The sequence below is a fragment of the Lissotriton vulgaris genome, chromosome 9 (assembly GCF_964263255.1).
Source record: "Lissotriton vulgaris chromosome 9, aLisVul1.2, whole genome shotgun sequence".
Classification (NCBI taxonomy): domain Eukaryota; kingdom Metazoa; phylum Chordata; class Amphibia; order Caudata; family Salamandridae; genus Lissotriton; species Lissotriton vulgaris.
The window spans coordinates 915,417,152-916,570,584 of record NC_141697.1 but is presented as its reverse complement, the minus strand read 5'-3'; the positions used below and the strand labels follow the sequence as shown (position 1 = coordinate 916,570,584).

The window sequence follows — 1,153,433 nt, the reverse complement described above, 5'->3', positions numbered from 1 at the left end:
TGCATACGTAAGGCACAGTACCGTTAGTGGAAGAAATACTCACAATAAAATTGGGGTTCAAGGTGTCGCTACGTAAAAGGGATCGAATGTTGTAAAGGGTGCATTTTAAAAATAGTTTATGGGGTGAAGGTACCTGCTGCAGAGATATATGTGTGCCCAGCAAATCTCAGTGGATAATAATGGTAGGATAACTGACTCTGGTGGTTAATGCGCTTGCTGGTGAGTAGTCGCCGTTTTGCCTCATGAGGTAGCAGAGAGGGTTACTGTGATTGCTGCAGAGCACACTGGGTAACATGCAGATCACATATTTTTAGGTGGAAGCCCTGCCTAGGACATCTTGTGGGCATTCTGCTGAAAGCTTCACTGGGAATGCATTTTGCTCATTGCTTACTATTGGCTGTGTAACTCAGTTTCTTGTTGCTTCTGTTTGCTGGCTTTGTTTGCTTTAAGCTGTCCTGCTTGACATCATCCCTCCCACGGAGCATCCCTTGTTTACTGTATCCTTCGGAGTACTCACTTTCTTTAAACAGGCCATAAAATCTTGTTCTTGTTACATTTTGTGTGCATTCAAAGGCAGAGGTCAAATGTCAGACTCGGTCTTACAGAGCCTGGTGTTTACTTTTCTTTCTCTGACTTAAAAAGGAAGATCATTTATGTGACAGTCCTGCTGAGTGCCCACACCAAAGGAGAGGCTGTAGGATGGTATATTTTCTAGTACACAACAAAAATGAACTGTGCTTATCATTTCTGAATTCATCAGAATTTGTTAAGTACAAACGATGCACATATTTTTGAAATTCTGAAGTGTGTTGGAAACAAATATTTGAATACAATGAAAAAGCATCCATACACTAGATGATGACATTTCCACACTATCAATTGTGTGCAGTAAAACTGTATGTCGGTGAAAATGAAATGGTCATTTCAATTGAAAATGTGTTGTCTGCAATGGCAGTGCACTACTACACCATGCATACTCCACTCTACTTTACATCACTCCACTCTTTGCCCTGCCATTCTATGCCATGCCACTCCACTCTAAGCCCTTCTACTCTATGACACGTCATGTCACTCAACTCTACGCCACCACGTGCTACTCTACTTCTTGCCCCTCTACCCCCACCAATCAACACCAATTACCCCACTCCACTCCAATCTACCTCACCCCACTTTACTACAATCTACCTAAATCTACTCCACTCCAATCCACCCCACTCTGCTACAATCTACCCCACCACAATCAACTCCACTCCAATTTACCCCACTCCGCTCAATCAATATAACCCAATCTCCCCAATCCACCCACTCTAATCTACCCCACCCACTACACCCCAATCTACCCCACTCCAATATACCCTACTTCAGTCTACCTCACCCCACTCCAATCTACCCCATTCCACTACACTTCAGTCTTCCCCAATCTACCATACTCCACTCTACCGCAAACCGCTATCTAACTCACTTGACTTCACTGTACCCCAGTCTACCCCTCTCTACTCCAATCTACCCCAATCCACTCCACTACGATCCAATCTACCCCACTCAACTCCAATCTACCCCATTCCACTACAATCTACCCTACTCCTCCTCAACCTACCCCACTCCACTCAAATCTAGCCCAATCTACCCACTCCGCACCTATAAGGAAACATGCTTTTTGCAGGTTTACCCCCAACTTTTTGTCCCCATTTTGACTATTAGGTACTAGTGTAATGGCTCTGAAATGCCCCGAGCCTCTTAAACAGGATTCAGTGCATGTGCTCTGACCCTAAAATGTGCATGTTTAATTGGCTTGTCCTCAATTTGCATAGCCTAACTTTCTTGTAAGTCCCTAGTATATGGTGCCAGGGGTACCCAGGGCCTGCAAGTTAGAGGGTCCCCCAGGAACTGCAGCACTTGTTGTGCCATCCTGAGAGGGACAAGGTAAAACATGGTCCTAGTGTGCCACTGCAGACTGGAAGTGCAGTTTAAAACTGCTAACTGGACTTTGCCATTTAAAGTAATGTGAAAGCCCAAACCTCCCTTTTTAATGTATGCAATTCATCCCTATGTCAGGTCTAACAAGCCCAAAGGCAGGGCGCTGCATGTTTGAAAGTGGAACAGGTACTTTTACATGTTCCAGCAGTAAAAAATCCTGAATTGTTATTTTTACTGTGGAAAGGCTAGTAGCCTCATTGGCAAGTAAAGACTTACAGGCTGGCACCCGGCCGTGCTAACTTCTGAATGGGACTACTAAGGTTTGTATTGTTTGGTATCGAAAGAATCAGAGCATTAAACCTGAGTTAATAGTTACATCGAATTTAAAGGCACAGATGAGTAAAGGACAGCTTTAGAAGTATCCTAAGGTTTCCAGTGCCCGTTTACTGATGTAATTGGGGCTTGTCCTGCAGAAAGCTTTCTGCTTTCCTGGGGAGACTTGCTAACAATTCCCAGAAAAGCACACAACAGGAGTGTGCATGGAATAGAGGTGTTACCTCCCTCCTGCAGGAAGGCACACAGGTGTTAGCCCAAATGGCGAGCTTCAAAGGAGAGGCCGCCTTTGAAGGGCAAATAGGTAACACTTGGGAGAGTGGCTGCTCTATAGGCAGACAGACTGGCACGGGGACAGTAGAGGAGAAGCCAGTTGTCAAGTTGGTTTTTCCAGAAGCGTGTAGCCCCTGGTAGCCAAACCCCTGGGGATGAGCTAGGGAGGTTTGAGTGTCAAGAGAGGGTTCTCGCCAATTTAGGAGTGGGCACTATGGTGCATCCTGGGATAACCAGATGCCACACTTCCCACGAAGTAGTCATCAGGAAAGAAGGAACCTGTTGACCCATTTGCAACCAACCTGATCCTTCCCTGAGGGATTTTTTTAAAGATAAATAGGGCACCCCAGGCATCCAGAACTCAGATTACAACCAATTTGGAAGAAGAACCGAAGAAGGACTGCCCTGCTGCACCAAGGAACCAGCAAAGAGAGGCTGCACTGATAAGGACTCCACTTGCTGCACCTGGTGGCCAGAGTAGAGAGGGAATGTGCCTGCCATCTCCAGACTGTGAACCCATCTCCAGAGCCCAGTCAAGTCAAGAGAACTCCAAGGCAAGCCGACTGGCCTCCTGTTCGCTGCACATGGACACAACAGCTGAAGAAGCCTGCTAGTGCAAGCTGGTAGCCCAAAATCTTCAGGTTGCTACTAATGCCGCCGTGCAGCACTGAGGAACAAGACCCGATGCACAGAGCTGTGTCCATGTTTGCTGAGCCCAGGAAGGCCGTCAAAGAGTTGCTGGGACCCTCAGAAGGTGAGTTATCGACTCAGGAAGGATTGGGCTGTGACGATGACAACGGGCTACTGGTAGTGCAGTCGTGACTGGACTTCAACCATACCGGAGAGGACATTGTGGGACGTCGACCCCACAACCTGGACTCCCTCACCATCTTGGTAGACCAAGGAATCCCTGCAGGATGACCCCTGTGAACCACTTTGCATCCACAGCATCCTTGGAGCAATTTCAGCTTCCTTCATCCCTTGCATCAGGACCACTCCATAGGAATCTATTGTAACATGGATAAAGTTCCTGGAACTGCTGAAGGACTGCTTCTTCAGCGAAGGCAACTTTTCTTGAGGACCTTGCTGGTTCCCCTGACTAACTCGCTTCCGGAGTTGGTCACCCCCAGTACTTCTAGCCAACCTAATTGACACTCCCCTAAGTTTTCTTTGGAAAAGTTTCTAAGTGTCCAATATGTTGACTTTGCCAAGGTTTGTTCACGGTTGAGTGAAATTGCTTTGATTTATTATTGCTTGATAAAATCAATATTTCCAGAACCCTCCAATGGATGTTTTTCGTTCCAGTGTTTAAATTCTTATAAAATATAGTATATTTTTATAAATTTGTGTCAAATTTCTTGAATGTGATGTTAATTTATTCTTCAACTATTTTGGTGCTGTTGAAATGATTTACACTTGTTCCTCAGTAGGCCTTGCTGCTCAGCGCCAAAGCTACTGAGTGCCATAGCTACTGAGGGTTTTTCAGACGATACCTACTGGATCTAAAGGGGTTGGTAAGTGTATTACATGATGAGGTCGCAGAACCACACTATATAATACACCCCATTTCCTCAGAACTCAAATCTACTCCTCTCCTCTCCAATCTGCTCCATTCCACTCCTCTCCAATCCACCCCACTCCACTCAATTTAACCCAATCAACCCCACCTCAATATACTCTGGTCTACCTCACGCCACTTGAATCTACCCCACCCGCTCTATTCTACCCAACTCCACTTCACTCCACTCCAATCCACTCCTCTCCAATTAATCCAAATCCACCCCAATTCAACCCACTCCACCACAATCTACCCCACTCCACTCCAATCTTCCCCACTCCACTCCAGTCTACCCGACTCCACTGCAGTCTACCCGACTCCACTGCAGTCTACCCGACTCCACTCCACCAGACTCCACCCTAATCTACCCCACTAAAACCTCCCCAACTCCATTCCAATTTACCCCACTCCACTCCAAACTCCAATCCATTCCAATCTATCCAACTCCACTCCAATCTACTCTACTCTACCCCATTCCATTCTACCTCAGTATACCCCTCTCCAGTCTACCATCCTCCATCCCACTCCACTCCAATGTACCCCAATCTACACTACTCCACTTCACTACAATTTACCCCAATCTACTGCAGTCCAATCTATGGCACTCCACACCAATCTACCCTACTCCACTCAATCTACCCCATCCCTTCACTGACTAGAGTTATGGCGGCAAGTCTCCGCAGGAAAAAAAGATTAAACACAGATCCCTTGAAAGTCTGGACAGAGAGAACTTGCAAAATAGAAATGTGGCATAAAGGATGACTCGAAAATGGCACAACTAGGGACCACAGTAGCAAACAACACAAAATCTGGGCCAAACCCGTAAAAGTCTTGCTGAACTCTAGATCATCTAATGGTTACACTTGAGGGCAGGATGGAAGGAATACTAAATTGTGCTGAGCTAAGGGCTTTATTAAATAAACTCCTTTGCGACATCATGAATTTAAGTAAGGAACTCAAGGAGTTAAGACACACTGAGCAGAAGTAATGGTGCAAAGTTTGCCTATGTACACACAAAAAGTCATATGACACTTCTACATACTGTTTACTAACAGACAAACAGGATGCAAACATACCTCACCCTGTACAGCATAACCACATCGCTCCCGAGGAGGCTGGCAAAACCAATAGGAAAGAAACCCTCATACAGGATACTCTGGAGACCAAAGGAAATTCTGCCTCTCGCAATCAATTGTCCCAAGGGTCCTAGAAACTGGACTACTTACTGAGTGACGAAGTAGGAGAGACAGACTGGTCCGGCACTACCCCTCTATCCCCACAGCAAGTCGACTTCAGCCCGAAAATAAGTAGCCAAGAAGTTTAGACCTAGTGGTATCAAGCTAGTTTAAAGATCCACGGAATTTTGCCATCTGCAATTTGCCCATAGCAACCTAAAAGTAAGGAAGAGAGGGATTGAGAAATAAAACATTGAAATGGTTGTCTGAAAAATTCAAAGACAATACTGTCAAGCAGATCGACTTACAAATCGTACAGTACCATCAAGTCTGCGCAGAACCCAATTCTAGTGGCATACTGATAGGGATGAGTAGCACAAATTTAATTGAGTACATAACCAAGTCGGTGCCACTGGCAAATCCATCTTCGGCCATCAGAATTGTGTTAAGCACATGTGCCTTTCCCAGCAAACTGCCACATACTTTGGCCAAACCAACCATCTTTAGCCAGGGCCTTTCTACCCCTAACGGTAACCAGATTAGCTGGTACCAACTCTCATGCAAAGTATTACAAATATGTAGGAATAAGGAGAGCACTAAGGACCATGTATATGGGAGGCTTTCGTCGAATTTGCACCATGCAATGTGGTACATGCACCATGAAACCCTCTAAGTCAGATATATGAAGCAACGCAAAGCCATTTTGCGTGGCTCTGCGTGGCCTCATAAATCTGAAGTAGCGCAACGCAGTGCGAATTGCTGCATTGCGCTACTCTGCTCTGCACTGGGTGTTCCCACGCAACTCCCATGCATTTTGACGCATTACCAGATTTACAAGGACTTGTAAACCTGGGAATGTGCCAGAATCCTACGCCTTCTCAGGAGAATGGTAACAAGGAGAAATATCTTTATTTCACCTCATGTTTAACTCTTTCTAGGACTGCTGCATCTTGCAGCAGACAGAGACATAGGAAAAAGCCTCTCAGGATTGTTTTTGTGCAGGAAGGTTCCCCTTCCTGCACAAACACAATCCTGCCTACAACACAGGCACCCGTGCACTATGGTGCAAGGGTGCCTGCATTGGTGCTAGTCTGCCAAAACGGTGCCAGCGCAAGAGAAAAAAAACAGGAATGTGCCGTATTGGATAAATACGGTGCATTCCTGCTCTTTCCATGTGACACAGGTCAGCGTAGCAAAGTCACTTGCTGTGCAGCCCTCTGCCACAAAAGTCATAAATATGCCTCTAAGGGTCTAATCCCCATAGTAAACACTCACAGCAATGTGGCACCCCACAACAAGGCCCTTCGAGAAAGCAATATATCTGCTGAAGAACCCAATCAGCCGGCTTAGCCAAGAGTGGGCACTGCCCCATATGCAAATCTGGACTGATGAACTCTGGTGCATGGGACATTCTTTTAAAATCTCCAGGACCAGCTTCAAAATAGCTCACATCTCCTTGAACACTGCAGGAATCGTCCAGAAAATGGGTGATGGTAACCTCCTAAACTATATAATGTCCTACGGCATGATCATACTTCGAAGAAACCTGGGCCACTACAGCATGGGACATCCCTGGATATGTTACCTATATAAGGGAGGCAAAAGAGTTGAAGAAAACTAGAAATAGCTGCGGCTGCAGGATTCATGTAGAACAGACAGATGTGTTTCATCTAATCCTGGAAGATTCCCATGAGGACCTACAAGTCGTTGACATCTAAGCCCTAGACAACTCGATCTTGAGAGTAATAAATATCTATGCACAACAGAAGAATACGGTGGGTTTTAATGGCCCCTAAATGGCATCAAGGAGGCCTCCAATCTGAAAGTTGTACCCTTAATCTACGTTGACCTAAACTGCAAGTTGGGAGAATGGGGAAATGACCACAAGGCAAAAGCCGAACTGCCAATCCACCATGATTTCACTAAAATAGATGCCGAAGGGAGATGTTTGCCCTCTTCTGCTCAGCTGAAGGCCTCATCTTTGCTCGTAACTCCTATTAAAATGATGATTCTGCTATACCTACTTACAATGCCCGCACAGCCCAATCTGTAATAGATTACATTTTGATCAAGATTAAGGACTGGCATACATTTGAAAACATGACTGTAAAAGGGAAATTGGAAAGTGACCATAACCCTCTGCCAATAGAGATAATTAACCATGTAGGGGTCGAGCCAAGAGAAACACAGAATTTAAACCATAACTATGAGTTTGCGGGACATATCAAAATAAAATGAACACCAACCTTGATTCTAAAACTGGGGATTGCAAAAAGGATCCATCAACAGTGTACCTCCAGACTGAGACTCGGATAGTGAATGGAGCAAGTGAGGTGACTACATTATCTCTTTATGATCTTCTGATGGAATCCTTAACTCCAATCGTTTCACAATCATGCACTTTCAAAATGCTCACATCAACAAACAAAAACCCTGGAAAATCAGGATGGCTTGATGAAGAATGTAAAATAATGAAATTAGAATTACAAAGTGTGCTTCGAAATAAATCCCCCAAACAGGTCATGAGGGTGGCCAGGCTCAGCAATAAGTCACTAACTAGGGAAAAGAAAGCAGAGTTCATAAATAGACAGTGGCTAGAGTTGGTAAGAACTGCTTTGGAGAAAGACACACAGGCCTTCAGGAGAGTGATTGGGGAAGGCCTTGATGTAAGGAAAACGTTTTTGGATGCAAATATCCCTGAGGCAACATGGCTAAAGCATTTCAAGACAATTTTCAACACCACGACTAACCTGGGCTATGAGTCAGTGTCTATCAGCGACATCGCCAGAGTCCGCAGCAGAGCACCAAGAACTAGCCAGCTAGAAGCGTTCATAACACAAAAAATAAAATAAGCCACAAAAAGCCTTCTTAAAGGAAAAGCACTGGGTCGTAATATCATTCCCTCTGAGATCTTTCTTGCTGATACAGTATTGAAGGCAGATACCCTTACTGAAGTCTTTAATGCAGTTGTAGTGCTCCATAGCTGCCCCACTTCCTGGCTAAATAGCATTATTATTCCTCTATCCAAGATAGGACAAAAAGATGACCCAAAGTCCTACAGATCGATAAGTCTGCACCACTCCATACCACTGCACTTTGCCACACTGCAGTATGCATGGTAAGTAGACACAATATCGAATTCAAAATATAGAATGGACAGAATATCGAATTCAAAATATAGAATGTACAGAATATCGAATGGGCATAATATAGTGGTTAATAATATCGAAATGCCGGTAAGTAATATCGACTGTCAAAATATCGAAGTACATAATATATGCATTAAAATATATCGAATTTTTTATAATAACGATTTTTTAAAGTGTTTTGTACGTTAGTATATGTGTTAAAAGTGTATATTATTTTTGTAATGTATGTTTATTTTTTTTAAGTAATGAATTTTATGTTATTTCATTTTTGCGTAATTTAATTCCGAAGCGGGTTGTGGGTTCATAGGGCAATAGAGTGGGAAGTAATTTTATTTTAGTACATCAAATATACATTTTTAGGAATTAATAAGTATTTCTAATTTAATTTTGCGTTTTAGTTCTGTAGCGGGTTGTGGATTTATAGGGGAATAGGGTGGGAAGTAATTTATTTGTAATAAATATGTATTTTTATTTATTGGTATTGATAATTAATTTTGTTAATTAATTAGTAATTGGCAATTAATTTTTATTAATTGGTAAATATTTTTTAATTAATTGATTAAGTGATAATTATGTTCATTGTATTAATTTATTATTCTGAGCGGGTTGTGTGTTTATAAGGGAATAGGGTGGGAAGTAATTTAAATATAATTAAGTAATTATTGAACTTATTTTTGTGTATTTAATTAATTTATAGTTTATTAATTGGTAATATTTTTATTACGTACTACATTTTTGGTATTGAAAATTAAGTGGTTGTTAATTAATAATAGGTAATTGATTTTAATAAATAATAATTATTGGTATTTATAATTAATTAATTATTAAATATTTTGTAATTGGTAATTCATTTTAGTTAATTTTGTATTGGTATTGATAATTAATTTATTTTTATTAAAAAATTAAATCATTACTTTCCCTATTGTTGCACTCACTGGAGTGGGAATAGTCATTTTTACCCCTACGCTATCAAACTCTTTCCCTACTGTTGCACTCTCTGGAGTGGGAATAGTAATTTTTACCCCTACGCTATCCATCGCTTTCCCTACTGTTGCACTCTCTGGAGTGGGAATAGTAATTTTTACCCCTACGCTATCCAACGCTTTACCTACTGTTTCACTCTCTGGAGTGGGAATAGTAATTTTTACCCCTACGCTATCCAACGCTTTCCCTACTGTTGCACTCTCTGGAGTGGGAATAATAATTTTTACCCCTATAATATCCAACGCCTTCCCTACTGTTGCACTCACTGGAGTGGGAATAGTCATTTTTACCCTCCCGCTAGCCAACGCTTTCCCTACTGTTGCACTCACTGGAGTGGGAATAGTAATTTTTACCCTCCCGCTATCCAACGCTTTCCCTACTGTTGCACTCACTGGAGTGGGAATAGTACATTTTACCCTCCTGCTATTTAACGCTGATGTATTTTTTTTTGAGATTACATATATTATTTAATAATTTTAATATTTGTTAATTAATTTTAAGTATGTTTTATTTAGTTAAGTTAATATTACTTTTACCATATTTAAAAAAATCGATATTTTTTACAAACTATATTTAAAAAAAACAATATTTTGTCTTCGATATATTTTTTTACTTACCTGTTTGTAGATAGGGAGTCGATATTCTGACCTTCGATATTTTGGTGTCGATATTCTGTCCATTCTATATTTTTGTTGTTGATATTTAGTCAGTGATCTACTCTGCACAACTGCACTCTACGGAACTGCACACTACGCCACTGCTCTGTTCACCACTCTATTTAACACCACTGCACTCTACCCTGCACCACTCTAAGCCATTTGAATCTACTCTGTACAATCTACTAGACTCCACTGCACTATATGCCACTCTACTCCACTCTATGCCACTGCACTCTAATATGCACTACTCTAACCTATGCCACTGCATTCTACAACACTGCAGTCTACGCTGCTGAATTCTATGCTGCTGCACTCTACACCAATATACTCTGCAACACTCTATGCCAGTGCACTCTTCACCAGTCCACTTTACTCTGTTCCACTGCACGACACTGTACACCTCTGCACCACTCTACACCAGTGCACTCTATGCCACTGCACTCTACTCAACACCACTGCACGTTACACCACTGCGCTCTACTTAATGTCACTGTACTCTACTCACTCTACTCAACACCACCATGCACCACCGCACTCTATTGTACTTTACACTGCACTCTACCCTGCAACACTGCACTCTATGCTACTCTACTCTGCACTACTGCATTCTATGCCAATGCACTTTACACCACTGCACTCTATGCCACTCCACTTTGAAGCACGGCACTATACGCCACTGTAATATACCCCACTGCGCTCTACTCAATGCCACTCCACTCTATTCAACCCCACTGCACTCTGTGCCACTGCAGTGTACTCTGTAACACTATACTCTATGCCACGCTCCTCTGCACGCCAGCATTCTATGCCATTGCACTCCATGCTACTGCACTCTATACCACTCTGCTCTGCATCAGTCCACTCTAAGCCACTGTAATCTGTGCGACTCTACTCTGCACCATTGCACTCTACGCCACTTTACTATCCACCACTCCACTGTACCATGTAACGCTCTAATCTACACCACTGCATTCTACGGCTCTGCATTATACACCACAGAATTCTATGCTGCTGCACTCCAATGCGACTATACTCTGCAACACTCCTTATGTTAATGCACTCTACACTAGGCCATTCTACTCTATGCCACTCCACTGTACACCACGCTACACGACTGTACTCTATGCCACTCCAATACACAACACTCTACTCCACTGTTCACCATTCCACTCAACAACACTCAATGCCACTCTCCTCTACGCTACTAACTTTTAGCCAAACTGAATAGCAACCACACTAGTGTACAACCTAGCTAAAACAGAAAGCGAATAGCTCTTCTTTAGACAAGTCCTATTGGCTTTGCCACTGCTTGTATTACTTGCAGTTCATACATTGCAGTCCTTCTAATATAGTAGAGCTAGCTATGAACCAGCATCAAGGAAATGCATGCAAACTGCAAGGCATGGCTTTAGAACCTTATGTTCAGATCGAACCTAGACAGCACTTGCACTGTCTCTTCAAGACATGTTGTATATACTTTGTGGGCTCACAGCCCTCCAATTGCTTTTCATTTGTTTCTTTCAGTGTCCTTTAAAAATCCTTGCTTCCAAGTGGTTAATCTTTCCTATTTGTCCCTCCTTTTCATTGGTTGTTCACTCCCATAGAGCAGTGCCCCATTATTTGTAGCCTTCCGCTTGCCGCATTTTAGCACCTGTAAAAGAGACTACTTTGTCCTTTGTCTAAGACACTTCCACATGAGTACTAGATGTTTTCAATCGCTCCGAGCTCCGACTTCTGTTTCTGTAAACAAGGCTGTAATTCTTGTTATCTTGTTAAGATCTTGTTAAGATCGAGCTCAAATGTCAAAATCTGTTTTCTAGGGCATGTCTTTAATTTTTTTCTCTGACTCCAAAGTGAGAGGATTTCTCCCGTCCTCCAAACCCCTCCTGCTTCGCTGGTTACTTTTTATTTTTTTAGGAGACTCCAAAAGGATCTTTGTTCTCTTTCATGTGCCACCCGAGCCTACAGCAGAGGCCTGCCAGCAAGTGGTCCAATCTCAATAAGGTGTCAATCATGCTCCCTGTAGAAGGCAGCTCTTTTGTGCCCTCCTCTGTCTTTGGGAAGATGAAACATTTAATCAGAAAAACACATGGGTGACTGGACCAAGAAATCTACCCGGATTCTGTATTTTTCATTTTTTTTTGGGTATGATTTAGACCCAGAAAATGTCCTAAAGGTACGGCATCTTTATTATTCCCAGCAACTCACCCGCTATCCTCAGCAAACTTTTCATTTTTGCTCAGAACGGTTTACAATTATTTTATTTTTTGTGTAGCCCCCTCCCACCCCAACCCCCTATTGTCTGTCCTCATTTTAAATTCACTATTTCCTATGCTGGCTTCCCACTTGTCAGAGTTGTAACATGGGTAATTTCACAGGAAACAGCTGGTCAAGTCATACCATTTTCTCTAGAGGAAGGATCCCGTGATCATGGGAACTTGCACACGTTTATGTGCCCACATTAAAAGCATTATTCTGGCACTTATTTGTTTAATGTTTTTTACAGTATATAGTTTAAGCACTTTTTTTACTTTTACACTGCATTTATTTTGTCCAGAATAGTTTTTGGCGAGCAGAGGGCACAGTTGTGTTTCTTTATATGAATTGTAACTAGCAAGTTGAGTGTGTGTCCGTTTAGTGTGTGGGGTATGCAGCTAGAGGGGCACCATTGTGTTTCTGCTTCCATGGTCTAGCTCTCCATATCCCTGAGGTGCTTGCCTCATCGTTTCTTTGCAGGGGACAGTTTTGCGGTGAATGCCTGCCTGGTTCGCAAGGAAATCGAAGATTGGATGGTGAAGCAGAAATGTTTGGGCAGCGGAGGCTTCTCTGGACCGCAGAACCAGGCCTGCCGGTAAGTGGCTGGCAGCGAGTTCAGCCACTCCAGGGTATATTGGGGAAAAGGCATGTTCCTCCTTTTCACATTTGCGTTAATATTGCATTTGCATGGACCTTCAAAAGACAGCTTGCGCTTACAGTGGGCTGTGAAAGCATCTTTGTTTAAAGGAACCAGGTAAAAAGTATTTATAAACTCATAAGTAAATCATGTTATCCTAAGCAGCGCTTTACATTGTCAGGGACCAGTAGGATCTCAGGATATGCACTTGGAGGCAGATCTACAAGAAAGTGCCGCACTGCAAGCACTTTTGCTTCGTCACGCTGCAGCACTTTCTGTGCACAGGAATGTGACATATCTACGAAGATATGTCGCATTCCTGTGCTCTGCCCAGCGCTGGCGCAGAAACAGCTGCCGAGCGCCGGCGCCCTTGCACCATGGTGCAAGGATGCCTGCGCCATGGGGAGATTGCTTTTGTGAAGGAAAGGGCACCTTCCTGCACAAAAGCAATCACTGCAGGCATTTTCCTCTTTCAATGCGTGCTTTAGAATGCAGCACACATTGAAAGAGGAAAAAACAAGGAGAATTGAAAACATTTCTCCTCGTTGCGCCTCGCTACGCCACCCCTATGGTGGCACAGCAAACTAACGCATTTCCAGGTTTACGATTTCTCGTAAATCTGGAAATGCATCAGTGGACATGGGTGTTGCATGGGAACACCAACAGCAACACCCATGTACCGCCCCTAACACGCAAAGTGCTGCGTGAACAGGGGCGATATTTACAAGCACAGGTTAAGTCACGTAGGGTAACTTTACCTGTGCTTGTAAATATCACTTAGCAGACTGCGCCACCGGCGCGTCACGCAACGTGATGCACCGGCGGTGCACGGGGCTTGTAAATCTGCCCCTTAGTGTGCCTGAAGGAAGAGTTTTCACACACTCTATAAAACTTTTCTACTGCAATATGTATACCATGTAGATGGTAATTTAGCAGACTTCAATACCTTTCCTACGATAGAACAACCATTCGGTATGAGAAGCAGGTTGCCGTGACTGTGGTTCCATAGTACTCAATGTTGTACCATGCTGTTAAGTTTGGCGCCATTTTGTCCAGTGTGGCACCATCATTGTGTCCAGAGTGGTGCCATGCCATTTTGTGTAGTGTAGAGTCATGTTTCTAAGCATGATATAATTTCTTCGATTGTTGTGCCATGTTATTTAGTGTGGTGTTGTTCTGTCCGTCGTGGTGTCCTGTCTATTGTGATGCTATGTTGTTCATCGTGATGGCATGTTAATGAAGGTTATGCCATGTTGTCCATTATGGTGTCACCATGTTTTCCACTGTGACATCATATTATCTAGTGTAATGTCCATGTTGTGCTGTTCACTTTGATGCAACGCTGCCATGTTGTCTACTTTTGTGTCGTGTTGTCGAGTGTGGTAACACCTTTTCTAGTGCGATGCCACTGTATGTGCCGTGGTTCCATGCACTTTTTTTAGCAGCCACATATGGATAATACGTGATATCTTGAGCGAAAGGACAGACATGAAGCGTTAACATTTCGTTGTCATGGTGTTTCATTGCTCTTGAATTTATTGTTTTTAGCGTTTCTGGCTCCCCTCTCACTGAATATTCTTGTTACCTTATAAAATCATTTCTGGCAGCTATTAGGCTGTCAGACGACTGTGAAGGATTGGCTGAGCAGCACTCTTTCACTGTGCCTGCCATTCAGTTCAGCACTAGAGTTAGGAGTAGGCCTTCGGGATCAGCAGCAAACGTTTGTGTTGGAAATATGACACGCTGGGAGCAGCAGTACAAACATACTATGCTTCCCTAAATGGGTGTGTGTCTTCCTGTCAGTGGCGGCTGGCATGTCCAGAGGACGGTGAGGCGGGTAGCAAAAAAAGTAATACATTAAATAAACTTACCTTCCTGCAACAAGGCAGTCATCTGTTGTCTTCTCTCCTCGGACAGGCCCCAAGCCAATCCTGGCACTGCTCTCCTGCTCATGAGAGCAGCGCCCTGATTGGAGGGAGCGGCCTCTGTCCACGCTCCCGAGGACATTGGATGACTGCACTTACACTCAACCCAGCTGTGTAAAGATAGCTGGGTTGAGAGGTTTAAAGTGTTCATGTTTGGCAGGCTGTCGTAAGCTCGTGGCTACCGTATGCAGAATACTAATGCCCTTTCATTTCGTTCAGTCCTTTATACCTCCAGTTGAATACAGCCTCTTGTGTAATCCACGGTACAATAGCTTTATTTCGTAGTGTTGTGAATAACGTGTTCTCCAAAATAAATATTGGTTGTTTTATCAAACCTATATTCTGCGGGATGCACAGAGATATCTGCATCAGCAACAGTAACCGACTGAGCTATACGACATGTTTAATTTCTCGTGCTTACATACTTTACCAAGTAGAATTACCAGTTGTGCGTTCTAGAATTAGTGTGTGAATTCCTTATAAAATAAATGCCTGCAAAATATGTTTCAGCTGTAAGGTTTCCATATAACTCCGTTACCAGCGACTCAATGTTTCAGCTCTGGGTGTTCATTTGTTGGTCAGATGCATTCTGGTAGTTGATGTTCCCACCAGTGGCACCTGTTGTACAGCTAAATTACATTGGTTACTAAAAGGAAATCCCAGGACTGAGATATTGTGTTCATGGTGACAGAGTTCTTCAGGGAGCTGCTGCTCTGCTTTGTGATAAACAATCAGATTGACGTGCATGAAAAAACATGTTCTGACAACGGAAACTCAGGATTGGAAAAGTTGAGGCTGGTAACATTCGCCTGTGGACCTTACAACATCTCAATATAAAATGATGGACGGATTGTTGAAACTTTTTAAGCGCTCATCCCCAGTCACAGAACTAGGTTTAATCCATGTTTATTTTGCTCATCACTTCAGCTCAGTTTAGACCCAGCCAAATGGAAATTAGCTTTCAATTCGACTCTGCACTTTAAAGATTTCTTTTAAAACTTTGATATTTTTACAGCAAAAGATGCTGCCAAACAGTAACTCCAAGCAGCAGTCAAACATCTCTGCACTTTTCCGTTTCAGTGCAAAATATACATATATGGGCCGCAGAGTTTCCATGTCTGCCACCCCCCCCATCCCATATCCCTCTGAAATCACTCAAGGCACACAGTTTGCAGATTAAATACATAAAGTGTTGCTCCAGCTCCAACGGCAACTTTATGAGCCCGCTAAGCGTCATGTGCTAAGGTCCCCCTCTGAAGTGCATGAGCCGTTGAGGGGAATAGTGCCTGGAGTGAGCGACACTTGCAGATATGTCATTTTACGTGTAGAAATAGCCCAAATGAGTATTTTTCCCAATGGACTGCCACCTCTAATTAAATGTTGGCCGAGTTTACCATGTATGAAAGTAGATGTGAGCCGCTGGTTAGACTGCGTGAAACGAGCAGATGTGTTGGTTTCTGGTCACGACTTCTCAATTCTATTAAATTGCGTGGTCTTGGGCGTATGACGTCCTTTCCATGTCCACTAATTTCTTTGCATAGCAGACTTTGGAGCGCATATGTCCCATAGAGGTTATAAAGAATCTTGGACATCCACTTAGTTTTTGGTGTAATATTATCATTTAATATTGTGTAGAAAGGCCTTCAATGGACATGCTCTATGCAATACCACTCTGCTCTAAACAACACCACTCTGCCTTACACAATGCCATGACACTCCACACAACTGCACTCCACTTTATGCCACTCCACTCTAAGCTACACCACTCCACTCTACACCACTCCACTCTACGCCACTACACTCTACACAACGCCACGCCACTCCATGCAACACCACTTCACACAACTGCACTCCACTCTACGCCACACCACTACACTCAGCGCCACACCATTCTCTGCAACACCACTCCACTCTACGCAACTTCACTCAAATCTGTGCCACGCGACTCCACTCTACGCCACTCCACTATGTCACTCAACTCCACTCAACACCACTCCACTCTACGCAACTTCACTCAAATCTGTGCCACGCAACTCCACTCTACGCCACTCCACTATGTCACTTAACTCCACTCAACACCACTCCACTCTACGCAATGCAATGCCATGCCACACAACGCCATTCCACTCTACCCAATGGGACTCCACTCTACAAAACATCACTACACTCTCCGCCATGCCCCTACATAACACTACACTCTACTCAACTTTAGAAAAGTTCACTTCACGTCCCTTTACACCAATGACTTTTAGCCATACTGAATAGCAGCCACACTTTAGTACAAAATAGCTTAAACATATTGGGAAAGCAATAGGTGAGACCTATAGGCTATACCAATGCTTGTTTCTCAATGTCATTATTATAAGGCTACTAAAAAAGGTTCCTTTGGTTAGTACTAAAGTCTTATTAGTAGAAACTATGATTTGTTGACAATGTATAATGTGTGTACGTGATGTGAAGCACTCATTTCCAAATGGCCCTTCCAGGGCTGGAAAAACAGATTCTTAGGCTATTAAACAATTCCCTGGAAATTGGCTATTTACCGGCCAATCTAAAAGAAGCTAGGGTCAACCCCCTGCTAAAGAAGTCTGGTGCGGATGCTTCCACTCTTAAGAATTATAGACCTATTTCCCAGCTCCCCTTTCTGGCAAAAGTGTTAGAACAACATGTACTGAGGACACTCTCGAACTACTTGGAGGATCACCAGCTACTCCAAGCAAGACAGGTGGGTTTTAGAGCCTATCATAGCACTGAGCTAGTGATGTTGTTGTTTCTTGATGAGCTCAGAATTATGGCTAACAACAAACAAACGGGCGCCCTGATTTTATTAGATCTATCAGCGGCATTCGATGCGGTCAGCCATAAAAAGTGGCTGTCCCGTCTTCTTAACCTGGGCATCAGCGGGTTAGCACATCAATGGCTAGAATTGTTTCTACCAGACCTGGTGGAGACCCTGGCCCACATGGACTGCCGAGTCGTCAACTATGCTGATGACACCCAACTCCTCATCCGGATCAGCAACTCTGGTCAGGCCCAGGAATTGGCCCAAAAGCTGCTCAGTTTCACAGTGAATTGGATGACGGACAATTCTCTGAAAATAAACCCTGACAAGTCTGAAGTGCTCGTCGTTCCCTCAAAAAGCAGCCCTTGGTGTGACTTTGTTTGCCACCGGAATGGGTACCGCCCCCGTACCAGTCCCGGTTGTAAAACCCTAGGCATAAAAATTGACTCCGAGCTGTCCATGTCCAGCCAGGTTACCATGATGGTGGAAACCGGCGTAGGACTGTTGAGGCAGCTACGAAAACTTGCCCCTCTTCTGTCAATGCCCTCACTACAAGCAATTGTCGCCACCACTATTATCTCTAGGCTAGACTATGGGAAAGCCCTTTATATCTGCCTCCCCAGAGACTTATCAAGAGAATGCAGATAGTGCAGAATGACACGGCCAGGCTCATTTTCAGACTTCCCAGAAGTACCCGCCCTACCCCTTTACTACATAAATTGCACTGACTCGCCATCAAACAGAGAGCTCAATTTAAAGGCCTCTGTATTGCTCACAAAGCAGTTTACGGCCAAGCACCAGTGTATATAAAAGAACGTCTGAAGAAATATGTTCCTGGCAGGACACTGCGATAGTCTAAGGCCTGCCGCCTAGTCCTTCCCCGCTATATCACCAAATTCAATGGGGGCAGAGCGTTCTCCGTCTTGCTCCCACAAATCCGGAATAATCTACCTGAGTACCTTCATAGAGAACCGGCCCTCCTCACATTTAGGAAACAACTCAAAACACTCCTATTTAGAGAGATGTTAACCACAGTGTAACTTCCGCTTGCTGTCTTGTGTTTCCAGTCTTCGCCAGTGATTCTGGTCACTCTCTCTAAAAGCGCTTAGAGACCTGAAGGTGATTTTTGCGCTATATAAAATGTATTTAACATAACATAACCTTGGGATAAGTAGTGCTATAAAATAAATATAGATTAGAAGTGCGATTTAAATTGTTATTTGTGGAACAACTCACACAGACCATTACATCAGACAATCTCACAGCAAATGCAAATACTTGTCCAGTGATAACAAGCTTTGTTCATATTGGTTCCCCTCCACTGCATTGACATCTAGGTGATAGACTCCATATGACTCACAGCCAGATCATACTCGAACAATAGGAGGGCTGATGACACCTTAAATTCTGCCTTAGTTTTGGACCCAGCTGGAAGTGAAAATAAGAAAGCCCCTTCCTCGCCCTTAAGTTGCGGCTCAGAATGGAAAGAAGACAAGGTGTGGGCGCTGCTGAATGTGTCCAGGTAAAAAATAAAAAACAGATGATGGACGGAATGCTGAACTAATCAAACTTTCACCCCCAGTCACAGATCTGGGTTTAATCCATAGTTTGTTTGTTCACCCGCTACCCCAGTTTGGACCCAGGCACATGCAAATCAGTCTTAACCGTGCTCCACATGGGAACAGTCCAGCTCAAACTGCCAGGTCAGTTTCTCACAGGACTGGAAACAAGCATCCTGGAACCAGTTTTGGGGTATGACCCCTCATCAGCCAGGCAAGCTTGAATCCAGTGGCACAGTGAGCACAGGTCCATCGTCTGGGCATACCCTTCCCACTTAGGGTAACAAAAGCAAAAAGAACAGATGATGGACAAAATACTGAACAAATCAAACATTCACTCTTAGCCACAGATCTGGGTTTAATCCATCTTTTTTTTTTGCACGCCATTCCAGATTTGCACATGGCTGGGTCCAATCTGGAATGGTGTGGTGAGCAAAACAATTATGGATTTAACCCAGACCTGTGACTGGGGGTGAATGTTTGATTTCTTCAGCATTCCATCCATCATCTGTTCTTTTTTAATGTGTCCAGGTGTCAGCAAATTACACCAGAACAAATAAGGCATAATTCACTCAGTAACAGCTGCCAGGTAGAGGATTTGGTTGGATCCCTCTCATTTCCTACCCTCCTGAGACAGACATAGTAACAATTTTGACACTGCCTTTTCAAATCATGCTTGCCACCTTTCTTCATAGCCCCACCGCCCATGCTTCACTCCCACTCGCCTCCTCACAATGTTTAGCCTCATTCAGCCCCACCTCTTACTTTACATCATTCATCCAAAAAGAAGACAACTATGCAGTACTGGACTTCAAAACTGATGAGTGATATATCAGTGGTTCATTCTCTAACACTTTTTTAATTTAAGACCAGGTAGCACAAGACCTGGTATCCCTTAGACTTAGTGTTGCTAGAATACTGGGCTGGTTTGTGGATTTTTTCCTGTGGTGTGGGTGGGGCCCTTTTCCCCACAGTGATGTGTATGTGGATACATGGGGTGCAAAACACTGCAGTTCAAGGTAGAACGATTGCTAGATATTAACACAATAATGTCCAAGGAAGGTCAATAGCACTTGTGAGATGAGTTGTTGTTCTCTTTGTTTTTTTGATTTTTTTTTTAAATATATCGTATCCCATTAAGATACTTGTATGGGAACATATGTTATGGATGTCTTTCACTGAGAGGCAAATTGTTTGGTATTCTTCTAAACTCTTAGAATCTTGAAATGACTGCTGCTGTGAGGACGAACATTTGTAATTGTTAGAAATGGGATTTCTGGTTGGCTAGCGCTTGCGCCTAAGCCAGGCAGAAACCACCACTCTAGTCTGGGCAAAGGAGTTACAAGCTGAAGACAACCCCTGCTCACCCCCTTGGAAGCTTGGCACAAGCAGTCAGGCTTATCCCAGAGGCAATGTATAAAGCGTTTGCGCAACACACACAGAGGAGGAACACCACAAAAGAAACTCCACTCAAGGTTATATATACAAATAGCCTTTGTATTATCATAAACACATTAGAATAGTAATCACACAATATACACTGTGCTAACTGGCACTAGCCAATATTTACAGGGGATTATATACACATGACAGGACCAATTGGGCCACTGTCAGAACCGTCACAAAGTAAAGATAGTAAATGTAGAACAAAAACAGTAATTCTGGCAAAACACTGTACTGAGCTTTATATCCTGCAACATAAATCGTAGTATGCAATCAGCATCATATCAGGCGTAAAATACATTATGCGCCAACCTCATAAGCCTAATCATATTAGACCATAACCTCCTAATCATGAATCACAGTTAAGAATAACCTCACAAGCATAAACCACAGTATGCAAATAACCTCATAATCATAAACCACATTAGAGGCATAAATCAGGGTGCATACATCACATTTCCAGTGCACCACATAAATCACATTTCCTGTGCACCACATAAATCACATTAGGGCTTGGCGCCCTATCAACCTAACACAGTCCCCCTGGCCAACTGGCCTTCTCCGACGTCTCAAATGCCCTATGTTGATAATGTCAGTGCTTGGGCTGCCAATTCAGCAACATCAAAAGTGTGCAATCGCGCAGGACTTTTAAAATCACTGTAAATTGAAGAAAGCACAAACTTATTGCCAGTGAGACTTAAGCCGCACTCCTGCACCCTTTGACACCCGGTAACTCCCGCATTCTCCCCGGTCCACCACAGGAATTATTCCCGATTGTTGTGGAGTGAGCCGCGGCACAGTGAACACTTCCGGGTTAGAGGGGAGGAGGGCGGAGCCTACTGAGCCACCCACTGCTTTCCATAAAAGCCCGCTGCCACTCGCCTCGCGCAGCGGACACGCGCTGTCGTTGAAAGCTGAACTGATCACGGTACTGCCGCTAATCACCACCATTGTTTTTTTAAATCGCCGTAAATCGTTTAAAATCACTGTAAATTGAAGAAAGCACAAACTTATTGCCAGTAAGACTTACCCCGCACTCCTGCACCCTTTGACACCCGGTAATTCCAGCATTCTCCCCGGTCCACCACAGGAATTATTCCCGATTGTTGTGGAGGGAGGCGCGGCACAGTCAACACTTCCGGGCTAGAGGAGAGGAGGGCGGAGCCTACTGAGCCACCCACTGCTTCCCATAAAAGCCCAATGTTACACGCTAAGTGCAGAGGACGCGCGCAGCGGGCGCGCCAAAGGCAAGCCCACTGCGCCCGTCCGCGCCCGACCGGGACCAGGGGAAACGACCCCTGGCCGTCCCCCCTCCAGAGCCAGAAACTATAGCCCCGGCTCCCTAGCCAAACTCAGAGGAAAGATGCCCGCCCCTTGCCTCTCCTCATGGGACCCTGCGGAAAAAAGCTTTGCCTACCCACACTGTGGTTATCAGCCCCATCCTGACCCCCCAATCCCTACCACACAGCGCCACATGTTTCTTGTAAACTGTAGATCACTCCCCAAACATTCGTTAGAGATCTTGTTAATCCTAGATGATCTTGAACCCGACGCACTGTTCCTCACAGAAACCTGGCTCCACTCAGAGTCTGACCCAGACATTATTCAAGCCCTACCAAGTGGACACCAAATCATTCGAGAAGACCGTTCAACGGGAAGAGGTGGCGCTTAGCAATCATCTATAAAGAATGCTATTACTGCCGCAGCTCCCCCAACCAAATACCGAATTGCGAAAGTCTCTCCTTCTCTCTAATTTTCTCCCCCACCAGTACATTCTCAGGTACACTCATATACCGCCCACCTGGGACTATGGGCCAATTCCTCGATTGTTTGCCCCCGCTATAGCCAGCAGAGCCTGCAGCCTATCCAACTACACCCTTCTAGGGAATCTCAACATTCATCTTGATGACCCCATGGACCACGCAGCCGTAGAATTAACGACCAGTCTCGAGGCAATACAACTCCTACAACTAGTATTGAAGCCTACCCACTCTAAGGGTCACCTTCTAGATCCGATCTTTAGTAACTGTACGGACCTCCTAGTTGGCACACCCTCCCCCCTTCGGTGGACAGACCATTTCCTGATCCCCATTTCCTGGGGAACCCCTACTCCGCTCCCCTCTCTACCCCCAGTTCCCTGGAGAGATCGCGATTGGTCAAAACTTAGCCACACACAGTGGGCGGCAACTCTTGAATCCTCCATACCTCCCTGCAACTCCGACCCCATTTTAAGTAATGAGAATTATAATAGATGGATAACACAATCCTTAGATTCAATACTACCAATGAACCGCATTGAATCCAAACGCAGCCCCAGGACGGCCCCATGGTACTCCAAGGATCTACGAGATATGAAACGCCAATGTAAAAAACTGGAAAGGAAATGGCGTTTAGACTACTCATCCTAAGAAAAAATCGCATGTCGAACTGCCATAAAGTCCTACAAAAATGAAATCAGAAGCGCACAAGCCATCTTCTTTGAAAATAAAATTAGTGCAGCAGCCTCAAGGCCTAAAGAAATATACCAAATAGCAAAAACCCTTCTCAAACTCCCAGAAAAACCCCTAGACCCCCACAATGCCCAATCACGCTGCAATGATCTATCCGAGTTCTTCTATAACAAAATCCACACTATCTATTCCTCCTTCCCCCGCGCTCAACCCCCCCTTCACAAGCTGAGCCCACTGAGCCAGGGTTCCAACCCTCAGTCTTCCTGGAAACCCTTCCCCCCGCTGGACTCCACTATCTTACAGTCTATCATGGTCCAAGTTAAATCTGGCTCCCCTAATGAGCCAGCACTCCCGCACTCCTTGCGGACTGTCTCCACACATATTCTCCCCATCATCCTTGACCTGATCAACAACTCTTGCCACAGGCATCGTCCCACCCAGTTGGAAAAGGGCAATGGTCAAAGCGCTTCTTAAAAAAACTAACCTAGATCAAAAGAACTCAGGAAACTACCGACCCATCTCCCTACTGCCCTGGCTAAGCAAAATCACTGAGAAACATGTTAATAACACCCTGACAGAGTTTCTAGAAACAAATCACCTGTTAGACCCCTCCCAGACATGGTTTCGACCCATGCACTGGACGGAGACCGCTCTCCTCGCCGTGAAAGAGGAAGCCAGGATGATTACGGATCAAGGAGGCACAGCGGTCATCATACTCCTGGACCTCATTGCCGCCTTTGATACCGGAAACCATAACATCCTGCTGCACCGACTCACCAATCTAGGAATATCAACAAAAGCTATTACATGGTTCGAGTCCTTTTAATCGGACCGCTCATTTCAAGTCTTCGAGGGCGAAGTCACCCCCCCAGCAAACCACTCAACTGCGGTGTGCCACAGGGCTCCTCCCTGAGCCCTACACTTTTAAATGTGTATATGAACCCCCTGGCTGAGATCGTTCGCCGATTTGGAGTAAAAATCATCTCTTACGCGGACGATACTCAGCTAGTGGTGGCTCTGAACCACCCCCAATCCAGGCCCAGTGACATGAGGAGCTGTTTAGAAGCAGTTTTCTCATGGATGACTTCGTCTTGTCTCAAACTAATCTGAGACAAGACCGAGCTGATGGTGCTAGGCAACTCCCCACACCACTCTATTGACTCCAAGTGGCCAACTTATCTCGGACCTGCCCCTACAGCCAAGGACACAATAAGAGCCTGGGAATTTCGCTGGATAAGACACTTACCTTCAACTTCCAAGCAGTCAAGCTCTCAGCCACCTGCTTTGGTATACTCAGGCTCATGCATAAAATCCTCTCCCTCCTTCCATTTAAGGCAAGACAGATCATGATCCAGGGTCTTATCCTCTCCCGTTTAGACTTTGGAAATCCCCAAGCTACCCTAAACAAGCTACATGTCACCCAGAACTGTGCCGCACGAACCCTCCTCCAGATTCCCCGTCGCCTTCCCGTAAAATCAGAACTAAGATCTCCACTGGCTCCCAATTAGGAAAATAATTGAATTTAAGAGCATGTGTATTGCACACCGTGCCTTTTGGAGAAAGGGGGCTGCCATCAATCACTCTCTGATTTTCCCCTACCACCCAAGCAGGCAGCTTAGATCTGCCCATGCCTTCCGTGTCACAGTACCAAAGATTCGGAGAGCCAGGTGCGGGGGCGAACGTTCTCCTTTAACTCAGCAGGACTGTGGAATTCCCTTCCTCTTCACCTCCGTTCAGAGCCCAACCTGCTGTCTTTTCGTAAAAAGCTAAAAACCCTACTATTCAATAAATAAATTCAGTCTCACCTTTCAATCCCACACGCCTGTCCGCAGCGCTAGGATGCCTCAGGGTAGCTATCGCCCTATATAAAAACCACTTGCATTCCATTCCATTTCATTCCTAAATGTTGCAGCTGCCACTAATTACTGTGCAACTGTGATGAAGACTAGGCATGTGCACTCACTGTGCCCTCTGGTGGGTCCCCGCTGGGACTCTCTAAAAAAATGTGAAAACATTACAGTTGCCCGCTACGGCGGCGCAACTGGGAATAACCAAAGAGGTCCTGCTCTGGGGCGCTCTACAAAACAATGTGCCACGTTGCAGCTGCCCTCTATCAGGCGGGGCAGCTGTGAAATAAGCCAAGAGGCCCTGATCTGGGGCTCTCTAAATAAAACTGCCTCCATTGTTGCAGCTGCCTTCTAGCAGGTGGGGCAATTGTAAAAAGATTAGCCAAACAGAAGGAGCACGGGCACCCCTGGGCCCTGTAGACCCCCACGGGGACCCTAGGAACAATGTGGCCCACGTTGGAGCGGCCCGCTCTCTGGCGGGTCCGCTCAGAACTCCCCAAGCACCGGCAATGTGCCTCGAGGACACCCACAGGTAAAAGTAAGGCCTCAGCCCCACTCATCCGGACTTGGATCGGGCTCCTCTTCTTGCGGCGTGCATCAGGAAAGCCACCACTCCTCTGGGACTCTCTCTCCTCCTTGGCCTCACACTCCTCTCGTGCTCCTCTTTTCCTGGTCTCCCTTCTGGTACCGGGACTTCAACGTGGATCCTGCAAGGCTCCGGACGGGTCTCCTCATGCTCTAGACCGCTTGACGGAGGTGGGGTAGGCGCCGGCCTTCCTTCCGGGACAAGCTCTGCCCCGGACCAGGCAACCTTTGCCTGACTTCTGGGTCGCGTTCCCGGTGCGGTACTGCAGCACTGTCTTTTCCTTCACTCAGGTTGCAGTGGTGATTCCTCATAGATGCTGGGTGGGCACCCGCCATAATGAGCGCAAACAGTGGGGTGGGGAACCGCTGTAAATAACAGCCGCAATGCGGGTGGGCACCCGCCTTTTATGTAAGCATAAATGCAGGTGGGTACCCGCAATTTAAATATTTTTAAAACGGGGAAGGCTCCCGCTCGGCAGGCGCAATGCGGGGTGGGCACCCGCTTTTCTGGCATCAATGGGGGGATCCCCACGTTGGGATTCCCTCCAAACAAGTTGCAGCTCGGTGCTGCAAGGCCCACATGCTCTTTTCCTCCTTTGGCAGTTTTTAAAATATAGCTCCCCCACAGTGCTAGGAGTCTTTAAGGTCCTGGAGAATTAAAAGAGAAGTCTTCCAGGGTCCATGAGGCATAGTTGGGCCCAGGGAGGTCAGCACACAGGGCCCTCCAGCAGGGAGGCAAGCCCCCATGGCAGTTCCTCCTGGTCCCCAGCAGCAGCAAGCCCCCAGCAAGTCCAGAAATAGCATCAATTCATGGGGTCACAACCCCTCTACTTATACTCATGTTCTCCTTTGTCTGCAGTGCAGGGCTTGGGGGAACCAGATGCAACTGGTTCAGGCGGGAATTGGAGCACTTTGTTTACAAGGCTCCTCTTCCCTTTTGTCAGGTGGGGGCTCAGTGATCAGACACACCACAGGGGGCGGAGCCAGCATTGTACAGGCTAGGCACAGACCTATTCAGGGTCAGTGGATTACTCCTCCCACTAGTCCCAATGCAGATGGCCCATTCAGCCTAGTGCTGACTCACCCTGCCCCTCCTGGAGCCACACACACCTCCTAGCCCCAGGCACTCATAAGCCAGACTTGCAATTCACATCAGGCAGGCAGACCCATAGCACACAGAAATGCCAACTTCTAAAAGTGGCATTTCTAAAATAGTCATAATAAATCTGCGCACACCATTGTGCAGCATTTATTATTACAATTCCAAATATACTAAACTTGACCACGCTGCTCTTCCCATATCAGGGATTACCACTGAAACACTTATCAGGGAATCCCAATGCATTCCTAAGGGAGGGCAGGCCAATCCTACCAAACATAACACAGAGAGCGCAAGCACTTTACACTGGGCAGCAGTGCTAAAGTGCCCAGAGGCCCAAAATCACCAACACCATGTCAGAAATTAGGCTAGGAGAAAGGCAAAACGTTTAGGGATGCCCCTGCAAAAAGGGCCAAGTCCAACAGTAATAATAATGAATCACAAAATGTTTTGTGCATGCCAGATATTCTTATCAAGCAAGAGATGTGCATTCACAGAAAAAAAAGGAATGAGCAGAACCACATTCACATTAATACTTGCCAACCCTACTGATTTAGGTGGTAGGCTACTGATTTTTAGGGACTCAAAACAGCATACCATTTTTTTGTTCAAAATCTATTTTATTATGTATCACATCTTAGCAGTTCAAATATAATGCCTATCGATGCTCAATGACCACGGAGCCCTGCCCGTGCCCAATAGCCCTAAGGTGTTAAAGTCGATCGTGGGTGAGTGTGCTTGGAATACTTAACTGGCATAGGTAATAGAGTGACTTCTTCTGTCAGGAGCTGTTTGCCAAGATACAACAAAAAGAGAAACTGGGAACAAAAAAGGGTGGACAAAAAATGGGAAAGGTTGGAGGGGAGGGTTCACATAAAGACAACGCTTGGAGATTCGCCCTAACCCTGATTTGTCGTTGGCGCCCAAGTTAGTGGCGAGAGGTGGGGAGGGGAGAGCTGGAGGAAAAGTAAGTCCTTGGCCAACCCTAATTCAATCTGGGAGGTCTGCCCCTCACTGAAGTATAGGATCTTCGAATAATTGAAGGGCCCGTAGGCGCAGGGGAAGGGAGCAAGAGTGTTCTAGTTTAGATAAGTGTTGCACTAGGTGTTGCCAAATTTGCACATATTGAGTATCAGAGTGCTCAAGGCGACTGGACAGGAGCTCCATCGCCATTATGTGCCAGAGTCGGGTGAGCTACACCGGAGATGGAGGGGTCAGGGCTTTTTTCCAATGCAGAGCAATGACCTGCTTTGTCGCCCCTAGCATGTTAAGGATCAAACGCCAATCGGAGTGGGTCATGGCTTGGAGGGTTTTGAGGTTGGAGACAAAGGATCGTTATCCCTGGCGTACTCGGGATAGGGAACCCCATTACATCTTTGATGTGGCTCAACACCTTCTTCCAGAAAAGTGTAAGTAGTGGGCAGGACCACCAAATTTTAATGAACAAACCTGTGTCAGTCTTTCAGCGCTAGCACAGGGATGTGGAGGTAGGACACATTTTCTGGTGGCGAAGTGGAGTGTAATACCAACAGGTCATAACTTTATATGCCATCTCTGGTTGCACACTGCTTGTGTAGGTGTTGGGGATGTCTCTCCACAGCTGTTCCCATTGTTCCAAAGTGGCATCTTCTGCAATATCTATGTGTCAAATCAGGCCTCGCTCAAAGGAGCATACTAACGTCTCGAATGAGGCGAGTTGGCGCGTGGCTCCCTGCTTGTTTAGGGGGGCATGCAACCAGTGCCGAATTTGATAGTATTGCATGTGCGCCGTAGCTGGGAGATGGAATTCCTGCCTGCACTGGTCAAAAGATTTCAAGACCTCTCCCTCAAAGAGATCAGCGATCATACAACACTCTCTGCTTACCTAAGCCTGAAAAGAGCTGGGCTGTAGGGTTGGGGGGGAGCCAGGATTGCAGGCAAGGGGGGTATTAGGGGAGGGGGAGGAAGTGAGCCCACAGCTAATCGCTACTCTATTCCATATATCCAGGACCGTCTTGTTAGAGTGGCGATGCAGGCACTGCCCGGCCTGCTCCTTTTGGCAGCCAGGCCAAGTCCCACAGCAGACAGCATGCCTCTGCCCTGTTCATTTGAAACTAATGTTTCTCGCTTTTGAGTTGATCTGGCGGTCCATTTTGAGCTCGGAGTCCAGGATGATTCCCAGGTTGCATGTGTGGTCTGTGGGGGTTGGCGCGTTTCCGAGGGCGGTGGGCCACCAGGTGTCGCTCCAGGCGTCGGGGTTTGGGCCCATGATGAGTACTTCTGTTTTGTTGGTGTTTAGTTGTAGGCAGCTGTTTTTCATCCATTTGGCAACGGCTTCCATGCCTTCTCGAAAGTTGCGTCTGGCGGTGTTGGGCTCGTTGTATAGGGAGAGGATGAGCTGAGTGTCGTCTGCGTATGACACGATGTTGAGTCCGTAGGTTCTGACGATGGGGGCAAGTGGAGCCATGTAGACGTTGAAGAGCGTCGTGCTGAGGGAGGAGCCCTGGGGGACTCCGCAGGTGGTAGGTGTGGGGTCTGAGTTGCGTCCTGCCGGAGAGGAAGGAGCAGATCCAGTTGAGGGCCTTGTCCTGGATTTCTGCGTCGTAGAGTCTGCGTATTAGGGTGCGGTGGGAGACTGTGTCGAACGCCGCTGATAGGTCTAGTAGGATGAGGGCTACTGTTTCTCCTTTGTCCAGTAGGGTGCGGATGTCGTCTGTTGCGGCGAGGAGGGCGGTTTCCGTACTGTGGTTTTTTTCTGAAGCCGGATTGGGAGGAGTCGAGGATGTTGTGTTCTTCAATGAATGTGGCGAGTTAGCTGTTGATGGCTTTCTCAATGACTTTCGGTGGGAAAGGGAGCAGGGAGATGGGTCTGTAGTTTTTGAGGTCGGTGGGGTCTGCTGAGGGTTTCTTCAGGAGGGGGTTGACCTCGGCGTGTTTCCAGTCGTCGGGGAACGAGGCGGTCGCCAGGGAGCGGTTGATGGTGTGGCAGAGCATGGGTGCGATGGTGTCAGCGGCTCTGTTGAAGATGTGGTGGGGGCAGGGGTCCGTGGGGGCCCCTGAGTGGATTGACTTCATTGTCTTATTTGTGTCTTTGGTGGTGAGGGCTGTCCAGTCATCAATCGCTGGTTTCCGGGTGTCGGGGGTGGTTGGTGAGGGTTCAGTGTGTTGGTTGTCTTCGTCGAAGTTGTTATAGATGCTCTTGATTTTGTGGTGGAAAAAGGTGCTGAGTTTGTCGCAGAGGTCTTGTGAGGGAGGGATGTCGGTAGACTCGCTGGTGGGTTGGGCGAATCCTTGATGATGCTGAAGAGTTCCTTGCTGTTGTGTGCGCGGGTGGAGATTCTGTCTTTAATCGCTTTTTTCCTCATTTCTCTGATGAGTTGAAGGTGAGCGTTGGTGGCGGCTCTGAAGTTGTTGTGGGCTTCTGTGGATTTGGTGTTTCTCCAGGCCTTTTTGAGGCGGCGGCATGTGCGCCTGGACTCTCGAAGTTCGGTGGTAAACCATCTGGCTTTCTTGGCACGGGTATTGTTGTTTTTCTTGAGGGGGGCTATGGTGTTGGTGCTGTCCGAGATCCATCTATGCAGGGTTCCGGCTGCGGTGTTGAAGTCGTTGTTTTCCGCGATGGTTGGGGTGGAGTTGTTGAGTGAGGAGATGAGCTGGTCGTCGGTGATTTTGGTCCAGTTTCTTTGTGGAAGCAGGTGCTGGTGTCTGTGGATGGCGGGTGTTCTGAAGGTGAAGTGGACACAACGATGGTCGGTCCATGGGAGTTCGGTGGTGTGGCTGAAGGTGATGGAGTTTCCTGTAGTGAAGAGGGGGTCGAGGGTGTGTCCTGCTGAGTGCGTGGGCTCGGTCACGATCTGGCAGAGTCCAATGTTGTGGAGGTTGTCCAGGAGGCATGTGGTGTTGGGGTCCAGTTGATTGTCGAGGTGGAAGTTGAGGTCTCCCAGCAGGGTGTAGTTGGTGGATGCGATGGCCTGCGGGGAGATAATGTCCGTGATGGAGTTGGCGAAGGGTCCGTGGGGTCCAGGGGGTCGGTAGATGAGGATTCCTCGGAGGGCGGCAGTGGGGCTGGCCAGTATCTTGAAGTGAAGGTGTTCCATCAGTTCTGTGGACTCGTCAGGGAGTGTGCTCAAGCGGAGGCTGGATTTGTGGACGATGGCGATTCCTCCTCCTGGGTGGGTGGGGCGGTCCTTCTTGTAGATCTTGTATCCTTGGGGGATGGCGATGGCGATGTCCGGTCCTGAGGTGGCGTTGGTCCAGGTTTCGGTGAAGAATGCTACGTCCGGGGTGGTGCTGTTGAGGAGGTCCCAGATTTCTGTGGCGTGTTTGTGGAGGGATCGGACGTTGAGGAGGATGCATTGCAGGGTCTTCGGTTCGGTTGTGTTCTTGTGGGCGGGTTGTGCTGGATCCGTGTTCTTGGCGATGCTGCAGGTGTGCCGGCAGCGGTGACAGCTGAAGGGTCCATGGGTGTCGGCTGGTGATGCTAGCTTGCAGTTGCAGCCTGGGTTGAGTGCGTGGAGTGCTGCTGGGTCGTAGCGTTGGCGGGGCGGAGGTCCAGGGTTCCTGGTGCTGGCCGCGGACAAGTCGCGGACGGGCGCCGACGTGCTTGCCTTTGACGCACCTTCGGTGCACCAGCGGCGCGCCCCCAGCCTGCGGCCGCTACGCGGCCGAGCAGTGGCCGCCATTAAGTAGGGGTCAGGGAGGGCTGGACAGCTGGGAGGCGGGAGCGGGGAGAGGATCTGGATTGGGCCGGTCGCACTGGGGGGGGGGAGGGGCCGCGGGGGCAGCAGCGGCGGGGAAAGGTAAAGGGAGGAAAGAAGGGATAAAGAAAAAAGGGAAAATAAGCAGAAATAAGGCACAAAAGAGCAGAGATGCAGAAAAGGGCAGAAAGGTGAAAGATGGAAAGGGTTGAAAAACGAGTGAAAACGAGTGAAGGAGCAGAGGGAGAGAAAGGGAAAATGGGCAGAAATAAGGCACAAAAGAGCAGAGGTGCAGAAAGGTGCAGAAAGGTGAAAGATAGAAAGGGTAGAAAAACGAGTGAAGGAGCAGAGTGAGAGAAAGGAGACAGAGGTCCACCGGACCACCAGGGATGAGGCACAGGGAAACCTGCGGGTGGAGGAGGGCCTCGATCACTAACATTCAAGAGTGCAGGGGCAGGGGCACCTCACTTAATGGTGGAGCTGCGAGGGTGGGAGAGCAATAAACTGACAATGAGTCAGTGGTCTTGCTCGCCTGTCCCAGCAGTGGCCGCCATTAAGTAGGGGTCGGGGAGGGCTGGACAGCTGGGAGGCGGGAGCGGGGAGAGGAGCTGGATTGGGCCGGTCGCGCTGGGGGGGGGGAGGGAGGGGCCGCGGAACCAGCAGCGGCGGGGAAAGGTAAAGGGAGGAAAGAAGGGATAAAGAAAAAAGGGAAAATAAGCAGAAATAAGGCACAAGAGAGCAGAGATGCAGAAAAGGGCAGCAAGGTGAAAGATGTAAAGGGTAGAAAAACGAGTGAAAACGAGTGAAGGAGCAGAGGGAGAGAAAGGGAAAATGGGCAGAAATAAGGCACAAAAGAGCAAAGGTGCAGAAAGGTGAAAGATAGGGTAGAAAAACGAGTGAAAACGAGTAAGGAGCAGAGGGAGAGAAAGGGAAAATGGGCAGAAATAAGGCACAAAAGAGCAGAGATGTAGAAAGGTGCAGAAAGGTGAAAGATAGAAAGGGTAGAAAAACGAGTGAAGGAGCAGAGTGAGAGAAAGGAGACAGAGGTCCACTGGACCACCAGGGATGAGGCGCAGGGAAACCTGCGGGTGGAGGAGGGCCTCGATCACTAACACTCAAGAGTGCAGGGGCAGGGGCACCTCACTATGGTGGAGCTGCGAGGTTGGAAGAGCAATTTCACTGACAATGAGTCAGTGGTCTTGCTCGCCTGTCCCCGCAGTGGCCGCCATTAAGTAGGGGTCGGGGAGAGCTGGACAGCTGGGAGGCGGGAGCGGGGAGAGGAGCTGGATTGGGCCGGTCGCGCTGGGGGGTGAGGGGCCGCGGGGGCAGCAGCGGCGGGGAAAGGTAAAGGGAGGAAAGAAGGGATAAAGAAAAAAGGGAAAATAAGCAGAAATAAGGCACTAAAGAGCAGAGATGCAGAAAAGGGCAGAAAGGTGAAAGATGGAAAGGGTAGAAAAACGAGTGAAAACGAGTGAAGGAGCAGAGGGAGAGAAAGGGAAAATGGGCAGAAATAAGGCACAAAAGAGCAGAGATGCAGAAAGGTGCAGAAAGGTGAAAGATAGAAAGGGTAGAAAAACGAGTGAAAACGAGTGAAGGAGCAGAGGGAGAGAAAGGAGACAGAGGTCCACTAGACCACCAGGGATGAGGCGCAGGGAAACCTGCGGGTGGAGGAGGGCCTCGATCACTAACACTCAAGAGTGCAGGGGCAGGGGCACCTCACTTAATGGTGGAGCTGCGAGGGTGGGAGAGCAATTTCACTGACAATGAGTCATCTGTATAATAATTAACTTGGTCCTGGTATAAGCGCCTACAACCTGGTGTGGCTGGCTCCATGTGCTCCTCGACCATTACGCTCTGTGCTGGCCTGCTGTGAGGCTCTCGCCCTCCCCCCACTGTGTGATCTGCTGACACCATATCGCTGAAAACCTCTCCTGCATCACTATAGTACCACGAGCATTCCTCTCCTGCTGTGAATTCACAACGTGCTGCATTTACTTCCTCCTGCTGCAGAGGGGCCTGTCTGTCTCGGGCAATGTGACGCAATGGGTAAGACTGACGCTCGCCAACCACGTCTCACATTTGACGCATAAAACAAAGCAGTGACAAGATCGAATTCAGCAGACCCTGCACCTACCACCATGGAACAAACCAAAATCCCTGGCGCAAGCCACTGGAGGCGACGTTAAATCCATTCTCCTTGCTGTGCAGTACAGTCTATCAGACTTATCAGGGAAAATGGACACCATGAATAACCGCTTGGACTTCCTCATGCAAAAAGTCGATAAACAAGACGGACAGTTAAAGGAGGCGGAGCGCCGCATCTCCGAGACTGAGGACGCCACCACCCGAATGCAAACACAGGTCACGCAGATGGACAAACTGCTGAAAGTGATCACAGAAAAGAATGAGGATATTGAAGCCAGGAGCCGCCGCAACAATGTCCGTATTTTAGGCATACCGTAGAGCACGAACACGGCCAGAAGGAGGACTATGTCGAGCATCTCCTCACAAGCTCCTTTGGTGCAGAATCGTCTCACTGCACCTGGTGGTGGAGAGTGCTCATCGCTCTCTGGGCCAGAGGCCGCCACCTGGAGAGACCCCTCGGCCCGTTATAGCGCGCCTCCTCAATTACCCCGATCGCGACGTTGCACTCCAGAAAGCCAGTGAACTGAAGCCACTACAATTCGAGGGGAACGCCTTCACAATCTACCCCGACTTTATGCTTGCGGTCCAGAAGGCACGCCGGAAATTCCTCACAGTTAAACAGAAGCTCAGTAAAGCACAATTGGAATACGCCCTTATATACCTGGTGAAGCTCCGTATCACGCATAATGGCAAGCATGTATTCTGCACCAACCCGCAGCAAGTGGTAGACTTCCTGAAAACCAATGCACGTCGCTCACCTCGACCGGATTACAGCTCCAGCCCATCCTCCTCGACCAACGACTAGTCTAGCCTACAGTGGAGCCTCCTGTTGTTCACTAATACTGGATGGTAAACTACGAGACCCCTGCTCATACGGGCTGCAGCGTGACGCCCTTTACTGACTCATACCCGATGGGCAATAATGGACGCCTTTAACTTGCTGCCATGACCTTGTCATCAGGTCCAGATCGAACTTAGACAGATAAGTGCCAGATAGGCTACGCTCATTGTGTCCTGTAATGTGTTCCCTTTTACTGCTCCCCTTTTTAGGTCTCGGCCTGCGTAGGCTGCGCTTGCGCAGTTTCGCTGGCGAGATTTTATGTTTTCCAGAGTGGAGCTTAAACCAGCCAGCTCTTCTCCGTTGGCTGGCTTCCTAAACGGCGGCCAGCCATTGGAGAAGTGGTTTGTCTGTCAATTTAAGCCCTGTCCGTTTCGGATTGAGGGGCATGTTTTTTTCGCTTCTTTCTCTCCTCTTCCCATTGGCTGGAATGTAAACAACAAGCCAATGGGAAGAGGAGAGCAAGAAATACGCGCCCCCCAGTCTGAAAATGACGGGGCTTTTCTGAGATTCAGTTCAGTTAAACTTTATTTGGATACAATAGTACCCATAAAAGCACACAAAACACAATTCATCACAATAGTTAATACAAAAGCTTAAAATTCAATATACAGATTTCCAAAGTGCCTTGTGCAAAACTAGCCATCATGTTAGTATATACAATTATTAAAAACAATTCACAAATTATATCAGTTCAGTTCATGAAGCTTTATTCGGTTCATAAATAAAATGACCATAAAAGCACAGCAAACAGGCAACAGAATTAAAAAAGCGCAAACATGATTAAAAATTCATACTTTTTCTAAAAGCCATAGATTTACATATAAAACTGTCAGTATAAAAACATATATCAGGGTGGTCCAAAGTATACAACAAACACATAGCATCCTCCACATTTAAAACTCCATACTTAAGGAATATTGGTTTTAAAAAGGAGATCCTAACGTTCTGAAATAGGGGGCAGATGAGCATAAAGTGCATTGTGCTTTGCTTGGAATGTCCGTCACAGGGACACGGACCCACAGGGGGCTTTTTAGGATGCGGGAAGGCCACTAATACATGAGCAATGCCAACTCTTAATCTGGTCAGTACAAACCTATGCGTTGGCCTGGTTACTACGTTTAGATAACACTGAAATCCCTCGGCAGTAATATATTTATTGTAAGTTTTAACAGTAGCGAGGGAGTTGGTTATTACTGAACGTTTACAAGCTTTATGTGACATAAAGATGTTTTTAAGATCCTGTTTCGCAAGACCTCTAGGGGGACCGTTTTCTAACAGATTAATATCATAGATACTTTTATAACAATCTACAACATATTTAAGCCACGGTATCTGCATACAGTTGTCTAATCCAAGGCAGTCCCTAATTATAAGTTGATTGAACTCGGTCTCTTCCTTAAGCCAAATTGCTCGGTAAAGCAATAAAGGCCTAAGTAAGGCGAGCTCGGTCAGGTGAAAAACCCCAGCCTCTCTATGGATCAACTCTGTTGGGGCAGATTTAGGGAGGCACAGTAATTTCTTAAGAAAGTTGTTTTCTTCTATCTGTAGACAATCAGTTTTGCAGTAACCCCAAAGCCCCGCCCCGTAAAGGGCAATGGATACACTACGTGCCTTGTAGATTTCCAGCATATCCTTGATTCGCCTACCCCAATTTAGACGCAAATTTAAAAATGCCATAGGAGCTTTTGCTCATTTTAGTTCGAACATTCGTTAATTCATGCCCCCACCTACCATCACTAGTAAAAGTTACCCCCAGGTAGCAAAAACTATTCACATTCTGCACTTTAACCCCTTCTATAAACAAGCATTTACAATGCAACGGTTTCGCCTTTGGAAAAGTTAGAGCTATTGGCATTGCTCATGACATTTCTTTTTTTTTTTTTACTTATAAATAAATGGCATTGTTATTTACATTGCCAACAGCTCTCTCAGCCCACACAGCTCTCACAGCTCACACAGCTTTCACAGCCCACACAGCCCACACTGCCCACACAGCTCTCACAGCCCACACAGCTCTCACAGCCCACACAGCTCTCGCAGCCCACACAGCTCTCACAGCCCACCCAGCTCTCACAGCCCACACAGCTCTCACAGCTCTCACAGCCCACACAGCTCTCACAGCCCACACAGCTCTCACAGCCCACACAGCTCTCACAGCCCACACAGCCCACATCTTAGTTAAGGGATGTTTCTTGGCATTATCAGTTTGTAAAGAGGAGCTAATTTAATCGTTTCTACAACAATTGCTTTTCTCACTGAAAGGTTTTTGGTGGGAGATCCTCACCCAAGTAGAATATTACACAGCTGCCAAACACTGCTTATTTAGGTTAAAGAGATCTTAAATGACACTCAGATAAGGTTGTAATATTCCATGTGAAATTGTCAAAGATCAATCTGCATTATCCTAGAGCCCACCAAATATTTAATGGGACTCTCAGCAAGTTCCTATGTAAGTAACGCAGGGCATTCTAGAAAATTCGGACGTGTTTGTTCCGGGGTGACTTATTTAAATATAAATATTTTCAGATTGGTAGAGTGCTGAACGCACACCTAGGAGACTAGATTCATGTCCGAATGTCTGGCTAGTACTATGTAAAATGTTGCCATTTAGGTTAATTTAATGTAAATATACTTTCTGTGGATATCTCATAAATATTGCATGGAACCGTTCCTCCTGGACCTATAGTGGATGCCCATATGTAATCAGAAATGTACACAACAAATCCTTTGGCAGGGCAGACCAGTTAAATTAATCTAAAAACAAGTCTCCCACAAACAAATATTATCCCAATACACATTTCGTAGCAGGAGAACCTCTGACACTGCAAGAAAAGCCTATTGCCTATAACTTTACCTCAGAGGATAACAGAGGGCTTACTTACCCACTCATGTCATAAGTGCAGCCCGGGACACACAGAGGTTTCTTGTGGGTCCTGGTTAGTGCATGGGATTACTTTCAGGGTTATGAGCATGGCTGTTGATTTCTTCAAAGACAAGAACAAGCAACGGAGAGTGAAAGGGGAGGGGGGGCGGGAACGGGCACACGGGGAGGGGGGGCGGAACGCTCTCAGCAGCCCTCCTCTGCTCTGACACGCACGCAGCCATTGTTACCACAGCACCCCCAGCGAGCCCGGGGCCTGCTCCAGTGGCCCAACCCGGACTGCAGATCCCAGGCCTTTACTTGACACGGTGTGTCACATCGACAGTACCTGGGTGCCTCTGTGTTTGGTTTCTGTAAGAACATCTTAACCTAAAACAAAACAAACCCATACAACCAAAACAAGCCAGTCTGTTGGCTTTGCCAATGATTGTTGGCACCGAATTGTATTGGATAGTTAATGTATACTTAACAACTCATTGCAATGAACAATTATAATTAAGTGATTCAATTAAAAAAAGGGATTAGGAAAAATTCTGAAACTGATGTGAATTAAACATTACAATGACTAGCGAAAGATTGTCTCTTCCTATCACACTGCCTTCCTCTGCAAACGCTCCGTCTGGGTTATTCACTTACACCTTTTTTCTACCAATATTTTGCTATCCCTCCATCTCAATGGGTCGCAGATTTACTTCCTCTTTAGCTGTATTTACTTCCTCCTCCACTTCACTGCCTCTTCTGTTTTATACACACACTTGCCCCGCCAATAAACTCTGCATTTTCTTTTCCTTTGATTGTATGGATATTTTCATGGTTGTGCAGCACCTCATACACTTCCTGGACTCCCGTGTATGTGTAATTACAGTATGCACAAATAGGATCATCGCTCTGCAAAGAGGCCATGCATTGAATGTGCATGTAGTCAGAACACCTTTATGACCCTTTGACCGATGCTGTGAGAAACTTCCACTGCCTTCAGTACAGAATGCCCTATTGTGCTTCTCACACCCTGAATTCACCCAGACACTTAGAGGGGAATTATTACCCTTCCCCGCATTATTTCCTTAAAAGCTGCCTCGGACTGAACATGAAGGTTGGCTTGTGAGATATCAGAAAATCACGGTGTCTCAAGCACTGCATGACACCCTCCCCTAGAGCCCATGCAGAACCGTATGATACCTAGTGTAGCATGCTCCCTTATCTAACTTCATGCTACCATGAGCAGACGAAAATTCTCCCACACAAAATATGCTTCTGCCTCCACAAGCTACTCAAAAAAGGTGCTCTCTACCCAAAAAAATGCCCCCAGTTTTAGGAATTTCAGTGCAGCAAGGTACAAACCCACAGAACAGGATCAACTCGCCTAACCCCCAATCGGGCCAAGAAGATGCCTTCACCAAAAAGAACAAGCACACAGGACTCTTCAAAACAAAATGCACTCTACTCACAGCGACTACCTTCATAGCGCTTTGCTTTGGCATTTGTATATGTTTGCAGTGTCTGAGTGCTCGGAAGCTGCCAGAAGGCGATGTACAACACCTCAACAATCGAGGTATCACCCCTTCCTTCAGAACCAGAGGCCTGGGGTGCTAAAGCCATGTCACAAAGCTGCTGGCTGCTTTCTGCACAGTGACGGCTTGATGACATGGCCTCAAATGTACAAATCAGTCATAGCCCACAACCACCCTTCGCAAGAAGACACAAAAAGTTGCTCCTCTCTAATATACACGAGGCAGGATTCTTCTCGCGATTCTTTGCAAATGCAGGGATGGAGGCCTGTGAGGGACAGCAGACTGCCAAGCCACAGTCCCTGCACACTCAGAATGTCTACTACTTTTTTTGTCCGGCAAATAGCACCAGAAAGATACCAGTCCATGATTGTTCCCTGTCCCCCCTCCACCCCCCCCCCCCCAGCTCCCAGGTGTAATTTGAAGAGTGGAGGTTGTCCACTGTGCAAATCAGTAATACCTGCTTCAAAGATTGCTAAATTGTCAACAGTTTACAAACCCAGTTATAGCTGTAAAGCATCTGTACATTGCACGATGGACTGGATGGAAGTGGGGGCGTCCCTTTCATGCCCCCCCCCCCCCCCCGGTCCAATTTGCAGTAAGCCACCAGGTGTTCTACACAAGCCAGAGAGACATTTCCGACACGATAGTACGTTTGTATATTGTAATTTGATGTTTTTGCAGATCTCAGGCTTTGCAACTGCATAACAGTTGATGACACTTGGCTCCTAATGCCCACACTTGAAAAAGGATGTTGAAGCCGCCCTCTTAGAACAATATGCCCTTGTCTCCTGAAGGAACGCGTCCACAGGACAGAACCGGAAGATGCTCCCCATCCCCTGCACGTCCATGCGGGGCCAGGAAGCAGCGTCTCCTCGGGGCTGGTACTTCAGAAGAATTTGTGCATTCTGACAATTGGAAGCATCTGCACGGTGCGATTCCAGGTGTTGGCGATCCCCTCGTCCTCTCTGAGCCCCCCCTCCCCCCCCCGAGCACAGAGCACCTCTCTTGAGCTCCCACCGTGCCCGCCTGGAAGATGCAGAAGGTGCAGGATTCCAGGCGAGCCGCCACTTGCCGAGGTATCTCAGCCTCAGACACCCCGCCCCCCGGGACTCCTCTCCTGCCACTCTGGCATGGGAGCTTCCAGATCTGAAGGTTCTTTTCAGGGCACAGCCCCCCCCCCTTCCCCACCCCCACCCCCCTCCTTGGCAGAGATGGTCCGTGCTCGACTGAGAGGGAACCCTTGAACTCAGATGACGCTTGCTGGGTAGAAGGGGTGCCTGCTGGCGTTTTGGGGCAGAGAGGCCCAGGGGTGCCGGAATGCAAGGCCCTCACCTGGCCTGTCACTGCACGGCTGCGAGATGTCTCCATCTGCGGGGTAACCCGCCCTGACAAGCCCCCTTCAGAGCTTGACCTGGGGTCAGACCACAGAGGGTTAACCCCGCATCCCCACCGCAGCCCCACACGCGGCTCTGCCCCGCCAGCGCCGGGGCGCCCGCTCCCCACTCCTCGCCCCGTTTAATTAAATCACTGGGGCAGCGGCGATGGCATCCGGCCCTTCATGAAGGCTCTCCTCAGCCCCGGCTCCGCAAAGTCAACACCGGTCGGACACACACTGACCCGCTTTGTGCTAGAAAGGAGCCGCCACATGGCACCCCAGGGCCCGGGCGGGAGAGGGAAAGGTCTGAAAAACAAACAGTGTCTGGAGTCGAGGGCTACCACATGGCACACCGCGGCCAGGAGGAGCTCGGGTCAGAATTGACACCCCGAGGGGGGAGGCGGGGGTGACTGCACGTAGAAATGCAAGAGCCCGCGGTGTCTGCGCAGGTAAGACGCTCTAAGAGCTGAGGGGAGGGGATAGCTGCTGGCCAGCGATAATTGCACCCCTCTTTCTTGATATAAGTACATTTAAATAGGCAATAACACTAAAGCATTCCTCGTGTAGCCATCAAGGGTGCAGTGGTACCAGCGGTCTGAGGTGCCAATGCATCCCTTTTACATCTTGTTTATAGCGCGAAACCAGGGGATGGGGGGATAGTCATTTGGCTTGCATCCAGGAAGGCCCAGGGGCCCCCCTACTACTCACCTGTCGGTCCCGGTTGCTCTCCCGCCCGCTCTCGACAATCCTACGAGCGGCGGGGGAGTTATGCAGGCACTCGGCAGTTGGGACGGCAGGCCGGGGGCACAGGGGCACTCACGGTCTCCTCGGCGGGGATGGGTCTCCTCCGGGAGGCTCTTCGTCGTGCTTCAGGTGCAGCTCCTCCGCCGATGGCCCAATCAGGTCGCTGCTTTGCAGGCGAGCCCTCACAACCACCCGGGAGTCAGCCAACGGCAGTGCGGCTCCCGGGGCAACCCACGATGACGAACCTTGAGCGGCCAATCCCTGCACAGCTTCAGTAGTGACGCGACGGCGCACAGGCCAATCCCGTCGCGGCGTCAGTGAGGGGGCTCGACTCCTGTGGCCAATGGGAGCGCGGCGGCTTCGATCTCAGCTACCGCAGCTCCCGGTCACGAACACAGCTTGCAGAGGGTGTTTCTGGCCCCGGGCCGCGACGGTGATTTAGCGGGCAGAGATTTTCGGGCCGCAGATCGCGGTCAGCCTGCTTCCTCGCCAGCAGATCGACACGGGGGATTATAAGGCACAGGGAAACACCACGGGTCTCCCCTCACCCCTGAATCTGTGCCGATGAGCACAGCGATCGGGCCAGCTCTTCTCGGGGGCGTTCCCGGCTTTTGGCTGACGTATCATGACGTAGCCAAAAGCCGAAGATTCTCGGGAACGCCCCCGTGTCTGGTCCGGCATTGACGGACGCCTCTCTGTTCCAATGGCTAGCCTCCATTTATGGAGCTAGCCAATGAAGCAGAGAGGCGTGTTCAAGTCACCCATACTAGAAACTACAGATTTCTCTGGAGGAGGAGCCTAACGGCTCCGCCCCCCAGCGAAACCTAAAAAGGAGTGATTTCTGCCCGCTTTAGTCCCACAAGTCATCGTATGGGTTTTGTTCTTGTTGATCAACAGTCTCCTGCTCCCAATAAATTCGGTGAACTTGTCCATCAGACGCTGCAGACCGACAGGTGTCCGAGACAGGAGCACCGCGTCGTCTGCGTATAGCAGGACTGGGACACTATCCCCTGCAACCTGTGGAGCATCAGCCTTGATGGTTTTCAAGGCGACTTCAACCCCATTAACAAAAAGGGTAAATAAATGGGGCGCCAGGACACAACCCTGCCTGATTCCCCGCTTCACATTAAAATTACTAGTACATTCCCCGCTAACACCATACCGAACACATGTTTGCAGCTTGATGTATAGTCTGGCGAGAAAAAAGATAATTTCTTTCGGGGCGCCCATGTCAAGCAAAACTGACCAAAGAAGTGAGTGATTAACTAAATCAAAAGCACTGCTAAGGTCAGCAAAGCAAAGATAGATGTTGCCGGGTTTGGCTCTGGTATACTTGCCTATCAGCAACTCTAAATTCAGGCACTGATCTAGGGTCCCTCTTCCCTTCCTGAATCCGTATTGTGATTCAGCAAGAATTCCATTCTCATCAGCCCACTCCTCTAGTCTGAAAAGCAGGACTCTGCTCATAATTTTTACAGACGAGTCAAGAAGGCTGATGGGCCGGTAGTTACTTGCCAGAGCTTTGTCCCCCTTTTTATAGATTGGGACTATAATGGAGTCGCCCAATGTTGGTGGGATCATGGTAGTTACGGCAGCGTTGAGTACCAAGGTAAGTATTGGTCCCCAAAGCTGCGGTTGAGCCCTGTAAACATCTAAATTATATCATACAGTGCCAGGGGTCCATCATAGATCTCCGCTCCCTTGTTGCGGTTTTGAGAAAAGTGGCAGTGCGGAAGATAAGTTCAACATCATCTAAATCTAGTATTAATCGGTACGCTACCTCCAGGGTGATTGGTCTTCTTTTGTTAAAATAGGGATATAAAAACTGCTTAGAGTATTTGATATAATGTTTACAGAAAAATATAAAGTGCTTAGTAGTTTGCTCACTCCTCCCATCACAAGAACACAAGTTAAAATTGAAATTTGGGCTATAACCAAGTGGAAAGCAAAGTGCAAATCGAATTGTGCCAGCTCTTAGTAGGAACAATAGGCTCATTTCCCAACGGCTCATTGGTAAAGTCAGATAAGTGTGAAGCGGATAACAATACTGTTCAATAGCCATGTAGTTACGCACAGTTGATTTCCTGGACTCTACCAACTCCTGCTCATTATTATATAGTAAGTACCAAGTATTCTGCAGTTTCTTTTTTGCAACTGAGGCTGCTAGTATGGGATCCCGGAAGACGTTTTCTCTATATTGCGCAGGCTACTCAGCACACCGCTTAGCCATGGGATTTCTAGGCCCTTGTCACAATGTAAACAGTCCTTAATAATCAGCTGTGTCAAGAATGCTGCTTTGTTCTTCCACACTGAAACCCACATAAGTACCGGACGTCCCCGGATAAAATCAGTTATAAAATTAATATTGAGCTCTTTATGGCATGTATATTGGAGGGTAGAAATTTGAATGTTCAGTAATTTTCTGCAAAACCTATTTCTTCCTGCTGGATTACTGAGCAGTTGACCGTTCCCCAGATCTCGGCGCCGTATGTGGCCACCGGGGTGCACTGAAGTTTATAAATTTTCTGTACGACTAAAAACGCACCTGTGGTCTTAGGACGGGGTAAACTTAAGATTGAATTGGTGGCCTTTGAGAACTTGCTCCTGGCGTGAGCTAAATGCTCACTCCATGTAATCCCTGGCTGACCTCGGGATCGGGTTCTGGCCGTAGAACCAAGACCTACAACATACGATAGCAGTAAGGCACCAACAGAGCAGAAGTAGATATAAGGCTTTATTGGATAACAATAATGCTCCGGTTAAAGCACTCCAAATATCATGAACTACTGAGAAATGGGTTCTAGTCACCCAATCAACCCACATATACTTACACCGTCCTCCGCATGAATGCCGGTCCTGGCACTCCCCAACGGAGGGCACCGTGCTAAGTAATGGCCGACAAAGCCACTCGAGCTTTGTCTGTCTGTCAATGGTTGTGACCGGTAAGTACCTTGTCTAACCGTCCCCCGCAAGAATGCCGGTCCCGACACTCGCCAACGAGGGGTACAGTGATACTTAGTAGCCTGTAATGCCACTCTAGTGCAATGTTCCTAACTCTTGGGGTGGAGCAAGTGACCTTTGCTCCCCAACAATGTCTGGCTGTGCGACCTATGTAGTCACGTGGTTATCAGCATACAGGAACTCCACTGGAGGCTTCCTCTTAAGTCTGCCGTCAAGGTTTGCGGTATTGAAAGCCCTCAGGTGGTCTTGCCCTTCTGACGGGACGCGCAGGAGCAGCCGCTCGAATCGCGCTATAATTCCGTAATGTCCGACAAATGGAAATACACTGCCCCAGCACAAGCAACAACTAAGTCCCTAGCGTACTCCCGCACAGTACAGGTCGTGTAGAAGCAGCCGCTCTAATCGCGTGAATCACCCGCACTACAGCATGCTCAGACGAGATGTAGAAAGGAACGCAGTTCCTTACCTCGCGGTGATGCCCAGAAACGTCGGCTCCGGTACTGCAATATCTGACACTGTTTCAGGCGGCCGCCATCGTTTTATTCCCTTCCGAGCTTGCGCATGCGCGGCGCACGGCTTCTCAGGATTTGTAGTTCTTCCGCTGCCGCTGCTGGGGATTGTAGTTTGGGTTTCGACCGCTATCGCGGTACAGGTTGTTTGTAGTCCCGCTTGCTGCTCCGTACTCCTACGACCCTTGACAGTATATCCCTCCTCACACAGGGGCCCCACAAGGGCCAGGCTTCGCGGGATACTTCCTGTGAAACGCCGCCACCAGACGTGGCACAGACACACCGAGACAGGTTCCCATGGCTGCTCCTCGGTACCAAACCCTTTCCACGCAATAAGGTACCACAGCTTGCCCCTCTTCCACTTGGAATCGCGAATGCCCTCAATCTCGTATTCACGTTCAGCATCCACCTGAACTGCCAGGGTTGACAGGGGCCTCCTGGAGACAGAGGGTTTCAGCAGAGAGATGTGGAACACAGAATGTACCCGCATGGTAGAGGGCAACAAAAGCCTCATGTTTACCGGGCTGATGCACCTTTCGATACGATAGGGGCCTATGAATTTAGGGTGAAATAGACTGTGTTTCCAGAAATGCATATTGCGGGACGAAACCCACACATAGTCCCCCGCTTTGTACAATGGACCAGGCCTCCTATGTCAATCCGCCTGTGTCTTGTACCTTGCCTTGGATTCCGTCAAACACCTTTGGGTGCGCAGCACCGTTTCCTTGATGTGGGCTGTTCTCCTGGACGTCTCGGGCAGGACTTTGTTCCTCGCCGGGTGCACCAACGGGAGAAACCGAGGATGGTGTCCACAATTACTGTAACACGACGACACCTTGGTGGAACTATGAATGGCGTTGTTGTAGGCTATTTCGGCCAGCCATAGCTGCTCAACCCATTCCTTCTTACCCTGATCAATGAAACAGCCCAAGTACTGTTTGAGGGTTTGGTTGAGTCTCTCCGTTTGGCCGTCCATTTGGGGGTGGTAGCTGGTGGACAATGCTGATGTGACGTGTAACGAGGAGCACCAGGTTTTCCAGAACCTTGCAGTGAACTGCAATCCTCTGGCCGACACAATCACGCTGGGCAGACCGTGTAGCCGCACCACCTCCTTCAGCAACACTGAGGCCAGCCGTCCGGCCGATGGCACCCCCTTACAGACTATGAAGTGCCCCATCTTGGTGAGGTAGTCGACCACCACTAGAATGGCGGTATTCCCTTGGTCCACAGGTAGCCCCACTATGAAATCTAAGGATATGTTCTCCCATGGTCTTGAAGGCGTTGGAAGGGGTTGCAGTAAACCCTGCGGTCTACGATGATCGGTTTTCATGGCGGCGCAAATGTCGCAGGAAGCGACCCATTTCGTCACGTCGTTCCGTAACTAGGCCATCAGAACTGTCGCGAGACGTATTCCGCTGTTTTCTCTGGCCCAAGATGACCCGCACTCGGCGACTCATGACACCACCAGAATGCCTGTTTCCGAAGCCGTGGAGTGGGTAACAGGATGCAACTCCCCTTCATAGGGATCCCATCCTTCATTTGCCACTCCGCGTGGTGATGTAGCCATGTTTTCCACTCAAACGTGAGAACACCCTTCTGTACCCCCTTTAGGAAGTTGCCAGGCTGTATCGCCCCAATCACATTCCCGGGGTGGATGATCGAGTTCACCGGCGCTGGGAGAGATGTCGGGACCGATGACTGGCAGGAAAGCGCATCCGCTTTCCGGTTCTCTGCACCAGGCCTGTAGGTGATAACAAAGTTGAATCTAGAGAAGAAAAGCATCCACCTCATCTGCCGGGGAGAGAGATGTCTGGCCGCTGTCATGAATTGTAGGTTTGTGTGGTCCGTGAAGACAGAAACCACATGTTTAGCCCCCATCAGGAGATGTCTCCACTCCGAGAACGCGTCCTTGATGGCCAACAGTTCTTTCTCGGCTATATGGTAATTCCTCTCGGCCTCATTCAGCTTCCTAGACATGAAGGCCACCGGATGGAGCACACCAGATCCAGAATGTCTTTGCAACAGGATGGCCCCCAGAGCCACGTCTGAAGCGTCCGCCTCGACTGTGAACGGAAGGTCCGTGTTCGGATGAGCCAACACAGGCGCGGTCCCGAATGCTTCTTTCAGTGCAGAAAAGGCTTCCCCCGCCTCAGGGGACCAGACAAACGCCTGCGTTTTTCTCAGAAGCTGCGTAATAGGGGTTACCAATCCCGAAAACCCATCAATGAACCATCTATAAAAATTGGCAAAGCCGATGAAACTTTGCACCTCCTTGACGTTCCAAGGGGGCGGCCACTCCTTAACCGCCTTGACTTTTCTGTCTGCCATTGTCTGACCATCTGGGCTCAACATGACTCCCAGGAATTCTACAGACGTGACATGGAAGTCACACTTGCTGAGCTTACAGTATAACTGGTTCTCCCGCAGGATCTGCAACACGGTAGAAACATGATGTATGTGCTCTTCCTCGTCGTTGGAATACACCAGGATTTTGTCAATATAAACCACGACGTAGACATCCAGGAGTTCGTGTAGCACGTCGTTAAAAAAAAATGAAACGCCGCATGGGCGTTGCAGAGCCCAAACGGCATCACCATGTATTCATACAAACCGAACCGGGTCTTGAATGCCGTCTTCCATTTGTCCCCTGTTCTCATGCGCACTAGGTGGTATGCCCCCTTCAGGTCTAGTTTGGTATAGATCCTGGCCGTCTTTACTTGCTCTAACAACAAGTTGATGAGGGGCAAGGGGCACCGTTTTTTTACGGTAATGGCGTTGAGGGCCCTGAAGTCCACACAGGCGCGGAGTTCCCCATTGGCCTTAGGAATGAAGAACAGGGGAGAGGCTGCCGGGGATTTAGAGGGGCGTATGAATCCAAGACTTCGCATCTTGTCCATGTATGAGCGTAAGTGTACGTTCTCGGGTTCTGACAACGCATACAGTCGTCCACTGGGTACAATCGCCCCGTAACCAAGTCGATCTGGCAGTCATAGATCCGGTGTGGGGGTAGTACTTCGGCTTGTGTGTCATATAACACATCTCTATAGACCTGATATGCTTTGGGAAGGCTGATGGTTTTCTCCGCAGCAGTGGCGATGGTTTGTGACGTGTTGCATACCAACACCGTCTATTCCGAGGTCATACCACAATGATGCACGCAATAAGCGGAGTCCATGCGTATCTCTTGAGAGACCCCGTCAATAGAGGGGTTATGTTTCTGGAGCCAGGCTAACCCCAGTATGACACCATACTGGGGAGCTTGGATGATGCCGAAGTCGATGACCTACAGGTGCTCCTTTCCGTACCTCACTCGAACATCCCCGGTGTGTTGACTGATGGGCCCTGGGGCAAACCTACGCCCATCTACTGCAAAGACGTCCTCCAAAACTTCCTTGGGTAGAAGGTCGATGAGTATGCAACGGGCTTCCTCTGCATCCATAAAAAGGCCTGTGGCTCCAGAGTCCACCATAGCTTCCACCGAAACCCATTCCTCCCGAACCAGAAGGTGAATGGATATGAACAGATGTCTCTGGTTTAGGGGCGTCATCAGCTGCAAGGAAGGGATAAAACGACTCCCATAATCCCCTTCTCTTATCCTGGAGTCCCTCAGTTTTCCGCCATGCTATCGACGGTTGCGGTTGCCGTTCTCGGATTCCTGAAGCGACCCATCTTCGGCTTGACCGGACACTTCCTTACAAAGTGGCCTTTCTTGCCACAGTAAAGGCACAGTCCTTGCTTGCGGCGTGATTCCTTTTCAGTGGCCGTCAGGCTGGCTCTTATCGCCCCTATTTCCATGGGTTCTGTGCGAGTGGGAGGCGGTATTTCCATGGCCCCAGCTGGCCCGTGTAATGGCAGGGGTTGTCTCTTTTCTTGTTATCGCCCCGGCGTTCACCCAGCCTGTTGTCCAGGCGAAGGACCAAGCTAATCAGATCCTCACACGTTGCAGGTTGAGGGCCGATTTGGGCTATTACGTCCTTCAATTCCTCACTCAGACCTTGATGAAAGAGCGCCGCTTGCTTTGCTGTAGGCCACTTGGTTTCTGACACCAAACGTCGGAAAGAATTCATGTAGTGTACAAGCCCAGTGTTGCCCTGATGTAACTCCAGCAGCTCTCCGTCTGCCGTGTATGAATCCGCTCTCCTGTCAAACACCTTGACAAACTCTTCTTTGAAGGATTCTCAGTCATGTAGGAGAAGGTCGTCTCGGCTCACTAACGGCACTGCCCATTGGGCGGCATTCCCTGCCAGATAGGAAATTAGAAAGGCGACTCTCGCCTGGTTAGTGGGAAAAGATTTTGGTTTGCACGAAAAGTGCAGGGCTACTTGGGTTAAGGAGACTTGAACGGTACTTGGATCACCGCTGTATCTCTCAGGCGTGGCAAGCGGTATAGAAACTGGCATCTCCACCACCACAGCAGCTGGTGGTACCACCGCTGGTGTCCCGGCTTCAAACAGGTTTCTCTGCAGGTTCTCCATCCTAGCCCTTATATCCGCGGTTTCTAGCCGAGACGCGGCTAGCTCTGTCTGGACGGCAAGCAGGGCTTCTAACACGTCGTCCATTCAGGCCATGGTTCCTAACCCAACCGGAAGGCTGATTATAGAAAGGTAGGTCTGATATTATGTAATCCCTGGCTGACCTCGGGATCGGGTTCTGGCCGTAGAACCATGACCTACAACATACGATAGCAGTAAGGCACTACCAGACCAGAAGTAGATATAAGGCTTTATTGGATAACACTCCAGGAGCCATTTGCAGCAAAGGCCAATCCTAGATAAACAAAAGATCTTACCGAAGTCAGTTTTTGGCCATCTATTGTAATCGGGCCTATATCGCGCTTCCCCTGGACACTACTCATCAAAAAAAATTCTTACAATTTACCGGCAGGTCTAACTTTTTCATATAATTATTAAAATTTTGGACAAGAAGACGCAGTGAATTTGGAGTACGGCCTATATGAACCGCATCATCTGCGTAAAGCAGCACAGGGATGGGCTCTTTATTAATATAATTAGGACGTCTTGAGTAGCCAATTTCAGAGAGGTATTGAGGCCCTTGATGTATATAATAAAAAACAGGGGGGCCAACACGCATCCTTGTCTGACCCCCCTACCAATGTCAATGGGCCCCGAAACCTCTCCACCCGCCCCAATCCTTACTTGGGCCTTGAGGGCTCTATGCAAATATGCCAAAAAATTTACCAGTGTTTCATCCAGCCCACCATCCAAAAGGATTGCCCACAGCTTTGACCTATTCACTAGGTCAAAAGCTGTGGACAAATCCATAAAAGCCATGTAGATAGGGGACCTCTTTGCAATAGCATATTTACCAATGATTAGGTTTAAGTTGAGGCATTTTTCCGTGGTTCCTACCTTGCCCCTAAAGCCCAACTGGCATGGGTCTAGGATGTCATTTGCTTCTGTCCAATCCACAATGTTGTTATACAGGACTATTCCTAGAATTTTAAGGGTATTGTCTATTAGGGAGATAGGTCAGTAGTTACACGGAAGAGATCTATCTCCCTTCTTGAAGATCGGGACTATTATACTTCTTGCCCAAGTCTCAGGTATCTTTGCCAATGTCAGTTTATTAACCGCATCGCTGCTGCGGCGATTTTTGCGCTGTGCGTCTTTTTTTAAAAAGCCGCGTTACATGACGAGCTCAGTTCGTCATCAGCACACGCCACCCGTGGCTGATGACGAGCTGAGCTCGTCATCAGCAGCGAAGGGGTTAAAAATATTCAAAAGCTTGACCGCCGCCGGAAGAAGAAGAGAAGCTACCGGTGCGGGGCTGCCGTGGTTAAGGGAGAGCCCCGCAGAAGCCCGACGGCGGAGGGGGCGCGAGGCACATTGCCGGTGCCTGGCCCCACCACGGGAGAAGCAAGGGAGAACGTCCGAGTCCTCCGCCCCAGCCGGTGAGTACTCGCTTTTCTGGCGTCTGTTCCCTACATTGTGGGGTCCGATATTGGCACCTTTGCTCTGCCTGCTTCTACTACGCGCCATTCCCCTTTCTTACCGGGGGAGGGTCGGGGTCCTTTGCATGCAGTTAACAAAGGCGTCGCCTCCATATTACTGCGTGTGCAGGGCGGCGTTTTAATAGGCGGGCACCCATCGTTATGGCGTATTGGTCACCTATAATGTTGTGCAGGGAGCCGCCATTTTGTTAATGGTCAGGGAGATGAGTTGTTGGCGAACGCGCAGTTCCCGAATGGCAAGAACTGCCAAGCGCAAGATGGCTGAAGAATAGCCTCTGAAAAGATTTCTCGCGGTCGTCCCGAATCTGGGTTCATCTAACACCGAAACCGCAATCCGTGGCGCAGCCCGCGGTAGTACCTTTCCGCAATGCCTCCTAAGTTTGACCCCACTGAGATCAAAGTCGATACGTGAGCGGCTCAGCGAGAACCCCAGGGTACAGGGAATGGCTTACCCGGGATTATCGCGCATGTCCCAGGGCAGCGGGACCCGTGCACCACGGTATGGAGGTTTGGTGGGTAGGGTGTCTGGCGGTCGTCTCAAAATAAGGCCTGATGTTCAGGGTAGGGTTCTGCAGTTTTGTGTCGATCGGGGCAAATATTGAGGCTTTATTTTTGTGCGGGGTGGGGGGGGTGTTATATGTTGAAATTGTATCCAGTAAGTGCTGGGAGGGGGAGGGAACAGGGAGGGAGTTAGGGAGTTGGGATGTTACTATACGCAGAAAATGGAAAATGTTATTATTGAAATACATACTGAGATATATGTCACGATGCAGAGATACATTATACGACTGTAAATTATGCAGTGACTTATCTTGCAAATAAAGAAATTTTCAACAAAAAAAAAAATGTTGAAATTGTATCCTTGTACTAGATTAAAAGTGGCTCATACCAGTTAGGAGCGTATGATAGCCGTTATTCACTTACCTTCCTCGTTGTTGTACCCTAGGTTGAAGACAGGCAATGTGACCTATTAAATGGGTCAGTGGTGTATACTTTCCAATCTCCATGTTTGGGAACTGACCTCGCTTGATCAAAGTGCATGCGGATGTAAAGTAAGCGGACTACCCGCCCAAAAACGGTGTGCTGCAGGCATAACTTCTTTCATACACTGTATGATGGACATCCTGGCAGCCTTTTGTTTTAAATCTCCTATAACACGCAATAGGGGCTTTGGGGCAATCTTTCCAGTTTAATGGCCTGTTGTATTACCACCCGCCGTACATTCTGTGGTTACTAGGCAGCCCGTTTCAGCATTTCTTGTACTGTGCGCAGTAGTGTTTTGCCTGTTCACGTCCATACTTGCCTATGGTGTTACTGGGCCAGTCTCATTTACCTATTTATTTATTGCGTATGCTTTAAAAATGCACGTTGTACCCTTCCATATGTATATTGGTTTGGCCAATACTGTTTACATTAAGAATCCAATACACTGTATTTATTGGAAGATGTTCTTTTAGGCAAAAGGTCTGCTTGTGTTTTTTTTTTGGTATAAAAATGCATATGGTATTTACTTACACCCCTGCAGCTTAACGCTCAATTTGGTGTGAATAAAATGTATTACAGGGTGAGAGGCCTATGCTACGCATTACTTGCGCGCCTGTATGTTGGGGGATCTGCCATGTTAGGGGTATTTTATCAATAGGTAGAGCATGCTTATGAAAATGTTCAGCCACCCGCCACTATGCCTGACTCAGTGGCAGTCATAATCCAGTGGTGCGTTGAGGGCAAACCCCAATTTAGGAAACAGGGTTTGTCTGCACTCATGGGCAGCTCTGTGCCGTAAGATTGGGTACACGTGTCCACGCTCTGTATCCAAGTTGCTTTGAAAGGTTCGCACTTCCTCTTACTGTTTGTTGTACTTGTTTTGCAGTTTATTTAAGATGCACTGGAGGTGAAGTGGGTGCCACTTCTGCTTTGGCTCCCAAGATCGGGCCTCTGGGTCTGGTAAGTTTTTCTCCCTTACACAATGTAACACGATAAGTAGTTGTCGCGATCGCTCTCGCCAACACGGCGAGGAAAGGAAGAAAAGGCAAATGAACGCGATCTCTCCAAACGGACTACATGTCCCAGAAGGCAAAGCGGCTATGGAGAGCAGGAAAGAAGGCTGAGCCTATATAAGGTCCTCCTCTGCAACAGATTGGCGCTTGACAATTGTTATGGTGGTTTAGGTATTGGCGGATGGTGTTGTCCCCGCCGGAGATATACCGAGAAGAAACCCAGCGCAGACGAAGAGCCTGCGTGGTCAGAGTATTTCAAGCCTACGCCGAAGAAGAGCCTGCGTGGCCAGAGTATTTCCAAGTCTACGCCGAAGAAGAGCCTGCGAGGTCAGAGGAGTGGAGATAACTTCCGACAAGTCGCAAGTATTACGAAAGAAGAACGGGATCGTTCTTCTACCCCAGTATTTTCTTTTCTTTCTAAATTCCCGCGTCATATACATTCTGATTACATTTGTTCCCCAGAAGATCTCACGTTCAGTAATACTGAGTTCTTCTTCTTTGAGTTCATTGTTATTGTAACCTATAACGACATGGTTGTTCTCAAGAGTCATTGAGAACAAGAGTCTACAAGGTACAAATACTTTTCTGTTTACCGAGAGTCGTCGAGCCTCATTGGATACTACGCCATTGGAGAAAGTGACGATAACTTTCTCTTCACCTATCCGGTTATCTCGGATTGAGGAACTGCTTGTTAGCATTCAAAGACAGAGAGTTGTGTCTCTGGTAAGTGTCATTACTTAGGGCCAGGGGAGGGAAGTGACCTCGAAGAGACAAGATACTTTTACCTGTTCATTGTCTCTCCACGCTGCAGTCCGTCCCTCAACCGAGTCTTGCGGATCACCCCGACCCTGAAGGCAACCTCCAAAACTCCGACTCTTCCAAAACCCCTTCTCACCTCCCGGCTTCTCGTAATACTCCCTCAGAAGGTGATTCCCACGTCACCTCTGGGGGTGGTGTTTCGACAAGTCGAGGGGACTTTCGTCTCATCGTTCCTGCTGGCCCGATTCCTCAGGTTAGTGGCGCGCGACTGTACTTGCGCCGCTTGCAATGCCGACAGTAGTCTAGTAGTTGGGTGGGCGGAGTCAGCATAGTCAGGGGAAGAGGAGGGGTTTAGACAGGATGAGGGCAGTTAGAGTAGGGACCTGGAAGAGACAAGACGTGCAGAATAAAGGTGATGATAGGCAATCATTCCTGTGTCCTCGTATTCTTATTTGGGACATCACAACTGGCGACGAAGGTGGGATGTAGCAGTCCGCTATCCCAAGACCCCAGAAGCAAGCACTGTCCAGTCCCTGGGTGTCGCGTTGATCAAGTCGCTGTAGCGACACGCGAGCCCGCCAAAATCGCCGTCGGAACGACCAGCGATTAAGACCTGCACTCCGCGATTGGTACATCGCGTGGAGCTCCCCTGGGGCAGCTGAGTGAAGTGCTGCCCGAGTGCCAGAGAGGGATTTTCAAATCGAGCGCTGTTCGCGCCAAAAAGACTGCCAGCGCCCAAGTGAGTACGGACTGAAGTGAGGCCAAAGGAAATCAAGCAAGGGATCGGGAGCCCAACCCCGACCCTGCTATGCGGCCTGAATGATTGCGGGGACTGACTGAGCGCCGTGAAAGGAAGCGATGTCCCGCCGAAAGAAACTGTGCCGCCCCGTCGGAAAACCTCACCCCGATGCGTGAGCTATCGCATCTGTATCCGGAGATCGAGTCGGACTGAAATCTTGAGCCTACCTGGTGGTGGAGAGAAGAAAACCCCAGAAGAAAGGTGCAGGCCCAGAATGAAGGCCTGGGTGAGTCCATGTGGAGATTTGCATGTGGAGACGAGCCGAATGTAGTCAAGCCTCGTGGGAATTGGGCGGCCATCTTGGAGTCAGGCAGCTGGGAAGAACATCCCTGTGCAATTTTGAAGCGGCCATTTTGAAGTCAGGCATTCAGCAAATCCAAAAGCATTGACACCAACAAATATACAAGCATTGGCAAGAGGAAATAAACAAGCACATTTAAGCGACATGATCTCAGCATTAAATGGGGCAAGGGTATTCTCGAAACTGGACTTAAACAACGGCTACCATCAGCTCGAATTACATGCCAAATCCAGGTACATCACCACTTTTGCAACTCATATGGGCTTATTCAGATATAAAAGGCTGAGTTTTGGCATCTCCTCGGCTGCTGAAATCTTTCAGGAGGCCATCCGTCAAATCATTCACCACATCCCTAACACTTTGAACTATAGTGATGACATTCTTGTATATGGGTCTGACGTAAAAGAGCATGACAAGGCGCTGGATCGGGTGTGTCATGCACTTCTGGAAGCCAACTTAACTCTTAATAAAGACAAATGCGAATTCCATCAGGCAACCCTCAAATTCTTTGGGCACATTTTTTCCGGTTCAGGTATGAAGCCAGACCCTGATAAAATAACAGCTTTGAATGAGACCAAGAGCCCTCAGGACGTCAGTGATCTGAGATCGTTTCTGGGCATGGCCAGTCACTGTGCCCGCTACATTGAGAATTATGCCACGATCAGCCATCCGCTCAGGTTACTCACGAAACAGGGTCAGCCTTTTGTCTGGTCTTCTCAGTGTGAACAAGCATTTCGGGAAATTAAACAAGCGGTTGAGTCCGCTAACAACCTGGCATATTTCAGTCCTCGCCGGAAAACAGAAATTACAGTGGACGCCAGTCCTTTGGGTCTTGGTGCGATTCTGGCCCAATATGAAAATGACACTGACAAGAGACGTATTGTGGCGTACGCTAGTCGCAGTCTGTCGGATCCTGAAAAGGCTTACTCGCAGCCTGAAAAGGAAAGTCTAGCGGTAGTGTGGGCCTGCGAACACTTTCATGTATTTATCTACGGAAAACACTTCACCATGATCACTGATCATCAGGCTCTCGTCACCATCTTTGGGAATCCAAGATCCAAAAATGCCCCGCGGATAGAACGATGGGGCCTGCGGCTGCAGGAATACACCTTCACTATCGTGCATAAACCGGGGAAGTCAGAAAACCCTGCTGACTACATGTCCCGTCATCCCCAACCATCATCAGCGTCGGGTCCATCTATTGCTGAGGAATATATTCATTTTGTTGTGGATCATGCTCAACCTCCAGCGATCCCTTTGGAAGCAATTCGAGACGCCACTGCTCAGGATGTCGTGTTGCAAAAAGTACTGCGTCGATTACAATCAAACCGATGGAGGCAGGACAGTGATGACGAATTTTCGGATCCGACACTTCGCCAGGAACTACAAGCCTTTAGACATGTGTGTGATGAGCTGTCGGCCACCAAGGAAGGGCTGTTGTTAAGGGACCAGAGAATTGTTGTTCCACGTCAATTACGCCAGGGCGTTGTTTATCTTGCCCATGAAGGCCACAGGGGAATAGTGGCAACAAAAAGAGCTTTGAGAGAACGTGTATGGTTTCCCCTTTTTGACCAACTTGTGGAACTGACATTAAAAGACTGCCTACAATGTCAGTTAGTCAGTCATGGAGATCCTCCCGCCCCACTACAAATGACCGCACTACCGGAGGGAGTGTGGCAGGAACTCGCCATGGATTTTTATGGACCTCTTCAAACAGGCAAATATGTCATGGTGATTATAGATGAGTCTTCACGATTCCCCATTGCCCAGTTTGTACCATCTACAAGTGCCTCCAGCACTCTCATGGTACTGGATGAAGTCTTTGCAGCGTGGGGAGTGCCTAAGGTATTAAAAACAGACAATGGTCCTCCTTTCAATGGACATGAGATTGGTGCTTTCGCAAAGCATTTGAACTTTAAGCATCGAAAGGTCACACCTCAATGGCCACAGGCAAATGGCACGGTCGAAAGATTTATGGCCACACTGAAGAAAACGTTTCAACAGGCCACCGTGGAGAAGAAGGATCTACAGGTGGCACTCAACGAAGTTCTCAGAGCATACAGAACAACTCCTCATGCCACCACTGGAAAGTGTCCCGCCACCCTAATGCTGGGACGACCAATACGAACTCGCATCCCGACTTGGGAGGGTGCACTACGGGCTGTGTCACCTCTCCGTGTCCATCAAAAAGTCGCAAACGCAGATCGTCAAGGGAAAGAAAGAATGAAGGCATATGCGGATGCGAAAAGGAGAGCTAAGTCGCCATCACTGCACGAAGGAGATTGTGTGATTGTGAAGCAAGAACAGCAACGCAAAACAGACTGTCGGTTCCAGCCGGAACCTTTGCTGATTACTCAACAAAAGGGCACGATGATTACGCCAGAATCTGACCAGCGCCGAATCACAAGAAATGCCTCTCACTTTCAGAAATGCACACCGGCCATGAGAGAGTCTCTAGTGAAGTTGACAGACAATACGGTCTCTGATAGACCTGAAAGACTTGAAAGACTAACTCAAGAAAATGATGATGTGGGAAATGATCCACCAGTGGAATCCGAGGCTGTAACAGGAAACATACCATCAAGACCTCGAAGAAACATTCAACGACCCAGACGTTTGATTGAAGAACTGTGAATTTGTTAATTCTTTGTTTTATTAAGAAAGGGGTAGATGTAACACGATAAGTAGTCTAGTTGTTGGGTGGGCGGAGTCAGTGTAGTCAGGGGAAGAGGAGGGGTTTAGACAGGATGAGGGCAGTTAGAGTAGGGACCTGGAAGAGACAAGACGTGCAGAATAAAGGTGATGATAGACAATCATTCCTGTGTCACATCACACACTACTAGTTACATCTGTTTTCATTATGGACCTATCTGAAACGATCAAAATGCTAGATGAAAGGGCAAGTTGATCATATTGTATCTCAAATACATTTCACTCGGGAAACGGGGCAATTTGTGCCAAGCTTCTGCTTTCATGCAATAAGTTGAATGCTTTTAAAGTCAGCTCTCCAGTCAAATCCCATGAATAATGTCCCTTGTGTGTGTGGCTCTGTGTGTGTGTGGCTCTGTTTGGGTGTCTGTGTTTGTGTGTGTCTCTGTGTGTGTGTGTGTCTCTGTGTGTGTGTGGGGGTGGCTCTGTGTGTGTGTGGGTGGCTCTGGGTGTGTGTGGGTGGCTCTGTGTGGGTGGCTGTGTGGGTGGCTCTGTGTGTGAGTGCAAATGCAATAGGTCTCGCATTTGCGAGAGATTAAGCTATTGGCATTGTAAATGACAATGCCATTTATTTATATATTTTAAAAACAAAAACAAACAAAAATAATGTCATGAGCAATGCCAATAGCTCTAACTTTAACAAAGACGAGACCATTGCATTGTAAATGCTTGTTCTACTTGCCTGTTGCTGGCTTATGTTGTTTCCTAAGGAGTAGAACCTTGACACTATGCCAAGCACCCTTCCCCTCTTAGGCCGCTTCCTCCTCTGCATGGGTTGTAGCCTGGGGACCGCATCGCAGCTCTTTGGAAGCTAGCGACGGGAAGGGAGGACTGCCATCTGGTGCCCCTTACATGGGAAATCCCCCATTGCAAAGTATCCCTGATACACGGTTTTGGATTATACATTTATTGTTACCGAAGCTTAGTCCTGTTACAATCGACAGGCTTGTTTTTCTAGTTTGGGAATTGGGTGAGAGGAAGTATCCCGGCATGATTGGGGTGCCGATATGGGTGAGGGGGGTTGGGGACTGTTAATTCCTACTGGAGATAATGCACCTCTGTTATGTTTATTCACAGAGTCCGACAGGGACATATGCTGGCTACACCACTTACATATACACTTGAGGTACAATGCCTCTCAAAGGTGCCGTTACACGTTTGTGTCTTCTGCTGTATTGTGTGGGCAATATTATTGTAAAACAACATTTTCTCCAAGCCTGCAACACAGATAGTCCCTCCCTGCATTAATCTACTCACGTGGAATGTTAGGGGTCTCTGTGACCCACGGAAACGCTGGAAGGTACTATCTTATCTGGACAGACACCACATACAAATTGCTATGCTCCAGGAGACACACCTTGACCCTGCGCGACCTTCATGTTTTGGCTCCCCTTGGGCCTCTGTGCGAGCCTTTTCCTCCTACTCCTCATACTCACGTGGCACGCTTATTTTAATAAAGAAAAACACACTGTTCCAACTAGGAGGGACGTACACTGACTCTTCCGGCCGTAGCTGTTTAATCTGGGGAACTTTAGCCACACAATCTGTCACATTTGTCTGTAGTTATGACCCTAATACAGATGATCCGGACTACTTCCCAACGCTCTGGGGGCATGTACTAAAGATAGGTTCCACACATGTTATATGGGGCGGAGACCTCAACACGGTCCTCTGTCCTTCCATGGATCGTTCTAACCCTCTCCCGCATCACTACACAAAAGCGCGTGAAGTCCTCTCAGAGTTGTTCGTGGAAAACGGTCTTGTTGATGTTTGGCGACATGTACATCCCACCATCGCGGAAGGTACTTTTTATACGGCTTGGCATTCTGCCTGGTCGAGACTAGATTATTAGTTGTGCTCTTGGGGTGTCATCCCATGGATCAAAATGGCCACTCATATGGCGCGCACCTACTCTGATCACGCTCCAGTGCGCCTCGAAATACTACCGCCTGACTCTGTGGCTGTTCCCCGCTGCTGGCGGCTTGTCCCAGAATCTCTCCTGGACACTGTATTCCAAACTGAATTGAGGGAGGAGATAGAAGACTTCTTTCTCAGGAACAAAGGCTCTGTTGACAGCACTGGCTTGCTATGGGAGGCCTTTAAAGTTACAATTAGAGGTGTCTGTATGTCCAAGAGTTTTTGAGTGCTCCGCGACCATAGGAGAGATTTGAAATGCCTTGAACTCGAAATTAAACGGCTGGAGGTGGACATGTGTGCGACTAGCTCCGGAGATAAGCGAGTTGCACTCTGCGAACTTTTGACAGAGTACACTGACATTGCGAACCGAGAGGTGAAATTCAGAGGTAAATATTATACTGCCTGCTGCTACGGCGAGGGTGAGAGACCGGGTCGTGCACTTGCGAGCACTATAAAAATGCCTCGCTTCTCAAACCACATCTTGGACGTGGTGGACGATAGTGGCGCACGTTACAGAGACAGCTTAGACATTCTCAATGTCTTCACTGCATATTACTCAGAACTTTACGGCTCACACCGCACGACCCCCCTGACTTTCCTTCCTATTTTTGTGTCATAACCCTGGTTTGGGTGGGAGATTCCCAACGCGAGTTTCTAGCGGCCCCGTTTGAAGACGATGAGTATCGTGAAGCCATTATGCAAATGACATCTGGGAAGGCGCCTGGCACAGATGGGCTACCTATTGACTTTTACAAAATGTACATGGATAAGCTGGTCCCAATGTTGAAGGAAGTCTTTCTCGAGGCCCATGAGACACTCACCCTGCCTGGCACCATGAGGGAGGCACTCATCACGTCTTTATTAAAACCTGGCAAACCTGCAGATCGCTGCGAGTCCTATATGCCTCTCTCACTAATAAACACTGATGCGAAAATATTGGCTAAATTATTGGCCAACCGGCTCAGTCTACTAAAACTAGTCCTCCCCGACCAGGCCGGGTTTATACAGGGAGAGCTTTCCACAACCTCAGGACCCTGTTTTCCATTTTGCAAGCCGTAGACCCACAATTACAATAGGTAGCTGAGTTTCTCGATGCCTCAAAGGCTTTTGATTCAGTGGAGTGGAACTACCTCTTTACTGTAATACAGTGTAAGGGCCTCCCCGTTGGATTCCTCACCTGGATAAGGCTTTTGTATACCTATTCCCACTGTGAGAGTTTTGATTAATGGGCACACCTCACCATCCATCCCCCTCTCCCGTGGTATGCGTCAGGGGTGTCCACTCTCTCCTCTCCGCCCTGAAAATGGAGCCCCTTGCAGCGAGAGTCAGGCAACATCAGAACCACATGGGTCTGAGCTGTGTCCTTCGCCCGATACTCGTCTCCCTCTACGCGGATGACGTGACCCTCTATATTAAAGATCCCCAACATAACCTCAATACACTACTACGTGAGTTTGTCAGATTCGGTGACCTATCCGGGATACACATAAACTGGTCCAAATCGCAAATATTCCCCTTGACCAACTCAGTCACTTCATTTACGACTGACTACCCACTCAAGTTTTGTGCTGATGAGGCTAAATATCTAGGGATCCGAGTGACCTCAGACAGGGATGAATTGATGAGCATCAATTATGGACGTGCAATGGAGCATGTCATGGTTGCATCACCCGTTGGATTGCCCTCCCCTTGACCATAGCTGCTCGCATCTCCCTTATAAAAATGGTAATGCTCCCAAACTTTTTATACCTTTTTTTAAACATTCCCTATGACCTCGTTCGACACGTCTTCGCCAATCTCCGGTCGGAAATGATTCGCCTTGTATGGGGTGGGAAGCAACCTCGTATACAGTGGAACGTGATGATGCGGCCATACTCTCTCAGGGGGTTTGACGTTCCAAACTTCGAGCTCTATTACCTTTGTGCACAAGCCCATTATGCCCATTTCTGGTTTCATCCACCCGATACACAGCTCATGTTGCCAAGGAGCATTGGCTTGCAGACACCCTCGCCCTAGATGGAGTCATTTTGGCCCCCCCGACATCCCGCCACAGTGACCCATCCTCTGTGGATTGCACAATCTCTGCCTGGTACCGCATATAGAAACAAATGCATTCACCTAGTTTACACTCCGCTCTTCTTCCGCTTACCTACCACCCTGAACTAACACTCCTACAGGAAGGGCTCTTCAAGAACACAGCACGCAAAAGAAACCTTTGATGTTGGGGAGACCTTTATAGTAACGGAAAGTTCCGCTCGCTCCAGCAACTGTGTCCTGACCATCCACTATGGAAACATTCCTGTATGCTCGGCTCCGCCATGGTGTACAGGCTTGCTTTGCCACATACCCATCCGAGCCCGCTACATTAGCCCCGCTGCATGTACTGCGCGCACCCACCGCTTCCCACTTGGTGTCCACACTCTACCATGGCCTGTACAGTGACATAGAATATCCCGTATGTCCGGTGCGCGCCAAGTGGTCAGCGGAGTTGGCCCTAGACATCACAGATGCGCAATTGGTGTACTGCTGCAGACAGACTGGACAGATATCAGCCAATACCATACTTCGCATCATACACTATAGGTTCCAACATCGCAGCTGTTATATCCCAGCGACACTTCATAGATTCGGCTTACGAGACACACACAGATGTGATAGATGTGAAATAGAACATGCTGACTTCCTGCACTTTGCCTGGGACTGCTCTGATATACATGCTTACTGGGATGCTGTCCTCACGGCCCTTGACTCCATGGCTTCTATATTTCTCCCGAGATCTCCACTGTTAGCTCTTCTAGGCTACACTGAGCAACTTCGTGCTAAACATTGGCGCTTTGTGTCCTACCTGGTGCTTGCAAAGCGGCGCATAGCCTGTCGTTGGGGCCGAGGACAGGCGCCCAAATTTAAGGACTGGCTATTGGATTTGATTCCCTTGGCAAAACCAACTTAACACTTATGCTCCCAGGCCCGGACTGGCCATTGCGGGCAATCCCCCGGAGCGCCGCAAGGGTGGGGCCCAGGGGGCCGTTTTTGTTACAGGGCCGTTTTTGCAGCATAGCTGCAAAAACGGCCCTGTAAAAAAATCAGCCGAAAACCGGCCCGACAAAGAGCTCGGTCGCACCCCCAGGGGGCCGGACGAGCACTTTGCCAGGGCCGGTTTTGGTTCTCAGTCCGGCCCTGTATGCTCCTCCCGCCTCCGAGACATCTGGGGCCCACTGCAGACATATTTGTTAGAACATCCCTCTGTGGACAATGATGCGCCTCAAATCTTGTTAGCACCTGCTCCTCCAAATGCAAATTAACTACTTCCTCAACTCATCCTACAAATCCATCATTGTGCCCTACTGTTTTGCTCTAGCCCTGTCGTCCTCATCTAAGTGCAAATGGCGACGGCACATGTATAATATCTTGCTTTGCTTTTTGATTGCTCTTACCTCAACTGTGGTGTGTACGGTTTCAGAATATTCCATGTGACCAAATACTTGTATATGTCCAGATATGTCCCTGACATGTGATTCGTCTTATGTATGCTATGCCTCCCCCATGGTCTTTTGCAACTGTTTGTCTGTATATTGACTAAAGATTCTTCAATAAACAAAGTTTAAAAAAACCAAACAGATATAGTTGCTGATTCCAGCAAACGAATGAGTGACTAGGATAGAAAGAAATAATTTATATGGGAATATGAGCGGTGGACATGAGAGAAAAAGATGTAGTCTCTCACTTGTGGTTCTGCATACCGCCAGGTGTCAACTAAGCCCAAGCCCTCAAAGTCCTGCTTAAACGCTGCAGACATAGCCCCAGTGCCTTGGAAGGAGGTCGCGATACGATCGAGCTGAGGGTCCCAGACTACGTTAAAGTCCTCCCCAACAAGAAGCGGGCCCTCCACCCAGGAGGCCAAGTCTTTAAGTAGGCCCCTGATATATGTTTTTGGAGATTGATTGGGGGCATAAATGTTAATCAATGTGAGGGGCCTGTTATCAATTAGTACCTTGAGCTTCACATAACGTCCCTCTTTGTCTCACACTATTCAAGTTCCCTGTATGTGTATGCCCACTTTAAAAAGGATAGCCAGCCCCCCCCCCCCTGTTTTGGATACTGAGGACATCTATATTTGAGAAGGATATTTGGGGTGTGCCATGCATTGCGTATTTACCCGTAGAAGATGAGTCTCCTGTAAGAGATGATGATATCTGGGTCTTGGATCAGGAGATAGCGCCAAACCTGACGCCGCTTGTTGGGGGCATTAAGACCTTTCACGTTAACTTAAAGACATTTAACCTGCGCCATAGTTGTTTATGTATGAAGAAGTATACCGCTCAATGTGATACCCCCCTGCCCTTAGCAGCAGCGCCCGACCCAATTAAAGGTATGTGACTTTGGAGTGTAACATATGCAAGGAAACATGTCCGTCAGATCGGCTCCATGCATGGTGCTCCATATAGAACTATGCATCCTCCGTTTTGAAGAGACTGGATGACACGAAAGAGTGCTCTCCACCACCCCCAGGGGACTCCATGGGAATGAAGGGGCATGAAGGGAAACAAATAGCAAAAACAAACCGAAAAAGGCCAACCTGCCACAGTAGTCCATTCCAGTCCTGGAGCGAACCTTTGGTATGTACCAGGGCAGCTCTGAGGAAGTCACTCCTCCTGGGGACCAGTTGAATGGCGGGGGCACCGTCATGTTTGTGCTATTAGCCGCAGTCTCACCATCAAACGGCCGGCCCATTCTGTAGATTCAAGGAGGGGGTGAAAGCTCCTCTCAAGAAGCAGGGACCCCCTACTACAAAGCCTGGCCTGGAGGCGGCCAGGGCGAGTGGAGAAGGCCCCCGCCCAGCTGGCCGTCGTAGGTACATAGTGATCAAGTGAACAATGAGACCATCAGGAGTAAGGAGTAAGGAGTTTCCTGTGTCTAAGATGCAACGGGAGAGGGTGGTTAGAAGCAGGTTGGGAGTGACCTAGGGACTGTGTGCCGTCCATGGACTTAAGGTGCTGTATGATGTCTTGCTTGGCCTGCTATGAATATTCACTTGCTCTTCGAGTCCGATTGTGACAATGAGGGACAGTTGACCATTCCGGTCATAGAGGCACCCTAGACTGGGCGAGTCAAGGTTAGGGCTGGGAGGAAGAGAGTCCGACTTGAGGTGGAGTTGTTGCTGGGCTTCCCTCAGGGATCTTAGCGATTTGCGCTTGCCCTCCCATGTGAATATTAAGGCAAAGGGATGACCCCACTGATATTTAATTTTCAAGTCTCTCAATTAGTCCATGACAGGCTTAAATTCTCTGCGCCTTCACAGTGTAACAGGGCAAGATCCTGGAAAATGTGTATGTGGTGTCCACCATAGGTCAAGTTGGTCTTATCCCTGGCTGCGTGGAAGACTGCCTCCTTCTGGTGAAGAAGTGCACCAGGGTCAGGATGTCAGGGACAAGGCTTGTGTTTCCACAAGAGGCTACTACTCGATGCGCCCTGTCCAGTGCCGGAGGGGAGGCATCGTCGTCACCCCTGACTGCCTGAAGGAGATCCGCCGTGAAAGTCATTATGTCCGGTCCCTCCGTGCCCCGAGGGACTCCCCTGATGCGAAGGTTAGTTCTCCCGCTCCTGTTTTCTAGGTCCTCCTGTTTGATTTATAGTTCAATATGTTGTTCTTCAAGCTCCGTCATGCGGCGCCAAAGCTCTTCCTGGTCCTCTGTTTCCGTGACGAGTATTCGCTCGAGGCTGTCTACTCTGCTCCTGATTTCTGTCACATCGCGCTGGATGTCCAGCAGGCAGGTGTTGCACTCAGTTATGAGTGAGCCAATTTCCGCCTTTATCTCTTGGAGAAAGTTAGTCATAAAGGCCTGTGTGATGGGGCTCGCCTCTGGACCCTCGGGGGACGCAGCCATTGCGGGGACCTGCTGGGCTACTGCAGCAGAGGGAGGTTTTGACCGCCATGATGTGACTGTTGTTTTGTTAGAGGGACCTGGGACAATATCCTTTCCCACCTTGGTACGGGACATGGATTTCCAGAGAATCCCTTCTTTGCTGTATCGCACTCTGGGATCCGAGTTGCTGGCCCAGGGTGGGTAGTTGAATCACCTCCGGGGCCCCCGGTAGAGGAGTGCCAGCGACGATGACACAGAGCCCAGCAAAGACCAAGGGCCACCAGGGCATCCGGTGGTCTAAGCCCCAGGCCCCTGGGGTAGACATATGGTGGCGCACTCCCGGGGCCCGAAAAGACAGCCGAACCTTCCACCAACACTCCAGGTGGGGGGGGGCCACCTCCACAGCCAGATCTCGACCCCTCACCTCCAGGCAGGAATCACTTGATGCAGTAGACACTGAGGGGGTAAGGAGGTGCAGCCCCGGCTAATCACTGCAAGGCCAGGATAGACACGAGGCAGTTAGACCAGCCCCCAACCTTTGGTCCAGAGTACCAGTAAAAGCCAAACTCGGAAGGCACAAGAATGGGCCAGGCTCGCTGTCTGAATGCAGAGCCGGTCGCCTCAGCCCCCCTCGGTCCAGAGAGTCGCACCCCCGCTGCCTGGGCACCTGGCCCAGGTTACTCACTGCAAGGCCAGGATAGTCAAGGGGTCGTCAAGCAGGCGCCCACCTCTCTGGCCAGAGTCCCACAAAACGATACAGAAAAGGGGGGGGTGGTGATGAACAGAGTGTCTGAATTAAGCAGACCACTCTTACCCAGTCCAAAGATCAGGGCTTGATCCATCACCGTTATTTATCTCACTGCACCATCCCAGCTCAGAACCTGGCTATATGCAAATCAGTCTGTCCCTGGCCCAGTGCATCATGGGAACAGGGCAGACTAAACTACCAAGCCAATTCTTCACCAGAAAGGAGACAAGCTACCGGGGACCGGTTTCTGGCATTTCAGCCGTCTTCGGCCCGGCTTGCTTGAATCCTGATGGTGCAGTGAGAAAGGGACTCATGTCTGAGTATACCCTGCCACACCTATAGTGGCCAAAAACGATACAGAAAAGGGGGTGGTGATGAACAGAGTGTCTGAATTAAGCAGACCACTCTTACCCAGTCCAAAGATCAGGGCTTGATCCATCACCGTTATTTATCTCACTGCACCATCCCAGCTCAGAACCTGGCTATATGCAAATCAGTCTGTCCCTGGCCCAGTGCATCATGGGAACAGGGCAGACTAAACTACCTAGCCAATTCTTCACCAGAAAGGAGACAAGCTACCGGGGACCGGTTTCTGGCATTTCAGCCGTCTTCGGCCCGGCTTGCTTGAATCCTGATGGTGCAGTGAGAAAGGGACTCATGTCTGAGTATACCCTGCCACACCTATAGTGGCCAAAAACGATACAGAAAAGGGGGTGGTGATGAACAGAGTGTCTGAATTAAGCAGACCACTCTTACCCAGTCCAAAGATCAGGGCTTGATCCATCACCGTTATTTATCTCACTGCACCATCCCAGCTCAGAACCTGGCTATATGCAAATCAGTCTGTCCCTGGCCCAGTGCATCATGGGAACAGGGCAGACTAAACTACCAAGCCAATTCTTCACCAGAAAGGAGACAAGCTACCGGAGACCGGTTTCTGGCATTTCAGCCGTCTTCGGCCCGGCTTGCTTGAATCCTGATGGTGCAGTGAGAAAGGGACTCATGTCTGAGTGTACCCTGCCACACCTATAGTGGCCAAAAACGATACAGAAAAGGGGGTGGTGATGAACAGAGTGTCTGAATTAAGCAGACCACTCTTACCCAGTCCAAAGATCAGGGCTTGATCCATCACCGTTATTTATCTCACTGCACCATCCCAGCTCAGAACCTGGCTATATGCAAATCAGTCTGTCCCTGGCCCAGTGCATCATGGGAACAGGGCAGACTAAACTACCAAGCCAATTCTTCACCAGAAAGGAGACAAGCTACCGGGGACCGGTTTCTGGCATTTCAGCCGTCTTCGGCCCGGCTTGCTTGAATCCTGATGGTGCAGTGAGAAAGGGACTCATGTCTGAGTATACCCTGCCACACCTATAGTGGCCAAAAACGATACAGAAAAGGGGGTGGTGATGAACAGAGTGTCTGAATTAAGCAGACCACTCTTACCCAGTCCAAAGATCAGGGCTTGATCCATCACCGTTATTTATCTCACTGCACCATCCCAGCTCAGAACCTGGCTATATGCAAATCAGTCTGTCCCTGGCCCAGTGCATCATGGGAACAGGGCAGACTAAACTACCAAGCCAATTCTTCACCAGAAAGAGACAAGCTACCGGGGACCGGTTTCTGGCATTTCAGCCGTCTTCGGCCCGGCTTGCTTGAATCCTGATGGTGCAGTGAGAAAGGGACTCATGTCTGTGTATACCCTGCCACACCTATAGTGGCCAAAAACGATACAGAAAAGGGGGTGGTGATGAACAGAGTGTCTGAATTAAGCAGACCACTCTTACCCAGTCCAAAGATCAGGGCTTGATCCATCACCGTTATTTATCTCACTGCACCATCCCAGCTCAGAACCTGGCTATATGCAAATCAGTCTGTCCCTGGCCCAGTGCATCATGGGAACAGGGCAGACTAAACTACCAAGCCAATTCTTCACCAGAAAGGAGACAAGCTACCTGGGACCGGTTTCTGGCATTTCAGCCGTCTTCGGCCCGGCTTGCTTGAATCCTGATGGTGCAGTGAGAAAGGGACTCATGTCTGAGTATACCCTGCCACACCTATAGTGGCCAAAAACGATACAGAAAAGGGGGTGGTGAGGAACAGAGTGTCTGAATTAAGCAGACCACTCTTACCCAGTCCAAAGATCAGGGCTTGATCCATCACCGTTATTTATCTCACTGCACCATCCCAGCTCAGAACCTGGCTATATGCAAATCAGTCTGTCCCTGGCCCAGTGCATCATGGGAACAGGGCAGACTAAACTACCAAGCCAATTCTTCACCAGAAAGGAGACAAGCTACCGGGGACCGGTTTCTGGCATTTCAGCCGTCTTCGGCCCGGCTTGCTTGAATCCTGATGGTGCAGTGAGAAAGGGACTCATGTCTGAGTGTACCCTGCCACACCTATAGTGGCCAAAAACGATACAGAAAAGGGGGTGGTGATGAACAGAGTGTCTGAATTAAGCAGACCACTCTTACCCAGTCCAAAGATCAGGGCTTGATCCATCACCGTTATTTATCTCACTGCACCATCCCAGCTCAGAACCTGGCTATATGCAAATCCGTCTGTCCCTGGCCCAGTGCATCATGGGAACAGGGCAGACTAAACTACCAAGCCAATTCTTCACCAGAAAGGAGACAAGCTACCGGGGACCGGTTTCTGGCATTTCAGCCGTCTTCGGCCCGGCTTGCTTTAATCCTGATGGTGCAGTGAGAAAGGGACTCATGTCTGAGTATACCCTGCCACACCTATAGTGGCCAAAAACGATACAGAAAAGGGGGTGGTGATGAACAGAGTGTCTGAATTAAGCAGACCACTCTTACCCAGTCCAAAGATCAGGGCTTGATCCATCACCGTTATTTATCTCACTGCACCATCCCAGCTCAGAACCTGGCTATATGCAAATCAGTCTGTCCCTGGCCCAGTGCATCATGGGAACAGGGCAGACTAAACTACCAAGCCAATTCTTCACCAGAAAGGAGACAAGCTACCGGGGACCGGTTTCTGGCATTTCAGCCGTCTTCGGCCCGGCTTGCTTGAATCCTGATGGTGCAGTGAGAAAGGGACTCATGTCTGAGTATACCCTGCCAGCGTGTAAGCGTGGAAGGGTATTCTCAGATGTGAGACCCTTGCTCATTGCACCATCAGGATTCAAGCAAACCGGGCCGAAGATACAGAAAAGGGGGTGTTCATCACCACCCCCTTTTCTGTATCGTTTTTGGCCACTATAGGTGTGGCAGGGTACACTCAGACATGAGTCCCTTTCTCACTGCACCATCAGGATTCAAGCAAGCCGGGCCGAAGACGGCTGAAATGCCAGAAACCGGTCTCCGGTAGCTTGTCTCCTTTCTGGTGAAGAATTGGCTTGGTAGTTTAGTCTGCCCTGTTCCCATGATGCACTGGGCCAGGGACAGACTGATTTGCATATAGCCAGGTTCTGAGCTGGGATGGTGCAGTGAGATAAATAACGGTGATGGATCAAGCCCTGATCTTTGGACTGGGTAAGAGTGGTCTGCTTAATTCAGACACTCTGTTCATCACCACCCCCTTTTCTGTATCGTTTTTGGCCACTATAGGTGTGGCAGGGTATACTCAGACATGAGTCCCTTTCTCACTGCACCATCAGGATTCAAGCAAGCCGGGCCGAAGACGGCTGAAATGCCAGAAACCGGTCCCCGGTAGCTTGTCTCCTTTCTGGTGAAGAATTGGCTTGGTAGTTTAGTCTGCCCTGTTCCCATGATGCACTGGGCCAGGGACAGACTGATTTGCATATAGCCAGGTTCTGAGCTGGGATGGTGCAGTGAGATAAATAACGGTGATGGATCAAGCCCTGATCTTTGGACTGGGTAAGAGTGGTCTGCTTAATTCAGACACTCTGTTCATCACCACCCCCTTTTCTGTATCGTTTTTGGCCACTATAGGTGTGGCAGGGTATACTCAGACATGAGTCCCTTTCTCACTGCACCATCAGGATTCAAGCAAGCCGGGCCGAAGACGGCTGAAATGCCAGAAACCGGTCCCCGGTAGCTTGTCTCTTTCTGGTGAAGAATTGGCTTGGTAGTTTAGTCTGCCCTGTTCCCATGATGCACTGGGCCAGGGACAGACTGATTTGCATATAGCCAGGTTCTGAGCTGGGATGGTGCAGTGAGATAAATAACGGTGATGGATCAAGCCCTGATCTTTGGACTGGGTAAGAGTGGTCTGCTTAATTCAGACACTCTGTTCATCACCACCCCCTTTTCTGTATCGTTTTTGGCCACTATAGGTGTGGCAGGGTATACTCAGACATGAGTCCCTTTCTCACTGCACCATCAGGATTCAAGCAAGCCGGGCCGAAGACGGCTGAAATGCCAGAAACCGGTCCCCGGTAGCTTGTCTCCTTTCTGGTGAAGAATTGGCTTGGTAGTTTAGTCTGCCCTGTTCCCATGATGCACTGGGCCAGGGACAGACTGATTTGCATATAGCCAGGTTCTGAGCTGGGATGGTGCAGTGAGATAAATAACGGTGATGGATCAAGCCCTGATCTTTGGACTGGGTAAGAGTGGTCTGCTTAATTCAGACACTCTGTTCATCACCACCCCCTTTTCTGTATCGTTTTTGGCCACTATAGGTGTGGCAGGGTACACTCAGACATGAGTCCCTTTCTCACTGCACCATCAGGATTCAAGCAAGCCGGGCCGAAGACGGCTGAAATGCCAGAAACCGGTCTCCGGTAGCTTGTCTCCTTTCTGGTGAAGAATTGGCTTGGTAGTTTAGTCTGCCCTGTTCCCATGATGCACTGGGCCAGGGACAGACTGATTTGCATATAGCCAGGTTCTGAGCTGGGATGGTGCAGTGAGATAAATAACGGTGATGGATCAAGCCCTGATCTTTGGACTGGGTAAGAGTGGTCTGCTTAATTCAGACACTCTGTTCATCACCACCCCCTTTTCTGTATCGTTTTTGGCCACTATAGGTGTGGCAGGGTATACTCAGACATGAGTCCCTTTCTCACTGCACCATCAGGATTCAAGCAAGCCGGGCCGAAGACGGCTGAAATGCCAGAAACCGGTCCCCGGTAGCTTGTCTCCTTTCTGGTGAAGAATTGGCTAGGTAGTTTAGTCTGCCCTGTTCCCATGATGCACTGGGCCAGGGACAGACTGATTTGCATATAGCCAGGTTCTGAGCTGGGATGGTGCAGTGAGATAAATAACGGTGATGGATCAAGCCCTGATCTTTGGACTGGGTAAGAGTGGTCTGCTTAATTCAGACACTCTGTTCATCACCACCCCCTTTTCTGTATCGTTTTTGGCCACTATAGGTGTGGCAGGGTATACTCAGACATGAGTCCCTTTCTCACTGCACCATCAGGATTCAAGCAAGCCGGGCCGAAGACGGCTGAAATGCCAGAAACCGGTCCCCGGTAGCTTGTCTCCTTTCTGGTGAAGAATTGGCTTGGTAGTTTAGTCTGCCCTGTTCCCATGATGCACTGGGCCAGGGACAGACTGATTTGCATATAGCCAGGTTCTGAGCTGGGATGGTGCAGTGAGATAAATAACGGTGATGGATCAAGCCCTGATCTTTGGACTGGGTAAGAGTGGTCTGCTTAATTCAGACACTCTGTTCATCACCACCCCCCCCTTTTCTGTATCGTTTTGTGGGACTCTGGCCAGAGAGGTGGGCGCCTGCTTGACGACCCCTTGACTATCCTGGCCTTGCAGTGAGTAACCTGGGCCAGGTGCCCAGGCAACGGGGGTGCGACTCTCTGGACCGAGGGGGGCTGAGGCGACCGGCTCTGCATTCAGACAGCGAGCCTGGCCCATTCTTGTGCCTTCCGAGTTTGGCTTTTACTGGTACTCTGGACCAAAGGTTGGGGGCTGGTCTAACTGCCTCGTGTCTATCCTGGCCTTGCAGTGATTAGCCGGGGCTGCACCTCCTTACCCCCTCAGTGTCTACTGCATCAAGTGATTCCTGCCTGGAGGTGAGGGGTCGAGATCTGGCTGTGGAGGTGGCCTCCCCCCCCCACCTGGAGTGTTGGTGGAAGGTTCGGCTGTCTTTTCGGGCCCCGGGAGTGCGCCACCATATGTCTACCCCAGGGGCCTGGGGCTTAGACCACCGGATGCCCTGGTGGCCCTTGGTCTTTGCTGGGCTCTGTGTCATCGTCGCTGGCACTCCTCTACCGGGGGCCCCGGAGGTGATTCAACTACCCACCCTGGGCCAGCAACTCGGATCCCAGAGTGCGATACAGCAAAGAAGGGATTCTCTGGAAATCCATGTCCCGTACCAAGGTAGGAAAGGATATTGTCCCAGGTCCCTCTAACAAAACAACAGTCACATCATGGCGGTCAAAACCTCCCTCTGCTGCAGTAGCCCAGCAGGTCCCCGCAATGGCTGCGTCCCCCGAGGGTCCAGAGGCGAGCCCCATCACACAGGCCTTTATGACTAACTTTCTCCAAGAGATAAAGGCGGAAATTGGCTCACTCATAACTGAGTGCAACACCTGCCTGCTGGACATCCAGCGCGATGTGACAGAAATCAGGAGCAGAGTAGACAGCCTCGAGCGAATACTCGTCACGGAAACAGAGGACCAGGAAGAGCTTTGGCGCCGCATGACGGAGCTTGAAGAACAACATATTGAACTATAAATCAAACAGGAGGACCTAGAAAACAGGAGCGGGAGAACTAACCTTCGCATCAGGGGAGTCCCTCGGGGCACGGAGGGACCGGACATAATGACTTTCACGGCGGATCTCCTTCAGGCAGTCAGGGGTGACGACGATGCCTCCCCTCCGGCACTGGACAGGGCGCATCGAGTAGTAGCCTCTTGTGGAAACACAAGCCTTGTCCCTGACATCCTGACCCTGGTGCACTTCTTCACCAGAAGGAGGCAGTCTTCCACGCAGCCAGGGATAAGACCAACTTGACCTATGGTGGACACCACATACAAATTTTCCAGGATCTTGCCCTGTTACACTGTGAAGGCGCAGAGAATTTAAGCCTGTCATGGACTAATTGAGAGACTTGAAAATTAAATATCAGTGGGGTCATCCCTTTGCCTTAATATTCACATGGGAGGGCAAGCGCAAATCGCTAAGATCCCTGAGGGAAGCCCAGCAACAACTCCACCTCAAGTCGGACTCTCTTCCTCCCAGCCCTAACCTTGACTCGCCCAGTCTAGGGTGCCTCTATGACCGGAATGGTCAACTGTCCCTCATTGTCACAATCGGACTCGAAGAGCAAGTGAATATTCATAGCAGGCCAAGCAAGACATCATACAGCACCTTAAGTCCATGGACGGCACACAGTCCCTAGGTCACTCCCAACCTGCTTCTAACCACCCTCTCCCGTTGCATCTTAGACACAGGAAACTCCTTACTCCTTACTCCTGATGGTCTCATTGTTCACTTGATCACTATGTACCTACGACGGCCAGCTGGGCGGGGGCCTTCTCCACTCGCCCTGGCCGCCTCCAGGCCAGGCTTTGTAGTAGGGGGTCCCTGCTTCTTGAGAGGAGCTTTCACCCCCTCCTTGAATCTACAGAATGGGCCGGCCGTTTGATGGTGAGACTGCGGCTAATAGCACAAACATGACGGTGCCCCCGCCATTCAACTGGTCCCCAGGAGGAGTGACTTCCTCAGAGCTGCCCTGGTACATACCAAAGGTTCGCTCCAGGACTGGAATGGACTACTGTGGCAGGTTGGCCTTTTTCGGTTTGTTTTTGCTATTTGTTTCCCTTCATGCCCCTTCATTCCCATGGAGTCCCCTGGGGGTGGTGGAGAGCACTCTTTCGTGTCATCCAGTCTCTTCAAAACGGAGGATGCATAGTTCTATATGGAGCACCATGCATGGAGCCGATCTGACGGACATGTTTCCTTGCATATGTTACACTCCAAAGTCACATACCTTTAATTGGGTCGGGCGCTGCTGCTAAGGGCAGGGGGGTATCACATTGAGCGGTATACTTCTTCATACATAAACAACTATGGCGCAGGTTAAATGTCTTTAAGTTAACGTGAAAGGTCTTAATGCCCCCAACAAGCGGCGTCAGGTTTGGCGCTATCTCCTGATCCAAGACCCAGATATCATCATCTTACAGGAGACTCATCTTCTACGGGTAAATACGCAATGCATGGCACACCCCAAATATCCTTCTCAAATATAGACGTCCTCAGTATCCAAAACAGGGGGGGGGGGGGGGGGGCTGGCTATCCTTTTTAAAGTGGGCATACACATACAGGGAACTTGAATAGTGTGAGACAAAGAGGGACGTTATGTGAAGCTCAAGGTACTAATTGATAACAGGCCCCTCACATTGATTAACATTTATGCCCCCAATCAATCTCCAAAAACATATATCAGGGGCCTACTTAAAGACTTGGCCTCCTGGGTGGAGGGCCCGCTTCTTGTTGGGGAGGACTTTAACGTAGTCTGGGACCCTCAGCTCGATCGTATCGCGACCTCCTTCCAAGGCACTGGGGCTATGTCTGCAGCGTTTAAGCAGGACTTTGAGGGCTTGGGCTTAGTTGACACCTGGCGGTATGCAGAACCACAAGTGAGAGACTACATCTTTTTCTCTCATGTCCACCGCTCATATTCCCATATAAATTATTTCTTTCTATCCTAGTCACTCATTCGTTTGCTGGAATCAGCAACTATATCTGTTTGGTTTTTTTAAACTTTGTTTATTGAAGAATCTTTAGTCAATATACAGACAAACAGTTGCAAAAGACCATGGGGGAGGCATAGCATACATAAGACGAATCACATGTCAGGGACATATCTGGACATATACAAGTATTTGGTCACATGGAATATTCTGAAACCGTACACACCACAGTTGAGGTAAGAGCAATCAAAAAGCAAAGCAAGATATTATACATGTGCCGTCGCCATTTGCACTTAGATGAGGACGACAGGGCTAGAGCAAAACAGTAGGGCACAATGATGGATTTGTAGGATGAGTTGAGGTAGTAGTTAATTTGCATTTGGAGGAGCAGGTGCTAACAAGATTTGAGGCGCATCATCGTCCACAGAGGGATGTTCTAACAAATATGTCTGCAGTGGGCCCCAGATGTCTCGGAGGCGGGAGGAGCATACAGGGCCGGACTGAGAACCAAAACCGGCCCTGGCAAAGTGCTCGTCCGGCCCCCTGGGGGTGCGACCGAGCTCTTTGTCGGGCCGGTTTTCGGCTGATTTTTTTACAGGGCCGTTTTTGCAGCTATGCTGCAAAAACGGCCCTGTAACAAAAACGGCCCCCTGGGCCCCACCCTTGCGGCGCTCCGGGGGATTTCCCGCAATGGCCAGTCCGGGCCTGGGAGCATAAGTGTTAAGTTGGTTTTGCCAAGGGAATCAAATCCAATAGCCAGTCCTTAAATTTGGGCGCCTGTCCTCGGCCCCAACGACAGGCTATGCGCCGCTTTGCAAGCACCAGGTAGGACACAAAGCGCCAATGTTTAGCACGAAGTTGCTCAGTGTAGCCTAGAAGAGCTAACAGTGGAGATCTCAGGAGAGATATAGAAGCCATGGAGTCAAGGGCCGTGAGGACAGCATCCCAGTAAGCATGTATATCAGAGCAGTCCCAGGCAAAGTGCAGGAAGTCAGCATGTTCTATTTCACATCTATCACATCTGTGTGTGTCTCGTAAGCCGAATCTATGAAGTGTCGCTGGGATATAACAGCTGCGATGTTGGAACCTATAGTGTATGATGCGAAGTCTGGTATTGGCTGATATCTGTCCAGTCTGTCTGCAGCAGTACACCAATTGCGCATCTGTGATGTCTAGGGCCAACTCCGCTGACCACTTGGCGCGCACCGGACATACGGGATATTCAATGTCACTGTACAGGCCATGGTAGAGTGTGGACACCAAGTGGGAAGCGGTGGGTGCGCGCAGTACATGCAGCGGGGCTAATGTAGCGGGCTCGGATGGGTATGTGTCAAAGCAAGCCTGTACACCATGGCGGAGCCGAGCATACAGGAATGTTTCCATAGTGGATGGTCAGGACACAGTTGCTGGAGCGAGCGGAACTTTCCGTTACTATAAAGGTCTCCCCAACATCAAAGGTTTCTTTTGCGTGCTGTGTTCTTGAAGAGCCCTTCCTGTAGGAGTGTTAGTTCAGGGTGGTAGGTAAGCGGAAGAAGAGCGGAGTGTACATCTGTGATCCGTTCTTAGAATGTAACTCCCATTCGCGAGTTGCATAAAGAAGGGCTCTATCTGCGTTGCAGGTGTGACAAGCTGGTGGCATGAAAGGTTGTTAGAATTACCTTCACAGGCTCCGTGTAAATTAATACCCTGGTACAAAAGTATACCGCTTAGTGAACGTTTACAGTTTTCACCACTAAGAAATACATTTTTGTCGCTGTCACTATAGCATGAATGTGTGTATGGTAATTTCCATGTTGACTTAACATATCCTTTACCCAATCGTTCATACTGGCCAGTAAGTATGTATTCAAGGCACTTTTTAAATCGGAAAGTTGTTATCGGAATAGTGATAATTCCGTGTATTATCCATTCAATGACAGGACTTTCTGACATTGTCAATGGTAATCTCTCAAGTTTTTCGATGCTCAGGATTGTATAGTCTGCTCCTTTCTGTGCCAAACTGATTTGTTTATCAGTAAGGTTAAAAATGGAAAATAATGACGTTGTGTTGATTAAACGCCAAGGCACATAGCCTGAACGAAGATTTTGCAGCGTCCAGCCTAATTGTACAATAGAACGTAATTGAGATTGGCTATGCTGTAACATTAGCAAGTCTCTGTCTATTATGTCAAAGGCAGAAGATACAATATTGTCCAACGAATATATTCTGGAGGACAGAGTCATTAACCCATTGTCCACTACAGAAAGTGATTTTTCCAAATTAATACAATCAATTTCTCGTATTTTTTCAGCTGTTTCAATTTGTGTGACTTTCCAAGCCTTTTTGTACGCAGCATAGATGCTGGCCGCTATGAAACGTTTTTGACGCTGTTTGCGTGGTCCAAGAATGAAATCGCGCAAATCAGCACCATCTTTTAGTAAAGACAAGTGTTGCTTAATTTCAGCCAGTGTGGATGCTCCTAGCCATTCGAGGCAGAGTTTCCCTACACTGTATGTTGTTACTATCCCTGGATGTTGTCTCTGGGAGTATCTAGGGTCTTGTCTGGTCATTTTTAACCCCTGTGTTTTGTTCAGGAATCTATCTTGACAGCTGTTTGTGTCAGTAGGCCAGATTAACCACTTTTTCCAATCAGGATGTGTTCTGTTAAAATGTAAAATTTTAGTTACGTCTAACTCAATATCTGTTGTTGCATTATCAGGTATTGGCTTTGGAATAGACGGTTTGTTTAGGTCTTTGATCTTAGCTAGGCCAAGACAGGATGTTTGGTGAATTGTGTCATTTAAAAACATCATTTGTTCTGGTATCATGCAGGTTCTGAATAGTGCTTCAAGGCCTTGTACCTGCCAATCTTTTGTACCCCAAATGGTTTTTGTTTCAATGTTATTTTTCCAATAATCAAAACCAAATGTCATAATTTTGTCATAAAATGCTTCTGAATATATTAATTTAGAATTTGTCAGCATTGTTTTCATTCCTGTTTTATCTAACAGTTTGTAATAAAACGTTTCTGCATCACTGGTGTTAAACCCTGAGAAGTACTTGAATTTCTCAAAGAATGTTTTAGAACTGCTTTTTGGTGGTGTAGCACAATGTTCCCATTGATTATACTTAAAAACATTTCTAGGCTGTGCAGATTTATGCAAATAATGATCGCCATAATGTGTAAAACAGAATAACTGTTCATAACTAGACGAACCTTGTAAGTAATCATGTTCTGTGAATCTAGCTGACATTACTAAATCAGACATCATGTCATTAATACTGTTAAAGTCCCAATCATCAGAGAATGTACTAGGTTTTACAAAGTCACTTAAGGAAACCTTCAGTTGATGAGGATACTTCTGGATCTCGACCGGACCATAGATCTCATAGTCAGTTTTCTCCCATACTACCCCACCAGGTATTGGAATGGCCGTGACATTTACTTTTGACAGTTCTCTTTTCTTCACGTGGGATGATCTGTGTGGTTTGAGGACTAAGTTGATGTTCTGACTTGCTGTGTCCATTCAATTGTAATAAATTTTCCTAAAATTAAAACTAACATTAGGCATAGTAGGAGTATGAATACCCCTGAAATAATCCAATGCTCAATCAACGGTGAATCCCGATATAATTCTTTGATTTGTTGAAGGAGTCCTGTTGTATTTTCTTTAAAAGTTATTTTTGTTTCTGGCATCACTTCGGGGTTACTTTGATCTTCAGAGAAGTTGTCGAAGTCGATGAAATAACCAGAGGCAGTTCTGTCAATTGTTGGGATTGTTCTTTCAATCTGTCTCTCGGTAGCATTTTCTGATGCCACATTATTGTAGACTGGTGTTTCTTGACGAACTGTTTCAATCTGTGTCTCAAGAGGCACGAGTTCCATGGCATTATTGCATAGTCCTTCTCTGTGCACTGCAGGCTGATCGAATGTGATTAGTCTTTCAGTTTGAACCTCTTGGATTGTTGCAAGTTTGGGTATTCTGTTGTTTCTTGGGAGTCCACTGGGCCTACTGTTGATTATAGGCCACATGCTTGTCGTTTTACCAGGTCGATAGATACGACTCTGTTCTCCTTTTTACCAGCAAGGGAAGGTAGTACAACTGATCTTGTTCCGGTGACTGCCAAGACAGGTACTGCTTTTCTGTAAGAAGGCCCAAATTCCTTCTTCACCGCGATTTTTTCTCTGACTAGATCCCCAATCTTTGGAATCCAGACAGGCCTTGCTGGGGCTATTGCTTGTGGTGCCTCGTCAGTGGTATCTGGCTGTTGCTTTAACTTTATGTTGCTTAAGGATTTTCTTGTTTCATTCAGTTCCTGTAAAACAGCCAAACGATCTTTGATGTCAAAGTCTGTTTTCTTATCTTGTACGACTGATACCTGACTATCTAAGTCCTGAATTCTCATTCTAATTCCGAACAATAGTTCGTATGGGCTGAAACCTTTTAGAGATTTTCTTGGCAAATTGTTAAGACTGGTCTGGACACTTATTAAATGTTTGACCCACCCAGCGCCTGAACCTAATACCTTCGCTGTTATAGATCGCTTTATGTCCCGGTTTTTTCTTTCTACCACACTATTCCCTTCGGGGTGCGACGGACAAGAATACCGCAACCCAATTCCCATGCTGGCCATGGCCTCCTTATACGCTCGAGAGCTGAAAGCAGGACCCTGGTCAGAATGGAACGTGGTAATTGCGTATGTGCCGATAAAGACTCGCAGATCTTTTATAACCGTTCTAGCGTCAGCCGAGCGCTGGGGCCACATCCATAAGAACCTCGTACAGGAATCCACTGCTACCATTATATATCTATAGTTGCCGTCCCTTTGTAGGGGACCACAGTGGTCCAGGTAAACACATGCAAATGGTTTATCCGAGATGAGAAGGGGTGTCTGCGCTGGTCGTTTTACTGTTGATACTTTTATCCTTTGGCATATATCACATTCTAATACATACTTTTTAGTTTGTATTCTCAAGCGAGGCCACCAATATCTCTGTTTTAATAGTGATATTGTTGCGGAAATGCCAGCGTGTGCAGAAGCAAGCCCTTCGTGTGCCGCTTTGAATAGTCCTAACCTGTGTTCCATGTTTGGAATTACCCTATCTCCCACTCCAGGGATTCGAGCAAAAGGAACATTATTCGTATCTGTTGAATATAAGTACTTTTCTGGAAAGCCTTTTGGGAGTGTTTTCTTATCATTCTTTACTGACGCACTGACAGCTTGTAGAATATCGCTGTCTATTTTTGTTTGTGACCGAGTTATCGCAGCTACGGAAGCCGTTTACACAGCTGCCTTCGCGGCTTCATCAGCCAATGAATTCCCTGCAACGTGAACGCCATCACGTTGATGACTCAGAGTGTGTATCACGTGAGTCTTTTGTAGTTCTTTCTGTAAAAGAACTACCTGTTCCCAAAGCATTTTATGCTTTATTGTGCCACCTTTTGCATCTTTGAAACCATTTTCCACCCAATTCTGCAAGTATTCATTATAAGATTGTACGCAATAATAAGAATCGCACACTATTAGTGTGGGGAATTCGCGATCGGTATTTTCTAGCGCCATCTTAAATGCTACTAATTCAGCTCGCTGAGCTGAGCAATCTCCTAGAGATTGTGTTTTGAGACCATTGGTCTAAATTTACCTTCGTGCCAGCGACCTTTAACAATCGCGCACGCAGCACTATAAACTTGTTTGCCCCCAACTGCGGGTTGTGCTGATCCGTCAGTATATATAATACTTCCGTATTCTTCGAGAGGCAGGATTTCAATTGGCAGAGGGCATTCATATTCATATTGTAAAAATTCTTGTGTCTTTAAATTAGGATCAAATTCGTAAACTACGTCTGTTGCAGCAAGAGAATTAACCCACTGGATCCATCTCGGATGCAAAGGTTTAGCATTAGGAATGCTTGCTTTAGTTACCGCTTCTAAAGCCGGTATAGGTGTTACGATTACTATTCGTTTACCTTGTACTAGGGGCCTTTCTTTTGCTACAGCAGTCTGAACCGCAGTTAGAATTTTCCCCGTTGAACTGAATTTTATTTCAGCCTTTGTGTACAAATGTGATTTGTAAGCTATTGGTACCCTTTCTCCCTCATTAGAGGTTAGGTACGTGAATCCGCATCTTCCTGGGATGACTCGGATTACAAGATCGCGTGTGTTGTCACGTGTATCTAATTTTGTTTTAGCTAACATGTCTGTTTGCAGTGATCTCAAAATTTCTGTGTGTTTTTGAGTCCAATTGATTTGTTTAAAATCAGGTTTAATTAGTTCGTAATTCTCTAAGAAGTTGTCCGCTAGGCTTTTTCCTTCACTTGATAATTCGTACCCTAAAAATAGTACTGTCAGATGGGCAATTCAAGACTTTTTAAAGTTGAATTTGTAACCCTCTGCTGCGAACCCAAGTATAATGGTGTTCACTCTTTTCAAGTGAGTATCCAAGTCGTCGTCTGTGAGATAAATATCATCTAGTTAAGATAATGCCTCATCATCATATATTTGTAGTAACTCTGTTACTCTAGCTGAGAATAGTCCTGGGCTGTTCTTGAACCCCTGTGGGAGTCGACAGAATTTTTCTACGACCCAAATGCTGAGAAAGCGGTCAAGTATCTGCTTTCTGGTGCAATGTTTTGACAAAAGAAACCATTAGATATGTCTAATGTCGTTTTATATTTTTTCCTAACTATGTTATTCATTAGGGCTGCACTATGTGAGTTTTGTATTGCAAATGATTTGCAACATGCATTAAGGTGTCTGTAGTCCAAAACTAGACGATATGAATTGTCTGGCTTGGAGACAGGAAACAAAGGATTGTTCATTTGAGAGGTGCAGGTTTCAATCACCGCCTAGTATTCAAGTTGATCTAAGATCTCCCTGACTTGTTTTTTAGCTTCTTGCTTAATGGGATACTGCCGTTGGGCAGTTGGTTCACTTTTTAATTGGATTTTGTAAGGAGGTGAGTCCTCATCCCATCCTACATGATTTTTATATAATACCGGTGCCTGGGGTACTGCCCATTTCCTTGCATAAGTATATTTTTTGTGAATCGGAATGTGATTCGAGAAGGCAGGCATAATCATTTCTTCGCCACGAGGGCACTACCTGACAAACTCTGGGGGCCAATCTTTTTCAGCTAACAGAATATCATAGCCTTTTGAGAGTTTATCCCAAAATAGACCCTTTATTTTCCTAGTCTTATCACCCTCTATACGCAATGTTATTTCGTATATATTTTATGGGGCTCGCTAAGTCTGGTGTCGGCAGTTTCAACCTGAATGTATTAATTCGTGTCCACTGTCTCCAGATGACTCATCAAGATCTTGCGGGCTATACTGATTTCTGCTGCACTGTCCAACATTGTCTGTGCCCACTCCCCGTTTTTCAACTGTGTCCTCAGTATTCTCGGCATGGTTGATTACTCTAATACTGGCTACCTTCTTTTTCGGAAATTGAGATTTTTTACTCTGAGCAGGTTCCTTGTCTTTGGACTTGGTGTGCTCTCCTGGGTCTGACCGTCCTCTTCTTTCCGATTTCTGCGAAAAAGATCGAGAGGGACGTGTATCAATACTTTGATATCTATCAGGTTTTTTCAAATTATCCCTATTTCTAAGGTTATATCTTTTCTCAGAGGGCTCCCTCTGGGGAGACTGGTGTTCTCGAGTCGGAGTTCTTTCCCTCCGTCGAGGAGACCTTCCTCTGGACTGGAAAACTTTTTCCTTGGGAGTGGATTGTTTATTTCCATCCCAGCTCTTTTTAGGAGTGTTTAAATTATTTTTAATAAATAATTTTTCAGGATTTTCGAGCAGTTGGGGCTTTACTGGTTTTCCACCCAAGCTGTCTCTACCTAATTCTTCATAGCATTTTTCTATGATTCTGGCAAGCTCAACTGGCTGATCTGTTATATCTGTTTCCTTCAACTTCTGGCGGATCGCCACAGATGCTGCTTCTCCTTTAATGTTGGCTAATAATATAGCCGAGACCTGCTTGAAGTCTTTCAGTAATTTCATACCAAGATTTAAAGCGGGCTCTGGACCGTATTCATTTTGAATCTGTCTTAGTACTTCTGGTATTACCGCCATAGACGGAACACCATGTGTTTTTGTGTAAATGGAAGCAAAGACTGTACCCCAAGTGTCGCAGTCCTCCACGTGTGGTGCGATTCCCATAGGAAGGCAGATGGTCAAGATTCTGTGTTTCTCAATAGGGATAGTATCCGTAAATACTGCCTCTATTTGAGTGATTTTCTGTGCTAACCAGAAAGGAATTTGTTCCCGTTTTACGGGTGTTTTACCAAGACATGATTGTATGTTCTGTGGTGTGATTTTATTAGTGTTCCCCTGATGAGGGGTCAGCTGTGGTACATTAACAGCTGGTTGGACTGTTGCAGTCCGCATTACATATTGGACTAATTGCCTATGTATTGTAATAAGTGTTTTTAGCTGTACTAACAGCTCTTCTCTAGACATTTTTCCAATGTCCGGATGTGGTGTGTAGCTGGCTAGAACCGGCCACGTTGCTCCTGGTCTACCTAGTGGACCGAGCCTGGTAATATGATCATTATGTTTTAGGGCGCCATTAAACCAGAGCAGGTGCTCTTGGAATTTTAGTGGGATTTCGGTCTCCTCGAAAGGAGCGTACTCATCCGGTGGTTTCTCTAATTTGTAATAGTGAAACTCTTTTGTTCTAGCGTTTGCCGCTGGAAAGTTTATCCATGAATAGAATACCTCTGTCTGCCGATATTCGTGTGCCTCTATCACGAAAATTACTGTACCACCTTGTGGTGTCAGTCCGTTTTCTATAAGTTTTAACGTTATAGATTTTCTCAAATGTGCCGGGATGATAATTGCATCCGGGTCAGTGTCATCGGGACCCTGCTGAGTCGCATCTGCTGCGGCCCCAGTCATTCTGTTTTCTCCTGGCATTGTATAAATGCAAGGTTTGCAGAGTAGGTCTCCAAGGAGACAAAGATTTGGTGCACAATATTTTGGAACACTGTATCCTTCAACGTTGAATAAACCAGAGCTTTACATAGGAATCTCTTCCTACTGAGTTCGGGCGGATTTTAACCTTTCACCCACTCCAGACGTCTATTGGAGTATTTACGGGAGAAAGGGGTCTGTGTGAAATATGCACGACTGAGTTACTCTAACGTCTTGCGTTAGTTTATCGCCTTACCAAACATGTAGTGTAGTTCCTATTTTCCCAATAGGCCCTGCGCATTGGAATAACATAAACAGTAGTATCGACGTAGAAGTGCGGATCTTCCAGGCCTCCACTGACTATGCTAAACTTAATTGGGTTTGTTACCAACTAGCTCAGAGGTCACTGGAAACTTTCTTGACTGAATAGGAAGTGATCAGCTTCCCTGGCACAGCCAAGAAGGGATTCAGTTTTCCAACAACCGTGCAACATGACAACTTTGCTCCTCAGATCAAGAGTCAATCTCTAGGGTCGTGTGAAACAATAGACAGTTATTTTACTCAGTCAGTGGTTGTGCAGTTTACTTTCACAATATGTAGAGAATAGAGAGACGGGCGTTTTTCCATAAAAGGTAACATTTATTGAACAGTCTTTCTTCTCGTACAAGAGAAATGAATTGCCACAATTGCAAGACTTGTTATTATAAAAAGTACGTACAGTAAGATAAGTATTGCGAAATAATACTGTAAAAGCATTGATATGGTTTCTTAGCCATACAATGGTTTAAAATGAATAAAACATATATACATTCATATATACATTAGGCTAAAATACTCAACTGGTGCTTCTAACTACGCCTACCCCAGTGGAGTAAGTAAGTAGCTTTAGTTTAAGTTGGTTTTGCCAAGGTTTGCTTCAAGAATTCTCTCTCAAGGGTTTAGTCAACACCATACCTCTGGAATAGAATGATGGAGGTCTGGTATCTCCCTCAGGACTCGATATCCCAGTCACCCGCAAGGGTAGACCAGAAACGCCAGAGCTGGATTTCTCTGCAGGAGAAAGACAGCGTCTCTTCTTCAGCGCGTCGAGGAGGAGGAGGAGGGGCAGCGTCCGCGGGCAGCTTGCATCTGCTGGGCTCTTGCAAGGGACGGCTGTTCAGCTCCTAAGTTCACCACACCATCGTTCGCTAGTTAGCAGCGATAGCAGTAGCGATAGCAGCTATGGTATCATCAGCATGACAGCTTCTTCAGCAGCAGCGAGATAGCTGGCAGCATCAGCTTCAGCGATGGCATTAGCGTAAACAGCAGCAACATCAGCGAACAGCAGACAGCGTTTGCTTAAGGCAACGTTGGTAATATTTATACCTGAAAGGTGCCTTGTTTGACGTAAGTTTTTGGACATTAGACGTCAATAAAGATGTCACTCCTCCTCGACGCGCTGAAGAAGAGACGCTGTCTTTCTCCTGCAGAGAAATCCAGCTCTGGCGTTTCTGGTCTACCCTTGCGGGTGACTGGGATATCGAGTCCTGAGGGAGATACCAGACCTCCATCATTCTATTCCAGAGGTATGGTGTTGACTAAACCCTTGAGAGAGAATTCTTGAAGCAAACCTTGGCAAAACCAACTTAAACTAAAGCTACTTACTTACTCCCCTCCCAAGTATTAGGCTTAGGTCAGGTACACTGGGGTAGGCGTAGTTAGAAGCACCAGTTGAGTATTTTAGCCTAATGTATATATGAATGTATATATGTTTTATTCATTTTAAACCATTGTATGGCTAAGAAACCATATCAATGCTTTTACAGTATTATTTCGCAATACTTATCTTACTGTACGTACTTTTTATAATAACAAGTCTTGCAATTGTGGCAATTCATTTCTCTTGTACGAGAAGAAAGACTGTTCAATAAATGTTACCTTTTATGGAAAAACGCCCGTCTCTCTATTCTCTACATATTGTGAAAGTAAACTGCACAACCACTGACTGAGTAAAATAACTGTCTGTTGTTTCACACGACCCTAGAGATTGACTCTTGATCTGAGGAGCAAAGTTGTCATGTTGCACGGTTGTTGGAAAACTGAATCCCTTCTTGGCTGTGCCAGGGAAGCTGATCACTTCCTATTCAGTCAAGAAAGTTTCCAGTGACCTCTGAGCTAGTTGGTAACAAACCCAATTAAGTTTAGCATAGTCAGTGGAGGCCTGGAAGATCCGCACTTCTACGTCGATACTACTGTTTATGTTATTCCAATGCGCAGGGCCTATTGGGAAAATAGGAACTACACTACATGTTTGGTAAGGCGATAAACTAACGCAAGACGTTAGAGTAACTCAGTCGTGCATATTTCACACAGACCCCTTTCTCCCGTAAATACTCCAATAGACGTCTGGAGTGGGTGAAAGGTTAAAATCCGCCCGAACTCAGTAGGAAGAGATTCCTATGTAAAGCTCTGGTTTATTCAACGTTGAAGGATACAGTGTTCCAAAATATTGTGCACCAAATCTTTGTCTCCTTGGAGACCTACTCTGCAAACCTTGCATTTATACAATGCCAGGAGAAAACAGAATGACTGGGGCCGCAGCAGATGCGACTCAGCAGGGTCCCGATGACACTGACCCGGATGCAATTATCATCCCGGCACATTTGAGAAAATCTATAACGTTAAAACTTATAGAAAACGGACTGACACCACAAGGTGGTACAGTAATTTTCGTGATAGAGGCACACGAATATCGGCAGACAGAGGTATTCTATTCATGGATAAACTTTCCAGAGAAACCACCGGATGAGTACGCTCCTTTCGAGGAGACCGAAATCCCACTAAAATTCCAAGAGCACCTGCTCTGGTTTAATGGCGCCCTAAAACATAATGATCATATTACCAGGCTCGGTCCACTAGGTAGACCAGGAGCAACGTGGCCGGTTCTAGCCAGCTACACACCACATCCGGACATTGGAAAAATGTCTAGAGAAGAGCTGTTAGTACAGCTAAAAACACTTATTACAATACATAGGCAATTAGTCCAATATGTAATGCGGACTGCAACAGTCCAACCAGCTGTTAATGTACCACAGCTGACCCCTCATCAGGGGAACACTAATAAAATCACACCACAGAACATACAATCATGTCTTGGTAAAACACCCGTAAAACGGGAACAAATTCCTTTCTGGTTAGCACAGAAAATCACTCAAATAGAGGCAGTATTTACGGATACTATCCCTATTGAGAAACACAGAATCTTGACCATCTGCCTTCCTATGGGAATCGCACCACACGTGGAGGACTGCGACACTTGGGGTACAGTCTTTGCTTCCATTTACACAAAAACACATGGTGTTCCGTCTATGGCAGTAATACCAGAAGTACTAAGACAGATTCAAAATGAATACGGTCCAGAGCCCGCTTTAAATCTTGGTATGAAATTACTGAAAGACTTCAAGCAGGTCTCGGCTATATTATTAGCCAACATTAAAGGAGAAGCAGCATCTGTGGCGATCCGCCAGAAGTTGAAGGAAACAGATATAACAGATCAGCCAGTTGAGCTTGCCAGAATCATAGAAAAATGCTATGAAGAATTAGGTAGAGACAGCTTGGGTGGAAAACCAGTAAAGCCCCAACTGCTCGAAAATCCTGAAAAATTATTTATTAAAAATAATTTAAACACTCCTAAAAAGAGCTGGGATGGAAATAAACAATCCACTCCCAAGGAAAAAGTTTTCCAGTCCAGAGGAAGGTCTCCTCGACGGAGGGAAAGAACTCCGACTCGAGAACACCAGTCTCCCCAGAGGGAGCCCTCTGAGAAAAGATATAACCTTAGAAATAGGGATAATTTGAAAAAACCTGATAGATATCAAAGTATTGATACACGTCCCTCTCGATCTTTTTCGCAGAAATCGGAAAGAAGAGGACGGTCAGACCCAGGAGAGCACACCAAGTCCAAAGACAAGGAACCTGCTCAGAGTAAAAAATCTCAATTTCCGAAAAAGAAGGTAGCCAGTATTAGAGTAATCAACCATGCCGAGAATACTGAGGACACAGTTGAAAAACGGGGAGTGGGCACAGACAATGTTGGACAGTGCAGCAGAAATCAGTATAGCCCGCAAGATCTTGATGAGTCATCTGGAGACAGTGGACACGAATTAATACATTCAGGTTGAAACTGCCGACACCAGACTTAGCGAGCCCCATAAAATATATACGAAATAACATTGCGTATAGAGGGTGATAAGACTAGGAAAATAAAGGGTCTATTTTGGGATAAACTCTCAAAAGGCTATGATATTCTGTTAGCTGAAAAAGATAGGCCCCCAGAGTTTGTCAGGTAGTGCCCTCGTGGCGAAGAAATGATTATGCCTGCCTTCTCGAATCACATTCCGATTCACAAAAAATATACTTATGCAAGGAAATGGGCAGTACCCCAGGCACCGGTATTATATAAAAATCATGTAGGATGGGATGAGGACTCACCTCCTTACAAAATCCAATTAAAAAGTGAACCAACTGCCCAACGGCAGTATCCCATTAAGCAAGAAGCTAAAAAACAAGTCAGGGAGATCTTAGATCAACTTGAATACCAGGCGGTGATTGAAACATGCACCTCTCAAATGAACAATCCTTTGTTTCCTGTCTCCAAGCCAGACAATTCATATCGTCTAGTTTTGGACTACAGACACCTTAATGCATGTTGCAAATCATTTGCAGTACAAAACTCACATAGTGCAGCCCTAATGAATAACATAGTTAGGAAAAAATATAAAACGACATTAGACATATCTAATGGTTTCTTTTGTCAAAACATTGCACCAGAAAGCAGATACTTGACCGCTTTCTCAGCATTTGGGTCGTAGAAAAATTCTGTCGACTCCCACAGGGGTTCAAGAACAGCCCAGGACTATTCTCAGCTAGAGTAACAGAGTTACTACAAATATATGATGATGAGGCATTATCTTAACTAGATGATATTTATCTCACAGACGACGACTTGGATACTCACTTGAAAAGAGTGAACACCATTATACTTGGGTTCGCAGCAGAGGGTTACAAATTCAACTTTAAAAAGTCTTGAATTGCCCATCTGACAGTACTATTTTTAGGGTACGAATTATCAAGTGAAGGAAAAAGCCTAGCGGACAACTTCTTAGAGAAGTGCGCTGTACTCCAAGCTCCAAAAAAGCTGAAGAATTTACAATCCATACTAGGTTTTCTGAATTTCGGAAGAACTTATATTCTAAATTACGCAGAGAGGGTTAAACCTCTCTACGAACTAATTAAACCTGATTTTAAACAAATCAATTGGACTCAAAAACACACAGAAATTTTGAGATCACTGCAAACAGACATGTTAGCTAAAACAAAATTAGATACACGTGACAACACACGCGATCTTGTAATCCGAGTCATCCCAGGAAGATGCGGATTCACGTACCTAACCTCTAATGAGGGAGAAAGGGTACCAATAGCTTACAAATCACATTTGTACACAAAGGCTGAAATAAAATTCAGTTCAACGGGGAAAATTCTAACTGCGGTTCAGACTGCTGTAGCAAAAGAAAGGCCCCTAGTACAAGGTAAACGAATAGTAATCGTAACACCTATACCGGCTTTAGAAGCGGTAACTAAAGCAAGCATTCCTAATGCTAAACCTTTGCATCCGAGATGGATCCAGTGGGTTAATTCTCTTGCTGCAACAGACGTAGTTTACGAATTTGATCCTAATTTAAAGACACAAGAATTTTTACAATATGAATATGAATGCCCTCTGCCAATTGAAATCCTGCCTCTCGAAGAATACGGAAGTATTATATATACTGACGGATCAGCACAACCCGCAGTTGGGGGCAAACAAGTTTATAGTGCTGCGTGCGCGATTGTTAAAGGTCGCTGGCACGAAGGTAAATTTAGACCAATGGTCTCAAAACACAATCTCTAGGAGATTGCTCAGCTCAGCGAGCTGAATTAGTAGCATTTAAGATGGCGCTAGAAAATACCGATCGCGAATTCCCCACACTAATAGTGTGCGATTCTTATTATTGCGTACAATCTTATAATGAATACTTGCAGAATTGGGTGGAAAATGGTTTCAAAGATGCAAAAGGTGGCACAATAAAGCATAAAATGCTTTGGGAACAGGTAGTTCTTTTACAGAAAGAACTACAAAAGACTCACGTGATACACACTCTGAGTCATCAACGTGATGGCGTTCACGTTGCAGGGAATTCATTGGCTGATGAAGCCGCGAAGGCAGCTGTGTAAACGGCTTCCGTAGCTGCGATAACTCGGTCACAAACAAAAATAGACAGCGATATTCTACAAGCTGTCAGTGCGTCAGTAAAGAATGATAAGAAAACACTCCCAAAAGGCTTTCCAGAAAAGTACTCATATTCAACAGATACGAATAATGTTCCTTTTGCTCGAATCCCTGGAGTGGGAGATAGGGTAATTCCAAACATGGAACACAGGTTAGGACTAATCAAAGCGGCACACGAAGGGCTTGCTTCTGCACACGCTGGCATTTCCGCAACAATATCACTATTAAAACAGAGATATTGGTGGCCTCGCTTGAGAATACAAACTAAAAAGTATGTATTAGAATGTGATATATGCCAAAGGATAAAAGTATCAACAGTAAAACGACCAGCGCAGACACCCCTTCTCATCTCGGATAAACCATTTGCATGTGTTTACCTGGACCACTGTGGTCCCCTACAAAGGGACGGCAACTATAGATATATAATGGTAGCAGTGGATTCCTGTACGAGGTTCTTATGGATGTGGCCCCAGCGCTCGGCTGACGCTAGAACGGTTATAAAAGATCTGCGAGTCTTAATCGGCACATACGCAATTACCACGTTCCATTCTGACCAGGGTCCTGCTTTCAGCTCTCGAGCGTATAAGGAGGCCATGGCCAGCATGGGAATTGGGTTGCGGTATTCTTGTCCGTCGCACCCCGAAGGGAATAGTGCGGTAGAAAGAAAAAACCGGGACATAAAGCGATCTATAACAGCGAAGGTATTAGGTTCAGGCGCTGGGTGGGTCAAACATTTAATAAGTGTCCAGACCAGTCTTAACAATTTGCCAAGAAAATCTCTAAAAGGTTTCAGCCCATACGAACTATTGTTCGGAATTAGAATGAGAATTCAGGACTTAGATAGTCAGGTATCAGTCGTACAAGCTAAGAAAACAGACTTTGACATCAAAGATCGTTTGGCTGTTTTACAGGAACTGAATGAAACAAGAAAATCCTTAAGCAACATAAAGTTAAAGCAACAGCCAGATACCACTGACGAGGCACCACAAGCAATAGCCCCAGCAAGGCCTGTCTGGATTCCAAAGATTGGGGATCTAGTCAGAGAAAAAATCGCGGTGAAGAAGGAATTTGGGCCTTCTTACAGAAAAGCAGTACCTGTCTTGGCAGTCACCGGAACAAGATCAGTTGTACTACCGCCCCTTGCTGGTAAAAAGGAGAACAGAGTCGTATCTATCGACCTGGTAAAACCACAAGCATGTGGCCTATAATCAACAGTAGGCCCAGTGGACTCCCAAGAAACAACAGAATACCCAAACTTGCAACGATCCAAGAGGTTCAAACTGAAAGACTAATCACATTCGATCAGCCTGCAGTGCACAGAGAAGGACTATGCAATAATGCCATGGAACTCGTGCCTCTTGAGACACAGATTGAAACAGTTCGTCAAGAAACACCAGTCTACAATAATGTGGCATCAGAAAATGCTACCGAGAGACAGATTGAAAGAACAATCCCAAGAATTGACAGAACTGCCTCTGGTTATTTCATCGACTTCGACAACTTCTCTGAAGATCAAAGTAACCCCGAAGTGATGCCAGAAACAAAAATAACTTTTAAAGAAAATACAACAGGACTCCTTCAACAAATCAAAGAATTATATCTGGATTCACCGTTGATTGAGCATTGGATTATTTCAGGGGTATTCATACTCCTACTATGCCTAATTTTAGTTTTAATTTTAGGAAAATTTATTACAATTGAATGGACACAGCAAGTCAGAACATCAACTTAGTCCTCAAACCACACAGATCATCCCACGTGAAGAAAAGAGAACTGTCAAAAGTAAATGTCACAGCCATTCCAATACCTGGTGGGGTAGTATGGGAGAAAACTGACTATGAGATCTATGGTCCGGTCGAGATCCTGAAGTATCCTCATCAACTGAAGGTTTCCTTAAGTGACTTTGTAAAACCTAGTACATTCTCTGATGATTGGGACTTTAACAGTATTAATGACATGATGTCTGATTTAGTAATGTCAGCTAGATTCACAGAACATGATTACTTACAAGGTTCGTCTAGTTATGAACAGTTATTCTGTTTTACACATTATGGCGATCATTATTTGCATAAATCTGCACAGCCTAGAAATGTTTTTAAGTATAATCAATGGGAACATTGTGCTACACCACCAAAAAGCAGTTCTAAAACATTCTTTGAGAAATTCAAGTACTTCTCAGGGTTTAACACCAGTGATGCAGAAACGTTTTATTACAAACTGTTAGATAAAACAGGAATGAAAACAATGCTGACAAATTCTAAATTAATATATTCAGAAGCATTTTATGACAAAATTATGACATTTGGTTTTGATTATTGGAAAAATAACATTGAAACAAAAACCATTTGGGGTACAAAAGATTGGCAGGTACAAGGCCTTGAAGCACTATTCAGAACCTGCATGATACCAGAACAAATGATGTTTTTAAATGACACAATTCACCAAACATCCTGTCTTGGCCTAGCTAAGATCAAAGACCTAAACAAACCGTCTATTCCAAAGCCAATACCTGATAATGCAACAACAGATATTGAGTTAGACGTAACTAAAATTTTACATTTTAACAGAACACATCCTGATTGGAAAAAGTGGTTAATCTGGCCTACTGACACAAACAGCTGTCAAGATAGATTCCTGAACAAAACACAGGGGTTAAAAATGACCAGACAAGACCCTAGATACTCCCAGAGACAACATCCAGGGATAGTAACAACATACAGTGTAGGGAAACTCTGCCTCGAATGGCTAGGAGCATCCACACTGGCTGAAATTAAGCAACACTTGTCTTTACTAAAAGATGGTGCTGATTTGCGCGATTTCATTCTTGGACCACGCAAACAGCGTCAAAAACGTTTCATAGCGGCCAGCATCTATGCTGCGTACAAAAAGGCTTGGAAAGTCACACAAATTGAAACAGCTGAAAAAATACGAGAAATTGATTGTATTAATTTGGAAAAATCACTTTCTGTAGTGGACAATGGGTTAATGACTCTGTCCTCCAGAATATATTCGTTGGACAATATTGTATCTTCTGCCTTTGACATAATAGACAGAGACTTGCTAATGTTACAGCATAGCCAATCTCAATTACGTTCTATTGTACAATTAGGCTGGACGCTGCAAAATCTTCGTTCAGGCTATGTGCCTTGGCGTTTAATCAACACAACGTCATTATTTTCCATTTTTAACCTTACTGATAAACAAATCAGTTTGGCACAGAAAGGAGCAGACTATACAATCCTGAGCATCGAAAAACTTGAGAGATTACCATTGACAATGTCAGAAAGTCCTGTCATTGAATGGATAATACACGGAATTATCACTATTCCGATAACAACTTTCCGATTTAAAAAGTGCCTTGAATACATACTTACTGGCCAGTATGAACGATTGGGTAAAGGATATGTTAAGTCAACATGGAAATTACCATACACACATTCATGCTATAGTGACAGCGACAAAAATGTATTTCTTAGTGGTGAAAACTGTAAACGTTCACTAAGCGGTATACTTTTGTACCAGGGTATTAATTTACACGGAGCCTGTGAAGGTAATTCTAACAACCTTTCATGCCACCAGCTTGTCACACCTGCAACGCAGATAGAGCCCTTCTTTATGCAACTCGCGAATGGGAGTTACATTCTAAGAACGGATCACAGATGTTGTGGCCTTGTTCCAGGGAAAAGTTATCTCATAAGCGTAACATCCATGGTCAAATGCTGTATGCAAGCATTGTTCCCGAGCGGGCCTGGAGACATAGAGACTCCCATCTGGCCTCGTCTGCATTTCTCTTCTATAGGAATTGATACTTTAAGCAAAATAAAATCTGTGCTTTTACAGACAACAGTGCCCAAAACGTCATCGAAAGAGACGTATGATCTTCTAGTTGCAAGGACAGCTACGGAGGTTCATGATCTTTTATCAACAAATTGCCCCGTGCATTTCTTAGAAATGTTGAGCCAACTCCTTAACATGTCTAGTGCCAAAGGCATCCCAGGCATATTTAAGACGATTTTTACGGGACTGCTAACACCATTTCAAGCAATTCTGGGAATCGTTCCAAATTTTGTCCACTCTGTTTTTGGCGGCATACCCCTATTTTTGGGACTTGTAGCAGGGATTTTATTTTTGACCCTCCTGCTTCGTTATGGCAAGCCACAGCTCAGACATGACTCCTATGGGAATGGAAGAAACAATCCTAGCAATGCGCTACCGGGACAGAATAACTAGAGTCCTTGGATTGGCCAGGCTGAGAGATCTAAACATGACCTGGTTCCTTTAATTCAGACCGATATGGCAAAATTGCATCTTACCTGTACTACGATGTATGCTATGTGGAGATGAGTGTGTGTTGGACATCTGTCTTTCACTTCCATCAGCAGTACCAATGGATATCGATACTTTGCTAAGTCCGATAACGGCTCACGCATTGTGTTGTCCCCAGCGGCTACCAATCCTGATGACGGCATTCGTTGAGACTCCTGTGCTACGACTAGGTGGTAACAGTGGAGCGAGTGACAAAAGCAGCATCACCCAGGTACGACCTTCTGTGAGCATTGCTGATCCAGCCTTTGATGACAGCAATCATTCTCACACCTGCCAAGTTACAGCACTATCGAATTTGGTCGAACTGTCACCTGATTTTGTAGACCAATTCTTTGAGAGCCTGTCTGATATGATGTTCTCACCCAAACAGAAACAATAACTTTGGAGAAGCATTCCGACACACAGCGTTCCCATGAACTCTGAATTCGGCCTTCAGTTTTGAACAACAAAAACTGCTAAAAGCGTTGGAACTCTAGTTTCCCCGTTCAAGCAATAATTTTTTTGAATTGAACACTTTTAATATTCACCCTTTTTTTTGGCACGAAAAATTCTTTGCTTAAAGTAGAACTATTCATAGAGAACAGAAGCTTCAACTTCTTTTTCTACATACATCTAGAGACATAATAACTTTACACCAGCCTCTAGCACATTTTATTGCAATGCATTTATATGTGATGAAATTATCTCGCCCTTCTTCTGTTTCAGAGATATTTTCATGTGTAATTATTTTTGCATAATCGTTCATTGATTTCATATGCTATAATTTTTGAATGATTTCTATGCTTCAAAAACGTACAGTACCTACATTTTCACGTATTACAAATACGCCTATTTCAAATGCATATATGTATTTTGGGGTGGGCAATGTTACACATGCATCTTATTGCTCTAGTTTTAGTAATTTGATGGACATGAATTCGTGGAGTGGGTGTTGCGTTATAATCTAGGACCCTGATCGATACTGTGACCTTATGTCCCTATTCGGCTATAAATCCATTTATTCCCTATATTGGCATAACCGTTCAAGTGCAATATTCAGAAACTCGTCTCTGGCCTCACACGAACAGAGCCACATTCCAGAATAGCTTTCTCTGCCACTTCCTTTGCAACCAATTAGTGCAATGACATAGCAGAAGTTACTATCTGAGATTCCTAGATTAACACTCCGAGTTCTTCAACAAGATAAAAACTCAGCAAACCTGGAAATCCCCGCTTGCTGTGTTTTGATTAGTAATAGAACTCTAATGAGCACTGATAGACGATCACTTCCTAGTGACATCTTTATAGACGTCTTATGTCCAAAAACTTACGTCAAACAAGGCACCTTTCAGGTATAAATATTACCAACGTTGCCTTAAGCAAACGCTATCTGCTGTTCGCTGATGTTGCTGCTGTTTACGCTAATGCCATCGCTGAAGCTGATGCTGCCAGCTATCTCGCTGCTGCTGAAGAAGCTGTCATGCTGATGATACCATAGCTGCTATCGCTACTGCTATCGCTGCTAACTAGCGAACGATGGTGTGGTGAACTTAGGAGCTAAACAGCCGTCCCCTGCAAGAGCCCAGCAGATGCAAGCTGCCCGCGGACGCTGCCCCTCCTCCTCCTCCTCGACGCGCTGAAGAAGAGACGCTGTCTTTCTCCTGCAGAGAAATCCAGCTCCGGCATTTCTGGTCTACCCTTGCGGGTGACTGGGATATCGAGTCCTGAGGGAGATACCAGACCTCCATCATTCTATTCCAGAGGTATGGTGTTGACTAAACCCTTGAGAGAGAATTCTTGAAGCAAACCTTGGCAAAACCAACTTAAACTAAAGCTACTTACTTACTCCCCTCCCAAGTATTAGGCTTAGGTCAGGTACACTGGGGTAGGCGTAGTTAGAAGCACCAGTTGAGTATTTTAGCCTAATGTATATATGAATGTATATATGTTTTATTCATTTTAAACCATTGTATGGCTAAGAAACCATATCAATGCTTTTACAGTATTATTTCGCAATACTTATCTTACTGTACGTACTTTTTATAATAACAAGTCTTGCAATTGTGGCAATTCATTTCTCTTGTACGAGAAGAAAGACTGTTCAATGAATGTTACCTTTTATTGACAACGCCCGTCTCTCTATTCTCTACATATTGTGAAAGTAAACTGCACAACCACTGACTGAGTAAAATAACTGTCTATTGTTTCACACGACCCTAGAGATTGACTCTTGATCTGAGGAGCAAAGTTGTCATGTTGCACGGTTGTTGGAAAACTGAATCCCTTCTTGGCTGTGACAGGGAAGCTGATCACTTCCTATTCAGTCAAGAAAGTTTCCAGTGACCTCTGAGCTAGTTGGTAACAAACCCAATTAAGTTTAGCATAGTCAGTGGAGGCCTGGAAGATCCGCACTTCTACGTCGATACTACTGTTTGTTATTCCAATGCGCAGGGCCTATTGGGAAAATAGGAACTACACTACAACTTGTCCGGAGATCTGCTCAGCTCCAGCCGGGACCAGCAACCAAGACTCACAAGATAGGGACGTCGGAGGCCCGCCCACGGCCCCAACAAGCAGGTCCCTCACCCCGGTCACCAGAGATCGCCCCCCAGGGCCCCCACAAAGGGACCTAAGGTCTCCGCCGGACAGGCCTCTCCCTCAAGGCCCGTATGAAAGATAGCGGATCGGGCCTCTCTCCCTGGCAATCCGCTAAGGGACCGCCTCCATCTTGGGCCGGAGGGCAGGACGTGCTACGAGCGGGCAGTGGATGGCTTGTTGGACATTATGTAGGGGTCCGTCAGCGCCTTCGCAGACCTGCTGTTGATGGATTTATCAGGCCGGCCGCTGGAGGACTGAGACACTGCTAGGTGCGTCCTACTCCTTCGGAGTCTTGGCCACGCCCCCCGCATACCATGTTTGCAGCACATTGCTACGGATTTTTAAAACCATCCAATAACCACAATATTATCATATTGCAGGCCGCCTTTAAAAAGGTGAGGAATGGTTGATCTTGTCTCTGAGGTACGTCACAGGACTACTAAACACTAGTGCTTTATTGGTCGGACTGGCCACTGCCATGGGTTGGCACTACAATTAATAAAACAGATGACCCTACAGACAATGAAGGGCTCATCGAGATGTACAAAACTGCCTCATATGAGACCCTCATCTATGACCAGTGCTTTGAATGGGCCAGTACTGTCTGGTACTGAGTACTGGCACTTTTTCATTTTAAGAGGGAGAATACCGGGCACTTTTCAGTGCTTGAAAATAATTTCAAGCACTGTCTATGACCTACAGGATAAGGGAGAGAGAGGTCTTCCTTCACACATGAGCCCCATTCCAGCATGAGGACTCCTAAGCGAGGCTGTTCAACACAACACATTGGGTCATAATGGCAACTACAACAACCTAGGGGACCGAGTCAGTGCATGCCGCTCAGCCTAAGCACTGGATAAAGAGCCCTCCACTTTAAAGGACACACACCACAGGTAAGCCAAACAGGGGGATGATGATGGGACATCCGCGGTGTACTCCCCGGCACACAGCAGATCCTGCCCGATTCTTGATGGTGGGCCAGGCCCACCCAAGGAAGCTCAATTGCCTGCCTTAGGTCCCTTCATAAACAAAACATTGTTCATTTGTGTTTCTTTTTAGGTCTCGCCTAGCGAACGCCGCGCATACGCTGCTTCGCCTTGGTGAGACTATTTTTGTCGGTTTTGCTAGCGAAGGGAGACAACCCATGGGCGCGCCAGGACAGCCGATGTTTACACGCATGGCGTCTCCTCTCTGCCTCGCGCGCTCAGACACTCCTACTGCTCGCTTGATTCAGCTTTTACTTTCACTGCGCGCTGCAACTATACAAGGCAGATAAGCGCTTGTTGTGTGTTTAAGTGTTATATTTTTATATGGCTTTCTGCTTCTACAGATGCCTGCATGCAGTTGTGTGTGTGTGTTTATTTATGTAGCTGTATATCTCAGTTTTTGTGTCCGTGTCTTGCTTCCGGTTTTTATACGTAAATAATTCCACAGATGGCCGCATGTGCCTTTCTGTAGCGATGCATTTTATTTTGTATATGTTTCGGATGTACGTGTTTTTGTTTTTATTAAGACCTATACGAGTATTTTTTGTGTGTAGTTCAGTGTAGGTATATTTCAGCTTGTTTGTATTGGTAAGTGTGCGTGTGTGTTTTTTTTGTCGCTGCATGCCGCTATCTTTAGACCTGTGCGTGTGCGTGTTTCCGTACCCCGGCGCCTATCTTTAGCCATGTGTGTACTGATGCCAGTGCCGCTCTGACATCATTGCAACAGTCATCAGCCTGTCTGCTGCACGTTTCTTACACCATTAACCCTTACAGTGCCAGTTTAGCCTTTGTGCCGGGGAGGATCTGACAGAAACTGACATTTGCTTGTGGTGGCTGGTGAGCTCATTAGTGCGGCTTACGGCGATGGGTTGAAGGGGCTGAGAGGCAGGCGCCTGTAAGTTGGGGTAGGTGGTCTGCTCACTGCTGCAAGTCCATTGAAAGGGGAGCGATGGAAATGGAGCGGGTGGGGGTATTTACAGAGAGAGATACAAAGGGCCACTCTAGCAGCAAAAGGCACACCCTGTCCATGGAAAAGACTGCAGCTTAGACTGCAAGGATTGACCCAGGGAAAGCAGAGAGATTTTAAGGTGGCTCATCTACGGGAGGGACAGTCTGGGCTGGCTAGAAGGAAGGGAGACTGAAATAAGAGACAGTGACAGTCGGGCTAATGTTGGAGTTCGGAAGACACACCGACTTAAAACTTGGGAAGGGGGAGGTGGTCTTCGGAGATGTTAGAGAAATAGTTTATTTTTTTTAATTATTGAAAAACATTACAACTGCAGTCAAAAGCTTTGCAAGGCATGGCAAGATAGCACCACATCCAGAATGATACAAATCACAAATGCATAGTTGTTAACACAGCCGTTATGCCAACATCCCTGAGAGGGCAGGCGGCAAAGTCCTACATATCTCCCTGCTGTAGACCTTCTAAGCAGCAACATCACACACCCCAAATTTTTTTTTTTTAAATAACGACAATGCATCCCCCTCAGTCACACCCCGCAATCGCTGCAGCCCATACACACCACGTACACACCCATCCCGTCAATCATTCCACTCACAGTCTAGGTCCCGCTCATACCCCCTCTGTAGCTCTAACCCTCCTGTACATCCTACCATCATGAAGCACCATTTCCTCGCTCCTCACCTCAGCCTATCCCCGCGGGCTCAGTGACAGTCGCACCTTCCGCGCCACCGTCAGACCCTGTCTCCACCCCACTGGGGTCATGCGCACCTTGAACATATGCAGTGTATAATCCCCAAAAGTTCTTAGGTCTACTTCTTGGGGGGAGCAGCTCACTGTATAGTTCCGACTGCGTGGAGCAGTACAGCATGTCTCAGGACCATTGCTGCAACGTCGGGACCGGCCCCCTCAGCCAGCACATAGCAACTCTTCTCTTCCATAAGTAGCCACATATCCACCTACCTACGGATCACTTTTGGGAGTGATTTAGTATATCCCAGGAGAGCCATGAGTGGGTCCAACTCCAATTCAGCCTCAACCACTCTGCCCAGTTCTCCAAATATATCTGTGGAGCCTCTCCGGGGTATAATATGTCCTATTGAGGTACTTAAAGTGCACCAATCTGTGCCTACCATGAAGGGATATTTTCCTAGTATTTATACAATAATAAGACCGTTTAGAATCATCCAGCTGAACATCCAAATCATGCTGCCATGCAGTCCTGGCCGCCGTGTATTTGTGCGCTCTGTGAGACATAGCAATCTTATAAAGGGCGGTGACCATTTTGCAAGGAGAGACAGACTTAACCACATGCTTTAGCTCCCGCATCTCCGGAGGCTCAGCTATATCTTCCCCTAACCATGCTCGCAAGGCCATTCGAACTCTGTGGATGTGGAACCTATTCAATGGTGTATCGTCCTCTGTTGTACCCACAAGTTGCTCTGTCGAGCGCACAGTCCCCTCATGGAACAGATCCCCACGCAACCTCTGCCTTCATGGATCGCATCGCTAGGAGCACTCCCTTCTCTGTGCATGGACCCAGCCACCTCATCCATTCGATAGGCATGGCCGGCGAATAGAGTATAGCACCCGCTTGGTGTTGCAGTAGCCAGTGCCAAGCATGTCTTGTGGCGTTTAATTAATCTACTATACCAGTCCTACGATCCACCTGTTCCATGATAACTGCCGGCAGGTGTACTGGTGCCGAAAACAATAGTTCCATCCTAAGGTAGGGTACCCCCTCTCCTCCGTGGATCCAGGCATGCAAGTGCGCTCCCTGCGTCACCCTGTAGTATAATTAAAAATCTGGTGCCCCAAGGCCACCCAAATGGCATGGCAGCGTGAGTACCCCCCACTGCACCCGAGCTTGCTTACCGGCCAAGGCTAATTTGAGCATTAGTTGTCTCAATCTATGAAAGAAGGTGCGCTGTAAAACCAAGGGGATATTGGTAAAGAGGAAGAGGAATCGAGGCAAGACCACCATCTTCATAATAGATATACGCCCCATCAGGGATAAAGGAAGACGAATCCAAAACTCTTCATCATCCTCTAGTTTGGATATGGCCGTTCCGTAATTTTCCCGAAACACAATATCCGCCTCCGTGTGTAGGCGGATACCCAAGTACCTTATTGAGTCTACCGTCCAACTGAGGGGATAATCCATCTCGAATTCAGTGGTAGCAGGCGTGAGCGGGAATACCAGAGGCCAGACAGTGCGCCAAATCTAACCACCTCCCTGATTACCGCCGTCAAATTCTCTTCCGGTTCTCTGACATAAAGGAGCGTGTCATCTGCGTATGTGGACACTACAATTCTATATGTGGGAAATCCCTGTCTGGTGCCTCTAGTAATGCTGAACGGGGCAGTGACCAAATCTCCAACGCGCACTCTTCCCGTGGGCTCATGATACAAAATACCCAGCATGTGTAGGAAGACCCCACGAGTCCCATTCTTGTCAACGCCTGTCGTAGGAACACCCATTCCACCGAGTCGAATGCTTTTTTCATGTCTAGGAATACTGCCACTGCTTTGTTCTCCTGGTGGACATGTTGCATGGTTCCAAATACAGTCCGGATATTATACGTTAAGTTTCTGTTAGGCACAAAGCCCGCCTGCTCAGGGGCTACCAGGATATGGGACATCAACGCCAGCCTAGTGGCTAAAATTTTCTCAAACAGTTTTGCATCCACATTGAGTAGGGACAACGGACGGTACGAACTGCATTCATTTGGAGCCTTGCCCGATTTCGGTATGGCGATTAGAATAGCTTCCTTCATCGATGGTGGCATTGTACCTGTTTCAAACATGTCTTCAAACAGAGCCGCTAAGTGCGGGAGCAGCAACTCCGAATATGCCTTGTAGAAGGCGACCGTTAGGCCATCCGACCCCGGAGCACTCCCAGCCCTAATGCTGCTCCATGCCTCAATCATTTCGTCTTTCTCTATCGGGTGTCTCAGCAACTCCCTGTGGGCATCCGGGAGATACGGTTGCTGTATAGAGTCCAAGTATTCCCTAATCTGGTCCTCCACCCCTGTCGATCGCGTTTGGTATAGATCAGCGTAATACTGCCTAAAGTGTTCAGCCACTTCCTCCTCATCTGTCAGGAAGTCTCCACTTTCCGACTTGATTTCTAACACTTGCGTCTTGCCTCGCCTAGCCTTCATCAGCCGAGCGAGGACTCAACCCGGCCTCTCCCCCTCCCCATAAGAGCGAGCCGTGGCGTACTTGCCACTGTGTTTTACTTCCCGGTCCGCAGTTTCTTGGTACTCATCCAGGAGCACCTTTATCTCGTCTTCCACCCTCTCAACGCCCCCATCGACTCTATCCCGCTCCAGCTGCTGTAATTTCTTCTCCAATTCAGCTAGGGACCCCCTAATCGCCCGTAATACACCCGAGTGTTTGGTCATAACAACGCCTCTGATGTAAACTTTAAAAGCTTCCCAAATCGTTAGGAAACTATCTACTGAACCGACATTGGTTTCGAAGAAGGTTTCTATGGCTTCGGCGATCTCCTCACGAAATAGCGTGTCAAGTAGAGAGTATGGAGGAAATCTCAATGTAAATGGCGGTATGCGCCTCCTAGGTGGTTTCAAAACTAATAACAAAGGAGAGTGATCTGAGAGTGTACGAGCCAACACACTGCATTGCCGTACCAGCCCTAGTACTGAAATAGATGCTAGCCAATAGTCGATCCGCGTGTGTATATCATGGTACGCTGAGTAATGTGTATAGCCCCCCTCCTCCCATTCCGCACACGCCACACATCGCACATATCCAGACTCACCATCATTTCCTCTATCTTCCTTGTGGCAGCAGCTGGCTGTCTAGGCGGGCCCGCTGAGCGGTCTAGCTCTGGGTTCCGAACCACATTAAAACCCCCCCCACAATATCCGATGATCTCCATATTGGGATACAATCCTAGCCAAGTCACCAAAAAACTCAGGACAGTCATAATTGGGCCCATAGACATTGACTAACAGAACTTCCACACCCCGCCCGCAACACTTAGATATAACATATCTTCCATCCGGGTCCTCTCGGAGCATCGTAAGAGCAATCGACGACCTAGGGTTGGCCCAACTCAAGACCCCTCTAGCATGGGTGATGAACCCTGCCACGTTTATGTTACCCTCCAGTGCCATCAACTTGAGCATAGGGCTTGTAAAGGGGAGGTGCGTCTCCTGCAAGACAACTAGGTAAATTTTAAGCCTATGGAGATAATTCAGGACCTTGCGTACCTTACGATGGTCATTCAGCCCCCGCACATTCCAGGACAGTATCCGCAGCCCACCGTCATACTCATAGGAGTCCGATGCTTCACGTGCCATCAACTATGCCATACCTCCTCATTTTGTAGCCACGATATGTAAACGCCAGCCAAACATACAGCAACTGCATATCACACAACCAAATTCCAATAAAACCCCCTCTGCACCCCTTCCCCAGGAACATAACAGCAGACCTCACCCAACATGGCCGCATGAGTCCCCAGTCCCATCCCCCCCTTCAACCCCCACTTACCCTCAACCAACATGAAGAAGGCAAAAGTACAGTGCCAGGCACTCGTGAGCGGAGGTAGCTCTCCAATGCAAACGAGAACTAACAGATAGCAACAAAGATACCCAGCCCCCGCCCCCCCCAGACATCATAACCATAGATGCAGCCTGTCACTTAGCAATCATCTCCTCCAAGATTCGCGTAGTTGTGCCCCGCTCGCTATATAACCCAAAAAAGAAAAATATCGTGGGCCTTCGAATTGTGCATCCTAACCAAATTCTGTAATGTCCCCAACGACATCTTCCCCACGCAGCTCCAGTGTAGTCAGCATGCCTGCCTACTAAACCCCCCGAATCAAAAGGGCCAATCCAATCCCTGGTGCCCCTATTTGTCCCTCCGCACCCAACAGACGTCGTCTAATGGCAACCATACCCCTGTAGTAGTGCGGTTTGACACACGGATGCTGTCCCTTATATTGCAGGTTCACCCGCCCCACCGCTCCCCTTAACATTTAGCACGCCAATATCTATCAGTCTTTACAGCTCGGTCCTGCTTATCCAGCGTCGACCCCTCCGTGTCTTACAATCTGCTCTGCTCCGGGCTAGGCCCCCACTCTTTCGCCCAGTTCTTAATGGCTTTCTGTAAAACGGAGGGATCAGTGAAAATATGGGATTTCCCCTGTCGGTTGACTCGGGTACAGCATCGCGTAGTCCACTCCCAAGTCGCGAATCTGCCGTTTGAGCGAAACAAAGTGTCTGCGTGCTTCCTGAACTCTAGCAGTGAAGTCCAGGTACAGAGCCAACTCCGAGCTTTCGTAATGAAGGGTCTTCTTCTCTCTAGCAGCCCGCAAGGCAGCATCTCGGTCGTGGTAGTTGAGGAGCTTCGCGATGATCGGACGCGGTGCCGCGCCCGGCGGCGGTCTAGGACCCAGGGCTCTGTGCGCTCTCTCCACCACAAACATGGATGAGAAAATGTTGTCTCCCAGTAGCGTCACCAGCAACTTTTCCGTAAACTGCTCCATATTTACCATAGCCGTCGTCTCCGGCAGGCCAACCAGACGCAGATTACAGTGCCGAGAACGTGCTTCGATGTATTCAGTCTTGTCCTGCAATACACGTATAACCTTTCCCAGCTGCTTGTGGTCGGCATCCAGTGTAGTGTGCGCCTCCTCTACCTCCGTGAGGCGCCTCTCCGACATATCTAGCCGTTCCGCATGTTTGTCCAGGCGCTCCCCCATCCAGTCCATGCGGTAGGTTAGTGCGTCCATTTTCGCACCCAGAGAGGTGATTCCGCCCTGCAGGGACTTCTCCATGGCTCTCAGCATGCTACGTATATCAGGCTCCTCCTCGTCCTGAGATTGCGATGCCCCCCTGGTCCCCCTGTCCGTGGCAGGATCTTGTGATTTCGCCCACTTCTGTTCGAAGGCCAATTTCGTCTGGGTCTTGTCACCTTTACCGATGTTGCCAGGTCGGGCCCGCTGTGGCCCAGTGCTCACCGCTCCAGTGCTTCCCCTTTACTGCCGGTGAGGAGGTCACAGTCCCCAAGTTGCAGACACAGACCTCCACAATACACAGCACCCCTTCTCGCACCGACAGTGTAGCGCGTGAGTAATGTTATATCTGTTGGGAACCTGTCCTGTATGTGCCTATTTGGACCGGATACCGCCGACTCCCCCGTGGAGGACCAGCGCAGGAGTGCAGCGTAATTTTCCTGACGGGACGATAAGCAGGCCTCCTTCACAGGTTCCTATCCGCCCAACTGCTCACTACTCCTTGCCAGGCAGGACCCTGCCCTGCCCCTCTGTATGCCAGGTACCCGTTTTTTTTTCCACTCCCCTTTGTTGCCTGTCTTCAATCTACAATGGATTCACCAGAGTCAAATCGGGACAGCAGCACGCACCTCTCTCCTGCCGAGGCCTGATTGCAGCACCCCTTCTGCAGCCTTTCACCAGCCATCAGCATAATCCGCCATAGTCACTAATTAATCGCATCCCGTCCTCGTCGCCATATGTAGTGAAATGGAACAAGTGAAGAAATTCCAGAAGAAAGGAATGAATTTTACGGAACTTTATTCATGAAGGGAAAGAGCTTGTGCGATGAGCAGTGACTGCGCAGAGTCACGGTGTGTTCACTTCTCACTCTATGACGTCAGTTATATACACGCTAGACCCTAACAGCTGTCCACCAAGAAGAGCTGACTGCCCTATTCAACAACTAGACCTATAACATATGATATTGCCAATGGCATTGAAAGGTCACTAGAAGGCAGAAAAGAATTAGCAAAGGTAAATGAAGAATCTTGTTCTAGTGTGCCTTATGTAAACGACAGAAGGAGAAGAGAATATAACAACGAAAAATCCTACAGTTCTAACTATAATTCTAATTCTTCCCCTATAGTATGTTTCAGATGTGGTTTCCTTAACCATATAGCTGATTCCATAAATTGTCCAGCAAGTAAGAAAAGATGTACTAGCTGCCTAAAGGTAGGGCATTTCGCAAGCGTTTGTGGTAAATTTGACCAAAAGTACAACGGAAGAACAAATATTAATGTAGTGGAAGATTTTGCTGAGAATATGTGTTCTAACATTGTTATATAACCAATTCCATGGTGGTAGATTAGGGTCCCTCCCTCTCTATTCCCTTCCATCTAATACCAGTTATGAATTATCTACCGTACAAGTGGTCTAGTAATAATCATAATCTGACATGTTGTAGGATAGGTTTCATGCAAAATAGAGAAGTCATACCAACATATTGGGCTAATAATAAGTACAGCAATTCAGAAGAACTTATAAGAAGTGATCTCAAGAAAGATTTTAAATGATACATTTGTCCATTAGACTAATTTATTCATTTCAAACATAGATATTCAACACTGGGCTAAGAAAGAATTTTGTGGAAATGGAAAACGGACCACAGTTCAAGGGATGCTTCCTGCTTAAATCATCTTGCAAGAATCCCAAGAAGTTAACGTTCAAAAGGATGGCTACGGCGTAGACCATATCTTCCTACGCTCAGTTGCTGCACCAAAGATAGAGACCTCTTCACATACCCTCCAAATACTAAGAACTTATTGGAAGAACGCAGAGCTCTTCTGGGACATTATTTCACAAGTTGTGGCACCTATGCCACTATTCAAAAAACAGTATACTTGTAACAAGTGTCATTGTTTAATATGTAAGGGAAGGAGATGCTGTCATGTTTCCACGTATATATTGAATCAGATCCCCTCAAATAGGGTGGGGAACACAATCCAAACCAGGCAGTGTTAGTATAACTTAGTTGTAGGGTCACACCTTGGTTAACCCCCATTACTAAACCTAGCTTAATAGTACCAAAGTATTTTATATCAACGCTTTCTTCCTTCTAGTTATGTTATTTTCTTAGGTGCTTATAGGGGTGTAAGGAGTTTACTTTTTGCAGCATAAGCCCTACACAACTGTTACAATTAAAGTGTATGAGTTTATTTAATTATTTCTCCCATAAAAAGGGAGATGTTATAGGTCTAGTTGTTGAATAGTGTTGTCAATTCCTATTGGTTGCCAAGCGCGTGGACAGCTGTTAGGCTAGCGTGTATATAACTGACGTCATTGAGTGAGATCTTGAGACACACCGTGACTCTGCGTAGTTACTGCTCATGCCACAAGCTCTTTCACTTCATGACTAAAGTTCCTTAAAATTCATTCCTTTCTTCTGTAATTTCTTCACATCCATTTCACTACAGTCCCTTCTCGCATGTCTTCTGTCCTCACCGCATTTAACCCCTCACTGGGGAAAGCCGCTAGGGTCTAACACCTCTGCACGCCTCCGCCCCTTCACGTCCGTACCCCCGCCATCCGTTTCTCGCCGCAGCCAGGTTCTTACTTCCGACCGCGCTGTCCGTTCCCAGTAGGCCGCACGTCCTGCAACGTCGCACGGCCTCTTCTGCTGCTATGGGTCGGGGATCCGGGGCCTAGTTGCTGCGAGTTGGGCCGCGATCCGTGCAGAGCCGCCCGCACCACAATTCTCGGACTCGGGCCACACAAACGTTCCGGGCACATACGCGCTACTCCGGCGCGGTATTAGGGGCAACAGCAGTCTCGTGGGCTGCAGGATAATTGCTGTATAGGATGATGCCACGGGAGAGCTCAGAGCTCAGGCGGCCATTCTGTGTCCGAGCTAGCTCTGCCCCCTGTTAGAGAGATAGTTACACTCGACTTTGGGGGAGAGGATGCTGTTGTGGTTGGTTTGAGAGGAGGAGAGAGTCTGAGCTAAACTTGAAGTAGAAGAGACAGCTTGAGCTAAACTAAACGTAGAAGAGACAAATTGAACTAAACTGGGCTAAACTTATAGTAGAAGAAACAGCTTGAGCTAAAGTTGAAGTAGAAGAGACTACTTGCACCAACTTGACTGGGAGAAGGAGTGCTAATAGCTCAAAGTCGTAAATGCGAGACCTGTTGCATTGCAAATGCTTGTTAATTTTATGTTTGATGTGTGCCTGCAGCCTGCAGCCTGTCCTCTATGCCGAGAGTCTCATTCACTTGAGAGCTGAGAGGAAAGCACAATGTTTTCTTTAGTTGCTCGCAAGGATGAGTCACTTTCAATGTCAGTGAGGGGCAGGTGTTTCCTGTCAAGACTGTAACAGTTGAAAGGGTTGCCTCTTTTTTTCTGGGAAAAATGACTGCAATTTCTTCCTGTAAGGAGATTCTGTAGGGACCCTAAACTGCTGCCTGCATATGAAGTGTAAAATTCTCTGAATTATTTTTCAATCTGACAATTCTCTCTTGTTTGGTTTAAAGCTCGCTTAGGAATAGTAGAGAAAACTGTAAATCACTTTTGAGGTGATTTGTTCATGCTTGTTCTGTTTTAACTTTGTCATGAAACAGAAAAAATACAGCCTGTTTTCATTTTCCCATTTGCCTTCCAGGTTCTAGATATGAACATTCTTGCTAGGCCAGTAAAATACTGGCAAGGTGGCAACCTACACATTGGTGGGTAATGATGAATCAATGTCTCTGAAAGGTTTCCCCCAAAATTTCTTAAAGAGAACCGATCTGCTACCAAACAATAAATCATCTTGTGTTCTTATCGATGTTACTTTCCCACATTGTTTTAGAAAGCTTGTTGTTGGGATTCCCTGATGCCACAAATGGTGAGAAATTCAGCAGTTTGATGAATGGATGTATGGAATTTGGCGTAACTGATTTTTCTGCCCGAATGCTTAGAATCCCGGATCATGTCAATCTTGGCAATTCACTTAGGAGATCTACCAGGGGCGTAGCCAGAGCTTGTGGCGCCCATGGCTATCCCTTAGATTGCCGCCCCTGAGGCGGGGGCTGGGAAAAAGGACGGCGGTATTATAGTTTGAATTCGGAAGCGCAACATAATCTACGTACATCAGAGAACAAAGCTGACATATCTCCTTTTCGTAAGTGGCATATTCAGATATTTCCACCTTTGCTACCAACAGCACTTTCATGCTAGGTATTTTAAAGTTCATATCATGTTAAATGCGAAACTACAAGTCCCAGAATATAACATTCTGTTGGGCAAAAAAGCCATAAGGGACTGAAAGTGTTCTATCATACACAGGGCAAGCACAGCAAAACAAAACCAGATTTACAATTACCAGAATGTAAACATAAAAGTAAGACTGGGAGAGCCATTCGCAGAAGACATGAAACATGAAGCCCTCTCGTGTTTTACAGATCACTTCCATTAATTAATCATGACCCATACATAACCACATGCACATGCTGCTAACGCTAACCAAACATTTAACGTGGTTAAACTCACATAAAAGACTGACATGGCAGCTGAAGGGATAAAAGGACATTATCATACATAGCAGCCAGGAGCTCCCAGTAGTGCCGCCTGTAAAGGCTGCTGCGCGCTCTCCTGGGCCTGGCTGGAAGTGAGCATGCTTGCCGGGCCCTAACATGCTGCTAATTCTAATACATCATAATCACGCTAATGAGTAATCGCTTTCGGCAGATTATGTTTAGTGTAGGGCCTACAACTACACATAATCTTCTGAAAGCGAGTCCTACAATGTAGGCCCTAACCCTCTTCTTAGAGCTGTCATTTGTCAGGACCGAGCAGCCGGCCCTAATTACTACCCCGCTTCCTCAATGACATGTACATTAAAATGCGGGCTGCAACACTTGACATTCCTGGCTTTGGCACTTGCTGGCCTCGCTGCACAGTCCCAGCCCCAATGCTCGGCCCTAACACGGTTGTGCAGCGAGGCCAGAGAGTGCCAAAGCCAGGAAAGTCAAGCGTTGCAGCCCGCATTTTAATTTACTTGTCACTTATTTTGCATTTATTTCTACCACCGACAATGTGCATGGGACAAGAACCTTACCTACAGATTAGATGTAAAGAGGGTCTCTAGAGTTGCGGAAGAACTTGGGAGGCAATAACGATTGGCATTGCTGTATGGGCGTTGTACGCCTGGCTGGCACGCCTAAACTACGTGAAGCACGTACGCGGGTATAGCGGCCGTACGCTTTGGACCAAACCATGATTCCTGATTTTACAGGTGGCACTTTTAACTCCCCCCTTATGTTGCGCTGGTATTTATTAAAATTATGCGCTGCGGCTGGGCCAAACCACACTGGCTGACGCTGGCTACCAGTAGCGTTTTTAATTCCCCACCAACCCACATGACATACTCGGGTGACCATCGACTTTGTCATTACAACACCCGATATATTCCCTAAATTTCAAAGATGTTCACGGTCCCCCCTAGCTACTCTTAATAGCGCACCAGGGCGCCGGCCACGGCTGACAGTTTGGGAATCACTGCATTAGAGGCTTGCTCGCTCGGCCTTTATAATTTATTTGGGGACACTGACACTACTGTAATGAGTGTCCCCAAGTAAATTATAAAGCACTGGCAGCCGCCTCCTAAATGGTGCTGCCTGGGGCGGTCCGCCCCCCCCCCCCCCCCCCCCGCACCCCCCTAGCTACGCCAGTGAGATCTACTAGTCAAGTCAAAAGATTTATATAGCGCGCTACATACCCAGAGGGTCTCAAGGCGCTTGAGGAAGGGTGGGGAATTACTTGTCGAATATCCACGTTTTAAGTTGCTTTCTGAATGCTAGGTGGTTCTGAGTGAGACGAAGGTGAGTGGGGAGTGAGTTCCAGGTTTTAGCTGCCAGGTAGGAGAAGGATCTACCTCCCATGGTGGTTTTGTTGATGCGAGGTACGGTAGCAAGGGCTTGGTTGGAGGATCGTAGCTGGCGGGGGGGGGGTGTAGAAGGAAAGTTGTGTGTTGAGGCAATCGGGTCCAAGTTCGTAAAGTGCTTTGTGTGCGTGGGTTAGGAGGCGGAAAGTAATCCTCTTATTGACGGGGAGCCAGTGGAGGTTTTTCAGGTGACTGGAGATGTGGTCTTTACGCGGGATGTCTAGTATGAGTCTGGCTGATGCGTTCTGGATGCGTTTGAGTTTTTTCTGGAGATTTGCGGTGGTACCGGCGTATAGGGTGTTTCCGTAGCCCAGGCGGCTTGTAACCAGTGCATGGGTGACCGTTTTTCTGGTTTCGGTGGGGATCCAGCGAAATGTTTTTTTGAGCATGCGAAGAATGTTGAAGCAAGATGATGAGACGGCGCTGACCTGTCTGGTCATCGAGAGTGAGGAGTCCAGGATGACGCCCAGGTTCCGTGCGTGGTCCGTCGGGATGTGTGCTTTTCCGAGGGCCTCTGGCCACCAAGAGTCATCCCAGGCGGAGGGGGAGGTACCTAAGATAAGGACTTCTGTTTTGTCTGAGTTCAGTTTCAGACGGCTATGCTTCATCCACTCGGCTACTTCTTTCATTCCTTCATGTAGGTTGGTTTTGGCGGTGTTATGGTCTTTGGTGAGTGAGAGGATCAGTTGAGTGTCATCAGCGTAGGAGATGATGTTGAGGTTGTGTTGGCGTGCGATGGTCGCGAGGGGGCTCATGTATATGTTGAAGAGGGTGGGGCTGAGTGAAGATCCTTGTGGCACGCCGCAAATGACTTCAGTGGCCTCTGACTTGAATGGTGGGAGGCGGACTCTCTGGGTTCTTCCGGTGAGGAACGAGGTGATCCATTCCAGTGCTTTTTCTTGGATTCCGATGTTTCTGAGGTGCTGTAAAAGGGTGCTATGGCAGACTGTGTCGAAGGCTGCGGAGAGGTCAAGGAGGATGAGGGCGACTGTGTCTCCATTGTCCAGTAGAGTTCGAATGTCGTCTGTTGCTGCGATGAGGGCGGTCTCCGTGCTGTGTTTGGCTCGGAAGCCGGACTGTGAGGGGTCGAGGGATTTGTTGGTTTCGAGGAAGGCGGCGAGCTGGTTGTTGATTGCTTTCTCGATGACTTTGGCCGGGAATGGGAGGAGCGAGATGGGGCGGTAGTTTTTGAGTTCGGTGGGGTCAGCTGTGGGTTTTTTCAGAAGGGCGCTGAGTTTGGCGTGTTTCCAGCTTTCCGGGAAGGTGGCGGAGTTGAGGGAGCAGTTGATGACGTCTCGGAGGTGTGGTGCTATGATGGAGTCAACTTTGTTGAAGATATGGTGAGGGCATGGGTCTGTGGGGGATCCTGAGTGGATGGAGTTCATCAGGCGGATGGTGTCCTCAGTGGAGATTGGGTTCCAGTCGTTAAGGATGTTCAAGGGGAGTGAAGGTACGGCAGAAGGTTGGGTGGGTTGGTCTCCGGGTTGGTTGTCAAGCTGTTGTGGATGTCTGCGATTTTGTTGTGGAAGAACGAAGCTAGGGAGTCGCAGAGGGCTTGAGAGGGGGTGATGTCGTTGGAGTTGGCTGAGGGGTTGGTAAATTCTTTGACGATGTTGAATAATTCCTTGCTGTTGTGGGCGTTGTTATCTAGTCGGTCTTTGAATGCGGCTTTCTTGGCAGATCGGATTAGTTGGTGGTGTATGCGGGTGGCGTTTTTGAAGGCGTTCCTGGTGCTGGTGTTTGGGTCTTTTTTCCAGGCCTTCTCGAGGGAGCGACAGAGTTTCTTCCAAGGTTTCTCACGCTAAACCCAATTTACTAAATGAAGTAGATTGGGTTTAGCGTGAGAAAACTGCACCCTTTTCAAGCAGGTGCAGGAAGGAGAAATGCTTTCATTTCTCCTTCCTTTTCCGACTTTGCATGCGTGCTGCACATTACAGCACACATACAAAGTGGGAAAATGGTTAAAGTGAGTCTGTGCATTGTATTTTGTACTTTAAGGGTTCCTTCCAATATAAAACTTATGCTATACTCACGGAGACACCCTTGCACCATGGCACAAAGGTTTCTCTGTGGCGCACAGCAGCTGATCTCAGCACCAGCGCTAGTGAGGCGGGAGTGCCTTATTTTAGGGCACTCTCCTCCGCTCTCTTTTTCACGTAGTGCGGAGCAGCATTTGTGGCTGCTGCAGTGCGCTACATGAAAAAAATTGTAAATCTGCTCCTTGGTCTCCTGGGCTTAAGTGTGTATAAAAAGTATTTGTGTAATCCTCACTTGATGTATATCATCATTGTAAGACATTGGATTACTATTTGGGGTGAACAACTTTCCACTTCTTGGAATAATCGTAACTCGTGTCAGAGTTTACCCTCAAAGTCGTTAAACTAACCTGAGCTTTATTCCCTTGTTGCTATGGTTCATAGCAGACAGGCTTAATTTAGGGCAATGTATAAAGTATTTATTCAGTACCAAAACAGAAATATAGTAAAAACAGAAAGCAATAGAAATCCCAAACCAAATTAGAAAAATAGAATACATTTTAATAAATAAAATGACACGAAACCACAAAAATCAAATAAGGGGAACTGGATATATGAATTTTTAAAGATTTCGGAAAAATATAACACTGAAAACTGCAAAACTCCATTGGTAGTTAATGGTCATGGTAGACCAGGACTTAGATTTCAGGCAATAGAGTGTGGGTTGAATACGCCATTTAACTTGGATGGAAGCGCTGAGAGGCCTTCTGGTAGCCATGCGCTCTATAACTACCATTTCAATTCAATCCAATTCAATTCAATGGAAGTTGTACCTTGGGGCTTAGTCTCATAAATGGATGTCAAAATCCTTCAGTGGGGCAAAGCAGCAGGCTTTATCTGAAGAAACCTTCACGAAGTCAGATAGACGTTGGTCAAAGTACTGCTGAAGCTGTTGGTTTTGGCTGGAAAAGCTCAGAGCCGGAAAATTCAAAATTACTGTCCAGGAAAGTCTTCTCGCAAGCTGAATACTTTTGACACCTTCACCCACTGAAAAATTCTATCTTCAGCCTTAGTCTCTTTTTCCGAGCTTGGAATCCTCTAGTGAGGATAGCAGCCAGCAGAATCCGAAGGTAGGCTCCATGAGGCTGGCTACCTTTTCACTGAGGGCCGCTGAATCAGATTTGTTACTGCTGAGAAAACACTGAGTGGGCGAAACCTGATTTCTTAGCTCAGCGAGGTTGCGCCTTGGACAGATAGGCTTAGGTGGTTTCTCCTGGTCATCTGGAGGTCTTGAAATGATCTAAGTCACAGATTTTCAAGGGTGGTAGGAGAACCCCGGTTAGATACAACCAAGGTCAAGAGACACTCCTGTTGAGGCCAGCATTAGAGTTCCATTAAGGTCCAGTTTGTGCTGCCCATCTGTGCACTTCAGTGAAAAGGCCTCTTGCAGCTTGTTGTGTCCCTGTAGCCACACAGGATTCAACTAACTGACCCTTGGAGTCCGCCTCTTTGTCCTGAGTGCAAGATGGAGCAAGTCCAATCCTTCAGAGCTACTCTTGGGTCATTGACAGCAGGACCAGTCAACTTCTGCTCTCCCACAGGTCCAGAAAGAGTTCTGAAGTGGGTGCGTGGGGTTGCCACATTTTTTTGTGAAAATCTTTTTATTGCAATAACCAGCTCCATAACATCGCACATCAGGTAGCATCGGAAGTTCATTGGCAAATACAAGCATAATCAAGCATAGAATCACTATAATCAGATTGGCCTACACACAGAAAGCAAACCCCGCACTACCCATCCAGGTAACATTAAAGGTGCCCCTAATCCCTCAGGGCCCGAACCACCCCCTTGCAGATCAACTGCCACCGCCCACTCCCCTCCCTGTCCCTCCAATTCCAGCGCACACCCACCATGATTCTTGGCTGTAGTCTGTTCAGCTCCGTGGGGTAGGGTAATCCATCTCCTTATCAGAAACAGAGCACAAAGGACCATAGATTTGTGAACATACATCACAATAATCAGGTGGAGACCCAGACTGAGTGTCCATCCATTCTTCCCTGTAGCGCCTCCATGCCTCCCATATTTTCTCCAACTTCTTGGGGCAACCTAAGCTTTTATAGATAACTTTCTCAGCCCTCTGGCACCAGTCCAAGTACCTCTCCCACTCTTCTACAGTTGGCAACAGATCACTTCCCCATAATTGTGCTATAATCTTTTGGCCACCATACTAGCTAGAGCCAGCCATATCTTGTGCCATTTCGACCAAGTGACGTCACTCGTCACCCCTAAAACATACCATCGGGCCTCCTGCGGGACCTCCGCACCCACCACTTCCGATATGATACCTGCCAATCTCGCCCAGTATGCCCGAATCCTGGTGCAGTCCCACAAGATGTTAAAGAAGGTGCCCTCCTCACCACAGCGCCTTATGCAAAACCTTGAGACTACATACCCTATCCTATACTGTATCATGCATGGAGTGTATGACCTGTGTAGGACACGCAACTGAACCAGCCGAAACCTGGCGCAGATCGCCACCTCCCGGGCACACTGTAAGGCCTCCCCCCAGTCGTCATCCTCCAGCAGCCCAATGTCTGATTCCTACTTCTCTTGCAGAAGACCCAGTGGGTCTGGGAGGTTATTTATGAGTTTTTTATACGTGAGGGAGATGGCTTTATCAATCATGGGGTCCATCAGTAACCTATCTTCCAGTGGGGCATACTCAGGTAGTTGGCCCCCCTGTCTCATGTGTTGATGCAGGGCATGCCTAAGCTGTTGATAATGTAAAAACTCTTCGCACCCCATGTGAAATTCTGTCTGTAGTGTCGGAAAGCCCACAATAGCCCCCTTCTCCAAACGTCCCCCAGCACATCGATTCCGATTAGACTCCACTGACGAAGACCCCGTAGTTTTGCTACTTCAGGGAGGAAGTTCCCAGCCCACAATGGGGTTTGTGCCGTGAGTTTCGCCGCCCTGGGTTGCCACATTTATGTCTGGCACTAGCTAGTGGGTGTTAGACCTGGCATCCTTGGCATGGCTTCCCCCTAATGTTTTGCATTCAGACCTCCTGTTTTTACTGACTTTGTTTTTTGCTGGCCTAGGACTCTGCACACTTTACCACTGCTAAACAGTGCTAAAGTGCTTTTGCTCTCTGCTCAAAATTATATAACATCGGCTTATGCCCAAATTGCATATTTAATTTACTCATAAATCCCAAGTAAAGTGCACTGCCTGTAGATTAAAATGCTACTAGTGGGCCTGCAGCACTGATTGTGCCACCCACTTGAGTAGCCCTTTAAACATGTCTCAGGCTTGCCACTGCAGAGCCTGTGTGTACAGTTTTAAACTGCCATTTCGACATGACAAAATAAACCAGGTCGCAGACCCAAACCTTCCTTTTTAATAAATAAGGTAGGCCCTGGACAGCGCCAAGGGCAGGGTGCAGTGTATTTAAAAAGTTGGACATGTACTGTTAACTTTTACATGTCCTGGTAGTGAATAACTCTTAATTTAGTTTTTCACCACTGCAAGACCTATCTCTCCTATAGGATAACATTAGAGTTGTCTTCCCCTCTATAAGTGTAATTTCCATATGGGAAGATATAATTGATTCATGTTTGGTGTCTCTGGAATCCCAATTTAAAATTCTGTTTCATGGTGAAGTTGGATTTTAAATTACAATTCTGAAGGTGTCCCATTTAGAAAGTTTACATTTTCTTGGCTAAGCCATTTGGTAACTGCAGCCTGCCTCTGGTCAGGTGACTGGGTGTAGTTGACAGTTGGGCTTTGTGTATTCCTTTGAGACAGTCACACACAATGTGAGCTTAATTGTTAGACAAGGCTCTTTGGAGTGGTTTCCCCTTACTTTTTGACTCTACCTCCTGTATTTTTGATGCTGTGCTGGATTTTGTTTTTGTTGGTTTAGATACTTTGGGCACTTTGCCACTGCTGATCAGTGTTAAAGTGCAAGTCCTCTCTGTGTACATTTTTATTACAATTGGTTCCCCCTGATTGGCATATTTGATTAACGGGTAAGCCCCTAGTAAAGTGCACTGAGTGTGCCAGGGCCTGTAAATAAAATGCTACTATTGGGCCTGCAGCACTGATTGTGCCACCCACACGAGTAGCCCTGAAAAGGTATCTCAAACCTTCCACTGCATTGTCTGTGTGCAGTTTGTTAGCTGGTATGTCGACCTGACAAGTGCACCCACTTGCCAGGCTCTAACCTTCCCTTTTCTTACATGTAAGGCAGCCCTATAGTAGGCCCAAGGTACCCACCCCCTGGGCAGGGTGCAGTGTATGTGAAAGGTAGGACATGTACTGGTGTCTGTGGCATGTCCTGATAGTGAAATACTGCCAAATTCCTTTTTCACTATTGAAAGGCTATCTGTTCCATAGGATAGAATGGGAAATACTTTATAACATCTTACACGTAGAACTTCCCATTGGGACAAGATGGAGAAATACAGTTTAGGCTATCTGAACTCCGAATTCAATAAAACACCTTTTAGTAAAGATGGTTTTTAAATTGTGTGTTTGAAAATGGCAATTTTAGAAAGTAGGCATTTTCTTGTTTAACCATTCGGTGTGCCTCTGCCTGTTAGTGGATTGACTGTCTGGTTTTGGAGTGAAAGGGGCTACGGATGTATATTCACTGTAGACAGCCACTGGGGGTGGGGGGGGGGGGGGGGTTTGAGGTGTGCATGACTCTCCCTGCAGTCCCGTACCCAGGAATATTTGTTTGGGGGGGACATGGCCCGAGCAATGACAGTAACATAAGAGTTGTTCAGTGGATGGGAAAATAAGATTGCGCATTGAATTGTTTAAAAATGTTTACATGTTGGTAAGATTGTAAAGACTGCTGGAAGCAGGACATGCAGTGAGAGTAAGTGTATACATTTGGGAAGGGCTCACATAAGGTTTTTGGTTTGGATAGTGAACACAAGGACCATTTCTTTGTTACCCATCACAGAAACAATAGATTGCCAATCAGTCCCTTGCCAAATCACAAAGAAGGGTTTAGAAATCCATACCAAATCGAAATTTGGAAGGGGTGAGTCCAGCATCCCTGTTGCATTTAAAAATGCTATGTAACAATTGTTTGCGTACATAATTGGGTGGCTCACCATTCTTAGGTTCCCAACTCTTCAAACGTGGTTGCAAACCATTGACAAAGGCGATGTGGTCATCTTAAGACACGTTCCTGTTGTGAATGTAACACAAAAGTTTAGAGTGGGAAGTGGTCCAGTGGAACTTTAATAAACAAGATTTTAAATGCAGCACTGTTTCTTTCAAGACAAAGGGGCTACTTTTAAAACAAAACAAATATTGAAAACAAGACAAGACATGGAAATCTGCTGACAGCAAGCCACCATTCCTCTAATGGCCATCCACTGGAGTAAATCACAATTTGCTACCAAATTCATGAAGGATAATGGGGTAGGTAGGATTGTGCCTAACTCCAAATCCTTATTGTACTAACCAACCTATTAATACATAAGTCGGTTCACCAAACAATTTAGCTGCACAAAAATATATCTCGCAAATTATGTACATCTAGCCATAGGTTTCTGTTATGAATTGCTACTGATAATTGCATAGTAAAAGTCCTTTGCAGAGGGTTATACAAATAACAGATTTCTATTATAATCACTCTTCTTTTTGTCATTGGTTCAAAGAGATAGGGAAACTGTTCCTTCCCCCCCTTAGATCTCAACACAACATACACAAAGAACAGGGGCAGGGTATTTTTTAATGCTCGCTGTTGTTCTTGTGGGTGTCTCTCTCCTTGGCAGTAACATTTTTATATTTCCAGCTGCAGAAAACAAGTAAGTCTGATGCAATGGCCTAATGTCTGCAGCTAAGTGAGAACGTGGCAGGACTGACACCTTGCCCAAAAATGCAGGGCTGACTTCATTTAGGTGTGATTTTTAGCCAACGGATTACCCGGTCTACCGAACAGTAGGTCTTCCCCCCTCATTTAGAGATGGGCAGACCTTAAGTTTTCTGTTGAAGGAGACCCTGTTGGATGTCAATGGAAAACCTCCTTCAAAGGAGTAGCGGCCACTGGAGAAAGCACACTACATCGCCCGCCCTATTTAGTGTGGCTGGTGTAATGTCTTTTTTTCTGTCTATCACTGCTAGGAAAATGCTGGTGGGGAAAAGTAAAAACAAAAATGACCCTTACATCCTGGGAGGAAACTCACAGGGGGGGGGTCATTCTTTTGTTGTGTTTCTGTACAAATTCCCAGTTTTGGAGTTTGTTTTAGAAAAACTAAAACGTTTCCAATGTTTGGTAAACGGCCATCAAAATTGACAGAGTTGGTTAAGCAAGCTTTTTGTACATTAAAAAGAACCGCTGTGGTGGCAGTTCCTTTCAATATACACAGATGGACACTGGCCATCTCTAAATTTAGCAGATGGTAGTATGTAGCAGTAAGTGAGCAAAAATCCTCCGCCACCCTGTCAGACTTTATTCCATAGGTCAAATTATAAATCAGGCCCTACGTCTTTTAGGAACTCTGACCACTTGTTACTGGTAGTCCAGGACAGTGCAACAAGACTTCTTTCTAAGATTTCTTTAAAAAGATAGATAAGAGAAATCATTTCCATTGCTTATGAGGTGGCTACAGTTCCTCTGCCTGACAAGATTGTAGGGAGATAAACTGGGGGAGTTGCGGTGTTCTTCATTGACAGAGATTTATAGGCAGGTACGTGGGCTATCCCCAACACCTTTGTGAATTTGTGAAAGCATGCAGGGGTTAGGATCTGATAGTGATTGATTTTGGACAGTGTGTGTGGAAATCAATTGCATCTTAATCTGTACTGATTTTTGTTTTAGTAGTGCATATATTTGTTCCTCTTATTATTTATTAGAATAATAACACAGTAATTAAGAACAAATAAACATGACTCATTAAAGAGATATGTTGTAAAAAACATAAATTAGAGTTAATTATACACTGTGCGTGACGTCATGCATTAAGTGAATAATACAGAATTAAGTTTCTTGATTATTGGAGGTCAGCACGCTATGCATGCGTAGGGTCACCAGACGTCCCCGTTTTCCCCGGACGGTCCCCGTTTTTGGAGAAGTGTCCCCGCGTCCCGACACCTTTCTCCAAGTGTCTCAAATGTCCCTGTTTTCGAACAGTGTCCTGGTTAAACACAGAAATGTCCCTGTTTTTCATTGTTCTGGGTGAGCACGCGCGCTCATGCTCTCTTTGCACTGTTTACGGCGTGTGTTGTCACCGAGGTGAGCGCTGTAGCAGGAAGGGAAATCCTTTAAAGAGAGACATTTTCTCTCAGGATTTCCGTTCTCTTTTTACACGCAGTACCACCTACGTCATTGTGCCAGCCATATTTGATCAATTGCATAGCATCAAAACTGAATCTTCGCTAGAGGAGGAAATAGTGATATTAAGGTGCCACCCCAGTTTATGAACTTTCTGAACTTCTGTGATCTGTTGAGGCTGTGTGTTTGCTGCTCCCCCAGATGTCCCACCTAGAAGTACACGAAACATAAACTTTAAAGTGTTTCTGAATGTTAGGATGAGTGTCCGATAACACATGTGGTAATGACGCCCCCAACGTCCTTCTCAAGCTCCCACCATTCATTTCTACCAGTTCCAAGATCAGAACAGAAATCCTGTGTTCTCCATATCAAAGCTATGACTTGACCTTTTGACTGACCGTTCAGATCACGGCAAACTGTTTAGCTGGAAAGGACTTAAAGGAGCAGTATTAACGCCTGTGGAAGAAGCGAGCAGTGCTGCTCGAGCTTTTTGCTCAGGTCTTTACACTATTACGCTATGAGATGATACCAATGGCTAGAGTGCACTATACATACCCCAGTAAGGTAACTTGACATCCTAGCAGTGACCACGCAAATGTGGGAGGACTGTGTGGTCGGCCAACATTTGTGATCCTTAAGACCCTAAGGCAGTTTTTCTTACATTGTTCCATGGCTGCCCTTTGGCAATTTAGCATTCTGCAGTTTACCTCCCATGCTTTTCTGTCATGAGCAACTAAGCAACATTAAAGAGTTGTACTTTACGTGGTGCTGACGCGCAGCTATAGAAACGAGCATTGATAAAGCTAGTAAATCTGGCATTTGCTAGCCTGTGATGTTTTATTGATTTTTGGCAAATATATGCCATAGTCCTTAAAAGTGTAAATGTAATAAAAAGTACTAATGCTGCTGCGTAAAGAAGAGGGGTGCCAACAAAAGACCTCGGATTTGTTGTCTATAATGCTTCATCTCGGTCTGTGGAGGGAGCTGTCATTGTAGTCCTTTTTCTATGTCTATGACAGCTGTCAAATAGTCCTACTTTTATGTTGATGGTTACTGCAAACTGTAGTCCTACTTCTATGTCTATGACCTGTCCCACTTTTTAGGTCTCGGCTAGCGTAGGCTGTGCACATGCGCAGTCTCGCCAGCGAGACTTAATGACTCTGAGTAGCGAGGGTAAACACCGCCCCTCTTCTCCATTGACTGGCCTCCTAAACGGCGCCCAGCCATTGGAGAAGAGGTCTCAGTGTTGTCATTCTCTCGCTCTAAGCCCCGTCTTTTTCGGACTGGGGGGGGGCGTGTTTTTTCGTTTTGTTCTATTAGTGACGTTGTCAGTCAAAAACACACCCCCCAATCGCAAAAGGACGGGGCTTAGATCGAAAGAAGAACCATTTGTCTGTAAGCCCAGTCCTTTTCAGACAGGGGCGTGTTTTTCATTGTTGTTTACATCCTAGAAAACACACCCCCCAATCTGAAAAGGACGGGCTTATAGACAAATGGCGAGCGCTCGAGCGCTTGTTATTTTCACGCGCTTGGTTGACACATTATTATTTAAGATTTGTGGTCCAGGCGTCTCACTTCTTGGCCCCGGCTCTTTGCACGAACAGGCAATTAATAATAGCCCGACTTTATTTTAAAGCACCGAGTTTTGAAACATTGCATTAAACCCATACCTTATCGACTCACCTCTGCGTTGAGCCTCACTGGCGGGCAACGACAGCCGGAGCTCCCTCTCGCCTGCTCAGAGATGCTGCTGGCCAGCAGAGCGGCATGTTCGCCGCCTCGGGGCAGGGTCACGTCCCCGCTCCACCTCCACCGACGACCATTTCCTGCGCTCCACCGGGGAGCGATGCGGCGCCGGCGGCAGGCGCCCTGCTCAGTTCACGCTGTGGTCCGTCTCAGAGTTGCTGCTGACCAGCAGAGCACCATGTTCGCCGCCTCGGGGCAGGGTCACGCCCCCGCTCCCCCTCCACCGACGGCCATTTCCTGCACTCAACCGGGGAGCAATGCGGCACCGGCGGCAGGCGCCCGGCTCAGCTCATGCTGCGGTCCGTACGTAAGAAGGCCCGCCTTCGCTCTCCCCGGCGGAGTTACTGAGGCTGCTGCAGTGGGGGGGAAGAACCTTCAAGAGGAGGAGGGCTGACAACAGCTGTTTCCAAGTTACTTCTGACAGAAGGCAGGAGGGTTGCACGCGCCTCTTGTCTTCAGCTGATCTCAGGCATCCTTGCCCTCTCCGATATGTGTGTGGCAGTCCCTGGGCCCCAGGTGAGGCTGTTGTTTTTCGCCTTTACAGTTAGAAGATGCAGTCTGCCGGTCTCAGGTTCTGGGTGTTGGCTCAGTTCAGCTCTACGGCACTCTCCTGAAACGTTGGCTCCCACTCCAAATTTACTCCTGTGGATGCACCAGGAAAACGGTTAACTGAATAGGGCGCATTCAGTGAATATTGGGAGTAGGAAGGTGTGTTGAATTTGTTATTAAGGGATTATACATGTTTGGCAATGCAGTCACGGCAGCGTCCGATTACGTGGCTTTAATACTCGTGCGTTTGCGATTTGTAAAGTACGAAGCTGAAGAGATGTACACAGAAACTGAGAGTTTTAAAAGCCCATATCAGCAGTTTCCTGCTGCTGCAAAGATAGATAGACTGGCACCACTTGGCAGTCCAACACCGTACTCTGATGAGCCCCTCCACTTAGCGAGAACGTGTAAGCCCGATTCCCCCACCTCCACAAGAACTTCCTTGCCAAACAGTATTGCTTTGCCCCACATTGTGGCCTGCCAGCGCACCCTGCAGGAGTATCCCACCCTGTATACCAGGATCACACACTGCACCATGCCTGTGGCTCTCAATGGCAGGGATGGCCTGGTGGTGACAGGGGTGGACGCAGTTGAGTGGTAGTTGGGTGTATGGAGTCAGTGGGTGTATGGAGTTGAGTGGTGGTTGGGTGTATGTAGTCAGTGGGTGGAAGGAGTTGAGTGGTGGTTGGATGGGTGGAGTCAGTGGGTGGAAGGAGTTGAGTGGTGGTTGGGTGGAAGGAGTTGAGTGGTGGTTGGGTGGATGGAGTCAGTGGGTGGAAGGAGTTCAGTGGATGCATGAGGAAGCGTGTGGTTCGTGTTGAATGGTGGTTACATTGATGGATTTAGTGGAATGCACGAGTCACTGGGTGGCTGGAAGGAGTTTTATGGTTGGATTGAGCCAGTGGATGATTGAATTGAGTTAGGTGTTGGATGGGAGGATTTGCATGTTGGATGGACATTTCAGTAGGTGGGTATATGTCTGGATGTGGGAAGTGGATGGGTGAATGGATAGAAGATGGAGCTGGCCAATGGATAGGTGAAAGAGCCAGTTGGTGCATATAGTCAACAGGTGGATCCATGGAGCTGGCCAGTGGGTGGATGCATAGATTGAGTCAGCCACTAGTTGACTGGGTGGATGGAGTCTGCTTGGCTCTTGGAATTAGGCTATGTGTGTGTGTGTGGCTCTGTTTCTGTGTGGCTCTGTGTATGTGTGTGGCTGTCTGTGGCTATGTGTGGCTGTGTGTGTGTGGCTGTGTGTGTGTGGCTCTGTGTGTGTGTGGCTCTGTAGGTGTGTATGTGTGTGGGGCTCTGTGTGGGTCTGTGTTTGTGTGTGGCATTTGCGAGAGATTACGCTATTGGCATTGTAAATGACAATGCCATTTATTTATCTGTTTTCAAAACCAACACATAATAGCTCTAACTTTTGCAAAGGCGAGACTCACTAATAATAACTCTCTACTACACACTCTCTACAACTCAAAATAATTATACTACTATCTTTCTACAATATTAATACCTATTACTTTATAGTACTCACTACTACTCTGCTACACACTATATAAAACTACAAGCTGAACGCCACTTTACGCTCTGGATCCTGCTGCAAATGAACACGTACTCGTGAAGTACCAAAAGGTGAAGAACCTACGCGGATTCGGCGATATAACTTCCGATAACCGCTAAAACTATTTATCAAGGATTACTACTCGTGTTACAACGCGAACAAAGATTGGAGTCTGGTTTTGACTTCTGGACCGCTTTTTGGAGATTTGTATCCACCGGACGAGTGAAATATAGTAGATCCCATTTTGATAAATACATTGCCCTGAAGAAGTCATTTGTCTTACTGACTTGACGAAACACGTGTTGGCTGCGTCTTATAATTTGGTGGATCTTGGATGAGACACATTTGAATTGGATTCGGACATTAAAAGTCGATCAGAGAAGACTTTACAAAGACTGTGTGTTATTAAATTGAGTGCTGGGAGGAACAATAATTTATATAAAACTACTACTCACTATCACTAACTCTACAACTCACTCTCTACTACTAACTCTCTAATACTCAGTTTATAATACCCTACTCAAACTATTCTAATAACTATATCTACGAAATATTACTCACTCATTACTACTCACTATAACACGCTGTACTATAACTATCTAATACTCTACTACACTTTACTAACTACTCAATCTACTACTACTGTAAGCTACTCACACATTACTCAATCTCTACTACTCTCTACTACTCTCAATTCACACTCTACTACTAACTCAACTAATCACACTCTAATACACCCTCTAACTACTCTCTACTACATACAAGTCACACTCCTCACAACTCACTAAATTACACTATCCACAATTTTATACTCACTCTCTACTACACTCTAATACTAAAAAGTACTAACTAACTACTGCTCTCTAATATATACTCTATTTTAAAAGTCATTTGCTACTCACTCTACTAAATAGATATACTACTCCATATACTATCTATAACTCATTACACTACATCTATTTCTATCTAGTACTTTTCATTACTCACTACTTCTGTCTCTACTACACACTAAATCCTACATACTCTCTACACACTATCTACTACTCACTCTATACTACTCTCCACTAATCTACACTACTCACTAACTACTATTGCCTACAACTCCTACTTTACTCTATACAAGCACACTCTCTATTAATCAACTAGTCACTCTCTACTAACTATTAATAACTGCTAATGCTCTCTAATGCTTACCTATTGCCATTGTAAATGACAATACCATATATTTATTGGTTTAAAAAAAAAACAATAAATGAAAACATTAACATTTGCAATGACAATAGCTCCAACTTTAACAAAGACGAGACCATTGCATTGTAAATGCTTGTTTGTTTTGAGAATCTGGTCACCCTATGCATGCGTCATGACTTTTTTTTTGACGATGCAGAACAGCATCGCCGAAATGCATTCTGCTTGTCATTAATGATTACTGGTAAGTAACGGGGGAATTTTAGCAGTAACACACAACTAAACATACCATGCATCCTTTCTTCCCTGTTGCCACTACCCTGGTACCTCAGTGCCAGACAAGGCACAATACCTTTAAACCTCTTAAAACGCAGATTTACCGTAGTCTGTGTAAAGATGTTTAATAATCACATACAGCAGGTGTATATTGTGGAACTCTGGTTTATTCAAGTACAAGGTTATAAATTCCGAGGAGCGCCGGCCGGCGCTCTGCTCTGTGCAATTCTCGGCGCGCTACTGGATGCGCGCGCATCCGGCGCCAACATGGCCGCCACACGTCACGTCAACGTGACGTGCGTAAACTAGAACGCTACATATCTCCCCCTTTTAACAAAGTCTTAAGCAGTCACTTACACATCGTAGTCCAGTTCAAAGTCTCGAAATCTGGAGGGCCTTACCACCTGCCTTCCGCTCCTGGTAACCCTACCGGTGTTTTCTTGAGTCCCTTGATACTGCATTCCAGTTCCTTCCATTTCTTCACTCACCGCTCCATCACCGTTCATGTTTTCTCCCGACTAGTCCATCTCAGCTCCTTGAGTCTCGCTCACTTCTTCACTTTCTCGCGCCTTCGCTGCACTTGCTCCATCACATTGCTCACTTCCACTTTGCCTACTTTCCACGTTCAATTCATCCATGTCTTCACCTTCCGTTCCAAGTCGTTCCCACCTCAATACCTTGTTGCACCGGGCCATGCGGTCCTGCGACCACACGTTACCATCGCTCAGCAGGGCCGCTCGATCGTACACTTCCTTGACTTGCATTGGCTTGCTATACTTGCTGTCTCCTTTCTTTTGTAGAGTGGCTAGCTTTACTCTCACCCACTCTCCCTTTTCCAGGCCAGTCTCTTTCACATTCCTCCGTTTGTTGTAGTGGTTGGTGTAGATTGTTTGTGCTCTTTCCAGGTTGGCCCGTACCACTGCAGGGGACCACTCACTGGTGACAACCTTTTCCTTCCAGATCCTGTTGTCGTGCGTGAAGGGTTCACGTCCTCTCAATATTTGAAACGGGCTGTACCCCGTGCCTGTGGGGGTTATTCTGTAGGCCCACACCATGTTCTCTAGCGCTTTTTCCCAGTCTTTGTTGCTGGATATGGCGGCTTGTATGGCTCCCATCACTACCCTATTAAATCGCTCCACTAGGCCATTTCCAGCTGGATGGTAAATTGCCGTGTGTCTGATGGTGATGCCATTTCTTAACATGAATTGGTTCCATCTCTCCGACGTGAACTGTGGCCCATTGTCGCTTAAGATGGATTTGGGGATTCCTTCCCTTGTGAAAGTTTCGGACAGGAACTTCAGGATATTCTCAGTGTCCATGGACTCGCCCACTTTCAGCTCTGGCCACTTAGAGTATCGATCTATGAGGACGCACACGTACTTCTGCGTGCCCTGGTCGTCTAGCACAGGTCCTAAAATGTCTATGGACAGCTCTTCCCACGGATTGGAGGGAGAGTCGAACTTTCCAAGAGCTGGACGTAGTGGTTTCAATGTTTTGTCAGCTCCTTGGCATTGTGGACACTCCCTGACATGCCTCTCCGCTCTTATGTCCATACCTGGCCACCAGTAATTCTGTTTCGATCTGGCCTTGAGTTTTCCTATGCCCAAATGGCCTTCATGTAGCAAGTCCAATAACTTGTTGGTGAGGTTCCTTGGGGGGATCACCTTGTCTCCTCTATAGATGAATATCCCCTTGTCTCCTACTGACAGTTCCTCCTTCACTTCGTAATATGGCCTAAGGCTCGTTTTCATATTTCTCTTGTCTGGCCATCCTTGTATGATGTGCGTCTTCACTTCCTTGATGTCGGTATCCTCCTCATATGCTTCGGTCCATTCTTGTTGGCTGATTAGTTTCTCCTGGTCTTCTATGAGGGCTACCATCTCCCCTCTGTCTGCAGGGTCTTCCTCTCCGGGCCCCATGGCAGCTGCTCTACTCAGGTAGTCCGCTACTCGGTTCCGGTTCCCAGGGATGTATTCCACGTCGTACCTGAACTCAAGCAACTTTAAGGACATTTTGGATATCCTGGGTGTGGCACTGGCATGTCCGCTCGATGTCAATACTTTTACCAACGGCTTGTGGTCTGTCTTGAGCAGAAATCGGGTACCCCACAGGAATTGCCGGAACCTCGCCATGGCCCACACCACCGCTAGCATCTCCTTCTCGATCACGCTGTATTTGCTTTCAGTATCCGTCAATGCCCTGGATGCGAAGCTGATTGTCTCCAAGTCCCCTCTTCCTCGGTCTTGCATGAGCACAGCGCCCAGACCTTTGTCGCTGGCGTCGGTCTTGAGCACAGTGGTGCCCTGTGGGTCATAACCTTTGAGCGGTATGGCTCCTGTGACATCCTTTTTGATGGTTTCGAACTCTGCTTGGGCTTCCGGTGTCCACTGAAACGCCGTGCTCTCCCTGGTCAGCAACCTCATGTTGTATGTCTTTGAGGCAAAGTGTACCACAAATTTACTATAGTACTCCGCCATTCCCAAGAACGACCTGACTTCTTCCTTGTTCTTGGGGGGCGGTGCTTCGGCGATGGCCCTTACGTTCTCCGCCTTTGGTGTGACCCCTTGTTGTCCGATTTCATGGCCTAGGTACGTCACCGATTGCAGACCCAACCGGCACTTTGTCCATTCTGCTGTAAGGCCCTTGACTTCCAGTGTTTGTAGCACTTTTTCTAATTTCCGATCATGATCCATCCTATCACACCCCATCACCAGGATGTCATCCTGGAAGTACTGGACACCCTCGCAGTCTCTGAATAGTTGGTGCATCATTTTCTGAAAGACTGCAGCCGCCGAGGCCAGCCCGAACGGCATGCGACAGAACCGGTAGCACCCAAACGGGGTGATGAAGGACGTGAGGCTTTTGCTGTCCGGATGCAGTGCTATTTGGTGGTAGGCCGAGGTCAAGTCAATAGTGGAGTACCACCTTACCCCTCTGGTCTTGGCCAACATCTCCTCGATTCTGGGAAGGGGAAATTTCTCCACTACGATGTTTTTATTCAGTTCTCTCAGGTCCACACAGAGCCTGACCTTCCCATTGGGCTTCATCACGACTACTAGGGGCGCCAGCCATCCAGCGCAGGTGATTGGTTCTATTATGCCCTTCTTCTCTAATTCTTGGAGTTCCGTCTGGACTGCTTCTCTCACTGCAATTGGTACGTTTCTCACTTTGTGGGCTACTGGGATGGCTCCTTCCTTGAGCACGATCTTGTGTTGGAATTTCTCCATTCTCCCCACTGTGCCTCCGAACACCTTCGGGTAGTTCTCCTTCCATTTGTTCATATCCGGCCATTCCTCCTGTTCTGTAAGTAGAATTTGTTCCTTCCCTCCTGGGTCTAGTTTTATTCCCAGGTCGCCCTGATCTAGCCATCCTAGGACGGAGGGTCCTTTTTCCGCAACGTATAGTTTGCACCACGCCGATCGGCCTCTAAACTCAAACAACAGGCGTCGGAATCCCAACATGGGAATGCGATCACCGTTGTAGGTGACCGGCCGAATGTCTAATTTCTCCAATTCTGGGCCCAACTTGGGTTGGAACTCTACTTCCCATACTGCCCGTTGTACAATGGTAAATGGAGATCCGGTGTCTGCCACCACTGTGATGGTGATGCCGCCCATGGACATGTCTTGGACAGGTTTGGTTGACCTCTTCCCATCCACGCTCAGTACCTGGTCGTATATGCATAAGACGGTGACCACTCCTTCTTCTGTGACTTCCTCCAGGTCTTCTTCACCTTGATCGACATATTTCACCATTCCCTTTTGCTGTTTCTTCCGACACACCTTCTCGTAGTGGCCTACGATGCCGCAGTGTAGGCATTTGGCCCGGAACGCCGGACATCTTCTATCATGTGCTTCATGGGACCAACTTCCGCACCTGTAGCACGTTTTCTTGCTCTCATTGTTCGCCTGCTTCCCTTGCCATCTGTTGGTTCCTTTGGTCTCTGGTGGCTTGCTTCTCTGGTCTTTGCGGTGTTCCTCTTCTTGTATTCTGTTCACCATGGTTGGGGTGGCCACTTCCTTCTTGGTTGCGTTTGCACACCTCCGTGCGAGTTCCGCCCTCTTTACAATGACCAACACATCTTTGAGTGTGGTGTCGCCGCTCGCCCACAGCTTGTCTTGTACATTTGCGCTCGTGGTGTGCATGACAATCTGATCTTTGATGAACTTGTCTTCCCACAGTGCGTATTTGCACGTGGCCGCCAGTTTCCTCAGGGCCGCTACATATTCTTCAATAGTTTCTCCCGCCTTTTGTTTCCTTTGCTGGAAATTATGTCTGTCCACTGAGACGCAGATGGTGGGACGATAACGTTCATCTAGGTCTTCCACTGCATGTGCATACACATCGTCATCGGTGTCTTCTCTCTTTTTCGGCACCAGACTCTTGTAGATTCTGAGTCCCTCCGGACCCAGATTCAGCAACAGAATACGTTTCTTTCTTTGGGGGGTGAACTTTTCTTCATTTTCATCCTCCAGGACCCCTATGAAATTATCTATGTATTCTTTCCAGTCCTCCCACTTCATCAGTGGTTCTCCGGGTTTTGGCAGGAATTGCACAGGTGCTATTGCATACCCCGCCGGTGTGCTCATCTTCACTTCCCTGGTGACTGTTATGTCGGTGCCTTTGCCGGTGGGGCTGCCTGGGGTGCTGTCCTTGAACCCTGTGCGCGTATCTCCCTGGGGACTCTTGGTGCTGGTCCCCACCTCCTCCTCTTTAGTAGCCAGCGCTACACCTCCCTGGCGTGGATTCTCAGGAATGTAGTGCGTGTGTCCTATTGACTGTGGGGTGATTGCGCCGCCACTCTGGCCTATTCGCCGCTACTGTGATTAGCTGTGGCACTGCCACGCTCCTCGGATTCACCGTACCTCGGGTGTGTCCTGCCGTGTCTTGGTGCTTCGTCTCATCGGCTGGGCTGTGCCAGGTAGACCTTGCCCGTGTCTGGGTGGGCCAGGTGACCGTGTCTGGGTCCGTCTGTTCCTTGTGGCTGCCACGTGGGGGTCCGACGTTTTTTTTTTTTTTTCTCTTCGTGGTCGTCTGGTTGTGCCTCCCGACCTCGTCGCCACTGTAAAGCAGTTTAATAATCACATACAGCAGGTGTATTTTGTGGAACTCTGGTTTATTCAAGTACAAGGTTATAAATTCCGAGGAGCGCCGACCGGCGCTCTGCTCCGTGCAATTATCGGCGCGCTACTGGATGCGCGCGCATCCGGCGCCAACATGGCCGCCACACGTCACGTCAACGTGACGTGCGTAAACTAGAACGCTACAGTCTGTCTTGTTTTCGTCTGTCAGATTCTTTCTGACAGTGCTGAGTTTTTGGATACCGAGGCAGTAGCCTCCTTACTCCACATTCATTTTGAATTTTTTAGGTGATTTACTCGGAGAAGGCTGCACTTATACTAGGTAGGTAAGTAAAGTTCCAAGGGGTACGTTCCGCTTATAATTCGTAAACCAATCCCTTGTAGACAGAAGGAACTGTTTGTCCATACGACGACCTTAGGCCAGTCAAATGAGTAATAGTACCCAATAGTCAAAATGTGGGTGGGGCCTAATGCCTGGCCGCCAATCCCTCTTACTTTACTTTGCTACGGGAAACGCCTGGTCCTGGAGGGACACTAATGTAACAAAGCAGCTAAGTGACAACAAAATTGAACAGAAAGTAGTGGCCATGATTGTATGGGTGTTCCGGTAATGAACGAGGAAGACAACTAACGACCAGACGAGGAAGGTAAACGTCATTTTTTAAGCGTCACAATACACTATTTTCGTTGCAATCAGTCTGAGACAGTACCCTTGGATACTCCGTTTATTTTAAGTAGATAACGCGTGTTGCTCTCCAGGCATATTTTTGTAATTTTCGTTAGATCGTCTAAATTTGCGGTCGCATTTTTAACAATATTTGAATTTCTTGTTGATTATAACAAGAAGTGCAACCCTTGGCAAACGTGATGTGTCACAAGTTCAACATGGCCGCAAAATTCGTGCTTGTCACTCGGGCTGCCTGTTCTTTCTTCTGTTTCTATTTCTAATAGTGTGGAAGGTAGTCGAGGCCGTGGTTGAACCTTGCACGTGTAAGTTGCGCATGTGCAACATTACAGCTAGCAAAGCAGCATGTCTTCGTTTTTTGTGAAGAAGAAACCGGTTCGAGCGCCCGGAACCGGGACCGGAGCTGCAGCCGGGGGAGGGGGCGGAAAGAGACGCAAGAAGGTAAGAAGGATAGTAGAGTCTCTCACCGCCCCACTTCCACCTTGCTACTCCTTCTCTCTATCTTTTTTTATATATCGTTTCTCTGCCACTTATGGTGAGCGTTGCTGTATGTCGCACCGTATGGTTATCTGGCATATTTAAGATCTTATATTGCCGACAATCCTGTGTTAATGGGAACATGGACACACTGCGTCCCATCATGCAGAGGGATGCTTCTCAAAATATAAGAGAGTGATGTGTTATGCATGGCACTGGGCTTCTTAGCGATATCGAAGTTAGTTGCTAATTGTTTAGAAAATATGAATGATACGTGTCAGATCCACTTGTATTCCCCCGGAGCCTTTTCACTTTTGTTCGCTCCCAGTGCCGCGCTGTCCTGGACACTGAACACATATGACCACTCTGTCTCCCCTTGGCATTAGCAGAAAGTAGTGCGGGGTTATTGCACTTTTAATGTTTACCAGTGATGAGTGTGTTGCATAACGTTGCCTCAGGTTCTAGGAGTTAGGTGTTTTGAGAGGTGTTTCTGCAAGTCCTCAGGAGCATAGGGTCTTCTTGTGAGCGAGCTGTCCTACCTGAATGCATTTCTTAACCGGGTCCAGGAAACGTCCCTCTATGCTTTTTTTTTTCTTTTCTTATTTGCGGAGATTAGTACCTGTCCCCTGATGGAAGATCATGGTTGGGTTTTTCAGGAACTGCTACACGCATTGACAAATGGCCTTTTGCTTGATTTAACAACTCCAGCCAGTAGGTTCACGTGTGGATAAAATCTTGTTGAATTCCGAAAAAACAACTTCTACTAAGGGATTGGACACTGCCATGAATCCTAAGATCCTGGAGTACAGGTTCATGATTGCCAGTAGGTGTTCATTTGACCATGGAACCCAAAGCAGACTGTGGCTCCTCCCATACGCCTTGCAAGTGTCGACCTATCAGTAGGGCTTCTGGTGAGCTGTATTTTATCTGAGTTTGGCTGACATGACGTGCTGAAAATTTCTCCCACTCATTTATCCACGAGTGATAACCAGAACATTTGTTTCAAAAACTGTTTTGTTTGTGTGATTTATTTTGTGGTCTCCATGAGCCACATTGATGACTCGGTTCCTCAGTGTACGAATGCCTGCCTCTTTGTGGCATGTTGACTCTCTATGCACATGCTAAAACCCTAACCCTCTGTATAGGCTGTATTTGTGGCCTCTTGGTGCAGTTTCGGGCTCTCCATCACAGAGAGTGATCGATAGTCCCAGTGGACGTGTTTCTCAGCTGTCAGTGGTCTTGATGCTGTGTGTGGCAAGGAAAATCTTGAAGCAGTCTCCCCCGGTCTGTAAATTAATGAAATCTATAGTCTCTAATCACAAGACCAATCTCCCCATTGGGGACACCTATTGGCTTTTACGTTCCTAAAGATAGAAATTGGTACTTGTAGGCAAGTGGGTTTCTGTTGCAGTAACCACCCCCCCTTCTCACTTTTTGCCAGATTTCTGATGCACTTTGACTGAGTGTGCACTGGGTCCCTGCCAATCAGGTTCCCAGTGCTTGTGTTCTTTCCCAAAACTGCACCTTTGTTTCCATAATTGGCACACCTCTGGCCCACATGTAAGTCCCTTGTAAATGGTACCACTGGTACCAAGCAAGGGTTTCTAAAGGCTGCAGCATGTATTATGCCACCCTCAGTGACCCCTCACCAAACACATGCACACTAACACAGCAGACTGTGTTTCGGTGCAGACAAAACATGAGTCGAAATGACACACATCCTTGTGTACCATGCCCATAAACCACTTCTGGTGACATAGGTAAGTCACCTGTAGCAGACCTCACAGCAGTGAGACAGGGTGCACTATACCACAGGTGAGGGCCTAGCTACATGAGCAATATGTCCCTACAGTGTCTGTACCCATTCATAGACACTGTAAGTGCAGTGGAGCCATATTGAGTACCTGGGCTGGCAGTTTGTCATTACGAACTCGACAGCTTCACTGAATGCTAAGGAGTTTGGTATCAAACGCCTCGGCATAATAAACCCACACTGATGCCAGTGTTTGCATTATTACAAAATGCACTCAGAGGGCATCTTAGAGATGCCGCCTGAAAAACAACCAATTCTCTAGTGTGCAACTGATAGCTCTGCACTAGCCTGCCACACAGTCACGTTTCTGATCTCCTGAGGTGGGAGCCATTATTCTCTTGTGAGTCAGCAACACAGCCTGCTTGGGGTGGAGAGGATTCTCACCTACCCCCAAGCAAGAACAGCTTTCAGGGTCGTGAGCCTCAAATGCTTCCTGCCCTTTGTTATGCTGGCCAGGCCCTCTCCAGCTTCATTCAGCCTCCTGGTCCGAGCCTGCAGCCTCTTAGTGCGACCGAGATTCTCCATTGAAGAGCAGTGGGCGCCTGCCGCTGATTTGCACTCAGCAACCCCTGTGCCGCTAGTGGCGTAGCTTTGGTGCTGCCTTGTGGCCCCCCTCTGTGCTCACCTTAACTCCTGGGGCCTGTGCCCTAAAACCGCAGGTACCTACTTGCAACCTGCTCCTCTTGTCCAAGTCATGCAGTTACCTGTTCATGTATATTCCTATTTTCTTCACATTAGATCGCATTGCAATTTCTCTAGTTACATTTACATGTCCATTTTTTGCAATTGCCAAGTTCTACTGTTTCTGATTGACAATACAATATTATTTCTAGAACTGTAAATCCTTCTTACTGCCTTGCAAAACAATTCCTACTGCAGATTGAACAGTATTGCTATTCTTGAAACTGTCACCTACCTGTTACTGAGTTCTTCTTGGTTCTAAAATAAAACAAGTTGTATATTTTATACTAAACAATTGGTCTTGGATTCAGTCTTTGAGTGTGTGTAATCATTCCTTGCCTGAGTGTGTACAACCAATGCTTAACACAACCATTTGATAGGCCGAACATCTCGACTACAATACCACAAATAGGGCTTTAAGTATTATCTACTTAATCCTCTGTGGATCCACTGGACTCTCTGAACATTCCTTACTTTGTTGTAGTATATACAGAGCCAGCTTCCTACAGTACTTGATTAGCTCATAGAACGATAAAGTTCTTACTGTCCAAGAAGGGGAAAGTGCTCACATGCCCAAACCTCTTCTTGTTGCTCCTGTTTAGCTTCAGAGTAAGCTTCTCAGGTGCAGTCACATTCAAGTTATCATATGAAAGAAATCACTCAGTAAGTTTGTGGCCTTGTTTGTGCTGGGTCAGCATAGCCCACAGACTGTTATTCACATTAAGTTAAGGCTGAAACGTGGGGATGTGGTGGGCCTTGTGATATGCTTCAGTAATGAGTATGATGGCATCAAGCTGTTTATACTCCAGGCCTTATATACACGTCATTTTTCATGAAGTGTAATTAAAAGGTACTGGGATGGGAATTACCTGCATTCAGGAGTTTTGCTGAGTGAGTGAAAACATGTTGTGTACTGGCGCTTGCACTAGGGTAAAGGCTTCAGTGTTTGCTGGACCTGGTTGCATTTCATTTTCTGAAATTATGTCTAGAATTTTATCATTTGCAGAATGTACGCTTCACTTTGTAAAGAGTAAGATTCACTGTGACAAGTGTACTGCATACTGAAATGTCTTTTGTTCCTGCTGAGACTTCCCAAACACCTAGATTTCAATGCAGTTTAAAAAGTTTGGATAGAACGTGACTGATTATCTTTTTGATTTCCCAGAGAACAGACCAAAATTCAGACACCCATATCTGTACCACACTACATACATGGTGAAATTTGTAATGTTCAGAGAGGATGCCTTTCAACCTTGCTGGTTACAACCTTTGTTCAGATCATGCATAGAAAATAACTGAGCCCCTCTGAGTTGACAAATCATGTCCACGATTTAGAAAGCAAAGTGGCTGTGCATTGGATTGCCTGGTTGGGCTGTTTCTGCGCGGGATCTAATCTGCCACCAGAAAATATTCTGGGCACAGAAACCATCTGGGACAACCATGGGACGAGTCCAGGCACTAGTTGAATAATAATCTGCTATAGTTGCCTATTTCTTGCTCCATCGCTTGTGAAACTGTGTCCAACCGTAATTAAAAAATAATTCTCAACGTTCATTCTGGTCGGCAAAGCAGTCAGTGAGACTAGGTGTTGTACAACAGACAAAGCGCATCTTTATGTTAGACTACACTCTTAGCAGACATTCTGCATGAGTGCCCATTTCAGCAACATAGAGCCTTCCTTTATGCTTCTTGTGTGACCGCATCATGTGAAAAGGGTCTATGAAGGGAATTTTGTTAACTCGCCTGTCAATATTTTCATTGTGATTAGTTTGAGTTTAATGTTCCTAGCACTTTTGATAATTCATCTTTAGTCATTGTAGATGGTCGCCTAGTGCACCCTAGGATTGGTCCAACAACATCATTTGTTTTACTGGCCATAGCTAGCTTTGTATTTTTGTTGTTTTTTCAGCACACTGTTTTTTTCCCTGAGAAGACTTGACCACCTTGTAGCATTTGGGAAATGGGGACATCCAACAACACATTAATGTAGTTGGCCAAGCCAGTGCTTTTCTTAATAGAAGGACAATTAGTTATACACATGTAGGAAGCCGGCTCTGTATGTACTGTACTAAAAATGAGGTATAGTGTGTACTGAGTCCAGTGGAACCCCAAAGGTAGGCAGAGTTAAAAGTAGATAACATCTTACTCTCTATTTGTGGTTGTGTGGGCGAGCAGTAATGCTGTGTCAGAGGGTAGTGTTAAGCATTTGTTGTACACACTCAATCAGCTAATTATGTCAAACACTCAAAAGACTGAACTCCTACTAATTTGATTTATATAAAAATATTATTAAGTTATGTTTTTATTTTCTAGAACCAAGCAAGTCTGGTACAGGTAAGTGTAAATGGTACGTTTGAAGGCAGGTTGAACAATACAAGCAAGCTAAATGAAAATGTCTTTGTTACAGGTTTGTAAATGCTTTCAATACAGTCAACATTGTTAGATTACTTTTGAGTACTTTTTCTACTCGGTGTGATATGCCAACAAATCACACTGGGACATTTCCTATAGAAAAGGTAAGTAAAACAGTTTTAAGTTATTTGCAGTTTTTCAATGCTTCATACAAAACCAACCCCACACAATTTTTAGGAAAAAGCAGTCCATGCAATCCTATGGAAGGAAATTGACTTATCGGTTTACAGGTAAGTACTAGTACGTGGTAGTTGGTATTCTGAGGTTAGAACTAGGGTTAAGGATGCGTCTCAAAGCACCATCAGCGGCATTAGGGCGTCCGGGTGAAGAGTGGTAATGCCCAATGTTATCCAATGGGGGATAGGGGCCTCCGGTTGGTGCCTGCTCACAGGGGTGTGGGAGTAAAGCTCCTGGTGTTAGGCTCGGGGCAAAGAGGGGTTCAAATTAGCACCCAAAGTACACCCTCAGGGGTGGCTGTGTGCAGGGTGCTGTTTTGGCGATGGGTTCCTTGTTTTCAATGGGGATTCTCTGGTTGCAACAAAGAATCCAGGCTCGCGGACGAACTTGTGGAGGTAACCACCAGTTGGAGAGGTAAGTTGAGATGCCTGGGGATGCTGGGACACTGTTGGTTGGGCCACCCAAGACAGGGGTGTTTTTAGGCATCTGGTTTTCTTACCCGTTCCGGTCACGGTCTGGGGATCGTCCAGAAAGAGGCTGCAGGCTTCGCTTGGAGATTCAAGGCAGGTCAGTGATCACCAGAACTCAGGTCAGGGTCGTCTGAGACCTCCTTGTGGTGTTGGGCCACTCAAACTCAATCTGTAGGCGATGGGTGCAGACTCTCAGATTTGGCCGGAGCCAGAGTCTGTGGGTGAGCAAATCCAGTTCTCACAGGAGACAGTCTTTCTTGTGGAATGCAGGGCCGGTCCTCTGGGTTCTTAATGTTGCTGGCTGCAGGACACACATCATGAGTTTTCTCTGGAACAGGTTTGAGGTGGGGACAGGCGGGTAGGGCTGGGGGCAATTCAGTGGATGTCCTCCTTATTTTCAGCACTGCTCTTCGGTCCTTCTTCTTGGTCGGTTCTTGTCTGAGGAGGCAAGGTTCGGGGTTTCCCCTAAATACTAGATTTAGGGGTGTTACAGGTGGGTAAAGGTTGGGACCAATGGGTCCCTTCCTTGGGGTGGGTACACTCCATATTATGCCACCCTCCAGTGGGAGGGGGGCATATGCCTCACTCTGGTTGGCTGGGTCCCCCCATCTGCAAGATGGCGGGGACTGAGTTTTGCTTCACCTCACCCAACCTGAGGGGTGGGGTTGGCAGAGGTGGGCACACCTTCCTTCCTCACTTGGTTTTCCTGCCGATTCTCCCTCCCAAAGTGGGGGTCAGAACCTGGGGTGCTAGTTGCTGGAAGCAGCAAAAACCTGGGTAAGCTCACAAAGGCTGCAATCCTTTGAAGCTTCCCCTTCGTGGACCCTGCCCATCCTGGGAGAGGAGGCTTGGCACCTCGTCCCAGGATGTGCATTGTTTCAGACCTCCGAGAACAGCAGGCTCTCCACCCAGGTGTCCATAAACATGTCTGGTGGTGGCAGCTGGCGAGCAGCCACAGGGGCTTGACACTAGTGTTAGGTTGTTTTTCAAGTGGCATCTCTTAAGATGCGATCTGTGTGCGTTTTTTATTAAACCCACCCTGGCATAAGTGTGGGGTTAATGTGCTGATGGGTTTGATACCAAACTTCCCAGTTTTAAGTAAAGCCATTATGATACTGTGGAGTTCTTAGTGACAAGCACCGTATACTCTTAATCGCATTACTGCACATACAATGTGTACGAATTGACTTGGACACTGTAGGGTTACAAGACTCGTGCACCTGTACCCTCACCACTGGTACAGTGCACCCAGCTAGTGGGGTGGCTGACCTATGTCAGGGCAGTGGATTGTATGCATGGCACACAGAGATGTGTGCCATGTCCACTCTTAACTTTGTTCTGCACCAGAACACGCCGCCTGAAAAGGCACTGTGTGTGTGTAAAGGTACAGGGACTCGAAGGGTGGCACAATAAGTGCTGCAGCACTTAGTGGCCTTCCCTGGCCTCAGTGCCCTTGGTGCCTGTGGTACCATTTACAAGGGACGGACCCGTGGCCAAAGAGTGCCAATTAGGTGTTTTTGAATGCAGTTTTAGGGAAGGAACATAGGCCCTGGGTACCTGTTTGGCAGGAACCCAGGGCACACTCAAAGCACATAAGCAGTTTAGTAAAATGTTGGGGCAACCATGCAAAAAGAGGGCACTTTCTTACAAAACTCAATACTGCAAACTAACACGAAGTCTCAAATATCTGTTATGTGCGTGATTAGCCTGCCTCTTTTCTCACTCTATCCCCTTACACCTTCCTCGCTTTACTGTAGGGTTGCTCTGGTGGGAAGTAGTGCAAATGCAGCCGTTTTCCCTCTTTGTCAGTCTTTGGAAGTAATAGCTCTCATTCTTCCTCCCTGATTCTTGGGTTGCTGCAGTCCTGACATCAACCTCCCACTCTTCAGTCTAAGTTCCTTCTTCTATGGGGAAGTTGGTTTGCTGTCCGCGATCTATCCAGGCGGCTGCTCGCTAGCAGGCAAGTGTGGATTGCACGTGAGCTCTACGTTCGCAGTCGGGATTCTTTCTTCCGGATGGGTGATGTGGGAGCAATTCATTTGGGCCTCACTATAATAAAGTGCTGATTCAGTCCTCTTTTAGGCTCAAGTTTAGGGTTGACGATTGGGTTGCTTTGGGGTGCTCTAGAGCAGCCTCGGCTGGATCCGATCTGGCTTTTTGGGGATAGTTACACTGGCTGCCACTCTGTTGCTTCAGCACACTTGCAAGTGTTTTAGAGTTGCAACTTTCATTTCCTGCGCAGTAGTGTGTAAGTACACAATTGACAAGTACCAAGAGCTAGCCATAGTCTAGGTCACTTTAACACAATTGGGTGAGTGCCGAAACGTTTGACATTTATTCTAAGGAGCAACCCCTCTGATACAAGTGGAAAAATCCACAGCTATGTGAAGAGCCACTCTGGCACAAAAACAAGTGATGTAGGTCTGTATTTTTACTACAACAGCAGCGCAGACAATTCTGGCATACATAGACAAACACCATGGATACAGAGGGAGGGCCCATGGGTGGCTCTTCTTGGGCACACTTCAGCAGTGCTGCAAACCCTCCGCTTCAGTGTCCATGACTAATTCAAGTCGGGAGCAGGCCAGTTAGGCTGTTCACAAGTCCCTGGTGGGCCTGCAGCACCCATGGCCAACTACTCTTGTCCACACTAGTATTCAGGACAGGGACACTGTTTTTCTCAAGATCAGATTCCAAGTGATGTATCAGTACCCTCCCTCCAGGCTCTGGAATGTCAGCAATACATTTTCACTGTCAGGGAAGGTGGCCTCACCTCTACCTTTTGTACATAAACAGGCCTGAGGCTTTCAAAATGGAGCCCGCAAGCCTGTGCCACGCTGGTTCACTCAGTCGTTCTGTGTCTCCCATGCTTACCACACACAACAGACACCTTTCCAAGCACCCTAGATCTTGCACTAGGATTCAGGTTTATTTGTAACCTTGAGGAACAGTACATGAGTTGACCAGAAGGCCTCGACTCTTGTGACAGATAAATACGTCTGGTCATGCTAATATTGCTCAAAAACTCGTTAAGGTGCCACCACCATTCAGCATGCACAAACCCATGATGAGGACTGTAGTCCTCTGCCACGGTGGAGGGCATGCTTGGTGTGCAGCTCCTGATCCAGAACTGGACTATATCAAATGTAGGCTTAGCTATTTGCGGATATGCTACATCAACTCAAGGCTGGGGCCAAAATTAACCCTTTCGATGCTCATGACGAGCTCAGCTCGTCATGATGCACAGTTGAGCTGTGCTGATGACGAGCTGAGCTCGTCATGAATAATGTACTCAAGCATTTTCCAGCACAGGGGGGGAAAACGCCTAGCAGCCAAGGTGTTAAACAAGTTTGAGCCATTGGCATTGTAAATGACAATGCCTTTTCTTTCTTTTTTTGATTTTTAAAACCAAAAGAAAAAAGGCATTGCCATTTACAATGCAAGTAGCTTAAACTCACGTAAATGCGAGACCTATTACATTGCAAATGCTTGTTTTTAGCAGATATGAGCCTTTCATTTATCATCAACATGGACAAGAGGCCAATATGCTCCAACATAAGCCAAGCCCAATGTACCACCTACTGCAGGCAGGTAGATGTGCAATTGCATTGCTACACTGAGTGTTAGCATTGCTACAAATAGCATTTAAGTCTGTGCCACACAACTGATATGTTGTGGAACATTGGCAGGTCCTTTGCCAAGGTTAGTCGACTTTTAGTTGCCTGATGCAGTAGTCATAAATTAAACCGGTAGAGAGGGAAGCTTTTGCTCCCAGTATGTGTGCTAAAATAGCGAAATAGTGAAATTAGACTGCAACACAATGTGTTAAATTACACCATATAATTAGACTTTTTTTTCGAAATTTATGGACACATACCACTGTGTTTCTATGTCACTGCAATATTCCAGTGGTGCAGCACATAATCCAAGGGTCCTTGCTGCATAGTCACCCCCACCCCAGTATTTGGCTCTTAGATGTTGCATAGCTCTAGTAGCCTTGATTAATGATAAATGAGATTACCATTGCAAAACACCCGGCCACGTACACAACTTGAACAAAATAAAGCGTGTAAAGTAGCCACAGGATCTCCTCAGGGTGGCCTCAACCTTTAACAGTCCCCTACCTAATGCACATTTGAAGTAGTGATAACATGACAATCACAGGCCCTGACACCACTGAACTCTGCCACAATTCTCCATGCTCTCTTAAAAAAATGTACTTCTATTTATTAGTCTTATTCCTAACATGAATCAAATAAGGAAACTTTCCCCATTAACAAAATACAATTCATAAGATGGATGTGCAAGAAAGAGAGTTCCTTTAAACAAAGGCAACAAAGCCATATCAGAGGCCCCCTCGCCGCTCCATCACATCTTTGTAGTGGCTAGTGAGCTGTGACATTTCAGTGCGCTACAAAATATCACAAATAACCGATATTTTACTCCTTTTTACTTTGATTGCAGAAATGTTGCTTTTAAAATAGTGTTATTGTACTTTTGAATACCTTTCTGAAAATATTGCGATATTCATTAATTTTATTATAACGATGTTGTGCAAATTGGATCAACAGCATTTCACGTATTTTTCTTTTTTTTAAATGAAAAAAATCCTGCCACCTTAAGCAAATGGACAACGAGGCTTGAACGTGAAGTTGACTCCGCCCTCCCTCCAAACACACTCGCACACCCAATTAAAAGCACCGTCCAGCATGGTGAACACACACACCCAATGGCTTTTAGACCCCTCGCATTCCCAAAGAGGGTGTGTCCCATGCTCCTGTCGGGACCGGACTGAAAATAATAAACAAGCATTGGTAAAGATGTTCCAGCAGCCCCACACAGGGACACCTTCGAGCTGGACTGGCACTTTAACTCGTGCTGCTTTGCATGCAGAGACTCTGGAGCACAGGCGGGCAATGTTTACAGTGAACATACATGTGCCAATAGTGTGACATTCAGTTGATTTATTTGGCAGCAGGTGTCAAATATGACACGCGTGAAGTGGCCAGTTAGGCGTTAAGTGGCAAGTGCGAAAATCCATTAGAAAGGCACTAAAAATGGAAAGAAAGCGCTATGAAACCTGGCACCACTGCCGAATGACCAAAACTAGGTGAACAGTATTCCTATCGCCCCCCAGGGGGAAACAAATAGAAAGGGCTTTAAACCCCTCCCACAACGACAACCATGCAGAATCGAAACTTAAACAAAGAAAAGCAACATGAAATACACGGGAAGCCCCTCATTTTATCATAGCACTGGACCCCCAAAGCTTCACGAAGGGACCTTCCTTTCCCGGCAACTGGGGCAATGCTTATACTTTCTCATGGGGAGGGTTCACCATAAGTACCTGTAGTTGCCCCAGGGTGCTTCTAAGCACCTTCGATATGTACACAAGCATAAACCAACAGAAGCGGGGATGACAACCGGAAGACTCATAAAGGGCGATTTGCCCAAGATCCCGAGCGCTTATCTAATGGGAAAGCCATTAAAAGAATTGTGACAGCCCTGGTCAACAGCGAAGCGCCGTAAAGCGGCGGCACTATATGAAGTACAACGCTTCTTCACGGACTGGAAAAGGCGGTGGGCAGCTCGGTCATATCGCAAACTCGCCATGAGGCGGCGGCATCACACAAAGTACATACATGAAAATTCTGCAACATATTAACCATAGAAACAAAATGTCATATACTTTCCAGAAACAAACGAAATGTTACTATTTACCCAAATGTCATGCCTTTGAAGGGGGGGGGGGCGTACATACATGAAAATTCTGCAACATATTAACCATAGAAACAAAATGTCATATACTTTCCAGAAACAGACGAAATGTTACTATTTACCCAAATGTCATGCCTTTGAAGGGGGGGGGGGGGCGGAGCAGCAATGAACCATTGCCCACCGTAACGCACCCCTTTCTTCCCCCCCCAAAAGCAAGACTCTCGGGTTCTCCCGTTTGCAGTGGGAGCTGTGCACCCTGGCACGGATTTAACAAGTTCATTCTGGAACTTGTAGTCTTGTTCTACAGTGCATCTAGTGCGCCCTACAAATCACTTAAGGAACGGGCAACTTACTGAAGCCCAACGCGGGACACATTACAAATCCACGTGAAGAGCAAAGGATATTAAAGTTATATCCATGCCCACCCATCTAACGAATAACATAAAAATAAATAAAATAAAAAAGTACCCCTATCAAAGTTGGTACGGAGGAGGACTGGTCGGGATGTGGTAGGCGTGTGAAAAAGGGCCCCCCTAAAATTGGTGGGGTCGCTCACCTTTCTCCTGCAGGGGGCTGTTCACCTCCTCTCTGCTGACCTGGGTGATGACGGACTGCCCAGCCATACCCCCCTGAGGCTCCTGCCCTGCTCGTTTCGAAGCGGCCCCTTTCGTGCCTGGGCCCCTCCGGTCGCCGTTTTTGAATATTTGGTTTTGCTTAAGGGTTGGGAGAAATGGGGGTGCAAAACGAGGGGGGAAGGGGGAAAGAAAAAGGGGGGGGGGAGAGGAAAAAAAAAACAAGGAACAGCAAAGTTTAAGACTTATGGGAGTAACAGCCTGCTATCAGCCAAACACCGGGACCGGGTAGCGTGTTCAGAGCGTTCGGGACTTCGGGTTGAAAGAAATGCTAAAACAAATTTAAACAAGTACTCTGCTGTACTTTATTTATTAACTAAATCCTAATGTTCTTGTAACGTGAGGGTTGTGACGTAGTTTCCAGAAGGCAGTCAGAATTATAGCTCCGGGGCGTGGAACGCATGCGAGAGAGGCTCTACTTCGATAGGCAGGAGCCTGCGAAGTTCCGGCAGATTCCCCGCCTCTGTAGCAGGGTAGCGGTGACGTAGGTCGTCCGGAGCGCAGCACCTTGGAGGCAGAGGGAGCCCACAAGCAAGCAGGGATTCCGGGAGAAGAAAGCAGGGATTCCAGGAGTGATGCGGTTCTCGGTAGAGAGCAGGAAATGCATAACTGTGCGAGGAAGCAAGAAGAGCCCGGTGAGTGGAGGGTGGGGCGCGTGTGTGGGTGTAACTGTGTGTGCGTGTGTAGCTGTGCATGTGTATGTATATGTTTCGCTGTGTGTCTGTTAGCTGTGCGTGTGTATATGTGTGTCTGTGTGTCCCGATGCATTGTGCCTGCGTGGGTGTATGTGTGTGCGCATGCGTGAGTGTGGCTGTGTGTGATTGAGAGAGGCTGTGAATCGGAGGCCGGAGATGTGCATGGCGCCGTGCGCGCCCATGAGGACAAATCTGAGACAGCAGAGGCGCGTGGCCGAACGCTGCCTCAGATTCCCAGGAAACTAAAAACAATAGTTGTCGAGCTAGACCGCATGCTACGCATGTGCAACTCTAGCTCGACCTAAAAACATGGTTACCAGGCACTCGCAGTTTGGGCACGCACAACAGTTAACTTAAAGTTTCTTGAGAGGAGATGGTGAGGAAGCTCAGATCTTGTTTTGATCTGCTATTGAAGTACATTCTCACTGTTTTTAATTTTTCCCATGTAAAGTTCTTGTCAGCATTCATATGAATGCGGACGGCCTCAATGGTTTCACCAGAGGTTTGGTGCATAGAAAGGGAAATACTGTATTCACAGTTAAGTTTTCGTAGGCATGAAGTAGAGGTGAGCCCACTAGTTGAGTTTGTCACACAGGTCAGCCTCACCCTATGCACATCCAAAGATAGTGTCTCTGGTATCACTGTGAATCATCTACCCCTGAGATTCCTTAATTCCGACAGATTGATTGAAGTGTAGGAGAAAACCAGGGTATTCTGCTCCAATGTGCCAAACCACAAAGAAAATGCAATTTCCACCAGTAAGTGTGCTGTATATCTGCTGATTGTTAGATGATAACCGTTCCCTCTTTTAGGGCGAACTTTCACCTTTATATCCAGTTCTACCTTAATATGCCTTGTAAAGCTGTAGTTGTCTGGATAAACTAATGACGATAATCACATTAGGTAAGAGGCCTAGTTTTTGTTTGCATCATCTGTACCCGTTTTTCATAGGGGGCATGTTATTTTGGATACTTTAGTGTTCTGTATAGATTATGCTAGTAGCTTGTATTTGGGTACCACGAAAATCTGTTAAATTGATGCCAGTACTTTCAAACCGTGACTGTGAATACATTGGTTATTCATTGCACTTTCAAGCAAAGCAATTTGCTGGCTTTTAATTATAGATGGTTGTATATGTCGACTCTCCGACTTGTGTCGTCTAGATTGTTTGTCTCTTGCCATGTGTCTGGTATCAATTATGTATTGCTTTCTGGCACGAAGACATTTTTGTGGGGTATGTTCCTCTATAAAAAAGCATTAACAATAAATGGTACAGTTTTCATTTATTCAAAGCACAATAGAAGAACTGCTAGACATCCTGTTAAATTCTCACATTCTTAGCACTGAATCTGCCATGATCGCCATCTGGGATGACCTTTAAAACACAGTAGAACAGGATGGGGTTGCTGTTGTGCTTCTCATGAACCTTACAGCTGCCTTCAACACAGTTGATCATTACACACTAATTCAAAGACTTGACAAAGCAGATATACATGGTACCGCCCTCACTTTAATCACAGCCTACTTATAGACTAGAACAATTGTCATCCATATTCATTCTGTCTCTCTGTATGCTACAGCATAAAAGCAGAGGTCGCGCTCTCATCTCATCCATTCGCTTTAAAATTTTCATGAAATAATTACTAAACGTTATCAATGATTTTCTGTTCACCTGCTGTAACTAAACGGTTGACACACATCTATATCTTAAATTGGAAAACCCCAAGGACATTGGAAACTCCATAAACTTCAGTTGCCTCCAGGCTGTTCATCAGTGGATGACCTGGAGTCCCCTCAAATTGAATGCGTCCACACCAGAAATGATCGCCTGATGGAACTGGAAAACCTATGTCCTGCTCTGTGCCTGGCTTAGTGACCTGAGACCACCATCGTAAATATCCAATGAGTTAAGAAACCTCAGAAATACCATGGGCTCCAGACTTCCTACGAATGCAAAAGGGTGCCTGACTCCGGACCACAGGGTTCACGGTTCAATCCTTGGCTGCAGGTTAGCCCAGCACCATGTGACTCTGGGCAATAATTGCTTAATCTTCCCGACGGCCCCCAGTGCCGGGACACCTCTTTCGGAGGTAGCTGTGCGCTTTACAAATGCTGGCATTTAGCCAGATCAGAATTTATCTTCCTACACCCAGGATTCCCTCAGAAGGTCGTAGTAACTATCCCTCTTGTGCCATCACATTTTGATGGGGCAAGAGATTATTGCTTCGGTCTATATCACGGATCTTTTCTGACAACTATGAGGATATTACAGAGAATTCAGAACACTGCTGCCTTACTACTTCTACATGTAAAGCCTTAAGCACATATCTCCTCTGCCTTGAGGGCCCCACATTGGCTACCATTTGCTAAAAGACCCCCCCCCCCCCATAAGCTACTTTGTGTTCGCTACAGAGCAAACCATGGGAAAGAACCACATTTCATCAGGAAAAAAGTCACATCACGTACTGCATACAACAAAGTACCTTCATTCTTGACCTGGTGAAACATCTTTCTCTAAGTAGCCAAATTAAGGAATTCGCTACTCCAAAACATAATATCAAGTGACAGCCATCTGATCTTCATAAGGTTAGTCAAGACTTGGGTCTTCCTACTTTAAGACGATACTCTCAACGAAAGAAACCTACACCGAAAGTTTTTCTATCTTGTGCATACTATCATTGAAAACATGATCTCAAAAAATGTAAGTATTACATTACATTTTTTTAAAATTATATATGTATCTCTATATAGTATGCATATATCATACCCTCCAGTTTATTGCGATTCACGAAAAAATTGCGAAATCGGCAGATTACCGCGATGGCCGTGACAATAACCATATTGGCAGCGATATTTACAAAAAAGTGTCTCTACCGGGAAACCGCAAAACAAACAATGCCTTTTATTGGCTGTGCGCGCCCCCCCCCCTCACTCGTGTGTGTCAGCAGCTTCCCGGGACACACACAGACAGTCAGTTTTTGAGCTGATGAGTGGGGAGCAGATTGCGGCGCTGTTGTCACGATTCAAAAGGATTGTTCTGTGAGGAGTGTCATCCCTGAATTTCTAAGGCTCCAAACGTAGAAACAACGTTTGCGAATCGGGCGCTTAATAGCAAGTTGAAAGCAATGAATCCAACTTGATTAATTCCCAGCAGCACAGAGAGCCGTCATCATCGCTCAAACAGGGGTTTGGATAAATGTCTTTCAGATTCGCGGCCACCCCCCCCCCCCCCCCCCCCCCCGGACAGATGGGTGATTGGCCTCGCTTTGTGTGGGACAAGTTCTTTCAAACTAACCCCAGGTGGTGAGAGACTCTCGGACTTGAGATGACTTGTCATTACAGGCCTCCATTAAAACGTGATGGCAGCGCCCTGCTGATGCGAGGACACTCTATGCAGACCAGGCGGCACCTCCCTGTTGGGTAAAAGGGCTTCAGCCCCCCTCCCCCGTGGTGGGGCAGAACCTGATGTACTTGCATCAGGGAAACTCCGGCCAGCGCAGAGCACTTCTCTGGAAGCCGGCATCGGAGAGGACACTTCATTTTTTAGGTCTCGTGACCTATCAATGCGCGCAAGCGCATTAAGCGGAGCGAGAATTCAAGTGCTCAAAATCCTCGTCAAACCAAGGGCTTCTTGAGCTGCGGTTTTCATTAAGTTCACGTGAATCACGTGACCAAACAAGCACGCGCATTCACAGCCGCACATCAAAGGGCTTCGCCCAGCGTGCGCTCTGCGGCTTTTCCTCCCCTAATTGCATTATCAGGTACATGTTGGTGACGCATTATTTCACTTTGTCTCCGTGCGTGCATTTATTTAATGTTATCCGAGTTTTTTCAGTTTGTGTCCGTGCGTGCCTTTATTTAGTGTTATCTGAGTTTCCCTGTGCATATCACTGCTATGGCTCACGTTTTGGTGACATTTGAAGTGACTGCTCCTTATGTTGCCCCAGGAAACGATGCTTTTGATCACTCGCCTCAGATGAGCCCACCCATACTTTATTTTGCCACAGTTGTGTACTGACCAGACAAACGTTGCAGCGTGCGCTTGTTGCTGTGCGGCTTCTCCTCCCCTAATTATTCATGGCCGGCCGTACTTTCAGTTTCCCGGCCGCTCTTGTTGTTGTTGCAGTGTGGCTTTTGGACAGTGTGTATGCTGTTGTATCTGCTTACAACTACTAGTGGAATGTATATCAATCAATTTTGCATTTTTGGTTAAAGCTAACTGGGTTTCATTTGCATGTGTTTCACCGCAATGTTTTATCGGCGATGTTTTATTATACAACAGCTATTTGCATGTGTTTCACCGCAATGTTTTATCGGCGATGTTTTATTATACAACAGCTGCCATTAACGTGTATCTTTCCAAACGGCAGGGAGTTTTTTTTTTGTTTTGTTACTGTGTGGCTTATGGGCAGTGTGTTTATTGGTATCACGCGTTTAGCTCTCGCTATGATCTACATTCATCTATATAGCTGCGCTTTCTTTATTTAAGCTACATTTTCTTCCATGTTGGGACCCGGCTGTTTACAAAGTCCTGGTCCTCTCTTAAACCACTACTTGCATGAGTTTAACCTACATTTCCCCTACTTTACCTTTATAATGCAATTTCCTAAGTGTGCTTTTGTATTGTTGGCAAGGGAGAATTGAGGAAAGTAATGCACGGGACTATGGAATAAACGCACTCCGCCCCTCGACCAGGAATTTTCAATTATGATTTTTCCTGTAGGTATAGGATGAAAAGCTTTTATATTATATATTTATATTATATTTTGCCTCAAAAAGCACACACTCCCATTGAATGCTTATTGAAAAAGAGCAGAATGCATTAACTCGCAGTGAAATGAAGCTAAAACTTAAGTGGTCTGACCAATTGTCCCATTCAATATATCGATCACTGCTGCACATATCAGTATTGGCTAACGTCATATCTATCCAGCATCATGACCGCTTCATTGACAAGCACTAAGAAAACTATGCCCAACAGCGCAGTACCCGTGCAGGTCTTGCAGCTCCACCTGCACAACACACAGCAAAGTGCAACTTTCCAATAAACTCGGAACTAAACCAATCAAACCCACGGGCAGTGCCAGCCGCATGCAGGCATTACGCGTCATCCTCGTTACCCCCAATGGGCAGCACGCACTAGATGGGAATATTTGCAAATTGGCTGTCCTCCAGGGTCACATAGCACTGCATGCCAAATTCCTCCCCTTGTGTCCAATCAAAACCAAGCGCTAATAACTACGTGGCCAGGATCTGGCGATGAAATCCATTCCAGTGATTCGAAAAGACAGCCGGATTATATAGGAAATGCCCCTTTATGGGCCATTTTTCAAAACACCAAAAAGGCATCATATTGCTAGTAGCCCCGGAATATCTTACAATTAAGAATAGAGACTTCCAGAAACAGCTTCAATGTGACAGGGCTGGGGCAGACATCCCATTCTTTCCTAACCTGGCATAACGCTCCTCTGAACACACGTTGCAACAATACAGCTGTTTACATAACGCCTGGTGCGGGCACAACATGACCCAGTCAGCACCTGGCAGGAGCCATCGCCATATGAAAACATTTTCATAAACCCAGCACAGCCAGTTCTTCGGTGCCCCAGACCGACCCCCCCCTCCACCCCCCCTCTAGCCCACCTGTCAGCACGCGACCCCCCGAACCAGGAGAGAGGCCAGACCTCGGAAAAGCAAAAGCCCAGCTCCCAGCAGCAGCGGGCCACCCGGGCGCCGTTAATAAGCACCAAGGGCGGACTCAGGAAGCCCCAGGAATGGAGAAAATTACCTCCATGATTGCATCGACAGCTCGTTTAAACTCTGCTGACCTGAAACCTTGACAAGTTGGAAGAGTCATTATCCATTTAGAGAGCCGTGAAGTTCGCTGCAGTGTTGGTTTACATTTTAGAGAAATTCCCACAATACGGCAGTTCTTGCCAGTCGAATACCAACCCGCTGGAAAACAAGCACTGACGTTGCCAATAGGTCTCGCAGTAGGAAAGTTGGAGCTATTACAATTGCAAATAACAATGGCTTTTATTTTTGTTTTCATTTTAAAAACATAAAGGGCTTTGTCATTTACAAAACAAATAGCTCCAACTTTCCTACTGCGAGACCTATTGGCAACACCAGTGCTTGTTTAAAAAAAGACCGGTTTGGTGTCTCCTGCTGCTATGAAATGTTTCCCCAGGAAGGGGTGGAACTAACAGCTGATGTACATTTTACTTGGGCGCAGTAACCTTTGAGCTGGAAACACATATTTCTACTACAATCTTCCTCTATTCCATATTCCAGATTGCCTAATCAAAGTGGAATACTCTGCTAAAACAGTTTCCATTGATTTAAGGCTGAAAATGAATGCTTAGGAGTAAAATAAACGCTAAAATGCTGCTAAATTTCCATATTTGTGCCGCTAAATATCCATATTTGTGCCGCTAAATTTGCGAATCCATGCCGCTATATCCTGGGGGGTCTGATATATATATTTACTACTTTACATGCATATGTATGTCTATGCTTAGACCCATCGTTATGAATATGTACTTTTGTGGAGATATTTTGATTTGTACTTTGTATAGTGATTGTCCTGTTCAAGTTATGGGAAGACATGCATAATGTTTATTTCTGAAGAACACACATGAATGTCTAGGCATGTAAATATTACTACATGTATATACATGTAGGTATTTATATTGTAGAATTTGCTCATAAAATTGCATAATGTGTCTATGTATACATATTTCTAAATATGTAGAAGAGTGGACATGTCTCTATATATCTGTACTTATGAGGAGGGGGAAATAAAAGGAAAAAAATAATTTCCTTTTCAACCTCTGCCCATAACTCTACTTTGACTCATCATGAACCTCTCCGACTACCATGGACTCACAAATACCCTTTCCAAACTCTTCCACCCCTTTATCCAGTGACTCCTTCTAACAGGCGCACATGTCCACAACTTCCAATGACACATTAATTTCTTCGTTTTTACTGATCCACTTCAAAAAATCCATCCGTTTCAAAACATTTACAGTAAATGCTTGGGTTCCTGGAGTAGCATGCTGCAAAGCGCTTCAATATCTCGTCCATGGTTTTAAGCGCTATATAACTAAAATTTACAAATAAAAAAATGAAAGCCTAAAAAAGGCTTTCAGGAGTACTCCAGAGAGGGACTTTGGCTCTGCCCACATGTTGGTGGACAGAAGTGCACTTTTTGATTGGGCAGAAGATCTGTGCTTCCACAGAAAGTGATAAACCTCCAAGAGCAGCAACTATTCATCAAGTTGCAGGAACCAGGGTTCTTTATTAAATATAACTATAGTGTTGCAGCAAAGCTTGATCAGTAGGTCAAACACATGCCCCTGCAGTACTATATGTCTCTTGGATAATTAGAAAATTATGGTGTTTGTTCTTCTCTGGCAGCATGACCGATGGGAGGAAGGCAGTTGAAAGGAATGGGTTGGTGTATTGCAGTCTAGCCAGCACGCCTTCACAATATCAACTTTAGTGATAGCCTTATCACGGCGGTCCTTGAGGGAATGGTGTTTTTTTTTCTTCTAATTCCTAGTTTTAGGATTTATGGGCTCTAGAGAAACAGTTTTTTGATAGCTCCTCAGCCCTTTTAAAATATTAAATTACTCACCCAGGAAGTAATCATGTATTGTATTAAACTTGATCGTCACTCGAAAATCCCCTGGCTAAAACAAATTCAATCCTGGTATAAGACCCTCTTTGGTCAGGACATTTTTAAAGATATATTAACAGAATCAGTTTTAACAAAGCGTGACCTCAAATCCACCTACTTGGACCATGTAAAAGGGACCAGAATGAAGGAGTATGCAATGAAAAGTACGTTCAAATTATACATGGAGTACAACCTTAGTACAGGTCTCCCCTCCTATCTTACATTTGTCAGTATTAATTCCCATCGCTTTGTTCTAGCTCGCCTGAGGCTGGGAATAGTTCACCATCTAGTGGCTTTCCCTACAGTAAAAAAACCCGGGTTATGTCTGTGTTCATGTGATGGGAAATCCAAACAGAGCATCTGCCACTTTTTACTTTTGTGTAATTTTTATACTGGTTTTAGAAAGTTTTATCTGAAGCAATTATTTTTAGAACATAACATGTGCAATACAAGAGCCGCAATGCAATTGTTGTTTAACTTGGCCTCCCCGGATGTGTGTTATCGCGTGGCCACTTATATCTTAAAATGCATCTGGCATAGGAAATCAATTATCATATGACTCCCTTCCCCCCGTTTACCCCTTGGCTGTTACATTTCATGTCACGAATGTGTCTTATTCTATCTAATGACTTATCGTTTGAGTTACATTGTTTACACATGTATCTATTTATATGCACTTTATATTTATTCTGCATATTTGCACCTGCCGAAAGTACCTTATGGTAATGACTGTCTTCCGGTTCTTGCATTTTTGCACTGGCGTTTTGCACAAACCTTTATTGTAAACAAATTGTTGCTAAAATGTTTAAAGCGATCAAACAGACGTTGCACTTTAACTTTATCTTTATCTTTAATACTGCATATTTGCACATGTCAATAGCACTTTATGCATATAACAGGTCTTTCCGATTTTGCACTTTAGATTGGCGTTTTTTTGCACTAACTTTTTCTATAACAACTGCTGCTAAAACGTATATAATGACCAAATCTAACTTGTACTCAAATGAGACATACTTTATTGAACTAAAATAAGATTGGCATGGATATCGATGTAATTTTAATTGTTTCATTATCTAACTTACATAAATATGATTTGAAACTGTACTTATGTATGTTGCTATATGGTTGTACTTGTACAAACCGAATAAAGCATTTTGAAACTTGAATTACTAATGTGTTTAATTTGCTTCAAATTTTCTTTTTTACATTAAAATAATCTAATACATTGTAATTTTAAATGATCAATTCCTGTGTCCTTAAACACCCCTTACTGCGCTTCCAACGCTACCATTCCCTGCAAACTCCATGACACCTCTTAACGTTACAGTTCCTCTGAACCCTAAAACCCCCTTACTACCCCGTAACCCTACCCATTCTTAAAACTCTCACTTTTCCTTAATGCTACTCTTTTCTAAACCCTAAACACCCTTTGTGGCATTTGTATCGCTCAACTTTCGGGACATATTAATTGGTGCCAGGAACAAGCAGTTTTAATGTTTATTTTGTCCAAAGGACAAGTAGACAATCCCGTTGCCCTCCTGCATCCTATTATCGCTGCATAAGTTCATCCACAAATTGTTATTGTTCATTCACAAATACAATAATTTCGGTAGACAGGACTGTCTTCACCCTTGCGTCTCACACAGAAGTGAGAACAGATCCTGTGAACACTGGGAAATGTTTGAGCACCTTCATTTAGATGGAAGCTTGGAACTGAACCCTAGGATGTTATTGCCTGCAAGAAACCCTCTGCCCAGTTACTAGAAGTGTTTTCACAGGTGCAAATGATGGTGTCTGTTGAATGAAGCTGCGTTGGCAGGCTGCGGGATAGCAGGACGTAGCCTGTCTTCATGGTGCTGCGAGACCGCAAACCTTACCGAGGTAAAACGTTTTGTTTTCTGTTGGCAAAGATTGGTTGAAGAAGGCTCGGGGCGGGGCGAGCTCTGTGATGGGTGCAGTTTCATGCTCACTGAGTAGGGTGATGGCAGAAAACACCCTAATCCTGTCTGCAAGATGGAGAGCAACAAGAGTACTGAAGACCTGCCCTGTGACAGTTCTCGAGATTCACATCACTCTCTCACAATCACTGCACTATAGCAATCTAACATCAAGTCAACGCCACTCTGTAAAGCACACCTTCTGCACTGGTTAGAATTTGCTATTGGCGGGAATTTTCAGGGCTGCTAGAGGGTGAGGGCGAAAGAGATAGTGAAAAGATCTAATAATTAATAAATAATTCTTTTAAATGTTACATGGCAGTAAGAAAAAAATTAAGAGCAGCAAATGCACCAGAGGTACGGGGTTCATGTAAGGGAGCGCAAAACAGAATTGTTTTACATGCTGAAAAAAATGTCTGTGCACCAGTAGAAATACCCTCAACACTCTTAATACTCATGAACACTACCCTTCTCGGAACCTTAACACTTTGTACTACTCTTTAACCCTGCCTTCCCTGAACTGTAAACATTCCTTACTACCCCTTCAAGCTGCCATTCCCTGAACCTTAAATGCCCCTTACTACCCCTTAATAGTACAGTTTACTGAATCCTCTAAACTTCTTACTACCCCTTAACCCTCATCCAAGGACTCCATCTGCTGAAAACAGGGGGAGTTTAAAGGTGAAATATAGGGAAGAATTGGGAATCAAATTAGTGATTCCCCTTCCAAGTAATTCCTAATTTCTAAGGCGACCCCCAGGGTTGCACTAGAAATCCCTGTTGATTCTATCGCCAACTCCCTCCCAGCAGTTATTAATACCGATTGTATGGGGTAGGAAGGAGTTACAGGGTGATATAAGGGACGTGGTAATGAGGCCCTCCGTGGCGTTAAGCAACATGGAAAAGCTTACCTGTTTTAGGAGTGAAAAGTAATTTTTTAAGACATCAATGGAATAACTGCCATGGCTACCTACATTCTGCTGTTTCTGTACAGTTGAGCTGTGCGCCATTGCTACTTGGGAGAAATTGGCACCGCCTCATGCATGGAAACATTTACAGAATGTCTGATCTTTTGCTGTAATACGACAATTCAGTAATATACGGCTACCACAACCAGTTTTCACAATATTATCTCCGATTTAGAGATAAAAGTGCAAGCATGGTTTCTTTCTCTATTTCCACAAATATGGTGTAAAATAAGTGCCAGCTTTTTGCTTGTCCTCTACTACTAACAGACCGGGAAGGCGTGCTTTTCTGTTAATGCAAAAATAGTGTTAACTGCGCTGAAAACCACTTTCACAGATTTCACCCGATATTTAATTACCCCTAAAGTGGTATGCCCAAGAATGAAGATTTAGCGTTATAATGGCTTATCTAGGTAAGTTAAGTTTCCTTTTTTTATTTTTTAGATCTGGCTTTACAGCGTCTGTCTGTGTGGCTTATTCTTAGCAATTCTTTAAAACCTGCATGGAATGGGAGTTGGCTAGACCCAGAGGAGACTTACTTGCTCACCTCATGCTATCCAGCTGGCAGTGTATCATTCTGCCTTCTAGGAAGTGTTTCTATTAGAATACACAAGGTATTGGTATACATCTAAAAAATAAAGTCCACAATATTTTTTTTGTCACATTTAGCTCTCTTTCTCCTATGTGGATTTTACACAGAAAGCAATATGTTTGCTCCTTTTTTTCCACCTTTGGAAAAGTCAGTAGCGCAGGCTTTAATTAATACATGTTTGTGCATACAATGCTTGCAACCATCATTTGTGAATGCCTGTTTGCATTTGTTGGTACATTATAGCCAGCCCTTTTTGCTTTGCCAATGCTTGTTCCACACTTGAAGGAAGTAAGGCTGAATTCGATCATCAGGATACAAGTTTGTGATTCGCTGATTGTGTTTACTTCTCTGTATCTGGCACATTAATTGACCGTCTTTAGATTCTAACCTGTGGTGTTAAGATTTCTTTCAGATCTCTGCAGAAGGGCCTCAACCACCTGTTAAAACTTTAAGCTAGAAAAGCAGTTTTTTTCATTCTCTAAAAGTATTGAACTATAGAAAACCGATAGATTTCAAGAAAAACCAATGCCTACGACAAATACAGTGTATCTGCCATGTAACATTTAAAGTCAAGCATATCCCTTACCCATACATTGAGGTAGGATCTGTTGATGTTTCTTCCCTACACCAAAGGTGTAAGATTGCCTGTTTAGCCGCACACAGTATCAATGAGATTTTTCTGCCACTGTGATCTTCAAGGCGATCGGCCTCTCCAATCATAATATAAGCTGGGAACCTGATCAATTTCACTCCGTACATTTAGTTAGTGTCTTTAAGGATCTGCTTTAAAATCATTTAAGTTTGGGGCAATGACAGAACAAATGAAGAAGAGACCCAGCGTTGCCACACCCTTTCCAGCAGGAGTTTCTCCTGCTAGGGTTCCATTTGTATATTCTTTTCTGGCTATTATGCCAGTATAGGAAATTTCTATGAGCATCTTCCTCATTGCCATACTACCTGTGTTCAGCCAGGGTCTTGTCAATTACCTCTACCCCTGCCCTTAGTGCCCTACTTGCTTGTTGTCTTGATCTCAATATTGACTCTGAAACTACATGCCAAATTTGGCATATATCTATATATAATATAATCTCGCTCCCAGTATTAGACAGCTCTACCATAAAACAAGCGTTGGTAGTGCAAATAGGTCTGGGGTTGTTGATCCTGCCTTTTGCTTTTTTTTTTTTTTTAAATATTTTTTATTGTAAAACAAAGAAATTTTTCAGACACACACATGACACATAGTACAAATACCTTAATACAGATAATAAATCATATACCAAATCAAAGTTACTATCAAGAAAAAAACACATATTAATACAAAAAAGGAAACCCAATGAGGATGGAATTAGTACATCAGTCTACATTTGCAATTAATCTTTCCTTCCAACGATGTATCGGTTCCCAAATTTTTCTCCCCCATCTTTTTTTCCTTTTGCCTTTTTTCTCGAATATACCCTTTTCAAGATTAAACGTCCCCAGTAACAAGGCAATCCACTGTTGCAGGCCCGGGGGGAGGGGATTAAGCCAAACTCTTGCAATCATCAACCTGTAGACCGCCATAGCTACAAATAAAAATTCACTATGGGCGCCTTCACAATCCCTAACTCCTAACATAATTACAGTTGGTGTTAGGGTTATGTTGAAAGCAAGTGTACGGGCCATAAAATCTTCAATATCCTTTAATAAAGGTCTTAATTTAGGACAGAGCGCAAATATGTGGATGCTATCTGCAGCCATAGCGTTACAACGCCAACAGCTAATTCCTGAAGTTGCTCCCCACTGTGCTATACGATCAGGCGTATGGTATAGTTGGTATAATGTTTTAAAATGTTGCGATTGTAATTGGGCAGAATAGAGAGTTGAGCAGCCTAACTCCAAAGATGACTGAAAGACTTCCTCTGATATCCCTAATTTCCCAGCCCATTTCATACCAAATCTATCAATGTCATCCTTTTTTGAATCAGCCAGCTGGGCATAGAAAAATCGAATGGAGCACACCCCGCTTTGCTCAATTGTCTCCATAATCTTACTTATGCCAGATCCACCCGGCCCACCTTTTTTCTTAAGAAAAAAACTCCTGATCTGAAGATACTTGAAAAAACTATATCTTGAAATACTAAATTTATCTAACAGATCTGAAAATAGAAGAATATTTCCATCTGGATCTAGCATATCGCCTAGTTTCTTAATACCTTTTCTATCCCAGTCCGCCATAATGGCATCCGAAAAGACTTCAGGGGGTAGGGACTTATTTCTATACATTCGGATATATCTGTTGAATCTCCCTAGGCCACAGGTTTTAGCAACAGCAGACCATACATTATGAGCAGCGGCAACTGTCTTGAAGCGAGTTCGTTTAAAATAGGATGAATCAATACATTTTAAAAAAATATTTGCTGTATCTTCGCCCAGTACAATTGCGTAAATCATATTTGAGACAGCTTTTACCTTTGGGTTCCCTTCATTTGCGCCAATTAAGCCCTGGATATATTGCAAAACTGATGCCCAATAGTAAAACCTAAAGTCAGGGACCCCCCAACCACCCCTCTCCCTTGGTAAAGTCATGTACTTATATGCTCGTCTCGTCTTCCCATAGGACCAAATAAATTTGTTTAAAATTGACTCTAGTTTACTAAACCAAATTGACTCAAACAATAACGGTATTGTACGAAAAAAATAAAGAAATTTAGGAAGTATAATCATTTTAATGATGTTAGTGCGGCCCACTAACGACAATCTAAGGTTATTTATCCTTAGCAAGTCTGCGTTGACTTTTGTCAGTAAAGGCGAAATATTACGCTCAACTACTGTCCCTAAATCAGGTGAAATTTCTACACCTAGATATACTGCAGAGGAAATCACTCGAGGATCATTACATTGAGATGCTAAGTTTTTGATGATCTGTGTTTTAGCTCTGTTGAGTCTATAGCCGGAAATGTTACCAAATTCTTGGGCCTCCTGTTCTATTACCCCTATTGCCATCTCAGGGTTAGAGGTAATTATCGCCACATCATCTGCGTATGCCAGCACTTTCACTGCTGACTCATTTACACACAATGGGGAGATGCTGGGATTGAGTTCGAGCCTACGTAAATAAGGATCCATGTATAATGCGAATAAAAGAGGGGAACTAGGACAGCCTTGCCTTGTTCCTCTTTTAATCTGCACCGGCGCTGATAACTCTCGGTTAATTTTAATTCTAGCCGTAGGATCTCTATAGAGAACCTGAATTGCTTTTATAAAATTATCCCCAAACCCAAAAGTTCTCATTAACTCCCATAAATATTCCCAAGCGACCCTGTCGAAGGCTTTCTCAGCATCTAGAAATAGAGCCGCGACAGGGCCGCCTGTAACCTCCATAGCATCAAAACAGGTAATCACAGTCCTAATGTGTTCAGTGGTCCCTTTCCCCGGAATAAAACCATGTTGGACTGGGGTAACTAGCTTTTCTATTACAACGGACATCCTTGTGGCCAAAATTTTTGAGTATAGCTTTACATCGGCATTCATTAATGCAATAGGTCTGTATGACCCAGGATTTGAAGCAGGCTTCCCTTTTTTCAAAATAACAATAACCTCTGTCTCACCCCAAGAATTAGGGATTGAAATACCTCTCTGGGCTTGCATAAGTATATCCAGAAGATCTACACTAAAACCTGAAATAAACGTCTTGTAAAATTCAATTGGTATCAAGTCTGGTCCTGCAGCCTTTGATGAAGGGAGATCTGCTAAGGCTAGCATCACTTCTTCTAATGTTATGTTGGCATCGAGTATAGTTTTTTCCTCTGACTCTAATTTTTTAAGTTGAATATTTCCTAAAAAATTCCTGATATTCTCAACTTCTGGCTCTGTCTCTCTATCATATAATTCCGAATAAAACTTCCAAAATTCTTTTCTTATTCCCTCAGAATCAAAGATTAAATTGCCTAGGCTATCAACTATATTTTTAATGTCCCCTGCGTTGGCTTTCTGCCTAGCTCTGACAGCAAGAATATGACCAATCCGTTCACTAAACTCGCACGCCTGCTCCTTCTTTGTTAAATAGCTAGCTACTATCTTCTTAGTAATGCAGTCCGCTATTTCTGCCTTTAAAATCATGATCTCCAGCAATTGATGATCCAGCGGGAGCCCACCCAGAATTAACCTACTTAGCTCGGACTCAGCATTCAGAAGAGAATTAACCTGTTGGTCGAACAGCTCTCTTTCCTTTTTTCGCTTATAAGTTGAGAAGCTTATTGTCTCTCCTCTAACACCTGCTTTGAATGCATCCCAAATAAATCCGCTGCTTGTGCTACCCCTGTTGTTCAACCAAAACTCCTTAATCCATTTTTCCATGTGCTTACGGTAGCACTCATCTTGTAACAGAGCTCGCTCGAAAGTCCATTTGTAAGTTTTCCTACCTACCCCAGATAAGTTCAGTACCAATAATAATGGGTTATGGTCTGAAACTAACCGAGGGAGCTTTTTCATCTGTATCTTACCTAGCAGAGCATTAGATATTAAAAAGTAGTCCAATCTTACTGTAATATTATGGGGGGCAGAAAAATATGTATCCCCATCTAACTGCGGGTGCAGGTTGGCCCAAACGTCTGAGAGAGCATTATTCAAAGCCATGTTCGCTATTGCTCTGTGCACCCTTTTCTTCCTCCCTATATAAGAATGACCTAATTGTAACTCAATGTTCGCCGGGCGACTGATGTTAAAATCCCCATAACAAACAATCGGTTCTGGCCAAGTTGGAAGTTCGTCATCAAGAAATTGAAAAATGTCCGGATCATCGCAGGTTGAGCCATACACTGAGACCAAAGTGAACCTAACCCCTCTGAAACTCAATTCTATAATCACCCATCTACCCCAAATGTCTTCTTTACTCCTATGTACAGTACAATCTGCGCCCTTTCCCAAAATCGCCACCCCTCGAGTTTTTGAGGCTTGTTTCGTATAAGTTAGAACTTTGAATCCAGTTTGTTCCAACAAAAACCCCTTACCACCCTCCACGTGAGTTTCCTGTAAACAAATCAGATCGGGAGACATTGATTTACAAAATGCTGAGACTCGCAGCCTCTTTTGGAGATCATTAAGACCGCAAACATTAAATGACAAAATTCGACAAGACATCAAAAAACATCAAAGGGAAACGCCAACTTCGAATTCCATCTCTTAATCAAGCCCAGGGCTTCCTTTATCCTCCATGTAAACCAAACCTTGTACTGCTGAAAACTGCATTTCGCTGTGTATAGTGTGTGCCTTTTTTTCCCACCCCTTACCCCCCCCACCACCCTGAACCCTCCCCGAGTACCCCTCCCCCCTCCCCCCCTACAGGCAAATAGGTCAAACATGACCTATATGTGGACGCCGGGGACGCAGCAGCCGCCACACCTCCCCACTGCCAGCCAATATTGCAAACATATCAGACTAACTCCATTACATTTTCTCTTTATATCCCAAAACCTCTATCATATAGGCTTTTGCCTTAATCTCTGAAAAGAAAATTTTAAACTGACCCTTGGTCACAATTTTCAGTTTTGCAGGGTAAAGCAAATAGGCTTCAGAACCCAAAGCCTGGACATGCGGTATCAATTGCCTCAGCCTCCATCTACGCTCAACTGTGGCGTGACAAAAGTCCGGTCTTGCAAAGAACGTAACATTGTTATAAGAACGTCTTGACTCTGGCTTTGCTTTGTCCAGTATCAACTGCCTGAGAAGGAAATTCCCTACGAATATTAGCAAAGCCCTCGGTTGCCCCTTCTGGCCCCCAGCCTGAGCCTGACCCCTTTTAAGAAAAAAAGGGAAACGGTGGGCTCTTTGAATTTCTATTTCCCACTGCCAACTAGCCAACTCCGGGAAAGCCCCTTTTAACAAATCCACAACAAACTGCCTGGGGTCCTCCCCTTCCAGACCTTCCTCCACGCCCAGCAATCTGATGTTATTCCGACGCTGCCTGTTCTCAAAATCTTCCAGCTTCCAGTTAACATCCTCTGCCACCTTTTGATGCTCTTCCTTATAAGATTTCAAGCCTCTCAGATCATCCTCCACTTTACTAGTCCTTTCCTCCACATGTACCACTCTCTCAACCATCTCATCCTGTCTTTTGCTTATACTTCTAAGTTTATTTTGGATCTTCCTAGATTCCTGTCTTGCCCTCCTGCTCTCTCCTCTAGCCTCTGTCTGCATTAATTTCAAGGTGTTAAACAAAAGATCAAGCGTAACAGGAGGCTGTGAGGATTGAGCAGAGCCGTGATCCCCGGTCAAAGTTGCTGGACTGTCCTGCTCCATAAAAGAGAAGGTAGTGGTTGAGTAGTCCCACGCTAGTTTTTTAGTAGGATCAGTGGTGCTGCTTGCAGTGGAGGGTTTCCTTTTAGACAGGCGTTTTTTTTGTGAGCTTTTCCTTGCCGGGGAGCTGCTAAGTGAGTCAATACCTGTGGACTCGTCAGAGCAAACATCCTCAGAGGGCAGAGATTGTGACTGTGTGTCTTCTTCCACAGAGTAGAATCTCTCTGCTGAGGCAGAACCGCTGGCAATACCAATTTCTGCTGAGGTGGAGGAATCACCGCCTGATTTAAATCCCCCATTCTCTGCATTTAAATCCATAGTTTCTGCCCATGTTAGGGGTTTGTTGTATAATAGGCTAGCTGCGTTAATGCCAACAGTAGTAACGAATTCCTTCCCCTCGCTTACATTTGTCTCATGTAACTCATGTAATGCGGCCCCCTGATTCGTATGTTCTAATACCTTAGTAAGGGAGATTACCGCCACATCCGAAGTATCCCCAGGAAGCTGAGTGTGCAGGGCTCGGTAATCACTCATCGCCGTCAGATTTACACTTTTGCTTGTGCTTGTGCTTGTTTTGGTCCGACTCCTATCCTGTGCCTGTAGCCCCTGATTCAGTCCAGCCACAACACCACCACTTGCCTTGCCCTCGACAATCATTGCTCCTGCAGAGCTGCTCACTTCCAGGGCGGGCGTGGACGCAGGCATTGCAGTAGCCGGCTTACCTGCCTCTGCTGCTGCCGGTCTTCCTGGTTGCCTAGCGACCCCAGGATTGTGCATGGAGTCCGCATCTGTGTTGAGAACGCCAGCGCCAACGCCAGCTCCACTAGCTCCCTCAGCGCTGATTCCGGTAGTTTCAGAAGCCGGGTCTACACCATTTCTTCTGTCCGTGCTGGAGTCCGTGATAGTCCCGTGTTTAGCTGCAGGCAGACCGCTAGTGGCATGAGCAGTTACGGGAGTGTTGGCAAAGCTTTCCGTGACGGTAGGTTGACGAAAAGCAGACTCTTTAGTCTTTGGCCTGACAACTTGACCTGCATCTTTAGCAGGCGCCGCGCTTTCCACTCCGTCTTTTTTCACCAATGTCCTCTTTAGGCTTGACGCCTTTTGCTTTGTCATTTCTGGTTTTGTTTTGGCACTGTTTTGCAGAACTTTATTTTGGAAGGTGCTGGGACCTTGTCTGTTGTAAAACAAAACAAAAAAAAAATATTGTCAAAGCGCATTTTTTTTTGATTTTGAAGCCTTCACGCCACAGACGTTGCACTGCTTGACCTGTACATTGCAGTCTTTACCAGGCAGGTAAGTACCACCAGTTTCTTTTCTTTCTCTTTAATGGACTGCACTGTTCGGGTACTTTAGACCTTTAGAGTTAAACTGAAAAGGACTGGTTCAAAGGGAAGATGCAAGATTCTCTTTCCCTGCCTGTGTCAGCTACTCTTTTTATTTTTGTGATTTGGGTACAGGCTTAGACTGGTGAGTGCTGAACTTGTGGGAAACCGGAGTCAACCGAGTCTACTCTAGTTCAGCTGGGTCTCCCTTGAGGAGCTGGTGGAGTTGCCATTCATGTCATTGTGGTTTCAAAAGGTGTGTTTTTACTTCTCCCATCCACAAAACCTGGAAGTGCTTAGATGCAGGTGCGTTACCATTCTCAAGTTCTAGCTGTTTGCAACTTTCAACCGATATACCGATTTCCATTGACTAGAAGCAAATTTCTTAACACAACCCACCCCAAAACTAATGTTCTGTATAGAGGTTTGATGCACATGACTAGTGAAACTCTTAAATGGGGTGATCCTCAGTGTACTGGTCTATTGACTCCAAAACCCACCGTGATGGATTTAGAAACTTAATACAGACCTTAAGGCTATGCTGTGTCTCTGGAATTTTGGAACCATCTTGAACTTGTGTTAGATACCTAAGAAACAATTCGTTGTTTTTGCTGGACCAACATTCTTAGAGCTGTAGCTAAGGAAATGCATTTTGAGGGGATACCACACAGTAGCCAAGAATCAGAGTTCAGGGCGAGTGTGAGGGGGAGCAATTACGAAAAATGATTCCCGCATTGTACCAGATTGTAGAAGGAAGCGCATAGTATTGGCCCTTTATTCTCTCCCCCCACTAGGCCTATGTCCCCAACTCACCATTGCCAGTTGTATTGTCTTTATTTCAGGTTGAAGGAGGAGCACCCTATTTAGTTTAGTTGGTATTCTGATTATTGAACTCCAAGCATAGTAGGTATAGGTGTTGTATGTAAGTACATAATTACAGGGGCATACAGCCGATGCCTCGTCCATTACAATTAAAATACATTTTTCGTTCAATTCAGCTTCTACCCGAATGATACCTTCAAGATGACAATTTAATGTTTGTCAGTAGCTGATCAGCTTGCTCTCTGTTTTGTAATTCTTATTATTTTTTATGAAGCTATGCCCTAGTTTGCATGAAGCTATACATAAGGGAGGTTACCGAGATTTTTTGTTGCATGATGCTTGCATATGATGCTGGAGTCCTACATAGGACTTAAATGATTAAATTCAGCTTTTCAGTGTGAGATTGTGATCTTCGAGTCCACCGAATTGCTGAACATGTTGGAAAACCTTGGTGAATTAAGGAAAAGAAAATCCCTCTCCAGACTTTGATTTACGTATTTTGAGCCTGAGTGAGAGGCTTCCAAATGTTCTTACTTGCTGACACACCTAAGAGCAGGCAGTCCTTACCGACAACTCGTGCATCCCGTCCTTACAGACAACTCGCGCATCCCAGTTAGTCACTGGTCTGTTTGGAACCAGATTCTGCAGTAACCCTGCTTTTTGGAACTCCTAACTCGACTATTACTGCACAGAAAGAGCCAAGTTCAAGTTGCTCCACTTTCACAAGAGTGTTTGAACACATCTGTAGCCAGTGTAACCTGAAACTGAAATATTCTGTAGTGAAATAGTAGCCAATAATTTCAACGATCCTGTATCCTTTGGTTAAGCGCAATCTAATAATTCCAAATCTGGTTCACAAATTGAAATCCAGTGCGCACCGCGCCAGCAGGCAATGTTTCTGACCCACCGTGAACCTCAATGCACTCTAGTCATTGAATAGACAATCTTCAACATTTACCGATTTTAAATTTCTGATCTTCCTTTCCCAATTTAGTTATGATGGGTGATTCTGCGTTAGACAGCGAATAATCACTGTTTAAAAAAATCACACTTGATTTTGTCTGTAACGGACTGCATGTCAAAATCTCAACATTAAATAGATTAAAATTAAGTAATTTTTTTTGTGTAATGCCTAATTCATTAAGAACCTATAATTATGAAACCTGTGACTCTGGGCTGTTTTCATTTTATGCTAGACCTGTGCCCAGAACTGTGTGCTTCAAACCTAACCAGCATTTGCAATGCAGTAGGTCTTGCATTTACGAGAGTTTGAGCTATTGACATTGTAAATGACAATGCCTTTTATTTATGTGTTGTTTTTTAAAACTGATAAATTAAAGACGTCGTCATTTACAATGCCAATAGCTTAAACTCAATGCAAGACATATTGCATTGCAAATGCGTTAATGCTATAATTTTTTTTTTAAAGTGTTAGAGAGTGTGTCTGCCTGCATCAGCAGTTGGCAGGTCAAAGCTATTTGAGAAAATAGTGCTTGCAGGCTGTAATTAAAGCCTACTGAGTAACAACACACGTAACAGGTGTCACCATGGGAGGTTACAAAATGAGACCCGGCGGGACTTAGGAGGGACTACTAAGCCTATTGACTAATGAACAGACTCAGTTTACAGCGGACAATGACACGAGCCAATGAAAAATATGGGCGGAGGCTTAAAGTCCCTACCTGAATACAGCATGCCTCGCAGAGCAGCGCATGCGCTGCCCAGGCTTGGCCCTCAAAAGTAGGTGTGCACTTGATTAGTATTCCTTGCCACTGGAACTTGTACTCTCAGTACCACTCCTTACTATTTTGTGTATTAGTTAGTTTTTTCAAATGTTTTTGTAACATTTCCAATTGCTGTAAACGTGTAGTCTCAGACTTGAAAGCTACTTGTTTAAATTTAGCCATATTTAGCCAGGCCTGGAAAACCAAAACCAAAGTTCATCCGTGCCATGAATTAAGTTTAGGTTGCTTCTTGGTTGTATTCCAGAATGCCGTTTTCTTATTGTCACTCATAACTGCTTTACAACTCTCTTAGCCATTTCAGTTGACCTTTCGAATTGTTGTGCAGATAGAACGGGGTTTGAGGCAATACAAAATTGCACCTATCCTTGTGAATTTTTATCTAAGCAGGCAAGGTGCTAAGGACCGGAGATCCAAAACCCCTAAATCTCCTAAGACAGTGTCTCACTTTACCATAAACAACACACAATGATCCAGTACTCTGATTTCAGTTAAGGTTCACAAGAAATGATTAGTTTTAAATAAGCATTTATGGGGGGCATGGTCTGGCCACGCAGGTATATGGCCGCCTGAGGGACGAGCTCTGCCGAGGGACGGACCCCTTATGAGCTTCCCTCTCTTACCTGGTAGCCTGGATCCTGCTTTTCGTGCTCCAATGTCAGCGGGGACTGTGTAGAGCGCAGCGACGGTCTTCTTCATGGGGCAGCGTTGACTCCCTCTACTTTCCGGCATGATGACGACGTCACCGACTGCTCTGGTACGCGCATCGAGATCTGCGTGTGGATGGCGCCGCGCCTCCTCTCAGGGTAAGCCCCGCTTCTCGCAACTTCAGGGCTGGGCTTTTTCATGCCTTAGGCCGCACCCCCTCAGACGACGAGGCCGCGCTCCTATGATGACAGTGAATATGATGTGAATAACATTGTGTGTATTCCTAACACACAGCGCCCTATTTCAATGCATTTATCAGAGGATTTCTTCGAAGTTCAGTGGTGGAGTCCTCTGAGAATTAATTTTACACAATGACTTTCACTGTCTGGAGGCCGTTTGAAGTATTTCACCCAGGAATTTCAGCTCTGCCTCATTTTGCTTTTTGAACCTCTTCAAATGAGCTTTACATACTTCATTATTCTGCCTTAAATGACAGTTGGTGAAAAATTAATTAACCCCTCAATTGGATTTTGACACTTTATTTTTGCTGTTTTACGAGACATTTGGTGCAGAACTACTTACCTCCATCAAATCTCTGACTTTTCCTTCACTTTTATTATTTCAGGCTGTTCTCTCATTATGGCCTTATAACACGTACCACTATGGAGAATGTTTGGAATTCATTCACCATCACGTTTTCCATACCAGAGCTCTAAGCTCATGTTTTATTCTAACTGTGTTTTTTTGTGAGTGGACCGTGATTTTGCTCTCATGTACTGCCTTCATATTTAGAGATGCACTTTCTCAATGTATACAGACCGTTATGCCTTTTTACAATTTATTCCCACAGCATTGCTGCTCTGTTGTCGCTCTCATTCACTGCACTCACATGCTTTGTTTCTGAGGTAGTTTTGGCACGCAAGATTTATTACTCCAGTATTGCATTGGTTTGGTGAAACAATACTTGTTGTTTTTTTGGCAATACTTAAGTGTTTTTCCAATTTCAAGCATTAACTTTATGCTGTTTGTATTGGTCACTAACTTGCTGCACATTTTTAATTATTTCTTTATTTGATGCACCATTGGTTTCATCATTGCCTCATATTCCAATATTTCATCAATTCACTATTGTAGACCACCACTACAACGGTGCACTGAAATGTTTAATAATAGAAATGGTGGTTGTGGACCTAAGCAGACACTTTTCACTGAAGTGGTAAAACAACCCTCTACTTCGACAATTAAAGGTAATGGCTCTGCATCGCCTCCTTCATCGCAAGCTGCATCACCTCAGAGCGACAAGTCCTTGTCTGATACTATGCAACACATTTTGCAAGAACTTTCTGGGGTTAACCGTCGACTGGAGGTTCTGGATATTACCATGACATCATTGGCTGCACAGACTAAGTCTATTAGGGCAGAACTCACTACTTTTCATACAAGGATTGACGTAATTGACTCTAAAATAATGGATATGGAAAGTCGACTGGATTCTGTTCAGGGTTCAGATCAAGACCTACTCTTTCTACACAGTAAGATCATCGATTTGGAAGATCGCAGTCGTAGAGACTATTAGTTTTTTTGGATTTCTGGAAAATATTGAAAATCAAGACATAAAGACCTTTCTCTGTGATGCACTTCCCATCTTGACTGGTATTTCTTTTGCTCCTCCTCTTGAGATCCAACCTGCTCATAGACTGGGTCTTACACGTTCTGGTACCTCTGCAAAACCCAGACCAATTATTGCCTGTTTTCTTCAGCATGAACAAACCCAACAGATCTTATCAATGGCTCGTTCACGTGGCTCCTTTCTATTTCAAGGTCATACATCCATATGGCTGCAGACTTCTCTAAAGAAACAAATGAACGGCGGAAGGCGTTTCTTTCCCTACGACCCCAGCTATGTCAAATGGACATCAAATATGGATTATTTGAGCCTGCACGTTTTCGTGTTACCAGAAATGGAGAATCCAAAGACTTTTACGATCCTGCACTTCTCCAGCGGGTTTTGGATGATATCAAGTCTGATATGGAAACTCAATCGTCTTGCTATGCTCAACCTCCTCAATCCAAGACCTCCTCTACAAATCTGCCAACGTCTCATTTGAACACCTCTACTGATTCCTGGCAACGTGGTAGGGATCTCACCAGTCTGCCTCGCTCTCAGGATGATTTGGGATTCAGCTCTACATTCCGTCTCCTCCCTCACTAACACACAGCAAAGAGACCAGTCTAGATTGCCTCTCAAGAAGCCTTCTGATGCTGACTGAATCCTTTTTTATGCTCGGTTTTCTTTTTCTTATTTTATAAGCTTATAGCAGTACTTGTTGTTGGTAATGCTTTTGCTGCTTGATTCGCCAGCTGAGAATTCAATGCATTGTATAATATGGTCACTTCTACTTCATGTTTTATATTGTGCTCTATGCCTTACTGTTATTTTATATTTTCTAATTGTACACTATTTTCAGTTTTGAAGATATTTATCCATTTTCAGGTTCTGCATATTATATACCACATAGATATTGCCTCTTCCATGGTTTTTTTTCTTCCTGTTCATTCCCCTTCCTATGGTGGTGGTGATAAGCTTGTCACTATATATTTTATTCATTAGCTATTCCGCTCTTGCATGATGTCTATTTGTTTCATTGTTTCATGTGTTTAGATTAAGCTTAGTCATTTTCTTTTGTTTCTCTTCTCCTGCATCACTTTGTTTCCCCTTCTTCTACTTTCTATTTCTTTTCTTCCTTTTATATAGCATTGTTGGATTTGTTTCTTTTCGTGCTTTATCTTTCATATTTCCTTAACTCTATTTTTCACACCTTCTGTTATGTATCATGTTTTTCTTTTATTCCACCTCCTTTGCTTTCCTTTCTTCTTGCCCTATTATTCATGTCGCGTTTTTGTGTTATGGTCACTTTTGTTTCCTGTTTCATATTGTGGTCTATGTCTTATTGTTTTATTTTTTAACTGGGCACTATTTTCAGCCTTCTAAGAGTATTTATCCATTTTCAGGCCTTGCTCTAAATAGATGTTACCTCTCACATGGGGGTACTTTTTTCCTATTCATTCCTCTCCCTATGGTGATGTTACTATTAAGCTTGACACTATATATTTACTTCACTAGATATTCCGCTCTTTTACGATATATATTTATTTCGTTGTTTCATATATTTTAAACTAGGTTCTGATATTTTCTTATATTTCTCCTCCCACGCATTATCATATGTGCTTCCTCTCCCTTCTTTTTCTACGTTCTATTTCTTTCCCTCCTTTTTATGGCGATATTAGATTTATTTCTTCCTCTATTTTGTCTTTCATATTTCTTTACCTCGATCTTTCACACCTTCTATTATGTACCATGTTTCTCTTTTATTTCACCTCCCTTGCTTTCATTTCTCCTCATGTTATTCTCTTATCGTATGGTTCTCATATCACGTTTTTAATGATTTTTTCTATTTTCCTGACTATATTTCGCGACAATATCTTATGGTTTCTTACGATTTTGATGATGTCATTTTATTCCATTGCGTTTCACATATTCCATGTTATCATTTGTTCCCTAGATCCCCATTCTTCTTTACTCGGGAGGGGGTCCGGCCTCCCTTGGCGCTGCTTTCAGTGCGTGCAGACCCGTAGTTAACAGTCTAGGTTTCTTTTCTCTTCATTTTCTTTTTTTTATCTTTCTCTCTTATCTCCATCTCTAATACTTCTTTCCTTCTATTTCTACTTACTTTTGTCTATTCCAGATCTTCACTCTGCTTTTCTAACCTATTTTTCTTTTTCTTTTCCTCTTTCCTTTTCCCTCTTATTTCTTTATCTCCCTTTTTTAATCAGTTTTTCCAACTTCTATACACACTTTGTCTTCTGCTTCCCAGAGTAACATCTTTCTTCTTTTCTCTATTTTTTTTTTTTTTCCTTTTTATTTTCTTGTTGAATCCTATTGTCATGTCTTCTACTCATCCGTTATTGGTGATTTCCTGGAATGTTCATGGCCTCACCCATTATATAAAACGCAAGAACGTTCTTTCCTATTTGCACTCTAAACATGTAGACGTTGCTTTATTGCAGGAAACTCATTTGGACAATGTTGAATCTAGTAAACTCAGCAGAGATTGTGTTGGTAAAGTCATTCATAGTAGTGTTTCTAAGCCTGATCCCACCAACCCTAACCTTGTTCGTAAATGTGGGGTAGCCATCCTTTTTTGGAAGTCACTCCCTTTTACAATTTCCAAGACATGGTCTGACCCGGAAGGTCGGTATGTATTTGTTAAGCTGGAACTTGGAAACTCTTTCATTTGTCTTGGTTCTGTATACGCTCCGCTAGGTCCCAAAAACATTTTATCCTTCGACTAAATCGCCTTCTCACAGAAATAAATGCTTCTCAATTTCTCATTGAGGTGATTGGAATTTGGCTCTAGACCCTGCCCTTGACAGAACAGGTTGCCTTGATACCGTCAATGCCTCGGATAGAGCTATGTTATGTGACATTCTTACTGACACTGGTCTTGTTGATCATTGGAGACTCCGTCACCCACACGATAAAGAATACACGTTCTTTTCCTCTACTCAAGGTACATTTTCACGTCTCGACTACTTTCTTCTTTCGCAACACACAGTCCGGTTGGTTACAGAGTCGAAGATTCTCAGAAGCAGCCATATCTGATCACTCTCCTGTTTTCTTATCTCTCGATTTGGGTCTTTCCAGTCCGGGGCGCAAGTCATGGCGTTTAAACATAAACAAATATAAAACACCAACAGGTAAACTTCTTTTACAGTCACACCTGCGTGATTATCGTATAAATAATAAGGACTCCATCTCCTCTAAGAGAATGGTCTTGGCAGCTGCTAAGGCAACCATTAGAGGTCAACTTATGCGGGACGCTGCTCTTTATAACAAGAAAAACACTGCCAACTAAGTTGATCTGGAGAAAGACATTCGCCGGCTTTCTCAACTATATATTTCGAAACCAACCCTCCAAAACCGTAAATTATTGGAGCAGGCGCGCATGTCTCTTAATAGTCTTTTTACTTCTAAGGCTGAATATGCCTTACAAAAGATGAAAGGTCGTCACTATGAACAGGGGAAAAAGGCTGGCCGGTTTGTGGCTGCGCAACTGCCTCAGAGGGAGGCCGCTATGGCAAATCCAGCTATCAAATCAAGTTGTGGTGATTTACTTACTCGGCGCAAGAAATTGTTAAAGAATTGGCCTCATTTTACAGATCTCTCTACTCCCCAAGCACTCATGTAGATTCACTAGAGATGCCCAAATTTTTTGGATGCGGTACATCTTCCGTGACTCTCAGGTGATGGTAGAGCCCTACTTGAGGGTGTTATTACGAAGGAAGAAATTTCTTTAGCTATAACTGCCTTGCCGTATCATAAAGCTCCGGGTGATGATGGTTTTCCTCCTGAATTTTTTAAGTGGACTGGTCAGAGTATGATTGATACTTTACATGCCGCATTTGGGGAAGCTGCGGAGGAATCTTCTCTTGGATCTATTTCCAACAAGGCCATCATAGCTGTTTTGCCAAAACCTGGTAAACATCCTTTGTTTTGCGATAGTTACTGACCCATATCTCTCTTAAATTCTGATGTTCAGATTCTTGCTATCATTCTCGCATCACGTCTTCGTATGGTTTTACCTTCTTTAATCCACAATTCACAAGTAGGTTTTGTTCCCAGTCGTTCATCTCTGAATCATTTACGTACTCTCTCTCATGCTTTATGGTCAGCTAAACATCTTGCTGATGATGCCCTACTTCTTTCTCTGGATGCTGAAAAAGCATTTGATCGCATTGAATGGGAGTACCTTTTTACTATAATGCAAAGGTTTGGATTAGGCAATCAATTTATAGCTAAAGTATGACTGCTTTATGACAGTCCATCAGCTCAAGTTAACTGCGGTGGTTTCCTTTCTTCTCCATTTCCATTTAGATGAGGTACTCGTCAAGGTTGTCCACTTTCCACTTTTCCTTCTGGCAATGGAACCTCTGGCTGCTGCAATATGTCAATCGGCTGCAGTGGTAGGCGTTCCTCTTCCAATTGGTCATTCTAAAATATATTTATATGCAGATGATATTCTTCTCACACTTATTGATCTTCCCCGTTCTCTTTCTGCTGTCCTTCGCATCATCAATGATTTCTTTTCCTTCTCCGGTTATAAGATAAACTGGGATAAGAGTGAAGCATTACCCATGTACATTGGTACTACAAAAGCTGCAATCTCTGGCTTTCCTTTTCATTGGCAATCATCCTGGCTTAAATATTTAGGGATATTGATTAACAGAGGATTGGATAATATAGTTATGGACAATTTAACTCCTTTAATCGTGCAAGTGCAAAGAGACTTTGATAAATGGAAGGCCCTATGTTTATCCCTCTGACGGGTTCATGTGGTTGAAATGGTTACCCTACCGCGATTTCTTTATGTTCTAGGTATGCTTCCTCTAAACATTCCCTTAACTACTCTTCGGTCCATTGACTCAAAAATTAAACTTTTTATCTGGGGTACGGCTAAACCGTGTCTTACCTTGGCCAAATTAAAATCTCACCAATTGCAGGGGAGTTTGGGTCCTCGCTCTATCGAGTATTACTCACTTGCCCTTCATCTTTCACAACTTTCCTTCTTTCTGCCTAAGTCTAAAGACATCCCTCAATGGGTCCCACTTGAACGCCACTTATGGCTCCTGGTCTTGGTTTGTCCCTTTTTATATGGCAAGGGTTCCAGTCCTTCCAATCCTAAAAATCCTCTCATCTGAAATGTATAAATCTTGGCAAAGAAATCATCGTATACTTTAATTCGCTGCTTCATGTCAAAGCTCCTTTATGGTTCAACTCGGCTATTCGTGTTCGTGGTCGCACTTTATCCTGGCCTCTGTGGCAGGAAGCTGGTGTTCATTCTCTAGAGCATGGGTACTCACAAACTTTCTCTCGGGGGCCAAATTTATAGTGTGGTTTGTGTCCGAGGGCTGCACCGGTTGGGGCGGGGTCAGTGGAGGAGGGGGCGGGGTTAGAGTAACAAAAAAGACTGTGACCATGAGGTTGAACAGAGGTCCCTGCAGCGGACGCCTTCATCCACTGAGCTACCAGAACCGGCATACACACATCTCTTTCTCTCTCTGTCACCCTTCCTCCATCCCTCTCTCTCTCTCTGTCTCCCTCCCTCTATCTCTCCCTCCATCCCTCTCTCTCCCTCTCTCTATCTCCTTCCATCCCTCTCTCCCTCCCTCTCTCTCCCACTGTCTCCCTCCATCCCTCTCTCTCCCTCTCTCTCTCTCTCTCTCACTCTGCCTCACTCCCTCTCACTCTCCCTCACTCTGACTGTCTCACTCCCCCTCTCCTTCCGTCCCTCTCCCTCTCCTTCCCTCCCTCTCCCTTTCCTTCCCTCCCTCACCCTCTCCTTCCCTCCCTCTCCTTCCCTCCCCCTCCCTCTCCTTCTCTCCTTCCCTCACTCCCCTTCCCTCTCCCTCAATACCCTTCCGTCCTTTCCTCCCTCTCCCTCACTCCCCTTCCCTCTCCCTCACTCCCCTTCCCTCTCCCTCACCCCCCTTCCCTCACCCTCTCTTACCCTCACTCTCCTTACCTCACCCTCACTTACCTTCCCTCACTCCCCTTCCCTCACCCTCACTCCCCTTCCCTCACTCCCCTTCCCTCAGTCCCCTTCCCTCAGTCCCTCACTCCCCTTCCCTCAGCCCCCTTCCCTCAGTCCCTCAGTCCCCTTCCCTCAGTCCCCTTCCCTCAGTCCCCTTCCCTCACTCCCCTCACTCCCCTTCCCTCAGTCCCCTTCCCTCAGTCCCCTTCCCTCAGTCCCCTTCCCTCAGTCCCCTTCCCTCAGTCCCCTTCCCTCAGTCCCCTTCCCTCAGTCCCCTTCCCTCAGTCCCCTTCCCTCAGTCCCCTTCCCTCACCCCCCCTTCCCTCACTCCCCTTCCCTCACTCCCCTTCCCTCACTCCCCTTCCCTCACTCCCCTTCCCTCACTCCCCTTCCCTCACTCCCCTTCCCTCACTCCCCTTCCCTCACTCCCCTTCCCTCACTCCCCTTCCCTCACTCCCCTTCCCTCACTCCCCTTCCCTCACTCCCCTTCCCTCACTCCCCTTCCCTCACTCCCCTTCCCTCACTCCCCTTCCCTCACTCCCCTTCCCTCACTCCCCTTCCCTCACTCCCCTTCCCTCACTCCCCTTCCCTCACTCCCCTTCCCTCACTCCCCTTCCCTCACTCCCCTTCCCTCACTCCCCTTCCCTCACTCCCCTTCCCTCACTCCCCTTCCCTCACTCCCCTTCCCTCACTTCCTCCCTCACTCCCCTTCCCTCACTTCCTCCCTCACTCCCCTTCTATCACTCCCTCCCACTCTCCCTCCCTCCCCTTTCCGCACTCCCCTTCCCTCACTCCCACCCTCACTCCCCTTCCCTCACTCCCCTTCCCTCACTCCCCTTCCCTCATTCTGCAGAATGAGAGAACACATTTTTGCCTCTGCAAAATGAACGAGACGCCCCTTTCACTCGTTGTATTATGTTTTTGTTTGATATCATATGTGGTATAGTAAACCGTTATCAGATCTGTCCAACAGATCGTGACGGATTTCTTGTCAAACTGTAATGTGGCAACTGCTGTAAGCGACATTTAATGTCTGCCCAGTGCCCACATTACTTCTGAGATGTTATTTTGGCAGGGCCTGCGTGGACTGTGAGGTGATGGGAGGGGAGGGAGGGGGGCACCGGGGAGTATAGGGTAGGCGCTGAGGCTCGCTCTCTCCACTGCTGACTTCCGTGTGATTAACTCTTTCTTCTTATGGGCAGGGGGAAGCTGCGGCCAAGAAACGGCATGTATGGATGTGAACAGAGAATTTATTGCAGGAGTGGATGCCGAGCAAACGATTTGTAGAGAGACAGAGATGAGGATCACCCATACTATATAGACAGGGCCTACACATTAGGTAGTGTGTTACAGGTCACACAGGCGTTTTTTGGCAGGGTGACTCAGGTATTCAGCCTTCCCAGGCTGAGAAATTGAGTACAGTTACATTGGGTGACATGGTGACCTGATAGCAAACACTACATAAAAACAAGTACTTGTTACCAAAAATGAGTGCAGCTGGCCCCCACCGGCTCAAATTAAGTACTGCCAATTGCTGTGTCCCCCAGGCTTTCATGCTGTGTTCTCTCATAAACAACCTACCTCCATCCTCGGCCCTAACACGAAACTACAAAACAGCACCGCACAAACTACCTCATCCACCTCTCGCTTCCACCACATGCATCACACACCCACTCACCAATTTATGTGTGCTCAACCCTGACACTCAAACCCCACCTCGTCCCTCAAGCTCACCCTTGCTCTCTCCTTCAGCCAGTTTCACATCCATTCACCTTTCACTTTCACCACATACACACCCTTGCCCACAACCACCAATCTATATGTGCCACACCCTCCCCACATCATACATCCACACCTGCTCTCCCCTCATGCCCAACCCCCTCATCCCTCAAGCTTACCCTCACTCTTTCACTCTCCAAGCCTCACCCGCCGCTCACTTCCACCACATAGACACCCTCGCACTCTCTCAAGCACCCCTACGCATGTTCCCCTCACACCCGCTCTCTTTCCCTTGCTCAGCCTTGCGCTCTCCCTCACAAACACCCCTCCCACTGCCATTCACCTGCACGCCCAAACCCCACCTAATAATCCCTCAAGCTCCCTCTCCCTCGCTGCCTTGACTACGCGAACAAAGCCATGCGCAGAAGGGTTTTACAGCTTTCACGGGGCACCCTGTGGCAAAGTAAACAAACATTGTTTTTTATAATATTTGCTTTTAATTTTAATATTTGATTACGCAACTCACCTTGAGTCCATCAATGCCCCTGTGACCTTTTTCCCCCTTTAAACCTTTGCCGCCACGTCCTCCCTTTTCACCTCGGCCCCCTTTGAGTCTCACTCCGGTTACACACACGCTTTAAAAATGCTTTTTTGAATCACGGGTACGATGTCTGCTTGGTCCGCGTGCCGCCAGGGAAGGCTTGCCGGGCCGCTGGCGGCCCGCGGGCCTTTCTATGAGTACCCGTGCTCTAGAGCAACTGCTTCATGGTGGCACTTTTAAATCTTTTTCCCAACTTAGTGAGGAATTGCACTTACCACCCACACAATCCTGTAAATATATTCAACTTCAACAAGCTATCACAAAACATTTAGGTTCCCCACCTGAATTGTTATCCGTATCTCCTATTTTGTCTTATCTGCATTTGTGGGGAAATCTTAAAGGTGTAACCTCTGGTCTGTATAAGACTTTCTTGCATCCTCTATTTTCGCAACCCCTCTCAAAAGCTCTTCAACTGAAATGGCAATCGCGCTTATCAGTTACATATTCCAATACTCAATGGGATCAAATTCTGGAAGGATTGCATAAGGGTGTCCGAGAAGCTTGCCTCAAATTCTGCATTTTTAAAATGATCTATGAATGGCACTGGTCTCCAGTTAAATTGCATCATGCTAAGTTGCTATCACATACTTTGTGTTGGAGATGTTCTGCTTCCCGTTGTGATATTACGCACATTATTTGTGAATGTCCCCGTACTAGATCATTTTGGCTTTTTATAAGAAAGACTTTGGCTAATACCATGTCATTACTTCTACCCTTTACTTCTGCAAATATTATTTTACATGATTTTCGTGGCCTTCCGAAGCTTTCTAAACCACAGACTTGTCTTCTCCATACTGCTTTGGCTACAGCCAAAATTTGTATATTACGTCATTGGAAGTCTTCCTTGTCTCCTTCTCAGGAAGAGTGGCTGGTGGCAATTGTACAAACTGCTTCTCATGAACGTATAATTTACAGGATCAGGTTTCCATTTTTCTCCAAACATGGTCCCCATTCCTGGAAACCACGGTGGATAGTGACTCTGTCTCCACTCCTTCCTCTCCTCCGACTGCTATCCCTTCTTAATTCTGTTCTTTTTATGGTCCCCTTCTCCTGTTACTCTGCTCTTCAACTCTTCTCATCTTTCTTGGTTCCATCTCCCTTACTATTTGTTTTTGTTACTCTGGATTTCCTCTTTCTTTTTCTTTCTTTCTTTTTCGTTCTTTTTTCTATTCTTTTCTCTATTTTCTTCTCTTCTATTACACCTCTCCTCGTATCTTCCTATTATCATTGCTTTATGAATTATGGAATATTTGCTATTTTTGCCCCCTCACATTTGTCATATCTTATGTAAAAAAAAAAAACAATTTCTCATTTGTACTATGTTTCATTTATCAATATCTTATTATGCTCTCTCCTTGCATTTGTAAGTTTATTTGTATTTTCGTCTAAAACTTTTTAATAAAAAATGTCAACACAAAAAATAAATAAGCATTTATAAATCATATTTTGGCGAAAGAATGGTAGTTCAGCAGAGTTGTTTCATCATATTCTTTATTCATGACTTCTTTTTCGGCAAGATAAAGACCGTAGCAAACACGTTTCATCCTCTCTGACTTGTTCAGGGCAAAAAACACATTTTCCTGCGGTCTGTGCATAATTAGTTCAAAAATCTAGTTTCTCCTTAAAAAAATCTGGTATAATCTGATATTTCAAATGCAGTATGTGGTGTTATTCTAAATTTGATTGCCAGATTTATGCTTTTGGAAGTCAGTCAGTATAAACCGTCCTCTGTTTTATTTCATGACTGGTTTTGATGATCGGTCAGCCGGCAAGGTAGTGCGGCGCAGCACTGCCCAGGCTGGCCTAAAAAGTAGCTGTGCACTTGATTAGTATTCCTTGCCACTGGAACTTGTACTCTGTATCACTCATTACTATTTTGTGCATCAGTTAGTTTTTTTAATATGTTTTTGTAACATTTGCATTTGCTGTAAACGTGTAGTCTCAGACTTGAAAGCTACTTGTTTAAGATTAGCCATGTTTAGCCAGGCCTGGAAAACCAAAACCAAAGTTCATCCCTGCCATTAAATTAAGCATAGGTTGCTTCTTGGTTGTATTCCAGAATGCCGTTTTCTTATTGTCACTCGTAATGCACTGGAAAACGGCTTTACAACTCTTAGCCATTTCAGTTTAACTTTTGAATTGTTGATGTTTTGATAGCTTCTGAATTTGTGAAAATGGCGGTGTTTTTGCACTTTAGAAGCCTCCTGGTTGGATTAGAAATGTAATTTCACAGTGATGCCATAGGGGCAGCAAGTTCTTTTTAGGCATCCTTTAATATACTAAAATAAGACATTGTGATGTAATGGTCTGTAAAATTAAACTATCAACGATTCAGTGTTCTTTGTTTGTTTCTGTTCTTGCTTAATTGGAGATTTACCAAATTAAGACAGGTAAAATCATTTGCTGCACCCTGCGAGTTTTTGATTTTGGCTGGTGTGATCCTTTATTTGGTATGTAGATTTGTTTTAATGAAGCTCTAGTTTTCCATGCCCATATTGAACTTATTCCTACATTTGGCATATTGTTTTCTGCTTACTTTATTTATTTTCCCTACTGCCCTTGTTTTTCTGCAGTGCTCTTTATATTGGAAACTAATGTTCAGCTGAACCCACATACCCATGTGTCTTATGCCTTGTCTTCATTTTTCAGCAGACTGAAGCAGATGGAAAGCCACGAAAGAAGATTGTTTCCCGACATAATGAGGAGATCTCAAGTGATTCAGAAACCGAAGGGTAAAGGAAGCGTTTGTGAGCATGTCTTAGTGCTAAAGGGAGCATCGGTCACTTCTCTTATTTTTCAGTACTACATCTGCTTTGACTGATATACAGATTTCGAAATAACCAATTTCTACTAGTTACAGAAATCAGAATTCTTCAGTTATAAGGGGACTTGATAACTTAGTATCCCAACAAGCACACCTGTCCTCGGATTGTCATTCTAATGTAAAGCTTTTTCCTGAGTCCACATCGTCCCGTCTCCGGTTTTAATAGCCAAGGTTGGCAACGCTTGGGAGAAAGCCAGAGGACGTACCTTCCTCTTTCAGAGTGATTTATTTGCCAGCCCAGTGGGGGTCACTGCAGACGTCTCCCTGGACACTCCAACCTTGCTTTCATTTTGGAAGCTAGGGTCCATTTCCTTAAACATTTGTGGGAGATGTGATCAAGTTGTTGTGCTGTTGAGTTTTTCCTGATTGGATAACTACATGGGAATTTGTCAGCAGATGAGTGTGAAATACATTTCATGTGAATTGGTATTATAGCTAGATGATCTGATTGTTTTTGCACTCTAATCTAAGCACTTTTTGGGTGTGGAATTTTACCCATATTGTCTTGGTTAGTTTTGTGATTTTCAGGCGTTGGTCATTGTTAGACCTGACTTCCGTGGCGTAGTATTCCTCCAAACCTTTTTTTTCTTCACTCCCTAACTTTGCTGAACTAATTTTTGGTAGCATTAGTACTCTATGCAATTTACCCCATTGAACTGTGCCAACGTGCTTATTCTCGCTCACTAAACGTTTGGCACCTAATTGGCACTTTTACTTGTTAGTCTCTAGTACATGGTAGTACATGTACCCAATGGCCTGTAAAGTAAACACAAATATTGGGCTGCAGCACTCATTGTGCCACTTATTAAAGTAGCTTTTTAAAACCTGTCTCATGCCTGCTACTGCAGACTGTATTGCAGCTTTAAGCTGCCATTTCGACCAGGAAAATTAAACCTTTTGCCTAAACCTTCCTTTTTAATAGTTATAAGTTGTTAAGGTGAGCTCCAAAAGCTCATAGGGCAGGGTGCATGGTATTTAGAAAGTTGGCTGTGTTTCTTAGGGCCAGGTCCATTGCATTTAAAAAGCATGGTGTGCGTTTGAACTTTCCACTGCCAGCATATGTAAAACCTAGTCTGTGGGAGAGAGCCTTTCATCAGTGAAAAATGACAAACACTTGGTTACCTTATTTCAATGAATAGGTGTTAATTGTATTTTAAAATCCTTTTTAATGCGGACGTTGGATTTTAAGTTACAATTTTGAAAATGGCACTTTTAGAAAGTTTGTATTTTCTTGCCTAAACCTACTGTTTTTTTTTCTGCCAGTGTCCTGCATCCCATGGCCGTCAATGGCTCTTCTGTTTGGGTTTGTGTATTGCTTCCAGGCAGTGAGATAAAGGGAATCTGGGTGTGAGGCTCTTTCCTGCCAGGTTGGTTGGGGAGGAACTATATTCTGCTCTGATTTAATTTCAAAGGGACATGCCTTCAGCACACACAAAGGAATCTGAAACCAGGCCTACCGTGCCTTTTGGCCTAGATCAATTGGAGCCAGGAACAGAGGAAAGGGAACCATTGGCTAGAACCAGTTTGGGGGTTGATCAAGAAATCCTCAAAAGCAAAATCTGCCACCAGGTATAAAAATGGTACCCTGAGAACCACTCATCAGAACACTCCTAGACCTGTGGAGGATGCAGAAGGATTACTGCCCTGCTGCTGGAATGCCTTCCTTGCTGTCTGAAGAAGGAAGATTGGACCCGCTTGCATTTGTTACCCAGAGTGACTCTATAGGTCATTTGGCTAACCTCCAGTGTCTGCTGGAGTGAGTCCTGATCCCTAATTGGTGTACCCCAGTATGTCACCCCAGGTCCTGAACTCTTGACTGGCATGAGTAAGAACTCCTTCTGGAGAACATTTTGAAAATCCTGAAGTTTAGACTTTTCATGACTGAACGGGCCAGTACGTACAAAACTTCTTTCTCTTGCTACGACCGCCAACAAAAGATCAGCGGGCCTGCTCTTCATGCCAATAGCAGCCGTTCGCTTTGATGGGCAACACCAGACCTGCATTTTAAGTCAACAGCAACTGTCTGCGATGATCAACCAGTGCAATGCCCCAGAGACAACCAGCTTTTTACGCTACAGCAATGACCATCCACGATGCTCGTCTTGCTCTGCACGCCAAAAGCCTCATCCTCGTGGCATCCTCCAATCCGAACCAAACTACCAAACTCTTCTTTCCAGACTTATGAAGGTAGCTCTTCTATGAGACTAACCTGGTCCTTGTGTTCGAACCGTGCTCCTTTATGGTTTACCTGAAAATGCCACTTTCCCCCGTCTAGCGTGACCAGAATACCAGGAGAGGCACCTTCTGCTTCTAGGTGCTATTTTTACCTACAAATTCAATAACCCTGGTTCTAATGATTGGATTTTTGTTGTTCTAGTATCAGTATATTGAAATGTACTCTGTTTCTAAATTGCATTGGGATTATTATGTTGTGTTTTTGTGTGCTTCATAAATACTTCACACATTGTCTCAACCTTAAGCCTGAAAGCTTTGTGCCAAGCTACCAGTTTGTTAAGCACGGGTTAATTTAGTGGTTCACCCCGACAGGAATTGGGGTTGTTGCCTTAGTCGGGCTTCTGCCACCCCTCCACCAGTAATCCCATGTTTAGTCACTATAGTAACTGGTGTCTCAAATTAATATTTTCACCCTATTTTGCTGCTGCCCCTTTTAGAATTCAATTTGATAACCAACCTACCCACTAGAATTTATAGTGGCGTGCACCTATTATATTCTACATTTAAATATTTATTAGTTAATGGTTTGAGTTAGAAGTTGCAACTTCTAGTCTCTACCATATACATTAAAGGTGGAGTACAAGTATTCAAGTAAATACTTTTCTCAAATATCAGAAGTTGACATTAATGCTTATAGTTTGTACCATTAGTGGTATTTGTTACTTATAACTAGATGTCAGTTAGCAATATACATATGGTAGTGGATCCGTGCACCTGTAGAAAGAGCAGATTCTTGCAAGCGTGAAGATATTTGTATGTGGGTTTAATGTTCTGGTATTTGTTTGAAACCATGTTTTGGCTTGAACTCAATTACCTAAGTGAGCAGAAGGAATGGATTTGCCCAAGTTGTGCAAACATGTCATTATCAATAACCTAAAAGAAAGTGAACAAGCTTCTTTTAATTAAAATTTTCAGGTTGGCACATGTTGCATATATTTTGAATATCCTTTCTGTATTTAATCATGAGCACTGAGCTTTTATTCTCATTCTCCTGGACTGAACATCTTTTCTGTTTGCAGTGTTTGTAGAATGTTCTTACATCAATTTGTTAACGTGAAGATGGAATTGAGAGTATGTGAGAGGAGAGGAAAGATTAGAACACTATAGTAACATTTTCTTTTTGCTATCATAGCTTCCCTGAACATGAAAAAAGAAAGAAAGGACGCAATGAGGAAGAAGAAATTGAGGAAACCCCTCAGGAAAAGAAACTCCGACTGGCCAAACAATACCTGGAGCAGCTGCGGGAGCAGGGTAAGCTTGAAACTATGCACTTTTTGGAATAAAACAAAATGTAATATATTTCATACAAAAAAAGTATGTCATTTTGGTCCCTAAATAAAGCATTCTCTTCCAACGGCTTCGTTTTACAACCCATAGTGTTGTCTCTGAAAAATCCTTTCACAAGACCTCACTTATGTTTTTGTCATCTTATCGAGTGTGTGTGTGTGCGTGAGAAAGTGCCCCTTTTTGCATGGTTGCCCCCCGATGCAACCTGACTTGATGAGCTTTGAGTCCGTGCCAATGAGGTTGCAGGGCCTGAGTTCTTTCGCAAGACTGTACCTTTGTACCCACAATTGGCACATCTCTGCCACAGGTAAGCCCCTTGTAAAAGGTGCCAAGATCACTGTGACCAGGGAAGGCCGCCTATTGTGTCCCCCCTTGAGGTCCTGTACCTTAACACCCCCTCACTGCCATTGACGGCGAGGAAAGTGAAGTCGACATGGTACACGTGTGCCATGCCTGCAACCCACTGCCTGAAGCATAGGTAAGTCACCTTTCTAGCAGAGTGCACTAGCCCTAAGGTGGCAAGAGCCCTGTACCCCTACAGCAGTGTTCTTGAATCTGTGGGACGCGCCCCCCTGGGGGGGCGCGACACCTTCCCAGGGGGGCGCGCACTCCACTTCAATCTGACCTTTGTTCCCTGCGTCCCTCCGTTTGTGCAAGTCTTCTTGGAGGATTCTGGTATGTGAAAGGGGAGATCGATGGGGCAGGAGGTGCCCGTTCTTTTGTCATGGTAACTCTCCCAGGAGGGGGTAAATTCACAGAGCTGTCTGCTTCAGCTGCAGTGGGAGGCAAGGAGTCTCCTCTGCTAAAACTGAAAGCAAACAAACAGACACGCTTTCGGTTTTAGCAGAGGAGACCCCTCGCCTCCCACTGCAGCTGGAGCATTTCAGCTCTATGAATTAACCCCCTCCTGGGAGAGTTAGCTCTTCCCAGAACGGAGACGAAGTTTCCAGAGAAGTTTAAGGCATGGGCAAAGTGAGCTCTGGCCCAGGGCCTCAACCCACTCAAGGGGGTGGGAGTGTGTGTGTGTGTATGTGTGTGTGTGGGGTGTGCAGGGTCGGGGGGTGAAAGAGCCAGCTCTATTCTACAGAGTCTTGCCCTCATGACCTTGAATCATTTTAAAACACAATGTTGTAAATAGCGTTTTTCAGTTATTCATTTATAATGTGTAAAAGTCTATTACAGACATTTTGCAGGCAAAATGTGTTCATGCGTCATCCATATAAAAAGTTTATTTTAGATCAATACATGACCTCACAAATGAGAAATAGAAGAGTGTGACAGATTATTTGCAGTAATATTAGAGAACTGCTGTTGTGTTACATACTGAAAACACACATCACTATCCCTGAATATCTGATGTACACACATTTAGTATTTGACCAAAGAAGGCATGAAAGAGCTGAGACTAGATCATAAAATCAAAGCTGGTCCGAACAGGGGCCCCAAAAATACATTTGGCCCACAAGCCACAAAACCCTTAAAACGTCCCTGAAAGTTTCTTTTAAAATTACACAGGCAGGCGCACAAAATGCCAGCCAGCCATGTGTTGTTTGAACAGGTTGCAAATTGCTAAATATGGTTATAAATAAGAAGTATTTATTCATTTGTAATGTTAACGAGCTCCCGGTCCCCTCCTTCTTTTTGTTGATTAATTTGTAATGTGACTTTTTTTATCTTTAATCCCTTTTATTATCAGTCATTGATCATTCAGGCAGCTCTAGAAAACAATTAAAAGTTCTTTCTATTTATATTTGCTGTTCAAAGTATGCACAGGCAAGTGCTGAAAATACAGCTTTAGGTGACTGCTTATTTTTATACCATCTGTGACATCAAAATAATGAGCTGGCAACCCTAATCATAAGACTGGAAGTTTGTTGAGTGATCAGCACATTATTTATTTCCTCCACCCTGATCCCTCGTTACTGCCATAATATCAATAGTTTAACTCATTTGAAACCCTACGCTGCCGTCAATAACATGCTGAGTTACTTCAAGTGTCAGGGAATGCACCCTGCATTCAGACCACTCACTCATCATTCTCGCCCTTCATTTTCACTCTCACCCAGCACTCACACTGACCCCGATGCACTCCCACCATTCACCCACTTACAGTGATCACTCTGCACTGACAGCGATCACAATGCGCTCACACTGATCACCATGCACTCATACCATTCACCCGTTCACCCTCCACTCACAGTGATCACTCTGCACTCACAATGCACTTGCGCTTTTCCCCCTGTACCTCACCCTGCAGTCACACAAGCACACTACTCAACCTGCACTTGTGACACTTCACTCACCTGTCCCCCTCACTGTTCAATCTGCAATCTAACTCCAATAAGCCCACCACTAACCATACATTCATTCATCCCACTCTGCACTAACATGCGCACCCAAATTCATATGGTCGCTTCACTCACCCCTGGACACAAGTATGGGCATGTCGTTCCCCATTAAGGTTTTCATCTTAAATTACAAAAGGAGACCTCTAAATGCACTACAATCCAGCCTTCCAGGGGCCCCTTGATAGAGACACTTCTGGTTTTACCCTGATGGACTGGAATCATTCCTAAACAGATTCTTGCAAATACCGTTTTGGTTAATTTCTTTTTAATGTAATTGATGTGAGGGAGTCTATTACTGTTTGTAGAGAAATGTGTTTGTTGAGAAATGTGTTTGGTTTATGCGACAACCATAAAAAAGTTAACCATAAAAAAGTTGGGTCCAAGCGGGTACTCACATATGAGAAATTGGTGGATATCACAGGTATTTTTCACTGTAAAATTATTGGGCGGTTGCTTTGTTACAACAGTGAAAACACATCACTATCTCTGAATATTAGCTGTAAACGATTTTAGAATTTTGACTACAGTGCCTGTGCACCGTTAGTAGCCTGGCTAAATTGGGTATGGCAGAGCTGAAAATAAATCATTTAAACTCAAACCTGTATTGAACAGGGGCCCCCAAAATAGTTTTGGCCCAGGGCACCCAAAATCCTGAACATGTCTCTGCCATCACAAAGTCTATCAGACAACATTACTCTGAAGTAAACTAGACAACATCATTAATTTATTATTAGTTATATTTTGTTTAAGCATAAGCCGGACGTGTCCCAAACCCCCACTGCTTCAGGCAAGCAACTTAACGTACCACTAAGGAATTCTCAATGAGGGGTTTGTTCAGCGCCTTCTCTGTGGACTTTCAACTGTCTTCGGATCCATAATTGGTTGGTGGGCAATTATCCCATTATGATGCTGCTTAAAACGTTTGTTAATGATTTCTGGAGAAGATTTGTTTCTCGTGTACCAGCTCTGAGCTAGGGAGTTCTTGAAACATCTGACAACATTGTCTCCCTTACAGTCCTTGTCTTGGCTGAAAATGTCTGCAGAATATTCAGCTTTGGGAGAAACTGCTATCAAAACTATCTTGCCTTTCAGCTCGTCCTATTTATGTGAGATTGGGTTCTCAGCACTTGCGGTATTAAAGACTAAGTACCGTTCAAGACTGGATGTGAAGCACAACCTGAGGATGGCAGTAGCAAAAATCCATCTACAGTTTGACCGTATCTGAAAAACGGGCACACCTGTCACATTTATGTTGGTGGTGTTATCAATCCATGTCATATGTAAAACAAAGCATCCTAGTAAAAACAATTTGCACACATTTTATCTTGGAAAGTGGTGTTTTGAGCGGTGTAATAAGCCTCTGTCATTTCACCACACCCACCCACAAACCTGCAGTTTACTTAACACTCTTATTGTATTGAATGTTATTCGCTGAATATGCCTGGAATGTGCGTGTGGTCAGAGTCCAGAAATTTGTCAGGTGGTGGGGGCCTAACATCTAAAAAAAAAAAATTCAGCTTGGGGGGCTCAACCTACAAAAGTTTGAAGACCTCTGCCCTACAGTGTCTAAGCCCATTCATTGACGTAAGTGTATTAAAGCCATAAAGTGTATATGGTCTGGGTGTTTGTCCTTACGAACTCCACAGCTCCATAATGGCTTTACTAAAAACTGCGCAGTTTCATAGCAAACTTCTCAGCACATTAAACCTGCACTGCCAGTGTCAGATTTTATGTAAAATGCACTCGGGGGGCATAGATGCACCCTGAATATCGACCAACCCTAGTGTGGTTCCTGAATGGCTGCCTGCCATTTGCCACCACCAGAAAGGTTTCTGGACTCGAGGGCAGAGAGCCTCCGCTATCTGGGTCCAGAAACAAAGACCATCCTGGGCAGTGGTGCCATTCCTCCTCCCCCAGGTTGGGCTGGGTCCACGAACGGGGAAGCTTCAAAGGCTTACCACCTTTGGAAGCTGTCCCTGCCCCCCCCACCGTTTCTGGCATCCACTTTAGGCAGGAGAATCAGCTAAGAAGAGTGGTGTATTCACCTTTACCAACCCCAACCCTCCGGTGGGGGAGGCGAGGTGAAGCACACATCTCAGTCCCCTCTGTCTTGAAGATGGGGGGGGGGTACGCAACCAATTAGGGAGAGGCTCATGCCCTCTCCCACTGTAGGGTGGCATAATGGGGGATGTACCCTCCCCAAAAAAGGGACCCATTGGTCCCGACCTACACACCCATTAAATGTCCCTAAATGTAGTATTTTAAGGCAACTCTGAACCTCTCCTCCGAAGATTCGAGGAAAAAAGGAGGACTGAAGAGCTGTGCTGACCCAGGAAGTGGAGGACACCAACTGCTTTTGCCCCAACCCTTCCGGCCTGTCACACATACGACCTGCCTACAGCGAGAACCCCGGCGAGGCCAGCAGCCAGTAACGCCCAGAGGACTTGACCTGCAACCCTCCTACAGACTTTGTCTATCGTGAGCACCGGATTCGCTCAAGCCAAGACTCGCCCACAGAATTTGTATTCTGGTGATTCAGGAATTCTGCACCTAATGCTCATAGCCCGAGTTCGAGTGGCCCAACACTACAAGGAGGTCTCTCCAGTGATACTGACCTGGGATTTGGTGATCCCAAACCTCCCTCAAGCTTTGAGATGACTCCTGCAGCCTCAGCCTGAAGGGATGGTAAGAAAACCTGATGCCAGAAGAACCCCCTGCACCCGACCCCACCCCCCACGGTCTTGAGTGGCCCCATCCGACGGAGTCAAGGCATTCCCCAAGAACCCAACTTACCTCTTCAGCCTGTGGTCTCCTTCAGGAACTCTCCCTGCCCAAGCCTGCAGCAACTTCGCACAATTGAAGGTCTCCATTGAAATGCAAAGGGTGGCCTTTTTGCACCCTGCACCAGGCTGTCCCAGTGCCGCTGGTGGTGCAGCTCCTTTGTTGTCCGTTGGCCTCTGCAGTGCTGACCTTAACCCTTGGAGCTTTGCTCCCACAACCGAGTGGCCTGCTCGTCAGCAGTCCCTAACCGAAGGCCCCATTGGCTAATATTGGGCCCCTGCACCTGGCCAACCCAGTGCTGCTGGTGGTGCAACTTGAGTGCCCATCTCGACCTTAGGAAACCTTTGTCCTAACCCCCAAAACTCCCTCTTGTAAGTTGTTCTTACCTGAGAAACCGCCAACACTTTCTCCCATAGGAACCCAAGAGATTTTTGGTCTAAAATGTTGTTTGTATGGAGAAAATAGAACTAAACAATGAATGTATGAAAAGTATTACTTACCTTGTATTGTGAAATCCTAAGGTGTGGTATCTAGGCATACCACCCCAATACTCCTAGTAATTCAAAGGTAACTAAAAAGTAAACTAAAAGTAATTGCTGTGTTATTTAAACTGTTTCCAAAGCATATACAAACCTTTTACGATTGCAGCTTCAATCACAACTGCATTTCTTTGAACAGTCTTGCATGTGAGAATATATGTTTTACTTGCCTGTGCCAAGTCCTCCTTGGTTCTGAAATAAAACCCAAGTATACCTTTTTTATACTTACCAAATTGGTTCAGATTCGGTCTCTGAGTGTGTGTAATCAGTCCTTGATTGAGTGAATACAATAAATGCTTAACACACCCTCTGGATACAGGGCTCGAAAAATCTACTTGACCGATAGCATCTGCGAGCTAAATTTAACGAGGGTGAGCTGTTTTTAGGTCCTACTCGCCCTTTCTGGCAAGTAGGAAGACAAACTAACTTTTGTCCTCTGTCTGTGAAACGAGCTAATGTGACAAGATAGCAAGATTTAAAGGCATTTTTATTGCTCACAAAGTTAATGAGCAATAAAGATGCCTTTAAATCTTGTTATCTTGTCACATTTGCTCCTCTTTCAGGGATGGAGGTCAAGTAGGTTGCAGTTGGGTTGAGTAGATTTTTCAAGGTGCTGGTCCTACAGGACTTGTACCATCTTTATGGGATTTTTCGAGCCCTGGGATAGGCCTAACTGCTCGTCCACACTACCACAAAGAACTGTTAATACTTTCCTAATTTACCCTCTGCTATACCTCTAGGAACTCCCTGGACTCACTATACATCATTTTATAATAGTAAATGCAGAGCCGGCTTCCTACTGTGTGCATGCACATCTGTGAGTGAAATGACATGTTTATTATTGTGATCCCCCATGTTCCCTTTATTTTCATGTGTATCTGCATACCTGCGCATGACTGTCTGCGGAAGCCGGGCACTTATGCATGCATGTTTGTCCTCTTATTTGTATTTGAATGCCTGTGCTCTTCTTCCCTATTTTGTGGCTGTGTTCCTGAGCCACCAAATTTGCCTGTACCATTTATTCATGTAGTCTTAACTTTTACACAGAGGAAGAAAAGGCAGAGAATGAGGCGTTTGGCCAAGACCTAGTCGCTGGTCGGCTGGAGGAGGAAGTGGTGAGTGATACCTTCAAGCAGTGCAGGATGGGTATAAGCTGAATGCAAACCTTGACTCGTGTGCATTTGTTATAGGAGAATACATGTAAAGCACAATCAGCCAAAATGATTGCTTTGAGAGTAGGATCCGGAATTCATATGTCGTACCTCTCGTGTTTGCATGCTAGTGCCATTGCAGACTGCAGCTCCTGAGACTTTTTTTCTGGGCTTCTGAACTTTAAACTAGTAGCGAGCAGTGCAGTCTCAAAACGGTGTAAGGAGCTATGAAACACTATATTAGCTGCTAAAATGAGTCTCACAAAGTTTGTGCTTTTCAAATAAGATGTTAAAGCTCTGGAAAGGATTGAAATATAGAAGCCATCTCTCATGTCCCACCTGCCTTCATTCCGGGATCGCTTGAACTTAACATTCTGCTAGCTGCTTTAAACCTCCAGAGTTTCGAGGTTCTACAGACTACACCCTTGTTTTCCACTTTGCGGTTTCCTCCAAGTCCAGCACACGTACCAGATTCTGAACTCCCTGTTTTCAATTTAGAAGTTTCTTTAACTTTCATTTTATTCTACAAGCCTCCTTTTGTACTAAAATTAGGGATACTCCTCTTTAAATGTTGAAATTGCAGTTAACTTTTTTGAGTTTGATGCACATATTTTACAATGTACTGGTGATCTCTTTCAACCAGGATGACCGTTTCTTCTCCAGGTGCATCATATCACAACTACAATGGCTCCAGGTTGCTCTTTTAGGAAAGAGCAAATTATTTTAGGTGCCAGTTAAGCAAACTATATTTGCGCTGGTACCCCAAAAGCATTGTCGTTGGTGATCCTCTCTTTGCTTTTTACTTGATTGTATTTTCATCTTTTACAGATGGAGCAGAAGGGGAAACTGCAGAGACTTCTCGCCAAAGATGTAAGCACAATGAGTTTGTTAGCTTGATTTGAAGTATTGCACAGGAGAATTAAAAAATTTTTGTATATGTGTAATATGTTTGTACATGTATTGTACAGATGCAGTTGTATTGTTTATATATGTTTTTTTCAAAATAAACGCAAGACATATAAAACATATGTTTGGTACAAATTCACAGTTTTATAGTGCAAACCATTATGGCAGAAAGGGATCAAAAAATGTTAATGAGGGGCAAGACTGCGAGGGATTAGGAAGTAGCCTTTTCTTGCGAGTGGTCTTCCCCAAAACTATTATTTCACCAGGTATCACAGTAGTGCCTTGTTTATAGTGAGCCTTGGTCTTTTGGCTTTATGTGAAGGGAGAAAGGGATGGCGCAAAGTAATGTAAGTAACCCGGGCTTGACCTATTTAAAAATCATGCTGTAATGTACATGAATAAGCTTCAGAGGTAGTAGACTGCTTTCCTCCTCGCCCTCTCACCTTCAACATTTCTATAATTCCTTTTCTCATCGAGATTCTCCCTGATAAATGCTTTTTTCAGTGGGGCTGGCTGGCTGACTGACTGACTGACTGACTGGATGACTATATGGAAGAAGGGAGGTAGGGATGGGGCATCTTTTAATCAAGGCACTTGGGCTTTTCCAAAAACGGAGACCTTGAGATTCGAAGTGTAGCCCTTCCACATGGTGCTGACGTTTTTACCCAAGTATTTCTGTAATCTAGTTTTCATACAGCTCTCAAAGCTTAGTACCCTGCCTTACATTGCCTAGGGCTGGATGTGTGGAGGACACCGTACTGAACGCAGCCCTTTTCGATTTAATGGGTAGTAGCAAGAACACCAGCTCTGGGCCTTATGATTAGTGAGAACGAAAGTTGTAGAGCCCACCTTTTCAGTGAGACACAATAGAATACAAAATATTTAATTTGCATTAGAAGTCCAACATGTTTGCCAAAGTGAGCAGGCCAAATTCGCACCAAATAAAGGACCTATTCATACAAGCAAAATGCGAGCTGATCAAGGTTATCTAAAGTCATACACACAAGATCGGTCAATTTTCAATTTCATATTGACCAACACAAAACCTAAGGTAAACCAGATAGCTTTTGATCTGAATGCACTTCTAGTTCCTGGAGCCAGGCACATTATAAGTTGCTCTGCTGTATACCATTGGTATTAAACTTTTTTTTTTTTGGTAGCAGGAGCTCCCACACTTGGGTTTTTATGATGAATGACACATACGTAAAGTTTAACTTAGTGAATACTCCGGGCCATCCCGAATTCCTCTCCATGCCAGGTCAGTGCAACTTGGTTTTCACTTCGAAGAACCTTTCTTGCCTCTAAAGGGTTGTGGGAACTGGGCATGTTCATCAGAGCTACTGTGAGCCTCTGGTGTGAGACAAATGTACCAGATGTCTCAGCAAGCAGAACTTTTCAAGGCAACCACAAAGGATTCATATCGAAGAAATTCTGTGGTCCATTTTACAATACTGAGTCTACCCTGAAATGGACTTATTTGCAAATGCAAGCCTCAAAATCTACCCGTTCTACATGCTCAAGTGTTGTGTACTGTATCTAAGAGCTAAAGCTGTTTGAGCTGTCCTAGAAATTTCCTTGGGTCTTTCCACCCATAGCTTTGATAACAAAAGTTCTCAACCAATCGAAGGCATCTATGGTCAACATGATTTTGAATGACCATAGCAGTTGTATTTTTATTTTTCGGATCTCAGAAGTCTGAGATGCCAGACAAGAAACTGCCCATCATGCTGGATCTTTTCTCCACAGAACAAGGAAAGATGTTCCATCTCAGTTTACACGCAATGAGCTTGAAAGACTGACTTCTGCTGCCTAAAAAATGGGCATCTTAATTTTTCCCTGATTAGTATCGAGCTACTTCATGACCGAGGACCCACCTACCAGGGTATCTTATGCTTCCACATTAAAAAGGCTCTGCATCAGGTGTTTCAAGAGATCTATTAGCCCCAATGCCTGCCCGGACAAGCAGTATTGCCATATCTCTCATACCTAGTAAACTATGACCCGCAGTTAACATTAGGGTACACCTTACTGTGATTATCAGAAAGAGTGCTCAGATTTTTTTCTATCATACCAATCATTAGGAATTTTCGGGAACTTTTAATAAAAGGAAAAAAAAACGACTTCCCTCCTTATGCAGATCTCAGCCTTGTGGGAGCTTTACTGTAGTTATTTCCATGACATCAAATGGAACCCATAGAGAAGCTGCCTTTAGTTGCTGTTACCTTTGCTGATGGAGTAAGCAAGATTCTGGTTTTCAGGTCACAACTCACGTACACATTCTTTGCTCGAAAATGGGGATCAAGAGAGCCCATCTCTTTCTTCCTAAAAGAGGTTCCTTATCTCCAAGAAAACCTCTACACTTATTTTCCTGCTTTCACCCCTCCCCAACCCACCAGGTGATAAAGATAGCGATTTTCCATTACATCTCTCTAGCATACCTGTAGCTTCTAAACAATTCAAAGTTAGATGTGTGGTATGGTGTACCATACTATGCTATCAAAAGAGCTAAGCATTGAACTCTCACTACAGGCTTACTAAGAAATGATCTTCCGTTATCTGTTTGGCTTAATGACTGTGATCCTACATCAAATGGTCCCTCTAATTTGCAACTGATTCCTTTGAGGGAGATGCAATTCGAATTGTGGTTATCTGGATCAGTAAATATCAAGTCATGGAGAAAGGAAAACTTAAAAGTTTTTTTAGTTATCCGTCATGGAAGTCCGAACGCTTCTTCATGCCGGGCAACGACAATGGGATTCCTTTCGAAATAGGTCCTTTTAAATAAAGAATAAAGTACTATTTGATACTCGGCACGGATTCCAACCAGAATGTTTATTATTGAGCTCAACTTCTGTAAATTAAATTTTAACGCATCATGTCAGCGAGAGAGATTTAGAGAGTGAATAGGAATCAAAATGATGCTTATTCCACTGTTAGTCGATTATCAGTCAGTGAAAAGCTCTGCAATATACTTCTACTCCATGCAGAATGTAACACTAGATTGTGGACTCTGAACAGCTTCCCGGAGCATGTAGTATTATTGCTGGCTATTTTGTACAGTGGCAGTTGCAAAAATCTTTGAACAGTTTCTGACTAAAGATGACTAACGAAAATTAACTTGGAACGGATCTTGATTCAGAGGGCTCCTATGGTCTTCTGTCAATTACTAGTCTTGCCTTTTACACAGTCGCAAGAGAACGTGCTCATACTAAATTCGAACCGGAGATTCAAATTTGTATTCATTTTTCAGTTTAACTTGGATGTAAGTGTGATTTGTTTTTTAAAGTAGATTAACATGCCATTGTCAGTTACATTGGCACTATTGAATCAGCAGCTTGCTTCTGAATTGTTATGGGGAACCTCTAATTCGGAAATCCTCAAAGGTCACTAGGTGCACACCAAAGGAATAGAGAATGTGTTGTAAGCATTTCTTGAGGACTCATTTCCCCTACCTACTTTATTTTCCACGAGAACCAACACCCAATTTCAGCCAAGCAAGGCACACAGTATATAAAAACAAGTAATGCAATACTTATGGGGGTGGTGTTGAAATGTTATATACAGATCCCTGCAGAATTAGTTGAATTCCTGTACACTGTTCTATAGACCTCATAGTCATTTATTATGTTATAAATTGCTAATTTGGGTTGTTTTGCAGTTGCAGCCTCCGGACCCAGCAGAGATCCGACTGTTACGAGGTCACCAATTACCCATCACCTGTTTGGTCATCTCCCCTGATGATCAGCACATTTTTTCTTCTGCAAAAGATTGTTCTATAATTAAGTGTAAGTATTGTTTTTTTAGAATTTAAGGTTTTTCTGTAAAGTAGCTGCTCTTAAGGGTATGTATTCTTTAGAATAAACAGTGAGAATTCAATTAACCATCAAGAACTTTGGGTACAAGTTATTATATCGGAAGTTCCTTTTATCAACATGTTTTAGACAATTCAGAAGGAGGTAGGAGAGATGAGTGATAGTTTCATTGGCTAGTTGCCCCGCCCATGGAGGACTGGAGAAGTGCTTACTGGATTTTGAATTTTGAGGATACCAGTAGGACCGACTGCTTGTTGCTTGGTCCACACTATCTGGTGCATAGATTGACTAGATACTGAGATATTTAGGTGAATGACTTTCTATTCATACCTACTTGGTATTTCTCTTTCCCTTCTCGCCCATGAATCTAGGCGGGTCCAGCCTAACCTCACCTATTCGCTTCTTGTCTGGGTTGGCCACCACTTTCATGCCCTCCAAGGAATATTTAAAGACTTATTCTCGATGCAGAGTCCAGTGCACATCAGTAGAGCCATCGCAGCCGAGGTCAGACCTCATTTCCCTACCAAAAACATCCACACACACCATTTGATGCCACCACCATGAAGACCCATGTATACTGTTTGCCCATATGTGTGGAGTATCCCTTCCCTTAACTGTTTTGATGCCTGCTATAGAAATAGGACCAGATTAGGTTAAGAAGGTCCATTTACAAGTGCAGGCACGCTTTTCGGGGAGCTGAAAAGCATTATAAAGTGTGAACTAAAGCCCTTCATGTTTGAGACTTTTTTCATGGTTTCTAGATTAGGGGTTTTAGTATGAAAGTTGTGCTTATTTTATGTGGGAAAGAGTGACCCATAATCCGATAATTAGAGGAGGTGGGGGAAATAATTTGGGGATCAGATTGTGTAAAGTATTTAAAGTAAACTTCAATGATCAAAGGCCAATCCCAACTGTTGTCTTTTTCGTGTCAGTTGGAAGCTGTAATTAGACCACAACTGTCCTTTGGGCATCTGTCATTTTCGGGTTCAAGCATCTTGTCAGCTTAAGTTTGTGTGATTAATAATAAAATATCTATTAAATAACTATCTGCCCCATTAAACTTGCACTCAGCCCTTCCTTTCTTAGTTTTTACTTGACATTTGATTATCATGTATTAAGCATGTGCGGCTTATGCTGTGTTTTCACAGGGGATGTCGCAAGTGGAAAAAAGCTACATACTATACACGGCGGAAAGAAAGGAACAGAGGATCATCATGTTGGTCACACAGCCCATGTCCTGTGCATGTCCATCTCCTCAGATGGAAAATATTTGGTAAGATTAATTACGGATTCCCGCCATTTTGTATCCTGCATAGACAAGGAGCAGCCAAACCAGGAATGAGACACGATTGGTCCGGTCTCGTATTTAGAGGCTCCCTTGCCCTGGTTTGGATACTATTGTGCTCCTAAACCCTTCATTTTCCTTACTTGCTTTGATTCCAAAAGCATAGGTGCTGCTTAACAGACTACTTTGTGGACCACAATATTGGCCCCAAAAAACTGTTATGCTTTCAAGACAAACAAATTAATTCTTTGTCCTGAAGATGATGCCATGTATCTGTGTGTAGGCATCGAAACGCCGTCGACATAGCATCATATGTACCCTACAAATAGAAAATTGTTCACAATGATGCTTTGTACTTTACTATTGTCTGTTCACTGAGATACTAGCACAGACCGCCTTTGTTGCGTCAAGTTTACCCCCCTGTTTTGTCTTGTCCCCTGTGGGTTACTGGTTGTACCCACCTTGTAAAAAATCCTTTTATGTTTTCCGTATCTCTTAAAATAAAAACCTGTCCTGCTGGACAAAGGTCATACTGACTATTGAGTGTATGTCCATCAATTCTGCCTAATCCCTGAACTACTAGGGACCACTGTCTTTTGAAATACGTAACTGCCCAAGGTCCCTAGTGATATTCCTTTGGGTCTCCCTTGTTCTTTGAAAAAAATGACACAGTTGTGATGGCATATTTTAAAGTCCATATACAATTAAGGCTGGATTTTTATTACTCAGTATTAATGCTCTAGTTTTTCCAACACATTTTCTACATGTTTGCAAGTTGCCAGTGTATGCATACTTTGGTAGGCCTGTTTTTGCTATAGTTAAAGCAAAATAAAAGGGCTGGAGGCTTTATTGGTTCATTGTGGAAAGTTATGTTAAAAAGTTATCAATCCTTACTGATGTAGCTGTGCACTTTAGAAGTTCTATAATATGTTGGTTTCTACAGTTTTGATCTGTTTATTGCGGAAAGTGATGACCAGTCTGCTTGACTCATAGTAAAACGTTGGTGTTATAGGCAGTAGGCTTTTAAGGGAGGGTTGTTATTACATTGGGCTAAAGCCTGTCGACAGGTAATTTTTATATGGAATCACACAGATTACAGAGTAGGCAAAGGTTGTGGTTACTCACATGAGCAAACCATGGAGATATAATGTTGGTACAATGGCAGTTGGTATGATGGCAGTCGCTATTTTACCTTTTTAGGAGGGATTTTATAGTGTTTTTCCCAATGTAATGTTGTACTGATTGTAATTTAGTACTATACCTTATGGTTGCCTTGCTTCATGCAGCGGGTCTGAGTGGGTTATGGTGACTAGCCATTGATAAAATCTATACACCTGACTGTTTCATTGGCAAAAGGGTTGTCGGATACCATGGGTCGGATCTGTTATGAAAAGTTCCAACAAAGGTAGAAGGGCTGATTTTTATTAAATCTTCTGGCGATTACAGCGCGGTCTCGCCAGAGACCTATAGTCACCGGCTCAGCCTCCCAGGATACCAGAGATGGCCACGCGCATCTAAAAGAATCGGACCGGAGCGGGCCGTGCGCACGCGAACACGCGCTCCATTCAGCAGGCCGGAATGCGCGCTTAGACTTAGCTTTCAGTTTCGTTCTCTGGCACTGCTGTCGGTGGAATGGAGGCGGATGGCCTGAGCCTGCAGCACTTTCCAGGAGCCTCGCCTGGTTATTTCATACCAGACGCATTTCCTGCCATGGTTTGTATTGCCCCTTTTCTCTTTTTTTTAATTTATTTAAGCGTTCACAGCAAAATTGCAAATCAAAATTGACAATTCAAATACTTTTTCAATACATTACAAAAAAAGAAAGGAAAAAAGACAAATTTCTATTTTCCATCACAATTCATATACATTTAATCTTCCATTCTCAATCCTCATAATAATCACGGAACGCACTCCAAATATTTATGCCCGATCTTTTTTTCCTAACTCCCCTGATAGAGAAAAGTCCCCATTCCAAATTATACAAACTAAGCATTTTGGCACGCCATTGGTGAAAAACAGGTGGTTTTTCCTGAAGCTACTCAGTGGCTATGCATAAACGTGCTACAGTCATTGCAAAGAAAATGAAATACCGATGTTGATATGGAGGCTCAACCACCCTGTCCTTTGGTATTTTCCCCAGTAGCAGCATAGCCGGGGTAATAACTACAGGCATTCCAATTACAAAAGATAAAAACTGGTCAAGATCAGTTATAAAACATTGAAGTTTAACACAACTGTAAAAGATATGCACGCTATCCGCATCAGCTCTACACCGAAAACACTTACCTTCATTCCCCCCACCCCATTTTGCCATTCGAATCGGAGTATAGTATAAATCAAACAAGGTCTTAAAAAATTGGGCTTTTAAGTTTGCCGACATTAGCGTCTCCTTGGAAAGTAGTAGTAGATCTTCTACATCTACCTCTTGATCCCCTAATGCACCCACCCATTTTATCCTCACTTTTTCTAAATCGTCACTCCTATCGATAAGCAGCAGTTGGTAAAGCGTTCCGATTTTTACTATCCTCCTAATTCTTTTACAACTTTATTTGGCTGAAGCACAACTTGTCGGTGAAATAAATCTCGTATTTGCAAAAATTTGAAGAAAACATTTCTAGGAAAGAAAAACTGGTCTTTTAACTCATCAAAAGATTTACAGATCCCGTCGTCCTTATACATATCTCCTAGCCATCTAACCCCTTTCCGCTGCCACCTTATTGCCATGTCATCAGAAAATATGCCAGGGAGAAACCTGTAAGTGTTTAAAGGCGTATAGGAAGATATTTTCCCTATCGAAATTATCTTAGCAACCCACTTCCAAACCTTAAACGCGCCCAGCACTACCTTGAAACTAGTTCGTTTGTAATCACTCCCGTCGACCTCCTTGAATAGTGATTGTTTCGCTACAGACCCTAACTGCATTTCAAAGATAGAAGGGGAAGAGGCCTTATCCTCCTCAGTCTCCCCCGTTATCAACACCTTCATCTTCAATAAAAGACAGGTTACATAATACAAAAAGAAATCTGGCACCCCCATCCCTCCCCTAGCAACTGGTAGTCATAAACTTCATTGCCCGTCTAGGTCTCCCTGGGCTCCAGATAAATTTACCACAGCGCGACTGCAGAGCCTGTATCCTATCTTTCGTAATTTCTAGGGGTATTGATCTAAATAGATATAAGACTTTTGGTAGCACATTCATTTTTATGACATTCGACCGTCCAATAATAGTTAGATATAATCGTTCCCACCTATCCAAGGAATTCCAAATTTTAGTCATCAATGTGGTCCAGTTAACCTCAACTAATTCAGTCATGTTGGACCTCAACTGAATACCTAGATATGTAGCCTCCTTTACCACTCTACTATCCTCCCATACTACAGACTCCGAGCACAAGATCTGCTTTTTTAACACATTTAATTTATATCCTGCTACTCGCCCAAACTCCTTCGCCAGCCTCTCAATTTCTTTAATAGCGGTACCAGGGTTACATATACCCCCATTGGACCCGGTCAAACGCTTTTTCCGCGTCAAGTAGGATAAGCGCAAGATCGTTTTTTTTCACAACAGCAATGTCAAATAATGTAATGACCTTGTTAACATGCTCTACCGTCCCTCTATTTGGTATAAAACCATGCTGTTGATGTGAGACTAGAGAAACCATACGGTCAGATAGCCGATTAGCTAGTATTTTTTTTATTGTAAGCATTTAGTAGCGATATTGGTCGATAAGATCCTACTAGGTCCGGCTGTTTACCCTTCTTACAAAAAACCGCTATAGTAGCATCTGACCATGATCTAGGAGGAACTCCCTGCTGGGCCTTCTGCATTACCAATAGCAGCTCATTTTTGATATTATAAAATTGTCCATAAACCTCACTGGGTATTCTATCAGGGCCTGCAGCTTTGCCAATACGAAGGCTCTTTACAGCCCTTTCCAGCTCCTCCTCCATAATTGGAGCTTCCAGACTCTGCGCCACTGTAGGATCCAGCTTTTTTAAACCCACTTCAAACATTTCTAGCCAATCCAGCCCATTACAATCAGTCCCTGCGTATAATTCAGTGTATAACTGCTTAAAAATCCGAAGGATTTCTTGAGGGTCAGAATGGGACACACCCATATCATCCTTAATCGCCAAGATATTTCTAGCTGACTCCTTCATCCGAAGCTGTACCGCCAACCTTTTTCCAATTGTTTCACCATACTACTGCTTTTTCATCCTTGATGTTAAAAACTTCCTTGCGTTCTCTACACTCCAGTAGCCCACCACTTTCGCTCTACATTTTGCTACTTTATCCTCTAACTTGCTTAAGTCGTTCAGACCATTAACTACCCCATTCGTTAATAAAGTTTCGGCCTGTACTAAATACTGATATAACATACCTAGCTCTTGTCTGGCTTTCTTTGCTACCGAAACGTAAAGCTCATACATTCGCCACGAAAAAAGGCTTTAAAGGTGTCCCAAACTATGCCTGGGGTGGCCGTCCCCTTATTTTCCTGGAAAAAAAGCTGAATCCACCTTCCCATATGAGCTTCAAATTCATTATTTAACCCCAGCTTCCTATCAAATGTAAAATTTAAACATTCCGGTCTGGTTAAGCCCCCCTGTATCTCTAATACAATAGGTGCATGGTCTGATGTAATTCTAGGATAAACACGGACTGTTGCACCACCCAATAATGAGGCTGGGGTAAAAAAAATAGTCCAGTCTGACCAGCTTCTTGTGAGGATAAGAATAAAATGTATACCCACTATCTTGTACCCTCAAGCTGCCCCACACGTCCACCAACCCATGATCCTGCACCAAATTATGCAAAGCTTTATATACTTTTGGCTTACGCCCCTTCTATGTGGCAAACCCGTCCTGTAATACCCTGTTAGTCAAGTTGATATTGATGTCTCCACAAACTACCACCGGCTGTGGCCAGGTGGCCAATTCCGAGTTTACTTCAATTAGGGGTTCCGGTTCATCTAAATTAGCTCCATACACAGTGCATAGCGTCAGAATTTTTCAATCGTCCTTTCTTATCCATTAGTTTCCCCCCAATTTTGACATGGTTCCCTTTACTAAGAATGGCCACTCCCCTTATCATACTAGATTGCCCTGTTGCAACCACTAGCGAGAATCCAAGTTCTTTTAACACCTCCCGTTTCGACCATGAGATATGAGTTTCCTGTACACAAAGTAAATGTGGTGAAATATATCTAAGCTCAGCTGCAACCTTCTGTCTCTTTATGACATTGTTCAGACCGGAAACATTCAGAGAACAAACCCTTAACCCTTTTGTTGCCATTTTTTACTTATGACCAAAAATGAAAATACCACAAATGAAAATACAGAAACTTCTCCTGATTATCATTTTGTACTGAATCCCAAAAAAAGTTCTGATGGGTCCCAATTCCGTCTAATGATTACTGCTAAGTAACAATTTTTGCGCAATTTGCTGTGAACAATTTTTCCCCTTTTTCCCACACCCTCCTCGTGCACCCCCCAAACTCTACCCTCCCTACACCTAGCCCCCGTGCGCCCCTCCCCCTACCCACCTACCACCCCCCTAACCCTGAGTAGAGGCTTTAGGACTCTATAGATGCGAGCCTACCCCCAACCTCCTGCCTTTCCCCACGGGGCATACTACTTCCAATCTAAGAAACAAAAAAAAGGAAAATCCGCTGCTACTCAAGAAGCTGAGCATAGGCAAGAAAGTACCTAAACATATGAGTTACAAATTTATGAGTCTAAACTAGTTACATTTTACCCAAAAATTCCTTAGCAGTCATAAAGTAATGGGTGCGCTCCCTAAAAATAACTTTCATTTTAGCCGGAAACAACAGAAACACCTGTGCACCCTTGGCTTGAAAGTCCGGTATTAATTGTCGGAGCTGCCATCGTGAATCAACTGACTGCTTACAAAGATCAGGGCACACGAAGAAATCACATCCGAGCCCACTTCTCTTTTTATCTGGCCGTGCTTTCATAAAAATTTCCTCACGGGCCAAAAAGCTATTGAATGCTACTAAAATAGCTCTAGGTTTCTGGTTCAGTTGGTTCGCTCTAATGTTGAACGGAAACCGGTGTGCCCGCTCCACCTCCCTGTCCCAGTCCCACCTAGTAGATTCCGAAAATGCCTTTTTTAACCGCTCAATTATAAATCCTCGGGGATCTGACCCCTCCTTGCCCTCCGGAATCTGCAAAAACCCTAAGTTGTTTCAACGTGACCGATTTTCTAGGTAAATCAGTTTCCAGTTAATGTCCTCCTTGTTAGCAAATTGTAGTTCCATTACTTTCTTTTGTTGGGCGAATTCATCCTCAAGAGTGGATATACGCGCCTCGGCTTCGTTGGCTCTTTCAACAAACTCTGAGTGTTACTTGACAAGGCGCGTAACTGAGTTCTGTAGTTTCTTACACGAATTCTGCACTCTCAGACTGTCTTCCCGGGTTTTGTCCCTGTGCTGCATCATGGTCTTGTATATCAGCCCCAATGATATTTCTTCTGGCGGCTCCTCCGCCCCAGATAGGGCTGCTGTAATGTCTCTCCTTCCCTTTCTGTTTCTCCCGTTTTTATTTCTCCAGTATGATTTAATTGGAGCCTTCGAACTGTAGGAAGAACAAGGCCTTCCAAATCAAAACTACTGTGAATGCTGCCGTACTCCATACTCATATAAGTGGCATATTGCTGCGCAAGGTCCTCAGAGGAAGCCATAGATTGCTCCGAAAGGGAAAAAAAATCTGCAGAATCAGATTCGATGACATTAGGGACCGATAAGTCATATGAGGCCCCCCCTTGTAAAACCCCCTCTCTCAAGGGGCTCTCCATATTGGTAGCCTGGGTGGTAATTGACTTTAGCTTTGAAGATAAACCGGGGTCTGGCAACATTTCTGGTTCGCTCTCATGCTGAATTTCATCATTTATTGCTTCAGAGTTGCTCTGAACTGTATCTAAGTCAGTCACATTTTCCAAACCGCTCACTATCTCAGCCCCCGTACTCCATCTGCTATCAGGTCTCCGCTCTCCCTTCTCTGCCCAGCGTCTACACCCCCATTCAATATCATAGTCATTCCAGCAGCATTCTCCTCGGACTTTTCAGAACCTAGCTGACCCTGTTTAGTCATGTCCTTATTCTTCATAGAGAAAAATAATTCCGGGATCCCCTTGGCAAGTTTTACAGCGTTTAAATCATCACTCTCTTTACCTCGAGCCGCCGCTTTCGCTGTTTTCTCTGAGTCCTTGCTACGTGTGTCAGTGCGAGCAGCCGCCTTCGCAGCACTTGAGGCCTCTTGTCCGTTCTGCACATCGGGGGGAGCATTTCCCTGTCCACGTCCTCACCGTCCTTTAGGAGCCATTGCTCCTGCCCGCACTCCCTCCACCGTACTCAGGTTTGCGTCTCTAACGGCCACACCGCTAGCTCCAGAGGCCACGCCGCTAGCTCCAGAACAGGTGAGCCGAGTGAACCACCTCCAAAGCACCGCCCACCTATTCCACCGCAGGCTCCGTGCTCCGGCTCAGCTTGCTGCCACAACTCGCAGCCACCACATTTGCGCCTGGAAAGTTTTACCAGACTTCTTTTTTCAAAGCAAAAGCCTGACTAGGCTCAGGTAGGTCCACAGCTCAATTCAATGATCCTCTCCAGCCCGCTCCCTACTCTAGCAGCACCATGTCCCGTGAGGTCCAGCAGGAGTATTGCCCTTTTCTCATTGCTCTCTGACGCGCGTTCGTTTGTAAATGTAAAACCCCGAAAGACCCTTGCTCATAGCGCCGTCCTTCATGGCTCTGGCACTCTCTCTGGCCAGGACTATCCTTCCCACCGGACAGGTTTTCATGTTCTCGCTCCTGGCCAAAGATCTCCTCTGTTGCTCTGGCAGTGCCCCCTTGCTCTTGCCTCAGGGCAGCCACCCCCCATCCCCTCCTCCGGGTCCCTGACAGGTGACCGTTATAAGCCGAGCCCCCCACACGGGGTGACTGGAGCCTGCCGTGGTGTGGAGCTCCGGTGCCCGTCTCACTGGTCAGCACAGTCCCTCTCCGGCCCCGGTATTTCTGGCCGCTCAGCGGGGTTTTTTTTTGAGGCGGGCACAGATGATCCCTTTTCATGGCTGCCGCCCTATGACCCCTGTGCGCGTTTTTGTGAGTGACGCAGGCAATGCAATGGTAAAGGCCAAATTACTGAGATGAATTTATTTGTAACCTTTTGCTCATGAATTTTATTTCGGACACTGCTGGAAACCGAAGCCTGCCGTGTATTTGCAGAAAAGGAACACAGGCCCCATTCCTTCCGAGCGCAGTCATGCCGGGAAGCCTCAGCCGCAGCAGTCTTTCAGGCTTTTCCCAATCTCAGGCCGCCGTTAGTCCTGACTTAATTTTGTAGGAAGTTGCATTCTGTCCAGGCTGACCAGTGTTTAAAAAAAAAAAAATCACTTCGGCTTTGACAATTTCTTTTATGAGTTTAACTTGTCAGCCTGACGCAATCCTAACAGCCTATCAGAGGAGCAATCTTTCCCTATAGTACTGTCCCTGCCTGAGGTTGGCCCACTGGCCTAATGTGACCTTATGACCCCCAGCCACTGGGACAGCATGTATACAGGCGTAGTCCTTTGCAGCTTTCCACAAACCACTGTGCTCGAGGAATTCAGTAGGATTTGATCAGTTCTCAGCTAGACTACAACTCTCTGAAGGCAGTTGGTTACCAAATCCAAGATCCATAAGCACTGGCAAAGCCAATGGTTCTGCAATTAATGTGCTGATGCATGCAGCATTAGGACATTAGAGGGAGAGAGGTGTAGCATGAGTAGACAAGAAGGTCTAGCATTCATATAGAGGCGGAAGGATGTACCCATATAGCAAAATGCTCTGGTCTGAGCCAAGATTTCATTAGCAAAGTTTCAAACCAGTGGCTGATACTGGCTGGACAAAGAAAGCCAACAGTTGAAAGGGGTAGAGTCAAAGCCCACTCTATGTATATTGTTAGCAATAGGTCTATCACTGTCAATACCCAGACCTAAAATGCTAGGTCCTGGTGAGCAGAATAACAAGCATTTACAATGCAATCTGTCTCGCATTTGCACGAGTTTAAGCTATTGGCATTGTAAATGACAATGCCTTTTATTTATGTTTTAAAAACAAAAACATGGGTTGCCCTTTTACTCTCTGGGGATGGCACTACTGGATGCTGCCCCTTCCTACCAGGGGTGGCATTTTAGCCCCACCCTCTTGTCACTTGTAAGGTTTCGCTTGACTCTGCCTGGCAGATGTGACCTTCCTGCCTCAACAGCGGGTAGCTTAATGTTCTAGCTTTGTTATGGGGCTTACTTGTGCCACATGCTGGGTTTTGCTTTACTCTGTGCTCCCTGACAGTTGCGGGCATATTGCCGTTTGATGAGAGATAAGTGCACCCCTTTCCCTCCTGCTGTCTAGCAGGTGTGGCCCTCCGAGCCAAACCATTTTTTCTGTTACAATAGGTTGACGGGAGTGCCCACGAACACTTCCGGGCTAGGAACGCAGTTCATTGTTACTTCGCCACAGCCTATCCCAGCATGTGACACCTGTTTTACCTTCTAGAGCTGGTCCACCCTCCTGTCACTAGCCACGACTTTTCAGAGCTCCCCACAAGCCCTCCAGTGTGGGAGAGTAGCCTATCTTCAAACTGTATGCTTCAGTGTTGTTACCTAAAAAATTCAGATATTGTACCGCTGTCAATTATCTGTGTGTTGACAGGTGCAGCAAGACTACAAGAACAGTGCTTCCTTATGAAAGGAGTTGGAAATGTATAAGCAAAACAAAATTTAAAATGCTTTAAAAAAATTACTTGGACTAATTTATCAGAATGGCGTGTTCATGTCTTTCTAATGGGGCATATTAGTTTTCACTTTTATATAGCGCAAACTTTACCCGCAGGTATCAGAGCGCTTTAAATCAGCATACTTATAATAAGCAAGACTAGCACTCTATATTACTGCCAACTTTGCTTAGCATAAGCAACAGCTAACCATTCACAAACCATGTTTATATACCAATTGCAAATTAAAACAAAAAAATCAATGCAAAGCATTGTCATTTACAATGCCGGTAACTCAAACTTTAATGCTGCGAGACCTATTGCATTGTAAATGCTTGTTTATTATGAAGCACCTGTGTTAGTCAATAAGCCTTTGTGGATTGTTATTGCACTCTGTTAAAGCCTGCAGACCTGCATTTTGATGCATGAGACTTCACATATTACCTTTGTAGGCAAGGACTTTGGTGTTGATTAACCTCTTTGACAGACCCTAGGTCAGTATTTCCCAAACACTGGACCGCAACTCACTAGTGGGTGGCCAGCTAGTTTTTGGTAGGCTGCGAAAGTCCAAGCAATAAATAAAGATGCCTTTACTTTTCTGTGTTTATCTTGTTACATTGGCTTGCTTCAAGATAGAGGTCAAATGTCAGGCTGTGTCTTAGACAAATTGCTGCTTTTTATAACATGGTGATGTTTGTTTACAAGCTTCTCTCACTTTGCGTTCAGAGGAACAAAAATAAAGTGAATAATATGATAGTCTTTCACTGGTACATAGAGTTAAGGCAAAGGCTGTCGGATGTCATTTTTTTCCAACACCCAACAAATCTAAATACCTGTAAATGAACTGTACACATTCAGCAGTTAGGAAAGCAAAAATGAAGTAATTTTTTTGTAATTCTTAAGTGTAATGGAAACAGATTTATTCGGATCAACACAAATCAAGACACCTTACTTGGTGGTGCACACATGTTACATATTCACTGAAATCAGATTTCCAAACATTACCATTTGTATGCAGTAAAGTTTTATCAGTAAATTTTTTCAATGGAAAATGTTCAGTCTGTAAATGACTGTGTGCTACCATATGAAGCTTTATTTACATAAAAAAAATCACCTGCAACATGTACATTAAAGCTAGGAGTTTCTCGAATGTTTGTCGTTCTAAAAAGTGGATTGTTCTCAAAGGTTTGGGAACCACTGCCCTAGGTATAGAAGGTTTGCGTCGTAATAATTCTAGCTAGATTTACCTTAGATTGCCAGGCAGGCTTGGTTGTCAACCAACATATTGTAATCAGAAATAAGGAGAAAAAAAATCATGCAGATGTCTGGCAAAGAAGTTCGCCCAAGGGAGACGCCTGTTGCATAAGTTCATTGCGAGTTACGAACCCACGTGCACCCCATCCCTCCAGACATAGTGAATGACATATAAGTTACAGGTAAGCTGGTGCAGACTCTTGGCGAGCACAGAGAAACACACATGCAAGCACTAAATTATGGTAGATTACTAAACCAAGCAAGGTGCATACAAAATGGGGGCTGTGCACCTGGAAACCCGATCAGAAAGTATCAACAGAGGGACTTGTTTGATCTCTATTCAGTGCATGGCCAGATAATGGTGACCGCTTTGCTTCATCTACTGAGAATTCAGAAAGGGCTGATAAGCACTGGTCCTGTGACAACCTCGGCTGTAGTGCAAGTCCGTAGGCTGAAGAGCTCTAGCTGCATCCACTTGTGACCTGTGAAGGCACCCACGTGTAGCTGAAGAGTATAGTTGCAGCTAGCAGTCACAGAAGAAATGGCATTTAAAGACATCTGCTACAGTTGATTGCACCCATTTGAATTCAGTCTTCACCACAAAGAAAGTGCAATCGCCTCATAGGAAGAAGGCTGAGCAATATTGCATTTGGAAGAAGGATGCTAGTCCGATGACTCTAGTATGGTCAAGGTACCTGGTTTTGAAGAGACGGGCAGAGGTAACCAGACACTGACACAACAGGAAATCCTTTTCAAAGAGAGGGAACCTAAGACAAACGTATGACCCACAAACTGTAGCCCCCTGCGGGAACTGCTGATGTAATCAGGCTTTCAGCCCAGGGAGTTCAGTGGAAAAAAGAGATGGACCTTGGGTGCCCAGAATAAGGTGCCACTGTAACATGGTGGGAGGGGGAAAAGAATCACACTATGAAAGAGCCTACACCTAGTTAGTAATTGAAGAAAGAAAGTCAATAGGTGCCTGATTAAAAGTTTGGCGGCGCATCGCTAAGTCTGCCACACTGCCGAACCTGTGGTCAGGCTGCCCGCCAGATTACGTGTATTTCTCGTGTCTGGCGGGCTTTTTTTTACGTTCCCACGGCGGTGCCCTGAAAATGGGCACCGCAATCGTAATGGCACAATCAATTCCTACACAACATGAACTATTGAGCCCATGCTGTGCAGGAACTGGGGTGCATGCATCCACATGGCGTGAGGCAGCAGCGGGGCCCTGTAGGGCCCCCTTTGTTTTCTCTCCGCCACGGTTTTCACGTTGGTCGACCCACCATGAAAACTTTGGCGGAACGAAATCTTGTAGTATGCTTGGCGTGACAGCGACTGTCCTACCAAGGGTATTGCGGCCTCCTGACCGCCAGTGAATCATGGTCTTGCTGCGGTGATGCAATGGCGGTCCAACCTCCCTAGTTGTAACGGGGCGGTCGGGACACCTCTGCACCCCCACGAGTCTGGTGGTTTATGGACCGCCAGCCTCCTAATTAAACCCTAGGTCTTTACCCATCATAATACTAGTGGTGGGGTGGGTGTTTTGAGGCATGCACTAATCACCCAATAGGCAATGAGATTTATTTTTTACCAAAGGGTATGCTGTGGACAGTTGACCTGGTTTCAATAGGTGAGGCAGGAGCGAACAACGGGGTAATAGGACAGCAGCACAATTTCTGGGCAGCTTATCGGAGGATTAGGATACAGCAAACCTTTCTCAGCGTAAATACAAAGTGATATCACTTGACATTAGTAGTTTTAACTCTACCAATCAAAGGAAGACTACGAGGGTGTATTTTGAACCATGATCAAGTTATAGTTTCAATGCAAGAAATGCATTTGTTGAGAAAGGACCAATGTTGTATAAAACACAAGAGATATTGTCTTTCGTTCTAGGCATCAACCCCCGTGTAAACGGCAGGGGAAGATATTCTATGTAAAGAGGTGGTGGTGGTGGGTAAGGCAAAAGTAAAAAGGTCCTGAATGCCGGTACTTAAGGGGTCAAATGCATTGTGATGCCAAAATAGAACATTAATTAATGCATACCAACATGTTTTTCTTAGAGCTAACCTGGGGAAACTAATGGTCCGTGAATAAGTAATTGCTCTGGCTTATGTTAAAAGTCGATGGGAGGGATGACTAAGGGTCTGTAAAAGAAGCTCAAGTACTTAGGCCTTGAGGATACTTGTGTGCACTCTACCCAGATGAGAATGTTGTACTTTCTATTCCAATGTCCATGCAAATAGATTCTTTTGACACTGGTGCAGATGAGGCAAACATTTCTGAAATATCTATAACAATTCATGCCACATCGAAATTATTTGAAGGAAGAGGGGAAATCACTATACATAGGTGCAGCGAAATGGCTTCTGCCCATTTAATCCACCTAGATTTTTCGCTTTATAATCACTTGGCTGTTGGACCTTTAATGTGGATGAGTCTCACTACCCGAGTCCCTCTCACTGCTCATGTGTCTGTCTTTTCAGATACCCTAGCTGCATTGCAGCAGCTTTAAGAGGCACAAGTCTGGTTACACTTGACCATAGGTCACGCATGTGTAAAACACAATACATGGTAGATCTGAAAACTTAACATCGCATTTAGGCACCCATAAGAAAAGACTATAATAGTGTCGGAACTCACCAACTTCTTTCTGAAAAAAGGAGCAGGACACCTCCGTGTCAGTAGGATTGGACTCATTTAAGGCAAAGTGAGGACTTTCACATTGAGCACAGCTGCCAAAATAGAAAGTACTGATCAGCAAGTTCATCACAAGTTCTGTGTAGACCTTTGGCGTTTTTAAGGGATCAACTATCTCTAATTAAAACAAATTTGATAATAATCCATTACAGAAATGATAAAATACATCATATGCCAACTAGGAGACTCCTGTTACAGAGGATGAAGGTGCATGTAGGACACCAAGTTCATGTTTATTTTTGTAAAGGGCACAAATGCCATGAAGGACCTTGGCGCTGAGGATTCAGGGGGCTTATAGTGTTATGAGAAGGGAAAGAGAAACTTAACAGGACAGTGTTATAATTGAGTGTTAAAAGCCATGCTTTAGGTCTTTCCTGAACCTAAACAGGGTGGCCTGTGAATTTAGACAAAGTGGGAGGCGGTGCCGCCAATGAAACTCCTGCTTCCTCAGTTGGCCAGTATAATGCAGGAAATCCTGACATTTTTAATGGAAACATAACACACCACTCTGGCAAGTGTATGCCATTGAAAGTTCTTTCTAAAATGTTCAGGGCCTGAGCCATATAGTGCCTTGCGGGCGATACAGAGTGCTTTGAAAGTGATACGTTTTAGGTGGGCATTTATGTAGGGCTTGGAGGCTGACTGGAACTTTGGAATCCCTAGAAGCACCCGAGCGGCTGCATTCTGCAGAGTCTGCAGCTTTCTTAGCAGTCTTTGTTGCATGGTAAGGTAAAGAGCTTTACTGTAATAGTTTTGACTGGACCAGGGTAACAATCACTGTTTTCTGAAGTTCTTGGGGAATTAATGGATTTTTATTTTTACTATTCTTAAAGTGTTTAAAGAGGATGAAGTGAGCGCTTTCGTCTGTGCTCTAAACGTCAGTTTGTTGTCTAAAAAGACGCCCAAGTTTCTGACCTTGACAGGGGTCTGAAGTATCCCCATATTCTTTGGTCACCAGGTGGGGGACCAGAATGCAAGGTGGTTGCCAAAAAAAACCTCTGGCTTGTCCAAGTTTAATTTCAGACAGTTTTGCTTCATCTGTCTCCCCACATCCTCCATGCAGTTGTGAAATGTAACTGCGGTTTCATTCAAATTACTAGAAATTGAAACCATGATTATGTGTCATCGGCTTGCAACGGGTGTAACGTATATATATTAAAAAATGTTGGGCTTAGTGATGATCCCTGCGGGACAACACAAGGCAAGGGGAAAGTGGTAGAGATCAACCATTTAACCGCATCGCTGCGGCGGTTATTTTTCCCCTACGCGGCTTTTTTCTAAAAGCCGCGTAAGATGACGAGCTCAGCTCGTCATCCACACACGCCCCCCGTGGCTGATGACGAGCTGAGCTCGTCATCAGCATCGAAGGGGTTAAAAATACAGATTGTTCTCGGTCTGAGAGGAATGATCGAATCGTGGCCAATTCGATGGCCTTTATCCCTATTCTGTTTAGGCTATTCAGTAGGACCTTGTAGTTAACTGTATCGAAAGCCGCCAATAGTTCAAGAATTCGATTTATTTGATTTCCCTCCCTGATCCTTGGAGGCTCGAATTTCTTTTGTGCCAACAATTGGGGCTGTGCCCATGCTATGCCTGCTTCTGAAACCAAACTAGTCCAGGAGAAAGTTAATCTAAAAATAAAAGAGGTAAATTCCATGTTCATTGCCCTTTCCACCACTTTGGCTGGAAATTGAAGGCGAGATATTGGGCAATAGCTATTGGTTTTGTATGTATGTGTGTGTTTAAAAAAAATATATATTTTAAGAGGTAAGGTTGAGGCTGTTTTCCAGACTTTAGGGAAATATCTCACATTGAATATCTCATTAAAGATCTTCATAAAAGATCTTCATAAGGTGGGTAACTACAGTCTTTGAAGCCATCCGTTTGTTGCTGGGAGCATGGATCAGATGATCCAGATTTAGCCTGCTGACTTGTTCTGACATGGGGGGGGGGGGGGGAGGGGGGGAGTATTGCTTATTTGAGGTGACGAAAACACTTCATTAGGATTTCGACTAACATCCTCATTTGATACAAACTCATTGTGAAGTTCCGCTAATTTGTTGTGAAAAAAATCTGACAGTTCGTTACAGAAGGATTGATTGGCAGTCGACAAATTGGTATTTTTGAGATTGGTTAAGGAGATAATTGTTTGGAAAAGAGTTCTAGCTGAATTTTCGGCGTATGTAATTTTACGAGTAAAATAAGAGTATGTTTCTTCTTGAATCTTTTCTTTGTACACATGGGCACATTGTTTTTATTTTTATCTCTCGTTAGGATCATACTTTTTGCACCATATCCCTTTTGGTTTGTGACAGGTTTTTTTGCTGACTGCCAAGGTGCTGATGGTTTTTCTATAGCAGGTAAATGATTTTTTGGGCACCAGTTGGTTGACGGTAGAGCACATCCAATTAGTGTGAATAGTGGTAGAGAAAATAGATAAAACATTGATCACAAAACCATGAAAGAATCCCAGTATGTGTGACGTTTCATACTATACTCCTACCAAACACCGAATCAGTTATTTCCAAAAGTATCGGCTGTACAGGTGAACATTCTAATGTCCTATATATTATGTTAATATTACTAAATGCTGAAAAACATTTGATCATGTGAGCTGGAACGTTATTTGAAATCCTACCAAAAATGGGTCTTAAGATGATGGGATAGATTACGATGTTCTATGAAGCTCCGCAAGCGAGGGTATCGGTGATTGGTAGTAAGTTGGGCAGCTTTGTGCTAGAACCGCATTTCATCCTTGCACTTGTAGTGGTAGCCTTGGCTATCGTAGTATGCACCCATCCTAGCGTAGCGGGTAATATACTGCAAAAGGTGACTGAGCCTGAAACATCAATCCCAGCACAATTGTCTTTGCTGGAGGACATAGATGAGATTTCAGACCACAAAATAAGTAAGGATGTCGGAGATAATCAATATCCTCTTCTACTACAGGGAGTACAAAGTCTTGAAGACAGATTGCAATGGTTGCCATCCAAAATTAAATGCCTTCACATCACAGAATAGGAAAATGATATAGGGTGAAGACATGCGACACTGGCAATGTTAAGTTGGCGAGCGAAGACCATCCAACTCTAGACCACCTCCCAGCTAGATTTCTCAATGCTGGTGGTCGCGAATGGTCACGACCGTATTTAGGAAGCTGCTGCTAGAGTAGAACATCTACTCGAGTGGCAGAAAGAAACAGTACCCTCTTGCGCTACGCATGGTGCCGTTCGCGCTGATTTTCCAGTGAGGTACAAACACCCAGCACTAAAAATCTTGGCGAACAGGACGACCTAATGCACTCTGCTGCTTGCGTTACTCCGTGTAGTGAGGCAGAATTTTTTGGTCACTTCCGCCCAGGCTTACTTATGGCTATAGCATGCAGTTGTCAGGAATATGGTCAGAGGCCCCTAGGGCAGGCATGTAGTATAGGGCCATAATTGTAACAACTTTGGGTCTTTTGCCACTGGTGTCTTCGTTCACTATACTGTGGAATATTTAACAGGGAACCAAGTTCCGTTTTTTGGCACTTAGTTCTGAGCATAGTGAGACAAAGGAGTCTAAGAATTACTCGGAGGAGGTGCTGTAGGCTACAGGCTCAGCAGCAAAAAATACTTAATAAATCACTGTGTAATCAGTACATTTTTGAATGAAAAGGAAAGCTGTAATGCTCCCCATTTGAGTAACAAAATGTAGTGGATACAGGTAAGACAAGTTTGGTCTAATGCCTTTGTAGGATGTTGCCACAATCGTTAAAGGCAGAATTAGAAGACCAAAACACAGTGCAATCAATTTTAAAATATTTCACAGTTGTACCACCTTCTGTGACATTCAACAATGTGTGCAGTGATTCACTGTTAATACTACAACTGTCAATAAATATTTTAGTGCTCAATACTCTTCAGTCTTAGCATCTCAACATAGTGGGTACAGGTTGATTCAGCGTTGTCTCTGCCTGTAATCTGCAACCTTTATAATACTCTCCACCTCAAAAGTCTTAGTGCAGGGGGCTGCCCTGTTACCTGGGTGTTCCTAGGGAGACATCCCTACTATCGGCAAATCTCTAAATAAGGGGAGGGGAGACTGCGGCTGAGGAAAAAAACGAAATCCCTCCTTAGTCCGGGAGATGACTGGGCTGAAACCGGTGGTGTAGGGCTGATGTTTCAGCCCTTGGTGCTGTTATCTCTGGCCTCAAGGTACACAACTCACCCTGAATCTGCATTGGCACCCGCCACCCCTCCCTGCAGGGCGGCAGGCGTGCTCCAGACACTCAGAGGGGGGAAGAGAATGAGACCACATTTCGAACGGCGCCTCTGCCTTCGTTTCGGGGAAGTGGGCTTGGCTTTTTTTTGTTTCACCATCTCCCTGCCTCCACCTCCCAACACCCCCTCCCAATGCCCCGAACCTGGTAGGATACACCTAATTTAACAAATCAAGTCCCCACGTTCCTCCAACCCCCATTTTTAGGTCTCGCCTGTCAATGCGCTTGCGCATTGTTGGCGAGAATTATAGTAAGTGAAAAAGAAGTCTACCAAAACGGCTGCAGATCCCATACAGTTCATGTGACACAGGCGCGTGCACCCTAGCCACATAACACACCACCATTTGTCTGTGCCTCGGCATCAGACTTCAAAGGCTGCCGCCTCCCCAAAAGCGTGCCCCCCCCCCCCCCCCCCCCCCCCCCCGGCGTGCATATTGCGCACCACCATTTGTCTGTGCCTAGGCATCAGACTTCAAAGACTGCAGCTCCCCCGCCACAGCGATGCCGAGAGATTGTTATCCCATTCCCTCCTGCACGTACCCTGTCTATCTTCTCATCAGTATGGTATGCGTGTTTTCCCTATCCACTGTTTCAGGTTCTGATTATTTCTCTTTTGCCTTCCTCTTAATGTCGCTCCTCATTTTCCCTCCTGTTTTCCATCTGTCTCTTTAACATTATTGTCTTGTTTCACTTTTTTCCTCGTCACATTTCTCTTTTGCTTTGTTTTTTTTTTTCTCGTTCCTTACTCTAATCCTGGTGCTTGTTGTAGCTGGGCAAGGAACAAGCACAGGGAGCTACACAGCAGGAAAAAATCAGCAAATTTGCTATACTGGAACGCCTTATGGAGAAAGAGGTATGTAGGCACCTTGATGAGCCTGGATGTCCCACTGGATCAGGCGGTAATGCCAGCTACCATTCTGCAAGCCATCAAAGACTTTCACAATGACTTAGAAGAGCAAATTGGGGGAGTGGGAGTGGACATCTGTCTATGGCAAGACTTCAGAAACCAATCTGAGCGCACCGGAGAGGTTCAGAACCGCATCTCCTCTGAGGAAAAGATGCGAATCATGGCCAGAGAACTGAAAAATCTGTAGGTTCGAACTGCTCAGTTGGAGATGTACGTGGAGGAGAGATTGAGACTGAACAACGTGAAATAGGTGGGCCTTCCTGAAAGTGTATTGAGTCCCTGCACCATGCAATTTGTGCCCGATTTATTCCACTCCTGGGCCTGCTTTTTAGGTCTCGCCTGTCGATGCGCATCGAGCAAGCGAGACTATGGGGGCTTATCCACTCTTTATCCAACTTGCAAGGAATCGTGGCGATTCCTTGCAGTGCCCGTGACTTTTAAGCTCAATGCGCATGCGCATTGAGCTTAAAAGCGCGTGCACATCAGTTCCCTCAGCCGCACTAGGCCCCCGCTCCGCCCCCTCCCCTGCCCGCCGTGTCGCATTTCTCCTCCCCCCTCCCCTTATCTGCCTTCCCTCCGTCTGTTCCCTCTCCCCGCTCCGCCCCCTCCCCTGCCCGCCGTGTCGCATTTCTCCTCCCCTTATCAGCCTTCGCTCCATCTGTTCCCTCTCCCCGCTCCGCCCCCTCCCCTCCCCTGCCCTAAGCTACCATGTTTGCCACCTGCCTAACATCAACATTTACGATCTTGTTGCAGTCAGTCACTCTTTCCGAATCACAGACCTGAATCAGTGCCTCTTTCCTCCCTGCCACATTAAGTATACATGTGCCCTGTATTGCTCTCTCTGCCGTGACTTCTCTACAACGCCTCCCCAACCTCTGCTGCAACTCTGCCTCCTGTTCCAAATTGGCACACTTTTCTATCCGACGTATGTCTTCGGTATTTCTAAATCCCTAGCTCTCCTGTACCTCACTTACCCTCCGTTTACTCAATCGGTTAGCGATAACATCCTACGCATTAACTTTCCGGATCCAGGCGGAATGTTCCTGCATGTAAGCCTTACCTGAAAACTTCAAAATGAAGATCACAAACATCCGGGCGTCTCTACTTTAAGTCCATTTCTATTAAACTTCAATTTCCAAAACAAGAGAAGATTATCGGAAAACTGGTGTTAAACAGATTGACAGGATGATAGGCGGAGCTTGGAGAGTCTTTGTGGCTGTATTTTCCAGTTTACCCTGCCATTGGTTAGAAAACACATAACCCGCCCCAAAAAAGGTGGGCCAGCCAACCTTTCTGCAGCGGAAGAGGTCTCTCTCTAGCTGCCCCGGAACTGACCCTTGATTATCAGGAAAGAACGACCCAGCCGCACAGGGCCGGCGCACGTTGAGGTCTGCGCTGCCACGCACCACTTCCTGACGAATGGCCCTGTGGACTCTGGCATGCGGGAGGGCATTGGGCGTTCTTGTATAGAGGTCGATTAACTCACCGCAGCGAGGCCTCCTGTAGTGCACTGGGAGCTGCTGGCTTCCCGGTGCTTCTCTCGTTCCCTCGCTGACATGGTAGCTGGGGCAATAATCCCGTAAGCTCCCAAAGCGTCAGTGATAGAGTGTCTGACTTGGGACTAAGAGCAGTGTTTAATTTATTTTAAAAACAAAGTGTCTATGCCCGAAGCTCTGCTCAGAAGCCCACGGTTGTACGAGTAAATCTCGTCTCGCCTGATATTGAGGCGGATGGTCTTAAATACAGGTCATGACTCATTAATCCACTGCCAGACACCTTACATTCCAACCCTCCCGGTTCAGATCGAAGACTACTGATTTCAAAGCTACCCCCCAAAAACCGATTTGAACCCTCACTCACCCTCACTCACCCTCAACCCCTCACCCTCAACCCCTCACCCTCACTCACCCTCACTCACCCTCACTCACCCTCACTCACCCTCACCCTCACTCACCCTCACCCTCACTCACCCTCAACCCCTCACTCACCCTCAACCCCTCACTCACCCTCAACCCCTCACCCTCACTCACCCTCAACCCCTCACCCTCAACCCCTCGCTCACCCTCACTCTCACTCCTCACTCACCCTCACCCCCTCACCATCACTCACCCTCAACCCCTCACCCTCACTCACCCTCAACCCCTCACCCTCACTCACCCTCAACCCCTCACCCTCACTCACCCTCAACCCCTCACCCTCACTCACCCTCACTCACCCTCACTCACCCTCACTCACCCTCAACCCCTCACCCTCAACCCCTCACCCTCAACCCCTCACTCACCCTCACTCACCCTCAACCCCTCACTCACCCTCAACCCCTCACTCACCCTCACTCTCACTCCTCACTCACCCTCACCCCCTCACCCTCACTCACCCTCAACCCCTCACCCTCACTCACCCTCAACCCCTCACCCTCACTCACCCTCAACCCCTCACCCTCACCCACCCTCAACCCCTCATCCTCACTCACCCTCAACCCCTCACCCTCACCCTCACTCACCCTCAACCCCTCACCCTAACTCACCCTCAACCCCTCACCCTAACTCACCCTCACTCACCCTCAACCCCTCACTCACCCTCACTCACCCTCAACCCCTCACCCTCAACATCAACCCCTCACCCACCCACCCTCAACCCCTCACTCACCCTCAACCCCTCACTCACCCTCAACCCCTCACTCACCCTCAACCCCTCACTCACCCTCACTCACCCTCACTCACCCTCACTCACCCTCACTCACCCTCACTCACCCTCACTCACCCTCACTCACCCTCACCCACCCTCACCCACCCTCACCCACCCTCACCCTCACTCACCCTCACTCACCCTCACCCTCACTCACCCTCAACCCCTCACCCTCACACAGTGCAATAGGTCTCGGAGCATTTGAGTTAGAGCTTTTAGAAATGTTTATGGCTTTTTTTATTTGTAATTCTTTAGCATTGGCTACAGGAGACAAAAATGCTAAAGATTTACAAAAAAAAACCCATAAACAATTCTAAAAGCACTAACTCTAATGCTGCGAGACCTATTGCATTTCCAATGCTTGTTGTTGGAGAGGGCGTCAACCACTGCGCCCCTTCCGGGCACCACAGCATGACCTATGCTCCTCAGACTTCTTAACAGTGTTGACTGGGATACCATCCTGCGAACAGCTCGCTAAACCCCCTGACCTCTGCTGTGCCTCCCATAAAGTTATGATTTCCCCTGATTATGCTGCCAGAGTACAACTGCAATGGATGTTGTTCCTTGAAGTAAAATAAACTCTGGGCGATGCAGCTCCAGTACCTGTTCTATCACGCCTGTTTGAAGGTGATGTTTCAAGGCGAATCCTTCTTTTTTGACAGCTTAGAGATGGCATGCAATTTGGTTGGGGAGAGGAGACCGCAACTCAGTGATGCAGGATCTTCTCTGTCTCCATCGGGAGGCCGGCCGAGAAAAGGAGCCCAAGCCAAATAAATGCAGCAGCAGCAACAACAATTGAAACCAAGATACCAGGCTCACATAGGAGATACTGACCGGGGTGGGGGCTCGTCTGTAGTGGGGACCAATGATGAGTAGGTACATAGCATATAAATACCATATTTTTGTGAAATGTGGGGATAGAATGTTTTTGATCTATTATGCTAATGAATGGAGCTGGACATACCTCAAACACTATCTGCATTTCTATTATCTCACTGTTTTCGTGGGATTTATGGTTTCAAATTCAAGCAGTTTTTTTCAGTTATGAGGGTGACTGATGCTTTGGGGTATCAAAGTGTAGTGTGGCGGTTTGGGACAGGGAATTCTTTGGTTAACAGCACAACGCACCGTAGGCTAAACATTGTCGCTGTACTGTGAATACACTGGACATACCTAACATGACACATTGACTATAAAGGTCGAATGAGGGTCGGTGCTGGGATATGTAAAGAGATTATTCCCTAAAATACTCCTCCTTTAGAATGCCCACTTACTAGGGACCAATAATACCCTCCTTGGCCGTTACAACTACACTAGCATCTATCACACAGGTTTGCGCGTGCCTCATGAGGTGTGGCCATATTGCTGATCCTTTCCTTCCCCTTGGTTATTTTAAAAATGAAGGCAGACAGGTTGGGAATATAGTACATGTCTAACCCCCACCCCTCCAGAGTGACATATTTCAATTTCCGCAGTCTGTGCCTGTGTCCCACCCACACTGATCGATACCTCTCTGAAAGTTTTATCCCAGATACTCTTGGCGTCCTTAGGGAAGAGGGTAGTCATGGGCGGGGACTTTAACTCAGTCATGTACCCTGCCCGAGACTACGGGTGCTGCGTCTGACTGGCAATTCATGTCTCGTTCTGATTGGACTAGTTCCCTTAGACTTAGTGATGGATGGAGAATGTGTATCCCAGAGGCCCTCCACTTTACTTTCTGCTCGTATGCTTATAAAACATACTCTAGACTTGATTACTTCTTTGCCCATGTGGGTGACCTGGCGGGGTGATAGGTGCCCAGATACTTCCAGGCTCTCTCTCTGACTACTCCCAAACTGGGAGGAACTCAAAAGGAGATGGAACCCCTGTTGGGTGCAGGATGTGCAATGTCTTGGAATTCCTCTGAGAGGGTATAGATGACTAGAGATTAATTCCAACCTGGAGATATCTTGTGCAGTCGTCTTGAAAACTATAAAAGCGGAACTAAGGGGCCAAATTATTGGTCATCTTGCTGGCCCGAAAAAGGATAAAGAAAGGTAAAAAAACGAACAGAGCAGCAAATGGTTCACATTGAGCAGCTGAAAGTCTGAGCCCCTAGTGAGAAGACTGGGTGACAGCAGGCAGCAGCTAAGACAGCCCTGAAATGGAGGCTAGTGGATGATAGACTGCCTGAACGGCTTTGCAGCACCGACTTTACGAACACGGTTGAAGACCGGGAAGCTCGTCAACAGAGATATGAGACCAGGCTTATACCCAAATTCGTACTCCCAAGGGGGAAGTTATGTATGCATCTCAGGAGATTGCAGACGTGTTCACAGACTACTGTGAAACGCTTTATTAGGTCCTGACCGTACGGGGAGCTGGAGTGCCAACATCAGATGGTACATCATCTGATGTTTCTAAAACAACCTCCCTCCGAAAGAGCAGCGCAACAATTCCCATTGACTGAGTAAGAGCTAACAGAGGTCATGCAGGGACTGCCCTGAAAAGGGCTTTGATTTGGTTGAGTGGTCATTTCTCCAAAAGGTATAGGTGGAAAAAGGGCTTCACATCCAGACACCAACAACCTCCTGAGCCCTCACCAATCGGGCTTCAGAAAAGGATGCAGCACGAAATCGGCTACCCTGAACATAGTAGATGACTTGCACAAATCCCTTGATTCAGACAGTTGAGGCTTACTCGTACTCCTAGATCTATAGGCGACCTTTGACACGGTCGACCACAAGATTCTCTTGAACTCCCTTCGAAAAAGGATGGGAGCAGACAGGGTGGTCCGACATTGGTTCACATCTTTTTCTACAAAACTGCTTGCAACAAATAAAAATAAACAACTCCACTCCTTACACATTTGCTTTAACCCGGGGTGTCCCCCAAGGATCAATCCTCTCCTTCACTGTTCAACATCTACATAGAGCCCCTCACTTTCCTTCTCAAACAAGCAAATCTCTCCTTCCACCTTTCTGTTGACACCCAGCTGTACTAGTACATTTCCTCATTAGATGACCTAAGCTGGCTAAATGCCACCCTTAAAGAAGTCCAATACTCCCATTCCCCTAAAACTCAACTAAGATAAGTTAGAAATCTTTCTCATATCCAATAACTAACTGACCCCTCAGATGCAAGAATAGCTAAACTCCATTGATGCTCTAAACTGCAACCTAATCGTCTGGAATCACAATGGACCCACGATTGAACATGAGCAAACCTATAAAGAATTCTGAGATGAGTGACTTCTACAACCTAAAACTCCTGAACAAAATCAAACCCTTCATCCCTTCAAATGATCTCAAATATGCCACGCAAGTGCTGGTTCTGTCCAGAATGGACTACTGAATTACTACACTCACAGGTACACCAAAATCCCACTTAGGCCCCCTAAGAACCACTTAGGCCCCCTAAGAACCACCCTAAATGCAGCAGCGAGGATGGTCACTGGAATCAAATAATACGATCACATCTCCCCCGCCTTGAAAGAATTAGTGGCTCCTAATTGAAGGCTGATGCATCATCCAAACTGCATGCCTCACTCACAAAGTACTTCACAATAGTAAATCAGCCTACGTTGCGTCCTTACTCAAAAAGGCTTGACAGACAACAACCCCAAGAACCACCAACACCCTGCTTCTCATTTTTTGCAAAAAATCACAAAAATCGAAAACTGGAACGCTTCTTCTCGGGCAATGCCCTTTAAATCTGGAACTCCATCCCAGTATACATCAGGACTAAAAAATATATATACCCTTGCACACAACAAAATTATATAGTATGGTGTGTCAGTGTAGACACTGGTACATTAGAAACAAAGCATGTGAATGGACAATAATTCATTAAATGGTTCTTGTGAATAGATTATTTTAATGATCTTGAGACACATCCAGCCGACACGTGTTTCGTCGCATGTGGGATTATCCTCCCGCGACTCCTCTGGGATATAATGGATGAAGATGTCACTGGGGAGGTCGCTCTGCCGGTGATAATTCAGACCCAGCAGGGCCTAGGACTCTAAAAGACAATGTAGAAATAGCGTGTGGGGAAATGCATTGTACTGTAAACTGTGGAGCGTGGTCTACGCAGTAGGAGGATCTATGCCAGCACGTGGATAAGGACTTCCTCAAAAAAACGTTGAGATGAGAGTCTGAATGGTTTGGTCAGACCAACTGTAAGCCGGACGTGGTGCAAAGAAGAGAGAGCAGGTAACTCTAGGTGCAGAGGGCGTTTGCTAATTAGGCAGAGACGGGTGCGTCTAACATTTGAGAGATGGGTAGTGGTGCGCCGAAAGTTCTGCCATAGAACATGCCCTTTGTTCGAGAGAGACGAGTGCATCCTCATCAGATCGTGGTTCTGTGTCCCGAATGGGGTCACCATCAGGTCTAACCCATCCTTCATTAACTTCAAAATACCGCTAAAGGATCTCCGCAAACGCCCAGCGCGATGAGGATTCCATACTACCAGCATCTCGTCCCGATGAAGAACAATCGCCCTGTGCATGTTGGCTTCTACACCCGTTGTGTTTGTTCCTCTGTGTTTCCCTCTAGGTCCTCTCCAGTTCTGATTACCAACTTTGATGTTTTATGAATATATTTTTGTCTGACTTTCGCTGTGACAATGTTGTAAAGCGCTCTGATAACTTCGGGTCTTGCCAGCGCTATATTAAACTGGGGTAAAAGTTCCTGGGATGGTTACAAGTGAGCACAAAAGAGCAGACTGAACAAGAGGAACGACTATCTAACTCAGTCTGGCACCTGCACACAGCTAACTGGTTGAAGACCGAGCATTTGATAATTTTTTTATGGTAGCCCTTATAATTTAAATTTGTAATTTCTTTATGACTATAGTGAGAGTCTGTAGTGCTTCACTGCATGTTTGTAGTGCTTAACTGTATTCACACTGTAGATGAACTTTGTACCAAAATAACTTCTCATTGTCTGTACCTAGAAATTAGTTTAATATCTTTCTATAGGTAAGAGTGCAAAAATAATATTTCATTGGCAATATTTGCATTCCTTCATGTACTTTGGGGTTTGTTCACATATCCTATATGTACCTGCGCCGCGCTAGTAGCTCCTAGTTCTAGGTTTGCGCAAAAGCATGGCTCTAGAGCCAGCAGTAGTGTGTATCAGCATGTTACACTGGACATATAAAGGATACAATTGGCCTTGCACTGGGCACAGGCAATACAGCAGTCTATCTCAGGTCCGCCATCAGTCACATTATGTAGTCCGCTGTTTGGGGTGTCACCACAGGCAGTATAGTGTCCTCCGACATTACTGTGGACGGTGAGGACGATCCGCCAGCTCCAGTTCCGCTCTGCGGTCTATGGTCCGGGCCTCCGTGTCCAGCCACCGATCTCAGTGTCGCGACGGCCTCCAGTGCCTCCTGCCGCTCCTGCCGCATATTCTCCGGGCTGGGCGCCGTCTGTCCTAGGCCTGCTCCTCTCCTAGCCCCTCTCTTCTTCCTCCTCCTCCTGAAGCGCTGTTCTTGCCATCCGCCGTCTTCTGGGCCCGTCGGTCGCATCCCCGTCCACTGCCCTGTTTCCTCTAGCCAGTCCCAGACTTCAGACGGAGCCTCAAAGAAGCGAGTGCCCTCCTTAGTGACCACACGCAGACGTGAGGGGAACAGCAATGAATAGGGCAGTTCTAGGTCCCGCAGCTGTTTCTTCACTGCCATATAGGAGCCACGTCTCTTTTGTACTGCCGCTGTGTAGTCCGGGAAAAGCATCACCTGATTGTTGCCTACCTGAAGGTCACTCATCTTTCGGGTTTCTCTGAGCACCGTATCTCGGTCCCTGTAGTTGAGGAGCTTGAAGAGAAACGGGCGGGGTCCAGCTCCCGGCCTCTGGGTTTGCGCCGGCACCCTGTGCGCCCTTTCCACCACAAAGTGCGGGGATAGTACTCCTACCGGTAAAATTGTCCGCAGCCAGGTCTCTGTGTACCTTTCAGGTTCTGTCCCTTCTTTTCCTTCTGGCAGGCCTACTACTCGGACATTGTTGCGCCGAGAGCGTCCTTCTGCTTCCTCGGCGCGGTCTTCCAGTGCATGGACTCTATTGATCCGGTCCTGTAGGGCTGAGGCATGGCTGCGCACCACAGGTTGCAGTTCCTGGACAGCCTGGCGTTGCTCCGTGGCGGACTCCGACAGTTTACGGTGGTCCGCATGTAGCAGCGTGAAGTCCGATGTGACTTTATCAATCTGCCCCTCTAAAGACGACTTAGTTTGCTCCAGGGTCGTCCTGATTCGTTCCACCGCCGCTAGAACAGTGTCCATTTTGGCCACCAGGGTAACTGCGGGTTCCATGGCCATCCATCTCTTCTCCTGCGGGAGGTCGGGCCACCCGTGTCTTTCTGCCTCGTCTGCGTTTTGTCCCGAAGTCTGCCCATTACAATTTGCTGTGCCATGGGCATCAACCCTTCTGGTTGCAGGCTTCCGAGCGGTGTCAGGGGGTAAGGATGGGATCTTGTTCCTATCAGTCAGTCTATCGACACTGTAAGCCAGCCAGAGGGACACCGGCTGTGTTGAGGTGGGCTCCCAGGGGCCGCCCCCTAGTCGACCAGGGACAGTTCACCATGCAGCCCTACTCCCAGACTCCTTTATGCGCCCTCACCCGCCATGGCCAGTGAGTATAGGCAGTAATCTTCCCTTAATTGCTTCCTGGCTAGCTCAGTTGTTAGCTATGACTTCAGGGGTGGTCAGGCTCGCTCAACTAGGTAGAGCCGGCAGGTACTGTCAGCGACCCTCTCAAGTGTTCCTCGGCCTGCCGTGTTCTTAGTGGCGGCCATAAGGGGAGCAGCCTTTACGCTAGCAGGCAGGGCTGCGCATTGGCAAAGGCAAATGGGCTATAGCAGGCCTCCGCCGGCAGGCATCCACGCTGGGGCCCTAGGGTACTGTATACTTCACAGGCTAACTCTAGGCCCTCGGCGCGCGCCTCTTTTCAGGTGGGTGCGGGGGTGCAATCAGCAATGTCCTCCCAGGCGCACCCCTCACATCAGCAGCACAGTTGGGCCCTCCTGCCTCCAGCTCCGCAACGTTGACGCAGTCTCTGTGGCTGGCGGCGTTCGCAACAGAGGGGTCGAGTGTTGCGGCCTAGAGACAGGGGCCTCTCGTTACATGGGCGCTTAAAATGGCGTCTGAGTCAAAATGGTGCCTCAACAGCACAGTCTGCGGTCAGCCACACTCTTCGTACCTTCTGTCCTCGTCCTTCGCCGCCCTGCAGTGCCTCTCTGCCCCTTCCACTCCGAATCACGGGCACTCACCAGGGTCGGGCCTCAGGCCTGCCTCCGGGGCTCCGCAACACACCGCAAGGGCTCCGGCAATCTTCCGCTGCCGGCCCCGCTGCACAGAAAGCCCCTGTTCCCTGCACGGGTCAGGAGAGTGTGCTTCTCCTCGTCGGTGTCAGCCTTCAGGGCCCGTCAGCAGCCGAGTTCGCAGCTCCGCCGCTCACCCTGTCCTGTCGCGGTGCTGGTGAATGGCGGCACACCTCCCGGCTCCCAGAACGGTCTCCGCAGGGCCTCTCCTCCCAGTCCTCCAGGGCTTCATTGTTTCCTGGCCACTCGCTCTGGGCCACCTCTGCTCACCCCCGGCTCACTCAGCAGTCCGCAGCGCTAATCAGTCTCCCTCCGCGGTCTGCACGCGAGCAGAGTTGGAGACCACCCTGCGCGCCGAGTCCAGGTTTCGTGCCTTCCCAGCTCCTGTCAGCTCCTCCTGCTCAGTGGCCTATTTCTCCCCGCTCCGGCCTCACTTCCCGACTTTGGACCCACCGGCGAGCTCCTCAGACAGTCCCGCAGCTGCTCCGTCCGGTATGGGGAAACTGGGACCACACTTCCAGGAGAATTGCAGGAGAAGATAGGGCCTTGCGGACGGAGCTCTAGAGAGTTGCGTCCGCCATGCTGCTTGGCTGGCCACGCCCCCCATTAATGGTACAATCCATGTGATTGGAATGGTGGGTAGACACCAGAATGACCTATGGAGATGCCCAATTCTTTTTTTACTTCTTTCTCTACGTTTAACCTTAATAGAATGCTGCTTTCCATGAGGTGTGTTATGTGATTTCGGTGCTCCATCTAAGCCACAGGTTTTTCTATTTCTCCGCACACTGATCTTTTTTACATTTGCGATGTCTAGATGTCCACATCTGAACTCAAGTATGTTGAAATCATGACTTTTAATCTGATCTGCATTGTATTCAGCAGTATATGATCATATCGGTCTACTTTGAGTGTCTGCATGCAATTGTGTGGTTCGCATAAACTGTTCGTCCACAAGTTCCTATTTCTCTTCGGTGTTCGTACTGGTGCCTTTCCTTTAACACAAACTGTCTCAATATCTTTGAGTGCAGTTACTGAATTCTGAGTGTTAGTATGGTTGTCATATTCCATGCCTAATTTGTTGGAACTGTGGTTTGCTGAAGTATCGCACCATTTCTGTTCTGACTAGTATTTCTATGAACCTATAGCTGGTCTGTTACCACTCATTTTGTTGTAATTTTTTTCTCCAGGCGACCGGAGATCAAAATAAATTGATTATGATTTGGGATCCTGCATCATGCCAACATCTGCACAAGTTCACAGGTCACCGTGGTCCAGTCTCGGTTAGTAATTATTCTTTATTAGTGTTTTTTTTTCCTTTGTAGTAATTGAAACTGAGATAAATGGTGGGACTTTTGGACTTTACTTGGTACATCCATAACAGCCCTAATAACTTGAACTGTTTTCTTTTTCTGATATACAGGGATTGTCCTTCCGGAAAGGCACACACCAACTGTACAGTGCATCACATGATCGCTCCATAAAAGTCTGGAACGTAGCTGAGAATGCCTATGTTGAAACATTGTAAGTAAATGTCTGATTTCTAATGATTCAGGTGGAATATCTGGGTGATGTTTGGCGGTAAACACAGCTAAGATTTAATCTGTGGCTCTAGGTGAAGCATGGCTGTTTTAAGGTCTCGCCTTTTCCATTCCGAAGGTATGGGAAATGGCGAGATTTCAAGTGCTCAAAATGCTCGTCAAACCAAGGGCTTTTTGGTGCGGTTTTCTTTGAGTTCACGTGAATCACGTGACCAAACAAGCACGAGCATCAGCCTCCCTCCCTCCCTCCTAATTGCATTTTTTCACGGCCGCCACCACATCAAAGGGCTTCTCCCAGCGTGCGCTCTGCGGCTGCTCCTCCCCTAAATAATCATGGCTGGCCGGTGGCCGGCCGCACTTTCAGTTTCCCGGCCGCTCTTGTTTTTTTACACCTTTAACCCTTTCCACCCTCATTCCCCAACTGTTCATCTGCTTGCTCCTTCACTTGCCGCAATCTCTTCCTCTCTTTGTCTTTCCATGTCAGGCGCTCTTCCCAGCACTTATGAGATGATACCTTCTCTATCCTCAATGAGCCAAGTATTTCATTCTCTTACACTAAGGGCACTTTTCTATCACCCACAAGCAGCGTGCGTCTTTCTCCCCTAGGAAAAGTGCACCCTCCTCTGTCCTCCTTGGGAGGGACTCTTCCCTCTCCACTACTAGATGTAAAATCCCCATAAGAAATGTACAAAAGACAGCACCTCAGGCTCTCCAACTCTCTTCGCCACTCTGCTGAAATTCCCTCCTCCCCCTTCATGAGATGCTTACTACTCTCCACCACAGAAGCAGACAGAAATTAGGCATAACCGCAGGAATAATAATGCCGTATTGTTGGACAGCTGAACGCTGATACTGACACTTTCTGGAGGAGGGGCAGCATGTTCTGTGTGCCTGCTGCGCTAGTAAATGGGAATGTGGCATAACGGCTAGAGCGGTCGACCACGAAGCAGAGGAACCAGGTTCGAGTCTGGCGGGAGGCTCAAGCGTCATCACCCCCATCCCCCAACTGTTCATCTGCTTGCTCCTTCACTTGCCACAATCTCTTCCTCTCTTTGTCTTTCCAGGTCAGGCGCTCTTCCCAGCTCTTATGAGATGATACCTTCTGCAGTTTGTAGACTGCCCTGTACCTGTTATACTACAAATACCCGTTCCTTCCCCAGAGGTGCCGCCTTCTCCCGTTCCAGAAGCACACTTCCCTCTTCTCCACACAGAAACAACTCTCCCCCTCCCTCCATAAACTGCACACTCCCCTATCCTCAATGAGCCAAGTATTTCATTCTCTTACACTAAGGGCACTTTTCTATCACCCACAAGCAGCGTGCGTCTTTCTCCCCTACGAAAAGTGCACCCTCCTCTGTCCTCCATGGGAGGGACTCTTCCCTCTCCACTACTAGATGTAAACTCCCCATAAGAAATGTACAAAAGACAGCACCTCAGGCTCTCCAACTCTCTTCGCCACTCTGCTGAAATTCCCTCCTCCCCCTTCATGAGATGCTTACTACTCTTCACCACAGAAGCAGACAGAAATTAGGCATAACCGCAGGAATAATAATGCCGTATTGTTGGACAGCTGAACGCTGATACTGACACTTTCTGGAGGAGGGGCAGCATGTTCTGTGTGCCTGCTGCGCTAGTAAATGGGGATGTGGCATAACGGCTAGAGCGGTCGACCACGAAGCAGAGGAACCAGGTTCGAGTCTGGCGGGAGGCTCAAGCGTCATCACCGAATCTTCTCGTCGAAAATGAATCTGTCCTTGTGTACTACAACTAGTGCTCATGTGATGCGCTCTGATACCTTCACGTAGAGTTCAATCTATATAAGAAATGCAAAAAATAAAAATGCTATAAAATTGTGGTTAGGGGTGAGGGTAACTGCAGGTTATCCTGGGTTTGTCGAGGTATTTTAGAGCCCTAGGGCAGATGCATTTTTTTTTTGTTGCAATTCCACCTAATTTTTTTTATCACCGACGACGTGGCTCTAGTCTTCTCAGTGAGAGCTCATGGGTGACAATAAAACTCAGCAGGGGCACCTAGCGGGGAAACACAATCGAAGCCCATGCATAGAATGACACAGTCATTCCCCTAGCGCCTAGAGGGCACACTTTGGAATGTGTGGGCAGGTCTGGTTGTCTCTGGTATTCAGTATGCACAAAGCAGGTGTGCCACTGGCTGTGTGGGTGGGTGAGTTGGAAGTCTCCCTCTGCTGAGTCTTCTGGGGGGGCATAAGTTCGAGGGCAGGAGCCCCTCCGGGGATGCTGGCATTTTTACCATGTTCAAAGGCGTGCCCCTGAATTTATACCTAGAAACTGAGACTCAACCTTTAATTGGGACTGTACTCGATTGTAGGTTGTTAAAAAATGTATTGTGTAATTTATATGATACATGCAGCCTCACTCAGCCTCACATCCTCACCCTCACACACTCTCACCCTCACACCCCCTCACTCACACTCACACACCCACTCACCCTCACCCCCCCTCACCCCCCCTCACTCCCCTCACCCCCTCACACCACTCAGTGCTACAACACATATATGTGTGTAGGTGCAAATGCAATGTTCTTGGATTTTCGTCACAATAAAATACACTGAACATAATCTTCACAAAATTTATTTACAAACGTTTAAGCTATTGCCATTATAAATTACAATAACTTTTATTTAAGTATTAATTATTTAAAAAATTAAAAGCCATTGTTATTTGTAATATCAATACATCTAAGTCACGTAAATACAACACACATTGCATTACAAATGCTATAGGTGTCACACATTTGCGAAAGTTAAAACTATTGACATTGTAACTGACAAAGCTATTAATTTTGCTATTTTCAAAACCAACACATAAATTAAAAAAGTGTCATTTACAATACAATACGAATCGCTCAAACTTTCCTAATGCGAAAAGTTAAAAGTATGGGCATCAAATAAATCACAAAACAAAAAAATAAAATGTAATTTAGAAAACCAATAGCTCAAACTTTCCTACTGCGAGACCTATTGGCAACGCCAGTGCTTGTTGCCATTCAGAATTTATTTTTCTACTGTTGGCTTTCAAATACTACAGCACTTGCTACATCTCCTGCTTTGCTGCCTCTTGCTGTTGGGGTAACAAGCCACACTTTAGTCCCCATCCCAGTGCTTAATTAGTAAAAGGATAAGTGCCAGGGCCCAAAGTTTTCCTCTGAACTCCCCCCCCCTTCCCCTCTCTCCCCACCCCCCTCCCGGCAGCGCTATTGAGTTTTGGAATGTTGACTACCAAGGCTTCATAGTCTTGATTCCACCTCTTGTCTCTTTAACCCCTTGCATGCTCATGACGGCTACACGCCGTCATGAGTCACGGTAGCAGTGTGCTCATGACGGCGTGGAGCCGTCATGCCGCTCCGCCCACGCGACAGTGATTCCCCGCCTGTGCGGGCGAATTAATGAGCAGGCGGGGTCATGACGGCACCACGGGGTCATGATGGCACCACGCCACCCGTGACTTATGACTGCGTGGTGCAGTCATGTGCACCGAAGCCCCACGCTATAGACCCCCCGGGCCGCTGCAGAATTCGCGCCGCGGTGAATGAGTTACTTCACTGTCCGACATGCTCTGCCCCTTTATCTTACTGTTGCGCATTCCTGCTCTCCATTTCTCAAAGTTTTCTCATCTCACCCCCCGCCCCTTATTTCTCCCTTTTATGTTTTTCTCTCTTTCTGTGAGTCTAATTCTAACAAGGAAAATTAAGTGCTGACCCCCCCCCCCCCCCCCTCCCCCCCCCCACACACACACACACACAAATGAGGGCCAGAATGCACGACTTGCTATTACCTGCTCAAATTAACCACTGCTTCTACCACATAAAAGCACCACTCAAGAGACCCCGATGACTTTCTTTCTCCACAGAAAGTTTCATTTGACTTGAATGTGTTTAGCACAGTATTTAGAGGTTGTTGTGATGTCATTCAATTGCTCTCATCGTCTTTGGTTGTTCACCCTTCATTTCTTTCTTTTCCTCTTTTTCACTCCTTTATTTCTTGTTCTGTCTGCCACCCCTCTGCCTCTCCCCCCGTTTTTCTCCAGCCCACCCATATCACTCTGTTCTGTGGAAAAATTGCTGCTGTAATTTTACCTGTCAATATACAATGCTTTTACCATAAGTACTGTAAAATGTTTTTGTTGCAGCTTTAGACGCTGTATGTAATGTCTTTGTGAGAGTAATGCATTTGCTGTTAGCCGAAAAATAACAAAGTATGTTTCTCAATGGTATATTATTTTTACTGTCTTCCTCTTGCAGATTTGGGCACCAGGATGCGATTACTGGATTGGATAGCCTGAGCCGGGAGCGTTGTGTTACAGCGGGTGGAAGAGATGGCACAGTTCGGGTTTGGAAGATCGCAGAAGAGTCCCAGCTAGTGTTCCATGGCCATGAGTAGGTTTTCGGTGTCCTAGATACCAGAGACTTCCACAATATTTAGTGTGGATTGGAGTCAATGGTTTGATTTGCAGTTTTGTGCAGATATTAAAACAAGCTATTTTTCCTGGCATATCACATCTTGAGTCTAAATCACATCCAAGAGACTCGCCTTGTTGTTTATCTTCTGATTTATTCATATACCTCCAACAAAAGTAAGGGGCACAGCAGAGGGCATAGGCACAGCGTCAGCAGGCACACTTGATAGTTGTTTCTGCCTTACTGTAACCAAAGCCGCTAAATATTCCATCTATATGGCAAACAAGGATTCTAAGGTGATAAAGGACTAACCGCAACACATCTTCCACCACCATCAAATACACAAAATACATCTTGCAATGTCTAGGACAAGGGAAGACCTGCACCTACCCATTTACATTGCATAAGGAAAAACAGACATATTCATCATAAAAATAAACATCTAGAAATAGTACACAGAGTTACCAGTACTTGTAGGGCTGATGGTAATATTTGAATGTGGCAAGTAGGTAGGATAATCTATTTTCTAGACTAGTACATAATCATTTCTCCCTATCTGTGAACATTGACTGTTAATTGGTTGGAATTAGGATGCTTGGCCATAATCCTGGCCATTGCAGTGTCTGAGGACTTGTGCTGTTTTTTGATTACCATCTGTGCTCACTCATTGCCTCCCCATGTCCTATTTGGCCAGCCATGACACACTCCACAACTCACCACTGTCCAGAACCACTATGTTCCTTTTGACCGTAGCTATTTGCACTCCTTTATAGCTAGATCTTCCCTTGGTCACCCATCTTTTTTCCTTACAAAAACCACGCTTCACATCATGGTACAGTTTCTAGCTCTGTTAATAGTCGACCAGACTTTTTAACTCCAGCCTGACGATCTTTCATTTTTGAGTCCTAAGAGGTCAAGATTGGCTCCTGCATTCCTTCCCTTCAAGTACTGAAATGGAGAGACATTGACATCATTTGGGGTATAGCGATGGACCAACAAGTTCCATGTAGCACCCCTCTGAGCGGTACTACTGCTATTTGCACACACGATTTTACCAATCAGTTAATTCGTTTCATAAAACCATTCTCTGGAGGTGCATAAAATGCAGTCCGACAATGAACAATCGAAAGGCTATTGGAAAATTTCTTTGTCTTCTGACACAAATTAGACCCATGATGATGGTTCAGGAGATGCCCTCCCACACAAACACATCAGTAGGGAACTCCATCACACTTCTGGTTGTGACAGAACCTACTCAATATTCTATCAATTTTGATGAGGTCAGCTAGCACTAGGGCGCATCTCTGCCAGTTGTAATAAATCAGACTGTCCCATTATGCCCAAACCCAGCTTACTCAATGGTTCTTCTGGTACCTCTACAGGAGGAAGCGGAACTACTGTACAGACTTTGGATTTGGAGATAGAATTCTGGGAGTAGGCTTTAACTTGATATGGAACACCTCTCTAGATTTCACTGCAGCCTCTTTCCAGGTAACCAGTCCCTTGTCCGCAGCTAAGCGTGAAATAGCTGACCTGGGATTGGTTTGCCGCTTGGAGATACCGCCAGTCTGACACTAGGGACTTTTCATTATTCTTCCATATCCACCGGATATATTCACGTATTGACGACTACTTCTTCATTCACTTGCTCATTTGAGACCTTGACTCCGCCCTCATCTGAGTTCTCGATCTCTTACCACGCACATGTAGAATTGCCTTGGAATAGAATGGGGGATGTACCCCACCCGGAAACTTCTACGGGATCCTGTGGACGTTGAGGCAATCTGCACTGTGATAACCAGCTATTTCGAGATACCTCTCACCAGGACATTTTAGCACATACACTCTTGGATGGATACAAACCCACTATTAGAGGTGAGATTACTTCTATCTCCATCGCCAGGGTGAGACAGGCCAGTTTGTTTGAGACTGGTCTCACTGTGGATTTCAAAGACCTGCAACGCCAGGACCATACTGCCCCTTCTCAGTGCACTAAACGCCAGCTGGCCCTCATATGAGGTCCGCTGCTGACGCACCGCAGTAATAAGGCGGAGTGTAGGCTCTTTGCACTTAAACAAAAGTACTATGAGGGGGTGAAATAAAGTAGGGATTCTCTTGATGAGAAAGCTCAGGCAAAAACAGGCCTGCACCCACAAGTGACATGTTAAGTTTGACCCAATATAATTTGTTTATGGAAACTAGAAAAACTTGGAGAAAGATTTCTGAAGTAATGTTGTTACTTATCTTTCTGAAGAGAGAGCAGGGCTCTGGAACTCCTTTCTTCCACACCTCTGGAGGAAATCCGAGGTGGGATGACCTCTGGGAGGTGTGCTGTTCAGTGTACTATCCCCTAATTGGCTGGACTTCAGGTATTTTATTTTAATAAGGAGTGTTCTACTAATGTGCCTCTGGTTAAAACCTTTCAGGCCTATTTTTGTTTCTTATTGCTACTGCTAAGTTAGTCGAACTCCCACCCCGATGACTGGGAATGAGTCACGCTTGTGACTATAATTTAAGCATTTAAATCTTGGAGGATCCAATGCTAGAGAATTGTAATTCAGATTAGTAACTCATTTAATCCTCAGAATCCCCTTATTCTACTACATGTACTCCTGTGGCTTCAATAACGTCATTGATCATATATGTATTACATGTTTTAAACTGCCACTGCACCCAACTGAGTCTAAACTACATGATATTGATACTCGATTAACACATCTGTTAACTTTGAGCTTTATACATTCTGCCACTGGTTGTCTCACACTTTGATGTTTACTCCCAGGGCCATAGCAAGTATCAGTATGGTTTCCTTTTTCACCAAGGACTCCATTGCCAAAGTGTTCATAAACAAGATTGTTATGTTGATTGTGTTTATTGTGTGTGCCAGGTGATTACTGCCGCCTCAGCCAAGTGTTGGTTTGAGAATTGTGTGAAAAAGCCAAGAACCAGTTCCTAACATAACTTTTTTTTGGAGGTTGGCTCTCGTAGAACACAACAGGAATCGGCTGGCATTGGAGGGCACCTAAAATAGGAACTCTGTCCCCTATGCTGGTGTTCCCAACCATGCAGTGACTTATTACCACTTTGTTCCCTGCCCAGCTTTGTCCCTGATTTTTTTTCCCCTGTCCACCCTCGCTCCTGAAATGGCTCTTATTGATATTTGCTTTTCTTTTCTTACCTTTTTTTTAGTGGCTCCATTGACTGCATCCAGCTGATCAACGAAGAGCACATGGTGTCCGGAGGGGATGATGGGTATGTAGCTGCTGCATTTGTCATATCTCAAAGAGTTTCTGCATTGTCATGACACCCACGATAAAGGTACAGCCACAACACTTGTCATTCAGTTGCATCCTGGCATGGCGTACGTCAGTAATTCTTAAAACGTATTTACTTCTGAAACCGTGCCACTCCCATGCAATGCCAATACATTCTCCACCAGTAAGTGACGCTCCACCTAGGGAAAATGGCACAATTTGCAAATGTATGTCCCCCATGAGTGAACCAGGGGAGTCTATGGTGAAACAGTCCTTTGACAGAGTTTCACAGGACGGTCTCTATATATTGTTGATTCTGTAAACTCCGGACAGGATTGAGTTATCCTTCAGTCCATACCTATTTGCCTACAGATTTAGCAGTTAGTCATTCATCCTCGTGAGTGAGAACCTTCCATAAAAGCTGGGCATCTATTCTAATGGTGAAATCCACAATGCCCCCCTTCAGCTTGCAAAGGTAGAGGGACAGATACTCCCTGATTTGCCCGCACCCACTCACTCCCCAGTTTAGGAGATTTGATGCACATTACCCTCTGTCTTCGGTGAACATTTCATTACCTCCCATGGTGAAATCTTTTGCAGGTGAATTGATACACTGCTCTAAAAGGGTGTAGGCCTGGAAAGGGAGTGCTGGGGTGCATACTCCCTCATTTCTTTTCAAGGCTTCACGGTCCTGTTTAGCAATAACTGTTTATTCTCCAAGGTGTGCAAGAGCTTTTGTTTTGTGGGCGAGAGGATGTACTATCCTCTAGCGAATGCACGTTTTGTAGTGCACTGGTTAGTGGCGCTAGTGAGGTCTGAGTAGTAGGTAGAAATAGGTGTGGAATAATTTTTTGTTACCTTCATCACGGGGAGGACAAAAATCAGGGAAACAAGGCCAATCTGTGCTGCTAGTGGAGAGCAATGCTCCTCAAATTATTTCCCCCACCCACGGCAGCAATACGCTCATGCACACTTTTCTCCACTTAGTGCAAATTCGAGAGCAGCGGTGAGTCACTATTATGATAACTGCTCTTCAACCTCTGAGCGGTGTTGATAGTAATAATATTAGTCCTAAAACAATAATCTCTTTCTGCTAACTGCTGCAATAATAACACTGGTTTGACCCCTGATGCTTCTAACTGGGATTAATTCATTTGTTTGTTTTGGACTCTCATCATGGCAAATTGACTTTAGCTTAGAGTTTACAGCTGGTGCTTACTCATACTGCCTCCAGCTTAATTATATAGATATATAATACACGTTCTATACAAAAGGTTAATTCTGGTTGCATGTGAAGGGTACACTTTACCCCACTTCATTACTGCTTCAAATTGTGTGAGATTTCAATGTCTGCTTTTAAAGCAATGTAACAGAATGCTTTAAACATATGCTACATTCTGCCCCGCCACCCTCTGAACGATTGCTTTAGCAAATTCCACTTTTATATACTTTGCTTCCCTAGTGTAGTGACTGTGGTCAGTCTAGATTAACTCCAGAGTTGGTAAAAGAGAGACTAGAGAAGCAGTGCCAAAGGTTGTGTGATATGCTCAAGCTACTCATTTAATCTGTGTGGGGATGCTAATGAAGAGGAGTGCAGTCACCTGTGTAGACACTCCACTAAACCAGCAGGGAGCAGGCCAATAAAACTTTTTAAAGCAGCTGGACCTGCAGTTTTAGTTACTGGCTATCCATGTCCTGCACAGTGAAAGATACCTTTTACATTTTTTGTGCTAGCCCTCGAGCTCTTTGTACACGACGTGAATGAAGAATCTGTGTGGGCGCTTGAGCTCGCAACTTAGTGGGAACAAAGGTGAAGACATGACACAGGCAGACTGGAAGGACCTGTTAGACTTATGAAATTATTCAATCACTTTGAAAAATATGAAGTAAAACAAATTGGAGCACAAACATCGAAATTGTCCTGGGGTTTACTTGGGGCCCAACAACTGGTATTTTAGCACTGATCATGTTTTTTACATTTTTATATAAAACAAAAAAAGGCACGTGCAAGGTGTATAATGGGAAAGCACCCACTTAAAAAAAGAAATGGGGGTATCAAAATAGAAGTGTATATCTGTGTGTGTGTACACACACACACACACACACACACACCCACACACCCACCCCACGATCTCCTAACTTCTAGCCGGCGATGAGAGAGATCCAGACTCCAATTTGTAGGTGGCAAAAGGTTTTGTTTTTTTCTTCAGCAACAAATGCTGCAAAGGTAGCCAAAATAATACTTCTACCTAAATAAAAAAAAGGAAGTAGATCGCTACAAAAGCATCAATATATGGTGCATCAGTTGTTTATGTTGGAACAGGCTTTGCTTTCCGTAACTGCTGTAAATCTATACACAGCTGAGATATCTCTTTACAGATCATAGCCTATGGAAGGTCCTGAATCTTCCTAACAGGAAGTGAGGGTTCTTCTCCTGAGATAATTCTCCCCCCCTCTTTTTCTACATAGCACTCTGACTTCGTTTTTCTCCTCTCTTCGCTTCACCTCACACATAGCCAGACGAACTTCTGTGTGAATAGTATTGTTAATAAGGTGCCATGCCTGTATAGAGCTGCCTTATTCTCGGCTAACTTTGAGACACAGGGTCCTATTAAACATCACAAAGAGTGCCCTTCCCAGAGTGATCCTCTACATGATCGCTCTCACGCTTTCTGTTCAGTTTGTGTACCTTATGGCACAGGTATTTGAACTATTAAAGTGGCAGACTAAACTGATTGAAATTCGTCCCTTATTAGAACTTCAACCAGTGAGCCATGCTAACGTCACCAAGTACATGGGTCATATGTTTTATGGGATTAATGTTTACCCTACATGATTGGAACCATGGTGTTGATCCTAGTTCTAGGAAGAGCAGAGTTCAAATGGCTTTTTCAGCCCAGAAAGCACTGTACTTGCACCTCTCTAGTTCCAAGTTCTCTGTGCCGTACAAGAGGTGCGAAGGAGCAAAGGCCTAGGGTACTTGCAGAAACTAGAGCCCAACTGTTAGAACTGGAGGTCTCTAGTTGGCATTGGTGTACACCTTTGACCAAATAGGGACCTTTGCTTCTAAGTCAGGGAAAGGCGATTACACTACTGGATAAGGCCTGCTCACCCCCTTGGTACCTTGGCATGAGCAGAACGGCTTTTCTCAGAGGCAGTGTGTTAAGCATTGGGGAATATACACATTAATACAGTGAAAACACTACAGATGAACACCACACAGGTTTTATAAAAATAATTATTCTTTATATAGACTTAACACAAGATCACAAACAACAAAAATCCACAATACTGTACTTAACACCTTGGCTGCTAAGGGGTTTTCCCCTCCTGCGCTGGATATTCAGGATCCCCATTGTTCATGACAAGGTCAACTCCGTCATAAGCACAGCGCAGGTAAAACCCATGACGAGTTGACCTTGTCATGAGCACTGAAGGTGTTAAAGTTAACTTAAAGATGGTAAACGTTGCTTAGTTCAAGTTGGTGATAAATGTGACACTGTTCTAACAAAAGCGATATCACTCTGATCTCTTGATGTGTAAAGTACCACATAAGTTGGTGTGTAATGTTGAAGTTGTTGTATAAGTGTGTCAATACTTTCAATGTTCTGATTTGTTACCTTTGCCTCCGATTGTAAAGCGCCGATGCGCTACGTCCACATGCAGCCTTCGGAGGCAGTGGCGAGTCCCACGCTGAGGCATGAACCCGCATTGGTCCGGGTGTACCAAGAAGGCCAAATAGGGCTTCAGCCGTTGGGCCAGAATGGTGGCGTAAAGTTTGATTTCAGTCTTGAGGAGGGATATGGGGCGGTACTCTGCACATAGGTGGGAAAGAGGCTGGGATTTCGGGAGAACCACAATTGTGGCAATGTCCTTTTCTGGTGGAAAGGAACCCCTCTCCACCGTTTCTTTAAACAAGCTGGCTAGATGGGGCACTAGGGTACTTATGCATGCCGCGTAATACTCCTGGTGAAAGCCATCCGGGCCCTGAGTTTTACCCGGGGAGATCAGGGTGATCGCTTCCTCAATTTCTTTCAAGGAGATGGGATGCTCCAGATCCTTCTGAGCAGCTGGTTCCAGCCTGGGGAGGCACACCCCTCCCCAGCCAAGGAGGCCTGCAACGGTCAGTGCAGGGGTATGTGCAGTGTACAACCTCTTGTAGTATGCCGCGAAGGTGTTTGCCATTGCCACGGGAGCACATTGCACCGCTCCAGTTGCGTTCACCACCTCTGGAATAATACAATTCGCCCTGGGTATTTTGCCAACCTGTGCAAAATCGTACCGTTCTTGTTCCCCCACCCGTAGACTCTTGCTACCAAAGACCTCCAGAGGAGCTTGGCCGCATCCAGGGACAGTTGTTTAATATTGTTCCGGATGAGAGCCAAATGACTGGTCTGAACGGCGTCCTCAGACGTGGATAGTAGCTGTTCCAAGCGAAGCGCCTGCGCTTCCTTGGAGGAGATCTCCTGCAACCAGGCATTCATTCTCCATGTTTGGTGGGCCGTGTGAGGGGGGCCCCCTGAGCTAAGAAGTATCGCGGAGTGGTCTGAAATGCGTTAAAACCAATTTAACAGTATTTTATCATTCTGAGTTCAGGAATACTAAATTCTAATTTTAACCATGTTCCCTGAGTCAGTTAGGATTATACGATTTAATATTCAAACTTCCATTTCTGGCCTATGGGGAGCAGGTAGCCTTGCAATAGTGAAACAAAAATGGCTGTAATTCACTATTAGGACATGCTACACACACACACCAGGGCATGTCATATTTTATACTTAAAATGCACCCTTCCCGTGGGCCTACTTTAGGGGTGTCTGATATGAAGAAAAGGGAAGGTTTAGGGACTGGCAAGTGGGTGCTCTTGTCAAGTCAGTGCACTTGTCAAGTCAGCATGGCAGTACGAGACTGCACACAGGCTCTGCAATGGCAGGCCTGAGATACACTTTACAAGCTGCTTCTGTGGGTGGTACAACCAGTGCTGCAAGCCCACCAGCTGCATTTGATTTACAAGCCCTGGACACACATGGTGCACTGTACTAGGGTCTGATAAGTACATAAAATAACCCAATCATGGAGTCACTAATTAATGCATCAATTTAACATAGGGAGCACTTGCACTGTGGCACTGAATAGCAGTGGCACAGTGCCCAAAGCATATAACCAGCAAAACATATAAAAAACAGAGGAGGCAATCAGTAATATATGGAAGGGACACTCACGCCAATGATACCAGGTCTAACACCAACTATTTACCATTTTCGAAATTGTGCTTGACACATGCATATTTGATTAAACAGTGAGTTTACAGGGCTCAGATTTTGGAATGCACCGTTCTCTAAGCCTTTGGGTAAATCTTGGCTTCATGAATTTCAGAAGAAAGATCTGTTCAAGGTGGCTTTGAAAAGAACATCAGAAGCGCAGGCATGTCGACTGAGGAATATAGCACTGGTGGATATTAACTTTTTTTTTAACAGTACTCTGGATTGGCCAAAGAGGTTTTGTAAAACTTTCAAATTAATATATCCTAAACCTTTGTTCGGCTGTATAGACTTTAAAGATTTGTCTGAAGCAGCCTAGAAGATGACCACTTCCAGTGGTAAACAACCAGCAGTAGAGCACTAAAACGACAACCCTATGTTGGTGTTTTTACTACTTGCTTTCAGTTGAAGAACAATAAGGGCTACACTCTGGTCCTATATTCAACCAAGTTTTCTCAACACATTTGATTGACTCTTTTCATTAGAGGCGGCACCATGTTAGTAAGAAAATGCAAACTCACTGCTTCCTTGGAGAGTAGGACCTAGGGGATACTGATGATTCTCAGAGGAAACCCAGTTCACTGTAGTGCTTCAACCTTCTGCATAGGTTTCCTTTCGTGTGGCCAATGTCTGCACTGCTTTCTGGAAATGGAAGAACCAAGGCAAATCCACACCTGTGAGTTTCCTCAGTCCTTCCTATTTGTATTCTTCAAGAACATGAGACCTTGAAGCGAGTGGAAAGGAGGCAAAGGAGTAACTTTTCCTCAGTTACATCATTGCATGTGAAGGGTACACTTTACCCCACTTCATTACTGCTTCAAATTGTGTGAGATTTCAATGTCTGCTTTTAAAGCAATGTAACAGAATGCTTTAAACATATGCTACATTCTGCCCCGCCACCCTCTGCACGATTGCTGTAGCAAGTTGCTCTTTTATATACTTAGCTCCCATAGTGTAGTGACTGTGATCAGTCTAGATTAACTCCAGAGTTGGTAAAAGAGAGACTAGAGAAGCAGTGCCAAAGGTTGTGTGATCTGCTCAAGCTACTCATTTAATCTGTGTGGGGATGCTAATGAAGAGGAGTGCAGTCACCTGTGTAGACACTCCACTAAACCAGCAGGGAGCAGGCCAATAAAACTTTTTAAAGCAGCTGGACCTGCAGTTTTAGTTACTGGCTATCCATGTCCTGCACAGTGAAAGATACCTTTTACATTTTTTGTGCTAGCCCTCGAGCTCTTTGTACACGACATGAATGAAGAATCTGTGTGGGCGCTTGAGCTCGCAACTTAGTGGGAACAAAGGTGAAGACATGACACAGGCAGACTGGAAGGACCTGTTAGACTTATGAAATTATTCAATCACTTTGAAAAATATGAAGTAAAACAAATTGGAGCACAAACATCGAAATTGTCCTGGGGTTTACTTGGGGCCCAACAACTGGTATTTTAGCACTGATCATATGTTTTTTACATTTTTATATAAAACAAAAAAAGGCAAGTGCAAGGTGTATAATGGGAAAGCACCCCCTTAAAAAAAGAAATGGGGGTATCAAAATAGAAGTGTATATCTGTGTGTGTGTACACACACACACACACACACACACACACACACACACCCACACACCCACCCCACGATCTCCTAACTTCTAGCCGGCGATGAGAGAGATCCAGACTCCAATTTGTAGGTGGCAAAAGGTTTTGTTTTTTTCTTCAGCAACAAATGCTGCAAAGGTAGCCAAAATAATACTTCTACCTAAATAAAAAAAATGAAGTAGATCGCTACAAAAGCATCAATGTATGGTGCATCAGTTGTTTATGTTGGAACAGGCTTTGCTTTCCGTAACTGCTGTAAATCTATACACAGCTGAGATATCTCTTTACAGATCATAGCCTATGGAAGGTCCTGAATCTTCCTAACAGGAAGTGAGGGTTCTTCTCCTGAGATAATTCTCCCCCCTCTTTTTCTACATAGCACTCTGACTTCGTTTTTCTCCTCTCTTCGCTTCACCTCACACATAGCCAGACGAACTTCTGTGTGAATAGTATTGTTAATAAGGTGCCATGCCTGTATAGAGCTGCCTTATTCTCGGCTAACCTTGAGACACTGGGTCCTATTAAACATCACGAAGAGTGCTCTTCCCACAGTGATCCTCTACATGATCGCTCTCACGCTTTCTGTTCAGTTTGTGTACCTTATGGCACAGGTATTTGAACTATTAAAGTGGCAGACTAAACCGATTGAAATTCGTCCCTTATTAGAACTTCAACCAGTGAGCCATGCTAACGTCACCAAGTACATGGGTCATATGTTTTATGGGATTAATGTTTACCCTACATGATTGGAACCATGGTGTTGATCCTAGTTCTAGGAAGAGCAGAGTTCAAATGGCTTTTTCAGCCCAGAAAGCACTGTACTTGCACCTCTCTAGTTCCAAGTTCTCTGTGCCGTACAAGAGGTGCGAAGGAGCAAAGGCCTAGGGTACTTGCAGAAACTAGAGCCCAACTGTTAGAACTGGAGGTCTCTAGTTGGCATTGGTGTACACCTTTGACCAAATAGGGACCTTTGCTTCTAAGTCAGGGAAAGGCGATTACACTACTGGATAACGCCTGCTCACCCCCTTGGTACCTTGGCATGAGCAGAACGGCTTTTCTCAGAGGCAGTGTGTTGAGCATTGGGGAATATACACATTAATACAGTGAAAACACTACAGATGAACACCACACAGGTTTTATAAAAATAATTATTCTTTATATAGACTTAACACAAGATCACAAACAACAAAAATCCACAATACTGTACTTAACACCTTGGCTGCTAAGGGGTTTTCCCCTCCTGCGCTGGATATTCAGGATCCCCATTGTTCATGACAAGGTCAACTCCGTCATAAGCACAGCGCAGGTAAAACCCATGACGAGTTGACTTTGTCATGAGCACTGAGGGTGTTAAAGTTAACTTAAAGATGGTAAGCGTTGCTTAGTTCAAGTTGGTGATAAATGTGACACTGTTCTAACAAAAGCGATATCACTCTGATCTCTTGATGTGTAAAGTACCACATAAGTTGGTGTGTAATGTTGAAGTTGTTGTATAAGTGTGTCAATACTTTCAATGTTCTGATTTGTTACCTTTGCCTCCGATTGTAAAGCGCTCTGCTATCCTTCGGGATCAAGTTTGCGCTATATAAAACTTCATAAATAAATAAATACCTGGATGCGTAGCGCAGAACAAATCAAAGGTTCGCAGAGTGGGAGATGTGTCTGGTCCGTGCTTCGGGGCAGATGCTTCACGCCTAAATGCTTACGCAGCGTAGGGGATGCGATGATCCTTACCGGAGCGGAGATGATGCGTAGATTCTCGTCCTGCGGCCTGGTTGCGATGCGAAAGATGGCGTCGCCATGCGACAATCCGAAACCACCGCAGGCCAACCCAGCAAACAGCACACTGGCAGAGGGGCAGTCCAAACTCCTGCAGCTTCCTTGGTTCTTCTCCTTGGCAAAAGGTTTGTCTTATTCCCAGAAGTGATCTAAAGTCTTGGGGTCTGGGTCCCCATATTTATACTACTTTTCTCTTTGTTCTCTGAAGGCAGAGAGGCCTTTGCCTAGTCCAAACCAGTTCTGATCAGTCCTGGAGCACTTTGCTTACAGGACTCCTTCTCTTCCTTTGACAGTGCAGGCCAGGGACATCAGATACACCACAGGGGGTGGAGCCAGCATTGTGGAGGGAAGGTACAGCCCTATTCAGGTCCCAGGTACAACTTCTCCCTCCCATCTGCATGCAGATCTCTCTATTCAGCTCTGTGCTGCCTCTTCCTCTCTGCTGGAATCCCCCAGCCCCTGTCCCTCAAACTCCAGACAAGGAATATATTCAAACACAGAGTGTTAAAACCATTTTTTTTTGATAAGCAAGGTTTATTGATTTGTAAAACACCAGAACAATTCAGCAAGTACATGGAAAATACAAGTCTGAGTTCAGTCGCACAAGCACCGTACCCCCCAATCACGTTAACCATAAAAAGTACATAGATGGAATTTGAATCCGGTTAAGCCAGACCCTCCACACTCCCCATCCACTTCCCCCACACTCTACGGTATTTCTTAACGCATCCCTTAGCTTTATAAAGGACTTTCTCCTGTGTCGTGCACCAAACCACCCTTCTTCGCCACCTCTCCTGAGTGGGTGGATCAGGGCTTATCCAGGCCGACGCAATATCCCGCTTGGCTACCATCCTAGCTGTGTTGAAAACAACTGATCATTCCTGGACCCGTCCAGCCCATCAGTGATCCCCAGCAAGGAGTGACGTGGGTCGTGAGGAACCTCCCAGCCCAATTCCTCCCTTAGCTCCGCTTCAATGGACCCCCAGAACTGACCCAGACGGGGGCACAACCAAACCATATGGAGGAAGTCGGCTGGTCCATGCTTACATCTTGCACATGACGAGTCCGGCCGCAACCCGCTCTACACAGGCGCAGTGCTGTGAGGTACGCAACATGTAAATAGTAGAGCTGAACCAGCTTGAGCTTCGCTGAGACGGGGACTATTCTGGGGGCCATAAGGGAATCACGCCAGTCCACTTTGTCAAAGGGGCCCACCCAGTCCACCCACTGATCTCCCTCAGCTGGTCTAGGGATGAGGGTGCGGTAAATACGGGACCCCCCCCCCGTATTCCCCCCCCCCTACCCAAGTCTCCCAACATCGTTTGGGCCTCAGTGGGACTGTATTCAGGGAGCCTTGTATAATCCGCAATGTGCGTGTGGAGGGCATGTCTCCGTTGCAAATATTTGTAAAACTGGGATGAGTGTAGGGAGTAGCGAGTTCGGCACTCCTGGAAGGACAACATATGGCCCCTTGCCCATACGTCTCCTAGCTGGGAGATGCCAATAAGGTCCCAGGTTCGGAACCCCCTCAATCCACTAACCTCCCGGAGCCAAGCCCCTTGCCAGAGGGGAGTACATTGGGTCAACTTCCTCGGCCATCCGGTGTGGCGGAGCGATGCCTGCCAGGCCACCAGCACAGAGCGTGTCACATCCGGATTTCGGGTTAGAATGGGCCCCCCCCATACATCATGGTCTGGATGTCCGTGAACCCCAGTTCGCTCAGTTCAAGCCTGTAGGCCGGATCCGACCAGCCCCCATTGAACCAGTCATGGATGACCAGTAGACGCACCGCCAGGAAATACAGATACAAGTGTGTTATCCCCATATTGCCATCGTAAGAGGGAATCTGACAGGTCGACAAAGCCATGCTGGCCCGTCCTCCTCTCCAGAGAAATTTGGTGGTTAGGCTGTCCAGTTCCCTGAACCACACCCTGGAAAAACCGAAGGGGGTATTCTGCAGGACATAAAGGAATCTGGGGAGGATCATCATTTTAAACAGGGCCACCCTCCCCAGGGGGTTCAGAGGCAGCTTTGTCCATTTAAGGAGGTTCTCCTTGGCCTTCTTAACCAATAGGCCACATTATGGAACCAACCCAGCTCTGGAAGAAGGGTGATCCAAATCCCCAGATATTCAAAGGACTGCCTCTGGAGTGGTATAGTTGACTGCCAATCAAAGCACTCTCTAGAAAGATTTAGGGGGACCAATACTGACTTCCCGGGGTTTAGCTGCAGCCCTGAGGCCTGCTTGAATGCGTGCAGGATCCGGAGGCAGTATGGCCCAGAAGAGGCTGGATCAGACGGGAAGACAAGGACATCATCCGTGTACAATGCGATCTTGTCGGTGTCCGTGTTGGGCCACTCCCACCCATGGAGGTGCTCCTCCGCCCGCACCAGGAAGGCCAAGGGCTCCATTGCCAGTGCGAACAGCAACGGGTAGAGAGGACATGCCCTGGCGATGGGGAAGGCCTCCGACAGCACCCCATTAACCAGCACTCGTGCCCTTGGGTGAGCTTACAGGACCCGGATTAGGGAGCACAAATGGGGCCCGAACCCCATCTCTATCAACACGCCCTGCAGGTACGTCCAGTCCGAGTCGAACGCTTTTTCGAAGTCTATGGACAGGAGCGCCAAATACGGGGTGAGCCGGTGCCGATGCGCCACGTCCACATACAGCCTTCGGAGGCAGTGGCGAGTCCCACGCTGAGGCATGAACCCGCATTGGTCCGGGTGTACCAAGAAGGCTAAATACGGCTTCAGCCGTTGGGCCAGAATGGTGGCGTAAAGTTTGATTTCAGTCTTGAGGAGGGATATGGGGCGGTACTCTGCACATAGGTGGGAAAGAGGCTGGGATTTCGGGAGAACCACAATTGTGGCAATGTCCTTTTCTGGTGGAAAGGAACCCCTCTCCACCGTTTCTTTAAACAATCTGGCTAGATGGGGCACTAGGGTACTTATGCATGCCGCGTAATACTCCTGGTGAAAGCCATCCGGGCCCTGAGTTTTACCCGGGGAGACCAGGGTGATCGCTTCCTCAATTTCTTTCAAGGAGATGGGATGCTCCAGATCCTTCTGAGCAGCTGGTTCCAGCCTGGGGAGGCACACCCCTCCCCAGCCAAGGAGGCCTGCAACGGTCAGTGCAGGGGTATGTGCAGTGTACAACCTCTTGTAGTATGCCGCGAAGGTGTTTGCCATTGCCACGGGAGCACATTGCACCGCTCCAGTTGCGTTCACCACCTCTGGAATAATACAATTCGCCCTGGGTATTTTGCCAACCTGTGCAAAATCGTACCGTTCTTGTTCCCCCACCCGTAGACTCTTGCTACCAAAGACCTCCAGAGGAGCTTGGCCGCATCCAGGGACAGTTGTTTAATATTGTTCCGGATGAGAGCCAAATGACTGGTCTGAACGGCGTCCTCAGACGTGGATAGTAGCTGTTCCAAGCGAAGCGCCTGCGCTTCCTTGGAGGAGATCTCCTGCAACCAGGCATTCATTCTCCATGTTTGGTGGGCCGTGTGAGGGGGGCCCCCTGAGCTAAGAAGTATCGCGGAGTGGTCTGAAATGCGTTAAAACCAATTTAACAGTATTTTATCATTCTGAGTTCAGGAATACTAAATTCTAATTTTAACCATGTTCCCTGAGTCAGTTAGGATTATAAGATTTAATATTCAAACTTCCATTTCTGGCCTATGGGTAGCAGGTAGCCTTGCAATAGTGAAACAAAAATGGCTGTAATTCACTATTGGGACATGCTACACACACACACCAGGGCATGTCATATTTTATACTTAAAATGCACCCTTCCCGTGGGCCTACTTTAGGGGTGTCTGATATGAAGAAAAGGGAAGGTTTAGGGACTGGCAAGTGGGTGCTCTTGTCAAGTCAGTGCACTTGTCAAGTCAGCATGGCAGTACGAGACTGCACACAGGCTCTGCAATGGCAGGCCTGAGATACACTTTACAAGCTGCTTCTGTGGGTGGTACAACCAGTGCTGCAAGCCCACCAGCAGCATTTGATTTACAAGCCCTGGACACACATGGTGCACTGTACTAGGGTCTGATAAGTACATAAAATAACCCAATCATGGAGTCACTAATTAATGCATCAATTTAACATAGGGAGCACTTGCACTGTGGCACTGAATAGCAGTGGCACAGTGCCCAAAGCATATAACCAGCAAAACATATAAAAAACAGAGGAGGCAATCAGTAATATATGGAAGGGACACTCACGCCAATGATACCAGGTCTAACACCAACTATTTACCATTTTCGAAATTGTGCTTGACACATGCATATTTGATTAAACAGTGAGTTTACAGGGCTCAGATTTTGGAATGCACCGTTCTCTAAGCCTTTGGGTAAATCTTGGCTTCATGAATTTCAGAAAAAAGATCTGTTCAAGGTGGCTTTGAAAAGAACATCAGAAGCTCAGGCATGTCGACTGAGGAATATAGCACTGGTGGATATTAACTTTTTTTTAACAGTACTCTGGATTGGCCAAAGAGATTTTGTAAAACTTTCAAATTAATATATCCTAAACCTTCGTTCGGCTGTATAGACTTTAAAGATTTGTCTGAAGCAGCCTAGAAGATGACCACTTCCAGTGGTAAACAACCAGCAGTAGAGCACTAAAACGACAACCCTATGTTGGTGTTTTTACTACTTGCTTTCAGTTGAAGAACAATAAGGGCTACACTCTGGTCCTATATTCAACCAAGTTTTCTCAACACATTTGATTGACTCTTTTCATTAGAGGCGGCACCATGTTAGTAAGAAAATGCAAACGCACTGCTTCTTTGGAGAGTAGGACCTAGGGGATACTGATGATTCTCAGAGGAAACCCAGTTCACTGTAGTGCTTCAACCTTCTGCATAGGTTTCCTTTCGTGTGGCCAATGTCTGCACTGCTTTCTGGAAATGGAAGAACCAAGGCAAATCCACACCTGTGAGTTTCCTCAGTCCTTCCTATTTGTATTCTTCAAGAACATGAGACCTTGAAGCGAGTGGAAAGGAGGCAAAGGAGTAACTTTTCCTCAGTTACATCATTGCATCTTTACTTGCACTTGACCAGGCTTGGAGGATACAGAAACTGGAAAGGACCTTGCAAATGCATTCTGGTCCTTTGCCTCCCACCAACATGTCACAATTAGCAAGCACCAAGTCCCAAGACCTAGAAAGTGTTTTGGCAGTATGCATATTATTAAACACATATGGTGAGTCGTTTTATTTACACTTTTGTGCTATTACAGCACAAGCTCTTCAATAGTTTATTCTTTTCTCCATGTTCCCTGAGTGTGGTTAAAAAAAATGTTTCAGTGCAAATTTAGGTAGTATCACTTTTTTTTCCCATTGAAGTCTTTGTTTTAGTCCCAGGATTGGTGAAAAATGTAGTTTTAGTAGTCCTTCCATTCTCCAAGTAGAAACGGATTTGAAACAAGAAGAGCTTAATTCACCTTTTTTTCACAGATGTTGCTATTTCTCCCCTTTGAGAGACACACAGTATTCCACCTTCTGTTGGTGCTAGTCATACTAAGGATATGCAACCTTTCATCGTGGCACCACTTATTTTATGGATCACATTTCACTCCCAGAGGTGGGGTGCTGAAGAATTTAAAGATTAAAGAGTGCTGCAGTACCCAGTTCATGGGGCAGCTTGCTGACTTTGCAGTGCTTTCTTTCATTTAAGATTGACTGGTGCTCTATGTGACCTTTATGCATAACTCTTTGTGCTCCGCATTTTGTAATGTATTATCTTGTTTTAAGATTAGCTTGTGTTTTGCCACAAAATTAATCTGTCCGCCTCCTGAGTGACCTAACATTATGAGAACACTCCTATTTAGAGTTACTCCTATTTTCACCTTTCCTCCTCTGGCCAGGATTAGGTCTTTCTTTTGTAGATGCTTCCTTCGCTGTGAGCCAAGTACAGACCTAAAATAAATTTGAAACTAATATTAGCAATGGTGTTGAGGAGGGCAGTAGCTGGATTGTAGTTTTTTCACATGGAAGTTTAGAAATGATGTTAATATTTTCTTACTTTCAGGTCTGTTGCACTCTGGAGTGTTTCAAAAAAGAAGCCGCTGGCCTTGGCACGAAAGGCGCATGGTGTTCGTGGCGAGCAGGGCCTAGAGCAGCCGTATTGGATTTCTGCAGTGGCAGCCATGCTGAACAGTGATGTTGTTGCAACAGGTGCTTCCACCTGTGAGACTCTTTCTCTCCCATAACATTTGCTGCTCCTCATACTGCAACAGTTCTACTGGATTGCTATGAATGGGGAGTTTTGCTATCTCCGAAAGATTTCGTTTTAGGCTCACAGATTGGCTATGACTAGATTCTGTAGTTGGGTTTTCATGTTAATTTGGTCTTATCCTAGCCCTCAATTGCTTGTATATGGTCATGTGTTTTCATTTTGAGGGTGAATGAAATTCTAGTCTATTGTAGTTAGGATGTAAATCTTATTTTCAATTAGAGCAAGAGTGAACAAAGTGCCACCCTCTTTTGTGGTATTAAGTATTTTTTCCTTTGTATTAAAAGCTGCATTTTGTAGTTGAGGAATGTCTCAAGGTTCAACTTCAGAGACTTAAAACCTATTGAATAAGTGGGGTGGGGATGGGCGAAAGGTTTTCAGTTTACATTCTCTCACCCTTCTCAAGGATGACCTTTCTCTGGGCTTATAACTTTTACCTCTTTTTTTCCCCCCTAATACCATCCCCCACGACTCATCACACTCCCATACAAAAACTTGATTTTATTTCTCCCCTTTTCATAGTGTCCATTTTTCCAGGGAAAGGGAGTTCTCTCTTTTGGGCTTGTGGTAGATCCCTTCCTTTTGCTACCACTTTCAGGGTACACTCTTGAATGGCTATAAGCATCCAAACTCTTCCAACCTATAGCAGTGTTCATGGAACTTATCACTTTTGGTACAGGGAGGGCTGTCTTCTTTTTTTGGTTTGCTCCTATGGGTGTGGGTGAAGGCTTGGTCCCATAGCTCCCCCTTCAAATGTCTCTCTTTTGTTTGATTGAGCAAAGAAATGTCATTGTGTTTCTCTCTTTTCCTAGGTTCACACAGTTCTAGCTTGAGGCTCTGGCGCTGCGGCCTTGGCTTTCGGAGCATACAGACTCTATTTGATATCCCATTGGTAAGAGGCAAATACACATATGAAGTTGGATTTTTTTATGATGTAATGTGGATGAGTGAAGGTTTGTGCCATCTGAGGTCAAGGTCTGCAGAGATGATTCATCCAAAGGGTGTGCACAAATTTATGGTCTTATTATAGCGTAATGTAACAGAGGTTATTTTACACATTGTGAAGGTATTTATTAGTGGACGTTTGGTGGTGTGGTTTCCCCCTGTGCTAACTGCACCAGGAATGAATTAGCACACTTCACAGAGAACACGAGGAATACAGAAATGTGAACTAAAAGCTGTTGAGTGGAAGGCTTGAATTAATCTCAGCCACTGGTAGTTAACGCTGGACAATATTCCAGTTCCTCTTTCTTGCCGACTGGGCCAATCCAGACAAGAACCACCATCATACAAACCAGATTTGGTCATTTATACCTATGAACAATCCATCCCAAACGGACAGGCCACCTCCGAGCAACCCCAGACTGGTTTCTGCCTACTGGGCCTCATCCTTAAGTTGCTGCTGGATTTCTAGAGCACAGAAGAGCCCAGACCCAAACTCTGGCCATGTATTGCACTTAAGCTATAGCACTGACAATGAACCTTGAGTACTAGTAATTACTCTGGGTCAACTTCCGGTCCATTGTGTTTTGTTATTTTTAGGTTATTATTTTTCTAATAACTTTTCTTTGAAACAAAATAAATAGTAATAACTAAAATCACATGTTAACGTGATGGAAATCTTCTATAAAGATATATTAATTCTATTTTTAACCAATGAAGATTGTTTTGAGAACTCAGATTGACCGGTAATGAGTTTTTTTTGTGTTTATGTTGCTGTTCATGTGAATGTGATTTTGCCCCTCTGTCGTTTTAAATCTCATTGTTCTTAGACGAAGAGAGTTCTAATTCCTTATGGCCAGATAGTCCATCTGAGATGGTTAGCAATTTGGCAGAGTTTGTTAGTTTATGTAGGTAGATAGTTTCGTGGGAACGCAGTACATTTCGTACCATGTTGCCTCAATTAGAAAGTGATGTGGTTTAGCTGTTTAAATGATACGACAATTTTTATCACCAAAGAAATTAATCTTCTCTTTCGTGGAGGACAACTTTAGGAGAAGAAAAATGTGTGTAGTATCCTTTGGGTCTCCGTACTCTGTCTTAACTGGTGTCTAGAATTTCAAGAGTGAAGTATATAATAGAATGTTGATGTGTGGTGGTATGTGGAAATTAGGACAAGGACAGTGTTAGTGATTCCCTTGCATTGCAGAATGGTTGTTACTATTTGCTTTGTGCATTTGAAAACCTAGTACCATTACTACCTGTGTTTCATTCTGCTATTGATGTGCCTCGTGAAAGGTGTGTGTTTGAGAGATGAAAGGTGGCACAGGTACTGCTTATGCTGTTTATGCAACTCAATCGTATGTTAACTAATGCAGGATGCAGTAATTGTGTTCTGTAATTGGGTGCAGACTAAAGTAATAAAAAACTTCTGTAATCCAAAATAGCAGTGTAGTCGGCATACATCTCATTCTGCAATATAATGTGCAAAGTAATCTTTTTGTAATTCGGTGACGCTCAATGTATAAGGCAGTGTAAATTAGAATATGCAATTACATTCTGTAGTTTGGAGCGGGGCAAAGCAGTAAAAGTGACTCCTATAATCTATTAATCCTACTGCATCTTCTAACGCAAGGTAAAAAAAACAGATAAATATATTGTAATCTAATTCAGAGTACGTAATGGGAATGTTCAGCTTCTGTAATATAACGTAGTAAAATCATCTAAGTAATATTATGTAATCTTCCAAAAGGAAAGTTAAGCAGAGAAATCTAATACATACTTAAATGTCCACTACTTATTCCCTTAGTTTAACGTAAAATACCAAGAGGAATATACTATTAATCTAAAAGATGGTAAAGCAATAACCGTAGTCTTCAGTACTCTGGCCTGTAATATAACATTGTAGAAAGGAGTCAGATTTAGATTTTAAAGCAGATTAAGACTAATCTATAATAGAAAATCCTACACCAAGTGACTGTTAAAAATAGTGGATGTTGCACTGTATAAAAACCCTGTTCTATGTTGAAACAAAATATTGAAAAGCCCACTGGAAAGCAATTTATCAGCTAATCCTGTCCTCTGTACCTATGAGTGCCACTGGTCACACACACTCCTCTCTTATGCTTCCTTAACTCTTGAAAAGAAAATCTGGCCAACAGGTTCTAAAGTTTGAAAGACTGGAAAATATGGTTAGATGTAGGAGCCAAACCACTGCACTTGGTTTCAGTCTCAAGTTCTTCTTGACAAATGAGGGGAGTACTCTGCAGAGTACTGTAATGCTGCTGCACAGCCAGTCTCCTGGCTGAAGGCTGCAGTTTCTGCTGGAGAAGCAGAGGGTCTTCCTAGTGCCTAGAAGCATATGTGCCTTCCTGCTGAGATGGGAAAGGAGATTGCAGGAAAAGGAACTATCAAAATAAAAGCCATGGATCTCCCCATTGTAAGGAGCACCCAGAGAAGGCAGGTGATATTTTAGAGTGAAATTCGAAGCAACCTGTATTGTGACTGGGCCCCCTGTACTTTTTAAACGGTTCCTACCTGAGAAATGCACCAGATGAAGTATAGGAGTGTCCCTTCCCCACCTCAGTGGCCATGGACCAGTACTGCCTTTCCAATTGGCCTGGGATCCCCAACTGCACTAAGCCACTGTAAGCCTGAGACGCCGTATCTCCAACCTTCCTCTGAGAGCTTGGATCAGCTTTGGAGACTGCCACTGCTGGAGAGGACTGCCATGCTGCATTCACCCAGGGACATCTTCTCCAAAGAGGAGCGAAGACCAAAAGCGCAGGTTGCTCCCAACTCCTGACCTGCAAGTACTGCTGTGCAGGGATCAAGAGTCAGTGGAGGTACAGTACAGGAGAATAGCCAGCCTGCCACATGCAATCTTGTAGTCACTTGATGAATTGACCTCCAAGAAGGCTCAAAGGAACAGCCACCTAACCTGCAAGCCTTTTTAGGTTTTGCCTGGCGATGCCCACGTAGTGCGCATGCGCCAAAAAACCTTATGTTTTCTCTGTGGGGTCGGGTATCCGCCCCCTGCTCCCATTGGCTAGCTTTATAAATGGAGGCTAGCCATTGGAAGACGGCTCTGTCAGTCAATCCCGGAACAGATTTGGGGGTGTTCCCAAGAATTTTTCGCTTTTGGCGACGTCACACTACGTCAGCCAAAGGCCCGCGGGAACGCCCCCGAATCTGGTACGGCATTGAGCCGGCACCAGCCTTCCGGCTCGCGTGGGCGGGGTCGCTTTCCCGCCCCCTCTCCCGCTCCTCTTCCATGCCGACCACGGCCGCCGGAAGAAGTCCAGGTGAGTGCTGTGTTTTTTTGTTGCCTTATGTCCGTGTGTGTCTGTTCCCGCCCCCCCCCCCCCCTCCGCTGTCAGTGTGTGGCCGTTCCCGCCCCCCTCCCGCTCTCCGTGCCTTTCCGCCCCCCTCCGTTGCATTGTAAATGCTTGTTTTCACTCGCTCTAGATCCAAGAGTGATAATGAAAAAGAAACCTCCGTCCCCAAAATGGCATCACCGGCACAAATTTAGCACTCGGGGCAAAGACAATACACCCTATGTTGCACCAACCATCGGACAGCTTGTTTACTTACGCCACTATAGTAGCATCTCGCTCCGTTTATTTATTTTTACTTTATTTCAGGGCGCAGAGCCCACTTTAGGGCACATCGCTCCGTTTATTTATTTTTACTTTATTTCAGAGAGTACCGCCCGCTTTAGGAACACCGCGCTACGTTTATTTATTTATTTTTTACTTTAATTCGAAGCACGACGCCGGCTTCAGGGACACCGCACTCTTTCTTTTTACAATGCGACACCTATAGCATTGTAAATGCTTGTTTTCAATACATTGACACATGGCGGCCGCTCATCTTATTGTGCGCAGCTCGCCAACTCGCTTCTGTTTTTTTCACATTGAATCATGGTGGCTGGCAGCCATGCGTCTTATTGTGCGCAGCTCTCCAACTCGTTGTTACATCAAGGCGGCTGCACGTCTTGAGAGGAGAAGGAATGTTCAGATCCAGTCCCTGCTGTGAATCCTTACTCTGGACCAACTGCTGCCGCTCACAGTGCCACATCGCTGTGTTTTCCCCCACTTTCCGCCCACAATCAGGCACACACGAAACACACAAACACCCCTCGCACTGACTAGTCCTTTGGTATCTCTAGCACTGCCCTCGCAACATCTGGTCCCGAGAATCATGGACAGAGTAGGGGGGTTTAGAACTCCCTGTAGTTTCAACACCTTGCCGACCCCCCTCCACCACATCACCCTTTTGGAACAAAAACAAAGGATGTTATTGAGGGGTTAAAGGTAAAACTACGATTCAGCACTGCAATGTCATTTGCGGGTCAAAGGGCATGTAAGGTCACCTGTTATGACTTGAACTTGGTCAGTCAAAATAAATGCTAATCACTGGGTCTGTGCTTTCAAGGGGTGTTTAACACAGGTCCAGGAAGGCTAGGTCCTGCATATTTTTTTCCGGATAAACGCTGCCTATGTAAATAGTTTTCATTTAGATTATTTCTATTTAATTACGTAAATATATCTAATGTGGACATCCTGAGCATCCTGCAGGAGTCTGGCTGCCTTGCACTTCGGTCGACCCTCACAGGTTTACTTCCAATAAACTACATACTGAATACGCGCTGCTGAAGGCTCAATGTCATTGCGTCCAACAACACTCCAATCATTCACATCACTGTAGGCACACTGATATACTGGGAGGAAGAGTGTCAGAACCGTACCTAAAACGTCATTCCAAACAGCACTACAAGGCCATAGGAAATTGTGGATGTGCACTACACAGATGGAGCTTACTCCAGCGCTTTAAACCAGTGTCTACTCACAGATACCGAGTACATGTATTTTTTTAATTTTAAGGGAAAAGTCCCTGTACTTCTCTGTGCAGGGGTGCACATACAGGTACTTAAGGATAGTGACTAGCGAGTACCTGCACTTTTGTATTCCAAGCACTTCATAATTCTTAACGATCGTCCACATACCAGGAAAAACATAATTGTATTCAGTTTCCAGTTGAGATCTGAAAAGTGCTGGTGAGAGATGTCTGTCACGGTGATCAGATGTGCCACCATTTTCCCTTTTCAACCCCTCCCCAACTCTTCTCAATCCAAACAAGCATTTGCAATTCAATAGGTCTCACATTTAGGCGACTTTCAGCTATTGACATTGCAAATAACAATGCCTTTTATTTTTGTTTTTGTTTTTAAAACATAAATAAAAGGCATTGTCATTTACAATGCCAATAGCTTAAACTCGCGTAAATGCGAGACCTATTGCATTGCAAATGCTTGTTTTTTTAGGTCACTGTCTGTTAGTCAGAGTGCATTTCACCCAATCATAGTCTTACAATACACACTGCTCTGGGTAATGTGAGCCACAGGGAAACCAATCGTGAGGCGAGGGACCGCGTGTGATCTTCGGCAGCCCGTCACTCACTCTTCCCTTTCACCACACTCTCCTTCTCTCACTGACTCTCTCTCTTCTGCTCATACTCTCATCCCGTCACTCACTCTTCCCTTTCACCACACTCTCCTTCTCTCACTGCCTCTCTCTTCTGCTCATACTCTCATCCCGTCACTCACTCTTCCCTTTCACCACACTCTCCTTCTCTCACTGACTCTCTCTTCTGCTCATACTCCCATCCCGTCACTCACTCTTCCCTTTCACCACACTCTCCTTCTCTCACTGACTCTCTCTTCTGCTCATACTCCCATCCCGTCACTCACTCTTCCCTTTCACCACACTCTCCTTCTCTCACTGACTCTCTTCTGCTCATACTCTCATCCCGTCACTCACTCTTCCCTTTCACCACACTCTCCTTCTCTCACTGACTCTCTCTCTTCTGCTCATACTCTCATCCCGTCACTCACTCTTCCCTCTCACTGCCTCTCTCTTCTGCTCATACTCTCATCCTGTCACTCACTCTTCCCTTTCACCACACTCTCCTTCTCTCACTGCCTCTCTCTCTTCTGCTCATACTCTCATCCCGTCACTCACTCTTCCCTTTCACCACACTCTCCTTCTCTCACTGCCTCTCTTTCTTCTGCTCATACTCTCATCCCGTCACTCACTCTCCCTTCAACACACTGTTAACTCTCTCCAATGCACCACTCTCTCTCACCCTAATTTGTTTTTCCTTCTTGGCTCTATCTCTATTCATTATCCCTCCCAGACTCCTCCTGATTCTATAGAGCACTTTTCAAATTTTTTTGTAACCATCGTCCGTTTGCGTGAGATTACGCTATTGGCATTGTAAATGACAATGCCATTAATTTATCTGTTTTTAAAACCAACACATAAATAAAACATTTGTCATTGACAATGCCAATAGCTCTAACTTTGTCAAAGGCAAAACCATTGCATTGTTAATGCTTGTTCTCCCTGCAGCTTTGTTATCTGCAGATTTAAACATTTCTTCTACTTTAGACCTCAGGCATATTGTCGACAGGTTCTGTGGAGGTTGGGCACTTCGAAAGAGTTACTTCTTTTGGATTTCCCTTAAAATATTTTTTAGATATAAAATGTTATTAACCACAGATATTCACTTTATTTTTTTTATATCTTGTGATTACATCCCTATAATCGTTTGGGGGCACCCGGTGGCATGAAGACTTGGAGATGGATTCTTTTAATTTCATCCTCCAGTGCTTTCGATAGCTGTTAACAATTGTCCATCTCTTAGACATATCTTGAAGTTAAAGTTCGTTGTGTCCTTCAAAGAAGAAACAATCCGATTTAAACTATGAAACAAGTTCAAGATGCCGTTGTTCACTGACTGTTTAAAGATGCTGCGTTGATTCTTTCCTCAAGTGGAGCCTCCAGTAGAGAAAGTGGTCTGAGCCAAGTATGGTTTCAGCCAGCTTCTATTCCTGTCCAACGAATCAGTGTTTTGCGAGTGGGTGTTGATTTAAAGGTAGCCTGGTATAATAATCGACAAGATGGACACTATTATGGTTTATCCACTGAACCGAGATCCAATATGTTGTAGGTAAAAAATATCCATCCTTTCTTAGATGCTTTTACTTTGCACTCGTTATCGAATTCATTTTCTTTTTCAGAGAATGAACTCTTCCTTCCTCCTGTTCTAGCCTTTCAGGCCTCATTTTTCTTTCTCCTTGCCTTTAAATTACCTAATGCATAAATGGCCTGTATATGCCTTAATATGAGATGGTACCACCCGTTGACCCTGACATTGACTGGTGCAAGTCGTTGGTTTGGGGTAGTGGGAACCAGGACTAGGCCACCAAAGAACTGGGTTGGGCACCGCTCACAAAATAAAGTGATTTTATGGCGTGAAGACCAATTATAGGAAGAGTCTTTTATTAGGTGGGTGGTGTTGTTTGTACCATGCTTGTGGGTGTCTGTGAGTAGCTCTTTTGCATTATAGAAAATTACTATAAGCAAACTTGTCATTTTTGGTGGTTTTAATTCCGGGCAAATTGTGTATTGTGCACTCCTATTCTACTCTCATGCTACTTATGTACCTTTCTGGAAGATGTAATTTTCAAATGTGCTCGATTTCTCTGGCAGGTTGGCTTTGTGAATTGCTTGAAGTTTTCGAATGCTGGTGATTTCCTGGTTGCAGGTGTTGGACAAGAGCACAGGTAATTGTTTTGGCCATGCGGTCTTGTGACTCCTTTTGAATGAAGACAGCAGATGTGTCAGTTAAAAAGCCCCTGTTACAAATTCGAATGGTAATCATAATGTATGTTGACTTATAGGGAAATACTGAAAGCACTTGTTTTGAGTGTGTGAGGTATTTTTAAAAGCGGACTAATGCATTACCTAGCTTGCGTAAAGTGCCCCTTTTGTTGTTTCCAAATCAGGTTGGTCTCCTTTAGTTAAAATGTTTTTGACAACCTGTTTGGACAGTTCTTATATCATCAAAATTCTTAGTTGTGTAACAATGTGTATGGGTTTGAGTGCACTGTCTCCATTTGCGTGCGTGGGCTGAATTTAATTTGTATTTTGCAACCCGATGAAAAAGTTAGTACGCTTGGGTTGATGGAGCTAAACTAATAAATTAAGCTCATTAGGGTAAATGCCATTTAGAGTTCACGCAAATTGGAAGAAAGTAAACTCGATTTAGGTTTTTCAGTTAGTACAACCGTTTTAGGAAGACATTTATAAATAATCCACAACAAACTCATTTTTTATCCTGAGTGGAAAATTGTTAGTTGCTAGTTATGCTTGTAACACTCTGCTTTGCTCACAGTTGTTGTGAACCCTGCGTTTAATATATTCCACTGTCGTGTCTGAAAGCGCTCTATTGACCTACATTTAATATTGCATTTCTTACTCTGTTTTTGCACTGTCTATCATCTTTACTCCCATTCTTCCTGCTGCTCCTCTGACTTCCTTTCAATCTTTAAGAGTGACATGTTATAGTATATAAAAAATAGAAGGAAAGGAAGGTAGAATTTGCTGCACGTGTCCCAGCCAAAAATTCCAGTATCCTCGCCCATCTCATACTGGCATTAACTCTTCTGTTCATTCTGGGGCCAATTACATTCAGTCTGGTTGCTTTGCACTTCTTTAGAGCCCAATCCAGACGCCCTTTGTTGCTGGCTGTCGAGTTTCTTGATTGGCTTTCACTCTCAATGTGATACTGTGTGTTGTTTTAATAAACCTATGTTACGCCTTTCTAAAGAATTTACACATTTTCGCAAAATAAAACAATCTAAACCCTTCGATATTGGTGTGTGCCACCTGACCACAGTGTGCTTACTTCCTCCCCGCCTTCCTTCTCCATGTCGCACACCTAGGTTAGAAGAGTAAAGCCTTCCATCTGGATTCATTCTGTACCATTGGAAGTGATCTTGGTTTATGTTTTGGTATTAAAAATGATCTAACCACAAGAAGATGCAATTTTTATGGTCCCACTGGGCTGATCCTCTCGTCTAGTTATTCTAGGTTTCTCTTGTTGGAAGCTGGCTCTTTATATGATGTATCAAAATTAGATACATTGTGCAGATTCCAGTGCTTCCCTTATGAGTGGACAGGGGTTTGCTCTAGCAAACTCAAAGTGCTCTTCTAGAGGATAGTGTGGTTGTTCAGCCTTAGGCTTATAAGAGGGGACTGTAAGACTCCTGTAAATACTCACAACAGTCAATAAATGATGCTCTTAACTCAATAATGAGATCTGCACCAATTTATAAAAACACAATCTTTATATATTTAGGCACCAGAACCAACTTGATCAGGTAAGTAAGTTTTGGTATAGAAATACATTTGTATTAAAAAAAAAAAGTCGACCCTATGGTAAGAACAACATGTACCACCCCCTTTTGTACCGCTTTTGGCCGCCATAAGTGTGGCAGGGTATGCTCAGACGTGAGTCCCTTGCTCACTTTGCCACTGGATTCAAGCAAGCCAGGCTGAAGACGGCTGGAATGCCAGAAACCGGTCCTCGGAAGCTTGTTTCCGGTCCAGGGAAGACATGGCTTGGCAGTTCGGGCTGGACTGTTCCCATGAGGCACAGGTCAGACTGATTTGCATATAGCCATGTCTGAACTGGGGTGGCAGAGTGGGCTAAAGAACGGTGATGGATTAAACCCAGATCTTTTGACTGGGTGTGAGTGTTTGATTCAGATGCTCTGTCCATCACCACCCCCTTTTGTACCGCTTTTGGCCGCCATAAGTGTGGCAGGTTATGCTCAGACATGAGTCCCTTGCTCACTTTGCCACTGGATTCAAGCAAGCTGGGCTGAAGACGGCTGGAATGCCAGAAACCGGTCCTCGGAAGCTTGTTTCCGGTCCAGGGAAGACATGGCTTGGCAGTTCGGGCTGGACTGTTCCCATGAGGCACAGGGTCAGACTGATTTGCATATAGCCATGTCTGAACTGGGGTGGCAGAGTGGGATAAAGAACGGTGATGGAATAAACCCAGATCTTTTGACTGGGTGTGAGTGTTTGATTGATTCAGATGCTCCGTCCATCACCACCCCCTTTTGTTCCGCAAGAACATGTACGGCATTCAGGTACAGTACAGCGACTTCTGGTGCCAATCTCCAGAAGGTGAGTGGTGGGCAAGGACTAAGGCAGCACCAGCAAAACACCACCATTGGCACACTGTGGCGACCGGGTGAAGGTGTACAAACCGTGTTGGGAGCTCAGTGTTACTCTATGGGGAATGTCCTTTGCGTAAAGAGGCTACTGGCTACGACTGGAAGGCCAGTCGGGCTGAACCAGCAGGTGGGGCCTCACGATGCTCGGCGACATAGGGACACCTATGGTCCTCTACTCCGCTGCCCAGGAGCGATGGGTGCAGAGGTGTCTTTAGGCGTTGGGTTTCTTTACCGGGAGTATTCGAGGTAGAAGGGGCCTGCATGCAGAGGCTGCAGGTGATGTCTGGGAGTCCCTGAGAGGTGAAACCACAGTGGACATGGTCTCTTGAGGGTTGGGACACCATGCTGGCACTGTTGTCCCTCTCCAACTTTGGCTTGGAGTAACAGGTGCAGTGTTGTCCTTGGGCATCGGGTTTCCATGGTCTTGAAGTCCTCTGGTTTCTTTGGGTTTCCTGTAGGAGGCAGGGTAGCAGGTCCGCTTTTCTACTGAAGATCTTGGTTCCTTGGTGAAGCCCAGGCAGGTCTCCCAGGCTTTGGGGACCCAGAAGCTGCAGGACAAGTCGTCATTAGGCGCAATTGTCGAAGTCAGCAGGCAGGCCAGTAGGGTTGGTGCCAAGTCTTTTGCTGGATCTCCTTTTCTTGCCCTTTGCTACTCTTAAAGTCTATCTTCTTTAAGGTCAGCAAAATCTGCTTTTCTGGTAGCAGGGCATCTCCTAAATGCTGAATTTAGGGGAGTTGTAGTGTAATAGCCAATGGGCTGCTGAACCTTGTGGTCACTATGGCCCCTATATGATCACTGCCTATGGGAAGTGGACATAACCCTGTCCCAGAATTCCTAAGTTTGCCAACACAAAGATGGCTAACCCTGAAAAGTCATGTCCACCTTAGATTAGGCCACGTTACGGGTGGTTCTAGCCGGAGGGTGGACACGCCTACTTGGTTAGCTAATTGTTCTTCATGTCAGGTGCCAAAGGCCTCTGCACAAAGACTTCCTCTCCTGTGAGGGAAGCCAGAATCCCATTTTAAAGGCTGTAGCTTCTTTGAAGCTCCCCTGCCTTGGAATGCTGGATCCAATCTAACTTTTGTGCCTAGGAGGCTGTACAGAGCCAGCTGCTACGGCTAGACTAAAGCTCCCAGCAATTCAATGGTCGAAAGCGACTAGGTGGATATTGTAAGTGGGATACATGTCCCCCTAGCCACCGGAGAGGAGGACACACACCCTTGAATTCCACAGGTCAAACACTGGTTGAATTGTCCTTCATGTTTCGTGGGCAGGAAGATCAGTAAGCATGTTGCGAGAAGATGGCACAAACACAAACTTGACTCAGCCTGGCCTGCTTCTGGGCTTGATGGGAAGGAAAATAAAGGTGAAGAGGGGAAAAAGTGATGAGCTGGCCAGGACAACATGTAAAAGGAGGGGGCTGCCGTTAGTAGGATCTGGTTAGTAGGATCCCCAGTGCACTTCCAGTCGAAAGCGAATCAAATACCAGGCAAAAAGTGGGGGTGACCATGTCAAAAAGGGACCCTTTACTACATCTGTATTTCCTGCAACATTTTCGTGCTGTCTCAAAGAAACCTAGTGATCTCAAAGTATGCAGCTCTAGCTTTTAGATGTCATTCGTTGTTGTGTTCTTTTAGTTTGATGTTTTGCAGGTTTGTGCTTGTTACATTGCCGAGTATGCTTTTTGGACCCAACAGTGTGGATATTCGAATTATAAAGTCCCAGGAGAGTTCTGTGCAACCATTGTATGTCTGCATATGACCAGTAAAACTGCTTAACATTATATTTCTATTTCAATAAAAAAAATTAACCATCCATGAATATTTGTGAAGGAAATTATGCGATGTCCGCCTTTTGACGTGATGCTTGACCCCCCCAACCCCCCGCCCCCCAAACGCCTGAGGTTTATGTGAACATCCAACTCCAGGCCTAGATAGTGATCTACTGCGGTAAGAAGTGATGTTCCAGTCTCTAATTCTCGCCTGTCAACCCGGGTTGCGTGCCTTTTCTGTCTGCCAGTGAATGAATGGGTCTGTAACACTTGGTACCGCTGTGTCCTCTTCCGTGTAATTTGCTTTAGCTCTTCTATTTCTCTTATTTTTCATCACTTTGACCCTTTCACTCTCTTCTCTACATATTTTGCAGTCCTTTGTTGTTTTTTTAAATTGGTATTTTTATCGTTCTTCCCGCCCTTTTCCCCTTATATGTGTGCGACTTACTACTCCTTTGGCCGTCTAGCTCACTCCTGATATTTTCTTCTCAGTTTCTCCTCTCAATAAACTGTACCCCCCTATGTGCTCTCTTGTTTCTCCAACATCGCTTTGACACCTAAATCCCCGGCCTCCCGCCTAGAAAATGTCTGAGTCAAACGAGGCGACCGCGACACTTTAATTCTCTTGTTCAGACAAATACATCGATAAGTCATTTAAATCTTCTAACGAAACAGTCCAGCAGAGGTCGCTGTTGGCTGTAGAGTAAAGCAGAGAATGAAGGAGATTCGGCAGACATCGACAATACCTGGAAGTTATGAACAGACTACTTTGGCCAGATCGCATTTTCTTTGGTTTTTCCCTAACATAGTTGCAATGTAACGACGACCAGCAAAAAAACAAGCATTTGCAATGCAATAGGTCTCTCATTTTCGAGAGTTTAAGCTATTGGCATTGTAAATGACAATGCCTTTTATTTATGTTTTAAAAACCAACACATAAATAAAAGGCACTGTCATTTATAATGCCAAGAGCTCATACTCTCCCAAAAGCGAGACCTATTGACTATGCCAATGCTTTGTTATAGCTAGGCTACACAGCAGCCACAATGCAATACATCATAGTTGAAAAACATTGGCAAAGCCAATAGGTCTCTTAGGCGAGATCTATTGACTTTGTCAATGTTTGTTGCTAGATGCCAGCAGGCCTGAGCAGTGTTAAGGCTTGCTTCTTAGCGCCTTTTCATCAGTGTGGTAAACAGCGTACGATAGGAATACAGGTCCTACGAGTGAGCAGTGGTCAATATCGACCTGCAGCACAATCGAAAAATATGGTTGTTTACACCAGAAAAGATGAGTTCCTTTTCTGAATAATCGTTTGTGATTATTCATTCACATTACAGCTGGGAGCCTGAGTGGATGTGGGAACGTTGCATTTTACTGACCTGGTAACAAACCTTACTCATGATTTCCAATTAGCCCAAGTCACCCTGCTATCAAGACCCCACTTGAGACTGCAGGACGCTTCCAGGGGAGAGGCTGCGAGCCGAGCCTGGCCGTGCAGATCCTGTTTTTAATGAAGGCCTCTACAGCCATATCTCAATATTCCAAGCAAACACGTCACGTTTTGCATGTCAACAAGAATCAGGGAAAGGCACTGACTTGGCTTGCCACATCCTGTTCACATGTGGTCAAAATCGATCTCAGGGGCGGTAACTCTCTCTAGTTTGTAACAAGTTGTAAAAAATTGACTGGATGCCAGGGCAACAGCCTCGGAAGAACAGGAGACCAGAAGAGACGGGGATGCAGAACTGTGCTCTCTGAAAGCCCTTTTGTCTGTCACAAGGCATCACATTTGTTTTTATTTTCAGAAGGACCCTCATTTGAAAAATAATTTGTCTAAACATGTTTATGAGCGACCATTCCTGTAAACAAATTGTTTTCCATCACGAATTAAACTATCAGCATTTACTCAGAAAAAAAATAGTCTAACAGAGGGCTGTGCATTAAAACACTGTTAATGTCTAGATTAAAGTTTCCGTGTATTTGATTAATTTGGTTGCGCCCACGTAATCTGGTTTAATTTCGCATTATGCTTGTTATATGGAATTCTCAAAATTACACTATGACATTAATCTCTCATTTAACAAGCTTTCTCGTGGAGCCCACCGGGGGAGGGGGGGGGGGGGAGTAGTGAATGCCCGTGTGCAAACCTCCTGTCCTACGTGCGCGTAGACAGGGAGAGGGCGAGAGGGAGCGAGCTGAGCCCTGCGCACGTGAACATCTTCTGTTCACGCGCGCGTCCACATTGCCAGTCAGTCTCTTGCACGTGCCCATCTCTGGTCTCGCATGAGGCAACTCGTAACAATACTTCTCGCTGGCGGCAGCGCTTTGCGCTGCGTACGCCAGGCTCGACCTAAAAAGCACATGTACTGGCTCTAGTTAGTCTCTTCGGTACGAACATAGTGGCTGTCAAGCATGCCCCGCATATCATGCATGTACTGTCACACTCCTTTCATATCCACACCGGCTGAAGTTGCTGCAGGGAATGACGCAAAGTAGAGGTTTCATTACCCAGTATTTTCAAAAACCACTCCCACACGACCACTTCAGTGAACTTCAATATCGTGATCAACAATGTATCCTGTAACATTTGATTCCAACAATGAACTCTTCTTCTGAAAGGCTTTGCATGGGTCACAAGGGATTGAAGAATGCAGGAATCTGCCGAATTGTTCTGGCTTATTAGGCCATTGGTCCCCACTTCTGCTTTGTTCCAATTCGACCAGTTGAGTTTGTGTCCAGGCCGGACTCTTCGGGAAGAAGGTATTAGTAGGAATCGGGCCTTAAGCTGTGGAAAATTCACTCTGGACACACGCATGTGTCGTAGCATCCTCCTGAGCAAGAAAATGGTGGCAGAGTGCAGACCCCTGCATCGGGGCAAAGGTTCTTCCACTACATGTCTTTTAGCTACACCCATGACGGCAGCCCCCTCCTTTTACCCACTGTCCTAGCCACCTCCTACCTTTTTCCCCCCTTCACCTTTATTTTCATTCCCATCAAGCCCAGAAGCAGGCCAGGCTGAGTCAAATTTGTCTTTGTTCCATCTTCTCGCAACATGCTTACTGATCTTCCTGCCCACGAAACCTGAAGGATTATTCAACCAGTGTTTGACTGTGGAATTCAAGGGATTGTGTCCTCCTCTCCGGTGGTTACTGGGGCACGTATCCCACTTGCAATATCCACCTTGTCGCTTTCGACCATTGAATTGTTGGGAGCTAGAGTCGAGCCGTAGCAGCTGGCTCTGTGCAGCCTCCTAGGCACACAAGTTAGATTGGATCCAGATTTCACTTGGAAGAAAACAGAGTTACAACTGATGATGAGTGTCGACTCAAGTCCATTGTTTCTGTTGGACTGAATGTCTTGCGCATGAAAGCTCATCAGAGCGAATACCATTTTTCATGCATGTTGTTATTAGACCATGTTTCCCAATTATAGATCTCTTTAAGCAAGATGCTAAGTGGTCTCTGGAATCTTGTTTATACTTGATAGTTTTGATGAAAGTGGTAAGATAGTGCCTCTTTAAAAACAAGTACGTCAGGGACGTTTGTTTCACAGAACGTGGGAGTGAAGGCTCACAAAAGCATCTGCAAAAAACAGATGCTATTGAAAATATGGCAAACAGTTTTTTATGTAGCATTTTTTTTATCAGAAGCTTTTATAAGTATTGTCGACCCAGTGATGTCCGGCCACTCACTGACTGATTTCAGATATTAAATGGTTTTTCATGCATTCCAGTGAAGATGAAAGGACAACCCTAAGCAGCCAGTAGGAAAACAATAAGACTAAAATATTCTTTTTAGGCTGAACTAAGATGTAATTGACCACTTCTCCAACAAGTGGCTGAATGGTACGGGGAAAAGGAAGCCACTGGCTAAAGGCTGACCTAAAGCCCCTTGTAGTGAGTAACCAATACAGAGTATGTTCACCATGAATGGCGCAAGCTTGATACCCGTCAAACCTAATTAGACCAATTGAGCTCATAAGGTCTAAGCAGCTTCCACCCTATTTCATCCTTAGCAATTCCCTCCATTGGAGAGCGACCACAAACCCCTAACGGTAACAATGCACTTGCAAATGCCAGTTGCCGTTGAAATAACAGAAGTGGGGTACTCCACGCGGGTCGAACTCCACACCCTGGCTAGAAGAATCAAATGGGAATCATCGGGTTCTGTCAAGGTGGGAACTTGGCTTAAGGGCAAAACTCCTAATCTCAGGAACAATGCTCCCACAGATTTACATCACCGGTGGGACAATGCCATTGTTAACTTACAAGATCTCCTAGTGGGTCCTGTGGCTCATCATAGATTACCCGGACAACACCCGAAGCAAACCTATGATCCAGTATTTGCCTCCCAAAGAAAGACCCTTAAGAGGGCTGTGCGCCGGCACAAATTGATCGGAACTGTACACACTGCCAATAATGTAGCCTCACTGTGAAAGGCCTTCAAGAAATTTGCATGGGAGGCCAAGAGACTAAAAGATCAGAATGAGTGGCTAAAAATATTCACCCTGCTAAAAGGTAACAAACAGTCCCAGTTTTGGAGTTACATGAACAAGCTCTGCTCCACGAACAAGATGAGAGGAAACGCGGTTTGTGAAGAAGATTGGGCCCTGCACGTGACTCAGCTATATTGCAGTGACGCCTCGGACCCCGTGGTGATTGAATTAAGAGACCGCGTTGATTCCATTCAAATGGAAATGCATGAGCAGACCACTGTAGCTGAGGTCTCCAAATATCTGCGAGCCATGAAGAACAACGGTGTCTCAGGGCCCAACGGCCTTCCTGCTGGGGTATACAAATGTGCCCTGGAAGAGTGGGCAGAATGCTTGACTCCCCTATACAACAACGTGTTTAAGTCATGTCAGCTACCGGACTCCTGGTTAGGCTCGACTCTGTGCCCCATATTTAAGAAAGGAGACCCCACGCTACTGGCCAATTATCGACTCATCGCCCTACTAGATCTTGAGGCAAAGGCACACACCCGGTGTCTTCTAAGGTCGCTTGAAAAATGCGTTGCAGAAAATAACATCATACCCTATTACCGAACAGGGTTTCGGGCATCGGCCTCCACAATAGACATTACAACTCTAGCCATTCTGAGTCAACAAGCAGCACAAAAAACCATCTCCCGCTCTACTGCTGCTTTATAGACTACAGTGCAGGCTTTGATAAAGTGTCTCGTAACATCCTATGGAGGAAGCTGAACAAGTGGGGGATCCCGCAGAGCCTTCTAGGAGCACTCATTTCCCTGCATAAGAACACGTGGGTGCGAATTAAAACCGGCCCAAAGACAGTCTCTTCAAAAATTGCCATTGAAGACCGGCTAAAGCAAGGCTGCGTTCTTGCCCCTCTCTTGTTCAATCTTTACACAGCTGACCTTGGAACATTCCTGGAGAATAGTAATCTTCTTCCGCCAAGATTGGGCCCTGCAAAAAGGACTCTGCATATATTACAATACGCTGATGACATTGTAATAATGGACCAAGCAAAATCGGGTCTCCAAAGAGCCTTAAGTATGCTCCACACATACAATACCGTCAACGCCCTCAAAATCAACCAGGAAAAAACCAAGGTAATGATATTTGGCGGATGCAAGAATAAGAAAAGTTTAAAGTGGAATATTAGGCCTGCCAGGATTAACACAACCCTAAAATATAATTACCTGGGAGTCTGGTTCAACGAGACGTCTAGACCAGCAGCCCAGCTAGCTGCCTTGAAAAAGAGAGCAGGAGCAATTACATACTCCCTGACACGATTGTACTTGTCCCTGTGCAGCCCCTCCGCAGAATCCATTCTGAAGGTGACCAAAGCAACTCTACTTCCTGCCCTAACCTACGGGCATCAGGCCTTCCCCGGCGCATGATCTGCTATTTTTGATCTCGCTCAAATCTCCACCTTTAAAAAAAAATCTTCCATTTTCCAAGTTTCATCCAGCGGGCAAGACTACGCTTGGAGCTGGGCTTACAAAGGCAATCAATCTATTGTGAGGCAGACACCCTGAAATATTTTATAAGGACACTAAAAGCTGGAGATAATACCTTAAAATCCCTGCTAAAAGAAACTCTTTCTAGCCCTGGTAACCCTTGGAACACTTAGATTGTAAAGGCCATAACAGTGCTAGAGATTGACAACTTATCTCTTTTTTCTGACACTATTCCATACTCAGTCTGGAAAAAACTTATCAATAAGCAGGTCAAACTAATTTCCTATCGTATGGATCTTCAGGCTGTAAAAACATCTACCATTTTCCTTCCCTTGAACTCCTCGTATCTTTCTGGGAAACCGCAACTCTTATCTCCAGGAAAATTTGAATGCAGCGGCACGGAAGAACATAATGTTTATGCGACTTCTAGGCCTGCGTTCGACGGCCTTTAACAAATGGGCTCCAACAAGTGAGGGGGGGCTTGCAGACTGTGCAACTACCTCTCTGAATCATGGCTGCATCTCTTGTGCTGCTGCCCCGCCCTGGCTGCCCCTAGAAGGCCTCTCTTAAAAACTTTGTATTTAAAATGGAGCATCAGGACATGCTGGGAGGCATCGGCCCTGTGCTTCACGTCCGCAGACACTCAAGTACTTGCAAGGTCTGGAAAGTTTGAAACTTTTGGACAATCTTTTTTTACCTTCTTTGGTTTCTGTGTTACCTCCCCCTAAAAAACTCATCAGACTTTTTCTGTTCCCTGGTTTAGCATCCTTTGCCATAATCTGTCTTTTATTTTAGGCCTAGCACACTAATATGTTTTCTTTGGCAGCTACAAGACTGTTTCTTTTATAAGTGTAATGGTCATTAAGCCTGGAGAGTTGTTTTTCAGCTTTGTCTTTTTTAATATGATAATTGTGCTAATGCTGACTTTTATAGCAATGGTTGTAAGTAGCTGTGCTAAATTAATAAAAACTTCAAACTTCAATTCCCTCCATTCTGTCAGAAAGATGTAGGTACAATGTTGCATCGATTTAAAAAAAATTAAATAAAAAAATAAATAAAATAAAAATTATTTAAAAACAAAAAAGTTTTGTACATCAAAATCCATGAGTCCTGCCAGACTGTATCGCCCATTGAAGGGTACCTGGTGTTTGCTCAGTACTGTGATTGATAAACTCTGCTTGATGGTGGATGAAGATGGTGTTCTTCTGGACTTGCTAATTCAGGGAACTGCTCTGCAATCAGTACAACTCTTCGTTGCAGTTTATCTCCTTTTCATCTACGCCATAAATATGAGCAGATGAGCCTTTCGGGGCTCCGGTTGCCTGCTCTGTTTTTCACTACATACTTTCTGCCAGTGACTAAAGTTATTGTTCATCCTGGTTGAAGACTTTTAATTAAGCAGCGGATACCTAGATTTGTATGAGTTAACTCAATAGAAGTGCAAAAAACAATTGCCTGACAGCTGGTCTACTGGCCATAAACATATGAAAGACCCAATGGTGGTTAAATACTTTGAAAACTGTGGTGGTGGGATGAGATTCCTGGTCCACTCTACAAATAAAATATTCAGTCTCTTTGTACTGTGCCGGAAAGCTACACTGACTGAAGAGCGCAGGCGTTTTTACAGATCAGTACTTCTCCTTGATCCCTTACTTCCCTCCAACAGAAGAAGCCCATCTTCACCACCTGAAACCAAATATAACCATGAGTGCAAATAATTATAGCACTAATACACGTTTAAGTATTAATTATATTAATTTAGATCTGTTATATTCAGTTATTAGGGCTTTTGGGTGGTGCCAAAAGAAAATCCATCTAGTCAGAAAACATGTCCACATTTGGGACTTCTCCTGCATAGCAATAGCTGTGATTTTTGATTATTTTGGAAAGGGCCTTCTTTGTCACCATAACGCCTATAGTAAGTATTATTCAAGTTTGTTCTGATGGTTTGTCGCCAATGTTTTAGCTGAGAGAATAATATCCCCAAGCATTGGTCTGTTAAATATTGATGTGATTTGCCTACTTTGCCTTCCTGGCTAATCGAAATTAGGTAGCCAATTCTACGGGGGTAGCATGGTGCAGAGCATCCACGCAGTACACCCAGACGACACATAAGGCCCACTACAAAAAGAGACCCCACACCAGTTTTGGTGAAAAAAGAATAACTTTTGTATTGTCTCTAATTTGCAACAGAAATCACAGTAGTCACAATGCTGCGCCAACTGGCGCCAGGGCAATATATACACGGGGATTATTTACAGGGTAAATGAAAAAAGAGAAGGTACGTCAATCATGGTCAATGTTGCAATTAAAACGTAAGCATTAACATTTGGCATAACACATTAGGTGGAAAACCATGCGTAGGTATATAAACTCACTATAACTCATCAGCCCGAAGCATAAGAACCTAGGGGCTTAACGTTAGTATGAAAAACATTAGGTAGGAACACATTATGCATCGAACACAGTGGTCAGGCCTACAGCCTGAATTAGCACCTTCGGCCAGCCGTCACAGGGGATCTGGAACATGAATATCATAGGCGTACACGAGTGAGCATATTCAGCATATCCTTAGGCCCACCACCCTCCTCGTCAGCATAGGTACATTGGGCCTAAAAGCATTATCCACAACCATAAACCTGTGTGCTTCAATCGCCTTAGTTTAGGCATAGCCTTAGCATAATCACCTTGGCAGGGGGCATCAGCCACATGGTACAGGGCATTAGGCATTACCTCAGGCATCAATCCCCTCCTGTCCAAAATCAGCAGCCGCGAGGCAACAATAGGTGTACCAAAATACATCAGACATGAATCCTTTGATCATAAGGCATAAACACATAACCAGCGGTGCACAGATAGTCCCATCTGAAATATATGCCCCCAACTTGCAGAATAACCGCTGGCGCTTGGGAGCCCCCTACTCAGGGACTTTAACCCTCAAAGTAGTCCCCTTCATGGCAAAACATTGGGCCACTGGCCCGCCCTGGCGCTCCCTACTCTGGGGCGCAGAAATACAGAATGCCCCCAAACCGTTGCAGCGACCCACTGTCCTGCGGGGCAGCTGTGCAGAGTGCAGCGAGTTCTCGTAGTGTTGGGGTCCCCTCCAGGACTCTGAAATCCCCAAGGTCCCACCCGGTGTAGCTCCGCTCGAGCCCCACTCACCGGCTGCACTTGACTCGGCCTGCACACTGGGCACTCCTCCGGTGCAAGGATCAGCGGTGCGGGCTCTGGGCAGCTCTCCACTCCTGCAGGGCTCTCCCCCGCTCCCGGTGAGCTCTGCCAACGACAGCACCACCTTCGGCTTACCCCGGGCCCCCTCGTGGGACCCGGGACTCTAATGTGGGGCCGGTGAGGCTCTGGTCCTTTTCCTGCAGGCCCGGCGTCTTCCTGGTTCCAGCTCCGGCCAAGATGACGCGGCCCCGGGAACCTCGGTTGTTGGGCAACGCAGGCCCCAACATGGCTCCCTCGCTGACTCGCGGCCATGACTGTGATCTTGGGCAATCCAGAAGCGTGGGGTGGGCACCCGCTCCGGTGGCACTCGGCGGCACGCTTCTCGACCTCGGGCCGTGACGGTGATTCCGGCGCCTCTGAGGTGCGGGGTAGGCTCCCGCCACATTAGCATAAAAGCCACGGGGTAGGCTCCCGCCGGTTTTAAATCGGCAAAAGGGCGGCAATACGGCCAGGTGGCCCTCCCCCTCTCCCTTGCGACGCAGTGGTTTCTCCAGGCGGCAATCGCGCGGGGTGGGCACCCGCGGCAGTCAGCAAAGCGAAGCCATTACACGCGGTTGGCTCCCGCGGCGCTCTTAAGTACAAAGCAGTCCTTCCTGGCCACAGAGCGCTACTGGGTCATTATGTTTAGCGCTAGTCAGCCGCTAGGCAGCCCCACCAGCTTTAGGGGCAGGAGACAGTGCTCCCCTCCTCCTGGGCACTCATCACATAGCGCAGCCCACACCAAGCGCTAGTCATCAGGCAGGATGCAGTCACTCCAAGCGCAGCGCCCACCGAATATGGCACTCGCCTTACGCAGGGCACGCAGTCAGGGTCCCACAAGGCGCTAGAACGCAGGCAGGGAGTGCAGGCCAGTCCAGTATGGCGCTCTTCTCTTCTAGGCCCCTGCCAGCAGTCCGGGCCCAGGGGTAGCGCTCCTTCTCTCTTCAGGGGCCAGGGATCCGAGCAGCAGGCACTACTGGGCAAGGTCAGTGGGCACTCATCAAGACAGGGCGGTAGGCTTGACAAACCATCCTTCACTGTAGCGTGGCACTCCTCCTGTACAACAGCCTGCACTCCTGCAGTGGGGCTTCCATTAGCCCTGGGGACAGCAGAGGGTTTTAGTTGGGGGAAGGGTCCAGCACACAGGCCCAAGTGGCGGTACCCCCTGGCAGCAGGTCCCCTCCCGTTCATGTCCCTGCTCTGTCTGAGCACAAGGTGGCACAGCCCCCTTTCTTATACGCCCCACACCCCACCTACCAGGCAGTGCCAGCAGCTTCTAGAAGCCTCTGTGAAACTGGTTCTAGCTGGATCAGGGGGAGGAGTAGAGCACCCTGGGTGCCAGGCTTTCCCTCCAAATGCTGGGATGGCTGGGTACCAAACAACTAGACTGCTAACCCACTGCAGTCAGGTGGCACAACACACAGCCCTGGCATCCATTTAAAAGCGTAATTTCAGTAAGGTGCATGCTCACAATAGGGGTATTACAGGTGTGCACACCATTGTGTCACATTACACTTGACATCTCACTCCACACATGGCCTACACATTTCTTCACCATGGAGGAGACGTCCTAAAATAGGGGGGTGAAAAGCGAAACATTTTGGGAGACCGGGCCAAGTCCAACACTGGCTCATGCAAGTTGTCCTGTCTCGTAATGAAATCTACCTTTCTATCTGACCACTTTTTATTTGTTTGTAAGGTCTAACAGTTATTTTTTAGATTACAGCGAATCAGACTACAAAAGATGTAGTGTTGGTCCAAATGTTTTGTGTACCTCCATTGATACCAGATTAGTATTTTACAAGTCATGTGAATCTCTGGAAGATCTAAACATTCATGAGACATTAATGACGTTTTGTGCCTTTTTGCGAATTGCTCTTGCACACCGAACTCCTTTCTAGTTTAGCTCAAATAAATCCCTTTGTGAATTTAAAAACTTGTATCTAGACTTCAAATTAGTATATATGGGTGCACTTAGTTCGGAGAAATGCTAATGAAACCGAAGTGGGAATTCTGGCTCTTATAGTGGTTTTCCACGGTTGGGGATGGAGCAGATAGCTTTCATTTCAAGGGGCTGTCTCCTGGTGTTTGTAGATGATTATTCCTCAGTGAAATGACCATGCCGCTTGGATATCTACAAAGAAAATGCACTTTTCTTTAGTGTGCGATACATTGATTGCAATGCGGTTGATACTGGTCCTTTAAACATAATGTGCAAGCTGTTGCTTATAAGTTTGCACGGAAAATAACACTGGGAATAACTTTACTGATTTCAATATGAATTCACTGCTTGAAATTTAAATGGTTGTTCGCATTGTCTCTTTGGGTCTTCGGAGGCCGTGTCTGACGATTGTTTTCTATTTCAACCTTATTTAAGGAAAGTTAGTTTTGTCTGCGCAGGCAAATTGTAGATTTGAATGAATTTTATTGGTTCATCTGTTGGTATTTAAGGTCAGCCACATTTTTTTTCTCACCTTTAATTTTGGAATGTGGGTGGGACATATGCTCTTGGCAAGCTAAAAGATAAGATGGGGTGTGATTAGCTGCGGTCCAGTTTTGGCATCCTAGTTCTTTCGAGAATTGCTATTCCTTTCTGGATAAATTTACCTCCATAATTTTTCTGCAGGCCCGACTGCCAACTACTTTTCCAGGGTCTTTGATTTTGGAGTGTTTCAAAACTGTCTTCTCTTGTTTTTTTCCTCCTAGAAGGTAGTGCCATTTGCATTCAGTAGCAACGTGTGCATCCCTTTGCTTACCATCCACGCTCCTTTCCGATGAAAGCAGTATACTTTTAGAATATCTTGTAATTTCCTGATAAAAACTGGTTATAAAATTGTCTGATCCAATCCAATGTGCCTGGTTTAGCCCTAATGTAGGGATTTTTGAAGCCTGGTAAAATGGAAATTAGCTATTTGGAGCAAGCCTTCTGGTTGAAAAATACCTATTTTGGGCTTACAGTGGGCTTTTTAGTTTATACTTTGCTTTCCACTTGTTGGCTTTGCCACTCCAATTTGCTTACTTTCCATGTGATGGCTCATCTTGTTCCTGTTTTTGTCTCCCTTGCAGCATAGGCTCTTTACACTACTCTTCATTTGACTAACTCGTGTTCTTCTACTGCTCACTTTTAGGGAGCGACTTTTTTCTTTTTTGATTAAGCACCTCTAAACCCACCCCCAGCTGGTTCTGTCTTGTGTACTTCTCACTTCTCCTCATGCTCCTCATGTTGTTGTCACCCTCCTATTTTGCTCGGTCTCGTTCTCCGTCTGCGCTTCATATTTTTCAATCCATCCTGTTCTTCTCTCCCAACCCCCATGTTGCTCTCTTCCTCGTGTGCTGCCTTGTCCTCGCCCACTCCTCCTTTGCCACCGTTCTGCAAGCCTTTTTAGGTTGAGCCTAAGCAGCGGGCATGGGCTGCTCTGTGAGGCATGGTATAGTCCATCTGTGCTGTTTGGCCACGCCTAACACTTGTAATTGGTTCTTTGTAGGACCCCTCGTAAAATCTTGCTTTTGAATGGTCCCTTTGTTGTCTTTGTCCCACCTTTTGATTGTTTGTTACATGGATCAGTTCACTTTTAACCACTTAGGCACTTTTGGTGTACTATTTTCTGTTTTACCCTAGCTCATGTGTCGCCCCCTCACCACCACCTTCCCGTTGCTGCCTTTCATGCTTGTTTTTTAGGTCTCGCCTAGCGATGCAGCGTATGCGTTGCTCGCCTTGGGGAGATCTATTGTTGTGGGTTTTGCGTCCGAAGGGGGACAGGAGATGTGCACCTGCCCGGACAGCCGATGTGCACGCTCACGGTATGTCTTCTCTGGCGATCTAAGCTTGCGCCCTGAGAGCAGATGTGCACGCTCACTCATCTCGCACGCTCCCACTGCACTTTCACGCTCTCAAACAATGCCTCTCTGCACTTGTGACACAGGACACGTTATCCAGGAGATAAGAAGGGTCGGAGAAAGGCAGCCGGGGGGGGAGGGTGGTCACGCGCCCCACTGGCGCAGCCTCCCCAGCAGCCACCCTCATTGTCTCCCTTTCGCGAAGCTTTTCAGGAGCTGCTATCCCTCCGCTGACTGGCCAAGAATTTACAATTCTCCTGCCTCCTCCCATCAGCACCTGCGTGATGTCAGAGGAAGCTCTCTTAAAGAGACGGCCCCATGGCGCTCCCCTCTGCCCGCCTCCTCTCTGCAAATATGCTCTGACTCCCGGCCGCTTCTGGTACAATAAGCGCAGCAGCAGGACAGAGGCTACACTCGCTGCTTGGGCGGCTGAGGATCGGTAGCCGCTGCGCCTACCTCCAGTCCAGAGCATGTTTACTCGGCAGGGGAGACGCAGTATGCACCCCCGTCCCTTTACTCATGGACTATAGTTTCCATAGTGCGGTAGCCGCGTGCATATTTTAGTTTATTTATTTGTCAACTGAGCTACCAGTGACCCGGTATTCCAAAACAACACAAGGGCGTTCTAACGTACAGTGCTAAATGAGAAGATTATCAATAGCCCTGTGTAATGCGTGACACCCGCAGCCTGTCTTGGCTTCCAACCAGCAGCACTTTACATTTTTGGACTTGTAGTTCCAGTCCACCCTTTCCACCATGGTCTTAGTGGTCCAGCTTGCACCTACTATTGGTGATATCCATGAAGTCAGTCAGCTTAGCTGCTGTGATGCTGACCCACACGTCCCCTTGCGCTTCTTTGAAAGCCAAGCTGTTTGTGGTTTAATATTAGTTTGTGGTTTCAATTCCACATAAGATTCGATTTCTTATGAAACACTTGCCATAAAAATAGTAAGATCATACATGAATTTTGGGGGAAAAAATTCATTTTAACATGACCCTCTACCCCACATTCTTACTTAAAATGTTGACTTACTTGCTCCGTTTTACCTTACGAATAGCTAGTGATAAGCTGATGAGCACTACTGCGAATTAGTTTTGTATATACTTGTTAGTGGTTGTGACATCTAATTGTCCACCTCCCCGTTCCAAAACAATTTTAACCTTATTTGCAGTATTCTGTATGGTAATTGTGGGAAAACAGGTTTGTCATTTTGGGAGGGACCCAGTTAAATAATTTTACACAAGGTTGTCCTGGCTTCAAAAGTTTTGAAGACCATTGGCCTAAACCAGTATGTATATATGTGCTCCATAGATGAAACCAAGAGAATTCCACTGCAAACCTGTGCTTAAACTAAAAGTAATTGTATATGTACATTATATAACCTACATCTATTCGAAATGTAACGAAGCACTGCATAGGATCAAAGGCAAGGAATGCAGTTAATGAGTAATTGGAAGGGAAGGTGGGTTCTGAGAGGGTAGTTGAGTGGTAGTTATAATGTAGTGTTCTTTATAGAGGTGTATCATCAGCTTATTGGTTTGAATTCTAACTGGGCCTTCTCAGCATTTCATACATTTTCACTTTTCTAAATTTAGTACAGTTATTTAAGATCACATTTTTCAGGTGCCGAAATGATAGGCTTTGTACCATGTAAGTAAAAACAAAATACTGTTCCCACATTCTGGAGATTTAAAAACCATTGTAAATCCTAATTCAAGCCGTTAATTTTTATTAGAGTGATACCTTGAGCTGCCCTTGAGCCATCGGGCACATAGGTAAGCTGGATGAATATTTTTCATGCGGTCCAAAGTGCACTCAATCCGACCTTAAATAAATGTAAATAAACGCATCTGGGCATAGTTTACTTGTGATCTAGAGAATTCCGCCCTACTGCAAAGCATGTGGACACTTAAACACATTTGTAGTTCTTTAATGTATACACTAATTTTTTTTTTTAATTGAGCTGGTCTTTCCAAACAGCACATTCAGTTGAGATTATTGCATGATAATAGCTCTGTATATCGTGTGTAACCTACCTTTGGCGGCAGAAATTATTTGTGAGCAAGCATAATTGATGATCTTAAAAAATTAATCACCTATTCACATCCTATCATCGTTCTAAAACAACAAAAATAAGTTTTCGGTGCCCTGCTTGAAAGCTCTATTAAGAAGTCAGATGTATTATTTATTAGTCATCTGTCTACTAGTAATCTTGTTTACAACAGAAATTCTGCCTATATAGCGCAATTTCCTCCTCAGGAAATTTGTTTATCGCAAAAAACAGCATAATCTTACATTTAAACTTTTAAGAGAAATCTTGCTGTTTTTCTATCTAATAAGCTTCTTACACAGCAACACCACATTATTTACATCAACTCCTGTTACTTTGTTATCCGTGTTACATTTATTCCTACAGTAAAGTTTCACAACACTTAATTTCGGGCTAGCGGTGAAGCAAGGTTGTCTCAATGTAACTCTTATGTGCTCGACCCTTTTATATTTAATTTGCATAAAGCCATCCCAAGGTGATTAGCCTACACAGACATTCAATCAAATCTGTCCTGTGGGTTAATAAGATTTTAAATTGTCTGAATGAATACAGTTGAAAAAAGTGCACTTGATGTATTGACACTGTTAAGATCGAGTCCATGCATGGTAATGTGCCATGCTTCCTTGCCATCACTAATTACTGCTTGATGTCCTTATGGGAAATATTCAGAGAATGATCATTATTTTGACACTTAGAAGTCTTGAATGTGCACATTAGGTATTTTTCTCAAATATAGGGGGAGTGCTCAATACTTTTGTACTGAAGCCCAGTTTTTGAAAACGATCACCTACTTCTGTTGACTATAAGTAGGGCTTTAAGTGGTCCAGGTCTCAGACCCGGTTGTAATTAAAAGCAGACATTGAAACCGGTTCTTATCATGTCCTTAACTTCACCGGCAAAAACACTGATCTATTCCTGAACAGTAAACGTAACAAACATTAAAGTAATTCATGTCCCCAATTTAGTTCCTTCTTATATTTCACATTTTACTTCATCTCACATTTCCTAAAACTGTTAGTTATTTCCAGATGTTGTTTCTGTATTTCCTTTTTTTGTAGCATATTGCTCATGTATGGTGTATATTTTAAACTGAGCTGCCTCCAGGTGTTTATAAAGGGCCACGATTGGGAGCTGTGGTGTTGAGGCTGAAGGCAGTGAGTTTCTCACAATACTGTCAGTGAATCAGAAAGGTGTTCAGAATGCATGGCCATCCAATCCTTGGCCTCTGTCGAGCACAAAGAGGAATGGGCACGTATTCCAGTAGCAATTGTGATTCTGTGCAAATGTGTGTGAAGGAGGGGCACAGTTATCAATATTTTTATATGGCAATAGAATATTCAGTGTGCACGTGTGAGTGGGTGCCATGTGTTTGGGGGTGGTGAAGTGAACGAGTTGCGACAAATTGCATTCTGGAAAGAGGGAAAAGAAGGTGCTGAGGAGGAAAAAGATAATGTGCAAGGTATTCAGATGGATGAGAGGTGGCGAGTGAAAGGGCGTACATGTCTAACCTAGTGTGAATATAGCTCCAGTGATTGAGACAGTCTGTAGACCGCTACTCCTTCCACTGGATTCAGTAAGGTTTTAATTCAGTCTTCTCATTTTAGACTTCAGACATTTTAAAATATTAGTTATAACAAAATTAAAGTTACTTATTTATCTTAAATAGCTAGCTACCATAGATAAAGCACATAGACCTGGCTGGTTTAGGTGTATGTCAGTTATTTGTTGTCTACCTGGATGCAACAACAGAAAGCTTGTAGGGGAACAAAAATACTTGTTGGTGGCACATTAGGGAAATCACATCAATTAAGTTTACATGTTAAGTCACGCCTCTAAGTACACAAGTCCATGTCCTTTTTAGATACTCTTTCGTGTCCCCCCTCCCCCTCCACCCCCAAATACACAAGAGGACATATTTGTGTTACTGTTTTGACATTTAACAACATAGTGAATTAAATGGTATTAGAGCAGTACTAAGGCCATCAGAACGAGTTGCTCAGTTGCGCAGGATAGAGGCACACCTGCTCATGTGAACAGGGAGGTCTTATGAATGGAAGGAATGTGTACTTGGATATGGAGTGATACTCCAAGGTAACTGTTCCAGAGGTTTTCATCCTGGTAATAGTGGTATATAAAGCTGTCTGGCATTGTAGTCCGTATACAAGTCTTCCCCCTAAGACACCCTGCTGCACTCCTTTTTAACCAGCTGCATTTTCTTAAACTCATGCTTCATAACCGGTGATCATATGGCCTAATATATTTTCTCTTTCTTCAAAGGTTGGGACGCTGGTGGCGCATTAAGGAGGCCAAAAATGGGTTGTACATAATCCCTCTGAAGAAAGCTTCTGCGAGTGATGCAGAGGAGGAGCCCAGTCAAGATCCATAGAAATCCATCACACCCTTCTATTCCCCTTCCATCAGAGATCCAAAGGCATCAGAGTTTATTTATTGCTGGTTGCATATTTTGTAAAAAGAATGTTTATTAAAGGTTTTTTTTTTTTTTTACTAAATGATAAAATGAGTGTGAATTTGCTTGATAGATGGCCATTCCATCGGCCTTAGTTACCTTTGCATAGTTAATTCATAAACCTCTGTATTCACATAAGGGGGTACATTTTTTGGTGTTGAAGTGACCTCATTACATCGTTTTAAATCTTAACTTTGTAATTAGCTAGGTTTTGAAATTTCTTTTGAACTCCAAGGACCTTTGATATCTCAAGTTGCTGTCGAGGCAAATTCTCACACTAAGCACAACTGGATTCTCAATCGAGGATTTATAAAGCGCAGAGCATAACCTGTGAGGATATCAAGCACTAGCGTTGCTAGCTGCTTCGTGGTGATCTGTTAATTCGAACAGTCATGTTTTGAGTCCTTTCCTGAAGTGCTGGAGCATTGAGGCGGTCCGAAGTGCAGGGGAATGTCGTTCCAAGCTTTTGGCACCTTTTTTCTTTTTTTTTTTTTAAAAGTCTGTTTATTATTTTTTCAGTCATGGACAAACCATTACATTGGCATCAACAGTAGGCATGGAACAATATTTGGTACATGGGTGGGATTTTTTAAACCTTCAAGTTACATGGTAGTTGTTTCTTTCTCATGTTGTGTAAGTCCAGGCCCTGAATACTTGCCGTTCTAGTGAGCTCCTGTGCACCACATAACACGTTCTGAAATGAACAGTCAATCAGTTTACAGTTCCATCCTCCCTCTCCCGTGTGACCTATCCCACCATTTCATCAGCAATAGCATTGATTTCAAGTCCTACGGGTACCAAGACTGCAGATCACTCCCACCATCTCACCGCGATATACAATGGCATCTCTCCCATCCCACCAGAGCAATCTCCTGTGTCTCATATGCAATAATGTAGTCACACTAGTTTATGCGGGGTTGCACGGATGTGCAATCAGGTAGCATGTTAGCGGAGCCCGTATATCCCTGGGCCTGGAGGCTATAGGCAACAATTCAGCATATGTTGCAAGCCTCTCCTTGTAGATCATCAAATCATCGATCCAGCTCTTAAATTTGGGTGCCCGCCCCCTCCCCCAACGACAGGCCACTCTTCTCTTAGCCATGAGTAGTGCCAGGGCTACAAATTTGCGGTGCTCAGCTCGTAAAGTCTTAACATAACCTAACCGGACCATCAATGGGGTAGGGTCAACATGCATATTTATCATCAATGACAGAGCCTGGAAGACACGTTTCCAGTACTCTTATCCCAGGACATTCCCTCGCCAGATGGAGAAAGTCTGCTCCTTCGGCCCGACACCTATCATATCTATCCAAGTCCCTTAGACCAAATCTATGCATCTTAGCAGGGGTCTAATACAGTCTGTGTAGGAATTTATAATGAATTATACAGAGCCTACTGCTAGCCGAGACCAGGTCAGTCTGCGAACAGAATTCCCAATGATCATCAGTCAGGGCAATGCCCAGCTCCTCCCCCCACCATGTGCGGGACAAAGTGGCTGGGACTTCTGTGTGTGTGTGTACTGTATGATAGATCAAGGATACCAGACGCCTAGCTGTCGTGTACTGCAGTATCCGCTGTAATGGTGTTCGTGCTTGTGGATCAGCTGGAAAATCCGGGTTCAGCGAGCGGATCCCCTGTCTAAGCCAGATATACAAAAAAGTGCTGCTGTGTATTCTGGAACATCTGCTCCGGAGTTCGGAATAGGCCATTATGGAATAAGTCCCCCCAGGTGTGAATATTTTTATGTTTTTTAAAGTTGTGGAATATGGTTTCCTGCAAGAGAGGCATGCTCGGGTGATAAGTGAAAGGCAGCAGCGGAGAGTAGAGCATGGATGTGCCCAGCATATGTCCTATGCATTGCCATGCTGAAATCGTACATGTAAGTGTCGTCTGCATCCTGTCCCTAGCACTCACATTTTCATATATGACTCCATCGACAGGTGTGGGGTGCGCTAGCCAGTGTTCCGCCGCAACTTGTGGCATGCATCTTGGTTGTGTTACCCAAAACCAAGCTTAGTGGGCTTGCACGCTCATGTAGTATAAAGTTTGGTACCCCAAACCCACCCTGTGAGTAGGGCCTAGTCAGCACGCTCCACTGCAGCCTCGGCTGTTTACCTCCCCACACTAGGCGTATCAGTTCCGTTTTCAGTGCTTTGAAGAAAAAAAACCTGGGATAGTATGTTATATTGAGAAAGAGATAAAGCAGCTGGGGGAGTATCACCATCTTAATCAAGGATGCTCGGCCCGCCATGGAGAGTGGTAAAGATATTCATCGGGTAACATATTCCGTTATGCGGGTCATGGTCGTACCATAGTTCAGTCTCATGAGTTCCCCCCTATCCCTAATAACTCGTATCCCCAGATATTTCAGTTCCTCGTCACACCGTTCTAAAGGGTAGTCCAACGGGAAGGGAGTTGTCGCCGTAGTTTGTGGAAAAAGATTTGACTTCCCCCCCAATTGATTTGTATTCCCGATCATTTCCCAAATACTATAAATTCCCTAAGCACCGGGTTCAGATTCTGCTGTGGGTCACGAATGTAAAGGGTGATGTCATCCGCATAGAGGGAGACCAGTATTTGACGCAAAATGCATTTAAGGGCCTTATTGTGTTGTTGCCGTAGTTTTGCTGCCAGCGGTTTCACTGCGATAGCAAAGAGTAACGGGGAACGTGGGTATCCTTGGCAGGTGCCTCTAGTGATTTGGAATGTTTGCGAGACAGGCCCATTAATCAAAACCTTAGCTCTCGGCAAATGGTATAACAGCTTAACACCTTGGGTGCTTTGACTTTTCCCCTCCTGTGCTGAGGGATCTGTAAATCCCATTGTTCATGAGGAGCTCAGCTCGTCATGAGCACACGAGCAGTGTACTGCATGACGAGCTGAGCTCGTCATGAGCATGGAAGGGGTTGGGAAGCCCATTCTGAGCATCACACCAAAAACATAGTCCCACTCGATGGAGTCAAAGGCCTTTGTGTCGTCTAAAAAAACTGCGGACATAGGTAGGTCTTGGGAAACCTTGTTCAAGATGGCGAATAGTGTCGTCAGATTATGGGAGATGGCCCGTCCGGGCACAAACCCCGATTGGTCAGGGAGGATCAAGGTCTCCATCAAAAGACTCAGCCGGGTTGCAATTATTTTCGCTAGTATTTTCGCATCACAGTTAAGGAGGGACAACGGCCTATAGGAGTCACATTGTTATGGCGGTTTACCTGGCTTCAACAATGAAATTATGAGGGCTTCCCTCATAGAGGCTAGGAGGCTACCCATTTCTAATGATTCCTCATATACCTCACGAAGAATGGGGCCATTAGGTCAATATATGTTTTGAAGAATTCTACTGGGATGCCATCAGTCCCAGTGGCCTTCCCGGATTGCATACTCGTGATAGCTTCCTTAACCTCATCTAATTACAAAGGGGCATATAGGCATTTCCTCTGCCCATCGCTTAGCCAGCCCAGCGCCACGTCCCCCCAAAAGTTGCCAGATCCAGAGCATCCACTCTATTCGTGGTGTAAAGTCGATAATGGCACGTAAAGGCGTTCAGAATAGTGGTTGTGTCTCCATAGACTGTCCCGTCTAAATCCTCAATTTGCAGGACATAATTAGCACAGTTAGGTTTTCTAACTAGTTGTGCCAGGACCTTACCTGCTCATTCACCTTCTCCATAACTCCTGGCTACCCAATATTTGCCCCCAAACCTCAACTCTTTGTGCCATGTCCATGTACTCTGTGATGCTTTTTCTAATTTTAGCCTGGGCGTCTCCATTTGGACCCACTGCCAGTTCCTCTTCCAGTACCTTGAGCTCTAGCTCCAATTTTCGAATGGAGTGGAGTATATCTTTCAGGACCCCAGTACCTTTCGATATGCAGTACCCACGAATTGTGACTTTAAATGGTTCGTGCGGCCGCCTCACCTTCAATCCGGCCGTAGCCCCAGAGTCCCCTCAGGTCAAGTCAGGGCAGGCATGCGCTAATAATTGCCCTGCACGGGGGGGGGGGAACCCAACCCTCCATCTCCCCGCTGCGCGGGCCGCCCGACTCCTATAGCGCAACCCCTGCGGCACTTTTCGTTTCGCCGTCGCCTCTCCACCTCACCAGCAGCACAGTCCAGCCAGCGCCGCACGGTCCTGGCGTTCAGGCACAGGGTAAGATCGAACCGTTTCCGCTCCCACCGCGCTTTCTTTTCAGGTAGACCCTTGAGTCCTCGGCGCATCCAAGGCCTCAGTTAGCCTTTGCGACCCTGCCTGCCCTCCCGGTCCTCACGCATTCTCTCGGCCCAGGCTTTAGCATGCCATAGTTCACGCGGAGTGAAGTCGATTTCTTCCAAACTTGCAGCGAGTCTGCGTGGGGTACAGGTCTTTCAGTAGGCAGCGGTTTTAGAGGCCAGCAAGCAGGATAAATAATAGGATTAGAACACTGGGCTGCAGGAGTCTCGCCTCAGTGCGGCCATCTTGCTAGTGCGCCACCTAGCGCCCCCAAGCTTTTGGCACCTTGTGTGTGAAGAAGCGCCCTCTGCTGTTGCCACAGCAGATCTGGGGGGGGGTGTCTGCGAGGAAGAGTGAGGCGGATCATAGGTGGCTTGTCAGTTGGTGGAAGATTATCTTCTTGTGTTATGAGGCGAACTATGGAAGACAGATTATGTGGGTTCTTCTGGTGAGGTATGAGGAAATCCATTTCATGGTTTTGCCTGCGATGTCTAGAGAATGTGGTATTACTCAGTGTTGTAATATAACTTTTGAATGTAGTTTTTTGAGGTTGCCATTGACCATCTCTGAGACGGTTTACAGGAGAGTTAACCAACTGTTGGTCTGAAATGAACCCATTTCGAAAATAATTTACAGAGGAACTTTTTGTTTATTATGATCATTTATCAGCAAAGCATGAGAGATTCCCAAAAGTTAGCCACTTCCAGTGCAGTGACATCTAGAATACATTTCTGTATATGGCCATGAAATTGTATCCCCATATACTATACCAGGGGCCAAAATGGAGTTATCTGATCCTATCCGGATTAATGAGATCATCTTGTGAACCAATGCATATTTTAATTTTACGCAATTAACTTTAAAAACCATTTTCCCACAGCAGTAACTTGACTACAGTGATGTTTACCTTGAGAATAAGACTCTACAGGTGAGTGATGTTGCAGGTCTCTGAACTGGAGAGTCCCGAGTCCTTAATCCAATGATCCCTTTAGTGTGCCACAAACCGTACAGAGGAGTCAGTGGTCAGAATGGCAGTAGAAAAAAGAAGTGTAGATTGAATGCCCTTTCACAAGCTTGGAATTGAAGGTCTGCCAATAAAGACCCTTCGAAACCTGGTTGAAAATAGTAAACTTGGGTTTCTTTTGTCCCCAAATGGTGTTGCACCATATACACCCAAAGTGGAGCCAATGGAGCAGAAAGTCCCCCTGGAAAACTGTCCACACACCTTCAGTGATCCATTCTCCTCCAGAGATGGAACTATTAGACCTACAGCACAATCTGTTAACTGGATTCCGTCCCTTGAGACTTTCCTGGATTATGATAAATCAGAGATTCCAGAGTTTCAACATGCAGGACTGGGTCTTGACCATCCAGTCATTTCAATTGCAGTATGGTTAATGGCCTGTGGATGAAGATGGGCAGCCACTGCTGGAAGAAACTTTGTGATCATGCTACGGATAACATTCAGGCAGTCTTTATTTGAGTTTGTTAATCTATGAAATTGATGATGCTCTACCTTGATAGAGATGTAGACTTTTTTTATGAATGGCCACCATCCCCTCCTCTGCATGGCCTCCAAGTACTGAACTAGCATTACCGCATGAAAATCTGTACTAAGATAAACTGTTCACGTCATAAAAATCTGATATAGGTCTAATGCTTACATTCTTCATTGTTGCAAAGTACCTGGACTAAAAAGCAAAGCTTTGCTCCTAAAAACGTTTTGAATCTCTTCCAGATGCTCTGGAGATGTGCTCTGCAGTTTTGTAGTACATGAAGATTAATCGGTTGAAGGAAGGGTTAGGGAATAAGTCTGATATTTCCTGCCAACTTGTTCTGCGTTATCCATTAGTAGCAAAAAGACAGTCTTCCTCTTCACCGAGATTCATGCTTCTGGAATTTTAATGTAGCCCTTTGCACCTCAGAGAAGAAAGAAATTGATAGTGGTCTGTGGCAGATTGCTATGTCTTTTTTCCTGCTATCAAGCCTTAAAAGCGTCAGTGGGCGGAGAACTTAGCAGTCACATATGTTACTGTTATGCTGGTACTAAATCAGTCTTTTAGACAACTAGCAAAAAAATTCCCCTTCACACGAGTATTAAAATACTCTGCACATTTCTCTTAATTTTACTAGTTCTGTAGATTTCTAGCTTCAATCCCAGATGTTTGGTAAAAAAGGAGCCTGATCTTTGGTATGCATTTTTCCCCATGGATTCCTTTGGACTTGCCATCTCTGCAGAGCCATTGCCATACCGTTTGGCTTCATCCCTCCTATTTTTGTAATTTATTTTGTTTGCCTTGGGATTCTGAGCACTTTAGCGCTCGTAACTAGTGCTAAAGTGCTTATGCACATGTCCTAAAACATGGTATACTAGATTTACACCTGATTGGCGTATTTAATTTTCTTTCAAGTCCCTAATAAAGTGCAATACTTCCTATCCAGGGCTACTAAATTAAATGCTACTTGTAGGCCTACACTACTTATAGTGCCACCCACTAAAGTAGCCCCTTAAAACCTGTCCTAGGTCTGCCATTGCAGCATGTTGGCAGTATCTGAAAGATACAGTTATAGATTCCTTACCTTAGAATATCCTCCAGGCGTCCGACTGGATCCAGAAAGTTTTTCATCTGCAGTACCCCTGCGCGTCGGGTGGTATCGGTCGACTCCATCGTCGTGGTTGCCGGGATGGTATCGCAGAAGTTAGACGCCGCCCTCGCGCGTGCTGACTTCCGTTCTTTCTTTTTCCACGCCAGCAAGCGCACTAACTTCCAGCCGGCGATGAGAGCGATCCGTACTCCAATTTGTAAGTGGCAAAAGGTTTTGTTTTTTCTTCAGCAACAAATGCTGCAAAGGTAGCCAAAATAATACTTATACCTAAATTTAAAAAATGAAGTAGATCGCTACAAAAGCATCAATATATGGTGCATCAGTTGTTGATGTTGGAACAGGCTTTGCTTTCCGTAACTGCTGTAAATCTATACACAGCTGAGATACCTCTTTATAGATCATAGTCTATGGAAGGCCCTGAATCTTCCTAACAGTGAGTGAGGGTTCTTCTCCTGGGATGATTCTCCCCCCTCTTTTTCTACATAGCACTCTGACTTCGTTTTTCTCCTCTCTTCACCTCACACATAGCCAGACGTACTTCTGTGTGAATAGTATTGTTAATAAGGTGCCATGGCTGTAGAAAGCTGCCTTATTCTCAGCTAAAGTTAACCTTGAGACACTGGGTCCTATTAAACATCCTGAAGAGTGCTCTTGCCACAGTGATCCTCTACATGATCGCTCTCATGCTTTCTGTTCAGTTTGTGTACCTCATGGCACAGGTATTTGAACTATTAAAGTGGCAGACTAAACCGATTGAACTTCGTCCCTTATTAGAACTTCAACCAGTGAACCATGCTAACGTCACCAAGTACATGGGTCATATGTTTTATGGGATTTATGTTTACTCTACATGATTGGAACCATGGTGTTGATCCTAGTTCTATGAAGAGCAGAGTTCAAATGGCTTTTTCAGCCCAGAAAGCACTATGCTTGCACCTCTCTAATTCCAAGTTCTCTGTGCCGTACAAGAGGTGCGAAGGAGCAAAGGCCTAGGGTACTTGCAGAAAGTATAGCCCAACTGTTAGAACTGGAGGTCTCTAGTTGGCAATGGTGTACACCACCTTTGACCAAATAGGGACCCTTGCTTCTAAGTCAGGGAAAGGCGATTACACTGCTGGATAACCCCTGCTCATCCCCTTGGTAGCTTGGCACGAGCAGACAGGCTTTTCTCAGAGGCAGTGTGTTAAGCATTGGGGAATATACACAGTAATACAGTGAAAACACTACACATGAGCACCACACAGGTTTTATAAAAATAAGTATTCTTTATATAGACTTAACAGAAGGCCACAAATGACAAAAATCCACAATACTGTACTTAAAGTTAACTTAAAGATGGTAAAAGTTACTTAGTTCAAGTTGGTGATAAATGTGACACTGCTCTAACAAAAGCTATATCACTCTATCTCTTGATGTGTAAAGTACCACATAAGTTGGTGTGTAATGTTTCAATACTTTCAATGTTCTGCTTTGTAACCTTTGCCTCAGATTGTAAAGCGCTCTGATATCCTTCGGGATCAAGTTCGCGCTATATAAAACTTTATAAATAAATAAAGATATGGAGAGAGCCTTACCCCCAGTCAAGACTAACTTTTTGTGACTTTTTGTCGACTTCTTTTCGAGTCTTACATAGACTCCTGGTGCACGAGTGATGCCAGGTTTCAAGGCCTGTGGTTCCTGTCCTCAACTGATGTCAGGAACAGATCCACGCCATGTGTGCCACTACTGCCCGGAGCGCGACCACGACCCTAAGTCGTGCTCCGACTGCCATACCATGGCCCAGAAGTCTTTGTGAGAGCGGTCCCGAAAGCTCCTCGAGACCCGGCAGTCAGCTCTGCGTTGTTCAAGGTCTCGGTCGTGTGGGAGGTCACAGGAAAGACCGCGGAGCCATCGTCACTCATCGTCAAAGTCTTTGCACTTAGTCCGGTAAGTCGAAGCATAGGAAGTCGAAGCATAGTCATTCTTCGACCTCCCCTTGTCCGTCGGCCGACGCAACACAGGGTGTGGGTGGTGCCACTCCAGCGACTCCGCGTGTGAAGCCTTCTGGGATGACAGCGGCCTTCCGTCCCCGGAGGGACCCCTGCCCATCTTTGTCAATTTTACGAAGCAATGCATGCCATCTTAGGGCAGCTCGATTCCACGCAGTGCACCTTAGGGCCCCACAGACTCTGCTGGGGGCCCTAGGCCTTCGACACAGGCGGCTCCGCAGGACCCCCTTGGATCCAGGCCTGGATCCAGATCGACGCCGGTCGACCTCGTAACACCTCCACTGGCACCACGTCCGCAGCCTGGTGCCGGCTGGGCCTCCAGCTGGCGTCGACCCCCTACTTCCACCCCGATGTGGATACGGAGCCAGACCGACAGTGGATCTGGCGCCGATGGGTACTTTTGTGCCTGCACTCTACCCTGGCTATTTTCAGCCAGTTTGGCAGCCAGAGGAGAGTGAGGAAGACTGGGAGGGGCCGAGGACCCTCTCACAGCCCAGCTCGAATAAATCCGGACTGGAGAGAGGAACTGTGGGATGCCAGTGGTCTGGACACCTCACCAGACCTTGGCATGTTGTCTCCTACCGTGGCTACGGAGGAGGGAGCTTTTTACTCAGTGGTGTTGCATAGGGCGGCCTACACCCTAAACCTTGAGCTACCTACTATGGCAGTCAGGACTTACCTCTTGACAGAGGTGCTTCAGCCGGCAGCGAGCTCTTCTGAGCCCCTGCTGCCATTTAATGAAGCCCTCACGAACATTATTTTGGGCATCTGGTCCAGGCCCACCGCAGGGATTCCTGTGGATAGGATGATTGCCCAACGCCACCTCCTGTCCCTGGGGGATCCCACTTAACTCTCCTAACACCCCACCCAGAGAGCTTGGTAACCCAAACCTTAGCGTCCAAAAGTGCATTCCGCCTAGACTGCTTGCTACCCTTCCGTAAGGCAATCAAAACCTATCTGTTCCCCACGGTCTAACCCCTAGCTCTCTACTGACACTGCTACCAGTGCCGGAACGCCTCTTCGCTGAGGCATCTGAGCGCTATACAAGACTACCTAACATAGCATTCCCTACCGCACCACCGGACAGGGAATCCAAGAAGCTGGATTAGTTTGGGAAGAAGTTGTTTTCTTCCTCCAGCTTAGGGCTACGGTCTATGAGCACTGCATGCCTCTTGGGCCGTTATTCCCTCTCTGTCTGGGATACGGTGGTGCAAGTGCTACCTCAGTGTCCGGAGGAGGCGTGGGCCGTGCTCTCCCGTGCTGTTGCTGAGGGGAGGGATGCAGCAAAGTTTGACTTCCTGGGTAGGACCATTTCAACGTCATTGGCGCTTCGCCGTCATGCCTGGTTGAGGACAACTGGCTTTTCTGGGGATGTCCAGAACACCTTGATGGCCGTCACCTCTTCAGCAACAAAGCAGACAATGTGCTAGAGCACTTAAAGGACTCTCGGGCTATGGCCAAGTCCTTGAACCTCACCACACACACGTTACTTTCTGAGCCACTGGCCAGCACAAGCTGTTCAACCTCAGCGCGGTTGGGGATGTGGGAACCACCAACGTGGTTCGGGGGGCCAGCAGGCGGACCAGTCCACCCCCCCTCCTCTGTAGCAGCCTCCAAACCCTCCTAGTCTGACCTTTCAGGCCCATCAAACGCTAGTGGGTGGCAGGATTCGCCATCATCTGACCCACTGGTGCACCATCATGTCACAGGTGGGTTTTGCAGATAGTCCGAAGGGGCTACTCCCTCCACTTAGCGACTATGACTCCAGCCTTGCCACCCCAGTACCATGCATGGGGGTATTATCTGGTCCTTCTCCAACAGGAAGTTGCGGCTCTCTTGGCCAATGAAGCCATTGAGGGCGTTCCTGCCTCAGAAGTAGGTCGTGGTTGATATTCCCACTACTTTCTGGTGCCCAAGAAGGACAAGGTCCTGCCTCCTATCTTGGATCTCAGGGATGTCAACCGCTTCCTCCGGAAGGAGAAGTTCGAAATGTTGACCCTGGCTCAGGACTTTGCTGCCCTCTACCCTAGAGACTGGATGGTAGCGTTGGACTTGCAGGACGCTTATTTTGGTATCCCCGCCGTCCCACTGATTTTTTTCTGCGGTTCATGGTAGGCCAGGAGCATTTTGTTTACCGTGCTCCCCTTTGGCCTTAGAAGCGCCCCACAGGTGTTCACGAAAGTGATGGTGGCAGCACATCTTTATTTATTTATTTATTTATAAAGTTTTATATAGCGCAAACTTGATCCCGAAGGATATCAGAGCGCTTTACAATCTGAAGCAAAGGTAACCAATCAGAACATTGAAAGTATTGACACACTTATACTTGCTCAGCTCAGGGGTTTTCCAGTGTTTCCCGATCTCGACTACTGGTTGTTGAAGGTGGGATCAGCCTAGGCAGTTCTCTCACCTCGAGACTGTTGCTGACCTCCTGCATTTGCTGGGGTTCTCCATCAACATGCCGAAGTCCCACCTGATCCTCTGTCAGAAGATTCTGTTCATCGGAGCGGTTCTAGACACGACGCAGCTTCAGGTTTGTTCTCCAGAACGACGAGTTCAGGATATTTTTGGGCTATGATTCCGATCTTTCAGCCTCTATCCTGGGTTTCGGTCAGGATGACTCTGAGGCTGCTGGGCCTCATGGTCTCCTGCTGATCGATCATGCCAGGTGGCATATGCGGGCTCTGCACTGGGACCTCAAGTTCCAGTGGGTGCAGCATCAGAGGAATCTGTCTGATTGCGCCCAGATCTTGGAGGGCACTGCACAACAAATGCAGTGGTGGCTCACGAACTAGGGTTGGGTCAACTGCAGATCCCTCTCCCTTCTCCATTCAGAACACACAGTAGTGACAGGCGCATCCCTTCTGGGATGGGGCGGCCACATGGGAGAGGCAGAGATCAGAGGCCTCTGGTCTCCGGCGGAGTTCGAGCTTCACATCAACCTTCTGGAGCTCCGGGCGATCTGTCTTGCATTAAAGGCATTCCTTCCCTCTGTCCGGGGAAGTGAAGTGCAGGTGTTCACGGGCAACACCACCACAATGTGGTACTGCAACAAGGAAGGCGGGGTGGGGTTGTGGACCCTGTCAAGAGGCCCCCCATCTCCGGAGATGGCTGGAACATCAGGGCATATCCCTGGTGGTTCAACACCTGGCAGGTTCAATGAACGCCAGGCCGGACGAACTCAGCCGCAGGTGCATGATGGATTATGAATGACGATCTATTCGCCACTGTCAGCAATTCTGCATATTGGAATTTCCAAGGCTGCATTTCCTAGCCAACGCTTTTCATCGCAAGTGAAGTTGTGGTCTTCTGTATGCTTTTCCGCCTATACCACTTTTACCGTGAGTGGTGAAGATCAAGCGTGACCGGGCCTAAGTAATTCTTGTGCCTCCGGACTGGGCACGAAGAGTCTAGTATCCTGCGCTGCTCAACATGGCCATCGAACAACCGATCCGGCTACCTCTTTGGGAGGATCTTGTGTTTCATTAGCAAGGGGTGGTCCTCCACCCGAACCTGTCCAGCCTCCACCTCCTTGCTTGGAGATTGAGCGGTGGCAGTTGACGTCCTTTGACTTGCCTCCCAAAATCTGTGATGTAATCTTGGCAGCCAGGCGTCCCTCCACTAAGACGGTATACGCCTTCAGATGCAATACGTTTGTGGCATGGTGCACAGCAAAGGCTGCGGATCCTCTTTCTGCCCCTCTTTGAGGTTCTCTTGTTCCTCCTTTCTTTGGCCCAGCAGAGCTCCGCTCTGGGCACTCTTAAGGGCTACCTCTCTGCCATTTCAGCCTTTCTCAGGCTTCCTGATCAGCCTTCTCTTTTAAAGTCCCCTGTTGTAAATAGATTTCTTGAGGGCATTACTCATCTGTTTCCTGCTGTTCCCTTCAGAATGCCTCAGTGGGACTTCAACTTGGTACTCACCTATCTTATGTGCGATCCCTTTGAGCCGCTACATAACTGTCCTCTCAGAATCTTAATTCTCAAAACTGCTTTTCTGGTGGCCATCACCTCTGCGCGCAGGGTGAGTGAGCTACAAGCTCTGTCTGAAAAGCCTCCCTTTCTGGCTGTTCATCCGGACAAGGTCGTCCTCTGAATTCAACCTACCTTCCTTCCTTCCAAAGGTGGTCACTTCTTTTCATTTTGGCCAAACCATCACTTTGCCCACCTTCTTTCCGCCTCCACATCCTTCAAAAGAGGAAGAGAGGCTCCACGGTCTGGATCCAAAACGTGCGCTCTTCTATTAGAATTGCACCAAACATTTCCGGGTGGATGACCAGCTCTTTGTTGGTTATGTGGGCACTAGGAAAGGTTGGGCCGTGCACAAACGGACCATCTCCAGGTGGATCGTTCTGTGCATCAAAGTCTGTTACTCTTTGGCTAAGAAGGATCTTCCAGTGGGTCAGCATGCCCGTTCTACCAGGGCGACTGCAGCTACTACTGCTTTGGGACGGGAAGCCCCCCTGAATTACAATCTGTCAGGCAGCTACATGTGCATCACTGCACACGTTTACAAGACACTATTGCCTGGACAGCCAAGTCCGTAGAGACGGCTTCTTCGGCTGTTCTGTTCTCAAGGACTTTCTGGTGTGATCTTGGTTCGCAGACCGATCTCTGGGTTTGGTATTGCAGGGGTATCCATTCTAAGGTAAGGAATCTTTAACTAACTTTCTTTCAGATGAGCAAGTTACTTACCTTTGATAACCATATATCTGTAAGAAACATAAGTTAGTTACAGATTCCTTACCGACCCACCCATCCTCCCCGTTCTGCAAATTGATTTCTAGGGTTAAGGACATTCTTTAGTTTTGTGCAACAGTGGTCAGTGTCTTGCATGGCTCTGCGTTCCTGGCGTGGAAAGTCGTGTACAGAACTGGCGTCAGCTTGCGAGGGCAGCGTCTAAGTAACTTCTGCGACGTCATCCCAGCAACCACGACGGACGCAGAGTCGACCCAAGCACATGGGTGCTACTGACTAAAAACTTTCCGGATCCAGTCTGACGCCTGGGGGATATTCTAAGGTAAGGAATCTATAACTAACCTATGTTTCTTACAGATATATTGTTACCGAAGGTAAGTAACTTGTTCTTTAATCTGCCAATTTGATTCGGCAAAATGAACCACTGCCAGGCCTAAAGCTCCCTTTTTATTACAGATGTTACCCATTAGGCCCTAGACTGTCCATAGAGCAGGATGCATTGTAATTGAAAAGTTGAACATGTACTTTTAAGTTTTACATGTCCTGGTAATGAAAAACTCACAAATGGATGTCACTGTTGTGAGGCCTACTGCTCCCATATTGGATAACACTGGGTTGCCTTATATCTTTTAATTGATAACTTGATTGGGAGCAGGTATGAAAGTCTGGTTTGGTGTCTGAAGAATTGTAATTTAAAATTAGCTTTAATGGTAAAGTTGGATATCTGAAAGAGACACGTTGGTGATCGATTCCTTACAATAGAATATCCCCAGGCGTCAGACTGGATCTGGAAAGTTTTGCTTAGCAGTACCCCAGCGCGTCAGTAGGTGGCATCATGCGGCTCCTCGTCCGTCACTGGCATCGTCAGTGCCAAGATGACGTCACGGGGAGTACTTAGGCACCGCCCATGCGTGCTGACGTCCGTTCATTCTTTTTCCGCGCCAGCAGCGCAGATCTGGATTGAGCACATATCTTAGTCCTTTTTTGACTACTCTTTTGAGTCTTTTGTCTCTCCTTTTTCCTCCTGGTGCACGTAGGGATGCCTGGCTTCAAGTCTTGCAGGTCGTGCTGCTGTAACATGTCTGTGGCGGAGCGCCACGATGTTTTCCTCTACTACCTGGAGACCAAACATGACTGCCGAGACTGTCGTGCCATGGCACTGAAGGCCTTGCGGGAGCAGCGTTGTAAATTGCTGCAGGTCCGGCATTCCTCTCACCGATACTCCGGTTCTAGCGGCCGTTCCCGAGTCCGCTCACGGGACCGGAGCAGTCGCTCCTTGGGCTCCAAGTCTTCAGATTCCAGTAAGCGACTCCATAAAAAGAAGTCAAAGAAGCGTGCTCGCTCTCAGATGTCCCCTTGTCGCTCCCCAGAGGCAGACGAGGGGGACAGGGGCTCCACCCCTGCGGCTCCTCTGGAGCAGGGGAATCCCGCGGCCTACCCGCTATACCCGGGTACATCGGCAACTCGCGAAGAGATGCAAGTGTTCTTGCTGCCATGGACCACCTTTTTAGGCCCCGGGCTCCCGCCGGCACGCCTTCGGGCCCGGCGGACCCGTGTTCAGATCCTGCTGGCCCGGCGGCTCTGCCACCGGCCCTGGTGCCACAGGATCCTGCTCCGCTGACTCCCGCCCCAGCATTACGAATTCCAGCACCACTGCCGGCCCTGGCTCTGCCCTCGGCGCTATCAGAGGTGCCGCACTAGGTCCCGTTTATCCCACCACTGCCCGGGTTCCCAGACTATTTTGTTCCGGCCTGGGACCCGAATTGGGCAGCGGCTCCAGCCCGGCCCTGGCTGGTGCCGTTCCCAACACAGTTTGTCCCTGCTCCGGCCCTGCCGCCGCTACCGCCCCAACCGCCGCTACCGGCCCCCTCGACGCCGGAGGCAGATGACGACTGGGACGGGTCCGAGAACCCCTTGCCCGGCAATGTGACTCCGAGCAAGATTGGGTGGACAACATGGAAGATGCGGGCAAACTTGCCATTTCTTCTGACCCGGGGTTTGCCTCTCCTCCGCCTAGTTCGGCTCTTCCTCAGACCCACTCTACTGTTCACTCCCGGACCTGCGGAAGGACTCTGAGGACCGATGCTGCCTGTGGCCTGCTGTGTACTTCAGAAGACTGTTTTGCTGCGACAAAGAAAGACTGCTCTGCTACCTGAAGCCAGCACAGAGCCCCCAGAGGTCTGCCCTGCTCTTCTATTTGAACCCAGGACTTCCAGAGTGACTCTAAGAGCCAGTTGGCTGGCAGGACCAGTCTCTCCGGCACGACAAAGTCTCCAACCATCTTCATCCCATACCTGGACCCTGCCCGAGTGAAACCTGACCCTCTTATTGGTGCCCCTCCAGTATGGACCCTTGGAAGTGGTTGTAAAGGTGCCCAAATATATCAAATCTAAAACTAGGGACTTAAAATATTTTTGCTCAAAGTGCCCTGAAAACCGAGAGGAGACAGGAACTTACCTGCTTGTTTATTCACCCAAGCTGCATTGCATGTCACTCTGACTTTGCAGCAGCTTCTGCTACGATCTTCTCTGCAGCAGTACATCGGTTCAGCAGCTCCTCGAAGAAGGGATATCCAGCCTTGTTGAGCCCTCATTAGCTGCAGTTTTGTCCCCTGGAGATTTTTGACTTACAAAAAAAGAGACTAAGTCCAAACTAAGGAATCTTCAGTGACTCCATGATGAATACTCGGACGACGACTCAGACTCTGCCAGCTTCTGTGCCCTGCTGAACTTTCTTCTCAGACATTTTCTTCACAGATTTCTCTCAAGTCTGAAGATACGTGGATACCAGGCCTAATAAACTTTGTGTATTGGACCCGCGCTGCATTGTGTTTGGTGCTCAGCCCCACCCTCTTCAACGTCTACACGAGCCCCCTCGCAGCCATCGCACGCCAACACAACCTCAACATCATCTCCTACGCCGACGACACCCAGCTGATCCTCTCCCTCACCAAAGACCCGGCCACCGCCAGAACCAGCCTACACGAAGGGAAGAAATCTGTCACTGAGTGGATGAAGAACAGCCGCCTGAAACTGAACTCAGACAAGACGGAAGTCCTCATCCTGGGATCATCGCCCTCCGCCTGGGCACCACTCCCAAGCCAACGGACCACGCACGTAACCTGGGCTTCATCCTGGATTCCTCCCTCTCGATGACCAGACAAGTCAACGCCGTCTCATCATCGTGCTTCAACACCCTGCGCATGCTCCGAAAGGTCTTCCGATGGATCCCCACCGAAACCAGGAAGATGGTCACCAGCTGACTGGGCTACGGAAACACCCTCTACGCCGGTACCACAGCCAAACTCCAGAAAAGACTCCAATGCATCCAGAACGCCTCCGCATGACTCGTCCTGGACGTCCCCCGACACAGCCACATCTCCGGCCATCTGAGAGATCTGCACTGGCTCCCCGTCAGCAAGAGGATCAAGTTCAGACTGCGGACCCACGCACACAAGGCTCTCTACGACCTGGGCCACAAATACCTCAACAACCGCCTGACCTTCGACACACCCACCCACCAGCTACGGTCGACCAGCCTCTCCCTCGCCACCGTCCCACGCATCTGCAGAGCCACCACCGGAGGAAGATCCTTCTCCTACCTGGCAGTCAAGACTTGGAACTCCCTGCCGATCCACCTTCGGCTGACCCAGGACCACCTCGCCTTCAGGAAGCAACTCAAGACCTGGCTTTTCGAGCAGTAACGGACCCCTCTCCCCCAGGTCCTTGAGACCCTTCCGGGTGAGTAGCGCGCTATACAAATGTTGTGATTGATTGATTGATTGACTATAACTTCTTACTTTGCCTCAGTCTCGCATGACTAGATGTCCATAGATGGTGCTTTGATCTTTTAGGCCCTATTTTTTTTACTTTAAACTTCAAAAATTCATAACTCAGTTTCTACTGATTGGATTTTTGTCGTTTTGGTGTGAAATAATTTATTTACATTTACTCTATTTGTTTAAATTGGTGTGCGTTATTTTCTTGTGTTGTGTTTTCACTTTATTGCGGTTTGTGTGCTGCATGTATGCTTTAAACATTGCCTCGAAGTTAAGCCTGTTTGCTTTTGTGACAAGCTACCTGAGGGTTAAGCACGGTCAGTTTATTGACTGTGGTTCACCGTGACAAGATTGTGACTGTTGTAGGAGTTGAGTAGGTTTTTAACCGCCCCAAGCAGCAACCCAATTTCTCCCATCTTCAGCAACCACTGCCTACTAAGATGAAAGGTTAACCTTTGATACTAAAGTCTTGTGCTTTTGAGACTTGCTTTTAGAATCCAGTAATTAAAGTTGACGGTTTTGTTCATGGCTTAGAATAATGCACCATAATCATTGTGAGGTGTAATTGCTGATTCAAGCGGCTTCCCGTCTGCTGCTTGTTCATAGGACGTCCAGGTACAGGGACGATCCTGTTAAGGCCTCTGAAAGTGAAACTCTAGCAAATAATATATACAGGGCAAGCTCCTATGTGGCCATCAGGTAATATCCACTTATCAAAACTCCGATTTGTATTCCTGTGTTGATCATCAGTTCTTTTACATTATTAAATCCTCAGTATGCCAGCACTCTTACAGATATGCATTGTCTAGAATGGTTCAAGCAGTGCAATACCGTCTCAAGCAATTCATTAATTCAAAACATCCCAACTGCATATAACTACCATGTAGTTCACAGGCATTTAAAATTAAATAAAAATCACCAAGTCTAGCTTCAGTTATTAATTGATGTCACGGGTAGGTATTCCATCAAACACAATTGTCAGAGGTAACATGTGAAGGCTGCCAGTGTTGTCCCTTTGAGGGCAATGGTGATCAGTCAGTGAACTATCATTGAATTAAATAATGTAATGCAAAAGAAATGATGATCAACCCAAGAATAAAGCTTGATTGTTGACACACATTTAAAGGGGTTATTAATTACTGGCCCACTGAGGGGACCTTATATATATATATATATATATATATATATATATATATATATATAATATATACACACATATACATTCCAGCCATAACCTTCAACTCCACAGAGAAGAAGGGCGCCGCACACCAGATTGCAGGAAACTTTAGCTCTTTATTGCGCTCGGTAACAGCTTGCTTCCAAACTTGACGCGTTTCAGCTATCCAAGTAGCCTTGTTCACAGGTGAGTGTCATAATGGAATTTGCGGCGTGACTACGCCCTTTATACGTCCAAGTCGAACTACTGAGTTTCCCGTAGTCTTGACATAGTACAATTCCCATAATGCACCATGAAAGTAATGACTCTGTAATTATACTGCTTTTTGCAAATCATTTTCCCATTCAATTTTTCACTAATAAAGGGTGCATTTGCAGTGCATTTTTGTATGTAAAAAGTCCTTTTCACAGTGTTCATAAAGTTCATAACATGGCGCTTGCTGTCACTCGTATTTCACGTTTTGCAGTACCTGCGTGTCCTGCAATCCACGGAGCTCAGACAAGTGTCCTTCACTCTCCCTTACCTCGCAGCATCACCCAAAATACTTGGCTGAACTTCCTCGTGCCATATCTTTGTCAGGGACATTACGGGCGTATCAGGCTTCCTTCAATCAACTCCATCCAAACTTTGAATCCGCTAGAAGCCCGACCACACCGGGGCGGCCTCGGCGCATGGGGGCGGAACACCCCATTTAAATTCCAGCCATGACCTTCAACTCCACAGAAAAGAAGGGCGCCGCACACCAGATTGCAGGAAACTTTAGCACTTTATTGCGCTCGGTAACCGCTTGCTTCCAAACTTGACACTTTCAGCTATCCAAGTAGCCTTGTTCACAGGTGTGTGTCATAATGGAATTTGCGGCGTGACTACGCCCTTTTATACGTCCAAGTCGAAGTTGATAGAACAAATGTTTATGGGGTGTTCCTCATTGGTTTTGTACTCTTAAGCCGTGCATGAATGGCAAAAGATCCTTAGTGCTTGGAAGCACACTTTTAAATCTAGTCTGTTGTTTAGGGAAGCAGGGTGCTGGAGCATGTAAAGCGAAAGAGGACCCCGGGCAGGGGCGGCCTTAGGCATGTGCAAGCTGTGTACCTGCACAGGGCCACCAAACCCCAGGGGCCACCACGCATATAAATATCCTTAATATAATAATCCTCTGAGGTTGGATACATATTTGCGTGGTGGCCACAGGCAGGGATTTGGCGGCCTCCGGCTCTGTTCCACTTCCAAACACATTGACCCCCACTCCCCTCTTCACTGGCCTCCGTGCTCTGCCCCGCCCGGATTCCCTCTTCCGGGGCCCCCTACCTACGCTCCCTGCCAAGGGCCGCCCCTGCCCAGGGTGATACCCCTGCTGTATAATGACTAATGGGTTCACGTGTTTCTGAAAGCATTAGCAACCCCAAAGAGTCTCCTTTTAGATTTTGCAATGCTAAACAATCCTTTGTGGGAAAACTAAACGCGTCAAGTCAAGTCAGAGAATTTGTATAGCGCACTACATACCCAGAGGGTCTCAAGGCGCTTGAGGGGGGGTGCCTGTCATGATGTGGCGAACGTTTATTTTTTGTTCGCTATTTCAAGATTTAGAACCTCTATCTTGCTCTCGTAAATTTAATAAAGGTAACTAAAAGTTATGTGAAACTGCTTTTAGTGAAAGGAGCGGCTCTGTACTAAATTGGATCTGCACCCTCTTTAAAAAGTAAGAGGAGAAAAAAAACAACGGGAGCTCAGGGTTTGGAGGAGCAAATCATGATGCTTACAAGCGACTGGGACGAGGGAGGGCCGATGGCACTGGGGAAGGAAGGGGGAGTGCTATAATTTAAAATATTAAAAGCTGAGAGGGACAGAGAGAGGAGGGGTCCTGGTGAGGAGGAAAAGCAACACTGATATCGCACGAGGTGGTGATGTGAAGGAGGGAAGCAGCACTTAGAAGAGAGGAAAAAATGGGAGTGCTGAAGCCCCCCCAAAAAAGTTACCTGAATGTAAGCAGAGGAAGGATGCAAGTTATCCAATCAAAAATATAGTAAATAACCAGTGTCTGTGTGCCTTAGGGGGACGGGGTGGTGGTAGGTATACATATACAAGAAGGGGATGATAAGTACTTGAATAAGAAGCAAGCAAATTAGATTGACAAGAAAGCCAACCAATAATAAATAATGGGCTGACCTAAAACACATGCTAAATCTTTTTTTGACTACAGCCTTTAGGCAAGACAGAAAATTTAGTGATGTTACGGTAACGTGAGAAATACAAGACAGAAAATGTTGGAAATTAGCCCTAAAGAATTCAAAAAGAAAAATCTGCGTGCACTTGTGGAAAAGAAATGGGAACTTTGTATGATGAGCACAGATGTATAGCTACAACTCTTGGATGATGATAAATGAAGTGTTTCAGAGTAATAGAGAGCCACAAATGGCTTTCAAATAGTACGTATACCATACCTTGACAAGACAATTGCCTCCACTTGAAAGACCACGATCAGATATTGTCATCTCAATCAACGTCATAAACATAGGGCCCCTGGATACAGAGTGGCAGAACCAGGGAGAAAAAGTCTCCAGTACACATATCTGCCAACTCTACTTTATATCGGTGAAACACTTCAAATATTGACATCCAAATATAACCTTGAGCCCAAAGTGGCAAGACTAAAGTATTTAATACATATATTTGTTTCTCTTTGATAGTTCTACTTTTCACATATGCCTACAGTACTTTCTGCAAATCCAACACACACTTTAACTTAACAGAACACAAAATACATCATAGATGTTATCTCTAAGCTGCCCCACCAGACACCCCACTCATACTAGAACAATATGTACACACTCGTACATATGTCACTCATACTTCATTCGGTCTCTCACTCAAACCAGACACCGTTAAAAATATTTAATACAAAACACCAGACAAGACCAAAATATTCAGAATGTACAAATACAAATCTTGCTGTGAATTTTGTTTTTGTTATAATGGAGAAGTGTGGCTCACTGGTTAGAGCGGCAGTCCCTGGTGCAGAGGTCTGGTCCGGGACCAGGGTTCAATTCCCGCCTCGGCTGATCTTGGTGGTTCTTGGGCTCATAATTCCTCGGACCTGATTTCTCGCCTCGGTGCCTACTCTGAACATGAGTCCCATGCTGCAACTCTGGGCAATAGCTTGCTTAGTCTCCACAACGGCCCCCAACAGCGCTGGGGATGCCTGGCTGCACCCCGGGGATGCCCAGGAGTGGACATTTCACGGGGAAAAGCCAGGACGGGGTCCCTAGCGGTATGAGTACAGCGCCAGGATACACTGGTTTCCGGGGTAACAGAGCGCTTTACAAATACGTTTACATTTTTACATTTACATAATGCTGACAACAATATCTATGGACCTAATTCAATCCTATTCTCTTTAAATTACACACTCTCATAGAGACATAGCTTTATCTTTACATTTTGTTTGGAGTAAGGGTTGTGGAAAAAGCTCCCTTCAGTTTAACATGTATATAATTTCATCTTCTGGTTCGCATTCAGTTTCCAATGGTGCTGACGTGCGTTTCGGTGCAGACCAAATGTGAACCACCTTCTTCAGGGCGCTAAGTAACAGAGTCTGTATATGAAAACAGAGAGTAAGAGAGAGCTATGGGACAATTAGGAGAAGACTAAAACATCTGAAATAGAGAAATGGATCAAGTTACCACAAAAAAAATAGCACTAATATTTAGTAGTGCGTGTACCCCCACAACAATCACACGATAAAGACAGAAAAATGACACTACACAAATGCGAAGAGGGTTCCTTACAGAAAAGTTATTCAGTCTAGTGTAGAGATGTATACCAGTAATGTGAAAATAGGACTAACATATGTATCTATAAAGAGAAAATATATGATTCAAAGTAGATTACAGAGTTTGCACATGAGAAGCAAAGACAAAAACAATCTAATGTGAAGAATTTCTTTGTTTTCACCACTACCCAGAATAAACACTTACACTAACCTGTCAATAAATATAGCGACTTCCTGGTCCTACGAAAGGTTGTGCACTTATAGTGTGGCCAATGGGGAGCAGGATGAGGTCTCTGGCAATGCAGCTGGATGATCAGAAAGAGGTGGGGAGGGACTGGAAAGGTCTGCACCCAAGGGAGCACCCACTAGGATGAAAAAGAAAAACAATTTACAAGAATAAGGGTAATATATAACCAGTGTATAGGGACAGTACCCCTGCGCGTCGGGTGGTATCGGACGACTCCATCGTCGTGGTTGCCGGGATGGTATCACAGAAGTTAGACGCCGCCCCTGCGCGTGCTGACTTCCGTTCTTTTTTCCATGCCAGCAAGCGCACTAACTTCCAGCCGGCGATGAGAGAGATCCAGACTCCAATTTGTAAGTGACAAAAGGTTTTGTTTTTTCTTCAGCAACAAATGCTGCAAAGGTAGCCAAAATAATACTTCTACCTAAATAAAAAAAATGAAGTAGATCGCTACAAAAGCATCAATATATGGTGCATCAGTTGTTTTATGTTGGAACAGGCTTTGCTTTCCGTAACTGCTGTAAATCTATACACAGCTGAGATACCTCTTTATAGATCATAGTCTATGGAAGGCCCTGAATCTTCCTAATAGTGAGTGAGGGTTCTTCTCCTGAGATAATTCTCCCCCCTCTTTTTCTACATAGCACTCTGACTTCGTTTTTTTCCTCTCTTTGCTTCACCTCATACATAGCCAGACGTACTTATGTGTGAATAGTATTGTTAATAAGGTGCCATGGCTGTAGAGAGCTGCCTTCTTCTCAGCTAAAGTTAACCTTGAGACACTGGGTCCTATTAAACATCATGAAGAGTGCTCTTGCCACAGTGATCCTCTACATGATCGCTCTCATGCTTTCTATTAAAGTGGCAGACTAAACCGATTGAAATTCGTCCCTTATTAGAACTTCAATCAGTGAGCCATGCTAACGTCACCAAGTACATGGGTCATATGTTTTATGGGATTTATGTTTACCCTACATGATTGGAACCATGGTGTTGATCCTAGTTCTAGGAAGAGCAGAGTTCAAATGGCTTTTTCAGCCCAGAAAGCACTGTGCTTGCACCTCTCTAGTTCCAAGTTTTCTGTGCCGTACAAGAGGTGCGAAGGAGCAAAGGCCTAGGGTACTTGCAGAAAGTAGAGCCCAACTGTTAGAACTGGAGGTCTCTAGTTGGCAATGGTGTACACCTTTGACCAAATAGGGACCCTTGCTCCTAAGTCAGGGAAAGGCGATTACACTACTGGATAACCCCTGCTCCCCCCCTTGGTAGCTTGGCAAGAGCAGACCGGCTTTTCTCAGAGGCAGTTTGTAAAGCATTGGGGAATATACACAGTAATACAGTGAAAACACCACACAGGTTTTATAAAAATAAGTATTCTTTATATAGACTTAACACAAGACCACAAGCGACAAAAATCCACAATACTGTACTTAAAGTTAACTTAAAGATGGTAAAAGTTACTTAGTTCAGGTTGGTGATAAATGTGACACCGTTCTAACAAAAGCTATATCACTCTATCTCTTGATGTGTAAAGTACCACATAAGTTGGGGTGTAATGTTGAAGTTGTAGTATAAATATGTGTGTGTCAATACTTTCAATGTTCAGATTTGTTACCTTTGCCTCAGATTATAAGCGCTCTGATATCTTTCGGGATCAAGTTTGTGCTATATAAAACTTTATAAATAAATAAGGGACATCGAGGAACAGTGGCTACTTACCTCCAGGGGAAACTAAAGGGAAAGGATATGCCCTCCTGTACAAGTAAGGCTCAGTGCCATTCTTGAGATAAATATGATCCTTCAAAGTGGATTTCTTGCAGGTAGTGTCAAAGCTTTTTAGAGCAGGTGCTTCCCAATCTATCGCTTTCCAGTCTACGTCTGTCTTTTCAAGGTTGCTGCATAAAAGAAGGGAAGGATGTAAATAGCTCTAGTCCAAAGCTGTGATGAAAAGAACACAAGTACCGGGTGAGCTACCAGGATACGGGTTCAGTAGTATCTAGAAGAATAACAATATGTGTAAGGCAGGCACCAGATGTCCCCTAACTTAGAGAACTGGTCCCTAAGTTGAAATGAATACATCCAACTAATCTTAGTCAAAAGCGACTAGCACAAGGCAGGGCTCAAGCTACGTTGGAGGACTAGCAACAAACTCATGTCGAGCGAGGGACCCTATCACAACTAAAGGACAGAACCCAACAGAAAAATAAATTGATAACTACAAAGTAAAAGAAAATCCAATGTCTACACCTACTTTAGATAAGTCCCACTTAAGTAGTGTTCTAAGGTTCACACATGATGCCTTACATGGGGTCAATTACAATCCAAAGCGAAAACAAGCTAGAGCAATAAAGAGCCTCCTGACTACATGGTGGCATATCAGGATTATACGGTCTGAATAGGGGGTAAATGCCGGCCATGATAAGAGCCCTGTGATTGCTGCCACAGCAGGACCAAGCATGGAAAGTAACCTGCAAGACAAGCAGTACTGGACACCAATGTTTAAAAAAGTAACTTCAGGAGCCTCATGCCAAAATATAAAGAGGGCTTTAGGTTGTGTCAGATACCACGAGCCATGCGTGTGGTGACAGAGAGATTTCTCCTTACCTGCAATGGACCGTCGGCCGTCGTGCGAGTTCGGCAACCAAAGTAGCTTGTACCAGCTGGGTTAACCGGCATCAGTTTAAATATGTGCTCGTAGTGCAAGACCGAAAGCAATGGAGACATAACAGGAATGTGTCCTACCTAACCGGCTAGACCGCAAAAAATACTCATGGGCGCCATTTTGGGTGAGAATAGGCAAACGTAGCGAAAGTGACTACAGGTTAAAGTGAAATGAGGAAGAAATATGGTTCCCACTGGCACAAATAACAAACGCTCGTCTTCGAGGGGTGGTGAATAAACAGCCTAATTAAAATATTAATATTACGGGGGCGTGGCTTGGACGCCGGGGAAGATGGCCACTTGAGCCTTTCTCTCCTCCGAAGCGATTACACCATCAACACTATTGCAGCCTTACCGCAGGTACTGCCGACACCAAATTAGCTGATGTGGTGTCGGAACACATCGGGAACAAAACGATATGTTCAGGAACGCCTGAAAAAAGAGAGAACGGCTGAAAACTGACCGACTCTTGAGACCGGCCGGTCTCCATTACGGGACTCCGCCCAGTCGGTATCGAAGACTACACTCATGGCTCGGAAATAGCAATACAGAGGCACACCAACCGAGATCTGGAAGGCTGTGACGAACCAGGAGCCTGACCTTCACTACGGTGTGCAAAACGCTGATTTGTGCCGGAAAAACGATCGTTAGGTACCGCGCTCCTCTCATTTAAAATGGCGGCCACCGCGCGTTATCCCAGCCCGACACAGTGAATCCCCACAGAAGGCTGATGGCACTTGATCACCCAAGCACAGCTCCGAGAAAAGATCCAAGCGCTTACACGATATGTGGCATGATCTGTGGTCCTGACATAACGCTCCTGTGCGTATGCTGTGAATGAGATGCCCCTATTAAATGGAAATACCGGCGGAGCACTAACGATTTAAATACAACCCCATCTTTTGAGAGGGACTGCTCCTATTTGTGCAAATACGTTCAGCAACAGTGATGTGGTACAGAAATAGCGCTTAAGGCTTGTTGCAGAATACACAGAGCTGCAAGGCTGTTTCTCATTTAACTTGCCTGACCTCAAAATGGCTGACACCCGTGAGGCTTTCGATTAGTGACATAAGCAAAGGCGATGCCTATGGAAAATGTTTTTTTGAAAAATATATAACTTAATTATAGAAAAGACACCATTAATTGTCCTTTCCTAACCTAGCATCATGGTCATAAAGAAATATATCTCAATTGAATAAAAAAAAAACACTTGTTTTCCTATATAAGCTAAAACTACATTAATCAGTCATGGAAGAAATATTAAAGCTGTTTATTATTTCTTTAAGCTTATTTTTTTCTCTTTTTAGTAACACATATTTTTACCAAAACATATATAAACACAATTATACACAAATTAAACAATACGAACAAACGACATTTCAAAAGTAACACATTTGCTGGTCTAAACAGCCCACAATTATTTAAATAGAAGGACGTTGACTTATAATTATGTCACAACATTCCCTATATTCGGTCATCAACAAAAAGCATATAAGAGCTTCAAAGGGTCAATTCCTTTTTCCTCTAAAAAATATCAAGCTCCTTATTCATATAATGATATATGTAGTATCTCAATTTTCTTATGTTGATGCCTTAATATATGCAGTCGACGCGTTTCAGCCTTTTTCTTAATTCAAGCCTCTTTAGGGCAATTCAACCAATTAATTCCTTAGGTCAACATATCTCGTAAAACAATCCAACCATTGTGGTCTTTGTATAGCTCTCAAAGCGTTTGTGGGGAAAATATACTTCGGCCCACCAAGTATCCACCTCCCGCTTCTAAGGGGTCAATACTCCCATTTCAAAGAGGGAAGCTACAGCGTAATCTGAATCAAACACTCTTTCTGTTTAGCGAGGGACCAAATCTCCAACTGTTCCTGTGATCGCGGAAACGAATGCTGACTCGGAGACCCTAACCAAGCGTATGGTGTATCCCTGGGTGCCCACCTGACTAAGCAAAGCTGTGCTGGGGAAATTAGCTGTGCCCAACAGAATCTGGATCGGAATGGATGACCTACACAATGCCTGACCCATAATGGCTGACAAATTGAACATCCTGCTCAATGAAACACCATCTTGAGGGGTGAAGAAATGTACATGCGCCCAAGGCCGCCGCCCGCTTGTCCAATACCTGTTTATGAGAAAGCTACTGTCTGAAGGCCACAATACCGCAATGGCTGTGATAACCTTGTAATGGTCCTGGAAGTAGTTCATGAAGCACAAGGTTGGTGGGGGTCAATATAACTAGGTGCCAAGCAAGAAGACCTAAACTAGGATCAATGTTAACCAAGACACTTCTAGTCAGCATTAGTGATTTAAATAATTGTGCTCGAGTTCTAGAGACTGATCATTCATATCTAGACGTCAAGGTCACCTGGAATAACAACAACCGTGTGTTTGAATTAACTCGAACAAAACCATGGGCGAGAAGGAGGCAAAGACTCTTAAAAGACTGAAGGCCGAGCCACCGACTCCAATCTCGCCAACCAAAGGAGCACGGGATATTAACGCGACGCTGGACACAATACTTCTGAAATTAGCTGAAGTCCACGAGATCACGAAATCCACACGTGAGGAAATTGCGGCAGTGAGACAAGATATCAAAGACACTAATGTAAGGCTATCTGAAGCCGAATGCAAGATTGGCCAACTTGAAGAATCGGATGAAAAGGTGAATAAAACCCTTAAGGACCTCTACATTTCTACATCGTCTATGTCGCGGCGCCTAGCGGAGTTGGAAGACAGAAACCGAAGAGGGAACCTCCGCATTTTTGGGGATTCCGGAAGGAGCAGAGGATAAAGATGTTTCATGTGTAGCATTCTTAGAGTCCTGGTACCCCCGAGCCACGAACCTTACTTTCAGCAACCCTCTGGAATTCGACCGTGCACATAGGGTTCCAGGTCGTATAACACACCAGCAAAGAGGTCCCAGGCCAATACTTTGCAAACCACTGAGGTACCAACATGTGGAACAAATCTTAGCATTCATACGCAAACACAATCATATCCTCTGGAAAACCAACAAAATATTTATTTCCCAAGATGACTGTAAAGAGACCGTTAATCTCAGAAAAGGCTTCCTTGCTCTTCGGCCACGTCTTCGCTCTCTTGAATATCAACATGGGTTTGTAGGCCCTGCACGTTTTCGAGTAATAATCCGGGGAGTACCACAAATATTTTCTGATCCAATGCAGCTGAAGAAACTTCTTGATGGTCCAGAAGAGTAATAAATAGACACTGCCAGAGCGACAAATTACCAAGCTGAGGTGCCATGAACAGTCCTGATCAACAATGCCCAACTTGGGTGTGATACTACTCAGTAACGAACATCCGTCGAGATGGTAGGCGTTTTCTATCACAATATGTGGAGAGTCTGCATGCCACTGTGGTATCTCTGCATTGTCCTTTTAGATGGTATATCCGGGATGAAACACAGGGGGCAAGGCAGAATGATGAGACATTGGCTATAGACATAATAATTGATGAGAAAATAATTAGATGCCAACCCTATTGAACTCATACTGGTTCTAACTCATATTCAGTCATGAACGGAGGTATACCAAGAAGTTGTCCGAATACTGAACAAGACTTTTGGGGCCCATGATGTCACTCCACAGTGTCCACTATGGAATAATGTAGATTTGCTAGACTGTTTCTAGTTAGGTATGATGTACAATTAGATCACAGTCTGGTATCAGAGTTAATTGTTTATCTTTTGCATCAGTCCTTAGTTCAAAGGGGGCAGAGCGAAGATGGGAAGATGTCCTTTCTAGGATGATATTAATATTTGCTTAAAGTTGCTTACCAGTTTGATATAAGTTCTGCAATGTTTCTACACACGAGTCACTTGCTGTTGATTTTCCTGGGTCAGTTGCTGCTGTTGATTTACTTGGGTCAGTAACTCTATGGAAGGAATTTGTTTCTGTTATCTTTATGGTTCTAAAACCGATAGTAAAAGAGCCTAAGTTACCATTGTATGGCCACGTTCGAGTCGCCTTAATGTCCTGGGTAAGCAAGATACTATGCAATTGCCACAGAGAGGTGGTACTGGTTTGGTTACTTCTCCTTGGTCGCCATGACCCTAAGGTACTTTGGGGGTGGGAAGGGTGGGTTTGGGATGGGGGTGGGGCGGAGAGGGTTCTTCATGGTATTGGTTTGGTTGATCTTTCTTGTGAATTTTGATTCATGTTTGCTTCCAACCCCCCTTTTGTTTCTGTGTCCTGGCAACAACACACGTCAATGTCAAAGGGCAGAGGGGGCTCATGGTGTTTTTGAAGGGTACAAATGCAAGCTCATGTCTACAGTGTGGGATCCCGTCAATGTCTTTGTTACGAATATCATAAATAACTGTCTTCATGTATCGTCTATAATGAGATCTCCTATAATGAGACCTGACACATCATCCACACACATTTAATATGGCGACAAATAAGCAAGCGATTAAGATAGTTTCACTTAATGTAAAGGGGATCAATCACCCTATCAAGAAGAGGAAAATACTTGACTACCTTTACAAACAGAAGGGCGACATAATATTATTACAAGAAACGATTCTATGGCTCACCCCAATTTAATTCAATGAAAATTAAGTATTATAGCAAAGCGATTGGGTCTGACGCCTTGGGAAAGAAGAACGGGGTTCTTACACTCATTGCCAAGAGAGAAAACATCGATGTCCTACAGAGTAGTGCCGACAACAAAGGTAGATGGGTCTCAACTAAATTAGCAAAAGATGGGAAAGAGTTCTATGTCACTAATGTATATGGTCCCAACAGGGATGACCAGGATTTTTGGGAGGAACTCGGTAATCACATTGATAAGATGCCGGATTCTGTGACACACATACTAGGAGGAGACTTGAATATTCCCATGGATCCTCTTCTTGACAGAGATTCACGATGTCCCTTCCGATGATCCAATTCACACAAAGCTCTTCTTAACCTCTGTAAGCGTTTCAACCTGGTGGACTCATGGAGACTGATGAACCCAACAGGCAGAGACTATACATTCTATTCCCCACCACATGGCTCATACTCACGAATAGACTACTTACTCATTTCGGCCCACTCCGTTGCTGACATTGAAGCCACCTCCATTGAACCATGTGTAGTATCCGATCACTACTACTCTGTGGAGATTTAACAATGCAGTACTAAAAAAGGAGGAACATAGGGAGACAATAGAAATAGCCATAAAGGATTATCTTATTCATAACAAAAAAGGTGAGACAGCAGATCTAACGAGATGGGAAGCCCTAAAGTCCACAATTAGGGGGTATTAATTAAGATACGTGCTGCCATGAATAGAGATGCTATCTCGGCCATCTTGAAGCTAGAAAGAGATATTGCTGCATTAGAACAACGACACATACTCCTGGGGACCCTTAATGAAATGATGAATAAAAAGTATAAATACAACAAACTTATTAGCGAAAGGGCAGGAATTTGGCTCCAGCACCAAACAAACTTCAGATTATGTCTTACTAACAAAGCAGGTAAGAGTCTTGAGTCTTACTTGAAATTTAAACTTCAGCAAACCTCCATAAAAAGTATCATTGTTAAGCTAGGAGCACAGCACTCAGACCCTATCAAAATTGCGGAGATCTTTAAAGATTTCTACAGTGAATTATACAGTAAGAACAAGGACATTGACGGGTCAAAGCTGGGACAATACTTAGATAAATGCAAAGTTCCCTCCCTCCCTCCGATTGACCGTATTGAACTAAACCGACCTATATCACAAGAAGACATTACCCAAGCCATTAAGCCCCTCAAAACTGGGAAGGCACCGGGACTGGACGGATTTAGTGCTATGTTTTATAAAAAAATTCAAATGCTCTAACAGAACCACTTAAGGATCTGTATGACCAGTTCGCCACAAGTGGTCAAATTCACGGCACGCCTGCAGAGGCAATTATTGCAGTGCTCCCTAAAGAGGGAAAGGACCCCACGTTTCCAAAAAACTGTAGACCGATAAGCCTGATAAATCTTGACTGCAAGGTATATGCCATGATTTTAGCAAAAAGAATACAGAAAGTGCTACCCGAACTGGTACACCCTTCGCAAGTAGGGTCTCTTAAGAATAAATTATCGAGCGATAACACGAGAACTCTGAGGCATATCATAGAAAAAGCTAAATTGACTAATTCTCCCACGGTAGCAGTAACATTAGATGCTGAAAAAGCTTTTGATAAGGTTGATTGGGTTTATCTGGAAGCGACTGAATAAATTTGAACTGGGATCGGATTTCATACGCATGGTGATGGCCCTGTACGCTAACCCCTCAGCTAGGGTGAGGGGGGGGTTGCCTATAAACCTCATTTGAACTCCAACAAGGCACAAGGCAAGGATGTCCACTCTCCCCCTCGTTGTTCCACTTGGCAATTGAGCCCTTCTTATGCTCCTTGAGACACAATGACCTCATCAGTGGGATAGGGTTTGGTGATATCACAGTTAAAATTTCGGCCTACGCAGATAACGTGCTAGTAGTATCTGAAAATGCGGACTCAGCAATCCCGGCTCTAATGTCTTCAATTGCGGAATTTGCTGAAGTATCCGGATATAAACTAAATAAAGACAAAACGGAGGTTAAGCTACTTAACAACATAGGTGATAAGAGTATCCTGGGTGACTCTGGACTATGCTGGCAACCAAAAAGCTTTAAATATCTTGGCATAGAATTTAAAAAAGATTTATTTGGCACTCTTAAAATCAACTAACTTGTCCTATATAAAAAGATCTCCTTCTTATTGGAAGGCTGTCCCCAATATTCTTGTCCTGGTGGGGCAGAGTGGAAACTCTGAAAATGATGATTACGCTACTTGTCAATTATTTAATAAGTATACTACCTATGTTATTATTTGATGACTTTCTCACCAAACTACAAAAAATCTTTAACTCCTTTCTGTGGCAAAATAAGAAACTGAGAATATCACTACGGAACCTGCAACTACCAAAAGATATGGGTGGGGTAGGTCTACCAAACTTTAGATGTCATCAGGTGGCATATCTATGCAAACAAGGAGCTAACTGGTTCCACAAATATCAAGACTATACCCCTGTATGGACCCAAGTCGAAAAATCTATCATTAACAATCTACCACTCCTGGCCATAATGACCTTGGACGCTTCTGCCTTCCCACATTCTAAGTATATATTCCTCAACACGAAAAGCGCTCTCCTAAACTTAGAGAGGCACTGTAAAGCGAAAATAAAGTTCTCCAAATCTAACTTAACTTCGTTATGGCTTAATCAGTCTTTAAAAGATGATGGTCATCTCCTTTTCTGGGAAGAATGGTCCAAGAAGGGATTAAACCTATTGCAAGATATGTACGAGGGATCCACACCTTTGTCCTATGCCACCTTACAATCACGTTTTGTTCTCCAACTACTTGACTTTTACAGATTCCTACGCCTTAAAGCACTAATAACGGCTAAAGACATCACGCCACAGAATCCTACTCTGTGCACTAAATTAATCCAGCTTACATCTCTGGGCCAAGTGGTCTCGCGGGTATACAAGATCTTAGCCCCTATGTCTCAGAAAGCGCACAGAAAATGCGAATGGGATTTGGAAACAAGAACATAACACCTCCAATATGACTTTGGAATGGGACAGAATCCACCTCACCCCATTCTATTATAACATTTCACTGATACTGTCACAGACTAAATTTATGCTGATAAATAGGACATATTGGACGCCAGAGAAACTCTTCAAATTAAAACTTGCGGATAGTCCTCTCTGCTGGAATTGCAAATCAGACGTGGGTAACCTAGCACTCATGCTTTTCCACTGTCCACTTTTGCAACATTATTGGGATGAGATATATAATTAATTCAACGTCTTTTTCACTACAGACCCCCTAGGGAGTTTAGTTATGTTCTCCTAGGAGCAATTGATTCGAATATACCAAAAGAAGAGACAGACACCTCTTAGACCTTATGATCACTCTTGCATGCAAAGTAGTACTCAGCAAATGGAAGAATGCTTCAGACGTATCTTTCAACATCTGGCAGGAGTGGCTGGCATTACTGAGGGGTGCTGACAATGACGTCCTTTACTCATCTCCTTGGCAAAAACCCCACACTAAACTATGGAGTCTGCTTGACTCCTTAGAGCTTTGCTATGATCCACTTTAAGCCAGATAACTCGCACAATATCTTTATGTCGGTGAGATATGTATTCCCTCTTGCGCCATGAATCTACAGCTCTACCTTGTGCTAAACATTTATTGTCACACCGTTGCTGCCTACACTCTCTCCCCCACCTCCTTCCTTCCCTCTTCCTTCCTTACCTTCCTTACCTCCTCTCTGTTTATTTATTATTATTATTTATTCTTTATCTTTATCATTATTGGAATCATCAGTCACAATCCGTTATGTTTGGAAGAAAGGAAGCGTGAGGAGCGCCATCTGTGACTCAAGGTATCATGTCATGAATATTCTGTGTTTTATGTATATTGGCATATTAAGGATTCAATTTTAGCAATGTATGTAATTGCTCATATTATATTCATTATTCCTTATTCCTCATTTGCCGATGTAACACCCCCATCTCATATATTCACTTTGTGCTTCATTGTGACTGTCGCAGTTTGATGATTTTCTTGTTTTGTAGCTCTTATTCTTCTTATTTTGTATTCTTTGGATTTTTCTGTATTGTGTGTTGTATTAATTTTCAATAAAAAGGATTTGAAATCAAAAAATAATAATATTACTACTACAGCCTATAAAAAAATGAGAAGAGGCCTAAACCCAGAGTGCATTAGTTCTCGCCTCTATAGTTCCAGCACTGAATGCATGCTGCCCTAATTCACCATACAAAAAGAAAAATATCCAGCAGACATTTTGGAAATTGTAGTTTACTGTCAAAACACATTAGTTGGTGATAAGTTGTAATTGACACAAATCTATGTTTGGGGGTAGTAAAGAAGAGGGGAGTAAGAGGGGCTCTTGACTCAGAGTGAGCACTCAGGATGAGCTATGATTTGGAGCCATTCAGAAGTATTAGTAGTAGACGTTCCCCATAGTGTTTTTCATACATTTACATGTCAAATAGGATATAGCAGTCGCTGACAGAACACTTTCACATCTAAAGATCCAAGGGACATTTTATGTTATGTTATGTTAATAGGAACTTTTATAGCGCTCGTTTAACAGCAGGTTTCTTGGCGCTAGAGGAGTTAATTTCCAAAAGGAGTTACCGGTAAGGATGGTCCAGGTCTAGCTGTAAACTTGAGTGAAGAGCCAGGTCTTCAACCTCATCCTAAAGTGAAAGAGGTATGACTCGAGTCTCGATGGGGGCGGAAGAGCGTTCCAGAATTTGGGTCCTAATATTGAGAAGCGTGAGCCTCCTGTTCTTTTGCATCTAAAATCTGGGACCTCCAAGTAGTTCATGTGCATAGATCTTAAAGTACGGTGGGGGATGTACTTATGGATTTTTGATGAGACGTACTTAGGGTCAGTCTTGTGCAAGACTTTAAAACAAATATAGCCGGCTTTAAACTTGGAGCGTTGCTCCAATGGAAGCCAGTGCAACTCTTTTAGCAGCGGCTTGATGTGACATTGTCTGCCTTGTTGATATATTATTCTGGCTGCCTGATTTTGTATTAGCTGCAGATGATGTATTTGATTGCGCTGAAGACCTAGGTATATAGAGTTAGCATAACCAATTCTTGACAGAATCAAGGAGATGACAATTTGGATACATGCCTCTGCTGAAAAACCTCCTGATTCTCCTCAGTTTCCGCAGTTGGAAGAAGCAAGTGGAGGTGACTTCTCCAATCTGCTTGTTCATGTTTAGGTTTGAGTCAATATGTGTGCCTAGGCTTTTTATCGAGTTTTTTTTAGTGCAGGAGGCGGACCTAACTCGGTGGGCGGGGGACCAATTGCTGAAGTTTATTGTTGGGAATAATGATTTCTGTTTTTTCGGCATTGAGTTTTAGTTGATTATTTGTTTGTTCATTTCATGATGAACAACATGGATTTTTTGAGAAATTCCTGAGAATTTGTAGATTCATTTATGGGGAATACTAGCTGCATATCGTCAGCATAGTTGTAGATTTGCACTACCATCTGCCGTAATGCTACATTAAGAGGATGGATATATATAGATGCGGGGATAGTGATAGGCCCTGTGTTACTCCACATTTCAAGTTTACTGTGCCCAGTTTGTACGGGGAGAGCCAAATGTTTTCTATCTGCAAGAAATGATTGAAACCATTTTAGGGCTGTGCCACTGAGACCTGCTGCAGCCAGCCTGTCCACCACGATGTCGTGGTTGACGGTATCAAAGGCTGCAGACAGGTCCAGGAGGATCAATGCTTGATTGCTGCCTACATCTGCCTTCCCCTTTAGATCATCCATTACAGATAGAATAATGGACTCCGTGGAGTGGGCTGCACCGAAACCTCCCTGATGTGGGTCTAAGAAGTTTGTTTTTTCAATATAGGAGCTGAGAGTTTTTGCTACATGTGTCTCCAACACCTTAGCCGAGAAGGGGAGGAGGGATATTGGCCTATAATTATCCAGCCTCTGAGGATCAACTCCTTGTTTTTTCGGAAGTGGAACAATCACTGCTTCTTTGAAAACTTGTGGAACTGTCCCTTGAGTTAAGGATAGGTTTAGAAGAGAGAGAGTGATCTTTGGAAATGCTTTGAAGATGGATTTTTGTACTTCAGGCGGACAGACATCGTTTGGGGAGACCGATTTTATTATGTTTAGGTACTCCAAGAGTTGGTCTTGGCCTATGCACAGGAAGGTGGTCCGGATGTCAATGTTATTTACAGACCAATTTTCCACCTCCTGATGTTTGGGATCTATGGATTCCTGAATTTTCTCTATTTTTTCAATGAAGAAATTGCTTAGGTCATTACAGAGTTTCTGTGTAGCGGGGATTGGTGAGGTTAGATAATTCCCTTACTATGTTGAAGATATCTTTGGTTTAATCAGTTGAGCTCATCTGCATGAATCCAGCAGAAGGTGTAAGAAGATGGACTCTCCACTGAACGATGGCTATACAAAAGAACATATTGCCATACAGTAAGCGCACACGAAAAAGAACTCAGTGAAATATCCTACATATCATCACCACCCTGGGTGAACCCAGTGGACTGTCCTAAGTGGAATGCCAAATCCGCAGAGGGGAAAAAAATAATAACTTCTGAGTACCTGGTCCCGATAGCCTGGGAAGCAATGAGAAAACTAGGTGAGGTGACTGTACACCAGAGAAGCCGAAGCAGAAAAAAATAAAAAGTAAAAATGTGTAAATAAAAATAAGAAACGTGGCACTGTGACATAGGGAACACACATCTCAGGGACACCCCAGGTTGCAGCTTCAATGTGTGCCAGGCAAAAGTAGAGAACAGAATTGTTTCCAAGGAATAACTTTAAAAATCAGGAAGAGAGTTGAGGTCTGGGTGTGAAAGTTAGCTCATAGCATTTTCCCACAGGATCATTTCATGAAGTCCTCCCTCTTGAGTTCCCATGGTGAAGATCCAAAATACTATTTTTCTGCATTGTTGGTTGCCATCCCCCTTTCACTGATCCTATTTTCTCTAGAATGATCCAGGTGAGTTTGCTCTCTGTATGGCCCTTTTTTGTCTAATGTTCCACTAGTGATGCTCTACTATTCATGTTACAGATTGCAGATTTACATTCACAGTACCTTACTCTGAATGTAAGTTTGTTTGCATAACCCATCTGACAAGGGCATTGAATACAGTATAATATATTAGATGATCTGCAGTTTGTCATGTTGGACAAGGTAATCTTTTATCCCCATTGGATGAAATTGGCTACCATAGCTCCTTTGCATGCGTGGTGTGATCCACATTTGTGGTTGCCGGTGATCGGATTTTGTCCTGTTATCGACTTTTGACAGAAGTTGTTAGTGTTGTCCAAGTTGGCTTAACTAAGATATTCCTCAGGTTGCGATTCCATTTGAATGCAAAAGTAGGTCTCGGTAGCTGGGTCAGTGTTGAGTATATGCCACTGAGAATTCACTATCCGTCTTCTCTTGTGATCAAGGTTCGAGTGTTGTCCAACACATACCAGCTTGTCCCCATTGTCTTTTGTTCTATTTTGGAACATGCTTTTCCTATTATAGTACCTTAGTCGTTTAAAAGAATCACGTACAAGGCGTTTACCTTATCCTCTGGATAGTTACTTCCTTTTTGGAATCTCAGAATTGCTAAGAAAATCCAGAGTATCCATACAGTTCCTGCGCAACCGCCGGAGCTGACTAAATGGAATCCGTTACTTCTGGCACTGGTGGTGAAAACTGTCAAAGTGAAGAAGAGTATTTCTCGGCATGGGTTTAGTGTAGAGTGAAACCTGAATTTGCTGATTTTGATTCTGAATCCATATATCCAGGAACTTGACATTTTCCCTGTTCATATAGGGAGTAAATTTGAGGTTAGAGTCACAGAGAGTGATACATAGACAGAACTCTTGAAGTTGTTCTCTTCAAATAAAGAAATTGTCATCTACGTATCTCGACCACTGTTGGATGTTCTCGCAAAACGGGCTATCTCGTTCTGTATGTATTTTTCCTGAAATCTCCGCATGTATATTTTTGCCACACTTGGGGTACAGGCCGCCCCCATACTTACTCCTTTGGTTTGCTGGTATAGGAGTGCCTCAGACTCAAAAATGTTGTCACTCAAAACTATTTTGGAAAATTGCAAGATGAACTTATGATGGTCATTATCCCCTGATTTGTTCAGTATCTCCCTCACAGCATTGAGAGCCTGTTGCTAGGGGATTTTAGTATATAGGGCCTTGATCTCCATTGTGACCAATATTTCTGTCTGGGAATTGAACTTTATGCCCTCCAGTTTGGACGTATGTCCTGTATTTTCAATGTACGCTGGTAGTGCACTGACCAGCGGTTTAAGGAATACGTCCACATAGTTTGATAGTGCTTTCTGTGGCTGCACATATGGTGAATACAATGAGGTGTAAAGGTGGGTCTCGAAATCTTCTTATGGGTTTTCGGAACACCATAGATAAATGTAAACCGGGTGCAGATAATTCCCTTGCTGGCAGCCTCTACACTAATAGTGATGATCAGGTTGAATACTTTTTTCTCAGGTTTCCCTTTCAATATCTGGTAGTATTCAGGCAATGAACCAGTATCCTGGTAATTCACCCAGTATGTGTGTTCTTTTCATCACCGCTTTGGACTAGAGATGTTTACTTCCTTCTCTTTTGTGAATTATCCTTGAAAACACCGATTTAGACTGGAAAATGATAGCTTGTGTAGCACCTGTTCAAAAGACCTTTGAACTACCTGTAAGGAATTCAATTTGAAGGATCATATTTACCTCAAGATTGGCTTTTAGCCTGACCTCTGTAGGAGGGCCTATACTGTCCTTCAGTTCCCCCTTAGAGGTAAGTATCCATTGATCTTCGATCGCCCTATGCACTGGTTACATATTACCCTTATTCTTGTAACCAAACTTTTTCTTTTCATCCTGATGGGTGCTCCCTTAGGGGCAGACCTTTCCGGTCTCTACGCATCTCTTTCTGATCGTCTGACTGCATTGCCAGAGACCTTTATCCTCCTCCCCATTGGCCACGCTACCAGTGCGCAACTTTTGGTAGGACTGTAAAGTCACTACATGTATCAACATGTTGGTGTCATGTTTGGTCTGGGTTGTGATGGAAAAAAATATTATTTAGATTGGTTTTCTCTTTGCTTATCATGTGCAAAATCTGTAATCCATGTTGGGTCATCTGATTTCTCTTTATAGTTTTGTATGTTTTGTCCTGGTTGCACATTGCTGGTATATGGCTCTATATTCGACTGAATAACTTTGCTGGTAAGGAACCCTCTTCACACTGGTGTAGTGTGCCCTTTGCCTGTCTCTGTTGTGTGTTTCCTGCTTGAGTACACGTTCTCTACTAAATACGAGTGTTATTATTCTTTTAGTACCTTGAGCCATCTCTCTATTTTTCTATTAGTCTTCTCCTAGCTGTCTCCTACTCCCTGTTTTCGTATACAAATTATGTTACTTAGCTCCCTGAAGAAGGTAGTATTGCATTTGGTCTTGCACCTAAACACGTGTCGGCGCCCTTGGAAGCTGAATGTGAACCAGAATACCACATTACCTACATGATAAACTGAAGGGGTCTTTTTCCACAACTCTTTCTCCCCCAAAAAATGTAAAGATACAGCCATGTCTCTATGAAAGAGTGTAATTTAAAGAGAATAGGATTGAATTATGTCCATAAATATTACGTTTTTTTTGTGTTATAACAAAAATAACATTATTTTTACAGCAAGATTCGTATTTATATGTACATTCTGAGCATGTTGGCCTTGTATGGTGTTTTGTATTAAATTCTTTTAATGGTGTCTCGTTTGAGTGAGACAGAACGAATAGAAGTATGAATGACATGTACGAGTCTGTACATATTGTTTTAGTATGAGTAGGGTGTCTAGTGGTACAACTTTGAGATGATATATCTATGTTCTATATATGATGTATTTTGTGTTCTGTTAAGTTAAAGTGTGTTTTGATATCTATGCTTTTGCTGAAAATAGTGAAGCATATGTGAAAAGTGCAGAAATCAAAGAGAAACAAATATATGTAATAAATACTTTTTCTTGTCACTTTGGGCTCAAGCTTATATTTTGGATGTCAATATTTGAAGCGTTATACCGATATAAAATAGTTGTGTTGGCAGAATTGTTTACTTTTGCAGCCATCTCAAATAAGCACAACATGCTTGTGGCTGGAAATGTCCACAAGTGCCTCAATAAATGCCCAAAGGAAATGTGACTGCAGAAAAAGACATATTTTAGTGGGGCTCCCTTTGCTTCTATAGCATTAGACCATTACTGTGTTTAATAAACATGCAAGCCAACTTCCACTTGAGTTAATATGGGATTGCTCACCATATGGTTGAATGCAAAGATCTATCTCAGAATGCGGCAAACTTCTCTGAAAAAGAATTGCAGGTTACTAACTTTCATAGATAGAAGATCTTGCCATGGTCTTCGTGTCTACCATGTGGATCGTAATCGGCTTATCCTCAGTTTGATAAGAACATGCTGAAACTGGCCTCCTGGACACCTACGTGCTAAAGATAGGCACTATAGTCTTTGCCAGCTTGTGAGAATAGGTGGATCAAGGGGGTTTGCCTTGAGAGTTCATGACCTCTGCAAACTTTTCAGCTTGTTAGCATTTGCATACTCCTCTTGATCTGTCCACCACCTCACCCCCAGATATAGTCTAAGGTTTATAGAGAAAAGACTTAGAGTAACTGTCCTTCGAGGATGTGAAGGGCAACTAAACATCTCCAAACTTTCTGTTGGACAGGGTTTTCCTTGCGGGGGAAAATGTTTTCTCTGTGGAGGAAAAAATTTACATTTTCCCAATTGGCTACATTTTCTCAATGTGGAGGAGTACATTCACTTTGGTAAAGTATCAGTTGTCACATGACAATTCCACTAATGCAGCTTTTGTGATGTACTGCTAGGAATTTTTGTAATTTCCCAAAACCCCTGCATCGATAGCTGTTAGTACGTACGTACCAACCGTACGTGTATGTGTGTGAATTTTTTTATGTTAGTGTGAATCAGATCTTTAGTCAATTAGATGCATTGTGGTCAGCAAAATTAAATTAGCAGTTGACAACTTACTTTCTGTGACCTACTTTGTACGCTAACTTGTGTATGCCCTTTTCAGAAAGACGTTTTGTGCTTCCAGTAGGCCTCTTGATAACTCCGGACCATCTCAACAGCCAGTTCCTCGCCAGGGAATCCTGTCCTATGCTGCGTCCCCCCTCTGAATCCAGGGGCACTCCTATAAGACACATCGGAGAGTCGGTTGACCATAATTACAGACCCCGGTACGGGAAACACTTGAGGCACTGCATTTGTGGACCACAGACTCTTGGACTTCCTCACTTTTCCTTCTGTCCTGCCTGCCATTTTGCTGCTGTTCTCGGCCGTTTTTTCCTTGTCCCCAGCCTGTCTTCTTGTCCATTCCTTCGTCTTTTACCCTTTTCCCTTGTTTCCCCCTTGATGTTCCTCAAATGTTTCTTCCCTTTTCTGCATTGCCTTCTCTCCTCACCTTTGATTCCCTCCCACCCTCCCTTGGTGTTGTGACCACGTCCCCTCTACAACCCCACTTAAGGGAACTCTGCCTGAGGATATCTACTATGTGTGTATGTATTTGTATATAGGGATAACTCTAATCACTAGTATATGCAGTAGACCTTTGTACCATCTACCGTTCCTATGTGACTCTTAGAGTATATCCAGTCATATCCCATCCCTATGTATATAGAGATAACTCTAATCACTAGTATATGCAGTAGACCTTTGTACCATCTACCGTTCCTATGTGACTCTTAGAGTATATCCAGTAATATCCCATCCCTATGTATATAGAGATAACTCTAATCACTAGTATATGCAGTAGAAGTTTGTACCATCTACCGTTCCTATGTGACTCTTAGAGTATATCCATTCATATCCCTTCCCTATGTATATAGAGATAACTCTAATCACTAGTATATGCAGTAGACCTTTGTACCATCTACCGTTCCTATGTGACTCTTAGAGTATATCCATTCATATCCCATCCCTATGTATATAGAGATAACTCTAATCACTAGTATATGCAGTAGAAGTTTGTACCATCTACCGTTCCTATGTGACTCTTAGAGTATATCCATTCATATCCCATCCCTATGTATATAGAGATAACTCTAATCACTAGTATATGCAGTAGAAGTTTGTACCATCTACCGTTCCTATGTGACTCTTAGAGTATATCCATTCATATCCCTTCCCTATGTATATAGAGATAACTCTAATCACTAGTATATGCAGTAGACCTTTGTACCATCTACCGTTCCTATGTGACTCTTAGAGTATATCCATTCATATCCCATCCCTATGTATATAGAGATAACTCTAATCACTAGTATATGCAGTAGACCTTTGTACCATCTACCGTTCCTATGTGACTCTTAGAGTATATCCATTCATATCCCATCCCTATGTATATAGAGATAACTCTAATCACTAGTATATGCAGTAGACCTTTATACTATCTACCATTTCTATGTGACTCTTAGAGTATATCCATTCATATCCCTTCCCTATGTATATAGAGATAACTCTAATCACTAGTATATGCAGTAGAAGTTTGTACCATCTACCGTTCCTATGTGACTCTTAGAGTATATCCATTCATATCCCTTCCCTATGTATATAGAGATAACTCTAATCACTAGTATATGCAGTAGACCTTTATACTATCTACCATTTCTATGTGACTCTTAGAGTATATCCATTCATATCCCTTCCCTATGTATATAGAGATAACTCTAATCACTAGTATATGCAGTAGACCTTTGTACCATCTACCGTTCCTATGTGACTCTTAGAGTATATCCATTCATATCCCATCCCTATGTATATAGAGATAACTCTAATCACTAGTATATGCAGTAGACCTTTGTATCATCTACCGTTCCTATGTGACTCTTAGAGTATATCCAGTTATATCCCATCCCTATGTATATAGAGATAACTCTAATCACTAGTATATGCAGTAGACCTTTATACTATCTACCATTTCTATGTGACTCTTAGGCTATATCCACGTGTATCTCCTCCTTGTGTGACTTTACATCTTGTACATTTGCAATTTTTTTCCGTGTGTATCCTTTTTGTAGCGTCTCTGTTTGCTTACCATTTATCTTCTTCAGAGAGCCACGTTCAACACTGGAAACAAATGCACAGAAACTGAGAATATCCGATCTCATTGGTTGCTGTAAAATTCCTTCGGAGCCATAAGTGCAATGACTGCCTATTAGTAGGTGCTTTATCCTGTTTGCAAGACTGCGGTATCTATAGATCATTATGAATGATCCACAGTAGGATAGGGGTTAGTGCATGCCCCTGACATTTAATGATCTCTTGGTATCGTCCCATTAATTTGTTCATGCAGTTTGCCTAACTCTGCCATTTCCCCTGTATTTCAAAGTAAGAGAATTATTTTTCAGATGACAACATGATTTCTAGGTATTATATAATCAAGCAATTCTGGCCTCATGCTCCAGTTCTCAGATCCCCAGGTCTGATTAAGCCAGTTCTAAGCGTCCAGGTTTCTAAGCATCAGAAATCCTTCTGCTAGTGCCGCCACGCCCAGTGTATATATAGGTTAAGGGTCTCCGACCTTTTCTGTAGTAAGAGCAACTTCTATCAGTAAAAATCCCCACCTGCCCATAATAGTGACCACATCAGATGAGATTACATTAGTAGCCATCACATGCAAAATACCAGCAGTTGTCACCTAAGTGTATCATGTGTAATACATACCCAGAGCTGCAAAGCCTCTGGCAGCAGGACCTAATATTAGCAATGAGCGTCTCCAATGCTGCATGATTTATCAGTCAAATATCAGCTTTAACTATATTTTGCAAATTCAACCATTTTCCTCCGAGCTTCAGCTCAGGAGTTCTGAAAAGACACAATTTTTTGTCTGTTATTAGCTTCTCAATTTTGGTATATGAATTCAACCAAACAAAAGCTTCTGTGTGCAGCCCAGCCTACTAAATCGGAGAGTTACTTACTATAGCTAGCAGATGGACTACCAGTAGCTCTCGAGCTACTCGTTGGAGAAGCCTTGTGTAACTCCATTGACTATACTCAAACTCACCGTTGTTTATGTAAGTAGTACATTATGATGCTGTGCTTTGAAGCTGACCTGAGGCCTACTGTTGCTGGAAGGCCAACTTCATGGTGCTGCAAAGGCTGGGTTTAAGGAGAAATCCCCAAATGACAGGATTTTTAAAACTTCAGCAGGTACGACATGGGTTTTTGCATTATGCAGACCGCTAGAAGAGATCTCGAGCCTTCGTGTTGAGTAGCAGTTTTTCTTATGTACCTATGTTTATATGGGGAATTGTATATTGTGAACCTGGTTACAAAATAACAGAGCTCAATCAATCAATCAATCAATCAAGAAATTTGTATAGCGCGCTACTCACCCGGAGGGTCTCGAGGCGCTTGGGGGAGGGGGGTCCGCTACTGCACGAACAGCCAGGTCTTGAGTTGCTTCCTGAAGGAGAGGTGGTCTTGGGTCAGACGGAGGTGGATGGGGAGGGAGTTCCAAGTCTTGGCTGCCAGGTAGGAGAAGGATCTTCCTCCCATGGTGGCTCTTTGAATGTGTGGAACGGCGGCGAGTGCGTGGCTGGTCGATCGCAGCTGTCTGGTGGGAGTGTAGAAGGTCAGGCGGTTGTTGAGGTACCTGGGGCCCAGGTCGTGGAGGGCCTTGTGCGCGTGGGTGAGGAGTCGGAACGTGATTCTCTTGCTGACGGGGAGCCAGTGCAGGTCTCTCAGGTCTCCGGAGATGTGGCTGTGTCGGGGGATGTCTAGGATGAGTCGTGTGGAGGCATTCTGGATGCGTTGGAGTCTTTTCTGAAGTTTGGCTGTCGTTCCGGTGTAGAGGGTGTTTCCGTAGTCCAGTCGGCTGGTGACGAGGGCCTGTGTGACCGTTTTTCTGGTTTCGGTGGGGATCCATCGGAAGATCTTCCGGAGCATGCGTAGGATGTTGAAACATGATGATGAGAAGGCGTTGACTTGTCTGGTCATCGAGAGGGAGGAGTCCACGATGAAGCCCAGGTTGAGTGCGTGGTCCGTTGGTTTGGGTGCGCTGCCCAGGGCAGGGGGCCACCAGGAGTCGTCCCAGGCAGAGGGTGATGATTCCAGGATGAGGACTTCCGTCTTGTCTGAGTTCAGTTTCAGGCGGCTGTTCATCTTCCACTCGGCTAAGTCTTTCATCCCTTCGTGTAGGTTGGTTCTGGCGGTGGCTGGGTCGTTGGTGAGGGAGAGGATGAGCTGGGTGTCGTCGGCGTATGAGATGATGTTGAGGTTGTGTTGGCGTGCGATGGCTGCGAGGGGGCTCAGTAGACGTTGAAGAGGGTGGGGCTGAGTGACGATCCTTGTGGTACGCCGCAGATGACTTCGGTGGCCTTGGATCTGAACGGGGGAGGCGGACTCTCTGGGTTCTTCCGGTGAGGCAGGGCTTTAAGTGGTATGAAAAAACTTGGGGGTCTCTCAAAGGGGCGGGGCCATTGTAATTAGGGGCGTGACTTTAAAACATTTATGTCCAAAATCTGTGTTTAGCATAGTGTGCTGCCCTACTTGTATTTGCTGTTTCTGTCATTGCATCTAGATATGTGATACAACAAGTAACATCAAACCTACAACAAGTAAGGACTATTGGCTTTATCAATGGTTATTAGTTGCATAAGATAAATAAGCTGCAACTATGGCTTGTTACATATAATATTGAAAAAGATTCCAATTAAAGCCCTGGTGACACAGCACAATCTTGTTGCTCTGCGTTTCAGAAAGAGAAGGGAAATCCAGAAAGAAATTGACTCTTTAAAGGATTCCCCTTCCCCCACAACACACCTGGCATGAAGTCATGCCGTAACTTCTCCACTAGTGAGAAGTAAGCAGTGTGGGTAGTGCACATCGATGTGCCGCTGTCTCGAATCGGGTCTCTATCAGGCTGTTTTACGCCCTGGCACTTTTTTTCCAGACTGCAGTGAACGCAAACTGCTGTCACTGCAGTTTGGAAAAAAAACAGACCGCCTGTGCCAGGGCTCAAAACGATTCAGAAAAGGGGGTGGTGATCAAGACCTGATCTTTGGACTGGGTAAGAGTGGTCAGCTTAATTCAGACACTCTGTTCATCACCACCCCCTTTTCTGAATCATTTTTGTCCACCATAAGCGTGGAAGGGTATACTCAGATGTGAGTCCCTAGCTCATTGCACCATCAGGATTCAAGCAAGCCGGGCCGAAGACGGCTGAAATGCCAGAAACCGGTCCCGGGTAGCTTGTTTCCTTCCCAGTATAAGAATTGGCTTGGTTGTTTGGTCTGCCCTTTTCCCATGATGCACTGGGCCAGGGTCAGACTAATTTGCATATAGCCAAGTTCTGAGCTGGGATGGTGCAGTGAGCTAAAAAACGGTGATGGATCAAGCCCTGATCTTTGGACTGGGTAAGAGTGGTCTGCTTAATTCAGACACTCTGTTCATCACCACCCCCTTTTCTGAATCATTTTTGTCCACCATAAGCGTGGAAGGGTATACGCAGATGTGAGTCCCTAGCTCATTGCACCAGTCGGGTTTTTTCGCCAGGCTTTCTCGAGGGTGCGGCAGTTCTTCTTGGAGTTCTTGAGGTTGTCGTTGAACCAGGAGGCTTTCTTGCTGCCGGGCCTGCTGGGATGGGTTTTCAGAGGTGCGAGGTCGTCAGCGCAGTTGGTGATCCACTGTGTGAGGCTGCTTGGTTGGGGTCCGTTGAGCTGGTGGGAGGGTTCTGGCTCAGTGATGTGGTGAGCTGGTCGGTGGTGACCTTGTTCCAGCTCCTGCGGGGGACCTGTTGCGGGTGGTGGTGAGTCGTGGTCTTTCTGAAGCTGAATTGGACGCAGCTGTGGTCTGTCCAGTGGAGTCCGGTGGAGTGGCTGAAGGGGATGTACTTGCTGGAGAAGACTGGGTCAAGCGTGTGTCCGGCGTAGTGGGTGGGGGTGTTCACCAGTTGCTTGAGTCCGAGGTTGGCGAGGTTGTCCAGTAGGGTGGTGGTGTTGTTGTCGTTGTTGTTCTCCAGGTGGAAGTTGAGGTCCCCTAGGAGGATGTAGTCGGCGGAGGGGAGGGCGTGCAGGAGAGGAGGGCGAGCTCAGTGCATGGGAGGGCAGGTACATAGAAGAGTGGTGTGCAGCCATTCTGGGGAATGGCTTAGTAGGTGGTCGCTGAGACATTGGGTGGAGTGGAGATGCGCTGAAGGGTGACCAGACGAAAAATAGAGCGGGAGAAGGCACAGCATAATGGACGGCAGGAGCAGCAGGGGTGGGCGTAGTGGATGGTGAATGGAGTAGTGTTTTATGGAGACATATAGGTAGTGGGATTGAGTGATGGGCAGGCTGGTTTGGGATGGGGGGATGACGTCTGTGTTATTCTGCAAGTTTAGTAAGTGGCTTAATTGCTTGCTTATTTTGAATGCAGTCTCAGCCGCTTTGTCGCTGGTTCACTCCTCAACAACATAACCTCATAAGTGCTGCGCCAGTCCAACGGCCGACGGCACCACTACCTCGGGAGTGCTGCCGTCGGCCGTTGGACGTTCCAAATGCACCTGCGCAATGGAACGTTCAGCACTGGAGCTGGACGTTCCATAGCTGATAAGGTGTTAATGGAATTTGACAACAGCACAACACTGTTGAAGAACGGCAGGTGAAACAGGCCGAAGTAAACATTATTCCCAGTGGCGACTCCTCCGCAATGGCGGAGGAGCATCACCCCTACCTGCCTGCAGTCAAAAGAAATGAAAGATGAAACTATAATAAACTCTTGTTTATTATTGTTTTATTTTTTTTTGCTTTCGGAGTAGAGGTTTAAGGGCGGGGCCTCGTCATCACAGGCTGATGGAGGAGTGTTTGCACTGCTTTCAGTGCGCATGTGGGTTTGGCCAGCCATCTCAGGCCAGCCCAACCGTCATGCACACTGAGGCGTTCTGTAACCCAAGCTATTTGTCGGGTTGGAGAGAGCAGGCACAGGCTCCCAGTCTAACTGCGAGCGCAAATTATCGGTGCTCAAGCCAATCCTGATGCTGCTTTCAGCAGCAACAGGATTGGCTGCATGCACTCTGGGAGCCTGTGCCTGCAGAAGCGAGGGGCACAATGCAGGTAAGTGTTTTTTTTAAATTCTATTTGTCTCAGCCATCTGTCCCCCTCTGCCCCCCGTCACTCTATCAACAACCCAGCTACTACCGACTATTACATTGCTTCATGTCCCACATTGGCAATAAAAATGGCTTTTGCAAACTTGGCCACGTTTCCTTGCTCTTATTTCTTATTAATTGATGTAATTTAGAGAGCGGTACATAGCTTCCATACCCTTTACCGTGCGCCACATGCTTGCAGGAGAAGGCCCTTTAAACAAGTAATAGACCAGACCTCTTTTGCACTCATTTGGACCTGTGAAATCCATAAAACAATTAATTGACATCACTAAGTTTTAATACTAGTGGAAGGAAGGGGTGCTTTTAATTTCTGATGCTCTTTACGATTTTCCTTTTCTTGTATCCAAATTGGGACCTTAGATTACCTAAATCAAAATAGCAAGCCAAAACGTGTAAACACCAAAGCTCCTAATTGTGGAAGGAACCATATTGGCATGTTAAACTGGTTTAGAACAAGGTTTGCCAAGTTACCAAATAATTAGTTAATGCTTACCAATGTTAAAAGTCCTAGAGATTTGTCCTGTTTTTTTTTCAATTCCATCAAACAAAGGTTTATTTTGAATAAAAATGTATATCTGGAAAATGATCACAAAATAGCGTCACACGATGTATACTTTTTTTGGTCCTCTTGATTTCTCAAAGCACTTAAACATCTACCGTTTTGGTTCAGAGGAAAATTCTACACTAGATCATATTACAGGAATATCTTATTTTTTCTGATCGATTTGTAAAGTAATTGCCCACTGCATTTACCAGATAATATGTGGTCCCAATCCTCGCTTACTCTGTTACTCGTCTTTAGATATACCACGTTGTGAGTCAAGGCATGTTAACATCTGTATCAGGTCATAGTATGCACTAGAAAATAGAACATTCTTGCTGGAAGGAATGTGTTTTTCCCTCTATAATATGCACCATTCTGTACGTTATCAAGAAAAGTCACCATGATAGAAATAAAAAAAACAAATAAATCATACCAACTCTATTTTTGTTCCTGCATCAGTCTTCACCTTTGCTTGCCCTGGCCAAATCCGAAACCATCATTGTCAAAGCCAATAGGCCTGTTGTTGGCCACCAACTACAGCCTTTGCCAATTTGTGTGAATGTTTTTGTAAAACTGTACAAGTCTGCTACTTTTTTCTATAAGTATACATTGTGCAAGGGCAGAATGCTGTCACTCACACAGAGGTAGGACATTTTCTTGTCTGTTGTCAGGTATACAAGCTTAACTCTATCCCTATGTGTAGCCGCTAGCAAGAGGCTACCATATGGTCTAGGGATAATAAGCAGTTCAGCACACGACAAGCCTAGCTACTGGTTATGGGTGATGAAGGAGAAAGGAAGGAAAGCAGAAAGGTGCAATATGTTGATAAGGGAGTTGTAATAAAGGTACCTTGTCTGGTACATCCCCAAAAGCTGTTGTTCATGCTTTAAGGTTCTTTTTGGAGGCTGGATCTTTCTGTCAAATGAACCAAAATAGTTTGATTTTACACTTTCAACCTGCATTCTCAGACTTACCATATACTTTTTTTGATTGGATTAGTGTTTGGATGCGTATTTTCCTTAAAAGATTCAGGGCTAAAGACACCAACATTTCAGTGAAAAGGGTTTGTATCACTTGAGTGACCCAGGTCTATAGCAATTTGTTGTAGTTGTGATGGAGGCGAGGGGAGCATTTTCACACCCGGCAAGAGTTTTTCCATGGAATTTCAGGGGGAAATGGCCTCTGAGTGAGTTTGTTGGATGTGGCCCCAACTTCCACCTTTAATGTTCTCATCTGATTTTGTCTATTCTTCTGTAGTTCCTTCGCTGTTGTTAGGCATACAAGCTTAACTGTAACCATAGCCATGTGGAGGCTACCATACGACCTAGGACAATGATAAATTAATCTCAGGACAAGCACAGCATTACTTGGACTATACTTTGGTCAACTTCCTGAATCTGGAAGCTGGGTCAGGAAATGTTTAATGTGACATATACGTGTTTGCTTCTGTTCGCCCACAATATTTTGAATGAAAATAAATAGAAGGGAGAGAAGCTCATTTCCAAATGACCAGAGCTTTGCACACTTACCTGTAAGGATAGCACTGATGGCAACAGAAGTGGTCCTTTTGTGTCAAGCTTCATAGTGCTCTTGCATCACCTCTGCTGAGCCATAAACAAGATTATATAAAAAATATCACTTTATTTACAAGAATTGTAAAGATCACAAACTCGTTCACAAATTGAACTACTCTGAAAAACTGTTTTTTTTGTTTGTTTTTACACTCATGACATGAAATAATTTCCAGAAAGGACCTCACGCTGGAACAACGTCATTTTTTCTGGTCCAACTGATACAAGTTATACAAAAATGCAATAAGAACACCGATCTCTGCCTCTAGTCGGGCTGAGGGCCCTATGATGGGGAACCACGCGTGGGAGGAGAATGAGGTGCCTCTGGTTATGGGATGGAGGAAAGGGTGGAGGAAGGAAAGCAGAAAGGTGCAGTAAGATGATGAGGGATTTGTAATGTAGGTGTCTTGTTTGGCCCATCCCCAGGAGCTGTTCATGTTGGCCTCGGTCTTTCTCTCAATTGAACAGGACATTTTGTGGTTTGACACTTTAATCTGCATTTCTCAGACTCACAATAGAATATCTTACAGGGCTTGGGTTTGGATGCGTTTTTTTTTCCTTCAGTGTTGTGGGACCAAAGATGACAACGTTCTGCAAGCACGCCTTGTACATTTGAGTGCTCCAGCTTATAGCGATTTGTTGTGGTGGAAACGAGGGGAGCATTTTCACACTCGACAATAGGCGGTAACTCTTTTATTCGATGGAGTTTCAGGGGAAATAGTATCCGAGTGACTGTGTTAGAGTTGGCTGGAACATCCACCTTGTGTTTTCTCACCTTGACTACTTTGCTAATCCTCCTTTGGGGACACTGGGCTTTTCCAATATCATGTCAATCTTCATTATTATGGATCCACCACGGAGAGCCTGTTTCTCACAGCTCTACCACTTGTCTCGGTCAATCTCAGTTTCTCCCTTTTGGGATTTTGCTTTTGAACAGTAAGGACAACGGTTTTCACCTTGTCCTGGGCAGTCTTTCTGCACACTGGTTCACACTTGGATGGATGTTCTCAAGGTGATAGTGAAGAAGCAGGATCTCGCATGCTTTTGGATAATCTCTAACCAGCAAATGTATGAAACTACTGTACTTTCACAGACATCATCTCACTGCCTTCTCCAATGAGCCTTTTTTATTTTTAACCTTTCTTTCATTGAAGCACTCAAACATTTAAATCTATACCTGCCTTCATTTTCTGACTTCATGCATCAGTTTATTAGCGGTACTGCTTCCAGACATTCTATAGTATTTTAATGACTCAAGAGAATGCCCTTTTCTTTCCCTCGGTGGGATTGTAATCTTTTGCATTCATGTGCAGAGAGAGTGTTTTGAGACCATGCAGTCCTGTCATTTTCCAAATACTACAGTTTCCTTATGCATGTCCTCCTATTATTGATCAATCAGACTCGGAAATCCCATTCCAGTTGATTTTTAGAGACCCACCTTGTTTCTAACATGCCTGGTTTCCTGAAGAAGAACCCAGGAAAAGTGTAGCTCAATGGTTAGAGCGGCAGACCCTGATGCAGAAGTCTGGCCCGGGACCAGGGTTCAATTCCCGCCTCAGCGGGTCTTGGGCTCAATTTCTTCAGACCTGTTAATTCTCACCTTGGTGCCTTTTCTAATCATGGGTCCCACTCTGCAACTCTGGGCAATAGCTTGCTTAATCTCCACAACGACCCCAACAACGCTAAGATGCCTGGCTTCACCTTGGGGGTGCCCAGGAGTGGGCACTTTAGAGGGAAAAGCCAGGAAGGGTTCCTCAGCGGTATTCGTACAAGCACCAAGATGACTCGGGTAGTTGAGCGCTATACAAGTACCTCTACATTTACATTTACATTTACAGTCAGCTGTTGCAGAAGCACTGACGATCCTCAATCCCTAGTTTTTGAGCATCGAGGAACTGTGACTTTCACCACAGAAAGTAGGTTACTCTCATCCCATATGTACGCTTCAGTGTAAAAATACACCTCGACTTTTACCTACGCCCATTATTGATGGTGTCCACATTCAGCACATGTAAAGTCTGTTGTGTAAGAGATTTAAGGGGACAGAGCCATCGCCATGTTGGAAGGATGCATTGGATGTCCTTTTCTCTTGCTTTTCAGAATTAAAGCACAGCTACTGATTACTTCAAATTAGGATAGTGGGCTTAGTTCACATATTTGAGTAACGGAGATGTACCTATGAATTGGGGTATGAGAGTAACTACATATTTAACCGTTTCAGAATTAACCAGACTTCTGAAGGTGATGCTAACCCCTCACTGGATGATTCTGGACTTAAAGGCCAATACCAAGGAGGAATTCTCTTCCTGTTAGCTAATGTGGTACAAAATGTAATATTGTTATACCTCAACTAGTAGCAAACCATAATTAACTCAGAGGCACCATCCTTAGTAAGGGGTATGAATTAATATTTACTATGTTGAGTTTAGGGATTGTGCTGTGAATTTCGATTGCTTACTAGCGGGTGGTGCAACAATAACTGCTTGTTGTTTAAATGTATCTGCCCCGGGCTGTGTGTGTGTATATATATATATATATATATATATATATATATATATATATATATATATATATATTCAACACGATTTCTTAGTACTGTTCGCACAAAATCCTCTTGAGCCCAAATATTCTTGAAGCGTAAAGTTTAATTAACCATGCAGCAAGTAAACACCCAACACGTTTCAATGCCCGAGCTCCTTGGTCACGGGTGGACCCGTAACCAAGGTGCTCAGGCACTGAAACGCGTTGGGTGTTTACTTGCTGCATGGTTAATTAAACTTTACGCTTCAAGAATATTTGGGCTCAAGAGGATTTTGTGAGAACAGTACTAAGAAATCGTGTTGAATGTCTATGGAGGGTCGCAACCTCATTAAGTGGCTTGAAGATCCGCGATTAATGCTGGTGATATATATATATATATAACCAAGATGTGCCATCTGGCGTCTAAAAGGAAAGCACTCGCGAGATATATACAGAATGCTTTACATATCGCTAGATGTGTGAATAAAGCTGTTACAGTTATTGTTTTAGTGGTAGTCAGGCAATATGCAAGAACACTCTGCAGCTTGAAGAGTTAAAGGTGAGCAGTCTTAACCATTCCCAAATGTCTAAATTCACAGTTCTGTCCAGTGGTGCCATTTGCACTGATTTTCCAGCGCAGACCAACACTCGGTGGTAAAAATCAGCATTCTGCAGCTTGCGGAACTCTACGTAGCGTTGCAGAGTTTTTTTAATCACTAAGCGTCACTCCGCCCAGGCCTAATCGCATCAAGGTGGTGTCTGCTAAGAGGAAGCTGCAGGCAGTACTTTTAATCCACTTTATATAGACGGGAATACTTCCTAGGTTTGGCAAAAGTACATGTGAACATCAAGCTTTCTGCATGAGGCATTAGTCTGGCCTATATTATTGATATCAATTAGATCATTGTTCTTCTCCACATTTTCTAAGGCAATTTAGCAAGATTATGTTGGCACGCATTGTTTTGTTATGCCATTTTTCCCAAAGTTTGTTGGACTTTCCTTAAATCAGGTGGTAATTCCTAATGCAACTTCCCCAGGTCACATAGAATAGAATCCATGGAGACAGAAAATGTATTTACTGTCCATCACTCTGTTTCAATTGATCCACATGCTCTTCCGTCTACATTCTCTTATCAAATCTAGCCTAATTTTGAAAGAAACGCCTAAAGACAGAGTATGGCTCTTATCTTGGGCACAATGTGGAGGCCTTTGATCATCCAAGGGGCAGAGGCGAGCACTACAGCCTTCAGCTTAATACTTTGTAGAAGGGGACATGAAGTCCTCTTGCTGGGAGGGATAATGTTGAGTATCATTTAAGTATCAAAAAATGAAACATTGCATAATTTGATCATGTTTTATCCTGATCTTTACTCCGAGACCATCAGCTCTTGGTTAAGGATGTTTAAGTGAAGCTCCCTTCTGACGAATAGGAATCGGCCATTTTTCTGATGGGGCCCATGGGAAGAAAGGAAGAAGAGTGAAGAAGAGGAAGAAAGGCGAGTGATGAAATATTGAGGATGGAGTTGGGTGAAAGAAAGGGGAAAAATGCATGAACCAGGACACCAGAACTCGTCGTCTGAACTATATAACTAAGCTTGTCGAAATATAACTCATTCCAAGTCCCAGCCTCTAAATGCCACATGACCAGGACTAATTATTTTCTGCAGGCTACGCCCAGTGCAGTAGTGGAGTAATGGAGTAATGGAAGTAAAGTTGGCTCAGTGCTGAGGTTTTGGTTGAAGTGAATCTCCATGCTTTCAGCTGCTGTTATTTGAGGGATAAGATGCAGATCTTTTCCTGGCCCTCACCGCTAAATGTACACCTCAGCAACAGCAGGGCTGCTGCCCGAGCGAGGCCCAACTGTTCTTGGAAGGGCATCTTGGGGCGTGATGAGGTGTGAGGGTCAGCTACTTTTTCCGTTTTGATGGGCGTGTAAGAAGGGTAAAATGGGAAGTGCTAAAAGCATCACATGGGTCTTCAGAGACAGATTGTGCTATCAGACGATTATTTTAAAGAGAAAAGTAGGAGGGCAGCAAACGTTTCACCTGCAAGAGATCACCTATACATCTGTGTGCAGGTTTGACCACAGAAGACCAAATCATTACGGACAGTAGGGATTGCCAGTTCAAAAGCAAGTCCAGTGCCTAATTAGGTTCAGAATGCATATGTCATTTCCTTGTTAAGACTCCAAAGTTGGTGGACAGACATGCCCTGATGGCATTTCTTCATAAGTGCCGGGGCGAACAGACCCTGCTGGTGATTGGATAGGTTCAGTCGTTGAGCAACTCTGCAAGTTGGGTAGATGCACCTGGGAACCAACAGCAAATGTGAACTGTTGACCCAGCTCAGGTTCTCATTGCAAACCCTGACTTGCAGTTCAAACTTTTCACCAGTAGAGGCCGCTACTGCATTCTCAGTCTGCACCAATGAGATCTCTGCTTTGAACATCTCACAGAAGCGGATATTCTTTGTTGCTTGAGAGTGTGATCAAGCGAAACGTCCCGTTCTAGTGTTGTTTCAGCGATACTATACATCCATATGCTGTTTGGTGGTCCTTGCTGTATGGGTTACTCTTTCGCTCTAGATGCACATTATTTGTCTCTCTACCCGTCCTTGCTTTTCTCACATCGTCATCTGTATGCTTGAGTACATCTCTGTTACTGGTTATGTCTTAGTCTTTCTTCAGTGCTATTTGATCATTTTCTCCAATTGCCTCAAACCTTCTCCTGTTTTCCCTCTTTACTAGCCCCGTCCTCTTCTGACCTCTCTTTTCCAATTGCGGGCTTAGCCTCTCCCCTTTTAAGTGTTTCATTGCTTTTTTCTTTCACCTTCCCTTCAGTTTTTATCCTCACCGCCCTGCCTCTTTCTTATTTATCCATTCTGAACTTTCTCCTAATCCCCCTCCAGTCCTTTTTCTAACCCTATATTCTTTCGTCTCTCAACCCCTTCTATCTGCTCCCCTTTGCCTTCTTTCATATTCTTTCCCATAAAGGTTTCTCCTGTTCAACCTCTTTGCTCCCTCTTGGCCCTTTTTTGCCATATTGTTTGTCAGGATCTCTCAAGTCTCAGCACATTCTTTCGATTACCTATCCCCTGCCTCACTCAATTTCTTATAAGTCATGCCTACAAGGTCCCCCCTATAGCTTTTCTACCATCATCTTCTCCTCAGTTTTGCTCTGTCCTGTGCACTCTATTCTGACCCCAAACTCTCCTGACCTCCCCTTGTGGATCTGTATTTCTTCTGGTTGACTCGTTTGAGCTAGTCTTCCTGTTTTCAGGAGAAAGAGAGAATGGAAAAGATGCTGGTTTAAAAAGTAATCTGTGCTGTTAATGCCAGTGATATGTCTGCACACCTGGGTCAGAGACCAAGGACTTGTGCTCTTTGAGGTGATGCGCAGTCCCCCTCATCCCAGTAAACACGGGGTATCACCCAGTAATATGATCTGTCCTTGACTCTGTGGCATAGTAACAGATCTTGTGCCATGGATGATGACGTGCCCTTAACCACGTGCCATCAGAAATGTCCTGTGGCGGGTTACCTGTCCTCGGACCTAAATCTACACAAAGGTCTGAATGCCTGGTCGAGCTAAGCACACCTGACTCCAGCTAAAGGCCAGCACATGGTCCTTTGTGCTGTAGGTTGGTCTGAAGTCAATGTCAGCACCCACGTCCTTTTGTCATAAGGGTTTATCTGCTCTCTCTTATGTTGCAGCATAAACTGTTGTGCGTCCGCTTGATGGGCATCTTTTCTGTGCCAGTTCACAGACCATTGTACCCTGGGCCTATACATGCCAATCTCCTAACAGGCTCATGTATTCTACAGTAGTGTCCTGCCATCCCTCATGTTTCAGTTATAAGGTACTTGGTCTGTTTGTGGGTGATCTGTTGTTCCTCTTTGACCAGCCCACATGTCATTGTGCTGTGTGTGGGGAGGTGTTCGCTGGCTCCAATGTCCTTGTATAAAAAATGGTGTCCCTTCCTTGTTGGGCTCTATTGGGTCATCTGACCCCTCACTTCCACCTGCACCAGCAAGGGTGCTTTTGCTCTTCGGTATGATCTGTTTTCCCACCAGTGCCAGCACATAGGTCGCTGTGGCTGATAGGGTGATCGGGCACCACATGTTATGCAACCAAAAAGCCGCTTGTGCTCTAGGGAGTGATCTTCTCTCCCACCTTTGACGACAGTTTATTGCATGCTGGTTGAGCTGCCATCCCCTTAATGCCAGAACATTGGTCCCCTTGTTTTGTTGCAAGTGCTCAGGCTTCAGTACATGTTTGAGGTGCTGAAACAATTGTGCAATGGAAGATCTTTGAGAACAAAATAGATTTTGGCCATTTTCTGTCGAGGAATCTAGGACCATGAAGGAAATCAGTGTCAGCACCAAAAAGGGCAACTTGCTGGAGAGAAGAAACTTAGAATGAAAGGAGCTGAATGGGAACTGAGCAGTCCTCTCAGCATAGGGCTGGTGCTGGGTGCCTTCACACGAAGAAATTCATAAAGAGGATGTGGTCGAGTCCACGACTTCACGTCCATTGCACACAGTTGGCACATACTGGGAGGCAGAACCTGTGAGAAGAGCAAGGGGAACTTTGTAAGTAACCTGAAGAACATTCAAACATTCCACAAGCTTGGCATGCATGGGTCACGCAATCATGGAAGGTATACCTACGAACATTGTCCAGATTGTGCCTTCTAAATGGCCTTGTATTAGAACTAAAGGAGACCCTGCCTACCCTATAGATGCTAGGATGATTAACACACTTTACGAAAATATAATAGAAAACAAAGTCCCAGAGACACATTACAGGCCACAGAGAGAATAATAAATAGTTTTGAAATACACAAAAAAAGTAGAAGAAATGTTACAGAAGTACTGTTAAGTGAAGCCAGACAAATTCTGGTATGCAGTTCTAACTTGTCGCTAGTACAGATGGCTGCTTTGTTTCCTGTGCAGACTAATCATATATCTGTTTTGTTCACATGATAACGCTTAGAGAGCAGCTAGGGAGTCTGCCCACCTGAATAAGTTAGTCTTAAGTTGGGTTGGAGGAAGTTCAAGTAATTTGTTATTTGAGCAATTATGAAAAATTATGCAGAATTATCTGTGATTATGAGAAATACAAAACTGGCTTTTTTTCTCTATATTTTAGCTCAAAATTCATCCTTGCATCCTTTCTGAATGCGAGGACGCATTTCACTCTTTAAAAAAAGGGCAAAAAACACAAGGGGGTGAAGCAGCAGCCACTTGCTTTATAGACATTTTTGTTCCTGGGCACTGATTACATATTTTTGCCATGAGCGGTGCATGACATGGCGCAATAGCTTAATCTGGGAGATTTTGTGTAGCACAAAAATATTAAAATTGCATGAGATTATGTCTGCATAAACGAATAATCCCTCATGCCTAATCTCAAAGACATGTCAAAAAAAAAATATCTAGGTGGTGCCAATCCCAGAAAGGATGGAGTGCCATTACCTTAGTGTGCTAGGTGAGAGTCCTTGGTTTCAAGACGTTCATCTCCTGAAATGTCGGTGTGGATATGTAGCACAACCATGCTATTACATGTATGTTATGTTAAGCACAATTTCTTTAGCTCTGAATTGACATTAGGATCGATTTGCACCACTGTCGGGATCCAACATTTGCACTTCCTAATATTGAGGATTCTGTTAAAGATCGGAGTTTGTTTTCTGCTTGCATATAATCAATAGTAGTGTGGGTGGGGTGATGAGAAAACCACCAGGAATGTGCAGTTTCTCTACAAGATACTGATGATATTTCACATTATGGGCTGCAAACCAATCCAAAAGGAGAAAGTCTACTCCCATGAGGGTGGACAGCAGACAATAATACCCTTTACTGGATCCAGTCACAAGCTACCATGAAATCTTTGAAGATGGGTAGATCGACTTCACCTTGTTTCACCACCCACATGGACTTGTATACCAATACATTAGGTGCTGCATCATTCGTGTGGAACCCTGATTGGAAACCGTGGTGCTTTGAAATTAGTATTACACAACTTTAAAGAAATTTCCAAAAGAACTAAAAGGCATAATGGGTCCTTGGATGGCCTGTCCAAGAATTTGAAATATTTTATACATGCTTTCCTGTCTGGCATGACTGTACCTACTTCAGCCATATTTTTCTTCTCATGTAACATTGGATTGCTCACATTCCTGATGTCGAGGCTTGCTACATCTTGGCACTCGAGACAAGAATATGAGAAAAGCTTGCTTAGGCGAAAACTTTTTTTGTTTTTGTAACTCTTGAATGCTGTTTCCCTATTTTTCTTGATCTCAGCTACACACCTTCTTGTATTCTTTGTGAGAATCTTATCATGTGAGCAATACTAAAAACCCATGTGTTGAAGAGTATACATTTGAGTCTTGCCTGTACTTATTGTACTTGTTCAGTTGATTCTGTGATTTACAAACCTTTGATTTTGTTTTTTGTTCATAAAAGCTTTCTTACTCAACCTAAACCAGAGGTGAAGATTTCTTTTATAGTTTGTTCCCTTGTACATCATATCTTCTTTTCCACCTATAAATATGTTGTTGTAGTTTATAGGATTACAATATGCCTCAACAAAAGCCTAAATCATGATCGAGTCTCCCACATATCCTCCAGGCTTAACATCCATGCTTCTCAGCCTCCCACTTACTAAATTTAATCTCAAAACCCTCAATAGGAAAAGTATTGAACCTGGGGGCGTGGCTACGCGCGCAGCGAGACTGGCTGCACTTTAGCGGAGCTCCGGCGTGATCCCATAATCAGGGGTTAAATTATCCGGCAAAAATTCCACCTGGTCGGCCGAAACTAGAGACGGGCGGCCGTGAGACTATAACCCAGCATCGGACCGAGTCTCGAGGTCCGACTGGCCCAGGAACCGCACTGGCACCTGAACGTCCGCCGCATCCGAGGGAGCAGTCGCGGACCCGGCGGGACCCACCAGGCAAGTCCGAGGGTGAGACCGGAAGTGAGGGCCTCGCGATCGGGGCACCCTGGACGAAGGTGGCGGCGCCGGGACGGGCCCTCAGCAGAAACAGAGAGGTGGCGGCGACCTGACTGGCAACTCCAGACAGCGGGAGTGGGGCACACCAGCGACGGAGCGGGGCCGACGTCCGGGCTGCCGAGATTGAATGGGACGCGAGGAGGAGCCCCTCCCCCCCCTCGATCTGCACATCGGCATAGAGGGGAGCGGACCCAGCGGACATCTGGACACCCAGCGCGCTGCATGCTCGCCCGGACACCATAGAGCTGCACCCGGAGGACCCGGGCGCCCCCCGGGTCGAGGATCGGAGCCCCGGCGCCGCCTGCAGCGAACTTGAGCGGTGAGTGCAACAGCGCAGGACATATCTAAAGGGCCCTACGCCCAGTCGGCGCCGAGCGGAGACTCCCCCCTGGCACAGCGGGATCAACGGGCCCCGGCCCTCACAGCACCGCAAGCCCGACCCAGTCGCTGGGCAGCCGAACCGCCTCTGACAGGGAGCCCCGGAGGCCGCGCTCATGGCCCACACCGTGAGGAAACAGTGGTGAAGCACCAGGGGGCACCATCGACCGGCAGGTAGCCCGGGGAATAGACTGACCGCGCTAACTGCCTCGGCTGGGGCCTGCTAGGGGGGTCCCGCTGATAACTGCGTCCCCCAGGCCGAGTGAATTGCCCAGCGAGGAGGGTGCCGGGGGAGGGCATCGCCGTCTGAACACCACAGACACCACCGAAGCACACGACTGGACGCTTGTAGACGCCAGCACCCACAGAGACACGGCATCGCTGGGGGGCCGGCACGGCGGGGGAGAGACACGAATCCAGCGCTATACCTCAGCGGAGGCAGAGCAGCACAGCGCATCACCCTGGCCGAAACCCGAGCAGAGGCACAGCTAACACTGGGCCACACAGCGACGTGAGCAACTAGGCCCCTCGTGAGGCTCCACGGCGGACACTTTTAACACCTCACTTTGGGAACGCTGACGCAGTCCCTACTGGGAACACTGCCGAAACCCCAGCCAGTGGCTCTGACAATCGACGCGACCACTAACCACCACCACACCAGGATCCTCCGAGAGCCAGTTCCCGCCCATGTCTGGAGGCGCCGGTAAACGCACAGGAGCAGGGAGCACGTCCCAAAAGGGCAAAATGGACAAGGCGCAGAAGCAGAAGGACGCGGATCCGGTGACGGCCAGGTTGGACTCGGTGCTGGCAGCTATGGAACGCCTGGAAAATTCCATCCAGTCCACCCGGGCGTCCCTGGAGGCGAAAATAGACGGAGTCGCCATAGACCTCACGCACCTGAAGGAGGACCACAAGAAGCTAGCTGAGCGCACCAAAACCCTGGAAACCACAGTGACGGGCATGGAACCTCGGGTCGCCCAGTCGGACAAACAGATTAAAGACCTCCTCAACAGGGTGGAGTTCCTGGAGGACAGGGCAGAGGATGCAGAAGGGCGGGCGAGACGCAACAACGTCCGCATAGTGGGTTTGCCCGAAAAATGGGAAGGCAAAGATCCGACCACCCACGTGGAGGACTGGCTACGCACCCTGTTGCCAGAAGGCACCCTCCCCGGACACGGAGGAATATCTCCACCAGGTGCCGCTACCGGCACTCACCGACGCCCAACGAACCGTCCTAGCGGCGCCCATCGCCCATTGCCCCTGAGGAGCTCCGGGAGGTCATAGCGGCGCTTTCCAATGGAAAATCCCCTGGCCCCGACGGACTCCCAGCGGAGTTCTATAAAGCATACCAGGACCTCCTGATCCCTGAACTCGTTAAACTGTATGAGACGGCACTGGAAGACTCCTCCCTGCCCCCTTCTCTGAGCGAGGCCACGCTGGTCTCCCTCTTGAAACCGGGTAAAGAGGGGGCGCTTATGGGCTCGTATAGGCCACTCGCCCTCCTAAACACAGACTACAAAATACTAGCCTCTACACTAGCGAGGAGACTGGCCCAATATACACCCACCCTGGTCCACCCTGACCAGAACGGGTTTGTACCCACACGCAGCACATCGCTCAACATCCGCCGGTTGTTCAGGGTGCAGGAGTACGCGAGAGACCCTTGGCCACAATCGAGTTGCATAGTATTAGACCTGGAAAAGGCATTTGATTCGGTGGAGTGGCCGTATCTCAGAACGGTTATACAAAAGTTTGGTCTGGGTGACGCTTATCTGGACATGGTGGGACTCCTATACCAAACACCTATCGTTCGGGTCCGGATAGGGGGCCTGATATCGGATGCCATACAGGTGAGACGGGGCACGCGACAAGGCTGCCCGTTATCGCCTCTACTCTTCTCGTTGGCCATGGAACCGCTGGCGGAGATACTGAGGATGCAGGGCGCCGAGTGGGGCATCCCATTGATAGACGGGGTACACACGGTTTCCCTATACGCCGACGATCTACTCCTCTACGTCAGAGACCTGACACGGATACCCCCGGGGCTCACCGATGCCCTTCGCGAATTCACAACACACTCGGGACTGAGGGTCAACTGGGGTAAGTCTGGGGTTTTCCCCTTTCACCCAGATATGCAGGAGTGCGCAGTACAGCTAGGGGACACGACACTGACATGGTATGCCGGCACCTTCAAGTACCTGGGCATTCACATTTACAGGAACGCGGCGGATATATTGGATGGCAACCTGATTCGAGCCATAAATTCCTTGCGGGCACAGATCCGGTTCTGGGGCACACTCCCGCTTAACATCCCGGCCAGAATCACCCTGTCCAAAATGATAGTCCTACCTAGACTTCTGTACTACTACTCGAACTTACCGGTGTATGTCCCAGCTCGGGTCTTCAAAGACCTGGAGGCCCTAGCACGAACACTTATATGGAATGCGGGGAGACCGAGGGTGGCCCTGAAGAAATTATATGCCCCGGCGTCCTCGGGGGGACTGTCGATCCCGAACCATGAGCATTACTACCTCGCCGCGCAGCTCCAGTGGGTGGTGGCCTGGCTCGCGGGTAGAAACCTGAACGACACGGCCTCAACAGTCCCAGCCATGACCCATGCGGAGGCCCTAGCACTGTTCCACCCTCTTAGAGGCGCGACACACGAGACGCAACTGCACGTAGCAGTGGCACTGCGATGCTACAAGCGTGCACTAAAATTGACCAAGGAGACTACACCCTACGCCCCAGCATTACCACTGGAGGGACTGCCCAGGCCTGGGGGAGTAGTGACTGCAGCGCGCCTGCACGACTGGGTGCAGGTGGGACTTGAAACAATGGCGGATCTATATGACGACGGGACCCTGGTACAGTTCGAGGGGCTAGTGGAGAATCCTGGACTGCCAGCGGGACAATTCCTGATGCATGCATCAATGATACGGGTCCTCACGGAACACTGGGGCGATATGTCCACGGAACCCGAGACACACCTCTTAATTCAATACCTACACGTTATGGGGGCAGGGTCACACGTCGTACACTGGCTAACGCAGGCGCTGAGGTCCCACACAACGAGCTCCCTACAGCCACTCAGGTACAGGTGGACTACTGACAGGGGGGAGGACTGGTCGGATAAGGAGTGGGAAAGGATTCTAGAGGGACCGCAACACATTCCCCGCAACTCGAGATTCAGAATCATACAGTTCTACATCACACACAGGGTCGCCGGACAAGATTAACCGATACTTTGGACTGGATACCTCCAAATGCCCACGATGCGCGCTACTGAACGCGGATCTCCTACATATGCTGTGGGCATGTCCCAAGCTGCGGACGTACTGGCACGATGTCAACACGCTGTTGACGAAAGGGACGGCGCTGGGTGTTCGTCACGACTGGGATACCTGTGTGCTGGGCCTCCTCACCAGGACGAAACATAACAAGGCGCACATGAGGTTCTGGGATCTGGGGCTGATAACAGCCAAAAGACTCATAACTCGCCACTGGAAAGCCGCTGAACCACCCCTGACGAAACACTGGAGTGCCTCCCTCATCTACTGGGCGACCGCAGAGGGCACGGTGCTGCGTAGGGAGGAGACAGCGGGCGGAGGGCCATACCGATAGCCCAGATATGGGAGGGCTTCCTACGAACATTCACCAGGGTCTGCCACGATCAAGGGGTGATGTAAGGGGATGGCTCCTCCCCAGTGGAAGGGGGAGACACGTCCGGGCAGCAGGCAGCGTAGTGAGAAAGGGGAGAAACAAGAGACATGAAATACCATCCCTGCGACCCATCGCTCGCCCCCCTCCCCCCGCTCGCCCCTCCCCCTCCCTTCCCCCCCCCACTCCTCCGCCCATTCCCCCTCCACCTGTCGGCAGGGGCCACACACACAGTCGACTCCACCAATGCACCCCCACCCCGGGACTTAGAGTTACCACGCACCACTCGTACCACCTCCCCGTGAACACTTGAGGCCGGCACCCTGCGGGACCACTCCACCCGGAACTATCAAGACAGGGCCCACACTGCAGCACCCCCCCCCCCCCCCCCCTCCCCGAGCTAGGGTTCATTACACCCTCACTTTCTTTCCTGTTTTTCCCCAGATTGGAACAGTGGCACCCACGGCAGAGGTCACCCCCCAGTTGACCACGCTAGTTCTGCCTTTCCCACTCACACCTTTTACTTTTAACGCACGGCGACTAAACACAGGAGTGCAACACACATGCAAACCACTGCCGCAACCCTCTACCCCACGGCGACGAAATACTGAACATCCTAGCCGTCCACAGCACACATACACGTTGCCCGGAACCGGGCCTGGTTGGTTATTCACACTGTTGAGGAACATCACGCTTCATCACTAGCCAGAAGGTTACGGACACCGGGGGGCGGCTGGCCATTAGGCTGCCCGCCTGGACGGGTAAGGTCAGACACCCTGGTAGGATCGCACTGCGAATTACACTGTGATATAACAATGGAATGAACGGTCTGGTGCATGCAATGTCCGCCCATATGACAACAGATGGAGTTCTTTTAATTACAAGTGCATTTATTGGATTTTCAACCGTCGCCAACATTCGCTCTGATACTGTACGAGCTACTCCAATGGTTGTTTCCCCTTTGAGTTATGCACACAAGAAATGTAACTGTACGTCAAGTGTTTCAATAAAACAGATTAAAAAAAAAAAAAAATAGGAAAAGTATTGAACCTACAAAATAAATGAAACATCATGTCTTTTTCTACATCTTACGTTTTTACTTTCTCAGTGGCAAATACCTTATCCTGCAACACTATTTCATCACAATCCTCTTGAATATAACGCACATCTCTGATTCTCCCAATACTCCTGCAGCACTTATCATAGTGTCTCCATTTTCAACACACTCTTGCATAGCTATTAAAATACTGTCCTACGCCTACTCCTTTTAAAGGTATGTCGTGTCTACAGGGTTGGCACTGCGCAGCGCAATCACTCACGGACACAGGTAGGTGCGCTCACGACTCTTTATTTTGATATTGCTTACAGCTGGTCTCACACACGTCCTTCTTCGTGGTCGCCCTGGTCGAATCTGTCCTCTTCCTGTCCCCTGACCGGATGTGGTTGCCGGTGACCTGGTCACCTCCCTCACGACCCACAGGGTCCTAGTGTTTGCTGTCCCTACTGTCCTGTCGCCTTGTCCGTCATCTGTCTGTCAGGTCATGACATCTCCCCCCTTGTTGCAAACAACAGTTCGTGGCCCAGTTCTACTAATCACTCCGTGTCACCACCATTTACATCATTAACTCGTCGTTGCAGTGAGAGAGAGAGAGAGAGAGAGAGAGAGAGAGAGAGAGAGAGAGAGAGAGAGAGAAGAGAGAGATTGTCAATCTCGTCGATCCTTCTCCCCAGTCTCTGTTTCCTACTTCTGTCTACGTAGTCTCTTTGTCCCTTTGCATCCCTTCCTTGATCGTCGTTTTCTGCCGTCATCTTTCTTTCTGCTTTTCAGTTGTTCTCCGTCTTTTCTCAGTCTGCCAGTCGCTCTTTCTCTTTGTCGTTGCTCTTTCCTCTTACTCTTCTTTCTGTACTTCCGTTGTCCTCCTTCTGCTCTCTTTTTGCCGGCCTCTCGTCGCCTTGATCGTTGTTCTCTGCCCTCCGTTTAGTTTCTTGCTCCTTTATTTCTACCGCCGCCTTTTGTTGTATTTGTTCTCTCCATTATTCTTTTTTGTTCTCTTCCTCTTTCTTTGTTCCCTGAGTCTGCTCTTTGCTTGCTCTCAACATAGCTGTTGTCTTTTTTATATGTCATTGTTATAAGGCCCATCGTTTGGGCGGTGCTGCTGCTCATCAGGCATGGCCCTGGGACATCGCCTTGTAGAACATGAATGTCCTCCTTATTTATCTTGTCATTGTATCTCAGTTCCTCTGTGAACTTCCCCAGGTTAGTTACTTCTTTCCTTGCCCCCCAAGTAAAGATCTTTACCTTGGACGCTCTCAGGGTCGGATTTACTTCCATTCTCTCATACTCCGATGCACACATGACATTGCAAGTTGCACCACTGTCCAGTACAAAGTCTGTTTCATGCACTCCTACTCTTATCTTTGCATGGTCTGTCTTTCCTCGGGTGCTTTTGTCTGCTGGCTGTGTTGTTTCTCCTGCTTCTTCTTCCTTGCTCTGCTCGGCGTGCACCTCCGATATGTGATATAGTCTTTCTACTTTCTCTACTTCATCTTCTTCACCTGACCCTCGTGACGAACTCCTCCTTTCGTTGTCAACATACCTGACATGTCTTGTCGTCGATTCCAGTTGTCTTCCTGTTCTCCCATTGTCGTCTCTTAATGGGGCACCTTGGCACATACTGGCGTAGTGATTTCTTCCACCACATCTTCTGCACGTCTGGCCAAAGGCGGGGCATTGACCTCTGTGTGGAAAATCCATTCCGCACTTGTAGCATGTTCTTTCAGGTCATCTCCTCTCTTTTTGTTCTCTCCAGTCATTCTTTCGTTGGTCTGTGCGATATCTGTTTGTCGTAAAGTGTGCGTTTTCTGTTTCAACGCTCTTCCCTCTTTCCATTTCCTTGGCATGTTCCGCTGCTCTCGCCTCTGCTCTCGCTAGTGACAGGATGTTCTCCAATGAGGTTGATTCCTTAAGTATTCTTGCTCTGAATCCTGTGTCGCGACAGCCTTCTATGATCCGTAGCCTGATTGCTTGCTCGTTATCAAATTTGTCAAATTCACAATGTGCCACCAATTTCCTCAGCCGTGTCGCGAAGTCGTCTAGTGTTTCGCCGACTTGTTGACATGCGATGGTAAAAGTATATCGTTCGAAATCAATGTTTCGTTGCGGGTCGAATTTGGCTGTTAGACATTTCTTTAGTTGGTCATATGTTTTTGTTTCTTCGGTCGGCAGTGTCACCAGAAGTTCTTCGACGTCGTCCCCTGCCAAATTCAATAGTAGTCCCAGTTTCTTTCCAGCTGCTACATCTGTATCTGTATTGCACCTTCGCCAGTACATTGACACACTGTTTCTAGACCTGGTCTGCTCTTTTGTGTGTTGTATAACGTATATAGGGGTATGAGCAGACAGGTCATTAAATATTCCCCTTGACCCTCCACATACCTGTTTTGTTTTTTAGATTTAAGAGCAACTGTCTAGTTGCGGGTCTTTTTTGAATGGATGCAACGCACTTCTGGTTGCATCTGCCATGCTCACCTAACATAATTGTGTATGTTACCCTTCTGATAGCCCCGTCTAACACCTACCTCCTTTGACACTTGAGTTAATTACGAACTTTCTATAATCAGAAATATAATGATCCTGCACATGGGCCACTCTGCGCTTCATCTAGATAGTAACCCTCAAGGATATAACTACTGGTCTTGATTTGGAGGCATTGTCTTCTTTACGACAATCAGTTTGTATCAGCTGTCACATCTTTGAGTGACTATGCATGGACCATGTATTTTCTTCTTCGTGGCTTAGTCTCTTTGAAACCACGAGTACTCCCTACGAGTTGCCTCATATTATCCCATTCCATGTGATTAAAAATTGGGTTTGTGACACCCTTACTGTGTCTGGTAATCGAGCATGTATAACAAGCTTGGGTGGTCTCGTGACCACAGTGACTACTACACCCACGCCTTGCTCTGTAATCGAACCAGTATTTCCTGGACATTCGGGTATTTTCCAGCGCTTTAGCACTTATAAGACTAAATCTCTTTCAAATCCCTTTACGACGCATTAAATAAACATAAGATAAATACAAGTACATATCTCATCCCCCGGGATTGATTGTACAGCGCGTGCGCCTAAGAGCAGTGTCTCTCCGCTCACGCATGCGTTTTTACTGGCGCTAACTACAGCCTGCTTGAAGCTATTGCGCATGCGCGCATGAGCAGTGCATTTTTTGATGGCGGCGTTCTCAATGGCGATTACTGGCATGGGATTTAGTTACCGGCGGCTACATAAGTGGGATGGACGGTTTGCCCATTACCTCCACTTCCGCTCGGTTTACACGGGAGGCACCGACGGACAGGTTAGTCTCCTTATGGTTTTTCTCTCACTGCAGCTAACCCTGACTTGATGGTATAGTCGAGGCACCTCGTTTAGTCGAGTCTCGGACGTCCTTTCAGGCCCTTTAGATTCTGGGTCTTAGCGAACACTTGTTTGGTCTATGCTTCTGAGGAGCCCTTTATCATGGACAGCTCCTATCAATAGTTCGAGGGGCACATAGAATTGTTTACTGTGTCTCCTGACAGTCTCTCATGACCGAGTATAAACACACTCAATGGCCAATAAATGAAATTTCCGTGCCCTATGATACTAAGGGCACTAGCACTTGTGTCTTTTAAATATACTTTGGACATTAATTTAGGTTTTGTAAGGGCGAGTAGTGGGGGGACTATCACACGTCTGTTGGGTTCGGGTGTAGAGCAATTGGCTTGGATACTATAGAGCTGTGCACTCATGGTTTCCTTTTTTCTACACCATAGAGCGGGGCCTCATACTCCCGAGCGGTTGCCGGGTGAGGTGAGGTCTTCACCCACACAAAGCTGGGTGAGTAGCACCATGAGGAAATGCCTCATGTTGTTTTAGCTATTTAGCTTTTCATATTACGTTGAATGCGAATCATTCATGCAAGTGTGTTCTGTCTGTGCGTCCTGTGTGTATTTATATGGATGTATAGTTGATAGATGGTGTTGTTGTAAAACAATTTTTGTTTTTTAGGAAGAAGATGTTCTCCTTTCCTTCCAGTGGGCATTCAAATGTGATGGTTCCTGGTAGATATGTACCTATTTTTTAGTACATTGTCTATTGTTGATGTAATATTTCACTCACAGTTGCAGTAGCATTTCTGGTTATGGTCCTGAAGAAAGCCGGGGCAAAGCCCCATGGGCTGAAACATGTCGACCGATTTGCACAAACGCCACAGGGTAATCTTATTACTCGGCGGGTTTTTAACTCTTGGCACATGGAGTGCGTCTTGAATACTTTACAACGCCCGTGTAGTCAATTTTATTTCACCACTTTCACATAGGCACTGCACTTCAGTATATATCACTTTATGGTGAATATCACGACTAGTTTCCTGACATCCATTCCCATACCGGCACTACTAGGTCGGTTGTGTTTCGGAATGATCAGTAATATCCCACATGACGCAAATTCCACCACAATGGGTGGTCTGATGGGATTCATCTAGTCAGTGATTTTCAGCATCATTGGTTCATACATGCATCCATGTTTTGCACCTTCGCCAGTACATTGACACACTGTTTCTAGACCTGGTCTGCTCTTTTGTGTGTTGTATAACGTATATAGGGGTATGAGCAGACAGGTCATTAAATATTCCCCTTGACCCTCCACATACCTGTTTTGTTTTTTACATCTGTATCGTCTACATATCTTTCAAACCGTCTGATCCACTTTTCCCACCTTATTCCTATTTGTGGCTTCGATAGGTTAAACTGTAGTGGTCTCCTGTATTGTGCGTTAGGCTTTGGATCTGCCATTCTTTCCTTCTTTCTCTATCTGTTCGTTCCTCTTTTATTTCCTCTTTTTCTTCTTCTTCTTCTGTTCTCTTGCTTTATCTTCTTTTCTCTTTTGTCTCTTTTCTTCCCCTCGTTTTTCTACTCCTTCTATCCGCTCTTTCTTCTTTTATTTCCTCTTTTTCTTCTTCTTCTTCTGTTCTCTTTCTTTCTCTTCCTTTCTCTTTTGTCTCTTTTCTTCCCCCTGTTTTTCTTCTTCTTCTGCTTTGTTTTATTTTAATCTTTCTACTTTCCTTTTGCTTATGTGTCTCTTTTATTACTTTCTTTTCTCTTTCTTCGTTTTATTTCTTCTTTGTATTCTTCTATTTCTATTCTTTTGTTTTTGTTCTTAGCCTTTCTATGCTTTTCTTGTCTCTTCTTTGTTGTTTTCTGCTCTTTCTTCTTTTTCGCCTGACTCCGTGATGGCCGCTCTCCTTATTTCTATTCTTTTTCCTGCTTTTGTCTTTTTCCTAAAATGGCCGCCGCTCTTCTCGCGAGATTTCGCGTTCGAAATCTCGCTTGCCTGGCCCCAAAATGGCCGCTTCCCCGATCTCGCCTCTGATTGGCCTAGCCGCCTGATCCCAAAATGGCCGCCGAGACTCTCGCGAGAGCTCGCGCCTATTTTGAGATTTCGCGCGTTCCTTCACACTTACCACAGTTTGCCGGATTGTTCGTCAGAGGCGGTCGGGTGGGCTCCGATGTCGCTTCTTTTCACTCTTCTTCTTTGGGCACATCCAGGGTGGGCACCTGGTTCTTCCGATGTCGATGGCGTCAAGATGCACGTCTGTTCCTCTCACACCCCTCGTCGCCAGTTGTCGTGTCTACAGGGTTGGCACTGCGCAGCGCAATCACTCACGGACACAGGTAGGTGCGCTCACGACTCTTTATTTTGATATTGCTTACAGCTGGTCTCACACACGTCCTTCTTCGTGGTCGCCCTGGTCGAATCTGTCCTCTTCCTGTCCCCTGACCGGATGTGGTGTCCGGTGACCTGGTCACCTCCCTCACGACCCACAGGGTCCTAGTGTCTGCTGTCCCTACTGTCCTGTCGCCTTGTCCGACATCTGTCTGTCAGGTCATGACAAGGTATGTCTCCAGGATGAGCCAATAGGAATTGTGTATTAACGTTCTGTATTATTGTGAAAATAAAATCTAATTGTGACTCAACCACACACTGTGAGAAAATGTCAGTTGTATATTTAAGCACGATAAATGTTAACTACAGACTCGACATTTTCCTTAAATACAAATCCCAGCTCAAGAACACTCAGCACAAACTATGCAGTAAAATAATATTGTATAGTGACATCTATGATACATTGTTCTTTATATGATTTCTTGCTGCACAACATGCATGCATCACTTTTATTATGCCATATGACGCACTGCTCTTATTGCTCACAAAATTATCAATCTAAATATGCTGCGTTGAAGTTTCTTCACGAAGCTCCAAGCTGGTCACATGTATACATCAAAGCTTGTGGTGTGCACATCAGAGAGAAGCAGACAAATAAGTTTGCATGTTGAGCGTGCAGTAATAAAGGAGCAAAAAGCATGTTTACATTTATCTTATCCCTTCCATTTATCTTAAGCCATGTTCATTCACGCGTTCTTCAAACCTGTTTCGCCCTTTATCTTGATAACTCGTCATGCAAAAAGGTTGCTCCTGTATGAAGATTTAACACTGCTGCCTCACCATTCATATCAAATGGTGGCCCCCCAAAATGGTTATCACGTTCCATTTTTAGTCGCACTTTGCGTTTCGGCTGCCATTGTTTGTTTTTGTCTTCTTCAAAATGGTACTGCTGTTGGTGAACCGCAGTGCGTTCCACAGCTGTCACATTCCTGATGTACTCACGCTATATTTATATCTTGAACTCCTAAGATCCTAATATATCATTTAAAATGGCACTGTACATATTGGAAAACAATACGTCCAACCACTAGGTTGGTCTCTTTTCTCTCAGTCCAGCTTTCCCCTGTTCATCTGCGGAACAGTTCCTACTCCTGATGCGTTTTTTAACTTGTTCACCTCTGCTTCTTTCTTCTGGTATCCTTCGCCTACTTCTGGTCGTGTTGGGCCACTGAATAAGATCATGAGCTCGTCGCCAGTGTAAAATAATAAACTGCACAAAAAGTAGTTTAGGTGCTGCTTTAATACATTGTGCCCTAGAAGCAAAACAAAGTTCCGCTGCCATCACCAGAATCCAACCCTCTTGAATTCTGACCACATTCCATATCACATCTTTCGGCTCTCACAAACCATGCCACAGCCATGTTGATACTCCCCAGTTAAGCCCTCTCCTTCGCCCCATCCTTTCCATGCTATGAATCTTGTTTCCAGATGTTTCATTACATCGTGCAGACCGGTGTCTCCGGGATCGGGAATTCCGCTCGCTCTCAGATTGGGATCAATTTTTAGCACATGTCAAAGTGTAAGGGAAGAAATTAGAGGACATACAATGGCAGTTTGGAGGAAGTAGGTAGTGATGAGGGATAGGAGGGTGTGTGAAGAAAATTCACTTTCAGTTCTCAATCTTTATTTCGATCAATTTTAGATCATAAAAGATGTACAAAACATGTTCCATTAAAAATAGCGATGGTATCCACCCAACATCATTAAAAAACGTTTAAAAATAGTATAGAAGGCATTTCCTATATGTTACAGTTTCATATCATCAAAACATTTCATTTATACAGAGTCTTGCTCAAGTTTAAAAAAAACGGTTGCGGATGTGCCACATTGCAGTTAGAAATTTTGCTACCCCAAATACAATGATAGGTGAAAGATCCGTTTTTAGAATCATGTAAGCTGGGAGGTATTGGGTAAAGCCCAATTTTTAAGGAGGGGGACAAGCCAGTATTTACTGGGTCTTTGGTAGGCCTTGCAGAAAAATATAATGTGCAGCTCATCTTCCAGATGATGTAAGCATGACGGGCAATGCTCTCTTGATGAGAACTGGGCCCAGTGTTTGGTGAAAGCCCTTATGGGAAGTGTGCCATATCGCCATTGCAGAACATTTTTCCTTGTGAGGACGGGGGAAATGTCTCAAGTAGGTACACATCTTTAAACTTAAAAAACAATTCTGTGAGGGACCCCTCCCGTAAATTCCCCATTGTGGCTGTGAGCTTCATCTCGTGAAAGTCTCTCACTAGGAGTTTGCGTGGGATCCTAGTGCTTGTGTTAACTGGGTCTAGCCATAATTCTGGTCTACCTATTTTTTCGCATGTTTGTTTGATGTAACTTAACCATGGGATTTGTCTTGAATTTGGTAGACACAGAATCTCTTGGAGCTCACTCCTGTAGCTTATAAGTAGCTTATAAGTTTGGGCGTGCTCCAGATGCGGCGCCAGAAAGTAATTGGTCTTATCCCAGTTCCTCTACAATAGGTCTCAGACCTAGGTCGAGTCTTGAGTGGGACAATGACCCCACAATTCCCCTTCGTATAAAAAAAACTGCCCCTCTAGCCTGCAGTCTGTAAATTTCAAGGGCAGTGCTAAAAGGTTTGTAAGTTGACCTACTTGTCATCCTGGAAATACCTCCCGTTAATTGGACCAGTTTTTATGTGGGCCTTTGCCCGGTGCGTGTCCCACGTCATATCCTGGTTAATGGTTACACCAAGGTATTCAAAGGTAAAAACCTATAGTAGGGTTGGGGCGTGTTGAAGGGGGGGGGGGGGTTGAGAATCATGAATTTGGTTTTTAACGCGTTGATCTCAAGCCCCTGTTCCACACAGAACGTTGAAAACCTATCCAGGACTCTTTGTATTCCCATTGGGGATTTGGACAGCAGCAGGGTGTCGTCCACAAACATAATAGCGGGCACCCTGCTGCCATTCAACTTGGGGTACAAAAGGGGGTGGTGATGGACGGAGCATCTGAATCAATCAAACACTCACACCCAGTCAAAAGATCTGGGTTTAATCCATCACCGTTCTTTAGCCCACTCTGCCACCCCAGTTCAGACATGGCTATATGCAAATCAGTCTGACCCTGTGCCTCATGGGAACAGTCCAGCCCGAACTGCCAAGCCATGTCTTCCCTGGACCGGAAACAAGCTTCCGAGGACCGGTTTCTGGCATTCCAGCCGTCTTCAGCCCGGCTTGCTTGAATCCAGTGGCAAAGTGAGCAAGGGACTCACGTCTGAGTATACCCTGCCACACTTATGGCGGCCATAAGCTCTAGGTGGGTTGGCTACCGAAGGAGGTACCAGCCAAACCGCATCCTCCTCCTGTGATAGTCCATCCAATAGGCCTGGGAGGGGCTCAAAGTGGCAGTTGAAATCGCCCCCCACCAAGAATGGTGTACCCTGTGGGATGTCATTGAGGAAAGCCAAGAGTTGGTCAATGGTGTCTGACTCATTTGTGATATTTACTGGTCTGGAGTAGATATTTACCACAATCAGCCTACTCGAGTTTGGCCACTCCAATAGGACCCCAAGGATGTCATTGGACACTGAGGGGATCGTTGAAGCCTTACATCCCAGGTCGACAGCCACCCAGATTGCAAGGCCTCCCGATGGACGCACCTTCCCTCCCCATTTTGCCGGGGTCGAAAAAGCAGCGAAGCCTGTTCGAGAGACTGCTTCTCTGGACCAGGTTTCCTGAAATAGTCATATGTCCTTACCCTCAATGAATGAACTCCAGTCAGGACAGTTCAATTTATTCCCCAGACCAGCCACGTTCCAGGACAGTATGTTAAGTGAGGATGATCTAAGATTCGAAGTTGGTGCGTTGGATGACACCATATCCCTTCCGCTAGCCTGTGGTGGAACACTAAAGGGTTGTTCCCGTACCTCAGTTCTACAATCCTCGAGGTTAGGTGAAAGCCCCATATTGTTTGAAAGAGTTCCTATGGTCTTGTTATGAGCCTCACCACAGTGATTGATCTTCAAAAGGCTGACAGAGCTTGTAATCGGGAGGACAATGTTTCCTTCAGTGTATGTGCCCTGGGAGTCACCCATCTCCCTCCTCCTACCCTGGTTGAGTCAGTCCACCATATCCAGACAACTGTATCTGTTGGATGTCAAAAAGTGGTCTGGCTGGTGTAGCTGGTATTGTCTGGGGAAGTGGAAATCACTCCTAGCTCTATCGACCCAACCTCTCCCTCTCCTGGGAATAGTATGCCAGCCCTCTTCCTCATATGGGTTGTACACAGGTGGGTAGAAGAAGGATAGGGATAGCGACTGGATGGATGTCCCCTGTTCTAAGTGTGGCCAACTACAGATATGGGAGACTGTCCTGGGGTCTCTAAAATTAATTATAACACAATCTCCTTCAATTGATTTCTCTGTGTGGCCCAACCATGGGACTCTCCTGACCGTGAGAACCCCGCTAGTAATTCCATGTGGTAAGGGTCTATTCATAGAAAGCCAATTGGTGACCTTGTTCTTAAGAGCGAATACGGATTCTTTTGAATCTGGCTTCAACTCTGGAACACCAGCCAAAATGACTGTGTAAGGGCTAGCCTCAGGGTCCTTAAGGGGGGGCTTGGGTGTGACCTTCTTGCTCCTAGGCTCGATACCACCTTTCGCTATGATATTATTTGTCTTGTGGGTGTCAGCAAGCTGTGAGGTTGTTTGTTCTATAGACGCTAGCCTGGCTTCAATCTTTGATAGGCGTGTAACTAAGGGGCTTAATAATGTCTTAAGGAGTACTTCCATCCTGGCTAAAGTCAAATCATGGACTTCTGTAGTTACAGGCGGGGGTAGGATTGCCACACTTGGTGTCTGCGATGGCGGTGAGACAATAATTGGAGGTGTGGTTTTATCTGTTGGAGTGGGCCCCTTTTTGCTTGGTCCTGGTTTACTACCATTTACAATTTCGTTGTGCTTAGGGATTTTCACTTTAAGCCCTCCATTATTTTGCGCCCCTCTTTTCCTTTTTGGTATAGCGCCTTCCCTTTCCCCCTGCGTGAGGCATTCTGTGATACCAGTGATCTCATCTGTATTCGCTATGGTATCAATGGGAGAGGGGAGGGTCTTGTTAGGTGCACAAGTAAAGCAATTGCCTTTAAAGAGTCTCAAGTTTGATGGCTTGATAAAGAGACATGCTTTAGCTGCGAAAAACAAAAGCCCTCAAAGCTTGAAGATGGTTGCCAACAGTAATGGAAATAAATAAACCTACTGGAACTCGGTTCCTTACGACCGGGCCCATTGGATTTCTGTTGCCATCTTCCTGACAGCGCGGCTATAGGTGCTAACATCCTCACTGCACTTCTTGCCACTTTTCTGTTACCAGTCTCTCTGTTTCCCAGTGACTTCATTCTTGTTGTTCTCCCCTTGATCAGACTAATTCTGTGATCCCTCCGGTTTGAAACCATGGGTCTAGGGAGACAGCTTTGGTCTCTTCTCCTTACCCATAGGGGAAACATAAAGTTTATTTTATCAAGTAATTATTTGATATGGATTTGTTTTCTGATTCACTGTACCTCCTTATCGCCCTTCCCACATTCCTTGTAATTTGATGTGTATACCATTCCTGGTGATTTTTGCATGGTTGTTTAATCTTCCTGGGTTCTGACCCTTGCATCCTTCAGTGTTCTTCTGTGACTGCTGTGTGCCTATACAAAGTGGCTGCAGTAGAGAGGAGATTGTTGGGCGGCTATAGGTGGGTTAACGGGACAGCCATGTGAAGATATCGGTTAGCTTTTTAATTTCTACTTTTTATTGCAAATTAATAGGTCGATCCAAGCCAATTTCCAGACAGGGAAGTGTCTGCTCAGGCCTCAGAACTACTTTTGTAGCAGAACTGTCACTGGATGACTGCACTACATCATGTTTGACAAAGTTGGGAGGGGGATAATTGCTGAATGGGACACAATCCTGTTTGGACATATACCAAATCTGCCTTTTCTGTCCCTATATGGTGTAGGAAGTACACCTAGGGAATGTTAGTTAAATACCACCTATGAACTGCAGCTGCTATGGTGCCATCCACAGAGAAGTTGACCTTTAAAACGTTGCTTCAGGCCTACCTTGTGTAGCCTGACATCAGCAGCTTAAAAACCTGCAGTCAAACCTGTCAAAATTAGGTCTGGGCAGAGTTCGCGGAATTTCGCTATGCGGAATACCGCGACGTGACAAAAAAACTCAGCCGCGCTGGGCGGAGTTTCGGGGGAGTGCATTAGGAGCATGCCTTTCGCTGTGATTTTGAGCGCTGGGTGTTTGTCCTGTGCTGTAAAATAATTGCGCACTGCACCATGCGCAGCGCAAAAGGGCGCAGCTTCGTTTCTGCTGCTCGAGTAGATTTTCTACTTGAGCAGCAGATTCTCAACGCGAACGGAAGGTTTCTCAATGCGAGTGGTCGCAACCTGCCGCAACCACTTGCATTGAGAAATCCAACCACCCGCATTGAGAAATCCCGCCAGGAGGTTGATTTTCCTCGCTCGCCAAGTATACCTTGGCGAGAGCGAGCAAGGCAAAATCACGCCGGGAGGTGGAATTTCCTCGGGCGCCTACTTGATGTTGACGAGCGCGAGCAAGGAAAAAAAACTCTGCTCGGCTTCGCAGAGCAGAGTTTTGGGGAACTCTGCGTGCTCCGCAGTGCGCGGATTATGGAAAACTCCGCGAATGGAGCAGAGTTCACCGCCCAAGGTTAGTCAAAATGACTTTTATTTAAGGATGAGAAAAACCTGAATTTGAAATACAAATAACCCACCCATAAGTAAACCTTATTGCCCACATGGTAGGGTGTCTGATATTAACAAGTGGAACATGCGTAAAATTAAAGTTGGCATGTTCCTCTATTGATTAGACCACAAAAGCTAGTTTAATTGGCTGGGCTGTAGATGGATCCAAGAAAATGTACAGATTAAAATGTAATCTGTAACTTTTGAAAGGAAACTGCTTAAATAGTCATTCAAAGACTATTTTTCATATTTATTTAAAGTTCAAGTAATTGGTGAAGTTAATTTTTTAATAAGTATTTAGGGAAAGTAACATTTCAAAAGTTATCTTTGTCCTGCCTGAAGATCCTGGGGATTAATTTGCATTAGCCTGCCAGCAGGTGCCTAGCAAGTGATTGACCTTAATGAGGTGTAAAAACTGCACTTAGAGTGGAGGAATGGCTTAGGTCTGGTAACAGGATGGACTAGGTGTGGGGCAGTTGATCCCTACCAGCCCAGGAAGAACAGTTGGGGTGGACCCTGGACCTTCAATAACTTGAAAGGGACAGAAGTGGGGTCAGCCCATTCATAGTTTCATATAAGGAGATACCTGAAGAAGGGAAAGTCCTTGTCCCCAAGATCCACACTAGCCAGGCACATTTCTAACCTAGTGGGATTGAAGCAACACCCGGGAATTGGTTTGGAGGGGACACATGGGAGGGACTGCTCATTTCCCTGGCTGCACCTCTGGGTGGACACACATGCTCTGCACGAGGAAGGAAGGGTTCCCCCTTATTGATTTTTAGAGTGAGGTGCACAGTGGGATTGTTAGCAGTAAGGCAAATAGGATATGCTGCAAAAGTGGGAATGGCTACCCTTGGGAACCTTTTCTGCATTGGTGATGGAGTATCCCGGAATCACCCCCTCCAACTGCCTAGTTCAACCTATAAAAGTGCATCCCATAGAACTCTCCTTAGAATACATTTTGGACCTTCAGGATATCAGAAGGGCTGGACCTGCTGTCTTTGACCTGAGAGGAACCCAGAAGGCTAGACTTGTTCCCTCTTGTACCCAGGAAAAATAAGTGGACTCCAAGGGTCAGTTGCCTAACCTCCTGTGTGGCTACAGGGACACAACAAACTGCAAGAAGTCATTTTCTTGAAGTGACCAGTTGAACAGAAGTAACTGAACCTGGACTGGACCTTGATAATGGCCTCTGCTGGAGCAAGTCCTAGTCCCTAAGTAGTGTCCTGGGAGCCTTAGAAGTGGCCCATAGGAGCTACTCCAGAAGGCCTGGAAAGTGGAAGTTGAAACATGCTTACATTTCTAAGACCTTGTGAGTGGCCACAGAGACCTTGCAGCAAAGGTGTCCTATTTCTATGCACTTTCCTCGGATATCTCAATGGTGTCTGATATCTATGCAACTTCCTCAGATACAGCTTGGTATTTTGGCTTTATTACTGTTTTAGAACTGCATAAATATTTTAAATATTGCCCTAAATTAAACCTGTCCGCTCTGTCTCATAACTACCAGGGGACTCTGGGATTCCCCTTGACAAGTTAGTGTTATTATTCCTTGGGTGACTGCCCATTCCAATTAATAATTCACTTTCTCACAGGGATAACACATTTCATTTCATTTCATGAAGCTTTATTCGGTACATAAAACATGACCATAAAAGCACAAGCAGTACAATACAAAGCAGCAAATACAGATTTAAAAATGCAGGTTAAAACGTAAGTTAAAATAGACGAGTTATTAAAATATCATAATTTTTCTATATTCAATTATATATAAAAGTGGCAATATAAAAACATTTGTCCGGGGAGTTCATATTATAGATCAACTTCATTGCATCTTCCACATTGTAGATACCATACTTTACAAACAGTGGTTTCAAGAAAGTAACCCGAACATTCAAGAAAAGGGGGCAGATTAACATAAAGTGCAGGGTGCTTTGTTTCGTGTGCCCGTCACATGGGCAGGGGCCAACAGGGTACTTTTTAGGTTGAGGGAAGGCCACCAGAACGTGGGCCATTCCAAATCTGAGTCTTGTTAAGACAAATTTATGGCTTGGTCTAGTTACCATACTCAGGTACAGCTGGTAGCCTTCGCTTTCAATATATTTATTGTAAAGCTGGACTGTTGTAAGGCAACCATTCGCTGCAGAACGTTTTTGGGACCTTTGTAACATAAAAGTATCTTTCATTTCTTGTTTAGAGATAGTTCAGACGGAACATGAATCTAACAATATGTTGATCTCATAGATAGTTTGGAAACTGTCGACAACATATTTAAGGATAATCAGAGGAGGGACGAGGAAAACGTATCCATTTTATTTCCCCAAACAATATCAGCGTTAATCAAGTGAAAAAATGGACACTTGTAACAGATCCAGACCATTGGTTGGAAAAACTATGGTACCCTCAAAAGACCCAATGTGAATAGGTGTAGCGGTATATATCGTTCCTCCGCCCCTACATTGTGGTTCGTTGGCAGTTATCATTGGGTACCATAGGTAGTGTGGGTGCCTGCCTCAACCAGAGGCTCCTCTGGTCTGGATTGCAGTGGCCAGAGAGAAAAAATATTGTGCAAAAGGAAAATCAAAAACTGTTAAAAATAAGATCAGCACTTTTAGAACTTTAATGACATAGTGTAGATCTTATATTAAAACCAGTGGGTACTTGTCCTGGATCGAATTATGGGATCCAGAAGTATTCAGTTACAAGAGTGTCGACATGTTTCAGCCCCCTCTGGCTCAAAGGAGTCTACGGGGCTTTCGTCAGGACAAAAATGACAAACAAACACAAAGGTTCTACTCACACTTAATATGTGGAGTTCAAAGGGAAACGGCGAGGGTCAAATTAAACCACTCGAGTTTTAAGAGCCTGCAAAAGACAATACAAACAGACATGTTGTGCAAGGAAATGAAACATTTATATCATGTTGCTTAAATGAGAGAGGCACACTAGTAAGCATTAGTCTTAACTAGCAACACAGAGCTTAATTCAAGCTAAGTGAATTAAATTTCATTTCTAAACATTAGGAGCATTCCCTGGTGGAGTAGAGGAAAGAGGGGTGAGTTAAGAGCGGTTACACATGCTGTAAAGATGTATGTTACAGCGCCAATCAATGCTTAGTTGTGTCATGGTATGTGTGGTGGAATATAACACATCATGCGTTTTTAAGAGTCTATCACCACTATAAACTCTAGGGGGACAGATACAACGAGAGAGTTAGCGTTGTTGATGAGAGACGCTCTGTTTAAGAAAGCGGTGTTTGCTGACTCTAATGCGGTAAAAATAGCGCGCTCAAGCATGCGTTCTTGGAGAGGCACTTACCCCCTAATGTGGAGATTCTAGCTTGCATCGGGGAGGTTCAGAGCTGTAGGGAACAGGTAAGAATTTTTCAGAGATCTCTTACCTACTCGGAGAAGGAATTGGAATTTCCGAGAGAGGTGCGCGCTGCGCCATTACCCGCGTGTCTGCTTTCCTACGCCGCTTGTGCTGACTCTGCCCCCGGACGTCAGGACAGCGTCCGGGGGAGGGTTTAAGACTGCGTTTTTTTCAACAAACTTTATTGAGTAGTTGTATAGAAAGCCTGAATGATAGGATCTGGTGTGTGTGTGTACACTAACGTAGTGTGCAGACCTCTAATCTGAGGAAGGTAAAGCAACTATTCAATACAGGGTCTTTTTAATGAACTGCAAATTGGTGCCAGGGGACATTATCATTCATCCCGGTGATGTTGGTCTTCAACCGGTCCACCCACCGTTGCTCTTTTTCGTACAGGATTCTTTCTGTATTGTGGGTTTTTTCAGATAACATTTCGATAACAGTCCATCTTATGTCGTCACAGGAATGTCCTTTCTCTAGAAAGTGGGCACACAGTTTCGTGGTGTTTTTCTTCAGGCGAATGTTACTGCGGTGTTCCCCTATTCTGATTTTGATTTTACGGCACGTCATGCCTATGTAAAGTTTTTTGCATGGACACATAACCAAGTAGATGACGCAGGAAGAGTTGCAGTTAGTATGTTGTTTTTGGGTCCAGTTTATTGTTTCTGATAGTTGAAGTTGTTTTGTATGGGTGGTGAATTGACAGACTGTACAACTGCCACATGGATAGTGACCACTCACCGGGGCCATTTTGGCGTTCCTGATGGGTTCTTGACTGTGTGTTATACGTGGTCGGGTATGGACCAACGTGTCTCGTAAGTTTTTGGATCTTCTATTTGCGAAACGTGGTTTTGGCCAGTCAAATTTCCCAGTGTTGAGGATTTTCCAGTTCTTGTTGACCAATTTTATGTGTCCATGCAAAAAACTTTACATAGGCATGACGTGCCGTAAAATCAAAATCAGAATAGGGGAACACCGCAGTAACATTCGCCTGAAGAAAAACACCACGAAACTGTGTGCCCACTTTCTAGAGAAAGGACATTCCTGTGACGACATAAGATGGACTGTTATCGAAATGTTATCTGAAAAAACCCACAATACAGAAAGAATCCTGTACGAAAAAGAGCAACGGTGGGTGGACCGGTTGAAGACCAACATCACCGGGATGAATGATAATGTCCCCTGGCACCAATTTGCAGTTCATTAAAAAGACCCTGTATTGAATAGTTGCTTTACCTTCCTCAGATTAGAGGTCTGCACACTACGTTAGTGTACACACACACACCAGATCCTATCATTCAGGCTTTCTATACAACTACTCAATAAAGTTTGTTGAAAAAAACGCAGTCTTAAACCCTCCCCCGGACGCTGTCCTGACGTCCGGGGGCAGAGTCAGCACAAGCGGCGTAGGAAAGCAGACACGCGGGTAATGGCGCAGCGCGCACCTCTCTCGGAAATTCCAATTCCTTCTCCGAGTAGGTAAGAGATCTCTGAAAAATTCTTACCTGTTCCCTACAGCTCTGAACCTCCCCGATGCAAGCTAGAATCTCCACATTAGGGGGTAAGTGCCTCTCCAAGAACGCATGCTTGAGCGCGCTATTTTTACCGCATTAGAGTCAGCAAACACCGCTTTCTTAAACAGAGCGTCTCTCATCAACAACGCTAACTCTCTCGTTGTATCTGTCCCCCTAGAGTTTATAGTGGTGATAGACTCTTAAAAACGCATGATGTGTTATATTCCACCACACATACCATGACACAACTAAGCATTGATTGGCGCTGTAACATACATCTTTACAGCATGTGTAACCGCTCTTAACTCACCCCTCTTTCCTCTACTCCGCCAGGGAATGCTCCTAATGTTTAGAAATGAAATTTAATTCACTTAGCTTGAATTAAGCTCTGTGTTGCTAGTTAAGACTAATGCTTACTAGTGTGCCTCTCTCATTTAAGCAACATGATATAAATGTTTCATTTCCTTGCACAACATGTCTGTTTGTATTGTCTTTTGCAGGCTCTTAAAACTCGAGTGGTTTAATTTGACCCTCACCGTTTCCCTTTGAACTCCACATATTAAGTGTGAGTAGAACCTTTGTGTTTGTTTGTCATTTTTGTCCTGACGAAAGCCCCGTAGACTCCTTTGAGCCAGAGGGGGCTGAAACATGTCGACACTCTTGTAACTGAATACTTCTGGATCCCATAATTCGATCCAGGACAAGTACCCACTGGTTTTAATATAAGATCTACACTATGTCATTAAAGTTCTAAAAGTGCTGATCTTATTTTTAACAGTTTTTGATTTTCCTTTTGCACAATATTTTTTCTCTCTGGCCACTGCAATCCAGACCAGAGGAGCCTCTGGTTGAGGCAGGCACCCACACTACCTATGGTACCCAATGATAACTGCCAACGAACCACAATGTAGGGGCGGAGGAACGATATATACCGCTACACCTATTCACATTGGGTCTTTTGAGGGTACCATAGTTTTTCCAACCAATGGTCTGGATCTGTTACAAGTGTCCATTTTTTCACTTGATTAACGCTGACAACATATTTAAGCCAGGGTATCTTAGTACAGTTTACCAGGTTGAGACAATCCCTGATAACAAGTTGATTAAACACTGTCTCTTCCATGTTCCAAATCGATTGGAAAAGCATCAAAGGCCTTAGCGGGATGAGGTCACCTAAATAGGCTGCCCCTACCTCCCTATGAATCAAATCAGTTGCAGCTGGGGTAGGTAAGCACAAACGTTTTTTAAGGAAGATATTTTCTTCCCTTTGCAACAGGCCTATATTAGTGTAACCCCACAACCCTGCCCCATATAATGCAATAGAGACACTCCTTGCTTTGTAGATCTGCATCATATCTCTAATTCGCCTATCCCCTAGCTTAGAAGCGAATTTAAAAATGCCACAGTAGCTTTTTACCATCTTCGTTCTTACGTTTAATAAATCCTGGGACCAACTTCCGTTGCAAGAAAAAATAACACCCAAATAACAAAAATTTTCCACCTGCTGTACTTTCACCCCTTCAATAAAAAAGGCCTGGTTTTTACTAGTTCTGGCCCCACAGATCATGGTATGGGTTTTACTTTTATTGATCAACAGCTTCCTCTCCCTGATAAAATCAGAAAACCGATTCATCAGGCGCTGTAAGCCAATAGGGGTCCGTGATAGAAGTACGGCATCATCTGCATAAAGCAGAACTGGCACGCTGGACCCAGCTACCTGAGGGGCGTCAGCCTTAACTGTTTTCAAGAAGGAGTCTGTGCCGTTAATAAATAGAGTAAACAATAGGGGGGCGAGGACACACCCATGTCTTATCCCACTCTTTACACCAAAGTTTGGGGTGCACTCCCCACTAGCCCCATACCGCACACAGGCTTGCATCTTATTATATAGTCTAGCTAGAAAGTAGACAATTTCCTCTGGTGCACCAAGCTCTAACAGGATTTGCCATAGTAGCGAATGGTCAACCAGATCAAATGCGCTGCTTAAATCGGCAAAGCAGAGATATAAATTGCCTGGCTTAGCCTTGGTATACTTGCCGTTTAATAGTTCTAAATTCAGGCATTGATCTAGGGTCCCACGACCCTTTCTAAAACCATATTGGGAGGTAGCAAGAATCCCCTTCTCCTCTGCCGAGTCTTCCAGCCTGGACAGCAGCACCCGACTCATGATTTTCACTGATGAGACAAGTAAACGAATAGGTCGGTAATTACATGCTGCTGTCTTGTCACCCTTCTTATAGATAGGGACAATAATCGAATCTCCCCAGGTAGAAGGGAGCAAGGCTGTAACTGCTGCATTGAGAACCAAAGTAAGTATCGGTCCCCACAGTAAAGGAAGAGCCCTATAAAGATCAATTGGGACTCCATCTGGGCCCTGTGCCTTTCCCCCCTTACTAGCTTTAATGCTGTATTCGACCTCTCACAGGGTTATGTCCAAAGGGGCTATAGGCCAATGCCTTTGCACTACTTCATTAGTACCGTTAGCTTGAAATATGGCTGAAAAGTGGGAGGCCCGTGCCTCACTACTGACGTTAGATGAAAGTTGGGGAGTTTTATCATCTTTAAGGAAGGGGGAATTGACTGTGGACCAAAACAGGCAGCTATCAGAAGTTTCTGCCGCCTGAGTTAGTCTATCCCAAGCTTCCTGTTGTAATTTCCACTTCCTTTTGGTGAGTGCCGTTTTATAATCATGTCTCAAAAGTAAGCCTTGATTCCTATCCCTTGGTTTAAGGGCTAGGGCCTGTTTCAATTGGGATAGAAGGGCTGTGCACGCATGATCAAACCAACCCTTACCGTGGCCGGTCGAACCTGGCCTTTTTCCCGTAAGTATACTATCGATAATTCTGTTAATGTTAATAAAATTATTAACAATTGAAACAGACCCACTTCCTAGTGTCAAAATGTAATTAATATCTGCCAAAGTTCTGGATATAATAATAGGCAGAACTATTGCAGATTTTTCCCCTTTCCACCTCATCCTGGTCCCATTTGACCTATGGGGCTCAATATTAACTAGGGTTCTCAATACCCGCTGATTCCTGCAGTTCCAATTTTCTATTTTCATAGCTAAGCAGTTATGATCACTTAAATTAGGTACCTCAATAACCGCTGCCGAACAGTAAGGTGCTATGCTAGCTGAAACCATAATATGATCAATATGGGAATTTGTGTTTCTCCCAATAAAGGTCGGGATAGTTTGGCCGCTAGCATCTTTATCAGGTTGTACTAACTCTAAATCATAAGCTGACATAATACCATTAATAGCCTCCCCATAGACGTTATGTGGGAAGTGGGGTGTATTTTCGCCATTATTATTTAGCACCCCACAAACCCTAGAAAGTGACAAGGGGCAAATTGAAGAGTTAAAATCGCCTAACCAGATGTAAGTAAAAATACATTTTGCTTCTGCTGCAAGCTTCATGAGGGCACTTTCCAATTCATCTATAACATTGTGCCGTGAATTATTAAAAATATTGTTATAGAAGTTAATTAAGAGCACCTCTGTACCTTCTTTCAATTGTAAACATAAAATTTGGGAATGAGTTCCAACTGTAACATGTTTTACTACTGTCAACGTCAGGTCCACAGATAAGAGGAAAATTAAACCTCCTTTAGCTCTCCCATGCCTCGACTCAACAGCTTCTAAACTGTAACATGCATACCCTTCAAAACTAGGTTTTGTAACACACCACGTTTCTTGAAGACATAAAATGTCGTAAGACCTGACCATATTCTCCCATCCCAAATTATTCTTTTTCGAAGCCCAACCAGCTATGTTCCAGCTCACAATAGAGGTTCCCCCTATGGTACAATAATTGGGTTCTTCTTGGTCAACAATGAGGTTAACATCAACCTCGATGAAACCAACATTAGAGACTTCAGCATATGCTGTTAGTTGATTAATCGTTTCCCTCCCTATAACCGGGTCAGATACCATACCACTATCAAACACTGTAGAAGTAGAATCCTCAGTTTTCCCCAGATCTATCCCAGGCCCACCTAAGTGTATTCCTTGGACGTTAAGGGGTAAACTAAGCTGAGATGTAATAAGCTTTGGATGTCAATCGTTCTGGTCCAAAGAGCTCAAAGCTTGGTATCTATTCTGTAGTGGTACCTCAAATATTGGACCTTGGTTGAGGGTAAAGGGTGTACCTCTATTGGTGGCATGGGGCATCCTTCTGAGATGATTATAAAAGTATCCCAAAGGGCGTACAAGTACATCGTTCGCATTCGGGGTTAGAGAGGCTGCTCTGAGCAGGACAGTTGCGGCATGCTGAGGGTATTTAAAATTAACAATAACACATTTCCCCCCTACAGGACTTTCTTGAGTTCCCAATCCAATTAACTCTTCTTGTTGTTAGTATTTGATCCGAGTAATTGGTTGGGAACCCACATTGCCTGTGCAGCCACAAAACTGTTTTGTTCTTAAGCGATTCATGTGACTCCTGGGGGGTTTGGGGGGTGTGAGACTGACTGATATCAAGAGGCGGGACATTGGTTTGAACAACTACATGAGGAGCACAGTCTGGTGAAAGATTGATATAACTACTTTTCTTGGGCGCAGATCCTCCAAACGTAGTTGTTGGTGCTGTTGTTACCTGTGCAGTCCTACTGCCCCCTGGCAAACCAGCTGTAACTACTTTATTTAAGCTTGATCTCTCAACTGGTGGCTTCGGGGCATTATCACGCATAGCCCTACAATCCGCTGGTGGACCAGCTGTAACTACTTTATTTAGGCCTGACCTCTCATCAAGTGGCTTCGGGGCAGTGTCATTAGATATTACCCCCTTCTCTCTAGGCCTAGATCTGTCATTCTTGCCGATGTGTGCATCCAGTAGTCTGCCCAATCTACCAACCTCAACTGTCAGAAGGTCTAGTTTGTCCACAAGTGGTTTAACAATTGTTTCAAACTTCCCCTCTATAATGCTAACCAGTAAATCAAATTGCTCTGAATTAGAATTAGCTATGCAGTTCTTATTCATAGTCTCTTTCTCGCTGGCGTTATTAGTGAGTGTGGGTTCAGCTTTCCTTTTTTTTTTTTTTTTTTGGGAAAACCTTTATTGAAAATTCAAAGCACACAGCTATTCAGCCTTATATCCCTGAGGCTAGGCAGCAATATAAAAAGCGGAGAAGAGGTGCGCACAAATCAATTCGAGGAGCAAATCAGGTTTAATTTTATATTATAGCTAAGAAACCTAAGATAACAGCAAAAAAGAACGAGAAAGAAAAAAATAAAGGGGGAAAGGGAGAAAGGAAGTGGCAAGGTACAACATTGGAGCGGCAATGCACGATTCCAGGGGGCGAGTGGGACCGATTAGCACTCTGCACTAGCTACGCTGGAGAAGCATACAAAAGTGGGGGGGGGGAAGGGACCAGGATTTCGTTTAAAGAAAAAGTTGGGCGGAAGGAAGGGCTAGGGAGAGAGACGAACCTCCAATGGACCTGTGTCGGGGGGCACACAAATATCACCTCTGTATTCATTCCACGCACCCCAGACAACCCCCCACCTCTTGGGCTTACCCCTAGCTACGTACACAGTTTTCTCACGAAGCATGCACCAGTCCATATTGGTTTTCCACAGTCCCACGGTGGGGGGAGTCGGAGCACTCCATTTCTGAGCAATGTCTCGCTTGGCCACCATGTACCCTAATGTGACCCAGCGGGTTTGAGCATTAGTGTAGTCTGTCGGACCCCACACGTTCAACAAGCAGCGTCGAGCTTCCACAGTCAAATCCACACCAGTCACCTCACGCATAACCACATGTACCCGTTCCCAATAGGAAGCAATGACCCGACATTCCCAGATGGTATGCATGAAGGTGGCCAGTGCACCGCACCCTCGCCTACAGAGACCATCCACGGAGAGCCCCATGTGGATCAATCTGGGGCCATAAACTCGATGGAGTATCTTCAGTTGGACTAAGTGCAGCCTAGCCGAAATTGCCACTTCCTTGGGGGAAGACACCGCACACTGCCAATCCTCATCATCCAACTCAATCCCATCACGCACCCACTGATCTCTCACATTCAACAACAAGTCCGTCCGAACATTTATCAATTTTTTATAGGTCAGGGAAATGGCACTATCGGGCATATGGCCGTCCAGCACCCTGTCTTCCAGCGGGGATGATTCGGGGACCTTCTCGCCAGCAGGCAGGGCAGACGTGAGGGCATGTCTCAATTGTGCGTATCTGAAGTAAGTTGGAATTCAGTCTTCAGTGCTTCAAAAGACTTTATTTCACCCCTGGTCATCACATCAGCCACCTTGGAAATACCAATGAGGTCCCACCGGTCAAACCCCTTCGAGTGCCACAGCCTACCCAGCAAGTCGGAGTCATAAAGTGGAGTGGCCATAGTAAGTTTACCCTTCCACCCCAATGCTTTCGTAACGGCCCTCCAAATGTGCACAGCGGTCTTGGTGGGACCAGTCATCTTTCCATCCAGAGATCTAGAATACAGCGCTCTGTAGTACATCCCATCATTCAAGAGCCAATGGTCCATGGCGTATCCCGGACTCTCCGCCGGTCCATAAAAGCCGTGATTAAGAGCAGCCAATTGGGAGGCCCAGTAGTACCGGCGGATGTCAGGTAAAGCAATACCGCCATCGTACCATGGGATAGTCAGTTTGACTACAGCTATACGCGGCCTGCCCTCCCACAAAAGGGTCCGTTGTAGACCTTCAATTTCCTTGAAATATTTGGAAGGAACTGGGTCTTGCGTGTTCTGAAGCGCGTACAAAAATCTCGGCAGGGACATCATCTTGAACAATGCCGCTCGGCCCAGCAGGGACAGCGGCAATCTTTTCCAGCCCTCCACGTCGCGCCTGAGGCGCGCAAGAGGGTGAAGCAAGTTGTTGGTATATCGTGCCCGGGCATCCGTTGATATATAGATACCCAGGTACTTAAATCCCTGCTGCGAGACCTGTATAGCGCAACCCCTAGGAAGACGTGGGGTGTCTCCACTGAGCACATAGAGGTAGGATTTCGACCAGTTAATAACGAGGCCCGAGTACCCGCCAAAAGTGCTCAACACGTCAAAAGCCACAATCAAGGACCGACAGGGGGAAGTAAGATAGAGCAGGATATTGTCCGCGTACAATGAGACTCGATCCTCAAAGCCCGGTGACCACTTGATCCCACAGATATCAGGGTGGGTGCGTATCCGGGCAGCGAGCGGCTCGAGCGCTAGAGCGAAAAGGAGCGGCGACAGCGGACAACCCTGTCTAGTACCCCTGCGCAAGGCAAAGGAAGCCGATATCCGACCGTTGACCGTTACATTGGCCAACGGGGAGGCATAAAGAAGCCTAACCCAACTAATGAAGTCGGGGCCAAACCCAAACTTGGACAACACCGCCCAAAGATAATTCCATTCGAGGGAGTCAAACGCCATTGTCGCGTCCAGTGAAGCCAGGACTGTCGGCTCGCAGAGTTTGTGTACCCGCACCATGACAGCGTGAAGCCTCCGAAGATTAAAAGCGGTGTTGCGGTGAGGTATAAAGCCCGACTGGTCCGGATGGACCAAGTCAGCGATTACACCCACCAGCCAGTTAGCCAATAACTTAGCCAGAATCTTGGGTTCGGCATTCAGCAGGGATATCGGGCGGTACGATCTTCAAAGGTCCCTGGGCTTCCCCTCCTTATGAATGACCACAATGGTGGCCAAACGCTGGTCCAGCGGGAGTTCACCCGCCTCCCGGGCCTCCAAAACATCCGTCGCAGGGGCACTGCGACGGTGTCGGCCTTAATCTTGTAGAGTTCCACCGGAAGACCATTGGGACCGGGAGCCTTGCCAGACCGCAAAGATTGTATCGCTAGTGCCACTTCATCAGCCATAATGTCCCTGTCCATGTCGTCACGCTCGGTGTCCGACAGGCAAGGGAGCTCAACTCCCTCCAGAAAAGTGGCCGAGTCCGACTCAGTCAAGGTGGAGACCAAGCATAAACAGTCTCGAAATAGTCGGCAAAAGCTGAGGCAATGGCGCTGGGGTCAGTAACAACCACCCCGTCCTCTCCCAGAACTTCAGGCACCACGCGGGAAGCCATCTCCCTCCTATCCAACCAGGCAAGAAGCTTGCCCGCCTTGTCACCCGCATCATAAATCCTCCCTTGCTGTTCCCTGCCCATCGCCTTGGCAGCGTCAGTGGCAGTGGCACGATACTCCGACTGCTTTAGGGAGAGGGCGTGAAGCAATTCGGGTGTCGGGTCAATTTCCAATTGAGAATCCAAGCCCTCAATGTCCGACTCCAGCCGCACCATTTCCTCATCCCTGCGCCTGCGCACCTCGGCTATCAAGGAGAAGGCTTCTCCTCTCAGGACAGTTTTGAAGGCCTCCCTCAATGATAAGCCCGACGATACCGAACCCGTATTCTCTGAGAAATACAGGTCGATAGCTTTAGCTAAGAGGTCCCGAGTTTTGGGGTTGCGAAAGTACCAAGAGTTGACCGGTACCAGTCTGGAGGTTGCCACAATACCAAAGTCAAACGACACCCAGACCGGGGAGTGGTCCGAAATGCCTCTGGCCATCAGACGGGCTCCAGAAACGGTTGATGCCTGGGCCGCCGGAGTCAAGACATAGTCAATCCTGGAGAGGCTTCCGTGTGCGCCCGAATGGAAGGAGTACTGCCGCTGAGCGGGATGGAGAAGACGCCAACAATCGACAAGACCCATAGTGCTCAGGAAATTTGGGAGCCATGATTGCGCGCCACGAAGGTCTCTGGATGGAAAACGGTCAAGGGTTCCCGACACCACCGCATTAAAATCTCCACCAAGAATAAGCACTCCCTCCGGGAGGCCCAAAATGGCGCCCCCGAGATCCTGGAAGGTAGTCGTCTGCAAACCCGGGGGGACGTAAACAGAAACCAAAACCAGGGTATGCCTCTCCCATCTACCCACACGGCAACATAGCGGCTTCTATCATCAATCACCCTAGTCTCCACCTCCAGTGGGAGAGACATGCGCACCATGATCCCAACACCTCGGGACCCCGAAGAGAACCCAGAGTGAGCCACCATCTTAAACCCCTTTCTGTTAAGTGCGTGACACGTGTTGCCAATAAGATGCGTCTCCTGTAGTAGAATAACATCGGGTACACACCGTTTAAACATCTGCAATACAACCCCACGTTTAATGCGATCCCCCAGCCCGTTCACATTCCAACCCAACATGTTTAAAGTCTTACCCCCCATCATCAAAGATGCACAGTCCCAACCACCGCTCCAGAAAACAGCTACCGCAACATAATAAACAGAAGAATAGTAACCTTGCCCCGAGAAAAAGGAAAAACATAAGAAAAACACTCCAACCAAGCACCCCCCACCCTGCACCCCTGCATCAGACTAGAAAGCCCCCCAACTAGCAGTGTGCCTGTCGCCCCCAAAAAACTAATCTACGAGAAGCCCCCAGAGGAGAAAGGAGACATCCTATCACCCCCCGTTATCCTCCAAAGTTAAAAAGCTGCATTAGAAAGAAAAAGAAAAACATAAGTCAGTGACTGATTGCACTTGCTGGGCCCTCCACCGAAAGAAGTCCGAAGAAACATTGTTCATTCCTGAAGATCAGGACCACCTGACGCCCCTTCCGACTGGTCCTCAGGTGTAGTCCGACGTTGAGGCAGGGTGTCCAGCCAGTCCCCAGCTGCCTCCGGCAAGTCAAAAAACATCACTCGGGCGCCATGTTCTATACGAAGCTTCGCTGGGAATAGCATAGAGTACTTCAACCCCATCTCCCTCAACCTACGTTTGACATCCATAAAGCTTTGCCGGCGTTTCTATACCGCTTGAGTGAAGTTGGGGAAAAAGTTCACTTCTGCATTCTGGAATTTTAACGGACCACCTCTCCTCGATGCCTGCAGGATCGCATCTCAGTCCCTGTAATTGAAAAGTCTGGCAATGATGGGGCGCGGAGACGCTCCCAGTTTCGGTTGGCCACCTGTGCGCTCGCTCCACCGAGAAGAACTTACTTAGTCCACCAGGAGCCAAGTGCTTCACCACCAAGTCCTCAACAAAGAGATCGGCAGCGTCCTCCTCAGCGCCCCCCGGCACACCAATAATGCGGACGTTCTGGCACCGGGCCCGTCCTTCAAAATCATCGAGCCTGCGGGCAAGCAGCGAGTTAGCGGCTTTCAGGTCCCGAACCTCCGATTGCACGTCAGACATATCGGTAGTCAGACTCGACATCTTAATGTCGAGCGACTTGACTCTGTCGTTCGTCTTTTCGAGGTCGGCCCTGATAAGATTGACCTCAATCGTCAACGTGTCCACTTTATGCGACATCACTTCATGCTGCTTGTGCATTTCGGCCTTGACGCCCGCAATGGCCCCCATAACATCCCGGAGGGTGGGTTCAACATCGTCCGGAGACACATCTCGCTGCGAGTCCTTAGTACGGCCTGAAGCGCCAGGCGATCCCTTAGGAAGGGAGAAACGTTTAGAGATGGTGGTCTGCGAGAGGGAAGGTTTCCTGCTGACTCTCAGGGGCTTCCCTTTGTCCGGATCTCCTCTGCCCGCCATGATGGGCGACGGGGATAACACGACCCAAAGCGAGGTCGAGTCGGCGCTTCCACTTCCAGACGGCCGAAGTCAATAATCAGTCCACCGTCCCAACAGCTTCAGGCCTCTGGACAATCTGATCCGGCCACCAGCGCAAAACAGGGCAGCTCCAACCCTCTCGGGCTGCCACCATACGGAAGCACCACCGTCCCCCTCGTAGTGCCAGGCTATTATGGCGTCGGCGTCACCAATCTTCGCGACGGTGTAACTCAGCACAGGAAACCCGGATCTTCGATCGGAGAACGGGCCCCGCCTCAGCAACAGCACCGCAACAGATTCCCACTACTGTGGGACAGGATGGGTAGCAGGATCAGTACGAAGGATCGGAGGGTCTTCGGAGCTCCGAGCTCACGCGGCCATCTTGGTTGCCCGCAAAGCTCCTCCCCCAGCTTTCCTTTTATTATAGATTCCCCCGCGCCTAGTTTATACTTTCCTACAGGCCCTCACTGTTCTCAAGGCCAGGGAACGCCATGGCGTAATGGCATCAGTTGTTTCAGTTGGTTCGGGGGGATCCTGAGTTTGAACTGGATCAGCTGGTATTTCCATTGGAACAACATCAGGATCACCATTAACGACCACAAGCAGATCATTACTAACTACAGGTAATGCAGGTGGTAAGTCTGGAGGGTTCTCCTGGCCTAACGACTTTCTTCGGTCGTTGTTAATTTTATTCACAACCTTTACTAAGTAATTGTCCATGGTTGCTTTATGTTTGGACATTTTGAAAAAACCAGTATGGAAGTATGAGCGGGGACAGGCAGTTGGACTCAAGAAGCAAAAGATATATAAAGGTACTGAGTGGCACCGGAGGCGTGTGGACACTATGTTAGAATGAGTAAGAGTCAAATATTAACATTGCTTTCGACTTACTGATTTGTCTTTGTCCCAACAGCCAAGGGGGGTTGCCCAGCCCTGCCTCGTTCTGCCCCGGACGGCCACAGATGGCCCGCCCTCTGCCCGGGCTCAGCCCAACGTCGCCCGCTCGCTTCCCGCGACGCGGGAGGAGCAGCTCGTCTTTATGCGCCTCCGGGCGCGGGAGTGTGAGGCGGTGTTCAGCATCCCCGTCAGGGAAGCAGGGTACGCTGGGAAATGGAGTTTCTGTGCCGCTCTCCCCTCTCGGCGGCCGTACGACCAACAAACGGCGGCGGGGGAGAGCGGAGATGTCCGCGGGTCTTCTTCGCCTCTGAAGATGCAGGTGTGCGAGTTGTTATGCACCCACGAGCCTGAGCCCCCGCTCCGACGCAGGAGCAGCTCGTCTTTATGCACCTCCGGGCGCAGAAGTGTGAGGCGGCGTTCAGCGTCCCCGTCAGGGAAGCAGGGGACAATGGGAAAGGAAGTTTCTGTGTCGCTCTCCCCTCTCGGCGGCCGTACGACCAACAAACGGCGGCGGGGGAGAGCGGAGATGTCTGCGGGTCTTCTTCGCCTCTGAAGATGCAGGTGTGCCTGTTGTTATGCCCCCACGAACCTGAGCCCCCGCTCCGCCGCAGGAGCAGCTCGTCTTTATGCGCCTCCAGGCGCGGGAGTGTGAGGCGGCGTTCAGCGTCTCCGTTTCTGTGTCGCTCTCCCCTCTCGGCAGCCGTACGACCAACAAACGGCGGCGGGGGAGAGCGGAGATGTCGCGGGTCTTCTTCGCCTCTGAAGATGCAGGTGTGTGAGTTGTTATGCCCCCACGAGCCTGAGCCCCCGCTCCGCCGCAGGAGCAGCTCGTCTTTATGCGCCTCCGGGCGCGGGAGTGTGAGGCGGCGTTCAGCGTCCCTGTCAGGGAAGCAGGGGACGCTGGGAAATGGAGTTTCTGTGTCGCTCTCCCCTCTCGGCGGCCGTACGACCAACAAACGGCGGCGGGGGAGAGCGGAGATGTCCGCGGGTCTTCTTCGCCTCTGAAGATGCAGGTGTGCGAGTTGTTATGCCCCCACGAGCCTGAGCCCCCGCTCCGCCGCAGGAGCAGCTCGTCTTTATGCGCCTCCGGGCGCAGAAGTGTGAGGCGGCGTTCAGCGTCCCCGTCAGGGAAGCAGGGGACAATGGGAAATGAAGTTTCTGTGTCGCTCTCCCCTCTCGGCGGCCGTACGACCAACAAACGGCGGCGGGGGAGAGCAGAGATGTCTGCGGGTCTTCTTCGCCTCTGAAGATGCAGGTGTGCCTGTTGTTATGCCCCCACGAGCCTGAGCCCCCGCTCCGCCGCAGGAGCAGCTCGTCTTTATGCGCCTCCAGGTGCGGGAGTGTGAGGCGGCGTTCAGCGTCCCCGTTTCTGTGTCGCTCTCCCCTCTCGGCGGCCGTACGACCAAGAAACGGCGGCGGGGGAGAGCGGAGATGTCCGCGGGTCTTCTTCGCCTCTGAAGATGCAGGTGTGCGAGTTGTTATGCCCCCACGAGCCTGAGCCCCTGCTCCGCCGCAGGAGCAGCTCGTCTTTATGCGCCTCTGGGCGCGGGAGTGTGAGGCGGCGTTCAGCGTCCCTGTCAGGGAAGCAGGGGACGCTGGGAAATGGAGTTTCTGTGTTGCTCTCCCCTCTCGGCGGCCGTACGACCAACAAATGGCGGCGGGGGAGAGCGGAAATGTCCGCGGGTCTTCTTCGCCTCTGAAGATGCAGGTGTGCGAGTTGTTATGCCCCCACGAGCTTGAACCCCATAATCAACCTACAGCAACAAATATGAGTAGCTTGATATATTGTACTTGACTGAAAGTCAAGTGCTGACGAGTAGAGTGTTTCCTTCCTACTGCACGAGAATGTTGATCATGCACTGATTCCATGGCTATAAAATTGTAAGATTAAGTTTCTTTTCTTTTCTTTCATGAGCCTGCTTGTTATTTTATGAATAATTCTGAACACGAGTGAGTACACCTGATGTTGAAGAAGCATTATTATACTAATCAAATGTAAATTAATACATATTTCAGTTTTTTTGTTATCATGCTATTCTTCATTTTGGATCTAATTCATTCTTAATTTTTTTCCAATTTACATGATGCAACTGTCACTATCTCGATTTACTGCTTATGCTAATACGCCATACTCAGGAAACTCTATTTGCAATGGAGGCACGGACACTTCCACTTCGAGCCCTTACTAGTAAGTGGAGTGAATCAGCAGTCAGCCTATGTCCGGCTTGCAGAGTGGCCAATGAATCTGAGCTGCACATAATTTTTTTCTGCCCGGCTTATAACGTGACCCGTAAGAAATGGATTGTTCCTATATGCAGGAATTTGGGGTTTGCGGAGTGCCTGGCCGCGTTTAGAGTGCTGAAAACAGACTTGTCGGATCACATTGTTTTTGCAGTGGCTAAATATCTAGGTGCAATGTGGTTCCAGAGAAGACAGCGTCTTAAGGCCGGTCACTGAATTTTACTGTAGTAAAAATGCGATACCTTGTACTAATGAAATATTTTTATGGACTCCGATGGACCCTAGGAATGTTTTAAATGTCTTAACAGTTTTATGAAATGGTTTTTTAATATATTTTATGGTGATAAATTACCGAAATAAAGATTTATGAAATGAAATGAAATAATATGCCATAGGTTTATGACAACATCCCTTTTTTTAATAATCACAATTTTGGTGGGTATTGTGGCACTGGAAGTTAGAATGGTGAACTGTGTTGTTCTTTTACATAATGCTCAGATTTCCTTTACTTGACCTGAAATGTGTACTAAATGCTATCTTTCTTCCTGATAATTAAATCTGAACAAAAATCAGTGGCTGGCGGTGGCACGCAACCCTGGAGGGGCGTTGAGGGGACCCAGAGCCAAACTCAGTGGGGGCCAAAAAGATTTGCAAAAAAATGTTTAAATGTACTTAACCGCATTCTGCTCTCCTCTCTTTTTCTTCTTTCTCAGTGCAACAGCATCTTGTGGAGCCTCAGGCAACCCATTTTTCACATCCCAAAGCTGCTCTCATGCTGTAGATGAGCAGCATGAGAGAAGGGCCAGGATTGGCTGGAGCAGGCTGCCTCGAAGCTTCAGCAGGCACAAGAGATGTGGGCCTGTTCTCTACCCAGCTTTTTAAGAAAGCAAGGTGGCGAGGTATACGCTGCGCATGTCAGGCTGTCTATCGCAAGACAGCTGGCCAAAGTGACTTGTGCAGTGCAAACTGGTGGAGTGAGCACCACTCCCCAGCTGCCAGTCAGCTGCAACGCCCTGCCCCCAAACACTTTTCGGGCTGGGACCAGTGAAAAATAAAACGGTAATTTGTTTTATTAACGTTTTATTTTTAGGTCGTGCCTAGTGATGCAGCGCATGCGCTGCAGGCTCTGCGAGGCATATTGTAGTATGGACAGTTGTGGATGTGCAGTGGAAGCTCCACCCATATTTTTCATTGGCTGGCATCATCGTCCATGGTAAATGCTCACTTCCGATTGAAAATGAGGCTTCTAAGTCCCTCCTTGTTACCACACTGTCTCTTTTTGAGGCAGCCCATCAGGACTGGATCTTTTACTGGCAGCGTTACACTGTCTCCTTCATTAGTCGGTAAGCACTATATTTATTTCACAATGGCAACAGCTTGTTCTCTCTTGCATTTGATTAAGCGTGTCCTTGTCTCTGTGAGAGAATTCTGGCACACACTGTGAAACTTCATGAGTATTTAAACTTCAAGTGGACTTTAGATAAAAGTGCTTCGCTATTCTACTTTCAGTTTTTCCAATTACCGCTGACACAGACTCACTGAAGCTTGCAGATGAACAGTTGTCTTTCATTCATTTACTTAATTCACTGCAAAACCTTTGTTTTGTCCTGAATTATCATGGACACTCTTGGCTCTGAGGGCCATTATGTAGTGCAGCCAATTGGGAGTATGAAACAGTTTCCTCGAAATGGATTGAGAATTATGTATGAGCTTACTTCATTCTCCCACAAACCCTACCAACAACCATTCCACAACACTACCAGTTTGCATGGATAGTTGCCACGTTGTTCACCAGGGAGCTGCATTCTGATGGCGCATTAACAAGCATCTAGCACACGCTATAGTGACAACACAAATGATTTGTAAATTGCTAGTGTGCATTGTGAATGCTCAGCCGAATATTTGCTAGCAGAAAGAGTGTTACCGAGTTTGAAATTATGAATGATGGTCTAATTGGAATGAATAGGAGTATTTTTGCATTCACTCAAATTGAAAACTACATTTCTTGGTCTTTGAATTCTGGGGTTTCCTGATACTTCTCGTTGTATCTACACAGCGGCACAGACGCCACATGAGCTGCATATTTGCATATTCAATTGGGTAACTTACTGTACTGATAGTTCTGCGAGTTTAGCGATGGGATCATAAAAAGAGAATAAAGACAATTGCATACTACTTGCAAATACATTTATTAAGTTAGCTACTTTAAAAATGGCAGCAATATTTACTTAGTTGTGAGTATTTGGTAAGTCAAACTTGATGCACAAGGAACAAGCATTGGCAAAGCCAATAGGTCTTGCCTATGCGAGATCTAATGGCTTTGTCAATGTTTTCTTAACTAGGTTGCAAAGCAGCATAGCTGAAAGCAAAGACCAGCAGTGGCAAAGCCAATAGGTCTCGCCTATGTAAAAGATACATTGGCGTTGCCATTGTTTCTTGGCCATGTTGCAGCATGGCTGAAAGTATAGAAAATAAGCTGTATGGCACAGCCAGCCTCAACCGCAACATAGCTCTTATGTTTCTTGTATTTTTTTTAAACTTTAAGCCATGCTGCACTGAAGTCAGATTGGTATATAATATAGCTAAAAAAAACATTGACAAAGCCAATAGATCTTGCATAAGTGCCAATGCGTGTTTACTTTTGTTGCACTGGCAGCAGGGGTGACTCTTCTCTGCCCTAATGGGTGTGGGGGGGGAGGCCGCCACTGCCAAAAATGGTTCATTGTTGATTTCTAGATGCCGGGGGGGGGGGGGAGGGGGGGGGGTTTCTGCTACTAGTTAGGTTTGATTGGGTTTTAGTATTCCCATTATAAGCCCTTCTTCCCTGGCAAATACAATCTCTCCATATTCTCAGAGAAGTCATTTTAGGACTCCGGACAAGCTATTGCACTCAATCTCTGCGTATAAGCTCTCAGCAGAGGGGTGGAGAGAAAGGGGAAGAGCTTTTTTTCCATTTTGGTGCCACAGATCGGGAATTCTCTTTTTTCAGCCCTGTGCTCTCCTTATCTTCCTGAGGCGGCCAGAGAAGCCTTAAATAACCCCCTGACATCAGGTCAGTGGGAGCCATTTTCTTCAACAAGATTGTAATAGAGCTGTCTTTTTTTCTGAACACTTTCTGAGCAGTCTTGTGTATACTTTTTATTAGATTGTCTCTTGCAATAATGGTGCACGATTTCCTGGGCGACACGAGCTTCTAGTTGCTGTGCACTGCGAAAAAGACATTAAAGATGGAGCTCTCCAGAGAGTGTTCTGGTCCATGGCCCTTTGACAGCATCTCTTGGGGGTCCTTAAAATGGCATTCGACCATCTGCCGCTGCTGCAGAAGGTGCACACTGGGTCCAGGCTGAACAATGGTGGGCTTGGCACCTGTCACTTGATTAGAAGAGCTGTCGAGAGGAAGAACATGTACGTCGACGTTATATTGGAAACGTCTGGGCCTCTAGGCAAAGCTTGACAGCCGCAGTCCGGTGGGGATTCATTGCGTGGTTTAATCTTCTCTTAGGTGAATTTATTCTTGACTAAAAGGTGACAAGGCACGCTCGATGTCTGCATGGGTAATTACAGAGCAGGGTTTACAAAACCTTACATCCGCCAAGAAAAATTCTGGGGGGAAGATTTACAAGCCCCTTGAGCTGCCAGTAGGTCACTTTTTGTGGCGCACGGCAGCGCATTTCTCTGCTCCATATTTACAAGGACAGGAAAAGCCACCCTGCGTGGTAGGGTGGCTTTTCCTGTCCTTGTACATACGGCCCCTTTACATGCCGCACTTTGCATGAAAGGGGCGTTCCATGGATGTTGCTGTGGGTGTTCCCACAGAACACCCATGGAACCAGACTCATTTCCAGATTTACGAGGATTTGTAAACTTGGAAATGCATCAGTATGCTACGCCACCCTAGGGGTGGCGTAGCGAGGGGCAACGTGGAGAAATATTTTCATTTCACCTCATTTTTTTCCTCTTTCAATGCGTGCTGCACTCTACAGCACACATTGAAAGAGGAAAATGCCTGTGATTGTTTTGGTGCAAGAAGGTGCCCCTTCCTGCACAAAAACAATCTCCCCATGACGCAGGCATACTTGCACCATGGTGCAAGGGTGCCGGCGCATGGCAGCTGTTTGTGCGCCAGCGTAGGGAAGAGCACGGGAATGCGACATATCATTGTAAATATGTTGCATTTCTGGTCTCTGAAAGTGCCGCAGCGTGGCGTAGCCAAAGAGCTTGTGGTGCCACGCTATGGCACCTTCTTGTAAATCTGCCCTCACTTTTTTGCTTGTCTTCTGGAGCAAGGTTAAATTAAAGGTTCGGAAAGAAGTAACCGCCGTCTGTCGCCTTGCAAAAACCCCATCATCCCGCGCTTCCTGCTAAAAATGTAAAACATATAATTGAATTGTTTCATAGCCTGATTTTATTTGCCCCACCTGGGCTCTGACTGTCAGCTCTTGCCAAGAGAGGCGGCCATTTGCAGAAGAAATGACGTAGCCGCTCAGTTATAACTTATTACAGTTGAGATGTCTCATAAAGCCTGTCACCGACAGCTAAACGAAAGGTAGGCCACAGAAAATACTCACAGCAGCAGTTTAAACAACAAAAACGAGAACAGGCCTTTCATTCCTCTCATCGTTTTTGTCTATTACGAACAGTGATAAGCAGAAAGGAGACGTTTTTGGTAACCTTTATTTTCCACATCAATACAGGAAAGACAAACATCTCTGCAGGTTTGTACACATTGTTAGCTACAGCATTTTTCACCTAGCTTACACAAGATTCTAATATTTTTTGCAAGAAATTAGAATTGTTTTTTGGTGTGTTGAATTTTACACTGCAGATTTTACTTTAATTCTTCATGTCTGCAAACATACTACCTCTTTTGTATGAAAGACCAGGACACCGAGAGGCATATTGAACCAATAATAACGCAGCGCATCAAGTCACCTTGCTGTGCTGCGTGACAGGGAAAGGACATGAATGCGCCGTACTTAACAATATGTGGCACATTTCTGTCATTTCCCAGTGCTGGTGCACAATGTGCTGCCAAGCGCCAACGAAGGCACCCTTCCATCATGGTGCAAGATTGCCTACGTTGTAAGCAGGATTGGGTTTGCACAGGAAAGGTCTCCTTCCTGCACAAAAAAACAATCCTGAGAGGCCTTTTCCTCTTTCTATGTGTGCTGCAGAGCAGCAAACATAGAAAGAGGAAATAACGAGGAGTAATAAAGATATTTCTCCTAATTACACCTCACCTTGGAAGGCGTGGCATTTTGACGCATAGTCTACCACAGATGGTAAATCTGGGAATTTGCCAAAATACATGGGTGGATGTGTGGGAACACCCATGCTCTACCCATTGAATGCATCCCTGGGGCTGAGTAATGCAACACAGTTATTTGCGCTGCGTTGCGGTACTCTAGATTTATGAAGCCATGCAAGGCCACACAAGCGTGGGCTGATAAATCAAACTTAAAAGTTGCGTCGCTTTTGAGCCCCATTGTGTGGCGCAAGGGCGACACAATTCTTCCATAAATATGCCCCCAAAGATTTTGGCTATTTGTGGGCAGAATGATGGCGTGACCATGTGCCACATTGAATAAAATATGCCCTGAGATATGTTAAAAGGATATTGCAAGTGATCTTGGAGTTTCATGACCTTAGAAAGGAATTGCCTTTGGCCTCATTCCTCTGCATGGTCATGGAACTCCTTGGTGACTTGCCAAATGCGTATACTGTAGCAGGGGGTGCTTTGTACTATATCTTATGTGCCTATCTGTTTAATTAATCTGAAATGTAATACAGTTGCTTCTTTCACAGATATCTGTTTATCAAGCAAATGCTCTATTCTGTCTGCATTTTTCAGTGTTTGCTACAGCTTACTGTTATATAGACCTATAGTTATATTTTTTCTTAACACTGGAAACAGAAATTCTATTCAACGTTAAAATCAAATTATACATAGAACCTGGTGATGGATTGTTACAGAAAACCGGTGTGTGTGAGAACGTGAAGGAAGAGCTATACCAGGATGATTAAAACAGCTAATATAAACATTATTGAAGGTTGAAAGACATTATAATAAAGGGTGCAATGTATTCAGTGAAAGTGATGTTATTGTGGGGAGTGGTAGAGATAGCACAATGTTAAAAGAAGATGAGTTTGATGACTTTTTTTAAGATACTTACTGAGGTGGAAGATCTTAGAATAAGGAAGAGTGGTTCCTTTTTGCTAAGGGTGAAATGATTTTAATTCTGAGGAGGTGCATTGGAAGCGAGCAGTGATGAGGTGCTGATACATTTGTGTTGCATGACTGGAGCTAGGTGAATTGATGGAGATTATTTACATAAAGAGTGAGAGCGGGGCATGAGGTCAAGGATTCCTTTGCACACCACAAATTGGAATTTATACTTAGTTTTATGAGATACAGTGAACCAGTTTGCTTGGTGCCTTTAGAGTTCAGGTGAGAGAGGGAGAAAGACATGTGAATGTATTTTTAAGACATTGAAAGGAGTAGTGGTTAAAGTAAGGAAGAAGATTTCACAGTACACCTGATGCTGAAAACAAGTGCCTTTTAATTTTGAATATAGGTATAGGTTGTATTGTTGGTGTATCCTGCTAATTAAAAGTAACACACATTTTAGATGTGCGTGTTTGGCATGTTGATTCAGTGCAAATACATGGATGAAGACATTGCTTGATACCATTGGCTTACTTTATCCCTTATTTTTCTCTTTCAGAAATGTATATCTTATATCTTTTGCAAAACATTAAAGGAGCCAAGTCATATCATATTAAAGGTTCGTGTTCCGGCTCTACCACCCTCTCATTCTAGCTTCTTCCACAACTCCTTTTGTGTTGGTTTGATTGCACGTAACCAATGCATTGTTTTCCTCTTTTCTTGGTATGATCTTTGAATCAGACTTTCTTTGCCATCTGCAGTCCATTTATTGGTTTGCTGTTCATCCAAATTTCGTTCACCTTCATATTTTTCTTCATATTTTTCTTTATGGTCTCTATAACTTCCTAAGGCCTGCTACTTCTTATTTAGGGAAACGTGATGTTCAAAATATGCAGTTCTGGTCCTATTGCTTGTGACGCCACCCATCGGGGTACTTTAACTCCCAATGGGTTTCTTTAACTTTCTTTCATTATAGTTCAGCCCTCAATTCTGCTTTGTGCCTGTGCAAAAATGTCCTTTCTTCCTCTTCATTTTTGAGCTATACCTATACGGCCTCATGTTAATTGTTGGTGTTCCAATGAGCTCTGTTTGTTTAGTCCGGTAGACGGTGATGTCCACCCACCCATCAGCCTCCTTTCTTCTTTTTTCTCTACCTCTCCCTATGTCTGGTTGTGATTGATTTCCCTCTTTGACAGTGTTTTTCCAAGAGCAATAAAGTTGTGTCATTATACTACATGTTGGACCTGGCCCTTTTTGCAGGGTTAGCCCTAAACTTTTTGCCTTCCTCTGCCTGTTTTTCTGACCATCTTTTTGTTACCTTTAGGACTCTGGGGACTTTATCACTGCTAATCAGTGCTCAACTGTATATGCTCTCTCCTCTAAAATATAGTATAGTTGGTTTTTCTGTGATAGGCAATGAGCCTGGGTGGGCAGTTTTAAACTGACATGTCGACATGACAAGTTCACCTAATAGCCAGGCCCAAACATTCCCTTATACTACATGTAAGGCTCACCTAAGGTAAGCCCAAGGTAGCCCCATGGGCAGGGTGCAGTGTGTTTAAAAAGTAATACATGTGCTTTCATGTTTTATATGTCCTGGTAGTGAAAAACTGCTACATTTGTTTTTCATTACAGCAAGCCTATCTCTCCCATAGGTTAGAATTGGAGCTGCCATGTAACATTTTACAGGTGTCCCTTCCAATTGTGAGCGGATAGAACACTAGTTTGGTGTCTTTGGACTCACAATTTAAAAACACATCTTTTAGTGAAGTTCTTTTTTAAATTGCCGGTCTGAAAATGTCACTTTTATAAAGTTCACATTTTCGTACTTTAACCATTCTGTGCCTCTTCCTTTCCCTAGAATACACGTCTGGGTCAGTGTGACAGTTGGGCTTTGTGAATTCAATCTAGACAGTCACACACAAAGGAAGCTGAGGTATGCCCTGCATATCCTGACAGCCCATCACCAGGCCGATGGGTCCTCCTGAGCTAGAGTGGTGGGAGAAGTTGACACTTGACCCTGAATAGGGCTGTGCCGTGCCTACACAAAGAGCTCCATACCCCCATGTAGTGTATCTGGAGCCAGGGCCACAAAGGACAGAGGCTTGTGCACTACAAAGACCTTTTTTTGAAGTCTCTCTACTTCAAAGGCCAACGTGGGTATAAGTATTGAACCTCTGACATCATATGCGCAGGACACCTCTGTACTGAGGGCATTCTGCCAGGAAGAAGAGAGCAGTTGTGCTGCCTGGAGGGACTACCACTTTGCTGTCTTCTGCTTCTTGCTGGGGAGTGAGAACTGACTGGGCTTTGTTCTTTGCATTCTGCTGACTAATGCTTCTCCAAAGTCTTGAGTTAAGCTTGCCTCCTGTTGGAATTCTCAGGGCCATCAAAGTTCCTCTGCTGAGAGCCCTTCTCTTCCAAAGGGTGCCAAATCCAGTTCCTGTGCCTTTGGAAGTGAGATTGTGTGCTAAAAAGAAGAAATCAACACATGGACTGCGAGCATGACTTTAGAACCAGTGCCACTGCCTGTACCAAAGCTGTGGTCTCAGCTCAGCACAATGACGTGACTTACAACACAAGCTCCACTGCAGTGCCTCTGAAGAACCACGAGCGCGTGAGTCTCAAGGACTGCGTCACCAAAGTTCATGGCACCTGCTCCGCCACAGCATCTATGGCCCCACGGTGTGACATCAATGCCGTGCAGTTGACTTTTAACGGCTTGACCCCCGACTCTTCATTGACACCACACGGCAAGTGAACCGATGCCATAACTGCTGCATCCCCTCCCCTGTGCCTCACATCGCTCCTGGGCACCAGTGGTTTAATGACTGCACTACCTCCAGGAACTGATGACTCACCTGCTTCAGTGGCGCCTTGCCTCTGTTTTGCAACGCACCTTCCCAGACCATCAACGTGCCAAACAACCTGCATAGCAGTAAGGAAGTGATGCCGCAACTGCCTCCGTTATGCCTCACCTCCCTGGCGCCTCGTATCATCTTTGATTCTCAACGTCTCCAAGGTACTGTAACCGGGGTCTGTGCAACTCAGTACCCGACCTGAGCTCCATCGCCATCGGCCTGAACTTGTGGATTCGACTCCTTCAAGCATGTTGAGATGTGTTTCTAAGCGTTATAGCTTTATTTAATCTTGAAAAAATCATATATTGACTTGCATATGTTGGATCTTTGTCGTTTTGGTATGGTTTTACTCAGATAAATATTGGCTATTTTTCAAACTGGTGTGGAGTACTTTTGTGGTGTTTTCACTGTGTTACTGCATGTGTGCGTGTACAAATACTTTAAACATGGCCTCTTTAGTTTAGCCTGATTGCTCTTAGTCAAGCTACCAGAGGGTGAGCACAGATAAACCTGGTGTGTACTACACTTACCCTACTACAGTGTGGCTCCCTACTTGGACAGGGTGCAAATCACTGCCAAATAGAGACCCCATTTCTTACAAAACATTATACAATTGTTGCACAAGTATTGGCTGACAGTGCAGAATATGTCCCAAAGTCCCTGCTGTAGCTTTGTCAAGCATAACATATTCATGAAAACACAAACAGAGAGACAGAAGGCAATTCTGATAAAGACACAGTAAGAAGAATAGTATAAAAAATTGTATCATATTAAAAAAATTATTAATACAGTGGAACTCAGGGTGTCTCCTACATGAAATTTTAAACTGCACAGTCACACAATGTATTAGATCTTAGTTATTCTAAACTGGAATACATTTAGTTAGGTATTGGCTCTGGAAGGTAAATATCTTTTGAACATTAGTGAACGTACATTTCTGAACATTGATCTTGGTCCTGATGCATTGCATTTTTTTGGTATGGTCTGTGCATGTGGTAATGCTCTTGAGTGGCTTCAGCATGTGCTAACTCTACATCAAAACATGTTTTTTTAGAATACTCATGCTGTGCTCCTGTCTAGAACAGCCAATTACCCTTTTCTTCTAAGCTGTGGAATAGGTGCACTGTAGTGATATCTCCAGGGACGGCTCCTCCATTTGAGAGGAGGAGTGTCGCCCCACATGCCCCAGAGCTGAAAAATAAAATGGAAATAAAGTTTATTTACTACCATTCTATTTTACAGCAACCCGCCCAAAATAAATTTCAGGACTGGATGAGGCCAGTGCTGCCACGTGGCAGCAGCAGGGAGCTGTGAGCTTTAAAATGTGCATGTCTCTTTGGCCCGCTGCCTTGCGCTGGCCACTTAGACATGCGCATTTTAAACTTCTCTAACCTAGCTGTCTTAGACAGCTGGGTTAGAGAAAGCACAGGCCTCCAGTGCTCCTGAGAGTTCTGAGTGAGGCTTCTCCCTCCAATCCGGGTGCTTCTCTCATGCTGTGAGAGCAGCACCAGGATTGGGTAGTGCAGTTTCCTGGTTCCGACAAGACACCCGAGGGAGGAGGATGTACATGCCAGCCACCACTAAATGTCTCCCTTCCAGTATCCTGTAGGAGAATCATAGTCTGAAGTTAAAGCTGGTAAATGGTAGAATATTCTGTACTATCCTGTCTGTTTCTATGTTGCTCTCTTTGTAAGGTTAACTAGTTCATCCTTATCCTGCTGGTGTCCCCTATGATATAAGGGTCTTTTTCCACACTCTATAAAACAATAATCATACATAAGTAATAATTCGGCTATCCTGTTGTAGGATTAAACCTATAATAACTGATAAAACCCCAGTGAACAGGAAACAGCCCTCATCAGTGTAAACATATAAACACTGATAAACATCTGCACAACCACAAACTAAAATACCATTCAAGAAAATGAAAGTGAGAGAGAGCAGTAAATGTTATGTCTTTCTGAAGGGGCCAAGACAACAAAACTATGTTACCTGAGGTAGCAGCAAGAAAGACTAAGATTATTTTGCCACTGTTTTGTTGTTTAGGGATGTAACTACAATATTGTTTCCTCTTCCATTTGTTTCCTCCAGTTTGGGTGCTTGATTTAAAGGTGTAGGGTTTAAAAGCATGTTTTATGTCTGATCTAATTATTTTAAACACTGCAGAGAATCTGAGAATATTAAAGCATACTTGATTTTTGGCAGTGTTTAATTCTTTCAAGAAATTGCTGGCTCTTAAGAATCTTGGCCAGTATGTACAATCCCATTTACCCACAGACACAGAATGGGGAAACCCCCTTTGATACATCGGTACCCTTTTTTAACAAGTCAGTATTGATAGCAAGTCACCTGCCAACCACCCCATGTTTTAAAAGACTCAATGCAAGATAAAGTGACAGGTACTTGTGAAAAGAGTGCTGTCACCATACACATGGGATAGTGGTGAAAATATGACGACTTTCCACATATAACAACATTCATAGCTCCAGGTGTCCCATTGTTACTTGTGATACTTTCAGCTAAGCTCAGGGCCGTTTCTACCATTAGGCAGGACTAGGCAGCCGACTAAGGCGGCAAAAGGCAGAGGGCGGCAAAAAACCTGATTTTGTGCTGACCCTACCCAGCATTTCACAAGCCTGGTTCATTTGTAACCAACCACACGTGTAGCTTGTGCTCGGTAGAGAAAGCGCTTCTGAAAAACATAACACAGGCACCAAAATGCTGCACGGTCGTTTGTGTGCCTTTTAAAAAGAAGTTTTCTCTTTTATTATATGCAGAGAAGAAATGTACTAAAAGTCGTGCTCATGAGCGAGAAAAGATGCGAGGTTTGATAACTATTGAAAGTCCAATGTAGATGTACTTACTGATTTTCCGAGTAGTATGGTTATGTGGATATACTTGTTGCTGTGTTTTTTGTGTACAATGGCAAGATTTTGTCATGCTTTAAGAATTTTGTACAGCGCTTACAGTTGGCGAGGTTTCGTATTCTAAGATAAACCCTTCCTTTCGGAGCATGTAGGCTATCTGTCATCTGGGAGTCCTATGGGCTAGATTTCAGACTAGATCACACCGACGGAAGCGTTTCCTTCAAATTCAGGAGCAAAGACAAGTTTTACATTAACCAACAGGCTACTTTGCCTGATGCTGCAATGGGAAACGTTGTCAGAAGAACAAACATGAATTAGTGGAAGATTATGAGTCGTTAGTGCACACTACAAATGAAATGCGTTACACATCAGCAAAATTGGCTTTTTTTCTGTTTACAGTCTTTGACTAGGCCCAGTGAACGATGGCATTGTGCATGCTGACTGTGCAGGAGAGATTCATGTATAGGAAATACTAAACCGATAGACAAGATCTGGGATGGTGTCATGAAGGTGTGCGTTCCCGCAGGGCACTGAGGTCTTCCTGTTAATTCGAGGCACTTTCTAAAGCGCATACAGCAACCTCGAGTTGTTTTCAGGGTTAGAACATGTGCTTCAGAGAGCACCACTTGATAACACCTGGAGGTGACTGCCTTGCATTCTAGTTATGCTGCTTGCTGCACATCCTCCGAGAAATTCCGCATTAAGTGTTTGTATTTTTTTTTTAGTAGTTTATATACCGTAAACTCGACCGGAAGGTACCAGTGCACTTTGCAATAGCACCAGTTGCATTACAGAATCACAGACGGACACATTCATTTTTGTTCTTTTGCAGATTAAGTGATTTGCCCAGAATCACAGGATGATTGAGCCTCCCTCCAGAATCCAACCTGGTCCCCAGCTTAAAAGTCACAATAAATTCACCAAAAAACAAACACACATCTGTGCCCTGCACGAACACGCATCTACGTCATAGGGCCCTGTATTTGTAGTTCAGTGATTGCCCAATCAATAAAATTAAGTGCATTCCAGTTATTGTACGTAAATTCGGTACATATCTGGGCTGCGCCACCTGCTTATCAACATGCATAGAACCGGAGTGATGTTCCTTGGCACCCACGAGTCTCACCTGTCAATTAATTCTTCTAGCCTTGATGACAGGGGGAGAGAGTGATGGTAGTAAAAGGGAGGGGGCGGCATCTCTTAATTGTTGCCTAGGGTGGCAAAACACCTGGAAACGGCCCTGGCTAAGCTTGAATTTTTATCTAATTGCACTGTACAGCTCGGGTTTTTGAACCCATATTTACAATGTTAAAAGCAAACCTTGAAACCCCAGAATACAATGTGATGGTGGTTACAAGGCCAGGCCTGACGTAAAGTGAGACACTTTCCTTGGGGACACTTAGCAGCTAAGAAAGTCCACTCAACAGGAGCATCTCCTTAATGTAGTAAGAAAACTGCAGAAAAACAGTAGGAACCATGTTTAAAGCATCAAGTTCCAGGTGCATTAGAATGCACGGCTAACAAATTAATCAGGTGTCTTTCGAAAGTTTATAGGTTTCACAAGGTACTATGCTGTGGGTAGGGTTGACTACAACTACGTCATCATAATCAGTAAGGGGTAAGTGAATGACCCCCTCATGACACCCCCCCGCCCCCAGTCATGCCCAGGAATTGGTTTATTAAAACATTTGACTATTGTATTGTATTGTAACTGCATTTATAGCACTCTTGCTTTTCTAATCCATTAATAGTCCTGTAAACCAAACCAGGCAGAGTGCTGACAGAGTAAGCGTGAGAGGTAACATGACATGAGAGAAGATCATGAGATGTGAGTGGGAGTACAATGCACAGACTTTCTATGCTGAAAACTGTACACCCTAAATCAATTGGATGTGCTGCCAATGAGAAGATGCTTCATACCCTGCATTACTTGCCATTTAAAATAAATATACACTTTAAACAACCACTGCATAAAAAACAACTTACTTTGGAAACACTGGAAAAACACAGTTGTCTATTTGTCTTTGGGGTTAGGCAGGTGAATAAACAAGGATAAGAACTGATTTCAAAAGGTTTTCAAAGCAGTGAGAAAACACCACTGAAATCCACAAACAATAACCACTGAAAACAGAATATTTCGGTTGGAGACTGGGTTTGTGTTGAGGAGTAGGAAGTAGTGGCGCTCTGAGCAGTATGATGTTGTAGTTGAGATCGTTGTGCAGTAGGCACGCGGTGCAAAACAGGACAGGGGAACACAAACCCTTCGTGAAAAAGGCCCCTGAAGTGATCTAGGCAGGCCAAGACCAACTGAAATGAGAACAGATCCTGTGCACACGCATGTATGGTTAATAGTCCCAGTATAGTGCCTGGGTTCTTTGCTCATAAAGAATAAATGCTTTGAAAAAAGGATGCAAGGAATGTCAGTGATTCGTGTGAATAAAGTTTTCATAAGTCAAACAATGGACAGTACAGTAAGGAAGTAGCCAGCCGACACGTGTTTCGTCACACCGTGAAGGAGGTGTAATTCATCAGGGCTGTAGGGCTACAAGTAGGTTGGAATCTTGTTGATAAGGCGCGGTGGAGAAACGACTCCGACCGCAAGTGCACAGGCGTTGAAAACCGCCAAGTTGTGGTTGCTCGGTCCGGCAAGGGTAGCAGGGCCAATGGCGTCCTGTGGACCGGCTGAGCGTAGAGGAGAGCGCACGCGGTAAATTCGAATGGCGGGTAGTGGAAGAACATAAATCAATTGGATGTTCTGCCAATGAGAAGATGTATCATACCCTGCACTACTTGCCATTTAAAATAAATATATGCTTTAAACAACCACTGCATAAAAAAAACTTACTTTGGAAACACTGGAAAAACACAGTTGTCTATTTGTCTGTCTTTGGGGTTAGGCAGGTGAATAAACAAGGGTAAGAACTGATTTCAAAAGGTTTTCAAAGCAGTGAGAAAACACCACTGAAATCCACAAACAATAACCACTGAAAACAGAATAGCCCAGTAATAATCTACATTAAACATAGAGTATTATTTTAGTAGGGGTGTTGTAAACATTCAGGGGCATATTATCAAGCTCCAGCAATAATTATTGCTTAGCGCGCTTATTATTATCGCTGGCTATCGCGGGAATATATCGCCAAGCTAGCACTGTATTATCAACGCTTAGCGCTATGGCGATAAATATTCCAGCGATAGCGGGAAAATGGCCAAACATCACTGAAAAAACAGCGATGTCCCTTTTAAAACGGGGATAAGCTTGGTGATAAGGCCCTGTGGCCTTAACGCCATAATCCACCTCCCATGTTAGATATGCCTTAGTCAGGAATTTAGCAGACGTTAAGTTACTGTGTTAAGGCAGAGTTAGCGCGATTATGATTATCGCTACGCCTCGTTAATATCGCGAAGCTGCCTTCGCGATATTCTCCTGTGTTGTTTTGACAGCCACGCCTACTTTGCATCTCATTATCGATGCAATGCGAGTCGTGACAAAAACGGGAGCTAAATCAAGGAAACATGCGCTAGCGTTTCCTTGTTAATAATGTGATAAAATTATCGCTGCTTTTTGCCCGAAAACGGACGCTAAAGCAGCGATAATTCTATTTCCAGCCCTTGATGATATACCCCTCAGGATTTAACAGAACGGACAAGACAGCACCGCAGTCAGCACATATTGGGTTACAAAGGCAGAAGCTGTGAGCTAATGATAGGAACATGGCCCTTGGGGCTGCAGCAGAACCAACTTTAGTTTAACGTGTTCAGTAAAGAGGAAAACATGCTCAGGGGCCAAAAGAGGAAGGGAGGAGCAGGACTCTAGCATACTGTAACTGCTCCAGCATTACATCCTGCAACAGAATGTGTCAGGTAGGCACAGATAGGAAGAATGTTTCAGCAGGGCAGTATTAGTTTGAAAACTAGTTGTAGATTCTCAGACTCTGCCCCGGTCAAATGTATGATCAAAAACATGTCTGAACTGCTGTCATTGATGGTTGACCATATGTACTCTGTGGCCAAACATGGGTTATTCATGGACATAAAACACAGGCTAGGGCCATGGGCTCTCTCTCTCTCAAATACTGCAGGACTCACCTTGGGAGCAGGCAGATCCTGCGGCAGTGACGCTGAAGCGGCTTGTGGTACTACGGTGGCTGGCAGTGTTCTTCTGGGGCTGGAAAAGGATGATGTGCAGTTTGGGGGTAAAAAGACAGCCAAGCACAACAGAGCCGCTCAGACTGATGGAGATGCACATGGTGGTCATCTGGACCTGTGAAGCGCAGAAAAAGAATTTGGTTATGATGCTCCACTCTTTTCACTTTACCAGAGAACCACAATACACCCAACCAAAAGAGCTAGCTCCAAACAGGATGTAAATAGGTCCAAAACTCAGTGGCAAAACAGGTAAATAATATTGATGGTTCTTAGACAAATTCTACAATCAATGAGAAAAATACATTACACTTTGCTATTTGTATTTAGTTTCAAAACTCCTGAATGTTTGGAAAACAAACTTACTAAAACGGGTAGATCCTCATTCCCTTACATGCATCTCTCTTGAGCTACAATTTGTGAGTCCTACTAACTTTGGGGCATATTATCAAGAATGGCGTTAGAATTATCGCCGCTTTAGCGGCAGGAAACTGCTGCTAAAGTTTCGATAATGGGCTTGATAATATGACCTTGAGAATTCCAATAGAAGCCCATGTGCACTCCAGAACATGGGCCTCTAGGTGAATTCACAAGGGCATATTATCAAGCCTATTATCGCTGCTTTAGCGGTGATAAGTTTAACGCTGTTTCTTGATAATATGCCCCTTTGTGTCTCCGTCGCACATCCCGCCACACATCTCTCAACAGCCTTTGTGTGTCTTAAATTCATGGTATGTTTACACTCTCCCACATTCCCTCTAGCCCTACTTTGGTGTTTGTGCACCAAGCAGCCTTAGTTACAGTGGATAGGAGTCACTGGGTGAGTTGACTGCCCTACAGAGACTGATCTTATGTCTATTGCTGTATACTAACATCTGACGTCACACGTCAGATGTTTACATGCATCCACATCAAATGCTGGACTGGGCTTTGTTTGTCCCCAGTGATTTTGTACAAATATATATTTGTTTGACAGTGAATGTGTTGGTATGCAGACACCGAGAACGGTCCCCTGGTTGGGAGGGACAGTGGCTCTCACAATAGAGCAATGGTGAACAGGGGAGGATACCTGAGGGCTGCTGTGGTGCTCATCACAAAGACTCAAATCAGGGGGTAAGCAAGGCAGGTTAGATGCCACAGCACGTTTTTATAAAGGTCCTGAGGAAAGCCAGATTTAACACCAAGGCACTGGCTGAAACATGTCGACCCATAATGGATGTAGGAGGTCGTAACTTGCCACCATATACCCTTCTGCCTTGTTTTAACCGCCCAGTTATTAAAATGTAATTTACCCTCGGGTACTGGGACCCCGCCAAGCCGTTTGAATTTTCACTTCACTAAACCCCACACTGCACTCTCAGAAAAATACCCGCTCCGCTGTAATCAGGCGTCGTAGCACACATGGGACACGCTCGGTGTCACTGGGTGGGCCCGATGATGAAGCATGCCACCAACTAGGTTGGTGGGTGAGGGCTTCATGATCACACCAACAAGGTGTCTACTGACAAAACAAGTCAGAGTCCAACCTATAAAGTCACATGTAGCTAGTCTCTTTTGATGATACATATAATCCCACGGGGACTTGGACTAGCTAACTAGTCCTCTCTCTCTCTCTCTCTTGATACGCCTATATGAAAAATCTGTGTTAGCCTTGGAAACACTTTAACCCTCAATTTGACCTGGACTAGCAGCAGTTCATCCTACGGCAAGCACAGTAGAAGGAGGGTCCCTAACTAAATACCTTTCATGCGTGACTGAGAGAGCTGGCCAGCATGTGCACAGATGATGAGCAGAATACAGGGGTATGCATGCAAATTACTCAGAGGTGTAAGTGTTCAGTTTGTGACCCACACATAAACGTAGAAGCTATGCCGACACTGATCCTCTACCATGAACTGTCTGATGAAAATATAATCATATAGACCCTATTATTCTGAAGTAAAAGTGTGGAAAGGATAAAAAGGACTGGCAACAGACCATGAGAGTGTGGTGAAATTCAGTATTTATTGAAAGAGTTTGGAAAGTTGTTTTCAGGACTGACAAAATCATTGCTTCACCAGTCAATCTACTCATTGATTTCACAGCCCTGCTGAAAATGCTTTGCCACCTGGGAGCAGGTCACAAATGTATTTATATGAAGAATTCTGAACAAAGCCATGAAAAGAGAAAGACACTTAACACCAACCATTGATGACCTGATGATGGACTTTAATGGGGTAAGATGGTAGTTGAAAACAGACCTCATTGGATAAACCTTAATTGGTTCAACAGAGTTTATATATTATCATGTTTTAGATGCATCTAGACTCCAGAAGATGCAAAAATTTGAATTTCAGAATATTCTTGGCTACCGAAGTTTATCAAAACGTTGTTCGAGACGCACCTGCTGGTCTGCATGACATGATGCTTACATCATTTATAATGTACAGATTATATACAGCTCACCAAAGGGGGCTCTTCTCAAGGGGTGAGACAGCACAGGACAACAAAATGGCAAATACACCACCAGAAAGTGTGACTGGCCGGTTTCTGCAGCTTTTTGGGAATAGAACCATTTTTTGATATTTGAAAATAAAGTGATCAGGTCCCTGTGGACTACAAGAGTAAAACTGTGAGGAATATACACCAATCACATTTGAGAGGGGGTACCCAAAGGCATAGACAGGAAGTACACTCAGCTACCGAAAGAGCCAATGACTAGCGAATGGGGAACATTGTGTCCATGTAGTAACTAATCATAAGCCACTGATCCTGCTGTTTCCATGCACTGTGCCACCCCACTACCAGGAATTGAGAAATGGGCATTACAACTGCAAGTGTATAACGTTGAGTTGCAATATTGGGCAAAGTTGAGTCACCTGACTGTCTACTCGTGGCACCAGAATGCCATTAAAACAAAGGCCAAGTTGATAGAAAAGGTATGTTTTCCTGACCTTGATGCAAAAAGTCAAACAAGCATTTGCAATGCAGTAGGTCGCGCATTTGCTAGAGTGTGAGCTTTTGTCATTGTATGTGACAATGCCTTTTATTTATATGGTTTGAAAACCTGCAAGCGGTGCGTAAACACATACGTTGTACTTATTGTTGTTGCTTATGAGAAGCAAGGCTGGCAGTAACTGCGCCTCTTTTCCTACCAGCCATGCGTCTCGTAAGCAAGGACTATAAGAACAAAGTGCATGTTTACTCACTGCTTTCAGGTTTTTAAAACACATACATAAATGGTATTGCCATTTACAGTGCCAATAGCTCAAACTCTCGCAAATGCAAGACCTATTGCATTGCAAATGTGTGTTCTCTGTTCCCACTTTCACTTTAAAAACGTAATTGTAACCAAATGGCAGACACTGTGAACAAGGCTCTGAGTGGGGACTGGTTCTTCTACGCCAATGTGTAGCACCAAATAATCAGACTACACGTATGTGTAGTTTGTGCTTTATGGATCTTTATTGATATCAGTGGCCCTGGCCTACCATGCACCACTCCTATCGTGGCAGGGAACATCAGCTAAGCGAGCAGCACAACTCAAATTATGACCCGACAGGTAGTTCTTTTGAGCCATACTCTCCTGTTCTTCCAATGCCATTCATGTATACATATTTAATGTAAATAGCTCGCTGCTGACTCTCTCTCTTGTGTAGGTGTTGTCCCTATATTTTGTATGTTATTATGCATTCTCCACATGCTTACATCTGTACCCATATGAACATATGACCCTCTCTTTCTGAAGTTTTTATAATATACCTCTGTTGTAAAGTGCTGTGCCCTTTATCAGTTTCTATCAGTGCCCCTTACTTTACAACTTAGATCCCTCATACATAACCTTTCAAGCTCTCTCCCATATCTAAGACCACTTCCGGTTCTCCTCTTCTTCACTAAGCTGCAAGCTCTCCTGTATACAGTGACCCCGATGACGTTGCATGTTAAAGAGGTCACAATCCAGGATGTCTACTGTCTCTAGGCCTCAATGTTCATCCCTCACAGTGCCCTGAAGTCACCCACCTTCACTACATGACCAGTATTATGTCACCTTGCCGCTCCACCATCTGTCATACTAAAGAAAAATACTTTTCCTGGTGGTGGAGGCAATGGTTGGCATTTATGTCACTGACACAACTCTTGAAATACTACCAAAGTCTCTAGGAATCTCAAAGGGACTAGGAAGAGAAGAAGCCATCTGCCCTCCGCCTGTAGACTCACTTGATCTTGTGAAGAATGAGTGAATTTACCCTCCAGAGAATGAGTGAAAGTTGTTCGAAATTCATCACTGCAGAGCCTTTTGTCAGAAATAACAACATCATGTGCAGCACTTTGTTATGTTATGTTATGTTAATGATCTCTTATATAGCACGTGACTCACCCGGGGGCATCTCAGCGCTTACCTAGGAGATAGCATAAAGCAGATTGGGATAAGAGTTGCTCGAGTAAAGAGCCATGTTAAAATAGGAACGTTTTTAGTTGTTTCCTGAAGGTCAGGAGAGATGTTGATTTACACAGGGCCTCTGGTAACGAGTTCCCGTATTTGGGAGCAATGTATGAAAAAGCTCTACCACCTGTACGACTTAACCGAATGCGTGGGACCTTCAGGAGGGCTAGTGAGTTAGATCTTAAATTGCATTCGGACACCTGCTTGGAAAGCTTGTTTTGCAAATAGCAGGGGCCTTCCCCCCTACGAGCTTTAAAAGAGAGGCAGCAGATCTTGAAAAAAGATCTCTTCTTCACTGGGAGCCAGTGCAGTTCTCTGAGTAAGGGAAGAGATGGGGATCCTTGGGGTGATTTAGAACCATCCTTGCAGCAGTATTTTGGATCACTTGAAGTTTAGTTAGTGTTGTCTCCCCTACTTCAGCCAGCAACTTGTTCCCATAATCGAGCCGACTCACGACCATTGCCTGTACCACTGTTTTACAGTGTTCTAGTGGTAGATAAGGGAGTATTTTATGTAATAGGCGGAGGCTGTAATAGCATGACCCTGAGATGTTCTTGATGTTATCTTTCATTGTGAGTTTGTGGTCCAGTTGTATTCCTAAACTTTTTACCGAGGAGGACGGGGTAGGGGCTTCACCCAGCTCAGATGGCCACCAGTCGGCTGACCAAGAGTGAGAGGCTCTACCTAGGAGCATAAGGTCAGTTTTCCCCGGGTTGAGCTGGAGGCAGCGCTCCCTCATCCACTCCGAGATTGCAAACATTCTACTCGAGAAGCGTAATTTCTCGTTAGTAGGAGGTGTTACCGATCGAAAATAGCAGTTGTGTATCGTCGGCATATGAGACTATCTCGAAGCCGAATGGTTGCACAATTTTGGCTAGAGGAGCCAGATACACATTAAAGAGTGTGGGGCTCAGACACGAGCCCTGAGGCACACCCTTGTCGAGCAAGAATTTTTGGGATGCAAAGGGACCAGAATAGTGGTTTGGCGTCTATCAGTTAGAAAGTTCCCCAGCCACTGGAGGGCCACACCCCCGATGCCGCACTCATGTAGTCTCTCCGCCAGCAGTTGGTAAGATATAGTATCAAAAGACGCGGAGAGATCTAATAGGATCAATATTATGGATCCTCCTCCTTTTTTTGGAAATGCTAGCACTGGAGAGTTTGACTTGCTATTGTTAGTGGCAGTTTTGTTTTATCACTGGCTTTCTGGAATCCACGCACTGTTACCAAGCATGGGCATGCCGGCTGTATTTGTTTCCTTCTTTCTAGGAACAGAGCCTCCAGATGAAAAGTGGCAATTAACACCAGTTGCATTCTTGTTGAGAGAGACAGATGACTGCAGTGAAGCTCTGGTTGATAATAACTATTATCTAAGCTGTTCTATTTTTGAAGTGCCAGGCCTGCACTTAGCCCTTTACAAAGGACAATCACAAGGCAGTTGCTTTCCACAGTGTAGTGGCTATTTTTTTTTTTATAAACGACAGCCGTGGCTATTGGTTTGCGTGAAAGAATGTTATTTATCACGTTTATATAAAGTGGAATACGGAAATCTACGTTCTCGTCCTGCTATCAGACACAAACCATTAGGCAATTTATGTCTTCCTGCTTCAGCATATTAAAATATATTAGAACAGGCAGCATACTAAAACCGTGGCTCTTTAAACTTTGGTAACACTTTTCCATGCGCTGTATTCAGTGCTAACATTTCCTGAATTAATTTGCTGTATATGTGCCTACTTTTTTTTTACATTCTTGTTTCCGCAGAAGGTTGTAAATTGCTACTTTTTCGTTCTTCCGAAGAGGGTAAACAGGTTATTTTGCATCGGGAATGTACTGCGGATAGCACGCTGAAGTTCAATAGGTGCTTGCAAAAATAATGTCCACGAAACTGAGATACATTTTTGAGAGAAAGAAAATTACGCCCCCGCCTTTACAGTGAATCTAAGGCATTTAACAACAGACCTCCCATGACACCCCAAGCAACACAGATGAGCGCAGATGGACAGCAGAGGAACAGATCCTGACGGATGATGATTTATGGTGTTTTCCTCTGCAAGCAGCAGTCCAATAGTTGCCAAAGCGCAGAAGTGAATAGGGGCAACAGGGAACCACAAGCATTTGCAATGCCTCGCATTTACTAAACTCTTGAAAATGCGAGACCTATTGCATTGCAAATGGTTGTTTGCAAAAGCGCACCATACCGTGCTTTCACTTTAATGGCGGTGGTGCCCCTTTCCTTAGACGCGGCTCATCTAAATATTAACGTGGAAGTGCGGCATGGGGCGCTTTTACAAAGAAAAGTTAAAAAATAGAAAACTGTGGCGTGCCATGCTATGGAAAAAATAAATGAAGCCTTACAAGAGAGCTTGTCCTGCTCGCTTTGCAGGCAGTGCTCAGAGGCTGTAATTAAAGCCTACCGAGCAACAACAAACGTAACGGGGATGTCGCTATGGGAGGTTACAAATGAAGACAAGGCGTTACTAAGAAGGGACTACCAAGCCTATTAACGAATCAGAAGCTAGCATTTACCAAGGACAATGACAAAAGCCAATGAAAAATATGGGCGGAGAGTGGGCGGAGCTTCATGTCCTTACTCCGAATACAGCATTCCTTGCAGAGCAGCGCATGAACTGCCCAGGCTCAACCTAAAAACTGATCAACAGCTGAAGCTCCAACATCAATAATAATGGTAAAACCATAGACAGAACTATTGTGCAGATGCAGAAAAACCTGTGTATAAGTCCCATGGCTCTCTGGAGAAGCATCAAAAGATTGGGGCGGTGGGTTGGAAGGCTTATACAGCTGGGCTTGCTATGTGTGCATAACAGGCACCCTGCCAAACAATGCTCTGTATACCTGTTAGAAAAGAAGCACGTAATGCCTGTGCAGCAGGATTTATTCATATCTCTACGGAGGGTGTTGTGTTTGGTTATACATTTTAATAAAAGGTGTTATTAAAAACAATAATGGTGAAAGAATGTTATATACCATAGATCAAGCACTGAATTGATTTTTGCAAAATTCCAGAGGATCAATATCTGTGATACAATGAAAATGAATACTTGCTCTCCCACGGTGAAGAGAATAATATCAAGAATATTACATACTCCTTGATTACAAAATAATGTGAGAACAGAAAATGATCTACACTTTTAAGGCATTGAAGTCTATAAATCCTCAGGCAATATGAATATTTGATATCGCAAAATTAGTCCCCAAGTGCCCTAGGCCAAGGGGAAGTGGAGAAATTAGAGCACATAGATACAAGAACTATACACATTGGTCTGACGCTGCAAAAAAATTGAAATAGTCCTTTTATCATTCCCATCACTTACTCTGCATCTTATAAACCTTAAGCTAAAGTGTAAGTTGTGAGCTAAGGATAAAATATATCAGAGAAGCTGGTTCGCCACAAACTTTACTGACTTTTGCATTTTTAATACCTATTTCCATGTTTGGTTTATTTTACAGTGTTTGACATGTGTTTAATGTAGGTGTAAAGATAAGTTCTGTACAGTCATGTCTGACGTCAAGCATCAGACGTTGACCCGCACACACTCCACCCCCAGAGCGGGTCTTGGTAATGTGGAGAAATGAATGGGGCGTTTTGTTGTGCTGGGCGCCAGTCAACACCAATAATCCAGCTTGACCCTCTGGCAAATTGGTTGCGCTACTGATGGAATACAGGCACAGAGAATGTGTTCTCACTGACTCAAGTAGGTCTTGCAACAGAAAACTCACTAAGCGGGTGCCATTGCTCAGTCCTGTCTGCTGCTAAGCTGAGCTGCTACTTGACAAACACAACAAGATGATGGACGGAGTGCTGAAACTTTCAACAACTCACCACCAGTCAAGAGATCTGGGTTTAATCCATCATTCTTTTGCTCACTATGATACCCCATTGTTCGCTGTGCCACTGGATTCAAGCTAGCTTGGCTGATGAGGGATGTTACCCCGAAACCGGTCCCAGGATTCTTCTTTCTGGTCCAAGGAGGACTCGGCATGGCAGTTCGGGCTGGACTGTTCCCATAAGGAGCAGGAACAAGACTGATTTGTATGTGGCTTGGTCCAAACTGGTGTGGGGTAGTGAGTAAAAGAACAATGGGTTTAACCCAGATCTCTTGACTGGGGTGAATGTTTGATTCATTCAGCATTCCATCCATCATTTGTTGCTGCAGAGCTGCTACTTGAAGCATAGAGTAACACAGCCTGTGCCTGAAATCTAGAAATTCTAGGGAATATTTATGGGGATTTGGCACAGGGCAGCACAGCAAAGCACCTTGCTGTTCTGCCCTCCGTCAAAGTAAAAAGAGTGGGAAAGCACAGTAACAAAATAGAAGGGGATTCCCCAAGGGGTTCTTTTTTAGGATGCTGGCAGGAAAAAATGGGGGTAAGAACAATGTAATAGAAGGAGAGAACTACCCTGCCAGGGAGTGATTATATGGTCCCTTCAGCGAGATCCAGAGAGGGAAGGGGGGGGGGTGACATAAATTAATGCTTCGGAGCCAATGATATATCAAACACATTCAGAGCAAATTAAGAAAAAGTGAAAAAAGTTTATTATTTTTTTTATTTGAGGTAACAATTCATAAATGAAGTCCATGAAATAACATTCTAAAGCATATATACAAACACCCTCTCTGGATCTCGCTGAAGGGACCATATAATCACTCCCTGGCAGGGTAGTTCTCTCCTTCTATTACATTGGGAAAGCACAGTATCCATGGCATATGGTGCATTCCTGACCTTTCTTCCTGTGCTGACACCGTTTAGGCAGCCTAGCGCCAATGCAGGAACCCTTTCACCGTGCAAGGGTGTCTGTATTGCATGCAGGATTGTTTTGTGCAGGAAGGGGCCCCTTCCTACAAAAAAGAAATCCGTGGAGGCTTTTTTCTCTTTCTGTGTGTGCTGCACACACACAGAAAGAGGAAAAAAACAAGGAGAATCAAACATATTTCTCATTGTTGCTCCTCCCCTGGGGAGATGTAAGGTTTTTACGTATCCCTAGGTTTATATGGTCTTATAAATCATGAAATGTGTCAAAATCCATGAGTGCTGCATGGAAACATCCACCACAACGCCCATAGAGCACCTCCCTTGCGCAGAGAGTAAGGCAGTGATTTGTGCGGCCTTGCCTTACTCCTTATCTGTGAGGCCATTCAAAGCCACGCAAAGTGGCTTCACGTGGTCTCATAAATATGACTTGGTGGTTTGCGCCGCTGTTGCATCACAAAAAGTGATGCAACTACGGCACAAGGGGCTCGTAAATATGCCTCGAAGTTTGGATTTCAAGTGGAGAAAGCAAGGGATGAGGAAAAAAAGAACCTGTGGAAATACCTGAATGTGACATAACATTAGAAAGGAAAATATATTAAGGTATGTGTGTAGACGGAAGATAACCCTTACATTTATTATTGTCTGCACATAGCTTGGATTTTCAAAGATGTGTGACTCCCTTTTGGTCACAGAGCATCTAGGGTGGTGGAAGGTTTTTATTTTATATCAAAGTTACTTTGTTCTCTTAGCAGTGGCAACACTTTGCTGAAGATCAAATGGCCGGGTTTTCCTGAAAAATAGAGAGTGCAGACCCTACTAGTTCTGTCTTTTCCTCAGTCAATTGTCTGTTATATACTGAGTTAACCACCCTCTTCTGGTACTACAGATTACTGGTGTTATTAAACGAATCTATTTTCTCTGTAAAGATAGATTTCTCTCCTTTTCCCCCCGAATATAGTTATACGCCAGGCCATTGTGATACTTGTTCAATTATAAAGAGAAGTAAGAATGTATCATATTTTAGGAGATCTTTTGTAACTAAGTTTGCTTGAAAATGTCCCCCTTCCCCATTGTTTAAACCTAATATTGTATTGTGTTGCGGTTCATGTACCACAAGTAATTTTCTTTGAGTAAGGCTTTGCTGCTTGTGCCAGATTATGAAGGGCAAACTACGGATTCATCAAAGAAGCCTGTTTACATATTAGAAACTTTTTAGGAGCTCTATTATAGCCCTCATCAAGAATGTAGCTTCTCTCCGGCAGGGTTAAAAATCTGGCTTCCTACAGACAGGGATATCTGGCGCATGGAGTATAGAAAATAGTGGGTCATCTGGTACTTATCAATCAACCAATCAATCAATTAATCAATCAATCAATCAAGCAGGGGTTTATAAAGCGCACTACTCACCCGTGAGGGTCTCAAGGTGTTGGGGGCTTCTATCAGCTCTGTCTTAACTCCTGGTTCACAATCTGTCTATTCCACTTTGCTGCATGTCCCATGCAAGCAATACCAGGTGCTTACTGTTTTATAAGCTATACAGCTTGAATATTCTCAGGCCTCTGTGCTATCCGCACACCACTGACCTGTCAAGGGCAGATGGGCTTCCTGTGATTCTGTGATACATCCTGAGCCAGGTTAGGACACCCTCATTTTGTGACTCTCCGCGTGTGAGTCCAGTTGCGGCCTGTGTAGGTAAGAGCGGTGGGGGGGGGGGGATTTCGAAGACGACGACGAGGGAAAATTAATTATTTATTTTGTTTTCCTTCATCATCATCATCAGTTGAAATCCCCCTCCTTGCCCCACCGCTCTCTTACCTGCACGGGCCGTGACTGTGTGAGTCCACACCTTTCACATGGCAGCTGCCATGTGCATGTAGCTCTGTTTCTTTCCCTCATTATGCTTTGACTCTCGCCCTGTGATCCTCCGATGACACTTATGTAGCCCTTACCTGCACAACCTGTTCATAATGTATAAGACCTTGTTCATTTCCATAGTCCTGACTCTATGCTTGTTTATCTCCTTCGACCCAGCCCACTCCCGCCCATCACAGTTAACAGTTTGACCCTTACAGTGTGAACAGCAACACTGAGTTTAAATTCTCTACATTTTCATCCTTTCCAAAGTCTATGGAAAGGTGTGGTGTGTGGGCGGGGGAGTAGTCATGCCAAACATTAATGAGAGCCTTCATTTAACACTTTGCTGCTAAAAATATTTCCTCTTCTAAAAGGAAAAAGAGGACCATGGCACTACAAAACTGCTGATTTAAAATGTAGTTGGATGAATCCACATGACTCCACAACATTCCAGAGGTAATGTACCATTCTTGTGGGAGCAGTTGGATTGTAGAGTTGTGTTATTTTTTGTATTAAGGGAATGTTACACTCTAATATTTGTAAAATGTGCACTGTCTATCCCATTGGTTTCTTCAACCAGGGCTGACAAATATGAACTAATGCCCCAGTACTTACCCGTAATCTTCATTACTCTGAGTCCTTTTCTTCCTCGCCACAGTAATTACTAATGAACTATACTGTGGCGAGGAAGATGGACGAGGAGGTAATGCCCCAGTTACTTACTGGTAATCTTCACTCGCCACAGTATAGTTCATTAGTAATTACTGTGGCGGGAAGACGGACGAGGATGTAATAAACACGAAAACTGAGAACCACACTGGAGGAATCAAATCATGGTAAAAACTTCAGAAAAACACCTCCTCCAAATCCTGCTTTAATACTGATCTCAACAACGAGAGGCGCGCCCTTAGGTCGACTGAACGCTCTTGGAGGCAAACCCATCCCCCTCAAATCTCGCCCTACTCAGATCCGCCAGTTCCAATTACAAAAAGCATATCCTCAATACTAAGGCTGCCTTCTTCCGCTCACAACTTGACCGGGCCAAAAATAGACCCAGGGTACTATACAACATTATTAAAAACCAAACAACCTCTGCACCCCCTCCCCCCCCACCCCCAAGGTTATGGCCATTTTCGAGGGATGTGAAGAAATTTGGAACTACTTCTCTGATAAAATCTCCAAAATTGATAATTCCTTCATATTAACTCCCCTCCTACACTGCCCACTACCCTACTTGACTTTTCCTCCGATTCTCCCTCCCTCTTAACACTTCCTCATGACCCCTCATCTCTGGCCCTAGTTGTTTCTCTTCCTGAATCCAACCCCTCCAAACCTGAGCAAAAAAATAACGCTTCGTGGCATAACTTCCATCCAGTTACTGAACTCGAAGTTCTCAATGTCATTGCCAGTCTTAAACCATCCTCTCACTCCAGAGACCCTCTCCCAGCCAACCTTGCCTAAGATTTAAAACACATCATTGCCCCTTATTGGACCTCTATCATCAACTCCCCCTTTGCCACGGGTTGTGTGCCCGTTTCCCTTCAACTTGGACAAATAACTCCCATCCTCAAAATCCTGCTGCCGACCTTAATGACCTAAATAATCTGTGACCTATCTCTAACCTTCCTTTTCTCTCTAAAGCCCTTGAAAAACGTGCCCTGCGCCAATAAGGTAAACACATTGACACATTCAACCTATTGGACTCCTTACAATCCGGTTTCAGAAAGGGCTGTAGCACTAAAACGGCCATGCTCAGTAAAATTGATGACATCCATCACTCCCTCGACAAGGGCGAGTCAGTCCCTTCTCATTCTCCTTGATCTCTCTTCTGCTTTCGATAATATTAACCACTCTACTTGCTTAACACTCTTAAAGATCGTTTTGGCCACAACGGTTCAGTTCTCAAATGGTTCTCCTCCTTTTTCCAACACAGAACCCAGTAAATTAAAATTCACGGCTGCCTTTCTAAACCTTTGCCAGTCTTGCTGGTTGTTCCCCAGGGTTCTATTCTCTTGCCCTATCTTTTCAACCTCTTTGTTGAACCCCTCACCCTTATTCCCGCTCTGACGTGCTACACCTCAATGACGCCTTGACTAAGGTTCAATCCTGGTTCCACTACAACCACCTCAAACTTAACCCAAAAAAACCTGAAATCATTCTTTTCTCCCTTAAAAACAGCTCGCTCCTCATCCAATCATGGATCTCGGACCTTACTGCTCTCAACTGCTCTCTCATCATCTACAATTTTATTAAGTCCCTCAGAATGAACATTACCAGAACCTTTCTCTTATCTCCCACATAAAATATTCAGCCAAAAGCGCTCTCTTTACTCTCCATCACCTCAAGAAATTAAAACCCTTCATTCCTGCTAATGATTTTCAATCTGTTGTCCAATCACTGGTCCTGTCAAAAATTTACTATGGTAACGTCATTCTCTCTGGAACACCTAAAGTCCATCAAATCTGTTCTTAACCTCGCTGCTTGGCTCATTACCGACCTCAAACAGTTCGATCACATCTCCCCTTCCCTTAAAGCACTCAATTGGCTTCCCATTGAAGGCAGATCATCCTACAAGACCGCCTGCATTACACACAAATCCCTGCATCAATACTCCCCGCTTTACCTCGCAGATAAACTCCATAAAGCGGAGAAAACTCTTGTTCTGGTCCCTCCTCTGCGAAACAAGAAATCCACCCAATCACGCTCCTTTTCCAGAAATGCGGCTACCATCTGGAATGCACTCCCTAAAGAACTTCGTTACAACCCCTCCTACTTCAGCTTAAAAAAAGACCTCAAACTTCACCTTCTCGACAAATTCTGGGGTCCTTAACCCCTTCTCAGGGCTCTCATCCCAACCCAGATTCCTACTGTTTAGGGTTCCCCCTTCTGTTCTTCCGACTCACTTTATACCCCCCCCGTTTCACTTCTTCCTTTTCTTCTTCCTCTCTTCCATTAATCTCTCTCATAGGCTCAGCCGGACATACTTCGTATTTCCTCCCCCCTCCCCCACAGCCTCACACCATTCCCACATCCTACCCCCCTCTTCTCCACCCCCCTTTCTTTTCCACGCTAACCTCTCTTCTCTTGACTTGCTGTTGCCTATGGCAAATTGTGTAATTAGACAGTGCAAAATTGAGCTGTTATCTACTGTTTTAATTGGTTTTGAATGCTACTTCATTGTATTTTGCTATATTGTAAGTCCTACTCATTAAACCCATGTAAAGATCTCTGATACCCTTGGGTACAGTAAGCGCTATATAAAACCTTTTAAGGAAATAAATAAAAGGAAAGACCATTTAAAAACAATACAAATAAATAAAAAAGTAAAGAAAAGATTTTAAATGAAAGATAGTTTTTAGAAACATCCAAATTTACAAACTTGGGTAAAGGAAAGGGGTAGTGAAGATTTTTTGTGTTCAGGTGTGGGCGAGTTTTCGGGACGATGAGTTTTTTTAGCGTTCAGGGATGGGTGGGGTTTCAGGGTATTGAGGGTTTTTTAGGGATCACATATGATCGGAGTTTAGGGGTGGTGGAGGGCTTTTAGGGTTCAGGGATGGGTGGCATGTAGGGTAAGATGTTAAAGTTTTTAGACTAATCTGATGGGTAGAGTTTAGCGCTGGTGCGTATTTTGAAGGTTCAGTTATGGGTAGAGTTTTGGGACAGTGATGGTTTTTAGTGTTTAGAAATGGGTGGGGTGGGGTTTGAAGTGTTCAGGTGTATGGAGAGTTTATATGTAGAAATGGTTTTTCAGGTTCTGGGATGGTGTCGTTTAGGGGTTTTAGGCTCATAAATGGGTGCTTTTCAGGGGTGGTGAGTTTTTTTTAGGGTTCTGGGATGAGGGGAGTTTAGGGTGGTGTGATATTTTAAGGGATATGGGATGGAAGGCATAAAAAGGGGCTTTTAGGGTCAAGGAATGGGTAGAGTTTAGTACTGTTAGCTTAAAAGATGGGTAGAGTTTAGGAGTAGAAAGGGCATTAAGTGTTCAGAGTTGGGCGGAGTTTAGGGGTCATGTATGGGTGGAGTTTAGGGTTGGTGAAGTGTTTTTAGGCTTATGGGATGGATGTGGGTGGAGTTTAGCATTAGAAAGAGCTTTAGGATTAAGGAACAAGTGGAGTTTATTGTCAGGGATGGGTGTTTTTTTGTATGGGGAGGCATTTTTGGGGAGCAGTGATGGATGATGTTTGAAGCTGGTGAAAGTTCAGTGAATTAAAAGCATCCAAAGTAATTGTTTGACAAAGCAAAACATATAAATCAAAAGTAATGTCCTCTGACCTTAAGGATTGAAATAATTTATTTTCATCTTAAAAAACAAGTTTGCAGAATCTAAATAAAAAAAAGTAATTCTATTAATTGTTTTTTATGAAATGGTAAACTCCACTCATACTACAAATTTCCATTAAATAGTTTAGACGAAAGGGTTTCTCAGTAGTGGTATTCCATTAAATGGTTTTTCTATGAAATCACAAACAACCCGTAGGGCAGGAGGCTGGCAGATGCCAGAGCAGAAGATGGCACACACAAATACAAAAGTGCACCAATACAATACACTCCTTTATAATTAGTATTTTCAATATTTTTTTAATGAATAGTAAGCATACAATGCATTGATGAGGTTAAACAAGCACCTTGGTATTCGTTATTAAAACTTTTGACCATTTGTGTAAACGTTTTCTCCATAGAGAAATTATAGTCAAAGAAACTACCAAAATTTTTCACATCTGGTGCCATCAAATCGGATTGTCCATGGGCTCAAGCCTAAGAAAGAAATAAAGAGGCTCAAAATCTTTAGCCATTTCCGCAATTTACTCCTCCTCATCCAGCAAGCAGCCGTGGCCACTGCAGGTAAGAGCGGTGGGGCGGGCTGGAGTTTCGAGAGATAACCACAGGGGAAAATTAAAGGATTAATTAATTTTCCCTCGTAGTTGTCTCTCGAAATCACCCCCCCCAGCCCCAGCCTGCCCCACCGCTCTTTCCTGCAGCGGCCGCGGCTGTCAGCAAGGTATGCTATGTGCCGGAAACAGTGATGATCTTGGGTGAGACCATCACCTCAGCTCTCCAGCTGAACCACCTATTGGGTGTCACTGTCCACAGCAGGAAATGCACTGTTCGTCCAACCAGCTTAGAAAGCGGGAAGTGATATACATTAAGGAGCTGTGAGGACAGTGATGAGTCCCGGTGCATCTTACAACTGAGGGGTCTAGGCTGAGAATAAGAGTCCTTATTTATCCTACTTGGGTCAACCCACTAGGAAGATCATCATTGTGCCTTAAAGCCCAAATCCTATACCTGACCTCTCCTGGAGGACTGTATATTCAACCACATTGAAGGCAGCTGATAAATCCAATGAAATTAGGACTGCTGGACAGTTTCAGAGCCAAAATGTGGATTAATTGCTATCCAAAGGAGTATTTCTACAGTCATGTCTGCCTCACTGCTTCTGTAATTTCGGCCACAATAGATAAGCACGAGTTAGACCTAGACTTAGCTGCGTGATATGATGACAGGGTAGGTGTGCGACCACAAGATGCTTTATGGTGGCATTTATTCAGTCCTGGCGTGACTGATTTACAAATTTCCACAGAACATGGGCTACCTGATGCAAGTTTTTAAAAGATTTGTGCCGGTCGAGAGCCAATAGATGAGTCATATTGACCTTGCTTAACCTGGTCGCTGCGGGTGTCGGCCAACGGCCGTCACGAGCACTACCTCGGTAGTGCTGCGCACGTCCGTTGGCCGACGCGGCCCGCCCGTTTATTAGAACATTCCACACTGGTGCGGAATGTTCAAAGCAGTTAAGGCGTTAAATAACCATGCTTCAATTTTATGTGTCTGGCTGGAAAGTCCTCGCTGCATCCTAATTTCTGGTGATGGATGAAACTTGCATAGGTCAAGATCAAAACATCCCAGCCTAGGATTCTTTAATATTAAGATTTTGATCTTATTAAGAAAGAATTCACTCATGACCTCTGCGAGTTCTTCAGAGGTGCTCAGCTTTGCCTATTTCTGAACATGCCACCTTGATGTTAATCTCTGCATGAATAATCATCCCTGAAAAGTGTGATTCATTTCCTTTCGAACTCAACCTGTAGGGTTTCAGCTAATCCTTGCTGCAAGCTACTTTATGTGGGTGTCACAACTCTTTGCATCCTCTTTCCAGCTGTCTGCAGCTCCTTCTAAGGCTTTTACTAGAAGACCATTTTAGGCTTTTTTTTTACTCCGGTCGCTAAGGTTTGCACTCATCATCAAGAGGCCAAGGCAATTTAACATGGATTCCAATCATTGATAAAAAGGACTCTAAATTTTCTGCTATTGACACATACGTGTCCCTCAAAACTCCGTTTTAGTCCATTGTTTATGGAAGCTCCCTCCCTCTGCCTTTGCTTGTTTCCTTACTAGCTTAGATTCTCTTGCCCTGCTATTGTCTAGAGAGATTCTCTAATGTAAAATTTAAAATCACATGGTCTGACCAAGTTAGACAGACCATCTCTGCATCAAAGGAAGACACAAATGAGTCACTACTAAATCAAATTGCTCTCAATTATTGTGAATGGAGCCTTGGGTGTGCTGGGCATACTAACTAGCTTAGCACTGATATGGATGGTTGAGTGGGGGGTTGTGAAGAGTTTTCCCCAGATATCAAACTTGCCCTAATGCTACAACTTTAGTTACAAGGTAGTATAGATTCATCAAATAACCAAAAAGCCACCCGCAAAGACCTCGGATGGAGCAGGTGATTTAAAAATCATATCTATTACTAGTGAAGTAGAGGTGCTTACGCACACTTAACTGTAATGCGTTGAAGACTGGACAACACCCCCACTAGCATCTTTAATGCTTTTAGGTCCCTGGGGTAATCAGATGCAATCTACTGCACCACTTAACTACTCTTTTCTTCACTGTGATTACAGTGGGCTGGCACAAGTTGGTGTAGCAGGCCTAATTGGGTCTCATTAAACCACATCTCGCTTGCGAGAAGATGGCGCAAAGCATGCTCTGTCAGTAGGTTAATGATCTCGGACGCCTCACTAATTGCTGGCCTTGCATTAATTAACCTGCCACTTAAGGTGCTTCAACGAGCAGTCAATTGGTGCAAAACACTGCACAAAGGCTTCTGTTTAGGAAAGAATGGATTTTGCTGGATTGTTATTCCAGATTTTTTATTCTGTTCTCTTCTATGAAATATTGGACCTGTACTTTATTTCAAATGCCTGGGTAAGCTATGTTATTTCTTTTTATTTTTTGTTTATTAAGATTCTTAAATTTGTATCCAAAAGTTTGCAGCAATGATTGACATAGTTTCCCTAATCAATATAAATACTTAGGTTCTCATTTATGAAAAGTGTCGTATCGCTGGACAAAAATGGTGATGCAACACTTTTCAGTACGCCCCCCTTGAGACCCCATAGATGCGACGTATTTAAACTACAGCACACCACGTCACAAGGATTGAACAGATACGTCAGGTAACCTGACATATCTGTTGGCGCAGTAATGACACTTTGAGGAAGTGTATCACAAAGCAGACACAACTCCAGCAATGTATCTTTACACATGGACGTGCCCCATGTAAAAGGGCCGGCATCACTGCTGTGCAGCACACAACTTTTAATATTTATAAAAAATCCAATTCAATGGTAAAGTTAGATTTTTGATAAATATTTATGAATGGCAGCTTTCAGAAAGTAACTTATTCCCTGCCTAAAACTAGTGAAGGCTAATTTTCATTAGCCTGCCAGCAGCTACCCCTGCCATGTGCTTGTCCTTAATGAGATGTAAAAACTGCTCCCAGAGCAGAGACAATGGCTTGGGCCTGGTGACAGGATGGGCTGGGGTGAGGTATGTGATCCCTGTTAGAACAGGAAGAGCAGCTGTGAGAGTTGAGCCCAGGAATATTTCCTCATTGGTTAGGGAGTGTATAGGTGTCACCGCCAACCACTGGCTTCAAAGTTGGCACCTCACACACAGTACGTCAGAACACATCCAGACCTGAGAAAGATCAAACGAGGACTGGACCTGTTATTTGAGACCTATGTGAAGACCTGAAGGGCTGGACCTACTCCCACCTAAGTAGTGGACTCCAAGGGTCAGTTGGCTGACTCCTGTGGGAATACAGGGACACACAAAGCAGCAGGAGGCCAATTTCCTGCAGCGCCAGCTGCCAAGTGGAAATGAGAGCAGGACTGGACCCTGCTGGTAGCTAGCGCAGCCCTAAGGGCTGTCCCGGATGTCCTGGGCACCAGGGCCGGACTGGCATTTGTGGGCACCGGGCATTTCCCCGGTGGGCTGGAGGGGTGGGGGCCGGTTTTGTGGCCGCAGGGGGACGCTTTTCTTACAGAGTGCCGGTTTTGTAAAATCGGCCCTCTGTAAGAAAAGCGGTAGCAGTGCTTTGCGGTTAAAAACCCTCTCCCCTCCCGTTACCAGGGCCGGTGGAGAAGCAACCTGCCAGGGCTGGTTCCTGGTCTCAGTCCGGCCCTGCTGGGCACCTTAAAAGTGACCAAGAGGAGCTACTCAAGAAACTCTGAAAAGTTGGGATGCAGAGATTTTGGGAATTTCCAAGACCTCCAGAGCGTAAGCAATTCCTTGCAGCAAAAGTGTCTGACTTCAATGCAATTTTATTGGATACAGCTTCAGGTTTGCATTGTTGGAGGACTTTGAACTCCATAAAAGACTAAGTTTGATGGTAAATCTTTACAGTCAAAGAAGTGAAAAATATCTGCTCAATGTGCTGGCTTCTGCAGCTGCTAAATTTTTATTCCTTCCGTTCTGAGCTTGTTCTTTCAAAACCAGCGACTTCAGCAGGACAACTAGTGGCTATCCTGCTTCGAGAGGGCTTTGGTAGATACAGCCTGGCAGTGCTTAATTTGTGCCAGTGGTTTACGGTGCTTAGCACCTGCCCTTATTTAATAGGGCTTGGGCTATTTAATTTTTCTCACCAGTGTGATAGGCCCAGTAATTAATAAAAATAATTGTACCTGCATGTCCTGTGTCCACCTGCTTCTGTTCAGATGCAGGTCTGCCTGGTATGTCTTCAGAGGATGGCCCACCCAGGTTCAGGCATGATGACTGCATCACGTTAGTGATGTCAGTAGTGCACACCGGTCTTTCAAGGGGCAAGACATTTTTACTGGTTAATACCATTGAGCCAGGCAGGCTGATGAGTGAGCAAGGGATGCAGCATACTGGGTCCTGGAAAGATCAGGTATCGACAACAAACAATGCAATGTCCTCAGAGTAATTAACCCCTTCTATGCTCATGACAGAGCCGCTCTGTCATGAGCCTCGGTTGAGCTGTGCTCATGATGGAGCGGTTCCGTCATGGCCCGCTCGGCGCACCTGCGCGGCGCGAATTCCGCACCTGCGCTGGACGTTCCATTGAGCGGGGGGGGGGGCCATGACGGAACCGCTCCGTCATGAGCACAGCTCACCCGCGGCTCGTGACGGAGTCGCATGCGAGCGCTGCTCGGCCCCCCGCCCCCTTAGCGCTGCGGCGGAATTCCCGCCACAGCGAAGGGGTTAAAAAGAAAAGTGGGTAGCTACTTATTGTTAACAGCTTGCAGCCCCACACCCACTGAGCTGAATATCCAGCTGAAGCAGAAGCAGTCCATAAATGATTCATTTTGACTTGGGGCCCACCAAACCACAGTGCAGTCCATGTCAGACCTCGCCTCGGTCATGGTGTGCACAGCCAACTGTCTGGCATGCACCCATCGCACCGGCACCAGAAACTGCAGCCCAGTTAACTTGTTTCGTCCCGACAAGGGACTTCCTCAGGTTTTGAGATATTTTCGTGTTTCCTTGTGGAAAGTGTGAGCCACACAGAAGAAGAGGGGGCTGGATTGTCGTATCACCCAAGGTTAATTAAAAATTCCTTACTGATTCTTCCTGGATAAGTGAAAACCAGAAAAGGGAGAAGGCTGAATATCTGTATCCCCAGTGGGCACTGCCAGGTTAAGGAGAAAGATGCAGCATTCCATCCATGCGAAAGGATGGCGTGGCTGCAGTCTGATGTGAAGAATAAAGAAAATCTATTTTGGAATATCATATCATATTATGGCTCCTGCGTTATATTGGATCTATGAGAAGAATTCATATGTCTGAATAATCTGGATTAATATGTGATTTAGTGAACTTTCAGTAAAAACACTGGACTTTCCGAGCACTCCCTTTTGTATATTGTTTTTCTTCTTAATCATGTATTGTTCTGATGTTTGAAAAAGGTATCAATGGTTATCCTAAGCGTTACTACTACATTTCTTTGTTAGACTCTGTTTTGAAGGATTCTTCCAAAAATGACTCAACCCTAGAGACAAAATAGAGCAATCTTGGCAGGGATTCGCTATGGTTTTAGACCTGGTTTGGGAGCAATTCAACAATACCTCGATCTGCTTTTATTGTTGAACAAGTAAGTGTCCTTGGGGGGAGTCTGCCCTTAGCCTTTTTGGACCGGAGCTCTGCATTCAACCCTGTTACTCATTATAAACGTTGGTCCATTTTGGATAAGATGGGTGTATAAAAAGCCATTGTTGATTCTTTAAATCGTTAACATTTCTTGTAAGTGGTCAAACTAACTAAAGGTCAGGAGACTATGGGCCTCATTTATGAGAAATGACGCATCGCTACGTGAAAGCAGCGATGCGTCACATCTCAGTGCACACTCCTTGGGACATTCCTGATGCATCATATTTAATGTATTACGCATTAAGTCGCAAGGAGTTAAAGATACGTCAGTATTTCTGACGTATCTGAAAGCGCAAAAGTGATGCATTGCTGGAGTGTGTCACAAAAGTGACGCAACTCCAGCAATGCGTCCTTTCACATGGGCCAAGCCCCATGTGAAAGGGCCTGCGTCAGTCTTACGCCTGCTATGAGGCAGTGGCAAGATTTTGATGCAACGGCGTCCTAAAAGTGACGCAGTGAAATCTCATAGATTTCACTGCATCACTTCTACGACCCTTTCTTGCGTCAATATGCCCCCTTGCATACATTATACCTGGCGCAGGTATAATGTGGCACAGGGGTTTACAAAGTGACGCATCTACCTAGATGCGTCACTTTGTAAATATGGCGCAACAAGGCCATTTTTTACGCCACTGGTGCGTCACAAAAAGTTATGCACCGACGGCGTAAAAGTGACGCATAGCCTCATAAATGAGACCCCATGATTTTATTCAGACCTTGGGGTCAGTTTTTAATTTTGCTGTCTCTCTAGGGAATACACATTTGAAGGACATGTTGGAAATATTCTAACATTAAGTGTGAACCTGTGTTGGAAATGACCCTTTCTGCAGGGGTATCCCCAAACTTTTTGCTTCTTCTTCCCTTGTTTTTCTGGACCTGTGGTTGTTGGCAATAGGACACTGGGCACTTAACCACTGCTGATCAGTGCTAAAGGGCATATGCTCTCTGTATAAATTGCTATTGTGATTGGTTATCCATTATTGGCACATTTGTTTTACCAATAAGTCCCTAGTAAAGTGCACTGAGTGTGCCGGGCCGGTGACTCAAATGCTTCTAGTGGGCCTGCAGCACTGATTGTGCAACCCACATGAGTAGCCCTAAAATGGTGTCTCTGGCCTGGCACCGCAGTGCCTGTGTGCAGTTGCTCACTGCCATGCTGACCTGACCAGTGTCCCCTCTGGCCAGGCCTAACCCTTCCCTTTCTGTGCACAGTAGACACCCCAATGGAAGGCCCAAGGTACCCACCTGGGCAGGGTGCAGTGTATATGAAAGGTAGAGCATGTACTAATGTAGGTGACATGCTCTGATAGTGAAATACTGGCAATTTCGTTTTTCACTACTGAAAGGCTATCTCGCCCATAGGCTATAATGGGGAATGCTATATATAATGTTTACCTGCATATCTTACCATAGGAGCAAGATAGAAAATTTAAGTGTGGTATCCCTGAACTCGGAATTTAATAACCTATCTTTTAGGAAGGATGTTTTTTAAATCCTGTGTTTGAAAACAGCACTTTTAGAAAGTGGCTGTTTTCTTGTCTTGACCTTTCTGTGTGCCTTGGCCTGTTTGTGAATTGACTGTCTGGTTTGTGAGTGACAGAGGCTGGGGTGGCTCCCAGAGGCTGAGTGAGTCAGCCCTAGGCTGAATAGCTTCATCTGCATCCTGAGTGGTGGGAAGGGATAGCACCTGGGCCTGAATAGGGCTGTGCTTGCCTTCCACAATGCTGGCTTTACCTCCTGCTGGCAGCTGACGACCCTGCCCCTGTCTCTCAAAGGAAAGAAGGAGTTAGGTAAACAAAGTGCTCCAGGACAGACCAGAACTCGTTTGGAATAGGCCAAGGCCTCTCTGCTCGCAGAGAACAAAGAGAATATTGGTATAAAAAGGGATACCCAGACCTCAGAAAATTAGATCATCCTGGAATCAAGAAGGAACCTCTGCCAAGGAGAAAGCTGGAAGACTGAAGAAGAATGACTGACCTGCTGTAAGGCTGACCTGCAGTTGCTTTGCTGCCAAGGAAAGGGGAAAGACTTTGCTGTTGCTGTGTCCCCTTGCTTGAAGAGATCTCCAAGGGCCTGAGGAGAGCTGGCCTCAGCCGCGTAGCTAGGGGGGGGCGGGGGGGGCGGTCCGCCCCAGGCGGCACTGTTTTGGGGGTGGCACTGGTGGCCCGTTGCGGCCGCGGCCGCATTTATAATTTATTTGCGCGCGCGGCCCAGTTATGTACAGTGCAGGCCTCTTTGCATATTCTTCCGACACTGTAACTCGCGGCGGGCGGGGCCTGCCCTCAGCAGTGGTCGCCTACTGGTGCCGCCGGGGAGGGGGAGGGATGTGACCTCACATCCTGGATGTAGGAAGTGAGGTTGGGATTGGTAGGAACTTAAGCGGGAACACGACCGGAGATGGATTGCTGCGCGCCGGGGGCAGACCGAGTAACTGTCCTTTACTCGTCCCGGCGCATGAACTCACTCAGTGTGTGTGGACTGTGCTGGGCACATTTACTGGTGTCGTGTTGGACGCGGGCAGCATCACTCATCAGCATGACGCCTGAGTTGCCTCGCTCGGCCGCTGTGGAGTCACCGTCACCCCGGAATGCAAATGCCAGGGTAGGAGCCGAGGGGCCCGGTCGGCATACGCTGGCTACAAACATGGCATCATGATATAATTATTGGTCCGCCGGCCCAGCAAGACATATGCCCAACTAGTGCATGTGTCTGATTGTCAATTTCCTGCCTCAGCGTCTGGTGTAGTGTGCACCTGCATGCATGATGCCTAAGACGAAAGCAGTCCAGTGTAATGAATGCCAGAACACGCTGCAGTACTGAGCCCCACTAAGGATAACCACTGCTTCAGCCTGTCTACTATCATGCCAGCACCAACAACATTCAGCTAAATTATCAGAGAAAACTGCATTAGAAAACCGACACCAGTACAGTAAGCGTTTTAATATCTTGACAAATGCAAAAGGTATTTTACCCATATTTGTACATACTTTAAACCGTGCATATGATATAAAAACATTATTGTGTTCCCAAGCTGCCCTAAGAACACCTGACTGATAATTTAAACAAAGACAGAAAGTGTATTTCAAAAATGAATACGGACAATTTCATATAAAGTTCCCTTAAAAATTAAGTCAAGGCCTAAGCAAACTGTTAAAGGAATGGTGGCTTGTATTTTTTCTGCAAAAAGTGGCAATCCTAAGTGAGTACCTATTGAGGCCGCATTTAGAGGCCACACTCTCTCTGCAGCACCGAACCCCTGACAGATGACAGTACGATCATCTTAGAAAGGGGCAGTAGGTGAGTGAACTTCCTTTTCAGGTATTTTATAGTCGTTTCGTCTTTTTGAAACTTCTCATTACTTGAAAGTGTGTAATTTCGGATCTCTATTTTAATGCACTTCATTGCTTGATTTGACTTGTGGAAGTGTCACTGTATGTGTTACACAAGTTGTGTTATGTTGCCATTGAATGTCACTCATATGTACAATGAAATCATGAAAATGTGACACATAAGAAGTCAGAAAACCTGCCAGTTTACGTGTTTGAGACTGAGAGACAGTATAATCGCTTAGCTGCACTTGCTATGCTATAAAATGTGCTTTTTCGGATACTGTGTGGTCATAGGATACTGTGTGGTCATGAATGATCAGATTAATAATATCTTCTGAGCAGCTGCAGTTTATGCCCTCTGTTACTGAGAACTGCAGTCACCCTTTCATTTCTGGTGCTTTGCAGCAGTTTTCAGATCTTCTCAGTTTCTTGTTGCTCAAATGGGTGTAATTTCTGATATTTAAATGTTTACCTCGTCTTCTTTCCGTGATTTTGCTCTTGAGAAAGTGTCACTCATAATCGTTGAAATGTCACTCACAATTACACAGGAAGTATGAAAATGTCACACATAGCAATCTGAAACCTTGGCAGCTATGCAGTAAGTGGCTGGGTGATTAGTGGCTGGACGATTTGTTGGCTCTGGAGTTTGGCTGCTGCAGTCAGAGAGCAGCAGAACTTGAAGTGACTAGGTGAATGAAGTTCGAACTTAAAGTTCGAACCAACCACCCCTGCCTGCCATAAAGTAGAGACCCTGGAGCGAGTGAGGTAAGAGGTGAGCAACAGTAGCTCAGCTACCTAAGCGTTTTCAGAGGGGTGGGCGGCTGAGTGGCTCATCATGCATAACTGCCAAGGTTTCAGATTCTAATGAATGACATTTTAATAATTTTTTTCAGTGTAATTATGAGTGACATTTCTATGGCAATGAGTGACACTTTCTGGCGAGCAAAATCAATGAACGAAGCTGAGGGAAACTTATAAATATCAGACATTGCACGTTTTATTATACATACATATATTTATCAATATTAACAGACTGCAACAGATGCAGACTACTATAAAAAGAACACCCCCCACTCAAATGTACAAATTTATCGACATCACAAGCATGATGAACTGGGCGGCCCCCCCAGGATTCAAACCAGTGGCCTGCTGGTGGAACAGATTTTGAAGGCACGCGTAGTGAACTCCTTGGCTGCTTCTGTGTCAACATGTATATTTTATTTATTTCACTGATTGAGTGGCAATATATTTGCAAATATGCTTTTTGCATCTTAATTAAACACTGTTTAGCAGTTAGTATCTGGTGGCAGAGGGAGTGTGAGAGAAAACTGTGCTTCCCTATTAAGACCTGACCCTATTATGTAACTGACTGACTGATCTTTGGCAGCTACCTTATGGGATAAGCTGGTTGGGTGAAGAAACACTGTGAGGGGGAGGGGTAAGTAACCAGTAGTGCTGTTAGGTGAAGCAATACAGGGGGAAGAAGAAGCAAGGATCAGGGGGCAACACCGAGAGGAGGAAGTAATGGGATGAGTGGGTACGGAAAAAAGGAGGCCAACCGGAGAGAGAAAATAACGATGGGAGAAGAAACCAACAAAAGAGGGCACAACTTGGGGGTGGGGGAGAAGATCTAAGGCAAAAAAAGAACACGGGATAAGCACACAGACAGTAGGCATCTTGGCGCTGAATATCAGATGTTTATTGTTACCCAACTCAATGGTACTCATTTTATCGACCTCAGATGGATGAAAGGTTTAGTGGACCTGCTGGGATTTGAACCTGTGACCATGAGGTCGAACACAGGCCCCAGCAGTGGGTGCATTAGTCCACTGAGCCACATGACCACTCACGGTCGCTTGCTTCTTACTCTATGGCTTTTCTTCTTCTTCTTGTGTTTGGCCCTCCCAGGGGGCATATGTCTTTATCATCATTTTGATTGGCTCACTCTTATCCTTCCAATGTTCCCATTCAGGGAATTTTTACACTTTTCCTTTCAGGACTCCATTAGAATGCACATTTTTTAGCTCACTCCCATGTATGCTGCTTCCCTCCTAAACACTGCTTCATTCACACTAACTCCTTGTTGCTCCATCCCATCACCCCCTCCCCAAACTTGTCCAATGCTTTCTGCACTCCTTCTGGCGAGCAAAATCAAGGAACGAAGCTGAGGGAAACATATAAATATCAGACATTGCACCCATTTGTGCAACAAGACTGTCTGAATCATACTGTGTATGCTACCCAATACTGTTCATTAAAGGGCCATCTAGTGAATGAAGTCACAATAGGTATCAATATCCAAGCAGACGTCGCAGTCATCAAATAAACAGCATTCTGGAATGCTTACTGGTGGTGCCCTTTAGTGGTGCAGGAGAGGCCTGTTGCTTTTTCTTCAGATGATGCCCCTTTAAGAGAGAGGCAGCAGCTCGAAGAAGGCGATTTATGATATGATAAAATTATTAAAAGATAATTTCACTGTGGGGGGGAAGGCGGTTCCATCCTCAGCTCATTTATCACTGGTAGTTGGGACAGAGCTGGCATCATAGGTTGAAAACTTGAATGAAACACTGGTTTTCATCAAGCCTCTCCATTCTCTCTCTCTCTCTCTCATCTTTTTCGTCCTCTTCCCCTCTTGTCCCTAATAATTTTTACATCTGGTCTTTTTAGGGGCACACATCCTCTTTCTCTCTACTTTCTTTTTCTTGCCTCAGTCTGTTTCCTTTCACCACTTACGTCTCTTTCCTTTCTCCCTCTTCTATTCCCCCTCCTTCCTCTTGCCTTTCTCTCCTCTTTCCAAACCTTTATTTCTGCCCACTCTTTACTATGCCAGTGTCTCCCTTCCTCCATCTCTCTGCAACTTATATAGCAGAATTATAAATTCAGCTGACACAATTCTTTAATGTGCCCGTGAAAAAAAAATGCTTTTAATTTTCAGAATGCTCATCAGCAGGCACATTCCAAACCACTTGCCAGGCAGCTGACTCTATTCTAGTGGTTTTAAGGAGCAGGAGACCGAACAGTTACCTGGGGGCCTTAATGGTGATCAATCAGGTCATGATATTGCAGAGTAGCCCGCTACTCTTCGAAAACGAAGTCCTGAGTTTCCCAGCCAGCTGCCAGTTCCTCTCAGCAATTAATTGTTCACGCAGCTCTCTGATGGATGTCACATGCGGTTTTTCTGAGTCGCCAGATAGATCATGCAGTCTGTGTGTTCTCTTTTGTACTGCCTGTCACCGGTGTATTCAACTGTGAAGCCTTGGACCGTGTCATGTATGTGCATTTAACTTGCATGATCGAGGTAACTATTAGCGGCGATACTACATGTCTCTCGGACCGCTTTCAAGTGCTCGTCGGTTTTCTTCCCAAGTACCCCCCCCCCCCCTTCCAGGGGCGGCATTCTGAGGGATAGCCCCGGGCGCCACAAGCTCTAGCTACGCCCCTGGCTGGCCTCCTGTTAAGAAGTCTCAGGAACAAAAGGACTTGACCTACAGCTTTCCCCCTGAACTCTACTGTGTGAGTTCTGACCTGCCTAAAGGGCTTTATCCATTTGTGGGGTCTCTGAAGGTTCTTTCCTCCTGTTTGGGGAGCTGGACAAGAATAAAAGAAGATCTAAAACTGCATGCATCGCTCGCTTGCGGAGCGCATCGCCGACAGTGCGTGAGAATTCCCGTCGCCGCGAAGATCGTCGCAGTGCCTGTTGCTGCTGCAAGAACCGACGCATCGTTTGCTTGCGCAGCACATCGCCCCGGTGCGGGAAGATTCCTGTCGCTGCGAGTATCGTCGCAGAGCCTGTCGTTGCTGTGAGAAATCGTCGCACAGCTTACTTGTGGATCGCATCAAGTCGCTGCGAACATCGTTGCAGAGGCCAGCGCAAGCCCATCGAGGGGCCGCGACAGAAGAAGATCAACACTGCGCTGCTCATCGCCGCTGCACCGAAGATCGTCGCATCGTGCCTGTGCTAGACGCATCCTTCCGGAGAAGCTGCGCACTGGAAACCACACAAGGTATCGCATCGCTCTCCCCATACAGACCGGATTTGTCGCAACACGCCCGCTGCGTGCAGCGGGGTTGTCGCACCGCCTCCCCAGGGTCTCAGGAGTGACGCATCACTTGTTTTTCGACGCTTCAGGTGCCGCTTGGAACTTTTTTCGCATCTACAGGTACTTTGGGCTAAAAGTGACGCAAGTGTGGTTGATTTTGACGCAATGTGGATTATTTTGATGCAAACCCTAGAACTCTTTTTAAATCATATTCTTGAACTGTGTATGTTGGATTTTTGTCATTTTAGTCTTGTGTAGTTTAGAAAAAGATACTTTATTTTTATAAACTGGTGTGGAGTCCATTTGTGGTGTTTTCACAGTGTTAATGTGAGTGTTGGTACAATACTTTACACATTGCCTTTGATAAGCCTGTCTGCTCGTGCCAAGCTACCAAAGGGATGAGCAGGGGTTATCTAAAGAGTGTATCCCCCTTACCCTGACTAGAAGCAAGGGTCCCTATTTGGACATTGGTACCAACCTCTGCCAACTAGAGACCCCCAGATCTAACAACCTGCAATCACCATTAGAACAGGAGTTTGTGGATATGCCTTTATCATGTCCTTTCATGTTAAGGAAAATATGTTATCTAGGCATTTGTTAGGCTTACCACAAAGCAGTGCCCAGTTATGCCACAAATAACCTGTACTAGACTGTATGGATAATGATGTTAGGTTGGCCCCTCCCTTGATCTGGTTATCAGTTTCGGGTTAATCCCCCAGCACGTCTACATCTACAATAATTCTTGATTTTATAGATTTGGATGTATTCTATGAATTAATTTTGCTGAAATATATCGAAGATCTATATCATGGGCTGTTCGACCATAGTTGAATAAGATCCAATGGAAGATTGAGAGCTCGGAGAAGTTCAGGGTCAAGGATACTTTTAAAATAAAGGTATTCACAACGGGAGACTACTCAAATTGCTAAATCTTTGGTGAGGTCGTTAATGATTATTAAAATGAACTTAGTCATAGAACCCTTTTTAGATTTGGTTCACAATGTTTGCAATTGTTATCTATTGACAAGATTCAGAGGATTTTGTTTAGTTTAGTTTTATTATTATGCGTGATTAATTAAAACCATTGCATAAAGTACTTTTAGCAATAAAATAAAATCACATTGCAAGATTTGGAGGAGGTATTCCACATCACTGGCTGTCTTTCCCAAAGGTGTTTATAAACTTGAAATCTCCCCTACCCTACCTCAGTGCATATACCCCCGCCCCCTGTTCTTTAGATACCAATACCAACATTTATTTTGTGAAAAATTTGACAGATGGAACTCTTTCTGCCACGCAAACTTTATTCTGTTGGAGAATGGAAGAGCCAAACCCGATCAGAGCAGCTGCAGCTGTACAGAGATGAGAATGGGAGGTGCATAAACTTATTCTGCAAAATACACTGCTACAAACCAAGTTCCCAGACTGCAACTGAGATTAAGTGAACCTGTAAAGCGTGGCTACCAGCAGGTGGCAGAAAAGGTGTCTTCTCCCTAGGCTCTCTGATAGGCTGAGCTATGTCTACAGATAAAATCCTGCTCCAAAGTCCTCTATACATTGAGTTGCCTGAGATTGATGTAAAAGGCATATTTACAAGGGAAGTGGTGGAGTGAGGCATTAGCCTTCCTGGCTTAAAGCCTCACTCCGCCACTTCAGAAGTGCAGGGATGCCCCATATTTACAATAACATGGTGCAGTTCTGCGTTTCTACCTGCGATGGCGCTACTCGTAGCAGCCTAGCGCCAACACAGGCACCCTTCCACCATAGTGCAAAAGTGTCTGTGTGCAGGGGAAGTTTGTTTATGTGTGGAAAGGTCCCCTTCCTGCACATAAACAATATTTAAATGCCATTTTGTAACTTCTATGTGTGCTGCTTTATTCATCACACATAGAAGCTGCAAAACAGCATTTTTTTTAAATGATTGTTTATGTGCAGGAAGGGGAACCTTCCTGCACATAAACAATCATTGGCCTTTTGCTGTTTTCATGTGTGCTGCTCAACGTAGCACGCATGAAAACAGAAAAAACTAGGAGAAATTAAGAATTTCTCCTCGTTGTGCCAGGGTGAGACCAGGTTTTCCCTGGTCTTAATTCAGGCGCTGCCTCCTATTTATTCCTCCGTTGTAGATGTGGGCAGTGTCAGAATCAAAGGGTGTTGCAGTGGGACGCCCACAGCAACACCCACTGCCCTCCCCTTTCACACTAAGCATAGTGTGAAATGGGACCTTATTTACCACGCAGCGTTAAGCTAAGTTAAGTGGCATAACGCTGCCTTGTAAATAAGGCGAAGCCCCTATCGCCACAAGATTGACACAAAAAGTAATGTTTCAGTGGTGGTAGGGGCTTGTAAATATGCCCCACAGAGTTCTATTTAGGAATCCCCCTCTGCCCAGGTGATGTTGGTGTTCTGGACAAATCTGCCAATGGTTCAGGTCTCATGCCCTTTTTCATAGTCCTTTCCTTTGAAGCCTACAGATCATGGCTACTCTCAGGCCAGAACCCCACATAGTTGTTAATCTCAGACTGGGACAGTTTACAGGGTTCCATCCCCTGAGGACGCTGACCAGAGCTGGAACCGTACACATGCCTTCCTTCTTTGGATACTCAAACTAGCACCTATTCCCTTCTCAAAATTGCCATTTTTGAGAAAGAATAGATAACTAGGGTCCATCATTCTGTGGTCCCCATCTTCCCAGAAAACAAGCTGGACTGTGCTTCCTGGGCGTCTGCCAGACCTGCCAGTTCTATATGGGCACCACTAGAGCTTTACATGGTATTTTACCATGTGTTCTTAGGTATGATGTGTAATGGTATGTGCACTATTATTGGTGCACATATTGTATTCCATACATACTCTAAGGTGCGTTAGTTCAGTATCTCAGCATCCTCAGTCACCGAGTTCAGAAATTGTCTATAACAACTTGGATCAGACTGCAGGAGTATTTTTGTCTCACATAATTTCTATTGGCTGTTTGTGTGTATCCTTCCACCTCCATTTGGAATGGATGTGGACCTATTTAAATTGGAAAGGACACAGTCTTCGCACATTGAAATCTATACTTTGACTATCGGTTCTTCAAACGAAGCAACCCTTTTCTAAATTGTTTTGCGCTGTAGCAAGTCAATGCTCGAATGTAGTTAAATTCTAACAGCTATACCAATGTTTGTTTCTAACAAGGTATTTTTGAATGCAATGCAGCGAACCAGCTACATTTTGCGGTTGTATGTTTTATTTGCGCAGAGCTGGCTTTAAAAGACTGATATCCCTATAAATGTAATTCCTGTCGTCGTGATTTTACAAATGTTGGTCTACGTTTTGACACAAATATGGATTTGTCAGTGGTGTGGTATGAATAGGGATGCCCTCCACAGCCAAATGAAGCCAAGCAAGCTTTTAACTTACCAGTGAGCATGCAGACTTAGTAGGTGAGGGGTCACAGGAGAGAGGGTAGAGTATGTGGGTTTCTGATGTGTCTTGCCCTTTTTACTGCAATTCCAGGCACAACTGTTGTTCCTGCCCGCTTTTGAGTGCAGTTATTAGACTCATATCAAGATTCATAGAGCTTATTTATGGGCCCTTGCAACACTTTTATGCTGCCGGTGGGACACGTTTTGTGACACATCGGCGGCGTAAAAAATGAGCCCCATTGCTCCCTATTTACAAAGTGATTCATATTCCTAGATGCATCACTTTGTAAACCCCTGCGCCACATCATACCTGCGCCAGGGATAATGTATGCAGGGTGGGCATTCCCCCACATAAAAGCCTCGTAGAAGTGGCACATTGAAATCTATAAGATTTCAGTGCGCCACTTCTAGGAGGCCATTGTGTCAAAACCCTACGCCTGCTTCATGGCAGGTGTAAGGGTGACAGTGCATTAAGGACAGGCCTTGCTTGAGTTGCGTCATGCTAGCGACACAACTCCGGAAATGCATGACTTTTGCGCCTACATATACGTCAGGGTTCCTGACGTATCTGTCTTTCCTTGTGACATGGAGTGCGGTTCATTAAATACGGCACATCAATCATGTCGCAAGGAGGGCACAGTGAAAACTGTTGCATCGCTGTTTTGTCCCAGATATACAACAGTTTTCATAAATGAGGCCCATAGTTTCCCCCCAGGATTTTTCCTTACCTTCAGATTGTACAATGTGGACACTTGCAACTGCTTGTTGCTTATCTTACAATGTTTTAATTTCGCCACACAGCGCTTATATCAGCACTTAAACTTCACCCACTCGCTAGCACAACTGTTGACCTTTACCAGCCAAGAGTTGAAGCGCCAAGGCCAAAAAGGTTCGTCTTTCCTTTGGGCTTTCAAAAGCACAACATTAGGGAAGCAAACTAGTGTAGTAGGGACGTGGCCCTTACCTTTCTGCTAAATGACCATAGCTGTAGTGCATCCAACTCTATCACGTCTTTCAGTAACAGACAATGCCATGCCCTCCATGCAGGATGGACATCACCCCTGCTCCTGAGCTGTGAAGTCTTCGCACGCAGCTCATGTCTGACAGCTTTGGACAAATTTGGGGAAACAGCAATAACAATGCAGATTTTACCACGCAATACCATTACATTGCATGTGTTACAACGCATGCGATGTAACAACGCGTAGCCATTACTAGGCATACCATTACATCGCATGGTCTTTTACAACGCATGTGATGTAATGGCTATCCACGTCGCTGTGAGGAAACTGAGGCTGTTTCCTCACAACGACGTGCACTGCCCCTCAGACGATGCTGGAAGCAGGAGAGAGGAACCACAAGGCGAGTGAGGTAAGGGGGATTGAGCTTGGGGTGGGGGTTACTTTTGTTGTAGTGTTGTAATGTGTGTGTAGTGTTGCGTAGTGTAGTGTTTTAGGGTTTAGGGTAGTGTTGGGGGGGTCGCGCAGGGTCCGGACTGGGGGTAGGGACAGGGTCATGCTGGGGGTAGTGTTTTAGGGTAGTATTGTAGTGTAGTGTTTTAGGGTTTAGGGTAGTGTTGTAGTGTTTGTGTAGTGTAGTGTTTTAGGGTAGTGTCGGGGGGTTGTGCAGGGTAGTGTAGTGTTATTGTAGCGGGAGAGGATTGGGGGTCGGGGGAGGGTTGTGCAGGGGTACTATATTAGTGTCTAGTGTAGGGTAGGGTAGAGTCACTTACCTTGCAAACTTTTACCACGAGTAAAGCTTTACCACACACGCCTTTGCGTTGTAATGGCATGCATGGTAAAAGCAAAGTCATGGTAAAATTTTGCGATGTAATGGCATGTCGTTGTCATTGACATTGCGTTGTAATACCCGCGTTGTAATGGCACGCGTGGTATTGGTATGCGAAGTAATGACATACATCCCAAATTTGAGGAGATCCTGTCTGATGAAAAACTTTCTTATGTTAGTTACTAATATTTCATCCCTTGAGGGACAATAGCCACAGTTAGATACAAATGTTCTCTTTGATGATCACTAAGATCACATTTTGTGTGCATGCAAACTGGCCTCAGGTGAAGTTGGATAAAGGGAAACTCAGATGGTGGCTGACATGTATAGTTGAGGCGTTGCAGTACCCCACTCACTACTGTTGCAGGTTGCTGACAAAGATTTATCTAAACCTCAGTTGTGGACGGTGCAGGTAAGTGCAGGGGCGGGGCGCAGGGTTTGTCGACAGATGACGGTTTTATATATTTATTTATTTTATTTTCCCTATTCCGTCGTCTGTCGACTCCCCATCCCCCTTCCCACCACCACCCCGCCTCACCGGGCTTACCTGCACCGGCCGCGACTGCTCAACATGCCTGCTGAAGTATTCGGCAACTTCTACCAGATGCTTTAAATATACAAGTATATATCAGTTCTTTAGATGGTTTTACCTTGATGATGCTCTGTAATACTGGTAAGGATTCAGTGCTATGTGATGATGCATAGGTGGCCGGGGCATCAAAGCCCCGGTCCACCTGCATTTCTTTCCTAGTTAATTAAGTGATGCCCAAAGCCCTGCTGATAAACACAGGCTGCCTCATCACATATTCAGTGATTAGCACTGGTATGAATCTGAAGATGCCAGAGACCTCTTCAAGATACCCTTGATTAGCTATTCATCATTTTCATTTGCACTGAAGCATCTCAAGGATGCTATAGGTGTCTGCATGAGAAATATTTTCGATAAACAGTGTTATGTGATGGATTGAGTATCTCTTTATTTGATTCTGAGGAAATCATTGAGAATCAGACCTCAACTTAGACGTCCGTGGAGGAAGGTAGTAACCTCTCTCCATCGATGTACCGCCACCTACCCACCAATTCATAAGACATGAGATAGGTGTAAATTTTACCCATCAGAGAGTAGTCCCCATCTCCTCCAACAGTCTGCTAAAAACCTGCCAAGTAAGAATTAGGTGCCAATATTCACCACCAACCTACATTGCCTGGTAAGGCCAGGGTATGGTGGAGGAGGCATGGGGACCCTCCAATCCACAGCTGGCACTATACCTCCCTCCCTTTGTCTCAGGGAACTCACAAGGAGCCCCCCCCCATCTGTGATGCATGCAGGGGAGGCCAGAGTAATCACTGGAGATACCCTAAGGCAGGGAGAAAGAAACAGCTCCCATCACCTGCACAAATGGAGGCACCTTGGTAATTCCAACATGGCCACCATGGAGTGTTTTTTTGCACAAAGAGATTCTGATGTCTGCCATTCATCCGCCTTTATAATCAAGGGTTTTAGCCACTGGCTGCTGTGGGGAAGGGAATAACAGGTTGGTGGTGGGGCTTTGTCTAGGTTGGATGAACTTCCTTGACTTAGGTCTAAGTGAACACCTCAGACACTAGGGGCCTCATTATAGCTTGGAAGGCCCCATCCATCAAATGATGAGTATGTCACCTGTGTGGTGGGACTTCCCCCACAGTCTCCTGCCTCCTTTCGCCCCTCCCCAAACAATCCTTCCTGCAACTCTGCCCCTTGCAACTCTCCTTTTTTGCAGACCTTCAGATTCTGCCTCCTTTCTGCTGCTATCACCTGATGTGGGTAATGTAAATGAACCCTCAAAGTGAGGCATCCTTTTCAAGGAGCCATATTCCAAATGTACTTAGTGCGGCAGGAGTTTCCTTCCCACACCAGTGAAGTTTGTGTTTTACGCAGGAGGGAAGCCTGCAGCAGTGTCATCTAAAGGATTTTGGGGGTCCTTGTTTGAAACATCTTTAAATTTTACTACCTTGTGCCAATTTTTTTTGAATTATACATTAAAAGTTAAAATACAAAAATACACATAAGTGAGCTAGAGAGAGAGTTCACTTTACCAGGGGGCATCTTTGAAGGCGGGGCACTGGGCAATAGCCCCTTCTGCCCATGGTCTGGCCTATAGAAATGGCTATTTCAACTTTGCCGCCAGCATAGGATTTCTAATGGCAGAGCTGAATGTGGCTCCCCCATCCAGAATGCCAGTAGACACACCACCGTCCACCGCCGTTAAATTGAGTGGGAATATCCAGAAAAAGGTGGATGGAATATCTACTTTGGGCAGAAATTATCTTGCTACGTCCTTTTAAATCAAGTCTTAACAGTATAAAGGACAGTTTTCCAGCAGGTACACCCATCCTGAACACACCCATGTTGATATAGCTGGAATACTTTTGCCAGCAAGAGCAGTACATTGAGGATCAAAGAGCAGCTTAACCTCATGCCGGATATGGCAACGTTTCTAATTTACAGTGAATAGAGGGGCCATCTATGCTTGGTCAGAAACAAAGAATTGCTTACCCGGTAGTCGCTGGAAGTGACGTAGAAGATTGGTAGAAATGCAAGCCAGATTATGCATGTGGTATACATGGTGAAGCCAATAAATTTAGCCTCATTGAAGTTTTCTGGGCACTTTCTTGTCTTGAAGGCATAGACCGTGCATAGCACGATCAGCAGCACATTGTATGTGAGGGAAACCAGCATGCTGGAGTCTTTGTTATTGCACTTGAGCGTCACCACGTAGCGCTTGTCGGGCACCGTCTCCTTCCTTGTTCCAGGGGTCTCCACGAGCAGCCAGATGATGACAATTACCAGCTGGCAGGAGATGAGGGCCATGCAGATGACCACTTGTGAGGCCGGGCTGATGAACCGTGGTCGTTGCACCCCATCTTTCACCCCGCTAAAGATACGAGCGATCCGGTTGGTTTTGGTGAGCAGAGCAGAGTAGCAGACGGCAAATGAGGTGCCCATCCCAAGGCGGCGCAGGGTACAAACTTCAGTAGAGGGCTTGGCGATGAAGATAAAGGTCATACTGTAGCACATCAGAACCCCCGTGAGGAGGGTGTAAGTGAGCTCGCGTCCAGACGCCTTCACGATGGGAGTGTCGTTATTCTGGATGAAGACACCAAAGGCAAACAGGGTGGAGATGAAGCCAAGGCAGGAGATAGCGACTGGCCCAATGGCCCAGGCGTCTTTCCAGCGGATGTACTCTTGCGGAAGCTCATAGCATCCGTTGAGTGTCTCGTTGGGCCAGTAGCCCAGGTCGCAGTCCTTGCAGGTGTACTCATCCAGGAGATACTGGAAAGGCTGGCAGGGGATGCAGATCCAGCAGCACATGTCCCCGGGTTGGGTGCTCTTCATCTCGTTCTTCTTGCAGGGGTCACTGCACTGTGAGACGGGCACTGAGCTCTTGGCCCAGGGGATGAGACTCGTGTTCAGGGTCAGCTCCTCGGCCCAGTAGCCCACCTTCTCATACTTGTACCGACCGTCCGTCTTTTGATAGTTGAAGATGTTGTAACGCCCAATGCCATCTCCATAGCGATCAAAGCGAACCATGTTTTTGGTGTCCGCCGGCCTGAAGGGAGCTGGGGAGGAAGCAGAAGAAAGTCAATGTTTTTTTAAAACAAATTGAGATTTGTTAAGTTGTATGCCTAATACAATTGGTAAGTAAAGTTGGTTAAAATAAATACACATGGTCAATTGTCAAGAACCAAGTATAGAAGCGAAATAAATACTGTCTCCTCCATAGTGGTCTTAATGCTGCTCTATTTTAGAGTCTCTGTACTGAGTCACATTGTATGCTGTAATCCTGCTTAACCCATTTAAATTAAGTTCATCAATGTGCCTTGAAGAGAAAATATACACTTTAGAATTCACAAAACCAAACTGAGTATCTCCTATTTTCCCTTTTGATTGTTTTATGGTTGAAAGCAGTTCTGGCACAGCATCAACAGCTGTGAACGGCCTTCCACAATGCCACCTCTTCCATCTTCCTACTTAGATTCTTTACTCCAACACTAGCCGCAAGGAGAAAGGCCACCATATGCTAACTGAGAAAAATATGTTTCTTTGCAAATCGTTTATCGATAGGATTCTCCCTTTCTTCTTCCCATTTACTTTTTCTTTTAATAACTTTGCCTATTGTACTTATAAAAAAGACCCCCGGCCCTCCCTTTCTGTGTTTTTCTAGTTTTGTAAATGGGTGACTGGTGTCAGTTTTTGCAGTGGCATCAGGATTTGGGCTGTTATTGTGAGCTGGGGCAGCATGACTGGGGTCTCTTTTTGTGGCCATGAACTGGGAGAGGCCAGGTTCCCCTCTAGGAGGTTGCAGGCCATGAGATGACTTGCTTGCACAGGTATCCGCTATGCACCTGGCAGGGCTAAAAAGTTCAGAAAACTGACTTTGAGTGGGCCCATGTGGTGAGTAGGGCTAAACCCACTATTGTCCATAGGTAACATGGTGGGCTCCAGCATGAGGATTTACCATGCAATGAGTAGTTCAGGGAAATGCTAACATTAGCAGCATTTTCAATTTGTCGCTGTTCTCTAACTATTGAGATGTATACAAAGAGACTAGAGGTCGTAAAGCAACATGGCTAGAAGTTATTTGGTAAGCATATTATTTGCACTTCAGGAAGGAATTACAGATTTATGATTTTCAACTAATTTATGAAGTAGTTCAGGCAAAGGAGACTGGAAGAGATTTGAACACCATAGAGTTGTTTAGCAAGATACAGCGTTTGATATATTCTGGCCTGTGACCATGGAATCTGCTTCAACAATAAAACCCTGATGAGCCCATGGCAGCTGGAGGCATCACCAAAGGTTCGGAGCATACCCATTCCATTTGTAGGACCCAGGCTGGTTGGTTCCCAGCTGAAGGACCTAATGAAGTAAAGTGCAGATAAAATGTTATGCTAAAGTCGTTCACCCCTTCTCCCCCTGAAGCCAGATACAGCGAATTCCTGTGTGAAAACAAGTTGGTAGCTAGACCCTTTTCCAGAGTCCCTTATTGCTGAAAAGCCAGATTTCAGGAGGAATCACCAGCATTGAAGAATCCTTACCGCAACGCGCAAATCCTAGCATTCGCCAACGAAATTACACTGCAAAAAAGTTTGGACGCACTGCATTTGAATTCCAACAGCACCTGGGAAGTGGATCCATTTGTCTTTTCAGCCAAAGATGGGAAAACAGCATCTATGACATGTGGGCTCAACAGGTTTTAGAAGTAACCAGGGCCTCGATTTGTTTCCATCCCATGGCCACATTGTCTAGTAAGACTTTGGGCTCTTCAGAGGGCATTCAATCTCCTCATCAGGCAAATGCTGTCATTCCAGTGCATGGAGCACAGCAGGGGAAGGAAGCTTACTTGCTGTTGGGGACCTCAGGCCCACACTGGAATTGAAAGCTATAAACCGATTTTTCCAATATGTACCCATCAGGTCAGTGACATTTCAGTGGATTGTGACATAGGTACCGCAAAGATACTTTCATGTAAAAATGCATTTGCTGGACACTTACATCCAACTCCTGACACATCTGGAATGCAAGACGTTCATATACCTTGTGGTCAAAAAAGGTCATTTTTAGTACATGTTTCTCTGTCAGTCTATCTTCCTTACCATAAGTATTAATCAAGGAGCTGGTGATAATTCTAGTGGAAAGGGGGTACAGGTGATACCATACTTAGATTGTTGGGTGATTAAGGAAGACTAAGATGTGTACTAGAATGACTTTTTCCTACTCTAAAACAACTGACTCCTGCTCTGAAAAGAGTGTCTATGGGACTTTTATAATATAAGCAGCATAATAGTGTAATTGTGAGTAAAGGGTTTGAACCGCCCCCACCGTGCTGAGCCCACCCTGCACCTTTGCCATCATCAAAACAATACCTGAAAGTAAACCCAATTATTGAACTCTAAGCAGCATGTACCATTGGGCAGTTCACAAACAGTGTCCACAAATTGCACACCAACTTTTTTGTTACCTGCCCATCATTTTGCAATGCAACTTACTGATGTGTATATTATTCAGTCACATCACAAAATGCATATTTGTAAGAGGTTACAAAATCTTCCTGCTAATATTAATATATCGATATATGCGATCCCCTATGAAAGGCTGTGAATGTAATGGGGGAGGGGGGGTGTCTGTGGGGTAGAATTGCCTTACATCCTTGCTAATACATGCCCTAGACGAGGGCATTGTTATTTTTATTTTCAATGATTTGCACTGCAGTCACAACTGCATTCTCAAACCATGGCTACATACTTTTACGACTCTGACACCCTCCTATTCGCGATTCAGAAAAGTTCACCAAAGACTTGTTAAAAGTCAGAGGACTTTACTGGCCAGTAAAAGAAGAGCTTTTGCGTATTGTAAAATCGCATTTCTCTAAACGTCACACCCTATGATTTTGTGAATGGTAGCTTTGCTGCATCAACATATCTTGGTATTCAGCTTTCTATTCGTCTAAATTGTGAAAGGGTAAACAATCACTTCTGAGCAGTGGCGTCGGGAACAACCCCCCCGCATTTGCGGCTTAAGCAGCGGTGGTGTGACACACACAGTTATTTATGAACCATACCTGTCTGCAGATCTGTAGACAAAAGCTCTAAGGGCCCGATTCACAGAATGAACTTAAGACTCAATCCTAAACTTACTACTATTTTGGTATTCATAGAATGAACTTACTACTTTTGGTATTCACAGAAGTTAGGATTTTGTCTTAAGACAAACTTAAGACAGACTTAAGACAGACTTAAGACAAACTTAAGACAGACTTAATACAGACTTAAGACAAAATCCTAACTTCAGTCTGTCTTAAGTCTGTCTTAAGTTTGTTTTAAGAAAAAATTTAGGACAAAACCCTAACTTCTGTGAATACCAAAAGTAGTAACTTCATTCTGTGAATGCCAAAAGTAGTAAATGCATTCTGTGAATGCCAAAATAGTAGTAAGTTTAGGATTGAGTCTTAAGTTCATTCTGTGAATCCGGCCCTAAGAAAATAGGGGCCACCAATAACAGAGGTCAAGCAAGGAACGTTAATTACAACAAAGAAATGAAGAGGAAAAGAGAGTTAAAGAAAGCAAGAGAGAGGGAGAGAGAGATGGCTGGAAGGAAGAGTGAAAAGAAAGGACATAAGAAAATAAGGAAGAAACTGTGATGAGAAGGAAGCGTAAAAAGGATGAAAGGGTGAATGCAAGGGCAAATAGGCTGATGGATGTAAGGATAACACAAATATTTGCATGAGTGAAAGAAAGTGGCTGAAATGATAAAAGTCGGGATGAATGGGTGAATGGATGAATGTTTGCATGAATGGAGGTGGGAAGGCTGGACTGATAAAAGGAGGGCAAATTGGTGGATGGATGAAGAAGAGTGGATGGATGAATGGATGGGTAATAGGATTCATGAATGTTTGGAAGTGTGAGCGAAAGGATGGATGGATGGAAAACTAATAATGAAAGGGTGGATGGTTGAAATGGTGAAAAGATGTATGAATGTATGAAAAGATGGATAGATGGATGTATACATGAAAGTCTTAAAGATGAACGGAAGGGGTTAATAAGGGACCTCATCTAGATTCAATAGGGCTTACTCGCTTCGCTCACCCAAGATAAATGGTGGGGTATTTTAATTTGCTGGCTACTCCCTTGCTTCTGAACTCTCGTGCATCAGAATTTTGCTCGACGCAAACTAAAGATATGATACTAATGAAATATGTCACGTGGTACCCAAATGCTGCAGAAGCAGATTGTAACTTATTTAAGGTGACCAATATACTAATGACCTAACTTCACAACTCTTCGATAATTATACTTGCTCACCACTAGATGTCAGCATACCGCCAAAACTAGGCTGTAATAAAACGTTTCCAAAAATGACTGTAGCTGTTTTGCTCTTTCTATTAGTCTCGCAGAGTTCCTCTCGCCCTACTTACTGTCTGACGTGTAAACACAAACCTCTCAAATCCCTTTGAGCGTCATTCGCGCCTTGGGGATGTATAGGCCATTCAATTAGGTGTTCGCCTCAATTTACTTTATCCCAAAGTTGAATTTGTGCAAGTGGTTGCTTTTGGCACTAGCGCTTATTTTTTTTACAATAGGGCCTTATTTGTCCTCTTCAGACTTAGACTCGGAGTAAGGGCAAGGAAGATACAAAAGGGGCAAAGACGGAGAAGAGAAAGATTGGAAAACTTGCGCAAAGGAAGCGGGCAGGGATGAAATGAACCTGCAATCAGCGAGGATAAGCGATAAGCACAGGGTGCTCGAAGAATGGGACATGCATACATGCCAAAATTTAAGAAGAGGAAAGTAATAGATTTTTTAAACTATATTCACGAAAATGTATTTCTCCAAAAACTAACGTGTACTAAAATGATGGGGCAGCCTTGCATATATCGCGATGTGAACATCAGCGATATTTACAAGGTAGTCCATCCGGGGTACGCCCAGTGACGCTCACTTTGCATCTCATTAGAGATGCAAAGGGAGGCGTTGGGAAAAAGGGTGCTAACATGCGATTATGCTTGTTAGCACCCTCTTGTAAATAGGGCGATAGTTTTATCTCAGCTTTTTTTGCTTTTAAAGCTAAAAAAGCGGAGATAAAACCCTTATAAAAATGCCCCAGAGATTGCAAGTTGCTGAGATGAATTCCAGCATCCCTTCCGTCGCTTTGTGGTATGCTCCAATAGGTGGAGAAGCACGGAAACAGGTGCACCAAGTTATAGGTTGCAGCCCTGATGAACCCCAAGGCAGCAGAACATATTCTCACCTGCTTCTCTCATCACCCCCATACCACCGATTCCAGCTTATTCTAATTTCGTAGTGCAAAGTGCACCCACGCAACCAAAATGGACGTGAGGGTTCATTTTGCACTCAGAAAATAGTGCGAAATGCAACAGAACATAAACAGCAGCTCAAGCAGCTGCTCATGCTCGCCGCGTGTACTCCCACGGTAGGATTTCCCCCCGAAATTATATAACGCAGAATTACCAAAATTACTGTGATTACCCCAGCGTAATTAAAATTACTCTCAAGCCTAATAAAAACCATGGCTGCAATCTGAGCCTGGTTCTCAAATCGAAACCACAGACGTCTGCCCCTGCAGAGACACTGAATGGGTGAACCACTCGCTCATTATATCACTCACTGCTTCGCTTGCTGTGCGAGATCTCCCCAAACCCTAACTGCCCGCATGTGCCATCTTCCCTTGATATATGCCAGGGTACTCTTTACCACTCTTCAGGCTTACTCAGGGTTCCATAAAAAAACAGATAGGAAAAAATAGTCAGGAGCATAGATTGTCAACATATTAATTTCACATACATATTTCTCTACAAAAATGTCTACCTATTTTGCATTACTTATGTTAGCTGAACTCACTTAACACCTACTCCAGAACCATGTTATTTTAATATTCTAACTCCCTCACATGCCTGTTTTTGGACATGTGCTTTTAGGTTCTTGTCTTAGTGTTGGGGTATTTATATATGGTCATTTTACCTGGACCACGAACACCATGGCTCCTAATCGAAAATATAAGCCCCTGCGTCACTTTTGCTCCACCGGTGCGTCATTTTTTTTGACGCACCAGTGGCGTAAAAAATGTGCCATGTTGCACCATATTTACGAAGTGACGCATCTAGGTAGATGCATCACTTCGTAAACCCCTGCGCTACATTATACCTGCACCAGATATAATGTATGCAGGGTGGGTGTACCCCCGCAAGAAAGGGTCGTAGGAGTGGCGCAGCGAAATCTATGAAATTTTGCTGTGCCACTTCTAGGATGCCAATGTGTCAAGCCCTTATGCCTGCCTCATGACAGGTGTAAGGGTGACGCAGGCCCCTTTACATGGGGCTTGCCCCATGTGAAAGGAACATTGCTGGAGTTGCGTCAGGCTTCCGACACACCACCAGCAATGCACCACTTTTTGCTCTGACAGATTCGTCAGTTATACTGACGTATCTGTTCTTCCGTGCGACATGATGCGTCATATTATAAATATGAAGCATCATTGGAGTCGCAAGGAGGGTGCATTGAGAAGTTGTGCAATGCTGTTTTCACGCAGCAATGCACCACTTCTCGTAAATGAAGGCATCGGTTTACACCCAACCGCATTACAGATTGTAGAAAGAAGAGCAACGCTGTGATGGAAGGAGTGTGACTGCACTCTGAGGCTTTTCTTGTATCCCTCATGTGGCTTACACTGCTCTTCATCCTTACCATAGTAAGGCCGCATGTTGGGCTCTGTATCATACAGAGGAAGCCTTCACGTCACCCTCAACAATGGAACAAGGATGGTTGCCCTTCCGGAACCTGAGCCAGGCCTCTCTTATTGACCATATTCACTGGTGGATGAAAAAGATGGAAGCAACCATGCTCAAAACACTTGTTATGGTCCTTAAATCCATACACTACTGGGTTCATCCGACTCCATAGAACAATTCTGTGTTCATCGACAAATGAGATAAGTCTTTTCTTCTGTAAAATAAAACATTGTTCAGAATCATGGGCAGGGCAGTCATATAGGGGACAGTGTGTATGTGAGGCAATATTTTCTCTGTAGAAGGATCATGCCAATTAAAACACACCTCCAGGGAGGTCTGCTTCTGTCCTTTCAAGTATTACCAGGCTTATTTCCACTTTCCTCTGCTATGGTGCCTACAGAAGTCTCTGCCTTTCGACAGTTATGTTTGTATGTGGCCTCTGTATGACCATAGGGTCTATTCACAAAGGTGTTTTGGAGTATGTAAAGTGCTCTTGAGGTACTCTTTTCCGTACTCTTACAAGCTTTTGCAAATTGGCTCTACAATACCTAAAATGAGGACAAAATGGAAATATTAAGTACCCATTCATATACAATTAGAATAAATAGACAGACTGTGCCATCTTAGGACTTTTACTAATAGGGAGTAGGCCTTTCTGGGGTTCTTTCACATAGGCATGTAAGAGTAATACAAGAGTACTCCTATAGTAATACTTCCTGTACTCAATAATGCTCTTATGATTTCACCCCAGTATATTTAAAACTGCAATGGCTGTCTTACACTGATTTATGTTGCTGTCAAACTTCACTCTGAAACAGGGTATCAAGGCTTTGCCTGTTTGTGCAATGAAGTGTAAATAGATACAGAGTAAGTACCATACATAAAAAGATATTGAATGAATAGATTGGTGGATAGATGGATGGATACATGCATGGATGAGATTATTGGAGTGGACTGGTGTATATAATGGGTGAGAGAATGAAAAACAGACTGTTGGATGGGTAAATTGATATTAAATAGGTCAATGGAGTGTTCATTGATGAAAGCTTGGCTAGAAAATGGGTGGATGTGCATAGAAATTGTGGACAGACACAGAATGAGTTCAAGGTTGGATCAATGAATACATTGCAGATGGGTGGCTGAGTGGAGAATCAGTTGATGGATAATGGGTGGATATAGAATGGGGCCTAGATGGGATGGGTGGAAACTTGATAGAGTGAAAGCCGATGGAGACTGGGTGGATGAACGAAGACAAGATGCATTGATGAGGGTTCGGGGGCCTGAAGGAGTTTGTGAGCTGATAAAGGTAGGAGTATTTAGGTGTAGAACAATAATTAGAGAGCGAGATAGAAGAATGCATCAATAACCAAGATATCATTAAGAGGTTAGCTGCTTCAGGGATTTCCAATCATTTCTGTAAAAAGAGCTGCTTATGTTCAATGGAAATCATTCAGAGCTCCTAATTTTATTAGTGTTGTAATAGTGACCACATCAGACAAGATTACATTAGTGGCTACCAAGTGTAAGAGTACCAGCAGTAATCACCTCAGAGCATCAGGCATAGTTGACAACAGTAATTTAGAAAATGCTTTGCCAATATAGAATGCATTTGCTTGGGTAATACATAACAGTCATAGCTACAATGCCAATGGCACCAAGATATTAACATTAGTAATAAGTCTCCTACAGCGCCACATGATTTATCACTCAAATATAAGCTTTAAATATATTTTTCAAAAGCAATCTTTTTTCTCCAAATATTAGCTTAGAAATTCAAGGGAAAAAACACATTTACATCTTAACTACACACTTTTCAATTCTGGTAGCTATATATTTATTTAGTCAAGCAAAAGTATCTAATTTAGTAGACTTGTTTGCACACAGGAGAGCAACTTGTGACTGTCAGTACTCAAATCTGGAAAGGAGAAAATTGTTGAGGGATGACCTCGTAAATCTAATGGAAAGATACATGTTCCCTTATTCATTCAAAACAAGAATTATAGTCTTAAAGAGGTGTAGGATGGAACAAGGGAAGTGATTACTCTGTAATTCTATGGTGTTAGTGAGTTTACTAGCCCACATCAAAAGATGAATCTTTTGATTATTAAGAATTGTAGAGTGGATGGGCATGGAAATCTCATGTTTGCAGCAGGTGAGAATCTACAGCAGTCATATAAATTGAGCGTCACCTCAGTAGAATCCACAGATATGACAATTTGAAATGGATCAGAGGGCATCATTTGCAGCTCATGAAGCTATGGAAGTGACAAGTGTTGTGGCATTATGGAGATCAGTTATTCAAAGACAGGACCTTGAAGACCACAGAAGGAGATCCTGGCACACCTGAATGAGATGCAGCCCTGGATTGATGGTTTCAGTTAATGGTATAGCATACACACTTGGGGCGTTCTCTATCCTTGCTTTGTTTTACTTTTCATCTGCCTTATCCTACCCCCTGGCCTACTGGAAAGGCCCTGCAACTCACCATCAAACTTGACGTTCAGCATGTACTCCTTGTAGAATTTCTTGCCATTGACAGGCTTCATGGCATCACAAAGGCGCGTTGAATTGGGGCACAGGGCCTGGTGCATGTTGTGCAGCGCATTCGCCATGGCATAAACAGCATTTACAACGAACATGATCTTAGACTCTTGCTCAAACTTCACTGCCTTGAGGGAGTTCATGCCACACTCCTGATTCTGCAGACTACAGTGGAACTTGTATCCCCAGAACTCACGGAACCAGGGGTTACGGCTGTTGTTGTACGGGTCCAGGTTTCTAAAGTACACAGAAAACTCTTGGATTGGGTAGGCAGCTAGCTCAATTGTAATAGCGCCATCAGCCACTTCCTCTGATCCAGTGACCACACTCTCAAGGGCACCCCAACCATCACTTGCCACCCAAGTGAAAGATGTGTTGATGCGCTGGGCAGCAGCCAGGAGCTCCCTGGCATCTTCGATCTTGGTGAAAAGGACCACCACTCGGGCGCTAGGTTTCTGCATAAGGGCCCTGATCACACCTTCAAAGGTCCTCTTGTTCATGGATCGCCCCACCTTCTCGGAGGTGGCAATGCAGATGTTGCGGGCACGTGCCTCATGTTCAAAGGCTTCAATGCCAGTCTCACCATAGTCACCCTCAGAGGCAACTGTAGAAACATAGGTCCAGTTAAAGAAGCGAAGAATCTCAGCCATTGCCTTGGCCTGGTAAAAGTCTGGTGGTACAGTGCGGGCAAAGTAGTCATAGCGCGTCTTGTCGCTGAGCTTGGCACTGGTGGAGGCATAGCTGATCTGCGGGATCTGGAAAAGACGGAGCAGGTTGGCCACCTGAGTATGAGAAGAGAGAAAAAAATGGGTCAGGCATCTACTCATGTAAACATATGCAACAAGTATTCACTGTTCTTCTTTACACAGGCAACATGTTTACTGGGTCCTCTTACACAACTGTACAAGAAGCCTCCTTGTTTCTAATTAGACAGGCGCAAGCTGATTTCTCATTAATTCTAATTGCATATTTAAGCTGTACCCTTAGTGCTCCTAACCCACACATATATATATATACACACACACACACACACACACACACACATATATATATATATATATATATATATATATATATATATATATATATATATATATATATATATATATATATATATATATATTCCTTACCACACCAAACTTCGAATAAAAGACGGCGCTGACTCCGTGAATCTGAATCCAAACAATTTATTTAAATGATCAGTTGCTGCTTAGACGCGTTTCGGCGGCTTGCTCCCGCCTTGCTCACTACATCTGCAATACATTTTCCTTAGGTATATATACACATACATGTTTAACATGGGTTCAATTATCAAACTGGTTTCATCTAGCTGTTACTAAGGTTACACGGTTACTCCCCATGTATGGACATAGAAAAGTTCTTGACTTGCACATTTTAGTGTCATGGCAGTCTTTTTACACTCTTTGTCAAAAAAACGCAACTATATTAAATTAAATTAAAACATTCATTTATGCCCTTATTCCAATACGTTTCTTAATATGCTAAATGTTAAGTCACACCCGCATACCAATACAAGCAGCACCTCTGTGTTATTTAAAAAAAATTCTGCTTGTTTACACAAGTTCTGGTTGAGTACGTGTGAATCGGCTCATACCTGGCCCCGTTTATGTGTGTGATGTGGGCTGTGATTGGTTATAGTGTTACTGCGGCTTGTATTTCTTCTTGAATGGGTGCGGCCAGGCGGGGAGGTGATAATGAATGGGGGCTTGCTTGCGTGTTTATTTTCTCTGGCCTACTGCAAAATACAACATAAGAAAGGTACACACCGTAAATGCTAACCTGATTGTCCTACTTATGAACATTTAACGTGGACAGTGCCCGTTATATTCGCGGTACCTCTCAGTTCCAGAATGTGTGCCATAGCCGCGGTCATACCTCCCAAGTTTAAGGCAAAGTGCATGTATGTATATGCCACCCGCAATGATCTCGGCATTTGTTCCACATTCAAACTTCGTATTATGTCTAATTCAGGTTCGGGCCTCTATATATAAAAAACCTACTGGCGTTTGCCAGTAAGTAGTTATAGTTAGAACCATGTTTCCATAGGAAAAGCATTTTTTGACTTGGCTATAACGTTGGTGTTGTGTGACCAATCTTCATAAAATTCTCCCTAAAAAGTGTCAAGGCTGTATTGTTATGGGAAGTTTGGAAGTGATCCGTGCAGAGGGAACCGAGAATTTGGAGTGCCAGATAAGGTTGCATTTGTAATGTTAGTTCCCATAGGAAACTTTAGCCATGCCTACAGCTTGAACTGCTGAAAGGACTTACACTCAATTTGGCAGGGAGGTAGATGTTGGTTCAAGGAAATGCCTTCTGCTCATTTGGTGTAAATCCATTCAGTGGTTTTTGAGAAATGTAAGTTTACAATTATAGTAATATCTTTGATAGTGAAGTCTTCGTGAACAAAGAGAGCTCGTCCAGGGAAATGCACTGCTTTGATTGGCTGCTTACACTTCAACCAGGAAGTGTTGGCAGCCATCTTTAGACTCGGCTTCAAGCAGAGCCCCCCCCCCCCAAAAGTGAAAATAAAGAAAAGGGGGCAGGGTAGGAATACCAGTACCCCCAAGCTATGGTCTTGGGATTTCCCTGGGACCCTACCATGGCATCATTTTTTAAAATTTAAATTACCGCTCTTGCTTTGCAATAACCCCTGGGTGGGCCAGGTCCTGGGGGCATATAATGTATGTAGGAGGGAGAAACGCGGGCCCCACTTATTAAACCCTGGGGACCGCCACCTCCCCAGGGCAATTATTAATGTGGGTGGGCCTACCTGAACCGCCTGTAGCCCTCGTGGAACTTCTCTACTCCAGGGACCACAACCTTCAAGGGCTAATTTCAATATTATGGGGGGCCTTGCTGGCCCCACCGCCCCTGGACCGCCACCTCCCCGGGGCTAATTTAACTAATATAGGAGGGCCTCGCAGCCACCCGTGCCAGGGCCCGTCACCTTCCTGGGGCACAGACATTAAAAAAAATCAACGGAGGCCCTTTGTCCTCCCCGCAGCCCCAGGGACTGCCACCTCCCGGGTGAACTGCAGTAATAATGTGTTGGGGGGCTCTGGCACCCCCAACCAGGCCCCTGGGACCGCCATCCCCCGGGGAATACATACACTAATTCAGGGGGTCTGTTGCATACCCTACCACCACCTCCCTGGGGCTATAAACAAGATGGGAGGAGGGACCGTGCGACCCCCCTCCAGGAGCACTGGAACGCGGGAGCACTGCTCCCGCCATGCCATGGCAAACACTAATCTGCTGCTCTCATTTCCATGAAGTGGAACAGAATTGCCTTTGAACTGAGGGAGCTGCATGTTTGCAGCTCCCTTTGTCCAAAAGCAATGCCTACTCCCGCAGGAGCCGGGGAGCCGGCAGGGACCTGGGAGGCCTTGAGGCTAGTCTTGCGGTCTCCAACAAGCTGACCCTGTCCCGGGGTATGGGGTCCCGAGGGCAATATTGGGCCGGGGAGGGGGGCCGAGTAGGCCCCCCTCCCACCCAATTAAAAAAAAAATTGTTGAAGGCCTGTGCCAGGGGAAGGGGTTCCCGGGGGCAAAATCTGCCTCGGGATGGGAGACCCATGTGGCCCCCTCCTATTTTTTATTTAAATGGACATGCCAAGGAGGATGGGGTCCATGGGGTCCAAAATGGCCCTGAAGTGGAGCCCCTCTGCCTGCTCCCTTTGAATTGAAAAATAAATACCAATAAAGGCCGAGACCTGGGAGATGGGGCCCTCGGGGCCAAAATCAGCCCAGGAAGGGGGCTGCGCTGCCCCCTCCCATTTTTTAAATAAAAACATTTAAAAAAGGATCAGGCCCTGCGGGATGGGGTCCTCGGGCCAAAAATGGTCCAGGGAAGGATGTCCACGTGGCACCTCCTTCTTAAAAAAAGCCACAACTCGCATAGAGTCTCCACTAGTCTGCAAATGCCCCTCCTGGCGTGCTCCTGGTTGGGGATGAAGTTCCCTTGGCTGCTGAGGGTCCTTAGGGGCCAAGAAGACCTCCTGTTACCTCCAATAAGCCCCACACAGTGGGATTGATGAGAGGTGGTCAGAGGCCACGCCCCTTTCTCCACCACTCTGCAAACGTACCTCTGGGTGCACTGCTGATGGGGGGGTAGTTTATGTCCCCTTGCCACCCGAGGGTCTCAGGACTGAAGCGGACTTCTTCTACAAGCAGCAGTGCACCCGGAGGCATGTTTGCAGAGTGGTGGAGAAAGGGGGCATGGCCTCTGACTACCTCTCAGCAATCCAGTGTGTGTATATATATATATATATATATATATATATATATATATATATATATATATATATATATATGGTTACCAAAGGCCCGCGGCTTCGGGAGAGCACATAACGTCGCTCATGTAAGATGCAGTCTGTCCTCACATTCCACTGAGTGCATGATTGCCAACGCGTTTCAAGGTAAGAAACCCCTTCTACAAAGGCAGCAAATTTCACATTTGACGCTCTCATTCACTTTTCTGACAATGCTGATTTGATTTATTTATTCGTCCGCCTCACAATGGTCGTCTGCAAAAAGCACAATGCATCATGGGACATGGAGTCAAAATGCGAGCGTAAAAGTTCAATTTCAGTACATTCAAATGTTCGTTTGCTCATTTTCAATAACAGTATTACCTATAGTAGGTTGTGGGTCATTTGGGCAGATTCATTAGCATTTCGAACGACGTGCCAGCCAGGTTTAGACAGTTCATACCTGCAGCCTCCTCAGGTCCTCTGGCCAAAAATGGTCCAGGGAAGGGTGTCCACGTGGCACCTCCTTCTTAAAAAAAGCCACAACTCGCATAGAGTCTCCACTAGTCTGCAAATGCCCCTCCTGGCGTGCTCCTGGTTGGGGATGAAGTTCCCTTGGCTGCTGGGGGTCCTTAGGGGCCACGAAGACCTCCTGTTACCTCCAATAAGCCCCACACAGTGGGATTGATGAGAGGTGGTCAGAGGCCACGCCCCTTTCTCCACCACTGTGCAAACGTGGAAACAGTGAGGAGAATACGATCACCCCCCCTAATACACAAAGGTACGCTATCTATGCAGGGGGGGTGATCGTCTACTTAGACTCAGACGACTGGAATCCAGATACATAATAGACTTACAGTGCAAGCATCCGCTTGGCCTTAATATGCATGAAGAATTATCAGTCCATTTAGGCTAACTGGTTGGGCATCTGTTAATTTTGATATCAAATACAATGTATTCTCCTCACTGTTTCCTTGACTGTGCTTTCCTAATCAGGTTATGTCTATATGAATGATGTTCATGTGACATTTTCTTTTAATGTGTTTTATATTCAAAATGAATTTTGTGACGCATGTGTAAATTCAATGTATTGCCCATTCAGGGCGTTATCGCTGTGCGGTTTAACTGAATTTAGTATATACAATTGATGATATGAGCACCAGATTGTTTGGTATAGAGCTGGGTATTTTGGCGTTATTCAGCCGTTTTGCTCGTTTTTTGCCTCCTGATTTTATTCATTATGCACTGAGGAGGAAATTCATTCAGACTTATCGCATGCCCATCCAGGGCTATATTATTGTATCACAATCTATTGTTGAGACTGTACTAGCACGCATATTTATAATTTGAATATTCTGTGATTTATATAACTTTCGGGGGTTTGGCATGCATTCGAACTAGTTTGTTCCTGTTGCCCGCATTGTAATTGCATTTTAACATCGTTCCAATATGGCGACCATGCAATTGTGTGTACAGTCCTACCTTGATTTCATTGATCTCACATGCTGTCCTCTTTTTAAACCGGCGCACGCCTCGGCTCTCTGCACAACTTGACGAAGCCCCAAGGCGAAACGCGTCGTTGCTGTTGGTTTCCTCATTAAATCTTTTGTGAAACCTCCCCTGAGTGTGCTACCTTCCTTTAGGATTGATTTTCCTGGGATTTTGGAGCTTATTTGTAATTCGGGCACACCCCCGATTTGGCGTGCACCCACTCGTGTGTGCAACTGGTTGGTGTTTTGGAGCCTTCTGGATTTATTACTCTGTTGCACCGAGTTTGCCCTCAAAAGCCACGCATTACCAGATACCCGGAACCGTTGCTGCTGACGATACGAACATTTTCAACAGGCAGTTTATCAGTTTTTCGGGTAAGGCGCAGTGTGCGCATGTAAAAGACTTCTTTCTTTTTTACACTGCGGGCTGATAACTCAGAGTGAAGGGGATTCTACAGCACCATTTTATAGGTAGTTGCGGCTGCACTACCTGAATATGTTTTGCGAAGCAGAGAGAAGAGAGGCGGAACAAGGAATGTTTAAAAATAAGAAAAAGCCAGATGGTTCACAAAGGGCTGGTGGAAGTCAAGCCAATGGGGCTAACACATCCTTACAATCCAAACTGGTCTCATTGGAACGTTTATATGAACGGGAGATCAGAAAATGGTGGGAGGCAACCTCATTACAGAACTATATTGAGGTTGACCGGGTCCCTAGAGGTTTGCGGATATACACCATTCCGGCGTACGAAAATCCGGACCCTAAACTGCTAGATGCATGGGCAGAGCACACCGCTGCGTCATGCAAAGGGAGTTTACAAATCCTAGTACGCTTTGCCTGGAGTGACCGCGAAAAGGCTTTGGCACAGATCAAGGAAATTGAGGATGAATTGCTGAAAGAGTCAGACCAGGAGACCCTGGGGGAAAAACGAGAACTACTAAAAAAGCGTTTGAAAAAATATGAACAAAAAATCAAACAAAGAAAAGAAGAAAAATTTGAAAGGGACGAGAACGACTATCGAATGGGGAGAGTGCTGACCTTCGCGAAGAAGTATGATAACACCAGAAGGCAACTAAAGATAAAGAAAAAGTCGGGCGTATCTACAACCGCTGAACCTGCAACTTCAGAATCTGATGCCAATCCGGAAGATGTAGTCAGTGAAGATGGTAGTGATGACGCTTCTCCTTTTCAAGTGGAATACCAAGTAATGCGCAACAATCAACTGGAGGGGGGGAGAGGAAAGCCCCCGGACAATCAAGGACAAAGAGGAAGACGCGGCGGGGGGGCCGTTGGAAGAAATCCTTTAAGCTCTCCACCTGTGACCCGCAGCATGAAAAAGTTCTTCAAGAAAAGGAACTGAAAGGTATTCAAGATTCCATCGACCCCCATGACAATCTAACTATCATTAACCTAACAGAGAAAGTGTTAACGAATGAAGAAAATTCTACACTTCAATTAGGTTTGTCCTTTTGTCCACAGAGAAATTTTGAATTCGCTCAAACGCGTATTGACATTTTCAAATTTGTGAGGAAGCTCAAGCTCCACAAATTTTTCAAACTTAAGCCTCATGGGGAGCGCAATATGGCCAGCAAACTTGTGGAGGACACTGAACTTATCTGTAGCGAGCTGGGAGGCCTCAGAGCAGTAGAAGGCCTCCGTTTGGAAAGCAATATTGTTGGTGATGGTGAGGTAACCAATACCCAAATGCTTGACAATTGGAATGTACAGCAAAAAGGTGGGGCCAGTGAATTTAAACCGGCTTCTACATTTATGCCTATAATGGGTGCTGACGCAATTGATACTTTTTCCGATGCCGTGTTGAGGGATCTCACTAGACTGCGCATCACCAGTAAATATGTACCAAAAAAAGATAATTTTACCAAAACTCAACAGCTTGCTCTCACTACTCTTTGTGAAAACTCGGGTTTAGTTATTAAGCCTTCTGATAAAGGGGGGAACATTGTCCTACTCACAGCTACCCAATATGAAACAGAGGCCTGTCGCCTCTTGGGAGACACCAACACCTATGCCACAGTGAATGACAGAATATACAATCTAAGTGTGGCTAACTATCATGAGATGATTTCCAAATGGCAGAATGTCAACATGCTTAACACAGATGAATATCTGTTCCTTAGGTGTTTGAGTCCTGTGATCCCCACATTTTACTACCTACCCAAGGTTCATAAAGATTTGTTAAATCCTCCTGGCCGGCCCATTGTTGCTTCCAATGGCAGTTTGACTGAGAACCTTTCTATTTATGTAGACTCATTTTTATCTCCATTGGTGACGTCCCTCAAATCCTATCTAAGAGACACTAAACATTTGTTAAACTGTATTGAAGAAATAGTCTGGAAAGATACATACTGTATGTTGGTGTTGGACATCACCAGTCTATACACGTGTATTGCACATGGTGATGGGCTCAAAGCTATGGCCAGCTTCTTGGATAAACGGCCCATAAGATTTTATGAGCACAACAAGATGCTGATGGAGTTCATGATGTTTAGCCTTAACAATAACATATTTCTATTTGGCAAGCAATTGTTCAAACAACTGTCCGGCGTCGCGATGGGAGCCTGCTCCGCCCCCAGCTTCGCGAATCTTTTCGTGGGGTGGTGGGAGGAGCAGGCATCCTGGAGCGAAAAATATCCTGAGTGGGACAGTCGAATAATAAGGTGGTATCGTTATATAGACGATCTTTTCATCATACTAGAATGTCCTGTAGATACTGCCAATAGCTTTGTAGATGCCCTCAATGATAATAACATCAATCTCAGGTTTTCCGGACAAATCAGCCACACTTCAGTTGATTATCTCGATCTCACTATATACATAGACAATTGTGGTTGTATGCAGACTAAATTGTTTAGGAAAGAAACGGCGGGAAATTCCACGCTGTTTGCTACTAGTAGTCATCCCCGTCAATTAGTGGGTAGTATACCGTATGGGGAACTACTTAGAATACGTAGAAACAACTCGAATGATAGTGATTTTGAGAGCGCAGCCCATGCCAGCATGCAAAGGTTCAAAACTAGGGGTTATGGTGATAGGGTATTAAGTAAGGCCTATGAGAGAGTTTAAAATACGAAACGCAAAGAATTGTTGAAGCCCAAAAACCAAGATAAATCTAAGAATGGTAGTTTTCGTCTTATTACCACCTTCTCTCATAATGCAGGCCAAATAAAGAAAATCTTAAGAAAAAATTGGAATATCTTACTGTCTGACAGTACCATCAAAGCAGATTTACCATCCAACCCCCTTGTTACATTCAGAAAAGCGAGATCGCTTAAAGATCATTTGGTTTCCAGTCATTATTCTGCACCTGAAAAGACCCCTAAGTTACCCACCCTCAATGGTTTCTATCCTTGCGGCCGCTGCAAGGCTTGTAAATTTAGTAAGCGGACGCTTACTTACAAGATACCTGGTGTCACCGTCCCCAAAAGAATCAGCAAATTTTTAACATGTTCCACGCCATATGCCATTTACTGCTTAACATGCCCGTGCGGCCTAAACTATATCGGTAGCACCACAAATGCGGTAAAACTTAGGATATTAGAGCACATGCGTGCAATTGCGAAAAAGGATGATGCATACCCAGTGGCTAGGCATTTTGCCAAAATGCATAAAAGTAACAGGGATCTGTTAGCTTACACATGCATAGATAGCGTACCTTTGTGTATTAGGGGGGGTGATCGTCTACTTAGACTCAGACGACTGGAATCCAGATACATAATAGACTTACAGTGCAAGCATCCGCTTGGCCTTAATATGCATGAAGAATTATCAGTCCATTTAGGCTAACTGGTTGGGCATCTGTTAATTTTGATATCAAATACAATGTATTCTCCTCACTGTTTCCTTGACTGTGCTTTCCTAATCAGGTTATGTCTATATGAATGATGTTCATGTGACATTTTCTTTTAATGTGTTTTATATTCAAAATGAATTTTGTGACGCATGTGTAAATTCAATGTATTGCCCATTCAGGGCGTTATCGCTGTGCGGTTTAACTGAATTTAGTATATACAATTGATGATATGAGCACCAGATTGTTTGGTATAGAGCTGGGTATTTTGGCGTTATTCAGCCGTTTTGCTCGTTTTTTGCCTCCTGATTTTATTCATTATGCGCTGAGGAGGAAATTCATTCAGACTTATCGCATGCCCATCCAGGGCTATATTATTGTATCACAATCTATTGTTGAGACTGTACTAGCACGCATATTTATAATTTGAATATTCTGTGATTTATATAACTTTCGGGGGTTTGGCATGCATTCGAACTAGTTTGTTCCTGTTGCCCGCATTGTAATTGCATTTTAACATCGTTCCAATATGGCGACCATGCAATTGTGTGTACAGTCCTACCTTGATTTCATTGATCTCACATGCTGTCCTCTTTTTAAACCGGCGCACGCCTCGGCTCTCTGCACAACTTGACGAAGCCCCAAGGCGAAACGCGTCGTTGCTGTTGGTTTCCTCATTAAATCTTTTGTGAAACCTCCCCTGAGTGTGCTACCTTCCTTTAGGATTGATTTTCCTGGGATTTTGGAGCTTATATTTATATATATATATATATATATTACCTACTGGAAGTCGCCAGTAGGGAGTTATAGTTAGGACCTATTATCCATAGGAAAACCGCAACATTCTATTGCCAATAACTTTGGCGTTGATTGATGAATGTTCTTGAAAGTTTCCAAACTTTTGTCCAGCTCAGTTAAACTCCTTCCCTGAAAGTTCAGGGGTGATTGGTCAAGCGGGGGCCGAGAAAAAAGGGAGTCCCAAAACGTGTTTTCCCCATGCAATTTCCCATAGGACCTTTAGACACGGCTACAGCCCGAACGTCTGAACGGAATTACACCAAATTTGGCAAAGAAGTAGTCCTTGGTTCAGACTTGTGCCTTTTGCTTATTTGGTGTAAATCCGTTCAGTAGTTCCTGAGAAAATGTCAGTTAAAGTCATTTATATATCTATGGGCGCGGTGGATCCATGTATCTACCCGCGTACCCTAAGTGCAGCCTGCACGCATCCTGCCGTGCAAGAGCTGCATGCTGATTGGCTGTCAACATTCAAAATCAGAAAGTGTTGGCAGTCATCTTGTGCCTCGGTAGAACCGAGGCACAAGAAACCAAAAACAAACGCTGCAAAACGCGAAAAGGGGGCTGGGTAGACACACCCTAACCCCCTAGGCCTGCTCAGGGGGTCCCAAAAGGAACCCCAGGGCCAAAAAAAGCAATTTAAAATAAGAAATCGTCGAGATTCACGTACCCAGCGCGAATTTCGGCCGAAATGTTTAAAAAAAGATGAGCGGGCTCCCGCGCTTCAGTGGTAATTAGCTCCCAGGGGGCATTAATAAAAAAAAGTGTGGGGGGGTCCCAATCCCCCCCCCACTGCCAGGGGGACCGCCACCCCCCAGGGCTCTTAGTTTATGTATGCCGAGGCTCACGGGCCCCCCCGCATCCCCGGGGACCGCCACCTCCTGGGGCTTTAAAACTTTAGCTGGGGGGGCTTTGAGGCCCCCAGCCCCGGGGACGGCCACCTCCGGGGCTCTAATTTAATGTGTGCAGGGGTGCTCATGGGGCACCCCACAGCCCTGGGGACCACCACCCCGGGGCTTTTTGAAATGGGTGGGGCGGCTCTCAGGCCCCCCAGCCCCCGGGGACTGCCACCCCGGGGCTTTTTTTTAATAAAGAAACCTGTGTGGGGAGGGCCAGAGCCCCCCCCACACACCCCAGGGACCGCCACCTCCCCGGGGCACTACATTTTTCATTTGGGGGTCTGTATGGACCCCCAAGGACCACCCCCCCTCCTGCAGCCCTCAATGGCAATGGGAGCCGCCACCCCCCCAGGGCCGGCTCCTGCAGTGTCCCTGGGTGCCCACCCCCAGGACACTGCGATTTGCAATGGCAGGGCGGGAGACTCCAAATAGGAAAGCAGATTGCTTTTCCATATGGGGAGCAGCATGTTAGCTGCTCCCCATATGGAAAAGCAATGCCGGCTCCCGCAGAAGGCGGGGAGCTGGCGGGACCATGGGGGGATTGGGGACCCCCCCCCCCACGGTCCCCAGGGCTACAAGTGGCCAGGGAGGGGGGCCACGCAGCCCGTCCCAAAAAACCAAAAATAAATAAATAAATAAACGGCCCCGGGGGATGGGGCCCCCGGGGCCTCAACTGACCATAGGAGGGGGGCATGGTAGCCCCTTCCAAAATAATAATACAAAAAAATGGGCCATGCCCCGGGGGATGGGGTCCCCGGGGCAAATTATGGCATTGGGAGGGGGGCCACACGGCCCCCTTCCTGATTTTTTTTTTATAAATGGGGTTCCCAGAGCTAAAGAAATTAGAAAAAGAAGGGGGGCTACACAGCCCACCTACTTAAAAAAAGAAAATAGGGATCTCGGCCACAGGCCACGCACCCTCATTGCACCACTCTGCAAACGCGCCCCGTGGTGTGTTTGCAGAGGGGGAACACATTCCCCTGGAATACTGGGGGTCCCTGGGGGCCAAATAGCCCCAGGTACCTCTAGTATGCCCCAGGGAGCTCCAATGCAAAAAGGTGTTCTGAGGCCACACCCCTTTTTTACACCTCTCTGCAACGCAGCTCGGTGGCGCTTACTGGAGGTAGCTGGAGGGTTAGTTCCACCCCAGGGACCCTCAGTATTCAAGGGGACTTAATCCTCCAACTTAAAATGCGCCACGTGGCGCGTTTGGGCAGTGGTGAAGGGAGGGGACGGGGCCTGAGTCTACATGTGTGCAAACACGCACGCAGTGCGGTTTAAATTGGGGAATTAATTCCTTATCAATACTGAGGGTCCCTGGGGGCCAACTAGCCCACCAGGTACCTCTAGTGAGCGCCACGTAGCTGCGTTGCAGATTGTTGTAAAAAGGGGCGTGGCCTCTGAACACCTCTCTCCAACGCAGCCCCCTTGCGCATACTAGAGGTACCTGGTGGACTAGTTGGCACCCAGGGGACCCCAGGATTCAAGGGCATTTAATCCTGCAACTTAAAACATGCCACAGGGCGTGTTTGCACACATGTCACCTCAGACCCAGCCCCCTTCCTTCACCATTGTACAAATATTCCTCAAAAATCAGCCGAACTACGAATTCCAAATTACTCACCTGTTATCAGGAGTGACCTCAGTGCTGCTTCTTTGAACCCAGTACTGATCCTGAAAAGTAATTCTAACCGTACTTACCAGTAACTTGTATTTCCTTCAATAGGAATCCATTGTCTGTTTTTCACCAGAAAAGTTCCTAAGTGTCTATTTTCACAAACAAAAAATATTCTTTAAAAATCGCCTGTATGACTTAAACGCATTCTTTCAACTATTTACAGGAGATGCACCCGTGCTGGATCCAGGAGCCACCACTGAGTAAGAAAAAGTAACGTTAACACCACTTACCTGCTATTCGTCGGCGAGGGCGCGGGTGCGATTGGGGCCCATAGTGTCTGCGGCATATCCGGTTTGTAGGGGAACGGGACAGGGCAGTTCGCTGTCTCCTTTGCTATTTGCTCTGGCGATGGAGCCGTTGGCAGCTCAGGCACGATCTGGAGCTGTGCATAACGGGATAGCGCAGGGGCCAGAGTTGCACCACATATCATTATATGCCGATGATCTGTTATTGTACCTGGCAGATCCTGGGCGGGCTCTGGAGGGAGCGGTGGACATGCTGGGTTGATTCGGGCGGCTGTCAGGCCTCAGGGTGAACTGGACCAAGACCTGTTTATTCCCGTTGCGGAAGGGTACGCTCTGCCCTCAACTTACCAGAGAGGTGGTGTGGGAACCCTCCTGTTTCACCTACTTAGGGGTGCGAATCTACCATGAGGCCACGGATCTCTTGGAGGGGAACGTGGAGCGCTGTAGTCGTGCGCTGAAGGGTTGCATGGACTTTTGGGCCTCCCTCCCACTATCCGTGTTAGGTCGGGTGGCTCTGTTGAAGATGGTGGCACTCCTGCGGCTACTTTATTATTTTCGAACGCTACCGGTATGGATCCCGCAGAAGCTCTTTAGAGACCTGAAGACATTGTTGACCGGCTTCCTCTGGGGCCACGGACGGCGCAGGGTAGCACTAAATACTCTGACTAGGCCCAAGACCGAAGGGGGGATGGCCGTTCCCGACTTTGAACTGTATTATTTGGCAGCTCAACTGCAGGTATTAACGCAGAATGTGGCCAGAGAATTCCGGGGTCCTGACCACGACCGGGGGATTGGCATCCAGAGACATGTCTTGTCCTACATCATTATGCAGCAGAAACTGGACATGAGGGAGCTAACGATGGAGGAAAGGACGCTTAAATTGTGTTGGAATAGGAGTTTGAGGAGAGCAGGAAGAGGCCGGCCCTATGCGCCGGAGATACCGCTGGGAATGTTGACTGCGCTACCCCATGGGGGCGATTGGTCCCAATTGTTGATGTGGGAGGAGAGGGGCTTGCAGATGGTGGGAGACCTCTATATTGATGGGGTGTTGATCCCGTATCAGGTGTTACAGGAGCAATTTGGCTTGCCAGATGGAACCTTCCTACTGCACGCGGCGGTGGTAGCTGCGATGCAGCGATATTGGGGGGGCGGGTTAACTGAGCCGGAGGTGACAATGGCGTGCCAGTATGTGGTGATGGCAGCGGGCACCGTTAAGGCAGTGACCTGCCTCCATACCAGAATGTTGAATGAGGGACTGGCGCCCTTGCTGGCTCTAAAGTCACGATGGGAGGTCAGTATAGGCAAACCCATACCGGACACCATCTGGAGCCAAGTGTTGCGTCGGACCTGGAAGGGAACGAGGAACGCGCGATTTCAGCAAGAGCATTTTTTCATTGTCCATAGGGCGTACTTGAGGCGGCACTTCCAGGTGCTTGACGCCGTGTGCCCTCGGTGCGTGGCGCCGGAGGCAGATCTCGATCACCTACTGTGGGGATGCCTGAAGTTGGGGGAGTACTGGCCGGAAGTGGGGGAACTCCTGAATGCTGTCACTGACAGGGAGGTGGACTTTGATATGGCGGCGTGCCTGCTCCTTTGGTTCCCGCATTCTAGGAAGACTAAAATAACGAGCAAATTTATTGATTTGGGGATCATGCTGGCACAACGTGAAATCACTTGGCATTGGAAGTCCAAAGAAGGCCCGTCAGTGAGAAGATGGAGGAATGAGCTGTTGAAGTGGTCGGGGTGCGAGAGTGTGATCAGGATGCGTCAGGCTACTAGGACTGGCAACGAGAAATGCCTGGAGCTGGCAAGGTCCTGGGAGTTAGTGGTTCAAGCGTTGCGGGACTACATGACTGACGATGCAGAGGGAGAGTAGAGAGGGGAGAGTATTCCATGTGGATCGAATGTTGGTGTGTGGATCCTGATGGGTGGCGTACCTCAGCGCTAGATCGGATTATGGGTACCCGCATTAGCAGCAGTTGAGGGAGGAGGGGGGGGTGTTTGTGGGGCAGCTGGTTCAGCACCGCGGAGCACTCTATTAGACCCGGATGAGCTTGGAAGGGGGTGACCTGGAATTGTTGGGAGCGAACAAAGATGCAATCTGGGGCTCGACGGTGCGGGAGGGGGGGGGGGCGGGTGTTGAAGGGTAAAAGCAGATACTACATGACATAACCGACCTGCCACCCCGAGAGGGCACACACTGAGGCATCGAACGGGAAACGGGAATGATACGCCGCCCAGCCTCCGGGATGTGGGCTAATTAGCTGTGTACTGTGTTTCTGTAATGTTGCCTGTTGGGATGCTGCAAGTGTACTGGTTGGTCTATTGAGTAATCTTGTCTCTAATTCTGCAATAAAAATATATTTAAAAAAAAAAAAAACACCACTTACCTGCTAAGTGAATTTCCTCCTATGGGATAACATTGGTGATTCTAAGTAAAAAAGTTTCTAAGTGTCAAAATCACTACTGTAACCAAAAAGCTGTTACTCAACTGTTTACAGGAGATGTCCCAGGACTGTATCTAGGATCCAGTCCTGTGGTTAGAAAAGTAATCCAAAAAGTAACTAATTGCATTGAACTCGAAATTCACATTGACCTCAATGTTGCATTGTGTCTGAAATTGTGTTGCGCATTACAACAATTGTAACTACTGTACTTAGAAGACTATTGCCTATTTGCAAAGTATTTAAACTAAAATAATTCATTCTGAGAAAGTATATTTTGTAATGTAATGTATAATGTAATTATAATGTAATTTAAAAAATAAAATATCTAAAAATAAATTGTTTAAAAAAATCTAGAAAATCAGTATAAAAAAACAAACAATTAATACATTTAAAAATTGTCATTTACAAAACATTTGAAATTCACTGAAAAAACCATAGGTTTCAGACAAGTTATAGTTAGGAATTAGCATTTAAAAAACCTTAGAAATTCACTGAAAAAACATAGGTTTTAGGGGTGTTATAGTTAGCTAGACATTTCACTCGTATAAAACCAATGAAATTCCCCCGTTATAGTTAGTTGTACTAACTGTAACTCGCACAGCCGCAATCCAAAGCTGATGATGTCACATATTACATCATTCATGACATGGTCAGTGACATCACTGATGACAAGAGAAGAGCACCATCGGCATTCACCAGCTGCACGAGGCTGCAGTTCAGAACGGTTCTAAACTTTTAACAACGCCATGCTCCAAGTTGCACAATTGGCTTGCATATCTCTCTCTGGAACTCACTTAGAGGAAATAATGAAATTTAAATTGGAAAAGTACACTCAAACTTACTGAAAGGAGATTACTTACCTGCATGCAAAACTACATGCCCCATAATGCCCCGTGGGACAATCGATTCATCAAATGGCCACGGGAGGCGGGGATGTTGTGTAATAAAGCTGGTAACAACAAATGCAGGCATCTAGTGTGCTTTTCGTGCCCAGGAAGAAGGGACCTTGAGCCCTGAAACGCGTTGGCAAAGGTAACCGTATGTCAGAGATTGGAATGCAAGCAGCACGTTCAGGCTGGAGGGCCGAGCATTGGTGTGTGCTTTCTCAATGCTTAGAGCATTGCAAGAAAGCCCATGAAGCCTACTGAACCGGCACTTCCTCAATAACGCGCTCCGACCCGTGAGTCAATGCGTAACAGAATAGCTCCCGATACTGGGCAGCTCATCCCCGCCAGACCGCCTACTCGAGGCAAAACCCACCCCTCCGCTCATTCCGAGCATACCGGGGCTCTCCCCTTGGCAATAGAGGCTTTCAACTAATAGGCATTAACTAATTTCCTGATGATGGTCCCCATGATTAATTAGTGGGACCGAAACGCCGTCGACCTTCTGTACACCTTATGCAAAAACGTAAATTATATGTTATGTATATGTGAAGGTGCCCGCTTGAAATTTCTGTGCATTTGTAGAACTACAGAAAACTGCCGCTTTTGCCTAAAAAGCCCTGTTTTGTTTCTGTTGTTCCTCTTTCTTTTCACTGTATTGATCTGTATGTGTTCGGGTACAGGCTTGAGCCCCACTACGGTGAATTGTTGAAGGAATCCTTTTCCGTGCATCTTTCTTTCAGAAAAGATTGAGACCTCTGTCCGGCTGGACATGTCAAATTTAATATAGAACCGATTGTATCTATATTTATTGCTTTTGAACAATTCTTGTGCATGGGACCACTATTGTTTTGAAAAATTCTCAATGCTTAGGGTATTTTGCTAAACATATATATATATATATATATATATATATATATATATATATATATATATCTACAAGAGCCGACCTCAGCGCTTGGGTGCACCTCCGTAAGAGATACCATCAATGTTGGTGCATTACGAATTGCAACAATTACTAACCTACAGTTAAAAAAAACGTAATCTTTTAACACCCATTAAGGAACCTGTACCACATTGTGCATTCAGGTTCTTTAAATCTAGTTCATGCTGAAAATTGGTTAATATTTTCAAGGGCTTGGTAGTATGTTACATATTGACTCCATTCAGGCATTTTGTTAACTGCAGGTCAGGAAAAAGGTCTGGTCCCGTCAAAACAAAGGTTGCTAGTCTTAGAGGGGCAGATTTACAAGGGGATTGCGCCACTGGAACGTCACTTTTTTCGATGCTCGAGTGGCGCTACGACCTGTGCCATATTTACACACAGCATTAAGCCACTGTGGATGGCTTAATGCTGCTTTGTAAATATAGTACTCTTTTATGCAGGTGTCTGGGTGCAGGCCCGGACTGGCCATAGCGGGCACCAGGCAATCCCCTGGTGCGCCGCAAGGGTGGGGGCCAGTTTTGAGCCCCTGGGTGCCGATTTTGTTACAGGGCTGTTTTTGCAGCATAGCTGCAAAATCGGCCCTGCAACAAAATAGGCCGAAAACCAGCCCTAGCAAAGCGCTCGTCGGCACCTCCAACCCCCCCGAGTGGGGAGGGGGGCCGGACGAGCACACTTTGCCAGGGTGGTTTTGGTTCCCAGTCCGGCCCTGTCTGAGTGAAAGGGGCGTGCAAAGGGTGTTGCCTGGGGTGTTCCACTGCAACACCCATTGCTTTTTGACGCTGCCCCAGATTTACAAGGATGTGTAAATCTGAGGCAGCGCCAAAAACGTATGCCTTGCAAAATCAGGAGTTAGATTGGTGCAATGAGTAATAATACTTTTATTTCTCCACGTTTTTGCTCTTTCCATGGGTGCAGCACACATTGAAAGAGCAAATCGCCTTTAAGGACTGTTTTTGTGCAGAAAGGTGTCCCTTCCTGCACTTAAACAATCATTCCCTACACAGACACCCTTGCACTATGGTGCAAGGGTGTCTGTGTTGGTGCTAGGTAGCTATCTTTAGCCCCAGAGCATGGGAAAACACAGGGGGTGCAACAGATTCTTATGATTACAGCGCATCCTTGCATTTTTTAAATGACGCAGCTCTGCAAAATTTGCCACAGCGCCACACTGCAGCATTTCCTTGTGAATATACCCCATAGTGCCTTGAGGTACTAGATGCTTCGAATGATTTGACAAAATTGCTGCAGGTTTTTTTGAATTTTTAACTTTAAAGAACACTCTGGGGCACATAAAGTTACATCTACATATAGCATTACCCTTGGGTATTCCTATATATTCTTGATAAAAACAGTGCTCAATCTATGATAAAAAAAGGTGCCAGGGTGTGAATTTAGCATTTAGCATATATATTTGTATAGTGTCCAGCCACACATGTGATTCCATTACCCTTCCTGTGGCCATGTATGTAAAGGGCGCACTTCTCTGGTTGGTGCCTGGTGCACTGGGCACAAACAGAGCCAGTGCACCTTATTACGACTAGTGCACTGCCGCAGGGCAGCTATGTACTCATGGCTGCCCTTGGGCCAGTGCTTTAGTAAAAGACAGAGCAGCTGTTTGAAGCAGTAGCTACTTTACTACAGAGCAGGCAGCATCCAGCATGACTGCACCTGCCAGCAGTGGTTATCTGGGTGGGTCCAAGGAATCCTTTTTCCTCCCTTTCAGAGGGCACCCGTGAGGGACGCACAGAGTGTGTGCCACCTCTTTGTGGTCACAGTCTGTGAGCCTCCTGATTGCCTCTTTGCATCTGTGTCCACTTTCATTATATGGCACAGGTGTAGAGGGAATGTATTTCCTTCATTTGCATGGGACTACATCCTCGTGCAAATGCAAATGAAGGTACGCCCCATTAAGATACCTTTGGCGCGATCTATTTTACAGAAGGGGCCGCATAGGCATCTGCAGTCCTTTTCATAAGGTTAAAGTGCCCCACGGGCCAAGAAATTGGGCACACATGCTCGATGCACCCATTGGTACTTCATGTCATAGGGCCACTTGGTTAATCTAAAGCACATAACACAGCTGACAGCATTATGCCCTTAATGTGGGCTGCTCCTCAGAAGGTTTTCCCACAGTATATACAATGTCCGGCTCACTGGTTAGAGCGGCAGACCCTGATGCAGAGATCTGACCCGGGACCAGGGTTCAATTCCCGTCGCGGCAGGGTCTTGGGCTCAATGTTCGCGGCCCCGATAATTCTCGCCACGGTGCCTACTCTAATGATGGGTCCCACTCTGCAACTCTGGGCAATAGCTTGCTTAATCTCCACACCGGCCCTAATCGCTAAGGATGCCTGGCTTTACCTTTGGGTGCCCAGGAGTGGGTGCCTCACAGGAACAGGCCAGGATGGGTTCCTCAGCGGTACAGCACGGGGACACACTGGCTAGTGTAACCAGGCGCTTTATAAGCTCAGTTACTACTACTACTACTGGATAATATCAATTCATGCTGGATGCTCTTCTGCCACTCATGTGTGAGCTGTGGGGTTATACAATTGTCAATGAAAGAATACCTCTCCAGGGCACTTCAGACCCAGCTGTCTCTACATGGTAGTAAAGGAAACTGTAAGATAATAAGTAACTGTCATCTCTCACGTCTGTAGCTGTTTCACACGTCTGTTCCAACACTTGCATATGCTCAGCTTCAAGTTTGCAAAACATGAAAACACTTCCCACGTGGGCCACAGTGCATTCACACTCTTTATCTACTTGCTTAATGCTTGAGCGTCCTATCCTCGCTCCTTTTCCCATCTGTCTCATGCCTGAGCACTGCAACAAATCATGACAAAACACAGTGCCGGAAAGTAAAGGGTTCTTGCCGGGTCCTGGTTCCAGCACCTATTTCTGGGATGGATCTGTGATCCGGCCACCCCAGGGAAACATGCTAAATTTATTCTGGGGTCATTTTCCGACATCGGGACAGAATTCAGCAGCACTTGCATGTTGTCTACATTCCGTTCTATACAGAAACCTGCAGGCGTCTAGGGGGTTTCACATTTTTACTTCTAGCCTGATTCAAAGGCAATCGGCCCTTCTTTTCTTCCAGTATCATCCTGGCTGCTAGCCATCTGGAGCCTAACACATAGACCTTAATGTGATGGAAGGAAACAATAGCACAGGGTTTATCACTTCACAAGTATTTTAGATAAACTATGACCATGACTTGGAGGCAGGTGTTTGACTCTGTTCAACCCCCATAAGTAAGGGATGTGCATGCACTTTGAAGAATGCAAGATATATCTGTGTGTATGAGTCATTACACTAATAATGATTTACATAGCATCTACTGATTTATTTTTTAGTTCTTTTATAGCACTACCCATACCAGTGCAGGGTGTCAGAGCACTTTACATCACAAACAGAACGGCACAATAAATCATACAAGTGTATAAATCAGTGTACAGAAAATGTAACTTAAAATAATGAGCGGTATAAGGTGTAGGAATATCATATCGTCCATACTTGTAGACATTATGGACCTGATTATGGTGGCACCGAGAGATCCCCTCGGGATGATTCGTTTTGCGCCTAATAAATGATAATAATAATAATTATGATGTGACTCGGAAAGCCTCTGACAGCAGGTAGGAGGCTTTCCGAATCACATCGTACGTTCCACTTCCGACCTCCGCATTACAGTGCAGGCAATCAAAAGTGAAACCGGACAGTCATTGCGTCTGGATTCCGACTGGCTCAAGGTTCGCGTTGGCTAGTTGGAGGCCTCACTGCAGTCCCTAAAGATGGCGTTTCTGCCCATAAGTATTACAGTATCGGTTTCCGGCAGGCTTTTCATGTCAGGTTTCCAAAATGAAAAGCCTGTTGGAAAGTGACTTTGGGGGACTCTAGCAGGGGTCCCTTCTCCCTGCAGCCTCCAGTTGGGGGTCGAGTGGGCACCTGTGGTGCCCCCTTGTTAATCCCTGCACTGTGTGCAAGGATTAACAGAAACTCCCATTTCTCTATGGGAGCTTGTGCTGCGGCCGTAACAGCACAAGCTCTCATACAGAAATGGGAGTATGCTACCGCACCATGGGGCATATTCTCAAGGATGTATCGCTGAGTTATCAGCACTTTATCGCAGCCAAAGTCGCAATAAATTTATCTCCCCATTCACAAGCTGGTGCTACCAGTTTACCTGCGATAGCAGCTGCCAAAAACATCGCCACAGATAACCCCAGCAACTAATGCTAATGATATGCAGAGTAGGCGTTTCCGTGCAAAAAGCCACGGCAATACCACATCACAACATTCTCAACGACCAGCCAGATCAGCGATAAGACCACAAAACAGGTGATGAGGCGCGTTAGCAGCAGGAAATTGACACCTGCTCTGACCTGGTGTAAAGTGGGACTACAACCTGCACCAGAAAAGGGAGCCCAGCACAGAGCCACAACAGATGCCATGGAGCCAACGATCATGCAGCTCGGATACCCAAGAGGGCCACAACACCCACCGTCACCTCCCCCAGGATCCCCCCGTGCCCTACCCTGGGCACCCCCCACCTCCGCCGAACCAAGATATTGCACATCATCATCAGGAAATCATGAACAAAATCATTCACCTGATGTCGCACTTTTACAAAAATTAACATTCATGTGAGTACAGAAAAGCAGAATCATGCATTCACCATTGAAAGTCCAAGCAAAATATCACAATCAAATTAGTCTCCAAACAACTATTTGGAAGGGTTAATAGGTAAGTCACAGCCTGCAAGACAATATCCAAGATAAGAAGGTGTGTCAGGCACTCAACAAAGGACAGAGAGTGAGAGAAAGAGAGAGAGAAAGAAAGAGACTGAACAAGGAGAGCAAGGCCAATCGGGTCCTTGGCTCATACATGTCAACGGCTGCGTGTGTTTCGCAATCGGTGCACCCTAAATCTAAGGCCTGGCATCAATGTCAGCGTGAAGGCCACATCACATTTCAGAAATGCAAGCAGTAGTCAAACTAATATTAGGTATGAAAGCTCCTTTGTCTCCATACACAAGGCAGAAGGACAACTGAACCTCCGGCCTTGGTCTTGAATGCGGCTGGCACCCCCTCAGTGAGATACTATACCAGACTCCGACGACTCCCACACCACGAACTGCGCTAATGAAAGACCAACGTGTCCACAACCCACACACACTTGTCCCGATTCGAGGTACACCTGCATGGGATGCCTTTGACACATTGGTAAAAAACCACCCATACGTCTAAACGTTGCCCACACATACGACTCATTGTCCAGAGCTGTGGCATATTGACCACAGAACTACCGTCGGTGCTACGAGACCAACAAATGCAATGGCAGGCAATCCCGGGCACATGCACAACCCCTGTCACTTGGAACTGTACCATGCACAAATGCTGCATCTGTTGGGATCACTGCCAATGGCAGTGTTGCAAATCAGTTACCGTCTGAGTTTATGGCTTGTATACGTCACATGTGTCCAGCCCTGGTTCGACTGTCGATCATGCACATTCGAGTGGCCCATGAAGGTCTGCCTATCCAACTCAACGGTAGCTGAACTGCATTATGACTTGTCTGTGTGCCCCCTGTTGGCCCACGAACAGGAGTGCAACTGGGATATCTGTGCATGGGATGCCTTGATATGTGGCGTATGTGCTGGCAGTAGAGGATGGGAGATTGCACAAGTCATCGTGTGCAGTGACCACATCGAGGCGCTCCCCTATTGGGCTGTGTTGCGGATTGGTGAAACTGCATGGGCCAGTTAAATGATTGGCTCTCCTTTGTGTTCGTTGAACTTGAGAACGACTTAGTTTTGGCACTGATAGCCCATGAAGCTGCGCTCGCATTCATGGACGAGTAACTACGTTCCTGCAGCCACAACTGATTGTCACCCAGAGCACAGGTCCCAACAACTTGTTGCATCTTGGAGGAATGGTCACATATCCCAGAACAACAGTGGACATGTCTGCATTCGCCCGGACTCAGAATACATGTGCGTGCACCTACTCGTGTTGGTACACACCTGTGCAAGGTTATGCAGTCCCATTGGCGGAGTTGCACAGTGTCGTTTGGAAACATTCCTAAATCTGACATACTGCTGGAGGGAGACTACACACATGGCAATGTAGCACGACATGTGACCTTGTTGGATCCTTTCACCTGCTCACTGTCAGCAGAGCTCACAGTCAGCGCAGTCCGGTGGTACAGCACTATGCACATTCCATGGGCTGTGAGTCGTGCCCCCTGACACGGGGCAATGAGCAGACGCCAAACATCACATGACTCGTCCAGCAAGGCAAGGTGTGCTGAGACCGTTGCCATCCGTAATGATTTGTGTTCATTTTTGCATCCCCATTTCTTGCTCCTTGACATGTTCCCTTGCTGCGTATAAGTGTCTTAGGCATTTCTCTGCATTTTGTGGCCCTTGCCTTGCCCGTACTGTCATGCACATGCTAATAAAGCCTACGCAACTTCACCTATGTACAACTGTGATGAGTGTTGATTAGAATGAAACATTGCGTGCCTCAATGAGCATTGTCCGTACACAGGGAGGGACAGACTGCAGCATGTTTGAGTTTGAGTTTGAGTTTAAAAATTCTTATATAGCGCTCTTACACCAGCGGTTTCATGGCGCTGTAACTGGCAGATCTCCACAATAGACAAGGAAGGGAGGTCGGGTAACAGAGGATTAAATGAAAATTTTGCTGAAGAAGTAGGCTTTAAGTTTCTTTCGAAACTGGGAATATGGGGTTAAAGATCTGAGATCAAGGGGTAATGAGTTCCAAAGGGTTGGGGCAAGGGTCGCAAATTTTGAGCCCCCCCACTTTTTCCGGCGAAACCGGGGAACTATCAGGAGGGATTGAGAGGAAGATCGGAGCTCCCTAGTTGGCAAGTAGGGGATAATCTCCGAAGAAATAAATGCAGGGGCCGTACCCAATCGAGCCTGGTAAGTGATAGATGCAAGCTTGAATTGGATACGTTCCCGAACCGGAAGCCAATGTAAAAGTTTCAGAAGGGGGGTGACATGTGAGGATTTAGGAAGGTTAAAGACCAGCCGAGCCGCCTGGTTTTGGATCATCTGCAACCGCCTGAGACTATATGCAGGTATACCTGCATATAGGGCGTTGCCATAGTCCAGGCGGGAGATGACCATCGCAAGGACGATCAACTTCAAGGCCTCAAAGGTGAAAAATCGAGAGACCTTGCGGATGGTACGAAGAGACAGAAAAGAGGAAGAAACCACAGAACTAACCTGGGAGTGAAGGGTAAGGTGAGAGTTGAGTTTAATACCAAGGGTTTTGACCGAAGTAGAGGGGACCGGAGAGGGACCAAGGGAAGGGGGCCAAAAAAGTGAAGACCAGGGACTGGAGCAACCACCCGTCAACACCAACTCGGTCTTATCAGGGTTGAGTTTCAGGTGGTTGAAATCCATCCAGTCCCTGATGAAAATCATAGTAGACTGGAAATTAGAGATAGAGGCAGAAGAAGAGGACAGATTGAAGACAAGTTGGAGGTCATCCGCATAGTTGTATACGGTGACCTCCATTTGTTGTAAAGAAAAATTGAGGGGAGAAATGTAAAGATTAAACAGAAGAGGTGAAAGGGAGGAGCCTTGGGGGACCCCGCACAGGACCTTCCGAAAGTCCGCAGTGAAGTCACACAGGCGAACTGCCTGGGTGCGGTCCCTCAGGAAGGAGGACAACCAAACCAGGGCCGTACCCCCGATCCCCGCCGCCGCGACACGGGAAAGTAAGATGGTATGGTCCACCGTGTCGAAGGCGGCAGAGAGATCGAGGAGGACCAGTGCTTGGAATTGATTGGTGTCCCTCCCCTCCCTGAGGTTGTCAAGGACCGAGAGAACTACGGACTCCGTAGAGTGTGCGGGGCGGAAACCAGCCTGGCGGGAAGCCAGTACCCCATTTTCTTCCACGAAGGTGCTCAGCGACCTGGTGACATGGCGCTCGAGCACCTTAGCCAGAAATGGTAGGAGAGAAATGGGGCGAAAGTTGGCTGGGATCGAGGGGTCTGCGCCAGGTTTTTTTAGAATGGGTAAAATGATAGCTGATTTCAAGGGGTTGGGGACAACCCCCTGAGAGAGTGAACTGTTTAGTAGGTGAAGGGGAGGATCAGGGCAAGAGATGTAAATGTGACGAAGTATTTGAGCGGGACAGGTGTCAAGGGGAGAGCCAGATTTTACAAGGGGGATTAAGGATGTAAAGGATTCCTTGGTCAGAAGGGGGAGAGAGTTTAATTGTCCTTGGGAAGGAGGGCACTGAGGATCAACAAAAGACGGGGAAGGTGCAGGGATATTAGCTTTAATGGCAGCAATTTTATCAATGAAAAAGCTATTCAGAGAGTGACAGAGGGCAAGGGAAGGAGAGGGCTTAAGAGAGGTGCGATCTGAAAAGGCTAGGTTCTGAACAATTGAGAAAATTTCCCTTGATTGGTTCTCGGCTGTGAGGATCTTGGAGGAGAAATAGGCCGTTTTAGCGGCCAAGATGGCATTCTTATATTGAGCTAATAGAGTGGTAAAATCAGCTCTTAAGATGGGACAATAGTTTCTCCTCCAGGCCCTCTCAGCACGGCGTACCGATGATTTGATGGTTTTCAGGTCATCGGTAAACCACAGGTTGGCATCTTTCTCCCGCTTGGAGGTCAGACGTTTCAAGGGGGCAATGGACTCACTGGCTGAGGAGAGCCATTGTTCAATGCTGTTAACCTGAGCCGAGGTGGAAAGCCCGTGTAAGACGGGATAAGAAGCACTTAAAAGAGCCGATAAGTTCGCCGGGTCAACTCTACTCCACGTGCGGACCCAGACATTTTTAGGAAGGGGGGCCCTAACTGGAGAACTGATAGGAAGAACAAAAGAAATCAGGTAATGATCAGACCAAGTGCAAGGAGAAATAAGAAGGGAGTCGACAGGGCAGTTCAAGGACCAAATCTGGTCCAAGATATGCCCCTTGACGTGAGTTGGGGAAGATACGTGAGAAACAAAATTAAGAGATAAAAGTGTGTCTGAAAACTCTCTAGAACATGTACATTGGGGGTGAGTCCCTATTGGCAGCTCCACCTTTGTGAGCCAGACATTGTGGTTGGGATTGTGGCAGGTAGACCTGTGCTCTTATGTGTCTTCAGCAGTGTGAGTATGGTGTCCAACTTCTTGCCATGTGGATCAATGTGATCCATCAAAACAGGCTGTGTCCACACAGATGTGTGTGAGTAGGTCAAGCGAAGAGATGTTCTGTTGCCACTTGTGATGGGGGATACTACTTCAGGCCTGCTACCGATGTTTTAACATTTCTACACACAGCCCTAATTAATACATGGACGTGGGGCAACCTTGAGGGGTTGCAAGATTGTTGTTCATGTGCAAGTTCACACTTTCACAGTCATCTAATTGGCCATGTGGGTCAGGGTCAAACATGGACCTTGTTGCGGTCACATCCTCTATTTTTAACATTGCGGCGGATGCTGCTTCAAGCTGCACCCGCCGCAATGTTAAAAATGAAAGCTGTGCATTTGCATGCACAAAGCGGTAGGCACCGCGCGGTGCCTGCCGCTCTGTGCACGCAAATGCAGGGGGGTACCATAGGTACCCCCCATGTGCACCCCCACACCCCCTGCACCCATGGGGGCCCGCAACGGGCCCCCAAACAAGAATCCATATGCCTTTGCACGGCGGACATGCCGCCGTGTAAAGGCATTGAAATTCAGACATCCTAATATGGCTGGCGGTGTCTGAGAGACACCGCCACCATATTAGGCCTTTTCCGCGCGGGTGTAAGCCAACCGCGGCGGAAAAGCAGCGGACCTAAACCAGGACCCACCGGCCATCCTAATGTGGCGGTGGGTCTTTGGTGGGTCCGCAGAGGATTTTCCGCATCCGCCGGGCCAGCGGTGGCTTCCGCCGGCCCAGAGGATGCGGAAAATCCTCCATCATTATGTGCCCCATAATTTGGTTCTAGCACTCCAATATTGAGTTAACAAAGACTTTTACTTAAGGTTTAAAAACCTCAGTTCTTCACCTCTGTGCATTGGGTCATAAATCTGACACCAGCACTTGTTATTTTCAGGCCCTGCTATCTGCAGCCTGAAGATCATTATGTAAAATAAACATAACCTTCCCTTAACTTTAAAAGGAACAGGTGACCTCTACCTATTTAAAAATGTACTCAAGGCTGTGAGTCACTTTGAAGGTGCCTGAGAGCTACTGGTAGCTTGTGATTGACTGGTTGGAGACACCTGATCCAGAGTAATGCAACGCAGCACAAATCACTGCGTTGCTTTACTTTGCCCCATGGAGGCATTCTACAGGTAGAACATGTGCGCTCCCCTGCATCCAACCATGGATATCGGTGCATTTTCAGATTTACCATTACTGGTAGACCTGGGAATGCGTCAATATACTACACCTCCCCAGGTGAGGTGTAACGAGGTGAAATATCTTTATTTGTCCTCGTTTTTCCTCCTTCTAGGTGTGCTGCATTCTGTAACACACTTAGATCATGGTGTCACCTATTGGTTGCCAGGGAGGTGACTTATGTTGATGATGAAAGGAATAGCACTTTGGGTGCTCTTCGACCAGACAGAATGTCACCTTAAAATATGCAGGCTTTGATCCATAGACACGTATGTGTTCAGTGGACCAGAGCACAACAGGTGAAGATGTAATTGACAGAGGAATATATATTTTCCATACTAAACCATACTTGCATAATATTTAATACAAAGCACAAAAAAATGTATGGATGCCGCATCCCACAAGTACCCTTCTATTAATGATGGTGACGGTGGAGGTTTTTGTGACACAAATTGGATGGTTTTTTTACACATAATTGTCAAAAACGATTTTAAAACAGCCAATGTGTTTTTAACCTTGTTTTGTCACTTTTTTCCCCTCAATTATATTGATTTTTATAACAGCCTTGAGAAAGCCTCATAGCCCTACTCGGAAAGGTGAAAAATGTGTTAAGTGTAACAATTTCACTAATCCCATTTTCATAAAGGGGCACTTTCTATTTTGATTACCATGGATGAATTAATGCATTTTTCTCGAAAGCAGTGAAGTCTCAAATTTTCGTATGAAAGAGTGTTTCAAGCTTCTTCCACAACAATCTGTAATGCATACTAGTAGGGCCGCCTTTCCAAGTGGAGAAACGAGGAGCCCAAAGGAATTTCTTTAATGACAGTTTCTGACTCAATTTGCAGTTCTAGCCCATTAGCCCACTGTAAACCCTACAAAGGTCATGTGAAAGACGATGTCACATTTGTATTTTCAATAAAATAAGAAACGTAAATGAGTAACCAAGTATTACAAAAATTAAATTGGTATTTATGAATGTACTGAACGCATTGAAGATCATTCTCAGCTGTGTGGCCTATTAAGTTAACTTTCCTAACTACTCCAAGCGTAACATTCTGTGAACAATATTTTTAAATAAATAGTGAATTATTGATCGATTTACAAATCTATTTTGCAAAATCACAGGGTTTAAAATAACAAAAAAGGTGTTTTGAAACCTACAAAACCCCTTTTATGAGTCAAAAAACTCTTTCCAACTTGTAAAAAGGTTTTTGCAACACACTGCAAATTGTAACTAGGAAGGATGTGAAGGGGGGATTCCCTACTATTTAGAAGTCTAAATGGAATATATCAATGTTTTGAGGCTGTAATTCCAGTTTTAACCATTATACTGACATCTAAATGGGGTGGGGGGGGGGGGGGGGTGTTGTATATGATCTGCAAATGGAAAAAGACTCCCATTGAAAATCTTTTCAAGCAGCCTCGGGGTAGCAGGCAGTGATCTAAAGAAGTGCTTCTTAACCAATGTCCCAGGGATCCCTAGGGGTCCAAAACGCCTACTCAGGAGTCCACGGCCGCTTAGAAAATGTAATATTAACAGATTAACAAAGCGTTTAAAAATAAAGAGGCAAAATGTAAAAGTCCACAATTTAAAACGTTGTATATTTATGAATTAATTTGAAATTGGAGGCTAAAAATGAAGTTGGCTTCCTCAGATGGGTTTGTGGGAGCAGTGCACATGTATGGAATAGAATGTGAGTATGGGTGCACTGAGTGGAATATAGAAAACGTCTACCCTTATTGTTAAAAATATTAATTTTCAAAATTTGTTTGATAATTAAATTAATTATTTCCCCATTTGTGCGCTTATTTGATGAGCGCTTCTGTCTATGTTTTTGTGTACTACAGTTCAAATCATTGAAAAGGCTAATGCTGGTGTTCCTAACTTCTTGAAATTGATATGTGGGGGTCCCCAGATTCCAATAATGATTCACTGAGGGTCCCCGAGTTCCAGTAATGATTAGGTGGGGTTGCACAGAAGTCAAAAGGTTAAGAGCCACCGAGCTAGAGGATGCTTTTGATTTCCATACTTTATATGATAAGCTTGCAAGTATTGGGGGAGGAGCTTCGCGGGCAAGCAAGATGGCCGCGTAAGCTCGGAGCTCCGCAGACCCTCCGACCCTCCTCACATATCCTGGAAGAAATCCTGATCCACGGTGGTGGATTCCAATTGGCGAATGGTCACAGACGCGGGATCCGCTTTCCGTTTCTAAATCCGACATTTCTTGGCAAAGTTATGTCGAGTTGAACTTTGTGCCAGGGATGCGCCATTGTCCCGGAGGTGGCCGACGATCGAGACGACACGGTGCATGATTGATATGCGGAGTAAGCGTCTTCTATTCCTGCTGGCGGAGTGCACGTAGCCGCGGAGTTGCCTATTGCTGACTTGGCCCTCGGGGAAGCTACGCTCTGTGCCCGCTCGAGTGCCTACAGCGTCATCGCCATAGTGCCCTTTGTTCTCTCCGGACCCAACATGGCTGGCAGGGGTGAACCTGACAGGACGGCGAACCGGGCTAGCAGGAAGACGGTCCAACCCCAGACAAATAAGATCGATCGATACGCCCAGCAAAGGACCTCGCCCTCTGTGGTCGCTCAGCCTAAGGACTCCTTACGCACGAGCTCACCCGAGGGGTCGGAGCCCACTCTTCGCGACATCATGGGGGCTATCACAAGCATCAGGACTGAGATGCATAAGCAGCACGAGGTCCTGACACACAAGGTGGACACCCTGGCTATCGATCTCAACTTGATCAGGGCCGACCTGGGCAAAACGAATGATCGAGTGAAATCTCTCGATATCAAGACCTCCAGCCTCACGACCGATGTCTCAGACCTGCAAGCGGAGGTCCGTACCTTGCGGTCGGTTAATGACCTATTCTCGAGGCGGCTGGAGGATTTCGAGGGACGTGCCAGGCGGCAGAATGTGCGCATCATTGGGGTGCCGGAGAGTGCGGAGGAAGCGGCCGTCGACCTCTTTGTTGAGGACTTGGTAAAGACCCATCTCGCTCCAGCAGGTCTCAGTCACTTTTTCTCGGTGGAGCGGGCCCACAGAATACCTGGCGGCCCTCCGAAGACAGGCGTCGCTCCGAGACCCATCATTGCCCGTTTATTCAATTTCCGAGATCGGGATGTGATTCTCCAGGCCTCGAGGCGACATGGGCCTCTCAAGTTCCAGAACGCTGATGTGAACTTCTACCCGGACTTCACCAGGGCTGTTCAGAGACAGCGCCAAAGCTTTGCGGGGGTGAAACAGCGCCTCAGGGACTTGGGGCTGAAGTACTCTATGCTGTTCCCCGCTAAACTGCGCGTTGAACGCGATGGCCGAGCCCTGTTTTTTGATATGCCTGAGTCTGCGAGTGACTGGCTGGACACTTTGCCGCACCGTCGAGAGGAACAGGAGGAACATTCTGAAGGCGCCTCTGGTGGCCCTGATCTTCAGGAATAGTGCTTCTCGCACTGCCTTTATCGGTTGATGTGCCCGTTGACTGTGACTGATAATGCCAAGCTGTTGCACTTTATTTGGAATATCCTATTCTCACATGGAGGGTGGCAGGGGGGGACTGTGGGGGTTCCTTACTCCTCTAGGGTCTTTTTTGTAGCTTAGTTTATGGGGCGACAGGCACACTGCTGGTTGGGGGGGCTTTTTAGTCTGCTGCAGGGGTGCAGGGTGGGGGTGGTGTTGGGGATGGTTTTGTGTGTTTTCTTTGTTTCTTTCTTCTTCCCTTCAGGCAATGGGTAATATGCTCTGTTTTGTTTCACTTGTCGGTGAGGCCTCTGGGGGCTGGTGAGGACTTGGGACACGACGATGGGGGGTAGGAAACTGCAAGTTCTTTGTTGGAATGTCAATGGCTTGGGTGATCGTATTAAAAGAGGGGTGGTACTGCAACTGCTTAAAAGGCATATGCCTGATATTGTTCTCTTGCAGGAGACACGCTTGGTGGGGAATACGTGTAGAGCACTCAACAGGAAGGGTTTCAAAATGGTGGCTCATTCGGGGTTCTCTTCGGGGTCCCGGGGGGCGGGTGTTATGGTGCGCACGTCCCTCCCCTTTGAGATTGACTCCACTATTGTTGACGAGAGGGGGCGGTACGCAGCCGTTGCAGGGCGTTGGGAAGGGCGTGTCTTGACATTGGTTTCGGTTTATGTTCCTCCGGGTTTGCAAAATAACACCTTCCAGGACCTTGGTAGCGCCATTTTGAATTTGCCAGCAGGGTTGCTCATTGTGGGGGGTGACTTTAATTCTGTTTTCTCCGGATCCATGGACCGACATCCGCCTAGAGACCTCCGTAGTTCGCAACTGTGGTTGCCCACTTTCCTTGACACTATGGGGTTGGTCGACTGCTGGAGACTCCTACATCCCACCCAGAGCCAATACTCATTTCATTCTGGCGCTCACGGTAGTCTCTCCGGGATCGATTACGTCCTTGCCTTGGCAGCTCATGCACCGGCGGTCTCTGAGGCCCGCTTCTTGGCAAGGGGTATCTCGGACCATTCCCCGTTGTGGGTCTCATTTGACTTTAACATTGTTGTAACGGAGCGACCGGTGGTGGTCAATCCGTGGTACTTCCGCAACCCCAGGATTCGTGGTCTCCTGGCCAAGGCTATCGAACTCTACTTCACCGAGAATGTGGGGTCGGTTACATCGGCTGCCACTTTGTGGGAGGCTTTTAAGACGGTCTTGCGGGGTGAGGCATTTTCTCTTATAGCGGAAGCCCGTAGGAACAGAGACGCCGACATGGTGCGTATCGAGGCGGAGATCATGAAGCTCGATTCCCAATTGGAGGCGGGCCCTGAGCCCGACCTGTTACATAATCTCTCCCTTAAACAATCTGAGTATCGAGACCTTGCCACCGACGCTGCTCTCGTCCTGGGCAGGGAACAGCAGGGTTGGATTTACGACGTTGGTGACAAGGCGGGCAAGTTGCTGGCCTGGCTTGATAAGAAAGAGAGGGCCAGCCGCGTCGTACCGGAGATACTGGGAGAGGACGGAGTGTTGGTCACCGACCCGAGCGCCATCGCTGAGTCCTTTTCGGATTACTTTCAGGGTACTTATTCCTCTGTCTCGGACCGGTCTGAGGCCGACTCGGGCGCTTTCCTGTCGGAAATCGATCTCCCGTGCTTGTCGGATGCGGATCGAGACGACCTGGACAGGGATATATCTGTGGACGAGGTTGCACTCGCAATTCGTTCCTTGAGATCTGGCAAGGCGCCTGGCCCTAACGGTATTCCGGTAGAGCTATACAAGATCAAACCGGATGTGGTTTCCCCGCATTTGCGGAATATGTTTCTGGAGGCGCGGGAGGCTGGCATACTTCCCCCTGACTAGAGGTTGGCCACCATCGTGGTTATCCATAAGGAAGGGAAGCCAAGAGACTTGTGCCGATCGTATCGCCCCATCTCTCTTTTGAACGCGGAGCCTAAGATTCTAGCCAAAATGCTCGCCAACCGTCTGATTGGCGTCATCGGTGACTTAGTGCACCCGGACCAGTCGGGCTTTATTCCACACCGCAACACTGCTCTTAACCTGCGTCGACTTCACAGTGCCCTGGCCAGGGCCCATACGCTTGGGGAGCCGGCTGTACTGGCGTCGTTGGATGCCACAATGGCTTTCGACTCCCTCGAGTGGAGTTACCTGTGGGCAGTGTTGGCGAAGCTCGGTTTTAGCCCGAAATTTTTGGGGTGGGTCAAACTTCTATACGCCGGAACGTTGGCTAACGTGACTGTCAACGGTCGAGTTTCCGCACCCTTTGTTCTTCAGAGGGGCACCAGGCAGGGCTGTCCTTTGTCGCCCCTCCTGTTTGCACTCGCGCTTGAACCGCTGGCGGCTTGGTTACGCAGCCACCCCGACCTACATGGTATCAGATGGGCCCCTGACTTCGAGGACCGAGTGTCACTGTACGCAGATGATATTCTGTTGTACCTCACTTCCCCCTGCAAATCCCTTATTGTGGCCTGTGACGTATTGCGATTTTTCGGTCAGTACTCCGGCCTAGTTATTAACTGGTCCAAGTCATATTTGTACGTCCTGAAAGGGGGAACGCCTCGCCTTCCGAGGGGTTGTGGCATACAGGTGGCAAGCCAGGGCTTCAAATATTTGGGGATCTACATCTCCACTAATTCCAAGGCGCGCTATGAGCACAATTTGCTTCCCCCTCTTCTCCGCCTCCGGCGTGATGTGGAGGGGTGGTGTAAACTCCCGCTCTCCCTGCTTGGGCGCGCGGCGTTGTTTAAAATGATGTCCTTGCCCAGGTTCCTTTACGCCCTACAAAATACCCAAGACCCGGTCCCAGCTCGATACTTCGGTGAGATCGAGAACCTACAACGCGCCCGACCGTGGTACGATGGGGGGATAGCATTGCCTGATATACGGAGGTATTACTGGGCCTCCCAGTTAGCAGCTATTAATCATGGTTTATACGGTCCAGCGGACAACCCGGGCTATGCCATGGATCGATGGCTGCTGAGCGGAGGGAAGTATCACAGGGCACTCTACTCGAGGTCTCTCGACAGGCGGATGTCTGGTCCAACGAAAACCGCGGTCCACATTTGGAGGGCGATTACTAAGGCGCAGGGATGGAAGGATAGACTAACGAAGGCGACCCCATCGTATGATTCGGACATCCTGGGCAAATGATGGCATACCAAGGGCTTTGACAAGTGGGACCTAATTGGTATCTCCAGGGTGGAGGACGTGTTGCTGCGTGGCGAGGTTAAAACTTTCGCCCAGTTACAAGCAGAGTTTCAGCTGGGTGAAACGGAATTCTTCCGGTATGCTCAGCTGAGACATGCATTGCTGTCCGCCAAGCCGGAGGGGGAGGTGATTCTCGATAGTTCTCCTTTGGAAGATAGGGTACTGGATGGCCATATGCCAGACAGTGCCATTTCATTGACATACAAGAAACTCATCAACGTCCGTACAGACCTCCTCCTGGGTGTGAGGGACCAGTGGGTGCGAGATGGGATAGAGATTGATGATGAAGATTGGCAGAGTGCGGTGTCCTCCCCTAAGGAGGTAGCTATCTCCTCCCGTCTTCGGCTGGTGCAGCTCACAATCTTGCACAGAGTTTATGTAACTGGTCCCAGACTCGTGCATATGGGCTACTCTGTTGATGGCCTTTGTAGGTGCGGCTGTGGCGCCCTTGCCACTTTCATGCACATTCTATGGGAATGTCCTGCAATAGCTTCCTACTGGCGACATGTGCACTCGATTATGAGAGAGGTGACTGGGGTGGATGTGCATGCGGAAGCCAGGAGATGCCTTTTGAATATTTGGGGTCCGACAGATCATACCGTGGCCCAGACCCGATGGGTGACCCTTGGTAATATGGTTGCGAAACGGGACATCGCACAGATGTGGGGAGCTACAACGGCTCCGAAGGTTGTACAGTGGAAGGCCAATATGGATTGGTGTATGTTCCGGGAAAAGACTGTATATGTTGCCAGGGGTAAACCTAAAAAGTGGCAGAAAATGTGGGGGGCTTGGAATGAATACAGAGGGGACATTTGCGTACCTCCGGACTCCGCTCTGCAGGAGGAACACTTATCACCGTAGCCTGTGACTCCTACTGTAGATTTTTCATGCTGTCATCCTGTGTTCCCCTCCCTCCGCATTCCTAGTATTCTATTCTACTGGACATATCTGTGTTCACTGTGCCCTCCCGGCCCCCTCACTACGCCTCACTGTACTTTACATTCCATTGCCTCTCTCTTTGCGCCAGTTTCGGCGCTTTCTTTCCCTTTTCTCCCCCTTTTCTGCACTATTTATAAAAAATTTGAAAATCAACCTTCATTCGTTCTGGTGAACTGATCCTTGCACTTTGGTTCTTTTGCTCCATTCTGCTGCCTCGCCTCCGGGATGTAAGGCTGAATAGCTGTGTGCATTGTTTTTAAATAAAGGTTTTCAAAAATAAAAAATTTTTTTAAAAAAAAGCTTGCAAGTATTTGGATTTGAACTTTACTAGGTGCCCCTTGTATACACATGTGTTTCTCTGAAGAAATCTAGGGGCATATTACCAAGCAATAGCGATAATTATCGCTATTGCTTGGTTAGAGACAAAAATTTACCGCTGAGCTGCGGCGATTTTTACCGCAAATAAAACTTGGTATTACCAAGGTTTATCGCAAATGCGATAAAAATCGCCGCAATGCATGAATATCGCTGAAAAGTCAGCGATATTCATGCATCACCGAGCTAATACTCTTAGCCATGTTATCCACCTCCCATTGGATAACATGGCTAAGAACTGCTCAGGGCAGGTACTATCTTTTGGAGATATTCGAGCTTAGCGCGAATATCTCCAAAAGTTGGTAATAGGAGATGGCGATGTTAGCGACTGTTTTCAGTCGCTAACATCTTGGCACGCCCACTTTGCATGTCATTAGTGATAAATAACACTGACATGCAAAGCGGGGCCCAAGATGGTCGCTATCTCCTACTAGCTGTCGCTAACTGGTGTTAGCGACAGCTAGGTAATAGGGAGATAATTTTATCTCCGCTTTCTTGGCTTTTAAAGCCAAAAAAGCGGAGATAAACCCCCTTGATAATATGCCCCCTAGTAAGAGCAGAACACGTGTCAGGAGCTGCTTTTACTCATTTCAGGTTTTTTTGGATTGTAGATATGCCTGATGAACAGGAGCAGCTCTCCACCAAAATCTGGAAAGTACCATGAACTCCTAGCTTGTAATTTGCATACTTTATGCAACATTGATAGCTTGCAACTGTTTGGCACCCACCCACCCGAAGCCATCACTACCCCGGGGTGATTCATTTCGAGTACCTCTTTTTCCATTATTTTTTCTAAAATCTGCTATTGTTTTTTTCATTAATTACTGATCTAATTCACTAACTTTATCCGAAGGAAGACCACCTCCTTTCATTTTTCTTTTAATCAAGCCCACCCCCTTCCTTTTCTAACCCTTCCCTTACCCCATACACACCTTAACCAGTACCATTATTCTTACCATTACTACTTATCTGTTTGCTGCCCGGATTTTTTAGGCCCATGTTTTTATGATCCTGATTTTCTCACCGAGATTGTTGTATATTGAGGTATTTTTCAGCAATCAGCACGTCCCTAGCCTGCGGTCAAATATTTTAGAATATTTTAGCACAACTTAATATGGCACAGCATAGCATAACAAATCGCATGGAGAGCCACCCTCGGTGCTCAGCGATGCTGCTTTGATCTCTCCCCAGGCCTTCTAAACATCTCTTTCATAAGCGCCCTTGGCGTTTCTTCTGGGTGTCGTTTACTAAGCGCTCTAAACACGTCATCAGCCCACGCTGCAGCGCGGCAGCCATTCCACGCATTCCTTAGGAGTGCCCACTCCAACCCCCCAACACTTACGAGATCATTCCACAATTCATATTCAGTCAGTAAAAGCCCCCCACGGTGTGACATAGACGTGCTGAGGCTCATTTCAAAGGCCAGCCAATGATGGCTTTGTGATGCGCTCAATGACGTCAGAACCTGCAGCAGGAGTGTGAGAGACCTCGGGGCTTGCTGTGTGATCAACATCCCCCGGCCGGATAACACCTGAGGAGGCCCGGATGAAGGTTCTGCTTACATGAGACATGGGAAGCTGCCTTTCCATACAGCGGGTAAGAACCCTCCCTGTCCATATGCTGCGGCCTACACCACTGCATCCATCGACCGCAGGCTTAGACCCCGTTCTCTAAATAGCAGAGTTGGACTGGCCTGTCGGGCATACTGGCGCTGCCAGAGTGGCAGGTTTGAAAGGACCCACCAGGGGCGGCCTTAGCGCATGTGCAAGCTGTGCACCTGCACAGGGCCACCAAACCCCAGGGGCCACCACGCCAATATATAACTCTAACATAATAATCCTCTGAGGATGTATACATATTTGCGTGGCGGCCCCTGGCAGGGATTTGACGGCCTCTGGCTCTGTTCCACTTCCAAACACCCTGACCCCCCACTCTTCACTGGCCTCCACGCTCCGCCCCGCCCGGCCCCCTCTTCCGGGGCCCACTACCTACGCTCCCTGCCCAGGGCCGCCATGAGCCTAGAGCCGCCCCTGCTGACGTCTGAACCAACTCTGGTCAGTTCACAAGCCCAGGCGGGCATTTTTAACTTTCAGTTTAGGCCCGTTCAGTGTCCTGTCATCACATGGGGGAGCGTGGCCTATTTCGAAGTTCACTCGGTTGGGGGTCCGCTGCAGACACAGTTTTACAGGGTGGGCCAGTCGGCCCATAACTGGGACTGCAGTGTCACTGATTTAACTGCTTTACTGGAAACCTTGGTGTAATGTCAGAGCAGAAGCATATTGAGCTAATAATCTGTAAGGCTGTGTCTGCGACTGTTTTTAAGCACTCTGCTGGCTGACCTGCTCGTTCGAGAAGGCAAGGGGTGAGTGTTCTCGAGGGTGGGTAGGCACCTCTGGGGAGTGGGGACAGAGATGTAGGTGCTGTTATCACACCGTGAGGGCTCTCGGCGCTATTGTGGTGATCATGCTGATATTGTTCATGCCCAGTGATGGCCAGCAGCAGCCGTGAGCTGTACCTCAATGGTGTAGGTGCTTGCCTGTTTAACTGGTGTGTGGCGTTTCATATCACGCCTGTTGGAAATTGGCTGAGTGACACCTTTCTTCGTAATATTGTGTTGGGTGTTTGTGAGTTAATTGGGGCCTGGTGCAATGAATGATCTCATGCCTCTCTGACCGGGGTGAGTATGTTTGGTAAGCGCCTGTTGCTTTCTGATGCTTCAGACTAGGGTCGAGATAAAAAAAAAAAGGTTTACTTTGGAGTGATTTTTAGCGCCTGGAAATCCTGCCCTCTTGAGTGCGGTTGCATGTATGCCATGGCATTCATACAGTACCTTTTCACACCCCGCATATGTAGGTGACAAAGAAAGTTTTGTAAATTGTAGATGCAGACTTGTTCCTCATTCCCAGTCTCTGCAATCGCTATCAATGGATTTTTTTCAAGTAAATGAGGGTTTTTCAGCTGCATAATGTGTTTTTGCAAAACTAACTCATTACAAATGTTATTCAAAATAAATTTAGCTGACTGTTCCAAGGGTTGTGCAGTGTGACGATGGCGTTCCATCACAGAGCTTGATGCAAAGCCAAATCCTTTGTGTATTTATTGTGCAGCCAAGCGGTATATTTTTACGTAATATTCAGGTTAAAACAATCATCACAATGCAGCCGAGAGCTAAAGCTGCTCTCACTCTTTTGCACTGCAGTGTATGTGACGCTGGCGTCGTGGTTTGCTATTTTACAAAAGAAAAATACAAACATCTTTCCTTAAAAACATCCGTTCAAGGGACAGAATTTCGTCAGCTTAATGTCTCTTGTAATGGAGTATTAATTATAGATAATCACTTGAAAGAATAAGGAAAGGATTCACACAAACTAAGTACTGGGCTGGGGCAGAGAGGAAAGTGGAACAGGAGAAGTGGAGTATTATTTTTATAGTTTAAAGGTCCTCTGACTCCAGAGGGGCTCTGGTCTCACCCCTGTGTGATGTCTTTATTTATGGCCTGACAAATGGCTTACCTCACATGCCAATGGCTTGAATTTTACTGCTTACATTTGGAAGTAATAAACACACGAGTTTGCTGAAAGCAGCCTGGTTCTAAACGCAAGCAATACAATTCATGCCATTGATTTATCAGGACAGCTGTATCCATTCTTAACATGCAATCATTTGAATGCGAACCTAGTCCACCTTGGACTCACTTGTCTCGATGGCTGCATGTTGCAAATGTTCAGTGAGTTTGTCAGGATCCAAACTCTGTCCTCAAGCACAATTTCTGCTCTTCTCATATTTTCCCGGCTCTGTGTCATGAAAACAAAATATAAACTTTCTAACCCCAAAAAAGGCTGACTGCGTTTTGTGATCGGGCCCCTTGTTATTTTCCCAGACTTTTAATATTAACTAAATACTACCTGCTCTTACAATATCTGACGAGTTTATGGACCAGTCTGCCTGGCCCAGAATAATATTAGTTCTTAATTACTCCCTTAAACCTAATTAGAGTCCAGATAGGCAGGAAATCACCCCAGTCCACCTTTCCGGTTCCGAGGTATGTAACAGGTAGGGCATGTTCTGGTGACTGAAACATTCGTTTGTGGCCTTCCAAATTTTCTGAAGAAAAATAAGCATATTTATAAATTGTGCTCAAAGAAGGTGACAAGACGAGCAACAGGGTTCTGGAACAAGTTCAGAGGGCTTCAATGACCCGGTTCCCTACTAAGCAGGCACAGGATGGAAGAAAGAACGTTTTGAGATCAGTGGGCAGTGGCATTTGGTTTTATACTGGTAGCAGGGAGTGAGACCTTCATCTCACAATCACTCTGTTGGGGTCATCCTTTGAACACTGTTGGGGGTATTTTCTTGTGCCCCTTTTTGTGGCACTACTCTGCCACTTCAGGAGACTGACACAGGCCACTCACCGCCTGTAGCTCTGCTCAGCTATCACAAAGCTAGCTTTTAATGTTCATTCCTTAGTGTCTCACTGTGTCCAGTCCAACAAATTACAATAGCTTTTAATTCTTCAGTTTATTTAATTTCTAAAGATATATCAATAAATAAAGAAATCTGTGAGGTAATCAGCATTGTTAACTCGAAGTCTGTTATGAAGTTCTTTGGTTATACTGGATAAGCAGCCACCTACATTACCAAATGAAATCTCTTTATTGATGTCATAGCTATACTTTCACAATTACTTTATGAACTTTCTTGCTTTCTCAAATTTTCTTGAAAATGTACCATTTGCCCTCTCTTTTTTCAAAATTTTCACAGGGGAACCCCCAAACCTCCCTTATCCCAGTTAGACGCGCTCGCCACGCTTGCTCGCCACAGTACACTCATCCCGCAACATTTACGCCCTGCCACTTTCAAATGTCACCAGCCACTGGTTTTGTCTAATGGCAGTTTTGACTTGCCGTGAACTAGCGGAAAACAGCCTTCACAACACGGCCTTGGGCACGTGTTCCATTTCCGTGCAAGCTGAACACCTCTTGCCTTAAGCACGTATATGCCATAACCACGCATATGCGTGGTAAAGGCAGTTGGCCCTCTAGCTGTCTGAGTGGATGGGCGGGCAGAGGTACCAGAAGGTTCATTGCAGGAAGGACCAGGTTGTGGCATGGTAAGTTGGGCTCTGGCCATGGGGAGGTGGGGTAGGTATTAGTGGTGGGGCTGGTTTTAGGGCTCAGGGTGGGGGCTGTGGTCAGGGTAGTTTTTAGTGCAGAAAGCCGAGTTTTAGGGCACATCCTGCCATGAGTAGTTTTTAGGGATCAGGGCAGGGTTGCTGGGGACGGGGTAGTTTTTTTAGGCCGGGGGACGGGTTTGAGGGCTCAGTGTTCAGGGTCATGGTATAATAGGGCTGGCACGGGTAGATTACAAAGCTGGAGGGCAGAATTTTAGGGCTGAGGACAGGGGGGGGGGCTGGGGTGAAATCTCTACAACACATTTACCTTTACCAATCATACCTTTACAACGAAATTCGTTGTAAAGGCATGCGTGGTAAATGCATGGCTGGTAAAGACGCGGCCATAGTAAAGACCGCGTGGTTAAGGCATGCGTGGTTGTGTCATACAATCTAAAGTAGCGCAGAGGGTTATTATGCCTGCTGCAAAGAACATATCTAAATTCTATGTGGATAGCTGAGTGGATTAGAAAGCCAGCCTTTACTCTTGCTATGAAAAAAAATAAATGTGAGAGGGGAGTTATGGAGAGATGAGGGGCGCTTTAGCTGGCTGGTAGTGAGGAAATCCGAGGAGGAGGTCATGGGGGAGGGGGGAGGGGGGAAATTGTTGGACCAGGTGCCACCAGAGCTAAAGCCAGCCCTGGGTGCTGAAGTGGACTACTTTAATAATGGAATAATGTAAGAGAGAAAGTTGTGGTCTGATGAGCAGGACCCATTATTACAAGAATTTGCACAAACTGTTTGTGTGTGGTGACGGCGTGATAATGCAAGATGACAGATTGTACCTCTGAAACAGTACGCAAAAAGGTAATTAGATTGGCCCATCAGACACCTAGGTTTGACCATGACAACCGGGTTAAAAAAATGTTTCTGATGGTCAGGTCTTTTTGAGCAGGTATCAGCATGGGTAGTGAATTGCATGGTGAGTAAGCAAGGGGAGAAAAGATTGAAGGTGGTCATGATTTACCTACATTTCATTCGGCCATTCATGAGTCTTCCTGAATCTCTGTGCTTCACTGCTGTTGTCGTGGATGTGAATACCACGTGGATTGAAATGGTATTCTTGAGGGAGAAAACCTCTAGCAACAAAATCTTAAGTTTTGTGAAGGCCCCAGGAATGCATCATCCCAGGATTCGCTCTCATTCCAAATTCAGTCAGTAACTCGGATACCAACCAAATTTAGAACTGCACGGTCCTCACCATTAGTGCTGTTATTGGCATCTATTACGCAGTTAAACTGTTACCAGTCAATCAACCTTAAAGGCTGAAATGCTGAGTTAGCCATGCTTGCTATGAAACTTGTACCACATAAAGTGAGCACTGAGAGTGCTTAGTTAAGACACAGGGCAGCATCACATAAGGTGAGCACCAAGAGTGCTTAGTTAAGACACAGGGCTGTATCACATAAAGTGAGCACGACAGTGCTAAGTTGAGACACAGGGCCATATCACATAAAGTGGGCACCGAGAGTGCTAAGTTAAGACACAGGGCTGTATCACATATGGTGAGCACCGAGAGTGCTTAGTTAAGACGCAGGGCTGTATCACATAAAGTGAGCACGACAGTGCTAAGTTAAGACACAGGGCCATATCACATAAAGTGAGCACCGAGAGTGCTAAGTTAAGACACAGGGCCATATCACATAAAGTGAGCACCGAAAGTGCTTAATTAAGACACAGGGCCATATCACATAAAGTGAGCACCAAAAGTGCTTAATTAAGACACAGAGCTGTACCACATAAGGTGAGCACCGAGAGTGCTTAGTTAAGACACAGGACTGTATCACATAAAGTGAGCACAGAGAGTGCTTAGTTAAGACACAGGGCCATATTACATAAAGTGAGCGCCGAGAGTGCTAAGTTAAGACACAGGGCCATATCACATAAAGTGAGCACTGAGAGTGCTAAGTTAAGACACAGGGCCGTATCCCATAAGGTGAGCACCGAGAGGGCTTAGTTAAGACACAGGGCCATATCACATAAAGTGAGCCCCAAAAGTGCTTAATTAAGACACAGAGCTGTACCACATAAGGTGAGCACCGAGAGTGCTTAGTTAAGACACACGGCTGTATCACATAAAGTGAGCACAGAGAGTGCTTAGTTAAGACACAGGGCCATATCACATAAAGTGAGCGCCGAGAGTGCTAAGTTAAGACACAGGACCATATCACATAAAGTGAGCACGAGAGTGCTAAGTTAAGACACAGGGCCATATCACATAAAGTGAGCACCGAGAGTGCTAAGTTAAGACGCAGGGCCGTATCCCATAAGGTGAGCACCGAGAGGGCTTAGTTAAGACACAGGGCCATATCATATAAAGTGAGCCCCAAAAGTGCTTAATTAAGACACAGAGCTGTACCACATAAGGTGAGCACCGAGAGTGCTTAGTTAAGACACAGGGCTGTATCACATTAAGTGAGCACAGAGAGTGCTTAGTTAAAACACCGGGCCATATCCCATAAAGTGAGCCCAGAGAGTGCTAAGTTAAGACACAGGGCCGTATCCCATAAAGTGAGCACCGAAAGTGCTTAATTAAGACACAGAGCTGTATCACATAAGGTGAGCACCGAGAGTGCTTAGTTAAGACACAGGGCTGTATCACATAAAGTGAGCACAGAGAGTGCTTAGTTAAGATGCAGGGCCATATCTCATTAAGTGAACACCGAGAGTGCTTAGCTAAGAGACAGGGCCATATCACATAAATTAAGCTCTGAGAGTGCATTGTTAAGACACAGGGCTGTATCACATGAAGTGAGCACTGAGTGTGCTTAGTTAAGGCATAGGTATTTATCACATAACGTGAACACGGAGAGTGCATAGTTAAGGCACAGGGTCACATCACATAAAGTGAACATTGAGATTTCATAGTTAAGGCACAGGCTCGCATCACATAAAGTGAGCGCCGAGAGTGCTTAGTTAAGACACAAGGTCGTATAACATAAAGTGAGCACCAAGAGCCCTTTGTTAAAACACAGGGTCGTATCGCATAATGTCAACACCGAGAGTGCTTAGTTAAGACACAGAGCTGTATCACATAAAGTGAGCAATGAGAGTGCTTAGCTAAGAGACAGGGCCATATCTCATTAAGTGAACGCCGAGAGTGCTTAGCTAAGAGACAGGGCCATATTACATAAATTAAGCTCTGAGAGTGCATATTTAAGACACAGAGCCGTATCACATAAAGTGAGCACTGAGAGTGCTTAGTTAAGACACAGGGTCGTATCACATAAAATGAGCACAGAGAGCGCTTAGCTAAGAGACAGGGCCATAGTACATAAATTGAGCTCTGAGAGTGCATAGTTGAGACACACGGTTGTATCACATAAAGTGAGCTCTGAGAGCGCTTAGTTAACCCCTTCGATGCTGATGACGAGCTCAGCTTGTCATCAGCCACGGGTGGCGTGTGCTGATGACGAGCTGAGCTCGTCATGTAAGGGGGTATTTCGAAAAATGCCACACAGCGCAAAAATCACCGCAGCAGCGATGCGGTTAAGGCATAGGTATTTATCACATAAAGTGAACAAAAAGAGTGCTTAGTTAAGAGACAGGGCCATATCACATAAAGTGAGCACTGAGAGTTCATAGTTAAGGCGCATGGTCGCATCACATAAAGTGAGCACCAAAGGTGCTTAGTTAAGATACAGGGCAGTGTCACATAAGGTGAGCTCTGAGAGTGCATAGTTAAGATACAGGGCTGTGTTACATAAGGTGAGCTCTGAGAGTGCATAGTTAAGATACAGGGCTGTGTCACATAAGGTGAGCTCTGAGAGTGCATAGTTAAGACACAGGACCGTATCACATAATTTGAGCATTGAGAGTGGAAAGTTAAGACACATGGCTCTATCACATAACGTAAGCCTGTGAGCCCTAAGTTTAGAGACAGTTTCTGCCACAGTTTTTGGGTGACTGGTGCCTTAAATAGTATAAGAGCTGGAGCAGAACTATTTTGCCACCTTAAACAGTGGTAAATGGTTGCTTGAGAAAGGCCTTCTATTTCTTTTGTCTGGTAATATAGCAGTATTTGTTGATAAACCAAAAGTAGCAATATAGATAGCACAATCATATGCAAAAAGCAAAATAACACAAAGTATATCAGGGCACAGCACAACAAAACAGTAAAAATAGATTGCAACAAAGCAACTGCAGGACAACACAACAAAATCCCATTGCACCAAAAGAGCACAAAATCACAGCTGCACAAAAAGCAACACTACATTCCACTGCCACTACAACATTTCACACACGTATGCACAAACGCTTTCTTGTGACACATTACCACCTCCAGAATCCTGTTTTCATAATACAGCGGTAAAAGGTGTTTACAACAAGTACTGCCTTATTTTACCATAAGGACATGAAATAGTCAAAAATATGTTGTGATCCGACCCTGATTTCACACTTGAGGGTGACTTCATTGTGCTACATTTATCTTAACAATGTTTTATCACATACCCTCCAAGTGCCTGAAACATCATCTTATAGTGTGCTCTACTTTGCTTTTATACACCCTTCCAAGCGCGGACATTCAGTGGAGGTGTTTGATAGATGCAGAGGCCACACGCCCCTTCACCTAATACTTAACCAGTTCCACAAGACGGGGTATTGGAACAGGATGAAGGCCACTTAAATTCCCTCAGAGGAGACTTCACAAGGACATTTAAGAAGGAAATTGCAGATTAATCTGGATTGGGACCTGACTTGCAACAGTCAATATCTTATCCCACATAGGCACCTTAAGATGACCTTACATATATTTGTGGCAGTTTTATATAGAGCTAGCACGCCCTACTGCATTGGAATGTTTTACATGAGCACCACTAGCATTACATGAGGTCACATTCTATTTTTTAGGCACGGGGAGATTTTGAGGGTCTGATTCACAAGGGTAAACTTACACGTTTATGTAAGTTTACTATTTTTCAGTATTCACAAGCAAACGATTTAATGGTTACTTTATCACTGCAGTCCAGGAAGATAACTTTGCACATAAAACGATAGGCCTGTCCTTTTCAGTGTGGAGTTCTCTGAACCCAACTGTGGTGTTTCTGCAGTCATAAAGTTACTATTAAATCATTGTTTGTGAATAAGAGTACCTATGTGAATCAGGCCATTAGTAAATTGTCCAAAATGTAAATGTAGAGTATTTATATAGCGCACTTCTACCCTGAGGCCTCGTAGCGCTGTATTCATACCGCTGTGGAACCCATCCTGGCTTTCCTGTGAAATGTCCACTCCTGGGCACCCCCAAGGTAAAGCCAGGCATCCACAGCGCTGCTGGGGCCGTTGTGGAGATTAAGCAAGCTATTGCCCTGAGTCACAGAGTGGCACCCATGATTAGACTAGGCACCGAGGCGAGAATTATCAGGTCCGGGAAATTGAGTCTAAGAGCCGCCGAGGGGGGAATTGAACCCTGGTCCCGGGCCAGACCTCTGCATCAGGGTCTGCCGCTCTAACCATTGAGCCACGCTTCTCCAAAATCACATGATGTTCAGCCGATGCCAACACTTAAGCTGGTTCCCCAGTTGCAAAGTCACCAGTTCTGGCCGTAACGCCACATCTCCTCCCCCTGCTCAGCCTTTCAACCATTTTAGAGACACAAGCACGGAGTAGTGTAAAAATGACTCCACACCAAGAGATGTGTTAGGAGTGCCTTATAATCACATGTAGACCACACTCACATATATTCCGTGGGACTAATGTTGAAAATGACAGCAGGGGGTATTGCATATTTAAATAGCCTCACAAACTAATTAAATATATGAGTGTTTAGAGATGTAACTGATGGAATTGTGATGCTTACATATTAATATTTCATGAGAAATGTTTGCTAATGTGTTCACAGGTAATTGGTACAATGAGATGTTTACTAAATAATAATCATGTTATTACTGTATTAATTACTAAAGTATTTGTTGAACATTTGAATGATTTATTTGTAGGGAAGTGCACATAATGTAACCCGTGCACATCTTAACTTAGCCTAACCTATGGGCCCGAGATGTATTTGGATTCAAGCTCATGTTTCAGTTTAACATTTAAATTCCTATTTTATTCTTGCAGTAGAAATGTTGCATGTATTTCGTATTCCCACTGCAGGGGGACGAGACTTCATTAGTGAGAGAAAAAGGTCTTTGTTCATAGTAGGTAGTGATGTATGTGAAGCAGCAACTGGTACAAAGGAAATGCGATAACAAGATAAGAGGAGAGTTCTCATGGGAGAAGGAGATGAGACCAAGGAGGGCTGAAGTAAAGATTGATGGGAATCGAAAGGTGGTGAAAAGAAGCCAATGTGTGCCGGTAGAATGGAAATTTGCTAAGTACAGTTTGTGGGTCGTCCTTTGGATGCAACTGATGTTATAGTGAGGGATGGTTAGCATTCTGACATAGGAGACCTTGAGGTACAGACCTCTGCTTTGGTAGTGTGGCTTTATGCTACTAGTCTCATTTTAGAGTTCACTCTACAAAGGGCTCTGACAGCCGAAACCTTTCTATTTTCACTTCATCTTAAATCTCTGCTTTAGTTTAGGGGTGTCACTGTCACTTAAGTATAGTGTAGGGACAGAAGGAGCATCTATGTTAATTTTCGATGACAAATTGATGCAATCTAACAAAAAGTTTTCTTTTCTTCTTACTTGCATAGCCATAATCGAATTAGTTGTTTTCTTTTTGGTAACTGAGGTAAATTGCTTCAGAAGATTTGGTTTCCTGTTGTTTGTATTGTATTTCTATATGATAATGCTTAGACTAGTTTATATTAATCTGTTATTTAGTCTAGTTTATATTAATTTGTTTTTGAGTCTGAATTTGGAATAAACGGACTAACTTAAGACTTGATGTTTATTTGAGTTATTGTGCAACCAAATTGCCTACACTGTATTTTGAGATTGAAAAGAAAGTTTTTCCCTTTACCACTTAAGTCACACAAAAAGATTGTCGACTAAGTATTACTATGCAATAGGGCCCAGACTCCATCAGCCTTACAATATTGCTAGGAAAGGACTGGCCTACAGGGCAATCAGGCAATGCCTGATGGCTGGCCTGAAAATTCAGTGTGTGTGCTGGTTTTCAGCAGTTGTCGGACGGTTTTATAGGCAGGTGGGCTTTTTTTTTTTTTTACTGTTGATTTCGCTAATATTACCACTTTTATTCAGCTATCTGCTTCGCTAATGGGGCCCCTTTTATTTTGGTGCCTGAGCCTATTTTATGTGGCAGTCTGGCCTTGCATGTAGCTGACTTCTCCCCACCCAAACAAACATTTATAGAAGCATAAGCCTAGCATCAATTGCACACTCCTTACCTTTCAGTGGTGCATGCCTGGTATGCGACTGACTCTATCCAAGTCTGACAAAGTATTTAAAGGCAGGAGTTGCTCAAGTGCTGCTTGTTTATGCACACCCCTTTTCGTTAGGTGCCCAAAGCATGTTCTGCTCCCCTTTCTATTTTTGTTATACTCCAAATAAAGCAAGCCAGCTACAGGAGATGGTTAAATGAACAGATGACAATGGCCTCTACCGCTTTACATATTTTGCAACTATAGTCACAATTTGTTAATTTCATGATATTAAGGTTTGCCCTGGGTGTTTGAAGTTTCTCGGCCCAAGACGGTGGATGGAATTGTCTGTACGTGGTGCATTTAAGGTACATTACACCAGTATCATTGGACAAAACTTTGCAAGCTTTTCAGGATTTTAGACTATTAGTCATGTGACTTTAGGGGTACTCACCCACGGTTTATTTGAGCAAATTCGATGGTAAATTGTAAGCATATTAGACCATTAGTGCCTTAGTCTAGTGAGCTATCTCATTGCAATTGTAGCATGTGACCTGTAGAATCACATACATCTCAGAGGGTAAGAAACAAAGTTTTCATTCAGTCGCATTGAACTAGCTTAATATTTTTAGATAAACAAAGTAGACTGAAGGCTATGCGTTGCATTACATAGAATATAGAATTATGTATGGACAACAGTGAATTATGTTTAAAAAAATTCTCCCAATTGGTTATGATTGGCATGAAATAGCCCACAAGAGTGATGTTCCAGTTGTCTATGATGTCACTCAGAACCCCGCTGTGAAAAACATCCCAGTAATTTGGTTTTTTACCCATTTATAATTTTATGTTATGTATCCCCCCCCCCCACCCAAAACCTTTAGTCCTGCTTTTAATTGCTACGTTAGGACAGAGGAGTAATGGGGAAGTCAGAGAAACTGTCCTCCCTACAAACAAGTGCTGCTCTAACAGGCTCTCGAAGAGCCCAGCCAGAGCAGCCTGGAATTCCTCTGTGACGTAGCTACAGTCCGTTGCGTCACATCAGTGAATTGTCACATTTAGAATGAGACATTCAAGCTAAGGGCTTTTAGTGGGCATTATACATAACAACAAGTTGCATTACCTTTTAACATAATATTTTATTTCTAACAGAGCTACTAGATGGGGTCATGATATTTGTGACACCTTCCACAAAATCTAGATATTTTACCACAAACGCTTTATTCTGAGACATATAGTTTTCTTGTAACATTTTAAATAAGGACTTAAGAAAATCTTACTATGCAAACTGCTGTTGATTAAATAGATAGGACTGTTTAAATGTGTCACACATTACAAACACACACGCACACACACACATAAATATAATTATGTGCTTGAATATCAAAATGATACAAGCGAATGTTTGTCGAGCTCTATAAGTAGTGTAAGTAGTGTACATCTGCCAGCAAAAAAAGATCATTAAATATCTGGTACAAGTAAAGATTTACTGGGTGCTCCAGAATAGAAACCAGTTTTGTTACATTGTTGGTGCCTATAGATCTTGCTTTAAAAGAACATTGTATGTTGATTTGAATCATTACAAATAGATAGCATGGGAATGGATATGTATTTGTGTGGAAGCAAAGAACTGTAGAATAATATTAATGTCGGCAAAAAGGCCCAGTCACAATTTGTTAGACCTGTCTGGCTCTTTGGCGAAGTCCCTCCTAATTTTTATTTATTTTGTCCCCTTTTTGCCCCTCATACCCTTATTAATTTTTTGTGTCTACTGACTTTTTGTAGGTGTTGGCCAGGGGGATAGGTGTTCTCTCTCCCCCTCATAATCTTTTACCTCAGGCCCAGAGGCCTGTTCTGACAGGAAAGTTGGCACCACCTAAAATGGTGGCCACCAACTGCCCCAACTGTCACCAACAGAACTTGGCCATAGCCTAACATAGGGCATTCCAGAACCTTCTGGTCCATTCTGGACCACTGAAGGGCAGCCTATATAAGGCGGAATGCGGGGCAGCCATTTTGTCTACCTGTGGAAGTCAGCTGGAGGACAGGCTGTAGCTGAGGGTGGGAAGAGGCTGGACTTAGGATTGACCTCCTAGACTGGGAAGCCACCTTATTGGTCATACCCACGATTCCCCTGTTGGTTATTTGCCCTGGCCCCGCTGTGGGAAGTTACTGGGGACCCTGGGCGCCTAGCTTGCCCCTTTTCTAAAATATATAGGGGAAGTCTATAGGAGAAGGAGACTGCAGCGCTGCGGAGCGCAGTCCTCTGCTCAGCAGTTTGATTCTGGAGAAACTGTGAAGAAGGACTCTCCTACGGAGAGGGGCTTATCCTGGTGCCCCTCCCCCTTGCTCTGCTTGTACCCCAGTGCTGCCCAACTGCTGAAATCGCGCCCCCCCTGGTGCCAAACCCCTACCTGTGACCACCAGGGCTGGAGAAGCGGAGACAGCGGGACCACAAGCTGTTCTACACCTGGGTCGGCGTGGGAATGCTGAAGGAGCAGAAACGGTCGTCCAGCTAGCCGTGCTGTCCCTGCATCGGTGTGGGCGAGCGGCGCTGTTGTGGAGCTGTGATTAAGGGCTCTGAGGTGAGGAGCGGACTGCGCAAGCCCTCGTCAGTGTCAAAGTAGGCGGAAGAGGGAGGCGGCGTCGATTGCACAGCGCGACCTCAGGCGGTGAAACACTCGCCTTTCGCGCATGTCCCCTTGAGCGGCCCGGCTCCGTGAGGCGGGGCCGGATAGGAGGAGGCGGAGATTGGCAGGCGGGTCCGGGAGAGAAGAGCGTCCTTCCTCGGAGGCTACGCGTTGAGCGACGACATCAGCGTGTGCAGAGGAGCGCCGGCTACCGCTGCAGCCCGAGAAGGTGTCTGGAATCTCTCCCTCGCTCAAGCGCCAAACGGAGGAGCCGGCGCGAGCGAGAGGCGAGAAACGGAGGAGCCGGCTGACTCCCAGTGAAGCGGTTGAAGTCCTTTCCCCGCTCGAGCGCCACCAGAGGAGCTCGCTCGAGTGGTAGAGGGGAACGCAGGTGCCCTGGAGGCTGAGGTGCTTGGCCGGTGCTAAACCACTCTAACCTGGCACGTGGTCCGCCCCCTCTCGCTCTTTGACAACTCAGGACCCTGAAACGCAAGTAAGGAGGTAGTATAAGGGGAAAGAGCCTTCTACCTAAGGAACCAGTGCTCTGACTAGCTATCCTACCGGGGAGAACGCTGAGACTCTGTCTCCAAGAGTTTGGGGTCCCTAAGGGAACTCTGGCAGGGCTTAATTAACTATTGATCTAAATGGTTCTTAACCAGTGGCTTCTAAAAGAGGATTAGAAGGAAAACTGTACTGTTATCCATGCAAAGGGGTGTTGCTCTGATCTGATTTAAGTGCTGCTCTTGCCAACCTTTAAAGCAATGCTGTGTTAGGAGATAGTATAAGGTGCGCAGAGTACAGGAAATGTATAGCTAACTATTAGGAAATCTAGTGATGTGATGTGAATTTTTAGGGTCAGTCATCCTGCTTAAAAAAGAATGCTAAGATTGTGATAATATCTGCTTTGGTTTATAGAGAGTAGTAGTTTCCTCCCAAGATTCTAGCGGAGTAATAATTAGCCTGATTGATTCTAAGGTACAGTTTATCCTAATACAAAAGTGTGATAAGAGTTTCAGAATTTAGTAACTGCTTTAAAGACAACGTGCTGATCCGCTAGTAACTTAAAAAGTGTAACTGCTGAACCTAAAAGTGACTTGAAATGTTTTGAGCTATTTATATGTGAGCTACTAATGTTTGACAACACAGAGAATATTATTTTTATATAAAGCAGTACGTATTTTCATATAATTTTGGTGTAGTGTTTTTCTTTTTGAGTGCTATTGCGTGGAATTACTTTTGGGTGGTCTGCAACCTTTACACTGTGCCTCTGTTATGCTAGTCTTGCCCTAGGCCAGGCTACCTAATTCCAACATATTGGTGCCTAGCGGTGGGATTGCGGACTTGGTTGCAGCTACTTACTAGTAATTTGACGTAATACACCCAACCTACACCAGGAGTTTTCTCCTTGCGGCCCTCCCAATTAGTCTTTTTGTTTTTTCTAAATTTATTCCTGGTGGTGGGTGGAGTTGGCTTTAGGTTGCCCTTGCCACTCTGAAATTTCTGGTGTGTATCCAGGTTTGCCTGACTCACAATGGAGTTTGCGGTGGAAAACCTGGAAGTCTATTCCGTGCCCCAATTGAAAATGTTCTGCCAACAAATGGGGGTCTTTTTCAAACATGGTGCCAGGAAGGGGGAGCTCCAGACTAGCCTTAGGGCCTGGGTGGAGGCACACCAAGAGACAAAGGAGGAGGATGAAGAGGTTGACCAGGACACGGTGGGGGAGGTGGAAGAGTTATTCCGCCATGAGGGGGAAAACTTACTCACCGGACCAGTGTCCTATTCCAGAAAGGGCAGTAGCATCTCTGGGAGAAGCCTAACGGAAGCCGAGCTCACCGATAGGAGGGAGAAAAGACAGCTATAGTGGGAGTTGGCTAAGATGGAGCAGGAGAAAGAGGAGAGGAGAATGGTCCACGAGTTTAGACTAAAGGAACTGGAGCTCCAAAGTCTGCGACGGGGGTCCTCTCCTGCTAGAAATGGTGGCAGCGAACCAAAGGAGTCAGCCAGGGAGACCAAACCCTATATCCCAAAGGACCTGATAGCGAGCTTCAGTCAGGGGGACGATGTAGCTAAGTGGCTGGCCGCTTATGAGGTTTCTCTGAAGGTTCATGGAGTGCAGGAGAAGCACTGGGGGGGTAGTTTGTACAAGTACATGCCTCCTGCTGGTCGGGACACCTTGCTGGCCCTGGATCCAGAGGAACAGACAAACTACCCCACCATGAAGCTGGCGTTATTGAGGAAGTTCGGGCTCACCCCAGAAAGGTACCGACAGAAGTTCAGGGGGAGCCACAAGATGGGCACTCAGAACTGGGTGGACTTCCTTGATTACGCCAGAAAGGCCTTAGAGGGTTGGGTCAAGGGCAGTGAGGTAAAGGATTATGAGGGGCTGTACGATCTGTTTTTGAGAGAACACCTCCTCGAGATATGTTTTCCCGAGCTGCGCCAACACCTGGTAGACAGCAAGCTGACCAATCCCCGGAAGCTTGCAGAGGAGGCGGACATCTGGACAAGTACCCGGGTGTCCACCAAGGGGACTGGAGGGGAATCTCAAAAAGCCGGACAGGGCGCCCCCCAGAAGAAGGAGGGGGGGAGAAAAAGAAAGAGTTCTCTAAAGGTCCCCAAAATAACTTCCAAGGGAAGGGAGCAGGTTTCACCCCTAGGGCAAACCCGCCCCGGAACCCTCATCCTGGCCAAAGCCAGCAGCCCAGGGTTCTCCACTGTTTTGAATGCGGTGGCGTTGGACATTATAAGGGAGATGTCAGATGCCCAAAGAGACCACCCCCTCCCACCGGAGGAAAGTCACCGGGAGTAGCTAGTGTAGCGCTCGGGGAGGAGTTGCCCTTAGATAAGGGGGGTGAGTGGGCGGGTGTCACCTTAGTGTCCCTGGGAGAGCGGGAGATGGTGCCAAAGATCCAGGTGCCCCCAAATACTACAAAGTATGGGCAATGGGTTACCATCAATGGCCAGAGAGGGGAGGCTCTGAGGGATACAGGAGCCAGTATGACTATGGTGAGAAGTCAGCTGGTGTCCCCAGAGCAGATTGTTCCTAATGTACTCCACCCCGCCGCGATGGCTGACGGCAGAATGGGCCACTATCCAGTGGCTGAGGTTCCCTTTGAGTGGGAGGGGGTTGCAGGTTCACTTCGAGTTGCCGTAAGCCCTGCCGTGCCAGTCGATTGTCTGTTGGGGAATGACATGGAACACAACACTTGGAGAGAGGTGGAATACCGGACGCATTCTGCGATGCTGGGTACACCTGACTGGGCCTGTGTCAGCACACGGTCTGCGACTGCCCGGAGAGGGAGTTCGCCTGGGTTAGAGCCTGGAACAATGGCCCAACCCGCTGCTAAGAAGGGACAGACAGAGAAAGCCTGCTCCGGCTTCCACACCCCATGAGACAGATCGGCCACCTGCGGTGGTGGACCAGGAGTCCGTGGAGGGGGAAGTAGACTCTCTGGAGGATTTACCCATCCCTGCGGAGTGGCATGTGGAGGGAGGTCCTACCAGAGAGGAATTCTGTAAGGGGCAGAGGGAGTGCCCCACCCTTGAGGGACTGAGGCGACAGGCTGAAGCCCAAGCAGCAGGTGATGTTACGGGACATTACCATATTTACTGGGAGGATGGACTCCTCTACAGTGAACCCAAGGTACCCTCGCCTGGTTCATCGAGGGCCTTGGTAGTCCTGCAACAGTACCGAGCCTTTCCTTTGGAATTGGCTCATGCCATACCCCTGGCAGGACACTTAGGCCAGGATAAGACCTTTGCACGGCTTGTCCTCCACTTTTACTGGCCTCAGATGAAAGTGGCGTCCAACACATACTGTAGGACATGTGTAACCTGCCAGTCCAGTGGGAAAACAGGGGTGAAGCTAAAAGCTCCCCTGGAACCACTTCCAGTCGTTAGCACCCCCTTTGAGAGGGTGGGCATCGACATTGTAGGGCCTTTGGATCCACCAACAGCAGCTGGTCACAGGTTTATCCTGGTACTGGTGGATCATGCCACACGGTACCCAGAGGCCATACCTCTGAGGACAGTCACTGCACCTGTAGTGGCAAGAGCCCTAATGGGAATCTTTACCCGAGTGGGATTTCCCAAGGAAGTTGTGTCCGACAGGGGGACCAACTTCCTGTCAGCTTACATGCGGGCCATGTGGAAGGAGTGTGGAGTGACCTACCGGTTCACCACTCCTTATCACCCCCAGTCGAATGGACTGGTTGAGAGGTTTAATAAGACCTTGAAGGGCATGATCAGAAGTCTGCCCGAGAGCCTGCGGAGGAAATGGGATGTCCTCCTACCCTGTTTACTCTTTTCCTACAGGGAAGTGCCCCAGAAGGGAGTGGGCTTCAGCCCCTTTGAGCTTCTGTATGGGCACCCTGTACGCGGACCTCTCAGCCTGGTGAAGGATGGTTGGGAGAAATCTCCCAGGAAACCCCCCCAGGATGTGGTGAGCTACATGCTGGCCTTCAGGAGCCAAATGGCGAAGTTGTGGAAGCAAGCTTCTGACAACTTGGAGGCCAGCCAGGCAGTCATGAAGGAGTGGTACGACCACAATGCTCACCAGGTGGAACTGGAGCCTGGACAGAAAGTGTGGGTGATGGAGCCTGGAGAGCTTAGCGCCCTCCAGGATCGCTGGACAGGCCCCTTTGAGGTGTTGGAAAAGAAGGGTAAGGCCACATACCTGGTGGACCTTAAGACCCCTCGACAGCCCCTACGGGTGCTGCATGCCAACCGACTCAAGCCCCACCATGAGAGGCCCGAGGTCATGCTGATGATGGTGACTGACGGGGAAGAGGAAGCGGAAAGCGAACCTCTCCCAGATCTCTTTTCGTCCCAAGAGAAGGATGGGTCAGTGGAGGGAGTGAATCTCTCTCCTACTCTAACTCCTGAGCAACGGGAGGACTGCCGCCAGATCCTGGAGCAGTACTCTTCGTTGTTCTCCCTTGTCCCGGGAAGGACCCACCTGTGTACCCATGATGTGGACACAGGAGACAGCCCACCAGTGAAGTCCAAGACCTACCGGCTGTCTGACAAGGTGAAGGCTAGCATCCACGGAGAAGTTGCCAAGATGCTAGAGCTGGGGGTAATTGAACCTTCCAACAGCCCTTGGTCCAGTCCGGTGGTGCTCGTGCCAAAAGCCGCACCCCCAGGCACCACACCTGAACTGAGGTTCTGTGTGGATTACCGAGGACTGAATTCAGTGACAAGGACTGATGCTCATCCGATCCCTAGGGCGGATGAATTGATTGACCGGCTAGGAGCTGCCCAATATCTGAGTACCTTTGACCTCACTTCAGGGTACTGGCAGATCTCCTTGACAGATGGAGCAAGGGAAAGGTCAGCCTTCTCCACGCCTGAGGGACACTACCAGTTCTGTGTGATGCCCTTTGGGCTCAAGAACGCCCCTGCCACATTTCAGCGGCTGGTGAACCAGGTCCTCTCTGGAATGGAGAGTTTCTCTGCTGCTTACTTGGATGACATTGCTGTCTTCAGTAGCAGTTGGGAGGACCATCTGCAGCATTTGCAGGCCGTTCTCCAGGCCCTGAGACAAGCTGGATTGACCATCAAAGCCAGCAAATGCCAGATTGGGCAGGGGTCGGTTGTGTACCTTGGACACTTGGTGGGTAGGGGGACTGTGCAGCCCCTGCAGGCGAAGATTGAGGCAATCATGGCCTGGGAACCCCCCAAGACACAGACTGAGGTCCGAGCTTTCCTGGGCCTCACAGGATACTACCGTCGCTTTGTGAAGGGGTATGGCACTATTGTAGCGCCCCTCACAGAGCTCACCTCCAAGAAACAACCTCGACGGGTAGTTTGGACAAAGGCTTGTCAGCAAGCCTTTGAAAAGTTGAAACAGGCAATGTGTGCGGCACCGGTCCTGAGGGCCCCAGACTTCTCCAAGGAGTTCATTGTCCAAACAGATGCATCAGAACATGGCATTGGGGCAGTGTTATCGCAACTCAATGAAGAGGGCCTGGATCAACCTGTAGTCTTCTTATCCAGGAGACTGCTTCCCCGGGAACAGAAGTGGAGTGCCATTGAGAGGGAAGCTTTTGCAGTGGTGTGGGCTCTGAAGAAGCTGCGGCCATACCTCTTTGGCTCGCACTTCCTGGTTCAGACTGACCACCGACCCCTTCGTTGGCTGATGCAAATGAAGGGGGAAATCCCAAGTTGTTGAGGTGGTCCATCTCCCTACAGGGAATGGACTTCCGGGTGGAACATCGGCCTGGAGTGGACCACGCCAATGCAGACGGTCTCTCCAGGTATTTCCGCCTTAGTGATGAGGACTCCCAAGGGGTTGGGTAGTTCTCCCCACTTTCAGCTGGGGGGGACGCGTGTTAGACCTGTCTGGCTCTTTGGCGAAGTCCCTCCTAATTTTTATTTATTTTGTCCCCTTTTTGCCCCTCATACCCTTATTAATTTTTTGTGTCTACTGACTTTTTGTAGGTGTTGGCCAGGGGGATAGGTGTTCTCTCTCCCCCTCATAATCTTTTACCTCAGGCCCAGAGGCCTGTTCTGACAGGAAAGTTGGCACCACCTAAAATGGTGGCCACCAACTGCCCCAACTGTCACCAACAGAACTTGGCCATAGCCTAACATAGGGCATTCCAGAACCTTCTGGTCCATTCTGGACCACTGAAGGGCAGCCTATATAAGGCGGAATGCGGGGCAGCCATTTTGTCTACCTGTGGAAGTCAGCTGGAGGACAGGCTGTAGCTGAGGGTGGGAAGAGGCTGGACTTAGGATTGACCTCCTAGACTGGGAAGCCACCTTATTGGTCCAACCCACGATTCCCCTGTTGGTTATTTGCCCTGGCCCCGCTGTGGGAAGTTACTGGGGACCCTGGGCGCCTAGCTTGCCCCTTTTCTAAAATATATAGGGGAAGTCTATAGGAGAAGGAGGCTGCAGCGCTGCGGAGCGCAGTCCTCTGCTCAGCAGTTTGATTCTGGAGAAACTGTGAAGAAGGACTCTCCTACGGAGAGGGGCTTATCCTGGTGCCCCTCCCCCTTGCTCTGCTTGTACCCCAGTGCTGCCCAACTGCTGAAATCGCGCCCCCCCTGGTGCCAAACCCCTACCTGTGACCACCAGGGCTGGAGAAGCGGAGACAGCGGGACCACAAGCTGTTCTACACCTGGGTCGGCGTGGGAATGCTGAAGGAGCAGAAACGGTCGTCCAGCTAGCCGTGCTGTCCCTGCATCGGTGTGGGCGAGCAGCGCTGTTGTGGAGCTGTGATTAAGGGCTCTGAGGTGAGGAGCGGACTGCGCAAGCCCTCGTCAGTGTCAAAGTAGGCGGAAGAGGAAGGCGGCGTCGATTGCACAGCGCGACCTCAGGCGGTGAAACACTCGCCTTTCGCGCATGTCCCCTTGAGCGGCCCGGCTCCGTGAGGCGGGGCCGGATAGGAGGAGGCGGAGATTGGCAGGCGGGTCCGGGAGAGAAGAGCGTCCTTCCTCGGAGGCTGCGCGTTGAGCGACGACATCAGCGTGTGCAAAGGAGCGCCGGCTACCGCTGCAGCCCGAGTAGGTGTCTGGAATCTCTCCCTCGCTCAAGCGCCAAACGGAGGAGCCGGCGCGAGCGAGAGGCGAGAAACGGAGGAGCCGGCTGACTCCCAGTGAAGCGGTTGAAGTCCTTTCCCCGCTCGAGCGCCACCAGAGGAGCTCGCTCGAGTGGGAGAGGGGAACGCTGGTGCCCTGGAGGCTGAGGTGCCTGGCCGGTGCTAAACCACTCTAACCTGGCACGTGGTCCGCCCCCTCTCGCTCTTTGACAACTCAGGACCCTGAAACGCAAGTAAGGAGGTAGTATAAGGGGAAAGAGCCTTCTACCTAAGGAACCAGTGCTCTGACTAGCTATCCTACCGGGGAGAACGCTGAGACTCTGTCTCCAAGAGTTTGGGGTCCCTAAGGGAACTCTGGCAGGGCTTAATTAACTATTGATCTAAATGGTTCTTAACCAGTGGCTTCTAAAAGAGGATTAGAAGGAAAACTGTACTGTTATCCATGCAAAGGGGTGTTGCTCTGATCTGATTTAAGTGCTGCTCTTGCCAACCTTTAAAGCAATGCTGTGTTAGTAGATAGTATAAGGTGCGCAGAGTACAGGAAATGTATAGCTAACTATTAGGAAATCTAGTGATGTGATGTGAATTTTTAAGGTCAGTCATCCTGCTTAAAAAAGAATGCTAAGATTGTGATAATATCTGCTTTGGTTTATAGAGAGTAGTAGTTTCCTCCCAAGATTCTAGCGGAGTAATAATTAGCCTGATTGATTCTAAGGTACAGTTTATCCTAATACAAAAGTGTGATAGGAGTTTCAGAATTTAGTAACTGCTTTAAAGACAACGTGCTGATCCGCTAGTAACTTAAAAAGTGTAACTGCTGAACCTAAAAGTGACTTGAAATGTTTTAAGCTATTTATATGTGAGCTACTAATGTTTGACAACACAGAGAATATTATTTTTATATAAAGCAGTACGTATTTTCATATAATTTTGGTGTAGTGTTTTTCTTTTTGAGTGCTATTGCGTGGAATTACTTTTGGGTGGTCTGCAACCTTTACACTGTGCCTCTGTTATGCTAGTCTTGCCCTAGGCCAGGCTACCTAATTCCAACACAATTGAACTGCCAAACCAGATCTAAAACCCTGTAGGTTAATGACAGCCCACCCTCCCATCTTTTCAGCTGAGAAAGACACCATACATTATTTAGTTATCCAAGAAACTTTAATAGCATTACAATGTCACGTGTGTGCCCCTGCAGAGTCAGGCAGCCGGATAGATAAACAAAATGATCATAGCTCTGTGATGAGCAAGCACTTTTTTGAGGAAGCCCAATCAAAACATGTACTCCTGGCTCACAACATGTGGGGGGGCAAAACACCCTCTCCTGGTGATTCTTACATAATTGTCTGGCGACAGTTGTGCTGTCAAGCCAAACCATAACAACTAATATTTCAGCCTTCCCTAGGTCAGTGTGTGGCAGTGACAGTGCTTCTCAGCATGTCTAAGTGGCCAATGCCTGGAAAAAGGCCCGCTGACATGACTGGCTCTACCCAGCCCTACCTGCCTATCGAGAGCACAAAAATGTTGCACGTCTGACACTGTTGCTTCTCACTTGACCTTTCAAAAGACGCAGGTCTCAGTAGGCTTGCTCCCTATGACCTCCCAAGATTTCAGAGACACAAGCCTTACATGTGACTGTTTTCGGGCCTAACCGACCTTTAAACACAGGGTTCATAATTCTTACAAGCGCATTCATTTTTTTAAAACTCTTCTTATTGAAAACAAAAACATAAGCTTTGCACCTCGTATAATGACAAGAGGATTAATTTGAAATATGTACACAGTGAGCCCAATCTCTAATACCCAATCTTGCATGAACAGCTCTTTTATCAACAATCAAGTACAGTCTACATGTACCACCCTCACTATACCGCCCATCCTGGAGTTCCTCCCTCAACATCTAGTTGCCCTTGCACTCTATATTCACTCCATGCCCCCAATTTTTCTCCCATTTCTTTGGGCAGCCTTGCGCTTTTTACACCATTTGTTCCGCCCTCTGGCACCAGTCTAGGTCAGCCTTCCACTCAATTTCTCCCAGCTGGGCCATGGCCCTTCATGCTCTTGCTATATCACATTTAGAGAATCCTGCAGCCAATCTCAGCCAGACCTTTGTGCACCTGGGCCAGTCCTGCTCCCCCCTCACCCTCGGGAGTATCCATTTTGCATCTACAGATCTGTGACTGGGGGTGAGTGTCTGAAAAGTTTCAGCACTCCGTCCATCATCTCCTTGTGTTTGCATTGTTCGTCCTAAGTTGGCAGGGTATGCCTAGACGTGGGTTCCTTGCTCACTTTGCGACTGGATTCAAGCTAGCCTGGCTGACGAGGACGTCTGAACTGGGGTGGCCAAGTGAGCTAAAGAATGATGATGGATTCAACCCAGATCTGTGAATGGGGGTGAGTATCTGAAAAGTTTCAGCACTCCGTCCATCATCTCCTTGTGTTTGCTTTGTTTGCCCTAAGTTGGCAGGGTATGCCCAGAAGTGGGCCCCTTGCTCACCTTGCCACTGGATTCAAGCTAGCCTGGCTGATGAGGGCTGTTAGCCTGAAACCGGTCCCAGGATGCCTGATTCCGGTCCAGGGAAGACATGGCTTGGCAGTTCGGGCTGGATTGTTCCCATGAGGCACATGGTCAAGATTGATTTGCATATAGTTGGGTCTGAACTGGGGTGGTGAAGTGAACTAAAGAATGATGATGGATTCAACCCAGATCTGTGACTGGGGGTGAGTGTCTGAAAAGTTTCAGCACTCAGTCCATCATCTCCTTGTGTTTGCTTCATTCATGAATAACACCTCAGGTTCAAAATAGTTTGTTTGTATTTTGATACTTTGGTCCTAAATTTACAAAGGCATGAAAAGGACTACTGTGTCAAAAAAGCAAACAAAAACATGGACTGGATAAGCTCCTCACTCATGGACCTGGGAAAGAGTAGAGCTCTGTGATTGACTGTCAGTCAAGGTGGCCTTTCCAAACCACAGGTATGACATGTGACTGCCACTTCTACCAGCCTTTGAAAACGCACAGCCTTGATTGTGTGAGTCTACTTCAGATACATTCAACTCTCAGAGGCAAGACATAATTGGTTTTCAAATAATCTTACTAGCCTCTAAAAGGCACGAATAATTCTTCTCCATCTGTACAAGTCTTTGACCCATTAACAGATTTTTTCCCAGCATTACTAGACTTTCAGTGGAACTGGCTAGTTCTGAAATCCTTTCTCACCTTAGCTCACTACACCTCAACTTTTGGATAGTACTTTGAGTGGTTACAAAGTCTCAGAAGATGCATCAAATCCTACTGACTAGAAGGGGGGGTTGGCCCAATTGGTTCAGGTCCATAAGAACTAACTCCACGACTCCCATAAAGCTTGATGTTACCAAGGAAAGCCCAGGTCTAGACATTTGCTGAGAAATATTTATATTAAAACATCATATGCACCATAACTCACACGTTTCCCATGCCCACTCATGAATAGCTTATCCAGTACAGGTTTTTCCTTGTTTCCTAGGAGCTTTAGGCCTGTTTATGCCATTATGAAATTAAGGGGCATATTTACAGACCTCTAACGCCTACGTAGCATCACTTTTTCTGACATTCCGGTGAAGTTGTGCCATTCCCCATATTTACAAGGTGGAGCTAAACCACTTCACATGGCTTAACACCACCTTGCAAATATGCCCCTTTCCGCCTCAGTCTGCGGCGCAAAGAGGCGGGCAATGGGTGTGGCTGTGGACGTTCCACCGTAACACCCATAGCATTTTGACACTACCCTAGATTTACAAGGCTGGGGCAGCACCAACAACTAAGGCCAGGTAATACCTGGTCTTAGGATGGTGATACGAGGAGAAATTATTCATTTCTCATTGTTTTTTTGGGCTTTTTTTGTGTGTGTTGCATTCTGCAGCATACATAGAAAGAGCAGCAAACATAGAAACAGTAAATAGCCACAATTGTCTCTGCAGCACAGGCAGTGTGAGAATATAGGGAATGGCCCAACTATCCAAGGGACAGGGTACCAACAATGTCAAAGAGTAAAATATCCCTTGGGTGAAACAATAAACTGCCTGATCACGCACACTGAACTCACACATTCATAATAAATCCAGTCCCTGTTTTGCAAACCATACAAATACTAAAGGGTCTTCAATCAAATTATCCCCACAAATGTAATTATAAACAAACCTGAACAATTAGATATCACAGTGTGTGAATTTATTAATATCAAATATCAGTTTAAAAACATTAAAAATAATACAGTAAAAATCTGTCTTTATGTACAAAAAAACATTATACAATTCTAAAAAACCAGAAAGAGACACTAGTTCCGTGATATGTTATGCAAACATCGGAATGTCAATTCATAGGAATCAAAAAAATCACAAAACCAGAATCAAATCAATCCCTTCTGGCACATTGTTCCTTGAATTTAACTTGTGAAGGATGCGTCAACACGTTTCGGTGTATAGCCTTATATGCACCACCTTTATCAAGACTGAATATTCTTTCTGTCTCTTTCGTGACCCATAAATTCAACCAAATTTATCATATAAAATTTGAAGACTTTGCCGGATACTAGGCACTTCGTGGGCGATATCCACAATGATGTTCTATAACCCCACATTACCTGTATACGGTCACACCCGGTACGTCACTTATGCCACTCTCCTATTCTGATGCTATATTGAATGACCAATCCTCATTTTCTGTAAGGTCTAATCTGGGAATATGTTCAGAGGTGTGTGACTACTTCCCGGTTGATAGTCTTTATCTTTATTGATTTTCGTGATGTCATATAGACGTTGTTAACGTATTCGATGAAAACAAGCTCAGGTCCCCATATACGGTGGATCCTATAACGTGGTCCAGTCTCGTTCCGTTGACATCAAGAAAGACAGCACAGGCACCCGTGCAATACGGCGCAAGAGTGCCTGCGCCGGCGCTAGGCAGCTTTTGTAGCATCAGCGCTAGGGGAAACGCAGAGATGCGCTGTATTTCTGTAAATACGGCGCATCCATGCGTTTTGACAATGTCAGAGCGCGGCGTTGCCAAAATTGGCATGCTCTGACATTTTCTTGTAAATATCCGCCCCAAGACTGCTGATGCCCTATAACAACAGTAAACCTGGACTCAATGATCTGTTCACACATGGACCTGGGGAACCTGCGATCTGTGTTACACATACTGCTAAAATTCATACATTGTAACAGGTGACGTCACATGTCTGATTTGAGTACGAGAACACACTAAACAGGGCTTGATATTCTTGCCCAATGATAAGAGTTGTCCCCCCCGGTGCTTAATGCATTTTAATAGTATGTCATGAGAAGTAGTACCTTCCGCTCTCAAGTAGCTCATCCAGCCCAGTTTTAAACTTTGCATTCTGGGAATTGTAGTCTTGGTTTTAAAATAGAATCTACAGGTACAGTAACAGAAGACAAAGGGAAAACGTAGGCCGGATGAGCTACTCACGAGTGGAATCGGGAAGCGGGAGCTCTCTGAGTAACATGAAAATGCTCTACTGCACACCATGGGGCATATTATCAAGGGGGTTTATCTCCGCTTTTTTGGCTTTAAAAGCCAAGAAAGCGGAGATAAAATTATCTTCCTATTACCTAGCTGTCGCTAACACCAGTTAGCGACAGCTAGTAGGAGATAGCGACCATCTTGGGCCTCGCTTTGCATGTCAGTGATATTTAAAAATGGGCGTGCCAAGATGTTAGCGACTGGAAACAGTCGCTAACATCGCTATCTCCTATTACCAACTTTTGGAGATATTCGTGCTAAGCGCGAATATCTCCAAAAGCTAACACCTGCCCCTGAGCAGTTCTTAGCCATGTAATCCAATGGTAGGTGGATAACATGGCTAAAAGCATTAGCTCGGTAATGCATGAATATCGCTGACTTTTCAGCGATATGCATTTCGGCCGATTTGTATCGCTTAGGAGATAAACCTTGATAATTGCAAGGTTCCTAAGCGATAAAAATCGCCGCAGCTCGGCGATAAAAATATCGCCACTAAACCAACATAGCAATAATTATTGCTAGTTGTTGGTAATATGCCCCCATATTTCCAGAGGATTTTTCAGGGGGATCCATCCACCGCTTTTCTATCCTTAGCCAGGTAACAGTTCAAAAGAATGTCAACCACTTACAGATTATGGGCAGTTGTACTCCTCCGTAGTTTCATACCTGAAATTAGCATGGCAAAATAGGCAGTCCTGTTCTCTTGGGTTGAAGTAAATATAGTCAAGACCTGCCAAGGCTGAAAATTTTCCACAATGTGAATTTTTTCCAGGAAAACTGACTGTAATTGTCTGAGACTGGGTGAAAAGAAAACTGCCTTCCTGTATCCTTTTAAAAATATTATATCATGCATTTTAAATTGATATACGTTCATTTTTTTGTAGCTGACTCCTGCCCATAAAACGTTGCTTCAGAACAGCCCTGAAAGTAAGGCGGAAAAAAAGAGCAAGAAAATTCATAGAAAACACCAAGAAGCGGTAAATGCAAAGCCAATGTCTTCTGAAAAAGAGCTACAAAGTAGTTTAAATAATTCATAGCTTCCAAGTTACCCCAAGTCCTGTCTTGCACCATTAGCCAGCCCTGATTTTCTAGACAGCAGCTCTTGGCGTGCTTGGGTTTTTGAGTCCTTATTTGAAAATCATAAAAGCAAAAAAAAGGGCTGATCACAAATGAGCCGTAAATTGCAATTCCTGTACAAACAGTTCTTGGTCAACCATGCCGGAATTTAACAAGGTGAAAATGAAGGGTATTTACTGGAACATACACATTTTGGTCCGGTACCCACCAAATCCGCATGTTATTCCACAAAAAGATGGAATAGAAGATCATTATGGCACCTGATCAATTCCAAAAACTCCTGTCGGATCAGATCCAATATTTAATGGTCTGGGCATGGGTGGTTATTATTGGTCTACGCATGGTTGGTTCTTTACTAAGGTTTTTCATGGACGCGTTCAAGGAGCAAAGCGTTGCATCGATTTATCTGAGCAGTAGCGGCTGCTACCGGACAGTAGCGGCAGACAATGCTGATGTGGTGGGGCAGGGAAGGATGGGGAGTGGTTAAAATAAAAAAAAATGGAATCACTTATTTTCCTGGTGGCTGCCTTTCCTCCGTCCTTGTCCTCTTCGGTTGATAAAACAGGAAGCACGCAGTCTCACGACTCCCCTGACCAATCACAGCACTGCCTTACAGCAGCATTATGATTGGTCTGATCACCGTGGTTCTGCTCTCAAAGAGGGACTAGGAGACTGGACATGTTCTCCACCAGGCTGTACAACACAGCCCGGTGGAGAACATGCCAAGTGCCAAGACGGGTGGCAAAACCCTCATGCGTATTTAGGAGAGTGCCACCACTCGTCCCCCTGATCTGCAGGTAGCGCAGCCCCGCTTCGTCCGCACCTTTACATAGGAAGTCAAGAAAAATAAAATGATAATAACATTGTTATTATCATTTTATTTTTCGTGTGGGGCTCCGCTCCTCCACCTTAGCGGAGGAGCAGCTCCTGTATTTAACGGTATAAAATCCCACTAGTCCAGGGCAAAATTGTGTCGTGCCACACGATTTCCTAAGCAAACATTTTGTAAATAGGCCTCTTAGTCTCACAATGCAACTTGAAAATAAGGGTGTTCTGAAAGGGTCAATGGATGTACCTATTACACCACACCAACAGTGCATTTACTCATCTATAATTCACAGCAGTATTTCAGTTTTTTTACTTTTAGTTGCTAAACTATTATTGCTGCTTCGCCGTGAAAAAATTCTCGAGGGTGACTGCTGTTTTGTTTCCAACCCTGCCTGCTGCGAGGATTGTGAGGATTTAATGGCGGGGTGAAGACAAAGGAGACTGCCACCTTGCTCCCTGCCTCCCTGCCTGCCTTGAGGACTACGTGTCCCAACAGCCCAGCGCCAGGACCACCTGAGGCGCATCTAGCTCCTCCTCCTGTCCGTATTTAATTGACTTCGGCATCTGCTTCGCGGAAAGCGCGCGCCGGGCGAAGCCTGGGCCAAGGGCGGGCCCGTTTGAGCCCGGTGGCAACCGGTGGAGGCTGGGCTGGCCCCCCTTTAACTTCTGCAGATGTAAGGTCAGTTACCAGCTATATAATTGCTAGTACAAACTATTATTCCTTTTCTGACTTTAAATATAGCATTCAATCTGGTTGTAATGCCTGGCCGTGAGGGAAAGGGCAGGATAGCTGCAATGGGTGGGCATGTAGTTGGGACTTTGAACCAGTTCATCACAAGGGCTACTTCGGTGCTGGCCCATGAAATTGCTTTAACTGAGCGTTGCGTCTCTCAGGAACTTAAATTTGCTAAACGCTCATCCATGGGTGACTTGATTTTGGCACGAACCCCAGAGAGGGTTAACCGCAAGACTATAGTCCCTGGAGCTCTATGCTCAAGTGGTAATCTCCTGCCACAGGAGGAGGTGTCAGCTTTGATTGAAGGGGAGTCTGATCCGAGAAGCAGAACTGTATGTCACAACACTCTGGGCACAACAATTGACGAACAGGCAACCATCAGCGTACCAGTGGGGGCAACCCCGAAAGGTTTGCCCCACCAACCTGCTCAGACCATGGGGGCAATCCCAAAGAGGAAGCGAGAAGGGGGTACCCTGAGGGGGAAAAACCCTACAATGCCTAAATGAAATAAGCATGGAGATTTGCCCAGTGTTATACCCTTAACTCCAGGTTCATTGAACATGAATATACCCTCCGCAGTCCCTTCACTAAGGACCCCACTTGCTGGCCCTTCGACGTTAATGGACGAGGGTGTTTGGATAAAGATTGGCGGCCTCATTACCTCTTCCCTACAAGCCCTATTTGATAGACTTTCATCGATTGAGGATAGGCTGGTGAAATTCGAACATTTGGCTATAACCAACCTAGACTGTATCCAGAGGAATCTTCCAGCGAATGGACAGGACAAGGTTAAAATAACGGATGGATGTAGAGGCTTGGGTAACAGCATATGACCTCTGACATCCATGCCCCTGAACCGAATGAAGGTATCCTATGTGGAAACACCATAACAAGCCACATTGCCGATAATGGAGGAGTGCTTTTGGAAAATCGAGATTCTACCAGGGGTGGGAGAGAACGACATCAATTACTGGAAGTCGGCCCGGCCATAATGACACACGTGAACACATTATCGCATATTGATTGGCCCCCAGAGTCAGCACCCTATGTTGTTGTTTTGACAGGGGTCCCGGGTTTAGCCGAGGATAGTTCTGAATCATACACTCAATTAAAGAACAAAACCATCCACTGGCTGAACACCAATAGACCCCTCCCTCCAAATGTACATAGCCAAATCCTGTTTGTCCGTAGAGTAAGCTCGGTAGGCTGGAGGAAGAAAGATATATCAGGCAACTGCATAGTAGTCAATTTCAGAGATAGATGGGCAGTGCGCCATATCTGTGAGGGGCTACGCCAAAACTCGAGAACCTCTATCCAGCCATTGGACGTCAGCTACTTGTATACCCCTACACCAAGTGTGGAGCTGTTTGGTCATCAGGAAAAGATTCGGGGAGGGGCGACCTCCACCAGGAATTTCTAGCAATAGAACTGGGTTGGATGGTTTTGGATTTGTCTCTAGCATTCCCTTAAGAAATAGATAAAGAAATAGATATAGTGCCCTGGATATGGTTGACTGACTAGCGTCAAACTGCACATCCTATCAGACTTGATCTAACTATCTGGGTGATTTTACTTTGGGCACGGGAGTCGAGCTTCCAGGACAACTCCTAGAACAAAGGGGTATCTTGGGGCACGAAGAAAGAAAGAGAAATAGCGCACCCGGCACATGTGAGCGTGTGGGTAATTTGGTGGCTGAGTTTAAACCCAATAGTGGAGAAGGGCTCATATTCCCAACTTTCTATGATCATTGTTAACAACTCAGGATCGATAGCAAACTCAGATAGGTGAGAAGCGGAGTTGAATTTTGAGGGAGAGATGGAAGTAACGCCAAACAGTCTCAAGTTCATGTCATGGAACATAGCAGGACTATTGGGTAAACTAGAGCAGCCGGACTGGGGTAACCTTGTGGATGCTCATGAGATTTGCCTCTTTCATGAAACCTGGGCCCTAAATTCCTTACACAGAGTAGGCTTTGCAACATATAGTGAGCCAGCAGTGAAAGGCGTAAGAGGAAAACCATCAGGGAGTTTATGCATCTGGGTGGGAATACATCTAGGGTATACTGTGAAGCGAATAGACACCCACACACCGGATATTTTATGCATTCTTATCTCTAATGCAGATTCACCCGATCTGGCCATTATTAATGTCTATTCTAGGCCAGTTAAACATGGGCATACATCACCTACTTTGGATCATTTGGCGGCCCTACTTGCCACACTCTCGGGGAAAGTATTTCCAATTATAGGTGGCGACTTTAACTGCCACTTTGAACACCTCAACGGGTTGTCACTACCGATCACCTCTGAGGAGGACGCAATATTATCAATTCCCGTGGCTAATGCCTACCCAATAAGGGGATGGACCCCCCTGGTCCTTCAACTGACCTCCCTAACACTCACTCACTCGCTGAGGGCTTGCAATGGCGAATTCCCAGACAACAACCCGGGGCACTTTACATTCAATAAAGCCACCCAGGAATCTATAATAGATTATATTTTAATAAACACCAAAATTTGGCATAAAGCAGTTAAGTTCTGTGTTCTTCCCCGGGTAGAAATTGACCATAATCCTTTGGAACTGACAATAGATGCACAAGTATTAGAAACGGGGCAAGCCTTAGACCACAACCAACACGATAATCTAACAGTGGTAGTTGGAGGTCGGCGCATCTGTTGGGGTGTAATAACCCAGTCCCCAGACACGATAACGGACATGTATTCCTGCGTTATCCCTATGTTGGAAAAGGCAAGTCTTCTCACAGGAATTGGATCCTGTGAGGTTGATAATATAACAACAAACTAATTGAGAGTCACCGACCCAGAGGAAAAAATCTCCGGTTTAACTCGGCATGCAGGGATGCTAAAAGAGCACTCCTGACGTGCCTTAAAAAGGGTGATAGAATAAGTATTAGGGAAAGTAGGTCCTTTTTAAAAAAACGATTTTATATGCGACAACAGAATGGGAAATGGAAAGATGGCAGGCAATAAAAAATGCCTTAGACCACAAAGACATAAGGTGCTTTTGGAACTTAGTCCATACTGGACGAGTTGAGGGCAAAACTACCATTGAGCCCAATATTAGTGAGGAAGCCTGGCATCTTCATTTTAAGGATTTGTATTCAAGCCCAAACGTAGATCAAAACATGTACAGGAATGTATATATCGCCCAAACTCCAGTCTTTTCTGGTGATTCGCTGATTTGCACCTTGGCTGAGGTTCTTGCTGCCAACGCGAAGGTACTACCAAACAAGGCCCCTGGGTTAGAAAGAATCCCTGGGGACTTGTATAGAAGCGAACAGGTAGTGTGGGCTCCATACCAACAATTGCTCTTTAATGCAATCCTCAATGGGCTGTTGCCCCCCCCCCCCCTACATGGGCTGGGGCAGAGATTATCCCAATCTACAAAAAGGGATCTCCAATTGACCCTGTAAATTACAGGTCTATAAGCCTCATCGATGTGTCCCCAAAAATTTATGCTAGAATATTGCTGGGCAGACTTCATGAATGGATGGAGGACCATGATATTCTAACTCCCCTCCAAGCTGGTTTTGGAAGCAAAACATTGACTATTGACCAGTTGTTCAGGTTACAACTTATATTCTGGAAGCATATAGTCCTGGAGGGTGGAAGTTTGTACCTCACGTTCGTGGATTTAAAATCTGCTTTTGACATGGTGGATAGTGATCCGTTGTGGGGCATCTTGTTAGATATGGGGGCCCTACCGTATTTATGCCATCAGTTCAGGGGCCTCCACGAGGGAACATTTGCAAGGGTGAGTTTTGGCAAGAATGGGAAACTGACATCCCCTTTCCCTGTTGAGAAGGGAGTGAGACAGGAGTGTGTGCTTGCACCAACTCTTTTCTCCATTTTTCTCAATGGGCTAATTGAAGACCTTCTTGCTGTCAAAGACATAGACCCCCCAAAACTGGCCAATCCCAAATTTCCTGCACTAATGTTTGCAGACGACACTCTGCTCCTCTCGAAATCACTAATGGGGATGCAACGTGTCATAGAGGAATTTAGTCAGTTCTGCAAGAGGAGGAATCAGGTGGTTAACATCAAAAAGACTAAATATATGGTCTTTAATGCGAATTCCACCAACTGCCCACACCCTAGAATGGATGGCAGACCCTTAGATAGGGTCTCCATCTTTGATTATTTAGGACTTACCCTAAATGATAAAATGGGGTGGGACTCACAAATCAATAAGGCTAACTTAAAATTAACCCAGGCCGTTGGAGGTATCTTAAAACTTCATAAAACCTTGGCTCTAAAGGCCATAAGCCAGCCAGTAGAAAATGTTAAAGTACAGGCTAGGAGGTCTACCTTATACGGGGCAGAACTGTGGGGGCACTGTCCAGCGAAGGAACTCACAGTAACTGGAAACAGTTTTATGAGACAGATCTCAAGTCTCTCCAAAACACTCACCCCTAGTACCATTGAGAATTGATTTGGGCATCTGCCCTATAGCAGATCTAATATCGTCGCGTTCACTGATGTACTGGTGTAATTGGCCCATTATAGGGACGAACTAAAAGCGGTACTGTCTACATTGGGGGTGGGTAGAGTCACCTGGCTGATTTTTATTAGGGACACATTTAGAGCAATGGGTAGGGAAGATTTATGGACTGTACCCGAAGTAACATGTGTAAAAAGTTCTAAAAAATCTCTAGCTAGTGCCGTGAAGGAATACAACCTGTCACATATTGTACAGACGGTTGACCTTTCCAATTTAACATATGGGTTTCTTGATTTAAGTGCCAAAATAAGTTTGATACAACCTGTTTTAGCCAAAAAACTGTTTCTCCAAATTAGATATGGGACCCTCCCACTAAACGCCCAAACCAAAAGGTGGGCAGGTAGTACAGGTCGCCCCTGCCCTGGGAGTCTAGTGGAGGAAGAAACCGTGATCCACGTGGTCTTATTCTGTCCGGCTTACAAGAGCCCGAGACCTAAGTGGGTGATCCAACTTTGCAGAAACCTGGGCATTAGAAATTAAATAGAAATCTTTAGGATTTTAAAAACATATACTGACCCGGTTTTTGTTGCTGTGATCTCTAAATTTTTGTTTGCAATGTGGTCTAAGCGTAGGCGTTTGCTTGATAATTGCTATATGAATTTATAACACCTGTAGCTTACCTACCTTTTTCTCAAGGACCACGCAAGATTTATGGTCACTCTTCTAGGCACTTGTTGATCAAACGACTGAAATACACTAAATGGCTGCTAGCTGATGATGGGCTTTAGTTAAGTTTGTACATGAAATTTTATATTGGTTTTAATATTCAGATGTTAAATTATATTTTTAAGATATTTATAGGAAACTACATTTCTCATTCTGGTGTATATTTATTGGCCAAGTTCCCTAAAAATGAACTCATAATTGTTTGTGTACTATGTATTTTTGTACTTCCAAATTGATTACTTTCCTGACCCTTTTAAGAGGTTGACATTTTTTTTTAATGCTCTTTTATGGCTGTAACAGTCGAAATAAAGTTTCAATGAATGAATTATTGCCCTACACCAATGCTTAGTTTGTGCAAAAAAAACACAACGGAAATGCAGCTGCTCAATGTTTTTTTTAAGAACCCACCACATGCACTGTCGAATTCTTGAGCTGGTGAATACCAGGGTTGCTTAGTTCTGATGCCCCCTCATGCCTCTTTATTCCACCACTCTACACTTCTGGTCGATAAATCCCACTCTTGCGGGTTCTTTTTCATCCCTTCGTTCTCCCTTTATCACTGTTTTCCTGTACTTTCTTCCACATTATTTCTCCATTGATACTGCATTGCAGAAATGTTCACATCATTAGTACCACTTTAACACCTGAATACATCAATCAGTAACAGAAAGGTAACCAGTTAACCTTTAGAAAGGGTCTGTCACTGCCAGCACCATATTTGGTGCTTTTCGTTTAGTAAAATTTGATCTATTTGAACAAAAAAGTTTTTTATTGAAATGTATACTTATTCTGCAAATGGTAGAATATTCTGCATTTGCAGTAAATCCAAAATGGTGCAAAAACACAGTGGCCACAGAGTTGCATAATTCCAGTGGACCCTGTATATGGATATGACAGCCTGCACCCATTGTCCAATCAGAGCAACATCTTGCAAATAGAATGGATGTTTATTTGGATGAACCGTTTAAACTGTCCAGGGAATCCAACGCAGTTCTGATGGACTCAAGGAGCCCGTCGACCAATCGGAAAGCCCTCATAATCCCTTATGGACAGTGTTTCCGCCATCGGGATTATAATGTCAGTTTCCGACAGCCAATCCATGTCAGCCTTTCTGACATGGATTGGCTGTCGGAAACTGACATTATAATCCTGACTTTGGGGACTCCTAGCAGTGCCCCCTTCCTCCTGGCCCTCCTCATTTAGCCCTTGGGGCATCTATGATGACCCCCTAAACATCTGACGGTGCCTGACACACGGTTCAGAGATGTTTAAAAGCGTAAATTTTTCAATCGGAGCTTGTGCTTCAGGTGGTTTCAACCCGCCGCACAAGCTTCCATTGAAAACTGGAAGTTTTCGATCGCACCATGTGCGGTCGCATCCTAATTGCGCGGTCGAAACCTATGGTTGGGAGGTTTCTTTTAGGAAACTGTGTTGGTTGGAGGCAACTCTGACTGATATCGTAATTACACCCAAAGCCCCTGAGGTGCAGGTGCCAGGGCTTCTTCCAAGGATGAGGGTAGTCAGAATAGGAATTAACCCCATGAAAGGAAACCCCATCTTGTGCTATGTGCAATCACAGATCATACAATTCAAACAGCTCATGCCTTCAAAGGTTCCACATGTAAGTTAGAAAAATGTCACACAGGGGAGAAGTAAGGGACCCAGGTAAACACAATGGATTTTACTCAAGGTGGTCAGTAAACTCTTGCCTGGAGGCATTGATTACATTTTATATGATCCCTTTATAGATGAGCAGCTGCCACCACATAACAATAGTTTGGGTGCTCTCCAAACCTTCCAGAGCTTTGTTCTTAGCCGCCAAAACAACATGGAACACCTCCAGTTAGCTTGATGATGTTAGGCATGTTGGGGTGAAAACAGTTCAGCTAGAAAAGTTCAGACATTATTTATTTAGGAAGTTTTCTATAGCGCTGTCAAGACCCGGAGGTAGCAGAGCGCTTTACAGTAATAGAATGACATAAATCTGTATAAACATATGCATAACATAAACATAAACATGAACATAACATATGTAAGGTATAAGCATTCAAAGAGTGACATTGTAAGCGGAACATGGGTGAGTTGCCGAGCTTCTTTGGATTATGGGATTCACTGTAGTCACATAGTTCAGGGGTTGCTTGCTGACCCCGGTTATCCACAGCCAAGGGAGCGGATCAGAAACAAGGATTTGAGTTGCCTTGTAAATTCCACAAAAGAAGGAATAGTTCTGATGTGCGGGGGGAAGGAGTTCCAGATTTTGGGGGCGTTTCCAGTGAGGGAGCAGTCCGCTGTAATTTTCTTTCTGGTTTTGGGTAGGATGAGCAGGAAGGAGTTAGAACTTCTCAGATTCCTGGCTTGGCCTGCTTTTTTGAGTTTATTTGCCAGGTATTCGGGTTTGCCGGTATGGAGGGCTTTGTGTGTTAGGCAGGCCGTTCTGAAGTTACTACGCATTTCTACTGGGAGCCATTTGAGTTCCTTGAGTGCTGGGGAGATGTGATCCGATTTTTTGATGCCGGTAATCATTCTAACAACAGCATGTAGTGTTGTTTTGATCGGTGCCAAGTTCGATTTCAGGATGCCTGTTAGGATTGCGTTCCCATTGTCTAGCCTTGACAGTACCAGAGATTGAGTGGCCAGTTTGAGATCCTTGTTAGGAATGTAGGGTTTGATCCTGTTCAACAGTCTGAGGTTAAAGAAAGCACCTTTGGCTGCATTCTTGATGTGTTTTACCATGTTTAGTTTGGGGTCTATGATGATGCCAAGAGATTTAACAGAGTCGGCTAGAGTCAGATTTCCTTTAAGCGCATCGATAGCTTTTAGCCATTCAGAGATTTGCGTGTTGTCTTCCTTGTTCGAGATGAGGAGTGTCTCAGTTTTGTCTGGATTCAGTTTCAAGTGATTGTTTGTCAGCCATTGTTGAACATCTTTCAGGACAGCATTTAGTCTATGTATGTCAGTGAGAGAGGAAGTTTCCAGATAGATTTGTGTATCGTCCGCGTAGAGGTGAAAGCGGATGTTGGCTTTTCTGAGTAGCTTGGAGAGTGGTTCCATATAGATGTTAAAGAGCTGGGGCGAGAGCACCGAACCTTGGGGGACGCCCTTATTGACCTGTTGGATTTCGGAGGTGAAATTCTTGATTTTTATTATTTGTGTTCGGTTGTGTATGAATGAGGAGAACCATTTGAGAACTACTTCGCCGAGGCCTGCTCTTTCTTCAAGAGCCTTGGTGAGGAGTTTGTGATCCAAGTATCGAATGCTGCAGAAAGGTCAAGGAGAATGAGGAGGCAGCATTTGTCTGAATCCAGAGATCCGTGGATATCGTCTATGATGTTCAGCATCGCTGTTTCTGTGCTGCATCCTTGTCTGAAGCCAACCTGGAGGGGGTCTAGGAGATTGATGTTGTCCAGATGATGAGTCAGTTGCAGGAGTACACATCGTTCCAATGTTTTGGCTAGTAGAGGGAGGTTAGATATTGATCTGAAGTTGTTCAGGTCTGTTGAGTCAAGACCTGTTTTTTTCAGCAGGGGAGTAACTTGCCTAATTTTTAGGCAGTCAGGGACCACTCCGTTTTTTAGGGAGCTGTTTATGATTTTGCCCCATATAGGTGCAAGAGAGTGTTTCATTTTCATGATTAGTGAGGGAGGAATGGGGTCAGAGATATGAGCTGATGGTTTGGAGGACGAGATCAGCGAGATTATCTCTGCGTCTGGGACGGGGCGGAAGCTAAGCCAGGGGGTGCTCAAGGAGCCGGGAGAGAGAGCCTGAGGAGCAGCCAAACTGGTCTTCTTGGGACACAGATGTCTGCACAATACAAGAAAATGTGTCCAGACAGCATGCCCTTCACAAAAAAGGCACGAGAACTGCTCCTCCTTTCCAAGGGACTCCTTGTCCTTGGATAGGAAAACCCTTTGGATTTCCATCTACATTTCTTTTGCTCCACAGTAAAAGCCATCCCTTTCAGAGCTGCATAGTTCAGGGGACCAAAATGTTTGCCAATACCTTCCCAAGGATAATTCTAGTTACTAGCAGTGATGTACGAAATGCCCATGTCTCCTGATTTACTAATCATTTGGGAAGTCAGGTTAGTGTGACCTTTTTGTATTTAGGGCCATTCCAGAACAATAGGATACCAGCATTCTGTTGACTTCCAAGGTGCCCTGCTAGGACAGGCAATCTGATAGGCCAAATGCAGGGCATACTTTTCTGTGGTACATGGTACTAAGGGCTCCTCTATATAGGCATCCAACCTGGCCTTAAGGTTTAAAGCACTCAAGGAAAGCCAGAATCACTGCTAGCCTTATAAGGGCCTGTGGCAGGAAATCCCCAAGAGTTGATGGGGTGATTGTGAACTTAGCCAGCTTTTAGCATCTGGAAGAAAGGGGCGTCATATGGAGTCAGGTGCTCTGGTTTTCAAGACCAGAAGTGATAATTAGGAAGAACTCTTGCCTGGAAGCTCAAAATGAGACCAATCACTGCAACACTTTTGTAGAGCTGGAGAAGAAGGAAAAGGAAGAGCAAATGGAACTGGAGGAAGGACAGCGATAAGCAGAAGATGACTATGGGAGATAGACGAGATAGACGAGAGAAGCAGAACGTGGATATAGATGAACAGAAGAAGTAACCAAGAGGACCGACCAGGCCAAAGCAGCGAGAAAGAGAAGATGGCAGACAAAACATCATGGACACAGCAGCTGCAAGGAACCGGGTTATGAGTCCCAGGAGTTACGGGTTGCCACGGCTTCTGTAGATAAGTGTTGGCTTCAGGCAAGTGCTAACTTAACTATTAAGCTGCGCTGGATTGATGGTAAATACCTTGAGTCAGCTAAGAGGGTCTCACACTAGGTACAGGAAGAAGGGTAAATGGACAGTAAGTGTCAGCACTAGGGGAAAAGAAAGAACAGAGGGGTGGTGGGTGGAATTGGAGTGGCAGTTGTGAGCTGCAGACCCCTCCCTGAGATTTCACTAATAACTAATACACTAGGGTGATGTAGAAGGTGACAAGCAGCACCATATAAACCTAAATATTTCCCATAACTGATGCTTGCCTGGAACTTCTCTTCAATGGGTGAAGTTCCAGAAGCTCCTGGGACAACTCATCTTTCAAGGAACTTACAGCCTGATTCATCAATCTCCCGTTTTGCGAGGCCCTAATAGCGAATTATAGCGATTCGCTATTAAGTACTCGCAAAACCGGATTCATGTAGGATTAGCAAAATTTATTGCGATTCCTACTGATTCCTTATTTGCGATTAGCAAATTGCTAATCGCAAATAAGGAAAAACTCCCCATTCATTCCTATGGGCCAAAAGGCCCATAGGAATGAATGGGGAGTATTCCTTATTTGCGATTAGCAATTTGCTAATCGCAAATAAGATTGCGATTTGAAGGGTGCCAGGGGTGTCCAAAAACCACCCTGTAGCACCCCTCAAATGCACATTTGAACAGGTGTTGTGCACACACATGTCCAGAGGACATGTGTGTGTGTAACATGCAAAAGAAAAAAATGCACTAAAGTGCTTTTTACTCTTTTTTTGCAATTTACCACCAAGTCAGACTTGGTGGTAAATTGCGACCAAATATTGCGAATTCGCAATTTCCAATTGGTTGATGAATTGGATTTAAGGAATCTCTATTAGAGATTCCTTAAATCCAATTCCTCGCAAATATGCGATTTCGTTAATAGCGATTTTTGCATTTGGGATGATGAATCCCAAATGCAAAAATCGCACTCGCAAACGGCCAGATTCTCAGAATCTGGCCATTTGCGAGCGCAATTCATGTTGATGAATATGGCCGAAAATACCTTATGCCTGTGCATCATTAAAAAATAGACGTACTTCTTAAAATAAATAGTCTACGCAACCATACTTTCCTTGTGGCAACACTTCATTCACCACTACAGGTCCACTGTATTGTGCTATGTACAACACCGCATTTTTATCTAGGTTTTCCTGTCTTTTCCTAGCACTGGAGCGCTTTTGGCTGCCATTGCCAATGCAGGCACCCTTGTGTAATGTTGCAAAGGTGCCTCTGTTGTAGGCAGAATTGTTTTTGTGCCTGAAGGGACACCTTCCTGCACAAAGGCAATCCTGAGAGGCGTTTTCTCTTTCTGTGCGTGCTGCACAATACCGCACATGTAGAAAGAGGAAAAAACTAGGCGAAATAAAGATATTTCTCTTAGTTGCAACTCACCTGTAAAGGCGTAATCTTTGATGAATTTCCAGGTCTACCACTAATGATAAATCCGACAATGAGCCAAAATCCATGGGGGATGCGTGGGATCACCCTCTCTCCACCCATGGAACACCTCCCGGTGGCAAAGTAACACAATTTAGTGAGGCGCTCTGCCTTGCGTTGCTCCAGATTTATTAAGCTATGCAGGATCACGCAAGGTGGCCTTGCGTGGCTTGATAAATCTCACTTAGGTTTTGCGTTGCCCTTGTGCCCCCTTGCTTGGCGCAACAGCTACACAAAACGTTAGTTTATCTGGCCTTGCATTCATGCATCTGTTCTCAGAACTCCCCAACATAGTTTTCTAATTCATTACCATCCTCCTCAAAGCTGCCTGCTTACAAACATTGGAGGAAGGAAGGAAATAAACGCTTATCAGTTACGGACCTGAAAGGCTCAAAGAACGCAGGTGCCAACATAAACTGTGTCCTGATGCCCGGTGAGTGAAAAGACACACAGGTATGACATCATTTAATTGTAAAATGTAATGTAATGGTACTTGTATAGCGCACAAATCCCCATGAGGCATCTCATCGCTTGTATTCATACCGCTGAGGAACCCTTCCTGGCCTTTCGCTGTGAAATGTCCACTCCTGGGCACCCCCAAGGTGAAGTCAGGCATCCAAGCGCTGCTGGGGCCGTTGTGGAGATTAAGCAAGCTATTGTCCAGAGTCACAGAGTGGGACCCATGATTAGACTAGGCACCGAGGCGAGAATTATAAGGTCCGGGAATATTGAGTCCAAGAGCCGCCAAGGTGGGAATTGAACCCTGGTCCCGGGCCAGACCTCTGCATCAGGGTCTGCCGCTCTAACCATTGAGCCACACTTCTCCACTAAACTTCCGACATAAACTGTGTCCTGATGCCCGGTGAGCGAAAAGACACACAGGTATGACGCCATCTTACACCGTGGCAGCTCCTACGCTAAGGCAGAGGAGCATCGCCCCACTGCTTTGCAGCAGTGTAAATAAAGGAAAAATAAAATCATAATAACTCGTTGTTGTTATCATTGTATTATTTCCTGCTGCTGCAGCTTTCTGGGGCAGGGCTTGGCTGTCGTCACAGCCAGCAAGGGGAGGAATGGTATGTGCACTAAAGTGCGCAGGAATGTTTGGCCGGCAGTCTTGGGCCAAGCAGTCATGGAAACTTTGCATGTTCTCCACCCAGGCTGCATTACAGCCTGGGTGGAGAACATGCCTAGGGCCCAGTTTCCATCTGAGCACTGAACCAAGGTGCTCAGACCAATCACAACACTGCATTGCAGCGTTGTGTTTGGCTTAGGGTTAGCCTGGGGGCTTCCTGTTCCTGCCGGAAAAGGACGACGGAGGAGAGATGCAGCGAGGAGGTATGTTTTAAAAAAAAATGTATTTACGCCCTCTTTTCCCTCCCCTGCCCTCTCACCCCGTTCCGTGTCAGCCGCCACTGATCTAACAGACGCTAGTAAAGTGTTATCTCATGTCAGAATAATAGTTTATTGAATTGGACCTGAACAACTGATAAAACCTGGGCCAGGCAGTTAGCACACTAAATAAACCAGCTTAAACTTCTAATGAAGCCAAGATCTGCCCCTGGTGCAGATATATGCACCATTAAACATGTTAATAAATACGATAAATAAAATAAGTATCTGTTCTTGGCTGCTTTACTCTTCTAATTTGAAACCATATTTATTTATGTAGTTTTATATAGTGCAAACTAGGCCTCTGGGGGCATTACAGTGTTGTAAATGAAGGGAAAGAGGCAGAATATATATATGGCTGAATTGGTTAACACAATCCAGAGACCTTGCAGAAACAAACATTATAATAATAGAATGCACCATTTGCCAATACTCTATGGTGACTTCAGACCAGGATTCTGGGGGGCATTATCTCATGGAAACTATTACAAATGAATGCTATAAAAAATACAAATTACAGGAAAGGTACCACAACATCACCTGACTAGAGACTCGCTGAGCGGACATATGACCCTGAACGAACAGAACCTATCTTACGCTGAATCCGACCAATACAGAATGTGAATGAATTTAGAAGACCCTGGACTTGAAAGCAGCACAAAGCCCACTGCCTTCCATAATAACATCGCCCTTGATGTCAAAATACACATTACTGTCCCTGCTTGGTAGAGTAAAGCAAATCCTTCCAGAAGATGACTTCTCTGTCTCAAAAGCTCATCTAACAACATTTCCAGAGCACTACAAACCTGAGTGCAACTAAGCGACTTAGCAAGTAAGCAACATCCGGACAGGCAATAGTCCTGTCTCAGCTGGAAAAAGGTAATGTCCTGCTCTGACATCCCTGAGACAACCTATCTCCTCTGAAGGGCACCCTTTACGTCAGAGAACTCCACGTCAAAGGTCTTTCAAAATTTGACATAATAACAACTGCACTATGAAAGCTTATCCAGCTTCTGCTGTTCGCCTGCATCCCCATCAGGGCCTGCTGCATCATCTGAAAGGCAGCCTTTGATAGGGCACCATCTACCTGCCATTCAAAATCAAGACAGCAATAGACTTCCACATTGTCTACAGCATCACCAAGCTACAGACCACGAAATGCAGGAAGGAGATAAACAGAAACCAGAAGCTCTAATGTGTCCATCTGTTTGAAGCCTATTTCGGTCATAGAACACAAAGCATCACCTTTTTTTCCACTTTAGAAAAACCTTGAACACTTTGCTGTTCAAGGGGCACCGCCTCAGAGTGTCTTGCTAATCACCAACTTTCTGAATGGCTCCCACCACGTCTCCCCTTGTCCCCTTTCAATCTGAATTCCCCAGCTCTTACCTGTGCCCAGCCCTCTTCCTCCTTACTACAGAATCATGTCTCACTCCCACCAAATTGCACAGCTTTTGTTGCTTTTTAGCAGGTTGCAACCTATAAATAAGCATTTGCAATGCAATCAGTCTCGCCTTTGGAACCTTATATGTGTTTAGCTATGCAGCACATTAGCCTGGGTGCTGAAACATCTATTGTTCTTTAACATGGAGGGAGAGTAAGCACCAAACTGTGTGACATGCCAGATATGGGCACACATAGAGAGAACTATTGCCTTTCAGCGGGAAATGGTATAGTCCAAAGCTCTGTTTTGATTATAAAAGCAGGTCCTTCTGTGGTCATATCACTGAAAACACAAAATTTGAAAAAATATGATTGTCTACGGGTGCACGTGGAAGACAATTTCCATGGACTGGAATTTAGAGAATGCTAAAGTGATTCTGGTATTTTACTGACCTCTGTTGACCGTTTTCTATCAAGAAAGTTAAATAGAGGCAGTTCCCAGAAAAATTGAAAAAAGAAAGTCCCACAGCAGAAAGCAATTCTGGTATTTCACTAACTTCTGCTGGTCGTTTTCTATCAAGACAGTTAAATAAAGGCAGCTGAACAGAAAATAAAGTCTCTAAGCAGAAGCAGACAAGTCCTAGGGCTGATCTCCAGAGCCCACAAAGTACATAAACATATAAGTATATACAAAAGAATATATATATATATATATATATATATATATATATATATATATATATATGAGAACACAGGTTTCCCTCACTAAAGTTCTGCGTACGCGGACACAGCCTCCACGCCAACCACAGGAAGGAAAAGACGAACCACCAATCTGGCAGGCAAATAGTATTTATTTTCTTGCAGTTCACACAGCCATTTGTCAGCGACGCGTTTCGAGCACGGATGCCCTTGCTCACGCTGCTATGCAAAGAATAAAACAATCACAAGCCGTTTTTAAATGCATGTCACCTGTGTAAGTTACCACCCCCTGGTGGCAACCTTCTATATCACGTGATAAACATAAGTGTAGAAAGACTATCGCTGCTTTGGAATTTTTTCTCTAAGCACACTTAAAGAAGGGGGACAGATGTCAGGTTAAATCCAGAATTGATTAACAATGTTAACAAATTGCACAAAATAACTGGTTAAATCCACATATGTACAGAGTAATTCATTATTGTGTTAGCATACAAAGCACGTAATATGTACAAAAGTGCAAAAAGGCATCAAGACCATAGTATAGGTGTGCAAAATATAGCAAAGTAGTCTTTAGCAGCAAATAGACCATAATAAAGTGCATATGTGACAGAAAAGTGCATAAATAGTGATTGCGACGAAAGATGAACGACGTCTATGGAAGAACATGTCAAGCCACCAATACCACCAGAACAACGGAAGCCTAAGCAGTAAATATAACTGAATTCAGAGCCCTGAATTAAAATAGGTCATAAATACATAAAGGCAATCGATGTCGCGGAAGGTAAAAGCAGTATCAAAAGTGTAGAAAAAGTGTTAAAATAGTGTTAAAAAGCTGGTATCAAAATTTCTTATAAATATAGCAATATCTACAATCAATTTAGACAGAACAAATAATCAAAGTGCAACGAGCAGTTATATAAAGTGCTATACACAGTGCGAAACTCAACACACCAATATCAGTATAAAGCAATATGGTATTACATTGGTTCAACAGGGCAGGGAAATAAACTCAAATTGCAGGGTACATAAATAGGGAACCTAACTTATGTACCACTAATCGGCTGAAGGACGCTGGTGTGAGTAACTGGGTAAAAGATGGGTATACATAAATTGGGACATCACAAATAGGGAACCTAACTTGAGATGTCTGAGAGCTTACAGAGTTGTACTAATAGACTGGAAGAGAAAAATGCCTGGAATGGGATATTATTCTAAAAAGTGGTGCATTTCTTCAATGTTGTTAAGCCCGTTGGGCCAACGGGTATCCAGCTCAAGTATAAACCTCGATTCCAACTTCCTAAGTAATAGTTCTCTATTGCCACCTTTCCTGGACAGAGGTACAGAGCCAATTACAAAATATGAAAGGCAAGATAGATCTCTTTTGTGAGTATGGTTGAAATGCCTTGCGACCGGATAGGCCGGATCGTTATGGAGTATGGCTCGTAGGTGTTGTAATATGCGCATATGTACCTGGAGTTTGGTACTCCCCACGTACCGAAGTCCGCAGGAACATACCAAAACGTACACGGCATAGTCAGTCTTACAGGAGTAGTTACCCAGTATAGGTTTGTCCTCCGAACTAAATGGGGTAGTGTAGTGGGTAGTGGACATGCCAAATTTGCATGCCCGACAGCTGGAGCATTTGTAAAATCCTCTAGATGGTCGTAGCCACGCTGCTTTGGTTTTTAGTTCAGGAGCAGCGGTATCTAAGTAGCTACCCATGGTCTTAGCTCTCCTAAAAGACACTAAAGGAGTAGGAGGTAACACTGGATTGAGAATATGGTCACTTAAGACTATTGGCCAATTTTTGTTCAGGATGGCCCTGATTTTCTTTTCTTCTCTGCTAAAAGTGGTGACCATACGAGGGCCTGTATCTAGAGGCCCACTAGTGGTGGTATTCTCAGTTTCAGTGTTATTCTCAGGGAACAGACTTTCTCTGGAGCGAGATAAAGATTTTTGATAGGCTTTTTCTAATAGTGCTTCCGAATAACCCCTAGCTTTAAGACGGGATTTGAGATCTTTTAAGCATAATTCAAAATCAGAATTGGAGCTGCATATTCTTTTAAGCCTTAACATTTCTCCATAAGGAATGCCTGTGATGGTGTGTCTAGGGTGCATACTAGTACAATGTAAAGTGGCATTGCCCGCTGTCTTTTTTCTATGTAAGGTGGTGTTAACCTTATTGTTTTCTATGTACACTTCTACATCTAGAAATTGAATTCGTTGTTTTTCCACATGGGCGGTAAAATTCAGATTGAGGTTGTTTTGGTTGATGTCATTTATAAATTCAATAGCTTCCGCCTTAGTGCCCTGCCATGCTATGAAAATGTCGTCAATATAACGTAAAAATCTGATGACATGGGTATCCATCCAGGCCTTGTGGCGTGTCATGAGGACCTGCTCCTCCCACCAGCCTACGTGTAAACACGCATAGCTAGGAGAGAAGCAGGCCCCCATCGCCACACCACGAAGTTGTCTGAATATGTCTTTGCCAAAGGAAAAGAAATTATATATATATACACTAAAGTATGTGCAAGAGGTCTCGAATGCTCGACCTAAAAAGAGATAATACATATATACTATACCCGATAGAAGAATTCACGCTTGCCAGGGCATATGCCTCTAGCCGTAAATGATATTGCGTGTCACCTACAATTTTGTCATTGCAAAATGCAACTGACAAGTGTTCTCAGGTCACGGGAGGCTCCCTCCGCCAGACCTGGATTTTTAAGCAATAATACTTTGCATTCTGGTACTTGTAGTCTCTGCTTTATAATACATGCGAAGCACTTGTGTGCTGCAGCGCCAGGTCTGGCTGAAGGCCTAGCCGAAGGAGTCAGACATGGCATGGAACCACTTGGCAGCTGTGCTAAAACGCTGAACTAAGGAAATGCATGTTGTATTGCTCCCCTGGGTGATGGCGGGGGGACTGCGCAAATGTGTTCTTGGAACTAAAGAGGGTGTGATGGAACTGGCAGGAAATCGAACTGCTCTGACAAGCTCCTTGTAAATGCTTGAGGTGTTTGCTTAAGTAGGGAAAGGATTAAGGGTCGGTCATCCGCGCTGCACGTGCTAAGTGGCGAAGATGCAATGGGTCAGGCAGCAAGATGTGGAAGCAAGCAGTACTCCTGTGGTGTGAGATAGATCCAGGAAAACTGTCCCTTGCTTGAGGACCTGTTTATTTCCAGACAAGTACTCAGTCAGTCAATGACGTTTTATTTGGGACAAAGCCTAAAAAATATAAAACAATAAAATGCAATGGACGTACTAAAAGCTCAAATATTTAGAAATAACAATTATATTCTTGGGCGAGAATCGCTATGCCATGATGCTTCATTTTTTCTCATATTTCTTTTATTGGTTTTTGCAAATAAACATACACAGGAATTAAAAACAATACGAGCTCCCCACCCTCCACAGACCCAGAGAGAGAGGCATCACTTTGCAAACGCATTCGTCTGAGAGCTAGGATGTGATGTAAATGTAAATGTATTTGAGCTTATATAGCGCACAGCTACCCGCAGTGGGTTTCCCGGCGCTTGCTTAGGGAACCCGTCCTGGTATTCCCCTGTGAGATAACCCCGGCAGGGTATCCTCAAGGTGAAAGCCAGGCATCCCGCCGCGAGGGGCCGTGATACTCAAAACAGCAATATTAAAACTGTATGCAGTGCACATGGTGGCACTGACGCCCCGCAAACACACCTCCCCGTGATCTTTTCAGTGTATTCACTTGTCACTCGTCTCCAGAGTCCGCTCTGCTCCCCACAACCGGGTCCTCTATTTCTTGCTGTAAATGGATCTCCACCACATCCCACTCCATTCTGCCCCCTGATCAGTCCCGTTATATACCAATCTGGGCCTTACTCCACACCGCTCGCACCAACCGCGCCAGGTCCCACAGCCATTGTTTGTCTGTGGGTGATCTGGTAGACATCCATCTTAGCATTCTACACTTCTTTGCTACGGATAAACCCAGTGTGACTACCTTCTCTGCATATTTATGGGCATATTTACAAGAAACTGACGCTTTTGTAGATATGCATCAGTTTCCCTGCGCCTCCATGCGAAACCCTTGCGCCACCATGGATGCACCGTATTTACAGTATGCGCACCATGGCGAAAGGAGTGACAGATGCCTCAGAAATTCTGACGCTAGATTGCAGCTGATGACAGGAAGTAGCTGTTCACCAGGCCAATGAGAAAGGTTTTATTTAGAGTAGTCCCATGGTAACCTTCTGCTTTAAAAAAACAAGCATTTGCAATGCAAAAGGTCTCGCATTTACGAGAGTTTCGTAAATGCAACACCTATTGCATTACAAATGCTAGTTTGCAAAACCGCCCATGCGGAACTTTAACTTTAATATCGGCCGCACCCCTTTCTTTAGAAGAGCTGTGTCCAAAAAAAGGGGCGTGGCTGCTACTAAAGTGAAAGCGTGGTATGGGGCGCTTTTACAAAAAAAAGCATTTGACAAACAAATGCTTTTTTTTGTAAACACGCCCGTTGTCGTGTTTTCACTTTAATGGCGGCCATGCCCCTTTCCTTAGACTCAGCTTGTTTAAGGAAAGGGTGCGCGGCCAACATTAAAGTGTAAGAGTGGAATGGGGTATTTTAAAAAAAGGATTCAATAAATAGTTTTTTAAACACGCAACCGCTTTTGGAGCAGCAAGTAAAGCAAAGGCACGGTTGCCGCTATCAGCGTGGCGTGCTGTGCTATGTAAAAATAAATAATAAAGCTGTTGTGAGAGAGCGTGTCCTGCCTACAAAAGCAGGCATGCGAAAATGCGAAAACCATTAAACGAAATAGTGCTCGGAGGCTGTAATTAAAGCCTACCGAGCAACAACACATGTAAAAGGGGGTGTCCTCTGGGAGGTTACAAATGAAGACAAGGCGGTACTATGGAGGGACTAACAAGCCTATTTGCAAATTAAAAGCCAGCATTTACGTAGGACAATGACACAAGCCAATGACAAATATGGGTGAGAGTGGGAGGGGCTTCAAGTGCATACTCCAATAAAGCATGCCTCGCAGAGCTGCGCATGCACTGCCCAGGCTTGACCTAAAATGCTTACCAGGAACCCCACACATTTTATTTCATGGGAGAGATCCTACGGATGCTGAATAATTGAACCAGATTCAGTAGAGTGAAATCCTCTTGTCCAAGGGCCAACTGTGAGGTGAGAGGTAGGCCCTGTGATCACAAATGAACCACCAGGATCCTACCATAAGTGAGCCAGTAGACAGAACTCAATGGCTGGAGATAGCTTGTGATGTGAATGTAAATTCCCTTAAAAAATATCACCACTGAGTACCACACAGCATGAATAGTAATATTCTTAAAAAGTCTCTATTTAATGCTGTCCTAAGGCAAAGATGAGTTTGGCGTGAGCGGGAATATGGCCATGCAGCTTAAAGCTTCTCTGAGAATAAAGGAACAATTTCAGCCTTGAAAGTATGATGGAGTGTATAGGGCCAACAGTTGGAATTATTTTCACTTGATTTGTGAATATGTTTTAACGTTTATTAAGCCACCAGGTTTAACCCACACTAGGCTGACCACATTGTAAAGAAGAAGAGTTAACAGGACAAATCATATATCTTGTTTAAGCAAACAAAGACCCTATTCGAAAGTTATAACTAGTTGACCTAATTTAGACTCCTAACTTGGAAAATATGTTTGCTGTACTAAACTTATTATTGGTATGTCTGCCAGAACCAGAGGATTGTGTTTCGGTGGTGATACAATTTGTAGCACTGAAGAGATTCCCAAAATGAGTCAACTCTGCATATATTGATTGCTTACTGCATTTCATATCAAATGTGTTATTTCACAAGGGCTGAACATTAAAATAATACTGTCAGAAATCTCTGAGATGCTTTTTAAACATATCTTATTGAAATTTCGTATTGCAGAATTCTTTCAGATGAGATACTTCCCCCCCTTTCAACCTGAGTAAAGTTATACATTCTTACAAACAAAATAGGCGCTCATATCCCATAAAACTCTGAGATAGTGATAGTTAGTCTGACAGAAGAGGTTTGACTTGATGTGTATACGATAAAGGATAATAAAATCTAGGAGGGTTTGTGTTGACAAATTAAAGCATCTATTCTCTAGCACTTGACAAACAGTATTGTAAGTATGCAGGTTCAGTTATCAAATGAATAGATGGCATGCACCCAATCACATGGAGTGGACAGAATTTTCCAATAGATAAACATATATGCTGTTGCTGAGCTGGGGAATCCTCTCTAATGTACCTATGTGGTCTATATGTAATCTGACATCATGAAGACGGTATGCTTATTATTAGTAGTGGTTCGCTCAGAAGGAGAAGGGGGTGGGGCGGGGGAACTGTTATTCATGATGATATGAAAAATAAAATTGTGTATTTATGGGCACATTGGAACATCACATATCCACTCAGGTCAACTTATCCTTGAGCGGTTCAGTGGACTTGAACCTCTCTCCTGTTTCAACAATTAACAGCGTCATACATTTCTACGACATTGGGGAGCTTGTTCCATTGAATGTATTATAGGGTGCGAGTTGCAATTAGATTTCACAATTCAAATCAAGTGTGAAGGAAAGAGCCACCTGACGTAACAAGAGAGACAGAGCTACTGAAGACTGATCCTTACTACTAGTGCAACCCAAATGATAGCTCTGTTGTCTGAGTTTTGAAGGTACAAGATATGGATCCTGAGGAAGTCTGTGAATGTTTGAGACCTGAGTCTGTAAGATTTAGTTATCCCGGGGATAGCTCTGCTGCCTGAATCTGTAAAATGTGTGTAAACAGATAGATACATCTGCTGTCTGAGGTACATGGTTGTAAGATTGATGTAAGTTATCCAGACCCACAATATAGTCTTATACCGGGTGAGGAAATTTGAAAACGCGTATAGCCAGAGGCAAAAGGGCCATAAGGCATTAGAACATTTTACCCACTGAGGGTAGAATGATCTTTATTAAAAAGGGGGAAACAGAAAGACAAACATTTTGAATGTTTGAGGAGACTTATACCAGCCTTTACAAGCCCGGAGCGACTCCATTCTCTTCAATGGAGCTCTCAACATTCCAATGTTTTAATCAAGGTTTAGATACAGTTAATGTCCCATACATGTGAAGAACCCCTGACCTATGTATGACATTTCAATAATAATAATTTCGATATAGACTTTGATCTAAATGTATCCATTTAGTGTGCTTTCTGTCATATAGATCCAAAATCAGATTCTTTAGGAATATGTGCATCTTTTTAGTGAAATTCTGAAGCTATTATTTTTAATCAGATTTGCCATTTATATGTTTATTCCGAGGTCACTTACTGTTCCGTTAATTTAACTGAAATTACAACTCGTAACGTCACTATATGTAGAATGGAGGGGAGTCGTAAAAAGTTGTTTTGTAATTGTAATTGAATGTATTATTAACCTGATTTGCCTAATTTGTTTTAAACTTTACTCATAATTTACAGCAATGAAGTTATTCCACAAAGAGAAATAAAATAATCCAATGTATATGTTTGAAGTTATGAGGAAAAAAGAGAGAAAAGTAGAGGAATAATATTGTGCTCTCTCTCTGTTTCTCTTTTGACATGTCTCCCTTCCTTTTTCACCTGCTTCTCCTGTTCTCCCTATGCCATCCATCCGGCTTTCCTACTTACCTTCTTGGAATGACTGCCTCTCCCTCACTGTTTATCCATCTCTCGCTCTCCTATTTTATCCTTTACACCTCATTGACTCACCTATTTCTGTCACTTCTATCTATCTCTCTTTCGGTCCTCCCTTCGTCTGTCCATCTTTGTCCCTCTACTGCACACCGTTGTCTCTCGCTGGGTCTATCATCTGCCTTTCCCTTGTGTACCTCACTTTTTTCGCTCCTATGGTTACTTCTTGCCTGTATCACACCACCTCATTATATATGTTACCTTTCTTTCTCCTGCCCCTGTAACTTCTACCCTTCATTTCTCCATCTTTGCCTTTTCATGTTTTCCATATTTCCCTTCCTACCAACACTTTTCCCTCTAACTTGGGAATCTCATCTGCCTTCCGCCATTTGTTTCTCGCTGTCTCTCTGCCTTTTGCTCCTCTTACCTGTTTTTTGTGTTTGTTTCATTTTAATGCTAACTCCCTTCTTTTTTCCTTCTCGTTCTTTTATCGCGTTGTCTCCCCTTTCTCTTCTCTCTGTTCCACGCGGCCTCCCTCTCTCTTGCCTTCCTCTCCCTTCACCCTCACCCCCAGTGCCCTCTCCACGCCTCTCCCAGCTCGTCGCAGCCGCACTGCCAGTCCCGCAAGAAGAACGAGGCGGCCCTGGTGATCCAGAGTTGGTGGCGCCGCGCCCTGTTCCACCGGCGTGAATGGCGCAGAGTGTGGGTGCTCTCGCAATACATACTGTATGAGAAGGCTGCCGTGCTCCTCCAGAGCTTCTTCCGGATGTGGCTTGCGCGCAGCCGTTTCCGGCGGAGTCAGCACGCCGCCCGCACCATCCAAACCTGCTGGCGAGCCTACACGTGCCAGAGGCAGACCGTGCCGGAAGCGGCCACAGACGTGCTGAACCTCAACATTGAGATTATGGTGGGATGAAAGCAGCGAGAAGAAGGGCAAGAGCAAAGCCAGGATTTAAAAAATAGTGTATTAAACCCTGTGAGAACTGTACCACCCGGTGCCCCTTACATTAACTCTATAACTGTTACCTGCATATTTCTCACTCTAAAGCTTGCTTTTTCTTTTGACTCAAATTGCGAGTTGTATAATTTGACTGTTGGGGCTGGATTACGAATAAGGGTGGGCGTAGTTCTCGTAGTAGCGCTACGCGAAGCTACGCGAAGTGCACTTCGCACTACGCAAACTTCACGTAGCACTACGCGAGCTGCGTAGTAGCATGTTCGCACTGTGCAAGATGCGTTTTCAATGATTGCACAGTGCGGACAAGCATCCGGCACTGTGCAATCAATGAAAACGGCATCTTGCACAGTGCGAGCTGTAGTTTTCTGCTGCTCGAGTAGATTATTACTCGAGCTGCAGCTTTCTCAACGCGAACTGGTAGTTTCTCATTGAGAGCGGTCGCGAGCATGCACAACCACTCACAATGAGAACCCTTACCTCCCTGCGTTGAGAATCTCGCCGGGATGTAATTTTGCTTGCTCGCGGTCGCGAACATGACGTTCAGGACTGCGAACAAGCAAAAAATGAGCACTCCACTACGCTACGCTGCACTACGCATGTTCGCACTGTGCTACGTGCAGCTCGCGTAGTGCGAAGTTGCGCAAACTTTGCAAACTCCGCGAGCGTAGCGTAGTGCTTCGCCCAGGCCTAATTAAGAGTCTTGGGAACAGGGTATTTATTTAATGCAATTTTATATAGCGTGAACATTACCCGAAGGAAGGTGTTGGAGCGCTCCAGAGGTACTCCATTCCAAATGTGATGGCATACCCTCTGCCCGCCTCATTTACAGTTGGACCTGCAGGTAGTTTTCCACTAGCGAAGATGGAACGCTTCATCTGACGCCCGACGGAGTAGGGTCTGTTGGAAGAAGCGGCCATTATTCCACCCACTCTGTTGCGGTTCATGGTGTGATTTCTTTTTTTTCTGTCCCTCACCTTCATCCCAGGCGATGATAACAGCCCCACACAACTCCTCCTCACACACAGGTAAAAAAGTATCCGAGTGTGGGGGGTTACTAGTTATTTATTTTTCAACAACAAACTCCCTCCTTGAGAATTTCCTTATGAAAAAATAAAAACTTTGTTATAGTTTGGTGAAGGACTGTCATTGGCGGCTCCTCAGGTAAGGGGGAGGAGCGACGCCTCACTTCTCAACTGAAAAAAGAAAATAATAATAACATATAGTTATTGTCATTTTATTTTTCCTATTGAAGTCAGTGGTTCTCAGGACGGGCGGGGCTGGCCAGAGCAAGGAGAGGAATGACTTGCACTCCTTAAGTATGCATGACTGCTTGGCTGGCCCTCTGGGCATGGCCAAACAGCCCTGCTCACTTTGCATCTTCCCCTCCAGGCTTGCTTTACACAGCCTAGTGAGGAACAGGCAAAGCCTCCCAGTCCCAGTCTGAGTGCCGTTGTTCAACGCAATGCAGCGTTATGATTAGCAGTGGGGAGCCTGGGTGCTTTCTGTTGCTTCCTGGTGGTGGCAGAGACAGGTTGAATAGGATGGAGGAGAAGTGGCGGCAGGCTGGCCGGCCTAGGTTTAAGTGTTTTTTTAAAAAAATGCCCCCCCACTACTCCCGATAGGTAGCAGCTGCTACTGACGGCCATCAGAACCTACAGTAGCCTTCGGGAAAACGTTTTGCACCCCAACAAGAACCATTATGACAGCGGTTCCCATCAAGATACAGGGAACCCCTCTAGGCCAACGATTATCTAAAAATTTGGCAGATGCTAGTTCATCAGGGCGGCTGATGTAATGCCCGCCTCCTTAACCCCTTGGCCGCAGCAGTAATTCCGATGCGGCGCTAGGGGGGAGGGCCCATGCTTGTGACAGAACCACTCCGTCACGAGCCTCGGTAGCGCTGTGCTTGTGACGGAATGGTTCCGTCACGGCCCCACCCACCTAATAGAACGCTCAGCGCAGGCGCGAAATCAGCGCCGCGAAGGCACGCCGGCCGGACCGTAACGGAACCATTCCGTCACCAGCACAGCACCACCGTGGCTCGTGACGGAATGGTTCCGTTACAAGCATGCAAAGGGTTAATGGACTGTACTACGTCCTCCAAACTTCAAATCTGGCTCTTATTTTACTTCTATTCCTTGCTACACTCAGGGCCGGACTGGGAACCAAAACCGACCCTGGCAAAGTGCTCGGCCGGTCCCCCATACAGTTGCGGGTGCTGCCGAGCTCTTTGCCAGGGCCGGTTTTCGGACGATTTTGTTACAGGGCCGATTTTGCAGCTATGGCGGAAATGGCGACAAACAAGGGCAGGATGGGTGCTTGATAGCAGCAGAATGGCTGCAAAGGGCACCTCATTATCCGATGCTCAGTTTAACCGCCTGGCGCCAAGCCTGCCTCACATGCCGGTGATATGCTAGGACTGTTCTGAATACCAAAGGCGGCATCCGACCGAGCAGTATTAAACTTTTTCGTTTCCTCTTAATTTTTTTTAAAAGATCAATCGCAATTACTCACTGAAATGTACATTTTGCAGCAAGATGAACACATGAACATTCAGAGTTGCACAAAGTTTAGAGTTAAAGCAAAAAGATGGTTAAATCAGCAGTAAAATAAAATACCTATAACAAGGGAGAGAACAACACGAGTGGTGGGGGAACGCACGCACGGAGACAAAGTGAAAATCACCAACACGTACCTGTTAATGCAGAGCGGCCGACAAAAATATGCATTTGTTTAGCATATGCGTTTAAAATACTATTTGCCTTCTTATTATCTTGAAGTTAACATTGGCCCTGAAGGTAGGCTGAAAGCTAGTTGGTTTATTCTTGACCTTTAAAAGTTGTGAGGCGAGTTCTTTGGCTTTGTAATGCGAACCCGGTTTAAATTTTTAACGGCAAGGGGTGCAACACAAGAATGTTCTGGACAGGCACAGCCCACACCGACCTTTGTCATCGCGGAAATGGCGACAAACAAGGGCAGGATGGGTGCTTGATAGCAGCAGAATGGCTGCAAAGGGCACCTCATTATCCGATGCTCAGTTTAACCGCCTGGCGCCAAGCCTGCCTCACATGCCGGTGATATGCTAGGACTGTTCTAAGGAGGAGTGCTGCTACGGCCTGGGGAAGCTGGCTGGGGAGGGGGAGGAGACATGAAAGTAAAGGCTGTGTTTGCGGGGAGAGAGAGGGGAGGTGCTGGTGTGGGAGGAGTGCTGCTACGGCCTGGGGGAAGCTGGCTGGGGAGGGGGAGGAGAAATGAAAGTAAAGGCTGTGTTTGCGGGGAGAGAGAGGGGAGGTGCTGGTGTGGGAGGAGTGCTGCTACGGCCTGGGGGTAGCTGGCTGGGGAGGGGGAGAAGAAATGAAAGTAAGGCTGTGTTTGCGGGGAGAGAGAGGGGATGTGCTGGAGCTGGAGAACAGAGTTTATGGCCCAAAAGCGCGTGCCTGTGGCCACGTGAACTTAAAGCAAACTGCAGGAACGAAGCCCTTGGTTTGACGAGAATTTTCAGGACATGAATTCTCGCTCCGCTCAATGCGCTTGCGCGCATTGATAGGTCGCGAGACCTAAAAAAGGGTGGTTGCGGAAAACCTTTCACCCTGTGGCAAGCACCCCATGGGGCCCGTCACACTGTGCATGGTTCTACAGGGGGGTCCCTTGAGTACCCCCACGGCCCCCAACCGGAGGCCTCAAGATGAAGGGGGGCCTGACCGAGTCGGAAAGGCTGTCAGTATCCGACATCGTAATCGGTCAGTCGGAGACGCTGTCCATTGAGCTGTACGAATCGGCTTCGACCTACTCAGAATTTTCGAGTGCATGTTGGAACCGAGTCGGAATGACCAAACAGTTACTTACCATCATCATCGGTCGGTCAGAAATGTTTCTTAGTCGGTCAGAAACATGGGTTCCGACAAGGGTTAGGAAAATCTGAATGCCATTAGGAGCCTTTCCGACTGACACCGTAATGAGGCCCATTTTGTTTCTGCAAGGGAACAGGGTTTGTTTTTCTTTCTTCAGACACAAGGTATTTGCTCAACTTATATCATGTGCCTCAATTTTCTAATAGTTTCCATACATACGTAGTGTTCAGGGAAGCATTTGAGCAGCTACTTGAGCACACCAACATATGTATGAGCCCTGTCACTACAGGAATACACACACACACACACATGTCCATTGTGGGCAGAAAGAAAAGTGCTTCCCCCACGCCACAACCAAGCCTCCTAACTGCATCAGAAGATTCACCACTCCAGTGAACCTAATCGTTCCTGCTCCATTCTCAGGGTATGGCGAGCTAGGAATGAGAGGTGGTTTTTAAGTGTTTCTGGTTGAGAGGAAGTTTTTGTAGGTCTGCTAGACGTCAGACGCGGCCCGGATGTAAGAGCTCCCCGGACGTGAGGATTCAGCAGGCTCATATGTGGTAATGGGAAATGTAGTCCCAGTCTACATATCTGTGTGCTTGAAGGGATTCTCCTGATTATCCGATGACACGTTCCCCTCTCCCTGTGGTGATCATAGTGATGAGATCTTTAAACTCATTATTGGAGCCAAAAGGGAAAAAGAAGCACACATACCCTGTGCCACAAATATTTTAAATACATAAGTGAGGTCAGGGGCATAGTAAGAACATCTCTTATTGCATCTTTGTCCACATTTCTGAATATGGTATAATACTTATGTGGGCAGACATGATAGAGAGTCTGAGATTTCCTATTAAATCTCTTAAATCCTCAGCTGCCTTTTCAAGTTGACAGACTACCCCACGGTATATTGTTGTTAAGGCCCAAGCAGTCTGTACTTAATCTATGTACACATCTTTGTTCAAAGATGAGTAAGGCTTTTGTCATATCTCGATAGTGTGGTTTTAGTTTATTCAGGATGAACCACTCCATTTCATCTGCACTCTGGCGTTTCTCAATATAGTGGGCAGTGAGCTTAGCAGCATCCCTTTTGCATCTGATGGTACTGCAGTACTCAGAGATCCGAACGCGCACATTTCTAATCGTCATGCCAATGTAAAACAAACCACATGGTTTATTAAGTACACAACCATCGTAGTGTTTCAATTAATCAGTTCGTGTAAACTCCAGTCTGTCTGCAAACCCAGATCTAGGGCCCGATGTAGGTAAATGGGTTTTTCCGATTTCAAAATACCGAGGCGGGCCGAATCGGTATTCTGAAATCGGAAAACGAGATGTAGGAAAAAAACACCGAAAAAATACCGAATCGGTCGGCATCGGTATTGTGATTCGATACGTACCGAATCGGCACGGACCGATTCGGAAAGTACCGAATCGGCTACCACCGAATCGGAAATTACCGATTCGGCAAAATCCGATTCGGCAATTACCGATTCGGAGGTCGGAATACACCCCCATGGCCAAAAAGCCCATAGGAATGCATTGAACAATCCGAATCGGTTAAATCCGAATCGGTTAAATCCGAATCGGTAAAATCCGATTCGGTAAAATCCGATACAGCCAATGAGGTGGATCCACCCTCCCCCACCCAAGCAGGGAGTGGCAACCCAGGCAGGTGCAGCTCATTAAAAACTTTCTGGAGAGCCAGCCTGAGCTGAACACTCACAGTGAGCAGCAGTGGGAGCAGGAGGCAGAGAACTGTGGATAGCAAGATGGCAAACACCAGTGAGAGCCAGAAGGGTGGCCAGAAGAGAAAGCCCAAGTTTAGTAGCACAGAGCTGCAGGTGTTGGTGGAGGAGGTGGTGAGGGTGCACAGGCAGCTCTTCGGGAGGCTGTCCCTCACTGTGCCGGACAGCACGAAGAGGAGGCTCTGGAGTGAGAAGGTCAACGCAGTAGGTGTCACCCCCAGGACCCTTGATGACCTTAAAAAACGATTTTACGACATCCGCAGCCTGAGGAAACGCAAGATGGCTGAGCTGCAGAGGCAAGCTGGATTTACTGGTGGGGGCAGGAACCCGGCGCCACCCCTCACGGACCTGGAGGAACTGGTGTCCAGCACCATCGAGAGGGAGTGTGTGACAGGAATCAGGACCCTGGACAGCTCAGCCAGAGCTACAGCTACAGGTAAGAAGCATGCGCATCATGACACACCCTACCAGACACCTCCCCTTTAGACACAATGCACAGCCAAACCCCAGCCCAGTACTGTAACCAACATACAAGAGAAATGCATCATGCTAAATGTAGTCAGCAGAAGTTTCCAAAATATGGCAGTGCAGAACCACAAAATAGAAAACAGTGGAACACATTCAAAGGATATGCAAGGACATGTGCAATGCTTTAATTGTAGTGACTGTAATACATCGGCACTCAATTTACAAATGCTTCTTTATACCTAGGGGCACCATCAGGCGGAGTACCCCAAGCTACTGATGCACCAGCACCAGCACCAACTACCAGTGCGGTGGCAAGGCCTAGCACAAGTCAGGCTGCCCTGGAGGAGGAGGAGGAGGAGAACAACACCATTGGCCAGGGAGAAGAGGGAGACCTGGTAATTGACTACGCATTCCTTCACTCCCCACAAATGTCAGGCACACCCCCATTGCTGTTCTCCCCTGATAACTCTCCGACAACGGCCCACCCTGCACCTACCACACCTCCTGCCAGGAGTCTGGTTGTGGCTACACTCAACCCTATCCAGGGAGCAGCGGCCCCGGCCCCGGCCACAACCACACCAACACCAGTGGCACCCCAGCCCACACAGCAGGGCGGCAGCAGCAGTACCCGGAGGCGTGCCATGTCCAGCACTGCAGCGCCGGCACGGGAGGGCAGTGTCTTCCAGGGGCTTGAAGGCAGCATGGTCAAAATCCAACGCCAGCAGGCAAAGTCCATCATGTCCTGCCAGCGCCAGCTCCGCCAGCACAACCTGCAGATGGGCGAGATGGTGAAAGGGTTCAAGGCATTTGTTGACACAAACAAGGAGGTTGCTGCAGGTCTTGGCAGGCTGACCACAGCCATAACACAGTTATGCGGAAGACTTGAGGAGCACGAGCACTCGCGCAGGCGGGATGCCCGCGTACAAAACCGATCCATTAGCCGCTTTGCTGCTGCAACCGCGCAACTGTGTCAACGTGGTGCCAATATGGAGGCAAGTTTGACACTAAACACCGCTGAGGTCACTAGGGGAATGGCCCGCATCACAACAGCCATGGAGGCAATGATAATTTCCAATACTGCAGCCAATCCAGCCCTGGACCTGGGGGATGCTGGGGACAGCAGCAGCCGCAGCAGCCCGGCCAGCGCTGCGTCGGAGCCGCGCCGGAGCACCAGGCGCTCCGCAGAAGCCGCAGGACATGCGGAAGGGGGTGAGGCACACCCCAGTGGGGCTGCCAAGCGCTCCAAGAAGTAGGCTTGCCAGGGCGGGTGAGGCAACCCGGACCTTTGACATTTGTTTTCTTTACTTTTACATTTTATTTTGTTGCACATCAGTGCAGTAACGGTGTTGCAACATTATTAAAATTTGCTTTTCCCCACAACCATTTACCTGTCTGTGCATCTGTACTCACTCAGAAATAGTTTTCAGTAATCTCCTCACGTCTGTATCTGCCATCACTTGGCGTAGACACCCCAGCAGGCTGTGTTAGTGGCACAGCATCGTCGTCGTCATGGTCCTCGTAGTCAGACAACTCGACCTCAGTGCCCTTCTTCACCGCAAGGTTGTGCAACATTGCACAGACAGCTATGATCTTGCAGCAGGTGATGGGGGTATACTGCCTTGCACCTCCACTCTTGTGCAGGCATCTGAATCTACTTTTCCAGATGCCAAAGGTCCATTCAACTACATTCCTTGTGCTTTTGTGGGCCCGGTTATACCTCCTTTGGCTGGGTGTGGAGGGGTTGAGGTAGGGGGTGAGTATGAATGAGCGGAGGGCATATGCACTGTCGCCTGGAAGGAAAAGGGGTAACATTACTCACATGCATACATGTATTACACCTAGCTACTTTGTGTTATGGGGGTCTGATGATGTGTCTCACCTAGGAGGTATCCTTCACCAAATTCGCCAGCCATCAGCCGTGCGTAGATGCCACTCTGTTGGAAAATGTAGGAGTCGTGGGTACTCCCTGGGAATTTTGCTACCAGGTCTGTGATGGTGCACTTCGCATTGCAGATCACCTGCACGTTGATGGTGTGCGTAGCTCGTCATCAGCAGCAAAGGGGTTAATGCAGAATTACTCTCCACAGGAAGTGTGGATCCCTCAATAGTGCTGGTTTCACATGCCCCATGCGGCAGAGCTCTGAGATGCCAGATTGGGCACCCCAGACCTTGGAAATGGGTTCATCCCTCAAGAGGCAGAAGTCTACATCCAGTAGTGCGTTTGAGCACTTCTCTAGTTGCAGTATGCACTCCCTGTCAGACCCCACACTACTCATCAGTTTCTATAGCTTCTCTCTCTTCTTCTCCCTATAACCCGTTACCACTTGCTGCCCTGTACACTTCCATTTTGTCTTATTCCCTGTGATTTATCTCTCCACAGTACACTTTTTACGCCTTTATATTAGTTTCTGGTGAAATCTCAAACTAGCTGTTGTCTCTCGACTGTTGAAAGTCCCCAGGTCAGATACTGGTGTAGCGAGAGGAGCCTTCAAAGAGACAGATATAAATCCTTAGGAAAGGCTGCACCTTTCGGAGGCCAAGCTGGATTGAATAGTAGCTACATTGCTGCGCTGCACTGCATCACTGGGAAAGGGCAGCAATGTGCTGTATTTAAGGCCTACGGCAAATTCCTGACTTTTCCCCCTGCACTGATGCACAATGCGCTGCCTAGCACCAACGCAGGCACCCTTGTATCATGGAGCAGGGTGACTGCGTTGCAGGCAGGATTGTTTTTGAGCAGAAAGGGGCACAAAAACAATCCTGGGAGTACACAAAAAGAGTAAGTACCAAGGAGAAATAAAGATATTTCTCCACTTTACGCCTCTACTGGGGAGCTGTATCTTTTTGGTGCATTCCCAGGTTTACATGGGCGTGTAAATATGGGAATGCATCAAAAACCATGGGAGTTGCATGGGAAAACGGATGTATGACATTACAACGCATGCTTTTACATCGCATGCTTTCACATCGCAAGTTTTACAACGCATGCTGTTACAACGCATAGTGTTGAGGGGTGCTGGATAGTGAATAGTTTAATTTACTATTCCAACTCCAGTCCCCGCGGATAGTAGGGAAGGTGTTGGATAGTAAATTAAATCTATTCCCTATCCTAGAGCGCCCCCCAGCGCAATGCGTTGTAATGGCATGCGTTGTAAGGCTCCCGATGTAAAGGCATGCGTTGTACAAGTTGCATTGAAAAGGATGTTCCCCTGGAAAAACTCACGCAACTCCCATGGAACGTCCTCACAGGGCAGTGTAACGCAACGCAGCAATTTGAGCTACACTGCGTTACTTTAGATTTTTGGAGCCATTTAAAGCCATGCAAAGTGGCTTTGCATGGCTTAAAAAATCTGACTTAGAGGTTTGTGTCATGCATGTACCACGCTGCGTGGTGAAAATGTGATACAATCCTCTCATCAATATGCCCCATAAAGTTTATAAAAGTGTATATCTTATTATGTACAATTCCGAAAGAATTCTAGACCAATGCAAAGGACAAGCACCAGAGACTATAGATTGTTTTATGTTATAGATTACCCTCTAACTAACATAGGCTAACACCACCGAGAACTTGCGCCTGATATTATTCTGGGACTCTGAATATTGCTAGTTTTACTCCAAATCTAGTATATTTAGCAAAACGTGCATGACCATAGCTCCAGAGAGGAGAAAGGCAGAGACACTCACGGCCTTAGCTTCAAGGGGAGTGTTAGGGGTGTTACACCCCCCCTGATAAATGTATTATTTAATAATTAGTTGGGGATCAGAGCTTTCTGTCAGGTATGGTAAGGCATCTGACAGATTTCACCTGGAATTTGTAAATACTCAAACAAAAACAAATACACACACTCTTGTCTCTATTTTGAAGGTCTTAAAACGTGGTTATTTTACAAGATACTGTGTTTTCAGTACCCCATCCCAATCCACACTCCTTTGCCTTTCCACTGGTCCTTAAGCCCCCCCCCCACCCCTTTCACTGTTTCACAAATAATGATTAACATGAGAAGTCAGTGTGATTGTCGGAAAAGCTGAAGCTCACACCCAAAAAAAGAATGGATAGGGCTGTATGGTTGGGGAGGGATGATGTTCTACTGAGGGCAGATGGGTGGGGTACCTGAGCAGTCACTGTGTGATGATGCATTGCTGGTGGAACTGGCGCTTACACTCTTTGGAAGTGGAAGGGGGTGGTGCCTGCTGGATCTGGATAGGGATGGAGCTCAAGATCCTCAGTGCATAGCAGGAGCAATGACATCCTGTTCTCTCCTTCTGAGCTTTCTGTTTCTGAGCCTGCTAGAAGGGTGTGGCCTCAGAAACATAACTAAGTGGCATATTATCAAGGACGGCCCATAGCTACATATGATACGCCTCTTATACAGGTAACTTAGGGGCATATTATCAAGAACGGCGTTAAAAATGATCGCAGGGTTAGCGGCAGAAAACTGCAGATAAAATGACGATAATGGGTTTGATAAAATGCCCTGGAGAATTCCAATAGAAGCCCATGTTCACACTAGAACATTGACTCCCATTGGAATTCTCCAGGGCATATTATCAAGCCCATTATGGCCGTTTGAGCTGCAGTTTTCTGCCGCTAAACCGGCGATCATTTTTAACGACGTTCTTGATAATATGCCCCTAAGTTACCTGTTTAAGAGGTGTGTCATATGTAGCTATGGGCATTGCATAACACACGTGGAATTTAGTTTTTCGACTAGATTGTATCTTTTCATACCATTAATAGAAAATGGCATAGGGGCAGAAGCAAGGGACCAGCAGATGCTATCTTATGACCATTTTGTTTATCTTTGTCTCTGCGGGGCACCAGCATGACTCATCACACTTACTGCCCTCATGTATGCTGTTGTATAAGGAAAATAAAAATAGATAAAATATTCCTTCATAGAGTGGTTTCAGGGGAAACTATGTTGACACAGCAAGTACGACAGGCTTGCATTTGAGCCCAGACTAAAACATTAAAAGAAACCTGCTCCTGTGAAAAAACAAAACATAAAAAAAAAGAGAATGAGGGGACAGGGGAGAGGGCAGAGGGGGTCTGGGGCAGTAACAGAGGGCAGTGGCAGCACAGGGGCAGTGGATGCACAATGCACCAAGTAGACGGGGGCAGGGGCATGCCCACAGAGAATAGGGTGGAGGGTGGAGGAGACAAGGGCAGTGGCACCACAATGAACAAGGGGGGGAGAAAGGCTGGGGCAGAAAACAGAGAACAGTGGTAGCACAACCTACCAGTGAGCAAGGGGGCAATGTCATGCACGCAGTGAATGCGGGGGCGCAGGGGTCGCAATAGTGGGCAGTGACAGCACAGGGACAGAGGCAGCACAACAGATGAGGGAGGAAGGAGGCAGGGGCATGCACATGGAAAACAATTGAGGAGGGGGCATGGACAGCAATGGAGAATAGTGGCAGAAAAATGGACTAGGGAGATAGGGGCAGGGACACGCATATGGATAATTGATGTGCACGGGTGGTGCGGAGAGTTGCAAGGGCCTAAATGGGGGACAGTGGCAGCACAAGGACAGTTGTAGCACAACAAACAAGGGAGGGATGTTGCAGTAGCACACACACAGAGAACAGGTGGACAGAGAGAAGGGGAGCAGTGGCAGCAACAGAGGGCAGTTGAGGCACAGGGGCAGTGGCAGTGCAACAGACCAAGGAGGTAAAGTGAGGGGTTTACACACAGAGAACATGCAGAAGGAGCAGTGGCTGCAACAGAGGGTAGAGCCAGCCCAGGAGCAGTGGCTGCACAAGGGAGCAGGCATGGAGTGGGCAGCAGTATGTACCTTGGACAACCGGGGCAGGGGCAGCAACAGTGGGCAGTGGCAGCAAAATGAACCAGTGAGTGCAAGGGCAAGGGCACACGCACATCGACTGGGGCTAGAGGGAGAGGACTGGGGCAGAGGCAGCAACGGTGGACAGCCGCAGTACAATGGACCAGGGAGAAATGGGCAGAGGCGGGCACGCACCCTCGTATACACACACACACACAACCCCCCCTCCCCCGGGGGCAGGAGGAGTGGGGCAAGGGAAGCCACAGAGGTCAGTGGCAGCACAATGACCAAGGTAAGGAGGCAGCCAGAACGAATTGAAAATGGAGGGGGGAGGCAGATGCAGCAACAAAGGGCCGTGCTAGCACAGTGGCGGCATTGGATTTACCACCTACGGGTGGTGATCCAGGGCCAACCTATCTCTGCACATGGCCGAAGGGCATGCTCAGTGGGGTGTTGGCTGAATATGATAAAAAAAACAAGCGATTCACTGAAAAAAGAAAAGTTAAAGACATGTTATAGGTAGATATGGTAATGTGATCTGCCCTTACATTAAAAAACACCGACATTAACTGAAAAACCAAAGGTTAAGATGCCATTATCTCAATGGACAAAGGGGCAAGAGTGAAACCTTAGTTGCACATCCCGCTCAATTGGAGCACTGTAATGAGTATCCCACAGTGGTGCTCTGACACTATAACACACCTGTGCCACAGTGTATGAATCTGAACCTTAGAAGAAAAACAATTCCAGGCCTGATATTTGACAGAAAATACATATAGTCCAAGTCAGTTGAGATATCCATTAATGCGTCATAGTATACATAGCATTTATATTACTTGAGTATTATATAAATACTGACTCCTAAATCAACTTCAGACATTCAGGGATGTGATATATCCTTTTTACTTGAAATCAGAATTACAAAAGTGATACACATCCTATCATCCCTCTAAATTCAGTAGTTTGTTAGTCACTTAATTATACATACAACGATTTAATACCAAATGATGTATGCATTGCTGTTGGTTCCTTTATTTCACAGGTACAGTTGTTGTAGTGACCCTTTTTGGATGTATTACTGTTGCTTCCTCATGGATGATCTTAGCTGACACATGTTTAGTTCTTTGTAGGACTTTTTCAAGGCTATGTCCTGGTAAATTATTTCCAGCTCATATGTATTGGGCACTCTATTTTTTGCCAAATGAACTCTCTCACCCTATGGGAGAAAACGTCCATGGTGTGGGGTCCTTAGTTGTTGTTTTCTCAAAAGGCTAAAACCTGCTGTGTGTTTTTGTTTTTGAAAAACAAAAATATGTTAAATGTTTGGTGGACAGTACTGTCTTTTTGACAGTATCACCTGTCAAACTTTTAATAGTAACTGCTGTGATAGCAGTACTTGACAATGTTTACAATTGTCTTCAGGGCAGTAGGACAGCTCTAAATTTGGCAATCAGAGGACCCTTACTATGCTGGGAGTAAAGTACTCCTCAATATCAATTGATTTATCTCTGCCCACCTAATCCTAAATCAGCTCCTTAGACAGCTCCTTAGACTGCAATGTTGTGTCCTTGGTTGCTAACCTCATTGAAAGACTTCAGAACGGATTAATTGGCCTTCTCCTGTAGTTGGATGATGATGCAGTGTGTATGGTATATATGATGTAAATGTAAATGGGTGTGTCTTGTAAAGCGCACTGCTACCCGGAGGCGTCCTGGCGCTATAGACCGCTGGGGAACCCGTCCTGGCTTTCCTTGTGAGATGTTCCCTCCTGGGTATCTCCAAGGTGGAGCCAGGTATCCCCGGCGTTTGTGGGGGGGCGTTGGGGAGATGAGGCAAGCTAATGCCCAGAGTTGCCGACTGTGATCCCTGGTTAGAGTAGGCACCGAGACGAGAATTATCGAGTCCGCTGACCTTGGTTCACGACCCTGCCGCGTCAGGGATTGAACCCTGGTCCCGGGCCGTCCTCTGCTTCCGGGTCTGCCGCCTCTAACCAGTGAGCCACACCACTCCATTTAACCAGGAGGCAAGGTTATGAGCAGTGATGGAACTGTAATGGGGATTTATGAAGAACACACAGGACTGCCTGAAGACCTGACAAAATGAAAAATATTTTTTTTAAATAAAGAATTGTTCTTAATTTCTTGAACGAGCATGCAAAGAGTAATGGTGTTCCATTAGGGAGCAAGTTCAGGAGAACTAAGAACTGTAATTTGTACATAAGCGTTGAAGTGAGAATGACTCGGCCCTGGAGTTTCTTTTGTGAGTAATATCATGCCAGAGAGACATTGGCTGTGATCTACTAACTCTCAGCAGTTCCTGTGCAGTAAAGTCAACTGCTACTTTCATTATTCTGAGAGACTGAAGAATACCTTGTAGTTAGGCCTGTTCCACAGGATAAGGTCCAGTTCGGAGGAATGTCAGGTGCAAGGTTGTGTCTTGACTGACAGGCATTTTTTCCTGGAGATAATCGCTTTAGACGTGTGTTGTATGTAAACCTTATAGTGAAGAAGAGCAATAGAAAATGTGTGTCATTATATGAAGGAACCACCTCAGATATCCAGGACACCACATCAAGATGTAAGCATCAGAATGTGTTTTGTGTACTGTGAACCAAGCTTGGGAGCAGTGGAGTTGACTCACCCTCCTTACAAGCAATAGCAACTAACAAGGTCAGCGTGCTCTCTGCTGCTGCACGTGCGAGAGCGTGACACTAATATGTGAGCCCAGACCACACAATTCTACACTATATACCACATCAATGTTAAAACTGACTTCACTTCATACTAAAACTTTCAGTTGTGTAAACACAATGGAGCCTATTACAATCTCGTTTGGAAAGCCTCCGACTTTAGGTCGGAGGCTTTCTGACTGAGATCTTCTGTTCCGACCGGCTGATTACAATACAGCTGGTTGGAATTGAAACAGACCGGTCCTTCTGGCTGGATTCCGACAGGCTCAAGGACCCCGTCGACCAGTCGGAAGCCGGCCCGTAATCCATGTGGTCAGCGTTTTACGCCATCTGGGTTACGATATACGTTTTCCAACAGGCTTTTCATGCCGGGCTTTCCAACATGGAAAGCCTGTCGGAAAGCATGTTTGGGCATATGGCCGTAACACAAGCTCCCAAACAGAAATAGGAGTATTTGACTGCACCATGTGTGGTTGCATCGTAATAGCAGTGTCGGGAACACCGACCGTGGGTCGGTCTGTCCTGATATCGCGACGGTGTCGGGTGGACTCAAGTCCTCCCGACATTGTAATCAAACCCTAGGTGTTGGCATCCATCTGTGTTAATTTAGAGACAGTTTTAATTTTTGCTAACACGTATAGTTCACATGGAAATTTCCGGGCAGAATGTGCACAACTATTCATATGTCATACAAGTACACTCCAGATAATTGGAGCTCTGAGACCAATCAGCAGGAGCAGCCAATGGAACATTAAACAAAAAGCCTCTCTCGGACCATCTTGTGTTACAGTATGTGTGCCATGTGACTTGGAAGTTATTAAGGCATTGTACACGAGATGGTATGAAGGTGGACACTACAGCTAAAGAAATTTACCATATGTTAATTATGGGCTTTAAAATCTCACCAAGCACATTTTATGATTCCCTTATATAATGCCAAGCTATGGACTACCACTTTGAACTATCTTGAGTTCTCAATGCAGACTGGCCGAGAAAGCTTGTCAAGAGTCTTACAAAGCATCCTCCGCTGCTGAGGACAGGAGTTCAGGTATATGTATACTTAGATGAGTAGCTAGTGAAGGCTGAGTCCCCGGTGCTGATCCGTGAATATCTGCAGCAGACAATGATTCTTCTCCATGAACTGGGCTTTGCCATTAATGTTCAGAAGTTTTACCCCACATCCACTCAGAGACTGACTTATATTCGTGAGGCACTTGACATAAAACTTATGAAGACATTCCCTCCTCCTATGAGTATTGTGGATATTCAGGCAGTGGTTCCCATGTGTCTGAGTGAAGCTTGGATCACGGTCTTGCCCAAGTTTCTCTTGTTAGGCTTCATGGCTTCTTGCATCCTGCTTGGGACACACGCCAAATAGCATAGGGGAACTCTCTAGTGATATCTGAGGAGACAGTGGTGGAGGCACCAAGGGAGTCTCTTGGTTCGAATCAGTTCATCAGGATGTGCACTGATGGATGGACCCCTCCAATCTTCTCAGGGATTGCCCATTCAGGCAACTGCAGGCTCAGACAATTGTGGTTAAGAAAGCCTCCAGCGTGAGTTAGAGTGTTCATAACTGAGTGGCATTGGGCCTTTTGTCCATGTCAACGCAGCACCTATACATTAAGTGCTGGAGCTTTGGCCAGTCGGTCTTGCCATCAAGGCCTTTCTCCCTTCCATCTTATGGACAGTGGCCATGTTCTGTCAGACAATACCTCTACCATTCATTATGTCAACAAACAGGGTGGTGTGGAGTAACGGATTCTATTTTGGGAGGCTATTTAGCTGTGGAAGAGAGTGCCGCAATGGGGAAATGTCCTGTTAGTAGTCCATTTTTCAGGCCCCCTTAAAGTGAGAGCAGATGCCCTTAGTTACCTTTCTTTGGAGGACAAGAGTAGGAGCTACATCCTAGAGTCACCAATGTGATCTTCTCCAGACTGGGGCTCCAATTAGTTTTTTTTCCATGGCTTGAAATACAATTTGCCTCCAGTGTTATGCCATATAGTTCCTGCCGGATGATTCTCTAGGGATGCCTTCACTTACAACTGGCCTTGGACCTATGATATGCCTTCCTGCTTGCGCGATATATGTTTCCTGTTGCTAAGCCTACCCACACAAGTGAAGTACCATTTGTATTGGGAGACTTGGGGGATCACAGAATAGTGGAACAAGTGTTATTGGCAATTGTCTTTCTCTGCATTTGCACCTTCCAAATATAAGACAGTGTATAAGAAAGAAGTCATTTTGAGAAGTGCCCTCTAATTCACATGCTAGTATGGGTACCCACAAATTCAGAGATGTGCATATAACCACTGCTTCTAAACTCCATATCTTGTGCACATTTCGGAAATACAGATATTATATTTGACCAAACAAATTTCTATATACCCGGTACACAATGAAAAACAATTGCAATGTGCAGCTCAGTTATTGGCTCTGGGTACCTTGTGTTCTTGGAGAACATACAAACCCTATATACCAGACCCCAACCGGAAGGGTCCAGCAAGTGTACTGTTTATTGCTTTTGAAAATCTGCCATAGTTTGAGGAAGTTACAGATGAAAACGTAGACAAAAATGGCTGGTTTTTTTCAACTCGATTTCAGTATTTTGTTTATTTCAACTGTTACTTTATATCGGAAAACCTTGAAGGATCTACACAACTGATCCCTTGCTGAATTCAGAATAATTTTGTTTACGTCTCAAAAATGTATAGCTTTCTGAGATCCATTTTGGGTTTTGTTCCCGTTTCCACCCCTAACTGGAAGGAGGTTGAAAGCACAAAAAAATAAGAAAAATGGTCTATCTCCCAGTAAAATGCCAAAGCGGTGTTGAAAAAATTGGGTTTCTGGTTCAAGTATTCCTGTTCCTGAACGCTGGGAAGATGGGGATTTTAGAACAACAAACCCTTTGTTTATGCCATTTGTAGGGAAAAAAACAGATGCTTTCTTCTGCAGCACTTTTTTCTATTTTTCCCCCAAAAACTCAACATTTCGCTGTATTTTGGCTAATTGTTTGGTTCCCTCCGGGGTAATCCATAAACCCTGGGTATCTTTAGAATCCCCAGGATGCTGGAAAAAAGCACATAAATCTGGTGTGGATACCTTATGTGCACAAAAAGTTATGGGGGTCTAAGTGTGAACTACCTCAAATATATTTTTTTAAAAAGCTTAGCACAGGGGGGGGAGGGCTAACAACAAAGGGGTCAATTGGTAGTAATTTCCTTGCTGTGTGACCAACTTCACTCTGATGACTCTCCTTGGTCCAGCAGACTTTGGTCTCCCAGGCTGAGAGTGGCCAGTGGCGATCAGGTGTTCCTCCTTACCAACTTTTCAAGGCAGCCTTTTTCAGCTTTTACGATCCTGTAACTGTGAAAGGGAGTCAGCCAACTGACTCCTGGAATCACCTTCTGGGTCTAGGGCTTGGGAGACTTTTCCTGAAGCAGGACAATGCTTTCTTTGCCAGCCCAGGCTTCATCAGGTTGAATCCAGTCTTTGGTGCAGCCTTTCTTTACTGGCTCCAATGAACAGCAGGGCAGTTCTTCTTTGGGTCTCTCTCCAGTACAGTTGTGATCTGACATCTGGGTGCCAGGTGTGCCACCTTTATGCCTGTTTTTGCCCTCTAGGAATGTGGAATGATTAGCCAATGGGCTACTAGTTCCCCTCTTTCCTAGTTAAGACTTTCAGCAAAGTGTGGCATCTGGCTAGCCCAGAGTGCTCCTTCTGCCCACTCTCAACATGGCAGAACCCTTCTTATGGTGTGTTTAGCCTATCCCTTCGATGTTGTTTCCAGGGGCTACATGGCCACAACAAAAAGGGTTTTGGCAACTGCTTCTTCATCTCTGTCCAAAAAGCTAGCTGTCTGCTAGAACAAAGGAGCAGCCCCTCTTGTGTGTGCCCACCATTTGCTTCAAAGGCGGCTTCCCCTTTGAAGCTCACCTTTTTGGTTCACAACTGTTTGGCTTACCTTCCAGGAATTCTGGCATGCATCCTGCCTTGGCAAATCCTTTGTGTTCCTTCTTGAGAGTCATTCACATCACTCTCCAGGAGGGTAGAAGGCTGTCTCAAAGACAGCAGTTTGTGTGCAACCATAAACGGTCACTGAAAACTTTTGGGCAACAAAGTAGCAACTTTTTAATGTTGCCATTTGTGTAAAGATTACATTAAAGTCGACTTGAGCAACAAGTCAGGATTCATGCAATGATTCTTTTGATACCTTGATGAACAATATTTAGTAGCCCCATTCAGAAGGTTGTATGACATTACATTGCATAGTAATAGTATTACTATACACGCGTGCCATTACAACACGGGTATTACTACGCGATGTCAGTTTCAACGACATGCCATTACATCGCATACTTTTACCATGAGTATGCCTTTACCACGCATGCCATTACATCGCAAAGGCATGCGTGGTAAAGCTATACTCGTAGTTAAAGTTTGCAAGGTAAGTGACAACCCTACCCCTACACCTACCCAACACACTACTCCCACCCCTACACTACACCTAACCCAAAAACACTATGATGCTACAGCACTACCCACACTACTCCCACCCCTACACTACCACTAACCCTAAAACACTACTACACTACCAACACTACTCCCACCCCTACACCACCCCTAACCCTAAAACACTACTACACTACAACACTACCCACACTACTCCCACCCCTACACTACCCCTAACCCTAAAACACTACTAGCCTACCCTAAACCACTACCCGCACTACTCCCACCTCTACAATACCCTAAACCCTAAAACACTACTACACTACAACACTACACACACTACTCCCACCCCTACACTACCCTAAACCCTAAAACATTACAACACTACATTACACAAACACTATTATACTACACTAAAACCTAAAACACTACACTACCCTAAACCCTAAAACACTACTGTACACAAACACTACTACACTACCCTAAACCCTAAAACACTACACAAACACTACTAAAATACCCTAAAACACTACACAAACACTACCATACTACAATAAACCCTAAAACAATACACTACCCTAAACCCTAAAACACTACACCACACAAACACTACAACGCTACCCTAAACCCTAAAACACTACACTACACAAACACTACTACACTACCCTAAAACACTACACTGCCCTAAACCCTAGAAAACTACACTACACAAACACTACTGCACCACCCTAAACCCTAAAACACTACACTATCCTAAACCCTAAAACACTACACTACACAAACACTACTACCCTACACTGAAACCTAAATCACTACACTACACAAACACTACTACACTACCCTAAAACCTAACTCACTACACTACACAAACACTACTACACTACCCCACAACCTAAAACACTACACTACCCTAAACCCTAAAACACTACACTACACAAACACTACTACACTACCCTAAACCCTAAAACACTACACTACCCTAACCCCTAATACACTACACTACACAGACACTACTACACTACCCTAAAACCTAAATCACTACAACAGTACCCTAAACCCTAATACACTTCACTAAACAAACACTACAACACTACACTACACTACAAAAAAACCACGCAAAAACATTTTTTAAAAAAACAGACAATCATTAGAACACTACTTTTACACTACCCTAAATACTACAAAAGAAACCGCCACCCCAAGCTCAAACCCCCTTACCACTCTCCTCTCCAGCGTCGCCGTCTCTGCTCCGGGTTCCTGCTTCATCCTTCCTGCTCGGTGCACGTCGCTGTGAGGAATCACTGACAGAATATCGACCTACAAAATATCGACCTACAGAAATATCGACGCAGGAATATCGAAGGGAAGAATATCGACATCCTAGCTACAGCATGGTAAGTAGAAAAATTTCGATGTTAAAAATATCGTAGTTAAAAATATCGTATTTTTGTGTTAAAAAAAAGTGTCAAGTACAGTAAATAATACTTATAAATAAAATAAACATAGTTAAAAATATCTAATAATGTTTACAATTAATAAATAATACATATATAATAAAACATTATTTAAACATACACATAAAATATATAATATATACTTACTAAAAATAAGTTTTAATACTTATTTTAATAATTAATAAATTAATAAAAATATTATAAATTACAAACACATCTACAGACATAAAACAATAACATAAATACAAAGAAAATATTCACATTTATTAAACAAAAAAAGTAAATATACTTTCAATATTTTAAAAATTAATCATATAGTACATTATCTAAAATATTACAAAAAATATTAAATAGCTAAATAAATAAAACTACTATTCAAATTCCCAAAAAAAACTACAGTAATGAAAATGTTGGATAGCAGGGAACCTAAAATTACTATTCCCACTCCAGAGAGTGCAACAGTAGGGAAAAAGTTGCATAGCATAGCGGTAAAAATTACTATTCCAACTCCAGAGAGTGCAACAGTAGGGAAAGCGTTGGATAGCGTATGGGTAAAAATTACTATTCCCACTCCAGAGAGAGTGCAACAGTAGGGAAAGCGTTGGATAGCGTAGGGGTAAAAATTACTATACCAACTCCAGAGAGTGCAACAGTAGGGAAAGCATTGGATAGCGTAGGGGAACAAATTACTGTTCCCACTCCAGAGAGTGCAACAGTAGGGAAAGCGTTGGATAGTGTAGGGGTAAAAATTACTATTCCCACTCCAGAGAGTGCAACAGTAGGGAAAGCGTTGGATAGCGTAGGGGTAAAAATTACTATTCCCACTCCAGAGAGTGCAATGGTAGGGAAAGCGTTGGATAGCGTAGGCGTAAAAATTACTATTCCCACTCCAGAGAGAGCAACAGTAAAGAAAGCGTTGGATAGCGTAATAGAAAAAAATACTATTCCCACTCCAGATAGTGCAACAGTAGGGAAAGCGTTGGATAGCGTAGGAGTAAAAATTACTATTCCCACTCCAGAGAGTGCAATGGTAGGGAAATCGTTGGATAGCGTAGGGGTAAAAATTACTATTCCCACTCCAGAGAGACCAACAGTAAAGAAAGCGTTGGATAGCGTAATAGAAAAAAATACTATTCCCACTCCAGAGAGTGCAACAGTAGGGAAAGCGTTGGATAGCGTAGGGGTAAAAATTACTATTCCCACTCCAGAGAGTGCAATGGTAGGGAAAGCGTTGGATAGCGTAGGGGTAAAAATTACTATTCCCACTCCAGAGAGAGCAACAGTAAAGAAAGCGTTGGATAGCGTAATAGAAAAAATTACTATTCCCACTCCAGAGAGTGCAACAGTAGGGAAAGCGTTGGATAGCGTGAGAGTAAAAAGGAAGGTTTGTGCTTTGCCATTAGTTTAAATGGCAAAGTTGAATTAGAAGTTATAACAAACTGCTCTGCCAGCTGCAATGGCAGGCTAGGTGTCATACTTTGCTTTGCCACACTCATAATGGTACAATAAGTGCTGCAGGTGAACTAATCAGGTGAACTAATCAGACATATACCTTTTACGGGGTAGGAGCTCTGGCACAGAGGCCTGTTTGGCAGAACTTGGTGTACTTGAGAGTCAAAAAGCGAGCAGCATCAGTCCAAAAACTTGATGGTGATCAAGCAAAAGGAGGTAGTTCCTTACAGTGAAGAGGTAAGTACTCAATTATTATTCTTAACTCCACATTTCCTTACCTACACTTACCTTGTTATGTAATTATAATGATGCAATATTAATAACGTGATTTAAAGCATGGCATATTGCGGTGCTATAACACTAGAACAAAGCTTGAATGCGGGTGGGGCTTAAGTGTGAAAAGTCAGTTGGTATATGCCATCTCCTCCCAACTCAATCAAATATCTTACCCCAATTCATTCATGGAGGACATTGAGAGACAACCTTTGGATGAATGCCATATTAATGTAATACTAGGCCATCTAGGGGACCCTTCAGCAAACTGTGCCAAACTGCCCCTAGATTTCAGCAAATCTCAAAACATGGGATATTGAAAGAGGTGAACAAATGTAAAAATGTAATTTTATCGCGGACGGGAAAAATTCTTGCATCAGTAGTTGGAAAATGAAAGATGGGGAGTTATGAAGAGGAACTGGACTGCAGGCAGAGCTTGAATAATAATGTAAAAGTGCAGGCACTCACTATCCAAGAGTATCTGCCTCTGAGAAGTGCCAGGACTCACCATTATTATAGCAGCCCTTCTGAGAAGTGCTGGTACTCACCATCTCAAAATAAAGATATGCAGGTATTCAGCATTAGAAGTACCGGGCCATTTAAAACGTTTTACTAATAATAAATATGAGAATATCCTTTATATCAGATTCTGTGGCAAAGAAGTACGATACAAAAGGAGACTACAGGAAGAGTTAAGGAAGAGAGTCCAGGAGATATGTTTGTAAGATAGCTCAGTGAGTTTTGAGGCTGCTGTAGAGAGAGATCAGAGTGTAAATTGGTGTCACAGTTTCAAATCCGGGCCGTCCATCTGCGGTCGATAAATGACAAAAAGAAGCATCCATTATCAGTGCCAAGAAAACACCGGGCACTGCTTTGGGGCAATATACAAGCACATTTATTACTAGAAGAGAAATACAGGACGGGTGTTCAAATAATGGCATGAAAATAATGACGAGCATGTGAGCGGTGTGCAGAGAGCTCCTTTCTTCCCCCCGCCCGGGCAAACCATGCAGCGACTCGCCTGACAGACGGAGAGTGGCCGGCCTGGTCCCCTGTGCCTCGAGTATCTCTCCCCTGTGCAGGGACAGCCTGGCCTGATCTGAGGCTCATCCAGAGAGGCAGCTAATAGACCGCAGGAGGCGAGGGCGCCGCGCCAGGAGGAGGGACTCGGGGCTCCCAGGCACCCCTCCCCCCTCCAGGAGCACTTGGCTTCGACATATATGAGCGCAGTTTCCAATACATTTTCCGAAAGGGTCAGTGCAAGCCTCCGAGAACGGCCGGCACGTGCAACCTCAGCACCACAGGCGCCGGGTGAGCCATCAGCCCCAGAGCAGCACGCGCTCACATCCTCATGTTGCCCGTTACTATTAAAGACGTGCCGGTGACGTGCAGACAGTGCCACGCGGGGACGGAAGGACGTCACCAAGAGGGTCTTGGGGACGGAGCAGCAGGTGCGGTGTCACCATGGCCCAGTCCTGTAAGGGCTGCAATCAAATTATTTTTTATTTCAAAAGTTTTTTCATTGGTTGTTTCCAAATAAAACAGTACATACAATACTTCGAATGAGGGACATACGGAGTAGACATACGAAAATAAACAATAAGAATAAAGCAGTAATTAAATGCCAAGCAGATGTTACTGGTAAACAGAATGATATGGCGGTACATCACATATTAAACAAATGTAGGATCAGTATATTACCCTACAGGCAACTGAGGGCTAGATGTAGGTAAATAGGATTTACGGATTCTAAAATACCGAATGTTACCAATTCGGTATTTTAGAATTGGTAAATCCTATGTAGGTAATAATTCGGAAAAAAATTACCGAATCGTTAAGATTCGGTAATTACCGAATCGGTATTTACCGATTAGGTAATTGCCATTCATTCCTACGGGCCTGGCCCATAGGAATGAATGGCAATTACCGAATCGTTAAATACCGATTCAGTAAAATAGGGAAATAGTCAAGGGTGGCAGGGTGTCACTTTGACACCCTGTTGCACCCCTGAATAGTGCTGGTGTGCACATGTGGCATACATACATGCCCTAAGGGCATGTATGTCTGTCACATGGCACAGGTATAAATGCACACTATTGCATTTACAGAGGAATTCCTTATTTACCACCAACCAATAGTTGGTGGTAAATAATGAATCCTTAAACCTTCGACGCACATGACGAGCTCAGCTCGTCATGAGGTACACCTCTTGTACACTCATGACGAGCTGAGCTCGTCATGAACAATGGGAAACTCAATAAACCAGCACAGGGGGGGAAAAGCCTTAGCAGCCATGGTGTTAAAGCATAAAAGCACTCTTTAAAGTGCTTCCTACATCTCATTTACCGATTCAGTAAATACCGAATCGGTAAATGATTATTCGGTAAATACCGAATTGGTAAACACCGATTCGTTATTTACCGAACCCGTAAATCTACCACCTACATAGGAAAAGCCTATTACCGGTCGGTAATGGCCGATTTCGGCCGTGACCGACCGGTAATAGCCTACCTACATCTGGCCCTAAATCCGTTATCGTTGTCATGAGAGGTATCCAAATGATCAACAGGGAGAGTTCCAGCCTACAGTACAGACCTTAGGAATATGCCTCAACTAGTGGCACTAGGGCACTGGCACAAGTCAGGACAATCAAATTATTTTAACTTCCATACCGGGGGTGCGCGGCCCAATTTTCTTGATTGCATCAGGCCCATGACACCTTATCAAAGCCCTACTGCTTTGTCACCGAGTGCAGCTGCTCAGAAGGAAGAGATCGCAGATATGAAAAGTTGCAAAAAAAGGAAAGAAGGTCTTGAGAAAGAGGCAGACTCTGAGATGAGGATCTTCAGACGACGAGAAGAGAAACATGGGATGGGAGAAAAATATTCCAGAGGAAATGGAGAATCATAGGGGGAGAATGCGAGAAAGGGAGCATCAAGGAGGAGAAAGAAGATTATGAGAAGGAGAGAAGGGTAGGGTATCGGAGAACCCACAGAGGAACAGGAAGTGTAGGAGACGTGCCTAGCAGGAACTGGAAAGTACGTGGAAAACAGTGGATGGATAAGAAGAGAAAGATATGAGCAATATGAACAGGAGGAAGTGAGGGAGAAGAGGTGGCTGGTCATAAGAGAAGCAGACAATGATAGGAAGATTGGGGAGAGAGCAGGGCTTTAAGTGGGATGAAAACATTGGGGGGTTATCCCAGGGGCGTGTCCAATGCAAATAGGGCGTGGCTTAATAACACTTAAGCTAAAAATCTGTCCTTAGCATAGTGTGCCACCCAAGATATTTAGCTGCTTCTGCCATTGCATCCATATATATATTACAACAAGTAACATTACACCTACATCAAGCCAGGACTATTGGCTTTGTTGTTAGTTTTATAAGCTAAAAAAGCACCATCTATGGCTTTGTTGTATAGAATATTTAAAATGCGTCAGTTTTGAAATGATGGGTGAGAATGCAAAGAACTATAGCGGGTCCCTTTGAAGTTACATCAAAGGCAGTGAAGGGTGACAGTGCTGCAGAGTTACAAAGAAAAATCACAGAGGATGGGGGCTAAAATGAAGAGCCCGATAGGATATCAGCACCTGATTTTTAGAACTGCCGGTGCTGAGCACCGGCAGGACTCGGCCCACTTAAAGCCCTAGGAGAGAGACAGGAAGTGGAGATGAAGAAGTGGTTGGGTTTGGGAGAAGAAGGTATGGAAAATAAAGGAAGAAGTAGTACACAAAGGACTTGGTAGTAGGTGTTTCGTAGAAACAAGAGTAGGATAAGAAATGAATGGCAGCGGAATATGGGGATGGGGTGGGTCTGGGATGGAAAAGTAGGAAGAGAAGGGAAAGACGGGGGTAGGAGAAAAAAAGCTATATGTAGTGGCGATAGGGAAGGGTAGGACGGCAGCATTAGACTTCAAGAATGGGGGAGCTGGTGGAAAGGAAAAGGTAGGAAATTAGCAGTGTATGAATGTAAGAAGAATGATAGCAATGTGGAAGCCAATAGCCTGATTTAGCGTTTGGTGGTAAAGGAAGCTTCTATAATTTCTGAAGTAAATTGTACATCCAGACGAGATTCCGTTATATTTCTTCCAATCTATAGGTAATGTGGAGTTTTGCATTCAGCTGGTGGATAATTCAGATTTAGCACTGCCAACTGAAATTGCTGGATTTCTCCAACTCCTTTACATAAGTCCCCAAGAGAAGGGTTTGGTTGGAGAAGTATAGGGTGGGAGGGAATGGGGGGACGAGAAAGGTATGGGTGGCAGCTTATGCAAATGGGAGTAGAACAAAAGGATAGGGTGCAGTAGTAGACGAGAAGTACATGGTTGGAGGAATAGAAGAGAAGGATAGTGTAGCATGAGTATCAGAGAAGGGATTGAGGGTAACAGGAGAAAAGGATATGAGGGAAGGAATGGAAGAAATGGTATATTTAGAAGAGAAGGCTAGTACAGTAGGGGTGGAAAATAAGGACCGGAGAGTAGGCGTAATAGAGGATTGGAGATCAGAAGGAGAAGAGATGGATCAGAAGTTACGAGTAGAAGAGAAGCATTAGAGGACAGAGGTAGAGGACAGTGGAAAGAGGGGAGGAGAGGAGATGGTTAGGAAGGTGGAGAAAGACAATGATAGGAGAGTAGAAGTAGAAGTAGGATAAGTGGGTAGGATTGGAAGAGAATGATAGAAGGGTGGAAGCTGTAGATAAGGATAGGGTTAACTTCAGGGCTCGAGTCGGGGTACCACGCGGGTGAACGGCATCCCCCCACTTATTTTACCGGAAGCTCGATAACTGGTGCAAATGGAGCCACACATTCACTCTTTGGCCTCTCTGGGGCGAGATCGGAGCTCATTTAGAACTCTGCTCACACGCTGGCTTCTCTGATGCACTCGCATCTAAGGGGTGAGCGAGGGGAGGCAATGAGTCTGATGGTGTAAGCCACCTTTCGTGGCGTCACTTCCTGTTCTGACGTCAGCGTCCTTCCACTTCTTTTTTTAAGATCTGTGCCCTGGTTAACTTCATAGAAAAGACTGGAATGTAGGAGTTGCAGCGAAGGATAGGAGGGTGGCAGTTGTACAGGGGAGTAGTAAAGTAAGTGTTGGAGAGAAGGTTAGAAATGTAGCAGTTGCAGAAGGATAGGAGAGTAGGAGTGGGAGTTAAGGATAGAAGGGTGGGAATTGCATAGATGAATTAGTGGGTACATGCTGGATAGAAGGATAGAGGGTGGGAGTTGTATAGAAAGATAGGAGGATGGGGGTTATAGAGGAGGGTGGAGGGTGGGAGTTGGAGAGGAGGATTAGTGGGTAGGTGCTGGAGAGAAGGTTAGGGTGGGAGTTGTATAGGAGAAAATGATGGTGGAAGCTGTAGAGAAGGATAGAAGGGTGGGAGCTGTAGAAGAGGATGTGAGGTTAGTAGTTGGAGAGAAGGACAGGAGGATGGGAGTAGTAGAGAAGGATGTGAGGGTGGAGTCGTAGAAGAGGATAGGAGAGTAGGAGTTGGAGAGGAGGACAAGAGGATGGGAGTAGTAGAGAAGGATGTGAGGGTGGAAGAGGATAAGAGAGTAGGAGTTGCAGTGGAGGGTAGGCATTGGAGAGAAGGATAGAAGGGTAAGAGTTCCAGATACGGAGTAGTGGGTGGGCACTGGAGAGAAGGATAGGTGGGCAGGAGTTGTAGAAAATGATAGGAGGGTGGAAGGTACAGAAAAAGGATTAGTGGATCGGAGTTGGAGAAAGGGATAGAAGAGTGGGAGGTGTAGAGAAAAATGGGAGGTTAGTAGTTGGAGAGAAGGATAGGAGGGCAGGATTTGGAGAGGTGAGCGGGAGGGTAGGCGCTGGAGATAAGGATAGAAGGGTAGCAGTTGCATAGAAGGATTAGTGGGTAGCAGTTGCTTAGAAGGATTAGTGGGCAGCAGTTGCATAGAAGGATTAGTGGGTAGCAGTTGCTTAGAAGGATTAGTGGGCAGCAGTTGCATAGAAGGATTAGTGGGTAGCAGTTGCATAGAAGGATTAGTGGGTAGCAGTTGCTTAGAAGGATTAGTGGGCAGCAGTTGCATAGAAGGATTAGTGGGTAGCAGTTGCTTAGAAGGATTAGTGGGCAGCAGTTGCATAGAAGGATTAGTGGGTAGCAGTTGCATAGAAGGATTAGTGGGTAGCAGTTGCTTAGAAGGATTAGTGGGCAGCAGTTGCATAGAAGGATTAGTGGGTAGCAGTTGCATAGAAGGATTAGTGGGTGGCAGTTGCAAAGAAGGATTAGTGGGTAGCAGTTGCAAAGAAGGATTAGTGGGTAGCAGTTGCATAGACGGATTAGTGGGTAGAAGTTGCATAGAAGGATTAGTGGGTAGCAGTTGCACGGAAGAATAGGAGGGCAGAAGTTGGAGAATCGGATTAGTGGGTAAGAGTGGCAGTGAAGAACAGAGGAAGGAACTGAAGAGAGGGTTAGGAGGGTAGAAGTCGGTCAGAATGGCAGAAAGGCAGAATAGGAGAAGGAGAAAAAGACAAGGATTGAGGGGTGGCAGAGGGAGAGGACCATAGAGGGCAGCTAGATGAATAGAAGTGTGGAAGAAGAAGGGGTGTAAAAATAGTCTTGAAGGGACTAAACAAAGACACATGGAACGAGAAAGGCAGAGAGCCTGGGGCTGGCTGCTGCCTAATCACCTCTGCTCCAGAGCACAGCAACTGTAGGTTTTACACAGTGTGCAGGGACTCATTAGCGAGGGCAGTCATTCATCTTAGACGTCAAATCCAGCCTGGTGAGCTCGGGCAGGGGCTCCTCCATAGTAACCATCACTGCGAGCTGGGTGAGCTCTGCAGCGTGCACTGACCGCTGAGGGATGACCCCTGCTCTCTGAGGCGCTGCTCTCCAGGGACCCCTCCGATGGGGACAGGGCCGGACTGGGAACGAAAACCGGCCCTGGCAAAGCGCTCGGCTCCCTCCCCAACAGCCCCTGCGGGGGGGGGGGGGGGGGGTTGGGGGTACCGTAGAAACGGCATGTAACAAAAACGGTCCCCGAGGCCCAAAACCAGCCCCCACCCGTGCGGCGCACCGCGGGATTGCCCGGTGTCCGCTACGGCCTGTCCGGGCCTGCCTGAGGACACCCAATTATTATTATTATTATTATTAAAAAAGATTTGGTACCGCGCACGTACACCAATTGGTTTCTTGGCGCTCTAGACCAGGTGGGAGAAGAACATTCAGGAACAAGGCCGCTAGCCGTGCGCCAGACGGAACAGGTGAGTTTTCAAAGAATTGCGGAAGCAACGATAATCAGTGGACAGACGGATGGCAAGAGGAAGGGAGTTCCAGGTAACAGGAGCAAGAAAAGAGAAACAGGCTCCCCCATGTTTCTTACGATTGAACCTGGGGGTGATCAGAAGGTTATGAGTCGAAGATCTAAGGTGACGGGAAGGGACATAGGCGTGCAAACAGGAAGAGATAAAGGCAGGGGCACAGGTAAACAAGGATTTAAAGATGGTGCAGGCCATTTTAAAAACACACCGCTGTGCAACTGGGAGCCAGTGTAAAGTTTTCAGCAAAGGGGTGACATGCTGATGTTTAGGTTGCTGAAAAATTTATCTGGCTGCCTGATTCTGGACCAGTTGGAGTCGGGAAAGATGGCAGGCAGGGACCCCCACGTATAGACAGTTGGCATAATCTATACGTGAGGTAATGAGGGCAAGGATAACAAGAATAAGGGCCTCTTGGGATAGAAACCTGCGAATCTTCCCAATTCGGCGAAGATGAAAGAAACAAGCCGAAGTGACGGTGTTAATGTGTGGCCGCATTGAGAGGTCACTGGAGATGGTGACCCCCAAGCTCTTCACAGTATTAACTGGACAGGGAGGGGACACCCAGAGCTGTAGGCCAAAAGTTGGGAGACCAGGGAGTAAGAGAGCCACCGGTCACCACCAGCTCCGTTTTGCTTGGGTTGAGCTTAAGTTGGCTCAGGTTCATCCACTCATAGATAAAGAGCATGGCATTTTGAAAATTAGAACAGGAAGAGGGAGAGGAATTGAGAGGAAAAATAAGCTGCAGATCATCTGCGTAGTTGAAAGCAGTAAGTGAAAACTGCCGAAGAGAGACAAGAAGGGGCTGCATATAAAGATTAAACAGAAGCGGGGACAAAGCAGAACCCTGGGGAACACCACAAGAAAGAGAGGATAGAGGGGCAGAAAAAGAGGAAAGACGGACGGATTGAGAGCGAGAATGGAGAAAAGATATCACCCATGACAGGGCCAAGCCCGAAATGCCAGCATTTCTGACACGGTCGACCAAAATACCATGGTCGACCGTGTCGAAAGCGGCAGAGAGGTCTAACAGTACAAGGGCCTGTGCCAGATTCCTGTCAGCTCCCTGTTTCAGCGTGTCCATAACTGCCACCACAACTGCCTCAGTGGAATGGGCAGGTCTGAACCCAGCCTGACGATCGTTGAGGAAGTGAGTTTCCTCGACGAAGGCACTGAGGCAGCGGGTGACATAAGTCTCTAAAACCTTTCCCAAATAAGGGAGGAGGGAGATGGGGCGATAGTTAGCCAGCACAGTAGGGTCAAGACCCAGCTTTTTTAAAATGGGGACCACCACAGCGCTTTTGAAAACATTAGGGACAACGCCTGACAGAAGAGATTGGTTTAAGAGATCAAGAGGGGGGCCGGGGCAGGCCACGAAGGCAGCTCTTAGAATGGACGTGGGACAGCAATCATTGGGCGAGCCGGAGCTCACCGTCTGGAGTAGTGAAAGAAAGATATCCAGGGAGATAGGGGGAAATTTAGAGAAAGAATGGGGATTCGAGATAGGAAGGACAGAATCATGGGGCAGAGTGGTGGAGGGAATATTGTTTTTAATAGCGGAAATTTTGTCAGAAAAAAAAGAGTTAAGAGAATTGCACAGGGCTTGTGAGGGTAGGGGCTGGGGGGTGACCCGGTCAGGTAGGGAGAGCTCAGCTACAATAGAAAAAATGTCTTTGGTCTTGGATGCCGAAGTCAAGACCTTCTGGGAGAAATAAGAAAGTTTGGCCGAGATGATCGATTGTTTATAGGTTTTTAATAAGTCGGAGTATGTGATTTTGAGTAGAGGGTCATAATTCCGCCGCCAGCGGCGCTCAGCCTGTCTAAGGCGAAGTTTGTCCGCCTTAAGAGTGGAAGTAAACCAGCGCTGAGCGTCGTGGGGGCGTTTAGACTTAACAGTTTTGATGGGGGCGACGACGTCACAGGCAGAGGACAGCCAAAGATCAAGAGAGATTGCTTGGGAATTCAAATCAGAATAATCAGGGAGAGATGTTGAAGCAAGGATAGAGTGAAAATGAGGAATGTCGGCGTGTTTCCAGTTTCGGACCTGAAGGTTATGGGGGATAGGGGGGCGGGTAGACAAAAGTAGGTGCAAGGACAAGGAAATAAAAAAGTGATCGGACCAGGGGCAGGGATAAACCAAGGGAGAGGGAATGCCAATGGTTGTGACAAAGGGGCTCGCGCCCCTACAGATTCAGAGATGGGGTATTACCCCACCGCCTTCTTCCTTCATTACTAGTGGAGCATGACAATAATCACACACTGAGGAGCATAAGATGAAAAGTGTTTGACTGACAAAATCTCACTATAGCGCATCTTTTACCTCATATTTGGCCTATTTTTTGCTTGCGATATAAATGCGGTTAAATGCCCCGGCAGAGCCATTTTATTTGGCTGTGAATTGAGAGAAGCCCCATTTGGGCCACTTTCCTATTACCCTGGAATCCAGTGTTTTAAATGGGCTGGTACTCACAGGTACTGAGTACTGGCACTTTTTCATCTTCTCGCCGTCAGTTGCGGAACTTCTTCTTGGACAAGGAGAGTACTGGTACTCATAGGGGCTTCCTTTGACGCAGGTGGTGCTGCTTTTACCATCTCGTACCTCGGTAGCTCTTTCAACACGCCCTGCACCACTTAGAGCATGCCTGTAGTTTCAATCATGAAGGATGCCTGGGCGAAGGTAGTACAAGGACGCATGGAACTACAGCTCTTGTCTCCAGGATATAGCGAACCCCTGACAGCATGTGGCATAAAGGCCAGAACTGTCAATTTTACTTCACAAGTACCTGAAAGAGGCATGTTTTTGACTTTGTTCAGTCCCTGTGTATGAGATATGCGTGCACTGCAAGAACGTCAGGTGTGTTAGTCTGTCCCAGTTTTTACACAAATAACAATTTAAATACCACTATTTTGTTTAGTTTCTTTTATAGCGCTACTCACCCTAATGCAGGGAGTGTCAGAGCACTCTACATCACATATACACAATAAATCATATAAGTGTGTAAATTAATGTACAGGATATATTACCTAAGACAGTGAGGGTTACAAGGTGTAGGAGTCACATGTCCTTCATAGCTCACTGTGCTATATTAGATAGATTACAATTTAGAACTGCAAGAAACAAAAGGATTGCTGTGTTAAAAGCTGTAGCCCACTTGCCCCTCTAGATATGTCGTCTGTGGCGGCTTCTCCGCTAAGGCGGAGGAGCGTTGCCCCACTGCTCTCCGAGCAGTTCAAGAAGGAAAAATAAAATGATAATAACACAGCATTATTATCATTTTATTTTTCCTACTGCTTTGGCTCCTTTGGTTATGTTCGGGCTGAGCTGGGCTCGTTGACGTAAAAGCACTGCAGGTGGAGGAGTGGTGGGCACACTCTGTAAGTGTGTAGGACGCTTTGGCCGGCCGTCTCAGGCTAGCCAGAGTGGCATGCGCTCTTTTCATGTTCTCCATACAGGCTGCATTTCATCCTTGGTGAAGAACATGCCCAGGCACCCACTGCCTGTTTGAGCACTGAAACACGACGTTCAGACCATCACAATGCTGCATTGCAGTGTTGTAATTGGCTGTGGGGAGCCTGGGTGCTTCCTGCTGCTGGACTTGAGATGAAGAGTACAGAGGAAAGGTGGCGGTAGACTGTATATGAAAAGGACGGAAGAGAGGCGGTGGCTGGCTGGCCGGCTGTAGACAGGTAAGTGTGTTAAAAAAAAAAAAATTAATTCCCCACCTTCCCGCCCTACCACTTATGTCCGGTAGCAGCCGCCACTGTCCGCATGTTACATGATTTGCTTAACAGGAGACATTAACCCTCTATGCTAATCTGATTTGAAATTTGGACAAGACAAAACACAGATCTCTCCAGCAAATGTGTTAACCTAAAGAGTTATCTCACCACTATGATTGTTCCCTGAGATTTGCTGGTCACACAAAGATCTCTGCTTCAGGCGCCTTAACCCCATAAGATATTTTAATTTGCCGGCTCTGCAACTAATTCAGCAGAACAGATTTACTGCTACGTTTCTTCCTGTTGCCAATTTCTTTGTGGCAGATTTAAAAAAAAATGTAAATTGAGGCCCAGATTTTGTGTTGGGTTTGCTTCACTTTTTTGGTACAAAAAACTAAAATCTAATTTGTTGAATCTCATAATGTGCTTAAATGTAGTCATGATAGACCTGCTAAACATATGCGTGAGATATTATGTCACTTCTTCTGACGTAGCTTCCTGTGGGGTCATGGGTTGTGATGCCACTTCCAGTGATGCAAACACAAGGTGATGATTGAAATGCTTCAATTCATCTCAGCCACTGGTAATCACACAAGTCGCATCCTAATCCATCAAATTTCGGCCATTATGCCACCTCAGTTTGGACCAAGCCATGTTAAAATCAATCTTGACTCTGTTCCTCTTGGGAACAGTGCAGCTGGACTACCATGCAAGTACCTCCCTGAACAAGAACACAAGCAACCCAGGACTGGTTTTGCCCTTGTTATGTTCTCTTCACCCGGATATAGCTTGGTTCGAAATGCACAGTGAGTCAGGGAGCCACGTCTGGGCATACCCAGTGCACTTCACTTAGGTCTTCAAATGCAAAAAACAAGGTGATGGGTGCGTGTCCTACTATTTAGATATTATGCACTATCCCTATGAGCCATTAGAGCCTACTTTAGGGATGACTTATAAGTAGGGATCCCAGTTTTATGATTTTTATAACATTTCCATCTGTATTTATCCATATTAAGTTTTTGGCCATTTTATCTGTATTTCTCCATATTTATTTTGTGTTTTACGTAAAAATTCATGAAAGACAGTATGGAGGTTCACCTAAAGATGCACAATTTTCTGTATTTATTCATCTTTAAAAATAAATGCAGACAGAAATGACATTGTTTTCTGTCTGTATTTATCTGTAAAAATCCGTAAAAACGGAAAAAGGGAGCCTTACTTATAAGTATTACAAAGAAAGATACAGGCCCTTCAAAAGGTTTACTTGGCTAGGTCGAAACTGCACTACATGATGCAGTGGCAGGCCTGACACATGTTTTAAAAGGCTACTTTAGTGGGTGGTACAAGGAGTGCTGTAGCCCACTTGTTTTTTTTGTTTTTTTTTAACTGAGAAAAGCTTTGAGCATTTATTGCAATCAAAGGTGAGACTTGGATGTGGGGAGGAAGGCATTTAGGATTAGTGGTGTCTCCGTCAAACCTTTAATTCATATGCCCTGGACACACATAGTACCATTTCCTGTGGACTTATAAGTAGGTTAAATATTCTAATTAGGTGAGGGCCAATTTTACCATGCTTTAGGGAGAGATCAAAAGCACTTAACTCCTTCAGTGCTCATGACGAGCCCAGCTGGAGCTGTGCTCATAACGGGTGCGCTACGCCCACGCGTGATTGATTCCCCGCCTGTGCGGGCAATTTAATCAGTGTGCAGAGTCATGATGAGCCCAGCTCGTCATGAGCACAGCTCCACTGTGACTCATGACGAGCTGGGCTCGTCACGAGCACCGCTGCGCCGGTCTCACCTCCCCAAACCCCGCACCGTGGGGGAATTACCCCAGCAGCGAAGGGGTTATGAACTAGTTAGTAGGGTAAAGTGCACAGATTACTAATGCCAACAAAAGCCAGTTCAGCAAAGTAAGATGGTTAAGGCAAACATTTTTTGGGAATACCACACCTAGGATGTCTGGTCCTACATATATACAGCTCTATATATGTTTCATGTCATCTTGTGCTAAGACTAAGAAAAAAAAATTGTGAGGTCAATTTAAAAAACATATGTGCCTTAATGTCACTTCGGAGAGATTGCTATTTATTGAGCGGGTGAAGCGCAATTGGCAATCCATTCTAAAAATGTGGGATCGAACCTGAATAGGCCCTATCTCCGAACAGAACTGATCTGAATCATCGTGCTACAAAAAGATATGTGCTCTAGAACCCAACGAGTGATAGGCGAATAATGGTGGCGCCTTTTGTGAATATAATTTGGCCTGGATTAAAAAAAGGGCGAAGCTGAAGACCTGCTTGCAACCACAAAACTAACACGGGCTTAAAAGCCAAGCTTTACATTAACAGCAGTTTTTAAGAAGAATTTTAGTTAATAACCTATTTTGTGTTTTGGGAAATAGTTAATACATTGGTAAGTGTTATGGGAAATAGTTAATGCATGATGTTTTCAATATATAGATAATTTAACAAAATAAAGAACACTTTGGCTTTTCGTCACCTATATTGCCCAAATGACTTTAGTGATGTTATCACATAACTTTCCTAAAAGTGTAACCAGTTGTAATTCATGGCTCAATCATTTTCCTCTGGCTTTGCTTCTGGTGTGAGGGTTGAAGGTATTTACTAGTTGCCACAGACTATTATCTCTATGGTAGATAACTGACAAACATCATGCATGTCAATGGATTGCCTGGCACTTGTTTCATTTCAGGTGAACAGGCTCTGCAGACTTTGGGAAGCCTTTTCTCCTTGGTTTGGAAAGCAGATGTACCTGTGTTAGTATTAGGTATTTATGTGATACACAATGAGCTAAAAGGAGTTGGATGTGGATGGAGTTTTAGAGAAAATTAAGCAAGGCTTAGACCTGCTATTGTGAGAAACTATAGCAAAGGCAATGTATAAATGACTCTGAAATAAGAAACATTGGTAGAACAGAAACTTGGCCACACTGTGGGGAAACTTAAGAGGGGTATGTATGATGGGAACTTTAGCTTAATTCGCTCAGGGACGGTGGCCATTCACAGTGACGTCACCTGTTTAAACTGCTGCAAAAGCTGAACAGAATTGAGAAGTGAAGACCGGCTGCTGCCTGGAACTCTTCCCATCTGTACTACCAAGGACTGTAGCAGGGCATCTCGAGCTTTCCACTAAATCTCTGAACCTGGAAGCTTCTCCAAGGGCTAGGAAATCTAGGACCAGATTTATTAAGGTTGTGTGTCGCCCTTGCACCATGCAACAGTGTGCAAGGGCGACATAAAACCTAAGTGAGATTTATCAAGCCGCTTAAGGGCCGCCTTGCGTGGCCATGCATGGCTTGAGGAATTTGGAGTAACGCAAATCAGCGCAAATCGCTGCCGTACATTACTCTGCACGATGGAGGCGTTCCATGGGTGGATCGTGCGTGTTCCCACACATGGATTTTGGTGCAGTTCCAGATTTACTATAAATTGGGAGACCTGGGAATGTTTCAAAATGCAAAGCTTCCGCAGGTGAGGCATAACAAGGAGAAATATCTTTATTTCTTCTCAGTTTTCCTTCTTTCTATGTGTGCTGCATTCTGCAGCACATATAGAAAGAGGAAAATGTCTATGGGGATTGTTTATTGTGCAAGAAGATGTCCCTTATTGCACAAAAACAATTCTGCCTACAACTCAGGCACCTTTGCACCTTGATGCAAAGGTGCCTGCATTGGCACTCGGCAACCAAAAGTGCGCCAGCGCTAGGAAAGGACAAGAATGCATCATATCATTTTAAATACAGCAAATTCTTGCCCTTTAGTTTCACACAGCAAAGCACAGCAAGGTGGCTTGTCGCGCTGCAGTAAAAAATGATAAATATGGGGCTTAGTCTCTTGTTGACCCACAATGACAAAGGTGTCCAAGCTGTAATTAGTGGTGCCTACCTGCTGTTGGATCATCTCTCCCGGGACTGAGAAATCACGAAAGAGCCTAAAGACAGAGACAGCAGACAGCTTCTTTCGCTCGGACAAAAACAAGAGAACAAAATGTGGCAAAGTGGCATACTCACTTTTAAAAACGATTCTCTATTAAACCAATTGCCATTTCTATCCCTGCCTACATTTAGTGGCCTTGGTGTAAAACTACGAGAAGCACATCACTTGTCTTCAAGATTTTTCCTCTAATATAGTTTACATCTAAAAGCTTCCTTGACCTCTTTCTGAGATAAAAATGAGAGACGTATATTTACGATTTTGAATTGTTGATGTCGATCCAGTTGAGACTATGCATTTTTAGAGTTAGAATGTTGGCAGCCACATATATGTTTACTTATAGGGAAGCAATCATAAGTAAACAATTCTAATGGAAACATTTACACGGGGTACCTTGAATGACTTGTCAGTTACCAGAGCCCATCTCTTGATAGGAACTCTTACTATCATAAAATATTTAGAAAAATGGGCAGCACATATTAATATTGAAAGAACCTAAATCAATGTATGGGTTATTAAGGTGTAAAGTATTTGCAGATTATGAGTAGTAGTATGTAGAATGGTGAGCACATCAAGGCTGCTTGCTATGTGTGTTGGTAGAGCTCATAATTACTATTTTCAAAGAAGTTCAGCTCACAGTGACATATTTGGCCACTTGACACATGTCTGGTTTTTTTAAAGTATTCTGTCTCGAAATCGATATTCAGTCTGGGGATTATGAGAGATCAACCACTGACAGTTTTTCCTATTTTTACTCCAATTCGAGATGCAATGATAGGTGTGCTAAAGTACCATTTATATGCGTGTATGTAAACTGAGAACAATATACAGGGATTCAAAGTCAGTTAGAAACCTTTGCAGAACATGTGTATTATTAGTAAACGATGATATTTATGTTGAATGTGCTCCAAGATCACAAAGACATATGCATGAGAGACCCTGCTGACTAGATGGGATTATGTTGTGAATTCAAGATTAAGCAGGAAAATGTGCCATTTAAGGGTACATTGCAGAATATATATGTAACATTTAGAAAGTTAATGGTTAACGTCTGTAAACAAATGTGTAACGAGGAAATAATTGAACCAATTACATTTTAGGTGTGGCTCTCACCTATTGTCATCGCCTGCGACTTGTCTGTCAAGATTTGAATTTGCACAGACCAATTTACCCATTTGCAATATGCGCTGTGACAGATAGCCTGTTAGGGTATGGATGAGCTAGCGGAGCTTCAGCAACGACTTCAAAAACGCAAGCTGATGGTCTGATCTGAATTCAAGCTATCGGCTAAATGACTAGAATTTGCATGCACGATTGTGCACATTTGGACAGAGAGTGTGCTGATCTGTTGCCCTTCATCCATATGTAAAGTGTGCATGTAAGAATGGGGGATATTTACTGCTACTGACAGTGCTGAATGACTCCACTTCTCATTGCCTACGAGGCAGGGACACTGAGGAGTGGAGGACAGGATCTGGCATGACAGCGCAAAAGCTGACATTCAGCCACTGCCTGTTCCTGCTGCCCTTCCTTCTCTCTCATATGCAACCACAACCCAAGGCCTCCCAATGTGGCTCCTGGTTCTAGACCTGCCTGGAGCTCACTAGACAGAAAGAGGCAGCTCACCGTCTGCCGGACTCCCAACCAGGCCCAACACCAGTGCCGCCTGGCCCTGTACTCGCACTACCACAAGGACTATGCCAATGGAGTACAAATAATTAAAAATATCAGGTATACAGCACTATTCACTGATGTCTGGAGGATATCTTGGCATATGTTACATTGAGTGGCATATGAGCGCGCCAAGGCACCTCAGGGCATTGGATGAGTATACAATGGCACATGGTGGCTTCGCCAGCATATGACAGAGAAAACATTTTGTACAAAATTGCATAGATTGCAAAAATTGCAGAGGATGCCTGGTTACGTGCTGGTTTTCACTGATATATGGCAGGATGCTTGGGCTTAGAGGAGCATAGGAGATACTTGGGCATATCATGGTACCGAATGGCATATGAAAGAGGATTCTTGTGTGCATGCTGGCATTTACTACCACGATATAGTTAGTCTCAAGGAAGAAGGTGGTATCTACATGAATATCGCCATTGGCCGCCAACCAGATATTCCTGGGCAAATGGTGGCTTTGAGTGACACAAAATGGGAGATGGCATGGCACATGGTGATCTTAATTGTCATATTATGGGGAATAGCTAGGCGCATTGCACCAATGAATGATATGGGATGGGTTAGCTCTATACGTTATCTAATAAGGAATACCTGGGCACAGGATGGCATAAGGTGGGAGTTACCTGGGCACATAATAACAAAGACTGACATTTGTGGGATGCAGCTAGGTACATTATGCCACTGGCTGTCTTATAATTTGGGTATCTGGGCACACGGTGGCATTTACCATGATGTAATGAGGTGCACCAGAGCACGTGGTGTCATTGACTAGCATATGGTGTGGGATGCCAGAATACAAGAAGTGATTAATCAACATAATATGGTGGATAATTAGGCACATGAAGGCACTTGACTGGTGAATTGCAGGGTTATCTGGGCCCATTATGGCGTTCACTGACATAAAAAGGGGCATAACTGGGTACCTCATGGCAATGCTGGACATGTGATTAAATACAGGAAAATATGATAGCAGTGATTGGAATATGACAGTGTTAATTGGGGACGTGATGGCAACGACTGACATTTACGTATACTCTAAAAATAGGTATAGACATATGTCAGTAAGTGTATTGACTGAAAATGACAAGCTGATGGTTGGGGACAAAGTTCGTTTTTCAGAAAATGACAGGCTGATATTTGGCAATAAATGTTTTTATCTACTCAAAAGGAAAGTCTAGTATTGCAGATTAAAATATGTTTATTTGAAACATGCAGCGGTTGGGGAATAAATGTGTTTATTTACTAACAATTAAGTTAATATTTAGACCAGTGAGCGGATTTTCAAAAAATGCCTAGCTGACACTTTGACCTGGGGCAAAATTAAGTTATTTTCAGAAAATGACCAGTTGACATTTAGGGACTCAGAGATACTTTACAAAATATTCTAAACTTATGTTTGAATGACAATAGATGCCGATGTTGGAACAGTTACAGCTGACGTTATGGCACTGTTTTCTTACTTTCAGCGGACGCTTTCTTGCTGTTGGAAAGTTATACACTAAAACACATAGGGCATAATTTACAAAAATATGCCGCAGCACGACGCCACAAGCCATTTTGCTGCGCCGAGCTCTGTCATTTTAAAAGCACAGTGATGCGTCATATTAACAACAATACAACGCATCCCTTTGCTTGCTCCTGCACTGGCGACCAATTGGCTGTCATGCACCAGCGCAGGCACCCTTACGTCATGTTGCAAGGGTGCCTGTGTTGCGAGATGATTGCTTTTGTGCAGAAAGGGACACCGTCCTGCACAAAACAATAATTGATGGCATTTTTCTCTTTCTATACGTGCTGCAGAAAACAACGTGCATAAAAAGAGGAAAAAACTAGGAGAAATAAAAGTATTTGTCCTCGCTGCACCACTCTGCCTCCCCTAGGGAGGTGTAGGATTCTGAGCTTTACAAAACTTTGTAAATCTGGGCATGTGTCAGGTTCCATGGATGTTGCGTGGGAACACGCAGAGAAACACCCATGGAATGCCCGTTTCACGCAGAGTAATACGTGAAAGGGGCCCATATTTACAAGGCCATGAAAAGTCACGCAGGGCGCCTTTACACGGCCTTGTAAATTATGGGCAGGCACACTGCGCTGTCTGTGCGTCAAAAAAATTGACGCACCAGCGGAGCAATGGCCTTGTAAATGAGGCTCTCTGAAAGCAAAGGGGTGCAGGGAAGGTAGACTTCTTTGTACTCCTGGTTCTCTTTGTGCAATTTGGGCATATTTTTATGCCCATTTGTTAAAAGGTCAACAGCTGTCATCAAATATGTGTGTAGCTGTCGACCTCACCAACTATTGAAGAGCTTGTTGCTTTTCTGAGTGGATGAATGCATTCCTGCACCCTTGACCATGCCCTTTCCCCGCCATCAGTTAATGCTCCATGGTGGATTCGGTGCACCAATAGCAATTTTAACTCAGAATGGGGTATTTAAATTTAAGAGAATGTTATTTGGATTATATTCAGCTATCCCAATCCTCCTTATTCTAATAGGCTCTGCATGATGTCATCTTCATTCATAGCATATCTCTAACACAACAACATTTTGCGAAACATTTTAGGTATAATATGATATAGCGATCGCGAACAAAGGACTGGCAGTTCCTGAAGCAAGATGCCATGTAATTGAAGTAGGGTTTAACAGATGACAGTGTAAAACCAGGCCAAGTCTTGTGATGACTAGAACCAGTGACAATGGCCCCTGGATAAGAATCATATCATGTCCTTCAAAATATATTGAGAATATTGCAGCAAAGATGGAGCCTTCACAGTTCTTTTAAAACATAGGATTTTATTTGAATGACACATGTAAGAGAAATTTTGTAAGGAAGATTTAGGATCAGTCTCTGGTCACAGTAGATACCGGTCGACATGGCTTTGGTGAAGTTGCTCACAGGTTGGTGAAGAGTGATATTAACCACAAGTGTTTTGCCACACACATTATGGGATACTGAAAAGAAACATTGACCGCTGGAACATGAGGGTAGACAGTGCAAATGTTCAAAATATTTTGTGCCATAAAAAGTTTGTTCTGAAAATGGGCCACAAACATTTGGTTACAATTTTGAGAGGAGGTGATTCAGGATGCACATTAGCCAGGCTAACCAGGTATGCACCTAAACCAATCAATTATGTTTTGATTGAGGATATATTTATGGCAGATGCAACATTTGTGTTAATTCCTAATGCTGTGAACTAACTGTTGATGACAGGAGTGTTAAAAAGAAAGTGGAATATATTGTGGCATTTGGGAATTTGAATATTATAGATCTTGGTGTCATTTCAAACACAGAATTAAGGATTGCCTGTAGTTTACATACTTTATATGGAGATATGAAGAAGACGTGGTTAAAGACTAGCCCAGAGTACATGCTTTAATTGGATGTCTATTTACACCCGAATTGTACACATCAAAAATAATTAATAATTGAGTATCATTTTAAGAGGGGGGAATTCAGTCCAACAGCGTGGGGCAAATTGATGACTTTGGTACGAGATGGACATTTAACAATGCCTGACTTTGATTTTGTGACCCCATTATGGATCAGGATGTGAGTGTGTATTGTGTTTTGCAGAACATGCAGTAGACTAATGAGCCCTTCTGAATGTCCTCAGGGCTCACGGCAAAAGCTAGAGTGGATTTAATTTGTCCTATTAATGGTGTGGTGGATGACATCAATGTGCAGTTGTCATTGTTGATTATTTTACTAACTGGATAGAGAAGCATTTTATAACAGTTCTCACAACAGAGATGGTGATTATTTTTTCAGATAACTATCAGAAGAATCCGTTTCCCATTACAAATTGGAATAAAAAATGGTTTCCAGTTTGCTTCTGGGCAATATTCAGCATTATAAAAGAGCTGTATACACATATTAAATCACTGTTGTACCATCCTCAGAGAAATAGGCAGGCAGAGCTTGCTAATCATATTGTGAAGGAGACGATTGATTGCCAAAGTTTGAAGCAATTCAGAACAACAGGCAGTTCATGAAAGAATATGCATACATCCCACCACCCCACACAACTTCTCTGTTAAAATATTATTCGAACTGCTAACAAAACATCTCTGCCACACCAGCAGATTATGGTCAGTCCAATTTTGAGATCTCTGAGTTAAAACTTCTTCCCTAAAAGCAAAATCAAGGCAACATGGTGGAACTGCCCTGGCAAATGTGAGCAGTGGAAATTTCCCCCCTCATAATACAGTGAATTTTCAGTATGCGCAGTTTCTCCCTACAGGTCATTGATATTTGTGTGCAAGAACACCATGGTTTGCATGGCAGTCCTTTATAGAAGTAACACCAGTGTACACATCTGGATATTAGGTAGCTGGTCGCCATAAGTTGTACTATTTCTGGCAGCAACGTTTGATGATTGTGTACTGTTAGACAGTGCATAAAAGTGACAGGGAGGTTGAAAAGTAGTTTTGGGTTTGATTACGGTGTTGTTGTCGGTCTATGCAAGGCTTTGAGTCGGGAATTAAGCTGATACAAAGGTCGATATTTTCATTATATTAAGGGGAAGGGGAAGGGGAATTTGCAATGCAACAATATTATGTGTTACTAAATGGTAAGGATAGACCGCTGACACTGTGAGCATTCTAGATCACCACTGAATGTGAGAAGTATGCATCACAACTGATAGTGAAATGAGAGCCTTGTACTGTCCTTCAGTGTAAGAAGTAGGGTGGGTATCACTATTATACTAAGAGCAGATCTGTGTACCACATTGACATTTGTTTCCTTAGAAGCATCTGTACCATGTTGTTCACCAGAGTTTGACAGTGAAAAACAACATTAATCAGGAGTAGTTTTCCATATACAACTGTTGCTAGTATGATGGGTGTACTGTGTTGATAATGAGAGGAGAATTGTGAAAAGCTGTATTCTTAATAAACAGTTTTTAAAATCTCGTGAAAAACAGAGGGCAGATGTGTTTCACCAGAGTCACAGAAGAAGCGTGGAACAATAACGTTAAAAAGATAGATGGGCAACACCACGAACAGTGAGATATTTGTCTCTTGTTTCTAGTGTCAGAGGGGCGCAATATTAGTTCTCTCATTTTGAAGACACATACATATCTTTATTAATAGCAAGAGAAAGCTATATATCATTAGCCAGTGAATGGTAAGAGTAGGGTTTGCTCTTGATAGTATCATTACTGTTCGGTTCCACATTAACGAGTAGATCCTTGTTTGCATCACTTAATATTGTACCACTAGAGATTTACAATTCCTTTAATGTTGCTAGCTAAGTGCATGTGCTGCATACATTATCATTGTGAATGGAGTAAGATAAATGTACTTCTACTCACCATAGGAGGCTAGCTTTGGCTTACTATTCAAAGCCCTAAGAGACTATCTTTTACTACTGAGAGCAAGTGAAGGGAGCATTGGATCCCTTATCATAGTTAATGGAGAACATTATCATTCTGGAAAGTGGGAGATTGTCTCTGTATTGTGATTTATTTTTAAATACAAGACCTGTATCACTATCAGTAGTTGGAGAAAACTATAGGCTTAATTTAGAGTTTGGCAGACGTGTTACTCTATCACAAATGTAACAGAAATACCATGCACTTTGTTACAAGATCGTTATATCCTATGGCAATTGTAATGAGGTGGACGGGATATCTATCAGTGCGAGATGGGGTACCCATCCGCAAAACTATAAATCAGGTCCATTGTTTCTCAAGCGCATGATCACACCTCTTCATTTGCTGCTCATCCTTCATCTCCTCTCTTCCCATATGACTCATTTTGCTCACTTATTTTTACTTCATCTGCTGCCTGCCACCCTCCCCTTCCATGTCTGAGCATCAGCATCCTTCCTTACCTGGATGGAGACGTCGCTGTAGGAGCCCCCAATGACACCCGTTATGGCCATGGGCACGTCATCGTGGATGGCATATGACCCGTCAGGGCAGATGTGTTCAGAACCGTCCACCTTCGTCAGGGAGGCCCGAACAAAGTCCAGTGACTGCTCCAGGGCATAGGTGTCCTTTGAGCATGTGTCCAGTATGTGGACACCAAGTTTGATGCCAGGCAGGATGCGGTGGTCCCTGTTAATCTCATCTAGGGCAAACAGCATGGCCTCTAACCGTTGGATTCCACGATGCTCATTGATCTTTCCACACTCCTCCGTGGGGGTCCCCTTCTCATGCACGGGAAAGAGACCCCCAATGACCAGATCCCCCTCGATGCTGATCTCCTTCTTCACCACTATGCTGTAACTAGGGCTCTGACTGGGGTGTACCAGCTGTAGACTTTGGACCAAAAGAAGTGTCATCCATATGAAATTGGAAAGTTCCAAGTATGCTGCACGATGAGCCATGGGCCTTACAAGCAGAGCCATCACCCTTGACCATTCACAGCTAAAGCCTGGGTGGGAAATCTGTTGGCTGTATGAAGATGGTGGGATGGACGTCCGAAAAGAGTTCCTCGCCACAAATTGTTCACACTCATTTGCTGGCGCTTCTGTTTGCCTTCGGAAGGTTAAACGTCAATCAGAGATCTTCAGGTTTTTCAAGGTTAACTAGCCTGATTTAGCAAGAAGATGATCACTTTAGAAATCTGCAAAAAAGCGAGAACCAACAAATGATTATATTAACATATAGGATTTTTAAAAAACATCCTCATTTCCAAATAATCATTTCCCCACATCTACTGCCCCAACATTTTAAATGTATCTGAGTTTTGTTACAGGATTGTTGGCCTGAAGAGCTTGACAAAATCATAAACAATGAGATATGGACGTGTTCGCTTTTAGGATTCTGCTTATGCTCTGTAAATTGGTATGCGAATATACAGATTTACACAGCAGAGATGGACCGGATTGAGGAGGGTCTCACAATACTACTGATAATCTCCCAACTAGGGTGAATTCTGAGATATCCAAGATATACAAAGCCTCCCCTTCGGGGGTCCAATGACTTCATGGTCTGGCACCGGCATTCAAAGCCTTCCACCTAGATCACTCCCTTCTTATGGATGCATAAGATGCTTGTACATATTTATGAAGAAAAGTACATGGGCGCTACATCAGGATACTCCTGAGGAAGCAATGGAGGTATGTGTTGGTAGGAGATGGAGACGTCAATGGAATGAGATACTTAACAATCCACAAATATAGAAAAAGTATATTACTAGTCAAACAGTTGAGATTATTGTTCTGAATTGTTTGGATGGTCTGTGCTGTAGCTCCTCATTTAAAAAAGGTTTACTTTCAGGTTACTGTCAGCAGAGCTCATTCATTGTGTGGGTGTGCAGCAGGAGAAACTAAGGGTGAGGTATATTGGAGCAATGTGTGGTCTTGCAGATTAGCGTGAGCAATTTGTATACTTTCCTGATATTGGAACAAATCCATCCAGTCTGATATCAGAAATTGGAGGTGGGTGTTGGTTTAGAGAGTTCAAAAAATGTTCAAATGTTAAGGTTAATAATAACACTGTCCAGGGGTGCGAAAGCATACTCAAGGAAGTTTTTGTGTGGAAGAACGGTCACAAATCCAACAAGGTACTCAATAAATTAATTTATTCTTCAATAGTCAATATGCCCACAAGACAGGCACAAGCAATTACAATAAACCACAGAGTTATAATCCCTCAACATTCTACCACTCTCCCATTAATACCCTATGAACATTCCATACTCCTATGTCATTACACATTCTAATATTCTACTGTTCTACTAATGCTTATCAATGTTCCATGACCTACCCATGCAACATAAGTTGACCAGGAGGCTATTGCATGAATCAGTTTCACTCATTACAGGATAATTGATGAAACTCATCTTGTTCATTCATAATAACAGCCCCTTAAGTAGAGGCCATGGAAAGGCCAAGGAGAGATTGATAAAGGCGGGATGTGGTTTGTGATTGAAAAAAAAGGACTTTGACTTTAGTAGTATTACAGCTGAACCAAGACTCCCTAGGGACTCTTCCCCTTCCTTTACCCAGCTTAGATCATCCCGTCCATGTCAAAGAGAAGGGTTGGTGAGAAAGAGATGCTCCATGGTCCTCCACACAGAAGGCCCATGGACCAAGTAAGTAGACCCGTGGCCAATGTTACTGTGAAAATGATCTTCCTTTAAAAGATTGCCGACTTAACAAAGTTGTCACCTTTAAAAAATGAATTGTGAAAAATCCTAGAAAGAGTAGGATTTAGTGGGAAAAAAAGTGTTCCCACTCTCTATATCTTGCTCTGAGAATATTTTCTTAAAATCATGATGAGGGCAATTTGTTGGCTAAAGTGGTGCTTCCTTCGGAGGACAGTGATAGTGAATATTATGTTACACTTCCCACTGATGCGTGCATTACATCGATACCTAGATTTTCATCTGCCTGTCTTTCTTTTGAAGCAATTGCTGTCACTCTGTGCACAGTTGTATCTCACAGTATTTGTCACTTGATATCTCTTTTTATTTTCCAATTCTTCCTCAATCTGTCCTCTCTTATGCCTTTCTCCTCCTTCTCTGTTCTCCTTCTATCTCCCGATTCCATATCATCTTCTGCCAATAGTTTCATTTCCTGGTTTTGTCTCCTCTATCCCCTCTTCCTTAATTGCATTCCTGACTGTTGCTCTTCTTCTACTCAGTATTTCTGCTTTCTTCTTCACTGAATCCCTAATATTTACCTGAACACTGCTTTATCTTGTAGTTATATCCACACTTTTCTCTTACAGTAGTCTCACTTCATCTCAGCCATTCCACATATCTGACAATCTTTTCACTCTCTCAAGCTGTTCTCCCCTTATTACTACAACACTATATCTGATCCCTCTCCAACCTATACCTTTAGTTAATCATTCAGTTTCACCCTCACTTCATCTAACTTCCTCTCTTAACTCTCCCTCGATCCTTCTTGCTCCTGCTCTCTTCTTTCTCTATACTTTAATCTACTCTTTCCATTCCTTTAGTATCTCCTGCTCTTCCATCTTCTAAATTCCTCTCTCTTCCTCGTTGACAGATGTTGCCAGTACTGATCACATCTGTGCCAGGCTCTCGCCTCCCACCAGATGCAGGTCTGTCTTTGCTAGGTGTTTACACAGAATATCGGAATCAAAAATGTTGTGGGCCAGAATATTGTGTCAAGCCTGCGGCGGCCGCCCCGCAGAGGCCTTATGTAAGTGCTGGCAATACCTGCAGCAGCCGCCCCGCGATTGCCGCAGGTAAAAGCGGGGGGAGGCTGCCACCCCCAAAACTTGTGCCGCCCAGGAGAACCCCCCATCTGCTACACCACTGGTGTCAAGAATATTGAGGACAAAAATATTGTGAAGGAAAGTTTCATAGGTAAGTAAAGGTTCACTACATATAACTCCACACATATACATATATGTATCTTGATTTTATATATAACATGTGATCAAGCCTCGGCTGAGGCGAAACGCGTCATGACGACTGGTGGGCTGCATATTCACAATAAACTGCACTGAAACTGGAAACGCGCTTATCTGGTGGCTTTATTCTCCTTTTCCGAGTTGCTTCGTATGCAGTGTTTTGAACTCTGGAAACTCGAAGAAATATATATATATATATATATATATATATATATATATATATATATATATATATATATATATATATATATATATTCCGCTCAAGGTTTCCACCAGGTTCGCAATAGAAACCACACACTCCGGGGGTAATTCTCAGATGTTATTTTATTATATTTGCAACAGACGCGTTTCGGCGCTCCGCCTTCCTCAATGTTACAAACATTGTGGGGAGACGCCATGTTTTAACAGCAATCTCTGCGTACGTTTGTGGTGAAAACAAACAAGGGACTTTGATTATTTGCCATATTGGGTGCTCTACACATTGTACATCACGTTATGTTCAAGTAAAAGAATATTTTCAACGTAGCTCATCTATTATACATTTAGTTATGCTACAAAATGCTTGTATCATTTCATAAGCAAAGAAGGGGTTATTACGCGCACATTTATGCATTCGAGTCTTACCATTATGCGCATAATCCTGTGATCACGCCTTCACGCCGTGTATCGGATACACAGCACAACAGTATCTGGGTTACCTATTTTCCCATACAATTAATCCTGCCACAATTCAATAGTTCGGCATATGTTGTTCGTAAAAGCATTTCGAACTACACTCCTGATGTCTAGTAACAGTGCCTATTACCGGCAGAGCCATCTTGGAATTCCATGCCCAGATCAAACTATATCATTTGGCCGTGTATCGGCATGATCAATGTACTTGAACATATTATGTGATGTTACAGTTGATAAGGCCATGGATCCTGCAGGGGCTTGAGCGCGAATATATATATATATATATCCATCCGAAGAACCTCATGGATGCGGACAGGGGGAATCCTCCCCCTGTAAATGGTACTGTGATTTGTAATTTAACAGGCAAAGTCCGATTCGGGAAGCCTAATGGAGGGCTTGAAAAACATTTATCCTGCAAACAATCGTGGGCAAGATACCCACTGGAGGGGATAAATAGTGCTTAAATGGACTACGCTGCCCAAAATGCAACAAACTCGGCATACCGGAAGCCAATTAATGAAATGGGCGGCGAGTCATGCACTTCACTTTTTCCTGCTCACGAGGCCTCTGAAGAGATGGTGAAAGTCCATCGAAACGCGTCAGGCCACAGGATGTATCACGGAATCGGAAGCTGCCTGTTTCTTTTAAATAAGGATGTTTCCTTCATCGCAGTGTTGTGCGGCCTCAAATGCTGGGCATTTTTTGGTACATGTTTATACGGCTGCTCCAGGAAGTAGAGGGATCGCACCATCCGAAGAACCTCATGGATGCGGACAGGGGGAACCCTCCCCCTGTAAATGGTACTGTGATTTGTAATTTAACAAGCAAAGTCCGATTCGGGAAGCCTAATGGAGGGCTTGAAAAACATTTATCCTGCAAACAATCGTGGGCAAGATACCCACTGGAGGGGATAAATAGTGCTTAAATGGACTACGATGCCCAAAATGCAACAAACTCGGCATACCGGAAGCCAATTAATGAAATGGGCGGCGAGTCATGCACTTCACTTTTTCCTGCTCACGAGGCCTCTAAAGAGATGGTGAAAGTCCATCGAAACGTGACAGGCCACAGGATGTATCACGGAATCGGAAGCTGCCTGTTTCTTTTAAATATGGATGTTTCCTTCATCGCAGTGTTGTGCGGCCTCAAATGCTGGGCATTTTTTGGTACATGTTTATACGGCTGCTCCAGGCCGTAGAGGGATCGCACCATCCGAAGAACCTCATGGATGCGGAAATGGGGGAACCCTCCCCCTGTAAATGGTACTGTGATTTGTAATTTAACAGGCAAAGTCCGATTCGGGAAGCCTAATGGAGGGCTTGAAAAACATTTATCCTGCAAACAATCGTGGGCAAGATACCCACTGGATGGGATAAATAGTGCTTAAATGGACTACGCTGCCCAAAATGCAACAAACTCGGCATACCGGAAGCCAATTAATGAAATGGGCGGCGAGTCATGCACTTCACTTTTTCCTGCTCACGAGGCCTCTGAAGAGATGGTGAAAGTCCATCGAAACGCGTCAGGCCACAGGATGTATCACGGAACCGGAAGCTGCCTGTTTCTTTTAAATAAGGATGTTTCCTTTATCGCAGTGTTGTGCGGCCTCAAATGCTGGGCATTTTTTGGTATATATATATATATATATATTTATATATATTTATATATATATATATATATATATATATATATATATATATATATATATATATATATATATATATATATTCAAACACTTTTCCACTCCCAATCCGGGCTGAAAGATGGCAAGCACACAGGTATCCGTTTCCAAGTTGTTTTATTACAAACCCCTCACCCCTAACAGACGCGTTTCGCTAGAAAGCTTCGTCAGTGTCGAAAAAATAAAAATAAAAAAATATATATATATATACACGCTCCAGATCCTTTCTAGTTAGTAGAAAAAGAAGCGGCACTCATGGGGCTTCATATAGCTGCAGTGGTATTTTATTTCAGACGCGTTTCGGAGTAATTTCCTTTGTCAGTGTTATTTACATGAAAAGCTAGCAGCTTCCATTTCTCGATGTAGATACATGAAAATAGACAAGGGACTATCACGCGAGAGACGCGCCATCTTTAGAAAGGTATCTGTGATCGTAACAGGCTGATAACATGTTTCAAATCATTATGTGTGTCAAAAACGGTAAATACGCCTGACATATCGAATAATTAATCAATTCACATGAGACATGTATATTCGGCTGTAGTACAGTAATAATCTTGCTGTGGATCGGCAAATGCAGCCTATTGTTAAGGCTGCACAGAAAGCCCTCTATTTCCACAAATTTCCCTGTGTATCGGCTAATGAAGTGATGTTCGTAAAGTAAACAAAAAGGACAAAAAAGGGGTCAAAAGAAACAATACAGTCATTATTATCAAGCTTTCTCTACAGAAATGATGAACAGTAAAAAATACTGAACAGTAAAAAATACATCAATTTCCTAAATGAACAGTCAGTTTCTCCCCACTATTCAACCCATTAGGATATTTAGTCTGCAAATCTATTATATAGCGCGACTGCAATCTTCTTCATTTTAAAACTCTGTCACCTCCCCTCGCACTAGGTGGCACACAGTCTATGCTGAAATATTGTAACAGGTCCCTGTTACTGCTGTGTTTAATAGCAAACTGGCGTGATACTGGGTAACTTAAATCCTTCTTTGTGATGGCACGCATATGCTCCAATATTCTCAGTTTAACGCTATGTATCGTACTCCCTAAGTACCGAAGTCTACAGGAAAATATCAAACAGTAAACTGCATGTGTGGTCAGACATGTCATTAATTTGCTAATTTTCTTATTCTCTTTCTGTCCCCTGATCTGGTATGAAAGGACCCTCTTACTAAAGGCACAGGCCTTACACTTGCCACAAGGGTAAAATCCCCTCATATCCATTAGGGTTCCTTGTCTTTATGGTAGAACTTCCAAGTGGCTATGTACAAGGCTATCTTTTAAGGAACGTGACTTCCTATAAGTTAATAATGGACCTGCTGGAATATCGGCCCGATGATTTTATCCGTATTTAAGACATGCCAGTTTTTCCTCATGATGTTTCTGAGTATTTCTGCGTCATCTGAGTATGTGGTAATCATTCTAAATGGACCATTTGTCTTTTTAAGTCAATTCTGTTTTAGTAAATTATTTCTAGATTGTGTTTTCGCTTTAATCAGAGAGCTCTTTAAGAGTTCAGAATCATAACCCCCACCAGGAATCGTTTGAAGCTGCCTTGTACTGCTAAGTCAAAATCACAATCTCTTGAGCAGTTCCGTCTGAGTCTAAGGAACTCCCCATAAGGGATGCTGTTGACTAGTTTCCTTGGATGTCCACTTGACACATGAAGTGTGCTGTTGCCCGCAGTTGGTTTTCTGAGCAGGGCAGTGGTAAGCTTGCCATCTATTACTTCCAACCTAAGGTCTAAGTAGTTTGCTGCCACCAAACTAACTTCGCCTGTAAATTGCAAATTGACTTTATTGCCATTTAGTAATGCAATATATTCCTCTGCCTCGCTAACAGTACCCCTCCACACCATAAACAAGTTGTCTATGTATCTATACCATGGACAATTTTTTCTGTCCACTGCTCGTTTCTAGGGGACCAGGCCACCTGCTCCTCCCACCAGCCCACGAACAAGTTTGCGTAGCTGGGGGCGAAGCAGGTGCCCATCGCGGTGCCCGAGACCTGCCTGAACAATTCTCCCTGAAAGATAAAGATGTTATTAAACAGGCAAATTCAATACGTTCCAAGAACATGATGTTATGCATTACGAACTTTAAAGGTTTCTTGTTCAAGAAATACTTCAAGGCATTCAAACCCTGTCTGTGGTCAATACAGGTATAGAGACTTGTAATGTCTAAAACTATTAGACAATATGAAACTATTAGACAATGTGAAGGCTGCCATTCCAAGGATTCTATGTGCACCATAAAGTCAGTAGTGTCTTTAAAGTACGATTTCAATCCCAACACAGAATCAAACAAAAAATGGTCCAAAGATTTTTAAAGATTCTCTGTTAAACTTCCCGTTGAGGAGACAATTGGTCTCCCGGGTGGCAGTGTTCTGTCCTTATGCACCTTAGGTAGGTGATAAAAGGTGGGTAAAGAAGATGTCCTCGTTCTTAAAAACAGGTGTTCATCACTGTCTAGTATCCGTTTATCATGCCATTTCTTAATGAGAGTATGCAATTGGCAGATACTCTCCTGAGAGATGTTTACAGACGTCGGTTCGTAGCAGTCTTTATTTCTTAGCTGTCGGTATGCCTCCTCTACATATTGCTCCCTCGGTGGGATGACGATATTACCTCCTTTGTCAGAGGGTTTGAAGATGACTGATTTCTCTTCTTCCAGATTTTTTATCGCCTCCTTCTGAGATGATGTCAAATTTCTCTGATGCTTCGTGGGTCATTGTTTGTCTCTAAATTTTAACAATTCTTTAATGACAGTTTCACTAAATGTATTGATAGCATCATATGGTAATTGAGGGAGAAATTGTGACTGTGGTTTCAAGCCACTGTTGGGTGCCTCTTGCTCTTCGTCGACTCTTCTTAAACGCTGGCTTAATGTCATTTGTGACCGTAAACTTTCTTCCCGGCGCAGATCCTCCAGGACTTCGAGAGTTGTTAGGTCATTGACGGCTAATAGATCAGGGTCACTGCTTTGTATTAACATAAATCTTGCTTCCTTTACAGTAGGCCTTAACTTGAAGAATTTATGAAGTTTAAATTTGCGGACAAATTTGAATAAATCAATTCTAGTCTGCGTGTACTCCATCTTTTTTATAGGGCAAAAGGTGAATCCCAGTTTTAACACAAATTATTCGGTCTTAGTCAATACTTTAGAAGAGAGGTTAATGATGGTTAATTGATCCTCGGCTGTTACCACCGGCCCCCCTCTTGCTGCGAGTAACTCTCTTGGTGGTGTTGATTTTTCCTTTTACTCCTCCGACCGCCCCTTCTGGTTTGCCTTCTGCCTCTGGGGTCTTGGTCTTTCCTCCCCTTAGCCATGATTGGCGGATAATATTGAATTCTTGTTGAAAATGGGTCTTCTGTTGTCTACCAGATGGCCCCACGATTCCTCTTCTGATTGTTCGTTCTCTGTTCTATCAGACTCTGAGGTTTCCGCTCTCTCCTGGGTCACCACAGTGGTGGATTTGCTTTTGTTGATCACCTCCTTTCGTGGTTGATCATATTTTTTCGCGAAGGTTAAGGCTCTACCCATCGCATAATCTCTCTCATCCCGGTCATACTTTTCTTGTTTACGTTGCTTGATCTTCAGTTGATACTTAGAGAGACAATTTTTCATAGCATCTCTTAACTAGGTTTGGAGATCTTTTTCTGGATTTTGTTGAAGTTCTTTTTCCAGAAGTTCAATATCTTTTAATGTCGTTTCCCTATCACTCCAGGCGAACTGCACTACTATTTCTAACATGCCTTTACATGAAGAGGCTGTGTGCGCTGCCCATGCTTCTAGGAGTCTCTGGTCCGGGTTCTCATGTGCCGGGACTGTGTAGATTCTGAGCCCTCTAGCACTCTTTCTACCGCAATATATCCTTATAAGGAGGTGGCCTCCCACCACTTTCTAACTTCCCTTTCATAAAGTTTCTCAAGTTTGTTGTATTGGATCGTCAGAGTGTTAGGAACTTTATTCATTATACAGGTTTCAGCCGATTTCGGGTCCAGTCTGCTTTTCCTGAACATCCCAGCTGCAGCCTCATTGCATTCAGTTACATTGAACATCTTCGTATTTCGTATTTGTCAGAGTTCCGGTACTGGAGCTCTGTCATCAAAAATACCACTTGCCGCTGTTTCCCGCCCCTCGTACTGCTTGGACAATGCTTAAACCAGAGCGCATACAAACAGGCTTACCGGTGTCGTCGGCTCGCCTTAAGCGCTGCTTGTAGGTTCTCGTTGCTCTTCCAAATGTTGTTAAATCGGAATACAGCTGATGTCCGCAGCGGTGCCTCCGCCGAAAGTATCCTGATCCTCTCTGCACCAGGGGCGGTGCACTCGTGTACAGGTGCCGGTACTGCGGTGGTGCACCGCACAATATTCACACACCAGATCTTTTCTAGTTAGCAGAAAAAGAAACGGCACTCGCGGGGCTTCATATAGCAGCAGTGGTATTTTATTTCAGACGCGTTTCGGAGTAATTTCCTTCGTCAGTGTTATTTACATGAAACGCTAGCAGCTGCCATTTTTAAAGTGCTCGATGCAGATACATGAAAATAGACAAGGGACTATCGCGCGAGAGACGCGCCATCTTTAGAAAGGTATCTCTGATCGTAACAGGCTGATAACATGTTTCAAATCATTATGTGTGTCAAAAACGGTAAATTCGGGCGTAGTACAGTAATATTATTACTGTACTATGGCCAAATATACATGTCTCATGTGAATTGATGAATTATTCAATATGTCAGACGTATTTACCGTTTTTGACACACATAATGAGAAGAGTGAACTCCTCACCCTGCCAGAAGAAGCAGAAATGTAATAATTCGTTTGAATGTCTTATTGTTACATTTCTCTACCGGGCGGAATAAAAGTACATGGGAAGATAAAGGTATGCGAGGGAACATTTGAATACATGTTTGACAAGTTACCTCATATTAATATGGTGTGATGACTACTCCTCGTCCTATTTTCCAATACAATTGTGGGATTTACACATTTGCAACATTTAGGGGTGGTACACTGACCTGGAAAGTAGTATAACTAGGGTAGGCTTAGCTAGTTAGATTATCCGACTTGTCCGAATAGCTGACCTGTCACTGACCCAACGCACTCAATAGGTGATCGAGAGCAGAGTTGCTGGCGGAGCACTCTGTCAGAAGATTCGATAACCCAATCGGGGTTCTGGGAAGGAGTTCGATTACCCAAATCGGGGTTTGACTGTTAGCTGCAGAGAGGGTTTACAACACTGGTGTTTGATCTTTAGCTGTGGGTGCCGGTCTTAGCCTGTGGTGGTCCTGTCCTGATCCAATTTGGTCCAACATCTGTCCTGATTCTGATCTGCACCTGTTCTTTCCTGCTGGCACCTGTACTTTGGGATTCTTATTCTTTGACTCAGCCCGTGGCCAGGGTTGGTCACCACACCATTCTAGGTAATTATAAAGTGCGAGTTTGTCATTGTACTATTTTCCCTTTTCTCTACCCACCCTTTGTCTAAATGCTTAATGATATTTTCTTTCCAAATTATTTGCATATGTTTGTTTTCAATCTACATCATTCTAAATAGAACAAGAAATTATTGATTTCATGGTTTCAAACATTTAACGATTTACTTAGGTAAAAGAACTTAAATCTTTCCTGAGTTTGTGGTTATTTATGAAATGCCAAAGGATATTATACTACCTGTTTTCTTGCTAACTCCCTTGATCCTTTAGAACTATAGATATCGATGACCTGGTTAGGTAAGACAAATGGTATAGAGCCTGAATGGTAAAATCTAAATTGATTGAGTGTAGGTTTACCTGTTTAATGTATATATAGTATATGGGCCCAGGTGAGTATGGTAAATTGAGCAGGTGAGCCTGCGTTCTATCAATTCATAGGTCTCAAATGACCTTTCACACACATTTATGTTTAACAGAAAAGACACGTTGCTATGAATATTATAATTCCTGAAGTTATTTGTGAATGGGTCAGATTTACATGAGCGAATAACCTATCCATGAAAGATGGTTTTGTGCTTGTACCTTGATTTGCTCACACAGAGATAGCACTGTGAGTAAATGTACTTCTGTGGTGGGCATTCAGGGTGAGAATAAGCTGAAAGTTTGAGCACCCACAACTTTATAAGTTTCTTGGCTACCTGAAACCATTTTATGACCCTTTTCCACCTCGGAAACGCTTGAAGATTTACTATCAATGTCATTAGTAAACACCTCTCCAGGACAGGATAGCTTCCTAACCCTAAAATTCTTCTTGGTGCAAGGAAAAGAGTGGAAAAACCCTTCTGCATTTACACCTACTGGGATTTGTTTTTGCCTGCAAGGAATTCCTCATGTCTATTCTGAGATGTGAAAAACCGAATTCACAGAAGGAACAATTCCAGCATTACTCCTGGAAAGCTGTAACTGGTGTACCTAGGAATTTTGGGGGGAATTCCTAAAATTAGTAAATATACCCACAAGCGAGGCTATAAATCTCTAGGTGTCGATTTAATCATCCCTTTGAGAATGAGGCCTACCTTGGTCATCTAACCAGATTAATGGTTTTGAATTAAAACCCTATTTAAAACAGCATTTATCAGGAGTCCACTAAAGTTTGCCAGGTTGAAAGGGAATGCCTGCATTGAAACTGGCAATGTCTGCAAAGGACTCAAACTAAAGCAGCTGCTGTGCAGTACTACGGGCCAAATGTACGATCAGGGCCGGACTGGCTACAGGGCGTTTTGGAATGCTGCTGAGCTGGGGGCTGATTTCGTTGATGGCGACCTGCGTGTGCTGAACGAAATTAGTTTTGCTTCGTTTATTTCAAAGCACACGCTGGTCTCCATTAATGAAATCAGCCCCCACCGCAGTGAAGTCAGCCCCCAGCTCTGCAGCATTCCAAAACGCCGGTAGTCAGTGTTCAATGCAATTTACCGGGCTGTTTGCGACCGGTAAAATGTATTTTCCTATGAACCAACCCTATTTTGAATGTTGGTAACCTATTACCGACCCTCAAAATAGGGTTTGTGAGTCGCTCTTCGGAAGGGGCGCACTGGTATGTATGAATGTTTTGCGCCTGGGAATGTGGTTGCAAAACATTTGCAGATTACCACTAATTTCAAATTGTTGGTAAGCCATTCGCAAACAGGAAGGGGTAATTAAGGGACCCCTTTTCCTTTGATAATGGGGGCCTCAACAGTTTTTCAGAGCAAGCCATAGCCCCATGGACTCCTGTCCACTATAAAAAATTAAAAGAAAACTTTTCATTTCTATTTTTGAAATCCATCCCGTTTTTCTTTAACCCCTTCAGCGCGGTGCGAATTTTCACGCTGTGCTGAATGTTCTAAAAAACGGGTGTGGCCGTGACGGAACGGTTCCGTCATAAGCACAGCCCAACCGGCGCTCATGACGGAACCGCTCCGTCACGAGCACCGAAGAGGTTAAGGAATATGGGCTTCATTTACAAAATAAATAAATAAACTGTTTTATTTAAAAAGCAGTCACAGACATGGTGATCTGCTGACCCCAGCAGGACACCATCCCAGCGAGTGCCCGACATACCCAATGGGTCGCAAATTGCAGCCTGCCTCATAAATATTAATGAGGTGGGTCCTTTGCAACCGATTTGGGAATCACAAACAGTGTCTGGGACACTGTTGTACATCGGGTTTTGTGACTCGCAAATTGCGAGCCACTAAAAATCGCAATGTGTGAGTCGCAAAACCTGATGGTCGTATGTGTGGTCTGTAAATACTTTCCATTATACAAAAGTCAAAAGTAAATCTTTGTCAATGTGTTTTTTTTCAAGTATGTGGAGGGCAGCTTGAGAGCAGTGTTCTGCATACTTGAATTTATAGGACAACAAAGGGGACATGAAGGGGATATGAGTCTCCAGTCTCTATAGGAACATAAATCAGACTCACTCTAAACATCTGTCAGCCACTGAGCTGTGCATGCTGCGATTCTGGCATGTACACTTTTAACTGCCAATCACTCCCATCTTAATGCAATAGCTAGCAGCCTCGGCTGAGCAGCCAGGGGAAGATTGATTAAATCCTACGTGGGAATTAACACTTGCTCATTTTCAGGAACATGCCTTTTCCTCTTATGAAAAGCTAAGTGTTAATTTTCCTCAGGGAATAGAGGGAGGAGAGGGGAATAGACATTAGAAAATGTGCACTGGATGACAAACTGTCGGCATACACTCCAGTCGAGGATCTGCTGCGAACTCAAAACACTGGAAATATGAGCAGAAATCAAGGTGATTTAAAGGGGCCATCTTGCTTAGAGAAAAATAATCCTGTATCTCTAACAATGAGCTTCCAGGGCCAGCTTAGGGCAGTGCAACCGGTGTGGCTGCACTGGGCGCTGACCTGGGGAGAGGGCATGGACCTCAGGGGGTGTGCTGTGTTTAGTAATAATTTATTATTGGGGAGATGAGGGGCATTTTTGCCCAATGGTAGTGAGAGAATCTGAGGATGCGGTCGTGTGTAGAGGCACCAAAAATGATTGTCGCAACGGGTGCCACCAGCACTAAAGCTGGCCCTCCAGGCATCAATAGACAAGCCAGAATATTCCTTTGGTTGATGATGTCAGCTTGGGTTTTGAGACCAATTGTGACATTAGTAACTGGATTAACCCAGGCAGCACATTCACACATACTATCAATAACCTGTATGTAGATTACTGTCTAGGCTGACTGGGTCACAACTTTACTCCTTCATTTTGTAACAAACACCACAGTTGTTTAAGCCTTAGGTATGTTGTTTTATGGTGTTAGTTCTATACTAGGAGAGTTCTGGGTAGTGTGCTGAACTACATTAGATGTTGTTGGTGTGCTGCCTTAACACCATGCGCGCTAGTGGAATTCCGCTCGCACGCTGGGTTTTGCGAAAACGCACTTTATGTGACGAGCTGGGCTCGTCATCAGCGTGCGAGGAGGCTACGCCATGACGAGCCCAGCTCGTCATCAGCGTCGAAGGGGTTAAAGTGTAAGTTTGGCTATTTGCTAGACAGTAATTTGGTGTCTGGTAACAGTTCAGTAGGTGTTAATTTGTTAAATGGTCAATGGTGTGCAGTGGTGCCCTACCATGGGGTAGGGATGCAGTGCACTTGATGAAATACAATGTACAAACCTGTGGTTGGTGTGGGAGGTGTGCTGACAGACGTTGGACATTGTGTTAGCATGTTCTGGGTGAATATGGATTTACTGGGTGGGCAATGTATCTATGCTTAAAAGCTGGTAGGTTTTTTACATGTAGTGCGTTATGGCCAACATGGTACTCTGTGTTAGGTAGTGGACTGAACTTGAACTGACTGAGTGTGAACATGGAAAATGGATAACCTGCTTGCATGTGTTGGAAAGTGTGATGATCGTTCATTGTTCTGTGATATGTTGACCTGCAGGAGACATTGGGTGTGTGAGTGACGTTGGACGGTGTATTAATGTGTGAAGGATTTTGGACACTCTCGGCCTGATTCACCAAGAGACTTACGACTTGTAAAGTTCTAAGTGTGGAGTCTCCGCACTCGGGGCGGAAACCCCACGCTGAGCACTGCAGTGCAGAGATTCCGCCACGAGTGCAGAGACTGAACTAGTAACTTTACGAATCGTATGTCCCGTTGTGAATCAAGCCCTCTTGTGAACATGCCTTTGCAATGTGCAGTAGCTGGCCTGTGATTATTGCTAAGAGGTGTGCTGACTAGCAGATGGAGTTAAGTATTTGATAATATGAGGTGATGTTGGACACCGTATGAACCTGTCCAGGGTGTCAGTATGCTGGCCCGTGCTTATTGTTGACACGTATGCTGTTGTAGATGTTGGACAGTCTCCTAACATCATAAAACTGGATAGCAAATTGGCATGTTCTGGGTAATGAATACTGTGCCAACCTTAATGGTGGATGTGCCAACCTCAATAGTGGATGTAGGACAGTGTGTTAATGGATCTTGGACAGCTTATCAATATATCCTGGCTGACGGATTGTGTGGTTAGTGTTAATTTTTACTGGACTTTGGTGTTGACATGCCCCAGGAGATAGACTGTGTGCTGACCTTTGCTTAGTGCTAGGAGGTATCAAGGCTTATGATGAAAGATAGATTGTAATTCAGGATGTTGTGGCTGATAGTGGCAGTTCTGTGGCTAGAACTGGAAAGGACAATGACTTATAGTAGATTTTGTACAGCATGCTCATATGTTGTGTGAGGTGGCTTGAGGATAGTTCTAGGAGTTGTACTGACTTACATCAGATGTTGGACGACAGCGCATTAATAAGCCATGTGTGATGGACAGTATGAGCTGTGGTTAAAGCCTTTTGGGTTGATGAGTATTAACATCTGAATAATGTTGGACAACGTGTTAACATTCCTTGATTGATGAAAAGTGCTCCTGGCACACTTTTAGTGTTGGGTGGTGAACTCATTTTAGTGGATATTGGGCAACGTGTTTTTATGCAATAGAAGTTGGACAGCAAGTCAAAATGTCACAGTCGATTAACCTTTGCTGACCTGTGGTCGGTGTTGGTTGGCATGTTAACATGCAATAGAGGTTGAAGTCAGTCTCGACATATTCTGGACAATGGTACTGGTGCTGCATTGCGGCTAGTAGTTATTACTGGGCTATAGTGTGTGTGTAGGTGTATGCGTGTGTTTGCATATGTGTCTGTGTGTGTTATAGGTGAAATGTTCAGTAGCAAGGTAACATTTTAAACTCTAAAACCACAGAAATTCACCAGTTAATTTTACTTATAGTAACTATAACTTGTGCCTTAAAGTAACTATAGCTCGCGCCCCCGCCATACACAATTTTCTCATCAATAATTTCACTGAAAATGTTACAGTGATAATATCAATGCCATGATAGACGATACCATGACTGATGTAATATGTGAGGTGATTAGCTAGGCGTGGTAAGGGTGTGAGTTATAATTAGGTTAAGGCACAACTGAAGGCAATGCGCAGTGTGAAGTTGGCTGCCTTTACGGGGGTTGGCCAGGCCTTGTGGGCAACCCCTCCCCACTGTGCATGACCAAAGGCTGTGCACAAAACGGGGCTGGCTGCATGCTCGGGGCCACAGGTCCTGGCGTGGCAGGGGGTTGGTTATACATTGTAATTAAATATTACTTAACATTTTTTTTTAAACTGAAACTGAAAAAATGAAGGTTACAGTAACATTATAGTTAGGTGAAATGTTCAGTAACAAGGTTATGTTTTGACCTCTAACAAGCACAGAACTTCACCAGTTATAGTTATCTAAAGTAACTATAACTCGCGTCCTAAGGTAACTATAACTCACAAACTTTTCATGCACCGCTAATTACCTCTCATATTACATCATTCATGACACGTATCACATCATTGAAAATATCACTGCAACATTTGCTGTAAAATTATTGATGAGAAAACTGACCATGGAGGGGGCGCGAGTTATAATCACCTTAGGGCACGAGTGTGTGAGTGTGCCAGTGTAGGTCTTCTGGAAATATTTCCGCAGTTAAGGAATTGTTGAAGATTCTTCTTACTGGTGTGGCAGCAGAGGTATGGATTCTGAAGGTTTTTGGATCAGTTTACGCTCCGGGTGCACTGTAAATACTTTCCATTATACAAAAGTCAAAAGTAAATATTTGTCAATGTGTTTTTTTTCAAGTATGTGGAGGGCAGCTTGAGAGCAGTGTTCTGCATACTTGAATTTATAGGACAACAAAGGGGACATGAAGGGGATATGAGTCTCCAGTCTCTATAGGAACATAAATACAACAAAAAAGTAACAAATGACAGAAGTGTTTAAACAAAAACTCTCATGAGGGGTAAGTCTTGGAGTCTTTAATGCAGTATACAGCCAGCCGACACGTGTTTCATCGCACTCGCGATTCCTCAGGGCTAGATGGCTGTGTCCAGGTCAAATAAGGTCGCTCAGCTGGTGATAATTCCGACCCAGCCGGGCCCTTGACCGTGAAGATACTCGGTATGAGTATGTGTGTAGATAGGTACGATTATTGGTTGACCTTGAATTCTTATCATCAGTCTCGGAGGTCACAGTTTATTGTAATTTCAAAGTTGGTCGCCGCCCACGTCGAACAAGGTGTTGTTCTATTTGGCGGGAAATGACTCATGTATGCCGTTTAAGGTTCTAACGTCAATGTACGCCCCACGCTGTATCAAGCAGAGGAGCGGCGTGTAGCGTGTCCGGACCCCCGAGCCGTGTTCCTGTTTTGTTTAAACACTTCTGTCATTTGTTACTTTTTTGTTGTATATTGTTACTGAACAATGTGTACCATATTGAGTGCATTGGCAGCAGAGGTAGTAGGACACATTTTCTTGAAGGTTTTTAGGGTACATGTGTCAGAAGGGCTGCCGAAAAGCCTGCTTGGTTGTGGGTGGATGTGGGATTCTTTCAAAGGTGGGGTGGTTGGTTTGGAGATAAGGAAATGACACAGGTAGGACAAAGAGGATTACCAGCTGAGCTTATAACTTGGAGGGTTGGGCATGAATGAGAAGTTGCTGGCTGAAGAGGATCTTCAGTCCCTTCCTGGAGAGAAGGGGTGAGAGAACTTGGAAGATTTGGAAGGTGGGAATTCCTGATCTTAGGAGTGTAGGAAGAGAGGGGTTGGCATCTCCTTTTTTGCCTCAAGCCTGATGAAGTTGCAACTACAAGTGTTACATAGCCAATTTGGAATTGTAATCTTGATTGCCAGATATGGAGGAGTGCTTCAGATTATTGCTTTGAATGTGATGCAATAACCTTTGAAGGACACAGGAACTGGTAGATAGAGATAGTGAAATTATTTGATGTGTGTGAGATCCTGCAAAAGTTACTCGGACCTTTAATCAGTCAGGCAGCAACATGAGCAACACATTCAGAAGTAATAGATGTGGTTTCTTGAAATGCTGGTGAGCTGCGGGTTGCATTAATCCTGGTCAAATATGACCAGGGCTGTAGTCTGTTTCAAGGAGAAAAACTTTTTGGAATGCAGCGAATTGCGCTAAACGGTTTGGGTCTTTTTGAGATGTGGGTTCTGATGCTCTGGGTGGTGATGATGCAGAATCATAGAAATTTGGAGCTGTTTGCAAGTAATCATCAAGGTTCATTGCTAAGACTCATCGCTGCACACCCTTCCTTGGTGATTAGCACAAACTCTACTACGTTTCAAGTATGACTTCATGCAGGCCTAGATGACGTTGACCCAATCCTTAACCTAGTTAACATAATTTACTGATGTGTTTTTGATTGTATGCCAGAATATTTAGAGCAAAAATATTTTGGCACCAAGATATAATAGTCTAAATATTGCGAATCAAAATGTCATGAAGCTAGTTTCATGTATCTTCTGAACTCCGCACCCATGTACCTGTATGATATATATAGTATCAAGGTACATGGATGTGGCGTTAAACATAGTAAATCTATCCCTGCGTATGTGTACTATCATTCACAATATTTTGATTGTCAGTGTTTGCCATGATATTTTGGCACCGCAATACTTAAAACTCTATATTGCGATGATTGTCTGTTTTTAGGGAGGGTTGTGTGTTGTTTACATATCAATGGATGTTGATGTTCTTGTCATCCAGGAGGATTCCCAGGGGTTACATGTAGGTGTTAAAGATTACCTTAGATGGGATGGATTCTTGGGCATTCTGCATGTTGCAAGGATGGGGTCAGTTCTGAAGGTGCTCAAATGGATGTGCTTCAATCTGTTGTTCAAGAGGGACATGAATCCCTTTAGGATGGTGCTGTTAAAGGCCATTCTTAAAGGGAAGGTGTTGAAGTGTGCTTGCTGAACACAAAGATGAAGGCTACAGAGACATCCAGTATTATAAGTTGACATAGTTTGTTGTCTGTGACTTCGAGTGTGTTGTTGACTTGCTGGATGGTAGCTGAAGATTGGTATTCTTGGAGGAGAGTGCCATTCTTGAAATCTCAATGGAATTGAGAGGAAACTGTTTTTTGATGATGTTACCCATGACTGGTATTTATCTATTTATTTAGTATCTATGCATTTTTCTATAGCGTGGACTATACCTAACAGCGCTTAGCTCTTTACAACAAAGAACATCACATGAGGTCCAAAGTAACAAAATAGCATATCATTACATAATGAATGGTATTATAAAAGTATATGGTTGGTAGTCTGTTGATCTGTGGTTAACACTGGTAGGGAGTTGGTGTGTAGCAGGTGTTGAGCATGTTAACATGTACATAGATGTGACGGACAGCGTGCTGATCTGTCTCTAGTTAGTGCCTGTGATTAGTGTTGGAAGGTGTGCTGGCTTGCAGTGGGTGTTCAGCATCAGCGTCGGATTGGTAAGTCGGGCACTCGGGCATTGACCGAGGGGCCATTTTTTGGGCAGCCTGGGGGCAGTCTGTGCTGTTTGGATGCCTCCAGTGGCCCAGTGGGTGCTTGAGTGGCCTTTCCGGAGGCAGATGGGTGGAGGTGTCACTCCTTGCTCTCGCTGGGCCGGCCCTTTAATGTATGCAGATTGAGTGGGGGGGGGGGGGCGAGGGCCTGAGCAGACGTGGTCTCACTTGCATTCATGTGTGGTTCAGCAGTAGGAACTAATTCACGCATTTTTTTTTATCTAAGTGAAATTAAGAAAACATCCGCAAATGCGAACGACTTTTTTTTAGTGTGCCCTGGACTGTTTTTGATCCCAATCCAACCCTGTTCAGCAGCAGTCTGTTAATATGCCGTAGGTGATTGAATGTGCTGTGCTTTTGGTTAGTGCTAAATGGTGTGCTGGCAGTAGCAAATGATGTGTTCCTCTATCATGTGCGATGGACAGTATGCTACCTTGGTTTGTGCTGGAAGATGTGCAACATATTTCAATGCCCTGGAAGATGACCAGTGTGCTAACCCAGAGGTCTAGGCGGTGTACTGATTTGCAGCGGGTGTTGTAACCCTTAGTTTACATGCCTTGGATGATGGACAATGTGCTGACCCTTGGTTAGACTTGGGTGGCACGCTGACGTGCAGCGAATGCGTGTTTACGCGCGGTGGACGCTGGGCAGCGTGTTAGCACGTTCTGGGTGATTGCCCGGGTGGTGACCCGCTGTGAGCGTGACCGAGAGCGTAGGTAAGTAGGTATCAGAAGCATGAGCCGGGGCTGAAGCTCTGAATGAGAAAGGCGCGCGCATGGCTCTCTCGCAGCGGGAGGAAGGGGGTGGCTGCGCGTATTGATCCGTCAGTTTAATTGCTTCCTCTCTTGGGACAGATTCATGCTTCACATGCGCTGGTGGTAAACACTGTCTGGGCAGGATCCAAAGAAGGCGCACAGCGGATCTGACACATCCACCGCCCCGCCGCGCCAATATGTCAGCCGGGGTGTAATTTGGGTGGTCTCCGAAGGGTTCCTGTCAAAGAGTTTTGTTCTCTTAGTCCGAGGCATCTGGGATGGGTGTAACTCTCTTCATCTTTCCTCTTCCTCCCCTTTCCTGTTCTCCCCTTCCTCCCTCCTCGTTTCCCCGATTCTTTAACCGTCTCGATATTTCATTCTGCAATTTCTCTCTTCTCTTCGCCCCCGCCGACCTACATCAAATAAACACGGCCAGGCGCCTAAAGGAGAAACCGAGGCTCTGACAGGCAGTAGGGAATAAACGGATGGAACGCAGACACGGAAGGCAAGATGACTGACAGGCTCGATGTATCATAGACTGGGGTGGTAATGAAGAACGAAGGAGGGAAGAAAGGAAAGAAGAAATAAAAAAAAGGAAGGGATGGAGGCGAGATGACGGGGAAAAGCAGGAGGAATGGAGCGAGAGAGAGCTAGGCGTGTGTGTGTGTGTGTGGGGGGGGGGGGGGGGGGGCAGGCAGAATGGGGAAGGGGAAGTCAAGAAAATTATGAAAGAAAGGAAGGGATGAAGAAGCAAGGACGGAATGTATCTCCAAGGAATGCTGTGAGAATAAACTGAGACCCAAGGTAGGGAGATAGGAAAGAAGCGGGTGTAAGGAAAGCAGGAAGAAATGAAGGACTAGGGAGGAAGACACACAGGTAGGAAATAAGGAGACAGAAGAGAGGGGGTGAGGTAGGAAGAAAGGGAGGTGGGAGGGAGTAAATAAACAACAAGGGTATGTGAAAGGAAGTGTATAGCAGGCAGTCAGAGCTGGGGGGCGTCTTCATACTAAAGCGGGAATGAATGGATTGATGTACGAATGAGTGAGAAGTAGCACGAGCTCCGTGTCTGTGATAAGCGGAGCGATATTGACGTTAAGGTTGGGAGACAGACGGGCACTCTGATGAATGGAGAAGGTGCGCGAGCTGCGGGCCTGCGCGGGTCGGAGGCCGTCCTCTCCGGCCCTTTGCGCGGGCTCCGGAAGCATCCAGAGCGCGTGGTTGTTAGTGCTTTATTGTCAGATGTATCTCCCGTTCACTGCTTCCCCGGGAGATGAAAGGCATGTTATTGCCTTTCCTGCCCGGGAGAAGCATTGATCTGGGGTAGGGGAGAGGGAGGGTGGTGCGTGGGAGAGAGTTGCGAAAGAAATGCATTGCTCGCTTCATCCTGGGGACTGTGTCGTGTGCTGGCCTAAACAAATATATCTGTGTGTGTGTTTGCACTTATGAATGTCGCTTCCTTGCTGGGCTCTCTGATCTGTAAATTGAGCCTCTACGCGTGTATAAGTGCACTTTAGTCTGTGTGTGTGGCTGTGTACTTGCATGAATATCTATACACTTTAGTTTAGGTGTGTATGTATCAGTTGGTGCCTAGGCGGTTATGTGTGGTGGAGTTGTGCCTTTGTGTTTCTATAGCTGTGGCCACGTTCATAGGGTACTCTCGTGACTTGTTCACTTGTACCTAACTGTGTACCAGTGTCGTAGAAAAGGTACAATGGACCCAGATGCAGGCAAGCAAATGCTCTTTGCTGCCTCCCTCAGGTGGGTAGCAGTGGGTCCCCCACACTTCTGGGCCCGAATGTCACTGCACCAGTTGTTTTTTGCTCTGATGGTAGCCCCAACCCTTCTCTCTGCCTGGGTGTGTGATTGTGTGAGGTTCTTGTTCAGTTGTTGTGAGAAGTTGGCCTGATATGTAGTGTTTCCAATTCTGGAACCACTGGGTATCAGTCCAAACAAACCCCAAAGATGTCAGGTTGTAAGTCAACCTTGTAGACAAGCTATCCTAGTGGTAGCATGGACTAAGCAGCCTTAAAGGCTTAACTTAAGAGGTCGTGTTAAGCGAGCTGTTTTACCACATACAATCCTGTAATCAAATGAAAGGACACCACACAAGTATATATTTATAAAAATATATGTATTTATTTCTAAATTACTCCCCACTACTCTTTATGAGGAAAGGGGCACAAGCGTTAAATCAAAAGCACAGTAAAACATATAAAGTTGCACAATTATGGATGAGGGCGGGTGGCCACTCAAACCATATACTAAAAAAATGGTATAAGGAACACTTATCGAACAATGGTTAGGCCTAGGGCCTAGAGATTCGCTGGGAGCAGTCAGGACTAGCAATGATGAAGTCGGGAGTAGCCCACAGGAGACGGGTGCAGCACGGAAAGTGCGGCGCGCACCAATGCAAAGTCAATGGTGCGTAAAAGTTGGATAAAGTGAATTAAATGATACTTCCGCTGAACCTAGGAACACAAAACTTTAGACACAGACCCTAGAGGTGTGTACCAGTGTAAGGACACCGGCGTTGCAAAGTTACCTCACCCACAGGCCGTGGGTGCACAGGGTCGAAGTGGCGTCGGGTTCTGTCACGCAGGTTCTTGGTGCTTGGAGCTGTTGCAGCTGCAGGCGCTGTGAAGCAGAAGTGTCCGGTGCGATCCAAGGGTGGATCGAAGTAGAAAAGTACCTGAAAGCAGAGGGGACAGAGTCTGGGTCACTCAGCAGTGACCAGGGTGGAACCAGGCGGTTGTCGATAGGCTTCTCTCCGCTGTCACGTGGGCTCTGGGGCATCTGCGACGTCCAGGAGCAGGTCACGATCTGTCCCACATAGGCTCTCGCCGTCAGCACCGTCGGCTTCAAGATTGCAGCAAACAGCACTTGGCAAAAGCAATCCACGCAGAACCGGGAGATTGCTTATCACTCGAACCAGGAGGGTCAGAGTGGGAGCTCCTTTTTACAGGAGCTGGTGCAGATCTGGAGCAACCAGAAAAGCGAGTCGTATTTCAAGTTTCGTCGGCACAGGGGCCACAAGCCAGCTGGCAAGTGACCGGGCCAACGCGTCGAGCACACACAGGCAGAAGGGCCCCACGCAGCACTCGTCGAGTGTGGAGGGGTGAGCTTTGGTGCAAGTGGAGCTCGGGGCTGGGGCTTCTCAAACCCCGGTGCACAGCTTCGAGGGTCACTCGTGGGCTGCACGGTCAGCGTCTCGTGGCCTTTTCAAGATGGCGTGCCCCACGCTTCCGGTCGCCTCCACGGGTCTCAGCTCTGCAGGGACTGTGGATCGGGCAGGTAGAAGGCAGGCAAGCTTGATCTCGTCGATCTCTGTCGCTCGAGTTCCGGCGGGAACTGCAACAAAGCAAGGGTCGAGGGCTGGATGGTGCCTGTTTGCACAGGGTGGTCACTCCTTGACCACAAGGGAGATTCTTCAGTCTTCTCACGTCGTGTAGGAAGTCGAAGGGTCCAGATTTCGTTTCTTATGTTTCTTCAGGATGATCTGAGGTCCGTTGGGACTGCTCCCCCTCTTATTCGAATCTAGGGGGTTGGACATCCTGCTAGGTCCCCTCCTATGGGTGGGACCCAGGAAGGGGGTGGTTACACCCCTCTCCTTTGATCCTGGCCGCGCTGGGACAGGGGCTGGGAGGCCCCAGAACCGGTTTGGCCGGATCCTGCAAGGGGCAGCCTTGTGCTCCCCAGGCAGTGTCTGGTTTCTTTGAAACCTCCCTACTCCAATCCACTATCTCCTGTCTGGGGTGGTTTGACACCGCCCTGTGACAGGAAACTCTTTGTCCAGGCCTCCTCTGCCGGGTTTCGGTCAGCAGCAGGAGGCCAGACCCGTGTCTGTGGCAGGGGCATCCATTTTGTGGATCTGAGGCTCATTTTAAATCAACCGCGTTTCAGTAAAGTAACATGTCTTCTCCCTCTAGAAGGGTGGAATGCTACCCCCGTCGCCAGAACTGGCGAGGGGGTAGGATTCCAATTCGTATGACACCTTACACGACATGTTTTGATAAAGCCAAACCAAAGTTGCTATATAACCGCGAGGATTATAAGGCGCTTAAGAGTATATGGTATGGCATTATCCCAGATCAGCTTAGGGAGTTGTTCCCGACAGCTGCAGACAGGCTCAGCTCATGCCAGAGCTCCATCTCACATAAAACCACGCACTCTGCCTCCAGGATTGATGAGGCCTTCCATAGGAGTGACTCACAGGCTATTTATGTGTCCAGATATAGGTTTAGATATAGGTATACTATATCTAAGCAAGGGGTGATTACACCCACTTGCCCCAGCTGAGTGATCAGCCAGTTGTGTCAATTTAAGAACCAGCCAGGGGTGGCAAAAGCTTATGCTTCAGCCCCTGGTAGGCCTTGGTGGCACCTATGCCCTGAGCACCTATAGTGCATGGTACAGGGGCTGACAAGGAGTCCATTTCCAATTGTGGTATGTACCTATAGCACATGTATTATAAATTTAGAGAGAGAACAGCAGGCTGGGGGTCTGATTAGCAGGCCCACAGCCTCAGTAAGTCGAAAACCAGTGAAGCAAAAAGCAAAAATTGGGGTGACCATAGGATAGCAGACCCTACTCTCCTACATAACCCCCCCCCCAAACGCAGGGACATTAAACTTAACCTTGACCAGATAAGTCTTCATGTTCTAAGTGGAAGTACCTGGAGAGACCATCTGCATTACCATGGTCAGTCCCTGGGCGGTGCTCCACTGTAAAGTCCATCCCCTGTAGGGAAATGGACCACCTGAGCAGTTTGGGATTTTCACCCTTCATCTGATTTAGCCACAAGAGGGGCTTATGGTCTGTCTGAATTAGGAAGTGAGTACCAAACAAGTATGGCCTCAACTTCTTCAGGGCCCAAACCACAGCAAAGGCCTCCCTCTCAATAGCTGACCAACGTTTCTCCCTGGGGGTCAGCCTTCTGCTAATAAAAGCAATGGGCTGGTCTTGACCATCTTGATTAAGTTGTGAAAGCACAGCTCCCACCCCCAACTCAGAAGCATCTGTCTGTACAATGATCTGTTTGGAGTAGTCAGGACTCTTCAGGATAGGTGCAGAGCACATGGCCTTCTTCAGGTCATCAAATGCCTTTTGACAGCTAACTGTCCACTGAACCTTTTTGGGCATCTTCTTGGATGTCAAGTCATTCAATGGTGTCACAATGGACCCATAGTTCTTTACAAATTTTCTGTAATACCCAGTCAGGCCCAAGAAGGCTCTGACTTGTGTCTGGGTAGTTGGAGGAGCCCAGTCCTGTATGGTCTGGATCTTGCTCTCCAGTGGTTGAACTTGACCCCCACCTACTAGGTGGCCCAAGTACACAACCTTGCTCTGCCCTATCTGGCACTTAGTAGCCTTGATAGTCAGGCCTGCCTTTTGCAGGGCCTCCAGAACCTTCTTCAGGTGGATCAGGTGATCCTCCCAGGTGGAGCTAAAGACAGCAATATCATCTAGATATGCTGCACAAAAGTCATCCAACCCAGCAAGGACTTGGTTCACCAACCTTTGGAAAGTGGCAGGTGCATTCTTCAAACCAAAGGGCATTACCACAAACTGATAATGTCCACTAGGGGTAGAGAATGCTGTTTTGGCTTTTGACTCTTCAGCTAGTCTGATTTGCCAGTAGCCAGCTGTCAAATCAAATGTGCTCAGAAACTTGGCAGAAGCCAATTTATCAACGAGCTCATCTGCTCTTGGAATGGGATGAGCATCTGTCCTAGTGACAGCATTGAGACCTCTGTAGTCCACACAAAACCTCATTTCTCTCTTCCCATCTTTGGTATGAGGTTTTGGCACAAGGACCACTGGGCTAGCCCATGGGCTCTCTGATGGCTCAATCACTCCAAGCTCCAACATCTTTTGCACCTCAGCCTTTATACAATCCCTGACATGGTCAGGTTGCCTGTAGATCTTATTCTTCACAGGCAGATTGTCACCAGTGTCCACCTCATGGGTGCACCAGTTAGTCTGACTGGGTGTGAGTGAAAACAAATGTCTGTGGGCCTGCAACACCTGTCTGCAGTCCACCTGTTGCTGCTCAGTGAGGCTGCCTGCCAAGGCTACTCCATCAACTGAACCATCATCAGGGTTCTGGGAAAGCAGGTCTGGGAGAGGGTCACTCTCTTCCTCCTGTTCCCCATCTGTGGCCATGAGGAGACTCATGTCCTCCCTGTCAACAAATGCTTTCAATCTGTTTACATGGAGCACCCTGTGGGGGCTCCTAGGGGTGCCAAAGTCAACCATGTAGGTGACTTCTCCCTTCTTTTCAATGATAGGGTAGGGTCCAGTCCATTTGTCCTGGAGAGCTGCTGGCCCCACTGGGTCCAACACCCACACCTTCTGTCCTGGCTGGAACTCAACCATAACAGCCTTTTGGTCATGCCAGGCTTTCTGTAATTCCTGACTTGCCTCAAGGTTTTTGGATGCTCTCTCCATGTATTCAGCCATCCTGGAGCGGAGACCAAGTACATAGTCCACAATGTCTAGTTTAGGCTTTTTGAGAGGTAACTCCCATCCTTCCTTCACCAAACTCAATGGACCTCTCACAGGGTGGCCAAACAAAAGTTCAAAAGGGCTGTAGCCAACCCCCTTCTGTGGGACCTCTCTGTAAGCAAAGAGCAAGCAGGGTAAAAGGATGTCCCATTTCCGCCTGAGCTTCTCTGGTAAACCTTTTATCATTCCCTTTAGGGTCTTTTTGAACCTTTCCACAAGCCCATTGCACTGTGGATGGTAGGGTGTGGTAAACTTATAGTTTACTCCACACTCTTTCCACATTGCTTTTAAGTATCCAGACATAAAGTTAGTACCTCTGTCTGAAAGAACCTCCTTTGGAAAGCCCACTCTTGAGAAAACTGCAATGAGGGCTTTTGCCACCACAGGAGCTGTGGTGGTCCTCAGGGGAATTGCCTCTGGGTACCTGGTGGCATGATCCACTACCACCAGTATAAATCTGTGCCCAGATGCTGTTTGAGGATCCATGGGACCCACAATGTCTATTCCAACTCTTTCAAAGGGTACCCCCACCACAGGTAGTGGTATCAGGGGGGCCTTTGTTGTGCCACCTGACTTACCACTGGCTTGGCAAGTGACACAGGAGCGACAAAACTCCTTGACATTTTCTGACATGTGAGGCCAGTGAAAGTGTGGAACAAGCCTGTCCCAAGTCTTATTCTGGCCTAAGTGTCCTGCAAGGGGAATATCATGGGCCAAGGTAAGAAGGAAGCCCCTAAACTTCAAAGGTATGACCAACCTCCTGGTTGTGCCAGGCTTGGGGTCTCTAGCCTCTGAATAAAGGAGCCCTTCATCCCAATACACCTTATGGGTACCTTGAGCATTCCCTGCAGCCTCAGCAGCAGCTTGCTGTCTGAGGGGTTCAAGTGAAGGGCAATCTAATTGAGCCTGCCCCAGGTCTGCCCTTGAGGGTCCCCCTGTCCCCAGAAACTCAACCTGTTCAGGTTCAAGCTCATCTGAGACAGTCTCCTCTTGGACTGCAGAATCAGTTTCCTGTGAAACTTGATCCTCAACCTGGGGCAAGTGGGAAGGCACAGCCTTAACCCTCTTGCTCCTCCTCTTGGGTTGTGGTTGGTCTATTGTTTCAAGATCCACCACTGGTTCAGGAAGGCACTTCTTAGCCTGAGACCTTGTCACTGCAAGGACATGAGCTGAAATCCCTAGCATTTCTGCATGAGTCCTGTACTCCACTTCTGACCAAACTGAGCTTTCAAGATCATTGCCTAACAGACAGTCTACTGGGAGGTCTGCACTCACAACAACTTTCTTTAGGCCATCTACCCCTCCCCAGGAGAAGTTCACAACAGCCACACTATGGGAAGTAGTGGAGTTGCTTGCATTGGTCACTAGGTAACTTTCACCTAGTACAATCTGTCCAGGGTCCACAAAGCCAGGTGCCACCATTGTGACACTGGCACAAGTGTCCCTGTAGGCCTGAGCCAGTTTCTCATTAATTAAGGGAGTCTGCCTATATTTGCCCAGGTTACTGGGGCTTACTGCAGTGGTCAAAGATAAGTCCACATCATATAGGAGAACTGCCTGTGTGGGGATTCTGACTAGGCCAGATTCCACCTCAGTACCCAGGGTCAACCCTACTAAACCTTTTGGCTGTGTACCACCACTGCTAACTGTACTAGGGGGTGCAGGTGCTTTAGGAGCTGCAGTGGTGGGGACTGGATTTTTCTTAGTGCATTCACTGCCCCAGTGTGAAACTGATTTGCAGGTATTACACCAAGGTTTCTTTGGGCCATCATTCTTCTTTTTCTTGTTTCCATTTTGGGAACCCCCCTCCTTATTACTAGTTTGGGGGCCTGAAGACTTCTGGTCCTTTTCTTTATCCTTCTGATTCCCACCCTTCTGGTCTGTTTTCTTCTGGTCACCTTGGTTCTGGTTTTTCTGCTTAATCCTTGTTCTGACCCATTTGTCTGCCTTCTTTCCCAATTCTTGGGGAGAGGTCAAATCAGAGTCAACAAGGTATTGATGCAACAGCTGGTTCTGACAGTTATTAAGGATCTGTTCTCTCATCATAAGATTGTACAATCCTGTATAGTCTGAAACTTTACTTCCCTGCAGCCAACCCTCCAGAGCCTTAGTGGCACAATCTACAAAATCAGTCCAGTCCTGAGTCTGTGCTTTTTGGGTGTCTCTGAACAACAACCTGTATTGCTCAGTGGTTAGGCCAAACCCTTCAATAAGAGCACTCTTCAGAACAGAGTAGTTTTTGGCATCCTCAGGTCTAACAGTGAGGAGCCTGTCCCTCCCTTTCTCAGAAAAGGAGTACCATAAAATTGCTGCCCACTGATCCTCAGGGACCTGCTGTACCATGCAGGCCCTCTCAAGAGCAGTCATCCATTTGTGGATATCATCCCCTTCCTTGTAGGGGGGCACAATTTTTGTCAGGTTTCTATTGTCATAGGCCCTGTCTTTTTCTTTAGGAATTTTGCTGCCACCAGTGGCATCTAAGCCACTTATTTTTTTCTCCCTTGCCAAGGTAAGTTTAGCTTGTTCCAAGGTAAGCTTAGCTTGAGCCAGGGCTACCTCTTCCCTCTCTATCTGGAGTTGGACAGCCCTCATTCTTGCCCTATGCTCTTTTCTCTGGGAGGGAGTCATCCCTCTCTGAGATTCTCTTGAGGCACTAGAAAGGTGAGAGTCCCTTGATAGAGATCTCTCCCTTCTATTACCTGGGAGAATTTGGTTATGAGATCTGGAGTGGTGCTGGCCCTCTCCATTCCCATGTAGGTCCAAGTTGGCCTGGTTAAGCCTGGCAACCTGTACCTGGTTTCCCCCCTGATCCTGATCTTCAGGCTCTTCTAAATCAGAGTCTTCCTCTTCCTCTTCCTCCACTACATCATCTGGAAGATCCTCATTCTCAGGGGAGTTTATCCCTTCCTCTGTTTCTAAGGGAGTCTGACTCACCTTATCTAGGTCATCCTTTTCTAGGAGAGCTATTAGGGAAGGAATGGTAGGGCCTCTGCCCTTTTTTAGCCCCCTGGCTGTGCACAAGGCACTCAGGTCTTTGTGGCTAAGGTTGTCATATCTGGATGTTGTCCCTATAGGATCAACTTCTACAGGAGCAGAGCCTGAGGCTCTACCTGTATCAGACATGACTGCTAGTGAGGTGTAAGTGGTGCACTTACCTACACTAAGTGGTTTCCTACTGTACCTTGCTAGTGAGTTGTAGTCAGGGTGTGCTAATCCCTTTAATCTACAACTACTAAGTTCAGTAGAACTTAATATGCTAAGCTTTTGATTTATATGTACCTAGAGGTACTTGATGTGATCTTTCAATTTGATAAAGATTGCAATGGTAAAACAAACAGCAAGCTCAAATCCGCACCGCTGCACACCAATGTGAGAAGTTGGCCTGATATGTAGTGTTTCCAATTCTGGAACCACTGGGTATCAGTCCAAACAAACCCCAAAGATGTCAGGTTGTAAGTCAACCTTGTAGACAAGCTATCCTAGTGGTAGCATGGACTAAGCAGCCTTAAAGGCTTAACTTAAGAGGTCGTGTTAAGCGAGCTGTTTTACCACATACAATCCTGTAATCAAATGAAAGGACACCACACAAGTATATATTTATAAAAATATATGTATTTATTTCTAAATTACTCCCCAGTACTCTTTATGAGGAAAGGGGCACAAGCGTTAAATCAAAAGCACAGTAAAACATATAAAGTTGCACAATTATGGATGAGGGCGGGTGGCCACTCAAACCATATACTAAAAAAATGGTATAAGGAACACTTATCGAACAATGGTTAGGCCTAGGGCCTAGAGATTCGCTGGGAGCAGTCAGGACTAGCAATGATGAAGTCGGGAGTAGCCCACAGGAGACGGGTGCAGCACGGAAAGTGCGGCGCGCACCAATGCAAAGTCAATGGTGCGTAAAAGTTGGATAAAGTGAATTAAATGATACTTCCGCTGAACCTAGGAACACAAAACTTTAGACACAGACCCTAGAGGTGTGTACCAGTGTAAGGACACCGGCGTTGCAAAGTTACCTCACCCACAGGCCGTGGGTGCACAGGGTCGAAGTGGCGTCGGGTTCTGTCACGCAGGTTCTTGGTGCTTGGAGCTGTTGCAGCTGCAGGCGCTGTGAAGCAGAAGTGTCCGGTGCGATCCAAGGGTGGATCGAAGTAGAAAAGTACCTGAAAGCAGAGGGGACAGAGTCTGGGTCACTCAGCAGTGACCAGGGTGGAACCAGGCGGTTGTCGATAGGCTTCTCTCCGCTGTCACGTGGGCTCTGGGGCATCTGCGACGTCCAGGAGCAGGTCACGATCTGTCCCACGTAGGCTCTCGCCGTCAGCACCGTCGGCTTCAAGATTGCAGCAAACAGCACTTGGCAAAATCAATCCACGCAGAACCGGGAGATTGCTTATCACTCGAACCAGGAGGGTCAGAGTGGGGGCTCCTTTTTACAGGAGCTGGTGCAGATCTGGAGCAACCAGAAAAGCGAGTCGTATTTCAAGTTTCGTCGGCACAGGGGCCACAAGCCAGCTGGCAAGTGACCGGGCCAACGCGTCGAGCACACACAGGCAGAAGGGCCCCACGCAGCACTCGTCGAGTGTGGAGGGGTGAGCTTTGGTGCAAGTGGAGCTCGGGGCTGGGGCTTCTCAAACCCCGGTGCACAGCTTCGAGGGTCACTCGTGGGCTGCACGGTCAGCGTCTCGTGGCCTTTTCAAGATGGCGTGCCCCACGCTTCCGGTCGCCTCCACGGGTCTCAGCTCTGCAGGGACTGTGGATCGGGCAGGTAGAAGGCAGGCAAGCTTGATCTCGTCGATCTCTGTCGCTCGAGTTCCGGCGGGAACTGCAACAAAGCAAGGGTCGAGGGCTGGATGGTGCCTGTTTGCACAGGGTGGTCACTCCTTGACCACAAGGGAGATTCTTCAGTCTTCTCACGTCGTGTAGGAAGTCGAAGGGTCCAGATTTCGTTTCTTATGTTTCTTCAGGATGATCTGAGGTCCGTTGGGACTGCTCCCCCTCTTATTCGAATCTAGGGGGTTGGACATCCTGCTAGGTCCCCTCCTATGGGTGGGACCCAGGAAGGGGGTGGTTACACCCCTCTCCTTTGATCCTGGCCGCGCTGGGACAGGGGCTGGGAGGCCCCAGAACCGGTTTGGCCGGATCCTGCAAGGGGCAGCCTTGTGCTCCCCAGGCAGTGTCTGGTTTCTTTGAAACCTCCCTACTCCAATCCACTATCTCCTGTCTGGGGTGGTTTGACACCGCCCTGTGACAGGAAACTCTTTGTCCAGGCCTCCTCTGCCGGGTTTCGGTCAGCAGCAGGAGGCCAGACCCGTGTCTGTGGCAGGGGCATCCATTTTGTGGATCTGAGGCTCATTTTAAATCAACCGCGTTTCAGTAAAGTAACATGTCTTCTCCCTCTAGAAGGGTGGAATGCTACCCCCGTCGCCAGAACTGGCGAGGGGGTAGTATTCCAATTCGTATGACACCTTACACGACATGTTTTGATAAAGCCAAACCAAAGTTGCTATATAACCGCGAGGATTATAAGGCGCTTAAGAGTATATGGTATGGCATTATCCCGGATCAGCTTAGGGAGTTGTTCCCGACAGCTGCAGACAGGCTCAGCTCATGCCAGAGCTCCATCTCACATAAAACCACGCACTCTGCCTCCAGGATTGATGAGGCCTTCCATAGGAGTGACTCACAGGCTATTTATGTGTCCAGATATAGGTTTAGATATAGGTATACTATATCTAAGCAAGGGGTGATTACACCCACTTGCCCCAGCTGAGTGATCAGCCAGTTGTGTCAATTTAAGAACCAGCCAGGGGTGGCAAAAGCTTATGCTTCAGCCCCTGGTAGGCCTTGGTGGCACCTATGCCCTGAGCACCTATAGTGCATGGTACAGGGGCTGACAAGGAGTCCATTTCCAATTGTGGTATGTACCTATAGCACATGTATTATAAATTTAGAGAGAGAACAGCAGGCTGGGGGTCTGATTAGCAGGCCCACAGCCTCAGTAAGTCGAAAACCAGTGAAGCAAAAAGCAAAAATTGGGGTGACCATAGGATAGCAGACCCTACTCTCCTACAGTTGTAAAAAATCCCACTCTATTCAGACCACCGTGCCTTCCTGCCATTTCATAACTTGCCCTCGTTGCATTTTCCCGGTGGCGACAATATGATCAAGTACACCGAAGGATTTTGATGTGATCCAGGAGCTGAGTTCTAGCTTCTCATGGGTTGGGTGTGTACCCAAGGGGAGCCCAACCCTAGTAGGCTGGGCTACTGCCCCTCACCAGGTTATGGGTCTCCCTTCCATGGCTTGTAAAATTCATTCAGGCCCTAATACCTATGGTTCTTAACTTCCCAGACAGTCTAGTTGGGTTCATGTGATACGTGTGCCTGATTCCTCTTTACTGAGTGAATGGTGTCTACGACTGCAGCGTTAAATGAGGTTCCATTTCAGGGCTCCTTCGTCCCCGTGGACCGGAGTATGTGCTTTTTTGCTGCAGGTGGAATCTACACCTCAGAATCTCTGTGGCTTTTTTAGAAGAATTGAGGGAGTTCAGAATCTCCTACCAGTCCGACAGTTGCGCAGCGGCATCAGCAGAATTATTCTCTTTTTGAATACCTGTATAGGGACAGCCCTGAAATACCTTTCAGCAGCCTTACTACAGTTGAGATGTCTGGTTCCAGTCTCCTTTCATCAAAACTCACAGACCATTTTCCCCCCTCTCCATCCTAGAATTCTCACGGCAATGCCTGCACAGAAGCTCTTGGCTGGGCCATGACTCTAAGCATTGACCCCGCCCCGTTTGCCATAAATACAGACACTCTGGAACCAGTACCTTGTTTGTACTTTATAAGGAATTTCTGTACCCACAACTGAGAGGTGACACGCCATGAACTGGACACTCTGTTGATGTTCTCCTCAACGTCACGACTAAGTCTACCACACAAAAACAAGGCGGAGGCTGCTGTTCCATGTCTTGGAAGAGAAGGAGCTGTCCTGGCCTGAGAACATAGAAGTTGCCTGGCTGCGAGGAATAGAGCCAAGGTCCATCTGGCGCAGGCCTATAGGAGGAGTGACTAGAGTCTAAGCCTAATCCTGGCATCAAGGGAATCTGCAGCCCAGCTGGCTTGAACCCAAAAAATGAAACGATCACATCACAAGAGTGTGTAGGACGTGTCAGGAACACTGAAAGACAGGTTTACTGGTGGACCTGCCCGTGATCTGCCCGCCAATAAACCTGTCTGACAGCCCTGATCTATGCACCTGGGCCCACGATCCACCTGTGGGCACGGGATTGGCCAAAGTCCGATGAATACATTTTAACTTCAATGCTTCTCAAGTCTGAGAAGAGCATCGGAGTTTACCCCTTGCACCAAGGCTATTGCGAAAATGTTCTTTGTGGGGCCCTGGAGAATCTCAATTCTGAATCTATTGAACTACTATGCTTGGAGGTGCTCTTACTGTGTATCCACAATTAGAAGATATAATGTCACCCTAATCTAGTGAGTGGCACTAGGCGCTATACAATCTTGACTCTGGAATCGGTTTTGATGATATAGATACTGGAAGTGTGTTAAAACATTTGGGTGACAAACACTGTTGGATAAATAATAGGTACAAATAAGGAAACCATAAAAAGAAATGCCATAATAATGAATCCAAAAGGAAGAAATTTAAACATAAAAAAGTGTATAGATAATAATGAAGAAGAAATAAAAAAATATTGAAATAGTGTAAATATACCTTATTTTAAAAATATTAACTGTAATAAAACTGATATGGTAGTGATTAGAGTTAGGTCATGGGTTATAAATAGTGTTAAGTTTAGAGTTAAGGGCGATGTTTTTAATGGGGAATTCCACAGGTTAGCTGTATAGTAAGTCTGAGAGTTAGGTTTATGTTTAAGGCAGAGGGTCAAGAATTAGGATTTAGGATTAAGATATCGCATGGGTCATAGTTAGGACTTGTTTTGATGGCATTGATTTGTAATCAGTTGTGGGTCGTGCTTATTTCCCCTCTGCATTTTGCATAGGGAGCAGAGACTGTGCCTTGTTAGAAGAGCCCCGGTCCCCTGATTTGTGACCGTTAAACATAGGGGTGGAATCATTTGGGTTTGAGTGTGGGCACAGTTCAGTTTTGCAGAGGTCTCTGAGGTAGCTTTGTCAAGATCCCCAACCTGTGCAGCCTAGGACAATAGGTGGACAAGGACAACAAGGAACTCTTTAGATCTTTTGAACATATAATCCCAGTTCACTAGCGTGTGGAAACTGAAATCTGTAGTAAATATGACGTGATGCGAGGGGACCTTGAGATAGCTATGGTCTTCCAATCCCTCTCCATAGGATAACATTTCTCATGCACTCTCTTTAATGGTAAACCTTTTGTAGTGCTTTACTCCGTGTTATAAAGAATTTTTTGCATTTTATCACAGTTCCAGCAGGTACTAGTTCATGGCTGTCATACATGTCCCACTGTAAGTAACAACCTCAGTTGCGGCCGCTGCAGGTAAGAGCACTGGGGCCAGGTGAGGGGGGATTTCGAGAGACGACCACGAGGGAAAATTAATTAATTGTTTAATTTCCCCGGTGCTCGTCCCTCGAAATCCCCCCCCCCACCTTGCTCCACCGCCCCACCGCTCTTAAATGCAGCGGCCGCAGCTGAACAACCTACTTCTTTTACTCAGTTAGCTCAGACTTAGCATTGATCTTTATAGTGTATAATCCTATCGCTGAGTTCTAAATTTACCATCACCTTCGGATGTTACTTTTGACTGTTAAACCAAGCTTCTGCTGGAGGGGCAATTCACTAGTATTCTGTGCACCTGGGCCTTCTGGGTAAATGTCCTGCTGTTGTGATGACCAGGAAAGGCCTCGCAATAGCTCTTAATAAGTTTGAGTAATTGGTCTAGGCTTAGGAAGGCACAAGCCTCATTTTGTGGACTCACAGCCGACTGGTTATCGAGAAGATCATCGAGAAGATCGCCAAGCAAGTCATCGCAAGTCATCGAGAAGATCGCCAACAGACAGCTTGCCGCCTTCCTCGAGACGAACGGATCCCTCGACCCTCACAGTCCGGTTTCAGAGCCAACCACAGCAACGAGACCGCCCTCATCGCAGCCACCGACGACATATGAGCCCTTCTCGACAACAGGGAAACAGCGGCACTCATCCTCCTGGACCTCCCCGCCACGTTCGCCACTGTCTGCCACCGCACCCTAGTCCAGCGCCTCAGCATCACCAGCATCCAAGAGAAGGCACTGAAGTGGATCATCTCGATCCTAGCTGGAAGAACACAGAGAGTCCGCCTCCCCCCGTTTCGTTCCGAGGCCACCGAAGTAATCTGCGGCGTCCCGCAAGGATCATCACTCAACCCCACCCTCTTCAACGTCTACATGAGACCCCTCGCAGCCATCTCAAGCCGACACAACCTCAACATCATCATCTACGCCAACGACACCCAGCTGATCCTCTCCCTCACCAGAGACCCCGACACCGCCAGAACCAGCCTCCACGAAGGGATGAAAGACGTCGCCGAGTGGATGAAGAACAGCCGCTTGAAACTGAACTCAGACAAGACGGAAGTCCTCATCCTTGGACCATCACCCTCCGCCTGGGACGACTCCTGGTGGCCCCCTGCCCTGGGCATCGCCCCCAAGCCGACAGACCACGCACGCAACCTGGGCTTCATCCTGGACTCCTCCCTCTCCATGACCAGACAAGTCAACGCCGTCTCCTCTTCATGCTTTCACACCCTCCGCATGCTCCGCAAGATCTTCAGATGGATCCCGATCGAAACCAGGAAGACGGTCACCCAGGCCCTCGTCACCAGCCGGCTAGACTACGGAAACACCCTCTACGCCGGAACCACAGCCAAGCTACAGAAAAGACTACAACGCATCCAGAACGCCTCCGCCCGACTCATCCTAGACATCCCTCGACGCAGCCACATCTCCGGCCACCTGAGGAACCAACACTGGCTCCCCGTCAACAAGAGGATCACGTTCAGGCTCCTCACCCACGCACACAAGTCTCTCCACAACCTGGGCCCCAAGTACCTCAACGACCGCCTGACCTTCTACATGCCTACCCGCCAGCTACGATCCGCTAGCCTCGCCCTTGCCGCCGTACCACGCATCCGAAGAGCCACCGCCGGAGGCAGATCCTTCTCCTACCTGGCGGCCAAGACATGGAACTCCCTTACCATCCACCTTCGGCTGACCCAGGACCACCTCGCCTTCAGGAGACAACTCAAGACCTGGCTGTTCGAGCAGTAGCGGCCCCCTTCCCCCAAGCGCCTTGAGACCCTTCCGGGTGAGTAGCGCGCTATACAAGTCATTTGATTGATTGATTGATTGATTGGTTCCCAGTGAATCTGACTATCCTTGTTTCATTCTGTTTACTCTTCTATTGCCATAGCAAATCCTCTGCTGCATGCCTCTGGGCCCTTCTCTTTCTTTCCCTTGAGTAACCACAATTCTTTGAGTTCATAGCCAGCAGTCATTCTATGAAAAGTCTGTTTACTGTGTTGCTCCCAAAAGTATTCCTCCTTCCTTATGTCATGACCACTCATTTTAACAACTTTTATTCCACTGTAAAAGTTTTTTCCCCTTGTATGGTATGCCCGCACTCAAATTCATGCATAACTTTTGAGATCTCTCACCTTTGCTTACTTATTATTCATACATGGATCTGTATGCTCAACCACTTGGCAATCAAAACTGCTATTGGTGGCCTCATTCTCAAGGGTTTCACATATTTCTTGAAAAGCCACCCTCATCAAGTCAAACTGGAAACTATCTTGTTGACAAATGCTTGGCATTACCTGCGACGTCCTCCGCGAATCAGCTCTCGAGTTGAGTCTTTTTAATATTGACTGATCACCTATGCCCAGCATCCTATTGATGCACAACAGAGGCAAATACGTAGCTGTTAAGATCTAATTCAAACTAGAGGAATGGTCTGGGGAATGTGACCTGGAAGCCAATTGGCTGAAGTAAACTCAGTTCTGGATGTCACAAAACCAATTCTTCTTGAACAGCAAAATACCAAAATAATGCTTATGGATCCCATAGACTTTTCCTGTGCATTGGAGCTGCTCAAGTCTGAGGGTCTACCACCAACACCAGCCCTAACTGTGTGTAACCTAGGAGATTTGTTCATCTATGAACTACCGTTCTTCCAATTAAACACAATCACAAAAAATTATTATATTATTTGCACTGATAACCAGGGGTGTGTGCTTTCCTTCTTGCTCCACAAAAAGTCACCTTGGTTCCAGCTGTAGTGTCACCCCACTTGAATTATTTCAACAGGTTATACATGGACCTCTGAGAACTACAGTGGGCATTACTTGGATGTGTAGCAAGTTAACATATATGGTTATTTCAATTATACCAACCTCCCATCCCCATTTGAGGTTAACCCAATTCGATTTTCTGGTCATTGGTCTACCCAGGCTAAAAAAGATATAATTAAAGCACTTCCTGTACAGGGATCCATGCTCTGTAACACTCTTCCACAAGCCTTTAATCCTGCTTGAGGCAGGTGTTAGTTCACATTAGACCTGAAGACACATTGTTGGTCTAGCGCCTGAATACATCTGCGCAAATATAAGCAGTCTAATACTGTATATTGAAAACCCATAGAAAAACATTTCTGACAGCCCAAATAATAGAAAAATCTCTTAGGGCCTGATTAGGATGCGGTCGGACCGCATCCTAATCAGGCAGTTGGATTCCTTACCGACCGACCCATTAGGAGGGAGTCGGTCGCAACAGAATAAAACCCGGACATTCAGAAAGCCTGTCCGCCAGTCGGAATACACACAGTAATCCCAAGGGTTGCTTTTTCAGTCCCAGGGATTACAATGTCGGATTCCGACAGCCTTTCTGTGTGGGCATTTCCGACCCAGAAAGGCTGTCGGAAGTTGACTTTGGGGGCCAGGGCCCCATGGGTGCAAGACCTCTAGATGGCGGCCGAGGAGTCACCTATGGTGCCCTGTTGTTGATCCATGCACACTGTGGCAGACACCTTTAGGTGCCTGCCAAGGGGTGCAGGGATGAACTGCACCTCACATTTTTACAATGAGAGCATGCATTCTGTTCCAATGCATGCTCCCATTGTAAAGAATAGAAGTGCGACCGAACAGTGTTTGGTTGCATCTTAATTGGTGGTTTGGGACCGCCAACAGGAGGTTGGTCGGCAGGGCCGGACTGGGAACCAAAACCGGCCCTGGCAAAGTGCTTGGCTGCCCCCCCTCCCCGCCCCCGGGGTGTTTTGGGTGCCACCAAGCTCTTTGCCAGGACCGGTTTTCGACCGATTTTGTTACAGGGCCGATTTTGCAGCTATGCTGCAAAAAACAGCCCTGTAACAAAAACGGCCCCCAGGGGGCCCAAACCGGCCCCCACCCGTGTGGCGCACCGGGGGATTGCCTGGTGCCCACTATGGCCAGTCCGGTCCTGTTGGTCGGTCCCAGAACCGAATCGATGTCGGATGGACTCAGGTCAGTCTGAAATCGAAATCAGCACCTTAGTGTGGAAAAAATTATATAACTACATTTTGATTGAAAATTATTGTAAAAATCAAATAACAGTTACAAATTTCAGTACCGATTCCCTAAAAAAATCAGCAACCTTTTCTAAAACAAAAATATAAATTGTTGAACATTATGAGAATCCTGGTTAAGCAATCTGGGTCATAGAAAGATTTGAGAGGAGAAAATAGAGATCGTATGTATGCCCCCAGATCTTGGAAACTGAAACTAAGCAGCTTAGGTGAAATGAGTTCCCAAATTAGTATTCTATGGTTAGTTTTTTCGATTACACCGCAACATAAACTACCTGATCAATGAGCTACCCTCCTCCTAGCAAACATTTTGGCTGCGGTTATGTAATCAACGGCTACATTAATTATATAAGTAACTACTTGCCTATTTAAAACTTAAAGAAATTTCCATATCAAAGAATCAGAATGTACTCTCTGACTCAGTTTGCTTCAAAATCCAGTTACCTACCTTGTATGCCTGCCCATACACTCCAAAACATCTCTGAGGTGGAATACATTTGACATCAAGCATGTTACAAACATGCAAAACACATTTACACTGTTGTGTGGGTTATTAAACCACCAATATACTCAGGGCCTTATTATTTAGGGCCTTTTTATGAGTACAAACGGCCGTACTTGCAGTGGCGGTCCGACCACCACCACCCTGCGGAGGTCTTCAAAGGTCTGGAATATGCTGGCAGGGCTGATGCCGACACCGCCGAAAGTATTATGACCTGCAGTTTTACCGTTCATTTCATGGCAAGGACCCCCCCTGAAAAGGGCGGTGAAAAGGCAGGTAAGGGGCCCCTAACAGGGCCCGTGGCCAAATATGGCCATGGGGTGCATGCAGGGGGGGGGGGGGGGCACATGTTGTGTCCCCTTGGAATTGCACCTTCATTCCTGCACGGTGTGGCATGCACAACATGGTGCATGTCACACAGTGTAGGGATGTGCTGCAGGCTCTCTCACGGTGGCGGTATGCTTGTTAGGCTCTCTTATTAGCCTAACGTACTGCAGTCGTGAGACAGCTGCACCACCTTACCTGGATTAAACTCATAGGGGCATATTACCAACAACTAGAGATAATTATCGCTATGTTGGCTTAGCGGCAATATTTTTATCGCCGAGCTGCGGCGATTTTTATTGCTTAGGAACCTTGCAATTATCAAGGTTTATCTCCTAAGCGATAAAAATCGGCCGAAATGCATGAATATCGCTGAAAAGTCTGCGATATTCATGCATTAACGAGCTAATGCTCTTAGCCATGTTATCCACCTGCCATTGGATAACATGGCTAAGAACTGCTCAGGGGCAGGTGTTAGCTTTTGGAGATATTCGCGCTTAGCGCGAATATCTCCAAAAGTTGGTAATAGGAGATAGCGATGTTAGCGACTGTTTCCAGTCGCTAACATCTTGGCACGCCCACTTTGCATGTCATTAGTGATAAATTTCACTGATATGCAAAGCGGGGCCCAAGATGGTCGCTATCTCCTACTAGCTGTCGCTAACTGGTGTTAGCGACAGCTAGGTAATAGGGAGATAATTTTATCTCAGCTTTCTTGGCTTTTAAAGCCAAAAAAGCAGAGATAAACCCCCTTGATAATATGCCCCATAATCCGGTGGGCAGGTGAACCATGGGCTTGGTGGTCTTCCTGGGACTGCTTGCAAAGGTGGCGGCCCCAGCCAAAGACTGCTAAACTTGTAATGAAGCCCATAATATTCTGGGTATTTGGACATAATATTGGATTATTAATATAGAACTGCAGAAATATAGTTTTTTATATCATGACATTAATATTGTGATGCAGAAATTCCATGAATGTCGAATTTTAGGTAAGTGATATCGTTGACAAGAATATTGGTGTTTTTGAAATCGTTTGCATGAATATCTGTGTTTTTAAAAAAAAAAATGTTGATATTTTATTTGTATATGTTATATATTTTTTGAATATTTTTTTATTTTTAAATGTAGTTTTTAATTTCAAGTTATTTATCATTTTTAATTTAATTGTTAATAGTAATTTATTTTGGTGAAAGATCCCACTCTTTTTAATACCGGCAGTATCGGCGCTCTATGAATTCTGTCAAATATTAGAACTCCCTCTCATTACTGTATTCTTGACCGATCAAAATACAAATGAATAAGTTCTCTAGCTTGTGATGTTTACTAATTTCAAAATCCTACAACTATGAGAATAGTGTATCTCGCTAGGGGTGCTTTACCTCATGTTCACTCCCTAGCATGCACACTTTATTTTTTTATGCTTTACCAATGGATGTTGCATAACATGAGTTGCAAGTGAACATTTGGGACTTGCAATTGGGGCATTTATTTGGAAGATCTCTTTCTGTGTATGTGGTGGCATTGACTGAAGAGTTGCCAAAATAAGTGGTGGTGCTGTATTGATGCACATTTCAAATTCTCTATCTTGTGGCCTCTTTGCACTTCTGGCCAGTCTGATGTTAGTAGCACATGGATTGCTAGGTGTGGTCCTCCAGCTTTGTTTGCGAGGCACCGCTATAAAGTGTGATGCAGAGGAAGAGGCTACAAAGCCCCCCCCATTCCCGGATTTTTTTTTGCCATTGTGGTAAAAGGGTCAATATGTCTCCATATCAGTGTCTCCAGATGCTGATCCATGTGCAGAATCAAATCCGTATTTACAAAGAAAAAAAGTTCTGCCACTCTAAGAATCTGGGCAAGATAAATAGCATTGTGGTCCTGTGCTTTATATCAAACTCACTATTCCATGCAAGCAGTTACATAATTTCATGCAGAAGATTCCTGATTGTGGATATAGCGTCTAATGTGACCTGGGTAGAAGTCACTGAGATTCTCATTCTTTACGGGTAGGTAAGGTAGCCTATAGGAAACAAGATGAACATGGAGAGGTAATTGGGCCTTTATGACTAAGGGCCTCATTTGGATGCCTGTTAAACCGACAGCCTGTCTGTGGCCGTTCGACCGGCTGACAGCCCTGCGGTCCGACCGCCAGATTATGATACCTGTGGTTGGACCAACTGCTGTCAGGGGGAAGACAGCGGCCTCCGACAGGATCTAGGATCCTGCCGGGCAGCTATTGAACTCCGACCCCTACATTGGAGGCGGTGTACTGCCATAGGGATTAGGATGTCTGTTTCCGACCGCCTTTTCATGGCAGTCCAACTACTATGAAAAAGTCACTGCACTGGAAAGGGACATTGGAGGCCCCAAGCAGGGCCCCGTATCCCGTGGGCCACTGCTAAGTGGCACGCGGTTACATGTATTGTCCCCCCACACATCCATGCACTGTGTGCCATCGACTGCATGGTACCTGCCACACGGGGCATGGATGTGCACAGTGTCTTTTCCTACTGCGGCTTGTGCGGCGGCTCTTTTCCTGGGCCCCAGCGCAAGCCACCAAAGGAAAAAGGCACTTTCCGACCCCCTGCGTGGCGGTCCGGTCATAATAGGGCAGATGGGACCGTCGGCTTATTGACACCTGTCCGTGGCGATAGCAGTTGGACGCTTGTCTGACCTCCATTGAAATGAGGGCATACATTTTGAATTTGAGATTTCATTATATGTAGGTCGACAACTGAAGAATCCCTGCCTGACTTTAGTTCGCGAGACATCCAGATAACCAATGTGGAATGGTTTCCAGGAGCAAGGAGCCATATGTATCATCGTCCTGATTTGCGTTTCTGAAATAGCGATTTTTTAGAAATCGCTATTTCAGAATCGCAAATTGGGATGTATGTACAAATTCACATTTTTTGTGTGAATTCTTAGTATTCCTTAATTGCGATTAGCAAATTGCGAATCGCAATTAAGGAATACTTTCCCATTCATTTCTATGGGCCAGGAGGCCATAGGAATGAATGGGAAGTTATTCTCAATTTGCGATTCGCAATTTGAGAATCGCAAATTGAGAATTATTTCAAGGGTGCAAGGGTGTCCAAAGGACACCCTGTTGCACCCCTGAAATGAGCATGAGTGCACATGTGGCGCACATACATGCCCTAAAGGCATGTATGTGTGTCACATGGCACTTTGAAAAATGCAAAAATGTGCATTTTTCAAGGAATTCGCAACTTACCACCAACTTGAAGTTGGTGGTAATTTGCGATTCCTTAAGGACAATTTGCATTTTTTTTGCTTCATACATTGCATTTAAGGAATCGCAAAATTTGCGATTCCTTAAATGCAATTGCAAAATAAGGAATCGCAATTTTTTGCGATTGCTTGTTTTGCACCAGAATTTTATTGATTTTATTTATTTATTTATTTTATTTTGAAAGTTTTATATAGCGCGAACAAGATCTTTGCAGATATCAGAGCGCTTTACAAGGACAAGGGGGTCATAGAATAATAGACTGTAATAGTTGAGGTAGTTAGGTACAAGGTGCATAGTTACATAGGTAAGGTCAAATACAAGAGGTAGGTCAAAGGTGAGGTAGTGTCTTCTATCATAGTGTAGGTACAAGGTGCATAGTCAAACAGTTGCGCCAATAATATAAAAGTACAAATATAAGGAGCATATACTTGTTTGAGCGATCTTAAAATGCTTAGCATGAAGATAGGCATAGTTGAGGTAGGAGATGAGTACAGGTGCATCAGAAGTACAAGAGTAGGGATAGTTGAGGTGGTGTAGGTACAGTATGCAAAGTCAGACAGGTGCGTCAACAATATAAAAATATACAAAGAGGTAACGTATACAATCAAATAAGTCGATAATACAAGTAATGCAAATAGTCCAAGGGGTCAGGCAGGTAGTACAGAGCGGATACTTGAGAGATGCAGAATGATAGATCATGTGTATTTAGCCATCAGGATCGCTTTTACTTCTTTCTTAAAAAGTTTGTTGGAGGAGATGAGCCTGGTTTCAGGAGGGAGTGAGTTCCAGATCCTGGGTTCCATTCCTGAGAAGGAGCGTTTATAGGTTTTTTCCTTCCGAAATCTTCGAGGCTTCAGCAGGAGATTGTTTGTGCTTCTAGTAGTTCTAGAGCCACCAGAAATTGTCAGCTTTTGAGAGAGGTAGGCGGGTGAGTTCATCTGTACAGCCTTGTGTGTCATGCAGGCTATTTTCAGATGTATTCTGGCTTCAAAAGGTAGCCAGTTCAGAGATTTAAAGTCAGGGGAGATATGCGAGTGTTTTTTTGAGCCAGTGATGAGTCTCGCTGCAGCGTTAAGGGAAGCTCTTAGGGGTGCCGTTGTAGTTAGGGGGAGCCCGCAGAGGGCGGTGCTACCGTATTCTATGTGCGGGATGACTATAGATTGTACTGCAGTTTGGAAGTCTTTAGCTGGAAGGAAGGGTTTAAGTTTTCTCAAGGTATTGATTTGGAAGTTCGCTCCTTTCGTTGCCTTGCTGATGTGCTGCTGCATGTTGAGATTGGCGTCAAGTGTTATGCCTAAAGATTTTGCTGAGTCTATGATGGTAGGTTGTACATTTAGAGCCGTTAGGTGCTTAAGCCATGTTTGAGCGGTAGAGATTTTTGCGGGAGGTGAGATCAGGAGGAACTCAGTCTTCAGCGCATTGAGTTTGAGGTGATTCTCGGCAAGCCAGGATTGGGTTTTTCTAATTGTGGTGTTCAGAAGCATGATGTCCTTGGGAGATTGTATTTTGAGGTAAAGTTGGGTGTCGTCGGCATACATGTGAAAGTGAACATTGGATGCTTGTAGCAAAGTAGTGAGAGGTTCCATAACTAGGTTGAACAGTGTTGGGGAGAGGGAGGATCCTTGAGGGACGCCTAGCGATACAGGTACCGGAGAGGACATCAGATTGTTGCTTTTGAATCTTTGTGCCCGGTTGTGTAGAAAGGAGGTGAACCACTTGAGAACAGTCCCAGATATGCCCATTCTTGTGTTTAACAGATCGAGTAGGTTCTCATGTTTAACTGTGTTGAATGCTGAGGAGAGGTCAAGAAGGATGAGGAGGCAGGTATCGTTTTGGTCTAGGGTTTGGAGGGCGTCGTCAACTATGTGAGTCATGGCAGTTTCGGTACTGTGCCCTGCTCGGAAGCCTGATTTATGAGCGTTGAGGAGATCAAAATTATCTATGTGTTTAGTCAGTTGTAGCTGTACTCATTTTTCCAACAGTTTAGCGAGAGTGGGAATATTTGTAATAGGACGGTAATTATTTAGATCAGTGGGGTCTGCTGTTGTTTTTTTTAGTAGAGGTGTGACTTGTCCGACTTTGAGGGCGTTAGGGATTGATCCTTGTTGAAGAGAACTATTGATAATCTTAGTCCAGAGTGGGAGGAGCAAAGGGGTAAAGTCTTTTACAGAGTTAGCAGGAAGAGGGTCAGTGAGGTGATTGGATGGTTTCAGGGTGCTGATCAGTCTGACAATTTCTTCTTCGGAGTAGGTGCCAAAGGATGACCATGTAGCATTGTTCTTTGGTTCAGACACTGCTGTGTGTTGGGGGTTGGAGTAGAGGCTTGCGTCATTGAGGAGATCGCTTCTTATGTTGTCGGTTTTTTGGTTAAAGAAAGCAGAGAAGTCTTCACAGGAAGGTGTAGCGCCCATGGTGCTGAGTGTCTGGGGTTGTTCTTTGGATTGTGTTCTGATTAGCTCGAACAGTTTTCTTGGGCGGTTTTTTGCTTGGGCGAGCTGGAGGCTGAAGAAATCTCTTTTTGAGCGTTTTATTTTCCTGAAGTAGGCGTTTCTCTGTTTCTTAAGTGTTTTTAGGTGCAGTGCAGAGGGGGCTGACCTCCAGGTGCGCTCTGCCATTCGCATGGCCCTTCTATCTTCATTGAGGCTCCTGTCATACCATGGGTTGGAGATCTTGGACGAAACTCTTTTCAGTTGCATGGGTGCAGCCTCATTGATTATTGTGGTCATAGCATTGAGATAGTGGTCAGTCAGGAGTTGAACGTCCGTAACGCCGGCAGGGGGAAGTAGGAGATTTCAGCTGTTAGGCGGTAAGGAATTTGGGTTGAGTTTCTTCATATCTCTTTTCCAGACTTTGGGCTTAGAGGGTTGAACTGTGTTAAATTTAATTTTTTCATTGATAAGGAAGGAGACAATATGATGATCTGACCAGTCACAAGGTTGGATTGACTCAAGTTGAATAGCGTCCTCTTTGGAGATGATAAGGTCGAGGATAGAGCCTTTCTCATGGGTCGGGCTATTGCATATTTGGGTGAGATCAAGGGTGTTGAGTAAGATTTTGAGGCTATTTACCACTGTGTGACTGCTGTCATTCCAATGGAGATTGTAGTCGCCAAGGAAAATTTGGGTGTTTTGCCGTCCTGAGTTGGTTGAGATTGTGTCCATGAGTTGTTGGAGGAAGGAGAGCTTGTCCCCAGGTGGGTGGTATATGATGTGTAGTGAGCATACCGATTTGCTTTCGCTGATGACATCAAGGCAGAGGTATTCACAGGAAGTAAGAGAGGGGACGGACGCTTTAATAACTGAGAGGTTGCTTCTGTAAATACAGGCAATTCCACTGCCTGTCTTTTTGGACCTGTCAAGTCTAATGATACAGTAGTTGGGGGGGGGGGGCTAGGATATCCATGATAGGTGTAGAAGAATCAGACAGCCATGTTTCAGTCAGAATGGCTAGATCCGGTTCCAGAGAAATGATGAGATCGGCGACCCCGCGGAGTGTCTTTGGGCCGATCTGCAATTGAGAAGTATGCATTTGAGGCTAGGGGTGCAGAGGGTGGAGGAAGGTTCTATAGTGAGGGGTACATTTGTGAGGTTGTTGGGGACGGAGCCTCTGTTGTTATCCTTTTGGTGCCTGAGGGGGTTAGAGATAATCGTTGGGATGGACAGCTGGTTGGTGTCTAGGCGATTTTGGGGAGCCGGGACGTAAGAGTGGAGAAGGGTGTGTATGTCATGATCTGAGATCGTGTTGGTAGTGCGTCTGGGTCGATTGGTGGTATTGCGAGAGGGGATAGAGGTCCAGAGTGGGGAGTGTTGTGTGATAAGGCGAGAGGGAGGTGAGGAGGAAGTGTTGTTAGGTGTAGAGGGATTATTGCGCTAGGTGGTATTGCGATTGCGATTCATGTTGCGATTGGTGGTATTGCGAGAGGGGATAGAGGTCCAGTGTGAGGAGTGTTGTGTGGTACGGTGAGTAGGAGGTAAGTGGGAAGTGTTATTAGGTGTAAAGGTGGTGATGGGAGGAGGGTGTCTGGGGTGTGTGATGAGCAACTCTTTGATGGAGTGTATTTCTTCTTTCATTTGGAGGAGGGTGGACATAATCATGTCCAACGTGGTGTTGGGCGCGGATTTGGGGGAGGGTACTGGCGGTGAGCAGGCGTATAGGTTGCTGGAGAAGGGGGGGGCATCGGGGAGGAGAGGTGGGGCTGGTGAAGGGGTTGGAAGTGTTAGAGAGAGGATTGGTGTTAGGGGTGGTGTTGGCGCTATTGGGAGGGGCATCAGTGCTAAGAGAGGAAGGGTGAATGGGGGCGGTGTGGAGGCTGGGGGTGGGGGTGGAGGTGGGATAGTGGGGAGTGAGAGTGGGGAGTGAGAGGTTGCAGGAAAGGTGAAGGCTAGGCGTGACGGGAGAGCTGAGTGTGGGAGGGGAGATAGGCGGAGAGAGAGTCATGTTGTGTGGGGTACAGTTGGGGGAGGAGGGGTGTTCTGAGAAGATTGGAGTGAAGGACGGTACGGGAGTGCAAAGTGTGGAGGGGGATATGGGAAGCTGAGCGGCGGTACGAGTGTTGGTAGGGGGGATGGGGGAGCGGGTGGTGTATGAGGGGGCTATGTGATACATATGGCCCAAGATGTCTTTGGATGGTATGTTGTGCTTGCCTGTGTCTAAAGCGTTTCCAGATTACCGTTGGGCGCATTGTTTTGACTCTATGAGTTGCTGAGGACTCGGTGAACAACTGATACTGTTTGGCTTTGGTCCACAGTGATGGCAACTCGGTGTAGATGTTCATTTGTCCTGCACAGTTTGCAGCAGGTCAATATATACCAAGAGAATGACCCTTTTAAGAGATTCATGATGTTCATAACTGGTTACACCTGAATTGGTGCACACCAGCTAGATGAGTTAATACTCAGATTCGATAAACCTACAGAATGTAACAGAGACAGTGATTATTAAGAGCTGAATTTGGTTTTAGGTGAAAATCACAATTTAAGTCTACGAAGGACACATACCCCGGTGATTTTTTACCTACCAGGATTTCGCCGTGGAGACATCTCACAGTTAGCATAATAAAGTAATATATGCACAGTTTGTTGCGTGTAGCTCAAGATACCTGGCAAATAAAGCAGTCTTAGATTTGGACTTCCACCACCAGATTAGATAGCACTTTCTAAAGGACTGAATTTACCCTAGCCGACATCCTTGTTTTTCAATTCATTCTTATTTTTGTTCCATACAGAAAAACTCATTGGCATAAGACTCTGTCTTTGAGCCTAAAAAGCATCACAAAATATTTAGTCATCCTTCCGGCTTAAGATAAATACCATGCATGGACCTGTACCGGGAGCCTGCAATTGTATGGGGCAACTTGGGCACAGCCATAATCCTTGTTCTGCTAACAACATACATTGAGCAATGTACCCACCCACTGGTAAATCTCTTGGCATAGTATATACCACAGAAGCCATTGCAGCTTTCTCTCTTGTTAAATAACAGCACATGTGTATTCTGCATTGTCATGTGTAGCTTTACAGGTTCAACGGCCCGCTAAGTATGTGTCCCTTCTTCAACTTTCTTCAGTTGGGCGCAGGGAAAAAAGTGAAGGACGATGGTGCACGGAGACCAATTTTGTGGAGAGTGGTATTTTGTGCTCCACAGCTGTACTATGTTTTGTGATACCATATGGATTCATAGGGTTCCATATGGTGCTTGTCCCTCTTATGACTGAGATATTGATTTATCAAAGGGCAGTGATGGACCTTGGACAAACAATGTTGGCAGTCCTGTCGTCCCTCCGCAGTCTCCTGCTGCCTGCTTGGAGATCAACATAAGGTAGCTTTCCTTATGAAACAGGCTTTGCTGACTCTGTGATCTAGAATATTATTTTGGCTTATTAGTTGTCACCAACTGACACCTGATTTAGGGTTGCCTTTCCACGCTCATTTTAGTTGGCACCTACTCTGTGAAAGACTGCCAGGCAAACTGCCAGTGTCTGTCAAAGAACGCCATGAAGTATCCCTGCCATAATGTGAGGCACCTCACAGCGGGCAAGAGACACTTGTATTGTGTGTTCTTGGAATATACACCTGTTTTGGGGGTGATAATCCCAACATGCTGCTCGCAATGACTGTAATACTACCCACAGAGGTGTTCTCCTGAGGTAAATTGACCGGGCGTCTCGGATTTGCCGGGACAGTCCTGGTTTTCCACCAGCTATCGCAGCAGATTTCAGCAAATTTAGTCCTGTTTTCAGAGAGAGTCAACTAAAAACAGAGACTGGCACATTGTCATGTGCTTCAAGCCAGGATTACTTATCAGCTCTTATCAGAAAGCAATTTAATGAACACGCATGACACTGGATTTAAAGGTTGTATTTAATTTATTCCCTAAGTGGCACCGTCCCTGTGTTTCTATGTTGAGGACTGCTGCCATTTAAGTCATTCTGTGCCCCTCAGTTGATGTAAAATTGCAGTCCTTCCTCTATCTTTATGAAATGTCCTGGTTTTTGGTTTTCCAAATCTGGTCACCCTAACCTGGTGAGGTAGTTGCAACCTTTGGGGAAATTCTCCATGACTCGAAATCCTTGGTGTCTAGGTGGGGGCAATGCATAGACCGCCAGAACCCCCGCTCTTTCATGTGGCCGACACAGGCAGAAAATGCAGTGACTCCCACAGGCGGCACAAGGTCTAGCTATGCCAGTTAGTCTTTACTAATGGTTTTTCTGGTCATTTTAGACAAACGGTTTCTCATTCTCCCCACATAAAACCAAGATGGTAGGCCAATACTATACATACATTTAGACATTTTAGGAGTTTGAGTACCATGGGCATTAACATGCTATATCACATATTTCATTTGCAGATCATCCCCTGAAGAAGGAACCAGCTAGGTTCCGAAATGCATCAGGCACCTTTCAAGATAATGTTTATTTGATCAAAATATATTGTGTTGTGATGTATGCATTATTGAGAAAGAAGATGTTTTGTTATTTTTCGGAAATTTGAAAGGTCATGTATAGCATTATGTAAAATTATTATTTGAATTTGAAAATGATGATTGTAAATACAAGTGTATGAATAGAAAAATTGAGTCACTGATTTTGATTACATGCAATAGGTGTTTTTAACACCAGGTGAACAGTGCGCAATTGATTCAAGCCACGCATCTTGTGATTATTGCTCTAGCTTTGCCACTGCCATTGGTTCCATCTTCGGAGCCTGCATTACCACACAGATTGTGTCACAGAGACTAAGGGGCAGATGTATCAAGATTCGATTTTGCGATTTCTAAATAGCGATTTTTAAGGAATCGCTATTTAGAAATCGCAAAATGGAATGTATGTACAAAATCGCTATTTTTTAGTTATTCCTTATTTTTCCTTATTTGCGAATTCGCATTTTGCGAATTCGCAATTAAGGAATGATTCCCATGCATTCCTATGGGCCAGAAGGCCCATAGGAATGATTGTGAAATAATTCTCAAATTGCGAATTCGCAATTTGCTAATCGTAATTTGAGAATTATTTCAAGGGTGCAGGGGTGTCTCAAAGACACCCTGCTGCACCTCTGAAATTCACATGTGTGTGCATGTGGCGCACATACATGCCCTATGGGCATGTATGTGCGTCACATGCCACCCTCACAAATGCCAAATAGGGCATTTTTAAAAGAAATCGCAAATTACCACCAACTACAAGTTGGTGGTAATTTGCGATTTCTTAACCCAAATTCGCAAACTCAAAAAGTTACATACATCTCATTTAAGGAATCGCAAAATTTGCGATTCCTTAAATGCTTAAGCAAAATAAGGAATCGCAAATTTCTGCGATTCCTTATTTTGTGATTTTTTGTTACATATCAAAAAATGCTAAAATGCCTTTTGCGAGTCGCAAAGGCCGAAATTCTGCGAATGTCGGCCTTTGAGAGTCGCAAAAGGCTTGATACATCTGCCCCTAAAGTTTTAAGCAAAGAGAGTTGTGTACAGGTCGTCTTTACGTGTGTATTATATTACACATTTACTTGATTGGCTGGCATTAGTATTAACAAAGCATGTGTTAAAGAAATGCATCAAACGCTTTAGCGCTTTACATAAGGACAAGTAAAATGGGCTTGAATCCAGAGCCATTACAATAAAATTGGCTATATAAAATGTGTTTGTAATTGCTATAATTGTCAACGCTTAACATTGAACGTTCCATAAACACTGTGTTTTCAATCCTATAATTAACCAGACAGGGAGCACTTATGCCCAGCATATGTTTTCTCAATTGTACCTTACAATAACCGCTTCATGTTTTCTCTCTGACAATAAGAGAAGTTTTGGGTGTACTTAGTCAAGGCAAACAGCGCCTCGGAGGCTTTGCCATTTCGTTCGACATTTATAGCAAGTGCCTATTGACGTAGTCCCTCCTCACAAATGAGTGGTTTGGGGCAGATAATCCTAAATTCAGATACAGCAGATGTACTAATAAAAGTAATGACGTTGTCTGGATTCCAAATTTAGCAGGTGTTCTGCCAGGCTCATGGTTGCATACAGTGTCCTGATTTTTGCCTACTGACTATCACACTCACGGGGGCTCTTTTTCTGTGGAATGCCTTGAAGTTGACTGTGGTCGACCGAGATCTTTTCTATTTCTGTTGTCTATTTTGTTTCCAGATTGCCAGACTATATCTCCAGGGGCGGCTCCTATGTTAAGGTGGAGGAGCGTCGCCCCACAAAAAAATTGCCCCCAAAGATAAAAAAGTTAAATGGTAATAAAGTCTATTTATTGCCATTTTATTTTTCAAAAACCCGTCCCAAGCCGAGCGTCAGGTCAGGGATTTCTGATTTCTGCTGCTGTCAGTCAGGCAGCAGCAAAAAGCTGTGATAGGCAAGGCACTTAGGTTTAAAGTGCGCATGTCTTTTTGGCCGACTGTCTTGCGATGGCCAGCCAGACATGCGCAGTTTAAAACTCTCTAACCTAGCTGTCTTAAGACAGCTGGGTTAGAGACAGCATAGCGCTCCAGTGCCCTTGAGAGCAATGAGAGGTCACTCCCTCCAATCCTGTCGCTGCTCTCATGCATGAGAGCAGCACCAAGATTGGTTACTGCAGTTTCCTGGAGCCTGCACGCCTGGAGAAAAGACCCGAGCGAGGAGGAACAAGGTAAGTGGAATGATTTTTTAAAACTTTTCTTTTTATTTTTGTCCCCCCCGCTGCACCACCCTCCTTACAAGCCAGTATATCTCATGGATAATGCAGCTCAGTTCTCCTAATTTGTAAGATGTTTTTCTCCAATGCAAGCGTGACCCCCAACCCCTCGAAGCAACATTGATCATCACAATCTTCTACAGGTACACAGAAATAGTTTCTGTTCAAACTGCAGCTCCCAAACCTTTACCCTGCAAGTCTCAGGCAATGCTTTCCAGTTAGCAAACAAGGGTGGCCACTGTCTCCCGGTCCTCATCGACATTTTGGTGGCCGTTGACACTGTCAGTCACCAAACCCCTACGTCATATGCTCTCTCGCCCATGGGAATATCTAACACTGTCTTTAACTGGTTCTGCTGTTTTACTGCAAACAGAATGCAATATGTTCAAATGGACAGATCAAAATCCTCAGCGTCCCCCTCAAGTACAGGGTCCAACGGTGCTCCTTCCTCGTCCCCATGCTGTTCAATTTGTATAGTGAACACCTCAGCATCTACCTGGCCAAACAAAATGCTGCATCACTGCCTCTTAAACATCCTTTACATCTGACATGCAATATATGAGAAACGGTTTTGACACCATTTTAGTCCTGGATGACGGCTAAACACTTAGACACTCAACTCCACAAAAGCCGAGAAGAGCCTCATTGATGGTGGCAGATTACAACTCCAGATGGGGAATTTACTGCACACCATTTAACTCAATTGATTTCGACCTCTTGTCGCTAACCCAGATCCTTATGTTCCAAATCAATACCAGCCTCGTTGCCAAGGAGCACATGCTAGAAATAAAAACTCAAATGGTGTGGCATCGGATCAGTAGTCTGCAGGAGACAAAATACACTGCAGCCCCTCACACACCTTTGACCCAAGTGTGCAAGACGATGTATTCGCTCACATCCATGGAGGCAACACAACTCTCACCGGACTCCCTGATACACCCTCATTCTTCTCAAGCCGCCCTTCATGGTGCTGATATCTGATTAATGGGCAACAAAAATAAGATCACATTATCCCAACACCAAGCTCTGAAATGGCTCACCCTCAAAGCATGCATCAAATTCCTAATAGTCATTAAAATCCCTAAAACAAGGAAGGGTTTCAGTTTCCCCCACATTTGTTGACTCAAGTTGTTCGGTTGGGGCGTGGCACCTCTGATCTTCATCACGTAGGCCTATGGCAACTCTCTGAATTCGCGACACTATTAGATCTGGTCATCTAACACGATAAGGAAAGCCATGACTCTATATTCTCCCTGCCAGTTGGTTCATTTCTTTCCCAGACATACCTTCAACAAATGTATTCATAACCCCTGATTTAGAGTTGATTAGTACTGGCAAATCCTCTTATTCTTGAGGGAAATAACGTAGGCCTGATTTTAAGTTTAACAAGGATCCATTTGCGTTCCATCACAAAGACGCATCGGTTACTCGTCTGGACCTTATTAGCCATTATTACTGTTCTGCCCTTGAACATGACTCTCATCAGATAACATTCTGCCTCTGTCTCAGCTTTTACTCCAGCCCTTTGAAGCATTATGTCCAGACACCCAATCAGCTTCAGCTTGGCATCACCCCTTTCTTTGACCCATATTCTGCCTTGGTGTCTTAAAGATGAAATTCCCATTCTTTCAGGGTCGCTTATTCTTCTCACTGTGTGAGATTAAAACACAGGTCCTATTTACCAGGCGTAGCAGTATCTAATGACCACTGGGATCCCACATGGCTTTCACTATTCAGCGGTGTATATCTGTTGCTTGGGATCCACTCTTGATCCACAAATCAGCACAAAAGAATACTTGCTCCCGGATAGGGCAGAAGCTAGCGCTGCAGGAATGGATTACATATGATTGTTTAAGCCTCTCCTAGAGTTTCATTGCAGGCTATGCGCAGAATTTCTCTAGAATGAGTATTTCTTACCTGAATTAATAAAAATGTACTTTGACTCTACAAGGGAAGTTGACGCCATGTCCCAGAGCCATTGTGCCAGATGCAAAAGTGGCTAGATATGGTTGCTCTGCACAAATACCAGACATCCAGGGAAAATAGCAAGAAGTAATAACATAGTAAACTTATCCTGAGGGCACCTGATATATCTATCTACCTGTGTAATAATCAAGCTCCATTGTGGATTTACGGGGAAAATTTCAAACTACATGGACTTGTAGAAGAGCGATCTTAAGTGAGGGGCCCCACGGGATCAGGATGGCCACAGAAGAGGGTAGCCAGGATTGGAGTATGGAGATGATAATGGGTTTGGGGCATCAAATTGTTTCCAGCATTATGTTCGAAAAGTGGAAGTGAGTTGCTGAGTCACGTAGAGGTTGGCAACTTTTGTTTTTGTTTTTCAGGCTCAGTTCCTGGGCCCTTGGCGGGTGGTTTGAATATCTGGATTGTGGGACACTCCTTCATAAATTGGGCTGAGCAGCAGGCCAAGTCCAGTGCTCACAGGTCGAATTTGGAGTTCAGTGTTGGTGCGTATACTATTTCTTGGCAGGAGAAAGGAGGGGTGAGGTGAAGTGAGTTATTGTCTAGGCACAAAAGATTTGGTGGTGCTGAAAGCACTAGCATTGTTAAAAGACATGAAATAGGACTTGAAGGAATCAGCAGACGTCAGGACAGAGTTCAGTCTTAGGAGAGTTTGGTGATGGGCACACCGCCCAGCAGCAATAGATAAGGCAAGGAAAAAGATCAATAAGGAGATGCAGGCTTTTTGTAGGGAGGCAGGCATAGGTAGGGTGGCACATACGGACTTGCGCTTTGAAAATGTAGAATTTTTCAGAGTGAACGGTGTACATTTGTCCTTTATGGGCATGACGTTATATCTAGTACAGTTGAAGTTGGAGTTGGCTAAAACCCTGAACATCACCTAGACAGTAGGAGCAAGGGGAACAGAAAAAGCATGGCCAACCTCCCCTTTTTCTGGCTGGAGTTTGGCAGAGAAGTTGCATCATTTAACACAGTTTATCCTTGTTGACAAAGCCAATTTTGGCTAAAAGTGAACAGGTAGATTAGTTCACACCTGGATGTCCCAGGAAGTTCAAGGTTATGTAGGAGGTCTACTTGAGTAGGGGATAATAGTTGTAGGAAAGGGGTTGTGGAGTTTAAAATTGATACTTGTATAGCGCACTACTCACCCGCAAGGGTCCCAAGGCGCTTGTACGAATACCGCTGTGGAAACCATCCTGGTTTTCCTTCTGAGGAGTCCACTCCTGGGCACCCCCAAGGTGGACGCCAGGCATCCTTAGCGTTGTGGGTCCGTTGTGGAGATTAAGCAAGCTATTGCCCAGAGTTGCAGAGTGGGACTCCATGATTGGAATAGGCACCGAGGCGAGAATTATCAGGTCCGTGGAATTTTGAGCCCAAGACCCACCAAGGCAGGGAATTGAACCCTGGTCCCGGGCTAGACTTCTGCATCAGGGTCTGCCGCTCTAATCATTGAGCCACAGTTTAACAGTCACAGTTTCAGTTTCACAGCTCTTGAGCAGATACACTATTACTGTATTAAGTTTTTGTCGGGGAGGGAGACTTTAGGGGAGGGGGTAGCTTAACATAGGTGTTATAAGTTGTATAGTAAGGTTTTATTTTTGTAAGAGCCAGTATGTTTTTGGGATGTTCACCGGTTTCAATAAAGTGGCCATTTCCCCACAATCCTGGTGTCAGTGGCCGGTGCCGCCCCTTCCCCAAAGACTTGTACAAGAGTGATCTTAAGTGAGACCCCTCTATTACTAAACATTGATGAACTACTGTGACTGTTATATAGAAGGAAAGATCAGAAACTAATATGAAATTTCCCACCAAGCTTTCGGTACCAGACGGATTATGTGAGTGGCTAAGGAAGCCGCATTACAGTATTGCCATTTTCCAGCCCGACAGAGTCCTCCCTCAGCTGTCCAACAATTTATTAGACTGCAGCAACTTCCAGTCAAGGCTTTAACCAGTGTGCCAATCACTTCTTGACAGGGCTGCTGTACTTCATTGGAACAACACAGTCACTTCTCATCAGGAAGCTGTTTTTTTGTGACAACTGAAATTGCATCTTCCCCTTAGAGGAAAACTTCTGAATGTAGAAAACGAGAACTTCCTCAGACACTACCGCCTTTGGGACTGCAGGCTTTTCAGTCACTTTTATACTGTGCAAACAACTTCCAAAGGCTTCAAAGGCAGGAGCTGAGGGATGAGAATTTAACCATCAACATCTTATCCCCCTTCTCAGCTGGTTTAGTTTGGGGTTTTGCCCACAGTTCAGAGAAGCTCAGAGTGTCATGGACCGGTTGCAAAGCTCACTTTGAAGGAGTGACTCTAAATAGTTCTCCAGACAAAGTCTCTGGATGCTTGACTCTGCCTTGCAATGGTCCCTGTCTATTTAACCTCACAGAGCCATTCGTCCCTCTAATCTACTATAAGACAAAGCCTTATAGGAGGAAAGTTGTCATCTGTGCTAATCCTGAAGGAAAACCTTGCACTTGATAGCCCTCATTTGATGATAGGTATAGTTCACTCAGTTAGGGGCCGCAAAGAAGCTTGGGGGGGTTAAGCTGTTGAGATCTATGTGTGAGCTGCTGATCAGAGATTTAAATACTGTCAAGGCTGATACAGCCTTTCACCTTTCTTAGGTTATTAAAATAAGTTTAATTAAGGATGGGACAATAGTTTTTGCATGTTATGTTCCTTCTGTGCTGTCCTGGATGTTCATTCTTCACCTCTGAAATAGCTTCTTGTCACTGAAGGCTTTCCAGGATATGTTGGTGGAATTGATGCTACCCACTGATTTGATGCTTGTGTCTCTATATTCTGATGTACATGGTTTTTTGTTCCACAGTCCGTGTTCTTGTTCTTCTGTCCTGTATCAAAGTTCATGTCTCCAGTCCTAATGCTCACCTTTGCTATCTGCTTTCCTCAGTGGTTGTGTCTCTCGTGGAAGCGACTGTGTCTTCTTGTCTACATGTCCAGATATTGTTTTGCCAATATTAATGTCTACTTGTAAGGGTGTCTGTCAGTCCTTGTTGCATCCATATCTCTGTTAGCATCTGTCCCTCTAACCCTGTAGTCTCTGCCTTCGTACCCCAGTGTCCGTGTCTCGCTGTCTCAGAGTTTAATACTTCCTGTACTAGTGCTTGAGTCTCTCCATGGCGGTGTCAGTATATCTGTGACTGATTTTCTGTGCTTCCGTCCTCTGGTATCTGTATCTCCTTGAAGTAAAGTCCACGGTTCCCTGTCTCTGAGTCTTCCTGCTCCAGTGTCTTAGGGGCTGATTTGGATGGGGGTCAGACTTTCGTCCGACCACAATCCTTTCGTCCGACCACCATCCTTTCGTAAATGAGACAGCCCGGCAGGTTGTTAGTGGTCCCGGCATAGTCATTAGGATGCGACCGTCACCGTGGCGGTCACAATGCCTATATTTTGTATTGCAGCGGGTGCTGCTGGCTGCAGGACATGCAGCAGTACAAAAAGGGGACGCTAGACATATCCCTGCACTACTTGGCAGGCGCCATGCGGTGCCTGCCACGTGGTGCAGGGATATGTAGGGGGTACCATAGGTGCCCTCAAAAACCCACAGCTGAGGGCTAGGGGGGAAGGGGAGCCAAATACGGGCCCCAAAGTCCCTTTCCCCCTGTATTTTCATGGTAGGTTGACCACCATGAAACAGCGGGCAGAAATGGACATTGTAATCCCTACGGTGGTGCCTGGCAGGCACCCCCACCATTATAAGGAGTATAACTCCCACCAATGGTCTGACGGGCTCCTTGAGCCCATCAGATCCATGGCGGTTTGTCTCGCTGACCACCAGCTATCCACCCGCCATCCTAATGTGGCGGGCGGGAATCCTCATTGCGATGGCGGTGGGACCGCCACAATGGGCTGTCGGTGGCAGACCAACGTCATCATAATCAGGCCCTTTGTATCACTGTCTCACTGTCACACTGTCTCCCTGTCCTTGTTTGTTTTCCTACATGCCTTACATCTGCCCTGGTTTCTTGTCCCCATGTTGCTATCTCCACATCGCTCTTTCTTCATGTGCTCCTTTCGACTCTGTCTCCCAGTGTTCTTCTGTGTCCATGTCTCTCTGTGTTCCAGTCTCAATATTTTGCTGTGTTCCTGTATGCCTGTGTGTCTGCTACCTTGCCCACATTTCGCCATGACCTTTCATTTTGGCTCACTTGTCTTTCTGTTTCTATAAATCTCAGCATCTTTATTTTTCTATGACTTCCTGCGTCTGCCTATATGAAAAGATTGTATGCAAAAAACTTTGTAAAAGTGCTATACAAGTGATAGATTATTATTATTACTATTGTTGTTCTTGTTGTTCTATTGTTGTTTTCTTGTTGGTATTACAGCTATTATTAGTAGTGATATTATTAGTATTTTGCTGTTTTGTTTTGATTATAGCTTTTGTTAGTCGTGATATTATCATTATTGTGTTGTTTTGTTATAGGTATTAATATTAGTAGTTGTAATATTATTATTATTATTATATTGTATTTTGTTGTTATTATAGCTATTAGTACTATTATTATTATTGTTTTTGTTGATATTATTATTATTTTTATGTTGTTGTTGCTATAGTTATCATTTGTAGTATAGTATCAGTTGTGATATTATTATAATATTGTTCTTTTGTTTTTATTATAGCTAATATTAGGACTATTATTATTATTGTTTTAGTTATTATTATTATTAATATGTAGTTGTTGGGGGAACGTCATTTACAACGCAGTGTTTACACCGCACAACCTTTTCCCCGCAGCTGTTACAACGCAAGTCGTTACTACGACTTGCGCTGGATGGCGCTGTGGGATGAGGAATGTTTTAATTTTATAGTCCAACACATTCCCTACTGTTACGGGGACTGGTGTTGGAATATAAAATTTAAAAATTCCGAAATCCGCGCCCTCCAACGCAAGTCGTTGTAACGACTTGCGTTGTAAAACCTGCGATGTCAAGTACCGCGATCTAAAAGATCCCGTTGTACTGACATACATCCAGTTGTTGCTATAGTTATTATTAGTAGTATAGTAGTAGTTGTAATATTATTATTATTATATTGTTGTTTTGTTTTTATTATAGCTATTATTAGTACTATTATTGTTTTAGTGGATATTACTATTTTTATTATTCTGTAATTGTTGGTATAGTTATTATTAGTAGTATAATAGTATTTGTGATATTAATATTATTATTATTATATTGTTGTTTTGTTGTTATTATAGCTATTATTAGTAGTAATATCATTATTATTATTATTATTATTATTATTATTATTATTGTTTTTTGCGATTATTATGATGTTGTTTTGTTATTATTTGTAGGATAGCAGTAGTTGTGATAATATTAATAAATTGTTGTTTTGTTGTTATATCTATTAACCGCTTTGCCGCGGCGCGAATTCCGGCCCTGTGCGAGGAGGTGCTGGGTTGAGCGTGGCGCTGCCGTACTCATGACGGCTCCCTGCTGTCATAAATCACGATGTGCGTGTGCTCATGACGGCCAGGAGCCATCAGAATCCGCCCACTGATTAATTCTCTCGCATAGGCGTGGAATTAACACCGCGTGGGCGGAGCAGCAACGTTCTGACGGCTCCCGGCCGTCATGAGCACACGCCTACCACGACTCATGGCGGTCGGGAGCTGTCATGAGCACGGAAGGAGTTATACGTTGTAATATTATTGTTGTTTTTATTGCTATTATTATTATCAGTTCTGTTCCCGTCTGAAGAGAGTTCCCCTCGCCGTTCATTGAGTCATCTCTGCATCTATCATCTCCTGAACCACCCCTGGCAGGCGCAGGTGCTGTGGCGCTCCTCCCTGCAGGTTCCCTACAGCAGCATGTGCCAAGCACCCTCCAGGCCTGGCTCCCTCTTCAAGCCTGTGTAAGCAGACGCATCAGGGTGAGGTGGAGACTGAGGCATTATTCTCACAATTATAATTATGGATCCAGGTTTTCAGGCTTCATTGTTCTTTAAAAGATACATAGTGGCAGACAACCGTCGAATAACGGAAAATATGTATTTTTCAAGGTGGTGGTTTTCAATGCTGTCAATCATAAGGGCTAAGCCAATGGGTGTACAAACTGAAAGTTAGGGGCACTGAAAAAAAGGAGATGGTTTCCTAATGAACCTTAAACAGCTTCAGCTGTGTAAAAGTATAGGTACTAGAATGCTCATTTTATTTTCATTTGAACGTATTAATGTATCACTACTGTATTCAATGCTTAAAAACCCACCAGGCTTTCATGTGTTTGTCAGTTAAATACAGAAGCATGCTAGGTACAGCTTCATTTCTTCAAGAAATCCATAATAAATGTTGATGAACACAGATAAAATGAGCATATGGTTAATACTGATATATATATATGCTCATAGAATTGTAAAAAATAAATACCATAAAACCGAGAAGAGTTATTATAATCGGCTTAGCATGTTCACGTTCCTTCCCAACCTTACCAAAGTGAGATAAAGAATTGGAGGTTTAAAGAAAGTGGATAAGGAGGGAGCTATAGCAAGGGAAAAAGAGAGGGGAGAAAAAGAAAGACGAATAGAGAGAGAAAGAGGGAGAACTTATGTCTTACAAACCACTGTCACTGCAGTATGTCAGTCACGTGGGGAAGGGTCTTTCCTTATCCACATCCACTCCTCTCGGGCTCTCCTGATTGGGCAGGCAAATCTATTCAAGCTTTTTTCAGTTTACATAACAAACTTTAAAGTAACTTCCATTAAAGGCACTTTCGTCATTTGCAATCACATCTTTTCCTCAGATGTCACATTACCGTTCTCAAGATACCACCACCTGCTCTTAGGTAGGTACAAAGCGTCCATATTTATGTCTTAGACTTCACCATTGAAGTGGCTGCAGGTGACTAGAGCGATGATGTGGAGTAAGGAGGGAGGATAGAGAGTGGGAGGCAGTGGCGTAGCTAGGCAATTTGCCTCCTGTAGCATTTCCTGCATTTGCCGCCCCAAGGTGGGCGCATATAAGAGCGGGAGGGAGGGGTGCCACCCCGCGACAGCTGCAGGTAGGTAAATTGCACTTTGTCCTGAAGACGGTCCTTGCAGCCACACTTTTGGACCAAAACATTGACTACTACAGTTGTCATTAGGTTTACGTTTTACATATATAGTGGCTTATTTACAAGCCCCTTGTGCCGCCGGTATGCCACTTTTTCCCATATTAACCCCTTCGCTGCGGCGGCTAGCCCTCGTGGCGTTGTTTGAATGGACAGCGTTCCATTGTTAACACCGGTTCGACCCCTCCGCCCGTGTTCAACTTTTAAAAAGCAAATAATTGAAAAAATAATCCTGCTACCGGCTGCCTTGACTTAATGTTGTAAAGACTCAAGCCCAGACCCGCCTGACCCAAAGAGCCAAAGCGCTATTCCCAAAATAGAAGCCACACAGGCCACTACCTTCAAGTTCCCATGGACTCGTTCCCCGCCCTGATGAAAATCCTGTAAACCACTGGCAGGATTGGAAACGCGTCGGCATTTGACTTTAGGCATTTTGACATTTGAACTCATACATTTGTCTTCACACCAATGGCTTTTGATAGTCACATATTTAAAATGGGCTTACTGTGATTATTTACACAAACGAATTCACTTCACGAGTTAGGGGTTGTTGTATTTGAAAGATTCACCCTTGCTCTCATATGTTGCTGTACTTATGATTTTCAAACTGTGATCGTTTACCTGTTCTTTGAAAAGTTTCTTTTTGATTCATTAATGTCCATGTATGTACGATTTAGCGCAATGTTTTTGCTGTATAATTGTTCACTGTAAATACATACACATTGTTCGATTGATCTCCATATGGCTAGAAAGGAAGTCGATGGTTCTCTCTTTGTCTGCTCCTAAAATAAGTGAATTTTGTAACTTACGCATTGATTCAATGACAAAAGTTTTGTCGAGATAAACTAATAAATTTATGGTTTATCTCTAATCATTCAGTGTTTGCATTATTGCATTGTTTGGAGGCATAGGCACATTTTTGGTTTTCTCTAGTTTTGGCCCTGCCTACCCTCCCTCCCATTGGGCCAAGCCACCATTTTGGGTTAATGCAGCGCTAAGGGGGCGGGGGGGGGGGGGCGCGCGGCGCGCCCATGCTGGTGACGGAACCGCTCCGTCACCAGCCGCGGTCGCGCTGTGCTCATGACGGAGCGGTTCTGTCACGGCCCCGCCCGCTTAATGGAACGCTCAGCGCAGGCGCGGAATCCGCGCCGCGCAGGCGTGCCGAGCGGGCCTTGACGGAACCGCTCCGTCATCAGCGAAGCGCGACCGCGGCTGATGACGGAGTAGTTCCGTCACCAGCAGGGGAGGGGTTAAAAATGTCACACCGGCGGCGCAAGGGGCTTGTAAATAAGCCCCATAGTAAGTACTGTGTTGGATCACATTGTTAATGTAGAGTCTTACATAAATTGAATATTTATCCGTTTGGTTCAAATTGCAATTCAAGTGTTGTATTGCGTTTGAGTATATAAAATTACATGAACATTTCTTTCCTTCTGTTGTCTCGGATAGTTGGTGTTATAAAAAAAAACATTATATCTTTAATTGTGAAAAACATTGATTGTGTTTTGGAAAATGAATTGAGAGGTGCTTCAAGATATATGTGAATGTTTGTACTCAGTTTCCCAAAGGAATAAATGGTATGCTCTATTGCTCTATTTGACTCTATGTTTGTTGCAAATAGGCACTGTCTTGTGGTCATTTGTGATGAGTCTGTAAAGCTGCTGCCTGCAGTGACTTTAAAGTAGCACCAGCCGTGCCCAAACAATCTGTAGAAAGGGAGGAGTAGTGAGATCTTGCTTTCATTAAAAGCCAGTATAAGCTTTGGTCTGCAAGACAATTGGTTTCGCTGAGGATTCCTCCAAGACATCAATGCCAATTGGTGTGAATGGTATGGGTGTGCATGGTGATGGACACTTGCATTAACAACAAGAGCGCTTCTGCTCAAGAACAGAAGTGCCTCCCAGGTAATGAATTTCCACCTGACCGTGTTTGGGAAAAAGAATAGTTTTGCCACTGAGTCAACACATTTTTTTTTTGTCCTCATTAGCCACTTAATCGATCCAGGGGCATTCCAACCGCAAGACCCAGTAGCCTCTGTTTCTTTAAGATACCGTCAAAATTTCCTGAAAGGCTGGTCTGGTGTCGAAGCTGAGAAATAGAACCCCACACAAGCTATCTTCAGTACAAGCCCAGTATGGGCTGATAGTCCAATATTACTATGGCTGGGGTGCCTCCCATTGGACATGGAGACTCGGGCTTAATCATCGGACCTGGGGAAAAAAAAACAAAAAAACCCCGGGGTCCTAACTGTTCCGACTCCACTCAATTTGTAGATTCCAAAATCTCACTGTACGGGGACTGCATTTTCTGGCTAAATCTACTTTTGACGTCATATAAAGTGAGGACAACCACTCTGCATGGGTTGGTGGGTTGATGTTGACACAGTTTTTGCAGATTTGTCTTCTTGCTAGTAGTATGGCGTAGTATAGGAACTCTCTTTCTAATCCTTTGATGTTATCGCTCAGTCCAAATATTACTAGCGACCAAGAAAAAGGGATGGAGATTTTAAGGATTGACTCAAGTGATATCTTGACTTCTTGCCAAAAGATGGTAACATTCGGGCATTCCCAGAACATATGCAGATCTGAGGCGGCTAGCAAAGAACATTTACTGCAGCACTTCCCCGGTTGGAACTTGGAGAGCCTTTTAGGGGAATAATACGCCTGATGTAATGTAAATAGTTGGTTGCGCCTCAGCCAAGCTGGTTTTATGATCTTATAGAGGAGAGTAAAGGACTCTATCCATTTCCCTTCTGCCTGGGGTTCTCCATCTCCTCCCCATAGCTTTGTCAGAAGATTAAACTCACCCTCCCTTTCTTCCAAGATGCTCCAATAATGTGAGGCAACCTCCTTGCCTTTATATGGTTTTTCGATTAGATTCCTTTCTAAGGAGCTGTCTCCTCCAAATTTGATCTTTTTAGTTGTTTGAGAGCGCAACCAACTAGAAAGCTGTCTATAAACGAGCCAGGATAACGGCGAGGTTACCCTGTCTGAGAATATTTTCCATTCGATGAGAGAGCCATCTACTACTAATTCTCCCCATCGTATGACTCCTGCTTCTTGTAAGACTGTTTTAACCGTCTGAGTGTAATGCGGTGAGAGCCCCGGGAAGTCCCAGATGGGCGCATAGTTAGAAAAATATGCAATCTCCGCCTTGGATTTGATTTGAGACCATTCTTTCATGGGACAATATAGTGTCTTTAGTCTGACTTTTTTGAAAAACCTCTGATGCCCAAATTTGAATAGGAAAATTATTGAGCTGCCTTTATACCAAAAGCTTTGTACACCACGGTAGGGGGTGCACGTACCACCTCAGGTAATAATCACATGTCTTGTCAGGGCTAACGACTAAAGTCACTAAATAAACCTAAGCTCACCACCTTGGTAGCTATGGCACAGAGCAGAAAGGCTTAACTTAGAGGCAGTGTGTTAAGTATTTATGTACTACTAAAACAGTATTAAAGTGCAAAATCAATAAAAATCCCCAAATAAATTAGAAAAGTAAAGTTTAATAAATAAAATGATGGCAAAATGGCAAAAAAACATGTAAGAGGAACCAGAGATATATATTTTTAAGGTTTTAAGTACCAATGATAGTTCAATGGTTGCCGTAGAAAATACCTAGGCACAATATGACCATCATCGCACAGTGCGCAGTCTGATACCCTAACCAGGTTTGTCCTGGTTAAAGATTTTACCCATAGTCCTTGAAGTCCAATTCCACAACAGGAGTACACTTCTAAAGCCCCCCGGGAGCTCAGGGGAGGCACTTAGAGACTTTCAGGGTGGAAGCTGGAGGCCAAGAGGAGAGTCCAGTCCAGGTGCCACTGGTCAGCGGGGCAATTGCAGGAAAATGCCTCTTGTAGCTTTTGGTGTCCCTGTAACTTTTAAATGAAGGTCAGCTATATGACCCTTGGAGTCCACTTCTTTGTCCTGGACACAAGAGAGAGATAAAGCAGGTGCAGTCCTCCAGGGCTCTTCTCTGGTTGCATACAGCAGGTTCAGCCCTCTTCGGATCCTACCAGGGCCAGGAGAAGTTCTGAAGTGGGTACCTAGAGGTGCCACATTTATGATCAGGCACAATCTAATGGGTGGGAATGATCCCTGTGGACGCACTAACCAATGTAGTAAGAGTTCCCAGGGCTAGCCCTGCCCACTTTGGGCATTTTCAAGATGGCCAAATGCTTTGGCCACACTCAAATTTGGCTCTGAGGGCTATGGGGTGCCCGTGGGAAGTGTGCCTTGGTAATCCCTGTGTGCTCCCACATCTAACACCAAAACCAACTTTGATGGCAGGCATCTTCCATAACGACCTTTTTAACCAAAAGAAGGTACGTTGTTCCTATACTGGGTCATAGAAAAACAGGAAGGGGGAGCTGTGTACAAGGTACACCATGGTTACAGGTAGTCCTATTGATGTTAACCTGCAGGGGAATAGTTCCCTTTGGAACTAGGGCCCTCACACACCCAGCCAGCAGGTGTCATGCTTCATCATTGGGCCGGCTTCTCGTCGGGTCGGCGCTTCAGTACCCGACGGGCACCCAATGAGGGGCTCTTTGGCGGAGATCTTTTGTTCCATGCCGTTTGGTGTCGTGGGGGTGAGGGGCCTCTTAAGTGTAGATGTGCTGTGCTGGTGAGTGCAAAAGTAAAACAGGTCAGGAAGTCCAAAGAGCGACCTTTATTCTAATAGGGCTCCCTGCCTGATTAAAATTAAAACAAAGGGTGTGTGACGGTTAAATGACCCTATTAGATTAAAGGTTTTGCACCCCTCTCTTGTTTGAAGGGTCAACATGTTTCTCGCCCAAAGGCAATTCGTCAGGACCTTAGTGAAGACTATCTACACAATGTGATAAGGTGAAAAACCTACCTACCACATCTTCCATAACTAAACTTAGATTTCAGCAACCAAACAGTGGATACAAACATATTGCTTTGGCATTCAGTTTGTCTCCTTTAAAGTGCTCCCCAAACGTTACATGCAAACCTAGCAGACCTGTCACACAGGCTGTGATACTGTAACGTCAAAAGAGGCCCACTGTCGTTGTGCCTGACTGGATGGGAAGACAACAGAAGGCCCTGCCCAGGTGTTAGCTAACATTTGCCTGTGACAGTGGAGGCCACTTTGATGTGTGCCCTAAGTGTCATATGAAAAGTCCCAGCAGACCTGTGAAGTAGGATGTGACATTCAAGCATGACTTGACACTTTCATTATGACATTCCAAATTTGCAGTTAAAATCTACACAGGCAGGCATGTGGTTAGGTTTACATTGTCATTCTAGTGAATGGAACAATAGGTACTACAGTTCAGAAGTGATATTTAACTTACAGGCCCTGGGGACACCTTAGTACCATATACTAGGAACTTATATGTAAGTTAAGTATGCCAATTAGGAGCATTCCAATATTACCATGTTGAAAGAAGGAGCCGAAGCACTTTACTACTCATTAGCAGATGGTAAAGGACACACAGTTCCATAGCCAGCATAAATTTGGTTCAGCAAAATAAATCACAAATCAACCTGACCTTGCAGAAGGGGCACATTTCTAACAACTTCTATCTACTTTGTTGGACTTGCCAAGAGACAACCAACTTTTTATTGAACGGTTAGCTTAGTTTTAAACTCCTTCCTTAGATATCAGTGTCTATTCCATCACCACGTAAATATTGCTTGGCGCTGCCTGCACCTATATTTTTTAAGAGTTTAGCGTGACTCCTTTTCTGGTTTAAGAAGTCCTCTGATGAAGATCTCCAATACCAACATCTTGACCAGTTCACCATGCAAACCTTTCCTATTGTTGGAGTGGCTATCTAAGTGAGCTGGCTATTAATCCCTGCAAAGGCTGCGAAGGACATGACTGGCCATCTGAATGCTCATCCTGCTGGCTTGGTGTTTCCTCTGTTTGCTATGTTCAGGGGACTGCGCATGGGGTCACTCCTCAATATTGTGCAATTTTGCCCATACTACCTGGGCATTACACCTAGCCACCATGTTTGGCAGTTAGTTCTTATATTATCTTATGCTGGGATCTTGCATCAAAATGGAATGCCCAAGAGTGTCTAACCAGCCCAACTTGAGATGAGTGATTCTAACTGCTGATAACTAAACACTATAAAATGATGCCTTCTCTAGTTTGATCGACAGTATTCCCAAATCCGCGCAAAAGAGCACCCACACAGGGGTGGGGGTGGAGTGTGATGACAATGGTTATTAGCTCTATTCAGTTGTGAATTACACAACATAATACACAACGCTGTTTTCCCAGCCGATGCATAGTACTCAAACGTGTAACCATGAATCGTCTGCAACTGAATTTAGTCTAAAACTACAATATCTTCTCTAGTTGTATTTATATCGGTATCTCATATTTGTATTATATCCCGTGGAATCTACTCACTTTTTCTTTGAAGTTGTCCTTGCCTCTTTCCCCTGCTACTCTTAGGAAAAAATGAGCTCACTCTTCCAATCAAAGTTTAGTTACTTTTCCTAAAACTATTTTTCTACTTTCTGGTGCATTTCAACTGCAGGATAAGGAGCACCAGTGTACAATAAAAAAATTGTTCAAATCCCTTGCACTATTCCACCCTTTTTGACCCTGTGGCTATAGAGTGCCTGTCTACAGATTCCCACACACCTGCAGACACTGCCTGTCCATTGTTCTCTCTGCATCTGTCTTCCATTGCTGTTCATGCATTGCTTGATCTGCACATCCCACTTGGAGGCCTAGGCTGGCCCTGTTGGCATTCTTGCATTTCTCGATGGGCTGAGAGCTATGGGACTACATTTAGTGCTATATGTGCAGCCAGACCCTGCCTTGAGAGGGGTTTCTGAATCAATATGAAAAATTGTGTTGAATTTTGCACCACTTGGACTACGTCATTCTAACATTATAGTTCCAGGTGGAGTGTGAAGCTCGCTCACTAAACGCATGCCTGCCAACCTGAACAAACATCTTACAGTGTGAGGAGGGCTCGGGGCCTTGGAGAAGCTGGGGCCTCGTGCCGAGAAGTCCCAAAAAGGCACTTTTGGACCCCGCCCTGCCTCCAAAGCCCCCCCCCCCCCACCAAAAAAAAATCTTGCTGAAGCTGGTGCCGATGTCCTGTGGTGTTTTTACACTATTTAATGGTTGTCGGCTGTTTAAAGACTCGGAAAAAGGATCTAAAAAAACACTATTGACAGTGGTTTTCAGCTCATTTTCCCTGCCACCGTGTGATATCGGATCTTCACTGGGTGACCGTGTGATAGGAGCCGATATTGTGTGTCACACAGTGGCCCCGTGTGTTTTGGCAGGAATATAAGCCCTCTCTCACAGTGCAGTGTGGGGCTGATTTTAACATTTTTACCAAGGCTGGGATTGCTTCCCAGGCCGACCTGCCTACCCCTGTTCATGCCACATAGATCAGCACTTCTTCATTTTCCATTTGTTCTGCAGCATTGTGCTCAGACTCCCTTGATATTCTAAGTATTGATTATTAATGTCTGGCTGTCAGATTTCTCTAGAGCATTGTTCTCTGTCTGGAATGCGTTGAACCGGTATCCCTGCATTTATGATCAATGACGTCCTTGGGCACACTCTTGAGCTGGACTGTCTCTTTCTGAAATGTATTTTTATCTCTCTTTTTTAATATCAGCAACTACAAGGATGATAACTCAACCAGAATAATGTCATAAAGTGTCTCCATATGACTCCCTTTTTTAGGCTGGAGGATTAAATGAACATGTGTAGAGAATATTGCAATGCAGGGAAGGAGCAATAAGGGGTAAAGCCAGAGTAATCAATAAAGACAAATAAATGAGAGAACAAAATAATGACTGTAAGAGCTGTACTTCTGAAAACCAATACATATGGGAAGATGGAAGCAGTGATACTCAAAGCTTTATGAATGACTTTTCAGATGAAATAGTGCACTGCTAGAGCCCAGAGGCCGACACAGACATCCCCAAATGTGGCTAAAAATTCATTCAATATCAGGGTCCTTTAAAAATATCTGGCACCGGAGGACCAGGTTCCTGAACGATACATGGATCATGGGCATCTGTGAGAGAAGTTGCAGGAGGTGTGGAACTGCTGCTGAGTGCACTGCGAGGCTTTCCAGATTGTTTGGATTACAATTCTGTATCCATTCTGTGCCATGGTAGTTTATCCTCCTCCCTGTAAAGCCGCAAGGCTCTGTTCAGGAAACAACAATTACAACGCAGTCATTACAATGCACTACCTTTACAACGCAGCTGTTACAACGCAGCTGCCTTTACATCGCATGCCATTACAACGCATGCCATCACAACGTATGTCACTACAACGCATGCCATTACAGCAAATTCCATTACAACGGATTTCATTACAACGCATTATATGGTAAGTAATGGGGATTTTTTACTTTTAGGGTGGGTATGGGTTTTGGGGTACATGGGGATAGTATTTGTACCCCTACACTATCTAACATGTACCCTGCTGTGGCACTCATTGGAGTGGGAATAGTAATTTCTACCCCTACACTATCCAACACTTACCCCACTGTTACCCCAAAAGTATTATGCGTTGTAATGGTATGTGTTGTAATGGAATGTGTTGTAATGGTAGTTTCAAAAAATGCATTGTAATGGCATGCGTTGTAAAATCATTTGTTTTAATGGTAGTTGCGATGTAAAAACTGTGTTGTAAAGGCATGCATTGTAATTGTTGTAACGTCAGATAATCCTATGTTCAACCACTGTCTCTTACAAGGAGTAGACACATCTTTCTCATTGGAGGACAGTGGCATCCTAGCAGCTGTTGAAAGGACCATTATCATTGATGAGTCAGTCTCTATATTGGATTTGTCACCCATACCCTGATAAAAGAGTCTGTGGTCTAGAGGAGAGAGTCACATTATTGACTATTCTGTCCTGACTCAATACCTCCTTTCAGTATGATCTCGTTACTGAGCAGATTCACAAGTTATGGGAGCAAGCACCCCACACTTTACAATTTCTTCAGCATTTGCCTGATGGTATTGTCCATCTCCTATCCGAGACGTCCTTCACAAATTATCATGTACAATATGCAATATTTTGTACCATATTCTGCATATTGAAAGATACTTGATGATTGTATCACCCTTTCGTATATGTGGGCAAGCAGGTAGAATCAAAGAATTATGTCTTCAGAATATCTCCACCCCTGTTCCTGAATTTACACACATTATCTTGCACGGGGGTAGGAAGGCCTTTTTATAGTTGTACAGATTCTTGTGGATAGGCCCATGTTTCCTCTATCTCTGTTAAGCATCAGGTGGAAGAGCTCCTTAGCTGCAGAGGTTGTCTCCATCTTTTTAAAGATAGTTTCCACTTCACCTCAAGATTCATGATGACTGAGATTGAATGCTATGGTATATCATTGGCAAATATGACAATCCTCCATCAGCAGTTGGGAGACCATCTCTATGACCTACACACACCAGACTGTAAATGTTTTTGGGTCTCCTAGCAGGTTAATGGAGACATCCAGAGTGTGGAGAATCCATAGGACAAAGCAATACCTGAGAGACTTGTTTCTTTTGGTGGGGTTTATTAAATCATCGACCAGTTGAATAGGGAACCATTTGCCAATGGATAGTAAATATATTATTTCATTTTAAGATTCCAAGACAAGTTGTTCTAACTGACCTTTCATTCCTTCTCTGGATTGGCTACATTAATTAGAGATGGGCATGCCAGGAGACCCACATGGGTTTGTATGTGAGAATATCTATAACAAAAAATATTTTGACATAAATATTGCCAACAAACAACATATTGTTTACAAAAAAACACTCCATTTAGTGTACATTTTCTATTGTTAACTCCATTCCGGCAATAATTTTGTAAACAATGTTTAGAACCCTATTATTTCGCCATAGAATATTTACGCCAAAATATTCTGGTATCAAACCCTAAAAGAGAAGGTAGGTTTCCCAAGATGGCCGCCTAGCCAGGGGCCAAAAACTCAAGTGACCCCTCTTGCAAAACCAGGTTGTTTTTGACAGGTAATTTTGATGTCTCCTCAATAAGTTTTGCGCCCTTGCCTGTCACGGGTACTTGACTCACCCACATGAGTGAGGTACCATTTTTATTGGGAGGGTGGTAGGTAATTTGTGGATCCACACAGATTCTAGAACTTTCCCTCACAGAAATGTGAGGAAAATGTGTTTTATTTTTACAAAGTTTGAGGTTTGCAAGGGATTCTGAGTAACAGAATCTAGTGAGAGCCAGACAAGTCACCCAATCCTGGATTCCCTTGGATGTCTAATGTTAAAAAATGTATAGGCTTGCTAGGCTTCCCTAGGCTTCCCTAGGTGCCTGCAGAGCTAGGGTTCAAAATCTACAGCTATGCAATTTGCAAAATAAGGGCCAGTTTTCGCTGTGAGAATGTGGTGTGTCCGCGTTGCGTTTTGGGCCGTTTCCTTTAACGGGCACTAGGTCTACCCACACAAGTGAGGTACCATTTTACTCAGAAGACTATGGGGAATGCGGGGTGCATGGATCCACGTGGGTTCTAGAACTTTCTACCACAGAAATGTGAGGAAAATATGTTTTTTGACAAAGTTTGAGGTTTGCAAGGGATTCTGGGTAACAGAACCCGGTGAGACCCAGACAAGTCACCCCATCCTGGATTCCCCTGGGTGTGTAGTTTTTAAAAATGTATAGGTTTGCTAGGTTTCCCTAGGTGCCAGCATACGCAGGGTTCGAAATCTACAGCTAGGCACTTTGAAATAAAGGGTCCGTTTTCACTGTAAAAATGTGGTGTGTCCACGTTGCTTTTTGCGCCATTTCCTGTCATGGGCACTAGGCCTACCCATACAAGTAAGGTACCATTTTTATCGTAAGACTGTGGGGAATGCGGGGTGTGTGAGATTTCATGGACCTATGCAGATTCCAGAACTTTCCACCACAGAAATGTGAGGAAAATTTGGTTTTTTGGACAACGTTTGAGGTTTACATGAGATTCTGGGTAAGAGAACCTGGTGAGAGCCACACAAGTCACCCCATCCTGGATTTCCCTGGGTGTGTAGTTTTAAAAAATATATAGGTTTTCTAGGTTTCCTTAGGTGCCGGCAGAGCTAGGGTTCAAAATCTACAGCTAGGCACTTTGCAAAAAAGGATCCGTTTTCACTGTAAAAATGTGGTGTGTCCACGTTGCTTTTTGCTCCATTTCCTGCCATGGGCACTAGGTCTACTGACACAAGTGAGGTACTATTTTTATCAGAAGACTTTGGAGAATGCTGGGTGGGTAGAATTCTATGGATCCATGCAGATTCAAGAACTTTCCATCACAGAAATGTGAGGAAAATGTGTTTTTGTTTTACAAAGTTTGAGGGTTGCAAGGGATTCTGGGTAATAAAACCTGGTGGGAGCCAGACAGGTCACCCCATCCTGGGTTCCCCTGGGTGTATAGTTTTCAAAAATGTGTAGGTTAGCTAGGTTTCCCTAGGTGCTGGCAGAGCTGGGGTTCAAACTCTACAAATAGGCACTTTGCAACAAAAAACAGTTTTCAGTGTACAAATGTCATGTGTCCTCGTTGCGTTTTTGGCCTTTTCTTGTCGCATGTAGTAAGCCGGCCCAAACAAGTGAGCTACCATTTTTATAGGGAGACTTTGGGGAATGCTGGGTGGGTCGAAGTTTGTGGATCTCCACAGATTCTAGAACTTTCCATCACTGAAATTTGAGGAAAATGTTTGAGGTTTGCAAGGGATTCTGGGTGACAGAATCTAGAGAGACCCATATGAGTCACCCCATCCTGGATTCCCCTTGATGTCTAGATTTCAAAAATATACAGGTGTGTTATGTTTCCCTAGTTCCTGGCTGCGCTAGGACCCAAAATCCACAGGTAAGCGCATTCCGAAAAAAGTCAGTGCCTAGTGGGCTTTCTGCTGCCCTGGGGAGGGGGGAAATCAGGGGCTATTGTTCCATCTGCCTCCGGGGGGGACAGAAAGACTGTATAATTTGTTTGGGGGTTGGGGGGCATTCACATGCTCATTCGGGGCAGTGCCTATCCCAGGCCTATGAAAAAAAAACATGGTGCCTAGGATGCTTATTGCTCCCCTGGGGGGCAGATTGGGGGCTACTGCCCAACAGGGGGGCAGAAAGACTGGAATTTTGTTAGGGGGAGGCCCCACCCCTAAATTAATCATTAACAAAACTGGCTTCTAGTGGGCTTTCTGCCCACCTGGGGGGGCCGATTGGGGGGTACTGCCCCCATCTGCCCCCTAGGAGGGGCCAAAAGACTATAATTGTGCAGGGGGTGGGGGCATTGGCATGCCCATATTGGGCAGCCCCCAACCCTAATTTACATAGTAAAATAAATACCTGGTTTCTAGTGGGCTTTCTGCCCCCCGGGGGGCAGATTGGGTGCTACTGCTCCCCAGGTGGGGGTAGAAAGACTGAAGTCATCAAACAAATTATGGGGGGAGCAAAGGCCCTTGCCCAAGGGGCCACACCCCTGTCCCTGGTGCTTGGTGGGTGGATCCCTGCTGGGGATTGCCCCGCTGGGGCAATCCCCAAGCAGGGATCCACTAGGGAGATTCCCCCCTTTCCAATGATACCTCTCCCATCTTTCTTTGTGTTCGGGGGGGGGGGCTGAGATAGCCCCCTGAGCATGTAGAAAGTGAAACTGAAATGAGCTTCAAGGCTCATTTCAGTTTCGGATTCACTGAAATTACGTCAGCACAATGTGCGCGCTGATCGTCATTTCAGGGAAACCATCTACACAGCCTCGGGAGATGGGAAAGCTCTTCCCTAGCTCCTGAGGCTGTTGGGGGTGGAAATAAATCCCTCTGGTGCCCGCACAAGAGGGATTTGTAGTGCCTTGTGATCGGACGGCCAGGGCCCTCCTACGCACATGAGCACTGGTGCGTTGAACGGCCCCAGGCCATCCGACGCACCGAAAGGCTTAAGGAGCCAAAACACGAACCAGTTCATCAAAAGATTAGACATGTAAATGATACATAAAATATCATGAGTAAATCTGATGAAGACTCTTTCAGAGTGAAAATGGGTTGTTTCTTGAAACTTGTTTTACTTTAGTACTTTAGCTTAGAGCCAGGGCTTTAACAGTGATGGGTGGCTTCAGGTCTTGGACCAGGCAGTAATTAAAACTGACCATTAAATAGGTGCCTATAGGGCCCTAAATTCATGACCCAAACTTTAGAGGAAAAACACTGATTGATTTCCGAACAATGACTGTAAAACCTGTTAAGGTAATTTATGTCAAGGACGTAGTTCCTTTTTACATTTGAAGTTTTACATATTTTTGCATTCCCTAAAAGTACTGCTTTTTCCAGCTTTTTGTCTTTTTCCTGCATCATATTACTCTTCAGTAGTGCATACTGTCAACTTAGTCGCCTCTATTTGACTTAAAGTGCAGTTAGTGCGTGGGTGTTTATAATGTGCCATGATTTAGCATGCTCAGTTGAGTTTCTCACAGTGCCTGTCAGTGGGTCATAAAGGTTTTCAGAATACATGCTTATCTAATCCCTGGCCTCTCTGCAGAGTGCAAAGACCATTGGTTGTGTATGCCAACAATAATTGTGATTCTATGCGAAAGTGTGTGATGGAGGTGCATATCTGTTGAAAGATTGACAGAGGGAAAGTAAAATGCTTTTTTTTACAGGTGAATAGGTGTGTTGTGTGTGTGGGAGAGAAGATGGGAAAGTGAAAGAGATGCAAGAAAAACATGCTGGAGAGAGTGGTACTCAAGAGGAAAGAGATTCGGTGCCAGATATGCAGATGGAGCGTTTCAGGAAGATGTGGAGGGAAAAAGGAGCTAAGTGTTTTACAAAGTGGGAGTCTGCAGAGGAAAGTTGTGTGAAAGGAGGAAAAGGCGTGATTGAGACACTTAAAAACCACTATTTCCACAGACCTTAATAATGTTTAATTCACTGCATCATATTTTCCGGATTTAATTGCAGTTTTTCACAAAGAAAAATGGGTCGGTCGGAGCCCTTCCTAATGCATCGTAATCAGCCGGTCGGATTCCTTTCCGACCGACCCATTATGATGGTGTCGGTCGGAAAGGAATCCGGCCAGTCATTACGACTGGCTTCCGATGGGCTCGCCATCTGCCAATCGGAATGATTTCAGTAATCCCAAGGGTGGCTCTTTCCGCCCGAAGGATTAAAATAGCCTTTTTTGTGCCAGTCTTTCTGACACAGAAAGGCTGTCGCAAGTTGACTTGGTGGCACCTATGGAGGCCCCCTTTTGATCCATGCACGCCTTGGCAGGCACCTTGAGGTGCCTGCCGCTGGGTGTAGGGATGAACTGCACATCTCTGTTGTAATATGAGAGCATGCAATCTGGTCGGAATGCATGCTCTCATTGTAAAGAATAGGTGTGCGACCAAAACAGTGTTCGTTCGCATCATAATTGGTCGATCAGGACCACGGACAGGAGGTCAGTCGGTCCCAGAACCGAAACAATGTAGGGCGGACATCCTAATTAGGCCTGTTGTTGTTACTCATTTATCTAGTATACTGCTTGAACCCACTGGCAAAGTCAATAGATCTGGATTGTTTTACATGTGTGTCCATTATTGTGCGATAGGCCTGGATGCAATAACAGAAAGCTCACAGAGAGGCACCAAAATGTCGGTCAGGTGGCACAGAATGGGAAGCACAAGATTTTAGTTTCATGTTTTAAGCCACACCTTTATTTACATAAAACCCATCCCTTGGAGGAGATTCCTTGTTATGTTTATTAGGCCAAGCCCATTTTAGAGACACCCCCATTTTTCATGCAACTTAAAGCTCTGTTTATATCACTGGATTTACTTGTGTGAAAAGCAATATGCTTTAGATATGAACTTTTCCCCACCTGCAATGCCCTGACAACCACTTCATCCGTGAACCAAGAGATGACAACAAGCCATCTGCATACTATATATATATTATATATATATATATATATATATATATATATATATATATATATATATATATATATATATATATATATATATATATATATATATAAACATTACCTACTGGCAGTCGCCAGTAGGTAGTTATAGTTAGGACCTAGTTTCCATAGGAAATCCACAACATTCTATTTGGAATAACGTTGGCACCGGTAGACGAATCTTTGCGAATTTCTCCAAGGAAATGTCCTGCTCCGCTCCGCTCCTTCCCTGAAAGTTTGGGGGTGATGCATCAAGCGGGGCCGAGAAAAAAGGGGGGTCCTAAAAGGTGTTTTCCCCATGTAATTTTCCATAGGGACCTTTAGCCAGGGCTACAGCCCGAACGGCTCAACGGAGTTACACCAAATTTGGCAGAGAGGTAGAGTTCGGTTCGCAGATTGTGCTTTTTGTTAAATGGTGTAAATCCGTTCTGTAGATCCTGAGAAAATCAAAAGTAAAATCATAGCGATATCTAGAGACGAAGTACAGCATGCGTACGGAAATCTGTACAATTACGAGCACGAGCTGCATGCTGATTGGATGTCAACTGTCTGTCAACACTCCAAACCAGGAAGTGTTGGCAACCATCTTGTGCCTCAATGGCACAGCGTCACAAGAAAACAGTAAAACAAAGTTGAAAAATAAGGAAAAGGGGTAGGGTAGAAACATGTTGACCCTCTAGGCCTGCTCAGGGGGTCTCACATGGATGTTTAGGTGCAAATGTTATTTTTATTTTTTTTAATAAAAAACCTACGTTGTACGTGTATTGTACTCGTACGCGGTGGAAAAGGAAAAAAAAACTAGAAGTTTGTTTTATTCCTAATTAGCTCCCGGGGGGGGGGGGAATCCCGGGGGCAATTTTCTTTTATAATGGGGGGCTTGGAAGTGTCCAAAAGGAAGAAAAGAATGAAATAAAAAAGTAATGTCGAGGACAGTGATGCTCCTGCTTCCAGCGTTTTATCAGGTCAATAGACTGTTTCCCATAACACAAAAGTTTATTGCAATAAATGTATAGAATTTTAACTTGAGCAAAATCAGGATGAATTTGTGTGCGTGGACTGTTTGCTGAAAATGCTGGTGCAGCAGTTGATGTGCTTGGTGCAGTAGCAGGTGGGTTGTCCTTCAACCTCTGTGTTGCAGCTCAAGCAAAGTTGTTGGGGTGGAAGTTTTTTACGTGTCGCTCCATATTTGCTGTGCTAAAGGAGTATTTTTGAGATGGATGACCCCTTGAAAGAGTTTGGAAAATTTTACAAGTTACTTTAGGAGCATTAACCTTTTTTTGCCCTTCTGGAAAAGTAAAAAACTGCCAAATTAGATCTTTTTTCCTATTCTTTGGAGTTTCTTTAGGAATGAAATATTCTTCTGAAGAATGGCTGGAAGATGAGTCCATTGCTGTTAATATGCTAAACTTCGTTCTATTTGACAAGATTCTCAGAAGAGATGTTTCTTTTTAGAAAGTCAAAGTAGAATTTTTAAAATGGTACAGAAGTTTCAACAGTTGTAATAGGAAGTGTTATGAACCAATGACATTTCTTCTTTTAAAGTAACATGGCTTTGCGTACTGTTACGCTGTTATTACGGTATTCTTAGGATGCGAGTACGCATGACTTTACATGATGTCACACGGACGTTTTGATGCAACGCGTTATGTGAAAGCGTATTCGTAGCCTATGCTGAGAATGATTAGCAGTACAAACTATGGTGCAATCACTCTCTCACTGTCAAATCAGAGCACAGGGCGCGCTATGAGAATGGTTAGAAGTGGTCACTCATTGGAGATCCGGTTCAGCTGTGTGGCTTATCCACGGTATCATAACGTTACTTTTTAGCCTGTTTAAGTTTGAGGTTTGCATGTAATACTATGCTATAGGCAGATATGGATGTTTAGGCAGCGCTTATCTCCATTAAGCTTGGTTATTATAATTTACATATAGGTGTGTGAGGGAGGGAAAAGAAGTCTATGTGAATGGCAAGGATTGCACAATAGCACCACATTACTCCTTAATTTGTAGACACATACAATTGCATGGCTCTTGAAATCAAGATGCGCCTAATTTGGTGTGAGTTTTGAAAGGCACTGCGACACCTGCTATCATACCATCGTTCAGTTTACTGGAAACGTGAGTTATTTAATTTGAAATAATGCAGAATATTGTGCAATGTTACCAGGCATCGGTTATATGATTACGGTAACTGAGCATGTGGTTTGCTAAAAAAAGTTGTGTTTACTCCTCTGAATGGAAAGCTGGATGTTTCCATCTGGCCGTCAATTCGACCTTGAAAGAAGAGTCAACCAAGTAAGCCTTATAAGAGCGCCATTGTCTCAAAAAGAGGTCGCTCTTACATCTGCTAGAGAAACATTTGTTCTTCATGTAGTAAACACCCGCACAGAAGTGTATTATTTATTAAATACAGACATGCCTTTGTATTTTGGAGAGTTAATTTAGAGTATCTTTAATGCGTCCTTGACTACGGGGTTACCTTACTTTTTTAAAGTTAGAAGCAGTGATCTTGTGAGTTCTTTTGAAACTCTATTTAGTGTCTTTTCGGCATTTTTTCATTACATTTTTTTTCCAGCATCTTTGGTGGATTCCTCTTAATAGTCGCATTAGTTGCCGGTGTGCTTCTATTGATTTGTTTACTTAAATATGGAAGCACATCCTCCAGCACACGACAATATTTCTCGGCTGTTGCTGCCCTGCAACCGAATGCTTAGTTATTACAGAGCGCTGCCTCTGGCTGTGTTGAGTACAGCTTATGGATTATCGTTTCGATTCTCCTTTTTCACATGCATTCAACCTGCCTTCCATTGCCTGAGCTACAATTTTGACTGGGCCCTGGATTTGTGTCTCTGCAGTACGGTGTCTCCCAACACAGATTATGACCAGCTGATGAGCCCCTTAGTGGTTCATGACTTGCTCTGTTCTGGCGGCGGGATTATGGCTTTAGCAGCGATACATGGAATAATGGGACGTTAACATAGTACCGGAAAAGGAAACTGCAAGAGAGAAAAACCTAAGTCAAAGGAAAAAGAAAGGTCTTAATGGCTTTCCGAAAAGGGAGAAGCTCATCGATGCTACGAATAGATACAGGCAAGGAATTCCACAGTTTGACCGCCAACAGTCGGAAGGAGCGACCTCCAACACGGCAGAGTCTGAACTTGGGTATGTTAAGCAGATGTTGACCTAAGGAGCGCAAGTTACGCTGAGGAGTGTACAGAGTTAAGAGTGGACGGAGTAACTCAGGGCTGGTACCTTTCAAGATTTTAAACGCTAAACAAAGTGTCTTGAACTGGATTCTGGCTTGAATCGGTAACCAGTGTAAGGCTCTGATGGTGGCTCTAGCAGAACATCTGCGAGGTAGTCCGACAAGAGCTCGGGCTGCTGAGTTCTGAACTCGCTGAAGACTCAGAATCTCAGCTTTATTTGCACCCAAAAATAACGCGCTAGTGTAATCCAAGCGCAATAGAATTGTAGCCTGGATAATAAGCTGCCGAACAGGCGCTGTGAAAAACTTCAGAATAGGGCGGAGGCCCCTCAACAGGCCCACACATGTCGCTACCACCTTCTTCGTATGGCACTTGAAATCAAGATCTGCATCCAGCCACACTCCCAAGTTCTTGACCACTGGCTTGGTAGAAGGCATAATGCCTAAGGAGGCTGGCCACCAATGTTCGTTCCAAAGGGAGGTGTTTTTCCCTACCAGCATCACCTCGGTCTTAGTGGCATTTAATTGAAGGCAATTTTCAGCCATCCATTGGGCAACAGCAGTCATACCATCTCGGAACCTCGAGGCCGCGGCCGAGGGACCTTCAGCCAGGGTAACAATCAGCTGAGTATCGTCAGCGTACGAAACTAACATTAGGCCCCACTCTCTAGCCACAGCCGCGAGAGGTTGAACATACAGGTTGAACAACGTCGGGCTCAATGCAGGGCCCTGCGGAACCCCTTGGCAGATGGGATGGGCTTGAGACTGAAAAGGTGGTGCAGAGACCCGGAAGGATCTATCCGTCAAAAATGCACGGAACCATTCCAGGGCCTGATCCATGATCCCAATTGCCTCCAGACGGTACAACAAGATGTCATGGGACACCATATCAAAGGCAGCGCTAAGATTTAATAATATAAGCGCTGCACTCTGACCGGCGTCAAGGGTAGCTCTTAGGTACTCCGTGGAGGCCAACAAGGCTGACTCGGTACTATGACCCGATCTGAAGCCGTTTTGAGACGGGTCCAGAATGTTGTTAAGGGTCATATGGCGAGCCAGCATCTCGTTCACATGAGCCTCAGCTGTTTAGCCACCCATGGAAGCAGAGAGATCGGCCTAAAATTCTCAGGCCGAGAGGGATCAAGTGTGGGATTTTTAATGATAGGAGAGACCAGAGCCTGTTTCCAGGCCAAAGGTACTATCAAAGTGGTAAAAGACAAGTTAAGTATCTGCTGAAGAGGTTTCAGGACAAGATCCATAGAATCCAAAAACTGTGCCGGCCTCATAGGGTCAGATGGAGACCCTAATTTAACCTTTTTACAGAGTCTCACATGTTCATCACACAAGAGCTCAGGTATCATGGTGAGAGTGGACCTTCTGTAGTTATAAACTAACCTGGTAGGTAGGGAGGGTGAAATGTAGGTATATTTTAAACCTGTTTCCCGTTAGCAATATAAGATGCTTTCTCACTTTGTATTTTATGGAATAGTAACAATGCTGACAACCTTGTTTCTGATAATATGTTTGGTTGTATTATCTAAGATACTGTGCATGAGATTACGGCGTTAGAAATAAACATTTCAAACTTGCACATGTCTTTATTTACTCCTTGTTTTGGACTGGTGTAAGACTATAACGAAAGAGTGCTCTTTTTATCTACCTTACTTGAGGTAATCTAAGTTGCATGTTCTGGGTTGACTAGTCATTGGTGTTTTTGCTATAGGACGAAGAACCAATGAGTCACTGATTGCTAGTCTGGTAGGGGGTTTGGGTACTAAGGTGGGTTTTGGTACACCGTAATTCATTGAGGTCCTAAGTCTTTATGCACGGTTCTGTGTAGGAGCAGAATTCCTGCAACAGTAGTTACAACAAAAAGGCTCGATAAAGGGCCTTGAGTTTGAATCAGAATATGAACTTGAAGAATAATTGATAACCCCAGCCAAGAAAGGGAGCAAGTGTGCAAATTTACAATGTCTTCGGCTGGGGACTTGTTACAATAAAAATGTTTGATAAAGGCCTGCACTTTGAATAGGTATATGAAATAGAAGAATAGTTGATAATCACAGCTAATGTATGCAGCAAGTAGTTGTGTGTATGTGTGGATGATGTGTTGATTGAGTGGAAAATGAAAAAGGTGAAAAATAAGAAAGGTTGGAGACACGCAAACTACCCGCTGCCTTGTCAGTGAAGAGAATCTTTGGATTTGCAGCTCATTACACAGATAGGGTGTTGGATTCCGCAGTGGGAGCAAGAGAAATGAGTAGCACATCTAAGGAAGCAATCTAGTGCATAAAGTACACATAGTGCGCCGTAGTTAGGACAGAAGAAAGGATGGAAGTGTGGAAATTACCCACTAATATTGATGGGTAGTAGTTACGAAGCAGGCTGAATAAAGGGCCTTGACTTTGAATTTGAATTAAAGAAGAATAATTGATAAGCCCAGCCAAAAAAGGCAGTAAGTAGGTGTGTGTATTTGTGGATGTTGTGTTGATTGAGCGGAAAATGAATAAGCTGAAAATGACGAGAGGCTGCAGAGATGTAAACCTTCCATTTCTTTGTAAGGGAAGTGGGTGTTTAGTTTTCCAGTGCATATATATATATATATATATATATATATATATATATATATATATATATATATATATATATATATATATATATATATATATATATATATATATATATATATATATATATATTTACTGAAAAAACCATAGGTTTTAGCCTCATTATAGTTAGGAATTAGCATTTATAAAACCTTAGAAATTCACAGAAAAACATAAGTTTCACACATGATATAGTTAGGAATTAGCATTAAAAAAACCTTAGAAATTCACTGAAAAAACCATAGGTTTCACACATGCTATAGTTAGCTGGGCATTTCACTCATACAAAACCTTTGAAATTCCCCCGTTATAGTTATTTCAGCTAACTATAACTCGTGCGCCCGCAATGCACTGCTGATGACGTCACATATTACATCACTCATGACATGGTCAGTGACATCACTCATGACATCACTGATGACATCTCAAATGACATCACTGATGACATCACTGATGACATCATCCTTGTGAAAGAGTGGCAGACCACCTCTCACCCTAATAACCTTTGAAATACACATTCAAAAATAGAACCTAAAATTTTCAAAAAAATGGAGATACCAATACCAGTTAGAACAACCTATTCAGTAATTCCAAAATCTACATACACATCCACTCATTCACCAATAGTTCTATATAGTCACTCATACATGTACTCACTCGTCATATCTACTCATACACCTATACATCCTGTTACACACCTACACTTATAAATTGAGTTATTCACACACATACCCACACATCTAAATAAATCAAACATCCATTTACTTGCATATACAGCTCTACACAAACCACTACACTGATTTCAACAGAAATATACACATACTTACTCTCTTAAACAATCAGTTATAGAAACACATACTTATTTATACAGGAACTCTTCCAATCTGTCACTGTCATATATCCTTACTTTTATACATCAATACTCACATATACTAGTTTAAAACATATGTACTTACTCATAAAGAAACTATTGAGGCAGTCATTCACTCACTAACACACCTATACACACACTCATCCACCCATACAGTCCTGCACACATGCTGTCTTCAGAACACATACAAACAGTGAGTCACTCATTCATGCATCTATGCACTAAGTAATACCCCCCATCAAACCATACACACACTGATACTGATACTCAAAAAACCAACTAATAACCCATATACACACTCATGTAGCTACTCACCAACCCATGCAGCCACTTATACACAAAGTGAGACAGTGATCAGATATTTACATATTTAAACATTGTTTTTGGCTGTGGAGCACCATTGTCTATTAACGCAAGCATAAGCAATTTTTTTATGCAGCACACACCCTGAAATTATTTTCGTCAAAATGGTCTCAGATTTGTTGCTCGATTGAAATGCGGAACAGTGAAGTTAAATGATTTGTGTAAGTTCGAATGGGGAAATCAGAACCCAACTAAGTGTCCTGGTTACACCTTGTGCATTTCAGCCACTGAGTAAATAATAACCACCAAAGGTCAATGTTTTATGATGAATTATTTCATGACCTAAACAACTACATTGTGTTAATAAAACAGAAGTACGACAGGTTAATCTAATCTGTTGCAATAGACGTATAAAATGAATTTCTTAAAAAAGGGACACAGTTTAGGGCAAGCAAATGGAGGGACTATTTTATTGCTAATATCACTATTTTCTTTTGATTTAACAGACAGTAAAAAAAGAGCAAGCTAGAATCTCCGTTATGGCACTGATTACCAAAGAGGAACTGGCTAGAATATGTCCGTTCGGTTGTGTCAGCCATCTTGTGTTTTTTGTCTTTCAATACTGCAATAGGGAGGAAATAATGTAGTGTCTGGGATAATTTGTGTGACTCTATTTTGGTGAGCTAGTCTGAGCCAGAGTCAGACATTCAGACAAAGATAGGGTCGAGCACTGCTTGGCTTGACTGATTCTACATTGTGTTATGTGTAGGAGTCTGCAAGAATATGCATAATCTCCATACTTGTGGGTAATCCATGAAAGTGTGGCTTCCACAAATAGGAAAAATGTGAGGATAATATTAAATTTTTTTATATCGAGCTTCATACTGCACCTCTGCTTTCCTTACATGCAGAAATTAAAAAATGTCTTAATGATACTCAATCAGGCTACCTCAGAAGGACGGAGGCCTGAGTTTACTGTGGCAGGAATCCAACTTGTCACAGACGGATTCATGTCACAGTTCAGCTGCAAGTGTTTACTATACTGAGCCCTCTCGAAGGAGAAACGTTTGTCTTAGGGCCCGATTATGATGTCGTTCGGAAGGCCTCCGAATTAGATTTGTCTTTCCTGGATCCGATTTGTAGCACTTGTTTTTGACTGAATGGCACACAGGTCTGAACGACCAAGTACGATGCGAAGATCGCGTACGCGTTGACCGAAAGACCAAGGGGCACAGTCAAAGATATCTGCAAGTCAGCCTTATGTCAGTCAAATTACTACTTTTGGAAGGATGTTTAATGACTTAAGGGAGAAAGGAGGCAGGATTCTAAAAAGTAAAGTCCTCTTAAAGTTTTATATTTTTATAACCAGTTTCTGAACCTGTGTCTTTCACTGATGCACGGTTACCGTATGGTGTTCCCTGAAATGATCTGGTTCACTGGTTCGGTAAGACAACTAAAAAGTTACAGTCAGGGCTGGCCCTAAATTGAATTGACAGGGCAGTGCCCTGAGCAGAAATAAAATGTGGTGTTTGTTGTGGGTCGGGGTTATTGCGGTTTGACCGCAGGAGGTAAGAGAAAGAGGACAGGGGGTTGATGGAGTGCTAACAATTACGCTGAGGTACATTAAGGGCTGATTACAAAGTATTTAACAGCACCTGATTGAGACCAAGTAAGATGGACGGCTGCTGTTTGTATGAAATTCAGTGAGGCAGATCCCTGCTGCGCCCCTCGGAATATTGGCGCCCCGGGCAGTGGTGTAGCTAGACCTTTCGCTGCCATGGCGGTCAGGACGTTTGCCACCCCGTGATTGCCGTGGATGAGAATAGGGGGGTGGCACCGGTCCGTGCATCTGCCACTCCGTGACGGCCACAGGTAAGAGCGAGGAGGATATGACCACTGCCACCCCCAAAACTCATGCCTCCCGGGATGGACCCCCGCCTCTCCCCTGCTATGACCCTGGCACCGGGCATGGGCCCAGCTCCCCAATGTCTAAGGTAAGCCCTGGTACAGTAAAATAGAAGGCTGAGGGCAGGACTTTAACAATTCCATTTTGTGTGTCTCTCTCCACCAACCTAACTTTCTGTCTTTTTATCATTCTCTTGCAGGTTCTTTTCCATTCTTGTTTTCTCCCACCACTCTCCCTCTCTCCCTTCTGACCACTGTTTCCCTAACTTTCCCTTCCGCCTTCTTTCCCTCTCCTCTGGGTCAGTGTCTGATACTGAAAAATGTGTCCTGTGCCAAAAATGAGCGCTGGTGCCCTATACCTCCCGTCCCCCGCAACCACTGGGGCAAATTAAGCACTGTCAACAGAAATTAAGTTCAGCATGCCGCAGAGTAAGCACACAAACGATCTCTTAGTCTGGATATGTGGGTTAATAATATTTGTGTGTGAAATAGCTTATGTTTATTTATACGCGTGCAATGCAAAGATAGCTTCTGGGTGCTGGAGCGAGGAAATCAGTACACATAGCAGGAGTGATTACATTTGATTTGATTAGTGTCGGACTATTAGATTTTGGTTACATAGACTTTGTCCTGTCGGCATTTCTGAGAGAAGGCATCCTTTCAAATGGATAGGATTGTGTCTTTACACTGGCCCCAGCCTTGTTTTGATCATAGTTAAAATGACCAAGTGCAGGAGACATTTATGAAGCCCATTACACAGCAAATATAGTCAGCATACATGGGGGATGTTTTAATGTGATTAAAATAGATGTGTCTTGAATTTTGTTCTGAAGAGGATGAAAGACATAGAACCTCATTTATGAGGCCCCTTGTGGCACTTTTGCGCCACCTGAAAGTCACTTTTTTGACGTTCCAGTGGCGCAATGTGCAGCGGCATATTTACATAGCCACATAAAGCCACTTTACGTGGCTTTTCATGGCCTTGAAAATATGTGACACTTTCACGCAGAACTGGGTGTTGCTGTAGGTGTTCCCATGCACAACCTTCAGGGTCTCATTTATGAGGTTGTGGCGCAGGGCAGCGTAGCAAGAAATCTTGCTGCACTGCCCTGTGTCAAAAGAAAAGGGCAGGAATGCACTGTATCTATAAGATATGGCACATTCCTGCCCTTTTCCCCTGCGCTGGCGTACAATAGCTGCCATGTGCCAACCCAGGCACCCTTGCACCATGGGCAAGGGTTGCTGCATTGCTGGGCTGATTGACTTTGTGGAGGAAGATACCCCTTCCTGCACAATATCAATCAATTCAGACGATTCCCTCTTTCTATTTGTGCTGCACACATAGAAAATGGGAAAAAACAAGGAGAAATGAAAACATTTCTCCTCGCGCTCCTCTGACTCATTCCCAGGTTCACGATTTCTCGTAAACCTGGGAATGCTTCAGATTCCATGAAAATTTACAAGGCCATGAAAAGCCACATAAGTGGCTTCACGTGGCCTTGTAAATACACCATGGCACAGTGCACCACCTGAACGTCTAAAAAGTGATGTTCCAGCGGCACAATAGTGCAGCAAGGGGCCTCATAAATGAGGCCCATATAATCTGAAGCATTCCCAGATTTAGAGGAATCATAAACCTGGGAATGAGTCCGAATCTAGCACCAACGCCGGGGTGGCGTTAGGGAGGCGCAACGAGGAGAAATGTTTTTTTAAAATAAGTTGCGACAGTCTGTAACCCTGAGGTATAGTTGGGTGTTATCCATATAAGAGTGAATGTGGCGGTGTGGAAGAGGGTCATTAGGTAGTTTATGTATATATTCAAGAGGAATGCTGAAAAGAGCAGCCTTGAGACTTAAAATGAGTTCTCCCATCCTCAGGCTTTGTGTGTGAATTTCCAGGACAAAGGCTTAATTAAGACTTTTACCTGCCTGGGTTGTTTTGTTGGCAGCTTGTTCGAGTCTTTGAAGTAGGATACTGTAGAATGCAAACAAATGTCAAGTAGGTTGGTGACAGATAAAGCCTTTCTTGTCACCAGCAAAGCTGGTGACAAGAATGTGATATGTCTTTATGGTTAACAATTTCATTTCAGACTCATTAAGATTCCATAGTGTCAGGGGCGGCTCCACCGTTAATGCAGAGGAGTGTCGCCCCACAAACAAAATAAAATAATAATAACAATGTAATTATCATTTTCTTTTTGATTATTGGCTATGTAAAGGTGTAGGCGGGCGGGGCTGCATTTCACACAGAGCAGGGGGAGAAGGGGTGGCCCTCTCCTAAGTGCACATGAGGGTTTGGCCAGCCGTCTCCCAGACTAGGAGGCTGGGCATGTTCTCCACCGGGCTGCACAACACAGCCCGGTGGAGAACATGCCAACAGCGCATGACTGTTTGGCTGTTTCAGGCCGGCCAAACAGTCATGCGCACTAGTCATGTTCTCCACCGGGCTGTGTTGTACACCCCGGTAGAGAACATGCCCAGCCTCCCAGTCCCTCTCTGATTGCTGAACCACGGTGCTCAGGCCAATCACAAAGCTGCTGTAAGGCAGTGCTGTGATTGGTCAGGGGAGTCAGGAGCCTGGGTGCTTCATGTTTCGTCGACCGAAGAGGACGAGGATGGAGAAAAGGTGGCCGTCAGAAAGGTACGTTTTTCTTTTTTCTTAACCCTTTTCTTTTTTTTAACCCCCCCCCACTCCCTCCTCATCCCACCACTAGTGCCCAGTAGCAACCACTACTGCATAGCATAACTTTAATAAATATTTTCAAATGTTTTTTCTTTTTGTTTGGAGGTCATATAAAATCATAACTACAAACCACAGTGGCAAGGGGGCGCAGCCAACTGTAGCATACTGTCATAAACTTTATTGTGAAAAACTGACAATGGCACCCAGGGGTGTGCCTATTTCACTCATTTTGCATTGTTAATCTGACAGAATTTTGCAATGATTATCTTTATAAAAATGATAACAGTAGTTTAAATCTCCAGTCCTCTGGTTCCAAGAGAGGGTCTCCTTTAGACCCCTTTGTCAGCCTGCGCTAAGTTAGAATGGTTAGCATTGTATTTCTTGCACTCTACTTACTTGCACAGAAAACAGACATCCCATGACCAGCCAGATAGTGGCTATACTTGGTGTGCATTTGGGGTTGGCTGATTGACTCATTCTCTGCAATAGTTAAAAAACCTGACAAACAGTCCCAGCTTCAGGGCGCTACTGAATTTGAGGTGGTCCAATTTGTGGGGTAATAACAGAAGGAGAGAGTGGATTATCCACGAAGGTGGAAGGAGATACTCCTGGTCCCCTGGACCTAAGACTATATAAACAACAAAAGGAGCATCACCATTGGACCAAATCCATGGTCTCAAATGGGAAGAAGGGAGATAGAGAAGTAACAAAAGAAAGGGTTGATCTTTTGTTAGGGTCTTCTAACAAAAGATAAACCTTTCTTTTGTTACTTCTCCATCTCCCTTCTTCCCATTTGAGACCATGGATTTGGTCCAATGATGATGCTCCTCTTGTTGTTTATATGGTCCAATTTGTGGCCCATGATCGCTTGGAGAGATTTCCACATTTGGATACCAGGACTCTTAAGTGCACAGTGACAGGTGCCCCACTAATATAGCCAAAACTTGGAAAGTGAAAGAATATGAGCTGTAGAGACCTGAATGGTTCACAAGAGCTCATTTCCCATAAACCCGATGGCTAATGCAAGCACCTGATGCAGACTTCCTCAAAGCCAAAGTGTTTCACCACTGGGCACAACATGGGATAGTCGTGTGGAGAAATAGAAAGTCATAGACCTGAAAACTCTCTTCCTGATCTTGATTTATTCATCTCGAGGTGTACTTAGATACGTCGTGGCAAGCTGTAATTGGTCAGTTGTTTGCATTATCTACATTTCCTTATATGCTAAACATATCCAAAAAGTAGAATGCAAGATTAGTGCAATATTTAATAAAATACTGGATGGATATGGTGGATATTTGTTTAGCAGTTCATGGCATCATCAAGTCACTTAAAATGAGTGCGAAGGGGGAAGGAAAGATTGAAAAGGGGGAGAGGAAAGAAGAAGCAAGAAAAAAGGAGCTTTTGTTTCTAACATTATGCAGTAATATCTCATTGGACAGGGTGATAGTGTACGGTGAGAAGCTAGCCTTCTGAATTCAGTGGCAGGTAGGTGGACAGGTGGCAGTGCTTAATTTGTAAAAACAATTAATGCCAGGGCTCCTCTCAGAAGGCCACCCCAATTGGCCCCACCCATTGCCCCTGCCAGCACTGACAATGACTACCAATATAAACTAATCTTTAGACTTTTTCTTGCCACCCAAAGCAGCAAGAATGGATTGGTTAGCAGGAATTTATAATTCTAATGTATATTTAATTATTAAACAACTGCTGTTGAGCACATTTAAAAATTAGACAAACAGTGCCACTTGGTGGTGGGCTATTATAAGTACCAATATAAGTACTGGTGTTAACAATTAAGTACCGTTGCCGAGCACAGGAAACCCTCAGCTCAAATTAAGCACTCGGAGAGCAAGAAAGGTAAGGTGAGAACAAGACAGCGAAGTAGGCAGAAGTCGAGGTGATAGTGAGAGACATCTAGATGTGGCAGAGAGTTAGAAATGAAGGCAAATGGCCAAAGAGATACCCGTGCCGGTCAGAGAGGCACCTGAGTGACGGGGAACAGCCTCTTAACCCTCCACAGTGTCTAACATATGTCCTCTCATGCAGCCTCTCTCTAACAGAAACATTTACTTGGCTGCCTGAAGCTAATAGGGACTTGGAGGAAGATCAGCAGGGAGGCTTCTGGGGGGACAGAGACATCATGAACTGAAGGTGTTTGCACTCTCATTACCTTTTTCCTCCTCCGCGTCTAACAATCTTTTCTTATGGTCAATTGCCCTTCACTCTAGAGGGGACCTTAGCCCTTCAATTAAATTTCCAAACGAACCCTTTGCTTGATTGTTTAATTAATTCAGTTTTCAAATGATCTACAAGTGAAATTAACCCAATTTTTCAAATTGCTCCTTAGATCATGTACCTGATTCTCATGCGATTTGCCGCATCGCCTGCATAATTTCGACATGACCCATGACTTGAATAAGGAAACAGTGTGGCATCAAATCTAATTTACTCCTAATTTGATCCAAATTAAATTTTCATTGACAACTGAGAACATCTCTAAGGTAAATTACCCAATTTACTGTGAAAACAAATTTAAGTCCACTCCGTGAGTGGCATTAAAATGAATCCGGAAATTGGAATTCGTATTTGTGTGCTTGGAAGATGTGCTCTATTGCAGAATACTGTACGTGTATGACATGCAGCACATGGTTCATCTGTATTTTTTTGCATCAGAAAATGCTTGTGTATTCTATCAGTTAAACCTGGGACATTTTATGATGCTAGGAAAGGTGTACATAGTTGTACCTTCAAGTGCTAAATTATACAATGTGGTGGTACACCTCTAATCTTGCATGTGTGTGTTTCACTTTTACAATGCATGCCTTTGGTTTCTGTAAGAAAAATTTTAACTAGGTATCAAACTTCATGAGTGAAGAGTGAAGTAGATACTTTTCTTTATAATTTTAAAGTTAAATATAAAATCTAAGAAAAATATCCATTTATTCTGAAATAGCTGTTTATCCATAATTTACAAATTGTTGCATGTTTTTAACTGTTCCAGAGAGAAGTGTGTAAATATTGATCTGATCGGAAAAGGCATACCCACTTCTGAAACATTACGTTTAGGCATTATTAACTCTGTGGACAGTTGCTACTATGAATTCGCTATCATGCGTTTTAATTTCATGTTTTGGTGTGCCATCTCATGATATGTTATTTTCTTAAAGCCATTGTAGTGTAGTAGAAATAACTGGATCCTTTTGTATGTTTGTAGCAAAATCAACTTCTACACAGAATGGGCCTGATTCTCAAAGGTTCCTTACACTTTTGAGTAAGATTACACTTTTTATTAAGTTTCTACTTTTTAGTATTCACAAACTGCCATTCTGTAGTAATGTACGCTTTTGGGTCACACTACACATGGCCAACAACTGGTACTGCACCACCCTCCAATAGATACTAATGGAGGTAAGGACTTAAAGTAAAACCCCAGAGGAAATCATTAAAATAAAAGTTAAATAATAAAAAATGTACATAACTGTAAGTTCATGTTAACACCATATTTAAAAAATAGCTCATATTTATTTTTTAATTATAAAAGTATACTGTGCAAGTGCAAACTTACTCAAAAGTGCAGTTTGTGGATCTGGCCTTACGATTTCAATGCACATAAAAGTCACTGCACATACATATCTTAGTTAAGCGAAGATTAAATTGATCCAATAAAAAAGCTAATCATTATCCTCTACTGACCACCTCCTAAAATATAAACTGTCTAAACACTGCTTACTGGCTCAAGCAGATAGATAACACTGAAGTCAGTGTAAAACAAACCTTTGTAAAGAAACATATGTCAAGAAATGGGAACATTAAGGATCATCACAACCCTTCCAAGCTAAAACGAGCATCATACCTGACATTGCTGAAGGCATCATGGGACATCATTTATAACCTAAGTGATGTCATCACATCAACTGTGACATTAGTAGGCTATCCGGTTTTAGGTTTAAACCTATAATCACTGATAAAATCCCACCAAAAGGGAACAAGCCCTCACCAGTGTAAACATATACATACTGATAAACACCTGCACAGCCACAAACTAAATGCCATTCAAAGAAAGGAAAAGGAGAGTGACAGAGTCATTTTTATTTCTTCCTGAAGGGGCCAATACAATGTAACTTTGTTATACAAGGTAGCAGAAAAAAAGTCTGGGCTAACATCATTCTGCTTGAGTTTTGTTGTTTAGGGAGGTCACTAAAATATTGTTTCTTCTTTTGTTTTTTCAGTTTTTAGGTCTTTAGTCTAAAGAAGCAGGGTTTAGAAACATGTTTTAGGTCTTACTTAATTATTTTATTAACTGTAGAGAATCCCAAAATATAAAAATCATATAGGATATTTTGGCACGTTTGATTCTTTCACTGATAGGTAAAATGGCTGGCTTCATAAGAATCTTTCCCAAAGAGTGCTGTCACCAAGCATCTGGAATAGTGGTGAAAACATGACACCAGACATTAGGCAAACATGGAACGCAGTGTCTCTTGGAATGCTGCTGCAAACAATTCTTACCAAGTTCAACAAAGATTAGAGCAATATTGTTTGTATTTGCATTGATCACCTACGTATATTAAAAGGTCTTGTGATGAAATCGATACCTGAGCTGAACTGCTTCCCTGTAAGAGATCTTTGCCACTTGCTAGATGGTATGATTAAAACATCTTTACAATGTAAGAGTTAGTGAAGAATACTGTGAACTTTGTTGTCCATTCTGGTGCATTGTTTTGTTATGCGCGGGAACAAAAATGCTAATTCCACTCATTTTGGGCTTTGTGTGGCATCAAAGAAAGAGTCATTTCAACTGTGTCATTTAGCCAGTGGTTCTTGGTTCTAGAGTCTGTGATTGCTAAATTATCCATGTGGTAACCATTTACAGAATCTTTGCTTAGTGATGATGCCAAAGGCAAGACATGTGAGGATCTTGGGCTGCATATTGATAGTGATGTAAAAAAAGAAAACTCTACTGTATTTTCAGATTTTTACAGGAAAGCATGACTGCTGTAGTGGACATAATCAAAAAGTAGAGTCTGAAAACACACTTGTCTACCAAGTGTTCAGCATAATTGCTGTATATTTGCAACATCTCCTTTAGAGTAGGCTAGGCGACACTTTTAGTTACTTTGACTTCAACAAGTTCCATGTTAGAATGCTTGCCTCTTGGTAAGCAAAGCAATCTTGAGGAGCAATTCAGGAAATAAGTTTAATTTGTAAAAATGTATATATACCTGATTTACACTTTATGTACACTGTCTATATTCCATGCACTATCAGTGCAGAAAGCAAGTAGTAATAAAAGTAAAATGTTCTACAAACATCGGAAAAACACTGTTTCTGTTGTTTTGAACCATTCAAAACAACAGAAACAGTGTTTTCACACCATTTTCACACCATGTGAAAATGTGTACCACTAATAAACACAATTTTTTAAAGGAATTTAAATCATTGGGAAACACTGAAAAATCCCTACTGGAATTTACCAAAAATAGAAATTGAAAAGAGGAATAATTTGTGTATTATCAATGACTGCTTGTTGTCTTTAGAGTCAAAGTTTAGTCACTGTTGTATTCAATGCCCGTTCCCTTAACCAATTAAAATCACAGCTTTTTATCACTCTTGTTTCTGGGTACTAGAGGGGATGGGATATGTTGAGACACCCATTTCATAAAAGGAAAAAATGCTACCCTCGTTTAGTGGTAATTATATAAATGTGCATAGCGTTTTGATCAGATGAGATCCTCTTTGCCTCTATGAGCCAAGGAGAGGTTGGCAGTCATGCAGTTCTGTTGAGGAATCTTCCTTTTTTATTGGGGTTGGGTTTGCAACATTCAACTGTGATATGCATGGTATGGTTCTCACTGAGGGTTACTTGTGTGGATACCAGTTTCTAAACCTGGTTATTCACTGTTATGACTTTGCAACAGTGAGGAACAAGAGACGTTTTGCACTGTTGTTACATCATAAAGGAATTACAGGGTGCTCCAACAGGTCTGTCTGAGGACCTAGCAATGCAGTGCAGACTCTCTACTCTAATGGTAAGCAGACAGTACAGCTTTGGAAGGAGAGAGCAGAGGGCAACACAAAGGGTGCCATGGGTGGGTTCTTTACTTTTGAGATACATACGGCTTCCCCCATTAGTCATTTCCCCCGTATAACAGTTGAAAGGAGAGGCCAATCATTTTGGGGGCCATACATAAAATATAATTATAGATGGGCAAACTGGTGGATAATGGAGATCCCTTTTTCAACTTTAATTTCTGAGTGAAATCAAAGACAACTCGAGCTTCGCTTTGTTGTCTAGTTGATGTAATTCAGAACCCCTTGGTGAACTACATTCCTGTTATTCACTGTTACCCATCTATAATTCTATATATTTTTTTACTATCAACTTGTAGTGTTATCCTACAGCATGAGATGAAAGCATACATACACAGAGTGTTAGTAGACTCCTCATATACCTCATCTCACCAACCACCTCTGACGGATATACGTAGATATGGGTTAAAACGTTTTGCGTGAAATGTTAGTGTTAATTGTTTAGTTTAAGGATTCAAGAGTCCTTAATATGAATGTAGAAAACGCAATAACTTCTTTCAATTCACAATCTCCAGAATTATATCCAAGGTTATATGTTGGAATTTAGTGATGCTAACATTGTCCTGTAAGAAAATTGTTATCAAAATACCAACTACCAAAATATTGTTCAGGAAAGTGTATATGTATAAATATAGATCTACTATTTTAATTCCACATCTACATAATATGAAGATTCATATATTGTCAAAGTGTACATAAAATAGAGTTAAGTATAGTACCCCTATACTTACCAATATATAAATATATTGACAGTAGTTTGGTAGTAAATATTTTGGTTACAGTATTTTTGCAGGATGATATTATATTTTTCAGGATGGCAATATGTTGGAAACATACCATATCCAATTTGGAAATGGGCCACAGAAGGGAAAGAACTCAGTTCCAAATTTTCTAAGCTTTGCACGGTGGTGCATGAAAATCTGAATCGCTATGCTAAGCAAATGACAAAACATTATTCAATGCCAAATTTACTTTGAGACGTGAGCCATAGATGCCATAGCTCATGCTCACAGAACATGCTAGTTTAGTGAGCTGCTAAAAGTTGCACTAAGGTACAAAGGTGAGGCAGCAGTTTTGTGTGAAACGTATTCACACCCTTGAATAAAAGTTCCTACGTGAAGACCAGTGCTTAATTTGAGCTGGTGGTTTCCCGGGCTCGGCTCTGGCACTTAATTGTCAACACTGGAGCTTGACAGTCTACCAAATGGGGGAGCTATTGGGCTATTAGAGGTTACCACAACAGTTAATTATTAATTCAATAGACATTAAAAATGACTATTACATGCTGCCCAAGCCACTTATAGTTTTGGGGGCCTGAAATAGTCTGATCTGTCACACTTGTAAGAGTGTGATGGTTAGTAGTTGTGTTGATACTATCATTGGCAGCATGGTTGGGGCAATGTGTGGTGCAAGCTGCAGTGGCCCTCCTGATGAGAGTCCTGTCCTTCTTTTGTTTTTTATAAATGAAGCACTAGTGATGACTAAGGGTAAACAGTATAAAATGTGCAATCTCACATAAATTGCACATTGTTTTTTTTTTAATATCAACAGATATTCTCCTCACCAATTATTTGAGCCTGGCGTGTTTTCTTGCTAGGCCGTGCTATTTTAGTTGATTGCCTCTCTGCCAAATCGTGGGGTCTAGGTGTAGGTCAAGGGGACGCCCTCTGCATTTAAGAGCAGTCTGCAGAGAGCTTTGTGTGCACAGTGTTTTTCAGGGTATACTTACATCAGCTTGATAACTGTGGAAGTTAATGCACTTTAGGGAGAAATCAGTGGTTTGTCTAATCACAACTTTGACTCACCAAATCTTAGTAGATTTGGTGCTATAGTGCTCTCTCCTTTTTACGCAAACAGCGCAGCAAATTTGTTTACTGTGCATCGTAAATATTTCGTTAATCTGCTGCTTTTTTTCTCCAGACGAAGCACTCTTAACATATAATGCCTACTAGAATAGATGACATGTGACTTGTATGAAGTATATCCTCTGTATAATATGTTTGTGAATTAAAGCACTCTGACAGTCTACATTGGGATGAGTAGTGCTATGAAATAAATAAATGTGAGAGAATGTAAGTGTGGTAGTGAGGGAATCTGTGAAGAAGGAGGACGTGAGGGAGGCATCTTGGCTAAGTTAACCGTGCTCCCATTAAGTTCTAGGTGGCCTACTTCTCTCAAGCACCTGCATAATCCATTGTCCCTGAAGCTCAGCGCCCCCATTGTTCGCTGTGCATCCATTTGAGGTTGATTTGATAAAGTGCTGTGCTAATCTCCTTGCTTGTGTTGACCTCCTGGCAAAGTTATGGGATCCCATGAATCTTGAGGCTGAGTCTCTCATGCCATGAATTAATGTCAGGCGTAAGACCGACAAAGATTTATTGAATGCAACTCATTCACATAAAACTCCTAAATCTGTCCTAGTTTTGTAGTCTTCTAGGGTCTCATCATTCACATTTTCCAGGCTGTTTGCTATTGGCCAGTATTCTAAAGTGAGGTGCTCAGAGCAGGAAAAAGGAAAAAAACATGATTATAACATTGTTAATATCATTTTATTTTTCAGAGCTATAGAACTGGGTTAGGGTGGGGCGGGGCTGGTGCCTCAGAGGGAGGAGTGGTTCATGCACTTAAGTGTGCATGATGGTTTGGCCGGCCGTCTTGGGCCGGCCAAACAGTTGTGCACACTTTACATAATCCCCTCCAGGTTGTAATGCACAGCCTGGTGGGGAACATGCACAGGCTCATAGTCCCTGTCTGAGCACTGAACCACTGCGCTCAGACCAACCACAATGCTGTATTGTGGCATTGTGATTGGCTTAGGGGAGCCTGTGTGCTTTCTGCTTCTGGGACTCATCAGGAAGCGAAGCTGAGGAGAGACGGCGGCCATAAGAAAATAAGTGTTTTTTTATTTCTTTTTTTTGTTCCCCCGCCAGCCTCAACTGAGAAGGAAGGTATAATATTGGGAAAAGGGTGAATAAGAGAATGCTTGAAGGGGGGAAGGGCAGAAGGAGACAAAGACAAAGAATAAATGAGAAAGAGAGTGATGAAGCATAGTGAATAGAAAAACAGAGAGAGGGTGAGATCCTAGGAGAGGGTTTCTGGGCTTCAGATAGCGTACACTTGATGCATTAAATGTAAAAAGAGCAATTTCTATACTGTGGTATTACTTAAAAAGTAAATAACCATGTATGAATACCTTAGAATACGGAAAATCATTAATAATGGGCAACAGGAAACAACTGAAGTCTCCAGCCTTGTCCATTGGAGAAAACTCCAAAGCGAAATCTTGAAGTTAGAGGTGTCTACTTTGTGGTTCAACTGCCAGTATATACTTCATGTCATGGTTCATTCCACTACCCTCTCAGGTTTTAATTGGCCAATGTTTTCCTGAGAGTGTTCAGACCCATTTATGCCTCAGGATGTCTTTGGCGCCAAAACTTTTCAACATGGCAGTACATGAGCTGGCTCTGTGATTAAACATGTTGATTCCAGTTCTAAGGTTGCTTTACAGTCCCCACAGTTTTGCATTTCGGAATTTTTTTTAGGATTACAAAAGTCCCAAAAATATTGGGTAGCTACTTTTCTTACCAGTTTCTACTGATCACAGTTGTTTTTTCCTTCGCCATCACTCTTTAAGCTTTGCTAAGCAAGGACCAAAGCAAGTCTTTTCAAGATACATGGTTTTGTGATCAAGCATGTCAGGTTCCCCTAGTGTAAATGACACCTAATGCAATTACAAATGACAGTGTTTGATATATTTGTATTGAGCTGTTGCAGTCAAGCGGTTACTCTGTTCCTGGAACTTAGGGCACTGAGGAACCTCTTGGTTAGGAGACTCCTGAAATCTTTGATGTTCAATATCTTTGGACCAAACCATTGTGTCAAGAAATGATTGAAATAGCACTAATGTAGATGGACTATATATTGGCCCAGTAAGTATACAGTTGTTGGTTTTGGAGACTGAACAGGGATCGTGCTCCACTAAAAGTATAGCTTGAGGAGCTAATTTGGGGTGAAGCATAATGTACATTCCAGCTTCCAGGCACTTATACAATAAGCAACCTTTTGTTGGGGGGTTTGTGCTATTGTTAGGGCTCAGGGTCTTGGGCGTAGGATCCTTTAGTAGGTAGTCCTTGAATGAGAAACACATATCCCAAGCAAATACAACTCATCTCGCAAATGCAGGAATACCTTAATCATGCATTGCATATATAGTTGGAAGGGTCATAGCTGATTTGCATATGGCTGGGTCCTAACTGAGGTGGCATGGTGAGCAAAAGAAGAATGGGTTGGGATGCTAACCCAAGCGATTGCAAGTGGTAGGCAAAGTGCAAGAATTTCTCCCATCACTTTTTGTGTGTTTAATGTACCACCCTAAGTGGCAGGGGTATCCTGCTCACTGTCTAGTGGAACCAAGCTAAACCTAGCGGATGAGCACTTATCATGGCAAAACTGGTCCTAGGTTGCTTGTGTTCCAGTTCAGTGAGAACCTGTCCTGACAGTTTCGACTAGACTGTTCCCAAGAGGAGCAGGGTCAAGGCTTATTTTCATATGACAGGGTTCGAACTGAAGTGGCATAATGAGCAAAAAATGTATGGGTTGGGAGGCTATGCTGAGAGATTGGCAGAGGTTAGGCAAATTGCAAGCATTCCTTTCATCACCTTTTGTATGTTTCATGTAGAGCCCTAAATTGCAAGTGTATGCCCAGATATGGTCCTAGGCTCACTGTGCATTTGGACCCAAGCTATGCCTGGCCGATGAGCCCTTATCAGGGTGAAACCAGTTCTAGGTTGCTTGTGTTCCAGTTCATTGAGGACCTGGCTTGGCAGTTCAGGCTGGACTGTACCCATGAGGAGCAGGGTCAAGACTGATTTGCATATGTCTGAGGCCAAACTGAGGTAGCATGGTGAGCAAAAAAACAGTAGATTATGAGGCTACCCGAGCGATTGCCAGTGGTTAGACACATTGAAAGCATTCCTCCCAACACCTCTTGTGTGTTTGATACTCTAAGTGCGTCAGGTATGCCGAGACATGCATCCTGTACTCACTGTGCCACTGGAATCAGGCTATAGCTCATTGATGAGACCTAAGTAGGTTAACGTCCGTCTGGGGTTGCTTGTGTTCCCGTCTTGAGGGGACCTGGCCTGACAGTTCATGTTGGACTGTCTGTCCCTATTAGAGCTGAACCAAGACTGATCCAAGGCTGATTTGCGTAAGGTAGTCTCTGTCTAGAATGACCCAGTCGGTAAAAAACGATGGTCTAGAATGTGACTCAAGATTGCTAGTGGCTCAGATTAATTCTAGCATTCCTTCCATTACCTTGTGTATTTGCAGTATATCTGACTTGTAGCAATGAACTATTAGAACATCAGAAATGCCATCCAACAATGCCTTGGCAAATCTGAGTGACAGAACAAGTCACACTTTTCCCTCATGTCGTTCCCTTCATTTGTTGAAGGGTTATGAGAGAAACGAGGCCACACTTGTCCAAAATGGTTTTGTGCCTGTCATTATGGTCCGGCTTGAAAGTACTGCTGTCAACAGAAAATTATATGAGCATCACTAGAGAGGCGCTTTGCATAGGCCCACAGGTTGGGATCCAGGAGTACATGTTTTGTTTAGAGAGCAGTTATGGCTTCCAGAAAAACGTGCTTGCCCTCCACTCAGCTGTGATCATTTTATTTACTTCTCCCTTTGCCTAAGCTTGAACTTTTAAGGGCATGCACATAGCATTGGAATGCCATTAAATGGTTTAGATAACTAGATCATTTAAGTTGTTTTTCTCTGGCAGCTGCACAGATGGGAGGAGGGCAGTCATTAACCACATGGGGTGTTTGGTCTGTCATAAAAGCTTAGCTGTCACCTAACCTTTTAACCTACAACAATATTTTTCTACAGTTCTTCGAAATCGAAGTGGGTGGGATTTGAGAGACAGTGTCCATACATTTTTTTTTTGTAAAAACTTTATTGTGCAAAACAAAAGCATTACAGATATGGGCCTACAACCACAGGGGCCGGCCGCTAGTGTTTGTAGATGATGTACGTAGCGCAAAAGGCAGCGGCTGACCCCAATAGGTCCAGCAAAGGTACAGGATACACGTTCGGCAACACAGGAGATATGCAGGATACAAGATATTTTATGATTTTTTATAAAGGAACAAAGAAAAGAACAAAGAAACAAAAAACTCAAGGCGAGAAACATTGTAGAAGATGTCAAGCTCAGGGGGGGAGACCTACCATACCGGATAGAGAATCAGGAGGACGATAGAGATGATCAGTGGGGGGAGGCAGTGGGGAAGTCAGGACAATCGGATAAGGAATACAGTAATCAAGGAACCTCAGAGGTCAGGGGGACAGGGAAGTGTCTGGGATGTCCTCGAAGGGGGGTGTACAGATGTTCCCTCGGTACGCGTTCCACTGGCCCCAAATTTTACTCCACACCCTAGGCTTGCCCCTAGCCAAATATACCGTATTCTCCCTGAACATGCACCAATCCATGTTCTCCTTCCATACCGACACGGTGGGAGGCCGTCGGGAACCCCAAAGCTGCGCAATATCCCTTTTGGCAATCATGTTCCCAAGTGCCACCCACCGTGCCTGGGCAACATTGTAGTCATTCGGCTCCCACACATTCAACAAACATCTTCGAGCCTCAGGCAACAGAGCGACCCCAGTGACACACTCCATTACAGCATGCACGCGGTGCCAATACGCAGCAACATCACGGCACTCCCAAAGGATATGAAGGAAAGTGGCACTCATTCCACAACCGCGCCTACACAACCCGTCCGAAGAAAAACCCATAGCAACCAAACGAGGACCCGTCACATACACGGGGTGAAGAATTTTGAGCTGGACGAGGCGGAGACGAGACGGAATGGGGACCTCTTTCGGGGAGGATAGTGCAGACTGCCAGTCCTCGTCGTCCAATTCCAACCCGTCTCAAGTCCAGGCCTCCCTGAGACGCACAAGGAGATCTGCCCGATTGTTGATCAACTTTTTATAAATCAAGGAAATCGTACTATCGGGCAGATGACCATCGAGTATACGGTCTTCCAGCGGGTAAGATTCAGGGACCGTGGTACCAGCCGCGAAGACCGACAGTAAAGCGTGGCACACCTGTGCATACCTGAAGAACTCCTGATCACTCAACTCATACTCACTCTGAAGCTCCGCAAATGATTTGACCGCACCTTTCACCCAAAGATCACCCACTCTACTAATACCAATTGTGTCCCAGTACTCGAAACCTTTCGTCGTCCAGAGGCATCCCCGTCGTTCCGAAGCAAACAAAGGGGTCACTTGCATCAGTCGATCATTCCACCCCATGGGCACATTGGCACCCTTTCATACACGCACTGCAACCTTAGTGGGTCCAGTTAGGTTCCTCCCCTCCGTCGGAGAGTAGAGTGCTCTGGTGAAGTCGCCACCAGGCAACAGGTATTTATCCATTGCAAATGCTGGATTCGGACCGGGTGCATATGTAGCATGGGTAATAGCGGACAACTGGGAGGCCCAATAATACCTCCTGATGTCCGGGAGTGCGATGCCCCCGTCATACCAGGGGAGAGTTAGTTTTGTGAGAGCGATGCGTGATCGACCGTCCCAAACAAGTTCCTCTGTAAACCCTCCACCTCCCGAAAGTAGCTCGCCGGAATGACATCAAAGGAGTTCTGAAGTGCGTAGAGAAGTCGGGGTAGGGACATCATTTTAAACAGCGCCGCCAGACCAAGTGGGGACAGCAGCAGTCTACGCCAACGAGCCACATCAAGCTTCAAACGTCGGAGAGGAGGAAGGAGATTATGCTCGTAGCGGGTAGCCGAGTCCAACGATATGTAAACCCCCAAGTACTTAAAGCCAGAGTGAGAAATTTTAATGGGGAACCTAGTCAGCAAGGGAGGATGCCACCAGAGATGACATAAACACACGATTTAGACCAATTAATGATCAAACCGGAGTTTTTGCCATAAGAAGTCAGGACGTCGAAGAGGACGTTGAGGGACTTGCGAGGGGAACTAAGATACAGAAGAATACCGTCGGCATACAAGGAAACCCGGTCTTCAAAGTCAGGGGTCCACTGAATGCCCTTTATCGAGGGTTCCCATCGGAGCCAGGCCGCGAGCGGCTCCAGGGCAAGAGCAAAGAGCAGGGGGGACAGCGGACACCCCTGCCTAGTACCCCTACCAAGAGCGAAGGACTGTGAGACCCTACCCTTGACAACCAACTGAGCCAGCGGATCCGCATATAAAAGCCTCACCCAACTGATAAAGCCCGCACCGAAGCCAAACTTTTCAAGAGTGGCCCAGAGGTACGGCCACTCTATCGTGTCGAAGGCCATCGTGGCGTCCAAGGAAGCCAAGGTGGCCGGTTCGGACAGAAGCTCCGCCCTAGCGAGAACGCCATGAAGGCGATGCAAATTTAGAGCAGTGTTTCGGTGCGGAATGAAACCAGATTGATCCGGATGGATCCGGTCACAAATAACAGTGAGGAGGCGATTAGCAAGGACCTTAGCAAGAATCTTAGGTTCAGCATTTAGTAAGGAGATCAGCCTGTATGAGGTACAGCGGTCACGAGGTTTGCCCTCCTTTGGAATTACCACTATAGTAGCCAGGCGCTGGTCACTAGGGAGGGAGCCAAGATCACGCAACTCCATAAACATATCACCAAGATATGGTGCGACCTTGTCCGGACGTAGTTTGTATAATTCAATGGGCCGGCCATTCGGCCCCATGGCTTTGCCGGAACGGAGGGAACGGATGGCAGTCGCAATCTTGTCGACCGACAACGATGCCTCCATACTCTCCCGATCCTCTTCAGACAGGCAGGGCAGCGCGATGTCTCTCAACAATAAGCGAGAGTCATCCTCATCTCTGTCGGACACCGGGGAGTAGACCACACGAAAATAGTCAGCAAAACATTCCACAATCTCACCAGGGTCAATCACATCCACACCATCAGAATTCTGAATCACAGGGACAACATGGTTCGCTCTCTCCTTTTTATCGAGCCAGGAAATCAGCTTACCCGCCTTATCCCCAACATCATACAATCTACCTTGCTGTTCTCTGTACATCGTTTTGGCGGCCTCCGTCACAAGGGATTTATAATCAAACTGTTTCAAGCTAAGGGCGTGGAGTTTGTCCCGGGTGACACCCGCATCGAGGTCATCCTCTAAATCCAGTATTTCAGCCTCCAGACTTTCGAGCTCCCCATTCCTAGCTTTCTTAGTCTCCGCTATTAAAGATAGGGCGTGTCCGCGAATAACAGCCTTAAAGGCTTCCCACAGGGACACCGAGGATGAGACAGACCCCTCATTCTCCAGGAAGTAGTGGTCAAGCAACTTCACGAGGCTGGCGCGGGTCTTGGGGTTGCACAAGTACCAGGGATTGATAGGGGCGACACGCCCCGCAGCGCGCAGACCCATATCAAATAGAAGCAACACAGGAGAATGATCCGAAATACCCCGGGCCAAGTGGCTAATTTCTCCTATATAGGAGGACTGGACAGCGGGCATAAGGAAGTAATCTAGCCTGGAGAGACTCCCATGAGCACCGGAGTGAAAGGTGTAATGACGTAGGGTCGGGTGCATTAACCTCCAGCAATCCACCAGACCAAAGGTGTCCAGGAACTCACCAAGCCATGACTGAGACGCGGGAAGGTCCCTGGGGGAGTGACGATCCAACTCGCCGGAAAGTACCGAATTGATGTCCCCACCCATAAGGAGTAGACCATCAGGGAGCCCCAGCATCATCCGACCAACATCCGAGAAAGTAGAGGTCTGGAGGCCAGGGGGTACATAAACAGTGACCAAGGAGAGAGTCCTGCCCTCCCACCTACCGGTGAGGGCGGCGTAACGCCCTCTGTCATCAAGAGTAACATTGTCAATCTCGAGAGGGAGGGAGGACCGGACAAGAATACCAACCCCTCTAGAACCTGTGGTGAATCCGGAGTGTGCAACCAATCGCTAACCCCACCTATTCATAGCGTGACACACATTGCCAACTAGGTGCGTCTCCTGGAGGAGTACCACATCAGGGGACAAACGTCGTAGATATTGCAGTACAACACCCCGTTTTATACGATCACCCAAACCATTGACGTTCCAAGATATGAGCTTCAACCCACTATCCCCCATTCCCAAATATGCTGCATGGGGCTCCCCACAAAGAGTAGGACATCAGAAGCAGAGAAAGAACCAATACGCCGCCTTGAGAAAGGAAACACAAACACAAACACCCCCCCCCCATCCCCAACCAAAACCCGTTACAACTCCCCCCTCCCTGCACCCCTGCAGAAGACTAAAGGGCCACCCCAAAATGCAGTGTGCCTGTTGCCCTAACAATCCCATTCTACAAAAAGACCACGGAGGAGGAAAGAGGCCCGTCCCCACCCGCCACCCAAATGTGGACTACTACAAGGCAACATACACAAGAGAAATAGCACCCAGCTGAGCAAAGTCCAATGTTCAGACATCAGGGACCGAAAAGTCACTTTTGCGTAGGCTCACCACCCTCGGCACCGCCAGGGCGCTCCGTCCGAGCGCCTCGGCCCGGCAGGGAATCCAACCAGTCACTCACACTGTCCGGTCGATCGAAAAAGAAGGTCTGTTCCTCATATACCACTCGAAGCCTGGTAGGGAAAAGCATGGCGTACTTCAGACCCATGTCCCGGAGACGTCACTTAACGCCAAGAAAACCCATCCTTTGTCTTTGCACAAGTTGAGTGAAGTCCGGGAAAAAGTTAATCGAGGAGTTTTCAAATTTCACCGGGCCATGGACTCTCGATGCCTGCAAAATCGCATCACGGTCTCTAAAATGGAAAAGTCTCGCAATGATAGGCCTCGGAGGGGCGCCCGGTTTGGGTTGACCGCCCGGGACACGATGTGCACGCTCCACGGCGAAGAATTTACTCAGGCCAGAAGGGGCGAGATGGGTGAGGAGCAGATCTTCGACCAGGAGGTCCACCGATTGAGTCTCGGGGTTTTCTGGAACACCTATGACGCGGATGTTATTGCGTCTTGCCCTATTCTCATAATCCTCCAGCCGATGGGACATTTGGTCATTCACCGATTTCAAATTTCAAATTTCGGTTTGGAGTTCCACCACATCGGCCGTGAGGCTGGAGGTCTTCAGATCTAGTGATTTGACTTTTTCATTTGTTTTAGACAGGTCGGCCCTGATCAGAGTGACATCTACGGCAACCGTGTTGATTTTGTTAGCCAGGGCCTCATATTGCTGGCTGATGGTTTCCCTCGTGCCGGTGATGGCGCCCATAATGTCCTGCAGTGACAACTCCAAGGGAACAGAAGGGTCGTCTCTGACGTCCTCCGGGGTACGACTGGAAAGCCCAGGGGAGCCTTTGGCTGGAGTATACCGATCCATAACATTTGTCTGGACCGGTCTACCACGAAGAGACGTCTCAGTCTTCCGCTTCTCGGCATCACCCCTTCCCGCCATACTGGAGACTGCTCCCCAGAGGGGCCCACGCGACCTGGTGAAAATGTCCGCCGGCAGTCTGGGCGCCAACAAAGCCACACGAGCTGGCTCTTATGTCCAAGAAAAATCACAGTGTGATCCAAAAGAGATAAAATCAGGAGGCAGTTCAGGCACTAAGTGGGCTGGGTTGGTCCCCGGCCGGGCGAAACGGTCTCTCAATCAGACCATGCGGGGATCCGGAAACGAAACCGAAAGTAGGGACGCGCCACCAGGGAGGCCCCCACTGCCGTTGTTGTTCAACTCCATCCCGGATCCGCAAGTGGCCAAGTCCCCGGCACAGCCTCCAGGTGGGCCTCGAAAGTTCAAAGTGCCGTAATTTCGGATACCCAAGTCCGATTTCGATTTTGAGAAAAGTTATGGACTCAGTCGAGGTTCATCTTCGAAGAGCCGTCCAAGAAATCAGGATACCCTCAGGATAAATTGCGAGGAGTGGCGAGGGTCCGGGGAGCCCTGTGCTCACGCGACCATCTTGGATGCTCGCTAAGCTCCTCCCTGTCCATACATTTTTAATTTGACAAAAACAGTTTCCCTACTTTTTCTGAAAAGACAAGCATTCTGGTACGTTTAATTCCTAAAGTTGAGATGCCTCAGCAGAAGTGGATGGGGGGGTGTCTCCTGTTCTATAAAACTGATGGAAGGACACAATGCTAAACAAGAAACAAGCATTCTCTTCTGGTGCCTGCTGCCTGAAAAAAATATGTAGACAATGGTGGCTCCTCCGCTAAAGCAGTAGAGAGTCTCCCCACTGCCCACAGAGATGTTAAAAAAGGAAAAATAAAACTCTAATAAAGCATTATTATAATTTTATTTTTCAGTGCTTGATCCGTTCTTGGGGTGGGGCAGGGCTCTGCAGAGCAGGGTAGGAGTGGTGAGCAATTAATGCTCATGACTGTTTGGCCAGCCATCTTGGGCTGGCCAAACAGTCATGCGCACTTTGCATGTTCTCATCTGGACTGTAATGCACAGCCTGAGTGGAGTACATGCATAGGCTCATAGTCCCCATCTGAGTGCTGAACCACGGTGCTCAGACCAATCCAAACGCAGATGTCATGGTGACAGCAGCATCATGATTGGCTTTGGGGAAGCCTGTGTGCTTCCTGCTTACGTTCCGTGAATCGAAAGAGACAGGGAGAGGCAGCGTTGTGGCGACAGTACCCAGGTAAGTGACTTCTTTCTTTATTCCTTACCCCAACCCCATCACCCCTGCCCCACCTCTGTTCAATTGCAGCTGCCACTGAATGTAGATGTACTCAATTGGTTAATCTGCAAATGTATGGCTGCTTGGAATTTGGAATTGGCTTTAATTGATGGACTTCACTTGAAGCTTCATGAGGACAAAGATGTATTCTTTTTGAGCAGAGCGCTATTGCAAGGTTATTACTAGCTGACCTGTGGAGTATATGCTTTTAATAAACCGTTATAAAATTAAGACTGGGTTCAGTCTAATATTGAAAATGAACATTTGGAAGCACTTTTTTTCAATCTTAGACCTATGCCTCTTTTTCACACAAACAGGTATAATGGTCACATTAACCATTATAGGTTTCATAACGAAAAATGGTGCATTTCTCCTTGATTAATTTAACTTTCATTTATTAGGTCTCGTATAGCTATCGCGTTAGCAATGCTTTGCGAGATATTTAGTGGGGCTTCTGAAAGTGCTCCCAAAACAGGCGGATTGGGTACAGTGCATGTGCCCGGGCGCATGCACCATTTGTCCGCCTGCTTTGATGTTCTCAGTGAGCTGCGCGGCAACTGAGAACATCAAAGTGGACGCGAAACACATCACAGCCTCGGGCCCCGGCATGCTGACACTTTACAGTTTAAGTTAACATCTGTGCATGCGCGTGATAGCATTCTGTTCTTTGAAGTTTTTCAATCTGTGTGGTTGAATTCTCATTTATCATACGATTTACACAGCACTGATTCGGGCACAGGTACGCCAGTAATTATTGCTTTTAGCATGCTTTTGACATACACATGTGTTACTGTTTAAAAGATGCGAGTTGGCTCACTCGGGAGTGGGTTAACCTTTAAAGCATTAAAACGGATCACATCGGGTAAAATGCTTTGTCGTAGGATTATTGCGTACAGGTCACTTTGGAAACGGTGGCTGACAACTGTGGCCACATTTAACATTGTAGATCTCACTGAATGAGGAAGTATGGGTTGTCGAGCAGACACGCTAGATATTTTCTTAAATGCATGATCACTAGGATTTTGTCTCGGGCCAACATGCTTTTATGTTGTTTAATTTTCCGTTAATTAATTATTTAATGATTTGCGTGTTCATTTTTTCATACCGCACTGACCACCACTGAACACAGGTCTTTTGTTGAGTGTTTTGTTTCATCGAGTCACCAACATGATCCGTTAGCACGGGTGCTGCATATGTAAATATAAACATTCTGACATTTCTTCCCCCGAGGGCTGAAGTATAGCTACTATTTGTTAGGTTGAGCCTACAGCAACGCACCACCACACCCTCTACCACCACCACATCCACCACCACTACGTCCACCATCACCATGTCCACCACCACCACCACACTCACCTCCACCACCACCACGTCCACCACTACCACACCCACCCCCACGTCCACTACCACCACCACCAGGTCCACCACCACTACCACCATATCCACCACCACCATGTCCACCACATCCACCATCATCATCACGTCCACCACCACAATGTCCATCACCACCATGTCCTCAACCACCACGTCCACTACGTCCACCACCACGTCCACCACCACCACACCCACCATCACCACCACCACGTCCACCACCACCAGGTCCACCACTACCACATCCACCACTACCACGTCCATCACCACCATGTCCATCACCGCCACATCCATCCCCACCACGTCCATCACCACCATGTCCATCACCACCATGTCCACCACCACCACCACCATGTCCAACACCACCACGACCCCCACCACCACGTCCACCATCACCACATCCACCACCACCACCATGTCCACCACCACATCCATCACCACATCCACCACCACCATGTCCACCATGTCCACCACCACCACTTCCATAACCACTACCACATCTACCACCAACACATCCACCAACACCACGTCCACCACCACCATGTCCACCATGTCCTCCCCCACCACGTCCACCACCACCACCACCACGACCACGTCCACCACCACCACACCCACACCCACCACCACCACATTCACCACCACTACATTCACCACCACCACATCCACCACCACCACGTCACCACCACCATGTCTACCACATCCACCTCCACGTCCACCACCACCATGTCCACAACCACGTCTACCACGAGGCCACCATCACGTCCACCACCACGTCTACCACCACCACGTCTACCACCACATCCACTACCACCACCACGACCACCACCACCACGTCCACCACCATGTCCACCACCACATCCACCACCACATCCATCACCACCATGTCCACCACCACATCCACCACTACGTCAACCACCACCACATCCAATGCCACCACGTCCACCACCACCACATCCAACACCACCACGTCCACCACCACCATGTCTACCACCACCATGGCCACCACCACCACCAAGTCCACCACCACCACATCCACCACTACATCCACTACCACCACTTCCACCACATCCACCACCACCATCACTACATCCACCTCCACCATGTCCAACACCACCACGTCCATCACCACTATGCCCACAACCACCACATCCACCACGTCCACCACCACCACCACATCCACCACCACCACGTCCACTACCACAACATTCACCACCACCCCCACCACCACCATGTCCACCACTACCACGTCCACCACCACCACGTCCACCACCACATCCACCACTACATCCACCACCACCACATCCACCCCCATCACCACATCCAACGCCACCACAGCCACCACCACCACGTCCATCACCACCACGTCCACCACCACCACGTCCACCACCACACCCACCTCCACCACCACCACATCCACCACCACCACACCCACCACCACGTCCATCACCACTACCACCACATCCACCACCACCATGTCCACCACATCCACCATCATCACCACGTCCACCACCACAACGTCCATCACCACATGTACTTAATCACCATGTCCACTACTTCCACCACCACGTCCACCACCACGTCCACCACCACGTCCACCACCACCACGTCCACTACCACCACGTCCACCTTGTTCACCACCACCATGTCCACTACCACATCCACCACTACCACGTCCATCACCACCACGTCCATGCCTACCACGTCCATCACCACCACGTCCACCACAACCACATCCACCATCACCACCATATCCACCACCACCACCATGTCCACCACCACCACATCCACCACCACCACGTCCACCACCACCACCACCATGTCCACCACCACATCCACCACCACCACGTCCACCTTGTTCACAACCACCACCACCACGTCCACAACCACCACCACCACATCCACCACCAACATATCTACCACCACCATGTCCACCACCACCACATCCACCACCACAACCACCACGTCCACCACCACCACATCCACCACCTCTACGTCCACCACGTCCACTACCACCATGTCCACCACCACATCCACCGCTACATCCACCACCACCACAATGTCCACCACCACCACGTCCAACACAACCACGTCCAACACCACCATGTCCAACACCACCACATCCACCACCACCATGTCCACCACCACGTCCACCAACACCACGTCCACACCACCACGTCCACCACCACCATGCCCACCACCACCTCTACCACCACAACGTCCACCACCACCCCCACCACCACCAAGTCCACCACTACCACATCCACCACCACCATGTCCACCACCACATCCACCACCATGTCCACCACAACCACCACCACCATGTCCACTGCCATCTTTGTAGGGAAGTGGGTTACCGGGCTAGTGTTTCACCGCTCCCTGACTACAAAACAGGAAGCTGCCGCAAACGCGCATTTGATGTCCCCTGAGGCTTAAGCCGGTTGGACCAATGAATCTCTGTGGCTATTTTAAATCTTTTAAAAACCTTTTTAAAAATAGTTGGAGTAATTTAGTCATGTTTTTATAATTTGCTATTTTGCACTTACCTCGTGGGCCTCTCCCCGAACCAAGGATTGGTGACGAACACATGCGACTGCCATTTTGGCAGGGAAGTGGGTTACCGGGCTAGTGTTTCACAGCTCCCTGACTACAAAACAGGAAGCTGGCGCGAGCGCGCAGTGGACGCGCCAAAGGCAAGCCCTTCTGCACCCGTCCGTGCACGACCAGCGCACAGCGTCAGCCATGCTACCCGCCCGATCAATGAGGTCCCTTGCACAAATTTCTACTCTAGCAGACTCCTTCACAGCATGATCCCCATGAAACATAACCCTGCATGCATCACTATGAGGCCTCAACAGTATACCTGTTTGGGTCAAGAAAGCTGCCCAGGTTGCAAGAAAACTGACCAAAACTCAATGAGTCAACAGGAGAGGCCACCTAAACAAACAACCATGGGCAAAATAGGAAGCAATGTAGAAAAACAGTTTAAATGTGCCCTATTGAATGCAAGATCCCTAGTCAAACACAGCATCGAGGTAGCAGACCTAATTCAGGAGAAAGATATTTTGATTGCATTTATTACTGAGTCGTGGACAGTTGATGGGTCAGGACCAGACCTGATCAAAGCCACACCCCCGGGGTACACCTGCTACACATTAAATAGGCTGGGCAAAAAGAGAGGGGGGCTAGCAGTGATATATATACAAATGCTGAAGGCAAATTTTAGCCCATCTCCCAACATGCAATGTGAGGCATTAGACTTCAGTTTCTCGTTGGCTCATCATTCTACATTTAAAGGCACATTGATATATAGACCACCTGGTTCCAGGAGCCGATTTACAACACAAGCAGACACCTGGCTGGAAAGAGGGATATGTGCCAGCTCTTATACCGTCTTAGGGGATTTCAATGTTTATCTAGAAATGGATAAAGATGGAGACACTTTTAATCTGGTAGATCTAATGAACTCGTTAGATATATATCAACTGGTCACGGAGGCCACACACATAGCTGGACACATACTCTTTGGCATCTTCTCCAACAACAGCCATCTGAGGTTTACAAACATACTCCCGGTGATCTGGTCAGACCACAGGATAGTGTTCTTTGATGTGACATCACCAGTTCCAGATATCCGGAGACCAGAGTTGAAACAAACAACCACCAGAGCATGGAGCAGAATAAATGCCAATGAATTGCAAGAGCAACTAATCTCCACCGCTCCTCTGTTACCAGGAGATTTAGATGAGGCCACATTGGCCTACACTACCTGGCTAGAAGCAGCGACTAATAAGTTAGCCCCAATGACAACCATCCATAACAATAGGGAACGGCCAAGGTCTCCATGGTACTCCCAGGACCTAAGAGAAATTAAACTTCTCTGTAAACATCAAGAAAGAGTTGATACTTTCTGGTGGCATATATGAGGACACAAAAAAAAAAAAAAAAAGAAAGGGTATGGAGGAGGGAGTACAATGCAGAGGAAAAAAAACAAATATAAACTCTGCTTATCAGACTATAAGAAATTACTGCATAAAACAAAACAAGACTTTTTTGTAAAGGAAATACAGTCTGCAAAAAACTCCACTAAAGAACTATTTTAAAAAGTTACTGCCCTAGCCCAACCCCCTTCAAATCCCGTTGTAGCCAGTCAAGAACTGTGCGATAAGATAGCTAACTTCTTCCTTAAGAAAGTGGAGGATATCTATAGTACATTTTGAGTTGATACTAATCACATCCCTCAATTAAAGACAACCAATGTGGAAGAGCCTGGGAATATTACGTCTCAGCTCTGTAACTTTACACCTACTACAGCAGTGGAAGTACACACTATTCTGACGAAAGTCCAATCAGGATCCCCAACGGACCCTTGTCCCCCCTCTATACTGAAGTTGGTATCCGAACCAGTTATATCAATCGTGACAAAGATCATCAATATGACTTTTTCAGAGAGCTATTTTCCGAAAACCTGGAAGACAGCATTGATTCTTCCCTTGCTTAAAAAGCCCAAGCTCGACCCTATGGACTCCAATAATTTTAGGCCAATTTCTAGATTACTGCTCTGCGCAAAAATTATTGAAAAATTAATAAATACCCAACTCAGTCGAATTCTAGAGGAAGGATATAAACTCGATCCCATGCAGTATGGTTTCAGAGGGAGCCACAGTACTGAGTTGGCTCTTAACACCTTGGCTGCTAAGGGTTTTCCCGCTGGGTGCTGGATTCCCACATTTACCATTGTTTGTGACAAGGTCAACTCGTCATAAGCACAGGGCAGGTAAAGCCCATGACGAGTTGACCTTGTCACTAGCATGGAAGGGGTTAATAAATCTAACGAAGATATAAAAGCCACCCTAAATCAAGAAGAGAATGGAGCCCTGATTATGCTGGACCTCTCTGCGGCGTTTTACACGGTCCGTCACAATTTATTGATGGACCGGCTGCATGAGATTGGTGTCACAGGCAGGGCATGGAAACTGATTAAATCATTTTTAGCAGACAGAGTGCAGACAGTTACGCTCTGCAACTTCTCTGCAAAGTCGTTCTCCCTCACCTGTGGAGTCCCGCAGGGGTCATCCATGAGCAGCCCTCTTTTCAATGTTTATGTTTCCCAGCTCGCTCCTCTTATCAGTTCCTTTGGGCTGAAGCTGACCTCGTATGCCGATGACAGCCAGATAGTTGTCTCTATGCTTCCAAATGAAACTCAGGAGCCAGCAAGGTGTTTCCACGACTGTATGACAGCTGTGGGTGGCTGGATGGCCCGGAATTGTTTGAAGCTCAACTCTGCAAAAACAGAGGTGATCCTGTTTGGAAACCACCCTCAATTTTGGACCCCAGCATGGTGGCCAGATTCTCTTGGCCCTCTCTCAACACCAGTCAGGAAAGTGAAAAACCTAGGGTTCATAATTGACAACAAATTGGCCCATAAAGATCAAGTAAACTCAGTTCTTTCAACAACCTCTTACATTTTAAAATCATGCAAAAAAATACTGGCCTATCTCCCCTTCAGAAAGTCAGAAGACAGTCGTCACGGCTTTAGCTATGTCCAGGCTAGACTATTGCAATGGCTTATATGTTAACACCCAGGAAGGTCTCCTAAGGAAACTACAACTCCTACAGAATGCAGCAGCCAGACTGCCATCTGGCACTCCAAAATATGAATCTATCTCGGCAGAAATTAAAAAGTTACACTGGCTGCCAGTTAAGAAGCGAGTTTTGTTTAAGGCCCTATGCATTACTCATAAATCACTACACTTAACAGGTCCAAAATTTCTGATCCAAAATACCAATTGGTATGTCAATACAAGATCTTTGCGCTCCTCAGAGGCCAAACTAATACGCATTCCATTGGCAAAAAAAGCCAATTGGGGTGGCAGGAGTTTTTTTGTAGGTGCTGCCAAAGCATGGAATGCCCTTCCACTTTCTCTCAGAGGCACAACAGAGCTGCTCGTTTTTAGGAAAGCCCTAAAAACCTGGCTCTTCAACTCATAAAGCTACAGGCAACTCTACTACCAGCCTCCAGGGTGACATCTCTCACAGCGCCAGGACGCCTTTGGGCAGCAGTGCGCTTTATAAATATCATTAACATTAACATTAACACCACCATGTCCAACACCACCACGTCCATCACCACCACGTCCACCACCACAACATCCACCACCACCCCACTACAAAGTCCACCACCACCACTTCCACCACCACATCCACCACCACCCCATCCACCACCACCACGTCCATCACCACATCCCCCACTACATCCACCACCACCACGATCACTACCACCACATCCACCACCACCACATCCACCACTACCACGTCCATCACCACCACTATGTCCACCACGACCACCACCACTATGTCCACCACCACCACTATGTCCACCACCACCACTATGTCCACTACCACCATGTCCAACACCACCACCTCCACCACCACCACTTCCACCAACACCACGTCCACCACCACCACATCCACCACTGCCATGTCCACCACCACCACCTCCACCACCACAACGTCCACCACCACCCCCACCACCACCATGTCCACCACTACCGCATCCACCACCACCATGTCCACCACCACATCCACCACCACCACATCCACCACCACCATCACCACGTCCAACACCACCACGTCCAACACCACCACGTCCATCACCACCACGTCCATCACCACCACGTCCACCACCACAACATCCACCACCACCCCACTACCACATCCACCACCACCACATCCACCACCACCACATCCATCACCACATCCACGACTACATCCACCACCACATCCACCACCACCACATCCACCATATCCATCACCACTACTATGTCCACACCACCACCACTATGTCCACCACCACCCCACCACCACCATCTCCACCACCACCACGTCCACCACCACCACGTCCATCCCCACCACGTCCATCACCACCAAGTCCAGACCATCCACCACCACCATGTCCACCATCACATCCACCACTACATCCACCACAACCACGTCCAACACCACCCTGTCCACCACGTCCAACACCACCACGTCCACCACCACCACATCCACCACCACCACATCCACCACCACCACGTCCACCACCATCATGCCCACCACCACAACACCCACCACCACCCAACCATCACCATGTCCACCACGTCCACCACGTCCATCACGTCCACCACCACCACGTTCACCACCACATCCACCACTACATCCACCACCACGTCCACCACCACCACAACGTCCACCACCACCATGTCCAACACCACCATGTCCACCACCACCACGTCCACCATGTCCACTACCACAACGTCCACCCCCACCACCACCATGTCCACCACTACCACGTCCACCACCACATCCACCACTACATCCACCACCACTACGTCCACCACGTCTAACACCACCACGTCCAACACTACCACATCCAACAACACCACGTCCAACACCACCACGTAAATCACCATCAAGTCCATCACCACCACGTCCACAACCACCACGTCCACCACCACAACATTCACCACCACCCCCACCATGTCCACCACTACCATGTCCACCACCACATCCACCACCACTACAATGTCCCCCACCACCACATCCACCACAAGGCCACCACCACATCCACCAAAACCACATCCTCCACCACCACGTCCACCACCAGAACCACCACTACATCCACCACCACCACGTCCACCACCACCACATCTACCATCACCATGTCCACCGCCACCACCACCACCTTAAACACCACCACGTCCACCTCGTCCACCACCACGTCCACCACCACCAAGTCCACCACAACCACCACCACCACATCCACCACCATCACCACGTCCAACACCACCACGTACACCACCACAACATCCACCACCACCACCATGTCCACCACTACCACGTCAACCACCACCACATCCACCACCACCCCATCCACCACCACCACGTCCATCACCACATCCACCACTACATCCACCACCACCACGATCACTACCACCACATCCACCACCACCACATCCACCACCACCACGTCCATCACCACCACTATGTCCACCACGACCACCACCACTATGTCCACCACCACCACTATGTCCACCACCACCACTATGTCCACTACCACCATGTCCAACACCACCACCTCCACCACCACCACTTCCACCAACACCACGTCCACCACCACCACGTCCACCTCCGCCATGTCCACCACCACCACCTCCACCACCACAACGTCCACCACCACCCCCACCACCACCATGTCCACCCCTACCGCATCCACTACCACCATGTCCACCACCACATCCACCACCACCACGTCCACCACATCCACCACCACCATCACCACGTCCAACACCTCCACGTCCAACACCACCACGTCCATCACCACCACGTCCATCACCACCACGTCCACCACCACAACATCCACCACCACCCCACTACCACATCCACCACCACCACATCCATCACCACCACATCCATCACCACATCCACGACTACATCCACCACCACCACCACCACATCCACCACCACCACATCCACCATATCCATCACCACTACTATGTCCACACCACCACCACTATGTCCACCACCACTATGTCCACCACCACCCCACCACCACCATCTCCACCACCACCACGTCCACCACCACCACGTCCATCCCCACCACGTCCATCACCACCAAGTCCAGAACATCCACCACCACCATGTCCACCACCACATCCACCCCTACATCCACCACAACCACATCCAACACCACCCTGTCCACCACGTCCAACACCACCACGTCCACCACCACCACATCCACCACCACCACATCCACCACCACCACATCCACAACCATCATGCCCACCACCACAACACCCACCACCACCCAACCATCACCATGTCCACCACGTCCACAACGTCCATCACGCCCACCACCACCACGTTCACCACCACATCCACCACTACATCCACCACCACGTCCACCACCACCACCACCACAACGTCCACCACCACCACGTCCAACACCACCATGTCCACCACCACCACGCCCACCATGTCCACTACCACAACGTCCACCCCCACCACCACCATGTCCACCACTATCACGTCCACCACCACATCCACCACTGCATCCACCACCACTATGTCCACCACGTCTAACACCACCACGTCCAACACTACCACATCCAACAACACCACGTCCAACACCACCACGTAAATCACCACCAAGTCCATCACCACCACGTCCACAACCACCACGTCCACCACCACAACATTCACCACCACCCCCACCATGTCCACCACTACCATGTCCACCACCACATCCACCACCACCACAATGTCCACCACCACCACATCCACCACAAGGCCACCACCACATCCACCAAAACCACATCCTCCACCACCACATCCACCACCTCCACCACCACCACGTCCACCACCAGAACCACCACTACATCCACCACCACCACGTCCACCACCACCACATCTACCACCACCATGTCCACCACCACCACCTTAAACATCACCACGTCCACCTCGTCCACCACCACGTCCACCACCACCAAGTCCACCACAACCACCACCACCACATCCACCACCATCACCACGTCCAACACCACCACGTCCACCACCACAACATCCACCAGCACCACCATGTCCACCACTACCACGTCAACCACCACCGCGTCAACTACCACCACGTCCACCATCATGCCCACCACCATGTCCACCACGTCCACCACCACGCCCACCACCACCACATCCACCATCACATCCACCGAGTATATGTCGATATCAGACAAACAGCCCGCATACCATCAGACCGCAAAAATAATCCCGCATGTACTAATAGGCCGCAAATCAAAAGAACGAAAATTTTTAGAACGAATATGCCTTTAGCACGCATGCCTTTACAACATAAAGGCATGCATGTTAAAAGTATACTCGTTGTAAAAGTTGTAAAGGTAAGTAAAAGTACACTACCCTACCCTACACTACCTTACACTCTAATGTAGTACCCTTGCACCACCCACCCTTGACACACAGTCCTTTTTCTACATTTACACTACCCAGCACGACCCCCCAACACTACCATATGGCACTTTACTTCCCTACACAAACACTACAACAGTACCTTAATACACTACCCCCAGCATGACCCTACACAAACACTATAATACTACACTAAACCACTACAACCCCTAAACCCTAAAACACTACCCCCAGCATGACCCTACACTACAACACTACCCAAACCCTAAACCACTACACCCCAGCATGACCCTACACTACACAAACACTACAACACTACCATAAACCCTAAACCACTACACCCCAGCATGACCCTACACTACACAAACACTACAACACTACCCTAAACCCTAAAACACTACCCCTGCATGACCCTACACTACAACACTACCCTAAACCCTAAAACACTACCCCCAGCATGACCCTACACTACGCAAACACTACAACACTACCCTAAACCCTAAAACACTACCCCCAGCATGACCCTACACTACACTAACACTACAACACTACCCTAAACCCTATAACACTTCCCCCAGCACGACCCTACACTAATCAACCACCACAACTCTACACTACACTAACACAACACTACACTACACAACACTACACAATCACTAACCCACAAAAAAATTAACACAAACCCACTTAGCTCTCTCGTCATCGTGGTTTTCACAACGCAAATGCATTTAGCATACATGCCTTTAAAACGTAATTCGTTGTAAAGGCATGCGTGATAAATGCACATGCGTTTCGAAAAAATGCGGGATAATGGTATGCGAGGTCATTGACCTTGCGGGATAATGGTATGTGGACTGAAAGTCCGCAGGATAAAAAATGCAGGATAATGGCTGCAAACCCATCCACCACTACATCCACCACCACCACGTTCACCACCACGTTTACCACCACCACATCCACCACCACAATGTCCAACACCACCACATCCAACACCGCCACGTCCACCACCACTACATCCACCACGTCCACCATCACCACATCCACCACCACCATCACTACGTCCACCTCCACCACGTCTAACACCATCATGTCCAACACCACCACGTCCACTACCATAACGTCCACCACCACCCCCACCATGTCCACCACTACCTCATCCACAACCACTATGTCCACCACCACATGCACCACTACATCACCACGTCCACCACATCCACGTCTGCCACCACCACATCCACCACCATCACCACGTCCACCACCACGTCCAACACCACCACGTCCATCACCGACCCCCTCCATCACCACAACGTCCCTCAACACCAAGTCCATCACAACCAGGTCCACCACCACTACGTCCACCACCCCTCCACCACCACCATGTCCACCACTACCACATCCACCACCATCACCACCTTCACGTCCACCACGAGGCCACCATCACCATGTACACAACCTCCACAACCACCACGTCCACCACCACATTCACCACTACATCCACCACCACCACATCCACCACCACCACATCCACCACCACCGCATCCACCACCACCACGTCCATCACCACCACGTCCACCACCACCACCAAGTCCACCACCACCACGTCCACCACCACCACCAAGTCCACCACCACCACCAAGTCCACCACCCCCATGTCCACCACCACAACGTCCACCACCACCACATCCACCACCACTGCATCCACCACCACCACATCCACCACCTTCACCACCACCATGTCCACCACCGACACCACCACATCCACCACCACCAAATCCACCACCACCACATCCCTCACTCTATCTATCGCCCTCACTCTATCAACCTCACTCTATCGCCCTCTATCCATCTATCACCCTCACTCTATCTATCTATCTATCTATCTATCTATCTATCTATCTATCTATCTATCTATCTATCTATCTATCTATCTATCTATCTATCTATCTATCTATCTATCTATCTATCTATCTATCTATCTATCTGTCTATCTATCTATCTATCTATCTATCTATCTGTCTGTCTGTCTGTCTGTCTGTCTGTCTGTCTATCTATCTATCTATCTATCTATCTATCTATCTATCTATCTATCTATCTATCGCCCTCACTCTATCTATCTGTCTATCTATCTATCTATCGGCCTCACTCTATCTATCTATTGCCATCCCTCACTCTATCGCCCTCCCTCTATCTATCTATCGCCCTCCCTCTTTCTATCGCCCTCACTCTATCTATCTATCGAACTCAACTCTATCTATCGCATCACCACAGCATTACTCAGCACCACCACAGAATCACTCAGGTGCACCACAACATCACTATGCGGTACCACAGCATCACTGAACGCCACAGCATCACTCGTCGCCACCACATCACTCAGCGCCACCACAGCATCAATCTGTGCAACCATTCAACAACAACTGGTTCAAATATGTTCTCTCAATGTTTCAAGCTTTATTACAAATGTCACAAAAAGATGTTAATATTTCACTTCTGTTCTTGGATTTTCGTCACAATAAAATACACTGAACATAATCTTCCCAAAAGTTATTTACAAAAGTTTAAGCTATTGCCATTATAAATTACAACAACTTTTATTTAAGTATTAATTGTTTTAAAAATGTAAAACCATTGTTATTTGTAATATCAATACATCTAAGTCACGTAAATACAACACATTGCATTTTAAATGCTATAGGTGCCACATTTGCGAAAAGTTATAACTATTGGCATTGTAAATGACAAAGCTATTAATTTAGCTATTTTCAAAACCAACACATAAAGAAAAAAATTGTCATTTACAATACCAATAGCTCAAATGTTCCTAATTCGTGACCTATTGCTTTGCAAATGCTTGTTTTTCATTTAAGGTGTGTTATTCTATATGCCGGGGAAAGACTAACAACCAGCCGCGGTGCGTCCATTGGGGCGTAGGGGCGTAGCCCCACCAGCCCATGGACCCGCGGCTGTTCCAACAACTTGCAGTTAGTTACTTCCTGAATCGGATCCTGACTTCTCATCACGCGCCGCCGGGCAGCACCCGACTGAAACGGGAGTGCGCAGGGGGGCGGGCTGCAGTGTCAGTGAATGATTGACAGTCGAGACGTCACAACGAGACAGACGAAGAACGCGCATCACAGCTTGGGGCACAAACTTGCCCGAGCATGCGCATATTAAGGTGCCCCACAGTGACTAGGGGGGGCGGTGCATGTTTATTCTCGTGCGGCGCAGCCCTGGCGTTAAAAGGGTGACAGGGCGAGCATTTCGTGGGCCCTCCAAGGCGCCAGGATTGGCTGGTCACCGTTCCGCAGAGCAGGGGGCAATCCATATTGGATGCCGCCCGTGGGTGGCTCAGCCGCAGTGCACAATGGCCAATCACTGTATCTGACTTCTTGTAGTCATGCAGTGATTGGCCATTGGCGCGCGGCGCTGGTAACGGTTCTAATCTTCATCTTCAGTCACTACGTACTCACTACTCCGACTCGCCTCGTGGTGGTTGTGACTGTCACTGTGTGGACTGTGGACTCGAGTGCTGGTGCTGCTCGTGTGGAGTCAGTGGAGACAGTACTGTCAGTGTCTGTGTGTGGTGAGTGACTACTAGTGAGAGTAAACAACATACCATTATTATACGCCGTAAAATTTCTACTGTTTTATATGTGTGCAGCTATCACTAAGAGATGGAGGGCAAATAGTTTTTAAAAAATGGGCACGGCGATGACAGTCAGCAGCGAGTTGGTCACAGAAAGCCTCGCTTCTCTGTTCCAAGAAAGAGCCTCTTCTCCCTGCCCTGCAACACTGCAGTCTTTTCTAACCCACCCTCCCCACCGTCTCTCCCACAAGCGCTTCCTCTGTTCTGGAGAAGGAGCCCCTACATTCGCCTCCTGTCAAAATACCGGTGGACAATAACGCACCAGGACTCGCCCTCGACAACTGCTTCTGTGCGCTAGGCAGAGCAGACAGGAGGCCAGTGTCCGCTGTACTTACCGAGGCCCCACTCTGTGGCCAAACTACCACAAAACAAGGGTTCTCTGGCCTACACCAGCAAATACGGCCTGTTCGGCTACGCATTGTCTGTTTCTATTTATTTTGTATTTCATTTTTTAATTTAATGCGTTTTTATATAGCGCGGTCTTTACCCGAAGGTGTCAGAGCGCAGTGTGTCAGGGAGCCGCTCTGTAATGGCAATCAGTAATGTCTTTTTTACGCATGTCCCGGCCAGGAGTGGTGTCAAAGTCCTGAGGGGTGACTGACAGAAGGATTCAAATACCACTCAAAGCCCCCGCCCTCCCTATTTCTGAGCAATCGATCCCCTGTGGGACCCTTTACACACTTAGGGAGCCCAACAGCGTGTTGGCAAGCATATATTTAATTGCATTTTTAAAGGGGATAACTGCATTGGTTTAATCGTTAAATACATTCAGAGCTGCTAATTTAGGGATTAGTTATAAGAAAGTATGTTTGTCATTCTCGAGAGGGGGGTGATGAATATTGTGTACACGAGGAGGGGCATGACATTAAAATGTTGTACTCCCACTGCTATAAACAGATCTCGTAACATACATTCAGCAGAGCACTGGGATGCCCGTTGGTTGGTTATCGCAATGTTCACTGCAGCACCCTCACTCCAGACACACCACCCGCTATCATACACAAGAATACTGAACACAGAACTCCTAATGCACACCCGGCAAACCCACAATACGTGTGTAGTTGGCTATTACAGCATCCAACAGCACTCGCTGCCAACACGTGCTATGCTTGGCACACCTCCCTCTGCTGGGCATTGGCCAATGGGCATGCCTCCCTAGAAGAGGCACAAGATACCCAGTAAAGATTTCTGGCCTCACCTCTCAAACACCGAGCACATTTACGCACTACTCAGAGAATTGGACTGATTCACCCAACAAAGCAATATACTAATTTGGTATTCAAAACACAACACAGCAAAGGCTGATCTGCACTGGAAATCCTGACTGAAGTCTTCCGATGGTTTGTCACACCGTCACGTCTGTCAGTATGCTGCATTATCACACTTTATTCACCTGAGAGTTTATTTTCAGCCCACGCATTTTACAAATGCAAGAATCAACCTGCACGAAATATCAGTATTGCATATTTTAGTTTTATCAAATGGCAGTGGTTACGCAACATCCTGAGTTTCGGATGCCAGAATCAGACTAATGTGCAGTTTTTACCACTCATTGAAACGGAACGCTTCCCCTGTTCGTGATGAGCTGTCCCAGCACCAGAGTTGGAAAAATGCCCTCGGTCTGCTCAAATTTCACTCAATTCAGGATCTAGGTACTAACGTCATTTGTGCTTTGCGTCTGATTTTGCACATGACTCACTTTGAGCTTGCTACTAGTGTCCGTTAAAAAATACATCTTTAGAGTTTACTAAACAGGGTAACTCCTTGTTTATTTTAAAATATTTTCCTTTTTCTAAGCTTAATTTTACCTTTATGAGTGAAAGAGACGTCATTTACAATCGGTGAAACCAAAATGTAAATGTTCTTTCCATATTTATATGTTCATTACTAGTTTTTGTTTTTAAGTAGGACTCAAACACCCAGGAGGCTTCTTAAGAGTGCTAATACAAATATTACATGACCACAAACCTCATATACCACGTCACACACATGTATATGAATGCATCCCTGACAACAGCATGATGAGTATGAGTTATAATTGGTAACAACTAAGACTGCACAGCTTCTAAGGCAATCCCTTCATTCCTTGATTTGTACCATCATTGCATGAGAGGTATAACTAAGGTCGTTAGCGGGGGGTGTTGCCTTGTCTTCCGATAAGTGTTTTTTTATGTATTTTCAATTTTTAAATTGTCTAACAGATTGCAACACATACAACTGACATGCCTGCCTCCATTATCCATGGGGCTCAGAACATACCCTGTGGCAAGACTCCATGCAGTTAGTGTATCTCTAACCCTTTCCCTCAAAGAAGGTGCCGCAACTCAAGCTGCATGGTGAGGTAAATGTTAAAAACTCTAGGAGGGTTCCTAAGTGGCCAAAAATCTATTCCTGCACTGTGCAGCTTCCCAAAATGTATAACCTTTTTGATACACAAAAAACACCAAGGAAGCAATACTATCCTTGAAACCTCGGAAAGCACCTGGATTAGATCTTATCCCTGGTGGCGTGTACTGGTCTGAGATAGAGATCTTGGCCCTATACAAGCCTCTGGGGCACATCATAGACAACAGCAGCTTCAACACCACTGCCTTTCACATCACTTAGAGCCAGTCCATGGAACTCATCTCAGCGGATTGCTGCCTATATCACACGCGCCATGTTTTGTATGTCTCCCGCTGAGAGCTGGTAGAGTAAACACCAGATTACAAATCTGGTGTTTGATGCTTTGGCGTGGCAATAGTGGGAGGAAAGTTGTTTCTGCAAGGTCGCTAGGTCATATAGGAATTCCAGGCAATGCTGGGAGGGCTCTCAGAGCCCATCGGTGCAATGCTGGCTCTCTACACCGATGGAGAGCAGAGAGCACAGATTTAGGTGGGGAAGAAGAATGATGGCAGAGAGAGTGGCGAATAACAGGAAACTAGGAATTATTTTGATATATTTGGGTGGAAAGGGCAGATTATTAAAAACGTGGATTGGTTGACAGGAAATCATATTTTTTATTTTGGGTGGGGTGGGATGGTAAATGGAAAGGGTGGTGTGGGAGAGTAGCAAAACACACTGGACTTTTTTTAGTCATTGGGGGCTAGGCCAAAACTGAGGGTGGTATGGGGTGGAGGATGCCAGGTATTATTTTGTTTAGGGGTGGGGAGAGTTACGACCAGAAGGAAGTGGGTTGGGTGACTAGACACCAGGTTTACCATGGGACAAGGAGCTGACGCATGGGGAAGCCATTGTGTGTATAGCTCCTCAATGAGGCCTCTAACCCTCTATAGCTGCTGAATGTAGGGGTAGATGATTTGGGTTGTCCATACATATTGCCATATTATAAACAGCTTACAGAGTACAACAGGGATGCTCTTCACTTTGTGGTTCTGAGTGACATAATAGTCAACTCGAGCTTTGTTCTCTGTTTATTTGATGTCGCTCAGAACCCCAGGGTTAACAAGTTTTCTAGTATTCACTGTTACCCATTTGGAACTCTATACGCAGTGTAAAGCTCCTTTAGGAAGACTTTGTGCAAAACAGATTTTTCTGACAACTCTTGCTGACTTCTGTGACATTGTGGCAGTTGTCACTAACTTTGGATGTTAACTGCAGGAACATCTCTGTCTGCAGGTGCACTCATATTTGAAACCACATGTGCTTTACGGCTTCCCCCAATATAGCTTCTCGTGTCTTGTCTTGGTTGTGCTAAGGACAGCATGCCCAGGGAGAAGTGGGACACATACAGTATGAAACAACTGTAAAAGGTTAAGAGTAAACCAAGGGATGTTGTCTCACCTAGTACTCGAAGTGCCCCCACAGACAGAGTGATCTATCATCTCACTGTTGATGACGACCATTGGGACAGCTCTGCGGAAAACACCACGGTTCCTACGTATGCATATACAAACCCATATGTAGGGCTCGGCCTACTAAATATACCTTCCCCACTTCAACCATTCTTCAGAATATGGCAGATGGCTCAGTGAGATGAACGGTTAGCAGTAACAATTGTAGTGATCTGCAGGTCAAGAAGCTAGCAAGGCCAGCTCAGCCTTCTGAGGTTGGTTAAATGCGTACCGAAAAGAGAATAGAAGGGCCTGTTTTTCAATGCTTAGAACCGGCAGTGCAGCATGAAGCTAGGGTGACCAGACGTCCCAGATTTCCCAAGACAGTCCCGGTTTTCAGAGACTGTCCCCGTGTCCGGATGCTTTTCCTAATTTTAAATACATGTTCCAATTTTGGGGAAAAAAGTCAGGACGTCCTGCAAAGCAGCATTAAAAGGTAGGCTTTTCTCTCCTTTGAGAGGCACATCCAAAGTCTGAAGCAATGCAAGTAATGTATTTGTTTCTTGCCAGGGTCTGCAAGTGGAAAGCCAGAGGTCGCAGCTGTGGCCACTAAATGACATTCATGGCCAGGTTTGTAGGGTTCTGGACGGTTAATTATGGTTCCAGATGACCTAACATAACATGTGTATTTGTAATGCACACGTTCACCCATAAGCTTCTTGGTGCTGAATAACCAATGTTTATTTTTACTCAATTCAATGGTACTCATTTTATTGACCTCAGAAGGATAAAAGGGTGAGCGGACCTTTTGGGATTTGAACCTGTGACCATGAAGTCGAAGACAGACCCCTACAGTGAAGGCATTAGTCCACGAAGCCACCAGACCTCTCTGCTTTCTGATTTGTCTCACACTACATTGTAATTTTCCAGGCTGGCCTGTGTGATTCTGTGGAGATCTTTACCATCCAAGCTCACGTCAAACGTTCTGTGCTTGTCTTTATGTTCCCGACTAATATTTAAGGCTCTCTGCTTATGTTTATGCTCCAGGCTCATCTTTAAGGTTCTGTGCTTGTCTCTATGCTCCAGACTCGTCTTTAACCACATGACTGCTAGGCTGATTCCTCTCCTGTGCTGGAAATTGTTATATTCCATGGTTCATGACGAGCTCAGCTGAGCTCGTCATGAGCAGCTAAGGGGTTAAGGTTCTACGCTTGTCAGTATGCTCCAGGCTTGCATTTAAGATTCTGAGCTTGCCTGTATACTCCAGAACTTGCCTTTAAGGTTCATTGTTTGTCAGTGTGCTCCAGGTTCCTCTTTCAGATACTAAGTTTGTATTTATGCTCCAGACTCGTCTTTAGGGTACTGAGCTTATCGGTATGCTCTAGGGTTGTTTTTAAGGTACTGTGCTTATCGGTATGCTCTAGGGTCGTTTTTAAGGTACTGTGCTTATCGGTATGCTCTAGACTCATCTTTAAGGTTCTGTGCATATATATGCTCTCCAGACTTGTCTTTAGGGTTCTGTGCTTGTCTGTGGGCTCCAGGCTCGTCTTTAAGGTCCTGTGCTTGTTTTTTGTCATTATGCTCCAGGCTCGTCTGTAAGGTTCTGTTCTTGTCTGTATGCGTGCCATTCGTTACTCTAAAGTCTAATAGAGTCGAAAGGCCGTAGGGGAAGACTGTGGACTTTTCTTCAAGTTCCTGACGCTCCTGCGGAACGAGCCTGGCAACCATTACACTGCTGTGCAACTTCTTCTACTCTTAGAGCTGAGATTTCCATGAAAGTCTTATAGTCTGAATTCAGCACCTGAGCATAATAGGACAGAATGTATGAAGCTCTGTGGTAATACTGAATAAGCAGCTACCTATGTTATGCCATCTATTCATGTAATAACTGCATTTTTACAATTGCTTTATTAACCTTACTGCTTTCTCAAATTTGCTTGAAAATGCACGATTTTTCTTCTTTTTTTTCAAAATTTTCTTGGGGGGGGTAACCCCCCCAAGCCCCCCTTTTGGGGTTCGGCTCGCTCGCTGCGCTCGCTCGCTACGGTGCTCTATGCTAATTAGTTTGCGCCCCACCACTTTAAAATGTCACCCACCGCCCCTGCTAACAACATAGTTTCTGAATGGTTTGTTCTTTTCAGCCATGCCTCATTGACCCCACTGGCATTGCACTTTGGATCACGGTTCCCATACATTTTTTATGCACTTCGATCGCGGCAGTTCTTTGCCGCCACAGAAATACATATCTGTTGTCATGACCCCTTAAAGTCAGGCCCATTGGCATTGGCAATGCTTGTTTATATTGCACGGCTGTAAATCACGACTCAGCAAAGAGTCTCCCGGCCAATGTCGAGAGATTGCGATGGAGGCGCCTGGTGACGTCGCGGCCTGCCCTGCTCCAATACCATTGTCCCTGAAGCAGATGCACGCGGAGCGCTGAGCGGGCTCCTCGGGGAACGCGCGCTCCGAGAGCAGAGCGCGCCGTCTGCTCGAATCAGGGGAGATGTGCAGCGCTGCGGGGATGTTCGAGGCACGCGGGGGCTGGGCCTGTGCCACAGCAGCATCACAGGGCACAGAGGTCTCACTGAGAACACCCTTTCGGTCCCACAGCAGCAGGCCTCGCACAGGGCACGCTCACACGTCACCGTGCGTGCGCGCATTGGGCCAGGGTCATAACAGCAGGGTCACAAAAACGTCAGTCCAGTCACTTTGAATGCTGGTATAGGGAGGCCGCTTTGGGGCACGGCAGGACAGAGTACACCTGTCTCGAGGACATCTTTAAGGACAATGCAGGGACTGAGACAGGGGCACACCAGGACAGATCTTCCAGCCTCAACCACTGCAGTTTTAATGCAATTTTTCAAAGATTGTGCCACAGCGGTAGCCACAGCATGGCAGACCACACATGCCTTACAGTGCGGGAGCGTAGGCCACAGGGCGTCATCCAGGGCGCCCTTTAATGACACTGCGCAGGTACTGGTCCACTCCGCAGCACTGGCCACAACGGCATAGAGCGCATAGGCCGTGTATCGCTGCCCTCTGACAGGAACTGGCCTCTCACTTATGCTTCCTCCGTGGCACCGGTTCACTGCCTTCGCACTGAAGCGCGGGCCTCTGACGGGGCTCTTCCAAGGGTCCTGCCTTCCGTGGTACTCTGTCAAGGACACAGAACAGTCACTCACAGCAGTGTGGAGCACACTGGCTTCACTCGGGGCGCCCTTTCGATTCCCTGTAGAGAGACTGGGCAGAAAGGTTTCCCGTCCCTATTGATTTCTGGAAGTTTTCATCGACCACAGGCTGAACCGGGTGTCCTTTCGGCGGTGACATCATGGTTTGAGGCAAGGCTCACCAGAGCACCTCTATACTTGGTGGAGGTTTGGAAACATGAAAAAAATGAAGCCATTAACACAACTATCGCGGGAACGTGCTCTGACTGACTCTCAGACATTTAAAATATATACAACAATGACAGGCCTTCAGACGAATGCTTAATTTGTAACACAATACGTGCCAGGGCTCTCTTCAGGAGGCCACTGCAACTTGCACCACACATGCCCCTGCCACTGTTGCCAATAGTAACAATACAACCACTTACCAACTATTCTAGGCCCTCAATCAAACCTAGAAGTATTGCTTGGGCAGCAGGTAATTGTAATTTTTGATGTATATTGAATTAATAATTAACTGTTGTGCTCCTCTCTAAATTAGACAGCACCACCTTGTGGCAGACAGTCACAAGCGCAGGTGCCAACAAATAAGTTTTGGTGCAGAGCACCGGAAACCATCAGCTCAAATTAAGCACTGCATCAGATCACACCTTGGCAAAGATGTAAATATTACAGGAGAGACTCTGTTAGAATGCAGTCTCCTGGATGTAAAAGTAGCCAAGAAAAGCAACTTTTCAAATATACAACATGTTAAGGAACAACACAAAAATAACTCTCTAATCAGAAAACGAGGTGCAAGGCTGACATAGGAACACTAGAGGATGGTCTGTAGGAGGAAAACCTAACACTTCCCAAGGAGGTTTGAATGAGTTCAGGACTTCACCTCGTACAAGTGAAAAAGGCCGCCATACTTTCGGGGATTGTAAATGGGAATATTAAATCCCAACTATCCATAGAGCAGAATATTGTTACCATAATGTCGAGGGACAAGATAGCGAAAGGTAAGTGCACTGAGGGAAGCAAGAATGTTCTTCTCTTATAGCCACATCTACGTACTTTAAAGAAATGTATATCTCCAAGGTATACTCCATATGTGTAGTTAAGTATAGAAAATGTATAGACACCTTTTCACATTTCGGCCCTCAGTATTGTGGTAACAATATTCTGTCGTGTCAGTATTTGGGATTCGATATTCTCAGCCCACACCCTTTCCGGACATTGGGGAGGACAAATATTAAATATATACTAGAATTATTTACGCACAGGTGAAGGGTAACGTTGCACATTGCTGGGCAAATCCGAAACCCCCAATCATAACAGATTAGAAGAGCAACATTATAGACCGGTGCATGAGAATAGCAAGAACTGTCATTGAGGTGAGAGGATGAATACATAAGTTCCACAAAATTTGGGGTGCATGGATGGAAGAAATATATGAGTGGGCCAATTAAGAAAGAGTAAAGGACGCGATGCTGTGCATCCGTGGTTCCTAGTAGACCAAACAGATGCTAGGCCTCCTTGCTCAAAGAAAAATATCTACAGGAAATTAAGAAATGCAAACAAACCTGCTGCTTGGTTGAAGCCGTCTTTGGTCATGCGACACTGAATTGCAGTGCAAAATGACTGTTTGTTTGTGGTACTTGGACAGTGCAATTTTAGGCAAGAGACAACAGAGGGCTGCAAAAGGTCAAAGCATAATACTGTCAATGTGTGGTTGAAAAATTGTGGAAGAGATAAGACAATTCCTGCAATGAAAAGTGGACGGTTACTATATTAAGAAAGTGATCGCGCCCTGTTATTCCCACTGGCAATTGCATACCACTGGGGCCCGCCTCTGAGTGTGAGCTCATATTCCAGGTGGGTGAACCACAAAGTTTCGGCACCAGATATTGTGTATTCCTGGTTCTATTTGGCTAATCAGGCAGGTAATCTGCTTCGGTCATATCAATACTGGTCGCCCTTGGATCACCCATAAGTTTACCCATTAACTTACCACATAAACCTATAAAATACTTTTCTCTGTATAAAATTAGTGTGGTCTCCTTAAATTACGTGTGGACTTTTCCTTTGCATGCATTTATCCAGTGTATTAGATCGGCGTGCGTATGGATGCCTGTTCTATGAACTAAAAATTGTCTATGGATCATGTCCAGTTGGTACTGGGGACATGGAAATACCCATAGTGAATGGGCAAAGGCTTCGCTCTGCAGCCAGCACCTTCTGAACCCAGTCAATGCCAACTCTTACTATACTTACCTTATCGAAAAGAAGAGTCTGTACTGAAAAGTCTGAAGCACCTTCCAATTTTTTTGATGAAAGTGGTGAGAAAATGTCACTCTTGCACTCTTTGTCCGTCATACAGAACTCCACAAACATACGCCGCGGCCAGGGTGCCTGACTCCGGACTACGGGGTTCACGGTTCGATCCCCGGTGGCAGGTTAGCCCAGTACCATGTGACTCTGGGCAATAGCTCGCTTAATCTTCCAGAGGGCCCCCTGCGCCGGGACAACACTTCGGAGGTAGCTGTGCGCTTTACAAATACTGGTATTTCATTTCATTTCAAAGCTGTTTCAGAATACAACCTTAGTTTTCTAGTTTACATTCAGTGCTGTAAGCTGTTATTTTGCAATCTGGATTTTATGTTATTATACGGCATTTTATGTTTTTGTTAACAAACATTTATTTACAGTACTTCTACTGATAAAGTTTTTATGGGGCTCGAAGTGAGGCCATACTGCCTACTCAGGATTAGGAACCCTTTCGATAGCCAGGTCTTTGATCTTTCCAAAAAGAGACAGATTAGTATGGAGGTGAATAAGATGATCGATCCAAGTAGAGGGAGCTATCACTGAGAAGTCATGTCTCGGAGGCGAGGTCTTTTGTATTTCGAAATAGAAGCTGATGAGCAAACAAGGATTTAAGAACCACCAGTTGTATAGACACGAATGTGCTTCCAAATGAAAACAGGGGCTTAGCCGTAGGTGGTAAAATGTAGTCTACACACAAATCTTTTATTGGACACCAACAAAGATCCATAAAAAAAAGTCTCGCAAATCCAACTCCAGTCTGCCTGATAACCAAATCAGGCCTATGGTCATGTTTAAAATGTGTTTGATGACTAATGACGTAAATGCATGGAGTCCAGCCAAATGGGCCTTTTTTTATGAAGATAGTTCCAAAGACATCATCTTGCATTAGTAGCCCTTTACACGGTTCACCTTTGGATTGGCTACACACAAGGCCAAACGTACTGCCCATTGGTCCACACTGATGCAGGACACTGAACCCCACAGATTTCCACAAAGGGTATGAAATCCATTGGCCTCAGATGTACAAAGTAGACATGGAGGGATTAGGTTGGATGTCTCGAGTTAACATGGTGCAGATCACACTTCTTAGCCAACACCCTCGTGGATGGCAGTGGTGCAGAGAGCTGCATTTGTCCAGTTCTGGTGTAGGAATGTGTCCGCGAAGTGTTTCTGCACAGCAGAGAACAGGAATGGAGGCCTGTCCACAATAATAGGTCTCCTTGTCCCACATTAGGGTCGTTTTCAGAATATTGAGGTGTGGAGTACCATCCGGCCAAAACATTGACTAGTGCATATTGGGAAGGTAAGTATATATAGTTAAGTATAGATTGATTATAAGTCCACCTCTACATAGCCTTAAGATATATATAATCAAGGGACATACCTGTGGAGCTAGGAAGAGTAAATCTATACTTACCTATGAATGTGTACCGTCACAGTATTATGGTTGTTGGTATCTTAGCAGCTGTATTTTGGAAGGACGATATTAAAATCTCAGGGCCTGATTCACAAAGGGCCTCCGCCCTCGTCGCGGAGGCCCTGCAGTTGGGGCGGGGGCAATGCCCTCGTGGCAGGACCAACGGCCTCGTGGCAGGACCGCTGTAATGGGTAACTGCAGTATGGCGATCTCACCACGTGTGCAGGACCCCTGCCATGCAGGGTCTCTACCATGAATGCAGGGCCTCCGTGCTGAGTGCGGGAGCGCTGACCGTGGGACTCTCGCCATGACTGCAGGGCCTCCACCACGAGTGCAGAAGCCCCTAAGGAGTCAGGCCCTGAGTGTTGAGGTAGATCAGGACAGGCGGGTTGTGCCATATTAATTTGAACAGAGTCAGGGCCTGTGTCGGAGCAGTATTGGCAATGATGGGCACCATGAAATCTATGTTAAAGTGGCACGGTCAGGAATTAGCGCCATGCCTCCCATGGAAGACTGGCATAGTCAGTGATGAGGCAGTGGCCTGTATTACCCTGCCTTGGTAGGACCCAATAATCCCATTCACCATCATGGCCTCTTTTGAGAATCACTATGCATCCAGTCAGGGGTGCTAGGAGGTACCTATGATTAAAGTCACTGGAAAGCAGCTTTGGCATGCCGGGGCAAAGCCCTATAAAGTTAAACTCACACTTTGTTTTGCTTTTTGCAGTTTTATATAGCACAAACTCGACCTGAGGGTGTTGGTAGGCACCGGGAGATTAAGTGACTTGCTCAGAACCACAGGATGTGGAGTCAAAGACGAGGCTCGAACCCGGTACCCCACAGCCACGGCCGGTAGTAGGTGTAACTACAGGGAGGTGACGTAGGGAGGGGGAGGGGTGGGGTGGGGGGTTGTAATGTATGGATTACGGACTTTAACAGGTAAGTAAACATATAAATAAATAAAACGAATTTCGTTGTGTGCACTGCATCGCATTTGATGATGCAGTGCACACAACGAAATTCGTTTTATTTATTTATATGTTTACTTACCTGTTAAAGTCCGTAATCCATACATTACAACCCCCCACCCTGCTCCTCCCCTTCCCTACGTCACCGCCCTGCAGTTACACCTACTACCGGCTGTGGCTGGTACCCCAGCACCAAGGTCGGCAGCTCCGGCCGTTATGCCACATCCTTTTTTTACTGCCGCGCCCCCGCACACGTTACAAGAAGCAACTAACTTCATGTAGAAAACGCACATTGTATTTGGGAACATGTGGCCTGGCGCATTCGGCATTTTAAATGGCACATATCCACATCTCCATGGCATACCCTGCTCATTTGTTAAGTATCCGTGGCTCTGCTAAGCAACTTCAAGCAGACAAATCCCCCGCCCCACCAGCTGGGTAAATGGGGCACATTCTATCCCAGAGTCAGTGTGGGAGATATTTTGGCACGGGAATGCCTGACGCTGCAGGGTCCTTCGTCATTAGCTAGGTCTGAGGCGAAGGGAGCCCCTCTAAGCCGCTGCTCCTTTGCCTCAGTGTTGTTCTTGGCTCTTGCCAGCCTAGTTTAGCGCGCCTGTCGCTTGTCCTCTTTCTATCTCATCTATCTTTCCAGGCAGGGTGAGCAGAGCGCGCAGTCCCCAGAGAGCAATTAAACCCGTCTCCCGGGGACTCCTCTTCAGAGCAGGGCGGGAAGGGGCACGAGGGGCTGGGAGGGGAGTGAGGGGACATTAGTCATTCTGGCATTCGGGGATGCGCGCCTCCTGTCGCCCTTGCTGCCCTTCTCGATAGTGCAGGCCTAAGCTTCCTCACGGCGAGGAATGCTTCAGGGCAGGGCCAAACAGGGCACCGGGAGAACCCTGTGAGGCCCCCCTGCTGCGACAGGAGGTCACGGTCTCCACCTGGCAAATCGGAAAATTAGTTAGAAGAGAAAAATGAAGTAGAAGGCAAGTTTTTCACCGGAAATAAATTGGGTTGAACTGCTCCAGGGAAACTTTTGAAAATAGTAGCAAAACAAAATACATTTTGGACCATTTAGACAGTATACTTACAAATAATTAGCATTGGCAGTGCTGGGGATGGGGGGGGTCTATTAAAAATATAAATATTTAGTTACTGCTGGAGGCCATGTTATCTGCATTCACAGCCAACTGTATATGTCAGACATAGAGTGATAAAGTGATTTGACAATGATTACAATATTTGTTCGTTCTTGAAGCTGGGACTAGAATTTAGATCCCCAAGTTTCATATTCAACAAATCCCTTTTCCTCCTGTCTGGTGCAAAGAGCTTTTGATAGAGGATTGCCTGGAACTCCAGTGCGTGAATATAGTCGGAAAACAACAAGGTGATGGGTGGAATGCTTGACTTAATCTCAGGCATTGGCAGTCCCTCAGGCTGCATCCCAATCCATCGTTTTTCACCCACCATGCCACCTCGATTTGGACCCAATCATATACATGTCAGTCTTGACCCTGCTCCTTATGGGAACAGCCCAGCCCAAACTGCCAGGTTCTCCCTGAACTGAAACACAAGCAACCTAGGACCTGTTTCTCCCTAGTTAGGACTCTTCAGCCAGGTACAGCGTGGTTCCAGTGACAGTGAGTCCAGGTCCAAGGTTGCTTGTTCTCCGGTTCAGAGAGGAACTGGCTTAGCAGTTCAGGCTGGACTGTTCCCACTGGCGCATGGTCAAGACTAATTTGCATATGGCTGGGTCCAACCTTAGGTGTCATGGTGTGCAAAATAAGAATGGACTGGGATGCAGGCCTGAGTATTTACCAGTGTCCGAGATTAATTCGAGCTTTCCATCCATCACATTTTGTATACTTTAGTATGTCACCCTGAGTAGGATGAGTATGCCCAGACGTGGGTCCCGTGCACACTGTGTAACTAGAATTAAGCTATACCTTGCTGATAAGCCCTAACTAGAGTGAAACAGGTTCTATGTTGCTTGTATTCCGGTTCAGAGAGGACCTGGCTTGGCAGTTAGGGTTGAACTGTTCCCATTGGAGCAGGGTGAAGACTGATTTGCATATGGCTGGGTGTAAACTGAGGTGGCAAGGTGTACAAAATCACGGAGTAATAAATAGTAGCTGAAATTAATTCAAGCATTCCATTCATCACTTTTTGTATATTTTAGTGAATATCAATGGGGTTCGAGTAACAAGAAAGGTACAGGGTCTAAACAGTGGTTTCTCATGAAAGGAATTCCAGAGAACTGGTAGGTCCAAAATAAGATGGGATTGGTAGAGCTATCCTGTATTTTGATAACCAGAGTAATATATGTCAGTTGAGAGATTTATCGCAAAGTCTATGCGAGAGATGCTAATGCTAAATCCTTAAAGGATAGGCCATGAGAGCAGGAAGGTGTATCAGCAGTAGAGCTACAGAAGGTGGTGTAACACTGAAATAGACAACACAAAAGTAATTGATAAAGGTGCTTGAATCAATCTGAAACTCAGGTAATTACCCAGGCACACTCAATTCCATCGTTTTTACTCATCTGTGCCATTATCGGCATGATCCAACCACATGCGAAAGGGGTTGTACTGCCTGCACTGCTAGATCACATCTCGCTCCAGGCTAATTGCCTGAGCAACCACAGTGTATGCTGTGAGCAAGACAGCCAAGTCTTGCTCAGCAAGTATATCTTCCCTCCTCCAGTCCGACTGCATAGTCAGAGAGGGAGAAAGCCAGCCAGAGCTTGATTGACAGGTGTCCAAAGTCTAAGCAATGCTTGGAATGGTGTAGTGACGTTATCTGGCAAGCACACTCCACTGCTGCAGTGCTGAACTAGCCCTGCAGTTCCTGGTCTGGTTCCACACTAACCAGACCAGGAATATCCATATGTGCCCGCCCGGCCTTCAGCCTACCACCCCCTGGTGCCCATCTAGGCTTCCCTGGGGGATGCCTTCATTATCTGGGAAGACCCAGACAAGGTTGGTCATGGTGTAAGCAATGCCAACCTAGGCAGGGGAACAATGGCACTCCACAGGCCATCCCTGGAGGACCCGATATAGAGTTGAAGGCTATCCGGGGGTGGCACACTCAGTGCTGCGTCCTACAACTTAGCCGTGCCGAACCCACCTGGGTTTTTGGTGTGCCTGTTTACAGGGCGCACAGAGGTATGGCACCAAAACCCCATCGTATCTGCATCCCCAGCCCAATACGGGTGAGGCAAGTGCACACACCTTCCCTCTGCCATACAGGGGGAAGGTGCCCACTCTTCTAAGGTTATGCAGAGAGAGTTGGCAAAGACTAGGAGGAAAAGGCAAAACGTTTTGGGGTAATTTGCTCTATGGAGGCTATGTCTAACATTATTTTTCCACCTTGGCAGTGTCCTGATTGGCTGTGGTCTAGGTGGCTGCTATTAGAGCAGAATGAACTAGTATCACTCACCTACAATGTCGTTATTGCCCCATACTAGTCCAAGCCTTCTGGAGTAGGAGACTAGTTTCAATACTTTTGCCAGGCCTGATATTGGTTTCCAGTCCAGCCCTGACCAGCCCCATAGTTAGCTTGTTTCTTTGTCACAGTAGAAATGCCACTTCAGCAGTCCTAGCAGCCCTTAACCTTCATTTGGCCTGAAGAGAGGATAGGCCAGTGCCAGCCTCTGGCCAGGCTACCGGACGCAACTTTAAGGCACATGTAAGCGAGTCTCCTGGAACTACCAGCTATACAGGGATCCTGAACGCAGCTGACACCTTGATGAGCCCTTCCCTCCCCAAACCTGACCTCTTGTATTGACTGCAGAGTCTCCAATTAGGTATTGACCAGAAACATGACTTTGCAGTGGTAGCCTATCCAAATTACCTTCAACTGGGATGAAACTCCTCTGCAGCAGTACATAATTGACCCTAAATTCTTACTTCTAACTGGGCTTGTGACACAGCCTTCCACTGTTTCAGAGTTCACATCACAGTTTGACCCATTTCCAAGGAATCAAAGTGTTCCACAGAGCCAAACTGCTGAACCATCCCTGAATCCTCTTTGAACCTCAGAGCAAGGACTATGGATAAAAGTGTATATTCAGACAGTGGAATGATCTGATACTGCTGTTGCCGTATTTCCTGCAAAATTATGGATTTGCCACATCCGATGCATAACCCATCACCTGCTGCATAAGATGCAGATTAAAAAAAAAGATGGTTTTCTAGCTCAAACAGACCAAAAGTTACTAAAAATGCAATCAAAAGTGTTGACGCGCAGGGCAAGGCTTTCACAAATGGTGACAGGTCACATTTTAGATGCTTAGCGCTGTCTTTGGGTATTAAACTGATACTAATGAGGTGCAACCATTCCCCAGAGAGTGTTACATTATAAAAATGTCAAAATAATGAAGTAATACTATTACAAAATGGGTCGCATTATGACACATAATTTTCTTTATCTGGTTGCATAATTTTGTTTATCCTGCAGCATATTTAAAGCAGCCCTGAAACTTTTGCACTGTTAGGGCTAGAAACATCTAACCATCACCAACAAGCCTTTTTGAAACTTTGACTGTTCTGAAATTTTAAAGTGGTTATTAAAGAGCTATCCATTTCAATAAATAACCCTGGTTGGAAACTCATGGATTGGGATTTTAGTAAAGGCGCTTTATACTGCATATAGTCTTCACAAAGTCTCTCTGAACTAGGCCTTCGCTGACCAAACAAGCTACCTTGGGCAGTCAAGAAGAATGAGATATTTTTCACTTGCAGGACTCAAACTTGTGACCTGTAATGACACATGTTTGTACAGAAAACGTAGTTATGTACTCCGCTATCTCTCGGCTTATGAACGTCTCTTTTAAAGAAATTAATTCCTTTTTTATTAATTAAACATTTTCATCTTCTATTTGAAAACCATACATTGCATATGGCATGTGAGAAGTTGGCCTGGCATATGCTGTCCACTATTCTAGTACGCACCTTGCACCAGTCCAAACGACCCTTATTGATGGTAGGTTTAGACAACCTTTATCGAAAGGTATCCTAGTGGTAGCTGTGGAGAGCAGCCTTCAGACTAAGTCTTGAAGGAATGTAAAGCAGCTTGTTTTACCAGTCTATAATCTCTTGAATGATCAAATGAAAGTACACCACACAAGGTATATATATAACATATGTATTTATTCTAAACACAACCCCTCTAGTCTCTTTATGAGGCTAGAGGCAAAAGTACAACACAAGAACTTAAATGGCACACAGTAAACTAGCACAGTATACATTTTGCCCTAGGGGCCTCACAAACCATGTACTAAAAAAGTGTCTTTTCGTGTCGGGTTTCGTCGCCGATCCCAATGGAGAGCTGCGAAGAAGTGCTGCAGGCGACCAGAGGAAAAGTGTCTGGATGGATGTAAGGGTGGATCGGAGATCTGAAGAACCTGAAAGCAGAGGGGACAGAGTCTGGGTCACTAGCCAGTGACCAGGATGGCGACAGGAAAATGCCAGCCAATGTCGGGTGCTTTAAGGAGAAGTAGGTGAAGCCTGACTCTTCAGCCACGAGGTCCAGGAAGTATCGATGACAACCAGGAGCTGGATTTGAGCTGTCGCACGTCGGATGTCGAGTGCTGCAGCGTCGGTATCCGGATTGGACCCGACAAGCCTTGGCAACAGCAACCCATTCAAGATGACAAGATTGGCTTCGGGGCAGACTAGCATGGTCTGAGGGACTTACCCTTTGGAGCAGAGTCAGGGCACGTCTGGAGCAACCAGGAAAGCCCAAGAAACAAAGGATTGTTCTTCATGGGGACCCACTAGCCAACAGACTAGAGTTCATGAAAGAGCATCTAGCATCGATGCAAAAAGCGAGCCCACGGAACACTCGTGGAGTGTAGGCCTCCCAGCTTTGGAGCAAAAGGTGCTCGGAGCAAGGGCAACAAATAGCCCAATGCATAACTTCGGGAAACTTCGGTTGGTAGGTGCAAAATTGCAGGATGTGCAAGAGTGCTGGTCCCACGTCTCTTGTGATAGCTACAGGTCTCAGCTTCGCTGGGGACACGTGTCAGCCTCGGAGATGACTGGAAGTTTGTGTCCTGTGTCGCAGATTCTTCAGGATCCGTCAGGAGCCTTGAAAATGCAGACCGGCAAGATGCTTCTTTGGTGCCTCCTTGAACCCAAGGGAGATTTATTTCGTCTTCCAGTCAATATGGAATGTCGAAGGTCCAAGATTTCTTCTTCAGAGTTTCGTCCAGGGTAATATAAAGTCCTAGTGACTGGGTTCCTATACTTATGCTAAGTTTAGGGGTTGGACTAACTCTAGGGTCCCACCTATGAGAGGACCTGGGGAGGGGGTGGTTACACCCCTTCCCCTTTGTCCAGTTTCACACCAGAGCTGGGGATGAGTGCCCCAGCAACCGGTTTGAACTGGGAAATGCATGGAGTACCTTGTGTGCCCCAGGCAGTGTCTGAATATATCCCACCCTCCCCAATACACTAAAGCCTGTCTGTGGAGGTGCTGGCACCTCCCTTGACAGGAAACCTATTGTCCAGGCCTCCCCTGTCGGGGTTTTGTCCAGCAGCAGGAGGTCAGACTCGTGTTTGTGGCAGCAGCATCCATTTTGTGATGCTGAGGCTCTTTTAAACTTCTACCGGGTATACCAGTGTGTACATGTCTTCTCCCTCTAGAAGGGTGGAATGCTTAACCCGCCGCCGGAAGTGGCGGGGGGGGGTAGTATTCAAAAGTGTTTGACACCAAACACAAGATGTTTTGATAAAGCCAAACCAAAGTTAGCATTAACAGCGAGGATTATAATGCACTTAAGAGGTATTTCGAAAGCTGCTGAGGGGCTCAGCTCATGCTAGGGCACCAGGGGCGTAGCTAGAGCTTGTGGCGCCCGGGGCTATCCCTCAGAGTGCCACCCCTGGGGGGGGGAGGGGAGGGGGAGGGTCGGGGGTAGTACCGCCGCTAATAGTTACCTCGATCATTCAAGTTACATGCACATACATGACCAGGGCTGCACTGTTGTGAATACACCGGTGACCGGCAGTACAAAGTAGAACACACAGACTGCCACCCTGCAGGATTTCAGGAAGGGCCTAAAAACATGGTTATTCGATTAACGTCCCTCATCAGCAGCACCGCCCCCACCCCCCAGATACCCTCACAGGTGATAAGTAGCGCTATGCAAATCCTGTTTGTCAGAGGCATAATAGGGAGTGGGTAGGGTGGCAGGCCCACTGAGAGCAGGCACCGCCCAGCAGGTGTCACTCATGTCTCGATCTGGTGACGTCAGGCCTGGGCTGTGCTCTGATTTACTGGTGGCCCATTGCGGCGGCCTTTATAATTTATTTGGGGACTGGGGACACTGAATGACACTACTGTAAAGTGTCAGACAGTGAGTGTCCCCAAATAACTCATAAAGGCCACTGCAACAGGCCACTAGTGCTGCGCGGCCGCCGCCCACAAAATAGTGCCGCCCCCCGTAGCTACGCCACTGCATATAGAGCCTGAAAAAGAACCCGTTCCAGTTGCTCTTTCTAATTTCGGCCGGTGCTAAGACCCGAGCCACTTAAATCCTTGTTTGACTCTCTCTCTTTCCCCACTCATCTTTTAATGTCCAGTCAATATTAAACTTACTCTCAGCCTTGCAGTACCACATTCACTCTCTGTCTTGTTCTCTTTCACTCTCTTTCTCTATCTCTCTCTCGCTCTCTATCTCCCCCTCTTTCTCTCACTCCCTATCCCTCTCTCTTTCTCGTCCCCACTCTCTCTCTTTTTTCTCCCTCTCCCTTTCTCTCTCTTTCCATCTCTCTTGCTCTCTTTCTCTCTCTCCCTCTCTTTCTTTCACCTCTCTTTCTCTCTCTCGCTCTCTCTCTCCTTTGCTCTCCCACCCACACGTCCCCACTCAGAACTTTAAAATGTAGATGTGGTAGAACCGCATCTGGTTGTAGGTATGATGTTACTTGTTGTATCACATTTCTGGTTGCAATGACAGAAACAGCTAAATACAAAGGTGGCACACTATGCTAAACACAGATTTTTAGCACACATTTTTTAAAGCCACGCCCTTAATTCGGCCACCCCCCTTTGAGAGACCCCCCAGTTTTTTCATCCCACTTAAAGCCCTGTTGACAGCTATGCTGCCACTCTCTAAATATCCCCTCTGAAAACTCTCCAGTGACAGTCTTACCTCACTCGTCGTGACTCACTCCAGGGTCTCTGTGGCAGGTATGGGTGGTTGTTTCAGCAGAAAGACCAATCCCCAGAGAGCAGCACTGCCACTGACTGCCCCAACAGCAACATGCCAGAATGAGCGCGAGAGACCGTAGCGGTGACGCATGTGACGCGTCACTGCTATGTCGTTCTCATCGCAGGGGCAGGGCTGGCCTGGCCAAAATAAAGCATTTAATGTCGCCCAGTAGGCCAGGGCCGTCATTGGTAGTGCTCGTGCGCTACAAGATTGATTGATGGCCCTGAAGGCTGGGACGGACGAACACTGGGGAGCAGGGCCCAAAACAGTAGGGAGCAGGGCACACATGTGATCAGGGAGCAGGGCACAAACCAGCAGGGAGCAGGACACATAAAGCAGGGAGCAGGGTACACAAGGCAGGGACAGGGCACACACATGATCAGGGAGCAGGGCCCAAACCAGCAGGGAGCAGGGCACACAAGGCAGGGAGCAGGGCACACAAGGCAGGGAGCACGGCACACACATGATCAGGGAGCAGGGCCCAAACGAGCAGGGAGCAGGGCACACAAGGTATCGAGCAGGGCACACAAGGCAGGGAGCAGGCACACACATGATCAGGGCCCAAATCAGCAGGGCGCAGCAGGGCACACCCCTGCAAGTAGCGGGGCGCAAAACATTAGGGAGCAGGGTTCACACCAGCAGGAAGCAGGGCACACACCAGCAGTGAGCATAGCCACATCAGCAGGGCAAGCATGCGACTCACTGAGCCGCATACATTCTTAGAGTACAGGTAGCCCCTGGTACCTGTAGAAAAGTGTGAGTGACATCTGATTCATAGTGCTTTTAAATTACTGGAAAGAAGACCAAGCTTACATTGAAAAAAGGAGATGGCAGAGGTTGAAAGAGAGTTGACACTCAAACACACAACGCCTACACTGGTGCCTATAGAGCAAACGATTGCTATACAGGAGTGCACAGTCTTATTTCACTGTGTTTTCTCATCCGTTGGTCTTATTAATTTTGCCTTAGGCCAATAGGTTTGCTGTATTGTCTAAAGTTCTCCTGTTTGCCACACCACAAACCCTGTTTCAATGTTGTACGCTTGCATTTCCATTGGTAAAAGACACAGGTATCGCACAAAAGTCCTACGCTCAAAGGTTACGTCCTTTAACCTATGTAAACCATGCATAATAGAGAGCTCTTTAGGCAGTGTTCCCGGTATTTTCAAAAGTAATTCATAACAGTGTAGTATTGCACCGAAACGCTTCACCAACAAGAGCCCGGACAAAACATGGGAATCTTAACCCCACACCCAGATTCCGGTCCAGAGACCGCCTACAGGAGCACAGGATGGAAGACACGAAACCTCACCCAAGACGACACAGATACCCAACCAGGACAGCCAAAGCCTAAAAATTCAAAAGATGATGACCTTCCAGTCCAGCACACTTCATACATGTAATAAATAGAAAACTCACTTCATGAAAGTGAAAGCTGCACGATGTGCACAGCACTGCTAGGATACAAGTGTCTCGTGGAAAGAAAAGGCTATAATGTAAATGTAAATGTGTGTGTCTTGTATACAGCTGTCCGCAGCCTCTCTGCGCCTCCCCTCTGTGTGTACCGATATCGCATTCCTCAAACTTTGTGTAACTGTCTTGGCACCCCGCGTGCCTACACACATGCGCACACGACAAAGCACATGCCTGTTCATAAGTTCCCATAGATACATGCCACGTTAAAAGCAGTTTTCTTACCTGATCTGAACACGACGATGCAGAAAACCAGGACGCTTCTCAGGAAGTCGCTCCATGGTGTCTGGGGAGCGGTGGGGGCTGCTCCGGCTGGGAGATAGATGGCGGTGGCCGGGCTGGGAATGATCCTGTGACGTGCGCCACTGCCCATGGGTCTATGCACAAGGGAGGCCGGCCGGGCTGGGGAAGCGTAGCGGTGGTTCTCATTGCCGGGACAGGGCTGGCCCGGCCAAAATAAAGCATTTAATGCCGCCCAGCAGCCAGGGCCGTCATTGGTAGCGCTCGTGCGCTACAAGGCTAATTGACGGCCCTGAAGGCTGGGACGGACAAATAGTTGAGCTGGGAATAAAAGCAGCCAGAGGTCATGTGCGTGCAGCGCGCAGCGTACACTTTCAAACTGCGCGGCCGCCCTCAAAATTGTGCCGCCTGGGGCGGACCGCCCCCCCGCACCCCTCTAGCTACGCAGGTGTAGGGCACCCTCTCACACAAAACCAAGCACTCTGCCTTCAGGATTGTCAAGGCCTGTCATAGGAGTGAATTATAGGTTAATTTGTGTCTATATATATAGGTATACTATATCTAAGTAAGGGGTGCTTACATCACCTTACCCAGGCTGCAAGTGCATATCTGTGGTGTCACCTTGGAAGGCTTCCCAGGGGTGGCATAATACATGCTTCAGCCCATGGTAGGCCTCCGGGGTACCTATGCCCTTGGTACCTAAAGTACAATATACTAGGGACTCACAAGGGTAACCCAGTAACCAATCTGGAGTGTACCTAATGTAAATGAAATCCATTTTAGAGAGAAAGCAGTTAGACTGGGGCCCTAAATAGCAGGATCCCAGTCCAACTAAGTCAAAAACCAGCAAAACACCAGGAAAAAAGTGGGGGTAACCATGCAGTGAGATTCCACCTTCCTACATGTCACATATTGTATTCTACAATTACCAACGCGGTATAACCAACTTTAGTGTTGACTATATTCCCCTTTATGTTTTCTCCCTGCTGCTGCTCTCTTGGCCAGGTTGTGAGTCGGCCACTTCAAGGACAGCAGCTTTTTGACCTTCTCGTTTTGTACTCTGGTGCACAGTTTCTGTGAGTTTCTATAAGCACTGCCAGGATTAAGCACTGAATCCTTTGCCTCTAATGTAAGCTTTCCAGGTGGTCTCGTCTACCGCCATCTCTAGCAGATGGAATTGCTCTCATGAAAATGGTGGTGCTGCCCAAGTTTCTACATATTTTTATTAACCTTTCATTGTCTTACTGCTACATTTTTTGTAAATCTTAGGGCACATCTGCTAGCACTGGTATGATCTGGGAAACAGGGAAGGACCAGTTTGGATATACTTGAGCTGCCATATTCCTGCGGAAGATTTAATGCATCTGACTTCCACTTACTTATATCATTTGTGTTCCCATGCCCACTTCGCACACTATTGGTATGCGCCGTAAGATTATGTATCACACCTCCCGGTGGAACATGATGATGCTTATCCCATTCCACTACAGGCTCTCCTACTGCACAAGAGAAAGGGGTTGACACACATGGAAATCAATACAGCCCACTCCTCATCGAAGGCCTGTGTGGACTACCCATACGCTATCAGCCCGCACTATCGGTCACTAAGGCGGGGTTAGTGTTGCGACTGCTCAACTGTGTGGGGCTGAAAACCATTAGGGAATTGCTGCACCAAAGCACCCTTGTGGCCCTCAAATGATTTTTCACACACACAGCGACACCCCAGTTACTGACACTCACATACTATTGCCTTAGAACTGCCCTGTGTAAGTTGTACCCCCAATTCCCAGGGGTGCCACCTACAATCTGCGCACTGCAGACCCTCCTTACTAGCAAAACACGTCGGAGCGTGATCACTAAATTATATAATACCGCGCAGACGTATAGACGCCAGGTCCACGATAAGGGGCTGAAGAAATGGAATGCGGTTCTTGATAGGCCACTGGAGTTTGCAGATGGGGAATTTTGCTGTACACAGCTGCACATGCTCACATCCAACTGTAACTTGTGTATAATACACTTTAAGTATGTGCACCAAATGTATTGCACGCCTGCTAAATTATGCAATTATGGTCTAAGAGGATCCCCTCAAACTGTGCGCGATGTGGGGCAACGGATGCAGATTTTCTGCACCAGGTCTGGCAGTGCGACTCTGTCAGAAATGTTTGTACTCAAATTACAGGGGCTCTAACTGATATGGTGCTTGAGCAATTGCACTGTGATCCCGGAGAATGCCTGCTGGGATTGGTCAAGGGCCTACAGCTGGTCAATCATACATTTGTGGCTGTGGCTCTATTGATGGCAAAGCAGAGAGTGGCTCTCCACTATATCCACTAATCAATCAGTCAATCAATCAATCAATCAGTCAATCAATCAGAGTACTTGTAAAGCTCGCTACTTACCCGTGAGGGTCTCATGGCGCTGAGGGGAGGGGGTGCCGCTACTGCTCGAAGAGCCAGGTCTTGAGGAGTCTAAGAGGAAACGACTGTTGCATCTGGCCTACTGCAGGACCAAGTTGGAACTTTATGCAGAAGAGTCACCATGGCCACTGAGACCTAAAGATATTTAGGGTTCTCTAGCGACATATCTCCTCTCCACCCCGGACGAGTCATAGGAGATGATGTGCCTTGGGGTATGGAAATACTCCGATGTCAGGTACTGATGTCGGCACATGTAATAATGAAATTGCGTTGCAGATGTGCTCAGTTCCTGTATAAGTGGCACTGATGAGCAAAATGTTGATGTATTTTTGCTAATGTTTGAAAAAGATCCAAAAAAGAAAACTTTACTGGCAAAAACACTGATCAATTTCTGAACAACTTAATGTAAAAAAAACATTAAGGTAAATCATTTCCGCGATTTAATTCTGATTTTCATTTCACATATTTTGCTTCTGTTTGCATTCCCGTAGAGTGTTAGGTGTTACCAAGATGCTGTGTTTATGTATGTTTTTTCGTGCCGTATGTTGCTCTTGTGTAGTGCACACTTTGAACTGAGTCGCTTCCAGGTTTATAACGAGCCACAATTGAAAGTTCTGGAGTTGGGCCGAAGACAGCCCTAGGTTCTCACTGTACGTGTCAATGGGTCAAAATGGTGCTCAGAATACGTGGTCATCCCAGTGCTTGCCCTCTCTTCAGAGTGAGTTAGCAATGGTTGCATAGACCAGCTAGACTTTTGATTCTGTGCAAATGTGTGTGAAGCAGGTCATTAGAAGTCAAACTATTATCGAGGCAAAAGTAAAAGAAAATGCAGCGCTTGCAGGTGAGTAGGAGCGTTTTGTGTTTGGAGAGTGATGAAGCGAAGAAAATGCGAGGAAGTGCATACAGGAGAGAGTGAAAAGAGTGTTCCAAAGAGAAAAGAGATGAGGTTTAAGATATGCAGATAGACGAGATGTGGAGAGAAAAAGTTCTAACTTAGAGTGAACAATAATTGTAGGGATTAAGACACTGAAGACCACAGGCCTCAGTAATGTTTAATCCACAGTCTCAAGTTCAGAACTGAAACATTTTCAATATTATTTACAACAAAATCACTAATTTATCCTAAACATATAACAACCATTGACAAAGCCAATAAATAGCACTGACTGGTTTTAGGTGTATTTCAGTTGTTGTGTTATATATTTGATTGCAATAACAAAGTTCAGAGGAACGAAAATACTGTTTGTTGGTTGGCACTCTATAGGAACCACAGACATGTATGGCTAATTACATAGGCCGTGCACCTTTTAAAGACCCCGCAACTTTTTAAATTCCACATAAAGACCTGAGTGCCAGTGCTCAAAAATAAGTGCCAGTAGGCCCCACCTGTTATTTTCCATTAGATGTTAACCCAATATATTGCGCAAACGGTAGGCCTCTAGGCGCTATTAGCTCTTGCAGGATTTGGACAGAGGCTGCAAGCATGAAAAGGCCTCCATGTAGTCTAAATTTGGCTTCGACTTGTATTCTTAGCTCTACATAAAACCGAATAAATTAATAAATGCAAGTTGGAATTTTGCATATTCTGTTAATGCGCATCACACATCTTAGCTCCCGAGGTAGGAGTCTAGCCCCGAACGCTCATGTGCTGAAACGTTTTTGTCTGATTTTGAATTGGTTTAATGTATTACAACATGCAACGCGGAAACTTAAATGAGCAACGAAGACCAAGTCCGCATCAGCGGAAGTAAATTTATTCATTAGGAGATTCGGCGAGGCGCGCAGTCATTTGGAGAAAAAAAAGCGCCTGGAGCGAGGTAGTCAAGGAAGGAGAATGTTACAAAATACAAACACTGTAAGTAACATTTGCTGTTTGTTTTGTGCCTTGTGCTGGGCGGTGCTTAAAATGTATCAGAAAAGGGGTCCCCAGGCGTTGTTTTAAAACCCCAACAAGCGCAGCTGGAATACATTGGGGTGACTGTGACTATAATACTGCACAAAGTTAAATTGTGGTTTAAATACCGAACATTAAACATTTTGAGCATGCATTACTCCATTTAACGTTCAAAGCCCTAAAAATGTAAAAATAAAAAATAATTAAATGTATTTTCAGATAAAAATCTTTAGTATCAGAATGGAGCTTAACATTGATATATTTGCAGTGTTTTCCTACCTTGCCTCATTTATGGTGCTTTGGAAGGCTGATTATTATCTGGTTTTACATTTTCAGGCTCTCTTTGGGAAGTTCTTACAAAAAGTTATTTTGACTTACACTGGCCTACGGTACAATATCCTAGTGCAGTCAAGCAGATGCTTTCAAACAAAGTAACAAAATAAGACGTGTCACTGTTCAATTTGAGAAGTGCCAGAGTGTAGAATAAGGGGAAGGATGGTTTCCTCTAAGGGCCCGATTATGAGTCCGGCGTGAGGGCGTGGCGGTCTCTGGACTGCCCTACTACGATTAGGGTGTTCGGACTGCCATAGCCGCTGCAGCCGCCAGGGAACTGCCATTCCCTGGCGAGTTTGCGGCAGTCAGGAGGCCACAATATGCTTGTCAGGATCGCCATGCGTTGCCAATCATATTACGAGTTTCCTTTCTACCGGCGGTGTCATGGAGGTTCCTCCTCCATGAACACCGTAGTGGAGAGGAAACAAAGGGGGCCCTGCAGCCCCCCCTGTGCCACCTCCGCATGGGGATGCTCACATAATGGCACAACATTTGCTCCCATGTGTGCATGCACCCCAGATCCTGCACAGCGTGGACTTTTCAGTCCATAGTGTTCAGGAACTGTTTTTTGGCGTTCCTGTTGTGGTGCCCACTTTCTGAGGCACCGCCGTGGGAATGTCAAAAACCAGCCCTCCAGACAGAAGGAAACTCCTTATCTTGCGGTAGGTCTGACCCCGGCTTTGGCGGTGTGGCAGTGGGACGAACCTGGCGCAACACCGCAAAAGTCATAATCGGGCCCTAAGTGTCAACCTTCTATGTTCAAAGTTGAAAAAAGTGATGGGGGCTATATTGGAAGGCATAAAATATCTGAATGATTTTGTTTTGTGTGCCATTTAATATCCAAAACATTTTGGGTGCAAATCTCTACCAAAGCTAGTTTAAAAAATAATTCCCAAGGTACATTTCATACCATAAATGCCTCACTCTAGTCAATGTCGAGGTATTTAGATGCTTTATTAGCTTAACCCCTTCCGTGCGCGGGAAATTCCCATGCTGTGCGGGCGTTTCTATTAGTGGGTGGGTTTCGGACGGCCGGGTGCCGTCCTGCGCACATGCACACCGCGATGTGTGACATCTCCCGGCGTCACGAGCATGGAAGAGGTAGTTTTTCACTCATATTTTTGCTACCTACATATCATACCTGCTTCCGGGGGACAGTGGCGTAACAAAACTTGAGGGGGCCCCCCTGCAAAGTACATGGAGGGGCCCCCTCTGGGCTCAATCAGGAGCTCTCATGCCAGGGTACTGTGCTGAGGGCCCCTTCTGGAGCTTGCCCCCCACCCCCATGCCGTGGGGGCTTCAGGGGCGTATGTTACGCCACTGCTGGACATGGAACACAACTGTATTAATTGAGTCCTTGTTTCAGGGGTTAGAGAGCAAAATATCATGTTTATTTATTTGTGGAGAGGACAAATCTATTATCTCTTATCCTCCAGCCTAGGATCCTTTTTCTTTTATCCAAATGAACCATTAATCGATTTTGCATACTTGTAGGTCTTCTTTCAATCAAATACCTCTAGACAATTCTACAGTGAATAGCTCAGGCTTCCTCTATCACTCTTGCTTATTTCTACTCTTATAGCATTGCCACCTTCACTTGCTCCAGTATTCCTGAGTGTGTGTGCAATGGTGTCAACTTCCCATCCGGTGAGATGAAGGTGTCGGCCCTAACATCTTAGTTGAAGTAGGTTTTAACTATTATAACCTTTATTTACTGGTTTCATCGTGCTATTCTTTTTTCGTGGATACTCTTGCATTTCCCTTCTCCAGCTACTGAACAAATGAATGTTGAACATTCTTATCATTTGTTTTATGGAGAAAGAGTCATCGGGCCCCATCTTCTTTATTTTTCTGTTCTACTTGGGCCCCGCACTCAATACTCAAAATTTTGTCACGAATCCTCACCCTCTCGGTGCTTTTATGTGTACAATACCACCAGAGAATTCACTGAAGACGCACATTACTCCCCATGCATTATTACAATGTGGGTAAGACCCACAATGGGTCTTGAGCGAAAGGACCAACCCCTCAGCGTTCTTGGGTTCTCCATTTTTAAACACCTAATATCCGCCTACCATTTCCAATGGCTCTACATTCCTATCTATCAGTGTGAGCATGGCTAGTGTGCCCAACGTCAAAGTTAAAACTACCTGCTTTCTGTATATTTGCCAGCGTCCCAAATGACCCCCAACTAGTGTCAGAGCCTCCATATGCCTGATAGCATCTCAAACAAATCATTATTAGTATCCCTGGACTCCCCTATGATCCATGGCAGCATAATTTAGATTCCAGCAACAAAGTCACCATGTTTTCTGTCATTCAATGGTATTATTGTCAGCAGCTCCAGTTTATGTGCCAGTATTATCACAGTCCCATGGATCAGCTCCTGCATCATCTAGAGACAATGCTTAGTACACAGCCTTGGTAACAGTGCCAAAACATTGCGGTGTTCCCATAATTCGCTCCAGCAACCCACACATTACCTATGGTCTGAGAAAATATCTCCAGTACTTTCAGCATTAGTGGTTGCACATGCCAAGAGATTATAGCCAGATTACCTCCCTCCCAAAATAAATCCTTTGGCCATATCAGAGTTTTTCATTGGACTAACACTGTTATTGGATACTGAGAGTGCAAGGTGCTTATAATGAATGAATGAATGAATGAAAGGCGATTTATAACGCGCAAACTTAGCCCCAGAGGGCATCAAGGAGCGATGATATAACATAACACAGCCAAAGCAGTATCCTACATGCCTATCGAAATAGTGCCAGTGCCAGACGTAAGCAAAAGAGATGATAGAAACCAGCTGCAAAGCATTTTATTTGGTGTCACCACTAGAAATAGTCAATCAGGGATTGAGACCTTCAGTGGACAGCTACACCACACTGGGGATACCCAATAATTCCTCCGGAGACTGGGTAAATACTATGTAACACAGCCCTCTAGAGCAGTTCATGGACACTTCACTGCAATGGACGCGTTCTCTAACCAGACTAGTGGAACTAATATTCAGTATCACGAAAGCGAGATAGAAATACTGCTGAGATATATCAACAATCTGAAAAATACTTTATTCAAGCAATGGCTGAATGTTTTAACCATATGAATCAAATGTCCGAAGAGGGCTGAGCTACCAATCCTTCTTAGTGTATTTTTATGTAATTTATGCACGAGTTCTGGGCTGGCGCGCAGCTGAATCTGCCTGGTGGTGTGACATAAAAGGGAGCTAAGTATGTTTTTAAGGGGTCATGAACTTTGGTCGGTTCTTGCAAAATGGAGCGTTTTAGGGAAAGTGCAATGTAACCATCACATCTGGCTTCTGCACTGAGTGTACCAAATCTCCTTTAGTACTGAAAAAAAAATCACTAACTTCCCTTAGTAGGCTGACCTTCGCTCTAACAAACACATTCGGAGAATGCACAGTTTCTGAAAACAGGCACCCACACAGATAGAGAGGGCGAGAAATGCTTATTGCTTGGGGAAGGCAAGAGGGTGTAATGCCACCCACGGCCCACTACTAGGCTACTAGGCTCGGACGCAGTCGCAGACTCACCTGACCTGAGGGCTGGGCCTGGCCTGGCCTGCTGCTTCAGAGGTAGGCACAAGCGCACCATTTAATTAATGATAAGCCTCTGAGGCCCGGCCGGGGCCCAGGTGTGCGTGCCGTATGCACCATTTAATTTATGATGATTTGAGGGGGGCCCTGGAGCAGGGGCCCCCCCGCAACGCGGGGGCTGCGGGGGCTTGTGTTACGCCCCTGTGAGGGATTTAACATCCATATCAATTGGGAGCTGTACTTCAATTCCGAAAGGTGTATTAACATTTCTGTTCTCAGGTGAATCTCATCTTAATGACTGCGAAGACATGGACATCATGACATCATTAAAACGAGAATACAGTGACCAGAACATCACACACATCACGGACAATAATGGCACGTTTCATGGAACACCACACAGGCACCCAACGACGCTTAAACATACCACACATCCAGCAACACCACACCTACACCACTTCATCAATGGATAAAGCTCTCGGCTGATTTACTGTCACACTAACATTTTACACCTACTGTTCATTGGCATAGATATTGGCATCTAAACCAGAGACAGACTGCAATACCCAAACCAAACATATAAATTAATCACAATATAACTGTGACAGAAACCCAAACAACTGATTTCGCTACAAGGCTATGGCAATAGAAGACTGTGTGCAACACAAATGACACTAAAAAACATACATTGACTGTCTTGAGATGATATAATTATTGGATTGTGATTAAGATAGAAGCGTTTGGTAGGCATCAGTACCAACAATTTCTCTAGGTATAAATTCACAACATTACAATACTCCACATCATCTGATTTATTACATAGTCAAGATAATATATTCCTTTTATTATACTGATGGCCAGTTTTCCCTTGAATTGTAAAGAAAAATCATGTGTAGAAAAGCGCCTAATGGCTTGTCGTAGATTAATACAGAGCTTGCTTTGAAAAATCACACATTACTGTAATATTATGGCAAAGCTGTTAGGTCCCTTACAAAGAATTGTCACCCTGCAACAAAAATGTCATGGATAAGTAAATAGTATAATAAGCTTCAGATGTTTCAACTTTCATTAATGATAGGCACCTGGGGCCATATGTACGACCATTTGATTTTGTGACTTGCAAATTGCGACAAATTGCGACTCACAAAATCCAAGGTACAACAGTGTCTCAGACACTGTTTGCAATTCCTAATAGGGTTGCAAATTACATGCTTCATGAACTTTAATGAGGCTGTCGCAATTTGTGACCCCATTAGGAAAGGCTAGCACTCCCAGGGATGATGGCCTGCTGGGGTCAGCAGACTATGTCTGGGACTGCTTTGTCAATAAAGCAGTTTTTCATTTAATGCACCCCGTTTTCCTTAAAGGAAAACAGGATGCTTTTAAAAAATAAAAATATTTACGCATCCATTCCAAAAAGTGAAGGTGTCCCCTAGGGACCCCTTCCAGTTTGCAAGTGGTTTACCACCCTTCTGAGAAGGGTGGTAAACTGGGAGTGTTTTTCGACCACAATTGTGGTTGCAAAACATTCATACGTAGGTTTTGGACTCAATATTAGGAAGGGACGCCCATTCCTAATGGCGAGTCGATAACCCTATTTTGGGAGTCGCTAATTGGTAGTACGACCACACGGAGGATCCACGCAATTCAGCACCCTTCAACTTATATCACCGGCGACCGAGCCGATAGAGTACTCAAACGCGACTCCTCATCTACCCGCTGGGACCCGCAACACAATCCTCCCTGGAGCCGCATTTGTAGCAGCCCCCGTTCCCACGCCCAAGTCCTCCCGGAAGGATCCTTTGGCTAATGAAGCTCTATCTAACAGGCATGAATTGAATGTCCTGATGATGATCCGCTCAATTTCAATGGATTGAAACGCCGTCCACTCTTTAATACACCTTATAGCCCAAAAACCTTTGTTTATTTTGTTGTAAAGGTGTTTTTTGCGATTTGTTTTGAAAGCACTGTATATTACCCATGTGTAACAAACCAAAAGCTCTGCCTGAGCCCCCCCTGTTGTTCGTTTACTCCTGTTGTGTATTCTACTAGTAGGACACAGGCTTGTGTCCCGTATTTTGTATTGCTTTGTACTATTGTCTCTATTACTTATAAATAAATATTAGACCGCTGTCTGTCTGGACAAGTCATCCTAATATAGCAACGATTGGGTCTATATTCATTGCTTAGTTTCATTTTTTGCAATTCTTGGTGTGGCACGTGCCTAACAGTTGGCTTCACCCAAGAACCACCAAATTGGAGGAAATTGTTTTGAACACGTGATAGGTTAGTGACTAATGTATGTATATAAATCCTGGGGTAAAAAATCACCAAATCCGATGTAGTTTTAGATCTACTGTTCTCTACTTATTTGTTGCCAGAAATAAACCAAATGAGCAGCCGACACATGTTTCGCCCGTGTGGCCGGCTAGCCAAGGGCTTTCTCATGGCAGAAAGTCTGAAAATTAATGCTCAGTGAGTCTTGTAATTATGTAGTGGTTGAGGAAATGCTTTGTTTGAAAGTGAAGCTCTTAATGCTCGCAGGGCACCATATTAATTTAAGATGTTTCAGTGAAGTACTGCTCATTGCTGACATCTACAGCAACTTCACAGTCATACATTAGAATAAGGGTAATGCATACTCAGCCTTTCATCCATGAAGTTAGTAAATTTAGTACCATTCAAGCGGGCTATAGTAACTATTAATATTTAAGGCAAAAGTATGACATAAAGCGCTGTATTAAAAACAAGTTATGATTATTATTGAGTTGATATACTGGAAGAACAACACTGTTGCAATCTTCAATAGGAAATGGTGAATCCAAGGAACAACTGTAACACTAGTGCACCTGGCGATCTGCTATAGCTCGTGCCTTCAATGGACCCATGTATATTCTTCGAAGTGAAAGAATTTGCCCTAAAAATGCAACTGTTACTGATAAAATTGCTGTAAAAATATTCCTCTTTACATGAAATAATACCATCGACATATTTGGATATGCATGGAAGTTTAACCGATCACATAAAAATGTGACCATAAACTGTTCAAAAGTTTTCATGTTTGGATTATTAGTAAGTAGACAATATAGGCAGTCCAATACAGTCACATCTAAATACATTAACACTTTTGTTTCATGAGATGGTTGATAAAATTGAATTTATAAAGTATTATAGTGCTGATAATCTTTCAGGTCTGTCAATCCAGTTGCTGAAGGTGGGATGGGTAGTCACGCCCCAACTCTTCGAACACTAGCCTCGCCAGGGAGCACTTTAAATATATTATTACCCTCCTGCTAACCATGGAAGCAGTGTAGTAGCGTATGCAACTTATCCTAACAGGGGTCCAACTAACAGGATGTTTAACTATAAAGTGGCAACTGATTCATCACAATCTGTGACACTGCAATGCAGCACTTCGGGTCCTTCTAAACAGATTATCCTGTTGATGGGCATTTACCTCCAAGTGCAATTCCTTAAAGGATATTTTTGAGGCCAACCAGAAACCTCTCCATGTCACCTGGGCTAGAGAATGAGGTTTTAGGAAATTCTTGACCATGGATCAGCTTGAGATGACCCGAGATGATATGAACTCTGACACCTGCTATGGGTGGAATCACTGCAAATGAGAAAAGCAGCTTCTTAAACAGAGCTAGTAGCAACCTTGACAGAAACAATCGGGAAAATTGCTTAACTGAATACTTCAGTGACGACCATTGCTCACCATAGAGTTGATATGGATATGGGAGAGGTGTGGCGCAGCGGGCAGAGCAGCTGACTGAAGAGCACGGGGCTCATGGTTTGATCTCCGGCAGGAGCTCATCTCAGTATCATGTGACTCTGGGCAATAGCTCATTTAATCTCCCCGGTGGCTCTCAGCGCCTGGAAACCCATAGGGGTGATAAGTCACTCATTACAAATCTGGAATTATTATAATGATTCACGTGAACACAGCACTGACACTGGAATTGACTTCAACATCATTGCAATGAGTGGAAAAGCATCACTGATGCACAGTAAGGACATCATTGCTAAACCCATAAGAGATCTCTGATATTGTAGGATGTCACTGGAACGCAGAACAGAGTGCAGGCAGAAGGCACCAGTGCTGCTCCAGTCTAGCTAAAATCACTATGAAAGAAGTTGCAAAGATGAAGGCTTTGTTCTCTATTGGGAGCCTCACAGTCATAACCTTAGTTATTCACTCATAGTATGCCTCATCCTCTTAATAGTTACTGACTTAAAATGGTGGCAACCCCGCATCTCATTAGACACATCTCTGCATGTCAGCTAGTGAGTCCCCTCCAGGCTAGTCTCATACCCCACTCTGGTACTAGATTTATATCTGAATGCCAATATTTGATTTGGGCTGATGAATACTCCCACTGTAAGGGGGTCACAGAAACTCTCATCCTGAGTAGGGAACCCTGTTAGAGAATTGCAGGCAATACATAACAGACCTGTTATTCTTGGTGTCACAGTTGCTATTGCTGTTACCAAGACATTTTACAGATCAAGCCATGAATAATACATTGGTTGCATTGCATTTGAAAATAACAAGGTATGTATGACGTTTTGCGTAGGTGCTATTTGTTTTGTAAAGAAATGCATTTGCAAAACTGTCATTCAGGGATGAGGACAATGAAAGAAGGTCAACTTTGGAGGTAATTGGTTGCCTTAGGTAAACTGAGTTTGTAGTTCTCCTTTGATTTTCAAAGATCAATTTGTGAGTGAGGAAAATAAGGCAGTTCCTATTGTTAACATACATTTTTGCCTTTACATTTCGGTTCTCATTGGTCTACCTTGTTCGATAGACCCAGGATTCGACGCCTGAGGATCTTAATTATCATTAGGGCCCCTGGTTTTATGGTATTGATTTTTTTTAACATTTAACATTAACAACTGCATTTATCCATATTTATTTATTGGCCATTGTATCTGTATTTATCCATATTTATTTTGTGTTTTGCGTATAAATGTAGTTGCAAAACTGTATATTTTCCATATTTATTTAAATGATAGATGCGCACTCATACTTCGAAGTCTGGCGTGTTTTAGCTATTTAAATTGCCAAATATTACATAACAATACATCCACTGGTAAATATTAGCATTATACCACAAATGTATATTGACACATGCAGTTATTTAAAGAATTTCATCTTGTTTTATCATCTTCCATGCTGTCCATCTGCTCAGTTGTTGGGCTATAATTAACAACAATTAGGGGCAGCAATTGCTCTGCCTAGTTGATGCTTTTAATGTCTATGGACAGCGATGTAGTCCCTGTGGTTTAACTAGTCTGACTACTGACCTTATAAATGCAAACCTTCCTGCAGTTGTTATTTAGTTTAGTAACTGCTCGAGATTTCAATACATTTCATTCAAACAAATAACAATGGCTCTTCACCGGGAGAAAAGACTGGTGATATCACTTCATATAATCACAATTGGGAAGGTAACCTTTTATGTGGGTTCACTACTAATACTTCAGAGGTTAGGCAAAATTATTGTACTACTAATATTGACAATAGGAATATTGTGAGAAAATGTCAAAGATCAAAATAACCTCACATTTATGTACCTTAATATATATGTATATTGTCAATGTATATATATGTGAAGTTAGATATAGAAAATCTATACTTATTTACCAATCGTTTTTTTGGTTTTGATATTGTGTCCTCTAAATTTCCATACCACAATATTCTGTCTTCAATATTCATGGACACACCCTGTGAATCACTGCAATCAGACATGTTGACAGAAGACCAGGGTAGGAACATGTACAGGACATCCCCGGCTTGTTGACATTGTATGTATATATATATTTGCCGCTCCCAACTCCAAAGTAGACAGTCATCCACAGGAATAAAGCACTCGCGGGGGCCGTTTGAATCAGTTTATTGAGAAAAACACAGCAACCAGCAAACAGATGCGTTGACGCGTTTCGGTCGTAACCTTCTTCTATGTTTACCGAAACGTCACACAGAACATCATTATAACCAGTGTGCATGGAAATAAACAAAGAACAATCAAAGACTCAAATAGAGTGCAAAGCATGAGCGCCATCTTGACATGCCTGATCCATCACAATACTAAATAAAAGTGAATAGATGTGGATAATACATGTGTGCTAAATAAATAAAAAGCTACACAAGTCAAACGGTGTCAATCACAACACGTGATACACCGTTGCACGTCATTTTGACGAAGTACATCATCGCAACAGGGATCTTCTAGGTTATTCTGGCCTGGATCATGTTCCCAACAATCCTAGAGGGGGGGGACAGACTCACAAGGCTCCGTAGACTGGAGTCAAGATACATTATTGACTTGCAAACAAAGGTGCCGGGGGGACTAAATATGCATGAAGAACTTGCAGTTCATTTAGGTGAATAATGAATATCTGCATACAATGCCCTGGATTTAGAGGCTCTCTTTGCTCATCTGCTGTGCCCTTGCCACTAGTTTTAATGCCACTCCACACTGCATATGAACTGAACTATTAGTACTATGAGATTGGATTTACTACTTTACAGTACCCTAATTGATTTATTTCCTTCCCTAGGAACTTGAATAATGTATCATGAATATGGATTACTGAATAATGAATTTTGTCAATTTATTATATACATCATGTATATCGTGAATTGCTTCTATGAATGTTGTTTTATTGCCAGGTTTGTGCATTTGGAATTTTGGAACATTTGGTTTGTGTGGTTATGCCCATTTGTGGGCTCTATCTGTTGTATCACGTGTTGTGATTGACACCGTTTGACTTGTGTAGCTTTTTATTTATTTATAAACACGAGTATTATCCACATCTATTCACTTTTATTTAGTATTGTGATGGATCAGGCATGTCAAGATGGCGCTCAAGCTTTGCACTCTATTTGAGTCTTTGATTGTCCTTTGTTTATTTCCATGCACACTGGTTATAATGATGTTCTGTGTGACGTTTCGGTAAACATAGAAGAAGGTTACGACCGAAACGCGTCAACGCGTCTGTTTGCTGGTTGCTGTGTTTGTCTCAATAAACTGATTCAAACGGCCCCCGCGAGTGCTTTATTCCTTTGGATGACTGTCTACTTTGGAGTTGGGAGCGGCAATTGATTAGCGAGTGCACCCTCGCTTGTCAGCACCCGCCTGGGAGTGCCGCGCACTGGTGTTTGGAGAGCGGCAATATATATATATATATATATATATATATATATATATATATATATATATATATATATATATATATATATATATCTGGAAACACTCAAACCACTTCCTGAAGTCTCACAGCGGCAGTCAGGCGAGGAAAGAGACACAGACCTCCGAGGTATTCAAGTGGGCAGTGATTTTATTCTAAGTGACCCAACACAACGCGTTTCAAGCCCGTAAGCCCTTGATCATATATATATATATATATATATATATATATATATATATATATATATATATATATATATATATATATATATATATCTTTATACCAATGCGATCTAAGCAGAAGTTAAAGGGTTGTATGACAACATATTGTGCACAAAACCTTTGAGGCACATAAATATTGTGTCAAAAAGATTGTTTGCCTTAATAGCGTCTTCCTATACTAACATAGGAGTAACAAAAATATTGTTTCAAGAATATTGTGAAAGGGAATATCTGCCAAAACAACACTAAATAAACAAATTTAGAAAAACGTTTAAATTAAAACAGTAATGGTAAAGTTAATTTAAATTTAATAAAAAATATATGTATGTAACTAATTTTAAATATTACTATAAACATAAAACAATAGTTATATTTAACAATTTAAATTATATATATACTAAATAATCCTAAAACTGTAGATATATAAATGTGTATCCTAAAATATCAACATAAATAGTAAAAACATATATACTAAATTGTAATAAATAATGAAAGTAATATATTCAATGTAAAAAAGAGATTTTAAAAACAAACAATTTAAAGAAATACTATTAAAAAATAAGTAGAAATATAAAAAGATGGAACATTAAATACCGATGCAAAAAAATGAGTAGAATCAAAATTAAACAAACATTACATAATATATGTACCTTGCAAAGGCTCGATCTACAAATCCCACTTCATCCTAACAAATAGTAGGGTATTTGTTGGATTTGGAATTATTAGATTTACTATGCCCACTCCAGTCCAAGCCACAGTACAGAAAGTGTTGGACTCTAAGGGGATTCGATGAACTATTCCCACACTAGTCTAACAAACAAGAAAGAAAGTGTTGGACTCTGGAGGGGTTAGATTTACAATTTTCTCTGCAGTCTTAGCAACAGTATGGAACGTGTTATACTTTGGAGGGATTACAAATAGCATTTTACCTCATACACTGCCTAATTACAAAACAAAACATAAATACATAATATTTTATAAAAACAAATTACATATTATATAGAGCAAAATAAGTAATATACTTAAAATAAAAGAATTAAATAAAATCTACTTCCCTGTCTGCAAAAAGACAGTAAACACCAAAACAAAATAACTTACATAATAATTCCAACAAAATTCTTTGTAACAAATTAAATTAGCTAAAAATAATTTTAAAATATGAGAAACTACAAATTATATTTACAAATATTATTTCTATAAACACTTTGCAACACATTATTTGAATAATACTTGATATGTCCAGCATTACAAAATGCATAAATAGTCATCAATCAATTAAATATTATTAGCAAAAAAATAAAAACATCGTAGAACTCGGAATTCGCAGCGCATGGAATGGGTTACAGTATCGCAATATTAAAATGACAATATTTTGTCCAAACAGACGTTAAAGAAAGTCAACAGAAAGCAGAGATTACCTTCATGGTCAGTGATTTTATGAAAAGGAAGGAGAACTCAGTGAATATGACACTAAGGGGAAGTCAGCATTTTACTTGTACAAACAATCAAAGCCAATTAATGAGTGCCAAGTATAATTATAAAAAGCAACTACACTATAAAATGTGATGAAATCAATGTAGAAGATGGCACCAGGGTGAGACTACAGAACCAGTAGCTGAGTATGGCTGGCAGTAGCTATGCTTTGGAAAGCAGGCAGAGGGAGGTGAGTCACATACTGTATCATTAAGGTGATTGAGCAGGAAGATTAGGATATAAGAATCCCAATGGCCAATAAATTCATTGTGGTGCTTGTAATTGTGCCACTGCCTGCTCTCACTGATTGCTTTCCCAGACAGCAGTTATTGCAGACACTGTTTGCTCATTACTTTCTGATTGGTGTCTACTTCCTGCAGAAGGAGCGTGGCAAGCCTCGTTTCCATGCTCCGACAACAACTCCCACATGGCCCCTTCACATCTCACCTAGGCAGAGACAACTCATCCTCAGACTGCAAGGTGTCTATCACTGTCTGATGAAACCCTCTAGTGCAATTGAAGACATGTGTGCCATGCATTACTCATCTCTGAGAGAGGAGCGAGGAGCCAGTCGGTCAGGATTCCGGTTCACGTGCAGTGGCAGCGAACCTGATGAGGCAAGTAGCTGCTGCCATTTAACTCCTTGTATGCTGGTGACGAACCCCAGCCGTCACGCTCCGCGGTGCTCGTGTGCTGATGACGGCTGGGGTTCGTCACGGCCCCGCCCTGTTCGTTTGTTTACCGCACAGCGGCGGAAACGGGCCAGCAGCGAAGGGGTTAAAACTGCACAGAAGCGAGAATAACCATGTCTGTATTATCCTCAGAGATGTATGTTCCCTCCTAACCCACCGCCTGCAAAAATTATTAGATTCCTTTCCAGCCTCTCTGCAATGTTGAGACCCTAATACAGATATTTATTGTACCCTAATATGTCATGTGGAACCATGCTGCCCTCTTTGGTGGAATAATGAACCTGCATCTCACATGGGCGATGTTAAGTATTAGATGATGCACATAACTCCCTGTGAATCCTACAACTGAGCAGAAGGGGCATTACCCTCAAACTGCCACACTCAAGACCCGCAAGAGGATGGGAGGTGCCAGCCAAACAGCCTTAAAACAATGCACTTAGATTGAGGCCCTCTGCATCTAATCTAGGGGTGTCCCTATTTCTACTCATCAAACCGCCCAGTAGTTCTAACGCAGTGATGTCATGCACATGATGACTCTAGGCACCAAGAAGGGTGGGCTTTAAGGGCTATGACGCGAACAAGAGGACTTTCCTAGCATCACAGGAGGTAAGCCCTCAGAGCACCTTCACGCCTATAATTTCTGATGCAACTTGCTAACTCTGTTGACTATGATTGTCCGAATATTGCCTGTGCTTTGACATTTGGCGTGTGTTGCAGAGCCGTATTAGTACCCTATAAAGCACCTAAACAAAAATGTATCCCCTGCTAAACACCGAGCAGAGCTCCAGAGTCAGGATACGGAAATTTCATTTGAGTCACCAGTGTTGATCAGTGTCAAAAGCCTCTCTGAGGTCAAAGAAGGCCACATATATCAATTTGACTTGACCAATGCTCTGGGACACAGATAGCAAGCTCGGCTACATCTGTCTGTCATGAACTCTTTCTGGTTCAATTGTTTCACTAGTAATCCTGTACTTCAATCGCTTCCAAGTATTCTATCAATATGTTTTTCATATGTTTTCTACTAGTTTCACGTTTACTGAGGGTCACTGACCTCTGGTTGTTAGCCTCCTACCGGGGTACACTATTGTGACGTGAGACATTCTTTGCCTCTCAACACTCCTCTGGTACAGATCGCCTGTGTCAACACTGGCTGATTTAACAAAGTAGCGAGAGGCAGAGTCAATGCCTCGTTTGGCCGCCTCATTGCACATTGCATATCTCATCTGACCTAGTTAACTCACCAACTTCAAACTTAAGACTTCTAGCCTTTCCTCTTCCTCCACATATAAGTGTATATCCTGTCCTTGTATTCCTTATCCTTTTTGGACAGAGGTGGAAACTCCATCTTCTCTGAGACCTTTTCTTTTCCCTTCAGCCCGTCATGTGGTCGTATACGTTCATCTACAAATTAATAGAACTATACATTTCTAACTCTGCTGCCACACTCCATCTTTCAATTATCTCCTCTTCTCCTTACTAACTTCTCCTCTTTTTGACTTTCGAACACTCAACAGTATGGGGCTCATTAGGATGGCGGGCGGACAAAGTCCGCCCGCCATCCTGTCGGAATTCGGGACCGCCCGCCATTAAGGCGGGGGTCCCGTCGGGGGTATTAGGATGTGCCCGCCACAGTGGTGGGCACATCCTGCATTTATAGAATTGTGGCAGGCGGTGCTCTCTGCACCGCCCGCCACAATGCTATAAATGCATAAATGCATTTGCATAAACAAAGCGGCAGGCACCGGGCGGAAAAGCGGCGGATGGTCTTTCCGTCCGCCACGGTCCCCCCCGTCATTCTAATATGGCGGGGGGAATATGGAGAGGATGTCGGGGGATTGCCCCCGCCAGGCCAGTGGTGGCTACCAATCCGCCCGACATCATAATGGGCCCCTATGTCTTTTATCTTCCACCTGGCTTTACCTCATGCAAGGCTTCTAATCTTATCTTTTCTTGTGTTCTCATATCACCCTTTCTCTTCACTTTCCTCTTCCTCTCACTTATCTTACTTGTACCAATACAATGTTTTTGAGATGCTCTACTCTCTTTCTGCATTCTCTCCCATCTTCCTGCCCCTGGCTTTTTCAAGTACGCCACTCCTTGCCCTCTCCTCCTCTTACATCCACCATCTCTGTTCTTTACTCACTTCCCCCTTTATTTGTCTTCTTCTAGACTTGCTTCTCTTCTCCTTGTCTTACAACCTTAACCCTGACGGCTGGCAACATTTTCTCCCACCCCCCCTTTTCTGCTTTTTCACTAGCACCTTTCTTATGTACCACTCTATTATTTCAGTTCCTTCTCATTCTCATTTTCTCTCCTTTCCTCCCCTCTTTCGTCTTCTCCTTTTTTGAGGGTCCTCTTCCCTTCTGTCTACTTTCTTCCATTGTCTTGTCTCTAGTGTCTTCTTCATTTTTACACATTTTCAAGCCATCACAACCATTAATATAGATAGTTATTTCGGTTCTGTGGGCTAAGTTGATTAATTTGAAGCCTCTAAAATTAAAGAAGCTACTGTACAGTGCCATCAATCTTCAAGCAAAATGCGAATCTGTCACCGAAAAGGATTCTGGGTAAAAAAAGGATTCCAATTAGGGTAATTAAAGGGAGGCGTTTGCTTATCAGGCTGCAGACCTATTTATGATCCCTTTCACCGCCATTCTACCCAAAAGCTCAATTTCTCTGCTCACAGACGTGGAGAAATGCAAACAAGATATCTTATTTTGTGGTAGAAGTAATGACTCTCTCACACAAACTACAGCCCTCATTTCTAGTGCCTCGATCGGTGCAAGCAGGAGTTTGCATTTGAAGAGGATAAAAGCGGGTAGTAGAAAATTACTGCCCCCTTGCTTGGTATTTCTAGCAGAATATGTTGTGGGTGGGGGGCCTCAATATTCTGAGTTTTGCAGTGCGCTTCTATACAGTGCCATCCCGCTTTCCAAGTACTCTGAATATGGAAGGTAACAGTGGACCCAGAAAATAGTGAACTTGGTAGCATTGGTAATGACTGGGTGAAACATTATTTCTAAGAATACTGGGGCACTCAAAATGGAAGCCCAAGAAAGCTGCACGCTCTTGTATCCAGAGTGAGCAACATACGATTCGTACCTGACCAAGAAATGTCCCTTCTCAATCAAAATAGGTGATCTAAATCCTCACTCTCTTCCACACGGACCCCTCACGGAATTAGGTGAAATGGTATCGCAAATTTCTTACATGCTTTAAAAATGTAGAAAGAAAAAGAGAACAAAAATAGATTTCGGATGGTAAAAATAATAAAATCTGCCAATAGGCGTTTTAAGGATTCTGAACAAAATGTTTGAAATCTTTTTCATAGCAGATGTAATTGAGTAAACACAGTCGCTGCTTCTTGCTGTGAAAAATTATGATTTTCATAATGTTACTCAAATGAAATGATAATTTCACATAATCCCAAAAAATACCGTCTCTCACCCACCATCGCGAAGTCAAAGCAGATATGATGATACAGGGGGAAAGGATTAAGCCTGGGCCGTGAACTCCTCTCTGTTTGCTGAGTTTGTGGATTTTTTCACAATCTGCACAATTTGCGAAGTTCCAAAAATCTCAGCTCCATTTGTCGTAGCAGAGTTTTTTTCTTGCTCGTCAACGGTAAATTGGCGAGCGCGAGCAAGGAAAACCCAACGCTAGACCACTTCCCAGCGAGATTTCTCAATGCGGGTGGTCGTGGGTGGTTGCTATTGCTCGCATTGAGAAACCTTCTGTTCGCGTTGAGGAAGCTGCAGATTGAGTAGAACTTCAACTCGAGTGGCAGAAAGAAGAAGCGCCCTCTTGCGCTGTGCGAGATGCCATTTGCTTTGATTTTACAGTGCAGGACAAACACCCAGCACTAAAAATCAGTGCGAATGGACGAGGTAACCCCCTCCACTGATCCCGGAATTTCGCGTAGCTCGGCTGAGTTTTTTTTCTCATTCCCTGAATTCCGCCCAGGCTTAGAAAGGTTTTGAAGTACATCTTGGCGATTGGTGGGTGATAAAAAATACTGATAGGTCTAGGTGGACCCATAAGCAGGCATATTCTTTGTGATTTTAAGAGCATTATCATCTATTCTTATGTTAGACGTCAGTGCTGTGAATTCAACGAACCTATGACGGGTATGCCTGCAATAAGTTATAGTGATCGATGCAGCTTTGAAGTTAAAGTGATCAAAAGTTGGGGTTAAACTAGGTTTTGAATTTTGCAGAGGTGGGTCATTTCTTAGGCTAACTCAAATTTTTGAGGTTGCTCACTTTAATGAAGACATGGATCCTATATTTAGATAATTGGTGGAAAGAACTATAGTGACAACATTTTTAGGTGTATGAGCCTAACCCATCTCCCCTGAATATGCTTTCCTTTCTGCGCATTCTGATAACTGTGTAAGGAAGAGACTTTTACACGTCTGAAGATTAGAAATTTTAAATATGAGGTAGCCTAGCCGTATAAATTCTGCAAGATTACATGTTGTTTTTATCATTCTATTGTAGAAAAACACTCTACGATTAATTGAGTGATGATTGATGTGTTTATCAAGCAGAAATGCTCACCGAAAGAGCAGCTTGATGCTAGAAAGATGAAAGGACTGAAAATCAGCACCAACATACATTTTTAAATAAACAAAAAGTTTAAGACGTTTTATAAAGCTGAGATAAGCCTGGATTGAGGAAGGCCAAGGGGCAGTTCGTTCCTAAAGAGAGTGAGTTTTCACTATATCAGGAGCATTTGATGAGTGGGACATTGGGTAAAACCGGGGTCAACAATCTGAAAAACAGCCTCCAATGCAATACTTTTCAGTGCCTTAAAACCATGATGCATCATCACAGAAGCTTGGGTTTGATTTTTTTCGCCGTATGAGGTCAATGACGATTTTTTTCCTAGCCTCGGGGACGTTTGATGATTTATTTTTTAAAACAGTCACCTTGTGAGCTGCAAAGTTTTTGATCTTCTGAAGCTTATTCAGACAGAGCACTGTTTTGTAGAACAGCATAAAAAATGTTGCGTCAGTCTTATCAGGACAGCACATGTGCTGAGATCAGCTGAGGAGGAAAATTAAAGGGCAAATAAAGTAACACTACCCAGGGTTTAATGAGTGAGGAAACAAGCAGAAGAGATGACATGGCTTTCTGTCAAGAGAGACATATGTTGATTTAAGGAAACTCCACATGATTTAACACAGGACGATGGTTTATGTGGGATCCTAGTAGGCAAAAGAGCTTCGGGCCATGTGTTGGAATAGTTGGAGAGAGGAGTTGTAAGGCTACGGCGGTCGACCACCAATCTGAGGAATTGGGTTCGAGTCTCAGCAAGGACGCGCAACATCCTGTAATTCTGGGCAAATCACTTAATCTCCCCGTGCCTAACAAAAATGAATGTGTCTTCATGTAATGCAACTGGTGCATGTGTAAAGCGCTTTGATACCCGATACTTTCGGGTCTAGTTCACGCTATATAAAACTACGTAAAAAAGAATAATAGTTGCCAACGATGATAAGTTCAATTTTGCTAGGGTTCAAGTTTACACTCATCCAGTTTTAGATTCCCAGCAGACAACTGGACACAGAAACCGCATGAGAACTAGATTACTTGATAAACCATATCTTATGCTACTGAGAGGTAGAACAGGATACTGTCTCCTTTTTCTCTCTTAATCTGGTGGTTGTGTAACTAAGTCCCTGCAAAAGCCAGAGCAGTTTTGGTCCCAATTCTAGAAAGGAAGTTCTGCTGTCTCATTCGAGATCTTATGGCTATTGTTTTCTAGAAATCTTCTCCAGGGACCCACTAAGGGATGGTAGCAAGACATTAGGCTGGCATTTTCTGGGTATAGCCTAGTCTAGAATGCTTTTCCCCCTGAAAGAGAAGATAATAACCCCTAATCTCCCGATATTTACAACATATCCGAAAGATAATGATAGATTCGTGTGATCAGAGACCACATTATAGACAGCTGGTGTAGCTTCTTAAAGGATAACAATTGGACAGAAATTATCAAGATAACCCGACTTCAGAGATGTCAACAACCCTACAACTGCCTGAATGTGATTAGAGGTAAATTGAGAACAATGCATGAGACTTTGTTGAATGTGGTGTAAGAAAGGTACCATCTGTTCTCGATTTGATCAGTTTTCAATTGTAGATTTTTCCACTTGTCAGTAAAGAAAGGATTAGAGCGCTTCTTCCCAGGACTTCTCATGGTTGTACCGGGTCCAGTTTTTTGCATCGGGTTAGTCTTGAAATAAAGTCAGCTCTGACTTCATTACAGAGCTTGGTCAAAGATATTTGAAGTGAAGATATTGTACCCCAAACTCTAAAAGATGAGGGAGAGGCCCTGTTGTGAGTCTGGGTAGTCCTGAAGGATAGCTTGACAGAGAAAGTCACAAAGAGAGAATCAATTCAGGCTAAAACTAGACTGTTTTGACAGGTGGCCATGTTCTTTGGTTCTAGAATAGGCTCAAACTGGGTGATGTGAACAGTGGTGAAGGAGACAGAGGGGTTCCTTTGCTGTACAGAGGCTGGAGGAATTAGGGCAATCCTTATATAAAGTAGGCGAGTTGTTCCTTCAAGAGGTGGGTCCTTAGTTACTGTCTGATGCAAATATGATGTGAGGGGAGAAGTTGTTTCAGATCCTCAGTGTGAAGAGGAAGAAGGCTTGATTCTTTTATCCTCAATTTTCACTTCTCTTTTTTAATTCTGGCAATGGGCTACACCTTTGTGCTACATCATATAAGGTGATTTATTTTGTAGATCAGTATGCTGGTGCTCTGGTTCTTGCTCCTTTGTAGGTGATGCAGCATATTTAAAAAAAAGATGTAGAATGTAAGTTCAGCCAAAGCTGATATCTCTGGAGAGTGGTTGATGTGGTCACATTTCTTCAGTACTTGTATGAGGTAGACAGTGTTATATATGATGTTTTTTAGTGGGTTTTAAGATGGGTGCAGACGGGAAACATTTTCTTTCGAGAAAGTGGGCAAAGTTTCACAACTTCGCCAGGCACAAAGTCTAGCGTCACCCAATCCCGAATGCTGCTTAAAATGGGTGTGTTTTCAGGCAGCTAGGAATTGGTTGCTGAGTAGGAGTAGTTTTGCCTGTACCTGTTGGCGGCTATCTAGTCCCTATCGCTGCATTATGTCCCACCTTCCACAAGGCTCATGCTCATAAACCAGAGTTGCAGTAGGAACAATTTATTCCTGTTGTAGAGGATTCCTTTATAACTCCCTTTTGTTTTTCAAACTTCCCTCCTTGTGGCTGGTGAAGTTTGAAAAATATACAAAGTTGGGAAGAATGTGAACATAGAAAAACCATAGCATTATCCTCATCCAGGTGAGGCAGGAAGAGGGCCTGAACTACATTTGTGCTAAAATTCCCTTGATTAGCTCTGGGTTCAGTTTCTTCAATGACGCCAAGGCCCATGGATAGCTTAAGTGGGTTCTGCAGACTATGATCAGGGCCACTGGAATTATGCGGCAGGAATAGACCAATTTATGCTGCACTGTTGAGTACATTATGCGACAAGGAAAGGCAAAGTATGAGGCACAATGCAGCACATTTTGTAACACTATTTCTTGATTATTTCATTATTTTTAGGTCAAGCCAGGGCAGCGCATGCTCTGCTCTGTTAGGCATGCTGTATCCAGGTAGGGACTTGAAGCTCCGCCCACTCTCCGTCCATATTTTTCATTGGCTTGTGTCATTGTCCACTGTAAACTGTGTCTGTTCATTGGTCAATAGGCTTAGTAGTCATCCGTAGTACGGCTTTGACTCATTTAGTAACCTCTAATAGCGACACTCCCTGTTACGTGTGTTGTTACTCAGTAGGCTTTAATTTCAGCCTCCGAGCACTATTTTCTCAAATTGTTTTGTCCGACCTGCTGTTGCAGGCAGGACACACTCTATTCAAATGCTTTTTTAAAACTTTTTAGAGCACGGGTGCTGAACGCATGTGCTATGCACTAAGTCTTGCATGTGCGAGAGTTTAAGCTATTAGCATTGTAAATGACAAAGCCTTTTATTCATCTGTTTTAAATACAACATATAAATAAAAACGCATTGTCATTTATAATGCCAAAAGCTCAAACTCTTGTAAATGCGAGACCTATTGCATTGCAAATGCTTGTTAAACTTGGTAAGACTGTCTGAGCATTGTTAGCAAACTCATTTGTACCAGTTTAACAACACAATATAGCAATAAGCAACAGAATTGGTCAGTCAAGCTTTGCAAAGGGCCTTCCACTGGGCAGCAAAAGGTGTCACAGCTTTGATTGTACCATTTGAACCGTTTGAACTAAATACAATTTGTTTTTGCTAAAGTCTGCATGTTATATGGCAGATTATGGAATATGTGGCAAATGCGGCAAATCTATATCAGTGCGAACATCTCCGCGGCCACACACTCACATAATTCCAGTGGCCCTGACTATGATCTCCTTCGTCTGGGATTAAGAAGGCAACTGAGCTGATTCAGTCCTTCCTTGCAGTGAAAAACAGAGTTGTCAGGTATTGACGGTTTTTGAGCTTTAGGTCACCGAAGTGTGAAGAACTACCAGGTAGATTAAGAAAGCTGCCATGAAAATGATGCATGCTGCAGGTTCGATGTAATACACCACTTGCAGAAAAGGACTACAAATTATGATTTATAGGGACACACGAATCCACCACTAAATGTGATACTTCACAACCATTTCATTTTTCCTTTATGAAAAACATGATATTTTCATTCTATTTCTATCTCTTGATCTGTTTAATAACGAGAGTGCTCCCTCTGGAAGGAAAGTACGTCTAGGATATACTGGATATACTGGATTGGGGAATTGATCTTTTTTCTTCTTAGTTACACACGCAGGGTCAAACACATCAATAGTTCCCACTGGACCATGGCATGTTTTCAATCCGTTAAAGGATTTCTTGACCTTGAGACTAACAGGTGCTGCTATAAACACCGCTGCTGGCCTGGCCCCAAAGACACATTCCATGTGATCAGAATATAAGAATCTTTTTACGTCTAGGGTCAGAGGTTTAAATATGTTTACTGATTCGTTTACAGGAGCTGCCAATGGGAATTAGCTGCCATTTCCAGATGTTTCATTGCAAAAAGGTCAACCAAGAAAATTCTCAATAAATTGTCTCTTGATTTAGTACGTTCTTAAAATTGAACAACTAGTGTTAGCAAGCAAATAGCAGCAACAAAGAATGATAAATACATTTTTCGAAAGTTTACATGATTCTGGCAAAGAAGTCTTTGCTTGATGGAAGTAAGCCCAATTTACAAACATAATTGTGCATGCACACGTTAAGAGAGTCAGCTTCACAAAACCAGGATCTATAGGCAAACATATGCATGTTGAGCTTAGAAAATGAGAAATTCTGAAGTGCTAATTTTAGGGGTAGGTCAGAGGTTGGAATAAATGTGTCGCCAGGATAAGGGCTGTGGGTGCCTAATTAGAGCCTACTTAACACTGATTAAACAGTAACGTCGTGGCTTTTCATGACACATCCGTCACACTAGTCATTAAGGCCAGCACATGCTGGTGTAAATTGAGGTAGAAGAAAATCCATCACCTTCACGGGAATCTTGTAAAAGGAATACCTTCACTGGGAAGATACATATATTTTGAAGAAAAAAGGCGGCTTCTCTGCAATGGGGAGGAGCGTTTTCCCTCTGGTTCAGAGCCAGGAGCAAAAAATATATATATTTCAATAATATTTTCTTTTTAAGCCGCTGGTTCAGCCAGTGAGTGCAGGGAGGGGTGGGCCGAGGCATAGGAGAGGGAAGGAACAGGGGCGGCCTTGGGCATGTGCAAGCTGTGCACCTGCACAGGGCCACCAAACCCCAGGGGCCACCACGCCAATATATATCCTTAATATAATAATCCTCTGAGGATGGATACATATTTGCGTGGCGGCCCCTGGCAGGGATTTGGCGGCCTCCAGCTCTGCTCCACTTCCAAATAACCTGAACCCCCCCCCCTCTTCACTGGCCTCCGCGCTCCGCCCCGCCCCGCCCGGACGCCCTCTTCCAGGGCCCCCTACCTATGCTCCCTGCCCAGGGCCACCATGAGCCTAGAGCCGCCCCTGGAAGGAGAAGTTGTACGTGCACTCCCTAAGTGCTCATGTGGGTTTGGCTGGCCGTTTCAGGCAGACCAAAACACACATGTGCACTTAGGTTTCTCTAAACCACCTGTATTGAACAGCCGAGCTAGAGAAATCCCACAGACTCCCTGACCTGAGCGGAGCGGCTTTCCGGGTCACTCAGGCCAATCCCTGCGCTGCTGTGTAGCGCATGGAATGGACAGGGAGTCTGTGACGTAGTAACAGTGTCTGCTGGGACAGGGAAGTCCCAGCAGTGAGGATCGATGTGAGAGGTGGCTGGCAGCCGCTAACTTTACGTTTTTATTTTTTTGTATTATTATATTATAATACAATATACAATACATTATATTATTATTATTATAAAGAGTACCTCGTCCCCCTCCTCCCGTTTCCCTCCTACACTTTACTTTTTGGGCACCACTGTTCTTCACAAACGTAACTGTAAACTGGGCAATCTTCCACTAGAAGAAAATCAATCCTTTTACGGTGAGGTCTGTGAACGGAAACAAAGACCTAGGACCTTGATTTCCATATGTATTCCTGAGGATTTTTGTTATTCCCTAGATTGTCCAACAACACGTGTAAAATGCAGTGCCATTAATCATGTTTCACAGGGAACTGTGAATTATTAGACATTATTCACAATCCTCCTTGTAATATGAATATCATAATAACAGCCTCCAAACCACTGCAGAGCTGTAACAGTGTTAGGACTCTTATTGTTGTAAAGCATTAAGGACCAAGTTATGTGGCAAGGTTATCTACATTATGCAACAAAAAATGCAAATGATATGGCACATTTTATGTCAGTACATTTTTTATCCTTTTGAGACAGAATTTGAGGAGAAATCTGCACATTTCGCAAATTATGTGCAAATTATGAGGGTGGTGCAGTAAATCCATAATTATGATGTAAACATTGTAGCCACAGATTTGCTTAAATCCATGGATCCTGACTACTGCCCACCCTTTTATAAACAATGTATTCAAGAAAGATAAACAAACCTAAATATTCAAAATATACTCAGTGACCATTCTTGGCTTCACTTTGGAAAACCCCCCAGCTTTTTCAAGGTAACTGACACAAAATAAATCAATCCATGCATCCATCCATCTATCTATCTATCTATCTATCTATCTATCTATCTATCTATCTATCTATCTATCTATCTATCTATCTATCTATCTATCTATCTATCTATCTATCTATCTATCTATCTATCTATCTATCATTATATATATGTTTGTGTGCTATAGATATATATTTTTATGGATTTGTCAGTGATAACATTAATGTTTTGCACTAAATAAACCACAGAAAATCACCAGTTATAGTTAGCAGTGCTAAAAACAACTTGCGCCCAGTCATGCACTGCTTATGACCTCACTCATGTCATGTTCTATGACATCATTTATGACTTGTCTGGTGACATCTCAAATGACATCATTGATAACACCACTGAGGTTGATGAACTTTTTTGGGGAAAGTTTTGTGAAACTGGCCAAAGGGGACCAAAAAACACTCTTTCTACTACAGCCCAATACAATTGAGAAAAACACTGTATGCTCCCTCACACAGGCCTCTTCAATATGACTTTAACTTAGCGCACACATGTAACTCTTCACATCCTGGTTTATGTTAAATAAGTTTGATTATAATAAATAAACATGAACAAATGCCATGGCATTAACCATACATATTTGGGGAGAGGATGTAAATTTACGGCTAGAGCGGTCGAGCTCGAAGTTGTGGAACTGTGTTCGAGTCTCTGCAGGGATGCTCAACATGTGATTATGGACAGTTCACTTATTCTCCCCGTGCCTAACAAAAATAAATGTGTCTGGTGTCTGTCTGTAACGCAACTGGTGCTCATGTAAAGCTCTATTTTGTGCTATATAAAACTCTAGCAAAAAAAATATCTATATATATATATATATGATGTGCAGAGTGAAATATTATATTTATTACGATCGCTGCTCCTCTTGAGACCCCCGACCCGACCCCACACTCAACAATGGAAATAAATAGAATATTACACCCTGCACATTTGCGTGTGTGTATTAATTTTCACAAGATTCCATATGTGCTTTTGTACATGGATATATATGCCAAGTTAACCTTATAATGTAAAAGACTTCCAGTCAATTCATGATTTTTAGCTAACAGAACTTTGCATTTTGTAACTTACAGTTTTCCTTTTTCCTATTGTAAATATGGGCTTCAAGAAATTTTTAGCATTTAAAATGCTTTAGGCCAAAAACCAGATTCAGTTGAACATGTTATACATGCCATGGGGCCAGTTGGCAGCTATTTGTGTTGCCTGTGTACATGGATGGCTTTACACGTATTATCTTTGTGAACAAGTTTGTGCAGGATTATTCATATATGTGTGTATTGAAGGTTTAACTTAAAGGCAATTTGTAAAGTATTTATGCAGCACTTCAAACTGTAATAACACGAAAACACAACACAGGAAAAATACCACAACAATTTGGAAAAAATAGAATACATTTGAATAAATAAAATAAAAACAAAATGCCAAAAATCCAATTGGAAGAACTGGAAATATGCAAGTTTAAAGATGTTTGTGAAAATAGCACCATCAAGCACAACACACCAACTGTGGATATCTGGTCATTGCTGGACCGGTATAAAATCACAGACTGACTGCTATGGAGCGCGAGTCGGCTTCATGGACCCGGTTAGGCCAGCTGAACAAGAGTTCCTTAAATACTGTTTAGCAGAGCATTGCGAGGTCTCACGCTGGGGATGTGTCGTGCAGCCGAGGTGATGCATCGGTTCTGAGGAGCGGTGAAGCTGTGATGCAAGAATCTGCTTCATTGGCAAGGTTGCCATCGATGAGGGATGTCCAGTGCGAGGTCCTGCGTCAGAAAGCTTTGCATAGGAAACGGTTCCGATGTGGGTTACGGGGTTGATGTGGGGTTCTTGCATTGATAGAACCCTTGTAGCAGATGGAATGCGTTGGTTGTGTTCTGGATTGTGCCACTCATCAGAGGAGATGAGTTGGTTCTGCTGAGGCCACAAATGGGCTAGCAGAGCACCTTCAGACTCACTTCCAAGTATACAGAACTGGGGTAGCACCACTTGGCAGGGCGAGACTCACTGATGGCAGAGTCCAGGTGCTGGGCTCAATGTTGTTTGAGCATTCTGACCCTGAGGCTTTAGTCAGAAGGCCGGCCAAATGGCCCTTGGAGTCAGTTTGGGGTTCCTGGGTTCAACAGGTGCTGGTCCATCCTTCTCACCGAGGCAATAGGGCTTGAGTGATTTGCATATGGCTGGGTTTAAAATGGAATGATATTGGGAGCAGAAAAGGCACAGATCTCTGTGCTGGGGTGAATGTTTGACAATGTTCAGCATTCTGTCCATCATTTGTTCTTTTTTCATTTGTCACCCAGCGTGAGACAGGTATGCCCAGACGTGGGTCTCATGTTCTCCATGCCACTTGGCTCAAGCTAGCCAGGCTTATGAGGGATGATACCCTGAAACCGGTCTCAGGATGCTTGTTTCCGGTCCAGGGAGAACCCGCTTGGCAGTTTGGGCTAGACTGTTCCCATGAGGAGCAGGGTCAGGACTGATTTGAATATGGCTGGGTCCCAACTGGTATGATGTAGTTTGCAAATGAACAAAGAATTTAACCTAGAACTCTTGACTGGAGGTGAATGTTTGATTTATTTCGAATTCCATCCATTATTTGTTGCTGCAGCAGCTTTCTAAAAGTGGAATTTTCAAAACTGTAATTTGAAATCCAACTTCATCATGAGAGAGGAGTTCTCATCAAAATTCCAAAGATACCAAACAGGAACTGGTTGGCTGCTCCCATTTGAAATTTTTCATGTATTAGATGTAATAAGGTAACTCCAATGTTAGCCTATGGAAGAGGTAGGCCGTGCAGTTGTGCAAAATGAATTTAAGAGTTTTTCACATGCAGGGCACGTAAAACTAGATGCCCCAGTTTTTCTTAATACACTGCCCCCTGCCCCCTGGGCTGTCCAGGTCCTACCCTATAGGTGGCTTATATGTATTAAAAAGGAAGGTTTGGGTCTGGCAAAAGGTTTGTTTTGCCAGGTCGACATGGCAGTTTAAAAACTACACACACATGCGGCAATGGCAGACCTGAGACATGTTTAAATTGCCACTTATGTGGATGGCACAATCAATGCGGCAGGCCCATTATTAGAATTTAATTTATAGGCCCTGGGTACAGGGAGTGCCATTTTACTAGGGACTTATAAGAAATTAAATATGCAAATTAGGTATAAGCTGATTCTGCCATATGTTATGGCCAGAGCACAGGCACTTTAGCACTAGTTAGCAGTGGTAAAGTGCGACGAGTCCTAAATCCAGCAAAAACAATTTCAGAAAACAAGAGGGTTGAAGGCAAAAAGTTAGTGGGAAGGCCACACCAAGGACGCCAGGTCTAACATGAAGGATACATTTTAAGATCTGCATTTATTGTGTGAAACTCAGAATCCCCATTCGGGAGCCAGCTGCTGCCTGTGCTCAATCATGGTTTGCGTGCCAGTTCAAACAAGGAGGGAAGGCTTTGTACAGGACCAAGGCCTCAGGAGGCATTCGCCAACATGCAAAATTATATAAGCAACATCACGGTGTATGTAGTGCTATTGGTGTCATGTGATCATACAGATACCAGATGGGAATTCAATTCCTGATATAGTGAAAACTGGAACTATTAAAGTGCATTCCATTTTTTGTCCCACATGTCTTCCCAGGTATCAGTTTCTTTTTGGGGGGAGTTTTATACAGCACGAACTAGACCCGAAGGTATCAGAGCCCTTTACATGGGCACCAGATGGACACATTTATTTTATTTGTTAGACACAGGGAGATTGTGATTTGCCCAGAATGATAGAATGTTGAGCATCCCTGCAGAGACTCGAACGTGTTCCCCCACTCCGAGGTCACCCACTCTAGCTGTTAGGCCACATCCTCTCCCCTAGTTGACAATAGGGTTCTACATTTATGAATATATAATGATACAGACTATCCTAAAACTAATATATTTCCTTATTACTGTTGCATACCATGGTCTAGCTATGCAATGTATTCCTACAATGTACATCTTTTTTTAAAGCAGGACACTAAGTTTGACCATCCAAAGAAGTGTTGCAGGTTGACCTGCCCCTATATAATTTTAGGTGAACTGGGTACTATTCCATCAATCCGCAATTCTGTATTTAATTTCCTTTCATTTTTGCATACTGCCCTTTCCAAGTAGATTCTGCATCAGTTGCACAACTGAGAACATCATTGGAACGGAGGGGATGGAAAAAGAAGAGAAATATATTGATCTGACAGTCTCAGTCAGTACAAACTGAAGCAGAACTAGGTGGATTTGATAGACTGACAGGTTATACAGCAGAACTATAATGTAGGTCACAGCGACACTAATCGTATTGATTGGAGTTTCAATCGGCAGTATTAGTTATCATGAAATGATCTGCTTATATATCTTATTGAGCAAATGCATGTTCAGTGCTCAAACATCAATATTTTTTTCCACCACATTCAACTACTTAAACTGATCAAATGGCAATCTATCCTCATTTCACACCATTTCTGCCCCAATAAGACATGTATTGCCGCTATTATAAATGGGTCATATACCCAGGGTGGCAGTGTTAACCGTCATGCCATTGATGGACCTCTTATGCAAAAATGTAGGGCTTTATTATCACTATGACGGTCCATAGGACCACCGTAGTCGGTGTGGCGGTCTGATGACCGCTGCATTGCGGGTCCGTCCACAGTATTACCATTGAGGCGGTCGGACCGCCATGAGACGGACGGCACTGCCGGGATCAAGGATCCTCTGGGCCGGCGGTCTTTCAATTGGAGGAATATGCTGGAGTGCAGCAGCCAGCACTGCCGAGCATATTCTGAGATTCCTCACCCCCCTCCTTTTCATGGCGGCGAGCCTGCCACGAAAGGATGGAGCTGAGGAAACTAAGAGGGCCCTACAGGGCCCCTTGTTGCCTCTGTGCACAGTAGTGCATGCAGGGGAGCACATGGTGTGCCCACCTGTATGTCCGCACCCCTGTTCAAGAACGGAAAGAAATGCACAACACGGTGCGTTTCTTTCCATGCTGGAACGTGCTTTGGAGCTTCCATTGCGATGCCTTTCTAAGGCTCAGATATAAGCCTTAGAAAGTCACCACTGTGGGACCGCCAAAGCACCGCCCGCTAGGCCAGGATTCAACTCTTAATCTGGCGGTGGTGTACGGACGGCTTTGGTGGTCTCCCAGCAAGGCGCTGGCGTGGCGGCGCCCTGCAAGACCGCCAAAGTCATAATAAGGCCCTAACTCATAATGTGCAAGGGCCAGACTTTTTCGCACACAGTGCTCCATCCTTCCATGAATGGTCCAATAGACCAAGAACAACAACCATTGTGTCATGAGCGACTAGGAAATTCAAAGAATTATGGCCAATGTGCCCGGACGAACATTTTGTTAAGGAAGGGCTTCATCCTGCCATGCGAAGTCCCCAAATTCCAGGAATTATGCCAGTATGCCATAGGTGGGCTGGTAATGCCAAGATTTACCACCAATATCCAAGAGCCAGCCTTTTCTCCATGATGCTACCATCTGGCTAAGGATGGTCCCAAAACGCTAAGAATTGGGAAACATCCTTTACGATGCAACTTTTACAACGCAGTGCCTTTACAACGTGGTATTTACAACGAAAACCATTACAACGCATTGCGCTGGGGGCGCTCTAGGATAGGGAATAAGTTTAATTTACTATCCAACACCTTCCCTAGTGTCCACGGGGACTGGAGTTGGAATAGTAAATTAAACTATTCACTATCCAGCACCCCAAAACACTATGCGTTGTAAAGGTTTTCGTTGTAAATACCGCGTTGTAAAGGCATGCGTGGTAAAAGTATGCGTTGCAACGTCATACATCCCTAAGAATTACCACCAAATACACCATGTGGTAGTTCAAAATGCCTACCTCCAATATGACAAGTTTAACCAGCACACTCAGTTTTACTTGCATACACAAGCATATATACACATAAGCACACACACATACATGCATTCATACTCATTCATGTATACTCGCACACAAAGCCACACTACACACACACGCCCTTATCCCTATGCAAGCACACTGCATTTGACAGTTTTATTCTTTTTTTTTTAACCTACCTTAAAGATCCTTGTACAAACTGCTCCAAGGGCCGCTCTGGGCATACAGGTCGCTTTTGGTTAAATGTCACGCATTTGTGAGAAATAGAGTCCTACACACAGCGTGATTGGCAGCGTAGTGTAATGGACCCTGTGCTGTCAATCACACTGTGTTAAGCAGCCATTGGTGAGAGCGCTGACTGACAGTACTCGCTCGGAAAGCTTTCAGGCCCCTGTGAAAGCTCGCATCCTTTCAAACAGAGGACAGCCTCTCTGCAATCTAAATATACAAAATGCGCATTTCAGCTTGGACGAGTTTTCTCCCCAGGGCAAAACATGTCCAATTTGCTTATGCTTTTTGTACTGTCACTCTGAGAGTAGGATGTCGTGACGTTCAGCATCAGACTCTCGGGCTACTGGGGGAATTATGAGGACAATGCGAAAAGGATGGAATATGGGGCGGCATCCTATGCCCGATTGGTGTGCAGGTAGTGGTATTTGTGACTGCATCTGACACCAAATGATACTCTTTTTTATTATTGGCTAATTATTTACTCGGTGTTTCCAGTGTCCATGACTCTCTGAGTTCTTAAACTTTTCCTCTGTGTCATAGATCTAAGTGTATGCCATGTGGCTTACTCCATTTTGGCACTGTGCAACTTTTGGTGGACCAGGATGTCTGTGGGCGAATCTGGCTTAACAGGACCATATGAGCGCCTTCACATCCTGAAGTGTTGAGGCATCCAGCTACAGGAGAGAAAAGAGGATTTGAAGCCCAGACAGGAACCAGTATCTAGCAAATGTGCTGCCATACTCCAACCATTTGGAAGGAACAATTGGTTGCACCATTTACTTAAATCTATCTGTATTTCGATAAATATATTTTCATTTTTTTATCTGTGGATTCACCATTATACCCCAAATACTTTTCAGGTGCTCTTACTGTCCACCCCCTTTAAGGGTGTCAGGCTCCTTCTTTCTCTTTCTGTGTTTTAGGATGTCAGCTTGCTTTTCAGCATGTCCAATCCCACCTGCCCAAGTCAATTTCTCTTCCCACTCCCACATGTCTGATCTCCCAGACTTCCATTTGCCTCATGTCCACTCTTCTCTGTTAATTCCACTTCACATGCAAGCTGCAAAGTGTGCTGGAAAGCGTACACATCTTTACTCTTAGGCTTCAGTACCATCTAAATCCTTAAAAAGTGGCCAGAAAATTTGTTTAGAATCCAGTTTCCTTACAAGATGTACACATTGGAAGGTTTTGGGGCCAGGATCCAGTGCCATCTTGGTATAATTTGGGGCTTCTATCATTACTAAAGTGTTTCCATACTTTAGTTCTTGTCTGGGTGCATGAGAAACCTTTCCAGCTGTGTGCCCCCTTCATTCGAAGCTCTACACATATCGGTATCCCAAAATCCTTCAACTTTCAAGCAATTCAGCTAAAATAGCATCTGCATTTTATCAGATGTGGTGTCAAAGCACTGAATTGGTTTCATATGAAAGCACTTCCTATTTAGTTGACTTCCAATCTGTTCTCATTTTCAGATTTCAGCTTTGAACCTTCTAGAAGGCTCTTTGCGGGTGACGTATTCCTACAATTGGACGACTTTCAATTGAGATTTGGCGCCATATGGTTGGACCCTTTCCACTATATTCGTTTGGAGGCCCTTTTTCTCATCAGTGTCAGATTACCAGCTTTCACATAAGTAAGAGAGATGATATTCTGTTCAACAGCACCATTAATATTCATTGGAGGACATGTTATCGCTGTGAGTTTCTGAAGCAAGCGTTGGCAGCCGATGACACTGATTGCGAAAGGGGCTTTGTAAGTAGCGGAAGGAATCCCAGGAGACAATTCGGGGGAGGTCCACTAATAGCATGCAGTGGGTAAATGTATAATTTTCATATAGGAAAGTGCATTGCTTAATAGCTTGATCAATATACATGCCACCAATTCCTAGAAATAAATTGCTTCACCCGCGGATATAATGTATGGAAGAAAGAAACTGAGGGACGGGTGTTTTAATGGCGATCATCAAATCTGCCAGTGTAGCAGAGATACGATCACAATGCCATAATAATAGCCAGTTGTGCTGAATTTAAGGGTCAAATCACAACAAAAACCAGCCCTGCTTGCCCACCATTTTTCAAGATGGTTGCCATAGAGGCTTGGTTTTATTGGCCTAAAATGAGAAACTCTGCTATGGGACGAGAATTTTCATTAGAAGAAATCAGTGTTATGAATTTCATTATAGCAATATAGTAGGGTGAAATTTCCACCAGCGTATGTGGGTACTGGGAAAGCACCCCCACATTGTGGGTACATTGCTAATACCCACATTTCCAGCGTCCCAGCATGCCTGGAGGTTTTTTCTCTGTGTATCAGTCAGACTTGACTTGAATGCCATCTACATAAAAGACCACTGTACACAGTGGAATGGGCTTTCACCATGTTGGGAGGCCCAACAAGCTTTGGCAAAGCCAATCGTTCTCACCTTTTTGACCTTTTGGCTATGTCAGTGGTCTTTAGCAATGCTGTACAGCATCCCAGATGTGTCATTTTGTAGGTGCATGCACCACACATGTGTAAGCTTATAAAATTACGAAGCCACGGCCGTGTAGGGCGGTGACGTGGGGTGTTAGGGTGGGGGTGTAAAATGCGGGAAACAGACAATTTCAGGTAACGAAAAAAATAAATAAAACTAAATTTGTTGCATGCGCTGCATCGCATTTGGTGAGGCAGCACGCGCAACGAAATTCGTTTTTTTTCCCGTTTCTTACCTGTTATCGTCCATTTCCCGCATATTAAAACCCCCCACCCTGCCCCTCCCCTGCCCCACGTCACCGCCCGGAGCACGCACTACACGGACCGTGGCTGAAATTACGTGAGTGCTTTAATCAAAGTCAAGAGCCCTCTTAACTATCTGAGTTGTGTAGACAAATAAAGAGAAAAAACATACAAAAGCGTGTTATTTCTTTTTATAGCAGGTTGGTGGAACCAATGCTGGGGCACTGGGGGAAGAAGGGGCAGAATCAATAAGGGGCGTGGGTGGGACAGGACAAATATGAGGCACAGGTGTAGTGAAGCAACACTAGGATGCTGGTGAGAGAAGCAAGACAGAGGGCACAGGTGGGCTAAGTAACACAGATGGTGCAGGTGGGGGGGAGGAAAGTAAAACGACAAGAGGGGCATATTATCAAGGGGGGGCAATAGGAAATTATCGCCGCTTTAGCAGCCGTTTTCGTCCGCTAAGCGGCGATAATTCTATCTCCCTTTTAGCAAGCTGTCGCTAACAGCAGTTAGCGACAGCTTGTTGGCGATAGCAGGCGGTTTGGCGTCCGCTTTGCATGTCAGTGATATTTATCGCTAATGACATGCAAAGTGGGTGTACCCAACCTGTTAGCGACTGAAAGCAGTCGCTAACATCGCTATTGCCTATTACCAACACAGGTGTAGCGATGGAAATATTTGCGCTAAGCGCGAATATCTCCAAAAACTAACGCCTGCTCAGACCAGTTCTTAGCCATTATATCCAATGGGAGGTGGATATAATGGCTAAGACCCTGTTAGCGATAATGCATGAATATCGCTGTATTCTCAGCGATATTCACGGATTTCGCCGCTATCGCCGGGAATTTTATCGCTTTTGAGATAAACGTATCTAATAGCACGTTATCTCAGCGATAAAATTCGGTGATGCTTGGCGATAGAAAAATTGTCGCTAAGTCTATTTAGCTATAAATATCGCTAGTTGTTGGTAATATGCCCTAAGAGAGACATAAAAATGGAGCATGGGCTGAGAAACGTAAACAGGCGAGAGAGAGCAACATGGACCTGGGAGTAGAGAAGCACATGAATGAGAAAGCAATGCGTGGGGAGAAGCCCATGAGCGCGAGCACATCATGGAAGGGACCAGGAGAAGCACACAGGTTAGAAAAGCTTTAGGGTGACTGCTGGAAAACACATGCACTCTTGTGAAGTGCTTAAGACAAAAGAACAAAAGTATTTCTCTTTAAGTGAGCAGTGGAAGCACACAAGTAAATTGCAAGTGCTTCCTGGGAGGGACAGACACAAGATGGACAAGGCAAGCCATCCAATAAGAGGCTGGCAAATGAGAGTGGCAGAAAAGCCGAACATCATAAGCAATAGAAGAGCTGCAAGCTCAACCTAAAAATGGCTAGCAGATGGTTCATCCTTCATTGAGGGGCCAACCTGCCATCATTTCAGACTTTATCAATAACAGTGCAAGATGTACTGCTATTGCATCGTCCAACTTCTGCTGACTTCATAAAATGCTAGAGTGTGAGGCTAGAGCCTCTGCTGGTGTTTGTCTTAAACCACATTACGGCCCATTCCTCAATCAAGTATCTCTACATATGTTTCTCTTTTATCCTGAACTCTATTCTATACTACTTTTCAAAAGTCTCTGTTTCCCCAGAAATCTTGTTATTTTGGCTCTCTGCCATCCAGGGTTCAACACTTGTTCTTCCTGAAGCAGCTACTGGTGTATAAGGGGGTTACACAGGTATAGTTCATTCATGCCTAGAAAATCCTGCCTTTTTCTGAATAGTCATTTAAAGGTGCGGAACACAGTACTATAGCAAATTCTATTCATTAAAGTTTCGGCTTGGGATCTGGTTCCTTGTCTCATTTACATATGTCAGATGAGATAATTCCATCCTGCTGACCCCGCATATTTCAACATATTTTTCTCTCTGCTCCTTGAATTAATTTGCGACTAATGTCCAACTAAGTAATTGAAAATATGTTAACTAGAAGATCGTGCAAGGGAGCCCATGATTAGATGAATCTCATCTGTGGGAGAAAAGAAGATGTGAGGGTGATTACAGTATAAGGAAGCACTGGCAAAGCCAATTGGCCTTGCATTGGCTACCGGCCTTTCGGACTTTTCAATGTTTTGTTTTGTCAAGGTTTTTGCAAAACTTTATTGTTGGAGAAGATCCAGACATTTGTCAATCAAAAAAAAAAGGAATTGGCTAAACGCGAAAATATGTATTTGCTCTCAAACAGCACACATTTCAATAGAGGCGATCTAATGGCTGAAGTGGACGGAATCATTGCCCCATTCTGTATGCTGAAGTGTGCGGAATTTGAATTTGAAAGACACAATAATATAAAAATGGATGAAGAGGTCTGGCCGAAAGCCAATATTAATGTATTATACATATCACTTTAGCAAAATCAAAAGGTCTTGGCAAATGTCAGACCTAAAAAGCAAGGTAAAACAAAAGTACTCGGAAAGCAGACAGGAGAAGAAGAAAAGCACAAATAGTGGGCAAACCAGCAAAAAAATCAGTCAATCACGGTAAATAATTTATTTTGGGTACTTAAGTTGAATACAAGTGTACAGAGTGCCCTCTGTCAGGGCAAGGGAATTGGAGTAAAATGCCTCATCTGAGAATACTTCTCCATTGTGCTTCATGTCAAGAGCCCGGACCTGAGGGTAAATATTGAAGGGACAGTGGTGATGCCGACTGCCACTACCATCTGTACAAAAGAGGCAGGCTGGCCTCCACATTTCTGAAATACATCACACCTTACCTCTTGGACTGCACAAGACACACCTTGAGCTAGAGAACCCGCCTACTTTGTTATGCGTCATTTGCACATTGCTTTCAGCATCTTTGTCAAGCCGGTCCTTCTTGGTGCCTCGCCTGCTGCCCTAACTAATTTTAAAGATTTTTGGGCCACATGCATCATCGGGACATTTTGCGATTCCTTATTTGCGAAAAATAGGGAATCGCAAATAAGGAATCGCAAAATGGGATGCATTAATTTATTCGCATAATTTTTGCGATTCGGTGAAAATCGCAATTTTTACCGAATCGCAAGGATTATGCGAATTCTAAATTGCGATTTCGCAATTCCCATTGATTCCAATGGGCCAAAAGGCCCATAGGAATCAATGGGAAGGCATTGACATTTTGCGAATTTCTATTTGCGATTCGCATAATGTTAATGCATTACATGGGTGCTGGGGGGGTCCAAATGACCCCCCTGCACACCTGAAATGCATTTTTAAGTGCATGTTTCACACACACATGTCCCAAGGACATGTGTGTCTGTAACATTACAGTGTTTAAAATGCAATTTTGAGCATTTTTAAACTTTTTCGCAAATTACCACGAGGTTCAACCTCGTGGTAATTTGCACCCCCTAATTGCGAATTCGCAATTTAAAATGCAATCATGCATTGCTTTTAAGGAATCGCAAATTTGCAATTCTTTAAAAGCAATCGCATTTTTGGAATTCGCTAAAAATAGCGATTTTCCCAAAAATGTTTGATGCATCCAAAAAAGATATTTAGGAATCGCAAACGGCCGAATTTACCGATTCACACCGTTTGCGACTCCTAAATACCTTGATGCATGTGGGCCTTTGTCTATTGCTTTTAATAATTTAAAGAATCACGCTCACTCTTCTGAGTCACGTTTTACCCCCTGTCCTGCACTAGGTCCGTGGCCTCCTCTTCTATTATTTTTTTTACAGGATTTTATATAGCGCAAACTTGACCCGAATCGGGTATCAGGGCGCTTTACATAGCATCATTTGCATTACATGAGGACACATTCATTTTTGTTAGGCACGGGGAGATTAAGTGACTTGCCCAGAATCACAGGATGTTCAGCGTCATTGCCGAAACTTGAGCCCAGTTCCCCAGATTCGAGGTCGACCGCCCTAGCCATTAGGCCAACTCCTCTTCTCTCTTCTGTTCATCGATAAACTTTTTATTTGCACCAGAAGAAGCACGGCCTACAAGAACTAGGGCCATAGGCACTTGTGATATCTATTTTTGAATTTATCTGCATGTTGTTCACTTTTCTTTTATCTTTTGTAAAGGTTTTTATTAACCATACAATACAGTACAATACAATACAATGGTCATGTCAGCCGCCATCTTGCTTTGAATTGTGTCACTGCAGCAGGAATGATCCCATTTGCTGTGAGTAAGAATCATTACTAATTCCCTTTCAAGACCAGCTGAGAAGCATGAAAGAGCCCTCGTTCTCTGAGCAATGCAGGTTTGTGTGGGTGCGTGGGTGCAGCTGAACACCTGCACAGGGCCAGCAACCCCCCTGGGGAGATAGTGGCTCTACAAATACGCATAACATACAGCCCGACACACTCTCTACACATCTTGCAAAGCTCTAATAGTTGTAGTCTTGCATTTTATTGAATTGCTGGAAGCTGCATATATCACTTAAAGCAAATAAACGTTTAACTAGGAGGCGTAAAAGCAATACCAGACATCTCACCATCGTACATATGTAACTACAGAGTAACATTAAAGTTGAAGCTGAGGGAACATTAAAGTTGAAACAAACAAAAAATGCAAAAAAAAAAAATAGGCTAATGTAAACAGTAAGGTTCAAGGTAATGAGAAAGTAGTGCCCCCACTTTACCAATGGCATTCTAAACAACACAATACAGGCATTTTGTAAAGGAATGGAAATGCCCAAAGACTATGGAGAGAATTGCTGCAACCCGCCAAGTTAAGAAGTGAAGCAGGTTGTGGAATGAGGCGGTTATCCACTCTTTTGGGGCCTCCACCTCTTCCATCCGGGGCGATCCACCAACCTTAACTAACAAAAGAAATGTAGAGTGTTTACGTGTTTCAGTGACCATAGTTGGATGAAAAGTTCTACTATAGTTTATGGTTTGGTCTTCTGGCCAATCCGATTGGTTGAATTGTTTTGACCCATGAATCATTTGTGCAATGGCCCGTCTGCTTCAAGGATGAGATAAAAAGTGAAATATATTCCGCCATTTTTGGGTGAAACCTTGTGCCCAGCCTTAATCCTAACCTTCATAAAGAATTTCCGGTGTCATCAGGGAAACTGTCACTGCTTTCATCTATGCTGCCATAATGCATGCAATGAACCCTGAACATTCCATAAAGGACTTCAATAAACAGTGCAAGATTCAGGTTTTCCAAACGGTATGGTGTTCAGATTTTAAACTCAGTATTATTTTAATATTTCTCAACAAAGTGTCTTTGTTTCACACATTTGTTTTCACAGATCCTGACCTCCACAGAGCTTCCCAATGGATGACCGAAAGGGTTTCACTGTTCCATTCCCTTGAGCAGCAGAAAACCCTTTTATGAAAGGTACCTTTATGCCTGGAACATTATTTTTGATGAAAATTTCGAGGAGGTAACATGAATTATGCAAATGTGACCTATCTTAGTCTGGATTAGCACTGGCACATACAACGCGTTGTGACATTCAGAAGTGGGAGCCGCTGCCTTCTTTTAAATATACCCCTTGACTGGGTTTCAAGGCTAGCTAATGATGTTAAGAAAGCATAAAAAAGTCAGTTATCTCAAAGAGAAACAACGGACATCATTTCTATTCAGACAACAGCAATATTGGACCTATGTTTGTGATAAGAGGCAGGTTTGTCTGTAATTCGTGAATGCCACTAAGAGGAATATCTTTGAGCTGCACACATCGAAACCGAAAATATCAACAACAAAACATTAAATTGTATGACTGTGGTTTTTGTGGAAAATCAAAATCGGGCAAAGTTAGGAACCAAACATGCAAAGTGTGTTTCTGGTGCAGAAGTTTACGATTAAAAGTAAATATAAATGTAAAAATAGATGGAGAAAAAAAGGTAGGCGAGGAACATTGAAGAGTGCACGCGAACCCTTTTTATTAGAAAAAAATGGAGGCAAAAATGTAATGATTTTGGGAACTAGTGTAAAACGCTTATAGTTTTTAAATTGAACATTACACTTATAAGCTTGAGAAGCATCGCTAAAAGAGGATTACCTTTACGAACCCGCTATTCTTATTACTCCAACAACATACTCAATTGTAATGAGTGTGTGTCACGGCATATACCTTTATGTAGTGCTCTTTGTTAATACTTTGAGATACCCTTACGAGTTAATTCCACACCCAATCAGATTCATTATATTCAACTGTTTTACTTCATTCATATACTATTTAATTTAATCACTATCTGTTTCCGACATAAACCTTGTTTGAATCCATGTACTTTGTATTTGTAAGCCAACGCCAACACAACCTCAACATCATCTCCTACGCTGACGACACCCAGCTGATCCTATCCCTGACCAACGACCCAGCCGCCGCCAGAGCCAACCTTCACGAAGGGATGAAAGACGTAGCCGAGTGGATGACGACCAGCCGCCTGAAACTGAACTCAGACAAGACGGAAGTCCTCATCCTGGGTTCCTCGCCCTCCGCCTGGGACGACTCCTGGTGGCCCCCCGCCCTGGGCAGCGCACACAAACCGACAGACCACGCACGCAACCTGGGCTTCATCTTGGACTCCTCCCTCACCATGACCAGACAAGTCAACGCCGTCTCCTCGTCATGCTTCAACATCCTGCGCATGCTACGGAAGATCTTCCGGTGGATCCCCACCGAGACCAGGAAGACGGTCACCCAGGCCCTCGTCACCAGCCGACTGGACTACGGCAACGCCCTCTACGCCGGAACCACCGCCAAGCTCCAGAAGAGACTCCAGCGGATCCAGAATGCCTCAGCCAGACTCATCCTCGACATCCCACGACACAGCCACATCTCCGGACATCTGAGAGACCTGCATTGGCTCCCCGTCAACAAAAGAATCACCTTCCGCCTCCTCACCTACGCACACAAAGCCCTACACGATCAAGGCCCGAGCTACCTCAACAACCTCATCAACTTCTACGCTCCCAAACGACATCTCCGATCAGCCAGCCACGCCCTCGCCGCCGTCCCCCGCATCCGAAGAACGACAACAGGAGGAAGGTCCTTCTCCTACCTGGCCGCCAAGACCTGGAACTCCCTACCGACCGACCTGCGCCTGACCCAAGACCACCTCTCCTTCAGGAAGAAGCTCAAGACCTGGCTATTCGAGCAGTAGCAGCACTCCCCCCCCCCCCCCCCCCCTAGCGCCTTGAGACCCTCCGGGTAAGTAGTGCGCTATATAAATGCCTGTGATTGATTGATTGATAAGATACAATCCATGTGACACCTACTCAATACCAATCAATCGTTCAAAAATCTTTATTCTGATTTATGTTCAAATCCATAAAAGAGACAGAGATCATACACATAAAAGCGGCATATATCATTCAGAAATACAAAAGAAGCCACACAAAATATATTAAGAATTTAAAATATTACAATCAGTATTCAGGGGCTGGTCAGCAAATAGTGCAAATTACATATTCCAATTTTTAAATAATTTCAAAGGGTTATTTATATACATTAAGAGGCCAAATTTCCTATTAAAACGGCAAAAACATTTTAGCACTATTTAAAAAAGAGCAATAGTAAAATATAAGTTGGCCACACCCCTTCCTGAGTATTGACATATCCCTACAGCCTACTCAATACATTTTGGGTGGATCCTTGCACTTCATCGGGGAAAATGTCTGTATGTTATACAACAAGATCCCAAAAAGTATTCCCCTAATGTCTTAATCATATTCCACGATGAATGTAATAGATGGATCCTGATCAAACAGTGGTGGGAAATCCCTATGTGAAGCTACGGATAATATGCCACTAGGGCAGTGGTTCCCAAACTTTTTTGACCCGCGGCTCCTTTGACCAATTGACCATTGGCCGTGGCTCCCCATTACATTACAATTTTTTGATGGTGGGCATAGAATGTAAGGTCGAACTCGGTAGGACTTCCATTTTAATCCCTGAAAATAATAGGAATGTCCTGCACCTTGGGGGTAAGTACAAGTGAGAAAAAGGAGATTTAACTGAATTTGGGGACCCTCTTCATCAAACCCATGAATTTAATCTAACTGACATAGTGCTTATAAGTTTAAGTGTGAGGCTAGTTAGCCGAAAGTGTGTGATAAATGCATATTGCAAGATCCGGGCTAGTAATATTTCTATTTATGGTTATTTCTGGAACCGGTTTCAGAAACAAATATAATAGACATATATAATTTAAAAACAAAATGACTGCTACAACACACCCCCGTGACATTTGCCAACCACTGAAAGGTTACCTACAGTCCCATACCATTGACCTCAGAAGGAACGACCTACACCCGTACATTGCTGATTGATTTTTCCGCGTGTTGGCCGGGCATTGTGTACACCCAAAGATATTCCTTGTGAGGGTAAAGAATGTACCGCTATACCAGTAATATTGCTTTGATTGTACTTCGTGAGATTGCTGCTATTTACTTACTATTTCTATTTTACTTGATTAAGTACGCAGATTATGCTCCTTTGTATTAGTCTTTTGTTTGGTGTTGTCTGTAATGAGACGTCTCTATTTAACATCTTAGTGACTGCTGGCTCTGCCAGTATGGTTCAACTATGCGCTTGGTTGTAATGTCTTTGAAATACTAAAAAAATATATTTAAAAACAATGGCTGCATTCTAATTTTCCAGGCACAACTACGAGAGTTCCTATATCCGTTTCCAGGTGCTCAGTGCTCTCACTACCCGACCCGTGCACTGCTCTCCTTGTGAACTAACTGAAGATAGGCTGCTGCACGCAGCCTCCGATCAGGGCTCGTGGGGAGTTAGAAACTCTTGCTGACTTCCTCCCTCCCACTCCCTACATCCGAAGGGCCCAAGGCTGCAACAGCAGAGTGAGAGGTGAAGTGCGTAAAATGGCCATTGTAATTCCTGATTGATTCTTTTAGCAACTGCGATCGTGGCGCCCCTGGCAGGTTTTAGTGGCGCACCAGGGCGCCGCGGCGCACAGTTTGGGAACCACGGCACTAGGGCATTGAGCCATTGGACCCACACCGAATAGGATACACGGCGGGGCAGAACCTTTGATGACTGTTTGACTACAGGGCTACCCCACTGTAACGTGAGGTCCCACATGGAGTATAACCTCTCCCACATGGGGATGGAGTGATCATAAATAAAAGTTTCTGATATTAGAAAAAGGAGCAGCTATATGCCCTAATTATAAATAGTATAGGGAAATTCTCGTACTGCATTGATCCCAGGGGGTACTACTTCATCGCCCGGGAGAAAGTCCAGCACCCTTTAGGGGCATAAGCGGACAGACACATGTTGGCATTAGGGTCTTAGGACCATAATATCCCACATGACCCTATTCTCTTCTTTTTTAATATTCCTGGCAGATCCAAGAATAAAGGGAAACTGGGATCTGTCTGCGGACTTTTAATCTTTATCCCCCTGCCCAAATACTTCTCTAAGAGCTCCCTAAAATATAGTTGAGCCCACCATGACTTCTAGGCGTCAGGGTGTCCCGATGATGAAGCATGAAACCACTGGGGTGTGTGAGGGAATTTAAAACAAAAGAACGTGCTTCCTTTGCCACTTCCAAGTGGTGTATTATCCGTAGCTTCACATAGGGATTTCCCACCACTGTTTGATCAGGATCCGTCTATTACATTAATTGTGGAATACCGTTAACACATTAGGGGAGTACTTTTTGTGATCTTGTGTTATAACACGGGAGGGTGTACTCCCTCTCTAGAGTGCCTCTCGGCCCTTCCAGTAGCGAGAGAGTTTCCTCTCATGTCTACATTTGTGTATCATGTATGTTATACCAGCCTTGGAGTCGGTTGATGTGACTGCAAATTCAGCGTTTTGATCAAGCTGTTGACTTCATTAGACGAGTCCGACGGTACATGCTGTAGGAATGCCATGGTCTAGCATTGAGTATCTTTCGAACCTGTCAGCATCCACAGAGCTCTGTCTTAAACCTGCCTTGAGCTGTTCATGCATAGGTGGGATCAAAAACTTACAAGAAACACCTGCATAGCTCACCATCTAGGGTAGAAGGTCAAAGCATCCAAGTTGCTGTTTGGTTGCTAGGGAATTACATTTTAGCCCAACCAATATAGTTAATAACACAGGCATAATTCTGAATGAATAAAAACAGATTTTATGTATTCAGTGTTGCCTTTGTGATGGGGAGGGGGAGTGGACCAGTATGAAGAAGCTATGATATTAAAAGTCTTATATTAGATATGATTATGTTTATGTCAATATTTAGAGCAAAATATAGTCTTTGTGGTTGTTAGGGAGATTTAATGTAATTTAGGGATGCCCTCTGTTTGTTTTCTTTATGTCAACGGGTTCCAATCAAGGTGCTATGCCGTGATTGGCCACAATCACCTTAGGTAGGCAAGCAGAAAGGTGATTGGCAGGCAGCCTTAGATTCTAATTCGTCTTCAATCTCTTCTGGTAATACCAGCCATTACATGACGGAAAAGTGACAACTTTTCTCCCTAAGTCATCTCCTTGTGTTTACTTTGTTCGCCCTAAGTTAGCAGGGTATGCCCAGACGTGGTTCCCTTGCTCACTTTGCCACTGGATTCAAGCTAGCCTGGCTGACGAGGAGTGTTACCCCGAAACCGGTCCTAGGATTCTTGTTTCCGGTTCAGGGAAGACCTGGCTTGGCAGTTCGGGCTGGACTGTTCCCATGAGGCACAATGTCAAGACTGACTTGCATATGGCTGGGTCTGAACGGAGGTAGCAAAGTGAGCTAAAGAACCATGATGGATTCAACCCAGATCTGTTACTGTGGCGAGTGTCTGAAAAGTTTCAGCACTCCGTCCATCATCTCCTTGAGTTTGGAAAGTGACAACTACCATGGCCAGGGTTGGCTTTAGGGTGATGCGACAAGTACGGTCACACTGGGCGCCGACCTGGAGAGGGTGCACTTACCACACGGGAGGTGCTGTGTTTAGAAATAACCATATAATTTAAAAGCACCTGCTGCAGAGTTCCTTTGTGCGCCCAGCTTTCAGGCAGCAATAAAAATATCATGATAACTCTTGTGATTAATGTTCCTGCTATAGAGAGAGAGAGATCAGAGTGTCTAGTGACAATTTTGACACTCTATAAAGTAACACAAAGGGTTAATATGCCTGCTGCAAAGAACAGATCTGCATTTATGTGGCTGGCTGAGTGGATTAGAAAAGCTAGCATTTACCAGCACTTTATAACAAATGAAATGTATTTGAGAGGAGGTTATGGGGAGAAGAAGGGCACTTTTGCAGGGTGGTAGTGAGGGAATCCGAGGAGGAGGTCATATGGGGGAGGGGGCACCACAAAAGATTGTTGCAATGGACGCCCCAGCGCTAAAGCTGGAGCTGACTATGGTGTCTTGGCCACTGGGAACTACTCTGATCAAGGTTCCCTGAGAGAAAGCAACTTGTTGTCACTCTAAAGACCGGGAAAGGGAAAACAGGGAGAGTGAGCCCTTGGTCTGTGGTTAGGAAATAGATGATATATTTCATATTCCATGCCTCCCAGATGGAAACTGACCAAGAAAAGCATCAGTCTGCAAAAAGTGAATGGTTTTGGGGGAGAATAGTGCTGTCCCCTGAACGAGGGTGTCAATGTGCTACCATCACTATCGCCCTTCCAACCTGGGAAGGACAATCTCTTTTAGAAAAGGATGTGGCCTTACAGCCAGAGCTGCCGAGTTTGGAGCTGGGGAACCAAGTTCGAGTTTCAGCACCTGCTCAACAGCCTATGATTCGAGGAGAATCACTTTATCTCCCCGCGCCTACCAAAAAATGAATGTGTCCTTGTGTAATGTAATTGGTGCTCATGTAAAGCGCTCCAATACCTTCGGGTCGAGTTTGCGCTATATAAATCTGCAACAAAAAAAAGGCTGCAGAACACAAACACTCTGCCTCATCTGTCCCATCAATCCCAGAGGCTCTTGGGAACCCTACGGCAGCCCCTCCCACACAAAAAAACACTGTTACAACATTGATGGATTCCCTTATTTAGGTCTCCAGGGCCGTGCAGAACAGGGAGAGGGGTCTAATGCATTGATTATGCACAGCGAGCTACAATTACATTCCCCCTTTATGTATGAGTAGGGAATAATGCATTCGCTGTACGTGGGAACAACAATCACCCTGAGTTGGAAGGCTTTGTGTTCAATAGTCGGATCGATATTAGTTTAAGATGTGTTGATGGAAATGCAGGGACAAAGGCTGCTTGCCTGGCTCACCCACGCCGAAAGTGCCAGCTCTTTGCCTGGCTCACCCACGCCGGAAGTGCCGCTGATAACGAGGCTGTCAATTCCTCACCATTTATAAGCCCTGAAGAGACTCACCGACATTCAAACAAATACCAGGACGTGGCTAAGTCTAGATACACCTGCCCACGCCCTACACACTCTTCGATTCTTCTTCAATATGCCTCAAAGCCAGGGAACTGTTGGCATGACTGCTTTACAGTGCGCCTACAGGCAGCATGGATTAGTTTAGGCGCTTTGCAAAATGTTCTCATAAATAACAGATTGGCAAGAATAGGTCTTCCTAAAACAATGCTTCGGATTGTGAACGCACACTCGATATAATTGTTATGTGGTGTTTAAAACCGAGGTCAAAAGCAAGTATCTTCAAAAGGGGCACAGTAAAAAACATAAAGCAGCATTTTTTTTCTCCCTTTTTTTAGGTCTCGCCTGTCGATGCGCATGCGCATCGAGCAAGCGAGAGTATTGGGACTTATCCACTCTTTATCCACACTGCAAGGAATCGTGGCGATTCCTTGCAGTGCCCGTGACTTTTAAGCTCAATGCGCATGCGCATTGAGCTTAAAAGCGCGTGCACGTCCGTCTTGTTTTACCCGCTCCGCCCCCTCCCCTTCCCGCCGTGTTGCATTTCTCCTCCCCCCTCCCCTCTCCTCCGTCCCTCTTGTTTGTTTAATTTAACCCGCTCCGCCCCCTCCCCTTCCCGCCGTGTCGCATTTCTCCTCCCCCCTCCCCTCTCTTCCCTCCGTGCCGCACTCATTCCTTGCGATCTGGAGCAATGAGTGAATTTTAGAAGAACTTGTTTTAACGTTTCCTTCTAAATAGCGCTGATTATGTAGGCTCCTTTCACGGTGCTCTTAACGTGGTGTGCTCCAGCATCTCACACGTCCGGTGACATCTCATCCGACGGTGTTCAAATCACACACACAGCAGAGTGTTCTCGTCTCGCGCTTCACGCGCCTCTCCTCGCGCTGTCTTTATACGCTTCCTACAGGATTCCAGTCACGTACAGCACATTGTTTCCAGCTTGTGCCTCACACGCCTCTGTTCGCGCTGCCTTTACACGCGCACAATAGAATGTCACGTACGACACATTGTTTCAAGCTTGAGCCTCTCGCGCCTCTGTCCACGTTGCTTCCACACGCGCACAATAGGATTTTTAAAAGATGCTACCAGCGAAACACTAAACAAACAACAGTAAGCACTTCTCACAAACACTTTTACCTTGCTAAAATAAGGTAAATAAATGTTGCTATACTGTTAACTTCAGCCGGAATTCAGCTACACAGTCAATAAATATTTGAAGGAATCCTAAAAGTCACAAAGTACACTGACCCACTTCCAATCCATGTAAGTTATCCAAAATGACTTCCTGCACGTCGGATTCTTTTCCGATGGGCGCTCCGCCCCCTCCCCTTCCTGCCGTGTCGCATTTCTCCTCCCCCCTCCCCTCTCCTCCGTCCCTCTTGTTTGTTTAATTTAACCCGCTCCGCCCCCTCCCTTTCCCGCCGTGTCGCATTTCTCCTCCCCCCTCCCCTCTCTTCCCTCCGTGCCGCACTCATTCCTTGCGATCTGGAGCAATGAGTGAATTTTAGAAGAACTTGTTTTAACGTTTCCTTCTAAATAGCGCTGATTATGTAGGCTCCTTTCACGGTGCTCTTAACGTGGTGTGCTCCAGCGTCTCACACGTCCGGTGACATCCTAAAAGTCACAAAGTACACTGACCCACTTCCAATCCATGTAAGTTATCCAAAATTACTTCCTGCACGTCTGATTCTTTTCCGATGGGCGTCCTGCATCGCCAGTAATAAAACGAAGATCCTGTTCAAGTGAATTAAAGTAGCTTTATTCACAACCATCGGAGAGGCATGTGGCCACAGTCAAACGGCAGCTTCAACTGGTCATAGCTTCCCACACACACATTCTCAATCATGACAGAATAACATTCTTAACAGAGAATGTTAGAATTAAAGGCAAAGATACAACAACATGCATTTTTTAAGTCAACTTCATTTAATGCAGTGTTCTAATTTAGCTCTTGTAAGATACCCCAGGTGGCAATTATTTTGAAGTGTAAACTGGAGCGAGGCGACATTGGCCAGTGAAAGGAAATCTGGGCTCGAGTCCTGGCTTCCCCACTTGACTAATTTTTGGTGAACCTTCCCAAATTATTTTGCTTTATTGTTACTCATTTTACCTGAATTCCAAATGTGGGACTACCAAGGAGTAAATCCTAACTTGTGTATATTTCAAAAGGCCTTCACAGATAATAACAGCATTTACCATTATTGCAGTACTCACCCTCAACCCCTCACTCACCCTCAACCCCTCACTCACCCTCACTCTCACTCATCCTCACTCACCCTCAACCCCTCACCCTCACTCACCCTCAACCCCTCACCCTCACTCACCCTCACCCTCACTCACCCTCAACCCCTCACCCTCACCCTCACTCACCCTCAACCCCTCACCCTCACTCACTCACCCTCAACCCCTCATCCTCAACCCCTCACTCACCCTCACTCTCACTCACCCTCACTCAGCCTCAACTACTCCCCCTCACCCTCACTCACCCAAAACCCCTCACCCTCACTCACCCTCAACACCTCACTCACCCTCACCCTCACCCTCACTCACCCTCACTCACCCTCACTCACCCTCAACCCCTCACTCACCCTCACTCACCCTCACTCACCCTCACTCACCCGCACCCTCACTCACCCTCACTCACCCTCACCCTCACACAGTGCAATAGTTCTCAGACCATTTCAGTTAGAGCTTTTAGAAATGTTTATGGCTTTTTTTATTTGTAATACTTTAGCATTGGCTACAGGAAACAAAAATGCTAAAGATTTACAAAAAAACCCCATAAACAATTCTAAAAGCACTAACTCTAATGCTGCGAGACCTATTGCATTTCCAATGCTTGTAATTACTGAACGTTTGGTTGTCCTGAATTAAAACAATTCAGAGTAGCTAGCAACCCAAAACACACAAAGCAACGACAGTAATCTAGAAAGTTAACTAAAACGAACACCAAAAAAGTATATAAATGACATATGCAAATACATGCATATAAAATTGCCCATTTGTGTTTTGAATTTGTTAAAGGGACCATTCGGCTCCTGGAGAGGAGGCTAATGTATCTATTTAAGAGCAGTAACATTTTGATAAAAAATGTTGCACATCTCAACGGTGTTGGTACCTTTGTAGTTTTTCTATAGTAAATGAGAAGTAACAGTTTGGGATACATTGTGCCAATGCCGGAATGTGATTGGTGGAGACAAATATACTAGCTGATGGTACATAGAGGTATGCACTTACATCAGGGGTGAAGATATTTACTACAGAGTGGGTCACTCATCCTTCATGTTTAGATCTCCGCCTGCGAAAGACTGTGCACATGCGTAGTCTCGCTGGCGAGACTTAATGGGGTAGAGAGAACATCACTAGCGAGGTTAAGCCCTGCCCCTCTTCTCCATTGGCTGGCCTCCTAAACGGTGGCCAGCCATTGTAGAAGAGGTCATAGTGACGTTCTTCTTTCTATCTAAGCCCTGTCCTTTTCAGACAGGGGGGCGAGTTTTTGACTTTCTTTCTTACATTCTTTACAAACAACAGTTAAAAACACGCCCCAGTCTGAAAAGGACAGGGCTTGCTGCCTCTCGAGGATACAAACTTTGTGTTGACAAAAGGCACCAGGTACAGCCCTCGCTCCCGGGCCTCGCCTGAAGCCGCTTCAATTCACAACCTGCAGCCCTTGCATTTGCCTTTTGAAGCGCTCATTAAGTCATGGCTGTTCACTTTATAGTGCGCTCTTTATAACCCGGGCCGCAAGTGGGTCTAGTTGCCGCTAAGGACAAGCCCCCACTGCAACATTGTAATACCATCCGAGGATGAGAAAAACAATATGAGGATATATACAACGCTGCCCGGGATTTACACCGCGGTTAATTGCAGCTGTATATAGCCGTAGGTGGGACCGTTCATGCCCTACTCATAAAACTGAGAGCACGCCGCACAAATGCAGAAAAGCATGTAAATATATGACTTAAAAAAACCTGAAATGTCTTTGACAGTGAAAGCGTACGATGCGGTGCAGTCTCAAACAGTTTTTCTCTCTCAATTGTTTATTTAAAAATAAGGAGGGAGTGAGCGGCAAGGCCGGGGCGAACATCATTTCAAGTCGCGAGATGCTAGGGGGTTGCAGAACTTTAGAAGGTGAGTAATGGGTTTGTTTTGGAGGCGGGTGACGGGGGGGTGTTGCTCCCTGTACCTATTGTGTGTTTTGTGTCACGGTGTGTTTTCAGTTGTTGATTCCTCACTACGCGCCCTTGTGCATTGCACCCTTTGTGTAAATCTGGACGTGGAGGGGGGTGCTGCTGTTTCCTCTGCCGAGGGCCTGAGATTAAAATACCAGGTTGTGTTTCACTGTCGGCTTCTGCTGCCATACACCAAGGAGGGAGTGAGCGGCGAGGCCGGGGCGAGCCTAATTTGCAGTCGCGAGATGCTAGGGGGTCGTGTTTCCAACGAGGCAGATCAGTGGGTCAACACGCCTGCTGCAGACAACCCTCCCCCGGTTCACAGACTGTACGGGGAGGGGAGGGTGGAGCACTGGTTTGCCAGATGAGGGTGTGACCAAGAGTCACAGGTTCAAGTCTCAGCAAGAAAGCTTGGATGTCCCTGCTGCAGACAGCTGGCTGTGCCCAGCGGGTCTCGGGTGCCAGTATGTGAAGTGGTGAGTTAATGTCCCTGCTTTGGATGTTTGTTTGCTGCAGGCCATGTGCCCCGATCTAATATAGCTGGTCGGGGAATGCCCCTGTGTTTTCTGTGCGCACACTGATCAAAAGGTTGGAATTTTACGACAGCTGCGAGGGTTAATGCACTCCCTGCAGGAGTGTGTGTCTGCGCGCCACAGGCCATATAGTCTTTTTTGTTGATTGCTTAGCGCTATAGTGCCCCTGACGCATACCTGTTCGTGTGTACAAGATTCAGGGCACCAGCTCAAATCCAATCCCATTAAACAACTCTGTGGGTTGTGCCCCAGTTGAAGAAATGTGTGTGTATGGTACATGCTATTGGTTTCATCACAGTTAGACACCTTGTTGTCTAGACCCATCTATTGCTGAAATGTAAGAAGAGGAGAGATGTGTACAGCCTCATGTCAAGGGTAAATGTGCAAGAACTAGATTTATGTTTGACCCGTGCACCACTAGGACCTGGAAAGGTTGGCTCATAAAACAGGGGCTTGAGCTGTGTGTGATTTTTATTATGTTCAATTTGCAAACTTCTCTGTGGTGCGTCCTCCTTTTACAGGGTTTGAAGAAAGGGTTCTGAGACAAGGCAGCTATCTGGATTAAGAGACGTGCTTCAGAGCTCTTTCTGTAGCCTCAAGGCCCAGCAGGGCCAACTTAGCCTTTCATCCTTAGGTCAGTCTTTAATCCTTGAGATGTTGATATGGCAAAATACAAGAGCACCATTTATGGACCCTTCTCCTGCAGAGCAGCTGACATTAAGGGGTCGGGAAAGGTGTAATGAGGGGTGTAGTTCTGAGATGGCATGGCTTGAATCTTTTAGGTGGACTTACTTATAGGTCAGTAGAAACCTTACTTGACGGACTGGTGGTGTGTGGCTCTGTGTGTGGGTGTGCGGCTGTGTGTGTGGGTGTGTGGCTCTGTGTGTGTATATGTGGCTGTGTGTGTGTGGCTCTTTGTGTGTGTGTGTGGCTCTGTGTGCGTCTGTATGGCTCTGTGTGTGTGTGTGTCTGTGGCTCTGTGTGTGTTTGTGGCTCTGTGTGTGTGTGTGGCTCTGTGTGTGTGTGGCTCTGTGTGTGGCTATGTGTGTGTGGCTCTGTGTGTGTGGCTCTGTGTGTGTGGCTCTGTGTGTGGCTCTGTGTGTGTGTGTGTGTGGCTTTGTGTGTGTGTTGGTGAAAATGCAATAGGTCTCGCATTTGCAAGAGATTAAGCTATTGGCATTGTAAATGACAATGCCATTTAATTATCTGTTTTCAAAACCAACACATAAATAAAAATGTTGTCATTTACAATGCCAATAGCTCTAACTTTAGCAAAGGCGAGACTGTTGCATTGTAATTGCTTGTTTTCAAGAAGCAGCAGATGTACTTGAATTTGGCCATTTTGAAATCTTGAACATAGTGAATGGCCCGAATGTTGGGTTCTAGAGAGATCCATTGTAGGAGGTGAAAAAGGTAGAAGTCTGCAACTTAGAGACAGAACACAGTGGATGTTGTATTGATCTGCACTGATTGGTGCATATCAAGAGAAAGTGTCAGAGAGGTAGACAGCGGTCAAGCTGTTTACTAACTTGAATTCTATTTTATTTATTTATTTGAAAAGTATAGCGCAAACATGACCCATATGGGTATCAGAGCACTGTACAGAGAGGCAGAATATGATTGACAGGTAAAGGTGAAAATACTAAACATATAGGGAAATATTCACAGCCCCCATTCGCCAACACAATGCCACTTTCAGTGACGTTGTGGTAGCGATACGGACCTTGCCTTATTCACAAGGCAGCGTTAAGCCACTTAATGTGACTTGACGCTGCCTTGTGAAGAAGGCACCCTTTCACGCTGTATTTAGCATGAAAGGGGAGTGTAATGGGTGTTGCTGTGGGCGTTCCACCGCAACATCCATTGATTTTGACGCTGCCTCCTATTCATAAGGGCAGCGTAAATAGGAGGCAGCACCAAAATTATGATGTGGAAAATCCTGGTCTTAAACAGGTAAAACGAGGGGAAATGCTTTATTTCTCCTCGTTTTTGCTTTTTCCTTGTGTGCTGCCTTGTGCCGCACACAAGGAAAAAACAAATGGCCATGGTTTGCGTATGTACAGGAAGGTGTACCTTCCTGTACATAAACAAACCTTGTTTAAAAATGCCATTCTGTCATTTTCACGTGTGCTGCATAAGGCAGCACACGTGAAAGTGAGAGAAATGCATTTAAGATTGTTTATGTGCAGGAAGGGACACCTTCCTACACAGAAACACACCTTCCCTGCACACAGACACTCTTGTACTCTGGTGCAAGGGTGCTTGCGTTGGCACTAAGTTGTTAAACTTAGCTCCATCGCAGGGGGAAATGCAAGGCTGCACCATAGCCCTGTGAATATGGTGCAGCCTTGCGTTTCCGAAGTGGCGGAGAGAGGCGTTAAGCCCAGAAGGCTAAAGCCTCTCTCCGTCACTTCCTTGTGAATATCCCCCTTAATACGTTAACAAGCACAAGTAAAGAAAGAGCAAATCAACAATGTGGTTCATGTAAGTAACAAAAAATGCTTTATTAACCCGTTTAGCGCGTCGAACATTCCGCCCCAGTGCGGACGTTCGATCGCGCTAACGGGATTCGGACGTCCAACGGTCGTGCGCAGCACCAGCGAGGTAGTGCACGCGACGACCGTTGGACGTTCGAAGCACGGAAGGGGTTAATAGTTTCTGTATAAGGCCTTATTCTTGACAATGAGCTCGCCAGCCTGGTGGCAGTATGCTGATGTGGTTGTGTGCCTCGTTAAGTTATATAGAGTGTGGGTTGCAAAGTTTAGAACCTTGTCTAGTGGTTTGTGAGAGCAATTGTGGAGGTCTCCGAAAAAACTATTACATGAGCCAAGTCTACCAAACGCCAATGCGTTGATAAATGGTTTGGCTATTCTGAATGGTATGAGTGGGCCGATGTTGTATACAATGCATAGTAGAAAGCTTGCTGAGATGGGTGCACTTGTGTTGAAGGCTTCTATCATGGGAGGGTTGAAGACTACCTGAGCTATTTACCTACAAGGGGCAATTTCAGGACATCTGGAAGAAAGAAAATGGAGTTTGATAAAAGGACTAGACAAAGACCCAGCTCTTCGGCTAATGGAGCTGCCACCCCCTCCACTCAGCGCCTTGAGACCCTCACGGGTGAGTAGCACGCTCAACAAACCCCTGCTTGATTGATTGATTGACTGGTAAAGGACTTCAGCTTTAGAGGAGTTCGGCTTGGGTGACCGTAGTACCTTCCTGTGCTGGAAGACTGTAATTACGCCTGAAATGCATTAGTAGAGGTGGGATATAAAAGTTGGAAAGGAGCATAAGATTTTTTATTACAGGTAGTATTAGATGCCAAACAATAAGCTGATCTCACAGAAAGACTTGGTGAATACGGAGAAAAGAAGGGGGCCAAGGACTACGCACTGTTTGACTCCAATGGATGTGGGTCGGATGCAGATTTCTTTGAGTCCCAAGTGACTGTGAAACAGGAACCAGAGATTCAGTAGGTATATCAGCTGTGCACAAGCCAGTGCTGCCTAGTCAGTCGAGTAGTGTAGTGTGACTAATCGGGTTGAAGGCTGCAGGCTGGTCCAAGATTATGAGCCTAGAGGGGAGTTGAGTATGGTGTGCAGAGGTGAAGAAGTTAGATACATGCTTGAGTGCTGTTTCTGTGGAGTAGACTGCACCAAAATCTGATAGGCTGGGGTTGAATAGGTTGTTTGAGGAGGAGTTGAGTTTGAGACAATGAAAGAACAACCATCCACTGTCTTAGATAGAAGTGGAATTTAGAAATTGGGTGATAGTTGACAGGAGACGATGAATCCGGAGTAGTTTTTAAGAGAGATAGAATCACTGCATATTTGAAATAAGTCACACAGTGTATAGGCACATTGCAGCCTCCATTAAACTGCGTAATATTGTGGGGAAATAAAAACAATTTTTTTTAGCTAAAGAATTTGTAATATTCATGCACTTTATTGAACTAAATGCATTGTATAGGATCAGTGTCATTGGTTTTAAAATATGCTCCTATTTTATATAGGTTACATGGCATTGTATTGTATTATTTTATGCATCTTATTAATGACTTGTAATTATATATTTTTATAACTTGTTGAAATTATATGTGTACCTGTTATGGTTTTTTGACCGAATAAAGAATATTTTCCTTAAAATAAGTCATACAAGAGTGAATAAAGAGAGTAGAGCATTGTATGTGAGGGCTAGTGAGTAAATGGTGTAGGTGTGTAGAGGGTCAGATGTTACACAAGATGGTTTATTGATTCCTGGACTGAGTTCAATTAGGGATGTTGTCTCAAAGTAGTCTTGAAGTGGGACTGTGGAAGCTATGGCAGGCGCCGGAGCATCACTCAATATAACAGACAGAAGGCCATGGTGATCAGTGCAGCATCCCTAAATAACTAGAGCATCTGGCTCTAAGGCAAGGCTGAACCCCTACATGATTGGACCAGGAATAAATAGAGAAAGACAGCACGCCCAAAGCTTAGAGCAAGCAGACATAGGGTCAATGCGGTATCCCATTAATTGCTGCATGACATGATGTCCAATGAAACACCCCTAAATTATCGGACCAGGACAGTAGGGGCAATTGCTGCACCTCTAAAAGATTATATTAGGAAGGTGTTGGTCGTGTGACTCCCCAAAATGATCACATCTGGTGAATGATGGGCCACGGCTTCACCGTTCCATCACCAGCACAGACTCCATCATGGGGTGTGATGCAAAGAGGAACAGTACAGACCACTTTAGGACTCGCCACAAGGGTTTGGGCAGAAGGGCATGTTCTGATGGTTAGACCAGAGGAATACAACAGATTGTAAACTCCTCTTCGTCTGATCTGGCAAGATTGACATAGGCCAGGACAGCACTCCTCAATGTCTGGGGTAGCACAGGCGGGTATGGGGCAAGTGCAGCAATTGTTTGTGATGTGTGAAATATGTTATCGGGCCAATGGAGCTACCCGAAAAGAAAGGGGTAGCAGCAGTAAGGTCAGAAGCCACTGCAGCATTGCTCTGTGAGCCAGGAATGCTGGCATAGGGGTAGTGATTCAACATTCATTTAAAGGGGTAGCATCAGGGTGGTATGAGGCCAATCTTTCTCTGTGATCCAGGAAAGGAGGTGGTAAAACGGCAACAGGGCAATCCTCAGTGATAGGGGTAAAAGCAGAAGGGTCTGGACCAGTACAGAACCACGCATTGAGTGAGGTAAAAAAGTAAGGAGTGCAATGCAGCAACCCCTCAATTACAAGTGCAGAGTGGAAGGTCATGAGGAAATTTTCCTTTGCATCCGATGAAGAATGATGTTGTTGATAGTTCCACATGTTGTACAAGAACTATCTTTATGGTTACCCACCTCAAAATGCAAGGTCCAAGGCTTTCTACCAGACTGCTGTGAGCAGACTATCATTAGGTATAGATTTGTAATATAAGACATAAAGCACACCCTGTTGTACATTAAAAGGATATTGCAAGTCACCAAGGAGTTCCATAACCATATAGAGAAACGAGGCCAAAGACCAAGTTCCTTTATAAGGTTATGGAACTATGAGGTGACATGCAATATCTTTAGCATGTACACAAGGGGGTACTTTAGCCCATATAATACATAGTCACACAATCACCTTTCCTACAAACCACTTTAAAACCTTGGTGCGAAGCTCTTTCATTTTGCAAGAGCGAGCATGTTCGCAAACATGAAGAATGAAAATAAAACCTCTAGATTAAATTTAAACACATCAAAAACCTATTAGATATTTGTCGCAAACAGATATTAGATACAGTTCAATACAAGTCAGTTAAAAAAGATAACAGCTGTAGTAGCTCAGAACCTGTAGAAACATGCAGAATGATTTTATCTTTTCTCTGTCTAGAGAATGCAAAAAATAAACATATTGTCTCTGCTTGTCATTGTGAGCTATGAAAATAGAGCAAAAGAAAGAAAAGCAAGTTCTCATATGTTGCTTTAAACAGCTGCTTTAATTATGCTCCATGACCTAACCTGGCTTTCATCCGAGTTGCTGGCATTGTGACGTCAGAACTCAACTGAAATAACCCTACATTAATCTACATTTCTCTTCGTGATATTGAGTTGACAACATTTAGGCCAGGATAATTTGTTATCACAATATTTTTCTCTCCACATAGAAATAAGGGTCCCAGGGTGGGGGGATGGGGGAAGTAGATGAAAGTGATTAATGCTAGATCGAAATGCGTCACGGGCAAGACTTCCGGAACTTCTCCCGCCGCGTCCTACATCGACAAGAGGGAGGCCCATGAAAGTGGGTCAGAGGAGCGTTTACAAACATCCGCTGCAGATTTTTACTATTAATCGTGCAGAGGGGAGTTAATTGGAAAGAAAACGAGGTAAGACAGGAGCAGCGTACACACCGTTATTGCTTTCGTGGCCCGAGCTGCGGCATCGGCGTGACTGATGCTGTGCGCGCGGAGATGTGACGCCCCAGCACCTGTACAGCCCAGGAACATGCAGTGTCCTATGAATAATTAATGACGATACCAAAATTTGCCTTAAAAATGCAGGCAGTCACGCCAAGGGAATGTGGGCTTGTTAGGCGGGCCGTGCATTTCATTTATTTTCCGGGTTTACGCACAGCGGTTGCATCCAAATGACCTCAAAGGACGCGGAATGCTGTTTTGCATTTTATTTTTGTATATATTATACACGCCAGTAAAACCCTAAAGGAATCCGCGTACTATTGATTCTTTTTGTTGGCATGTCTTGCTGGTGGTGTGTACAACTGCACAATGGTACAGGACTACTTCACACTGCTTAGCCCCTGGTCATAAGCAAGGCCCAGCGGTGAAGGGGGGGGGGCGAACCTCCAGACCCCTCCCCACCCCCCACTCAACCCTTCAGAGGGCCTCCAGTCAGCCCAAGGCCGATGACTGCGATAAGGGTCCCCTCTTTACATTCTGCAGGGAGGCATCCTTTTGCGTTATGCCACTGGCTTAGCTTTGGGAATCAATTCGCTTTTAGTCAGTTTCTTCGATCTGTTTTTGATAAAAAAGTGAAATTGAGGCTAATACAGCACCACTAAATTATGGGATCTCAAAGTTATAAGATAGTACAGAATCGCTAATTGATCAGACTGGGGAGGAAAGAGGGCCAATGCAGCTCCCTTGAGGGGGCTGCTGTGTGTGTGTGTGGGGGGGGGGGGGGGGGGGGGGGGAGGAGGCGCAGCCTCCTTGACATTTGGACCAAGAAAGTGCTCATGAGGGAACTGAAGAGTAGGTGGCCAGCTCAGCTCCCCTTTAAACGTCTACCAGGTGCGCACCTCTGACGCTTAAAGGGTTGGGACTTGGGTTCCAATGAAGCTCCACCTTCACGCTTGGACCAGGATGTTACTCCAGAGAGGGGGGGGGGGCAGTCCAGCTCCACTTTACATCTGCACTTGAAGGGCTTCACTGAGAGGACTGGAGGGTAGGGAGCCAGTGCCACTCCCCTTTATGCTTGGACCTGGAGGGCATCATCACTGAGGGGTATGCAGGGTAGGGCCTCATGATAGCTCCCCTTTACCCTTGGTCCTGAGGTGGTCGGACAGTAAGGCAACATTGCAGCTCCCCTTTACACTTGGTCCTGAGGTGGTCGGACAGTAAGGCGTCATTGCAGCTCCCCTTTACACTTGGTCCTGAAGAGGTAGGCATCATTGCAGCTCCCCTTTGAACTTGGACCTGAGGTGGTCAGACAGTAAGGCATCATTGCAGCTCCCCTTTACACTTGGTCCTGAGGTGGTCGGACAGTAAGGCAACATTGCAGCTCCCCATTACACTTGGTTCTGAAGAGGTAGGCATCATTGCAGCTCCCCTTTGAACTTGGACCTGAGGTGGTCGGACAGTAAGGCATCATTGCAGCTCCCCTTTACACTTGCTCCTGAAGAGGTAGGCATCAGTGCAGCTCCCCTTTGAATTTGGTCCTGAGGTGGTTGGAGGTAAGGCATAATTTCAGCTCCCCTTTACACTTATTCCTGAGGTGGTCAGACATAAAGGTGTAATTACAGCTCCCCTTTCCACTTGGCCCTGAGGTGGTCGGAATGTTCGGCGTCATTGCAGCTCCCCTTCACACTTGGTCCTGAGTTGGTGGGACGGAAAGGCGTCACTGTAGCTCCCCTTTCCACTTAGTCCTGAGGTGGTCAGACGGTAAGGCACCATTGCAGCTCCCCTTTACACTTGGTCCTGAGGTGGTCGGACGGTTAGGCATCATTGCAGCTCCCCTTTGAACTTGGCCCTGAGGTGGTCAGAGGTAAGGTGTAATTTCAGCTGCACTTTACACTTGGTCCTGAGGTGGTCAGACATTAAGGCGTCATTGCAACTCCCTTTTCTACTTTGTCCTGAGGTGGTCGGACGGTAAGGCTTCATTGCAGCTCCCCTTTACACTTGATCCTGAGGTGGTCGGACGGTAAGGCGTCATTGCAGCTCCCCTTTACACTTGAGCCTGAGGTGGTCGGATGGAAAGGCGTCATTGCAGCTCCCCTTTACACTTGAGCCTGAGGTGGTCGGATGTTAAGGCATCATTGCAGCTCTTCTTTACACTTGGTCCTGAGGTGGTCGGACGGTAAGGCATCATTGCAGCTCCCCTTTACACTTGATCCTGAGGTGGTCGGATGGTAAGGCGTCATTGCAGCTCCCCTTTACACTTGGTCCTGAGGTGGTCGGACGGTAAGGCTTCATTGCAGCTCCCCTTTACACTTGGTCCTGAAGAGGTAGGCATCATTGCAGCTCCCCTTTGAACTTGGACCTGAGGTGGTCAGACAGTAAGGCATCATTGCAGCTCCCCTTTACACTTGGTCCTGAGGTGGTCGGACTGTAAGGCAACATTGCAGCTCCCCTTTACACTTGCTCCTGAGGTGGTCAGACAGTAAGGCATCATTGCAGCTCCCCTTTACACTTGGTCCTGAGGTGGTCGGACAGTAAGGCATCATTGCAGCTCCCCTTTACACTTGGTCCTGAAGAGGTAGGCATCAGTGCAACTCCCCTTTGAACTTGGTCCTGAGGTGGTTGGAGGAAAGGCATAATTTCAGCTCCCCTTTACACTTATTCCTGAGGTGGTCAGACGTTAAGGTGTAATTACAGCTCCCCTTTCCACTTGGCCCTGAGGTGGTCGGAAGGTTCGGCGTCATTGCAGCTCCCCTTTACACTTGGTCCTGAGTTGGTGGGATGGAAAGGCGTCACTGTAGCTCCCCTTTCCACTTAGTCCTGAGGTGGTCAGACGGTAAGGCATCATTGCAGCTCCCCTTTACACTTGGTCCTGAGGTGGTCGGACGGTAAGGCATCATTGCAGCTCCCCTTTGAACTTGGCCCTGAGGTGGTCTGAGGTAAGGTGTAATTTTAGCTGCACTTTACACTTGGTCCTGAGGTGGTCAGACATTAAGGCGTCATTGAAACTCCCTTTTCTACTTTGTCCTGAGCTTCAAGGTTCGGCGTCATTGCAGCTCCCCTTTACACTTGGTCCTGAGTTGGTGGGACGGAAAGGCGTCACTGTAGCTCCCCTTTCCACTTAGTCCTGAGGTGGTCAGACGGTAAGGCTTCATTGCAGCTCCCCTTTACACTTGATCCTGAGGTGGTCGGATGGTAAGGCGTCATTGCAGCTCCCCTTTACACTTGAGCCTGAGGTGGTCGGATGGTAAGGCGTCATTGCAGCTCCCCTTTACACTTGGTCCTGAGGTGGTCGGACGGTAAGGCGTCATTGCAGCTCCCCTTTACACTTGATCCTGAGGTGTTTGGACACTAACGTGTCATTGCAGCTCCCCTTTCACACTTGGTCCAGAGGTGGTCAGACGGTAAAGCGTCATTTCGGCCCTCCTTTTTACTTGGTCCTGAGATGCTCAGATGGTAAGGCGTCATTGCAGCGCCCCTTTTCATTTGATGCTGAGCTGGTCGGACCATAAGGCGTCATTGCAGCTCCCCTTTGAACTGGGTCCTGAGGTTGTCAGAGGTAAGGCGTAATTTCTGCTGCACTTTACACTTGGTCCAGAGGTGATCGAACCGTAAGATGTCATTGCAGCTCCCCTTTACACTTGGTCCTGAGGAGGTCGGGCAGTAAGGCATCATTGCAGCTCCCCTTTGAACTTGGTCCTGAGGTGATTGGAGGTAAGGCGTAATTTCAGCTCCCCTTTACACTTATTCCTGAGGTGGTCAAACGTTAAGCTGTCATTACAGCTCCCCTTTCCACTTGGTTCTGAGGTGGTCAGAAGGTTCGGCGTCATTGCAGCTCACCTTTACCCTTGGTCCTGAGTTGGTGGGACGGAAAGGCGTCACTGTAGCTCCCCTTTCCACTTGGTCCTGAGGTGGTCAGACAGTAAGGCATCATTGCAGCTCCTCTTTACACTTTGTCCTGAGGTGGTTGGACGGTAAGGCATCATTGCAGCTCCCCTTTACACTTGATCCTGAGGTGGTCGGATGCTAAGGCATCATTGCAGCTCCCCTTTACACTTGGTCGTGAGCTGGTCAGACGGTAAGGCATCATTGCAGCTCGCCTTTACACTTGGTCCTGAGGTGGTCGGACAGTAAGGCTTCATTGCAGCTCCCCTTTACACTTGATCCTGAGGTGGTCGGACACTAACGTGTCATTGCAGCTCCCCTTTACACTTGATCCTGAGGTGGTTGGACACTAACGTGCCATTGCAGCTCCCCTTTACACTTGGTCCAGAGGTGGTCGGACCATAAGACGTCATTGCAACTCCCCTTTACACCTGACCCTGAGGTGGTCAGATGGTAAGGCGTCATTGCAGCGCCCCTTTTCATTTGGTGCTGAGCTGGTCTGACCATAAGGCGTCATTGCAGCTCCCCTTTGAACTTGGTCCTGAGGTTGTCAGAGGTAAGGCATAATTTCAGTTGCACTTTACACTTGATCCTGAGGTGTTCGGATGGTAAGGTTTCATTGTAGCTCCCCTTTACACTTGGTCCAGAGGTGATCGGACCGTAAGACGTCAGTGCTGCTCCCCTTTACACTTGATCCTGAGGTGATCGGACCGTAAGACGTCATTGCAGCTCCCCTTTACACTTGATCCTGAGGTGGTCGGAGGTAAGGCGTCATTGCAGCTCCCCTTTCCACTTGGTCCTGAGGTGGTCGGAGGTAAAGGCAGCATTGCAGCTCACCTTTACACTTGGTCGTGAGGTTGTCAGAGGTAAGGCATAATTTCAGTTGCACTTTACACTTGATCCTGAGGTGTTCGGATGGTAAGGTTTCATTGTAGCTCCCCTTTACACTTGGTCCAGAGGTGATCGGACCGTAAGACGTCATTGCAGCTCCCCTTTACACTTGATCCTGAGGTGGTCGGAGGTAGGGCGTCATTGCAACTCCCCTTTACACTTGGTCCTGAGGTGGTCAGACAGTAAGGCGTCATTGCAGCTCCCCTTTACACTTGGTCCTGAGGTGGTGGGACTGTAAGGCGTCATTGCAGCTCCCCTTTACACTTGGTCCTGAGGTGGACGGACGGTAAGGCGTCATTGCAGCTCCCCTTTACACTTGAGCCTGAGGTGGTCGGATGGTAAGGCGTCATTGCAGCTCCCCTTTACACTTGGTCCTGAGGTGGTCGGACAGTAAGGCGTCATTGCAGCTCCCCTTTCCACTTGGTCCTGAGGTGGTCGGAGGTAAAGGCAGCATTGCAGCTCCCCTTTACACTTGATCCTGAGGTGGTCGGATGGTAAGGCATCATTGCAGCTCCCCTTTACACTTGATCCTGAGGTGGTCGGACGGTAAGGCGTCACTGCAGGCTCTCCTTTGCACTTGGTCCTGAGATGGCCGGATGTAAAGGCAGCATTGCAGCTTCCCTTTACACTTGATCCTGAGGTGGTCGGAGGTAAAGGCAGTATTGCAGCTCCCCTTTCCACTTGATCCTGAGGTGGTCGGATGGTAAGGCGTCACTGCAGGCTCTCCTTTGCACTTGGTCCTGAAGCGGTTGGACGGTAGGCATCCTTGCAACTGCCCTGTGCACTGGGTCATGAGGTGGTCAGACGGTAAGGCGTCATTGCAGCTCCCTATACACTTGGTCCTGAGGTGGTCGTACCATAAGTCGTCATAGCAGCTTCCCTTCATGCTTGACCCCGGAGGGCAGTGAGCAGTGCTTTACTCCTCAATGATCAGAGCAGAGAGATTTGGGGTCTGGCGCAGCACCCATCAGCGATCCAGGAAGGCCATTTAGGGATTATTAATGCAGCAGCCATCAACGACAGTATACAGCAAAGGCAATGTGTTTTAAGAAGTATGTAATCCAATGTAGGTTTACGTGGTTTTTGTGCATTGTAATTAAATAATTTGTATTTCTGATTTGGCACAGTTAGGGTGAAAGTCTGAAAAGCAATCATGGCTTCTATAAAGTCTTTCCTGTTTTGAAGAATTGTAAACAGTGGTGAGTAGCGTTGCAAATGATTTCCTCAGCAGTGTCATGGAGTTATTTTTTTTAACAAAGCTCTGTGATCTCAGTGAACTTTACCAAGTTCATTACATTTTTTTTTAAATTTCAGGAGAAATGTTCCTGAAAAGTAAGATTGTGGGATACATAGTAGCAAAAAACTACTTTAATTTTAAGAATCAAACCACAAAAAATTCTTCTTAGAAATCTCTCTTGCAAAAACTTTTTTTTGTGTCTGGTCGAAGATGTTTAACTGAGTAAGCTCTGTGAAGTATTGTAAGTATAAAGTTTGCCAACCTTTCCAAAGTTTAATGTTTGAAAATGTTGCCAAATCTGATTTAAAAGTTTTGCTTCTGTTTTTTTGGGAAAATATTGATTTTAAGTTACTCTATGTTCCCTCCGTTTTGTTTTTTCTGGATTTGCTAAATTCTTTGTCAGGTGTCACCTTCGCATAAAAAGCGTTCAATAGATCCTGTGGATTGTACCAATTCCTTTATTGTAAAAGTTATTAAGAAATATCTATGCATAATGGTGACAGCAGCACTGTGGGTGTTGGATGATAAACACAAACGTGTCTCTCTTTTGCATCTCTGTGTTGCACTCCATGCTCTAACATAGGGGCTCATTACCATGGCGGTCAGACGAGAGTCCGGCCACCATCGAAGTGGGATTGAGACCGTCCGTCAAGGAGTCGGCGGTCCCACCCGCCATATTTAGATCAGACCGCTGTGTAGGTGGTTGGAAACTGCCATTTTCTACTGCCGCTTGTGCTGCGGTCCAGGAAAATTCCTGCAGCACAAGTCGCTGTGGAAAAAGGCATTTTACAAACATACATGCACCGTGTGCCAGGCAACATTTGGTGCCTGGCACACGGTGCATGGATGTATGGAGGGAAACCACATGTGCCCTCCTGGCCACTTAGCAGTGGCCCATAGGGGATGGGAGCCCTGCTTTGGGCCCCCAAAGTACCTTTCCAACAGCCTTTTCATGGTGGTGGGACTGCCCGCCATAAAAAGGCTGTGGGAAATGGACATCGTGATCCTGATGGTGATGCCTGAGCAGGCACCGCCTCCATTCAGGAACACGAGTCCGACTGCCACCCCGTTGGGATCAGTAGATCCTGGTGGAGGCAGGTCGAGGTCAAGTGTTGCCAGCTTGCGGCTGCGACGATAAGTCTCCGCAAGATCTGGCACACTTTCTGTTTTTTTGCCCCTTTTATGCTGTACCAAGGAAGTTATGCTTGAAACCCTGTCTGAAAGAATTGAACTTTCATCAATATCGTCCTGCACAACATTTTTTACAGCTGCTAAATTGTGATTGCACTTTATTTGTATGTAGTTTTTTAAGAATGGCGATCAAATTCAGAAACAGTATGGAAGGATAATAATACTGATACTGCTACATACAACTGTTGTTAAAGGAACATTACTTTTAAACGGTCCCCAATATCTTGATATAGTGCTGTATTTTTAATTCTGTGATTTTTATCGGTAATCAATTATGACTTTTTAAGATTATGTGTATGTCATGTTATTATCTGTAAATATAAATACTTTTATGGTTGTCAATTCGAACAACCGAATAAAGTTATTTGATTTGACTTGACCTGGTGGAGGCAGCGATCTGTCCTCTGACAGACAAGGGTCCGACCCCCTGCATCCGAATGCGGCGGTCACCCCGAAGGGCTGTCTGTCGATGGGACCGACGGCCTGCCAGTGGCGGTCTCGCTGGCATCGTGATGTGCCCCATAGTAACTAAATCACTGTGCCACATGTGGAGCACTCCTAAGAATCTCACACATGAGACCTAAATTCTTCAGGAAATGCCCACTCTGCAAAGAACTCATTTTTCCAAGTTCCATGCAGCACTAGCTTATTGAAGTTTAGATCTTTCAGTAAAATTCTGGGATTTTAGGTCCTTTTATAATACCATAAGATCAGGACTACCAGACCCAGAATGGAACTGTTCACATATGACTTAGGAACTTGGGAGTTCTAACTCTTTATGCCCAGGTTCTTCCAACCATGTACAAAAAAATATAATATTATCCTACCGATAATCACAAAGCACGTTAGGCTGTACTCCGGGATATGAGCTGCTGCACAAATGCTACAATACAATAACACACAATACTATGCACCAACGTATGCTTTTCAAATGCTGGACAATAGTAGTGAGACGTGATTGCTGGTGCTGCTCAGACTCACATTCTGTCTCAAAGGATGGGTATAAAGAGAGCTATTACTATTTTTTTTACTTATTGGATGGATCCAAGAAAGTGTGTGTATTTTCTAGCTCTCTCCCTCGTGTGCTTTCTGTTGCTCTGTCCCTCATGCTCGGCTCTATCTTGTGTGTTTTTTCTCCTGCCAACCCCACCCACCCCCCCTCACTACCCCCCGCCACACCTAACTGCCCACACTCTGTATGTCGCTTTCTCCTTCATGTGGTGCTTTTCACCTCCTACTCCAACCCAGCTGATTTTTCTTTTATCACTCCAACTTATCAATTAATTCCCCCATCTGCTCCCCAGACCCCTCGTGGACATTTAAAAAGTACATTATAAAAAAAAATGAAAGTTACATTTTTTTCAAGGGCCTGGCAGCTGCCATTTGCTGCTTGGTATTCCACTACATCAACAGTGCTTGCACACACTTCAAATTTGTTTTTTCTGATTTACAAAACGTGTTTACTGATCTGAGACCAGTCAATTAATGAGATAGAAAATGCATCTCTGTCGTTCTGCAGTCGCACACATGCGTGATGATGCATATGCGTACATGCGGCCAATGCATGAGCACGCATGCATTATAGAATATGGCGCTTCTACAAAATGTTGCGATTGCCAACAGCGGCCGTCTGACTGTCTCTTTTTTGCTTTTTATTTTGTGCCCATGCTGCCCACATTGGCAAAAAGCATTTTTCCGTTAGCTAATGCTGTACATCATCGCCAAAAAGCGTTGCCAAGTTTAGTAGCTGCCAATAACCAAACAGGAGCGCTATTGGTTTTGCCAATGCTTGTTCTAAATTTGACTTTACACCTAGTCCTAGACAACAATAATGTAAATACTGTTTTATGCCTCGGGCTCGGATTCACTCAAATGCAGCACAGTGTGAAACTCTGCAGTGCTGTGTTGCCTGAAGCACAAACAACTTCAAAGTACTATTTTTTGCAAAGAGTAACGGGGTAATGCTAAAATAGACAGTGGAGAAGTGTGGCTCACTGGTTAGAGGAGGCAGACCTGGAAGCAGAGGTCAGTCCGGGACCAGGATTCAATTCCCTGCTCGGCGGGGTCTTGAGTCCTAAAAATGTCCATGGACTCGACAATTCTCGTTACGGTGCCTACTCGGTTCACACTCTGCGACTCTGGGCTATAGCTTGCTTAATCTCCACAACGGCCCCTTGCGGCGGGATGCCTGGCTTTCACCTTGCGGATACCCTGCCGGGGTTATCTCACAGGGGAATACCAGGACGGGTTCCCTAAGCAAGCGCTTAGAAACCGCTCGGTGATTTGTGCTATATAAATTCCTGTACATTTACATTTACATAGACAGCACTTGAGGCACAGCCATTTTGTGTGACACAACCATTGGCCATATCACACAGGCAAGCAAGCATTGTCTGGCTCGAGATTCAACCTCGGGTTGACACGCTCCAGTACAAATGTCTACAGAAAAACACCACCGCTGGATAAATTGCATAATATGTACAATTTTACAGAAATCTCACGCACCACGCGTTGGAAAAGCATGCTATTTCCCTGTTGCTAATTGTTTCTGGCTGTTTGTGTTTGGTACTAAAATTTGATACAATGCCAGCTCAAGCTATGTTTATAGGTCTGGCTTCGTATGGATTTATATAGGTGTTGATGCTGTTCCAGGCCCGTTACGACCCTATGCAAATCATTATCTCACCCTACACAATGCAAGCATAATATACATTGCAGTTGCATCTACATCTACTTTTTAGTACCAAAAAACCTTTGCTTGCGAAATTAGACCAATGCTGCTGATTGAGTCTATATTATGTCATGAAACGTTGGTGCAACCGAATAGGAAATCTGGGGGCATATTATCAAGACAGGCGATAATATTATCGCCGTTTTAGCGGCAGAAAACTGCCGCTAAAACGGCGATAATGGGCTTGATAATATGCTGTATGGAATTCCAATTGAAGCCCATGTCAGATGCGAAGGACATCTAACATGGGCTTCAATTGGAATTCCATAGAGCATATTATCAAGCCCATTATCACCGTTTTAGCGGCAGTTTTCTGCCGTTAAAACTGCGTGTCTTGAAAATATGCCCCTTAGGCTTTTATCTTGTGTGAAAGAAAGGTGATGTAGAATAAATGGATGGGTTTAGGATGCTGGGTCAGGCATTAAGCCTAGATTTAGAGAAACGTGGCTACATATAATGCTTCAAAATTCAGTGGCAATGTAATTTCCTCCATTAGTGTAATTTCCACAGGAGGAGTGTCCAATGTAGCACACGAGTGTAGTTACTTCGGTGTCGGACTTTAGCGGGTAGGATAAGTGTCGGCCCAGACATCGTAATGAGGTCCTTAAAGAAAAAATTATATTACCTATACATTAGGCCGTGATGCATGCCGCCATCTACCGCTAAATCAGGCTTTAATGATGGATCTGGAAATGCAGCACCTGCTGGCCTCCCAAAAGGCTACCTGATGTGGTCAAATGTTGTGTTGCACTCCACATTGTTACCCCAAAATAGTGTTTTTGTGTGCCTGCGGAAGCCCAAATATAATTAACTATAAATTGTTTATTAAAGGTAGCTCTTTCTTTAAGCAAGCGCATTACATGGTGAGAAGATGACTCCACCAAGAGCCCATCGCACACTAAAACTGAGATGATCTATTATTTGCTGTGTGGAGAGAAAGAAGCAACTTCAGTACGAAGGGCCAGATATTTAGATGCTACCCAACCACTATCAATACACTGCAGACACAATCCAACCACCATCAACACACTGCAGACATTACCCAACCACCATCAGCACACTGTGGACACTACCCAACCACCATCAACATACTGCAGACACTACCCAACCCAACCACCATCAGCACACCGTGGTCTTTACACAACCACCATCAACACACTGCAGACACTACCCAACGACCATCAGCACATTGTGGACACTACCCAACCTCCATCAACACACAGCAGACACTACCCAACCACCATCAACACACTACGGAAATTACCCAACCCCCATCAGCACACTGTGTACACTACTCAACCACCATCAACACACTGCAGGCACTGCTTGAAGGAGAAACAAGCTATGACTGAGGAAGCAAATTCAGTCGCCCCTTCAAGCTATAAGCTTTAAAGAACTGTTCCACCAAAGCACTTGTAGATGCTGAACCTTTCCTGGTGAGCACGCTATACTCTGCCACAAATCTCTACCTCTCACTCCACTCTGTCCTCGTGCCTTCTGGCTAGGAACCATGATAGGGGCTATGAAGAGAGAGAGTTTTCCCAAATAAACCCAGAAAGGACTGGGAAATGTCACAATCAAACAAAAAGAATTCCTTTCTGTGTGTTTCAATTTATGTACTAGCATATATTTTGGACAACATCATTTGTTTAGACCAATTTCATCTCATAACCCCATACAGTATATTTAATCACAACATAAAATTGTATGTCTCTAAATCATTTTTTATAAAAAATGTTTTTCCTCATAGTGAATGTAAGCAATTCATTAAAAACAAATCATACATATTTTTCAAAACAACATGTTAAACAAACTTCCTAAATTTCACAATAAATCAATACATGTTTCTCGATACATCATTTTAAAAACCATAATTATACATTTAAAAATCCGTGTGTCGACGCGTTTCGGTGCTTCTTTTTCATAGAACACCTTCCTCAGGACAGGCTTAAAAACATCACATCTTCTTTATTCGTAATCAATTTGTCTTTTGAAACGCAGTCCTTGCAATGTAGCATAGTGCCCCCAGGCAATTAATAAATCCTCTGATGAAATACAGAGTGGAAGTGGAGGTTCTACATTCACTATATCCCCCGGGACATATCTGGTACCCAAAAGACAAATTACGCTGGCTTTTTTTATGTGAAAGTTCTGGGATCTGCGTGTATCCACAAAATTCCACCCACCCTGCATCCCCTGCATTCCCCAAAGTCTTCCAAGGAAAATGGTACCTCATGTGTCTGGGTAGGCTTAGTGCCCGCAATAGGAAATGGCCCAAAACACACCACATTTTCAGAGTGAAAACTGACCCTTTTTTTGCAACGTGCCTAGCTGTAGATATTGAACCCTAACTCTGCCGTGACATTTGGAAACCTAGCAAACGTATACATTTCCAATTTTGAAAACTAGATACCCAGGGGAATCCAGGATGGCGTGACATGTCTGGCTTTCACCAGCTTCTGTTACATTTTCACAGTGAAAACGGACCCTTTTTTTGCAAATTGCCTAGCTGTAGATTTTGAACCCTAGCTCTGCGGGCAGCTAGGGAATCCCCCAAAAATGTGTTTTTTGACAAATGTTGTGGTTTGCAAGGGATTCTGGGTAACAGAACCTGGTGAGATCCAGACAAGTCACCCCATCCTGGATTCCCCTGTGTCTAGTTTTAAAAAATGTATAGGTTTGCTAGGTTTCCCTAGGTACCCGCAGAGCTAGGGTTCAAAATCTACAGCTAGGCAATTTGCAAAAAAAGGGTCAGTTTCACTGTGAAAATGTAGTGTGTCCACATTGCGTTTTGGTCGTTTCCTCTCTGGGGCACTAGTCCTACCCACACAAGTGAGGTACCATTTTTCTTTGAAAACTTTAGGGAATGCGGGGTGGGTGGAATTTTGTGGATCCATGCAGATTCCAGAACTTTCCACCACAGAAATGTGATGAGAAGGTTTTTTTGGACAAATGTTGAGGTTTGCAAGGGATTCTGGGTAACAGAACCTGGTGAGAGCTAGACAAGTCACCCCATCCTGGATTCCTCTGGATATCTAGTTTAAAAAAATGTATAGGTTTGCTAGGTTTCCCTAGATGCCGGCAGAGCTAGGGATCAGAATCTACAGCTAAGCACTATGCAAAAAAAGGTCAGTTTTTACTGTGAAAATGCGGTGTGTCCACTTTGCGTTTTAGGCCGTTTCCTGCAGCGGGCATTAGGCCTACCCACACAAGTGAGGTACCATTTTTCTCGGAAGACTTTTGGAAATGCAGGGTGGGTGTAATTTTGTGGATCCACGCAGATTCCAGACCTTTCCACCACAAAAATATGAGGAGAAGGTTTTTTTTTACAAATGTTGAGGTGTGCAAGGCATTCTGGGTAACAGAACCTGGTGAGAGCCAGACAAGTCACCCCATCCTAGATTCCCCTGCGTCTAGTTTTCACAAATGTGTAGGTATGCTAGGTTTCCCCAGATGCCGGCAGAGCTAGGGTTCAAAATCTACAGCTAGGCACTTTGCAAAAAAGGGTCTGTTTTCACTGTGAAAATGTGGTGTGTCCACGTTGCGTTTTGGCCCGTTCCTGTCGCGGGCACTAGGCTTACCCACACAAGTGAGGTAATATTGTTCTCGTAAGACTTTGGGGAATGCGGGGTGGGTGGAATTTTGTGGATCCATGCAGATTTCAGAACTTTCCAGCCCACAGAAATTTGAAGAATTTTTTTGGGGACAAAATTAGAGGTTTGCAAAGGATTCTGGGTAACAGAACTTGGTGAAAGCCAGACAAGTCACCTCATCCTGGATTCCCCAAGGTGTCTAGTTTTAAAAAATGTATAGGTTTGCTAGGTGTCCCTAGATACTGGCAGAGCTAGGGTTCAAAATCTACAGCTAGGCACTTTGCAAAAAAAGGGTCAGCTTTCACTGTAAAAATAAAGGGTGTCCATGTTGCGTTTGAGCTGTTTCCTGTCGCGGGCACTCAGCCTACCCACACAACTGAGGTACCATTTTTATCGGGAGACTTAGGGTAACACAGAATTGTAGAGCAACTGTTATTACTTATTGACATATCTGCCTTCCAAATAAATGACAATGTGTAAAAAAGAAGTCCCTTTGAAAAATGTCCTATAATTCTCATGCTAGTATGGGTATTCACAATTTCGGAAATGTGCAAATATCTACTGTTTCTAAACTCTATATATTGTTGCAATTTCAGAAATACATAGGTTTCTTTCATATCGATTTTTCCATGAATATATTTTCCCAAATTAATTGCAAAATACCAGGTACATAATAAAAACCCATTTCAAGACGCTGCTCAGTTATTGGCTCTGGGTTCATCGGGTTCTTGGTGAACCTACAAGTCCTATATATCCCCACAATCAAAAAGACCCAGTGGATGTAACTGTATCTTGCTTTCAAACAGCTGTCATAATTTGAAGTTACAGGTGAAAACGTTGTCACACATGGCTGTTTTTTTCAACAAATTTTCAATTTCTCCTATATTCAACTGTAAGTTTCTATAAAGAAACCTTTATGGATCTACACAAATGGAGTAGTAAAGTTAGGACTCCTAATTTTACTACTGCTAAGCTGAGAAAAATCCTAACTTTAATACTTTCGGTATTCACGGAAGGCATTTAGGCGTCAGAAAGTTAGGACTCCTAAGTTCTGTGAATACCGAAATGAGTAAGTGCCTTCTGTGAATACCAAAATGGTCGTAAGTTTAGGATTTTGTCTTAAGTTAGTTCTGTGAGTCGGGCCCTCTGTGCTGTTATTGAAAAGCAGGCAGTAGAGACAAGGAGAGAGAGAGTTCACAAGGACTAACAAGACAAAAAAACTACACATTCACATGCAGGTTTAAACCTATATGCATGTTTTTTGCATGTATTTCAAGTTGCAGACCGTATAGCGGCAAGAAGCTTTGGTGAACTTGCGCTCAATAAAAACAAATGCAAGACTTTCAAACCCAGCAATGCGTCACAGTTTACTGCAAGCCTGCCTGGGCTCACTTCCAAGCGCTGGAAGGCCTGTTAGTCATAGCAAATATCGCTTCCTCTGCAGCAAAGTGCCATAAAAGCACGGTTTGCGACAACGCGGCCCACTTTCCAAGCACATAAACACCTCGATGCAACATACTAAATAACATAGCATTCATAAAAAGAGTAGATGATAAAATATAGCATAAACCTATAATATAATATAATACATAATTAACATAATATAGATTTCCCCCCAAAAATTTCCCAGCAATGAAAGTTGTGATAAAATATAATCCTTCATAGAACCACGACAAGTCTAAAGAGTGCCTTCTTTAGGTGACTGCCTCTGTGCATGTCATTGTGGACAGTGTTTCCTGTCTGCTGCATTTGTGGGTGTTGTAGTCGTTGTCTGCCTCCCCATTAAACTAATTTGTCCAACGCACTAGAAATCAATGATTTCTATGTGAAACTTCCAGGACTTCAAACACTGTCCTTAATGACCTGGACTCAGTGGCGTAGCTTGACCTGAGGCAGCCCGGGGCGGTACCTGTATTTGCCGCCCCGCGGCTGGAATCCTTGAAGGGGGCGGGGCAGGTGCTGGCGAATCCACGGATTGCCGCCTGTGATGGTGCCACACTGAAGACTGCCGGTGAGAGCTGGGGGGACCGAATGTTGCCATTTTGTCACCTCCCTCAGTCATATTTTGTCACCCCCCCTCATGGATGACACCCGGGGCAGCCCGCACCCACTGCACCCCCTTCCTACGCCATAGCCTGGACTGAGGTGGTCATTTCAGCTCTGTATGAACACTACAGGCCTGATTCACAAAGGGCCTCCACACTCAAGGCGAAGACCCCGCAATTGCAGCGGAGTCCCACACTCGTGGCGGGACCTCCGTACTGCAGATACCCACTGCGGAAGTCCTGCTATGAGTTTGGGTGTCCCGCCACGACTGAGGGACCTACACCACGAGTGCGGAGGCCCTTTGTGAATTCAGCCCACAAGATATCTTGATGATGATTCACCCAATTCAGGTGAAATCAATGGTATGCATAGCTTGGCATATCCTATCCTACGTGACTAATAATGGCAGCCATTTTGCATTTCTACTCTTTTTATATCAATATGTAATAAATTTTAAATGAGGTGAAAGAAAAACAGATATAGGGAGCTAGCAAAGAATGAAAAAAATCACCATTTCCAATTCTAATTCCAATCCGTCTTGCATTTATATTGACATCACTACATTTCCCAGTATCCATCTATCCATCTCTACAATAAGTCACATTCAGTCCTGGGCAGAATTTTCAATTCTGCTGGCGGAATCGGAGGAATTATGGTAACTCCTCATTACTCTTGTAACGTGGAATTACCGATAAATTAAAATTCCATTGCTCCGCCAGCCGAATTAAAAGTTATGCCGTGGTTTCTAAGGTTAGAAATCACTGCAACCCACTCAGCACCCTTGCATGATCCGCAGTGATTACAACTTTTAATCACTGCAGAGTGCGTAAGAGCGTAGAGTGATATTCAGTGGTTTCTAAGCTTTAGAAACCACTGCATATACCACTCAGCGCCCCTGGATATTCTGTAGTGATTAAAAGGTGTAATCACTGCAGAGTATGCAAAGGCGCCGAGCGGTATTTGACAGCGCTATTTTCTTAGCGCAAAATGTATCCTTGCATCTATTTTTGGATGCGAGTGGCATTTTGCGCTAAGAAAATAAAGCCAAATGCCTACTCCGCCTCATCACGGAAACCTTCAGAATTCTAATGTAATTCCGCATGATTCAATGGAATCAAACTCTGCGAATTCCACCCACCTCTAGTCACATTACCCACTTACTTCCAAAACATTCTTTAAAAGAAGAAACCTGACAAGCAGACATCATTCCACAGCATTCATTACTAAAATAAATGTGTCGTCACAGTAGAAAAATCCTACATCACAAGAGGAAGTGACACCATTGGTTGCCACCTGAAAAATGCTGCCTCCCCCTCTACTTAATGTGACAACTCTGGGAATCCCACTGCCTGGGTTCCCTTGACCAAGAGCAGATCTAGACATGGGAACTACCATATTATTCCTGATAGGGCCAGCAAGAACTAGAGCCTGTGCTCCACTGTGTATCTCATCAGCAGCATTGTCCAGCATTCTTCAGTTCTCATCCATGTAATGACTCCCAAAACTAGACCACACAGATACTCACACAGCATCCTCACAATGCACAGGTCCAATCTCATTCGAGTCCAACTACGTACCACATACCCTCGAACCTTGTTGACAAATTCACTGGCGCCCAACCCACACATTGCAAAGTATGACTGCTAGACATTGCCATCTCAACATCACCAACATGCCCATGCAGATCTCCCACATTCCTAGACTAGAATGACCACCTTGCTGTCCCCATCGCTTAAAAACTACTTAATGGATTAACACCAAATCACAAAAAAGCAAGCTTTCTGGACCAAGATCTAGTTGCCAAATTTGGTGTGATTTCCTTAGGCATTTTTGCGGTGTCATTGTTCAATTTTCCTGTGGACCTCACTTTTTTCTCGGGCCATGCTTGACAGACCATCCCAAAACTTTCCATCTTTCCAGGAAGGAGCTGAGGTGGATGAGCATGTTCAGGGGGAAGTTTTGTGGAGATTCGTCAAATGGCGCCAGTTATCAGCAAACCCAAAAAATGCTCTCCCTATGCTAACAAGGTCCTAACCAATTTCGTGGTAAAAACCATGGGCAGCTTTACAACACTTTGCATAGGTCAATGTGTTGTAAAGCCCACAGGGTAAAGGCATGTGTGATATTAGTTTCTAAAGCCAACAATTGCTCATTTAGTCTCAGATGTTCTTGTGTTTTATTCCAGAGGCTACAAAGGCTACACCCTTGGAATGGAAGAACCTAGCCCAAGCCTGCTTCCTACTAGCATTGGGGGGGATTGAATATTTTTTTACTGCTAAATCTTGAAAACAGAGAAGCTTAGTAAACCCACTGCACTTCAAATACCTAGGTGTAATGCATGCACCAGCGTGTGAGTCAGTGATGGAATTTTGAATCCCATCTGCTTCTCTGGAAGCCTGTGCTAAGGGCAGGATAGGCCACCCAAAGCAGCTCGAGATAGGGGATGGGGGGTGCGTGGGAGGGGGGCAAGCATGAAGCTTTTCTGACTGGGGGCCGATATTGCAGCACAGCTGCAAAACCTGCCCCCACTGCTGCAAGACTAACCCCACCCTTCCAGCCTCCCGGGGAAGAGCTTGATGCTCGCTACAGCCAGTCCGGCCCTGCCCGTGCGTACTTTTAAGAATGGCCACGATTTATGCTGTTTCCAGCACAATCATCAACACATTTGTGGCAGAGTTTTGTAGAACTTACAATTTGCACATAATTTGGGTCTTATTTACAAGCCTCTTGTACCGCCGGTGCATCACTTTTAATATGGGAAAAAGTGACGTAGCGGTGGCGCAACGGGTTTTAAAATAAGCCCCTTTGTTTTTAGATATCGAATACTAGTGAATTTTAATAGTATTTTAGCCCACATCATGGCTTCTCTAAAAGGGATCTATTCTTTTCAATAAATGAATGTGCTAGTTTGACACAACAGCATTATACTGATGGTCCTTAGGCGGGCGAGCATCAAGAGTAACTCCTAGGGTCTGAACCATGTCTTTGACCTCAGTTTCTGTGATGTCTCCTTTAAAGGTCAGTTATTGTGCTGTATTTGTCTTTAAAAAACCATCCATCTCCAGAGAAACAAATTCCATCTTGAATACATTCAGCTAAGCCGATTTGTGAGCCTTCAGGCACGGACAGCCAGGAATGCCTCTTACACCTCTCCAAGCCTCTACCAGGTCCTTTGGAAGGTGACAAATCAACTCAGTGCCATGTGAATAATTTTGGAAATCAGTATTCATGGATTTTACAAGCAGATGAGGCTCAATGTAAATATTGAGTCATACAGGACCTGTAAGGCTCCACAGGGAACAAGCCTTCGAAGGGGCTCGGTGTTCACCAATGCATGCACCCACCTGCCTTTTGCTTAAAAATAATATAAAAGCATCTACCAATGTGTTTTCTCACCCCCACCGCTTCCCCCATCCTCTCCTGCAGGGTGGCATGGTCAGGATGTCCAATGTGATGCGGATAAATTCAGCATCATGAGGAAGACGGTGTAGGCACAGTTGAGAATATTAGGAAACGTTCCTTGAATGTCAATAGCTGCTGTTGCTGTCGTTTTGAACCCCTTCGATGCTCATGACGAGCTGAGCTCGTCATAAACAATGGGAATAAATCAGAAGTAGCACAGAGGGGGAATTGCTGCAGCACTGATGGTGTTAAAGGGCCTACTGAACTGACGCTGCCGGAACCTGGGGCCAGATTTGTCAAGGGCTTCGTAGCCCTTGCATCAAGCAGGGTGACACAAGGGCAAGGCAAGCCCTTACGTGAGAGTTACTCTGTAACGCTTAGACATGTGTGACATAGTAAATCTGGAGTAACGCAAGGCAGAGCAAGTCGCTGCCTTACATCATTCTGCTCTGGGAAGTCGTTCAATGGGTGGAGCACGGGTATTTCCACATGTCCACCCATGGTTTTTGGGGCATTATCAGATTCACTAACACTAATAATCCTGGGAATGCGTCAAAATGGTACGCATTCTGAGGGGAGGCATAAAGAGGGGAAATATCTTTATATCTCCTCTAAACATCTCAGAGGGTGGTTTTTGTGCAGGAAGGTGTCCAACCCTGTACAAAAAAAGTCATGGCTGTACGCAGACACCCTTGCACCATGGTGCAAGGGTGTGTCTGTGATGCCAATTGGCAGCGACAAGTGCCCCAGCACAGAGGGAGAGCAGGAATGCACTATATCTTGTGACGCGTTTTTGCCTCTCAGTTTGACGCATGCAAAAACAACAGTTGATGGACAGAATGCAGAACAATGTCATACATTCAGCCCAGTACAGAGATCTGGGCCTAAATCTGTGTTTTTTCACTCACCACCACACCACCCCAGTTCAGACATGGCCATATGCAAATCAGCCTTGACCCTGTGCCTCATGGAAACATTCCAGCCCGAACTGCCAAGCCATGTCTTCCCTGGACCGGACTCAAGCATCCTAGGACCGGTTTCTGGCTATCAGCCGTCTTCAACCAAGGTAGCTTGACTCCAGTGGCGCGGAGAGCACGGGACTCACGTCTGAGCATACCAGTCCCACTCTGGGTGACAAATGCAAAAACAACAGTTGATTGACGCAGCAGGCCCAGGAAGTTCTGCTGCTTTGTGCCAAATATTATTAAATCTGGCCCTTGATCTTTTCCCCCCAACTAGGACTTTAAATTGATTGTATCAGCTTTTTCATTAGTAGCAAGGAAATATTTGACAGCAGTAGGTGGCTTTTCCCATTCAGAGGGCTCAGTGAGGGTGGTACCAAGGAAAATTGAACACCCAGAATAACATTCAGAGGGTTCAGTGAGTGTTTATCTACTGAATAATGCCCCCCTAGAATATTGGTACAAGAATATCGAGATGCGAACTACTGAAAGGTAATTTCCCTCAACTGCGTACCTTGAAGATATATATATGTGTATATATGTATATATATATATATATATATATATATATATATATATATATATATATATATATATATATATATATATATATATATATATATATATATATATATAAATATATCAGCATAATTTTCTTCAAGACCTCCACACAGGCGAAAAGAAGAAGCGGACCCACAGGACTTCAGGCAGGATGTAATTTATTCCAACCTTCTTTGATGACGCGTTTCGAGCATCAAGTGCTCTTGTTCACATATTATATATATATATATAGTCCGTTTTGCCTAAGCAGTTTCTCGCACACTCCCGGCACTTTCTCAAATAACGACCATCATTTCAATACAGTTTCTGTTACTTAATGTTCATAACAGCTCCATCCAGCAACACTGCTCTACGCGTTTCGGTTTTGAGACCCAAACGCGTAGAGCAGTGTTGCTGGATGGAGCTGTTATGAACATTAAATAACAGAAACTGTATTGAAATGATGGTCGTTATTTGAAAAAGTGCCGGGAGTGCGCGATGAAAACTGCTTCGTCAAAACGGACTATATGACAGGCAGCAAGGCTCTGCTGCACTCGGTACGCAACGCCACAAGAGCGCTTGGAAGCCCTAACCTGGGCCAAAATTGGATTAATATATATATATGTATATATGTATATATATATATATATTGCCCTGGTACATGTCTGTGGAGTTAGCTTTAATCAAAATCTGTACTTACTTACCTGTCGATATTTCAGTTTCAATATTTTGTCCTCGATTTTCTATGCCATCAATATTCTGTTTTTGATATTTATAGTACACACCTTCAAGCGTTACCTCAGCTATAGCTTAAGCCCAGCTTGTTTATATGTTCCAAGGGTGCAGTCTGTGTGATATGAGCTTATGTAACACTTGTTATTTAAGGCTTTGTGTCCTCAAACACTCCTTCACAATCCTACCCTGGGCTTGATGTGGCTTTCATCATATTCGTTTTTCTTTCAGGAGTAAACCTGTTTTTAAAGGTGGAGAGCATTGAATTGTACCAGTTCTCTTCCTTCAACAGGCTAACATTCCAATTGAGCATTTGGGTCACCTTTCTCTAGTCCAGTCTATAGGTCTGACCATGTCAGTTCGTTAAAATCTATACACAAGAGATTTCGAGACAGCTTCACCTTATGTAAGTGATATCATTTTCTTAACTCATTTCCTCAAATTTAGCAAAAATTCCAGTTATTCTTTCACCGCAGGTACTTCACTCATCAGAGTTTATTTCTAGGTAATTGTGAATACATGCATAATAAACAGTATTCCAGTGCTTAATTTGTGAAAGGGTAAGTGCCAGGACCCTCATCAGGGCACCATTGAAGCTTGCACCATCCATTGCCCCCGCCAGAACTTCTAATGACAGTACCAACACAACTATTTAACCATCACACTCTTGCTAGTGTGACAATGTATGCTATTCGAAGTCCCCAAAGCTGTAAGAATGGCTGGATGACAGGTATTATTAAATTTAAATGTGTTTATGAATTAACGCCTTAACCGGGGCGGTTTTCCACCGCGGTGCGGGTGTTCTAAAAGGTGGGCGGGGCTTCAACGGCCGTTGGCCGACGACAGCACTGGGGAGGGAGTTGGCCGACGGGAACACGGAAGGGGTTAATAAACAGCTCTTGTTATGCTCAAAGCTCAATTAGGCAGACAGCGCCACAATGTGGCAGACTGTCATAAGTGCCGGTGCTGACAATTAAGTGCCAGTGTTGATCACCGGAAACTACTGGCTCGAATTAAGAACTGCATTATTACAACTTTCCTTGTAGATACCATATTAACAATTGTTGGACATGGTGGTTCCATAAATAATACTTGTTTCAAAATGAATATTTAAGCTGATATTGGATGAATGTTTCACAGTGCATTGGATGTTGGAAATCCAACTTAAAAACGAAATTCAAGCTACAAAATATAACTATCCATAGCATGTCATGGTTCAGAATATGCCATGGCATTCATGTACAAGGTAGTGAAGTCATTGTGTCCTGTCTCATTTCAGAATTCCTCTTGGCGGTCACCCCCACTGTCGTGTCCATTCAACACTAGTTTGTTCCATACCTAAATGAATACACTTTATTCAGTCTATCTAATGGTTATCTGCAGATGTCTCTTTTGACAATATCATCAAACTGCTGTTGCAATAGTGAGCCAATGCTCCTTCCTCAAGATCTTAATTTAATTTGTTTCCCACCCATGTGACTTTCCAATCTCTTTTTCTAGTGGGCATCTGTGAATGTTTCGTGTGTGCATAATTTCCATTTATACTGATATTCTCTGGCTCCAGGAGATGGGAATAATGTATATATCATGTTGGTGTAGAAGAGCGAAGCTTTACCCTACTAGTAACCATATTTCATCAAGAAGTGTGGTACTAGCCAGTTGAGACATCCACTTTTAAGGCCTTCGTATGGCCAGTCATATGCATCATTTCAATGTGCACATTTCAAGTGCTTTTTTTCACGAGGAGAATTTTTTATGGTATCAAATATTGTTATATTTCACCTTGCAATAAATCACTGAAGACCATGAGTCCCTTGATTCCACACAGAGCCACTAAAACACTTGACCCTGATAGTAAATGTTGAATGGATGGCCAAGGTGGCTCTGTATGTGCCTCAAGGGTTTTTTGTAATGTTATAGCCTCTTATATGTGCAGGGGGGGGGCAGAAGTAGGATTTGTTGCTATGCATCTGCAAATCAGACAAAGTCAACAAAATGTGTATGCCTTTACCCGGTGTGAAAGTGCCTGGCTTCACTCAACTACAGAGGCGCAGTACAAACTTCATTAACTCCTGCCTCACATGTTCTTCCCATTGTCTATCCATAAGGGTCTCAATTTTGCTTTGGGAATCAGTGTTATCATTAGTACAACTGAAAATACATGTATTATGTCTCCACATACTGCAGCTTGATGACTTTCAGCCTTCCAATGTAAAGGTTGCTATTCTTGCTTACAGTTCAACTGATGTGTGAAGATAACATACCAAAAACATAACTGAGTTCTGAGACAATTGTCATCTTTACCATTTAAACCCTATGCAATAGCAAGAGATGTAGAGCAGACTAGTGATTGACATCATCAAATATTATATTTCACAAAAGCCAGATGTAAATTTTTGCCTTGTGTACCAATGGACTATTAAGTTTGATCCCCAAATAATTTAAAAAACACAAAGACAGCAGGTACTAGCTCTCTCTCTTCTAGAGAAAGTCAAATCGTTTATTTCAGGAAGGGACTTTGGAACTGCTCTTCAAGCCCTTGTACTCTTGCATCTGGATGGTGGTAATGCCATGCTCCATGGCCACCAAGATTTCACACTGGAACCCAATAGGGGCATCCTAACCACCGCAGCACGTGCCACCCAGGGTCTTAAGAAATATGACCACTACACTGTCCTAATAGAGCTCCATCGGCTCACCTTCCCGACCTGCACCAACTTCAAAACCAGAAGCATCATGTACAAAGCCACTATGACCAACACACATGCGGATTTTGGAGACAAGCTCCCCATCTGTGGTGTTTCTCGGTACACCGACAGCCAGGACACCATCTGACTGCAAACTAAGAAGTGCAAAAAAAAGAAAAACAAGACAGCAGGTGTTTCAATCTATGCACCCAGAACCTGGAACAACGTCCCCATATCCATCAGGACTTCCCCAACCTTGCTCCAATTTAAGAAATCTTTAAGGAATACTGATCACTTTGCATTAACGATCCGCAATCCAGCTTCCTCTCCTATTGCTTGTTAACTTTACGCTTGCCTTTGATGATGTACAGTTCTTCGCTGCCTTTTGGCTAGGTTCATGGTATAAAAATACCACATAAATGCATTCATACATACATACATACATTGCAGACGCCTTGAAAGATAGATCATTTGACAGAGCTTCGTTGCCACTTTCTTTTGAGGTCAGCAGCCCGTCATATTTGAACCAATTATTTTGTAGGAAGAACAGTATCAGAAGCTTTCAAGAGTCCCTCATTAATTCTTCAATTGAGTTGCCAGAGTTTTCAAGAGTGGTCATAATATTGCCTGCATACAGCAGGACTGTAATCTCACTCACTGCCATCTGCACCCATAGGATTTGGTGTTTAGCCCAGATGGCGAGTGATGACAGTTCCAACGACACTATGAATAATGAGGAGGAGTGGGAGCCCCCCTGCTTTTTGCCCTTCCAATGTCAGATGATTCTGAAGTATGTCCCATGAAGATCACTCTAGCAATGGAGTTGGTGTAAAGGAGTTTTACCTTATCTATGGACTGTATTTCTTTCCCAAACCTAACTGACATTGTAAACAAATATTCCACTTGACTCAGTCAAAGGCCATTTCCACTACCAGTGTGAGTGAACAATGTGGGATTTAGGGCATGTCTCTCTTGCCAAAGGATATCCACTGATATACATATTGATGGGTAAAGTTTGAGGCAAGTGAAATTCCCTTTATTAGGAGCAATAAGAAGTTAGAAAGGCTGTTTTCTTCAAGAGGCAGAAAAGGGCAGAGTCAGGCCTTTGCTTCAGCCTGCCTGCTACAGCAGGTGAAGGGATGAAGCTTCACAGCAAAGCGCTGGGCTGGGCTGGGCAGGGCTGGTCTGGGATGCCCTGGCACTGGGTCTTTAAACAACCCCTTCCTTCCTTTGAAGGAAGCCCATGAACATATTAGACTTAGACCATGAGTCCAGGCACAAAAAGTACCTGTAAGCTGAATATCGTCAGAGGAACTTGATGCCACAGTCTGTTTGCCAATACTTTAGTATATTGATTAAAGAATGAAATTGGTCTCCAGTTCTTGCATTGTTAGTTATCCCTGAAGACTGAGATATGACAGATGTCAAAGTTCTATTGAACTCTGCCATCAAAGAACCACTTGATGATGACTTGTGGAAGACTCTGTTCTAGGAACAGGCTACCAGGCACTCAGTTGTTTTGTAGATTCTTAGAAGAAAGATGTGGTCCCAATGCACTACCCCCTTAAGAGTACATTGGAACTCAGCTTCAGAGATGGATCGGCTTAGAATGGTTTGAGTTTCTGGTCTAGCTTTCGTAGTCAAAAGTGGCTTGGAAAAGCCTATTAATCCTCTTTTTTCTGCTTTTCGTCTGGGGTTCATGGTGATTTCTAAAAACTAGTGAAGGCACTTGTCATTTTTGTACTGGGTTGACTACAATTGTCCTTTGGGCAGGTTTTAGAAATGGCACCACCGATTATGACTTATGTTTGAGTTTGAAGGGGGAGAACACACCTCCCTTTGGTTTAAGTGGAACAGTGTGTATTCAGCTTATTTTCAGGAAGTATGTGCTGTTATTTCACTCAATCTAGAAGTAGCACTAGAGTCGTATCCATTTGATATCGTAAGTACTGCTGTATGAAGCTTCTAATATCAGTCCCGATGAACAATCTCTTCTACTGCTTATTGTTTCCTAAGAGCAGCTTCTTGTGGCACTTTTGTTTCATTATGCACTTTACATTATGCTTTAGTCAAATCGAAGAATACTTTAACCTATCCTTATCTGTTTTTAGGTCGAGTGTGGGCAGTGCATGGGCTGCTCTGCAAGAATTGCTGTATTGAGGTACTGCATAGAAGCTCAGTGCAATTCCCGCCCATCTTTTCAATTGGCTCTGGTTACTGTCCTTGCAAAATCGTTGCTTTTCATTTGTGAATAGGCTTAATAGTCCCTCCTTGGTACCACCTTGTCTGCATTTGTAACCTCCCATAACCACTGGACTTTTTACTTGTGTTGTTACACTGTCTGCTTTATAAGTGACTGAGCACTATTTTCTTTAATTATCTTCCCCTATTCCACCCACATCATCGCAGCAGGCCACCTGCTTTTATATTATTTGTATTTAAATTATAGCGCGGTCCGCTTTAACTATATCAGTCATGCTTATTTAATCATTTAATTTACAGTATGGGCAACTTTTACTTTAGTGGCCATGCTTATTTATTTAATTAACAGTACGGGCTGCTTTCACTTCAGTGGCCACGCTACAGAACCTTTTGAATAAAAAACTTTTTTTTGCTTTGGGTGAAAGTGCCCCATATGCGCTTTCACTTTAATGTTGGCCCTGCCCCTTTTTAGGTCTCGCGCCTGCGATGCACATGGCGAAGCCATATGCCATCGCGCAGGCGCGATACTATTGCTGCCGGGTCTGCTTCCCAGGAGACAGGAGATGTCACACGCACGCTCTGGAAAGCGATCGGCGCCGGCCGCGCGCGCGCGTTTCCCAATCTCCTGTCTCTCTGGGAAGCACACAAGCAAGCCCATTTTCGTTAGCACAGTCTCTGCTTGATGGATGTCTTCATTTTATAGGCACCCGCTCTTGTCATTCTCCGTGCTTTCACCCCAAGAGCAGTGTGCGGCTAATTTAAAGGTTGTTTTCCTGTACGTGCAATATGAACACCTCTTATGAAACTGCAGGCAACACTTGGTTTAAACCGGAAACCGAGATGTTTACTTATTTAAACTTCAAAACGTTTTCACATCTGTAAACAATGTCTTTAATGTATACATAACGTGCTCAAAATTCTTAGCGCTTCAGATGCAAGAGATAGCAAAACAGCCCGAGGATATGGCATGCATGTGTGCACTCGTCGATCTCTTCGGAAGTTTTCCGAACAGTCGGGCACAGATGAGTCTGGTATTCCAGAGCAACAAGGAAGGCAAACAAATCACATACACATCACGGTATGTTGTTCCCACCCTGGTGATCACACCACCAGGAGATAACAGTTAAAGTGACAAAGTCTGGGAGAAACTCACATACCCCATAATCGAAACATGAGGCACACCCTTAAAGGTCTGTGGAAGACCACCAATCAGAAAACGTCTGCTCAGCGAGGTCTGTCTGCCTCTTCGGACACCTCGGAATCCGACAAACAAAACCTGAGTCCGAGACGAGTACTAATGACAGGAAGACACCGAAAAGCACAGTGTTATTGGAGATTACCTCAAGATGAAAAGACGCGACCCTCCTCCTTCTGAAGTGCATGTCATTGTTTTATCCTAAACTGCTTAGCCACCGTAACCGGATTTGTTTTGACGTTTTTGCGTTGGGTGCAAATGGACAGCTAAGACTGTAGGAGTATGGTGAGATGATAATGTTTTATACCCGCAAATCATGGTATTCACTCTGTAAAATGTGTAGAATAATGTGCACTGTGGCCTATTTTAGAACACGTGGCGTGCTTGCTGGCACAATGAGCATATATTACGTACTTTAAAAAAAAATCATTTTTAGTGATTTATTTTTTCACTTCAAATTAAGGAAATTAGTTGTGCACCATGATAAGCAGAATTCCCCGACAGGTTATGGTTAATTAGCAACATCAGCATCATAAAATCTCATGCTTCACTTCCTCCAACAACAAGAGTCCCATGAGTTTCCGGTCTGTCCTATAAGTAAATATCTCACTGTTCAAAGACCAGGATTGGCATTCTGAAGGCCCTAGAAGCATACCCATCCCTGTACTGACACTGGGCTTTGCAGATTTTATGATGCTTCTGCGGACACCCTCTGGCTGCATAGATTGGCCTCTTTAGGCTCATACAGTGATTCAATCCCCTCATCCAGCTTTCCAACAAAAGGGCTTCCGATTCTTCCTAAATTAAAGATTGGGTCACAGACATGACCTACTGTAAGGAAACACTAGAGGCGTATGCAGAAGAAATACCACAGGCCTCCAGACCAAGAGACTTCTGGGAACCTTTTGCTCAATATCTCAGATCCCTACCAGAGGATGCTTTAGCGCCTCCTAGCACCTGATTTCAGGGAGGCCCTCGGGGACAACCCCGACGGACCAAGCGCAATGTTGGAAACGGCACAGTGGGTTAATTACAAAATGTTTGCTACATGACAAGCGTGTTAATTGACAATATTGTTGAAGGATTAGCTTGCCACACTGTGGCAATGTATGGACTCTCATCACATGTGATTGCTGGACCATGATGATGTAACTCTGTATATTTTTTTTATCTGTTCCTTTTCCTTCGATGACCAGGAAAAATAAAATAATAAACATTAAAAAAAAAAAGATTCTTCCTAAGTTTGGCACTATCTGTCTTAGCCCCAAGGAGACTCGTCCACAACAGAGCCAACTTATATCTGTTCCTTTCTAAATCTACATTAACACATTGGAGGGTCATTTTAAGGTCTAAAGGAAGCTACCAGCCGAATACCCTAACCAAAGGGGAGAGCCCCCCTACTAAAAGGGGCTATTCTTATCACAACTCCAGACTCTAATTATAAGGTCTCTTTTGGTGTCATTCATCAGAAAGCGGCGAATCGACAATCCCTATAGTCTGCAGTCTGTTCTGTGTAAAATAAGCACAATGCGAGTATTTTAGTTGTATAAATCTTAACTTTGATGCTATCACCGAGTACCCATGGAAACGCATTTCTCTCCAGTCATCATCAGTGAAAGGGCCAAAGACCTTTGCCTCCATCTGTCTCAAGTCTGTGAGCTGAACCAGGCCAGCAGTGTATGGTATGAGTGCATGATGGAGTTGCAGGTAACATAAGAACTCACTACGATCAATGTCATATACTTCCTGTAGGTGCACTGATGCTGTTAAGTGGAGCAGTTAGCACTGACTGTTCTCTCCTTGCACAGTCCTAAAAGAAGACAGTGGTGAAAACTGTGTTTCTCCAATAGGGGCTGAAATTCCTCGCGACTCAATTTTATTTGCCATCATAATGGTTAGAAAAACAATTTGCAATAAGTGTCACATTTTTAGGTCGAGCAGACCTACATTCAATACGTAAGCATTGATTGTGACTGCTTTAGGCCTATTGTCACCTGTATTTAGGAATGAAGACACAAGTCAGACGCGCGCTTTTGCAGTCTCAGTTTTGACCGCGGGAGCGCGCGTCTGAGCCGCGCTTGCGCAGACGAACTCCCAGCCCAGGCTTTCGCTTCGCTCGCATGCATTAACGGCGCAGACACAGCCAGCCCCCACCCCTCTGCATGCACGCACACACACACACACACAGGCGCGCGCATGCACACGGAGGCACACACTTACAGGCACACAGCCCCCCCCTTTACCTCACCAGAGTCGGACTCGGGCTCGCACCATCTGCCAAGGGAGTCCCGCAGAGCACTCGCGCTCCTCTGCCACTCTACCAAGAAGCGGAGCTCTCCCCATAGGCATGGGGGCCCGGCAGTCTCCCCGCTGGTCTTCACCCAGGCCCCCTCCTGGGACCCGGGACTTCATGCGGCACTTCTCTTCTCCGGGCTCGCGCTCGTCAAAACGAAACTGAAGAGTGGCGCGCAGGCAGCCCCCGCCCTCCCACTCCTCACAGGCCGGTGTTCTAACTATATTTCCACCCCCGTCGTTTTGTACACCCCCTACGTCAGAGGGGTGTCGATTCATGCAGGTTCTGCCTGTGTATTCGTACTTCCCCGTCTGGCTGCACACCCTACCAGTGTCACTCACTGTGCTCATGCGTGCTTCGGTTTATTGATTTTATTTATGCGTTTTTCTCTCTTGACATTATTCCCATTTGTGCGGGGAAAAAATAACCCAATCTGGCAACACTGGTTGCGGCGGAATTTATAACTTATTTGGGGTCAGTGACACTACTGTCACTGAGTGTCACCAAATAAATGATAAATGCCGCCGCAACGGACCTAGAGTGCAGAGCGACGGCCCCCCTAGCTACGCCGCTGAGAGGATGGTTGTGGTAGCAGCGGGTGTGGTGAGGCAGTGCTCCTTGTAATGTCTTCATGTTTTATGGGGCCACAGAGGGTAACACAGTCATGTTTTGGGAATAACAGGCAGAAGTCACCTGCACCAGGTGTTCACTACAATCCAATGAGTCTCAGTAACTGAGTGTTTACAAGACTGATGCAACAAGATGAGGCATTAAGTATGTTCACACAGAGAGCATATGTGCAGAGATGTCAGGCGGTGAATGCAGCTGAGAGCCACAGTCCTGCATCCTGAGATCCCGAGACCCCCTCTATCACTCCTGCTGACCTGGTGTGCAGGGCTCACTTAACCAATACTTCACAATAGGAACAGAACTGAAGCATGAGGAGAAGATTACACGCCAGCATGTTACAAAAGCAAACGTTACATTACATTAGTCAAAAGTGACTATCGTGAGCAAACAAAATACATGAGGAGCAAACGGTGCACAGGAGGAGAAAGTGACGTGTGCAGCGAACACAGTACAAGCAAAGGCATAATACTGCACCGGAAACAGACGGCTCGGTCAGTGACACAGGGTGGCATCTGCTCATGTATCTAAACATAGCTCACTCAATCCTGACCCTCACTCAATCCTGACCCTCAGTCAGTCCTGACTCTCACTCCTGACCTGGCACTCACTCACTCCTGACCCTCACTCAATCCTGACTCTCACTCCTGACCCTCACTCAATCCTGACCCTCACTCAATCCTGACTCTCACTCCTGACCTGGCCCTCACTCACTCCTGACCCTCACTCAATCCTGACTCTCACTCCTGACCTGGCCCTCCCTCACTCCTGACCTGGCCCTCCCTCACTCTTGACCTGGCCCTCACTCACTCTTGGCCTGGCCCTCACTCACTCCTGACCTGGCCCTCACTCACTCAATCCTGACCCTCACTCACTCAATCCTGACCCTCACTCAATCCTGACTCTCACTCCTGACCTGGCCCTCACTCACTCCTGACCTGGCCGTCATCACTGCTGACCTGGCCCTCACTCACTCCTGACCCTCACTCAATCCTGACACTCACTCCTGACCCTCACTGCTTTGAGCAATATATCACTGTAAGTTGCACCATTTCCATTAATTTGAAAGTAGGCAAATTGATTTTGGGAAAGTGCTATATTCCCTACTCAAACAATAGCATGTCTCATCATTCCATGATTTCTCACACTTTGCAAAGTAGGTAAATCTGTTCATGCAATTCTTAATATTACATAGATACAGAGTATGTTCCTCATTGGCAACATACTTTAGTAGTTTCAGGTAGGCCACCACAACATCACTCAGCGCCACCACAGCATCAATCTTTGCAACCATTTAACAACAACTGGTTCAAATATATTCTCTCAATGTTTCAAGATTTATTACAAATGTCAGAAAAAGATGTTACTATTTCACTTCTGTTCTTGGATTTTCGTCACAATAAAATACAATGAACATAATCTTCACAAAAGTTATTTACAAAAGTTTAAACGATTGCATTATAAATTACCAAAACTTTTATTTAAGTATTAATTATTAAAAAAATGAAAAGCCATTGTTATTTGTAATATCAATACATCTAAGTCACGTAAATACAACACATATCGCATTACAAATGCTATAGGTGTCACATTTGCGAAAGTTGAAACTATTGGCATTGTAAATAACAAAGCTATTAATTTAGCTATTTTCAAAACCAACACATAAATAAAAACATTGTAATTTACAATACCAAAAGCTCAAAACTTCCTAATGCGAGACCTATTGCATTGCAAATGCTTGTTTTAGATGCTGCTAGCTGTAACTTGAATGCGCAAGCAGCGTCTAAAAAAAGGGGCACGGACACCATTTTAGTGATCTCGCATTTGCGACAGTTTTACCTATTGGCATTAAAAATGACAGTGCCTTTTTATATGTATTGCTTTTAGAAACACATAAATAAAAGACATTGTCATTCACAATGCTAATAGTTTAACCCCTCCCATGCTCATGACGAGCTCAGCTCGTCATGAGCCACGGTTCTCGTGTTCTCATGACGAGCTGAGCTCGTCACGGCCGTTAGAACGCTCAGGCGCGGGGATAATTCCCCTGCTGTGCTGAGCGTTCTATTGAAACGGGTGTGGCTGTGACGAGCTCAGCTCGTCATGAGCACACGAGAACCGTGGCTCATGACGAGCTGAGCTCGTCATGAGCACCGGGGCGCTGTGCGTGCCCCCCTCCCTCCAGCACAGCAGGGGAATCAGGCCAGCAGCCAAGGGATTAAACACTCGCAAATGCAAGACCTATTACATTGAAAATGCTTGTTTTTAAAGAGACAAAGTTTGGCCTTGTGGGATCAATGGTCATGTCCAATAACAGGTGAGTGGTCTGAAATACTCTGAAACTGAATTTCTCAATGGAGGATTGTATCTAGAAATATATGAAATGCACCCTAATTATGCAGTGCGCGCCCCCCTCCCCCCAGCACAGCAGGGGAATCAGGCCAGCAGCCAATGGGTTAAACACTCGCAAATGCAAGACCTATTACATTGAAAATGCTTGTTTTTAAAGAGACAACTTTTGGTCTTGTAGGATCAATGGCCATGTCCAATAAGAGAGGCGAGTGGTCTGAAATACTCTGAAACTGAATTTCTCAATGGAGGATTGTATCTAGAAAGATATGAAATGCACCCTAATTATGCAGTCTGGTTAGTGTTACTTGAAAACATATGTGTGGATGTATTCCTTATTGCAAAGAAAGAAGGTATGCCAGGGCTCCACTTGACAGCTACCTCTAAATGCCCTTTTCATAATTTTCCAATCTCTGTTTGCTGTTAAAAGAATATTCCCTGACCAATTTAGCATGACGTCCTGCTTCAGAATCAAGTCACTGCCCATGAATGCAATTGCCCCATGCACTTTGAAGTAGTCCACAGAAATGCCTTTAACTTCTTTGTCTGCCCGCCAACACTTTCTACTATACGGTCAACCTGAATGGGATAGGGAGCCATGCCGAGATCCCCCATTATGAAAGACTTTACCGATGTTCTGTGACCCATAAATTGAAGGGTTTGACCTAAAGAAGACCTATAGGATTCTGCGTGGTCTCCCACAGTGAATAAAGTTACGCGCTGCCAATTGCTAGTATATAGTCTGTGGGGATCTGACAAGGGCTCTCAGGAAGAAACTTCCTCTCTCACTATGGGTGCTTGTCGGTGAGAGGGAATACCCTCACTAGTGAACTAAGGACCTCTAAGGACTCACCCTGAGATTTACATTGCATGCCCTGGTTCCTTGTGATTAGCGTTGCCTTTGTTTCTTAAATGTGAGATTTACCTGAAGCACTCTGGTGCCAGCACAATATAGTAGAAAACTGCATCTCACCATGAAGAGAACATACAGGGAAGCAGCCCCAGTGTGCCGACCCTGCCGGATGGGCTCATCTCTCTCACTTAACCACCATGGGGCAGATTTACAACAAAGTAACGCAGCACGGTGCAGCAAGTCATTTTGATGCGCCGTGCTGCGTTAGTTTGGAAAGCACAGAGATGCGACATATTTGCAAGAATATGTCGCATCTCTGTGCTTCCCCCTGCACTGGCGCAGAAACTGCAGCCATGCGCCGGCGCAGGCACCCTTCGCATCAAGGTGCAAGGATGCCTGCGTTGTGGGGGGATTGTTTTTGTGCAGGAAGGGACAGCAGCACGCATTGAAAGAGGAAAAAACAAGGAGGATTGAAAACATTTCTCCTCGTTGCGTAGAATTCACACCCATCTCCACATTTACAATTTCTCATAAATCTGGAAATGTGTCTTGTTCCATGGGTGTCGCGTGGGAACACCCACAGCAACACCCATGGAACGCCCCGTCCACGCACAGTGCTGCATGTGAAGGGGCCGTGTTTACAAGGAGAAGAAAAGTCACACAGGTTGGCTTTTCCTCTCCTTGTAAATATGGAGGAGCCCCCTGCGCCACCAGTACGTCACGAAAAGTTACGTACTGGTGGCGCAGGGGGCTTGTTAATCTGCCCCCATTCATTTTGTGGTAAATTTGAGTAGTGGCCTTTATGCAACTGCATATCTGTATCTCCTGCCCAGCATAGCATCAAGCATGGGTGAGCAAATATTCCCTGCGAAGATGCCGTGTGAATGTCGTAAGCCGCTACTAATGGCCTCCTGTGCTACTACTGATCTACGTAGCGTTTTGGAGATCCGGAGTTTGACATAGAGTTACCACAGTGGTTGTACAACAAGCACCTGTTCCACATTCCCCCCTCAATCTCTAATCCCCACCAAAATCACCAGTGGTTAGGAGAGACTCTTTGTAGTTATGATCTATAGTCAAGAATAGGTGTGCCCTCACAGCGCCCTTGAGTTCATGAGGTAGTGATGAGAGAGTCAAGACCCTCTTCTGTGGACAAATTTGCCAAACTAGCTTCCCAGGGCTGGACAATGGCTCCCATGGTATCCTTCGGGAACCAAGAAGAGTCTAAATGCAATTGGGAAATCCAAGGATATCCCCATTGTTAGGATCAGAGAAGAACTCTAACCTTGACCACGTGGTTCCACCCTCCTGAGATTCATGAACTGGAAAAGTAACCCTACTGTTTGCTTCAATATTTCTTCACGGGCTTGAATAGAGACTCCAAATATTCATTTTATTCGACGTTTAACTGTATTGTCATTCTAAATTGTTTATTAAACAGCAAATTGTGTTTTAAAATAATGCATTTTTCCCTTCATTTCATGTGATAAACAGTGACCCTAGAAGTCCAAAATTCCCAACCAGACCAAGCATCAAGGTCAATAAGAAACACAAGAAATCTCTCCCTTGACACAGCAATGTGATCCTTGGAACCTCTAGGATCATGAAAAACAATGACACAAGACCTACAATCTACTTTCTAAGTATGGCTGTGGACAACCTGTCTGGAGTCCTCATATTATATTTTGTTCCAAAAAGTGTAAGAAAAATTAGCATAGAGAGTTGTGGGCTTTGGGTCAGTCCCCTTCAACTATTGGCTTTCATGCAGTTTTGATGGTTTGCTGTTGCTTGGAAGGGCTGTTTGTCGAGGCCATGGTATTTCGAGGAGGGCTAGATTGTCCCAATTATGTTCCTAATAGGTCATAGTAAGGGGGCATCGAGTAGCCTTTTCAATAGACAGCAGATGAGACAATTAGCTTGTAACTGAGACCCAGTGTGTTTTCTTTGCTGTGCTTTGCTGACAGGACATTTAAACACGTATGTTATGTTTTCATTGTTTATGAAAGCTGTGCAGTTTGGATGCCTTAGTCTATCATAAAAACACAGGGTGATATGTACTAGGAAGTGGCGGAGCTTGTCGTTGGCCTCCTTGGCTTAACAACACGCTCCACCACTTCTGAAATGGAAGGCTGCACCATATTTACAAGAATGTTGGGCAACCTTGCGTTTCCCCCTGCGATGACGCTAAGTTTAACAACTTAGCGCCAATGCAGACACCCTTGCACCAGAATGCAAGAGTGTCTGCGTGCAGGGGAGGATTGTTCATGTGTAGGTCAGTGTCTCTTCCTGCACATAAACAGTCCTAAAAGTAACCCTGGGTGTAGGACTTAGCTACGCTCTGGAAGTTTGTGCAACTACGCGCTACGCGAATTGCATGTAGGACAGTGCAAAAACATGTAACGGGCAATTTTTGCTTGCTCGCGGTCCTCATCGTCAAGTTGGCGACCGCAAGAGAGCAAAATGACATCCCGGCAAGACTTTTTCCTTGTTCGCGATCAGAAACATCAATTTGCTGACCGCGAGCGTGGAAAATAAACCTCCCGGCGAGATTCTCAACGCGGGGAGGTCAGGTTTCTCATTGCGAGTGGTCGCGTATGCTCGCGATGAGAAACTACCAGTCCGCGTTGAGAAAACTGCTGCTCGAGTACAAATCTACTCGAGCGGCAGAAAACAACTGCTTGCACTTTGCAAGATGCCGTTTGCAGTGATTGCACAGTGCGGACAAGCATCCGGCAATGTGCAATCAGTGCGAACCGCATTTTCCCTACCCCACTATGCATTTCTCTTCATTTCGCCTACATAACGCCCACCACAACAACTTACTGCATGCCCCTTTCACGCTAACCATAGCGTATAAGGGTGCATTATGTACAAGGCAGTGTTAAGCCATGTTAAATTGCTTAACAATGCCTTGTACATAAGGTGGAGCCCCTATCGCCACCACAATGTCCGTAAAAGTGACGTAGTGGCAATAGGGGTTTGTACATCTGACCCACAGTGTTATTCACTATTCATCCTTGCATATTCAGTTGTTTCTCTTTCCTTTCATCAGGATACGATTTTGTTGGACTTTCACCTTTTTTGTTCACAAAGGAAAGATGGGCTCCCACATACACTTTCTTAAAAATTCTGCAAAAATATAATAACTACCATGCAAAACTTTGCTGTGTGTGCCTTTTATGTTTGCCACTTATAATGCAAACATCATCTTCCAGCTACTTTTTGATAATAGTGTTCTTGAAGATAATGCAGCCTGTTCAGCAAATGGGGCCAGCTCCCAGTTTCCATGTTGTTTTACCCCATGGTGCTGCTCCACCATAGAATTGTCTTTCTAGGGCAGCTGGTGCAACCCACACAAAGTCAATCATCTGTTACCAAACTAATGCCACATCAACAACAAAAAGAGACCTAATGGCTTTGCCGCTGCTATGAAAAGTCAATTTCTGGTCACTTCCAGTCACTCTTACACCTCACACCAATTTCAGTCATTGGTCCCATGCTCACTTTGATGCAAGGGATGCCCTGGTGCAGATCTGCAGAGTGAATGAATCAATCAAGTTTCTTTTAAAGCATGACTACTCAACCGTTAGGGTGTCAAGGCGCTGAGTGGGGGGTGGGATCTATGTGATGATACTGCGGTAATTAACCAATCAGCAGCCTGGAAGACAGGAAAGGCACCTATTGCAGACAGATGATGATAGTTCTTAGATTGGCTTAATTCAATCAGACCTCTTAGCAGCATAGCACGAGCAGACAGCTTCGGGGCACTCAGGCGGTCGATCGGACGCTACTAAAACTGCGAGAATAAAAGCACAGCTGTGCCTGTTTAACATGCAGGCAGATACGATGCTGCCTGCACACAGTCTCCCGCCCTGAACTCCTGCAGCAGGGCACTATAAAAACATAACAGACGCCGATTCACTGTTTCCCTGCCGGCCAATGACTGAGGTCTGCCAGTGAAGTCTGAAGAGGGAAAGCAGACTGCCGATGTCATTACATGTGTGATCTACATGCCTTATTGCTCCCAGGGGTCCACTTTTAGCAGCCTGTGCCAGCTACGGCGGCCGGCTTTGTGACTCAGAGTTCAGCTGTGATAAGTTGCTGTAGGAGGCCACTCGTGGTATTGCAAGTAGCATAACATCAGAAAGCGACACGCTGCTTAAGTAAATGGTACGGCATCACCAGGCATTAGCATAGAACTCATAATAAAAGATATGAGATGGCAGGAATATAGCGCGTATTGTTAGTCGGGCCACCTCTAGGCGTTGGAGGGAATTTTGGAAACCAGACTCGCACCACGAGAGAATGTGCCGAGCTGGGAGCTTCGGAAACTAAAGCGCTTCCCCGCAGTGCCTGCAGTTTGTATGGGGAGAACACTGGGTAAAGGGTATGCCCATTCAGTGGTAGGTTTCTCTGCTGAGGGCACCTCTTACAGTGGTGTTTTCTTTTATGTGAATGCGCCAGGACTTTAGCAGTGAGGTCACTAGCTCTATTCACGGGGACCACTAAATCCGCCTCAGCCACGTTTGTCGCTCTCATAGGATCACGGATCCACCCCACGGATCTCACGCCCCCTCCCAGACGGAACTTCTAACAGACGTAATAACAGCCCGCTGGCTTCCCCCACCGCAGAGGGGCTGCTCCTGGTGGCACTGAGGTGGCGTAAGGACCAGAGCTGCCACCTTTTGAACTGGGGAAATGGAATACCAGCATTTGTAAAGCGCATAGCTACCTCCGGAGAGGTGTCCTGGCGCTGAGGACCCTCAGGAAGATTAAGCGAACTATTGCCCAGAGTCACACTGGGCTAACCGGCCTTGGGCAGCGAACCCTGAACCCCATGATCCAGTGTCAGGCACCCTGGCAACCTGGCCGCTGCGCCACACCTCTTCCACCAGGCTTGAGTCTCAGGGTCCGCTGAACATCCTGTGATTCTGGGCAAATCACTTAATCTCCCCGTTCCTACTAAAAATGAATGTGTCTTTATGTAATTCAACTGGTGCTCGTGTAAAGCGCTCTGATACTTTCGGGTGGAGTTCCCACTATAGAAAACTGCAAAAAAGAAATACATGATTACAGGGTGCAGCCAAGACTGTGAGAGCCTGACGAGAACAGCAGGCGGGGCCTAGCACGTCCCCTCTACCCCCCACACCTCCGCCTTCTGCGAACCATGAGGTAAAATATACAATACATACATTGAAATAAAATAAACGCCAGCACAGCTGGCGATGCGAAGGCAGACTCCGACGCCAGATGTTCTCCCGCGCTAATTTCTATGTGTCGGCTTCTAGGGGGGTAAATCTAACAAGAGGAAGCGCCCTCCCCCACCCACGCCGCTATCCCAGTCTAACCTCTTGCACAAAGGGAAGGGAGGCGCCGCTGTAATATTTACGTCGCACATCACCCTCTGACTTGCATCTTGGCGCTTTGATGTTCAGTGCTTGTATATATTTAAACGGGATCACTGTTGTTTTTCTCTGCAAGGGAAGGGCGAGTGCGAGACGGTGCTTCTTATGGACAAGGACGCACGCGGACCTCAGGCTCATCAACCCACAGTACTATCTGGCTTGTAATGTAAAATGCGAATGCATGCAGATGTTCGCAGCTGGCGCAGTTACCTACTGAGATATCTAAGTGGGATTGGAATGCTGTAGATTAGAACCTCAAGGTTAAACACTTATCTCTGAGGGGGTGCATTAACCTTCTGTCCTACCATAATGGAAAGTTGCTCTACATGTTACACACAGCGGAGTGAAGCTGACGTGTTAACCCACTGACCTATCTTCCTGGGAATGTGACCGACACGTTCCCAACAGATGTCCTCCGCAGGTTCATTAACCCACAGAGATGTCCTACACGGATTACATGTGGCTAGCATAAAATGCACGAATCTCTGCAGCAGGAGCTAGAACCAGCTGAGCTATAATACAGCATGTGGAACCTACGGCCGGCAGCTCACTGGGCCCAAAACAGATGGATACACCCAGTGCATTACCACCCTGGTATTATAGCATGTGATGTGACACCCACCCACAGTTATCACCAGGGAGCGCAGAAATCGTAAACTCTCTTATCACAATAATAGATTTCCAAGACAACGCTGTCATCTGATGACAATCTCAACGAAAGACCGACCTTATCTTTGCAACAATCAGATGTGAAAAAGCCTCACAGAATAGTAGCTGTCCATGGGGTCATTTCTGGAGTTTACAGCCCCCACCCCTCTTCAGCTGTGCACTCAGAGGGCCATCAACTACGAGGGCAAGGAGCCCCCGGGCCAAAGATTCAGCTGTGAAATACAGTAATAATCAGCCCGCTGTGCCCCGGTGCCACTGCACCTGCTGCACCGCCCCCTTCTCTTGTTATCTGTCAGAACGAAATATGCAATCTATTCTGGATTCACATCAACACCTTAGGTGAATCGGACTCCCGAGAGGGGCGGGCGGGATGGGGGAGGAAGGGGCGGGGGTCTTTTAATCTAAAGTTTGAAAGAAAATGAATTATGAGATGATTAGACGGGGCGAGTGTCAGAGATCGGACGGCTGCCGCAGCCCCGGGTATTATTAGCGTGTTCGTTTGCCACTGCAGTAACAATGGGATTAGACCGGAAGTGCGGGTCAGGGGATTACAGACGCCTCCCGGAGAGCTGCCTCCAGGGAACCCCGGGGAGGAGGGGGAGCGGGGGCGAGGGAGGGGTACCGGACGTGTCTGGCAGGAGGGGGAAGAGAGGGGAGGAGATGAGGTACAGGAGGTAGGGGATGTCAGGTAGGGAAGAGAGACTGGTAGGAGATATGATACAACCGGAGGTGACCGACAAGGAACATGGAGAGAGAGAGCGAGATAAGAGATAGAGGTGGTGGTAGCATATGTGTGAACAGCGACGGGAAAAGTTATAAGGTGCAGGAGTATGGACGTCAGAGGGAGGGAGAGAGAGGTACAAGGTTGGGGAAACAGAGAAATGAGACGCGTGCCAGGAAGAGGTAGTGATTTAGGACGAGGAAGAGGGTGTGAGAGAGAGGGGGGCAGGAGGTGAGGGGTGTCAGACGGGGAAGTGAGAGAGGGAATGAAATAAGCGCAGGAGCAAGAGGTGACTAATAGGAAAAGAAAGAATGAGCGAGACAGTGTGAGGGAGAGAGATGGAGAGAGAGAAAGATAGATAGAGAGATATTTGGCTAGAGGGAGATAGATAGAGCGAGCGATATGTATATATATATATATATATATATATATATATATATATATATATATATATATATATATATATATAGAGAGAGAGAGAGAGAGAGAGAGAGAGAGAGAGAGAGAGAGAGAGAGAGGGAGAGACAGAGAGAGAGAGAGACAGAGAGAGAGACAGAGAGCGAGAGAGAGAGAGATAGACAGAGAGACGGAGATAGAGAGAGATAGACAGAGAGAGAGATAAAGAGAGAGATAGAGAGAGATAGACAGAAAGAGATAGAGAGAGAGAGACGGACAGATAGAGAGATAGAAAGATAGAGAGAGAGACAAAGATAGAGAGATAGAGACAGACAGACAGAGATGGGGCAGAGACTTGGGGCATCGGGAGAGGAGTCTGGGGTGCAAGGTAGGAGGGGAAGTGAGAGGGACGACTGATGGTGCAGTGGGTGATTGTGGCGGGTTTAAGGAAAAGGAGCGTCAAAGTTAGGGGGGGGGAGAACATCAAAGAAGAAGGGTAGGGAGAGAGAGCTGGGGCAGGAGTCAGATGGTGTCAGGTTGTAGAGAGGGAAGAGATAGGAGGCATGGGGTTTCGGATGGAGACTAGGTGTGAGACAGGAAGACTTTGAATGTAAGGGGGGCATATAGATAAATGGATAGAGGGGCGAGTGAGGAGGAGAGAGGGGAGCAGAAATGCTTGTATGTGAGAGACGGGAAGAGACAGCGAACAAGTGTGAAGAAAGGGCAGAGACGCAGATGTATTTGTATGTGCACGAGACAGAGAGAGCGAGAGGGATAGATGGATGGATGGATGGACGGACGAACGCACGGATGGACAGACAGATAGACAGGAAAGTAGATAGATAGATAGATGGATAGATAGATAGATAGAGAGATAGATAGATAGATAGATAGATAGATAGATAGATAGATAGATAGATAGATAGATAGATAGATAGATAGATAGATAGATAGATAGATAGATAGAGTGAGGGCAATAGATAGCTAGATAGAGTGAGGGCGATAAATAGACAGAGTGAGGGCGATAGATAGATAGAGTGAGGGTGATAGATAGCTAGATAGAGTGAGGGCGGTAGATAGACAGAGTGAGGGCGATAGATAGATAGAGTGAGAGTGATAGATAGATAGATAGATAGATAGATAGATAGATAGATAGAGTGAGGGTGATAGATAGATAGAGTGAGGGCGATAAATAGATAGATAGATAGATAGATAGATAGATAGATAGATAGATAGATAGATAGATAGATAGATAGATAGATAGATAGATAGATAGATAGAGTGAGTGAGGGTGATAGATAGATAGATAGAGTGAGGGCGATAGACAGATAGATAGAGTGAGGGTGATAAATAGATAGATAGATAGATAGATAGATAGATAGATAGATAGATAGATAGATAGATAGATAGATAGATAGATAGATAGATAGATAGATAGATAGATAGATAGATAGATTGGACGGATCCACAGATAAACATATAGATATATATGTAGATAGATAGATAGATAGATAGATAGATAGATAGATAGATAGATAGATAGATAGATAGATAGATAGATAGATAGATAGATAGATAGATAGATAGATAGATAGATAGATAGATAGATTGGACGGATCCACAGATAAACATATAGATATATATGTAGATAGATAGATAGATAGATAGATAGATAGATAGATAGATAGATAGATAGATAGATAGATAGATAGATAGATAGATAGATAGATAGATAGATAGAGATAGATAGATAGATAGATAGATAGATAGATAGATAGATAGATAGATAGACAGATAGATAGATAGAAAGAACGGATCCGCAGACAGACAGATAGATATTTATGTAGATAGATAGATAGATAGATAGATAGATAGATAGATAGATAGATAGATAGATAGATAGATAGATAGATAGATAGATAGATAGAGAGAGAGAGATAGATAGATAGATAGATAGATAGATAGATAGATAGATAGATAGATAGATAGATAGATAGATAGATAGATAGATAGATAGATATAAGTGCGACAAACTCAGGGAGAGAGGGAATGAAAAGAGTAACCGAAAGGTGTGAGATGTAGAAGAAAAGTAAACGCGGTTCAACGACTAGAACATGAAACGGGGGTGACAATTGTTGCGATAAAGAGGTGAATAAAATATTAGGGCGTAAAAAAATGAGACCACGTCGAGAAAAAAAAAGGAAGCAAGCAACTTTGAGCCGGATTGGAGTCTTTAAGGATGAGCGGTATGAGGGAGAAGAGGGATACAGACTGGAAAATAAGGACGAGGAAACGAGGAGAAAGATGGTGAAGGAAGATGGGCGAGATAGAGGCGGAGAGGAAAGGGAGAGGAAAGCATAATGTCTTCAATATTTGATGTGAAAAAAACGGTAACCTGGCAACATAATTAGTTTCGTAGAAGTAACAGTCTCCTTCTTCTGCGACCCCACACAGAAATAATCACGGCAAAATTGTTTAACATGGCATCTGCGGGCTGCGCAGGATTGTGGCACACTTCGCTGGCTCACCTTGTCCACAGGGGCATCCGGCGCGAGCCTGGCAGTGCTGCTGCCAGCCACGCTCCAGGGTCCCCGAGGAGCAGAGTGGGAAGAGCTCCCGGCATCCTCTGCCTGACAGCACGAGGACTCGCGGAGCCCTGGCAGGGAAGGATGGGGTGTGTGCATGGCCTACCCGGGGAGGGCGAGGTCTCGGCATGGCCAGCCCAGGGAGGGTGCTGTCTCAGCATGCCTACCCCGGGAGGGTGAGGTCTCGGCGTGCCTGTCCCGGGAGTGTGCTGTCTCGGCATGCCTGCCCAGGGAGGGTGCTGTCTCAGCATGCCTGCCCCGGGAGGGTGAGGTCTCGGCATGCCTGCCCCGGGAGGGTGCTGTCTCAGCATGCCTGCCCCGGGAGGGTGAGGTCTCGGCATGCCTGCCCCGGGAGGGTGCTGTCTCAGCATGCCTGCCCCGGGAGGGTGAGGTCTCGGCATGCCTGCCCCGGGAGGGTGCTGTCTCAGCATGCCTGCCCAGGGAGGGTGCTGTCTCGGCATGCCTGCCCCGGGAGGGTGAGGTCTCGGCATGCCTGCCCCGGGAGGGTGCTGTCTCAGCATGCCTGCCCAGGGAGGGTGCTGTCTCGGCATGCCTGCCCCGGGAGGGTGAGGTCTCAGCATGCCTGCCCCGGGAGGGTGCTGTCTCAGCATGCCTGCCCCGGGAGGGTGAGGTCTCGGCATGCCTGCCCCGGGAGGTTGAGGTCTCGGCATGCCTGCCCCGGGAGGGTGAGGTCTCAGCATGCCGGCCCAGGGAGGGTGCTGTCTCGGCATGCCTGCCCAGGGAGGGTGCTGTCTCGGCATGCCTGCCCCGGGAGGGTGAGGTCTCAGCATGTCTGCCCCGGGAGGGTGCTGTCTCAGCATGGCCTGCCCGGGGAGGGCAAGGTCTGGGCATGGCCTGCCCCGGGAGGGTGAGGTCTCGGCATGGCCTGCCCCGGGAGGGTGAGGTCTCGGCATGGCCTGCCCAGGAAGGGCGAGGTCTCGGCAGGGCCTGGCTGGGGAGGGTGAGGTCTAGCATGCCTGCCCCGGGAGGGTGAGGTCTCGGCATGGCCTGCCCAGGAAGGGCGAGGTCTCGGCAGGGCCTGGCTGGGGAGGCTGAGGTCTAGCATGCCTGCCCGGGAGAGTGAGGTCTCAGCAGGGCCTTCCTGGGGATGGTGAGGTCTGAGCCTTGTCTGGTAGGAATGAGACCACTGCCTGCCTGGGGAGATGAAGGTGTCAATATGCCCTGCTTGAGGAGTATGAGGTCTCGGGATCTTCTGTTTGGAAAGGATGAGTTCTCGTCATGCCCTGTCTGGGTAGGATGAGATGTACATATGCCCCACCTTGATGGGGAGGATGGGGTTCCTGAATGCCCTTCCTGAGAAAGATGAGATCTTAGCATGCAAAATCTGGGTATTATAAGGTTTCAGGGTGCCTGGCTTAGGGAGGATGAGACCTCAGAATGGCTGTTTCGGAAGCAAGAGGTTTTCACATGCCCTGTCTGGGTATACTGATGTCTCAGCAAGGCCTGCCTGGGGATGAGGTCTCAGCAAGGCCTGCCTGGGGGGATGAGGTCTCAAGATGGCCTGCCTGGGGGATGAGGTCTCAGCATGGCCTGCCTGGGGGATGAGGTCTCAGGATGGCCTGCCTGGGGGATGAGGTCTCAGCATGGCCTGCCTGGGGATGAGGTCTCAGCATGGCCTGCCTGGGGGATGAGGTCTCAGCATGGCCTGCCTGGGGGATGAGGTCTCAGCAAGGCCTGCCTGGGGGGATGAGGTCTCAAGATGGCCTGCCTGGGGGGATGAGGTCTCAAGATGGCCTGCCTGGGGGGATGAGGTCTCAGCATGGCCTGCCTGGGGGATGAGGTCTCAGGATGGCCTGCCTGGGGGATGAGGTCTCAGGATGGCCTGCCTGGGGGATGAAGTCTCAGGATGGCCTGCCTGGGGGATGAGGTCTCAGGATGGCCTGCCTGGGGGATGAGGTCTCAGGATGGCCTGCCTGGGGGATGAGGTCTCAGCAAGGCCTGCCTGGGGGATGAGGTCTCAAGATGGCCTGCCTGGGGGGATGAGGTCTCAAGATGGCCTGCCTGGGGGGATGAGGTCTCAGCATTCACTATCTGGGTATATTGAGGTCTCAGCATGGCCTGCCTGGAAGGGTGAACTCTCAGCATGCCCTAGCAGAAGATTTCATCATGCCCTGGCGGGGTTTAGTGAGGTCTCAGCAAGGCCTGTCTGGGAGGATGAGCTCTCAGCATGACTTGTCTAGGTATGTTGTGGTCTAAACATGCTCCGCTTGGAAGGATGAGGTCAGCACGATCAGTCTTGGTAAAGTGAGGTCTCAGCATGGCCTGCCTGGGTGGGGAACCTCTCATCATACCCTGGCAGGGTGTATTAAGGTTTCATCATGCCCTATCTGGGTATATTGCGGTCTTGGCCTTCCTGGGTGGACTAGCTCTCAGGATGCCCTGGCTGGGTATATTGAGGTCTCAGCAGGCCCTGTCTGGGTATACTAAGGTCTCAGCATGGCCTGCCTGGAAGGATGAGCTCCCAGTATGCCCTGTCTGGGTATATTGAGGTCTCAGTATGCCCTGTCTGGGTATATTGAGGTCTCAGCATGCCCTAGCTGGGTATATTGAGGTCTGAACATGCTCTGCTTGTGGAAGGAGGGGCGAGGTCTCGAGTTCCTCTACTCAGGGAATATGAGGTCTCAGAATCACCTGCTTAGGAAAGGTGAGGGTTCAGAATGCCCACCTTGGGGAGGAGGAAGGCAAAGCGTCCTCAGCCTGGGGAGGAAGAGGTCTCACGATATCTTCCTAGGGCGCTCGGTAGGGCTGAAGTCTCGGGATGTACTGTCTGGGAGTCTGAGGTCTCAGGAGGACCTATATGGAGAGCAAATGTGGTCTCGGGTTGCCCTGTGAAGAAGCGTTGATCCCAGCACACACTGGAGAAGAAAACAGTGGGGCCCCAAAGCTCGCTGCCGCAAGAGGGAATGAGGCCGGAGGATATCTTGTGGGTCAGGGGAAACAGTGAATCCCAAGATTCTCAATCTTAGGAGAGAATGTGGCTCTAGGATACTAATCAGGATGAGAGAGAGAATGAGGTCCCAGTATGCTCGGTCAGAGCAGATAATGAAGTAGCAGTCAGAGGCGGTAATGCCCTACCTGAGAAGGAATGAGATTCTAAGAGGTTTGACTGTAGGAAGAGTGAGGTTCAAGGATGTCTTTCCTGAGCTGAGAATGGGGTCCAAGGATGCTCAGCCTGGGAGGGAATGAGATCCCAAGATGCTCAATTTAGGGAGGAAATGAAGTCCTAAGATGCCCTACCTGAAGGAGGAATTAAATCCTAAAATGCCCAATTGAGATAAGAGTGAGGTACTAGAGAGTCCTTCCTGGGGTGGGAATGAGGTCCAAGGATGCTCAGCCTGGGGACGGAATGTGGCCCGAGAATGTTCAGGCTCAGGACGGAATGAAATCGCAAGATGCTGTGCCAGGGGCACAACTAGGTCTCAGGATGTCATTGCTTAGAAGGGAACGAGTTCAAAACATGCCCTTGCAAAGGAGGTAGTGAGAATTCTGTGCCTCGGGAAAGACGGGTGTCCAAGGATACCCTGAAGTAGGAGAGAGTCGCGTGATGCTGCCTCGATAAGCACTAGGGGATGCTGTCCGGCTATGCCCTGCCAGGGTGGTCTTAGTTGCCCTACCTGAGGAACGCAGCGTCCTGGGATGCTCTGCCTTGGAGAGGATGAAGTGGTCCAGATGCCTCGGTCACTCTCGTAGGATCTGTCCACCACAGTAGCAGTGCTGATTCTCCGACTCCGCGCCTCCTCCGCTTAGTCTCCACTGGAGGGCTCTTGGACGAAGACAAGTGGGAGCTGCTCACAGCGGGTCATGCTGATTTTGCCGCTCCCTGGGGCTGTCCGGTGCAGGAATTGCCGATTCCCGCGCTCCTTGTCGCTGTCCGGTGCATAAAGTGCTAATTATCCTGGGACACTCCCAAGCTCGGCTCTCAGACGTTTCTTGGAGGATGCTGAATGTTAGAGGGAGCTGTCGAGAGCGGGAGGTGCTGATGTTCGAAGGGAGCTGTCCGGATGGGGTGGTGCTGACCCTCAATAGGAGTTAGCTAGCTCTCCGGAGCACTGGGTGCTGATTCTCAGAGGGAGCTGTCCAGATCAAGAGGTGCTGATTCTCAGAGCGAGTTCTACGGGTTTTTGGAGCAGGAAGTGCTGATTCTCAGAGGGAGCTATCCGGAGCTGTGGTTACTGATTCTCAGAAGGGGCTATCCAAATAAAAAGGTTCTGATCCTCAGAGGGTGTTATTCGGATCTCCTTAATCTCGGAGGGAGCTATCCGGAGCAGGAGGTGCTGCTTCGTTGAGTGTGCTATCCGGAGCAGGAGGTACTGATTCCGTGAGGGAGCTGTCCAGCTCTCCGAAGCATTAGGTGCTGATTCTCAGAAGGAGCTGTCCGGCTCAGTAGGTGCTGATTCGCAGAGGGAGCTATTCAGCTCTTCAGCTCCTCAGATCAGGAGCTGTTGATTTTGAGACGGAGCTATCCAGATCCGTAGGTGCAGATTCTCAGAGAGAGCTCTCCGGATCAGTAGGTGGCGATTCCGAGTTTGTAATAATGGTCGATGATTTTCTGGAGACCCACTCGGGCTAAACGGCAGTACTCCTTAGGTGGAGTGCGGTTTGCTGCTCGGATCTGTTGGTGGTGAAGCTGCGCGACAGTGCTCCAGGCGGTTTCCGGAGTCCCGGTGCTTCAAACCTCAGGCTGCGCTGCAGCAGACGGACGAAAGGTGTGAGGTATACAGGCAGCGCCTCGAACTCAGCGCTATCTCTTTTACGACATCTCGAGCATCTTTTCTACTGGGTGGGCGTCTCCTTTGCCTTCCCCCCAAGTCTCTCCTTACTTCAACCAGTGTCTTTGCCTCTGTTTGTTTTTCTCTCACTGTCTCTGTTCGTCACTATAGCTATCTATGACCCCGCTTTTCTGCCTTAGCTTTTCTTTTTTTTAGGTTTCTATTTGCCTCTCAGCGCCGTTCGCTCGCTCGTCCGCCCTCTCTCTTTTTTCATTCTTTGCTTAGATGCTCCCCGTGCACGTCTTTCTAATTCTGTAGCTCCGCCCTTGTCTCTCTTGTTTTCCCGCTCTTTCACTCTCCCTCCGTTTTCCCGACTCTCTCTCTCTCTACCTCTGCAGCCCTCGCTTTCCTTTATCGCTCTCCGTCATCCTCGCACTTTCTTCCCCTCTCTCTCTCTGTCGTTGGCTGTCTCTGCAACTCTCTGTTTGTGACTTTCAGATGCTGCATCCGCGTTTCTGGCGTTATATATTTCAATGTAACCCCGTCTTTCTCTCTCTCTCTCTCCCTCTCCCCCTCTATAGGGTTGACTGCCCCTGTTGTCTGCCTCTTGTCCAGTCTCTATCTCCCTCGCTCCCTCTTTCGTTGACTGTCGCTGTCTGACTATAGCTCTTCGCGTGACTCTTTACGGTTCTATTACTCTTTCTGACGCTCTCTTTACCTGTTAGTCTGTGTGTATGTTTTGTGTGTGTGTGTTGGGTGTGGTCTTCTCTCGCAGTATTTCAAGGCGCCTGTCTCTCTGTCTTTCTTTAAATGTATGTCTATCTATCTCTCTCTCTCTTTCTCACTCTCTATCTTCCAACATCTCTTTCTCCCTCTTTCTATGTCGCTGACTTCGTGACTCCCTGGCTGTTCTCGGACATATTTCTTCTTCAGCTCTCTATATCACTGCTGATTTGTTTGCATCTTGCAGGTCAATAGAGCTTCGACTCTGTGATGGGCGCTACTTAAATGACAGCCTTTCTCAAAGTTTCTTTATTTCCATTCGCTCTGTCTGTTAACTCTCACCGCGCACTCACTGCCTACTTCTCGTTCGCTATGTCTCTTTTCTCACGTACACTCTTTCTTCTCTCCCTCTTGTTTCCCTGTCTTCCTCTATCGCTTTATTTCTAAGGATCTGTCTCTATGCCCTTCCCTTCATCGCTCTCAGACCTTCCCTTTGTACAGGTCTGTGCCTACCTTCGTTCCCTGTTTCTCTGTGTCTCTACCCATCGCGATACTTCTCCCCGCGTCACCCTTTCGCCTTTATGTGTCATTCTTTAACTTTCCAGGCTCATGTTTTTTTTATCTCATCTTCTCGCTCCAATCGTCTCTACTTCTTTTTTCTATGTCAGATTCACCTGTTACCTCTATCTCAGTGGCACTCTCTTGGTCTCTAGTATCTCTGTCTCGGCACTTTCTTTGTCTCTCTCAGTTCTGCCAGCTCTCTTTCACCTGGCGGATGTATGCTGCTCTAGCTCGGCGACTCTTTATTTTTCTCTAAAATTGTACCTTTTCTGTCTCTTTCTTTCTCCACCTCGCTTATTCTTTACCTGCAGACTATATGTCTCTTTTTCACTACACGTGACTCTGCGAGAATCTCCTTTCTCCACGTTGCCTCTCTTTCTGTGTGGCTGACTGTCACACATGTGCTCTCTCTGTCCTGTACCTGCCTTTCTCTGTCCCCCTCACAGTCCCTTCTCCGTCGGTTGATCTTTTTTGCCCCTCTAGGTTTCTTCTTTTTTTTTTTTTACAATCCTCTTCTCTTTTTCGGTGCCATCCACTCTCGCGGCCTCTTTTTCTCTCTATCTTCTGTTCAGCCTCTGCGCACCCGCCTACTTCTCCCCGAGTGCCTTCTGTTCTTTTCACGGACTGTCTCTCGCGCCTCTTCCCTGTCTCGCTGATGGCCGGGCTGACATCTCACTTCAGGGGGAGAACTGCGCGCCACCCTGCGAGAGCTCTTTTATGCTTGTCACTAGGGCCAGCCCAGGCCCGTCCTGCTACAGGGACCCCTTGGGGCGCCAGCAGGACTCACAAGGCCCCATGCCCCTAACATCTGGCGGTCTTTAGCACATCCAGATTTAGATTTTAAGAAGAAGCTGTTGATGGGGCTGGGGATTTGGGGCTTTGTTTGCCCAATTCTGTGGGGATAGTTTCTTCCAAAGGCGTGCCCATCAGTTAAGGTTGTGAGTTTCGGGCAGGCCCAAACCTGGCATTGCCTGCTCCAGTTCCATGTTAACATCCCACCTTTTTGTCGCTCTTCTCGAGCCACGCCATTTGCACCGTGGGTGATTTAATTCGCTAATTGGCCAATGAGGGGCTCCTATATGAAACATAACATAACATAACAGGTGTATTTGTAAAGCGCACGATTACCCGTAGGTGTCTTGGCGCTGAATAACAGATGTTTATTGTTACCCAACTCAATGGTACTCCTTTTATCGACCTCAGATGGATGAAAGGCTGAGTGGACCCGGCGGGATTTGACCCTGTGACCATGAGGTCGAACACAGGCCCCTGCAATGGATGCATTAGTCCACTGAGCCACCAGACCCGGCTGAAACTGAACACTGTCTTTGGCACTGCCTTCACCATAGGGGAACACTGCCCGGCCGTTGTGTTCGTACACTACAAGGACTTGTCATATTTTAGTGCCAACCATAGTGCTTCCAAAGACAAACAAGCTGACTGTGTGCCATGTTCGTGCTTACATGGCAAAAGCATTCTGTCCCAGCATGGTGAAATGAAAGGAAATCAGTCCACAACTTTCGAAAACTGGGCGAACACACACACTTGAGTCAGATATCTTCCCATACTTTTCTCATCCACACTCTCACAAGCCTAGTGACTTACTCCCCCTTGCGCTAAGGAGAGATCTCCCCATCCAGCCCTTGTCTCGGGCAGGGGCAACCCGACTGTCCCTGAGCAGCAGTAATGTTTCTGATCCTAGGAGTGTCACACGCTTACTTTAGGCAGTGAGCTATGGTGAAAATGCAACTTCTCAGGTGAAGGGGTCAAAAAGTAATCTCCCCAGATGTACATCTTTAGTGCACCTATCTGGCTTATCCCACTGACCTAAATATCAAAATGGGAATGGATCACTTGACCTGAGTAACCAGGGTTTGCAAAATTCGTGTATTATCCAGATAAAAAACCCTCATTAACGTACATAAGTCGGAAAAGCGGTATATCTTGATTCTCCGCTTTGTTGTTAGAGACATGACAGCATCATCATTGTGTTAGTTTTTGTATGCATTCTCCATCCGGAGGTAAACCACTGGTTATTGCAGTAGTGATCAAAGAAAGGTGTGAGTGTCGCAGTGAAGTGAATATAAAGAGGTGATGTTAAATTCCCGTATAACCTGACTTGTATGTTTAATTAGTCTGGGTTTGAGATGCTTAAAAACTATGTCATGCGTGAGAAGACTTCTTATTAGTCTAAGGCATTGAGAATGTCAATAAAAAAAGGTCAACATGTTTCAGCCCTTGTGGTTGCCCGTGTGGGTCAAGTGGGCTTTCTTCAGGACCTACAAAAGAAAAGGAGGCGGTGGCCGTATTGTGCTATGGTCTCTGCGAATTAGGATGTATTGTCCCGATACTCACAAGGTCAGTTAGTACCTTTAGTCCTAAACTACGGACTTCATCAGGCGGCCAGGGAGCATGTTGCCTGCTGCTGAGCAGTGTTACACGACCTGTGCTGACTCTTCCGCAGGCAACCAGCGGAAGAGTCAGCGCAAGTCGTGTAGCACTGTGCAGCAGCAGGCAGAAGGCTCCCAGGCCTCCTGATGAAGTCCGTAGTTTCGGACTAAAGGTACTAACTGACCTTGTGAGAATCAGGACAATACACCCTAAATCGCAGAGACCATAGCACAATACGGCCTACAGTCCCCTACCTTCCAAAGAGCATCTATCAGCAAGGTATGCAGGCTCAGTTTGCGAGGCGTGTAACCAGAAATTAATCTGCTTTAGATGTGCCGCCCAATAGTATAGTTCTATATTCGGAAGTGCAATTCCCCCATCGTACCAACTTCTAGTTAATTTATCTTGCGCAATTCGGGACGGCCTCCCTCCCCACAGTAGGTGGGATACTGTTGCAGCAACAGTTTTGAAGTATCGTGCAGGGACCTATGACGGGGTATTTTCAAGCACGTAAAGGAAGTGGGGGAGCGCCATCATTTTATACAGCGCTGCATTACCTAAAAGTGTGAGAGGGAGAGTCTTCCACACCTTCACGTCATGCTTGAACCGCTCCAGAAGGGGGCTTAGATTTAGGCTATAGAATTCGTCGGGGTCTGGTGTTATCAAGATACCCAGGTATTTAAATGCTGCTGTAGTAGCCCTTAGGGGGCAGGTCGATGGCAGAACAGGCGGCGGACCAGCAAGGATAAACAGGATGGACTTAGTCCAGTTAATCTTATAACCCGATACTCTACTGAACTTTTCGCACCCATTTAGTAATTCGAGAATAGATTTTCTTGGGGAGGTGAGATACAGGAGGATATCGTCTGCGTATAGGGATATACGATCCTCCCATACTTCAGTCCATCGGAGCCCCTTGATGGGGGGTTCCCATCTGATCCAGATCGCAAGTGGTTCCAGGATCAGTGCGAATAGCAATGGAGACAGTGGGCATCCCTGTCTCATGTCTCGGCCAAGTGGGAAGTCACGTGAGATGTGTCCTTTTGTGACAACATGCACTAGTGGTTTAGTGTATAGCAAATGAACCAAGGCGCAAAATTTGGGACCAAATCTCATATGTTGGAGCACTGCGAATAAATAAGGCCATTCAACTGTATCGAACGCCATAGTGGCATCAAGCGAAAGGATGACGGCAGGGTCTTTAAGATAGGGGGCACGTGCCAAGACCGCATGAAGCCGACGGAGGTTGAGGGCCGTGCTCCGATGTGGCATGAAGCCAGATTGGTCCGGATGAACTAACGTCACAAGGTGAGGAGTAGGTCGCAACGCTAGCAAATTGTCGAGGATCTTAGGCTCCGCGTTGACGAGTGAGATTGGACGGTATGAGGCACAGTCTGTCTTAGGCCTACCAGGCTTGTGGATCGCGACAATCGTGGCTAGTCTCTGATCTCGTGGCGGCTCTCCTATTTCAAGACTGTCGGATAGCATGCTTCGGAAGAAGGGGCTGTCGATTGTATCAGTCTCTTGTGTATTTCAACTGGGAGCCCATTTGGCCTCAGCGCCTTGCCTGACGCTAACGCATAGGTAGCTGTCTGCACCTCGTCGGTGGTAATGTCGGCCTCCAACAGAAGCGCTGCCTCCGGGGAAAGCTTAGGTATTGATAGATCCTTAATATATTCATATGCGATCGTGTGGGCTGCCCAGGGAGCATAAATGTGTTCATAGTGGTCTGCTAGGAGATTGACTATACCATCAGGATCAGAAATCAGGGAGCCTGCAGGAGAAGTTAATTGTGCAATGACTTTATGTGCTCTTTCTTTCCTATCCAGCCAGGCTAACATTTTCCCTGCCTTATCTCCCAGCTCGTACACCCTGTACCTAGTGGCTTGTATCTTGCTTTGCGCCATTTCTCTCTGGTGAGCCAAGACTTCTGCTTGTTTAAGCGAACCGTACAGGCTGTTCCCGGAGAAGGGTGGGCCTCCTGCTCTTCGATGGCTACGGCCAGTTCAGCCTCGAGGCTGTCCAATTCCGCCCGACGCTCCCGTTTGTGACCCAGGATATATGCCATAGCTTGTCCCCGGAGGACCACTTTATACACCTCCCAGAGCGTACTGGGTGAGTCCACCGAGCCCTGGTTTTCTTGAAAATTTTTTTAGTGGTATGTGCGAGGGCCGTCTGAATGGGTGCAATCTGGAGGAAGCCAGCATGTACCGGGACATGCGTCTTCGGCAGACCTGGTGATGGGTGTATTTAAACAGTATTGGGGAATGGTCCGAGATGCCCCTGGGGTGGATAGTGACCTCTTCTATACCCTGTAGGTCGTCTGCGGACACCAGGAAATAATCGATACGTGTGGGACATTTATGTACTGCTGAGTAGAAGGTATATTGTGTTTCATTCGGGTGCTTGAATCTCCAGCTGTCTGTAAGCCCCAGGGCATCTACTAGGCCAAGAAGACGTTGCCCACCCTGTGTTTCCAGCCTAACAGGGAATCTGTCCTGTGAGCAATCAACTATGTTGTTAAAGTTGCCCCCCATTAGGAGTGTCGCCTCCGGCAGTGTCAATAGAAACGCCGTAAGGTTTGAATGGGATTGTGCATGGAGTGCAGGTGGTATATAGACAGAGACCAAATTGAATTACCTTCCTTCCCACTGACAGGTCAGCGCCGCAAAGCGGCCATGTTCGTCAACTCGTGTTTGCTGCACCACCAGTGGGAAGTTTTTCCTAATAAGAATCCCCGTACCTCTGGAGCCTGAGGAAAAGTTGGTATGGGCCAACATCTGATATCCCCATCTGTCCAGAGCTCGTACCGCTGACCCAACCAGATGCATCTCTTGCAAAAAGATCACCGCAGGGCCACAGCGTTTCAGGTATTGCAGTACCAAGCCTCTCTTCACTTTATCTCCTAAGCCTCTAACATTCCAGGTAAGTAGAGTGAGGGTTGTCCGTCGAGCCTGCAGCCCATGCAAGGCAATGTCAGCCATTATCTATAGTGAGGTGTATCAAGTATCTAAAATTGCATGTGGCCCGACAGCCATCGTGTACAGTGAAGTGTAGCAAGAATCTAGAGTTGCATGTGTCCCGTAGAGCTAAAGTATCGTCCCATAGTGCTGTCAGAACCAGAGTGAGTTTAACAAACCAATAAGAAACAGTCGCATACGTAACAAAAGCTGCAGCATAAGTTACCTTCCCATCCCACGTCCCATCCACCCCCCTGCCTCCCTGCCAGGCGAACCTACACCTGCCCGCCACCCCAACTTTGCAGAGTGCTTATTTTCCCTCCCAAAACTGCAATACTTGCGTGTCGGGGGAGAGTCCTATGAGGCAGCAGCCTTTTGGAGTCCCTCAGGCTCCCCTCAGTTCAGAACCTCAAGTCAGCTCAAGTGTTAATGTTCTTAGTGGCGCATCTTCTATTACAGAGAATTGTCCACAGTTCGGCCAGCCCTATTCTTCTTCAGGATGGTAGTCACGGTGGGGCTCCTGGTCCCCGGAGCCCATATCTTCTGGGGAATCCTCCCCCTCTCGGCGGCGGTGCGGTCTCGGTCTCCGGTCCTGTTTGTTCACTGGACGCCAGCCCTCCAGCCATTCGAGTGTTGTCTCAGGTGAGTCGAAGAACTATATCTTCCCTTCAGCCACCACCCTTACCTTTGCAGGAAATAGCATGGAATATGGCAACTCTTGTGCCCGTAGCAGTTTTTTAACTTCGAAGAAGCTACGACGTCACCTTGAAAAGCAGCAGTGTAATCCAGAAAGAAGGAGAGGGTTGAGTTTAATATCTGGATAGTGGGGGGAGATCCTTGCCGCTTGCAGAATTGCGTCGCAATCGCTAAAGTTGGAGAGGCGTGCCAGTACTGGTCTCGCGGGCGCCCCCGGCTTCGGCCTTCCACCAGGTACTCTATGAGCAAGCTCGACTGAAAAGAAGTGTGAAAGTCCCTTAGTCTGTAACCTAGTTTTTATCAACTCTTCAACGTACAGGTCCATTGCCTGGGTCCCTTCTGTCTCCGGAATACCTATAATTCTGACGTTGTTCCGTCTTGCGCGCCCTTCTTGGTCATCTAGTTTGTCCGTGAGCAATTTGTTGTCCTTTTCCTGGTGGGCCACTGACACTTGGAGGTCTGACGTGTCCTGAAGCAGGGATTTTGCCACTATCTCCACGTCCTTCACCCTATCCGCCATTTTGTGGAGGTCCGCCTGCAGTAGGGAAACGTTATAAATGGGTTTGAGGTGGCGTTGTATGAGATCCTTTCTCATATGCATATTTGTCCAATTTACAGTGCCGGGGGGGGGGGTCTGCCACTTGCAGCAAGGTCCCGCCGGCAGGGGAGGAAACCACAGGGAGGAACAAAGGCGGCTTGAACGCCGTTTAGCTGTCTGTGTGTCTGCCGCCGGCCGCTGCAATAACTTTATTCCCCGGTCTCCCAGGGCCCACCAGGCCTCGCACAGTCAGGCGGGGATATCTTTAGATGTCGGCTTCGGTTCGGAAGCACGGAGGCATTGATGTGCGCCGCTTGAGTTCCGACGGCAGGGGAACCCCTCGGGAAGCTCCAATTCACCAGATTAGTATGCAGATTTTTGTTTAAGGGCTGCTACAACTCCGGAGCTCTCCGACTAAGCGCCCATTTTCTATGGCCAGTAGCCACGCCCCCCAAAATTATCTTTTTTAAAATAATAAAGAACCATATAGGGCCTGATTCACAAAGGTAAATTTAGATGAAAGCCTAACTTGACAACTTTCGTATTCACAAAGGTCATGTACGAGTAGTAAAGTTAGACTTTTGTGTCAGTTCAACGTAAGTTTTGGTCTCAAACTCCACCTTCTTTGTTTTGATCAAAATAATCTTTTGGGACCTGACCTTCTTTGAGTTTTAACACCCAAATGCAACAATGTGGACTGTTTGCCTCGGGCTGTAATTCAATAGGTCAATTGTAAGGATATGTGTGTAGGAAATGTATGGGCCCGATTCACGAAGTTAAACTGAGACAAACGTCTAACTTTACTACTCCTAGATCCCCTTTGTGAATACTGAAAGTTGTAAAGTTAGACTTTTGTCTCAGTTTACCTTCGTGAATCGGGCCCATACATTTCCTACACACATATCCTTACAATTGACCTATTGAATTACAGCCCAAGGCAAACAGTCCACATTGTTGCATTTGGGTGTTAAAACTCAAAGAAGGTCAGGTCCCAAAAGATTATTTTGATCAAAACAAAGAAGGTGGAGTTTATTTAGCATTCCACCTCTTGGGCAGGAGCCCCCATCTTTTTTAAGAGCAATTATGGGCACTTTGAATATTTGGTTCCATGTTCAAAAATCGATGTAAAAAATATAGTTTACAAAAATATCGATGTAAAAATATCTAATAAAAAAATATCGACTCCCTATACTTAAACAGGCAAGTACAGTAATATCGAATCAAAAATATCGAAGTAAAAAATATAGACGTAAAAAATATCAACTTAAAAAATATATATAACTTAAACAAAATATATTAAATAATATGACTATTTTTTACAAAATAAATTACATTTAATATATATTTTACCTTAATATAACAAATAAACTTAATTAACAAAAATATAAACACACAAAAATGGGTACATATATATATTTTCTTAAATACATTTTTATTAACTATTATCTGTATTTAATTTATAAACTTTTACAATTATACAAAAATAAAATATATACATATATCAATCATTTAAAATAAAATAAAACATCCTATATTTAATTAACACATTAAACTATTAGTAAACCATACATTTCACAACACAATAATTACAATAGCAGGTAAAATGTTGGATAGCAGAGGGGTAAACATTACTATTCCCACTCCAGTGAGTGCTGTAGTAGGGAAAGTGTTGGATAGTGGAGGGGTAAAAATTACTATTCCCACTCTAGTGAGTGCAACAGTAGGGAAAGTGTTGGGTAGCGGAGGGGTAAAAATTACTAATCCCACTGCAGTGAGTGAAAAACAGGGAAAGTGTTGGATAGCAGAGGGGGAACAATTACTATTCCCACTACAATGAGTGCAACAGTAAGGAAAGTACTGATACCACACCAATAAAAAAATCAACATTTTTATTAAATGTAATTTCCATTATTAACATAAATATTATTGAAATGTAAATATATTATTATTAGAAAAAGAGAATAAACATTAATTAATTACACATTGTTTAACATAATATCCACAACACACACCTAAAATTAATTACACAATTACAATTATTAATTACCAATTAATTAATACAAATTAATTAACAAATAATTAATAATTCATCAATAAAAAATACATTACCTTCCACCCTTCCCACCATTTACACCTATAAACACTACAACACACACCTAAAATGTATTAAACAATTTCCGTAATTAATTAATAATTAATTCATTGAAATTAAAAACAACGAATTACCAAACATTTATTAATACAATAATGTACACATTTAACTCAATACCATCACAATTATATAATTATTAATAAATATAAATTATTGAATACATTTCATATAATTAACTTACTTCTCACCCTATTCCCCTATAAACCCACAACTCGCTACAAAACTAAAAACTATTTTTTTTTTGTTTTTTAGGTAACTACTATAAATAAGAAATAAAATATATATAACCAAAGTACTTCCCACCCTATTCCCCCATAAACCCACAACACGCTACGGAACTAAAAACGCAAAATTGTATTAAAAAAAAGATATATTTTAAGTTCTAAAATTTTAACATATACTAAGAATACAAACAATTCTCATGCAATATACTTAAATACATAACATTAAAAATACATTGATATTTTTAATAACAATATTTTTGTAAACGATATTTAACACCGCTATTTTTGCAATCTATATTACTTACCTAATAATCGATATTCTTGACTACAATATTTTTTCCATCGATATTTCTATCCCACGATGTTTTTACCTCGATATTTCTGTACATCGATATTTATACATTGATATTCTAGCTCTGTACCGAATATTTAGTGATGAACCTTGTACTAATGCCCAAGCAGATGTCCAACAATTCATTATTGATATTTTTACAGATTTGCTAGACTTTTTGTCACCATGAAGCTGAATGATATACTCATCTCATTCAACTTCCTCTGAGAGCACTGAATTCATGGCAGAACAGTTTTGGAACACCTGGGAGCTAATTGTCTTCACATTAAAGGAAGAACGTGTGTTTTTAAAAGTAAGAAAGCTACTTTTTCGGGGTTCCAAATTTGAATAAAAAGGTTAAAGGTGCCTGAGACAGGATTGCACCCAACATAGTCCAAGAAATTCAGAAATTCCAAGAATTCGCTAAATTCTATTGGCAACTCATTTAAGAATTTTCCACGATTGCTCTTCTTATTACTCGGCTCACTGAAAGTGTGTACATTTCCATTGGGGTATTGACCAAGAAAAATCATTTATACAGATTAAAGAGGCCTTTATGACAACTACCATATTGAGAGTAGCTGATCACACATTACCTTTCATAAGGGAAAAGGACGTCTCTTCGTATACTTTTAGGACATTCTGTCACAGAGACATCCCAAGACTCAAGAGCTCCATAGAATGACCGACTTTCCTTACACTTTAAATGCAGAAGAATGAAACTGCACCTATTAGGACCTTGACATGTTAGCCATTCATGAGGCATTTGGTCACTGGAGACACTACTTCGAAGAGAGAGATTTTCCATCATGGTTTGGACTGATCATAAGAATCCTGGACATCTGAATGATGAAATGCATTGTCCCTCAACATGCACGTTGGTCTCTCTTCTTTTCGTGAGTCTATCATAACATATCCTATCACCATGGAAAAGCGGAAGCACCCTCCAGAATGTCATCAGAGGCCATTTCAGTGCTGAACCTCCTACCATTTCTCTCCTAAAGGAGACTCCTCAAGTTGAAGATAAAGCACTGTTATTAGAAATCTGATAAAAACAGAGATGTGTCCACAGGAAGGATTGTTTTCATGAACAACCAGAAAAGAGGACATATCAACAGAGGCATTTACTCTATGAGGACAGACTTTTAGTACCCAATGTTTCTTCTGAACACAACATTTCAAGATCATTCCATGGCAATCAAGTATCAGGGCACCCCGAAATTGGTAAGGCTCAAGAACTAGTCCAGTGACAGTTTTGGGTACCAAATAGGAATGAACACATTAAGATGTATGTAAGACTTAGTGGAATGTGTGCAGGCCAAAAATGAACATAGTAAACCATCAGGGCTGTTATAGCTGTTATCCAGCCCAATACAGCTCTAGACACAAACTGCTGTGTACTTCATTATGGAACTCCCAGAATCAGAGAGAACAATCATTCCGGGGGTGATTAATTACTTCACTATCGCAGCTCATTTTATTTCATTAAGTTACTCACTGCCCCTGAGCTTGCACATCTTTTTATGATGGTTATCGTTACATGGGTTACCTCAAATACAATTATGACTGGTAGAGGGGGCTCTCTTTTGGAAATACCTGCTGGGTGCCGGGAACGCGACCTTGCCGCTAGTCTCCCCCTGCCGCGGTTGCCTTTCCTGACCACGGCACGGCCGCTGTGAGGGGGGGACTCCATTTCCCAGCTCCCCTTGCGCCAGGAAGCTGCACACGCCCTGCCCAGCGCCCGGAGGCGCATAAAGTTTGGCGAGAGCCCCTGTGTCACGGGATCGCGCCCGGGACGCGCCGGGAGAAGCCCGGGACAAGGGCGGGACAGTCTGTGGCAGTCCGGGCCAGGACGAGGCTGGGCTGGGCCACAAACCCTGGCCGGCGCTTCCAGGGCCGGTTTTCTTCGAACAGTGTGACATTTAAATATCTCACCTTAAAGACTAAGATTTGCTATAATTGCGTTATACTATTTTATTGCACTATTCATGATAGCTTTCGGATTTTAATATAAGTTTTGTGGACCCTGTTGACGGTCTTAATAATGTCTAAACAGAAAACAGTGGAAAAACCCCCCAGTGCCTGCTACACTGGATAACTATTTAGTCAAAGTAGTTAAGAAAATTAATAATGATCAGCGTTTATCACTAGGCCGTGCCAGTTTCCCGATTTTGTCTACCTCTCTGGGTGTATCCACAATGGATGATAGCTGTGAAGTGGATAATGTGGATGCTATTAATAACGAGGTACCAGTGCTAGCTGCATCCTGTCAGGTCGTGCTGGATGATCCCCCTGACTTTCCCGACACACCAGTACAGGTTTCTCCGGTACGTAGAGTAGTTAGAGCCTGTAGGAAAGTACCAATTAGACGCGGGGGTAATCGGGATAAAAAAAGAGTGGGAACTCCCCCCAAAAGCATAGTAGGTGAGGTGGTTGCCACGGAAAAGGAAGATACTGTTAAACTGAACACTGAGCAATTAGATCTACTGGTTATCCTTATTGATGCTAAGCTAGAAAGCCTCATTAAACCTTTAGTGGCCAAATTAGATCTGATTTCTGCTGAAGTAACTAGATTAGGAGGCCTTTTGGATTCTCACATTGCCGGGTTGGAAAGCCTAAGATCATTGAGAAGGGCATAAGTGTGAGCAAAGAGGTAAATACCCCAGTTGAGGGGAGGCATAGTGTTAATGAGACAGCCCTACTAGTTAGCCCCTCTAGAATTCGTCAGAAAAATAAGGCCAACCCAGTGGTTGAGAGTAAAGAAGGATGGACAGAAGTGAAGAGAAGGCGTTTTATCAATCTTCCCCCTGATTGTGCCCCCTATGTGGTCGTTTTAACTAACGTTTCCGTCTGCCAAAACTTGTACGACCCAGCCCCAATAAGAAACACATGACTCTTTAAAAAATCAAACAGTTTCTTGGATGCATAGGCAATGTGGGTTTCCAGTTGCATATTCCGACCAAATTTTAACAACTAGAAGGGTCAACTGGATTGGCAACTCTCCAAAGAATAGCAGGGGTGACTGTGATATTATCAACTTTAAACACCCCCAACATGCTGCTACTGTTTTTTTAAGAGCAGCATCTTTACCGTCTACTGATAACAGTGTCTGTGCCCGTCCACTTGGTTACTTCTATAGCCATCTTAGTAAAACCATCCCTAACGATAGTAAAAAAACTAGGCAATTTCCATTTATATACCGTACCGGCTTGGAGATTCCATTGCAAAATCGATTCCATGCCTTAAATAGCATGGATACTAATGATTGACTTCCCCAGGCTCCTGAGTGCCTCCTGTGTGAGATTCCAGATATAGTGGTAAGTGAGACCAGTGATAACCCTATGGTCCTAGAGCCAATACAGGTGGCTAACTTAGATCTGACCAATGACTTTGGGGCTTTACCTAGTGAAAATCCAAGGGAGGAAGATGGTACTAATGTGATTATGATACCAGATAGCATTGGGATTAGGGGCAAAGGGATAACAATTGCTAGTTGGAACATTGCAGGACTGAAATCCAAGGGGAATGTCCTAGGATGGTTGGACTTTATTAATACCTATGACATACTATGGCTCCAAAAACTTGGTGCCGGGAAGAAGTTAATTTTGAGGGGTTTGTTTCTTACAATTTGCCGGCCCAGGGCATTGGACCGGGGAGAGCAAAAGGTGGTCTTCTGGTACTTGTGTCTATTAATTGTCCGATTGTAGTAAAAAGGTATATAATTGTGGGAGCACACATGCAGTCCTTTGGTTAATTGAGGACAAAGGATGTAACATTTTATTGTTAAACTACTACAAGAACATTTTCGATACCTCAATGGTTACAGTAGTACACGATCTGGCAAGTGCCATTCAAAGGTTAATTTCAGAAGTAAATGTTTCTTTTGATTTTATTTGGGTTGGTGATTTCAATACTCCATTATGTGAATTTTATACTCAAAAAGTCTGTGGGTTCACAAATAATGCCGGATTTGACGATTTGCATTTCGGCCATAACAGCTATGGTGAGGCTCTACACTCACTTATGGGCTGCTATGACCTGGAAATTCTGGGTTTTGCCAAAGATGAAAAAGGTGAAACTATCCTTACCTTTAAGAATCGGCATACTAGCTCAGTTATTGATCATGTTATTATCTCTTCTAACATTAATTCTAGCTGTGCTGTTCCAGGGATCGAAGAAACGTCAACAAGTGACCATAATTGTATCATCCTGGAAACAATCTTTTGGGAGGAAAGTTTGGTTAAAATAGGTACTACAGTTACTAATGTGGAACCACACAGACCTAATGGAGTAAGACTAAGATGGGCAGGGGACAAAGCCAACGAACTAATCAGCTCCATTGTCAAGGACTGTTTGCTAGATATCACCTCTATCCTTGATAATGGTCCTGACCACAAGCAGGTTTTATTTTCTATTAATAACATTAATAAATCAATTAATGCCAGGTTCACTAGGTCAAAAACGTCCCTGGCTGGTTTGACCATATATGCACTAGTTTATTAACTGAATTAAAACATGCACTCGCCAAAAGGCCGAGGGATACTTATTATATAAGCAATCTAAGATCAGAATATAAGCGTGCTTTAAAAAGGAGGAAGAGGGAGTTACAGGAGTTGGCCTGGGATTCTCTTAATCAAGCTGCTGAATTATGTAACAGTACTTTGTTTTGGGCCACTGTTAATTCTCCCTTTCTGAAAGAAGATTATCCTCGAATGTCTCGAGTGATGGCTGGGTTGCACATTTTTCAAACATTTTTTATTCAAATAATGGTGCAGATTTTAAATCTAGTAGGTGGGCTGTTTTACCTTTGAAAATCTCGGTTAGGGAGGTTGAACTTGCCATATGCGCTAGTAAGGGGGGGAAAGCCCAGGGCCCCGACGGGGTGCTCGTTGATGTCTACAAAGCAGCCCCTGAGATGTAGAGCCCTCTTTTGGCTATCGTTTTTAACGCCGCTATATGTACTGATTCAGAAAAGGGGATGGTGACGAACAGAGTGTCTGAATTAGGCAGACCACTCTTACCTAGTCCAAAGATCAGGGCTTGATCCATCACCGTTTTTTAGCTCACTGCACCATCCCAGCTCAGAACCTGGCTATATGCAAATTAGTCTGACCCTGGCCCAGTGCATCATGGGAACAGGGCAGACCAAACTACCAAGCCAATTCTTATACTGGGAAGGAAACAAGCTTCCGGGGACCGGTTTCTGGCATTTCAGCCGTCTTCGGCCCGGCTTGCTTGAATCCTGATGGTGCAATGAGCAAGGGACTCACATCTGAGTATACCCTTTCACGCTTATGGTGGACAAAAACGATTCAGAAAAGGGGGTGGTGATGAACAGAGTGTCTGAATTAAGCAGACCACTCTTACCCAGTCCAAAGATCAGGGCTTCATCCATCACCGTTTTTTAGCTCACTGCACCATCCCAGCATCCCAGAACCTGGCTATATGCGAATTAGTCTGACCCTGGCCCAATGCATCATGGGAACAGGGCAGACCAAACTACCAAGCCAATTCTTATATTGGGAAGGAAACAAGCTTCCAGGGACCGGTTTCTGGCATTTCAGCCGTCTTCGGCCCAGCTTGCTTGAATCCTGATGGTGCAATGAGCAAGGGACTAACATCTGAGTATACCCTTCCACGCTTATGGTGGACAAAAACGATTCAGAAAAGGGGGTGGTGATGAACAGAGTGTCTGAATTAAGCAGACCACTCTTACCCAGTCCAAAGATCAGGGCTTGATCCATCACCGTTTTTTAGCTCACTGCACCATCCCAGCTCAGAACCTGGCTATATGCAAATTAGTCTGACCCTGGCCCAGTGCATCATGGGAACAGGGCAGACCAAACTACCAAGCCAATTCATATACTGGGAAGGAAACAAGCTTCCGGGGACCGGTTTCTGGCATTTCAGCCGTCTTCGGCCCGGCTTGCTTGAATCCTGATGGTGCAATGAGCAAGGGACTCACATCTGAGTATACCCTTCCACGCTTATGGTGGACAAAAATGATTCAGAAAAGGGGGTGGTGATGAACAGAGTGTCTGAATTAAGCAGACCACTCTTACCCAGTCCAAAGATCAGGGCTTGATCCATCACCGTTTTTTAGCTCACTGCACCATCCCAGCTTAGAACCTGGCTATATGCAAATTAGTCTGACCCTGGCCCAGTGCATCATGGGAACAGGGCAGACCAAACTACCAAGCCAATTCTTATACTGGGAAGGAAACAAGCTTCCGGGGACCGGTTTCTGGCATTTCAGCCGTCTTCGGCCCGGCTTGCTTGAATCCTGATGGTAGCTTGGTAGTTTAGTCTGCCCTGTTCCCATGATGCACTGGGCCAGGGACAGACTGATTTGCATATAGCCAGGTTCTGAACTGGGATGGTGCAGTGAGATAAATAACGGTGATGGATCAAGCCCTGATCTTTGGACTGGGTAAGAGTGGTCTGCTTAATTCAGACACTCTGTTCATCACCACCCCCTTTTCTGAATCGTTTTTGGCCACTATAGGTGTGGCAGGGTATACTCAGACATGAGTCCCTTTCTCACTGCACCATCAGGATTCAAGCAAGCCGGGCCGACGACGGCTGAAATGCCAGAAACCGGTCCCCGGTAGCTTGTCTCCTTTCTGGTGAAGAATTGGCTTGGTAGTTTAGTCTGCCCTGTTCCCATGATGCACTGGGCCAGGGACAGACTGATTTGCATATAGCCAGGTTCTGAACTGGGATGGTGCAGTGAGATAAATAACGGTGATGGATCAAGCCCTGATCTTTGGACTGGGTAAGAGTGGTCTGCTTAATTCAGGCACTCTGTTCATCACCACCCCCTTTTCTGAATCGCTATATGTACTGAGACACCAAAATCATGTGGGGAATCTATTATCATCCCAATACACAAAAAGGGCAGTCGATCTGATGTGAAAAATTACCGCCCCATTTCCCTTCTTGACTCCTCAGTTAAGATCATGAGTAGAGTCATGCTGGCCAGGTTAGAGGAATGGGTCAAGCAAGAGGGTATTCTTGCCAACAGCCAGTTTGGATTTAGAAAGGGTCGGGGAACACTCGACCAGTGTATTAACCTTGATTTACTGATCGGGAAATACACTGAAGCAAAAAAAGGATCTCTGTACCTCTGCTTTGCAGACTTAAGTAGTGCTTTTGACATGGTTGACCACTCTATTTTGTGGCCAACCCTGTTACAGCTAGGAGCACCAGAAGGTATTATCTTTTTTCTTGCAAGGCTGTACATGAAATTACAAACATCTGTGTGTTACGGCGCAAAGGGTGAATGTACTCCAAAATTTAAATTCAAAAGAGGGATTAGACTCGGATGTGTATTGGCCCCCCTACTTTTTATATTATTTATTAATGGTATTGATGCAATTTTAAAAAATGTTAAAGCAGATGCCCCCCAGATCAAAGGCGTACCTGTCCCAGTGTTACTATATGCTGACGACGCTGTCTTGCTCTCCAGAACCCCTTTGGGATTACAGCGTCTGATCAACAGATTTTCTGTCTTTATAAAAGACAGAAAACTAGTCATTAACAAGGGGAAAACGCATACTATGACGTGTGGGGCTAGAATCAATTTTTTAAATGCCTTATTTATTGACCAGGAAAAGGTGCAACAAGTAGACACATTTTGCTACCTTGATATAACCTTCTCTAAGGATAGAAAATGGTCCAATGAATTTAGTAATATTCGTCTTAAAATGACTAAGAGTGCCCACGGTATCTTCAGATTTGCTGCTAAGGTGGGGGATAGACGCACCAGGAATATGCTTAAGATTTACCAAGCAAGATGTATTTCAATGCACTCTACGGGGCAGGTGTGACCATCATTTGCAGCAGGAGGAAAATTCTTTTTTTAAAAAGCTCCTGTCTTTACCAACGTCCGCCCCTACTGAGTTAATCCACCGGGAAGTGGAGATCAATCTTCTAACTGACCTGTTATCCCTGAGGCCACTTATGATCTGGCGGTCTATTTGGCTTCAGGAGGAAAAAACTTTTAACAGATCAATTATTGAGGATTGTATCTCGCTGGACAAACATCTATATATACCCTGGCTAAAATATGCTGTTGTCTGCTTTTCTAAGATATTTAATTTAAATGTCTTGATCGATCCCAGTTCAGTATCCCAGATACCCAAAACAGAGCTGAAAATTAAATTCATGGCTTATACTGAAAGGAAGTGGGCCTTGGCCCATGGATCTCTATCTACTGTTAATTTTTACAACAGTTACGTTGGAGGTTTTCCCAATTATTTGGTGTGGGTGACTAGGCCATCTCACAAGTTTGTGCTGACCAGACTGAGGTTTGGAATAGCACATCACTTAGTGGCACAGCCGAACCTCAAGAGACATCCACTAGGGCCATGCTTGAGTGATGGCGTTTCAAAACAGAGCACTTTGCACTTTTTACTCTTTTGTAAACTGTACATGAATTTCCGTACTGCCTATCTGAAACCTATGTTTGTTAAATATGGCGTACGTACAGTTAATCAGGCAATGAGTTTAATTTTTAATTTACAATCTGTCTATATATGTTTTTATATTGCAACGTTTTTAACTCAGTGTATTAATATTAGAAAAAGTATGTGTTTTTAATGAATTATCTTTGTAACATCTTGGTCGTTCTCTGCCCTGAAATCTGATGTATTTTATCTTATGTATGATTTTTTTTGTGCTTTTATGGTAATTTTATATGTGCCGAATAAAGCTTCATGAATTGAAAATGACTGGTAGAGGAGCCCAGTTCATTGCCCATTTTTTGAAATACTTCGTAAAGAGATTGGGGATTTTCCAGTTTACTTCCACCAGTCACCATCCACAAGTAGACAGGCAGAACAAAAGACTTAATCAAACTGTAGAACAGTACTTGCGGTGCTAGCTCAAACAACACCAAACAGATTTGGTTCATAACATAACCCTTAGCTGAGTTTGTGTATAATAAGTCTTTGCACTCAGCATTAAGGTCACACCATTTTATTGTTCTTATGGTGGCCATCAAAACATCTGACCAGATTTCTTGGCCCTCTCAAAGAATCTCATAGTACACGCCCTCTTATGGAACCTTCACATGTCCCACAAGATAGCTCTGCACTAGCTTTTTAAAACAAAGACATATTATCAAAGATTTGCAGATCGCTACTGACAGCATCACCATAAGTACGCAGTGGGTAACCTAGTTTGATTATCCTCTAAGAATCTGCACTATCAAGGGTCCCATCCCAAGTTCAGTCCTAGTTTTGTGAGTCCCTTCAAGATAATACGGTGACATGGTCCCATAGCCATCAGATTAGCCTTTCCCTCACACTGGTGTATTTATTCTGTGGTCCATGCTTCCCAGGTGCAAAGAGCTCATGCATCTGCCAATGCACCATCATCTCGAGTCCTGGCTGATGGGTCCCCTGCAAATGAAGTTGAGGAGTTCCTGGATTCCCAATCAGTCCAGAGTCAGTTGCAATATTTAGTGACATGGAGGAGCTTTCACACTTCCATGCAATCTGGGAACCTGCTTTATTTTTGAGTGCCCCTATGCTAAAAAAAGCATTCCACAAAAGGTTCCCACGGAAACCAGGCCAACAGCAAATATGGCGAACCTTTGGAAGAAATAATGTTAGGAATCGGATTTAGAGCCAGGGTTCTCCAAGGATGAGCTCTAAAGAAAAACGCCTTCAGTGAGTTAGGACATCTTTTATCCAAGTGCTCTAGCAAATTACAGCAGTGGCACGAACCCATCAGACCTGAAAGCTCTGAAAGACAGGGAAGATGAGACTAGTCAAGTCAAGTCAAGTCAGAAACACTTTATTCGATTGTTTTAAAATCATAAAAGTATGCTACAGAACCATTTTCAATCATACAGACAAATTTTTAAAACAAGTTACAAAGTTAAAAGAGTTACTATACAAAATGAAAAATTCATATTAAAAACATCTTTACAATCAATATTTACAGTAATCACAGTCTTATAGGCCCTTAGCAGTATACAGAATTTAAATATAGTGCAAACTAGAATATCTTTACAATTCTACATATAAAAGTGCTAGCAGCCTGGGGGTAAAGTGCAAAACGTGCAGTTTATGAGTTCATATTTAACACATTTCAAAGTTACATAAACAGTGGCCAGTTATTCAATTCAAGCAGTTAAATTACGTTAATTATTTAACTTTGATCTTGCTTGCTTTGATCGGATTGACATAGTCAGAAAATTGGCTACCCCATACATTACTACTGTAGTTTCCATGAGCTGTAGGTACAATAAGGCTGTTTTAACCTGCACAAAATCTAAACCTCTCAGAATTGGTTTAATGTATCTCTCCCTCCCATTCTTATAAAAGGGGCAGAAAAACACAAAATGTAATATATCCTGATCTGAGAAGTAGTCACATTTGCAGGGAGCATTTTCGTGAGGCTTACACAATTTTTCAAATTCTCCTAACAAAAAATGTGCTTGGTTAAAACGAAATTTAGTGAGGACCCACCTATGAAAAGGTTTATTTACTATCGTCAAGTAGGATTGAATAGATAACGAAGCAATCATCATATAGTGGGCCCTGACAGTTGGTTTTAAAATTTCGCTGGCCTCTCTCTCTGATTCCTTTTTCTCTATAAAGTTTTTCTTTACCAAGTCAATGTCCTCTCTCATAATGCTCTCGGGGTTTGTATATAACTCCGGACGGCCTAAGTATTCTGCTGTAATTTTAATGTATTGTAGCCACCCGATCTTAGCCACGTTTTCCCTCCCCATACAATCCCTAATGATCACATGGTTTAAAATTAAAGCTGGATTAAGCCATATCCTAATCCATGACAGTAATGGGGCCAGAGTCAGTGAGTCTTCAATGTACCCTATCCCCAATTCCATATGTACGGGAAAGGCTGGGGTGGATTTTGGAAGGCCCAGTAGGGATCGCAAAAATACGTTTTCTTCTCTTTGTATATGGGCCAGATTTTTATAACCCCATATCGTCGCCCCATACCTCGCAATGGACAGGGTTTTGGCTTTATAAATTGCTAATATAGCCTCAGGTGGTTTGCCTCCCAACCTTTTAGCAAAACCTAGGATGGCGGCAGCCGATCTTTTTACTGCCGCAGCTTTACTTTTGATTTGTGGAGCCCATGTCCCATTCTCATCGAACACCACACCTAGGTAGGTAAAAACTTTAACTTTAGATAACACTGAGCCATTACAGGTAAGGGTTTTAATACTATTCTTGCGACTACCTACTGCCATAACATGGGATTTCTCAATATTAACTGATAAATCCAAGCTTTGCATAAAAGCCCCAAAAGAATTTAAAAGACGTTGTAAACCATTAGGGGTTCTTGCCAACAATACCGTATCATCGGCATATAATAAAACCGGCATTAAGGAGTCACCCATATGTGGTACATCAATGGAGGCCATTTCCAGAGTCTTTCCCAGTGAATTAATATAAAGTGAGAAGAGCATTGGTGCCAAAATGCACCCTTGGCGCACCCCCCTTCCTGATTTAAAAAAGGCAGTGCAATTTCCCTCTTGGGACATGCGTATCGTCGCCCTCAAATCACTATGAAGTCGTGCCAAGAAATTCACCAGTGCTTGGTCTAGGCCCAGTTTTAAAAGTATTGTCCACAGCTTTGACCTATTAACTAGGTCAAAGGCTGTGGACAAATCCATAAAAGCCAAATACATCATCCCCTTTGACGCTACAGTGTATTTACCCAGGGTAAGATGTAAATTTAGGCATTGATCCTCTGTGCCTCTACCGGCTCGAAAGCCATACTGGGCTTCACACAGGATGTCATTATTTGTCGCCCAAGTTGAGATTCTTTCCAAAATAACTTTACCCAAAATCTTAAAAGAAGAATCCAACAAAGAGATGGGTCTATAGCATCTAGGGTCTCCCCTTTGGCCCTTCTTAAAAATGGGGATTATAACAGACTGTGACCATGTAGTTGGCACTTTTGTCCTTTCCAAGCTAATCACATTAAAGACATTGGTGAGAACCACTGCCCACATGCCCGAATTTGATTTAAACATGTCGGCTGGCATGCCGTCTGGACCAGGGGCCTTCTTTCCTGCCGTGTCCTCAATTGCCTTCTGCACCTCTTTAATGGTGAAACTGGACAAAACCTCTTCAGTTTGAATCAGTTGTTGGTCTAGAGGGTCTACAGCAATGTTACTACCATAGATGTTTTGGAAATGCTCTAACCAATCTCGTTCCGCAATATTCACTTCTAACGGTGCATTTTCAATCCCGTTAAATAAGGGGGTATTAACGATTTTCCAAAATTTAGCACTGTCCCTCAGAGTGGCCTTTTCATATAAATCTTCCCATGCCCTTCTTTTAATTTCGTTTTTCTTTCTTAGGATGTTTGCCTTATACTTTTGCCTTAGGCTGGCCACTTCCTGTTTATCACGTGGTATCTTATTTAAAGCTTTATATTATTCACGGTGGGATTTGGAGCATTCTTTGTCGAACCATCCCATAACCCTTTTCTCTTTCTTTTTCGTGTTACTTTTTAGGTCGTCCGATACTTGACAACAAATCATTTCAAAGGACTGGACTATATTCCCCTCAAACCTAGTAGGGTCCATACAGATGTTAATTTCTTTGCCCATCTTTAGGTTAAGAGAATAGAGAAAGTCCTCGGGGATGATATTGCTCCATTTGACCCGTCTCCCCTGGTCCTTAGCAATCAGTTCTGTATATCCTACTGTATTCGAATCAATGTTGTTTCCTTTTGTAAATAAAAACAGGTGATTATTATCTACTTCTAGTATTACCGGGTTGTGGTCACTGAAAGTCGTCTGTACAGCGTTATAAAACATTACATTTTGTAACATACCCGGTGAAATAAAAATATAATCAATTATTGTATTGCTGTCCCTAGCACTATAAGTCGGCGCCCGTTCCTTTCTATCGAAGAACTCTGGTTCATATAAGTCCTTTTCTAAGAGAAGTTCTTCTAAGGCAAACCCCTTTTCTGAGTGCTCAAAATGTGGTAATTGTAACATGTCAGTATTAATTGTATCTATAACATGGCAGTTCTGTTGACATAAATGAGTATTAAAATCTCCCATCAGGAAAAAATATACAAAAGTGGTCTGACTCTCCCTATATCTTCTTAAAAACTCCATCAAGGAGTTAATATTGGCGTTTAATGCTATACATTGTATGCTATTATAAAAATTAATATAGACGCATTTATATCTATTAGGCATTGTAACCTCAAGAACTAAATAGTTTTGGGATGGTGTGTTCAGTACCTTAGCAAAGAACAATTGAAGGAGTATCACCCGATGAAGGGGATGAAGGTTTATTCTAGATGAGGAAGCACTGTTCCTTTGTTAGTAAACCCCTCACTCACCACCTAGTGGTGACTTGCTTCATCATCGGGGCCCACCCAAGTGGCCTAGCGTCACTTGGGTGTGCTTCAACACCTGAGTTGCAGTGGAGCAGGTAGTGAAGTGTGGGTTGTAAACAAAAATAGTGTGAGTGTTAAAATTGTCCTGGTTAATGCTTTTGTATAGATTTTAATAAAAAAGTAACTGGACAATGTTAAAAAAGATCGGTGAGATAATAGTAGGGGAGTTACGGCCTACATATCTCGGCTATGTGTTGGTCGACATGTTTCTACCATTAGGGGCAATCCCCGGTATTCTTCAGGACCAAAACAAGGAAGTGGGAGGTGTGGGTCCCCTAAAAGACGCACCCTGTCCTAAATCCTTGATCATCCAGAAGGAAAATATGCTTCTGGGCAGACACTCCTAAAATGTAGGGTGCCAATAAAAACTGGAGAAATACTTCAGTTGGATTTCATCAAGCAGGGGGTAGGTGCTTCGCTAGTGGCAACATATTAGTTGCAAATCGCGGAGTAAGACGGTTCGCCTACATCTACCTTCTGCTGCTCGGATGCCAGTACCTTCACAGTGCCTTTTACATTTACGGATATTAAAAACAACAGGCCCCCTTTATTTCGGCCTGAACTTGATGTCTGGGCAGCTAGAAAGTAAGAAGTGTATCCATCTAGCCAAAAATCACTATCCCTATGTCACGTCTCCTGCAGGGCCACCACATCACATTTTTTTAACAGGTCCAACCATCTTATATCGCCCCTTTTGGAGCGTAAGCCTGCAATATTCCAGCTCATCAATTTCACTCTACTATCTTTTCCAATAATTTGCGGCCGAGTATGTTGAGATGGAGAGAGGGCATATCCTAATTTAGTTACTGTATTTAATGAATTATCTTTGTAACATCTTGGTCGTTCTCTGCCCTGAAATCTGATGTATTTTATCTTATGTATGATTTTTTTTTTTGTGCTTTTATGGTATTTTATATGTGCCGAATAAAGCTTCATGAATTGAAAATGACTGGTAGAGGAGCCCAGTTCATTGCTCATTTTTTGAAATACTTCGTAAAGAGATTGGGGATTTTCCAGTTTACTTCCACCAGTCACCATCCACAAGTAGACAGGCAGAACAAAAGACTTAATCAAACTGTAGAACAGTACTTGCGGTGCTAGCTCAAACAACACCAAACAGATTGGGTTCAGTGGTCACCCTTAGCTGAGTTTGTGTATAATAAGTCTTTGCACTCAGCATTAAGGTCACACCATTCTATTGTTCTTATGGTGGCCATCAAAACATCTGACCAGATTTCTTGGCCCTCTCAAAGAATCTCATAGTACACGCCCTCTTATGGAACCTTCACATGTCCCACAAGATAGCTCTGCACTAGCTTTTTAAAACAAAGACATATTATCAAAGATTTGCAGATCGCTACTGACAGCATCACCATAAGTACGCAGTGGGTAACCTAGTTTGATTATCCTCTAAGAATCTGCACTATCAAGGGTCCCATCCCAAGTTCAGTCCTAGTTTTGTAAGTCCCTTCAAGATAATACGGTGACATGGTCCCATAGCCATCAGATTAGCCTTTCCCTCACACTGGTGTATTTATTCTGTGGTCCATGCTTCCCAGGTGCAAAGAGCTCATGCATCTGCCAATGCACCATCATCTCGAGTCCTGGCTGATGGGTCCCCTGCAAATGAAGTTGAGGAGTTCCTGGATTCCCAATTAGTCCAGAGTCAGTTGCAATATTTAGTGACATGGAGGAGCTTTCACACTTCCATGCAATCTGGGAACCTGCTTTATTTTTGAGTGCCCCTATGCTAATAAAAGCATTCCACAAAAGGTTCCCACGGAAACCAGGCCAACAGCAAATATGGCGAACCTTTGGAAGAAATAATGTTAGGAATCGGATTTAGAGCCAGAGTTCTCCAAGGATGAGCTCTAAAGAAAAACGCCTACAGTGAGTTAGGACATCTTTTATCCAAGTGCTCTAGCAAATTACAGCAGTGGCACGAACCCATCAGACCTGAAAGCTCTGAAAGACAGGGAAGATGAGACTAGGACAACGCTTTCTGGCCGAGGCTGCGCAGCTCGAGCCAGTGGGTGCAGGAACTGGTTTTCACATCTGGGAGACAGGAGGCAGTGCCATTTAAAATGACAGCAATCACAGAGGTCTGCACTTGGCAACAGCGGCTGTTGGGATTTCCCATTTCCACCTCAGTTGACATCTGTCTGGCATTCTTAGACATTCGTTGTGTTCCCTTTACTCGGTTCCCTCTGCAATTAGTTTCCTCTTAGGCAGAGTTCTACCATTGTCCTCCTCCCCTCTGTTTCCCTGAAGCCCTGCATACAAAATTATATTCCTATTGGAGTAGGACTAAGGCTGAATTGCATATGGCAGATTTCTCTCTGAAGTGACATCCTGGGCAAAAAACAATGGACCAGATGACTTACTAGTGGCTGAAATTAATTAAAGCAAACTATCCATCACCTTTAATTGTCATCAATGCAATACCCCAAGTTCAAGTGTTATATCCAGATGAGGGTCACATACTCATTGCGCCATAGGACTCAGACTACCACCTACCTACGAGGCCCAACGAGGCAAAAAATGGTCAATGCTTGCTTGTGTCCTTGTTCAGAGGGGAACTGGCTTGGCAGTTTGGACTGTACTGGTCCTTTAGCAGCAAGAATAACGCTGATTTACATATGGCTGTTCCTGTTTGAGGTGGCATGGTGATCTAGAGTTGCCCCTAGAGTGATTATTTTGTTCACATATTGTAGAAATCAGAAAATCAAGACAGTGGCTATGTAGGAGTATTTTGAGATATGACTCCTGTACACAGTATAACACAATTATTATCAACGTCAATAAACATAGTGGTCCAATAAAATAAAGCAATACATTTTAACATATTGAAAAATACAGTGTCAATTCTGCAAACAAGTGAAAACAGAGTTTGTAGCACAGAATTGGTCAACAAAGAACCAAGACGACCTACGCTACAGCAGATTCTCAGAATATTCACATATAATACATGTAAATACATCCACTCTGAGTGGAGTTCATTTAGCTATTTAATGGTTATCTTGCCAACTTGGCATGAATTGAGATTCTCATATTAACACGAGTAGAGAATCTGGATTTCATTAAAGACACAGAGGCTGACATTATGCAATATTCCTTTAATGCAGTACAAGCAGCCGCTTACATCACAATATTTAAAGGTTCCAGAATAGAACAATAGCAACACATGAAAGGCATGAGCCATCAACAATCTGCCTCTTTTAAATGTGGAGGAAAATAAGTTCATGAAACTTGAAACATCAAAACGATCTTCTGATGAGCAGGATGAAGGAGAAGGAAGAACAAAGGTAAAAGGCCAGACGACACACAGTTAAGGAGCATTACCTGAAAAGAGAAAGAAGTAAATATCTCTTGAATGTAAAAACTATTGTCAAGCTTATCAAGCTGAAAGGAACAAGAGATGAAACAAGTACTGTTAATAAAAAGTACATTAATAAACTGTAACAAAAACAGCATTAAATCATTGTAAGACCACCAAGGGGTGGGATGGGAGGGATAATGTCAACCTATGTGTCTTTAATGAAATCCAGATTCTCTAGTCATGTTAATATGAGAATCTGGATCTGGACTTCTGCAAGCCTTTGATGGACATCATTGCTCTAGCCATGAAGAACATTAGCCATGAAGAACATGAGTCATGATCCCAAATGAGGTAGTTTAAAGCAAGCGACCACCATGCTTTTGTGCCAATGTTATCCTATGCAGTTCAAGCTATAGTACTGTCATTCAGTATCGCAAGCTGAAAATGTAATATCTCAAAGCATGAACCTCCCTAGCATTCCCAGTATTTTGCCTTTAGCAGCATCAGCAGGGCAGACATTGCTGCAATTGCCACAAGACACTAACATGCCTCTTTGACCCTTTAAGGGAATTCTACTTTGCTCACTACAGGGACAGACCACATCTGGTGGCACACAGGCAGTGTGTGTATACAGCAAGGGCAATGGACCTGGTCTCCACCTCCAAGTGAATTCATACTTGGTAATGTTTTGCTTAGGGTAGCATTCTGAAGTGGCAGAGAATGCTTAGCTGCCACAGGTTCCCCCATGACAGATTTTTGGACGGTCTTAGGGTGTTGTTAGTGGAGCTTGCCTACAATTGCTACTCACCGATATTTGGGGTAGGGTAAGTTACACTGGGTAGGGGAACATGCCAGGTTGGGTTGCTGCATGCACCTCACAATCTTAGGGAGGCAGCACTTCAGTGCTTTCAGGTGAATGATGGTCCTCAACACTCTTGAAGTACCGCAATGTGGATGGGAGAAGGGCGAGTGATAACTGTGATCCAGAATGTCATCTATAAAGACTTTGTGGAGACCCTACAGACCTTGTTAAGGCCACACTGGTTCCCCCAGGGTGGTCATGGGGCAGTCATAGGGTGTAGTAGGGAAATGTGCTTGCAATCAACACTTACTGATGCTAATAGTTTGACAGGCTGGTGGATGTCTGTATCACAGTATCTCATGGGTAAAAGAATATGGGAGAGGTGTGGCCAGAACATTCGTGAAAGACTACAAAGAGGGCGTGTGAATCTCAGATGTGAGCTGTGATCTAAAATGGCACCCCCTACCTTTTTTATCAACTGTCTCAGCCATCCACAAAACAGGTAGGCAGATGTAGGCGCCTACATTTCAGAAAGATGCGTTTCGATCTGTAAGGAACAGGCATTTTTCTGGCCCACAGCTGGAAGCTTCCCAGGCTTCTAGCTTCCTGTGTTGTTCAAAGTATTGCCTCATTAATGCCAGGGCATAAAGGTCCAAAATTCTGTAGCAAGACAGCGCCTACATTTTTGTCCATCAGAAAGCATCACACCATTGAAGGGTTTCACTGGCTATCTTTAGCTAGACACCTAGCCATCAATGCACTGTGCCTCATCCACAGTGCTATCCATGCCTAAACCTAAATGTTGCTCCAAACCAAATGTAACAGATGTTGACAAAATTAACAGAATACTCTATTCAAGAACAACATTTGTGAAACATCATTCTCAGTAGAGGTGGACAAAGTTAAGAACTCACTACCAGCAAAAATAAGAAACACAGAAAACTGTTTGAAATGTAGGAAGGAAGTAAAGACCTGGCTGTTCTCTAGCGGAGGAGGCAGGCTAATTATGACAGCTAAGCTCATCAAAAACCGCTGGACAGTATTTGAATAGAACAAGCAGCTGGTTTCTAGCAAACCGCACTACCAGATTTAGTCACAGTCTTATTAGTCTATATTGCCCACCTCAAATGACCTGTTGCTGGTAGATCATGAAATAAATACAACAGTTTGTGGATGAGAGGCAACATAAAAAAGTACAAATCAAGTGTACATATATAAGTCAATGAGATGGTTCCTGTGTTGAAAGTTTTCTTTTTACTATTCAGATGTATACGGTGTGCACAGGATCAGGGAACAGCCAACGTGTTTCACCCATAGAAAAGGGCTTCTTCAGGCCAGTGATGGTAGATGAAAAAGGTACTTATGGGGAAGTAACAAGGAGGTGCTTGATAATGAAATCTGGTCAAGAGTTGAGAGCGTCCCGTGTAGGGGAAAAACTCTTCAAGAAAAACACAAGGTCCTGCTTCGTACCAGCATTTCTGGCAACTTGACGTACACTGGACATGGCTCCTACGCTCCGACTTGGACCGAGCTATGTGCAGGCCCTTGTATTTTTCTTGAAGAGTTTTTCCCCAACACAGGACACTCTCAACTCTTGACCAGATTTCATTATCAACATGCCTCCTCGTTACTTCCCCATAAAGTGCCTTTTTCATCTACCATCACTGCCCTGAAGAAGCCCTTTTCTATGGGCGTAACGTGTTGGCTGTTGCCTGATCCTGTGCATACTGAATACATCAGACTAATAAAAAGAAAACTTTCAACACAGGAACCATCTCATCGACTTATATATGCACACTTGATTTGTCCTCTTTTATGTTGCCTCTCATCCACAAACTGTTTTAAAAACTGCAGGACGTCTAAGATCTAGCTCATGAATGATATAAGAATACCATATACTATACCAGGGGTACTCATAGTACGGCCCGCGGGCCGCCCGCGGCCCGGCAAGCCTTCCTTGGCGGCCCGCGGACCTTACAGACATGTACCAGTTTAAAAAAAAAAAATTCTTGAGTGTCAGTAAACACCACCGGTTGCAGCAGCCTGGACTCGGAGAGGCTCTGCTCTCTGGGGGCCGAGAGATTACAGCCATAGAGTGGAGCTGCAGGGGCCTCAGAAGAGGTGAAACAGAACAAAGACTCATTAAAAAGTTAATGGTCTTTAAAGACGTGTGAAATGCTCCGGCGCGGCTGTGCGCTCGCCAGGCAAGCTGTCTCATCCCGGGCTGACAAGGGGGTGGCAGGGGCGTAACACAGGCCCCTCGCAGCCCCCGCATTGCGGGGTGGCCCTGCGCTCCAGGGGCCCCATCAGTGAGCCAGCAGGCACCACGCACCCGTCCGGTATTATTTAAGAATTAAAAGGTTTCGCACATCGCCGTTGTTCTTTTCACCAGCTAGTTTCAGAGCTGCCAGCACCCAGATATACTCGTGTCCGCTCAGGCATGTACACCCTGCTTGGCACTACGATGTGGTAGGAGTAGCTCTATTCAAGAAAACAGTGCGAGTCTGGTGCACAGAGTTATTGTTTTTTAATGATATGTCAATCATTTCGTGGCACTGGTAAGGTAACGGCGTGTTTTAGGTTTTTTTCAAGGCTCTCTGGTGGAAAATCTTGACAGACACTTGTGCTTGGTCCCAAAAGCAGTTTACGGCAGCACATCTAATGAGGCGTCTTCCAGTCTGCCACAATTTCCTTTCTATTACGGTGCTTTTATTAAGAACTTCAGTGTATGTCGTCTTTAACCAGCAAATGTTAAACGTTGTGCCAAGTACATCTGCACTTGAAAGAATTACTTAAATAACGTGCTTTGCAACAGGAACCAAACTGCCAACTACAACTCTGAACACTCTTTTTCTTATCACAGTGCTGAACACAGGCACAGGGAAAGTGGGTGGCCGGAGTGTGCGTGTGCTGCTGACCAGCCTTTACATTGCTGTCAGAGCGCGACTTGCAGAGTTGCTAAAATGAATATTTTTAATTTTGCCAGCCTTGCTGCCCTTTGCCCCCAAGAAGGCATTGCTGGGGCTTGGCGGGCTCCCGGGAAGGAAAGTCAGGGGAGGGAGAGAGAGGGAGGGGGAGAGAGAGGGATAGTCAGGGGAGGGCGATGGAGAGAGGGAGAGTCAGAGGAGGGTGAGGGAGGGAGAGAGAGGGAGAATCAGGGGAGGGCGAGGTAGGAAGAGAGTCAGGGGAGGGCGATGGAGGGAGAGAGAGAGGGAGAGTCAGGGGAGGGCAATGGAGGGAGAGAGAGGGAGAGTCAGGGGAGGGTGAGGGAGGGGGAGAGAGGGAGAATCAGGGAAGGGCGAGGTAGGAAGAGAGTCAGGGGAGGGCGATGGAGGGAGAGAGAGGGAGAGTCAGGAGAGGGCGATGGAGGGAGAGAGACGGAGAATCAGGGGAGGGCGAAGAAGGAAGAGAGTCAGGGGAGGGCGATGGAGGGAGAGAGGGAGAGTCAGGGGAGGGCGATGGAGGGAGAGAGGGAGAGTCAGGGGAGGGCGATGGCGGGAGAGAGAGGGAGAGTCAGGGGAGGGCGATGGAGGGAGAGAGAGAGGGAGAGTCAGTGGAGGGCGATGGAGGGAGAGAGAGGGAGAGTCAGGGGAGGGTGAGGGAGGGAGAGAGAGGGAGAGTCAGGGGAGGGCGAGGTAGGAAGAGAGTCAGGGGAGGGCGATGGAGGGAGAGAGAGAGGGAGAGTCAGGGGAGGGCGATGGAGGGAGAGAGAGGGAGAGTCAGGGGAGGGCGATGGAGGGAGAGAGAGGGATAGTCAGGGGAGGGTGAGGGAGGGGGAGAGAGGGAGAATCAGGGGAGGGCGAGGTAGGAAGAGAGTCAGGGGAGGGCGAGGGAGAGACAGGGGGGGAGAGTCAGGGGAGGGCGAGGGAGGGAGAGACAGAGGGAGGGAGAGCGAGGATGGAGGGAGAGTGAGGGAGAGCCAAGGCGAGGGAGGGAGAGCCAGGGCGAGGGAGGGATGGAGAGTGAGGGGAGGGTGAGAGAGGGAGAGAGACAGGGGAGGGCAAAGGAGGGAGAGGGAGGGAGAGAGTCAGGGAAGGGAGAGAGTCAGGGGAGTGAGAGAGGGAGAGTCAGGGGAGAGTGAGGGAGGGAGGGGGAGGGCGAGCCAGGGGAGGGAGAGAGGGAGAGAAGGGGGAGGGAGGAAGGCAGAAGTAGGGATGGAGAGAGAGGTAGGGAGACAGGGGGAGGGAGAGATGGAGGGAGACAGAAAGAGATGGAGGGAGACAGAAAGAGAGAGGGAGGGAGACAGCGAGAGAGCGGGAGGGAGAGAGCGAGAAAGAGGGAGAGAGCGAGAAAGAGGGAGACAGCGAGAGAGGGAGACAGCGAGAGAGAGGGAGACAGCGAGAGAGAGGGAGACAGCGAGAGAGAGGGAGACAGCGAGAGAGAGGGAGACAGCGAGAGAGAGGGAGACAGCGAGAGAGAGGGAGACAGCGAGAGAGAGGGAGACAGAGGGAGAGGGAGACAGAGGGAGAGGGAGACAGAGGGAGAGGGAGACAGAGGGAGAGGGAGACAGAGAGGGAGGGAGACAGGGAGGGCGGGCGGGAGGGAGGGAGACAGGGAGGGCGGGAGACAGGGAGGGCGGGCGGGAGGGAGGGAGACAGGGAGGGAGGGAGGGAGACAGAGAGGGAGGGAGACAGAGAGAGGGAGGGAACAGAGGAAGGGAGGGAGACAGGGAGGGAGAGGCAGAGACGGAAGAGGGAGTGAAAGATAGGGAGGGAGGGAGAGGAAGAGAGAGAGAGATAGAGATATGTGTGTATGCTGGATCTGGTGAGTCAGTGGACGAAGACGTCTGCTGCAGGGGCCTGTGTTCAACCTCATGGTCACAGTTTTTTTTTGCTCTAGCCCCGCCCCCTCTCTCACTGACCCCGCCCCCACCGGTGCGGCCCTCGGCCGCAAACCACACTGTAAATTTGGCCCCTGTGAGAAAGTTTGTGAGTACCCATGTACTATACTATACTAGTGAATTTCTCTGGCCAGCTGTACATGCCAAAGCCTACTCATATGTTTCTACTGGGTCTCCACATAAAGCATTTATCCAGGTTGGCTGTAACTAGTGCAGACTAAGGGCTGTTGCTCTGTCACTCCCAGATAATCTCCACACCATTTAATCTAAAGAACTGTGAACTCAATACACATTTATCCACTCTTCCACTTGGGTTGTCATAATGGGGCATTTACTCTAAGAGTCTATAGCCAATACCAGCTGCGGGTTGCTCTTCTGTCGTTCTTATGTTGGTGTTGTGACAATCATTGCCATCAGAGTTTTTTGCGTTTTCTTGATGCCATATGGAAGAAAAAAGAATGGAGAGAAATCTATGCCAATGCCCTGCCCAATATATCCATAGTTCATTCCTCTGAATGGGGTTACAAATACCTGGAGGATAACTGTAGGTTATATATTTTTGCAAACAGATCTGTCACCAGAGTACTCACTCTTTAGAACCTCAAACTTTACCTGACTTCAGGATTGTTCTCTATTTAAGGCATGTGATTAGATTACAGATGTATTTATCCCCAATAGAGGCCCATGACATATCTCCTTTGCTATTACAAGTAGCTGCAGAAAGTCTGTTTCCCTTCACTTCTGCAAGGAATACATTTCAGCCATATTTTCTTTTTGGATCAGCAGGCACTTCAAGACTTTTCAGGCAGCTGAATTGATACCAAAGACTACTGACTCACCTGACGTTGGCCCTCCTCGCAGAGGCAATCCATCTTAGTTGCCCCTTGACAACTATTTACATAAAAAGCCGTATTTTTCCTTTCAAATATAGTTGACAGAGTACAATGTTTTGTGCTTCTATGCTATCACAGAGGATGCTATGGGTGGAGTTGTGCATAATGCCATATGACATCATCTGTGTTGTCAGTGGTGAGGTCATGAGCACTAGGGCTGTGAAATGTAGTCTCTGGATTGTATTAAGAATACAATTCAATAAGAAGTGTAGCCTTTAAGAGAATGGTACATTTTTTTGTAATTTTTAGTTTGTGGCTGACCTTACCATCACCCACAATGTCTACTAATGAGAGTATTGTTTCTGATTTTTTCAGGTTTTGTACAGATATACTTTGACATCTACTTGAAATGTACTTGCATCTCTGCCCTTAGTGCTTCAGCTGCACACTAACCCCCCCCCCACCTCCAGAACATCCCAAGAACAATTTATATTCATGCTAAACAGTATCCCAGCAGAAGGTTTAGTCTTCAACAATGGCCTTGCCCAGCTCCGATACCACTGACGTTTTAAGGCATGGCCTTGACTTGGCTCAAAAGGCTGTGGGTGCAATGGATATATTCAGAACATGTCCAAAGCCAAGTCATTCTGCTTTCAGAGCCAATAATATATGATCTTCAACAATGCTCAATTGGCTCTGAAACAGAATAATACATGGCCTTCAGCCACACCCAGTCCCCCTGATTCCATTACTTGGAAAACACTGTTTTTGGTTGTGTCCAATAGACTCTGGTGCAGTCCACCCATTATTTCTTTACCATGCCCACCTTGACCAGACATGGCCAAATCCAGTTGTAGTGTCAGGGAAGCAATGCCTGGGACCATGCCTAGTGGGGACATGGCAGTCACACCCATTGCACAGCATTCTGTCCCTGTAGCACCAGGCCCAGAGCGTCATGCGCCCGACATCGCCATCGCCATCCCGGACGGCTACAAGATCATCCGGAGGGACCGCGTCAACCAGACAGGAGGAGGCATCGCCATCATCCACAGGAACACCATCCGCATCACGACCAACACCGACGACACCCTCGCACCCACCGAACACCTGCACTTCCAGATCCACACCGACCCCAGGACCACCCTCAGAGGCACCCTCATCTACAGACCCCCGGGACCACGCACACAATTCAGCGAAGACATCGCCGACTTCATCAGCCCGCACGCCCTCCTCTCCGCTGACTACATCCTCCTCGGGGACCTCAACTTCCACCTGGAGAGCAACAACGACCGCAACACCACCACCCTGCTGGACAACCTCACCAACCTCAGTCTCAAGCAGCTGGTGACCACCCCCACCCACTACGCCAGACACACACTCGACCCCGTGTTCTCATCCAGCAAGGACATCACCTCCAGCCACGCCACCGGTCTCCACTGGACGGACCACAGCTGATTCCACTTCAGCTTCAGAAGGACCACGATCCACCACCACCAGCAACAGGTTGCACGCAGAAGCTGGAACAAGATCACAGCCGACCAGCTCGCGACTTCCCTAGGCATGAACCCTCCCACCAGCACAACGAACTCAAGCCAGGCGGCCACCAACCTCGCAAAGTGGATCAGTTACTGCGCAGACGACGTCGCCCCCCTGAAGACCCCACCTAGCAGACCCGGCAGCAAGAAAGCCCCATGGTTCACCGACGAACTCAAGAGCTCCAAGAAGAACTGCCGAGCCCTCGAGAAAGCCTGGCGCAGAGACCCAACACCGAACAACATGGCTGCCCTCAAGCTCGCCACCCGAAAACACCACCAACTGATCCACGCCACCAAGAAAACTGCATTCAAGGAACGACTGGACAACAACGCACACAACAGAAAGGAACTCTTCAACATCGTTAAGGAGCTCTCCAACCCCAACGCCGGGAACAACGACATCACCCCTTCACAAGACCTCTGCAACTCCCTCGCCTCCTACTTCCTCAACAAGATCGCGGACATACACAACAGCTTCAGCACTCAACCGACGCACGCCATGACCGAACCACCGCCCCCCACCACCACCCTCCGCGCCTGGACCCCGATCAGCACCGAAGACACCGTCCACATGATGAACTCCATCCACTCCGGATCTCCGACCGACCCCTGCCCTCACCACGTCTTCAACAAGGCCGACGCTGTCATCGCACCCCACCTGCGGGACATCATCAACACCTCCTTTGACACCGCTACCTTCCCGGAGAGCTGGAAGCATGCCGAACTCAGCGCCCTACTAAAGAAACCATCAGCCGACCCCACCGACCTCAAGAACTACCGCCCCATCTCGCTGCTCCCGTTTCCTGCAAAAGTCATCGAGAAGACCGTCAACAAGCAGCTGGCCGCCTTCCTCGAGACTAACAGATCCCTCGACCTCTCGCAGTCTGGCTTCTGGGCCAACCACAGCACCGAGACCGCCCTGATCGCAGCCACCGATGACATCCGAGCCCTGCTCGACAACGGAGAAACAGCGGCCCTCATCCTCCTAGACCTCTCCGCGGCCTTCGACACTGTCTGCCACCGTACCCTAGTGCAGCGCCTCAGCAACGTCGGAATCCAGGAGAAGGCACTGGAATGGATCATCTCGTTCCTCGCCGGAAGGACACAGAGAGTCCACCTCCCCCCTTTCAGATCCGAGGCCACCGAAGACATCTACGGCGTTCCACAAGGATCTTCACTCAGCCCCACCCTCTTCAACGTGTACATGAGCCCCCTCGCAGCCATCGCACGCCAACACAACCTCAACATCATCTCCTACGCCGACGACACCCAGCTGATCCTCTCCCTCACCAACGACCCCGCCATCGCCAGAGCCAACCTACACGAAGGGCTGACAGAAGTAGCCAAGTGGATGATGAACAGCCGCCTGAAACTGAACTCGGACAAGACGGAAGTCCTCATCCTGGGATCTTCACCCTCCGCCTGGGACGACTCCTGGTGACCCTGGGCAGCGCACCCAAACCAACAGACCACGCACGCAACCTGGGCTTCATCCTGGACGTCTCCCTCTCCATGACCAGACAAGTCAACTAGATCTTCCGGTGGATCCCCACCGAGACCAGGAAGACGGTCACCCAAGCCCTCGTCACCAGCCGACTGGACTCTGGCAACTCCCTCTATGCCGGAACCACCACCAAACTCCAGAAGAGACTCCAGCGGATTCAGAACGCCTCAGCACGACTCATCCTGGACATCCCTCGTCGCAGCCACGTCTCCGGACACCTGAGAGATCTGCACTGGCTCCCGGTCAACAAGAGAATCACCTTCTGTCTCCTCACCCACGCACACAAAGCCCTACACAACCAAGGCCCAGGATACCTCAACAGCCACCTCAACTTCTACGCTCCCACACGCCAGCTTCGATTGACCGGCCACGCCCTCGCCGCCGTCCCCCGTATCCGAAGAGCCACCACAGGAGGAAGGTCCTTCTCCTACCTGGCCGCCAAGACTTGGAACTCCCTCCCGACCCACATCCGCCTGACCCAGGACCACCTTGCCTTCAGGAAGCAGCTCAAGACCTGGCTGTTCGAGCAGTAGCGAACCCCCCCTCCCCTAGCGCCTTGAGACCCTCCGGGTGAGTAGTGCGCTGTATAAATGCTTTGATTGATTGATTGTTTGATGTGCTCGTAGTTTCCACTGGGCATGGCCTGCGTCCATACCCCATGGACTAAGGTCATGACCTCTGAGCACAACTTGTGTCCAGTAGCCAACCAACAGTGCTGGTTACTGAGCAGGGGCAAGGCACAGCATTGGTGCATGCATATACAATGACCTTTACCCCTGCTCATAGTACCCTATCCCAGCTATATTTTCTGAGGAGGAAAACAAAGTTGCCTGGTCTCGCCTAGAAACCACGATGGCGCAGTCAGGGTCTAACTCATGGTGGGTTGTTTGATACAATATATCACAAGTATTGCAATCACACTCATTACATGCACAATCCTTAAGGATGTTGAGGCAGAATTATTACTTTAAATGGAACACAGTAAATAAACACCACAATGTATAACAGCGCATGTATGAAGAAGAATGGTGGTAGCCTCATGTCTATAGCTCTAACTGTTCATGAGATAGTCAAGAAATAAACAATTTGATTAGGGTTCTTTTCTGTGGTTTGCAGACAGGTTTGGGTTCCAGTTCGTAAGTCATCTCATATGAAACACAATGAGCCAGGTTTGCTAAGAGAGCGTAGCTCCATGGATATCTCCCCAGCTATACAGACTATCACAATATGAAGTCTATGGAGGCGCCCTCGAGGTACAGTACAGAGATGAAAGAGAGAGTGTTTAGAGAAATATCCCAGGATAATATCAAATCAAAGCAGTATCAAAATTGGGTACCATTTCAGTTATCTATGTTCCGACTGAATGCAGTTAAAAATGTTAATTACTTTGTCAGAAAGGCTAAGAATGGACATTGAGATTGCAGCATAGTCTGAGACAAGCATTGGATGACTTGAAAATGGGATTCGTCAGAGGTCACCTTGTGAGAGACAACAGTTGAACATTCGGTCATATCACAGAAAAGGTCTGCTTTTTCTCCCTACCAACTGAGCGAATTGCACTTGATGCTGGAAAGGTGTTCGATAAAGTGTCTTGGCCTTTTCTGTGTGGAGTGCTTGAGTCCCATAATTCGGGCGACTCACTTATCAATATAGTGTTGGCGCTGTACGCAAATCCCAGAGCAAAGATGATTATTAACGTCTCCACCTCCACATATTTTGATTAACATCAATGTACAAGACAGGGATGCCCTCTCCCCCCCTTGCTCTTTCTACTTACTATTGACCCTTTTCTTAAACTACATAACGTTACCCCTGGAAATAAAGGTCTCCTATTGGATGCCAATATGTATAAAACAGCATCATATGTAGATGACATCCTTAGCTTTCTAGAGGACATTCGAATTGCTATCCTATGTATCATCAATATCATCCATACATTTTCAGATGTCTCTGGATATACCTTAAATAAGGACAAAACCAAGGTATTTCCTTTCAAACTACTATGTCTTCTTCCCACTCAGGACTTAAATGACAGTCCAAATGTCTTAAATATCTGGGGATTTGGTTCTGTAAAAACCTTACTGACACACTAATCACAGAGAATCATCAAAGTTAAAGATCTCTTGACTGCTTCGCCACCCAAATTTATCTTCTAGTGGGGTAGGTTTCAAACACTCAAAATGATGATCACTCTGATAGTGAACTTTCTGTCATCCTTGCTACCTTTTAAACTATCGCCCTCCTTTTTCCAGGAAATAGATAAAATCACCTCAAAGTTTCTTTGGGGCGACAAAAGAGAGAAAGGATCTCATACAAGTCCCACAGGAAGAGCTTCATGAGGGGAGGCTGTATCCTTTCAAATTGGAACCTCGATCAATCAGTCTACCTGGCCTCCCAAGGTGCTGTACGGTTAAACCCAGACTTAGCTAATACCCCGCTCTGGTTGTAGTTTGAACTGGATGCATCTTCTTTTATCACAATGTCAAATGTATTCCACCTCAATCAACACAATATACTTACGAATACTGCAAATGCGCTAAAGATGCTCGACAAACATTTGCTAGGATCTATTCTTAAGTCCAGATGGACGTCATTATCGCTCAATCCAAAAGTTAAAACTTAGTTTGCTCATACCATTGCACTCTCGTGGGCCTCCAAAGGCATCAGGCTAATCAGGGACCTTTACGATAACAACAATGATCAACTCCCTTTTTCAACTCTGGCCAAAATGTTTAACCTCTCCAACTTGGACTTTACAGTTACCTAAAGATTGAAGTTAAAATCTCCAAACTCAACCTTTCTAAACACTTGTCTCTAACGACTCACATCGCCCTATGGCAACATTATGGTCACATTGCCTCCAAATTTACAAGTTCCTATCCGATCCACAACCATCATATAATTCAATATTATACACAAAATGGGCCAAACATTGACATCAGTGTTTTTGAAAACATCACGGTCGATAACTGGCAGAAGATTGGCAAAAGTTCTCTGTGCAATAAAATTGCCCCCTCTTTTATTCAGTCCAAATTCTTTACAATGAATCTCCTGCATTGGACCCGAGCTAGATTGCATAAACTCAACCTATGAGAAGATGACAAATGCGTGAATTGCAACCAAGAACCAGAACCACACCAACAAGCTGTTTAAATGCAAATTGTTTGACTCATATTGGCTACTGATACAAAGTTGTCAGCTATATTTAACATACCCATAACTTTAACCTTTCCCATAGTAGCATTGGGCTCCTGGGACTCAGTGACCCCGCTGACCTTAGGAGCCAATGAAAAGGCACTGCTAGCCCTTCTTCTGGTCATTGCAGTGAAAGTCATTCTTTCTAATGGAAATCTTTTAACCATCTATCACATCACACACGGTGGGCATGGGTCTCATACCTCTGAGGGGCACATACCCTACAGTCCAAAAATCCGTCTGCCCCCCAATCTCCTGTGCAGTATGGTAAGCACTTGACAAATATATTGAACTATGTTTGTAAGGCCTTGTGGTGGAACCTATAGCAGGTTCTTGAACATAAACCCACTCACCAATATCTAGATAGCAAATATCCCCCACCCCTCTCCCATCTCTCCCCCTTCTTTCTCGTCCAGTTATTTTTCATGCTTGGCTTATCTTGACTATGAAGTTCATACATCATTATTATATAACCTATGGACAAGATACACTTGTTAGATACTAGACACACAAGTTGCAAGATACCTGTCATCATCTGCTCTCATAAACTTCTGGGTTTACTGCAAAGATATTTTTTGTAATGTGGGCTCTCTCGACCACAGCCTTTTACATTTCTGTGACTTGTGTCTAGTATCATCAACTCGAAGTCATTGTACATACAATTGCCATTCATATTGTAGCAAATAGTGTATGTATTGTAATAGCATTTCACATGTAATCTGTATATCATAGGCTTGGTTTTACAATACAGTTGCTCCACCTTTGTGTGTATCGCAATGCTATCTGGCTGTATGCCTGTTTTTTCACTCAAAATAATTGAAATATTTTGAAGTAATATATGTTAATTTCTCTTGGGAGCTAGGGCCTCTAGGATGGAATTTAGTGTCACAGTAGACCATAAAGAATAATAATCATTCTCCTCCATCTTGTGAATTGCAGCCTACCTGTGCCCTAGATTGCAGTGAGCAGAGTCCAGGAAGTGATAAGGAGACAGACTAGTGCTGTCTTTTCCCAAGACCCAAAGTTGTTTAAAAAACGATTTTCACTTTCTGTGTTTACTGTCTATGCCTGTGGTTGTTACAGTTAAAAATTGTACTTTTAGCCTTCCTGTAATTGCATATTTTATCACCTGTGTTGTGTTTTAAATTTGTGGTTTTCCCTGCCCATGATTGCCTCCATTTAGTGTGTTGAATTGTGGGATTTGCAGTCCAACCTCTGTAGTTTGTCCCTCCCACTCCTTGGTGACAATTCTGTTTTCCCTCCAAATTTCTCCTTTGCTCTGTGCTAAGACCTGTATGTTTAACCGCATGCGTGCTGAAAATTTAAAAATCCCGCGTTAAGTGACAAAGCCAGCTCGTCATGCGCGCAGCGCAGGTAACGCCCATGACGAGCTGGCTTTGTCACCAGCATCGAAGGGGCGAAACAGTGCACTCCCAGCCACCATTTTGTGTTCACAAGCCAGTGAAACCAGCCCCCCTGCCTCCGCCCCAGCAACAGGGATTTTTCTACATCAGGGAATGTGCACTTCGTTTTTTGGCCAGCAGGGGGGGGGGGGTAAGCTTTATTCAAACAGTATTGTAAGATTTCAAGTTAGTGAGGCCCTTTACCTGCTGAAGTCCAAAGTGTGGATTGAGCCTGTCTGTCTCCTAGGAGATTCTGAACAGGAGAAGCAGCTTCTAACTTCCTGGCCAACAAACTGTGTCTGAGGTTGTTGGGACCTTATATGGTCTGCTAGTGGTTGGTACATGTCTACACTGATTGGTGGTTGTATCTGGTGTTTCTATTGGATTAGGGTTAATGTCCTCATTGGTTGGGTATTTGAGGGTTCTGATTGGTTTCTGGGTCTGTGATTCAATCATTGTAGGCTTGGGACTAGGCTAGAGGATTTCTATTGGAAGTAGGGACTGGGGCTTCCTATGGTATTGGTTGTTGGGAGTAGGGTGGGACTAGGCCTAGGGTTAGACCTTTAATTGGAAGTAGCGATTAGTGTTTCTGGTGTGATTGGTTGCTGGACTAGGTGTTTGACTTAGAGTAGGGTTAGGCTTTCTATTGGAAGTAGGGACTAGGGCTACCTGTGCCATTGGTTGCATGGACTTGTTTTGGGACTACTGGTAGGGCTAGAGACTTTATTGGACGTAGAGGTCAGGGTTTTTGAACTGATTGGGTGCTTGGACTAGGGCTAAGAGTGGCTGTAAGGTCCTGGTCTCCTATTGGGTCTAGACTTTAGGGCTAGTGTTGTGATTGGATAGTGATAGGGCTAGGGTTCCCATTGGCTGAAGGGGTCACCTGATTACTATGGCTATAAAAAAGGCCAGGCTTAGGGCGTCTCAGCCCGGGCGTCACGGCTAAGGGCAGAGAGGACAAGGGCAGTTTTCTATTTGAGGGGGTCGAGACTGGTCGGGATTAGGGCAAGAAAAACTGCCCAATATACATACCTCCTTTATGTATCTATATACTTTCAATGTACTCATGGATAAATATATATATCACTTTCTTCTAATTTAGCATTTCCAATGCACTTCCCTTTTTCTCAGCCCATACTTCGCTCATTATATCTTCTAGCCCACCCTTCTGACTCATCTCAAACTTCTTTCTAGTACTCTTTCCAGTGCACTACCCTATCTCTCATCCTAAACATCTATCAATATATCCTCTACATGCACTCTCTCATTTATCCCAAACCCCATACCACTACTATGATCCCCAAAATAACCCTTTCTAGACTCTCCCCTACACTACCCCTCATTGCATCATCTGACACCTCTTTTACTATACCGATTCCTCAAAATAAACCTTTCTAAACTCTTCCCTCTTTTTACCCCTCCCGAACCCTTCTCAATCCAAATAACTGACTAACATATTCACCACTAAAATTACTTTCATGTTTCATCATACTAATTCAACAATAATCCTGATGGGTTCCAGAGTAGCGTGCTACTTGCGCTTCAAAACCCCATCAGAGGTAGCAAGCGCTATATAAATACAAACCTCTTTCCCTTCACTATCCCGCCACCTACCCTTCTCTACCCAAATAACTGAATAACATACCCACTACTCAAATTACTTCATATTTTACTATACTAATTTTCAACACAAATCCTTTATGGGTTCCGGAGTGGCGTGCTACTCGCCAGAAATGGGCTTCAACATCCATCAGGAGTAACTAGTGCTATATGAATGCAAACCTTTCTTCCCTTTTATCCCTCCGCTATCCTTCTCACTCCAAATAACTGACTAATATCCACCACTGAAATTACTTCTATATTTCACCATACTAATTCACCACTAATCCTTTATGGGCTTCTGGAGTAGCATGTTTCAACACCCCATCAGGGGCAACAAGCGCTATATAAATACAAACCTTTTTTCCTCCTCTATCCTTCTGCTATCACTCCAAATCCAAATAACTGACTAACCTATACACAAGTTAAAATGTACTTACATGTTTCACTATACTATTTCAACACTAATCCTCTATTGGGTCCCGGAGTAGCGTGCTACTCGCCGAAAAAGCGCTTCAACGCCTCGTCAGGGGTAGTAAGCGCTATATAAATGCAATCACAATACAATACAATACAATACATCCACTCTCATTTATCCCAAACCTTATACCACTACTATGATCCACAAAATACCCCTTTCTTGACTCTCTCCTACTCTACTCCTTCTTGTATCATCTGCCACCTCTTTCTACTATACCTATCCCCCAAAACAAACCTTTCTAAACTCTTCCCGCTAACCCCCCCCTCCAAAACTCCTTTTTACTCATCCAAAAGCCTCCCCCTACTGCTAAGACTTAAAAACAAACAAACAAAAAAAATCCTTCACCCTTTTATCCCTCCACTATCCTTTTCAATCAAAATTAACAGACTAACATATTCACTTCTCAAATTCCATATTCAACTATACTAATTCATCACTAATCCTTTATGGGTTCCGGAGGGGCGTGCTTCAACACTCCATCAGGGGTAACAAGTGCTATATGAATGCAAAGCTTTCTTTCCCTTTTATCCCTCCGCTATCCTTCTCACTCCAAATAACTGACTAATATCCACCACTGAGATTACTTTCATATTTTACCATACTAATTCACCACTAATCCTTTATGGGCTTCCGGAGTAGCGTGCTTCAACACCCATCAGGGGTAACAAGCGCTATATAAATACAAACCTTTTTTCCTCCTCTATCCTTCTGCTATCATCCCAAATCCAAATAACTGACTAACCTATCCATCACTTTAAAATGTACTTGCATGTTTCACTATACTAATTCAACACCTCGTCAGGGGTAGCAAGCGCTATATAAATGCAATTACAATACAATTATTGATATTATCTATAAGTGTGGCATGCATCAGAAGGTACACAAGCATCATGAATGTTGAACAAGTGTAGCTTAATTGATAGATTGGAGGTACATGGGATGTATTCATCGCACAACCTACTCATGCATTGTTCATCTTATGCACAGATCTTGCAAGTGCAATGACATAAGAAACATATTTTCTTTGTGTTTCTAATAGTCCAAAGGTGTCACTCCAAGATTAACTGCAGAATATCAAACAGGGTGTAAAGGACAATCAACACCTTCTTGGAATAGGTGAGCATCTAGGTTTCAGGGTCCGGCAGGTGTAATCACATCACATGCAGGGTACTGCAGATGTAATCGCATCACATGCAGGGTACTGCAGATGTAATTGCATCCCATGCAGGGCACTGCAGGTGTAAGTGCATCCCACGCAGGACACTACAGGTGTAATCGCATCACATGCAGAGCACCTCAGGTGTATGCACATCCCATGCAGGGCACTGCAGGTGTAAGTGCATCCCACGCAGGACACTACAGGTGTAATCGCATCACATGCAGAGCACCTCAGGTGTATGCACATCCCATGCAGGGCACTGCAGGTGTAATCACATCCCATGCAGGGCACTACAGGTGTAATCACATCCCATGCATGGCCCTGCAGTTGTAATCACATCTCATGCAGGGCACTGCAGGTGTAATCACATCCCATGCAGGGCACTGCAGATGTAATCACATCCCATGCAGGGCATTGCAGGTGTAATCACATCACTTGCAGGGCACTGCAGGTGTAATAACATTCCATGTGGGGCACTGCAGGTGTCATCACATCACATGCTGGGATTACAGACGTAATCACATCCCCTGCAGGACACTGCAGGTGTAATTCATCCCATGCAGGGCACTGCAGGTGTAATCACATCCCATGCAGGGCACTGCAGGGTGTAATCACCTCACATGCAGGGTACTTAAAGTGTGATCACATCCCCATGCAGGGCACTGCTGGTGTAAGCCCATCACATGCAAGGCACTGCAGGTGTGATCACATTGCTTTTCTACAGATGGGGAGTAAGTAAAATACAAAGCCTTCTGGTACCGGTGGTGTCAGAATCACACATCAAGACTCTAATGTTGAGATCAAAGTAAACAAAATACACAGATGAAAGTATCAGTAAGACTGAACACGGCGCTCCCATGGTATCCGAACACCCTGCTACCATTGGGCTGTGTACTGATCATAAACCCAAGAGCTCACAATACCACACCACAACAAAATGATACCGAAGTACACTCTTTACGCAGTCCAAGTAGTCTAATTGACAAGTCGTTCCAAATTGCTTCCAAAATTCAGTTGATGCATTGATGTTTTGTCCCAGATGGTCATACAAGTCTTAATTGAGATCATTTATGGTGACAGATTCACATTGCAATAATCACTAACATCCAAATACATTTATGATAACTTAGAATGTTAGAAATGTTAGAAATTCAAAACATACTTAGGCTCTGGAGGAGCTCAGCCTTTGTTAGAAATGGTGTTGGTAAATTTCAAAAAATCATTCTGATAGTTCACTCAGGTCAGGTATCGATTGACTGTCTCCTCATTTCCATGCCATATGATCAGAACATCATCGATGTAACATTTCCAAAGTTTGATATGGGACAAGTAATGGTTGGTCTGATTAAGAATTTTATGTTTCTCCAAATGGTATAATATAATCCTGCAATGCTGGGGGCAAAAGTACTACCCATGCTGGTGCCGTGCTTTTGGAGATAGATGGTGTCTTCAAACTGAAAAAAGCTTCCCATTAGTGCCCATTTACACCACTCCATTACGACATTCTGGGTGGTCTGATTTTCCCTTTCCACTTCAAAAAAGACATCTTCTATGATGTTTAGCGTGTCATCGTGTGGGAGACTAGTGTATAAACTTTCCACACCCAACCCCATCAGTAACTTGTCTCTGGGTTGAAGTCTCTGTCCTGTAGTAGTCTGAGTACATCTTTAGTATCTTTTAGGTAAGTACTGTTTTTTGGATTAAAGGTCTCAGGAAGGCATCAGTGAATTTTGAAAGAGGTTCCACAATAGACCCTATTCCAGATACAATTGGACGTCCTGTGGGTGTGTGAGGTTCTTGCGAATTTTGGTTATGGTGTAGAAATAAGGTATGACAGGGGCTCCGTTAATGAGGAAATCCCCCTCCTTCTGGAGATCCAGTTATGTGATAGTGCTTCCTCTACCATGCTTGTGATGTTGATCCGAAGTGTTTCTGTCGGATCCTCTCTCAGTGGCTCATAGTTCCTGATATTTTGTCGGCACTGGGCAACCGACGAGTAACAGTCGGGAGTGTCAACCAGGAGCATGATCAGTGCCCAATCCAACATACCCACCACCAGCAGACGAGTAGTCTAGTAGTCAACCTTACTCACCACAAACCAACACATAAACAAATTGAAATTCTAGACAAAGGATTAGGTTTTGTTCCGACAGAGAAAATGGACAAATGTAAACTATATACAGAAATCAATGACTTCATCAGGAAACTGAAACTAATGGCATATTTCGCCAACAAAGAACCTAATCCTAAAGCTCAGGATGGCATATAGGACTTAGGGTAAAATCGACCTTCACCCCCCCCCCCCGAATGCAACACTACCAGTAGAAGTTTTAGCCTTAGAAAAGGAAGTGGTGAAGAACTTCGAACAAATTGACCCAGAAAACACAAGAGTGTACCACAATACTACTAAGGAACAGAAACAGGTGATCAAAGAACTGGCTAACAACAGAGACATGGTCATAAAACCAGCCGACAAAGGGGAAGCCATTGTGATTCAGACAGTAAAAACAAATCGACAAGAGTGCTTAAGACTCCTTCAAGATATCAAGAACTATGAGCCTCTGAGAGAGGATCCGACAGAAACACATCGGATCAACTTCACAAACATGGTAGAGGAAGCACTATCACATAACTGGATCTCCCAGAAGGAGGGGATTTCCTAATTAACAAAACTCCTGTCATACCTTATTTCTACACCATACCCAAAATTCACAAGAACCTCATAAACCCACAAGGACGTCCAATTGTATCTGGAATAGATTCTATGCTGGAACCTCTGTCAAAATGTGCTGATGCCTTCCTGAGACCAATAATCCAAAAAAACAGTACTTACCTAAAAGATACTAAAGATGTACTCAGACTACTACAGGACAGAGACTTCAACCCAGAGACAGAGTTACTGATGGGGTTGGGTTTGGAAAGTTTTTACTCTAGTCTCCCAAACAATGACATGCTAAACATCATAGAAGATGTCTTGTGTGAAGTGGAATGGGAATATCAGACTCCACTAACGTCACAATGGAGTGCTGTAAATGGGCACCAGCAAGGAACATTTTTCAGTTTGAAGAAACCATCTATCTCCAAAAGCAAAGCACCAGCATGGGTAGTACTTTTGTCCCCAGCATTGCAGGATTCTATGTACACCATTTGGAGAAACATATTATTCTTAATCAGACCAACCCTTTCTTGTCCCTTATCAAATTGTGGAAATGTTACATCAATGACGTTCTGATCATATTGCATAGAAATGAGGAGGCAGCCAATTGATTCCTGACCTGGTTGAACTGTCAGAATGATTTTTGTCCATTTACCAACACCATATCTAACAAATAATTGTTTTTCTTAGATCTAAACATCATTGCCAAAGAGGGAGCACTTAAAACCAAGACTCACATCAAGCCAACTGCAAAGAATTGCCTAGTTGTCTATGACAGTTTCCACCCTAGGCACCTTTGAGGCTTAGAGGGAACTGCACAGACCTCCAAGACTACAAAAAACATGCAAATGATTTAAGCCTGAAACCAGTGAAGAGGAATTACCCACCAGAGTTATCAATCAGGCAATGAAACGAGCTAGGAACAACAACAGGGAAGCACTCCTGGATGAAAGAGGACCTAAGCCTAGAGAGGAATGACCATTTTGCATAACCACCTACAACATCGCTTCAAACCAAGTAAGCAAATTAAGCACCAGGGACATGATAGTCCACACCAGACCTCATCCCAACATAGAGATTGAAACAACAACTAGAGACAGAGGAACAGCACAAAGCCCCCCCCCCCCTCCCAAACAGGCCATCACCCATGCGGTAAGTGCAGCGTTTGCCACCTCACAAGCAAAAGCAAAAGAATCACATTCAACAAGAATACCATTTGGAAACAGAGACGCTTCACTAACTGCAACTCAAAGAAAGTGATCTATAAGATTACATGCACTTGTCAATTACACTACATTGGAATGACTAAACACACAATCAAGACCAGCACATGCGAACACTGCAGCAATTTGGGATGTGAGTGAGCTACATCCAAAATGTCCACCCATTGCATTGAGAAAGGACACACCACAAAAGAACCACAATGTACAATAATGGAACGGGTCACCAATGAATCCAATCTGTTTGGAAAAGAGCAACACACAACAAAGGACTAAATGATGACATACCATGGAGCTATTTCACATAAAACCCCAATATTTAACAAACTGGGATTTGCAGGGTAACAACCTGATTCACAAATGAAGTTATATGTCTACGAGAAATGACATTCTTTAATGAACAGGTCATAGATCACCAGATATCTAAGTAATTGTTGTGTACTTATTAGAATCAGCTCTGTTTTTATTTCCACAAATTAAAGAATGCCAATTCCATCAGCCACCAAACAGTCCGATCATATGGCTAAAACTGCAGTAGAATCAATGGAATACAATGACTAAAGATATTGCCACCTATCCAGCATTTTCCTACATCCAAATTACGTCTTTTATCACACTGAAAAGGTTATTTTATAATGTAACTAACTAAGATCTAATAAATTGATCCGTAACCACCCCACGTATAAACGACCATTAATCATCTTATTCCATAGGATCAACGAAATACAATGACTGAGACTATTGATAACTATCTGGTTTTTCAAAGAGCAGAATAACGTCTTTTATCACCTTGATAGAGAAGCCCAGGTGAGAACTTGCAAGGCGGCGGTGATAAGATGCCTAAGCGGGTCTTGGATTGAACTATCATGCAAAACCATAAAATTTTTGAACCTTGCCTCCATAGAGCTGGAAAAAAGAGCACCATCCAAAGAGGTTCCTGGACAATAGGCCAGACTTTGGCAGACCACAGACTCTAACTCCCTTCTTTCCAATGGTTGTTTTTACACAGCACAAGTTAATAATAATGAGCCTCTTGTTTGAATAACCATTATTCTTTTATACTTTTTCTTCTCTTCTTAGATCTTTTTTTTCCGCCACTTTTGCAGAGCATGTTATTAATTTTTAACTCGACTCAAAGTTTATTCTGTGTTGTTTTTATGATGTAAATATCTCTTGCATGGTGGTAAGTCCACCCTTTTATGATTTGTTTTAAATCAAATAAAGTATTATTATCATTATCACCTTGATAATTGTTTTTCCAAATGTAATCAAATAATATCATATAAGTTGATCCGTGAACACTCCTCTGGTAGACAATCATTAATCAATGACATTAGCTTTTACCAATCCGATCAGCAGGCTTGAACCACCACTAAATCAAATGATGAAAAATAGGAATGGTCACATCTATGGGCGGCCATCTTAAAAGGTTGTCAGTCTAGCTCTAAAGAGTAAGGAAATGCATGAGCGTGAGCATGCAGCTCAACGTTTCGCTGATGGGTGGCCATCTTTTAGGTTAGCAGTACAGTATTCCAAACTCTTGGGAGAACGCAAACGTGCACGCGCTATATCAGGAAGCCGGCAACTCAGTCGTCTGTCTCTTGAGCCACGGGAAGGCAGACTATGCCGAACAAGGGCATTGCTTTGAGGACACAAGTACGGCATAGCTGAGAGAATGAAAATGAAGACAATCCAGGCAACTAAGCATCTAATGCTCAATACTAGTAGCGATCTGAATACCTAAATATGCTTTCTGTCCCGGACCTTTTTCTCTTTACAGTATTTCACTACAAGCACCCCTTCCTTCCCGTGAAGTGCTCAATGGGGCATGAACAAATGAACAATTATGTAGGTGGTGTATCTCTACAATTATCCATTTGACTGGCAGTCTTTTTGAAGTTGTGACAAACGGTCATGATCTCAGCAATTACTCCGAAGCGACTTGTACATAGACTGTGTGATTTACGTTATCTATTTTGTATTGTCTTGTTTGTTTTTAAGGGCAGCACATCACAGTTACTATTACAAATTGATTTGATTAGTCATGCATGTGTGAGAAAAATATATCATTCCTTCCACCATATGGTGATGCGTTTAGTCATGAGAAATATATTTAACATATCTCAAATTAATGATGTCCTATCGTTACAGATCTAAACAGAATCAGCATACCTAGAAGGTCTTAACTGATTCTACATACCTAGTTGGTACAATTAATGAATGAATTTAGCATTTCACCAATGCAGTGAATTTTATAAGAACTCTAATCAAGTCACACTGAGAGTGGTAATTGGGATCAATGCCTCTGATCCTGACGAAAAGCCTATGGGGTTAGGCTGAAACATGTTGACCTGGAGACAATAACACCCATCATAGAGTAAATCTCCACCACCCCGGTTTTAGTAGTACCAGCTGAAGGGCTCAATAAATATTATATATTCCAACCAGCCTGGTACTTTTTAACAACACTAATTTTTCTGACCCTTCCACTCCCATCCACTCATTGTCAACATCCAACAAAGTTCTTCCACATCTTCATCGATCATAGCATGCCCGTCCCACAGATGGACGGGAAGGACCCAATAATGAAGCATGCCACTGATGGAACCCAAAAAGTAAAATTCTTTATGAATGATGACACAATCCACTATCACACTTACCAATCAATACCAGGCCCATAAGAAATCATGAGGTGAATAGATACTATATGTTGAATTTGACATTAAACTATCTACAAAAACAAGACCAGCTTGTCATTTTTAAAAGTTTATTAAAACATATTTAGAAAACTTAGGTTTGGAACTTTATTAAGCAAGCATTAGAAAAAGTCATATAAGTTTTATTCAGCATTTTATAAAGAGCTTATTTCAAGATAACATTATTCATTAGCAGAAATAAGTAAAAAGGAAGAGCATTTCCAAAACCTAACTAACTATTCTGTCTCTACCCTCATCGCCTGAAAACAAAGTCTTAAAAGGTTACATTTCTTACGTGTAATCAACGGACAGCAGAACACGTCCTTCTGGAATCAAGAGCGTAAGCCAAAAGTTTGCAGCTAAAACCTATTCTTATACCCTAATTTAAGCTGAGCTAACTATTTTTCACATACCAACAGCTGAATTCTGGCTCTCCATTGGCTGAATCACCTCACGCCACATTAAACTGTGACATCTTCCACCACGAGACCAGGCTTTACACAGAGTCATTGTTCATGCACAGAATCCTGGCGACAGTTCCTTAGTCCGCTACATTTTGTAGCAAAAATGTTCAAGCAATACAAAATCTTGTCACGTCTCTTCCTTTTAGCCTTGAGCCAGACCGTTCTGAGCTTTCGTGGCACATCCAAACCCACTCCACAGAGTTGACTTTAGCAGTTCATTTTCTAAAGACTTCACAATAAAAGGCTTTTCTTCCACTTCAGAATAAACTTTCTCCTGTGGCTTAGCATCAGCAGGCCTTTTCTGCGCTGCTTCAGATTGCGTCACTGCGCCACTTTCAGCTTGCATCACTTTTTTCAGAAAACTATTATTTAAACAAACACAAAAGAATAATTAATTCAGGTAAAACAAATCCTTCTGTACCACCCAGCCCTTGCTAATTATTAATTAACCCACTAATAAAAAGACATTTAGCAAAAGCAAACATTTAAAGCAGCACATAAAATATCCACCATTCTTCATGTAATCCAGCTTTATGTTTCTGAAAGAGTAAAAAGATGATTAAATGATACACAGACAGACAAACACAACATAAGACATACATATAAGCACATATAGAAGCACATGCCATGAATGATCAGCTGCATGTTAATGGTGACAAAGACAATAGGACAGACATAATAAACAGGACAATATTAATAATGTGTTACAAAAACAGACTTGCAAATGCAACAAAAGCACATATAATTAGTTTCCCGCGTGTTCATGTGTGGTGCAAACTTAATCTAGGTTGGATTAATAAAACAAATCATGCAAACACTCATTAATATATTAATTCAAATTATGAGAGTATGACATCACAAGCTAGAATAAAATATTTTCTAAAGCTCGCTCTATCAACTCCCTCATCTGGTGATTTCAAAATCACCAAACAACACCCAAAAATTTTTATTAACATTTTTATCTATTGAACATGTTTCAGGCTTACTCTGGATTAGTATTTAAACTCTAATTTCATCTATCTCATAATTAGTATTGAGTCTTACATCTTACTAATTCTGTATCCTTTACCCTTTCTTTATTCAGCTAAGTTGAAATCCTTTCTACCTTTGAATCCCCAACCCCCAATGAATTTAGGGAACTAAATTTTAAATTGCATAACTACATTTTGAATTGCACCAACAAAACAAATATCAATCTGAGTATTATAAAACAAAACAAAAAACAAAAAGTAAATTTTTGAAAAATTAGTATATATACATAGTATATACCCCCTCTTTTTTTTTTTTTTTAATTCTAAAACATGTTTTCTTCGACCTTGCGTCTTACATAAAAGTGTTTCCAGCTAACACAATTTCTTCGACCTTGAGTCACTCTAACACAATTTCTTCAGCCTTATGCCAAAAATAAACCTCAACTTAAAGAAAACTAACACAATGTCTTCAGCCTTATGCCAAAAATAAACCTTAAATTAAAGAAAACTAAACTTAGTCATTGTCACCATTTTGACTGCTACTGCACTCCTCAACTATTGGAGTGATAGTTATGTAGGCCCATTCTGGTGACTTGTATTTTACATTTGGTCTAAATGGTCTTTTGCTTTTCCTGGCAATCATTTCAATTTTTTCTTCAGTTTGCTCTTTTTTTTATCTGAATCACTCTTCTGACTTGACACTACAAATTTGAACTTTAAATCTTTAGGCCAGACATCACCTTTTCTCAAGAGTTTCTTCTTAGGCTTGCTTTCTTTACTTTCAGCTTTCCAAGCCCTTTTTCAGAATTTTCTTATCTCAGACTCTTCACTCCCATCTGTAACATTTTCTGAGACTTTAAATATGTACCAAGGAACTTCTTTACTCGGCAACTTCACTCCATTAGGAACATCATCCTTACAGCTGGTACTTGGTAATTCTTCCTCTTCTTCAGGGATCACCTTCAGCTTCCCAGTTTCAGGATTCTTGTTCCCGCATTCAGAGCTACTCTTCTGCTTTTCAATACTCTCCTGGACTTGATTAACTTCTTGCTCAGAATTTTCTGCTTCTGAATCTTCTCTTTCTGCTTGATATTCTTTTTCTAGCAGATTTTCATCATTTTCTGAATCTAGAATCACAATCTCTAGATCTTCTTCATTCAATATTTCATTCACATTGACATCATCATCCAGATGTCGACCATCTTGTCGATCTTCAAGATCTGGATTTTTGACATCATCATCCAGATGTCGACCACCTTGTCGATCTTCAAGATCTGGATTTTCTTCAGGAATTTCTTTTTCAGAGTCTGAATCAGTTGCAGTGTCTTCACTGTCTTCATCAGTGTTATCAGGTTCAGGTACACAAAGGGTATTACTGATATGAATCCATCCAGTATCTGTTGTCACCTGACTTGCTTTCTGCCACCTGGGTACTAGACAGTTTCTCCTCCAATGAGCCTTTGTTCTGACCAATTTTCTTGGCAATAGATCATGAGCTTGCTCCTTTTCCATATCTGTTCCCAACTGATGGAATACAGAAACTGTATCATTCTTTCTTGTTGGAAAAGCTTTGACCCATTTTGAAAATAAACAAATGATGACTAGGACATATCTCAGTTTGTTATGTTGGGGCATTTCAAAAAGATCTGTTTGAATTATTGCAAATGAACCACCCTCCCGGCCTATGATTCCCAAATTCTCAAATGTCTTTTGATCTGGATTGTTTTTCTGGCATGTCAGACATGTTTCCCTGAACAGTTGAATCATTGTGTCTCTTGCTAAATGACTTGGACCATGGTACATCTGTGCCATGTCAGCAATCATGCAATTGGACATAACAGGTCCGCCATCTTTGTAAACCCTTTCATCTTCTTCTTGCTGTCTGCAACCTTCTTTGAGCCATGTGTTTTTCTCCTCAACATGTGCCTCATCTTGTAATTCTTTTAACTCTTGCCATGTCTGAATTGCAAAGATTAGTATGAGGATGCTTGAAACATGTTCATTGAATGTTTCCCCTTTGATTGCAACCCTCTTCTGAGCACAAAATTTAACAATGGTACTTGCGTGCTCATTACCTTTTGAGACATGATCATTTTTTTCTCCAGCATATTTTATCTCTGCTATTTGGTCTAGAAGCTTAGATTCTTTGTTGAAGTTTGGCATGCCCTGAACAGGAGCTTCACACAAACTCTTTTTAAATTGCTCAATGGCTTCAAGTTTTATTTCTGTCAGGACAATTGGGTCTTTTATATCTGCTTTTGTTAGACTCTGCAATTGTTTTGCAAATACTGAGAAAGCACTAATCCATTGGCAACAGTATCCAACCATGACTAGGAGCACTCTTACCTGTTTTTGTGTCTTTGGAGATTCCATTGCCTGAATCATTTTATTTCTCTCAATAGTTACCTGACTGGGAATCCTCTCTTGGAACCTGAAAGCAAAAATTATTTGACTCTCTGGGTGCATATGGACCCAATACCACTTATTATCATGTGGTATCTGACAAAGGATCTCTACTGGTTTGGGCACAATAGGACAACAAGGGATAACTATCTTGTTAACCTTTCTCAGGTCCTGTACTATTTTGTACATTTCATCTGGCTTTTTAATTCCCATATCTGGTGAATTACAAAGACTGTTCTCAATCTCTTTTAGGACACCCTGCTTAATGAATGTTTCAATAACAGGAATTGTTTCTGGCCTAATCTTGTACTGCGGAAAATTAGGAAATGAGTTTCCCTGCTTGTTTGCAATTTTAACTATATCAGGTCTGTTTTCCTGGACTCCACTAAATCCTGTATCTGTATTGTATTTCTGCCCATTAACATAATTTAGAAATGGCGGCGAAGGTATCTCATTCTGCTGAATCACCACTTGTTGCAGAATTTGTAGCTGTTCATTCAATAGCTGTTGCTGCTGATTTATCTCATCCTGCATCTGTGAATTTTTACACTCTCCTTCAAAAGCTAAAGTCGCTTTTTCCTTCTCTTTTTTCTTTGTCCATTTTGTTTTCCATTTATTCAGACTACCCCTTTTTCTCAAAGCCCAAATTAAATCTTTTATATGGGCAGAGGCAAACCTACCTGTATTGTTCAAGCCTTCAATGTCCTCATCATCCTGTAATCTTTTTAATCTGTCTATACTGATTGTATTATCCAGTAATTTATACTCACCAGGCTGTGTCAGGTCAATCAGGTCAACGTCAAAGTTTTCACTAGGTAAAGCTAGAGTCAGCACTCTCTCTTGCTGAGTTGGAATCATTATTAACTTATTTTCAGGTACATTAGAATAAAGTTTTTCAGCAAACTTTTGAATTTCACAATTCAATGTGACCGTTAAAGCTTCGGGACTAGTTTCATATTTTCTAAGTACTTGGGGAAGAGGTTCAATTGTCACAGGAACTTTCACTGCTTCCATGTCTGACGTTAACTGCTCAATTAAATCACCTGTAGAACTTACATGATCAGGAATATTAATTCCAGAAGTACTAGGCATCTCATCATACCTACCTGTTGTGACACCTTGAGAAATGGTCTGGACTGGGTCTCCATTAATCTGAACTGGGACTCTTGGCGTTACATTAATCTGTTCTGGGAGTCTGCCTTTATTTCTGTCCTGTTCTTTATTTACAACATAATTTTTACAATGATCAATAAATTCTACTCTGACATGTTTATTATTTACATTCGCTAATTCAGGAATTGGATTTTCATTAAAAATTATTTCTTTTGGGGTAGCATCTGTATTTTTATTATGTTTACTAGTTACTTCATTACTCACCTGTGTATTCATTAATTTGCTCTCACATGTAGCAACAACCCTTTTAACCTGTTTGAAAATATTTTCCATTTTCTGATAGCAGAAAAATGTTTTCTTCTTCAAATAATGACTATCCATAATTTAAAATACTTACCTTTATTAATAATTAATTTCAATAATTACAATAAGTAATTACGTTCACTTAATTCGCCTAATAGCGTTCGCTGATCAATTAATTAATTAATTTAACAAGGTCAGGTGAAGTATAACTTTATAACCTGATCAATTTAATATAACTCCTAATTTACCTATATCACTAATTTTAATAAACCTGGAAAGAAAAACATAAATTTGCAAAAACAATAACAACGCAAAATATTTATTTTTAACAATAAATACCAACATATAATCACATGCGTTTTAAATGTACTTTTTTTTTTACTTACACACCTTCTGCAACATATACCTGTAAAAATAAGCCTAAATGGGCTTGCTTTTAATTTAAATAAAATGTTTAATGTTTAAACGCTTGACAGCCTTTATTTCAATTAATTAATGTAACACCACGCTTGTTCCTTTTCTACACAACGCAATGACATATTTCAGATAAGCTTTGTTGCGCACATGAGCTTCACTGACAGGACATCTGGTAACACCTGTCCAATTGAACCAAACACTACCCTGTTCCTGAAATAATTGCCGCAGGACTGAAATTTTTCCAGGCACTAGGCTCTCAGTCTTATTATTATAAAAGGGACATATTCTTTCAATTTTATTTTAAAACGAAGGGCACTACCACACTGCCATTGCAGTCTCTCCTTTATAAGATTAGCTCACAAAACTTAAAATGAGAAGCACATCGATTCACATCAATGAGTCATCAGCTCTAACATAGCATGCAACACTCTATACACAAAACAAATCAGCTGTGTCATGCAACTATTCAACTGTGACACACTTCTTTTCTTTTATAAACTAATTTGCGCTACTAAAACTAGGACAGAAATCACTTTGGGAACACTCATAAAATGTAAATAACACAATCGCGCTTCAGCCAATCACAGCGCGACTTTGCTGTGACATCACAAACGCCTCAGCCAATCAGAACGCAGCTTTTGCAATACTCCGTCAATTTCAACACTGCTGTAACGAGTGCTGCTGCTAATGCATTCTCTCTCTTTCTCTCTATACAAAACGGCCCCTCCCTCACCAAGAAAGCCCAACACACAACACACAACGCTCGCTCGCTCGCCAGCCTCCACCATACAGAAAGGAAATATACACGAAGGTCTGACCAATCAGGTCACAGCTCGTGACAGCACACGTCACAGCCAGCTCCTTTCTGACACTCAGGATGCACCTCGCCTCACAAAGCCTCCTCTGTTCTACACTACTTGTGACACACGCGCTCACTCCTCAAAGACTTGCGCGACCCTGTTGACCCTGAGACCGACGCTCGCTCCTCTAATGAGAGCGTGTCACTTTCTAACACGCACTCGCTCCTCTAACGAGAGTGTGTCACTTTCTATCACCGCGCTCGCTTCTTCAAAACACACAGCGCGGTCACAGATGCAAAACGGACCTCGCCGGAGCCTCGCCCAATAGGAGCGCGGCTCACGAAGGCTCATCCAATAGGAGCGCTGTTCTCCGATGACGCGACGCGTTAGCGTCCAATAGGAGCGCGGCTTTGGCTATGACGCGACGCGTTGGCGTCCAATGAGAGCGCGGCGTCGCCACAACACGAGGAAGCCCTAAATCAATATCAGCGCAACAGCTGACACGCTTGACTTCACGAAGCAAAAAATAAAAAGAATATTGAACTACAGATTGAGCCTAAGAGCGCGGCTCACCCTGACTCAGCCTGACCTCGCACAACACACGGAGCTTCGCCCAATCAGAGCGCGGCTCCGTGTATGACGCGACGGCACCCGGACCAATGAGAGCGCGGCGGCTGTCGTAAACAGCCGCTGCAAACCGCTCTCCCACTCGCTCCTTAGCAGCCCCCCTCCTTCACAAAAAATGCTCAGCACATTGCATAAACTCGGCAAGAAACAAAGCGATCCACTAACAAGCAATAAAACAAAAGGAAAGGCTCGAGATGGAGCGTGCAAACAGCAGGAAACTCGTGTTACTATTTAACACAGGACGCAGCGTGAGCTAAATGAAAGAAAAGCACACGCAGCAATTGACAAAGAATCTGGGGATGGGGCGCTACTAAACGAGCTCACAAGACTAGAGCAATACAATCAAGCCAGTATTTACTAAAATAGCGTAATCTGCAAAACAAAGACAATTAAATAAAACAGTATTTCGAGCATTGATCGCGCCTGAACCAATGAGAGCGCTACTTTGCAAACACTCCAGGCATATTAACCAATCAGAGCGCGGCAGGCTCTGACGTATGCAGCAGCTGCGGCTGCAGGCTCTCTCCCCACACACTTTTACTCCTAAAACAGCCCCTCCCTCCAGAATTTTCGATCGGGGCACTTTTAAATGTATTTAAACAGCGCACAATGCCTTAAAATGAATTTAAATAGCACAAAACACATTTTAATGTTTTTAAACAGCACAGACTTTACCTAAAGAGGCTTCAGAGCACTCTACAATATTTTAAAAATAGCGCATTCTTTACCAAGAAGGCTCAAAAACGTTTTCCTATTATCTTTTTAAAATGCAATTAATAACAACATGAAAACAAATCATTTGTCTGCTTTTCTAACAAAGAGATAGTTTTACACATTCATACAAGTATTCTCAGAGTGTAATAGACGACGCTATTCTCACAGAATGGTTTCAATTGCTAATAGAGTAATTCTTACCCTACCCTTCAGTTTTACAGACCATTCACACACTTTCAAACATGAAAACCCTGATCATACATACATGAAAACTTCGGTAGGACTCTAACCAACCGTAGTAATCCAGAATCGCCAGTAAGAAAACAACGCTATCTCTTCCTTAGGACTCTAACCTTAGGAAAGAAACAACGCCTACCTTCCTTCTTTGGACTCAAACCCTAGAAGAAAAATAACTCTTACCCTTCTCTCAAGCTTGGATAATTCCTACTACTCTTTTCACAGAAAGCTTTAAAACAGGCTCACCAGGTCCCTCTGCTTAATGCTACAATTTCATAGGCAATCCTCACTAAACATTTAACCATACAATCTAAGGTCCCTAAACTGGTGTTGTACGCCCACAACACGTGATATATTCTATACCACAATTTTGAAACAGACAAATGCACTGTGTAACTCTTCTAGTCACACTACCTTGCCGGCAATTAACCAGGAATCTTTCACACTACTGGAAAAATTCCTTAAGACTACATATAACACTTCTGACATAACCAAAAACTTAACATATGTTAAACATCAATCCTATGTCTATACCAACATATATGTAACATGCATGTCAAAAACAACATATGAACCGTCTGATGCTACCAAATTGATGGAACCCAAAAATTAAAATTCTTTATGAATGATGACACAATCCACTATCACACTTACCAATCAATACCAGGCCCATAAGAAATCATGAGGTGAATAGATACTATATGTTGAATTTGACATTAAACTATCTACAAAAACCAGACCAGCTTGTCATTTTTAAAAGTTTATTAAAACATATTTAGAAAACTTAGGTTTGGAACTTTATTAAGCAAGCATTAGAAAAAGTCATATAAGTTTTATTCAGCATTTTATAAAGAGCTTATTTCAAGATAACATTATTCATTAGCAGAAATAAGTAAAAAGGAAGAGCATTTCCAAAACCTAACTAACTATTCTGTCTCTACCCTCATCGCCTGAAAACAAAGTCTTAAAAGGTTACATTTCTTACGTGTAATCAACGGACAGCAGAACACGGCCTTCTGGAATCAAGAGCGTAAGCCAAAAGTTTGCAGCTAAAACCTATTCTTATACCCTAATTTAAGCTGAGCTAACTATTTTTCACATACCAACAGCTGAATTCTGGCTCTCCATTGGCTGAATCACCTCACGCCACAGTAAACTGTGACATCTTCCACCACGAGACCAGGCTTTACACAGAGTCATTGTTCATGCACAGAATCCTGGCGACAGTTCCTTAGTCCGCTACATTTTGTAGCAAAAATGTTCAAGCAATACAAAATCTTGTCACGTCTCTTCCTTTTAGCCTTGAGCCAGACCGTTCTGAGCTTTCGTGGCACATCCAAACCCACTCCACAGAGTTGACTTTAGCAGTTCATTTTCTAAAGACTTCACAATAAAAGGCTTTTCTTCCACTTCAGAATAAACTTTCTCCTGTGGCTTAGCATCAGCAGGCCTTTTCTGCGCTGCTTCAGATTGCGTCACTGCGCCACTTTCAGCTTGCATCACTTTTTTCAGAAAACTATTATTTAAACAAACACAAAAGAATAATTAATTCAGGTAAAACAAACCCTTCTGTACCACCCAGCCCTTGCTAATTATTAATTAACCCACTAATAAAAAGACATTTAGCAAAAGCAAACATTTAAAGCAGCACATAAAATATCCACCATTCTTCATGTAATCCAGCTTTATGTTTCTGAAAGAGTAAAAAGATGATTAAATGATACACAGACAGACAAACACAACATAAGACATACATATAAGCACATATAGAAGCACATGCCATGAATGATCAGCTGCATGTTAATGGTGACAAAGACAATAGGACAGACATAATAAACAGGACAATATTAATAATGTGTTACAAAAACAGACTTGCAAATGCAACAAAAGCACATATAATTAGTTTCCCGCGTGTTCATGTGTGGTGCAAACTTAATCTAGGTTGGATTAATAAAACAAATCATGCAAACACTCATTAATATATTAATTCAAATTATGAGAGTATGACATCACAAGCTAGAATAAAATATTTTCTAAAGCTCGCTCTGTCACCACGATGGGACATTTTGGTGGGTCAGGGTTATTTTAAGAAAATAAATTGTTATCTTTGATAGAACCTACTATGCCATCGATAGGACAGTCGCAAGTGGACTTTTTTTGTTTATGCACATATGCATCACAACATTTATTTTGTAAATATTGTAGCCTTGAAAAAGTCGAATATGGACGAAACACATGTCGGCTGCCAGTTTTTAGGTATGAATTCTAAATCAAGACTTGTGGGAGCACTTGAGGCAACATATCAGGAAATTGATTACCTGAACACCAGAATTTTGTAACCAATTTGGATCAGCTTGTCAGTGAATCACTTGTACTGTGCGGTATCATTTTGTCATGAACTGGGGACAAAGAGTTGGCTCTGAAGTATACACTTCGTTGGATGAGGAAGTAAAGAGAGGTTCAAAGAAGACACAGTGAAAGTGTCAGACAGGGATTAAACTGTTATCGAAGGACAAAAGGTTGTCCTTACCACAACTAAGGTGCCTAAAGGGCAGAGTCATGTTGGCCCTTCTGGCATACCCAAGACGAGCTACAAGCTAGGGGCTGCTTTTAATGCTTGGTGGGCTGCAATGTCCCATAATAATATGCTGCGTTCAGTGTTCTAGCTCGAAGAGGTGTGGTGCAGCGGCCAGGGTGCCTGACTCCGGACCATGGGGTTCACGGTTCGATCACCGATGGCAGGTTAGCCCAGCACCATGTGACTCTGGGCAATAGCTCGCTTAATCTTCTCGACAGCCCCCAGTGCCGGGACACCTCTCCGGAGCTAGCTGTGTGCTTTACAAATGCTGGTATTTCATTTCATTAAGAGCCTACATTTCAAATATTGTTCCATAATTTGAACCACTTGTGCTCAATAGTCCTAAAATTGACCTTTGGGTAATCAACTTGCAATTTAGAGCTTATGTAACTTTTTTCCAGAGTTATTTTTATTACCGCGTCCTGTCAGGCAAAGCTCTCCCCAGGAACCTGGCACCTCTGATGAGCCACAGAACTAACCTTATGTGCACTAGTCATATACATGTAATATGCTAAATACAATAGGTTTCAGAAGCAATACTGAAACCAAAACACAGTAATGAGTTGTGAATGCACACAATGTCACACTTAAAGATGTTGTGAGTGTGACATGGTCTGGAGTCCTTGGGTTCCAGCACATTTAAATTAGAGTGTTGAAAGAGCAATTAAGGATAACAAGACCCCATGTCGTTTAGAGTTCTGAATACCACAGTCTTTTCCTATTTTGTTTCACTTTAATTAACAGGTTTTATCATTACCAAATTAATGGTAATCACTTTAAAATATAGTTTGAAAAAAGATGAGTCTGTCCTCCCTCACTAGGAATCTGTGAAATGTAGCTCACACATTGCTCTTCACATATTTCTACAGGAAGTAGCTGCTGCTTAACCTGCAAGAGCAATACAGGCAGGCACAAGCCTACTTCATGAACTGTACTTCTTCACAAACAACTCACCATTCCAAGACAACACATAACACACTAGGCTTAGACCCACTGAACACATCATATCTAGTCTAATGAAAAGTGTGGATCCTAACACAACTGCTGTACTCTCAACTAACTCAGATTCATACTCTGAACTGAATAATGCAACTACCACTCTTTCTAGACAGCACATGTTTGAACTGGGAAAGACCTTTAGCTACATTGGAAAAAGGAAGTTGTCAAAGCTCCACCTTAGTAATCACTCCAGAATGTTGTGCTGCCAGATTATCATGGATAAAATATCAAAGACAAAAATATCAAAGTGGTACATGTATATAAATAAATAAGTATTGGTTTCATTTACTTAACTCCACATATATGTACCTTGAAAATATATGCTAAATATTTGTCATATTTTATGTGGGTTTCTCAAATAATGCTATAGATATCAACACATATTTAAACGCCTTTTTAAAGGGCCCCCTCGATGAATCTGCACACATTTAATAATACAAAGGATAAGCTACAGTTTGTTCAAATTTGCCGACTAGCACCCATTTTATGGGCAAATCACACAGCTTTCCAGCTGTAAAGGTATCCCTAACATGTAAATTATTTATTCCCAACCCAAGCACCTTTTCCTTTTTAAATGCTAATTTCTTGAAAACTACTGCATGAATTGACACAAAGCCAAACAAAGTACAATCACTTAGTAAAGATCCAAATTTTGTGCTGAAGAGCAAAGCGCCTTACACTCGGAATCAACCATACCCTACTCACTCTCTCTCTCTCTCTCCCTATATATATATATATATATATATATATATATATATATATATGTATATATATATATATATATATATATATATATATATATATATATATATATATATATATATATATATATATATATATACATATATATATATATATATATATATATAGGGAGAGAGAGAGAGTGAGTAGGGTATATATATATACACAACACATATATATGTATGTGTGTGTTCTATATATATATATATATATATATATATATATATATATATATATATATATATATATATATATGTACACACACACACACTCACACACACATATATATATGTATGTGTGTGAGTGTGTGTGTGTGTGTGTGTGTATAATGAGATAACACTAGTGTAGGTTTGGTGTATATATACACACACATAAATACACATTATTGTTTCAAAATAGTTCTCGTTATGTTGCCCCATGAGAATGAAACATTTGAAATGCTAATTCTTTGTAGACCAATTGCTTTGCACATCCAGGGCATAGAAGGCGTGTTGGATCAGAGAGAAAGGAGGTAAGGATAAGTAAATAGAGCAAGGAACGAGAAAAAAGGGGCCAAATATAAGGATGTAGGAAGAGAAGGAAGAAAGGAGATTAGGAAGAATGTGAGACAGAAGAGAGAGAGAGAGACAGATGAAGGGGACAGGGAGGAGAACGTGAAAGTGAGGAAGGAGACGAGGAAGGGATGCGAATTTTAAAAAAAAGGCCGGTAGCATTGGGTAGACAGAGGCCCATGAACAGCTATCATTAGTGCAGCATGTGAAGTGACACCGGGGTCACGGGATTTGATGGGCTCACTGCACCTCAATTGTTTATTTGTTTTAATTCTGATCAGGGACTGGTTTTCTGTGTTTGCATCAGAGCCAATGACGCCCGTGCTACCCCACTGTGCACAACATAAGTTCCTTCATTGTCTCTGACATCTTAATGACTTTTTTTCCTTTTTAAACCTTTCAGCAATTTCACTAGTCAGACATGATTTTGCAAAATTGGTCTCTAAAGTATTTTAGTTACCCACAGTGAATACACACGATGCACTAAAAACAGAAATTAGGGTGTCATTTATTTTTCCACTCAGCATACAAATCTATGCTGCAGAAATACTGTTTATCACAAACTTAGGGATAACTTTACATTTATATTAGGTTTCATAAATTATACATATATCTCCATGTTCCAAAAGCTCTAGATGTTCTTCAGAGTAGAAAATCAGCACTCAGTCTGTCATAAAAAGCTGGAGGTTGCAAGACATCACAGGACATCACCACCGGTGTAAAGCAAAACAATGGGGTCCCCATGCATAACATGATAAAGGGGCTCAGAGTCGCCAAACCCTCACAGATATACATTGGTCTTGGGCTCAATGAGGGACATTGGAAGGGGATCTCCTCCCCAAGAGGGTGGAGACCCGCTGACTGCTGGAGCTGCAGGGGCTTTCAATACGCTCCTGAACATCATCAATATTTGCAAACTGTATGTCACAGTAAACGTCCAGTGCTTAACCCCTTCACTGCGGTGGCTATTCCGCCGCAGCGCTAAGTGGGGAGGGCTTCCGAGCGGCGGGCGCATGCTTGTGACGGAACCGCTCCGTCACCAGTGTCGGTTGCGCTGTGCTCATGACGGAGCGGTTCCGTCACGGCCCCGCCCGCTCAATAGAACGCTCAGCGCAGGCGCGGCATCCGTGCCGCGCATGCGTGCCCAGCAGGCTGTGACGGAACCGCTCTGTCATCAGCACAGCGCGGCCGCGGCTGATGACGGAGAGGTTCCGTCATCAACAGGGGAGGGGTTAATTTGTAAAAGAATAAGTGCCAATGCTCTCAGCTCTGCTCAGAAGCCTTTGGCTGATGCTATTAAATGTTGGTGCGCCGAATACCAAGGCTGTGTAGTCTTGATATCACCTCAGATTCTAATACACAGAACTGGCAACATATAATTCATAGCACATTCTAAGGAAGCATGACCGATTCTGAATTTTCATTCATCCTGAAATGGCCTTAGCGGATTGGAGTAGTATTTTATAAGTAATGACTATTACTGTCATTCCGCAGTTCAGAATATCACCTGAAACAGCACTCAAGTCACTATTCTGTTGGGTGTCACCACCTTTCTTTCATGCCACGTCCAATAAATTGGCTCCATCTGGGTAGGTGGACAGAACCACTAGCATTGTTTGATAAAGTGTTGGAAGGCATTCACACATTTAGACACTTGTATATATCCAGGGCCACAGCAATTCTGAAATTCTGCAATTCTGCGGTCGTGGCTTTTTTTGCTTAATTATGGATTTGCCACATAATACACAATCCATCATCTGCTGCATAATCTGCAGGTTTGTAGCTCAAATGGATCAAAAGTTACAAAAAGTTTGCGAGATATGTTCATGCACAGTGGCAGGCCCTTAACAAAGATTAACTGAACATCTTTCAGTTGCTTATTTCTCTATTTGGTTGTTAAACTGGTAATAATGATGTGAAATCTTTGCCCAGACAGCATTACCATGTGTAAAAATGACGCAATAATCAAAGACTACTATCAAAAGGTGTGCTGCATTTTACCGCTTAATTTATCTTTTCTTGCTGTATAATTTAGTCAACCCTGCAACATAATTTGGTGTTCACCTGCCGTATAATTCCAGTGGCCCTTTGTATATTTTATGGATTACATTTGCTCTTTTATCTGAGTCCCGAATGGTAGTCTTCAACAGATTTGCACATCAAGACAGAAAACCTAGCCTTTCCATCCCCATCCAGTTTGTGATGGTTAGTGTGTCTGTAGATATGTGATATCATTACATCTAGGGATGTTTTTATTCCCAATGAAATGTCCCTCCACCAAGTGACTCATAGTAAGAATTATATTCAGCCATAATCTCCCTAATATATTGGGCCAACGTTTACCCCATTTGTGATCCTCCCCATAGTGCCACATTATTTGCATCAGCCTATTTGCCCTATCCTTAGGCTTTCCCTCGAACACATAAATCATACACTTTACTACCAGAAGACCTTCAGGCTTAATACTTTTCTAAGTGTAAGTGTTAGTAAGTATGTAGTACATTCTACTTGGTGTTCTAGATAAAATCTCAGAACCTTAGAACCTCTCGCCCTGGTCTCCGAGTCTACATTGGTCTATTTCCAAAAGTGACATCCACTTAAACACAATGGGGTCCATTAGGATGGCGGGCGGAAAAAGTCCGCCCGCCACCCTAACGGAGATCGGGACCGCCGGCCTAAAGGGCGGGGGTCCTGACATTGGCATTAGGATGCGCCCGCCACGGTGGCGTGCGCATTCCTCAATTTAACACCGCCCGCCACAATGTTATAAACAAATGCACGCATTTTCATAATCGTAGCGGCAGGCACCGCGCGGTGCCTGCCGCTGCGATTATGCAAATGCAGTGGGGTACCACAGGTACCCCCCGTGTGCCACCCCCCTTTGGCCGTCACTCTGGGGGCCCACCGCATGCCTTTCCGTGGCGGCATTGCCGCCACGGAAAGGCATCGAAAAAAGCCTATTCTAATATGGCTGGCGGTGCCTGATAGACACCGCCACCATGTTATCCCTTTTCCGCCCCGGTCGCAAGGCGACCGGGGCGGAAAACAGGCGGGCGGTGTTTCCCACCGCTGCGGTCCCCTCTGCCATCGTAATTGCCACTGCTACCCTGGCGGAGGCAATCCACCCGACATCCTAATGGGCCCCAATGTGTTAATCAGTGTCTCTTGCAATTGTAAAGTACCACAGTAGTACTACTTACACTCTACAAAATCCAATTCACAAATCTATATACATAGACCTCTGCCTCTCCTATCGTTATGTGTGGAGATCTCTGCCAACGTGGTAGGGATCTCCAAACTCATACACCTACAATTTAGGCATATTTGTGAGTAGGACAAAGGGAATAGGTAGAAAGTTAAAATACTTACTATGAAACCTCAGGGTTTAGGGAAAAGTAAGAAGGTGATTGGGGTGGACAGGTAACTGCAAACACCTACCCACAAAAGAGTAGGTCCATTGCTATTTATTAACTAAACTTCTACAGCCGTAAAGGGGACCAAATAGAGGACAATGTACTCTGGCCCATCCTTGGTGTAAGTCAAAAAACACATGGCCACTCACAGGTAGTGCACTACACACTCAAATAAAATAATGGAGGCAGGGATTTAAAATTACCCCTCCCACATAGGAAATAATGGGAAATAAATAAAATAACTGTATTTTGTTTAATGTTAAACCAATTGTTTATAATTGCTACATGATTTATGTACTACCTTTAAAATGTAATAATAGGCTTACTGCAGGTGGGAAGTTTATTTCAAATTGTTCTTTAAGAAATATTATTTATAAATTAAAAGAGTACATTAATTTAATTAATTATGTAGTCCTTTAATACATATTTAATTCAATTAGATAACACTTAACATTAACATGTAACATTTTATTCGATTAATTCTAGGGTTATGATAAAATATTTGAAATGGGTTTACCAACATATTTTACATTAAATATTGTAATACTTTTTTTCATATGTTTTCCCATTGGGAGACCTCTGCAACAGTGGCAGAGAGATCCACCTATGTGTAAAAAGTTATTACTATATTTGGTTGGACATGGGTTGGGACTACTGGTAGGTCTAGGGCCTCTACTGGACGTAGAGATCAGTGTTTCTGAACTGATTGGGTATTTGGACTAATGCTAAGATTGGCTGTAATGTTCTGGTCTTCTATTGGTTCTAGATTTTAGGGCTAGTGTTGTGATTGGATAGTGTTAGGGCTAGGGTTCCCATTGACTGAAGGGGTCACCTGATTACTAGGGCTATAAACGGCCATGGTTAGGGCGTCTCAGCCCGGGCGTTGAGGCTAAGGGCGAAGAGGACAAGGGCAGTTGCCTGTTTGAGCCTGTTATGGGCGGAGAGGACAAGGGCAGTTGCCTGTTTGAGCCTGTTATGGGCGGGGAGGACAAGGGCAGTTGCTTGTTTGAGCCTGTTCAAGACTGGTCGGGACCAGGGCCAGAAATGTTGCCCATTAACCCATTTAGCAATACCCAGCCCACACCATCCACATCCACAAACTTATGGTACCAATGGATCTATATATTAATCCTGTTCTTCTAATTTAGCATTTCCAATGCACTACCCTATCTCTCATCCTATATATCTATCAATATATCCTCTACATCCACTCTCATTTATCCCAAACCCGATACCACTACTATGATCCCCAAAATAACCCTTTCTAGACTCTCTCCTACTCTACCCCTCCTTGCATCATCTGAAACCTCTTTTACTATATGGATCCCCTAAAACAAACATTTCTAAACTCTTCCCTCTGACTCCTCCCCTCCAAAACTCCTTTATATTCATCCAAAAGCCTCCTCCTACTGCTAAAAACAAAACAAAAAAACATCTTTCACTCTTTTATCCCTCCACTATCCTTTTCAATCAAAATTAACAGATTAACATGTTCACTTCTCAAATTCCATATTCAACTATACTAATTCGCCACTAATCCTTTATAGGTTCCGGAGTGGCGTGCTACTCGCCAGAAAAGTGCTTCAACACCCATCGGGGTAACAAGTGCTATATGAATAATGCAAACCTTTCTTCCTCTATTTATCCCTCCGCTATCCTTCTCACTCCAAGTAACTGACTAATATCCACCACTGAAATTACTTCATATTTCACCATATTAATTCACCACTAATCCTTTATGGGCTTCCTGAATAGCGTGCGTCAACACTCCATTAGGAGTAACAAGCGCTATATAAATACAAACCTTTTCCTCCTCTATCCTTCTGCTTTCATTCCAAATCCAAATAACTGACTAACCTATCCTCCACTTAAAATGTACTTGCATGTTTTCACTATACTAATTCAACACTAATCCTCTCTGGGTTCCAGAGTAGCCCAAGACCCGCCGAGGTGGGAATTGAACCCTGGTCCTGGGCCAGACCTCTGCATCAGGGTCTGCTGCTCAAACCATTGAGCCACACTTCTCCACTCTGTGTATTTACTCACACACACAGTATGTGAGTAAATATTTAGATGCTTCTGACACTGACTGAGGCCGTGTATTATTGGCCCTAAGCTTTTGTGTGTAGTTATGTCAGATTTGAATCAGAGTGGCAGAATGGGTGTATGAGCGAGCAAATGGGTCTGTAAGTACACATATGGCTCACTAAAACGTCTAAATACATGCATTCGCTTTTATGCATATAGGAGCGTGCCTTATGGCCTAGCAACAGCCTTCTTAGGGGTGAGTCATATGTGATAAAAGAGCAGGTTAAAGCTTGGCAAGGGGTTTTAAATGTCAAGTCTGTCTAGCAGCAAAAGTGCATGCATAGGCTCAAGAGTCAAGAGTAGATATCTGAATGAGTATCTCAGTCCCTATGTGGAGCTGTGATTTCATGTGTATGTAAGGCATACATGCAGCATATCTCTAAGGTATGTTATGTGTTGTAAAACATGCATTTAACACTTCACAAAGAGATGTTACAGGACAAGTGAAGCCGACAGAGACACTTGACAGGTACACTGTGCATTAGTAAGCCTGGCAGACGTTTAAATACTGCACATTTAAATATACTTAGCTGTCTCATACCACACATGTGACTCAGTACAAGTTTAAAGAATATATCTCACCATCTAAGCATATACAAACCTGACCTGTAATTTTGCAACATCTATGCTAAAGAGTGTCTAATACACAGCTGCCACTTTTTACAGTGCATGTTTCCTCTTTCAATTCTGGACTTGAGTTCTCTTTTATAATTGAATATATAAGACTAGAACTTACTGAATTCAAAGGAAAACATTCTTTGTAACCAGCACATCATGTATACACATGTACAACTTTTACATCACCTAATATATTAGCATGTATAACTGTAACCATAAGCTTTCATCATTTTTTTCTAACATTTAGATAATGGGGTAAAGTAGCACTAATGCAATATACAGAACCATGGCAACACATTGTAAAGTCATTTCTCTCAGACCTTGTCTGCACCTGAGACAAACTGTTTCTTACTCACCTATTAATAAATATATAAAAGTACTCAAACTACTAAGTATATATCATATTGTGCATTTTAAATACTTTTATATATATATTTCACGCTCTCTTTTTAACATTCTCACATACACATATACATTTTTTGCCTATTTTGTTGCTTAAAATCAAATGTAATTCACATACCAGAAGATTAAGTTTCTTGATTAAATATTGATTTTGCTCTTATTAGATGGATTCAATAGTTTCAGGATTTGTCAAAACTAAGCATAAGAATGGCACAACACTCTAATACAATGCAATCATAAATGGCAACCTTTTCAACTTTCTGATACTGCGAAGGCAGCAATTAAAACATACCTTTCATATTTTACTGTTGTAAGTCTACTTCTGAATGGTTAGTATGCGTTAACCGTTTCACTTACTTTTACAAAGAAGCCCAAAGTGGATGCTTTTTTCTACATAATTGCGACATCATTGCAGTAATTGCAAAAAAAACAACAGGAGTTCAAAAACATATTTACCTTAATAGTTTGATGACTTTGACAGTACGCTACACTTTACTATGAACCCCTCACTAGGAAATGAAACCTTTGTTATAGTACAATGAGTCTAAACATCTCCAATTTCTAAAAACAGTGACCTTTCTGTTTAACACCCTTCCACCAATACCCTCTTAGCAAGGTCTCCGTAGTAATCCACTAGAACCAGTAGGTCACAAGTTCACACCACATTCTAGAAGGACCATATTTGTTACAAAACTGAGCTGCAGCAGGTGTGGTTTACTGTACAGATTAAAAAGCATATCCATGTCTATATTACATTTTTTATTTTTATCAAAGCCAATTAGAAATCTACTTACTAATCCTGTCAACACACTACCTGATTTTATTCACCTACGTGTTCACAGGATCCAATCAAATATGTTGTTTTTAATTTCGGAGCACACCTCTCAATTTTAACTGCCATTCATTTTGAAAACTGTGTCATTTTCCTCCAGCCTTCTGTCTGCTACTGCTGCTTCACTTCAAAATGGTTAGAGTGTGATTTGTGGGCTACAGGTATGTCTTTTGAGGTAGAGAGGCTGCTAGAAAAAGAGGTATTGACAGAGAGCTGTGTTTACCTAATGTGGAATTAAAAAGATTAGCCATAGAGGGTTGAAGTGGCAGCATCTGCTGCCCTTGATTGAGAGTATTATAGTTTGCCAATACCCAGACCTCTTACTTGTGCACTGTGGTGGCAATAACCTGGGCACTCTTACTGGGGTAGGTTTGGAAATCGCAATGAAGGAGACCTTTGGCCAATTACTGGCACTTTTACCTCACACTGTCTTGGTGTACTCCAATATATGCCAAAGCCAGAAATGAAAATAGTTAAATAAATTCTCCCCACAGATTGACAAAGCCAGCAAACATATTAATAAAGCTGTTTCTGCATTCCTCAGAGACCATAAAATTAACTCTATCTATAGCAACAACCTGCATTTTGCCATGCATGGATTTTATAGAAGTGATTAAGTTTACTTTACAGATGAAGAACCAGAAATTCTGTATCCGCTCATATGTATAGGTGTCATATACACAAAATGAAAGCAAAGGTTCTTCTCAGAGCCACCCTAGTGCCCAAAATGTTATTCATTTTCTTTATAAATTTTTTTATTTTCTTATTGTCAAAATATTCGCAACACAGACGCAATGATCGCAAATACATCACGAAAATGCAAAACAAAAGCCGACATTCAATGGCCACCAGCACATTGCAAATGTATAACTATATATAAGGAATTCTGTACACCACACTAGCTACATCATTTTTTAAATAACCCTATAAACACATGTATGACTTTATGATTGTGTCTGTGAGTGACAGTTTGATTGGGCCTGTCAATGTGTGCACAACTGTCTCAGAAGCTCAGGTAAAGGGTGTGTGGAAGTTTGACTGCATCTATGAGAGCATGTATGAGTGACTGAGTGAGTGTGTGAGTGAGTGGATGACTCTCTGAGTGGGTCTGTGAGGAGGTGTATGAGAATATGAGTGAGCCTGTGAGTGGGGCCTGAGACTTTAAGTGGGCTTGTGATTAGGTGCATATGTCGGTGTGGGTCTGTGAGGAGGTAAATGAGTGTCTCAGTGGGTCTGTGAGTGGATGCATACGTTTCTGAGTGGGTCTGTGAGGGGTTGCATGAGTCTGTGAGTGGGTATGTAAGTGGATGTTTGACTCTGAGTGGGTCTGTGAGTGGGTACAAGTTTCTGCGTGAGTCTGTGAACAGATGCACGAGTGTTTGAGTTGGTCTGTGAGTGAGTGTCAGTTTCTGAGTGGGTTTGTGACTGCCTCCATAAGTGTGTGAATCAGTCTGTGATTGAGTGCAAGGGTATCTGACTGGGTATGTAAGTGGGTGCATGAGTTTCTTAGTGAGTTTGTGACTGGGTGTGTGAGTCTGTGAGTGCATGAGTGTCTGTATGGGTTTGTGTGAGTGAGCGCAGGAGAATATGAGTGGGTCCGTGAGTGAGGGATTATCTGTGAATGTATTTTGTTTTATTTTTTCACATATTCTCAAATTCATTGCAATATTAAATGGGGCCTGCACTGACGGTTGCAGCAACTATGCAAATATTGTGTGTAAATAAAAAAAAAAAAATTGACACATAGTTTGTCTCTTGAACACCACTATATGTCATACATTGGGTTAGGGTACCTCTACCATGACCGCTTATATCACTTTTGTGGTGAATTTTCAACCCCCCAAGGAACCGTTCCCCAGTGCATAAAATGACAGCCGCAACTTTCTCTTCAGGATGCGGCCAGCCAATCACAGCATTTCTCGACGCACGCCTTCACAATTAATCGCAAAATCATCGGAAAATATCTGAGGGCACAGATATAATTTTCTTGATTCTCTTAAATTTCTCAACAACTACTGAAAAGCTTTACACCAAAAAGCATAATTTGCATAACCAAATCTACCTTTCTGCCAAATGTGGTGTAATTCTGCCCAGTAGTTCGGGCTGTAGACGTGTTCAAAAGTCCTATGGGAATTAACACGGGAAAACAACATTTTTTAGCACGCTTTTTCTTGTTCACCACTTGACAAATTGCCCCAAAAAATTTCATGCACAACAAGCCTTACTCTGACACTGTTTGGGAAAATTTGAATATTCATCAGGCTGCGCCAAAGATATAGGCAAGTCAAAAAACGCTTTTCCTATGGAAACTTTGTCCTAACTATAACACACACATGCTTTTGTACTTTTATTGCACACAATGCAGTGGCACAGGCAACCATCAAATATGGAAAATAGTTTACTGTTGTCTGTAAAATTCAGATTTCATCATCATAATGATAATCCCTAAATTGCTCAGCAGAACATTAACAGTAATAATAACAGTAATTAATAGTATTATGCAGTATGGAGGACCAAATTATGTGACATGTTTATCTAAATTATGCAGCAAAGATTGCAAATTATGCAACATATTCTCTGCAAGCATTACTTTCAACCATTCGAGCTAAAAGCAACATTTTCGGTCTACAAATGATGCTGCTAATTATATAGTAAATATAGGATCCTTGTATAGCTGCAATTACTAATGAGAGGCAAAAACTTAAGTGGGTTAAGATGTTCTCTCCTTCCTCAACAACGGTAATAAATAGCTTATTATATTCTGCAGATTCGTATGTATGGTTCATGCTGTGGCATTTTTAATTGTATTTATTTTAACAAAAGATATTGAAACAAAACCAGGATGCAAAAGGTTACATTTGTTGAGTAAGATAAAACCATATTAAAGAGGCCTCATGACTTTCGAGAGAGTTATTTCTATTTGTAAGGTAATAGTAACATGCATCAGTGAGGCAGTAAAAAAGGATCATCGAATGTGAATTTCACACTAGTATGGTAATATACTGGAATTTGACATGTGAACTGCAGTATTAAATGTGTGAATGTGCACTTATTATTACAGTTGCTCTAAAGAACGTGTATTTTGACCATCTTTATTTAGATACAGAGGGGCATATTTACTAGCCCCTTGCGCCACTTTTGCGCCACCATTGCGTCACTTCTTTGACGCAGCGGCAGCGTAAACCATGCGCCACGTTGCGCCCTATTCACAATGTGACACATCTAGGGAGATGCGTCATGTTGTAAAAACCTCCAAAACCCACTATTAATCTACCTCCAAAACCCATACCAACACCTAAAAACCCAACCACAACTGACAAAGTAGCGCCACCCACACAAACTCCCAATTTACAATAGGATAAAGATAATTTAGAAAAAAGGGAGTTGCGTAGAAACATACACCTACCCCCAGAAGCTGCACCATATGTTGTGGTTCGCACCGGAGTCCCTCAACCGGATGCTAAATCAAATGAAAATAATGGGGGTCTTGTAAATAAAACAATACATTGGCTGAATGATAACTATCCTCTCCCCCCAGCCATCAAAAGTAACATTCTGATGGTTGAAAGGGCTCCATGGGTTGGGTATAATAAAAAAAGGACACACGGTGACTGCGTGGTGATAACATTTGAGAACCCACGCACTGCTGAATTTATCACAACGAGGCCCCCAAGAAATCATGGTCTGTCCATTGTGGCTAGGGCATTATCTTACTTCTACCCTGAGGGTGAACACCCGGATAATAGGTGGAGTTGGACCAGGGATAATCGACACCAAGGCGGTAATAATGGTCAGGCTTTTGAAAACAACTACCATAATACACAGTGGAATGGGAGGTATGATGATGGTTGGAATGTTGTGAAACATAGAGGGAGGCCTCCTTACTTTCGCCCACAAGGTTATGACCCAGGATGGTTAGGCAATCTGCAATTTCCTCCGATCTTTCCGTGTTATAACCGGTTTGATTGTTTGGAAGCGGTGGATTGACTCCCCAAGACCAAGGAAGATGCCCAGACGACTAATAAACCTGTGGACTTGGGTCTGATAAACCGTTCGGGGTGTGAAGAAACTCTAGAAACACGAGTGGGGGATGAGATTATACAAGGGAGCCAGGTCAGACAAGTTGGTGTCATTGTAGACATTTTACCCGCAGAAAAAGATTATTGCAAGGTGGTCTTTTGGAACGTGGCAGGGTTAAAACAGAAGATTACCAATCCATCCTGGGACGATGCCATTACCGACGTGGGTATATTAGCCCTTCAAGAAACTTGGGCCACCACGCCGATACATCTTAATGGCTATAAAACTTACTTTACCCCCGCGGTGGGAGGAGTACACGGAAGACCCAAGGGAGGGTTGACTGTATATATATCCAATCTCCTAGTTTATGATAAAATCTCTTTTTCCCCTGGATCCAGTTACTATCAAAAAATAGTGATAGACACAAGGAAGGGTCCAAAGATGGTTCTTTTTAACTTTTACAATAACTGTTTAGGTAGCATGATTAAGGATGTACTTGCTACACTAACCTTAGATATGCAATACGAACTTGATATGAGTAAAAGGGGTGAAGTTATGTTATTATGGGGGGGTGATTTTAATTGTACTCTTTGTAAAAAGGGTCAGAAGGGTATTTGCGGTTTAATGCTGGAACAAGATATCAACCTGACGCATTTTGAACATACCCTATTAGGTGATTTATTAAACGAGATGATTTTTAATTTTGATTTTGGGTTTTCAAATGAGTTAGCCCATCACACAACGTCATTTGTTCCAACTTTTGTTGGGCGGGGGGCCTCATCTATTATTGATTTTAGTTTATGTACGCAAAGCTCTGCGGGTAGACTGATTAGCGCGAGTATCATGGACTTACCACTGAGTGACCACCTTCCACAAGTATTAAAAATGGAGAACCTATTTGTTGTACCCGATAATAGAGAATGTCCCAACCAAATGGTCCAGGATGTGAAGCTGGGTACCCAAAATGGTTATAACCTTAAATGGAGTAGAGTGGTTCCGGATGATTTTCTGTTTAAAATATTGAGTAAGTGCATGAGTAGTTTTTCGATCTGTTTAGATGAATATGCGGAGAGTAGCGAAATAATAACCCATTTTAATATCATCTCTACCACAATTAAGGAAGCACTGTGGGTTGCAAGGAAAAATTCCCTAAAGTCCAATGGGAAATGGTTTGATAAAAAGTGCACTAAAGCCTTAACAAAGCTTAGACATGCAATTCATAAAAGACCACGGGATGTAATCCTAATTAGAAATGCAAGGAGGGATTATAATATAGCATTGAAGGACAGGAAGGCCTCGATAAAAAGGGAAGCATGGGACAACTTATGTGCGGCGTCACAATCAAAGGATCCGGCTGCTTTTTGGAAGGTCATTAACACCCCCCTCCTATATGAACAAAAAGCACGGATGGAAATCGCCGTTTCAGAAGATGAGTGGGTGGCTCACTTTTCCTCCCTCTATAGGGTTGTGGAATCAACCCCTGACACAGGCCAGGACGCAGTGCTGCTAAATTTAGATACATCTAAAACCCTGGTTGTAACCCTTCCTGAAGTTATTGCGAGCTTGAAGGCGACTAAGGGGGGTAAGGCGGCTGGACCAGATGGCATACCAGCTGACCTCTATAAGGCTAACATCGAATTATGGGGGCCACTGCTAGTCCAGCTTTTCAATGTTGCTTTGGCAAATAGTCCAATTCCTACTTGGTTTACATCGGTCATAGTCCCAATTTTTAAGAAAGGGGACAGGCTAAGCTGTACCTGCTATAGGCCAATTTCCCTATTGGACTCTTCTATAAAAATTTTGGGGAGAGTGATTTTAGCTAAATTGCAAAGCTGGGCTGAAGATAATGGGGTGTTAAGTGATTTTCAATTTGGGTTCCAAAAGGGTTTAGGGACCATAGAGCAGGGATTGAATCTGTTCACCTTGCAACAGAAGTATATAAAGGTCAAAAAACAACGTCTATACCTCACATTTGTTGATTTATCATCAGCTTTTGACTGTGTGTCACATAATAAACTGTGGTCAATCATGGCCGAATTGGGGGTAGACAATGCTATTATATGCTTTCTGAGAGATCTATACTCCGGGGCCACCGCAAGTGTCAGATATGGGAAAAACGGTGAATGTAGCAGACAATTCGGGATTGGTCGGGGTGTGCGCCAAGGGTGCGTTCTAGCCCCCTTTTTATTTTTGTTATATATAAATGGAATGGAGAAGCACCTCGTGCAGGAGGGCAGGGACATGCCTATGGTGGGAGGTAGGCCTGTCCCTGCCCTGATGTACGCTGATGATGCTGTTTTGATGGCACGCACCCCAATGGCTTTACAAACTTTGGTCACATCTTTTAACAGTTTCATGCTTGGTTTAGATCTGAAAATCAATTGTTCTAAAACTCTGTCTATGTATTGTGGGTCAAGAACAAGCAAGCATCTGAAGCCAATTTTTATAAATTCCAATCCCTTAGAAAGGACCCCCACCTTCCCATATCTGGGGATATTGTTTCATGAAAGTGGTTCATGGACTACTGCAATTCATGCTAGATCTTTGTTATTTTCCAAAACTATTATGGCCCTAAAATGCTTTATGAAAAAATTAGGAAAAAAACCCATAAAGGAGATTTTAACTGTTTACAATGTGACTTGTTTATCTGTAGTTACCTACGGTGCAGGATTGTGGGGCTACTCAAATATTAGCACAATTCAAACCATGGAAAATAAGTTTCTATGCCACATTCTGTCCGTGCCCGAAAGTACTGCAACGATGATATGCCATGCTGAATTGGGAATACCCTATGTTACTGAAACTATCAAAATTCAGCCAATCCTTCTTTGGCATAGGGTTTGGACAAATGATGAATGTGTTGTTAACCGGGCTATTTTAAAGGATATTTTAGCATTGGACAATATCAATGACTTTAAATGGATATGCTACGTCAGAAACTTTCTTGAAGAATTAAGTTGCCCCCAATACTTTGAGGATCCACAATTAATGGCATACATATCTAGAAGAGATTTGAAAAATCTGTGTATGTCGTACCTCAGGGAAAAAAGACATATAGAGGAGGCGAGAAAAAAGACTGTTTCTGCCCACCAGGATATTTTATGTGGAGAGAAATTGCAGCCATATTTATCATTGTATATGTCCAACCATGAACGCTTCCTTTTGACCCGGTTTAGATTTAATATTGTTTTTAGGACATTATCCTTCCCTGTGATGAATTTTTGGTCGAAGGATTTATGTCTTTGTCCATGTGATGATGTATCCCCACAATCCGATATACATATACTATTTTTCTGTAAATTTTATACTTTCTTCCGAAGGAAACTCATCATCCCTATCCTTAAAGATTTAAATGTATATAGATGTTGCCTAGCGTTTTTAGAGTGCCAGAAAATGGAAACTGTTTTTATGGTAGCCTCACTTGCTGAATTTTTAAAATCAGTTTTTAAGTGTCGTAAATCAATTCAAATGGATTAATTTTCTATATTGTACACATGAACTTAATTTTGGTGTTTTCTTTTTCTTTGTGATTTAAAAAAAAATGTTTACTTGACCCCTTGTAAATTGTACCTTTCATGCTACTTTTATGATTATTTTTCTTTTATAACCGAATAAAGTATTTTTGAATCTTGAATCTTGAGTAAGATAAAACCATATTAAAGAGGCCTCATGACTTTCAAGAGAGTTATTTCTATTTGTAAGGTAATAGTAACATGCATCAGTGAGGCAGTAAAAAAGGATCATCGAATGTGAATTTCACACTAGTATGGTAATATACTGGAATTTGACATGTGAACTGCAGTATTAAATGTGTGAATGTGCACTTATTATTACAGTTGCTCTAAATAACGTGTATTTTGACCATCTTTATTTAGATACAGAGGGGCATATTTACTAGCCCCTTGCGCCACTTTTGCGCCACCATTGCGTCACTTCTTTGACGCAGCGGCAGCGTAAACCATGCGCCACGTTGCGCCCTATTCACAATGTGTCACATCTAGGGAGATGCGTCATGTTGTAAAGCCCTGCGCCACATGAAACCTGCGTCAGGTTTCATGTGGGCATTCCTGTGTAGGGGGGGGGCGGGGGCGTTCCGGTGCAGTAAAGCTTCGGTAAAATGCCTGAGTGAAATCTACAAGATTTCACTCAGTCACTTTTCCGATGCCGCTGCGTCAAAACCTTGCGCCTGCTTGAAGCAGGCGTAAGGCGTGACGAACCACGTTATGTATGGGAATGCCACGAGCATTGCTGGAGTTGCGTCGCGCTTGCGACACGACTCCAGCAATGCGCCACCCTTCCGACAGGGGATGCGTCACGCATCTGTTTATCCTTGCGCCATGATGTGCCGCATAGTAAATGTGGCGCATCTGTGGCGGCGCAAGGGTAAACTTGCGTGACGCATCTTACCTGGCGCCTCCCTGCTGATTTGCAGGGATTTCATAAATCTGCCCCATTGAGCCCTTCAAATAATCTTTCACTTTTTTCTCTTCGGTGTACATTTGCATACCCAGGTTCAGTTTTGACAATTTCTAATGATGTATCGTTATAGCTAACTTAAAATCAAAGGGGTGGTGGACAGGGGAGTGTAGATGATTAATATGGTTTTACTGGGATTCCGAGAAAGGACTATAAGATTTCATGCTATGACATTATAGAAAATTACTATTGCGTTATAGCATGCAATACAACAGTCCTTTTTCCGAATCCCAGTAAAACCATATTAAGCATCCTCACTACCCTGCCCACCACCCCTTTGGTTCTAAGTTAACTATACCGATGCAATGAATACTATTTCACTCCCATCTCATCCTTTTTGGTAGTGCCTGTGGATAGCCAGGATAAATAGGGCGTAGTCCACCGATCGAAGGTAACACATTTCTTGAAAGCAATGCCTCCCCTTTCCTCTTCACTCACTTTTATCCTTACAATGCCCGATATATACGCCACATTGTTCGATATATAAATGTATTGCTCAAAATTACTGCATCCACCTTTACATATATAAAATTGTTATACTAATTATTGCATTTGCTTTATGGGTATCTACAGACATTATTATTCTCTTCATACTATTCTGACTTTGTTCTCACATAAAATATACATCATTTTTGAGAAAAGATAATTGTATCCTATTGTACATGTATACTGCATTCTGTAAACTACTATATTCAAATTTGCACTGTATATATTTATAAAATGAATTCATACAAAATAAAAAATAAATGTGATATTTTTATTGCTTCCGTTTGTTCTCATGCCACTGTTTACATGACGTTTTTCTATTTCATTTATTTTTAAAGACTACAACAGCTTAAATGTTCTAATTAAAAGCACTTGCATTTTTTTTATCGATATCAAATCCTAAAATGCTGGGCTCCACAATATCTGTGTGTTTTTAATACAGAGCTTCCAAAATCTTCAAAGCAGATCGCGTTTTTGCTGGTTGTTGATTTATTTTCGAAGAGGAGTCATTTAACTTCATTCACTCTTTGTCAGCCTTACGGTCAGCGCGCGGGGAGTCCTAAGAGAAGTGCACGGCCTCAGGGGATTCGGTCTGCTCGAGAAAGGGATGGAAAAAGATCCCATTTTGGTGATTTGTTGAGGATGGAACTACATTTATCTTCAACCTGCCAACCGCTGCCTCATGCAAAGAAATAATAAAACCATAGAGTAATTGCTCAGTGTTTATCAGAGTTTACAAGGGTAACTGGGCTGAAGTTACAATTGGTGGGATATGCTTATAAGAATGCTTTTAAGTGCATCTCCATGGCTTTTGCTATGTTTATACTCACGTTAGCTATGAATTAGGTTTTACACTCTACCTTTAATTTTCCAATGCGGGCAGCCATAGCTGTTATAAAACAACCACAACACCTGCACCAATAATCATGTGAACATTTCCTGGGTGAGATGAGACACTATAACACTCTTTGGGAAATGATTTCAAATGTGGAAGCCATCTTGGATCTGTAAAACAATGATACACTATGTACAATACCATTCCAAGATGGCCAACACATGTAGAATCAATAAACACATTACATCTAAATAGAGAGTGGCGTCTAGGAGGGTGCCTGACCTGGCTTGTCAGGTTGGAGCTACATTTCAGGTCCCATAAAACAAATTAGAGCCTTATGTTGTGGGCTATATTTCTATTGTAAATGTTACTAACCATTGCCTACCAAGCTGTTTTTAGCCAGTAGAAGTTCACCCCATGTGTTATGTCACCCCCTCATAGCCTGCCAGATATATAAGTCCTTCTGCTACTTTATGCCCAGGATCAATGGTACTAGGTGGTACTCTTGAATTAACAGTTCACGGATCCTCGATCTACAGTTTGTAGGGAATTAGTATTCGATCCAATAGATTGGACAATGTGTAAGATCGCTCCAGCAGATCCGCATAGGTACTTCATGCAAAACCTTTGATTAAGCAGTTTCATTTATATTTTCCAAATAATTCTGGGTATCGCTTAACAAGTAAGGGAAGGGTGTCGTTGAGGTGGGGGATCAGGGTAAAGGTAGGGGTCTGGCGAGGAGGATGAAAAGGAGACAGAAGCAGCCATTATTTGAAAGACTAAAGCAACAACTCTGATTGGTGTACAGATAAACTCCTGTGTGTGCCCGACTTGGGATTACAACATGAGAGAAAATAGTACTTCTTTGGGTGGTTTGACTGGCAGATTATTGTCATGTCAAACATGGTGCTTTCTAGTTGGGCTAATAGCGCACATGTACTAATTGCAAACCACGTCATGGGAAATGCACCCTATTTCACTTTAGATGTACGTAAATCAAAAGTAGTTCTTATTGTGCCCTCAGAAAATCCTGAATCCTGTGTAAAATGTGTTTTGACTGGTACGCAATTTGTTCCCAGGAGATTATACAATTTGCAGCTATCCTATGATTGGTGCCCTAGAATTAAAGATACTATAGGCTTGGGTCAGCTAGATGGCCCATCACATCGGAAGAATTGCTTATGATGGATCACTACTGTTTTCCCAGCTATTATATGTATAGCCTGGGTGGAAGATGGGGCTTCTGATGTATACATTTGTCACCTCTAAACATTTTTTGATTAAAAAGATTTGGAGAGGTTTGCAGTCCATACACAGACTGGGGGCTTAATATTTGAAGTGGGAATGTGGATGCACTGAGTGTTGTGTGTTTATCATGTTCACTGTGACTGCAAAGTTCATTCTGAAGTTCTGAGGGCCATCCAGGTTCTGTTGTGTGAAAAAGAAAGGCCTCTTTGCACCTTCACCTTAAAACATTATGGGGCATATTTATCAAAGTTTCATGCAAGGCAACTCAGCAAGCCATCTTGATGTGTTGTGCTGCATGAAAGGGCGGGAATACGCTGTATTTAACATCATATGATGCATGTCTGTCCTTTCCATGTGCTGGCACACTTTTGGCTGCATAGTACTAATGCAGGTACCCTTGCAAGAGTGCCTGCGTTATAAGCAGGATTGTTTTTGTGCAGGAAGGAACACCCTCCTGCACAAACAAATCTTCAGAGGCATTCTCTTCCAGCACACATAAAAAGAGGAAAAGACAAAAATATATTTCTCCTCATTATGCCTCCCCTGGAGAGGCGTAGCATTTTGACGTTTTCCCAGATCTACCACTAATGGTAAATCTGGGAACGTGGCTAAGTCCATGGGTGGATGCGTGGTAACACCCACGCTCACCCCATGGAACACCTTCCACGGGCAGAGTAACACAAGGCAACGATTTGGGCTGATTTGCGTTACTCTAGATTTATTAAGCCATACAGGGCCATGCGTGACTTGGTGAATCTGACTTTGGTATTGTGTCGCCCTTGCACCCCCTTGTGGGAAGAAGGGGAAATGCATCACAATAATAAATATGCCTCTGTTTCTGTTGCTGCTGGCCCCGTTCCAGTAGGTGCCTATATCTATAGGGGTTTGTGCTGCTCCTTCGTATGTCCGGAAATGTCTGCAGGAGCAGAAGATCCATGTGGTCACCAAGCCCCATTATTGAAAAGATGAATAATTGTCTGGCCTGTAAGAAGGAAGAGACTGTTATGAGTTAAGTAAATGTAGACAGTTTCTTATACGCTCTTCATCCTCTCTCTGTTCTAATCCTTGGAAGAAGTGGAGGTTGAAATGTGGAGTCTGTTATCCTGCAGTAGCTCTGGCTCAATTACACACACACACACACACACACACAACACACACACACACACACACACACACACACACACACACACACACACACACACACACACACACACACACACACACACACACACACACACACACACACACACACACACACACACACACACACACACACACACACACACACACACACACACACACACACACACACACACACACACACACACACACACACACACACACACACACACACACACACACACACACACACACACACACACACACACACACACACACACACACACACATATGTGCCCCCTCCCACACACATATAAACACAGTTCTACACGCACACACACACCCACACACACACACACACTTATTCTTAGCCACAGAGAGCCTTCGTGGACACCAACACCACTATCATTACTCAACCTTAATGAACTTCAGATTTTGTTCCCTCCGTTATAAAATGCATAAGCTTCCATGCTCTATGCATCCACAACCTGGACCTTGAGGGCATCCGCGTCCTGCGCCACAGTGATCGCTGCGACAGAGCAGAGGTTGAGGAATTTTCCACATAATGTTTCAATCTTTTCTTTGCACTGCATTTTAAAAAATGATGGTGTTCCATGGGGGAGCCAATATCTCCACTGACTCCTAATAGCATCAGTAGTGAAGCTGAAGCCCCCCTGCCTAACGCACAAATGGATCTAACATTACCCCCTTGCAATCTTTCAAAAGAGCCTGACCCATCAATCTTCCAGAGCCCTGCACTCTGCCTCTCCTCTGCTTCTGGTCAGTCCCTCCGGCTGTGGGGCAGCCGCCATGTCAAAGTCACGGTTCTTGATACCGAAATTACTTTCCTTTCATCTCAGGCTCAAATAAATCGTTCCTACTATCAGAAAGGCCCTGAAGAACCATTTATTTCACTTGTAATGGGCTCTGTATACTGGAAGCCATGGCCAGTGTCAAAATCGGTTTGCTCTGCCACCTCTGCTAGATAAATGGTCTAACCCACTCTTTCCTCTGATGATTTAAATATCGGCCAGGAAACACTGCTATTGCAAAAACCTCCATCCGACCAGGAGCAGAGGGACAGCTGAATGTAGCTAAGTGCATGCTTCTGTACATACTGATGGGCAGCATAACACACAGGATGAGTACAAAGTGAACGGAGTGAACCCTAAGGGCAACTGAATGCTCACAGACAACAGGGTAAAATATAAGTGCAAAGTTTTCAGCAAGCAATTTTTATTGTCATGGTCTTGAAAAACGGGATTCGAAAAGTCACTTTACTCTAATCATGGACCTTGTCAGAACTCACTTAATGCACTGTTTAGAATGGGCTCCACAAAATGAACAATTATAGGCAAAGACAAGGGGTTTGTGGTTGGCGGCTGATCTTTTGGTTTTGCCAAGGCTTATTTTGTTTGCGACTGGCATGTGCATGATGTCGCACACTGTACAAAAACAAGCATTGTCTAAAAGCCAAAATATATATGTATCACAAAACAGATTCTGGTCAGAAAGGGCATAAGGCAAGGCGTGTTCTTTCCACAACACTATTCTCCCTGTGTTTGAATGGACTTGTACAGTTCGTCCTGGCTATACCTTCAGATGCTGCCTCTTTGGCAAATGTGAAGATACCTACACCGATATTCGCTGACGATAACTTATTGGTGTCACAAACAGCCAAAGGGCTCCAAACATTGCTGCTACACTTTGAGGAGTTTTGCTCGCTCAGAGGACTAGAAGTTAATGCAGCAAAGACGAAGTACTTGATAATAAAGTAACACAAATCATATAGAGGAAACATTTACTTGGATGGTGGGAACTCGAAGGGGTCAATGTTTTGAATACCTATTGTGGGAAAGCAGGATCTGCTTTCAAGGTTACCCCCACTTCTGGCTGGTGTCACTATGTTTTTGTGACAAGACTGGCTGTGATCCTGCTAATCTGGACCCTAGTCACTGTGCTTTCTCCCTAAATTTGACATGGTAAGTACTTTGGTACCTTCACAATTGGCTACTGGTGTACTCTTCTAAGTCCCTAGTATATGGTACTAAGATACCCAGGGCATAGGTACATCAGGGGTCTCCCTTGGCCTGCAGCATGTATTATTCCTCCCATGAGAGACCTCTCAAACTGTGACTACAGGCCTGCCATTGCAGCCCGTGTAAGCTGGTGCTAGCACCACTTACAACATATATAAATGTTCTATTTTTTAGGTCACTGCACTTAAAACCTATGTCACCCCTAAGACAGGCCTTTTAATCCTGAAGGCCAGGTGCTGAGTTATTAGTGTGAGGGTGCCCTGCATGAGCACAATGCCCCCTGCAAAACCCTGAGTCGTTTCTCCAGGTTTGTAAAGTGCGATTAGCCATTTTGATACATATAGTGGTCATATGTCATTCTGCGATGGCTAACTATATATTGGCTGTGCCGTACTTGGGCATGCTTGGTATCAAACTGTTTAGAATCATACCCAACACTGTTACCGGTGTTGGAGGTATGATTCCATGCACAAGGGGGCTCCTCCAGGAGGCCCCAGTACTCCAAGTAACAGCCTTCCAGGGTCTGCCAGTAAGCTAATGATGCTGCCGACCCCAGACACAATTCTGCCCTCCTGCTGCTGAGCTGAGCTCAAGCAGGGGAAGGTAGAAAAATAGGTTTCCTGTCACAGGGAGGTGTGACCACCTCCCAGACAGGACTTAGTCTATTGGGCTGGGGTGGGGGCGCTTTCCTGCGCCACCAAACTGCTTTGAAGGGCACATTTGGTGCCCACCTTGCATATTTTAGTTAGAACCAGTTCTGGGAGCCCTTGGCTCCCACTCTGGTGTGAAACTGGGCAAAGGATATTGGAGTATCTTCCCCTGTCTCCAGCTCCTCCTCTGGGATTGACCACTGAGTCGTCCAAACTCCTTTCTTAGAGTATGTAGGGCTTACCTCTGGGTGGGTCCTCAGATTCGCTGTGGGACAAGACTCAAGCCTCAAACCATGTCACTCTTCAACTGCCTGGACACTTGGGCTTAGCTGGCCTTCATCTGGAACCAAGACTGCATCACGGAAGACTCCTGCTGCTCCTGGTCTCGCTGTCCTGCAAGTTTTCTTCATTGTCTGTGTCTGCGCTTCATCCAGGATCTTCAACAGACCTGTGGGCATCATGCACATGTGTAGTAATCTCCCTTGGAGTGAAGGAGTCACTCCCCTGCAGCTGCAGGCATCTCAAAAAAGCTAGCCAGTCTGCTGCTCCTGATATCCCACGGACTTCGAAAGGCTCAGCAACACAGGTGGTAGTTTTGAAACTCCCTTGAGGCCTGACCTGTCCTCTCTGCAATTTTGAGGCCAGTATCCCTCATTTGAACTTCTGGGACTGCACCCCTGTGCACCACGTTAACTTACCATTTCCAAGGCTTGCTGGCCCTGCACTCCAGAGATCTTCAGGCTACAAGAAGTTCCAGCCTCCAGCATCTCTTCCTGCCAAGATCTTTGTCCTCACCATATCCTCTACACCGTGGGCCTTCTTCTTTGGTGAACTGCTTGAGGCCCTCTTGCGACCCCTGTGCCTTTGGCCTGTGGGTCCTCTTGAGGGTCTGCTATTGCTTCAGTGGGCTTCCCTGCTTGCCTGGGCCTGTTGAGACTCTGCTGCACTTACTCACCAAGTGCAGCAGAGTCACAACAGGCCTTGGGCCTTGCTGATCCCAACGTTGCTCCTTCATCATCTTCCACTTCTGTTGCTTCTGCCAAGGTTTGTTGGTACTCTCGCTAGACAGCGACGCCCTGGTTCTCGACTTCTAATGTGAGATAGCTTGTGAATGGCTCCCGGTCTTCCTCAGCATTGCCTGGTCCTCTCAGCTGCAGTGACAAGGTCACTGTCATCACTCCTGCCTCTTCCATCATCGGTGGTCATTGCTCTTCTGTGCCTCCTGGTCACCTCCGAGTGGCATGGACTCTGTTCCCTCTGCTTGCAGGTTCTGCTCTTCAAGAAACCACCCTTGGATTCCACCGGACTCTTGCAGTCTTTGCCAGTGGCATCTTTTCCGAAGTCCTCCATTGTGGTCTACGGCAGTTTCAAACGTCACTTCGCACGTATGCACCCAGCTTCCATGGTGTAGGTATCCTGGTTCCTGGGGTATCCATTGGTGGAATGACTCTCCAACCTTCTGTCTTCCACAGTGTTTCTTCAGGGTCCTTCTTCTTCAAAACTGCAACTGTGACATTCCTCATGACTTCTATTGAGTAAGCGGCTGTTTTTGCACTCTTCTCACAGCTTCCGTTACGTTCCTGAGTACTTACCTTGTGTCCCCAGCTCTTTTAAGTCTTGTGGTCCAAGTCCCGACTTCAGTCGCAGTTTGCATTCCACTTTCTTAGTATGTGGTTTGGTCTTCGTCTGGAGACCACTGTGTATTGTGATTTCTTACCTATTTACAATTTAATTACTGTGTATATTTGTGTTGATATCTTCAGGTAGGAGATATACAAATGTGTTAGTGAGTGTTGTGTAATAAAAATACATATTTTTATAAACACACAATGTGGTTAATTTTTACTTAATCTGCACTAAATGATTAGATCTGGTTAAACAAGCTGCTTAACGCTCCTTCTGGACTAAGCCTGAAGGCTGCGCTCCACAGCTACCACTTAGGGACCTTTCTATGGTTATCAAAGACCACTAAAATCACCATAAGTGTTGTCTGAATTAGTGCAAGGTTCTTCACTTAAATAAGTGTGCACCATATACCATGCCAGCCTCCTACAGCTATGTATAAAATCTGTTATGACTCCAAAACATCATATAGGTAACCTTAGCCTAAGACACAAACAAATAGCAGGTACCATTATAAAGGAGCATTGCTCTCCAAGTAGTAAACTTATAGCCCCACCTTTGAAGATCTATGATACAAAAGCAGTTGCTTCGGCACTGTATGGAGCAGAACTATGGGGGTTCTCCAAATTGACAGGCATTTCTATACCTGAGTGCAAATATATTAGAACTTTGATGGCCCTCTCCCTAGTACTCCTTCCTACCCGCTCGATCTGGGTAGGAAAAGTATAATTGCCAAAGTGGGGCTTAGGTCAATACTGTATTGGCTGAGGCTCAGAACTACCCCTGAACTTACTAACTATGAAGAAGTGTTCCAGGAGGTAATTAGGTTGGATAGATTTCACAAGATTGAATGGTGTAACAATATTAGAACGATGCTTACATCTCTAGGTCTGATTGCTCATTGGGATCAAGAAATCCCCTTAAAAGAACAAATCAAAACACTATACTGGCATTAGGTGTTGCAAAAGGAGTCGGAGAATGTTTCCAGAGGTTCCCATACTAGGAATTTTGTGCAGTTCAAGTATAGCCCTTTGTTAGAAGAATACTTGGACTCTATCTCTAACCTTACAGATAGGACGCTATTTGTCTAATTTAGGAGTGGCTCCTTGCCCCTTAAGACATTTACTGCAAAGTGGCCTCCACAATCTACCCTCTTTGATGTGACCGAATTGTAAAAAAAAGCCAAAGAAAGCATAGCCGATGTGTTGTTTATCTGTCCGGCTTAAATTAAGTCAAGAAGATACTGGATCGGATTGGTTTGTCAATCTCTGGGCACAAGGAATTGCCTAACGGCTGTGAGAATTTTACAATTGGATTGCAGACCCCTGTATGCTTGTGCCATGACAAACTTTTTGGGCGGGTTGTGGCTAGTCAGACGCAAAACTCAAGCAATTGCTTAGTCATCTTGCATCATTGTATTTATAGGCACACATCAGTACCGATTTGTTTAGTGTTATGAGTGCCACCGAAGGAGTATTATTGTGCCTAACTACGAATCCATTCAGTCTGGAAATGGAACATCGGCAATTTATGTAGCCCCATATCCTGAACATCTGGGTGACAAACTCTGGTTTGTTCGTTGTTCTGAGTGCTAAAATAGCAGAATATTCTATACTGAAGAATGATTAAGAGTAGTTTGTACGTAGCACTTTAGTTGAATAATTTTAAATCTGTCTCTAATGGGGCGAGTGGAAGAGCTTATTTATATGTTTCTAGAAATGATTTCTGTATTTTGAGGGGTTTACTTATTCTAGCCTATCGATTGTATACCTATGCTAGTGGAAAAGGAAGAAATAGCTTTTATGATTTTTTTCAGTTCTATCGTTATTCGGATTTTATCTGCATATGTTTTTATGTCGTTTTTAAGGGTGCATTTTTTCTGAAATAAACATATTTGAAAGTATACATTTTTTAGAGTAAAAGCGCACATTGTAGCACTGGTCCCTGGCACTGAAGGGGACTACTCCAATTGTGCGAATGTGCACAATGTGCAAGAGCAGAATGGCGTTAGGCACAGTCAGGTAAACCAATGGTTGAAGTGGGCTGACTCTGTGCTCCATGCTGTATGATTTTGTGGGAGGAAGCACGATGTGAGTGATTCCATAAAATAAATGAAAAGGGCTTTCTGAAAACTCCTGTGGGTAAGGATGTATACTATATATATTTTAATTAACAAGAAAATATTTCAGCAAACACCAGACACAAAAATAAAGTCGTTAATGTAAGAAAAATTCAAAATATGGTCTTTAAAAGAAAGGATGTGGTAGCAGTTGTACTTCAGGTACACTGTCCACAAGATGTGGTACATTTCCTTAGATAAAATGATAACTGATTGCATAGACGCAGTACGCAGATGTGGATGTAGCTAAGGAGCTGTCATCTAGGTTCGGGTGAAACTAAACTTAAAATGGCAATATTTTCTAAGCACATAACACCAAGTGCTATAGTGATAAAAAAATGATCTGTGGTGCACTGAACAGTCAGTCTATATGGGGGAGATCCCTCATTTTAGAAAGAAGCTCTGACTGACATTTTTGTGACATGCGTCATCATCAGGTTTTACCCTCATCCACAACATACCATTTAATGGGGATGGGTTCAGACAATAAGTGGGTGTTTTAAATATTATAATTAGGGATCAGATTTGTTGCTATCGCAGAAAGATGAATCAAAATTAAATTGTCTAGATCAACAACTAAATTATGTGCTAGTCCCAGTTGCTCTGATAAGATAAAAAGACATAGTCGGATGGTAATAGAGAGATATTGACCTTCCATAATTCAGTCGACATGTTTCAGCCACTTGTAAACACCCAAATGGTTCAACTGCTTTTGTCAGAACCGTGAGATCCTATACACTGTTCTACCCCTATATCATGTCAATCTTTCTAGTGGAACAGCAATTAGGACAACCATAAAACATGCAGCAGATGCTTGTATCTTTTTGTCACAGGAATTTTCCTCTGTATATTTGGAGGAAGAGAAGGATGTGCACGTTAAAGGAGACAACCATACCTTGATGTATGTGTGTTTACAGGGATATGTTTCCCTTCTTATCCTGTTTTCCAGGACCATTAAAAAAAAATAAAAGAGATTATCTACTGCATGTTTGCTTGTTTGTCTTAATTGACATCAGTATCTTACATATCTCTCTTTTCTTGGCCTTTAGCCATTGATTTGGTCAATCTGAAAAGCCCTGCATAAAGTTTGTAGCAGATCCCTTTTAATGCCAGATAGTTACAAAGCACTCTTTTTTAATTGCTGCCCTGTTCTGTTCTCTGAATAACAATAGCAGCTGGTAAATAGCGTTGAGCACTTCTGCCAATTCTCATTGAGCTAGGCTATTATAGCATAAACCCATGCTCAGAGGCAGTGATTTGTACAATAAACAGCTGGCTGAAAACAACAACTTCTGAAAGGTGGCTGGGGCATTCCTAAGCTCAAAGAACACCTGCTTGGATGAGTACCTACTGCATATGGCATAACGGGACTATGGGAAAAAATGGAAACTCCCAGAGTCCATTAGCAGCACAATACATCTGTGGTATTTTGTAAGGGTGGGCATCAAATTCCGTTCCGCTTGCGGAATTTGCGATATTTTGGCATTTTCACATTCCGCGAAGAACGCGGAAATGTCGAAATTTCCTTGATCCGCGGCATAGCGGAGTTTTTTTTCATGTTTGCGCTTTGAAAATGCGTTCTCGCGTGGCCCACTTACCCGGATCCCTGCTTTCGCCGACGATTTTTCAAATCCGTTTGCATCCTCCACGAGATGTTGGTAGCCGGTTGCGCTATCCCGCGAGAGTTTGCGATCGCGATCATGTCATTCGCCACACCATCAGATACCGAGAGAGTCTGAGATCGCGAACACATCATTCACCACCGCGAAAGAGAGTGTGAGATCACGTACACGTCATTTGGACACACCAGCTGACATCCGGCGGAAGTGGGGTGAAGCTTGCGATCTCGAACACGCAAAATTTTTAATCTGGAGAAGAAGACTATCTCTAGCAGCATAAAACCTTCTGTAAATGATGATTTTGATGAAAAAACTCCTCAGATTGACATTTGGCTGTCCTTATGTGTGCAAGGAGTCCTTTTTTTTTTTTTTAAAAAGAACCTTTTTGGGGTGAGGGAGGAAGTGCCACAGAGTCTCCAGTTCCTGTCCAGAAGGCTCCTCCCCATGCTTTGTCCATCCTCTGTTCATTCTGCCTTTGGATTTTGAGCTGGAAGGGTCACTCTTTGTGTCTGCTACATCATTATCATTGGATTTGAGGACTTTTCAATTTGTTGTTGGTGGTGTTGTTAGTTTGATTGGGGCATTGCAGTTGCTGCAACTACAATTTTGGTTCTAATCATTATTTTTTTTTTATTGTTGTTGGTAGCCAGTAGGCCCAGAGCTAGTCATGGGTGGGTGCATGATGAAGCAACTGTTCCTTTGATGTGTGTTTAATTTATTTCAAAAATCATTTAGGCATGGATGGAATTGGATTGAATTGCAAAATGTGTTTTCTTGGGGGTATTTATGTTTTTGGGTGTGTGTTAAATAAATGCCTTTGTTGTGTGTATGTTGTGTTGTTGTGTACCTTACAGACCTTGTTTGGCCCTGTAGATTTTCGTTTTTGCATTTTATTGCAATAAAAAGGCAAAGCAGTGTGGTTTAGCATGCATCCCTTGCCTGGCTATTATAGGTCTTTTGTCAGTACATTGTTTTCCAGGCCTCCTGCTTGTTGCTTGTGATTTGAGAGTGTCCATGTGGCTGGTGGCCATTTCTGGTGGGAGTTATTAGTGTGCTGCTTTTGTCATATAGACCTTCATGGCATTCCTTTGTGGCCTAGGCTTCTTGCTGTGGGCCTTGCCACGAAGTTGGTGGCCATTTTGAAGACAGGCAGTGTGATTTTTGCAATAGGCCTGCATTGTCGGTCTTCACTTTCATGTAGCTGTGTGGCCCTCGCCATGTGGCTGCTGGCCATTTTGAAGCCCGGTAGTGTGCTTTTGCCATAAGCCTGCAAGCTTGTGTGGCCGAGGCTGCCAACAGACCTTTCATCCAGTGGGCTCAGAGGTAGCCACATGTGCATGAAACAACTGTTTCTGTGTGTTCTGTTGAATGTAAACATCATTTAGGGAATGGATGGCATTGGATTGAATTGCAAAATGTGTTTTTGGGGGTATTTCTGTTTTTGGGTGAGTGTGAAATGGCAAATAGCATGCATTTTTGCCTGGCTATTATAGGCCTTTTGTCAATACATTGTTTTCCAGGCCTCCTGCTTGTTGCTTGTGATTTGTGAGTGTTCATGTGGCTGGTGGCCATTTCTGGTGGGAGTTATTAGTGTGCTGCTTTTGCCATATAGGCCTGCAAGGTTTACTGCTTACATCCATCCCCTTTGCCAGCAGCAGATCCCTGAATGATGTGATGAGCAAATAATTTATTGCCAAACAGGGTCCACTTCCTTTACATTTGTATTTTTGTTGTTGTTGTTCTTCTTTCCTATCCTTCCTGAGAGTGTAGTGTCTACACAGTATACCATGAAAGCCATTATTGACAAAGTCTCAAAAATGGCTACACTATATCTTTTATTTGTTTGTTTGTACTAGTAGTAATTGAACCGCAACAACAAATGCAACATTTCACTTCTCCTGGCTTCTTTGCTTTTAGGTGCACAAAAAGACAGAGGAGGAGATATCATCATCATCACCTGTTGTACTGCCAAACAGAAGTCCTGCTGCGCATCACGTCACATCCACGTATGACCACAGACATCTCTGTAATTTGTGGACCTGCGTCCTGCTGACATCTGTAGATGATGGCCCCAAAGAAAGGTAACAGGTCCCCCAGTATCAAGAAAGTTGTCAGTGATAAGAAGAAGGAACAGAAAAAGGAAGTGGCACTTACCGCGACTGGTGTGTCACCCCATGTGTTTTTTTGGAGAAAAACAAATACGCCTGCAGCAGCTTTGTCCGTGGACCAAGCTGGGAGCAGCACCTCCACATCAGTAGGCCAACCCCACCTATCTAGGCCCAAGCCCATGAGTGTTGCAGAGTTATCCAGTCTACTAACGAGCAGTGATGTTGAAAAGTCATTTTCGCAAAGTAGTACACAATCAACACAGGCAGAAACCCAGCAGATAAGTGGCAGCAGCAGGCGCAGCAGCAGCAGCCGCAAGAACAGCAGCACCCGCAAGAACATCAGAAACCGCAAGAAACAGCCACAACAACAGACCACAATAGTAGTTGTTCCTCCTGAAGTAGGTGCGTTTCAGGAAATCGAGCTTCCTGCTGACAAAGTGGAGCAAGCCACTGTTTCAGAAGATCCATTGTCTTCCAGACCCCCAGCAAGGAAAAGGAAGGTTAGTCCATCATCTTTTTCTTCAAGTCCCGCTTCTGATGATCCAGATGCCACTTGGTTGCCACCAGCTCAGTCTGAGAATGATGCATGCCACAAGACAAGGCTAGTGAAAAAGAAGGTTCCAGAAAGCCTTAGAGTTATGTAGGTAGATGTACAAGAGGGGGATGATGATGATGACGAGCCAGTCATCACAAACATCACTTCCGGCCTTAAGGATATGGAGCCCAACATTATTACCCTATCCAAAATGGCTACCAGGGATATAGCACGGATACCAACAACACAGGTAACACCGCCACGACCTCCAGCTTCCATATTTGCATTTGCAAAGGCCCAGCAGGGACCTACATCAAGCTCAACCACCACCTCAGTAGGTAGTGGTAGTGTAGCTGCACAGAGTCATATTCCAAGCACACCCTCCAGTTCATCTGGTATAGAAAGTGGCTCATCCAGCAGTGTCAGAAAGTTCTCCTCTCCAGTTTGAGACTTCTTTTTGGGTAGCACTAAGGAGGAGAACATTGCTATACGCTCATTTTGTTGACATGCTGTTAGGTGGGGTAAGCTTGGTACAAACTATGGTACCGGAGGCCAAACAAGTCATCTCAAAATAAATCACAATATCCAGTGGGAGGCCCACCTTCATCGCTTAGAAAAAAGTAAAACTCAACCCATTGCTGTTGTTGGGCATGAAGAATTGGGAGAAGATATGATCACAGTGGAAGTGAACAAGAGGGAGACATTTCTAGCCCTGTGCCCAACAGTGTAGTGGTAATGCCCACATCCTCAGCAACACATCAGTGGCAGACTGAGACACCAAGGCGACTGAGTACTGCAATGAAAAAAAAGTGTGTTGCTGAGCCTAACTGGGTTCAAGAAAACAGCTGCACCACAAACGAAAATAATCCAGGCTACCATTGAGAGCATGCTTAGGTTGGAGGGGCAGTACCAACGCAACCACCCAAAGGCACGGTTGTACAATACGGAGCTGGATAAAATGTTAGCGCTGGACCTCCTCCCTTTTTCATTTGTGGAAGGGGTGGACTTCCTTGAATTTGTGTCAGCCATCTGCCCTAAATGGCAGGTTCCCAGCCGGTGCTATTTCGCCAGAGTTGCTGTTCCAGCACTACTTTACGATGTGCTGGAATTGGTTGGACAAGCTTTGCAGCAGAGTACTGTGCACAATATTCACCTGACAACAGATATGTGGACCAGTTGCCTGCCACTGATTACATGTGCATCACTGCACACTGGGTGTTTTTTGTGGGGGTTAGAGATAAGCTATCTGAAGTAGGTGCTGTTGACACAGCTGAGATTTTTAATGCTACTCTGAAACATACAACTGTAGCCATGTTCGCCATGGAGAAATCTTATACTGCTGTAAACATTTTGGAAGAGTTTCACAGCAAGGTCTTTGAATTACTGCACCCAAGAGTGCTTGAGATTGGCTTTGTTTCCACAGATAATGGCAGTAATGCACTTAAGTCCATGGCGCTTGGTTCCTATTTCAGGGTCCCGTGTTTGACGCACTGCATTAACATTATAGTGCAAGACTTTCTGAAAAAAGTACCCATAGTTAGCAACTAAGCATGAGTGGGAAATCCGTTACGCTGGCGGATTTTGCGGATTTTTGGGAAATCCGCAACCCGCGAATTTTGCGGATTTCCCGCAAAATCCGCAAAAAAAATCCGCGAGCGTAACGGGTTCAAAAGTTGAACCCCCACTCATGCAACTATTTTACAATGGCGCCAGCAAGCTGCCAGCGCCGTTGTAAAATAGTTACAAAGTTAGCTTGCACAGGAACCACTAGATAAAACGAAGCAGGTGCTGCTTTATTTTATCTAAGTGCTTCCTGTGCAAGCTAACTTTGTAACTATTTTACAACGGCGCTGGCAGCTTGCTGGCGCCAATGTAAAATAGTTACAGGCACAGCCTTACACAGGTCACTCAAGGGACCCCTGCGCCCTTCAGGGCGATTGCATAGTAACACACACATGGTCACTCGAACTAGTTGATGCTCAAATTCAGTGACTCATTCATTAGCCCAAAAACAATCATGAGCGTCTTCGAGGCTGGACAGGTGTGCCTCTTCCCAAATCTACCGTGGAAAATCAGCTGTGATGCTGGGTAGAGGGCGGCCTTTGCATGGTCGCTCGAACTAGTTGATGCTCAAAATCAGTGACTCATTCATTAGCCCAAAAACAATCATGAGCGTCTTCGAGGCTGGACAGGTGTGCCTCTTCCCACATCTACTGTGGAAAATCAGCTGTGATGCTGGGTAGAGGCCTTTGCATCCTTGACTTTCATGAGCGCAATCCCCGTGCTGTTCCTGTGACCAGGAGCTTCTTTCTCTTCATATAATTGTGTTCGCACGGGTTGCTGCAAGTTCTCACGCGTTTTGTACAATTTTGCAATTTGCGAAATTGTACAAAACCCTCGCGAACTTGCAGAAACCCGTGCAAACATAAAAAAAAAAAATCGCGAGAATTCGCGGATTTTGCGGATTGCGAGTTCGCAAATCTGCAAAATTCGCGAACGCGAGATTCACAAAATTCGCCCATACCTATTAGCAACTTACTGACCACCTGCGGCAGAATATGCACTAATTTCAGCCATTCTTTTAAAGCCCAGAAGCAGCTGAGGATCATTCAATGTGACTATAGAATGCCAGTCAAAGCACTCATCCAGGAGGTGGCAACATATTGGAACTCAACGTATTACATGCTTGACCGTCTGTTTGAGCAGTACAGCCCAATCAATGACTATGTCATGCGAAGGTCTGAAACTACTGTGAAAGGCATGACCCTTCAGATGGACCAATGGTGCCTAGTTAAATGCCTGACAGAGATGCTTCTTCCTTTTGAGGTCTTCACACGCGAAGTCAGCAAGGAGGACTGTACTATGTGCCAAGGTAACCCATTGTTGCACATGCTAGAGTAACAGCTGAAGGAGGTGTATGAAGCATAAAAAGGTGTAGAGGAAAAAAAAGAAGCATATGTGTTGGTGGAGAGCTTATCCCGTCAATTAGCTGACAATTCAAGGGTGAAAAATAAGATTTTGTCACAAGAACATTATATTTTTGCCACAGTTATGGATCCAAGGTCCAAATCATCACTGAAAAGTAAGACATTAATTCCTTTTTTAGAAGTGGATGTTGCCTGGTACAAAACTTTGATAGCTGAGGCAGCCAGTAAGTTGGAAAATGAACGACTATTAATTGAAATCCTGCTACATAAACCCACCACAAGTACTGCAGTAGGGCATCCGGCATCAAGTTCAACTTCGGAGCCTGAGGGCAGTGCGTTTGGCTCAGAACACTCACTAACACTATGAACAACAGCAAGAACTGGATAATTAGCCCCAGTAAAATCTTTAAAGGATTAGTATTTACAGCAAGGACTTAGTAGGTCCTGTGCTGATGCAAAGACAAAAGAGGCTGAACAAAGTGTAGCCCCCCTGAACATTGAGCGGATGGTCCAGGCCTATCTGGACGACCCAACAGAGGTGTACATTGATCAAAACCCATTGTGTTATTTGGTATAGGAAAAGGGGCCAATGGCCACTGCTCAGCAGGCTGGCGTTAAACCATCTGGCTTGCCCTGTCGCAAGAGTCTCTTCTGAACGTGTTTTCAGTGCTGCTGGTTCCATTGTAACAGTGAGAAGGGCCAGTCTCTCGCCCAAAAACTTGGAGAGGTTAACCGTGATCAAAATGAATCAGCACTTTATACCATTGAAATATACAATACATGAATCAACGTAGGAAGATGAGGATTGATTCATTTTTTGTCTTCAATCATTACTATAGTGTGTTGTTGTTATTATTATTATTATGTTTGCTCTCTTCTTATAATTCATCCCTACAGCTATTTTGTAAATTTTCTTTGCTATCTTTAAAAGTAAGACCGGTACAACAGAACACAAACTGTATGTAATCCGGGTCTCCCTGAGGGCAGACAGGCAAGGACAATTGCATAATATTAACATACTGCTGCCCTGTACTGTCTAATTGTCTAGTAGTAGTTAGTAAGTACAACTTAGTACTATCATTAACCATCAAGTTATCATCATCATGCATGCATTTCCTTTTTCTCTCCATAACAGATTTATGGATATTGTAGTCTACAAATATTGTGTTTTGTTGTTTGTCCATGCGCACTGTTTTCTTTGTCAAACCTTTCCCCAAACCCCTCTTCCCAACTATTCATCAAACCCTAACCCTCTTCACTCGGGCTGTGTGACTTATTGAGATGTGACTAAATTAAATGTACACCAATAATGTATCACACGCTTGCTGGGGTGGATGTGGCAAAAGCAACAGTGATTCAATTTCAAGACAGGGCGAGGATCTTCTCCTGCTTGCCCACCCATGAGCAGTAAATTTGCAAGGTAATCTTTTTACCAAAGGAACCTAATCCATCAGCATTAACTGCCGGCATCGATTGGATTAGTTGTCATCTCCTACACATCACTAAGGGTTACGCTTGTGTCGAGTGTACTATAGGCCGAGTCGAGTGACTCGCGACACAAGATTAGAGTTTGTTGTAACTCTATGTACTAGGCTGTCCCGCCACCATTAAGTTTTATTGTATTTTGGTATATTATTGTTTGGCAGTAAGTTCTGTACTGTACTTCATTCAACTACTCCTCTCACAGTCTCTCTCAGGTGACTGACTGTCTCATTATCTTTTTTGCAAATGCTACTGCCAGTGTCTACTACTACTACCACCACAACCATGGCATGTTGGGAAAGAAAACCATCATCACCATGAAGCCATCACTGTGCCTAAGCTAAACATCAAGCACAGGTAAGAAAAGAAGTTTGGGGGAGGCATAATTAATCATTGAAATTTTTTCATTACTTCAATTTCACACACCCCTTTGAGTCCAGTTGCAGAATGCATAGACTAAGAGGAGAGACTGACAGTACTAGTAGGACAAGTCACTCAGTGAGGGTTACCGCATCTATCTGTTTGTGTGTTACAAAATCAGCATATTATTAAATCCAACACTGGGGGCGGCCCTGCCTGCAGCAGCAAGGAAACCATGCTTGTGACCTAAAACAGTATCCCCCCACAATATAATAACGTATTGCTATGTTTAAGTAGAAATATAATTTAACACTCTAACAAAAATAAACTATGTAAAAAAATCCCACAACACCAGACTCACCCCTCTCCCTAACCCCAACCAATGTCCAAAATGATAAAGTCCAACCAATGTCCAAAATGTCTATAAACCCCAATGCAACATCCAATTCCCACCACCCAAATAAGGATTAAAATATGGACAATGCAACAAGGTCAAGTTATTGGCAGGCTCTGAGTCTTCGGATTTCCCTCTCCAGGGCCTTGAAGTTCTTCCTTCTTAAGCTCCTGTAGGTGTGCATTCCAGAGGAGCATGCAGCGCGCAAATGCCTTGCAGTTGCATCCATAGGGGGGGAAGCAGTGCTGGATATTGAACTGCGGCTGCATGAAAAAAACAAGTGCGGCCACCTCCGTCTTGCCAAATAAGGCCTGTGCATGCACCCCCTCTGAGCGCCACTTTCCACAGGGAAGGCGGTCCTGGCAGTGGCAGCGAGCAGCCCTGCCCTTGCCCTCCCTTGACCATGGCTCTGGGACTCTAGGGGGAAGGGGCGGAAAATAAAAGGGAGGAATTGGAAAAGTAGATAACCGAAAAAACAAGTTGTAGCAAAAGAGTAAAAAAGTAGTAGAGAAAATAACAAAAAGTAGAAAAGAACTCAAAATATAGAATCAGGAAAATTATAGAGATAGATAATAAATAAAAAAAGATCAATAAAGTGTACAGAAACAAAGGATTGCAAAGAAAGAGGCAGGATAGAAAACCAGGCACAGAACCATAGAATAGAGTGAAAAACAAGATGGCCACGCCCATTGCGACTGCGTGGGCTAGTTTGTGCATTATTTCCTCCGAACATGCAAAAAGCCTCGCAAACACGTAATAAGCGTTCCCGAACAGGAAATACTCATCGCGAACGGGCGGGAACATGCAATACCCGACTCCACAGACCTCTATGTTCAGAAGTAGTCAAGAAGCATCCCCAATGTTTTAGAAATAAATCCAGTTTGTTATTTAAAAATATTGGATGGAACAATACCTTTTCTCTTATGAGTTTATGTCCCAAATCAAAACATTTATATTCAGGCTTCCTTATTACTTCAAAATCTCAACTTTTGATCAATGTCTCCTTATCTTAGTTAAAAACTAAATCCTACATAGCAAACACATATAATATGATCTCGAACGACTTCTGATAATTTTATGGCATCTCAATCTAACAAGGGCACGCCTTTGTTTCCTAGTCAAATTTCAATGTGACCTGGCACAACACATTCTGCAAAAATACAAAAGGCTTTACCATGCATAGTCATTTCTTTCCAGTCACTGATCATCGTCTGTGTTCCCATTTCAAAAGTTGTTGCACTTCTGTTTCTTGCAGTTTCTGCACCTCCCAAAACAGCACTTCTCAAGACTCTGTTCTGTTTCAATCGGTAAAGAGGCACTAATCCCCATTGGATTGCCATAATAATAGTAAAAGTGAGCGTTCCAGTTTTCTAGATGATTAGATCAATCTGTTTCACTACAGGTACATTTCCATAGGGACATTGAGTCCCTTGTTTCTTTTTATTCAAAGTGAAATAAGTATTCTATTGATTACTCAACTGGATGTTTACAGATCTTTACAACCGACTGCAATGGCTTGATCTATCCATTTCACTGTGGATGCTTCTCCACAAAGCATCAATTTCAGTATCTTCATTTGGTTAAAGTGAAACCAATACTAACAAAATAAATTATTCGATAGGAAGTTTACATATCTTTGCCAGCATCTGAAAATCATTGTACATACCTCTTTAGTGTACACTTAAGCCACAGATTATTGTTATTATGTAGGAAATAATAACCATTTAGAGGTTCACTTAACACAAATTTCTAACTGCAATCAGATATTTTCTCAGATTATGAATGCATCCAAAATATCTTGCTCTTACACCCCCGTTAATATATATGCTTTTAACTATTCATGGGACCTAAATTTCCCCGTACAAAATGGTTTTAAATATAGAAATATTTGAGTCCAGAGTATTATTTACATCCTTATAATGTATTCGAGCCTATGAAGTAGTCAGAGGAATCCTATCCAGTTTTTTCTTCAGCACTACTTCATGTACATTTGTTAAGGAGATGTATTTCAACTTTTTAGGCATCAGTCTGTCCCATTTGTAATCTTGACTAGGATTAATCTGTATCTTTTCTATTCCTATGTAATTTGGTTTTATTGTATCCCTGTCTTTTAAAAATGTATAACCAAAGGAGTAGATTTATGTTTCTTGCTAATGACTAAGCTCAATAATGCTTTTTCTTACCTGGCTTGCAGTTAAGTCAAAATAAACCATATCTCAAGGGTAACATATTCCATAGATCACATTTTTGGAATACACATATTGCAGGATCAAAAATGTGAGGAAATCATTTGTTTTTAAAATATCTGTTTCTAATTTAAAATTGCAAGCACTGTGTCTTATAAACACACATTTTCTGTGGCATTTTGTTTCAGGTAGACCTCAAACTGCAGTGGTTGTCTTAAAAATTATTTGTTGTTTTAGGGTAAGCATGTATTAACTTATCTCTTTTTCACTGACCCTTCGTATATGCACATCATGGTTTCAGGAGTCATGTATTACCCACACTTACAATATCCCAGTTGTTGCTGACTAAGGCCTGATTTAAAGTTTGGAGGATGGTTAACTACATCACACATGTGATGGGTACTCAATCTACCTCATTATTAGTGAATTTTTATAAAATGCACTTGTAGTATAGCAGTCTGAATATCTGCCACATTTGTGATGCAGTAGTTCATCTGCCAAACTATAAATCAAGCCCTAAATTCCTAATGTCATTACTCATGTGAATATACTTGAATACAGTGTGCTCATATATGAGGCGGCCGGGAGAGGAGGCAAGATGGCGTCCGTGAGACGGTGAGGAGTAGGCTGTGCTCTACTAGCTCCTGGCCCCTGTTTGTGGATCGTTATGGACTGGAAAGCTCAATCCACTAGCAGCAACCAGAGCACATAGAGTTAACGGAATGTACACGCCGGAGCAGCTGTCAACCTGCCAAGCAGCACTGTGATTAGTGTTTACCCACCGGAGTTGCTGGCATCACTGGGGTTATCGAGGGTCAGAGTAGTCATCGGTGCTAGAGGTCACCGGAGCCACCAGCAGAGTCAGCTGCAGCGGCGGAATCGGCGAAGTCAGCATTGAACATTGTACCGAGAGTCAGTCAAGTTCAAAGCCTTAAGACGAAGGAACTCTAGTGACATTGGTGAGCCGTGCAAAGGAGGGGGTGCCGAGTGACGGGCACCGACTCCCGACATCACACAGCTCTACCCAGCGAGACCGAGCTACCGACCCAGCTACGGAAGGCGAGGAGGCCCAAGCCGGGTGTGGGTGAACAGAGGCGAACAGAGCCGATCGGAGCCGAGCCGAGGCAAGAACGCTTCAGCAGCTGAGCAAGCCGAGGGAACCGAGCAAAGCAGTGACAGGTGACAGGTGATCACCGGTCTAAGAGGAGGCCCCGGGGTTTGGAGAGTGCCGGGGTTCTGTCACCTTGGCTGCGAGCAGGCGAGTAAGGGGGGCATAAAAAAAATAAAAATAAAAATAATAATATAAAAAACACAATAATACACAATAATACACCCTAACATCAGTGAGAAACCAGCTATAACCTCCAAAACCCTAAAGCCAAGCCAAGCCAAGCCATGCTATGTTGTGTATCATGCCAAATTGACTAAATTGACTAAATTCCTATCTGGGGCCAGTTTGTGTCAGGAGCACCAGCTGCAGCTGAAGCGTTGGAAGTGGTAGTGGTAGTGGTATCTGAACAAGACTGGAGCTACTACATCGATATCTGATATCTGTTATCTGATACTGATACTCGCTGCAAGACACGCTGCAAGACACGGTCACGTCAGGGGGGAAATAAATATATAATAAACTATTAGAGACTGTGAGAGACTGCTAAAGACTGCTAAAGACTGCCAATGACCGCCGAAGGACTGAGCGAGGGTGTTTACTGCCGAATCTAACTGCATGCAGCACGTTTGCAGCAAGTAGTTGAGCGCTCAGCAGTGTAGGGAGGTCAACAATAGCTTAACAGCTCAATAGCTCAATTGATTAACTGCTCAATCTCTCAATCTCTCAAGATCTGAATTCTATAACAACATTGTACAACATCTAAAAGAAAGAGACGGATGCAGGTGGCACCTTTGTCATACACGGCTTGGGCAGCTTGGAACGTACCTCGAAGTTGCACTGGATTACTGTCCGCAATTGGGGGTGCTTTGAACAGGGCACATAATTCCGCCATTATTCCCAGACTTAGGTGTTCTAAATATTCAGAGGCTGTTGTAACAATTGCTTTCATTTTTCCGGTGCAACTTAAGCATAAGCACAATCAAAAAAAAGGGGGGGCAGGGGCCCAACCAAGTGTTTAATATGGCAACCGCTGGCACGCTACATGGCGAAGGGTCGATCAGCGGATCTGGTTCGAGTAAAAAGAATCAATATCATGACCTGAACACCAAGGACAAAGATACAACTAGTTTACAGCGGGAAGTAAACATGCAGGAAATTCCTGAGGATGCCGAAATACGAGGCCAGGGAAATATGGTACGGCGGGTCGAGACCAGGGGGGCAAAAAGTAAAGAAGAAAAAGACAAAAACCGGGAAAAAATAAAGGAGAAAGAGAAAGACCGACCGAAAGACAGACCGAAAGATAAAGAAAAAGAAAAAGCCAGCGAGAGAGGCAAAGAAAAAGAAAAAGAAAAAGGGAAAAACAAAGACAACAATCAGGAAAATGGTCCGGAGATCCAACAGTCGCAGGCCAAACTAGAACGACAGGCAAAAAAAGCAAAGCGATTACAGGCAATCAAAAATCTAAAATCGGCTGCTAAATCGAGTGGGTTGCCACAGGATTCCCAGCCGCGGATTTCAACAATCTTCTGTCCAGTTTCTAAAGAGCTCACCAATCAGCAAAACCCGGTGGAAATAGAAATCAATGAAAGCATTATACCTAAAACTCAGAGGAATCTAAATAATTTGAGCGAGCATCGAGGCACTCCAGAGGCGGGTATCAAGAATGGATCTTCGTTCACCCCAAATTGTACTACGAGTGTCAGACTCTCAGATCCTAAAGATAAAACAGAAACCTCTGAAGAGGGTAAACAAGTCGATGAAGAAGGTGATTCGTCAGCTGATTATTGCGCCCGACGCAATATTATCGATAAATGCGAGCAGTATAGTGACAAATAGCTTAGCGCACATAGAAGATGCAAGAGACTCCAACCTAAATCCTAAGCAAAACCCAAACATCTCTAATACAAATAAGCAGGGAATGGACCTTGAATCTGAGCCTGAATCAGTATCAGAGTCTGAAATTTATGAGACAGGGATGTCAACTTCGAGTGCACTTCAAGGATTACGATACGAAGAAATCCACACAGACTCCATAGATCTATCTGATTCCAATTCTAGAATCAGAAAAAACAATAACTCTCCTAAAGATAATAGCGCTAAGAAAAAACAAGAAAGAAAAAAAAGAAGACAAAGGAGACAAAACAAATTATTGGGCGAAGATACTACTGACCAAGGAAGTAACGTAGACCTATTCTATCGGTCTGATCAAAAACACAGGAACACTTCCCCACACGCTACGACCAAGTCACACTCAAAAGTTAAACCAAAATCAATAGGCGATGACATGGTGGCAAGTGAACCATCCCTGGTAGATGTATTTAATTCAATAAAGAAGTTTCAACTGGATGTTAAATCTGACAACAAGAAACTCCAAGGGGCAATCAGTAAAGTAGGCCAAACATGTTTGGAAATTTCAGAGAGAATGGCCTCGGTCGAACAACGCACCGAGAAGCTTGAAACCGACGTCCTGGCTCTGCAGAAACAAGGTCAATCACAAGAAGGGGTTATTCATGATCTAATGATAAAGGTAGAGGATCATGAAAACCGGGCTCGCCACAACAATCCACGCATACTGGGGATCCCCGAGGGAGTGGAGGGGAACGATCCAAGGAGTTATATGCTATCCCTGTTCAAAGACTCATTCCCCGAGCTTGCTTTGTGGGATTGGGAGAAGGAGATCCAGCGAGCCCACCGCTTTCCCTTTACCATCAACAAACGGTCACAAGGATCAGAGCAATATCTCAGAGCAATGCTTGTCAATTTCGGTAACTTTCTTTTACGGAAAGCAATCTTTGACTTGGCAAGACCGACCAGAAAAAAACAATACAAAGGATATGCTTTCTTTAGCAGACCGTATTTTGCCCATGCAACGGTCGAGAGAAGATGCCGACTACGGCAACTCTTTTCCCCATTTGAAAAGATCGGTGCAACAGTCTTCTTACTTAATCCAGCCAGACTAAAAGCCATATTTAACGGCACAATGAGAAGTTTCTCCAGCGAAATACAAGCGCAATCCTATTTGGAAGAGATCTCCGACCACAGCAAAGATAAAGAAAAACTATCTAAAGGGAAGAAACATAATTAATAGAGACCACATGTTTGAAGTCAATAAGCTGAGACATAGGCAGAGAGGGAGAGCTGAGAATCTCCTTGAAAAAGTGGGTTGACAGGTAGTACTATAGTGAAATAATTAAATGCCTATAACTGATAGTAGTTGAATAAAATCACCGACTAGGATCAATCAGCTCTTCAGAAGGTACAGGGGTCAGGGCTCAGAGCCACCTACTTCCAAAGGATCTGCGAGATGCCCACAACCTGGGCCCACAGGCAACAGGTAGCCTCATCAGATGGAGGGGGGTGGATTTTAGCTGTTGTGGGGTAGACGGGGGAGGGGGAAGGGGGCAGCGGTACAGGCAAATTGAAAGGGTGGAATTTATGATCAGGCTAAGAAATAGGATAAGAAGAGCACACTGTCTCATGACCAAAAAAGATTTAATTATAGAAGTACACCAAATCTATAAAATAAATGGCTAAATTGAGAATACTAACTATGATTATATGTGGGCTCAATGATATTAAAAAAAGGCAAAGATTAGCAATAGGTCTACATTCATTAGGAGCAGAAATAATATGTCTTCAGGAAACACATATCGAGGGGTCACAAAGACATCTGTTTACAGACCTGGGATATAGAGTTGTCGTCGCCACCACCCAACCAAATAAAACTCGTGGGGTAGCTATTTTAGCGCGAGGTGGGGGTTAGAGTTTTTTAAGATCAGCTTCAGATCCATCTGGTAGATGGGCTATTACAGAGTGTCAATGTACAAGTGGGAAAAAATTTACTGTCTCTTCAATCTATGGCAACGTCACAGACGGTCCAACACTGTTACAGTTCCTATCTAACGAATTAGCACACTGGCCCGTTCCCATGATCATGTGTGGGGATATCAACATCAATCTCCCACCAATTTGGCTTTCGGAACAAACATTTAAATATCAAGGCCGGAAACCTAGAACATATAAGGCCTTGGTGGAACTCTGTCATGTTCATGGGCTGGTAGATTGTTGGGAGATGAAAACACCGCAAAACCATGGGTATACTTTTTTTCCCACCCCCATCGCAAACTGGCTAGATTGGATTATATGTTCATCTCCAATGTAATTCTATCCAAATGCTCTATAATTAGGCTGCCGATGGTTTTTTCTGACCATAATCATCTACTTATGAGTTTCGATATTGACATTATTAAATCTGATCGCAGTAACTGGACCTTTGAAAGAGCTCTGCTAACCAACCATAAATATTGTACTCATATGGATCAATGGATCCCAGAAATTTTAAGTTTCAACATGGGTAGCGCCCCGTTAGAGGTCTTTTGGGACTCATTAAAGGTAGGGATAAGGGGGGAAACCCTCAGATTTTCTATCCAAAATAACAAAAAAGACACACAAAACTTAAAAGATTGAGAGGAGAATTTGGCCAGGAAAGAAGAAGATTTAATTAGACTACTTCAAGGGGGGAACAACATAGAAGAGGGAACCAGAGATGTAGCGATAGCAAAAAACTTAATATCTGAATTATTCACTCATAAAGCAATCCTCAAAGCTACAGCGAATAGGGAAAAAATCTACGAATGGAGCGAACAGGTAGGGCACCAATTAGCTATTAGTGTAAGAGAACAAAATTCAACAAATACGATCAAAGCAATAAGAGACCCTGTTCTCGGCCTAACTCATGATACAAACGATATGAGGGATGCCTTTAGGAGATATTATGCAGAGCTTTATTCTGAAATAGATATTAAGCAAGATAAAATCGATGAATATCAAATTTCGGATATAAGGCCCTGCCTATCCAAAGCTGATGAGGGAATTCTTGCTGAAACTCCAGACTGGATAGAAATTTTACTATCCATACGCAGTCTTCCATCTGGCAAGGCATCAGGTCTAGACGGTATACCCGTGGAATTTTAAGTCAGATTCAGTAGCTCACTCAAAGACATCCTAACCCAGTTGTTTACTCAGGTCTTCATGAATGGAAATCCTCCAGCTTCTTGGGCATGTGCAAAAATTATAGTATTCCCAAAAAAAATAAAGATCCGACAGAACTAGGCACATAACGTCCTATTATCCTAATTAACAACGACTCCAAAATATATTCCAAACTGTTAGCAACTGTTGGCACCTTTAATTCATAAAATTGTATCTGCTAGGCAACACGGGTTCGTCCATGGAAGATCAACCACAGACCACGTCCAGAGGGTGATAACACTCTTTGACATTGCCGAGGTAGCAGGAGACCCTATGGGTCTCATTTTGTTAGATGCGGAAAAAGCATTCAACAGGGTCTCCTGGCAATATCTATGGTCGGCCATGGCAAAGAGTGGGATCGGGGATCATTTTTTTCAAGCAGTAAAGAAAATATATATCGCTCCCGAAGCGGTTGTTATGATCAATGGGGTCACCTCGGACATCATCAAAGTGACTAGAGGTACAAGACAAGGGTGTCCATGTTCTCCCCTACTCTTCGCCATCTACATTGATCCCTTTATCACAAAACTAGAAATGAATCCATCCATACTACCCATTAAAACATCGAATGATGAAACTAAAACTCTAGCCTTCGCAGATGATATTGCGATTGTTACATCTGATCCAATTACAACAGCTAGGATAATGGAGGAAGAAGCAAAAAGGTTCGGGGAGATTTCGGGATACAAACTAAACCAAACTAAAATCCAGATTGTAATAAATAATAATATCAGCGTGGACGATGCAAGAGTCACTGATAATGCATTATATCTCGGCGTTAATATTACATCCGATCTGAACAATCTAGTGGCCCTGAACCTAGACCCCTTATTGAAACAGACAAATAAAAGCTTACTGAGACTCCACAACCTGCATTTAACAATAATCAGAAGATGCAATCTCATTAAAATATTTTTCTGCCTAAATTTTTGTACTTCTTCCGGGCAATCTGTCTTAACTTTGACCTATCACTTTTTAAAGAAATAGATAATATGCTATCTGGCTTCGTTTGGGGCAATGGAAAAACACGAAGAGCCAATAAACATATCACACACTCAAGGGATAGAGGTGGCCTAGTCCTCCCTAATTTCAAATTCTATTGGTGGGCTACAACCATCAAATACAGTCGTCTACTGTTAATTCCCAAACAAGACTCAGCGCCCATTTGTCCGGTCCAACTCCACAGGAACTAATCCTGGGTAATAACACCAATAACCACCTTTGGAAACTACCTTATGAATGCCATCTAAAAAAAGAACGATTTAAAACACTCAAGGGTATATACACAGTTTGGAACATGGTTCGGAAACATCTGGCGATCGGCAGGTTTTCATTTTATACTCCGATAGAAAACAATACCAATCTGCCTGAAATTTTTTTGGATTCTTGTATGCAGCAATGGGTTAGTTTAGGAATCTCGCAACTCGGCTCATTTTACGATCCTACAGGCTTTTGTTCATTTGAATCGCTAAAAAATAAATACAGGCTGAATTCGCACGATTTTTTAAAAGTTTTTACAATCAAGAGATTTTATTCTCAAAAAGGGGGGACCCAATGGTTGCTTTAAGAAAATCCCCACAATTAACACTGTGGTCAGCTCGGCCAGGGTAAAAATTGGAGACATTTACAAAGACCTAATTGCTGTACTACCAGACGATGTGGATAAACATGCAAATAATTGGCAAAATAGGATCATTTTTCCAGAGGATCTAGCTCACAAAGCACTTGAACTATCTAGCTCTATTCTAATGTCTACCAAACTACAAGCTCAGTTCTACAAAACTTTTTTCGACCTTTATTATACACCCGAAAAAATTTCAAAATGGGGGGAGGGGAAGGGGACTCTCTGCCCCAGATGCAATAGGCCTAAAGCCGATCTGATACATATGCTGGCTACATGTCATACATTAGATAATATTAAACAAAAAATCTCCAACTTCCTATCTGAAATATTCGAAGTCAATATAGAGATCAGCACAGCAGAAATTATGTTAGGGGTAGATAGAGTTGCCAGACCTATCCCCATGCAGGGACTTATATATATCGCTATGGCAGTCTTAAGAATCTGTTTGACTTCCGCATGGCTGGATCAATATCCGCCCACATTTCAACAGTGGCGGACGCGCTTCTTAGCTACATATAATCTTGAAATTGCCATTTATAGCCGGAAAGGTATCAAGAAGAAAATAAAGGGATTAAAAATCTGGGACCCAGTTAGATTATGGCTAGCGAGCCCAGCATAGATCAATAATGTAACCGAGATGTATCGAGTTCGTAAGGAATGTAATGATGTTTTTTTTTTTTTAATTTCTTCTTATTCTTCGAAGCCTGTATTTTTCTATATATTTTTTTAATTGCTATTTTTCAAATTTCAAATTGTTACCTGTACCGGGAGGAGGGGCCTCATGGGGGGGGGAGGGGGAGTTAACAATGATGTAAAAAAAGTTAAAAACCTCAATAAAGACTTGTTGAAATGGGAAAAAAATGAGTTTATCTTAAATAATGGAAAAGACAAGAGGTGTTTGGCAAAACAGGAACAAGTTGGTTTAAGTAATCGTTGCGGCCCTGAGAGCCTCAATGGAGTGCTTCTGCTCAAAGTCTCTCGGTGTACAATTTTTGGCTGCTGTTATATACAGTTCATGAGGTACAATAAAGCAATTTTCTACCTTCCAAAAAAGCATGCAGTCATAAATCAAAAAATGTGGGCGTTTGATAAGGACACAGATAATTTTCTACCTCTGGGAGATCTAGTGTGGGCCAGTCTGTATATGTCCTGCATGCAGAGCATGTGATCGCTATGTGTGATGTGCATGTCGTGTCCTGATTGGTTGAGTGTTTCCAGCTACATGTGGTATCTACCTTTGTGATATTTTGGGGCATACAAGCCTTTGGCCAAACATGTTTTCCTTGGACCTGTTTGTGGTGTAACTATCTATCTGTGGAATTGATCAGGGTTTTCCCTCTTTCGAGTTTGTCTTTAGGTTAGGAGAGACCCCAAGTGTGATCTGGTATTTGACTGGCGTGGGTCATAGTACTTGTTTAACCACGTATCTCTGACTCGGGGTTGATGGGGAAGTCACCTTGGGTGAATCTAACAGCAATTAGGTGAGTTCCTTATAACTACTGAAAATATTATGGCAGCCACAGGTATAATTTTTATCGACATCCTTAACATTATGCCTACAGTTGCCATTGTATATATATTGACACTTATCTTACTGGTATTGACACCGCTAAGTTTGCTTAGGTCATAACGTACATTGGTATGTTATTACTAGTAACAGTACTGTCATTTGAGAATGACTAAATAAATTGATCTTGTCATTGCTTGTGTCAGTGCTACTGTGTGGGTACAGATTATGACATACATTAACATTGCATTGATGGGTACTGGCATGGTCGTGCAGACACAGGTTATGGCATACGTTGATATTGCATTTATTGGTATTGCCGTTGTAGGGCCTGCACACAGCGCTATAATCGTATTCAACCATTCCAATAACAGAAACATATTTTTTGTTCTCTAGTTTAATATTTTGCTCTTTTATAGACTTGTCAAATATAGTTTTTTGTATAGCCTCTTGTGGGAAAGTCATCCTTTTTGCCCTGATCACCCTCATTGTGATACTGGCGGTAACTGACTTTGACTGTGCACTGGGCCCTGCTAACCATGCCCAGGGCCAGTGCTCTGAGAAAAGGGAATATGGTAATTAGGTGCAATTATAATTGATACTGACACTTACCTGTAGGTTCCTAGTACATGGTAGGGCATGTAGGTTTGGAGGCCCAGCAGATTTAATGTACTTAAGTGTGCACTGCTGTGTTGCCTGCTGTCGTTTTAAAAAGTCTGCCCTACTTTGCAAGCTGCTTTTAAATTGAATTATATGCACATTTGACTTTGGATTTAAAAGTACTCCCAAAGTATGACACTACTTAATTTTTACATATATGTCACCCGTAAGGTGTACCATAGGTGCTCCCAGGGTAGGGTGCCATGTAAAAATAAGCAGGGACATTTTAAAAGATGTGTTATATGCTCTGATGAGGGAAAAACTGCCAATTCTGTTTTCCCCATTGTAGCATTTCAGCTCCATAGGCTAGATTGGGAATAATTTAATAAAGTATAACTATTGACAGGAGTGAGCTAAAATAATATTTCAATAACTTAAAAGATTGATAATGATAACTCCAATAACTTGCCACTGTTGAATTTATCATAGCTAGTACAGAAAAGATGTTATAGAACGTTCTTATTTGTGATAAAAAATTCAGCCTTCTAGCAGCCTCTCCTGATTGGCCAGTCTTGCCAGGTCGAACCAAACTGCTTTGATGAGGTGATAAGTGGCCTGCATAGAGACAGAGGCTGAGGGTGAGGGAAGATCTGCAGCTGCAGAAAAAAGGCCAGGAATGGGGCTGGGTAAACAAACTGATTTTCAAAAAGAGCAGGACAGTAATGCGGCAAGCCAGGCCTACCTTCTCCTCTTCTACCCCCCACCCAGATGGGAACCCCAAGAATGGAATTGGTAGGAGGTCTGGAAGGGGAGTATTAAGCGATATGAACCACACCAGGAGGTTGCCTTAGCCAGATCTTAACCCTGAGAAGGAAGATTTTCCATCTTGAATTTTAACGTACAGTGCCTTGTGGGACAAGAATATGCCACACTTTGGAGGAAGCTGTCATACTTTTGGGAGGTACCCTGTACCCCATTGATCAGGGCTGCCCTCCCCCCAAAACACTGGATAATGATGTGAGAGCTGCATAGCAACTCGGAACCCCTGCCTGAAACTACAAGGAGAAGAAGGACTACCCTCCTGGAACCTTGGCCTGCACCAAGAGGACTTCACTCTGAATGTCTATGCCTGCTCACACTAAGGAACTACAGTCCTAATGACTTTGGTTTGCTTCAAAGAGAGAAGGGATACAAAAGGGGATGATGGACGGAGCATTTGAGCAAATCAAACACTCACCCCCAGTCAACTGATCTGGGTTTACTCCATCACCATTCTTTAGCTCACTCAGCCACCCCAGTTCAGACATGGCCATATGCAAATCAGTCTCACTCCGTGCCTCATGGGAACAGTCCAGCCCGAACTGCCAATCCATGTCTTCCCTGGACCGGAAACAAGCATCCTGGAACCAGTTTCGGATTCATAATTCGCATCAGCCAGGCTATCTTGAATCCAGTGGCCAAGTGAGCAAGGGACTCACGTCTGAGCATACCCTGCCAACTTAGGGCGAACAAAGCGATAAGAGAGAAGGAGCTGACTCCCTGAAAGCAACAGGTTAAAAGAGCTCCACCTGCATCATCTCCAGCAAAAAGAACCCAACTGACCACCTTCAGCTGAACTTTAAAGGATATGGCCAGGTTCACTTAGTCACGACATCCGAGGAGCGACTCAGAGACTCTGGAACCTTGGACACTTTGAATTCCCTAAAGAATGACCTCCTGAAGTTTTGAGAACCTTTGTAAAAAAGCTTCATAAGGTGATTGATCCAAGGTCCAGAGTCAAGCTGACTACATCGAACCGCAACCCTGCTTGGATTTCAGATTAGTTTGGTTGAAAGCTCTGGACCTCAAAACTTCAAGGAGTTGACTTGGGGCTCCCGCTGAACCAAGCCAATAAAGCTGTTGCGAATCTCGCCTGCTGGAGAGCCCACTCGACATTGAGAGAATATTATCCATTTTCTAAGAGCAAAGGTAACTTTTTGACAGAGGCCTCCCACTTAGTGTATCTGACCAGGGTTCCAACTTGGTCAGCCTCAAACTTTGACTTTGTCCTGGTCATGCACAACCAGATGTCCCAATTTGGCACTAGAAAGTAGTTATTATTTAAAAAAGCATATCTTCAGTTCCCTTCATTGCAGTTTTGTCATTTTGGTGTCATTCTAAATATAAACTTCTTTCATATGTTTATATATTGGTGTTGGATTTTTATTGTATGTTGTGTCTTACATATTTAATGTATCAGTATTTTTAAATGCTTTACACACCTGCCTCCTAAGTTAAGCCAGGTTGTTGCCAGTTACCAAGGGTTGAGCAAAGAAATAATTTATTGAGGGCTTGTCTGGGCCTTATATTATGTTGGAGACTTTATTTCTAGTGGTAGGTGTCTACTAACCCCGACTAATAACCACCTCCCAGCACCTCTCATGATCATTTATATTTAAAAAAAATCTGTTTGTTTATCATATCTCTTTCTGGTCAAACAGTTTTTACAAAAATAGAGAACTTGACCATAAGGCAAATGTAATTTGAAGCTGTGCTTTTTATTGTTTTCAAAATTCAGTAGATTGTAATAGTCTGTTAATTTTGTAAAATCATCCTTAAACTCTCAACGTGGACATACATTTGAAGATCCAAAACTTCTAAGGATTCTAAATTTAACTTTGTGGTAAACAAACTTTTTTAATTTCTACTGTTCAGCCTTTCTTTAAATTTCATCAGTTAATCTATTGAGACTTGCGTCTTAAAGAGGATACATCTGATCAATGTTTTAAAGATTTATAAAAGTGACTGGAATCATGGTATATGTATTCATCCTCAAAATAGTATACGTGATGTTTGGCAATACTGGGGATGAATGCAGCCATTCTAGTTCCCTTCTTCTGTTAAGTTGTTAGATAATATTTTTAAATATCTGAAGGTTTCCATCAGGGCTATTATTGCCCATTCCATTGGTTTCTCAGTTCTCCCTATTCTATAGTTTAACACTTTAAGTAGCACATCTATTAACCTCATTGCTGCGGCTGATATTTTTCTCCCATGCTGGGCCCCAATGATAATGGGTGTGGTCGTGACGGAACCATTCCGTCATCAGCACAGCTCAACCATGACTGATGACGGAATGGTTCCGTCACCAGCATCAAAGGGGTTAAGGATTCCTACGGAATAATATTTTCTAGCACTTCAATATCAGTATACGGGATCTATGGTATCTTCAGCCAAGTCAAAGAAAGAGGGTAGGTTCATTACCTTTTCCTCTTTGCAGGAATTTTCTAGAAAACTAATATGACAACCTCATTCAATCACAGTCCTAAAAAAACAAATGGAGGGCATTTCTTTTCCCAAAAATCAACACCAAACAGTTGTTTTTGGCCTATCTCATGTATTTCACAAAACATAATGCCAGTCCATGCAGTATACTTGCACTGACAAAATATCATAGCTGTATTCTGCAGCTGATTGAATGTGGTTTTTCAGTTCTTCCCAGTGTCATGTTTTTGCCATATCCACTGACCTTTAATCCTAGCAGGAGTTCTTTGGAATAAAGAATGCACTTGCCATCATTCATGAATTGGTGACTTCAGCCAGCTGCCTATTATAGGGGTTGAAATCTCCTATTATGGAGTTTATGCTATATTAGGTTACATCAGCGTATCAGGTCATTTGCGAGCAGATAAAAGCTGGCCCTAAATGAATACTTTATCATATCCTTTCTCTTTGCCACTTGCCATCTGTATTCTGATTGTTGCAATCCAGTATTAATGTTCTTTTTTTTTCCATTTTATTGAAGTCAGACACAATACAGTAGGATAATTGGTACATAAATAAAAGAAGTTACAGTAGGATATTTGCTACGTAAACAAAGAAAAAAAACCAAGCAGTACATCGAGAAAATTACTATCGGGTAAACGGAAAGGAGGATATATAACAAAAGAGAAAAAAAAAGGACAATAAACATATTCCGCTCATCCCAATCCATCACATTTCTTAATATTGAATCTACAAGCGGATAGCTTCAATCTACCTTAACTATTTATATATCCATAATATATCAATAATTGTAATCATAATGCGATCTAGTTACACTGCCTTTTTATCTAGCCCACCCCTTCTCTATTTTGCTCCTCCATCCAGACAATCAGTGGCTTCAAAATTTTCATACCTTTCCTCGTGGTTTTTATCCCTTTACATGTATATAGAGCAATTTCTTGCTTCCTAATGAATAGCAACCTATTCATCCATTGATACACTGTAGGTGGTTCCTGATCCTTCCATACTGTTGCTATCAGGAGACTTGCTATTGCTATAATAAAAAATAAAAAACCCTGTTGCGATCCATCCACTTGCACACTCAAATCGTATCCCAATAACATCAATGTAGAGGAAATCTTTATATTCTTCCCTAATGTCTATAGCATTCCTTCCCCTCCCTTAATTTATCCAGTTTTACACATGAGGAGAACATATGTAGCATGTCAGCAAGTCCCGTTCGACATCTCGGGCGGTCATCTGATTCTCTTTTCCCCCATTTAAAGAGTTTCGATGGAGTGTAGTACAAGCTATATACCGTTTTATATTGCTGAGCCGTTAAGTTGGATGACATGAAAGCAGATTTTCCCAGCACCATCACCTTATCTATATCAATTTCCCCATCAGTTAATTTTGTTGACCAGCTTACTTCTGTTTTTTCCAGATCATCAGCCTGAAATTTTATCAGCTCTTTATAAAAATCTTTAATTCTACTTCCAGTATTGCTCATAAGCTGTATAATTGGTATCAACCCAAAATCAATACTCTCTTTAGTAATTCCTTTTATACAATTACAGATCTGTAAATATTTAAAGCATGAGTCCCGCTGTAAACCAAATCTTTGTACAAGTTCCATAAACCCCACCATTTCTTGATTTTCATAGACATCTGCCAGAGAACCAATCCCCTTTTGTTCCCACTTTTTAGCCATATCATTGTATATATTTGCCTGTAGAAGATGAATATCTAGTAAACCTGCTTATCCTACAGATTCTCTTTGCTTTTTTCCACACTTTCACAGCATAATCAATACATTTATACCCTTTCTTCTGATATATTTTTATGTCATTTTGCCATTGATATATTCCAGCTGCTGCTTTCCCAATCGTCAATTGATAAATATTCGGTAACTCACTCACATTACTTTGTGTATTCTCATAATAATAGAGAGCGTCGAGATGCTGCAGAGCTGTGACCATATAATACATATGAATGTTCTGAGCATTCCATCCCCCTGATCACTCGGGAGAGTCAAATATTTATAAGTACGTTGGGTTTTGTGATAATTCCAGATAAAGTTGGAGAACATCCCCTCTATGTTTTTTATTTTCTTTGCCGTAAGCTCTAATGAGATAGCTCGGAGTAAGTATAACATTTTTGCAAAGATTTTCATTTTAATAACATTTATCCTACCCATTATTGTGAGGTGTAAATGATCTAGCCGTTTCAGCTCCCTATTAATTGAGGCCATCACTGATCTATATTTAATGCCCACAAATCTAATATTTTAAAGGCTAATATGACACCTAAATATGTTGCTGACTGCACCACTCTAGAGTCTTGTAATGTACACTGAGAGGAGCAGATAATTTGCGTCCTTGTGCTATTTAGTAGATAAACCGATCTCCTCCCAAAATTTTCTGCCAGCCTTTCAACTTCTATTAGTGCCTCTTGTGGAGCTGAGGTTAATAGGGCAATATCATCAGTGTATGCCAATATTTTTGTTTCGTAACTATGGGAGATTACCGGTTTAATTTTTGGGTTGTTCAAAATCGGAGAAATAAAGGGGTCCAGATAAAAAGCAAACAAAGTTGGGGAACAAGGGTAGCCTTGATGCGTACCCCTTTCTATCTTGAGCCTTCTTGATGTATACCCCATTATTTGGATCTTGGCATGAGGGTTATAATACATAGCCTGTATCACCCGAATAAGTCCTGGACCAAAGCCTCTCTCTGTCAGCTTGTCCCACAAATAACCCCTGGCCACCCGATCAAAAGCTTTCTCTGCGTCCAGGAGGACCACAGCCACTGCACTTTTTTCTACCTCGGCGATATCCATTATTGAAATCACTCGCTGGATGTGGTCTGTGGTCCCCCGGGTGGAAATAAAGCTGTGTTGCCAAGGTGAAATAATTGCAGCTATATTATTTTGTAGTCGGGTGGCCATGATTTTAGAGTAGATTTTTGCGTCCGCATTCATGAGAGAAATTGGACGATATGACGATGGGAGCTCTGGGGGTTTGCCTTTCTTTAAAAACATGACAACGTCCGTATCCTGCCATGACACTGGGGGTATTCCATGAAATTGAATATTCCAAAATAAATCCGGTATAACAGGTGCTATTTGTATTGCTAGTATTTTATATAGCTCTATAGGGGTTTGGCAGGTCCGGCCGCTTTGGCGGATGATAAAGATGCCAATGCCGCCTGTACCTCTTCTATCCTAATTTCCTGCTCTATCCTAGGCAGTGATATATCAGTGCAATCTTCTCCTAGGTCTCCTATCAAAGGTTCTGGTTGATAAAGTTTATTGTAAAATTCCTCGAAGATCCTGATAATCTTTTACGGATCTGACACCAATGTACCTTCCGAATCCTGCATTTTAAAAATATTATTTCAGACACTTTTTTGCCGTGTTCTTAAAGCCAGTAGTTTGCCAGTTTTTTCTCCATATTCATATAGTTCCTGCTGATAGATCTGATATTTCTGGGCTACCTTCTCTTGAATATATTGGTTAATCTCAGCTTTTGCCAATGTTATTTTACATAGATGTTGCATTAGTATATTTTCCTAAGCTCCATTGCTAACTATTTGAATATGCTCAAGCTCAAGTTTACAAAGTATATTGATCAGTTGAACCATCTTTGCCTTACATTTCTTCCAAATGTATAGTACAAACCTTATCACTTCCCCCCTCAGGGCCGCCTTATACGCATCCCACACCACTGCCCGAGATGCACTATATCTATTAGTAAAAAAGAATGCTTGTGTCCATTGTTTATATAGGTACAAAACTCATTATCTATTAATAGTTTTCTGCCAAAAGTCCAGACAGTTTGCCTATTCAGACCCTGGGTCACCTTAATTTCCAGGATTAACAGATTATGATCTGAGTATAGCTGCAGAAGTTTTATTATGTCTAAATTATCTAACCATTGTGTAGGGGCCAAAAAATAATCTAAACGAACACATTTTTTATAGGGGTGTGAGTAATAAGTAAAACCAGGATTATTATGTTGTTTCTCTACCCAAACATCCTCTAGCCCATGAGTACTTTTGAATGAGCAAAATTCTTTAAATACTTTACTCTTCCTTCCTTTATATGCATTTAGGAGACTGCCACCATCCACATGTATATTGAAATCCCCGCATATAATCAATGAGCCAGGCCATAGCGCTAACTCGATCTCCAGCTCTTCCCAAATATGGGGATCGTCCAAATTTGATCCATATATATTGACCACAGTGAAACCCAAAGATAGCTCCATTATGGCCCAATGACCCCATTTATCTGATTTTGTTCTAAGGGCTGTACCACCCCGATTTTTAATATATATAGCCACACCTCTTGTTGTAGTAGTCTGGGAAGAGCACACTGCTAGATTGTAATCTCTAATCTCCAGACAGGTTTTATTAGTCCATGCAATGTGTGTCTCCTGTAAACACAGCACATCCGGATTTAACATCATGATTAGTTCAAAGACCTTCGCACGTTTCAGCTTATCATTTAGACTGCCAACGATTGATGAACAGATTGTATATTTACCCATTATTCTGTAATAAAAATACCATATATGGGGCGGAGCTTGCCAGCGCCGATGCCGGACACTTGAGCGAAGAGCTCCGCACCATCACCCAAAAAATCCGGCCACAATCCTACAATTAACGAAGCCTTTGAACCCACATCGACCGCGCACGGCCCCCTGGAGCAGCTGGTGCCGTCAAGGGAAAGTGCAGGCGAGATCCGATAGCTGGAGACCGTGTGAAGAGGATACTTCACGCCGGGCTCCGTAGGCCGCAAATCCTCGGGCTAGAGTGATGAGCCATCCGACCTGTGTCGTCCTGCGTGCGGCGGGAGGCGTGGGACTCGGCCCGGAGCCGCCGCGGTTAGGAGGAACTAACGGAACCCCGGCAGCCTGGAACCCCGTAGATTGAGGCGGTGAGACTCTGCGCTCCTCAAAGACAGAAGCCGCTGCGAGGGAGCCTTATTTGATGCCCGCGAGGCCCGGGGAGGTGAGAGGAGCTAGCTGCGGGGCCGGAGAGCGTACCCCCCGGGGAGGAGACACCTTGGCTGGGAGCTGCAAGAAGCGGCCCGCATAGACCGGGCCAAGGGCACTGACTCTGGAAGTACTGGAGCTGGGGTGAGCACTCGGCAAAGGGCAGATATGCTCCGAGTGCCGATACCCTCGGCGACCTTGAAATGCCCTGGTGTGCTGCTGAGGCCTAGGTGCTCTCTCCTTGGCTCGGTGCCGAGCCGGGTGGGTCCTGCCCCAGGCGGCAAGCTGCAAAGACGCTGTGGTTGAGGCGGCAGTCACTCCTGCTACTGGCTCACACTGGGGCCTGAGGAAGCTTGGGAGGCAGGCTTTAACAGGTCCGCTGCCCACTCCACAGGCACAGAGATATAGAGGTGGCAGCACCACATAACTGGAGCGGTGCACTGCAAAGGAGAGTTCTGGGGGCCCCCTGGCCCTGGTTGGTCTGGATTTGCACCAGTGGAGTTGGCGGGACACCCTGGGGAGAGTGCAGGCCGGCCACTCCCGGACTACAGAAAGCTAGAAGACTAGGCCCTTATTGGTGGCAGAAGGTCTGGTGACCCCCTGCGGGCCCTTCCTGTCCACGTGGCGCAGAATCACTCCCTAATTTCGGACGTGGAAGACCCACCGAAACTAACGGACTCGTAATACCACCCCACATAGCGGCCGGACAGACCCTTCCCAGCTTGCGGACGGCGGGGAGCCGGCTGACGGTCCGGCTGAGGGGACAGGGGGAAACTAGGGCGAAGATATCACATCGACGGGCGGAGACCCCTGAAATGCATTGTGAGGAGTGGGACCCCTGGGATACTTCCCGGCAACATGGGCAAAGGGGACAAGACGCAAACCAAACTCCCATTCGAACAGCGCCGAACGAAGGCCCCAGAGTCGCAGGAGCCGGATAAGACAATACAAAACAGGAGTCAGGACAACTCGATATACACGGATATCAAGGAGTGTTGGTCACCATGGAGAAGGGCCTGCAAGACAGTATGGCGTCTATCGGAACAAAGCTCGACGCCCTTACCTACCGCATGGACAGGATGTCAGAGAGGGTGGACAAGCATGCAGAGCGGCTGGATATGTCGGAAAGATGCCTGACGGAGGTTGAAGAAGGCCAAATGGAGCTGGACAAAGACCGTAAACAAATCGGCAAGATCCTACAGGTTATCCAGGATAGGTCTGAGTACTTGGAAGCCCGCTCTAGGCGCTCCAACATACGAATCACTGGAGTTTCGGAGACCACGCAGACAGGAAAGATGGAACTTTTCATAGAGAAACTCCTGACCACCTTACTAGGGGACAATGTCTTCTCGCCCATGTTCATTGTGGAGAGGGCTCACTGCACGCTGGGTCCTCGCCCGCGCCCGAGGCCCCCCCCAAGGCCGATTATCTCAAAACTCCTAAACTACAGGGACAGAGACATGGCGTTGCGAGTGGCGAGAGAGAAGGGTCAGCTGCACTTTGAGGGGGCGACCATCTCATTATACCCAGACTTTATGGCAAAGGTGCTGTAGGAACGGCGACACTTTGCCCCTTTCAAACAGAAACTTCGGGATTTAGGCCTGGACTACGCAATGCTGTACCCGGCGAAGCTAAGTATCAACCGTCGGGGGCACTCTCACTTCTTCACTGACCTGAAAGACCTCCAAAAGGCCCTCAAGACGTGGACCAAGGAGCAAAGGAACAGCCCCAGAAGCCAGGCGGAGGAACAGGAACCCCCCAGCCGTCTCGATGAGCAAGAATAGCACCACGAACCCAGGACTGCAACCTTGGCGCGGAACGTGCTGAGGTTACCCCGGAGTGAAACGCGAGGAGTGAGACCTGACTAACTGAACTTGTGGATGGGCGGACAGTGAGAGGCAGAGCGAACTCCTGGCACCTGTGTGAGTGCTGACGCCCCAGGGAGATGGTGAGACTGAAACATGTTATTCTTCTTTTATGATTATTCCTCCACTGGGGTCGGGTCTTTGCTAGATTTGGGCGGTCATATACCGTCAGTTATACCGATTGGACATTGTGGGGAGATAGAGACGCATTTGGGTAGCGTACGGTGTACGCTATATGGAGATATACGAACATGAGCTTCTGTTGAAAGACACATCCAGGGTGATGGTGCCGGGAGCGGGATGGAGTAAACCGTTAGCCAACAATTGCCATCTGTTTTTATTTTGGCGACCTCTGCCCCAGCGCTGAGTTCACTACTGGTTCTCGAGGGGACCAACCTGGTTCAACGGGGGGATGTTGAGGGGGGGGGAAGCCTTTTCATGCTAGGCCGAGTTGGGGATGGTCTGCTGGGGGGGGGGGGGGGTAGATTTGAGGGAATGGGAATGTATTATTGTCTGAGTTTGTGCGCACTGAGTTTCTTGCACGTATCTTCACGAATTGCGCAGTGGCCTGTGTATGCAGCGGGATTGGCCTCAGGGGTTTGCTCACAAGTCTGGATGGGTTCTTGAAACACTGCGAGCCACTTGCTAAGAAAAGTAGCACAGGATGTCTAATGTAGCGGGGGAGCCGGGCAGAACACAGCCAGCCACCATACGCGCCCTCACGTGGAACGTCAGGGGACTGAATGATTTTAGAAAATTAAGGAAGGTGTTGGGTTATCTGAGGCGACATAACACAGACAGACCGTTACTTCAGGAAACACACTTGCCACTGACTAGCAGGATGCTGCGGAGCAGGGGTCTAGTGGGGAACATTGCAACAGCTGGGTTCAAAACTCACCCCATGGGGGTCATTACCTGGGTAAACTCGAGATCGCGCATCCAGTTACATACTCTGAGCGCTGACCCGGATGGGAGATATGTCATAGCGTCTTGTAAGGGCTTGGGATTGGACTTGACGGTTATCAACGTTTACGGCCCCAATTATGATGACCCGGGGTTCTACGAAACGTTAGCTCCGCAAATTGGCACATATGACTCACCACATACAATCTGGGGTGGAGATTTTAACCTGACACTGAATCCAGATTTCGACTGCTCTGCCGGCCCATCCCTCAAGCCTTCGGCAGCGGCTCAGGTGCTTGCGGCCAAACTCCTCGTGCTGGACATGGCTGATGTGTGGAGGAGCAGAAATGCGACCTCGGGAGGATACACACACTACTCTGCCTACCACGGAGTGCACACTAGAATAGATTACTGGTTCGCCACATCGAATGCACAACATCAGACAATGTAAAGTGCTGCCGCGCACGCTTTCAGATCACTTCCCCATAATGTTGATGATGGAAACCCCGACTAAGACAATCCCTCCCTACACGTGGCGATTCCCACCATACTCGCTTTTGGACCCAATCTTTCGTGGGGAACTGGCAGAGGCGATCGATATATACTTCGAAAAGAATGTGGGATCAGTGGAATACTTCCAAACGGTGTGGGAGGCGTTCAAGGTATATATACGCGGCATAGCGATATCGAAACACTCTAGTGTCCTGAAGACGATCAGAAATCGCCTGGCGGACCTTGAGGGGCAGCTATGCCGCCTGGAGGCGCAGCAGCTGCGCCGACCGGCTGACGATACGGAAGAGAGAATTAAACAACTACTTGTGGAATATTACGACGAGGCAGACAGGGAGGTAAAACACTTGGGCAAGTACGCCGCTGCCCGCACGTATGGAGAGGGTGAAAGGCCGGGATTGGTGTTGGCAAATGTAATCAAAGGTAGAAGGGGCAACCCGCTGGTTGCCGAGATGAAAAACGCTGAAGGACGCACCGCCACTGAAGAGGCGGAAATAGCTGACATTTTCAGAGAATACTACTCGGGCTGTACTCCTCGAAAAGCGGGGAGATGTCACGGGAAATTCTGGACTATCTAGAGCACATAAAATTGCCATTCCTCCCTGACTCGGACAGGGAATTTCTCATGAGCCCTATACAACAAGATGAGATCACTGAAGCCCTGGCCACCATGCGCTCGGGCAGCGCACCCGGAGTGGATGGTTTAGCAGTAGAGTTTTACAAAACATTTCAGGAACAACTGCTCCCACACATTTCTACACTGTTGAGCGACATATGCACCCAGGGTAGTATGCCGTGCTCAATGAGGGAGGCTATGATAGTCACTATTCCTAAGCCTGATAAACCACAGGATGAATGAGCGTTGTACCGGCTGCTGTCATTACTAAATGTAGATGCTAAGCTGTATGCTAAAGTACTGGCGAACAGACTAGCCCTGCTAGCCCCCAAATTGGTGGCCCCGGAGCAAGCGGGATTTATCCCTAGCAGGAACCTGATGTACAATATAAGAACCGTATTAGGCACTATCCAGCATGTGAGGCAAGACGTGACAGCAGTGGCAATATTCCTGGATATGGAAAAGGCGTTTGACTCCTTGGAGTGGCCGTTTCTACTCCAGGTGCTGAGACGGATGGGGCTCGGGAGCCTTTCCTGCAAATGATTGGGGCACTCTACGAAGGGCCAAGGGCAAGAGTGCGCATCGGTAACGCAGTCTCACAACCGCTAACTATCGGTAGGGGGACACGACAGGGGTGCCCTCTATCCCCACTGCTATATGCCCTAGCTGCAGAGACCCTGGCGTGTGCTCTGAGGGAGTACCACGGACTTGAGGGTATACAATTTTCTACCTACAAAATAGTGGTGTCAATGTACGCTGACAACACGCTGCTCTATGCGCGTGACCCTGGCGTGAATCTACCCTCACTGTTAAGGGAAGTGGTCCGCTTTGGTGCGCTTTCTGGCCTTAAAGTAAATTGGACGAAATCCGTGATGCTGCCCCTCACACCAGCGACGGTGCGGACGGAGTACCCTTTACAGTGGTCCGAGGACCCAATCAGGTACCTTGGGATCCAACTCCACATGGACCCGGACTTGCTCATGAGTCAGAACTATGGGAGGGCAGTCAGCAAACTAGAAGATGACATAGCAATCAGGAGCAAACTCCCTCTCTCCTTGCTGGGCCGCATATCCATTATGAAGAAGATAGTCCTGCCGCGGTTCCTGTTCCTATTTAATGCCCTCCCAATGGTCCTATCTAAAGCCTTTTTTCAACGGCTGACGAGTCTAATGATCATCTTGGCGTGGGCGGGTAAGCAACCTAGAGTCAAGTGATCTACACTCACCCTGCCCTACAATATGGGAGGTCTTGCGGCCCCCGACCTTGAACTCTACTATAGAGTAGCACAGTCGTCACACCTGCTCACATATGGATACACGGAGACGAGATGACCCCGCATGTCCGCATGGAGCGACTCTTTGCGCTCCCACATACGCTACCGGCCACGATATGCAAGCCACTAGACCGGAGAACGGGAGTGCTGGATTCTATTACTGCCACCAACCATGCATAGCACTCGCTATTACATCGACAGGGAGGGGTATTGCTGTATTCACCAGACATGCCGCTGGAATGGATGCTCTGGCTCTCGCCTATGGGCGAAAAAGCAGTCACTAGAGATCTGGCGAAATTAGGGCTTCATAGAGCGAGAGACTTGTTTCAGGACGGCGTCGCCAAAACTTGGGATCAGGTGCAGGGGAGCAAAGAGCAGACACCTATGCTGCAACGCTTTCAATTTCACAGAACGCGCAGTGCACTCCAGGAGCTGCTGGGCCCAGACATGGCGGAGCCTCCGGACGTCCCCGAACTGACACACGTTATCAAGGCTAAGGAGGCCCAGAAGCTACTCACGAATCAACATAAGATGGCCAGGGCGCATGGTAACCACGAGCCTATGAAAGCGAGACTTGCGTGGCAAACAGACTTGGACGCTACGCTAGATGACGCTACATGACGGTATTGCTGTGAGAGCACGAATCGGATATCGCTCAATGGCCGACACAGATTGATTCACTTTCGGTTCCTACAGAGGGTGTATTACACACCGGAGAGACTCCACAGATACGGCCTATGGCACACGGCGGAGTGTGAACGTTGTCACTACGCGAATGCGGACTTCATGCACATGGCGTGGCACTGTCCGGGAGTTCAGTCCTACTGGTGTGACATCTTCTCGGAAATTAGCAAGATCCTGGAGGTGGACATTCCCCCAGAACAAAGTCTTGCGCTCATAGGAAACTCCAAATGACTTCCCGTCGCGATTCGCAGACCAGCGGATATGGGAATGCTAATGGCAAAGAGAGTAGTGGCCCACTGCTGGATGAGAGGCCCAATCCCTGCCAAAGCTAGATGGGTGCGAGATATGCTGTACTGCAGCACCCAGGTGGAACACTATAGTGAACTGCTGCCCCCTAGGAACCGCCCTAAGAACTTTTGGACGCTATACCGCACTTAATTCGACAGAGAGGTGCAGGGGGAATCTAATAATCCTGAGCGGCAAGTCACAGACGGGACACCACGAATCCAGACGGCGACGCAGGGTAGCGAGGGACCTGGCTAGATGGATGGATAACTATGCAGGCTTTGGATTACCCCTAGCTGGCAGGGACATAGCAACCGAACCATGTACCCAGACTTGTAGGATCAGTTGAGTAGCAGAGTTAGTGCTAGCACGCAGATAGAGCGTCTTAGAGTGCAGGAAGGACGGAACACCAGTGTGACACACACACTATCAGCATACACTGAGATGACATGGGGGGTGGGAGGGGACAAGTTTAGTAGTTGAGTTGGAATTCAGCATATGCTAATTTTGGTTGATAACACTATGGGTGCAGATCTAGGCTGCAGGGGAGGGGTGGGTGGGACTGAACAGTTGGGGGTTGATGAACAGAAGAAAGCACGCACCAAAACTGAGATCTGATTGTGCTTTTTGTAACGAATCTGATGCCTCCGCAAGCGCACTGGAGAACTACGCCGCCAGACCTCCGGGTTGTCGGCTGAAGGGCTGTGTACACAAGAGCTAACTAGATAACTGCTAAATACACATTGAGGATATAGGCCTAGGACTGTATACCAGAAGTGTGTGGAAATAAAAAATAAATAAATAAATAATGTATTAAAAAAATACCATATATACCCATTGCTTATATTTTTCTGAAAGTATTTTAGTGGTATACTGTGTCTCCTTGTACATCCAGCTGTATGTATTCTGTTGCCCCTCCCCCACCCCAACTTACCCTATTACCCTCCCTTATGTCCCCCTGTGACCCCAACACAAACCTCACCCTCTACCCCTGGTGTCTTACCTCCCCTCCCCCACCCTCCACCCTACATCTGAGGTAAAGGGGCTTATGGCCGTTACGATGGGGAGCGACTTCTTTCCAGTCTCCGCTCTGCTCTAGCAGTTTTACTCCTTAACGATCATTGTCAGGTAATGATATGCAAAATCTATACTAACATATTCAAACTTAATTTCCCATCTTCGGTTCTTACTCATCATTTACCCCAAGTTGGGTTTAAGAAACCTCCTACTTTGAAATTGTATTCAAATCTCTTATTTTTATAAAATCCTGAATTAAACACAATACTGCGTCACTTTCCAGAGGAAGTCCAAATATTCCTGAGCTTGTATCTTTGATATAAAAAAACATATACGTCCCTTATATAGTACTTTCAGGGTTGCTGGGTTTAGCAGAAAAGCTTGTGCTCACTTATTTTGAAAGGGGTTGATTAATTGTCTCAGGTGCCAACGTCTCTCCACCGTGTGATGGCAAAAGTCTTTTCTCACGAAAAATTGAAATCCATTACCTCGTCGTTTCCTATCAGGTCTTGCGAGATTGTATAATGCCTCCCTGGCTAAAAAGCTGTTCAAATTAATCAAAATTGCCCTCGGACGATTTCCTGCTGAGCTGCTTTTCCCCTCGGTCAGTTTAAATGGGAACCTGTGGGCTCTCTGTATCGCACTGACCCAGTTCCACATTGCTAGCTCTGGGAAAGCTCCCGAAAACAATTCCTGTACAAATTTGCGAACATCCGTCCCTTCCACCCCCTCCGGAACACCAAGGATCCTGAGATTGTTTCGCCAGAGTCGCTTTTCTAGATCAACTATCTTCAGTTGCTTATCCTCACGATCAGAGTAGATCATATCTATATCAGTCTTTTGTGCCACCATTTGATCTTCTATGCCAGATATCCGTCCTTCTGCTGAATTTATTCTTTCAGAGAATTCAGTATAAGTCTTCGCAATTCTTCTAACTGTTTTGAAGTTCACGACAAGCCGAATGTGTTTTCTGGCTCTCTGATCGTGCCTCAGCTCTGTGCTCCACAAAATAATTGATATATTGCAGCTAGTGAAATCTCATTTGGGTTGTTAAGTATTATTGTCGGTTCTATTGTGGTTGCCAATTTTGATGCTGGAGTAGCTTCTACGTCAACTTGGGCTTCAGGTGAGGATTGCGGGGAGAGAGATATTTCCCATGCAAGACTCTAACTCGTCCTGGCTTGTAATATGCCTGTATCTAGAAGTTTTTGTTCCAGCAATTTATTGCAGACCATAGTGGCATTTTGAGTTACTTCCTCTGATGTAGAATCAATTATTGAATCATTATGTTTGCTTGCCAAACTAGAAGTTAAGCCTTCTGAGGACACCTCCTTCTGCCCTTCATCTTGATCCTCATCTGGCCTATCTGTGCGATCCGAAAATGATAAGAAAGGTTCACTTGAATCACTTTCACCTACAGATTTCGGTTCCTTTTCTGGGCGCAGCCCACGCTCCAAGACCTGACCATCACATGAGTCCAAAGCATCTAAGGGTTGCACATTTGAGGTTATTATCTGATCCTCCACGCTTACTTTGTTGCCTGGTAGATCTATCTCAGATAGATTCGCGATATTGGTGTGGGCTGTGGATACCTTCATGGGCTTTTGTTGGCTTTCCACAATTTGGGGTGTTTTATTTGTATCTTTCTTAGCTGAAAACATTTGCGGAATTGTCTTATCTTTTCCTCCACTCAGGTCACTTTTTGTATACTGGCAGTTTAACTCTTCAACTGATCCTTCCAGAGCTCTTTTTTTGGTGCTTCCTGCTATCTGAGAGTCTTGAGATCGACTAACCAAAGGGGCATCACACATTTCTCTGCTTTATCCCCCCGTGCTGTTTTAGGCGGCATCTTTGAGCCATGGCGTTGATGTCCAATAACAAATAGGGTGGTAGCTTGAACTAAGTAAGCGCAAAAAAAATCAAATCCTATATATTGCTATGTTGGTATGCATGTTACATGCGGATCTCAGTCTTGAAAGGAAAAAGAAAAATTGCAAATGTTCAATGCACAACGTATGTCTGAAACCCCAGACTGCCAATTGCTGCATATACCCTGTAAACTGCTCACTGCTCATCAAGGGCTCACCGCTGCATCTTTCATTTATCGTTGCAACTCCAGTGGTAGTCCGAGGTCATCGTGAGACCAGAATGCATCTGTGATACATCAGAAAGCTGTCCCCATGCACCTACTCCACTTGGTATGTTTTTTTTTTCAATCAGCTGACATCCAGCACCGGACCGTTGCCCTCTGCACCTCCTCAGACTATGAGTTTTTCCGTAGCTCATTCCCAAACAGCCACGGTCTCCTTGCAGAGCTCGCACGTCAGGTCTCTACCGATTACCAGAGGTGACAACCTCATCCAACTCGGTTAGACACACTCGGCGATCTCTCTGCAGCTCCAGTCTACTCACATAGCTCACGCCTCGCTTCTCTGCCGGCTGGTAGCTCCGTCCGCCACACACCGCGTAGAAATAAGACGAAACCACGGTAGGAGATTAACTTTCTTTTGTCAATTAATTTCTCCAAATACCGTTTACCATTTCACCGCTTTCAGATACGCTGATTTTGCAGTTTTTTTGCTGTGCAGAGAGGACACTCAGCGGAGCTAGCCTCTCACACGTCCATCCCGGACGCCATCTTCTTTCCCTCTCCAGTATTCATTTTCATTGATTTTTGTAGTTTTGTAGACCTAGAGAGAGTCTCAAAGAGTCTGCATAAGTGATAAGGCAGCGTGCTGGTATCATACAAAAGAATGCAGTGGATGCTCGTACCCAATGGATATAAATACATAAATAAATGAACCCCTGGCTGTTTGAATTATAAAATACAGCAATAATAAGGGCTTAGGACGCTCAGGCCTCTGGACCCATGCCGCTGGACCTGCTGCACCATGGACGACACGCCCCTACTTTAGATTCTTGCAGAGATAGCACCTCTCGCCTCCCCGTCAGCTCACTGCCACAGCAGAGCAGAGTTTCATGCACTACCTGCAGACAATGTGGATTAGGAAGCAGAGGAAGGAAGGGCACTGCTGCTTTGCAAGTCTGTGCTGCAGTCCATGTCAATTATCCCCCTTGTTCTGTTACAGCTTGAGGACCGGGAATATTCCTGACTCCTGGAGGGGCAGCATTCTACATCCAATACACAAATCAGGGTCCCGCTCAGATCCCAACAATTACAGGTTAATAGCCTTAATAGATGTGGAGGCCAAGATCTACGCATCAAATCTATTGGTAGAACTGGAGTATTGGGTTAGCAGCAAAGGGTTAATCCCATTGACACAAACAGGTTTCAGGGGAGGAATGGGCACCCTAACAAACTTATCTGCGCTAACCCTCCTTGCTAAAAAGGCAATCGATAATTCCACCACGCTATAGACATGTTTTTTAGACTTGAAAGCGGCCTTTGATAAAATGCCTAGATCTTATCTTTGGGTCAAAATGAAAGCCTGGAGTGCGCCGCCAAAGTTATTGGGAGCAATCATAGATCTATACTCGCATACTTGGGTCCAAATAAAAAAAGGAGACGGCCGATGCCTAACAAAGAAATGTCAAACATTCAATGGGCTAAAGCAAGGATGTGTGTTGGCCCCCAGCCTTTTTAACATCTACACCGCAGACCTAGAAAGTGACCTACGCACAATTAAGGGAGATCCACCGAAATTGGGGCCAACACCTATAGTGAGTCTACAATATGCAGACGACATTGTGCTTCTCTCACAAACTCCGCTTGGCCTACAACGGTTGACCTCCAAACTTGCGCTGTACATCTCCAAAGCACAATTAACAATAAATCTCAAAAAATCAAATATCCTGGACCAACTTACTACACTATGCTTCTCCAGTTCCCGAAAGAAACAACCAAAATTCGTCTGGAGGATAAATTCTTCTGTTTTACCATAGGCTGACAAATACAAATACTTGGGCATCCTACTTGACCATCAACTAAAGTACAAATACCACTTAGAACAGGGCAAATCAAAATCCAAACAACTTCAATTTGCCTTTAAAACCATACAAAAACATGTAAGTGGAAGTTCAACCGGCCATATGTTAAAGATCGTAGCTGCTAAATTCTTGCCATCGCTTACATAAGGCTCGGAAATGATGGCAACCAGGGACTCTACAGTGCTAAATCTTGCCCAATCCAGACAGTTTAAAAACCGTTTTTCGATCCCGCGACACATTTCACAAGCCCAAATGCATCTGGAATATGGATTAACAAACCAGACTCCGTCAAGACAAGGAGCCCTGGCCAAATACTATTGGCGTATGAGGGACGCCGAAGACAACTCACTTGCCCACCTCTGTTGGCTAGAAGTCGAAAAACAGGCTAGGTTCTCCAACTCAACATGTAAGTCCCTTAGGCAATCTCTTCTATCGTTAAATCTGGAAGAAGCCTGGCTTTCACCCATGTCTTACAACGCTTTTAAACAGATCACTAACAAAGCCATCAAACAAGCATCACTGCTAATGGACAAAGGCGCAGTGGCTGGCAAAAGCCACGCCTGGATCGTGTTGCCAACATATAACCTCTGAAACATCAGCCATACTTGCAAGAATGCTTCAGGGATTATTACAAGAGGAAATTAAGTCTTCTGAGGCTGGGTTGGTTCTCGAGCAAAGACCTTACCCCCAAATGGCTACGGACCTGGACAACTTCAGACTGTCGCCTCTGCGGCAAGGGTGCAGAGTCATTATTGCACTTATTATGTATATGCCCGGCACTACAAAATTTAAGGATGACGCTCTTGTTACCACTCCGAAGAGAAGCGCAAGTGAGAACTTGCAGGGCGGCCGTGATAAAATGCCTTAGCGGGTCTCGGATACAACTTTCCTGCAAATCTATAACATTCTTGGCTCACGCTGCCCAAGAGTTGGAAAACAAGGCAGCAATTAAAGGCAATTAAAGACGACCTGGGCCAATTGGTCTCCCCGTGGGTGGCCCTGGACTCTCCCTTATTTTCTTAATAGACACCCTTTTTTCCACTCTTCCAGCATATGCACTTCATTCTGAGTCAACAATGTGTTATTTCCATCAAGTCACATTTAACCCCCCAAGCATCTTGTATCCCTCCCCAGAACACTCACTTGTTGTCTTGAAGCCTTAATGAGACAGTCATCCCTTTGCTCAGCTACATTTGTGTCTTTTAATTTTACACAGTGATTGCATATTTGCGCATTTCGCTAACGCTTTGTGTTATTTTATTGTATTACTTCTCTACGTGATTTTACGCTGTTTTTACGCTGATTCAATTATGCTAATGTATATTTCATGGTGGTAAGATCCACCCTTGTATGATTTTTACAAATCAAATAATGTATTATTATCCGTCCATGTCGTGATGGTGATGCTGCTTAAAATGTGGCTACTCAGCCTGGAATCTTCTGGACTGTGAAGCCTTTTTCCTCGGGCACGGCTGCAGGTGTTTCCCAGCCCTTTAGCGTACGTGTGTGACAGGCCTTGCCGTCACGGCATCACCAGGCCCCTCACTCCCCAAATGGAAACACTTACATTGTTATACCTAATTTACTTCTCCTTTGTGTCACCTCAGCCTGGTTAAAACAGTGCACTGCGTGCATGTGGCCCCAGTAACGGCTGCTACCAGACAGGGGTGGTGAGGTGGGGGTGGGGGAGTGGGGTGAGGAATGTAGAGTTAAAAAAGGGCTTACCAATAACGGATGGCCGCCGCCTCGCCTCTGTCCTCGCCCCCTTCATCTTCCTATACCGCCTGGCAGCAGGAAGCACCTGGGCACACGACTCCCCTGAACCAATCCAAGCGCTGCAGTGCAACCTTGTGATTGGTCTGAGCACCATGGATCAGCGCTCAGACTGGAACATCCTATGCATGCTCCTTACCAGGCTGTGTAATGCAGCCTGGTAGGTACATGCAAAGTGCACATGAGATGTTTGGTCGGCTCAAGAGAGCCGGCCGAACAGTTCATAGGCACTTAGGGAGTGCACACCACTCCTCCCCTACTATAGCCAGCACCGCCCCACCAATGACCAATAGGGAAAAGAAAATGATAATAAGAATACGTTATTATCATTTTATTTTTCCTTTTGAGCAGTGGGGCGAGGTTCCTCTGCCTTAGCGGAGGAGCCGCCACTGCGTGGACCAAGCAAACACTCCCAGTGCAAGAAATGCTAAGTAGCGGGACTAGTCACAATACCAGTTGATGAGGTGACACTGGTGACAGTGGCGCAATAATAAAGGATCCCTTTCTGCTGTCGCCTCGGAAAAGCCAGATCTTGAATAAAAGGCAGAAGGAATTTTGTAAACTTCCATTGGACCGCCCCTTAAAGAGGACAATGAAAAAAATGAAAAACCTACATTCCCTAAAAAATGTGTTCCGGGACTATCACCGGCAAAATAAACTACTGACTGCATGACCACACTTCAAACTGTGAGCGCTCATAATGAAGGGCTCACCTATGCCCAAAGCGCAGTCCTTCGACTTTCCAGCTTGTTACAGGCGGAGAGCCATAAATCACAGGACGGCTCAGTTGGCAGCAGAGACAGGAGATAACTAAGAGAAGGTTGCATCCAGAGAACGAACACAGACCCCTGGGCAAGGCGGAACCCCACGTGGAAGACAAGTTCAACAGAATTCCCTTGAAGGTTTCTTGCGCTACAACTGTGGCGTGCACCAGCTCATTCTGGGCGAGGAAAACACATAAGAACTCTGCCCCAGAACCAACAGCACTTGGTCCCGTCAACTCATACTACACAGGCATTTGATAAGTCACATAAAAAAGTGTTAATACATGTAGATAAAGATCCCAGTAAAAAATGCTACGATTTAAATGAACGTGTACTCCAATAAGAAATACAAAAATGTGGTGATAAGGTTGAAATTGACCCTCCTCTGCTCCTTGATCATAAAAATGCAACCTTTGCACTAGTAGCAAATTCTGCCTGACTCCACACTGAACTCTTACACCGAGGCCAAGATTTACTAGCTTTGCACGCAATGCAGTGCATTTTCTAAATTTGCTGCACTGTGTTGGCAAGGGGGAAACAGTGCAGGGCTGCCTGCACAAGCAGGGTAACATGCATGACGCACAGCCTTTTTACTGTGGTGCAAAGGCGCGTGATGTCTAGCATACGATTTGTACTGGAGTTACACCGTCCAATACAATTTCCTAAGTGTAAACAAACCCAGAGCATCTGCCTGTTGCATGGTTTAGCAGTCATGGGATGGCTGATTGTTTGAAGAAATGCACGCATTTCCCCTTGTGTGCACCTGCTTCAAGTAGGCAGTAGCTTTGCACACAACACCCAGTCTGGCTGTCTTAGAAAATCACACTTTGCATCAAAACCTGCTGTAAACCAGTAACACTTCCTTGGCACAAAAATATGCAATGCAGTGCAAAGAGGTTTTCCTTTCCAGTGCAAAACACCTTTTGTGCTATATAGTAAATTGTAGTCACTGTTTTGCATCACTTTGCATATGTCAGTACCAGTGCAAAGCCTTAACCAATCTGGGCCTAGCTGACTAACATTATACTTATCTTAACTGTAACATTAACCTTAACACCAGTACACCATTCCTTACCTTATTTGTAACTCCACTTCTGAACACAAACTTTACCCAAATCCCAAAACTCATCCTATCCCCATCCTTTTCCCTAGCCAATCCCTAAACTCAGTCCCAACACTAGCCCTTACTCTAACCCCATGCCTTATATTAACTCTAACCACATCCCTTACCCTAACTCGTAAGACTAATTAATACACCATTCTGTACTAGAATCCTGACTAACTTCTAAACCTAATTTACATGTAATTATAATTTTAAACGTCATTGTAATACTATCTCTTATAACACCATCTCTAAACCTATTGTAATATTAATCCTTAAGTCTATATCTTAATTTAAACCAAATCCGTACCTTAAATCTAAACCCATTGCTTCAATTCAATTCAATTCAAAAGACCTTCATCCGAATTTCCTAAAATTCATAAAAGTACACAATAAAAACATTCATTTATACAATAAAAACAGATATGGAATAATACATTTAAAAACTGGAGCATTTCTCATGGGGCAAGTAAACAATTTAAGAAGGGCTTTCCATGGTTTTACGTGCACATATAATAATTCTCAAGAAAGTGCTAGTGCGGAAAATTAATTAATCTGTGTCCAGGGACAATAACATTGAATAAGATTCCCCTAATGAAAGGGGTCTGTGTTTTCTAAAATACGGAGTTAAAAACCAGTTAATATATTTTAAATACAATTTACAGAAGAATAGAAAATGCATATCATTCTGTTTATCTGTTCATTATGCTTATTTTAAGCCCAATTGCATCTCTTACGCCTATCGTAACCGTAACCTTCCTCCTTAACAGCCAGGTTCAATCAATCTCTAATCCTTACCTTCACCCTTAACCTAACCCTTAAACAAAACACAATTTTATAAAAAAAAACATATAAAATCAACATATTTTCGTATATTTGTTATGTTTACCAACAAAGGTTAAAATTAAATGTATTTTAATTTTTTGTTAAAAAAGAAACACCATTTTTGCAAAATAAATTAGGAGCAGACTACAATTTTGACACTTCTTTTTTCGGCTCTATTTTACTACTGCTATATTTTTATTGCAAAATTGTTGCACATCATCTGGATAAGCTCGAGAAGCTACTGCTTGCCAGTGCTGCCACAAAACAAAATACCTCTGCAAAGTAAGCAGGTTTACTACAGACATTTCTTGAAATTACATATTCTGTGATATTGCATTCTTGGTTCTATTTCCTAATATAAGGAAAACATTTTATGGTTCTTCGGAAGTTTGATGATAGTTGTGCAATAGCCTAATCCGATTAGGATGGCAGTAAGGAAAGAAAGGGAGGAGGTAATAATGTCATTGCATTTTCTGTGCACTCTGCTGAGCGGTGTAATTAGAAGCAAAATGCTCTACTCCTTTGAAGAATTCTAGATTCTAGATTAGGCTACGACCTAACCACTGACACTGCAACATGTCAGAACAGAGTCAAGCACCTTCTAGAAAGTAACTGTTGGATCCCACCTGGAAAGAAGGGGGTTAAATCTGAGAAATCACTACTGCAAAAATCAATAGAATATGTCAATCATCCGTGCTTAAACTGTAGGAAAACAAGTTTAGGTGCCAGAGTTTTTCTTAGGAGTCTTCTGCTGCCACTGAAGAATGCAGATTCCACCACTTACATCTTTTTTTCTCCATCCTACACTTGTTTTATCATGTCATACCTGCGTCATTTGAGATGAATTCAGTGCTGTAATTATAGATGTCACTGAACAGTAATATGCAAGGTCATAAATAGTGCATGCCAGGGGCACAATTTATAGTAAGCTCAGTAAGATATAAACTTTGGGGCAGATTTACATTAACTGGCGCATCCCAGGGATGCGACAGTTATTGTGCGCCGCAGCTCCGCCACCCATGGTGCGCCGCATTTACAATGCAGCGCACCATGGGGCAAAAATGGCACAGATGCGTCACGCATCTGTGCCGTAAAAGCGGCGCATTGCTGGAGTTGCGTCGCAAGCGCAACGCAGCTCCAGCAAGGCTTGGGGAGCCCTATATGTCTAATGCTGCGTCAAGCCTTATGCCTGCTTTAAGCAGGCGCAGGGTTTTGATGCAGCATTGGCCTAAAAGTGACTGAGTGAAGTCTTGTAGATTTCACTCAGCCACTTTTAGGAGGCGTTCCTGTGCAGAAATTCCCCCCCTCCCCCTGCGCCGGAACGCCTCCTTAACGCGCAGGGCTTTACAACGTGACGCATCTCCCAGATGCGTCACATTGTAAATACCCCGCACCATGGCGCATCTTTTGCGCCACCACTGCGTCACAAAAGTGACGTAACGGCGGCGTAAAAGAGGCGCAAGGGGCTTGTAAATCTGCCCCAGTGAATTTAGTGTTTTTTTTGTTTCAAAACTATAGTTGTTATATTATTATAAGGCCTAACTATAACATCACTTTAACCTTTGCTTTTTTCAATTAATGTATTAGGTTTTTCAAGATAAATTATGATATTATTACCAGACCTTAAAATAACACCACTTTAACCTTTGGTTTGTCCAATCCCACATGGACCTCCCCAGCACCCTTTCCATTTATTTGTCTCTGTTTTATTTCAATTGCTAATTTCGAAGTCACATGTGGGTCCGCACTGGGTCCCTAGAGAGTCCTGCTGTACCTCCTGGGAGGCATTGCTGTTTCACGAGGAAGCATAGCAGGACCTAGAGCACAACAATAATAATTTGGCTCTCGGGCATCCCTCTAGGACCCACCACTAGGGCCAAGGGATCAGGGTACCCCTACCCTGCTCCCTTATACCATAAATCTTGGCTGGGCGGAGTTTTGAAGTTCCACTCTGCGGAACTATGCGACGTGGCATAAAACTTATGTTGCGCTCCACATAGTTCCTTCAGTTACGGAGCATCTTCCTCAAAGCGAGCTCCAGATTTCTCAAGGCGAGCCGTTGTGACCTTCTGCAACTGCCCGAGTTGAGAAATCTCACTGGGAGGAGGTCTAGTATAAAATTTTTCTAGTGAGTGCTCACCAACTTAATGTGGACGAGCCGCTTGAGAGACAAAAACTCTGCTCTGCGTCACTTTGCAGAGTTTTGTGGAAGACTGCGCTCTCTGCAAAACTCTGCGAAATCCTCAGGCAGAGCAGAAGATCAGAAGCTGTCGCTCCTCACGCTGCTCCCTGCTAAATTAAGTGGTATCGTAGCGCTTCTGCCAGACTGATCATTGCCATTAATTCGAATTGCGCACTGCTCGCTCTGCTTACTGTAATTAATTATTGCGCCTGATGATATCGACATCGTAGCGCTATACTGGCAGACTGCTCTGCATTTATTTTGCAACTGTGCACTGCTCGCTTTGCCTGCTTTAACTATTTGTGCCTGATTGTGCCGGTGCGACTGCCCATTTAATAGCGATTTCAGGTTGTGCCCCAATCTCGTCCTGTTTCGCTTTTGGGCTTGCTGCCATTTTGTTGTTTGTTGTTGTGCCTCCCAGCCCGGCACCCCACCCGTTCCCGCCTCTCAGCTGCTCCTCCCTCCCACTAAAGCTAAGGCTCTACCCGATAGTCCAAACGCTGTGACCGTCCTGCCAAGCTCAGAAGCGGTCGCTCCTCACGCTGCTCCCTGCTGAATTAAGTGGTATCGTAGCGCTTCTGCCAGACTGATCATTGCCATTATTTCGAATTGCGCACTGCTCGCTCTGCTTACTGTAATTAATTATTGTGCCTGATGATATCGACATCGTAGCGCTATACTTGTAGACTGCTCTGCATTTATTTTGCAACTGTGCACTGTTTGCTTTGCCTGCTTTAACTATTTGTGCCTGATTGTGCCGGTGCCACTGCCCATTTAATAGCGATTTCAGGTTGTGCCCCAATCTCGTCCTGTTTTGCTTTTGGGCTTGCTGCCATTTTGTTGTTTGTTGTTGTGCCTCCCAGCCCGGCTCTCCACCCCGCTCCCGCCTCCCAGCTGCTCCTCCCTCGCCCCTTCCCCCTCCACTATCCACTTATGACAGATGTTTTTGCGTGTAGCGTTCACGCGCAGCGGACGCGCCCCATGCGCGCCGAAGGTGCGCCAAAGGTAAGCCCGTCTACGCCCGTCCGCGCCTGGACCGCGCCCAGCGCCAGACCCCCTGGCCCCCGCAAAAACTACTCCACCCGCATAACGTACGACGCTGCAACCCTCTCAGCACTTAACCCCGGCCGACTCCCAAACTGCTACCAAGCCGCCCCAGGACACACCCATGGACCCTTCACCTGCCGCTCCTGCAAGTTCGACTGCATCAGGACCCACACCAAATCCACAAACTCCAAACAGAGCTCCGACAACAACCACCTGACGTGCATCCTGCTCAACACCCGCTCGGTCCACCGACACGCCATTGAACTTTGGAACCTACTCGACACCACATCGCCGGACGTCGCCTTTCTTACAGAAACCTGGATGAACGCCTCATCAGCGCCCGACATTGCCATAGCCATCCCGGACGGCTACAAGATCATCCAAAAAGACCGCACCAACCAAACAGGAGGAGGCATCGCCATCGTCCACAAGAACACCATCCGCATCACAACCAGTTCCGAAGACAACCTCGCACCCGCCGAACACCTTCACTTCCAGTTCCACACCGACCCCAAGACCACACTCAGAGGCACCCTCATCTACAGGCCACCAGGACCCCGTACACATTTCAGCGAAGACATCACTGACTTCATCAGCCCACACGCCCTCTCCTCCAAGGACTACATTCTACTGGGAGACCTCAACTTCCACCTGGAAGAGAACAATGACAGCAACACCACCACCCTTCTGGACAACCTCGCCAATCTTGGACTTAAACAACTTGTTGACACCCCCACCCACCATGCTGGGCACACGCTCGATCCAATCTTCACCTCCAGCAAGCACATCTCCTTCAATCACACCACAGCTCTCCATTGGACGGACCACTGCTGCGTTCACTTCAACTACAAAAACACTACGACCTACAACCACCCACAACCAATTCCCCGCAGAAACTGGAACAAAATCACCACCGACCAGCTCCTCACATCGCTCCACCAAAACCCTCCTGCTAATTCATCGGACCCAAACCAAGCAGCAACCAACCTCACACAATGGATCACCTACAGCGCTGACGAATTAGCACCCTTGAAAAACAATCAAACCAAGCAAGGTAGCAAAAAAGCCCCCTGGTTCAATGATGACCTTAAGAAATCCAAGTAGATCTGTCGCACCCGCGAGAAAGCCTGGCGAAAAAACCCAACCACTGACAACCTAGCCACCCTCAAGAACGCCACCCGAAAACACCACCAACTGATCCGATCCACCAAGAAATCAGCACTCAAGGATCGACTCGACAACAACGCCCACAACAGCAAGGAACTATTCAGCGTCGTCAAAGAGTTTACCAACCCCACCGCCGGCACCAACGACATCACTCCCCCCCAAGACCTCTGCGACTCTCTAGCCTCGTTCTTCCACAACAAAATCGCTGACATACATAACAGCTTTGGAGACCAGTCCACCCCACCCACCTCGGAACTAAAACCCTCCTCCAACAACCTTGGCGCCTGGAACCCAATCACCACTGAAGACACCATCCGCCTGATGAACACCATCCACTCCGGATCGCCAACTGACCCATGCCACCACCACATTTTCAACAAAGCAGACTCCATTATCGCACCCCATCTCCGAGACATCATCAACTGCTCCCTCAACTCTGCTACCTTCCCGGAAAGCTGGAAACATGCCGAACTCAGCGCCCTCCTGAAGAAACCCACAGCAGACCCCACTGAACTTAAGAACTACCGCCCCATTTCGCTCCTCCCATTCCCTGCAAAAGTCATGGAAAAAGCCGTCAACAATCAGCTCGCCACCTTCCTCGAATCCAACAAAGCCCTCGACCCCTCACAGTCCGGCTTCAGAGCCAAACACAGCACCGAGACCGCCCTCATCGCAGCAATGGACGACATTCGAACTCTACTGGACAACGGAGAAACTGCTGCTCTCATCCTACTTGACCTCTCCGCAGCCTTCGACACAGTCTGTCCTAGCACCCTTATACAACGCCTCAGCAACGTCGGAATACAAGGAAAAGCACTGGACTGGATCATCTCGTTCCTCGCCGGAAGAACGCAGACAGTCCGCCTCCCCCCTTTTAGATCAGAGGCCACCGAAGTCATCTGCGGCGTACCACAAGGATCATCACTGAGTCCCACCCTCTTCAACGTATACATGAGTCCCCTCGCATCCATTGCGCGCCAACACAACCTCAACATTATCTCCTATGCAGATGACACGCAGCTGATCCTCTCCCTCACCAAAGACCCAAACACCGCCAAAACCAACCTACACGAAGGGATGAAAGAAGTCGCCGAATGGATGAAGAACAGCCGTTTAAAACTGAACTCGGACAAAACGGAAGTCCTCATCCTAGGATCATCCCCCTACGCCTGGGACGACTCATGGTGGCCACCGGCCCTGGGAACCGCACCCATTCTGACGGACCACGCACGTAACCTGGGCTTCATCCTGGACTCCTCCCTCTCAATGACCAGACAAGTCAACGCCGTCTCATCATCTTGCTTCAACATCCTACGTATGCTCAAAAAAATCTTCCGCTGGATCCCCATCGAAACAAGAAAGACGGTCACCCATGCACTGGTCACAAGCCGACTGGACTACGGAAACACCCTTTACGCCGGAACTACAGCCAAACTACAGAAAAAACTCCAACGCATCCAAAACGCCTCGGCCAGACTCATCCTAGACATCCCCCGCCAAGCTCACATTTCCGATCACCTGAAAGACCTCCACTGGCTCCCCGTCAACAAGAGAATAACGTTCTGCCTCCTCACCCATGCACATAAAGCCCTCTACGACCTAGGACCTGAATTCCTCAACACGCGCCTATCCTTTTACACCCCCACCCACCAACTACGATCGTCCAATCTAGCCCTCGCCACAATTCCACGCATCCAAAGATCCACCATGGAGGGAAGATCCTTCTCCTACTTAGCGGCCAAGACCTGGAATTCTCTCCCCACCCACCTCTGCCTTACACAGAACCACCTCTCCTTCAGAAAACAACTAAAAACTTGGATATTCGATAAGTAAAGTACCCCCTCCCTCAAGCGCCTTGAGACCCTCTGGGTGAGTAGTGCGCTATACAAATTTTAAACTTGAAACTTGAAACTTACTTAATTCTTTATTATTTTCAGGACTCAGAGATCAAGTCTTTGTGTCCTTTAATGGTGGCCACAACATGTATGCCGATGTTGTGGCAAGTCAATCAGATGACATTGTCCCACAGGACCTTGCCTGTCCCACAGGAATGTAGTGACCGACGAGAAAAAAAGCCATCTCTGCCAATTGAACCACTCTATTTTTAGGTCGAGCTGATGTGGCATTCATGTGAAGCATGAATGCATCAGCTCGACAACTTATGTTGCCCGTATTTAGGAAAGTGGACAGCTACCAGACGCGCGCTTTGACGAGGTCGGATTTCACCTCCGGAGCGAGCGTCTGATAGCTGCGCATGCGCGGTGCAAAGCCCTTGCTCACACACAGACACAGGCAGCCCCCACCCCTCTGCATGCACGCACGCACGCACACACACACACACAGGCGCGCGCATGCACACGCAGGCGTGCGGCACACATACAGGCACACTATCCCCTACCTCGCATTCTCTCTCAATCACACACAGTCACGCATGCGCACACACATTCCCTCGCGCACACACGCACACACGCGCGCACACACGCACACACGCGCGCACACACTCCCCCCCCCCCACCCCCACCCCCCCAGGCATACACACAGGCACGCACGCACTTCACATCAGCCCTTGGCACCACTCACCGACTGCGCTCTTCCGGCGGGGCTCCTCACGGCGCGGCGCGTCTCCTCCTCTAAATCGGGGCTCCTTCAGGTCAGAGGAGCCCCGCAACAGGCGCCACACTCCTCCTTCTCCCCGGCCCCCTCCTGGGGACCCGGGCTACCCCGGACGGCAGGGCGCTTCATGCGCCGGCAGCTCGCGGACCTCGGGAGGCGGGACTTTCGGTCGGCCGCGAGCGGATTGGCCGGCCGCCCAAGAGCTTCCGGGTCGCCACGGGCAGCGCGGCGGCAGCAAGCGGAGAAACAGCCAAGAGCGCTCTGCGCCTGCGCGGAAGTGCGTGCACCCGCCTGACATCACTCAGAGGCTGCACCATACGGCAGACAGTTGCGGGCCGCAGCCATTGACCCGTACGGACAACTGCGCTGCGCATGCGCCATCTAAAGAAATAAGCATACAGGTGATTTTTCCAGCTAATAACCAATGACTAACGCACCCTCAAGAGGCAAACCAATCCAAGTTTAGTCTTCACTTATATCTCCTTCCTGAAAGACAACTGCCTGATATAACTAAGCACTGCGGACAACTGTCACCACTCTCCTACTAATGAACCGCTCCTCTAGCATGGATGCCAAACAAAGGAAGTTGCGTCCGTACTTTCCTTTCTGATAGCCGAAGAAAGTGTGTCAGCGTGACATATGTAGCATTGTTTGCTCGAATTTGGCCGCAGCGGAGCACCGTCCCTCTTGCCAAAGACAAGATACTTAAGTGTCAAGCGTTCCGAGGGTCATCCATCTTCTTCCACCCATAAGCGCTGAGCACATGCACCCGCTGCTTGCTCCCCGGCTCTGCTTTCTCTTTCCCATTATCCCCTTGTCAGTTCCTCAATTTATTCAGTGATCAGATTAATCATCGTTTGGACAGTTCTGCTTTGGGAAAACAGTGAAAGGGCGATTTCTGCAGGTGGTTTCTCTCTAGCCAGTCAAAGCGGTAATAGCCTGCTGCTGGGGCTTTGTACAGTAAGTGGCATTTCTCCTGAAGGTTGCAGTATTTTTTCCTCTGGAGAATGTAATTGGATTGCCAAAAGAGTAAATCCCATTGCAGGAATATAGAAAAAAAACACGGCTTTGCGGATAAACCTCAAAGCACTCTTTTTTCGTTTGTTTTTTCTAAACAATTTTTTTTCAAAGCTCCTTTAAATAGAAACATAACTTTTCACCTTTGTGGATTTGAAAAGGATAGATCTGAACAGAATTTTTCCACTGAAGCAACAAGCACTGGCAATTCAAATATGCCTAGCTTTTGACTAAATCTGCCTGTTCACTCACTGGTCAGTTTAAGCACCTAAAAATTATTCATAAATGTATTCTGACACCTAGACTTGTACTCATACATTCATTCATTAACGGACTGACTCTTTCTTGCATTCATCCACTTACCCATCCACAATAGAACAGGCACAAAAGTTTAATACGCATGAGCAAAATACATTTGAAAAATGAAAGTAGAAATATTAAAAAATGCTGCCTGAACAGAAATGCCATAACTACAAAAAAATGTAATGAAACATAGCAGAAGGTGGCCATCTTGCAATGAAACTGCAAAATGTATTGAGTTAAAAATCCATCATATCCAAGGCCACTGGAATTCTACGGCTGTAGTTTTGTTCACATAATTACGGATATGCTGCATTTGCCACATAATCCATCATCTGCTGATTCATCTGCATATTTTAACAAAAAATAGTCTCTAGCTCAATCGGATCACATGTAACTAAAATGTGTTCACGTGCAGTGGAAGGCTTTTCGCAAAGGTTAACTGATCATCTTCCAGTTGCTTACTTCTGTATTTGGTTGTTAAACTTTTATTAATGAGATGGAATATTTACCCAGACCGCATTTCCATGTGTAAAAATTGAAAAGTCATGAAGTTATACTATCAAAAAAAGTTCCACATTATGCCACGTAATTTGCCTTTCCTTGTTTTAATTTGGGGTTCCCCAGGAGTAGTGAGAACCTCTGTGGGACCAACCAACTAGATATTACTAACTTTTGAGCCTTCATTTTTCAAAAAAACTCTGAATGGATTTACACCAAATCACAAAACACACACTGTCTAAGTAAAGATCTAGCTTTCTGACATATTGGGTGTTATTCTCTTCAAAGCTGTCTAAAATCCCAATACAACATTGCATGGAGAACAAATGTTTTAGGATCCCCAGCCACTTTATCTCAGCGTGACGGATCACCTCAAAACTTTTCAGGAAAGAGCTGAGGTGGATGAACTTTTCTTTGTAAAGTTTATTGTATATTCATGAAATGACGCCAAAGTTATTAAAAAAATGAAAAAACACTGGGGCATATTACCAACAACTAGCGATAATTATCGCTATGTTGGTTTAGCGGGGATATTTTTATCGCCGAGCTGCGGCGATTTTTATCGCTTAGGAACCTTGCTATTATCAAGGTGTATCTCCTAAGCGATAAAAATCGGCCGAAATGCATGAATATCGCTGAAAAGTCAGCGATATTCATGCATTATTGAGCTAATGCTCTTAGCCATGTTATCAACCTTCCATTGGATAACATGGCTAAGAACTGCTCAGGGCAGGTGTTAGCTTTTGGAAATATTTGCACTTAGCGCGAATATCTCCAAAAGTTGGTAATAGGAGATAGCGATGTTAGCGACTGTTTCCAGTCGCTAACATCTTGGCACGCCCACTTTGCATGTCATTAGGGATAAATATCACTGACATGCAAAGTGGGGCCCAAGATGGTCGCTATCTCCTACTAGCTGTCGCTAACTGGTGTTAGCGACAGCTAGGTAATAGGGAGATAATTTTATCTCCGCTTTCTTGGCTTTTAAAGCCAAAAGAGCAGAGATAAACCCCCTTGATAATATGCCCCACTCTTCCTATTGAAAGACTGACCTAACTACGACTATACAAACAAAAATAAGAGTTCCCTTTTCATGAAATCAAAGAAAAAGACTTAAGTCTCTAGGGGGTTCAGGGAAAGGAGCATAGGTTAGCCAACACATGTATTTAAAGTTGCAAGTGGATTAACAAATTCACAATCAGTTGTAGTGAGCCTTAATAAACAGCATTTTACATATCAACGGTGAGCTTGCACGAAAAAGGATGTCTACAGTAGATACAAATTTTCTTTAAAAAGATTTTTATTTTTAGATATTAATTTCTGTTCATACCATCGTGACGCAGATAAATACATTTATTCATTAAAAAAATATATGTTAAAACATTTGATATAACATTTTATCACACAAAAATACTAATGCAATTAAAACAATTTTTCAATACAACAATTTTATCACACAACAAAAAAGTCGACGCGGCGTTTCGGTGATATTATGTCGTCACCTTCTTCAGGACAGTGTGTAAGTTAAAATCACTATAAATTTAAAACAAAAAAGAATAACATGTTATCATTTCTCCATCATTAGATTTGTTGATTTTTTGGCAGAACAGAGTTTAACTGTAGTCATCTATATCATACCCTAATCATTTAGTTATTATCTTTCAGATACATCCTATATACTAAAACATTCGTATTAATTAGACTGTCTATGTCACGATTGCTCACATTTCGTATAGGTTGTCAAGCTCTAGGGGTACTTTATTCTGGAAAACAAGTCTATGCAGTATTTGTGAATCCCGCAACTTTAGTTTGGTCACACCCTTTTCAATCGCATCCCTTCACACCTTTCTTCTATATGGCCTGGTGGGAGATCGGTATTTATTTCACCTATCTCATTTATATTATCGCCTCTCAGTCGTCATGGTTTTCGGTTAATCTGCTAATATTTAACCGTTTCAGCTTTCACTTGACTCTGGGGTGTGTTAGTATTATACATACCTCAAAATAAGCTGTTGATTGGTCGGTCGCTTTTTTTATAAATTTGCGATATATGACCATGTGGGGGTTGTCTTGATTTCTAAGAAAATATAGGAATAAAGGGGGTCATTAGATCACCTCAGGATGTTATTCCACTATATCTCAATATCCCTTGTTGGTTGCATTATTACCTCTCTTCAGTGGATTTTCTTCATAAGTGGAGTGGGTTATTATTCTTGCCGCTACTCCCTTAGTGTCTGATATAATAAATCCTGTCAGAAAATTGCAATTGTTAATCATTATCTTGACCTTTTTAGTTCATTGTTAAATATACTTTTTTAGTAGTTATTTTCCTATTCTATTGTTTACTTTTTTAAAAAATAGGATCATGAGTACCTGAAATATATTACAAGCAGTTCCTATAGGAAGACGGTCTTTCTTTTCTGTTCTTAGCCCGCTGTTTAATTCAGGTTTTTGTTTCTGATCTTAAAAAAACAGAAACATACATAGGAGGAGATTTAGTTACCAAATCAGTCATTTCTCTCCATCATTAGTGCCCTGCTTTAAGGTCAGTCACTCTTACCTGAGACCAAATTATATAGTGGCTCGCTCTTGCGGCGATGCTTTTCTTACAAAACACAGGACAAATTCTTATTTCATCTAGAAAAAAGGTTGGAGATTTTTTGCATCTAGTTAAGCTCAATCCTACTTGGTTACTACATTAAGATTTAAAGGTTTAGGATTTTACTATTTTAAGTTTTTAAGTTTTAGGCTCAGGTCGGGTCCTTACTTACTTGGAAATTTTCTCCTCGTGTTTTTTGGGCGTCCACCTTGACCGTCTTCCTTGCAGTAGTGTCTGTGCACTGACGCGCCACGGGCTTATATAGGCCTCTAAATTGCTTAATTCTGCTTAATCTATTCCACCTGGAATTTGCACGTGGGTCGCGTTTGATTCTCTTGTTTATCGTGGCGGCCATCTTAACGTTATGTTTTATTGGGCACAACTTATGTTTTGTATGCTCTGTTTGTATTTCGCTATGGGTTTGTATATACTCTTCTTGTTTATTCAAAAAAGGGGTGAAGCGTTTTTGCTATTTAGTCGGAATAAATATAGTCTACCTCCCTGATTTCTAGTATTTAACGTGAAAAAAGAATCGTCTCTGGCTGTCTGGAAGCGATGGATGTTCCATACGTAAATTTAGCGGCCATCTTGGAAGGTGTTTGAGGGCCCGCTTTATCGATGTGGATTTCATATTCCTAGGTCTAGATTTCCTCTTGCGTATATACTTTGTTTTAGTTTGCACTTATTCCAGATCTTTGTATCCTCACAGCACCAGTTGTAAATTAGTTTAATTTGCGCGACGACTTGTATATGTGTCTGTTCCTTAAAATCTAGATTATCGGTGCGCAATTTGTTTTGAAATATTTTTAATATTTTTAATACCAAGGTCAGTACGGTAGCGACTCTGGTGAGGGCATACCATTTGGGTTTTATCCTATATGCCTAAGGTAGTTAAGCGATGGATATTACATACGTAAATGTGGCGGCCATCTTGAAAGGTGTTTTAGGGCCCGCTATATCAATGTTAATTTCATATTCCTAGGTCTAGATTTCCTCTTGCGCATATACTTTGTTTTAATTTGCATTTATTCTAGATCTTTGTTTACTCACTGCACCAGTTGTAAATTGGTTTAAGTTGCGCGGCGATTTGTATAAGTATCTATTCCTTAGACTCTAGGATTATCTGGGCGCAATTTTGTTTACTTTCATTAAACATTTACTAAATATTTATTTGCTTAAATGAAAGAAAAACGACTATACAAATCTGTCAAGTGGGGGCTGAGAAAACATATTTTCTCCATTCATTTTTCCATATGAAAGTGTAACAGTGGCACCCCCCAAAAGTACTGAATGGAATTATACAAAATTTGGCAGAAAGCTAGATCTTGGTCCAGATAGCATGCTTTTTGTGATTTGGTGTACTTCATTCAGTAGTTTCTGAGAAATTAAGGCTCAAAGAGATTGTATATTTTACACCATGGAGGATCTGCAGAGCCAACAGATCTTAAGATAAGATATTATCGGGTGCCACCATATCAAGAAAGATGTGGCGGCAGCCATTTTAGGACTTGGGAACTGATTCCCCTGTAGTGGAAATAAGTTCAAAAATACAAGGCAGAAGGGTAAGGATACCCTACCCCCCTAAATGTGGTGAGGGGTTCCAGAGGGACACTCCTGTGGCCAAACCCCCCCCCCCCCAAGTTACAGTGAATTTGTGGGGGTTCCACAAATCCATGGTAACATGAAATAAAAGAAAAGAGTAGGCTCCCGCACTTTTAAGCAAAAATCCAGGTGGACTGTTTTAATTTGGAGAAGGGATGCGTGGGCCCACTCATCAAGTTTCTATGAGGCCAGAGGTCCCCATCTCCTGGAACCATTTACTAACAAGGAGAGTGGGATTGCGCAGCCCTTCTCCCCAGGCCTTTATGAGGCAACGGGGACTGCATCCTCAGGTCTGTTTTTTAATATTAGGGGAGGGGGCATGTCTCCTCGACAAGCCTCTATCAGGCCCTTGGGACCCAAACCCCATGGTAGTTTTTATTAATATTTGTGGCGTGTGCATGACACAGGTTCACAAACATCTATTAGTCCCCAGGCACCCCATGCCCTGAAGCCGTTTTCAATTTGAGAGGAGGGAGATGTACATCCCCGTCCCTGAACCACAGTGGGTCCATGGGGACCTCATTCTCTGGCACCAGTGTATTTTTGAAAGGGGAGGGGAGCATCAGGTCAACTTCGCAGACCTTGGACCAGCCCGGCACCCCATCCCCTGGGACCAAATCTAAGTAGCTAAAGAGGATACAGCACTCCTGATTGCAGATTCATAAGTGTGTTGTTTATTAAATACTCAGTCTATGCCAAGGCTAGACATCTATGCATTTCAGCCTTTCATGGGCATTGATCGATCGAGATCAAGGCCGATGATAGCATGAAATGTATAGATGTCTAGCCTCGGCATTGACTGGTTATTTAACAAAAAGCACGCTTAAGTACCCACGTTAAGGAGTGCTGTCCTGCCCTCCTGCCACAATAAAAGGTATTCAACATGCTTGGTGTGAGGCGCCTTAATTGTTTGGTGCGCTTCACATTTGGATGTATAGCTTTCTGCCCAAGGCCGTGAGGCGCCCCCGCTGCGGACGCTGCAGCTCCTCCGTGAGGATGACTAAGAAGTGAAGGAGGAACAGCGTGGCCGAGGTGGCAGGTGAAGATGGCAGTACTCCAGTTTTGCCCTTTAGAGCAAACCCATCAGGGAATTAAGACATTTGGGGGTCTAAGCAGCACACCATCATGGACTACATTCCACCAAAGACTTTTAAGACCAGAATGCAGTTGGTGGACTGCGACGCCTACTTGGGCGGGCTCTATATTTAAGACGCTACGATCATAGTGAGAATCACATGCTGCCGTTTTTCCCCTGCATGAAGCCAGTGAACTAGGGCTGTTGAGCCCGGAACGCATGTGGTGACATTATTCATGCTAAGAGAGGGTAATGCTGCTGTCCTGCCCTCCTGCCACAATAAAAGGTATTCAACACGCTTGGTGTGAGGCGCCTTAATTGTTTGGTGCGCTTCGCATTTGGATGTATAGCGGTCTGCCCAAGGCCGTGAGGCGCCCCCGCTGCGGAAGCTGCAGCTCCTCTGTGCGGATGATTAAGAGGCGAAGGAGGAACAGCGTGGCCGAGGTGGCAGGTGAAGATGGCAGTACTCCAGTTTTGCCCTTTAGAGCAAACCCATCAGGGATTTAAGACATTTGGGGGTCTAAGCAGCACACCATCATGGACTACATTCCACCAAAGACTTTTAAGACCAGAATGCAGTTAGTGGACTGCGACGCCTTCTTGGGTGGGCTCTATATTTAAGACGCTACGATCACGGCGAGAATCACATGCTGCCGTTTTTCCCCTGCATGAAGCCAGTGAACAAGGGCTGTTGAGCCCAGAACACGTGTGGTGACAATATTCATGCTAAGAGAGGGTAATGCTGCTGTCCTGTCCTCCTGCCACAATAAAAGGTATTCAACACGCTTGGTGTGAGGCGCCTTAATTGTTTGGTGCGCTTCGCACTTGGATGTATAGCGGTCTGCCCAAGGCCTTGAGGCGCCCCCGCTGCGGACGCTGCAGCTCCACCGTGCGGATGACTAAGAGGCAAAGGAGGAACAGCGTGGCCGATGTGGCAGGTGAAGATGGTAGTACTCCAGTTTTGCCCTTTAGAGCAAACCCATCAGGGATTTAAGACATGTGGGGGTCTAAGCAGCACACCATCATGGACTACATTTCACCAAAGACTTTTAAGACCAGAATGCAGTTGGTGGACTGCAACGCCTATTTGGGCGGGCTCTATATTTAAGATGCTACGATCACGGCGAGAATCATATGCTGCCGTTTTTCCCCTGCATGAAGCCAGTAAACAAGGGCTGTTGAGCCCGGAACTCGTGTGGTGACATTATTCATGCTAAGAGAGGGTAATGCTGCTGTCCTGCCCTCCTGCCACAATAAAAGGTATTCAACACGCTTGGTGTGAGGCGCCTTAATTGTTTGGTGCGCTTCTCATTTGTATATGTATACGCACTTGGATAGCCCCTGCCACACTTTGGGTTTGGACTTCAACTGGTCTGCTTCACAGCCATTTTCGTTTGTTCCAGGTATGGAACAGTCCTTTTCCCGCCACCCGCACTGAAGGAGAGGAGCAGTGGAGGTATCTCACCTCTCTCGTGGGCACTCTGCAGCCGCAGTTCAGCCCCTGCACTATTGACTTTGGTTCGGGAGGTTGTGGCAGTCTGAAGAAACCCGAGGGGAGTCCGAGTGAACTTGGGACACTTCAACATGACATCTCACCCTGCTCAACAAGTGCATTAGGCTATTACTACATAACCCCCAAAAGACTTAACTCACCATCCTGGGTTACCTGTATCACAAGGCATCCTGGGAGTTGCAGTCCAGAGTATGGAGAACGGACTACACCAGTTGAGTGGTATTTACAATGGGGAGGGGCGAACTTGTGCACACCGTGTAAACGGATGCAGGGAAGATCTAGGAGTCATGCTGGTGCTGGGCGCTGACGAAGGCACACGCTGAAATGCATTCGCCGCCATCAGTTTTGTGACCGGGTGAATAAAGGCTGCCTTTCTTGTTCTCCTCTGGGCTTCCGCTTCTTCTTTCCCTGGTTGGAGCACTTTCTGACATTAACCGTGCGGTTTCCAGTAATGCACTTGGATAGCCCCTGCCACACTTAGGGTTTGGACTTCAACTGGTCTGCTTCACAGCGATTTTCATTTGTTCCAGGTATGGAACAGTCCTTTTCCCACCACCCGCACTGAAGGAGAGGAGCAGTGGAGGTATCTCACCTCTCTCGTGGGCACTCTGCAGCCGCAGTTCAGCCCCTGCACTATTGACTTTGGTTCGGGAGGTTGTGGCAGTCTGAGGAAACCAGAGGGGAGTCCGAGTGAACTTGGGATACTTCAACATGACATCTCACCCTGCTCAACAAGTGCATTCGGCTATTACAACATAACCCCCCATAAGACTTAACTCACCATCCTGGGTTACCTGTATCACAAGGCATCCTTGGAGTTGCAGTCCGGAGTATGGAGAACGGACTACACCAGTTGAGTGGTATTTACAATGGAGAGGGGCGAACTTGTGCACACCATGTAAAAGGATGCAGGGAAGATCTATGAGTCATGCTGGTGCTGGGCGCTGATGGAGGCACACGTCGAAATGCATTCGCCGCCATCAGTTTTGTGACCGGGTGAATGAAGGCTGCCTTTCATGTTCTCCTCTGGGCTTTGCAATGCAATAGGTGTTACATTAGGAAAGTTTGAGCTATTGGTATTGTAAATGTCACATTTTTTATTTATGTGTTGGTTTTGAAAATAGCGGAATTAACAGCTTTGTCATTTACAATGCCAATAGTTTTAACTTTCGCAAATGTGACACCTATAGTATTTGTAAACCAATAGGTGTTGTATTTACGTGACTTAGATGTATTGATATTACAAATAAAAATGGCTTTTATGTATTTTTTATAATTAATACTTAAATAAAAGTTATTGTAATTTATAATGGCAATAGCTTAAACTTTTGTAAATAACTTTTGTGAAGATTATGTTCAGTGTATTTTATTGTGATGAAAATCCAAGAACAAAAGTGAAATATTAACATCTTTTTGTGACATTTGTAATAAAGCTTGAAACATTGAGCGAACATATTTGAACCAGTTGTTGTTGAATGGTTCCACAGATGATGCTGTGGTGGCGCTGAGTGATGTTGTGGTGGCGACGAGTGATGTTGTGGTGGCGACGAGTGATGTTGTGGCGGCGACGAGTGATGTTGTGGCGGCGACGAGTGATGCTGTGGCGGCGACGAGTGATGCTGTGGTAGCGCATAGTGATGTTGTGGTGCCCCTGAGTGATGCTGTGGTGGTGCCGAGTGATGCTGTGGTGGTGCCGAGTGATGCTGTGGTGATGCCATAGATAGATAGTGTGAGTGCGATAGGTAAATAGAGTGAGGGCGATAGATAGAGGGAGGTCGATAGATAGAGTAAGGGCGATAGATAGACATAGATAGAGTGAAGGCGATAGATAGATAGATAGATAGATAGATAGATAGATAGATAGATAGATAGATAGATAGATAGATAGATAGATAGATAGATAGAGTGATGGTGATAGATAGAGTGAGTGCGATAGACAGACAGAGTGAGGGCGATAGAGTAGTGGCTCACCCGTCACCCCAGGACACAAAAGGGGGTTAGTGCGTCTGAACAATACTGAAAACTACATAGTACAGTGAGAAGAGACTGCAGTGTGGCAGTCTGTTCAGAATAAATGTCATCATGAACGTGCGGTACGTTAAGTAGTGTAAAAGTATATTTTTATTAGGCAACATTATCAACTTTTAGATTATACCTCACTCCTGGATAGGCAGCGAGAGCAGCAATTCCGTGGCCTGCCTCCGCTTACGGTCGACTTTTACTTCTGGCTCGACTTTCTAACTGGTGTAGTTTCAGGTGCGAGTCGAGTCGTGGCGCGAGTTAATTATTTAATATGCTATCAAAGATGCGAGATACCAAAATATCTCTCAAGGTAATATAGTACAGTTCAAAATTATTGTACACATTTTGTAACATGTAGGCACGCGCAGCAACATTATTTAGTATGGTAAAAAAACAAATGCACCCGGCATTGTTGCTAATTAGGAGCAGGTCACTGGGTGAAAGGAGAAGCCCCACAGCCCCCGATGTATAAATAGTAGCTTCTTCACGGGCAGTGCTGAAAGCCAGAGCGGGTCACTGGGTGAAAGGAGGGGCCCCACAGCTCCCGGCGATTTAATAGTAGCTCCTTCAAGTGTAGGCACGCGCGGCAACATTATTAATGGCGATCTTTAAAGGCACACACCACTGTGCTTTAAGTAAAGATTTGTACGTGTAATCCCCATGTTTGCGCCAGTGGTAACCCACAAAATAAAACAAGATATTGAAAGCGCATTTTCAGTGTAATACTTTTATGTTGCACCCCAATTAATTGCAACAGTGGCGCCAGCTGCTGTGCCTGATGATGTGGGAGGCGTACTGTGCACGTTTGCTGAGGGAGTGATTGTTTTAGCGCCCAGGAGTCTGAGGCGACAGGCGGGCAGCTGGCCATTGAATTGCTGCAAGCCTTGCAAGTGACAGTGCCACTGTGAGACTCAGTGTCAGCCGAGTGTTATCTTTTTTACTGCAGCGCGATCAGCTGATTGCAGGTCGGTGCCTGGCATGAAGTCTAGTTTTGTTTTACGCGAACGATTACACAGAAAATGAGACTCTAGACCCTAAGAGGTTTGGTGAACTTACAAATATCGTCTTATGTGAAGTCAGAGTGGGGCGGTGGAGAGGAGGCGAGGGGGGAGGAGAAGTGAGCGGATCCCTTTGAAGCACGTCCTCGCGGCCGTGAAAGAAGTATGAACAGCAGGGACAGATGGCTTTGATGTGGACACGCGAGGCAGGCGGATGGAAAGCGCGTGCAGCAGGGGCGGAGCGGATCGAAGTGAAGCTGCTGGTGGCAATGATGCGAGGCAGGCGGATGGAAGCATGTGCACGGACACATGCACTCGTCGAAATCCGCCACCTGGTTTAGCTTTCCTGATCCAACCCTATAATTCTCTCCTATCCATTCCTGCGGAGGGGATAGGCGAGACCTAAAAACATAGGTTTCAGGCACGTAATAGTTAGAAATTAGCATTTAAAAAACCTTAGAAATTCACTGAAAAAAACCATAGGTTTTAGGGAAAGTTATAGTTAGTTGGACATTTCACTAGTACAAAACCATAGAAATTCCTCTGTTATAATTAGTTCTGCTAACTATAACTCACCCGTCCATAATGCACTGCTGATTATGTCACATATTGCATCATTTATGACATGCTCAGTGACATCACTGATGACATCTCTGATAACATCTAAAATGACATCACTGATGACATCACTGATGACACCATCCAGTAAATGTAGTTTTGTGATACAACCGGAGTTCAGCGGTTGTATCATCAAAAAACCAACAAGAAGGAGCAAGAGGAGAAAGTGGCATGGAAGAGATAGGCACCAAAACAAGAAGCATGCACCAGAAGATCTTGAAATAATTTGGGTTGATTTGGGGCTCCGGCTTCTCCAGTCCTCCCAACTCCGTGTGAGTAGGTCTCTGGTTGGCATCCGCATTGCGGGCAGGGTACCGAACAACGAGGTGCCTTTACACGGGAGAAGACTGATGACATAATTGGTAGCTCCGAATAGGATATCATTAGGAATGAGCAGGACCCCAGGGCCTGCACTATAGTATCCTGTGGAAGGTAACACTGCCCTACCACAGTGTGTAGCACAGTTGTATTGAATTTTTCTTGGTCCTGACGAATTGCATAGAGAGCATGAAACATGTTGACCATTAGGTAGAACCTACACTGCTGGATCATTGCACCAGAGTGTATTTTCACCTCACTGTTTTTCTTAGGGTAGTTAACCACCTCCTAAAAAATTTTTTGTGGATTAATTAACTTTTTTTAAATTCACCCACGTATCACGTCTACACTCCCACTAGAGCCCTCACACCCACATGCACCAACTGGCAGGAACAAAAGATCTCAGGTAAAGAGCCCCTTTATGGGTGCCTGTCAGACATTGCAGCGCCAGCCTGACGAGGAGCAAAACCCAGATGACGAAGCATGACACCTAGCTTGCTGGGTGTGTGAGGGTTTTAGTTCTGAAAGGGGGATTCCCCTTGACCCCCTCTTCACCTCACGTAGTATTGGTTCATTCTTCCTTTTTTCCCTGGGGAACAGTGTATCCTTCTTTGATGATAAATCGGATGACACAGATTAATTGGTAATTATGAACCTGTCCAAGCGCACCATTACGGAAAATGAAAAATCACGCTAAGATATGGTATAAACTACTGCCCCACACAACCGATGGATATGGCACAAACAAGAATAGATATCTATAAATACATATGAAAACTCAAACTTGCAAACTTTTTCCAAGAGAATCAAGAAATAGCAAATTTCACAAAAAAGAAAAAGAAAAAAGAGAACATGAGGACAAATGGACAACATCTAACCACCGAGGATATGCCTGCTTTTCTAAACCTGATAAATCTGGATATATCTAATGAGATGGAAACCATAGCGGAACAAATAGCCTGCCCCCCTAAAGGAGCAGGTTTGAGTGGCAAAAAAACATCTTCACGATTTTATCCACAGCTCCCACAAGGGAATAGAATTGACCTTTTTCAGGAGGCTGTGGTACAAGACATCTATAAGATAAAAGGAAAAACATATCGAGACAATTTGAAACAAGAAGAAAGAATGACCTTAAAGAGTTTAATGGAGGACAAAACTATCACTATAAAAATGGCTGATAAAGGGGAAATTTTGTCATTCTAAATAGCAATGACTATGAAATGGAAGCCCACTCGCAATTAAAAAATAAAGAATACTATAGGCGATCGGAAAGAAATCCCACACAATTATACAAAGATATTCTTGACCAAAAAATAATACAGTGGCAACAACAAAATTTGATAAATGAAGAGGAAAGAAAATTTCTAACTACTGAACATCCCTTGACAGCAACAATATACTTCTGACCGAAGATACATAAGAACCCAACCAGGCCACCAGGATGACCGATTGTTTCGGCAAACGGATCACTGTTGGAACCAGTTGCAAATTACATTGATGTTTTTTTAATGCCGTTTGTACAAAATCTGAGTCCATACATCAAAGACACCACTGATCTGCTCCGACATCTGCAGGAATTGCCGTGGCAACCATCCTATATGTTAACAACAATGGATGTATTTTCGCTTTACACAAACATCGATAATGATATTGGTCTTAACGCCTGTGCCTTTTTCTTAAAAGAACGGGAGATCCATTAGAATCAACACAATCAAATGATAATGGACATGATTGACATGTGTCTAAGGCAAAATGTTTTTCTCTTTGGTGAGGAAATATATCAACAAGTAAAAGGATGTGCGATGGGATTCTCCTTCAGCCCAGCATACGCATGTCTCACTATGGGATGGTGGGAGCAACAAGTGGCGTGGCACCCTAACAACGACATATATGTCAATAAAATTACAAAGTGGTTGCGATTCATCGACGACCTCCTAATTGTGTGGGACGGAACAAAACAAGAGTTCGAGGACTACTTTAGAATCTTAAATTCAACAGATTCACATTTAAGATTCACATATCATATAAGCAGTGAAAGAACAATATTCCTCGATACTGAAATCTACATTGTAAACAATAAAGTAGAAACTACCCTACACAGGAAGAATACATCGACAAATGCCATATTACATGCTGAAAGCTTCCACAAAAAAAAATAAAAGACAATATCCCATATGGGGAGTTTCTCAGGCTGCGTCACATCTGCTCTGAACCACATGAATGGCAAAAACACAGTAAGATGATGGCTCAAAGGAGGGGCGTGGCTTGAACACCATCGAGCATGGACGCGTGAGCTGAGGGCTCCGTGTCAGCCTCGATAATTATCCTGTCATCGCGACTCCCCTGGCAGTGTTTGCGGCTCCGAGGGGAGCCCCCAGGGCTGAGAGGTGCCCGCACATTCCTTGAGCTTGAAAAGGGGGCTCTGGCGGCTGCTTGCTCGGTGATTGCTGTTGCTCCGTCCAAAGGGGACCGGCCATCTTGACCGCGGCCTGTGGAAGGCCTAACATCCCCGGCCTTGTGTGAATGGGAGGCCGTCGGGGGGGTACAGCACCCTGTAGACAGCGGGACTCGGCGCCGATGTAGGGCGCAGGTGCTGAACACGCACTGAGCGGACTCGCCGGCAAGGGCGGACTGAGCAGTGCAGCCGGCGCCTGCCAGAGAAGTGCCCGGGAAACTGCAGACCACTGGCGGATTCCTGGGAAGGCGAGGCGAGCGGAGCGGCCCAGGATTCGCCCAGGGTTTATTTGGGGCTCAGGCAGAAGGCGGGTAGCGCTGAACACCCTGATGCGGCCGAGAGAGGATGATATTTCGTTTGAAACGCGTAAGGCAGTCTATGTTTCCTGGGAGGTGCAGATGGTGTTGTTGCCTTACTTTTGACCGATAGAGAGTGTATCCTAAGCTTGGGCAAATGTGGAACTTTATATATATATGTTCTTCGGATTGGGAGAAACTTTGTTTATATATATATATATATATAATCACTTGATTTGCAGAAAAGACGCACACTCAGGGGATGATATGCTCAAAGATGTCTTTACTCTTCAGTTACGCATTTCGACTATTAGAGTCTTGATCAAACACGGCACTCCAAGCCGCCTTCACATACAAACACTGTGCCAGAAACTAACAAAGGACAAAGCAGTGGTTATGTGATTAATTCCTGTAGCAGACATCTTTGAATCTGTTCAATTCACCCATTTCTAATGTTAAAGAGTGTTATACATAGATAGGATAGTCATACGTTATAACAGTCAATGCACGCATTGTATTTACATACAGTATGTACTGCGGGTAACGTTTTAATGCTATTACCGTGTATATTGCAAAATGTTACAGAACATCACAGTTCCTCTCGCTAGTACAATAAGTGTCTGTGGCAGACATTGTAAAGTAATTTCGTTCACAACATAGAGGTGTCTGCAAAGAGTATAAACTGTAAACAATCCTACGTACAGTACAGTACTTCATTCATCTATATTACCCTATCTGCTGGTTCAGACAGTGTTACATCCTAGTGGCCACCTGATGTATGGCATCCAAAAACCATTGTTACATGTTCAATCATATTGTATGTTTGTACTGTGATGCCCCTGTACATATTGATAAATACAAATACTCAGTTGTCCAGTAGGCCTCAAGATGAGTCATCTAGCATTATAGAGTGAATATAAGCGTCATAGTGGCAGAAGTCTTGTAGGCACCTTAAACATATCACCTACTGTCAATGCAAAGTAGACAGTGCCATAGTGGCTAAGGTCTCGTGCTTAACATACCCCATGTCTCTGGTTAACATTCATGGGTAGAATCCATGTTCTGAAGATATGCAATCTCCATTAGGAATTTTTTACACGACACAAGGGATGCCCCCAGACATAAAAAGGTAGAGGATAGCTGCTAAAAAAGGTTATAACAGTTGTAATGAATAATCTCAATCCTCTGTAAAACATTCTGTAAAGCTGGCTTATAAGCGTTTAAGTGAAGAGTGTTGGACAGGCCTCGTGAAGGTGCCGCTCCCTCCCCGCATAATAAGGCCCGAACACCGGCTCTCCCAGTGTCCCCAGAAGAACCACCCCGGCAACCCACTGAAGCAAACCACAACCCGTCCCCAACGGGACGCCTGCTCCCGAACACTCCGACATCGGCTGGCCCGGGCCTCCATCAGCAGCATTGCCCCGGCCCAGCCGCCATCTTGGACACTGCACCACGAGGCAGCGTGGCCTCAGCTCGACCCCAACCCTGGGCCTGGCCGGGCCCCGACATCGAGGCACCACCATCCACCCAGGAGGTGAAGAGACCACTTGGCAGGTCAATGGGAGAGAGGAGTGTCGATGGCTCTCCCCCGCCAGGTGCCGATCGCCCCCGGTCTCCCCGGGCGCTGGCTCCACCCCCCTGCTGGGTGTCTGGACTCCCTCATCCCGGACCTCCCGACCTCCAAGCGCGAGGGTCCGGACATCAAAGGAGGCCAGACCTATAACTGGGGCAGCTCCAGAGCAGGAAGGCAGTTGAATCCTGGAGTCGAGAGACACCTTGAAGAACTCATCCCTGACGGACTGCTGGCGCTGCCGCAGCCCTGCCTTGTGAACCACCTCCGAAGCCTGCTGGCGCTGCCACGGCCCTCTGCAACCTACACCTTCATTGGGACCTGCTGGCGCTGCCGCGGCCCATCCTTGTGAACCATCGCTCTTGCCTGCTGGCGCTGCCGCGGCCCTCTGCAACCTACACCTTCGTCGGGACCTGCTGGCGCTGCCGCGGCCCATCCTTGTGAACCATCGCTCTTGCCTGCTGGCGCTGCCGCGGCCCCTCTACAAAGAAGTCATCATCCTAGCCTGCTGGCGCTGCCGCGGCCCGACCTTGCAGACCCCTAAGCTCGAGGATTGTGAGCTCCTTCTTGCTGCCCCTGTACCGGACCGGTACCAAGACTGTCCCGCTACCCTCTCCCCTACAGAGACTAGAATTGGGAGGATCCTCGTGTCCTGACCCCACTGTATCGTTGATAACCTTGCCTCAAGAACCTTATATAAAGTGTGTAGATCTCATCCTTGTGTGGTGTCCATCTGTGGGGGGGAAGCTACTTGTCTGTACGATCGCTGGAGACGGCCCTCACCGGAGGACTCTCCCCCTGTCCTCGGCCGACCCTCCGGGTCCCCGTCTAACATTGGTGGCCAGCGGCGCGATCCGAACCAACGCGTAATCGTACAGAGAGTAACTCACCCCACGACTCAACCACCATGACAACAAAAGAGAGCGGAACCACAGAAAACTTCCAGATGGAGAAACTAGAAGAGTACAACCACAGAGAGCTAAAACAATTTTGCATAGAACTAGGCATTGCTACCACAGGACTGAGCACGAAAGAAGACTTCAAAAAGGCCCTGGAATCTTGGGCAGAGACGGGTACGGCCGTACCCCGAAACCAAAGTCTCGAGGCACCGGAAACGAGCACCACTCCGACGGAAGAAAGAAGATCGGGTCTCTCCCCGGAGGAGATCCGAGAACGAGAAAAAAGCAGGCTCCATGAATTGGAGCTGGCTCGACTTCGGTTGGACGGAGAACTGAAATTGGCGGAACAAAAAATAACATTGGAACACTTGCGGCTCCGAGAGGAGCGGGAAGAGAAACAAAGACAGAGGGAGTTAGAAGAGAAAAAGCTAGCCTACGAACATGAGCGCAACCTAAAAGAAATAGAGCTTCGGAAACAGAACAAAGAGCTCGGGGTGCCCGAGCGCCCGAACACTCCTGCCACTACAGACCCTAAAGTCCACATCCCCAAGGATGTCGTCAGAGAATATTACCGGAACGACGATATCCAGCAATGGTTCAAAGCCTATGAGGTAGCCATGACCTCCCACCGGATTCCCCGAAGCGACTGGGGAGCCGGGTTATGGGGGAGGTTCGTCAACGAAGGGTGAGACGCCCTGCTGCAACTCCCGGACCATCAGATGACCTCCTACGACCACATGAAAGCAGCCCTCCTCACTCGATATGGACTCACGCCCGAGATGTACCGCCAGCGGTTCCGCGACTGCAAACGGATCCCGGGTACAACTTGGGTGGAATACGTGAACTTTTTCAGCAGAGCATTCGAGGGGTGGATCAAGGGCAGCAAGGTGACCACTTACGAACAACTCTTTGACCTTATTGTGTGGGAGCACCTCTCCAACAATTGCTTCGTCGAGCTCAGGCAGCACCTCCTCGACAGTAAACTAACTGAACCTCGGCAACTCGCCGCCGAGGCTGACCGTGGGAAAGCACCCGAGTTGCCCGAAACGGGCCCAGCGAACCAAACAGAACCAACCAAGGACCCCATCGCCCCTGAGGGGGAGGAGGAGGCCAGGGTCGGGGCAGAGACACCTTCCCGGTGGCTCCCGCCAGCAACGCCCCGCCCCCGGCCGGCAGAGGGAGCCTCCCGATGCGACCAGGGTTCCGCGCCAACGTTACCTGCCACCGATGCCAGCGACCCGGCCACTACGCCAACGACCCTATTTGCCCGAAGAACCAGAACCCTATGCCCCGCCAGGTCGCTGCCGCCGCCCTGGGAGAAGAGCAAACCCCAGAAGATTATGAAGAGTACGGGGCCGACCAGCCCGAGTGGGAACCAGCCGCCATGTCCCTGGTCTGCCTAGGGGAAAGAGACATGATTCCGCGGGCTCCCCTACCCGCCAATACGCGAAAATACAGCCAGTGGGTCAACATAAATGGGCGCCAGGCTGAAGTCCTACGAGACACCGGGGCCAGTGTGACGGCAGTCCGCTGTCATCTGGTAACCCCGGAGCAGATCTTGCCGAACGTACTTTGCCCCGTCCTGTCAGCCGACAACTCAGAAAGCCTGTGTCGGATGGCCTGCGTCCCCTTCGAGTGGGGAGGAGTGTCCGGAATGCTGAAGGTGACTGTCCGTAATGATGCCCCAGTGGACTGCCTCCTGGGGAACGACCTCGAAAGTTCCCCCTGGGCGGCCGTCGAAAGAAGAGAGCACCTGGGGATGTTGGGCCTCCCTGAATGGGCCTGCGTAACGACCCGGTCCATGGCCGCCCGCGCCATTTCCAGTCCCGAAGAACCCGAATGGCCAGAACCTCCTCCCCCGATCGTCCCGGAGGGAGACGCCCTAAGCGCCAATCCCCCCGAGCAAACCGAAGAAGGGCCCGTTCAACTCCAGGACCTCCCCGAACTGGCCCAGTGGCGTCAAGAGGGTGGTCCCACCGAGGAACAATTCCGACAAGAGCAGAAGACCTGTCCCTCCCTCGAGGGACTCCGGCAGCAAGCCCTCGCCCAGAGCACAGGAGACACCGCAGGGGCTCACTGGATTTATTGGGACAATGACCTGCTCTACAGTGAGCAAAGAATTGCTGAGCTGGGGGCCAGTCGGGTGCTGGTGGTGCCCCTCCGCTTCAGAGACTTCCTTTTGAACTTGGCACACGATGTCCCCCTTGCTGGGCACTTGGGGCAAGACAAAACATACAACCGCCTGGTAACCCACTTCTACTGGCCCAAAATGCGAAATGATGTCTACAAACACTGCCGGGCCTGCCCCACCTGCCAGGCCAGCGGGAAGAGCGGACGAAAGATCAAACCACCCTTGCAACCCTTTCCCGTCGCCACCACCCCGTTCGAACGGGTGGGAATAGACATTGTGGGGCCCCTAGACCCCAGAACGGCCCAGGGGCACCGGTTCATCCTAGTCCTGGTGGATCACGCCACCCGCTCTCCCGAGGCCATTCCTCTTCGGACCGTGACAGCACCCGTGGCAGGCCGAGCCTTAATGGGGATCTTCTCTCGAGTGGGCTTCCCCCGGGAAGTCGTCAGCGACAGGGGCACGAACTTTATCTCGAAGTAAATGAGGTCTCTCTGGCAACAGTGCGGGGTCACCTACCGGTTCACGACCCCTTATCACCCGCAAGGAAACGGACTGGTCGAGCGGTTTAACCGCACTCTCAAGGGAATGATCATGGGCCTGGAAGAACCCCTACGTCGCCAATGGGACGTGCTGCTCCCGTGCCTCCTCTTCGCCTATCGAGAAGTTCCCCAGAAATCCCTCGGCTTCAGTCCCTTCGAGCTCCTGTACGGACACCCCGTCCGGGGCCCCCTCAGCCTGGTCATGGAAGGGTGGGAGATGGCCCCCCAGAAGACCCCTCCGGACGTATATAAGTATCTCCTGACCCTACGCAACCAGACCTGGCGATTCAGGGAACTCGCCAAAGCCAACCTTAAGGCCAGTCAGGAGGACATGAAGAAATGGTACGATCAGCATGCCTCCTCCATCGAGTTCGAACCAGGCCAGCAAGTCTGGGTGATGTTTCCAGTCGAACCCTGTGCCCTGCAGGACAAATGGACAGGACCCTTCAAGGTGATAGAGCGCAAGGGCCCTGTCACCTACCTAATAGACATGGAGTCCTCCCGGAACCCCCTGCGAGTCCTCCACGCCAACAGACTCAAACCCCACTTCGTACGCTCGGAACTCAGCCTACTGATGGCAACAGATAGTGGGACGGAAGAAGACTCCGAGCCCCTCCCTGACCTACTGAGGACCCGTGAAAAAGATGGCTCAGTGGAAGGGGTCAGACTCTCCGATGCCTTGTCCCCAGAACAACGCCAAGACTGTTGGGCTCTCCTGTTACAATTTGCGAACCTGTTCTCCCTCACCCCAGGGGTCACCCCCTGGTGCCTTCATGACGCGGACACTGGGTATAGTCCACCTGTTTGACACAGAGCGTACCGAGTACCAGATCGGGTGCGCACCTGCATCCAGGACGAAGTCTCCAAAATGCTGGCCCTCGGAGTGATCGTGCCATCCGACAGCCCCTGGGCCAGCCCAGTCGTACTGGTCCCCAAGGCTGCCGCCCCGGGCGTTGCCCCCGAGCTCTGGTTCTGTGTAGACTATCGGGGCCTGAACGCTGTTACCCGAACCGACGCTCACCCCATCCCCCGGGCGGATGAGTTGGTTGACCGCATGGGGGCTGCCCGCTACCTGAGCATCTTCGACTTCACAGCGGGCTACTGGCAAATCGGCCTCACCCCCAGGGCCCAAGAACGATCCGCCTTCTCTACCCCGGATGGCCACTACCACTTCAAAGTGATGCCATTCGGCATGAAAAACGCTCCAGCTACTTTCCAAGACTCGTGAACCAGGTACTGGCGGGCCTCGAAGAATTCAGCGCCGCCTACCTGGACGACATCGCTGTGTACAGTCGTCTCTGGGCGGACCACCTTTACCACCTCCGAGAAGTCCTGCATGCCCTCCAGCAGGCCGGCCTCACCATCAAAGCCAGCAAATGTCAGATTGGCCAGGGGTCCGTGACCTACCTCAGACACCAAGTGGGGAGCGGTCTGGTGGCCCCCCTTCAGCTCAAGATCGCTGCCATCCAGTCCTGGCAACCTCCTGTCACCCAAACCGAGGTCCGGGCCCTCCTAGGGCTCACCGGATACTACCGGCGGTTTGTAAAGGACTATGGCAGCATTGTGGGGCCCCTCACAGAACTCACCTCCAAGAAAAACCCCAAAACGGTCAACTGGACTCCAGACTGTCAAGCGGCCTTCGAGAAGTTGAAGACCGCCATGTGCACCGCCCCCGTGCTCCAAGCTCCCGACTACAGCCGGGAATTCATCATCCAGACGGACGCCTCAGATCATGGCATTGGGGCAGTACTCTCTCAACTCAACGCCGAGGGAGTCGATCAGCCAGTGGCCTTCATCAGCCGACGCCTGTTGGCCCGAGAACAGCGCTGGAGCACCATCGAGCGGGAGGCCTTCGTAGTGGTATGGGCCCTCAAGAAACTCCGGCCCTACCTCTTCAGTACCCATTTCAGGGTACAGACAGACCACAGACCCCTGCAATTGCTGATGCAGATGCGGGGGGAGAACCCAAAACTGTTGCGATGGTCCATCTCCTTGCAAGGGATGGACTTCACTGTGGAGCATCGCCCTGGCCAGGACCACGCCAACGCGGACGGCCTGTCACGCTTTTTCCGCCTCGGCGAGGAGAGTACCCAAGAGGATGGGTGACTCTCCCGGCCTTCAGCTGGGGGGGACGCATGTTGGACAGTCCTTGTGAAGGGGCCGCTCCCTCCCCGCATAATAAGGCCCGAACACCGGCTCTCCCGGTGTCCCCAGAAGAACCACCCCGGCAACCCACTGAAGCAAACCACAACCCGTCCCCAACGGGACGCCTGCTCCCGAACACTCCGACATCGGCTGGCCCGGGCCTCCATCAGCAGCATTGCCCCGGCCCAGCCGCCATCTTGGACACTGCACCACGAGGCTGCATGGCCTCAGCTCGACCCCAACCCTGGGCCTGGCCGGGCCCCGACATCGAGGCACCACCATACACCCAGGAGGTGAAGAGACCACTTGGCAGGTCAATGGGAGAGAGGAGTGTCGATGGCTCTCCCCCGCCAGGTGCCGATCGCCCCCGGTCTCCCCGGGCGCTGGCTCCACCCCCCTGCTGGGTGTCTGGACTCCCTCATCCCGGACCTCCCGACCTCCAAGCGCGAGGGTCCGGACATCAAAGGAGGCCAGACCTATAACTGGGGCAGCTCCAGAGCAGGAAGGCAGTTGTATCCTGGAGTCGAGAGACACCTTGAAGAACTCATCCCTGACGGACTGCTGGCGCTGCCGCAGCCCTGCCTTGTGCACCACCTCCGAAGCTTGCTGGCGCTGCCGCGGCCCTCTGCAACCTACACCTTCGTCGGGACCTGCTGGCGCTGCCGCGGCCCATCCTTGTGAACCATCGCTCTTGCCTGCTGGTGCTGCCGCGGCCCTCTGCAACCTACACCTTCGTCGGGACCTGCTGGCGCTGCCGCGGCCCATCCTTGTGAACCATCGCTCTTGCCTGCTGGCGCTGCCGCGGCCCCTCTCCAAAGAAGTCATCATCCTAGCCTGCTGGCGCTGCCGCGGCCCGACCTTGCAGACCCCTAAGCTCGAGGATTGTGAGCTCCTTCTTGCCGCCCCTGTACCGGACCGGTACCAAGACTGTCCCGCTACCCTCTCCCCTACAGAGACTAGAATTGGGAGGATCCTCGTGTCCTGACCCCACTGTATCGTTGATAACCTTGCCTCAAGAACCTTATATAAAGTGTGTAGATCTCATCCTTGTGTGGTGTCCATCTGTGGGGGGGAAGCTACTTGTCTGTACGATCGCTGGAGACGGCCCTCACCGGAGGCCTCTCCCCCTGTCCTCGGCCGACCCTCCGGGTCCCCGTCTAACAAAGAGCAATACCTGAATCCTAAATGGACACTTACAACCATAATATTGTGATATATACTAAATAATCATGTTATAAAGTGATCACAGCTCACGTGATGCGAGCGAAACGCGTCATGGAGGGCACTAAGCATGATTATTTGGTGGCGATTCTTTATTGAATCGCATATTGATATTGATATAGTCCCTCGTGGTTTAAGAATATACACAACACTGTCGTATGAATCATCCAATCCCAAAATGTTGAAGGAATGGGCAGAGAATTCAGGCAAGAGCTCCAAAAACATGCTATGCATATTAGTTAAATATGCGTGGAAAGACAGAGAACCAATTATCCAGGAACTCAAAAAAATGGAAGAAGAACTGAAACAACAAAATGATCAGGACACTATTAAAAAAAATGTATTGATGAACTAAAAATGAAGTTGAAACAATATGAGGACAATATCAAAGCTCTCAAGCAGAGGATATTACATTGTGACAAATGATTATGAGAGTGGACGTATTCTCATACAGGCACAAATATGACCACCTATACGAGACTCTGAACGAACCCTAGGTGGGTAACTCCGCTCTGGCAGCAGAGTTTGCAGAGATTTGCCTACTCCGCGCTCCGTTGCGAAAGCGGAGGTAGGCAAAACTCTGCCTCCGTGGTGGAGTGGAGTTAGCCGCTCCGTCCTACCTCCCAAATTCTTTAAAAATGATAAAAGAATGCACTTACCTGCGTGTCTACTGCCTCCTCTGCCTGGCTGCTCTCCATCCTGCTCCTCTCGCGTTCTTCTTCATTGAAAAAAACACTAAGTTGTACGTCGTGCGAGTGTGCACGAGCAAGACGTACAATGTAGTGTTTTTTTCAAACTCCTTGGAGCTACATGTAGAGGCACTACACCAGCTCTGCCCACCCTTACTCGACAACCAAGGAGAAACAACTGAGGAACCAGGAGAGCTGATAAACGGCACTGAATCGATCACCAGTAGTGCCACGGAGGGTGATACCTCTGGTTCAGCATCAAGTCTTGTATCAAGAGAAGATACAGCTATTCAACATCCTACTACTTTTTTAGACGAGTACCGGCTCCACAGAAAAGGCTGGCAAACAATGAGAACAGCACCACCTCCCAGAACAAGAGAGAGAGGAAGAGGACAACGAGGAAGGGGGCGGGGAAGAGGACTGGAATCACACGACTCCAACAGGGGAAATCGAAGAGGAAGATGTAAAGAACCAATGGGAAACGAGGCATCAGGTTCCAATAAGAGGGTGTAATAGATGACACTACAGTAAATACTACTATCATTAACCTCGCTAATCACCCACATACCTGATGGAAAAAGAACATTGTGCCTGGGTCACTCCTTTTGCCCTTCTGATAATTTTGACTATCCCGAAACTAGAATTGATTTGTACAAATTTATAAGAAAAATGAATTATTTTCCTGTGGTCGTTGTAATGCATGTCGCAATAGTTTCATGAAGAAAACATACAACACACTGAAAGGCAGGAAGACCATTAATCAATTCCTCAAATGCAGTTCATCTGTTGTTATCTGTGTGCTCAAGTGCCAATACAATCTTCGGTGCATTGGCAGTACTACTGTTTTGGCCAAAAAGAGGGTACTGGAGCACATGAGACCCATAGCGAATAGAGATATACATTACCATATAGCGAGATATTTCCATGAGTACCACCTGTACAACAGCTCTCTTTTAAGATATTTTGCAATCAAACAGATTGCACTGAACGCTAAAGGTGGGAACAGGGCCCTCCAATTGAGGCAAAAATAATCTAGGTACATTCTCGATTTGCAAACCAAAAGCCTGAGATGCCATAATGTGGATGAAGAACTAGGAATACACATACATAAAAACTGAACTTTTCTTGAAAGATTTTCTGTTTAGCATGCTATATTGGGGCAGCACGATATTCATGACTTTACATGTAATAACTAACAATATTACATTCACTTATACTTGTATGTGCAGTTTGATATTTTGAAGAGTAGGAAGTGTTCTTGTTACTAGGAGTATTCTACTATGTAGTTGAGAACTTATTTTTAATCTGACATATGTCTATAGTTTTCTTGCAGGAGGAAAGGAAGGGGCGCGCTCTTGGATGGAGATGTCAACTAGGGACCCCTCCCCTTTTCTTTTGAATCACCTCTTTGTGGTGAAGAGGACATCTCAGATAAGACATTCTTTCTTTATGTGCTGTTAATATTTAGTATATATCACATTATTATTGTTGTAGGGTGTAGATTTAGGATACAGGTATTGCTGTTCTCTTAAACGCTTACATGCCAGTTTTACAGAATGTGTTACACAGGATGGAGATTACTCATTATGACTGTTATAACCTTTTTTAGCACCTACCCTCTACCCTTTTATGTCTGGGGGCATCCCTTCTGTTGTGTAAAAAAATCCTAATGGAGATTGCATATCTTTAGAACATGGATGCGGTATGTTAAGCACGAGACCTTAGCCACTATGGCGCTGTCTACTTTGCATTGACAGTAGGTGATACGTTTTAGGGGCCTACAAGACTTCTGCCACTATGGCGCTTCTATTCACTCTATAATACTAGATGACTCATCGTGAGGCCTACTAGTCAACTGAGTCTTTGTATTTATCAATATGTCCAAGGGCATCTCAGTACAAACATACAATATGATTGAACATGTTACAATGGTTTTTGGATGCCGTACATCAGGTGGCCTCCAGGATGTAACACTGTCTGAAGCCAGCGGATAGGGCAACATAGCTGAATGAAGTACGGTACTGTACATAGGATCGTTAACAGTTTAAAGTCTTTGCAAGCACCTCTAGGTTGTGAACGAAATTACTTTAAGATGTCTGCCACAGGAATTTATTGTACTAGCAAGAGGAACTGTGTTGTTGTGTAACTGTAGGAAAGTGGGTTTCTGTTGCAGTAAACCCCCCACTTTCTGCCAGGACTACTGATGCACTTTGACTTGATGTGCTCTGGGCCCCTGCCTTTGAGGCTCCCAGAGCTTGTGATCTTTCCCCAAAACTGTACCAAACCCAATTGGCACTCTCTGGCCACAGGTCAGCCCCTCGTAAATGGTACCCCAGGTCCCCAACGCACTGTGACAAGGGAAGGCCTCAAAGGGCTGCAGCACTTATTGTGCCCCCCTTAGTGGTCCTGTACCTTTACACTCACTCACTCACTTTGCAGGCTGCGTGTTTTGGTGCAGAACAAAGTGAAGAGTTGACATGGCACACATCCCTGTGTGCCATGCCTACAACCCACTACCCTGGCATAGATCAGCCGCCCCTCTAGCTGGGTGCACTATACCAGTGGTGAGGGTACAGGTGCATGAGCCCTCTACCCCTACTGTGTCTAAGTCCATTCTTAGACACTGTAAGTGCAGTGCTGCCATTAGGAGTATATGGTGCAGGGAGCTGGTCATTATGAACACCACAGCACCATAATGGCTACACTGAAAACTGAGAATTTTGGTATCAAACTTCTTAACACATCAAACCCACACTGATGCCAGAGGGAGATTTAATGAACAATGCACACAGAGGGAATCTTAGAGATGCCCGTGACAAACGACCAGCCTCTGGTGGGTTCCCTGACTGGTACACACCAGCCTTCAACCACGAGACATGTTGCTGGACCCCTAGGTTGGGAGCCTTCGTTCCCTGAGCCCAGAAACAAAGCTTTTCCTGGGCAGAGGTGTCCACACTTCCCCCAGGCGAGGAAGAGCCATCTGTGGAAGGGGCGCTTCAAAGGCCTGCAGCCTTTGTAATGCGACCCCCAGCCTCTCCTGCTATCAGGAGCAGGCCCCCTTCCTGTCTCCCTCCTTTTCAGCAGAAAGACAAGCGGGAAAAACTAGCCAGCCCAGAAGGTGTGCCCACCTCTGCCAGCTCGACCCCTCAGGTGCGGGAGGCAAGGTAAAGCCCTCTTTTCATTGCTCGCCATCTTGCAGATGACAGGCACTCCCCAATCAGGATTAGGGATTGTGCTCACTCCCCCACGTGGGGTGAGCACACCCAGGGTGTAGTCACCCTAAGGTCAGTAGCCTATTGGCTACTGACCTAGAGACCCCTAAAACGCCCCTCAATACAGTATTTAGGGGGCAGTCTTGTACCAAGAAAGCAGATTCCCACAACCTAAGAGAGGAAAAGGACAAAAGAAGACGCCCAGCAGAGGTGACTGCAGAGAACAACTGACTTGGCCCCAGCCCTACCGCCCCATCTGCAGTTTTTGGAGATCCTGAGCCAAAAATCATCTTGTCCTACAGCCAGTGACCTCCAGAACCCCTAGGAGCACTACCTGCCTCAACAAAGACTGGATCTCCTGTGAACAGCAGCCCTGTTCAAAAGAAACTCCGAAAGCAGACTCTGAACCTGCTGAGGACAAAGAAACCAGACGCCTGGAACTACCACTGCACCCGTCGCCTACAGCCCAAGTTCGAGTGGCCCACCAGTCCCAGCGAGGTCCCCCAGCACTCCAGAGTTCGAGTCCAACATGGGTTGACCCCTCCAGGACTCCCCGATGTCGCCTGCAGCCTCTGCACAACCGCAAGTGGCCGGTAAGGTGAAATCCGACCTCAAAAAACACCCCTGCATCCCGCACCCCGCGCCCTGGAGAAAAGAACCTGAGGTGCACCTACAGTCTTCGAGCCCTCCAACTTACCTGCCCAGCTGTTGGTTCCTCCCGGAAGTCTTCCTAGACCGAGCCTGCAGCTAAAAACCAAAACCAAAAATCCCCATTGAAAATAACAGGGCAACTGACACCAAAACAGCACTCTGCATCCGGCCGCCCCTACGCCGCTGAGGGTGCACCTTTTGTGCTGGCATGATTTCCCATTTGCCCTGAGCTAAAGTCCAGGAGCTTTGCTCCCACAGCCAAGTGGCCTGCTCATCAGTAGCCACCAACTGAAGCTCCCTATGCTTCATTGCTTAATATTGGGCCTCAACAATCTGCAACCAGCCGCCATAGTGCCGAGGGTGTAACAAGGGTGCATCACTGACCCTGGGGGACCCCTTAGTCTACCCCCAGAACCTTAACTCCCACTACCAAATACCTACCTTAAAACCAATAACACTATTTTCCTCCACAGGATAACATAAACTGTTTTTCTGTGAGAAAGGTTTTGTGTGGAGTTTGAAAACCTAAAGAAATTTTTTAAAATATTACTGATTAACAAAAACGATTTTGCATACCTGTCTGCAGGAGATGTCCCAGTGTAGTATCCAGGTATACTTCACTGTGTAAGACAGGTAATCTCAAAAGTAATTTACCTGTAAACAGTAAATAAATTCTTTAAAATGACACTGTTTAACAAACACGATTTTACACACCTGTTTGCAGGAAATGTCCCAGAGTAGTATCCATACATACTACTCTGAGTAAGAAATGTAATCCAAAAAGTAACTTACCTGGTATTTCACTGAATCTCTCATTCAAGTCTATGTACTGTATTTACAAGTCATTGCATTTCTCTGAAACAATACTGTAAATCACACCAAAGCACATCTACCATTGCAATCCAAACTGTTGTCAAACTGCAGTACTATTGTGACATTTGTTTTGCTTACCTGTGCCAGGCTTGCTTGGCTCTAGAAAATATAATAACTAAAATAATTTTTTTATGCAAAACAATTGGTCTGAAGTGCAGTCTTTGAGTGTGTGAATTCATTTGATGACTGAGTGTGTATACCAAATGATTAACACTGTCCTCTGATACTGCCTACAGTACCACAAATAGAGAGTAAAGTTCTATCTAACTTTACCTCTGCCTACATTTGGGGTTCCACTGGACTCTGTGCAAACTATACCTGACTTTGGTATAGTATATACAGAGCCAGCTTCCTACAGTAACATTTTGCAAGATACACGGTAATAGGATTGAAACTTTACCCGCAGTACATACTGTATGTCATTACTACGTGTGCATTGATTGATATAACGTATGGTGAACTGAACACATTCCAAGATGTCGTAAACAGGAATTAACCACAGAACCGCTGTGTTTTCCTTTGTTAGTTTCTGGCAAAGTTTTTGTAAGTTAAGCCAGCTTGGAGTTCGGTGTGTGATCAAGGGTCTACGAGTCAAAACGTGTAACTGAATAGTAAAGCCATCTTTGAGCATATCATTCCCTGACTGTGCGTCTTTACTGCAAATCAAGTGATATTTTGTTGTCCAGGGTGCTCCGACGGCTCTATTGAACACTTGTCAATGGATAAACAATTGAGAGAGTCCCCTTCAACCGAACCAGGGGATTAGGGTACTTACAAACAGTAGAAAAAGGAAATCCCTTGGTGGATAACACTATCTTAAATTCACTATGTGCGCTCTTCACACAAATTGCAGCCCATGTATTAGAATTTACATCTAATGCCAACACAATTAATTACAAAATGAGTAGATTCTATAGTTTCTTTTATTTTTTTGTTAAAATCAACCTACTAAACAGTATAACTTTCAATAATAAAAATTCATTGCCATTAAAAACAAATTCAGTTATTTTACATTTACATCCAACAGTATTTCATCAATTTAACCAAAAACACTTTATTCCATCAAGAAAATAAAAGAGGGGGGGTTTATAGCCTCAAAAGTACTACACTTGAGGAACCTCAAGCTGAATACTCATAGGTACTCTACCACAGGGAGCGACAACAGACAGACGCTATTTTTGTCATAAACATCAAACATCCGGGTTCACAATATTTTCTAGCTTTTCCTAGATATGCTCAATGTTTCATATCTACAGGATAGGCTGTGTCCCTTAATTGTGTATAGCAAGGCGTCAACGCGTTTCAATGGTTTATATGTGATAGTCCATCTTTATCAAGACGGTTATATTTGTCTCTCTTTGTATAGGCACTGGTTGGTTGCCACTTTTTATTTCCTGTAAGCAAACACAATTAAATAGTTGTTTTAGAAAACATGGTAGTCTCATGTTATTCCGTTCTGTACATTTCCTTATAGGTCTAATTATATAGACTTATTGTGCCTATACATTTTCTTGGGTACATGTATCTCTTATACATTTGACTATTTATACATAATTGTATGGACGTATTCCAGCTACATGTTTTCTTGGGTACATATTCCTCACTGGCTAGAAAAACATTCTTGAAGGACCTTATCTCCAGTCCTTCTTCATACAATGTTATCACAACCCTTTTTAATTCTAAAATTCTAATAAATGGGCTGTTTCCTTTATCACTGTAGGTCACTATCAAATGACTCCCACAGGTCACCTCTACATAAATCTGCTCTTTCACTGGATCCAAAGTGGTAGAAAATACATTTGGTAAGGGGGACAATAGGACCTGCCTATGCCATTAGATGCAGTTTTGCAATTTGTATTGTAAGCATGCTTTAGAGGCTCTACAGTTAAGCAAATTTGGGTTACCTTATTTCAGATTAATAACTCCTCTTCTCTGTGCCCACAGTGTGTTAGGTTTTATACCCATACTCTACCGGTATCCTAAAGGTAAATTAGATTTCATTATTCTTCTTTCCTCTCTTTTTCAGATATGCTAAACACTATTTTTTAGCCCAATAGAAATCATTACCTTAACTTTCAAACCGCTTTGTGTATGTTTGTCTCATGCGTTTACTTCTTAAAGCCCAATACTGTTAGTCTATTCGGTCCATTAAAATCTTTTAAAATCCGGCTTAAATCTAAAGGGAAACAGACATTGTTTTTGCTAATTCCTGATATTCAAACAAACAGACTCAATATCTTGTATTTATTATTATCCACTCTATACCTGTTTCAAAAGCCACATTTGGGTGACATCTTTTTTGGTCTTGTGAGTTTAACAGCACGGGGTAGTTCTATCTCAGGCAGTTTCACTGCCCCCTCGAAGTTATGTCTGTTAAAAGAAAGCGGGGCTATTTTTAATTTACTAATTTAGTTTCACATATCCACACTTATTAATACTAGTTGGGAGGTGAACCAAGTCTCACCTGTAAAAAGAAGCCTGGGTCCGCCATGCACTCACTGCCTCTTTGAGTAATATTGGCCTTTTTCTCGGGGTTCTTTTAACGTTTGTTCTGCGGGAAACGAATACAAGAGAAACTCTTGTTAGGGCGTTTATTTGCTCCCATTAATATTATCAGGTTTTGTTGCTCGCCAATCTAAATGCCTCCCCTCCTTGCCGTGAGTGCTGTCCTCTCCTCTCGAAAAACACCTGTGCTATCTTTCACGAAAACTGCTACAATACTGCCAGTTTAACTCTCCATATTTAAATGTATAAGCCTGTTCTCTCATTGCAAAAACCACAGTTGATGGACAGAATGCAGAACAATGTCATACATTCACCCCAGTACAGATATCTGTGCCCAAATCGATCGTTTTTTTGCACTCCACACCACCCCAGTTCAGACATGGCCATATGCAAATCAGTCTGACCCTGTGCCTCATGGGAACAGTCCAGCCCGAACTGCCAAGCCATGCCTTCCCTGGACCGGAAACAAGCTTCCGAGGACCGGTTTCTGGCATTCCAGCTGTCTTCAGCCCAGCTTGCTTGAATCCAGTGGTGTGGAGTGCATGGGACTCACGTCTGAGCATACCCATCCCACTCGTGGTGACAAATGCAAAAACCACAGTTGATGGACAGAATGCAGAACAATGTCATACATTCACCCCAGTACAGAGATCTGTGCCCAAATTGATCATTTTTTTGCACTCCACACCACCCCAGTTCAGACATGGCCATATGCAAATCAGTCTGACCCTGTGCCTCATGGGAACAGTCCAGCCCGAACTGCCAAGCTATGCCTTCCCTGGACCGGAAACAAGCTTCCGAGGATGGGTTTCTGGCATTCCAGCCGTCTTCAGCCTGGCTTTCTTGAATCCAGTGGTGTGGAGTGCATGGGACTCACGTCTGAGCATACCCATCCCACTCGGGGTGACAAATGCAAAAACCACAGTTGATGGACAGAATGCAGAACAATGTCATACATTCACCCCAGTACAGAGATCTGGGCCCAAATTCATCATTTCTTTGCACTCCACACCACCCCAGTTCAGACATGGCCATTTGCAAATCAGTCTGACTCTGTGCCTCATGGGAACAGTCCAGCCCGAACTGCCAAGCCATGCCTTCCCTGGACCGGAAACAAGCTTCCGAGGACCGGTTTCTGGCATTCCAGCCGTCTTCAGCCCAGCTTGCTTGAATCCAGTGGTGTGGAGTGCATGGGACTCACGTCTGAGCATACCCATCCCACTCAGGGGTGACACATGCAAAAACCACAGTTGATGGACAGAATGCAGAACAATGTCATACATTCACCCCAGTACAGAGATCTGGGCCCAAATCCATCGTTTTATTTGCACTCCACACCACCCCAGTTCAGACATGGCCATATGCAAATCAGTCTGACCCTGTGCCTCATGGGAACAGTCCAGCCCGAACTGCCAAGCCATGCCTTCCCTGGACCGGAAACAAGCTTCCGAGGACCGATTTCTGGCATTCCAGCCGTCTTCATCCTGGCTTGCTTGAATCCAGTGGTGTGGAGTGCATGGGACTCACGTCTGAGCATACCCATCCCACTCGGGGTGACACATGCAAAAACCACAGTTGATGGACAGAATGCAGAACAATGTCATACATTCACCCCAGTACAGAGATCTGTGCCCAAATCGATCATTTTTTTGCACTCCACACCACCCCAGTTCAGACATGGCCATATGCAAATCAGTCTGACCCTGTGCCTCATGGGAACAGTCCAGCCCGAACTGCCAAGCCATGCCTTCCCTGGACCAGAAACAAGCTTCTGAGGACCGGTTTCTGGCATTCCAGCAATCTTCAGCCCGGCTTGCTTGAATCCAGTGGTGTGGAGTGCATGAGACTCACTTCTGAGCATACCCATCCCACTCGGGGTGACAAATGCAAAATCCACAGTTGATGGACAGAATGCAGAACAATGTCATACATTCACTCAAGTACAGAGATCTGGGCCCAAATCCATCGTTTTTTTTGCACTCCACACCACCCCAGTTCAGACATGGCCATATGCAAATCAGTCTGACCCTGTGCCTCATGGGACTGACGGGCTGGGCTGTTCCCATGAGGCACAGGGTCAGACTGATTTGCATATGGCCATGTCTGAACTGGGGTGGCGGAGTGAGCTAAAGAACGGTGATGGATTAGACCTAGATCTGTTGACTGGGGGTGAGTGTTTGTATTGTCAACGCTCCGTCCATCACCCACTTTGGTTTTTCTCTCATTGGCCCTTCGTTAGCTTGCTCCAGGTGAAACTTATTTACGATCTTACGTTCTGCATATCGGCCATGTTAAGTTGATTGCTTCCTAGGTTTGCCCGGAAGTATTCGGTTCTGCAAGCGAGTTCCAAGCCACGCTTTCGTGTAGATCCCGCGAGTTCCAAGCTTCGCTTTCGGGTTGCTCCAAAACTTCTTCCACCCTCGCTTGCAACCAAATCTTGTGGATTCCAAGCCTCGCTTTCAACTATGTGTGATAGAAATTCAAATCAACATCATCAGACTGAACAAAATTTATATTGAGTATTTTTTATTTCCTGCACCGATTTTTTAGCAGTTATAGCACAATATTGTAACTATACTGATTTTTATTTTTATGCAGCCTAACAATATATTTTCTGCAAAGTAATGTAAAGTTATTCATGATTGTACATGAGACATGCCTAGGTCTGAATGATAGCTCTTAATTCAGAATATTCAACTTACATCCAAACAGAGTGGGCAGAGTCTAAAATATGAATACCTAAATACAGTATCCCTATCACCTAGAGAGCCTTGTCCTCCCTTTTTTTTATTGAATAAGCGTTTTAAGACTTATTCATAATTTTCTTCCACCTAAAATACTTATTATTAAAACTCATGATGGCTCTTCTTGTTTCTATCATGTCCTATCGGTTCTACATGGGCCTCTCGTGCGTCCATGATGTGCAACAGGTCTTGATGTTTATTTCGGAATTTTGTGGCACCTTGTTAATTAGCCACTCGTTTCATCCACTATTCTCTAGTGTTAAGTCCTTTGTCAATAGTATTGAGAAAAAACATGAACCATTGCTCACGCATTTTTCGAATTGCCTCAAGATTCCCTCCTCTTCTGCTAACACTCACCTTTTCCAAAATAAACCAAGTGAATTGATTACAATCATGGTTAAGTTTATGGAAGTGTTCAGTTAGTGGCGCATTCTCTTTTTTATTTTTTACCGCTGACCTATATTCAAGGAGTCTGATATGGAGTTCCCTGCCCGTCTCCCCCACATAGCCTAAGCCACAGAGGCAGACAAGCAGGTAAACAACGCTCTTACTCCTGCAATTATTGAGTGTTTTTGCCACCAGAGTTTTCCCATTGAAACTCAAATTTTTAGTCTCTATACAATTAGGGCAGATTGAACATGAGCAGCATTTGTAGTTACCTAGGGCTCTTTGGTTATTTTAACGTAGTTTGGACACTAGACCCAGGGTTCTTATACTTATTGACTAAGGCGTACCTTATTGATTTGTTCCGCCTAAATGAAAAAAGGGGTTTAGTTAAAGGTGCGGGTAGGCCATCGTTCAAGATTTTCCAGTTTCGGTTCACTATATTTTGGATTTTATTACTCAAACCCGAATACTGGTTCACAAAAACAATTCTATCTTGGACTCTATTCTTTTTCTCTTTGTTCATATCTAAAAGGTGGTCCCTATCATAAAATCTTGCCTGTTTTAGTGACTGCTTTATCCGTTTTTTTGGGTCCCCCCTATCTCTTAATTTTTTGTCCATAATTTCTGCATGGTAATAGAAGTCATTTAAGGTTGTGCAGTTATGCCGTAACCTTAAAAACTTCCCCAAAGGGGATATGATCTTTTTGTGATCGGGGATGGTTGCTTTGGTATTGTAGGAGTGTGTTCTTATTGGTGGGCTTTGAGAACAGCTCAACCTCCAATACACCCTCCGAATCCTTGATTTATCTAAAAAATCCATACTTTTATCACTGTAATTGGCAGTGAATTTTAAATTTTCATCTCCCAGGTTTAACCATTCCCAAAAATTGGCTAATTCCTCACTGGCACCGTTCCAAAGATGATATCATCAATGAAACAGTGCCAGTGAGACACATTTTCAAAGTAAGATGCTGTCTCATTGAAAATGTGTTTCTGCTCGAAATGACCAACATAGAGGCACGCCAGACTGGGGGCACAGGTGGCCCCCATGCTGGTCCCCTTGATTTGTTTATAAAGCTCATCCCTAAACAAAAAGTAATTGTTTTTCATAACCAACTCAATACAACCCAGGATAAACTCCTTATGTCCACCATTCAAATTTTCACCATCTAAAATGGATGACATCACTTGGATTGTGGTGTATACAAATGGGACATATTCATGCCCCAGCCAAATGCACAGCTGTACACCGCCCTTGCGACATTCAAAATTTATACCATTCTTTATCCAATCTTCATTTATTAGACATTACTCTTTTCTCCAATTTTTTATCTGATATATTCCTATTCCATTTTAATTTTAATAGTAAAAGTATGCTTATTTTACCTCATGAAAAATTTAATTTGGAGAACGGAGGAGTAATTGATATATGTTTGATTATTTTCTAGTGACCCCAGCCGCCCAAAATGCATTGGGTTTTTATGGAATAAACACTGCCTAATGATGAGCCTGGCATTAATCGTATTTATTGAATTAGTCCGGATGGGCACACGATAAATATCAGAAACTTGAAATTAAAGGCCAAAAAACTCCACACGTGGACATTTAAAATGGAATAAGAGTATATCAGATTCAAAATTGGAGAAAAGAGTAATGTCTAATAAATGAAGATTGGATAAAGAATGGTATAAATTTTGAATGCCGCAAGGGCGGTGTACAGCTGTGCATTTGGCTGGGGCATGAATATGTCCCATTTGTATATACCTAGGTCGTACCATGTGGCGTTTGGGCATGCCACATACCAATCTGCACGCTACCATGAATCTAAGGACTATGAAGATGGAAAAAACTGTTGACAAATTTAGGTGTGCATCCCTCATCTTTCAAAAACTCATTATAACTTTGCCCGCCTAGGGTTTGCACCCACAAAGAATAAAGAGTTAAGAATGAAGAATCTGAAAAACAGGATTGAACCTACGTGATTAGCGATACATCAAAGGGCTCATCATAAGCATCGGAAAAAACATAGATCAAGAGACAATGATTCCAGCAGATTCGAAAACGGAACGTTTCAAGCACTATTAGGAATCTGTGAAAAATGGACCAATATTACTTAGGCTCATTGTGATAATGCATTGTGGGAAGTATAGTTCACTTGTGGGTATCAAGTAACGAGGGGGCGGGAGAAGTATACCTTTGGGCTAATGGGAAGTCAGATTACTCGAGGCCAATAGTAACGCTAAGTGGGTGGTTCCGTAGGTGGATAAGTATGCAGGTGATGGGGTTGATTTTAGCGCGGAAACCGTTAGTGAAAGGGTGAAGCTTTTCAATCGACTCGGCAGGTACGTGAATGCTTGGAACCTTTGACAAGTAAGAACAGCTAAATGAGGGGGAATTAGAGTAAAGATAGGAATGACGAATGTTAAACTATAGAGAGAAGAAGCTATAGGCATGCTTGTTAGAAGGGACTAATTGAGAGAGTGAAGGTGCGTCATTTGGTTCACGTTTGTACATGTAAAGATTTTCCCCGTATCAAGGGTCTGAGGGTTGAAGAGCTTAACACAGAAGCGGTGATTTAAAAGTTGACACACTGGGGGGTTGACAGAGGAGCAAGGAAAGGAATAGACACGTACGCACACTGTGTTTTAGGTTTTAGGAGCACAGGGAGGGGGAATCACGGAACAGTATGATCGGACTTCCAGAAAAAGATTGACGTTCGTCGTTAGTTTACAGTGCAGAAATGACAAAGCTTGCAAGATTACATTCCCACAGTAACAAGTATGTTTATTTTACCTCATAAAAAATGTAATTTGGAGAAGGGAGTAGTAGTTGATATATATTTGATTATTTTCTAGTGACCCCCGAAGAAGGGCGCTGCGCCGCCCGAAATGCATTGGGTTTTTATGGAATAAACACTGCCTAATGATGAGCCTAGCATTAATCGTATTTATTGAATTAGTCTGGATGGGCACACGATAAATATCAGAAACTTGAAAATAAAGGCCAAAAAACTCCACACGTAGACATTTAAAATGGAATAAGAATATATCAGATTCAAAATTGGAGAAAAGAGTAATGTCTAATAAATGAAGATTGGATAAAGAATGGTATAAATTTTGAATGCTGCAAGGGCGGTGTACAGCTGTGCATTTGGCTGGGGCATGAATATGTCCCATTTGTATATACCTAGGTCGTACCTTGTGGCATTTGGGCATGCCACATACCAATCTGCACGCTACCATGAATCTAAGGACTATGAAGATGGAAAAAACTGTTGACAAACTTAGGTGTGCATCCCTTATCTTTCAAAAACTCATAACTTTGCCCGCCTAGGGTTTGCACCCACAAAGAATAAAGAGTTAAGAATGAAGAATCTGAAAAACAGGATTGAACCTACGTGATTAGCGATACATCAAAGGACTCATCATAAGCATCGGAAAAAACATAGATCAAGAGACAATGATTCCAGCAGATTCGAAAACGGAACGTTTCAAGCACTATTAGGAATCTGTGAAAAATGGACCAATATTACTAAGGCTCATTGTGATAATGCATTGTGGGAAGTATAGTTCACTTGTGGGTATCAAGTAACGAGGGGGCGGGAGAAGTATACCTTTGGGCTAATGGGAAGTCAGATTACTCGAGGCCAATAGCAACGCTAAGTGGGTGGTTCCGTAGGTGGATAAGTATGCAGGTGATGGGGTTGATTTTAGCGCGGAAACCGTTAGTGAAAGGGTGAAGCTTTTCAATCGACTCGGCAGGTACGTGAATGCTTGGAACCTTTGACAAGTAAGAACAGCTAAATGAGGGGGAATTAGAGTAAAGATAGGAATGACAAATGTTAAACTATAGAGAGAAGAAGCTATAGGCATGCTTGTTAGAAGGGACTAATTGAGAGAGTGAAGGTGCGTCATTTGGTTCACGTTTGTACATGTAAAGATTTTCCCCGTATCAAGGGTCTGAGGGTTGAAGAGCTTAACACAGAAGCGGTGATTTAAAAGTTGACACACTGGGGGGTTGACAGAGGAGCAAGGAAAGGAATAGACACGTATGCACACTGTGTTTTAGGTTTTAGGAGCACAGGGAGGGGGAATCACGGATCAGTATGATCGGACTTCCAGAAAGAGATTGACGTTCGTCGTTAGTTTACAGTGCACAAATGACAAAGCTTGCAAGATTACATTCCCACAGTAACAAGTATATTTATTTTACCTCATGAAAATTGTAATTTGGAGAACGGAGGAGTAATTGATATATGTTTGATTATTTTCTAGTGACCCCTGAAGAAGGGCGCTGCGCCGCCCGAAATGCATTGGGTTTTTATGGAATAAACACTGCCTAATGATGAGCCTGGCATTAATCGTATTTATTGAATTAGTCCAGATGGGCACACGATAAATATCAGAAACTTGAAAATAAAGGCAAAAAAACTCCACACGTGGACATTTAAAATGGAATAAGAATATATCAGATAAAAAATTGGAGAAAAGAGTAATGTATAATAAATGAAGATTGGATAAAGAATGGTATAAATTTTGAATGCCGCAAGGGCGGTGTACAGCTGTGCATTTGGCTGGGGCATGAATATGTCCCATTTGTATATACCTAGGTAGTACCTGGTGGCGTTTGGGCATGCCACATACCAATCTACACGCTACCATGAATCTAAGGACTATGAAGATGGAAAAAACTGTTGACAAATTTAGGTGTGCATCCCTTATCTTTCAAAAACTCATCACTTGGATTGTGTCATTTTGCGGAATATTTGTATACAGAGCCTCGATGTCCAAGGTGACCAGTAATTGGGTCACCTTGTCGAAGCTTTGTCCTTCAAAGATCGAGATAGTGTGGGCAGTATCTTTTAAATACGATGTTTGTTTTTGTACAATTGGTCTGCGAAAAAAATCAGCATTTTTGGTGAGGGGCTCTAAGATTTTGCCCAAGCTACTCACTATGGGCCTTATTGGTGGATCGGCTACGTCCTTATGGATTTTTGGTAATCCATAGATTGCTGGGATCAAGGGATTATTATTAAAAAGGAACCTATATTCGTCCTCACATATCATATTGCTTTTTCTACCATGGTTAAGAAACCAAGCTACTTCTCTTTTTAAGCTGTCTATCACATTGAAGGTAACACTTGTATAATGATTAGTCACATTTAGGAGAGTCCTCATTCTATTTTCGTAATCATTACTATTAAAAACCACTGCCCCGCCGCCCTTATCGGTGGGTTTTATAACAATTAGATTAGTAGTGTGAAGTAGTGTGGCTCACTGGTTAGAGGCGGCAGACCCGAGAGCAGAGGACGGCCCGGGACCAGGGTTCGATTCCCGGCGCGACAGGTTTCTGGACCAGGGTCAGCGGACTCGATAATTCTCTCGCCTCGGTGCCCACTCTGATCAGCGATCACACTCGGCAACTCTGGGCATTAGCTTGCCTCATCTTCACTAACGGCCCCACCAGACCGCCGGGGATGCCTGGTCTCACCCTGGAGATACCCATTAAGGGACCATCTCTCAGGGAAGCCAGGAAGGGTTTCGCAGCGGTCGAAGCGCCTTGGGACCCTACGGGTAAGTAGTGCGCTATATAAATGCCAATACATTTACATACATTTACATTTACATTTACATTCTTGTAACTTTTAAGGGCTAATCTTTGGAACTTGGAAAGGTTATTAGCCAGTCCCTATTCTGATTCAAGGCTTGTCTTAATTTCTATTTCCACAATCCTATCAAATAACTCCACATTTTTGTCTACTTGGTTTAAGTTTGGAGTAAAAATAGATTTAGGTTTGAAACCTGTGGTATTGCAGGTGGTTTCATAAGTTCTATCTACCAAGAACCTGTTAAGTCTACTCTTTCGAAAAAAACTCCTCATGTCTTTTTCTAGTTCAAATTTGTTAGGGGGAGCAATGGGAGCAAAACCAAAACCCAACCTCAAAACTTCCTGTTCTTCAACTGTTAGGGTTCTATCCAAAAGATTTATAATGGGAAACTCCCCTAACTCCAATATCTTTGATTCATTGTTTTCAAATAATTCTGCTCTGGCTGATTTGGAGGTGGATGGTTCCTCATTGGCTTTTCTCGAGTGGAATTTAGATAGTTCCTCTGGCCCCGGTTCTGGCGTCCTCCTAAAATATGAGGTTCTTGGTGAAAGTTAGGGGCTAAACGTCCTCCTTGTTCATTAGCTTGCTCATCCTCCTCGCCCGAACCCGAGGACTCAGAGAATTTAATTCTCTTGTTGCCTCCTCTAGAGTAGATTTGTCTTTGATATTGGGGTTTCTCCCACCTCTGTTCTCTTTTTGTATTATAATATTCCTTGTGTAGAGAGGGATACACAGATTCTGCACTAAACTTCTCTATATCTTTCCTAAGCTTTATTGACTTCTTGTAAGTAAGATACTCACGGTATCCTTCAGTTTCTAGTGCTAGCTTTTCTAATTTCTTTTTTGCATCCTCTACCGCTGTATTTTGTTTCAATGTTGTCTCTAACTCTTCTATTTGTTGTCGTTCGAGAATCATTACTTCTTGTGCAGTTTCTATTATTAGGATTAGCCAATCTCTGCTACACCGATTAGCTATGTGCGTCCAAATCTCAAGGAATTTTTTGTTTCCAGTAAAGAGCCCTGGTTCATCTGATGCGTAAACCTAGTGGTATAACCCCAGCTCTCAAGTAGCCCATTAGGAATTCTGCATGGAGTTCTGTTCTTATTAGATGTTTCCTAAGATTTAAAATCTTAATTAATTCTTCCTGACTGCTGTTGCTAGTCATAGATGTTCCCCCAACTCATGGGTTTTGATTTAAAAGCCTAGTAAACTGATCCTCGGTGAACCCAAATGTTTTAAAATTGTCCATTATGTATTTTAGTCACCGGGAGAGACTATATGTTTTTGCTGAGCCAAAAAAGGAATATTTTTGTGGCCCTCTTGTATCACCTCTCCAGTCCACTGGACTGTACCATAAATGTATAAACAATTGAGAGAGACCCCTTCAACCGAACCAGGGGATTAGGGTACTTTCAAACAGTATAAAAAAGAAATCCCTTGGTGGATAAAACTATCTTAAATTCACTAAGTATGCTCTTCACACAAATTGCAGCCCATGTATTAGAATTTACATCTAATGCCAACACAATTAATTACAAAATGGGTAGATACTATAGTTTCTTTTTTTTTTGTTAACATTAACCTACTAAACAGTATAACATTCAATACTAAAACATCATTGCCATTAAAAACAAATTCAGTAATTGTACATTTACATCCAACAGTATTTCATCAATTTAACCAAAACACTTTATTCCATTAAGAAAAGAAAAAAAGGGGGGGGGTTAAAGCCTGCAATTTGTGTGAAGAGCACACATAGTGAATTTAAGATAGTTTTATCCACTAAGGGATTTCCTTTTTCTACTAACACTTGTCAATGGGCCCTGGGAGAATGGAAGGAGCTGGTTGTCGAATGTCCACAAAATCTTCTCTAAAAAGTGTGCTGTTGCGTCTTATTGGTAACAAACAACAATGTCTCAACAGTTAATACTACAAAAGACAGTTAAATAAAGTACAAAATGAGTTGCATACGAACAAAAACAGGCAAAGACACCAAGATTGTATATTGAAGTCTGTATTTAATCTCTTAATACAATACGGATAATTTTGGCAGCAGTATTTCATTGTATGCAAGTGTAATCTAAAATCTTAGTGCACACAATGTGCTCATGACAGGGTGAACCATGTTAGTGAGGCATTTGAAATAGTGAAATAAACTGCAAGACGGCACAATATAAAATTGATAGATAGCATGAACAATAAGATTAAGGGTGGGCGTAGTCCGCGAAGTAGCGCTATGCGAAGCTATGCAAAGTGCACTTCGCACTTTGCGTACTTCCCGTAGCACTACGCGAGCTGCATAGTAGCATGTTCGCACTGTGCAAGATGTGTTTTCAATGATTGCACAGTGCGGACAAGCATCCGGCACTGTGCAATCATTGAAAACGGCATCTTGCACAGTGCGAGCTATAGTTTTCTGCTGCTCGAGTAGATTATTACTCGAGCTGCAGCTTTCTCAACACGAACTGGTAGTTTCTCATTGAGAGCGGTCGCGAGCATGCGCAACCACTCACAATGAGAAACCTAACCTCACCGCGTTGAGAATCTCGCCGGAATGTCATTTTGCTTGCTCGCGGTCGCAAACATGACGTTCAGGACCGCGAACAAGCAAAAAATGAGAGCTGCACTACGCGTTTTCGCACTGTGCTACGTGCAGCTCGCGTAGTGCGAAGTTGCGCAAACTTCGCAAACTCCGCGAGTGTAGCCTAGTGGTTCGCCCAGGGTTAAATAAGATAAGAATTTGTTAGGAAGATGTTAGTAACGAAGAAGCCAAGAGTACGCTGAGTTGTCAACAGTATTTCGACCTGTTTGATTTCAGTCATCATCTGGACGGGATCACACAATGATTTGGCAATTGCTGAATAATGGAAACAAATGAGAAGGTCGAGGACAAGGTTCAAGACAGAAAAGGAAGGGAGAAAGGAATAAACCAGGGTTTTCGAATACCTGCCTGTGAGGCTACTCTGACGCGCATGCACCTACTCAAAGACCCACTCAGACACTTACACACCCACTGAGAGACCCACTCAGACACTCATGCACCCACTCAAAGACCCACTCAGACACTTATGCCACCCACTCACAGATCCACTCAGACACTGACACAATCACTCAGACAGGCTTACCCCAGTAAGTGTGCCTAGGTCATTGACTCCACAGTACACAAGTAAGAGGTCTGGATGTTGGGAATCCACAATGGTTTCAACCAACGGAAGCAATTGATGACACTCTAATCCTCTCTGGCCAATCCAAGTAATGTCCACATTAGGCAAACACAAGTCCCTGTCCATGCTACTTTTTCTAGCACACTCTCCATCCCAAAAGGCAAATTTCTGACCCACAATCCTCACTCTGACCATTTGGAAGGCAAGGAGCAGTAGCACACAGGCGAAGGCCGGAGCTAAATGAGACTGTTTTTAAAATGCAAGGAAATTAAAATTGTAGACAGGACTTGGTTTAAAAATAGGACATATTAGATTGGATGGTGTAAATATGTTGGTAGCTAAAAATAGGGGGTGATTTAAAAGGTAAAGTAAGCAGATGTATGATTGGCTATGGATACATTAAAAAGAAGTTATCCTATTTTGGATATGCTAACATTTTCAAACAGTCAGCCACACCTGCTGCACCACCCCCTTTTGTACTGCTTTTGGCCGCCATAAGTGTGGCAGGGTATGCTCAGATGTGAGTCCCTTGCTCACTTTGCCACTGGATTCAAGCAAGCCGGGCTGAAGACGGCTGGAATGCCAGAAACCGGTCCTCTGAACCTTGTTTCGGGTCCAGGGAAGACATGGCTTGGCAGTTCGGGCTGGACTGTTCCCATGAGGCACAGGGTCAGACTGATTTGCATATAGCCATGTCTGAACTGGAGTGGCAGAGTGGGCTAAAGAACGGTGATGGATTAAACCCAGATCTTTTGACTCGGTGCGAGTGTTTGATTGATTCAGATGCTCCGTCCATCACCACCCCCATTTGTACTGATTTTGGCCGCCATAGGTGTCGCAGGGTATGCTCAGACATGAATCCTTTGCTCACTTTGACACTGGATTCAATCAAGCCGGGCTGAAGATGGCTGGAATGCCAGCAACCGGTCCTCGGAAGTTTGTTTCCGGTCCAGGGAAGACATGGCTTGGCAGTTCGGGCTGGACTGTTCCCATGAGGCACAGGGTCAGACTTATTTGCATATAGCCATGTCTGAACTGGGGTGGCAGAGTGGGCTAAAGAACGGTGATGGATTAAACCCAGATCTTTTGACTGGGTGTGAGTGTTTGATTGATTCAGATGCTCCGTCCATCACCACCCCCATTTGTACCGATTTTGGCCGCCATAAGTGTGGCAAGGTATGCTCAGACGTGAATCCCTTGCTCACTTTGACACTGGATTCGATCTAGCCGGGCTGAAGATGGCTGGAATGCCAGAAACCGGTCCTCAGAAGCTTATTTCCGGTCCAGGGAAGACATGGCTTGGCAGTTCGGGCTAGACTGTTCCCATGAGGCACTGGGTCAGACTGATTTGCATATAGCCATGTCTGAACTGGGGTGGCAGAGTGGGCTAAAGAACAGTGAAGGAATAAACCCTGATCTTTTTACTGGGTGTGAGTGTTTGATTGATTCAGATGCTCCGTCCATCACCACCCCCTTTTGTACCGCTTTTGGCCGCCATAAGTGTGGCAGGGTATGCTCAGACGTGAGTCCCTTGCTCACTTTGCCACTGGATTCAAGCAAGCCGGGCTGAAGACGGCTGGAATGCCAGAAACCGGTCCTCGGAAGCTTGTTTCCGGTCCAGGGAAGACATGGCTTGGCAGTTCGGGCTGGACTGTTCCCATGAGGCACAGGGTCAGACTGATTTGCATATAGCCATGTCTGAACTGGGGTGGCAGAGTGGGCTAAAGAATGGTGATGGATTAAACACAGATCTTTTGACTGGGTGTGAGTGTTTGATTGATTCAGATGCTCCGTCCATCACCACCCCCTTTTGTACCGCTTTTGGTCGCCATAAGTGTGGCAGGGTATGCTCGGACGTGAGTCCCTTGCTCACTTTGCCACTGGATTCAAGCAAGCCGGGCTGAAGACGGCTGGAATGCCAGAAACTGGTCCTCGTAAGCTTTTTTCCGGTCCAGGGAAGACATGGCTTGGCAGTTCGGGGTGGACTGTTCCCATGAGGCACAGGTTCAGACTGATTTGCATATAGCCATGTCTGAACTGGGGTGGCAGAGTGGGCAAAAGAACGGTGATGGATTAAACCCAGATCTTTTGACTGGGTGTGAGTGTTTGATTGATTCAGATGCTCCGTCCATCACCACCCCCGTTTGTACCGCAGTTCAACTTGAAGCTAGGATGCTGCTGACAGAAAGTGCTGTGAACTTTTGACCTACTGGTACAGTAGAAATTTCCAAAGGCAGTTTCTATGGCAACTGAGCAATACTCTGTACTTTAAAACATCGAAGGAGTGTTGTTTACAGTCAGTACATATTTTTAAATGCACTTTTCCAAAATTACTACTGTCACAGAATGTCAAATATATAGGAAAAATGATAGTAGTATAATGGCAAATGCATTAATGGTCTCCCGTATGGATTCCCGACTCTGTCGCAAAGTTACACGCGAGTGCCACGCTATGCATCGCAATGGAGTCACAAATGCATCTACAGACAATATCAGATTGGGCTTCTTCTCAGGAGACTAAGAAAGGGTTAAAAAACTGAACATTCAGAAGTGGAATAACAAAAGCAAAACATTAAGGGGGCATTATGATTTGCTAAGTATTTCAGTATAACTGGAAAAAGAGAGGGAAAAATTGCCATTACTGGTTCTTTTCTACTGAGATAGGTACTTAGCATTTTGCCTGATAAGAAATTTCAAGTAAAACTGCATAAACAATTGGAGAACAACTAAGCGATTTATCAGGTTGTTATATATGATATATTTTTTATATATATATATATATATATATATATATATAGATCAGGGCTGAGCACTACAGCAAAAACAGGGCGGGTCCACCGTGATGTACTTCGTCAGCGGCAACGAAGCAGGAAGTGCTGCGGAAAATGGGGGCCAGCTCTGCAATACACTGGATATTCTCTCCTTCACGAACTTACAAATGAGGTGACAGCGGCGACCCACTTGGGGTTGATGCTAACTACCAGTCCCATCATGCAATTTTACAGTATACTTGATTTGGTGTCATGAAAATAAAAGAGGATATTACTGGTGGTGCGTTGTTTGCCATCACTCACTGAAAGGCTGTCCATGATGAAGGGCGCCATGCCCGAAACGCATAGACAGCGCTGATTTTAATGAGAACTGTGGGTGTGTGGGCTGCTCCTTGTGGTTGGCGATACTTACCTGCATGTGCTTGGCCAACAGAGGGGCAACTCTTTCTTACGTATATATATATATATATATATATATATATATATATATATATATCAAAACAAAACCCTTTCAGGCATAGAGTGACGCATAAATTATGCAAAAAAGGAGAGAACTCTGGGTAGTTCTCAAGTTTAGGTGGAAAGCAGGCCCTGTAAGAGCACTCTCAACACCAGCGACACTCTAGATCTGCTCACCTCAAATGTCTGTTTTTCTATCAAAGTTTTTAAGCATAGGATTAGCACAGTGCTTTCCATGCCGAGATAGAAAATGACAAAGTCTTTTGCAATTTGTACAGCAAAGTTTTTAAGCATAGGACTAATAGAGTACTCAGTAGAGGGCCTGCTTTCCACCTAGACTTGAGAACTATCCAGAGTTCTCTCCTTCTTTTTTGCATATATATACATATGCACAAACACAACACTCTTGGAACCTCCTCTTCGGCGAACTGAGAGAAACGGACACCCGGATAAATTTGGCAAGTTTTCTCACTCCTCTGTCCTCTGTTGACGTGATTCGAGCACCAAGCGCCCTTGATCACACAAGGAATGCAGTACGCTATACATTTTTAAATGCTTAGTGTCCACCCACTTTCCCCTATCACATGATAATTGACATAAAGGAAACACTATCAAATCTGGTTTGCTCATAACATTATATGTTGTTTCACATTGATTTTTACGGTTTCACAATTATCGCAAAAAAGGCTACATCTCTTAATCATCCAAATATTACAGTGAATATATTTGTGTGTAATTAATGAATAAATAATTGATTAAATATTTATAAATATGCATAAATAGTTAAAATAAACACATTATCACACAAATAAATATTTATATATACATGTAAACACATACGGTAATATTACAATATAAATGCCTATCTGTATTTACCATATAGTGTCTATGCTCATTAAAACATTTCATAACTGCTTAAATGCTGTTTTTCAAATAATATTTCAAAGCTGCAAAACCCTCTTATTCGTAAGATGTTTAGAATTTACATTGTTGTTGAGCAACCATATTTCTTTGAAGTGCTTCCTGTAAGTTTATTCCATTAAGGTAAAGTGCTAAGTGCTCTAGAAATAAAATAAAGTGCTAAAACTTGTGCTTAAAACTTACCTCTAAAAATGATCAATAGGGTGTTGAAAGCAATATATACATTTTCTATACATTAGGTCAGCAGCAGCTAACTACTATCAATTCATACCATAGTTGCTGCCCTACTTTTATCTTTCAAAGTATTTACTGTAAATGCTGATTAATTTGGAAACTCAATTGTAAAAAATGGATGGATGGATATCTCAAGTGTACAGGATCTTAGTCTAAACTGTATACATATTATTTTATAAAAAACTATTTATAAAAAATTATAAAAAGTTATAAAATGTTGTAAAAAGTTATGCATATCTTCAGTATTGTTTAGCCCATTTGGTGCTTTGCTATCAAATTCAAGGATGAATCGTGTTTCTCGGTGCCTTAACAGCCGTTCCCTGTTCCCCCCTCAATGGAGGACTGTAATAGCATCAATTACATATTATGTTAGGAACTTCACATCGTTATTATGTACATTCTTGAAATGTCGGCCTACCGGGTAAGAGGAGTCATTATTCACGATTGCCCTTAGGTGCTGCAGAATTCTGACATGCACCTGCAGCTTAGTACTTCCCACATATCTAAGGCCGCAGGTGCATGTCAGAACGTACACTTCATACTCTGCAGGCTTGGGTGCTAAATTCCGTTCGTAGAATTTGCGGAATTTGGGTAATTTTGTGTTCTGGGTAGAACGGAGAATTGCCAAAAATTCAGCGATCCGATGCTTCGCGAATTTTTTGCTCGTTCGCGTTTACCCCCGAGCATGCAAACAGTGTTTGTGAACAGATAAAAAAGCATCGCAAATGGGCAGAACAAGTAATTCCACATGTTCGCTGAACTCTGCATGCTCGCAGATCTTTTTTGCAGTTTTGCGGAGCTTTGCGTAGAACGACTACGCAAATTCTGCCCACCCCTAATACTCTGTCCTGCAGTTATAACTACCCTTTCTGGCCATCTCATCCTGGCAAAATGGAGTAGTATATCTTGTGATGTTAGCTCCAAATTTGCATGCTCGACAAGATGAGCATCTAAAAAAAACTCTTCCTGGGTTTAACCATTTACCCATAGTGCCTAACTTTGGACTGGTTTCGTCTAATTTAGACCCCATAGACTGTGATTTTCTGAAAGTGATGTTAGGATTAGTGGAGAGTCTAGTTCCTAGGACATTGTCAGTGAGGACAATTGGCCAATTGTTCTTTATTATGACTCTTATTTTCGTTTCTTGTAGACTATACATTGTTATTAGTCTTGGTGTTTAATCAACAGCTGGAGTTTCAACCCTTTCTTTTGTTGGTGGTAGCAGTGATATTCTTGGTCGTTTGTCAGCTTTCTTAACTGCCTCAGTAAGTATCCTTGCACTGTAGCCTCTCTTTTTTAATCTTGAAAGGGCTTCTTGTTTGCAATTCTCAAAGTCTGTTGCTGTGCTACATATGCGTTTTAATCTTAAGACTTCTCCATATGGGATACTACTGATAAGCTGCTTTGGATGCGCACTGCTTGCATGCAATGTTCATTCTCTGCTGTTGGTTTCATGAATAAATTAGTTTCCAATTTTCCTTGACTAACAAATATTTACATCTAAAAATTCAATTTTAGAATTGCTTATATGCAATGTAAAATTCAAATTTACAGAATTAGTGTTGACTGTCCTAATAAATTGCATAGCACTCCCCCCATCTCCTTCCCGTACAACAAAAACGTCATCAATGTAACGTAATCAATTAACAATGTTTTGGGCAAAGAGATCCTGGTTACCTTTTTTAAGGACCTGTTCCTTCCAATAGCCAATGTGCAAGCACGCATAGCTAGGAGAGAAACAGGCCCCCATTGCTACTCTTCGTGTTTGTCTGTAAGTATCTTTGCCAAACAGAAAGTAATTGATATGTAACCACCAGGAAATAAGGGTGAGCAACATCTTAGTATGTTGATGGTATTCACAAGGCCTAGTGTCCAAGAAATATCTGACCGTGTTTATGCCTGTCTGGTGTTCAAAGCTCGTATACAGTGACTCTATGTCTAACGTTACTAACATCAAATCATCTGTCCATACAATGTCACTGATCTTAGATAAAAAGTCACCTGTATCCTTTACATATGTGGGTAAACATTTGACCAAGTCCTGCAAAAAGTAGTCCACATATTCTCCTACATGTTCACCCATACTGTTAATAGCTATGACAATCTCCACATTTTTCCCAATGTGTTCATTAGTTTAGCATATTGTATCTTGTTGTATTGTTTACTCCATTTTTTACGCTTAACTTGATGATATAACTTTTTGATATCCTCTGTCACTCTCTCATGGAAAATGTCAACAACATCTTTCGGCATGACCGGAAGAAACGTGGATTTTGGTTTTAAAGGGCTGTTTCGTGCCCCCCGTTGTAGTAAGTTGATTTTCTGTAGTCTAGTTTGAGTAAAATCACACTATCTTGCTCCTGGTTTATCACATTGGACTCATTACTTAAATCGTGTAGTGTTAACTGAGCTGGTATGTCTGAAATTTGGAGCCTTTGTGGATTGCTAGTTTCGATTGGCTGTGTTGCTCTAGCATTGTCTAGTCCAGCTTTAATAGTGAAGAACTTTTTCAACTTTATTTGCGTATATAGACATACCAGCTCTGTTGACACTACTATATATATATATATCACAACAGTTTCGCAAGTTCCTCTACCTCCAATGACGGTGGGCTCACGGCGAGGTCGCGAACCACGAAAATCCAAACAAATTGTTTGTACTTAAACAAACCAACGCCAAGCCCACTTCCTTTGTGGTGTGCATACATTTATTTCAAATGTTGCCATTTCTAAAGCAAAATCTTTAAGCATAGGACTAACGCAGTGCTGTCCATGCCAAGTTGTAAAATGACAAAACTCTGGGACAAAAACAGGTGAACCCTACTCAGGGAGGAACCAGGGTACTCGTTCTATAAAGGAAACAACGGTTCCTGTGGCAAATAAGGATAATACTAATAGGAAAAAGCTTAATGGCAATATGTAAGGTGCTATAATATCAGATTTTATATATAGTTTTTATATACATTTGTAAACAAAGAAATAATTGTGAATTATTTATGTTAAAAATGTGTATATAAATGGTCGTTCTTTATAATTTTGAAACCTTGTATATAATAGACCACGTTAATACTCACATTTAGGTTCCATTATACAAGGGGACAAAATGCACAATTATTTCTTTGTTTACAAATGTATATTAAAACTGTGAATTTGGTTACAAACCAACCCTTGTGTGTTAGTGGTTCCTTGTCCTCTGATATTATAGCACCTTACATATTGCCATTTAGCTTTTTCCTATTAATATTATCCTTATTAGCCACAGGAACCGTTGTTTCCTTTGTAAAATGGCAAAAGCCAGATACCACTCCTGGCACAGTATTACAGCATGAATTGGTGAAATGCCAACCTGAAATTAGTAAAAGCAACCCCTGACACAGTGTTTCGCTCTACTTAGAGCTCTTCAGAGAGGTATAGCTTTGTCCACACACAAGGGAGCACCTAGTATAAATCAAATCAATACCCTTTCAGGCATAAAGTGACGCATAAATTAATAAAAAAAGCATACATTTGAGGTGAGCAGACCTAGAGTGTCGCTGGTGTTTAGAGTACTCTATACAGGAGCTGCTTTCCACCTAAACTTGAGAACTACACAGAGTTCTATGCTCCTTTTTTGCATAGTTTATGCACCACTCTATGCCTGAAAAGGTATTGTTTTGACTTATACTGGGTGCTCCCTTGTGTCTGGACAAAGCTATACTTCTCTGAAGATTTCCAAGTAGAGTAAAACACTGTGTCAGGGTTGCTTTTATTCATTTCAGGTTGGCTTGGTTGGCATTCTACCGATTCTAAGCTGCAATACTGTGCATGGAGTGGTAAATGGCTTTTATCATTTTACAACTCGGCATGGACAGCACTGCGCTAGTTCTATGTTTAAAGACTTTGCTGTAGAAATGGCAAAAGACTTTCTCCCTTTCTGTCTCAGTGTGGATGGTACTGTGCTAATCCTATGCTTAAAGACTTTGATAGAAAAGCAGACATAAGAGATGAGCAGATCTAGAGTGTCGCTGGTGTTGAGTGTGCACTATACAGGAGCTGTTTTCCACCTAAACTTGAGAACTACCCAGAGTTCTCTGCTCCTTTTTTGTATATGTATGTATATATATATATATATATATATATATATATATATATATATATATATATATATATATATATATATCCTACTGGCAGTCGCCAGGACGTAGTTATAGTTAGGACCTAGTTACCATAGGAAAAGCATTTTTTTACTTGCCTATAACTTTGCTGTCATTTGACAAATCTTCATGAAATGCTCCCAAAAAAGTGTCAAGGTAGGTTCTGGTTGTCATGGAAAGTTTGGGGGTTAGCCATGCAGTGGGGACTGAGAATTTGGGGTGTTAAATAAGGGCGTGTTTGTCATGTTAATTCCCGTAGAAACATTTAGCCTTACCTACATCCTGAACTGCTGAACGGACTTACACCAAATTTGCAGGGAGGTAGATGTTGGTTCAAGGAAGAGTCGTTTGTATATTTGATGTAAATCAGTTCAGTAATTTTTGCGAAATTTAAGCCGACAATTATTGTGATATCTCTGGCATCGGATATTTCGCTACAGTTTCCCGATTCCTCGCGAATGCATGCACCAACAGGAATGCTTTGATTGGCTGGACGGAACCTGAACAGAAAGTTGCAGCAGTCATTATATCGATCAGGAATGGTTCTGGGGGCTGAAAATTTCAGAAAATTAAAAACATAAAGGGTCAGAGTAGAGGTACTCTGACCCCATGTTTGAGAAATTGGGGGTGTTAGTGACGCTAGTTATGTGTCCAAAATTTATTTTTCAACTGCGTGCAATATTCGCGATGACTACATGCCTGTCAGCGTGGCGCTCCTGTGAATCGTTGTCGGTACATTACGACTATTGCGACGACACTGCGAAAATTGGTGAAAATATAAAGAACAAAATATATATATAACCAGGTATTTTCAGAGCCAGTTGCAGTATTTGACATGTACTTGACATGTCGGCCGCGTTCGACACGGTGGACCATGAAGTACTACTTGGCCGTCTTCGGAGTGCGGGAGTGTGCGGTCTGGCCCTAGATTGGCTCACGTCCTATTTGGATAACCGACAACAAGCCGTGGCACTACCACCTTTTCGATCAGCCACTAGGCGGGTGAAACAGGGAGTCCCTCAAGGATCGGCAATTAGCCCGATCCTATTTAATATATATCTCCGTCCCTTGATAGCACTGATAAAGTCATTCGGCATATCTGTTGTCAACTATGCCGATGACACTCAGTTGATTTTTTCATTTGAGGGTTCAGAGTCCATCTCAAGGGATGCCTTTCACCGTTGTATGGCAGCCACAGCAGCATGGCTGCGAGCCAATGCGTTGCAATTCAATGGGTCAAAAACGGAGGTACTCCACTGCTCCTTGGACCGAACTCCCCGTACACTACCGGCCGATTTTTGGCCAGTGTCCATCCCGGGCTCGGTGGAGGCGGCAGAGTCAGCTCGCAACCTGGGAGTTCTATTCGAAACCAATTTGCAGCTTGATGCCTCCGTAAACAAAACGGCAGCAACATGTATGGGGTTGCTCCATGCTCTACGGAAAATCTTGCCACTTCTCCCACGAGGTTCCAGAGCTGAGGTAGTGCGTAGTTCCATTCTCAGTAGGATTGACTACTGCAACGCACTACTTCTGGGTGCCCCGAAGACTCTGGTCCTAAAGCTCCAAAGGATACAGAATATGGCCGCTAAACTGGCCTTGTCTCGACCACGGTCCGCCTCTTCATCGGCAGCTTTGGCCGATTTGCACTGGCTCCCAGTCCAGCAGAGAATTGCGTTTAAGGCTCTTTGCCTTGTTTTTAGGGCTCTGCATGGACTGGGACCAATACCTCTTCAGACTCTCTTCCTCTGGTATCAGGCAGCCAGACCTTTAAGATCATCTTCGGCGTTCCTGGCAAAAGTCCCTAAAATCAATAGAACGAGAATGGGTGGTCGCGCTTTTAGTTTTGCGGCTGCCACGCTGTGGAACACTCTCCCCTTGACATTAAGGAGCTGCCCTGATCTGCTCACTTTTAAAAAGAGCCTGAAAACTTACTTGTTCCCCAGAGTAATGTAGCTTTTTAATAGATGCACGGTTAGGTCTCAGCGCCAGGATACCCTTTGGGTGACAGCTGCGCTCAATAAGCAATAAATACATACATACATACATACAGTATTTAAAAAGGCATTTATGCAACTATTTAAAAGCGTAATGCATTACTTTGAACATTCATGATAAGAAAATGTACTGTATGCGTATCTGCACAATTTATTTGCTATTTGCATAAAGGCTTTTAAAGCCAATGAAATAGTAAGCACTGAAACATCATTGCTAGTTGCAAACATTCAAAAATGGTATTTATGCAGTTATTGAAACGTGTAATTCATTACTCTGGATGGTTATGAAAAGTGACTGTACTGTATGCGCATTTGCACAATTTATTTGCTACTTGCACGTAGGTTTTTAAAAGCCCATGAAATTGAAAGCACTGAAATAAGATGTTTATAATATTTACCAATCTGGCGGTACTTCAGGTCTTCTATGTCTATTTACTTTGAAGTCATGTGATCTGATTTGAAATCTGCACTTGCACTTTAAAAGGGGTCACTGTATTGGATCACGTTGTCATGTGATCAAGGCTCAGGGAAGACGAAACGTTATGATGGCAGCGAAACTGCTGAAAATAAAGTAATTTGCACGAGAATTCAACTGGTCCGTGTCCGTACTTGTTGGGTAAAGGAGGCGAGATACAAGCCACGGCTCACCTGGGGAATCGTAAATATATATGGTCGGTTTGTTTCGGACGGCCCGAACTCGGACCCTTTCTGTCTTTGAAGGGCAACGCCAAAATCGAAACAGCATCCAGGCATGCTTGGATTGGAATCACTCCGAAAGGAGTAAGGCGTTTGACCCCCCTGGACCTGCGAGTGAGACAAGCCAAACGGAAGTAGAGGGAGATTCGGGGTGCGGGTCGGAGGACGCGGGACACCGGAGAAGAAACCTTGAATGGCGCAGCTACGAGAATTTAATTTAATTTACTATTCCAACTCCAATCTACTCTTAATTAGGGTAGGTGCTGGACACTGAACCTATTAAATTTACTATTCCTACTCCAATCTACATTTAATTATGGTAGGTGCTGGACAGTGAACCTATTTAATTTACTATTCCAACTCCAATCTACTCTTAATTAGGGTAGGTGTTGGACACTGAACCTATTAAATTTACTATTCCAACTCCAATCTACATTTAATTAGGGTAGGTGCTGGACAGTGAACCTATTTAATTTACTTTTCCTACTCCAATCTACTATTAATTAGGGTAGGTGCTGGACACTGAACCTAAATAATTTACTATTCTAACTCCAATCAACATATAATTAGGGTAGGTGCTGGACAATGAACCTATTTAATTTACTATTCCAACTCCAATCTACTCTTAATTAGGGTAGGTGCTGGACACTGAACCTATTAAATTTACTATTCCAACTCCAATCTACATTTAATTATGGTAGGTGCTAGACACTGAACCTATTTAATTTACTATTCCAACTCCAATCTACTATTAATTAGGGTAGGTGCTGGACACTGAACCTAAATAATTTACTAGTCCAACTCTAATCAACATTTAATTAGGGTAGGTGCTGGACACTGAACCTATTTAATTTACTATTCAAAATCCAATCTACTATTAATTAGGGTAGGTGCTGGACACTGAACCTATTTAATTTACTATTCCAACTCCAATCTACTCTTAATTAGGGTAGGTGCTGGACACTGAACCTATTAAATTTACTATTCCAACTCCAATCTACTCTTAATTAGGGTAGGTGCTGGTCACTGAACCGATTAAATTTACTATTCCAACTCCAATCTACATTTAATTAGGATAGGTGCTAGACACTGAACCTATTTAATTTACTATTACAACTCTAATCTACTATTAATTAGGGTAGGTGCTGGACACTGAACCTAAATAATTTACTATTCCAACTCTAATCAACATTTAATTAGGGTAGGTGCTGGACACTGAACCTATTTAATTTACTATTCAAAATCCAATCTACTATTAATTAGGGTAGGTGCTGGACACTGAACCTATTTAATTTACTATTCCAACTCCAATCTACTCTTAATTAGGGTAGGTGCTGGTCACTGAACCTATTAAATTTACTATTCCAACTCCAATCTACATTTAATTAGGGTAGGTGCTAGACACTGAACCTATTTAATTTACTATTCCAACTCCAATCTACTATTAATTAGGGTAGGTGCTGTACACTGAACCTAAATAATTTACTCTTCCAACTCTAATCAACATTTAATTAGGGTAGGTGCTGGACACTGAACCTATTTAATTTACTATTCCAACTCCAATCTACTCTTAATTAGGGTAGGTGCTGGACACTGAACCTATTAAATTTACTATTCCTACTCCAATCTACATTTAATTATGGTAGGTGCTGGACAGTGAACCTATTTAATTTACTATTCCAACTCCAATCTACTCTTAATTAGGGTAGGTGTTGGACACTGAACCTATTAAATTTACTATTCCAACTCCAATCTACATTTAATTAGGGTAGGTGCTGGACAGTGAACCTATTTAATTTACTTTTCCTACTCCAATCTACTATTAATTAGGGTAGGTGCTGGACACTGAACCTAAATAATTTACTATTCTAACTCCAATCAACATATAATTAGGGTAGGTGCTGGACAATGAACCTATTTAATTTACTATTCCAACTCCAATCTACTCTTAATTAGGGTAGGTGCTGGACACTGAACCTATTAAATTTACTATTCCAACTCCAATCTACATTTAATTATGGTAGGTGCTAGACACTGAACCTATTTAATTTACTATTCCAACTCCAATCTACTATTAATTAGGGTAGGTGTTGGACACTGAAAGTAAATAATTTACTATTCCAACTCTAATCAACATTTAATTAGAGTAGGTGCTGGACAATGAACCTATTTAATTTACTATTCCAACTCCAATCTACTCTTAATTAGGGTAGGTGCTGGACACTGAACCTATTAAATTTACTATTCCAACTCCAATCTACATTTAATTAGGGTAGATGCTAGACACTGAACCTATTTAGTTTACTATTCCAACTCCAATCTACTATTAATTAGGGTAGGTGCTGGACACTGAACCTATTTAATTTACTATTCCAACTCCAATCTACTCTTAATTAGGGTAGGTGCTGGTCACTGAACCTATTAAATTTACTATTCCAACTCCAATCTACATTTAATTAGGGTAGGTGCTAGACACTGAACCTATTTAATTTACTATTCCAACTCCAATCTACTCTTAATTAGGGTAGGTGCTGGACACTGAACCTATTAAATTTACTATTCCTACTCCAATCTACATTTAATTAGGGTAGGTGCTAGACACTGAACCTATTTAATTTACTATTCCAACTCCAATCTACTATTAATTAGGGTAGGTGCTGTACACTGAACCTAAATAATTTACTCTTCCAACTCTAATCAACATTTAATTAGGGTAGGTGCTGGGCACTGAACCTATTTAATTTACTATTCCAACTCCAATCTACTCTTAATTAGGGTAGGTGCTGGACACTGAACCTATTAAATTTACTATTCCTACTCCAATCTACATTTAATTATGGTAGGTGCTGGACAGTGAACCTATTTAATTTACTATTCCAACTCCAATCTACTCTTAATTAGGGTAGGTGTTGGACACTAAACCTATTAAATTTACTATTCCAACTCCAATCTACATTTAATTAGAGTAGGTGCTGGACACTGAACCTAAATAATTTACTATTCTAACTCCAATCAACATATAATTAGGGTAGGTGCTGGACACTGAACCTATTTAATGTACTATTCCAACTCCAATCTACTCTTAATTAGGGTAGGTGCTGGACACTGAATCTATTACATTTACTATTCCAACTCCAATCTACATTTAATTAGGGTAGGTGCTGGACAGTGAACCTATTTAATGGACTATTCCAACTCCAATCTACTATTAATTAGGGTAGGTGCTGGACTCTGAACCTAAATAATTTACTATTCTAACTCCAATCAACATATAATTAGGGTAGGTGCTGGACACTGAACCTATTTAATGTACTATTCCAACTCCAATCTACTCTTAATTAGGGCAGGTGCTGGACACTGAACCTATTAAATTTACTATTCCAACTCCAATCTACAATTAATTAGGGTAGATGCTAGACACTGAACCTATTTAATTTACTATTCCAACTCCAATCTACTATTAATTAGGGTAGGTGCTGGACACTGAACCTAAATAAATTACTAGTCCAACTCTAATCAACATTTAATTAGGGTAGGTGCTGGACACTGAACCCATTTAATTTACTATTCAAAATCCAATCTACTATTAATTAGGGTAGGTGCTGGACACTGAACCTATTTAATTTACTATTCCAACTCCAATCTACTCTTAATTAGGGTAGGTGCTGGACACCGAACCTATTAAATTTACTATTCCAACTCCAATCTACTCTTAATTAGGGTAGGTGCTGGTCACTGAACCGATTAAATTTACTATTCCAACTCCAATCTACATTTAATTAGGGTAGGTGCTAGACACTGAACCTATTTAATTTACTATTACAACTCTAATCTACTATTAATTAGGGTAGGTGCTGGACAGTTTGTATGCAGAAGCGCATCCGAGTTCCTAATAACAAGAACAGTGATTAAGTCGCTTTTTCTAATCAAGGGTATTGCAGTATATCGGGCGACAACGTGAGAGACCGGGAGGCTGCAGCCATGACTTTGTTTTCAGGCAGCCCCCCCAATACCCAGTAATATACGGGAAAAGGTACTGAAACAAACACCAGTGATGACACGCTTAAAGATACATTTAAAATATTGGAAAAGAAACTAAAAAGCGAACAGAGCAAGTGGTGGGAATCGAAGTCCCTGCAAAGATACATTGATGTGAACCGTATCCCCAGGGGGCTACGTATCCTGACGGCCCCTAGTTATGAGAATCCTAACCCCAATCTAATGAGGGAATGGGCAGAGAGTAATTTAGAATCATCACGTTGCCTGGTTCTCATTTTAATCAAATATGCGGATATAGATCTAGCCCAGCTACTCACAGAAATTGCCTCGATCTATGAGGAATTAGAAACAATGGGAGAAAAGGATGAAAAAGAAAAATTAACAAAAGAAATGAATGTGAGATTAAAGAAAGAAGAGGCTAAAATAATGGAGAGGAAGACCTACAAATTTCAAAGTGATCGAAATGATTATGAACTGGGTCAAATCTTTACATTTTCTAAGAAGTATGATGCCCTACATGGCCCCACAGCTAAAGCCCTGCCTAAGCCTAGAGGACAGAGAAGGGACAAAGATCAAACCGACCATTATCTATCTGAAATAAGCTCGGGGGTGTGGACCGAGTCGGAATCGGAGTTGTGCGATGGAGACAAGCAGGGCCAGATGGCTAAACCCTCCCCGAGGGAAGAAATAATTTTTTTATGCCACGAGCGGATGCAATCACTCAGGCCCAGAGTCCCAAGGAATTACAACGCAAAGACGCGAATTACAAACAAAGGCAGAGGCACAGGGCAAGAAAGAAGAGGGGCATTTTATCAAACAAAGAAAAAGAGGGGCAGAGGTCAATGGTTGGCGAAACAACAATGAATAGTGATGCAAGCCGTACAATTATTAACCTAACTCCCTCAATTCTCACAGCTGAAGAAGAAAATATACTTAAATTAGGTATGTCCTTTGCACCTCTTAAAAACATGGACTATGCCACAACAAGATGTGATATATATAAGGCGGTTAGGAAATTGAAACTGCGCAAGTTCCATGCCCTACGGACTAACAAGCAACATATCCCACATACTGTGGAATTAGAGGAAGAACCAAGCGCGTCAGGCACAGCAGTGCAAATGGAATTAGATGGAACTCTGGGAAACAGAAAGAATGGGCAATGCAAATCTAATGACACAGAATAATGAAGGGGATCCTATCAGTCTGAAAAAAAGTACAAAGAAAACCAGAGGCACCCTTTAAGCCTCCTTCTACTTTTAATCCTCTAATGCCTCTGATGGAATAGATATCTTTCACAAGAACGTTGTGTCACAATTAAAAGACCTTCAGAAATGGATCTATTCACAGAAACGGAAATATGACCAAAGAACTCAACAATATGAGGCATTGGTAGCCAAAATGAGTAAAGATAAAGAAATAATCATTCAAGCTAGTGACAAAAGAGGAAACATTGTTCTAATGACAAGGAGCAATTATGATAAAGAAGCCTACCTGCAACTAAATGATAGACAATGTTATGAAAGGATCAATATCACTGCATTGAAAACAATCAAACAAGAGTATCATCACCAACTGAACAAGTGGAAAAGCAAGAAAATGTTATCAGAGGATGAGTACAAATATCTTAGTATTCTCTCACTATACTGCATTTGATGACCCTAGATTTCAGGCTCCCAACTTTCAATCTAGAGAGTTCAAAAACTTTCAGGGAGCTTTTTTAGGGAGAGGTCGAGGCAAAGGCAGGGGCAAACAGAAAGGCCAACAGCCGGTCACTTCGGACAACCAGGACCAAGGAATAACACAACGAGTGACCAGGAGTATGGCCTCGAGCAGCACCCCCGGGACCAGCAGAGACCATCCCTAGTGGTAAATCTATCATCTATTACCCTTTCTCCAGCCCAGAAACAACTTCTTAACAAGGGTCTTGGCTTTGTCCCTACCAATCGCCTAGACATTTTTCAGCTACGTCAAGACCTCGTAGTATTCTTCCGCAGTCTGCGGTTGAAAGTCTTTTTTCAAGATAGAGAGTTTGTGGATTCCCATTGAGGAGATACCCCCTTATGTCCCAAATCTACATTTACCCCCAACTTTCACTGCTCCCACCGGAGGTGGCCACCTTCGAGCAGGCAGTAATTAATGACTTGGAGACACTGAGCCTGTCCCAGCCTGGTTCTTTTTCCAATATTTCTATTTCTGAGAAACAGGCTTTAAAAGAACTGATGGATTGCACAGAAATTTTCCTGAAGCCAGCCGATAAAGGCGGGGCAACAGTGGTCCTGGACAGGACCACTTACAATGATGAATGCACCCACCTTCTGGCGGATGAGAGAAATTACTCTAGACTCGCAGGGGATCCTACGGAGGATATCACCAAGGAGATTGTGTCAGTAGAGGAAGAGATCTAATGACTGAATCTCGGATCATGAGGCGAACTTTCTAGTTAATAAACAGCCTAAAACACCTCAATTTTATATTCTTCCTAAAATTCATAAACCAGTGAGACCCCTGCCTGGGAGACCCTTTGTCTCCGGGATGGGGTCTCTACTGGAACCCTTATCACAATTTTGTGATTTCTTCTTGAAACCTCCGGTCCAAAAACTCCCAGCATATCTGAGAGATACCTTGGATATCCTTAACCATCTTAAAGACATGCCATTTGACCCAAAGATGGAATACCTCATAGGCCTTTGATATCGAGACCTTATATACAAACATTCCTCAGAGATAAACTCTTTGTGTCTTGGAGGACATCCTTTTCCAGGAGGAATGGCATTACCAAACTCCCAGGGCATTCATTTTACATCTTGCCAAAATTGCTCCTACCAAAAATGTCTTTGAACATGCAGGTACTATGTATCTTCAGACTCATGGTACCTCCATGGGCAGCGTTTTCGCGCATTGTCTGGCAGGCCTAAATGTGGGGGCTTTTGAGCATTCAGTCATCGACGACAACGCTTGTCCATGGGGGTCTCATTTGAGACTCTGTGGTCGTTATATCGACGATGTCCTAATCATTTGGAAAGAGGACAAAGCTTCAGTGGACCTATTCTTGGACTGGCTGAATGGTATAAATCATTTACTGCATTTTACATCTACTGCTACTAAGACCAGTCTCCCTTTCCTGGATTTGTTCATCGAACCCAGAGATGGCTTACTACATTCAAAAGTGTACCATAAGCCAATTGATAAGAATGCTTCATTAGCATTCAATAGCTTCCACACCAGGTCGATGTGGGGGAATTTACCTGTCGGACAATTCTTCCGCATACAACGGAACTGTGCCGAACAGAGTGACTTCACGGAAGAGGCATCCCTCTGATCTAAAAAACTTACGGAAAGGGGGTATCCATCCAGGATAATCAAACGGGCCAAGAAAAGGGCATCGAATGTCGACCGTGAGTCTTTATTGACCAAGACTACAAGAACAGGAGTTGAAAAGCCTGTATTTGTATCTACATTCAATACATCCTCCCACCAAATAAGACAAACAATACTGAAGAACTGGAGGATTCTTAATTCTGGCAGTCTGGTGGTGAAAAAACCACTGTTTTCATTTTGTCGCAGTCAGAACTTCAAAGATCTACTGATCCATACAAAACCCAGGGTACCACGCGTGTTGGGGGGAAGGGCCACTGTCACTGGTCTACCACCGGTTGTTGGTCATTTCAGATGCGGATCATGCAGTGTGTGCCACTTCACCACTGACACCAAGTGTATTGACCTGGGGTTATCCACTCCCTGGGAACAAAGAGGACACACGAACTGCAACTCGCAGGGTGTGATTTACTTAATTACATGTCCATATACCAAGCAATATGTAGGAATGACCAACAGAAAGGTGAAGACCCGCATCACTGAACATCGCAGCATGAATAGATGTGGCAGATCTAATACGAGGCTAACATCACACTTTATCGAGGCAGGTCACACCTCAGAGGACCTGAGATGGACAGTCATTGAGAAACCATACATAGGGCTACAGCCATCAGATGTGAACAGAGCTCTCTTTGTGCGTGAACAAAAATGGGTGTTCCTCCTTAAAAGCCATCTGCACAGACTGAATGATGATACACCCTGGCATGCCCTTAGTAGATAACCCAAATCTAAGGATGGTCCTATGTGTCGACTGTACTTTACCATCAGTTACAAATTTGATCCTCTCCTCTGTTTATATTTGTTGGTACGGCTTGCATCTTGACTTCAGGTATATGTACGACCTTATTATGTCCCCTACTTGATTATACAATTGTGGGATAAGCCCTTCGTTGTCTATGGAGCCTTTATTATGTGGCCACAGATTCCTCTAAATGCAGTTTATATTATCCCTTGTTTCAGGATTATTACATCTCGAAGGAACCTGCTTTTAATTGCCATTGATTAAAGGACAGCATAGGCTATTGTTGCCCCATTTGTCTTTCTAATGATGCTGTAGTTGTTCTCGCTCCTTCCGTTTTCGTTTATAATAATGGGGCATGTCCACATAAATGTAAGAAGCATATAACAGAGACGAGCGCAGTAACCCCCAGTATTGATTAGCAGTTCCTCTGGGGTGTGTACACTAGCCGTCTTTCATATCAGGCATTGTCTCTTAAAAAATATCGAGAATGCTTGGAGGGTGGGAGTTGGGGAACTACATCTCCCATATTTCCAGTGCCGAGTATGGATTCTGCGCAGGCGCGTTATGATGCAATCGCGCCTGCGACGGAAAAGATGCGTAAGGCCATTGTAGATGGGTTTATAATGGTGTCTCCGAGACCCCGCCTTTACCTTCGCGGCATCAGTGATAAGGGCATGAAAGGTGCCGGAGACTTCCACCGGAGCAGTAAGATGAGCTAATGGGTTTCTGAGTGCTTGGGTGATATGCGTAGATGTTTCGACTTACGCACATTGGGGCCAGTGTTTGCATGAGTGAGAGAGGTAATTGCACGAGAGATGTTGGGGGAATGGTGTTTGACAGGGGCGGATTGGCAAGGCGGGCATTCGGGAATGGGCCGAAGGGCCGGTGCCTCAGTGCCCTTTGTGGGCCGTTTTTTTTCTCCCCTTTCCCAGTCCACAGAGAGTGGACTAGGAAAGGGGAGAAAAAAAACGGCCCACAGAGGGCACGAAGACAGAGCAAAATCAAAAATGACAATAGTGAGCAACCAAAATACATGAGGTAGCAATCGGTACATTACAGGAGGAAAAAGGGATATGTGTGCAGGTTACAAAGCGTACAAAGTACAAGTAGAGGTATAATACTGCAATAAATGGCAGACACTCCAGCACAAGAACAAACGTTACATAGGCAATGGTGGCACTTGTGCAAGTATCTAAAGCAAACAAAAGTGAGAGGTAGCATACAGTGTGATACCAGAGAAAAGTGACGTGTGCAAGTTACAAAAGGGTGCCATATACTACAGTAAATGGTAAACACTCAAACTGCCAGAACACACTGGGAAGGCACTTCCCATGCACCTCAACTCAGCCTCCCCCCTGGCTACCTGGCTACCTTGGATGACCCAGAAAGCTGTGTTTTGTGCTCCCCTGCCAGGACATTTTTCTTAGTTGCTCAGCATGTAGGCCATTGGCAACTTTGCCCTGTGTCCTGTGCAAGAACAGTATCCTCCCACTTTCATTCCTTGTCTGTGCAAATAGTGTTTCATGAAAGGGCACGCCCCTTGAATGTGGGCCACGCCCCTTAAATATGGGCCACGCCTCTTGAATGTGGGCCACTTTTTTCGTCAGTGCCCGGGACGAATTTTGATCCCAATCCGACCCTGGTGTTTGATGCAAGATTCGGAGGGCGCAAGAAGTAGGCGTGTCATATTTTGCGGTTGCATTAATAACGCTCACTTTTGATAACGAGGCAGAACTCGAGTTACATTACCCAACGTGGGGGCATACAGTTATACTAAGGGTAAATCTCGTCCACTGGTTTATTGTGGAGGGGCATACAATGTCTTTTGATAGGACCCCCATGGGGTTAGATAAATGTGCAACCATGTGCTTGATTGTGGGTACAGCCATACATGCTGTTCTCACTTTTTTGTTCTTGTGCATTTTAAAATACAGGTTGCGTTCCTTGGTACTCCACCCGCCTGATGTCATTTTGAGTTTAATCTTCCAATAAACTCAGTGAGTTTGGACAGAGGGGGCCGAGGGGTGAGGATACACTTTTTTAGAATATGAAATCAGAATATGAATATCATGCAAGCCAGTAACTATTCACATCAGTTTTAACCATGCATATAACATGTTTGTAGCAGTGGTAAATTTAAGGACACACATCTATGTTTTAAACTTTTTTGGAACCATAATGTGGTTAGGGGGCTGACTGACTATCTAAGCAGATGCCAGGGGGACATGATAATATTATTCTTCATGTAAGGAAATCACATAATACTGGAGGGTAAAATAATTCAAATGCTGTGATATAGGTATGATGTTTGTTTAGATCACAATTCTAGAATTATGTTAATCTCTCTGCAGTATTTGTAGTTTATGTTGGCGGAATTCCCTCCACATGGTCAAGATCCATTAGATCAACTACTGCATCCTTAGCAACTGACTAAGATAAGGTTTTTTTTCATGGTACTGGGACGGATAGACGTCCTGAAGAATACTTTTTTTTAAACAATTTTTATTGTAAACAGGCTGACAGAAAAAAGAAAAAAACAATGCATATATATCCGGGACATGGAAGATATTAAGAGAAAATTATTAAATGTACAAATCAAATACATAAGAAGTAAGAAGTACTAAAGGTATCATTAATAAAACACCGAAAGATCATATACATACAAATTCATAAAACAGCAGGGAAGGAAAAAGTAGCTAGTATATTTCATAATGAGTCAGATAAAGATAAGACTTAACGAAATCATATCATGTCAAACAGCAGGTTCCCCATTTTCTTTCAAATTTGGCCAAAGAGCGTCCGCCCTTTGTATTTGCTAAAGCAAGTTCCATGGAGTATATTTCCATAACTAGAGCCCACCAATCCCAAACAGAAGGTGGATCTGTAGCAATCCAGGCTCTTGTGATAGTTAGTTTAGCACAAGAAATTAGTATAGTTGCCAAGGGAGATTGAGGGGTTGGGGAGATATTACAATCTAACAGAATTAAAGAGGCAGGAAACATGGGCAGCCCAATCTTCTTAAGTCTACATGTATCCTGGACCTTATCCCAAAAGGTCTTAAGCTTGGGGCAAGAGAATAGCATGTGTACTAAATTAGCAGGTACTTCGTGACATTTGGGGCATTTTGTACGATCTGTGAAGTCAGGATTAGGGGACCACCTAGAGATTCTTGCCGGAGTGTAATAAAGCATACAAGTTGTTCTAAACTGCTGTAGCCTAAGGCTGGAAGATCTAACTAGCTTATTAATATTAGACAATGAGTTCTCTATTTGCTTCATAGTAACATTAAGGCCGAGTTGGGCCCCCCATTTTTCCACTAAGTTAGACAGGTCATTTGTTTTATATTTTATGAGTAGCTTATACGCCCCACTAATGACTGATTTGTTTTTTTTAGAATATAAACCGGTCCATATGTCACATTCTGTAATATTTAAAATCTTTCTTTTATTAATTAAAAAATCATGAATCTGAAGATACTTATATCTGGCATATTCTGGTAAATCGTATGTTATTTTAAGTGTACTGAAGTCAACAAACCCCTGTGGGCCACATAAATCGGCCAGAATTTTAATTCCCTTCTCGGCCCATATGTTATTAGTATTGTCGGAAAATACACTTGGAAGACCTGGGTTGCCCCAAAGTGGTAGCTTTGGATGGAAAAATGAAGTCCTGCTATAAGTCAGTATGTTTTTCCATATCTTTACTATATCCCTGGCCGCCTTTGAACCTTACCCTCTTGAAATAGTTAGGGTCATTTACTCTAAACAGAAACATATTTGATTCTTGTTTCAGCATAAATTGATGAAAAATGTACTTCCCCCTTTATGAAGTAAAGAACGTAATCGTAAAACAAATGAAGACCAAAAGTACAACTTAAAATCTGGGAAATTAAGCCCTCCCTCGTTGGTGGTGTTTTTCAAGTATTTCAATGGTCTTCTTGCTTTTTTGTAGCCCCAGATAAAGCTATTAAAGATACCATCTAATTGTTGAAAAAAACGATTATTCAGTGCTAACGGGATCGATCGAAATAGTTATAAGAATTTAGGTAATACCTTCATCTTAATAGGATTAATTCTGCCGATAATATTCAGGGGTAACCTATGCCATTTCTTTAAAATTAAAGCCGTGGATTTGATTAATTCATTGTAATTAATATGATTTATTTCTTGTACTTTGGCCGTAATCTTAACACCAAGATATGTAGCTACCTTGCAGATCTCTGGGGTGGCCGTAGATGGCGAGTAATTGGCAATAACTTGAGTCTTTTGTATATTAAGCCTGTATCCAGACACTTTCCCAATTTCAATAGCTTCTAATTTAATTCCTCTTAGAGCCTGATTTATATTGTGTGCATAAACTGCAATATCATCAGCGTAAGCGGTCAGTTTAAGCTCTTTTGAGCCAGAGCTGAAAGGGACAATCAGGTTTTGAGAATTGAGAGCCATTAAAAAAGGTTCTAAAGAAAGAGCAAATAAAAGAGGTGAGAGAGGGCAGCCTTGGCGTGTGCCACGCAGAATTGGGAAATCTGAGGAAATTAAACCGTTATAACTAGTACAGGCAATGGGATTATTATATAAGGCCTGTATACCCCTCAGGAACCTTCCCCTAAACCCTATTTTTGACAGCACGCTCCAGAGATAGTTCCACCCCACTCGATCAAATTCTTTTTCTGCATCTAATAAGATCATGCCTAATGGGGTGGATTCTATCTCTGCGACGTCAAAAGCCGTAATAGCCATGTTTACATGTGAGGTGGTATCTCTCCCAAAAATAAAGCCGTGCTGTTGTGTGTTAACTAATTGGGGCATAACAGGTGCTAGTCTAAGAGCAAGTACTTTAGCAAAAAGTTTAGCGCCAGTGTTAATCAATGAGATTGGTCGGTATGACCCCATCTCTTCTTTAGGTTTATCTTTTTTTTTAAAAAATATTATTTTCGCCTTATTTCATGATTTAGGTACATTTCCGTTCGTTCCTACTGGCTGCATAACTTCTAATAATAGTAAATCTAGTTCAGGCAAACAGGCCTTATATAGCTCTAACGGGATGGTGTCTTCCCCTGCTGCTTTGCCCCCGGGCTAGGAATTGATAGCCTGGTGTAACTCTATCATTGTTAAATCGTCAGATAGAAAGCTCAGATCTGGCCTGTCATCAGACCTCGGTGTATATTTATCTATATAATCCCGTATAAGATCAGAATCCGGTTGGTTTTCTGGAGTGTATAGAGTTTTGTAGAAGCTAGCAAATTGGTCTAGCACTTCCTGTGGATTATTATAAATGTTGTTATCTAATCCCCGGATGTTGGAAATGAAAGAGCCTGCTCTAGCTTCCGCCACTTTATAGGCCAAAATACGGCCAATTTTGTCCCCTCCCTCATATTGTGTTATTTTATATTTGTGAATATTGGCACTGTATTTCCTGTAGAGATCTTTCTTTGCATCATTTTTTAATTTACTAAGTTTAAGATTAATATCCATACTAGTTGGTAAGTTATGCCGTAATGCTAAAGCTAATTGCTCTTCTTGGTTAATTATTTGCAGAGTTACCCGCGCTTGACTTTGTTTATGTTCGGCATTTTGCCTAAGCACATAGGCCTGTGTAAAGCCCCTGATACTTGCCTTGCAAGCATCCCATACTATATGACATGAGGCCGAGTTCTTGTTGATGCTAATAAATTCAGCCAGATGGGCTTTCAGCTGCGCAATATAAGATTGATCTAAAATAAGATATCTAGGAAAGGAAAACATTCTAAAAGGAGTTACACTATGTGGTATGGAAAATGATATGATTATGGCATTGTGATCAGATGAGATACGAGGGCAGAGGGTCATAGAACAAGTCTTTAATATATTATCGCTGACTAAGGCCATGTCCAATCTGGAGCATAATTTGTGGGGTGCCGAATAATAGGTATACCCGGGTCGTTTTGAGTAAAGGTGTCGCCAGGCATCTTTGATGTTATGTAAGCGGCAAATATCTAATATCGCTGCCCTCGTCTTATGCATCCGTTGATGGCTGTTTGATCTGGTTGTATCCAATTTATAATCCATGATGCAGTTAAAATCGCCCATGATCATAAGTTCCCCTGCCCAGTCCAACAGTTTAATGTTCAGTTGATCGAAGACCCTTGGTTCGTCTATGTTTGATCCATATACCACACATAGTACAAATGTATTATTTTCGTATTTAAGCTGGACTATTGCCCATCTACCATCTTTATCCTGAAGAATACTAATGTGACCTACTGATTGGGGCACACTCAGGTCGAAACATGTTGACTCTAGCAGCATAGGAAGGGTGTTACAGGATCCTGATTTCCTTTCTTAACACCACCATCCTTCATTCATTTTTAATCCTGACCTGTGAACCTACGAATAAAGGTATAATAGGTATCCATGAGCCAGACATAACTTCACCACTTTGACTGCACTTTTGTTCTATCACTGTACCCAGTCTTGGACTGACATGTTCTGTTGTGAACACTGTCACTTCTAAATTTGTTTTTGTCTTTGTGTTTTATGTTCCCCCTCCCTATGCTCTGCTCTGTGCGTGGCTACGCCAAGGCCTTGTAGCAGACCCGATGATGAAGCATGTCACACACATTTGTGTGAGTGAGGGCAGTTTTTTCCAACATACAATTGTGTCACTGCTTGTGTTCTTCTTCTTTATCTGTGGTCTTTCCTCTCCACCCCTTCATGTGTGTATTGCAAATATCTTAACCCCTCGGATTTACTTTATTCCCAAAGTTCATAAAAACCTTGATAGCCCCCCAGGAAGACCTATCATCTCGGCTATGGCGGGTTTGTTGGAGAAACCATCGGTGTACATTGATTATTTCCTTCAGAGCCATGTACAAAAGCTGGAGTTCTACATACAAGACACAGGGGACTTTTTATTGAAGATTCAGAATATCAGGTGGGTGGAGGGATATTGGATAATGGCACTGGATGTTTCGTCATTATATACCAGTATTGTACATTCAGATGGATTGTTAGCCGTTGGTTAATATTTAGATCGTAGAGCAACACAGTTTACAAAACACAATCAAATGTTATTGCAAATGCTCGAATATTGTCTAAAAAATAACATCTTTATGTATAACAATCTGATGTATCGCCAGATGCAGGGTGTGGCAATGGGGGCCAGTTTTTCGCCAAGTTACGCCTGCCTCCACATGGGCGCTTGGGAAGAACTGGACCTCAAGGTCAGACATAAGGTGACCCTAGATAGCAATGTGGTAGCATGGTATTGTTACATCGACTATTTATTTGTAATTTGGAGTGGAAATCAGGAACAAGCTGAAGATTTTGTTGAGGCAATCAATGTAAATGAGTACAATCTTACATTTACTGTCACTATGAGCCAGACGTCGGTCACATTCCTAGATACCGAAGTATTCATTAAAGACAACAAGATTGAGACTAGGTTATTTTGAAAAAGTACGGCTGGTAATACCATCTTACATGCGGGAAGTGCTCATCCTGCTCATCTGATAGCGAGCATGCCGTATGGTGATATGCTTCACATCTGGAGGATCTGTAGCAATACTCATGACTTAGAGGTTGCCCAGAAGGCTAGTAAATGCAGATTCCTCGAGAGAGGGTATACAGAATGTACAATTGATAAGGCCATAGTCAAATCCATGAAGCATGAAATACAGGAATTGCTGGATGTATACAAACCTACAGAAGTATTGGGGGCTTCCACTAATTCCAATGCTCGAGAATTGCTACCTGTACATGTCAGCCCATTTAGAATTGTAACTCGGTACAGCAAGCAACACAAGGACTTGTACAAGATCATTAATCATAATTGGTCTAGTGTCCTCAATGACCCCGTAATTGGTTTCACCCTCCCGCATAAAGTCTCTCTCACATACAGAAGGGCTCCTACTATGAGGGAAAAGTTAGTGAATACCAATCCTGGCATCTTTGATAAGACATCATGGTTGCAAACTAATAGTGGATTCTACAGATGCAAAACCTGTAAATCGTGCATTCATGGCATCAACAAGAAAACATATAAAGATGGGGTCAGCAATATATAACACCGCATATCTATGGTGCTTACGTGGAAGACGGAATTTGCTATTTATGTACTCGAATGTCCATGTATGCTTAGATATGTGGGTAGTACTAAACATGCAGTACATAAACGTATTTTGCAACATTTAAGAGCAATTGCAAATCAGGATAATACTTATTCAGTTGGCAGGCATTTCAGGGAACAACTTCAAAGTGATAACAAGAGCCTGAGATTCTATGTGATAGATGCAGTCAGTGCAAGCAGGAGGGGAGGTGACAGAGAGTCAAAATTACGAAAGTTGGAGACACAATATATATTGCAGATGGACACTAAGCATCCTGGGGGATGGAATGTTACTGATGATATTTACATCTGCTTACTCTAAATATCAATATTAGGGTAAGTTTCAACAGGGCAAACTAAAAAATAAAAATACTTTTTTATCTTAGTAGGAAGGCAGGCTTGGTTTACCTATGTGATATTAATTTATTGTTTTAGTATGTAAGTATGATGCTTTATTTTAATACTAAGTACTATTTAGAATTTGCCTTAGTAACAGGAATTTGGGGGCATATTATCAACAAATAGCGATATTTATCACTATGTAGGCTTAGTAGCAATTTTTTTATCGCTAAGCATCCTTGGATTTTATCACTGAGATAACGTGCTATTAGCAACGTTTATCTCACAAGCGATAACATTCCAGGCGATAGCGGCAAAATCCGTGAATATCGCTGAGAATACAGCGATATTCACGCATTATCGCTAACAGGGTCTTAGCCATTATATCCACCTCCCATTGGTTATAATGGCTAAGAACTGGCCTGATCAGGCGTTAGTTTTTGGAGATATTCACGCTTAGCGCATATATTTCCAACACTCCGCCTGTGTTGGTAATAGGCGATAGCGAGGTTAGCGACTGCTTTCAGTCGCTAACAGGTTGGGTACGCCCACTTTGCATGTCATTAACGATAAATATTCGCTGACATGCAAAGCGGGCCCCAATCCGCTTGCTATCGCCTACAAGCTGTCGCTAACTGCTGTTAGCAACAGCTTTCTAATAGGGCGATAGAATTATCGCCGCTTTTGGCCACTAATGCGGCGATAATTCCCTATCGCCACCTTTGATAATATGCCCCTTGATCCCCCATGATTAGAGATATTATTACCATAGCTTAGTCAAGTGTTGAGCTTAGTAAGTTTCTGATTCCAATTTGTAACTATTAAAATGAAACATGAGGGTGAAAAGTGATAGTTATCGAGTAATTGTCAGGACATATACAATTGGGCTCAGTTGGTTATATATCCTGTAAAGTTGAAAATAATTTCAATTACTCAGGGTTCGGGTACACTTAGGGTGTTTTCTCACTAAGTTTATCAGATATTAACAGACTAAATATATGACACGGATTTTAAGGGCCTGAAACCGAAAGTACAATATCAACATTTGGATTTATTCTAATATTAAGACAGAATAAGGGCGCTAATACCAAGTAAAGAATTGGCAAATAGGGTGACCAATATGAATAAATTGCGATTTTGCACTAATGATCAGTCAGAATGATTGATGTAAATATTATGACTTATTGTTGGATTTAACCAGGTATTTTCAGAGCCAGTTGCATTATTTAAAAAGGCATTTATGCAACTATTTAAATGAGTAATGCATTACTTTGAACATTCATGATAAGAAAATGTACTGTATGCGTATTTGCACAATTTATTTGCAATTGCACAAATGTTTTTAACGCGAATTAAATAGTAAGCACTGAAACATCATTGCTAGTTGCAAACATTCAAAAATGGTATTTATGCAGTTATTGAAACTAATTCATTATTCTGGATGGTTATGAAAAGTGAATGTACTGTATGCGCATTTGCACAATTAATTTGCTAATTGCACATAGGTTTTTAAAAGCCCATGAAATTGTAAGCACTGAAACAAGATGTTTATAATATTTACCAATCTGGTGGTACTTCAGGTCTTCTATGTTTATTTACTTTGAAGTCATGTGATCTGATTTGAAATCTGCACTTGCACTTTAAAAGGGGTCACTGTATTGGATCACGTTGTCATGTGATCAAGGCTCAGGGAAGCCGAAACGTTATGATGGCGGCAAAACTGCTGAAAATGAAGTAATTTGCACGAGAATTCAATTGGTCCGTGTCCGTACTTGTTGGGAAAAGGAGGCGAGATACAAGCCACGGCTCACCTGCGGAATCGTAAATATATATATATATATTTGTACACACTAGCCTGTGACTGTCACACACTTATGTACCTATTCACACATCCACTCAGATACTTATACACCTATTCACATACCCAATCACACACTTATATATCCAGTCACATACCCACTCACGTACTGATGTACCCACTGTCATACCCATTCAGGTAATCATGCTTGCACTTTCAAAGTCACTTGAAGAGTGACACACCCTAAGCACAGACCCACTCGGGCACTCTTACGCCCATGTAAAGACCCAGTGTGAAACTTTTGAATCCCACTGACACATCACTATTAGACAGACCCACTCAGACACGTGTGCACCAACTCATACATCCAGTCTCAGGCTCATGTACCCATTCACATACGCAGTCAGAGACTAATACACCCACTCACAGACCTATTCAGATACTCATGTACCCACTCAGAGACCCACTCAAACATTCACACACCCGGTCAGAGGCTCACTCAGACATTCATTCATCAACTCACAGACCCTCTGAGAGACTTATCATTTCACTCGCACTCCCAGTGAAACATTGATTGACCTAGTCACAGATCCAGTCTGACAATTGCATATTGACTCACAGAGCCACTTAGAGACTTATACTTCCACTCCTACATTCACTGATAGAAAGATGCACTCAGAGACTTATGCAGCCTGTGACACACTTACTGAAAGACTCATTAGTCTACTCCGATATCTACTGATAGACTTATATAGTCAATGACAGACACACTCAGAGACTTATGCATGCACTCACATAAAGATAGTGATTTATCTAGTGTGATGGTTAGAATTAGTAAGATAGTTATAATTATTGAATGTGGTGGTGGCTATTGAAGTTCTGCTTTTGCTTTGCATTTTTGCAATGTGTCCGCAGGGATCGCGATTACCGATGTCGTCACAATCTCCGGCGTCACTGCAGAAACAGAAAATAGGTTTTAGAGATGGTTTTTATAGAAACTCTCTAGAAAAACCTGAATTTAGATAATGCTGTAAGAAACCTCTAGTGTGTAAAGTACTGTAGTATATGTGGATATTTGTGTTTTAGACTTTATGGAAACGGTGCGATCGTTGAGGTTAACAGCATCATCCTGACATCTCGAATAACCGTGAAAACAGAAAACAGGTCTGAAAGATGGTTTTGAAAGAAACCTAGTAGAAAAATATGAGTTTAAAAAACATGCTTTGAAAGAAGTATGTATACAGTAATATGTGTAGTTTTCCATTTTTGTAACGTGTCCACAGGGCTCGCGACATTGTCGTGAAGATTGTCAAAAACTAAAGAAAAACACCTTTAGAAAAAAAATCACAATATTTTGGGTACTAGGGTGGTTCTAACAAGAGCCGCTGCATTGGTTGTGTGGATATGGCTGCCATACATAAGACTGGATGCAGAGTTTCAGGTTATTTAGAAACACCCTGTTGCCTTCCTCTGTATAGTGCACTCCATCATTTCTATAAATTCCATGCATGTCAAAACACAGATTGTTGTTATAGATACAGCCCATGCGATGGTCTCTGAGGAATGCAGAAACAGTTTTATTACCTTTGTTTCCTGGATTTGTCAATATGTGGACAGCATTGATTTGCGTAATCGCTAAGAATGCACGCATTCAACTTGAAAACACAGTTTCTTCTCTTGTTTCTCTGTTTTAAGAAGCGCAACACTTGATACAATCTTTCTTCCAGTACTTATTTTATTGTTTCTTGTTATCCGCAAAGGGCTTATCCTTTAAAGTATAATCATTTCAAATCATATCCAATTTCATTGTGAATATCAGTTGGTTCACCATACCCAATGCATTTCGGGTCAAATACGAAGACCTTTCATCAGGGGTCTATAAATGAAAACAAATACAGGACCTTAGCAATCAGGTTCATTTTACAAACACATCATATACATATGCCGAAAGGACAGCGTTGATAGGGAAAAATGCTTGAATGAGAAAGGAAAATAAACGAAGAACAAGGTGAAAGATTGAAATGGTGGCCTCAAAACGCTACACAGTGTCAAGCATGAAAGTGGGTGATTATATCAAACAATGTGAACGCAAGGTTGCCATGATGCTGATAAGCTGCAAGAGTGCCGGGACCCATTGTGGTGTAACACGAGTTTTAAAAAGTCGATGTTGTGCCGTGTGAGGTATCGAACGATAAGCAAGTGCCCAAAACGAGAAAATATCTAGAACACAAAAGTGCACAGATCCTGGGACAACTGGTGCCCAGAAGTTTCACAAACAACTTACTCGGGTGAACGTCGTGAAGATAATCACACTTCCAGTTAACAAAGCTGTAAGAGCCTCTTAACCAATGGTATCACTGGTTTAACACACTGACCCTGATCACGTGATATGGGTGCGGCGGCTTCACGCATGGCATCTGAATCAAAGACAATCGGGCAACCGTTGCGAAATTAACAAAATGTATGAATAAAGATGATTAAAAAGAAAAGAAAAAGCATGGAATTAACGATTGAGTACATCGGACTGGTTATTCAGTGTGAAAGACACAGTGAATATATGTATACAAAATGTCACAGCGTATTGTGCGGATTCCAAGTGACAGTGACATACACCGAAAGATGAATGATAAATGAAATTAGCACATGCATGAGAATTAGATGAAGATAAAATAAAAACTCCATAGGCATTCATGATGTAAATGAAAATAGTGAAACAGTATCATTCTGTATATACAAAACTTTCAGGGGGAGATCGGATAAGCCATGCAGTAATGAATAATTGAATACAAAGGAATGTCCAAATGCCAAAACTGCGTACATTGTCCTGGTCGGTTATTTATTACAACAATTTAAGATCCCAAAAGGAAATTAAAAACGCACTCGCTCGTGTTGCTCTTTGAAAAGTTACAGCAGCTTTATTTTCTACCGCACCCAATGGGGTTCGCTTTTGCAAAAGGCTTGATCACGGGATGTCGAGCTTCAAAATGAGTCTTACTTTTATTTTTACATTTTGCCAGGTACTTCCTGGTCGGTGACTCTAGTGCATTATGGTCCTTGTGGTATTTGTGATTTATTTACAACATTTTAAATCATAATGTGCTCAAATTAAGTGCCATACTGAACAACAGATATTTTGTTACATCTGTTAGCCTATTCACATTTTAACATTGGGAGCATTGAGGGAACAGAATAAAATGTATGCATCTACTCAATAGCTACCTAATTTTAACATCACGTTTTTCACATTCACTTTGGCACTGTAAATTGGTTACCCGTAGAACAAGATCCTGACGGTCCTACTAGTACACTTTGGATATTATCCATAGTTACACTATCATAACCATACTGGTAGTAATACTACTTTCTCCTGGGTAAGGAGAGCCCAGATGATGTAGGGCGGATTCAGGCGGGAACTGATGGGCACTTTTTTCCAAAAAGGAGAACTAGTGCATAGCAAAACACATAGTCATGTCATGCCAATCACTACACAATGAGGTTTTTGGTTATTTTCCAAAGAAGATTCTGTACTGGCGTATTGACTCCCAGATCCTATTTGTAGTTATATACTCAAATTAAGTGCTCATAAAAAAGAAAAGAAAATGCTGTCTTTTATTGCAGAGAAGTCTTATTGTTCTTATTCCCAAAATGGAATCTCTCCGTTTCTTGGCAAAATGATTTCTCTCTGGTGAGTTTGAAAATACTCTCTGGTGAGTTGATTGATATTGTAGAAATGTCTCTCCGGTGAGCATTTACTACCATTTTAATCAGGTTCACCTTTAATTTTTAGGATCTCACGACCTGGATTTTGTTACGTATCAGTATTGTTGTTTTTATGTTTTCTGTTTTCTGGCCCTCAAGTGGGCTTTTTTTATCAATTTTGTATTTCAGTTTTCTTTGCCATTTGGAGTTGTAATTGCGAGTGGAAAGCGTCCCTTTACAAGAATTGCAATTGCGGCAATCAAGTTAGTTCTCAAAATGAATTCCTGAAGTGATAACCTCTACTGAAAAATAAAGGGAAGCGGGTTTAAAAAAACACCAAATCTACACAGGAGGAAACGAGGAATCGCAGAATTTTGGGAACCTGGGGCTTGCGCTCAAATAAATACAGCAGCTTAGAATTATATACAAATAAACGACCATGGAACAGAGAGAAGCCAAACGTATAGCAGAGATGGACGATCTGTTTTCAAGTAATACCACATCTCTTGTGGGAAGGAGACAGACCATTACCCCGACCAATGCAAATAAAGACAAACTGAGGAATTTGGAAAAACTCTCAAAGAAAGAGATTAATAAATGGTGGGAATTATTGACCCTACAAAAATATGTTGAAGGGAAAAGAATTCCACGCGGTCTCCGCCTGACCCTAATGCCGAGTCACCAAGACACCAGTGCTGAACTACTCCAAGAATGGGGAGCACTTACATGAATCCTCAACTGGCCTATTGATTATCCTCATTAAACACATTGAGAAGACGCTAAAAGAAATAAAGAAGAAACTTAAAAATGTAGAAGAGGAAATAAATAATTTAACCTTAAATGATGACCAACAAAAATTGAAATCAGAGATTTAAAAAAATCTGGACACACATGAAGCAAGAGTGAGAGTGAAACAACGCAAACAATTTAAGTTCCAGAGATATAAAGCGGAATTTGAAGAGGGACGAATCTTCACGTTTGGAAAACAACATGAAATGAGGAAAAACAAAACACAGGCAACAAAAACTGGAGAAGACACATCAAGCTTCGACTCCCTGTCCAGCACGGACATAAGCAAAACCGAAGACACTGCCCAATTGACATCAGCAATGACAAAAAAGTCAAATTTTTTAATGGAGATGAGATTAGCTCTGGAACAACAACAAGAAAAGAGCAATCAGCCAAAAAGAGGCAGAGGACGTGCACGGGGCAGGGGAGCAAGGGAAAAACCAAACGAGGCAAGAGAGGCCAGGGAAGAATCAAGGAAGGATACCTGGTCGAGAGACCGACTAAGACAACCCCGCAAATGACTCCAACAGATGAGGATTTACAAGAATTGAACATAATAAACTTATCAAAAAGACATCTGACACAAATGGAAAATGAAACCTTAAAAAAAGGCTTGAACTTTTGCCCAACTTCCCACCTAAACATAGCACAGACTCGTATTGATTTATACAAGTATACGAGAAAGCTAAAATTAGCTAAGATTTATGCAGAAAAAAAGAACATCGATCACTGATTCCTCAAAAAAACCAATAAATGCACTTAATGTGGAGGACATAGGGGGATTAACAACATTAAGAACAATGGGCACAACAACACCGTCCCAAGAAGAACAAGCATTGCTAGCCATGGAAGAGACATTAGAATTGAAAGGAGCCAGAGAAAGTGGCTTAAAACTGAAATCCAAATTCAGTCCAATCTTACCAGCGGGAAATAAGATTGACATCTTTCAGGAACAAATAGTAGAAGACATATATAGAATGACATTGAGCAAAAGTGACAACAACTTAACAAAAAAACAAGTGGAGACATTGAATAAATTAAAAGGAGACAAAACAGTTGAAATAAAACCGGCCGATAATGGCGGCAACATTGTCATCTTAGATAAAGGAGACTATGTAAAAGAAGCAAGACACCAACTATTGGACAGAGATTGTTAGGTGCCATTAGAAATGAATCCGACAAAAGAGTTACAAACTGAAATATTGAAACATCTTCAAGATTGGCATCAACAAGGTCTAATAGATGACAATGAATATAAATACCTGGACAACAAATATCCCACTTTAACAACTTTTTACTACCTCCCAAAATACACAAAAATCAGGACAATCCACCTGGGAGGCCAATAGTCTCAGCAAATACCTCATTACTTGAACCCATATCGATCTATATAGATCAATTCCTGTCACCTCTGGTAAAAGACCTTACATCATACCTAAAGGATATCACTGATCTTTTAAGGAAACTTGAAAATGTAACCTGGCAACCCACCTACAAACTAATTACCATGGATGTGGCATCATTATATACTAATATTGAACACCGCATAGACATTAATGCCTGCAAATACTATTTGGGGAAACGGAACATCAAATACAGAGACCACAACAGAATGTTGAAAGACATGATCTCATTGTGCTTAAACAATATTATTTTCCTGTTTGACAAGCAAATCTATAAACAGATAAGAGGATGCACAATGGGATTTTCATTTTCCCCAAATTATGCAAACCTAACAATGGGGTGGTTTGAGGAACATCTAGCATGGTACACTGAAAATTATCAATGGAGGGAGAAAATAGTGTTATGGCTCAGATTCATGGATGATCTGCTGATCATCTGGAATGGCACCACTTCAGAGATGTGCCAAGCACCACCTGGTTACAAAGAGAAGGATTCTGGCCTTGTAAGCAATTTAAAGTCTGTAAAATAGCAACTCCTATAAAATAAATTGAGATCAAGAAGGGCAGCAAATGGAGAATCCATCAACACCTAACATGTAAAAGCACACATGTAATCTACATGGTAGAGTGCCCATGTCAAAAAAGATATATCAGAAACACTATCTTTGAAGTGAAAAAAAGAATATTGGAACATTCAGGAGCAACCACTCACCAAGATCGCACGAATGCCATTGCCAGACATATGAAAAAAGCACCATGACAGCAATTGGGAATCCCTAAGATATTGCGCCATTAAACAAGCGTCCGCATCTGAAAGAGGTGGCAATCGTATAAAGACCCGAAGACAAAAAGAGTCCAAACACATAATAACTTTTAGGACTCTCAATCCCCGAGGAATAAATCAGAATGAGGAACTTTATGTCCATCTATAAAAACGGTACAAAAGGGGGTGGTGATGGACGGAGCGTCTAAACCAATCAAACACTCACACCCAGTCAACAGATATGGGTTTAATCCATCACCGTTCTTTAGCCCACTCTGCCACCCCAGTTCAGACATGGCCATATGCAAATCAGTCTGACCCTGTGCCTCATGGGAACAGTCCAGCCCGAACTGCCAAGTCATGCCTTCCCTGGACCAGAAACAAGCTTCCGAGGACCGGTTTCTGGCATTTCAGCCGTGTCTGAACTGGGGTGGCGTGGTAAGCAAAAAAACGATGAATTTAGGCCCAGAGCTCTGTACTGGGGTGAATGTATGACATTGTTCTGCATTCTGTCCATCAACTGTGGTTTTTGCATTTGTCACCCATCTATAAAAACAACACAACTCCAAATGGCAAAGAAAACTGAAATACAAATTGATAAAAAAAAGCTCACTTGAGGGCCAGAAAACAGAAAACATAAAAACAACAATACTGATACGTAACAAAATCCAGGTCGTGAGATCCTAAAAATTGAAGGTGAATCTGATTAAAATGGTAGTAAATGCTCACCGGCGTGAGAAATCTCTACAATATCAATCAACTCACCAGAGAGTATTTTCAAACTCACCAGAGGAAATAATTTTGCCAAGAAACGGAGAGATTCCATTTTGGGAATAAGAACAATAGGACTTCTCTGCAATAAAAGAAAGCATGATCTTTTCTTTTTTATGAGCACTTAATTTGAGCACATTATGAATTATAATGTTGTAAATAAATCACCAATACCACAAGGACCATAATGCACTAGAGTCACCGACCAGAAAGTTCCTGGCAAAAAGTAAAAATAAAAGTAAGACTCATTTTGAAGCTCGACATCCCGTGATCAAGCCTTTTGCAAAGGCGAAACGCGTTGGGTGCGGTCGAAAATAAAGCTGTTGTAACTTTACAAAGAGCAACACGAGCGAGTGAGTTTTAATTTCCTTTTGGGATCTTAAATTGTTCACGCTTGTGAGAAGCCGAAACATGTAGCAAGTGATTAAACACCCTTGGACTTTACCTATTTTGCGTATCTTTGGCTGCCACTGAGAGCGTGTTGACGTGGAACTTCTGACCTGAATTGGATTTCCGGCGTGCTCGACCGGAGTACACGCCACCTCCCTAGGGGCTTCTAGCAACCTGACGGAGCACCTTTTTGGAAAATATATATATATATATATATATATATTATATATATATATAAATCCAAAACGATCCTTCAGGCTTGAGTGCGCTCGACAGTGTGTGCTCGGCCCGAGGGCTGGATCATAGCCCAGTATTAATTTTAGAACAAAGAGGGCGGCACAACTGGATACTTTTTACGAAGCTTTAATCACACAAACACTCCACCGACGCGTTTCAGCCTCGCGGCTTTTTTCACGGTCAGCAAGTCCCTTTTTGCTTTCTGTTTATATACTGCCCCATTTTAGCCATGAGGTGGCATTATGGGATATGTAGTTTATAAAGCAATACATTTGAAACAATATAATTAAAACAATATATTTCACCCGGAGAAATTGAAGAAAAGCATCCCTTATGGGGAATTACTAAGAATGAGGAGAAATTGCTCTGAAGAAAGCGAAATGGAAAAGAATTTTGACGAAACCAAAGAAAGATTTCTACAACGCGGATACAAATACCAAGATATCATGAAAGGAGAAACAAAAGCCAGAAACAAAACAAGAGCCGACACTTTATTGCCAAAACCTGTGGAGCTGACTACCAATGGGAAACATACACAGACCGAACCCCCAAGGATGATCATCACGTACAGCAAAGAAAGCTACAAAATACAAAAACTACTTAGCAAGTACTGCCATTTGATCCAAAAAGATCCGGATATAGGAAAAAATGTTGGAGAAAGACCACTAATAACCTACAGGAGAGCTCCCAACCTCTCGGATCATTTGGTACATAGCTACTATGAAGACAAAAAAAATGAACAATTGGCTAACCGAAAAGAAAAAAGGATTTGTAAAATGCAGCACTTGCAAGGCCTGCAAGATAGGAAAAAACATGAAGACGATAACAGATCCAGCAAACAAAACTTACACAATCAGAGAGTACATAACTTGTGAAACCAGCTTCGTAGTCTATATGCTACAATGTTACTGTGGTAAGAAGTACATTGGTAGTACCACCTGTGCTCTGAAAAAAAGAATTTTGGAGTACACCCGTGCCATACAAAACAAAGACTTTGCCTATGCCATGGCAAAACATCTAACAACTCACAACAACAAGACATGGAAGGACATCCAATTCTTTGGCCTGGCAACGATCCAGCAGCACGAACGTGGTGGTAACAGAAAATTGAAACTAAGGAGACTAGAATCAAAGCTAATCATGCGTTTCAAAACCAAACAACCTACAGGATTGAATGGGGACGAGGAACTTTATTTTCATCTCTAACTTTATGTACTCTCAAAACTGCCTTTTACCTAAAAGTACTAACAATTGCTATTGAGAACCAACCGATGACCAAAACAACAATTGCTCTTCTCTTGATCGGTGCAAATTAACTACTTTGGTGTTTATCTGAAGGCAGTGGCAAGGGCACTCAGCCCGAGATATAGAGACAGTTAACACACTTTAACTATGAACTAACCACTCAAATTCAATTTAACAGGAATAACAATTTCCATCAATGTGCACAGTTGAGTACACTGCCTAGACACCAAATAACAGTGCTATCAGGACATGTTGCTCATTAGCGGGCACTTAGCCGCTAATAAAGAACACACAGTAAATAAATGTAAATATATACATGTAACAGCATAATGTAATGCGTGAAATGTGTTTGTGTAACAAAATATGGCTTGAAACTGCATGTCCCATAATGCACTTCTAGCTGCATAGATATAAATAACAAAAAGCAAAGTAGGACAACTGTGTAACACTGCCGTGAGAAGGAACCATCTGGTTCGAAACGCGTAGGCTGTAACAGTGTGCTGAATAAACATAACTGCATCTAACGAGCGGAGTGCTGGATTTCTTTTCGTGTGTGAGTAAAAACGGGACCCTGTCCTGATCCCGACTCTAGCACCGGCTTTCTAAGTGCTCCCTCTGCGACAGGACCGCTCGTGATTGATTATATATATATATATATATATATATATATATATATATATACACATTCACACACCCAATGAGCTGCCGTGCGCCAACAGCGGCACCCTTGCACCATGGTGCAAGGGTGCCTGTATTGCGGAGATAAATATTTTTGTACAGGAAGGGAAACCTTCCTGTACAAAAATAATCAAAAATAATCAAAAGAGGCGTTTTCCTCTTTGTATGAGTGCTGCAGAATGCAGCATACATAGAAAAAGGAGAAACAAGGAGAAATAAAGACATTTCTCCTTGTTGCGCCTCCCTTATGCCCCCCCTGGGGAGGACTACGTTTTTGGTGCTGCCTCAGAGTTAGGATTTCTTGTAAATCTGGGGTAGTGTCAAAAAGCCCTAGATGTTTCTGGGAACGCCCCAGCAACACCCATTGCACACCCTTCTGATGCAGAAAACTGCGTTAAAGGGAGCAATATTTATCAGCCAGCAGTAAGCCAAAAAAACTGGCTTAGCGCTGCCTAATAAATATCACGCAGGCTTCTGCACCAGGGAACGTCACAAAAAATGACGTTCCGGTGGCGCTATACACAGAGAAACAGTGGTACAATCACTCAGATATGTAGTCAAGTACTGACACAACCAAGGCATCCAGATAATTTGCCCTTTAAACATGTCTCAGTCCTGCTACTGGAGAGCCTGTGTGTAGTTTTACTACCAGGCTTCTGACTTACCATCAAAAATCCTTAAAATCCCCTTTAATTACATGTAAGTCATTCCTAAGGTAGGCTGTAGGTAGGTCATAGGGGAGGGTGCTATGTGGTTAAAAAGTAATACATGTACTTGTAAGATTCAGTGAGTATCATGCATACTTAGAAACCCAAACACTCAGTTATAAAACATGTGTTTCACTCATACTGTGACTAAAATACCAATCCTAGAGGTACTCACACCCCAAGCAGACAGCGGCAGGGGAATTCTCTAACACACCCATACAGCACTTATGTATTCAGTAGAAAGTAAACTTGTTGCACACATAGTTACATAACCCAGCATCTACTAACAGTGCCAGTTAGGAATCCATACAGGCACTTGTATACAGAATTAGAAACCCATAGACTTAGTAAGAGAGGCAGTCATATACTGACATAGTTACTTACACATCCTGTGCCACATACATAGAAGGATGATACAGTCAATCAGGTATGTACTCAAATACAGATACAACCAAATCACCCATCCAGGGAAGTAGCCCTTTAAAAATGTCTGGGGCCTTCTACTGCAGAGTCTATGCGTACAGTTTTACTGCCGTACTGACTTGGCAATTAAAATATCTTGTTGGGTCTTAAACTCTCCTTTAAGTACATATAAGCGCCCCAAATTAGGTGGTAGGTCGCACAGAGGGCAGGATGGCATGTGCTTTAAAGGTAAGACATGTACTTTTAAGATACAGTGAGTTACACACACACTTCCAGAACCACATGCCCAATTATACATGCAGTCTCGCATCTAAACTGCTAGTCACATACTTAGAAAGCATGGAGGCACTCACATATTCAGTTTGTCTGTGACAGAGGCACTTACTAATTGACTCATACACCCACACAGCACTTACACATTGACCAGTAACTAAGTAACTGAGTCAGTTGGACACACAGTTACATACCCTTGCACTCACGAATACAGCTATTAAGTAATCCATACAACCAATTACATACACATACACAGAACCATAGCCAGTCAGTGACACACCTACATAGATAGTTACACATTCAGTGACACACCTACAGAGGGAGTGATACATTGACTCAGATATGTATTAAAGAACTGATACAACCAAGTCACCCTTCCAGAGAAGAGGCTCTTTAAATATGTCTGCAGCCTTCTACTGCAGAGCCTATGTGTACAGTTTTACTGTCATGCCAACTTGGCATTTAAAACATCTTTTTGGGCCTTAAAATCTCCTTTTACTACATATAAGTCACCCCTAAGTAGATCATAGGTAGCCCATAGTGCAGGATGTTATGTGCTTAAAAGGTAAAACATGTACCTTTAAGATACAGTGAGTTACATGTGCACTTACACACAATGTGCCCAGTTAAACATCCAGTCTCCCACCTATACTGCAACTCAGAAACCTTTTACAAAAGCATAGAGGCAGTTACATGACCAGTCAGACAGAGACAGAGGCACCTGCACCCCCATTCACTCACCCATACAGCATCTATATGTTAAGCACTAACAGAGCCATTTGCACACCCAGTTACATACTCTAACACACACTAACACTGCCAGTAAGCTGTCCAATCAGCCAATTGCATAGAGATTTACAGACCCATAGAGTTACTTAGAGAGCCAGTCATATACCTATATAGTTACTTGCACATACAGTCACACACTGAAAGACGGACTGATACACTTCGCTCAGATATGTGCTCAAGTACTGACACAACAAAGTCACCCATCCAGACAAACAGCTCTTTAAACAGGTCTTAGAGCTACTACTGCAGAGTCTACTTGTGCAGTTTTACTGACAGGTTAACTTTACATTTAAAATCTCCTCGTCAAGCCTTAAACTCCGGTTTTACTACACATAAGTCACCTCTAAAGTAGACCATAGGTAGGTTATAGGGCAAGGTGGTATGTGCTTAAAAGATAAGACATGTACTTTGAAGTTTCAGTGAATCACATGTGTACTTACAGACTCATATGCCCAGTTATACATCCAGTCTCCCATCCATACAGCAACTCACATAACTTTGTACAAAAGGATAGAGCTAATAATGCACCCAATCAGACAGTAACAGGGGCACTTAAACATTCACTCAGATACACACACAGCACTTATGTATCCACACAGCCCTCTACAAACATATTTAGAGAACCATAGAGTAACTAAGAGAGCCAGTCATTTACCAACATAGTTACTTTATACCCAACTAGCAGCCCGCCCCAGCGTTGCCTGGGGCAGAAAGGGGCTGGGGGCAGTACACCCTCTCCCGCCCGACCCCCTCCCGCACCGACTCCCTCCCGCCTGACACACTCCCGCCCCCTCCCGCCCGACTCACTCCTGCCCCCCTCCCGCCCGACTCACTCGCGCCCCCCTCCCGCCCCGACTCACTCGCGCCCCCTCCCGCCCGACTCACTCACGCCCCCCTCACGCCCGACTCACTTGCGCTCCGACATTTTCCTTTACTGCTGCTTCCTTCTTGCCTCCCCCTGCATCACACAGTCTCGCACTGAACTTTCCCTTTCCTTACCTGTGCCGCCGCTCCTCACTGCACAGCCGCTCGTCACTGCACCGCCGCTCCTCCTTTGTCGTCATCACGCACGTCGTGTCGCGGCCAGCGCTAGGTCCCTGCCGGCGCTACTTTCAGGGGACTACTTTGTTTACAAACTTAATTTTTTTAATTTACTTTTTTTTTTAAAGTTATATAGGCTATGTCCATCTACATACCCTGACATTTTCATAGATGTATCGGGTGTGTAGATTGGCGCTGTGGGTCCCGAGTTTACCTGGCCAAAAGGTGCAAGTTCTCTCTTTATAATAGTAGAATAGATGACAGGACTAGGACATTTATTCAAATATGTACAGAAGAACTAACACTGCAAAATCACCCATCCACACAAGTAGTCCTTTAAACATATCTCGGCCCTGGTGGTGTAAAGTGTACCTGAACAGTTTTAGTGCCAGGTCGACTTGACATTTAACATTATGTGGCAACTTGCAAGCAATATATATAAGTCACCGCTAAGGTAGGCTGTTAGCAGCCTGTACAAAAGAGTTATATGTGCTGAATTACTAAGACATGTACTTTGAAGTTTCAGCGACTTAAACACACACTAACAGACTCATATGACCAGTTATACATTCAATTTCCCACCCATACTGTGACTGACATACCTATTTAGAAAAGCATAGAGCCACTAACACACAGTCGGACAGTGACAGAGACACTTCACATTCACTAACACATCCATACAGGACTTATGTATCCTGTAGTAGCACACACAGTTACATACCCCATCACCCACTCACACATCCAGGAAGCAATTCATAAAGGTACTTAAATACTCATTTAAACACCCATAGAGTTACTAAGAGAGCCAGTCACACAGCAACAAAGTTAGTTGCACATTCAGTTACAAAATCACCCAGGGACTGACACAAACACTAAGATGGGTACTTCAGTACCAACACAACTAAACCACCCATGCAGAAATGTAGCCCTACAAACATGTGTTGGGCCTCTTGCTGCACAGTGTGTGTGTGTCCTGTTTTAATGCCAGGTCAAGCAGCCATTTAAAATCCCATGACAAGCTTTCAACTGTATTTCTACGCATAAGAGAGCCTAGGGTGCACCATGGGCAGTCATACACTCATGCATACACTGTCACACCCATACACACTATAAAGTATTGAGTTGCGCATTGAGGCAGCCACAGATACATACACCAAGACACTAAAGCACACACTCATGCGTACACTAACACAAATAGTCACACAATAATGCATACAGGAAGATACCCTGGCATACACTAATGCATACACTGACACATCCAGGCACACACTGATACATACACTGACACTCAGATACACACTGATGTATAAACGAATATGCCCTTATATACACTCAGTGATACAGAGACACACTGATTTAGACATGTTAATTAACATCATTTCAGTGACTATAATATAGTGTTATAACTGCTTATATAGGAAATTAAATGGTTACATTATATAATTTAATAATATGTAATAAAACACTAAATATATTGTGTTATATTTGCAGAGTTCTACTTGTACTTAAAAACAAAGACATAAAATGTCAAATAATGCACAAAGAAGAAAGAAACAGAGGAAAGAATACTATCTCCTTAGTATACAGAGAGAAAAGGGATATAATGTGGAGAAGGAGTTAAAGAGAAAAAGGATACTGGTAAGAAAACAAACAAGTTTCTTAAAATCGTATGTGGAAAAATGCAAGAGAAGTAAAAACATCAAAATAAAAAGCCAAGTTTTAAAGCATCTAAAAAATTAAAAAAACAAAGTAATAAAATGTTAAAAGAAGGCAGACACTTGAACTAGAATACAAGGTAATTTAAAGAAATCAGAGTAAGAAAGTTTCATTGTAGAGTAATTAAGAATTTGGCATGAGCTATGAGACACTAGAAATTAAAAAAAGCTTTCAAACAAAAACAACATATTGACTCCTTAGTTATTAGGCATTTGCCCTGAAGGGAACGCAAATAATTGTGATACTGAAAAGGATGAGACCACTGGATTAAACTATGTTGTGTATGAGGAGGAGCCAAAATAAAACTGGAGAATAGAACTCATTTTGTAACATTTTCAGAGGTGAATGAAACCATACATCCAGTACTGAGCCTTTCTTTATTGAAGAAAGTTGTTTCAAACAGAACACATTAGTGCATGCAGTTGAAACAACTGGTCGATGTTATGGACTGAATGATGGTACTCCCTATTGCAAAAGAGGAGATTGCTCCTAGGAATGTAGAAGAAGTGATCGGTGAAGAGGTAAAGGGAAGGCGCAGACAGGCCCCTGTATACAACTGGAACTTTTACAGTATTTGCAATGTTTGGCAGGAATCAATTGATGTGATGAGAGCTTTCTTATGTCAGTTTCCATGCAAAGCTCTGTAAACAAAAATTGGGATTTTGCAAGGATTAGATCAATGCAAAGTAATTAAGCATACCAATTTCCAGGGACATTTTCTGCCATGTCAATCGAAGAAATGTGCAGAAGCACCTTTCATCACTTTAGAATGTTAGCTGTTCATCACTCTGAAACGCAAAATGTAGTTAGGAGACTTTACTATGTGAAAACTCCTGCCTTATGTTTAGGACAAATGAATAGAGCTCTTTTGGATGGTGCAGTAGCAGCGGTCGAAAAATATTGTGAAGATGTACAGTTTCATTTCTTTGGTCCTGAAGAGGACTCTAGGGGAAATGAGGAGTTGGTATGTGCAAGTGTAGAAGACAGTGGTCCCTATTCAGGGGGAATACAGTGTGATAGATAACCATACACTAGAATAGAATGTATGTCTTTTGTCCAGCCGGACAAGAATTTATTTTCATAGTATTTTTTAAAAGTAGTATCAAATAAAACATTCAGATGTCAAGTGGGCACAGCCGTGACCCACAGAACACAAGACAGAACAATGAACACAGAATTGGCCAAAAGGCAAGCCAAAATGGGTCTGTACACTAGTACTCAGTATAGACAGACACATATTAATCATTTAACACCGTTGCACAATGTGTTATAGCTTGAGTCTGGTGCATAGGGTGTTTGGATGTCGACGACGTTTCGATGCCAACATTAAATTTAGGGCATCAACTTCAGGACAAACAAATAATGCATTGCTGTCTTGATAATAATGTATCACACCTTTTTAACAATTCTAAGGTGGCAGAGAATCAACGGTTCACTATAGGCACAAGGGCGCTCAGCATCTGGACTTTGGGGGTTGGTGGCACCAGCGGGATCAATTCTGTTTGCTTAATGGCACAAAGTCATGTTGGGTGCTGTGTGCCAGCTGTTGGAGAATGCACAATCGCATTACTTCAGTGAGTGTGGGCAGTATCGCCACATCTGCTTCGGAGTTTCAATGGAGTCTCTCATGAGTGTGTCAGAGAAAGGTGTAGAGGCTCACTGTTTTCCAAAACTGTTCCCATTGGATCAGGTGGCTGCTATAATGACTGTCCCATACAAATTAACCCTGGGCGGCATACTCCGCTCCGCCAGCAGAGTTTGTGGTGTTTTACCAACTCCGCGCTCCGCTGGGAACACAACGTTGAGGTAATACTGCGACACTGAGACGGAGCGGTGTACACTGATCAGCCCCTGCAGAAAAAGGGTAAAAAAATAACTTACCTTCTCTCTGCCATTTGTGGGCCACTCTCTTCCTCGCCGTGGTGTCTCCTCCTTGCCACCGTTATCCTCCTTGTGTTGCCGATCGCCACTACCTATGTTTTACATCTTGCGTGAGGAGGGCGGCCCACAGACGACCGAGAGAAGGTACTTTTTTTACCCTTTTAAAAAAACATTTTGTGGGACTGCGGCAGAGCGGAGTTCCACAGAGTATTTTTTTGACTCTGTGGTACTTCGTGGAGTGCTGAGGTTCCGTGACAATTGTAAGTGGTGCATTGGACTCGCACGAATATAGTCGAGTCTAGTATCTATGAACCGCAAATGACGAGTTTAGTGAGTGTACGCAGTTTCGCTGTGCTAACTTAAACCGTTCGTCTGTTACGTGGGTATTTCTATCTGTACCCACGGGTTCCATCTTAGATATGGCATCCATTTTGTCTCTTGCCCTCAAGTAGCCAGCGAACGGACGTAGTCCGCTTCGCGACCCTGGGACTCCCAAGATATTTGCGGAAAACACATGTTCTTTGTAAGTGTCTTTATGATGAGGGAGATGCTACTGTAAAGCAGATGGCGCCGCTCGAGGCTCATCTTGCCGCACGGACTTATTGTCTCAGCCGTGCATCTCATTAGGCACGTCCCTTTGATGCCTGTATCTCGTGTTTCTCGATACCTCCCCTTTTACACCCTTTCCGATTTCCCCACTGTCTCCGTCTTCCTCTACACCTGTTCTTGTTCCTATTTCGATCTGTTTATTACCGATTGGAATGCACTAATATTGGGAAGATGGGTTTTTACAGTTGGGAACCGCCAAATGTTTCCGCACTTATGTTCCGGACCTTGCGTGTTTCAAAGTGACCAAAACGACCCCTCTGGGGGATGATTGTGGGAACCGGGTCATAAACTTTTGTGCTCAATGTAACTCTATGGGGAAATTGTGTATAAAAGGAGCGATTCACAGAACCAATTTGAAGCAGTCTCCCCAAGTTGCACGTGTGTTGCTTGTCGTGACTACTGTATTCCCTGCAGTAAATAAACCTTGAATCTTTGACGCCGAAGGAAGTGTCCCGTGTCTCTGTCATTCGTACGCCGGAGCAGGTTACCCACGAAGGTTTCAGGTGTTGTGCCCTGGCACCGCTGGGTCCTACAGAACCCAGTCCTTCAGTTGGCGCCCAACTTGGGGCTGCATCAGTGGTACCGGTCCAAGCCCGACGATCGTGAGGAACTTCGTGTGAAATCTCCGAGGGAAGGTGCACCCCGCTTCATCGATCTTGTTGTCGAAATAAGTGGCCCGAAGACTTTTCCCGCGAAGATTCCCGCCTCCTGACGGCTGCGACGGACTGCTGCCCTGACTGTAGACCTGTTTTGGCGCCTGGCGTAGACCTTGGTAGAGCGAGACGATAGACGGGCCTTCCTGGCGACGCCATCGATCTTTGAGTTAAGTATTTGTGGGTCGCTCCCAGAGTCCTTGGTTGTTGACACTTTAGCGAGTGTTTTTGTTGTTGACGCTGTGAGAGTGTTTTTGTCGATGACACTTTTCTAGCGTTTTTTTTGTTGTCGTGTTGTTTGACGACTGCAGCCGCCAAAAACCGAGGGTTTTGTTCTTTGCTGGGACTTGGTGAATCCCGTAACCCTTGAAGTTTGTGAAACTCGGCTAGTGTGCAAGATGCCTGGTCGCAGTACTTTGTTTAGTTGTTTCAGACCTTGTGGTACGGATTCCCGACTGGAGGACTCGTGTCCGATACCTCCGGTTGGAACTCCCACTTATGAACTATACAGTAAACATGGGCTAGGCCCGATTACTTTTAATGATTATTGGATTAAATACACGAAGAAGGACGGTGACCTTCGTTGGCCACCTCATGGTAGCTTCGAGGCCCCGATCTTAGATAATTTGGAAATTAAATTGTTCGAAAGAAAGTCAAGGCCGGCCATGTTTGATGCCTTTCGGTTGTGGCGTAAAGAAGCCCGACAGAAAGAAATCAGACAGACTAAACGAAATCAGAGAGATAATGTTGCTACCATAGTGAAGAAAGCAGAGCAATTTCAGCGCGACAAGGAGGTTAAGGATAAGGAAGTGTTTGATAGACTACAGCGTATGACCGTTGATCAATGTTATCCCGCTTTGCCTACGGAGTCGGAAAAGAAGGAAGAGCCAGTTGAGGATCCTTTAATGTCTTATCTTATGAAGTCGCCACCTCCGTACGTGCAGGGTACCGCAACTCCTGTGGTTCCTGCCGTACCTATTCCGCCTATTCTTCCCCCGCCTGTTCCTCAACCTGCACCCGCTCTTCCGACTGTCCCTGCTCCTTTGCCTGTTGCTATCCCTACTGCTCCTCCGCTTCCACATACTCCTGCTCCCGCTGCTGCTCCTGTTCTGTTAACTCCTGCTGTCGCTACTGTTTCTACCCCTTCACTTGTTAGTCCTGTGTCCTATACTTCTCCCTCGACTCGTTCTCATACTACTCCTCTTGCGGCTAGCTTCTTTCATTCGCTCGGACCTGTTCATGGGTCCGCTAGTTCTGATGGTCCTCAGAGACGTAGTCAGCTTCCTGGAAACAGAGAACGCGTTGCGCTATATAATATGGCGATGGGTTGGATGGTGAACCCTCTTAGAAGTCCACCCCGTGTTGTACTCGAAACGTTTTGTCAATTCAATATACCAACCCAAAGATACGTGTTCGATGAAATGTGTAAGTTCCTTCGCGATCAGATATCGGCTGATGCGCCTGACGAGGTGCTGGCCGCTTTGTCTGATCTTCAGCTTCAGTTCTCAAATGGACTGATAGTGGATACCAATGTTCGACGTGCTGTTGAGCGGTTGCTATCTTTTCGTCCCACTCCGATACCTCATGCATTGTTTGCTGAGGATATTGAAAGACAGCCAGATGAGTCTGGTCAGTTTCCCATGCGTGAAGTCCCACCAGTGTGGATGCCAGGTGATGCCACAGCTAATCCTATTATTCCGCCGCATTTCCAGAGAGTATGGATACATCTCCCATGGAAACGCTCGGAAGTGCTACAGGTGAAGCAATCTTTGCCTGACCCTCGCAAAAATCCTACAGGGTATTACAAAGAATTATCGCAGCTTGTAGACGCTACGATAATGAATCTTGCCGATATTGATATGTTGTTCGGCAATGTCGTACCGCAACCTGTATGGGCTAAGATTCGGCAGGAAAATCATCCGAATGAATTAGGTGGTGATTGGGCTGCCATTGTGGCGGCGGATGGGTTACAAACTGGTGGGGCTAAACCTGAGCAGATGATTACTGCTCTTCCTCAGCGAATAATAACGTTAATGAAAACTCTTATGCCGGCTATGAGGGTCAATTGGGACAAACTATCAGCTTGTAAGCAAAAGAAGGACGAAAGTGTTTCCGACTTCTTTACGAGGTTCGAGGAAGCATTCATTGACCACAGTGGGCAGGATATGGGTACCGAGGGTGGTCAGCGATTGTTTGTGGATAAATTTGTTTCAAACTTATTGCCCGATTTGAGCAATAAATTAAAGAATTCGGAAAGTGCATGGGCCGTTTCTACCTCAGCTCAGATATTGGCTACAGCACAATATTATGAGAATAGAGAGAAAGAGGAGAACGACCGTGCTGATAAAAAGACGAAAGAACTAAAGACTAAAGTGTTGCTTCAACAAGCATATCCTCCGCGTTCAAATCAGAATGCATCCCAACAGAATAGGTCGCAGTCGCAATCGAATCGATCGCAGCCGCGTAATGATTCCTCCTCCCAAAGATCGTCGTTAGGGTACAACCAATGTGCTTATTGTAGACAGGAGGGACACATTAAATTCAATTGCCCTGTTTTGAACGATCGAAATAGTGGTAATTCGTCCAAAGGAGGTCGTGGTGGTTCTCATCAGGTATCACGTGGTAGGGGTCGTGGTGCTCAGAATGATCGTTCCGATAACTCCTCTAATTCTAATAATTGTTTCGATCAACGTGGATCATCGCAAGGACGATCTGCGCAGTACAATGTAGACGATTATTACGTCGATCAGGGAACTGACGACAGTAATTACTAGGACAGCCAAAGACAAGGAGAGGGAGTGGTATCAGTTCCGGTTGATCAGAGAGGGCCTTACGTCGCAGTTGCTACATCGGGCGTCGTTGAGCCTTTTCTGTTGGACACTGGTGCAGCGAAAAGTTCCATCAAGCATTCGAAACTCCCTGGCGCACCTTTGTCTGGCTTAACAAATGTTTCCTTTGGATTCTCTGGCGCCCCTGTTAGCAATCCAGTTTCGTGCCCTTTGCCCCTTACAATAGGGCCACGTAAGCTTCAAGCTCCGTTAATTTTGACTACTGGCTGTGGTGAAAACCTTTTGGGCCTGGATTTGCTTAAACGTTTGTATGCAACTTTGTATTGTTCTCCTGCGGGGGTAAAACTTACGTTAGGAGAGAGGGTTGTCTCTCCTATGTATTTGTCTCTCGATAAGCTTCCACCGGAATTGAGTTCTCTTCCCGTGTCTTTGTGGGCAACAGGTCCCAATGATGTGGGCCTGCTTGACATCTCCCCTTATGTTGTTCAGTTGAAATCTAATGTGCGATTGCCACGTATTCCCCAGTATCGTATCTCTCTTGATGGTGAACGAGCATTGTTAGCGATCATTTATGATCTGATCGAGAAAGATGTTATTGAAGAGACTCGGGGAAACGTGTGCAACAGCCCTGTACTGCCCATCCTTAAACGTACTGATCCTTCAAAACCGCCCGTTTATCGTTTTGTTATCGATTTACGGGAAGTCAATAAAATCGTGGTTCCTCAGTTCCCTGTTGTGCCTGATATCACGGCATTACTGACTCTGATTCCAGCTTCTGCATCGTGGTTTTCGGTGATTGACTTAAAGAATGCGTTCTTTAGCATCCCGATTGCCGAGGAGAGCAGAGACCTTTTCGGTTTCTCTCTCGGTGGACGTAGCTTCCGGTTCAAACGCGCTCCTCAGGGCTACTGTGAAAGTCCATCGATTTACAGTCAAGCCTTGAAGGGTCAACTGGATGAGTTTAGGTTGCCGGTTGGTGCGGCCTTAGTCCAATACGTCGACGACTTATTGGTGGCTGCTGATACTCAGGACATTTGCAAAATTGCTACGGTGTCGTTGCTGCAACATCTCTGTGAGTTGAATCATAAGGTGTCCCCTTCTAAACTCCAATATTGTTGTCAAGAAGTAACCTACCTAGGTCACTTATTGTCAAAGGAGGGAAGGAGGCTGACCCCAGAGAGGATTGCAGCGATTGCGCGAATGGCTGTGCCAGAAACCCAAAGAGATGTGCGTGCCTTTCTAGGTATCACGTCGTACTGCAGGCAATGGATTCCTAATTTTTCATTGCTAGCGAAACCATTGGTGGCTCTTACGTGCAAGGATGTTTCAACTCCTTTACCATGGACGGAAGAATGTCAGAAAAGTTTTTCTGAACTGCGTGATTCATTGTGTTCGGCTCCTGTGTTGGGTACTCCCGACTACAGTAAGCCGTTTACATTATATGTTCACGAGAGGGAAGGTTGTGCTTTGAGTGTCTTAACGCAACCTTTTGGTGGTAAACAGCGTCCATGTGCATATTTTTCCTCGACCTTGGACCCAGTAGCTAGAGCATTGCCGAGTTGTTTGAGAGCAACTGCGGCAGCTGCGGTCTCCATCCGACAATCAGCAGGACTGGTCATGGATAATATGCTTACGGTGATGGTTCCGCATGCAGTCGATACTCTTTTGAATCGTACGAAAACCCAGCACTTAACGAGTGCGAGGTTGTCTGGGTACGAGCTGACGTTGCTGGCAAGTCATATTCAGATAAAACGTTGTAATGTTCTGAACCCGGCAACTTTGTTACCAATTAGCGCAGAATCAGATGAAGTAGCAGAACATGATTGCTACTTGAGGACAGAGGAAGAAACAAAAGGTCGAGTGGACCTTAAAAACACCCCATTGGAAGACCCGGACGGTACACTGTATGTGGATGGGTCATGTTTTAAGTTGCCGAATGGCGATGTGACTACCGCCTATGCTGTTGTAACGTTGAATACTGTTGTTGAGACTGCAAGGTTGAATCAGAATTCTGCCCAAGCTGCAGAGTTGATCGCTCTCACTAGAGCGTGCGAGTTAGCAAAAGGGAGACGTGTGAATGTGTTTACCGACAGCCAATATGCATTTGGCGTCGCACATAGTTTTGGACGATTGTGGAGAGAGAGAGGTTTCTTGACGTCGCACGGTACGAAGATTCAGCATGGCCAACTTGTGAATGATCTTCTGGATGCATTGACGTTGCCTAAGCAAGTAGCGATTGTTAAATGTAGTGCGCATCGTAAGGTGACGGATGATGTTGGTCGTGGTAATGCGTTTGCAGACGAGATCGCTAAGGAGACTGCCCGGAACCTTAGCACTCGGATGTATGTGACGAGTTCGGTTAGGTGGCCTACAGAATCGAGCATGTGTGAGGACACTATCGAAAGTGTGAAAGAAATTCAGAATGAGGCCACCGAGATTGAAAAGGTGAAATGGAAAGAAAGCACGGGAAAGTTGGATGCGAGTGGTTGTTGGATTGATTTGTCGGATCAGAAAAGATGGTTGTTGCCTGATGCGTATGTGCTGGCCGTTGTGACAATGGCGCATGGGTTAGCACATATTAGCGCGAAAGGTATTTGTAAGTTGTTGTCTCCTGTGTGGAAGAATGATGGTATCACGAAATGTGCTGAACGTCTGGTGAAGAATTGTATGGTGTGTATGATGTACAATCCTGGCAAAGGAACCCCAACTCCTCCTGGCAGTTTTGCTCCCCCTTCATGTCCCTTTGAGGTGATCCAATTGGACTTCATCCATATGGAGAGATGCAATAACCTCAAATATGTTTTAGTTGTGGTTTGCGCATTCTCCCGATGGATCGAGGCCTATCCTCTCAAAGACAATACTGCTTTGTCTACTGCGAAAATCCTACTGAAGGAATATTTTCCTCGGTACGGAATGCCTAGAGTCGTGTGGTCAGATAACGGAAGTGAGTTTGTGGGTAGTGTGATGAAGAGTGTGTGTAAGGGCCTTGGAATTAATCAGAAATTCCACAGTGCCAATCATCCCCAGTCGGCTGGTTTGGTTGAAGGGTATAACGGCACCCTTAAATTAAAGCTAGCAAAGATTCAGGCTACGACTGGTCTTTCGTGGCCTGACGCTTTACCTTTAGCATTACTGTCAACTAGGGCGACTGTACACTCCCGAGTAGGGCTTAGTCCCTATGAAATAGTGTTCGGTCGTCCTGCGAATGTGTGGGGGGTTCCTAGGCCAGGTATTTTTTGTGATCTCGAGTACCCAATGTTGATCGATTACCTTCATGACTTGACTGCTAAACTGAGGTTAATTCACCAACAGGTTCACGAAGCATTGCCGACGCAGACGGAGGGTCCAGGCCACCAGCTCCAGCCCGGAGACTGGGTGGTGACGCGAAACTTTTCGCGCAAGAATAACTTGGACCCGAGGTTCACCGGACCCTACCAGGTCCTCCTTGCCACGAGAACTGCGGTTCGTCTTGAGGGGCGGAAGAATTGGGTGCACGCCACCCACACGAAGAAAGTCCCCATCCCGTTGCCAGCAGACTCGTGGGTGAGGAAAGGCATTGCATCAACTGAAACTGAAGGATTGCCGGCGTTTGTACCTTTCAGCGACGCACAGCCTGTTGGAGAATCCTCAGCACAGCAGAAAGACTCTGATGAACAATTGTCATCAAAAGACTCAAGACCAGAACACTCAACTGATCAGCAGGACGCTGTCTCTTCAACGGATCCTTTGTTCAACGAGCAAGCACGTCCTGGGAAAACGCGATACTTTCTACGATCCCGCACTAAAGACTAATAAAAGATCCTGTTCTGTTCTTTGATAATTGCATTATCCCGTTTTCCACGACCAGTTTGAACATTCATATTACTGTGATTATTCTTGTATATACACACTGAGCTTCATTCCTTATACTTTTTTCTTCCACAGCCGAGAGACTTTGTTTTTGCATATATATATATATTGTGCATTAAAGGCCGTAGGGCCGCGCGCGTACTTCCTTCTGGATAGTAGGTCTTGACGCTAGGTTAAAGGCCGTCGGTTCCTGGGAATTCCCAGGGATTGACTATTGCTACACAGAACGAAGTGTGTCAAGAAACGTTGCGGACGGTCGTAGGGAATGGCATTCTCGAAGCTGAACGATTTGGAAGGAGCACAGGCTCATAGATTCAAGCTGCAGCAACTTAGTCGTACCAAATGTTTTATATTCCAAATATGTTTATTGTTTTTGACTGCTTCTGCATTATTGGCAGGTGGGGTGTATTACACGATGTCTTACTTCTTACTTTCTGCTACACCTACTCCTATCCCTGACCCTAAACTTACCTCCACTGCTTCCCCTCATTCTTTTCATATCTTACCTGAACACGAGCAGGCTAGACGTGCAGAATTCCACAATAATTCCTTTATTCAGCTCCTTCATCAGCATCAGTTAGTGGTTAACACTACTAATTGTTGGGTGTGTGGGTTGATGCCACATACTACGGATAAGGGAATTCCATATCTGGTGTTACCATATAGTTCCCAAGGGTCAGCTCGAGCATTTCAAACAATGTTTCGAAGCGCACTGGGTTTCCACCCCATTCGAGAACCACGTTCCCCCTACTCTGGTCCTACCTCGTATCAGAAACCTTTGTCAATAGCAATAGAGGACTTAGACAGCGATATCTATGATCCCTCGCTTATTCCCGAAGAAGAGGTACAAGCTTACAGGGTTCTGAGTAGAGGCGAGTATAGTGTGTTCACGAGTGAGAAGCAGCTTAAAAGCTCACCTCCGATATGGGTCGTACCCCACATTGGTAATTATTGTCTCATGGGTCGTGGTCGAAGATCGCAAGCCCGACTTGGAGCGAGTGCTTGCATTGAAAATTACATTCTGCCGATGTTCTCGTCCCCTGTGTTTCTGGCTGCCAAGGGTACATATTTCATCTGCCATGATCGTGCATACGCATGGTTGCCCGCTGACTTCATGGGCTCATGCTTCATTGCAAATCTGTTGCCTCCGACGTTCACTGTAGATGCCGATTATCACAAGACTAGAGTTGTGAGAGGCGTAATTAGCGAAGAGGACACTGCCGGTCAAGAGGCAGGAGACTTTTTCAAGGGTTTCCTCCCGTTTTGGGGACCTATGGTTAATAGTAGGAACCTGAGACAGTTGACTCGAGTGGTAGAATCGACAGCTAATATTACTGCCAGTGCCCTTGGTAATATCACCACAGAACTTCAGGCGGATAGACTTATGACGTTACAAAACCGTATGGTTTTAGATGTCATTTTAGCAGATCGAGGTGGGGTATGTAAGGTGATCCATTCGAGCTGCTGCATTTTCATTCCAGATAATGCTCCAACTGTCTATCAAGCCATCTCTAAGTTGCATAAGATCTCTGAATCCATACACGTGGATGTAGGGGATTGGACGCTACTTGGGTGGTTTTGGGGCCTAATGTCGACTTGGGGTTGGAAAATTCTGATGATCATCGGAGTCGTTGTGGTGTTCCTGTTCACGTGTTGCCTTTGCGTGCAGTGTGGTCCTGCCTTATGTGGCCTCTGTGCTACAACGTGTATGAGACAGCCACCTGTTACCAATGGGACTCGATTGGACAGAGCTATGCTACAGCAACATCTAGATGGTCTGATGAATATCGAGTATGATTCCGACTAGTGCTTGCCTACATGAGGGCAAAAGGAGCGTCTGAGGTTCCGTGGCAATTGTAAGTGGTGCATTGGACTCGCACGAATATAGTCGAGTCTAGTATCTATGAACCGCAAATGACGAGTTTAGTGAGTGTACGCAGTTTCGCTGTGCTAACTTAAACCGTTCGTCTGTTACGTGGGTATTTCTATCTGTACCCACGGGTTCCATCTTAGATACGGCATCCATTTTGTCTCTTGCCCTCAAGTAGCCAGCGAACGGACGTAGTCCGCTTCGCGACCCTGGGACTCCCAAGATATTTGCGGAAAACACATGTTCTTTGTAAGTGTCTTCATGATGAGGGAGATGCTACTGTAAAGCAGATGGCGCCGCTCGAGGCTCATCTTGCCGCACGGACTTATTGTCTCAGCCGTGCATCTCATTAGGCACGTCCCTTTGATGCCTGTATCTCGTGTTTCTCGATACCTCCCCTTTTACACCCTTTCCGATTTCCCCACTGTCTCCGTCTTCCTCTACACCTGTTCTTGTTCCTATTTCGATCTGTTTATTACCGATTGGAATGCACTAATGTTGGGAAGATGGGTTTTTACAGTTGGGAACCGCCAAATGTTTCCGCACTTATGTTCCGGACCTTGCGTGTTTCAAAGTGACCAAAACGACCCCTCTGGGGGATGATTGTGGGAACCGGGTCATAAACTTTTGTGCTCAATGTAACTCTATGGGGAAATTGTGTATAAAAGGAGCGATTCACAGAACCAATTTGAAGCAGTCTCCCCAAGTTGCACGTGTGTTGCTTGTCGTGACTACTGTATTCCCTGCAGTAAATAAACCTTGAATCTTTAACGCCGAAGGAAGTGTCCCGTGTCTCTGTCATTCGTACGCCGGAGCAGGTTACCCACGAAGGTTTCAGGTGTTGTGCCCTGGCACCGCTGGGTCCTACAGAACCCAGTCCTTCAGTGCCACTGCGGATACTCTGCCCAGGCTTAGTACAAATACCAGCAGCTGAATATGGATCAACCAAATTATATTCAGAGGATTCTAAATTCCACCAGTGCATTCTATACATATTCCATCTTTTGTTTGAGAGTGACTTGTCTGAACTATCATATGCTGTAAACCACATCCTGAAGACAGGAGTTAATCTTCAAAATCTGTCTGTAAAGGAATTCATAGAAAATTTTAACGGAAAGGATAAAAAGTTAGAATACAACCTGATGACATACCACCAACAAATATTGGTATCGTTGTCATGTGGAACAATTGAGAAACCTAGGTGCACCTACTTGGTTTCTGACACTCGGTTGTGCATGGGAAGACCCGCTTGAACTTTTGAGAGAAGCAAACCCAAACAGCAAGAGAACTTTGCACTTTGGATCCTGCTTTTGTTTGACGATATCTTTACCACCAGTTTCAGGCCATACTGTCTTTCATCTGCAACAGAACCCATCCTTCTCTTGGCAAAGTGATATATTTCTTTTGGTATAAAAAAATTCCAAGTAAAAGGTGCTCCTCATATTCACATCCTGTTATGGATAAAAGATGTGCCAAAATTTGGAACAGACACTGATGAGTCTGTACTCTTTCTCGTAGAACAGTATGTGACATGCCATCCTGAAAGACAGTGATGTAAAAGGTCTGAGATACCAAGTTCTTCACTTTGAAGCACATAGATGTGGGAAGTACTGTCAACAAAAATACAGATGCAATGGAAAATTTAACACAAGATATCGGTTTGGATTTTCATGACCTGTCAATTCACAAGGAAGAGTAAACAGATTTTTATTTGCAGTCAAACATACACTGACAACGCAAATCACTGAAAAACACATACAACCTGAGAAGAAACAAGGCCTCCAAGTATATTAATGACTATAACCCTGTGATTCTCTAAATGTGGAATGCTAATATGATTATACAATTTGTTGCAGACAAGTCCATCATTGTTGCTCATTACATCACTTCATATATATATATATATATATATATATATATAATTTTTTTTTTTTTTCTGGGTGTTCAAAACTGCTTTATTGCGTAGGAAAGACAGTACACAGCTTCTTGCGCCTACAACCCGGCGGCCGGCAGCGTGGCAATCAGGTATAACACAGCCTTGTGACCGGCATCCCGGAGGCCCGGCAGCGTATCACAGGATCAGGCGATAGTAGGAACGCATCAGGCGTTGCAGAGCATCGGAGGATGTACTGCAGTAGAACAGTGTTTTCAGTTTTTATTTTTTTGAAGTTGAAAAAACTCCCCAACATTAAACAAACTATGAGGCTTTATAAACACACTCGGATGTGAAGGCCCGAGCCGATAGAGTAATGCAGATAGTCAAGTTCGTACTCATCAAAATAGTTGTATAACAAAAGTCCTGGCAGCATATAATTAACGCTATAGTAGGCATCATGCATGGTGTCACGGCGTATCATTGAATGTGAGGGGGATGGGTATATGTCATGGGTAGCATGGAAGGACCCTGGAGCGAGCAAGGGGGTAGACGTCACCATGAGAGAGGTCAATGGTTATGAGTGACATATGGGGTGCGCTGGGCAGGGCGGTGACCCATGGCATGGGAACAGGGAGACAACCCCTATCATAAAGGAGATGAAATGTATAAGTACTGTCGAGGATTGTAGTCCCACTCTAAGTCCCAGCAGTGTCGCTAATCACTAGTATGGTTCCCCTCAGGTGCACCGTCATCATCCGTCTGTGCAAGTAAATAGCTCACTAGTGGGCCCCAAATATCTTTAAGCCGACTCATGACCGGTAACAATTCAGCAAAGGTAGTGTGTTGTTCCTGACAGTAGGTCAAGTCTGCTATCCAATCCTTAAATTTAGGCGCTCTGCCTCGGCTCCAACGGCACATCACTTCATATATTAAAAAATCAGAGAAGACATAGATGAAGTAGATGTGGGGTAGATTTCAGCAGAAAATGGTGCAACCAAGAAATCGTACAGATTTCATTTGAAAATGCTTTCCCATAGAGAGATAGAGTACTATGAGTGCTATGATCGATTGAGCTCGGCTAGTTTGTTCTCAAAGTCAAGGGGGATTGTTTGGGTAAGTCTAGGCCTAGTAAGCACGCGAAATAGGCTGTTCAAGTCTTTCCCAGAAATGCAGGACGTAGCAGAGTTCTACCCAGGAAGTACAAATATAGTGAAATCAAATATATTAGAAACATACTATCCAAGGAGTCCAAATCAAGAAAACATGTGCCTTTATGAGGTACTTCAACACTACAAATATAGAAACAATGTAACAGAAAACATAGAAGAAGCGAAATATGCAGCAGTTAAATGTGATGGTTGTTTGGTTAGACACGAAAAAGGAAATCTAATTAACCACGAAAACTTAGTTGACAAACTCCAGACAAAAGAGAGTTTTTTTATTTGGCACTTCTACAACTCATCAAGCCTCAGTGTGCTGAATCAGAATTACTCAGAGAGTATGACTGCTATAAAGATTCTACTATTCGCAAATGCTAAACGATGATAATGAACAGAAAGAAACAATTGCTACTGAGATAGCTTAGGAGAGTTCACAAAGCAGCCAAATTCTGTACTTCTGAGTCACGATCCTCTTGGATATCCAATTATTGAAAATGAAGCTGCAATATCCACGAATGAGGTGGAAAGTGCAATGGAACACGTAAGACAGAAAAGTGTTGATTTGGAACAGTTAGTTGGACAACTGAAAGATGAACAGAAAGAAATGTATTTGGAGCTAAAAAGACAAAATAGAGCATCTATTCCTCCATGAGAAGAAAACATGTAAACGCTCATCATTGAAACCAATACTATTATAAATCGGTGGTCAAGCAGGAATGGGAAAAGCTTTTTAATTAAAGTATTAACCGCTTACAGAGGACTACAGAATCAAACTTATAGTATGTAGTAACAGCACCAACCGTATTAGCTGCACCCAACATTAAAGGAATTCCTTTACATCGACTACTTATGCTACCTTATGAAGAAGACAATACACTGAAATACCATAAGTTATCTAGTGAAGCTTTTCATGAACCTCAAGAGTCCCTTAGAAACGGAAGCTTTTAATCATCAATGAGGTGAGCATGATCTCAAACTTAATGCTTCTTTCGTACACTTGAGAATACAACCGATTATACAAACAGAGTATGACGTGCTGTTTAGAGGAAAGGATTTAATTGTCTTCGGTGACCGACTGCAACTTCCCCTGTCAAAGGAGAGCCTGTTTTCAAGACACATCTCCATAATGAAACTCGGAATTCTATAAGAAGAATTGGCAATGTAAATATTTGGTTAAACTTCAGATACAAGGAGCTACTGAGAAATATGTGCCAATCATCTGACGTGGAATACATAAATACTCTCAAAGACATTAGAGTAGGAGTTCTGATAAAAAGGGGAAATGTTCCTTAGAAAGTTGTCCTACCAAGAAACTATTTTCCTCTAAAAACACAGCAGCACAGCTAATGTTTAATGTCATTCAAGAAGGGAAATCCATAGTCTTCTTAATACATACACTTCAGGAATATTCCCATTGTAATGAAGAATTACTAAAACTGGAGAAAAGTTCTGATTCATGTAATAAAAGTGCAGCCGGTACAATAATAAATCCAATTGGTATGGAAACAATGACTGTAACATGAGGCTTTCATTCACGTGATGCCTCTTCAGCATTGCTTCCTGAAGTCTCTGTCTTCAAGTCTTTGGCCACGCCCTGTGTAAGTTTCCTCTTAGGCTTCCTTCGTGGCTGTTCGAGTTGTCCTTGGTAACGTCCCTGCATTCCTGCATTGTGTCCGGATCTCCCCTGCAGGACGGCTCTCTTCGTTTCCGGATCTACAAAAAAGAAGAAACAATTCAGACTCAGGTATTTCTTGACACTCGCGTCTTGCTGGTGCCAAATTAGCATTTTCAAACTGGATTTAAAAGACTAAAGTGCCCTCAGAATTTGAAAGACTGCGTTTTTTGGACAATACCTATATTTGCACAAGGATATACATTCGAAAACAGTAAGCAAAGATATTTGGTTGTTGTAATATCTGAGAAAACAAACAAGCAAGTTGTACAATAAGCGTATTTATGTTCACATCTTTACTTTTATTTGGATGTATGACATCACAACGCATGCTTTTACCACGCATGCTTTTACATCGCAAGTTTTACAACAATTGCCTTTACATTGCATAGTGTTGAGGGGTGCTGGATAGTGAATAGTTTAATTTACTATTCCAACTCCAGTCCCAGTGGATAGTAGGGAAGGTGTTGGATAGTAAATTAAATCTATTCCCTATCCTAGAGCGCCCCCCAGCACAATGCGTTGTAATGGTTTGCATTGTAAAAGTTGCGATGTAAAAGCACTGCGTGGTAAAAGTTGCGTTGTAAAGGATGTTTCCCCTTTTATTTCATACACAGTTAGTAGATATAGGTAAAAACAAAAACAGAACAGATCCAGTCAATTTTCGAAGGTTGAAGAAAAACCCAGATGTATCAAAGATTATTTATAAGAAGTACTTTGATAAGACATAACTGATTATTCACAGAACTAGCAACTAATTTGTAACACAAATATGTTTTAGTGACCTACCTTTTCATATATTATAGCGAAGAGCACACACTATTAATTCTTCAACACAAGATAGTAGCAGATGCTGGGTATACCAGGCTCTCAGAGGTGCAGAGATCTGAAGAACGCAGAGCTTCTTGTTTCTCTCTTTTTCTTTTCCCATTCCCTCCTTCCCCTGGGATTCTCCTCATGCACAGAGAGTTGTTGTTCAACATTGTTGCGGGAGTAGAGTCTTGGGGGTGTTAGGATTCAGCGTCTCATCTCCCCAAAGGAACAGCCTGGTTTTCAGGTGAGTGGCACCTTAACAAGTGCTGATGCAAGCTGTGTCAAATAGTACAATTGGTTAAGAAGTGTATATTCTCCTCATTTAGGACACTATCCCATTTATGAGAAATGTATTATCCATCGAAAGTGGAAGCTTATAAAAAAAATCTGTGGAAGTTCCTGAAAAGAAGGATAACAAAGAGAAGAATGAGGTTGTTAAGAAGAAAAAAGTGAAAATGAGGGAGACATTGTAGGTTACCAGTTCTCAAACCCTTCTGATGTCAACTGCTATGCAAATGGTGTTCACAATGTACTGTTTCATTAACACATCTTATTAATGCAATTGAACAGAAACCACAGAGGAGATTATGTTATGTGCTGTGTAGTTGGCTGCAGCATTTACATAGTGATAGAATTGTAAATACACTGTGCTTCAGGCATTCGAGATCTAGCAGATATATGTAGTGGATCACTACTATTTGCTTAGAACACTCAACAAGATGCACATACGTTTATAATGGTCATGTTTGGAGTTTTAGAAGAAGAAGAAATCAGTATTGATGTCTTATTTGGACTGAGTTACACATGGAATAAAGAGTGTGAAGATTGCTTTTTCCCCATCTACCACAAATTCTGGGACATTTCTGTACTTTACACTACTGGATTTCAAAACTGTGCCCCTTGACAGATTGATCAAAAGGGCTAACCAAAACATGCAAAACACACAAGATGATGGACGGAATGTTGCACATTGGTAAAACATTCACCCCCAGTCACAGATCTGGGTTTAATCCATTGTTATTTTGCTCACCATGCCACCCCAGTTCAGACATGGCCATATGCAAATCAGCCTTGACCCTGTGCCTCATGGGAACAGTCCAGCCCGAACTGCCAAGCCATGTCTTCCCTGGACCGGAATCAAGCATTCTAGGACCGGTTTCTGGCTATCAGCTGTCATCAACCAGGATAGCTTGACTCCAGTGGTGTAGTGAGAACGGAACCCACATTTGCATATGGCCATGGCTGAACTGGGGTGGCGTGGTTGCATGCTCAGGGGAAAATATCTTGCGAACACGCATTTTGAAACCGCAAACAAAATTCAAAAGATTGTGACATTTTTGGCAATCCCTAATTTTCCGCGGATCGCGAAATTACCCAAATTCCGCGAGCAGAACTAAATTGACCGCCAGGCCTTAGGCACAATGCAGATTACATAGATCTAAATTAGAACTGAAATTACGAACTTCAAAGTAGGATGAATATCATTTTTGAAAGAACTTAGACTACTATTGCTATCATCTTTCATGAAGGACTTTATATAACATCTGGGCACTTTATTGTCTATTTAAAGAGTGAATATGGATGGACTGAATACAGTGTTAGCAACTTTAAATTGAAACAAAAACTGCCTTTCAAATTTCCAAATTCTTATTGTTTCTTCAGCCAAAGTTCTAAGGAGTTTTTCTGATAAAAATTGGTGTGCAGTATTTCTTCTACGAGGATTGTTAGTGTTTAAGACATCATTCAACCTACCAGGGGTGAAGTTTTCAAAGGGATCTCCAAAATTCAAGTGGGCTTTATATCTATTAGCAGTATTGTACCAGTTATAATTATAAAACTGATATTTTAACAAATGTTTGTTTAGATTAGTCAGTAACTGTAGGTAAAACAGTCAGTAAAGAATTGTAGTGAGTGCAATGCATAGTTACCACTTATTTGTGGTGATATACTGTGCAGTTTATTTTTTACAATCTATACAATTGTTTTTTTCCCACTTTTCACGGATGACTATTTATACAGTACATTCTTTATGGTGTACAAGTATGAAAGTTGAGAAAAATAAAAAAGGGAAAATGAAATGCATTAATGAAATGTAAAATACTATTGCTGCATAACAAATGTCTACTGTTATGATTATAATAGGAAATTTTGCATTGCAAATCTTTAACCTTTAATATGTAATTTTGGAAAATGTAATACTAACTTTTTATAGAGATGAATGGCACCATCTACTCGAGTAATATAATAATCCTACTTAGTTGTTTCTATGCTGTTCAACTAACTTAGATTGTCAAGGTACACACCTAGACAGAGAGTGAAACAGCTACTAACACACAAAGACACACACCAATACAGTAATTTACATACCCAGTCACACACTAGTAAATACACTTACACCCACTTACTCATGTATACAGTCACTAACACACCCACTAACTCACCCATGTATTTAGTTACATATCTAGTTATACACACACTCACTAAACCATAGAGCCAGTGACAGCCACTCACTCAACCATATATGCACTGACACACCTACTCACTCACCCATACAGTCAGTAACACATCTACCTACTTACCTGTACAGCTACAACACACCCACTAACTCACCCATGCTGCTACTCACACCAACTCATCCAACCATATACCTACTGACACACAATCACACATACCCATATGGCTGTACACACCTACTCACTCACCAATACACCACTCATACACCAATTCACTGACCCATGCAGGTACTCATGTATCCACTCAATAACCCATACCCCACTCCTGCACTCACTCACTTACCCATACACCACTCATGAACTCTTTTACTCACTCATACAACCACTCATGAACCCTTTTGCTTACCTATACAGATACTCACTCATACAGCATCACAGACACTCACTCACTCACCCATACACCCACTCACACACCCTGTCACTTACTCATACAACTACTCACACATACTTACTAGCTCATATAACCACTCACACACCCACTCTCTGACCCATACAGCCACTCATGTACCCACTCACCCATACAGCCACTGAGACAGCCACTCACTCACCCATAGGGCTAGTGATATACCCACTCACTCATCCATACTGAAACTCATAAACATACACACACTCACATACCCATACACCACTAATGCAGTCACACTAGTCACACATAAACGTATTCACTCATACAGCTAGTCATACACCAACTCTCTAACTCACCCATAGAGCCACTTACACTCCCACTCACTCATCAACACACCACTCACACCCCGATTCACTAACCCATACAGGCTCTCATGCACCCACTCACTCACCCATACCCACTGAAACAGGCACTAACTCACCCATACAGTCAGTTAGGCACCATTTAATTTACTCATACTGATGCTCACTCACCTGTATACCACTCAAACACCCACTCACAAAGCCACACACCACTCACGCACACCCATACAGCCACTAAGACACCACACACCCGTGTACCCACTCATACAGACATTAACACATCCATTCACTAACTCATACAGACACTAATGTACACACTCATTCGCACATAAAGCCAGTAACACACTCACTCACCCATACAGTCAGCATCATATCCACTAACTAACTCATACAGTCACTAACACATCTACTAATTAAACCATGCAGCCCCTCACACAACCAATCATTTAACCATATACCCAGTCACACACTAGTAAATACACTCACATCCCTGTACAGTCATTAACACACCCACTAACTCCCCCATACAGCTAGTTACACATATACTCCATCATCCATAGAGCCACAGACATACCTTCAGGCAAATTTCAGCAAACTCCACTGGCAAAGCAGAGTTTTCTGCCCAGGGTTACATCAATCATCACATCACTGATGACATCATCCAGTAAGTATGCGGGTGATACTATTTCTAATATATGTAAATGTATCTGTTTTTGAGTGGCTTTGTGGGTGGTTGTATGGGTGTGTGTGTGGATTTCTTATTGACTGTATGGGTGTGTGAGTGGCTGTATGGATATGTTAGTGGGTATTTGAGTAGCTGTATGGGTGAGTGAGTGGCTGTGTGAGTGGCTGTATTAGAGAGTGGGCAGGTGTGTGAGTGGCAATAGGTGAGTCAGTGGCTGAGTGAGTGGCTGCATAGGTGTGTGAGTAGCTGTATGGGTGACAGTGGCTATCTGTGTGGCTGTATGGGTACGGCACTGGGTGTGTGAGTGCCTGCATTGGAGAGCAAATGTCTATGTGAGTAGGTATATGAGTGAATGAGTGGGTGCTGAGCATTTTGAGCAGCGGTTGTGTGAATTAGTGAGCAGGTGCATAAGTATCTGTATGGGTGAGTGTGAGAGTACATGAATAGCTGTATGGGTGTGTGGATAGATGTGTAAATGGGTGACTAAGTTGCTGTGTGAGTGGCTGTATGGGCAAATGAGTGGATGTGTGACTGACTATATGGGTGAGTAAGTGAGTATTAAAGAGAATCTATGGGAACGTATGTGGTTATCTAAGTGACTGTTTAGGTGACTGAGTACATGTGTTCGTATCTGTATGAGTAAGTGAGCGGGTGTGTGAGTATACGTATGGGTAAGTGACAGGTTGTGTGAGTGCCTGTAAGAGTGAGTGAGTGGATATATGAGTAGGTATATGCATGAGTGACTGAGTGTGTGAGTACTTGTATGGTTCTGTGAATGGGTATATGAGTAGTTATGTGGGAATGGATGTATGAGGGGTTGTATGGGGTATGAGTGGATGTGTGAGAGGTTCTGTAGATGTCGCCACCAGTGAAGTAATCAAATGACATCAGTGATGTCACTATCCATGTCATGAGTGATGTAATATGTGAGGTCATAAGCATTGCATTGCATGGGTGTAAGCTATATTTAGCACAGGTAACTATAACTGCTACATGCCACTGGTTTTGTATGAGTGAAATGTGAGCCTAACTATAACATCACTGTAACCTTTGTTTTTCCAAGTGAGTTTCGAAGGTTTTTTAAATTCCATTTTCTAACTGTAATGTCCCTGTAACCTTTGTTTTTTTCAGTGAATTTCTAAGGTTTTTTAAATTATGTTTCTTAACAATGAGGTTCCTATAACCTTTGTTTTTTCCAGTGAATTTCGAGGGCTTTCCAACATTTTTTCCAAAACTGAAACCTGTAATGTTTCACAGTGGTTGTGTGAACACCTGTTTGGGTCTGTTATTGGGTGTATGAGTGTTCGTGTGGATCTGTGAGTGGGAGTTATAATGTTCCAAAGGGTATCCAAGGTTGTATAAGAATGTGTTAGTGGGTCAGTGAGTGACGGTGAATACCTCTGTGGGTTTGTCATTGGTTGTGTCAGAGCATGCATGTGTTTGTGAGTGGCACTGCGAATGCTGTTTTAGGTCTGTGTGGTGTATTTTTCGAAAAGTGTAAAACATATATTCACATATTGTACGTAATGGTTGACAATATCGGTTTACTGATATAGTGTTTAAACTTCTATTTTTGTAATAATTTTTACTGTAAAGCACTTTGTATTTGTATTTCCTGTCTTTGAAACGACACCAGAAATCACTAGGACGTCGGTATTTGCAAAGATCATGTGACTAAGAAAGAGATTTAATTAATCTTCAAAGGAAGTATACACCCATTTCTGTTTTCTTGAAGTTTCCAGTTGCTATTTGGTTCACTCTTGGAGCTGCGCTGTACTTTGAGTGCAGACTGTGGAGTCTATATTTTTGGGGCATTTTTTCTAAAATCAAATCTCATCAGCAAGAGGTGAGGAGGAAGTCCATCAAGATGCTGAGGAGCAGGCGGTACGGGCAGCACCAGAAGACTCTTCTGATGAGGAACCAACGGCTAAGAAGCAGAGCATTGCTCAGGATTTCTAGGGAATGAAATATTGTGGCAAAGTTTGTCAAGAGCACCATGTGTGATAAGACTCCATCAAGGGTCACAGAAAAAGAATATTTATGTGGTACAACAAGTATGTTCTATCACTTGAAAACATACTATAAAAACTAACTTAAAAGTGCACAGAAAGAGAGAGCAGGAGAGAGGGGTATCAACCTCCAGGGCTGCACCACCTGCTTCTGCATAGAGTTCCAGCATACGTGGAGAGGAGACACCCACAGATGTCTCCTGAATTAAGGTGTATTGGTACTAATTGCCTTGAATGCAACACCACCCTGGCAGCCAGTGAGCAGTCGTGATTTTGGAAACAGCAAAGCACCATTCCTGGGAATTTTTAGTTATAATTTACTCAAGTTTTTCCACTGTTTTAGCATTTGTGGTTAAAAAATGTTTTACCCTCGTTTCCATTTTATTTGAGAAAAAATATTAAAAGATACAAAATGTTAGAAAAAAACCCAAACACAGTTCCAGAAAAAAAAGAGACGAACAAAAGGTTTTTGTCAGAACCTCCTTTCATGGTTAAAAAAATATAAACTGTATGGCAATGTATATATAAAGAGGAGCGTGTGCATAAGTGTGTGACTGAGTGTATTAGTGGCTGCATGTGTGAGTGAGTGCCTGTGTGAGTTTCTGTATGGATGAGTTTATGTCTGTGTGAGTGGCTGTTTAGTTGAATAAATGTCTGTATGAGTGGCCGTATAGCAGAATGAATGGTTCTGTGAGTGACTCTATGGGTAAGTGAATGGTTGTGTGAGTGGCTGTATGGGTGAGTGGGTACCAGTGTAAATAGACGTGTGGATGAGTGACTGGCAGTATGAGTGGCCATATGCAATAGAGTGAGTGGCTGTGGCGTTATGGGTGAGTGAATGGTTGTGTTAGGGACTTTATGGGTGAGTGAGGACTTGTGTGAATGGCTGTATGAGTAAGTTAGCGTTATGTTATGTTATGTTAAGGTGAGCTTATAGAGCGCTCTGTCACCGTGGGTTTCCTGGCGCTGATCTGGTGCTGGGGGTGGACAGGGGGAGTTAGCCAGATTGTGGGCAGAGCCATGTTTTCAGAGATCTGCGGAATTGGAAGAGCGAATTGGAGGATTTAAGTGAGGGTGGGAGAGAATTCCAGAATTTCGGGGCCAAATGTGCAAATCTCCGACCTCCGATTCTGCAGAGTTTGAAAGAGGGGACAACCAGGAGGCGGAGGTGAGAGGATCTGAGGTTGCGTGAGTGACAATAGGGACTGATAAGGGATTTCAGGAATGCGGGGCAGGGACCAGTTAGAGATTTGAAGGCAAGGCAGCCGATCTTAAAGGCTACCCTCGAAATGACAGGAAGCCAATGCAAGTTGGTAAGAAGAGGTTTAGCGGATTGCCATTTCGGGATCCCGAAGGCCAATCTCGCCGCTTGGTTCTGGACGATCTGTAGCCTAGAAAGAAGGGCCTTGGGCAGACCGTGATAGAGGGAATTCGAGAAATCCAAGCGGGAGAGGACAAGAGCCATGATGACTTGAATCAGAACTTCGGGAGTCAGGAGATAGGCCACCTTCCTGATCCTGTGCAGCTGGTACATGCAGGAGGAAACCACCGCCCCTATCTGGGGCTTAAGGGATAGCTCGGAGTCAATAATGACCCCGAGACTCTTCACCGAGGCCACAGGGGTGGGAGGAGGGCCTAGCTCTACCGGCCAGAAGTGCAGGCCCCAGTGGATAGAGCTCTTACCAGGGAGAAGGAGCTCCGTCTTCCCGGGATTCAGTTTGAGTTGATTCTGGCTCATCCACTGGAGAGTGTGGGACATAACAGCCTGAAAATTAGTGATAGCAGAAGAAGAATTGAGAGGAAAGATGATTTGCAGGTCGTCAGCGTAGTTAAAGACGGTGACGTCCCACTGCCTCAGAGAAAAGAGAAGAGGTCGAAGATACAGGTTAAAAAGAAGGGGGATAAAGAGGAGCCCTGGGGAACCCCGCAATGTGATCGTTCCTTAGGTGCTCTGAAGGTGCCCAGACTAACTGTCTGAGACCTCCCGGTCAGAAAGGATTCGACCCATGCCAACGCCAGGCCCTGGATGCCGGCCTGCTCGACACGATGGAGAAGGATGTCATGGTCCACCGTGTCGAAAGCGGCCGAGAGATCTAAGAGAACCAGGGCCTGGGGGGTACCCCTGTCAGCGCCGCCTCTTAGAGCATCCAACACGGCCAACATCACTGCCTCCGTGGAGTGGCCGAGTCTGAAGCCAGCCTGGTTGGCTTCAAGAAAGTTGGAGCTCTCGATGAACTGTGAGAGGCAGGCGGTGACGTGGGTTTCCAGAATTTTAGAGAAATAGGGCAGAAGAGAGATAGGCCGGTAGTTCGCCAAAACTGCGGGGTCAGCTCCTGGCTTCTTCAGTAGAGGCACCAAAACGGCCTCCTTGAAGGAGCTGGGCACCGTGCCAGAAGAAAGAGAAGAATTCAACAGAGGGAGAATGCAGTCAGGTAAGGTAAGGCAGATGTCCCATAGTACAGATGGTGGACAACAATCGTCAGGTGAGCCAGGCTTGACACGAGCGGCCAGTCTGGCCAAAGATTCTGGATTAAGAGAAGGGAAATGTGTGAAAGAGAGTGCATTATGAGGGAGACAGACAGTGTCAGTGCCAGGAAAGGTGACCGGAATAGTATCCTTAATCATAATTTTTTCTAGGAAGAACGTACTGAGAGCATTGCATGATTCCTGAGTAGGAGCCTGGTTCGGGAGCGTCCTAGAGTCAGAGGTAAATTCATCGAGGACTTTAAAAATCTCCTTCGACTTACAAGGGGCTGACAGAATTCTCTTGAAGACAAATGCTGTTTTGGCCGCAATGATGGCTTTTTTATATTTATTACGAGCGGCCACGTAAGTGTCTCTGCCTGTGGTGCAGTAATCTCTCCTCCACTTACGCTCCAACTGGCGTAGCTCCAGATGTTGGGTTTTTAATTGGGAGTCAAACCACTTATGGGAGTTGCTATGCCGAGAGCGGGGAAACTTGGTTGGAGGGGCAAAAATATCGCTAGCTAACGTAAGCCAGTGAGAGATGTTACCGTCTAGCTCGTTGATGCAGATGTCGTTGGAGAGGGAGGGGCGGGTCTCTGACAGATGGGAGAGCAAGTTATTAGAGTCAGCAGCCCTCCACTTGCGGGCGGCACCGCCCTCTAGTGGCGGGGCCCTGATATGACCATCGACAGAAATTACAGTCTCGATCAGAGAATGGTCAGACCACACACAGGGAGTGATCAACGGGCAAGAGGACTTAACCCCGTGAGTCCAAATGTGGTCGAGAATATGGCCTCCGCTGTGGGTGGGGGACTTGACAAGTTGTGTGAGATTTAAAAAGGAGAGGGCTTCAAATAGCTCAGTGGCGTGAGGCCCGGCATCCTTGTGTTGGAACCAATAGTTAAAATCGCCGAAAATGGTGACACGAGAGGAGGATGTAGTAAGATTGGCAAGCTGCTCAGTAAAGGAAGCGGGGAATGAAGGCATAGGGTGGGGGGCCGGTAGAGTATTATAAAAGTGACTGCACCTACCTCAGTTCCCAGTGTATTTGTGAGGGGCTGTTTGGTTGAGTGAGTATCTGTGTGAATGGCTGTATGGGAGACTGAGTAGTTCTTTGAGTGGCTGTATGGGTGAGTGGATGGTTGTGTGAATGGTTGTATGACTATATGTATGGTGAGTGAGTACCTGTATAAATAGCTATATGGGTGAGGGAATGGCTGTGCCAGTGGCTATATGTGAGGGTGAGAGGGTTGGGGTAGTGGCTGCATGGGTGTGTGAATGCTTGTGTGAGTAGCTGTATAAGTTAGTGAATGCTTGTGTGAGTCTCTCTATGCATGAGTGAGTACCTGTATGACTGGTTGTATAGATGAGTGCTAGTGTGACTGGCTGTATGGGTGAGTAGATGTAAGGCTGAGGGAGTGGTTAGGTTAGTCGTTGTATATGTGAGTGAGTGCCTGTGTGAGTGGCAATGTGAGTGAGTTGCTGTGTGAGTGGCCATATGGGAGAGTTAGTGGCTGTAGGACTGCCAGTGTGGGCAAATGAATAGTTGTGAGTGGCTACATGATTGGGTTAATGCCTGTGTGAGTACCTGTATGAGTGAGTGTGTGAGCAGCTGTATAGGAGAGTTAGTGGCTGTGTGAGTGGTTGTATGGGTGAGTGAATGGTTGTATGATTGTCTTTAAAGGTAAGCGAGTGCCTGTGTGAGTAGCTATCTGGATGAATGAGTGGGTGTATCAGTGTCTGGGTGACTCAGTGTATGTGTTAATGGCTGTATGGTTGAGTGAGAAGGTATGTGAGTAACTATATAGGTGAGTGAGTAAATGTGTGAGTGGCTCTATGAGTGTGTGAGTGAGTGCTTGTATGAGTGAGTTAGAGGGTACATCAGTGGCTGTATGGGTGAGTTGCTATCTGTGTGAGTGGCTTTTTTATTGTATGGGTGAGTGGTTATGTGAGTGACTGCATGGGTGAATGGTTGTGTCAATAGCTAAATGAATGAGTGAGTGCATAAGTGGTAAATGGCTGACTGCGACAGCATGTTAGTGACTGTAGGGGTAAGTTAGTGGGTGTGTGGTTAACTGTATAGGTGAGTATGTAGCTGTGCGAGTCACTGTTAGGATAAGTATATGGATGTCGCAGTGGTTGTATGGGTGAGAGTGGATGCATAAGTAGCTGTATGGGTGTGTGAGAGGGTACATGAGTGGCTATATGGGTAAATTAGTGGTTGTGTGAGTAACTGTAAAGGTTAGTGAGTGGTTATGTGAGTAAGTAGGTGTATCAGTGCCTGAACGGGTAAGAGAATGGGTGCTTGAGTGACTGTATGGGTTTGTGATAGAGTTTGTGACTGTGTGTATGAGTGAGTGGATGTATATGTGAGCGGCCATATCAGAGAGTAAGTGGTTGGGTTAGTGGTTGTATGGGTGACCAAACGATTGTTTTAGTGAAGTATAGGTGAGGGAGTGGGTGTGTTAGTAGGTGCATGGGTTAATGACTGCATGTGTGTCACTGTGTAGATGAGTGAGTGCTATTGTGAATGGCTGTATGGGCGAGTTAGTGACTCAGAAAGTGGCTGTATGGGTCTGTGAGTAGATATGTGAGTGGATAATTGGTCTGTGAGTGGCTGTGGGACAGGCTAAATTGATGAGTCTGTAAGTATGTCAGTGGCTGTATGGGTAAGTGAGTGTATGTTAGACTGACTGTATATATAAGTGAGTGGGGGTCATGTTAGGCACTGCTGTGAGGTACTGTATCAATGAGTGACAGGGTCTGTGAGTTGAGTTTGAATGCACAAATGAATGTCAGTAGCTGTTTGAGTGAATGAGTGGCGATATGATCTACTCTATAAGTGAAATAGTTGGTATGTGAATGGCTGCATGGCGGAGTGACTGCTTGTGTGAGAGGCCGTATGGGTAAGTGACTGGTTGTGTGAGTCCTTCCATGAATTAATGCCTGAATGATTGAGTGAGTTGTTCTGTGATGAACTATAAAGCAGCTCTACTACACTGAATGATTTCTTTAGAAAAGAGTCATAAGAAACTAATGGGAAGATTTGGCAATAGCAGTATATGTTTAAAAACACTCTCCATGGATATCTCTAAGTAATATGTCTGCGGTAGAAAAACTATTTTGAGATATGTAACAAAGTTGAACTGGAGCAACTATTTAAAAAGAATATTAAGATGTTCATATTTAATCTTAAAATTACAGAAACATAAAAATATGACTTATTAATAATGTGATAGTGTATTACAATGTAGTACAAATATATTTTCCCCTTTTTTTACTGTTCTCAGCTTTCATAATTCTTCACCTTAAACAGTGGTCTATCTGAAGCATCATCCTGGAACAGGGGGGAAAAACAATGGATTGTAAACAAAAAAACAGAGCTGCACAGTACATCATTATAAATAAGTTACACCATGCATTGCACTCACTACAATTCATTAATCAGCAGTTTTTTCTGGAGTCACTACAGTAATATAAACAAACCTATGTTAAAAATATTTCTTAAAACATTATATCTGGTACCATATTATATCTGGTACAATATTATAAATAATTATAAAGCACTATATAAAGCACTCTTCAGTTTTGGAAATTCAATCAATCAATCAGTCGATTGTAAAGCGCGCTACTCACCCGCTAGGGTCTCAAGGCGCTGGGGGGAGGGGGAGTTGCTACTGCTCGAACAGCCCAGTCTTGAGTTGTTTCCAGTCTTGTTAGGATTAACGTAAAGATAACATCTAATTTGTAATTTGGACTATTCATATTTTGATTAGCATTCTTCAACAATTTGTTAAAAGGCACAGTTTTTGAATCTGGCAATGTTAAATAGAAAAGACACTCTAAATATATTTGAGTGGTAGATGAATAATCATAATCTTCACACTCATGGTTCCATGTGTAACTCAGTCCCAATAAATCATTAATATTTGCATCTTCTTCTTCTAAAACTCTGAACGTAACTATAATAAATTCTTATGCGTCTTGTTGACTGTTGAGAGTAAACATTACTGATCTACTACATATATCTAAAATTTCTTTAATACCTGAAGCAAAATATATAACAGTACTGTTAGCCAGTAAACATTGGAGCAAGTGATAGAGTTGCAGAACACAATCTTTTATCTGTTTTTTGTTGAAGTTGATTGACTAACTGTGGTAAATGAAACAGTACATTGAGAACAACATTTGCTTTGCAGTTGATACCTGAACTGTTTTCCAAATGGTAACCTACAATATCTCTGTTATTTTCCAGTTTTCTGTTCTTAACAGCTTCTAGATTGTCCATGTGTCCTATCTTTTCTTCAGCATCTGAGCACTATTTTGAAATTTTCCATTTTTGACAGATTATCCATTTCTCATAAATAGGGTAGTGGCCTCAATAAGGAGCATATACACTTTTTTTTTGTTTTTTTTGTGAACCTTTATTTGTAGCACATGTGATTACAGGTATGGGCCTACAACCATCACGGCCGGCCGCTAGATAAAACCAAAACATTGCAAGCAATATGCATAGTTGTGACAGTTCGGAACCCAGGATAATAAAATGACAGTACATAGTTTGTGAGCGGACACAACAGCTTGAATCAGGATTTAAAAGGTTCATTTTCAAATAAAGAACTAAGGAGAAGTGCCGCACAGTCGCAACCAGTCCCGCGAGAGTGTGCGAATCAGGATATCAGGAACAGTAGCAATACGGGGGGCATCAGGGGGGTAAAATATACATACCAGGAGAAATGGAAGCACAACCCCATCGTATAACAAGTCTAAACCACGCCCCTCAACTCCAAAAACACCGCAAGGAACATGGGCGACGGCGACACTAGAAAAGAAGAAAGACTAAAGGGCCATAGAAACAAATACTAATCTAACACCCATCCCGCAACCCCCCACCCTGCACACGCGCAGAAGGCCATGGCCTACACCCCAGCCGCGTGCCTGTCGCCCTAATAGAACCCGAAATATAGAAAGATAGGGAAAAGGAAGAAAAGAAGAGAAAATAAGCGGAGGAGGGCCCTCATCGCGCCGCCCCGGCCCCGCCCTTCACCCCTACACTTCGGAAATCCCAAAAAGGAACAATACCATAAGGAAGAATAACAAATCCCGAGCACAAGAACAATGAAATATCGATCGAGGATACCCACTGCACCGTCTGTCAGCAATAAAGCAGATAGATTGTAAGCCACCTCATCCCTGACCCTGTCTGGCAGTAGTACCGCCCGAAGTACTCTCGTTCGTCAATGTAAAGCACAGTCCTGAGGGTCCAAACAGTATGGATGAGCCCGGATGGGGCGAAGCCTTAAAAGAGCATAGTAATCCAAATCTGTTCAAATATAGATAGCAAAGATCAGGCAACAACAACGCCGGTCCCATGAACCTCCCAAAGCTGGCAAATAATAACATCATCCAGGAGAGGAGAGTCAAATAGTCTGGCCACCGCCGCGACACAACCAGGCCAGTCCAAGTAGGAAAACAGCGCTCCACCCTCAACCGCCAGCCGGACACGTGTCCCAAGGATACATCCATACGAGCAATCAAGACAGTCCGCACGGGCAGGGGAACCCGGTCTTCAAGTGACCCAAGGTGCCCCCGAGGATCCGAAACCTCCTCCATGGACACAGCAGCAAGTCCATCGGCCGACCCCTGGAATAGGACCGTGGCCGCCATGGATGGCGAAACAGCAATGGCGTCTATCCTTTCACCCAGGTCTCGGACATGGCAATCAATGGTCTCGTGCAAAACTGTTAGGGCAGCCAACACGTCCCAGGGTGTGAACTCTGTCATGCGTTGCGGGCATCCCGGCCCCATTCTACAACAGCCGCCCAACCTGGACGTGAACCGGAGAGGGGACCAGCCGCCATCTTAATCCAGTCGGCCCGTCCCTCTTCACCATATTCAGGGACCAGGCCTTACTGTGAGGGCACCGCGGTATGCGTCCTCAGGGCAAACAAACTGTAGGGCAGGGTCCAGAAAGGAGAGCCACCAAAAGGCTAAAGTCCCGCAGGGCCCCGGGAGTCGCCCGCCTATGTCGGGGGCAATCCTTGGCTATGCCCGGGCAACAAAATTTGGGGAGGGGGCAGGAGTCAAGCACCCCCTCCGATCCTGCGCCATCACACTGCCCCTCAAGGGTCCCCAACAAGCAGATCGGGTCTTCACTGCTGGCAGCGGTCCTTCATATCATCGGCCCCCACCGGCAGGCTCCCTGCCGCCATCAACGGCCGTTGGTGCTGCAGCTGTGGCCGGAGGCCCCGCCTAATTAACGCCCCGGTCTCACCATCGCGTGGGCCGCAGAGAAGTCGGGGTTAATTCCCAGGATCGGCGGCACGCAGGAGCTCCGGAAGCAAGCGGTAGGTGCTCGTTTTCTTTCCTTTATCAAAGTATGCCTCCGTGGGTCAGGATATTCGGAAGGATAGACGTGTGGGGCAAAAGGGCTCACGGAGCCGAGCGACTATGCGGCCATTTCGAATGCCTGCTTGGCTCCTCCCCCCGCATATACACTTCTTAAACAATTGTACTCTCTTACATAGCTTGCATTGGCAATAACTTTCTTTTCATCAAAATCAATCACACACAAACCGGACAGGTTCCAACTCACGACAATGCAACATATGACATACATTATTTACACACAGTACTACCAATATAAACAATAGCTGCACCTACACTTAAACCTTGTGATTTTTCTCAGCTACAGAATACGCTAAACAGAGTGAGAACTGTTGGCACTGCACATATATATCTTTCACTAGCAAAATACGCCCAACACAACAGCCAATCGGCTTCACGTCATCGTTCTGATCACATTTTGTGGCCAAGTATTCAACCTCTTCTCCATTTGGGAAATTAATAATATCAATTACTTTATTCATTGCACCATTTAATAATTCTTCTTCAACATTTCCATTATGGCGTAAAGTTACTCTACAGTTTTTGCTCAAGCGTAAACACATTTTCTGAACCGGCAGTTTTGGCTACAGACTTCTCCAAAGCATCCAATTTTGTTTGTAGTTTATCTGGGAGTAGTATTGTGATTTCCTGATGTTCCATTTTATCAATATCTGTAATTTCCAAAATACCTTCTTTCTCCGGTTATAGTAATTGTTCATTAAAGTTGGAGCACTCTTAAAGTGTTGGCATTAAACAAACAGTAGACTTCTATTCTTCAATGAAGTTGTACATTAGTTCAGCTGCTGAAATATTAGATGGAAATAGTTTCTTGATAAGATGACTTTCCAAACACATTTCACCTCTTTTGCCAGAACTCCTATTCAAATGTCCTTGAGTATATCTGCATAATCTACAACGGATACTTGATGCATATTTTTCACTAGCTCCTTTTATTTGAAGTTTAACCAAATATTCACATGGCCAAAACTCCCCACAGAATGTCTTGCTTCATTATGCACAAGTGTTATGAAAATAGGTTGTCCTTTAACATTGGTGGGTTGCAGTAGGTCACCAAATACAATTGTATGCTTTCCTCCAAAGGGCACATTGTAGTTTGTGCTAAAATATCTGCTGCATTCTTAAGTGTATGAAAGCAAGCATTAAGTTGGATACCATGTTGACCTAATCAATGATTAAAAGCTTCAGTTTCTTCAGTCTCTTGATACCTCATGCCAAGCTTCACCCGATCATTTCTGGTATTACAGTTTATTGTCATGTTCAACAGGTAGCATTAGTAGGGTGATGTAAAGTAGTAATAATGACAAAGGGGTAACAGCTCCTAAAGAAAAGAAGAGCTGGCCTATTTGATTGATGTGAGAGACTGTGAGAAACTAACTCACAGGGTAGGTTGAAAATAGAGTAGTGTGGAGGTGAGGAAATTCCTCCTTTTTGAATAAAGGCCCTCACACACCCATGCGGGTATCATGCTTCATCAACGGGCGTTGCTCCTCATGGGGGTGGCGTTGCAGTCCCCCAAGGGCCCAGCAAGTGAGCTCTTTGTCAGAGTTCTTTTCAGGAGTGAAGAATTTCCAATGCAATGTAGTTTTTTTTCAAACAAGTTCTTTATTGGTCTTTCTTTCACAGGTCAGGCAGATAAAATTCAGTAGCCGATGCGTTTTTTCCCAAAGGGACTTCTTCAGGGTTCTACAATGTAAGACCGAATATTCAATCCCAAGTTTTGCTTTTGGCACAACTTATGTACTGGGCTGACACATTTTATACACTGTGTTTATCGATTCTGCATGGTACTGTATTTCTGGGAAAGGCTTTAATACTCTATTTCAGCTGCTTGCAAAGACCTATGCTTACCCACAAAATTCCTCTTGACTTGGAGAACGAACTACCCAAACTCAACCTATCCGAGCATTCAAAGGATCCTATTTCTCTGTGGGAAAGCAGATCAAGCTGAAGCTGTACAATTTCTTAGTAGGACTCTTTTCTAAAGAAATCCCATCCCACGTCATTTCATCTCTGCCTTCTCAAATTTTGTGATATACAAAGTCACGTAACGAGCAATAGCCATGGAGTTGTCTGCAAAAAATTGCACATCCAAATTTGCATTCCACATTTTTAGAATCACAGGGTTGTAGTCATTGATATACTTGAAGGCGTCTGTTCTTTTCAGGTTGTATATATTTTGGGGGATTTCCATATCAGGGTATGTCTGACTGCAGACAAAAAGATGTTCACTTTTCCATCTGAGATAACAGGTCGTGGGAATCCAAAACAACAACATGTGTAAATTGTCCTTTACATCTGTATTTTCAATGACAGTACTTCCAACATCTATGAGTTTGAGACCATAGAACTTGTTGTCTCAAGCCCTTGTCATCACCGTCTTTTGGGATGGTACATGTCACATACTATTGTATGAAAGACAAGACAGACTCATCACTGTTGGTTCGAAATTTCGAGGCATCTTTTACCCATAACAGCATGTGAAAATGTAGAGAACCTCTAGCTCGGTACTCTTTGCACTAAAATAAATCAGTTACTTCACCAAGAGTAGGATTATTGTTGTTCCAAATGAAAGCCATCATCACTTGAAATCTGTGGTTAAAATATCTACAAACATTTGCAGGGTCCAACGAGCAAAGTTCTCCTGGTGTCTTCAGAGGGATGTCTTTTATTTTTGAGATTGTTTCTCACAAGAAGTGGGGCAGTTCATCCCATGCATACTTGGCACAATTGTGCGTTAAAAACATAGTTGGTGCTCCTAGTTTGTCAACATGCATTTCAGCTCACCATGACAACAATATCAATATTCATTGGTACCTAGTTGGCACACCATAAAATTAATCAAGTTGTATTCCAGGTTTTCATCTATTTGTTGAACTTTGTCCACAAATCCCTCTGCTATAATATTTTGCAGATTCCCTCCTGTCTTGAGAATGTGGTTTACTGCATGAGATAGGTCTGACAAATTGCTCTCAAATAAAAGGCGAAAATATAGGAAACACACTGGCGAAATCTAGGAGTATAGTGTAGTTGATCTGTACTCAGCTGCTGGTATATGCACAGGGTGGTCATCACACATACCACCCTCACCGCCAGCAACGACATCTGGTCCATCCTTGACCAGGGCCAAATGGCAGCCCTCATCCTCCTGGAACCTCTCAGCTGCCTATGACACAGTCACCTACCGCACACTAGCCGCCAGACTCCACAACACCAGTATCCATGGAAAACCCCTGGACTGGGTAGGCTCATTTCTCACAGGCAGAACTCAGCAAGTCAGACTCCCGCCCTACCTCTCAAAACCTACAGAGACCAGATGTAGAGTGCTCCAGGGATCCTTCCTCACCCCACCCTCTTCAATATCTACATGGCCCCCCTCACAACCATTGTCAGAAACCATGGGCTCAATATCGTGTCCTCCACCAACACCACCCAGTTCATCCTCTCACTTACCAAAGAACCCAACATCACCAGGCACAACTTCCAAGAAGGGATAAAAATGGTCGCTATCTGGATAAAGAAGAGCTGCCTGAAACTCAACTCTGAGAAAACAGGAGTCCTCATCCTTGGCCCTATCCCCTCCGCAAGGGATGATACCTGGTGGCCCCCTGCCCTCAGAAACCCCCACCCCAACAAACCATGTGCAGAACATCAGCATCATACTTGACTCATCGCTCACAATGAACTACCAGATCAATGCTATATCCTGGGCCTCCTTCAACACCCTTGGCATACTCAAAAAAATGTTCAGATGGATCCTACCCGAATCCAGAAAAACGGTCACACACACCCTCATCAGTAATATCAGATTAGACTACAGAAACGCCCTCTATGCCGGAACCAAAATGAAACTCCTCAGCAAAATCCAGAGCGTCCAGAACACCGCAAACAGACTGATCCTAGACATCCCTCATCGCAACCACATCAACCCACACCTTTGTGATCTCCACAGTCTCCCCATCAAAAGAATAACCTTCAATCTCCTCACCCATGCATACAAGGCCCTCCACAACATCGACCAGTATACCTAAACAACCGCCTCTCCTTCCACACACCCAAGAGACACTTCCAATCAGCTGACCTCTCTCTGCCACCATCCCACACATCTATAAGACCAGAATGGGAGGAAAGTCCTTCTCCTATCTCGCAGCAACGGTCTGAAACGACCTTCTCCTCCACCTCCGGCAAATGCCTACACTGCCCCTGTTCAGGAAGGACCTGAAGATCTGGCTCTTCGGATGATTCCAGCACTCAACGGAGCTCCCCCCCCCCCCTCTAGCTCATTGACACCCTCGTGGGTGAGTAGCTGCATTTCAAAATTCCCTGATTGATTGACTGAGTTGGTGCGTGAGTGTCTGAGTGGATCTGTGATTGGGTGCATGAGTTCTCTTTCTGGGTCTGTGAATAGATGCATGATTGTCTGAGTTGGTCTGTGATTGTGTCCATGGGTCTATGAGTGTGTCTGTGAGTGGGTGCATGAGTCTATGAGTGGGTGGACATGTCTATGAGTGGGTCTGTGAATCTGTGCATCAGTGTTTAAGTGGGTCTGTGAGTGGGTGCCTCGGTCGGTCTCTGATACTGTGAGTGGGTGCATGGGTCTCCGAGTGGGTCTGTGACTATCTGAGAGGGTGTCTGAGTGGGTGATTGAATCTCTGACTGGTTCTGTAAGTGGACGCATAAGCCTGAGTGGTTCTGTGAGTGGGTGGGTAAGTATCTGAATGAATCTCTGAGTGGGTGTGTGAGTCTCTCTCTGGGTTTGTGAGGGGATATGTCAGTGTCTGAGTGGGTTTGTGAGTGGATGCATAGGTCTCTGAGTGGCTCTGTGAGTGGGTGGATGATTCTCTGAGTGGGTGTGTGAGTATCTGAGTGGATCGGCGAGTAGGTGCTTGAGTGTCTGAGAGGATCTGTGAGTGGGTGGACAAGTCTCTGAGTGGGTCTGTGAAGGGATGTGTGAGTGTCTGACTGGGTTTGTGAGAGGGTGCATGATTCTGAGTGGGTCTTTGACTGGGTGCATAAGTGACTGTGGGTCTGTGAGTGGGTGTTTGGGTCTGTGAGTGGGTTTCTGAATGGGTGCATGAGTCTTTGAGTAGGTCAGTGAGTGGGTGTGTGAGTCTCTGAGTGGTTCGGTGAGTAGGTGCACAAGTGTCTTAGTGGGTCTGTGAAAGGGTGGACAAGCCTCAGAGTGGGTCTGTAAATGTGTGTGTCAGTGTCTGAGTGGGTCTGTGACCGAGTGCGTGGGTATCTAAGTGGGTCCGAGAGCAGGTGCTAGGGTCTCCCACGGACACTGTGAGTCAGTGCATGACACTCTGAATGGGTGCATGGATGGGTGTCTGAGTGGGCATATAAGTGTCTCAGAGGGTGTGTGAGTGTGTGCATCATTGTCTGAGTGGGTCAGTGAATGTATTTTATTTTAGATTTTTTCACCGATAGTCGCAAATTTGACTCAATGTTACATGGGGGAGCCATGCTGATATTCGCTGTGTTCTTGCGTACATCGCACGTGAAAAAAAACCTGTTTAGCGACATATTGTACACATGTGGAGTCCCTGCAAGATCCTTATATTCCCCCATGGGGCCAGTACAGATCCAACATGACCCCCTATGCCAAGTTCTGCTATTTCGTTTCAGCCCCATGTACTGTCAAGGTAAACTAAAACTGTGGCCGCAACTCTCTGCTCAGGTTGCTGCAAGCCAAACACACCATTCCTATCGGCATGTGCATGCTCATTAATCACAAAATCATCGCAAATTTGCTGCGATCACAGATAAACAAATTTGGATTTCCTTACATTTCTCAACAACTACTGAACGGATTTACACAAATGACAAAAAGCACAATCTGTGGACCACAAGCTAGATTTCTGCCAAATTTGGTGTAATTCTGTTCAGCGGTTCATGCTGCAGCCGTATCTAAAGAGCCTATGGGAATTAACAAGGCAAACACACTTTTTTTTACGCCTCTTCTTTTTCTCGGCCCCCACTTGACGGATCACCTAGAAACTTACCATGCACAACAAGACTCACTATTACACTTTTTTTTAATTTTGTGAAGATTTGTCAAACAATACCATAGATATAGGCAAGTCAAAAATGCTTTTCCTATGGAAACAGGGTCCTAACTATAACTAGAAACTGCTGTGGGAGCACACTGCTTCACCTCCCAGCAGAGTCGCCCCTAGGCATCATGGTAGATGCAGTTCAGTTCGCCAAGTGAGTACACTTGGAAAGTCTCTTGAGTGTTTCACCAGGTGGGTGCAGATTAGTGCTGGCCATCTCTAGACACGTGTTTCTGGATTATTATCTGTCATCAGCAGAGATTAGGCAAAATTATTTGGGGTTGCTGAGCAGGCTGCCATATTCTTGGATCGCAGTATCTCGCAGTATCTCTCCAGGCGCGCAGGTGCCTCTCCACGAGCTCGTCAGCTCAAAGCGTGGATCTCATGGGGAGCAGCTAACATGCTGCTCCCCATGTATAAAAGCAATAGTGTTTGGTTTTTGGAAGAGCAGGTTTCCTGCTTTCTCTTCCAAAAACCAAAGCAGTTTGCTATGGTGCTCCCGCCCTAATATAGCAAACTACAGTGTCCTATGGGGGGGCACCCGGGACACCGCAGGAGCCGGCCCTGGGGGGTAGTGGTCCCCTGGGCCACCACAAGGCTCCAGGAGAGGGGCTGCGCGGCCCCCCTCCCAACATTTAAAAGCCCAAGGGGGTGGTGGTCCCCGTCACGGACCCACCAATTTAAACATTTAGTGAGTTGGCGGTCCCCGGGGCATGTGGGGGGGCTTGTGCCCCCACACAGGTTTTAAAAAAAAATGTATTAAAGAAGCCCCGGGGTGGCGGTCCCCGGGGCTGGGGGGCCCCTCCAAGCCACCCATTACAATTAACTACATTGCCCCCGGGATTTGGCCCCCAAGAGGCTAATTACAAATAAAGCGGGCTTAGGTTTTTTTTTCACAGGATATGCATATCCTATGTGCATCCTGCGATTTAAAAAAAAAACATTTGTGGGGGGGGGGCTTTGGCGGTTTTTGTGTGACCCCCAGAGCAGGCCTAGGGCATCAGGGTGTTTCTACCCTGCCCCCTTTGCATCTTTTGTGCACTTGTTTTTCAGATTCTACCGAGACACAAGATGGCTGCCAACACTTCCTGGTTTGGAGTGTTGACAGACAGTTGACAGGCAATTGCATGCAGCTCGTGCTCGTAAAGCTATGATCATGCTCCTCGGAGGATAAGCATACCCTACTTCGCCCATAGATATATATATGATTTTACTTTTGATTTTATCAGGAACTACTGCACGGATATACACTATTTTACAAAAAGCGTGATCTGTGAACCAAACTCCACCTTTTTGCCAAATTTTGTGTAATTCCGTTCAGCAGTTCGGGCTGTAGTCGTGTCTAAAGGTCCCTATGGGAAATTGCATGGGGAATACACGTTTTAGGACCCCCCTTTTTTCTCGACCCCTGCTTGACGAATCACCCCAAACCTTTTAGGTGAGTCCATCCTCTATGTCTTTATTTATAGTTCCACCCATTCTTGCAGATTAAGAAGCATTATGGGAGTTGTAGTTATCTGTTCCAATATCGTTTTAAGGCATTCCATTTTGTTCCTTATTGCAGTCGTAATTCTTGGAGATGATAGAGCTATGTCTTCGTAATAACATCTTCATCTTTAAAAAGGAAATCTACTCCCAGACGTGCGGAACCGCAATGGGAGTTTTTTTCTCTCCAAGCTACGCCAACCTTACCATGGGTTGGTACAAAAAACTGGTAGCTTGGAGAGACGAGAATGAAGCGTACACTGCCCAAACAGAACTATGGCTGTGCTTCATAGATGACTTATTCCTAATCTGGAGTGGAAGCCAGAAAGAATTTGTGGAATATATGAATATTCTGAACAACAATGATGTTGGCCTGCAATTCACTTGCAATATCAGCAACAAAGAAATTCAGTTCTTGGATGCAACTGTATATATTGAGAATGATGAAATGAAGTCCAAAATTTAAGGGAAACCGACCTCAACGAACAGCATACTGCATGGTAGCAGTTTCCATTAGCCACAACTGAAAAGAAGTAGCCCATATGGGGAATTCTTGCGTATGAGATGAAACTGCTCTGATGATGCCGGAATGGAGAAAACCTTCCAGACAACAGAAAACAGGTTCCAGGAAAGAGGATACCTAAGGAAAGATATTAAACTGGGTCAGGAGAGAGCAAGATCTATAACAAGAGCTAAAACCTTGGAAAGAAAGGAAAAGAAAGAAGACGATGCTACAATCCGATTAGTACTCACATACAGCAAGGAAAACTATGAAATCATAAATATTCTGAACAAACATTGGAATATTTTGAAGATTATGGCGATAAAACAAGCATCTCCTATTAGAAAGCAACGCTCCTAAGGGACAAATTAGTCAAGAGTCATATGAAAACAAAAAAGACAGAGAAGATAAACTGGCTGCAGAATCAACAAACTGGATTTGTACATTGCAGTAAATGCAAGGCATGCAAACATGGCATGAACATGAAAGAGGTCAAAGATTTCATGGGGAAAACATTCAGTTTTACAGAGAGAATCACTTGTAAATCAACATATGTTGTATACGTCATTGTGTGCCACTGCGGGCTTTGGTACATAGGCAGTACCATCTGCCCCCTAAATAAGAGAATCTTGGAACACCTGCGAGCCACACAGAATGGAGATACTAACTATGCAATTATGAAACATCTGAATACTCATGAAGATAATACAAAACAGATATCAAGTATTTTGGATTGACAACAGTAGCCAAAAATGAGCGCGGAGGAAACAGAACATTGAAGCTTCGCAGATTGGAGTCGAGAATGATTATAAGGTTCAAGACGAAAACTCCATTTGGTTTAAATGGAGATGAAGAATTGTACAGTCACTTGTAAATGTGTGATGAAATAGATCTGGACATAAGGACATGGTGGATGGAATAGACCTGATGAAATTCAGAGAACAACAAGAGAGGATTTGACATATAAGAAATCAACAGTGCCATTGACAGTCTAGCACTTAGCTAAAACAAATCAATGAAATACTCAAAAACGTGCACTGAGCATAAAGGAATGATCAATGATGATTGAGTAATGGCAATGATGAACTAGAAAACTAAAGGATGCACTATGCATTTTAGAAAAGTATGTCATAAAACAGCACTGAATGCGATGACTTTGAAATACACACGGAACACAGCGCAAGTAACAAGCGTGTCTGCGGTGTAAATTGTTAATAAAGTTGCAATTGTTGAATTTTGTACTACAAATTGAATATAGCACAAAGAACTGTTAACAACCTCTACAAGAAATGAGCTATAAACATCCGCATAAAACAATTATGACTGCAATAAAGAACAAAATGGAATGCCTTAAAACGGTATTGGAACAGATAACTACAACTCCCATGATGCTTCCTAATCAGCGAGAATGGGAGGAACTATAAATAAAGACAGAGGATGGACTCACATACCATGAGCAAGACCTATTGTTGGTTGGAACCTGTTGATGGTAGTCAGTGGTGACTATTTGCATGAGAAAATAAATCCCTTTATAAAACGATTTTCTTGGAGTGCAGTGACTGCCTTATCCTAAAGGAATTTTGGTGTAGCGATTGAATTGTAAGGACCAGCCCGTCCTCGACACCGGCATCTGCTATGGAATGAGCACTCTCCTTGGGGCTGTTTGTTGAATATATATATATATATATATATATATATATATATATATATATATATATATACATACATACACACATATTACCTACTGGCGGTCGCCAGTAGGTATATATAGTTAGGATTTTTTCCCTATGGGATTTCTGAAAATTCTATGTCTAATAACTTTGGCGTTTGTGGACGGAATCGGCTGAAATTTTCAGGAAAATGGCACATTTTGTTTCTGAGCAGCTCCTGACAATTTGGGGGGTTTTCGTCAAGGGGGGGCCGAGAAAAAAGGGGGTCCCAAAACGCGTTTTTTGCATTGAGTTTTCCATAGGGCGGTTGGACTCACTTTTAGCTCGAACGGCTGAATGGATTTGCACGAAACTTGGCAAAATTGTAGGGACTGTTAGCCCGATGTGCCTTTGCTAGGTCTCAATATATGTGCTTCAGTGGATTTTGAGAAATTAACGTTTAAATCAAGATATATATCTGTAACAGCGCTCCGGGCAGCGATCCGGTTCGCGTACTTTTCGCTTATCGGAACTATGCGAAGCGAAGCTGATTGGCTCTCTGGTGTCTGTCAACATTCTAAACAGTCCGGTGCGGCCGCCATCTTGTCTCTCGGTAGGATCGAGAGATAAGAGGAGGCCAAAACAAAGGGGGAAATTTCGATAAGGGGGCATAGTAGATCTTCCCGGACCCCCTAGGTTTTATGTGGAGGTTGTAAAAGGTTTCTGCAGGGCCAAAAAAAAAAAATATATATATATATTATTTATGCGTGGTGAGCTCCTAGTACGCGAACCGGGAAGCGCTCTGGGCAGCGTACTATAAGGATAAAAGAATGATAGACTTTTCTAATACTGTATGTTAATTATTTGTTGTTTTTGTTGGGTTTTTTTTTGTTTTCTTTCTTTTTTTTTTTTATTATGATTGTGTTTCATACTTTATTAAATGTTCTAACATTTCATTGTCAGAAATGTCATAATTTATTATAGGGTGTAATTATTTTTCATTTTGAAGCAGGTTGTCCACTGCTTCAACACATTGTAGAAGTTCGTGGTCTCTACTGTCATCCATAAAGTCATCAATTTTGTCTTGGCTGCTCTCCTTCAGTTCAATTGAAAATGTAACTTGTTGTTCGCCTTCCATTTTGCCTGAAATTTTGAATAAAAAAATATATATTAGTAGAGATTGGGCACTGTTGGGATTAATTTTAGATAGGTAGTTTTTATCAGTGAATTTGTCTTTTGGCAGTGTATAGTATCAGAGTGGAAATATGACTATAAAAAAGTGTATGTGATTTAACGAAGAGAAGCCTAACTCCATTTCTAACTATAACAGAGAAGTCTATCTAAATCCATAACTACTACAGAGGGATAGTGTATATGTTTAAGAAAAAGTGTACCATATGAAGTTATAGTGCACAATATACTTCATTTTTAAAAATAACAACTTACCTTCAGAAACAAGTTGAAGTCTTAGGTAAGTTTTGTAATGTGATGTACAACAAGAAGTAGCAGTCAAAATGGCTGTGTTTTCTTCTGTTCCTTTATATATATACAGGTATATAACCAATCAAATATCAGGTAATAAAAGTAGAAAATGAAAGTAAGATTTTTATTGGTTGTCAATTCCAACACTTCAGATGTGTTTTGTGAAGTAATTTACCTCAAGGTATTTAGAGAGTTCTACAGGCTTAATGGCTAAATGGAAATTCAATCAAATTTGTGAAAATGAAAGGGATTGTTATGTAGTATGAGCTAATCTATATTTGGTGAGAGTGTCTCCAGTTCTTTTTTTTTGTGAATTACTTTCCCACCTTTTTTTTGGGCCGCTTCCCGGGAAGCAGTTTAGTCCGCGAACTAGAAGCGTAACGAGAGTCCACCATTTTGTGTTTCGGTCGAATTAACATATAAAATGGAGGTTAAATAATGTTCAGAAAGGGTAGAAGGGGACACGGTACAAGTATTTTGACCCCCCAGGTTTTCTGAGGGTGGCTGAGGAGGACCATATGTGCGGAGAAAAAACATTTTTAAAATAATTTTCGGCGGTTAGCTTCCAGTTCGCGTACCGGGTAGCGCTCTTTGAGCGTAGTTTGTTGAAAATTACAGAAATAAGTTAGAGAAAAGTATTAATTGTGAGTGATCAGATGAAGGGTAGCTCTGAGAAGAGCTTTTGGGTTTATGTTCCATTTAGGTACTTATAAGTAGGTACCAATGCACAGTCTTAAATTTAGAATGAAAATTCTGTTGCCCTCATCTGAGAAGTGAACTCCATCTCCTCTGTAGATATCTTGCATGTAGTAACGCAAGTTATTATTGTACAGGGAGCCCATTCCATGGTCTCTCATGAAAGCTGAAACAGATTTGTTTACATGCTTCCTCGCTTTCTCAATTTGTGGACCAAATTGGTTGGACCACCTCCATTTCTGTCTTTGGCATATATTGGAATATACCAAGGCAGTTTGAGGAAAAAGTGCCATTAATTGCTCAAAGGTGTCCTTTAAAAGCATTTCCAGACCTACTCCTGTTAAAGTGCCCAAATCATTACCTCCACAATGCACTATTAACAGGTCAGGTTTTGGCAAATGCATAAATGTTTTCACCAATGGTATCAATTGGTGACATTTTAATCCTCTTTGGCCCAACCATTTAATTTCCACATCTTGTAAATTGAGGTTGTGTAAATTTCTGTTGTTAGCATACCTTTGAGCCCAGTGGATGTAACTATGTCCAACAATCCAGACGTTAAACATGGTGGGAGAAGGTTGTGCTGCAGTCAGATGAAGTGTGGTAATGAAAGGGCAGTTGAAACAGTAGGAGTTTGTAAAGAAAAAAAACTGTGGATTTTCAATGCTAATGATTCATTAGCAGTGATTGGTGCATTTCCATTTCTGAAAACAGAAAGTTAGGGTGCATGGATGTGTTCTTTGAAAGATGTAATTTCAATGGTCAAGGAAGAAACTTTTAATGAAAGATTGCACTGGATACGCAGGTGCACTGAGAGTTCAGAGTTCAATTGAAACATTGTTGTGTGAATTTGCAAACATGAGAGGTCTTCCAGGAGGTGGTTGCTATGGAAAAAAGGCAGAGAGGGCAGAGGGGGGAAGGGTTTTGATTTGAAAAAAGTGAGGGAAGAGTTATGATTGGCTAATATGAGAGATATGTGAAAAGAATATCTGTATTTCTGTGCTTTCAATAGCTGCAGCCTCTGGAGTGCATCCTGTTTGATCTGCTCAAGACAATTTGGTGTATTTCTGAGACTGTTTTGAAACTCAAAAAGTATTTGCTAAGGTGAGAAAAGATTTATTTAATTTAGAAAGAGAATAGTATGATTTAAGGAGAAAATGATGAAGAAAGCTGTGTTTTTAAAATGTGGTATACAATGCAGGTATACAATTGATTTATATGCTGTGTTTAAAAACGATTCTTTTCTATGATGTTATTTTTTCTCTTTTAAATGGAAAGCGTTCCTCATGGGGCTCTGAGCAGTTCTTAGTCATGTTATCCAATGGGAGGTGGATAACATGGCTAAGAGCATTTGCTGAATAATGCATGAATATCGTTGACTTTTCACCGTTATTCATGCATTGCGGCCGTTTTTTTTCGCATTTGCGAGCAGTTCTTAGCCATGTTATCCAATGGGAGGTGGATAACATGGCTAAGAGCATTTGCAGGATAATGCATGAATATCGCTGATTTTTCAGCGTGATATTCATGCATTGCTACCGCTTTTTATCGCATTTGCGAGCAGTTCTTAGCCATGTTATCCAATGGGAGGTGGATAACATGGCTAAGAGCATTTGCAGGATAATGCATGAATATCGCTGATTTTTCAGCGTGATATTCATGCATTGCTACCGCTTTTTATCGCATTTGCGAGCAGTTCTTAGCCATGTTATCCAATGGGAGGTGGATAACATGGCTAAGAGCATTTGCAGGATAATGCATGAATATCGCTGACTTTTCAGCGTGATATTCATGCATTGCTACCGCTTTTTATCGCTAAGGAGAAAATGATGAAGAAAGCCGTGTTTTTAAATTGTGGCTTTGTCTGTAGTGATATAGAAATAGATTTTGTTACTTTGCGAAATTGTAATTGCATATGCGGTGTAGCATTCTGGCATGCAATAACACAAGTGTTCTTGGCAAATTTAAATTTTGATTATGGGAGTTACATAGCCATGTTAATAATGTCCAAACAATGGTGCTGAGTAGTTTTTAGCCATGTTATCCAACATGGGCTTCGATTGGATTTCCACAGAGCATATTATGAAGCCCATTATCGCCGCTTTATCAGCCGTTTTAGGCCGATAATGCGACGATAATTTTAGTGTACAGGTTTGATAATATTTCCCTATATTCGCAGGGCTAGGTGATAGGCTGAGACCAGCCTGGCATGTAAATTGGCTGCCGTGCACGACAAAATTGTGGCATTGTAAAAAAGGCAAGTTGGCGCAGACATTGTTTCTCAATAAGGATTCATTTATAACCATGTGCGCTTCAATTATCGCCGCTTTATCGGCCGAAAACGACCGATAAAGCGGCGATAATGGGCTTGATAATATGCTTTATGTATTTCAAATCGAAGCACATGCTAGATGTGAAGACATCTAAAATGGGCTTCGATTGGAATTCCACAGAGCATATTATCAAGCCCATTGTCGCCGCTTTATCGGCGATAATTTTAGCGCGTAGGCTTGATAATATGCCCCAAAATATTTTATCGCACTGAGAAATTGGTGGTCAACACTTCCTGATTTCCTTCGAATCGAATGTTAACAGACGTCGCGCAGCAAAAATAAAAAGAAGCTCACGCACAGCCGCTGGAACACATGTATCAACATATATGAGACTCCTCAGCCACCCTCAGAAAATATAAGGGATTAGGATACGTCTCCCGCACCTTCTTATTCCTAGTAATTTAATTAAAACGAAGCACAAAATGGCGTATTCTCGTGCAGTTTGCGGCCTAGTTCGGTGTTTGGGAAGCGGTTCTATCGTGAAAAATATATATTTTTTTATTTTCCCCAGGGGACCCTTTAAAAATCCCAACAACATTCCTAGGGGGTCAACTGGGGTATACCTTGCCCCCTTTCATTAAATTTCCCCTTCGTTTTTCACCTCTTCTTCTCTCTCGATCCTACCGAGAGATAAGATGGCGGCCGCTTCGGACTGTTTAGAATGTTGATAGACACTGGGGGCCCAAGCAGCTTTGCATTACAAAGTTCCGTTTCGCAGGTGGGAGCGAATTTACAAGAAACTTGCACCATGAAGAACGCTTTCCATTTAAAAAAGAAAAATAACATCATACACAGTCATATGCCTTGATTTGCTATGTTAAATAATAAGTAGGGCATTAAGTTTTTGATGACTGTTATTCATTTACTGTTTGGTAATAGTGGTTATTAACATTTTTTATTAAATTTTTCAACAGATTCAACTGCAGATTCTTTCATAGTTTGGAAAATGCCTACCAGAAATAGAATTAGAAAGGCTCGAAAACGTCAAAGACAGCACGGTGATGTTTTATTGCAGCAGTCCTCTTCCCTAAATACTTATCAAAACACCAAGAAAGCTCCGGGTAAGAGCACAAAATCTTTCTTAAAAAATATTTGTAGTACAAAAAGTATTTCTCGACGAAATGTTTCAGTTCAGAAAAAAAAGAGTAATTTAAATGGAAAGCAAAGACCCATGAAAAATGTTACTGGTAGAGGAAGAGATAACTCTGTGCATGATAGTAGAAGGAAAGAACAGTTAAGGACATTCGACAACGAATGTTCCGTAATAGGATAATAGTTAATTTAATGAAAAATATTAAGAAATGCAAACAGAAAGCGGCATTTTATAAGAAGAAGAAAAATGTCGAGAAAATTATTGATCATGCTTTTGAAATTAAGCGAAAGTTGTTTATTTTGGTAATTAATAGAATTAGGAAACTAAGCAAGGTAATTTCTGATTTCCAAACAAACAGTAGATGGAAGAGAGTAGTAAATCGTACTAACTTTTGTGAAGTTTTTTCCGGAGAATGGATGCATAGTTCAAGTTCTGAGGCATTTTTTATTGAGGAGACTTATTTTCAGGATAATGATTTGGTGCATGCAGTTGACATCAGTGGTCGAGCTTATGAAGTGAAGGATGGTTGTCCAGTTGAAAAAGAAAAACTTGTGACAACAGAGACAGAAGAGGCGCTAAGTGATGAGGTTTTAGGAACACGTCCTAAGGTTCCTGTGTACATTTGGAAGTGTAGTTCTATTTGCAGTGTGCGACAGGTTTCCATCAATTTGCTTTGTGATTTTATACGGACATTTAATAAGAAAAGTTTGAAGCAGAAAATGAAGTTGTTGCAAGATTTAGATCCTTGCAGAGTGAGACAAATAACAGGTTTGCGTGGTCATTCACTGGCTTGTCTTTCCAGGAGAGTATGCCAGAGTGTTTTTCATCACTTCAGGATGCTAGCAGTGCATCATAATAAAGTGAGAAAATTAGTGAGAATGTTGTATTATGCAAAGAGTCCAGCAATTATGCTTAAACAATTATGTGCTGCTCTTTTGCATGGTTCTGAAATAGATGTGAAGAATATTTGTGAAGAAATTGAGTTTTGTTACTTTAGTAGTAAAGATGAGAATGTTCAAATTGACCCTGAAGTAGAGAGTAATGTGGAAGATAATGTACAGGTTTACAGTACAGATAATTTTCAGAAGGAAATTGCCACGTTTCAGATGAAATCAAGTGAGAGGCCTAATTTCACTTGTGTTTGTTGTCGACGCACTTATTATAAGAATCAGACTAAGGTAGTGGATTTATATGCAAAAACTGAAAGGGAAAATAATAGTGAATGGAAGGATTTGGCCACATACTTGATGGTAGAAAATTATTTTGATTTGGGATCGGATCAACGTGTGTGTACTTATTGTTGTAATAAATTAAACCAAAACCAGATGCCTGCTAGGGCAGTTCATAATAATCTTGAATTGGTTGAGATTCCTTCTGAATTGAAGGATTTAAATACTTATGAATCTATTTTGATTCAAAGTATCCATCCCTTTCAGGCTATTGTAAGAATGGAGCCAAAGACAGGGAAGTTGCCTCCAGCAGATTTACAGAGAGGATTAAAGGGAAGAGTTGTTTATTTGCCTTTAGATTTGAATAAAAACATTAACACAATTGGAGTAGAGGAAGTGGAAGAGGAACCTCTGGTTATCTTGGTTAATGGGGTTCCGACAAAGAATAAGAAAATATGGCAAGATTTAGTGGATGTTAGGAAAGTCAAAAAGGCAACAGTGTATTTGAAGAAAAATAATAAGTATTATAAGAATGTGTATGTTGCAGAAGAGGAAGTAAGTGATGAAGAGGATAGCGATTTGTGTGCTGGCCAAATTGAGAAAGTAGAGGCCTCTAAAAGTGAAGAAATATATGAACATTATAGTGTTCATCCTTTGCATTCCAAGGAAGTCATGGGGAATGCTATTGAGTTGTTTCAAATGAAACAAGCCAAAGGGAGTCCCATTAGTGTTTGGGAGGAAAGTTTGGAAGCTCGGTGTTTCCCACAGCTATTTCCCACAGGTCGAGGAGGAAGATATGATGAGCGATCTCATCAAATTCCTGCGTCTGAATACCGGACTTTACGATTGTATGGAGAAGATCCTAGGTTTCGTCAATGCATTCCCTATTTGTTTCATCTCCTGTTTGAAAGCGATCTGTCTGGACTGTCATATGCAGTGAACCACATCTTAAAAAGTGGTATACAGATGCGAAATATCTCGGCAAGAGACTTTATGCATAAAGTCAATGTCCAAGATAGTATTTTGGATTCTCACTTAATTAATCTCATGGCGTGTCAGCGTGGTACTAATGAGTACTGGTATCGTCGTCATGGTGATTTAAAATGTATGCTGAGGAACTTAGGAACTCCGACATGGTTCCTCACTCTGAGCTGTGCCGAGTATGGCTGGGAAGACTTACTTGAATTTCTACGAGAAGCAAATGGAAATATTGAAAACATTGAATTCAAGACACCTGGAGAACTGTGTTCTTTGGATCCTGTGAATGTATGCAGGTACTTCAATCATAAATTTGAAGCTATGATGTCTTTCATCACAAATAAGAAGAATCCACCTCTTGGAGAGGTGTTGGATTTCTTCTGGAGAAAGGAGTACCAAGCAAGAGGTGCTCCTCATATACATATGTTGTTGTGGATCAAGGATGCACCTAAATTTGGAACAGATCCCGATCACTTAGTGATGAATTTCATAGAACAGTATTCTACGTGTGCTGTTCCAAATGCAACGGAGAAGAAAAGCCTAAGAGAACAAGTTCTACGTTTCCAAAGCCATCGTTGTGGAAAGTACTGTCGTCGTAAATTCAGAAACAAGGACAAGTTCTACACCAAATGTCGTTTCAACTTTCCACGGCCGGTGATTTCTAAAGGAAAAGTGAACAGTTTGATGTCTTCACTACGACATAATGTGACGAGGAAATCACCCAAAAATACATACAATTTGAAAAGGAACGAAGAGTCCAAGTACATCAACGACTACAACCCAGTGATTTTGTCCATGTGGAATGCTAACATGGATATACAGTTTGTGGGTGACAACTGCATGGCTGTGGCTCGGTATGTGACATCTTACATCACCAAAAAAGAAAAGACAGAACTGAAGGATATGTGGGAGGACATTTCCCATGAAAAGAGCCTCAGCAAGAAGTTGTACAGTTTTAGTCTGAAGATGTTGTCGCATCGAGAAATCGGAGCTTACGAATGTTCAGATCGATTGTCTTCAGCAAGTCTCTATGCCAAATCTAGGAGTATCGTTTGGGCGAGTCTTGGTCTTGCTGCAACGCGAAATCGAGTTCTTAAACCTGTCCGGGAAATTGAGTATTTGGCGGAAAAGGAGCCAAACAGTACCGACATTTTGAAGACCAACATGTTGGATACATATTATCCAAATCGAAGCAGTCACCTTGAGAATGTTTGTCTATATGAGGTTCTCCAACATTATATATTCAAGAGGAACATCAAAGAAGATATTGAGAAAGGAGTGTATGCTGTAATTGGAAGTGAGGGATGCCTGGTCAAGCAAAGAAAATGCCAATTAGTAAACCATCGAAAATTGAGTGGTGAATCTCCTGCAAAAAAGGAGTTTTTCTATTTAGCACTTTTGCAACTTTTCAAGCCTTGGCGTGCAGAAGAGGAACTGCTTGGAGATTTCCTCTGTTACGAAGACTCTTTTAATGCAGCCAAGGAGTCCATAGCATGTCCTGCTTTTCCTAAATATCAAGAAATGCTAACTTTGGAAATTGAGCAGGAAGCAACGATTGCAGCCGAGATTGCCAGAGACAGTTCTCAGGACAGTCAGAGTTCTGTTTCATTGAGTCAAGATCCACTTGGAGGACCTATTATCGAAAATGAAGCTGCCACTGCTATGAATGAAGTGGAAAGAGCCATGGCACATGCTCAGGAGGATTCAGTTAACTTAGAAGACTTGGAAAAACAACTCAACGTTGAGCAGAGGAAAATATATGATGAAGTTACCAAGGAAATTGAGCACGGATTAAGTCATGAGAAGAAAGAGTGCTCATGTACGTCGTTGAAGCCTGTCCGACTGTACGTGAGTGGAGAAGCGGGAACTGGAAAGAGTTTCCTCATTAAAGCAATTTCTTGTTATTTGCAGGAAAGGACTGAGTCATCGCTGTCTTGTGTTGTCACCGCTCCTACTGGACTGGCAGCACATAACATTAAAGGTATTACTTTGCATCGTCTACTGATGCTGCCGGTGGAGCATGACAACAAATTACAATACAACAAGTTATCTGGAGATGCTTGCTGTGAAGTTTCAAGAGTCTTGAGGAAAATGAAACTACTTATCATTGACGAAGTAAGCATGGTTTCCAATGTCATGCTTGCCTTTGTGCATTTGAGAATGCAAGAAGTACTTAAAACTGAATATGATGTGTTATTTGGTGGCAAACACATCATTGTTTTCGGAGATCTTCTGCAGCTGACACCAGTAAAAGGTCAACCTGTGTTCAAAATACTCACGCATGAAGATACCAGGAAGTGCCTAGGGAGCATTGGCAACGTCAATATATGGTTAAACTTCAATTATGCTGAACTGCATCAAAATATGCGTCAGGCAAAGGATGAAGATTACAAGAATATTCTACAAGATATTAGAATTGGAAAAGTGACCGAGCATGGGAAAGAAGCTTTAAATGCACGATTACTATCAAATTTATATCCCAAACAAGAGATTGTGCCTGAGAATATTTTTCAGAAAATTACTGAGAAGAAATCCGGGATATGTCTCATGCCAACTCTTGCAGAATGTGCCATCTTCAACAACAAAATGTTGAATTTAGAAAAGCAAGAGATTGTGAAACTTGAAGCTATCGACAAATTAGAGCATATGGGATCAACAATTATTTTGTCAGACAATTTGAAATCAAAATTGGATTCATTAGAGAAGACTATATCTAAAACAGCGGGTTTTGAAAAGACTTTGAATGTGTGTTTAAATTGCCGAATCATTTTGAGAAGGAATTTACATGTAGAAAGAGGTCTGGTAAATGGATCAATGGGTAATGTTGTTGATTTTGAGAAATACAGAAATAGAGATGGAATAGAATTTTTAAGAATTAAATTTGATGGCATTGAGGAAGTACAGCAAATTGGTCGTTGTTCTGCTGGGTTTTTGCTTGTTAAAGACTTATATGTTCGCCGGAAACAGTTTCCTGTTTGCTTGGCATATGCGGTGACAATCCATAAATCGCAAGGTTTAAGTGTAGACTGTGCATTGGTCAATATTGGCAGTTCTGTGTTCAAGGAGGGTATGGCATATGTGGCATTGTCACGAGTTAGAACTTTATCGGGATTGTACTTGATTGACTGTGATGTCACAAACATTTGTGCGGATCTAGATTGTGTTAAGGAATACAATAGGTTAAGAAGAGAGTATGCGCCACATTTGCCTCAATATCCTTTGTTTGAGAAACGTGTGGTAGGCCAGAAACGTAGAAATATCAGTAATAGTAGGGAGGTTGTTCCAAAAAGACCAAAACTCAATGAACCGAAAGTTGTTAGCAGAAAGAAAGTGGATTCTGTTGAAGATGTTGTCGGTTTTCAATTTGAAAACAGTTCTGGTGTCAACTGCTACGCAAATGTAGTGGTTAATGTTCTCTTTTCACTAGAGAGTTTAAAAGAACAGATTGTGTTCAATTCGGAACAAAGTTTATGCTGCTTGTTGAATTCTGTGTTAGAGAAATGTAGCACTGATCGAACAAAAGTAGAAAGTGTGTCTGATGTTCGTTATCTGTTAGATGAATGTTCAGGTCAAACAGACTTCTCTGAAAATAATCAGCAAGATTGTCAGGAGTTTTTAATGTATATGCTTGATGTATTGCAAGATGAGGGTGTAGATGTAGATCACCTGTTTGGGCTTTCTTATCAATGGCAGCATGACTGCGAGAACTGTATGGTATCAAGTACTACTAGTGTAGACTCAGAAAGATTTATATATTTAACTTTGCCAGACAGTAAATCAGTGTCCTTTAATAAGCTAGTAAATGCAGCGGATCACAACATGGAGTGTAGCCAATGTAAATCTGAAATGATGTCAACATTATTTATACGTAGATATGGCCAGTATGTCATTTTAATGATCCAACGATGTAGGCCTGATGGATCAAAATTGTCAACTTTAATAAAAAATGTTGTGGCTTCTCAGCTGTCAATATCAGGGAGGACTTTTGTAACTGTAGCAATTATCTATCACGATGGTCCATCAACAACATCAGGACATTATACAGCTTACTTAAAGTCTGGAAACGGCTGGTCATTCTGTAATGATTCCGTTGTAACTTTCAAAAAAAAATTGCCGTTTGATCTTAAAAATTCTTACCTGGTGTTTTTAAAACCAAAATTTTAAGTAGAGGAAATGTAAGTCTGCAATGCTGTCTAGATTAAAAATCCAACTATATAAACCTGATGCAAGTAAGTCTGCTTCATAGTAAGCAGTATCAGTGTCATAGGAAAAGGAGAACATGAGTGACAAAGAAGAGTAAGATATTAGTAGTCCAGGATTGTGAAAATAATCTAAAATATTTTATTTTTGAAAGTTGCGAAAATAGAAAATGTCGGGATTTGATTGGAAGAATTACAAGACTTGCGAATCGCGGCAACATGATTTGGCCTAGTGGAAACATGTGATAGAACGAGAGAAGTTTTTTTTTCTATGTAACATATTTTACGTATCGATGGAGGTTTTCTTTCAGAAAGTGGCGGGCTGGAAATATTTATAGCACAACAGAGTGGATGCTGTTTATAGGAGATCCTTCGACGTCATTGAAAGTAAGTTAATTTTAAGGAGTTTTGAAATCAGATTTCTTAGGTTGTATGGGTTTTTTAAACACAGTCATTTTGATTGTGTTTTTTTTCCCCGCTGTTACATGATGAATACCTTCAAGTCACTGATTTAAGTGAAATTTGATACATTCTGAGAACAGCAAAAATAAACCGTTTAACATGTATATTTAATGTTATGCTTTTTGTACTTATGATATACATTTAGAAATGTGAGGTACATATGGGTAAGCTGAGTCTTCTGCAACTGTCAATTTTAATGCTTAAAGTGCTGTACTTCTGGGTACTGTTTTAAAAAAAAAAAAAAAAAAAGAGGCCTCACCTCAAAGAAAGCTCTTGAAAGCACACATCTTATTTGCATTCTAAAACAATCATTTTAAATGTTAGACACAATTTTATGATGGTTTTACATCTCTTTTTGCGCTGTTATGGCATCACTATTGTGAGACATAAGGAATGCAAAAGAAGCATCATATTTCAAAATAGGCCTCATTTCATCAGCATGAAGATACTGTTTGTTGAAAATAAATATATTTAGGATTGTGTAGGGATCGTAGAGAAGTAGAGGTTTCTATAAGTATCAAAGTTGTTTAAAAAGTGTTTCTTCTTGAATGTTTTCCCTTCTTTTTTCTAATTTTTAAATATATGTTTTAATATTTTTGGAAATGTTTGTTCTCTCTTTTACAGATTGAATGTATGAAAAATTTTCTTTAAAAATTAACAAGAATTATAAGGTAAATGTTTTCTACTTTTTTAACCTGCATTCCACTGCTGATGATGTCACTGACTATGTTATGAATGATGTAATAAGTGGGCATATCTGTTATCTCGTTAAAAAAAGGAACAGTAAGTTTAAGGATAGAAAACAGACAGTTATGTTACAAAAAAGACAGCTATAGGACGTAAACAAAAAAAACTGTTACTCGCAATCCACTGCTGATGATGTCACTGACCATGTCAAAATAATGTAATATATGACATGATCACAAGTGGATTGCGAGTAACAGTTTTTTTTGTTTACGTCCTATAGCTGTCTTTTTTGTAACATAGCTGTCTGTTTTCTTTCCTTATACTTACTGTTCCTTTTTTTAAAATTTTTTTTTTGGTGCGCTCAAAGTTCGCGTACCGGAGTGCGAACTGGGAGCGAACTAATAGAAATAGAGCTTGGCAGAGTTCAAAGAATTCTACCAATTTTTTTAAATAATGGGGAGGTAGTTCTGAAAAGAACTTTTTTTTACTTTTTGTTGTTTTAAATTTTTTTTATTACTTTTCTGAACATTTTTTAAATTTTTTTGTTTTTTTCTGAACATTTTGTATTTTTTTTACTTTTTGGGGGGGAGGGGGGAAACAAAAATGATTAATCGAAGAGGGCTCAACAGGAGCAACAAAAACAAAGATGAATTTATTTTTTGGGGCGTTTTGGACATGCATGATTTCTGATTGCTCTCATTATGAGAGTTATGCTACTTTCACGGAAGCATAATGTTTGATTGCACCACACGCACATTTGTTTCACTTCCCCCATGTCCACTTGAATATTCGGGATATACTCCCTTGCTTCTGGTCCCGAAACTTCTGGCACGACCGATCTTCTGGCTATTGCTGGGGAATTTTGTTGTTCGTCCCGAAGCTGAGCAGCACTATAGTTATTTGGGTGCCACCTGCTCATGTGCCTGTGCATAGTGAAATTCCCAAAACTATATTTTTTGTCCGTCCCTCTCGAAAGACGATCATCACAGATACGGCAGAAAACATATCTGGCGTTCACTTTCTTTTGTCCTGGTGGAATTTTAAAAAATTGCCATATGAAATTTTCCTTCCGGTTGTACCTCCTGGGCTCCTCTGGCAAATATTCAGGTTCTTCCTCCTCTTCCTGATCTTCCTCTTGTGGAAAGATTGGTTGAGTAGGTGGTCCTTTTTTTCCATGAGGAGGTGGAGGTGGTGGTGGAGGAACACTACCAGAAGCAACAACAGAAGCCATTTCTCTGGATTGTACAAAGGTCTTTCTCTCACCAAGATGAAAGTCAGAGTGAGGAAAGAAGGAGGTGTTTTCATCATTTGGGAAAAGCCAAAGTTCTAAACCAATGAAAAGTGTTAATTTTAGATCACATGACCTAGTATTACATCATTAGGAAACTAAAAGTGAAATGAACTAATGAAAAGTGTTATTATCGAGTCACATGACCTGCTGTCTTTACGTTTCGCGCTTTGCGCCGCTATCCAATCCGCTTCCGGGTCCGCAAACTTGGCGCGTCGGAAAACGTATTACGCGACAACGCAAAACGTCATGATAACGTAACAGTTACGCTTAAGCAACGATTACCGGCTCGCGTACCAAGTCGCGGCTTTGAATTCCGCAAACGGGAAGCTGACCAGTTCGCGGACTAGGAGCGGAACAAATTTTTTTTTTTTAAAAATGTATAAGAAAACATGTACAATATATTTTATGATTTAAAGAAGAATACATTTTATAGATAGAAATATTAGCTTTCAAAAAACCATTGAAATTCAATGAAAAAACCATAGGTTATAGTCCATATATAGTTAGGAATTTGCATTTACAAAACCTTATTTTACTCGCATAAAACCATTGAAATTCCATATATAGTTAGATGCGCTAACTATATATCGCGCACCCGCAATCCACTGCTGATGATGTCACATATTACATCATTCATGACATGGTCAGTGACATCACTGATGACATCACTGATGACAACTCAAATGACATTACTGATGACATCTCAAATGACATCACTGATGATATCACTGATGACATCAGTCATGTGATAATACAATGAACCTCTTTAGACTCTAATATAATCTTACATACACTCAGTATAAACAGACACTCACAGACTGTCACTCATCCATGGAGTTACTCACACACCTAGTCAGTCATGGAAAGAATGAATCACACCTCCATTTCCTCAACTATACAGTTATAGATACTTTACTTATTCAAACATATTCTAACACATATTTACTCTCTTATACAATCCCTGATACAAGCTCACAGTGATCCATACAGCCACTCACACATTCACTGGCTCTTATCCACAGTTATTTATATATGTCAACTCTCAGATGTATTGTGTTTTACATACGTATTTACTTGCACATGTAGCACTGAGATATCCATTCACTCACCAAGACACCCATGCACAGTCAACCGCCCATATAGCTGTTTCCACATGCACTCTTGAACTCATACACCTAGTGAATCAACTGCTTACACATCTATGCACAGACTGACACACCTCCCAGCCACCCACACACATACTCAGTCTCCCATACAAATACTTGAGCAACCAATCAATAACCCATATAGTTATTCATATAGCTACTGATCAACACATGCAGTAGCTTACACAACAACAGACATACTGATGCACAAATTAAGACAGTTTAGTCACTAACCCATGCACTCAGTGAGACACATTTAATCACTCACTCATACAGTCAGCAATGCACCTACTAAATTCTTTATCCAGACACTTATACATCCACTCATTCTTCAATATGTAAAACATATTTAAACTTTACAGAAACATACAGTAACTGGATGTTGTCATCAGTGATGTCATCAGTGATGTCACTGACCATGTCATGAATGATGTAATATGTGACATCATCAGCAGTGGATTGCGGGTGCGCGATATATAGTTAGCGCATCTAACTATATATGGAATTTCAATGGTTTTATGCGAGTAAAATAAGGTTTTGTAAATGCAAATTCCTAACTATATATGGACTATAACCTATGGTTTTTTCATTGAATATATATATATATATATATATATATATATACACACATATATATATACACATATATATATATACACATATATATATATACACATATATATATATACACATATTACCTACTGGCGTTCGCCAGTAGGTATATATAGTTAGGATTATTTGTCTATGGAACTTTTGAAAATTCTATGTCTAATAACTTTGGTGTTTGTGGACGGAATCGGCTGAAATTTTCAGGAAAATGGCACATTTTGTTTCTGAGCAGCCCCTGAAAATTTGGGGGGGGTTTCCTCAAGGGGGGGCTGAGAAAAAAGGGGGGTCCTAAAACGCGTTTTTCCCATGTTAATTTCCATAGGGCCTTTGGCCTCACTTTTAGCTCAAACGGCTGAATGGATTTGCACGAAACTTGGCAAAATTGTAGGGACTGTTAGCCCGATGTGCCTTTGCTAGGTCTCAATATATGTGCTCCAGTGGATTTTGAGAAATTAACGTTCAAAACAAGATATATATCTGTAACAGCGCTCCGGGCTGCGCTCCGGTCCGCTTACTTTTCGCGAAACGGAACTTTGCGATGCGAAGCTGATTGGCTCCCCGGTGTCTGTCAACATTCTAAACAGTCCGGAGCGGCCGCCATCTTATCTCTCGGTAGGATCGAGAGAGAAGAAGAGGTGAAAAACGAAGGGGGAATTTAATGAAAGGGGGCAAGGTATACCCCTCTTGACCCCCTAGGAATGTTGTTGGGGTTATTAAAGGATTTACAAAAGGGGGTGGTGATGAACAGAGTGTCTGAATTGAGCAGACCACTCTTACCCAGTCCAAAGATCAGGGCTTGATCCATCACCGTTATTTATCTCACTGCCCCATCCCAGCTCAGAACATGGCTATATGCAAATCAGTCTGTCCCTGGCCCAGTGCATCATGGGAACAGGGCAGACTAAACTACCAAGCCAATTCTTTACCAGAAAGGAGACAAGCTACCGGGGACCGGTTTCTGGCATTTCAGCCTCTTCGGCCCGGCTTGCTTGAATCCTGATGGAGCAGTGAGAAAGGGACTCATGTCTGAGTATACCCTGCCACACCTATAGTGGCCAAAATCGATTTACAAAAGGGGGTGGTGATGAACAGAGTGTCTGAATTGAGCAGACCACTCTTACCCAGTCCAAAGATCAGGGCTTGATCCATCACCGTTATTTATCTCACTGCCCCATCCCAGCTCAGAACATGGCTATATGCAAATCAGTCTGTCCCTGGCCCAGTGCATCATGGGAACAGGGCAGACTAAACTACCAAGCCAATTCTTTACCAGAAAGGAGACAAGCTACCGGGGACCGGTTTCTGGCATTTCAGCCTCTTCGGCCCGGCTTGCTTGAATCCTGATGGAGCAGTGAGAAAGGGACTCATGTCTGAGTATACCCTGCCACACCTATAGTGGCCAAAATCGATTTACAAAAGGGGGTGGTGATGAACAGAGTGTCTGAATTGAGCAGACCACTCTTACCCAGTCCAAAGATCAGGGCTTGATCCATCACCGTTATTTATCTCACTGCCCCATCCCAGCTCAGAACATGGCTATATGCAAATCAGTCTGTCCCTGGCCCAGTGCATCATGGGAACAGGGCAGACTAAACTACCAAGCCAATTCTTTACCAGAAAGGAGACAAGCTACCGGGGACCGGTTTCTGGCATTTCAGCCTCTTCGGCCCGGCTTGCTTGAATCCTGATGGAGCAGTGAGAAAGGGACTCATGTCTGAGTATACCCTGCCACACCTATAGTGACCAAAATCGATTTTCAAAAGGGGGTGGTGATGAACAGAGTGTCTGAATTGAGCAGACCACTCTTACCCAGTCCAAAGATCAGGGCTTGATCCATCACCGTTATTTATCTCACTGCCCCATCCCAGCTCAGAACATGGCTATATGCAAATCAGTCTGTCCCTGGCCCAGTGCATCATGGGAACAGGGCAGACTAAACTACCAAGCCAATTCTTTACCAGAAAGGAGACAAGCTACCGGGGACCGGTTTCTGGCATTTCAGCCTCTTCGGCCCGGCTTGCTTGAATCCTGATGGAGCAGTGAGAAAGGGACTCATGTCTGAGTATACCCTGCCACACCTATAGTGGCCAAAATCGATTTACAAAAGGGGGTGGTGATGAACAGAGTGTCTGAATTGAGCAGACCACTCTTACCCAGTCCAAAGATCAGGGCTTGATCCATCACCGTTATTTATCTCACTGCCCCATCCCAGCTCAGAACATGGCTATATGCAAATCAGTCTGTCCCTGGCCCAGTGCATCATGGGAACAGGGCAGACTAAACTACCAAGCCAATTCTTTACCAGAAAGGAGACAAGCTACCGGGGACCGGTTTCTGGCATTTCAGCCTCTTCGGCCCGGCTTGCTTGAATCCTGATGGAGCAGTGAGAAAGGGACTCATGTCTGAGTATACCCTGCCACACCTATAGTGGCCAAAATCGATTTACAAAAGGGGGTGGTGATGAACAGAGTGTCTGAATTGAGCAGACCACTCTTACCCAGTCCAAAGATCAGGGCTTGATCCATCACCGTTATTTATCTCACTGCCCCATCCCAGCTCAGAACATGGCTATATGCAAATCAGTCTGTCCCTGGCCCAGTGCATCATGGGAACAGGGCAGACTAAACTACCAAGCCAATTCTTTACCAGAAAGGAGACAAGCTACCGGGGACCGGTTTCTGGCATTTCAGCCTCTTCGGCCCGGCTTGCTTGAATCCTGATGGAGCAGTGAGAAAGGGACTCATGTCTGAGTATACCCTGCCACACCTATAGTGGCCAAAATCGATTTACAAAAGGGGGTGGTGATGAACAGAGTGTCTGAATTGAGCAGACCACTCTTACCCAGTCAAAAGATGTTGGATCTAGCCCTGATCTTTTGACTGGGTGAGAGCTTTCTGCTTAATTCAGAGACTCTGTCCCTCACCACCCCTTTTTGTAAATATTTTTGTCCACCCTAAGCGTGGAAGGGTATTCTCAGATGTGAGACCCTTGCTCATTGCACCATCAGGATTCAAGCAAACCGGGCCGAAGACGGCTGTAATGCCAGTAACCGGTCCCCGGGAGCTTGTTTCCTTCCCAGTGTAAGAATTGGCTTCTGTAGTTTGGTTTGTCCTGTTCCCATCATGCACTGGGACAGGAACAGACTAATTTGCATACAGCCAGGTTCTGAAACTGGGATGGTGCAGTGAGCTAAAAAACGGTGTTGGATCTAGCCCTGATCTTTTGACTGGGTGAGAGCTTTCTGCTTAATTCAGAGACTCTGTCCCTCACCACCCCTTTTTGTAAATATTTTTGTCCACCCTAAGCGTGGAAGGGTATTCTCAGATGTGAGACCCTTGCTCATTGCACCATCAGGATTCAAGCAAACCGGGCCGAAGACGGCTGTAATGCCAGAAACCGGTCCCCGGGAGCTTGTTTCCTTCCCAGTGTAAGAATTGGCTTCTGTAGTTTGGTTTGTCCTGTTCCCATCATGCACTGGGACAGGAACAGACTAATTTGCATACAGCCAGGTTCTGAAACTGGGATGGTGCAGTGAGCTAAAAAACGGTGTTGGATCTAGCCCTGATCTTTTGACTGGGTGAGAGCTTTCTGCTTAATTCAGAGACTCTGTCCCTCACCACCCCTTTTTGTAAATATTTTTGTCCACCCTAAGCGTGGAAGGGTATTCTCAGATGTGAGACCCTTGCTCATTGCACCATCAGGATTCAAGCAAACCGGGCCGAAGACGGCTGTATTGCCAGAAACCGGTCCCCGGGAGCTTGTTTCCTTCCCAGTGTAAGAATTGGCTTCTGTAGTTTGGTTTGTCCTGTTCCCATCATGCACTGGGACAGGAACAGACTAATTTGCATACAGCCAGGTTCTGAAACTGGGATGGTGCAGTGAGCTAAAAAACGGTGTTGGATCTAGCCCTGATCTTTTGACTGGGTGAGAGCTTTCTGCTTAATTCAGAGACTCTGTCCCTCACCACCCCTTTTTGTAAATATTTTTGTCCACCCTAAGCGTGGAAGGGTATTCTCAGATGTGAGACCCTTGCTCATTGCACCATCAGGATTCAAGCAAACCGGGCCGAAGACGGCTGTAATGCCAGAAACCGGTCCCCAGGAGCTTGTTTCCTTCCCAGTGTAAGAATTGGCTTCTGTAGTTTGGTTTGTCCTGTTCCCATCATGCACTGGGACAGGAACAGACTAATTTGCATACAGCCAGGTTCTGAAACTGGGATGGTGCAGTGAGCTAAAAAACGGTGTTGGATCTAGCCCTGATCTTTTGACTGGGTGAGAGCTTTCTGCTTAATTCAGAGACTCTGTCCCTCACCACCCCTTTTTGTAAATATTTTTGTCCACCCTAAGCGTGGAAGGGTATTCTCAGATGTGAGACCCTTGCTCATTGCACCATCCGGATTCAAGCAAACCGGGCCGAAGACGGCTGTAATGCCAGAAACCGGTCCCCGGGAGCTTGTTTCCTTCCCAGTGTAAGAATTGGCTTCTGTAGTTTGGTTTGTCCTGTTCCCATCATGCACTGGGACAGGAACAGACTAATTTGCATACAGCCAGGTTCTGAAACTGGGATGGTGCAGTGAGCTAAAAAACGGTGTTGGATCTAGCCCTGATCTTTTGACTGGGTGAGAGCTTTCTGCTTAATTCAGAGACTCTGTCCCTCACCACCCCTTTTTGTAAATATTTTTGTCCACCCTAAGCGTGGAAGGGTATTCTCAGATGTGAGACCCTTGCTCATTGCACCATCAGGATTCAAGCAAACCGGGCCGAAGACGGCTGTAATGCCAGAAACCGGTCCCCGGGAGCTTGTTTCCTTCCCAGTGTAAGAATTGGCTTCTGTAGTTTGGTTTGTCCTGTTCCCATCATGCACTGGGACAGGAACAGACTAATTTGCATACAGCCAGGTTCTGAAACTGGGATGGTGCAGTGAGCTAAAAAACGGTGTTGGATCTAGCCCTGATCTTTTGACTGGGTGAGAGCTTTCTGCTTAATTCAGAGACTCTGTCCCTCACCACCCCTTTTTGTAAATATTTTTGTCCACCCTAAGCGTGGAAGGGTATTCTCAGATGTGAGACCCTTTCTCATTGCACCATCAGGATTCAAGCAAACCGGGCCGAAGACGGCTGTAATGCCAGAAACCGGTCCCCGGGAGCTTGTTTCCTTCCCAGTGTAAGAATTGGCTTCTGTAGTTTGGTTTGTCCTGTTCCCATCATGCACTGGGACAGGAACAGACTAATTTGCATACAGCCAGGTTCTGAAACTGGGATGGTGCAGTGAGCTAAAAAACGGTGTTGGATCTAGCCCTGATCTTTTGACTGGGTGAGAGCTTTCTGCTTAATTCAGAGACTCTGTCCCTCACCACCCCTTTTTGGGGTTATTAAAGGGTCCCGTGGGGAAAATAAAAAAAAATTATTTTTCACGGTAGAAGCGCTTCCCGGGCCGCAAACTGGGCCGCAAACTGGTAGCGAAACGGGAATTCGCCATTTTGTGCTTCGTTTTAATTAAATTACTAGGTATAAGGGGGTGCGGGAGACGTATCCTAATCCCTTATGTTTTCTGAGGGTGGCTGAGGAGGCTCATATATGTTGATATATGTCTTCCAGCGGCTGTGCGTGCGCCATCTTGTCTCTCGGTAGGATCGAGAGAGAAGAAGAGGTAAAAAACGAAGGGGGAATTTAATGAAAGGGGGCAAGGTATTCCCCTCTTGACCCCCTAGGAATGATGTTGGTGTTATTAAAGGGTCCCGTGGGGAAAAAAAATTGATTTTTCACGGTAGAAGCGCTTCCCGGGCCGCAAACTGGTAGCGAAACGGGAATTCGCCATTTTGTTTTAATTAAATTACTAGGTATAAGGGGGTGCGGGAGACGTATCCTGATCCCTTATGTTTTCTGAGGGTGGCTGAGGAGGCTCATATATGTTGATACATGTCTTCCAGCGGCTGTGCGTGAGCTTTTTATTTTTTTTGCTGCGTGACGTCTGTTAACGTTCGATTCGATGGAAATCAGGAAGTGTTGACCGCCAATTTGTCAGTGCGATAAAATATTTTGTTATAAATGAATCCTTATTGATAAACATTGTCTGCGCCATCTTGCCTTTTTTCCAATGCCACAATTTTGTCGTGCACGGCAGCCATTTTAGATGCCAGGCCGGTCCCAGGCTATCACCTAGCCCTGCGGATGTAGTTTATGGCCCCAGCTGTAGAGAATCCAGACATGCCAACCCTCCCGATTCAGGCGTGAGACTACTGATTTCAGTGCTAGTCTCCCACCTCCCGATTTCTGCAAGCAAAAACCCGGGGGCATATTACCAACAACTAGCGATAATTTTTGTCTCTAACTTGTTTAGAGACAAAAATTATCGCCGCACATCGGCGATTTTTATCGCAGATAAACCTTGCTATTAGCAAGGTTTATCGCAAATGCGATAAAAAACGGCCGCAATGCATGAATATCGCTGAAAAGTCAGCGATATTCATGCATTATCGAGCAAATGCTCTTAGCCATGTTATCCACCTCCCATTGGATAACATGGCTAAGAACTGCTCAGGGCAGGTGTTAGCTTTTGGAGATATTCGCGCTTAGCGCGAATATCTCCAAAAGTTGGTAATAGGAGATAGAGATGTTAGGGACTGTTTCCAGTCGCTAACATCTTGGCACGCCCACTTTGCATGTCATTAGTGATAAATATCACTGACATGCAAAGCGGGGCCCAAGATGGTCGCGATCTCCTTTTAGCTGTCACTAACTGGTGTTAGCGACAGCTTGGTAATAGGGAGATAATTTTATCTCCGCTTTCTTGGCTTTTAAAGCCAAAAAAGCGGAGATAAACCCCCTTGATAATATGCCCCACGATTCCTCGGGGGTTTCAGGTGACAGGGCTTGGTATTGTGTTACGTGGTAATTCTTCCAGGAAACGTCAGAGGGTCGATGCAGGGGTTCTAGAAGGGGTGATAAACCATTTAAGCCTCATGAACAAGCGCATGGTCTTTTAAAGATCTGTGAAGTACTCGGGGCGGCGGTGTGTGTGTGTCCTCTTTCAGGAGCGGGTGGGGGGGGGGGGGGCACTGCCAGCAACTTGCCAGGCCAGGCAGTGTTCAACACTTGCATCACCCTTTCTCTGCCTGCTATTGCGCTCCATGCTTCGGAAAGGTAAGAAAAAGAACGTGCATTTGAGTTTGAAATGTTCGATCCTGTAGCAGTACACTTGCAAAGCCCACACATGACAATAACCCGATTCAAGGTCCCATTCACCCGATTTTTTAAAGATATATAGCACTCCAACAAAGTAGGATTATAAAACTTTATTAACTTTTAAATATAACGAACGCAACAAAAACTGTAAATACATTTAAACATTTTTTAACAAAAAAAAACAACAATGGTCAGAAGCTGTCTTTTGTGCGAATAGTCCCAAGGCAGCACAACATGCTGAGTTCTGGACGGCACCCAGGTGATGTCACCTGGGTGCCGCACTGGTTTTTGGTTTCCTACAATGCAGCTCAGAAAAACAGCGTGGGGCGTCCCGGGTGGTGTGGGGGGAGGCCTCGTCAGTAGCGGTCTGTTGTGCGAATAGTCCCAAGGCAGCAGAACGCGCTGAGATGTGGATGGCACCCAGGTGATGTCCAGTAAACTGCCGCACTGGTTTTGGTATCCTACAATGCTGCTCCGAAAATTGGCGTGGGGCGGCCCGGGGGGGGCGTGGGGGAGGCGGCGTGAACGGGCCTCCCCAGGTGGCGGCCATCCAGCTGAGTTGCGCCCGCTCTTGCGGCTACAGCGTCTCGCTCACCATGTTGTTGACTTCCGCCCACTCTTGCAGTGCAGCGATAGGCGGCTGCCACAGGACTCTTAAAATGGCGGACGGCTCTTCGGTTTTGGGCCTGGTCCACTAAAATGGCTCTGGGACACCTTGGAACTCGGACGCTTGCCTGCTAGGGCTTGGGCTCCATTCTCGAAAGCGTCCCCTCAGCCGTGAAGATTCTACAAAAGTCTTGGGGGCCCTCGACTCCTGCAGGCTTCCGGTGGGGAGCGGCTGCCATGATTGCTCGCGGAATGACCACGATGGAGCCACGAGATGGTGGTGCTCTCATGCTGACGCCAGCTTCAGTCTGAATCATCCAGAAACAAGGTGGGGCTTTCATCGTTTGGGAAAAAAATATGTTCTAAACCAATGAAAAGTGTTATTTTTAGGTCATATGACCAAGCCTTCCATCTTTAGGAAACCAAAAGTAAAATGAACCAATGAAAAGTTTTATAAACAAGTCACATGACCTGTTATGCGGCATAGGGCTACAAAAAGCGTAGAAAATCCGTTGGCACGTGAGGCGGCGTCAGTAGCGGACCGATGTGCGAATAGGCCGAAGGCAGCACAACGCGCCGAGATCCGGATGGCACCGAGTTAGTGTCCAGCAAGTTGCTGCACTGGTGTGGCTATCCTACAATGCTGCGCCGAAAGTCGGCGTGGGGCGCCCCATTGGCCAGTGAGGTCGCGTCAGTTAGTGGGGGCTGTGCGTCTCCCCCAAGATGGAGGCTCCTCGGCTGCAGTGGAGCGCCCCTTAGCGTTTCACTCGCCGTCCAACTGAGTTGCGTCCGCACTTGCGGCTACAGTAGGCCGAAGGCAGCACAACGCGCCGAGATCCGGATGGCACCGAGGTGGTGTCCAGCAAGTTGCCGCACTGGTGTGGCCATCCTACAATGCTGCGCTGAAAGACGGCGTGTCCAGCTGAGTTGCGGTCACTTTTGCGGTACAGTGACTCGAACGCGCCGAGATCCGGATGGCACCGAGGTGGTGTCCAGCAAGTTGCCGCACTGGTGTGGCCATCCTACAATGCTGCGCCGAAAGTCGGCGTGGGGTGCCCCGTTGGCTTATGAGGTGATGTCAGTAGTGGACCGATGTGTGAATAGGTCGGAACCAGCACAAGGCGCCAAGATCCGAATGGCAAGTCCTGGATGTTGAGTGCCATAGTTGAGAGTTCTGAGCAGTGCTTGTAAGACTGTCTGAAGCTTATTTGCACCTGCTGCAGCTTCACTATTGCCCTGGTGTGGCCAAAGATCGCACATGACATAGGCGGCCTGAAGACACGACCAGGTCCCTGAATGTGTGCAGGGGGACGTTATTGATTGAATCAAAATGGCGGCTTCACACAAAGCTGACTCAAGCGTTGCTGTTGATGCTATACAGACAAAAATTGGTTTTCAGTTTGTACATTCTTCAGGATTTTTTTTCCATCCAAGGCTGATTGAGAGTTTGTAGAAAAATGGCTTCAGATTTTCCACATACTACTCTTCAACATTCTTCCTAAATGTAACAATGTGAGACTCACTAGGAGAACGGCTGTTTATCTTTCCTTTCAAAATGCTGCCAACAATATTTTCTGAATGGAAGACACCATCTTGTAGCATAAAGGGCCGAAATGGGTTCTGGTCTGGCCGATGGTTGGTGGAGACATTTTGACTATATCTTGGACCTGCCCGGCCTCGCCCAAAATGGCGCCGGTATAAATGGGACTCATAACTCCTTGTTGTGTACTGGTTGAACAACCTTGATATCACGAGATATGAATGCAGTTTTGATGCTCATGGCGGGCGGGGACGAGAATTGATTGAATATTTTGACATCCCTATTGATATTAAGTTCTGATGTGTTATTGATTACTGTAGTATTTAAAGTTCGAATTAACGTCACCCATGGTACTTGCCCGCAAATGTATATCTAGAAAAAATTTTTGGAACTGGCCCTGTCGTAATTTAATTACAAAATGTACGTCCACCGATTCCGCAACTGTTAGACACCTTAGTTCTTGCAACCTAATGGCCCGCTCGTTACGTTCCTCTATAATGTAAATGTCTCCTCATCATATACGATTTCAGTTTGCTCCGTGGCCGGCCCACGTGGTTATAGGCCCGTATTTGTATACTGACATTTTCACAATAAAGGTTTTTAAAACAAAACATGGTAGTAGTATTTACATTGGTAAAGTTTTTACTTTTAGTCACTGTTTTCGAATCAGTAAAAGGCAAGTGAAATAAAGCAGTCCAATTACATGACGGATAAAAGGTATAATACGTAGGAACGCAGTAAAGATAAATGGTCAAGGGCAGTTGTGTTTTCCACTCCTGCAACATAAAGTGATCGATAAGAATCTGATAATCAGGCGTATCGGCGACTAAGACAGCAGGCCGAGTCTCTTTTACTCAACGGCTCCGTCATGGAACGAAGAAACGCCCTTTTTCTCGAAAAAGGAATATATTTTACTTGCAGGACAGTTGTAAATTTTCCGGGAAAGTAAATTAGCCTGGAATATTATAACATATATGTTTAAAAAAAAAAATTCGAAATCAATAAAAAGCGTATTTTTAGGTCATATGACCAAGCTTTTCATTATTAAAATAACAAAAGTAAAATGAACCAATAAAAAGTTTTATTAACAAGTCACATGACCTGTTATGCTTACGTTACGCGCTGCGCGCCGCGCCCCGGATCACTTCCGGGTGCGCTAACGCGGCGTGTCATATAACGCATTACGCGACAACGTAGGTCAAGAATATAATCAAAATGTCTCCACCAATCAGCGTTCGGAACACAACCCCTTTCAGCAGTCCAAAAAGTTCTGTTAAATGACAACAGAGGGGACAGGCAACAAGAACCATCAGTCAAGGAGGGGAGGGCAAGTTCTTCTCTACCGGGTCATGTTGGGGCGCTACCGGAACTGATCGAATTGGTAGTCTACAGTGTTTCTGGATGATTCAGACTAAAGCTGGCGTCAGCATGAGAGCACTACCATCTCGTAGGTCCGTCGTGGCCATTCCACGAGCAAACATGGCAGCCCCTCCCCACCAGAAGCCTGCGGGAGTCGGGGGCCCCCAAGACTTTTGTAGAATCTTCACAGCTGAGGGGACGCTTTCGAGAATGGGACCCAAGTCCTATCAGGGAAGCGTCCGAGTTCCAAGGTGTCCCAGGGCCATTTTAGTCGACCACGCCCAAATCTGAAGAGCCGGCCGCCATTTTGAGAGTCCTGTGGCAGCCGCCTATCGCTGCACCGCAAGAGCGGGCGCATCTCAACTACATGGTGAGCGAGACGCTGTAGTCGCAAGAGCGGGCGGTAAACAGCTGAATGGCGGAAGAGGCACAGTGTAGCAAAAGCGGGCGGAATGGCAACTAAAACGATAAAGGGGCGCCCCACTACAGCTTGTCTTCAGGTCAAACGTACTTTCACGTATGAAAATCTTACTTGGGGAGGGGGCAGGAGCGAAGCGCCCCCTCCCAGTCAGCGCCAATTTTCGGAGCAGCATTGTAGGATACCAAAACCAGTGCGGCAGTTTACTGGACATCACCTGGGTGCCTGTCGTACATGTTGTGTCAGCCATGTGACACTGGACACAGACCGCTACTGACGAGGCCTCCCCCCGCACCACCCGGGACGCCCCACGCTGTTTTTCTGTGCTGCATTGTAGGATCCCTAAACCAGTGCGGCACCCAGGCGACATCACCTGGGTGCCGTCCAGAACTCTGCACGTTGTGCTGCCTTGGGACTATTCGCACAAAAGACAGCTTCTAACCATTGTTGCTTTTTGTGTTGAGAAATGTTTAAATGTTTTTAGTTTTTGTTCCGTTCGTTAAAGTTAGTAGTTAATAAAGTTTTATAACCTTACTTTGTTGGAGTGTTATCTATTTTTTTAAAAACGGGTGAATGGGGCCTTGAATCGGGTTATTGTCATGTGTGGGCTTTGGAAGTGTGCTGCTGCAGGATCGGACATTTCAAACTCAAATGCACGTTCTTTTTCTTACCTTTCCGAAGCATGGAGCGCAATAGCAAGCAGAGAAAGGGTGATGCACGTGTTGAACACTACCTGACCTGGCAAGTTGCTGGCAGTGCCCCCCCGCCCGCTCCTGAAAGAGGGCACACACACACACCGCCGCTCCGAGTACTTCACAAATCTTTAAAAGACCATGCGCTTGTTCATGAGGCTTAAATGGTTTATCACCTCTTCTAGAACCCCTGCATCGACCCTCTGACGTTTCCTGGAAAAATTACCATGTAACCCAATACCAAGCCCTGTCAGCTGAAACCCCCAAGGAATCGTGGGGCATATTATCAAGGGGGTTTATCTCCGCTTTTTTGGCTTTAAAAGCCTTGAAAGCGGAGATAAAATTATCTCCCTATTACCAAGCTGTCGCTAACACCAGTTAGTGACAGCTAAAAGGAGATTGCGACCATCTTGGGCCCCGCTTTGCATGTCAGTGATACTTATCACTAATGACATGCAAAGTGGCGTGCCAAGATGTTAGCGACTAGAAACAGTCCCTAACATCGCTACCTTCTATTACCAACTTTTGGAGATATTCGCGCTAAGTGCGAATATCTCCAAAATCTAACACCTGCCCTGAGCAGTTCTTAGCCATGTTATCCAATGGGAGGTGGATAACATGGCTAAGAGCATTAGGTCGATAATACATGAATATCGCTGACTTTTCTGCGATAATAGCAAGGTTTATCTGCGATAAAAATCGCCGATGTGCGGCGATAATTTTTGTCTCTAAACAAGTTAGAGACAAAAATTATCGCTAGTTGTTCGTAATATGCCCCCGGGTTTTTACTTGCAGAAATCGGGAGGCGGGAGACTAGCACTGAAACAGTAGTCACACGCCTGAATCAGGAGAATTGGCATGTCTGAATTCTCTACAGCTGGGGCCATAAACTACATCCGCAGGGTTAGGTGATAGCCTGGGACCAGCCTGGCATCTAAAATGGCTGCCGTGCACGACAAAATTGTGGCATTCGAAAAAAGGCAAGATGGCGCAGCCGCTGGAAGAGATGTATCAACATATATCAGCCTCCTCAGCCACCCTCAGGAAACATAGGGGATTAGGATACGTCTCCCGCACCCCCTTATACCTAGTACTTTAATTAACGAAGCACAAAATGGCGAATTCCCGTTTCGCTACCAGTTTGCGGCCCAGTTCGCGGCCCGTGAAGCGCTTCTACCGTGAAAAATCTTTTTTTTTTATTTTCCCCACGGGACCCTTTAATAACCCCAACAACATTCCTAGGGGGTCAAGAGGGGGATACCTTGCCCCCTTTCATTAAATTCCCCCTTAGTTTTTCACCTTTTCTTCTCTCTCGATCCTACCGAGAGACAAGATGGCGGCCGCTCCGGACTGTCACGCAGCAAAGTAGGTAATACATATATACACACACACATATATATATATATACATATATATACATATATACACACATATATATATACATATATACACACATATATATATACATATATACACACATATATATATACATATATACACACATATATATATACATATATACACACATATATATATACATATATACACACATATACATACACATACACATATACATACACATATATATACATACACATATATATACATACACATATATATACATACACATATATATACATACACATATATATACATACATATATATATATATATATATATATATATATTTTAACGAGGCTCTCCACACGAGAGAGAAATTGAGTCGCAACCTTTATCCGGTTTTAAAAGGTGTATTTATTAAAAGCGGCATTTTCTTGTAGCTCTAATGCATTTCGCTCACCACTGTGAGCTTCGTCAGAGATGAGGCGCCGCAGGTTCAGGTAGTAACAGCTCACCACAGGACCCATACTATTCCGGTGCTTCCGTTTTTTAACCCCTTGTTGGGTGCCGCGTTTCAGCTGTTCTTTGGACTTGCTGCATGCTGGGTCTCGTAGTTTGCTGTAGCCTTCAGTGCGTGCTGCGTTAGAATTTTCGCCTCCTATGCCAGCCGGAAAACCCCTGAGAATGTCCTTTTCAACATCTTCTGGGACCCTGACCATAGTCCAGTCTATGGGGGCACCTCACACCCTTCGTGTTTTGCACGTTCCCAACAGCATGGTCCAATTTCGGGTGTGAATGGCGCTCTAGGTGGGCGGTGTGTTGCTCTTGGGCCGGACCTCGGCCACATGAATATTTTAACGAGGCTCTCCACACGAGAGAGGAATTGAGTCGCAACCTTTATCCGGTTTTAAAAGGTGTATTTATTAAAAGCGGCATTTTCTTGTAGCTCTAATGCATTTCGCTCACCACTGTGAGCTTCGTCAGAGATGAGGCGCCACAGGTTCAGGTAGTAACAGCTCACCACAGGACCCATACTATTCCGGTGCTTCCGTTTTTTAACCCCTTGTTGGGTGCCGCATTTCAGCTGTTCTTTGGACTTGCTGCATGCTGGGTCTCGTAGTTTGCTGTAGCCTTCAGTGCGTGCTGCGTTAGAATTTTCGCCTCCTATGCCAGCCGGAAAACCCCTGAGAATGTCCTTTTCAACATCTTCTGGGACCCTGACCATAGTCCAGTCTATGGGGGCACCTCACACCCTTTGTGTTTTGCACGTTCCCAACAGCATGGTCCAATTTCGGGTGTGAATGGCGCTCTAGGTGGGCGGTGCGTTTCTCTTGGGCCGGACCTCGGCCACATGAATATTTTAACGAGGCTCTCCACACGAGAGAGGAATTGAGTCGCAACCTTTATCCGGTTTTAAAAGGTGTATATATATATATATCCATATATATATATATATATATATATATATATATATATATATATATATATCCAATCCCGCTTTTAGAGAAAAACGGGTCTGACACATGCTGAAGTTGCAATTCTGCAATTTTATTGTCACCATGCAGCACTGCTCATGTTCACGATGTCCTCCTTCTCAGCTCCTGGCAGACCGGTTTCGGCGTGGGGCCTTTGTCAATGCCGGATACATGCTGGAAAGGTGAAGTTTACTCAGGCTTTCGTGGGCGGTTCTTTAAAAGGCCAGGTGAGTCATTTCATTGGACCGTCGATGTTGTCACTGAGAGAGGACTTGGAAAACTCCAAGAGATAGTATTCTTCCCCTCTCACAGTCCAGGGTGACTCCAGTGCCCCGACCACACTTAAAGGAACTGCAGACGCTAGATTCGTGAGCAAGGTACATATGTATATATATCTCCAGCAAATGTAAACTCCTGCAACCTCCAGGCGGCGAAGAAGGAGAGACAGATCACTTGAGTGTCAGGCAAGATGTTTATTTGACCATTTCGGCTCAGCAAATCTATATATATATATATATATATATATATATATATATATATATATATATATATATATATATATATATATATATATATATTACCAGCTCCTGTCTTGAAAGTTTCGGGGTGATTCGTCAAGCGGGCCGAGAAAAAAAAGGGGTTCCGAAAATGAGTTTTCCCCATGTTATTTTCCATAGGAAACTTTAGACGGAGCTATAGCCTGAACTGCTGAACGGAATGACACAAAATTTGGCAAAAAGGTATCTCTTGGTTCAGAAAAAGACCTTTTTCTAAATGGTGTAAATCCGTTCAGTAGTTGCTGAGAAATTAGAAAAAGAAAAAGTTTCGACATCTGGGACAGCGGTGTGTTCGCAAACCCTCCCGAGCACGAGCTTCACTGTGATTGGCTGCCAACACTCATATATATATATATATATATCTCCCCCAGTTATGCCTGCTTACACATGGGCTACTGGGAGGAGCAGGTCCTGGCTATTGACTTTAGTCCCATCATGAATACCAAAATAAAGAGGTGGTTAAGATATATTGACGACCTCCTCTTTATTTGGGACGGGTCCACCAGCGAGGTTGCTGAATTCATTGAAGAACTTAATGTAAACAACTTGAACTTAAAGTTTACTAGCAGCATCAGCGCGGTGTCTGTAAATTTCCTGGATGTTGAGATCTTTGTGGCCGATGGTAGATTGGAGACTAAGCTCTTTAGGAAACCTACTGCTGGAAATTCTGTGTTGCATGCTGCAAGTCAACATCCAGCACACCTGATACGGAGCATACCCTACGGGGAGATGCTCCGTATCAGGAGAATAAGTAGCAGTGACACGGAATGCCACAAGGCTCAAATGGAATGTCAGACTAGGTTGCTTAGCAGAGGATACAACATTGATACTCTGACTAAAGCAATTAAGAGAGCTAACTCCAAAGACAGACAGCAACTGTTATTCCCTACAGTGGACAATGTTCCAATTTCAGAATCTGACAATGACACACGAATTATTTTTGGCTTCAGTACCCAACACAAGGCCATTCACAGGATTGTGAAAAACAACTGGTCACTCGTAACTAGTGATCCGGTTGTTGGCCATTTAGTGAAGGGTACTCCGAGCATTACCTACAGAAAAGCCAGATCCATGCAGGATAGTCTTGTATCCAGTAGCCCGGAAATTAGAACCAATACATCCTGGCTAGATAGCAGTAGGGGCTTTCTGAAATGCTTTGCTTGCAAAGCCTGCAAAAATGGTGTAAGCAGGAAAGAATATATGACCCCTTTCAGTACAAACCCCGTTAAAATACGACACAAATTGAATTGCCAACCGAATATGCCGTATATATTCTGGAATGTCCCTGTGGCCTAAGGTATGTGGGGAGTACCAGGCCACAGGTGTACAAACGGATTCTGCAACACCTCAGGGCCATAACCAATGCCGACTCAGCGTACCCTGTGGCACGGCATTTTGAGGAGTGTCATGCTAAGAATGCAAGTGGGCTCAAATACGATGTAATTGACACAGTACCACCTCAGAGAAGGGTTGGGGACCGTGAAGCTCAGTTGCGTAAACTTGAGACAAGACATATTATCCTGCTTGATACTAAAATACCCAATGGTCTCAATGCCAGCGAAGACTGTTATACTTACTTATGAAATTGGAAACATTTGAGTAAATCTTGTATTTAATCATTGTAATTTATTGGTACATGTCATGGAAAAACTAAATCTATGCCTTCCATAGCAAATTTTAGAGCACAATTAATATTAAACAACACCTTTTCTTTTGTTATCGCACCGGTAGCACTATTATTTATTATACATATATAAATTTCTTATTTTAGTTATTTTGACCATTGTTAGTAGAACACATTCATGCATTTTATATAACATGCATTGCTTTGCACAAATTTGTTGGTTAGCCCACTTGGGCTTAATGAACCTTACGGTCACTCTTTAGTATGGTGACGTAATTGGTTTTAGCTTCCCTGTAAATATGTGTTATAATTTGGTTAGAGATGTTGATATTATATCATAGCTGACCTGGCATTTTATATGCATTTTATACACATTTTACTATGGTTTTAGGGAAGCCAAGTCTTTTATCCTTGCAATGAATTGGAATATTTATATTTGAACACATTTTAGATAATTATTTATTGTGTTTTATTATTATTCTCAATTGCAATAAGATAATGAGTAATAACCATGTGTACTGTATTTGTGTGCAAAGTTAATGGCAAGAATACGGGACGGTAGAAATTGCCATGTGCGTTATTCTAACTTAAGGAAAGCATGTATGCAGTATTTCTCCTATGTCTATGCATAACAATGGCACTGTGCACTTTAAATTGGTCAGTCCGCCTCCGTGACGTTGTCATGTGATCAAGGCCTCGTCAGGCCGAAACGCGTCATGGCAGAGTGGTGTTGGGTTGAAAAATAAATAACATGCACCAGATACTGGGTTTGCCTCATCTTTTTTCCGTATTACTGGCTGTTGAAGACGACAACGTACTGAATATATATATATATATATATATATATATATATATATATATATATATATATATATATATATATATATATATATATATATATATATATATATATATATATATATATATATATCCACACGAAACACCCCTCCAGCAGTAAAGGAGAAGAGGCCTCACAAGGGAAACTTTGGGAGCCGTTTATTCAGGAGCGCAAGGCAAGATGCATTTTGGCGTTATAGCCTTCCTCAGTTGCCACTGCTACCGCGCTTGGACTCCACCCACGTCTTTATGTGTCCTGCTCCCACCTCATTGGCAGGTATATATATATATATATATATATATATATATATATATATATATATATATATGAGCAAAGTTAAGTTTCAGAACAGATTATTGTTAATATTTACCTATAAATACTTGTGATGTAATATCTCATTCAAAACAGTAATTCCTAAAGTAAATGTAAAGCTTACCTGCGAAGTAGTGACTCCCTATGGTGTGCATGCGATGTAATGACTCATAATGCTTACCTCTTAGTGTAGTGTGGCAATATCATGCCCTTTGAATGACATCTTGGTGCAGGACTGAAAATGAAGAATAGGAGACAAATGAAGCATCATATGCAACAATCAAATTGATCATTTCCATCTACAGCAGTGAAAAATGTGACTGATTTCCAAAGGGACCTTTTATTTTACTATTTTCATGCCCTGTGACTGAAAATAAGCAGACTCCCAACTTGACTGACTATAAAGTAAATCCACTACTGAAAATTAAGAGAGTGATTTTAAGGTTTTAGGTTGTAAATACTGTCAGTTTATCTTTCAAATGAATGGGTTTCTTGAGCATAAAATGGCAAATGTAAATTCTACTCTCTGCTCTATCAGCAGGCAATAAAGGTCTTGTAGCGGTGGGGAGACATATTGAAATTTCTTTTGTTTCAAAAGTAGCCTTTAAACTGTGTTTTGTAATCCCTTTTTGGTTAATCCAGAATTATACTATAACCATAATCTAGCTGTCTATGTCACCAAAGCATTCCCAATAAAATATGATGTTGAAAAGAAATGTTATAGAGGAGTCTGCGAAAAAATTTCAATTGAGAAAAGTAGCTCCTTTGGACTGCTGAAATCCCAAGAAACATAGATAGCTCTGCTTGAACGATAGCCCGTACGTAGCAGACTTGGGGTACTACCATGGGAATGTCCAGCCAATTGAACCTAGCCAACATGTTAAAGACCAGAGCTGTCCTTATTGATCAAACATAAGCACATCAATATTAGTGGACTACAACTTGAGCATGTTTTCATTTATTCAGGGCCGCAATGGCAGTCAGAAATTCTTTAGAAGATGCTGTCAACTCCAGAGCACTATCTAGTCAAAGAAAAACCCTGTTTTGTCTGCAAAGGGACAGCAAAGGAATAGCACCCAAAACCTACTTGGCACCCAAAACTCCTTTTGGGACTACTAGAGGATGTAGATAGTTATTAGGAAAGAATAGTCTAGGCGAGAAAGCCTTAGAGTCCATCAAGGTCATCTCTCTCACTGACGATTTCATGGCGTAATAGTAGTGTTTGGGTTCTTGCTGTAATGTAGGTGCCTTTCCACTGGAGAACCTTATTTGTCATCCAGCTTGATGCAGTTTCCTTAACTGGATAGGATGTCCGATAGTGTCAGACAGCCAATAGGCTGCGTACAAACATTGCACAAGGACCACAACAATCTGGCAAGCTTCAGAGACCTTGCAATATGGAAATAACTGTCAGTGAAACTCTATCTGGGCAAAGCTCAAAAGTACTAAGTAAATTGGACTGCTGCACATTTTCTATTACAAGTCCTCCTATAGAATTTCTTCTTCCAATTGGACAAGGTCAAAAGCAGTTTCTGTGTAGAGAGAAGGACACTTTTGCAGTGCAAACCACCTTTTGTAAGTGATAGTAAAAACCATGAAATACTGCGTCACTTTGTGACTGTGAAAATGTCTTTGGGCCTGTTTTAGATCTTAGTGGTCTTACCGCCGGTTCACCGCAGCGACAGTCCCAAAGTACTCAGTCCAGCTGACCGCGGTTTGTCTGCCGTATTTAGATGTTGCGTGTAGAGACAGAAGACCACCTTGGGGGTGATCTTCTATGCTGGCTCACAGTACTATGCTGCCATTAGGCCGGCAGGATTCCACCAATCCGATTTATTGTTCCTGTTGTGCTAGTGGTGTTCGGGTGGCGAAATCTTGATGGAGTGAGGTTCATGAGGGCATGGAGACAGGTAAGTACATATATACGTCATGTTTTCATGACATACATATGTAGGCGACATGTAATATCCCTTTGCTTAACGTCTTGCATTCCACTCAGACAACATACACTCCGAAGACGGAAACAGAACAATAAAACAAGGAAAAGGTACGTTGTTACCGCTTTTCCTTTGTTTCTGCAGGATCCAAGTTTTGAGATCTTCCCGCCACAGTTGCCTCGGCAGAAGGTACATCATAATAAACTCGGCGTGAATCTTAGCTGTAGTGTGTGTGTGTGTGTGTGTGTATACTTGTAAAGCGCACTGCTGCCCCATCTCGGTGCATCCTGGCGCTGTATACCACTTTCCCTGTGAGATGCACCCTCCTGGGCACCCCCAAGGTGAAGCCAGGCATCCCAGCGCTGTTTGGGCCGTTGTAGTCCTACCTCTGGACTCTGCTGGCCATGATGCCGTTGACGCTGGAGAAGATTCCAGGCGGAGGCGGCAGTCTCTCCTCCGGTGACCAGCCAACAATTAATTCGGGCAGGCGGTCCGCCAAGTCGGCGGGCAGGAAGACCGCTTAAAAATCGACGTCGGAACCGATTTACCAAGATAGAAATCAGGCCCTTTGTCTGAGCCAAGTGTTACTGGTACATTGCATTTTGTAAATACATTTCTGTTTTTTTTTGTGTACATTATAAAGCCTGTCTGTCTTTGCTGTTAACATTCATGCTGTAACATCTGGAATCAATATTAAATGTTAACTTTAGTTTGTCTTAAACACCCCATCTGTTCATTCTCCTATGTGCAAATTTTGTCTTTTTGCACATATTTGACTAAAATGCTAAGGCTACTAAAAAAATTGTTCATTGAAATTGAAATTCCCTGCCTTTGGTATTGGTGGTAAATCTTGCAGTGAGGACATTTTCATTTAAGGCAAATGTGCTAAAAAAGAAAATAAAGTCAAAGTCTCTAATTTTGAGCTCTGCACTGAATCTGGTAACTGGTGCAATTCCAAATTGTGTGCAAATTGCCCACCAGCTCAAAATTATCCCAGCTAAAACCGGAAAATGTTTGCTGTAAAAGAGGTTAGGGCGAGGGAACCACAACATTTTACCAAAACCTTTCCAACAATTCCATCCTGAGAATTTCAAAATAGGGAGGTAATATAATGGGGAAAAGTGCAAGGTTTAGTAACAGTATTTACAGTGCTAAATTTGAACTGGCGGTTGCAGATGGAACCCATCTCCACTCATTTTCCAGACAAGGATTTATTTTTCTTCAACAGAGGAGAAAAGCAAGAGAAAATAAAAAACACAAAAAAATGGAAAAAGGAAGAAAGAAAAACATTGGTAATGGAGAAATCAGGAATGAAAGGAACCCAAGAGTGAAATTAAGGGGCAGGGCGTGTCTGGTGATAGATTAAAATAGAGATGAGGTGTAATCAAGACTATGAAGTTTCAGTATTTGGCAACTCGAACTTTGATAGTGCTGGCCGGGTGCATCCAAACAGGTGCTTTCACTTCCGATTGAAAGTTCAAATCCTCGTGAAAGATGTTAAAACAGAGCGCTGGTAACTCATTCACTTCCTGAGGAGCAGAGAATTTAGAGTAGGGAAGAGCTCAAAAAAGCCTTTGTAGTCTGCTATTCTCCCTCCCGAGTTATTGAGTTAGCCATGACTAACTGCAGTCTAAATTTAATCTGACCCTGCATTTGGAACAGGTACACAGTGGGGAGGGGGAGAGCGCTTGACAAATGGAGATAGATTCACAGCTTGGCTGTTTGCTTACTCATTAAGAAATAAAACTTCTCTACCTTATTGCGTGTGCCCCGCCAGGCTGCTTCCCCATCCTGCTGGGGCCAGACACTGTCAGGAACCGCGGTAATCCGCGCCCTGCAGCTTTCTATCTCACCTCCTCCACGCGCAGCAACAGCCAACTTTAATTCCAGGGTACTTCCGGGGCTGCCGGCAACTGGGGGAGGTGGAGGGAAGAGGGCTAGAATGAAGCTGCACAAACAACAGTTGATGGACAGAATGCAGAACAATGTCATACATTCACCCCAGTACAGAGATCTGGGCCTAAATCCATCGTTTTTTTGCACTCCACACCACCCCAGTTCAGACATGGCCATATGCAAATCAGCCTTGACCCTGTCCCTCATGGGAACAGTTCAGCCCGAACTGCCAAGCCATGTCTTTCCTGGACCGGAATCAAGAATCCTAGGACCGGTTTCTGGCTATCAGCCGTCATCAGCCAGGATAGCTTGACTCCAGTGGCGTGGAGAGCATGGGACTCACGTCTGAGCATACTCATCCCACTTGGGGTGACAAATGTAAAAACAACAGTTGATGGACAGAATGCAGAACAAGGTCATACATTCACTCCAGTACAGAGAACTGGGCCTAAATCCATTGTTTTTTTGTACTCCACATCACCCCAGTTCAGACATGGCCATGAAGCTGCTGCATCACCGGGAAGATCAGGGAAGGGAGGAGGGGGGTCGGGGCAACTCATGAGTGAGGCAGTTTCACGGTGCAGCATGAGCGAAGGGGGTGGTGGGTAGAAGAATTGTTTGCGACATTGAAAAAATACTAGCATTACTCTGAATGCCCCCGCCCCCCCGTGACTAGGGGCAGGGGCGCCATTAGTAATGCCACGGGGCTGAGCCTCCTCTGGGGCCCTTGGACTAGGAAAGGGTTAGCTGGCTGAGGTGAGGTCATCGTGAGGCACGGTGAAATGAAACTTAGCAGAAACAAAACTTAGTGAGTATTTAAGACTGTGCCCTGGGGGTTTCGTTCTCTTCGTCTCCTCGGACCACAGCCTGGCCACAGGAGCGTTGGCGACGTGGAGGGAGGTTTCCTATTCGGGGCGGGCGGAGGTGGCAGTTGGGGGGCCGTGGTGTACTGTATTAGGAGTTAAGTTTAATTAATATATTCTTTAGTTAGTATAAATCATATTTAAAAAAAAAAATGTATCAGCTAATAGTGGACGCCTGTATATTGGCCGTGCTGAAAGGCAAGGAATGAGAAAGCTGCAGTGAGCGTTGTGCCGCACTGAGAACCACAGCAAAAAATAGGCGGGATGCGTGGCGGTATATTGCAGAAGTGGAGGGTGTTTAACTGGCCCACTTAGTAGGGGACGTCTCATTATCGAAGTGGTTCACTTGAATGATGTTCCGTTTTAGACTCAATCTTAAGGAACGCGTGTGCAAATCATGGTTCTGGAATACTTCGGATTTAAGCAGGGAAGGCAGGATAGTGCATTGATAATAGTCTGTTGCATGGTATCGCCCGCAGAATAGGACTGGGAGTATTAGGCATAACTGGGATGGGGGACAACCTGGGTACAATCTTAGCAACATCTTTATATCTTTTAAAAGTAGGTGGCTGTTTGCGCTTCTGTACTTCCCAGGATGCGTGGCACTTTTTTACACGGAGGAGGATATGTTGGGATGCTTGTTCCCACCTGGAAGTAAAATGTTCTCTGTGTGCTTTACAAACATAAGCAAAAAGAACAGTTGTTGGACAGAATGCAGAACAATGTCATACATTCACCCCAGTACAGAGATCTGGGTCTAAATCCATCATTTTTTTGCTCACCATGCTATTCCAGTTTGAACCCAGCCATATGCAAATCAGTCTTGACCTTGTGCCTCATGGGAACAGTCCAGTCTGAACTGCCAAGACAGGTCCTCACGGGACTGGAAACAAGCATCCTAGGACCGGTTTCGGGGTTTCACCCCTCATCAGCCAAGATAGCTTGATTCCAGTGGCATTCAGAGCACAGGACCACGTCTGGGCGTACCCGTTCCACTCTGGGTGACAAATGCAAAAAGAACAGTTGTTGAACAGAATGCAGAACAATGTCATAAATTCACCCCAGTGCAAGTCGCGGTTCTCGAACACTTTCAATTTAAGCAGGGAAGGCAGGATGGGGCACTGATAATAGTCTGTTGCATGGTATCGCCCGCAGAAAAGGACTGGGAGTATTAGGCATAACTGGTATGTCGGAGAGCCGGAGTACAATCTTAGCAACATCAGTTGCCTTTCATTCGGGCCCTGGGTGCATGCAATATGTTTATATCTTTTAAAAATAGGTGGCTTCTGTACTTCCCGGGATGCGTGGCACTTTTTTACACAGAGGAAAATTTGTTGGAACGCTTGTTCCGGCCTGGAAGTAAAATGTTCTCTGTGTGCTTTACAAACATGTCCCAATGTGACACCTATACCAGACCTGGCCATTGAACGAACAACACAGCTCTCCCGGGCTTTTAATATAACATTTGCCCAGGCTTAACGTGCCGCGCGTGCTTTGCAAACTGCACTTCGCAGTCTACACCCGGTCCAGATGCAAATAATCGCTCGCGCACACTCTGAATCTGTTGTAATGCACAAAAGAAACACAAAGTGTTGTTTACTAGAGCAAGGGTAATACAGGACTATCGGAAGATGAAGTCACTCCAGATTGCCTCTTACGCCTGCTGAGGATCATTGCAACACTTCCCTTTCACACGTAGCTTATTTCAAGACTGCTGTTTCCAACTGCATGATAAGATGGTTTTATTAATTAAAATACTTCCGCCTTTTTAGCGCGAGCTTTGGTGGATGTCACTCAGCATCTTTTTAGGTCTCGCCTGAGCCACTGCTCTGCGAGACATTTAGTAGGGGTTTTAAAAAGTGCTTCCACAAGCTGCACGCGCGCAACCAGCAGCTTTAAGCGTCCGATCAGGAGCATCTGTCTTTCCTCTCACTTGATTGGTTTCACGCTCCTCCGCCCCTCCCCTCCCGCGTCACGCTGCTTTCACTTTCGAGCGCGGCCAGTGCTTGTTATAAAAAACGATTTCTTTACACCATCCCTGCTTCCACCCTCCCACCACCCTTCTACACAAACGCATTTCCCTAGTTGCTTTCGCTGTTGATGCTTCTGCCCTCCCATTACCCTCCGACACACCGATTAACAAAGTGTAACTTAATTAGTGGCAAAGTCACGATCTATTGTGGCAATAACAGCAGGGTGTCAAAGAAAGAACAGAGGTGGTGGCAGCCCACCATGCCCCGTTCTTAACACCCTGCGCCATGTGTGACCACATTTAGCAAAACATTTGAATGTCTCAGCCACCACAGTTCAATTCATTTCACACAAAAATGGTAGATCTGTGCAGTGCGTTCTTTAACCCAGTTGACATTTTCAAATCACAGCCTCCTCTCTCAAGGTGGAGCTCAGGGGGGCTAATAAGAAAGCCTGCTGTAATACAAGCAAACTCCCCCCCCTGTGTGTAAATACTTCACAGAAGCAGCCAAATGCGCCATGCTATGGAAACACGCAGCTATCACCATACATGAAAATAAGTTTAAAAGAAAGCAAATTCAGTGGGTCTGCAAACATCCACATTCACTTTCTGAGACAAACAGCGTAGGCATGGATTACCTCCTTATTTCACTGTTCACTCTTATCTTTCACTCTTACATATAGATTCATCATCGGCATGTTTTGCGAGTCTGTAATAGCGATTATTAAGGAATCGCTATTACAGACTCGCAAAACGGGATTCATGTAGAAATCGCAATAATTATTGCGATTTCTACAGGTTCCCTATTTGCGATTAGCTAATTGCTTATCGCAAATAAGGAATAACTCCCCATTCATTCCTATGGGCCTAAGAACTAATGGCCAAAAAAGCTCAAAGGCTACAGACTATAAAAAATTTAAAAGCCACTGCAAAGAATACCGCCCTATCAGCAACATCCCAGCCAAGAATCTCTAACATATTCAGCCCCCTACCCAGGGATTCTTATGAAGTGCCAACTGAAAATACGCCGATTCAGAATCAGAATCAGAGGCAGACTAAGAATACTGACAAGGGGAATGAAAGCTGCAAGGATTCTCAAAGCATTCCCCCAACTAATCTGGAAGAAAGACTTACTACAGGTCAAGGCGAAGGCATCAATAATGCTGAACGCAATATGAGCAGCACAGAGACATTGGCACCATTAGAAACGGGCACAACAATGTCTAAACAAAGAGAGCAATATCAACAAATTGATCATAAGAACTTGAACCCGAAAATGATGGACTCACATTCCTTTTCCGACACTCAAACACCTTCAGCCGGGAATGAACGGCGCCCCTCTCATCACTCTCTCTCCGACGATAACTCCGACTCAGATTTATACGAAACAGGGATGTCTATCTCAAGTGACTCTAGCAAAGCCAGCAACTCAAGAGAATCAAACCTACAAAGGGACACTGTATCTCTGGAGATCTCTGGTCCTAATGACTCAGGATCAGACAGCGAAATCAACTTCAAGGAAAAAGTGAAAAAAAGAAGTGGGGGAAAAAAAAAAAATAAAATAAAAAGGAACAACATTTTTTGAATGAAGAAACCACAGATCCCGGCAACAATTCGGACTACATCAAAGATAGGCCTAATTCTTCGCGCAGAAGCCCAAGGATTAAATCAGGAAAAGCGTCAGGCCACAATGTTGAAACACAAGAGAATAAAAACTTGTCTAAAAAAATCAAAAGAACCCTCGCTGAGTCAAGTTCTTAGCTCGATCAAAATGTTCCATGAGGATGTGAAGAAAGACAGCCAAAGAAATCATACTGCTATTGAAAAATTACAAGGAGCAGTGAAAAAAGTAGGCAGCATTTGCTCTGAAATGTCCAAGAGAATGGTAATGGTCGAAACTCGCACCGAAAATCTTGAAACAGACGTTGTTTTGCTACAGAAAAAAGAAAAAGATCAAGATGAAATAATAAGGGATCTCATGGCCAAAGTGGAAGACCACGAAAATAGATCTAGACGAAACAATCTAAGGTTTCTTGGTATCCCAGAAAACTTTGAGGGAGAAGACGCAAGAGGGGCAATGATCAATATCTTAAGAATGTCATTTCCTGAACTGGAAGCCTGGGATTGGGAAAAGGAAATACAGCGGGCCCATCGATACCCAATGACGCTAGCAAAACATCCTAACAAGCAAAACCAATATCCAAGGGCCATGCTGGTCTACTTCGGTAACTTTCTTCTCCGCGAAACAATTTATGATCTCGCGAGACCTAACACTCAACGAGAACATAAGGGGTTTAAATTCTTTGCCAGACTGGATTTCGCACACGCAACAGTAGAGCGAAGATGGAAAATGCACCAGCTAATCGAACCCTTTCAGAAACTTGGAGCAAAAGTATATTTGCAAAACCTGGCACGCCTGAAAGTCATATACAAGAGCTCCACAAAAAGCTTTACCAGCGAAATAATGGCGGAAGACTACCTGCGTCAAATCTCAGGGACAGGATCCAGTAACCATGTGAAACAAGATGAACTTGATAAAAAGACTGAAAGTAGAAATAGATAATCAGAATTAACTATTTTTGTTATGTATTGATTTAAAAAATATTCTTTAGGGAAATGTGGATAAGTAATAAGTTAAATGACCAACTCAGGTAAATCTAAAAACTGAAACAAAACGAGATTATCCAGGCCATGATTTAAATGAAACTAGATAAGCATATTAATTATCATAAGAAAATCAGCCCAGACCACAGGGCCCGCTCTTGCGGACGTCACATCCCTGGCCGAAGCAAGACCAGGTAACCTTCAAAGGTGGTGGTGGGTGGGGGGAGGGAAAAGGGGAGGGGGAAAGGCAGGGCAGGTCAGATATATTTCGGGTAAATTAGTTATGGAATGGAAAGGAAAAAACTCACATAATCAATACAAAAAAGAGATATATAGATGGGGATGCTAAAAATACTGTCATTAAACATTTGCGGTTTAAACAATATTAAAAAAAGACAGACGGTGGCAGTGGGTTTACAGTCAATGGGTGCCAACATAGTATGTCTACAAGAAACTCATATTGAAGGGTCACAATCAAATATTTTGAAATCTCTTGGGTACAACGTGATCGGTGCAACTACACAAGCGGGCCGGGTTAGAGGGGTAGCTCTCCTAGCTAAAGGTGCAGGGATTAAATTTAACAGAACACAATCTGATAAATTTGGCAGATGGGTTATTACAGAATTACAGACAGGGCAATCTTCAACGATGACCATCTGCTCAATTTACGGAAATAATAACGATGACCCCTCAGCAATTAATTGCTTATCAAATGAGCTTACCAATTGGCCGCTACCAGTCATAATATGTGGTGACTTCAATATAAATCTTCCTCATAACTGGTCAACTAAAGACGATTGGCAATATCAGGGCCGAAAACCAAGAATCTTTAGAGCTATTAAACAGTTATGTATCACTCATGGGTTGGTAGATGGGTGGCAGACATCGAGTCATAATCCTAATGATCCTGGCTATACTTTCTACTCTAATCCTCACAAGACACATGCCCGGCTGGATTACTTTTTAATCTCTAACTCATTAAAATCGTTATTTAAACTAGAAAAGCTACCTCGTGTCCTTTCGGATCATAACCCCCTGATATGTACAGTTGATACAGCTTCTTTAATACAGAAACAACAAGGTTGGACATTTGATAGATCATTGCTACTTGAGAACGAATACTGCAATCACATGAGAAGCTGGATACTTGAGTTCCTAGCAATAAACAAAGGAAGTACAACGGTAAATTTTGTATGGGCTGCCCTAAAAGCAGGAATTAGGGGAGAAACTATACAATATTCCTCTAGGATTAACAAACATGCTAGAGAATCTCTAAGACTGCTACAGGACGAATTAAAGAGGGTGGAAGAAGATCTTATAAGGGCGACAAGGGGCCCCTCCAATAAAGAGGAAATAGACAATATCCAGCAACAGGTTGCAATAGCCAGAGCATCAATCACAAATGAATACACCATTAAGGCAGTAAAAAAAGCTACAGCCCATCGCGAAATAATGTATGAAGTTAGCGAAACAATGGGGCAACAGTTAGCTATACAGATGAGACAGCAGACCGCACAAAATGTCATACTAGAGATCGATGACCCGACAGAAGGTAGGGTAACCGACTCAGGGAAGATCAGAGAAGCATTCTGGCGCTTTTACAGTGCACTATACACAGAGGAGGGAGAAATAGACCTAGATATGACCACCGAATATTTAGAAGCAGATACCTGCAAGCAATTAAACGTAGAAGATCAAGAAAGACTAGAAGAGCCCCCCACCCTTGATGAATTAATAAAAACAGTGAAGGATCTCTCCTGTGGGAAAGCAGCGGGACTAGATGCTATTCCATTAGAATTTTATATAGCATTTCAAGACCCACTCCAAGAAATATTGTTAGATTTATGCCTACATGTATTTGGAGGAGGACAGCCTCCAAGTTCATGGTCGAGGGCATAAATTGTGATATTCCCGAAAAAAAACAAGCCCCCGGATCAGATGGGCTCCTATCGCCCTATCACCTTAATAAATGCTGACTCAAAAATGTATTCTAAACTTCTGGCTAATCGTATTTCACCAATTATTCATAAATTTATATCTAGTATCCAACATGGCTTTATCCCCGGGAGAGAAACCACAAATCATATACGGCGGGTAATCAGCCTTTTTGATAGTACTCAACTAGCAGGAGACCCGATGGCACTAATATTACTCGATGCCGAGAAGGCTTTTGACAGGGTCTCCTGGCAGTTCCTCTGGCAGGCCATGTCCCGGGTGGGATTCAAACAGGTTTTTATACAGGCAATCCAAAAGCTATATAACAATCCACGGGCCATGGTAATGGTTAACGGCTGCCTTTCTAAAGAATTGATAATTACGAGAGGAACTAGGCAGGGATGTCCCTGTTCCCCATTGTTGTTTGCCATTTATATTGATCCGTTTATTCGCAGACTAGAAGGCAGCAGGAATATAGCCCCTTTATCGACACAAGGCTACCTAACAAAAACCCTCGCTTATGCCGATGACATTGCCATCGCTACGTCCAATCCAAACTTGGCTATGCCTACTATTGAGTCAGAGGCCAAAATATTCGGAAAAATCTCAGGGTATGCACTAAACCAGGGGAAAACGCAGATTATTATTAATAATAACTGTGATATGACGGACTCGCGTATAACAGAATCTGCTACCTATCAAGGGGTGACCATCACATCTGACTTAGAAAAACATGTCGATTTAAATTTGAAACCCGCACTGAATAAAATGCAGAAAGATCTCCTCCGTATTAATAATTTACACCTCTCATTGATTGGAAGGGTCCATGCACTAAAAATGGTCTATTTTCCAAAACTACTGTATTTATTTAGAGCCATTAATCTTGAAATTTCAGACCGCTGGTTTAAGACAATGGAGCGTACCTTTACAAACTTTATCTGGTCATACAAACAACCCAGCCGCTCATATAAACTGTTGACGCTACCCAAAGAAAGAGGAGGTCTAGCGCTCCCAAATCTTAGAACATACTATTGGGCAACAGTCCTGTTATATAATCAGGAACTCTCAGATTCTCAGAATCTGGCCCTTTGCGAGCCGATTTTACTTTGATGAATCTAGCTGTTAATCTTCACTGTCACTCAGGAGCTGTGCAGCACTAGCTGCACTGCACCATGTGTGAGCTCTGTCAGCTGCAGGTGAACCATTGCGGTGTCCATCAAAGGGGGTGTCTGGGAAGAACATAAATACTCTTTTCATTCTTGTTTTCCACTTTTTTTTTCTACCTTGTTTGCTTCACTAATAAAACACCAGCCCCCCCCACCAAATCACCACGCCGTTTCCCTTCTCTCCCACAACTCTCCTACATACCATATGACTCCCCTTACACATACGCTCATGCGCACATCTAAAATTACTCTCACACCCCCTAAATAGTATGCCTTTCCTAATATCCACTTTATTGTCATACCATAAGTAAAAAGACATTGCCTCTTACAATTTTAAGAGGTCTAACTCACACAAATACGAGCCCTATTGCATTTTCAATGCAATTTCCTTGCATTGGAAATGTTGCATGGTCTGCAAACTTCCTTCTGCACCATAGTTTTACTGACATAATTTCTAGTGTTAAATGCAATAAAAATGTATTGTGCTCGCTGTTAACTATGAACAACATTGTTTTATGTCTCAACAATAGCCACAGTGCACTTTCAGCACATTTATATGTAAATATGGGATTTCCTGATCAAAACATTTAATGAGAAGCATCGAGGTATTACACAAAGTAGTATTGCGCTATTTGCTTAATCTGATGCAAACAATACAATAAATTAGAAAACGCATTCTGGGTTTTGTTTATTGACAGTGGTTTGATTGGCTGTTGCAGCTTTATGCAAATTATATTATATATTTTCTCACACAGTCTGCTTTCTTGGTGCAAATAAAGTGCTATACTCTGTTATCCATGTAGAAAATACGAGTTCATATGAAATGACTCTATTTTACCTGGCCCTCATGCTAAACAGCCCTGTCCGCGCCCACTCTATGCTTTCATCTATAGTCCCTCAGGTTTGTATGACACTACAATGCGGGCTATTACCACGCGTGCCATTACAACGCTGTTTTTACAACGCAAGTCGTTACAACGACTTGCGCTGTAAGCGCTGGATAGTGGAATAGTTTAATTTTCCATTCCATCTCCAGCCCACGTTACAGTAGGGAAGGTGTTAGAATAGAAAATTAAACTATTCCCTATCCAACAGCGCCCTCCAGCGCAAGTCGTTGTAACGACTTGCGTTGTAAAAGCAGCGTAGTAATGGCAGCGCGTGGTAATGCCAGCGTTGTAAAGGCTGCTGCACCCTGCAGAACTTACCTATAACCTCTCACACCTACACAACCTTCTGGCATGCCTTACATTACCTCTCCCACGCCGTACACATCCATCAGACATGCTCTGTAAACCTTCACCTGCAACATTTCTACCTTCGGCCATTCCTGCACATTCTCAGCCATCTGCAGCAACCCCGGGCAACATTGCATGCATTGCCCACATTGTGCTCGTTCTCAACAAAGCTCTGCACATTCAATTTCACACTGCGCTTCATTGGCCACGCTCAGCCTATGCTGTATTAATGCTCTGCATGCCTCTGCTACTGCCAAGTTGTGCTACATTTGCACATCTCTGTCCATTGCCTGCCAAATATGATCTGCCCAACCTTTCCCAAAAGCTCTATGCAGGGTTAATCTCCTTGTCTCCACGTTGTAAGCTAAAATGCCCAATTACATTTTGCAGACTGTGAGCAAAAATGTGCACTTATGCTCACCCTTATTCACATTGCTCGCTGCCCATGCTGTGCAGTTACCCTCCCAACAGACCATCATTTATGTTCTATTAATGCCCTGCACCCTTCCAGGGGATATTTTCACCCTACACTCTGCAGAACGTTTACACATCTTGCACAGCCTCTGTCGAAGCTCTTGGCAATGCTGTAAACCGACTGGCAATACTCACTACCATGCTGCTAACCCCCAATCAGGCTGTGCACACCGCCGGTCTTGGTCTGCACACTTTCTGCCATGTGGATCCAATTTAAGGAAAGCGTAGTCATGGTGAGTAGTGCACAACCACAAAAGTAGGCCCTAATGGCTTCAGCTCCAGTGATGCTTATCAAATGAGATCTGCAAAAGCCAACCGCACTATAACACATGGGTGAAAACATTGTCATTTACAATGCTAATAGCTCTGACTCTAGCAAACGCGAGACCTATTGCATTTCCAATGCTTGTTTTTTGTAGGCACTGAACTCACGGTGAGCAGCCTGGCTATGCTTCATTTTCGCTAGGAATTAAAAAGTAAGACCATGGTAGAATTTACCGGTGGTGCCTGCCAATGATCATTACAATTACAAATTATTGCCGGTCCTCCTAACTAGTGCAATTGGTTGTTTGGTATTAACATTCTTCCGGTACTTCAAGGGTTCCCACCCTGGCAAGGCTCGGGGAACCTTTTGCCTTTAAATGGGGTTGAGGATTAGGCCTGCGGAATTAAGTAGCACACTTAATACATGGGAAATCGTGTTTTAATGTCCCAGCACATACTCGACATCCTAGAATTGGGGCAAATCATTTAATCTCCCGGTGCACATTGGCGGGGCGGGCAGTTGAGCTCATGGACTGTTTGTACAGGACTCGCAGAGGCCCAAACTTAATTTTCAGACGGGGCTTCAGTGTTTGGCATCTCAGTATTAGTCGAGAGGCACTGTGGTCTTCCACCTTACAATGCTCTGTGCCAAATTCCTAAATGCCTTCTGTGAATATCGAAAGTCTTAAAATTAGGATTTTTCTCAGTTTAGTAGTAGTAAAGTTGAGAAAATCCTAATTTTAAGACTTTCGGTATTCACAGAAGGCATATAGGATTCCTAAAGTCAGGAGTCCTAACTTTACTACTACTAAATTGAGAAAAATCCTAATTTTAAGACTTTCGGTATTCAAAGAAGGCATTTAGGAGTCCTAAAGTTAGGACTCCTAACTTCTGTGAATACCGAAATGAGTAAATGCCTTCTGTGAATACCAAAATGATTGCCCAGGGCAAGCATGAAGTAATGCAATATATTGGCTTATGTTTGGAAATGAATTTTTGATCTACTAAAAACAAATATGATGATTCAACTATGAATAAATAGAAGATGAAAACAAACATGAGAAGATTGGTTTAATGTATGACAACGAATCATTGTTCAATGAGTGAAGAAACCCCTTGAGTTTCATGTTAAATGACGCGTCCTGAGTGATATCCATATCACACATTATCTTCACAATTTTCATTTCATCATTTTTACTTTTTCATATTTCATAGCCTTTCATCATATCCAAAATACACCACTGCTATCACACTTTTTACACAATTATTACAAATATATTTACAGTTCAAAAGGAAAAACATAATAGTACAACAAATGACAAAACATCTGCATTTAGACTAGGACACCATATACAAAGTGAAATGCCTCCAACTATTTAGTTCAGAGGGCACCAGTCCATATGTGAAATATACATAAACAAGAGGACCACCAACATTCAAACAGAGCCTGCTTGTTTACTGTGCTGAAGGCCATCAATCAAGGAGGGTCAGATTAACAGGGGGATATAAATCCTATGAGTCAATCCCTGTAGTGCCCTTAACTATTCTTGCTTCAGCACAGGGTCAACGCGTTTCGAACCCAAAGCTACTTGAAGGTTCTCATCAGGACGTGGACTGGAATGGGTCTTCACTGTTATTTACTGTTCTTTCCAACCTTTCATGTTTTATTCATAGAACAGCATGGAAACTCTTGCAATGTGTGAGGTACAAATTTGCATTCCCAAATCAATCAATTTTGCAACAGTGGTCAACTGGCTGCAGTGCAAAACTTTCCTGAAGCTCTCAATGATATTCAATAGCAGTCAGAGTATGTATTGACTCCCACATCCGGGGCCCCTCTCTGCTCTGCTGCCCAAGTCGTGCTTCGCTCTTGACCGGGCCGTTCGGGATGATTCAATCCGTCCGGCGTCTCTAATCTTCAGGACATCACAGCGACCCATAAGATTTACCATCACTATACTAGGCACAGTGTAAAAAGCATTATGCGCAGCAATCCGGTGCATGGTATGCAGCATGTCTTCATCACGGGCCACTTAAGGCTTCTTAGTGCCCATTCATGTTCCAAAGAGTGACCGCATAGGCACAGAAGGGGAAGGGTGAGCATGAAAAATAATAATTGGGGCATGAGATTTATGGCACGAAATGCGCAAGGGACTATTGTGTTTATCATTGTGCAGGAATGTCTGTGTTTTCCCCACTTAACAGTACTGTCTGAATTTTCTCTTTCCTGTATGTGGTCCTCGCTGAGATGGCGGCAGCAAGGTCCTGACAAAAAAATCCTGAGAAAGTGACCCAAATTTTTGGAGTGGGCATGGCCAGCCGTCAGAGGTAGACACGCAACGTTCCTGAAGTCCATCAAAAGCATCAGGTGCAGCTAGGCTATCGGTTGGTATTAAGCCAGTACGTTGTGCTATTTCTCCATAATGTGCTGTACCAGGGAGAGGACTGGGGTGTTTGGTCTGCCACCTTAAGTAAACTCTGAACGGACCATACTGGGGGAGGTATATCCATGGGATACTTGCTTACTGATTTAATATTCCTAGCAGGGCTGTGCGCCCTGGCAGTTCTGAAATCAGCCGTTGGTCTCTGTTTATAGCAGTGAGCCATAGTTGTTTCTCACAGGTTATTGCGCTCGAGCTGAAATGCTTGCTTTACCATGCTTACATCTAATCACTTGACCGGGGTGATGGTATAGAGCATGGGTACTCACAAACTTTCTCTTAGGGGCCAAATTTACAGTGTGGGTTGTGGCAGAGGGCCGCACCGGTGGGGGCGGGGTCAGTGGAAGAGGGGGCGGGGCTAGAGCAAAAACAAAAACTGACCATGAGGTTGAACACAGGCCCCTGCAGCGGATGTCTTTGTCCACTGAGCTACCAGACCCAGTATACACACATATCTCTCCCTCTCTCTCTGTCTCCCTCCCTCCCTCTCTTTCTCTCCCCCTCTTCCGCTCTCTCTTTCTCTACCTCCCTCCCTCTCTCTCTCTGTCTCCCTCCCACACTCTGTCTCCCTCCCTCCCTTCCTCTCTCTCTCCCTCCCTCTCTGTCTCCCTCCCTTTCTGTCTCCCTCCCTTTCTGTCTCTCTCCCTCTCTCTGTCTCCCTCCCTCTCTCTGTCTCCCTCCCTCTCTCTGTCTCCCTCTCTCTCTGTCTCCCTCTCTCTCGGTCTCCCTCCCTCTCTCTTTCTCTCCCTGCCTCTCTCCGCCTCCCTCTCTCTCTCTTTCTCTTCCTCCCACTCTGTCTCCATCCCTCACTCTCTCTTTCTCTCCCTCCCTCACTCCCTCCCTCCCTCTCTCTTTCTCTCCCCCTCTCTGTTCATCCCTCCCTCTCTCTTTCTCTCCCTCCCTCCCTCTGTCTTCTTTGCTACCTCTCTCTGTCTCCCTCCCTCTCCCCCCCCTCTCTCCCTCCCGTCCTCTCCGTCTCCCTCCCTCTCTCTGTCTTCCTCTCTCTCTCTCCGTCTCCCTCCCTCTCTCTTTCTCTCTCTCCCTCCCTCTCTCTTTCTCTCCCTCCCTCTCTCCACCTCCTTCTCTCTCTTTCTCTTCCTCCCACTCTGTCTCCATCCCTCACTCTCTCTTTCTCTCCATCTCCCTTCCCCTCTCTCCCTCCCTCCCTCTCTGTCTCCCTCCCTCTCTGTCTCCCTCCCTCTCTGTCTCCCTCCCTCTCTGTCTCCCTCCCTCTCTGTCTCCCTCCCTCTGTCTCCCTCCCTCTGTCTCCCTCCCTCCCTCTCTCTGTCTCCCTACCTCCCTCTGTCTCCCTACCTCCCTCTGTCTCCCTCCCTCTCTCTGTCTCCCTCCCTCTCTCTGTCTCCCTACCTCCCTCTCTCTGTCTCCCTCCCTCTCTCTGTCTCCCTCCCTCCCTCTGTCTCCCTCCCTCCCTCTGTCTCCCTCCCTCTGTCTCCCTCCTTCTCTGTCTCCCGCCTTCTCTGTCTCCCTCCCTCTCTCTGTCTCCCTCCCTCTCTCTGTCTCCCTCCTTCTCTGTCTCCCTCCTTCTCTGTCTCCCTCCTTCTCTGTCTCCCTCTCTCTCTGTGTCTCCCTCCCTCTCTCTCTGTCTCCCTCTCTTTCTCGCTATGTCTCCCTACCTCTCTCTCTATGTCTCTCTCCCTCTCTCTCTATGTCTCCCTCCCTCTGTCTCCCTCCCTCTCTCTCTCTCCCTCTCTCTCTCTGTCTCCCTCTGTCTCCCTCCCTCCCTCTGTCTCCCTCCCTCCTTTTGCCTCCCTCCCCCTCCCCTGACTCTCCCTCCCCTGACTTTCCCTCCCTCGCCTTCCCCTGACTCTCCCTCTCTCTCTCTGTTGCCCTCCCTCTGTCTCCCCCCTCTCTCTGTCTCACTCCCTCCCTCTCTCCGTCTCCCTCCCTCTGTGTCCCTCCCCCTCTCTGGCACCCTCCCTCTCGCTGCCTCCCTCACTCTCTCTGTCTCCCTCTCTCTCTCTCTCTCTCCCTCTCCGTCTCCCTCTGTCTCCCTCCCACCCTCTCGCTTGCTCTCCCTGCCTCTCTCGGCCTCCCTCTCTCTTTCTCTTCCTCCCTCCCCCCCTCTCTCCGTCTCCCTCCCTCTGTCTCCATCCCTCACTCTCTCTTTCTCTCCCTCCCTCCCCCCCTCTCTCCGTCTCCCTCCCTCTGTCTCCCTCCCTCTCTCTGTCTCCCTCCCTCTCTCGGTCTCCCTCCCTCTCTCGGTCTCCCTCCCTCTCTCGGTCTCCCTCCCTCTCTCGGTCTCCCTCCCTCTCTCGGTCTCCCTCCCTTTCTCGCTATGTCTCCCTCCAGCTCTCGCTATGTCTCCCTCCATCTCTCGCTATGTCTCCCTCCATCTCTCTCTATGTCTCCCTCCCTCTCTATGTCTCCCTCCCTCTCTATGTCTCCTTCTCACCCTCTGTCTCCCTCTCTCTCCCTCCCTTTGTCTCCCTCCCTCTGTCTGTCTCCCTCTGTCTCCCTCCCTCCCTCTGTCTCCCTCCCTCCTTTTGCCTCCCTCCCCCTCCCCTGACTCTCCCTCCCTCTCCCTCCCCTGACTTTCCCTCCCTCGCCTTCCCCTGACTCTCCCTCTCTCTCTCTCTGTGTTGCCCTCCCTCTCTCTCCCCCCTCTCTCTGTCTCCCTCCCTCCCTCTCTCTGTCTCCCTCCCTCTGTGTCCCTCCCCCTCTCTGGCACCCTCCCTCTCTGAAATGAAGATAAATCCAAGGATGGTTAAGGTAGATGCTTATTTAATCGAAGAGCACAGTACAAGTAATCCAGCACAGATCAGCATCAATGAATAACTGACTCTTACAAGGATGCACATCAACATGACATATGTAACATTCCACATTCAGTAATGACATAAGAAAGAATGTGTATGATTAAAGGAGCAGTACAGAAGTAAGCAACACAACACATCCCCCTATCTAATAATAAAATAAAAAAATAAAAAAGAATAAGAAAACATACAATAAGTGAAAAAACAACTACTACCAAAAATTACCAAAATTTGTGATAACCCTTAACTATTGTTAGTGATATAATCTTTAAGCCACGAAGGAACCACCCTCTTCCTTGAGGAATGGCGGAGAGTAGAATCCTCACCAGAAACAAAACAATCTTCCATAGGAGTGACAACCGAATCCTCAGAGATATTGCTAGAAGAATTTAAGTTATCACTTTCAGTAACCACCACACTAGAATCAGTGACCTCACACGAACTTGGACAACTAACCACTCCAGAATTGTTGCCATTAGAGTCATCGACATCCAAATCTTCAGGTTTCCACAAGTGGTTAGGAACTTCAAGCCTAGGAGAGCAACTCAGATTACACCTGGCAACTCTACTTAAGTTCCAAACTTTCCCATTACTAAGTTTAACAGAATTCTTTAAAATTTCCATTACTTGAAAAGGTTCAGAAAAAGTAGACTCACCTTTCTGTACCTTAAAAGGTTTTTTAATTCTAACCCAATCACCAACATTTATTTTAACCTCTTTTGATCCATGCTTCAAATCATGATATTTTTTACTTTTGTCATGGACCTGAACTAACCGTGCCTTAACTAAATCCTTTGAATAAGGATCAATTTCACCTGAAAATAACCAAGTGGGAATGGTTTTAGAACGTGGGTTCCTACCCTTCATTAGGACGAAAGGAGAAATACCAGTAGAATCATTTACAGTAATACGATAATTCCAAACAACTTTCCCAACTTGAGTTGGCCAATTAAAATTATTACTAATAGAAAGTTGAATAGTATTTTTCAGTACCCTGTTAAAACATTCAACTACACCGTTGCCACCAGGATTATAAAGAGACGTAGTTCTATGCCTAATACCAAGTTTGCTGAAATATCTTTTCGCTTTTACAGATAAGAACTGAACACCATTATCTGTGAGAATGCAAGAAGGAATACCCTCAGTAACAAAAGTTTCATCCAGAAAACTTAAAACAGAATCAGTATCTGCTCTCTCTACTACCTTAACAACTGGCCATTTAGAAAACAAATCAATGATAACAATTAAATACCGCTGAGAACCATCCTGATCTTGAATAGGACCCATAATGTCCACAGCAACAGATTCCCAAGTAGATTCAGGAGGAGAACACTCCAACATAGGAGGACGGAAGGTACGCAAGGTTTTGTCTGCAGAAGCACAAATGGTACAGTCTCTAACAATCTTTTCTATTTGAGAATCACAACCGGGCCACCAGAACAAATTCTTTACTAAGGATTTAGATCTTACGATCCCAGGGTGACCTTCATGGCAAAGTTCAATGATTCCTTCACGCAACCCACGAGGAGGAACAATTCTTTCACCCCTTAATAAGCTCTCATGAGTAATAGAGAGTTCAGACCTAATCTCCCAAAAAGGTCTTAAATTATCATCTAGAACATCTTTTTTATCTGGCCAACCCTCAACTGTGTAGGAAATCACCTTCTGTAAGCATTCATCAGCTAAGTACTCCTTATTCCATTCTTCCTTGCTAAAGGCTGAAAGTCCTTCATCATGAACATATGCTATTTGCAATTCATTCCAATCATTACGATCAACTTCCTCTAACATTACGGGCATCCTTAACAGAAAATCGGCAAGAACATTGCTTTTACCTGGTACATAAACAATCTTGTAAATGAAATTCTGTAACCTCATGGAAATCCTAGCAAGGCGAGCAGAAGCATTGATAACTCCTTCGGTAGTCAAAATCTTTACCAATGGTTTGTGGTCGCTGCGTAATAAACACATTTTGCCCCACACGAAAGACTTAAAATGATCAAGCGCCCAGGCACAAGCTAAAGCCTCCCTTTCTATTATAGGGTACTTTTCTTCACAAGGAGAAAGAGATCTAGAGGCATAGGCTATTACATTTTCCTTCCCTTTCTCATCAATTTGCACCAAAACAGCTCCAAGACCCTTATTACTAGCGTCAGTAGTAATAACATTCTCTAAAGATGGATCGAAACTGTGTAGAGCAGTGGTTTGGGCAATAGCATTTTTAATATTCAAGAAGTCTTCATCACAAGATTTAGACCATTCAAACTTCACTCCCTTCTTTAAAAGTTGTCGAATATTGAATGAAACACTCGCAAAATTAGGAACATATTTAGAGCAAAACTCAGCCATTCCTAGGAATGACTTAATATCATCCTTACTTGTAGGCACAGGAGCCTCAGAGATAGCTGAAACCAATGAAGGTTTAGGTTTAACCCCCTCAGCGTCGATGATGTGGCCCAGGTAAGTTACACTCTTCTGAGCAAATTAACATTTATAATGTTCAACAGTAAGACCCTTGCCCTCAAGAATATTCAAAACCTTATGCAACCTAGATAAATGCTCATTTTCATCATCTCCAAAAACAAGAATGTCGTCCTGAAAGAATCTGACACCTTTTTCTCCCTTAAATAATTGATACATTAGCCGTTGGAAAACCGCAGCTGCTGAAGCTAAGCCAAAGGGCATGCGTTTATAACGGAAGCAACCAAAAGGTGTCACAAAGGATGTAAACTTCATTGATTCAGGGCACAGAGAAATCTGGTGGTATGCAGACGAGAGGTCAATAGTAGAAAACCATTGTGCATTACCAATACTAGAGACCATCTCATTGATTTTAGGAAGTGGGAACTTGTCAACCACAATATTGTTGTTCAAATATCTCAGGTCTACACACAATCTTATTTTACCATTGCTTCGTCTCGCGACGACAATTGGCGAAACCCATTCACTTGCCTCAATAGGTTCAATAATGTCAGTAGAAACAAGTTTATCCAGTTCTTTACTGACCTCATCTCTCACTAAGATAAATCCAAGGATGGTTAAGGTAGATGCTTATTTAATCGAAGAGCACAGTACAAGTAATCCAGCACAGATCAGCATCAATGAATAACTGACTCTTACAAGGATGCACATCAACATGACATATGTAACATTCCACATTCAGTAATGACATAAGAAAGAATGTGTATGATTAAAGGAGCAGTACAGAAGTAAGCAACACAACACTCTCTCTGCCTCCCTCCCCCCTCTCTCTGCCTCCCTCCCTCACTCTCTCTGTCTCCCTCCCTCACTCTCTCCCTCTCTCTCTCTCTCCCCGTCTCCCTCTGTCTCCCTCCCTCCCTCTCGCTTTCTCCCCCTCCCTCTCTCCGTCTCCCCCCTCTCTCTTTCTCTCCCCCCTCTGTCTCCATCCCTCCCTCTCTCTCTCCCTCGCTCCGTCTCCCTCGCTCCGTCTCCCTCCCTCCCTCCCTACCTCTCTGTCTCCCTCCCTCTCTGTCTCCCTCCCTCTCTGTCTCCCTCCCTCTCTCTGCCTCCCTCTCTCTGTCTGTCTCCCTCTCTCTGTCTGTCTGTCTCCCTCCCTCTGTCTTCCTCCCTCTCTG

General features: G+C 44.9%; 2 protein-coding genes across 3 annotated transcripts; one reads left to right on the top strand and one right to left on the bottom strand.

Annotated features, from left to right (window-relative positions):
* The first annotated feature begins 130,278 nt into the window (after window positions 1–130,278).
* On the top strand, window positions 130,279–277,471 carry RRP9 (ribosomal RNA processing 9, U3 small nucleolar RNA binding protein). 2 transcript variants are annotated; one of them, XM_086938722.1, is made up of 15 exons: window positions 130,279–130,453; window positions 177,634–177,716; window positions 181,176–181,294; window positions 188,046–188,113; window positions 188,978–189,019; window positions 192,714–192,840; window positions 194,016–194,140; window positions 224,215–224,307; window positions 224,448–224,548; window positions 228,844–228,978; window positions 232,189–232,251; window positions 246,924–247,069; window positions 247,940–248,019; window positions 255,623–255,696; window positions 277,231–277,471. In XM_086938722.1, exons 1-15 carry the CDS (start codon window positions 130,358–130,360, stop codon window positions 277,337–277,339), a joined length of 1,461 nt encoding a protein of 486 aa, XP_086794848.1. In that variant the 5' UTR covers window positions 130,279–130,357; the 3' UTR covers window positions 277,340–277,471. The 2 variants fall into 2 exon arrangements, with proteins under 2 accessions (XP_086794848.1, XP_086794846.1); XM_086938720.1 differs by having other exon boundaries at window positions 130,287–130,453; window positions 246,924–247,081.
* A 56,766-nt stretch (window positions 277,472–334,237) lies between these two features.
* GRM2 (glutamate metabotropic receptor 2) lies at window positions 334,238–823,795 on the bottom strand. Its single transcript, XM_086938723.1, has 7 exons — window positions 822,913–823,795; window positions 570,741–571,477; window positions 435,905–436,742; window positions 425,670–426,733; window positions 389,002–389,176; window positions 384,702–384,734; window positions 334,238–334,512 (listed from the first exon to the last, which is right to left on the bottom strand). The coding sequence occupies exons 2-7, from the start codon at window positions 571,257–571,259 to the stop codon at window positions 334,439–334,441; spliced, it is 2,703 nt and encodes a 900-aa protein (XP_086794849.1). The 5' UTR covers window positions 571,260–571,477; window positions 822,913–823,795; the 3' UTR covers window positions 334,238–334,438.
* Between the last annotated feature and the right edge of the window lie 329,638 nt (window positions 823,796–1,153,433).

Excerpts from the sequence above, each read along its gene's own strand:
- RRP9 (XM_086938720.1), top strand. The coding sequence starts at position 130,358 with ATGTCTTCGTTTTTTGTGAAGAAGAAACCGGTTCGAGCGCCCGGAACC. Across the intron at positions 188,114-188,977 it reads GTCGGCTGGAGGAGGAAGTG|ATGGAGCAGAAGGGGAAACT; the intron begins GTGAGTGATACC and ends CATCTTTTACAG. Across the intron at positions 192,841-194,015 it reads AGATTGTTCTATAATTAAGT|GGGATGTCGCAAGTGGAAAA; the intron begins GTAAGTATTGTT and ends GTGTTTTCACAG.
- GRM2 (XM_086938723.1), bottom strand. The coding sequence starts at position 571,259 with ATGGCTCTGCTTGTAAGGCCCATGGCTCATCGTGCAGCATACTTGGAA. Across the intron at positions 389,177-425,669 it reads TCACTTCCAGCGACTACCGG|GTCCAGATGACCACCATGTG; the intron begins GTAAGCAATTCT and ends TGCGCTTCACAG. Across the intron at positions 384,735-389,001 it reads AGGATCTGCCTGCTCCCAAG|CGCTTTCTCTACCGAGCACA; the intron begins GTGAGTCCTGCA and ends GTTTTTCAGAAG.